Below are 1,153,433 nucleotides of genomic sequence, written 5' to 3' on the forward strand. Positions count from 1 at the left end.
CGTCCTGGTCAAAGATTCCTGGTCTTCTGCACCTTGCCTTTACTAATTCAAGCATGAACCAACTAGCCCAAGCAAGAGTTTTACTTGGGAACAAATGAATGCCAATATCACTGAAGCGCATTAGCATTGAATAAAGCATCACTATAATATACTGGCGCAGGTGTGCTCTCATCTAATGGACATATAAGGTGGAAGCTGAGCCACATGTTTTAGAGACATTAAACCAAATTGGTTCAACCTTGTTACATAACAAACTGAACTATAACAATGCAAGAAAACGCAGAATGAACTGGCAGACTAAATAGCTTTAACAAGTAAACACTCTGTGATATGGCTTCTGCCTGCTTGTCCTGCATCTTCTGCCCTGTGCAGTGGACTATGCCATAATACCATGCCCAAGCTCCGACCCTTGCGAAGTTACCGACCTCATATACTGTAAAGCATGGTCGACAATTTTGTATGCAAAAACTTCATCTGGTCAAAGTCCAACTTCCAGTTCACAACTTCCAGTTCACATCTCAGACCATCTCAGCCTACCAAAATTGTGTACAGGCACTGCTGAAAGCTCACTATGCTTAACAGGCTAGCTATCAGCTGCAAAAGAAGCCTGCTTACAGCGCTTTATGTTGAGAGGGACATGCACATGTTCCAGTTCCACAGCATGTGTGCACGTACATGCTGTCCCAATTTACCAGAGCATTGCCCTTCATGTCAGCACTATATTCAGTTCTTTTTTTCTTTCGTCGCCAAAAGATGTTGTGTCGGCAGCGGCAGGCAAGCGGGGGGCCCCGACCGGGCGAACGCGCGGCTACCGGGCACTTCAAGAAAAACGGGAAGGTTCGCCGTAAAAGACGCCATGCCCGGTAGCGCGCAGGAGACAGTGCAGAAAACAAGCCGGAGCTCGCAGCAGGAATGGGGCACGGAAGAACAAGGGGGCGAGTAGGCCTAGGCTCGGAAGCCTCGCGACGCCAAGTGCGTCGGCGGCGTTTGCAGGCCGTGCTGACACGTAAAGGACGCTTCACTTACGAAGCTCGCTGGTTTCCCGGGGCTTCGGTCGGAACCGCTGCGGGAATCCCATCCTCGTCGCCAAAAGATGTTGTGTCGGCAGCGGCAGCCGCGCGTTCGCCCGGTCGGGGCCCCCCGCTTGCCTGCCGCTGCCAACACAACACATGTGTGCATCAAAATGGCAGTATTTCATGACCTACCGTCAGCAGTGGCCATCTATAGTTAAAACTATCCAGTGTGTGACATTTCAGGTTCAAAAGTAAAGCCAGTTCTATGCAGTGAAAGCTGTCAAAACAGCGAAGATGGTGGTCGTTTTCTAAAGTTTGAACTCTTGTATTGTGCAATTTTCATGAAATTCCTTTGTCTCGTCGTCATTTTGCTAGATTTGAGCTTTGGTTCCGGATTGCACACACTCTTCAGTTCAAGTATTATTGCGCAACAAAAACGACACGGACGTAAGAGAAGAACACACACCAAGCGCTAACTTTCAACTAAGTTTATTGTGCCACTGAATCGGTTTGTATATGTGAAGCAGTATAGATTACGCATGTGCTTAAATGAAGAAAACGAATTGCACATTCATGTGACATAGTTATGAGTCATGTAATGCCGCCTCCAAGAAACTTGGTTCTCTTTCTGTGAGAGCCAGTGAAGGGAAACTAACACATTTATCACCCAATTTTGCAATCATCTCTGCTTCAGTTCTTTCACAGATGAGCTGCGTCTTGCCACGAGACACAATCGTGCAATTGTCCTTGATAGGTTTGCAGCCATGACTGCTACAATGAATCGCCAAGAACCCACTGGTGCCATTTTTTACATTGTTGTGGTGTTCGCCGAGCCAATCATTGAGGCAACGCCCAGTTTGCCCGATATATTGCTTCCCACAGGCGCTTGGCTTGGGTTGCCTTCACTTGAAAGTAGGGGTTGGCTTGCCTCCACCGGCGCTTGGCTCGCGCTTCTCACTCTCGAAGCTCGGGATTTGCATGACGTTGGCATTGCCACTCTCGTGTGAGCTCCCGCTGCCACTCGCGCCAAGCGGAGTCCACAGGGTGAAATAGTACGCATCAGCAAAGCACTTTCTCCTATACCCATCTCCTGCTCCCTCCCCTGGCGCGCGCTCCAATTGGTCCATATCCTCCCCTCCTGGCATGCCCTTTGATTGGTCCACTCCCATCCTGGCGGGGCCCTGCTCCTCAAAGGCCCTTGATAATTTGAAAGCAGTGACACCTCCCTGCGGCGCTTTCCTCCTCGATTCTCCTTGCCTTTTCTCCTGGGCTCCCGTGGATGGATCGTGGTATCCTATGGAGGCGCATTATTTTGGGCCAGTTTCACGGCCCAGTTGTGTTGAAAATTGAGAAATGCTGATAACCGCATCGATCATGCTGAAGGCAATGTTTATGAGGAGGTTGGTTTTTCCTAAAGCCGTATGAGTGGGGCATACTGATGTAAAAGGAGCTTTGAAGTGAGTTTGATACTGCAGACAATTTTTCTGTCATGATGAGATGCCTTACTTTGTGCGTCTGAACTAGTATTGCTTGTGGCACATCTCTCTGCACGTGGCTTATTAAGCGAAAGCCTTAGATCTCCATTTCAAGGTGGCGTTGTGATGTATAGAAAATATTACGTGACCCAAGGAAGGCTGGAAGCAAACCAAAGCCTGTCCAGCTGTGTATAAAAGATGATTACTGATTAGCAGAGCTTATTATTTATTAGTGATTGTATTAAGATGGATTACGGTGTATTAAGAAAGAATAAGGTGTGTTAAGGAGAATTAAGGTGTAAGGTGGATGAAGGTAGATTAGGATGAAATATGTTGCAGTGCTAAACATTATTGCCTGCAGAATATTTCTTGCATTGCTACATCATGACCACAATCATGATTAATTGCTCAACCTTCGTAATCAAAGTGCATTTATGCAATGATTTCGGCTTGTGTTAAATCAATGGAAAAAGTTTACCCACAGAACAAAACCGCCGAAAGGTGGTTTTAAAACATTCGCTATTAAAGCGAAGATCCCTGGCCTCCACCTAGACATCGATATCAACAGCAAGCGTACATGTTCATGTGAATACCCTCTGCACATTGCGGGTATCTGTGAGAAAACTAAATAATAATCGTCGCCCACTCATGCGTGCGTGGAAGTGCAGTTCAAAGAAAGTTCCAACAATCCAAGGTGTCCTTAGGTATTGCCTAAGAGACGCGAATGCGAAAGCCTTGTAAAGCCTACTGTAATCCACCTCCATCAACCTTCATCTACCCTATTCTACCTTAATCCTCCTTAATCCACCCTTATCGGTCTTATTCCTTCTTGATCCACCGTAATTCTGTAGAAGGATCGACATTTGGGCGAGTAGGTACTGGTTGAACATCTTGAAGGGGCAGCGCGAAAAGACTATGACAGAAGGCAGCAACACACAGGACAGCGCTGAACTCACAACTAACTTTATTCGAAAGCATACACACACGTATGTACACAACCCATAGCCACGTGCTCTCCCATCTATGGCGTCATTATCAGAGCACAGACAAAAAAACAAAAAAACACGCAAACCCATTTAGTCTAATGCTACGCTATGCGGCTTAAAAATTCAAATTCACTATCATGCAAATTTAACGATGACATGCTTGTACAATGCGACCCTTTTTTCCTGATATAGAAGGTATCAATAATCTCCCTCATAGTCTGATTTTTATGTGCGGAAAGTATTGTGGTGTTTTTATATATTGGAGTGCACCCATGCTCAGAGCAATGCCGCTCGACATGCGAGTAGGCATTACCCGTTAGATAGCGCCTATGTTCAGACAATCTGATATTGAGGCAACGACCTGTTTGACCGATGTATACGTGACCGCAGGAAAAAGGAAGCTCATAAACAACTCCCATTCTACAGTGCACAAATGGGGAAGTATGCTTAACAGTACAGCCTTTCCCAGCATGAGTGGAGGCAGCCTGGTCCAATTTCCTATCGATCTTACCACAAATTTTGATCAACTTGTTAGGGGCAGAAAAAACAACCTTTATATCAAATCAGCCTGCTACATTCCTGAGACTGTGTGATAGTTTGTGGACATATGGAATTACAACCAGTTTTTTCTTCTTGTCGACAGGCTCTGGATTGTTCATTCTTGTGGGTGCTCCTAACTTTACACGCTTAAGAAGCTTCTGTACTGTCATGCGGACAGCATCCTCTCGAAAACCTGCCGCTCTCAAGCAGGTTCCTGCCTTCTGTCATCGTCTTTTCGCGCTGCCCCTTCAAGATGTTCACCGTAATTCTCTTTAATATGCCTTAATCATTGTTCATGCGCTTTAATCCTCCTTTATAGACCCTAATCCACCTTATTCTTTCTTCATCCGCCTTAATCCTCCTTAATACACCTTAATCCTTGTTCATGCACCTTAATCCTCCCCTAACCCACCTTAATTCAATCACTAATGAATCGTTGATTTACTTGGCTAATCATTAATCTCTTATACACGGCTGGATATGCTTTGGGTCGTGTCTGGCCTTCCTGGGTTGCGCGATACTTTCTGTTCACAACACGACCTTGAGACAGAAGATCTAAAGGCTTTCGCCTTAAAACTTAAAAAAATAAAAAAGGCAATGTGTACTAGCTAGTGCTCATCACCTGCAATGCCACAGGTATGTGTGTGTGTGAAAACTTTTATTGTAATGAGGTCCGGAAGCTCGATCTCTTCAGCCAAGGCGGGCTGCTCCCACGTTGGCCTTTCATCGCTAATTTTTTCGGGGCCTGCATTCATTGTATGACTGACGCACACATTGACGTAACCTGAAAATAGCTCCTCTACAAGCGGCTATTTCGATTTTCAGTAAAACAGGCAACGTATCCTAACAATAACGAAAAGTGCGATCGAGAGGCTGTATCAGCGCTCAGAATTCTTCACAGTGGTAAACATCCTATAGTGCTGCATTTCCGAGTGAATAACAACACTTGGCGACATGCGAGGTGATGGAGTCCCACCAGAATATTAAGCATACTGAGGACAACCCCATTTTTTTATGCAATGTACAAATTTCTGCAACAAAAACACTGGTGAGCAGGCTGAAAGAATTTTAAAAATGCAGCATTAGGGGATGCTTTGATACGAGCAATAAGAAAGACACCTCTTCTCGCAAACAACATTGTTCTTTGTCGAAACAAAGTTCTTTCGGCCAATCTTATGCAGTCACTGCTTCCTGCACAAGCTGTCACACTTTCCTTGTGGTATCACAAATATTACATAACCATCTTCAGGCTTCTTGCTGCAGTTATATGCGCAACAGCACGGCATAGCGCTAGCATAGAGAGCAGGAAACATAGCGTACAACGTCCGCTACGCTAAGCTAAAGTGCCAAGCTAAAGCCCCAAGCCAGCCGAGCTGAGGAGAAAATTGGCGCATATGAAAAAGAAAAACACAAGATCCGCGCATTTCCAAGGGCAACGGCAGGGAGACCAATGGTCCTGCAAAAAAACGGGCGCAAGACCGCTTCCAGTTGGGGGGATGCACAAGGGACAAGGAGGAGGCGAGGACATTGCATGGCAGCAGCAGAGTTCAAAGAGTGGCGGTACTTTCAAATTATCAAGGGACTTTACCGGATGGATGGATGGATGGATGTTATGAGCGTCCCCTCTGGAACAGGGCAGTGGGTTGTGCAACCAAGTTTTTGCTATTATACTGCCTAAAGTCCTACCTAGGTAAAAAAATATAAAAAATAAATCGCACAACGAATTCCCATAACCAAATTTTCTGACCCCTATTGTGAACTTTGTTTTTGTATGTCCCCATTTTTTGTTGTTTCCCTACTTTTCTTCCACCAATCTTCCAATCACCCCTTACTAATCTCTATTAAGGACGTGTTTACTTTCCTCCTTGCTCTAATTGAACCCAAGGGCTTTAAGGAGTCTATTGGTGCCTAAATCGACCGCTGGGCAGATATCTTCACATTCTAATAGAACATGCTCCATAGTTTCCTTAGCTTTATGGCAGCAAGCACATGCTTCTTCTTCCTTGTATGTCGCTTTATAGGTGTGTGTTCTAAGGCATCCTGATCTCGCTTTGAAAAGTAATGAGGTTCCCTTCGAGTTATCATAAATTGTTTATTTCTTGATTTCGTTTTTTCCTCTTAAGTAGTCAGTCATGGCAGGTTTCTTTTCCATTGCCGCCACCCATGAGATCATTTCAGCTTCTCTGAATTTCCGCTTGACATTTTTTGTTGCTGTGTTGCTCAACGTACAGGCCACATACTTGCTACTAAGCTTCCTAGTTCTTTTCCTCCACTGTGAATCAATGTTTTTTCTGTACAAACAGCTCAACACTCTACCAGCCCATTTACTTTCTTCCACATTCCTCAGTAATTCTTCATAATCAATTTTACTGTGAGCTTCCCTCACTTCAAAACTTGTCCAGCCCATATCACCCTGCACAGCTTCATTTGTAGTCTTCCCGTGAGCGCCCAATGCAAGGCGACCCACTGACCTTTGGTTCCTGTCAAGTCCTGATTGTACCCCTGATTTATAGCAAACAACCGCATTTCCAAAAGTAAGTCCTGGAACCATTACACCTTTCCACATACCTCGGAGGACTTCGTACCTATTGTATCCCCATAGCGCTCTGTGCTTCATTATGGCTGCATTTCTCTTCCCCTTTACTGTTATGGTTTTTTCCTGTGTTTCCATATATCCATTGCTTTTGTTTATCCATATACCAAGATATATTATTTTATCCTAGCTATTTTGTGGCCCTGTATCTCCACTGTCTATTCACTGTTTTCATAACACCTGATTTTCTAACACTAAATTTCAAACCTAAATTCTCACCTTCCTGTCCATAGATATTAGCCAAATGTTGCAAATCACTTTGCTTGTTAGCTAGCAACACATTTTCATCTGCATAAAATAAACCTGGAAGCTGCTGCTCTACTACTGTTCCCGCCTGTTTGTATGAGAGATTAAAACCGATATTACTTCCTTCTAGCGCCCTCTCCATCCTCGCCATGTACATAATAAACAGCAGCGGGGATAAAGGGCACCCCTGCCTCAGTCCCTTGTTGATATGAACTTTCTCCTCGCTCCTCATCCCTTCCCATTGAACGCAAACGGTATTTTCTAGGTAAATATCTCTCAAAAGCTGTAGACAATCGTCGCTTAAGCCTTCCCCTTCCAGAATATCCCACAAAATGTTGCGGTCTATGTTGGTCATAGGCTCCTGTCTTGTATAAAAAGGCCACATATAACGGTCTGCTTTCTACTCTTGATATTTCAATATACTGAGTAAGAACAAATAAGTTGTCATCCAAATGCCTACCTATTCTGATGCCATTCTGTAGTTCTACCAAAATGCTATTATTCTCTGCCCATGCTTGCAGCTTTAATTTGATTGCCTGCATTACTGACATGTATATTAGCGATATAATGGTCAACAGTCTATAGGAGTGAATTCTATCTTTCTCCCCCTTACCTTTATAAATTAAATTAATTCTATGTTGTCGTTAACTGTCTGCTACTCTTCTATCTTTTAAAGTTTTTTTCCACTGCTTTCACCAGAGCTTCCTTACTTTTTAGTCCTAATTCATTAATCCGCCTAACGGGAACTTCGTCTAGCCCTGTAGTTGTGTGCTTAGGAATTTTCTGTTCAGCTTTCTTCCAGTTGAAATTTGTCAGCACCAGCTCCTTTTCCACCTGGGTCTCTTTCATGCTCTTTTTTTCTTCAAATACAACCTGGTCATTGCCTTGGAAAGATTCGGCTGTTATTTTTCGGATGTAATTTATTGCTGCTTCTCCTTCCAGTTTGTTCCACATTCTACATTTGTTCTACATTCTACTACCGCTCCTACCCTTGTCAGCACCCTCTGGCGGTGAGCTCCTGAACCTGTCCCCCTGTGTGACAGTGGACGACGAAGGCTCGACTTAGAACACCTCCGCTGTTAATATAATTAGCTTCCTCCTCAATCTTGGCTATCAGAACTGTTCAGTAATTGCAAACACAGTTGAGCTGGCAAGGTAAATGAACCAGTCTCAAACTGACACAAGTTGACAGCATTTACATGCAATTTCATGGTGGAATTGTCAATGTAGTGCAAAAAACCAGTGCAAATTGGCAAAGCTGTCCTGGAGTGGGCTGAGAGGATACAGGAGGCCTACTTCAAGTAGTTCCTCCCTCCACCCTCTATTCCATTGCCCCCTTCCCTTTAAAGAGGGAAAAATAAATTTTTTCATCATCTCTGGAATATTCAATGCCTCTGTTGTTGCCTTGCTAGCGGCAATGATCGGTTTGTGCATAAGAGAGTTACCCAAATAAAAAAACTACGGGTGTATTATGATGCAATAAGCTTAGAGTATATTATTTTCAGAGTGGCGCAATTGGTTTTTAAGATGAGCACTAAAAGCACTAGCGTGATGAACTTCGTGCCCAAAGCTCATGTTTAGTTTGATACTAACATTACTAGATTGCTCAGTGGCTATGGTGTTAGGCTGCTGAGCACGAGGTCGCGGGATCGAATACCGGCCACGGCGGCCGCATTTCGATGGGGGCAAAATGCGAAAACACCAGTGTACTTAGATTTAGGTGCACGTTAAAGGTCCCCAGGTGGTCGAAATTTCTGGAGTCCTCCACTATGGTGTGCCTCATAATCAGAAAGTGGTTTTGGTATGTAAAACCCCATAATTTTTAACATTACTAGAAAAAAACCTGGCACTGCCATCGTTCAGACGTCATGGGAATCGTGAGTCAATTTTGAAGCGTGCTGCTTCAAGTTTTACTCAAGATGAAGCAACTCGCCCAAATCAAGTTGTTGCTACTACGGGAATCATGAGAAGTACATGAATTTGTCTGCGGTTTTATATGAATCCACTGAGACAACATATTGTAGCTTCTTTTATTGTTCTTTGTGCTAATACTGTATTGCCACCTGGTGTCACGATGCAGCATGTAGGAGACGAAGCAGGAGACCTTCGCTCTATTTCCATGCACCATCACCAGATTACAATGCTGTTTAAAAATGCCCTCACTTTGTCTTTAGCTACGTGACACTATGTTTCCTTAGAGCAGAAAGGTGTTTTAAAGGGAGATGCTCCTCAAAACAAAATTTTAAAGTTATTATTTGTAGTAGAGGTTCGAAGATTCAGTCAATTCAATAGCTTTTCAACCATATTTCGATTATGTCATTAGTTTATGTGTAACTGCTATAGTTCTTCAGTTATGTCGTACACAGTGGTAAAAATATAGTGATTGTTGTGGCAGTTTCTTGTACTAAATTTTCACAAAAGGCATCGTGCTATAGCTTATTTAACTCTTTGTAGACCAGAGTGCAGATATCTATGCAAACAATGTGTAAAGTTACTGGAACTATGAAAACAAATTAGGACACATAAACAAATATTTTCCCCCAACTTATTGAAATACAACGTCGTATTTTCGCTACTACTGGTAGGAGATATTGTAATTTCAAGTAGGTATCAGCATTAAACATATCTTCAAAAGCATGTATGCCAAGTTTTGTTAGTATAGGACAAATATAAATGTACAAGGTTATTTTTCATGGGATTGTGAAAAAAAAATTAGTTTAAGTGTCTGAATTGTTTTTGCATAGTTCCACTAATTGTACATGCTGTTCGGATGTATATCAGCACATTGCAGTCTACAAAGAGTTAAATAAGCTACAGCATGACGATTCTTGTGAAAATTTAGTACACAAAAAGTGACCACAGGGATACAGGGATCACTAAACATTGCTGTTGCATAGGACATAACTCAAGAACTAGCATAGCTGCCTTGGCGTGCTTTCTACACCATGAAACAAGAGCGCCAAGCGACCAGCTCTTCCGAGGCCCATGTTCTAAACGGGTGTGCAAAGGGCCTTCGGCCAATTCACCGCTCTGTTTCGATGGAGCATTTATCTACCGCAACGTCATTTTCCAATGAGCAGAAGACGCAATCGGCGACGGAGAATGCCACCGCGCGTTCCTCAACAACAACAAAGACGCCCGAGGTGGATACCGCGGGAGTGGCCGCCGATCCCATCGTTGCCCATTTTCCCTCCCAACAGCGAGAGGTGGACACTCCGACCGGGGAAAGGATGGAGGAAGATGCTGCCCCGAACATTTACGACATAACTGATGACGACACAGGTGGCTGTTGGAAGACAGTCATACATAAGCGACACATCCGTCAAACGCGCGCTAAGACGCAACCCTCCGAGAACATCTTGGGCATTCCGGACGCCTCCCAGCCTACCGTACGCAAGCGCATTCGGAATCAGAACCTGCCTCAACTTCCTTTGCACGATGAAAAGATAATTCTGCAGCCTCACGGAGGACTTTGTCTCGATAAGTGGACGCGCCCAGAGCTCGCCAGTGCTCTATGGAGTGCAGCCGGCTTGACCACTGACGATCGTCAGGACATCATATTCCGACTGCGACCTCAGCAGAACTTTGCAATCATCAGCACGCCCCAGTCACATGTAGCCGACGCATTGTACAAGGTGAGGGAGCTGAACCTTAGTCAGCAGGTCTATCCCATCACGACATATTTTGCGGCCCCAGACAACTCATGCAAGGGAATTGTTCCTGGCCTTTTGCCCGGTACACCGTCTTCCAAGCTAGTGGATGAGCTTGTGGCTCCTGGAACTCAAATACTTCAAGCACGAATGATGGGTCAAACCAACGTTGCGTTGGTAACATTTGAAGGACTTAAAGTGCCTCGCTACGTGCGTTTCTATCCGCTGCTACCCCCATCGACCCCGCCAACTGGTTTGCAAGATATGTCACAAGCTCGGCCATTGGGCTGATTACTGTCCTACGCAGCACGTGGTCATTTGCGCAACGTGCGGGACTGACAACCCCACCCCGTCACATCCGTGCACCCCATACTGCAGATCCTGTGATGGGACCCACCCTACAGCGGATCCAAACTGCCTGCGGCGTGCTAGGCAGACACTGAACAAAGCTTGGGTGCACAAAGCTCTCGAGAAAGAGCAGCGTGAGCTCCAACCCTCCAGTGACCCGACCACTACCACAGATACGGCGGAGACCCTAACGTCGCGTGCCTCAACGAAGGAGACCTGAAAAGTCCGGTCGGAGACCCGTTCAAGATCCCGTCGCAAGTTCCGGACCCGCTCCAAGCCTCGGTCCCGATCCCTCGTGGCAGCGGTGTGCCTCCCAGAGAAGCGCCCTCCTTCCCCATCTTCCCAACAACCCTTCAAGAAGGCCCTGCAGACCAACGCCCCAGCCAAAGTGACCCTGGTCCCTTTAGGGGCACAACGGACCCCGGAGAAGAAAACAGCAATGGAGGCGCCTCGGGAGGTAGGTCGGGCGGAGGGTCCCCCACAGCTCGCTCCGCCCTGTAAATCTCTCCCTACCCCTTCCCCTATTACCAATTCATTACCAAATCTCGATCCTCTAATAGAAATAGCCCGCCTACGTCGTGACATGGAGGCGCGCTGTGAGTGCCTGCAAAAACAAATGGACGCGCTGGTGGCAGACATGAGCACTAGTATGCAGGCGGCTCTGGACAGGATAGAATGCCAAATGGAGGCCCTTCAGATAGGGATTACGGAGCAAGTGAAATCATGTATAGAGTGCACTTTCGCATGCATGCAAGTTCCCAAGCTTAGCGGTAACAACGAAAGCGCGCTTTCCGACCAAGGCTCTCGGCTGCAACCTTCAAATGTGGGCACCCGGCGCCCCCATCCCTATGCACGACCGCCTGCTTCCTCTCGCGATGATGATGGCGCCGCGTAATGCGGAGCAACTAGTGGTGTGGCAGTGGAATCATAGGGGATTCCGCCGAAAACTAGGTTCCCTACAGCAGTATATCGCCACATCCACGAACCCTCCCGATGTCATCCTCTTACAGGAAGTCAATTGCACCCCTTCTTTATACGGCTACAGCACGCTCTCGGGTGTCTCTCCTCTTGTGGGAGCCTTAGTTTCGAAACATGTTACATGTCGCATGCATACCACTAACATTGACATTCCTCACCAAATATTGGAAATAATTACGCAAGGTAAACGCAGCGAGAGTCTGTTTATACTCAATGCATACAGTTCCCCCCGTTCGCAAACGCACTGTTTTCAGCACCTACTAACAGCATTTGATAGGTTTGGACGGGTTTGTGTGGTGGCCGGCGACTTTAACGCTCCGCATACTGCATGGGGTTACATTAAATCGCAGGCTAAAGGGACCCGCTTATGGAATGCCATCTGTAACATGAGATACACACTGCTTACCGACCCAGAGCACCCCACTCGGATGGGCAACAGCGTACCTCGTGACATCTGCCCTGACCTTACCTTCATGTGCAATACTGGCCCAGTCGTTGCGCACGGGCCTTTAGATGAGCACCTTGGTAGTGACCACTACATTGTAGCGACCACCTTGTCATTACGGGGTGCGCACAGGCCCGAGTGAAATGTGCGTATAACGGATTGGGCAAAATTCAGGGAACGTCGCAAGGACCCACCTGAGCGCCAAGGGTACGAACGCTGGCTTGACTCACTCGCACAATATCTAGAGGCCACCACGAGCACACTGCGCACCACAGCCGAGACACGAGACATAGACCCGCATTTACTTCATCTTTGGAACGCCTGCAGAGGGTTGACACGACGATGGAAACGACAACGCCTCAACCGCAAACTTAGGAAACATATAGATCAAATTGCACGGGAATCTCAGGAGTATGCAGAGATCCTTACGAGGAATAACTGGCGACGATTTTGCGATCACCTCTCAGGCACATTGAGCACAGCAAAAACGTGGTCGATTCTTCGCTCACTCACAGATCCCACCACAACAAAGGGTAAAACATTTCAATAGTTGCACATCCTAATGCACGAGTACAGGGACGATGTCTCGACACTCCTCAGATAGCTAGAGAAGCATTTCATACCCACAGGCCCGCCGCCGCTGTACACTGACTATCCTTATATAGGTGAGGCGAACGAATTGCTCGATGCAGACATCACATCTGATGAGGTGCGGGTGGTCCTACAAGACCTACGCTGCAACACGGCACCGGGAGCCGACCACATCCGATTCGCAACCCTTCGTAACCTCAGTGACGCGGATATTAACCACCTCACCCATATCTTCAATGATTGCTGGCACAAGGGCATGCTTCCCCAAGCATGGCGACACGCCGACATCACACTGATCCCCAAACTGGGCAAGCCTGTTAAGGTTGAAAACTTACGACCCATCTCCCTAACATCCTGCATTGGTAAGCTCATGAAGCATGTACTCTTGCGGCGTCTGCAGCCCTTCCTCGAAGAAAAATCATTCTTTTCTAATTCTCAATTCGGATATCGGGCTCATCTGTCTGCCAAAGATGTGTTTTTACAATTGCGGGAGGAAGTCATAGGACCTCCGTCGTCCGCCCAAACGAGAGCTCTCATCATCTGAGACCTAAAAGGGGCATTCGATAATGTTGAACATGACCTCATCCTTCGCAATGTTGCACATTCACACTGTGCAATTCGTATGTACAACTATATCTGCGCATTTTTTCGAGATCGCATAGCCACCGTAGGAATGGGACCGCATCGTTCCGGTACGATTCGCCTAGTAGGGCGTGGGACACCCCAGGGCTCAGTTCTTTCCCCTACTCTATTCAATATCGCGCTAGCAGGGCCCCCCCCCTCCCCCCCCCCCCCGGCTACTCGACCAGATCCCTGATGTCGCCCACGCTATTTATGCGGACGACATTACTATCTGGTCGACAAGGGGTTCCGACGGAGCCATCCAGGACCGACTTCAGCAAGCAGTCAATACAGTTTCCGAGTACGCGAGAAAATGCGGCTTAAGATGTGCTCTGGAAAAGTCAGAGCTCATAATCATTCACCCCCGGAGCAGTTCCTCTACTCCCCCTATCACTGTTCACGTGGATGGCACACCGATACCACAGGTTAATCGTGCTCGTATCCTCGGCCTACACGTCCATGCGGATGGCAGGTCAAACTACACTGTTTCCCTTCTATCCAGACAGATTGAGCAAATTCTGGCCATGATCCAGAGGGTCTCCAACAGGCGCTCGGGCCTTCGAGAAAAGGACCTGCTGCGCTTGGTGGAGGCATGCGTGATCAGCCGCCTTACATACCATCTCCCATTTCAACGGTTGACCCAAGCGCAACAACTTCGCATAGACGCAGTGATTCGCAAAGCGACGAAGCTGGCCCATGGCCTCCCGAACTATACTTCCACATACCGTCTCCTTAACTTAGGGACAGATAACACACTAGGCGAGCTGCTAGAGGCACATTGGGTCAGCCATCGCCAGCGCCTCCTACTCACTCCTACTGGCCGCCATCTTCTCACACGGCTAGGATACTCTGTCCCACCCTTTGAGTCTGAAACCCGTCCAACGTTCTCGTCGTCAGCGATACGCCAAGCACTAAGTATTCATCCATTGCCACGTAATATGCACCCCGAGCATGACAAAGGGCGGCGCAAAGCCCGTGTACAATACATTGGCCGCATGCTTGCAAACATCCCGAAAACACATACTTTATACACGGACACATCACGCACTCTAGAGGGCTATACCTCAGTAGTTTTGGATGGCACCGAATCCCTGAGAGACTCTGCTGCGATGCGCGGAACAAATGCCGCTTACGGAGAAATTCTCGGTGTTGCTCTTGCAATTCGATATGCCATCCGTGTTCCTGAGGAAGTGTATATATTGACGGACTCGCAACAGGCATGCCGGGTGTTCCTATCAGGACATGGCATCCCGAGGGCGGTGCACCGAATTCTCAAACAGATCCCGCAAAATACACCAACCACACCTCCCCGCATCCACTTACTCTGGACCCCTGGTCATACCTCGCTGCCGGGTAACGAACGCGCACATGCGGTTGCCCGAGAAATTTCCCTCCGGGCGACTCGGTGTGGTGAGGCGACTAGTTCAGAGTGGGGGGATCCCTTGCTCCGTTGCAAAGACATACTCCGTCATTATACACGCATTCGTCGCACCCACGCCGCACCACCGCCATCCTTCTCGCGGGAGGAAGCAGTGGCATTACGCCAGTTACAAACCGGAACTTTTCCAAATCTTGTCTCTCTCAATAAATTCTACCCACACTGTTATGCAGATCGTTGCCCTGGCTGTGGCAGCTCGCCCACAATCTTCCACATCACGATTGAGTGCACTGCAAACCTCTTTCCTCCCTTGCCAACTCTCCTTTACCCCCTACGCAACAAAGAGCTGTGGGACGATGCCCTCCGCGACGGACCTCCCGAGGTCCTCCGAAGTGTGATACAACAGGCTCGAAACATTGCCGGAATCATCTTAGGGACCCTGGACTGAGGGTTCCTCCCACACTGCTCTCGCCATTCAAATATTATTAACAAAGATGTTTTACTCTCTCCCTCAAGAACTATGGCAGCTACGCAAAAACTAATTACATATTTGAAAATTACTTGAAAAACTATAATTTCAATGAATTTTCACACCTCTAGTACCACAAATAATTTTTTTTTTTAGGAGCATCTTTCTTGAAGTTTACAGTCATTTTATATGTAATTTTCCGTGCATAAATAGTGGTACCTTCTACCATGCATGTCGCTAGTGTTCAAAATGTAACAACAGCACACGTACGTATCTTTCTATATGCCGTATTGTTCTTGCTGCTAATGTCCTGGGAACCATCAAAGGTCGCCATTATTTATTTACTGTATTTATTTATTATGGATACTTTCAGGGCCCAAAGGCACTACAGCAAGGAGTGGGATGCTTACAAACGTGTGCAGTGAAATAAGAACAGGCAAGGCGATCATGAATCGTTCTGCATCTGCAATGGCAGCAATGGAGGAAGGGAAGGTGGTTCCATTCAGTGCTTGTTCTTGGGACAAAAAAATAATATAATTTAGTGCGACCAGATGGCAAGCTTATTCTGAAAAGATGATTGGTTCTAGCCAATACATAGCAAGGCGTTGGAAGACGAGAGACTTTCAATACTTCATTGTAGAGGTAGATTTTATGAAAATTAGAGGCTAAGTGACACTAACTGTCATAGAAAGATTTTACAAATGAAAAATTGTCTGCAATGAGCTGAATGTAAGCATCCACAAGGTTATTCAAAGCAAGAAGCACCAAGTTTAGGCAAATCCATATACTCCCTATTGTTCCGGTGGTGGCTGAAACATTGCAGCATAACCATGCACCAGATGCCCCTTAGGTCATGCACACAAACTCATTGCTCATCTAACAAGCTTGCTAGAAGGCGCTGCATGCTCTTTAGCAAATGGGAGGTGAAGGCCAGTGCTAATGGCACAATGAAATTTTTTCCACCTTTACTATCATTACCTGTGGTATTACCACCACAGGTAACCACCCTTTTCTGGACACCTTGTGTGCACAAACAACATAATTTTTTGTACTACCAGTGCAGAGTAAACCATGTGGCGCTGCTTTTTCACTGTAGGGACATCTCCCATAAAGAAGAAAGGCCCATTGGCTAACCTGGCAGAAATGGAATCTACGAAAGAGTGTACTGTGGCACAGCTTTAAACATGTTTCTTCTTGTACACGTCTTGTACTGACAAGATATGTAGCAGGAGCATTGTGGCATGAAGGAATCCCCATTACTAAAGTTATACACTGTGTTGCATGTTACACTATGTGTAAGAGAGTATTGCTGAAAGTGATCTGGACCCCTGAAACTAGACCCCTGAATCTAGACCCCTGAAATTTACTTACGTTGCAGACAGAATAGTATGCCCCACGCTTTCCTTTAGATGGCACTACTCAACTGAGGCAGAGTTGGCATGCTTGTCTTAAGTGCTAAAGCCTTTTTAACATGTTTTATAGCTTTTAGGCAACTACGAGCTAACATGCAGACGTAGCACTTCAGTTGGAAATTCAATAGAGTCTGCCAGAAAATTGACGTGGGCATCACTGACAGCACACATGAACACTTAGCAAGACAGGGAAAAAGAAATATGCAAGATTTGCGTTTGATTCAGTCGAAACCTCAGCAGTCATGGAGGCATTACGGAATCAGGGTGTAGATGAGCCATATGTAAAAATACTGGAAGATATCTATAGCGGCTCCACAGCCACTGTAGTCCTCCATAAAGCAAGCAACAAAATCCCAATAAAGAAAGGCGTCAGGCAGGGAGATACGATATCTCCAATGCTATTCACAGCGTGTTTACAGGAGGTATTCAGAGACCTGGATTGGGAAGAATTGGGGATAAAAGTTAATGGAGAATACCTTAGTAACTTGCGATTCGCTGATGATATTGCCTTGCTTAGTAACTCAGGGGACCAATTGCAATGCATGCTCACTGACCTGGAGAGGCAAAGCAGAAGAGTGGGTCTAAAAATTAATCTGCAGAAAACTAAAGTAATGCTTAACAGTCTCGGGAGAGAACAGCAATTTACAATAGGCAGCGAGGCACTGGAAGTCGTAAGGGAATACATCTACTTAGGGCAGGTAGTGACCACGGATCCGGATCATGAGACTGAAATAACCAGAAGAATAAGAATGGGCTGGAGTGTGTTTGGCAGGCATTCTGAAATCATGAACAGCAGGTTACCACTATCCCTCAAAAGGAAAGTGTATAACAGCTGTGTGTTACCAGTACTCATATGGGGCAGAAACCTGGAGGCTTACGAAAAGGGTTCTGCTGAAATTGAGGACGACGCAACGAGCTATGGAAAGAAGAATGATGGATGTAACGTTAAGGGATAAGAAAAGAGCAGATTGGGTGAGGCAACAAACGCGGGTAAACGACATCTTAGTTGAAATCAAGAAAAAGAAATGGGCATGGGCAGGACATGTAATGAGGAGGGAAGATAACCGATGGTCATTAAGGGTTACGGACTGGATCCCTAGGGAAGGGAAACGTAGCAGGGGGCGGCAGAAAGTTAGGTGGGCGGATGAGATTAAGAAGTTTGCAGGGACGGCATGGCCACAATTAGTACATGACCGGGGTTGTTGGAGAAGTATGGGAGAGGCCTTTGCCCTGCAGTGGGCGTAACCAGGCTGATGATGATGATGATGAAGATTTGCAATAGAGAGGGCAAGCTAGAAAGAGAGAAAGAGCTTAATGAAAACTGAAGATGTCAGCCCTGCTATATGCAAGGCTTGCTACTTAATTCAGATGAGATCCTTGTGATGAGATTAAGAGGAAGAGAATACAGGAGATGGAGAAGACACAAAAAAAAAACAGAAACAAATGTACCAATCAAGGTTAGATGACGCAAAAGATCGAAGAATGCCTGTAAGACCCGACCGGGATAAATATAACAGCAGGGCCTTTGCAGCTCGGTTTGCATCCCCAATTCTGCACCTTACAAAAAATCACTGGCCCATATTTGTTGATGTATAACAAGTTCTTGCTTAAATGCAGTTCAAGAGGAGTAAGCTGGCATCTACGCAAACGCTCACTGGTGAAGAACTGTGAAAGAAATGAAAGTGCAGAGATGTGTCAACACACCATCCAATCGTGGCAGCGATGGACTCCTGCACATGTGCAGTCATGCCAGTGGCTTCACGTCCTTTTAATGTTCTCGGCGATCGCTAGGCTTATTAGCATTCCATGGAGATGGCAGTGTGCTGCGAGCCTCTGATTTTTATTGAAAGCACATTACTGGACTCGAGCAGACATGAAATCAAATTTTTTGCCCTGCCATCTAATGATGACCACTGTACAAAATCGGAGCCTTGCAGTGTTCCATTGGCTTGCTCGCAAAATGCAGCAAGCTAGGCAATCGCCGAGAACATAAAAGCAGGATTGGAAGCCCTTAACCCTTTCAGGGTCGATTTTTTTCGCCATATGCGACCGCCCTGGGTTGATTTATTTTACTGCAGATTCCAATTCTTCTTGGGGATTTACTTTGAAAAAATTTACCATCATTTTTCTAGGGTGACCGTAAGGTGAGAAAAAAGTATTTTGCACTGGTATATATGTACTCTTCATTCATGAATAACAACAATAACCCCCCCCCCTTCTTCTCAACAATAAAATAGGAAATAAACTTATAAGAATTCAAAATTTGATGCATTGTTATAGTTCAAGGCTTTGAAAATGTGCACATGAGAATATTTCGCAAGACTCAAATGTCGCTGCTCTTACACTAATACATACATCCATAGCATAATCGAACTGCGTAGGTGCACGCACTCGAGAAAACTGTGTGGTTGTGTGCTCGTCAAAAAAGCTAAACATGCGACAAACTTCTGCTAATCTTCATCTTATCGCCAAGCAAAGGTAATTAGTTTTCGCGAGTCTCGAAAAAAGAAAGAAAGAAAGAAAAAGCAACGGAAATGCATGCACGTCGGCATCCTTCCTATGCACAACCCTGTGAGCACTAAACGAGCGAGAAACAAGCGGTCCCCTTTGAGCGATTTGTAACAAGATAGCCACCAGTTTTGCAAGCGCAAGAAGCCGAAACCGCCTGTGGAACAAAACCCAAACCGCTGCCCGCCTGCGCGCCAATGCGTGAGCGGCAGTATATAAACGCGTGGGAGTGAACGAGCGCTGAAACAAACCTTGCAACAAAAACCGAGAGAGGGAGGCGCGCGAAAAAAATTCTCCGTATTCCCACACAGTGGCAGCACATGACAGAAGAGAAAAAGTTAGGAAATTGGTACGCTTTTTAAACATACAAACGGCACCGTAAATACATGGCATCGACCATTTTGGACTTGTTCGTGGCACCGTACATTTAGGTTACTGACCCTCAAAGGGTTAACAGAGTTTATTGGGGCCACACTCGGATAGCACAGCATCTATCGTTATTGTTATTATAGCTATTTGTTTGGGGTGCAAATTAAATGGGGTTTTAAGTGCCCAAACCAAGATCTGATTATGAGGCACACCGTAGAGGGGGACTCCAGAAATTTGGACCACTTGGCGTTCTTTAACATGCACCTAAGTCTAAGTACATGGGTGTTCTCGTATTTCACGCCATTGAAATGCGACTGCCGTGTTATTGGTGGTGAGGTGACGAGAGCGGAAGCAATACAATGTGCAAGTAGAATGTCCACCGACTGGATAATGCAGCTATTTTGGTGCATTGTGAGGTGGCCAACAGCTTGCGGAAGATTTGCACTGTTTATTAGGCATTACTAGCAGCGTCACCTGTGACTATGTTCTGGCATAATTTGTGCAAAATAATCAGTATTTTTTTATTAACAAGAAGGTTTGCTATATGCTTCGTTAAAATGACTTAAAATTCATGGGATTCTGTGGGAATTGGGTTTATTTCATTAGGCTCATAAATTTGTTATATCGTTTAATTACAATGAAGTTTGGCTTTACATCATGATACAAACAGCTACTTGAGAAATGTAGCAAGAACAAAGAATGTGCAGGGACCTGTAAACAAACGAGAAATGAATTGACACTGCTGCATCATCACATCTTTGATTGTAAATGCTGAATATTTTTGTTCATGTATGCTGCTGATGTCTTCTGATATGGTTTTCACCACTTCTGTGAGGTCGTACTACTAAATAGTGCATCTGATGGCGTCGACCCCCCCACCCCCTTAAGAGCACACATCTTTTAAAAAGTTGAACCGATGCCAAAAATGGACAGATCTGCAAAACAACATCAAGAACACAAGCAATTCATGTTGTTCCAGTCTCACAGAGAGTATGGTAAAGTTCTTTATTTTGTCCCACCAGTCCATTAAGAACAGAGAAATGCGTATCCCTTGTGCTGGACCATATCTGTTGTTCTCCCGGTACATCTTTTTAACTTTGGACTGATTGTGAGGCAAAACGCATGGTTTCACTCATGCTCACATGAAAAACCTTTATGCCTCACTGAACATGTTCGTGTTGACCTTTCTGCGCAGACCGTTGAACCGGGCAAGAGAGTGGCAGATGGATAATTACACACAGGCAAATAAAATATGTGAGGAAGCCACAAAGGCACTGGCAGTTCTGCACTTCATCATGAGCAGTGCAGACTGTAAGCAGTCGGCCTTTCAGAGACTGAAGACACAGCAGTAGTTCTATGTACACAGCACACCTCATGAAACCTGTTCCTCCATGCTTCCATTGATCAGCGTTCACGGATGGCAAGCTATTGCTTTGGTTGTGCTTGGCAGCATTGCCCACAGGTCTGCAGTGTCGCATGCACTTTCTTCAGTGCCATTTGGCACCATGACAACAGCCTATTTGTGTTCCGTGTTGAGGCTATGTACAGTATGGGCAATACTTGCTGGCACACATTGCACAGGGGGTCCAATACTCGCTGGCCCACATTGCACAGGGGGTCCCAGCAGGAGCCACATCCCAAACAGCAAGCAACTTGTGCTTGAAACAATTTCCTGGTCATGCTATTTACAAAAGCAGCCGCTTTCATCAGCAAAACGGTGAAGCTGTTGGATCTTTCGTCTTGAACACATCCTTGAGTGACTTCATGGCCTGGTCGGCCTCAAACAAGAGGTCATCTGAGATGACGCCTGAAGGTGGCACATTTGGCATCAGGTCGTGCATAGCTGGGACTGGTGGCATGACTGGTGGGGGCGGCGGCATGACGGATGCTGGCACGTCGGCGGGGAGAACGGGCGGCCGTGGCTGTGGTCGCCGCTGGTAGCTGCTGTAGCCACTAGGCCTGTCCTCCTCGCTTTCGTACGTACTCAAAGGTGACGCATAGTCCATCCGGTTCTTGCGACCTGCCCCATCAGCACTTGCCTTGGGTCTTGCAGCGCCCCTGGTCCTATGCCTGGGATCTCGCTTGACGGGCAGCTTGGTTTCCTGCTGTTGCTCTCCGTCAACATTCACTGTGCTTTCGTCTTTGGGCCTTGAGGCAGGTGTCTCACCCGTACTCGGGGTAGCCACCTTTTGCAGTTGATCGAGCCGCCTCGCAAGGCGTGGGTCCAATCGTAGTGGCACTGCACTACCGTTGGCAGCTAGTGCAGCAGCTTTCCTGGGATCAGCTTTTCTAACGACTTCAGCAGGCAGAGGTGTGACCTTTGGTGGTTCTGAAATAAGTGGCTTGTTTTCCACTATCTGTGGTTGCTGTGGTGGCTGCTGCTGTTCAAAATGACGCGCCATTCTTGGATCACGCTTGCTGACAGTGGGCAGCTTTGGCAACACAGTTGCAGCAGGCAGGGGAAGCGTGACTGACTGCACGACTTCTGCAGGAGGCACAACCTCGGGCACCTTTTGGTTTGCATACTTGGCAAGACGTGGATCATTCTTGAGCTTAGACTCTGGGATGGTACCACTGCGTGCAACATCATCGTACTTTGGAAGTGCCCTGAGGATTGATGTGAGTCGGTAAGGCACATCTCCGTCCTTAGATTCCACAAAGGCCACTTCTGTAGCTTTGAGGACAGCTGGTGGCTTGTCTCTGAGCCTTGGATCTCTCGACAAGTGCGACACTTCTGTTGATGGTTTGGCAAGCTGACTGTCGGCCCTGGCCCGCCTTGGGTCTCTGCTTGCTGCTGGCACTGAAGAAAGTGAGGCAGGTGTCGTATCTGTAACCGGCGTAGCAGCTGCAGTGGCAGCAGGCACTCCAGAGAAAAGCTGTTTCCAGAAGTTAGTCTGTGGCTGACTGGGAACTTGTCGGATGCTGCTAAGCATCTTGGCAATGTCTATGGCTGCCATGGAAGGCAACGTGACAGCAGGCTGTGGCACTGCTGACGGTGCACTGGTGGGGCAACTGCCAAGAACACTTGCTGGCATTGTGCTTTCCAGTGGCTGAAAATAGAAAATGCAGCAGTGTGACTACTTTATTGGCACTGACCACTTGCCATAACAGTGCAGTTGCTCGATGCACGAGTTCAAAGTTTTTCAAAGCACCTCACACTTGCACATGCAGACAGGCTGAAATGCCACCAACCTCCATTCAATTTTACTTCATCATAGTATGGATTGAACTGAATTATGCACCACTGAACTTTTCCACGCGCCTTTTTCACATGGCAAATATAACATTATACCCAATGAATGACATTCATTTAACTCTGCAACATATGAAGCCACACATTACAGGTGGCTCTAGTAATGTCACGAAAACAGGACAGAAGAGATGCTCTGACAGTGTAGATGGGAACACTTAATTAAATTTTCAGAGACCAGAATTTTAACAAGGACCTTGAGGAATCATTAATACATGGGTTACCCCAATCTCAAAATTTGGAGGACACTTAGCTTCATCGTTAAGAGTGGAATGCGATGACACTGAAAGATACCTGACTGCTTCTCCCGCTTCCTGGAAACTGGAGCTTATGTAACCGTGATGTTTACTGGGAAACACCGGCAGCGAATTCTGTGCATGAAGGCGAGCTTTCTGCTAGTAACGCGGCGTCTTGCGTGAGCTGATCCCGGAGATAGTGCACAGCCGCGCCAGAAAATTACACAATTTTGAGATTTCTGTTATTGTTTTGCACTTCTAATATTTCAGTCTGCGAATATTTAACATAAAAGGCATGCGCTGTTGGTGTTTTGTTCCAGGACATTTGTTTGTGGGCTGTCATTCTCAAAATTCCAAGGAATAACTTTGTCAAGAATGTAAGACAAGGTATGAACAACTTTAGTGATAGAACGGTGTGACAATGTGGCCTGCATATACCGCATGTCATATAGCAAGGCGTGGCATATACATATACCCAAATATATATGGCAATTTTCGCTCACAGAACGCCAACGCCGGCTACGATGCTGACACTGGATTTTCTGACATGGGGCCTTTAACCCTATCGCATTAAAATGCCTAGCTGGGGTAACAATGAAAGAATGCACAGAGGTACAACTTGTCTTTTACTAAAAAATTTGTGCAATTTACACAACTGATGCAGGTTTGAAGAAAAATGAAAAGATGCCCAGACTAAAATAACACGGTACCTGTATTGCATGAAGAGAGCTTATATGACAAAGCATGCAAAGCACTAAACACTCGAATAGTTGCATGACATGGAGTGGAGCAGCAGCAGATGCTGCTGTGCACTAGCCACGATGCAGTCACAGACCAAATCAGGAAACATTGAAGCAACATAGCCATTATGCACTATCTTGTTCTTCTACAACCTACACTTTGTCATATCTTCCGTCGTTGCTGCTTGCAACAAAACTGTCACTTTTCCAACCTGTAAGAAGGTTTGCTATGTCCATAATAACAGTGGTTCTGCCTTACAGAAAATTGCCTGCCTCACTTGACAGCTATGAGGACAACCATGATTAAATTGGCAACAATGTGGTGCAACATATGTGGCTAATAGGTGAATTCTGGAACTGGTAGCTAAACTGGCACACCCTCTCACACCGCTGGTTTGTGAGCCTACACAATCAATGAGCTGTGAAGTCAATTGTCAGCTGTGATTTCTATTGTGTGGCACTTGACTAGCTACCCGTCTTGGCACCCATTTTTAAGCAGAGCCAGGGCTGTACATGATTAACAATGTTATATTTAATTGTTTACACACAGAAGCATTTATGACTCCCTGATTATTGGGCACACAGCTACACGTCAAACTACAAAAGTTGAGAAACAAAAACTTTGTGTCAGTACTGTGCATTTAAACACTCCGTCTCACTAAATAAGAGGTGGTAGCCATAAAGGGGCCCTGAAACACTTTTCTAATAATAGAATAACATCACTATTAAATTATGTCACCTCAAAAATCTCCTGCTGCAAAACTTTTTCGGATCCTTCAAGCACAATCGAATTGAGAGTAGTTATCAGAGCAATCAGGGGCTTTCTCTCTCCTTTAATTTCCATTAGCACACTGGAAGCTACACAAGGGAGATAGATGGCAAGGGAGCAATGTCCCACTGGCCCCGCCCAAAGGTTGAATGCGAGACGGCTCAAGGCAGCACCGCATGGCAGCTATGGTATCTGCGCTAGGCTATGCCGCATGCAGCAGATGCAGCAATGTGCAACTGTGGTGTTTAGACCAGCAGTGCAAAGATGAAATGATTTCTCTGTTTTCTTTTTTTCTGACATTGCAGACATATAGTACATTTTTCATTTACTCAAATCAAATAAGCAATAATTGTATTACTGAGAATGTCCTAGCAATCACAAAATCAGTAACTGTTGTGGGTCCAGCTACTTGCAATGATGCCACATGAGGACAGTGCGGAAGCGAGAGCAAGCGATTTTTCACTGCTTTTGACACGACACTGTAAATGATCTGCTGCATGCAGTGCAATAATATTTGGCTCACATGCTCACAGGAGCCTTGTTAACAGATCGGCAATATTTTCTTAAAAGTAAAACCTTGTTAATTCGACCCTCGTTAATTCAGTCAATTGGATAGTGTGGACACGTCCTCTGGTCCCGACAGGCATGTGCATGATTGAATGCAATCAAACTCTCTTCAATTCGGGCTATTTGGTTGCACACTGGTTAATTGACACCACTCTCGCAGCTCGACGAGTGCAGAGCTCTGCAAATGTGCAATGCAAATGAGCAAAAGCAGTGCTAGCGTCCAACCGAAATGAAGGGGGCATCCACATTGCCACAGTCATCAGTGAAAATTGTATGTGAATGAAGCCGTCATTGTGTCCATGGCGACCACAGTTTCGTCCACAGCGGTTAACACAAAGAGTAGTATTGTTTTGACTCAATGCGCAGGTTAGCCACGTGCCTTCAGGACTGCATGGTTGCCGTCTGTGAATGCATCAATAGCAGCCACAGTTTCGTCTACAGTGGTTGCAGCAAACAGTAGTTACTTTTGTTTGGCTCTGGTGCACGTGCATGCATAGGCCACATGCCTTCATAACTGCACGGTTGCCGTCCATGATCGTATTGGTAGTGACTGCGGTTTCATTTGCAGCAGCTGCGACAAACAGTAGTTTTGTTTTAGCTCAGTGCAATGGCTGCATGTGCAACATCACAAACATGGTGGACGCTGTCAAGGATGAATAGCGCCGTTACATCAGGATGTGTGTGCAATAGTGAAAAGTGCATCTCAGATGAAGACGCACGCTGTAGCCCCGCTGTGAAGAAAGTCATGGGGCGACAAGAATTGCAGCTTTCACACTGCTCTTGTGCAAAATAGAAACAAGATTTGATGTTTCATTATGTAAATAAAAGTGTGTAATGTAGTAAGCATTTGTTTACTTTTTTTCTTGATACCCTCAATAAGGCAACATTAGGTTAATTGAGACATTTATTTCAATCCCGTGAAATACGAATTAACAAGGTTTTACTGTATGTTCGAGAAGTGTTGCAGAGCTCCTTTAATGAAAATATGACAGGTTCTACTTACTCCCTGCTGGAGTTTCTTCAAGACAGCTCTGAGTGGTTGGTCGTCGTCATAATCCTCGTCATCATCACTGCTCTCACTGTTGCCCAGACAGACAATGCTCTTTGGCTCAGGCTTAGCTGCTACAGGGTTTTCTATCTTGTCAGTGGCCGCTGCATGACATGCGCTGCCAGAAATGGGTGACTCGGCAGCTGCTGTGATCTCAGCTGCGCGCTGCTGCTGCTGAATCCTCATGAAGAGCTCTCGCTGCCTCCGTGGCAGGTTTGGGGGAAGGATTTTCTTGTCACTAACAGCGTGGAGCGAGTCATCACTGGTGTCCTGTTCATCAGTATGCACAGGACGCTGTGGTGACTGATGAGGTTCATCTGAACTTGTGTCAGCCGATGGAATCTTGGTTGGCTCTGGAGCCTAAAAGCAAATGATAATTCTACTGTTAGATCAGCAATGGGTCTATGTAGAGCTGCAGCTGACAAGACTCACAACCATGCCTGTAATGAGCGCGAGCCTTGTGACACCCTCTATAAAAGTTGCAAAATACTTTGCACATAAACTGCACAATGTCACGAATTTTCTCCCAAGTAAATTTTTCAGTGGTATTTTGCATGAGTCAAGTTATGAACCAAAATCTGCTGCTTGCAAATCTCTTGGGCCTTCCTTTTTTGCAGCACTTCTATAGAGGTTTGGAGGCCGGAATTCCTTGCCACTGGTGTAGGCGATGATGTGTGGCATTTTGCTGTGCTTCTCTCTCTAGTAACAGCCACTTGATACTCTGATACTTCAGTGTTTTTACAAAAGACAGCAGGGATATTGCAATACATAATCATCATCATCATTATCAGCTCATTTTTAAGTCCACTGCAGGATGAAGGCCTCTCCCAGCGATCTCCAATTACTCCTGTCTTGCACTAGCAAATTTCGATTTGCCCCTGGAAATTGCCCAATTTCATCACCCAACCTAATTTTCTGCTGTCCTTGACTGCACTTTCCTTCCCTTGGGACCCATTCTGTAGCTCTCATGGTCCACTGGTTATCAGCCCTATGCATTACATGGCCTGCCGAGCTCCATTTTTCTTTCTTTTAATGTCAACTGGAATAATGGCTATCCCTGTTTGATCTCTGGTCATGCATACATAATTAATATTAAGCACACATGTTCATCACTGCAAGCTTTGACAAGTCTTGGTAGGCTTGCTTACTATGTAAAATATTTACCACAACGCCCCTCTGGCATTTCATTCCATCTCACTTAATGCTAAGATATTCGAAATATAGTGAAGGAGCGCTTTCACCAAGACCCAAGTAAAAGCATAGCACATACTTTAGTTGCCACCAGTGCTGTGTGCAAGGTGCCAGGCACCTAAATTTAATATCCAATGTTCACAATATGTGGCAACAAGAGCGACCTCACTTGCCTGGCCGTGCGGCGGGGAGGGTGAGCTGAGCAAGTTGAGGCCAGGTATGGACTGCTGCTGCTGGTGTGGTGGACTCATTGGGTGATCTTGACTTGGATCAAAGAAAATCCCCAGTGGTGACATACCACCACCATCAGGAACGAAATTCGGACCTGGAATGACACAAACTCTATTATTATGCAGTCGTTGACTGAAGCATTATCCCGCTTTGGGCTGCACACAGGACAAACATGCAACACACAACTACCACAAAATTTTAGGATGTTATCACAATGAAGTGCAAAATCACCAAAAGTCTATGAACCCAATTTCGCATGCTGATGACATAATGTAAGAAGCTGCCGATTACCCTCCCCCACTTTAATTTCAATTTTTCACACTGCTCATTTATTCAGAAATTTTGACAATTGCATTCATGGGCAATCAGTTACTGTACTAACAAATATTACAAAACTGCAGTTCTTGTTGCAGCAGTTCTAACTCCATGCGCATTACAGGTGCACTTAGAGTGTCAACAAATGTGCACCTAATTAGCAGCTCGTAGCTCCATTTCTCTGATACTGAAACTCACCTGTCTGAATTAATTCTTACCATCTCTGAGAATAGGCCATCAAACAGTGATGTGCCCGAAAAACTTGTCTATCAATAAAAGCAAACACACCTTTTCTCACAGCAAAAGCAGCGGTACATTTCAGTGAAGTTAGCGCGCATGAACTTCGTACCAATGTTTTCTTTATTGCTTGCACCGAACGGCAAGATGAAACATAGAAAATGTTTCAACAAGGGCAATAACACACCACAGACCCAAAGCATGTGCAGCAAGAAATAGCCTCTTTGCACAGCATACGAGGAATTGTATGCTGTGCGATGTATGCAAGACTATATGATGTGCAATGAGACCACAATGCCAGAGTGAAAGGTTAATTAAAGAAGTCACACGTACCGCAGCCACCCTGATCTTGCAGAGGTGGTGAGGCTATGTTCGGTGATGCAAACCCACCCATCTGGCCATGAGGCAAGGGCCGCATAGGACCGCCAGGACCCACGGGGCCTGTTGGCCCGCCAAAGCTGTCCTCCATGCAGTGCACAGGCGATGGGCCGCCCATCTGAGGTGGGCTGGCACCTGGCGGTGGCATGGAGCCACGTATGGGGCTTTGAGACAAGGAGTCCATATAGAATGCAGGCCTGTATTGGCACAGAGACAACAATAATTTTTTTTTTACTCTTCTGCTGGGGATGACAAAAGATCTGAGGAGTACAGGAGAAGGGAAGGCACTGTGTGGATTGCACTTCACTTCACAGATTCAATACACTAACACTGCGTTGTCAATTGGATAAACCTTCCTTGTTGCAATATAATCCAGCTTTTTGCCTAGAACACTTGCACAGAAATCTCCTGCACAACACAGAATGTATCTCAAAGTTCAGCCCATGCTTATGACCAGGATCTGCATGTCCTTCCAAATATGACTTCACTGATCAACAGACTAATGTCAAATAATTACATCATCACTATAATGAGTACATAAGTATTTAACGGTCACCAAAACTAGGCTCGCATGTGTCACTGCACTGATCCCTTTAACCCGAGCAAACCATGAAGCAACAGTGGGATGACATGCTGGCATAGCTTGAGCTCGTGCTGAACCATGCAAGCTTGTGCACAGCACTGCCTTAATGAAGCCATCAAATGCAATTGCGATAACACGCATGACAGATGGGCCAGGTGGGGAAGCAAATCACTGCACTGAAAGACAGGTGTGCAAACACGGACACAGTAGAAAAACAAAAACAAACACAGTCATTTGTTCTGATGTCCTTTCCGTTTTTACTTGCGCCCGTGTAGGCACACCTGCCTTTCAGCACGATGAATCCTTACCAACTTGCCCAACATTCAGTTGACCTAAGAACTTGTTTGGTTAGGATTGGGGCTCATTACCCTAACACAACGAGACGAGAGTGCCTTGCCTGTGCGGGAATCCCTGCATTGGGCCTCTTGGGGGACTCATTATGGGTGGCCCTTGTGGAGGGCCAAAAGAAGGGGAACTCAGTCCTCCCCTCAGAGGTGGCCCCCCTCCCCCTAGGAACTGCATGCGCCAGGTCTCAGCCGCCTCCTTTACATGCCGTGGGGGTGAACCCAGCAACGAAGGCCGTTTGCTTGGTTGTGGTCCCTCTCCAAAGTCGTCAACTGGTCCTTGGTCATCATCAGGGCCATCGGGCCGATCCAGAGGCTCAGGCCCGTTTGGGCCACACCCGGGGGGAATGTCATCATCACCACGACTACCGTGGTTGTCCAGATACTGGAAGCAGCAGCACAAATCGAGCGCACCTTTAGTACAACAGTGCATATGGCAGCAGTATCTAATAACCCTGTCACACGGCAAATTTAATGTCATTTACAACGAATGACATTTGCTGATAATGCCATTTGTTTGGTGTCACACGGTAAAACGTAAGGACATTTTCGAAAATGACATTTACAAACGAATGAGTTCACCAAACTCATTTGCATTCGTTTGGAACTGAATGTGTATCCTAGACACCACGAGTTTATCAGTGTTTCACAAACAGTACATGCTTCTTTTTGTTTTAACAAAAATCACTATTATTCTATCCATTTTATTACCTAATTATTGCTTTAGCGACATTGAAATCCATCACGTGCGTAAATACAGAAAACTACTCTCAGTCCAGTGACCAGACAGCCGTATTTAGCTTTCACTGCAGCAGTCATGTTGGTTCGCACCGGAGCATCGGCCGCGGCCGCTTCAATTGACTTGGCGTAAAAGCGTGCGCGTTTTCCTGTGTCACGTGCCAAGAATGAGGATATTAGAAGCCCGCATGCACATCAGAATGGCGATGACATGCAACTGCCCTTCTCGTATCACTTTAGCAGATGTAGCGGACGCGCCTATCGTTCTCTTCGCTCTGTTGCTTGCCTTAGATTTGGCTTGGCTTGGCTCGACTCGACTTCGTTGGCAATGTCGACAAGTTAGTGATCGAACGCTACGGTTTGAAAGCAACAATCACATATACTAGTGGAATTTAGCATATTGGAAAATAATTGTTGGGCAAAAGTGGTTTGAGACGTGTCTTTGTTTTACTATCGTCATTGTCATCATTTTCAAATGACATTAGTTTTTGCCGTGTGACAGTGCGCTGTGATAACGACATTAATCGCAACAAATGTCGTTTGTTGGAAATGACATTAGATTTCCCGTGTGACAGAGGTATAATCTTGGCTGTGGCTTTAAAACCAACCAATTAAAATGTTCCTTTCATTTATCAAAAATCTTAAAGCACTTGTGTTTCATGCTTTGTTGTTCCTGTATCTCCATCAATTTTGCACTACCTGTCACCAGGAATTCATAATTAGCCTAATCAAATTGCCTGTTAAAAATCTTTTTTCTTTTTCCTCCCACGATCGCTCAATCAATAGCTAAATCAAGCAGCCATTCACCATTAAAATTTCTTGCTTCCAAGTATTCTAAAATTAATGTTACTGTCTCTTCATTTGTGTCATCCAAAATGGTGGTTGATGAGGCTGCTAATTATTTTGTGACCAAATGGTTAATAAATAATCATGTGGCGTGCCAGCAGACAAAGTTTAGAAGAAAGCAGCAATTAAGATTCCCATGATGAGTGCACAACAAGGAGCACTTCATGCTAACACCTGCCTCTAGGTTTAGGGTAGACAAGACTTTACACAGTGCTCCCTGATTTGTTAATAATTAATGGACCATGGGTGTCAGAAAATTGAAACTTCCACGTGGCCTATGTGTACAGCCTGTAATTACTAGGCATGCGGCAGCACTCGTACATTAATGTTCAGTCTGTGCTTGTCCAAGCCAAACCGTATGATTAGATCACAATATAATTCAGCATTCCTGTGGCATCTGTGGTGTCTAAATTTTTATCCAAGGATGCATCCGGCTGCAGTGACTGCAACATAATGGAAAGGTTCAGCCTAATGAATACTATCACACTGGAAGCACAGATGGGAATAATGGTGCAGTGGCAACATCTTGTGATACTGTGTTCAACAAAGCACAATATAAACACTACCTTGTTGCACTGATTTAGTGAAAAAAAGAAAAGAAAAAGAAAGCCAATGTTTTCAGGAGGAGTATGTTGCTGCTGATATCGTTGAACCATCAGGTAAATAGTAGGGGTGTGCAAATACTGAATAGTAGACTTTGAATCAAATATTGTATCAAATTAAGAAAAAAAAAAGCAGAATATCGAACTGAATATTGAATATTAAAAAAAATTCACAGATTTTAATGTTTGCAAATTTTTGGAGAGAACACAGTCCTGCACATGTTTGGGAGTCTCCTAGCATTGCATAACAAGAATGTAGCAAGCTATCACTAGCTTACGTACATAGAAATCAAGATATGCAGTATGGCCTATTCTTATTAAAGGAAACATCAAATTAGTATGCAAGCCCTGATTAGAGCTCAGTTCTAATATACAAAGGTCTGGAAAATATTTTTTTCGTCAACAGAATTTCCCTTGCATATAATGAAGAGCTTTTTTCCCTCTGAAACCATTAAGTTCGTGATGCTCTGTTGTACTAACTACCACTGAGGTTCTCAGTTTAATTGTGGACCTGTGTTTTGAGCAGCAATTTTTTATTTATTGTATAGGACATTTTGCTTTCCAGTTTTTATCCAGAATACAGAAGGGCTATCCCAACTTTACGGCAGGTGGGTTATCACGAGGCCAATCTGCGCGAGACGAAAGGATTGTGCAGGTTGGCCTGGAGTCACGCTGATATCATGTGACGCCGTTTCAGTCTACGCCGTTTCATTGTCAGGTTCGCCGTTATTTGTCACCTGTCAGATTCTCAAATCTAGAGGGCCATGGCAAGTTTGCACGCCGCTTCCTTACTGTAGTCGACATCTACGTAATGCAAAGCGGTGCGTGAATTGTTGCAGCACTAGGCACGAAACGCCAGAGATGCCGATGTGCTTAGAGCTAGTGGGGCTTCGGCGGTGCGAGACGCGTTTCGTGCTTTTTCTACTGCAGAGTGTTTTAAGGTGGCGACGGAAAGCCCTAACGAAATTGAGCTGGTGGGCAACGCCGAATGCCACCGGAGTGAAACATGACGCTCACATTGTGCCGCCTGCCGCAGGGAACAGCAGCTCATGTTATTGCCTGCATGGTTCCAGCGGCGCTATGCCCCACGCGCTGTAAAACAGAAAGGTGAAGATGCTCACTGAAATAGCGTTAGCAGCGATAGCTCTGAATGGTAGTGCGTGACTACCCGGGAGGAGATTTGCTGGTACCAGAAGAAACCAAGTGCATGCTGGTGCTTTCATGTGACACGGGCAGGCAAGTATTGCGGGGAAGCTGATGCAGCGGGCAGCTATTGTTCTCACAACCGTGCTGGCCTGCGCCTTTCCTTCCTTACATGGGATCTAGTGGCCAGAAAACGTGTCATACGATCACAGTCTGCAGCAGGGAATGGTGGTGTGTTTGGGCTATCCCCTATTAAAAGTGTGCAGTACACTTCCAATAGCACCACGCACTGTGAAACAGATAGGTGAAGATACCTATCGCAATAGGGTTGCCAGCACTAGTTGTGAATGCAGCGTCTGATGACCCGGAAGGTGATTTGCTGGTACAGTAAAACCCTGTTGATTCAACCCTCGTTAAATCAGAAAATCGGATAATTCGGACTCGTCCTCTGGACCCGGCAGGCGTATGCATTATTCAATGCAATCAAACACTTGTTAATTGGGACGTATATGGCCACACATAGTTTAATTCGGACAACTTTTGATGCTTGGTGAGCGAGGAGCGCTGCAAATTTGCGATGCAAGAGAGCAAAAATTGTGCTAGTGTCCAACCGAAACGAAACAGCAGAGTCTGCATTGCCACGGTCATCAGCAGAAATCGTGTGTAAATGACAGCAACGCCGGAACGCTTCGTGCCTATATGTGCCTTTTTTAAAGCCTTTACTCTTGCACTTACCGCCGTGCCTAACACAGTGTTGGCAGCATGCTTTCATAATTGCATAGTCGCCATCTATGATTGCGTCGATAGTGACTGCACGTGCGACCGCAGTTGTTGCAGCGAACGGAAGTTTCGCTCTGACTTGATGCATGCATTGGCCGTGTGCCTTCAGCAGCGCAAAGCCGCCTTTCACAATCACGTTGATAGCGGTCGTGGTTTCCTCCACGCTGGTTGTGGCCAACAGTTGTTTCGTTCTGACTCGATGCAAAGCTGCTGAGGATGAAGAGCACCGGCTATGTTGCAATCCACGAATGATCTGTTGACGATCAACTCACTAGCGAAAAAAATAAAGGAGGAGGGGGGGGGGGGATGTGCGCGCTGCTGTGCAAAGCGTGCCGCAAAGAAATTTGCGAGGCCTTGATTATTGCTGTGTGAGCCAATGTGTCACAAGATGATGAAAATTGAAGCTTCTGCACTGCTTTTGTGCAAGATGAAAACAGGATTTGCTCATGCATTCACTAAATAAAAGTGTGAACAGACGATACTGTACCGTCTGTGGCTAGGCGTGGCATTTACGAACTCATATGCTTTCCTTAGTGGAATGGCCAACAGCCCCATGTGCGCTACATGCAACATCGATGAGACGCTCGCATATATTATCTGTGTCTGTCCACGATATAGTGCCCAGAGACAAGTGCTGTGCAGAGTACTGGACCAGTTGGACAATCGTCCACTTTCAGAACTAAAAGCTTTAGCCCAATGCTCCGAAAGAACATCCACGCTGAAGGCCTTACTCGTGTTATTAAAGTTCCTGCGGTCTGCCGGGCTTCACGATAGACTTGTTTAGAGTCACCAAGTTTATCGTGAAGCCCAGCAGACCGCAGGAACTTTATTAACACAAGGCCTTCGAAAAACTCACTCTGTCTCCCCGCTGCACACATCCTCCACGGTTGCGCTCTCGACAGAACTGTAAGCTTAGTGTGGGTACCTGCTCATGCGGGGAACTCTGGGAACGAAGGGGTCGACCGTTTAACCCGAGGCCTAACTAACCGGGAGGCCGGCCCCTCGAACTCAGATGCGCTCGCAGAGGCCCCCAAAATCCTATGCTGACATTACCAACTTCTACAAGGAGACGAGACGCGTGTACCCGTCTCCCCACCCCGACCTCGAACGAGCGCAAGCCACCATGCTTCGCAGACTGCAGACGGATTCAATTCTCAGTCATTCTAGGCTTTATCTAATCACTGGAGGCCATTACGACCCCGTCTGTACTAAGTGCGACAATGGAGTGTTCGCCACTCGGGCACACATTCTCTGGGGATGCGAGGGTAACCCTCCCCCACAATCATTACTGCCAGCTCCCTCCGAGGAGGGTTGGAACCAGCTGCTGACAAGAGCAGACAAGAAAACGCAACCTGCACTCGTCTCGTGGGCCCAAGACGTCGCCCCCACCTGGGAGCCACACTAGGCCTACCTGCCCTAACTTCCTACAGTGGCGAATAAAGTTATTTCTCTCTCTCTCTTCACGATAGACTGTAAGAACATCGCCCTCTACCGCTCTGTAGTGTACGTGATTTGTTCATGCTCGTCTCTATTTCTCTCTATCTCCCCCTTCCGCTCTCTTTCTCTTTTTATTCCCCTTCACCCTTCCCCCAAGTGCAGGGTAGCCAAACGGAACTGCCTCTGGTTAACCAACCTGCCTTTCTATGCATCCTTTCCTCTCTCTGGATACCCTCGCTAATTCGACATTCAGCTAATTTGAACATATTTTTCGGTCCCGTGAGATCTGAATTAATGAGGTTTTACTGTACCAGAATAAGAAACTGAGTGCGCATCGGCATTTTCACGTGAGCCGACCGGCGAGTACTGCGGTGAAGCTGTTGTGACGAGTGGCTACTGTTCTCAATTGCATGCGCCTCTCACATTTTTTTGTTTACCTGGAATCTAGCGGCCAGAAAACATATCATATGATCGCAGTTTGCCAATACTGAATGTTGGTGCCGAAGGATCATGTTTTCCGAAAGGTATGAACCAGTTAAAAAATAAACGCAAGTCTACTGTGTCATTTTTTGTGTTCTCAACCACGAACGTTGGTGCCGGGAAATGGTACGTAACGGGATTGTATCAAAAAGCTTTTACTGCACCATAGTATCACTATCAACAGCCTATTTTACGTCCACTGTAGAACAGAGGTCACTTCAGTGAACTCCAATTACTCCTGTTTTGTGCCAGCAGACTCAATCCCACACCTACAAATTTCCTAAACATTAAATCTACTGCCATCTCCAACTATTTTCTTTCCTCTGGTATCCATTTTACTACTCTGTAGAGTAGACCACTGATTATTTGCTGTACACCTTAGATACCTACCCAATGTGTTGTTTCTTAATTTCAACAAGAATATCAGCAACACCCATTTGCTCTCTAATTCATATGCCCTCTTCTTGTCTCTCAACATCACGCCTACTACTTTCCTTTTTATTGCAAACTTGTACACTTTTTAGCTGCGTCTCAAGTTCTGTTGTTGTCCTCCAAGTTTTAGCCTCACAGGTGGATGAGTACTGGCAGAATGCACCAATTGTATACTTCTCAAAAGCAGTGGTAAGCTGCCATTCACAACTTCACATTGCTTGCCATCAGGCCAAAGCGGCATCATATTCAGCCAACTCCATTTGGCAAACAATTGGATTTTTGCTTTTGCACATAGAGATGACACAATGCTGGGAAAGACTGCAGAGTGGTTTCCCAGTACAGCAGTGTGGCGTCCGAAGAACACTGACCCTGTGCAGCAGCCGTCTTGTCTCATCCGTCAGGGGCTGGTGGGAGAAACGGCAAGCAGTGTCCGCGTAGCACTTGGCGCCCGTGTGGAAGAACTTGCAGGGGAAGTCCTGGTGCATGAAGGAGCAGTGCTCCCCGCGGGCACAATAGCCACCCAGGTAGAACTTGCACAGGTCAGCCTTGCGTGGCTGCAGCACATCGTGTGAAAATGGGCAGTCTGCCCCCTGCACAAGTGCACAATCAACGTGAAGACGTTACTTCTTTCTGTGGAAACAGCACTTCACCAGCTTGTGGTTGTGGTGGGTGCCTATAGTCTCATCACGCCTCATGACAGCAGTGTGTCTTCTCACTGTGTCCCATCAATGCGCACGGTTACATTTCTATGTCTGCCTGACAATAAGCCTGTTATTCACTCCTCAATAGTACTCACCTAAATGCTGGAATCTACGAGAAGCTTTGAGCACTGTAGCAGGATCAAAGGATCAAAATAAGCCCCATGCATAACCCGGCAGTTGCATTGCTTTGACAGAACGTTTGTCTTGGCATTGCTGCAAAATTCCTATTGTCAAGCCTCACGTGTGAGCACATGAGCATTTGTTACAGCAATAAGCAGCCTGCCAAATCCATGTCATCAAGAATCTTATCGAAGGCTATTGATGTGCCATGTAAAGCCAACCAAAACGTGGGTATAAATGTAGCAACCACCTTGAATAAGGTGATGCGCTATATTTACGACAAAAATGATCCACAACACGGTCCTAACTAGTATGTTCATCGCGCATCTGGGAGCAGCAAAGATGTGGCACTCAAGTGGAAAGCTGGGTCAAAACTTGTTAAGATTTTACGAGCTTTCTCTTAAACATGGAAAAAATAAAAGGTCCACAGAAGAGATAGCGCACCAGAAACAGGTAATATTCATGTTTCCGAATACGCTCTAAAACCTACTGTTTACGTGTCTACCACAAATAAAATAACTGCATAATTAATCATTACAAACTAATAAAGAATAACACAAGAAATAGTGGAACCTTCTTGATGTTAACAATATGCAGTTGGTTTCATTTGCATAAAAGGCTTCATTTTTATTTTTTGGTACCCCTCTTAAGCTTGCTGCATAACAGCTCGGACGATACCCTGTACAAATGAGGTCCAGTATATGTGCTATTTAAGGTCACTAAAGCCACCAATTATCACTTGGATGTGAAGAAGGCAGTCACATTTAAGCACACACGGTTAATCTTTGTGCTCCATAACACAGAATATGAAATTGCAAATCGCTTACCAAGACAGGCAGCCAAACTGTGTGATTACACTGCCAAGGCACAGTGCTTTTCAAACAAGAAGATATATTTGCACGAGAATGTTTGTCAACACCAGAGCATCCGTTCAATCCCACTGCACACAGCCGTCAGACATTGCTTCCATCTAAAGGCCAGAATGCAGTGGCATGGACTGAAACTAGAACACTCTAGGCAATTGCACTTGATGGTGGTAGGAACAAGAAGGGAGGTAAGTGGGAACGTACCGGTAAAAATTTCGCAGACAATGTAATCAATGCCTTGCATATGAAGAAAAGTGTGTTCAGCTACTTTTGCGCCGTGTGCATGCACTATCAGAAGCAAAAAGTACCAGCGTTTGCAGGTACACAAAGGTACATTACCAGTATCATTGTACACATGCTGAACAATACTTCACAAAGCTTAAAGTGCTAAAAGTAACTGTGCTATACGTTTTCAATATACTATGCATGCACAAGGCTGCAGTTCAAAGTAATAATGCTCTCATGTTACCCGCATGTAAGTTAGTTCCTTGTGCACCTGTTTATAAAATATGCCACCGTGCTTCCTGGTCGTTAACCTTTTGCCGCACCAGGTTTCAGAGAAACATTGGCTTTCTATTCTTCACGTTCATGAGCATGTTTAATGCTAGAATTTAAAAGAAAATGTATGCATATAATTTTTTTTTACAAGTAATAACTGTTTATTTTCTGTCATACAGTTTTCTTACTTTGCCACTATTAAATAGATTTGTAATAGCACTGAAAAAAATGTGTTGGTGTTCGCACTCTTTTTGATAACTGAGAAAATATGTATGGAGTGTTATTTTATTATGATTGTTTTGTCGGTTTTATATAAGCCTTGCTATATTGTGGTGGTCAGAAATGAGCCTAAATGCATTGCGTTTTAAGTTACAATTGTAAAACTCTTCACCAACTGCTGTCATGTGGTCAATGGGCACTGGGCGGTATTCAGGCTGCATCAAGCAGCCCTTTTGCAAACATTTTATTTCATTTCAGGTGGCTTGATGGCTATATTGATCAAGAAGCAGAATCCCTTCATCAGTTGAAGAACTTGTAGGCTGTTTACCTTGTGCAGGTAAGCCCTGCTGCTGCAGCAGCATGAGGTCACAAAATGCACAAGCAGGCCTTGCATACATTAGGCCACTTTGTGGTCAGTGTGACAACATGTGTGCATTCAATGCTGAAGCACAGATAGTGGCAAAGCTAGGAGCACTTGTTCATTTTTCACAGTGCTTCACAGGGACCTGTGAACACAATACACCTTACAGCATGAGCAAGCACTTGGTAAATCGAACGCACCTTGACACACTTAGAGTCCAAGTAGAACTTGCATATGGAGCGCTTGGGTGGCCCATCCCGTTTTCCACTGGCGCCACCGCCCCTGCCACCTGACAATGCCAACTTGTTTTTCTTCTTCTTCTTCTTCGGGGGGCCAGGCCTTCGGCTGTCCATCATGAAAGGCTTTCCGCGACCGCGGCCACCTCGACCGCTTGGAAAGCCACCGCTATGGGGCGGTGGTGGTCCCCCCATGCCTTCTTGGTGACCCTCGGGGCCCCCGCTGCCTTCAGGCGAATCACATCCTCCTCGTGGAGAACTGAAGAAGAAATGGGCCAGCCATAAGGTGCCTGTTAGCACTGACACTAAACGAAAAAAAGGCTAGAATACCAATAACACAAAACCCTGTAGTGATAAGCTGATACTCAATCACATGCTAGTTGGAATGAGAAAGAATGTACCTTTGAATTTACAGACTAACTAATCCAGGGAAAACATTGGGAGCGCAGGAGATCGAAATTCAAGACGATGAGCAAAACGACATTAAGGTAAAGGTGGGAGCTTTTACCCGCTTTTACCTTGTTCTCGTTTCGCTCATCGTCTAGAATAACTAATGTGGGTGACGTAGGTGTGATGTAAGTGTGTTTCAGGCTTGGAAGCAGAGCTTTGTGCTTCAGCACACTTCGAGGCTGGCTATGCAAATGCCATTCTCAGGTACCCATAGGTTAGACTGTCTTCCCATAGTTCTGATCCAGATTGTTTCATGCCTGCACCGATCTCTTATCCCCTCTACTGCTGTTTGTCAACAACTTTAGGCAAAGGGAACAAGACTTCAGGATCGCCAGTCGGCCTCTAGTCTGCGAAGGAGTATGTTTACCTAGGTCAATTACTCACAGGGAACCCTGATCATGAGAAGGCAATTCACAGAAGAATAAAAATAGTTCGGGGCACATACAGCAGACATTGTCAGCCCCTGACTGGAAGCTTACCATTATCATTGAAAAGGAAGCTGTACAATCAGTGCACTTTACCGGTGCTGACATATAGGGCAGAAATTCGGAGACCAACAAAGAAGCTTGAGAACAAGTTAAGGACCGTGCAAAGAGCGATGGAATGAAGAATGCTAGGCATCATGTTAAGAGACAGAAAGAGAGCGGTTTGGATCACAGAGCAAATGGGTATAGCCGATATGCTAATTGACATTAAGAGAAAAAAATGGAGCTGGGCAGGTCATGTAATGCATAGGCTAGATAACCGGTGGACCATTAGGGTTACAGAATGGGTGCCAAGAGAAGAGAAGCACAGTCGAGGGCGGCAGAAGACTAGGTGGGGCGATGAAATTAGGAAATTTGCGGGCGCAGTTGGAATCAGTTGGCGCAGGTCCAGGGCAGGGGTAATTGGAGATCACAGGGAGAGGCCTTAATCGTGCAGAGGACATAAAATATACTGATGATGATGATGAAGAAATTACTTCAGTTCATTGACTTCACGTGAACTCTGAGGAGGCTGAGGGATGATTTGTATTGCAAGGTTGATTGGCACTAATTTTGCACAGTACCCCACTAAACATAGCAAAATTTTGAATAAACATGTGCGCCTTTGTGCAGAAGTCTTGACACAGTCCTTACATGAGAGGACGAAGGGCTAGCAAACTGTTTTCCCAGCTTTTCCTGCCAAGTTTTTTTGGTGGCATGAAAATCTGCCTTCCAACTTCTGTGCCATTTTTCCAAATCATGAATGTTTTTTGTTTCCAAACTTATGGCACAAATAACACCAAATGGTTACTTCAGGTAACTTGTAACCCAGAACAATGACACCTGACTGTTTTAATCACACCTTTAATTGAGCAAGCAAGAAATGTCAGGCATCTGTCAGAACAGCTAACAGAGCAGTCACTGTTGCAGTTTGTAGTGTTAGTGCTAGCTGTCCACAGCCATTGCATTCCTTGCAGTCAAATGTGAACACATGGGAATTTAACATAGTGAAAAAACAAGAAGGTGAAGATTATGTGCAGCCACCAAAAGTATTGCTCTTGCAAACGGTGCCAAAGAACAGAAGAGACTGAAAGACAGCCACCCGAAACACTATTGACAACTGAAAGTTTTCTTTTTGATATCATAGACGTAGTAGTTCTGCGGAAACCCGCAAGGTGGATTCAACTCTGAGGCTTTTCTTTCGAGGAACCTGTGCGGGTTTCCTTTGTAGCAATTGCTCCGAAACGGGTGGATGTCTGATACTTCTCACCACCTTGCGGGTTTCCGCAGAACTACTACGTTAAACACTTGCGTTTGCTTCGTGTTGTCGACAAATTCAACTTCGCTCTGCAATCTGCTAGCCACCTGATTAGCTCAGATGGTAGAGCGGCTGCCCCGGAAAGGTGGTGGTCCCGGGTTCGTGTCCCGGACCAGCACGAATGTTTCCTCAACTCTGAGGCTTTTCTTTCGAGGAACCTGTATGGGTTTCCTTTGTAGCAATTGCTAAGAAATGGGTGGATGTCTGATTTTCCCTTTATTAATTGATATCATAGAATACATGCTGCCCTTACAAGCAATAAACTGGACACACATGTCAGCAAAAGGGTGCAATGCAATGGAATGTATATTTTTTTTGCTTTTTAGTCTGCATATATTCTGCATAGTTAAGAAAGAAACTTTCAATTGTCAGTGTGCCTTGCGGCAATCTTTCAGTTTTCACCAAAAGCAGGCATGAGCAGCAGAAGCCTCTGCGGTTAATATCTTTCATTCATTTGCCTATTCCTGTCACCGAACCCACAAAAACTGCGAAGTGACAGTGTGCAGTTCTTGTTAGTGCGTACCCCTCCATCACCCATGCACGGTGGCAAGCCAGATGTCTTCCTGCATGCAGCATATACTCCCACTTGTTACAAGAGTCATTTTGGCTTACATATCACATGGGTGTATGCGCATTAGTAGGCCATCATTTAGCATTTCCTCAAGCACCCCTCGGGAAGCGTATAAACGCTCATATTCCAATCGGTCGTGGAGCAGAGCCATGCTACAAAGAAAGAAAAACAATAGGCAAAGATGCCATCAAGGCTTCACAGGCAATGTCCAGTTTTTTAGAAGCCTAGCTATAGACAACCCCATTACAGCCTCCAGTTTCTTAGTAGCCTAAGCTATGGACAATCAACATTTTCTTGTCATTTTGTTCAGCATAAACTTCAAAGAGCATGTTGTTTTAGGCATGGAGTGAGAAACTATTTAGACTGGTTTCAGTCTCAATAACAATAATATATATATAAATATATATATATCTTTTTGCATTTGTCCAACTTCTTCCTGTGAACCTTCGAACAAACTTTACTTACTTTGTCGTGACAACATTGTCAGTATTTACCGAATAAGACTGACTAGAATAAGACCGACTAAAATAAGCAGACGTTAGAATTGGAGGAATGACCACGCCGCACAGACTACAGAAAACGGACACAACTTTTAACAGAAGAAAGCTTTAAAAAGCAATTTTTGACAAAGCTGCTCCATAAAGCCCTTGCTTTGCACTAGAGATGGTATCAAAATTTGTAACGAATATGTAAGCTTTTATATGCTTCTTCACGATATGTTTTGGTCATGTAAAGCTTATTGTTCATGCAGTTTGTTCACACACACACATACACACACACAAAGCTTGATGTATTCAAGGGCTTGACAGAACGCTGTTCAGTCAGGCAAAATCATCATTAGTAAACCAGGTCAGTGATCAACATCAGGAACACATGCTGACATTTCAGGACCTCTACTGAACAATATTGTATGCATGTCCTCAATCGAGGCCAGTGACCTCTTTTTACAAATAGTAGTTTATTTGTTACACATAGGCAGATTCTGGACAGTGATCAATTCATGCTGATGTTCACACATGCAGTGTTCCACATGAAAACCTTCATGTTGATCGGGCCCTTTGTCTACTCACTGCATGTAGCTGTCGTCGTAAGGGCCAGGAGAGCCAAATTCTCTAGAAGGCATGGAGCTGCCATGGTGTGAGTGATGCATGGGTGGCCCCCGTGATGGCCCACCACCAGACTCCGATGAAAACCACACGGTGTCATCCACCATGCGATCATGGTCTACGTAATGAGCACGCTTCTGCTGCAAAGTCAAAGCATGAAAATCTGTTAAGCAGACAGCAATTAGGAAGTGCACGACTATCTCGGTACAGGAATTGGCGTGTACACCAGTACTGCTACAGAGCCAACACTTCAAATTCATACAGTGCTTGCCAGGGTGAAGAAAACATTGACAAGCTAACTTACGCTGCAGTAATAGAAATCTTCGTCTTCGTCGTCCTAATAAAATTTCAAGAAAGAATGCAAAAGCTCTTGAGCCTAAATTGCGTGTGTGCTGGCTGCTTAATCAATAACACATATGGGAACTTACACTGTAATAACAACAATAATCATCTTCGTCCTCCTCCTACAAATAAAGGGTATGCATACCATGAAGCTTTCGCGGCACATTTAAGACGTCAGTGCTTAACAGACAAGCAACAACTTACGCTATAATAATAACAATAGCCATCTTTGTCATCATCCTGCAAAAAAGAGATATGTGTGCCCTGAAGCACTAGACAGTACTTTAAAGACAACAAAGCTGAAGGGCTCAAGCAGCAACTTACACTGTAGTAATAACAGTAACCATCTTCTTCATGCTCCTACAAAAAAAAAAAAGCAAGAAGAAATCTTTGTCGCATGCTAAAACATACGCTGTGAAATGCATGAGGTGAAACAACATGGAACAAGCACTCAACATTGGCACCACATTAAGAACAGGATAAAATAGGCGCAGATGGGCTTGTGCCAATTTGGCACATGTCAAGATTGACACAATGGTACAGAATAAAACTGTGCCATTGCCTAGAAACTCTTGTCAGCATTTGTTGCTGAATCACTGCACCAACGAATTAAATGTAAGCGCACAAAGCAATCTCCACATTGTAGCCCTTACTGCGTGCTTTTCGGCAAGAAATAACTTCTCCTATGAAGCATTATCTAAAGTGTTTACAGGGTCTTTTCATAGTTTTATAACATTTGTGTGTTCACTGAACTTACATGTAGATTGCAGTGCATACTTAGATACCTTAATGACTTAATTAAACTGCTAAATATTGGATCTTGTTTTATATCTAGCCTGTTATGCAATAGGACCAGAGGCATATGCCTAGATGTACTTCTCACATAAACACACACAAGCACACAACCAACCACGGACAACATGCAGAGGGAACTAGCGACAAAGATTTGGACAAGTGGGAATTATAACACAAAGTCAAAGCATCAATTAAAGAAAATAATAATAATTGCAGGGCCTTTGTGGCAGCCAGCAGCATAATTCTTTTTACCCATTATATTTCATAAATGGTCAACCAGTTAACTTACATGCCAACTTCGTGCCTGAAAATGAAGTAATAAGAGAGTGGCTAAGCGATGAGGTTGCACGCACCCCGAACCACTGTTTTGAAGTCTGTCTTGTCACTCCGTCTTAGAAAGGGAGCCACCAGTGGATGTAGTGGCCCCACAATAACAATTGCATCCTACAAAATTTGTGACATGCTTCTCAATACTGGGATGTCGCCACATGCGCAGCACACTTTCACCTGGTTGGCATATAATTTAGCATAAGTATGATTGTCAACACAGCAAAGTTACATTTTTTGTAATATATATGTATGGCATGTAAGAGTAAGAAGATCAACAAACTGTTTCTTCGATATATCAAGCACGAATTCAATGCAAGAACAAGAAGGTTATACAGTAAAGTAAGAAAACCCTGAAGAAAAAAGGCAAAAGTATAGAGAGTAATACAAAATAACAAATACACATAGATTTTCTTCTTCACGAGTTGAAGTGACCAGCAGAGGTCTCAGGCTGGAGCGAGGCTCTTTGTCGGAACGTTCACTCCAGTGACAGCCTTTGTTCGACCTTTGCTGATCGCTGTCTTCATAAGTCATTTGGGCAATGATTTTCAATGCTCCTATCAACAATCTTTTGAATGTGCCATAACTGAACTATTGCTGGTTTCGGCCTCCTGACTTCCAGATATCTTACCGCCGCATTCTTTGCAAAATTGTGAACACCTGCATAAGCTAGACATGAGCAACATTCCACTACATGTGGATGCTTGCGCAACCTTTGCATTTTGTACTGTACACCACATGGCAAGTGTTCATACCACATATGCATACCATTTCACCACACGCTGCTATCATGAAGGTCACGGTTACTCAAGGGTAGTATTCTTTATCAGTTTCTTTTGCGCTATTCTATCATTCAAAGTGATCATATCAAAGCAGTTTCCCAGCTTTGATATGATCACTTCTAGGACAGCAGGATTGGACAGCAGGATTGGACAGCAGGATTGGACAGCAGGAATGGACAGCAGGTCACTTCCCAGTGCTGTTCAACTACCCTCACTTGTGCAAGCTAAGCTGTCCACACGTTTTGCCTTAAAATTTCGCATTCTCTATTGCTTGATCTCATTCCCAACTACCTATGTCTAGCTTCTATACATATCTGTATATAAACAGGGAGGCATGATGCTTGAGTGCCTACCTTTGGATCAGGACCGCCAGCTTCCTCCTTCTTGCGCTTCTTGCGCTTGCGTTTCTCCAGTTTGGTGAATGCTGGCCGTAGTGCCTCCTGAGGGGGCAGCGGAGGGCCCTTGAGCAGTGGGCCTGGTGGCCCTGCACACCAGCACGAGAATGCATTCAAGGGACACTACCACTAAATCAGTTAAGACTGACGAAGTACTATTATAAAAGTTGAGTACAAAAAAAAAAAAAATAAAGGCCAAATTTCTGTTTATTGAACTCTGCGCTGAAACTTCAGCACAGGTACATCATAAAAAAAAATACATTCTGGGGTTTTACATGCCAAAACCACAATATGATTATGAGGCACACCATAGTAAAGGACTCTGGAAATTTCAACAGTCTGGGGATCTTTAATGTGCCCCCAATGCACGGGACACAGGTGTTTTTGCATTTTTGCCCCAACCAAAATGCGGCCACCAGAGCCGGAATTCGATCTTGCGACCTCGTACTTAGAAGCACAACACCATAGCTGCGAAGCCACCACGGCTGGTGAGGTACGTCAGTGTGACATCGAGGATGTTGAAGTATTTTCCTTTTCTTCCCCCGTATTTTGGCCATTGTCCCTCAGTCAAAGTTATTAAATCTTGCCAAATTCAGTCTCTGACTCTTTTAGAATGCAACACAGTCTATATTTATCAACAGAAAAAATTACCTAACTAGGTCCCAGTAGACACTGTCAAAACCAGTGACACGACAGCAAGCTGGTGTGGGAACTAGTGCCACCTGTCTTTTGATTTTTGCATCTTTTCTGGTGTACAGCAAGAGCGGCTTTATTAGTATTGTAGAAAGGCAGTTTACTATTACAACTCAAATAATCCTTTCGTTATTGCACTTTTAAACTACTTTGCAAGGCTATGCAACTCGCAGAATATTGAACAACACAAACCACAAGATAGCAAAATAAGATTGCAATAAGATAGCAAACAAGAGGTGTTGCACATTGCACTTACCACGACGCCCCCTCCCTTTTCCACAAAATATCAACCTGTTGTAACCTAAAGCTGTCAGGACACTGAGAAGCATAGGTGATAGTGGCCATATCATACGCTTAACACTCGAATAAGAATTTTTTTACAAAGGCTGTGTTTCATTCAACTGCATTTAAGTTCACACAGATAGTTTCCATAAAGTACCACCAATTTTCGCTAAATTTTATCTTGGTGGTTTTTATAGCTCTGCCAGGGCAGCGGGCCCAATTCTTCGTGGCTCGTTAGACACGCTCGCATATGTGCTTGCATACGTAATTTATTGCAAAAGCCCCAATTATCCATTTATATTAAACCTCACTTGCACATTAGCATAACTGTGATGTAATTGTCAGCAGCACGTAGAGCGGGAAGTTCTCTTGCCGTAGAGGTCATTACCTGGGACACTTTGAAGGTAATTGTAACTTGTAAGGCCGGGATGATAACAGCGCCTGTGGAGCTGGTGGCTGAGACAGATCCATCGGTGTAAATGTGCATTCCTTGTTCATATGCCTCATTCAGTAATGACAGTGTGAATTGACGTAGAGCCAATGTTGAATGACGAGTCTTCTTCGTTATTCCCGGAATCGTGAGGCGTACTTGTGGTTGTCGTAGGAACCATAGGGGTAACAGTGGTTACCCCTGTGGTTATGCGAACGAAAGATTAAGAACTGGAGACTATTTACAAAGTATATTTACAAAGGATAACTGCAGCGCTGGCCAATCCTCGCTAAAGATAAAGACAATCCTCGTTGTCCAAGCAGAGGATGCAAGAAAAGCATTACTTATGTGGTGACTCTGCCTTTCCCTTATGACTCCTCTCTCTCTTTCTCTATTAAGAAAGAAAATTTAGCTTCAGCTGTACTTTTGTTGGACTTTCCAGTATGCAGCCAAAAGTGGCCGCTATAGCCCATCTGTCTAGTGTAAAAAATGCCAAAGAGTGTGTTTAAGTTTTTGTATGTTAGTTACGTTTTTCTATATTTCCTTCCACATATATGCTGCTTAACCAAACGTGTTTTCTTTCCAGAGTGCTGTGTACACAGCCCTAGATTACTACCCGTAATGAGGCTATGTCTACTAGTGCCAATGTATGTAACACTAAGGGAGATCATCTATGCTGGCCTCTGATGAAAATGAGAAGGAGCTGAAAATGTTTTGTTTACTCTTGTACTGTGCTGTCACAGTTGTGATAAGCAAAGAACTAATGAGGCTTCGCATGCCATGAGCCCTAAATGTTTTTTGTTCTTTTCACCTTAATTTATTACTTATTTGATGCCATATTCCATGCTCCAGCAGCAACTTGATAATCACAGCCTATTAAACTTCTAGCCCATTTTTCTGTACTTCTGTTATTTTTAGGTTAAATCAGTAAAACTTCAGTCATAGTGCAATGCCATATACTTCCCCCTTCTCCTCCCAATTTTTTCCTTGTGTTTCTATATGATGTGTTGTCCTGTTTTTTATTACTATCTGTGTCTACCACATGTGATAATGTGGTTGACTGTTTTCTGGAGTGGTGGATGAGGCAAATGCAATGAAATGTATGTAATTAAATTTTTCTGTGAGAACACACCAGTTTTCTGGTCATCACTGTCCTCTTGGCCTGAATCAACAATTTCTCCCTCTTCGAGGTCAGCTGATGGAACATCCTCTTCGGGATCCGCACCACCACTGTAATGAGAAAAGATCGCACAGCACATTAAAATCAAGCAGAAAGAAGCTAAGTCTATCATTTACTTCAGCCTACTTGTATAGGAAAGAGAAAACGGCAAACTTTCCAAGCAGTGCTCCTCACATATTGCAAAAGCATATCAGCAAATATTTTTCAATCTGGCTGTCCACCTTTCCGTGTGTACTATTCTTAAGGGTGCATATTGACCACTACACTGAAGGAAGGCAATCAAGTAGAAATCAAAAGTATACAAGACCAGACTCTGAGCTCAAGTGCACTGATATGGTATTGTGGCGTTTACTGTGTAGTGTAGTCATATTCTTCCATGAGCATACCAGCACCAGTCATGTCTCCCAGTTCTTACGAAGTTGCGTCCCAGTGCAACAGGCACCCTGCTATATTTTCTTTTCTAGATGCCACTGCACACATGCACATCAGGGGAGAACACACAATGCAATGAATCATGGGGCAAGCCATCTGCGTCCTCACGCAAGAGGAAAATCTTGAACCTCCTTCCCAGAAGAGTCATCAATCATCCCTCTCCCCAAGAATAAGACATGCTGCAAGCTGCAACGCTCTTTTTTCTTGTCAAGCACACTGAAACTAAATAGCAATACAAAATTTTCCACATGCTCTTGCTGCTTTGTGCAATACCAGCTGGCAACCTCCTTCTGTAGAAAAAAGTGCTCTCACTTTTGCCACTGTCTTGGCTGTGCAATGACAACGCACTAGCACAAAAATCCACAAGGGCTTCATTTTTTGATAATCACAAGTGTAAGGTTAGAACTCAATATAAGCAGACAAGAAAAGCATATTATATCTCGAGAAAAGATAAATGTGGCTCATGTTGAGTGGGCCATGTGAAACAACCACTTTTATTTAGCACAGATAACGAAATCCAACTTGCAAGCCCTACTAGTAAATGAGCTTTTTTGTCCAAGGTGTAGCGAACGCATAGCCCCACAAAGCCCAACATATTTTTTTATATGCTGTCATACACCTTAAAATTCTAATTTAGGCACAGGAAACTTAACACAAAGCCTATAGCAATGTTTATGATATGCTGGAATGAAGCTCCAGAGTAATGGATAGTTCAGAAAATCAACTACTAAATAATTAATACATTGATATTTTAAAATCATATAACATTTTATTGTTTTTTGTACGAATGAACTCTCATGGCCAGAAATAAAGGTGATCAAGTCATAATTTTTTCTGATGTGGAATGGTGTTTCAGCTCTGTGAAGTTGAAATATGGGGTTTGACATGCACTGCACAACCCACATACACAGTGGGTTATGAAGGGGACCTGCAGTGGAGGGCTCAAAATTAACTTTGACTACCTAGGTATCTCTTACGTATACCCAAAGCACAGCACACATTTTACATTCTGCCCCTATCGGAACACAGCCACTGTGGTGGGGCATTAAATGTGTGATCTCGTGCTAAAAACTCCATGGCTACTGAGCTATTGCAGCAAGTATAGCGAATACATCAGCTGGTGACATTTAACGCGTGCAGCTTTTCCTGACCGTGTACGTGCACAGCTGCAAGCACGGCCAACTGTTTTTTCAAAAGTATCAAACATGCACAGCTGTCCCAAGATAGCCGTGTTATTCGAGTGTTGGCCAAATAGATCACTATGGGAATGAAGTTACATGAATATAAGGTAAAACACGGGGAATACGGAAGATGGAAATTCATGACAATGCTCATCGTATGAATATAAGGCGTTATCTTCAGCAGGATGGCATATGCTGCAGGTGAAGAATGCCACAACGCATAGTGCAAAATTCTTTTCCTTATCACACAAGGGCAGCACTAACAACCCCTGCAAGATTGCTTTAGTTAGTAATAAACACACTTTATTTATCCTGCTGAGTAATTAAATGTTTTTTATTTGAAATATCACGGGAGTTATCTAGTCCTAACACTTTGGCAATCAGCGGATAGACGAGAAGACTAACACTACACTTACAATTTCATTCTAGTACCTTTTTGTCACTGCACAACCCGTCATTCATGCAAAATGATAAAAAAACGAGTTGCAGCATTTTTAGGTGAATTCAACCTTTTCCTCGGGGGGGGGGGGGGGGGAGGCAAATAACATTTCTTAAATTTGGCTGAAGATTTCGCTGATTTAGGATTGTCTCACCCAGCCTGACAGATTTCTGTTGAAGGTGGTTAAATTAAAATTACTAAAAAATCCACTTGATTTGGCAGGAAAATGCATGGCCGCTACCCTTGCTTTAATAGAACTGGAGCTGAAAAAAAAAAAAAAATTCTGAGCTACCCAGTTACCAACACGTACAGTGCAAAACATTTGACAAAGTGTGGTTCAATCCAAGAGCACTTCATTGTGTGTCAGGCACAGAAAAGACCCATATCAAGTGCCTTTAAATTCAGAAGACAAACTTGTGTGCGATGCTTCTCAATCTTCTGTGTGCAAATGGCATATGGAACATGCATTTGCCTTGTATAATGCTCTAATAAAAGCTTAAGTTAGAAAACGGGTCTTAAAATGCACAGTATTTGTATGGATCCACTTCATTTTTTTTATTTAATTACGTGCTGCTTTTATCAGTGGAAAATCTCCTTAGATAATTTGCTTAGTTTGTTGCTTAACCCAGGATTAATATCAATTAGTAATACCACTCAATTCCAAGTGCTGTTACGCTTTTCTATTCAGAACATTCCGTACCATAATCGTTCTTATTAATACAGGTTCGCAAGAATTCAGTAGCGCAGAACACTGCACTTTCCTATTTCAATTAGCATTGTCGCAGACTTTGCGGTATATTTCCTTTCAGGTTACTTTTCAATTCATTCCCGCTGTCTGCCACTTTGTATGATAATGGTGTACACAATAAAATTTATTAAAGCTTGCTGCTCCCAAATAAATAAAGAGAATCAAATTTTAGCCCTGAATGAAGGAACGCAACAAAAAAAAAAAAAACAGGTATATTATAGTGCATGGTACGGTAGTTGCCAAAATAAATCAACAAAAGTGACATTCAACGGTAGTCTCATTCGTAATTCTGCAAGCCCACAATATTATTGTACACTATGATACCTGCTCTAAATATATAAACACATTGCCTGCGTCAGGCCACCTCCAGCAGCAGGGAAAAGTCTGCTGTTTTGTACTACTGGGCATGACTTGCATCATTAATGTGACACATCTTAGACACAATCCGACTGCCAGCTACAACGAAAGCTGCCACAGGCACTTCCAGCACGTAAGGTGCCAGATGATAGCAATAAGGCACTCAATGATGGCTGAACAGTGCTCTCTATGTATAGAGAAATTTTGGAATTTTTCAGATCCATTATTCATTTTTGCTAGTTAATGCAGAAAGCTGCTGTAGCAAAGCATGCAGCGTCCCTTAGACTGCAATTCCCAGAGTAATGGTGGTGTATTGTAGACCTATGTACAATGTTTCCGTTAAAAAAAAAAAAAAAATGATTGGGCAATTTAACACTTGGGTTTGGGCATTTGATATGCATGGTTGTCATGATACTTCATTGTAGTGTGTAGCTCTACCCCTCAAACGCTCCACTAGGTATTAACTATTCTGCATTAACAGTCATTAAAAAAGGCGTCAGTTTTAACCGTCTCAAGCGTGAGAAAATCAAAACTGAAACCATACTTCGGGCACGTGACCTAAGATCATGCGTCAAGCCCCCTTAACTCGCTATGAACTTGCGCTCGGGGAATAAGTCGACGGAAGAGGGCCATTTAATCAGGCTGTTTTTCTAGGCCACCGGAAAAGGTGACAGCCGCTGCACAAGTAAAAGCCAGGTCTGGTAACACCGGTGCGATCCAGCTCCACTATTGGTTCGATGCCGTCCTCGCATGCTCACAGCTGTCAGTCATTCCTGCGACCACGTGACGACGCATGTGACCTCGTGAATCGTGACGTGCTTGTCCAAAAAGGCGCGCCATCTTTATTATTGTTTTTTTTTTCGTTTAAACTAGCTTCGCCATTTCTTATCAGCACTGTTCCAGAAATGAGTGGCCAAATTTCTCGCTTTCCTCTCGACGCTATCCGCGGCGTTAGGCTGTTCAAAACGGCTAAATACGATTACTTGCCTCGTCACGTTTTTGCAAACACTCGAGCGACGAGATACGTATTTTTTTCTTGGGAGGGGGCGGGGGCTTGCAGATGCATAATCTGGTCGAGAGAATTTAAAAATAAACGCCATAATTAGTGATTTAACGACGGTATCACTATAACTTCTACAAAATCAGAAACGGCCTGCTAGTGCTCATCATGGATGGTCGATTTACAAAGCGAGGTTGAGTACTCGCCAGCGGGAAAGTCGGTTAACTGACGAAAAATAAAGACGTTATTCCGCAACCAATCCAGACGGCATACAAAATGAAACAATGGCCCGTGGAGCTCGAGCGTTCCACAAGTGCGAAATAGCAGCTGGCAAAATCTCATCAAGCGAGCAGCTAAATATGGCCGACTAGAACAACCGCCTTCCAGCGTAAAAGCTGCTTACACGTACTGCACAAGACTTGCAATAAACTGATATGCACAGCGTGATAGCGGCTAAAGCTGCTGTTTTACAGTGAAATAGATCATACTTGAGGCAACGATCGAAACAGCACTGGAGCGTCCAAGGAGGAGCACAAAAGGCATAAATAACGGTTAACATACGGCGGGGACGCCCCGTATAAGGGGCCCCGTCAAAGCAGCAGCATTTAGTTACACAGCGAAAGAAACGAAGCAAGGAAATCTCTCTGAGCGAGTTATAGACCCTGAACGCTACGACTAGTCCATGCACAAGTGAAGCGAAAGAGATCGCCCAACACCCAAGTGAAGAAGCGTTCGCAGTCAGGCCTAAGCCCGGATGCGTCCGCCATTATCGACGTGGCCCCCATTACCTTGGTGGTAGGGTTCCGCACTTCGGGAAATCAATTCGAGAGCACAGTTTAGCCATCGGCCGTACTTTTTCGGGGAGAACAGTTAGCGCTGAGAAAGAACTCGCGTTTCAATATGTAGGTTACCCGACCTTTCCATTTCTCCATTCTGTGTGTCTTTGTTTGCATGCCCAACCTTAGGGAGAGCTTTTGCAAACACACTTTCAAGGGCCATCTACGCGCGGCCGGCTCTCGGATGTGCTGCGCCACACTGCAGAGATCGATCTTGTTATGGGGGTTTTCAGAGTGATGTCGAAGTGTTAGCGCTAATCGCGGACATATTCCTCCAGAAGTGGGAAAACACTGCGTCTCGCAAACGACACACCACATTTGACCGCAACGTCATCCTCGATGAGGCAGCCCGCGGCGGCGACGCGAAGGCGACGTCAGCAACAAGCGCTGGAACGCTCCTATTGGTCCTCACCACTTCGTGGTTCTCACTGAAGGCATTTCCGACGTAAGAACACTTAAAAGTTGATAAAGTTAATATTTATTATCGCGTTAGAAATAGTTAAAAGCATTCTAACTAGTGCAAATGATGCATAATAGCTTAGTTTATTAAATATAGAAGGCGCTAGTAAAAGATGTCATCATCATCATCAGTAGCACATTTTTACGTTATCGGTTATCGACTGCAAACAAACTGCAGCCAGCAGCATGCATATACGCCGGGCGTATTCCAGCCAGGACAAACGTGATTTCTTATCCACCGTTTTCCTTTGTGGCCGTGGAATAACATTGCTATTAGAAAAAGACGCTGAACTTCGTTGTAGCCTCTGCTGCATCGCCGCAACCGATCCCTCACTATGGTTGTAAGTTGATCAGAGCCGGTCGATTTTTCTCAGTATGTTGACAGCAGCATGTGGAATTTTCAGTGCTCCAGCCTCAAGGGTGTCACGTTCGAGAATTGGTCCAAGACGTTCACTTGCAGGCCCGAGTACTTCTTCGAGCCCAAAGATCAGGATGAACTGCTCGAGGTGAGTGTATCGAGTACACATCGATCGTGCGCACCTCTGTCATCTATGAGTATTCTTATTGTTTCGTTTCCTTCCCCGTTTCTCGACGACGTGCAAGGTCTTGGATTTCGCCCGCCAACACGGGAAAAAAGTGCGAGTGGTTGGTGCTGGCTTCTCGCCGTCAGACATCGCATGCACGTCGGAAGTCATGATCAGCATGTTGCACCTGAACAAGGTCCTGAAGGTTAGGTATGCTTACACTTGGCCTATACTTTCAGTGCGACCGATATGCTGGTCTTACCTTTTTTATTACCGTCTTTACACTGATAACTGTCACTGAGAATTTATTCATGTATCACTACGAAACTATTTTACGTCCCCTAGATGACGCTCTCCCAGCGATTTCCAAGTACCCATAGTAGTGTGTATAAGTGCGACTGGACGAGGACGAAGAAAGAAACAGATACACAGACATAGCGCTTCACTTTCAACTATAGATTTTATTTTCGCACGCATCGATAAATATAAACCGTGCGAGCGGAAACAAACGTAACAGAAAAAAAAAAAAAAACATTGAGTGGTGCATTTCGTTGAACCAAACACTTGTGCAAGGCAAGGGAAAAAAAACATGTACTAGAATGGTCACAAAAATAAACCACTAGTCTGGTTTGTCTTTGTGACCATTGTAGTACATGTTTTTTTTTTCCCTTGCCTTGCACACGTTTTCGGTTCAACGAAATGCACCACTCAATGTTCTTTTTTGCTGTTACGTTTGTTTCCGCACGCACGGTATATATTTATCGATGCGTGCGAAAATAAAATCTATAGTTGAAAGTGAAGCGCTGTGTCTGTGTATCTGTTTCTTTCTTCGTCCTCGTCCAGTCGCGCTTATACACACTACCATGGATTCTAACCAACTAGCCCGCCAACGTGTTTTAACCATTTCTAAGTACCCCTATTATGCATCCCAACGTCTTTCAACTGACTTCCCCCTAAGGCACACTCCCTGCCGTGCTAGACTGTTTCTCTTCCCTTGGCACCATCCATTCACGGGGCCCTGTAACACTTATTTTTGAAGTCGTGAAAAGCATTTCACTCAAAAGTGCACACTTTTAGAAATATTTAGCAGCAAAAAGTATCATAATTCGATCATAGAAGCATAGTTATCATCATTCAAGGATCTCCCTTTGACCCCTGCTGTGCTTCCACTCCTTCACTGGCTTGCACTGCAGAGGCTTCTGTGTAGAGAGTGGTGCCCACAATGCTCCGCTCACTTAACGACATGGTCCCGTGCAGTTAAAATTTGGTTTTCACTGTTCATGTAGGCGTCACTCCTTCCGGTTCTAATGCCTTTGACACGCAAACTCATAAAGTGTTCAACTTATGACTGAGTTGCCATAGAGCTTATATACTACAACGGGCTATCACTCTATCTCTTGTGTATGCATTCAGAGTAGTTAAAAGAAGCTGAGTAGAGTTTTTTCTGTGGCTGACGGTTACTGCGGTGTGCCAGTGGTTGTGTGGGCTAGTTCATGTTGTCTATGGGACAATGGATCCTGCTTTTTGACGGCGGCTAAAGCCTTTGCAGCCAACAACTGCACACCGACGTTGCAGTTTCCTGTTCATTTTCACCGAACGACTTGTAAAGCGCATTTTGCACAAATGACTAAACTGTGAATGCCACACATGCTAGATTTGTGCTGCATGCCTGCTTTCGTTCAGGCAAGTTGATGCATTCAGAAATTGTGTACAAAAAGACAAAGATGCCGTGGAACGTGAGACCCACACTGCAGTAGTGGACAGCAAAGCTTCAGCGATGGCACAATCTTGCGCTTCGGAGGAGCCACAACTTGAGCAGATAACAGACATAAAATACTGGAAGTGCATCAGTGAATATTTATGTAGCTTCTTTGAATACGGTGTTCTTTTATTATTTTAATGTGAAGCATTCTTTCAGAATGTCAGGCGCTTAGAGTGTATCTATCCGTCTAGCCTCCTATGTTGGGATGTCGTCATGGTCGTTTCTTCAACTGGGTATATATCGGAATAGGCATAGGGGGCGGGGCATGGCATCCATGCATACATAACATGAATGACACGTTGTGGCATGGGAAAGGTGGGAGGTGGAAGTTCCAAGACGATGAGCAAAACAAGAACAAGGTAAAAGCCAGAGCCAACATTTCAACAAATGGACTTGTCTTTTGCAAGGTGACATTGTTTTGCTCCATGTCATGGCATCTAAGTTATAACATGTAAGTCATGACATAAATGGTATGAATTACAAGGTGCTGTCGTGGTCTTTGGTTTAACTCTATATATATTAGGATATGAATGGAATGTATGCGGGACACTGACATGGATGACATTATATAGATGTCTTGACATCAATGACATCGTCATGAGTGATAAGACATGCATGTGCATTTCATGTCATGACCACAGTGATATCACAGGCTTGTCACAGCATGTATATTGTGACATAAATGGTATGAATGACATGATACGATTGTGGTTGTTTCTTTAACTTGATATACATTGGGATACGAAAGGTAAATATTCGGCAGACATCTGCCTGGTTGTGGACAACTGAATCGAAAAGGAGTACACCAAGCAAAAGTTATCTTAAAAACTCGATGTTTCGGAGCCCAACTGGCTCCTTCTTCAGGGGTGAGATGTCATGGCATGCATGTCATGACATCAGTGTCATAAGTGAGATGACATGCATTTATTTAACTGGATATATTCTGGATATGCATTTATGATATGTATGTGTGACGTTCTCATGAATTTCATCATATTCATGACAAGAATGCCATAAATTCATATCATGCAAGCATGGCATGACATTATTACCATGACAAGAACTTATGCCAACCCAGTGGACCAAGTCGTCTACTAAATTGGGCCTATGACTACTGTCGATTCTCGTTACAGCGGACCCTGATAATCCGACAAAAAAGGCCCGTTTTATCCGAAGTCCGTAATATCCGAAACGCCTCACTTCTGAAACTTTCGTCGCGATGTCTAACAACTTTATTGCAAAGAGCAAGTGACGAACGTCCAAAGTAAAAAAAAAATCGTAGTTTCGCCCGAAAGGCGAAGCATCGATTGTGATAGCAAATTAAGCAAGCGCGGTATCAGCAGCGAGTGAATTGACCTTCGTGCTGCCTCTCTTCAAGGCGAACTAAGCGTCAAAGCACGGCGCATGTGAAGCTACCGGCACTGGGCGCACTTTGTCCGCATCGCAGATTGCTTTCAAGATGAGGCCTGCGCGGGCGCGCACTTTGTTCACATCGTAGATCGTTTTCAAGGTACGGCAGACGCGCACTTTGCCCACATCAGATCGCTTTCAAGATACGGCGCGGGCGCGCACTTTGTCCACATCGCAGATCGCTTTCAAGATACGGCGGCAGCGCTGTAAGCAGCAGCCGGAGTAGAACCCCCCCTCTCTCTCTCTCTCGCATGTCCCCACCCACCCATGCCTCGCGCGCGCGATATTGAGCCGCGATCGTCGGCCGACATTTAAAGCCCCTTAAACATCGTAAAGTAACGGCACGCTTTGAAGAATGCCGCCCCCTCCTAGCGCGCTCTGGCCGACGCCGCGTCGCTATTGGCCTAATAGCATCACATGGGCTCTCGCGCCGTGCCTCAGCGCCATTTTCGCTCGAGAAGGGTCTGCGGAGTGGCGAAGAGCGCATGCTGGCGCCGTTACTACGCTCGAGCGGTGTAGGCGGCGCCGCGGTCGAAGAGGGCGTGTGGAAGAGAGGAGAAATGAGGATGAGTGAAGGCAGAGGAGGAGAGCGTCGCTACTTTACAAAGTTTAAAGGGCTTTGCTGAAGGGCTTTGCTGACTCTCGCAGGTAAGTTGTCAGCCTGTGTCAACATCGCAAAAGTATGTTTTATATGCCCAATGTTGAAAAAAAATTGCCGCTAATTTCATCCTCTGTAGCCGATAGTATGTTGTAGCGCGGTCCGTTAAAAGCAAACTTCGTTACATTAATTAAATAGGTAAAACAGACTAAGGCTGAAATATGGTCCACTATATTCGAAAGTCTGTTGCACGTGGGTCTGTTATAATGAGCGTAGCTACATGCTTGTGTTTGCTATGCCACTATGGTAATTGCATCGTTATTCCAGCTTCCTAATCCGACTTGTTTCTGATTTATTGTGTGCTATCTGTGCTGGAGATGGGTGACATGCGTAAGAAGATCCTGGCATCTTGGCTGGAGGACACTGGGTGGTGTTTGCATCTGTTCAAACAGCGATTGGAAAGCAAGTTTCCCATAAGCATTGATTTCCGAATGAGGGACAGTTTTACAGGATTTTCAGGGGCCTTCTCCCTGTAAGCAGGCCGCTTAATCAAACATGCTCTTTCCTGGTGCACATAGTGTCCAAGTATAATGACGGGTGTACTGAATTCTGCTATGTCAGCGTCATCACTGCTCAGCCAAGTCGAGCAGTGCACCACTCCAATGGTCCGAATGGCTGCGAAAGGACATGGCCTTCAGGTTGTGCTACAGTTTTGCCATCGATTCACCCATTTGTGTCTTCCAAGTAGTACCATGTGCTGCCATCCAAGAGCATTTAGTTTCTCTGTTTCTTACCCATCTTGCACTTCCATGCCACTCATTCACATGAACTCAGTAATTCATAAAAATCATGCAGTCGTCGTTAACATCGTCGTGCTCTTGCTTCTGTCGTCACACACATGCACTGTTGCGTTACTTCTAGTTCACTGTGCTCCCAACACACTCACAAATACTGGATTTACACGAACACATTGGTCAACCTGTTAATGCTTTGCGGAGCCTTAAACGGCGCTGCATAGCCAGCTGCCTGCAATATGCTTTGCATAATATAGATGCTCACGGTGCGTGGCATCTGAATTTTTAATACGTATTCTATTTTAAACATTCTTCTTGCCATTGCAGAAGTTTTTGCAGCTGTTGATAACGTTTATATTGCTCGTGACATTTTCACACATATAGCCAATGAACGAGGGTGCCATAGAATCGTCATGTGCATTAATGTGGAATCCAAACTAGCTGTGCATTGAGGGAGGCATGTGAAATAAATCGGTCATTGTTGTGATAAAAATTTGGAAGTAGATTTATGCATCGTTCATTCCTTTGTACTGAGAGAACCTCCTTGTAGCATTTAATATTATCTGTAACCACCAAAGAAAGTGTAACAGGGAATCTCGATAAACAGAAATTGCTTAAACAGAACTGCCTCTTAACAGAACACTATCCTCATGGTTGGTTGGTTTTGTATTCATGCAAATGTACTCAGCTTTGTCTCTCAGTAAATGGAACTCCTGATAAATAGAACCGATTTCCCTGGTCCCTTGAAGTTCCATTTAAAGAGCGTTCACTTTTTATAGATGAAGAATGTAAAAGGGCTCTGAAGTGTTTTTATTCTTTCGGGGTTAATTGTTCTTGCCAAATGCGACTCCCCAGGGTCAAATTTATTTATTGTAGATTTAAAATTTTCAGACTGACCTACTACAAAAATAGAATTTACCGCAACATTTTTAGAGTGACCATAAATTCACAAAAAAATTCACCGACAATTACGATACTCCCTAATGTAAAATTTGAGTGCACCTCCATACATGTTTTCATTTCGCGATATATTGGCTGGCACCGACAATCTTTGTCGTGCGGCAAGTTGCAAATGGAGTGAAATGTGCTGCGGCTGCCTCATAATCAGGAGATCGTAAGAAGCAGTGTGTGGGTGACGCATCATCACAATTCACAGCAGCCACCGCAAACAGACCTCCGCTCATGCTGCGCTTTGTTTCCTTATATGGTATCGGTGGCATCATCAGTGAACAGACTATGCGCCCTGCTTTGGCACCATCTCATAGCCATCATTGCTGCAGAGCCTGTCTTGCGCGGTACTACGCTTCTCACGATTTCGCCATATCCTGCTCCTCCGCTTTCTGCTTCATGGTTCCACTGCGCTCTCCTCCTCTGCATTGCTCCTCGCACTCTCTTTGCTATTGTCATCTTTCATCCTCCGCTGCACTCCGCAATCACTCTTACATCCTCCACTGTGGTCATTCACTTGGCCACAAGGGACGCCAATGCTTGCCGCTGGAATGGGCGCCTAAAAGCTGCACTCTAAAGATATTTTCAATAAGTAAACATGCATTGTATATTCATGAATACAGATGGGCTTACAGTAAGAATAACTAAGTAGATACACCGAAACAGATATGTTCCATTTTGGCACTTGGGTATTCATTCGCATCGGAGCAATTGCTGCTCAACTCACTTGCAGTAGAGCAACCTGTGTGCACGCCCAGTGTATGGAAGCATTTATGTGAGCGCACTCAAGAAAACTTGATGGTTGTGCGCCTGTCATAAAAATCAAATTGCTCAGAAACTTGAATTCTGTCGCTTACGAGGGGCAATCAGTTTTCGCAAGCCGAGTCTTGAGAAAAAAAACGTAGGCATGGCAGCATCGTTTGTGTATACCAGCACCTGCCTGTGAACAGATGTAATGCTCACCCCTTCTTGCAACAGGCGAGCGAGCATCTAGCGGTGACTATTTGATAGATTTGAAACAAGATAGACATCAGTTTTTATTAGACATCAGTTTTTATGAGTACAACGAATGGAAACAGTCCACGAGACAAAGCTAAAACTGCCATGTGGGTGTGCGAGCAGTCGCTAAAACACCAGTGTAAAGAAGTCGTGGAATGAAAACCAAGAGGCATGGAGCAAAAAAGAAAAAATTATTGTATCCACACAGGGCGGCAACACTTGCTAAGCAACAAAGAGTTGAAAAATTGGTGCGTTTTTCAAACATTCAACAGGTGCCGTAAATATACGGCATCAACCATTTGGTACTTGTTCGCAGCACCGTATATTTATATGACATTGATCCTTAAAGGGTGCAGGGATGCGTGACTCTCAGGTGTCCCCTGATGTTGTTTTCCTTGCATGGCTCCCATCTCCTGTAATCTGGCTTTTCAGTGTGGCTTTGCGGAGGCAGTCTGTGTGGCTCTAGAGTAGTACAAGAGATGGCGCAAGTGTTGAACTGTTAATGCCACCTAACATCGGGGTTACTTGGGCGCAGAAGGGAGGAGGATGTTCCTCTTTGGCTCGGGGTCTGCAAGTGTCATGGACATTCCGCACAAGTGCTGATTGTTGCGTGCCCATTGGCATGTTCTGAGGATAGTAATTTGGCTAGGAGGCATTGGTGTAGGAAAACTGCAATAAATGCCCTTGTGATGGTCTGCACTACTGTGTTATCAGATTTAGGTGCACGTCAAAGAACCCCAGGTGGTCGAAATTTCCGGAGTGCCTCACTACGGCGTGCCTCATAATCAGAAAGTAGTTTTGGCACGTAAAACCCCATAATTTTTTTTACTTTGTTATTGCTCCTTTGTCCCAAGAGCACGGGTGAGACTCCGCAAGGGTTAAACAGGTTCTTTCAAACGCTCGCAAAGACTTGCTGATACTAAAACTTGTTGATGGCTGTATGTTGGTTATTTGATAATGAATGTGTTCATTTACACTCATTAGTGCACACTAGTCTACTCGTGAATTAGTATCGCAGCCTATAGTTGACTAGATTGGTCTGCCACCTGTTAGGGGAATTGCAAACAAGTTGCATGCAGAGCAGCTGCACGTTGGCTGCGCAGTATGTACTTATTCAGTTTGAGTCATTTACCTTTAATGTGCCTGTGAGCAGCTATAAGCTTTGGTAATGGTGCATTTGTGAATTTACAAAAAAAAAAGAAATAACTGGACAAAAGAAATCAGCATAAAACATGAACAGCAATACAGGATAGAGCAAGAAAAGAAAGAAAACAAACTGAATTAAGAATGGAAATCTGTAGAAGAGCACACATGGAAGTTCTAAATATCGAGATTATCATGAGGTCAATAGAATTAGAGGGGGGGGGCCAAGTTGGTTCATCTTGACAGTTTTCATAGAAACGCTATAAAGATGACGAAAAGAACACATATGACAGGACTGAGACTACACAATTGTATGTATGATCTAAATCACTTATACTCCCTTTTGTGTATATGATGATGGGTGTATGATGTACCTGATGTGCAGAGCATAAATATATAATTATTTGAAATAAACACCAGTTGAAAGTAGTGCCAGCCCTATCATATGTGTTCCTTTCATCTTCGTCTTTAGTGTGTTTTTATGAAAACTGTGTTGTACAATGGCGACCGATTTCGTAAATTCAGCTTCGATGCAATACAGTCATGTTATGCGGCAAAGCATACGAATGCCGCAAATGCGGTTTTTGGCCGAGTCAGGTAAATACTGTAGTCCGGCAATGGTGAGCCACAGTGATTGCTTGAAAATCTTATGGCAGGCCGAAAATATGAATTTTGGACAGGAAATGTGTGTCGAACACATTCACTATTGCCTGAGCTCTACCAAGACAGACAGTAAAGGAATCACTAGTGGGGTCACAATGGGGGTCAGGAGCATGCATGCTGACTGGTCAAGTTTGAATTATCCAGCGAAGGGCCAATTTTAGTATCAAAATAACAAGTTTGGGCCCATAGAAATAAGATGGCACCAGCCAGGATCTTGGGTTGAGATAGAATTAACCAAAAAATCTTATTAACCAGAGTCAAATTAACGGAATTCTAATGTAGTGGAATTTGACATCTCTCTTTCAACATCTCTTTTTATCCATTTCGTTGCTTGTTGCACTGTATTCATCTCAAGCTTTCTGACAAGTTTTCGCCCACACTAATCAGTTCATGGTGTTTGTTATGCATTCTGAGGCATAGAAAGGAAAACGTAGGATAAGAGTACGATACTTATAGAATGAAGCACAACTAATAAAATGTGGTGATTAAGATCACCATGCTGTTTAGGAACAGATGTTGAATATGTTCTGTCAAGCCTTTAAGGAATGCTTTTGGTATATAACTTGCTGGAGGGATTGTCTCTAATACTTCTTGCCACAGAATATATAAATTCCTGTCATCTGGGTTAGGCATATACAACAAAATAGGAATGATGAGTTATGTCAGTGGCCACTCACGACTTGTCAATAATAGTACACATTCTTCTTTGCTCTATTTTGTAAGGAAGTCTTGAGGTCATATGGTGTCTGAAAGTTTGGTAGTGGAAAGGCTGAAAGCAGATAAGTTCCCATGTTGCCATATCGTATGCGCATGGTATGGCAAACACCCACCTAGAAGATAGGCAACAAATATTATATGGCCATTGGGTTATCAGCACCATACAAGTGGATAAGCTGTGCTTTGTCTTTTAAATGCTGTCTTCATATCAGGTGCCTTTGTCCTCTTGTTTGCGCCTGAGCATGCACTACTAGCAAGACTTTTCTGTTGGCTTGTTTGTCACTGACCATCTGCCGTATGTTGAGTGCCATGTTGAGTATGTGACGCAGTTGCATGTCTTGTTGTTTGGTGTTCTCTGGTGTGTAGAATTCCTTTTTTATATGTATATATTCACCTCCTTTTATTCTCTCTCTTCACTCATTATGCACCCTCCCCCTTTATAAATGGTCTATTTGATCCATTTGTGGTTTACGGAACCATTTGCACTAGCACTTGGTGCACTCGATTTTCTGGTGCAGAGGCACCACAGTCCTCAATTGTGGCATGGTGCAGGCAAGGTGCCGTCGAAGTGCATGGGCTCAGGCAGACGATGCTCACAGGTGTGATGCTTGCTGACAGTGACTACTTCCAGTGGACATGGAAACATTTATCTAACATGTTCGCGCATTTTGATGGAGGTGAAACAAAATCACCCGTGTACTTAGATTTAGGTTTAGGTGCACGTTAAAGAACCCCAGGTGGTCCAAATATTGTGGCCTTCTGCGTGGGGTGCGTTCGCTCTCCGCTTTCTTCCTTCACGCACACCAGATTGAGCCGCGATCGGCATCCCTCGCGTGCTTTTACTCGCACATGCAGCATATGATGTGCGGCGATAGTGTTATCGCCCTTGGACTTTATACGAAATGTCATGGCGATGGGGATGGCAAAAATGTGCCTGGAATGTCCATACAGTTGCAGTAAAACTTCAGCATACTTTTCCAAATAGAAGCGCTTTATCTTCTTGGCACCCTTTCTGCAAGACATTTGTCATCCACCTACTCGTAAAATAGGTATGCGATTCCAGTGACTTGTAGGCTTTCATTTGTTTGAGGGTAACGGAGCTAACTGAGAACAAAAAATAGCTAACAATGTCACCATGAGTTCTCTGGGAAGACACTGACATTGGCAGTCGATCGCGTATGCTCCTAGGGTCAGTGTGTATGGATCAATGTTGTCTCGGTGCCGCAGTTTTCCTTGTAGCGTGAATGTGGTAATCTCATCAGCTATGAGCAACATTACTAGATGAGGTCAGTTGAAAAACTCTCTCGAAAAGGTGACCCAAACCTGTCGCCCCTCTGTGGGTGATATTCGCGTTGACTTGCGACCAGGTCACATAGGACCATCCGCACACCAGAGGATGCAACATACCGTATTTACTCGCATAATCATCGCACTCGCGAAATGATCGCACCCCTGAATCTTGTCATCAAAATTTGATTTTTTTTAATTTCCCGTGTAAGGATCGCACCCCGAACTTGCCGCAGCGATATGTCGTAGGCCAAGTCTAGCTAATAATGATCGCGCTTACCATCTGTCGAATGCTACGCGAACGACTCTTCAAGGCAAGCCAAGCGGTCTGCACGCACCAAACATTCTTAAGTAGATGCCTCATTTCATTGCTTTCATCGCTTTCCGCACTTCCATGACAAAGAGAGGTACAACCAAACTTGCCTTTATAATGGGTAGGCTTTATAATGGTTGTGGTCAACAAAAAAAACGCCTTTCGATTCTTTTCATCTGCACTCATGAGCACGCAATAAATCGCGCGCGGCAATGATAGTAGCCACGTTTACACTGATACGTTAAAGGTGTACCCTACTCATACGCCGACGCTTGTAACACAGCTGAGATATTCTCCCACCCTTAGCGGAAACGTGCCGTGTTAGGATAGTAGTGAAGACAGATGCGGCAGTTTCCGCAGCACGCCGGCCATGCGTTTCTGTCACTGGCAGCTAAGCGCGCCCATCTGTTTCTGTCCCCTCGAAGGGGACATGGCTACATTATTGCCGCAGACTTGCCGATATTAACGACATTATTCATCACTGATACGGAAGAAACTGTTTCAATGCACATAATGTACTCACAAGAAGAAAAAAAAAATCGCGTTCGGCTTGCTCCGTCGGCCGCCATTTTTGTTTTGGTGTCCCGCACCCACATCCCGCAGCAAACGCGGGACGAAAAAATTTTTTTTTTCACGGGAAATTTAACCCGCGTAATGATCGCACCCCTGAATTTGTGACAATTTTTCTGACAAAAAAGTGCGATCATTATGCAAGTAAATACGGTAGTTATTGTGCACCTTCAGACAAGCTCTTTCTGCTGCACATAAAGACACTGGTTGCAAAAACGTATAAAAAAAGAAGAGAGAGAGACACGGCTTGATGTTACCAAAATGTGTTCAGCCCATTAACAATTGGCAATCTGAACAGACCTTGTGAGGTTCTGCACTCATGTTCAAACAGAGATAAGCAAGTGCGAGTGGATATTGTTGCTTGTGAAAGGTATCTTTGTTATTATCACTTATTATTTCTTTATTATTGAGCTTTACCTGGCCAGGCTTGTCGCAGTGTCAGAAAGAAACTTTCCTGGAACGACACTTCACATGCTGAACATTATGCCAGCTAAAACTTTCGTGTTTCATTCGAGTACAATTACGCATACCTTCTTATTTTTCTGTCTTCTTGATTATTGCTCACTCATTCTGCACTTCTCAAAGTTTATAGGGCTTGTTTGCATGAACAGAACATTTAAAGCTAACGCAAAACGACAAAAGTACAGTAATGTGCTGGCTGGGGACATTTTCAAAACTATACTGGTGAAACATTTATTTTGGTGGCATCATATTAGCACTCAACCAGTTGCGTCGTTTGTTATGCTTGCTAGGCACAATTTATTTATTCATCGCAAAAGCGGGCATGTGAGCAATAATAAAAAAAAAAACTCTGCAAAAACTTTGTATGAACGTTTATTCTTTAGGTAGCCTTAAGCACCGTACCTAAACTGCACTGCGATAGGCCAGCAATTTGTAAACATAGCCCCGGACAGCCTGGTGAGTCTTCTCCTGCCCAATACAGTACAGTTCAGATGTGCCCTCTTTGAGCGAGAGTCTTGAAGTAGGGTGCCACATTCTTCTTGAAAAATGCACCATTAGTCAATTTTGGAAAATTGTGTTTGTTATGAAAAGGCTGTGGCAATTAACATGAGTTGAATACTGGCAGCAGGCAATGAAGCAGAGGAAATGCGGAGCAAAAGTCACCTGAACAGGGTGCATCTAGATTGCACCGCCACTGTTTAGGTGACAGCCAGCGGCCACCTTGCTGCAGTGGTGAGTCCGCAAAGTTTCCGAACTGCTGTTATCTAGTGACGCTTGTTGTGAGTAGTACTCGGCACGAAAACACTGCTTACGCAAAGTTGATGGAATTCTGAGTGAACGGCTGGCAAGCTCACGACACTTCACCATTGCCACTTCATCGCTGCCACAGTTGCCACAGTGGCTCATACACATGGCTGCCGCACAAACAAGCCAGCATATGTGACATCACGTGCAAGATATGTATATATTGTCCTATTGTTTCTCCTGTTCTTCGCTCACTGTCTTGTTTTTATCCGCCTATGCACCAGGGGCACATGCCTTTTCTGGTGGCGGATGCAGGAATAAATAACAAACTGCATGTGATAAAGCCACAGTCAGGGTTTTGGCTCTCCACAACAAAATCACGGCGAACAGATGTCCTATTCTGTCATCTCAGAATAGGACACACGTTTGGGACCCATAATTTTCTACTTGCTGGAAATGAACCTCCAACCTGTGGTAGATCTGGTGAGAGGCTGACCGTCCTCCACGTGCTCCTGGAGTGTTGGGAAGCCGAAGCTGAGAGAAACATTTTCCTCTTGCGTACCGTTATTACATCCCTGGTTTTCCCCATGTTTCTTGGTAAGGAACCGCTTTTTAACACCAAGGCAGTCCTAGATTTGTTGAATGATGTTGTCCTACATGTTATAATCCCATTAAATTCATAATGCATCCTCTTCCGAGAAGATGCTGCTGTGACAATGTTTTTTATAGCACATGCCTCCAGGCCCTTGTGTTTCAGGGGCTCTAATGAGGCAGCAGTGCTCTAGCAAATTTTGGTATCAGACATATTTTGTACAACATATCATTATCTCGCAATGCATCTTAATGGTCATAGTTCTTGCCTTTTTACATCGCCATAATATTATTATACATAGATTTTACGCACTTTAGAGCAACTATTTTTAAGGGCTCTTTACAGCCACGCCACATCAACCACATAGAAATCATACCTCAACTGCAAGCCCATTAACACTGGCATGGCACTCTTTGGCCATACCTGGCCCTTGCACCAGTAAACATCACACATTCAATTCAATTTTCTGGTGGCTGCTGCACTTCCTCCTCCTTGTCCTTGCGATTGTTTTTATGCAAACAAACAATTAAAATTATGGCAGAGCTCATCTCAGGATGACTGTCGGCAGTAATGCGAATAGCAATCAGAACAGTGTAGCGACAGACCATATTCCTGAAGTCATGTTTATTTACAACATGTAGTGGTAATTCTTAGTCTCATTGCTTCAGCTTTATGTCGCATACTCCTATACTGTCCCACTTTGCTATGGCACTCGCTTGCCGAGGTCACCCATCAGCTTGGAGGCATGATGATGACTGTATGACGCCGACATAGTGACGATGAAATGACAAAGAAGAAATGATATTGCTACGTGCTACTAGAAGACAATGATGTCGACCCTTTGATTTAGTGGGATGAACCCATAAGTAACGACTGCTAATCTGATGATGATGACCTGCCTTGCTTGATGTTGGCTGGCATCCATGTTGGCCAGTTCTTGCTACTCTTGTAAATACACCCTATAAATAGTTTCCCTGCTGTGCTTTCGTGTAACAATATTCATTGAACGACAAAGGCTGGTGACTGTATGACAACGACTGTATGATGATGGCGATAAGATGACAGCTGGATGAAGGAGTCGGAATGACTACAATGGCATGACCTAGACTGTGTGACTACATATGACATAGAATGCATGATAATATGTAAGCGACAACGACGCAATGGCGACGATGGCATTAATTTAATTTAATGATGACGGCATGATTACCATAAAATGACGAAGTAGGAATGACATCTAAAACCTGTATGATGATTCCGTGATGACGATGGCATGATGAGAGCCAGATGACGGAAGCTGGAGTGAGGATGATGGCATGACCACGATAGTAGGGAAACAACCAGACGAAGAAGTGGGAATGACGACGGTATGACTAATTATGCGTGATAACGTCTGTATGACAGCAATGCAATGACGACGATGGCTTGACAATGGCAGCTTTATCACGATTGAAAGACGACTGCATGAGTATCATACAATGACAAAGAAGAAATGACATTGGTGGATAGACGAAAGTGGTAAGATGACAGCATGATGAAAATGGATTCACAATACTGATGTCGTGACAATAGTGAAAGGATTGTGATGACAATGGCATGACAACAACGGCATGAGGACAAAGCGACGGTGAGTGCAGGATGACAATAGTGCTACGATGACTATCGTGAGACCCTTGAGATGACGATGGCGGGAATAACAATTGAATAACGACAATATGTTACATTACAACAATGATGAAAGACTGACATCTATGGAACGACAAAGGCGGTATGACGATGGTTGATGTTACTGAAGTGATGACAATTATAAAATGGTAATGTAAGAACGACAGCATGACAACAACTGCCTGTCGACCATGCGTGTTGACAACATCATGACGATAATCGAATGACAAAACTGGAATGATGAAAGTGTAACGACCACGAAGGCGTCATAACCCCGAACACATACTTAGTGGCCCAAATTATCAGAAAACTTGGACCAGTAGGTTGGAGTAGAAGGCATGACGACCACAACATGACGAGAGTCAGACCAGAAAGCTGGAAAGACGACCGTTGAATGACCATGACGGCATCACTATGGCGCTGTGACAATGCAACCATGACTGTATGATGACGTTTATGTGACAGTGATGACGTAACAAGTGTCAGGTTACAAAGCTGGAAGGACAGTGATGCAATAACTATGACGCCATCTAGACTGAGATATTTTGTGGCCTAAGCTGTTAGACAACTTGAGCCACTGGGTTAGGGTTGAAGGCTTGATGACGACGGCATGACGAGAGTAAGATATCACGAAACTGTAATGATAATGGAACGATCACTACGGCAACATGACCAGGAGCAAATTTCTAGTGGTATAAGCAGATGGACAACTCAGGCTACTGTGTCAGCGTAAAAGGTTAGCTAGCTTGATTGATGGATTGATTGATTGATTGATTGATTGATCGATCAATCTACGGACACACAGACAGACGGACAATGGTCAAAACAGCTGAAGTAGGCAAAGAATGCTTTTCATTGATAATAATGACACCTGTCACTTGTTAGCCTAGGTAAATGTGCACATGCGCTATTTTTACAGCCTCACTACTAATGTTATCCCGTTGACAGACTTTGTACCTTTCATGTGGTCAAGAAACAAGTGTGCAAGCTATTCTTCTACCATTCTCACAACACTAGAGTAAGAAAGGAACAGCACTAGGTACGAGACATGACCATTTTCTGTGTTTGCCTTGTTGCAGCTGCTGCACAAAGTCAAATGCAACTGTCCAGCTGGTTTTGTGTCTGCCATCGTTGTTTACATTTGCTGTTTTGTGTTGCCACTTAACTTTGATAAATACTGATGGGTGTATGTTTTATATGACAAAAGGTGTTATTTCTGTTGTTGTTTTTACTGACTGCTACAACTGTGCCCTTTTAGGTGGATAAGGCACGTGCAACCGTGAAAGCTGAAGCTGGCATCACATTGAAAAAGCTCAATGAAGCAGAGCTTGCTTGGAATGGCCTGGCTCTCATGAGGTATTAAGGCTCATCTCACATATGATTAGCTCAGTGTTGGTAGAAGTTAATGCTAACAATGACTACATATTTAGCATGGTGCACATAAATAAATACAAGACACAGCGTATAAATATATACAGAACACTGAAGAATGAAATGTATGAAAATACATAATTTATGATGTGAGTATACAATGATAAAGGGACACAAAAGGCAAATATTAAGTCCAGCTAAAGTGACAGATTAGTTCTCAAGAGTCTCTAAGGCATCACTGTCATTGCGAACAGAGCGTTAATAATCGAGAAATTGAGGTGAATGCAGCACATCATTAGAGACTCCCCCGGGACATTCAAGTACTTACCCAATGATGAAAGCACTCCTCAGTTAAATTCTGTCACTAGTACTCAACCGCTCAAAACCAAGAGTGTTATAACGTATACTTATAGTTTCTGGTATATTGATAATTTTATGAATTTTTCGAATTGCTTGATATTCTGATATACCAGTATTTGATTACAAAAACATCCTTGTATTGCATTTTAAGATGAAACAAAATGTTACTTGTCCATTTCTATTTCGTTTTTATAAAAATCTCGTTGAGGTTACTCTTGACAATCACGCGGGCAGTCAAAAGGTTTCGTTTTTGCTCGACTCTGCTCCGCCCATGCTTTCGCATTTCAGTAGTTTCGTTATCACATAGTGCTGTGCTGGTTTTTCTGGCTTGCGAAACTCACACAAACTGCAAGTAGCAGAGAATTCAACTTCCATATGATGTCGCTGGATGCCCAAATGGCCCACGCCACTTGACCAAAAAGCTGCTGCAGTGGCAAATCCACCACTCTGTCTTGACTAGGTTTCTCCATGGCAGCGTGTTTGTGTTTTGTGCAAAAAACCGTACCGGCATCTGTCAGGCACCGTTTTACTCACCGACGGCAGCATGATGGCAGCAAAGGGCGATGATGGCGTGTGCAACGTCACCACTCCCTGGTTGGGTGATGGGAATTTCAAAAAAGCTATTCAGACCCTTCAGGTGCAATTTTCTTGTAAACTAAGTCTTTTCTTGGCACGAAACAAGTGTTGCAAGGTTTCTGAAATTGTATGTAAATAGATCACATCAACTTAGTATTTGCCCTTAGTATCCCTTTAAGTGACCTGAGGCCACTGTGATGAAATGACAAAACCAGAATATTGCACAGAATATATTGCCAGCCTAATTCTGGAAACATAGAGGATAAAATGTTCTTCTTTAAGGAGAATGTCGCTACTGATGTAAAATATCTGCACATGGATTGAGGAAATTGTCTGCAGGAAACATGCAAGGCATTCTGTTAACAAATGGAAAAGTGTACAGTCATGTCAGGGAACAAAATTCTGCTTTAGCGCAAAAATGAACAAGACAAAAAATCACTTTAAGTATGTTTACTGAAGTCATAAGATGGACTAGACCCCAAAAATAAGCCATATTAGATAGAGTAGCCTATAATGCGATGCCGTAGCATCAGTAGTGGTTGGCAAGCAATGGCGCAAGTGCTCGGAACAGTTGTGGTGTCTTAAGCGGTGAGACTTGTTACGATAGGAGATGAATCTTGGGGACACCAAGGTGTACACTAGGCTTTCAAGGTGCCAGGAACAGATTGTGATGTGGAGGACAGTAGAGGGTCATCTTGGCCTCAATATAGGTTCTGTAGTGGGAAGATGAAGTTCTACGACTTCACCTTTGCTGCCAGTGCACTGCACTCCACCCTTGACGGGGCTCAGCAACTGTCTTTCTCTAGCCAGGAAAATGCAGTGAATGCACCTCCAGAAGGTGGCTGTGAACTGGCAGAGGCTCAAAGCTCAGACCTGACTTCCACGCATTCACACCGCCTCTTAAACTGTGCTTGGATCACTGACAAATGCCTTCCTTCCACTTGGGTGTGGCTTGCTGTATCTCCACATTTGAAACTACTCTTCTGTCTTTTATTTGCTTCCGTGCTGCAGAACTCTGAGATGTTGAAACTTTGTGCCACAATGCACATCACCATGAGCGCCTTTTGTATGTATTTCTCATTTTGTTTGCCTTACTGCTTGGCAAGCTGACATGAATGCTGACACACTGTAACATTGTTTTATTTTTTCAAGTGCTCATAGTGTATCTTCACTATGTCTAAGCACTGGTCCTGATTATCGCTATCTTTTTTTTTTCTTTTCATAAAGTATCTCCACATAGCGCAGCCAAGCCCAAGAGACCTGTTGCAGTAAATACTGTTTATCTTAGTTTCACTATATAGCTGCAGGAACTCACCATTAGAGTGACCACTGGGTTGATGGAGTTATTGGCATTAACTGCAGACATTTCTGGGGTATCTTCAGTGCAAGTACCGTCAATAGCTTTTGCTTTTTTGTATCTTTCCTAGTTCCCCTGAATGTACAACTGTTTCTTTTTTGAGTGGCATCTGATAGTTTACGATGTTCATCACAATTATTGCTACACTCAAAAGCTTGATCTTGTTGGCTGCTGTGAAATGCTTGAACGGCTCTTCATATGATGAGGCACGCAGCACAGTTGATGTGCAGCTTGGCCCCAGCTAGTTCTTGTTATGATTGATGACGTTCATGTGCAACTCTTTCCAGCCTTGGTGCTGTTTCTGACATAACTCTTGGTGGAGCCATTGCCACTGGTGTTCATGGTTCTGGGCTCAAGTATGGTATATTTTCAACACAGGTACAAGCAAATTCTCTGTACTGACTACATCTAACTATGTTGCATACCTCTTGAGCAAACTTCACAACCATTGCTATGCACGTGGAATTGAAAGATCATGTTCTTGTGTTCATGCACACTGTTATCATGACATTGAAAGTTCATAATTTTGGTACCACACTGCATCATAAAATAAATAAAGCATTCATAAAAGAAGGCAAACACAAATGCCTGCTTTCAGCTGTCTGTTGACAAGTGAAATTCTGTGAAAGTAATCACTTGCAACTGAGGGCTTCTATCCACTTTATCTTTTGTTTTGGCTTTTCTTTTCACTCGGCCACCTTAAATAACCAATATAGTACAGGATTCCCACAGATTCCTGTAGCCTTCCTGTAAGTGCAGAAATTGAAATTGCAAACCAAAATTTTCTGTAAAGTTTTTAGTGGTGTAGTATTCATGTCTTTCAGATTAAGTCTGAAGAAAATGGCATGTTTTCTACAGTAATAAAATGCTGTTCTTCAATCTAAAGGTCTTGGAACTTGAGCTCATCACAAGCACTGGCCAGAGGCTCTGCTGCTCGGAGACAGAGAACAAGGAAGTCTTTTGTGCTGCCTGTTGCGGCCTGGGTTCCATTGGCATTGTTATTACAGCTACAGTCCAGTGTGAGCCAGCTTTCAGACTGCGAGAGGTGCGGTACTCATGTGAACTGCAGCAGGTTTGTGAGTTTTTCATCATTATTGGAGTTGTAGTAGCACTTGCTGTCTTTGTATAAAATTTATAAGCGCTTGTTTGCAGTTATTGACATTATTTGTAACATTATTTGTAAATCCAGGCAGCTAAAGTTGTCTACACAGTCTGCAAACGTGATGTGGAGTGCAAATGGGGCATGCAAGACAACCAAGAAGGCATAGATGCAGTGCTTTACATAACAAAAAACAACACCAACTATCCCATCAGTCTGTTCTTTTGTGCAAGTGTGGGAGTCTCCTGGAACACTCAACCTGAAGGCTGTAAAGCGTGAATCTTCTAATTTGAGCCACTTTTATTTGGAGGCCGTGCAGTATTGGTGGAGCTGCGAGCTTGTGTTTCTGCAGCTGGGATGTAACAAAATGTAAATATGCAGCTCCAAGATGTAGGGTCCATAGAAGATGCTGCATAGACAATGTCACAGAATTTTGGTGCACAGGTCGCTAGTTGCTTTGCATAGCCTAAGAAAATTTTCATTGCTACTTAGCAGCAGGAATTGTGGGACTATAACTTTGTTGTCTCCTTCCTCTTTTGATGTTATTTGTTGGCTTTTTATGCAAATATATGTGCAGTGGAATGGTATGCTTTTGTTACAGTAAAAGCTCGTTAATTCGACACCCGTTAATTCGGAAATTTGGATGGCTCTATTGGTCCCGGCCAAAGTGCATGTTAGTCTATGGGACCAAACGTTCGTTAATTCATCAGAATTCGGCCCCGCACCACTTAATTCGGACAAATGCCGATGGCTGCCGCTACACGAAAGTGTGGTAAAGCAGCGCTGGCACCACTGGAGTGAAACTGAAACCTGAGAGGCATTGCCTTCGTCATCAATTAGTGGGGGCGATCGCAGCGTCACCGAATGTCGGTGCCTTCTTTCTTTGCTCCATTGTGCATTCGACGCCATTTTCCCTTGTGTTGTCGAGTCGGCATCATCTCTTCTTGTGGAGTTTTCTTTTTTCGTAGTGACCGTGTTTTGCAGGCCACCACCATCGTGCGCTATAGTGGCGGCAACACCGGCAAAGCGGTAGAAGTACGAAGCCAAGAACTTGGCTAAGGTGGAAAATTTGCAGGCGAATCGCGACAGCACATTATGACCAAGTACAATGTGAAGCAGAGCATGTTGGGAACGTACGTGAAAAATGAACAACAGATTCTTCGAGCCTTCGAAAGCGAAGTTTCGTGCATCAAGAAAACGCTTGTGAACCGCAGCTCATCCCCAGCTCGAAGAAGCTTTGCTCCAGTGGTTTACGGACTGTCTCAACGCGCATCTGCCTTTGAGCGGACCTCTCATCATGGCACAAGGTGAGAAGTACGCTGCAATGATGAACATTGACTCGTTCAGAGCTTCAGAATGCTGGTTCGCGAGGTTTCGGGAGAGACACAAACTCGTCTTCAGAAGCATGTGCGGCGAAAAGGCTTTGACGAAAGCGTGACCACCCAGCGGAAAAATGTGAAGCTGCCTGAGCACATCGCCACATATGAACCAAGTGACGTGTTCAACACAGATGAAACTGCTCGTGACTTTCAAGACTGTGACTTTCAAAGGCGACCCGTGCATTGGTGGCAAGAACTGCAAGCAACGGATAACTGTGCTTCTTGCTGCCAATATGACTGGCACGGAGCGCTTTCCACTCGTCATCGGGAAGGCGCATAAGCCACATCGTTTTAATTAAAACATCAAAAGCCTTCCTGTCGAGTACAAAGCGAACAGGAAGGCTTGGATGACCTCGGACATTTTTCGAGGCTGGCTGCAGCAGCTAGATCGGCATTTCATGTCTAAGGACCGCAAGATAATTATGGTTGTTGACAACTGCAGTGTGCATAACTGTACAGTCGAACTGAAGAGCGTAAAGGTAGTTTTTTTTGCCGCCAAACACTACATGTGCCCTTCAGCTGATGGACCAGGGTATCATTCACTACGTAAAGTCGAAGTACCGAAAGCACCTGCTACAGCGAATGATCTTATGCTCAGAAGTTGGAAAGCTGTATGAAGTGGACTTACTCGGCGCAGTGCACATCGTCGCCAACGTGTGGAAAAGTACACCTCTGCAAGTCATCGCCAATTGTTTTCGGCACAGCGGTTTTGTGAGGCCCGAGCATGCGGCAGTAGCCGACGAGGTGTCAGCCGAGTCCACCATTGATGACTGCCCGACCTTCGATGCTGTCCTTCCCACAGATGTGACCCTTCAGGACTACATCGCGATTTATGATTGTGTTGCCACGACTGGTCTCCTAACCGATGAAAAAATGATGACCATGATTCAGATGAAGAGTCATGCGAGGAGGTGCAGCCGCGACCTCATTGCACCTCACGAGAAGTCATGGAGGCACTTTTGATATTGGAGGATGCTTGCCTGAGCACTTCCGACACTTTGCAGGCTGTTGGCCACATGGAAGAGTTAAGAAAAATCATGACGTCAGCCGGAATCTGCGCGATAAAGCAGACGACTATAGCAGAATACTTCAGTAAATGAAGATATGCTTCTCCAACTTGATTTTAATGTTGTTTTTCCTGTTCATTCGTTAATTCAGCATTCCGATAATTCAGAAATCTTTCCCAGTCCCGTGAGATTTGAATGAACAAGCTTTTACTGTATTTTCTTCACCAATTTTATATTTTCAGTTTCAGGTCAGTCAAATGGTTTTACTTTTCCTGTGAAAGTTGAATTACACGAAGGTTTCTTTTGCAGTCATATTGCTATATTTCTATGTAAGTTATACGTATCACATTAGGTACACTGAGTAGTAGCACAAGGCACAGAGTGCTGAAGCTCTTCACGCATTGTATTTTCCAGGTCCTAGAGAATTTGGATGTGCATCTGCAAAGTTCAGACCATTTTCGCTGTTTGTGGTACCCACATTCAGACACTGCAGTTTGCTTTCATCTGACAAGAACAAATGAAGTAAGCACTAGTTTTGGCCTTACTTTAACTTTCATTTTTCTTGTGCAAGCAGGGCTTGATAGCCCGCTTTTATTAAAATTTTGTATTAGTAAAACATTATTGCTGTCATTATTTATGCCGAAGGCTTTTTCACAGATTTTCTATTGTGTTACTGTAAGTTTATGTTGCAAAGGGTGGCAAACACAGCCACCCCAGTGATTATTCTGCTGAGTATAAGTTAGCTGTGTCACTTCCTGGCTCAGCAGCCAAACTTAAACAGTCTCCCTCATTGTCATGACTAGTGTCCACAAATGACATTCGTTCCCCACCTTCTTCCATAGTGAATCGAAGGGACTGTGCCATGTTTAACACACGGCCCCTTCTTCCCCCGCCCCAACCACAATTTTAAATAATTTTTGTGGTACACCACACTTACACTGATGGTCTTGTGTGTAGTACATTGAATGACTTATTGAAGCCACTTGACAATGATTCTATGTTTGCTGGGACCTTGAAAATAATGTGTCTGGGCTGCCATTGTAGTTTTCACCGATTTTTGCCGTGTGCATTAGTGTAATGCCTTGCAGACATGATTGTCTGCATGCGATCTAAACACTATGCTTGTCTGTTTACAATGTCCAAACCTGGTTAGGGGCCCTTTAAATGCATGTTTAAGAGCTCCATTTGGTTAAAATTAAATTGCAGTGCCCTTTAGCCCCGTCAGCAGGGCTGTGAATGTTTAACCACAGAAATGTCAGAAGCAATGAAGAAATGTCTGCAAATAATGGCTACAGAACGTATTGTAGTGGCATTGCATTTTGGTTAAGGACTACCACATTTCATCATGCCGCCTTCGTCTGATAAATCGGCGACCAACTTTTTTTCTAGTATGTTTCGCATGGTGATGCATGCATTTAGTGCCACTTGTCAGTGAAGAGAAAATGGAGAAGGTGCACTACAAAGGCATTGGGAAGAGCATAGGAAATTGAAAGAAGGAAGCTTGATGGGAGATTTGGTTTACACTGTTGCTGAGCCATTTTGTGCCTGTGCCCAATGCACTGCAAGATAAATAAATCAGCATGACTGTCTTCTCTTGTTGCTGCCATAGATTTGGATCGCCTTATGTGTTGCTGCAAAGTCTGTAGTTTGTGTAGTGATACTTCCTCTTTTCAGAAGGATGATGTGCTAGCTTGTTCTGTTGAAGCTAACAGGAGCTTGATCTAACTTGTAGGAGATAACAAAGCCATCTTTTCTTGAAAGAGTCTATTACTGGATTGTGGAGTATGCCTTTGGGTACTATGCCATGGAGTTCCTGCTATACCTGAGGTGAGAGACAGCACTGGCATTGTGATAGTTGGATTGATTATCAATATTTTGATCAATGGTAACATGATTCCCCCTCTTGGTGTCCCTCAAAAACTGCTTTTATATTTTACAATTGACTTACATGCAGATTCCAGGCAGTTGCAGTTCTTAATCCCTCATACTATGCTTATAGTTTTTCATAATTACAAGAACAGGCAGAATTATGTTTTCCTCTGTGTAAGAACATTAGCATGAGTGCATACCGAAAGTATGATTATGTGTTGGAAAGATATGGTAATTTCAATAGGTTAACTAGTTTGTTCATTTTTCCTCTTAAGCTGGTCAGGTATTAGTAAGCATTAAGGGAAACGTCAGTCCTTGAAAAAAAAATATTTGAGATATGGTGCTGAAAACTTGTACATACTGTATTTATATTCCATTATAAGGCGGTTTCAATTATAAGGCAAGGGTGCCAGTTGGAAGACCCGTGAAAAGAAAATGTCACCTTGTAGTGTGTCTTCACGTCATCGCAGCGCACGCTGCCGTAAAGCCACGCTATAAGACGGAAGTTGCGCTACCGTGAAGCCACACTATACGGCAAATTTTGCGCTGCTGTCAAGCCACAGCTTAAGGAAAAATTCGCGTATATGGCGTTGGGTGACATCGAGGCCAAAGATTCTGGGGGAAAAGACCCTACCTTATATTCAAATAAATACGATATGTGTAATGTTATGTGCTTATTTTGATTATGCAGCCCATTTTTGTTTATCTCCTCTGGTTCTAATTTTGTAGGAGCTTCCATTAAATAAAGTTTGCAAATATTTGCAAAATATCAATTCCTCGCATTTCACTGAACAGAGTACCAATAGCTTCTGTATAATTCAAGGAATGCAATAAGACCACCCTTGTTGCTCTGCCTTACCTAGAACCCACCGTGGTGTCTTTGTGGCTATGTGTTGTGCTGCCAAGCACATGTTCGCGGGATCAAATCCTGACGGGGCAGCTGCATTTCAATAGGGGCGAAATGCAAAAACGCCTGTGTTCTCGTTGCATTGAGGGCATGTTAAAGCTACCCTGGTTGTCAACTACTGTGTGCCTCATAATCAAATTGTGGTTTTGGCACATGAAACACCAGAATCCAATCCAATCCTTACCTAGAACAAGAGTTTTGGGATTTGAAAGTTAGTCTCCAAAAAGACACTGTTTCGAGTTCCAAGTTCAATGCCTTACAACTCGTGTATGTGTGTCAAGTCTGAGAAGCCGGTCACGTGGTAAAGATATAAATAAAATTTCGGTTCACTGATCGAAACTGTTGACAAATAAACCAAAGATAACTGAGAAATTGTGCTTCTCATCCTTCTAAATACATTTGGCCCACTGAAAAATGCCATCACCGTGTGTGTGTTTGTATACATACATACATACATACATTACATACAGCTGCTGAGCACTTCAGAATGTGTTGAATGTGATTTAAATGATGGATCTGGGACTTCAAAGAGGTGTAACACAATGCTAACAAATTTCTTTTACTCTTACCCATAAATAGCCACTGATATTTTTGGCATACATTTTGAAGAAACTGCCAACATCATCCTCTTTCTTTTCGTCAACAGGCAACACTGTACTCCTCCTAACTCGCTTGGCAGTGGACATCGCTATCGAAATAATGTTAGTTTTGTTCATCTCAAACGAAGCCGTCAGTTCTTCTTGGTCTGCCATAATTTTCTCACATTTTAATATACTATTTCTTTACTGCACTGCAAATTTACATCTGATTTTTAATTTATATTTTAAAGTTTTTCTATGACTGACTATTCGTAGCAAGAACCCTTAATAACTGATCAAACATGGTTCCTGTTTTTAAAAAAATAGTTGACCCTTTCAGGGTCAATTTTTTTCGCCATATGCGACCGCCCAGGGTCGATATTTTTTTATTATTGCATATTCCAATTCTTCTGAGGGACATTTCGAAAAAAATTTACCGTAATTTTTCTAGGGTGACCGCAAAATCAGAAAAAAATATTTTGTATTTGTATATATGTACTGTTTATGCATGACCAATAACAATTAAAAAAAGAAGTAAACTTATAAGAATTAAAATTTTGATGCATTGTTATACACATAAGGCTTAGAAAATGCACACATGAGAATATTTCACAAGTCTCAAATGTTCCTGCTCTTGCACTTTACGTCCATAGCGTAATCGAACTGCGTAGGTGAGCGCACTCAAGAAAACTGTGCGGTTGTGTGCCCGTCAAGAAAGGAAAACGTGTGACAAACTTCCGCTAATCTTCATTTTATCGCCAACCAGAGGCAATTAGTTTTCACAAGCCTCCAAAAAATGAAAAGGAAAGGAAACGCATGCGCGGCGCCATCCTTCCTATGCACACCTCTGTGAGCACTAAATGGGCGAGAAACAGGCGGGCGCCTTTTGAGCGATTAGTTACGAGATAGCCATCAGTTTTGCCAGCGCAAGAAGCCGAAACCACCCGCGGAACAAAACCCAAATCGCCGCTTGCGCCAATGCGCGAGCGGTAGTATACAGACACGCCGGAGCAAACTAGCTCTTAAACAAACCATGCAACGATAACCGATAGAGGGAGGCATGAGAAAAAATTCCCTGTATTCCCACATAGTGGCAGCACGTGCCAGAAAAGAAAAAGTTAGGAAATTGGCGCGTTTTGTAAATATACAATTGGCACCATAAATATATGGTATTAACCATTTTGGACTTGTTCGCAGTGCCATATATTTACGTCATTGACCCTGAAAGGGTTAAGGTCTTATGTAAGCCTAGCAGTTGTGATCACAGTGCTGCTCTCCAAAGCAGCTACTTGATGCTTTTATGCAGAGTGGAAATTGGTAAGGGATGTTAGCCTAGCAGCAGTGCTTGCATTAGCCCTCTACAAGCATCTGAGCAGCAAGGGGCAGCCAGAAGGGAACAGTGTGCCAGCAGACATATCCTAAAATTTTTATTATGTGGCTGTGGTTGGGTCTGTCATGAGTCCTCTGTCATGTAAATGCAATTACATGGAGAAGGCAGGCTGTTCTGCGAACAGCCTGCTGTGAATGGCTTAAGCAGGGGTGCAACAGCTTTGCCAATTGGGCCATTTTGATACATTTACGTACTTTTGCGCCACGCTGCGCAAAAATGCCCTGACTAGCCCGAACATTTCGCAGTCCCACGGCTAGTAGTGTAAACCAATGTCTTAATTTTATCTTTTATGAAAAGCGACGATGCCTGTCAAATCTGTAGCACGAACGAGAGCTGTGGTACAAGTAAACTTCAACTCGTAGCCCGTGTCTTGCTGTCGCTGCACTTCATGCGAGATAGCTTGACTGCATCAGGCGCCTCAAAGTCTGGACGCTACGAATAGTAGCATATCTTCCTTTATTGTGCGGATTGATGGGACGAGAAATGAAGCCTTCTCAAAACTGCATTTTGCAATTGTCGGCGGCTGTTTTTGAGCGTCACATGCTATGGCTTCGCTTTCAAAGCTGGTTAGGCCTAGCATCACATTCTGCACTTGCTCTGCACTAAGCCGACAATGGTGGGCGGTGGTGATCCACTCATGCGGTCAACATGAAAACTTCGCTGGTGGGGCGTTGCACAGCCAATAGTCTGTTGTTGTTGGGTTTGTTGAAAGCGGAATTGGTTGCACTGATGATATAGGAAGACCAAACTAAGTGAGCAGCATAATCCGTTATATCCAAAAGTACCATATTTACTCGAATCTAACGTGCACTTTTTTCTGATAAATCGGGTCCAAAAATAGGCTGCGCATTAGAATTGAATATGACCCTAAATCTATGTTAACATATCGCCATCGGCATTTCAAAATGACCGCCTCGCATGTGCTTCGAGCCTAGCTGCTGTAGCTTTCTCCATGTGCTTTAGTACGTGCTTAGGTTAGTGCATCATCAGTCTTCCCGTTTTCTGCATTTGCTCTATCACGATGCAAGTGCCAGCTTCATCACAATGCCACAATTAAAAGCAAAGTGATCCGGAGACAGACGAAAATCAGGCCGCATCACGAATGTTCGGAGTTCCTGAAACTTGCTTGCGAAACTGGCGTAAACAGGAGAAGCTTTCTACTCCGGCGGCTGCTATGTATGGCACGGCTGCGCGGCCCCTAACTTGAAAGTGATCTATGTAGATGCATCTAGGCCCACCGCGCTGTGTTGGAGACACTTAGTACGCATTGAAGCGAGAGTCTGCACATAAGTAAATTCGCTCGCTCCTGCTACCGCACTTCCCCACTGCAGCGTCTTGATAAAAAGTTCCCGCAGTCATCGTGTGAGGCGTGTTCAGGCTTGCTTGTGCGTGAGTGACTCCACGCTTGTTAATTTAGTTAGTAAGCGAATGTTTAAAAGTTTATACGGCCGATAAAATTGCTATCCTTACTTTTCATATAGCTGTCTACTAATTTGCTATCGTAATCTATACTTCGCCTCTTGGGCAAAACTACGACTTTATTTATTTATTGCAACTTTAGTGTTTTCGGAGTAAATATTTGCTTTTCCAAATGAAAGAAAGGTGTATTCCTGTATGAAAGAATGAGGTGCTCAGTACTGTAAAGGACTCTTCTTTTTTGAGTCCTGGCAAACGGGTTGGCATTAAAATCTAGGGCAGGTTTTTTTTTTTTTACTTTGCTTTAGTCATAGAAAATGGGTGTGCATTACAATCGTGTAAAGGTTGTGGATTCAGTTCCCACCTGCGGCAAGTTGTTTTTTCATGCACTTTAATTTCCTATAATTTATTGTTTCTTTGTTTCATTTGCTAAGCACAAGTAATTTCCCCTATGTTGTCCTTGGTGTCAGTGCTTGTTGGCTTCTCATGATATGACGAATAAAAATCGAGCCCCTCGGTTAATCCCCTTTCTTCTCGTTTATTACGAGTGAGAGGTGTGTCATAAATAATGTAAGTAAAATCGGATATTTGTTTCTTTCTGCTTACTGTTAGCAATACTGATGTTTCACTCCTGACACCGAAAAAAGGTAGAATTTTGTACATGGTGATCATCATTGCAATCAATTTTGCGATACGAAAAACAATCATCAGTGAATCGAAGGATGTTACCATGTAATCAGGAAGGCAAATCATTTATGTATATTAAAAATAAAACTGGGCCCAAAACACTGCCTTGGTGCAATCCAGATGTAGCAGATGCTAAATTGGAAGCTTCATTATGAATGTACACGAATTGTGAGTGGCAGACGGCGGCACACTCGCTTGCGTTCACTCCCACTCATTTCAAAGACGTGAGTGCTTGCGAGTGAGTGCGAGTGGAGGTGAGTGCGCATGAGCGGAGGTGAGTGGACGTGAGTGTGAGTGGAGGCGAGTGCGAGCGTGTGCCAGTGAGTGTGAGTGGAGGTGAGCATGAATGCGAGTGCGGTGCCTGGAAAAATTATGGTGAGTGAAGGCGAGTGAGTGTTCTCCCACACTGCCGACCTATGGACTCAGATACTGCACAATTACAATGGACCTGGCTTACACGAAAAATTCCTTTCACTTGATGTTCCATTTTGGGAACATTGGCCAGTAAACGGGAGGGCACTTTGCCTTGCCAGTACTTTCAGTATGGCAAACCATAGGGGGTTTCGTTTCACGAAAAGAAAAGGGACAGTATGAGTGCCAAGTGCAGTAAGGACGGCTGCGCATAGTAAAACAAATAAGAACGTGCCATTTTGCACTGCTTTCTCTGTTGTGCCTACATTGCCACCACTTCACTTTGCTGCTGATGGTAAATAATTGCATCTCTATATGATAGGCTTATGCAGTTGAAAACAGCATATTGAGAACATGCCCAGTACCCACATATTAGGGCCACAATTCAAATTCTTCACCACCTGCCCAAGTTTCTACCCTAATGAAGATCAGGAGCACAATTCGCATCCACAATGAAATTTTACCAAGTGCTGCCGACAGATGTTGCAGGCTTGTTTTTTTCGTTCAAAGTATTGGCACTTAAGTTTGCTGAATACACATCATCTTTAGACCTAGTGCAGATGCAATGGAATTGTGAGATAAAAATATTTTCCTAATAACTACTTGTGAATGATAAAGGTGCTATTTTTCAAAATACTGCATTTCCAAAATTTTAGTTCACTCATAAATCACCAATTTATGTGAGGAGAAGGGACCATGGTGATTTTCGGTTTATGGTCCTACACGTATGAATAATACTCCTTAACATCTTTGTATTATTTAGGGGTTATGAAGCAAACACTTCTTTAGACACCGCATCATTTGCATTCCATTCTAAGAAGCTTGTAAAAATTGATTAGTGTTCCGCTTTTAGCTGATTCTCAACAATGACACCTATACTTTTCAGCACATGGTTTCCTTCCTGGGTTCCTTGGCTCAATAAGATGTTTCTGAATATTGTCTTTGCACCACGACGCCAGAGGGTGGATGTGAGCTACCGTGTGTTCAACTATGAATGCAGATTCAAACAACATGTCAATGAATGGTCAATCCCAAGGTAAGACGGGCCCTTCTTATTTTGTTTACCCAATCTTGTTACATCCATAGTGAGGAACGTGCATTTGGGAGAACTACATGGGATATGTATGTTACCTACTTATTTTTTAACTTGGCCACAATAATGGTCATTGGGGTTAATGTGGCACACCATGTTACCACTTTCAACTAATTAATTATGCATATGGCACTGAGAGTTGTCAAGCTATGTTTTCAGTACATGCATTTTACAGCAAAGCTGTTAAGGCCTAGTTCCCTCAGGATCGTGTCCATGTTTTGACACAAAACTCCCATCATCAGGATTGGCTCCAGTGTCGTCATAGTCTTCCACAGCTGGCTAGGTGACGCCCTTCAGCGTGAACACGCTCGTGCCACTGCTCCCATGCTCGTTGTCGTAATTGATTATTTATTAATTAATTAACCAAATAGTGATGTAACCAATTTTACAGTGAAGCTGTTAAGCGCTAGTTCCCTCATGATCGTGTCCGTGTGTAGGCACAAAACTCCCCATACGTGGGCCAATCCCGAAGATGGTGCAATGCTGGGCCGACCCGTGGCAGAGGTCAAGCAGGCGTTAAGCACTCCCCATATGTGGGCTGATACCAAAGATAGTGCAGTGCAGTAACGGGCCGACCCATGGCGGAGGTGAAGCAGGTGTTAAGCACTCGCCTTACGTGGGCTGATTCTGAAGATAGTGCAATGCCGGGCCAACCGGCGCTGAAGGTGTAGTTCGCCATTAAGGGGCACTCTCTCTGCCTTCGATCTCGTTCTTTCAGCTCGACTATCAATGCACACCAGTGCTGTTCTCTCATATTTCTTTTCCACTGCTCACTCAGCTATCCTGCTTATTCATGTGCGTCCGCCGAAGTTAGTAGTCGTGCTTTCCTCTGAGCTGCAGGCAGAGCTGCATGCTTTTATTCGACACCTTTTCCCAATTTTTGTAAACATACGTTGTGACAAGTCCACTGAGTTGAAGAAAAGAAAAAGAATAAAAATAAAGGTAGATCTGCTGCAACTACCTCATTCATATTGCTTTTGGACACTGCAGGAGTTGTTCAATAATTGTGCCTCATTGGAATAAAAAAAAGAACATCTCGGTGCCCTTCCACTCTGAAGAAGGATGAGCAGCGAAGCTCCCCCAAGACGTTACAGTCTAATGCCAATTTGTGTCCTGGCGCCCCTCTTTCCTCACAAACTCGAGTGACTGCGTCGCTGCTCCCCACCTGGTCTTGTCTTGCCACCTTGCGCTTCTTCGTACTACATGCTGAGCTTCGAAAAGAACGACGGAACAATGAGGAATTTAACTGCCCCGTGCCCTTTGTGCGCGTCCATACAGAACGTGCTTCTTGGTCTCCTTTTGACCTGTGGCTCAAACGTTCTTGATGCGCACACGTCGTCAGTGACGACCGCACCTTTCTTTTCTTCGCGCCCTGCCCTCTTGGATCTCTCGTCGTCTTTGGCCGCGCTACATTATTCACCGTCTTTCGGTCTTTACCGCGCTTCTTTTTACAGCGCTTTCTCTTTGCATTTCCTTTCATGCCGTCTTCTCACGCCTCGTGCTGGCCGTTACACATTTCGTCGGCCCGGATCGGTCTCTTACCCTCACAGTCTGAGTGATTAATAACTAAATCACCCCTTTCTTGGCTAACTAGACTGGCGGAGAGCCGCACCGATCCCTGAACAATGCAGTTGTTCTCTCGTGAGCTACGGAGCTCGCCATCCCGAGAACTACTCTCAACTGCATCGTCCACCTGGCACTTCTCTTCGGCATGGAGATCTGACTCGACATGGGTGCTCGTGTCTGTCGGGTCAACAGTACCCTGTACCTCGCTAATGACCTCGATACCATGATATGCGACTAACACGCGCGGTAACTGTGCCAATTTGTTCGTAGCTGGCCTAGCTGTCTCTACAGTCCTCTGTTGGCACAGCACTTCATCGCTCTCACTACGGCCTTTAACGGCCTCTGCTGCCACTAAGGCATCGTTAGCTGCTAGCACTTCGAGTTCACCTATGAACGTGCTGCCACTCTTACAGGTACTACTCCTTCTCTCGGCTTTCGACTGAAATCTACTATCTGCTTCTTCCCACTTTTGCTGCTTCCAGCCTACAGATTTCTCAAGCCGCTGTTCTCCTCGTGCGTTTAACTGCTGCAAATCCTGTATCTGTTTCTTCACTGCTGCCATTTCCTTTTCAACCTCCTGCCGTTTTTTGCTCACGCTCTTGGTGTTTTTGCTCGCGCTCTTGGCATTGTTGCTTAATTGATTCCTGTTCCTGTCTTTTTCTTAGAATTCGGTTACCTAGATTTTCGATTAGTTTCAAATCATTGCTACTTGCGAGAATGGTTTTCCGAATTTCTGCTTCCGTCAAGTCCTTCTCTACGTCTACCTCGAGCTCTTCACACAACCACAACAGGTCAGCCCCCGTCAAACACATTAGGACCATGGTCGCTACTTTAAGCTTTGGCTCTGCTGTCACACAATACTTGCTGCGATACCCACGCAAATCAAAATACAAGTAAAAGATCTCCAGCGAGTCAAATTCAAAAACGCAGAGAAATTGAAGCCTGGTAAATCTTACTGCCAAAACCAAACGCTCACCACTGAAGCAGCACCATACCGCCAGTCCTTCCCCGCCGTATCCAGTCAGTTGCAAGAGGTGGTCAATCCTAAAGCCCCTGCATCCACACGCCACCGCCGCTTTCTTAAGTAACGCCAACCTTTGTTGTGCGTCGCCTTTTCTCCTCACACCAAATCCGGTTCCGGCATTTCCGGTTTAAAAATTTCCGGTTCCGGCGTTTCCGCTTCCTGGAGTTGCGCTGCGGGAATTTCCGCTTTGACTGCTGTTAGACGATGGTGAGACGCCCGCGCGTGCTTGGTTGAGCTGTGGCAGTCGCCATAAGAAGAATGGAAAGGGGACAAGCTGTCGTATTCCGCTGTAGTAGTAGTTGGCGGTCACTGTTTTCCAAATGCACGAAAAACGGCAATGGTCTGCAAGCGCCCAGGCACTACATTCCACTGTACGTTGTCGCTCGTGCCACAAGCGGTCGCAGGTTGACGCGAAGCAGCGAACACGAGCAGATCGCTGGTTACAATAGGCGGTGGTTCTTGAATGGAATTGCATTCACAGTTTCAACCACAGCTGGTGCAATTAAAGCCTCTCCAGCGACGCCAAAGTAAACAACGCTAAAAAACAAAACGTCACTTCCGCTCTGAACAGGAAGCTGCAGCTACGTAAGTTTCGCTTGGCGCCGGAAGCTAAGGGGGTGAGTTAAAGAGGGCCGCGGAGGAGGAGGGCAAGTTGGCGGTACTTAACCTGGTCAGTGGAAACGTGTATGGAGGGGCTTTAGTCAATCCCAAGTCGCCTCCAACTTGATCAGGATACCGGTCGGTCACCATGTGCCAACGTCCGTCAGCTGCCGTTGCTGTCTCCGAGTCGTAGGCCGATTTACGAGCCGTACGCCGATCTCACCGCTGCCATTCAGTTATTAGATTCGTCGGACGATCCCACCGCTGTCAACCAGATGTAGGAGTCGTCGGACGATCTCACTGCTGCCACCATTTGAAGGAGTTGAAGGTCGTAGAGAGGAACTCGGTGAACAGGATTTATTTACATTATTTACGTCTTAGACAAGACATACATCGATAGTCTAGCGTGACTCCCATATGGAGCCCGCTAGACTAACATACAGCAAACAGCTTACGAGCACTCAGCTCCCAACGACGAGCACACAACGAGCACGCTCCAGCAGCCGGCAAACGCTGCTTATAAGCACTTGGTCCCCCCTTGATTCCCAGTGGACGGAAACGTTCGTCTAGTCATCGTTCGACGTCACCATTCGACGTCACCGTAGATGACCCGCCCTTTTGGAGGAAGGCTCACAAACATGTGTTGCACAGGTTTCAGTGCCACACACACACACAGGTGTAAAGATCCGGAGCTGACGTCAGAGGGGCTTCGTAGAACTCTGCTTCGTCCCGGGTGGCGCGGCCGAGTACCACATTCCTGAGCTGACCCCGCGCCACGTGGCTGCCAGTTATTCGCAGTTCTCTGAAGTGCGCCCCATCCGGTTGGATAGGAACACGTGCAGCGGGCTGAAATGGCTGGCACGTTGTCACCCCGTACAGGCATTCCTAACAGTGCGTGGGAACGGGCTGCCGATAGAGAGGTGGCCAAACAGCACCTTGAATTAAAGGAATTTGCAGTTGCGTGTGAGGCTTGCTGAGGCAGGAGAAAGTAGTGAGAATGGGAATGCTTCAGGCCACACAAACCAAGCAGTGGTCTCAGCCCCCATCAACCCACATAATCTTATCCCCATGTTCAATGATTCTCGACATGACCTCAACGCATATTTAAAGCACCTTGAACATGTAGCCACGGGACAGGGCTAGCCGTAAGAAAAGTGGGCCACCACTCTCAGCTTGTGCCTCGGCGGAGAAGCACTGAAATTGTTTGGTCGTTTGTCGCAGGAAGACTCCCTGGATTATAACAAAGCAAAACTAGCCCTGTTGCAACGGTTTCGGTTTACAGCTGAGGGTTACCGAGGAAGATTTCGGCAAAGTGAACCGCAGGATGGAGAAGCCAGCAAGCAATACGCTACACGGCTGTTAAGCTACTTCGACCGTTGGTTGGAAATGGCAAACCAAGGGAAGACGTTCAATGCGGTTCAAGACTTGATAGTCGCAGAACAATTCTTGGACAACGTCCATAGTTGTTTGGCGCTTTTCCTTCGTGAGAAACTGTAAGACCGTGGATTAGGTCTCGGAAGTAGCAGATCATTATTTGGAGGCTCAGAGGCAGCGTAATTTGCTGGTGTTCAATAGGAAGCCTGAAAAAAAAACCTGGAAAAGGAACGGAAAAAATGCAAGTGGTGAAATCGCAAGTCCATTGCTTCATATGTGACAAGATAGGACACAAGACGTCGAATTGCTGTACGAAGGTAAAACAGCCATATTGCGAATATTTCCACAAATATGGACACGACGTGCAGTCATGTGAGCATAATGAACCTGGTGCCAAGGGCTTATCAGCATGCTGCATAATACCTCCTGGCCAGTGAAAAGATGCCCGGGAACGCTTAAAAATTGGCACTAAACAGCGAGGTGAAGAGCTTTCACCCATTCCTTTTGGAGTCTGGCTAAGGAAATCTTTTGACATGCCTGTGTTAAAAGGGGAGCTTTTTGGACAGACTGTGTAGGTGCTGAGAAATACAGGAAGCAACAGTATAGTTGTGCAGCAAGCTCTTGTACCGGACGCACCAATGCTAGACAATGAGTCTATGCTATTACTGGCGGATGGTAGCTCCATTAACATTCCGGAAGCAGAGGTCAACATTTCATCGGCATACTTTTCTGGTGTTTCAGTCAGAAAGTGCATGGAAAGGCCGCTGTATGATGTGATCATTGGTAACGTTCCTGGATCTTGCCAACCCGTGAAACCATATCTCAACTGGAAAGCGTCCTCATTTACTTCTGTAGCAAGTGCACCACAGGAAGTGAACACATCGAAAGAAGATAGTGGTTCTCTGCAGGTTATAGTGGGTGCCAAGATCATGAGGCCAGGTCCTCCAGTAGATGTTGGAGCTTTGCAGTTATCGAGAGAAATGTTTCGGACAAAACACAAGGAAGACTCAACGCTTAGAGTTTGCAGAGATAAAGTTGGCAAAAATATTCTGGGAAAAGGGGCAACCGCCCGTTCATTCTACCAGGATAAGGATGTATTTTGCTGATACTATCAAATGTGTCTGGGAGAAGTAATCGAACAAGCAGTGGTACCGCAGTGCCTGCACCTCAAAGTCCTTAACATGGCACATGACAACTCCTTCTCGGGGCATCAAGGCATTCGGAAAACCATGGAACTGGCCCTTGGATCATTTTATTGGCCCGGCCTCCAAGAGGACATTAAACGATTTGTCAGATTGTGCGATTTCTGTCAAAGTACCTTTCCAAAGGGTAGAGTGGGCAGGGCTCCACTTGGACGAATGCTGCTTATTAATACTCCATTCGAGCTGGTCGTGGTAGATATCATCGGCTCTTTGAGTCCAACATCGAGCAAGGGCAACTGGTATTCACTCACCCTTGTGGATTTCGCAACACGGTTCCCCAACGTCATCCCTTTACCTTCGATAGACTCAGCAACTGTAGTAGAAGGGCTGGTTGAGATGTTCTCAAGGATCGGTTTCCCACGCGAGATTCTTTATTACCAAGCATCTTGTTTTACACCAGACTTGATGAGAGAACTGAATGATTTACTTGCGATCAAGCATCTGAGCTCAATGCCTTATCATCCGATGTCTAATGGGATGGCGGAGCGCTTCAACGGCACCCTTAAGATGATGCTGCGGAAGCTATGCCAAGAAAAACCCAAAGCCTAGGATTAATATCTCACCCCACTTCTTTTTGCTTACTGGGAGGTTTTCACATACGAACCTCGGCTTTTCACCATTTGAATTGATATGCGGACGTCAAGTACGAGGACCCTTGTCCATACTCAAGGATCTCTGGACAAGAGACTGGCCCAAGCAAGATGTTAAAACGACAGACACACATGTCCTCGGCCTCAGGAGCCGACTAGAAGAGACCTTGAAGGTAGCCCACCAGAACTTGTGCAAAGCTCAGAGAACTCGGAAAGGGAACTACAACCGGAACAGTATCCGCCGTCAGCTGAAAGTAGGAGATTGCGCGCTCATACTCCTCCCAACCAGTGATAACAAATAATGATGCATATGAAGGGACCATTTGTATTCACTGGAAAAAAAAAATAACTCCACCCACACAACGTGGTAGGGTTTCAACCCCACCTATCCACCCAAGATGTCATGTTACTCCTAAAGAGACAGATCATCGACGTTAAAACAAGAGACGTTCGAGGCATCCTTGCCCTAGATCTCACGAGAGCATTCGACACCGCTTGCACCGCTTCGTACTGGAGTCTGTGGCAGGCCTCGGCCTTAGCTAGAGATTGCAGGAGTACATACGCTCCTTCCTAAAAGACAGAGAAGCCCGACTGCGAGTCTCACAACTTAGTCGGACCCCTACACGCTGGGCTCCGTCGGAACACTGCAAGGCTCAGTCATCTCTCCATTACTATTTAACGTAGTGATGAAAGGACTCGAAAACAAGCTATGAGACATCCCGAACGTAAACTACGCTCTATACGCAGATGACATCACCATCAGGAGCCCGGGAGGCTCCCTGGCAGACATGGAGCAGACATTAGAGTCGGCCCTAGAGTCCACGGAAGAGTACCTACTAGACACAGGAATGAAACTATCCTCCAAGAAATCAGAACTCTTACTATTTTGCAAGTCTTTCCAAGGAGTCCGCTACCTAACTCCTCTAGACAAACTTCCGATTGCACTACGCACAAAAGACGGACAACAGATTCCGCGAGTCAACCACATACGCATTCTTGGGCTCATAATCGAAGTCACCGGATGCCACGGACACACGAGCAAACACTTGACTGCCAAAACCGAAAACATGATCAGACTCATTCACCGATTCTCGGGGCTGTTATGATTGGGGGTTCAATCCCATCGCTCGTGATCTGTTGTCTAGATTGGAGTCGGGCATGAATTAGAAGGTAGCTGGCCCATGCCATCATCCAACTTATCCACGCTGAGGACGTTGATGAAGGGAAGGACTGCTTCTTATCGAGAACGAGGAATATGGGTTTATTTACAGTATTTATATCAATCTAACATGACTGTTTTAAGAAAGTACATCAGTCTAACATGACTGCTTGAGAGAGAGTGTCCTGAGCAGCCGCACAACAGCGGTTTTTAAACACTCGGTCCTCTCCTGATACCCAGGTGACGGAAACGGCCGTCCAAGCACCGTAGGCGAGTTGACCAGGCACCTTAGGGGAGACGAAGCACCGTAGGGGAGACGACCCGGCACCGTAGGGGCATTTATTCCCCGAACTGCAGCGCGCCCGCCGGCCGCCCATTGTCTGGCGTCTTGGTCGGCGCATAGGAAGGGGTGTCAGTAGAAGTTCTTGCGGCTCAGTAACAATAGTTGGTCCGCCGAGCTCGTTTAGTTACAATGGTGAGTTCGTCAAACTCGGCCCCAGCGACGGAGAGTCGAGGACGCACGTATTGTTGTTCACACACAGTCGACTTTGTCATGCCGTGGCTAGAGGTGTGTGGCGACGCTCCCGGAATGTTGCCTCCACAGTCGCAACAGGTTGGCAAAACTTGCACTGCAGCTGGCCGTTCTTAACAGGGCGCAGGAATGGTCTCTACGCAGATAACCTTCTACGCGTATACCACGCGTTCCTTATGAGCCACATTAATTACGTCGCCTCTGCCCACAACTGGACGAAAATAGAAAAGACGAAACTACGCACACTCATGCACAAGAGCATCAAACAGGTCTTGGGCATTCCACAAAGAGCAAGTACAGCAAAGGTTGATCAGCTGGGAATGCATAACAACATTGACAAAGTTATCGAGGCTCAGACTATCGCGCAAATACTCCGCCTATCCTCGTCCAAAGCCGGTAGACTAATCCTAAATGAAGCTAATATCTCTCGATGTCCCTATCTCGAGCATGCGGTTACCCTACCGAGCGAAATTAGAGACCAACTACAAAGTCTCACCATTTCCCAGAAATGTCCACCCACAACATGATGTGGGTAGGTGCCGGGCCCGCGCCTGCGCAATTCTCGACCGCACCAACGCAGATCGTGAAGCCACTGCATTTGTGGACGCGGCCCAGTACGGCAACACGTCCACTTTCACGATAAAAGTCGTGGACGGCAATGGAACGTTACGATCATCCGCATCGGTTAAAATGACCACCAGCGCTAAAGCAAAACAGATAGCCGTAGCCATCGCCATGGCAGACCCTACATTTACCCGTGACCTCACGGACTCGCATGCCGCAATTCGGGCCTGCGAATGCAGCAACGTATCTAAAGAACTAGCATGTATACTACTAGCGAGCTCAAAAGAGAGCAAACGATGCCTCTCCTGATTCCCCGCTCACATGGGGAAAGACATTCACCCGCAAAAACCAAACCTCAATGAAACAGCCCACGACCGTGCGCGAGAACTTGCCTGCTGCAACGGTCCCACAGCCACCGAGGGGCTGGACATTCAGTTTAATAACCCGCTGCTCACTTACCAAGAAATCACCTCGCACTATCGAAAAGGCAGAATCAAATACCCTACATAATACTGCTACAAACGGACTTGTATCTGTCACGAGGCCTACTAAGTCACTACAACTCAGACATCCCGGCAAATTGCCCAGGCTGCCCAGAACTTTATTGCTAACTCTCGCACATGCTATGGCAATGTACCGTGTTACCAAAGCGCCCTCTCTCCGGTGAGCCCGAATGGGAAGAAGCCCTCAAAAGCCCGGACCTCAAACTCCAACTCAAGCCTGTCCGATGGCCTAAGAACTGGTCCTCAGGACCTCAATAAAGTTCTTGACCGACCGACCGAACGACCGACCGACCGACCGGAGTACTGGTTGGACGTTGACCCTACCACTAAACTATTTCACATCAACATGCTGAAGCAATATGAAGAGCACCAACCACTAGCAGCGTTCCAAATTTCCTCACTTGTCATAGTATAAGCAGAAAAGGAAGCCCCCATACCAAGCTTTAAAACTGAAGCCCGGACCTCAAACTCCAACTCAAGGCTGTCCGAGGGCCCGAGAACTGGTTCTCCGGACCTCAATAAAGTTCCCGACTGACCGACCGACCAGAGTACTGGTTGGACATTGACCCTACCACTAAATTATTTCACATCAACATGCTGAAGCGATACGAAGAGCACCAACCACTATCAGCGTTCCAAATTTCCTCACTTGTCATGGTAGAAGCAGAAAATGAAGCCCCCGTACCAAGCTTTAAAGCTGAAGCAGGCAGGGGAATCGAAAACATTCGCACCTCTGATGCCCTGGATGAAAGCCAAAAGTCTAAGCTGCAAGAACTGTTAGTGGCTTATAACTACATATTTTCGAATTCTTTCAAGGTCCAGCCCATTAGAGGTTCAGAAAATGTTGGAGCTGATTATTTGTGTAGGTCAGGATCATCTATTGAATCTAGCGTTTAGGAAGTTCATGATCCTGTATGCGTTCTCGTGATTGTTTTTTCCTTGCTTGAATTCCGTATGTCACTCAATTTGTTTACTACAGGTACTGTCTGAAATCTCATGAGTCTATGCGCATCACCACAGTTTTTTTCCTTTCTTTCCTTCATAAAAAAAAATTTTCGGAAAGGGGGACTTTGTCATGTACAAAGACTAATGTGTGCGTGTCTGGTGCGGCAGCGGCTAGTCACTCTAAAAAAAGTGAAGGAAGAGTGGCATTTGGCGCAAGCTCGCAGGACTCGGCACCTCAGCCAACAGCCAATCACGAAGGCACACATGCTCTGGAAGAGGGAGAAGAAAGGGAAACGGGTTCTTTTTGTTTCTGTCAAGGAGAACCCCGGTGTGCGGCGTGGAAGAGACGAGGCTGTCGGGCTGCGGCTCCGAACCTCAGAACTTCAGGAGCGCCGGGGTGGGGAAGCGAGGCTGTCGGGCTGTGAGTCCGAACCTCAAGATGTCAGGAACGCTGAGCAGAGGAGAGAAGCTGGCGGGCTGCAGGCCCGAGTTTCAAGACTTCAGTGATGGCCCGGCCTCGGTCCCACCTCCAGCCTGTGATCTTCTCGGATCCTGGTGACATGGTGCGGAAGGCAAGAACTTTATATCATCCCCCTCCTGTGACTACTTGGCCAAGCTATGGCTGATCGTAAAGAAGCTAGCAACGACTGATGCCACATGACCGATGCTCTGCAACTGCACCGCACTGAACGTCAAGTAATTGTGACCGGTCACGGACCTTACTGTTGTAAATACAGTCGAACCCGCATATATCGAACCCGCATATTTCGAATTATTGGCTATATCGAACACTCAGATTACCCCCTCGAAAATACTATGTAAAAGTATAGGACAATTGCGTAATATATCGAATTCCATTTTCGTCGGACATTCGATACATCGAACGCCGCGCCGCGCCCCTGGAAGGTGTGTTTTTCCCAAAGACATTCGTGTCCGGTCCTCGGGGGAAAAAATTTCCGCAGAGTCAGTCAGCAGCTTCCTCCTCTGCGCATGCGCAGCCGTCGCCTAGCGACGGAGACGCAGAGCCTTTCCTCCGTTCTTGCGCCCCACCGGCGCAAGCTCTCTCGCTCCTCCTCTACCGCCGGCGAGTGCATTAGGCAAGGCCATTGGAGTTCAGCGAAGAGAGTGCGCGGCATGGAGACACGGCGACGTTTCCCAAGCCACGCTTCCTGGGGGAAGGAAGAGAGAGTGAGGGGTCGGCACGGTCCCTCGTGGGCAATCTTTTTCCCCGCTCTCTTCTTTCTTTTCCCTTTGTCGTTCCATCGCAGCCCCATTGACTGCCACTCTAACAGGCTTCGCTCGGACTGCTCCATCTGTGCATCGCGCGTTTTCTTGTGCATACCTGTGTTTCAACGTGCCGTGTGTAGCATGTATGATTGCAGTCATCTGAGAGCTATGACATCCACAGACATAAAAAGGAGGAAGAATCTGGACTTTGCAAGAAAGCTTGAGGTAATCTGGCGTGTCGAGAATAGAGAAAAGAAGTCCTCCGTGGCAGTCGCATTCGGCATTCCGCAGAGTACTTTAAGTACATTGTTAAAAAACAAGACAGACATCAAGCTTAAAGCAGGTGAGGAAAGTCGCTCGGGAGCGTGTCGTGTGCGCCCTGCAGCTTTTGACAAAGGGGAAAAGGCACTCTGTGGTTTCTTGAAATCCGAGCGATAAACATACCCGTGAATGGCCCGATGTTAATCGAAAAGGCCAACTGGTTTGCTACGGCTCTTGGCAAAGAGAACTTTTGCGGTGGCACTGGGTGGCTGCAACGGTTGAAAAACCGCCACGTCATTGTAGGAAAGGCCATTTCAGCCGAAAGTTGGGGTGTCAGTAGCCAGGAGATGCAGCAGTGGCTTTCTGAGGAGTAGCCGAAGATCACTGAGAAGTTTTCGCCTGCAGAAATGATCAATGCAGACGAAACTGGTCTCTTTTGGCAAATGTTGCCGCATAAGACACTCGCTCTTCGTGGAACCTCATGTCACGGCGGTAAAATGCGCAAAGTGCGTGTGTTGGTGCTGCTTGCAGCCAACATGGGCGGCTCGTGCAAGCTACGGCCATTCGTGATCGGGAAGAGGAAGTCACTGCGCTGCTTCAAGAACTGTAAACGGCTTCCCGTCCGCTACGGCTGTAATAAGAAGGCCTGGATGGCACGTCAACTTTTTGTTGAATGGCTGCAGGCTTGGGACGCTGAGTTGGGCAAGTCAGGCCGCCGAGTTTGCGTTCTGGTAAACAACTGTCCGGCCCATCTGAAGACTTGCAAGCTGCAGCACATCGAACTGAAGTGTCTCCCGCCGAACACCACAGCGGGACTGCAGCCCCTCGACCAAGGTATCATAAAGGCATTCAAGTTAGGCTATCGGAAGCGACTTATTCAATGGCTCCTCGTAAACCTTCACATGAGAACCGATCTCAAGATTGACCTGCTCGGCGCGATCCAGATGATTACCGGCGCTTGGGGCGACGTGAAGCAGGTCACAGTAGCCAACTGTTTCGGCAAGGCGGGCCTTGAAGTGGCCGGAGATGAATGTCCGGAAGCTTTAGATGACGATGAGTGCTTGGAGGACGCGTTTCGCGACTTGTCCAATTTTCCAGGCACTGTCCCGTCCGAAGTGACCGTTCATGACTTCATTAACGCTGACAGCGAAGTTCAAGCGGTAGCCGACTTAGCTGATGAGGACATTGTGGCCGGAATAGCTGGCATTCAAGACGGTGATTCCAGCAACGACGAGGGCAACCGTGTTTTCGAAGAAACGCGTCCGTGCACAGCCACTGAACTGGCGTCAGCGTTCAGCCTGATTTGGCGCTGTTGCGGCGAAATGGAAGACACTGGGCTCTCGCACCTGGACAGTCTCGAGAAGATTGAGACTAGCATTTTCAACTTCATTTCCCAGAGGAAAAAGCAGCCCAAAATTAGTTATTTTTTTTCCGTGAAATAAAGCGTTTTCATATTCAGTGCACATGCTATGTGATTAGCGGCTGTTCCAATCGGTAAGCCATAATTTTTTGTGATCGCGAGTGCTTTTTTGGCCTATATCTGTATATTGAATTTTCACTATATTGAACTATTTTCCAATCCCCGTCGAATTCGATATATCCGGGTTCGACTGTAGTTGTGTGAGAACATCTAGAGTTACATGAACGTTTTTGTTAGTTATGGCATCTCGTTTGGCATGGTTTGTCTGTGTTATGCTTTGTTTTAAATATATACATGTTTCATTAACAATTGGCTTCATTGTTTCTCTCTCAGTGGTGGCTAGAGCGATTCGAATCGCGCAAGTGTGAATACACTACCGGCCAGGCAACCCCGCATTAACCTAAACAAACCAGAATCGTAACAATGTCACACATAGCATCAGTGGCAACAGTGGTTACATCAAATGCACCAGCACCATTCATTATTGGAGGCGAAGGAACTGAGGAAATGTAACAGTCATAACCATTTATTTTACTGCATTGTAGCTCTTTTGTATCATAGTTCAGGAATTTCTTCATTCCAGACACTGTACAAAATACTTTGTGACCATGATAAAAATTCACTGTGTGTGTTTTAATAGTGTACTTTGCAGGAGCATTTTTGCCCTAAAGGGAAGTTGTATATATAGAAAACAATGTTCTCTAAATTCTTAATGGCCAGCAATGACAGTGTGTAAATAAAGTGGAAGGAATGTTGCTCATGCATGCAGTACAACTAAAGCACCTGCGTTGCTGCTTGTACAGCTCTGTTTTCTTCACATGATTGCCCTGAAAATCACTTGAGCATTGGCTCATGTGTGTCTCATGTGGAAGCGTTTTTTGGGAGGTATGACCAGATCTAGGTCAGAGTAACAAATTATGTTTCTTGAATATACCATCCTTCAGCAGACATCTTATGAATGCTCTTGATGGTGTTAACCCTCTGAGGGTCGAATTATTTTGAAAAAAAAAGTTTCCCAGGTGGTCAAAGTACTTTATTGCGGATCTTGAATGTACAAAATGTATAAAGTCGGGAATAAATAATAAAAAATATTTGGAACAGTATTTTGATGTCAGCATCACTCAGAACTGCAAAATGTTCAATAGTATTTCAAAGTGTGGTACTTCTTGAAACACGGGTCTACGCACAGCGCCTTATCGCAGTCTGCACACCTAAAATGCGTGTCTGTTCTCCTCTTGGAGCGACGAGTTGTGTTGGCGCACACATGGACATCTTTTCTACCTTCGGCAGAGGTCTGAGGCACCCTCTCACGTAAGCTTGTTGCCGCAGAGAGCGAGAATACCTGATGGGCGGTGGTGATAAACAAGCTAAGACCAAAGCCAATCAAGGTAGAAATCAATTTCCACCACCCCTGCAAGAGAGTGCCGACAAAGAGAAAAATGACATTTCGCGCGCCTCCGTTGCAATCACGCAGCGAAACCAAAACCGCAAAAGGGGTGTTGTCGCAGTCTGTGCAATGCGCTGAAGCTAGAAATCAGTTCTGTTCATCTCCCGAAGAAGGCAGCACAAATTTCAAACGCTTCTTGTAAGTCTTAAGAGGTGGCAGCACCTCCCAGTGAGCACTCGTCATAATGGCACGAAATTTCAAACGGAGGGACGAAACCGTACCCGTACGGCAATGACCTTGCGGGACAGAAAACCGCCACCGTACATGTACGGCAAAAACCTTCAAAGGTTAACGTTCCCATCTGGTAAATTTATGTATTTTCATATGAACACTTTGCCCAAACTGGTGCAAGCAAATTTTCAACATTTACTGCATAAGCCACCTGGGCCAAACACGTGCACTCAGTGATAACCGACACCATCCAGGCCTGATAATATAGCTACATTGTTTATGTAGCGTATCAGCCGGACGCCAGGGTGGAACAGACAACGTTTATTGATGCCGTGCCCTTTTTATAGGGTGATGAACATGTGATCTGCCGACTGCTGCTTGCGTGGCCGATAAGTGATTATCATGAAAATGCAGTTTGACACGCGATATCAGTATACAACATTCCTTTCTCCTAAGATTCGTTACACAATTGCAAAATGTCTGGTTAGTCATCAATGCCATAACGTGCGATAGGCCGTCTAACGCGTGTTGATCTTCGCGGCTCGACCGGGTGTTGGGTAGCTTGGCCCGGACTTGCCCCTGCGGCTGCTTCCGTGCTGACCGACAGCTGTTGTGGTCGTCTGGCTGTAGGAGGCAGCCTGACGTGGTAGTCTGCACTTGAGACTGGATCGGCTTCAAGCCTCGTCCAGGCGCTCCTCAACTGGTTCCGGTGCCTGTGATGGCGTTCGCCGTTGTCCAGCTGGACGATGTACAACACCGGGCCTCGCACTGCCACAACCCTGGCCGCCTTCCACCTTGGACCTGGACAAAAGCTTTTAGCATAGACCGCGTCACCGACACGGAACCTCTTAATCTCCGGTCGTTGTAGTTCAGGCGTGTGTTGTCGGTCCGGATGAAGAGTTTCCAAGGCTGTCCTCAGCCTTCGTCCGATCATTAATTCTGCCGGAGATTTTCCCGTGACCGAATGTGGCATCGTGTGCTGTTTAAACAGGAACCGCGAAATCTTGCACTGCGTTGAACGTTCCTGTTGCTTCTTTAACGCTTTTTTAACTTCTCTTACCATTCTCTCCGCCCTACCATTACTGGCGGGATTGTAAGGTGCAGTGAAAATAGTACGCACACCATTGCACTTTAAAAACGTTTGCAACTCCGAGCTAGTGAATGCTGTGCAATTATCCGAAACGATAACGTCTGGCACACCGTGTGTAGCAAACATCTTCCTTAAGCTGGTGACGACAGCTGTAGCTTTCATGAATGACATGATTTCGACCTCAGCTTAGTTGCTGTACGCGTCTACCACGAATAAAAATACTTCTCCATTAACTGGACCAGCGAAATCAATGTGTAGGTGACTCCAAGGTTGATCTGGCTTGATCCAAAAATGCACTGGAACTTTGGGATCGCTTTGCCGGTTACTCTGACATGGCTGACAGTGCTGTACAAACTCTTCAATTTCGTGGTCCATTTTCGGCCACCACATGAGCCCTCTAGCTGACGCTTTCATAGCACTCATCCCAGGGGGATTTGCATGCAGCAGTTGAAGCACACTTTCTCTTGCTGCGTTAGGAATTACAACGCGATTCCCCCACAGTATGCAATCACGATGCAATGACAACTCGTATTTCCTCACCTCGTAAGGCGTGAACTTGTTGTCCAGTTGTGTTGACGGCCAGCCACTAAGAATCCATTCCTTTACCATGGATAAGACTTTGTCCTTCTGGATCAGCGCAGCGATGTCTGCCGCCTGCAGCGGTGCGCATTCGACCGCTTCCAACAGGAGCATGTCCCCAGGTGGCTGTGGCTCGTCTTCGTCTCCCGCAGCTGGCAGACGACTGATCGGCGTTGGAGTTTTCTTGGCCTCGCCTGTACTGAAGGCTGTAGTTATACGCAGACAAACATCAAATCCAACGGAGCATTCTGGGCGACACAACTTCAGGCACCCTCTTTTCCGTGTTAAAAAGGCCTAGTAACGGCTTGTGGTCCGTTATGACCGTAAATTCTCGCCCAGCAAGGTACTGGTGGAACCGCTTCACACCAAAGACAACAGCTAAGCCCTCTTTATCAATCTGAGCATAGTTACGTTCACTGGCTCCTAGCGTCCGGGAAGCATAAGCTATGGGCTGTTCCTTCCCATCAGTCGTACAGTGGGCTAGCACTGCCCCCACTCCCACAGGAGATGCGTCGCAGCACAAAATTAAAGGACGCTCGGTGTCATAGGGCACAAGTACAGAGTCGGAGCTAAGCAATTTTTTTAGTCTCTCAAACGGACGTTGGTGCTCACCTGTCCACTTCCATACGTGGTCATAGTCGAGCAGTCGATAGAGTGGTTCTGTCACTTCAGTCTTGACCTTGAGGAAACTGCTGTAAAAATTTAGTAACCCCAAGAACGCTTGCAGCTCCTTTTTGCTTGTGGGTGCGGGCGCTTTATGGATGGCGTCAGTGTTGCTTCGGCTCGGATGTATTCCCGTGGCGTCAATCCTGTGACCCAAGAATTCAATGCTCAGCTTGTTGAATTCGCACTTGTCTTTGTTTACTCTTAACTGCGCATTCGGCAGACGCGATAGCACGGTTTCTAATCTCTCGGTGTGCTCTTCCGCGTTACGGCCAGAAATCAAGATATCATCAAGATAGGCTTTCACGCCAGGAATGCCTGCTAACAGCGTATCAATGACTCGTTGAAATACCCACGGCGCCACCGAAATTCCAAACGGCAGCCGTTTGACTTTGTACAGTCCCTTTATTGTGTTAACTGTGAGCACTTCAGCCGATTCGTCGTCTAGCATTAGCTGTTGATAAGCTTGAGCTAGATCCAGCTTTGTAAAAAATTTGCTTGAACCCAGAGCTGCGAGCATTTCAGCGGTAGTGGGCAAAGGATACCCGCTGCTTTTAATAGCTTTGTTAAATAGTAAAGAATCGAGGCTGTTGCCTCGATTCTTTACTACCAACAATGGCAGCTTTGCCTTCCGACCCTTGAATTCTACCAAGATGGTTGCTCGACCCAGCAGCGGTAACGCCTCCTTTGACCATGTTACAAGAGTTGTTCCAGAATCTTGGAGTGGTATTTCACCCCGATTTCTTTCGATCACTCGAAATGTATCTTCACTCACAAGTGAGCACGATGCTCCAGAATCAACCTCCATCAGGACTTCTTGTCCTTGTATCTGCACTTTAACCATAAACTTCTGTTCTTGCTCATTCACTTCGCAAAGTGAAAACAATGCACTCATTTCGTACACGCCCTTGCTCTTTTCACCTTTCCTCTTTTGCTCAGGCGTCTTCTGGGCCGCTCTACTTTCGTCTTTTGAACGACAAGCCCTCGCTATATGTCCAACCCTTTTGCATTTGAAGCATGCCGCTTTTCTAAAGCTGCATAAATGCGGAGCGTGCTTACCGTTGCAACAGTAGCAACTAGATCCCTCTGCCGTGGCGTCTTGGTTCGTGCGGGTTGCTTGTATCATGCCCTGGCAGTCCTTCGCCTCGTCTCGGCCTTGCATCTGTATGTCTCGCTGTTGCTTGGCTGTCGCTTCTGCGGTTGCGGCCATGTCGTACGCAATGTTGAACGTAAGGTCGTGTTCTGCGAGAAGTCGCTGTTGAACTGCTTCGTTCTGGAGGCTGCATACGAAACGATCTCGCATCATGATGTCCAACGGGAGCTGCTCGTCGCCAAAACCGCAGTCTTCGGCTAGCTTCCGAAGCGCCGTGACGTAGTCCGCAACCGATTTCTCAGCAGTCTGGTTTCTCTTGTAGAACAAAAACCTTGCGCATAGCTCTGAAAGCCTTGAATGCAGGTGCTTGTGAACCGCCATCTTAATTTCCTTGTAGGTTGCTGCTGTCGGTCTTGATGGCTTCACCAGAGTCACGATGAGCCCGTATGCTTCTTCGCCGCAACAAATCAGCAGGACGGCTCTTTTCTGTTCTTCTTTCGCTATCTTGTTAGCTTCGCAGAACATTTCGAGCCTCTCGACGTGTTCGTCCCATGACGCGTTTGTGCCCAGATGATACTCGCCGATCCTGCCGACGGCCATCGCCGCCGCTTCCTCGTCGCCAACTGTAGCGTATCAGCCGGACGCCAGGGTGGAACAGACAATGTTTATTGATGCCGTGCCCTTTTTATAGGGTGATGAACATGTGATCTGCCGACTGCTGCTTGCGTGGCCGATAAGCGATTATCATGAAAATGCAGTGCGACACACGATATCAGTGTACAACAGTTTATGTCTCGCAAGGGCACCTGTGTCAGCAGGCATTTGGTGTGTTGCAACACGACGGACCCGAGCACATAGGGGTTGGACCCTCCCGCATGTAGCCATGTCCGGCTTAGCTGAGTCCGGGGAAAAGGGGATCCTGGGGGTTCAGCCGATGATGCAGGCTTGGACCTTTATGGCCCATTGGCAGAGGCAACACACCTCTTTGGCCTCCACTTCATGTAGACAGCACCCCCAGACTCGCCCATATGGGTGAGTCTGGACCTTTACCAACGCCGCAATGATGTAGAGGTAGCAGACGACTTCTGCAAAATTATTGTGGGCACAACTCAACCAGCCTCAATCCGATTCGAACTTTTTGCGCCACCTTCCTCAAGTGACCACTACGACTCGCTCTTTACGATGCCCGAATTAGAGGCTGCTCTTGCGTCGTGTCAGCATTCATCTGCTCCTGGCCCTGACGGGATCTCGTACTCGTCTCTCTCACCTTGGCAGGGCTGGTCACACTGCGCTGCTCAATTATTACAATGACACATGGGTCTCCGGTATTGTTCCGCAGCAGTAGAAGATCAGCCGCCTGGTTGCTGTCTTGAAGCCTGGAAAGACTCCTTATGAGTTTACCTCATACCGCCCAGTTGCATTAGCCAGCTGTGTTGGAAAAGTTATGGAACGAATGGTCCTGGCGAAGCTCGAATGGTTTCTGGAAAGAAATGATCTTTATCCAAACATGATGACCGGTTTTCGGCGGGGTCATTCCTCACTTGACAGCGTCATTGACCTCGTTACGACAGTGGAACATGAAAAACCTCAACGCCGACTCGTCGCCGCTGTTTTCTTAGATATCAAAGGGGCCTACGACAACATCCTTCATGAAGCCATTCTCGATGCCCTAGATGACTTGGGTATTGGCGGCCGGCTCTACCTGTGGATTGTGAGCTACCTCAGCAGCCGTTTCGTTTACATGTCCATGCCTGACGGAGAGACTAACCGTCATCAGGTATGCCGTGGAGTTCCTCAGGGAGGAGTTCTCAGCCCAACATTATTTAATGTGGCACTGATTGGCCTGGTGAGCGAACTTCCACCTCACATCCACATCAGTGCATATGCAGATGACATCTGCATCTGGGCTTCTGGTACAACACGCCCACAACTACGTGCGAAATTACAATGGGCTGTGTCATCTACTTCACGATACATACGGCGTCAGGGTTTGCGCTTAGCTGCCGAAAAATGTGCTGTGGTTGCATTCGCGCGCGAATCCGTCTGCCGCTACCCGATCTCCATTAACGGTGTCATAATACCTTATGTCTCCCACCACAGACTCTTGGGCATTATCATCGACCGCGGTTTGTCATGGACGAGGCATGTTAATATGTTGAAGCAAAAACTTAATCTGTTTTGCCATGTTCTTCGCTTCGCTACAGGCATGAAATGGGGCCCCACAGGAGGCTCTTACTAAGACTTTATCAGTCTCTTTTCTTAGGCTACATTCGATACAGCCTTCCGATACTCTCAAACTTGAGCATTTCCTGCTTACAGACATTATAGAGCGCCCAAGCGCAGGCACTCAAAATATGCCTTGGGTTGCCACAGCGTGCCTCCAACAAAGGCACAATTGAGGAAGCCCACGTATGCCCATTATCGATATACCTGTCCCACGAACCACTTCGTGTGTATTTACGCTTACTGACACGACACCATTGCCATCCATTGACGTCAGTTCTACATGAGCGGCCGGACAGCAGTTTCACTAGTGCACTCCGCTGCCATCTACCCCGCATAACATCAGGCTATGCCCTTCCATATCACCCCGTCAAACCACCATGGGTGATGGTTCAACCTTTCGTATGCGTATATGTCCCCGGCATACTAAAGAAATCATTGGTTCCCGTCAGTGGACTACAACAACTTGCTCTGACGTACATCTGGTCAGAATACCAGACATATGTACATGTTTACACAGACGGCTCCGCGTCGCCAAAGGCATCAACAGCAGCTGTGGTCATACCAGCCTAACAGATGACTCGAGGTTTCATACTAGACCATAATTCTACATCTACCGCTGCAGAGCTTGTGGCTATTCGAGAAGCGATTCGCCACATCTGCGGGGAAAGACCTCAAGAGTGGCGCATTTTCACGGACTCAAAACCCGCGCTGCAAATTTTGGGATGCTTCCTGCGCCACACCGCATATCAGGTTCTGGCACTGCAGATCACCGAGCTACTTTCATGCGCTCAAGAAAAACACCACCGCATAGTGTTCCAATCGATCCCGGGACACTGTGGGCTCAACGGTAATGAGATGGCCGATGCTGCAGCAAGACGCGCCCTCAGCAATGGCCTGTGAACTGTAGTGCCATTCTCCAGACCGGACATCACATGCCTCCTGTCGGAATTAATGAGGAGTACGACGAGAAGATACTGGGCCCAGCCAGAAGCTCGTCACGTCTGCCTTAAAAGGCTGGATCCCGATATGAAATTTCCTATTCTGCGTGGAATTCCACGCCCTCATACATGCCTGATACACAGACTGCGATTAGGCGTCGCCTTCACACGCAAATATTTGCACATTATTGGACGGACAGACTGTTCAGTGTGTGGCACTGTAGAGACTATAGAACATGTGCTCGTGGTGTGCCCTGAGTATGCGCGCGAAAGACTGACAATGGCATATACATTGAGACATTTACAAAATGGACCACTGTCGGAGGACCTCTTGCTAGGCGCATGGCCACAGAGTTGGCAGATGACAGAGACAATGCGTGCACTTTCACGTTTCCTAGGTGACACGGGCCTGGACTCACGCCTGTGATACCAGTTGTGTAATGTGTCCTTCACTTCGTTCCTCCCATTATCATCCCCCATTGTGACCCTTTTTCTTCCCCTCTTCCCCTTCCCTTACGTAGAGTAGCAGGCCAGATGCTCCATTATCCGGCCGACCGACCTCTCTGCATTTTCCAATCATTAAAATACTTCTGAGTTGCTGGGTATCTGCCATCCATATGAAAGGAGTGTGTTGGCATCCCGGTGTTGGGTGGAAGCATGGTAAAGATTCTTCATCAGTGACAAGTTAGCGGCCTCATAGTGTTTACGAGTTGCCTTTGTAAGCTTTCTGAAAAAAAAAAAAAAAGTCTTCTCAATTGTTGTATTGTACATTTCCTTGAGTCTAGAACAGTGTTTGACCCATGTAAATGTGGTTTTAGACAAGGCCGGCTTACAACTGACGATCTTGTTTGCACTGAGGCAAATATATGGGATGCATTTGTCCACAGGCAATACTTCTTGTCCATATTCCTCGGTAAGGAAAAGGCGTACGACACGACCTGGCGCTACGCATTATTGTGAGACCTGTTGAAGATTAGCATTCGAGGAAATATGCCTTGCAGTGTGCAAGCAACAAGTACAGCATGCCCCGAGCCAATTGTCTAAATAGGCAGAAGAAAATGGATGGAAATTTAATCACAGAAAAGTTATGTTCTCTGATCAAATTAGCCAGATTTCTATAAGAAAAAAGACGCCCATGTGCCGTGCGTTCGGGGCACTTGAAAGATCCCCAGGTGGTCTAAATTTTCGCAAACCCTCTCTACCTCATGCCCCATAATCAAATCATGGTTTTGGCACGTAAAACCCCAGAATTTGAAAATTCTATCTCGCACAACATGGGGCAGTGACAGGAATTGCTTACTCAACTGTACAAGAGCCTTGTCCAATCACATTTGAATTTTGAAACCGTGGTTTATCACTCTGCCGCACCGAGTGCATTAAGAATGTTGGATCCCATCCACCACTTAGGTATCTGCCTGTGGACAGGCACCATCACAACAAGCCCTATTCAAAGTGTATACATGGAATCGAATCAGTGGTCTCTTCACCTGCAAAGAATATACACCAGTTTCACATAATTCCTCAAAGTAATGTCGAACCCTCGACATTCTTGCTGCACATCTGTTAACAATATGACATGTGCTGTATTCTTCCATAATCGATAATCAGTAAGGGAGCCTTTTTCAACGCAGGTCAGAAAACTTACTGTAGAATTGGGTGTCCCAGTCCTCGAACATTGCCTAATGGCTCTAGTGAAGCTGCTACCTCGATGGAAATGGCAACTTGTAAAATGGGACACATCCGTTACAGAAGTCGCAAAGCGTGCTCCTGAGTTACACTTTTGCATGCATTTACGTGAACTTCAGGCGAAGTACTTATGTCCTGAATTTTCTACTGACGCATCAAAGCCGCATGTTGGCATTTCTTATGCTGCAGTCAGGCTATCCTTCTCAAAGTTCGACATTCTGTACATGGAAACAAGCATATTTATGGCTGAGGCCTATGCTGTGTTTATGGCTGCAAAACACATCGAGATATTAAAACTACAAAAGGCAACTATGGCTATTCACCGCTTTGTTAAGCGTCATTAAAGCTGTGTCTTCACAAAAGAAAAAAAAATCCTGTATTTACTGATTTCTATTGAATTTTGTGCATTATACATGCATCTCATCAACACATCATAATATGCTGGGTGCCTGGCTATAGAGGCATCGAAGGTGATAGGCTTGCTGACCAAAACGCCACATCAATAGCATCTATTAATTCTTCAATAGCTGTTGCTGCCATAAATCTCAAGCATTTCATGCGCAAAAAAATAAGGGGATATTGGCAATGTGTGTGGGAGAACCTTAATAAACTCCACATTATCAAGCCACAATCAGTATTTTGGTCCTCCACAACAAAAACTCGGCAAACCAATGTCCTATTTTGCCGACTCAAAATAGGGCATACATATGGCACGCGCCATTTTTTGCTGACTTGAGTTGATCCTCCAATGTGTAGTAGTTGTGGTGAGAGGCTGACAGTCTTCCATGTTTTGATAGAATGTCAGGAAGCAGATCCTCAACATAAACAGTACTTTCCTTTAGCCTATAGGCATCACATTTCTCTTCAGTCAGCAACGTTCTTTGGTAAAGACTCCCTTTTTTTATTTTGTTATTAAATCAGTTTTAAGTTTTTTACATGTTAGCACATTGCAGGTCACCAGCCCAGGTGATTACAACACCACTTCTCACTAGAGGCTGCTGCTGCGACAGTACTACTTGCTATAGCATGTGCCTCCATGCCCTTGCATTTAAGGGCAACGATTAGGCAGTAATGCTACTGGTACTCATTTTTTAGTGTATCAGCCTTAATAGGTTGGCATTTATGCCCATAGCGCACCTCATATGTTATCATCATACTTTTAATACAGATATAGCATATTTTATGCTATTTACAGCAAATATTCTTACGCTAATACCCTTTTTAGGAACTGAACAATCGCCTACATCGCACCATTTCTTGGTGCTTTTTGGACATCATTGGCTCTTGCACCACAAAACTCCATACGTCATCATCAGATTGTTTGTCTTAATATAACCTTGCTATAGCTGTGTAGAACGTCATATCTTGCCTCTGTTGTACTCCTAATGTCTATTGTTATGTCTTGGCATCAAACATTTCAGTACAAGAGCTAAAAAAGAAGTTCTTATGGCATTTCTTTCTCTTTATGGTGCCCTTGTGAAATCAAGAGAGAAAACTGCACTCGCCTTACGGAAACTGAAGGAGTGGATTGACAGTACCCCAGGTGCTTCTGTGCACATACCTGTGGAAATTCGATTTGTCCAAGCTGACAACATGTACCTGAGCCCTGCATCTGGTCGTGACAGCTGCTACATCAACGTCATCATGTACAGGTGAGGCTGCCTGCTTGCTGCAGACACTGCATGCAATTGTAAACTGGACACAACAGTTGGAACACTGCTGCACTGCTGGTGCAGGTAGATCTCTTCAAGTGGTGTCAGTGTCACTAAGGGTGGCTCATATTACAGTGTGGTTATTTAACCTTTTAAATCTCAGGTTTTTTTCGAAGGTGATGCACTCGTATTGTCGGGCTTTGTCTCAGATGCTGTAAAACAAACACAACAGTTAATTTTTGGGTGTAAAATGAAAAAAGAAAATGAAATGCATAATGGCAAGTGCTCTCCTGGTATGGTCCTTACGTTTCTATATGACGAAAGGAACGTCAAAACAAACATGGTGTGATAGAAATGTGGAAACATCCTGGGACGTCAGTGATACTCAAAGGGGCAAAATTTTCAAAATAATTCTAAAGAAAATCCTGTATTTTCTGATCATAAGTTAGTTGTCTATCAAAATTTACACCCAAACTTAAACAGCCAGGTCTGTGACCCACTGCTAATGAACTTTTGTGCCCCCACACAATAGCTCCAAAAGAGTCACAATACAAAACCTCAGACAAATTGGTTACTCATTTCTACTGAAGTGACACACTCTAGTTTTCAATGAATCGCTAGCTTTTCATTTTCAGCTTCTTTAACATTACTTGTGCTAGTTTCTATCACAAGATATTATGATGTATAGCAGGGCCTTTAGCTTGTACAATTGTGGAACTTGCAGCATTATAATTGCTATTGCAATTATATAGACACTCAAGGCGCATTTTTGCCATTGTTGCCGTGATGTCCCGTATAAAGTCCAAGGGCGATAATGCTGTCGCTGTGCACCATACGCTGTATGTGCTAGTGAAACCATGCGAAGGTGACCCGACAATCATGCCTCAATTTCCAACACACAAGGGAGGAAAGTGGGGAGGAAACGTGCCCTCTTCGACCGTACGTATGGCACTGGGGGAGGGAAGGTAGGAGGGACGTGGTAACTGAGTAATACTTGTTGGGGGGCTAGTTGGTGCATGTTTCCAGAAGAGGGTTGTAGCGCCGAAAAAGACAACACATAGCAAGCGAGACGGGACAGGCGCATGCTATGTGTTGCGCCTGTCCCGTCTCGCTTGCTATGTGTTGTCTTTTTCGGCGCTACAACCCTCTTCTGGAAGCAGAGACGTGGTACTTCGGCAGCGACTTCGTATGGCGTGGTTGCATGGGCTTTGCCTGGAAAGCGATCTGCTTTGGGAGTAGTGTCTAGGTGGGTTAAAGGCTCGTAGCTTTGCATGTGCTGTGTTCTCACCGCTCTTTTCATTGAAGCAATGAACAACACGTAGGTCACTTTGCTCGCTGCTGCTGCCACGCTTCCTCAAGACAGCATTATGACAGCGAGATTCCACGGTCAGCAAGTGTGATGTGGGCACATTTGGCTGTGCGCGCTGACACCATGCTTGTTAATTTAGTTAGTAAGCGAATGTTTACAAGTTGATTTGGCCGATAAAACTACTATCCTTACTTCGTATGGCTGTCTACTAATTTCCTATTGCAATCTGGGCTCCACCTTTCAGGTGAAACTGCTTTTCTTATTGTTGTTGTTGTTGTTCTGGGTGGATTTATTACAACACATTTGCCTTATGCTACTAACAGCGTACAGTTCGTGGCCTTTACACTCTGTGGACATATCTGGAGCCATAACTTCTGTAGTGCTAAGTGTTTTTTATACAAGATTTATTGTCAGTCTAGTGTGGCTTCCCATAACCCACTGCTCTGGAAAGCTAACCTTGAAGGCAAAGAAATAGGTCTATTATGTTATCTTTGCATCAGCAGGAATGTAACTGTGCACCACTTTATCTTCAGAACAAGAGATATTCACACAGACACAAAGTAAGCCAACTCATCTTGGTTCCTCATGTTCTCTTGCAACACACCTCACCTGAATAAATATATTTTCTTAAAAGCATAGTCTAGCCACTTGCGTACAGTAAAAGCTCGTTCATACATTTTGGAAAAACTGCGAGAAGAAACGTACTAACCAGGAAAACATACGACCCGAAGTAATACAAAAATTTGACAGACTCAACGATTGTTGACATCTATGTAATGCGAAATGTCGCGCAGATTGTTAGGGCACGAGAGGCCGACACGCGTCAAGGTGGTGGATATCCAGTGGCCGTAGCCATACTTTCTTGTTTTGCTATGACGTGGTGTTCTAAGAGGGCAATGGGGAACCAAAACAAGATCGAGCTGGTGGGCAACGCTGTAGGGAACTGCAGCGCAATTAGATTATCTCCTACTAAAGCGTGCCATGCTACCAATGGCACAACGCACTACGCACCACGCTCTGTAAATCATATAGGTGAAGACGCTTATCACAGTAGGTTTGGAGGCAATAGCTGTGAGTGCGGCTTGCAACGAGCCAGTCGGAGATTTGCTGGTACCGAAATAAGATGTGTGCCGTCATTCTCACAAGAGACGGGAGGCTAGATAGTGTGCTCAATCGCGCGTGCCTCGCGCCTTTTCTTGTTCACATGGAATGTAGCTGCTGGAAAATGTACGCGATCACAGTCTGCTGCAGGGAACGGCGGTGCGTTTCGGTTATCACCTATTAAAAGTGTGCGCTACGTTTCTGACAACACCACGCACTGTGAAACAGATAGGCGAAGATGCTTATCGCAGTAGGATTGGTGGTGATAGCAGTGAATACACATGCAGCGATTCTGGAAAAGATTTTCTGCTACCGAAATGAGAAACGGTGCACACCAGCGCTTTCACGCGAGACAGGCGGTTGAGTATTGCAGTGAAGCTGCCACGGCGGGCAGCTTTACACTGTTGTCGATTGCGCGTGCCTCGCATATTTTCTTGTGTACATGGGATCTAGCAGCTGGAAAACATATCATACAATCGCAGTTTGGCAACATACTGAGCGTAGGTGCCAAGAAATTGTGCGTTCCAGGAATGTACGAACCGGTAAAAAATGAGCACAACTCTGTTGGGTCACTTTTGTGTTCTCAATTGAGAACGTTGTCGCCGGGAAAATGTACTTAACAGGAACATATTTATTTTATTAAAGTGTGTACTCGTCTCGCATTCTTTTAATGCGCCATGACAAAAGCATCAATTTCTTTGTAATGTGAGTTTGCAACAGCTGTTGTGTTTGGCCACTCACAGTGCATACTTTTTAGAGCGCAGCTCTCTATCACCCGCTCCCACGTTTTGGGCCGCGATCGGCCTCACTGTTGTGTCTTGTCGTAACCAAGATCATCATCCTCGCGCTGCTGTAGCGGTGCGCACTCCTGCTGCCATGTCTCTCGCACGGCGCAAGTCTTGCTCTCCACATATCATAAAGTTTCATGCAATAATTACTAGAGGGAACTCTGGCACTAGTGTCTACGGGAGCTGCAATGGAAGCAGTTGTACCAGCATGGAAATTATGGGAAGTGCACAGATTTGCCTAAATTTCATCTTTCTGGCTTCAAACGGCTTTGTGACTTTGTAAACTTGTCGTTTTCGACAGTGTACTGTGTAACAGATAATTAAATAAACATTATTAGAATTGTCTGACGGCAGGTTTTAAACACAGGAGCTCAAGCACACAAGCCGGATATTGAAAGCATTAAGCCACGTACGCATGTATCGGCCAGTGATGTGAAACACCCTTATGAATTTATCGTGTGCATGAGACACCTTGAGACGCTTGGCGCATTTCGATTTGGCCACCTTGACAAGCTCATTCGTTGCAATTAGTAGTGATTGTGCATGTTCGCAGCGTCTTTTCACTTCGAACAGTATAGCTTGCTCTGAAATTTACGGCAATAAGATTTTCATAGCGTAATATACAAAGCTAGAAGAATGTCTGGATCCACAAGCACGACAAAAAAAAATCCATGTACTTTCCATCATTCCCATGGTAAGACAACGACTTCAGCACCAGAGTTCCCTCTAATATATTGTAGGAAACTCTATGCCCCTTGTCGCCCAAAGCCGGATCACGTGTTCTCGCCTGTCCTTTTGCCCCCTTCCCTCGTGCAGCGCCGTTGCGGTGACTCTTGCCGCCCCTTCTTCCAATGTCGTGGCACTGCCGTAATGTCGGCGGCGAGCGCTCCTTGCCGCCTTGCGTGAGATCCCATGGCTCTCCGCTCCTCCGTCTCCATGTCGCGTGTCTGTATGGCAAATGGGGAAGCGCCTCTGGCAGTGCTTGCGCCTGGCTGCCCTTCTCCCACCTCCCCTTACCTGGCGCAGTGCCGTTGCAGTGACTCAAAAGGCAGTTGTAGCGTTTCGTCCCCTTACTTCTACTTTCCAACCCAACCTTGTGCGGCCACATTGAGGCCTCTCTGAGAGTGAATGAGTGTATGACCTCCACTCAATACCCCTGTTCTCCACCCGTTTCCTCATCCCACCTCAGAAGAAACATTAAATAACAATTGCGAATCTTTCCCCCTTCCCCCAGGCCCCCTCTCCACAGCGGTGACCCACTATAAAATGGCGGGATGGCGCGTCTGCAGAGCATCGGCTCGATAGCGGCGGATCGCGGTGTGTGCTGCCCAATCTGAAACGCAGAACCGCCTCCGTTCGGCATTGCATGTTCTGTATGTGGTTTCCTGTTGTTGAAGTAAGGCAGCAGCTGTGCTCAAACATCGCATTACCAAGAAGCGTAATCGTCAGCCAATCCCCCCCCCCCCCTTTCATTGTGTAGTTAGTACTGCCAAAAGCATGGTTAGTTCGCTCCTAAAATGGTCGAACATGTTAACATCACTAATGCATACCTGCCAACTCCTGAATTTTTCATGAACTTTATGGACTTCGGTTTATTTTATGATATTAAGAAAAATGCTGACCATAAGAATGTTCCACTCATCGGTCTCTAGACCTCCCGTTCGAAGTTGTCCTATGGTGAAAGGGTACAAGAGTGGAGCTTGCTTCAAGCAAGTTGTTTCTGACAAGTTCCCCAAGCAGGTGAAATTTGCAACGGCAAAGTCTAAAGACTTACCCCCGAATGCAGAGATCTAACTTGGATCGTGTTTGAGCTTGACTTGACGAAGTCGGCCCGAAGCAAGAAGCAGACTTCAAAATGCCCAAGTCGGCTTCCGCGTTTTATAGACTCTCAAGCCAACTTGCTTCGTCAAGACTGTGCTTCAATGCAAAAGTAGGTTGCTCGTCTGTGTTCTAGGTTAATAATAAATTTATTAGCGTAAGGCACATTGTACAGCAAAAAAGTATGTATCCTTCCAAATTTCTACCAGGGCATAAGTGCTAAAGTATAGTTTGGGTAAATTTATTCCATCTGGCTATGTCTGCCGCTGCGATGGGCAGTGTTGCTTGCGGAAAGCACCCGTTCCCGGCGGGTTTAAGTGGTCTTCAAGTTTCAGTGTTTTGGTGTGATTTTTTAGTTGCAGGTTTCACTGTTTTTTTCAAGTCAGTGCTCCACTTTTAGGTGACAGTGTATTTGAGTGCAAATTAATTTTATAGTCATATTTATTTTGGTTTTAGCTTATTTTTAACTCGGAGGTCTTGTGCGTTTGTAGAGAAGCGAACGAAATGGTTGGTTCGTATGGTGGTCTTTCAACGGCTTTTGTTCTCGATTGCTGCAGGGCGTTCATGCGCCGTCTGGGCCGGCAACCGGATACAAGAGGCCGAGATGAGGCATACAGTCGGTTTCTGAGGGAGCTCGCATCTCCCTTTTCGCCTATAGGCATTCCAGCAGGAAGGCGAAAGCCCTTGTTCTGTTCGGGCTATGTGACCTTTTGAAGAAAAGGCCAACCTATTCGAACGCACTAGGCCGGAGTCACATACAAGAAATAAAGTGCAACATGTGCTGCGAACAAGGCGTACTGAGCCCCCTAGAGTCCCTTGTCCGGACCCATATGGGTGGGTGACAACACCCGATAAAAAACAAAATAAATAAATAAAATGACATGTGCAAACGATTTGTCTACTTCGTATGGAGGGTTTGTCGAGAACAACGAGAGAGAGATTGTGGCACAGTCGTAGACATCACAAATTGGCAGCAGGTGTCGTCTGCTAGGAAAGTGTCGTCTGTTAGGAAAACAAGTTGTGGGGCTCACGCGACGGCCGCGCGCCGCATTTGGTACGAAATTGTTGTCCTGTTAATAGGCTTTGACGCTGAAATGTCGCACTCAAGTACGCTCTCCGCCCAAGAGAATGCACCACTACGCAAGACGGCACCCCATTTTACAGAAGACGAAAAGAGCCTGCTGACGACACTCGTGAACGACTACAAGCATATTGTGGAAGGCAAGAAAACTGATGTCGCATGGTTGGCCAAGAAGAATCAGACATGGAAAGAAATAATATAATGCCAACCACGGGATTTCGCGGCGCGATCACCTGCAACTGAATAAATGCTGGACCAACCTGAAGCAAAAGCGGAAAGAGGAAGCTGTGAAAGAAAAGTGAGAGTGCCACAAAATTTGTAAGTGCACATGTGCTGCATGACTGGCTCATTTAGGCTACTTTTTATTATGCTCATGCGCATGTTTCATATTCGGTGGATGAGTGCGTGACAGTTCGTCATGCTGAGCATAAATATGGTCATGAGCGCTAATACCGTATAATGCGGAATATAGGTCGAGGCGGAATATAGGTCGACCCCCTTACATTGAAGCAAAGAAGTCAACATAAAAATTATAAGGCAAAAAACTTCGTTTTATTTAGCGGTGCCGCCAGACTCGTCACCTGCTCATCCGTTTGAGCTGTCTGAACTCTCGTCCGAAGACGACTGCTTTTCACTGGCTGTGTCCCACAACATTTCATCCTCGGTGCCGTCCAAGGAGTTGCTAATGCAACACTTCTTGAATGCGTGGACCACCATATCCTCGGGCAGCGAGCGCCAAGCCTGTGACCCCCATGTTGCCACAGTGGCGAGAGGCGGCCTGCGCAGCCGGCCAGTTGGGGTTGTCGGGTTGTCGCCGGCCATACACTGATTATATTGTTCATGGACACTGTCTTTAAAGGGCTTGTTGAGCACAACGTCCGGTGGCTGAAGTGTTGACGTCATGCCTCCCGGAATGACGGCGAGTTCCGTCCTCCTGTCACGGAGTGCCTGCTTCACACCTGCGGTCAAGTGCCCGCGAAAGGCATCCGAGACGAGCATGCTCGGACACCGCAGGAGTGCGCTGGGTCGCCGATTCCAGACGGTCTTAATCCAGTTGAGCATGAGGGCCTCGTCCATATATAGCCCTTTTCATTCATGCAAACGACATCATCTCGCAGGAAAACCTCTTTCGGCAGTGTCTTCCTCTTGAATATTATGTATGGGGGCAGCTTTCTGTCGTCTGCAGTACACGGAAGCATCACCGTGAAGCGCGAATGCTCGTTCCCTGTAGAAAGAAGCTTGACTTCTTTTGCGCCGCGTTCGCACGCTGTGGTGGGCGACGGCATGTCTAACCACACCGGCTTTTCATCAACGTTGCCGATCTGTCCGAACATGTAGCCATGCTGCTGCCAGAGACGGATAACATAGCGATGGAATTCGACCAGCTTGTCCTCATATGCCTCTCGCAGCTTCTGGCAGATTGATGTGCGCCGTCGAAGTGCGAATCCCTTGTGTCAAATGAAGCGACGAATCCAATAAATGGAGCCCTTGAATTGTTCCTTGGGCAGTCCGGATTCTCGGGCGATCTCAATAGCTTTGATACAAATGAGTTTTGCTGTCACTGGCAAAGATCTCGCACGATGCTCGCAGACGAAATCCGCCACCTTGTCTTCGAGCTCCGGGTGCACCGCGCGACGCCTGCGAAAGGACGTCTTCCGTGCGTTGCAGGCAGACAGCTTGCATTTCTGCGTTCGCCAGTACCGGACGCTTTTTTCTGAGACACCAAATTGCCGCTGGGCAGACATGCTCCCATGCATTTCAGCATATTCGATTACTTTCATTTTAAACGCCGCGGCGAACTGACGTCGAGTAGTACTCATTTTGCGGATTGTCTGGAAATTAGCAACGCCAAGAATGATCGCTGCACAAAAAGGGAACATAGCGTCGGTCCAACTGCTTAGGCCACGTTAACGTTGGGCCGCGTCGGTCACCAAGGAGGCAATAACGATGCGGATGCCGAAAGGTCTGCGCTCCTACATGTTGCCAGACGACTATTCATGTTGTGCTAAGGGCTGGTATATAAGTCGAGGGGTGAACTTTTAGTAATATTTTTTTGAAAAAACCTCGACCTATATTCCGCACTATACGGTAACTGGTGATGGCATGTGTAGTCATTGGAGTCATTGGAGATGAAAAAATACGCTCGCAATCAATCTTTCCGCGACTGCGGGAAATGCACCAGCATCAGGTGCAGGTGCTTCGCGATGAGCAGAGTCACCTTTCCAATTGCGCGGCACACTGTTGACAGAAATGCGGACCGGACCCCCGGTGACTGTTTGAAACGTGCCAGCGCCGTAAAACATCACAGCCATCAGCAACTGCAGCATGGGAGGCACACAGGCTGTCCTCTGTTGTCCCCTCTTTCCCGGATAGGCAACATAGCGAGAAGTCGCACGGCGTTCTTTGTGAATCTGTAGCGACCGAGGAATTGTTCGTCGTCGTTCAGCTTCATCGGATTCCCTCGATCACGTAGGGCGGGTGGTGGAATTTTAGGCAAGGGCTGCACCTCTGAAAATACTGTATCCAGGGCGTGGAAAGCAAACTCGAAAGCAGCTAACCTTCGCGCAACGTCCGTTCGGGAGGCTGCCATGTTGGAATAACACACGAAGTCAGTTTCAAGCTAGCCCGGGAGCAGACTTGAAACTTGAGCGAACTTCGACGTAACCAATTCGTTCGCAAGTCGTCCGCAAGCTCGAGCACGATTTAGGACGCGCGGCGAAGCTGTCTTGAGACTGCCAGAAGTCAAGTTCGAGCCAAGTTAGATCTCTGCATTTGGCGGTTACTGTGATATAATAAAAAAATTATTCTGCTTGTCGCTCTTGGCTGTTACAACTTTGCTGTTGCTGCTGTTTCTGTGCTGCATCTGAAGCTAAACCATCCTTAATGAAGTGCGTATGTATCCCACAAAAGGTGTATACTCAAGGCAAGCTTTTAATGAATACATGCTACCTCACCCCTCTGCCCCGGTCTCATGTTGAAAGGAATTTTATGGATTTTATTATTCCCAGGTTGATAAGTATGCTAAATGGATGGGTTAAGGGACATTAATTATGCAGGATGCCAACTGATTTTAATGTGAAAGGACTGCAAGCATAGCAAGAACAGGCAGCCAAGGTCAGCAGGAAAACCCAGTGCAGAAAATGTGAGTCCTTACCTCTCTTGATGTACACTTGCCATGCAACCTTTGAATGAGGTACAGCAAACTTCCATTGATTCAAACTCTCTCAATTCAAATTGATGGATAACTTGAACTTCCCTGTTGGTCCCGACAAAGTCCTATGTATTTGTAGAGAGAAAAATTATTGAAAATTCCTACTCCAAAAACCATGCAACAGTTATTTCGCACACGCTATCTTACTCCCATGCACCACTTTTACAACAAATTCAAGCCAAAGATGAAACTTCGATACATTGCGCATGGTGAAAACGAGGAAAGATATACAGTGGAGCGAGCAGAGCAGCTTGTTCCCTCCTTCTTTCCCGTCTGGCTTAGAAGGAGCTGTAAGGAGCCCCAGTGCACGCTTGATAATGTTACTGCACCCTCACTTACACCCCTCCTCCTTCCTAGCGCTCACTTCATGACGTTACTGGGTGGCGGCTTGTTGATCAGGTCGTCTCCAACATTGGGCATATGATAGTACAGCTCGCATCAGGCTGCCATCCTTCTGGGCTCACCCTTGCATGTTTTCCCTTGCATCAGCAGCAAAGGGTGCATGAGGTGCGTCCTTATTCAACCATTACTTTATACGGAATCTAAGCTTCTTCCCATCACCACATGCTGATGGAGGAAAGATAAGACTTCTTCAAGCCCAGTGACAGTTTTGGTTTTGTGTGCTGTACCACACAATTGATGACGTGCTATATTTGAAGGGCTCTCATTAGTTCGAACTCTGTCCTATTAGAATAAATTTCCGGCCCCTTGGAATTTGTAATAACAAGATTATACTGTAATCAATTTTATTTTTAAAGATCCCAATTGAAGCAATGCTCACACAGTTATTGGCTCCTCTTTGTGTGTGAAAGGCCTCACATAATTAGCTTTTTTTTTTCCTGCCCTATTACTAATCCTAATTTTTCTTATAGGGAAATATAAGGCAGAAAAACGCAGTTTTTTGCTTTTGCATACAAAAACTGATAACTACATGAGCACTGTTTCTTAGAATAACAAAGGGCCCTTCACCAGGTCTGGCCATATTGAGCTGACAAGTACAGAGTATACATTGCGCGTTAAAGGGACACTAAAAGTTACTATTAAGTGAACGTGGACTGTTGAAATACCATCCCAGAAACCTCGAAACGCTTGTTCCGTGCCAAGGAGAGACTTATTTTAAGAGAAAATGCGTTCTGAAGCGTCCGCGTACCTCTAGCGCAGTTCAAATCGCCCGCCCTCCGATCGAGGAGTACTGACATCATGGCCTCATAGTGACGTTGCGCCATCGGTGAGTAGAACGGCGTCCGCAGACGGCGCTACAGCTTTTCTGCGCAAAATGCAAACGCGCGGCCAGAAACAGAGCCAAGACAGAGCCGACAGCAGAGCGAAAGCGGGAGTATGGTGGCTAGCGGAAGGAGAAACGCGCGACCATAAGCTGGTACTTCATTCTATGACGGAAACTTCGACGCTCGTCACAATGGACCCTGACGACAGATTGGCTCGCGATGCTGGGCTCAACTTCAGCGATTAGAGCACTGACACGCGCGACTGCTGCTGAGGGCTCGCGCTGCCGGCGTCGCAATTGCGTACTACGACGGCGGCCTCGACGGCGGCTCTCCGGAGCGGGAAAGCAACGAGGGCTTCCCACGACATCACAAGGACGTGGCATTCTCATTGCTTGTTTGAAATGAAAGTTTCGCGAGCCAGCAGAACCTGCACAGCACGGCGCGATAACGAAACTACTGAAACTTGAAAGTGTGCGCGGCGCAGAGTCGAGCGCGCAGAGTCGAGCGAAAACGAAACCTTTCGACCACCCATACTACTGAAGGGTAACGTCAAAATGTTATTTTTTCTTAGAATCTAATAGACGTAGACAAGTAGCATTTTCTTCCGTCGTATAATCGAATGAAATGATATTTTTAATACGAGTAGTTGAGTATTGGTAACACAAATTATGAGGAGTGCTTTCGTCATCGGGCTAGTACCGGAATGTCGCTGGGGGCTCTCAAATCATGTCATGCATTTACCTCAATTCCTCGGTTACTAAAGCTCTGTTCGCGATTAGATCGACGCCTTAGACGTTCTAGAACATTGCTCTACCACTTTAACTTGACTTTCTGGTAACCTTTAGTGTCCCTTTAACAATCGTGTATGCAAAGTATTACATTGCTACGCACCGCAGGAAGATATGAAATTTCATTTCGAATGCCGTTTACCTCGTCACTCGCGGCCGCCGCACTCCAACCGGACGGTGACGTAATCGTACCCCTGCGCTTACGTAATCGTGTCTGCAGTGTGACGTCGCTCGTGGCGACATGTGACTTCGAGAATTATTCAAGACAACGTCTGTTATCTGTGCGATCTGTTGCTTGAGTTGACGAATTGAAGTTTAGAGAAATAATAAAACACAGAAACGAAATGTCTGAATGTTTTTTGTTTTACTTCGCACCGAAGCAAGAGAGATGTATTTCCGCTTCGTCTGCTTGTTCCCATGGTCGTGCGGTCATGTGCGCAGGTACCGAAACTGTACCATTTTCTACCGTGTTCCAGTGCATGATCACGCTCTGCAATCCGCTTGTTTTGCCTCAGTATTCATGTAGCACTGAATTATACCGCTAGTCATAGTTCCTTGTGCACAGTGCGCAAAATCGTACGCTGTGCGAACGAGACAACAGCTCGCGCGCGATGCCGTCGGCGGTAATGCATAGGGCCGGGGAAAAAAGAAAAGAAGAGTAGCGAAAGAAAAAAAAAGAATTGGAGGCGGGGCCTGTGACGCATGCGTCACGCGATCCTCGAGGTCCCGTATGGGAGAATGCAGGGAAGGAATTTCGCTTGCGTAGGCTAGACGGGGCGAGTGGAGAGAGCCTCTTGCTTGGCAGTGGAGCCTGCCTGCTGAAATCATGGGTTGGCGGCACTGAAATATTTCTATCTCGGCTATTAATGAACCGATTTGAAAACTTTTTGCGGCAGAACACTCCCTAGAGGACACGTAACAACTTCCAGTGTATAACCGAAATTTGCTATGGGGCCCGGTGAGGGGCCCTTTAAAGGTAAACTGATTGTCTGGGTTGGGATGTTACACAGCACACATCGCCGCAGAGGGGTGACAAGTGTTGCTTCTATATTGGTTTTTCTTGTGGCTTTTTACTGTATGTATGAGCCTTTCCACACTTGCAATCTCCTTGCAGTAAAATAAGTTCGTGTCCCGTGCCCATCTTTTCTATTAACTTTCCTTGTCCCTTCCAGTCTCCATTGTTGATATCATAGACCAATCTTTCCCACTAGTTTACCACTGAATATTCTTAGTACTCCCATCCAAGAAAACCAGTCTCAGTTGTGGTTTTCATCGATCGTGATTTGCTTGAGCACATTCATCTGCAGATTTGCTGACAGAAGATCATTGAGGAGAGAAACATGCAGAAAGGGCAACCAGAAGCATGTAGGGGCTTCTTTTTGACAGTGTGGGCATATTTGCTTACTTATTTTTATGGCTGCGAATGAACTTGTGGAATTGGCCATAAAATTAAATGTGGCCCATACACTTCTCTGCTGTCATGCTTACAGTCATGTAGCTACAGCATGCGCTGCGCACATATCAGCTGCACATGAAGAGAATGATGCCAATTGTATCTATGAGTATGTGCACTGATGTGTTGGAATGTCGCTACACATCACTAGCCTGGATGTGCTGTAGTGCAGGGCTGTAGCTTAAGCCCATCGAAATGAAGAGCAAGAACTGGCACTTCTACTGTTTGCAACCATCAATCAGATAGAATCAGTGAATTACTTTGCAGCTCATTTGACAAGTGTACAAGCGCCAACCAAGTGTTGAGCACACTTGACACACTATGTTCCCTTACCCTTTCTTGTATACAGTCAGTCCCAAGCTCTGGGACATTGAACAGTTGTAACATTGCTTTGGGAATCCCATGCAGAATTATAGCACAGTACTGTGTGTGTATCAAACTCCTGTTCACCGCCACATTCAACATTAATTGTGAGGACATGCAGTGGCACCATCCCTTGCAATTGTCTTGTTGATGAGGCATGAAGTACAATGCTGTGTGCTTTACATAGCTTTACTGCTGGTACTCTATTTAAACACCGCACAGGTGCCCTCTTTGACATTTCTGTTAATGCTTTCAAAGTGAGGGAAGTTGTTCACTCCCATATTAATGGTCCTTTACAGACGTGTCTCTTCACAAAATAAAATGAACAGTCACTTTTGTGTGCATGTAGCAACATAGTCTCCAAACCAGCTTCTTGTGCAAAAGACGCAATTGTTGGGAAGATAAGATGGGAAATAAACTCATGTGGTATGCTGTCTTTACTACCTAAACCAATGATGACTCAGTACAGGGATCACACAGATTTACACAGAGCAGGTGTGCAAGTGCGTTTATGTAAAGCAGTGTGCAATGCTTCTATCTGGCTGCTGTGATTGGCTATGTGTTCGTGTCTTTTCATTTATCTTTCCTTTTGTTCTTTCGAAGGAAATTTTTTGAAGATCAAATGTGAAAGAGAACACAATTCGGCCCGTTCAGGAGCAGTACATGAAGAGCTATACATTAATTTCAGAACAAAGTGGAATTTTTAGTAGCTAATTAAAATGATTTTGGCTGAGTGCTGCCTTAGCAGAAATCCTGAGATAAGCATCATTTTTTAGAGATTCATTCCCAGAGCATGCTAGAATATGCATTAACATTGCAGTACTGTTCCAAGCTCTTAAAGGGAAGTCTTTCAAGAAATTGTGAACAGAAATACCAGTATATTTTGTACCACTTTTTAGGGATAGATATACAAGTGATGCTAGCCTTGGGACTTCAGCTAAGCTTGCATGACTTCTCTGCTGCTCGATTTCAACATATCAACACAAAATAAATTCAGTAATTCAAAAGTTATAATTAGCCAATATTTTAACTAGCTACCTGTACATTGTCATTTATCATGTAGTAATGTCGGTATCTTCAGATAATCAACCTGAACATTGAAGATTAATTGCATTTTCACAGGCATTTCCAAGACAAAATAAATTGTTTTATCTAATAAAAGATGCATAAAAAGTGGTACATTTAAAAAAGATTTGAATTTGATATCACTGGTGCAACTTTTTACTGGAATATTAGCGGCAAAAGTGCCAAAATTAAGAGCTATCAGGACAAAGCGCAGTTCTGTATGCTGTTATCTTGTATTTTGCACAGTTGTTTTTGTCATGAACACGCAGTATTATATGTATTTAACCACGCTGTGTGAATATGAACATATGAACTAATTAACTGCGAGGCTTTATAGCACCGAGTGGCATGCAAGAGATGCATTGAATTAGGGCGGTCAAGGAGTGAGGATGACTGGCTCGACTGGTTCCAACAGAAAGACTGTTCCGAAACCTGACGCAACAGTCTGCCTCGCTGACTCATTGCTGACGTATCACACTCGGCCGTTTAGATGGCATATTGTAATGGACAGGTGGCTGGGCACCTTCACGCACTATTCACAGTATGAGTGCACTGATGACAACACAGTGCGCATACATGCAGGCCAGTATGCTCCCATGCTGTGTTAATTTCTACCTTATCCTGCATAAAAACTCCGCAGCACTGACTTTGACGCGGGTGATGCAGTGCACCGTGGTTTCATGTGGGCATTTAGGGTCAGTGTTGCAATCGGCATATAAACGACCACATCATAGCATGAGTGACTTGCCACATCATTCCTGTGCAAAAGATGTGTAACTTTGTGTTCGAGACTGCCTTGGAGGGAGGGGTAAATCAGTGAATTCCCACTTTTCAGTCTCAGGAAAACAGTCCCGAGATGTGTGGAGCATTCAGATAAGCTTCAAATAGGCATTTCTTTATGTTTTGCATTATTGATATATCGAACTATTTCGGGATTGGCTGTCTAACTTCTTGTTTGAATATTTAGGGAAGTAACTTGTAATGTATCATAGCTTTTTGTAATGATCACACCAGTGTGTAAGCTGTTACAGTAGACTTTTAGTAATTGGAGATATCATTAGGACAGCAACAAACAGCGCTTAAGACGGGATGGTGAGAGCACGACATACAAGGCGCTGCGTGTTCTGTGCCATATCTGCTTTTCCTATATATTGCATTCCCCACAATAAACCTGTGGTTGTTTGTCTGTGCCTTTTCTGTCGTACTCTCACTGTTTTGTTTTAAGCGCTGTTTGCTCCCATCCTAATGGTGCACCAACCACAGCCCAGTTTAGCACACTCCTGCAGATATCATTGTGTACTTCCAGCCAGCTCAAGAAAACTTGGCAACTTTAGAAGTGTGCTGGAGTGCCTACTGTTTTCTTTCCTGTGTGTGTGTGTTTTAACGTTTGTGTGGTTCAAAGAGTATTCTTGTGTAGTTGATTGGAATCTCTTTTGTAGGCCTTATGGAAAGAAAGTGGCTTATGAGCGTTATTGGGCTGCCTATGAAAACATCATGAAAACTCTTGGCGGACGGCCTCACTGGGCTAAGGTGAGAACACAGCATTCTGCAGTTGAAAATTGAGTTCATTAACATTATTTGCTGTGCTCTGCTGGGCATCCAAGTTTTGTATCATTGGAGTAGACAGTCACAAATCAACAGAACAGTCTTCAGTATGCTACATTTGTTTCTCCTGAGGCAGCTATAGTCAGTCACTGATTTTGGCTGGCATAACTAATTGGAATGCTCCAAGTTAATTTTGACCATCTGGGGTACTATGCACCTAATACAAATGTCACATGATGCTCTTTCACTCGCAGTCGAACCCAATTCAGCTCTAATTTTTTGGTTCGTAATTGGCTCCTTTGTGTAACCTGTGGGAGAAAGCCAATCACGGTAGATAATTTCGATCCGGATTGGGCTCAATCGCGATGAAGAATAGCAGTATGGCACTGATATACATGTGCATATGCACCTAATTTTAGTACATAACCATTTTTGTATTTCGCTTTCACCAAAATGAAGCAGCTCTGGCTGGGCAACGAACCCACAACTTTGAGCTTAGACCACCATACCCACTGAGCTACCATGGCGGGTCAGTCGATGATGCCATATAATTCTGCTGCGTCCTCCCCCCCCCCCCCTCCCGCCTTTCTTTTTTCTTTTTTTTTCTTTTTTTTTTGTGTGAAAGCAGTTATGCGCTTGAAACTGAGCTTACTGTAGCCATCCATCCATCTGTCCTTCCTATTATGGTGGCGACGGCTGTCCAGCAAAACTTGTGGAAGGTAGCTAGGTAAGTGCATACACACTTTAGGTAAGAGGCGAACTTCCAGGGAAAAAGAAGTAGGAGAACATAATGAATACAGATTACTAGTCATATTATAGAGCACATTTCTTTTCTACATGCATGGCAGCCTCATAATGTGTGTAACCATTGAAAAAAAATTATTAATAAAAAAATCACGGGCACACTAGGCACACCTTTAGTCAACCAGAACTGTGGAGCCACCGTGGTGTCGGGGAAGCATGTTCATGTCGCACCCTGGAGGCCCAGGTTCGATTCACACCCAGACTGAAATTTATCAAATTTTGTCTTCCAAGCCATTGATTTTCTTTGTTTACAGAAACCTCCCGGAGAAATTTGATGTCAATCCGAGCATTTTTCATATGTTTTTACTCTTTATGCCGTCGGCCATTTTTGGTACCATAACTCGGTGGCGCCGCTACCGGATTCTTGCATAATGGTGCACATAATGCTTTCGCATTAAAATAATCAATGTGGAACTCATGCCAACACTCATATCTTTAATTTGCCTCATCACAACAAAGCACTTTTTGGCAGCAATGTAGGCGAGTCCTTGTGCAATGAACCAAAACTAATCTGTCCAAGTGAATCCTGTAAGCACAGTGACTTACATAAGCAAAATATATGATCTTCCAATTGACACACCTTGCTATAAGAGGAAGCCATATCAAAACTTATCGCACCATTTTACTTACTCCCAACAATAGGAGAAATAGGTGTGCAAAGTATCACAAAGTAATATAGTAGTAGTATAAGCTATATTTTGTCCGAGATGGAGTTTATGGAGGAGGGGAGTGGGAAAGCCCATCCTCTTCTTCCTCAGACGGCGGCCAGGCCTTGCGCTTTGGCGGCATCTTCGGCCATCTGGACGACCCGGAGTTTGAGATCTGGGTCTGGGTTGAGCAGTGCAGCCTCCCACTACTCTTTGGTATCACAAAAGAAAATCTTTATTAGGAAAAAAAGTTACGCTTGTTTCCTTATGGAAGAATCGCAAAAAAAAGGGGGGCTTTGAAAAATTTAACAAAAAATATGTTGAAGAAATGAATTGTGCACAAAAGACATTCAGGAGGGCTAAAATCCCCCATGTCTTTGTTTAGCTTTACTCCAGAATTTGGGCAGTTTCATGTTTCACATGAAACAGGCACTTCCAATTTCAGTTTCACGGATGCCGGGTAGGGTTAAATTTTCTTTTGCTGCCTTTTGAAAGAAACGACAAGGAACAAAATGTTTTCTGCAAAATGCTCCTCGAATAAATGTGCATTAAGTAAACAAAAAGAAATGGTAATTTTTGGAAAAAAAATTGTTCTGAACTTAGCCTCATCCCTTAAAACTTTTCCTGCTGTGGGAGGTGGTGCGAAGAGGTAGCCACTGTAGCCACGGTTTATTTATGGCTGGACAGCCATGGTGCAGCTAAAGGCCCTGCATCCACGCGCCACCGCCGCTTTCTTAAGTAGCGACAACCTTTGTTGTGCGCCATCTTTTCCCCTCGCACCAAATCCGGTTCCGGTATTTCCGGTTCCGGCATTTCCGCTTCCTGGAGTTGCGCTGCGGGAATTTCCGCTTTGACTGCTGTTAGACGATGGTGAGACGCCTGCGCGTGCTTAGCAGAGCTGTGGCAGTCACCAAAAGAAGGATGCAAAGGGGACAAGCTGTTGTATTCCGCTGAAGTAGTAGTTCGCGGTCACTGTTTTCCAAGTGCACGAAAAACGGCAGTGGTCTCCAAGCGCCCAGGCACTACATTCCACTGTATGTTGTCGCTCGTGCCACAACCGGTCGCAGGTTGACACGAAGCAGTGAACACGAGCAGATCGCTGGTTACAATAGGCAGTGGTTTTTGGATGGAATCGCATTCAGTTTCAACCGCAGCATGGTGCAATTAAAGCCTCTCCAGCGACGCGAAAGTAAACAACGCTAAAAAGCAAAACGTCACTTCCACTCGGAACAGGAAGCTGCAGCTACGTAAGTTCCGCTTGGCGCCGGAAGCTAAGGGGGGGAGTGGGAGAGGTGCGTGGCGGAGGAAGGCAAGTTGGCGGTACTTAACCTGGTCGGCGGAAACTTGTATGGAGGGGCTTTAGGTGCAGCGAGATTTCGAGATCGGCCGATACCACATCAGCTCAAGTCGAGTGCACTAGCATGTTTTAGAAGGGGGGGGGGGGGGGGTGTTCCTCACGCTACCTGCACTTCTTCCTCTACCCTCTTCTTTGCCAGCTTTGGAGGCAACAGTCATGCCACTACAGGACCCCCCCCCCCCCCCCTTTAGTGCAAAGCACAATTTAAATAAAGTCTAATGGTAAAGTCCAGGTAAAGTGTGCAGATGGTGTCATTGTTGGTAGTGTCGGGTTTATGCAGTCCGGGAGAGATGTATCAGGCAGCACCTGCAACGCAGGTTGTGAGTGAGGCACAGCCACAGTGATGCCGTAGTGTGAAATCACAACCTGCTGCAGGTTCTCATAGATGCCTGGGCCTGTAGAAGTGGGAGCTCCAAAAGTAGACTGTCTGGCAGCTGATGGCTTGCGTGGAGATAGCACAAGTGTTGACTCACGATGTAGACGTAGAAGTGATGCTTGAGCCGGAGAAACCAGATGACTGAGCTGCTCCTGTAAGACTTCTATGGGCCATGTATCTGCGGAAGGTGTGAGCACAGAACTTCGGAAGGCTTACCTGCTACAGCTTGCAGTGAAATCTCAAATGCCGATAGCATCAGCGTTGCAGTGGTCGCTGAATGCATCACGAAGGTTGTACTTGTCGTGTCGCCATGCCTATGAGAGTGAAGTTTGTGCCTAGTGCAGAGCCTCTGTATCGGTGATGATTGAGGCAGTCTCGAACGTAAAGTGGACAGCTTGCGGGAACGTCCATGCAAGGAGAGCGGTGGTCCGTAGGATAGCCGAAAGCACTTATGTTTGGCCCAGTGAATTCCTTGGAAAAAGTCGTCTTGCAGCTGCCTTTGAGGTAGGGAGGAGGCTCACGAACCAAGTAGAGGTTTCACGCTGAGGCCAGCGCGTGCCGACGATTGGCAAGGGTGGACACAGGCGATGTGGGGCGGCTAAGATGCGATAGTTGAAATGGTGAGAGCTGTTGTGAGTGAGTGCTCGAGGTTACATAGTGTGCAAGGACGGCTGGCTGCAAGTCCGCATAAATGTCGGGGTTGGGGGATGACAGCCGGAGCCTGGAATACAGCTGGAGCCTGGAACCTTGTTGAGAAGGAAGTGGCTGTCCAGCTGGACGAACCAGATATCCGGCATGTTGATGGTAGAATTCTGGGACACGCTACAACCACAGGATGTCTGTCGGACTGCGCGAGGCCACGTCACTCACCTTGGTAGAGTCACACTGACGCTGGCATGGCTTGGCTCAGTTGTCCGGGTCACCAATTTGTGGAAGGCGATGCGAAAAGATAGCTGCTGTAGCCACGGTTTGTTTTTGGTCGGCCAGCCATGCTGCAGTGAAATCATGGGAGCAGCCGACTCTGCAGCTGCTCAGGTCAATCGTGCTAGCGTGTTCTATCCTCGTGCTAACTGCACGCCTCTTCTTCTTCACCAGCCTTGGAGGGAATAGTCTCACTGCTCCACTACTATTGCTATTTGTATTCATACTCAGGCCCCTGCAACAATGTGCACATACAAAAGAGCAGGGCACATTAGCTACAGTACTCTCGTAAAACATCCACGCTTGGTAAGTGTTTTATTTACTTGCATACTGCCAATTTCATGCGGGATTTTTGCAGGAAGAGCACATAAGTTATGTACCATGCTAAAATAGAATAAGCAAAAACTCTAAAGTACAAGTATAGTACAAAGAATAAAGGGAAAATCGGACATCCACCCGTTCGTAGCAATTGCTACAAAGGAAACCCATATGGGTTCCTCGAAAGAAAAGCCTCATAGTTGAAGAAAAATTCGGCCTGGTCCGGGACTCGAACCCGGGACCACCGCCTTTCCGGGGCAGCCGCTCTACCATCTGAGCTAACCAGGCGGCTAGCAGATGGCAGGGCGAAGTCGAATTTGTCAATTCGACATCTTTTTCTGCTCCACGGAGTGACTCCCGCTCTGAATCCACTCCGACTCTCTCATTGGAACACCTTATTCCCGCCCTCACTCTGTCATTGGAACAAACTTGCTCCGAAACGAGCAGAAAAACTTGCTCCGACTCCGTCATTGGAATTCAACATTAGACAATGTGGAGAAGTGCGAGCGTCACAGGCAGCAAAATTGCCCAAGCAGAAGAAAATGCAGGACTATTTCATGCGAAACTAAGCTAATTCCATCAATCAAGTGATCTTATAAATAGTATGTGCTTTTATGACATCCAATTATTTAGCAAGCTTATATCGAATTATGCTCTATATCGCACTGATGGGCGCTTTTTTGCGAGTTTGTCATAGCCGGGTTCGACTGTATTCTTGCTTCAAGAAAAAGCAAACAATGGAAAGTTTGGGAATGGAATGACAAAACCTACTCCACATTTTCTCAAGAAGGGCTTGTTGTTTTTGTGATATATGCAGCACAACAGATTTTTTAACATTGTCATTTGCCAGTTTTTACACCATTCAAATATCAGTTGTATGGATGATTTGTTGTGTGTTATGTGGCCTTCAGTGTAATTGATTTCTTGCTATAATATAATATTCTCAGCAAAATGTCTAACATTAATTGGAATCTTTGCAACAATGTCATTAATATAAGTTAAACATGATATGGATGCTAGAACACTGCCTTGAAGAACACCAGATGTAACTCAAGGTATATCAGAGGTATCCTGATTAAATGAGTCATGCTTAGTTCGCTTAGTAATGGGCCTCTTGCCAATTGTGAAATGTACTTTCATTATTAGTTCTTTTGTGTATATTACTCTGTCACATGCTTTATAAAAGTACAATAAGGTCCAGCCATTTTTGTATGACGTTTCTTAGTGGTATATATTGTGAATGAGCTAGACGAATCTAGTTGTCTAGCATCATTCCTTATGTGGGAATGATGCTGAAGGCGGCGGACGAATGCAATTTCGTTCTGCATTATGTCACAACAAAGTTGGGAATGTGTTTAAGGACGATCTTGTATTTACTTGCGTAAAGCCCACACTTTATTTCTGATTTTTTACTGGTTGCAAGTCTTACGCGAGGCAGGCTTGTGACCACTATTGAAGCCTCGAACTGCGCTCAAAGTTCTAGGCAAAATAACACAGCCACTGGTAGCCGATTATGACTACATTTAGTGTCGCCAACTGATTTTTTCAAACACGGACAATGCCACAAGAATGTTCGAATAACTGAGCAGTCTGAAAAATCAAATTGGGGTGGTAACATTGATTTTGTGGTTTTTTAGAGTGCAGTACAGCAGAACATTCATTTGCATACCTTTGTGCAGTCTTATTATCAATTAAAATAAAATTTGCTTGAATATACATGATGGCCAAATTATGGGTGCGTTTCACATTCACCCATCCAGCAGCCAGACGTGTGTCACAGGTTGTGAAGGGCAGACACTGTACACGAAGCCTTGACTCCGCAACACTCACATAAGGCTGTGCTAAGCAAAATCAGCTTGGAACTTTATTGCCTCTATGCCCACGCAAGCTTATACTGTTTCATCCAGTAAATGCACGCACAAACTTGGTAAGCATTCACCGTAATTGCCAGCTGATCGGCCCTGGACCCAAACTCTGCTTCACGCACATGGCCGTCAGTCCAGCCCATGATTTCGTGCCCAATCACCTATGTGGTCTACTGGTACAAACATCTTAAAAGGCCCCTCACGAGGCCCCATTGCAAATTTTCGTTGTACAAAACTTATGAAATGCTGTCTATGGGGCACTTTACTGAAAGAATTGTTCAAGTTGGTTCATTATCGGAGAAGCCAGAAGATATTAAATACTCGCTTACCATGCTACCAGAAGTGTGCATGGCTACTGACAGAGACACGTCTTCCCTCTGCCTCGAGTCTTCTCTCATACCGAAGCCGAGGAACAGCGCCAAGTTCTCGTGACACACCCTGCCTCTTTTTTATTTTAATTTTACTTTTCTTGCTCTGTGGCACATTTCAGGTGCGGCATTGTGTGGTCTGTATTGAGTGATTTACCAAAGTAATGTGTCATGGCGAGTGACGTTGCCAGAACTGCGTTTTATACAGGAGTATTTGTGCGCGTTGCCCCATCTCTGCGTGTCAGTGGACCTGCTCAAGAGGGAGGACGTGCGATGTCTGGTTTGAAATTTCAGGTGTTTTCGTGGCATGCAGCACTATAATATTTTGCAGACACGATCGTCAGCACGTAAATTATGCACTGTGCGTGTCTGTTTAAATTGGCCAAACTTAGTGAGGTGCCCAGAGGATCTTACCGCAACCATTTTGCCACCATCCAACCTGCTGGCTAGTCCTAACCAGCGCTGAGTGTGAGGTACAGTGATAATTTTTATTCTTCCAAATTTTTGCACACCAAAGTAGGGGCATGGGCCTTACACAAGGACAGGCTTCACACAAGTAAATACTGTACGTTACAATAGCTTATGTTAGGAAGAGTTGTACATATGAAAGGAGAAGCATAGGCAAAAAAAAAAAAACATTTTTTTTTTTTCCTGTGTTCGTCCTTTCATGTGTGCAACTCTCCTAATGTAGCCTTGCATCAACTCGCCCAGCAAGAAGTTTCCTAAACTTCAAATAGCTTAGGTGCTGTACATGTACGGCGAAGGCGACCTAAAATTAGAGGTTTTAGTTTCTGTGCATTATTTGTGGACTGGAATTACTTTTCCACTTTTGCCATTTTTAATTAAATAGGAAATATAAAACACAACAAAAATTATTTACATATTTAGCATAAGTATTTTAATGACCATTTAGCATACTTCTAAAGAAAAGAGTTTCTTGTGTTGTAAGATTGCAGTCCTTTGTTAGTAACTATATTCAACAAGAGATAAAGGGCACCAGCCTTGGTTATTGCGGGGGTTCAAAACATTTATCACTGAATTGATCAGTCTGTTGGAGCTTTCCATCATCTACTGTGAAAAAGAAGTGAAAAGAGCAGTTCATATTTTTGCAGTTAAATCTTTTAATCTTTTTACAAAGAAGCTGTATGCCTCTACCCCCAATCGCATTTGTTATGTCCGTGGGCAATAAGTCAACCAATTACAGCGGGATGCGTGCAGTACATGCACTGCTGGGTTCCTTGCAGCACCACTAGATGGCACTCGCATCCACGGCAGTGGCGGCTCCAGCCATGCAGGTAAAAGGAAAAAAAAAAGAATCAGAAAGCTCACCTTCATGTGTAGCATTTGCTGCAAGCCTTTCCCGGTAAAGATTACGGTTGCATAAGCTACAGTTGCCGGGAAGCGGCAACTGTAGCTTACGAAGCAGGGAATGACGTAACTGCGCTTTCATGTGTGAAAGAAACCCTCCTAGCAACCGATTTCATTTGTGTTCTGATAGCAGTATGGAAAGGCCACGCATAGTTGGGACTTCCAAAGAGCATCATGAACACGATGAGCGGTGACAGGATCACCATCGATATTCACAACAGCATCGTGCTCAGGCTAGGTAGGATGCAGTCTTTCCTGCCCAAAGCAAGCCACGCGCAGTTGAGGTGCCTGAAGAGCAGCGTGAATGTGATCAGCGACTAAAGGAATGGCGTCATGCTCAAGCTAGGCAGAATGCAGCGGTTCCTGCCCATACTTACTGTACATGGCCTGCCCAAAGCAGGCCATGTACAGTAAGGACACCTGAAGAGCAGCACAAGTGGAAAGGGCTACGAAAGGAACAGCAACGTCAATATGCACAACGACATTGTGCTCAGGCTTGGCAGGACCCAGTTCAAGGCTACGTCACATTGGTCTATCGGATGAGGTCATGCCTGGCTAAATCACTGGCCAACCACCTTCACAGCATAAATTGGAGCCCCCCTCCCCCCATTTTTTAAAAGTTTTTAAATAGCACTACCTTTAAGCAGCTTCAAGCGTGGGGTTCTGTTAGAATTGACACTATATTTTTCTTTCTTTATACCACTGATACAGTTTGCCACTTACATTAAAGGGACCCTGAAACGATTTTGACGATATTGTCCAAATGTACTGAGTCGTTACAGTAGGTCCTTCTGGTCATTAATTGACGCATCTAAGTGTTCCTCATAAAGCATGCAATTTATTATAAGGTTTTAAAGGTGTACATCGCTGCCTATCGCAGCACACTGCTTGGTGGAATTATCGGCCACTCCTACCCATATGAGATAAATCACCCAATTGACATCAGTAGGGCGAGCTATCCGATTGGCTGCCCAGGGCATGTCATTGATAATTTTTCCACCTTTATGGTGAACAGATGATGTTCGTGATACTTGGAATATTAGTTAATTTGTTTCTATAGAAAGAAAGTAAGAGAAAGAGAATGCACAAGAACAATTTCTCACTACACTGAAAGGTACACTAAAGTGAAAAATGATTTCTTTTGCATCAGTAAATTACCGTTCTACAACACCAAAAACAGCACTCTTACATTGATAAAACGTTTGGTAAGCCAGAAAAACCGCAAGATCGAAATACGGGTGGTGACGCCTACTTAAGTTCCCGCACCTGGGGGCTGTGACATCTTGGATTTTGATGGCATCTTCTAGGGCCTACTAATTATATATAGCGGCACAGTTTGACTACATTGTGTTCTAAAGGAACCAAATATTAAACATGGAAAGTTTCGGGAACCTTTATTCAGCCACCACAGCCCAAATGCGAAAAAATACTTTGGAATCCCTGACGTCTTGCTGACGTACCGGCGCTGGGGTTTCGGCGCGAAATTCAAATACTGATACTTGCACCTTCATTTTCTCATCTAATAATCAAGCTATTTTTCGGAAAGACTGCCTGCAGGTTTCTCAAACAATGCTTCATTAGTCTAAACTGATTTATTGTTTCGCTTTAGTGTCCCTTTAAGCACTTAAGGCACACAGCAAGCGTCGTCTGCTTTTGTTAAAAGTGCTTCATTTTGACGAGAGCTCCGCGGTCAGAGTCGGTCTCAGTCTTTTCGCGAGCACTATGATTCGAGTTTGTTGCGTCATGGACTACAACCATATCGACTGGCAATATCTCAAGCTGCGACATTGTGTCCCTCTGCAAGGCAGCAGGCGAGCGAACTGGCTGCAGCGCATCAGACTGCCACTATCCGTTCGGCGCCAGGATTTGCGTGTTTATGGCTGTCACTTTACACCGGAAGATTACTAATGCAATAGTGTTTCACAAGTCCAGTATTAGGGTAAACGCAAGCACAAGGGAACAGGGCCTGGCTGTTTGATCATGTCGTTCACAGGATAAGCAGAAGTACGAATGTGAATGGTCAACCACCTGGTGGCACAGAGCTCAACCACACACAGTAGCAGTAACGAAATGTATTCTTCTTTGCTGCTGGTGTAAATTTTTCGCAGGAGTGTAATCATTAACACATTGCTTTTGTAAATGTTTAAGATGTTTTATACTTGGTTAGAGCAATATTAGCTCTTTGTTTGGCTGGTTAAGCTCTGCGCCAACGGATGGATGGACCGTGGAGACTGATCAGGCAGCTGACGTACGTCTACGCTAAAGTTCCTTCGTCAGCTTGAGTTTATACCTCTACCATTCCATCGAAATTCCCAGCTCGCGTGTGGTTACTGAAATACCAGATACGTTCGGCGCTACGACAGAATGCTCAAAACGCACGCTGCTTCTGTAGCTCTCGCTTGGGGTCAACTGCCAAGCAGTTGGTGGAGAGTTTGGAGAGGCTTCGCGCGCGCGCTCTAGAGAACCAGAAGTTGTCGACATGACGTGCCATCATGATGCAGAGCCACTAGAAAATGCATGACTGTGGAGGAGGGTAATATGGGATGTTTCACACAAATTGGGATGCGAATGATTAACTTTAGCTGTACCCTACGCGTCTACAGAGTTTTTCCGAACCGTTTCAGGGGCCCTTTAAGCTTATCATATCGCCACTTTCCATTCTTGCTTTCACACAGCAGATACATTGCCTTTTACTTCGCACACTAGCAAAAATATATTTGCTAACTGAAAGATTGCGTCTTTTTGCTTTGTGGCAGTTTTTTAGGACTTTTCTTTTATATTCGAGTTAAATTACCTATTACTGTTAGGTACTGGTCTACTTGTATATATTTTAAATCTGACCAAGATCAATTTCCAGAATCTTCTTAACCTCATCATTTACCATTTCTTTAAATGATTCTCCCACTTTCCTTAGCCTTCTATGGTGCATCGTAAGTATTAACTAGGTTAGATCTTTGCTAACAGTTTTCTGATTAATCTTGCCTCAGTTCCAGGATTGATGCAGTTTTCATCAGAGCAATCACCTGGTCACACATTACAAATTCTTGTTTTTAGTTCTGTTAGCATTGCTTGCTTAGCATCAATTGAAGCCAGGCACTCTTCTTCAATAATCTAAGGAACATCAGAAATTTGCTGTAGTAGTTGGGAAAACTTAAGTCATGTTGGGTGGAGAATTGCTCTCGATGGCTCCAGCTAGCAACAACTTCCAGAGGTCTAAAGACCAATCCCATAATATCAGACAAGGAAGTCAAGGGCACAACAGCACAAGTAAACATAAGTAATTTCAGGAAAAATATTTGTCGAAGCATTTGCTCTCCTGTAAGATGTAAACAGTCTACGTGCCGATGGATTTTCTGTGCCCTCTGGCTTGTGTTAGTGCTTTCCCAGACTTGTCGAGATTGCTTTGATCAACCTTGCCGATGAGTGCCATCAAAGATGTCAGACAGCGCAGTATTGCATTGTCTTCAATTTCTGTGTGTGCGTTGAGCATGTGAATTGATTGTTGATTGGATGTTCCTTGGTGCAACTTGGGCACAGGTGTTGCTCTCTGCACAGACTCTGGCACCTGTGCGTGCACCTTGCAGTCGTAGCAGGCAGTAGTGCAGTGGACAATGATGATATTGTGTGCATCACAAAGAAGTTTATTGGGCAGTGGTAGCCTGGCTTTTGTCACAGTAATAAGCTCAGTGCCACAGAAATTGCTAATTTTTCTTCTTGCTTTGCTGATTAGATGCACTCGATTTTCTCTTACAGTGCCCTACAAGTTTCTCAAGCAACCTCATTCATTAGATGACTGTGTCTTATAAATAATTTCAAATAAGTTACTAATTAGGTAATATTTAATTGCACTGGGCACTAACAGTAGGAGGGACAACTTGTAGGAACATTGAAGGTGTGCAAATATTCAAAGCTTTAGAATAACTAATCGAATATTGCCGTATTCGATTTGGTCTTCGAATACAATAGTTCCTATTCGTAACTACAAATATTTTTAAAATAATTTTCTAATACTTCAAATTGCTGACTGTTCAGTTAATTTCATCCCGGCGGCCATGGTAGACATAGAGCATAAGAAGTTACACAGTAGGGTACACTACGTGTCACTCAAGGTGCAAGACTTTTCCGGCTGAACCGCAGTCATTTGTACTCACCAATGCAATCCAGATAAATTGCTTGTTTGCTCCTAATGCTCCATTTGTGTTAATAATAAGCAATGCTTTATTATATACAGTACAACCACGGAAACTTTCTATGTATATAGCCAGATGCGAGGTTTATTGGTGAGAACAGCAACCCATTACGTGAAAATTATTTGAAGGGTATTGAAAGTTATTATATATTCTATGTAATTCTGGCATTATTCCATTCATATTCAATTCAATCTCAAGAATTAGTATTCACACACCCTTAAAAATGTGCACTTACATCTATTTGTGTAGAGCTCCCCGTTTCTTATTATTATTATTTCTAATTATGTGACATTAATTTCTCTTTCAAATTAGATAAACTTGTGCATTCTTCGTCCAGCCTCTGAAGGCAACATTTTAATTTGGCAGACCCAACATAGCCAGTTCGCTGTTCTGCCAAGTGGAGGAAGTGATGCTATTATTAACATCAATAATATTGTTATTATTATCTGATGCATGTAATTTGTACTATTGCTTTATTATTACTCCTTATGTGTCTGCTTATCCTGATCTTTTTTTGTTTTACACTGGGTTCGTAAATCTCCTTAAAATTCTTGAAAACCCTTGTCGCTAGCTGTGGGTTTGCAGTGGTGTGCCAGATCAGAGGACCAGCGTGGCAGGCTCATAGAATGGACTAGAACGTGAAATGCCTGTGCCATGAGCACGCACCACCCCAACAGTATTTTCCTCATCTTTTGCAGTGTCAACATAGAGCGCTGAACTTTAGGGTCCACGTGTAGCGGTTTCAGTGGGCAGTACGCCCTTAAATTTAGAAAAAAATGAAAATATTTAAAGACCCTTAAAACTCCTTAAAAATAAATGTGCTCTTTGAATTCCTTGAGAACTGTTCTTGGGGGTGACTTTCGAAAATTCAAAGTAACAAACAGCACATTCTGGCTGTGCCATCGGAAACTGACTGTTGATAGACCATCGACTGTCTATCGGGAAAGGATTATGGCTTTTCTTCTTTCCCCAATATCTCTAAATGATTCAATGTGGTGTGTCCACAGCCACCAATGAAAGGCTTAATTAAATTGCCATTGTGGAACTAGATGAAGCTAGCTCAAGCGACCATGCTGTACCGCTATTCTGGTTCTTTTGCTAGTTGGTTGACACTGCAGCCATTGTGACTCCATTTTCAAGCTCTAAGCTCCGGAAATGCCCGGTGGAAAGCGATTTTTATATATTTAGGCTTTAATGCACTCTGTAGCTGTGGCTGAAGCCAGGTATAACTACCATGCTAGCAGGCGATTGACATAATTGCCATTAGAAAGCTAATGGATCATGTATCCAAATCTGCAGCTGCTTAGCTGCAAGAAATTGCAGCTAAGGAGGCAATTTCACTATGTTCTAACTATATAGATAAATAAAGTTTGTTTCCCCCTCCTTGAATATTGGCCTTTATCATCCTTGAATGAACCTTGAATTACGAGTTGAATGTTCTGTACGAACCTTATTGACATCTTATTTTTTGTCCTGCAACTTTTGGTCTTAGTGTTATTTTTTATCTTTGTTTCTTTGTGCAGTATTTAAACATTTGGTTGTTCCTGGGCACCCAAAATAAAGATCAAATTATTATTATTATTATTATTATTATTATTATTATTATTATTATTATTATTATTATTACGCACTTTGGTGGTGACTCGTCAATTGTCAATCTTTTGCGCAGTTACCTTCTTGATAGATCATGTTAATGTCAATGGCCAGACGTCTTCTTTTCACATGGCAACCAGTGGCGTTCCTCTAGGATCAGTACTAGGGCCACTCCTTTTTAAAATTTCTATTAATGATGTTTTTTTCCAGGATTCATCCTTTCTGTATGCTGATTACATCAAGATTTTTAAGAAATTAATACTGTTAATGACTGTCGCATCCAGCACTCTGACCTCTCTTCTGTCGCATCCTGCAGTCTGGCCTGTCTTCATGTCTAAATGGCACGAGGTTAATTAACCTCGCCTTAAGAGGAAGCTTTAGCTTGGGTGCTCCTATCTAAATAGTAAAAGGAGAACTCTCTCTTCTCGGCAACCAATGCACCAAATTTGGCGAGGTTTGTTTCATTTAAAAGATAAACTTAAAATCTAGTGACTGTTGGTATTGAATTTTTTTTAGGTTGTCAATGTTCTATTAAAAATTGGCAAAAATCACAAATTTTCTGGAAATGAAACTATGAGTAATGATATCACATTTCTGTGAATTGCATCTAATAGTACATGTAAGGCTGACAAAACTGATATGTTGAACATGAATCTCAAAAAAATTAATATGAAAATACAGCTTTTGCGGAACCCTTGTACACAACATAACAAATTCACTTAAGATATAAGATGACATGTGAAATTTGTTCAATTTCAATGATCTAATGGGTGCCGTTTACAGAACCGCGATATCTATTCTTGATGCATAGCTATTAATTTGTAAACTTAGTGCTTCTATTTTTTTTCAAATTTCCGAATTTTTGAAAATCTTGCTAATGAAATTCAGGCCCTAAAGCAAAATTCTGCTTCCAGCAGTCACTAGAATTTAACTTCCTCTCTCAAATGCGACAAATTTCAATAAAATCGGTCGAGGGGTTATCTCAAAGTGTTTTTGCATTTTACATGTACTAGAATAGGCCCTGTCGGAGTTGGGCCCGAGCTAACACTTACTATTAAATACTGCTAAGACCGAAGCCATGGCTTTCATGTGCAAAGCAGCAATCTTTCTTTTTCTGTAGATACTGTACCATTGTGTAAGGTCTTTGAGATCAATGATCTCTGTGTGCTTTTTTATACAACCTTGCACTTTTCAATTCACACTAAATGCGATCCAATGAGGGGTGTGTGCTCCCTTTGCGCTGTTAGCAGACTGTTGAGAGAATTAAATTCTCCTACACCATTCCGCAAGTTATACACAATCTGTTTTCTTCAACTCAATAATGCGTTGTTCGTCTGGAATGGCATTTCTAGATCCAACAGTAGCATTATAGATTGAGTCCAGAAAAAGTTTCTAAGCAAATAGGATCACCGCTTTCCTAACATGGACACTGGACCTTGTTTTAGCTCTTTTGGATTGTTGTCACTGCCCTTACCTCACTTCCAACGTAATCACGCTGACCATCTGTTTCTTTTTAAACTCCTTCATAGTATCGTCACCTGCCCCGAACTCCTCGGTTGTATTGTGTTTTGTATTCTGGACAGGATCACCGGAGAACATAGACTTTTTCATGTTCCTGCCTGTTGTCACCAGAATTTAAAATTCCACAAAATACAGAGTCTTTGTACCGCGTATTTTCATGATGTTGATGTTTTTCATAACTCACTGTCATCTTCTTTTCTGTGCTTTGCCTTGTGTCATAGTTTCACTCATTGTTCAATTGCTTTTCGCCTCCTTTTCTTTTGTATTTGTCTTGCGCATTGTTCTAGTACACTCTTCTTTTCACAATTCTTTTTGTTCATTGTGTGTGTGTACACAACTGCAATTTTCTTTTTAATGTATGCGTGTGTCGAACCTTAGGATTGTCCCTGGGCACGCTAAATAAATGATTGATTGATTATTTTGTGAAGGCTGTAAAACAAGCTAGTTGGTTGCTAGAGCTTGCACTTATATTGCCAGCACAAAATTGAGATTTGCACAAACAATGAAACGAAATAGAAGGGCCGTGTTTATTATTATTATTATTGTTATTATTATTATTATTATTATTATTATTATTATTATTATTATTATTATTATTATTATTATTATTATTATTATTATTATTGTTATTATTATTGGTGGGGACAATTGCAGCATCTCATTGGGCTAACTGGTGTGCAACTATACAATGCTCTGTAATGTGAAGTTAACATCCATGCAGTGCTCGTGATATTGACCGACTGTTCCTTACACATGATGATGACAGGTGTTGCAGAAAACATGGTACAGGAAACAATGTGCTGTCATTTTTTGTATATTTTTATGCTGTGTTTCTTCATGTGTCATTGTCAATTTTAAGTGTTGCTGACTATGCTTTACAAATCTATCCTCATTTGTCTGTTGTCCTCTGCCAGGCTTATGATGCAACTTCAAAAGAGTTCCAAGTGATGTACCCCAACTTCTCCAAATGGTGTGTCATCCGGCAGAAGTTGGACCCCCAGGACATGTTCCTAAACCCTTACATGAAAAGAGTTCTTGGCTCATAAAAACGAGGCAATACCAGTGGTGCTTCGGCTACGGGGATGGTCAGCATTAGTCTTTAATTAGCGGCAGCGCGGGTAGTTGTGGCATGCGGAAGAGGCCGTGTGCACATATTTTGTTCAATAAAAGAAGTTGCGTGTAACTGTCGGGTCTCTTGGCAAAGTTGGGGTGGCAGCCGGGCTAGTGCGGCGACGGCTTGAGTGCCGCTACCGTTGTCTTTGTATGTCTTCCTTTGATGCGTTCTTTTCACGGCGGCTGCGACCTCCGCGGCGACCTTGCTTCGTGCACGCTGAGCTGTGTCAACAGCAGGGCGAGCGTGCAGGCGAGCCAGGCACCCTCGACTGGTTTTTCTTCGACTGCGCGCTTCGCTCGTGCCCCGCAAGGGGGCCCTGCGTCGCCGTGTGCTCCGTTCGTCTGCTTCAGGTGTTGGCGTACTGTGTGCGACGCGTGTGCCGCTTTCTTTTGAGCGTTGCGTTATCGTTGCCTGTTCGCGAGAACGCGTTATTTTATTTTTTGTGCCTGGGTTTTTATCGTCGCGAGAAGACCCGCACCGAGACCATCTAGCGACGACGGGTGGCGGCCTGCAGCTGCGACGAGGTAAGCTGCGATTCCTGTCCCCGTGTAGCACGCTGCCGCGCAGCCGGCAGTTACCAGTCGGCGGCGAGTTAAGCCGCTCTCGTGGGGTGAGAGAACATCCGAAGCGCACGTCAACATTGGTGTCCCCGATTCCGAAACGAGTTGCTCTTCTGTTGAGACCTCTCTCCCTCTCTCTGGCGACAGGGACATTCCGCATGGGTGTCTTGCATGCGGAGCGACAAAAACAAAAAAGTGATCGGCCGAGCTCTCACTCACTCTCGAACGCGTGCGCGCATGCACCGGCTGGACGGCCGTTATATCGGCGCGCCCCAGTTGCCCGATTACAATGGGGTCCCCTCGGTCGGCAGAGCGCGCAACTCGCGCGACCTTTCATCCGGCGCTGATAACCGTGTTTGGAGATCGTTCTCGGAGGACTGCGCTCCGGCTGTGGCTCGCGTGCGGAGTCCGCGCTAGAGGGTATCGCAGAGGGAGCGAGCGAGGGACCGAGCGTGGACGAAAGCCTCCGCGAACGAACCTTCTCTCAGAGCAAATACGAAGAGCGGGTGGGGGGGAACGAAGGCGAAGCTCATGACGTCACGGACATTATGGCGACCTGCGTGAAGAGGCGCGCAGGTATGGTTCCATCCCCTGTTGCGGAATCCCGCAGCGGACCGCGTTGCGCGCGTGACTTCAATGCCAACGGTTCGCTCGCTGCGTCGAGGAGGATTGCATCCCGCAGACTTGTGCCCCGCGCGGATTCGGTGCCTACTCGGGAAATACGTCGCCGGCCAGTGCACGTGCTTCCCATTCCGGCCAGAGCGCCTCTCGCACGCCTTTTGTGAAACTGGTCGCCGCCGCGTGTCCCGTTCGCCGGCTGCGTGCTACGGTGAAACGAAAACGGCCAGTTTAATTTTTTGCGAGCCATTGTTGCATGCTCCGCAATACAACCGTGTCGTGGACGACTTCGACACATCTGGCTTCAAAAGCCGATGCGTTGCATATGAGCACGGAATAGGTGCCTCGCAGCGAAGGCTCTAGGGCTCGCTGATGATTGATGTCTTCGCCGGCAGTTTAACTTGTCACTTAAGAGAGGCCGGTAAATTCGTGAAGCTTAGGAGAAGCACTGTGCGTTGGGATAGCGCAAGAGACGAGGACGAAGGAAACGAGCTACACCGCGAACAGAAAGGGTTAACCTTTTTGTGCGCAAACAAACAGGGACGAAGAATAGAAGAAACACAAGGACGAGCGCTTTCTAACAGGTTTTAATTTTGAAGAACCACCTGCTTAAATACCCACAGATCTGCGCGATCTAGTCAACAAAGCACGCCTATAGCGCATATAATACACACAGACCTGCGCTGTCAAGTCAAGAGAGCACGTCTATAGTACATATAACACTTGTGATAAAAAGACGTGGACCAAAGCCACCCGGTCAACATAATAACAGCAAGGTGCATGAAACAACCAGTTACGATAAAATGCGTTAAAGATGTGATGATAGAAGTGAATTTTCTTTATCCAACAATGAAACAGAAGGATGGCTGATGCATTTTTTGTTTTTGTATTTTCAATCCAGTGCGCTTCCACAATTTCCCTCGCGGTTTTATTTCTATGCCTATACACGATGAACCTGTTCCAACTAGGCCGACCCGTAGTTACGCTTTAGGGTTAACCATTTTCAGTCAGCCTTGTGATCTTGACATTGAGAAACACCTCTGCATGGATTTGTGACAGATGTGATTACAGTTCCGCCGTGCCCTGCTTCTACTCAACTAAGTCCGGTAGTTTCAAGAATTAAGTAAGATCGATCGGCCCGCAAAAGTCCCGTGGTCTCCTTTAAATCGCGCTGATATCTTCTCGGAGTTGAGTAAGATCACGTTAGCGTCTTCAGCCTACGTTGCCGGTGGTGAAACCGCTGCTTTAGCAAAACTTTAACCGTATCACTGAAACAGTCGCGGTATCAATTTTTACCATGTTCAGCGCATTGTTTCGCAAATTTCAGCTGAAGTTCTGGAACGTGACCTGAATTGTTCTTGTCCATAAAAGTGCGCTTACGCAACATGACTTGGTAGTGGCCTTTCTGTGAAGTAAAATATAAAAGTAACGTGAGCATAAACCGGGACTGGCAGTTAAATATCGAAGCCGTCGGCGGGTGCATAGCTAACGTTCGCCAACTCGCGTTGTCTCAATCGCGTTGTTCTCTAAGCGCAACAGGCGCATTAATTTACCCTCTCTCTCAGTCCTTGCGTTGTGGCTTGCGAGCAGTTAAGCTTTCTGTGAATCCGCCGTATCTACAGAGAGCTGCTAGCAATGGCTACAGCCCGACAAAAGGGTGCGTCGCTTCCAGCGGAAAAATGCCGGAGTTGAACGAACAGCTGCTGTGGCGAAAACAATTTCCGCGTCTTTGTTGCTTGTCACTCAGCATCTGTTCGCCGACGGCGCTTGTGAGTGATCCACTGCAAACGCGTGTGATCCTCCACAGACGGTCGCCTTGCTGGCGCGACCCGATGACCACTGACGAGTGCGTGTTGTCATTACGACAACGAGGTGGTGGCGCCGCCATTTCCGGTTGGTGGCGTACGGCGGGGGCTTTATCCCCCGCACCCGAAATTTTTCTGGTTGGTGCCCTTTTATACCTGGCACGTCGCCTATGAACAAAGGCGCGCATCCTTCGAACGCCCGCCCCAGACAACTACAGGATGCTGTTCGCCTTTAGGCAGACCAAGGGCTTGCTCGGGGTAATAGTTGTATTATGTACCAAGCATGGGAAATTTAACAGGAGCCCCACTCGAAAAATAATCCTGGCTACGCGCCTGCTTTCGATGTAGTCTCCCTACACGCTAAACCAGTGGTGCTCAGCTCGACAGTGGGCGAATAATCGGCTCAGAGATTCCAGTGTTGCACGAGTTTAATCGAGGGGCGCCAAAGGTGTTCACTCGGAGGAGAGGGGGAGCAGGGGATGGCACACCGGGCATGTGCCCCCTCTCCCCGAAATTTGTGTTAGTATTCCGCCTGCCAAGCACCTTCCTCTCCCTGCCCGCCGAGTTTTTGGCGACGCCAATGACGAAGGGGTCAAACCTTGGGTTAAAGTGCAACTCCGGCATTTTCTTTTTCTTTTTAAGCCATATTGGGATATTGTCATTTTCAAACGGCATTGGCAGTCCTGTCATCGGTAGGGTGGTCTAATTTGCTTAGCTAATGAATAATATTAAATACCAATAAACGAGGTACCCCAACGGTTAGCTACTTCGTGTGACATCTACGATGAGCCGATGACGTCAGATCCTACTCTACCGTAATGTAAACATGCAGAACGCGTGCTAAACTAGCACACGTGGTGCTAACGCTTTCTTAAACAGGCGTAATGAATGTGTGTGTGTGTGTGTGTGTGTGTGTGTGTGTGTGTGTGTGTGTGTGTGTGTGTGTGTGTGTGTGTGTGTGTGTGTGTGTGTGTGTGTGTGTGTGTGTGTGTGTGTGTGTGTGTGTTTTCTATCAGAATTTGCTTGCTTAAGAATATTTGTTAAAGGTCCAAATCTGGCCATTGTGAGCTGACAACCGCAGAGCATACAGTGCACGTTGACGATCGTGTCTGCAAAGTATTAGTTCGCTACGCGCCGCGGAAAGACCTGGAATTTCAAACCGAACGCTGCTTTCTTTTTTCCGAGCCGGAGGAGGACGTACACATGCGCGTACACGTGTTCGCACTGTGACGTCGCTCGTGGTGACACGTGTCTTCGATAATTATTCAAGGCAACATCTGGTGTTTGTGTAATATGTTGCTTGAATAGACGAATTATAGCTTAGAGAAATAAAACACACGAGCCCAATGTCTTTTACTTCGCACCGCAGCAAGAGAGATGTACCTCCGTTTCGTCTGCTTGTTCCTACGTCGTGCATTCGCGCGCGCGGGCTCTGTGTGTCTGTCTCAGTATTCGTGTAGCGCAGACGTAGGCCGCCGGCAAGGCGTCCTCTTGCACAGCGCGCAGAACCGTGCGCTGCGCGATTCGATCACGACAGCTCGCGCGCGACGTCGTGAGCGGAAGTGCTCCGCGGCGGAAAAAAAGAGCGAGAAGAATAAAAATTGTGCAGATCCCATGCACTGTGGGAATCGATGTAAGCGAAGCTTTCCGTGCCGGATGCTTTGACAATAATTAGTGGTAATGTTGACGGCTAAAGCTTAATTTCTTGAACGTTTAGGCTAACACGAGAGTGGTGAGTTGATGTTAACCGTTATCTTGCGTGCGCCACTGTTGTTTGTCTGCGTATTACACAGAACACACAGGAAGAAGTGTTTCCTTGAGGCGTTGTTGTGCGCCATATTTTATAACCTATGAGACGGTTTAGCGTTGTCATTGCCTGACATGGCACATCGCTTTGTGGCAGAAGTATTAAACTTCAGTTGGATTATGGGGCTGTACGTGCCAAAACCACACAAGGATTATGAGCACGCCGTAGTGGCGGACTTCGGATTAATTATGACGGAAAGCTTCGCTTACATCGATTCCCACAGTGCGTGGGATCTGCATATTTTTTAAAGCCAAGCTTTGTTTACCTCTTCCTTCGACTTTCCCGCTGCTTGCTGCTGTAGCGCACACCGCGTCGGGGGCTTGTTTTCATCCGGCGAGGAGGAAAGGGCGCGCGTCGAGTATTTTCCTCCTCTCTGGATTGTGCGATCCGGCACAATCCAACGAAATCGGGAAAGAAACAATTTATGGTAACTCAAAGGGAAGCTCATTACTTTTTGAAGCGAGATCGGGATGCCTTAGAACACGCACCGATGCAGCGAGATATAAGAAGGAAGGAGCAGGTGCTTGCTGCGGTAAAGCTAGGAAAACTATGGAGCATGTTTTATTAGAATGCGAAGAAGTCTACCCAGCAGTCGATTTACGCACCACTGGCCTCCTTGAAGTGCTTGGGTTCAGCAAGAGCAGTGGAAAAGTAAACATGTCCGCAGTATGGATTAGTAAGAGTCGATTGGAGGATTCGTGGAAGAAAAGTAGGGAAACGACAAAAAAACGGACGTACAAAAGCAGTTCGCAATAGGGGACAGAAATTTCTTTTGTGGGAGTTCATAGTGTTTTTTTTTATTGTTTAACCTAGGTAGGACATTAGGCAGTATAATAGCAAGAGCTCGGCGGCGCAACCCACCGCCCAGTTCCAAAGAGGACGCTCATAACATTCATCCATGGCAGGCGCAAGAGAGGAAAGGCGACGGGAGAAACTCGTGTTCACCCCACCGCGTCGAATGCCCTCAGGAGCTCCCGGGCCGTCGCCACTTTAGCCCCCTGACAGCTGTAATTATCCGTGACTCCCCTCAGAAGCATTGCAGAAACTGCAGCGTTTCCCTTTCTGCTAACGCTCGAGGCCAGAGGGGACGCCAGATAGAACTGTAGATAGAAGAAGGAGAGGGAGAAGAGCCAGTTCCCATACAAGAGGGGGGTGGAGGTGACGTGAGAATTCAAGGATACCACACTATTATACCACAGCGGTTGCGGGGAAACAGGATAAGCTTGTTAAGAACGGCCCGCTGACGTGCAAGTTTTGCCAGCCAGATGCGACAGCGGGCGTCAACTTTTCCTGGAACGCCACCGCAAACATCTAGCCACGGCGTCACAAAGTCGACTGTGTATGGGGAACAATACGCGCGTCCTCGACTCTCCTTCGCTGGAGCCAAGATGAGTGCGACGAAGCAGGCTTTGTGCCTGAACCCGCCACCGCCAACCTGGTCTGCTGTGAACGAGGGAGTTCACGAGGGAACGTAGTTCGAGGCCCCTTCCCACGCGCCGTTCAAGACAATGGGCACCTGGCGGCGCGCTGCGGGGGTCAGCTCGGCGAATAAAAGGCGCCTTTCCTGAAGTAAGCCCCGAGTTCTACGTAGTCCGTCTGACGTCGGTTGAAGACCATGAACCTCGTGCAAAGAAGTGTGTCTGTGTAAGTGGGTGTGTAATCCCTCGCGCAGATAGGCGACTTGTTTACGATGTCTGGTCGAACGTTTCCCTCACCTTGGGTTCGAGGGAGGACCTAGTGTTGATAAACCGCTTTTGTGCGGCTGCTCAGTGTACTTTGTCTCGCAGTCATGTTAGACTGACGTACTTTTCTCTCGCCGTCATGCTAGACTGATGAACTGCAACGTCCTGATGTAGATACTGTAAATAAACCCATATTCCTCGTTCTCGATGAGAAGCAGCCCTTCCCTTCAACAACGTCCTCAGCATGGATAAGTTGGACGACGGCATGGGCCAGCTACCATCTAATTCATGCCCGACTCCAATCTTGACAACTGGTTACGAGTGGTGGAATTGAGCCCCCCAATCCTTACAAGGTTAAGTTCAGTACATTGCTGCTATTTCTGAAAAACAAACAACTTGCGCAGGGCGTGAAGAAGCAGAGCCGCATTAATTAAAGCGCACCGCATAATCGAGGAGACACTACGGAAGCGGTCGACCGTCAAATCAACACTTCTGTGTCTGCCGCGTTAGCTTTGCGGCTATGGCATTGCTAAAGGTGGTGGATTTGATCCCTATCGCGGCAGCCGCATTTCGATCGGGGTGAAATAGAAAACGCATGTGCACTTAGATTTTGGGACACATTAAAGGGACACTAAAGGTTACTATTAAGTCAACGTGGACTGTTGAAATACCATCACAGAAACCTCGAAACGCTTGTTTCGTGCCAAGGAGAGACTTATTTTAAGAGAAAATGCGTTCTGAAGCGTCCGCGTACCTCTAGCGCAGTTCAAATCGCCCGCCCTCCGATCGAGGAGTACTGACATCATGATCTCATAGTGACGTTGCGCCATCGGTGAGTAGAACGGCCGTCCGCAGACGGCGCTACGGCTTTTCTGCGCAAAACCCGAACGCGCGGCCAGAAACGGAGCCAAGACAGAGCCGACAGCAGAGCGAAAGCGGGAGTATGGTGGCTAGCGGACGGAGAAACGAATTACGTCCCACATTACGTCCCACCCCAGTTGAAAAAAACAATTGGACCCAATTGGAAAATTTCCACTTGTTTCCAATTGGTCCCATTTGTGTATTAGTACCCAATTGGGCCACTTGGAACAATTGGGCCAATTGGTTGTATACCATCTGGCTCAAATGGTGCAGTTGGCATAAAACCAATTGGTTGTATACCATTTGGCTCAAATGGTGCAGTTGGCATAAAACCAATTGGTTGTTGCCAATTGGGTCACATGGTGCAGTTGGCATAGAACCAATTGGGCCAATTGGCATGGAACCAAATGGTGCAAATGGAGCCGCTCGACGGGTCAAATGGTTTCGACTGTGCACCGCCTGCCTGCGCTGTGTGAATCTGGCAAACTAGCACAGCAATAAGGAACCACATTATTACGTGTTGCTCGGCTAGTTGGTTCATATATATTGTGATCTAATATGATGCAATACAATACGAACAGCACAGAAAGAGAATCTCTTCATTAATACTCTTCCCCATGCTTTTCTTGCTTCACATCATATCACACAAGGAGCCACTACTTCCTTAAGATGATAACTACATGTGACAATGAGGCAACAAATGAAAAGTAGGATTTAAAGCTTTATTACTGAGAAAAATGCAATTCGGGATACTGTTCATGGCCCTTTTCTGGTCTAGTCGCGCCACAACCTGCAGAAATGGATAAAAAAGAAAGACAGCATTGTGTATGGAATCCTGAAAAACCTGTTGCCCTCAAAAGCTGGCACGACAGGCAAGCTGATATTAGATAAAAAGGCACCTCAATTTTAATATCCAGCAATCCAACCAGGTTGAAGAGAGTCACAATTTGCGGTTTATGTAGCTAAGGTTCAAGCAGCAAATGCAAGAAAATTGTTCTAATCAGTATATATTTTTCGCTGTTCTGTCAATGTCAGCAATGTTCTCCCCCACGTAGTGATTCATACGTTTCACCAGTGCTGTCACGACGCTCTCGGGTAAACCTTGCTTTTAAAGAAACGCTCATGCAATACACTTGAAGCATTTTTGTCGAAATTAGTTCAGTGCATCATGCATATTTGCTACATTACACAAAAATGTATACATATATCTGTGCAATCATTTAACTCAAACGAGTGTGCGTGACCCATGCACTCGTGTAGTGCAGTAATGCAAATTAATTACAAGAGCTTTGGAAACGCGGAAACTTACCTCCGATCTGCAAAATTCTGGCAAGGTAGTGGGCACACGTGCCGGCCGCGTTTGTCCACTTCACCATATAAAAACCCGCCGAAAAGTCGTCGTCAGGCTTGAAGTTCTTTATGTCTGTCACTGGCACAATTGCCAAAATGTTTGTCGATTTCGTGCCGCACGAAGCACGCAAGGCGATCAGGACAAAGGGCAGAATGTAGTGCAGCACGCATGCACGACTGTTTTTGTTGCTGCCATGGTTGCTGCACACACGAGCACATGTTGCTAATGTTGATGTCGATTATGCTGTCCCGTTCGGTCACCAAGGAAAAATGACGCTGAGACAAAATTTAATTCCAAGGAAGAATTATTTCAGAGATGTGAAATATAAAATTTAAACAATATTGCTAAATTACAAATTGCATTATGCCTAAAAGTTGTTTGAGTCGTGTGTTTAAGAAACACATAAAAAAGTGCAAGTTTTTTTTTTTTTTTTTACTGTTTAACATGATCAATACATCGCGACCACTTTTTTTTACGGTTGTTCCCCATTTACTTGCCCTCCAAATGCCAAATAGTGTCTTCCAATCTCACGAATCCAATCTCGAATCTCGCGTCCAAATCTCAAAAGAGAAATCTCAAAAGGAAAAGAGAAATCTGCAAATTTTGTACACAAGAGACACTAACATTTTCTCACTTAAATTTTATCCAAATGGTTTTGATAACTCCAATTGGACCATGTGGCAATTCGGATTTACCCAAATGGTCCTGCTGGAGACTCCATCTGGCCCAATTGGAAGGGAGGGTTTCCATATGAACCAATTGGCCGTTCTAACTGGTCCAAATGGTCCTGTTGGAGAAAACACTTGGTCCAATTGGAAATTGCCGTTTCCAGTTGGACCCATTGATATTTCCAAATGGTTTCAATTGTTTTTTTCGACTGGGACGGCACACGGAGAGTCCGTTTTCGTTAAACTATAGGCTGCGGCGAGCTCGCAGCGTGGTCGGCGTGGTCTATGAGAAGCGACGAGCCTTTTCGCACTCGCAACAGGGCATAAAAATGTGCGAATCGGCGCAAAACTCTGCCTAGAAACGTGCTTCGCCACAGCCAGGGCTCAATACGACCCAAGCTGGCACGACCCAGATGTCGTTTCCCGTACCGCCACCAGGCGCCGCTACTATATATACCTCAACTCCAGCGCAAGACGCCCATAAGCTGGTACTTCATTCTATGACGCTAACTTCGACGGTCGTCGCAATGGACCCTGACACCGACAGATTGGCTCGCGATGGTGGGCTCAACTTCAGCGATTTGAGCACCGACGAGCGCGACCTGCTGCTGAGGGCTCGCACTGCCGGCGTCGTTGCGTACTACGACGGCGGCCTCGACACCGGCTCTCCGGAGCGGGAAAGCAACGAGGGCTTCCCACGACATCACATGGACGTGGCATTCTCGCTGCTTGTTCCAAATGAAAGTTTCGCGAGCCAGCAGAACCCTCACAGCACGACGCGATAACGAAACTACTGAAACTCCAAAGCGTGCGCGGCGCACAGTCGAGCGCGCAGAGTCGAGGGAAAACGAAACCTTTCGATCACCCATACTACAGACGGGTAATGTCAAAATGTTATTTTTTCTTAGAATCGAATAGACGTAGACAAGTAGCATTTTTTTCCGTCTTATAATCGAATGAAATGATATTTTTAATACGAGTAGTTGAGTATTAGTAACACAAATTATGAGGAGTCCTTTCGTCATCGGGCTAGTACCGGAATGTCGCTGGGGGGTCTCAAATCGTGTCATGCGTTTACCTCAATTTCTCGGTTACTAAAGCTCTGTTCGCGATTATATTGACGCCTTAGACGTTCTAGAACATTGCTCTACCACTTTAACTTGAGTTTCTGGTAACCTTTAGTGTCCCTTTAAAGAGCATCACTGTGTCAAAATTAATCCGGAGTCCACCACTACGGCTTGCCTGATAATCCGAGTGTGGTTTTCGCACGTACAGCCCTATGCGCCAATTCAAGTTTAATACTTCTGCCACAATGCGATAAGACAACGCTCAACCCCTCAGAGGTTATAAAATATGGCGCACAAAAACGCCTCAAGCAAACGCCTCTCCCTGTGTGTTCTGTGTAGTACGCAGACAAACAGCGGGGGTGCACGGCTGCATGGCTATATTTGGCCTATTCATGTCCTAAGGAATTCCGAGGTCCGCGTCAACACTGACAAAATTCGGAAATGCCGATTTATCAAAACCCAAAGCTCATTGCTGCTACAAAGATATGTAGTCAATTTCGAAGGCTGTTTTTAGGCAACGTCGGTGCTGGGAGCATATCGTTAAGTCATGGCTGCCATGTTTATACGTCATTCCAGCGTTAAGTTCTCTACTTTGTTTTGGTTTCGGCGTCATCTGCTGCCGGTTCACGCGTGGTTCAGTAAGAAAAATGGTGGCGCTGTCGAGTACCTGTTGCGGCTACTGTACAAGAAACCATTATGTGGACCTTCAGAACAGCTGAAGTACTCGCACACGTGTCGTGGCGCGTCATTCTCGCACTTGGTGCAATTTTTCACATTTTTCCGCCATTCAGTTTGTCGAATATCCTTTCTTTTTTATTGACAAGGCGATCACAGGGAATGCTGACGTAGCTGTAGGTGGTGTTGCGACTTGGGGTTCGAAGACGTCGAATGTACTTTGCTCGTGGAGGAGTAACGGAACGTGGGGATGGACCCTATATTCTGGACGTTTTACAAACAAGATTATACAGGTATTTACGTATTTACAAGAAAGTTCAAAGTAGTACAGAAAAAGTTCATAAAGAAGTTGTAGCCCCGTCCGTTGCTCTTTTTATGCCCTGCGTGGTCATTGTTCAGTCACATCCCCGAATCCGGCGTCAGGAGACCGATGACATCAGGTCCCACCGATCCGGAGGTCTGTTGCCCTTTCCCTCTGAAGGGAGCTTTGTTGGAAACGCACGCAGGCACAAACAGGGGAAGGGGGATCGTACATTGACTCCGATCGTCCGTCCGCGGCGTGCCAATTTGGGCGGCTGACAGGGGATGGACCGTATTTTTGCACTATTTGCCAAAACTTGTGACCGAGGATCTCATCCGTGTTGAGAACGATTTTGACGAGGCCGTCGGCCAGTTCCCCATAGTCGCGTTAGCCGTGACCGGAAGTTGTCGCGGGCGGAACGGCCGATCGCCACGGCCCGTCCACCGCCGGGAGGAGGGCTCGCAAAGGGGCAGCTCGTCGGTGCCCCTGGCCGCTCAGCTCCGGCTCCAAGTCCCGGGCTCGCGGGGAGGTTCACGTCCAGGGACAACAGCCGTCTTGGAGGAATGGTTGGCTGCAGGACGTAGGCTGGGAACTGGCATTTAGCTATCAAATCCGCACAGCGCCAGAGCCGCGACAATACAAGCACACAAACCCCCCTCCGAGATATGCCAGGTAATCATACCCTCTCTCATAACTGATTTCGAGGTTAGATCCAGCGAGCGCAGAAAGGCAGCCATAGAGGAGCGCCGCCCAAATGACCCTAAACAAAGTTCAAATGGTAGCGTGACTAAGGTATTGGTCAATTTGGTTTCAATCGTGTCTCAAAGAAGGCGCAACTCACGCAGCTCTTAGGCAATCGACAAAGGGAGATCGTTTACAACACACGCACACAAAAAAAAACTATCGAGTCATAAGCACTTATCAAACGACATAGTTCACGTAAATGACAAAAAGAAAAGAAAAACAAGAATAAATCAAGGGTATGATTCAAGTCAGCCCTGCCTCACTGAAACACCTCAGCTGAGGACAACTGCGTTTTGTTAATTCCTTCGGTGCTATTTAAAACCTGTAAAAAAGCTACACTGTATTTGCGCGCAAGAACCTTTGAAAAAAATTTGCTTTCCTAACGATAAGCTATTAAAATGAAAATTAATACGTGCTTAATCACTAACAAAAATATGCATCGTGCACAATTACAAATAAAACATCATCATCAGCTGTTTTTATGTCCACTGCAGGACGAAGGCCTCTCCCTGCGATCTCCAATTACCCCAGTCTTGCGCCAACCGATTCCAGCTAGCGCCCGCGAATTTCCTAATTCCATCGCTCCACCTGGTCTTCTGGCGTACTCGACTGCGTTTCCCTTCTCTTGGCACCCATTCTGTAACCCTAATGGTCCAACGGTTATCTAACCGGCGCATTACATGGCCTGGGGCCCAGCTCAATTTTTTTTCTCTTAATGTCAATTAGAATATCGGCTGTACTCGTTTGCTCTCTAATCCAAACCGCTCTCTTTCTGTTTCTTAAAGTTATGCCTGGCAATCTTCGCTCCGTCGCTCTTTCCCGGGGTCCTTAACTTGTTCTCAAGCTTCTTTGTCAGTCTCCAAGTCTCTGCCCCATATGTCAGCACTGGTAAAATGCACTGATTGTACACCTTCCTTTTCAATGATAATGGTAAGCTTCCAGTCAGGAGCTGATAATGTCTTCCGTATACAATCCAACTCATTTTTATTCTTCTGTAAATTGCTTTCTCGTGATCAGGGCTCCCTATGAGTAATTGATCTAGGTAAACGTACTACTTCACAAACTCTAGAGGCTGACTGGCGATCCTGAACTCTTGTTTCCTTGCCCGGTCGTTATCGTTATTGATCGTTATCTTTCCCTTCCGCATATTAATCTTCAACTCCACTCTCACACTCTCCCTGTTAAGGTCCTCAATCATTTGTTGTAATTCATCGGCATTGCTGCTGAATAGAACAATGTCATCGGGAAATTTAAGGTTGCTGAGATATTCGCCGTCGATCCTTACTCCTAAGCATTCCCCAGTTTAGTAGCTTGAATACTTCTTCCAAGCACGCGGTGAATAGCATTGGAAAGATTGTGCCTCCCTGTCTGACCCCTTTCTTTATAGCTATCTTCCTGCTTTTCTTGTGTAGAATTAAGGTAGCTGTAGAGCCTCTGTAGATATTTTCCAAGGTATTTACGTAAGCGTTCTGTACTTCTTGATTACGTAATCCTCTATGGCTGCTGGTATCTCTATTGAACCAAATGCATTTTCGTAATCTATGAAAACCATACATTGTACACTGCGGATTTCTCGATAACCTGAATAACGACGTGGATGAGATCCATTGTTGAGTATCCCTTCCTGAAGCTAGCCTGTTTCCTTGGTTTACTAAAGTCCAGTGTTGCCCCTGTTCTATTAGAGATTATTTTGGTAAATATTTTATATACTACTGGGAGTGAGCTAATGGGCCTATATTTTCCCATTCTTTAACGTCTCCCCTTTTGTGAATTAGTATAATGTTTGCATTCTTCCAGTTTCCCAGGCATTATGTCTCCTCCATCTTTGATTAAATCGACTGGTATACCGTCTTCTCCTGGCGCTTTTCCCCTTTTCATGTCTTCCAAGGCCCTTCTAACCTCATCGCTAGTTATAAATGAAACCTCTCTAACATGTTCACTACTTCGAATGGAGGTATCGGGATTGCTTCGAGTGCTGTGCAGGTCAGTTTAGAATTCTCCCGCTACCTTTACTATATCTTAGAGATTGCTGATGATATTACTCTGCTTATCTTTCATTGCAAACATCTTGGTTTGTCCTATGCCAAGTTTTCTTCTCACTGATTTCAGGTTGCGTCCATTTCTTACGGCTTCTTCAGGATTACTCACTTTATGATTTCGAATATCGCTTATTTTCGCCTTGTTGATCAGTTTTGACAGTTCCGCGAATTCTACCCTATCTTTTGAGTTGGACACTTTCATTCTTTGTCGTTTCTTTATTAGGTCCTTAGTTACTTGGGAGAGCTTGCCTATTGGTTGCCTTGGTGTCTTGCCTCCCACTTCAATTGCTGCCTCTGAAGCCAGCCTAGTTATGCTTTCATTCATTTCCTCTATGTCATCTTCATCTCTCTGTTCCAAGGCTGCATATTTGTTTGCAAGTACCAGGCTGAATTTGTCGGCTTTTACCCTCACTGCCTCTAGGTTGACCTATTTCTTCTTGACCAGTTTTGCTCTTTCTCTCTTCAAATTAAGGTGAATCCTACCCCTCACTAACCTATGATCACTGCACTTTACCGTACCTAACACTTCTGCATCCTGCACTATGCTGGGATCAGCAGAAAGTATGAAATCAATTTCATTTCTTGTTTCACTATTAGGGCTTTACCAGGTCTTTCTATTGCTACGCTTCTTGAAAAGAGTGTTCATTATTCGAAATTATTCTTTTCTGCGAATTCTACCAGTATCTCTCCTCTAGCGTTCCTAGAATCAACGCCTGTTCACCCACCTGCTTTTTCCACACTTTTGCATTGAAGTCGCCCATTACTACAGTGCACTAAGTTTGCACTTTTCTCATCACTAATTCAACATCTTCATGAAGCTGATCTACTTCATCATCGTCGCGACTGGATGTTGGAGCGTAGGCTTGTACTACCTTTAATCTATACAGCTTATTAAGTTTGATTACGACTACAGCTACCCTCTCATTAATACTGTAGAAATATTCAATTTTGCCCGCTATGTCCTGGTGGATTAGGAATCCTACCCTGCATTGCTTCTTATCTGGGCTGGGAGACCTCTATAGCAAAGGACACGGCCGTTAGTCAGCATTGTATAAGCCTTACCAGTTCTTCTAATCTCACTAAGGCCGGTTATATCCCAAACAATGTCACATATTTCCCCAAAGAGTTCTGCGGAGCTAGCCTCACTCGACAGAGTTTGGCGATTAAAGGTTGACAGGGGCAGTTTCCATTGGCGGCCTGTCCGGACCCCGAGATTATTAGTACCCTCTGCTGCGTTGCATGTCTGACCGCCGCCTTGGTCAGGTGCTCCGCATCTGCTGGGGACTGAGGGCATGGGTTAATTGTAGGAATAATTCGGGAGGCAGTGGCTGAGTACTGCACAAGGGAGGCCAATTCCTGTTTTGATGAGGGAGTGTCTTTTGTTGAAGCTCAGTGGGCCTTCCTAATTTGGTTGTTCCTGGTTTAGTATAGCCGCACTCGCTCTCGGCATCTTTTACCGGTGTCACTTCAAGCCTGAACAACAACAACAACAACAAAATAGCTTATGGATGCGCCCCCCAATTCGACAATTACTCTTTGTTAATGCGCGCGTGATTGGGTCGCCGATTGACGTCCTTTGGGCCACGCAGAGCTTAAGGGGTGCAATACCTACATTGCTCTCTGCCATCACCTGTAACTCCGTGAGCTCGAGGCTTGCTATCTTGTCCCTGAAAGTTAGGCCGTCAACGCGGGAAGAATGGCCATTCTCCCTTTGTCCTCGCTCTCGTGGCGCATTCCGCTTCAGTGACTGTTCTACTGGCCCGGTTCCGACGCGCATGTCTAAGCCAGGTTGAACATCTCAGCCACACCAGGATGGATGCGTGGATGGATGGATGTTATAAGCGTCCCCTTTGGAACGAGGCGGTGGGTTGCGCGACCAAGCTCTTGCTATTACATTGCCTAATGTCCTACCTAGATTAAAAAAGGAAAAAAAATTAAAAAAAAATAACGTACGACGAATTCCTATAACCAAATCTTCTGACCCCCTATTGTGAACTTTGTTTTTTACGCCTCCGTTATTTGTCGTTTCCCTACTTTTCTTCCACCAATCTTCCAATCGCCTCCTACTAATCTCTATATCGGACATGTTTACTTTCCCCCGGCTCTCGCTGAACTCAAGGGCTTCAAGGAGTCCAGTGGTGTCCAAGGAGTCCGAATCGACAGCTAGGCAGATATGATCACATTCTAATAAAACATGTTCCATCGTTTCCCTAGCTTTACCGCAGCAAGCACATGCCTCTTCTTCCTTCTTATATCCCGCTTTATAGGTGCGTGTTCTAAGGCATCCTGATCTCGCTTGGAAAAGTAATGAGCTTCCCTTTGAGTTATCATAAATTGTTTACAGCCACCATAGTCACCATAAACAGCCACCGTAGTCCTCCATAAAGAAAGCAACAAAATCCCAATAAAGAAAGGCAGGGAGATAGGATCTCTCCAATGCTATTCCCAGCGTGTTTACAGGAGGTATTCAGAGGCCTGGATTGGGAAGAAGGGGGGATAAAAGTTAATGGAGGATACCTTAGTAACTTGCGATTCGCTGATGATATTGCCTTGCTTAGTAACTCAGGGGACCAATTGCAATGCATGCTCACTATCCTGGAGAGGCAAAGCAGAAGAGTGGGTGTAAAAATTAATCTGCAGAAAAATAATGTTTAACAGCCTCTGAAGAGAACAGCAATTTGCAATAGGTAGCGAGGCACTGGAAGTGGTAAGGGAATACATCTACTTAGGGCAGGTAGTGACGGCGGATCCGGATCATGAGACGGAAATAATCAGAAGAATAAGAATGGGCTGGGGTGCGTTTGGCAGGCATTCTCAGATCATGAACAGCAGGTTGCAATTATCCCTCAAGAGAAATGTGTATAATAGCTGTGTCTTACCAGTACTCACCTACGGGGCAGAAACCTGGAGGCTTACGAAAAGGGTTCTACTTAAATTGAGGACGATGCAACGAGCTGTGGAAAGAAGAATGATGGGTGTAACGTTAAGGGATAAGAAAAGAGCAGATTGGGTGAGGGAACAAACACGAGTTAATGACATCTTAGTTGAAATCAAGAAAAAGAAATGCGCATGGGCAGGTCATGTAATGAGGAGGGAAGATAACCGATGGTCATTAAGGGTTACGGATTGGATTCCAAGGGAAGGAAAGAGTAGCAGGGGGCGGCAGAAGGTTAGGTGGGCGGATGAGATTAAGAAGTTTGCAGGGAAGACATGGCCACAATTAGTACATGACCGGGTTGTTGGAGAAGTATGGGAGAGGCCTTTGCCCTGCAGTGGGCGTAACCAGGCTGCTGCTGCTGCTGCTGCTGCTGCTGCTAGTGATGATGATGATGATGAAATTGTTTCTTTCCTGATTTCGTTTTTTCCTCTTAAGTAGTTACTCATGACAGTTTTCTTTTCCATTGCTCGCAAAGACACGCTCTGCTGGCGTAATTAGGCTTTCGCGACGCCTTCGTTTTCTGAATTGCCACACTGAACCTTTTTCGGTTCTGCGTTATGGCCTGTTCCTCTTTCTCACGCACTGCAATGTGGCGACTTTCGCGAGTTTTTTCTTCGCCAAACACTTAGCTCCTTTGACACTGCGCCGTTTGAAAAAAATTTGCGTTGTCAGCTGGTCATTGAATGTGCCGCTAAAATATACCCTGAACATGGGGTTCCTGCCCTGCTTGATCTCCATGGCACTCTTTCCATTTGGCGATTCTGGAACGTCGCTCGAGTGCGGTGGTACGAGGAAGGTTTTCAGCACCTCCTTTACACTGTTAGGGCTACTGAAACAAGCCTCGTCCCCGGAAGGAACGCCTTTCAGAATCGCCATTCTCTTCTTCGCTCTTTATCCTCGGCAATGCCAGAGAGTCGCTCAAGTGCTGGGGCACGGGAAAGTTAACAGCCCTACACTGACCCACATAGGATTGCTCGAACAAGCCTCGTCTCAGCAAGGAGGGCTTTTCGGGATGACCGCTGCCTGGGTTTCGGTGTACGACTGCATTGCGCAGTCACCGATGCTTGAGCCCTGAGCGATTTTCGCTCCATTTTGCTACGTCGAGTCTTTTCTCGGCTCGGCCGCCACCGTAGTGTGATCTAACCTGGATGATTCCGGAAAGTCGCCCAAGTGCCCGGATACGAGGAAGGTCTCCAGCGCCTCCTTAACCTTCTCATGGTTACTTAAACAAGCGTCGTCCTCGCAAGGGACACCCTCCGGAATGGCTCCTCTTTTTAGACCGGCGATGGCCTCGCTTTTCTCACGCTCTGTCTCTGAGGTTTTCGCCACCTCGCACTTTTCATGCTCCTCATTCACTGGCGCAGCCTCAGTCTCTTCGACAGGACAAATTTTGTATTGGTCACTTTGACCTTGTCTCTCGCTCTCCACAGAAATACCGAAATGGCGCTACAATGGCTGTTTAGCCAGATCTTACCTCTTGAAATCGGCATCAGAAAGGCGAGCTAAGCAACCGGACACGTTACAGGGAAGTACCCCCAACAACCGTACAGACCAAAAGTCACGGTCCAGCTGTACCTCCGCGCAAACATTCTCGAAAAAATCCAGAAAACTTTGTATGTGTTCGCCGTCCTCGAATATGTGCAGCCTAGATCGTGCCTGTAGCCCCCTGAGATGCTGGATTTCCCTGTAATCCATTTGGCCTTCTTTGTCCCACCTTATGCGTTCATTCTGCTCTTGCTTTCTCTGGTACGCTTCCCTTTCGTACTGTCGCTCATACGCTTCCCTTTCGCTTTCTTTGTCCCGCCTTATTTCGGCTTCTTTCTCGCGTTCGCGTTTCCCTCTGGCCCTGAATATCCTCCCAAGCCTCCACGATCTCCTGTCAACTCTGCCGCTTGCCTCTATCGCGTCTATGACCTCCGCCTTCTTTAGCTGGTTCCCGCAATCAATCCCGAATTACCCGGATATCGCGTCTAGGTCCGTTCTGCGCAACTTCCTCCAATTGATGGTTATCTTTCTTTTGCCGACAAGTTTCTCAAGGAATTAAGTGTACTTTGCTCGTGGAGGAGTAAAGAAACATGGGGCTGGGCCCTGTATCCAGGACGTTTTACAAACAAGATTTCCAAGAAAGTTCAAAGTAGCACAGAAAAAGTTCATGAAGAAGTTGTAGCCGCCGATCACTCCCGCCTTCCGTTGCTCTTTTTACGCCCTGCGTGGTCAGTCACTTCCCGACGTCAGGAGACCGACAACGTCAGGTCCCACCGATCCGGAGGGCTGTTGCCCTTTCCCTCCGAAGGGAGCTTTGTCGGAAACGCACGCACATCACTGGGCACAAACAGGGGAAGGGGGATCGTACAATGTCTCCTTCTCCGGCGTGGACGTGCAAATTTGGGCGGCTGACAGGTGATAGACCGTATCCTTGCACTATTCGCACAAACCTCTCCCGACCGAGGTACTCCCGTGCTGGCCATAAATCAACTGTTTTGATAACCATTTTGACGAGGCCGCTGGCCCGTTCTCCATAATCGCGCTAGCCGTGACCAGAGGTTGTCGCGTTGTGAAGGGCCGATCACAACAGCCGTTAAGCCTAGCTGCGTCGTACGGCCGTAACAAAACTTCGGGGCAAGGTGGCCTCCAGCGCGTCCGGACCAGTAGACCGCCTCGGGGATTGAGCGAGACATCACGCTCTGTAGACTGGTGGCCGGAGGCTGAAGTTAGATCCGCGGGCGATGCATGCCGGCAACTGCCACAATCGCTTTCGCGAAATTGAATTCGCGCATCACGGAAAACCTAGCAGTGTTTCATAGTATATCCAGAAGGTGAAAATTAATCAGGAGCGACCCCCCACCCTCCGGCCCCCTCTACAACGACGTAAAAGCAACTATTTCCCGCTGAATTTTTCGCTATTGGACTGTCCGCGCAATTATTCGAACGTTCTTGCGAGAAATTTAAAAAGTCGGTCGGCGACTATTTTTTGTTGTTTGGATTGAGTTTATGAACCAGCGACCACGTTCCGCTTTCACACAGCTGGCCATCAGCAATATATGTAGGATATAATATATATAGTGCATATAGTATATATATCGCTTTCATAAACCTGCTGCAAATGTTCATTTTACTGCTCCGAAATGGCACACGCCAGTAACATCGCTGTGCACCGTGCTTTTTTTTTTCCTTTTCCTTTACTTTTATTTTTTTCCTCTTTCGTTAGCTTGACCAACGCTAGCTGGGACGCCCTCCATACGCTCTCTCTTATCGCCGATCCGCACCGAGGCATACATTGCAGCGCTCGCTCGTCCCGGCGCTGTTTGCTGGGCTTTATCGGCGCGCAGATTTCGGCCGTTGCATGCTTGCACGTTGGGGAGGATTTCCTCTGCTCGCGTCTCCCGCTCCGCGTTCGTCGCAATCCCGCTGGTCGGCAACAGCTCTGCGCTGTCGGGCCGCGCGTGCGCCATAACAGCGATTAGGCTGTTCGAAAAATACCCTCGCTATCGTAGCGACCGTGCAGGCATGACGGTGCTTAAAAAGAAAACGCCACTGATGCATTTCAATGCGTGCAAACGAAGAGCGTACCTTCGGAGGACGTTTCTCGTCTCTCTCTCTGTGTAACAGCATTTACGGAAGGTAAACTGGCCCTGCAAACTCGACCTTCGGATAGCGGCAGATATTATTCCGACACCTGGTAGATGATTCATTTTGCGAATAAGGAAACGGGTGCTTTTCAGCTTTTTCTAGAGGTGCGAACCGCGCAAGCGGCGACGGTGCTTCAGCGGGAGTTGCCCGGGTGGCCCAGTGGGTATGAATGCTGCAAAAGGATTAACGTTTAAGGTTAATCTTTCTTTCTTTCTTTTGAAGCCGAGAGTTAACGTATTTCGTTGCTCGCTTCACCTGCACGCAACTTCTGTATTAGACGGACCGGCGCTGGACTACGCTACACTGTGCACCACGGCGGTCTCTTGGTTGTTGTTGTTGTTGTTGATGATGATGGTGATGATGATGATGATGATGGTGATGTGGAGGGTTTAATGGCGCAAGGGTCAGTTCTGAGCGCTGGGCCTCATGGTTTACAAGCATCGTAGCTTGTCTTTGGTCGCACTACTTTCGTGGAGTCGCTGACGCCGTGCGGAGGATGGGGGGGGGGGGGGGAAGTGGGTTGTTCGGCTATTGCACGTCGGCGGCAGGTTGTCTTCCACTTTCATTTCGTTTTTTCCCCTTTATTTCATTTCGTCTACGTATTTCTTTTTTTTTCTTTTTTTAACAGTTGAGCTGTATATAGGGGGCGGGGGGGGGGGGGGCTAGCCGATTCGTCCGTCCGTCTGTCGGTCGCGTGTGTGCCAAAAACTCCTCCGGCGCAAACCCATGCGCATGCGCGAATAAAGAAAGATATAGAAAGGCGCGCGATTAGCCACCACCACCACTTAGATATCTCAACGTCTGTCTACTCCGATCCATGACGTCACGCTACCTGGCCCGAAATTTTTATTAACAAGGCTGGCATGATGAAAGCGGTGACGTGAAAATCAATGTTGCCTACTCGGGAGCATCCCCATTAGAATCTATGGCAGTCGGGCCAGGTAACATGACGTCATGGGTCGGAGTGAAAAGGCCTTGCGCTATCTAGGTGGTGTTAGATTAGCTGCACTAGCATTGACGTCATTGCTCTCCGTCGCAGCCGAGCGTGCGTGCAACAGTTTCTGTCCTGCTCCGAAATGGGTAGGCCACGCGCCATGCGTACTCCTGAGCAGCAGGCAGCAGTCGATCAGCGACGCCGCGAGCACAACCGGGAACGAGCTCGTCTACGCTGTGCCGATGCTGTAGCCAGGGCACAGGAACAGGCTTGTGCAGCCGAGCGCAGGGAGCAACTGCGTACCGAGGATCCGGCATGCAGCCTACCAAGCTGTCGCTCAATGAACCGTCGGGACTAACCCAGTGAGAAACACCGGGGCCGCACGTTTCAGCTTCACATGTTAACCATCTATACGGAGCACTTAGGCGGCGATTTTTTTAAATGGAGTTAGTTTCTACTATGCTTTCCTTGGCGTCAATATCTGCCGGCTTCACATTATCGTTACGAAGATTCCCCTGACTCTTCTGCTTTCCTTTTTACCTCCAAACACATGACTGCGTTTCTTGCATTTTGGCGGAATGGTCTGTAGACATACACGCTCCTGTGGGAGCAATTCTTCTTCTTCTCTTTATATATATAGTCATGTATGCATTTCCCCATTTGAGAGGCCAAGTAAACGTACTCGTCTACGATTGCCCTGTTCGACCTCCCGACCCTTCCTCGCACAACGCGTCTATATATATATATATATATGCGTTGCAAAAGTGACGACCGTGGTGGTTGTCCGAATGCATCAGGCTGGAAGAATACGTCGCAGGGTCATAGGAAGAAAACGGCATTTTTCAACTACAGATCTGTGGCTTGTCACGTGCTGTGTGGGTGAAACGTGCTTCATGGGTGTTTATTTTATTCTTCCGTCGCTAGCTGAGCTTCTTGTGACTGAAGGCGTCCCACGTATTCGGGAAAGCGGAAGGTTTCTTGTAGAAAAAGAAGTAAAATGTAACCTCTTGAGGGCGCAGTGAATTCAGCATTGTGTTCCGTGTTAGGGCCGTCATTTCACGCAGAAAAAGAAAGACATAATAGGCACTTTTACTACTGCCAATTCTCCTCTATAGTCTGTACTGCGATATCGTGAGCGTTGCTAAATTCAGGGTACCAAGTGACAATGATTATACATTTATTTTCAACAATCGCGCGCTTTAACACACCCTTGATTTCCACTTCCCACTTGGAAGCGCCACAAGCAATTCAAAACGAGAGACAGATAACCGGATAATATCTCCTGCACAGATTCCATCGTTTGCCCCATGGGAGGAAGTAAATAAGCACAGAATAAGAGTATTGTGGCCATGCAGCGCGCCTTGGCAAGCGAACTCTTCGTGAAGCCATTCCCTTTATTTTTCGCTCCCAGTATCGGCCCGACACATGACCGCTAACACTCGGCGTATTGGCTGGGAATGTTTGGCTTAGGGTAGTTTTTAATCGATGCGCACGTGTTCTGCTGCCCTGTTATGCTCTGCCTGCCAAGCGGGAGCACTAAATCCTACCGCGCGCTCTTGCGTCCCCTAATCTAAAACTCTCTATTGAGATTGGAGTAGTTGGAGGAACCACTTGTGAGCCGCACGGTTAATACGGTGGGAAGGGGGAGGGGGCTGCCGCATTGCGCACAGGCTTTTTAAAGCGCAGCTCTTATAGTGAATTCCAATGGCAGATTCGGAGTGGCCGACGAACTCTGTGCGGAGCACACTGCTACGGCGGAGGGCAACAGAACGAAATCTGCGATTGAAACACAGGCGTGCCTGCCGGAGGAGCAATTGGCAGGGGGCGCTAGCGCACATCCGCTTCCGAAAGCGCCCAGCATTCCTCGCGTTTTTCGTCGTTTTCTGTCATTTCGGTATGAACTCGTGAGCGCGCTGTGTTTAGAAGTTTCGTGTTTCTTTTTAGGCTCTTGGCACTCTAATGAAAGTCACACCTCATGCAAGTCTGTTTCTCTTGTCCGCCGCTATTGCGTGTCTGAAACATCGGAGATGCAGCGAAGCGCGCGCGATAAGTTCGGTGGCAACACATCGAGACTGCCTGAAGTGCCTTCGGAACCGCAGTTCATCAACGGCTGTAAAGGCTGTTAAAATGCGAGCTGTCGAAAAGGTGCCGTTGTTACCTCTTCATCCACATGCTGGTGAACGACGTCGTCGTCGAAACGCGCAACTTTCGCTCTCTTCGCCGGCTGCCGAAACATGGATGCCGAAAGCTTGCTTCAATACACTATAGCTTCCGCACCTTCTTCGTCGCTTGAATCCCCGCTGGTCGATTCGGAACGTTAGCTAGATGAATCATCACCTTCCGCAAGCAGTAAGAGGGGAAGTTGACGAGGCGAAACGCCACTTATGTCTTCCCAGAGACCGCAACTCGCGTTCACGGCTGCGCGCGCCCGTGGACATTGGTTGTGAGTGGTGACTTCCGGTCGACTCCGTCAATTTTTGCGGAGAGCGCTGCTCCGTGGTGTGGATCTAGCGGCGGAACTGCTCTCAATCCACCAATGAAAGACAACGGGAAGCATTCTCAATCTGCCAATGGAATAGACTTGCTCTGCGTGGAGCAGAAAAACTGCTACCGGAAGTGCTCCGAATATGCCATTGGAATTCATCATTAGGCGCCCGTTCCGGCAGCGAGCGCCGGCTTCGTCCCTCGGCGTCCTCATAACAGAGCGAACGAGCACAACAAAAGTATGAAAGAGCGATCGCGGAGCGTGAATGAAAGACGGTGATAGCGAAGATAGCGCAAGAAGGAAAGCGGAGGAGGAGGGTATGGCGAATGCGCGAGAAGAAAAGCGTAGTGCCGGACATGGTGGGCTTTGCAGCGACGATGACTACGAGATGGCTCCGGAGTAGCGCTCATCGTCTGTATGGCAACTAAGCGCTGCATGAGCGGAGGTCTGTCTGCGGCGGCTGCTGAGAATCGCGTCCACGTGTCAAGATTAGCGAGGCAGACGCGCCACACTTCGGTTCGTTTGCAACATGCTTCACGATACAGATTGTCCGCGCCAGCCAATATGTCGTGAAATGAAAACACGTATACAGCTGCGCTCAAATTTCGCATTAGGGAGTATAGTAATTGTCGGTGAATTTCCATCGTTGTGCAGCGCATACGACGAACAAGCGCCGCGGCCAAGAATAGAACGGCGAGTGGAAAGCGCGTCGCATGCAGGGCCGCTCACGTCGCGGCGGCTGCAGCCACCTGCGGAGCCTTGGCGCGTGTGGTGTGCGCGCGCCTTGCCCGTGCAGTACCGCAGAGCCAACCTGAGCGAGTCAAGATCGGGATGCGCAGTGGCCGGTACGCTTACGTCGACAAGTTTAAAAAAGAAGAAACATAAAGGATCGTTAATTTTTAGCATTGACACGTTAGCTTGGCTGTTGAACCCCGCACGGACATCCGATTTCGTGATCCAGTTTATTTACTACCACGTATGGCTTTGAGATTGTGGTCTCGGACGTCACCTTGCTATGTTTAAAGCTAATAGAGTGCTGCTGTATTTTGCGACCAGCTCCATACGCGTTAGAGACCCACGTGTGTGTGCGTGCGTGAGTAAGAGAGGGATTAGTCGCAGAAAATAAATCTCTTTAGCGAAAAAGCAGAGTGAATAGCCAGCTTATTTTCGCCTACATGTTACTCTGAAGGGGATGAAACGAAGGAGACAAAAGCCCTGAAAAAGGTGGGCTGAAGGGGAAAAAAATGGGGGGGGGAGGGTAACGTGCAGGTCTTGTTACACTATCCGCAGCAGAATTAGTGTCCGAGGCAATGAAGATAGATAACTCGACGGTTAATGCAAAATAAAATTAAATGACAGTCTTGATGGGACGACGTGCATGGGTCATAGTTCAGAAATATATAAAAGCAAGAAGGGGCGTGCCTGCGCAGTGGCCATTGGTGAAAGCCAGTCCCTGCCTGCTGTTACGAGAGAAGTGCTGGCCTTCGTCCATTGGGATTAGCCACAACACTGCACGCTTCTATTGAGACGGAATGCAGTGAAGCACAACTCGTGCGGCAGCCGCTAACTCGCTTGACGGTCGTGCTTATAATGGGCTCGGCGACCTCCCGCTGTTTCCCCCTAAAGGGTCGTCTTCGCTCGTTGTCTCCGTATTTGTAAGTTCCCCTCTGTATTCCCTCTTTTCGTTTTTACAAAAGAAAAGCAAAAAGACCGCAAAACTGGCGGGGCTTGTAGCAGGCTAACTCCGCCGTCGAGAAGGAGTTCTTCGCCCATAGCAGCCGCGAAGCTTCGTTTCAAAATCCGGTCGTTTCCTGTCATCATTTTTTGTGAGCGTCATTTTAGGCGTCAGCGGATGTGCTGGCTCCCGTATGTCATAACGAAACGACAAGCAGTCGAGAGCGGGAGAGAACTACGTGGGGGGGGGGGGGGGGGGGGGGGCGTGAGAATATAGCGAGTTTGCCGGCATAACGTGGTATCCACTGACACAGTGCAGCAATGATTGGACATCGCAGCGAGATGCTTTTGTTCACCACTGGACTTAAAACGACGATGATGATGCCAAAAAACCCCAAGTGGCCAGAATTAACCTAGCTTGCAATACAATGTTTCTCGTAGACCGAATGTTGCTTTGAGAAGTTTAACTTGATCTATCAGTCAACGAACGAATCAGTCATTTGTCAATTAACCAGTCAGGCGATCGATCAGTAAATTAATTCATTCGAGTCTTCTCATTCCAAGCACCATTCGGCCTAAATCAGGTTCGTGCTGCTAAGAGCTACGCAAAGCTGAAGTGCGGCGCCATGAATAGCACATTGGCTCTTATACCTTGAGTAGGTTCACCGGGTAGTGGAAATCGCATATCGAACCGGTCCTGCTGAGTCCTATATTCTGCTAGCGCAGCCGATTAGTTTCTTCCTAGACTGCTTTTCCAGTCGTTCGGCAACGCGTGTGGCCGCAGGAATCCTTCGCGTTTCACTCTTCCTTCTTTCTGTCTTGCTTAGCAACGCGTTTCTTGAATTTTTTTGCAGCGTAGTGTAAAATAGAGTGCTTGCTTTATTTTCTTATTTATGGGGTGGACCTGTTTTCGTCTCCTTATTGTCTGTAAGTTTGTCTTTTTTTCTTTTTACGCGCTTGTTTTTGGTTGAACAGGCATCGCGAAGTACGAAGAGAACTGGCGCGGGGTTCGTCGAGCGAAGTTGAACGTGGCGCATGAAATGACTTTCGATTTAAATGAGAAGTTGCACCGCAAAATTCAGAAACATTGTTTGGCGGATGAAAACGCTTTGTTGAAGGGGCGTCGCCCGTGGCGTCGTTCCAATGCTTGACGCTCGTCGTCCGGATGTGACGAGTGCAGGCCAGCTGATCGCCTACACAGGAGCTGCTTGCCCTTTCCTTATTCACCCTGTGAGATACAGTCATCGGCGCCACTTTCGTTCGCCCCCTCTTCATCCGTTTGCCATTTGTGTCTCCAGAGAGAGAGCGAGAACAACTTTGTTGAACGCGAAATCCGGATCCGCGGAGAAAAGCGAGGCCTTGTCTCCGAGCCCTTGTAACGAGTTCTGGGGAGGAGTGCGCCGGCTGCTTTTGCAGCGTCGCAGGTCTTCGTGGTACACCTGACCAATGTTTCCGCGCACGGCTGCCCGGTCACCCGGACCATGCCAGAGATGATGTGCGAGAAGCCACCGTATGCGCCACATGAAGCGGCTGTATGCCATGTTCCTTGTTTCTTGAATGGTGGTGATTACAAGCGTACATATTATGCATGCCTTTCTTCCAGTAAATTTGTTTTATATCGGTGCTGTGTGCGTATAATTATGCATCACCACCAAGCCCACCTTTCCTCTCTCGATATATCAGCTTCATCGTGAATGTGTTGCCAGCATTGTCATGTTCCATAGCCGTCAGTATGGAGTGCGTGAGTTCCAAGTCACGTTTAAGCGAATAAAACTACATGTATTGTGTACCATGGATACCATCTTTGGATACAACTTCAGCGTACCACGGATACCTGGCATAAAACGGGTGCGACAACTCCTGCGTCCCCAGGCCGTTTGCGTGTGCTTACCCTTCCGATCGTAGCCATTACTGGTCTATACGCAGCGATGTCACGGGGACGAAGACGGTGCATGTGTGCTGCTTGCCGAGGGAAGAACGGTGATGACAGGGGTGTGCACGGCAAAGTACGACACGTGTGTAATTTAAACGTACAAATTTATGCGCACTGTGTCGCAGTGGAAGAGAGGAGCAGCTCGTTCGTTTCGCTGCTTCTCCGCCCTAGTCGACAGGCATGAGTTGCGTGAACAAGCGAAAGCGGCTATGCGGCTAAAGAAAATGGCGGGACTAGGGTGTAGTTCTCTGAAAGTTCAGCTCTCGATTCACCGTCATACCACTGTGGTCGCAGCTCTGTGACCAGACATTTTGTAGCAGCCTTCAACACATCCCTTCTTCTCTTTTGGAGAGCTATTGACGAATCAAAAGTACGCCGAAATATGTTGCAATAAATGTCTTGTAGATGGCGACAAACTAAATATAACATTCGCAGGTATTCTTTTTTTTTTTTTCAAAAGCGCGTATTCCTAGGCAGATTTAAGATTGTGTAGAATACTGAAGTGCGTTCTTTACGTCCACCCTCGTCAAATTTGTTGTTTTAACTAGAGGTGTAGTTACCAGCACCGCCAAATTCGGCAGAGCTCAGGAACTTACGAATCGACGGATTTCTTCTTTTTTTTTCTGTTGCCTTCTGCTGACACGAGCGTATATGAATATTTATAGGCTCATTGTATGCTTTTCTGCTTGATTTATTACGCTCTGGGTGATGTCTCTTTTGATTTGTTTCACAGCGGTCAAAAAACAACGGCTCGTCCTGTTTCTCCCGTTGTAGTATTCGCGGGCTTCTATAGAAGCCCGCGAAGGTAGTGATATATCGCTGCCTTCTATGTGAATGCTACTCCCGCCCACTCGGGCGCTTTCCTTGACGCGAGGGCGCACCTCTGGCACTTGAGAGATACACAGGAGGTCGAGATACGCACTTGGCCTTTGAAAGGAGCAAATGCCAACGAGCCGGCCAAGCAGCCACTGCCGGTCTTGCCGTTTTCAAAGGAAAGCACGTTGGGGGTTATGCAAATAGCAGTAACAACGCTGCAGATTCGGAAACATTTAAGGAGAGAAGGCTCGTGAATTTAGTTTAAATATTATCGACAATATAAACATATATAAACGCCACGTAGAGATAACGTGATCCGGGCAATTCTGTTCTAAAAGGGACACCACGCCCACCGCTCGATGAGGGGTAAAAAAAATATTGCGGCAGAACCCATCTCACGATGTGTCGATGGTAATGTGTTAGCATTGAATCGATATGGCCACACTACATATTGGCACCGTCGAAATGAGCTATTATGTGGCGTGTGCTGCAGCGGGACTCCTATTTCATGCTTCCCTAAAGAAACGGCGCCACCTAGCGCTGCCGCCGCGAAGCCTGCGCGAGGCCTCCGAAGTGCATGGCGCGCGCCGGCGCGTGTGAAAGCTGAGAAACGCGCCATGAGGTTCCGCTCTCGCGCTGCTTTCTGGACACACTGCGCCACCTAGAGGCACCGGCGCGAAGTCCGCCCGTGGCCTCCGAAACGAGAAGCCTGGTGCACCCGCGAATGCTGAAATTTGTGCCCTCGCTTGCCGCACACAAAGTGGCACATCTTCAGTAACCTAAGCTGGCGAGAGGCTCACTGAAGAGCGGCACATACGTAGTGCATTCGTGGCGTGAAAAGCGTTCGTTGAAAAACCTGCTGTCCGGTTGCTGTCCTTCCCTCCAGGCAGCACCGGAGAAATTTAAACGCTCTCTTTTGCGGCCCCGTGGCACATACCGATAGTTGCCCAAGTTGGCGTCGAAGACGTTCGTTGAAGAGCAGCACACATCAACTGGCACATACCTACCGGATAACGCCGCGACCTCGCGAATGAACATTGCAGAGAAACTACAACACGGGACTTGCAACATTTTATTGAGGCGCTTGTGTTGCCACGAAGGTCGTTTGAGCCGCAGGACGAACTTTTAGGAAAAAAAGAAGGAAAAGAAAAACGGTCAGACCATCACGTGCTACACATAATCCGAACAGAGGCGACGCCTTAGTTTCGGAATACCATTGCTCGCTACAAAATGCCGCTGAGAACCCAGCCTACGAGCGCCACTTTTTCGGCAGAGATGTAGCTCTTCAAAAGTCTATTTGCTCACCGGACGGATCTCGCTATTATTGTTACGAACGTGCAACACTAATTTGATTCTTCTTTCTTTTTTCTCTCTCCACAATGGCCGCGATACCCTGTGTTGAAGGCTATGTCGGAAGACTTGACAGTCTATAATGACATCAAGAGGGCTTAGCCGGGCCGCTTATATGCGTGTCTACGAACAAAGTTGGTTTCGGCACCCATGCGAAGGTGATATAAAATTAATTGATAAAAAGACTTCCCGAAAGTGGCGACGCCTGCAAAGCCCTTTTAAAAGATTGCGGGCTTTCAAAGCTTCATCTTTATTACGCAGGGCGATTAACTGAAACTGAGCTTAGCCTAGCAAGGAACATTTATTTTAGGCTTGTCCTCGGACACTCGCACAGAATAAAACACGTAAGACCAGAGAGCAGTCAGAGACCGCGTTGCTCCGCTCTGCACCGGAAGACCAACTCGAGGCAATCCAGCAGGCCGAATGTGGTCGCCAGGGCCCACAGTCTCGAGGCCGTCATCCAGGTAGAGAGGCCTAGTTATCATAAATCTGCTATAGTAAAATAAGGTTTGTTCCTCCTCCTCCGCCCCACTTTTCGTAACAGCAAGTATCGCTAGTGGCCGGCGCCAGCTCCTGCGAGCGGCGGAGGAATTCCTCCTTGAACGCGAGCCGCTGCCAAGGTATAATACCTACGTCACTACCGGCACGCAGCTGGGCAGTCGTGTTCTTGCTGCCTGGTCCATTAGAATTGTCACGGGTGTCCCTGAAAGTGTCGTAAGTTGCGCCCTGCTTTTTAGCAACGATTTCCTTAAGGTGGAGTATTAACTGGCCCGCTCTCTTTATGTCAGTCCTCGTTGACTTGTCCGCAATCTAGTTCCTCCCGTTTTGCCCCTCTCCCGCCCTCATTTTTGATCACGGGATCAAGCGATCTAAGTCTTCTATCTTGAACCTTGGTTTGTGCTTGGTTGGTGCCACGATTATGATCCTCTCTCAAAACGAGGTCCGCGAATGTGGTAATTTATTAAATCTTACCTTTTTATTTTTTTCGGGCTTTGAGCTGCCTCAGGGACTTGCGCTACTTGCCGAGTTTTCTTCTTTTTTTCATATTAAATTGTAACTGACACGTCATTAACCTTGGCCATGTGGACTGTAAATGTTTTCGCCACAATGTGGAGAGGTCAGGCGCGCACGGAAAGTTGCATTGCGAAGCCTATTGTAGAAAGAGCGCATAAAATGTTATATTTTCTGAATTAATTTTTGAATAAGTATGTGCGGCGTCCATCACACTGGGTGCTTGGCTTATTGGTTCTGAGTCAGAAGCGAGAGTGCGGCGGCGGACGAAGAAGGGAGAACAAAATTAGTTCACCTTAGATAAAGAATAATGCGCCGTGACAAATAGCGACGCGTCTTGATCGACACAAAAGCTGCGTTTGCTCTTTCTTTTTTTCTTCCGAACATATTTGTTGGGAACACCCAGTTACTGTGCGCCCTATAGTATGCTCCTACAGCGACATAATGTGTTATGTGCCGCCAAAATGCATTGCTTTTCCAGCTAGCAGTTTTCCATACTGCATTTCTCCACAGGGGTTATAGCTGAAAAAAAAAGTATCGAAGGAAAATAAAGAAGTATAATAGGCGCATTTTAAATGAGGCGCTACAAATGCACTGCGACAGAACCTGGCGGTGAATGCAAACGTATCCCGGTATCTGTTGACATTGTACACGCCCTACTGCGATTATGCAGTAAGCCTATACACAGGACTGCGAACTGAGCCCTGCCATAGTTCAATGGTAGAGTTCTTGGCATACGACTGGTTTGCGTTGAGATTACTTTAATATAGACGAAGGTCATACAATCAAACTGCCCACGTTAAGCCATCGCAGCCAATCATTCAAACTGCTTCCGGTGAAGTCCAAATTTATAGCGGCAGCATTGCAGCACATAAAACGTAATTAACTGCTGCGTACGGTAGCATACAAATCTGTCGCATTAATGCGAAGTGAACTTTTATTGCGATATGAATTATATGGACAATCCAAACTAATTTTGTCGTCGCCGCCGTGAGGTTCCATATACTTTTAGTTAGTTATATGTATGCTATAATGGTGCTTATATGACATGCGTTATATGTGGGTGATATCGCCACGCCATTCTATCATTAAAGTTGTTCATACAAGGTCTTACGCTCTTGACAAAATTATTCCTCAGCATATTGAGAACGGTAGCCAACAAACAAATGTCATGAAACAAAACACCGACAGCGCATGCTTTTTATCTTAAGTTTTCTCGAACTTCAGTATTAAAAGTGCGAAATAATAACAGAGCTCTAACCTGAAAATGGTGTAATTTTATTGGCGCCGCTGTGCACTGCCTCCGGGATAGGCCCCGGAAAGAGGTTTGAAACATACTCGATACGAAAAAGTGGTAGTGAAGTCGCTAGAGAGACGTTGGCTTCAATTAATGAACATAAATGAAATTGTCCGATGGTAGTATTCAAACCGAGGACCCCTAGCAGAACAACTTGCTTTTACTTAGCTTACGTTTTCTTCAATCCATCCTGCCACTACAGATACGAGACTTAAACTTGGTGAAATATTCTGACATGTTATCGCATTCATTGCTTCGCCCTTATGGCGAAGCTGTGATAATCTTTATTTTTTTCAAATTGTTGCCGCTAGAAACAGGTAAGGAAGCTTAGAATAGAAATTTGTTTAGGTTGAGATGTACCATTTTTTTCCTTCGAGATACAAACGTCGAATGATGGGTGGGCCTAAAAGCCCCTTCGTAGCGTCCACTGGGCTTTGGGTGGGGCCATGTGTGTTCGGAGACCTCTGGTGTGGAGGTTGTAGGATCTGGAGGACAATCCCAATTGCTGTCCCCCAGATATTTCGACCTTGCCGTTAGGTGCGGGAGTTGGCCGAGGTTGAGGAGGACTTTGAGATGAAAACTGGAGGTTTATTTATATTATTTACAGTGAGCGTACAAAGATATTAACAGTCATAGTCATTACGGGCCGGCAGCAACTCGGACGCTGCGGCCCGTGGCAAGAGGCTCGAAAGAGATGAATGAAGGAATCCTCTCTTGCTGCTCCCGGTCTCTGGCTTTTAAGCCCTTCGGTGTCTCGAAGTCATGTCATTTTCGGCCAATCGGTGAGCCCGCTCAGGTGTCGTCATTTTCGGCCAATGGTAGGCGCCCTTGCGATTGTGTCACACCCGGCGGAGAGGGTCGCTCCTTGGTCCTCAATTGTCCGAGTGCTTACTTCTCTGTGCGGTCTTGCCTTCCCGGTCTGCAACTACCGTGACAAAGGCGGACGGGGGGATTGCTGCCAGGGCTTCGCGGTGCATTACACCCGTCTTGCCTCTTGGACCCACGTTACCTGGAACAGTGCCAGGCTCTCGCTTCACTTTCGGGAAGAGCCAAGCAGTGAATAGCTCCAGATGCAGCGTACGAGGTGCGGGCCGCCAACTTGCTTGCACGTGCCGCGCCTCGGGAATGTGGTATCCGTGCTTCTGCGCTCATTGATTAGCTGTGACGCGATTCGATGTGGTCTGGTGAACTTGAAGGAGGCTCAGGAAAAGGTCCCGTATCTAACAAGGTTCGCGTGATTGTTTACGCTGACAAAGATGTGGCATAATTCGGTTAAATAACTGAATGTCGGATGATTTGGTTCGTCTGATGAGGACTGCGGCGATGTCCTGCTTGTGTTGCCCAAAAGGGAAGTTTGTCCTTCGACAGGTTAACGCACCACTTTACAAGCAAAGGACGGCGTCATCGGTAGGCGCACATTTTAGCGGACGATGCACACGAGTCGGCATCAGTACTCGCGTCGCCATCAGTAATCTTGGTGACAGTGTCCGCTACGAAGAAATAGCCCAAGCTACTGATGCTGCGTTTATTTATATGTGGCCGATACCGACCGTGGCTCAGTGTACGCCATTCCTTCGGTATGGTTGGCTGTGCGATGCCCGACTGTTCCGGTGGATGCGATCGCGTCCAACCGTGACTCCTGGTCGTGTGAGCCTCATCGGCACGCGCGGCCCAGGAAGCGTCGCCGCCGAATTTTGGCCGGCGGTTTTTCAGCCAACGTCTTGCCGCCCTTTTGCGTATTCATGTCGCTCGCGCGACGCTGCGTGGCCATGCACGAAACTCGTATAGCGCCACGGACACGAACGCTAACCACGCGTGCATGAATTCGATCGTGCTTTCCTCCTATAGCACGCATTTCTAGTAATAGGCCAAACTAAAGCTTTAAAAAAAGAAAAGAAACCACACACGATAGAGCTCGATCAGCTTTGTCACGGAAACAACAATAGCGCAGTGGCGACACTTTTACGCACCTAATGTAGACATCGAGTTAGAAAATTGTGTATATATGTATGGAAAAAAATAAACCGGATCATGGCACAAATTGTTGCTCTCGGCATTCTGATAGCGGCTACTAGCCGCTATTGTATAGGAAAGTGAAACGCAGCTGAATACTGCATATTTTTTATACTAATGAAATGACTAAATATGCCCGAATAGTATGGTTTGCTTATTATGTGGACATGAGGCGCGCACAAGTACAGTCGCGATCAAAGGTTTGGGGACTAAAAGTGCCGCGATCTTTTTATTTTTCGAAGCCTGGGCATTCCGGCTGAAACCAAGAGCGCACGCCTACGTGCGCCGATTGTTTTAAACCAATTCGAGGCCGCGGAACTGCGCTTGAAGATATTTCACTTTTTTGCTGATGTCGTCGTCTCCAAACTTTTGCCCGCGACTGTACGCTAAAGACGGACTGAAAGAATGCAAACGAATCGTCTTGCACGAATCCTCTTCGATCACGACCACGGCGACAGTATATTGCTTTGCACCTCTTCCCCTTGCCCCCCTCTTTCCGACCCACCCCGTCGTTAAATCCTACAGGTTCGCTTCGCGTGAAGATGTAATCAGGAATACATAACCACCCGCCGTGGTTGCTCAGTGGCTATGGTGTTGGGCTGCTGAGCACGAGGTCGCGGGATCGAATCGCGGCCACGGCGGCCGCATTTTCGATGGGGGTGAAATGCGAAAACACCTGTGTGCTTAGATTTAGGTGCACGTTAAAGAACCCCAGGTGGTCAAAATTTCCGGAGTCCTGCACTACGGCGTGCCTCATAATCAGAAAGTGGTTTTGGCACGTAAAACCCCAAATATTATTATTATTAGGAATACATAACCGACGGTGATCACGCAGCTTACTTTGAAAAGTGCGACTTTTCCCCGCCAAGGCGGGACTTGTGTGACGACATGCGATCCCCGAATCCCTGATGCGTCTACGGCGCCAGCGGGGCGTGCGCATTACGCGCCCGCCAAATTGCGTGGCGAAACGTGGCATCCGGTTCGACAGAGCCTTCTTCCGCCCGTCTGCGGCGAGGCGGGGAGAACCGGGCTCGCCTCGGCCACCGCCATCCCGTCGCACGACGTAGCTGCGACGACGGCTGGGCGGTGGTCTCGCCCCCCACCCTCCTTCCTCGCGCGGTCGCCTACGCATGTACGCCTAACGAGGGCCATGCCGTCCTCCAAGATGTTTCGAAGACGGCTCTGCCAAATGTGCACCGTCCACTTAATGTGTATCGATATACGTGTGCATTCAATTACACAGGCGAATACGCGTTACGGGCGACTTCTTTACAGTCGCGAAGAAACGGCACCGTTCTGAAGCACACCGAAGGGTCAGTGGCGTTTGACACGACTCACGCCGACTATATTTCGGAGACCGTTTTCCAAGACACAAGTAATCCTACAAATGTGTCTGGCGTTTCCATGCAGCCCGTTATACGAACGCTATATACCATATACGAAAACGAAAACCATATAGACACATACAACATCCAGACTTGTTTTCCGGAATTTTTTGAGAAACGATAAAACATAAAGAAGAGGGGGGGGGGGCAGTTGTTATACGACTGAAGATCTTTAAAATGTGTTCCAGATTTTCTTGCTTCCTATTTTTTTAAGCTGCCTGTTTTCTTTTTTTCCTACAGCTACTGAGTTCTTACCTAAACACGATTGATTGCCACGAATGACTACTAGCTGGCGTTAAGAAAATGAGAGCAGTTTAACTGCGCGAGAAATTGTGCTAGTTTGTGTACGTTCATTGTTTTCTCTCTCTCTCTCTCTCTGTGTGTGTGTGTGTGCGTGCGTGTGTGTGTGTGTGTTTGTAAACCACACTGACAGGAACAAGTGCGCCGGCCAGAAGAGAAAACACAAACCCACGCGTGCAAACTACCAATTGGTTTATTATCAGATCAGTGAGTTCATGCTGTTCAGTTAGCGCGAGAGCGATTAATGTTCTCATTTGTAAGCGCACGCTCCCGAGAGCACCGAGATGCGACTGCGGCTATGGGTCGACACGACTTGGTTTTTCACTTACAGTCTACTGAGCTGTCGCGATCAGCTCACGCTATAGCGGTGCACGATAACTGCATTGTCTTAGTGATATTGCTGCGTGCTGAACGAACAAGCGGAGGGCACGAGGCATCGAGCTGACTGATAACGCACTGTTGCGTTTCGCCTGCGACGCGCGGTTTTGCCGGCGCGACTGCGGCGGGGCGGCAGACATTTTGGCCCGTTCGGCGTCGCCGCAACGCTCCCCGCCAGGCGTTTCCAGGCGTTTCCAGGCGCGACTGCGGCGGGGCGGCAGACATTTTGGCCCGTTCGGCGTCGCCGCAACGCTCCCCGCCAGGCGTTTCCAGGCGTTTCCAGGCATGTTCCGATGCCACGTGTCTTCATGTGCGTGTGTGAGTGTATGTGCCATTGTGCCCGAACGGCTGCGATGCGACAGCAGGGGGTCACCCTCTCCTTCCAGTCATTGTGCCCGACCAGAGGCGCTACGAGAGCCGAAGTTACCTTCTCCTCCCAGTCTTTGTGCCGACCGGCGGCGCTACGACAGTGTGCGTCACCATTAGCCCATTGTACAATCACGTGCTCGTCTATTGAGGGGTTCCTTCTTGCCCTCAACTGCGAGAGTATAAAAACAGCTGCCCCCGGACGCCAAAAAGAGGGCTCCGATTTCTTCTGTTGAGTAAAGTGCTCTCCCGTCTCTCTACTTCGGTCAACCTGACCGCCAACTCTTTGCGATGTTAAAATAAACAAGTTGTTTTGTTGTTACCAGTCGACTCATGCTTTGCCGGGACCTTCGGATGCTTCCAGTTGTACCCCAGGCCGCCAGGCCAACGCTACCCTTGGGGCTTGCGACCCAGGTACAACAACGGGCGTCAGCGCCGAGTTCCCAACAAATCGTACCAGCGGGTACGACCACAACAACTCGTACCAGCGGTGCGACCCAAACAACTGTCTGCCAGCGGTGAGATCGCGACAACGGAGGCCAGCAGCGAAGATATGCAGTTGACTGTATGCTGAGCAGCTCAACGACGATCCGGGAGCAGTGCAACGAGCCCTGTGTGATGACTGGTTGCCTGCAGCGGAACGACTGCGCTGGACTCTTGGCTGCGAGGTTTGGTGAGTGCGGGACTTTCTTCTTCTGAGCTTTGCCAGGCTTTTGTTAGTGTCAGAAACAGAGCTGGTAGTTGTGGTTGTCGTTGCTGCCGGGTTAGTTTGCGGCAAGACAATAGTAAGCAGTAGAGAAAGCAGCATTCAGAGCAGTCATGGATTTGAAGTCGTTGCGCAAACCGAAATTGTTGGAGCTTGCAACAGAGTTGGGTCTGGATGTCTCAGACAAACTAAGAAAACCTGAACTGCTAAAGGCTATTCTTGAGTTAGAGGCTGAGGATGACGAGCTGTCGGAATGCCTTGAGACCATTGAAGAGAGGGAGACTGCAAAAAGACAGGAGCGCGAACTTAAAGAACAGAAAGAAAAAGAAGATCGTGAACGTAAAGAACAGAAAGAGCGAGAGCAACAAGAGCGCGACCGTCAACACGCTTTGGAAATGAAGCGTCTTGAGGTAGAGATGGAACGCGCTCGTAATGGAAGTCAGGCACACGGTGCAGGAGAACGCGTATTGTTCGAAATGACTGACCTGATGCGGCCGTTTAAGCTTGGAGAGGACATTGGTTTGTTCCTGGTTAACTTTGAGCGAACGTGCGAGAAGCAGGGGTTCTCTCGGGAAACGTGGCCACAGCGCTTGCTCACTTTGTTACCCGGCGAGGCGGCCGACGTAGTCGCTCGCTTGGATAGAGAGGAGGCAGAGGATTTCGACAAAGTAAAATCGAGTCTGCTAAAAAAGTACCGGCTGTCTGCGGAGGCGTTCCGTCGGAAGTTTCGGGAAAATGAGAAAAGCAGAAATGAGTCATATACAGAGTTTGCCTACAAGCTTATGTCAAACATGCAAGAGTGGCTCAAAGAAGAGAAAGCGTTTGGTGACCACGATAAAGTTCTGCAGTGCTTCGGGCTAGAACAGTTTTATAGTCGGTTACCGGAGAACGTGCGATACTGGGTCTTGGATAGGCCAGACGTTTGTACGGTGGCTAAAGCCGCTGAGCTAGCCGAGGAGTTTGTGACGCGTCGGGCTCGCGGAGCTAAGGACGGTCAAAAGGGTGAATTTGGCTCGAAGTTTGAGAGGCCGAAGTTCACACCCATGAGAGCAAAGGGGGACACGCGTAGTGAGGATGCGAGTGAAAGCAGTCCGACCAAACGTAGAGAGACGGCGGCAGCCAAACGCAGAAAGCGGTTCGAGATGAGGCGAGCGCGCGTGTGTTATACGTGCCAGAAGCCGGGTCACTTTTCGGCGCAGTGTCCGGAAACAACACCAAAAGTTGTGTTTTTTTCATTAGGCAGCACTGACGAGAACATGAAGCTTCTCGAGCCTTACATGCGAGACCTCCTCGTGAACGGGAAAGAGTGCCGAGTGCTTCGCGATTCCGCAGCTACGATGGATGCAGTTCACCCGTCTTACGTAGAACCCCATATGTTCACGGGCGAGTGCGCATGGATCAAGCAAGCCGTGGAAGCTCATAGCGTGTGTCTGCCGGTAGCAAAAGTGCTTATTGAAGGACCTTTCGGAGCGCTTGAGACGGAGGCGGCAGTGTCATCTATGCTGCCCCCCCAGTACCCGTACCTATTTTCAAACAGGTCCGATCACCTCCTGCGCGAGAAGGGGCTTTTGTTTGGTGAAGCTAGTGTTCAGGCCTTAACCAGATCGAAGGTTCGGGAGCTCGCTGCAAAGGCGGTAGTTGCGGGGCCGACGTTATCAAACAACGAAAAAGGGTCAGAGGCGCAGCAAGCTGATATTCAGAGCACGCCCGAACTGAATAAACTTGAGTCTGTAACGTTAAAGGCACCAGATACCGGAGAGGAAAATCCCGATGCGGGAAAGTTAGAAGAGCTATCTACTGATTTGCTCATCGCGCCTACGTCAGACGGACTTAATAGGTTGCTAAAAGTCAGCCGGTCGGCTTTGATAGCCGAGCAAAAAAAGGATGGCAGCCTGGAAAACGTGCGCTGCAATGTCAAGGAAGGTATCGCCAGGAAAAATGCGCGTTTTGTGGAACGAGGTGGAGTCCTGTACCGGAAGTATCTAGACCGAAGAGGAGTGGAGTTCGATCAGCTGATCGTGCCTCAATGCTATCGTCAGGATCTGTTGCGCTTGACGCACGGGGGTTCGTGGTCCGGACACCTAGGAGTTAAGAAAACTAAGGACCGTCTCTTGCAAGAGTACTATTGGCCAGGGTGTTTTCGGGACGCAGACCATTTCGTGAGGTCATGTGACACCTGTCAGCGGGTGGGCAAACCAGGGGACAAATCGAGGGCGCCGTTGAAATTGGTACCTATCATTACGGAGCCTTTTAGACGGCTCGTTATTGATACAGTGGGACCTCTGCCGGTAACAGCCACGGGGTACAGACACATTTTGACTGTGATCTGCCCAGCGACAAAGTTCCCTGAAGCAGTGCCGCTTAAAGAACTCAGCTCAGTTGAGATAGTCAATGCACTACTGTCCATATTTGCGCGAGTTGGTTTTCCTGCGGAAATCCAATCAGATCAGGGCACAGTGTTTACTAGCGCTTTGACGACAACTTTTCTCGAAAGGTGTGGGGTAAAGCTGCTACACAGCTCAGTGTACCACCCACAGTCGAATTCCGTTGAGAAGCTCCACTCCGTCATGAAGCGCGTGTTGAGAGCGTTGTGTTTTGAACATCGAACTGACTGGGAGCTGTGTCTGCCTGGGGTGATGTTTGCTTTAAGGACCGCGCCGCATGCGGCTACGGGGTTTTCGCCAGCTGAACTGGTGTACGGTCGCTCGCTTCGATCTCCGCTTCGCATGCTTCGAGAATCGTGGGAAGGTAGGGGCGACGACCCAGTCGTGGTGGAGTACGTACTTAAGCTCCTCGAACGCTTAAGAAGGGCACAGGAGTTGTCAGGTGAAGCAATGACAAAGGCCCAGCAGAGGGCCAAGGTTTATTATGATCGGACAGCCAGGGCCCGTCGTTTTGAGGTGGGCGATGAGGTCATGATATTGCGCACATCGCTAAACAACAAACTAGACGTGCAGTGGGAGGGCCCAGCACGAATTGTTCAGAAACTGTCGGACTTTAACTACGTGGTAAGTCTGCCAGGAAAGCGGAAAGCACAGCAAGTTTACCACTGTAATCTGCTCAAACCTTATAGACAAAGGGAAGCAGTGGTGTGCATGATGGTAAACGTTCCTGAAGAGCTTCCGGTCGAGCTTCCGGGACTAGGCTCAGTGACGAACAGGGAAGACACCGGTCAAGTCATTAGTGACCTTATCAGTAAAGCACCGCTGTCGCCCGAGCAGAAAACCGAACTACACCAGCTATTACAAGAGTTTCAAGGTCTGTTCTCTGAGAGGCCTGGTAGGACTTCTGTACTTACTCATGATATAGAACTTACCTCCCCAGAGCCAGTACGATCCAAGGCGTATCGGGTGTCACCCCGCCAGAGCGATATTATGGAGGCTGAGGTAAAGAAAATGCTACAGCTCGGTGTTATTGAGGCAGGTGAGAGTGATTATACCTCCCCTTTGATTTTAGTTGAGGTACCGGGCAAGGAACCTCGTCCTTGCGTCGACTACCGCAGGCTTAATTCCATCACTAAGGATCAAATTTATCCGATCCCTAACATCGAGGAGCGCCTTGAGAAAGTTAGTAGCGCTCAGTTTATTTCCACCCTAGATCTTGTCAGGGGTTATTGGCAAGTTCCACTTACAGAAGAGGCTAGTAGGTATGCGGCGTTCATTTCACCAATGGGAACATTCCGTCCTAAAGTGTTGAGTTTTGGTTTGAAGAACGCGCCATACTGTTTTTCAAGCCTCATGGATAAAGTGTTGCGGGGACAGCAAGAATTCGCTTTACCGTATCTAGACGACGTAGCGATATTCTCCGCATCCTGGTCTGAGCATATGGCACACTTGCGGGCAGTGCTAACCCGCCTGCGCGAAGCGGGCTTGACAGTAAAGGCTCCTAAGTGCCAGTTAGCACAGGCCGAGGTTGTCTACCTTGGTCACGTGATTGGTCAGGGTCGTCGCCGCCCCTCTGAAATAAAGGTGGCCGCTGTGCGAGACTTCCCGCAACCACGCACGAAGACCGATATTCGGTCGTTCTTAGGTGTCGCCGGCTACTATCAGAGGTACATCCCCAGGTACTCTGATATCGCGGCTCCCCTGACGGATGCTCTAAGAAAGACAGAGCCTCAAACAGTCGTCTGGGACGAGACAAAGGAAAGAGCTTTTAGCGCCCTAAAGAGTGCCCTAACAAGCCAGCCTGTGCTACGATCGCCAGACTATACAAAAGGGTTCGTTGTTCAGTGCGATGCTAGTGAGCGAGGCATGGGCGTTGTACTGTGCCAACGGGAAAAGGGAGAAGTAGAACACCCCGTCCTGTATGCTAGTCGTAAGCTGACCAGTCGTGAGCAGGCGTATAGCGCCACCGAGAAAGAGTGTGCATGTCTCGTGTGGGCCGTTCAGAAATTGTCATACTGTCTAGCCGGCTCGAGGTTTATCATTGAGACGGATCACTGCCCTCTCCAATGGCTGCAGACCATCTCTCCCAAAAATGGCCGCCTCCTGCGCTGGAGCCTCGCTTTACAACAATATTCCTTTGAGGTGCGTTACAAAAAGGGGAGTCTCAACGGTAACGCCGATGGCTTAAGTCGAAGCCCCTAACGTAGGAATCAGCCTCAAAATTGTTTGTTACTGATGTTTTTCTTCCTGAGGCAGGATTTTTTTTAACATATTGCTTTTGTTTAGTGTTTCAAAGTGATGATATGCTTTCTAGTGCAATTTTCCAATTTGTGGACGCGTTCTGAGTGATGCTAGACTACTGTAAGGAACTAGGCAGTGGTATAAAAAGGGGAAAGAGCCTGGCAGGGCTTAGTGAGGGTTGTGCCGTGCTTGCTGACTGAGCGGTTGAGTTTCAGCGTAGTTCTAACGCTTGCCGGGAACGAGAACAAAAATGTGAACTCTCCCGAAGTCACTTTGCAGTGTCCCGTGCGAACCTGAACGAGAGAACGAGGCCTTCTCTGTGCGCTGCGCTCAAGAAACGTCGAGGGACGCCCGACTTCGGTTATGAGCATCATCCAGCGACATCCCTCCGGACAGCGGATGCAGTCCCCTGTCCATCGGGATCTCCTTCCCCCGGCGGGGCGGTCTGTTGCGTTTCGCCTGCGACGCGCGGTTTTGCCGGCGCGACTGCGGCGGGGCGGCAGACATTTTGGCCCGTTCGGCGTCGCCGCAACGCTCCCCGCCAGGCGTTTCCAGGCGTTTCCAGGCGCGACTGCGGCGGGGCGGCAGACATTTTGGCCCGTTCGGCGTCGCCGCAACGCTCCCCGCCAGGCGTTTCCAGGCGTTTCCAGGCATGTTCCGATGCCACGTGTCTTCATGTGCGTGTGTGAGTGTATGTGCCATTGTGCCCGAACGGCGGCGATGCGACAGCAGGGGGTCACCCTCTCCTTCCAGTCATTGTGCCCGACCAGAGGCGCTACGAGAGCCGAAGTTACCTTCTCCTCCCAGTCTTTGTGCCGACCGGCGGCGCTACGACAGTGTGCGTCACCATTAGCCCATTGTACAATCACGTGCTCGTCTATTGAGGGGTTCCTTCTTGCCCTCAACTGCGAGAGTATAAAAACAGCTGCCCCCGGACGCCAAAAAGAGGGCTCCGATTTCTTCTGTTGAGTAAAGTGCTCTCCCGTCTCTCTACTTCGGTCAACCTGACCGCCAACTCTTTGCGATGTTAAAATAAACAAGTTGTTTTGTTGTTACCAGTCGACTCATGCTTTGCCGGGACCTTCGGATGCTTCCAGTTGTACCCCAGGCCGCCAGGCCAACGCTACCCTTGGGGCTTGCGACCCAGGTACAACAACGGGCGTCAGCGCCGAGTTCCCAACAAATCGTACCAGCGGGTACGACCACAACAACTCGTACCAGCAGTGCGACCCAAACAGCACGTCGATTGCTTCACCGGGGCCATACGTGCAGTTTCATGCAATAATTACTAGAGGTAACTGTAGCGCTAGTTTCTACGGGAGCTGCATTCGGGGCAATTCAGCCAGGTACATGAATCTGCCTAAACTTCGTCCTTCTGGCTTTAAATGGTTTCGTGACCTTGCGAAGTGACAATTTTTAAGAAAGTACTGCGTTATGAATAAATAAACGTTATTAAAATTGTCAGATGGCAGGATTCGAACACAGGACCTCTAGCAGAGGGGCTCGATATTGAGACCATTACGCCACGAATGCATGGGCAAGCGGAAACCTCCAGTTAGCAGTGATTATGCGTGCGTCCTACTTTCTGCATTAAAAAAAAGTATAAATTGCTTTGAAATTCAGGCCAAGATAAGCCGTAATAAAACAAAGCCACAAGAACGCCTGAAGCCCCAAGTACGAACATCAGACATCATTCCTATGGTGGCCGAGCGATCGCAGCGCCAGAGTTGCGGCTCGTAATTGTGGGAAACCCTGATGACCGGAACCACAGGGTGGGAGCTGGATCTGATGCCGCAACATCGTGTCGAAGGTAGCGGCGTCAAAACAGCTCGCCACAGGCTATGCGGGCGTTAATTGTCTCTCCCTCAGAGGCCATAGTCCTTTTGTGGCTTTCCACAAATATACTGACGAAGCTTCTGCGTGTGCGTAGGACAAGGTATGCTGTGGCACTGCCTGTCATGCTCTCGACGATGTGTTCCTCCATCCACGTTAGACCTCATTTAATTGGCGTCCTTGTATGAAAAAAAGGGCAACTGAGGTGCAGAAAGATGCGCGCAGACGCCTGATTATTTGAAGAGGAAAAATACACTTACAAAAAAAAAAAGGTCGTCATATCCATTAACCAAATACTAACACTTTATCTGTCACGAAAAGCACTACCTAGTAGTACCTAACAGGTAGCAAAACTATAGGTATTACTTTTCACTACCTGCTGAAGCTTGGAAAAAGCACTTAGTACTACCTCGGTTGTGCAGTTACTAACGTAACTGAAATATAGTTGCTAACAATACAATGGAGCCCATTCGATTTTTATGAGCCGCTTGCATTGTGATATTAAGGCGATGGTACTGTAAAAACGTAAGAAAGTAAAATAACACATATGAAAAAGAAAGACAGATGGCGTCTTTTCGCAATCTATTAAACACAATTATTGGCGTAGGTAATGCTTACCAAGCACTCTGCGGTACAATTGCTGTCGTAACAAAGTGCTAGACTATACAGCTCCATCGAGTAGCGTACGATGAGCACGAACAGACAGGACAACGCTCGTCCGTTTCTTCAGCGGTTTTCTTCGAAAAAGAACGCAAAACGACGGCGAGAGTGCTACGCGACACGCACTCGAAGAGGAACTTCAGTGTAGCGGAGTTTTTTGGAAGTACATGTTGCACCGGTGAGCACCTATGCATTTGGATAACTAATCAAATCTTTGTACCATAATTTCTATAGCCTTCTGTATGCATATGCGTGCTACGACGTCGCACACAACCGTTAGTCCAAGATAATGAGCAATATTACAGGTTCGGTAAATTTTCCATAGTACTCTCACGATCACAGCATAATAGGCCACGGCCGCACGAACTAGTAGTGGCTTAGTGGTTACTTAGTAAAAGCTACTAAAAAACTTTATGGCTGGTAAATGCAGCACTTACTAGCTTTACTAGCCGATGGCTAGTACAAAACCAGTAAGCAGGTAATGAAGTATGAATCTGTTGAACGTATGCACTCACTAGCTGTTTACTAACTTTATTGTTAAGACTGTGGGACTTTTCGCCACCTTAATGAAACTATAAGTGCAGAACATAGGTGTGGTTTGGTGAGGCACTTTGGTTATATCGGCCGACGTAACTCTAGTGTACCAAATTAATATAGCACGACGCTGTAGACGTATTCCTCCGCAATGTGCTAGGAGGAGCTCGCCGCGGTGGTCAGGCGCCAACTCGTAGTAATTTGCGCGTCTGTTTTTTGCTCTTGTCTTCAGACGAACGCGGTCGCAACCTACCAAATTCTTGATTAGAGTTACCAGCGCAAGATTATAGAGGAGACAGACGAGACGCTAACTCCGTACACTGCGCCAACAACCAGATATTGCACTGTGCACTATGGGTAACATTTCAGTTTTTTTTTTTTTCATTTTGGGGTTCACTTGTGTAACTCTTACGTCATTTGCGCAGCAAGGACTGCACCCTGTTTCATAAGCCCTGCCTATGCGCGTTTGAGCTAGTTATCGATAATCGAGTCCGTTCAATGGAAATTTCTTCGCTTTGTCAATGTGCGTCCACCGACAGCAACAAAATATAAGGAGTGTTTCAGCGAACACTTTCAAATTTGAAAAAGAATTGCCTGTGGCAGAGAGCACAATTCTAGTTCGTGGGCTGGTCTACTCGAAGAGGCGGACATTACTTACTCAAAAAACTGAAATCCATAATAGACTAATTAACAGAAAATACTAATTAATTATTAATCAATTACCTTATGGCACATATTGCAATTTACAAATTCTAGTCGGTGAGTTCGTAAGATGGATCCACTTGTAACCAATTATCTGGATGACACAAGTTTCGAGATGTTAATTGCCGAAGTTTTCGAAGTATTACTTTTGCGCTTCAATGCATAAAACGACCTTTTGTTAAACAAGTGGAACAACAATGCATTTTTACCGCAAGTTTGACGGCGCATACCTCGTAAATGGTGTCATCCACACAATTCTTTTCAAGTGGATATGCCTTCCAGTCTCACCCACTGGAATTTATAAATTGCGATATGTGCCATAAGGTAATTAGTTAAAAACTTAGTCTATTTATGTTGATTAGTCGATTATGCATTTCGCTTTTTTCCTGCAAGTAATGTCCGCCTCTTTGGGTAGACCAGCTCACGGACCAGAATTGTGCCACCTGCCGCAGGCAATCAAAAAAAACTTGTTCGCTGAAACGCCCTGCACGTTCCACTATGTTCGAAAGTTTGTTGTATACTCGTATCTTTTCAAAACGAAGCACTCTGCAGCAGCCCGTACAAAAGCTGCTTCAGTCGCTCCAGCTCGTCGATCTGCGTATGCGACAAGCGCGTCTGCTGTGCTCGCCCAGATGAATGGCTGAAGCCACTTGTCGCGCTGAAAGCATGCCGAGGTCGACTGGCGCCGGTCACGTGAGTTGAGGGGAAGGAGGGGAAATTGCCTGCGACTGGGGCACCTCCTCTCAGATTAACGCGTTCGCTGAGCGCGTGGGAGCAACGCACCGCCGTACCTCGCCCTTCTCCCAGATCGTACGTCGTGCAGGCACGGATGTCGTGCGTACGTAATGCGTCGGCATAACAACCAACTGCATGACGACAGAGACGTGAATTAACGAAGTCACTGCAGTTTGCCCTGACTGCTAGGCACGGCGTCGGACAAGCGCAGTCGCAGAGAAACGACACTGTCGTTGGATCTGGTCGCGACAAGCCGAGATGTCGGAGGTGCTTGGCTGCTCGAGACGAGTTGGCAGTGATGGGGGAGCATGACGCACGTCGAAGCTGTCGCTTGCCATGTGTTGCAGCCAACCGGAAGTATACGCCTAGGAGGAGGGCAACTAATGTCTTTTGGCGCTCGTAAATGCGCACTGCTTTAGGCGATAGAACCTCAAGAACTAGCCACAGTGACCCCCCCCCCCCCATGTTGTACTTTCATTCTTCTAAAAAAAAAAAGAACACCTCAGACGGTCAGCATGGAGCAGAACTTGCTACCGACCGTGCGAACATGCACGAACTTGCGGCACAACGGCGTGCCTCAAGTTTGTGTACGCGTATACTCTTCTCTCCTGTCCTGTGTATATAACGCGCTAATTATGAATTACTAGCTTGCTCCATTTCACACCCTGTTTACAATGCTGAACAGATAAATTAGCGCGATAAAAGAACAAAGACACAAGAAAGGGAAACAAAAGAGTCTTCGTATCGCTTTTTTGTGTTTGTGTTCTTTTATCGCGCTAATTTTCCTGTTCAACTATGGAAAACCAAGTAGTCCAACAATTAATTCTTCTTGTTTACAATGGCATGCGGACCACATTACGGAGCGCTCCGGATCACGGCGACTCTTTCGAGCAGATGAATTAAGCGAGACGCGCCTTGGAGAGCGAGAGGATAGGTGAACACTTATGCGCTAGGCGGGCTTTTTTGACATGTGCTTTACACATGGCCCTGGCAGTCACCTAATGCTTCAGTTGTTTCGTATGGAGATCTTCCAAACTTGCCACTTCTCCTTCGATCGAGCTCCCTCCCCTTTGCTACCAGTGATTGCCTCCTTTATCAATGAATTTCGCACCAGTCCAAGCCTTCTCACCTGTCTTCCTTCTTGAATGTCTTTTACTTTGTTGCGATAGCAGTGGATAGAAAACTAGGCGAGTTGGTAAGCGCTCATGGCGTATTTTTGTGCAGCGCTCACAGTTAGATGAAGGACGAAGAATATGCACACAGGACTGGCGCTGACTCTCAACTGGCATTTATTAGGATGGCTGTGTCAGTCAAATGTCAATTCGACTATGATACAAAGAATTTGGATATCGTATTAGCACGTGCGTAACGATTGCAGCAGCAGCAACGTTCTGGGGGGGGGGGGGGGTTCGTCACGGGCTTCAAGATATACGGATTGCTTTCTTTCTTAATGTTTTCCTAAACAAATGTCAGTTCAGAGTCAGCGCCTGTTCTGTGTGTACCTTTTTCGTCCTTCATCTAATTGTGAGTGCTCCACAAAAATACGCCATGAGGCATCATATGGACACTCAAAGCGAATTCTTGCCGTCGTCATCGCCGTCGCCGTGAGGTTCCGTGTATATTTAGATATATGTATGCTATAATATGTCATGCGATGCTATATTACATGCGGTATATGCGGGTTATATTGCCACACCATTCTGTCGTTAAAGTTGCTCGTACCAATTCTTGCGTTCTTGACAAAATTATTCCTCGGAATTTCGAGAATGGCAGCCAACAAACAAATGTCATAAAACAAAACACCAACCAGCGCTTGCCTTATATCTTAAATATTCTCGGACTTAAATAATAAAAGTGCGAAACAAAAACAGAGCTCAAGCCTGAAAATGGTGCAATTTTAGGGGCGTGGCTGTTCACATCTCTGGGATCGGCCTAGGAAAGAGGTTTGAAACATAACCGATACGGAAACGTAGTGGCAAACTCGCTAAATGGCTTTAATTATTAAACATAAATGATGTTATCCAATGGCAATATTCATATGGAGGACCCCTAGCACAACAGCTCGCTTTTACTTAGCCTTACGTTTACTTCAATTCGTCCTGCCGCTACAGCTACGAGCCTTCGTGTAATAGTCTGACATCTTGCTATCGCATTCATTGCATCGCCCTTATGGCGAAACTGTGATATATATATTTTTAATTCGATTAACATTCTTAGGATACACACACACTATATATCATCATCATCATCATCATCATCAGCCTGGTTACGCCCACTGCAAGGCAAAGGCCTCTCCCATACTTCTCCAACAACCCCGGTCATGTACCAATTGTGGCCATGCCGTCCCTGCAAACTTCTTAATCTCATCCGCCCACCTAACTTTCTGCGGCCCCCTGCTACGCTTCCCTTCCCTTGGAATCCAGTCCGTAACCCTTAATGACCATCGGTTATCTTCCCTCCTCATTACATGTCCTGCCCATACCCATTTCTTTTTCTTGATTTCAACTAAGATGTCATTAACTCGCATTTGTTCCCTCACCCAATCTGCTCTTTTCTTATCCCTTAACGTTACACCTATCATTCTTCTTTCCATAGCTCCTTTCGTCGTCCTCAATTTGAGTAGAACCCTTTTCGTAAGCCTCCAGGTTTCTGCCCAGTAGGTGAGTACTGGTAAGACACAGTTATTATACACTTTTCTCTTGAGGGCTAATGGCAACGTGCTGTTCATGATCTGAGAATGCCTGCCAAACTCACCCCAGCCCATTCTTATTATTCTGATTATTTCCGTCTCATGATCCGGATCCGCCGTCACTACCTGCCCTAAGTAGATGTATTCCCTTACGACTTCCAGTGCCTCGCTGCCTATTGTAAATTGCTGTTCTCTTCCGAGACTGTTAAACATTACTTTAGTTTTCTGCAGAATAATTTTTAGACCCACTCTTCTGCTTTGCCTCTCCAGGTCAGTGAGCATGCATTGCAGTTGGTCCCCTGAGTTACTAAGCAAGGCAATATCGTCAGCGTATCGCAAGTTATTAAGGTATTCTCCATTAACTTTCATCCCGAATTCTTCCCAATCCAGGTCTCTGAATACCTCCTGTAAACACGCTGTGAATAGCATTGGAGAGATCGTATCTCCCTGCCTGACGCCTTGCTTTATTGGGATTTTGTTGCTTTGTTTATGGAGGACTACGGTGGCTGTGCAGCCGCTATAGATATCTTCCAGTATTTTTACATACGGTTCGTCTACACCCTGATTCCGTAATGCCTCCATGACTGCTGAGGTTTCGACAGAATCAAACGCTTTCTCGTAATCAATGAAAGCTATATATAAGGGTTGGTTATATTCCGCACATTTCTCTGTCACCTGATTGATAGTGTGAATATGATCTATTGTTGAGTAGCCTTTACGGAATCCTGCCTGGTCCTTTGCTTGACAGAAGTCTAAGGTGTTCCTGATTCTATTTGCGATTACCTTAGTAAATAGTGTACTACGTGTACGTGTACACCTATAACGACACAGACTGCTAATCGAGTTAACATCGCCAATCATTTCCTAGGGACGGATGCGCCGGCAGTTCTTTTTCGGTATGATATCGTAAACCTTTATTGAGGTCCTGCAGATCGTGAGTCGTCACGAAGCGGGCCGTCCCACGTGGGAACCGGAAGGCCTCTCGGCCGCATCGTGCGCCGGCTGGAAGGCCCGGAGTCGGTCGGCCAGGCTGCGGAGAACCATCCGGCCGAGCTGTTATCGATGATAGAGCGTAACGGGACACGCCGCCAGAGCACGTGTTCTGACGCGGCTATTTCTCCACAATCGCGGCAAGTACCATCGGTGTAAATATCCGGGTAGATTGTATTTATACGAGCGACGGATTGGGATACGTATTCGTTTGTAGTAGACGGAGCGTTTTCTCGGTGTCCGCGATTTAATCCATTTCTCTGAGGCAGTTTTTCTTAACGTCATCTTCCAAGATAAGTCGTCATTAACATCTCTTCCAACCAGTGCGCGTTCTCAAGAATTTGATGAATGAATGAATGAATGAATGAATGAATGAATGAATGAATGAATGAATGAATGAATGAATGAATGAATGAATGAATGAATATGCGGTGTTCAGTGGCGCAAGGGCCAGGTAGGGCCAAAGAGCGCCGTGCCAGTGTTAATGAGTTCACAGTGGAGTTATGATTTCTATGAAGTTGACGTGACGTATACGCGTGGCTGTAAAGGGGCCTTAAAATAGTCGCTATAAGTGCGTAAAATCGATGTGTAATAAGATTATGGCGATGAACAGCACAATACTACGTTTGACACAAATACTGCTTTGGCTTGTGCGCTGTGGGCTACGCGTTGCCGAGGTAGCCTTTGAGTTAGCTGAAGAAATGTTTTAGCAAGCGCAAGAATTTTTATTTAGCTTCTTTCTTCTTTTTATACATCGCAATTCCCAATTCCCCGTGATCTGTACTCACCGTCTCCTAGAGGCGCAACAATCACCTACCACCACTAAAAAAAAAAAAAAAAAGTAAGCAGACTACACTATTGTGTGACCAGGTGCTATATCAGCCTGCGAGCGATGTCGGCTAGCGGTTTCGTCAGACGCGACGTACTTGGCCTTCAACTTAGTATTATTCTCTACCGCGGGATGTTAGCAGTGCGGTCAAGAAGTCACCGCGCTCGTTGGCTTGACAGAGACCGATCACCTGTTTACAGGGCTTGAACAGCTATACGTGTCATTTCCATTCGCAAGGCAAGATACATAGAGAACGGTCTACATCTGAAAAAAAAAAAATGTGCGTGCGTGCGTGCGTGCGTGCGCGTGTGCGTGTGTGTTGAGGGACACGTGATAAAGGGAGAGCTGGCACGTATCTTAACTACAAATTAAGCCGGCAAACGTTAGTGTCAACGGTAGTGTGAGCAAAACTTCGATGCATCTAGGAAGCGAGTGTTGCGTTACTAACCCACTACCCCCTTTTTTGTCCTGTCTCTCAAGCATAGTTTCCACGTAAATTGCGAGGTACTAAAACGTAATGCGTGCTCATTGTGTTAGCTTCAATGTGGGAGCGCTTTATTAATTAAAGGACCAGTCCCCAGGATTGGACATTACAATTAGGGAAGCATGGTGCGTTGATCATCCAGTGACGATCGTGTCTGCAAAGTACTACATCGATTTGTTTTTAGCCACACGACACGACACATTTTTAAGAAATCGCCTCTAACAGCACTTTCTGCCTTTCTGTGGGGATCTCTGGACGAAGTGGACGTTGCATAGCACTGTCTTGATAGTTAACATTCTTTATTGTTCATTGAAGAACACATGCTGAAGTTTCGAAACTGAAACTTGTGCTAGGGAAGTCACAGCTTCTTAGCAGAACTCTAATGACTAGCACCAGTTTCGAGATATTCGTCCTTGAAGAAGTGCCACGAATTAAATTGGCGTTGCAATTAGCAGTTTCCCAAAACCGTCCATCTAGCAGTTCGGGACGATCATAACTGCAACGCTAGTATATTTTGTAGCAGACTGTTGTGGGCAGATATCTCGAGAAAGTGGGGCGAGCCTTTATTCGCACCAGTTTAACCACTGCTAAAAAGCGCAAGTCACGTCACCTGTGCCGCGTTCCAGAGGAGTGGCAGTTGTCCTGAACTTTCCATCTTTGTCACTCGTTGATTTGCATTACGCAATGTCAATTAAATGAACTCGGCATGCGGCGGCACAGAGTATACATGTACCCTGAATTTCTCAATGCTGTAATGCGCTCTGCAAGAACAATTCGGAGACACAACGGCAGTTTCTCAAGCTATTCATTTCTTTAACGTTCTTATAGAAGACACAGTCACGGGTAAAAATATTGACGCGTGGTAACACTAAAACGCTGAAGCGCTGTGTTCAGTGTGAACACTGAACGCAGTGCACATGTGAAAACAGCAAAACATGAAGCTGGCTATGGTGTCGGGCTGCTAAGCACGAGGTTGCGGGATCGAATACGGGCCACGGCGGCCGCATTTCGATGGCGGCAAAATGCCAAAACACCCGTGTACTCAGATTTAGGTGCACGTTAAACAAAACCAGGTGGACCGAATTTCCGGAGTCCCCCATCACGGCGTACCTCGTAATCAGATCGCGGTTTTGGCACCTGAAACCCTACAGTTTAACTTAAAACAGGAAGCTCATGAGCCATGCACGCGCGAACAGCGAGGACCATCGCGCGCGCTGACTGTGTCTTGACTGGCTTCGCGTGCATCAAGGGCAGTTCAGCCTCCCGGTCGTCCCGTAGGCGTCGCCTGCGTATAGTGTATATGCGTCCGCGCTTTTCAGAATGCCAGGGAATCCCCGCTCGCGTTATTATTTTATTTTCTTCAAACGCGAGGTCGCTCCCTCGCCGTGGCCTTTCCGCGCCGCTGCGTGTTGTTCGGACACGCGTGATCGAGCCATTCACGACGATATAGCGTGACAACATCGCTCGTCTCTCTCGCTGTTGCTGCGACGTTTGCGCGCGTGAAACACAAGCGTGTCTAAACGGGAGAAACAGTGCGGTGAAACTGTCCGTAAGAATGCCATCGGCATCCTTCGAAGTAGTATTTCCTCCTCACAGCGTCCTTAAGGCCCTATTACGCTGGGCGCGATTGCAAAAAAAAAAGTAATATTTGGAAAGGACGCAAGATGACTTCATTATACCGACACCGGATGCTTATGTGCTCGAAAGATGGGGCTGAACGCTGGTTAGGTATAGCATACAAAGCGAGCGCATGAAGCCAATTGAAAACGTGGGAAATTGGGCATCATCAATGAAAGTAGAAATTCATAAGGAAAAGGTGAATGAAAATAGAAGAAAAGGCAACTTGACGCCAGGAGGAGCCGAAATCACAACCTTCTTGCGAGAAGTTGCGAACAGAGTGTAACATATTGATGCGTCATCCCCCACCGCATCCACTTCCCGACGCCACATGTGTCCCTACGCCCTGTGTGACTGACAGCGACTACTACACACGAGGATCAAGAAACCTGGCAGCGCATGCCAACTCTACCTTGTGGTATATGCTGAAGTAGGCGGCTTGGACCGAGGCCGCCTGCTCATTTACCATCTCTGCTTCAACACTTCTTTTCGGGTTTCCATTGCTTGGAAGCGTCTGCCTGCGCAAGCAGCACCCGCGCAGAACGGGACAATTTGCCTGCGTGCAGTCCCGAAGGCCGCCTTCATTGAGCCGTCACGGACAAGAGCGGACTGTTGGTCGGATCGTTGCGAGCGCGCGTGCGCACAGCAGGTCCGCGACCCCAAAACGCTGGCCACTGAATGGCCTACAGCGACGCGCCTCTGAATGCGTCATTAACTTCGGCATGCGTGCCCTCCGCGCTCTGGAAACTGCAGAAGGTGCGCGCTACCCCTTGCGCTGCGCACAGCGACCGCACTCAAGTCTAGACTCCCCTTTATCGGCCCAGCCGTAGATTGTGCCTTAACGAAATTAATGGCGCTTGGTCGATCCTACGCACACGTTGACATAGCTGCTGGCCTTCTCATAATGACCCTAAAAAGAAAACAACGCAAGCATCAACTGGCAGACGATGCTTCTTTAGCTACGGAGTGATACCGGATAAGTAATCTACTTTCGTTGGTTGCCTGTAGACGATAGACAAAGTCTTATATTATTGTGTCACTAGAGCTGCTTTGTGTTGTTCGGTTTGCTCAGATCTTCTAGAAAGCTCGGGAGCAAAGTAATGAAATAATCGGAAGCATCCGGAGCTTTACGTACATGACGAGAAAAAGAGACAGAAATAATATGAGAAAGGTATATTAATCAGGCTGGTTATCGATCAGCATTGAGGCTTGCCCTTGTTTGTTAGACGTATTTAAGAATTCTTAAACGCAGTGACAGGCGAAGACGTGCTAGTGGACACGCGCTTGTGCCTGTCTACTTGCTTGTCGCCGTCTGTCACCGCTCTTTTAACGCGATAGCGTCAAGGGCCTCGTGTCGCAGAAAATCCGGCGTCGGACGTTGTTTCAGTAAAAAAATTTCCGAACGACCCATACCCAGGTCCTTTATGTGCCGCAAGGTAGTTAGTGAACTAACTGAATTTCTCAAGCTAAAATGCGTAGAAAAATCGTAAACTACGACTTCTACGCAACCTACAGACATGATAGCGTCGGGTTGTAATTTGACTATACGATGAAACATAATTCTGTTACGCGAAAATTCAAAGAAACCCCTTTTCCAGCGTTTCTACCATACATAGACCGGCCGCGGCGTCCGCCAGTTGCGCGCGCCGGCGCGCGAGTATCTTGGAGGCCAGGGAGCGGCGCGCTCAATTCCTTGCAATACCTCCAGATGGCGCTTGCCTCCGCGGCATGGTGTCCCGCGCAAGAGGCCACGTTTCTACCAGAAAGCCCGCCTTCGTGCAATAGTGTTCGCGACCAGCGTTTCCCGTTTAGCATTACGGTTACATACGCTCCAGTTGCCAGGAAGCGTGAGAAGCAGTCAGGGATCTTTGAAAACTATCGCCTTTTAAACATTCCTAAGTCAGGCCAGCTACCCTGCGAGCAAGAACTTGCACCCTAACAACCTGACGGGCCTTATGTGCGCGCTGACGCAATTAATAATAGTGAATTTTAGCGTAGGGGACCAAAACCGCCGAGCGTACAGAGGAACCCAGGGCGAGCACAAAAGAGAGCAGATGGCCCACAATATAGTTTGCGTCGTCCAACGCTTGGGTGCAGCTTGCGTCTCCTAAGCTAAAACTGTCAATCAAGGGTAAAAGACACAGCTCGAATTGTTTTGATGACAAGACACATACAGAGCATCAAAAGTGAGGCGACATTATTGGAGTATGGGGTTTAATTTCGCACAAGATAGTTTTGTGCGGTAGTGTGCGAGGACTATACATAGCTGAGCCATGATGCTGTCTCCACAGCTATTGTGTCTACCACAGGCAACGTAACTCGAAGCTCGCCATTTTCTTGATCTACGGCCGTGAAATCACCGAACGCGATTGGGTTCCTGTTTAATATGCTTGTATTTTTTTTTGCACCTCGAGCGTACGGACGCTCGAGGTGCAATCGCGCCGTCGGTGCTGGCGCCGTTTTGCTGTTACGATTTTGACGCGCATGCACTGCCCTTGTGTGGAGTGATCGAGAGGCGCAAAGATGCGCAGTGCGCTTAGTTTCAAAAAAAGTTACAGTGGCGTTTCACTTCGCGGGTGACGCGCAAGCGTATGGGTGCGATAGCGCACCCGACGCCATCGGCCCTCGGTGCGCCTAGACGCCTATACTGTCTGCATCGCAGATGGTATTCAACACAGGGTTCTCGCGGCATACGCAACAACCGCCGGAGCAGAAGGCTCCGCGGTAAACGTTCGCTTACTATCTAAATTACCTGACATGGTGTCAGCGCGCACAGGCAAACATGAACACTTCACTCTCGATGACCGCGGACAATCGCTATCAAAACGCTGGCGTGAGGAATCGCGGCAGCAGGAGCGAGCGAAACGACTTTCGTGCTGTCTATCGCTTCAACGCAAACTGAGCGGTGGGAACACAGCGCACGCAAAGCTACGAGCTGTCGGCCCACCTAGACTGTGCCCCCGAAGCAGATCGCTTTCAGGATAAAACCCAGGCGACTACGCCGTGGAACCGTATGGTGGTCCCGCTGGCAGGGTAGTACTGTGCAGTACTGCATGGTGGCACGGTAATAAGGGGAGCGTTCTCGCATTCTTCCCTCGTGACAGCTACCGCTTTGAGACGCTGTCGTTGAGACGCTGCGCCTCCGCTCGCAGCGTCTGCGATCAGAGGCGGTGGGAGACGCTGCACGGGATTCCGAACGCGTTGCTTCAGGAAGTGGCGCTCGAAGTACCGGTTGGCTTCCGCCTACGGGTAAGGCACGGTGGTAAAGGGGAGCAACCGCATCACAGAGTGCAATAAAGTGTCGCAAATAACCGCCGCTCAACGTATTGAATAGTAAGCGGTGTTGATTCTTCATATTTTGTTTCGTTATCCGTTAATAGCAAACATTTAAGCCGCGCAAATTTAGGGATCTGTGTGTCAGACTTTAAGATCAAGGAGGAGGAGACAAAGGAGAGGAAAGACAGGGAGGTTAGCCAGTGTAAGTACCGGCTGGCTACCCTGTGCTGGGGAAAGGGGTAAAGGGAATAAAAGGAGAAAGAAGAAGAAGGAAAAAAATGGAAAAAAAAGAGAAAATTCACACAGTAACGCGAAACTACGCGCTACAACGTTCAAAGGCGGTCGCACAATTCGCAGTTCCTTAAAAACTTCAACAGAGCCCTTAAGGCCTTCAGTGCCGAAGCCCGTCTGGACCAATGTCCTAGAGCTTTTTCCTCTGTAAAGGGGCGATTGTCCAGTTTTGCGAGAGCGGTCACGAGCACTTTTCTTCGCACTGCGTAACGGGGACAGTCACATAGGAGGTGTTGAATCGTCTCCTCGCAGCCGCAGGTGTCACAAGTAGGGCTGTCGGCCATGCCAATGCGGAATGAATATGAGTTCGTGAATGCCACGCCGAGCCACAGGCGGCACAGAAGTGTTGCTTCAGCTCGTGGCAACCCTGGTGGTAGGCGGAGTTGCAGACGTGGATCCAATTTGTGGAGACGTGCGTTCGTGAAATCACTGGTGTTCCACAGATTCTGCGTAAGCTCGCGGGCGAGGGAGCGAAGACTTGTGGCTGCGTCTGTTCTTGACAGCGGTATGGGTATAATCTGGGCACCATCATGAGCCGACCGGGCAGCGTCATCCGCACTGTCATTTCCTGAAATTCCACAGTGTCCCGGTATCCACTGGTAGATGATGTTGTGTCCCTTGTTGATTGCGTGATGGTGGAGCAGTCGGATGTCTGCGACTAGGTGCTCATTTGGTCCATGGTTGAAAGGAGACATCAGACACTGAAGAGCTGCCTTTGAGTCACATAAGATGGACCATGAATGTGATGATTTGTGAACTATAAACACCAGAGCAGCACGGATAGCTGCGAGTTCTGCAGCCGTCGATGACGTAATGTGAGATGTCTTGAACTTGAGGGTGACGCACTCTGCGGGAATCACCACTGCTCCAGCAGAACTATTAGAGGATACAGAACCGTCTGTGTAAACATGGATGCGTCCTCTGTGCTGTTCATGTAGCACTGAAAGCACGGTTTGTTTGAGGGCGAAAGTGGACATCTCCGTTTTCCTTTTGATACCGGGAATAGCAAGAAGAGCCTGGAGTGGATGGAGGCACCACAGCGGTTGAGGTGGTCGTGCTGCAGGCGTGAAGTTTGATGGTAAAATTCCATGGTTGGCGGCAATAATCTTGCTAAACGCTGAACGAGGTCGAGCGGCAGGAAGGGAGGCGAGATGATGCGATGGAAGGCGGGCGAAGTGCCTGATATGCATCCTTAAAGTGTCGACTTGAAGATACGTGTTGATGGGGTGGTCATGCGCGATGGCTATTGTTGCAGCCGTGGACGCACATCTGGGAAGACCAAGGCAAATTCGCAGAGCTTGCGCTTGTACAGATTGGAGGGCACGGAGGTTGGTCTTGCCGGTCCCACCCAGTACAGGTAAGCTATAGCGCAGGAGACCGAGGAACAGTGCGTTATAGAGTTGGAGCATCGCACTCACAGACGCACCCCATGACTTGCCCGCAAGAAATCTGAGCACGTGGGTTATCATGACTAATTTCCTTTTTAGGTAGGATATTTGAGGACTCCAGGAAAGGTCGCGATCTATTATCACTCCTAGAAACCGGTGCGTCTTCTCGTAGGCAATTGGCTGTCCATTAATTCTTATAACGTACGGTTTCATTGCTTTACGCGTGAAAGCGACTATAGAGCACTTCTCGCAGGACAGCTCCAGACCTCGTGCTCGAAGATAACCTGATGTTAGTGTGGCCGCTTTTTGAAGTCTGGCGCGCACCTGAGGACGCGTCGCTCCTGATGACCAAATGCATATATCGTCTGCATAGATCGACACATGGACGGATTCCGGAAGGGTATGGACCAGGTCGATGAGCACCAGGTTAAATAGAGTGGGGCTCAAAACTCCGCCTTGTGGTACGCCTCGGTACGTGTTGCGTTGTGATGACGCACCGTCCTCTGTTTGCACAAAGAATGACCTGTCCTTCAAGAAGCTGGATATCCACCGAAAAACAAGGCCGCCTAGGCCGACCTCACCCAAGGCGTCCAGGATGGCTTGATGGGTTACGTTGTCATATGCGCCTTTGACATCCAGGAACATCGCCGCTGACAGTCTCCTGAGGCTTTTTTCGTGCTGAACAGACGAGACAAGATCTAAAACGTTGTCTATAGAAGAGCGTCCGCGTCGAAAGCCTGCCATAGCGTCAGGATATAACCGGTAGTGTTCTAGATACCACTCTAGACGCGTCAGCACCATCCTCTCCATCACCTTTCCTAGACAACTGGCCAGAGCAATGGGACGATAAGACGCCACATCTAGGGGTGATTTACCTGGCTTGAGCAAAGGCACAAGGCGGCTGGACTTCCATGCAGCCGGAACTTCTCCATCACGCCATGAATTATTTTACACGTCTAGAAGTGCATGCCGGGCTGTGTGACCGAGGTTTCCAAGAGCTGCGTATGTCACCCCGTCAGGCCCAGGCGATGAGGAACGTCTGCACGCTGCCAACGCCGCCTGCAACTCCTCGATGGAAAACAGATTGTCCATACGAGAATCCCGCGAGATTGGAACATCACGGGGATCACGTATAGCGAACGATGGCGGTAAACCAGCAACTTTGAAACAGAAGTCCTCCGCTACGTCGATCTCTCTGCGACCTTGGTAGAGAGCCAGGCATTTGAAGGGGTGGCGTTGTTGCGGTGATGTTCGAAGACCACGCACTGTTCTCCATATATGTGACAGGGGTTTACGTGGATCAAGGGTATCACAGAAGGTCTTCCATCTTAGAGACTGCAGGGAGTTAATCCGACGCTGGATCTTCTTCTGTATGCGTCTCGCCTCCCGTAGGTCGTAGATGGACTTGGTGCGCCTGTACCTTCTTTCCGCGCGACGGCGGATTGCTCGAAGCCGCTCCAATTCAGCTTCGAATTCAGAAAATTTAGGAATAGGCCTGAAAGATCTTGTTGCTTCTTGAGCAGCAGCGTTAATTAGCTTCTCGATGTTGCCAGGCAGACAGTCCTGGATCTCTTGGCAATTCTTCTCCATGAGCAATGTGTATTTAGGCCAGTCGATGTGATGAAGAACTGTAGTAGAGTGTGACTTGCGTATGCCGTCGATTTTGACATATGTTGGAACGTGGTCACTACCATGCGTTTCGTTGTCCGTGAACCATTTCACACTGGCACTGAGGCATCTTGAAACAAATGTCAAGTCCAGGTAGCTGCTGTATGTCAAGCCCCGCAGAAAAGTGGGACTGCCATCATTTAGGCAGCAGAGCTCATGGTCCGACGCGAAGGATAGTACACGTCTGCCTCGACAGTCCATCTTTAAGCTTCCCCATAGCGGATGATGCGCATTGAAGTCGCCGGTAATAACCCATGGTCCAGGTGTCGCTGTTAAAATCGCACCCAGTCGTGCGTTGTCAAATCGACTATTAGGTGAAATGTAGGCACCTATGAGCGTGAGTGCGACGTTCTTGCATTTTATAGTCAAACACACATACTGATTGTCGTCATCAGGTGCCACTGGGTGTAAAACATATGTGAAATCGCATCTGAGATAAACAATGACTTTGCTGCGGTCGGTACAGGTGGCAGACATGAAAGCTTCATATCCTGATAGGCGGATGGCGCTCTCAACGTTGGGTTCACAAATGACGATGATTGGAAATTGGTTCTTAAAAACAAACGGACGAAAGTCCGAAATACGCGATTTAATGCCTCTGACATTCCATTGGAAGATAGACGCTTCCTTGACCTCTTTAAGGAACGAATGTAGAGGAGCAGCCATGGTGCTTCTCAAGACCGGACAGTACCGGATACAGGGCATCCAGTATTTGAAGTGCGCCTCGAGCCGCCGGAGTGTGTATGGCGGTCAGCAGTGCTCGTAGCGTGTTCATAAGGGCCCTTATCATGGTGACAACTTGTTTGTCGTTGTCTTGGTTGCTGCCAGAAGGTGAAGCATGATTCGGCGAGCGTGCTACATCTTGTCGCTCCGCTGGTGGATCTAGCCGTGGCAATGGCGGCCACTCCTCGCTTGAGGCAATGATATGGGAGACATTCTGCTGAGGAATCTCATTGCTGCTATTGCTAGTTGTATGCAGAAGTTGCTGGACTGTCAGTGGACGCGGTGCATCCTTAGCAATAGCAGTGGGTTTCCTAGATCTCCGGCGACGTGAACGTCGACGTCGCACCTTAGCGGCAGCCTCCCTGTGCGAGGAACCATCCCTGACCATTTGCCTCAAGACTTTCGCCTCATTTTTCACATGTGGGCAATTCTTCGAAGTTGCATCGTGAGAGCCCTGACAATTTGCGCACTTTTGGTTTTCTGCACGACAGGCGTCGGAGCTGTGCGAACCAGAGCACCGTGAGCATACGGCAGCGTTTGTGCAAACCGCACTAACGTGCCCTATCCTTTGACACTTCCTGCACTGAAGCGGCTTTGGCACAAAAGGCCGTACAATGTGTCGGAAGTGACCGACCTTGACGTGGGACGGTAGGCTGTCTCCTTTGAAAGTTAACTTGACACACTGCGAGTTTCCCAGGCGGCGGGCTTGCAATATGGCAATTCCCTCTGTCGCCGGCTTGATGAGTATATGCAGGTCAGCATCGCTTATGGAATTATCTACGTCATACACAACGCCGGCCGTAGAGTCATGATGGTCTTGTTTATAGCAGCGTACGTTGATGCTATCCAGCACCTTAACGTTGCTCAGAATGTCTAGCGCGCTGCGGTTTGTGACATCTATAGCGAGGATGTTCTTACGGCCGTTGATCCTTATATCTTTGATCTGACCCGGAACAAGTGCCTCGAGCGATACAGATGTGGCTTGGCGGTTGATCCGGTTCAGATTGTCGCTAGCAGCCACAGGCACATATAAAATGGTGAGGTCTGATGGCTTTCGCGTCGGGATCACAGTTGCCTTACTTGTGGAAGGAGACGTCCTGACGAGCCTTCTCTTTGCTTTGTGCTTCGCTACGGGCACGAAGTCGCTGTCATCCGAGGTTTCATCACTGGTCCCTGAGTAGATCACAGTGTCCTCGCTGTAGGTGTCACTCGGGCGACTAGACCGCTTTCTCGGTGCGGTCGCTGTTGACGTAGAGGGACCAGGAACCTCTCCAGGCGACTCCACGTCCATCGCCGTAGTTAAGGGAGTGGCGTCTCCCACAAAGTAGCTTTAAATTCTCAGAGACAAAAAGGCAGCGTTCCACACAGGACACTTCGTCGTCGTCCGTCATGGATGTTATGATTTTATGTTATGATTTTATTTAAGATCAAAGTGTTAGCTTAAAGAGTACGAAGGGCGCTTAATGATTTTTGTTCTCAAATTTCTGCGTTGTCGTTGCCCGTAGTGTTAATTAAATGTCCAGACGAAATACGCCGACGAACCAGAGCCTGCACGGAGGCCCAGGCGCCTGCCTAGTTCGCTAGCTTCGCGGCTTCAGACAATCACCGTCGATTTCAGGAGCTGGCCAGTTACGCTTGCGCGTAAGAATGACTCGCCATCCTGGCCCTGTGAAAGTGGATGTACAGGAAAGCTGTGGAAAATGGATACTACAACTACTGAGGGGGGTATTCTTTAGAAATACGAAATCGTTATACGGCCCATGAAGCGAAAAATCCGGCGTTGACATTCGATGGTACCAAAACCAATATGGCTAAGTGGTGACGTCATGTTTGACACGATAATGAAACGTGATAATGAAACGCGAGGAAAAAAAAAGTCGGGACGGCGACACTCAGAACCGCAGTGGCTGCGAGAACCAACGTGAACTTGTGGCCAGACGGGTTTGGGTAAAGCGCTAAAACCAAACCGTTCTTTGTATTTTACTCAGAACAATGCGCGAGCAAGCACTGCAACAGTTATATCCACATTACTCTGCTGCAAAAATTATTATTTTTTTTTTTTTGCGATTGAACCTATCGTACACGTACAACATTTACGTATCCTCGACACCAGACGACATACTTGACTCGAAAAGTGTTACTTTCGAAAGTGATACTCAAGTGTCGTTTTTGAAGTACTCGCCTAAAACTTTCCTAACACTTGTACTTTTCCCGCACTTATTGACGCCCTGCTTAAGTTCTGAATACGGGCCTTATAGACCTCGTATTTCTCTGCGCGCGTTAATAAAATCTCTGCACCAACTGAGCTCGGCCACTCGCGCTTGGCATGAATCGCTGGAGCTTTGAGTAGGGAGTGCGTGGCTGCAGGTGTGTGAGCTCTTCACATTGGCCGCGAAGACTTTCGTGTGTCCGTTCCTCTCGTTGCTTCCTTCTATGCTGCACGATAAAGAAAACACTTCTGCTCGGTGTTTACTGTATGGAAGCATGCCTAGCCACTCGTCGTGACCCATGTTTTGCTCTGTTTCGTTCAACCACGCTTTCTCAACTGTCCGGTGTTCACCTTTGCCATTTCGGCACGTAGCGGCTGCTGGCTTTGTGTGTGAAGACTTGCGAGACGTGTTGAGTCGAGCTCCTTTATAAAAAATGCCGTCGTCCGTGTGCAGTGGTTCTTGGACTTTTTGCTTGTTCGTTTGTTTTGACTGATTGGAAGCACTAGGTGTTTTTTCGCGTGCAAATTGATTGTTTATTCATTTGTTCGTTGTTCACCGTTGTAATATAATTTTCTTGGCGGTCGCTATCACACGAGATTGTGACACTAACGCTGTCTTTACTGCGTAATGTATTGAAGCACTTGTGTAACATCTGTCTGCAATCGATGGCCTCGCGACTGCAAGATCTGTGGAATAATGGCGGCACAACTGTAAGAAAGCGGAAGAAGTGACCGCAGTGTCACGGTAACAAATTTGTGTTGCTTACGTTCTGCGTAGAAATATTCGCCACATTTAAATTCAGCCAAAGGGGTCTTTTCATTCTATAAATTTATTATGCGCTCAATTTGGATGCACATATTCGGTCGAGGTTTTTTACAACGCATCTTGCCGACATATCCTTCATGCATCTTGAGCAGAAATATATAGTGGCAGGCTATAGGCGAGGATTTCATAAATTTTGTTTTTCTACGCCTTCTAGCCAACCTTTATTAAAATGATATTAATCAGCATCACTCATTTATTTAAGTGCGCTTACATTGTACCCTTTGAAATAACAGGACTTCGTCGCACTTCAGCGTAAATTTGCATTTTACGCTATTTTCTATTTTGTATGGCTGCAATATTTAAAATAAATTACAGTCCCAAATTCTCCAAAAGTACGCGCCCAAAAGTAGTTGCTCGAGTTGAGGTTTTTGCTTGTTGGTAAAGCCGCGGCCACGTCGACCGCAATTCGACAGGGCGAAATGCGTAAACACTCGCGTACTTAAATTTAGGTGCACGTTAAAGAACTAGAGGTGGTGCAAATTATTCAGAAGTCCCCCAATACGGCATGCCTCATAATCAGATCGTGATTGTGGCATGTAAAACCCCATAACTTAATTTTGTTTTTGTTGGTAAAGCATTCTGAATGAAACAGCACGTTATCTGAGACAAGAAGACACGAAGAAACGAGATAGACATTAGCGCGCCGTCCGTCTGCTTCTCTCGTTTTTTTTTCTTAAGAGGAAGCTTCAGCTCGAGTGCTCCTACCTAAATACTCGTATAAGGAGAATTCGTTTTTCTCGGCGACCACTGCACCTAATTTGACGAGGTGTGTTGCATTTAAAAGAAAGATATGAAATCTAGTGACGGTTAATTTTCAATTTTTTATTTTGATTGTCAATTTTTTATTAAAAATCAGCAAAAATCTAAAATTTTCGGAAAACGAAACTATCCAATTTACAACTCTCTAACTCAGCTAAAAAAATGATATCGCAATTCTGTGAATTGCATCTGATAGTACATATAAACCGGGCAAAATTGATATGTTACACTTGAATCAGCGAAAATTCTGTAATATGAAAATGCAGATTTTGCAGAACCCTTATGCGCAACGTAACAAATTCACGTAAGGTATAAATTGACATGTTGAATTTGTCCGCTTTGAATGATCTAATGGATGTCGTTTACAGAACCGCGATATCTGCTTTTGATGCAGAGCTATGAAATTATAAATCTTGTGCGTCTATTTTTATCGCACTATCGATTTTTTTGAAAATTCAGGGTCTGAATCGAAATTCCGCTTCCAACAGTCACTAGAATTTAACTTCCTCTCTCAAATGCAATACATTTCATTAAAACCAGGTCAGGGGTTACATAAGATACATGAGTTTTTTTCCGTTTTACATGTATTTGAATAGGCCGCTTCGGAGTTGGGCCCGAGCTGAAGCTTCCTCTTGACGCGCCGTTTCATTCGGAATGTAAAAGAAGAGGGAGAGAAAAAAAACTGCATGGGGCAGAAAGCGATGATGCTCGTGTACGGTGCCCCTTAAAGAACACCCAGTAGTCAAAATTAAACCGCACACTTAACCACGCGGCATATCTCACAGCTCTGGGGCGGTCAGACCTAAACCGAAAAACTGCAAACAAGCCTTCGAGATTCCCCGCCCGCGCAGCCATTGCGTGCAGCTGCGCACGGGGCATTTCGATCTCTCTGCGCACTCCGACCGAGCGCCCCGTGTTTCCACCCCCACCACTTGGAACTGTTGCGCACAAGCGAACTCCGTGCCTGTCGCGCTCACCTCGCGAGTAATCGCTTCCTGGAAACAACGCGCGGGCAGTGATTGCCGCACGCAAGGCCGCAGCGGCGCGTGCCAACGTTTGAGCGCGGAAGCCTCGTGGACGCGCTGTTTTTGCCGGTGCGCTTTTGCGTCAACGCCCTGGCCGCAGTCGCCGCTGGACGCGCTGTGCACGCCAGGCATTTTGATCGGGTCCAAGACTTTTCGGTGCGAACGCCTTCATTAACGACCCGAAAAGCCTGAAATGGCTCAGCGCTGTTTCCTCGGCGAACGCGGCGTATACGCTAAACCCCAGCGGCTTCGTAAAAAAAATTTATTAGGATTCTGTACTCAGATTTTACCGCATCGATGCACGTTTTAATATCGTTCGTTTGAAATGAGAAATGAATATGTCAAAGGGCCCATTTTCATCCTGCTTTCTGGTGGATTGAATGGGTTTCGTCATGCAACTTCATTGCGTGCAGCGACGCACGCACACACACACACACACACACACACACACACACACACACACACACACACACACACACACATATATATATATATATATATGTGTGTGTGTGTGTGTGTGTGTGTGTGTGTGTGTGTGTGTGTGTGTGTGTGTGTGTGTGTGTGTCAAAGGTTATTTTTCTTTATTTCTTATTTAGCTTAGTCGTGTTGCACTACTTTTCCCCCTTGTCGTTGTGTTGTTTATTAATTATTTGGTGTTGATAGTCAAAGGTCTTACGTTGTCCCTCGTAACCCGAAAATTTAGGTAACATCTTTTAATTTGATATTTTTGGCCTGACCATGCCTCAACAGTCTGCTTATGCCCTCGCCCTGGAGAACAGGCTTAAGGTCGTCCCTTCTAGTGCAACTTAATTCGTTCTATTCTTTTCCCCTTCATTTGTGTCCGCTCTGCCTTCTCTCGCCGAACACGTTACATGACGCAGTATTACCTGCGACGCCCTAAACGTTTAGGCGGGCGTGTGGTTGCAGTTCGTGGGCGAACGCTATCGGGGTCAGCGCGCCGGTTCGACGAAGCTGATGGCTAACGTGTCTGGACTTATTAAGGATTTAAGAAATGATGTCGCTATGACTCACAAGAGGCATGTGGAGAATAATGGTCGCCGGACCGAAGGGAAACACAAGCGCATTGGACTTTTGTGATTGTGCGTCGGATGTTTGTTGTGAAAATATTGTTTTGCTTATTCGGAGTTACAAATAGAAATATTGTAGAGTACACTGCATTGTTTTCTTTTGTTCCGGGCAAAACGCGTGGGATGAGGGAATGACAAATATTTATGAGCTGGCCGGAAGTAAGCATTCAATATATTTAGTTCTTTTTATTGATATTACATGCCGCGATCCTTTTTATTGCACCTGTCAGGCATGAAAAGCTCGTTAAACAATTCGGTAACGATAGCATCCACGTCCCCCACGCACACAATTGCGCGGCCCGGCGGTCGCTGCCCCCGCAAGCATCCCAAGGTTGAGGATCGATGGCCGTTCGTTGTTTCTCCCGATTATTGTCGCTATGTGAGCGAGTATATATTGTGTGTCACTTGGAAGCTTGAGCGCGCCTCTGTACATCTGCCCCGATCGCACGTTGCGTACAAGTTACGCAATGTGAAACGCATTACTAATGAGTACAGGTTAGTGGATCCAGGCTGCTTCGTCACGACGCGCACAGGTGACTCTGTCACCAGTTGACCTGTGGTCAAGACGAGGAAATTGTTTCACGTTAACGCGCCGATCGTGCAGCCGTTACATCTACCGCGGCTTGACGCGCAATTGCCTTTCGCGATTGGAAAAACACGTTCGTCGTGGGGGCATCTTAAAAAAAGAAAGCTTATTATTTCTAAATGTCAAGTAAAACCATCGGTAGTTTTCTTCATGCTTTTATTAGCTTTATTGTTTATTGGCTTCATATGGTTGTTGATTCATTTTCTTCTCGTTCACGATTCTAAAATGTATCATTTATCTTCGTTCGTGTGCGCAATTAAGGTAAGGAGGCGAGCTAACATGGCAGTTTTGATATGCGGAAATGTTCGCTAGCTTGGAAAGAGAACTAGAACTCGCGAGGGGGTCACTCTCTAGAACCTGCGCGAAAGCGCGTTTATCTGGGCCGACTAGTCATGGAGTGGCTCGCATCATGAGAAAAAAAATTTGTGGAATATTGGAAATTGTTTCAAGTGCGTACGGCAGGCACTGCTAAGCCCAGCAGCTTGCCGCAATCCTTGGAACGAATGGTCTACACTTGCTGCATTCTACCGATACTAAACAAACTTGAAAGTTAAAAGGGGAGCTTGAGAAGAAGTGGAGGACCTTGCAGCGGCCGATCGAACGAAGAATGCTAGGAGTAACTTTAAGAGACAGGGGGATGACAGTGGTGCAGATATCGGGTAGCAAGCAGGCGTTTAGATTACGAGGAAGCAATTAAGTTGAGTAGGCCATGTCCTCATATGTATGCGCAGTGCATACATATCAGTACAGAGTTAATGAATGCGCAAGTCGAGGAGGGAAGAAGTTGTGCGATTAAATTAAGAAATTTGCAGGCATGGTAGATTCTGCTGGCTTAAGGCGGAGCTAATTATTGTAGATCACTGGGAGAGGTCTTTGTCCTGCAGTGGACGTAATTGATAATGATGACGACGACGACGATGATGTCAGCGCCGTGTTTGGCGCGCCGATCGAGAAGCCGGTACAAATTAAGGGAGCTGCCTAAAGCGCGGACGTTCAATTTGAGAAAACTTTGGGGCCCGCGCGTAGGCTGCACGCGCAGGTTTCGTGGGCCCCTGAAACAAGATAAGACAGCCTCGTCTGGGCATTTCTGTGTCGTGGAGATTCAAGTGCGACGTGCGCCATCATTGCACGCCGTTTGTGCTCGGCAGGACCGACTGCGTCACGCGAGTACAATCTCCCCGACTGACCGTGGCGCAAACGTGCCGGTGTTGTGGGCAAGCGGCTGTTTGCCAGGCCGCCTATACGACGGCTGTGCAACACCCCGGCGCATTGAGCCGGCCGCCTATAAGAGCGACCAGGCGTGCTTGGACGAGTGAGCGGCTTACGTTTCGCCACCGTCGCCGATTTCCGGCACGTCTTGGAGAAGTGCGTTTCTCCTTGACGGCTGGAGCTCGCGACAACCGAGAGTCGATTGTGCCGCGCTTGCTCGGATGCCACGCTGCTTTTAAAGCGCGCCGCACTTGCGCAGACAGTGTAGTCGTAGCACTTTGCGCTCTGACGTAGTCCCGAGACAGACGAAAAGTTTGAGCCTCGCTGTCAGTAAATCAATAAGTAAAACAAAGTTTTGTTAAGTACAAAATAGTTATACAGATAGTACAGAATAGCTATGTAGATAGCCGTTAGCTTCTCTAATATGCGTTGCATAGAGAATTGAACAAAAATGAAGGAATCGGTCATCTATATAGAGAAGCAAATGCTCGAATTAACGGCAACAAACTGGTCGGCTTATCGGAAACGCAGGTGCCTCGTACCAACAAAAGGAGGAAGGTGGTGTTGCACGTGAGGATCCAGCCTTGCAAGGCGTGCCGGCCATTGCTCCGCCCGAGCTCCTCCTTTCAGAAAAAATTCGTCACTGTTCAGAAGCGCAGCACAAGACGGTTGAGTAAGTTGACGCGCACAGCGAAGTGGAACAGGGCACAAGTACGCGGCCTGTCATCCGTACCGCGTACAGTGCCAACCATGCGCCCGCCTCTCACGCGACATGAGTATGCCAATCATTACCGATCGTTGGCTGAGTGTACATCTTTTAAAAAAGAAAACTTAGTGACATTTCACTTCGCGAACGCGGGTGGCGCGAGTGTATGGGTATATGGGTACTATTTCCTTTTTGTGCATTGCGCGTACAATGCTTTAAAAATGCTTTGTTTGTGCGTAAATGTTGCGGTTTCATTTAAGGCCTAATTTTTGTATGTTTCATGTCCGTTTTTCGATTTCGATAAAGTGTAAAGTGCCATTAGAAAAGATGGTGCGGCACTGCAAGAAAATGCACAGTCTTTATTATTTCAAGCACTTTGGTAACGTACTATTCGCAATGTTCGTTTTCCGTGTCGCTCGACTCGCGCTCGGCCTGCCGCCGCTTGCGTCGCTGCTCCGTCCTTCTCGCTGTGCGCTCGGCCTCTCGATCACGAGACGAACCCGGTACGTCCACCGCGCACGCATAAGCCGTAGCAGCAGCCAGAGGAGGTCAACCCAGCGCGCCTCCGCCTACCCTCCTCCTATGCGATGCTTCGCCTCCTTTCTCCTTCCCCGCTTCGCTCAACGCCACTTAGGCTTTCCTCTCCTCTGTACTTCTCCCGGCGCGCGGTTCTCCTGTCCACCTCCCGGCGTTTTCCTCCGTCGCTCGCTTGCCTAGCGGCGATGCACTAATCTCGCCGATTTCACAGACGGGGCATGTACGACAGCGCGTAAATCATCAAGAGGAATCGGGACATCTCCTTCCTGAATGTCTGGGGCCCACGAGGAAACACCGTGTAAGTTCACACCAGCACGTGGAAAGCCTAGACGCTTCAGTGCGTCGAAGAAAAAGTTGCGCTCGGGAACAAGTCCGGGACACTGCAACAAATAGTGCTCAAAATCGCTTAAAATCTAAGAACAAGCCCAGAAACAAGTCATCGGTCAAGCCCAGGCCGCCGCTGGAAGTCAACTGATTCCGGCTGACGTCTGCGGGGAGGTTGACGGTGAAAGGAGGAGCTGCGTCTCACCCCGATCACCCATACTCTCTGACGCGTGCAAATAAAGTGCTTTCTCTCTCTACAAGTCGCGCATATATAGCGGAGATGCGGCGAGTCCGATCTTGTACTGCCATGCCGTAATACGCGCTGACCCCCTCCGTGCGGAGGCGATGGAGCGCTCTGGCTGGCTCAGCCCCTTTGTCGCACGGTGCTGTTGCGACCATAAAGAGTGGAAATGACTGGCCACGGCTTGGTTTGTACAGCGTTGGGGATCTCTGGGAGCCTTTCTTGTTGGCCTGAGTTCTAAGGCATCTCGAGCGAGTCTATCTGCCGCCTCATTTCCCGCTACGCCTACATGCGACTGAAGCCACGGGACGCTACACACTGCGCGCGCGATACAGGGTCAGCCGGTGGCGGCGCTTCGCCCTCGGTATTAAGCTGCAGTGCGCACAGGGACGCGACTCGCCCAGCTTTGCACGTCTGGTCGTGACGCGACAACGTCTGAGCGCGCCCGCGAAAAGACAAAAAAAAAAAAAAATGAGCACACTTTCAGTGATTGCATTGTGAGATTGATCACTGCAACGCACAAAACTCCACTTTTTTCCCCCTTGTTTTTTCTTTCCTTGGTGCATTCACAAGTTCATTAGCAGTGAGGCACCCGTGGAGTCCAGGGGCCTATTGTCGGCGCCCATTTGCCGAGTGGTTGCACGTTCCTTTAGAACCATCAGGTTGTAGCTTTCTTATAAGGCGTCATTTCGAGCTGCTACCATATTGAGAAACTTATGATCTCAGACGTCAAAAACTTATTTCCCTTGTCAAACTTCTGGTCGCGCTACGTGAATACAAATGCGCTAACGTCACCTGTCATCTTCCCCAGTTTAGTCGCAATGCACGGAAGCGCGCAGACTTCCTCTCTCCGTGCAGCGCTTTCGTCGTGGTGTTGCGCGATTCCTCGTGGAAGCGTTAAGCCGAGAGCAGTTCCGTTTCTGAACCTGAATGTTCATTTTCTTTTCCTCTTCTTCGGACGAATGCCAGTGTGCAGGCCAGCACGCATGTAAATTGTAGCGGCGAAACGTGTCCAAGGGAAGTCGCACTACTTGGTTCACGGCGGTCGCGCGTTTGGGGGGACAAGTAGAGCTGCGTGCATTGTGGGTGCATCGTGGATGACTCGTCAACCGCTGTGACAACAGCAGAGTACATTGTAGTACCCAAGTGCTTTGCTCCCATGTTAATTAGCATAGATGATTTTGACGAACCCCTGGACTGTAACGACTTTTTATGCGCAACCTTTGGAAACGTGAACGTTGTGCACGCGAAAAGGACCAGACAAGACAGACGAGGACTCTGTGTGTCTTGCCTGGTGCCCCGTCTTCTCGCGCTGCATGATATTCACCGTCATGACCGGAAACCAAACCAAAAGCCAATTAACGCGCCCTTTGGAAGCTTACTGCTGAACGTCCGCCTAGGTGTTGACAGCGGAGTAGTCGTTCAGACATGCGTGGCCTTTGACGTCCGCTCTACGTAATTCATGCGCCAAGACCGGTCGTCGAATATAAGTATGGAGCGAATACGCGACAAAGACAAGAACAGACGAAGGCAAGCGCTGTGATCACGAAGACAACGGCTGTCTACAGCGTTTTTCCTCGTATATTCTTGGTACTTACACATACATGCGCGGCGTGATTATTTAGTATTGTGCAGCTATCTGAGTGGCTACGACTGGGGTTCTTTCTTCAATGAAACGGACGTTAAGGCTTGCGCCTAGTTGCTTACCTCGACTGTTCCAGATGCAGTGCCAAATTTATTCCGTTATTTCGTCGTAGTAAACCCACATTTCCATCATGGTTTTCCGCAGATTTAAAATATTATCTGCGAAAGAAACCGGTGTTATAAAGTGTACAAACGACTGTATTGGGAGTACTGGTATGGTAGAGTCGGCGATTTGCAGGAGAGGCATCGCTCGTCCCGGTGCTTCTTATCAACCGATCGAGGCCTGAGGAAAGAGAGAAACGAAGAGGGAAAGGTGGGGTGGTCGAGGCTTGAAGAAGACCAGTAATGATGCCAGACGCTTCTATGCCAGAGTGAAGGAAAAATGTAAAATAAATGTGACAGTGGCGAAATTGAAAGATAGACTCGTTTTCTGACCACAGGAGGTATGCGAGACATTTGCTGTACATTTCAATGGAAGTTTCTCGCTATCATTCAGTCGGCCGGTAATTAAACCTGGGACCTCCTGTGACATCAGTAACTCGTCCTTTTTTTCCTTTTTTGAAAAACCGCGTGACGTGTTTTTCATTAAGGAAGATCAGTAGATATAAGCTTGTCTGTTTTTATTAGCTATAGCACACTAGTACTATTAAACCAGGGTCAAGTTGACTTAGTGTGTTTCGACATTTGATGCTGTTTCTCACCAGACGCTGTTGTCGAAAGTCGTATGCGTTATGTCCGCGTTCTTTTTTGATGGTTTGCCGTAGCTGCCTGTTATTCCGCACGTGTAGCTACCCTGTGCCGAACATTGTTAACATGGCCCAGCGATCCCTTGGCTTAGTGTCGAGGTGGACAAAAAAGTTCGCAGGCATAATTGTGTTCATTGTGGGCTCGTTCGTTCACGGCTAGAGTTTGCATCAGTTGCTTGGAACCGAGTGTCACTTTCCTGCAGCAGCTCAGTTGAAAGACGGCGGCATGCATTTGTGTCCATTGTCTACGGCAGGTGCATTGGCCGCGACGCTGGTTTTATAGCGGTGAACGGATATCAGGAGATTTGGGTCGTGTCATTGCGTGCAAGATGGCTTGATCGTGACACGATATTCGCTACGTCAAGTTGTGCGAGGTTACCTTGAGCTTGCGTTTTCGAATATATCATCTGGTAAAACTACTCTCTGCAAACATTTTATCCTGACGTTCGTTTACAGTGCCCATTGTCACGACTGCATGCGTATGACTATGTTTCTGAACAGTGATCCCTTACTTTGACTTCACATAAGAGCTACATTTAAGAAGTTTACATTCTTGGATTTTACGATTTAATTTTTTTTTATTATGAGGCATGCCGTAGTGTGGGGCTACGGCTTTTGTTTGTACAACCTGGGGGTTCGTTGACGTGCATACAATGCGCGATACGCGGGCGTTCTTGCATTTCGCCCCCATTGAAATGCGGCCGCCGCGGCCGGGATTCGATCCGGCGACCTCGGTTGTATCAGCGCAACGCCAAACTTACTACGACACCTTGGCGGGTAACACGAAAGTTTTCGTGTATTCTTGTTTGATTTTGAAGTTGTATTATTCATGGCTAGCTTTGTCATTGCTCTTTTGCTTGGCCGTTGTACTATTACTTGGACAATCTCTCTTTTTCTTTTTTGCATTATTCTCCTCCCGTAGCGCAAAAAAAAAAAAAAGATAACCTGTCGGCAACACCGCAACGCTGTGGGCATCCACTAGAAATAAGTAGATCAAACCAAATCAAGCATGGTACATTCAGCTATAGCGCCGTTTAAAACCCTGTTGAGGCGAGTAATTAACGTTATACATAGAGTCCTACGCCATATAATTGACAGGTGTGTAATAATACGTTGTATCGCTTGTGTTGATTTTTGTGGATAATGTGTACTAAACAACAAAATCATCTTTTTGCGCAGTTATTTTTATGGTCAGTTAAGAAGCAATGTGAAGGTGAAATCGACTGCGGTGCCGTTCGAGTAAGTACCGTTGTCTTGTTTTTCATCCATAGCATTTCCAGCTCGCAGTATCGTAGTTTCTTTTTCTATACGTTATGCTGCGATGGAAGGTGGCTTACTTAAACAACAAGAACTATCGCCCAGACACGCACACACAAGATCTTTATAAAACTTTTGCATAATGCCCCGGAGTGCTTCACGACGTCATTTTTAAAACAAAAGACCGCTCAAATAGGCGCACGCGAGTGATATCACCGACCACTGCATAGCGTGTTCGCTGACGCAGTTCTCCAAAATTGTAGACCACTCTTGCAATGTCGCATAGGTGACGTGAGTAATGCAAAAAGAAAGAAAGTTACAGTGACGTTTCACTTCGTGAACGCGGGGGACGCGTAAGCGTATATATATATATATATATATATATATATATATATATATATATATATATATATATATATATATATATAGGTGCTCATTGCGCCTAGACGCCTACACTGTCCGCATCGCAAATGGTATTCAACACAGGGCTCTCGCGCCATACGCAACAGCCGTCGGAGCAGAAGGCGCCGTTGTAAACATTCGCTTACTATCTAAATTACCTGACATGGTGTCAACGCGCACAGGCAAACATGGACACCACCCGCCGTGGTTGCTCAGTGGCTATGGTGTTAGGCAGCGCGCAGTATCGCGTTACTCTGTGATTTTTCTGGTTTCCACATTTTTCCCTATTCTTCTTCTTTCTCCTTTTATTCCCTTTACCCCTTTTCCCAGCACAAGGTAGCCAACCGGTACTTACACTGGCCAACCTCCCTGTCTTTCCTCCCTTTTGTCTCCTCATCCTCCTGCTGAGCACGAGGTCGCGGGATCGAATCCCGGCCACGGCGGCCGCATTTCGGTGGGGGCGAAATGCGAAAACACCCGTGTACTTAGATTTGGGTGCACGTTAAAGAACCCCAGGTGGTCGAAATTTCCGGAGTCCTCCACTACGGCGTGCCTCATAATCAGAAAGTGGTTTTGGCACGCAAAACCCCATAATTAAAAAAAAAACATGAACACTTCACTCTCGATGACCGCGGACAAAACGCTGGCGTGAGGAATCGCGGCAGCAGGAGCGAGCGAATCGACTTTCGTGCTGTCTATCGCTTCAATGCAAACTGAGCGGTGGGAACACAGCGCACGCAAAGCTACGAGCTGTCGGCCCGCCTAGACTGTGCCCCCGAAGCAGATCGCTTTCAAGATAAAACTCAGGCGACTACGCCGTGGAACCGTATGGTGGTCCCGCTGGCAGGGTAGTACTGTGCAGTACTGCATGGTGGCACGGTAATAAGGGGAGCGTTCTCGCATTCTTCCCTCGTGACAGCTACCGCTTTGAGACGCTGTCGTTGAGACGCTGCGCCTCCGCTCGCAGCGTCTGCGATCAGAGGCGGTGGGAGACGCTGCACGGGATTCCGAACGCGTTGCTTCAGGAAGTGGCGCTCGAAGTACCGGTTGGCTTCCGCCTACGGGTATGGCGCGGTGGTAAAGGGGAGCAACCGCATCACAGAGTGCAATAAAGTGCCGCAAATAACCGTTTCCCAATGCGTGCTCACCGTATTGAATAGTAAACGGTACTGGTTCTTCATATTTTGTTTCGTTATCCGTTAATAGCAAACCTTTCAGCAGCGCAATTTCAGGCATATGCGTATCAGACTTTGTGTTCGAAGTGTTTGATTAAAGAGTATGAATGACGCTTAGTGATTTTTATTCTCAAATTTCTGCGTTGTCGATGCCCGTAGTGCAAATAAACGTGCAGACGAAATTTGCAGACAAACCGGAGCCAGCACGGAGGCCCAGGCGCCTGCCTCGTTCGCTTGCTTCGCGGCTTCAGAGAAACACCGTCGATTTCACGAGCTGGCCAGTTACACTTGTGCGTAAAAAAGAAAGAAAAGGAAATAAACGTTCGCAGTTGACCGCGGTGTGTAGCGCTAGGCTGTGTAGCGGGTTTCTCTCTCTCTCTCTCTGTGTGTGTGTGCGTGTGTGTGTGTGTGTGTGTGTGTGTGCGTGTGTGCGTGTGTGTGTGTGTGTGTGTGAGAGAGAGAGAGAGAGAGAGAGAGAGAGAGAGAGAGAGAGAGAGAGAGAGAGAGAGAGAGAGAGAGAGAGAGAGAGAGAGAACATTATTCTGGTCATACATGCTTAGAGGGTGGGACTCCTAATACAATGCTTCAATGGCTCCGGCTATGTTAGTGGCGAGACTCTGCGCACGCTGGAACCGAGACTTCACAAAAGACGGCGTAAGTGGCACGTGCAACAGGTACAGCAACGCATGCGTAACAACCTCGTGTTTATTCAAGCACGCAATACTTAAACTTCGTTCGAAGTGACGACATACAGGCGATGTAGTGCTGACACTGGAAGCAATGAAAGCAGGAATAAAGCGACGAGTTTTCAGCGTGACGTTGTGATTGTACACTTCGTCTTCGTACGTGAGAGAAGCCGGTCATCTCTACAAACTTGCAACGCCGTGCTTGATCTCACTATTGCCCGCGCGTAGGCATCGGCTTACGCGATATGTTAACAAGATCCGGAAGTTTGCACGTCTTCGGGCCTACTTTTCCTGTGCCAGTAGTTTGCCGCGTGCGTAGGCGTATTCGCGACTCCTGCGCGTTGTGGCGCCGTCTGTGGACACTGTCGCTGAGGAGGGAAAGGGAGAAGACAAAAGAAGAGGGGGTCCATTGTGGCTGATTGCACGCAGTGTTCCCCGTTGACGAGCGCGAAGGACTCGGTGTCAGCGGCGACGTGATGACGGATGGGCCGCGCCGGTCGCGCAGCCGTGCGGCGCCCGCGCAGTGACTCTCTGCGCGCGTGTCCCCAAGTCGGGGCAAGGGGGCAGCTTGCGCGAACGTTTAATAGCGAAAATGATAACGAATTTAAGAACGCGTTCTTGTGCGGACTAGGCGTTCTCTATGGAACATTTAAGAACGCGTTCATAAATTCGTTATTGTTTTCGTTATTAAATGTTCGTGCAAGCCGCCCCTGGTCTCGCAGCTTCCATAAAAACCCATATGTTCTGAAGGTGACGGTTCATCGGTGGCTCGTGGGTCTTGTAGCGCCATCTGTGTGACGAGGGAACAATACTTCTGGCGCAAGAAGGAATAATGTGACGCCATAGCCGTCAAAAACAGAAGTGACGTCATTTTGTTCTCAAAGGCGCGAAATTTGTTTTGGTGGCCTGCCATTAGACCTCTATTTTTTAAATGGCCCACCATCCCACTTGACCGGCGTTTTGATCTTTCAGCGTGGAAACCGAAGCAGCAGAAAGTCGGCCGTACGGGTGTAGAAATTGCACCCCTGAACAGAACATACATTCTTTGGAGGCCTGCGAAAACTTTGGGTGTAGAGTACTGGTCCCAGGCACGTACGCAGGATTCTTTTTCGGGGGGGCGGGGGCAACCCAAGGTAACTTTTCTATGCAAATGAGGGGGAGGATACTTTTACTAGTACAAATGTGAATAATCCCACCATTCGCCATAAATACCAGTAAGCCCGCAAAAGAGAATTGAAATAACGTGTATCTCACAGGTACGCCTGTGAGATACACCTCTTCTTTACTTGGCAAACAGCGAAACACATCAAATGGACTCGGGCATGAAAAATGGGCAGGAAGGGCCTTGCCAAGAACAAGTTAAAGGGACACTAAAGGTTACTATTAAGTCAACGTGGACTGTTGAAATACCATCACAGAAACCTCGAAACGCTTGTTTCGTGCCAAGGAGAGACTTATTTTAAGAGAAAATGCGTTCTGAAGCGTCCGCGTACCTCTAGCGCAGTTCAAATCGCCCGCCCTCCGATCGAGGAGAACTGACATCATGGTCTCATAGTGACGTTGCGCCATCGGTGAGTAGAACGGCGTCCGCAGACGGCGCTACGGCTTTTCTGCGCAAAACGCGAACGCGCGGCCAGAAACAGAGCCAAGACAGAGCCGACAGCAGAGCGAAAGCGGGAGTATGGTGGCTAGCGGAAGGAGGAACGAATTACGTCCCACATTACGTCCCACGGCACACGGAGAGTCCGTTTTCGTTAAACTATAGGCTGCGGCGAGCTCGCTGCGCGGTCGGCGTGGTCTGTGAGAAGCGACGAGCCTTTTCGCACTCGCAACAGGGCATAAAAATGTGCGAATCGACGCAAAACTCGGCCTAGAAACGTGCTTCGCCACAGCCAGGGCTCAATACGACCCAAGCTGGCACGACCCAGATGTCGTTTCCCGCACCGCCACCAGGCGCCGCTACTATACCTCAAACTCCAGCGCAAGACGCCCATAAGCTGGTACTTCATTCTATGACGCTAACTTCGACGCTCGTCGCAATGGACCCTGACACCGACAGATCGGCTCGCGATGGTGGGCTCAACTTCAGCGATTTGAGCACCGACGAGCGCGACCTGCTGCTGAGGGCTCGCACTGCCGGCGTCGTTGCGTACTACGACGGCGGCCTCGACACCGGCTCTCCGGAGCGGGAAAGCAACGAGGGCTTCCCACGACATCACATGGACGTGGCATTCTCGCTGCTTGTTCCAAATGAAAGTTTCGCGAGCCAGCAGAACACTCACAGCACGACGCGATAACGAAACTACTGAAACTCCAAAGCGTGAGCGGCGCAGAGTCGAGCGCGCAGAGTCGAGCGAAAACGAAACCTTTCGAACACCCATATTACTGAAGGGTAACGTCAAAATGTTATTTTTTCTTAGAATCGAATAGACGTAGACAAGTAGCATTTTTTTCCGTCTTATAATCGATTTAAATGATATTTTTAATACGAGTAGTTGAGTATTAGTAACACAAATTATGAGGAGTCCTTTCGTCATCGGGCTAGTACCGGAATGTCGCTAGGGGGGTCTCAAATCGTGTCATGCATTTACCTCAATTTCTCGGTTACTAAAGCTCTGTTCGCGATTATATTGATTCCTTAGACGTTCTAGAACATTGCTCTACCACTTTAACTTGAGTTTCTGGTAACCTTTAGTGTCCCTTTAACAAGCGAAAGTGCAAAATAAAAATTTCTTATAGCGTTTTTTTGAATTAGCTCTGGAAAAATTACAAAGAAATGATTATTTTTGCAGCAATCACAGTTCTTTTGGGTCGCTCGTTTACTGCTCTACGAAGTGCCAAAACCGACTCGTGTTGTTATTTGGGAAGTTACGTAGCGATGCGTGGTCACGAGTCCCGTAAAACCGCGTAGAGAGCAGGGCGCTGCGGTTCTAGACGTACTGCGCCCACCACGGAAGGTTAGAAAAACACCCCCATTAGCACAACAGGGAAGTGGCTACGTCAAGCGGCTCGATTGATAACTGTAGAAGCGTCATTCAAAACACACGGAATTATTCTCCACATCCGGCGGCATTTTCTCTACTTCCTTTTTAAATAAAAAGATGTTGATTAATAAATAATCTTACAAACAGTTTTCGCTTTTCCTCCCTGTTTGGCTGTCACCTTGGCTTTCTCCCTTAGTAGATAGCTTAATTTCTCATCTCCTTGCGAGTCTTGTTTCCAGTTGCCAATTCTGCTCGACATGTGCTGTACAATTAGGGAAAAACCAGACGAGGTAACCGGTGACAGTCATATTGCTTATGGTTTGAACGGTTATTGCAATGTCTGAAGTTGGACGCTGTTTCGCAACATTTTATTTTCCAGCTTATCTAGCGCATATCGCGGATATGCGGTTCCGAGGATCTGCCAGCGTCGCGGCGAGCCGTCACTCGAGGAAATAATGAAGCAAAAGGAAAAGTTAAACGCAATTGTCGTTTTCTCCGGCCACAACTCGTTCCACAAGCATGCAGACCAGCTGATCACTATGAACCGAATCCCTTTCCTGGCCCCTGCATCAGTCTAAACAAAGAAGGTTGAACTAACGAAGCAACAGCGTTGCGCGTGATCGTTGAATAGATGGTGAAATTAAAATTGTGTTGGGCATTATAAATAAAATACTATAATTAAAACAATAAACTACGCTCTGCCTGCTGCAATAGATGGTGACAGCTGAATTGATTTTGAGTTAATCGGCGGGCACCAGATCGATGAGGAAACAGGCCTCCATACCCCAGAAGATGCCGATGACTACCGCCATCTAGAAGGAGTGAAAAAATTGACGACTATACTACTCTGTGAAGATGGAATGGCAGCGACAGCTGACAGTCAAAGCTCTCAAACAAAAAGCAAAGTGTCACATCCGCTGCGGGTCGGCCTGAAGGTAGTGCAATATCGAGCCGACCCGTGGCAAAGGTGAAGCACGCGTTAAGCACTCCCCATACGTGGGCCGCTCCCGAACATAGTGAAACACAGGGCCGACCCGCGGTGGAGGTGAAGCAGGCATTAAGAACTCCCCATACGTAGGCCGATCAAGAAGATACTGCAATACCGGGCCCACCCGCGCCAGAGGTGAAGCAGGCGTTAAGCGCTCGCCATACGTGGGTCCATCCCGAAGGTAGTGCAATGCCAGGCCGACCCGCGGTGGAGGTGAAGCAGGCATTAACAACACCCCATACGTAGGCCGATGCCGAAGATATTGCATTACCGGGCCCACCCGCGGCGGAGGTGAAGCAGACGTTAAGCGCTCCCCATACCTGGGCCCATCCCGAAGATTCCGAAGGGCGTGTTACAGGTTCCTGAGTCCACAGGGGTATGTGCCATTGATCTTGGACCCTTTCTGCACTATCACCAGGATCGGCCCACATGATAATTTTTTCTGTGAACAGACGCCGAAAGAAAACTATAGAAGTTAGTCATACACTGCTTTCGCTGTAAAAGGCAGCAAAATGTTGACCGCCAAGTAGATTGATTTGTCGGCGCTTTAGGAATGTGTGTGAGGGTGGTGGCGTGGGCGGATAGGGGGCAGGGGGGGGGGGGGGGGTATGCCGCTTAATTTCGGGGGAGGCCAGGTCTCCCCGCCCCCTCCCCCCTCCCCCCTCCCCCCCTCCCCCTGGGTACGTGCCTGACTGGTCCCATAGTCGGACGCCAAGCCCGTCGGTCAGCGTAGACGCACGAAAATAGCTAAAATAAACAATTATCTGGCCGTCGTAACTCACAAGTTTTGACTTAACAGGTTAAGAAATGTTGAAGCTGCCCACGCCACATTTAGACAAACTTCGTCAAGCAAAACAACCCAGCGTGTGAACGTGTCATATTGTAACAGGTGAACTTTACGTACGTGCCTTTCTACACACGTCAAGAGCTACATTGCATTGCAGGTGATAGCGGCGTCAACGCCCCTCTTCTAGTGTGCGCTGAAAAAAGCGCAGGTGTAGTGCCGTCATGGACGGAGAGTGTACGAAGAAGTACGGTATACCTAGCGAGAATACGCGGTTGTTGTAATAGTGCTATAAATACATGAAGAAGTGTGGCCCTTGCTCAGGCTGTAAAATCACACCCAAAAAACTAGGCTCTGCACAAGCGAAGAAAAAAAGAAAAGAGGCATAAAACGCAGGAAGAATAAAATAAGAAAGAACGTCTCCCGTTTGCTAAAAGAATCAAAATAATAATGTAATAAAAAAAGTTGTTAACAGAACTTTACGTTACAATCAAACCAAAGTACTTGCACGTATACGAGGCCGCGATATTGTAGCGATGCATTTTCTGATGCTATTCCTTTCCGCGGTTCGCAGTGGTCAGAGCGACGCTCCGCCCGCTTTGTCACTGTGGGCTCAACCGGCCGTGAACGGTGGACGACGAGAACGGCATAATATCGAGCAGAATTAAGGCACGGCATGGATGCCTTGCAGAACCAGTGTGCACTGGTTCTGCACACAAATTTTGGCCAACATATCTTCCACTCGCGCTCGCATAGTCGACACTAAGCGCATGAATAACGCGAGATAGTGGCGTTACAATTGACCTGGGAAAGAAACGGGGTGGAATACTACACGACTCGCGAGGATGCCGCCTGCGCAGCTGTGGCCCGCCGCGGTGGCCCAGTGGCGTTGTGCTGCTGAGCACCAAGGTTGCAGGTTCGGTGACCGCGCCCGCATTTCAGTGGAGGCGAAATTGAAGAGCGCTCGTGTACTCAGATACGCATTTAAAAATACCCACGTGGACAGAATCAATCCGGATTCCTCCAATATGGCTTCTGTCATAGCCCCAGTGTTGCTTTGGGACGTCAAACCATTGAGTCATCGTTTGGGTAGCAGTAGTATTCACAGGGCACTAAGAACGGACGCATATGCTTTATTATAAAGCCTGCGAGCTCTGGAAAACGGGCTGGTCTGATGGCTGAGGGGGGCACTACACAAAAACACTAGGCAGTCTTCACTGGTGCACTGCCCTTCTGAACCTCAGTCGGTATTTTTCAGACCGCAAAGTGTTGCCGCTTTTACGGAGCAAATGAGTCTGACTTCCCTGTTTTTTCCCTATACTGTGGCGTCCGTGGTTTCATAGTGAGATTGTCAAGTCGGGCATTGCTGCGTATTTCACTTGTTTTGGCGAAATAAAAGGGCACGAGACTTTCCAAGGAGTTTTCATCTATAGTGTAACCCTTTTCAATGAATGAATAATGAAGTAGCCCCCTAACAGACACTTTCGAAAATCTACGGCGTCACGAGAATTTCCGTTAGTGCGGCGTCGCCTCCAGTTTGTCTTGTTCACAATATTTCTGGTTTACAAAGCCTCGGCTCGCGGTATAGGGCTGACATACGTAGTGTCTGTAGTAGTTCGATCGCCGAACTCAGCTTAATTTAGTACTCCTCATTAGTGCCCTTTTTCATAAAGCGTAAGCTACTAAGACTTGCTCACATGTAGAAGTGAATAACTCATTGAGTTAGCCGCGTAGGCGTGATTCGCAGTGTCAGCTGGTCTTCCTTGATACAACCACCCCTTGTTAGGAATGGCCATGCGGGGTGACAACGTGCCAGCTTTCAGCCCTCTGCACGTGTGCCTATCCAACCGGACGGGGCGCGCTTCAGAGAACTGCGAATAAACCGGCAGCCACGTGGCGCGGGGTCAGCTCAGGAATGTGGTACTCGGCCGCGCCACCCGGGACGAAGCAGAGTTCTACGAAGCCCCTCTGACGTCGGCTCCGGACCTTTACACCTGTGTGTGTGCGGCACTGAAACCTGTGCAATACGTGTTTGTGAGCCCTCCTCCAAAAGGGCGGGTCATCTACGGTGACGTCGAACGGTGACGTCGAACGATGACTGGACGAACGTTTCCGTCCACCGGGAATCAAGGGGGGACCAAGAGCTTATCAGCAGTGTTTGTCGGCTGCTAGTGTGTGCTCGTCGTCGGGAGCTGAGTGCTCGTTGTCATGCTAGAAATGTACTAGTGAGCTGTGTGCTAGTAAGCTGTTTGCTGTATGTTAGTCTTGCGGGCTCCATATGGGAGTCACGCTAGACTGTCGATGTATGTCTTGTCTATGATGTAAATAATGTATATAATATAATATAATGCCAATAATGTATATAATAATATAATGCCAGTAAGCCACCCTTTATTATCAGTAGCAAAAATTAAATCCTCACATAAAACGTTTTCTAATAATTTCAGGTTTTAGTAGTAAATATCCAGGCCTACAAATCTCATAATGGAACTATACATGATACTGACGGCTTCGTTAAAATTTATTTCCGGAATAACCTGAACGACTCAGTGCAATGGTGCCATTCGCAGATCGTTTCAAGGAGTTCGTGCTTCTCGTTTCCCACATCGACAAGCACCGACTTGGTCAACGCTTGGTTGTGCGGCCAATTAACCATCACTAGGTTGTTTGATATGTAATCTTGAACCCTGTATGTTGTAAGCTATACCCATTCAAGAGCCAAGGAGTAGCCGGCGCCTTAATTGTGCGTCAACATATTCTTAGATCATATAAATAAAAAAACGTTAATTAGGAAGCCCTGCTTTCTTCACCTGCCACAGTGTACAACGCCATTTACCGGGACCCCAACTTGCATGTTCACAATGGTCACGCCCGCTCTCCAACCTCGCATTGGGATGTCCACCACGTGACTACGCATGGCTTATTTACACTCCACTGCGCCTCTCAGATGCGTCATTTATCTACGCCATCGAGTGGTCAGCTGTATACCTGCCCGCAAAACTCGCGCCTTAATGTGCATAAGAAGAAAACAAAACCAGGAAGTGCTTTTTGGCAAACATCTGTTGTCGTCATCATGGTGGATAATTTTGCAACATTTCACTGGGTGTGGAAACGTTTAGCTTGTAACTACGCTGCTGCCGCCTAGACATTCTTCTCCGAAGGAAAACAGAGAGATGTAAAAAACGTCAAGGTACCGCTGCATGCTTTTTCTTGTGTTGATCCGAGAGTGGTGAGGCTTTGGCTGTGTGACGTGCGAGAGGCGGTCAGTGATCGATTGCACTTCGAACGGCCGATTCCATTACGGAAGCCAACGATAGAAAGCTGTTTCTTCTTCTCGATTTTGCTCTCGTATCGAGACGACGACGTGCGCGTGAGTGCACGCCGAAGAGCGCACGAGGTGCCGCCGCGGGCCACACGACGCAGACGGGCGACTTCCTGCAAGGCCCCGCCAAGCAAATAGCGGTCCTCCGTATCGGCGCGCAGAACGGCACTAAAGGTGCGTTTGCTGTTTCACGACCGCCATCGCAGTCGCCCTCTCGCGCCGGAGATTTCGAGGCTCAACGTCCCGTCAGCGCTGCCACTGGAATCGAAAGAACGGCACACAGAACCGAACTACTGCGCGGCGAGAAATACTCCCGCTATGGGCGCCTCACCATGGCCTCGCTGCCTCGCCTGGTTGTAATAGCGGATACAGCGCTTCATATCTTGTAGTTGGGTGCAGCACTGTCGAGCCTGGGAGCTAATACGTTCCACTGCAAGCGCATGAACAGGCGTGAAGCACTGCTGCTCGAAATGAAGTAGTTTCTGACTTCGTTCCTGCTCTAGCTTGTCCTAGTCTTCGCTCGTCGTTGACGATAAGCTTTCTATTGACGTAGCGAAGTTGAACGTATTGCACGCCACAATTGATGCGATCGTTTCTTGACGTCTGGCAACAAGGAGCACGTGAGACTGCGCGGGATAAAGTTTCTGAGGCGAAAGTGACGTTATGACTCGTTTCGACGCATCCGTGTTCCTGTCTGACCGCAGCGTCCACTGTACTGCGTAGAAGTGTGGGGAGACCGGCCTGTTCGCGGGTGAGTGATGCCGAGCTCGACTGCTTGTAGGCGTTTTTCGAAACAAGCAGTTTCCTGACAGTGGTTCCTGCCGTGCCTTGTAGCGAACGTGTCCGTGTTTTTGTGTGCCTGTAATTCCTTCCCGTGTCCGTGGTGGCGTTGATGCTACGTCTGTGAATGAGTGGACGCGCCGCTGTGGGCGCCACGAACAGGTAGGTTTCTTGCTTTGCCTGGCACTCCTCTTCGAAAGTCTTGTTCGGTCATTGCATTTCGCTCGTTCGTTCTTTACGGACGAATAAATCATGCCACTGATACTCGTGGTCATGTCATTTACGTGAGTCAGAACTTCAGAGTTGTTGTGCAAACTGGACACTTGTCTGGGTGACCTCTCTATACCTTGCGCTCTCTCTCTCTCTCTCTCTCTCTCTCTCTCTCTCTCTCTCTCTCTCTCTCTCTCTCTCTCTCTCTCTCTCTCTCTCAGGAAAGTTGTTAGTTTACTGCGTGCGTAAACATGCTGCAGCTGAAAGGCTATAGAGTGTTTATAAACTTCACGTATGCAGTTTTGCGTCATTGTGCACTTGTCCTTTGACTATATAAAGAATGTCTGTAGAGATCTGTCGTTAACAAGATTGTGATATTGTTTTAGATGTAACTTTAGACCATATTCTTCCAAACCCTTAGTTTGTAAATAGTCTCTGTGCATTAGCTATCCGAAAAACTATGCGAGAGCAGGGGGAAAGTAAACATGGCCGCAATAGAAATTAGTAAGAGGCGATTGGAAGATTGGTGGAAGAAATGTAGGAAAACGACAAACAACGGAGGCGTACAAAAACCATGTTCCCAATATGGGTTCAGAAAGGCTGATTATGGGAATTTGTCGTGGGTTCTCTTTCCTTTTTCTTTTTTTGTGTTTTTTACTATAGGTAGGATATTAGGCAGTATAATACAAGAGCTTGGTGACGCAACCCACCACCCCATTCCAAAGGAGGCCCTTATAGCATCCATCCATCGGTGCACACATCGCTCCATCCGTCCATGATGCAACCAAAAACATTTGTAGCATGCCATACCCAAAACATCGTACGGCACAGAAGTGAGACAACTGAGACATTTCTATTGTTGTAATTCATTAATGAATTAAATTAGTGTTTGGAAGGCTTTCAGCGCTTGCCGCTATCCTGTAAGCAAAGGAATAAATAAATATGATTACAGGTGCAGAGAAATTGAAAATCAGGGCCCGAATTTACAGTGACTTTTGTTCGTAAGCGCTCTTTACCATTAGTTAGCGGCCTCTGTTGGTATGTCCGACATCACGATTGACTATAACGTATGACCTCACGAACAGTTTTAGCGTAAGGGCACATTTGTGAAGGAATGTTGGCCCCGATGTCACCGTTACGTCTGTCGCCTGCCTGTCGTGCGCGTTCTCGCGTCGACAAACGTAATCTAAATGGCGAATTACTTGTGATCTGATGTTTTTCTTATTGTTTTTGTATTTGTCTTCATATTCCATATGACGTTTCTTTCAAGGACTCCTTCCAGCGTCGTCAACAACTGCGGAGCTAGCAGCGATTATTGTTGCACTGAAATAGAGGAGTTAACCGCCTCGAAGGTAGCTATCTTTAGGGAATCCCGCGCTTCCCTTAGCAAGTTACAACGCAGTCATATTGATTGCCCAGTTGTGCGCGGCATTACTGACTCTGCGAGCAAAATTTCATCACGTGGGGTATCTCTCGTTGCTCAATGGATGCCTTCACACGTAGGAATCGCCTGAAATGAAGAGGCTGATCGGCTGGCTTCATCTTGCGCTCGTAACAACTCTGTCTGCCCTGTAATTTTGTGCAAGCTTGAAGACGCTCGTCTGCTGATTCGTCGCCACCTACTCAAGCAGCAGGCAGACCAGCACTTCGCAAATGAAGCTTTCCTGCACAGTGTTTGCGGTCGAGGCTTGTCTCGTCGCTCTAGAGTACTACTACTCAAGCTAAGGGAAGGCTGTGTGAACGTGTGCGAACGTCGTTTATACCGACAAGGACGTGTGCCCAGTCCATCGTGCACGTCTTGCGGTGGCCGCAAGGCACTTCAGCACCTGATATTGGAGTGGCCCGCTTTCATTGCGCAGCGCATGTCGCTAGTGAGAGACTATCATCTCGTTGGCCTGCGGTGTATGACACTCGACGAATGTTTGTACCCCAGTGGTTGGCCGTCTCGACGCGATCGGGGTCATCGCGTTCTACTTACTTTTCTAGAATTAACTAACTTCGGTTCACGTTTGTAGCTCAGACACTATTTCTTCTGTTTAACATTCTGTAGTAGCGTGACCTTCAGTGACCGGCCCTACGGTGCGTGACCTGTACTGTTGTGTTCTGCTTTATTCTTTTAGATTTGTCCTCTCGCTCTTTCTTTCCTCTTCCTCCCCTCCGTCCTATCTTCCATTTCTGTGTTTCTGTCAGCTCTCTTCTGAAGAGTAGGCACGCGTTGTGCCCCTTCCGGTGGCAGTTGCCAGCCTGCTCCTCACTTTCCCTTTCCTGACATATATATATATATATATATATATATATATATATATATATATATATATATATATATATATATATATATATATATGGGATATTAATAAATAATTTAGTATTAGTACACGAGGAGGTCCCAGAGTTATAGAAATGTCAGGGGGCGCTCCTATGAGTAACTGAAAATGTATCTGTCAGTGCCTTACTGACAACAAACCAATGCCAGCAGAGTAAGAGAGGATAATGTATAAACGTCTACGAAAACGAAAGACAAGAGTAATAATGTATTACAACGCAAGCAGACTACAATTTCTAAAGAGAGAACAAGTGCTAAGGAATAGAAATTATTTGGAACATAACATGATAAACATGTTGATACGTAGTTATACATTGAAAATGTGGCATTAATACGGTTACGGAACTTATAACGAAATAATATGCTAGACCGAATGATTAGTATGAAACGATTGCCGCTTCGCTGCAAGCGTGTGTCAACATTCGTCGGCAACCGTTCGCGCTTATCGAGAGCTGTCCCAACTCCACCAAGAAACAGCAGCTGTCGCTGTGGTGCGACGCCGTAAATACCGTGTCGTCTCCCGCGAGAAGCTCAGCACGCTGCCTGTTGACATACTCGTCCAGATAAAAAAGCCGTTCTCTCGGTTACTTTCTGCGCGTTGGCAAAACACAGCTGCTACGCTTGGGTGGCGTTTTCGCGTGCCTTCCTCGCTCGTCCATATACGAGACCTGTCTGCGTGAAGTGCGTGCTTGAATGCGCAAAGTGCTCGCGGGAGAGACTGCGGAATCCTGAAATAGAAGAGCCGCGCTCGTGCGTTCTGGTTTTGTTTCGTTCGGCGAAGGTCGGGTAAAACCTCGTTGGCGTCTGTGTGTGTTCCGGCCAGATGCTGGCGCCGTCCTTGCGTGGCGCGAATCGGTCTCGAAGCGAGCCTCCTCCGTCGTTCGCCTTCTCGTCCGCGTACATCCGATTGTAGTTTCGGGCCGGAAACACGCCTATTGAATGACGCTGTACCCTGGTGTTATTACCTTAGACCTTGGCATGACTTCGCTGCGCAATCAGTTGCTCAGCGCGCATTAAATATGATTTCCTTTCACGACGCTACAAGAATCACTACAGATGGTGCCGAATGTGTGCGTTCAAACCGGTCAGAGTGTGTCGCTGCAGTTCTTACAAATCGTTCGATTCTCGTTCCCATTCTCGATGGGCGCAGGTGTCTCGTCGCACTCGCCAAGGGCCACAGGCTCTGCGCTGTATAACCGATGCGTCTGATGGCCTGCATTGCAGTTCACCATCGCTAGATCGTCCCGGCCGCATGTTCGACCAAGCTTTCCCGGAGCCAAGCGCACTGCGCCATTTTACCTTCCAACTTGCTCGCCATATATTCGAGTCTCCTCCAAACTATATCTCGCCTGCTGTTTCTCGAGAAGGTTCAGGTATCAGGTGCCCTCCAAAACGTGAAGGCTGTGGCGTTTTTTTTTTTCCCCTCATTCTCTCGTTTTTTCTTCGGGCTAGGTCGTGGGTCCATTCCAGATTGTGTGCGGAAAGTAATAACGATTTTGGGTCGAAATTTAATTGCATGTGAAATGAGGTTTATTGCTGCTCGTTCGAGGGATCGCAGGTAGCTCTTGATTACGAGTGCTAGCCCTTCGAATCAGCAGCCCGAGCTCGGGTCTCGCGCTGCAGCGGTAGCAGTCCGCACAGCGCCACATGCCTATTAGCCACTACACATGCTAAAACTCCACGAGATACATATAGTTCGCAGTCATTCCACAGAAATCAGTTTTCGCTTTCAGCACCATTGTTTTATTTCATACATCTAGAACATATCATGAGAAGCCAACAAAGACACCAAGGAAAGCAGGGCAGAATACTTGTACTTACTGATTGAATTAAAGGATTGATAAAATTAATGACGATGAAAGTGGATCAACTAACAACTTGCCGCAGGTATGGAACAATCCCACGTCTTCGCATTACGCGTGCGATGCTCTAACCAATTGAGCTATCGCGGCGCGGCTTCCGCATCCACTTTCATGGGTATTTATGTGTTACTACTAGAGCTAACCTTGGGAGTGTTAGTCAGTGTCAGAACTCACAAACCTTGGCGGTGGATGTGGGAAATCCTTTCTGCGCAGGCGTCACGAGTACTTGATCTTTCTGGGTGTCTTTGTTTGTTGGCTTCTCATGATATGCTTAATAAAAATCGGGCCCCTTGGCTGACCCCTTTTCTTCTCGTTCTTACATAACGAGGGTCTCGAATCCGGCAACATTGATGCCTTCAGGTAGCATGTGCGGATCTATTGACCAGTTGCCTTCACCCAGGAAGATCACGTACTCGAGGCGTCTGCGGCAGAAAGGATGTTCCATATCCGCCGCCGAGGTTTGTGAGAGGTGGCGCTGGCCAATGCTCCCAAGGTTCCTTCTAGTAGTAACGCATAAATACCCAAGAAAGTGGATGGGGAAACCGCGCCACGGTAGCTCAATTGGTTAGAGCATCGCACGCGTAATGCGAAGACGTGGGATGGTTCCCCACCTTCGGCGGCAAGTTGTTTTTTCATCCACTTTCATTGCCATAATTTTATCATTTATTTAATTCAATCAGTAAGTAGAAGTAATTTCCCGTATGTTTTCTTTGGTGTCTTTGTTTGTTATGTTCTCATTATATGATTAATAAAAATCGGGAACCTCGGTTATACACCTAGAACAGTAATTCTAAAAAGAAACGTAATTAAATGATGGGGTTTTACGTGCCAGAACCACGATCTGATGGGACTCCGGAAATATGGACCACCTGGGGTTCTTTAACGTGCACCTAAATCTAAGTACACGGGTGTTCTCGCATTTCCCCCCATCGAAATGCGGCAGCCGTGGCCGGGTTTCGATCCCGAGATCTGAACAGTAATTCTAATTCATACCGTAACGTGACACAGTGCAGGCTTGCGAGGGAGCGCTCCTTTTCAGTGTCGAGGCTTAAGCTAAGAAACGTTCTTTTACGAAAACAGCCTCACGAGTCCAGTGCTACATTCTGTTCCTTGTGGTTTCGCTACCGTGTATGGAAGAGCTCGGAGGCTTGTGACAGCAGATGAAGGAACAAAGTCAGTCAGCGCCCCGTTATTTATCTACGTTTCAGAAGTCAATGGCTGGCGGATGACGACAAGCTGTTGGAATTCCGGGTTCCCACGTGGCGGACCTCCGACCGAGAATGTAATTGTCGACCGAAAGGCTGCATTTTTATCCCATTAGAAGATAAGCTCAAATTCAGGTTCATGTAACCTCTGTAGGCCTTTCCTGCGCGCGAGAAAAACATTTGAAGCACCAGCATTTTTTCAGAGTTTTCGGGTCTTGTGGAAAGTTCATGAGCAGCTCTAGTGAGGATCAGCACATATACCGACCGGGCCGCCCACTCGAATGCTTGTGTGCTTTGTGCGTTTTTTTTATTTGTTACTTATTTTATTTAATACGTACGACGGACAAGAGGCCCATGCAGGGAGCGCTAAAACAACAAAAGAGAGCAATGCACAATCATGTGAACAAGAAAAGGGTCAAAAGCGTGAATACAATTGTCACGAAGCCAAGCAATTCTAGTCGGCAATGTTGCGTGAAAAAATGAAGTATTTGAATATGTTAGTTCGGTCAAAACGAGGATGCCAGTACGTCACTGTGCATGTCGTATTTTTCACTCAATACCCGGTGTACAACATCTCAGGCCTAGGCAAACATCTCGCGCTTCCGATTGAAGTCAGGATCTCTCCGTCTTCCTGCCGAGCGGGGACTCACATTTGCGGAAACACCGCCGCACGGGTCACTCCATGCGGTGGCGGCCGTCCTGCTTGCTCGAGGGAAATTGTGGCAGTTTTCTGCTTCAGCCGATAATGTGCTGCAGAAGCTTTAAAAGCTCCAACTACAATATCACGTGGAACGTATTTCTCGTGTGCACGTGTATTTGGCGCAGCGTAGTCGTCTTTCACCTTCTTTCTCCTTTTATTCCCTTTGCCCCTTTCCCCAGCACAGGGTAGCCAGCCGGTACTTACACTGGCTAACCTCCCTGTCTTTCCTCTCCTTTGTCTCCTCCTCTCCTCCTCCTTTCACGCGGTGCAATGCCAACGTTGCAATGAGGGAGTTAGGAATCGGAACGGCCGCCGCTGTCTGGCGCGCGGCTGACATCTGAACGCCACTCAGCAGCGTCGGTCAGCAGAAGGAGAGGAAGAGGGGACAAATGAGGCGAGGGGAAAAGAAAGGAGAATACTCGGTGGCAACGCACGTCGTCTCAAAGCGCTACGTCGCTGAAAGCGGAACGCAACCTTGTTTCGTTGCGCCTATCGCGTAGTGTCACTGGGCGAGCAAAGTGTCCACGTGTAGATTAACACATCAACACACACGGACACGCACACACAGCTCATTTGTCACGCGAATTGGCAAGGCTACGCTGAGGCTTATGTCTTGACAAGGTTGCATTCACGTCTTAAGTGCTGTTTCTCGCTTTTGGTCACCACATCACATGCAGCGCCATTGAGATCTGATTACACCGCTAACGTCGCGCGGCTAGGCCACGCCGAAAGCTTGCAGTATGCATCAATCGTCCGTCCGTGGTTGTCGCTCTGCTGCGCTCGCCTGTGCGACCCTTCTTCCTGCGCATGCATCTTAGCGACTCCTCGAGGAGCCATTTACCGGCGTGCGGCTCGTGCAAGCGCATTCCATAGGACGCTCTCCTTTAACAAATGACGGATGCAGTTTCACGTGCAAGCTTTTTACGGTGACTACATCCTCGGCGTCGCGCGATTTGAAATTCACTGTTCGCGTCTCGCCCCGCGCCGCTCAGCCTAGCGTGGGAGAAGAAAGGAAGAGATCTCGATGCGCTCGCGTAAGCTTGGAAGCCACGGGATTAGCGCGACGCTAAGTTGCTGGTCGCCGTCCAGGTTGTACTCAACCTACCCTTGTGGCAACGGAACATTTTCACGTTGCATTCTTTCTTTGTGGCGCCTGACCGGTGCACCTGGCTCGCAGTTGAGTGGGACGTGTTACGCCAGTCCTACGCGCACCTTCACCGCCGCGAAATCGCTCAACATCCATGCCTCTGGCAACAAATTATCAAACGACGAAGCTTGTTGTTCTTCCTTGCGATAGTTGTACGCTTCTTTGTTTTTTTTCTAACACTCTGTGCCAAGTTATAGCGGCTATATACGCCGTGGGCAAGAAAATACAATAAATGCAAAATTCTTGTTGCGAAACTTATGCGAAAATGGCAATCGTAAAATGTTTCACCGTAAAATATTTCACTCAACCGCAGGCACTGTGTTTCCCCTGCACGCTTGCGACATTTGGCTTCTCCCAACATTGCCATTACATGTGGCAGAGCCAGCATTAACGAACTTTCTTGGATGAAGACGACGATGTAAATAAACTCCACTTTGACTTTGAGAAGAACGGGACGTGGGGACCACTGGGTGATTTGCATAATCCTACCTTAAATTTTTTTTTGTCGTCGTTTTTTTCGTGCGATCATAGTTATACCGGTAAGTATGGCCAGCAAGCTTACGCAAAAGTTCTGATGCGCCACACTTACTTGGGATCACATGGTGAAAGGTATCTATGTAACAAAGCCTGAGAACGCCAACACCCCCACCGCTACCCCTTGTGAAAGCCGACGATCTAGAGCAACAAACCTGATGCGCGCGCGCGTGTGTGTGAAGGTTCCCTACCGAAATAGCCGTCACGGCCTACGAGAGCTACATTCGCGCGCTACGCCGAGGCCCGGCAATGCACACGGAGCCCGCGACCTCGAACCAGTTGTGCTCGCGCGCCGTCGCCGATGTGCGCAGCTGTGTCCCCTCGCGTCGCCGGCCTCCCCGCTGCTTCGTACGAGCGCGGCTGCGAGCTGCGACGTCGTCGACCCCGCGCGCGCACTGCCGAGAGCGCTCGACTCAGCGGGCGCTTCGCTGAGCGCTCGCGAGTTCTCGCCTCCTTGTCTTCCTTACACGTGCGCTGTTACGAGCCCCCACAAGGCCCCGTCGGAAACTTGGGATATACGTACATCACAGCTTGCGAAACGCCGTTCACAGAAAGTTTTACGGCAGGAACGCTAAGGGACGGCGTTCATAGCGGTAGCCGACATAGAAGCGAATTAAACGTTGCGGTATGATGGCGTGATGGGAAGAGTGTACCCTCTCTCTCATTGTAGCGGCCGAGGTCGTCTGTCTTTTGATCCAGAGGAGTGGTGAAGTTCTCCCCCCTCCCTCCCTACGCTGGCCGATGGCTCATGACCCCGAGGTTTCCCTTGTTCGGCCACTGTTGATCAGTTCAAGTGTTACTTTCTTGGGAACCCTTGGTATACGTGTTGCGCAGAAAAATTCGTTCTCTGCCAGAATTGAACGTGCAGTGAGCTACCTCCATGTCGCCCCCTACATCTCTCTCTCTCTCTCTCTCTCTCGCTCTAGTTGTTTGGGAACATCAGTGTGCCGTTTTGGTGCGTTAATATTGTCTTTCCATGCGTCGTACGCTTTTTCAGCAAGGGTCATTTGAATTGTAATTGTAATTCAGCTCAGTAGACAACCTCCATGCCGGGGAGTCCGCAGTGCCTTCGGCATGGGCTGCTGGTCTGTGGGGGCGAAACGCGAGAACGCCCGTGCCTCGGGTGCACGCTAGAGAACCCCAGGTGGTCAAAACTATTCCGAAGCCCCCACAGTGGCATGTCTCATAATCATGCATATCGTGGTTTTGGCAGGTAAAGCCCCAGAATCTTTAAAGTCATTGCTGTTGTTATTGCACGAAACGTGTCTGTGATGATTATCTGTCCCTTTTGCTGTTCAGTGCGCAAACTATGCGTGCTCATCCTTTCGTTACCGCTGTAGCCTTTAAAAGCGCGGCAACCAACCTGTGTCGTGTCAGGCGGTCAAAATTGCTCAGGTGGTCCACTACGGCGGACCTCATAATGATATCGTGGATTAGGCCCTTAAAACCCCGGAATTTGATTTTTACATTTAATGGGTCGCCGGTAAATTTCTGGATAGCTAGCCGCCTCGCAATGAAACGAACTGAACACTTCCGGCGTGCGTTCCTTGTGACGAGCTTTACCAGAACCAGCTGGACTGCAGGTTTCGGTGGTGCATGCTCACCCAGGGAACCGACAGAAAAGCCATGTTTGCCGTACCGGCGCCGTTTCTTTGCTTCGAGGTACAGAGTTATACGAGAGCCCTTTGATACTTGCAAAGCTTTAAAGGACTCTGGTTGTACGGCGCCCCGACGCCCCGTCCGTGTTCAGTCGCGCGGAAGAGCCAGCCGCAAGCCAGCCGGCGTGTGGCCCACGACAGAGGCGCCGTGTCCCGTCCCGTCGTCATGCACGCGCTTCCCGATCGGCCGCGTCAGCACTCCTCGCAGAACTTCACAGAGGTGCGCGTTGTTCTAGGGCATGATAGAGCCGAAGCACGCGTCACGCTGACGTCAATGTCTACGGGTGCTGCGGTTTGCGGTCAGCTGCTCGCGTGGTCTTTACACGCTAAATAAAATGCGCTCTCTGCAAATTTCTCTAGTAATATTCGGCCAAAAGTACCTGTTCGTGAAGTGTAGAAGCCAGCAACACAAACAATTCGGAATTAAACTCTTATTAAGATAGGGATAGAAGTCGTAAGGGAAAGGCAGGGATGTTAACCAGCCAGAGTACACCGCGGGCATCGGCCTCAGCTCGTGGGCCGATGTGTGGCGAAGTAGCTTCGATGCGAGCTGTGCGGGATTCTCTGTGCGGGACTATGTGGCGACTGCACCCGATGGCTAACTGTACGGAAGGTGCTGGTGCCCGTGGTTAGTACTATTGGGCATTGTTTTGGTGCCTCGCGTTGTCTGCACCACAGGTGGTCGCGTTACTAGATCGTGCTTTCGGTACCGAATAGCCGACGTGCATGCTTGTGTTAGCTTGTGTAGTATATGTTTTCTTTCTTTTTTTTTTTTGAAAATCTTCCTTTCTCCTAATTTTCTTCTTTTTATTTTATGAGTAGTGTATATGACATTTTGGTATAGCCGGCCGTAAAGTGGCCTTGCTTCCCAATTTGCCCAATTCATATTTAAAAGAAAATTAAAAAGACGCAGCAGTTTTCTAACAAATTTTTGACCACATGTTGTCCTTTCACGTGCACGCAAAAATCCGCACGCGATCCACAACGTAACCTTCAGAATGCAACCAGTAATCGAACCCGCTACTTTTTTTTTTTTTCTGTGCAGCCCTACATCGTCGTGGTGGCCACAGAACCACCGTGGCGAGTACATAACACGTTCCAAACCTTTGTTTGTATCTTGTTTTTTCGAGTAGTGCTTGTGAAATCACTCATCATTACGAGTGAGAATGCAAAAGCCATCAAGTCGTCTTCACGTCTGTGCTTTTGTAGGGCAAGGCAGTAAATAGAGAAAGCGCTGTCTTGTCTATGAGTCTATTTTATGGTTGCGGTCGTCTGGTTCGCATGAAAACCTTATTTACTGCTGGAATTGTGCGTCTCTGAACTTCAAACTGCTCTTTAGTTTTCTGCGGAGGCCTAGACCGGTACACGACTGGACTCTCCAGCTTTCTTCTCCCCGCGTTTTGTTGCTGTGAGTTTTTCAATCATCACCGTTCTTTATTTCGTTTCATCATTTATAGTTTTCATTAATTTCTTTCAGAGCAATTATAAGCTTGAAACAGGATTAGATGTGCCGACCCACTGAGTTTTCTGGAAAGGCATTGATCATCATTCGGCCACACATATTTCAAATGTCGTTTTTGTTCTACGACTGAGCGAATGGAAGGGCCCCTCGGAGCAACTTTGGCGCTTCTGATTGGCCCTGTATCTATAAATCATAAAATGAAAAGTAGTAGTATTCGGCGCTCAGCGACGAGGACTGCTACATTTTCAAAAAATGAACGAGATTTGGCGGGACTAATTATTCTGGTGAGGTGAAGCAGATATTTAATAAATTATTTTTATTTTAAACACTTCCATACACTTGCGCAAATTGGGCAAGAATCCTGCGCTTACCTTCAACCAGAAAGCAATATAGGTGTCAATACGCGGGCACTGCCTACGATGATAGTTTCTACTAAGGAGCACATGAATGCGCCAGTCGAAGTAATCCAGCTGAAATGTGAGCAGAAAGTATACAATGAAATCACAGCTATCCACATAGCGCTCCCTTTTCTTCTGTTTTTAGCACTCTCTATAGAGGACATTCCTTTTGATTGAACACACGCAGAACAACCGCACATAAGGACCACACTGTTACACTGGAACTGATGACAGGCAATACGTTTCTATGAGGTTTGCTATAGCGAGCCCGCGTATTCCCCATGTGTACAAACCATGGTACAGAAAGAACAGATAGGCCCAACAACTGTCTGCTAGTTCTTCGCCGTTCCGGACTTTGTCAGAAGACTTGCTCAAGCTGGCTTTCAGGGAAAACCGCGCGAGTAAGATTTGTCACGACGAGTGTTGCGGCTATTAGGGCGACGAGCCCGCGCATTCACACCGGAGTCGACCGCCTCTGCCGCCCACACCAAAACCGACGACACTGGGATTGCCGCGTCTTCGTAGCGTCGCATTTTTGTGCCGCCTTTGCGTGGTCGACAGCAACGATGGTCGGCGTCGAAAATAACGGCGAATTCCAATGATTTGCCAGTCGATGGCGAAGTACCGAAGCGTTAATGAACTTCCTCCACCACGGCGGAGCGCCAACGATTCGCGCACTTGTGACACAATGTACCACGTTGGATTTTCTCTCGTGAGCCTTCCAGGAAGCTGGCCAAGGCGTTGTGCGCGCATAGCGCGACATTACGGGCACATAATTAAAGAAGGACGGATGCTGCGCGTGCAGGGCGTAAACGGGACATCGCTTTGGATTTCGCGAATTCGGTTACGGTTTTGCCGACATAGGTCTGTCTGGATTACTTTATCGGCAGAAATGTAGGCGAGCGTTTCGGCGAATCCGAACGACACTGCCCGCCGTACCGACCGTGGCTGCTAGCATACCCGTCAACCCTCCCAAATTTTTCGCAAGTTTTACGAATTCGCGATCTTTTTACGAATGGTGCGTGAAGTTTTACGAAAAATGCTGTTGGGAAAAAAGTTTCCCTCGTCTATTTCCGAACCTCTCGTCGTAATTTTTCCTATGCTGGAACAGTGCGAAAGGGGTGCTTGCTTCGAGCAAGTTGGTAGGCCTTCCTGACGAAGGCGAAATCTCCAACAGCAAGAGAAAGAGCGGAATATAAGAAAGGCAGAAATGTTAACCAGTCAAGAGTCCGGTTGGCTACCCTACGCCGGGGGAAGGGGAATAGAGAGAAGGGTATAGAGACGTGCACGGAGTCAAGGCCGCTCGTACAAACCAAACGTTCTCAGAAAGCACAAAAGTGCCTTCACTGCTTTCTGAGTCAATGATCGTAGGGGACGGTGTTCTAGTACTGTCTGATTCCCCCAGAGGACGATGATCTAGTTTCCTGAATGTTTCCGACTTATCGCCAGTGGTACGTATCTCAACATATCGGCCGCCTTGAGACCAGTCCCTGGCCGAAACGTCTAAATTATATATATATATATATATATATCGCTCATCAATAGCAATAAGAAAAAAATAATTCGGGTTTGAGCGGTCGCAGGGCTGCACGTAATTATCGCGACAAGAGCACCGCGCAGGCGAGCTAAATCCCGCGCCAGCAGCCATTTTATGCGTGAGCACTTCCGCGTGTCGCGGGGCGGCGTCGCGTCGTAATTGCCTAACAACGATGTCGCCCGGGGCGAAACGAAGGTGGGGGAGGGCAGCAACGGGAGTGGCGAAGCGTGCCCGAGGCGAATCTCGCGATGTGGAGCGCGACAGTGACGAAAGCGGCGAGCCGCTGTTTCCCTCCTTCTTATTTCATCGTTCCTCGAAGCAGTCTGTCGAAAGGTTCGCGCAGCTATGCGGCTAACCGGCTTATTGCGGCGGCCTGAAGGAGGCTCGCTTACATATCCTGGCGTCGTCCAAATGCATCGCCCTTACGTAGCCTCAATAATTGTGTGAGGTGTGCGGAAGCTGAAAGTTCCGGAAGATTGCTTGCCGTGTAGTGAGACTGTGCGGTCCTGCGATCATGCGTGATCCTCTTTTACCCGGTTTATTTCTGTACGTTGTAGGAGTTGAGGACGGACTTCAGGATGAAAAGCTCGGGAGGTTTCTTTTACATTATTTACAGTGAGAAGTCAATGAACAGTCGTACAGTCATTACGGGCCGGCAGCAACTCGGACGCTGCGGCCCGCGGCAAGAAGTTCGAGAGAGGTGAATCCGGGAATGCTCTAGGAATCTCTTGCTGCTCCCGGTCCCTCTTTTAAGCCCTTCGATGTCTGGAAGACGCGTCATGTTCGGCCAATGGTAGGCGCTCGTGCGGTGGTGTCACACCCGGCGGCTCCCTGCGGGCTTGCCTTACTGACTTGCAATGCGCTCTTCAAAGGCGGACGGGGGCGACGCTTGGGCCCCAATTGTCCGAGGGCCCCCTACTCCCGGCGGTATGGCCTCGCTGCCTTGCAAATGCCCTCTTCAAAGGCGGCCGGGGCGACGCTGCCAGGCCTTACCTGTACATCACAGCCGTCTGGCTTCGGGACTCACGTTACCTGGAACAGTGCCGGGCTATCCCCTCGCTTTCTGGAAGAGTCAAGCAGTGAATAGCTCCACCGGCTGTGGGGCCCCCCAACTTGTTTGCACGTGTCGTGCCTCAGGAATGTGGCATCCGTGCTCCTGCATTCCTTACTTAGCAGTGGTGCGATTCGATGTGGTCCGGGGAACTCGAAGGGGGCTCAGAAAAAGGTCCCGTATCTAACAACGTGCGACGTAACTGCTGTACAAGGGAAGTCTGTACCGCAGCTGTCATCTTGTGGCTATTGCGACGTTGTGTCACCGGCTCGAGTCGGGGTTCCTCTATCTTGCTTCGCTTCCCACGTCCTTTATCGCCCTGCATTTGTGAAGGAAACGAATCTTGTGGCTATTGCGACGTTGTGTCACCGGCTCGAGTCGGGGTTCCTCTATCTTGCTTCGCTTCCCGCGTCCTTTATCGCCCTGTATTTGTGAAGGAAACGAATCTTGTTGCTGTTGCGACGTTGTGTCACCGGCTCGAGTCCGGGTTCCTCTATCTCGCTTCGCTTCCCGCGTCCTTTATCGCCCTGTATTTGTGAAGGAAACGAATCTTGTGGCTATTGCGACGTTGTGTCACCGGCTCGAGTCGGGGTTCCTCTATCTTGCTTCGCTCCCCACGTCCTTTATCGCCCTTTATTTGTGAAGGAAACGAATCTTGTTGCTATTGCGACGTTGTGTCACCGGCTCGAGTCCGGGTTCCTCTATCTCGCTTCGCTTCCCGCGTCCTTTATCGCCCTGTATTTGTGAAGGAAACGAATCTTGTGGCTATTGCGACGTTGTGTCACCGGCTCGAGTCGGGGTTCCTCTATCTTGCTTCGCTTCCCGCGTCCTTTATCGCCCTTTATTTGTGAAGGAAACGAATCTTGTTGCTGTTGCGACGTTGTGTCACCGGCTCGAGTCCGGGTTCCTCTATCTCGCTTCGCTTCCCGCGTCCTTTATCGCCCTGTATTTGTGAAGGAAACGAATCTTGTGGCTATTGCGACGTTGTGTCACCGGCTCGAGTCGGGGTTCCTCTATCTTGCTTCGCTCCGCACGTCCTTTATCGCCCTTTATTTGTGAAGGAAACGAATCTTGTTGCTGTTGCGACGTTGTGTCACCGGCTCGAGTCCGGGTTCCTCTATCTCGCTTCGCTTCCCGCGTCCTTTATCGCCCTGTATTTGTGAAGGAAACGAATCTTGTGGCTATTGCGACGTTGTGTCACCGGCTCGAGTCGGGGTTCCTCTATCTTGCTTCGCTCCCCACGTCCTTTATCGCCCTTTATTTGTGAAGGAAACGAATCTTGTTGCTGTTGCGACGTTGTGTCACCGGCTCGAGTCCGGGTTCCTCTATCTCGCTTCGCTTCCCGCGTCCTTTATCGCCCTGTATTTGTGAAGGAAACGAATCTTGTGGCTATTGCGACGTTGTGTCACCGGCTCGAGTCGGGGTTCCTCTATCTTGCTTCGCTTCCCGCGTCCTTTATCGCCCTTTATTTGTGAAGGAAACGAATCTTGTTGCTGTTGCGACGTTGTGTCACCGGCTCGAGTCCGGGTTCCTCTATCTTGCTTCGCTTCCCACGTCCTTTATCGCCCTGCATTTGTGAAGGAAACGAATCTTGTGGCTATTGCGACGTTGTGTCACCGGCTCGAGTCGGATTTCCTCTATCTTGCTTCGCTCCCCACGTCCTTTATCGCCCTTTATTTGTGAAGGAAACGAATCTTGTTGCTGTTGCGACGTTGTGTCACCGGCTCGAGTCGGGGTTCCTCTATCTTGCTTCGCTTCCCACGTCCTTTATCGCCCTTTATTTGTGAAGGAAACGAATCTTGTTGCTGTTGCGACGTTGTGTCACCGGCTCGAGTCCGGGTTCCTCTATCTCGCTTCGCTTCCCGCGTCCTTTATCGCCCTGTATTTGTGAAGGAAACGAATCTTGTGGCTATTGCGACGTTGTGTCACCGGCTCGAGTCGGTGTTCCTCTATCTTGCTTCGCTTCCCGCGTCCTTTATCGCCCTTTATTTGTGAAGGAAACGAATCTTGTTGCTATTGCGACGTTGTGTCACCGGCTCGAGTCGGGGTTCCTCTATCTCGCTTCGCTTCCCGCGTCCTTTATCGCCCTGTATTTGTGAAGGAAACGAATCTTGTGGCTATTGCGACGTTGTGTCACCTGCTCGAGTCGGGGTTCCTCTATCTTGCTTCGCTCCCCACGTCCTTTATCGCCCTGTATTTGTGAAGGAAACGAATCTTGTGGCTATTGCGACGTTGTGTCACCGGCTCGAGTCCGGGTTCCTCTATCTCGCTTCGCTTCCCGCGTCCTTTATCGCCCTGTATTTGTGAAGGAAACGAATCTTGTGGCTATTGCGACGTTGTGTCACCGGCTCGAGTCGGGGTTCCTCTATCTCGCTTCGCTTCCCGCGTCCTTTATCGCCCTGTATTTGTGAAGGAAACGAATCTTGTGGCTATTGCGACGTTGTGTCACCGGCTCGAGTCGGGGTTCCTCTATCTTGCTTCGCTCCCCACGTCCTTTATCGCCCTGTATTTGTGAAGGAAACGAATCTTGTGGCTATTGCGACGTTGTGTCACCGGCTCGAGTCCGGGTTCCTCTATCTCGCTTCGCTTCCCGCGTCCTTTATCGCCCTGTATTTGTGAAGGAAACGAATCTTGTGGCTATTGCGACGTTGTGTCACCGGCTCGAGTCCGGGTTCCTCTATCTCGCTCCGCTTCCCGCGTCCTTTATCGCCCTGTATTTGTGAAGGAAACGAATCTTGTGGCTATTGCGACGTTGTGTCACCGGCTCGAGTCGGGGTTCCTCTATCTTGCTTCGCTTCCCGCGTCCTTTATCGCCCTTTATTTGTGAAGAAAACGAATCTTGTTGCTGTTGCGACGTTGTGTCACCGGCTCGAGTCCGGGTTCCTCTATCTCGCTTCGCTTCCCGCGTCCTTTATCGCCCTGTATTTGTGAAGGAAACGAATCTTGTGGCTATTGCGACGTTGTGTCACCGGCTCGAGTCGGGGTTCCTCTATCTTGCTTCGCTTCCCGCGTCCTTTATCGCCCTTTATTTGTGAAGGAAACGAATCTTGTTGCTGTTGCGACGTTGTGTCACCGGCTCGAGTCCGGGTTCCTCTATCTTGCTTCGCTTCCCACGTCCTTTATCGCCCTGCATTTGTGAAGGAAACGAATCTTGTGGCTATTGCGACGTTGTGTCACCGGCTCGAGTCGGGGTTCCTCTATCTTGCTTCGCTCCCCACGTCCTTTATCGCCCTTTATTTGTGAAGGAAACGAATCTTGTTGCTGTTGCGACGTTGTGTCACCGGCTCGAGTCCGGGTTCCTCTATCTCGCTTCGCTTCCCGCGTCCTTTATCGCCCTGTATTTGTGAAGGAAACGAATCTTGTGGCTATTGCGACGTTGTGTCACCGGCTCGAGTCGGGGTTCCTCTATCTTGCTTCGCTTCCCACGTCCTTTATCGCCCTTTATTTGTGAAGGAAACGAATCTTGTTGCTGTTGCGACGTTGTGTCAGCGGCTCGAGTCCGGGTTCCTCTATCTTGCTTCGCTTCCCACGTCCTTTATCGCCCTGCATTTGTGAAGGAAACGAATCTTGTGGCTATTGCGACGTTGTGTCACCGGCTCGAGTCGGGGTTCCTCTATCTTGCTTCGCTCCCCACGTCCTTTATCGCCCTTTATTTGTGAAGGAAACGAATCTTGTTGCTGTTGCGACGTTGTGTCACCGGCTCGAGTCCGGGTTCCTCTATCTCGCTTCGCTTCCCGCGTCCTTTATCGCCCTGTATTTGTGAAGGAAACGAATCTTGTGGCTATTGCGACGTTGTGTCACCGGCTCGAGTCGGGGTTCCTCTATCTTGCTTCGCTTCCCACGTCCTTTATCGCCCTGTATTTGTGAAGGAAACGAATCTTGTGGCTATTGCGACGTTGTGTCACCGGCTCGAGTCGGGGTTCCTCTATCTTGCTTCGCTTCCCACGTCCTTTATTGCCCTGTATTCCTGTATTTGTGAAGGAAACGAATCTTGTGGCTATTGCGACGTTGTGTCACCGGCTCGAGTCGGGGTTCCTCTATCTTGCTTCGCTCCGCACGTCCTTTATCGCCCTTTATTTGTGAAGGAAACGAATCTTGTTGCTGTTGCGACGTTGTGTCACCGGCTCGAGTCCGGGTTCCTCTATCTCGCTTCGCTTCCCGCGTCCTTTATCGCCCTGTATTTGTGAAGGAAACGAATCTTGTGGCTATTGCGACGTTGTGTCACCGGCTCGAGTCGGGGTTCCTCTATCTTGCTTCGCTCCCCACGTCCTTTATCGCCCTTTATTTGTGAAGGAAACGAATCTTGTTGCTGTTGCGACGTTGTGTCACCGGCTCGAGTCCGGGTTCCTCTATCTCGCTTCGCTTCCCGCGTCCTTTATCGCCCTGTATTTGTGAAGGAAACGAATCTTGTGGCTATTGCGACGTTGTGTCACCGGCTCGAGTCGGGGTTCCTCTATCTTGCTTCGCTTCCCGCGTCCTTTATCGCCCTTTATTTGTGAAGGAAACGAATCTTGTTGCTGTTGCGACGTTGTGTCACCGGCTCGAGTCCGGGTTCCTCTATCTTGCTTCGCTTCCCACGTCCTTTATCGCCCTGCATTTGTGAAGGAAACGAATCTTGTGGCTATTGCGACGTTGTGTCACCGGCTCGAGTCGGATTTCCTCTATCTTGCTTCGCTCCCCACGTCCTTTATCGCCCTTTATTTGTGAAGGAAACGAATCTTGTTGCTGTTGCGACGTTGTGTCACCGGCTCGAGTCGGGGTTCCTCTATCTTGCTTCGCTTCCCACGTCCTTTATCGCCCTTTATTTGTGAAGGAAACGAATCTTGTTGCTGTTGCGACGTTGTGTCACCGGCTCGAGTCCGGGTTCCTCTATCTCGCTTCGCTTCCCGCGTCCTTTATCGCCCTGTATTTGTGAAGGAAACGAATCTTGTGGCTATTGCGACGTTGTGTCACCGGCTCGAGTCGGTGTTCCTCTATCTTGCTTCGCTTCCCGCGTCCTTTATCGCCCTTTATTTGTGAAGGAAACGAATCTTGTTGCTATTGCGACGTTGTGTCACCGGCTCGAGTCGGGGTTCCTCTATCTCGCTTCGCTTCCCGCGTCCTTTATCGCCCTGTATTTGTGAAGGAAACGAATCTTGTGGCTATTGCGACGTTGTGTCACCTGCTCGAGTCGGGGTTCCTCTATCTTGCTTCGCTCCCCACGTCCTTTATCGCCCTGTATTTGTGAAGGAAACGAATCTTGTGGCTATTGCGACGTTGTGTCACCGGCTCGAGTCCGGGTTCCTCTATCTCGCTTCGCTTCCCGCGTCCTTTATCGCCCTGTATTTGTGAAGGAAACGAATCTTGTGGCTATTGCGACGTTGTGTCACCGGCTCGAGTCGGGGTTCCTCTATCTCGCTTCGCTTCCCGCGTCCTTTATCGCCCTGTATTTGTGAAGGAAACGAATCTTGTGGCTATTGCGACGTTGTGTCACCGGCTCGAGTCGGGGTTCCTCTATCTTGCTTCGCTCCCCACGTCCTTTATCGCCCTGTATTTGTGAAGGAAACGAATCTTGTGGCTATTGCGACGTTGTGTCACCGGCTCGAGTCCGGGTTCCTCTATCTCGCTTCGCTTCCCGCGTCCTTTATCGCCCTGTATTTGTGAAGGAAACGAATCTTGTGGCTATTGCGACGTTGTGTCACCGGCTCGAGTCCGGGTTCCTCTATCTCGCTCCGCTTCCCGCGTCCTTTATCGCCCTGTATTTGTGAAGGAAACGAATCTTGTGGCTATTGCGACGTTGTGTCACCGGCTCGAGTCGGGGTTCCTCTATCTTGCTTCGCTTCCCGCGTCCTTTATCGCCCTTTATTTGTGAAGAAAACGAATCTTGTTGCTGTTGCGACGTTGTGTCACCGGCTCGAGTCCGGGTTCCTCTATCTCGCTTCGCTTCCCGCGTCCTTTATCGCCCTGTATTTGTGAAGGAAACGAATCTTGTGGCTATTGCGACGTTGTGTCACCGGCTCGAGTCGGGGTTCCTCTATCTTGCTTCGCTTCCCGCGTCCTTTATCGCCCTTTATTTGTGAAGGAAACGAATCTTGTTGCTGTTGCGACGTTGTGTCACCGGCTCGAGTCCGGGTTCCTCTATCTTGCTTCGCTTCCCACGTCCTTTATCGCCCTGCATTTGTGAAGGAAACGAATCTTGTGGCTATTGCGACGTTGTGTCACCGGCTCGAGTCGGGGTTCCTCTATCTTGCTTCGCTCCCCACGTCCTTTATCGCCCTTTATTTGTGAAGGAAACGAATCTTGTTGCTGTTGCGACGTTGTGTCACCGGCTCGAGTCCGGGTTCCTCTATCTCGCTTCGCTTCCCGCGTCCTTTATCGCCCTGTATTTGTGAAGGAAACGAATCTTGTGGCTATTGCGACGTTGTGTCACCGGCTCGAGTCGGGGTTCCTCTATCTTGCTTCGCTTCCCACGTCCTTTATCGCCCTTTATTTGTGAAGGAAACGAATCTTGTTGCTGTTGCGACGTTGTGTCAGCGGCTCGAGTCCGGGTTCCTCTATCTTGCTTCGCTTCCCACGTCCTTTATCGCCCTGCATTTGTGAAGGAAACGAATCTTGTGGCTATTGCGACGTTGTGTCACCGGCTCGAGTCGGGGTTCCTCTATCTTGCTTCGCTCCCCACGTCCTTTATCGCCCTTTATTTGTGAAGGAAACGAATCTTGTTGCTGTTGCGACGTTGTGTCACCGGCTCGAGTCCGGGTTCCTCTATCTCGCTTCGCTTCCCGCGTCCTTTATCGCCCTGTATTTGTGAAGGAAACGAATCTTGTGGCTATTGCGACGTTGTGTCACCGGCTCGAGTCGGGGTTCCTCTATCTTGCTTCGCTTCCCACGTCCTTTATCGCCCTGTATTTGTGAAGGAAACGAATCTTGTGGCTATTGCGACGTTGTGTCACCGGCTCGAGTCGGGGTTCCTCTATCTTGCTTCGCTTCCCACGTCCTTTATTGCCCTGTATTCCTGTATTTGTGAAGGAAACGAATCTTGTGGCTATTGCGACGTTGTGTCACCGGCTCGAGTCGGGGTTCCTCTATCTTGCTTCGCTTCCCACGTCCTTTATCGCCCTGTATTTGTGAAGGAAACGAATCTTGTTGCTATTGCGACGTTGTGTCACCGGCTCGAGTCCGGGTTCCTCTATCTCGCTTCGCTCCCCGCGTCCTTTATCGCCCTTTATTTGTGAAGGAAACGAATCTTGTTGCTATTGCGACGTTGTGTCACCGGCTCGAGTCGGGGTTCCTCTATCTTGCTTCGCTTCCCACGTCCTTTATCGCCCTGTATTTTTGAAGGAAACGAATCTTGTGGCTATTGCGACGTTGTGTCACCGGCTCGAGTCGGGGTTCCTCTATCTTGCTTCGCTTCCCACGTCCTTTATTGCCCTGTATTCCTGTATTTGTGAAGGAAACGAATCTTGTGGCTATTGCGACATTGTGTCACCGGCTCGAGTCGGGGTTCCTCTATCTTGCTTCGCTTCCCACGTCCTTTATCGCCCTGTATTTGTGAAGGAAACGAATCTTGTGGCTATTGCGACGTTGTGTCACCGGCTCGAGTCGGGGTTCCTCTATCTTGCTTCGCTACCCACGTCCTTTATCGCCCTGTATTTGTGAAGGAAACGAATCTTGTGGCTATTGCGACGTTGTGTCACCGGCTCGAGTCCGGGTTCCTCTATCTCGCTTCGCTTCCCACGTCCTTTATCGCCCTGTATTTGTGAAGGAAACGAATCTTGTTGCTGTTGCGACGTTGTGTCACCGGCTCGAGTACGGGTTCCTCTATCTCGCTTCGCTTCCCGCGTCCTTTATCGCCCTGTATTTGTGAAGGAAACGAATCTTGTGGCTATTGCGACGTTGTGTCACCGGCTCGAGTCGGGGTTCCTCTATCTTGCTTCGCTTCCCACGTCCTTTATCGCCCTGTATTTGTGAAGGAAACGAATCTTGTTGCTGTTGCGACGTTGTGTCACCGGCTCGAGTCCGGGTTCCTCTATCTCGCTTCGCTTCCCACGTCCTTTATCGCCCTGTATTTGTGAAGGAAACGAATCTTGTTGCTGTTGCGACGTTGTGTCACCGGCTCGAGTCCGGGTTCCTCTATCTCGCTTCGCTTCCCGCGTCCTTTATCGCCCTGTATTTGTGAAGGAAACGAATCTTGTGGCTATTGCGACGTTGTGTCACCGGCTCGAGTCGGGGTTCCTCTATCTTGCTTCGCTTCCCACGTCCTTTATCGCCCTGTATTTGTGAAGGAAACGAATCTTGTGGCTATTGCGACGTTGTGTCACCGGCTCGAGTCGGGGTTCCTCTATCTTGCTTCGCTTCCCACGTCCTTTATTGCCCTGTATTCCTGTATTTGTGAAGGAAACGAATCTTGTGGCTATTGCGACATTGTGTCACCGGCTCGAGTCGGGGTTCCTCTATCTTGCTTCGCTTCCCACGTCCTTTATCGCCCTGTATTTGTGAAGGAAACGAATCTTGTGGCTATTGCGACGTTGTGTCACCGGCTCGAGTCGGGGTTCCTCTATCTTGCTTCGCTCCCCACGTCCTTTATCGCCCTTTATTTGTGAAGGAAACGAATCTTGTGGCTATTGCGACGTTGTGTCACCGGCTCGAGTCGGGGTTCCTCTATCTTGCTTCGCTACCCACGTCCTTTATCGCCCTGTATTTGTGAAGGAAACGAATCTTGTGGCTATTGCGACGTTGTGTCACCGGCTCGAGTCGGGGTTTCTCTATCTTGCTTCGCTTCCCACGTCCTTTATCGCCCTGTATTTGTGAAGGAAACGAATATTCACTCATTCAGGTGTAATATGTGGCCTTAGTACCTTTGCCAGAATGTGTGGCATCTGCTGCAGAAGGTATACGAAGGAAGCTGCACTTTTCCGAAACAATCGCATGCATAGCACGTGATGCATGCGATGGCTTCGCAGCTATCTGACTCGTTGGCACATATTCGGCCAAATTCGTTTATAGGAGGAACTTAGCGCTCAAAAGAGGCAAAAATATTCTAAGCTACTGTAAGTGCTTTCGTATATTCCTTCCGAAAATTGCAACGTGCTCGTGTGTGTGGCTATATCACAGCTCGCCTTTGAGCTTATATGGTTGCACGCCTAGTTGCGCAGTTTCCATTCATCGCTTTTGATCGTACTTTCGCAGTGGTCCATTGAAGCTATAGGGTCATTGCTCCAATTCAGTAGGGTTGAGTAGTTTTTGCGTATTTCGTGATCATTCATTTGAAAAATTCGCTACAGTTTGATGACTTATCGCATTCACTTCCTGCGCGCTGCATGTTTAATGAAAATTTAATTGACGAAGGGATGTGCTTTTAAAATTTGAATGACAAGTCAGGTGACTTTGTAACCTTCCATTCCTTGTGGTCTTTGTTCCATCCTGACAGCACGTATGCAGCTATAAGGAAACCGCGTATCACTAACTTTAGCAAACACGGGACTTCGGTCCTGTCTATCCTCGTGCACGAACTCCGTGTCGCACGTGAGCAAGCGGGCAAAATATGTTGTGAAACTCAGCAACGAATAGCGTTCAAAAACAGACGGGTGAGTTAATTAGCTGCGATGAAACCAGCAAGAGTACTTTCAGTAGAACAGGGGTGGAACAGGGATCGGATTATTCGCAGCTAGATGGACAAAGATCCAAGAACGTGACATCTACGATAAGCGTTTATCAGTGGATAAAAATAAATATTCACAGGATTAATCCAATACAAGGGAGAGTTCACTTAACGTCTGTCGATGACGCTGTCCGAACGATGCACTGCTCACCGTACCGAACGGGTGATGCACACACGTTCAAACACACAGCTCATTTCCTTCCGCAGTACCGCAGCCTAAGTGCGTCATTTCATACATAACTGTACGGGACCACTTCTCATACTCGCTCATCTAACCGTGTCCACCAAAAGAAGTATTTTCAAAGTCAAAGTCAAAGAGTTTATTCAGACAACGTATGGTACAGTTGCCTAGGGCGCAGACCAAAAGGCAAGTGGTTGCCTGACAAGGAGTCTGCGCCCTTCTTGCTCCCATTCGAGAGCACAAGACATTCAGCGCATAAAATAGAATATGTTCGGCTTTTACTGTCGACGACTTGCGCACCGCGGTCCAAGCACTGTTTGCTCGTACACGAGCCGATGCGCCGACGTCCCCGTGCATTCTCCACGCGCCTGTCCTCTCGTTCATTGTTACGAAACACACGAGACCACACGATCGAACCAGAGAGAGAGGGAAGTGGTTCATGAAGGGATAAGGAAAGGTTGACGCTGTTTTCTGCAGCCCTTGCGGGAGCACGGCTCAGCGTCAACAGGGGTAGGGGGGATAGTGGGAGCAAAGGAGATAGGAAAGTAGAGGGTTAAAGTGTCGCCATGGCAGCGGCTGAGCAGTCCGGCAGGAAGGGCCCAGTGGGTCCGGTAGGAGTGGTGATCTGGTGAAAGGCCAGGGGGCGGTGATCCAGCAGGAGCCAGATGGTTGGGGCAGGTCGAGTAGCCTAGATTGGTTTGGATAGCCGCGAGGCTATCCGTCTTTGCAGAAAATCCTAGAGTCTCGCCGAGAGCCCCGACGAGTCGAGGTACTCGACGACACTTAGGAGGGCTGGTAGCTCGCTACGACCAGGGAAGAGGATGTCTTCCTGCCGTGCAGAAGGAAGCCCCAGGCGTCGGAACTCCTGCAGGAGACGGTCACGCTGCTGCAGGTAAGCAGGGCAGGCCAGCAGGAGGTGCTCCAGGGTCTCGGGCTCCCCACAGGAGGCACAGGCTGGAGAGGCGATAAGGCCGTGCCGGTGGCCGCGAGCACCCGTCCAGCAGCAGCCAATCCTCAGTCGCAGAAGGAGGGAGGTCTCCCTGCGTGCGAGGTCGCGCTGTGGAAGTGGTCGCGGAGGGCGGCCCAAGGACATCCGCTTGCCCGGATGGCAAGCCAGCAGATGGCGCCGAAGCCTGTGGCTTGTAAAGTCATTGGCTGTCACTGCCAGGCTGGGCGGGACCACGCAGTGGTGGGCACGCCTTGCCAGTGCATCTGCTTCCTCGTTGCCCGGTATCCCTACGTGGGCTGGAAGCCAGTGCAGGGACACTGAGCAGCCCGCCTCCTGGAGCGCCATCAGCCTTGTCGAGAGCACGGCAACCCCGAGGCTAGCCCTTACTGGCCTCTGCAGGCTGAGAAGTGCCGCCTTGGAGTCGCAGTAGATGGTCACTGGGGTCACTGGCAGCTCCTCTGCGAGTAAGTCCATAGCCAGGTGAAGGCCTGCTACCTCTGCCGCTGTTGACGTCGCATGGTCGGGGAGGCGACACTGCTTGCTCTTCCGCAAGGCGGGCACCACGCAGGCCGCAGTCGACGAGCCTGTGTCCGGCATCACCGAGCCGTCAACGTAGATCTGCAGGTTTCCTGCGTGGTCCTCATGCAGGAGGGAGGCAGCCGTCTGTTGAAGGGCACAAGTCGGGGAGCGCCGTTTTGAAACGCCAGGCAGCTCTATGGGGATGGGTATGGGTGGTCTCTGGGGAGGAGGCGGCTGTGCGTTGTTCGCTGGAGGCCTCCCAATCACCTCTTCGTACAGCCCACAGAGTCTGCCCATCTGTGAATTGGGCCGCGAGCGCAGTCGGGAGAGCAGGGCACTGCCGTCTGGTCCGTGGTGGAGGCGGTCAACATGGCGTAGCCCCTGCTGCAGGAGGAGGAGTGACAGGGGCCATGCTCCTGCCTCGGCCAAGGTTGCAGCGACTTGGGAGCTGCGGGGAGCGCCCAGGCAGAGCCTAATCGCGGCCCGATGCTGCAGCTCCAGCTTCTTGAGACGGGCAGGTGGTAGTGCCACGAGTGGGAGGGCGTACCGCAGGCGTGAGGTGGCTGCTGCATCGTACAGCCGCAGTGCCCACCCAGTGGTACAGCCCTGTCCTCGGGCAAGAAGCTGGGAGACCGCCTTGCGGACCCGGAGGACCTGGACATGCAGAGTCCTGACAGCAGGCAGCCAGGACAGTCGGTGATCAATGCGCAGCCCCAGGTACGTCACTGCAGTGCTCCAGGGTAACTGGGCGCCTTCCAGGTGCAGCCGGGGTGCTGTGCGGCGGGTGGCTGCTCTTGGGTGAAGCAGCAGGGCCTCCGTCTTCCTTGCCGAAATGGCAAGGCCAATGCTGCTCAGGTAAGCAGCGGCGGAGTCGAGAGCTCTTTGCAGGGCCGAGCGCGCGCAGCGGTGGTTGTGTGGTGGGCTTCGCACCCACAGGGCGATGTCGTCCGCGTAGATGAAGGCACATCGAACCAGAGGGCTATCGACTCAAGGATCGCGAAAGAGAGACAGAGAGAGCCGGTTTTAACGCGAACACCGCGAGACGTGCAAATGGTTCTCGCTACAGACAGCGACGGACGAGAAGAGGTTCCCGTAGTGCGCGAGGTCGCGACATTCTAAACATGACTGTCGCATAAGTGTCGCCATCAGCTGCCCTATAAATATACGACAGCGGAGAGGACCCCGAGGTCGTGATAAGAGTCTTTTCCTGGCAACGCTTCTGAGTTATAGGACGACATTCCTGACCTTAGGCGAACCCAAAGGCTGGTCTTCTTTCAGCTCCATTTCAGCGTAATTAATTTTGTTAGATCTCAGCTAGCGTGCAAAACTGTCTTTAACAAGCTCAGCGTACTTCAAGAACGCCAAGAAGCCATAAAAGCCTTTACTCTGACTCACTAAATTCGTGCAGTGTTGAATTGACAGCTACCCATATTTTTACTGGTCGGGAGCCGCCTATTATAAAAATTTATTTTGCCAGACATAAAGTAAATGTGCGCACATTTCTCTGTAAGTTCTATTGGCAGCCCACAGAAAATATTATGGAACCAAAATTAATGCGAATCGAGCTTCCATTGTGGCGCCTGTGATCGTCCATGCGTGTCTTTGAGACGTTCATTCATCGATTCATATCAATATTATGTTCATACGAGATTGCTGGGCAGCAAACGTAGGGTGCCAACAGAAATGTTGAGGCGAGGCAACCTTAGGTATTACAAAATTTAATTGTTCGCGAGCGCTCCTGGTCACTAGAGGAAATAAATGAACTCTGAGACACACTGCCACAGGTTACCCAATTGAACAAGGCTTCTCTCTCCCGATAAGTGTACGAAGAGGATAAGCAAAGGTTTGCTCGACTGTAATCGTCGTTAACACATGAATTAACCAATGACACCGTTGAACAACGAGTCGCCCTGGTCCGAATCTGTCCACTCACTTGAAAACGTGTAGTGGAAAGTCGGTGCCGAAGGTACAACGAAACTAGCGAGCAGACTGAGTCCCTGCGAAATCGAAACTCAGTCCTACTGTGTACCGTCGACGAAACTTTAGTGGGAACAAAACATCTTGTAGAACTTGATTATTTATTTATTTATTTATTTATTTATTTATTTATTTATTTATTTATTTATTTATTTATTTATTTATTACTGATTCATAGATCGGTATCTTTAACTGCGTTCGTGTCCCTGTCGTGACGGGACACTAGCGCGGCCGTGACGGAGTCGGGACAATATGACGAGTCATCTGACCCGTATACAGTGCCGTGGGGGGTTTGTCGTATTTGTCTTTGTTTATCGCTCAGGGCTGGCCCGGCTTTATCCATATACACACGCGTGCGGGATTTGGCAGCCATGCCTGAATGTGGAAATTATGAAGCGTGGAATAATTGGTTAATATAATAATATATTTAACATAAGAATAATTAGCTGGAAGACGAGCTACTTGGCGCAATCATGTTACGCGTTATCGTTGCGCGTGTGAGCGTGACGTAACTTGACACCGGAATGGGGCTCCAGCGGTCGCTCGTCGTCTTTATATTCGGTTCTGGCGCAAAAGTCCGGAATCTTCCCAGAAGCATTTTTGTTAAACACGAGCGCGCGAATACTCGGCCGAGACGCAGGAGATCAGTTTTTCCACTGTTCCGAAACGCTGCATTACAGGAAGCAAATAGCCCTGTGTGCACGTTGTCGTCGGCTGTTCCTGCAGAGCCTTGGCTTTTTGTCTTTCGGGCAGCTTTGTGTCACATCCCTTCGGGCCATGTGCGAAGGCAGCCCTATTGAATTTCGAGCCCCGAATGAGGCACCGCCACCACTTTACCGCTCGCGCATAGGAAATTGGCGGTCGCACGGTCGCCGCCACATTGTTGTCCGGGCGGAATTGAGGAAAGGCGCGCGCCGCGCACTCGCCGAAGCAGGGGTGGTGCAGGCTTGACCCTTCGGCCCTCTCTGTACGTGCACGGTCACCTTTTGTTTTCCTATTCAGTTCGTTTATTCCCTTATGGTATTCCGTTATTTGCAAGTTTGCGCACAATCTTCGAAGGCATATTGAGTCAAGTGGGGGACAGCGGCTGTGTCGTCCTCAATGAGCCCAGCGACGGACCAGTGAAAGGCATGGAAGCTGACCAGGACTGACCCCGCTTGGCTACCCTGCAATGGGTGTAAGTGGGACACGGAGAAAAAGGAGAGGCAAGAAAGCAACCTGGAAGTGGTCGCGATATCTGTCCGTAGGTTCTGTGAGCAACGCTGATGGACTACGATGACGAATCCTCAAGGTCTCGCGCCTTAGGTGCTTTTAAAGACTGTTTGGCTGGAAGTCGCGTGCTCTGCAGGCGACATACCGCGACGCCTCCGTAACGCCTCTCGTTCAGGAAGCGAGGCGACGGCAATTTCCTGCCAGATACAGTGAGGAAGGAATGTGTGCACATGGCTGTGCCCCCTTTCGAAATTCCTTGAGGTTTGTGTTTTATTTTATCCCGTGCTCTGAAATGTAACTTCCCGACCATTTCTTGCCGCAGACATCGACGAAATAAAGAAGAAAGGAGAATAACTCCAGAGCGCGCTACGAATTTCGCCTGCACCAAAATAATAATAAATGAAACAAAAGGAAAATATAAGAACGCAAGCAAGACCACTGATACGCGAGATGTGGGTATTTGAATGTTTTTCATTGTTTAAGGCCAAGTCGGCCGATTGATTGGCAATTCAAGGTATTCGCCGCTATTGCCAAACAGCGAACTCATCAATGTGGCCGTGTTGCGTTCTGCAGCCTCGCCACAGCGCTCTGCTTTGAGCAGTGCGCTGAATCCATTAGAAACGTATTTTTGACCGGCACATTGACCGTGTTGTACGCTGACACCATAAGACTGTCTACAAAACACGAATCCGTAAACGTTTAGGACCCACGTTGGTACGTTCAGTTCGTCTCGCGCGCGCGGTTTTCTCTCGAGTGGCTTGAGTTTCTTAAGAGGAAGCGCACAATTATCTCCCTGCATTCCCCAAATCTGAAGTTAAGAGGGAAAAAAATACTTTGTCCGGAACACCTGAGAAAATTTTATCGCGTTTGATATGTTTAATCAGTTCCCTGCGCGGTATCCCTGCCCTGTATTGTAATCCCAAATTAAAGGGAAAAAAAATAAATGTGTATTTTGGAACAATAAATGTGTGCCCCCTCCTTTGCATCCAATTCCCTTTAACGCTTGAACAGCGTGGAATAGAGCGCTGCACGGGCCCTGCTTGGGCCCGTATACTACCAAGCCCAGGCCCGGGCGGGCACAGGCCTTCATTACTGGGCTTAGCCAGGGCGCGCGTGTGCAGGGCCAGCCTGTAATTAATATATATATATATATATATATATATATAGGTGAGTGTGTGTGTGTGTGTACGCTGTGGCAATGGCAGCTCGTTGACCGTGATACTTCACCTGTTGCAATAACAAATAACACCCCCCAGGTACACATCCAAATGCACGTTCTTGAACTTCAGTCGTCGTACTCGTGCCAGGAATCTTACACAGGTGCCTCAGATTCGCATGCCGGCGTTTCATATGCAGCCGTCGGCCCTTCATTTTCGGAATCTGACGTCCTGCATCCGGAAACAAGCATCTTCGCTGCTGAGACATATGTTTTACTGACAGCTGTTAAGTATATCAAGAAAACAAAACTGCAAAAGTTCGCAGGCTCTCTTAGTGTCGTAAAACCTCTAATGTCACTCCGGAAACAACAATCCTGTACTCAGTGAGCTATATTCGCTGCTGTGCACAGCATATACACCGAATCAGCACGTCATAGTACGTTGGGTGCCTGGGCACAGAGACAGTGAGGGCAACATGCTCGCAGATGAAATTGCCACATCCATTGCAACGAAAGCTGGTAACTCTACCGCGGGTATCCCAGACGCAGACCTAAAGCCATTTTTGCGTAAAAACTTAGAAGTCATTGGCAACAGAAGTGAGACACCGAAACCTCCAATAAACTGAATTTAATCAAGCCACATTTAGGAAATTTGCCACCAATAACAAAGATACGTCGAATCGAGGTCTTGTTCTGCCGCTTTATGATAGTCCATACGTGTGGCACACACCCTTATCTGTTGACCGGTAGGAGGAGGAGGAGGAGGAGACGAACCTCCCATTTGCTGTAGGTGTGGCGAGACACTAACCCTCCTCCATTTCTCTCTGGAGTGTAGAGAAATGGAAGCTGAAAGTGGTAAAAAAAAACACTTCCGTCTTGCCTACCGACAGAATATTCCTTTTCATCTAGCAATGTTGCTTGGTTCTGACCCTTTTTATTTTTTTGACCTACAATCATCTTTAACATTCCGCAAATATTTATTTTCCTAATATTTTAGGCACCTATACAGCCACGTTACATTGTAATAGCCAACCACGATGCCATTTGTCATTAATTGCATCACTGACTGCATTACAACATTGCTTGGCGCTCTTTAGCCATGATTGGCCCTTGCTCCATAAAACACGCATACATACAGCATACATAAAGCATACATACAGCATAAAATAAACACACAACTAGTAAGAGACACCTCTCGTATTAGCGCTAAAATAATCTAATATTATTGAGAGTTGTAATAGTGCAATTGCAAAAGCGGCAACAGGCAATTGGTTTGAGGAGCGATTTCTTGCATAAATAATTTTTCCGTAGGCGAAAACATTTTGTGGGAAAATTTCAGAGCGTCATCTGTATTTCCGTTTCCATGCCTTGTACCGTGCAGTGCATAACGTTCGCTCGAAGTCTCGAGTTCGGTCCTTCAATGAGCGGCGCCGAGTCGGGCCCGGACCCGCGGGGCTTCACGCCCGTGCGGTGCTCTGGCGTGAGGATAGCGCGCCGTGTGTAGGAAACAACGCAAAGACGACGCTCAGAGCAGAACGGATGTTTCTCAGCAATGGACGCAGGTGGCAGAAGCCTCGTCGAGTCCAATGTCGTTTGGCGTTGCTATTTTCTGCGCGCCAGCTTAGTTACAGCTGGCGGCAGACGTTGTGCGCACAATTTATGGCCCGTTTTGGAGGCTCGTCTCGCCTGTCCGTTGTTGTTTCGGGTCACGTGATTCGTGAATATCTCGTACGGTGTGTTTTTGCCGATGGCCGACATTCGGCTCGTCCTGCTGCCGGGCAGCTCTATAGTTCAACCTGGGCGCCAAGGGAATGCGCACCGTCGCGTCACCGTCGGAGAGATCGTGCTGGCGTGTGAGGGAGCTGCCAGTATGATGCGACGCGCGTCACACACAAAATGAGAGGTAAATAGAGAGTGACAAAAAGAATTGGGCGCTTATTGCAGGATGCGCCGCTGGGAGTATTTAACCCTATAGCTATGGAGAGTGCGGAAATGGAAAGTGCGGAGATGGAGGGGAATGTGTAAGGGCTGTGCCTCTCCTTTTTGCGCATAATAACGGTGGATCGGATGCGCATTTACGCTAGAAGAGGCAAAGGCTAACAACAACAACAACAACAAATGGGGGTGTATTTTGAGAGCAGAAGCAAGTTATTCAAAGTGAGATTGAAAACTGTACGAGTTGGTACACTTTCATCTCTAACAACTACGCCAATAAACGATGCGCAAAGCAGAGAAGAAAACAAGGACAGCAGTGAACTCGCAATGAACTAAGGCTTTGTTCTGAGACCTGTTAAGAACGGCCAGCTGCAGTGCAAGTTTGCCACCCAGTTACGACTGTGGAAGCAACATCTCGGGAGCAGCGCCGCCAACCTCTAGCCACAGCGTGGCTAAATCGACTTTGTGTCGGGGAACAAGACGCGCATCCCCCACTCACCGTCGCTTCAGCTAGGATGCGTTCGATGAAGCAGGCTTTGTGCTGAAACCGCCGCCAACCTCTAGCCTCATCGCCGTTGTGACGGAATGGGTTCGGCGGGCCAACTATTGTTCCCAAACTCCTCAACGCGGACCTGATCTGCTACGGGTGCGCGAGTTGCCGCGGGAACGCCGTTTTGCGCTGCTTCCCACGCACCGGCCAAGACGCAAGACAACGCGCTACCCGGAACGGCTCCGAGTTCTACGGGGCCCCTCTGACGTCGGCTCCGGACCGTCGCACCTGTGTGTATGCGTGTGTGCGTGAGTGTGTGTAAACCGTGCCGCGGAGAGGCGGCTAGTTTGCGATGACTAAACGAACGTTCGCATCACCTTGTATCGGGAGAGGACCGAGTGTTTAAAAACCGCTGTTGTGCGGCTGCTCAGGACACTCTCTCTCAAGCAGTCATGTTAGACTGATGTACTTGCTCAAACAGTCATGTTAGACTGATATAAATACTGTAAATAAACCCATATTCCTCGTTCTCGTTGAGAAGCAGTCCTTCCCTTCATCAACGTCCTCAGCGCGGATAAGTTGGACGTCGGCATGGGCCAGCTACCTTCTAATTCATGCCCGACTCCAATCTTGACAACGGATCACGAGCGATGAGATTGAGCCCCCAATCCTGACAGACCACACATGCGTAGCTTCGGTCAAAACAATCCGTTTTTCCGCAAACAGCGCAACCCGCTTATGAATACACGAGTAGCCGCATATACAAGTGTTCCGTGTTAAAAGTACCCTCCTTATATATATTTTAAACTGGTGGGCTGTTGTCAATTACTATTACTATCAATTACTATGGCTTACAGAAGGACGGGAGTGGCAATGCTGGTAGTATTTCGGTACACTGTGTTTAACCATGATGCGTTAAAAATGTTCCGTGTATATTATCATTTTCCTTTCCCTTCAAAAAAGTTGTAGTTTCGCCCTAAACGCGAAGCATTGATTGCGACAGCAAATTATTAGACGCTTGCGCGAAGTAAGGATAGTAGTTTTATAGACCGTATGAACTTGTAAACATAGGCATACTAACTAAACGAACAAGCCTGGTGTCACGCGCGCACAAGCAAACATGAAACCATCTCGCTGTCAAAAACGCTGGCGTGAGGAAGCGCGGCATCAGCAGCGCTTCCCTCGCGCTTCAGCGCCAACTAAGCGGCGAGAACACAGCGCACACGAAGCTATCAGCACTTGGCGCACTCTGGCCCCATCGCAGGTCGCATTCAATATAGGGTCTGCGCGGCCGCGGCATACACGGCCGCCGCCGCAGTAGAACGCCCGCGCGATGCCTTGCGCGCGATGGAAGACGGCGCGCTTCCTCTCTTGCGCACGTGGGATCGAGCCACCATGCTCGCTACACCGTCGCACGCTTTCACTCGCATACGGCGCGCGGCCGCAATGTCGTCGCTCTTGGACTTTAAACAGAACGTCACGGTGACGGTGCAAATGCGCCTGGAGTGTCCATATAGTTGGTGTCGGGATAAAGGATAACCAGCGGAGCTCTGAATGTGGGTCCCTTAATGGTGAACTGCACATCCGCCCCGCGGGTCATCACGGTATTGAACTATCTTCTGGATCGGCCCACGTATGGGAAGTGCTTAACGTCTGCTTCACCTCCGCCGAAGGGTCGGCCCGGCTTTTCACTATCTTCGGGATCGGCCCACGTATGAAAAATTATTGGTCTATGTCCACGAAGACGAGATCGCCAGAGCCTAGCCATAAACGGCTTCGCTGTAAAAAGCGAAGTTTTTCAGTGTACTTGGGAATACTGTTTAGAATACTTGGGAACAGCACGGAAAAACGGGACATTAGACAACGCGAATGCAGTTTGAATCGTGCCGCACTTGTGCTCGCTTATCTTGTCCCGTCTTATCGCTCTCTTATTAATTCTTAAGTGTTCTACAAGATATATGCCAAAAAGCTCAGTTATAAACACTCCTGCAAATAATATGCCAACGGCACGATTATATGTCGCAGCCAAAACGTTTACACCTTTCTTCCTTTTTTTCCCGTGCCGGTTTATACGAGTTCGTGACGCTGTTTCGTTATACCCGGCATCTCAAAACCGACGCAGTTTCAGCCTGCATTTGCTTTATTTATTTATTTATTTATTTATTTATTTATTTATTTATTTATTTATTTATTTCAGTGTATGACAAGCAAAATGGTTACCCATGCAGGAGAGGGTTCACAAGAATTTAGTAACAGTAGTTTCAAATAGAGTAATGAATGTGCCTTGAACAATATTCTCAGGCTAGCTACACCACTCTTCATAAATAGTAAGAAAGAACAGTAGGAAAGAACAAAACATGAAAAAAAAGATGTTAACAGCAAACATTCGTACGGGAAAAAATAAGGCCGTACCTCAGCGCCTGTGTTGTGTCCTATCTTTTGTCGTTGCTCGTCTTTTGCGCTTTGCAGACACATCGATATCGAATCACCAGCTCGCCCAGGCTTCCACTTTATCCTTAAATTGATTAGGGCATAATGACATGTGAGAAACATGAGATGTGTAAGGTATGTAGCGCTTGGCAAATATGTTTTCTTGGTATACATCGTGTAGAATAGCTTGAATCTGCGGCGACCTTAGGCAGTACTTAAGCGGACTCAGTTCGCGCTTACGTTTCCGTAGAAACGAGGGACGGCGTTTAGTAATCTGAGGTGATAAAGGAGCAGCCAGCCAGGCGTCGGATTCGCTCTATGATATGCCCCCCCTAAAGAGCGCCTTATACATACTATGGAAGCGTATATACAGAGTAGGATTGGGCGCGAGGCTAAACTCGCCACGTGACGTCTGCGCCGTGCTAGAGCATTCATATCGTCGTCTAGTGCTACATCGTGTCCGCTTCGCTCTGCGTTCGCAACGTTCGCGGCCTCCGCTGTTGCCGCCCGTCCAGCGTCGGAACTCTCGCCGAACGCCGTCGTGAGAGAGCGGGTCGACCTTGGAGTCTCCGAGGGAGGGAGGACCGTCTCGCGTTGCCCGTCGCTCGCGTCCCCTTTGTCTGTGAGCTGACGACGTTCTCTGTTTATCTTCGCCTTTGTTCCGCGCACCGCTGCGTCCACGCGAAGATACACCGCGGGCTGCTGGACAAACGGGCTCCGTCTGCTGCTGCGGGGCTGAGTCGTGCACATTTGTTCACCCGTCTCTCGTTCGACGTGCAGTGAGACAACTGCTGAAGCGCGCTCCGAGGAACAACCTTCGCTTGAGTTAGTTTGTCGTGTTACGTTTATTGTGCATTCCGGGTTAATGGGAAACGTCGCATTGGGCCTAGAAATACGCTAAGGTTCGGATCGCTATAGAAGATGTCGGGTCCCACCATGTTATCCGTGTGCAAAATTTTGAGTCGACCTATTAGATTACGCCCGTATAATCGCGCCAAGTTAAAAAATAGACCCATGAAGAGGGACGGGAGGTGACGCACTTATGGACACATGGACGAACACCAATGCGGGGAGAGACAGAACGCTGATCTGTGCTCGTGGCCCCAATCAAATGGCCCAACTCAGGAGGAGGAAATAACTTTGTTCGAAAAGAAAAATAATATAATAAAACACAGTCAAGCTTTTGTTTCCGTGTTTAAGCGTGTGCCGAGGAACGGGGGTGGAGGGATTCCTGCGACTTTTGCTGCCTTCCGGGCTCGCCACACCAGCTGTCGCTGGTGAGCACTTGTCCACTTTCCGTCGCTACCGCTGCTCATTGCTCCAGTTTCACCAGGCGGACTCTGCCGCCTTGTGTCTTCGAGTCACGTCCATGACGCGATTCCAGTTTGCCGCGACGGGCTTATATCCGCGCCCTTAAACGCGACAGCAGAGATTCTGTTTTCAAAACGTGGCGCGTGTTCGCAACTTTCGAGGTCAAGCTGTCGCTCCCTGCCGGCGAGGACTTGCTTCGCGGGTGCTCGAAGCCGTACTTGAGCCTCACTCTTTGATTACTCGCAGATTCGGCGTTCATGTCTGTTGGAACCGCCCGTTTTGTAGCCGCTTACCAGCTTGGGTTAACTAGCTGTAGAAGGCGATGAACACACACACACACACACACACACACACACATATATATATATATATATATATATATATATATATATATATATATATATATATATATATATATATATATATATATATATATATATATATATATATATATTGTTCGCATGGGTTGCCACGCAGCATAACTTCGGAATGAAACTAAATGTAAGCATTTAGGCTCGTTCCATGGAAATACTACAAAATCTACTTACAGGATGTGTTGTCCTTGATCCATCGTTCATAGTCCCCAGGGGAGGCCGGTGTTCTGTGAGAGTCCACCTAGTAGACTTGCCCAATTTCGTCAGTTGTACAAGTTCTGAATGGCTGGGCTGCGCGTCCGCGGCAGCGAGGCGCCACAGCCAGTCAGCACTTCAGCAGCAGACGAAATGTCCACTAATGTGGACTCTTACAGAATACCTGCCCTGGTTGGTCATTTCTGGACTTCACACCTCTAAGTAGGCTTTCGCGAACTGTCTTCGTCTCAGGGCTCGGGTAAAGTACGGATGGCCGCGGGCGTCCTCTACCGGCGCAGGAACGGAGCACTTGGGGCACCAGACATCCCTGGTTGACCCCAAGCACTTGCGATAGCTTGTGTAAGGGCGGCTCCGGTCCTATGTCTGCGGAGAGAGCTATAGACTTCATCCAGCAGAGAAATCGCATGGGAAAAGGAGCAGACACAAGAGGGAATGCGCACACATATTGATGTATTAGAAGAAGTCGTGACACGATACCTAAATGGAGGGGAGAGAGAGAGAGAGAGAGAGAGAGAGAGAGAGAGAGAGAGAGAGAGAGAGAGAGAGAGAGAGAGAGAGAGAGAGAGAGAGACTCTTTATTAGGAACACAGAGAATTTTGCCGGCGCGTATACAACCGCTGGCATGCTACTCTGTATAGGGTGTAAGATTTGGAGTCGGGCTTGTAGGACGATCGGAGGAACTTGGGGCGACAGGACTAGGCGAACAGGATTTATTTACAGTATTTACATCTTAAACAAGAGGCACATTTACACAGTCTAGCGTGACTCCCAAATGGAGCCCGCAAGACGAAGCATACAGCATACGAGCACACAGCTCACGAGTACATTGACGAGCACAGACCACGACGGCGAGCACACCTAGCAGCCGACAAACAGCCGTATTTAAACACTTCGTGTTCCCTAGATCCCTAGGTGAGGCAAAACGTTCGACGTCATCGCAGCCGGCCCCCTTTTGAGGGAAGGGGGCAGGGGGTTTACACACACACGTACGCACAGTTTTCACTGCCGATTAGCAGCGTCAAACGTCAACGCAGTCGACCCGCAGCTTGCGCATTATCTTGAATCTTGAAAGGCGCGTTGGTTCCCCAAGCTGACCAGGCACCGTGGCCACCGGTTGTCCCTTGTCGGGCGCCTCTAAATTCCAGAGCTGCCTTTCTCCTGAAGTCGCCACGTGTGTCAGCAGACTAGGTCGGCGGTGGCGGGTACAGTAACAATAGTTATGGTCCGCTGATCGCGTTTAACCATAACGGCGCCGAGGGGGTGATGAAGCGGCCCCTCGAGGTCCCCACGAAATGAGTCACCGCAGCAATTGTGGTTCCATGGTTCCCTTCGCGGAAGCTCGCAACGCTCGCAGCTGCAGCTGGCTGAGAAAATGTTGCCACCTCGGCAGGCTATTCCTAACAGCTCCTCCATGGCCCGGAAAATCTCGACTGGCCAGTGCTGACCACCGCTGGGCAGAAAGAGAATGGCTGGCGAGCAAGAAGATGGCTTTGCTCTCCGCAATCCCTGCGCACTTGGAATTCCTGCAACCATCTCACAACAACCGGCACAGAAGAGTCGATCCCGGCAACACAATACCGCTCAGCGCGCAAACGCCCGGAATCAGCTGTTAACCTACCAGGCTTCCTATAAAAAATTTCAATGTAAACCACTCATCTGGGAATCCCAAATTTTGCCCCAAAATTTCGTGCCGCCAAAGCGAGTGTTCATGTTCCCCCTGAGTTCGACCAAACCTGACCGCCGCGCTGCACAAGAGTAAAGGTTTACACAGAACTACACCGAAAGCTCTCAACCACCAATACCCGAACATAAGCAGCCTAATTTCACGAACAGCCTGTTCTTACCCTATCGCAGTGGCGTACTTATCTCATGTACGGTTGCCACTGAACCGTCTGGCCAACTCCACAGGTACGTAATCACAATCGCGCTTTCATCACGCTTACTCACATTTGTACCTTTAGTCCATACAGGACACGTTCCTTAAGTGAACAACCAAACTTGCGTAACTTACGCAACACAGAGGAACCTTTAAACAAATGTGCCTTCTACTAACTAGCTCTACGCACGCGTACTAGAGAAGTCAGCACACGGCTGCCCTCAACACACACGAGCAACCCAGTCATAAACCTGCTGCTTCCCTCCGTCCGCACAGGACACGCGCTAATGGACCTAAGAGCTCTTCTCAGTGCAAATGATGCACTTACTGAAAACCTACGCGCTTAACCTTAGGAAATAAAAAAAAACACATAAAAGAAGAAGGTTAACTAATACACACGCGCGTTACGATAGGCCTCTCACCCATAACCTTGACACTCAGGTTACACACACACACACACACACACACACACACACACACACACACACACACACACACACACACACACACACACACACACACACACACACACACACACACACACACACACACACACACACACACGCACGCACGCACACACGAGAAAAAGAAAAGAAAGCCTATCTACTCATTTATGAACACCTCGCGAAACTACATGTTTACATAAAACACCTCTTTCAACTCTCGGAGCTTCCCGAACGAAACATGATGTATTCAAGTATTCTTTTTTTCCCCGAACTATAACAGACTGGAATAACTCGTTGTTGCCTGTTTCAATTGTTTGACTCATTGTATTACTGTTGTGTCTTACCACCTTACTTGATTGAATAATGCATTGTAATATTGTTGTGTTTAACCACCCTGCTTGGACCTGTTTTAGGTCTGCAGTATGAAATAAATAAAAAATAAATAAATAAACAAAACTCATACCTTACTTATTCAAAGAAATACTAGCCTCAAATCGCGAAAATTTTCAAATGTTCCAAAATAAAACAACATGTTTCACTTCTACGGACGATCTCTTGGCTTCCCGTTTCAAATGTTTACGGCTGACTCATACTTTTGAGCCGTACTCGAGGTGGTCGCGGTTCGAAAGCTATTCTGGCTACCGAGGAACAACAAAAGGGCTGACTCACTATCAGTTCCTTCAAGACGTTACAGTTTTCTGCCAATATGCGTCCTGGCGCTCCGCTTTCAAGACGAACTCGATTAACAGCGTCGCGCCTCCTTACCACCTCATCTCGTCTTGCCACCTTGCGCTTCTTTGTACTACACGCTGAGCTTCGAAAAGAGCGACGGAACGACGAGGAATTTAACTGCCCCGTGCCCTTTGTCCGCGTCCGTGCAGAACATGCTTCTCGGTCTCCTTTTGACCTGTGGCTCGAACGTTTATGATGCGTCAACATCGTCAACGACGACCGCACCTTTCTCTTCCTCGCACACTGGCTTTTCGCGCCTGTCGCTGACTTTGGCTGCGCTACATTAGCCACCGCATTCCGATCTTTAGCGCGCTTCTTTCTGCGGCGCTTTCTCTTTGAATTTCCTTTCATGCCGCTTTCTCGCGCCTCGTGCTGGCCGGTACACATCTCTTCGGCGCGGATCGGTCTCCTACCCGCACAGTCTGAATGATCCTTGACTAAATACCTCTCTTGGCTACATAGACTGGCGGAAAGCTGCACCGATCCCTGAACAATGCAGTTGTTTTCCCTTGAGCTACGCAGCTCGCAATCCTGTAACCTGCCCTCAGCCGCATCGTCTAGCTGGCACTTCTCTTCGGCACGCAGATCTGACTCGACATGGGTGCTCGCGTCTGTCGGCTCAGCAGTACTCTGTACTTCGTTAACTACCTCGTTAACATTACCTGCGACGCACACGCGCGGTGACTGTGCCAATTAATTCACAGCTGGCCTAGCTGTCTCTACAGTGCTCTGTTGGCACAGCCCCTCGTCACTCTCACTGCGGTCTTTAACGGCCTCTGTTGCCACTACGGCATCGTCAGCGGTCAGTCCTTTCCGTTCACCTATGAATGTGCAGCCAATCTCACAGGCACTACTCTTCTCGTAGACTTTTTGTGAAAATCCGCCAGATACTCCCTCATTTTTTTGCTCTGTATCACCTACAGAATTTTCAGACAGCCGTTGTCTTTGTGCCTTTAAATGCTCAAAATATTATATCTATTTTTCCAATGCTGTCTTCTCTTTCTCGTGCTTTTGCTTACGTTCGTGACTCTCACGCTTACGTTCACAACGCTCACGCTACCGTGGTTCTTGTATCACCTCCCAAGCAATCTCAATGCTTTCATCATCATTGCCACTGTCTTGAATCGCCTTTATGATAACTGGCTTTTTCATCTGTTCGTCCGCCTCAACTCCCAAGTCGTCGCACACCAATAACAAGTTTAACCTCGTCAACCTTCTAAGATCCATGGCAGCTGCCCCGACTTGTCGTTAGAACTGCTTTCCTTAATGAAGTTGTGCGAACACACAATATGCAACAAATTCCCAATTCCTAGAACTATCAAAATAAACACAGCATTTAAAGTCTGGCGAACCAAAACGAAAAAAAACCACACGCTCACTTACGGTTGCGGCGCCCTGTCATCTGGTTCATCGGTCCGGTGTTCCCGGTTCCTCAGGACTCTGGGTCGAAGGCTCGCTCTTCTTCGCTGTTCCCAGTTCCTCAGGACTACTTTGGACGAAGGCTCTCTCTTCTTCTCTGTTCCAAGTTCCTCGGGACTCCTTTGGACGAAGGCTCTTTTTCGCTGTTCCGGGTTCCTCAGGACTCCCTGGGTCGAAGGCTCATCCGTAGCGCTGCCACCAGTTGTTGGAGTCGATCCCACCGCTGGCATCCAGTTATTGGATCTGGAGGACAATCCCAATTGCTGTCCCCCAGATTTTGGACCTTGCCTTTGGGTGCGGGAGTTGGTCGAGGTTGAGGAGGACTTTGCGATGAAAACTGGAGGTTTGTTTACAATATTTACAGTGAGAGTACAAAGAAATTAACAGTCATAAAGTCATTACGGGCCGGCAGCAACTCGGACGCTGCAGTCCGTGGCAAGAGGCTCGAAAGAGATGAATGAAGGAATGATCTCTTGCTGCTCCCGGTCTTTGGCTTTTAACCCCTTCGGTCTCGAAGTCACGTCACGTTCGGCCAATCGGCGAGCCCACTCACGTGGCGTCATTTTCGGCCAATGGAAGGCGCCCGTGCGAGTGTACGTCACATTCGGCTCAGAGGGTCACTCCTTGGGCTCCAATTGTCCAAGGGATTATTTGTCTGCGGTACTGCCTTCCCGGTCTGCAACTGCCTTCTCAAAGGCGGATGGGGGATTGCTGCCAGGACTTCACGGTGCATTACAACCGTCTTGCCTTGGGACCCACGTTACCTGGAACAGTGCCAGGCTCTCGCTACACTTTCGGGAAGAGTCAAGCGGTGAATAGCTCCACCTGCGGCGCACGAGGTGGGGGACGCCAACTCGTTTGCACGTGCCGCGCCTCGGGAACGGGGTAGATGTGCTTCTGCGCTCCTTAATTAGGTGTGGCGCGATTCGATGTGGTCTGGTGAACTCGACGGAGGCTCAGGAAAAGGTCCCGTGTCTAACAAGGGATGGGGAGTGGGATCAAAAGATTCATGAGGAGAGAGGGAGAAAAAGAGAATAAAAATAAATATGAAATGCGCAAGTGGACATGATACTAATATTTACAGGGGACATGGCGGGTAAATTTAGGATCTTGTATGTGAAATGTTAAATCTTTAAAGCTTTCCTATCAGACCGATTCCTGACAGGTATTTGAACAATAAATCCATAACCCGCCGCTCATTTGAAGGGCCGGGCATTGGACCTAAGATGCTGGGTAATGTTAACGGATCGTGGCAAATCATGTCCATTTGTTGCTCAAAAAATTGTCTCTCGTCGCGGTACGCGGGGGATTCTAGTAATATGTGCTCCATAGTCTCTAAGTTGCCACAGTTATCACAGTAGCGGTTAGCGGTAAGCCCTGTGCGGTGCAGATAATTTTTCGTGTATGCCACTTTCAGTCGAAGACGATGGTACAATGTCTCTAAGTGTCGAGGAAGTGGCCGTGGAATTTTCGGTCTCATTTCTGGGTCATTATAACGCAGGAAGTTGTTTTGGTGCAGCGGCGGATTCCAGATGCCGTCTTTTTCTTGATAGGCGTTCTTTTTTTTTTTTTTTGCCTTGTTGGAAGCATCGGCTTTGGTAAAAAATGTTCTTTTGAAATTGCGGTATTGGAGTCCCCTTTCGGGCAGCTTCATCCGCTTAGATTTCCGAAATACCGGCATGGCCAGGTATTCACTGGAACTTGATGCAATGCCCTGCAATCTTAGTCTTGTGGTGAAGGTAAGCAATGTCAAATGCTGCAGGTTGGTTATTGAAACGCTTCTGCCTGTTCCACGTACTTTGTAGGGCTGCTCTTGAATCCGTGAGAATCACCCATGTCCGTGGCGGCTGCTGTCGAAGGGCCTCCTTACACAAGGGCCTCCTTAATGCCATATAGCTCTGCTGAAGTAGATGATGCCGCTCCCTCAAGACGAAACGAGAATCGTTTCCCTGTAGAGGGAACAAAAAGTCATATTATATCAAGAAGAGCGGTGACCTATATATGTATCAGAGTTTTTTCTGTCGCACTCTACAAAAAGCTTCGTTTCGTTTTCTTGATATGGATGTGTTATAGTGAGTTTGGTTGTGCGTGTTCATTTATTTTTTTTTTATTTATTTTGCTCTCCTTGCACCTGCGCATCCAAACAGTCAATATATGCGCACCTTTCTCACAAAATAAAATTAATTACGAGTTGGCGTTTTTTCTGCCCGTCTCTTCTTTATTGCGCTTACCATTTGCGCCACAGAATTTGACAGCATATTCAACTAGCCCACTTTGCTAAGCTACACCCCTTTATTTTCTCTCTCTCCCTTTTTCCAGTCTACATAAACCCCTTTCCCCCACCCTCGTGTAGGTTAGCAAAATGGATACTTAACCTTCCAGCTTTCGCCCTATCTCTCTTTAAACGTCATAATCATAATCTCTTCCTTCGCCCTTGTGATCACTGTCAATCATGGATAATGATTGCGTTACCTCATACAAAAGCTACCCGGGAGGGAAAAGCTCGTCGGTGCTGCCGCTGTTGAAGCGTCGCGCCAATTTCGCCAGCAGCTTCATGGAACGAGTTTTTGTAAGTGGCATTGGTTTTGCCCGATATGCACGGGAACGCTGTTGGGCGGGTGATTGCACCGCTTGCCATAGCTTCCGCCGTCAAAAATAGCTTGCATGCGGTTTTACGAGAGGCGTCACTTAATACGGCCGCCGAGGATTTTTCTTTTTCTGAATTTTCGACGCCTGTGATGCTCGTATTACAGAGCTATCCCGTGTCTCGATCGTGCGTGCGGGCGTCTCTTCTCAGCGTGACGGCCAAGTTCCCCTCGCGACTACTGAAGTATACGCTCCGACGTAATGACCCTGACACCTTCTTTTTTTTCTCGAATTGGCAATGAAGGTAGGCATATCGGACGTGATGAGTCCCGTACTTGCCGACATTCTATGTATTCGGCAGACTTTTTTCGTGTCCCTTGTCGCCATTATAGCCTCACTTAGTTGCGCATAATTAGTGCAGAGCTGCACCAGCGCGGATGCCAAGTGGATAGCCGCACTGAACAACATACATTGACCAGAACCTAAGGAAGTCCAAAGGGGTAGTCCATGACTGTGCATACTCGACGCGCTCCTGCAAGCTCAGAGTTTCGCTACAATGTCGCTCAATCGAGATGGCGCTAAGTTCGATGTTTGTGACGTAATTGTTACCTGATAGTGCGTTGGCGACACGTGCTGTTATATGGTAGTGCTTTCACGCCAGATGTACCGAAAGCGAGGAGTACGTTTAAATTGATTGATTGATTGATTGATTGATTGATTGATTGATTGATTGATTGATTGATTGATTGATTGATCTTTCTGTTTGTGCAGGCCCGCGCCTGTCCCCACCCAACATTCACCATGAATATCTTCAAGAACCGGGGCCGCAAGAAAGACAAAGGTAAGTTTTCGCGCTTCTGCTCAACTTAGCGCTAGTGTCACCTTTTCCCCAATGCTGTAACAAGATACACTGGACTGCATGTCGTCAGTGGCCAGTCTTGTAGAAGCTCATTAGGAGGAATACTTTATGAGAAGTCATGCGGTCGCCATTGCGTGCTCAGTTGCTCGCCGATCACGGACAAGAGCCAACGTCGAATCGCGTCATCCCTGCAGAACACTCTCTTTGCTAGCGCACTGCTTAACCTTGGAAGATCACGTTAGTTACGAGGGCTCATGGCGAATCGTTTTCCGCATCTGCGCCCAGACGCCGCCGCTCCCGGAACCCTTTTTCCACCACGCCTCCGTGGACGCGCCCCCTTGTAGTTGCGGCAACAGCCGAGGCATGGCGCCACCACCTTGCCTGCAGCACGGGTGGCGCGCTTCTTTTTGAGCAGAAAGCTAGCGGAGCTTCGGACGCGGCCCGAAGCTGGCGCTCCTGCCACGTTAGAGTGGCATCAATAAATCGGGCGTACGGAAATTTTTCGTAAGAAATAATAATAATAGAATCGGCAGCAATAAGCACTCCCACTCGCCGACTTACTCCTCCTATATCAGGTGATTTTTGCTTTTCTTTTGTGCGAATAAATGTTCTGCGTTACTATGGCTGCACACACGCACGCACACACACACGCACACGCGCGCGCACGCACGCACACACACACACACACACACACACACACACACACACACACACACACACACACACACACACACACACACACACACACACACACACACACACACACACACACAAACTCCCCTATGTTGCTTTGTGCCTATGCATTGGGACCAAATGAAAGCGCCCTTAAAGGGCCCCTCACCATGCCACATCGAAAATTTCGGTTATGCGGATGGATGGATGCAATGAGCGTCCCCTTTGGAACGGGGCTCTTGTTATTGTATTGCCTAATGTGCTAGCTATGTTTAAAAGAAAGGAAAAAAAGAAGAGACACGACGAATCACCAAATTTTCTGAACCCCTATTGGGAACTATTTTTGCAAGCCCCCGTTTTTTGCCGTTTCCCTACTTTTCTTCGACCAATCTTCCAATCGCCTCTTACTTATCTCTATTGCGGACATGTTTACATTTCCCCGGCTGTCGCGGAACCCAAGGGCTTCAAGTAGGCCAGTGGTGCCTAGATCGACCGCTTGGCAGATATCGTCACATTCTAATAAAACATGCTCCATCGTTTCCCTAGCTTTACAGCAGCAAGCACATGCTTCTTCCTACTTATGTCTCGCTTTCTTGGTGCCTGTTCTAAGGCATCCTGATCTCACTTCAAAAAGTAATGAGCTTGCCTTTGAGTTATCAAAAATTGTTTCTTTCCTGATCTTAAATAGTTAATCATGGCAGGTTTCTTTTCCACTGCCGCCACCTACGAGATCATTTCAGCCTCTGACTTTCCGCTTGACGTTCTTTGTTGCTGTGTTGCTCACCCTACAGGCCGCATACGCATCAGTGTTTTTCCTGTGCAGATACCTCAACACTCTCCCAGCCCATTTACTTTCTTCCATATTCGTCAGTCGTTCTCCATAATCAATTTTACTGTGAGCTTCCCTCACTTCAAAACTTGTCCAGCCCATATCACCTTGCACAGCTTCATTTGTAGTCTTCCCGTGAGGGCCCAGTGCGAGGCGTCCCACTGACCTTTGGTTGTAATCGTGTCAAGCAAACAACTGCATTTACAAATGCAAGCCCTGGAACAACACCTTTCCACATACCCTGGAACAACTCATGCCTATTGTATCCCCATAGGGTTCTAGGTTTCATTATGGTCGCATTTATTTTCCCCTTCGCTGTTATTCTTTTCTCCTGTGTTTCCATGTGTCTATCGCCTTTGTTGCAGCCAGATGTTGCAAATCACTTTGCTTGTTAGCTAGCAAAACAATACCGTCCGAATAAAATAAGCCTGGAAGCTGCTGCTATACAACTGTACCCGCCTGTTTGTATGATAGATTAATGCCAATATTACTTCCTTCTAGCGCCCTCTTGATCCTCACCATGTACATCATAAACAGCAGTGGGGTTAAAGGGCACCTCTGCCTCAGTCCGTTGTTGATATCAACTTTCTCCTCGCTCCTCTGCCCTTGCCATTCAACACAAACGGTATTTTCTAGGTAAATCTATCTTAAAAGCTGCGTCTCGTCTATAAACATTCCTCTTCCAGAATATCCCACAAAATGTTGCGGTCTACTTTGTCATACGCTCCTGTAATGTATAAAAAAGCCGCATATAACGGTCTTCTTTCTACTCTGGATATTTCAATACACTGAGTAAGGACGAATAAGTTATCATCCAGATGCCTACCAATTCTGAAGTCATCTTGAAGTTCTCCCAATATGCCAATATTCTCTGCCCATGTTTGCAGCTTTGATTTAATCGCCTGCATTGCTGATCTGTATATTACCGATGTAATGATAAACGGTCTGTATGTGTGAATTCTATCTTTTTTCCCCTTATCTTTATAAAAACTTCAGTATGCTTCCATAGTTTGGGACCCTCACAGAAGAATTAACATTAAGAACCTAGAAAGAATTCAAAGAAAAGCAATACGATTTATTTACAGTAAATTTAAGGCTACTGACTCCCCCACTACATTACTAACCGACAACGGCATTGAACTATTACAAATTCGAAGAAAGAAAAGTGGGATATAGTTTCTTTCAAACTTAGTTAATCATAGGCTAGCCTTAGACACCGCAATATACGTATCCCCCTTGATAAGGAGACCCATTCGACACCACTACCCTCACTCTCTAACACCAATTTCCGCAACGACTGACACTTTTCGGTGCTCTTTTTTTCCACAAACAATAGCTAACTGGAATAAACTAACTGAAGCGTATCCCCAATGTCCGCGAGCTTTATACCATTTGTGTAAATAATATTGTTATTTCGTCTATTAATTATAGTTGTACTGTAATCAAGTTAAGTTAAAGTTTTTCTTAATCGTCTACCTTATCACCAAACAATTTGTGCGAAAAACGTGTTACACACTTGTTTCATCTTGTTCTTCTGTGTATATAATCTTTTGTATTTTGCTCACCCTGCTTGGACTTCTGGTCCGCCGTATTTTATAAATAAATAAATAAATAAATAAATAAATAAATAAATAAATAAATAAATAAATAAATAAATTCTACTTTCTCGCCAACTATCTGGTATTCGTCTCTTCTTTAAAGGGACTGACAACCAAATTTCAGAGTACCCTTCTTTCTTTAAATCAATGGAAAGCTTACCGGTCAGAGTGCCTCATCATGAAGTGAAGAAAGGGGCTGACGCATAGAACTGAGGTATAAAGGTTATAAACAAGGATAAGGTGCGTCAGAAAGGCTTGACAACATTTCGATAGGAGGACCTATCTTCGTCAAAGGCGGCCTTGTCATCCTCGGCATGTTAGTTTTAAAGGGTTAGTAGAGTGACGTCACGTGACGCCACCATAGTCTGCTTATCAGATAAGGGTGGAAGTATAGTTTTTTTGGCCAGTAGAAAAATACAAGCAAGAGGCTTACAGACAAATAAACAACCCAGAACACTACCGTATGCTAGATAACGATCCGACATTATCCTACACACTGACAATTACCAACAGGCTGAAATCACTTTTGGCTGTTGAATTGGTAACATTGTCAGAATACAAATTTCTTAAACCAAGCAACCAAACTGCTGGACGCTTCTGCCTCCTTCCAAAAATTAATCAAATTCCATCCACTGAACTATACGCCGCTAATATCCCAGGGCGCCCGATAGTATCAAACAACAACACCCCGACACAGAGCATCTTCACATTCCTTAACCACTTCCTTGGTGGCTTTCTAAAAACACTTCCGTCATTTGTACAACATACGCCCCACCTACTGAAAATTATGTTTATCTTCGAGAAAACAAACGATGTCTGAACACAATGCGCAACACTCTATTGGAGTCTACTTGTCTCTCCTAGAATTAGTTCTAACACATAACTACTTCGAATTTGAGGAGAGTTACTACCTACAAATACATGGTACAAGTTTAGGTACGCCTTTTGCACCAACCTACGCCAACATATTTATGGGTATTCTAGAAACACATTTCCTATCGCACTGCACTGACAAGCCCCACACATACCTACAATACATAGACGACATATTCATATTATGGGGACATGGTGTTAAGAACGGCCCGCTGAGGTGCAAGTTTTCCCAGTCAGTTGCGAGAGCGGCGTCGACTTTTCCTGGAAAGCCACCGCAACCCCCTAGCCAAACGGCGTCACTAAGTCTACTGTGTACTAAGGACAATGCGCCACGTCCGCCACTGTGCGTCGCGGGATTGCCCAGATGAGTTCGACGAACCAGGCTTTGTGACGGAACACGTCACCGCCGACCCGGTCTGCTGTGAGCAAGGGAGCGCCCGAGGGAACGTAGGCCCTTCCCACGCACCGTTCCTGACGTAAGCCCCGAGTTCTGCGAAAACCGTCTGACGTCGGTGGGGACCGTGTACTTGTGCGGAAGTGTGTGTGTGTGTAGGCCCTCGCGCAAAGAGGCGGCTCGTCTACTGGTGGAACGTTTCCCTCACCTAAGGATCGAGGGAGGACCGAGTGCTTATAAACCGCTGTTGTGCGGCTGCTCAGTGTACTTTCTCTCGCAGTCATGCTAGACTGATGAACTGGAACTTCCTGATGTAGATATTGTAAATAAACCCATGTTCCTCGTTCTCGATGAGAAGCAGCCCTTCCCTTCAACAACGTCCTCAGAGTAGATAAGTTGGACGATGGCATGGGCCGGCTACCATCTAATTCATGCCCGACTCCAATATTGACAACTGGTTACGAACGGTGGGATTGAGCCCCCAATCCTTACAAATGGTTCCGAGCGATGGGATTGACCTCCCAATCCTTATAATGTTCAAGGCAGTCCAGATAAATATGTAGGTACTTCTGAATTCTTTTCACCTAACAAGAAAATTCACATCAGAATTTTCAACAGAGCGCATAAACTTTCTCGACACAACTATATACATTGACAATGGGACACTTAAGACAACGCTGTATAGTAATCATTTCGACAAACAACAGTACCTAGAATATACGAGCCACTACCTCAGACATTGCAAACAAGGAATATTTAAAGCCCAAGCCACACGGCTACGTCGCATTTGCGTTGAAAACCAAGACTACATAGATAGACTCGATCACTTTAAAGAAACCCTATCCAACAGGAAACACCCAAACAGTGCCCTTCAAAAAGCCTACACCGTTGCAACCAAACTTGATCGAGCCGAGGTCCTCAAGCCCCGCCCTAGGATCACAAGAACTACGCCTCCTCTTACTACTAAATGCTCAAACGCACTCCCAAACGTGAACATCCTCAGTAAATACTACCCAATTCTCACCAGCAACCAGAAACTTAATAAGATTTTTCCCGACCTGCCCAAAGTAACCTACAAACGCGACACTAATTTTGAGGACATTGTTGTACATGCCAAACTAAGGAGAAAGACGAAGTTTGGAACCGGTCCCTGTGGCCGCCCCAGGTGTTCTACATGCAAACATATTCAATCTACAACTACAGCGCCCATTCCCTTTACAACCAACCGCCACCGACAACAGGCGCACGTGACGTCACTGTACTAACCCTTTAAAACTAACATGCCGAGGAGGACGAGGCCGCCTTTGACGAAGATTGGTCCTCCTATCGAAACGTTGGCCAGCTTTTCTGAGACACCTTATCCCTGTTTATAACATTTATATCACAATAATCATAAAGTGGTAACACAAAAAACGCCGCGGAACATTTTTTATCGGAATTTTTCGATCTACAATGAGGATGTTAGTCGTTCACTGGAGCCATGCTGAAAACGGTGATAGGTGCGCGCGATAGTGTTCATACGCCGGCATTAGTGGGAGGCAGACGATAAGTGTGGCCGTAGCTGTGACAAAGTATGATTTTGTTTATCAAATCGATGTTCCAGCGATTATTATTTTCCGAATTGTTAAATGATTTCTGCGATGATACCTACGTGTTTTCGTAGTTTCCTGTCCAACTGCTTTGGTATTTAACCAGTCAAAAGGAACTCAGTCGGGTCGAAAACGTAACAACGCCTTTACACGTGATACGGAGTTCAGCGTGTTGCCGTAGTCACGCGTGCGTTTTTGATTTCGGAAGCATATAATAATGCGCGAGCGTGTAATAATGTACCAACTGCAATTTTAAGCAATAATCATGATGTACTTCATAACAGTCGGCTTACGTACAGTAATCTCATAGAATACACCCGAAGAACCAAGATTTCACCGCCAGGTCTCGCCACTTAGTGGTTTTTGAGACTTCCTTTGCCACTTTAAAATTGTAATTCCTACTTAAATCGTGAACAGCGGGCTGGATCTATATCACTGTGAATCATGGTCATTTCATTTCCATCAACGTCTCCCAACAGTCTGGCCAGTTGTCAGTCCCTTTAATGTCTTTTCTACTGCTTTCAGCAGAGCTTCCTTACTTTTTGCGCCTAATTCATTAATCAGCCTAACGGGAACCTCGTCTAGTCCTCTGGCTGTGCGCTTAAGAATTTTCTCTTCGACTTTCTTGCAGTTTAAATTTGTGAGCACCAGATCCTTTTCCATCTGACTCTCTTTCTTTCATGCTGTTTTTTTCCTCAAATACAACGTCATCATTGTCTTGGAAAGGTTCGGCTGGTACTTTTCGGATGTAATTTAATGCCGCGTCCCCTTCCAGTTTCTTTCCATCTTCATCTAGGATATGTTCTTGTATGGTTCCAGACTTCCTGCCTAATAAGTCTATGTGGTCCAAAATTTTCTAGGTGCCGCCTTCTTTTTCTTACTTTTTTCAACCAACGTTCACTTCCACCTTTTATCTTTGCTTGAACCAGTACTTGAACCACATATTGTTTTTCTGTGTATATTTCCCATTTTCTGGCTACTTCATCCTGCGGCAACTGCGTTCTTTCTCTCTGCCTGTGCTCTCGTGATGCTTTCTGTCGTTCAGCGATAGCTTCTCGTATCTCTCTGTTCCACCAGCTCTTCGGTTTCTTTTGTCCTTTCCAATGAAACTGTTGCTTTTGTTTCCGTGTTTCTGTCATAATTATTCTTAGAAGCTCATCATATTTCCACTCTTTGCTTGGACATTTGCCAAGTTATTCCTCGACTCTTTTGACTATATTTGTTATTTGTTCAGCGTTCAAATTTGGACTGGTCATTCTTCGCTGTATTTCCCAACTGCATATCCCATATTCAATATGATGCATTTATGGTCACTCCTTATCTGCTATACCTACCCTCGTCGCTGACCAGTTCTATGAACTTATCATAAATTCCTTCTTTCATCAGAGAGTAATCAATGGTCTATTGCCGCTGTCCCACTTCCCACGTGGTTTGCCCATCACACTTAGGTCCTGTATTCACGATAACGAGGTTATGTTGCTCACAAAGATCTAGCATTGATTTCCAATTATCGGTAAATCCATCTCGATCGCGTATGTGGGCATTCAGGGTGTCTAGGGCCTAGTCAGGTGACCACGTGTGTCACCTTTAGCCCTCTTCACTCGGACAACTGTATATTGTCTAAATTTCAGTAAAGTCAAATTCAAAGTCATGGCACCTAATAGGATAACCACATATACCCATATTTGTTCTCTTTTTAACTGCTCCTGAATATCTACCTACTTTTCCTTCTGCCGCCCTGCATGTTTATGTTGCTATTGGATGGCGTTCTCTCGTTCCTGTTTTCGTCCTTTTTCTGTTATTGACAGCGACGCTACTCTGAGGTTCTCCTAGGAAACATCCTTCATTACTACCTACCCTGGTCTCCTGAGCGCCCGTGCCCCCCACTCACCCCCCCCCCCACCCCCAAAAAAAGGTAACTGCGTGACCAGCAAGTCGCCAGCCCACTTCTCGTCCAAGACCGTGATTGAATTGGATCCTGTCTCGTTGAAAACAACCATACCTTCTCACTTCGCTGTTTACTTCTACAATCTCGAAACCTTTCTCTCGGCTCATTGTCTATATAGCCTCGTTGGCAGCCACAACGCCTCTTTGTACGTGACAGTCACGTACAGGCACCTCCGGCACCGTGCATACCACGATCTGCACCTGAGGGGACATCTCTCGCATATCGTCACCCCCTTCACCAAGCGCTGGCTGTTGTACTCGCACCGCTGGCGCGAGTTGTTGGGAACTCGGCGCTGACGCCCGTTGTTGCACCTGGGTCGCAAGCCCCAAGGGTAGCGTTGGCCTGGCGGCCTGGGGTACAACTGGAAGCATCCGAAGGTCCCGGCAAAGCATGAGTCGACTGGTAACAACAAAACAACTTGTTTATTCTAACATCGCAAAGAGTTGGCGGTCAGGTTGACCGAAGTAGAGAGACGGGAGTGCACTTTACTCAACAGAAGAAATCGGAGCCCTCCTTGGCGTCCGGGGGCAGCTGCTTTTATACTCTCGCAGTTGAGGGCAAGAAGGAACCCCTCTATAGACGAGCACGTGACTATGCCGCTCGGGAACAATGGGATAAGGTGACGCATACTGTCGTGTCGCCGCCGGTCGGGCACAATGGGGAGGAGAAGGTGGCTCACACTGTCGTGTCGCCGCCGGTCGGGCACAATGGGGAGGAGAAGGTGGCTCACACTGTCGTGTCGCCGCCGGTCGGGCACAATGGGGAGGAGAAGGTGGCTCATACTGTCGTGTCGCCGCCTGTCAGACCCCCTCGCTTCACAGTTGTTGGGAGCTCCTCTCCCCGGCTGCCGCGCTTCGACAAGCGTGGGCACCAATATGCACATACACTCACACACGCACATGAAGACACGTGGCATCGGAACATGCCTGGACGCGCTTGGCGGGGAGGCGTAGCGGCGACGCCGAACGGGCCAAAATGTCTGCCGCTTTGTTGCAGCCGCGCCGGCTAAACCGCGCGTCGTAGGCGAAACGTAACAGACCGCCCCGCCGGGGGAAGGAGATCCCGATGGACAGGGGACTGCATCCGCTGTCCGGAGGGATGTCGCTCGATGATGCTCATAACCGAAGTCGGGCGTCCCTCGACGTTTCTTGAGCGCAGCGCACAGAGAAGGCCTCGTTCTCTCGTTCAGGTTCGCACAGGACACTGCAAAGTGACTTCGGGAGAGTTCACATTTTTGTTCTCGTTCCCGGCAAGCGTTAGAACTACGCTGAAACTCAACCGCTCAGTCAGCAAGCACGGCACAACCCTCACTAAGCCCTGCCAGGCTCTTTCCCCTTCTATACCACTGCCTAGTTCCTTACAGTAGTCTAGCAGCACTTAGAGCGCGTCCACAAATTGGAAAATTACACTAGAAAGCATGTCATCACTTTGAAACACTAAACAAAAGCAATATGTTAAAAATCCTGCCTCAGGAAGAAAAACATCAGTAACAAACAATTTTGAGGCTGATTCCTACGTTAGGGGCTTCGACTTAAGCCATCGGCGTTACCGTTGAGACTCCCCTTTTTGTAACGCACCTCAAAGGAATATTGTTGCAAAGCGAGGCTCCAGCGCAGGAGGCGGCCATTTTTGGGAGAGATGGTCTGCAGCCATTGGAGAGGGCAGTGATCCGTCTCAATGATAAACCTCGAGCCGGCTAGATAGCATGACAATTTCTGAACGGCCCACACGAGACATGCACACTCTTTCTCGGTGGCGCTATACGCCTGCTCACGACTGGTCAGCTTACGACTAGCATACAGGACGGGGTGTTCTACTTCTCCATTTTCCCGTTGGCACAGTACAACGCCCATGCCTCGCTCACTAGCATCGCACTGAACAACGAACCCTTTTGTATAGTCTGGCGATCGTAGCACAGGCTGGCTTGTTAGGGCACTCTTTAGGGCGCTAAAAGCTCTTTCCTTTGTCTCGTCCCAGACGACTGTTTGAGGCTCTGTTTTTCTTAGAGCATCCGTCAGGGGAGCCGCGATATCAGAGTACCTGGGGATGTACCTCTGATAGTAGCCGGCGACACCTAAGAACGACCGAATATCGGTCTTCGTGCGCGGTTGCGGGAAGTCTCGCACAGCGGCCACCTTTATTTCAGAGGGGCGGCGACGACCCTGACCAATCACGTGACCGAGGTAGACAACCTCGGCCTGTGCTAACTGGCACTTAGGAGCCTTTACTGTCAAGCCCGCTTCGCGCAGGCGGGTTAGCACTGCCCGCAAGTGTGCCATATGCTCAGACCAGGATGCGGAGAATATCGCTACGTCGTCTAGATACGGTAAAGCGAATTCTTGCTGTCCCCGCAACACTTTATCCATGAGGCTTGAAAAACAGTATGGCGCGTTCTTCAAACCAAAACTCAACACTTTAGGACGGAATGTTCCCATTGGTGAAATGAACGCCGCATACCTACTAGCCTCTTCTGTAAGTGGAACCTGCCAATAACCCGTGACAAGATCTAGGGTGGAAATAAACTGAGCGCTACTAACTTTCTCAAGGCGCTCCTCGATGTTAGGGATCGGATAAATTTGATCCTTAGTGATGGAATTAAGCCTGCGGTAGTCGACGCAAGGACGAGGTTCCTTGCCCGGTACCTCAACTAAAATCAAAGGGGAGGTATAATCACTCTCACCTGCCTCAATAACACCGAGCTGTAGCATTTTCTTTACCTCAGCCTCCATAATATCGTTCTGGCGGGGTGACACCCGATACGCCTTGGATCGTACTGGCTCTGGGGAGGTAAGTTCTATATCATGAGTAAGTACAGAAGTCCTACCAGGCCTCTCAGAGAACAGACCTTGAAACTCTTGTAAGAGCTGGTGTAGTTCGGTTTTCTGCTCAGGCGACAGCGGTGCTTTACTGATAAGGTCACTAATGACTTGACCGGTGTCTTCCCTGTTCGTCACTGAGCCTAGTCCCGGAAGCTCGACCGGAAGCTCTTCAGGAACGTTTACCATCATGCACACCACTGCTTCCCTTTGTCTATAAGGTTTGAGCAGATTACAGTGGTAAACTTGCTGTGCTTTCCGCTTTCCTGGCAGACTTACCACGTAGTTAACGTCCGACAGTTTCTGAACAATTCGTGCTGGGCCCTCCCACTGCACGTCTAGTTTGTTGTTTAGCGATGTGCGCAATATCATGACCTCATCGCCCACCTCAAAACGACGGGCCCTGGCGGTCCGATCATAATAAACCTTGGCCCTCTGCTGGGCCTTTGTCATTGCTTCACCTGACAACTCCTGTGCCCTTCTTAAGCGTTCGAGGAGCTTAAGCACGTACTCCACCACGACTGGGTCGTCGCCCCTACCTTCCCACGATTCTCGAAGCATGCGAAGCGGAGACCGAAGCGAGCGACCGTACACCAGCTCAGCTGGCGAAAACCCCGTAGCCGCATGCGGCGCGGTCCTTAATGCAAACATCACCCCAGGCAGACACAGCTCCCAGTCAGTTTGATGTTCAAAACACAATGCTCTCAACACGCGCTTCATGACGGAGTGGAGCTTCTCAACGGAATTCGACTGTGGGTGGTACACTGAGCTGTGTAACAGCTTTACCCCACACCTTTCGAGAAAAGTTGTCGTCAAAGCGCTAGTAAACACTGTGCCCTGATCTGATTGGATTTCCGCAGGGAAACCAACTCGCGCAAATATGGACAGTAGTGCATTGACTATCTCAACTGAGCTGAGTTCTTTAAGCGGCACTGCTTCAGGGAACTTTGTCGCTGGGCAGATCACAGTCAAAATGTGTCTGTACCCCGTGGCTGTTACCGGCAGAGGTCCCACTGTATCAATAACGAGCCGTCTAAAAGGCTCCGTAATGATAGGTACCAACTTCAACGGCGCCCTCGATTTGTCCCCTGGTTTGCCCACCCGCTGACAGGTGTCACATGTCCTCACGAAATGGTCTGCGTCCCGAAAACACCCTGGCCAATAGTACTCTTGCAAGAGACGGTCCTTAGTTTTCTTAACTCCTAGGTGTCCGGACCACGAACCCCCATGCGACAAGCGCAACAGATCCTGACGATAGCATTGAGGAACGATCAGCTGATCGAACTCCACTCCCCTGCGGTCTAGATACTTCAGGTACAGGACTCCACCTCTTTCCACAAAACGAGCATTTTTCCTGGCGATACCTTCCTTGACATTACAGCGCACGTTTTCTAGGCTGCCATCCTTCTTTTGCTCGGCTATCAAAGCCGACCGGCTGACTTTTAGCAACCTATTAAGTCCGTCTGACGTAGGCGCGATGAGCAAATCTGCAGATAGCTCTTCTAACTTTCCCGCATCGGGATTTTCCTCTCCGGTATCTGGTGCCTTTAACGTTACAGACTCAAGTTTATTCAGTTCGGGCGTGCTCTGAATATCAGCTTGCTGCGCCTCTGACCCTTTCTCATTGTTCGATAACGTCGGCTCCGCAACTACCGCCTTTGCAGCGAGCTCCCGAACCTTCGACCTGGTTAAGGCCTGAACGCTAGCCTCACCAAACAAAAGCCCCTTCTCGCGCAGGAGGTGATCGGACCTGTTCGAAAATAGGTACGGGTACTGGGGGGGCAGCATAGATGACACTGCCGCCTCCGTCTCAAGCGCTCCGAAAGGTCCTTCAATAAGCACTTTTGCTACCGGCCGACACACGCTATGAGCTTCCACGGCTTGCTTGATCCATGCGCACTCGCCCGTGAACATATGGGGTTCTACGTAAGACGGGTGAACTACATCCATTGTAGCTGCGGAATCGCGAAGCACTCGGCACTCTTTCCCGTTCACGAGGAGGTCTCGCATGTAAGGCTCGAGAAGCTTCATGTTCTCGTCAGTGCTGCATATTGACAAAAACACAACTTTTGGTTTTGTTTCCGGACACTGCGCCGAAAAGTGACCCGGCTTCTGGCACGTATAACAAATGCGCGCTTGCCTCGTCTCGAACCGCTTTCTGCGTTCGGCTTCGGCTGCCGCCGTCTCCTTAGGTTCGGTCGCACTGCTTTCACTCGCATCCGCACTACGTGTGTTCCCCTTTGCTCTCATGGGTGTGAACTTCGGCCTCTCAAACTTCGAGCCAAATTCACCCTTTTGACCGTCCTTAGCTCCGCGAGCCCGACGCGTCACAAACTCCTCGGCTAGCTCAGCGGCTTTAGCCACCGTACAAACGTCTGGCCTATCCAAGACCCAGTACCGCACGTTCTCAGGTAACCGACTATAAAACTGTTCTAGCCCGAAACACTGCAGAACTTTATCGTGGTCACCGAACGCTTTCTCTTCTTTGAGCCACTCTTGCATGTTTGACATAAGCTTGTAGGCAAACTCTGTATATGACTCATTCTTGCCTTTTTCATTTTCCCGAAACTTCCGACGGAACGCCTCCGCTGACAGCCTGTACTTTTTTAGCAGACTCGATTTCACTTTGTCGAAATCCTCTGCCTCCTCTCTATCCAAGCGAGCGACTACGTCGGCCGCCTCGCCGGGTAACAAAGTGAGCAAGCGCTGTGGCCACGTTTCCCGAGAGAACCCCTGCTTCTCGCACGTTCGCTCAAAGTTAACCAGGAACAAACCAATGTCCTCTCCAAGCTTAAACGGCCGCATCAGGTCAGTCATTTTGAACAATACGCGTTCTCCTGCACCGTGTGCCTGACTTCCATTACGAGCGCGTTCCATCTCTACCTCAAGACGCTTCATTTCCAAAGCGTGTTGACGGTCACGCTCTTGTTTTTCTTTTTGTTCTTTAAGTTCGCGCTCTTCTTTTTCTTTCTGTTCTTTAAGTTCGCGCTCCTGTCTTTTTGCAGTCTCCCTCTCCTCAATGGTCTCAAGGCATTCCGACAGCTCGTCATCCTCAGCTTCTAACTCAAGAATAGCCTTTAGCAGTTCAGGTTTTCTGAGTTTGTCCGAGACATCCAGACCCAACTCTCTTGCAAGCTCCAGCAATTTCGGTTTGCGCAACGACTTCAAATCCATGGCTGCTCTGAATGCTGCTTTCTCTACTGCTTACTATTGTCTTGCCGCAAACTAACCCGGCAGCAACGACAACCACAATTACCAGCTCTGTTTCTGACACTAACAAAAGCCTGGCAAAGCTCAGAAGAAGAAAGTCCCGCACTCACCAAACCTCGCAGCCAAGAGTTCAGCGCAGTCGTTCCGCTGCAGGCAACCAGTCATCACACAGGGCTCGTTGCACTGCTCCCGGATCGTCGTTGAGCTGCTCAGCATACAGTCAACTGCATATCTTCGCTGCTGGCCTCCGTTGTCGCGATCTCACCGCTGGCAGACAGTTGTTGTACTCACACCGCTGGCGCGACTTGTTGGGAACTCGGCGCTGACGCCCGTTGTTGCACCTGGGTCGCAAGCCCCAAGGGTAGCGTTGGCCTGGCGGCCTGGGGTACAACTGGAAGCATCTGAAGGTCCCGGCAAAGCATGAGTCGACTGGTAACAACAAAACAACTTGTTTATTCTAACATCGCAAAGAGTTGGCGGTCAGGTTGACCGAAGTAGAGAGACGGGAGTGCACTTTACTCAACAGAAGAAATCGGAGCCCTCCTTGGCGTCCGGGGGCAGCTGCTTTTATACTCTCGCAGTTGAGGGCAAGAAGGAACCCCTCTATAGACGAGCACGTGACTATGCCGCTCGGGCACAATGGGATAAGGTGACGCATACTGTCGTGTCGCCGCCGGTCGGGCACAATGGGGAGGAGAAGGTGGCTCACACTGTCGTGTCGCCGCCGGTCGGGCACAATGGGGAGGAGAAGGTGGCTCATACTGTCGTGTCGCCGCCTGTCAGACCCCCTCGCTTCACAGTTGTTGGGAGCTCCTCTCCCCGGCTGCCGCGCTTCGACAAGCGTGGGCACCAATATGCACATACACTCACACACGCACATGAAGACACGTGGCATCGGAACATGCCTGGACGCGCTTGGCGGGGAGGCGTAGCGGCGACGCCGAACGGGCCAAAATGTCTGCCGCTTTGTTGCAGCCGCGCCGGCTAAACCGCGCGTCGTAGGCGAAACGTAACATGGCCTAGTCCTGCCCTTTTTCTGTTTAGCGTGTCATTTAGCCCACCTCCTACTTCGACAAGGTTGCGTCCGCAGGCATTTTCCGCGAGGATTTGTTTACATGCTCCAAGACAGAACCCATTCTCCGTCCAGGATATGTCCCAATCGCCTTTCTTTTGCCTCCGTTCGCCCTCTCCACAATTGCCTCCGAGCACCTATCCAGGTTTCAGCCGCCGGCGATTATCATCTTTTCACTCTCTCCTACTAGCGAGGCCTCTCCCTGCTTCCCTTTGTCATCCTTTTCGTGAGTTGGACTTGACAAGGGACATTGACCTCCGCGTACCTGCTTTTTCTTTGTGGCCGCTTCAGAATAGGTGGAAGCTCTTTCCAGCTGCGCCCTCCTCACGCTGCACGCATTCCATATGCGTTGCTGACTTTCCCTGTCCGGTGTCAGGATTAGGGGCTCAATCCCATTGCTCGTAATCAGTTGTCAAGATTGGAGTCGGGCATGAATTAGAAGGTAGCTGGCCCATGCCGTCGTCCAACTTATCCACGCTGAGGACGTTGTTGAAGGGAAGGACTGCTTCTCATCGAGAGCGAGGAATATGAGTTTATTTACAGTATGTATGGTTTATTATGGTTTATTACAGCATGTTGCAGTTCATCAGTCTAGCATGACTGCGAGAGAAAGTGCACTGAGCATCCGCACAACAGCGGTTTATAAACACTCGGTCCTCCCTCGATCCCAAGGTGAGAGAAACGTTCGACCCGGAGACGAGCCGCCTCTTCGCCAGGGATTACACACACACACACACACACACACACACACACACACACACACACACACACACACACACACACACACACACACACACACACACACACACACACACACACACACACACACACACACACACACACACACACACACACACACACACACACACACACACACACACACACACACACACACACAGGTTCGCGGTGCCCCCCCCCCCCGAGGGCAGAGGGCCTTCGCAGAACTCGGAACTGACCCCCTCAGCGCGGCCGCCGTGGTGTCCATTACCTTGCTTCTTGAATGGCGCGTGGGAAGTGGTCTCCATAGACGTTCCCGCGGCAACTCCCCGCTCGTAGCAGATCAGGTCCGCGGTGGCGGGTTCAGGCACAAAGCCTGCTTCATCATACTCGGCTCCAGCGACGGAGAGTCCAGGACGCGCGTATTGTTCTCCACTCACAGTCGACTTAGTGACGCCGTGGCTAGAGGTTTGCGGTGGCGTTCCAAGAAAAGTTTGCCGCCGCTCTCGCAACTGGCTCGCAAAACTTGCACGTTGCCACCTCGGCAGGCCATTCCTAACAGCTAAAGCTTGCATGTCAGCGGGCCTTCCTTAACATCTGCCACGTCGGGGGACTGCACTCCGTTGTCACGACCTTTCTCGTTCACGGTGGCGGCCCTATTCAGCTTTTCCTCAGCTGCCTGAAATCTTTTTTTCCACTGCCTTCCGTGCATCACTCTCCATATTTAGCTCATTTTGAGCTCTTAGACCTGTTCGACAAGCTCATCCTAGAAATACACCATTTTTTTTTTCAGTCTAGCATCGACCTTCACAGCGTCTGCGATTGACTAAATTTCTTCTCCATTGTCATCCTTCCCCTCGACTATGTTAATGGACCCACCGCACATTGCTCGCTCTACCGTCTTTCTTGTCGTGTGTTACACTTTTGCTTTTTTCTGAGGCAAACACCGAAGGTTTCAGAGCACGTGCCTACTAGCAAAGACCGATACGCAATAGAACCTAAATCTTCAAAATACCGCAATCATCACCAGTCCTTTAGAAGCAATAAATACCGCACACAGTTAAGGTATGACACGTGTTCGCACGTGTTCAAACACGCGGCCACACTCTCACTGTCCTAGTAAAGCAATATTCCTGATACAAATGCACTAACACTAAAACTACTAATGATTTATAGTCTTGCCACTTTCAAACTACTACTTAAAGTTTAAAACTATACAGTATATTTTTTCGTTTCCCCATAACCTGTTATTTCTTTTTCTAATGCCTATGTTTGTGCTGCAATGCATAGCATTGTTTTTACAAAGTGTTTTGTTATCTTGTTTCAGTGTTTATTTGTGAAATCGAAAGTCTCTACCTGTGTACTGTACTGCCAAGTTGATAAAGGGGGCAGGACCTCTGTCAAGCTCGCGAGCTTTTAGTCTTGTCTCCTCTGTCCACGAGAAAATGAAGACTGAATTGAATGGAATTAAAGGTTTTATATAACGACTTAAAGTCCCACACAGTGGCACGTGTTGAAACATGTGGCATGAAAGGATGCTCTGACCATCCTGCAAAACCAAATATACACGAAAAGAATAAGAAAAAAAGGAAAACTAGCAGATTATTTGTTGAAGGCTAAGAAATTCAGAAAATAAATAAAAACAAGCAAGCTCAAAGCATGCACAAGAAACTTATGTTTTCGCCGCCGCCAATGAGCCCTGGAAAAACATGTCCCTCCGCCACAAACATCACCGAAGAAAAAAAAACAGAAAAAAAAAACACAGTGATGAGCCCCTCGCCAATGAGTGCTAATGATCGTGTCTCCTGAGTATTAGGGCTCCTCATATGGTCTGGCCATATTGAGTTGTCAAGCGCAGTGCATACAATGCGTGTTATTGATGGTGTCTGCTAAGTATTACATTGCCACGCGCCGCGGAAGCAGCTGAAATTTCAAACCAAACGCCATTTACCCTTGTCGTCGCGGGTGCCGCGCTCCAAGTGTGCCTACGTACACGTCTGTGCTTTGACGTCGCTCATAGTGGCACCTAACTTTGATAATTATTGACGGCAGCATCTGTCATCTGTGTAATCTGTTGCTTCAATGGACGAATTAAACTTTAGAGAAATCATAAAACACACAAACCAAATGTCTGCGTCTTTTTTTTTTTTTTCCTAACATAGCAGGAGAGAGGTACTTCCGTTTCGTCTACTTGTTACCACGTCGTTCACTCGCGTGTGCGTACAGCGAAACTGTGTTATTTTCCTACGGAAATCCAGCGCGCGATCATGCTCTGTGATTCGCTTGTGTCTTCCTGAATGTTCGCGTAGTGCTGACTTATACCGCTAGTCAGACGTTCTCGTGCACAGCTCGCAAAATCATGCGCTGCGCAAAACGAGACCACCGCAACAGCTCGCGCGTGACACCGTCAAAGGGAGTGCGCCGCGTAGCAAAAAATCGAGGGAGAAAAAGGTGGGGCCCGTGACGTATGCGTCACGTGATCCTTGAGGTCTGGTATGGGAGAACGCAGGGAATGAATTTCGCTTGCTGAAGCTACATGGGGCAAGTCGAGAGAGTGTCAACGTTGCCGGTGAAGCTCGCCTCCCGAAATCATGGGTCTGCAGCACTGAAATATTCCTGTCTCGGTTATTAATCAACCAATTTGGAAAATTCCTGGGGTAGAACGCTCCCTGGAGGGTACGTAACAACTTCCGCCGTATAACCACAATTTTCTGTGTGGCCTGGTCAGGGGTCCTTTAATATCGCTGTGTAGCTTGATTGCCGTATTATTTTCTATTTCCGGTTTTTCATTATCACTTTTTTGTCCGCACATACATTTGCAAGATACCGACAGCTGTTTTTCACGCCTATATATTTCGTGAGTATTGTGCGCACTTTATTAAATAAACAAATGGAGCAGAAATGTGGAACCGTACTCCTTTGTCTAAAACGGGATTTAATATATCGCACATTCACGTGTCTTCGATCGGTCGCTAATGAATATGTATGGTTTTACGTCCCGGAAACATTCGTTTGCTACGCGATAGCCATATAACTGGGCTTCGGAATTGTAAATACGGTTGTAGTGAACTGCAATACTCAGACACATCCGGATTCGGCCCTCCTTTTCGCAACACGACCGCCTTCGCTCTGTTGTGTGCACAGTGTTTCCATGTGAAAGGGCAATGCCTCGGGAGGCTGCCCATGCCACGTTAAGCACATAATGGTGGCTTCTTTCTTTTATTGCGCTAACAATTATATGGACACTCCAGGCGCATTTCTGCCGTCGCCGTGGTGTTCTGCGTAAAGTCAATGGGCGATAACATTATGGCCGCGCGCCATATGCTGTATGTGCGATTGAAAGCGTGCGAGGGTGAGTCGAAAGTCATGGCTCAATCTTGCGCGTGCCAGGGAGAAAAATTGGCAGTGGCTTACCTCGGCTATGCCAGGATATACGCAGCGAAAGCTAATGCATAGCATGGTTAGCCTTGATTAAACTTGATTGCAAGTCCAGGCTAGTATGGTTGTCTAGCTATGTTGTGGCGTTTGGCCAGTCGTTCGGCGCGCTGTTCGTCTGCTTCCTGGGCGATTAGTTTCCTCTTCATCTCGTTCCGATGTCGATTCCAGGCCTCCTCCTGCTTATCAGAATTGTCGCCTTCCATACTGCCGCCTCAACTGTGGTTGCGGCGCACGCGAGCTCTCCTTTCCAATCCTCCGACATGTTATCACTATTCGCCTAGGAGCTCTGGGCTCGAGAACATTCGATCTCGGACCCAGAGGCACCCCGCGAGGCGCAGTCCTCTCCCCGTTTTTATTCAACGTATCCATGAGAGCTCTTTCCCAAAAGCTGGCCGAGATTGAGGGTGTCGGTCACGCCTTCTACGCCGACGACATCACAGTCTGGTGCGAGGGAGGTAGCGACGGGTACATCGAAGAGAAATTACAAACAGCGATCGCAGTCGTTTAATATTTTCTCGCGAAGGCAAGACTCTGCCTGTCGGCTAAGAAATCGGAACTGCTAATATACCGACCCACAATCGATGCAAAGAAAGGGACACCTCCCGATATCTCTATCACCACCGAGACCGGATTCGTCATCCCGGTAGTACGGAAAGTCGGTAGTTCGGAAAGTCGCAGAAGACGCTCCAACTAGCCCCACTCGTCGTATCGTCTTTCTCGTTTCCAGCACTGAAAAGAGAGCTAGGGAGCAGCGTCGTGTGACAGCTATTTCAAGGTGCCAGCGCTTCTTGTATTGGCGGTGCTATGAAACGGAGACCGAGGTGTTACACAACGGAGATCCTCTCTCACGCTGCGCATTCGTCGAACACCGAGGAGCAGCCGAACTTCGGCGCATCTTAATCACGTTTCAACGCCGATGTGGTAAATGCTAAGGAAACGGTGCGGCCTGCCATCACCTTAGGCTTTGCTGTGCAGTCCTTTCGATGCCGGAAGTTCAACTTCACCGCATTTCTTCCTCGTCGGTCCATTCGGTCACTTCACTCGCCGCCCGCGCGCGGTGTCGTTATTTGCATAGCTCTGCATGCTGCAAACTTCTCCCCGCTGTCCTCCACCCTAGGGCCACTTAGTCCCTTCCACTACTTGTTCTTGGCCGTAAGTCTAAGTCGTGCTTTATCCCCTCTGAAAAACTATTAATCCCCCGAGCACCGAAATTTTGAGATTGCTCAGAAAAACAAGCGGTAATCTGTTTTCCTTGAACAGGAGCGCGGATCGTATAGTGGAACGAGGATCCGCCTCTTTTCTAGCAATGATCACTTTTGCCTCGTTTAGCTCGTCCTCTGTGCAATTTTGTATATTTGTTCACATCTTCGTAATCATGCGGTGTGTGTGTGTGTGTGTGTGTGTGTGTGTGCTGTTGAGTCGGTGTTGTTCCTAATTGCTTTTAGGTTCCACACTCCTATTTATCGTGTCCTGTTTGTGCTTCAGCGAGCATCCTTCGTTAATTGCACGCGTTGCACGACGCGTAGGCGCCCAGGACATGGCGCTTAGGCCGCACTAATGACCGGGGGCATTCACGAACGTTGAACTCGTTGGCACAGAAGAACAAAAAAGAAAGAGGAGAGGCAGTGAACGGCGAAAAGCGAGTCTGCCGTGTCACGTCATTGATGAAGGAAAATCCGGCATCAGGCAAACTTTTCGTAAGATCATTTGTTTAACCTTTCGCGCGTCTGGCTCCAGCTACACGCTAAAGAGTAATGAGTAGGCTCATTAAACTAGCAGTTCAATTTGTGCCGAAGCCTCAGTGGTATTCTCATGTGCTTCAGATAGAAGGGAAGGCGTGATAGTGTTTTGACAGGAAGGCTGGTACATAAGAGGAAGCGCGCGTGTGGAGCGGGCAGCATTTCAACGACCAGCAGCTCCACAGATTATAATCATCTTGCTTTTCGACCTAAATTCATTCGCATATTCCTGTACTTCTTGCCTCGCATCGCCGTGTCCGTTGAAGGTCATTGCAACTTACCGTAGAATCCCGAGTCGTCGCCACCCAACGCCCGAAAATCCGCGGAGGAACAAAAATGGCGCTGAGTGTTAGGAAAGCACGTGGTTCGCGCGATTTGTTGGTATCCCAGCACATAAGTTCGTGATTCGATCATATATAACTGCGAGGCGCGATAATATTTTCTATCTTAACTTGGAAGGCCTGACTGCAACATCCCAAAAAGCTTTATTTAGTCGTCTTCCCGGCAGAGTGGTCGCTGTCAGAATGAAAAGTAAATAATACATGTAATTAGGTATTTAAAAGGCAATTGCCAGCTTCAGTCGCCAGGCTAAACCCGCGTGTTGCTACAGTCCAGCACCAGCACCACCGAAACATGCAAAAATATATATCTCATTGCGTAATTTAGCTTGCTCCAGTAAGAAGGCTGTTTATTAAATGATGAGACCGTAAGTAGTAAGCCACAGAAGGGCCGAGTATTCCAGTCATCAAAAATAAACTCCACTGACTAAGAAATGTTAGAAGAACAAAAAAAGCTCAGCGCCCTTCCACTCTGTGAAGACGGATGACCAGCGAAGAAGTCTATGTGGGCCCCTAATGGCCAACTGCACCTCCGCCGCGGGTCGGCCCGGCATTGCACTATCTTTGGGATCGGCCCACGTATGCTTAACGCCTGCTTCATCTCCGCCGCGGGTGGGCCCGGCATTGCACTATCTTTGGGATCGGCCCGCGTATGGGGAGGGCTTAACGCCTGCTTCATCTCCGCCGCGGGTAAGCCCGGCATTGCACTATCTTTGGGATCAGCCCACGTATGCGGTGGGCTTAACGCCTGCTTCATCTCCGCCGCGGGTGGGCCCGGCATTGCACTATCTTTGGGATCGGCCCGCGTATGGGGAGGGCTTAACGCCTGCTTCATCTCCGCCGCAGGTGGGCCCGGCATTGCACTATCTTTGGGATCGGCCCGCGTATGGGGAGGGCTTAACGCCTGCTTCATCTCCGCCGCGGGTGGGCCCGGCATTGCACTATCTTTGGGATCGGCCCACGTATGCGGAGGGCTTAACGCCTGCTTCATCTCCGCCGCGGGTGGGCCCGGCATTGCACTATCTTTGGGATCGGCCCACGTATGCGGAGGGCTTAACGCCTGCTTCATCTCCGCCGCGGGTGGGCCCGGCATTGCACTATCTTTGGGATCGGCCCACGTATGCGGAGGGCTTAACGTCTGCTTCACCTCCGCCGCGGGTCGGCCAGACATTTCACTATTTTTGGGATCGGCCCGCGTATGGGGAGGGCTTAACGCCTGCTTCATATCCGCCGCGGGTGGGCCCGGCATTGCACTATCTTTGGGATCGGCCCACGTATGCGGAGGGCTTAACGCCTGCTTCATATCCGCTGCGGGTGGGCCCGGCATTGCACTATCTTTGGGATCGGCCCACGTATGCGGAGGGCTTAACGCCTGCTTCATCTCCGCCGCGGGTGGGCCCGGCATTGCACTATCTTTGGGATCGGCCCACGTATGCGGAGGGCTTAACGCCTGCTGCATCTCCGCCGCGGGTGGGCCCGGCATTGCACTATCTTCGGCATCGGGCCGCGTAGGGGGAGTGCTTAATACGTGCTTCATCTGCGCCGCGGGTGGGCCCGGCATTGCACTATCTTTGGGATCGGCCCACGTATGGGGTGGCTTAACTCCAGCTTCATCTCCGCCGAGGGTCGGCCCGGCATTGCACTATCTTTCGTATCGGCCCATGTATGGGGAAAGCTTAACGCCTGCGTCACCTCCGCCGAGGGCCTGCCCGGCATTGCACTATCTTCGGGATTTTCTTTTCTACACGCGGACATGGTAGTGGAGAAAGTAGCCCTTAACAGCTTCGCTGTAAAAAAAAGGCAGAAAGAAAATATATCGGAGGAATCGGGCATCACTGACCCATAGCCTGCTGTGCAATGTACAGTGAGGGGTGTAGGCGTATTAAAAGGGCGGGCGGCTTCCCGAGACGCTTAGCTTTTTTTTTTTTTTTTTTTTGCGAAATAGCAGTTGACGCTCTTTTAAGAACAGACTACATACTAAGGAAAAGTGCGCCGTTAAAAGTGTTTTCTCATGTCTATTACTCACCGCTTTACACCCACAGAAAATGGGTGTGTACGCGAACTAATACACCATTTTGAAAGAAAGGTACTGGTTTAGGCGAGTTGGTAGCAATCCATATGAATCAATTGTTGCGCACAAGCTGAAAGACAAAGGACTAAGGATTTGGCGAACACGAGCGCTTTAAAATGAAATGTATGTCCAATAAGGGCTATATTATGTACATAGGCGATCCAGGGAAAACAAGGGGAATGCGGGAAATGGAAATTCAAGATGATTAGCAAAACGAAAACCAGGTGAAAGCAGGAGCCAACGTTTCGACAAGTGCACTTGTCTTTTTCAGGGCTACATATGCTCTCCTCGGCGCAGCATACGTAGGCACGGTTCTTCTAAAGGGGGAGAGGGTAAGGCAGAGCCTTCACACACCCTCGGTCGCTGCCTCGCCGAGGATAGCTGTAAGGCTTGCCCACCCGCCTTGCCCTCTCCCCCCTGTAGAAGAACCGTACCCATAATAGTCGGGCACAACTTTAGGAAAAAGGGGCGTTTACTCCTCCAAGGTGGGTACACACGAGGCTCCGCCAACAGGCGCGCACTCTAGACTGACGTCATGAGCCGGACGGCCGGTGACCCCGCCGATGGAGAAGATGGCGGCCCGTGCTTCAAACTTGGGCCGGCTCCAGTTCAACAGGGCCGGCCCCATCTCTCTCGTCTACTTTGTCTTCTCAGTCATCTGGCTGTGTTTCCTGTTTTGGTTCTTGTGTTGTTTCCACAATGTGATTAACCAACTTGCAGAAAAGAAAGTTCCATCAGCCATGACAGCAGAAAAGTTTACTGATACATTTTGTTAAGAGCATCACGTTGGCTGCGCAATAACTTCGCCTCTTACCCCTCTTCATATGTTCACGCATGAGTACATGCGGCAGCTCGCCAGAAGTGCACATAAAAGGGTGCCATATTATGAAACAGCACCTTGCTATGTTTTTTGCATTTTTCAGGCTTTCAGTCTTAGTAAACAGATTGTTTCGCTGCCCATCACATATTGTGCTACAAATTTTCAACACGAATGACAATGTGCAATGGAGTGTCATTTCCTGTCTGGCGCTTTCATCTTTACAAAAGCATTTTTCAGTGAAGAGCTCAGCAAAGTAGTGCACTGAGAGCTATTGCAACTTTCACCGTTTATTACTTCACCAGTTTCGTTGTCTGAATCTTGCCGTCGCTTTGCCTACGACCTGTGCAATGAACAAAGTGCCTCAGTAAAACACATTCAGCTCTACTCACCATTCTTCAGTACAAAAAATTATAACAGAATTATTCAGGGTTAATAATTGTGCTTGCATTCGCGTTACTCGCCCTGTCAGATAAACAAATTAAGCAATGGCTATGGCATGGCTGTGATTTGAAGTGCACAATGCTAAGTGACTTTCAAGCGTGCCCCAGACTACTGCTATTTCACCAAGGGGCCTGTCAAGCTCGACAGTGGCTGCCCAAATGAGTATTATGGGGCTCACTGAGCTAATGATGTTTTATAATTGTTTCCTTATTCGCATTACTTGCATGAGCCACATAACCAAAAAAACGATGCAACCACCTGAATGTGCTTTGCCATGCAAGCTGCTAACAGTGGCTGTCAATTTCGCGTTGACCACTGCTTTTTCATCATAGGGCCTGTCAAGCTGGACAGTGGCTGCCCGAATGAACATTTTGGGCCCCACCTAGTTATTCAGGATTAATAATTATGTTTGCATTCAGATGTTCCAGCATTTAAGCATGTTTCCGTGCCAGCACTTAAATTGAGCACGATCTGTGCAGGACGTTGCTTTTTTGGACTGGAGCTTCTATTAAAAGGAATATGCCACCAAATGAACTGCATATTTATTTGAGAGCTCACAGGAGAATGGTTTGCTTCTGCGAACCCACCGGTAATATTTTGACACCCCTTATAAGGGCTTTTCTTTCGTTAATAAGACGCTGTTATGCTTTGTCGAGTGTCTCAATGCCGTACAACTAGGAGTTGGAGTCGCTTTCTTCGGCGTCATCTTCACAGTTGGATCACGATGGCTTGGATGTGGTCACTCTCAGACATGTCATGTCTGAACTTTGCTTCCAAGTCCATCACGGGGTGCAACGTTCTTTCTCCACTCATCCGCCGTTACGTGCTTGATTTTATTCCCTCAAGACGTCTGAAGTCTCTGTTGTCCGCAGCATTTTTTACCTTTGCCAAGGTAAAGCCTGGGTACAATGCAAGCAGCCCTTTCAGCTGCATTGTCTACGATGTAGCTCAGAAAGCATGGCTTTACAGATGCCACCAACTCAAAGAGCTGCATTTTCACCATCCTTTCACTGTAGACGATGTTCTTGCTTTTGAGCCATTCCTGTATTTTTTCCTTCTACCAGGCCGTCGTATATAGGCGATTTCTCTTCACGCCGGTTATGGCAAGGTGCATTGTCCTAAACAATGACGCTACCAGGTGGCACCTTCTGCAGGATGTCATTGAGCCATCCCTCGAAGCGATTGCCGTCCATTTCTTCGTGGTAGTCGCCTGTGTTTCGGCCTCGGAATACATCCAAGCAGCCGTCGACGAAGCCATCCTCACTGCCGATGTGCGTCACAATCAGGCGCTGGCCTTTCCCAGAAGGTTGCTTCAGACCCGTCGACGGGCAATTTGCTCCGGGCTTCTGCATCACGGCGTCTGTCCACACGATCGACCGAGTGTGTCCCGCCGTCACACATGTCTCGTCGAGGAAGATCTTTCGGCCTCCCAGCCGGTAGCGCTCCACGTCACGAAGGTAACGATTCCACTATTTGGCAATGTCATCCCGGTCAATAAGCAATGAGTTGCAGCTCTTCTTCTCGTGCTTAAATTCAGTCTCGACAAGTAGTCGGGGCACAGTACATCGCTTCAGTGATGGGAGATCCATACTCTTCGAGAACTCGTTAGTTATCTTCTCGACCGTCGGTATCTCGCCTTGTTCTCGCGGCAGGTCTGTCCGAGGGGACGCAGTGGTGCAGGAGAGGCTTGGTCACCGCATCCGCTGGCCGATCGTAACAGCACGCGTGATGTTTCGACGGGAACGCCACCACGGAGTGCGTTGGGAACGTAGACATGACCGACGCGGGTCGTAGTGTAGTATCTGTTCGTATCGGCTTAATATCTGATGTGGGTTGTATTTGAACCCAAGATATTAAACTTAGTTTTGCAAGTTGGCGGAGTGCTTGAAGCCCAGCTGCTTCACCACCGCCACGGGTTGGCCCGGTATTTCCCTATCTTCGGGATCGGCCCACGTTTCTTGGTCAACGGACATCGATCCGCTGGAAACTATAGCCACATGCAGCTTCGCTGTAAAAAAAAAAAAAAAAAAAAAAAAAAAAAAAATACCGACGATTGCGATACTCCCTATTGCGAAATTTGAGCGTAGCTTATACGTGTTTTCATTTCGCAATATATTGGCTGGCGCGGACAATCTATGCGGACCGTTGCGAACGGAGCGAAGTGCCTTGCAACGCGTGCACATGGGCGACGTGTGGGCGCGATTCACAGCAGCAGGTGGAGGCAGACCTCCGCTCATGCAGCGACTCATGATGCGCTTTGTTTCCATATATGGTATCGGTGGCGTTATCGGTGAACAGACGACGCGCGCTACCCCGGTGCCATCTTGTAGCCATCATCGCCGCAGAGTCCCGAAAAATCCGGCGGCATCTGTAGCAGCCCGCGAGGACGGCATAGCTCGAAGGAGTGTCTGCTCAGCGGCGTTCAAGTGGACATTAATGCTTTCGCATTCACACCTCACAAGAAGTGCTTAGGTGTCCTCGGATTTTTTTCTGTGGCATCGCTGTCTACTCTTGCATCCCTAAGTTACGAAAATAGTGCGACACGTCGACGCAGATTGCCCCCGCAGTCGGGAGGAGTAGGAGGAGGAAAAGAACTTTAAGGCCAACACTAAGGCCCTGTAAAGAAGAGCGCTTGCTCCTCTAACGCCCGTTGTTGATCTCCCGAGTCCGAGTGAAGCCAAGTACTCCAGGAAGGTGGGGGAGGGGAAGGAAAATAAGGAGAGGTAATGGAAGTGTTACATGAGTACAGAATGTGTTCCGTATCTGCCCTTAACTCTGGACAGTTGGGGCACTGAGCTGTGTCCGGAGCTTGCGCATTGGCTTTCTGTATCTGTTGCTTAATTCTATTCTATTCACTTAGTGCGCGGAAGACGAGTTCGACTACAGCTGGCTGGCTGTGATTTGAATACGATGAAGTAGGGTTAGCTCATGTTAAATTGTGATAGTCCATACGACGTGCCTTTGCGGGCAAAGGAGTAGAAAGATGTTCGGAATAAGGTTAACTCGAAATTCGCATAGCTCATATTTGCACCAACCGCCTGCTTACGATGCTACACAATTTTCTTCAACACCCGTTTAACTTCACTGTCTCCACTCGAGCCCGATTGCGCCTATATATGGGGTGCTCGAGCTCGCTCCGTATTCCTCTCTCTCTCTCTCTCTCTCTCTCTCTCTCTCTCTCTCTCTCTCTCTCTCTCTCTCTCTCTCTCTCTCTCTCTCACACACAATGCTTCTGTCCTCCTTTGCTCACATCTTGCAGCGTCCCCTGTCGGTCACACCAGGTCATACACGTGCGGCTTACACCTGAAACGTCAATTTATATCCTGCCGCATCTCTTGTTCCGCGGCTCCTCGCACACCGCCGTGACAGCTTTATAAATAATGCCGTAGCGCGAGCCGGGATGAGATCAGGTGGCGCGTCCCGAATTCCCCAGAGCGCATTCCCCGCGTGCGTGCGTAAGTGGGCTCCCGCGATCAATGCAGAACAACCCTTAAATCCCGAGTCTGAGCACGTTGTGTTTGCGCATTCGTGCGCGAAAGAATACTTGTGCACTTGCTTTGTCCGTGTTTAGTACGCGCGCGCAATGCGCGCCAGCCTAAATACTGACGTATAAATTATCGCCGGCGTGTGCTTTTAGCATGATTCTGCATGTGTGTGCGTGCTCTAACGCGAAGGCATGGCGTGCGTGTTCAGCGCACGGTGTAAGTGGTTCATCGTCAGCGCCGGTTCTCGCGGACCTGCGTGGAAAGGCGGTAGTCGTTGAACGCAATCGCGAGACGATAACGACTGCGTAAGCGCCGCCTGAGCACCGCGGCAAGCGTCCGTTGCGCCTCCGTCTGACTTCCCCCGGATGCAGGGGATCTCTTCGTGTTCCCGGGTCAACCGGTGGTTGCTAAAAATAAGCTGCAGCCTTTTTTGTCCCTTCATCTATCGCATCCCAGAGAGCAGGAATCCCCGCTCCCTCTCCCCCTTATGCTTTAACACTCTTTCCACTTGACCTGGAGATGCGGTCGCCGGGAGAATGGCTATATTTAGCGTCCGTATTTTCCGGCTTCCGCTTCATCGCTCTATTGTCGTCTCATACCTTCTCTCTTTTTTTTTTCTTTCGCTTCACTTTTATGCTGCCCAGCCCCTCATTTGCTTGTCGCCACGTGACCGCGATTTTCCTCCTGAGTTGCTTCCTGGTACCTCAGGTTCTTCCCTTTTCACTTTCGCTTTGTCCCCCTTTCCCTGCTCGCCGTTGTTTCTTATCCTCGCTCCCTTGCTTCCAATCTCATTTTGTTTCGCCGAGGAATACCTGTTGAGGTACTGTCCCCAAGCTTATGCGCGGTCCATTTCGTTCACCCACTGTACGTTAAAAATTAAAAAAAAAGATGAAATTATGGGGTCTTACATGCCAAAACGACGATCTGATTACGAGGCACGCCGTAGTGAGGGACTTCGGAATAATAAATAATAAATAACAATAAATAAAGGAGTTAAGACAGAAATAAGAGCTTATTTTACAGTGTTCCGACAAGAACAGCCCCGTTCGTCGGATCTCTTGTTTTTTAACTGACTTTCTACGAATACTCTGCCAATTAAGTCACTGCGGCGTCACTGCGGCGTCACTGGAAACGAAGACGCCGATAATGCCGCTCGGGCAGCTGTTGAAGACGCACAAGAAGAGGCCATACCGCTTTCACGATCCGACGCAGCTAGCAGACTTCGAGTGCTTGCACAGGAGATCGCGCTCTCTCTATGGTGCACACGAAACAGCCACACCAACCAGAGCAACCGTCAATACCACCTGCCCTCTTTGATGCATCTCTATATGCCAACTGGACTCCGCCGAAGAGATGCGACTCTGCTTTATCGCCTATGGCTAGAGGTGGCTTTCACGAAATCTTACTCATTCCGCATTGGAATGGCCGACAACGCTCTCTGAAATACCTGTCTTTGCGAGGAGACGCTGGAACACATTCTGTGCGACTGTCCTGAATATAATGTGCAGCGACAGTCCCTGACATCCGTTCTAGCGCACCTTGACACTAGACCATTGCCCCTCGACACGATTTTCACATGCCGCCGACAGAAGATATCGCAGCTGAAGGCGACGAAGGGACTAATTCGGTTTTTGAAAGAGACGGGATTGGACAAGCGGCTGTGACAGTGATATCAGGTACCATGCCAGATTGATGGACTCTAACGGATGATGTGTGTGTGCTGTGCTATGTGCTCTCTCTCTCTCTCCCCTTCCCCATCTTTCATCGCCCCCATCCCTCTCCCGTGTGTAGGGTAGCAAACCGATTAAGTTCAACTGGTTAACCTCCCTGCCTTTCCTTCTCCACTTTTTCCTTCCTTCCTTCCTTCTACGAATACTGCTTAATGGGAAAGTTTGCTTACGTCGATAGGCACGGTACGTGAGTGAGCATAGCAACATATTACATTAGTAAGGAAGACGATAGACTGCGACTTGTAACCACGGTGTGTTTCAGCGCTGTTACAGCTACGATTCTCGGCTATATAATCGTGCACGTTACAGCTCACTCGGATGAGCCCACGGCACTTCCAGGACACCCTTCACATATGCTCGCTAACAAAATGCCTGATATCGTCATGACGCCTTGATCCAGTGCACAACATCGCAACCTTACGGCAAGAAGCATTTAGCTTATCGCTTTTCGCAAATCTATTACTATAGCGCATAGTTTTATTGCGGTCCAGGTTGTCAACGCACCTCTAAGCATAGGTGTCTATATGCGACAGCAGTTTTAACGTCGTTTTGGTCAAGCACAACTTCACTACGTGTCCCTTAGTGGCTACTCTCAGCTTCGTGACGATGCGTCGTAATTGATTCTTGAAATTGGGCTGATTGGAAAAGTTTTATCTCGCGCTAGCCTGAGGGAAACAGCTCGGACAAGTACGAACGCAGAGCGACGAGGCCGAAGCGAACAGGCGTGGCCGCCGTTCAATCTTGCGCCGCGCTTGCTTGCGAGAAAACGCGGCGGGCGTCCGTGCCACAGCGGAAAGCACATTGTGGATTTGCTCCCAGCTGGAATCTCTGCGAGAGAGGCCGATATACATCCCTGCCGGAGCCTTCTACTATGCGCCAAAATGACAAAGCCGTTCTCGCTCTCGATCTTCGGGGCGCGTTCGACAATGTCAAACACAGTAGCATTCTCGCTGATGTTTCCACCACAGACTGCGAACAGAAGACTTTCGACTACGTCCGCGCTTTTCTTTCTAATCGCGCCGCCTTCATCCGCCCCGATTCCACTGAGCACGGCCCTTACCCTTCTTCTTGCGGCCCCAAGGAGCGGTCTTGTCACCTCTACTCTTCAACTTGGCCATGCTGAACCCCCCCTCCCTCCTGCAGAAGGTCGAGGGGACACACCATGTGCTCTATGCTGACGATATTACAATTCGGACCAACACTGGCTCTCCGGCTCAAATCGAGGAACGCCTACAACAGGCGGCCCTTCTAGTGGACACTTACGCCGCTTCTTGCGGCCTAGAATGTTCTCCATTCAAATTGGCACTCCTATCAGTCTCCCGCCTACCGCCACCCCAGATTTCTCTCCCGTCCGGCCCTGTCCCGTCGGTCCAGGACCTTCGGATTCTCGGGGTTCACCTCTCGTTCTCCCTGGACCCTAAGGGTGCCATAGCTGCTCTCCGACGCACCAGCGAACAAGTGCGTCGTATGATTCGGCGGATCTCTACCAAGCGTGGCGGCCTCCGAGGGAACCAATCCCTCCAGTTTGCCCAAGCGTTATGACCAGTCGGGTCCTCTACGCCTCACCATACCTTCGCCTGCGTCGTCACCACGAACACCACCTGGATATTCTTCTCCGCTCCGTGTACAAGCACGCGCTGGACCTGCCCATCGCTACTTCCAATCGCCGCTTTGCGCCCCTGGGTGCACAACTCCTTCGCGGAGCTGCGGGAAGCCCATCGCGTCAATCAACTCACTCGTCTGTCGCAGATGCCTTGCGGGCGCCGCCTGCTACACAGACTTGGCCTCAGCTCAATCTCTAACCCGGTCCCTCCCTCCCCGATACCGGAACTCTGGCGCCAGAAGCTGTGGGTGAAGCCCCCGCAACATGAATCCCGAACAACACCCCGGTCGCAGGCAAGCGCGTGCCGCTGCCCTCCAGGCGCGCCTCTCCGAACGCCCCGGCGCATTCTACGTAGACGTCTCGGGCCCTTCCCCCTCAGGTCACTTCACGACCGCTGTGATCACCGAGGGTCACCACGTCGATGGCCTCTCGTTCAGAGCCGACACTGTAACTCATGCAGAGGAGGTTGCCATCGCTTTGGCCGCCTCCCACCCCACCACTCGCAATATCTTAACAGATTCGCGCTCAGCCTGTTCTCGATACATACAGGTTTCCATCGCCCCGCTGGCAGCTAGTCTCCTTCGGGCCGTCTCCTGGCGCTTCAACCCTCACTCCATCAGAACAGTTTGGACCCCAGGCCACACAGGTCTTCCCGGCAACGAGGCGGCGAATGCCGCTGCCCGCGCTTCTTTCCTCCGGGCCGCTGCCCCTTCATGTCCTGTGTCGAATCCTGGTAACTCGAGCCTCACACGCTACAGCGATATTCTGGATTATTATCGCGCTTCGCGCCGACTCTACACTAACGCTGCACGCGGTTTGGCGAAAGCGGACGAACGACTACTACGCCGCCTTCAGACCAATACTTTCCTTAGTCCGGCGGTCGCCCGGCACTTCATGCCGGAAATCTCAGGCACGTGCCCGACTTGTCAGGACCTCGCCGATACATTTCACGTTGTGGCTTCGTGCCCCGCCACTCCACTTTCCTTCTCATCCCTTTTCCCCATCCCTACTAGAGAGGCTTGGGAGGAGTACCTGCTCGGCTGCTCTACCTTGGAAGCTCAACGTTCCTTGGTGGCGCGCGCCCGGGCAGCGGCCATCTACAATAGCGTCCCGGAATAGGGGCTGCCACTCATGCGCACAACAAGCAACTCTCTTATTAACTTCTTGAATAAAATGTTTGTACTACCACCACCACCCTGCCGCGTTCGCCCACGTGCATGATATGGCCGCTCCTGACTGGTATCCCCAATCGGCGGCGAGCTGCCTGCCGCAGGAAATATCTCCGAGAATGCCGCTCGCCCGTTCTCGCGGCGCGCTTTCTGCCGCTTGGGGCGGGCCGCGCGGGTTTTCCCTGGAGGATTGGTGGAAGAAGAGTAGGGAAACGACAAAAGACGGAGACGCACAAAAGCACAGTTCGCGCAATAGGGGATCAGAAAATTTGGGTGTGGTAGTTCATAGTGTTTTTCTGTTTCCTTTTTTATTGTTTAACCTAGGTAGGACATTAGGCAGTACAATAGTAAGAGATTGGTGGCGCAAGCCACCGCGTCGTTCCAGAGGGGACGCTCATAACATCCATCCACCCATGCATCCCTTTTCCCGCTAGTCTGGACGTGTCCTTGCGCTGGCGCAAGATGATGCGCTGAAATAAATGTTCGTGAGGTTCAGGAGCACAGACCAGCGCGAGATCATGTAGCGTGCTTACTGTGCGGCCGACGACCGGCCGTTTTCGGGAGCGCTCGAAGGCCGTATGCTGTCAAGACAGGGTTTATGGTCACGTGTACCAAAGCCGAGCCAGACTGGTTGGATTTAATGCGCTGCGCCTAGCAACACAAGGGAGAGCGTATGCAACCTGGCCCGCGTGCAGAATCAGTGCCACTCAACGTACATGCGTAACGTGCATGTGTATATACGTATGAGCGTGTGTTCGGGGTGCAGGCGCCCGCACCTTCCGTATTTATTTTTTCTGGTACACCCGCCAGAGTGGCCTATTGGCTTTGGTATTTGGCGCTGCTATGCCCGTAGGGCGCGGAGTGGAATCCCGTCTGCGGCGTCCGCATTTCGATGGGGGCGAAATGCAAGGACGCCCGTGTGCAGGGTGCACGTCAAAGAACTCCAGGTGGTCTAAATTGATCCGGAGTCTCTCACTACGGCGTACTTCATAATCATATCTTGGTTTTGGCTAGTGAAACTCCAGAATTTAAAATTTATTGCATTTTGTTCCACGCAATCGCACTGTAGCTGAGCTTTATTGATTTTTTTACGCACCGTCGTTAACTCTAGGTCCCGAACAGCTGTCGCGCGAAACCTTGTTGACGAGTTTTTCACCGACGATTTAATGTCAGGGGAGATTATACTTTTTAGGGGCAGTAATCGGTCTCTGTATATAATTACATTTTTGAATGATGTAACTGTAATTATTTATCGGTAATATTTTTCTGTAATGTGTGCAAGTCTGATACCAGGTGCACCGTCTCTACAGATGTGCTGGTTAACGGCTCTTACGGAATCACACAATGAACCAACAAACGTGGCCTAAATATCCTCACTGCAACAAAGCTCATCGTTCCTTCAATAAAGAGTACAGCTTTCTACAGAAGCGTTCGGCTATTTACTGACATTGGCAGTCATCGCCCATAGTTCCTGTATATTTTCTTCTTCTTTTTTAATACGTCTAATTCTCAGTGCGGTGCTGTAGGATCACAGAGACAGTGCAAAATGAGGAGACGAGGACACGGTGTTAAACGGCAGAAAAATTGCCGGTGCCAACCTTGCGGGATATCTTACAGCAGTGATGTTGACGTTCGCTCCATATACTACGAGCATCAACACGAGCTATGTACTTGCCGATGCCGGGACTTGCGTCCTCACCTGTAACCGTGCGCCTGTGTCCCTGTGTTTCTTCTACCCTCCAATACCAGCCTACCGGAAGGTTATCGCAGCAACGTGCTCTTAACAGGCAATTATTATAGTTGCAACGAAAACGGCAGATTACAAATACAGTTCTTTTCTTTTTAGAACACCCTTATATATGCTGCCGAATCTGTTTAAAATAAAACTCATTAGCTGCATCTTTCTTCCCCATTTCTGCTTTGATCGGACTGATCCCATTGGGGAACAAGGCGTATCCCGAGGAATTTCTTATTCCGCGGGGGACGCGACACCGCCCCGTTCTTTCTTGCCAGCAGCGACAAAGGCCGAAGGGAAGGCGTCGCGGTGCGTCGGCGGCTCCTTGTTCGGATGCCGAAAACGCGATAGGCTGCGTTTCTTCGAGATTGCTTTTCCCGCACCCGAGTCCCCTGCGACGTCTCCTTTTCCTGTTCGCACAGATCTGCGGGATTCTCGCCGCCTTCTACGCGCATCCTGTCCCCTTTGTTGCCGTCGGTTTTCTTTCATCCGCTGCGTTTTTTCTTCTTTTTCCACGACATGATGCCTTCCTCCATATAAGGCAGGCGTTCTCTGTGAAGATAACGTCTTTCCCGTTCATCATTCTGGAGAGGTGCCACTTCGTAGGCTTATCTTTGCCCATAGATTGTAATCTGCGCGCCTTTCTTTGCTTCGCACTAGCCATCGTTGCTTACTGGCTGTGCTGTTGGGCTGCTAAGCACGAGGTCGCGGGATCGAATCCCGGCCACGGCGGTCGCATTTACATGGGGTTGAAATGCGAAAACACTCGCGTACTTAGATTTAGGTGCACGTTGACGAACCCCAGGTGGTCGAACTTACTCCTGAGTTCCCTACTACGGCGTTCCTCATAGTCAGATCGTGGTTTTGGCACCTGAAACCCCATCTATATATATATATATATATATATATATATATATATGCGTGTGTGTGTGTGTTGCTTAGCATTCTCCCAATAATCGCCGTTACGAAAATGTTGCGTTGTTTGTCTTTCCTGAAACTTTGTGTCCCACCTAATAAAAATGTTCTATGTATGCGGAACATGATGCGATACTGTCTTCGACTTATACCGAATGCTTTTCAAAAATTTTTGTGACCTCCCACTGCCTTCGTTCGTTCTTTTACACATCGCCAGAGCTTGTGTAGAAACGTGCGATCGCTGGTGATTGGGGCTGGGGCTGCAGCTACGCCCTGTAACGACGAAGCTTTCGTGTGATTGCATTTTCTCTTCCACTTTTGTTGGCATATTTCCGTTGCTGACGTCGCTGCCAAAGCATGAACAGCTTCAGCATAGGATTGATGAGTGCTCTCGTACGTTTGCCTCGGGGTACGTGAAAGCCGAGCCTTATATTTGCGGCATTGTGATATTACTTGTGAAAATCAGTTTAATTTAGTCCGCGCTCCTTGTGTCTTGCGTCCCATCCATCACGTCCAGTTCTTGGTTTCGCATTGCAGTGCAGTGTTCCGCTCTGCTTCATAGCCAAGCGGTCCAGTACGACGCATTGTTGGATCTCTGGGGAGAGCAGTTCTTGAGAATTTTTAAACGCTTCTGTTCGGCCTTTAAAAGCTGCTATTGATCTTTCCGCCAATAGAGGTTTAAATGTCACTGTTTTCGCGCTGAATGTATTTTGTTGGATCTGGAGGACAATCACAATTGCTGTCCCCCAGATTTTGGACCTTGCCGTTGAGTGCGGGAGTTGGCCGAGGTTGAGGAGGAATTTGGGATGAAAACTGGAGGTTTATTTACATTATTTACAGTGAGTGTACAAAGAAATTAATAGTCATAAAGTCATTACGGGCCTGCAGCAACTCCGACGCTGCGGCCCGTGGCAAGAGGCTCGAAAAAGATGAATGAAGGAATGCTCTCTTGCTGCTCCCGGTCTCTGGCTTTTAACGCCTTCGGTGTCTCGAAGTCACGTCACGTTCGGCCAATCGGCGAGCCCGCTCAGGTGGCGTCATTTTCGGCCAATGGTAGGCGCCCGTGCGAGTGTACGTCACATTCGGCTCAGAGGGTCACTCCTTGGGCTCCAATTGTCCGAAGGATTATTTGTCTGCGGTACTGCCTTCCCGGTCTGCAACTGCCTTCACAAAGGCGGATGGGGGATTGCTGCCAGGACTTCACGGTTCATTACAACCGTCTTGCCTCGGGACCCACGTTACCTGGAACAGTGCCAGGCTCTCGCTACACTTTCGGGAATAGTCAAGCAGTGAATAGCTCCACCTGCGGCGCACGAGGTGGGGGACGCCAACTCGTTTGCACGTGCCGCGCCTCGGGAACGGGGTAGATCTGCCTCTGCGTTCCTTACTTAGGTGTGGCGCGATTCGATGTGGTCTGGTGAACTCGAAGGAGGCTCAGGAAAAGGTCCCGTATCTAACAATATATTGAAGCAGCGCAATGGGACTAGTACAGAAAATATATTTAACTGAACGAGCGCTGACTGCCAACTAAACGTTGCTGGGCAAACCACCAGCCATTTATGGTCATGTCAAAAACAACATTTGTGTTGCGTGTGTATGCTGTCCCCGTCCCATCGCGCTGCTTCGATATACCTTCAACATGAACCAACTCGTCCAAACCGAGTTGCTGATGTGTCATACCGCTTTCTTGCATCTGTCGCGCGCGCGCGTGTCTGTGCCGTCAGTCATTGAGCGCGACACTGTTGGCAGTCTTCGAATTAATGAGCGCCGTGAGAACGTAGCTTTTGCGCTTTTGCCGCGATGGAATAACACGTGCGCTGGCTATAGTGCACTATTTCCGTTCCATGAGGTGCGTGTATAGCTTGTATAGCAGTGTGTGCTCTGCGCTGCCTATATTTTATTTTCACTTTCTGTTTCGTCCGCCTTCTGTCTCCCCCTCCTTTCCCTCTCTGTGAACAAGACAGACGCTTCTGCTGGTGGCAGTCGGCTCCTCCTGATCTTCCGTAATTGATTTTATGTTTGCAGATCAAATTGAAATCGTGACCGTCTTTGCCGGTAGAGCTAAATAACCGTGCACAGAAATTGCTCACTCTACCTGGAAGTGCCTTGCATTGTGTACGTATACCGCTTGCGACCCACGTCTCTGCGCACGCGTCCCCAGCGTTGAGTGGCGAGCACCGTTGTGTCCGCGCGAGGCGAACGCGACGCATCTATGCTGTCGCAGCGAGGAAACACCTCGCCGGCAGCAACAGTGACAGATGACGCGCGCGAACGCGATCGTGTCTCGACGGGGGGCGAAACACTTGTGGACGGCGATCGCCGAGCTCTGCGGGATCTCGTGAGGCCTCGCGTTGTCTCGCGAGATAGTGCCACGCGCAGTGTCTTCTCTACATGTGGATCGTTTCTCTTGCGTGAGCGCCGCCTTCACGATAGAGGCAGCAACGCAGACCAGCTTTTTTGCGCGCAATCAGGCAGAGTACCCGTGCCACGCCTATAACGCGCTCGTGTTTACTTAATTGGTTTGTAAAACACGCATGAGCGAGCTCATTGGCACAATCGGGTGCTTGAGGAACAACGCCAGTGCGATTCGCCCCACTGCTAATCTGGCACAGCAAACGAGGTGGCGGCACTGCAGTAGAAGCGGAGACAGGGCGTGATTCCCACTGGAAGCGCGAGGTCTTACGCAGGTATATGGCGGCCTGAACCTGTGGGAGAGCCTGTAGGCGTTATTTCGCATGTCTTCTATATTACGCAAAGCTTAAGTGCGTTAATTTTCGCGAAAGGCGATATCAGTGAATGAGGAAGGCAAGTTCTCACGGCTTGTTAGAAAAGCTACGAATTTGTGAGCTTTTAGTAACGGCAGTTAACCTGTGCTTGTATCTCCACGTGTATGCAGTGGCACGAATTATGAGCTTGCCGCGTGGCTCGTGCAGACTCCTCCTGTTGTTATGTGAGGCTCTCTACATGATCGCATGGTTCCTGCGCGCTTCGTGTCGGGACTCGTATATACCACCTGTGTACATTCCTTTCGCTTAAAACGTCATTGTGAAGTTGTTTTAACTGTAACCTGAGCATTTTGCTTGGCAGTACAGCGCCATAATCAGTAAGGCATACGTACTGCAGCGCGAGTGCAAATTTCTAAGCTCCATTTTCATTACGCTTCAGTCAGTTATACCATATCGCTTAGGTTAGTGTCAGCCTTTGAAGTTTAAACTGTCTGAGATCCAGGGCCTGTGTTTACAAAAAGCCCTCATGCTAAAATTGTTCGTAAGAGAAGTAAAGCCAGTCCTGATGCTGGGCATACTATTAGCGAAGGCCGCCGAGTAATGGCAAATAGCGCTTACGAGAAGCTTTGGGAATTCAGCCCCACATGCTTGCCGAATGTAACTCGCTCGCCTACGGCCTTAGTCGTGCCTCGTCTGCTGTGGCAGGAGTGGTTCGGTAAGCTCCCAGAACTGGAGGTGGTCGGGCTGGCGCCGGTGGCACAATATGACGGCAATCGCTGCCGCTCTCAGTCAACATTGCCCATTCAAGCGCGCCGAAAGCAGGCACAGCCAGCGAAATTCAGCGAAGGCAGTGTGTGCGTATGTTGCGGCAGCATTGTTGTTTGTGCTTCGGCTAACTTCCGAACGGTGCCATTTTTCTTCCCTCTTGACCGCCGCCGGCCCATCCAAGGGCTTGCAACTCAGTCGCGCCCAAAAAGCGAACGCGACGGGAATGGCTGCGCGAGCGTCGTTTCGCCGCCACGCCCACTATTGCGGCTCGGGCTCGTAGGCGAGACTCTTGAGGCACACGGGGAGGAGACGAAAAGCTTTACACAATATTTACATATAGCAGGTAAAAATTGGAGGACGCTTAAGCTTCGCCTTCAAGAGTGGAACGCGACAGCGTTCCCGTCGACCCGCCAAGGGGTGTAAGACAATGGGCTACGGGGCAGCCGTCACTTACGAGGCGCCCCGCATCGGACGCGGTGAGCGTCGAGCAGCGCAGCGTTCGGCGCAGCAACGAATCGTGCGCCTGAGCAAGCGGAACGAACCAAAGAACTCGGTGTCTCGGAGGGGGAAGCGATGCACGCCAGCCAAACGTCGTGATCGGCACGGGCAGAGAGATAGACAGATAGTGATCTAAAGAAAGAAAGAAAGAAAGGAAGGACGCTTGATTCTGCAACCCGTGAGGGAGCAAGGCGAAGCGTCGTCAGGGGAGAGAGAGTCCGGGCCGCGACCCGCCTCGCATCGGTCCTCGCACAGCCCCGGATGGATGGATGGGTGGATGGATGTTATGAGCGTCCCATTTGGAACGGGGCGGTGGGTTGCGCCACCAAGCTCTTGCTACTATGCTGCCTAATATCCTACCTAGGTTAACCAAGGAAAAAAGAAAAGAGAAAAAAAAAAACACTATGAACTACCACGTCCAAATTTTCTGATCCCCTATTGCGAACTGTGTTTTTGTACGTCTCCGTCTTTTGTCGTTTCCCTACTTTTCTTCCACCAATCCTCCAATCGCCTCTTACTAATGTCTATTGCGGACCTGTTTGCTTTACCACTGCTCCCGCTGAACCCAAGGGCTTCAAGGAAGCCAGTGGTGCCTAAATCGACCGCTGGGTAGACGTCTTCACATTCTAATAAAATATGCTCCGTCGTTTCCCTAGCTTTACCGCAGCAAGCACATGCTTCTTCTTCCTTCTTATATCTCACTTTATAGGTGCGTGTTCTAAGGCATCCCGATCTCGCATCGAAAAGTAATGAGCTTCCCTTTGAGTTATCATAAATGGTTTCTTTCCTGATTTCGTTTTTTCCTCTTAAGTAGTTACTCATGGCAGGTTGCTTTCCCATTGCCGCCACCTATGAGATTAATTGATTAATTCAGCCTCTCTGACTTTCCGCTTGACCTTCTTTGTTGCTGTGTTGCCCACCCCACAGGCCGCATACTTGCTGGTAAGCTTCCTAGTTCTTTTCCTCCACTGTGAATCAATGTTTTGCCTGTACAGATACCTGAACACTCTCCCAGCCCATTTACTTTCTTCCATATTCCTCAGCCGTTCTTCATACTCAATTTTACTGCGAGCTTCCCTCACTTCAAAACTAGTCCAGCCCATATATTTGTTAAATTTTTGTTAAATTTTCTGTTCAAACTTCTGTTAAATTTTATGTTAAAATATTTGTTAAATAGTTTTGTTTATACATATTTATATACATAATTTTCTGCACTAGTAACTCCTGTTTGTTGAATTTACCCGTTTTGCTTGTAACCACTCCCCTCTATAATGCCGTAATGGCCCTGAGGGTATGATAAGTAAATAAATAAATAAATATCCCCCTGCACAGCTTCATTTGTAGTCTTCCCGTGAGCGCCCAATGCGAGGCGACCCACTGACCTTTGGTTCCCGTCGAGCCCTGATTGTACCCCTGATTTAAAGCAAACAACCGCATTTCCAAAAGTAAGTCCTGGAACCATTAGCCCCAATGCGCGCGTGGCGCGCCATCTGTCGGGGCAGCGCCGTACATAGAGAGGAGGGGGTCTTCTGTGTTTGCCGCAAGATGGCTCTGCGTGTGCGGAAAGCGCAGAAGAAATGAAGCGGAAACGCACTTCGCTACTCGTGTAATTGCGACTTCTGTAAGTTACATGGTCATAATTACCGATATACACCGCAGTATAACTTTCCACGGCTCGTTTCCAAGGCAACACCGCATTCACTAGAGACGCATTTGTACCGCTGTGAAGCATCGAACTCGTGGCTGAGTGGTAGCGTCTCCGTCTCACACTACGGAGAACCTGGTTCGATTCCCACCCAGCCTATCTTGGAAGTTGCTTTTTATTTATGAAGTACCTGCCGTGATTTATCGCTCACGGCCAACGCCGCGGACGCCGACGACACCGGCTTTTCTGCGACACGAGCTCCTTAACGGCGTTAATACAAGTAGCGGAGCCGGAGAGCGCACCAGACCGACGGGGAGCGGCTGACTCCCTTCTAACAACGGGCCGGCTCTGCCTTGAATCCCGTTGGGCGGCCAACCGTCGGCAGGACGAGCAGGGACAGATGCTGACGTCAAGCGCGTCGCTTTCCTCTTTCGTCGAAGCAGAAGTCCAAGCTGCATAAAACCGGTCTCCACGGCAGGGGTCAGAATTTCTGTGGAATTTTGAAGGCCATTTTGAATTCTTGACCTTGAGTTGAATTTTTCGAAGAGGCAGACATTACTAGCACGAGAAATTGAAACACAGATTCAACTAATTAACAAGTGTGTACTAGTTAACTTATTGATTCATTGCTTTATGGCACATATTGCAATTTACGAAATGTAGCCGGTGAGTTGGAACTCGAGGCCACTCGAAATGACTCTCAGGGATGGCACTAGTCTCAAGATATTATTTCCCTATGCGTGGGACGAAATACATGGACGTTCTTGTTACTTTTGTGCTTCAACGCATAAGCCAGCGTTTTGGTAAAAAATTAAGTCGGGGCATTTATTACGGCGAGTGTGACGGCGCGTATATTGTAAGAGTTGAGGAGAACTTAGGGATGAAAACTTGGCAGGTTTATTTACATTATTTACAGTGAGAGTCAATTAACAGTCTTAAAGTCATTACGGGCCGGCAGAAACTCGGACGCTGCGGCCCGTCGCAAGAAGTTCGAAAGAGATGAATTAAGGAATGCTCTAGGAATGCTCCTCTGCTGCTCCCGGTCTGCGTCTTTTAAGCCCTTCGGTGTCTCGAAGACACGTCACGTTCGGCCAATGGGCGAGCCCGCTCAGATGACGCCGTTTTCGGCCAATGGTAGGCGCACGTGCGATGGTGTCATACCCGGCGAAGAGAGTCGCTGCTTGGTGCCCCTGCGGTCTTGCCTTGCTGACTTGCAATGCGTCGTCACAATAGATGGATGGGGGCGACGCCGCCAGGTTTTCACGGCGCATTACAGCCGTCTTGCTTCGGGACCCACTTTACCCGCAACAGTTCCAGGCTCTCGCTTCACTTTCGGGAAGAGTCAAGCAGTGAATAGCTCCACCTGTGGCACACGAAGTGGGGGCCACCAACTTTTTTGCACGTGCCGCGCCTCGGGAATGTGGTATCCGTGCTTCTGCGCTCCTTAATTAGCTGTGGTGCGATTCGATGTGGTCTGGGGAAGTCGAAGTAGGCTCAGGAAACGGCCCCGTATCTAACAATATATATAGCCCAACCGGTGTCATTCTGGGAATTCATTCCAAATGGATGCGCCTTGCAAGCTCACCGGCTACAATTCGTAAATTGCAATATGTGCCGTGAAGTACAATTAACTAAGAAGTTTGTGCGTGGGAATGTGTGTGCGCGTAGGCCCAAAATGCGGTTTAATGCGTGCAGCCTACGGTGATGATTACGGTTGATTACTGCGAGAAATATGGAGGTGGATCGCTCGATAGTTTGTTACTGTATAGTTACTTCTGAGCCAATTTTCCCAAGTATTCGTATTTAATTCCATTTGAAAAGTTTGCTATTTGAACGCCTCCATTAGTACTGCCCTTCTTCATGCACTGCATGGGCGCAAGTTTTAGAGGCTCTGCCGCCCGCTTCCGCGCGCCACGTTTTCGACGCTGGAAATTCGAAGTTAACGAAGTCGGCCGTAATGAGTCCGCAACCGGAGAGCCGCTTTCCAATCAATACGGCGCGCCTTGTTTGGGCGTTCTTTCAGCTGCCCGCGCGGTCTTTTAAACTGTGCTTCTGAGGAAGCCTAATTGATTGTTGCTCGCCTGCTCTTAAAGCATCAGTCAACGTAGCAGCCGCAGGGATATCGTGCCCGCAGTCGACCTGAGTAGTCGCGGAACCGACAACTCCACCGTCGCGGCTCGAGTTCCCACTTCCTACCCCGCGGTCTCTTCCGACACTTCGAAAGGGCGCTGCGCTCAAACCTTCCTACTAGTGCTTGGAAGGCTGAACACACGGAAGCTAAATAAATCCTTCGCGAATGCGAAGCGTTCAGCGTAAGAGGCATTTCTCTCGTGGGATTGCCGTTCTCTCACGTTTGTCTTTTCTCCTTGTGCGCGCGTGTAGGAGAGGGAGGGCAAGAGGGTAAGGGCTTTTATTTCGCTGAACAGTGGATGAGCTCGCGAATCGAACGTACTCGCACTACAGAGCCACCTGTTGGCCGAGAAGGGAGTCATTAATCTCAGGCTAGGGACCGCCTCGCCCACTTATTATTCCCTAGCACTCAAGTCGCCTCTAGGTCTAGGGACGTACCTAGGGACTAATCGGATGTTCCGGAGGCCGAGGTGCTTTTTCTGACAGGTGCACGGAGAAACCACGAGCAAATGTAAGCGCAGAGCTTCTAAAGACCTGGATAGGGGAAAAAGGTAAATAAAAAGCTGTACTGCTGGCTTGCATGCTGCTTGATGTGCTTATCTTCAATTCTTCACTGAAGTCAGTCGGATTTTGGTGTTCAGTCTGGATGGCGGATTTAGTGGGTGAAAAGGGCCTGCTTGGATCCGGTAAACTGCAAGTTTGTTTCGTTGATTTAAGTCAACATAAATAAAACACGTAGGATGTGTGTGGTGCAACGCACTCCGCGGCGTATTCCTGGAACGCACATTGGGGAACTGGTTCTGAGCTCAAAATCAAAGGAACGTGTCTTCAACGGTGGATGGCTTCATTAGCGTGATTAAAACGTGCACTGAGTTCTTTGAACGTATAATGGATAAACTGTTTCTGATTATTTTGTGCGGGATTAGCTCACAATACTTGACGTGCGCTACCTTGAGTAATATATTGGAAGAAAATTGTAATTTCATCTCTTCCAAGCGCTGTTTTTGAATCACTTAATTTTAGTTGAGGCACTCTGTATAACTTCAGCACGGGCGTGGCAGTGTGTACACTCTAACGTTTAGGGGGGAGTTTGTGGGGTCTGTTTCTCGCTTCACAAAAATACAATTGAAACTGTCGTTTGAAATCCCTAGCTCTTTAATTATAGCTCGACCGATGTCTGTTCTACAAGAGTCAGATGATTAAAAGTTATTAGAGCACTGTGGTTCTGCATAGGAGCGGTGAAGCTTAAGCCTGATTAAAGACGTGTGCTATTGCTCACTTTTGCCTTTAATACTGCAGCAGTAAAAATTGACAGTCACTTTAGCATACGCTAAAGAGGATGAAGGCGAAAGCCTGCCCGATCACGAGGCATTCATTACATTACTTCACATTTTGATTATAATGCGTTGTTACTTTCTATTGCTTGTTTTCTCCCACCAAAGATAGTCGGTTCGACTCCCGACCTTCAAGACGGGAATTGGAATCCAACTTGGAGATATCGCCGGTTATGTCTCCAAGTGGGTTCGACGCCCACCAAAGGTCATGGGTTCGAGTGCCTTAATTAACTGTGGCTTACTTAACTGTCCCTTAATTAACTTCGCCTTAATTAACACCAAAAATCCAGGGTTCGACCCCGAATATTGGCGCCATTGAATTTTGGTGCCATAACGCCAGACGGCCAAATTTTCGTCCCATGAGCTATCTTAGGTTTTTGCCTTAAAACATACATTTAGAAATAGCACGGGAGGGAACACCTGCCACTAATTACACACTTATGCTGCTTAACGTTCCGCAGGAGAGCGTGCCCATATCAGGCCCTTAAATCATGGCCCCATGTGAGGAACCGCATTCTTCCGGGCGAACGCGCGGAGATGTGAGAGAAATAAGAGAGAAGCTCAGAGGTCGGCCTGAGCTGCTGTTTTCTAACCTACTAATTAAGCGTCAACGGAGGGGGGGGCGAGGCAGAGGAAACACAAGTAGAGCGATAAGGCGAAAATGATAAAGCGAGGAAGGTAGATGCGCATGAATTTTAGCAAAATGAAAACAGTTTAGCGGCATGGGTGTCAGCACAAAGAGAAGAAACATTTCTTGCCCCTTTGGGTAAAGCCGTCACAGTGTAATTACAAGTGTAATCGAGTCATACGTAGTGTAATCGAGTCATAGTCGTAGTGTAATCATACAAGTGTAATGAGTCATATGTAGCCAGGTACATGGTTACCTTAATGCATCAGCATTGTTTTGGTCACAGGACCGTCTTTTTGGCCCTACGAGGAGGGACAAACGGTCGTGCTACCGTGAATAAGTTTGCGCACCCCTTCTTATGGCAAGCATAATTACCGGGAGCCAATGTAAGACTTTCATGCATAGCGTATGAGCTGATGAAAGCGATGCTAGTTTGTGTCACTTTCGTGCGCTCGTGCGTTCATTTATATCGCTGCTGTGTCGCTGCTGGCTACTCTAGTTTTTTTTTTTTATCTCTCGCCTTTTCTTTATTCTACGCGGGCCACGGATAATCAAGGCTTTGTAGAACATGGGAGCAGCTTTTGTTGTTTTCTTCTCTGTTCTTGCGGCAAAACGGGCTTGTTTGACCGGACTGTAGCGCGTAAGGGCCAGCATGCCATGATGAGAGTGTAGTGGAGTGGATATTGTTCGTGTAGAGAGAACAGCCACAGAGTTGAAATACAAGCACCGAGAGCATGTTGGCTGCACGTGCAGGGCACAGGCACTGCGACATGGAATGAAGAGAGAGACTGAAAAAGAAGCTCTGGAATATAGAAGAGAGGAAGTGCTTTATGTTACCGCGACGCCTTATGGCCCATTTAATTGACCTGACATCTGGTTTGAGGTGCGCTTTCTTCCTCATTTGTGCCCATCTTATGTGAATAGCCTCCTTTAGGTTATGTAGAAATGCAACGGTAATCAGCTTCCTTCACGGAATGCTTACGGCAAAAGAAGGTGGGTAGATTGAGAATTACTTATACTTGTGTATCAGTAAGTGACGGTCGTTCCAGCGTTATCGTTGGAATTCTCTATTACCGCTCTTCTTCTTTTTTTTTTTTTGCTTTAAGGTTTGGCGTAGATCACGATTTTGCATGGTCTGTGCGAAACTAATTAGGTTGGTATGTGCTGATGTATCACCATGTAAACGTCATCCACAAACAGAGCTAGTTAGGTACCTGTTGACGAAGCTTCCCGGTAAACGTGACTCACGCAGCTTTGCTCATATCGACTCGTTCGTTGGAAACTATTTTGTCACTTACGTTACAAGACAATAAATACCATACGCATGGAGCATAACACTCTATATAGTTTGTTTGTTTGTGGCCAATATAATATTCGTAAGATTGAGTAAGTATATATACGATATCAGTATCAGTGTTGTCAGTAGAACACGACAAACTCCTCGTGTTGGATGTAAAAAATTAGCTGATTGAGATCCCACTACCAGTTATACAAAGTCAACAGTGTTCCATTTTTCTCGCCATTCTGTACATGATGAATAGGTGATTTGCGAAATGATTTAGTCATCTGTTGATAAAAGCTCATTCAATATTTTTTGAGTCAGAAATTTACCACGGAACTTTAATTCTCAGTCGCTGTAACGCCTGTTGAAACTTGGTCGACGATGAGCAGCGTCGTACTTATGTTAGATATTGAATTGAATTGCAAATACGTAGAAACACAATTGAATTATTCTTAATAATAGACGTTGTTGCGCTTTTACTGGACACCTCATGGCCACTGACCTTGCATTTCGTAATTAATGCGTTTCGAGTACATCTAAGCAGCGACTTGAAGCTACCATGCTGTATGAAAGCAGGTTTGAGTTTTGCAGTTGTGTAAATTATGTTTAATATAACAAAGCAATTCAAGAACAAGGCTCTGTGGTCCATGATAAAACAAAAAGAAAATCCCTAGTTCATTCTTGTAGTACGCATGTGAACTATCAGTCGATGCCTGCACGTTCATTCGGCGAGCACACTTTCCAGTGCATCGCAAGCCTAGCGATCATCTTGTTGCGCTCTGGTATTGGGCGTCCTCCTGTGGCAGAGAGTTGGCAGATAGTTTCACAATCGAGGGACCAGTGTTCATCCCGGCTAATGTGTATTTATTTACTTACTTGTCTACCTACTTACTTGCTTATTTATTTATTTATTTATTTATTTATTTATTTATTTATTTATTTAATGACGTGTAGCGTCGCCGCATATCGCCCTCGTTGACAGAAGTACTTCCAACATGGCGTCGCTTATAAATATTACAAAATGCATAAAGTAGACATCTCCTCAGAGGCGCCCGTATTGTAGAGAAGCTTACTATTAAACACAAGCTTTAGTCAGTTACGCACGCAGGGGCAGCTTTTGAGACTCGTTGAGTGCACTATATTCGCCGGCAAAGTACAACCGTGCGAAATTACAAGCATCCGTCAAAATGTCCAAAGAAACCGCGACCTTTTCCGCTGCTCCACGATGCAGAATAACGAAAAGAGCTTCTGCAGGGGCTGTTACGCTCAGTCATGTGCGACCTGCTGTGCGGAACTGGTGACGCTGTTGTGTATGGACGGTGTGAGATGCTTGGAAAGCATGTAACAGGGCTAGCGTATCGCACATTCACGTATATGGCAATGATACGTCTGGTCATTGCATCCAGCAAAGGGCACTGTCAGTTAAAGAGGGAGCTATGAAAACCTCATTGGCGTTGCAAGAAGTACCTGTACTTCCAGCGTGAATATTTAAGGAATGAGATTTGGTTTGTAACGTCTTCGCCTAAAAAAAAATCGGCAGAACCCATATCTCACGATGGCTGTCAACGGTAATGCGTTTTACATTGAAGTAATATAGGGTCACAGCATATAGCCACCGTCGAAACTAGTTATCTGTGATACGGGTGCTGCACAGGGACTCCTCCCGTGCTTCCCTATGAGGACTGTGCGCCATCTAGCGGTGCCTCCAAGAATACTTGGCACGGCCGCCGGGCTCCTTTTACGCGCTCTTATTCTGGTCACGCTGCGCCATCTAGAAGTGCTGCTGAGAAAGCCGGGCGCGGCCTCGTAGATGCCTAGCGCGCTGGTGCGTGCGAATGCCGAGAATCGTTCCCTCGCTCCGTGGCACATACTCAGTGACCCGTGTGGATGAGAGCTTTATTGAAGAACGGCTCATACCCGGTGCATTCATGCCGATACTCACTAAAGCATTGGCGTGAAAGAGGTTCACTGCAAAACGGCACATGCCGACTGTATCTGTAGCGCAGCTTGCTGAATCATCCTGGCCGCTGTCCTTAAGGAAACCATGTGATGTGGGTTAGATTCCGACCAGCACTGGAGAAGTTTAAATGCTTTCCAGTCGTACATTCGGCCGGTCGTTTTTGCCCATCGCGACATCGGTTGGTCGAGCGAAATACAGCCGGGCTCCTCCCATCGGGCGCTTTCTACTGCGCACGCTGCGCCGCCATCTCGCGGCGCGGGTTCAATCCGGCCAAGCACAAGGGGAAGGATTATTTTGTTTGGCAGAGCGGCACATTCCGATGTGCCTGCATACTTGCCGCAGACTTAGCGACCCAAGTTGCTTCGACGGTTGGTTTCGAACCGTGTTCCCTCAGCGCAACAGCCCGATGACCATGGACTACCCATCGACCCAGTAGAGGCGAGAGAACGGTTAGGTTACAGACGGACGGACGGACGGACGGACGGACAGACGGACGGACGGACGGACGGACGGACGGAGAGAGAGAGAGAGAGAAATAACTTTATTTATAAGGTCCTGAGAAGTTTTGCCCTAGGGCAGAGCTGTGAGCCGCTCCCACGTGTGCACTAGTAGGCCGAGCCTAACTCGCATCGTGGGCTCTGGAACGCCTAAGTTTGCCGTGAAAGTTCTAAGCTCTGGATGCCAGAGCTCCATTCTTCCGTGATGCGATTGGGTCCCTGTAATGAGGGGCACCGCCAGAGCATGTGCTCGAGATTGCTAACAGCCCCACAGTCGGGGCAAGTAGAGCTAAAAGCCTCTGGAGTGATCGTATGGAAAAGGGCCAGGTTTGGATGGGACTTAGTGGGCGATGTAATTGAGATTGGGAAAGGAGTCAAGCTGCGGGTCGGAGGTGCGCTGGAAACCGCGTGATGGTGTGCGGAGAGATTATCTTGTTCTTGAGAACCTTGTGAGCCTCCTCGGCTATGGAACCTGAAGCGAAAGCCATGACTATCAAGGGGGAGAAATCAGGAAAACGAAAGCAAACTTTATTATATTAGTTATAACATTGGCGTCGTTACTCTCGCTTTCTTATTATAATACTGTTCCTGTCTTTTCTTATGAGAGAGAGAGAGAGAGAGAGAGAGAGAACAACTTTAGTAAATATGCCTGCAGAGTCGGTTAGGCTCCCTCCACGCAGGGAGGACAAGCTTTTACCGCGACGCGGCCACTACGTCAGTCTCGTGCATTGTGCTCCTCGAGGTCTTGGTTCCTCGCTACTTCCGCGGATCCGAGAGGGCCGCCACCCCCTTCCTGGGGGTGCTGCCCCCCTTCACCTCGGTTTCGCGAAGTCGCTGCCTCTCTAGAGCTGCCGAGACCTGCTGGACGGCCTTTAGTTGTGTATCTTGGTCATAGGTCCTCGTTGCAGCCTCTAGCTGCGGCGGGATCGTCGTCTTCTCACTGGCTTCTCGTGGATTTATACTACAGTCCCAAAGGATGTGAGCCGCGGTGGCTCTCTCCTTAGCGCACAGTCTACACACGTCACTCGCGTACACGCTCGGACACACGTGCCTAGCTAGCACCGGGGTGAGCAGGGAGCCCGTCTGTAATTGCCTTTATAACACTGCCTCCTCCCGGGTAAGCCCCGGGTGAGGTGGTGGCATAGTCTGTCTGTTAAGTCTGTACCACTTCACTATTTCGTTGAAGGTGGTCATCTTGTCCTTGGCACTGCACCGCGACCAACACTCCGAGTCGGCCGTGCTTGCAGCTGCGCGGTTGGTTAGTCCTCGCGCGGCCGAGTTGGCCGTCTCGTTGTGGTTCACGTTCCCGCGTTCCGACACGTCACTGCCCATGTGGGCCGGAAACCACTCTCTGTAATACCGTTCTCTGTAATAGCATTTTTTCGTGTGATAAGAACTTTCTTATCACACGAAAAAATGCTATTGCGGGCGGTAGCGGTATGCCTTGGCACATGTCGCATATAATGGTCTGATTCATTCGGGTTGAAATCCAAACGTGAAGTGCGAAATTCGAAGGCCGCTCTAGTCTAGCCGCGTGATTTCAACAAACTTTATGAAAGTATAATACATCATCAGCAGTACCACGTAATTTTAGAAATGGGACAAATTGATTCTGATTCTGAAATAATACGGCGTGGTTTGTACCTTCCTAGAGCACTGTTACGTCAGGAGACGTCGACTAACGTGATCGGGAGTAGGCGAGCACACTAGTGGCACTCGCAGTCACATCCTCTTCTGCGTTCATTTTCAGCACGGGCGGCACTCAGTCGCCGCGTCGGCACTGTTTGCGCTTGCAGGGCGCGACACAGCGATCCAACACCTTCGCGCGGCCTCGCGTGGTCAGCCTGAAAGAACACCTTCTGTGGCGAATACTGCGTTTCAATCTGCCCTCGGGGCGAAGGTGCTGGCAACGCCTCGCCGGCGTAGTGTTGAGTGCGGGAAATTTCCCACAACGCTCTGCAGCGGCCGATGCCCCAGATCTCGTCTCTGCGCACAGGCATTTGTCGCGGGCCGCCATTTTGGCGTGCTCATATTGTCCCCGGAATCTGTTGGGAGATCGATGAGACAAGCAACTTTTGCGCTGTCTCGCGAAAACCGTGCAGCGCTGTGCAAGCGAGAAAATACGCTCGCTTATTCGATAAGCGAATATAGCGACACTTTAATCTGCGTCCACTTCGAGAATAGTGACCACATGACGCTGCAAGCGCGTTTTGACGGTGGCATCAAAAAGCTAGGCACCAAAAATAATTCCTTACGTAGAGAGCTCTGTTGCAGTTCGGTGCTACATATTTTACGCCAAGGTGGCCACTTCAGAGCGCCTTGTCGCTCGCGCAACGCCGGACAGATTTAGCTCCGCGGTTTGAGAGTGATCGGTTGCCCGCCCAAGCGGCGCGTGTGTCTTCCGGCGTGTCTATCGGCCCGTCTCGTGTCCCGTATAACTCGCTGTCAACGTGATGGATCTCGAGATCTTCTGGTGACTCAAGCGCGCCACTTTCTCGCACAGCTTGCGGCCTCGCATCGCGTTGTCTTTGTATAAGAGACGGATATCTCGCCGTGAGTACCCGAAGCTGAACATTTTGGCTTCCGCACAGAGGCTGGCTCCCTCTGTTGCAATGGCGATGTGCTTCTGCGAACGTGAGCTGAAATGCGCATGCGAGGAAAATCGCAGCGCTTCTTTGCACTGGCCCTGCAAAATGCGGGTTTTCATCCTGAAGGCTGCGTACAAATGGAACGATGTAGTGCGCATTCTTATCATCTGCGGAGTAAGATAACTTCGGCGTCGCCACACCTGGGATCTTTATCTGGCGTATTTCAACATCTGCTCAGACCGCGGTAAACACGTCGTGATGCTTTCTTTCTTCTGGGGGGGGGGGGGGGCGACGTACAGATTGCGTAAAATTGTTACTACTGCAACTATCGCACTCCCTAGTGTTTCTTTATACGCATGTTTTATCTCTCAGTTTCTTCTTTTTTCTTTTGTTTTACAAATAACATTGCCACATTTTTTTTTGGCACAGCGTAACTAACCAAATCTTCCTCTAGTTAACGTCCCTGTCTACCGCTCGCGAGTGAAACTTTGGGTATGTAACATAAAAACGTGAGTTTTCTGACACGCTTCATCAATAGAAGAGATCATATCCCCCTTCGGACGAGTCTTAAAGAAAGAAGACAAAAATAACCTCCCGTGCCCTTTATAGTTTCAATGAAGAGTGCTTGTCTGCTATGACACCTCGCTAGACGTGTTTTGCGATGCAACGTTATATGACACCATCACTTAGCTCGCACTTGCGCCGCAGTGTTTTTTTTTTTTTTCACTTTTTTATAACCCCTTTTCCTTGGGTACGGAGCTTGAGTTATCTCGCGAAAGAGAGTTATTGTGCTACACAGACCTATTTCACCATCATCCAAAAATTGGCGACTACTACTATTACACTAACTACTACTGCTGCCGCCGCCACTTTCCCTCTCATTATCATCGCCGTATGATTCAAGCTGTAGCAACCCTGCCCCCGGGCATACACACATACGCATGCATACAAGGAGCGAGAGAGGACTGACTTATTCCAGTGCGGAGACGCTTGGCTCTAAAACGAACCGCACTGCAGAAGTAGGCTTCCCCACACGATGCTTGCTATGCAGGTGAAGTCAGCTTCGACAAACGAGGGAGCTGCGCGCGTGCGGGGTCTGAAGCATCTGAAGCGCTGGTGGAGTTGACTTGGAATCACAAGCAGATTTCTTTTGCCTTAGGCGTCATGCGAGCTTCTGCCCCCATAAAGTTGCATAGTCCACGCCTTTACCTCAGGGGTATACTCCGAGAGACCCCAAAGGGAGTCTGTGAACCACCCGAACAGAAGGACAGCGAGTCGCAACACACGAAGCCACTTTATTTCCGGATAAACCGTGCTCAGAAGTGGCTCGAGAAAGTGGCGACGCTCGCGACAGGCTATAGGCTTCACAAGCGCGGCAATGCGTGTCGTCGACTCGAAGAAAGTTGGGCATTCAGATGTCAGCGACAAACCGTTGAACAAACGTTAGTCGAGACGACTTGGAGAGAATACTTCACGGCAAATCTTGGAAGACGGGGCGGCCGTCACGCGGTTCGACTGAACGGTTAAAGGCGCGCGGTGCCTTCGCGCTATCGGGTAGTTCACGGCGCGTCGCATCGCCCCTCGCGAGTCCCTTGATTGGCGCATTCTGCGCATGGCGCACTGCCCCGCGGGCACTTCTTTCCGGACGCGTCCGCCATTCCGGGGCCCATCCAGGAGCGGCAGTGCCCCTGACGACGCCAGTTCGGCCAGTCGTGCGCCCCTCGGGCATCCGTTTGTCCGCGCCACGACGGAGGCTTCGTGGAATGGTATTTTTAACTCTCGTCCCCACACGCTTAGATCCTCCGTTGAAGCTGCGACTTCCACCGCCCCTCTGCTGCCGCGGCGCAACATTACTGTGCCGCCACAGTTCAGAGCTGAGCTAAAATACTATGCAATTGTATCATGATACGATGCAAGATGCTCGGGCAACAAGTACTTGAGATACAGATACAAGATACTACCCCAATTACTGTATCCGCCACGATACTTTCCATCTGTATCTTAAGATACTTCGATACATTCGCAAATTTCTTATAGATCTATATAATGTAGCAACAAACCCGTATGCAAAAAAATGTTTGCATGGAAATTTCTTAACTCCGACCATCCTTGTTTCATTTCAATGAAATGTCTGTTAGTACCTCGAAATTTTTGTCTTTCTTGCTCAGAACATATTATTTTGGTTCCCAAACAATTTATTAAGGTTGCTTTAGCTACTTAACATGAAAGCTATTTATACAATGTGATCAGAGGTTTTCGCTTGTCGCTTTCGTAACTGAGTGGAGTCGCTGCTCTACTTTTCGACCAGCTAACGGGCCGCCGCCTAACTGCAAGAACGTCAATAAGAAAGAAGCCTCTGCACAATGTCGCAAATACTGCTGTGGAGTTTTACCGTGTCCGTAGACGTTGATTTTGGTGCTTTCGAGCAACAATCACGTACACAAAATAGCCGCCCTGTGCATCTAAGTCTCCCGGAAGCAGCGCCATCCACGCTTTGTTTCACAACGCTTACATCCACGAGATCCTTCAAACCCCTGACGTGTGAAAGCTGCTAGACGCAAGGCAACCCCATTCTTGCATTCTTCAGACTTCGTAACAACGCACCACGCAAGAGAAACTTCGGTAAGCGGCATCAAAATTTGCGCCAAAGACGCCACGCATTGGCGTTTGCAGCACAGCACGGTAGTTACGAGCAAGTGCCATGGCACCGACGCAACTAAAAAAAATGAAAAAGTAGACAAGACACCAAAAAGGTCGACTGCGCGCAAGCGCTTGTTTTTGTCGAGACGGCACTTGCGCCACCACGTGATCCTGCTCCACCAATAGGGACGCGCCCTCCTCATCGCCTGCCCTCGCCGCAGGGCTCTGGCGGAAAGATAAAACAATGTCGCTTCCTTTAGTTTTATTCAGGTGGTTTAGTGGCAGCAGTATGAGCTTGAGAAGCGGAGTTCGGCCAACGTTTTTAGCTTCGCACGTTAATGTTGCGATAACCAGTATCTGGTATCTTAGGATACCCGATACATTCTTTCATGTATCGGAAATACAGATACTGATACACGTCTTGCCAGACGTATCATGATGCAGATAGTAGATACCCAAAGAGTATCCAAGATAAAGCATCGAAGACACTTCTATCTTCTATACTGCCCACGCAGCACTGCCGCCACTGGCTAGGAATGGCCTGGGCAAAAGTTCACTCATTCCTCGTTCACTTCCTGGCGGCTCGTATAAATGCGAGCGCGCAATGAAAGTTTCGAACCACCTTTGTTCTTGCTTTCATGTCGTCGACACGTAACAGTAATTTTGTGTCAAACATCCGTTGTCGAGAGCATTTTCAGGTGCAAATATTCTTGAATTGAGGCTTCACGTGATGCAGCCTCAGAGAGCAACGTCGGCACTGCTGTTATTTCCGAAGTCAACTGACCTCAGGGATGATGCCTGAGATGCATAGCTGGACTGTCGGCTGCGATGCTGCTGAGACTGAGCCACCGGCAAATGGAGGCGGCGTCCGTGGTGCCGTGTGTGCAGCTGGACCAACGCCGATTGCTCGGCACCAATCGATCAGTGTCATCCTTCGCTATGCTGTCACGGAAAAAATGTGCGGCTTCCTCGCGGAAATAAAATATAAAAGCAAGAACGAAATGAATCATTCACGAGCCGTCTGTCCTATAAATACACACTCACACACACACGTGTGTTCTGCTTCCGTGCCAGGCGAGCTGGTCGATACTGATTTGTGCTTTGCGGTATATATGTAGGCGCATCCCTAAGTAGCCTCCCTTTGCTCTTTCCTCGAGGCCGCTGCAGTCGGCAGAGAGTTTATTAACTCTTCGAATTAAAGGCGCGTCACATACACGCGCGGAGAGAAGTAACGGGGTATACGAGTATACGCAGGCTGAAAGGCACTCGCTGGCCGATGATCCGCGCATCCCTCAACTTTTGCGTGTGCCAGTGGCCAATCGGGTCATTTACGCGGCTGAATGTTTGCGGCGCAAGACTACGCTTTGAAATGAAAAGCGAATATTCACCTTCGACTCTTCTCGTTGGCTTTCGCACGTGCCTGACTTGCTAGAATAAATTTGTTCTCTGTAAATGTTGGCGTCTCGAATGTACGTGGCTCTCGGCGCCTTGACCTTATACCACGTATGTGTTGCGGTTAAGTACGGCTTACTGAGTGCGGTCCGGTATTGCCATGTCTTTGTACTATGCAATACGTATTGGAATTTCCTGGCTTTAACTGCAATATTTGATATCACGTAATAGCGTATCTTCTTTCTAGTAGCACGGTGTCATGAAAACACTCCTGACATAAGTTGCGAATTTTCGTTATACAGATTGATATAAGTCTGTCTGCTTTTTCCTGCAGTATCGTCGGGCCGAACTCACCTAAATATTGGCGAACAAGAGTGCCTCCCGCAAGGTCGTGTGGTTATCATGAAGCACATACATCTTTTTAACCTGAAATGTAAACCGTGGGGAGACCTGGGGTCGAGTTCACAAAGCTTCTCGTGAGTTCTTTGCCACTGGCCCGCCGCCATCGCTAGTAATATGTCCACCATTAGGATAGGCTAGAATTTGCTCTTACGAACAATTCTAGGGCACTAGTGTTTCCTAAATAGGGGCCCTCCAATTTTAGCAGCCTACAGTTACAGTTCGAGCGGGCTTACAAGAGAGAGAGAGAGAGAGAGAGAGAGATAAAGCAGGAACATCAGTGAGATTAGCCATGTTCGTGCGCTGTTGGCTACCCTGCAGGTGGGAGAAGGAGGAATGAAAGAAGGCTAGAGGCGGTCAGTGTTCACACGTCCGCAGATGACTGTTCACTAATGTTTATAGACTCATATATAGCCCATATATTGCCCTTAATTAAGAACCGCAGGGGTATACAAAGGTGCGCACTAATATTTGTGGCAAGTGCAGAGTCGCCTTGTTCAGCCGAAACGTCTTGCTTTTAAAGTTTTGTTTGATCAGTGTACGTCTTTCTTTATCATGTTTCATCCCGACCACATATGCTTCCGTCGACCTCTCGCTTACAAATTGCAAAGTGCTTGCCAGTTTTGTGTTGGTGCTGTCTCGAAGCAGCAAATGAATTCGGTTCCCGTAAACTTTCGTTTGCTTGGGTGTTTCGCTGAGAAGTTGTGCGAGAGCAACCTAGAAGGCGTTTCAAGTCGGACCGCAAGACATGCTGATCCGTGAAAGGTGCGTTTAGGCGGCGGCGCCATCTCCCCGAGAACGGATGCTCGTGCGAAAGCATAGGGAGCATCTAGGGAACTGGTTGGGGAGTGGGGAAATATTATAGGGAGCTCCTGGGGAAGCGAACAGCACACCATTAAGTCGTTCTTCCCACTAAGTAAAGAAAATCGGACGATGTAAACGTAGAAAAAAAGAAAGAAGAATGAAAAACTGAAACGAGTCGGCTATGCGCTAAAGAAAAACAACGGAATGGAAATTAGACGTGAGGCAAAAAAGGAGCGCGAGCAGAGCGTGCAGTGCGCGTGCTCCGATACACGGTGCTCCGATAGCAGAATGGGCAGGTGTGGAAAGGGAAGAAATCTCGGAAGCAGGAGGGGCTGCACCGGGGGTGGCGAGAGAAGCCACGGCCAGGGTGAGGGAGAACGCCAAGGTGCGCTCATGGCGTCTTCTGGAGAATGGTGGCAAGAGGGCAATGGAGGAGAGAGAGAGAGCCGCTCCTCGCTTGCGCGCGCAACCCCCACGCCCCCGGGCAGCAAAGCAGCGGGGAACCCCGGAGCTCGAAACCCGGCGCGAGTCAAATCGAGCGCTGCTCCCGCGCGAGCGCCCAGTCCTTGGGGAAAGAGAGCGAACGCTGTCCCACCGAGCTGTCTTTTTTTTTTTTTCTTGCATTGCCTCCTGCTTAGTTTGCTGCACGGTATACACACTGGGAAGAGCAGTGCAGCAACCAGCGGCCCCCACTCCTGCAACAGCGCTCGCTAGGCCTGACAGTGCGTTCAAAGCAGTGCACGGTTCTCCGTGTTCCCACGCATCGCGCGCGCCACACTTGCAAGAGGGAGCGGTGCGTCTCGAAGACACAGGAACTGTGCAATCTGCCACGGATTTGCATATTTGTCTATAGCTCGCGGTGCTCTGCGAGCGTCTTGCCGATTTGGAGTCGTTTCGACCGCCTACTTACTCCGCTAGTTGGCCTCGCGCGCGCAGGTTGTAGTGGTGTCCTGTGTGAGGACGATCCGCGATGGCTTGACCGCCCCTGTTCCAGCCTTCCTTTAGTGTGGAAACACCGCCGCTTTCGAGGAGGGCTTCGCACTCTCAGCGTGCTAGCGGCCAACGCCACGTCATTGTTTACCTTCTTGCGGGCGATCTTCCGGTGGTCCCTGCTAGCTGAGACATCAGTCGAAGCTCACGCCAGCTCCGCCGCACCAGACCCTCTTTCTGGCATCGGCGGCTGAAGAAGACTCAGACGCGTCCTTGCCGCTCGCTGTGTCGTGTTATTGTGCGCTGGCAGATTGCTTTCTGCGTGACGTTCGCACCGAGTACGTGCATCCCTAGTGAATTGGACGGCGCGGCGTCCCAGCCGGCGAAGACCGCGGTCTGAGCGAGACCTGTTGTTCGTGCCGATTCCTGTGCGCCGCGCAGCCAGTACTGCTGTCTTGTCCGTCGCCAGTTCTTGACGCGTGGGCGTGTGATTGTGCTTTGTGCGCCGACTGCGAGCCTCGTTTACGGTGTGGCCTTGGAATTTTGTGACAAGGAGGCGCCTAATTCATCGCCGCGCCCGGATCGCCTCGGTGTCCCTCGAACATCAATGGTGAGGAATGGTGGACCGTTGCAGGCCGCTTGACTCCCGCGTACTCAGAGTAATCAGCGCCCTGCAACACTGTCCGGTAGCCTTGCTTGTAGATTCTCTTTCGCGGCGTTTCCGCGTGTTTCTGCTGCGCGCACATGCTGCCCTTTGGAACCAGTCCAGTTTAGTGTGACAATGTTACTTTCTCGACAGCATTTCAGTATGGTGCAAGCGACACATTCTACAGGGGGTGGTGCTACAGCGGTGGCGGTGGACTAAATACGGACGAGTCTGGGGGGCTTCACGAGGCTGGTACGAGTGCTTCCAAAGGCGTGTGTCGCGGGAAGAGCATAACTGCAGTGCACTGCCTGTTACAGAGAATGCAGTGCAATTGCGTTAGCTACGAGTTCGCGTGCCTGACAAGTAGCGTGCGACCAAGGAAACCCTGTGCTTTGCACTAGAGCGGCAATTTCATGTATACTGTCTTTACATTAGTGTTTTTCGCGTCTTCATAAGCTGCTTTATATTGTAATGCGTCATCCGCGAATTTCTGTTGCACGCAACTTCTCACGCAATTCTTCCATGATTAAATGTCACAATTCTTGTCTGCCGTGATGTTATAGACAAATGATCTGATGATCGATATGGTACAAACACATCGGAAATGTTGGCCACATCTCTTCTTGCGTTTCTTCTTTCCTCATTTATACGTTACATTTTACTGAGAATAGCGTTCGATGCGTTAACGAACAAACACATATATACATAGAACTGCCCACTGTAAGTTAAAAAATAATCCTACATGTACTGACTGACCAGAGGAGGAATTCAAAGCGAATGTCTGCCCTGACTTTAAAAATGCAGCAATAAAACGAACACGCCCCAGTGAGACGTGTTCACCGTAATTGAGAGGCGTACGTATGTCAACTTCATGGTAAAAACTGCGAGAAAATAAGAAAAAAATGAACACAGCAGACTTCTCGCGCCTCTAACTATTCCCTTCTGTTAGTTTTGGGAAAAATATATATGGGAGATAGAAAATGTGACCTATTTATTTATTTATTGGTGGTGATTCAGTATGAAATAGTTCGAACGTTACGCGTCGCGGGGTTCTTTTTCGTCTCTTAACAGCATTTGCCAATTATTCTTAAAGGCGACTGAGTATTCCTAGCCGATGGGCTTCTTTCGGGAGGTTCTTGCGGCAGATAGCTGTTGGCGTGTTGAAGCGTGCTCTCATGTCGTCACCTCTTGCTCCGGTAATCAGTTTTGAAGAACCGTTACTCCGACGCATTCATGCCGCTGGAGAGCTTTAGCGAATAACATTTCCCATAGATGAAAGTCGCCTGCTCGAGTATACAAATATATATATGTATATATTTGTTTGGCAGTTCCCTGGGAGAGCAGTCCCCATGGTAAAACACCGCTCGCGCAATTTGCTGCGTAAAAGGAAGGGAGGAAACCAAGGCGCAAGACGAAGACACCCGTCACGGACGTCTGTGCACGCACAGCCAAGATAAGCAGGGCACCCGAACACACGGTGTCCCGAGATAATAAATTGATGCGCAGGCACGGCAGCATTTGACCGACATCACGCGTCCGTTCACAGTGCAATGTCGACGTGGAAATAAAAGGTTAAGAAAAATTAAGGGGGAAAAGAAGCTTTCTTTTCTTTTTCTGTTTTTCACATTACCTCGCGTCCAGGTCCAGTCGGGTGCCCTGACTGGCACTGTATAAATACTGTATAGCGGAGTCTTTCATCCGTTTAGTCTCGACCGTCACTTAGTTTCTTCTTTTTCTCTTTGTTTTGTTTCCATTTTTTGAATGCGTGCGCCGAAATTTCTGCAGAATGTTGTTTACTTTCTATTTCATTTTTTTCGCCTTGTCGTCACCACAGAATCTCTGCTACAATATACGCCTATAATCTTTGAAGCGAGGTTAATGCAGGGTACACTCGCTTCAGAGCTACAAGGATGTACATAAAGGACACACAAGACACCTGTTTCGCTTCACCGTGCACAACCAAAGAGCACAAACCTTTGCCCTTCGCTATTACCGCAACCTTTTACACGTATGCTGAAACATACGCTAAAGTGAACTATCAAGCTTGGGTAGCAAATTACGCTGTTCGAATTGAAAATAACGTTGATCCTTCCATGACCGGACGATGATTGCTTGTCCAGAAATTATCGGAAAAATGAAAGGTGCGCGGTGATGCCGCGTCCAGTTGCTGCATGAGATCTGCGCGACACCGGGGCTAGTAGCGCTGGTAGCCCGGCGAACTTGGTGGTTGATTGCTAAATGATGCAGAAAAAAGAAAATGTCCGGAAATACCGTGTCATGTTCTAGACGTCGCCACAGCGTCACGCACACCTTGGGTTGGGCCGAAATTCGAGAAGCTTTGCCAGCAGTTTCGTAGGCTGTTGGAGCCACCCGTGCAAGAATTTTTGCATACACGACAAACGTCATTAAAGGAATTGCATACGCGTGTGAGCTTCGAGCCGCGCTACGATCGCCTCGACTCTCTCTGTTCACGCGTCTCCTGTCGAAGGCTTGCTGAAAGAGCTTTGAAACGTGCCGTCTAGACTGATTGAGGGCTTCAATTTGGTGTACCGTAAGAAGGAATGTTTACGTCGAACTTCTCTATTTCAATGCAAGTGAGGAGCGGATAAACGCTGGACTGAGCTGAGGGAAATATATGGGGTTGCAAAAAAAAAAAATAACATTGAACAATTTAATTGCTGTAGGAAGACATGATCTAGTGCTTTCAAATCGAAAGCTCTACTCCTCGAGGTACAACTCCCAAGGCCAATCTCGGCACGCGTTTGACCTTCAGCCGCCGACGCGCAAGTGTGAAGCTGTGACGTCAAGTCACGTGATCCGATGCAGCGAGGCGTCGCAGCTGTGTACCACGTGACTAGGCGCGGGCTTACAGGGCTAAATATTTTACGTCACGTTGCGACAGTTGGACGCAGTGGCGCGGCCGACGTAACCGGACGCGCCCGGCGTCGAGCGACGATAACGTCGGACGATAAGTGCGCCTTAATTCGGCGGCGCTCGGCGTCGCCGTGTGTGAAGCACGCGCGGGTGCGCTCTTCGCCGCTGCCCTGCCGATGTGGCTCGCCGGGAAGAAGCGCTGGAGAACCGCGTCTGTAGCCGTGCTTCACAGAGCTTTCGCTCGAATAACTAGGTTCAGGCCACGTTGAACCTCAGCCGCTTTTTTATTCTGTAGCAAATATTGCCGAAAATTAGTAAATGTCTAGGAATTGAACTATACCGTTCATATAGATTTAACTCCGCTACAAAGTAGATCACAATTATGTCAAGTTCATCTATTACGATGCTTAGTGCAAGAAAAATAGAGAGAAAGTGAGATGTTGACGAAGAATATGCTTCATAGGCACGATTTGGCATTGCTCCGAAGGGCTGTTTCAATAGTATCCGCTCTTTGTTTTCGGGAAGAGTACAAGGCTCAGGTTGGCCACACTGGGAAGGAAGAGGGTGACAGGTGGTTTATTTACCATGCATATTATGTGACCTTCGCTTGCGCATTTGTTTTGAAGAGAGAGAAATACATTTATTGGGCTATAAAGGCTGACAGGTCGGCTTGAATCAAATTTTTGACCTGCTACTAGCATGGGGGAAGGGAAATTTGAGTAAGAATAGAGACACAGAGAGATAGACGAAGGGTTGTCGAACTTGAACAGCAAAGACTCTCCAAGCTCTCAAATCTAGACTGGTCTCGTGCAAGAATTTGATAAGAGCCTTTAGACTATCATGCCGAGGACCAGAATCCGGCCAAGGTCCGTACTCTCGGCGCGGTTATGTCGGTGAAGATGACGGAGCGAATATTGGTAATGCTTAAGCAGGAACTACACGGTACATCCAGAAGTCGTTTGGACGAGGTGATATATGGTTGTGACGCACATAAAATATGGTACAACAGTTTCTGTGAAAACTGAATGTCTGTGAATAGTAAGTCTTGAAAAACTGTTCTAAGCAATAATTTCACGGGAACTATACACTTGTAAATCAATATTTGTCCACTTTAGAGGCTCTTTACAGAATCACGATATATGTTTTTGTTCAGAGTTCCAGAGGGTTAGATTTATTGCTCCAATGTTTTCATAACTTGTTCAGCCTGAACAGTAAATACACTTTGTCTGTATAAATAACGAGTCACTTCCCAGTACTCACTACTTCATAATTAACTTCTTTTTAATCCAGCAATGTTCATTAAGGTTGGTCCAACAGTTTCGTTGTGAGAATATATCTCTGTTTGACGTGTGCTTGAAAAGGAAAGTAGTAGTAGGCCTCGAGGTGAATGATCAGTGCGGAAGGTAAGGGACCGACTGAAAAAGAGCAACAAATGAATGTGTCAGGGCTATAGAGCGACAGAATGGTGACTCACGCTGCCGAAGTAGCAGATGCGCTGACCTTACCGTGGCTGGAGGTCTCGCATGTCGGGAGGGAACATAAATGTGAAAAGCTAGTAGCAATGGTACTTTTGAATTCCCAAAATATCTCCTGGTGACGTATCAAAATATGCCGGCGACGGATAGAAGCTGGTTAACTTCTTGTTCAAAACTGAAAGCGGAAACTGTATTTGAAAACTAGAAAAAAAGTATACCTAGCAATGCTCTCTCTCTCTCTCTTCTTTTTTCATCAGAAGCGGTATTCAGATCACAGTTGCTATCAGGTATACGAGGCATCGGTGCCTCCCACAATTATTGTGCAAGAGAAACATATGGAAAACGTCGTTTTTACTTGTGATTATCTCTGCGGTAGCAAGCGGTCTTTTGTTTCTTTTTATTTTGTTTTGCCGAACAAACGCTGGTGCATCAGTTTGCACAAACAACCCTAAGGTTGCAGCTTTATTTTTTCTTGCCGATAGTGACTATTTAAACGCGCACAGATGGAGACCTAGACGGCACATTGCAAGAAAATAAAAGAAAACGCGAGCGTGCGCACATGGATGACCACGAGGGTTTGCGTTGTGTGTCTGCAAGCAAAAGCGCTGCCCAAACTAACAGCCACAACCCGCTAGGTTCCTCTGTTTCTCACTGTGCAAGCAGCTGCTGTTTCTTTTGCTCGGAGCGAACTGGGGTACTGTCTTGTGAGTGCATGAGTCGTCGTATGAGGACTTGCTCTACTACCTCGTCGGCGCACTGCATGCTGGGCGAGTTGGTGAAACGCACACACATCTGTACTTACCCGTGTGTGCGTGTTAATTTGCGACCCTCTTCTAATAGCTAACACGATTCCGCGGTCTCACTTGCATGTCGTCTGCAATTGAGGCAGGCACCAAAACGAGCTGAACCGCATTAAATATCGTCGAGAGCGCTGCACCATGAGTTGGTGCTTGCTTCGTAATCATTCGGCATTGCGTACTATGCAGTGTGCTGCTGCCTCTCTTGTGTTCAGTATACTGTTACTTGCTATTGCGCAGCCTGTCACAACGACGATTCTGTTTGAGGACGACTCTCACTTTTGCAGTGAGAGTGGCAGAGAACTGGGTTGTGTGATGGGCGTTAGGAAATTTGCGGGCATAGGATTGGGTGAGTTGGCGCAACGCAGGGGTAATTCTAGATCTCTGAGAAAGGCCTTTGTCCTACAGCGGATATATGTAAGACAAGTGGTAAGACAAATGGTAAAACAAGGCATTAAGGTCGAAATGCTATATCATCGCCGTATATACAGGTTATTTTAGCGAACACTTTCAAAATAAAAAAATATGCCTGTGGCAGATATCACAATTCTGCTCTATTAGCTAGTCTACTGGACGAAGCGGGAATTACTCGCACAAAGAAAATTGGGTTGCATAATCGTCTAGCACAAGTTCGCTAGCTAAGCTCTTAACTAATTACCTTGTGGTACATATCGCAATTTACAAATTCCAGCGGGTGAGACTACAAGGCGTATCCGCTTGAAAAGAATTGTGTGGATGACACCATTTACGAGGTATGCGCCGTCAAACTTGCGGTAAAAATGCGCTATCGTTCCACTTTGTTAACAGAACGTCGTTTTATGCATTGAATCACAAAAGTAACTAGGACGCCAATGCATTTCTTCGCAAAGTTAGAGAATTAATGTCTCGAAACTGGTGTCATCCTGAGACTTCGTTCCAAGTGGATCCACCTTGCGAACTCTCTGGCTAGAATTTATAAATTGCTATATGTGTCATAATTAATTAGTTAAAAACTAGTGAAGTGTTGTTAATTATGCGATTATGGGGCATTTCGCTATTTTCAGCAAGTAATATATCCGCCTCTTCGAGTGGACCAGCTCATGGACTAGAATTGTGCTATCTGGGGCTACAGGCAATTTTTTTTTAATTGAAAGTTTTCACTTAAACACCCGGTAGACTAAAAGATCTCATCGGCTGGCCTCTTCAATCCTCTGCATCAGAGCAGCTCGACCTTTCTAAGCATTCTTGCCATCATAAACCTTTTAAGAACCTCGCGGATATCTCGCAGGAACCTCGTATACGCGAGGCTGTTAAGTGAACATAAGAAATCTTATCGCATCTAATAAAAAGCAAGCATGTTCATTCGTTTCTGCTTTACCTCGTGTAACTACGTATTGATTGGTGGTGGAATGAACTCTTCATTTCTCTCTATTTTGTGCGTGTGTCAGCTTTCCCGCCGCGCACTTGTCACACTTCGGCAGGCACTGCGCTCATTGCCTTTTCGGCGTGCATTCGGCAAAGGGGCGCCGTTGCCGTGAAGCCAACGCAATCGCAGGACGCGGGGAGAGCCGCAGCGAAACTCTAGCCGTGCGCGCATTGCGGGTTGGACGAGCAAACGGGTCCCGCCTAGCGAGCACGAGATCGTTTGCTGCGCCGCAGCTTGCGCGGTGTAGTCAGCTGAGCCGCACATCAGTGCTGGAAGGCCGTGAAAGCCAGACGCTGGCAGCCTGCCGCCATCTTCTAATTGCAACTCTGGCAGGAAAATATACGCGGCTGCAGAACGGGAAAGCGAGGGGCCTCGACAGTTTACAAATAGACGCGCGGAGTCGGCCACAGTGGCGCGAACACTGTGTGGCAGAAACACGGATTTCCAAGGTTGCGCGTAGACCACCTCAGCGGGTGGCAGCCGCCAGGGGACGGCATCGCGGAAGATGCCGGGCTGTCGGCTGCGCCGGTATATCGCGAGTGCGGGTTCACGCACACGTGTATGCCATGGCGTCACTATTACCGTCCATGACTTATCTCGCCGCTTGATAAACAAGCTATTTGCGGCTTCCGTTCACGTGCGCAGCTGACTGCAGATATGTTAGTGCGCTGCCACCCTCTTCAAGAGCGGCTGCATCACCCTCGTGGTGGTAACGACATTGAGAAAGACGCCAAGTATGACACGCATGTCAGCACTTCCTGCATAGACAACCACAGAGGTCTTTTCGTACAGCATTTGCTTTCATTGCTTTCGCTCTCCATATATTGGTATAGAAAATCGCGCTAATCTTATTGTCGGAACTGTCTGATTAAATGAGGCGCGTCTAAGATGTGATGCCAGTTGCCTTCTGCAGTAACGACCTGGCAGTTCATTGTTGCAACGGGTCCCTTCGCGAATAAAGGGGACCTGCTGAACCCGCGTATCCTCTTCGGAGCACGTGCAATTTCGAAAGTCTTCGCTGCCACATTGCACAGGTACGGCTCAGAATTTGTTAATTGATTTGATCTGCAACGTATTTATTAAGAATAAAAGAAGCCCCAATTGCCTTAGCATTAGGCTGGCGATGAGATTTCTGGTATTTCTTGCATTCTGGTATCTGTGGACTTTTTAATCCGCCGGCTTCACTTTTCATTACAGCTGCTTGGATGATAACAAACGCAGGCCCGGCTAGGTTGAGTTGGGCAAAGCCGTTGCCTATAATGGTACCGCTGCCACGGTGTGCTCACCTTGCTTGACCTGCTGCGCCGTCCGATGACGTCACAGCGGTACCAAGACGGCCGCTGGCTGCCATCCCAATCTGATTGCGCGCCCCGCTGCCGAAAGCTTCATTCGCGCGCGATGACACACCTGCTCGAGCGCACGCGGGCAGAAATGGAAGGGGGGAAGAACTGAAACAAAACAAAGAGGAAAGAAGGGGCGCAGCAAAGCAAATCTGTGCGCTCTGAGAAGGGAGACGCAGGAAGACGGGACGTCGCAAGCAAGGGACGCGAACGATTTACAAATAGCTCTCCGCCTAGCCAAGCCCAGCAGCCTGGCGCGACAAACCGAGCCTCGTATGTCAACGCGTGGCAGAGAGTGGAAGTGGGCTGGGGGGGGGGGGTCCAAGGGGACACTGCGGCCGCAAAGCAGCGTGCGCACCGTTTTGAGCGTCATCTGCGCGCCCTTCCCCGCGTTGGGCGACGCCATTCCAACACTCGCTACAAGGTTGTACGTGTGCCCTACCGCAGAGTCCTGGCAGGTTCATTTCATTCGGTGTCACAGGTGCCGTTACGCTTAGCCACTACCTGTGGTTACCGCCACAGCACCATCGACTCTCAAGCTGTAAAGGGCACCGGCAACTTCAAGAATACAGCGATCATATTTAAACGGAAGTGGACGGTGTCAACCAGAGCACCACCGCTATTCCCTGCTTAGAAACAGTAGGTTAGTAAATATAGAGACATCATGCACGGCGAAGTTCAAGTAGTAGGTGAAAAAAACGGCAAGTGGGCAGATGAAAAACACTTCGTGTATTATGTATGACAGCACGCGAACGCATAAGGCGTGCCACAGGGTGAAGCCTGCCGCAATGTTTAATCAACTCCTGAAAATATGACCTTAAGTAGCGACTTCTGCACCCGATCGTTGCTTATCGCTTGCTAACAGTAAATGTGGTGAATGTAAGACCGACTTCCCTGTCTAGAGGATCGTGTGCACGTAACTAGACGCGTCGCCACAGTGGACGTGCCACCAAACCGATTGCGCGAATCCATCTTCTAACCGCATCGACAGCAAACTGACGCACTTTCACCTGCACTGTTCGAAGACGATATGCTGTGACACATTGGTTTACAGAGGTGCACGAGCAGGTTCGCTGTGACGGGCTGTGAGTGACCACTCTTTAGAAAGTTGTCCTCGGTGGACGTCGTCGATCGAAAACGCAGTCCTGTGAAAAGGCCGATTCATACCATCCAGCCAGAATTGGCATCGACCACCAGAGTACTGATCAAACCGACAAGGTGCAGTACGCGTTGGTGTCGAGCAGGACTTGCAACTTCCAGCTGTGTTTGAAAATATGGACAGCGTTGTTTTAGGCATGCGAGAACACCCGTTTCATTGAGTGGGAGTTGCCACTGGCATAAAACATCCGCGATGCTGGCTTCCGTAATTGGCGCCGCTTTGGTTTGGCGCCAGTCTTCTGTGCATTTCTTTGCGTTAAAATGAAGAAGTGGTATACGCTGAATGCGTCCCATGATGTGAATGGTGTACGAGCGTAACTGACATTTAAGCGGCGGACAGTAATTGCAAAAGAAACTGAAATGTAAAATTGACTAATTAACAAATTTTCGCTAATTAACTTTTTAACGAATCACCTTATGCCGCCATATTGCAATTTATAAATTCTAGCCGTGGAGTTCGCAAGGCGGATCCACTTGCGACGAATTCTCAGGACGACCTGAGTTTCGAAATATTAATTGCTAAACTTTGCGGAGAAACGCATTGGCGTTCCAGTTGTGTGCTTCAATGCATAGAACGACATTTTGGTAACAAATTAATTGGAACGCCACGATTTCTCCGCAAAGTCCGGGAATTAATATCTCGAAACTGGTGTCGTCCTGAGAATTCGTTCCAAGTGGATCAGCCTTGCGAACACCACGGCTAGAATTTGTCAATTGCAATACGCATCATATTGGTAATTAGTAATTTTTTAATTAGTCGATTATTCATTTCTGATGTTTGTGCAGGTAATGTCTGCCTCTTCGAGTAGACGAGCCCATTAATCAGAACCGCGATATCTGCCACAGGCAACCTTTTAAAAAAAATTGAATGTTCGGTGAAACACGTATATCGTGCGATACGCAGGCCGTCGTGGCGACCTAAAATGCCGTGCATCTGGTCGGACGGATTGTCGGGATGCCATGTCGGGTGTTTTCCATTTGCCAGCGGAACTCTCCGGCGGTTGTGCATAAATAAAGACGAGTCATTCAGCGGAACCAACAACCGGGAGGCGCGAGGCTCGTGCCCAGTCGCGTTGTGCTGTTGCATGTTGCGCCGATGAGAGAAAAGCTCGACGCCCGTCTTCTGGACAGCGCCCTGTGCTTCGGTGGCACCGAAGAGAACGCGATCGCTGAGGAGTCGCTGTGGAGAGGCTCTCTCCTCCGAAACGCCTTCGACCAGCCTCGCCTGGTTACGCGGCTTCGTTCCGTGCTAAGTATAGGCGACTCGCCATCGCCGACACGCAAGCGTCCTGCGTGAGGCCGATGCAAGGTTCACCGCCCTGCGCAGTTCTCTTCCAGTGAGGGGACTCGAGCGAGCGCCCAAAAGAAAGCAAGCGAACGATCTGCGAACCTCGTCTCTATATTTAGGTCGTGTCGCTTTCTCCTGTGGCTAGGTGTCGCATTGGTTTGAACTAGAATTAGCTCTTCGTAACCTGCGCTACCCAAAAATGTACATTCCCAACTGAATATAACGAACCCGGATTACATGAATTATTCTCTATATCGAAAACGTGAAACTTATTTACCCATACTTGTGTAAGATAACCTGCCCATAACGAAACTAGACATTTGATATATCGAACTGTGGGCGTCCGCTGCCAGTGCCTCTGGCATGCAGTGGCTGCAACGTTCGATGAAGTTACGTAACGTGTGCGTCAAGCTTTGTATTTTTTTTAAGCATCCGTGCGATAATCGCGGAAAGCGTGCGAAAACACATCGGAAGTTTATCGAAGCGATATCCCGTCGAGTTGCCGTTTTTAGTGACGCTGATAAATTGTTCGAAGCACAGGGGAAAAAAATTTACTGCCTACAACGCACAACTTTGTTTTCATAAAATGGATTCATTTTTTGGTTTTTTCGTTCGCTGGAGATTAAAAATAAAATAAAAAGTAAAATCATTTATAAGGTACGCATCACAAATTTTAAGCTCGGCATTAGCGAGTTTGGGCATACATCGAATTACCTGGCATTATATTTAGCGCATAAGCTTATTCGTTGTAGCCGGTTTCGACTGTGGCACAGGGTGATGCGAGCGGGCCCCGGTTGGTGGCAGCCTTCGAGAGGTGGGCCTCCTCGCGGCCGTATTTCGTTGAAAGGGCCCCCGAATCACGCCGCATTCAGTGACGTGTTTGGCGTGGCGTGTTTCGCTCTCATGGTCTTATCTGTTCCGATGGAAGCGTATCGCGGGCCACTTCCGCGCGTCTGGTCCGACTGGCGTCGGCGGCTGCGTCGCTCTGCGCGGTGTATACGCGCCGCGCGTGCAGTGACCGGGGCTTTCATCTTGCCCAGCACTGAGGCTCCCTTGATGCTGCTCGATTCAGTTTTTTGCACGCAGGTTTCGTGTGTGCGCGTTTCGTGTCTCATTTATTTCCTTTTCTTTCCGCACCCCCTCCTCAGTATAGGCTTGCAAACCATGGTGTAACCTGGCTAGCCTTCTTTTCTTTCCTTCTCTCTATATAGCTATATCTTTAAGCGAACCGAAACGTCACTGGATCTTCTGCGTATTTAATCGGTGATGCATCGAATCGCTCCGAAAAGGCCTCCTTTCTGTCAGGCCGTCGCGCACCGCATTCCGCTGTCGAGTGTAAAAGTGGGCGAGTTGGCTGATCTCCATGGTGACAGCAGCGCGAGAATAACGGCAGCTCAAGACAGAGAAATACGCAGGGTAGGCGCTGTAGGAGTCGTCGGACGATCTCGCCGCTGCCACCATTTGAAGGAGTTGAAGGTCGTAGAGAGGAACTCGGTGAACAGGATTTATTTGCATTATTTACATCTTATACAAGACATACATCGACAGTCTAGCGTGACTCCCATATGGAGCCCGCAAGACTAACATACAGCAAACAGCTTACGAGCGCATTTCGAGCATGACAACGAGCACGAAGCTCACTAGTACATTTCTAGCACGACAACGAGCACACTCTAGCAGCCGGCAAACGCTGCTCATAAGCACTTGGTCCCCCATTGATTCCCAGTGGACGGAAACGTTCGTCCAGTCATCGTTCGACGTCACCGTTCGACGTCACCATAGATCACCCGCCCTTTTGGAGGAGGGCTCACAAACACGTGTTGCGCAGGTTTCAGTGCCGCACACACACACAGGTGTAAAGGTCCGGAGCCGACGTCAGAGGGGCTTCGTAGAACTCTGCTTCGTCCCGGGCGGCGCGGCCGGGTACCACATTCCTGAGCTGACCCCGCGCCACGTGGCTGCCGGTTTATTCGCAGTTCTCTGAAGTGCGCCCCGTCCGGTTGGATAGGAACACGTGCAGCGGGCTGAAATAGCTGGCACGTTGTCACCCCGTACGGCCATTCCTAACAACGCCATGCCATACGTACTCCGCGTCAAAAGATTGACGTTTCGCCTATTCTTAACGCCATAGCAGCACATGATTCCTGGTCAGTAGTAGTAGTAGTAATAAATGTTATTTTTTGTTAATTGGGAGGTGCCATGCATCGTCCAGATTTCGAGAAATGCTAACGAGAAGTGTCAGGTCGACTAAGTTGAAAACAGAGATGTGGTGATTATACTATTATCGTCGTAGAGAGGCTTGTCGCTTCCACTTAGGAGGGGCATTAGAGGTGCTTGAAAGCTTGGTGGTGGGGTCAGGGAAGGATGCATGTTGCAGTTAGTAGCCGGCTCGAAAAGGTTATCCGCTATATAAAGTGGAAGCGGGGTTTGGTGTATGGACGTTAGCGTTTTCACTTCCGCCGGTACTGACTTCGCTTGCTCACGGTTCATTTCGATCGGCAAGCTTCTGTCCTATTTATACCAGCGTTAACGTGCGCTATCGTCGAGAATCGTCCTGAAGAACTTGAAATGTCGTTTCCATCTATTGCCTCGTGTTTAGCCGACTTACAAAACAGTGTTTCTAGCTTCACAACAGGAACGGTCATAGGGAGCAAATTCGTCAATGTGGTTCTAAAAGGAATGAGGCCTATCTAGTTTCACTGCCACAGCGATTATGTGCATGCGCGAAAAGTGTACGAGCTCCGTTCGGTCTGGGACCAAGGGGCAAAGTATGCGGCTCGCCAAAGCGAAGTAGTTGAATAACACAATAAGTGGGTAAGAAGTCGCACTGGCTGTAAAAAAAAACGACAAAAAAGAAATCTCTGTTGTCTAGAGGTAGCTGGTGACGCAACGCTTATAGAAACGGGGCGAAACTGACGTTTGTAAGAAATCTATCCATATTGTATGTGCGTGTCTCTTGCAACTTAATTGCCTTCTCAAGTTTCTGCTCGAAAAAGCGCTCCGAAGTGATAGGTGTGTCCTTGCAGGCTGCAGCCCCTCTGTTGGGAATGCCCCGCAGGGGGATGGTTGGTTCCTGGTCGCCTCTGTCAGCGTCGAGGCCGAAATCGCTGCTGCACTTCTGTGGGTGGCGCGAGCAGTATTCGGTGATATTTTGAAAGTTTGAGCCGAGCTTTTTGTGATTGAGCAGTGAATTAAGACACCCCACCCTCCTTGCCTCTTGGAGCACGGAAAACGGGTGCGGGGAGTTAAAAAAAAAAAAAAAATAAGCGGTAATTCCCTCGTGCAGCATTTGGCAGACGTCGAGTCAGGCGCTTGCCGTGTGCTAATTAGCGCGCTTGGTAACCGAAATTCGCTAATTACCTCATTACAGTCATTTTAGGTTTTCTATTAACCTTGCAATCGCTGTAATTGAAGCACGATTCGCAAATGCTGGCGCTCCTCTCCTGGTCCTACTAAAAAGAGATCGTCCCCAGCATTACTCGTGCCGATTATATATATATATACACTCTCTCTCTCTCTCCATCCGACCTCTCTCTCTGTCTCTCTCTTCTTTCTTTTCTTTTTCTTTTTTTAAGTACGGAAAGTTGGCTGAAAATCGGTGCCCACGTACAGCCTATACAACCAGCCGACACCAACAAGCGCGCAGCATAGGCGTGTTGGTGCGGAGTCTTTATTTCCGTGCTACTCAGGACAGTGTGTTGCGTTTTCTCGCTGCAGTATAGGGCGCGATGCGATTGTCTCTGGCATAACTGTTTGTTTTCAGTGAGGCCGCGTTCGTTTCGTTGTTCGTTTGGCGGAATTTTCGGGTCACTACACATCCTTGCCGCACGCTTGGTTCCCTTGCGTGATGTGAAGTTTACTACCGAGAGATGGGCGTGCGCTTTGCAAAAGCTTCACAGGCCCTGTGAAATTTATTTATTTGTTTATCTATCTTTTTGTTTGATTATTTGTTTGTTTCCACTTGTGTAAGCCTGGACGGGAAGTTACAGGAGTGGGGAAAGAATGCACAAATACACAGAATAACGTATACAGTACGACACAAAAATGTAATGCTATAGAACTTATAAAACACTTACGTGGAAAAAATTGTTGCTGATGGACAATCTGAGAAAACTTGCGAGTCAAGCCTGTTCCACTCGTTAATTGTTCTGGCCAAGAACGAGAACTTGAGTACGCGGTGTAGGGCGAAATAAGCACGATCGCTGCACGCTGCAGTCGTCGCCTGCGGGGCAGTGGGGCTACGCACTGTCCCTCGCACATCCGGAGCGTCGTAGGCTGCACTTTACTTTCTACTAGAACATGTTCTTCGCGAAAAGGAACATTTGGGCGATAAACACGCGCCGCTGACAAGCATTTACGAAACAAAGTTGTTATTAATCAGTCTCAGTGGTTCTTGACGCTCGATTCACGAATTTTTTTTCCGCTTTTGCACGGAACATCGCCTCTCACTACTGCCCTCCTTCCTTTTGCGTTTGTGAGACGATCTATCTATGTGCGATCGCGACGTCAAAGGGGGTGGGCGGTGGAACACACTGAAATATTTATGTACGTCAGAAACTTTGAACCAAATGCCTTTTTATTTGAAAGGCAACTGCAGAAAAAATCAATGATGATTGTCGAAGTAGGGGAATGTGCGAGCGCTTCTAGAAAGCTATCCGCCGCTGTAGTAAAGGAATGATGCGCTTGCATGCGTACGTTTGCTGCAGTGAGCGTGCATGGTGCTTCGGCGGACACTTCCAAAAAATGTTTGAAGCTTGCCTGTGGCAGGTAGCACGATTCTAGTTCGTGAGCTGGTCTATAGTCGAAGAGGCGGTCATTACTTGCACAAGAAACTGAAATGCATAATCGACTAATTAAAAAAAAATTACTAACTAAATTTCTAACTAATTACCTTACGGCCCATGTCAATTTACGAATTCTAGCCGTGGAGTTCGCAAGGCGGATCCACATGGAACTAATTCTCAGGATGACACAAGTTTCAACATATTTCCGGACTTTGCGGAGAACTGCATTGGCGTTCCAGATATTTTCTTAACAAAACGTCGTTTTATGCATTGAAGCACTAAAGTAACTGAAACGTCGATGCATTTCTCCGCAAAGTTCGGGAATTAAAGTATGGGGTTTTACGTGCCATAACCATGATCTGTTTATGATGCACGTCGTAGTGAGGGACTCCGGGAATTTAGGCCACCTGGGGTTCTTTAACGTGCGCCTAAATCTAAGTAGTACACAGGTGTTTTCGCGATTGGCCCCCATCAAAATGCGGCCGCCGTGGCTGCGATTCGATCCCGCAACCTGGTGCTTAGCAACCCAACACCATAGCCACTACGCAACCACGGCGGGTTAGTTCAGGAATTAATATCTCGAAAGTGGTGTCACCATGAAAACTCATTCCCAGTTGGTCCGCCTCGCGAACTCCAGGGCTAGAATTTGTAAATTGCAGTATGGATCATATGGTAATTAGTTAAAATGTAATTAGTGAATTTTTTGTTAATTATTTGGATTTGCATTAAAAATTTTGTGCAAGTAATGTCCACCTCTTCGAATAGACCAGCTAGAATTGCGCTAGCTGCCACAGGCAAGTTTAAAAATTTTTGAAAGTGCTCGCTGAAACACCAGGTATTTAGGCAGCGTTTGTCATTTCGTTGCGTAATTCCGTAGAGAACAGAGCTTTTAAGCAGCACGCCTGTGCCCGGTAGTATATAGGTGGCTCTGCACATGCGGGTGTAAAGCGACTCGTCTTATCCGTATGTACCGTCTGCCATCCTCCTTTCCCGCAGCCGCCACAGGGAGAGAGGGCGGCGGGGCAAGAGGGCTGTACTAAAGCACTAAAGCCCCTTAAACTTCGTAAAGGAGCGACACTCTCATCCTCCGCCTTGACACCTCCTCGTTTCTCCTCTTTCACGCGCCCTCCTCGACCGTGGCGCCACCTACACTGCTCGAGCGCATATAGCAACGGTGCCAGCATGCGCTCCTCGCCACTCCGTAGATGCTTCTCGAGCGAAAATGGCGCTGAAGCAAGGCGCGAGGGCCCACGTGATGCTATTTGGCCAATAAGGCCAGAGCGCGCGAGGAGGAGGCGGCATTCTTCAAAGCGTGGCACTACTTGGCGAAGTTTAAGGGGCTTTAGGGTGTACTACCACACAGCGCCGTGTCGCGGCGTCTCGACGCCAAAGGCGGCGGACGCGTGACTTTGGCGCCAGGCCACGTGCCCTTTGCTTTAGCGCCTTTGTATCGGCGCTTAAAGTCCGACAACCACGAGAAGGTACGCAAGGTGCAATAAAAGCTAATCGCTTTAAATATACAATTCCTTACTTTAAGCCAGCCAGAGAGCACGTGACCGTCTTACTTACGCATGGGAATTCGGCATGGTGTGGTATGGCAAAACTTTAATGAAGTCCTGCAGATCGTGGGTCTTCACGAAGCGGGCCGCTCCCACGTGGGAACAGGAAGGCCGAGCCTCTCGGCCGCATTGTGGGCCTGCTGGACAGTTGGTCAGCCAGAAGAGTGCTGCGGAGAACCGCCTCCCCATCTGGCCGAGCAGTTATCGATGATAGAGCGTGACCGGGCACACCGCCAGAGCATGTGGTCTAACGTGGCTATTTTTCCATGCACAATCGCGGCAGGTAGCATTGGTGTAAGTATCCGGATAGATTTTATGTAAGAGCGACGGATTGGGATAGATATTCGTTTGTAGTCGACGGAGCGTTAATGCTTGAGCTCTATTGAGCCGCGGATGAGGAACAAAGTAGGTTCTACGGCTAAGATAGTATTTAGTGTTTAGATAGTGTTTAGTAATCTCGTTGTAGGTGGAGGGCGTGTCCCTGTTCTCTGGGGAGTCGGCTTCCGATTAGTCGAGGATAGCGCGGTGGGCGAATTCACGCGCAGCCCCGTGAGCCGACTCGTTGAGGTTGGGAGGAGCACGCTTTATCAGACCCTGATGTGCGGGAAACAAACGAAGTGGTGCGTGATTGCCTTGCCCCCAAGTAGTCTGAGGGCCTGTTTGGAAACGGTGCCTTTTTCAATTTCCCTGACTGGAGATCTTGAATCACTATAGATGACATCGGTGGCAGCCAAATATCCTAAATAGTGGCCGCAGACGCCGCAAGACACACCGCGAAGTATGAGTAAAAAAAAATCATATCGCCGGTTGCCCAAGTTGACTGCTTTTAAACGGGCTGAACAGTGCGCAGTAGACCAGACTCGTAGATTAAAACAGTAACTGCTGCAGTTATAACGTCAGAGGCGCTGCCACCGGCGAGTGGCCAAGTCCGATGAGGTCTGCGTCGAGGCCGACGGAGCTTTAGAGTTTGCTGTCTGCTCGATAGCGGGTCCTAAGGCAGCTGTCGTCGCAGCTGTTTATTTATTTATTTAAAAATACCTTACAGGCCTCAAAGTGAGGCATTGAGTAAGGAGGGCAGTAGATGGAAAATACATAGAATAGAAGACATCTATAAACCGTATCTGTTTACAACTTACAACCGCATCTACAACTGTTCCAAAGCATGTACGTACTGCTATCAGATCTATCCGTGTTTCGGGAGGCTCTCCTTGGAATGCACCCATGTTTGTCGAGACTTGCACACAGCTCAGCGCTTGTCTCGTCTATGCTTGCGGAATTATCTTAAGTGCACACCAAACAGAACTGTTATTCAGACAGATGGGTTTGTGGATCGCTTTCAGGTCAGCGATTGCCTCCTTCTATTTTGTGTTCTCGTCTTGCGCTACTGCTCCTTTGTATCTTGAAGACAAGTCCGCTTGTCCAAAATGTTTGTCACTGCCGATCATTTTTTTATTGTTGCATGGCAGTGTAGAGAAATAGCAGCAAATTTCTTGTTAAGAATAAAAAAAAAAGAAGAAACGTCCTCTCAGCGAAAGAGAAAATAAGCGAGGTACTGGTTCATTAGGAGTGAGTGTGCCTTTGTTTGCTGTGTAATTTGTTATATGATCTAATTCGCCGAAACGAGTGTTGGTGTAAAAGAAGACCTTAAGGCAATAAATTGTGTGCTCACTTTTGCTTATTTGTACTATGGCCCTTATCATCGATTCTTACGTACTTTAATGAATTCATTGCCTAATTGTAATTATATTCTTCCACTCACTTTATTGACAGTAACGCATGTTCACCGGGGTATCTAAGTGCTGGCCGCTTTTATACAATGTACTAATATCTGACTGATTAATTTTCTTTTTTTCGTTCTTGCTCGTTAAAGGGGAGATAACGACCATACACCTGACTCTGTGCAATGAATTAAGTAAGATGAGCATGGCACCTCTTATTGAACGCGTATAGCCGCAGCAGGTTAAATACTCTCAAAAAGCTCCCCTGTGCAGCAGAACCCGGATCAAACCAATTATGCTCCACATCGAACGCGCGAGACGTACTGGCCGATGTAGATGCAAAATGACTTCCTCACAACCGACTCGACATTTGCCGTGTCCACCTCGGGACGTCCGTTGGTGCGGCCGGTGAATGCGAGGCCCGTCGAATGGGGGGGGGGGGGGGGGGGGGGAACGAGAAATCAAGCGTGACATCGAGAATGACATTCTTGGTGACGCTGAGAAATATTTACAGGCACTAAAAGAATTGCCGCCTACTACGCGTAGTTTGGTTTTCAATAAATTTTGCTTGCTTTTCTATCCACCGGAGATAACAAATCCGGACGTAACGAACACATCACAAAAGCTTGCTTAACTTTGTATATCGGTATATTCGGTATATCGGTATATTCGGTAATTCGGTATATCGAATTACCTAATATATCATAATATATTTGGCGCATAAGCCTGTTCATTACAACTAGGTTCGACTGCAGAGGAAACCGCTGGCTCAAGGACGCCTGGAACATGCTAACGCTAGCGGCCTTCATCGATACCAAGGACTTTTGAATGTCGCCAGAAAGGATGAACACAGATTTACAGCAGCGCTTACGATGCGCTCGGTTGGTGCTATTCCACGACAGAAAAACAGAGCGTGCCTAATTTTTCCATTGAAACTTGGAGGGCACATAACTTTCAAGTCTGCCTCTTGTATGAAAAGAGGGGCCACGATCATTTATCTATATTTCCATGTTTGTCCCAAAGCACCCGGTCTGTTAGGCGTTGTGACGCTTTTGTCTCTGACAAATTTAATAATCGTTAAATAGTTCATCTTCGACCTGATTAAGCTTATCAGAAAACGAGGGCTCTTGCTAGAACTCTCTAATTATGGACCTCGTCGCGTAGTCATAAAAGAACACTAATGCGCTGCAAGCCCATTAGCCCGTCCAGTTGTCCGCTGCCCGCGACTACGTCTTATTTGCCATCGCTCAATCCACCTATTATACCCTTGTCTATTATTTCTACGTATGATATACCACGCCGACGCCCACACTTCTCATGTACACTAGGCCCACCTACCCACGTTGTTGCTCCATGACACGCCTCCTCCATCGCCGGGAATGAGAAGAATGTACCCCGTTCCCACCGGGATCGAACACGGGCCGATGCGCGGCAGTCGGCTACTCTACCGCGGAGCCACGCCAGCTTCTTCTTTTTTTTATTACGTGGGAGCAGAATCTTCAGCAAAACAAGAAAAGCAAAGCGCTACATCATTTCAAGGTGACTAACAGCACATTCAGAAGTTCCTTGTGCAGCGTGCGCACTACTTACGTATAGGCATCAGACTCCCGAAAAAACGACCGAGTGCTTCGAGGCGTTTCAGCGTGCCTGTGACACATTCTACTGCGCCAAAGGCTATATAGGCCAAGTACCATGAATATTTCATATGGTGAGTCGCAGGGATAAAAGGTAGGAAACTAATTGTGTATGGCGTGGCATCTAAATCCTTTTCAGGTGTTCTTTGGAGAATGTCCAAGAAGAACACGGCGTCATTGAGCGACGCCAGTGCTTGCTTGCTTGTAGTGGAAACGTGCCCTAGAGCGCAAGGAGACACGTGCACAGTTCGCATTGCAGTTGCATACTATTGCACCAGGCGACGCGCCATGTAGCAGTCGCATAGGTAGCGGTACAAGGTAGGTGGAGAAGGTTTGAGGAATAATAAGATTAAGGAGATACACACAAAAATGCTAGAATTAATAAACGTGTATTACATATCTGATCAAATCAGCTGGCTAAGTGATATGTCACCGCCCCGATTCAAAGGGGATACCAATAAATCATCATCATCATCATCAACACCGTATTGTGCCACTTGCGATGCGGGATGCGCGCTGCGTAGCGTCTATATACGTGCGCTCTTTGCATTGCGGTTTCATATTATTGCACCAGGTGGCACGTCATGAAGCAGCTGCATATGTAGTGGTACAAGGTAGAGAAGTCTTGATGAAGAAAAAGCACATTATGGCGATGTATAAAGATTGCTGTAATTAAAAACATCTGTGGCGTACCTGATTAAATCAAGCAACCTAGGTGGCTGTTATTCAGCGGGTGTTTCAAAGCGGATGCCCATAAAATGTCGTCTTCTTCTTTAGCATTGTATCGTGCCACTTGTCACGCGGTCTGAGCTACGCACCGCGTAGCCTCGATACGTGGACACTATTGCAGTTAGATATTATTACGCCACGTGGCACGCCGTGCAGCAGTCTTCTTTACTCTCCAACCAAGCATGTAACGTTTAATTCTCTCTTACTTTCCAAACTTCATGTCCTTTTGGTGAACTCGAGGAGAGCACATTTACTGTTTGCTTTTTTTCTTTTTTTCCGGCATCGTGAAGCTGACCTGAACTGCGCCCATCTTGTTAATTTGATAACAAAGGTCAGAGAGTCCATGGGAATCGGAGACGAAGTGTTTTCCTTTCGTACACCCTTGCGTAACGCCTTCTAAAGTCGGTTGGTGGCGAGGTCTGAGCTCCCTCGTGGTGTTTTTAATCTAGAGGCGCTAAGTGCATGCCCGCTTCTCGGAGGCCCGCCAGCCGATCTGAGAAACAAAGTGCTGTTGCGCTTCCTGTGTATACGCCAGCCGGCGGGTGACGGTCCCCTAAAAATAGGCCAACGCTCGTCTCAGCTCCAGCATTAGTGTAGAAGTCGCAAATGCTGCCGGTACGAAGGTTGCCGAGTCGACTACCGAAGCCGCACTCTCGCTCTCTTCGAGAGAAGCATCATAAATGTACGGACCCGCATCGCTAATGTACGTAATGTCATCTCTTTCAGTTAACCGTGGCCTTCGGTGAAAAGCGGGGCAGTTTGGGCGAGTTGGTATGTCATGACTGTTTTAGGCTTGTAGCGCAGCTCGGAAGAGCAACAAAGGAAGCAGGTAGGGGTAATCAAAGGGAACGGAAAAACAGAGTGAGTTCCCTTTGATTACCCCTACCTCCTTCCTTTGTTGCTCCTCCGAGCTGCGCTGCAAGCCTAAAACTACGGCGAACGCGTCCGTGTTGGGACACGTTGCGCCATACCTTTCCCAATCGCATTTTCGTCGGCGTGACCGTTGGAACCTACGCATTCGCTAGTACGTCGTGCGAAGATTTACAGAATATGTTTTCTTAGCTGATATTCTTACATTTGTTGACGCATTCTTTTTCAACCTCTCCAGAGAGTTGCTTATGACAGGGTGGGCATCGTGGAGTTTCACGTCCTTAACAAGATTGGATCATCACCTCCTCGCTGTGTGTTATCACTGTACAACATCGTCTATGAAGGCAGAAGCAAAAATGAAAGTCCTGTGGAATGTTCTTCCAACGCTAAGCGTCACCGGCATCACCAGTTTAAGTGAACGGGACGTTTGCCATTTCAAGTGCGGCCACAGCTCAATACGCGCACGCCTTTTGTTGTCTGGGAGATGTCGGCCTAGCTAGCGTCCTTCCAACGACGAGATGGAGGGGCTGATGCAGTTGAGCCCTGCAAGATCTCTCACTGCCACACGGGGCACGTGAGGCGGTATGAAGTGGTTGTAGGGATCTACACCGTACTCTTCGAGCGCGATCGGAACACGAAGCGTGATCGAATATTACAGCGGACCCTGGCAGCGCCATGCAAAGGAGCACTGTACGACGAGACAGACAAAGGCGAACGCTTTTCTTTATCTGTCTCGTCTTCCAGTACTCCCCTTCGCTTGACGTGCCCAGTCTTCACAGTGAACGTGACGTGTACCAGTTAGCCACATATCCGCTTCCCTTTTAGGAATATCGCAAGGCCGAACTCGAACGTTTACGACAGTGACGCGGCAGCACTCGGTCTCCCTATCGAGTCCGTTACGCACTGTCTATGAAGGGCGCTGAAAAAGCCCCGCGGGACAGCGGGAAAAAGCTCGGTAGCGCCGAAGTTCCCTGCTATAGGCTTTGTACTGCGACAACATTTAAGGGCTAGTGTCCGTCCTCTCCATCGCGCCGCCGCCAGTCCACTTCATTCCCCATATAGCTCGATACTGTCGCTATGGGGCTCTTGCATTTCCCAGGGGGCGCTGCGCAAATGGTGCTAAAAAGCGCCCTCTGTCCTGAACTGGGTAGTACCAAGCTCGGTCGTCTGCTTCGGAAAGCACGTTTACAATATGGACCCGCCACTTTCGTTTGTGTTGTACCACGGCTTGCAGCGAATATCGGGCGCCGAAAATTTTTTCAGGGGTGGCACGCTGCGTAAAGGCAAGAAATTACGCAACGCCGAATACGTGCACGCCGTTCAAGAAATAAGCGGCGAAGTTATAACGCGGTGTCAATCGCAAGTGAAGCGAGTCGCGTACGAAGTTCCACTTTAGGTAAAGTTTGCACGCTGCTAGATTCAGGCGCACGAACGCGAGGAAATGCTTGCTATAAATGAATTCACAGAAGCGATAAGCAGATATGTGTATACGGAACTGCTCGAGCGTACGACGGTACGCGCCGCGACGGCAGCGGTCTTTCGACATGCCGCGAAACGGCGGGCCTCCTGCAAGCTTTGTTGACTGCATGCCGCTAGACAAGTAGTTATGCCTGCACTGTAGTAGCGGCCATCTGTCCCTTTAGCAAATGATAAATAAATGATGCAACGCAAAGGAGTATATGAGTACCGTACGGGCGAATCGCGCTGCAGCGCGAGCTTGTGCGCTGCTCGCTTGATGTAGCTTTTAATGACGGCGCTCGAACATCGATGTGCTGTAACTAATGCTACTTTGTTGCGCTGCCTCAACGTGCTGGCCTGAGGTCAAGGATGAGTACATATAACTCTTACCTGTGTTGCTCGTAGTGGGGTAGTGAATTGTTACCGACCGACCGTAATTGTGGTCATTTGCACACAACTGGTCACTTCACCCCTTCGCACCGGTCGAATTGTTAATTGTCGCTGTGGCCAGGTCTCGAATCGTGAACCACCAGCCATGTCTGTTGCTATCTCGGTCTGTCATTTAATAGTGATTATCTGAAGTGAGATGTTGGACTTGACCTGTAAATTTTATACTGTATCTCTCATTTTTGCTACTTGCAGTGTTGTGCATTCCCAACTTCTTGGTGCTTGCCACGGTATACTTCTCGCTGCTTTGCTGCTTGGTGTGGCACAGCTGCCTATTTAGGGACGTACTGTCGCAATTTGTGTTGTAGAAAGCACGAATTCTCTTCTACGCATGCACATGTGGCTGTTCACTGCATATATGCATTTCAGCTTTCGCCTCATCGTGCGGGGTGACTGGCCGAATTACTTTTCTCGTTGCACACAAAGTGGCGACTACATATCCTGGTGTTCGGCGCTGGTTCCCACGGTTTGCCGTCGGGACTGTAGGTGCAAAATACCGAATTTTAGCAAAGCAGATAGTCAAGCAAGCTTCAAGACAGGCGAAACAGCATGGCGCGAAGTTTCGCTTACCCAGCGCGACGAACTGCAGTTATCCAGCGCGTCCGACGCTCCGCTTCGTGAGGCCTTGAAGGAAGACGGTAGAATCTGACGTTGAGATACAGGCCTTCTCGTTCATGGCAGCCCACGACGCATTAGTAACGACGGTGACGCTCTTTCGAGGCTGAGCTAGGTCTCTCAGGATCGGCGTCGCCGATTCCTTCTGCTTCCAGCATTACGTCCCACGGCACACGGAGAGTCCGTTTTCGTTAAACTATAGGCTGCAGCTAGCTCGCAGCGTGGTCGGCGTGGTCTGTGAGAAGTGACGAGCCTTTTCGCACCCGCAACAGGGCAAAACAAAGTGCGAATCGACGCAAAACTCGGGCTAGAAACGTGCTTCGCCACAGCCAGGGCTCAATACTACCCAAGCTGATACCACCCAGCTAACGTTTCGCGCGCCGCAACCAGGCGCCGCTACTATACCTCTAACTCCAGCGCAAGACGCCCATACTGCGAAACACACAGGCAAACAAACAAGGCCTTGTCTACTATAGAGTGTCAAGTTCATGCCCTATGGCAGTTTGCAGTGTAAGATTTGTCGGACGGTCCCACCGCTGGCATACAGTTGTAGGAGTTGTCGGACGATCTCACCGCTTCCACCATTTGTAAGCGTTGGAGGTCGTAGAGAGGAACTTGGGAGGAACTAGGTGAACAGGGTTTATTTACAGTATTTATATTTTAAACATGGGATACATTTACACAGTCTAGCATGACTCCCAAATTGAGCCCCCAAAACGAAGCATACAGCAAACGAGCACACAGCTCCAAACACTCAGCACGAGCACTGAGCACGACGACGCGCGCGCAGCTCACGAGCACGATGACGAGTACGCTCTAGCAGCCGACAACAGCTGCTTATAAACACTCCATTGGTCCCTAGATCTCGAGGTGAGGGAAACGTTCGAGTCACCGTAGGCGAGCCGACCAGGCACCGTAGGCGAGCCGCCTTTGAGCGGGAGGGCACACACACCCGTACGCACTTTGGCTTCCCTGAACTCGAGTTGAGCGCGTCCCCGTAGCCAGGTCGTCACGCCTGACCCCAGCCGGCGCCTCTAAATTCCAGAGCTGGCTTTCTCCTGTAGTCACCGATTCTCCGAACGAGGCGCATGGTGGATTAAGGAAGTTCGTGGCCGGTTAGCGCTGTCGTCCTCGCTGGTTCTCTGAAGGGCGACACCACCGCGGATCGATCGGAGCACGTGCAGCGGGCTGAAATAGCTTTGCAGAGCCGTACCCCTGCAGGCCGATCCTAACAGCAGTTAGGAGCTGGCCTTGCGCCGCTACCTCCATGGCTGTGCTGGTGGCGGCACGTTGTAGCTACAGACGTGTCTATAGCCTCGCGATCTATAGGCCGTTGTTGCATTTGGAGGCGATCCCACCGCTGGCAACCAGTTGTAAGAGTTGAAGAGGACTTTGGAATGGAAAACTTGAGAGGTTTATTTACATTATTTACAGTGAGAGTCAATTAACAGTCTTAAAGTCATTACGGGCCGGCAGCAACTCGGACGCTGCGGCCCGCGGCAAGAAGCTCGAAAGAGAAGAATCAAGGAATGCTCTCGGTCTGTGTCTTTTTAAGCCCTTCGGTGTCTCGAAGACACGTCACGTTCGGCCAATGGGAGAGCCCGCTCAGGTGACGCCATTTTCGGCCAATCGGCGAGCCCGCTCAGGTGTCGTCATTTTCGGCCAATGGTAGGCGCCCGTGCGATGGTATCACACCCGGCGGCGAGGGTCGCTGCTTGGTCCTCAGTTGTCCGAGGGCTTACTTCTCCCTGCGGTCTTGCCTTGCTGACTTGCAGTGCGCCGTCACAATAGGCGGATGGGGGCGACGCTGCCAGGCTCTCGCTTCACTTTCGGGAAGAGTCAAGGAGTGAATAGCTCCATCTGCGGCACACGAGGTGGGGGCCGCCAACTTGTTTGCACGTGCCGCGCCTCTGGAATGTGGTATCCGTGCTTTTGCGCTTCTTAATTAGCTGTGGCGCGATTCGATGTGGTCTGGTGAACTCGAAGTAGGCTCAGGAAACGGTCCCGTATCTAACACCGTCTATTGCTCGCCCTGAGCGTGCCTTGCCTAGTCACTGGGGCATGTTACCGCACGTCTAGCAAATCAGTGTTTCTACAAAACGTACAGAAGAAAGGCCTTCCACCTACATGCCGCTGTATCAATGAATTTCGCAGGTTTGTGCAGATGGAGCAACAGCTTGATTGGGGCGAGTTGGTTCATCTTGAGTAAAACTTGAAGCAGCGCGAAGACGTCGACGGCTGGAATCGAAAACAAACGCAACTGCGCTCGTCATGTTGTGTTTTGTTTTCTATTCCAGTCCTCGTATTCTTCGCGCTGCTTCAAGTTTTACTCGTGCAGGTGAGGTGCTAGCAGATAAATCGGTTGAGTTTAAAAAATATAGGAAATGAACTTCCGGTAGTCTTGCACTTGCATGTACGCCCAATGACTGTTGTACTGAGCAGAGCGAAGCGACCGTCAGTGAAATTTTCCGTCTGAGTAAATAATAAAGAAAATTATCGTAGATAAGCAACGCAGTAGCAACGTGCCAAACTGGATGAGTCGCTTTCGTTAAAAAAGCGTGATGGAATCGTCTGGTGGATGTTGCCTCACAGGGCACATTAGGTCAACCGCATTTGACAGCTTTTGTAACCAATGACGCCTTATATAACGATATGCGCCGCCGAAAAACGATCCATCATAGACTGATCGTTCCAGAGCTCTGCCAATATACGCCGCGTTAGACAACACCGCTACCTCGCATGCGTCGTGCCTCTATTGCTTTCCGCTCGCACGGCCTCTCATATGAGCAGTGTATATTTGCGCTATGGGGACGTCACATAGCCGAGTGCTAAATATAGACCGCCCTTCCGCTATGCTGTCTGTATACCTGCCTACCGCCTTGCTGAAGCCGCCGACACATCAACAACACGATGCAAACATAAGCGGGTGGGAGAGTTGAGGGCAAGAGCGCGAAAAACGCTTTTTTTTTTTCCTCGGGTGGGACGCGCGGGGCGAGTTCTGATCGAGTGGTGACGCGCTCGGTTGCGGAAGAAGCGAAGCGGCGACGGAGAGCGCGCTCCGTGCTTCGGCGGCGTTCTTCGCGCGTGGCTGCCCCTCGAACATTCTGCGAGGAAACGAGGGCGGAAGGGACGTGTGTGCGGTAAGGAGGGATTCGTTTGGATTTCATGCGAACACTGTGTGAGCCGTGGGATAAAATGGTCTGAACAGCAGACGAAAACTATCCTAATAAGTAAGTTGAAATAACACACACGCGCGCACGCACACACAAAAGTGGACACAAACGTTTTCTTCGATTTCTTCAAATCTCTGACCTTTGAGCAAAGTGATGCTGCGTAGAAGTAATTCATACGGTTAATGGACATGATCCAAAAGAAAAAGCAAAAAAACGTTGGGAATTCTTCCACGTGAAGCAAACAGTCGCATATAGGAACCTATAAGTCTGTCAAGAAAACACTCAGACGAGAAGTAAAGGAGAACAAAGAAAGTATGTCCTCCTATCAAACATGAAGGTTTTCAGTGGAAGCCCCCTCTGAAAAGTCTCAGGTGCTACCCACCATATGGGGCGGTATAGGTGGCGCGTCGACAACGATGACAGCAGCGACACAGCAACGGCGCGACGCACATTACAAATCTATACTCCATCTTACAAGTCGTTCGCAGCGCTACCGAAGGTGCGAGGCGTACATAGGCAATATCCTTGCGCGGTGGAACATAGTTCTGGCGTAACTGTTAGGCCTTGTTAGGACCTTTGCGCATGTACGTCGATCGTATACCGCGGATTCAGCAGCCGCTGAGCAGACGACGCGGCACAGATGAACACGTCTCGAGGCATTCGGCCTTCCAGTTGGATACGGAGCCCTGCAGCTTCCGCAGTACTGCAAACGACTTGTGAGATGGAGTTTAATCATGGGTGAAGCTAATTGTTTTTCTAGAGACTTATGCTGTCGATGGAGGCTGCGGGAGCTGCACAAAGTACTCTTAGTGGTTGTCGTTATACAACATTGAAGATGCTACACAGTGACATCCCCACTTATCCTTTCAGCCTGGGCATGGACAATGATCCGACCATGCCGACAAAGATAATTTATCTTTCTATCTCTCTGTCGCCATTTTTCTTTAACGTCTCGCAGGTTATATTCTTCCGGTCGTCATTTCTTTCGCTGCGGATGCGAACACGTGATTGAGTAGCTGTAGGAGCCGCAATATTATCGCATGCCGAAGTAGGAGAGACCGCATGTTTTAAATTCGATCTGCCAGCGTTGTTCTCGTATCATGCGAGAAGTGTTTGCCGCAGGTCCCTAAAATTGGTCTCGGCTATTTGTGATTTCTGAGGGGAAACGATCAACAAACTAAAGTTATGGAGAAGAAAAGTGCTTTATGCGCGACGGCACCGTTCAAATACCTCGCACTGGATAGCTAAGGGACAAAAATAAAGAAGCGGCACTTCCGGTCGACAGACTTCTGAGCCGTTCAGTAACACTGGTGTCGGCGGCTGACGTCAACTTCATTGCGTCACAGGTGGAGCGTGACGTCAGCGTGCGCAGATTAGGTTAGACGCGCGCGGTAAGAGAGCAGAGCCGGTCGAAAATAATTTAGGCGATTTCTGTTCGCGGTGAAGCGCTGTTCCTGACAGTGCAAGGATTAAGCCGCTCTCTCCGTCCGGGCCCCGCTGTGCGCGGATCTTGGCGAGGAGGCCCTGCGCTTGTGGCTCTGCGTTGGGCCTCCGCCGGGCGTGGCCGCTGCATTCGCTGCCATCGACTGGGGACCGATTGCGGCGAACGCTGCGCAGTGCCACCGAGTCCATGGCTCGTGGAACTCTTGAGGCCAATCTGCTGCCGTCCGTTGAGCCTGTCGCTGAGGTCCTTGCCCGTAGCTGATGCTAGCATAGTCGTCGTTGCCGTTATTATTATTATTATTATTATTATTATTATTATTATTATTATTATTATTATTATTATTATTATTATTATTATTACTACTACTACTACTACAAAGCAGAACAAAGGGTCTGACTTAGCACGTCTTGACTTTAGAGGTGAAAGTCGAAGTACATCTGAAAAGGCTGAACTATGCATACCCACCATAACGACGGCAACAGCCGTGCTTGAATATATACAGGGTGTCCCAGCTAATTTTAACCAGAGTTTCAAAATATGCAAATGCCACGTAACTGGACAGAACCAAGGTAATGTTGTTTGCCGCCACTTGGACATACTCAAACTATTTTTTCATTCCGCCGAATTAGATAATAGAGAGAGAGAGAGAGAACAACTTTAGTAAATATGCCTGCAGAGTCGGTTAGGCTCTCTCCACGCAGGGAGGACAAACTTTTACCGCGACGCGGCCACTACGTCAGTCTCATGCATTGTGCTCCTCGAGGTCTTGGTTCCTCGCTACTTCCGCGGATCCGAGAGGGCCGCCACCCCCTTCCTGGGGGTGCTGCCCCCCTTCTCCGCGGTTTCGCGAGGTCGCTGCCTCTCTAGAGCTGCCGAGACCCGCTGGACGGCCTTTAGTTGTGTATCTTGGTCATAGCTCCTCGTTGCAGCCTCTAGCTGCGGCGGGATCGTCGTCTTCTCACTTGCTTCTCCTGGATTTATACTACAGTCCCAAAGGATGTGAGCCGCGGTGGCTCTCTCCTTAGCGCACAGTCTACACACGTCACTCGCGTACACGCTCGGACACACGTGCTTAGCTAGCGCCGGGGTGAGCAGGGACCCCGTCTCTAATTGCCTGTATAACACTGCCTCCTCCCGGGTAAGCCCCGGGTGAGGTGGCGGCATAGTCTGTCTGTTAAGTCTGTACCACTTCACTATTTCGTTGAAGGTGGTCATCTTGTCCTTGGCACTGCACCGCGACCAACACTCCGAGTCGGCCGTGCTTGCAGCTGCGCGGTTGGTTAGTTGGCCGTCTCGTTGTGGTTCACGTTCCCGCGTTCCGACACGTCACTGCCCATGTGGGCCGGAAACCACTTGATCACCACAGCGCTTTTGCGTCCGATGTCTTCGGCCTTGCGCAGTATGTGCGCAGCCTCACTACATACCCTACCCTTGGCGTAGTTCTTAATTAGTCGTAATTAATTATTTATCAACTTCTCAAATATTACAGTTAAATGAAAACTGCCAATGAGAAAATTGTAGAGCAGCATGAGAAACTTCCGATGCAGCTTTCTGTTGCTCAATACGTGCTACATAAAAGTGTTTTACCGAGCGTGAAAGAAGCCCGCAAATGCATGCGATACTGCCACGCGACTGGCCGCTGGAGGCACTCTGCGTGCATGCGCGGGCTTCTTTCACGCTCGGTAAAACACTTTTATGTAGCACGTATTGAGCAACAGAAAGCTACATCGGAAGTTTCTCATGCTGCTCTACAATTTTCTCATAGGCAGTTTTCATTTAACTATAATATTTGAGAAGTTGATAAATAATCAATGACGACTAATTTTGGCTAAAGTAATTACGACTAAAGTTTGGCTAAAGTTACGTGCATATAAATTTGTACTAGACGCGTATAATGAGGTTATAATTACATTTGAATGTTCTGCACCAAATTACAGAGGCATACTTTAGGGGCGCAAAGCACGCAGTAATGTTCAGAAAGACAGCAGGAGAGTAGAATTCATCCAATATACTCGTTAATAATAATAATAATAATAATAATAATAATAATAATAATAATAATAATAATAATAATAATAATAATAATAATGTTGTTGTTGTTGTTGTTGTTGTTGTTGTTGTTGTTGTTGTTGTTGTTGTTGTTGTTGTTGTTGTTGTTGTTGTTGTTGTTGTTGTTGTTCAATTTAGGTAAGACCTTTTGTTCCGCTTAGTGGTTCACGACACTATGCATTGCTCAAGCCCCTTCATTACCTACAATTAGCATACTGCCTAGCAGTGTAGCAAAATTCTGCTAGGCAGTATACCCAGTTTCCTGCGGGGCCATGTCGCAGTAGTCACAGTCTTATGCCCGCACTTGAAGAAACATGCCATATGTATTCTTTCTGCATCGATATACTTCAAAGTTAATTTGTTCTGTTCCGTACAAGTATTGAGAGTCGTTTTGTATGATTAACTAGCTTTTTTCTTCCTTTTTCGTTTATGTTTCTGCTCTTTTTTGTTCCTTTACTACGTATTGTATTGTCTGACAAATTTGCCTTTTCTATGTATTGTGTGTTGTGCATTAGTTTTTAAGTGTACCTGTACATAGACTTCGTCATTGTACCTGGGCAATTCAATAATGGTTCGATTTAGTTATTTTAATAAGTAAAAAAAATGGGAAGGTAGGCCACTTTGCGGCCGGCTATCCAAGAGTCTTAAACACCTTTAGGGAAGGATGAAACAAGGTGAAGATAACAACAAATTCTACATACGCAATAACTCGTCACAATTTTCCAATAAATATGAATTTTGCATGTCATAATCGATACCTGGAATTTCTGCGCACACACACCTGCCTACACGAGCAACGGACGCGCGCTGCAGAAGCTGCGCCCTGCATCCGGCAGACGTGCAGGCGACATCCACACACGGACGCTCGTACGTTCGCACTCCCGGTCGACCAGTGCGCTCACGTGACTTACAGTCGGGTTAACGTGGCGACACTTGCGATGCCTTCTGCTGTCGCTCTCTGTCTCGCACGGCGCGCATCCCGGAAGGAACCCGCCGCGATGGCGCAGTGCCGTTCGGCTGCCGAGCACAGGGTTTCGGGTTCGATACCCGGTCGCAGCGGCCGCATTTCGCTGCGGACGAAATGCGAAAACGCTCGTGTGCTTCGATGTATACGCACGGGAAACGCAGGGGATCAAAATTAACCCCGAGCCGTCGACGACGAGCCTCGCTGTTGCTTTGGGACGACGTCAAACCCCAAGGATCGAATCTATCTTGGAAGGAGGCGTCCCCGACGCACTGCGGTGTCTGATGGTGGCAATAACGGTTGATGTGCCCCCGTTGAACACGGCTCCGCAGGTGGGACGGGGGAGACGCGCGGCAGAAGATCGATGGGCGCTTCCGAACAATTCCCTTCTTCACGGCCGCCCGAGCCACGGGTCAAGGCCCACGAACGATCGGCGGCGTGGCGACCTCTTTCCCAAAAGGACGCAGTCGGGGGCGCCGAACCGAATACCGGGGAGGGAGGTGCGTTCGATACGCTATGGCAGCGAATGCATTGTTTCTCATCGCGCGTTTCCCTGGGTTTCGTCTATCCTTATCTCCGCTGTTTGTCGCAACGAAGAGACAGAAGGGAAAGCTCGCGCGCGGCTCTTTTGTTAAGCAACCAGTGGTGCCCGGTCGTGTTTTCCAATCGAAGGGTCCCATTTAAGCGTCTACGCAACGTGGACCCCGTGCACCAACTTGGGCAACTTTTTTTTTTTTTTTTTGGCTTGCACGTGTCTTCTATGTTCAGCTTAAAAAGGTTGCACACGTGAAACTTCCAGCTTTGCTTAATTCCTTGGCACGAAAGTAAGTTCAGTTATAATCACGGACTACGCTCATTTCGCGAACTCGCTTCGGCATTTTTGTTTATTTGTGCGTTTCTTCTGTTTAGATATTCGATTTTTCTATTTATTTGTATGTTCAATGGGATTTTGCAGGCGGTGAAGTGGGTCTCATGTTGTTTGCGCTGCTGTAAACGACAAGACAATTTGCATTCGTCAGAGCTTTCTGAGCCCACGGAGCGTGGACCTTTTTCGCGAGAAACGTTAGGTAATTTGATTCTCATTGTAACATTTCTGCACTTGCGACATCCTGGTGCCTTCGACTGACAAATGCAGAAAGCGAAACCATACTGTAAAAACATCCTCTATGCGGGAGCATAGAGGATGTTTGGAAAACTTGAGGGGAGCCCTAAGGCCTTGAGTGCTGAAACCCGTCTGGACCAGTGTCCTATAACGTTTTGTTCTGTGAAGGGGCGATTGTCCAGTTTTTCCAGCGCGGTCGACTCGAGCTCACCAGAATGGACAGGGACACGCTAAGAAGATTGAGCTACCCAGTCGAATATGAATCCAGAAAACAGCGGGTCCCTCCAACGCTGAGAGAGAAGAGCATGGTGGCCAGCATCCCCAGAAACATTTACCCGGAGAACACAACATAGAAAGGAGGCAAGCGAGAGTACAATTTAAACGTGAGGCCTGCGATGGCCCAACAAGTGGAGTAGTCAGATACACCGACGTGACAAAGTATAAGAGCAGATCAGCTCACGCTGTCAGCGTGATCAATAGCCAGGGAGAAGGGGTAGCGGCGGCCTCGGTGAACACTCCAGGCATCGGCTCCGCGGAAGAAACGGCGATAGCTCTGGAGGCCACGAAGGGCAAGTGAGACGAAGATCACATCACAGTCATCACGGTCTCACAAACAGCGTGCCGAAATTATCAAGCCCGGAGCATCCTCAAGAAACTGGACAATATTCATTTAATATACTTTGCCTGGGCCCTGGAAAACGAGTCCCTGGTGGGTAATCTAGCGGCTCACGCCGCTGCCCGAAATCACATTATCCGGGCTATCCTACCGGTTTCGTGAGCCCCGGTAGGCGATGGCGTTCCGGAAACATACAGCGACATCCTGAGCCAATACAGACTGAGTTGGAGGACCTACCCGCAACCCAAGCTGACTAGAGAAGAGGCGATGATTTTCCGTAAACTACAGACCGGCACATTCCCGCTCGGCACCCTGCTGCACGCCATCTTTCCTGCGAGACACACTTACAATTAAGCGCGCCTTCTGCTCTGCGCCCGATACCTTCTACCACATGGTATGGTAGTGCGGGCACAACGCATCGATACCACAAATGACCGGACCAACCGTCGAGCAGTGTGAGGCCCAGCTGACAAGGCCGAGCCCTGAAGACCAGCATTCTCTGGTGAGTAGGTCCAAGCTATCCGCTGAGGCCCGCGGCATCCTGGACTAGGGATGCCGCCCACCTCGGACGACTCCACACTCAGCTCATTTTTACAAATAAAGTTTATTCCAAGAGGGGGTGCTTGTCCAGTTCGTCTAGGGTGGCTAAGAGGGCTGCTGTTTGCGGGTTGAAACGAGGGCACTCGCAAAGAAGTTGCCGGTTGTTTCGCTGCACCCGCATAAGTCACAAAGTGGGCTATTGACCATTCCGATCAGAAAGTACGCAATGCTACTCCAAGCCATAGACGGACTAGAAGGGTGCAGTCACGTAGTGGAATGTCGGACGGAATACGGAGCTGTAAATTATGGTCCAAGGTGTGAATGCGTGCACTTGTGAATTAGGATGATTTAAATTGAGCTAATGTTAGGTGACACAAGCGCGAAAGGTTTTTTCGCTGCGTCGGCTCTCGATTGAGTAATGGCAACGCAGTTTACGCCGTCATGGGCGTATCGACCAGCAGCGTCCGCGTGATGATTGTCATGTGTGCCACAATGACTAGGCAACCGTTGATACATTATATCGTGTCCTTCGTCACCTACTCGATGGTGGGCCTGTCTAATCTCTGCGACGAGTTGCTCATGTGATCCATGACGCAATGCGGAGAGTAAACTCTGCAGGGCTGCCTTGGAATCGCAGGAGATTCATTACGGATGGGGTGCTACCTCCTGAATGAACTGAACAACCGCGGGCAGGGCTACCAGTTCATCAGCTGTCGTTGCTGATACATGTGATGTTTTTAGCTATATTTTGACGGATCTTGCTGGAATCACCACCGTGACAGGTGAACTTGTAGGTGTGATTGAGCCATCGATGCAAGCATGTACGTGGTCACTCTACGCCTCATGTAATATTCCTAATATGACCACTTTATGGGCAAACGACGGCATGTTAGCTTTCTTCCTGATTCCTGGGATGGTAAGGCGTATTTCAGGTTTGTGCAGGCACCATAAAGATGAGGATGGTCTTACTGCAGGCATCTAGTTCAATGGCCACGAGGTACGATTGGCAGCAGTTACACGACTGAAAGCTGTGTGTGGCCTTTCTGCAGATAACGAAGCAAGATAATGTGAAGGTAGTCGGGCAACGTGCCGAATATGCTCCGAGGGCGTCGATGGCTATGTACGTTGATGCTGGATGATCTCGCGCTATGACAATCGTTACCGCTGTAGACGCACACTTTGGAAGACCGAGACATGTCCTTAGGGATTGAGCTTGTAGTCCCTGGAGCGCACGCTAGTTCGTTTTGCAGGTGTTGCCTAGCACAGGGAGGTTGTATCTTGCGAAGCCTAGGAAGAAGGCATTCTAAAGTTGCAGCATTGACCGCACCGATATGTCCCGTGGCTTTCCGCCGAGAACCTCTTCTTTAAGCATGAAATGCGCGTGTTCCATGATTGGTCGCTGTCGCTAATTACCCCTAAAGAGCGGTGTTTCCGTACGCTTGCAATTGCTTGCCCATTGACACTTACAGAGTAAGGCATCATTGCCTTCCGAGTGAATGCAACAAGGCAGCATTTCTCTGAAGACAGCTCTAGATTCCGTTTTCGCAAGTACAGCGATGTTAACGTAGCTGCCTTATTTTGCAGCCTTGCTCGTATCTGCAGTCGCGTTACAGCAGACGTCCAGATGCAGATTTCATCAGCATAGATTGATGCTTGAACTACGTTGGGAAATCATCGGGCAAGGCCAACGAGCACTAGGTTGAATAGTGTCGTTCTCCTCAGCACTCCGCCTTGCGGTACTCGACGGAACGTTTAGTGGTGAGTGTGCAGCCATCCTCGGTCATCACGAAGAAATGTCTGTCGGTCAAATAACTGCATAGCCATTGAAAAGTGGGGCCACCGATTCAGGCTTCAATCAGAACCTGTGTGATGGCATAATATAATGGAATCGCATCACAGTTAGAATCCATATCAAGCAATCAGCAACGCAGTCTTATTCACATGATATGCTTTACAACTCTTGTAAACCATGCTGGTTATCGTGAAGGTGTTTACTGTTATTTGTGTCCCCGTTTGATGTCCTTTTCACAATTTATTCTTTGTATTGCTGCGCATATGGCTCCTAGATATGTGATATCTATACTTGTTTTTGTTTTTTATATGTATAATTCTTACCTTGTTCCTTTGCGTTCCTTGTTTGGCTTATTGACACGCAATTTGTACGTGCACATTTATTACCATGTATTTCATTTCTGTATGTCCACCTGCTATGGTCCCTGATGGGACTGGCAGTATTGAAAATAATGTGCTGCGCTGTCGTAGGCGCCTTTTATGTCCAGGAGCAATGCCACAGTGAGTCGTTTCAGATGTTTTGATGTTGAACAAACGTGACCAAATCGATGACAGTATCTACGGATGAGCGCCCACGCCGGAAGTCAGCCATATAATCTGATACACGTTGTAATTTTGCAGATACCATTCCAGGCGCGTCAAGACCTTTTTTTTTTCATTATTTTTCCGATGCAGTTGAACAGAGGGATAGGGCGGTACAAAAATTAATCTAATGGGGATTTAACAGGTTTGAAAAGTGGGACAAAGCTACTGCATTTACATTCACATGGAACCAAACCGTTGCGCCAAGACTCGTTGCAATAGTTTTGCAACTCGAGTCGTGCTTTGTGCTCAGGATTGCCGAGCGCCGCATAGGTAACGCCGTCCGGAACAGGTGACGAAGAGCGCCTGCAAGTCGCCAGTGCCGCTTCAATCTCCTCCAACGAAAGCATTGCATCTATATGATAGTCCCGAAACACAGGAGTGACATGGTGTCACTCCTGTATCTTTCCTGTAAGACTTGCCGGCTGCAAGGCGACAAGGCTTGAGCAAAATTCCTCAGCACTTTCAGTCTCTCGTCAACCTTGGTGCAAAGCGAGATATTTGAAAGGAGCACGCTGTTGCGGTGATGCGCGAATTCCACGCACGGTTCTCCATATCTGAAATAACCGCTGACGTGGATCAAACGACTTAGAGAATTTTTTTCATCTTTGAGATTGCAGGTATCACTGCGGCGCTGAATTTGATATTGTAGCGCATCAATGCTGAGCTGAATCTTCTTTTGCATCTGCCTTGCCTCTCCGAAATGGCGGGTGGATTTGTTCGCCTCTTTCTTCTTTCTGCACCGCCAGCGAACCACGCGTAGGCGCTGCAGTTCGGCTTCAGCTTCTTCATATTTCGGGAAAGGCTGAAAACTGCGAGTAGGCTTTTGCATTGAGTTTTGAATTTCATGTTCCAGACTAGAATGGTTCCCTTCCTGATATACTTCCTCCATTTATAGGGAATAAATGCCTGCAATAAATTAAATAAAGGAGGGTATGGGAGGTAGGAAAGAGGACCGCACTGATATTTTCAGTACCTGTACACCTATGTGTCCAGGGCAGGGTCACTCGAGCTCGAGCCTCTTAAGCGAGACATTGCGAAAACCTCGAGCTTTACAAGCGCTTGATGCCCCGAGAAGTGCTAGTTGTAGCCTAGCCTGAGCACCGTGATTCGTAGCTCACCTTCGCTCCTTCTGAAGGATATGCCTGCGATGGCCTTGTGCATGTGTGCTCAATAGGCAGGCGATACCCCGTTTTTCTGTATTTTCTTATCAAATACCGTGAGGCGGCAACTGTCCTTCTAAATAATTACGCAAGGCGTCTGGACACTGACTTGTTCGCAGAATTTTTGTACAAGTATCCTGCGCTCTTGGAGTATGACAACGCAGGTGCAACCTTTACATACGAAAAGCCAAGGACAGCAACTGATTTTCCAAGCCTGAAGCCTTCTCCAGGAATCCAGGACACAGTGGTGCCATCGCGCAGCGGACCGGCTAAAGCAGTCAAATTAATGAACAGAGGCCCCGTAGACGAGAAGACTGCTGAACAACCGGAACAGCGAAGTTATGTGTCTACACTGCAGCGACCCCAATCGCGTTGCGATGAAAAGACACCACAGGAGGACTGTCAGCAGGGGCTACGTGCTCTCTTCAAGGCCTTGCGATCACACATAGAGAAGATGCCGGCGAGCTCGATGAAGGAAATGCTCGAAGTAGTCCTGGCTCTCGAGTCAGTGATTCTAAGCTCTGCCTCTTATTGAAGCACCTAGCAATATGGATGCGGTCAGGACACAATGTTCACCATCTCGTCCACAGGTGCCACTTATTATGCAATGGAACTGTGCGGGTCTTGCGTGCCATTTACCTGAACTGTCGCTTTTCTTACGCAACATGCCTGTGCCAATATTGGCCCTGACCGAGGCTGGTCTTCCAAGTTCCAGATCAATTGCTGGTTATGTCGCACACGGAAACCAAAGTATTCCGACATTTCCGAACGGAAGCGCCATGCTATATGTCAGACGTGAAATACCACATTGCGTTCTACCAGTTCAAGACCTTTGCAGCAGTGCTTTGGAAGTCACTGCTGTACATGTGCGGCTGGGAAACCGAAGCCTCAGCGTGGCCTCCGTATACGTGAGCTCTCGCCTGAAGGTCTCGATGGGAGAAATTATAAGAGACCTCTGCAGCCGCTGCCCAGCTCCGAGGATTATATGTGGGGACCTTAACGCGCACCATACTCTCTGGGGCGACAAGGCGACTGATGCACGTGGAACGCAAGTTGTTAGTGCTTTAAACACCGTGGGACTCTGCGTGGCATATGACAAACAGCCAACGTTTTTTCGACCACCGGCCTCTTACAGTGTCATTGACTTGACGTTACATTCAACGGACATCCTCGCATCGTCAACGACTAGCAAAGATAGAATGGGCAGTGATCATTTTCCTGTCTTCGTTAACATTGCTGGATATAGAACCAACGGCCGAAGATCCTGTCCTGTGACGCATTGGGATACGTACAGGGACGGCCTAAGCGAATCATCTGGAGACCTGTTCGCGGACATGCTACATAGCAAGAGATTGGCTACCGCTGAGCTGAAGCTACCCGACCACTTCCCCGCTCCAGATCTAAAGCTCAAAAATCTGTGTGCTGCCCGTAGAAGAGCGGAACGGAGGCTAATGAAGACGAAGGGCGACCCACCAATGAAGACTATATATAACAGGATTAACACAGTGATTCGACGTTATACAAGGAAACTAAGAAGAGATCAATGGGCATCATTTTGTGCAAGCCTATCGGTCTTCACGCCAGTTCCAAGGATATGGTGGATCGATTAATAACCTTACTGGAAACTTTCGACCAAACAAGCCATTTGAAGCCCTAGCATTGAAGTTAGGCAAGACACTCGCTTGTCTTGGGAATGCCTTCGCTGAAATTGACTCTTCCGGCAGGTCAGCCGGCACAACCAACCCGCCTCCGCCGCTATCGTCGTCTCTAATGGATGCTCCTTTCACGCTCAGATAGCTGGAACCAGCTATGAGCAGCCTCCGACGTCGCTGTGCGGTGGGACCTGACCTTATCAGTAATCAGATGCTGACTAACCTACCGGTTGAAAGAGGACGTGATTTGCTGGCATTGTTTAACCAAGTCTGGGCCAGTGGGGCTATCCCACATTTATGGAAGGTAGCATGGGTGGTACCGGTTCTGAAGCCTGGAAAGAATCCTGCAGCTCTGGACTCATACAGACCGGTATCACTGACCTCGTGTGCAGCGAGGCTAATTGAGAAGATGGCGTGCACAAGACTCACTTGGTATGTCGAGCAGGGTCGAAAACTACCATCGTGCATGACTGGGTTTCGGCAGCGTCTAAGCGCTCAAGACAATGTGCTGGACCTGCTAAGCCACATAGAACATTACAGTGCGGATGGCCTGTCGACACTTGCTGTTTTCATGGATGTTTCTAAGGCTTACGACTACGTGTCTCAAAGATCCATTTGTTATAGGCGTCACGGGTCATCTCTTGCACTTCATACATACGTTCCTCAATGATCGTCGCGTCAGGGTTCGTCTTGGCGACACTTTGAGCGATGAAATACGTATATTTCGCGGCATGCCACAGGGGAGTGTTTTATCTCCCTCATTATCTAACATTACCATGAGTAGCCTCCCAAGAGTACTAAACCATTGAACACCAGTGAATATATCTATATATGCCGATGATATCTGCATATGGGTCTCCGGCTACCAGCATCGCCGCCTCGCACGAATAGCCCAGGGAGCAGTAAAAGCCATTAAGGGCCACTTGGCAACGATTGGATTATCACTATCAGCAGAGAAATCATCATTCGTACTATTTCCTGGAGTGAAAAGAAATTTGGACGGGTACTAGATTCGACAAGTCACCAACGTCCGATTTCTGGGCGTTACCTTAGATTAGACCACAGGCTACTCTGGCGCCGCCGTGTTGACCACGTTGTGGCGTCATCGTCACCCAGGCTACATGTGCTCAAGCGAGTCGCTGGCATACGCAGGGGCAACCACCCGACGTCGATGCTACGGCTACATACAGCGTTGGTTACCAGTCCAATCCTGTATCAGCTACCTCTGATGTCACCCTCAGACAGCCAATACGAGCGCTTAGAAGCCATCTACAGAAAAGGTATCCGACTTTGCCTTGGAGTCCCTCAGCCTGCGTCAAACAAGAAAGTGCTCTACGAAGCTGAGTCACGCCCTCTGCGACTTCAGGCTTCCCAGGCTCTCATGATCCTACTACGATTGAGTGAGTCTACGCCCGGTAGAGCCCTCTTACGACGTATAGGTAACAGGCCGCGCTCACATTTTTATGCAGCATTTAACACGCTTCGCGTATTAGGATTGCGCTGCTCGAGACATAGGGAAAGGATAGAGCCACCCTGGACATTCGAGGACATCACATGCAACTTAAGTGTACCACGATTGCAATCAAAGAGCTGCATTCCATCTGCAGAAGCCAAGTCATTACTCCTGGAACACCTGAACACGACTTACCCGAATCACCTACAAGTATGCACAGATGGCTCTGTCAAGCCAGACGAAGACCTCTGCGCAGCTGCATTCTATATTCCCTCTCTAAGATATACGTGGTCTGGCCGTCTGGACTGTATAGCCTCGTCGACAGTTGTGGAAGGCGTAGCAATAGCTTCTGCTCTGCGCAAACTAAAGACTTTGCCTCCGCAGAATGTGGTTGTCCTTACGGTCTCAAAGGCCGCATTACAACAAGTATACCGTGGTTTGCCATCCCTCAAGTTCCCACGCAAATCACTAGCCATCGTGAAAGAACTCAACAACAAAGGCTTCACAGTAAAGTTTCAGTGGATTCCATCCCACATTGGCATCTCAGGAAACGAAAACGCTCATGCGCTTGCATACGCAGCGCTCTATCATCCTCCCAAAATCAAGGCTCCAAAGAGTAATCAAGTGCAAAAATCTGACATTCGAAATCACTTTGCGTCGCTTTGGGTTCCACCGCATATGCCCTGCGTAACCAAGAGATTGCACCGAGAGGAAGCCTCACTTTTATATCGAATAAGGACAGGATCTGCTAATACGCCGGCCTGGTTATTTGAAACGGGGCGAATGTACCGAACTGTACGGCATGCAACGAGACAGGAGACATTGAGCACTTTTTGTGGTCCTGCCAGCAATTCCAAGATGAAAGAGACACTCTACTGAAGAATCTGCAAAACAAGTACCTTCCGCATGCGCGCCTGCAACACCTTTTATTTTCCGAGGGATCAGTTATAGCCCGCAAAGAAACTTGACGTCTCCTCATCGAATTCTTAAGAGAGACTGGTTTCATCGACATATGGTGAAACCCTTCAGCGGTATTGTGCGAGACGCTCGGGCGGAGCAATTTCCGGCCTTGATCGCCAGGATAAAACCGCCTGTTGCTACAATTCACCACCACCACCACCACCACCACCCCAAAGCTGACGGCGCTCTCAAGTTACGATATGTGGCCAAGGCTCCAAGTGAGAAATGCGTACCGGTCGGGTAGAGTGACGGCTAATTCTGCTGCGATACCGCGTCAGCATTCAAGCGATCGTGACCGTCGCAAACTAATCTTTCGGTAATAGATATCAGTATTAGGGGCCATGGCGGCTACTTATTTTCCACAAAATAGAACTTTTGTCGCATAGAATAGCGGTCAGTTTTGCTTAAAAATTAACGGTGACATTTCCTGCGCTGAATGGAAAGCGCTATGTGAGTGACCCCGTTCTCGGGGCAGCAGCTGGCGGAGCGCTCGCTTTCCAGCAGGTGCGTGCAGCTAGTGCATGCGACATCACGTCATCTAGCACCAATACACGGCCACAAACAGCTCTCTCTCTCTCTCTCTCTCATATATATATATATATATATATATATATATATTTATATTTACACAGCGAAGTAGGCGCGCGTATGAAGCGGTTTATTGACGTTTTGGTCGGGGTCCGGCCTTCATCATATTCTGGTTGTGATGAAGGCCGGACCCCGGCCGAAACGTCAATAAACCGCTTCATACGCGCGCCTACTTCGCTGTGAATATTTACCCGGACCCAGAACTGCTTTATTTCTGGTATATATATATATATATATATATATATATATATATATATATATATATATATATATAAGCTTTGCCGCCAGGCATTTGCGCTCCGTGGGAAAACATGCCGCTTTTTTTTTGGGGGGGGGGGGGGGGACCTGACTCGTGCCTCAACTCGCCGCGCATGTGTGGCGGGAGGCGAGGACTTGGCGACGCGCTCTCTCGTCGGGACTCGGACTGCGTGCAGGGATGGCTGCCCTCTGCGGACTCATCGGCAGCTTAGTGAAAGGTGGTAATGAATTGCCACGCTCGTTAACCGTTGCACGGACAAGCCTCGAGCGGTAATGAAGGCCCCCCAGCGAACATTGCTGGCGCGTACGCACGACGCCTTAGAGTAGTTTTGGGGGAAGGGGGGGGGGGGGGGGGGCTCGTCTGTTACGAGGGAGCCTGGCAAGCGGCTTAAGCTGATTGGGAACGTGGCTATTCCGAGCCGCCTTTGTACGATGCGCTGAGCACAGCGGCGGTGATTGATTTGTCTGATTAGCGGCGCGTACGCGTGCCGTCTGTACTCCCTCTTGGACGGTATGTCCCGGTCATTGGTGGAATGGCCCCGATTATCGCGTTCGCAGTGTTCATAGTTACTTCTGATAAGCGCCGGTAGGCATCGCCCAATAAGCGAAAGGCCGCATTCTATCGTTCTTTTCTTTGTTTTTTTTTTCTTCTTCACATTTCAGCGGCACTGTTCCTGGTACGGAACCTTTGTTAGGACAGAACTTGTACCCCTGCTGACAGCTACTTGGGCGAAGCTTCCTGCCTCTGTCAAGCGACGGTGAATGGCGTCTCCATGGCGAAAAATAACGCGCCCTGTGTGACTGTGAACTGCATTTCAGTGCGTTGTGCCGCGTATCCGGCGTTCTCGCACATCATCTTCTTTCTACGATAAACACATCTAAGGATGATTTACAGTGTTCTTGAAGCTCAGTATCATTGCACTATAAGGTCTACGTTATTACCTACGTTGTGAGGCGGTTATGTTAGCTCATGAGTATATATATTTTTTTCTTGCGGCCCCCAGTTATAAGCTCGCGGGATTTAAGTATTCCAGCAGATTTTAGGCCAGCGAGATCATTCTCTATTGTTTTATTCAAGTCCGTACAGAATAAGTAGTGACGTGTGCTGGGCCACATTGCATATTAGCGAGAATTGCTGGATTTCATTGCACACGACAAATATACCATGCACAGCTCGTTTTATGGCAGGAGGCGAAATTTGAATAAGAAACGGGAAAGCGAGAGGGAATTGCGACCTACACATAATGCTTATGGACACTTGTTTCTTTAGGGAACCATTGACTTTCTGAAGGTAATTATTTTTCTTTGTATATTTTTGTTTTGTCCTCTGATTGAACAAGAAGAGAAGGGGCACAGATAGTTGTGGCGTACGCAGATGTTGGCACGCTGGTGTAATCTCATGTGGCACAGATAATGGGGATTGCGCTTAGTCACGTGCTCCGTTCGCTTGCGCTGTTTACACTGCGGCCACCGTCTACACGCAATCTGTGTGGCTCATTGCGAGCTCGCACTTTCATCGTTTTGACCCGTTTAAGTAAATAGAATTGTAAGATATTACATCCTAAAACCATGATATGATTATGGGGCACGCTGTTTGGTAGGGCGGGGGGGGGGGGGGGGAGGGCGACTCCGGATTAATTTTGACCACCTGATTAAAGGGGCGTTCTTGCATTTCGCCCCAATCCAAATCCGGTCGCCGTTGCCGGGATTCGATCCCGCGACCTCAGCCCTATAGGAGCGCGACGCTATAGCCACTACGCCATCACCGCGGAGAGTGGTGTTTAATCGTAGCATGCAAATAAAATGTGCAGGCGCCGCATTTTGAAAATATTCTTTTCGTTCCTATTCTGTTCATTATTTACTCATCATGCCCTTGAATCTAATCTTCGCTCAGTGGTAAACTGCTGCAACACATGGCTCATGTCATAAAATGCTAAGCAAGCGTCGCTGCCGTATCCTTTCATTAGACGTAGTTCTTACGCAGCGTCACGGTATTTCATTCCAAACTGTCAGATCCTCATCGCATGCTTTTCCAGGTACTATCGCGCTCAGTGTGAGCTACAGCGTGCGACCGCTTTGCCACGCGCTTTCGCCTTGTAGTTCGTTGTAGTTCACAGAGCGGAATAGTACTTAAGGATCAATTTCTCCTCAAATTTTACGTGGTTCCTTCACGCAGCGTACGTAACTAACGAAGCCAACCGCGTACCCGGTTGTCTACGACGTACCTTTCATTTAGCCCCTTCCCCAGTAAGACTATACGAGCCTATCAAACCTTAATCCGGCCTAAACTGTATATGCATGCGCAGTCTGTGACCCTCAGAAAACTGATTTCATAAATAACGTCAGAAGCAGTTCTGAACGGCGCCGTTCAATTCACCTTCTCTGATTATTCCTACCATTCAAACGTTATCCCCGTGAAATGGCGTCACAACGCGGCTCGTCCTTGCCTTTCTGAACCCCTGCCGTGACGCCAGCCCGCTATCCTCGCCTCTACCAACTTAAATCACTTGTCGCCGTTTTTCGTGCGAACTTCGACAGACTGTGATGATCCTTCCCCCGACTCCAGGCGCCGCTCCAACCCTACCAGATTCAAAGGAGTAGTAATTGATGAAAGTACCTTCTACAAATAACTGCGCTCAGTTGTTACTTAAGCACCGTTATTTTGGATGTTTGAGGTATTGAAAATGCATTAAAATAAAAGCTTCGTCTCTCCGATTGGCCGATCTCGATTATGGGGCTGCGATTCATTGCGAACCACTGACAAAGGGCAAGAACAAAGGGAAATGAAATGAACTGTTACAAAATGCTGCTCCGGGACTACACAGGCTTAGGATATAGCGTCAGCTAATTGGGACCCAAAGTTTCAGCGTTGTTCACGCGACTCCGTTCATGAATTTTGAACGCCATCGACTGGGTTTCCTATTTCCTCCTTCTCTCGTTCTTGTTATCTTAAGTGTAATCTTATGTAATCTACCCCCAGCGCCCATGAGCTGTATATCATTTGTGTAAATAAACTTGTTATTTCGTGTATTAATTATAGTTGTATTGTAATCAAGTTAAATTTTTTTTAATCGTCTACCTTACGACCAAACGATTTGTATGAAAAACGTGTTACACACTTGTTTCATCTTGTTCTGTGTATATCATCTTCGTCTTTTGCTCTCCCTGCTTGGACTTCTTGTTCGCAGTATTGTATAAATAAATAAAATAAATAAGTAGGGTGATGCGTAATGTAAAATAGTAAGGTTTAATAGTCAACAACTCAGTTGGCACCTATGTTGCGTACATACCAAGGAAAGATTATAGCTCTATAATATCGACGCGATAGCTAAAACGTCACATTTCAATATTTGGTGATACACGCTGGGGCGATCACCATTGAAGAGAACCAGCGTGACAGCTCATGGTAAGCAAGTGTGCTCCTTTACAGCGGTCAGTTTCTTGTTCTCTGGGGCAACTCCACACGAGAATGCCTGCGCACCGTAGCCCGATCGTGTAATAAGGGCGGTGCTCGCCAGCGTTTCATCAAATCCGTTCGGCACGAGTAGGATTCGAACCGGAGCTCCTCGCGGTCGGAGGCCACGTAGCTCAGCTATCGCTTAATGGTTAAGAGCGTCTTTTCGGTGTTTCAGCATTGAAAAATAACTTATACGTCAAATTCTGTCTAGAGATACGAGGCCACGAAATTTTTCCGCACCCTGACGGAAGGCACGTGGGTTGTCAGTGCAATAAAAATAAAGCGCGAACCTTTCACTCATTAGTACAAGAGCACGGCCTGTACAAACAACTCCGAACATTGGACCTCCGAGAAGGTGACGTCAGCCGTAACGTATATACAGCACTGCACTCCATTTTGCGAACCGTGCCGCATTCATTTGCGTACAGAGTCGACCTACATCGGAGTCGCTTGGCCGTTCTCGCCCACCATGCGAGATTTCTTTGAAATGTACCGCAAATTTATTCCACGAATCCCAATTATTTCAAGTAATTAAAGACAAAATGCTGACAAACTTTCTTTCCTTGTGACTTTCAGTCTGATCACCGCGCCTTTATGCATACGCACGAAGCAGCTAAATTTGCATATATATCGCTCAGCGCTCGGTATCCGCTCACGTTCCTAGCGTTGGTTTTCTCGACGTTATACAGGCTGGTTTCGCATGTTTGAAATACCAGTTTGACGCAAGAATTAAAAAAAAAATTATATCGTCAGCCTGTCCCTCAACACGGCTAGGAATGCGGATAATGAGAGTTCCTTTGGGAAAACTTTCTCTGTTGTCTTTCCCTACGTCTGTAGACGTACAAGCGGCGGCAAAAGTGGTATACTCCACGCAGTCCACGCAGCGGGAGCCGGAGCAGCGGCACACTGCATCGCGACGCCGTCTACAGGCGGCATCTGGGGTCGAGGCAGCCAATGAGTGCCCTTTATTATCGGCAGACATGATCCCAGATGCTGCCTGTAGATGGCGTTCCGATGCAGTTTGCCGTAGTTTGCCGTTGCTCCGGCTCCCGCAGCGTGGACTGCGTGGAGTATACCACTTTTGTCGGCGCTTGCACAGCCAGGCAAACATCCCATTGAAGAATCTCTCTCTCTCTCTCTCTCACTCTCTTCTTGCGTCAGCTTGACCGTCAGCTCTCGGCGTATAGGTATATGTTCTCCTTCATTGGTAGGCGACTACGGGAGTGGCACTATATCGCATTGTGGCGCTTTGCATGTAGGCATGTGCCTGTAACCCTACAGCAACAGCCAGCAGTGCAACTTCGATGCGAATTGTATTCCAGGGGTCGTCAAACACGTTTGTACTTCTTTTCGATACGCAACCTTCCGTCGATGCTACTGTGGCAAGGTTTCTTTTCTTCCTTCGCAAGATATTTCACAATTGACGAAGTCAAAATACACATTTGACTTTTCGGCTTATGCGCGAAACCCTTGTTCTCAGTTCCTTGCTTACAGAGCGTGAATACAAGTTGAATGTAAAAGATAGAACGTCAAACCTATATATCTTGACTTAATTACCGACTAAAATTTCCGTTCCAAGTGTTCTTACGTCCCCAGAGCGCTTTCCATCAGACGCTTAGTCGATTAATATAAAGCCGTAATTGACAGTATTTTTTTTCTACAGTAAGATATGACGGACGCGTTAACAAGCTCATCGCGGTGAACGACAGAAAAGCGTAATGAAAAAAAAATGCGCGATACCTATGAAGTCATTACGTAACATCAAACTTTTTGTGACTGATTCTCTCTCTCTCTCTCTCTCTCTCTCTCTCTCTCTCTCTCTCTCTCTCTCTCTCTCTCTCTCTCTCTCTCCGTGTAGTGCAGCTGCCAGATTCATTTCACGAGGAGCAAACATTCGTGTAGCTTCTTGGCGGAGAAAGTTCGGCAAGAGAAAAGCCCGCCGTGGTTCGTGTTCACCTGCGCGTGAGGTATCCGATATGTGGGCGCAACGACGCCTCCGATCGCGTGCCGGGAGGACACGCCGGCGGAAGCAGTTGCGTAAGCGAAGCTGTCGTGCCGGGGGAATCCGGCCACGCACGAGTAGCTAAAGGCCAGAGGTCGGGGAACTCTGCGCACTTGACCTTTCCGCCGCAGGTAACGCGAATCGAAGTTGTTCTTCGCCGCGTGTGCAACACCGTTCTCGAGCCGCGTTCGTGAAGTAAACGAGTTTTGCGCGTCACTGCGTGTATGGGAAGGTCGTTGAGTCAAGGGATTTCACTGAATGAAGGTAGCTTTCCTTATACTTCGTCAAGGGATCAATGTACGCAATACATAAGAACACGCGGGATTAGTTTTCCGAGTTTATCAAATCCACGTATTGGGCCTTGCAGAGTGCGTTCTTTGTTCACGATTTCTTTCGAAGTTGACTAACACCCCCCCCCCCCCTCTCCCTTCTACTGTACATTCCATTCCATTACGTTATGTACCGGTTTCGTTCTTGAAAACTTGCAGAAGGGGCAGATGTGTTGCATACCTAACCGGTTCGCAAATGCTGGCTTCATCGGTTTGCAAATGGACTGTCGACGAATACGTGGGTAGCGAATAAAAGTTTGGCAGGAGGACTTGTTGTTTGACTAGGTGGTGTTCCCTTAACCACATATTGTGGCGCGAAAGCACAATTACAAAGGAGACACGCAGACATACGTCACGGTTTGCTACTAGCAACTTAGTTTGTAGCGCCGGGTTTCTTCTTTGTAATTGTGCCTTCGCGTTGCAACATGTCGGGAATAGTAGTCTGTCAGGTGTCCCGAAATCTTCATGTTTATGTTCTCAACATTTTCGCAACAAAGTTTTTAGTGAACGACTGTCAGAAAATACAAAAAAGCGCCTGCGCCTGGTATGTAAACTACGATAGCATTTATTGACCTCGTAATGGCGCGGTGTCGCAAGTCTTGTCTGAGAAGAACCTTGCGGCGGACCTTCTAGAGGTCCTCCTGCCAGCCTTGGGACGGTCGAAGGAGAGCCAGGCGGACACGTCGCGTGGGGAATAATAATAGCTCGCAGCTGCTAGAGAAGCAGCAGTATGGCACGGCGACGATAAGCGCCTCGTTTCCGTGGCTGAAGTATTGACGAAACTAGCACCTCTCCTCTTGACGCACGAAACGAAACAAAGTTTTTCAAGTTTGTGTGATAGCGGCACTCGAACCGCTTACCTGGTGGCCATCGCAGGTGGATGTGCCGCACAAGCCAACTGCTGGGCTTCTCCAACGCCACTTACTCGGTGTATCACTGAAGCAGTGACAGACACGAAATATTGCTCGGTTAGCCTCGATAAAGGAGTACAGCGTAAATGTTGGACTGAATAATGACCCGGTGACGGCTTACCAACGGCATTAAGTGCCCTCGCGTTGTGGGAAACGTCGCCAAGAAATCCTTGCGTGCAACATCAACAAGTCACTGACTTCGGCATACGCTAGTTGACTGGGACGTGTCGCATAACGCGACTTCTCGTGGCATACAGCTGTGATGCCGTAGGCGTTGAACTTACAGTCTGCCGGGGGCTGGGGGAGGGAGGGGGGAGGGCAATTTGCACCCTCTCTTTTTTCATTCGTCCGTCCCCCGCACATGCTCTTTGGCAAAAAGATTGTATACACAGGCAGAGATGCAATATGTGTAAACATCAGTTTTGTTTGTTTGTCATTAGTGGAGCGAATATGCTAAAAAGAGTAACCGCATGGCTCTTAAGATACTAAATACAAGGTTGAATCTGAAGGCCCTTGCCCCTATTTTTGGTTAGCCTAAATAAGGAGCATGCAGGTAATTACAAATATACGTACTATTATACGTGCCCTACACTATTTTTCTACATATTCCCAACACCGGTTCAGGCATTTGTCTCATCGCAGCACTAAATTTGAGATGCCCCTGTGGTAGGATACGCCCGGCTGACTTCGTCCGAACGCTAATTGTCATGCAAGCCTTCACGGCCTTTTGCGAACTCACAGCACCACCACCTCAGCCTTCTCAAAGCGATACACCTTTCCCCATACGTGGGCTGCATTTCCCTGTGGATATCGATGGGCGTCCGTCCCTTGCTCCATGGAAAACGAATCACACTTCGTTGCTCGCATGCCGTGGATGCGTGAAGCGCAACCGCCATCTTCAACAACTGACAGCAGCGCCGTGCCGCGGCCGGCAGATAACGCCGTGCCGCTCGAAGAATGGTCCGTCGCTGCGAATGGATGTGTTGACTGCGCATTTACAGCCGCAATTTGACTAAACAAAAAATAGGACCCTAATACTTTCTGATTCGCCCTCGTAAATAAATGAAAAAAGAAACTGAAAAACATGTGAACTCTTAGTAGACATTCATAATGCCCTTAGTAAAAGTGAGAGAAAACACTGGAGAACACGAACATTTCCTCCGCGAGGTAAGAGTTAAAATATTACAAATTCATTACAAGTCCTTCGTTTGTAAGAACCACTGGACAATACAAACATTTCAAACATTTAAAAGAAATTCTAAACACTTCGTGTCTAAGAAACACTGGGCAGTACAAACATTTTCACAATAAGCTAACAATCTGAAATCCAAAGACGTTTCATAAACTTTTCGTCCTTTAAATATGTAAACGAACTGCCAAACTCGATACAAAACAAAACGACAAGAACAATACCGAAAGGGCAGAGGTTGGAGTAATGAAGCGGCAGAATGCAGATTTCATGGGAGGGGATAAATTAAGGTCAGGGGCTCTGACAGATTGAGTGAAGCTGTCGAACACGTTAGCCAACCCAGATTCACGCCTACGAGAGCAAATATGCGGGCCATTCATAGGGGGATAGCGGTAAACAGCTTTGCTCTAAAAACATGAAAAACGCGCCAATTGTTTGTTCGTGCTAACAGTTTACAGTCTGTACGCACAAAAAACAAATATGTCGGGTAAAGTTTCTTCTTTCTTCACTTCAGTGCCTACCTCGAATTGCACACTGATTTGGCGGGGGGCGTGTCGCAGACAGACTTGCAGACGATGGACGGACGGCCCACGGAGAAACAGAAGGACTTTCTTTATACAACACTTCAAAAACGGTACGGTAACACGCAGAAGCAACAAAAGCTCCGCGCTCAGCTACTAAAGCCGTCACAACGCTTAAATCTCGAGCTCAACGCTCACACTTCACGACTTCCCATAAGTCGGGATTGTCTACTGCGCTGCTCGAAGCCCGACCTAAAAACCAAATAACAACATGCAGCACGCCGAGCACGCTCTTGCATAACATGGCCCGAAACTTCTAGCAACGGGCGGCGGCGCTGAGAAAGCCAGGATGAGACCAGCTGGCCAGGATGAGACAATTTAAGGATGTGCTGTGCTTTCAGCCTTGAGGTAGCTGTAATTCTTCAGTAGATTTGTCGAAAACCGTACAAAAGAAGACATGAAGCCCCCTGACCCCATCCTTAATGGTAGGAGGTGGGGTTGGGGGTTGGGGGGAGTTCGAGCTCCCCCCCCCCCCTCCCTGTAGTCGGCGCCTATGGTGATGCAGCTCTGATTCGGTGGTGAAATTGCGGCTCCAATGGGCACCCGGTGCACCGGCGAGGACCCTAGCATGTTCAGCAAGAACTCGACTTTCAGCGCAAATTCTGCGGCTATAAAGTAGCACGGCACTTGTCCATTGTCCTCACGCGCTGCTTCTTTCCTCCAGGCCTTTCGCTGAACGCCAGAAATGACCGGACGCGGGTAGGCAGGCAACGCCCGCTTGCCGCGCCTCTCATGTGGCGGCGCCACAAATGCCGCTGCGGAGACGATCTGGAGATCTGTGGCCGCGTCAAGCAAACAAGCTCGTCCTGTCGCTCCACGGACGGTAACGAAACAGGCCCACTGCCTGATAAGGCTACTAGCACGTCGTATTAAATCTATGCAGCGTTGTGGAAGCTTGAGGGAAAAAGTATATGTGAGGGAGCGGTTCAAGTTATACATTGAAACAAACCAATGTTATAGGCATTGTTTTTCCTTCAAGGAAAGCGTGTGCTTTTTGAAAGGAGAGCAAACTAGAAGGCAGTAAATTTTAATCAATGTACATTGGGATTTTGTAAAATAATCGATAATAAATCCATAAATTAACTAGATATTCTCCTTGTGTCACCAAGTAACTCGCATACGGCCATGCGTACGTTCCAGTGGCTTAAGCCCAATGTAGATGTCCCAAGTCAGAGAATGTTTTCAGTGTTTACAGCAATACCTAATTTTCGGAACGGAATTTCCGAGTATTTTTTTCTCTGCGTTGCGAATCGACGGCAGGCTAATAAAAAATGATCGATGGTTTCGGGTTCATTGCAGATATGGCAGGAAGGGGACAGCGTCAGGCCAAACCTGTGTAAATAAAGATAATGTGGTGTAATACTGCATCGCAATTGTGTTTGTTTCTATTGCAGAGGTACTTTAAAAGATATAATTTCTTAAATCTAGCCTTGGTGATCTAAGCACAAGTCGACAGAGCATACATGACTGATCCATCTAGGGGCCTACTGTTAGATACGGGACCTTTTTCTGGGCCCCCTTCGAGTTCCCCAGACCACATCGAATCGCACCACTGCTAAGTAAGGAATGCAGGAGCACGGATGCCACATTCCGGAGGCACGACACGTGCAAACAAGTCGGCGGGCCCCACAGCCGGTGGAGCTATTCAATGCTTGACTCTTCCAGAAAACGAAGGGATAACCCGGCACTGTTCCAGGTAACGTGAGTCCCGAAGCCAGACGGCTGTGATGTACCGGGAAGGCCTGGCAGCGTCGCCCCGGCCGCCTTTGAAGAGGGCATTTGCAAGCCAGCGAGGCCATACCGCCGGGAGTAGGGGGCCCTCGGACAATTGGGGCCCAAGCGTCGCCCCCGTCCGCCTTTGAAGAGCGCATTGCAAGTCAGCAAGGCAAGGTCGCAGGGAGCCGCCGGGTGTGACACCACCGCACGGGCGCCTACCATTGGCCGAACATGACGCGTCTTCCAGACATCGAAGGGCTTAAAAGAGGGACCGGGAGCCCAGAGCATTCCCCGATTCGCCTCTCTCGAACTTCTGACCGCGGGCCGCAGCGTCCGAGTTGCTGCCGGCCCGTAATGACTGTACGACTGTTCATTGACGTCTCTCTGTAAATAATGTAAAATAAACCTCCCAAGTTTTTCATCCCGACGTCCGTCCTCGAATCCTACACTACGCGCAAGTGTGTCGGACATTGTCCAGCCCTTGTGCTGTACACGTACCTTCCTTCCTCTTCGTTTTCAGTGCGCTTTTATCAACTATGAACCAGCACCAACTTGCCCACTTTTCTAGTCTCTCCATATCTAACATAGGCGGAAGGCATGGCGGGCGCAAAATGCAGAGGTGCTCCTAATCAAACTGATAAACATCAGCAGAAATTTGAAACTCGGGTTTCTTCCGTTGCTGTGGACCTTCTGTTATATTGTGTACAGAAAAGCACAAACGCAAATAGGAACGCAAGAAAGGAAAAAAGAAAGCGAGAAAGGGGCAAACGGGAGATAATTTGGCACTCAATGTCAAACTTAAGAGTAATTCCTCATAACCGCTTCCTCTTCATGTCAACACATGTCATAGTGCAGTAGTACAGCAAGTTGCGCGAGTTGGTTTTCGTTCATGATGAATGTATGCGTACTGCGCTTCCAGCCTTCTCTCTCGTCCTTTTAGAGCGCAGCTCTTAAGCACCCGTTCCTGCGTTGGTTTCATTCAGCTGCGGCTAACCACTTTGCTTTTTTAATCCTTGGTTCAAGTTACGTGAAACACGCTGTGTATAAAAACAAAGCGCTGCATGAGCGAAGGTCTCTGTGCGGCGGCTGCTATGAATCGCGCCCGCGCGTCACCCACGCGCTGCCTCTCGCGATCTCCCGATTAGCGAGGCAGTCGCGCCACACTCTGTTCCGTTTGCAACGTTCTGTGCGAGGCAGATTCTCCTCGCCAGTCATCATCATCATCAGCCTGGCTACGCCCACTGCAGGGCAAAGGCTTCTCCCATACTTCTCCAACTACCCCGGTCATGAAACTACCCCGGTCCTCGTCAGTCAATATATCGTGAAATGAAAACTGGTATAGAGCTGCGCCCAAATTTCGCATTAGGTAGTATGGTAATCTTCGGTGAATAATTTCGCGTTCTTTGCATTCGTCACTCACGTTTCACAGCTTCGTCGGTGCTGCTGGAGATATAATAAATGTTGATTTTAATTAGAAGTTGGAGATATTAGCCTGACATGTAAGTGTTGAATGACAGTAGTGGTAAGCACATAGGCTGACATGGCTGGACATGGTTACTAGAGTTACTGCAGCAGTACCTGTGTAGAAAAGGGATTAACCCCTCTGAAGCGGGGCGCCTCGCTGAGAGTTGGCAAGCCACCCTCCTCAGCGAGGCACCCGAAGACCAGGAGTGGGCCGTCCAGCGGGCCAGGGCCGTTGCCGAGGATCTCGAAAGATTTTCCTCTGGCGATGGAACCCTGGCAGCCTAGCCCCGGGCACCAACATCAACAACCGTTGGACAAATAAAGTTTATTCCTATCCTATCCTTCCCGCTCCGAGTTTTTTTAATTGAATGAGCATATTGTATGCCGTCGATCTAAACGACAATCATTATTATTATTTTTTTTTGAACATATATACACAGTTTACAGGAAAGGGAAAGCGACGAGCAGGCTGGCAACTGCCACCGGAAAGGGCACGACGCCTGCCTACTCTTCTGAAGGGAGGTGACAGCAACACAGAAATGGAAGATAAGAAGGAGGGGAGGAGAGAGGAAATGAAGAGCAACAGGACAAATCTAAAGACTAAAGTAGAACACAGTACATCATAGTACCTTGCTGGTGAAGCAGCGCACAAACACGGACACAGTGGAGACAAGCAGGAATAGACGACACTCACCAACTAGCCCAACTTTCCACGTTACAGAACACAGTACACTACGCTCGTTGTTCTGCCCAGTTTCGACTCTGCAGCCGGAATTAAAGTGACGCCGCGTCGAACAGCCTCCACAATTATCAATCACATCCATGGCTAGTTTGCTATGCGGCTAATTGTGCGCTCCACGATGAGACGCCAAGTACAGCTGCACGCAATCACGGTTTCACCGGTAGTCGGTTCAGAATATACACTACAATGTGTTTGAACCAGCCACCTCCCATCTTCAAAGGAAGAAGCGTTAGAACACAGTACAGATCACACACAGTACGGCCGGTCACTGAAGGTCACGCTACTACAGAATGTTGAATGTTCGCGCTACAAACGTGAACCTAAGTTAGTTAACTCTAGAAAGGTTAGTAGGGCGCGATGGGCCTGATCACGTTTAGATGCATAGCAACTCGGGTATAAACATTCCTCGAGTGTCGCACACTGCAGGCCAAGGAGATCATAGTTTCTCACTAGCGACATGCGCTGCGCACTGAAAGCGGGACACTCAAATATAAGGTGCTGAAGTGTCTCGTAGCAGCCACAAGACGTACACAATGGACTTGCCACACGCCCTTGTCTGTGTAAACGTTCGTGCACGTTCACGCAACCAACCCTCAGCTTGAGCAGTTGTGCTCTAGCGCGACGAGGCAAGCCTCGATCGCGAACACGGTGCGGGAACGTTTCATTTGCGACGCGCTGATCTGGATGCTGCTTGAGTAGGTGACGACAAATCAGCAGACGAGCGTCATCAAGCTTGCACAAAATTTCTGCGCAGTCACAGTTGTTATGAGCGCAACTTGAAGCGAGCCGATCAGCCTCTTCATTTCCGGTTATTCCTACGTGTGAAGGTATCCATTGAGCAACGAGAGATACCCCGCGTGATGTAATTTTGCTCGCAGAGTCAGTAATGCTACGCACAAGTGGACAATCAAGCTCACTGCGCTGTAACCTGCTAAGGGCAGCACGGGAGTCTGTAAAGATGACAACCTTCGCTGTAGTTAACTCCTCTTGCACGTATTTCAGTGCAACATTAATCGCTGCTAGTTCTGCAGTTGTTGACGAAGTTGGATGAGGTATTTGAAAGATACGTCGTACTTGAGTTGATGGGCAGAAAAAACCTGCAGAGGCGCCTTGACCGTCATTGTGCACAGATGCATCTGTGAAAATTTGAAGATAATCTGGAAACTTTTCGAACATGAATTAACACCTTAGAAGCTGTGCAAAATCAGTCCGTTCGTTTTATTCTTAACAATTACCAGCGCACAGCAAGCGTAACTAGCATCAGACTTGCCCTCAACATATCTCTCCTTCCCAAACGCAGAAAAATCGCTCGCCTTTGTTTGTTCCGTAAAATATACCGCTTAATTCCTACACTCAAGTCACGCTTTATCGAACCAGCCTCTTTTACTTCTGCACGCTTGGACCATCGTCATAAGGTGAACATCCCAGTCCACAAAACGTCTACCTATGGTAATTCATTTCTTCCAAAATCATGCCAGCAATGGAATCACCTATCGGATCCACTAGTCTACATAACTAACACAGATAACTTCCGTAAGGCACTTACTAATATTATCTAGTATGCCTTGATGTGAATGTATAACGAAGCAATTCCGTTTTCTCCTGATCAGTATTGTTTATAAGTTTTCTTTTTTATTATCTACCTATTCTACAAACAGTGTATTTTGTATTATGCTTTATTTCCTATCATCCTGTGCTCATTGTCTCACTCTAACTTGTCCTATATACCATGTATTTATATTTAATCTGTATTACCGAAGTTTTCCGTTTTTCTTTGTATAATTATTTTTTTACCGTAATATGCTTTTTTTGTCTGTGTCGCTCTCGCGTTATTTTTACGTTGTACCATGCATTGTCATCTGATTAGTATTCGTGTTTTCCTTTCTCCTTTCTTGCATACTTATCTGTATTTATTAGCCCCTCCCCTCTGTAATGCTACATTATAAGCCCTGAGAGTACTATAAATAAATAAATAAATAAATAAATAAATAAATAAATAAATAAATAAATAAATGTGAGACTGAGCCAATTGGTATATTGCCGAAACAGCCATATCAGACTTTTTGTGCATGTCAGGGATGGTGAGGTAAATGGGGAATACTTGCTTCGTGATACCTTTTGGAGGCGGAGACGTATCTGAAGCAGCATGTTCAGAAATTGTAGTGATATCCATAAATAATGCCGCCATTTTTCCCATGCGAGATAACGGGTGGTGAATGAGACGGTCAAGGAGCGATTGACCATTCGATGCGCGGTGCAGACGCTCAATATGATACATAGCTCTCTGATCTGCTTGCAGCCTCAAGGGTAACTGATGCGCTTCAGTGAGTAATGCAATAGATTGCGCCTCACGAGGTAATACAAGCATTAGTCGAAGGGCAACGCGATGATCTCGCTCCCATTGGGCCATCAAACTAGGTGGTATGTTCAAAATTGGTAATGCGTACAGCATGCCTGAGAGCACAGATGACTGGTACACCTGAAGAGCCGTTGTTTGGTCGCAGCCAGCACCTCGAGCAGTCAAGGCGGCCACATACTTAAGGGAGGGAGTGCGATTTGCGTCGTACAGATTTAACGACAGGACGCCAAGAGATGCGGTCATCCACAATTAACCCCAAATAACGGTGTTGTCGCACCCAGTTTGTAGGCGTTTCGTCGAGATACAGTCGGCTCATTGTTCGACGAGCGCGTTGTTTGGGGTGATATGCTATTGCAGCCGACTTAGCAGGTGATATGAGCAGGCCAACTATGCTCACAGGGAAGTCAGTGTCCCGAGGCAAACGACTTGGAAGCGCGGCGAGTACGGTGTTAAACAAAAGCGGCGATAATACGCTGCCCTGTGGAACACCACACTTCACATTTCGGCATTTACTAGTTACTCCTCCGACACGCACTTTCATCCGGCGCTCCGATAGAAAATTATGCACAAATTGGAGCAGACGACCCGAAATTTCCGCGGTTGCAAGAGCGAAAATAATCGCCTTATGCGGAACTGAATCGAAAGCTTGCTGTATGTCTAGGAAGAGCAGGTAGGCGGAATGCTTGTTTCCTTTAGCAAATTCGAGCGCTGAGACAAGGTCTCATTTGCTTTCCAGAGCTGAACGACGGCGACGAAAGCCACTCATGACATGAGGGAAAAAATTCGGCTCCTCTAGCCTGACATCTAAGCGAAACAAGACCATGCGCTCCATTAACTTGATGATATTGGTCGGTAGGACTTGAGGTGCCTTACAAGACGCCCGGGCTTTAAGATTGGTATTACCACGGACGATTTCCATTCAGCTGGGATTACACCGGTTGTCCATACTTCATTATGCTCGTCCAATATACGGTCATCGAAACTCTTATTAACGTTCCGCAATGCTTGATACGTCACACCATCTTCCCCTGGAGCAGTGCGGCGTTTTGCAGAGGCTCAGCGCGTGTCGCAGCTCCTCAAGAGTGAAATCTGCCTCGTCCATCTGGCAGGCTGGACCGTACGAAGCGGTTATGGTGCTGTGACTTGTCAAAGAAGGAAAGTCTCTCATTGTGGTGACATTGGATGCAGGAGAGACGAAAATGTCTGCGAATGCCTCCGCTATTGCTTTTGGTGACTGCCCAGTCGCTATGCTCAATGCAGCCGTAGGATTCTTGCAGATTTCAGGAGTGCGGAGAGCCTTCAGTATGCGCCATACATTTTTAAAACCACTTCCAGTATGCAACGAACTACACAAAGCTTCCCAGCTCTTGCGACGAAGCTGTTTTGTATGCCGCCGTATGGCTGCATCAATGCGATTGTATATACAGGTAAACATAAAAATGCATCAGCCCTTCCACTCTGTGAAGAAGGACGAGCAGCGAAGCTGGGGTTGTGTTTTACCTCAATCTACGTATTATTATTATTATTATTATTATTATTATTATTATTATTATTATTATTATTATTATTATTATTATTATTATTATTATTATTATTATTATTACGAACATGGGGATGTCCCTTTCCCTCCCCATGTATTGACAGCAGACGGGAATTCCGCAATATCTACAACTTCACTGTGAACTGCGTAATTATGAAAAGTACATGAAACTCGGCGTAATCTCAGATCGTCCGCATGGCTAATTGTCACATAATTTGTTTCGGGATAATTTTGATAAAACAAGAGTTACAGCCGTTTTCTGTAACCATGCTCCCTCCGTGGACGGCCATGTATTGACAGCAGGCGGGAATTATGTAACGTTTACAACTTCACTGTGAACTATCTAATTATGACAAGTAAATGAAACTCACCATAATGATAGAGTCGTCTTAGTGGCAAATTTCAGTATGGTTTTTTTTTTTCAAGATACTTACATTAGATTGAGAGCTACAGAGCGTTCGCGAGAAACTGGAAGCGAATATGTTTTCCGTGTCGACGCGAGGGGTAGACGGACGGACATCGGCCACCGCCAGAGGGCAGCTGCATACAGCTTAGCTATAAAAACACTCTTCCTGGAGTTCTTGGCAACTTGCCGAATGCATTTCTCATAAACTGCCAACTCACAGTGTTGTAAGTGGTATGTGGTTCTCGAGAATTCTCAATTCACGATCATAATGGAGGGAAATATGGGCACAGATTATTTGAAAAAGACCTGTTTTGTGCCACCGGAGGCAAGTTATACGCTGGGCAGCAGAATCCAAAGATAAAGCGCAGAGGACTAACTTCGGCGGGATGCAACGCATGGACATCTGGCAAATATCATGAAGAGCCATATTTACCCACGCGCTAAAGCCGACAGAAAATCTAAAAGCATCGCTGACATTTTAACAATAGACTTGTTGTTTGTTTCTTTCTCGATGTCGGTCGCATATCTCCTGCAATAACACTGATTCTGTAGAACTCGTTGGCCCAGAGAGGGTTGAGCGAAGTGTGCGTTATCCGTATGCCCGTCACTTTCGCCCATGCGCACGAACCAGTCGCGTCGTCTCCACCTGTAGGGTCTCCAATGCTCGCGCGCGGTCTCTAATAAAGCGACGGTGTACGCTTTTTCCGTCTCGCCGCCACGGAGTCGGAATCCCTCGTCGGCAAATGCAGCACCGAACACGCGAACGAAGAAGCGGCCGGCCGGCAGAGCCGCGAGCGGTGTTTGCCAAGAGCTGGCGAGGCGTTAATTGCTAAGCTGCCGAGGCACAGCGCCGCGTTAGCGACGTCATTCTGACGTCCGCGGTGGAGAGGGCGGCTCGAGATGAAAGGCGAGAGCCGAGGCGGGCAAGAAGGCGGCTTCCCTTGCCGCTTGTCTGCTGTGCCGGAAAGGAGCTGACGAGTGCGCCGGGAGGAGGGACGACGACGAGGAGGAGTTCTTCTCCGGGGGTTTGAAGCCAAGGCACAAAGCTCGACACAAAACCGCGCGGATGAACAATTCTTTTTTATACCTGTCCCCGCTGCTGTGTTCGGCCTTTCTCAAGCGCTGCGGTTTCTATTGATAGACGACGACAACCGCTGACTGAAATGGCAGGGAATGTTTGTGTACGCCAAATGACGGTAGCTCGCAATGCGGTTCAGGCGTTGCGGGCCGGCACTGCAAAGAAAAGATAGTGTATTCTGTAACCTACTTTTATATCTTCCGGTTGTAGATCGCTCGTAGCAGCGACGCGTGTGAACAATCGTAGTGGCTGTGCGGCTGTTTGACGTGCGTGCGCACATGTCAGCGAGAGGCCCGCTCACTTTTGAACAAAAACACACGTGCATAGACGCTGCATACGAAGCTTTTCTAAATCACACCATCGGGCTTAGTGGCTTGACTTCGCCACAGTCAAAGCTGCGGTACTTATGTAGTACGATCAGTACAGTTTCGGTATGCGGCGAAACTCGCGTCTTCGCAGTTTAAGTGACGCCGCTTGTCTCGATACGATGCCAGGCCCTAAGCTGCAATAACAAACTATTCCTTGCTCTGTTCTCTGCAGATAGTAATGTTTGAGGCTTCAATGTGCGTTATAGTTTTGCTAACGGGCGTCGCCTGCATTACCCATCAATTTGCACACATGCTTAAGCCCCTGCAGCAGGCACCGTGCAAGAGCTAGTCTTTCTGCTTAACCTGTGAGCATCTCAAAGAAACGAAGACACAGTTATCACTTATTAGCTCCGTAATTAACCGCATGTCCTCACTCACCGTGACTGCGATTTCTTTGGTGCCATCGGAATGCATTAAATCTCGATAAAGTTTAGTGTATAGTAAATATTATAACGCGAATGCCTTGTGAAAACCTGATCTTCGTGGACAAGAGTGCGACTTGCAGCGGGCGGTAATTATATTGCGTCATTTCTTTTGTGAAAACTAGACGGAAAAGTGCACGTTGAAGCATATCTGCTTCGCAAGAAATACCGCTGATGTCACCGGGCGCGAATTTCTACGAAGCCTGTCGTTTTCGCGCTTTTTCGAGAAGTACATTAGAAGAGAGAAATTGGAAACAGTTAAAACAAATGGGGAAACAAACGCGGGCGCTCCCTCTTCCTCGAGCGCGCCGTCTTGGCGTACGCGCTGTTTCGAACGCGTGCGCTCCCGCCCATGGATCTCTGTGAGCGAACCGTCGATTGCGCGCGCCTCGCATTCGGTGCCGCTCAGGTCCGGAGCGTAACGCGCAAAGATGCGAGACCCCGCCGGCCTGACGACCTGCCACTTTTTTTTCTTTGGTAGCTAGAACGCTGGTGGGCCGAGCTGAAGCCCTCCTTTAGACTGACGTCGCTGATTGTTTCAGAGCACCGTCGCTGACAACGGTCACCGGTTTTACTGTTTGCTCGACTCAACCTTGGCAGCTTACCGGTCATACGCTTTAACTCGAAGCGACACACCGTTACGTGGTTGTCAGGAGAGAAAGGAAGTGTTCTGGGTGTCAGCGGTTGAGAGTACAGGCATACTACGTCGGGCGCGAGGCCCGCTAGGGCCCGTAGCACAGACCCTGGACGTGTACCGCCCGTAGCACCCTCCACAGGGCTGCGTTGGTTCAGCGATGCGCGCAGGCTGGTATATAAGAAGTGGCTCTCGAACGCCTCGCCTAGCGCGCCCGTCACCTTGCGATGGCGGCGGATCCGTCAGCGCGCGGACGCGACGCGCCAGCAGCAGCAGCGCCACCGAGTGCGATCAGCGTGCGCCGAAGGAACGCGCCTCATCCTTCAACTCGTTGCTGGCCGTTTCTCCGCTACATCCCTGCCTTTTTAAAAGTATTTTTGTTTGCTAATTGCTTCTCACATCTTTGCTGAAGCTGACGTTCACTAAATGGAACTTTTCCGTCGTTTCTATGTTCTTTTGTTTGCGTGAAGACGTCCCTGCCGCGCCCCGAGCACGGATCCATACGCTGGACTAGCGGGTCGTGCAGAGTCCCAGCACTGCTGAATGGGCACCTGCAGTCACATGTTTGCGAAGCTCGGAAGCCACGAAAATCATTTTCTTCTACACTCTATAGCCATTTGGCATGAATTTACACCGGCAGGGCATATGAAAAACTACGCATTGGTTCTCCAATACACTTGGGCGGTGCCTTGTGGTTTAAGCTGATAGCCTATCTCGCTACCTTAACTATAGCGGCTGCTTGAATTTAAGATCGGAAACATTGTCGTGTTCTTCTTTCGTCGTTACATTTTTCCAAGAACATCTATTCACAGTCAGTGAGAAAGAACTTTTACATCCATCTCTCTTCAAGAAGCCTCACAGCGCTGAGCACGTTTCACGTGGATGAGCAGACTTCCCGGGATGGGTTTATTCTACTGGAATATCCCATCTTTTTTATCAAATCCTTGTGCATTTTCCGAAGCTGCATGACTGTAGTTGATGACGTTGTGCCCACGATGGAATCAGCATATGTATGAAGAGAACAATTTGCTTCCACTGGGGAAATTTGACTACGAGTTATTTCATTCGCAGTATGCCAAAAACAAGCAGGAATTAGTTTCCCTCGTTTGTGCATCTACAGTGAATGTCTAAGTCCATGAATGAAAGAAGAAATGTTACTGAAATGTTACTTACTTTGTTTGGTACTTTGTTAGTTTTTCTTCCGCTTTTGCGAATTTCCGGGCTTAAATAATGTCGTATTTACTAATGTATTCTTTTGATGTTGCGGAATATTTTGCCATTGTGACCCCCTGTATTTTAACCCCCTGCGATAATGCCGTGCAGGTGATGTAGGTATACCGAATAAATAAAAAAAAATTGGAGGACGCTTAAGCTTCGCCTTCAAGAGTGGAACGCGACAGCGTTCCCGTCGACCCGCCAAGGGGTATTGGGCTACGGCGCAGCGACAACGCGCCCCGCATCGGACGCGGTGAGCGTCAAGCAACGCAGCGTTCGGCGCGACAACGAAATGCGCGCCTCAGCAAGCGACGCACGCCTGAGCCTTCTAAGGTAACACCGCGTTCACTAGAGGCGCTTTTGTACCGCTTTGAAGCATCGAACTCGTGGCTCAGTGGTAACGTCTCCGTCTCACACTCCGGAGACCCTGGTTCGATTCCCACCCAGCCCATCTTGGAAGTTGCTTTTTATTTATGAAGTGCATGCCGTGATTTATCGCTCACGGCCAACGCCGCGGACGCCGACGCCGACGACACCGGCTTTTCTGCGACACGAGCTCCTTAACGCTATCGCGTTAAAATAAAAGAAAGGAAGGAAGGAAGGAAGACGCGAGTTAACAAAAGATTGAAAGAAATGCTCCGCGATGTTGGGAGAAGTTCTCGTCAGCGGTAAAAACAGTAAAGGACCCAAAAATCGGGACTATTCCTCCATAGCGGGAAGACTGTTGCTATTGGTTGGTGTTGCTCGTAGCGATCTGTTTCAATCCGCTGTCTCGGCGGGCTTTCGTGCGAGTGGGGGCTGTTCTCCGTCGCTCACTTCCCGCTTTCGCCAGCGTTGCATGCGCATCGCTGCGAGAGACGCCGCCTGTTTTCCCGCGCGATTGAGTGCGCTGCATGCGAGGAAGGAAGGGCGCGCACTCTCGATGGCCCGTATGTCCGCACAAGTGTAATTACGTATACCTTTGTCCCACAGAACGCAAGTGTAAACGAAACAGAGACACTGCCTGCATGAAGCGCTGTGCCACTCTATTTCTCATTATTTATTAACGCGACAGCGTTAAGGAGCTCGTGTCGCACAAAAGCCGGTGTCGGCGGCGTTGGCCGTGAGCGATAAATCCCAGCAGGCACTTCATGAATAAAAAACAACTTGCAAGATGGGCTGGGTGGGAATCGAACCAGGGTCTACGGAGTGTGTGACGGAGACGTTACCACTGAGCCACGAGTTTTTTTTTCTCTTTATTACCGGCTTGGCAAGCACATACAAATATTGTCAAATAAAACCGAATGTTAAAACGTCTAGTCGTTACTAAGACTGACGTGTCATGTTAAAATGGCTTCATCGAAGCCAAACTGTCCAACACTGAAAGCCAATTTGGCGGATCACTCAGCAGTTTCAACACTTCGCTTGTATAATTAACCTTCTCAGTAAAATAATACATTGCTGACCTTGCATCAACATCAGCATTGCGTACAGCCCTACGAGTTCGCCACACACTTTGCATACACAATAGCATCAACATGTACTGAGCCACGAGTTCGATGCTTCAAAGCGGTACAAAAGCGCCTCTAGTGAACGCGGTGTTGCCTTAGAAACGAGCTGTTTCTAAGGCTCAGGCGTGCGTCGCTTGCTCAGGCGCACATTTCGTTGTCGCGCCGAACGCTGCGTTGCTGGACGCTCACCGCGTCCGATGCGGGGCGCGTAGTCGCTGCGCCGTAGCCCATTGTCTTACACCCCTTGGCGGGTCGACGGGAACGCTGTCGCGTTCCACTCTTGAAGGCCTCCAATTTTATTTTTCTTCATCTCATGTGGGCTCCTAAGAGAACTTCGACGGAAACAGGATACCGCCAGCGTCCTTCGGAGTCGGCTATGATCGAATGTGGCGCAGCGAAGACCGCGGCCCCCCGACATTAGTCCCTCTTCAGCGGAGCTGCGTGGCGCTCCCGTCTATTCTACTCCGAGTTCTGGGCGTTAGGCTAGTATACAACAGCGCTATTACGCGTACGTCGAAGTTAAAATCCCTGAAGCGGAATTCACCAAGCTGCGCTATTCGTACGCAATTTCTTGACCAAAATGTTCTTACGCTAAAGGATGCAACCGAAGCGGCAGCGCATTTAACTTGCGTTGTCGTATGAGAGCGAGGAGGAAGCAGATCTCGTATTGAACGACAAGAAATGAAATAACCGCGGTCAACTGATAGCGCTGTCGCACGTCATGCGTGTGTAGCCATGAGTCTATATTCTTCCGGCCAATCGCCAGAGATCTCTGTTCTGCAGCTTGCTTTTTCCGGGCGTCAACTACGGCGCCGACAAGCGCAACCGCTCTTGCCCATTCACCGCACCGCCGTCAAAAGAGTGGCAGTGATACGCATTGTTGCGTTTCTGCGAGGCACAGGACTTATCGACACGGTGGCATATTTGGCGCAGAAAAAGACGATCGGGCGGAACAATCGCCGGCCATGTCGGCCAGGCTGCGGTTCCCCCGTCCCCCTTTTGCAACACCACCACCGCCACATTACAGAGCGAATAATTGTCTTTATTTCAATGCTAATTACGGAAAGAAAAAAAAATCTGCCTAATGTATAGCTCATATACACTCAAGACAAGGCGGCCAGCAGCCGTATGTTCATTGGTATGGTATGTGATCGCGCTGCACATAGTTGCAGGTGTGGTTCTGATGGCGCGCATATGCTCAATATCAGCTCCCTTCTCATAGGATCCCTGTCGTGGGCACGGGGAACTATAAAAGCAGCTCTGAAAGAGAAATGCAAAAAGACGCCGTGGCTACCGACACTGCCAAATCATGACAGACAACTTCGTTATGCAACATCCTCACTTGCAAGTTCTGCTGCCTACTACACTTTGACATCGTATCAGCGTTCATCGCTTCTTCTTGGCTTCTCCTCAGCTGCTAAAACATGATGCCTCTCACAAGGCGAGAGCTTGTGTTGCAGGTTCAAGAAAGGGCGACTCGTCATTCAAGACAAAGACGAAACTGTGGCATGACGCATATGTAATCCACGTATTCGAACAATTCGACGAAAAAGAATTATTTTAAATGACTGTCAATTCTCAGATTTCGTGGTCGGTCATCGATGCGACCATCACAGGCTCTAGAAATCAGCAGTGTGGCCAATCCTTGCGATGAAGCTGCGCAGAGAGCATGCCCGAGCGGCCCGTGAGCAGAGAATCGTGCACCGGAACATTCATCTGTTGAACCGGAAACGCGGAGTAGACGACGCATCCCATGCGCCTTTGCGAGCTCGCACTTCACCCATTCTGCGGAGCACAAACAGCCGGGACAGAGTGCAAGCTGCTGCGGCTCATTTTTATCGGGCCTACAAGAGGCGAAGAGTCAGCTTCGCTTTACTAAGGACGTGCAACGTTGTGGGAGCTATGGGACTGACGTCAGCTTCGTAGGAACGCTTTTCCTGCAACGGTAGCTAGGTGGCAGCTTACGAAGGCCGAGCCTTTGAAGATGCTTACCTTGCCAGTGAACTTGCGCACATTTATCGACATCTACAGCGCCTGTAGGAACTGCTGCCATTATACATGTATATATTCCGTGGTCTCTATAATGTGTGGAGTTATGGTCACGCAAGAGCAATGACACATATATGGCACATGTGGGCCAGAAGGAAGAGTCCCGAGGGAGGCCACGTGGTGTCTGCGATCTTCTATGGAGCGTCCAGCTTCATTTAGTAAGGAAGGTCCAACAGGAATCGTCTTCGCTTGCCGCGGGCTGCTTCGCAGATTTGGACCAAGATCGTCCGGAGCCAGGACGCTTCGAGATTGCAAGTGTGACAAAGCAAGTACGGGCCCGTTAACGCCGATCCGGCCGATACGATGGCCCCGCGGTCTGCCCGAAATAAACGCGCTCAATCAATATCGGCGCTCTCCCCGAGTGCCCGGGCCAAGCTGCACGGGGGCGCGCGAACGCACGACGCGGCCGGACCGAGCGCCAGTGAACGTCCCGCAGCCTGTGCGCGCCGCCTGCTTTTGGCGCTCGCCTGCGCATTTGCATTTAGAAGCGTCCCGCCTCTTGCGCTTTATCCAACTTTCACCTCCTTCCATGAAGAATCTCCTTGCTTATTAGCGTGTAGCGTATGTCGCTGTGTGTCGCTGCGTATTCTCTCTACAGGGATCGCTCATAGCTTCTCGCCGAGCTACCGAATGGTCCCTGTTATTATTATATCGTCGTCGTCGTTGTTGTTGTCAAACAGGACACGACGTAAGAGCATTCGCTTGGCAACGTCGGAAGAGCGTGCGCGTCGAATACGCAGAGAATGCCCGCCTCGGTGCCTGGCGGATTTGTTCGCTCGGACAAAGGCTTCGTCTGGCGCGGCGCCTTCCGTTGGCGCCGAGTGGGACCGCGCAATAATGCGCGTGCGTGCGCGTGGTCACGCGACTGCGCACGCGCGCGAGGAGAATGGCCGCTCCGTGACGGCCGGCGTGCGCTTTGTGGCGGCCCCTGGTCATGGTTGATTGTGCGCCTCCTCGGCGGGGAGGTTTCTGGCCTTATCAGGGGGCTACAAAACAGATGCATTAACCAAAACGCGTTTGGTGTATGCGCAGTGCACTTATAGCGAGAGGTTTGGCGGATATTGAATAAAGAGAGACATGCGCCATAAGCGGGACACTTGGAAGGACCACTATAGTTACTCGGGCAGCACCACAAGAGGCACCGTGAACGCTTTAGTGTCGCAGTATACGGGGTGATCATTTTCAAGCTTTACGGAATTTTCAAAAATCCCCGGTAGCAGGTAGCATAATTCTGCTCCTTGTGATGGATTGTTCAATTCAATTTTATTCCCTCTTTTTTTACATAAAGAAATGAAGGAGGCCCGAACGAGAAGTGAATCCTTCGCTTGACGGATTCGGGCCCTCCTTACAAGGCAGACAGCATGACATTACGTGTTCTTTTTCACATAAAGCAACACTCAATATGAATAATCACAATCCACAAAGAAAAAATAAACATGCTATGAAAGCACATCAGAATAAACGCAAGAGAAATACAATTGTTCACTCATACGCACTGCTGAAGACACACGAAATACCTTGTTAATGTTTTCTTACTGGTGCATGCAACACCTATTTCATGTCCCAGTAGGTAGTTTTGAAAGCTCCGGAAGTCTGTGCATAGCATCTGCTCGCTCATAATTAAACTGTGTGTGGCATAATCCAATTGTCAGTATTTCGAAATGGGTGTGTTTTTATTTCAGGCTTCGCTAATGAACGTAGTGTTTCTTCAGAAAATTTAAGGCTTTGTCTATATCTGAGGGCTGTAAGCATGGGGGTCGGGCATGAAATAGATGGTAGCTGGCCCATGCCGTCGTCGAACTCATCCACGCTGAGCACGTTGTTGAAGGGAGAGACATGTTGTCATCGAGAACGAGGCATATGGGATTCATTTACAGTATCTACGTGAGAACATTACTGTTCATCAGTCTAGCATGACTGAAAGAGAATGCACAACTGCACAGCCGACAACGGCTGCTTAAGTACACTCTGTCCTCCCGAGAACCCTCAGTGAGGGAAAACGGCCGTGCAACCTTCGACCAAAGGGAGCGTCCAAAGTCATCGTAGTCGACCCGCCTTTGAGGGGGAGGGTTCGTCCACTCACTTCCGCACACGTTTCACTGAACACACCGAGGTGAGAAGGTTCTCGCAGACAGGGGTCTTCACTTGAGCAGGCGCCTCTTTATCCCAGAGTTGACCCCGCAGACAGTGGCCGCCGCCTTGTTCCGTTGACTGACGACTTCTGGGACCCGTGAGACCGCACCGCAAAACATCCGTTTCCCGGAATTCTCTTGCCCCACACAAACAGTAAAGGCGACCGCGAATCGACCAACAATACCCTGAACATGCCGGCTCCGTCCGGCTGTTGACGCGGCGCATTGTTGCCTTCACAAAGCGGGTCGTCGCAGCGGGCCGTGCACCGTTCGACGGTCGCTTCCCCGAAGAACGCCAGCCCCTGCAGGCCGATCGTAACAGCTCCTCCATGGCCTGGAAAATTTCGACTGGCCAGTGCTGATAACCGCAGGGCAGGAAGAGAATGGCTGGTGGCAAGGGGGGGGGGTGGCTTGGCTTGCAGCGACCAGCTGTGAAATGATGACACCGCCCCAAAACATCCAACAAGGACAGGCAACTGCTAAGCGAACCTCACAACGCGGCTCTGCGCCGAGATGACGTATATTGGATCTCACTTAAGTCCCGCTAGGCTTCAAAGAAAACACAAGTGCAGAAACAACAAATGCTGCATTTCGCTACGCCAATTTACGTCCTTATTAAGCGTTTCTACAAGCATTAGCGGTGACGTGTAGCCACTCTCAGCGGGCTCAATAACTCCCAACTCCAGCATGTGCGGTATCTCTGCCTCCATAATTTCTCTCTCGTGGAGACACGCTGTAAGGCTTTGATCTTGCGGGTTGTTATTATTGGGGGTTCAATCCCATCGCTCGTGATCCGTTGTCAAGATTGGAGTCGGGTATGAATTAGAAGGTAGAAGGCCCATGCCGTTGTCCAACTTATCCACGCTGAGGACGTTGATGGAGGGAAGGACTGCTTCTCACCGAGAACGAGGAATATGGGTTTATTTACAGTATTTATATCAGTCTAACATGACTGCTTGAGAAAGTACATCATTCCAACATGACTGCTTGAGAGAGAGTGTCCTGAGCAGCCGCACAACAGCGGTTTTTAAACACTCTGTCCTCCCCCGATACCCAGGTGACGGAAACGGCCGTCCAAGCACCGTAGGCGAGTTGACCAGGCACCGTAGGGGAGACGACCCGGCACCGTAAGGCCATTAATTCCCCGAACTGCAGCGCGCCCGCCGGCCGCCCATTGTCTGGCGTCTTGTTCGGCGCGTGCGAAGGGGTGTCAGTAGACGTTGCCGCGGCTCAGTAACAATAGTTGGTCCGCCGAGCCCGTTTAGTTACAATGGCGACTTCGTCAAACTCTGCTCCAGCGACGGAGAGTCGAGGACGCACGTATTGTTGTTTACACACAGTCGACTTAGTCACGCCGTGGCTAGAGGTGTGCGGCGACGCTCCCGAAACAGTCGCAACTGGTTGGCAAAACTTGCACTGCAGCTGGCCGTTCTTAACAGGGTTCGGTTGATGTCAGCTCTATTTCATGAGTTATTAGTTCTGTTCTACCTGGCCGATCGCTGAATCTATGGAGATATTCTCCTAACATCCCTTTTAGCTCATCAAGCTGCTCGAGTCTAAGAGCGTGCGGGCTTACCGAATGTCTTACCACTTCTTCCAGGCTGATTTCAGAGTTGGAGGTCGCCTTATACTCATTAAACTCGGTACTAGTGTCATCCTGCTCCTTGATTGTCAAGTTAACGACTCCGCTCCGCTCCACGTACCGCTTCATCAAATTGCAGTGGTATATCCTCACCTCCTTCCTGCGACCGGCCACTTTCAGAGCATAGTTAGTATAGGTAAGTTTGTGCAACACTTTAACGGGCCCGTCCCAGTGAACTTCAAGCCTGTTCTTTCTTGAAGGTTTGGGGATCATTACCTGGTCTCCGGCGTTAAACGTACGAAGCCTCGCATTCTTGTAGTAGAACTTGGCGTTCTTTTGAGTGACTCCCATGTTCCTTTCAACTAGTTCTTGGGTTGCACTTAGCCGTTCCAGTAGATTTAGCACGTATTCTACCATTGTTGGACTCTCTCCTCTTTCCTCCCACATCTCTCTTAACATTCTCAGTGGAGAACGGAGTGTCCTCTGTAATGGTTGGGGTCAGGAATGAAATAGATGGTAGCTGGCCCATGCCGTCCTCCAACTTATCCACGCTGAAGACATTGTTGAAGGGAGAGACTAGTTCTCATCGAGAACGAGTATCATGGGTTTATTTAAAGTATTTACATGAGAACGTTATAGTTCATCAGTCTAACATGACTGAAAGAGGAATGCACCCTGAGGAGCCGCCAACGGTTCTTTAAGTACACTCTGTCCTCCCTAGATCCCTAGGTGAGTGAAGAACGGCAGTTCACCGCCGACCAATTTGGAGCGTCCAAAGGCATCGTAGCCGAGCCGCCTTTGAGGGGGAGGGTTTACGCCCTCACTTCTGCACAGGTTGCACTGACCACACCAAGGTGAGAGGGTTCTCGCAGACACGGTGCTTGACCCGAGCAGGCGCCTGTTCATCCCAGTGATAATTCCGAATACAATGGCCGCCGCGTCTTTCCATGACTTCTACGCCCCGTGAGACGGCCGCAAGACATCTTTTCCCCAGGATTTCCACCGGTTCAAATAAGCCGTGATGGCGACGGCGAATCCACGAACAATACTTGGGCTGCCGACCGCGTTTAGTCATAGCGGTGCCGAGGGGGTGTTGATACGGCACATCGTTGCCCCTACAAAGCGAGTCGCCGCAGCAGCTGGGGAAGTGTTCCACGGTCGCTTCTGGGAAGCTCGCCACCCCCGTAGCAGCAGCTGGCTGAGAAAAATTTGTAGGTCGGTGTCTTTGCAGGCAGTTCGTAACAGCTCCTCCATGGCCCTGAAAATCTCGACTGGCCAGTGCTGATAACCGCTGGGCAGAAAGAGAATGGCTGGTGGCAAGAGCGAGATATGCTGGCCTTCGCTTGCAGCGACCTGTTGTGAATTGATGACACCGCTCCAAAACATCCAACAAGCACAGGCAACTGCAAAGCGAACCTCACAACACGGCTCTGCGCCGAGATTACGTATCTTGGATCTCACTTTAGACCCGCTAGGCTTCAAAGAAAACATAAGTGCAGAAACAAAAAATGCTGCATTTCGCTACGCCAATTCTTGAAGCAATTTCGTGCTGACAAATTCAATCATGAATGGAGTCCTGCTAAATGAGACGGGATCTTCTTGGCTTAACAAAATTAGCAATAACAACCCCAAAATTTAGCCGGGATTCCTAAACGCAGAATTCAAATTAGCCTGCTCAAACCATCTGCATTGCTATGCAACTTTTCCTTCTTATATCTAGCGGACAAGTTGTACTCTTGGACAGAGTGGTTCCATCGGAGCAAGCGGCCATTTTTGTGTGACGTTTGGTTGAGCCACGTCGGAGGACAGTGGTCGGTCTCGAAGATGAACCTCGCTCCCTACAAGTAACACGACAACTTCTGGGCTGCCCAAACTAAACAAGCACATTCCTTCTCTGAAGCGCTGTAGGCTTCCTCTCTTACAGTTAGTTTACGGCTGGCATAGAGGATACGATGTTTCTCATTACCATCGCCGACCTGACTAAGTAGCACGCCCATACCCCTGTCGCTCGCGTCACACTGAACTATGAATTCCTTTGTGTAGTCTGGCGCGCAAAGCACAGGACGAGAAACCAATCGCGTTTTCAAACCTTGGAAAGAGTTCTCTTTGTCCTTATCCCAGTGCACGCTACTTGGTGCTCCCTTTCAGAGGGCGTCCGTTAATGGACTTGCCATTTGCGAGTAATTCGGAATGTACCGTTGATAGTACCCCACAAGTCCCAAAAATGAACGAATGTCTGTTTTCGTGCGCGGCTTAGAAAAATCTCCAATCGTAGCTATTTTCAGCTCGGCCGGCTGTCTCATGCCCCGGCCGACAACATGGCCCAGATAAGTAACCTGCGAACAAGCAAACCTACACTTTTCTGCTTTCATCGTTAAGCCGGCTTCCCTCAACCGTGAGAACACCTGTTTGAGGTGCGATACGGGCTGTTCCCAGCAGTCCGAAAATATTGCTACATCATCAAGATATGGCAAGGCGCACTCCTGCAAATCTTTTAGGACAATATCCATTAACTTAGAGGAGCTAAACGGCGCGTTCTTCGGCCCGAAGCTGAGGGCGAGAGAGCGAAAAGTACCTACAGGTGAGATAAATGCGGCATACGCTGGTACTTTCTGAAAGGGGAACTTGCCAGTATCGCCGCACGACATATATATAGTTGACATGTATTTAGCAGCGCTAACTCTTTCAATTCCTTCCTCAATGTTGGGTATCGGGTACAGCTGATCCTTAGTGATGGCATTTAACTTCCTGTAATCAATACGCTGACGAGGGTCCTTATTAGGGGTTTCTACAAGTATTAGCGGTGACGTGTAGTCATTCTAAGCAGGCTCAATAACTCCCAACTGTAGCATGCGCTGTATCTCTGCCTCCATAATTTCTGTCTGTCGCGGAGACACCCTGTAAGGCTTTGATCTTACTGGTTCGGTTGATGTCAGCTCCATTTCGTGCATTATTAGTTCGGTTCTACCTGGCCGATCGCTGAATCTGTCGAGATATTCCCCTAACATCTCTTTGAGCTCATCTGGCTGCTCGGGTCTAAGAGCGTGCAAGCTTACCGAATTTTTACTACTTCTTGTAGGCTGATTTCAGAGTTGTAGATCGCCTTATACTCATTAAACTTCGTACTAGTGTCGTCGTGCTCTTTGATGGTACAGTTAACGACTCCGCTCCCCTCTACGTACGGCTTCGTCAAATTGCCGTGGTATATCCTCATCTCCTTCCTGCGGCCGGGCATTTTCAGAGCATAGTTAGTTCATGAAAGTTTGTGCAACACTTTAACGGGCCCGTCCCAGTGAACTTCAAGCTTGTTCTTTCTTGAAGGTTTGAGGATCATTACCTGGTCTCCGGCGTTTAACGTACGAAGCCTCGCATTCTTGTCGTAATAGAATTTGGCGTTCTTTTCATGTTCTTTTCGACTAGTTCTTTGGTTGCACTTAGCCGTTCCAGCAGATTTAGCTCGTATTCTATCACTGTTTGACTCTCTCCTCTTTCCTCCCACATCTCTCTTAATATTCTCAGTGGCGAACGGAGTGTCCTCCCATACACTAGTTCTGCTGGCGAGAACCCTGTAGCATCATGAGGAACCGTTCGCAAAGCAAAGTGGCCGGAAGACAACTCTCCCAGTCCTCCTTGTGTTCGTAACAGAGCTTCCGCAAAACTCGCTTAAGCACTGAATGCCACCTCTCTACACTATTTGACTGAGGGTAGTAGACGGAAATGTGTATCAACTTTACCCTGCACTTTTGTAAGAATGTAGAAGTCATTACGCTGGTGAACACTGACCCTTGATCCGCCTGAATTTCAGCTGGAAACTCAATTCGTGCGAATACTGTCAAAAGCGCGTCTACTACTTCAGTGGAGCTGATCTCTTTCAGAGTGATTGCTTCTGGAAACTTTGTAGCCGGACACAGCATGGTAAACAAGTACCGGTGTCTTTGGTAGAGGCCCTACCGTGTCTATCACAAGTCGTCTGAAAGGTTCTGGTATTCTGGAAAGGTTCTGGAGCTTTCCAGGTTTCTCCTGGTTTATCCGAGTGCTGGCAGGCGTCGCATGATCTTACAAAGTTTTCTACCTATTTGAAACAGCCAGGCCAGTAGTATTTCATAAGCAATCTTTCCTTTGCTTTGTTTATGCCTAGGCGGCTAGACCACCCATTTCCATGACAGAGACTCAAAAGGTCCTCACGGTACTTAGTAGGTACCACAAACTGATATAGAATCCTACCCTTTCGGTCTCTCTTGTGCCGATACAATCCTCCTCTGTGTTGTATCGTCACGTTGCGCCTAGCGATGCCTTCTTTAGATGTGTGATGTAGTTTGTCTAAGCTGTCATGCTTCTTTTGCTCGGCTTCCAGTGACTCTCTGTCTACACGTAAGAGCTGATGAAAGTTCTTTGAGGCCGGTGATAGCAACGACCCTGTCTCACTTGCGAGTGCGTCAGCTGGATCTTCCTGCAGGCGGGAACTTTGACACACTAGTGATCCGCTCTCATTGAGCTGGTCAGCTGTCAGGTTTCATCAACCGTTCTTTCGTCCCTCGAGCCTAGCTCGGATTCGGTTACTGAAGTTACCTCTTTTGCTACTTCCGCTGGAGCAGCTTTTGCATTTTCAGCCGAAAGCGACGCGATTTTACGAGCTTGTCCTCGCGTCCTGTACATTGACTGACGGCTTCTGGGGCCCGTGAGACCGCACCGCCAAATAACTTCTTCCAGGAGTTCCCCTGCTCCAAACAAACCGGGACGGAGACGGCGAATCCACTAACAATACTTGGTCCGCCGACCGCGTCTAGACATGCTGGCGCGGACAGGCTGTTGACGAGGCGCATTGTGGTCCTTACAAAGCGAGTCGCCGCAGCGGGCTGGGGAGGATTCCAAGGTCGCTTCTCCGTATATAGCCACCCCCGGAGCTGCGGCTGGCTGGAAAGATTTTGTAGGTCGGTACCCCTGCAGGCCGATCGTAACAAGCGTCAGATGTTTAGATGTGATTACAAAATGATGCGCTTCTAGCAATAATAAAAATGGGATTTACCAAGTTCCGAAATGAACTATCTGTGCTTTTTGAAGAACCCATCTATTCTCAACGTGATAGTTCACTGAACAATAGAAATAAATAAGATTGCGCAGTCTGATGCGCGAATACGAACTCACTATAAGGACGTGAAACAATCGCTAATTTATAATATGGTAACCACGTTAATAGCACATGAAAGCATGACACACATAGCAGCAAACATATGACGAGTACTATGAATTGTTTCTCGTTTATACAAGATGTTCGCAAGATGTACTAGCTTGTCTAGTTCTGGAGGAAACGCCTTATTACTATTAAAGAGGGTATAACTTCAACATTTCATCTACTTCACGGGACAAATGTGCTTTATGCGTCGCGTAATGTTGATAGCGTACGTTAAATGAAAGAATAGGTTTTTGAACGTAGTGTTAAAGAATGCTGGCTCTCCCGTAATCGAATGTAGATGTAAGCATGAAATGGCTACTGGCAAAGCACATAGTTGGAGTAATTACGACGATTACGCACAACCATCTCACAGCCATCCGCGGCGCGCTGGACGCTGCCGCGTGGCGCCATGTCTCGAAGGAGGCGGCGGAAAACCCGCGCCGAGGAACTCACTGACCGCTGGCGTTGAAAAAAGCACAGGTAACCCTGTCTCTGAGCCAAAAGATGACACTCAAGTGTATGGTGCGCTGTATCAGGCTTTTGAGCGTCGCTAATGGAAATGACAAATTAAACTTCAGCGTAGCATACGCTACAGCTTGAGTGATATCGTGAACGAACATTAAGAAGAAGTCGGAAGCAAATTTTTTTGTAACTTGTTTGGGCAGTAACAAGCGTAAGTAATGCGGTCCTGCACAAGGTGTTGGGGGCCAGAGACCCAATTTTCTTAAGTTTTGGCTGGTTGCGCGCATGATCTCGATCTGTCCTCGCCCCATTCTCGTCTTGAGTGCCCAGATGACGGCTGTGGATATTGGCTCAAGGTCTCTTGAAGGTCGCCGACAACGGCAGCTAAAGGTATCCCATGCTTAAAACCAGCTGCTCTGAGCTCTTGAGTGCTAATGGTATGTTTCCCCTAAAAGTCAATGCCCAGTTGTTTGATTAGCGTGCGGCGTTTTTATTCTGCTTGGCCATCCAGCGGCAAACACTTGTGAAGTGCAAACACCTTTGAAGAGTTTGAGAGCGTTGCAGTAAATCCAGTACACTCCGGCGTATCCTTCCTCCTACATGTGTTCGTTCCAAATGAACTTCTGCAACAACGCTACAGCGTGATGTAAGGTCAGATAATGTCTAAAACACGACTTTCTTCCTTCAATATAGCCAGGTGGCACCTCATGAATAGGCAATGCATCAAGAACCAGTGGTATTGGCCGTTGTTGCGTGGTAAGGAAAAAAAGAACCATAACGTAATGACACTGAAAACATTTGTGCAGCAACACGGCGCCCCGAGGCGGCGCATGAGAGGACAAGAGGCGCCGCCTTGTAGCCACGGCGCAAGCCGCTCGAGCATCAGTGCAGGCTGCGGCGGTTGTTCCGGGGGCTCTTGGCGCCGCCTGTGGAAAGAATACGCAACTACGGCGACTGCGTGCGTTGGCAGCGCTGGCGCGTGGCTGCGAACAGGGACGCCAGTACTACCAGTACTCAAGCCACGTGCGCCAGTGAGGTTGACCCTAGAGTGTGGGCCGGACTACAGCGGGGCAGCCGGGCGGCGCTCTCCCGCTGAGGAGCCGCATGTTGAAAGATTGTGCGAGGGCGCTGCGAGCGAACTTGATTTGGGGCGGAGAAGCGCTTCGCGGCATAATTCAATATAGTTTCGGTGCGCTGAGACCGATTGCGCGCGTGCGCGCTTACAATGGAGCTTTATTTCAACTGCAAATTTATATTGACACCTTTTTGCTACGTATACATATTTGAAGCATTGGTCATACGACATGACGTCTTCAATTTTGCAACCATTAAAACTGAGTGCCCCATGTGGTACCGCACTTATCTTCTTCAATACAATGTACATAGCAGATCTACAAATATCTCTGCGTGCGTGTGAGGCATGCCGTTCCTTTAATTGCTTCATTATTGACCTTATGATAGTGCACTGGATAAATGAAAGCAGCCGTTTATAATAGGAAAGCTGCTTAGTCAAGTGGACGTACAGTTGTGAACGGCTTCACATTTAGGTATGAAATGAAAGATAAGCGTAACATGTTTTTCTCAGAAATGAAACTCGAGAATAATTTATTTCGTTTACACCCCTACAAACAAGCCGAAGGACGCAGCTACCTTCTTTTTCTTTCTTTTTTTTTTTTTAGGAGACACAAGATTCTGGCGTATTACGTCTGGCGATATGATAATGAGTTCACTTCTCACCACCTGAGGTTCTTTAACGCGAACCTAAACAGAATACACGAGTATTTTTCCATTTCCTTCCCATCGAATTCCGCGACCTGGTCTGAAACCGTGAGCTCAAATTTAGCAGCGCAGCGCCATATCCACTATGTAGCCACTAATTAAGCTACCACGCCGGGTTTTTTTTTATTTCTTTTTTTAAAGCATGGACTGGACAAGAAATTCCCACGGCTTACATGCTCAAGATTAGCGTATATAATGGCTACCTAAAACTGTTCTCGTGTCTGAGGTCCGACCGCAATAAAGGAAACCGTACCAATTACTCCGCATTCCGTTACGCGAGGAAGACGGAAACATGAATGGAATGTTGTGCTGCAGTTTTTTTTTTTTTTTCACAAGAATGCTTCCCCTTAATCTGAGTACAAGGCACTGGATGGGGCAGATATCAATCGATCAATCAGGTTTTATTAGTGGTAAAATAAGTGTATACAATACAGGTAAATAAGCAGAAGGAGGTCCCAAGGTTACAAACCGCAGGCGGGACCTCCTATGTTAATACATTTGAGAACTGATAAAGTTAAAATATAATAAAAACAATTTAGGAATGTTACTCTTAACAAACGCAATGTCAAATATTTAAGCGATTACGTAGAAAATTATGATGGAACACACAGAGTTAACAAAGGTAGCATAACGCAGCAGTTATACATTGAAGAAAGAACATTGTTAGCTTCCGCCTAAATACATAAATAGACATTGTTTCTTTCAGTTCAGATGTGAGTGAATACCATAAAGAAACAGACGAGAAAACAATGTTAATTTTTCCATGATTAGTATCTATTTTAGGAGACAGACAGTTATTATGGATCGCAAATCTAGTTCTGCTAGGATTAGGTAAGATGACGGGAGAAAAAAGGTCGATTATGAGCATGCGATGAAAAACCTCAAAAAACAAAACACACATGTTTTATTTGTTTCAAGCGGCAAGCATGAAGTTTGCATACGTTTTTCCGTCTGTAGGAGGGAGGAGGAAAGAGAAAAGTAGATGGCATGGGTAAAAACCGGGAGCAACGTCATTTACCCATGCACTGCTTAGAACATAAATGCAGGCCTCTGCTCAACCAAGTTAAGATCCTGCGCAAGTGCAGTAATGAAAAAGCACGTGAACTTCTTGAGTCATATTATATAAAAAAGAAGGGACAAGCCTGCATCAGTGACACATCAGTCATACTTTACAATAGGGAGGCACGTTTTCTTGATAGTATGTTTAGGTGAGCCACGCCTTTGGTTTTTTTCTGATTTTGGGTTGTTCTTCTGTTACGCTGCTGATACCCTGATGCGCCTGCGCTGGTATGGTCTGATATATAAGTGTTTTTTCTGGAATAAACCTCAGTTGTTAGTTTGCGCCTGTCCTGTCTTCTTACATGTGATTGTCTAGAAAGCACAACCAATGTTTCCTATTACATGCAATTATGAACGCCGTTTGAGCGGTTTAAGCGCATATACGAGTGCGCGAAGTAGTACTAATGCCGCTTCCGAGAACTATGGCCAGCAGCACCAGTAGTTTCCAACGGCGCAACCTTGATGCGTCCCAATAAATGGATGGATGGATGGATGGATGGATGGACGGACGGACGGACGGACGGACGGACGGACGGACGGACGGACGGACGGACGGACGGACGGCACCCTTCAAATAGGGCGGCAGCACATGCTACCTAGCCGTGTATAGTAATATATTTTGTACTTGGTGGAGGGTGAAATTTCACTCTTGCCTTGATTTTAGCCACCAGTCAAAGAACCTCCGTTTCGTTATTTCTACCCGCTCAAAGTCTATTTTTCTTCTACTATCCCTAAATCCCAATGCTTTGAAGAAGTCCGCCCTGTTGCTTTGAACTTCGGAGAGGCCTTTACGAAAAGCATCCGGTGTTGAGCCGTTTCCTCCTCCACACGCACCGCATAACGTGTCTCTCACTTGGTACTTGACTCGGTACGTCTCAGCCGCAATACTCCCGTCCTAGCTTAAAACAACGAAGCTCTTCCGCTAAAACTATCGTAGATATTTTCTTTGCCAATTTCCTGCTTGAAAGTTTTGTATGTTCCCAGTACTGATTTCGTCTGCATCCCTGTTTTCCACAGTCCCATCTCTGTTTCTTTAACCTTTTCCTTAACCCATGTTTCTTGGCTTCCTTCCCTGCTGTTGTGCAAATATTTGCGTGACAATTCGCAGCGCCGTCACAGTAATTTTCGCCGTCGCGCGCCTCACTGCAAAGCATGCGCCGCCCCAGCCCCTCGTCCCACTCTACCGTATTTTAGTACTCTAGTTGAGAGTCATTGGGGAAAGAAAAAAAATCCAGTGACCATAGTTAAGACGTCCTTGTTATTCATCTACTTTTTCTTGTCGTCTCCGGTGCGCGTAAGAGAGTGAGTAATAAACGCTGGTTGGACAGAAACCGCACTTGCGCCACCTTAGGCTGCGCCCGTATTTACTCGTAGATGGGTCGAACACTAATATTGGTCGACTCCAAGTGATATTGAACTTGCCGGGAAATGAGAAACTATGATTCGAATATAGGTCGACCAATATCTTATTGTAGATATGAAGAGCTTAGAACACGACGCAGCTTTATTTACCGTCAGCTCGGCTCTAAGTCTTGCTAGTCGGTGCCCCCAAGCTGCACCCTGGTCAGAACTGCCACAGTGCTTCGCCAGCGTCGCCCCAAACGACGTCGCCCTCGGCGCGCTGGGCATGCGGCACCCGCTCGGTTCCGCCAGGCCTTCGCGGCGGGGTTGCGACAGGCCTGGTTAGCTCCGTACTTTCCTCTGGCTTTGTTCACGAATATAGGGCTAGATTCTTTGGCCAGGAATATACGTCAGTAGCTCATTTGGGGTAACCTCTTCGGGAAAAATAAAAGGTCGACCAATATTTGAATAAATACTGTACACGTAAAACGAAAACAGTTTCTCATTTTTACCGGCTCAACGCATTCAAATGACAGTTCCTGCATGGAAAAAGGCTGAAAATCTGGCGACACTGAAGGCCGCATAATTCTCATTGCGCACTCTCTAATATGTTGTAGAAATCATGATAATCAAGAAACTTTTGAAGAGTTGAAAAGCGGTGTTCGCTCCTCTAAAAAGTAATTTCGCTTCTTTTCAGAGTACGCTTTATCCATGTTTAAAGATTCACAAGTTCAACGAATCGCACTTAGATTTTAACCGCAATATTGAACCGGATAGTATTCTGGAAAGAAATTGAACAATGGAGTTAACAAATACGCCGAACTTCCAGTGTATAATATATTGATTTTGTTTCCTGTAAGCTTCCTTCCAGGTGCTCTTCACAAGAACGTCAGATTTTTTTTTTTTTCTGCCAAAGCACATAACTCCATACTTCATGTCTGAATCCCCCCCCCCCCCCGCTTTGTTTAGGGGGTTAGGTAAACTTGGGAATTATGAATTTTATAGTGTCATCCTTTTCGGCATAATATATTCCGCGACCATCAGTAAGTTCTGTGTGACAATTTCTATCAAATTCAAGAAATTTCGCTCTAATCAGTCCGGTGGTATCTAAGAAACGTCGCAGTTCAATAGGCTATGACAGCATGTGCAATGCTCAGATTAATTTTCTGGCTTTCATTAAAGGTCTCTCTCTCTCTCTCTCTCTCTCTCTCTCTCTCTCTCTCTCTCCCTGATGACTTTCATTTCCATTCAAAAATGCTAGATATCACGCAACGTTATGCATAATGCACTATCTAATTGTGGTGATGCCCACATGCCTGCCGTGATCCCAGCAGTTATGTACCCAGTATCCACGGTGGTGACATATTTTGGCTTTTGCGTGAGCATGAGACGCGGGTTTCTTTCTCGGCGGTGGAGGCGATATTCTGATGCTTGCTGAATGCAACAATGTTCATGTGCAGAACATCGCGTGTAGGTTAAATAGTCTCTAGAGGTACAGGTTACTGGGCTGGTCGGTTCATGTTGCACAGCAGACTACAAGCACGAACGCTTTGGCGCGAACAGGGAAGGACGGAAGGGAACAAGGGGAGCTCCCCTTGTTCCTTTCCGTCCTTCCTTGTTTGCGCTAAGCGTTCATATTTGTAGTCTACTGAGTAAATAGCCTCTGTAGCTCTCTATACAACACTCCTCTCCTAGCTCATGTGTTTATTTGGTGCGTTAAACTCCACAATCGATCGACAACTCAATCGATCAATCAATCAAGCAATAAATCGATCGATCAATAGGTTATCCCAGGGCCTCGAAGGAGTTGTAATAAAAACACTGCCTGGAAAGAAACCTTTTCGTCACACCGGTGATTTCGCTGTGTTCGTTTAGGTTTCGCAATAACGCACCGCCAGCTGGAACGAAACCATTCCTTTGCATTTTGTGCTCAACCGCGTCTTGCAGAGTCCGATGCCCACGCCTTGCTTTCTCCCGCTCGCAGGCCCCGTGGAGGTGGTGGCGGTGACGCTGTACGACGCCTTCGACGGCCAGCAGCAGCAGGCAGCGCCCAAGAGCGCCAGCGCGCCCGCCACTCCCCAGGGGGGCGGTGCCGGTGGACACGCCGCCGCGCAGCCGGTCTCGCCGCCGAGGGACAAGCCGCCGGTCCGAGGCAACGGGCTGAGCGCCCCGACGCAGTCGGCGCCCTGCACTCCGCCCGCCGCGACCGGCAACACGGCGTCCAACCTGGCGACCACGTCGGCCGACATGCCGCCGCTCAAGGAGCCCAAGGACTGTGAGTACACAGCGGCCGCCCTGAATTCCATGTACAGCAGATCGCGACGCGAGATTCTGCCACGCCACGACGTGTCGTTTGCCGTGGTCGGCGATACGTCGGGAAAAACGAACGGACAATCGTCGGTATAGACGTGCCTCATACCTGACCTGATTCCAATAGGTATCCTACTCGAAGACCTCAAGGTATAAAGCCAGTACCAGAAAATGGCCTCTCGTGAACTACTGCGTCTCACTGTACGTCCGATTCTGCTCCTGGGGCGTTTACTTGCAACAAAGATGGAGAAGCATTCTACATGCCTTTGTACTGCGAAATTGCGTGGTCTTGCGATTAGGTTTATTAAGGTGCAAAGCCCGCACAAAATAGCGTAAGCTTACGTTGAGAACTGTAGTTTATTTGTATAGAAGCATGAGAACAAATTTCCTGCTCTGTCTAGTGAGTTGAAAGCAGTCCACATCTATTGAGTAGTATTTGTTTGAGTTGCGCCTGTGTAATCGCCAACAGAACGCAGCGCCATTCGCGTAGCAAAGCTCACCCCTTTACTTTCGCCCAACTCCACCATTTCATTCCGGCTGTGAAAACATGCGTAGGAAAGAAGTAAAAGGAGAAAACACTAGCGGGTTCATAAAGCGAGTCACTGTCAACTAATTGTGGGAGTCGGTGACTAGCTGACCTGGCTTGCACTCTGTATGTTCGTCCTCTTAACACTTCTGTCACCTTTCGCACGTAACGAAACTGCGACCTGAACTTGGGAGCTGTGGCTAATCTATACGAAGCCCCTTGTCTCTGGACACTTCTGCATGTTCCTGCATGCATTTTCTTCTTGTTTTCGCTGAACAATAATTTTATGAAATGAATGCTTTGAGTGACAGTTATAAGAATAGTTAATGTAATGAAACTAACGTTGGTGGACACCCATTGGACGTGTCAAACTTTACACGCAAGCGTAGCCTAGGTAGAACCGTTTGAAAGTACCGCGCGCAGTGTAGTTTTCCCTTTGCTCGCTAGGTCGCACGATTCTCGCGAGAAAAAGCGGCAGACCTGGCAGGGGTGCGCCGTTACGTCCTAGCCTTTCGGGACGACCATAGTGACGACATAGGTGACGACGCATGATGACCTTCTGACGAGATTATGCACTTAAACGTGCTTTTGCATGCTTTGTTATTCTGTAAAAGCAGTCTTCATTGCCCTTCAGCATTACTGATTAATAATATCGTCGTGTATTTACAAACGAGAACATTCGAACGAGGGATGTTTACTAAGCTAGGAGACCGCGCATTCATTTTGTAGAGCCTGGTTATGCAAATTACGCGGCTCAGTGGCTTTGCGATCGTGTGCGACAAACTCCGCCAAGTTGGCTCGTGCTTACATAAAACGTTTATTATTGCTTGTTTGAGCTCCTGCAATCCTCGCATGCCAGAACATTCTTTCCCCCTCCATTTTTCGTCTCGCAGTTGTGAAGAATACCAAAAGGTGACGCCGCAACCTACAGAGTTTCGACCTTGAAACTTATTGAGCAAGATCTCGTGCAGCTCTCCTATCCCTTCCGGCATCTTATATATGCTTTTATTTCTTACGTCCAAGACAGAATGGAGTCACTTGAATCCCATTTTGATTAATGATAAACTTTGGGCATTTTCTTCTGCCGCTCTTTTCCCCCGTCTGGGCACGCGTGCACGCGCTATTTGTCTGTGCCCACATACGCGTGCGCGCGTGCGTGCGTGTGTGCGCACGCGTTTGCGAGGATGTGTACGTGTGTTATTGTGCGCGCGTGCGTGTTTCTGTGCGTGTGTATGTGTGTATTTGTGTGCATGTTCGCGCACGCCTGCGTGCATGTGTGCGAACGCGTGTGCGAGTGTGTGTATGTGTGAGTGTGCGCGCGTCTGTTTGTGTGTTTTTGTGTGCGTGTCCTCGCGCATGTGCGGGCATGTATGCGCGTGATCGTGCTTGTGTGTGTGTGTGTGTGTGTGTGTGTGTGTGTGTGTGTGTGTGTGTGTGTGTGTGTGTGTGTGTGTGTGTGTGTGTGTGTGTGTGTGTGTGTGTGTGTGTGTGTGTGTGTGTGTGTGTGTTTTGCCAAGGCGTGCCTGGCTGAGAATCAATATATCGGCGTAGACTGGGCCGGTGAAGACGCAAGCGCGAGGAAATTATTTGCCTTTCTTCCATTTCATCATCATCATCAACCTGGTTACGCCCACTGCAGGGCAAAGGCCTGTCCCATACTTCTACAACTACCCCGGTCATGTACTAATTGTGGTCATGTCGTCCCTGCAAACTTCCTAATCTCATCCGCCCACCTAAGTTTCTGCCGCCCCCTGCTACACTTCCCTTCCCTTGGAACCCAGTCCGTAACCCTTAATGACCATCGGTTATCTTCCCTCCTCATTGCATGTCCTGCCCATGCCCCATTTCTTTTTCTTGATTTCAACTAAGATGTCATTAACTCGCGTTTGTTCCCTCATGGGATTCTTCCATTTAGTCCTCCTTCATTCTTCGCCTGTCATTCACCTTCGCTCTCCATCGCTTCGCTCCTTTTGACTCCTTTACTACACCGCGTCCGAACGGGCCATTCTGGCCAACACTCTTCCCCCGGGATAATTCCTGTGTGCGCTGATTTCTCGTTTGCGGCGGAGTAAATGTTGAATCCCTTAATTGGAAGTGCTAACATACGAACCACCTTTGTAGTGTGATACTGACAGGTAACGATAGTACATTTGCGGTGAGCTGTATAGAAGCAAATTGGCGTCTCTTGATATGCGGCGAACACTGAAAATAAGACATTCAGCGTGAGCTGTATCTGCGTGACTTACACTAGGGCCCTTCCTTTTCGGTTAAAACCCGCTTTCTCCCGATGAGGTTTTGCAATCTTACAAAGTTTGTAAAAGTCAGTTTCACAATGCAAGGCCGCTCTCCTGAAAAGGTACCCGTCCCCCACCTCACTCAAACACACGGAGCGATCGTTGCGCGTTCGAGCACGTGGCGCGCGCGTCACTGTGCCCGCGCTGCTCGGACGCGGCGCCGGCGACAATATACGTACGACATTGCAGTATTGTTCTCTGAAAAGCAAACAGGCCGTGTTCTTTTCATATCGTACCTGTGCAATTTGCGACTTTTGCAAAACAACAAAACGCGTCATCAAAACGACAAGCATGCAACAGGAAATGAAATGTACTTTCCATCTTAGACACTGAGCATTGCTTCCGTCGCCAGTGCTTCAGCGGCATGGTAAAATAGTCGCTGAGGTTATAATCGGCCGCTGAGCAAGTTACTATTCTGCTTCACTGGTGTTGTGGATGTTATTTTTCCGTAGACAAAAATAAATAGCCTGCTTAACGAATTTTGTTTATAGACAATATGGTAGACCACAAGCAAACATGAAGCAATACGCGTTTTACGCTCTATCTCATTCCCACAATTGGAATCGATGCGGTCCGCTCAAGAGAATGTTACAGTATAGCCTTTCATGACGTCTCGCTCTAAGAGTCAAAAGAGCAAAACCTAGTAAAACTAATGGGCCCGTGATACATTGACAATCGTGCGAGGAACCTCAGAAGTGTCAGTGGACTCCGCGTCCGCTATTTTCAAAAATTCTCACTATAGGAGAATAAATGCATCAGATCATAATTTGGAAATACAAATTGGACTTACTGGTGGACACTAATTATTTCCTTAAAAAGAGCTTCCTGCAAAATACAGAAGGCCATAATTCATTAGAAAAGTTTAAGTGAACCTACGAAGTGTTGACACTGTCAGGATTGGGGGCTTAATCCCATCGCTCGTGATCCGTTGTCAAGGTTGGAGTCGGGCATTGTTAGGGTTGGCGTCTGACACCACGTGGCGAGAGGTCATTCACCCTACCCCCTGAGCCGGAGCCCACGAGCGACCTCATCCCCGTCGCCTCTCATGGTCGTGACATCGCATGTGCTGACCTCATCCCCGTCGCCTCTCATGGTCGTGGCATCGCGTGGGCTGACCTCATCCCCGTCGCCTCTCATGGTCGTGGCATCGCATGTGCTAACCTCATCCCCGTCGCCTCTCATGGTCGCGGCATCGCGTGGGCTGACCTCATCCCCGTGGCCTCTCATGGTCGTGGCATCGCGTGTGCTGACCTCATCCCCTCCCCCCTCCTGAGCCGGAGCCCACGGGGACCCTCTCCGTGCCTGTCACGTGTCATTCGACGGAAGCAAGATCCCGCCCACAACTTGTAGAGAGCCTATTTAAGGGGCTCCGAAATGTACTTCATACTTGAGACTTCATACTTGATACTTCATACTTGAGACTTCATACTTGATACTTCATACTTCATGCTGTTCTTATTTTCTTTCAACTACCTTTGAATAAACAGTGCAAGTTTCGCACTAGCAAATCGTCTCGCCCCTGCTTGGTCGCCATGATCTACCGGATGCCTGCAGCCCGCCGACAACGCCACGCTACCCAATAAGTAATGTCGGCCGAGCTTCGATAGGCAGGCGTCGCTGCTTCTCGGCAGCAGTACGGTACGCTACCCTGGAGTACGCAACAGCATGAATTAGAAGGTAGCTGGCCCATGCCGTCGTCCAACTTATCCACGCTGAGGACGTTGATGAAGGAAAGGACTGCTTCTCATCGAGAACGAGGAATATGGGTTTATTTACAGTATTTATATCAGTCAAACATGACTGTTTGGGAAAGTACATCAGTCTAACATGACTGCATGAGAGAGAGTGCCCTGAGCAGCCGCACAACAGCGGTTTTTAAACACTCGGTCCTCTCCCGATACAAGGTGACGCGAACGTTCGTTTAGTCATCGCAAACTAGCCGCCTCTCTGCGGCACGGTTTACACACACTCACGCACACACGCATGCACACAGGTGCGAAGGTCCGGAGCCGACGGCAGAGGGGCCCCGTAGAACTCGGAGCCGTTCCGGGTAGCGCGTTGTCTTGCGTCTTGGCCGGTGCGTGGGAAGCAGCGCAAAACGGCGTTCCCGCGGCAACTCACGCGCCCGTAGCAGATCAGGTCCGCGTTGGGGAGTTTGGGAACAATAGTTGGCCCGCCGAACTCATTCCGTCACAACGGCGATGAGGCTAGAGGTTGGCGGCAGTTTCAGCACAAAGCCTGCTTCATCGAACGCATCCTAGCTGAAGCGACGGTGAGTGGGGTATGCGCGTCTTGTTCCCCGACACAAAGTCGATTTAGTCACGCTGTGGCTAGAGGTTGGCGGCGATGCTCCCGAGATGGTGCTTCCATGGTCGCAACTGGGTGGCAAACTGGCACTGCAGCTGGCCGTTCTTAACAACACATACACTAAGTATACATATATACCTTTCTGTGCAATGTTTAGTTACCAGGTTTCAAGAGATACCTTACAACTTCTGTCAACAAACAATAGATCGAGCAGACTTTGGCTAAAAGAAATGTACATACGAATCGCTTTTGGCCGTAGTTAGTGGTCAATATCTTTTTGCTGACAAACTAGCCTGCCTTCTGGAAGGGCAGGTCAATTTGTATATGGAGGTCTTTAGATACTTTACATAGTATGCAGACTGTCGATATCCATTTTTGTAAAGGTGAGGGTGATCATCTCATCTGAAAGGGTTCTTCATACTTGAGCAGTTCGGTTCCATAGACGGTACAAGCTGTTTTACGGTTGCTTTCTGGGCGAAATATGGTCCCTTCAGCGTCGGTCGTGCTCGTCTCTCCTACGCCTCGCTACGTCTCTGGCGCTGATCGCTCCCCTTCAGTGCAGCCCTTCGGCCAGCCCGCTGAGTTCTGCGAAGGTCCCCGGAATGCAGTGAGCATTTCCACGATAGCTCGTTTTGGAAATTGGCGAGTGTACGCGAAAAAAAAAAATTGTACGCGATGGAACGTTTCAAGCCTGACTGCCGGCGCATGTGCCCGCTTTTAGCCGAACACGTGTTTTTACCCCACGCAAGCTCGTCCTGCAGAGGGCACGTGCGGCTCGTTTATATTTCAGGCAAATTTTGTTATCTGACCGCGCGCTGCTTTTCACCCCCTGTGGATCGCTAAAAGGTTCGGTGGGAAACGGCCGTGCTATGAGCTCCTGCCGCGACATCAAATATCCGCTGACGGATCGCTCTCCATATTCCCACGCTGCTCTATGCCGGTTTCCTCGCGTGCATGCGCGCTATAAGGCGATCCTCCCTAATGGCTCGGTCATTAAACAGCCCGCTGTCGCGATGCTCGCATGAGGTCGTAAAAAGGCGCCTTCAGTGTACGTTGATGGCGCTTGACCACGGATGAAGGCCGTGTTTCTTCGACGCCATCGCTTGCGCTTCCAGTTGGCGCCGAATAGAGCGACTTCTTTTGTGCCGCAGCACTGGCTTCGAGGTGCTCTATAGCCGCCTACGTTTGCGCCGTCGTAGCACCGACGACGAGGTCGCGGGACCGAATCCAGGCCGCGGCAACCGCATGGCTCTGGGTTTGGAGAGGCTTAAGTCGTATCCTTAAATGTTATGGCTCGTCAAAGAATTTCATGTCGTTCGAATATACGAATAAGGTAACATGAAAGTAATTTAAGAGTAAATTATGGGATCGCATTTAACTGCATATTGTAATATTCTTGTTTCATTGAATAAAGTTTTAGTTGCGAGCATTCTACGTCTCTGTCCATGTTGTTTCGCGCTACCTTCACTTTATCGAAGAATTTAAGATCGGTCAAAATTATCTTGAGCCCTTCCCTGCGGAGCGCTCCTCGTGGCTCGAGATGTACTATTGAGACGTTAAAGTTCAGAAGTTATTGACATTTTTGAATCCGAACAGGTAATTACCGTTACTCCTCAGTATGTTGTCGCATTACTAAGGCGGCTGTGCTGATTATGGCGTCTATTTCAGAGAAGAAGCAGCTATGTCATCGCTGTGCATAGCTGTTAGAGTAGTTAAAGTCCTGAGTGTAGAAACGATAATCTCGAGTTACCCTATACATCTTACCTCGTACTCGACGTTTCGATTACTTGATGCAAGGGATGCGATCGCATTACGGTGGAGGCCATGTTCAAGAGCAGTACAGTCGCCTATGGGCGATTTCTCTGGCTACTGCAGTGTATCTGCTTACAGTTTGCACCTCTACTCTGCGCTGTGCAATCGGCCACGTTTACCCTACGCGTAACTGGAGTAGAAGGCAGAGAACTGCGTGAAGAAGGTCTTCACACTCCGTGGAGCATGATGTGGCCAGTTAGGGTTCGTGAGAGCGTACTTTTATCAGTCAGAGGCGGATAAAGTTGGGAATAATGAGAAAAAGGGTCACTTCGTGAACGTGTATCAGTGCGTTGTGATGGAATGTCAAGATATTCACGTAGCGAGGATCGTAGCCAACGTCCACATTCAAGAAGCGCTGGCATTCAAAGCTGATGGGAGCGTTAACTGGTCAGCGGTTGAGATGAGCAAGAGACATCTTTAAATTGGTGGGGAAAAAAAGCAGGGAATATGTATATGAGACCAGAATAATTACAAGCATAGGTGCCTGCATACTGTATAGAGGTTGCAATGAAAATAGGAAAGATCAAGGGGAGAGATCCAAAATTCTGGACTGCTGTTTAGCAAAACCTTATAGCTCAAGCAGGCTAGCTGACTATTTGTTGCCACACCGTTTCGAAGGTGATGTGAATAAACATCATCATCTTCATCAAGGAATACAAGGTAGAATGCGCCAAAGAAAAAAAAAAAAGGACGAGAAGTATTTCGAGTGAAAGGATCACTGCGGCCGCGTTGCGCGTCGCCTTCCCGTGCCAGCGATCCCATCGATGTACACGCGCCCTCCGTCGCGACCGGTTTCTATGAATTCCAGCCTCGCCATCGCCAGAAGGAGCCGCTTCCTTTCTGCGTTACACGACCCGGCAATGCTGCTATGCGCATAAGGTGCGCGCACTGTCCACAGCCACGTGAAGGCCGCTCTTCGAGGTGCGCTTTTGCTTGGCGGGCGTCGAGCGCGAGATAAGCCGCGCGTGATGAACATGTCGAACGCGCGGGTTCTCCCCGAGAAACCTGCGCAGGAAGCCGCGCCCGCGCAGCGGTGATTTCTTCGTTTTTCTTCGCTCCGGTATCTTTTCTTTAAAATAGCGGATTTGTGGGAAGCCACGTTAGGCGCCGATGTCTTCACGGAGGCAGCAAGCGTGTCGCATCGGCTGACGTGTCCGTGCTCAAATAACGCCACGAGGTGCGCGTCTCTGAAAGAAAACACAATTTGTCCAGCGCCTTTTAACCTAGTCAAGTATTCATTTAAATCGTTAGGCAACGTATTACCTCATGAAACATTATCGTTTGCATTCGATTTCGTCCGTTTTTATGTGTTTTCGTAGAATACTTGTGGAATTGATAAAGATTACTCATCGACTCCTGGCTTTATTTTCATTCTCTTTCAGTAAACACGGATTCAGTGTATTTATTACATAAGACGTCAATAGCGCGTTATCGCTGCCAGGATAAAAATATTACTCCTATGTGGCTCCTTTCCTGTACGTATTCGAGTCCAGTATTCAGCACGCGTTGTGGCTGGATATCTCAAAGTCGGTGCTGCTCGGAGGGTTCCTTGTAAGTGGGCATGGATGTCGTGGACGCTCATTCCCGATGTAGCTCTACAATGGCAGTATATGATAAATGTACTGGTTAACAATACCTTTAAATGAGGGTTAAGTTAATTATTGGCTTCATTTACTCGTACTATCACGCATTTGCCTGATATATGCACCCTCTCTAGCTAGCTCTCTAGAACGGCCTTCGGAAATTGTTTTTAAAAAGCCTTCCAGATCAATCACTGCAGTCAACAGCGGCGACGAAAAAAAAAAAAAAATCAGCGACGATTACGATACTCCCTATTACAAAATTTGAGCGCAGCTGTATGCGTATTTTCATTTCGCAATTCATTGGCTGGCGCGCACAATCTGTCTCGTGCTGCACATTGCAAACGGAACAAAGTGTGGCGCGACTGCCTCGCTAATCGGGAGGTCGCGGGAGGCAGCGCGTGGGTGACCCGTGGGTGACGCGTGTGCGTGATTCACAGCAGTGCCGCCGCTGACAGACCTCCGCTCATGCAGCTATTTTTACAACGAAGCTCTATGTAGCTACCCTTCGGCGGTGACCAATGTCCGTCCGTCTATACGCGTCGCGTCAACACGAGAAAATTGTCGTCTCCAGTTTCCTGCGAATGGTCTGTAGCGCTCAGTCTAATGTTCTTGGAAGAAAATCGTACCAAAATTGGCCGCTAAGACGACTCTATCATTACGCCGAGTTTTATTTACTTGTCGCTATTAGTTAGTTCACAGTGAAGTTGTAAACGTTGCAGAATTCCCGTCTGCTGTCAATACATGGCCGTCTACAGAGGGAATGTGGTTACAGAAAACGGCTGTAACTCTTGTTTTATCGAAATTATCCCGAAACAAAATATGTGACAACTAGCCGCTAGAAAGACTCTAACATTGCGCCGAGTTTCATCTATTTTTCATCATTACGTAGTTGACGGTGAAGTTGTAGGTATTGTGGAATTCTCGTTTGCCATGCTGCGGTACTTGCACACGTCGCTACTTCATAAAAAATAAGAATAAATCACTCCACAGCCAAAAGATGCATTCGTTGTGTGTGTCCTTCAGTAATAATAATAATAATAATAATAATAATAATAATAATAATAATAATAATAATAATAACTATTTATGCATAGATTCGTAGATTGAGGTAACACACAGCTTCGCTGCTCGTCCTTCTTCCGAGAATGGAAGGGCTGATGAATCTTTTACATATATGGTATCGGTGGCGTCCTCAGTGAACAGACGACGCGTGCACTACTCTGGCATCGCCATCGTCGCCGCGGAGCCCGTCCTTGCGCGGCACTACGCGTTTCTTCTCACGCTTTCGCCCTATACTCTCATCTGCTTTATGCTTCATCATTCCGCTGCACCCTCCTCCTCCGCTTTCCTCCTCCCGCTTTCTTCGCCGTCTTTCATTCCCCGCTTCGCTCCGCGTTCGCTCTTCGGTCCTTCGCTGTGCTTGTTCGCTCGGTTACGCTGAGGACGCCAAGAGACGCCGACGCTCGCCGCAGGGACGGTCGTCTAAGCTACGCTCTAAAGAAAGCGTTTGCTGCCAAATAGGCTGCTTGTGAAGGCTTCCAATAAAGGCGTCAGCTGCAGTGCTGTACGGGACGAAACTAGATTGCTGCCAAGCGTTGTTAGAAGTAGTCCTTTCAATACGGACTCAATAAATGCGCCGTCAAAGAAGCAAGCGCTGAGAACATCTTACGTGCCAGTGGGCGATAACACAGACGTCGTTATCGGTCTGTAACTGGTGAAACCTTATTTTACTCTTTGGCAGATGCTCCATGCCAATTGATTTCCATCCAATTTATAACTGTTTCATTTGCACGAAAGCAAATTGCGTCACCGTGTTGCCCACTGTATGCAGTCTCAGTAGTTCCGCGCAACACCGACGTCTTTCATCTCATCTCTCTGTGCCGCGCACCTATCTTTCACGCAGCGACGACTTTCTGACGCTTCCCGAAAGTGCCGTAAGGAGCGGCCGGGAAGACGCTGCAGGTAAGCCAGATGGAGAAGCATATGAAGGGAGGAGTCTGTGGGAGTCGCCACTCGTATGGCCGCGGAGTGCCTGCCTCCCCAGCGGTTACTCGCAATAAGCGGGCCATCACGCGCCTTTCCTGGCAGCGCGCAATCCTCCTCCTTTTCGTCCAGGTGCGCGTCGCAGCTCGATGGGAGCGTGATCGCTGACGTGCGCTGGCTGAAAATTACACGGCCACAAGAATAATTCTGTGCACTGATGTTGAGGCTGATGAGGGACCGCCGGTCTTGTGAGGTCTTTCTCAGGCTACAAATTGTTAATGTCGAGATCAAAGGTAGCTTTCCAGGCGACGGGTCTAACCGTACGCACGTGTGTTGTCGCCCCACGCTGCGGTCTGGGCACGCGTTGTAGTGCTATTAGCATAGCGACACTCACAATGTTGGGGATTGCGTAAATGTGGACGACAGACGTACCCTCCTGTGCCTTCTCTCAGTAGTATGAACATGGGGCACGCTTCTGTCTATCCTCATTGTGAAAAGTGTGTATCGTTCTCAGTAACGTATGTAATAGACATCTCGTTCCACGTGTCAGACATAGAAGACTGTAATATTTAAGCTATTATATTTAGCAACTTTTGTAAAAATGGTATCTCTTGTTCTGAAAACGAAGCAGTCTACAAATAAAAAGAAAAGCATATGGTTGATCCCTCTTTCATAGAAATCGGTAGAACACGAAAGTGAAACGTGTCTTCACAGAAGCTGTTGCACGTTTGCCTCGTGAACTCACGGCCCACTGCAGCGGAAGTCGCGCTATTTGCGGGCCGGCGACCGTGTTGCAGGTTTGCCTGGCGCGCGGCGTCCTGCTGCCGAGTCGCTTCGGCGAAGGTACGAGCATCTTGGTAGCGTCTCGGGCAGCCAGTTGCGATGCTCTCAGCTTGAGGAATGCCAGTGGCACAGTTCGCAGTGTGCGCCGCGAACGCGCGAAGGCGTTCGGTTACACGCCGGCATGTCTCTCGCCGGACCAAAGCGAGATTCGCCCGTCGACGTCGTTGCCTCTCTGCGCTGCTTAGCGCAGCAGTTTTCTTAGTTGGTGCCGTCGCAAGCGGAGTAGTAGGTGGCGTGTGCGCACTGCCGATGCATGTTGAAGCGGCACTCCGCAGGCTACGGGGCGTTACAGGCTAGCCGGACGCGAAACATAAACCGTGTGCAATAACTGCGTCGTCACCTTAGCAGAAGGCTTACATCGCCTACACCAGGCTACATCGCGTTGGTGGCTCCGCTGCGTTGAGATTACCGAAGCGCTCACTGTTGGCTCTAGTTAGTGTCGTGATGCAGTACTTCGCTTCAGGGCTCCTAGATGCATGGTGGCGCCATCCCTGTCAAGATGTAGCACAGTAAATTTAGCGTCCGCGCCCCCGTCACGTCCGTTACAGGTAGTTGATGGTGGACCCCGGCATAAAACACTTTCCTGTAAAAAAAAAAAAAAAACAGAAATCTGTCAGTAAGTCAGTCAGTTGGTGAGCCAATTAGTGAATTAAGCTTAAAAGATGATGACGATGATGATCCAATCAATAATAAAACGTGGACAATCGATGCGATTACTAAACGTGCACGCGAGCTGCGCGACAGAGCCACTAGAGAGGCCATGTGACTACAGGGTTTGTCCTGTCATGCCTTTCAACTCATTCTTGTCATCGCATATCCTGCGAGCCAATTTGCCACTTGCCTCCTGCCTTGCTGTCTGAAGATCTGCTAAAATAGTAGTGGCGTTTAGAATACTGCCACGCTGGCCAACGACTAAGCCAACATAGTCCTCGTCGGCTTTGCTGCAACAAAGCTCCAATTGTCACCTTGCATCAGCACGGTGACCGAAGCATGAGCTTTGGAATGCTCGCGCTTCTAACCGTCTGATTTTGATCCCAAGTATGCTAGGTCTCACAGACCGCTTACTGTCTGGTGATAAGCGATCGGAGATGTCACGGCGAGTATTTATCGCGTCCACGCTGTCAACTGTGGAAAGCTCCTGCGCGGCGTCCGTGAAGTGACCGCACGTCCGAGCAATTGTCGTCTCTTCGATGTGACGGGGTAGCCGGCAGCACGTGGTTTGCGAACTGTGCTGGCCACCGTGTTGCCCACCGTGGCAGCGCCCTTAGAAGTATCGGGCCCAAAGTTATTGGACGCTATCAGCGCGCCGTAAGAAACTGTGGCTTTGCACATGCGTAGTGCTGTCGACGAACTCTCCTGGATGCGTCGACTACATTTCGCCTTTCGCACATGAATGTCGTTTGGGTTCTCTCTTTTTAAAGCTGAATCCTTTAGGAACTCCAGAGTGTTTGTCTGGGCACCGCAACGTGTAATTACGGAACTCCGCTCGTTGCCGAAGACGCGCTTACGCTGCGCTTTGCCGGTAAACAGCCTCGGCACGCTCGTCAAGTGAACTTGTGTAGCCCACAGCTATATACTGGCCGGCGAGCGAACGTCGAAAGCGTGTGTGTTTCATAAACTAGCCTCACGGCGGCCCCACTGACGGCATTATCTGCCGTGTACGCTGCAAGTATGACATTTTCCAAAGCGATACACACATTAAAAAAAAAAGAAGAGGAGAAAAATAAAAACTAGAAACAGAACATGCCAAACTTCGAACCTAAGAGGCTTTCTATTCTGTCTCCTTCGGATATATTTTGCCTTTTCTAGCTTCCGTCAGTGCCCGTTTGTTATGTGCCCTATTCGGTAGCTTTTAAGCGCAGTCTCTTGAGCATGCAATAAATTCGTCATGCACACCATACCAATGGATTCCTTTGCCTCCGTGTGTCCAAATTCGGAGGCGGCGTATTCGCAAGTTACCACTGAATATTTGTCATAGAAAAAGCTCAGGCACGTTCCCTAAGAAATGCTTTCAATATTTGCCCTAAGCGAACCATACATCTGCACATCGATTGTATGCTCTTGGTAAGATGTACCGCGAACTCTCCGAATGAAATGAAATAAAGAAGCTAATACATGCAGAACCATATCTTCCACCTTACGTTTCCTTATACGGCGCAGTTTGTCGCGTAGCAGGCTTGGTAGGCGTGGCTGAAGTAGTGGATTGAGGATAGACCGTGACCAGCAAGCTGAGTAGCGCCGTGCTCGAATGTACTCTGAAGTGAACTGCCAACAATTCCAGGTTTAGCAGTTCTGCGCGGTATTCCGAATGCGGGAACGCAGCTCGTGTTTCGATTTGACATGCCACGTACTGCATGCGTCGAGACCTACCGCGTCCTCGCGGTATTTCTCCTTTCTTTCTTAATGAGGCTTTTAAATGCATAAGCATTTCTATGCCTACCCAACCAGGAAACCTGCCCGTCCGTCACGTAAGATGAATCGCTATCACGAAAATAATGTATAAAACAAAATAAATTCGAAACAAAAATTAAATTATGGGGTTTTACGTGCCAAAACCACTTTCTGATTATGAGGCACGCCGTAATGGAGGACTGCGGAAATTTCGACACCTGGGGTTCTTTAACGTGCACGTAAATCTAAGTACACGGGTGTTTTCGCATTTCGCCCCCATTGAAATGCAGCCGCCGTGGCCGGGATTCGATCCCGCGACCTTGTGCAAAAATAAATTCGAAAGAAAAAACGCTTATGGTGGTAAGTTTCGAACCTACGACCCGGCGCGCAGAAGTCGAGTGCCTTGCCCGTTATGCTAAACACATATGCTTGCACGAGGGTGATTATATCTGAACCGTATGAATGTCTTGTACCGGTGGTACAAAACAAATTACAAAGGAGAACAGTTTCTATGAATACTTTGTTGAAATATTTGGTGATTGTGGAATAAACTCCATCTCTAGGACCACATGTAGAACCCACTTACAGCATTGTAAACATCAGGAAAATTCTGATTTTGCGAAAATTTGATAACAAACACGCCCCACCCCGGTGCGTTTCAGTGGTCGCGGGATGCGCCTTCCGTTGGGGCATTCCTTCACCGACCGATATGCCACCGATGCCACTCATGCGCTTCGCGTCGCGGAATACAGACAGATAAGCAGTCAATGAGTTGATAAGGATGATTAGAAGTGATGAGGGGTTATATGGGTCTCATCACAGTTGATAACGGTTCGACGTGGATGTATAAGGTGCTACAGAGGGAGAAATCGCAGTTTCGCCCGAAAGGCGAAGCATCGATTGCGATAGCAAATTAGTGGACAGCTATACGAAGTAAGGACAGTAGCTTTGTAATATACCTTTATATATACCGTATAAACTTGTAATATAGGCGCACTAACTGAATTAACAAGTAAGTCTCAGGCGCGCACAAACAAACATGGACACATCTAAAGCGCAGAGCACGCGGCGATGATATTAGCGCCCTTGGACTTCATACGGAACCTCACGGCAACGGCGACGCCAACAGCGGAAATGCGCTTGTGATGTCCATATAATTGCTGTCGCAATAGTAAGGGCTTATAATGTGCGAGCAATTTTGATAAGGTTAATAAGCACCGATAAGGGATGGTAAAGGTCGGATGAAATCCGATAAGGTTGATAAGAAGCGATAAGAATAAATAATGGTCAGATGTAGTCCGATAAAGTTGATAAGGACCGATGAGGGTCGATAAGTATGTATGGTCGGATCAAGCTTTATAAGATTAATAATGACACCGGGCTGCGTGGAGAGGAGCAAGTAACACAATGCTTATGCATACTTAGACAACTCCACTGGAGTTTCTGCATGAATGTTCTAAAACATTGTTCTGGAAAGCGTACGTTACTTTTCATTTTATTCCAGAGCCGAAGCGTTACGAGAGGTGTGGGATCATGGAATGATAACAGATGACGAAACAGAGCAGCAGTGTCAGTATTCTCTAAAGGTATATAGGGCAAGGTTTGGGTACGGGCTACTTGGTATTCCATGGTATCAGTCGTCACTTACAGCGCATACATAGACGAGGGACAAAAAGGACGACGAAGACAAGCGCTTGTCTTCGTCGTCCTTTTTGTCCCTGGTCTATGTATGCGCTGTAAGTGACGATTGATACCATGGAATACAGGGCACTGTCGATCTCCAACGTCGGTACGAAGCGAAACCACCCTCTCTCTAGCTGAAAGCACGGCTGGCACTTCGCAGGCACGGCTCTGCAGTAAAATGCACGCGGAGAGGGACGGCTGACTCCGTAGCCGGAGCTATCCTTCCAGGTCGCTTGTCCACGAGGCTACGCTTCAGCCACATTAGTTACGCTATGGTTGTAGCAGTAGTAGCCTAGTAAACTGTATCGCAACAGTCATCATTTCCACGACATTGCTAGATATGGATATAACACAACAGACACCAGCAGTTACTCTTCTAATATCACCAACGGTGAGCTGAGCCAGTCACGCCAATCGCGGTGAATAATGTTTATGCGGTACTATCGCGACATCACCGCGGGTATCTTGTATCATAACCTCTTAGGATGCTATGCTAGTGCTTACAGCCCGCTTTCCTCAAACCGCCATGTCCTTACAAATAGCTGCTCAGCGAGTAGAAGCGCACGATGTCCTCGACGTCGCCGACTACTTTTGTTCTCTTGGCAGGGAGGCACGATTTCGAAAGTTTGCTCGTTTGCGGTGACTTCAGCGCCGTGGTCAGACGCGTCCCTACACTGTTCTAACTTGTCCGTCGCTATTGGCATGAGCAGAGACCTAGAGGCATGCTGGGAAGAAAAAAACGAATGCCGAGCGAAATACTTCGGCCGAGAGTTCCGGTGCACTCCGCCGATTTTGGCAGAGCAGTTTTGCTTGCTCTGCGGAGTGATTTCGCGTCCGCGAGTGCTCTCAATCATATGGTGCTCCCGATCTGCCATTGGAGCAGTCTTGCTACGAAAAGAGCAGAAAGCTTTGCTCCGGAAGCGCTCCGAATCTGCCATTGGAATTCGCTATTAGTTCCCTGTGCCTGTTGCTCGAGTCATTACACTTAGCCGCCTACGTGTTTACAGACAACACCGGAGTTTGCGAGAAGAATCAGATGAAACGAAGGCAATCGATTTGGCGAATCAACTGTGCATGTCGTGCGCACCTTAGCAAAAAATAAAAAGTAAGTAACCAACGCCAACTGATGCGAAGCATCAATGATATTGGATCCAACAAGTGACCGGCTGTATCTGCGTCCACTTTCTTTCCCTTTTCTTGAATCACGAAGCACAATGTGTAATGCGAACAATAGTAGTTTTAAAATTCCTGTGCGTATTTGTGTGGGTCCCAGCAACTTATAAATCAAAAAGAGTCACTAAGGCAGTCCTTACACCCTTCGGAAGTCCTGTTGGGTGCTGGTTTGCCACTCCTCGAAATCTACCTAAGACTTTGCAAGCGCTTCGCTATATTCGGCTCAAGTCCTTACGCTGTATACCGTAATCATTTGGAACGCTTCTCTGCATCCGAGCCTAGTACTTGTATAATCTCTGACGCATATTACCGTATTTTGCACTGGCTCTGCCACTGCCGGCGGCGCGTTCCGCCAGCCTGGCCCACGGTCTCCCTGCGTCCCACATCGTGTACGCGACCGGGGGAGAACGGCACCGCCCATTGCAGAGGGGAGCTGCTGTTTTGCGCAGTGCTGCAGGCACGCGCTCCAGCGGGCCCTGCCGGCGGTCACACGCGGCGGCCGAGATTCGGTCGCACGAGAACCGTCGCGGAGGGACTCGCCGTCACAGAGGGACACCGCAGCGGAGCGCGTCGGAATTACCCGAGGTTCTTTCGCGCGCACTCGTTTATCCGAGTATGGGGCGCTCTTTTGCGTGTCACCCTCACAGAAATGCTGCTGCAAAGGCGGGGAACCTAACCCGCGACCTCGTGTTTAGCAGCATAACGCCCACGTGTAGTCACTGAGCTGCCGAATTATAATTATGGTAGAGAAAACTCAAATGAACTGCCAACGAAATTGTAAACACGGTCGCTATTCTACCGGGACGCCTTTTTAATGCGCTCCCGATCACCCCGTGCGCGCGTGATTGGCACTCTCCAGGGTTGTTTGCCCGTCGCGAGAGAGCGAAGCCCACGGCAGGCGCACTGCAGTCGGCGATATCGCCGTGACTTCCAGCTTCCTTACCTTTCTTTTTTTTTTTGTTTTTGTGCGCGTCTGTTACAGTTTTTTTTCTTTGTAGCATATTATTTTTGAATATTTGGCCTAGGCTTTCGGATTATGTCTGCTCGTTACAAATGGTACGGCCACCATCACCATCATTTACAAAGGGTACGGCCGCCATCATCACCATCACCACTGACCGGCGCCCTCCATCTTCTCGGCCCGGAATGTGACCGTCGGGGACTCCTTGTGGCAAGGTGAGCGTCTGCGTCCCGCCTCTTGCTGTGGCAGGCGAAGCCGTTGCTGTTCTGGCTACACATAGCCCGACGCACCGCTGACTGACGGGCAGGAATCAACGCTGCTCGACAGGAAGGGCGGTGTTACGTCGGTGTCGTGTTTACGTCGCTGCAATGCACTTCCCGCTTTCGTAGTTACGACGTCGGCCACTGCTCCGCTTTACTTATGCCATCTACTGATGCTCTCTTTCTCGGCACCGTAACGAGGTTCTCTTCGAGTGAGCAAATGTATTTTCGCTGCCCTGCAGCATATGCTGCCTAACTGCGTGGAAATTAACGCCACAACTGTGTTGATACACCGGCAGTATTAGAGCGGCTGCACCGTGAAAAGGTCGCGCCTGCATTGGACGGGATTGTCTGGCTTGTGTGCTGCTCAAAGAGGTCAGAATACACCAACAAATATTTCTTTGGTAAGGAATAAACCCTTTGATATGTGGCGTTGTCATGCATCTAATCTCGACGAAAGCCTCTTGTTGGGTACAACTTCGGTTCATTCGTCTGGTTTCCGCGTAGTGAAGAACTCTTTAATCACCATAATCTGTTTGGATGTACAAGTAGCGAACGTATTGTCGATCAATGATTTATATCAGTGCATATCTTAAATGTCGCACGAAGTCGTTTCCACTGCTCGAACTTGGTACTTGTGCCGAGGGAAAGCATCTTTTTCGCAGTAGATGTCTTGACTATTATAGGAGATAAACCGACACATATATTTTTGAATCCGTATATAATGTGCTAGAATTTGCTAAAATAAGAAACGGTAAATATTGCACAGTCTTGAGGGGAGGGAGTGTACAACTTGGGGGAATAGAGTGGTAAAGAAATTCGCCTGGCTGTAAATATTCTTTTCAAAAAAGTGAAATTACACTCTGGGGTTTTAGGTGCCAAAACCACTGTATGATTATGAGACACGCCGTAGTAGAGCACTCCGGATTAATTTCGACCACCTGAGGTTGTTTAACGTGCACCCAATGAAGAATTATTTCTGTGCATCGACCGTTTCGAAGGGGAGGAGGCTTTATGTTGACGTCTTAAAACGCAGTTATAACGCATGCTGCTTTTTAAATCGGCTTCCAGGAAATAACGTACCGAGATGTGTTTGTTTTATCGACGAACACTTGAGCTGCGACAACGATAATGGTTACATGCTCATATTGGCAGTAGACGTTTACATTGGTTTCATAAGACTTCTAATTGGAATGAAGGATTGTGCTGGACCATTTAGGTAATGGCTTCGCCAGTGTTCTAAGCAAGCACTCCGACACTTATCTCGAATGACATGCCTACATTAATCCATGGTCTTATAACAAAATTATTATTTCTGATTCCAATATATCATCAGCTGTAAGCACTTCACTACGGCCTTATATTTCTTCGTTCACTCACATTCATTGGAGCCCCAAATGGTTTGTCCTTGGCTGTCCGGGACATAAATGTGTATAGTTCAAACAGTTTCGTAATTAAATATATTTTACACATCAGGGGCGCTGAACTCACGAGCTTAAACGGCTTATGCGAATATCGCCACGCTAAGTTAAAGCTGCTTAGGAGGTTCTTACCCCCCATATTCAGAAATGCATCTTAACTTGAAGCCCGTGCTTGGCTTGATTGCAGTGACGCCTGTCGTGAAAGCGCCGGAGGAAACGCAATGAGCGTCTCAGGAGCGTTCACGCCAGGTGTTGCTTCTGTCAAGTCAAGCGTGGGCTTGACTTGAGATAAGTTAAGCTGCATTTCTTATACGGGCGTTACATCGGCGCGCAAACGTAAAAAGCCATGGATAACTGGAGAAAAAATACGCACCAAAATGTTGTTATATCGAAGCTTCGTGTTATTCGCACTTAGGAAGCTTTGCGCCTATTCCAAGCTCAAAACTATTAAGGAAACACTATTTTGCGTAAATTGCATTACAGTTCATTCTCGAAGAACTATCGTGTCCTATAGCCATCATTCGAATTATGTGAACTGTCAAAGAATGTAACAAATTAAGCCTATAAGATGCTACGTTTTCAAGTACGTTGACAGTTAAACGAAGCGAACATTGCATATAATTTATTCTTACTGCACCTGACACACACACACACACACACACACACACACACACACACACACACACACACACACACACACACACACACACACACACACACACACACACACACACACACACACACACACACACACACACACACACACACACACACACACACACACACGCGCGCACGCGCGCGCACGCACGCACGCACGCACGCACGCACGCACGCACGCACGCACGCATATATACCATTGAAAAATAAGAAAAGAACGTTATGGCATATGTTTTTACTGAGGTTTCGGCCGGAGGACCGGCCTTCGTCAGTCGAAAGTAGATTAACCGCACAACTTAGTCTCTTCTTGTGCATGTCACACTGTCAGCGGCACAATATTTCACTTGTTCTCCATATTTCGTTCGAGGCATCGAGGAGCACGACAGCGTTGCGTATGGAGTGGCTTTTTGTCCCGAATGTGCGCATTTCCGACCCCACGTCGCAATGGTAACATGGCTTTGGCGTCTCTAGCTGGCGGCATTCAGAGATAAAGGGCGCTTGCTTCTCCGGGGCAACTTTGAGTCGCGTAACGGTGCTCACGCTGTTATCGCGCGGTTCCAGTGTTCATTGAGTGGCCTCTGTTTCAGGGCTATCAGCGCTGACAAGCAGCTTTCTTGAGTGCGTCTGTCTCGTGTTTCGAGACTTTCTCTCGACCAGCGCGGAGCCAGTGCCTAAACTAGTGGCCAAGTTTTCTGTCCTGGACTCGTGTGGTTCTCGCAACCACGCTCTGCGCAGTCCGTGGCGCACTGGTCGCCACAACTTCAGCGCTGTCGTTACGCGCCACACGCGTGAAATGCTTCCTTTTATCCGCATTCAAAAAGTTTTTGCTGTTATTAGACGGCATAACAAGAACACCGTCGTTCTGTCATAATTTCTTGCTCTGCCTAATACGCATATTTCGTGCATGAAAACGTGTCCCACGAGGCATGACATGCGATCGCGCCGCCTCTAACGATTACTCGGTGAGCTGTCCATGGGCCGCAGAGAAAAGAAGAGAATACATTCAGATCTGGAGTATAGGCCTTATTTCTTCAATTCTTGGGTATATGTGTCTCCATTCGATAGCACCACACTATACGACAAGAGAAGTGAACTGACAGGACATTCGCTCTCCTGTCAGTCGACACTTCTTTTGTCCTCCTGTTGTCGCGCTATCAAAAGCCCTACAAAATTTTTTATAGAAAGTCTATAGACAGTGCATAGACGTCTATAGACTGTCTATAGACTTTCTATAAAAATTTTGTGAGGGAGCAGCTATGAATTCACTCCGACCGGGCCATATTGTTGTACTTTTACGATGGATGTTATTGTTAATCATGAAACTTGAAACGCATAATGGGCAGTCAACGTGCAAGCCTGGACATGCTCACACGTCCTCTGTGTTGCTTGGTCACTCTTTCACTCACGGACCCACCAACTCCCACCCACACACAACACAATGATTAAATAAAGGTTTTTTTGACAACCACAGAACCTGCATTCGGACTCATAGGAGCATAAATTCATGGCTAACGAGGCGAAGTAATTTCACGACACGAGTGTTCACAATGCAGGTATACCGAATAGAATCTTCCGGGCACGGTCCGTTCACGTAGAGCCGTTCCTGCGCGATACCGGCCGTTCGCGGCAGCAAACGTGACCCTATGTAAGACGACTGACGCAGTGACGACTTTAAACAGTTGTTTGCGAAGAAAACCCCATAATACATGAACTGTGATAATGACTATCAGAATGCCTATCGGAACACACACACACACACGCGCGCGCACACAGACAGACAGACAGACAGACAGACAGACAGACAGACGGACAGACGGACAGACGGACGGACGGACGGACGGACAGACAGACAGACAGACAGACAGACAGACAGACAGACAGACAGACAGACAGACAGACAGACAGACAGACAGACAGACAGACAGACGGACGGACGGACGGACGGACGGACGGACGGACGGACGGTGTGTGTGTGTGTGCTAGATGATAGAGCACACTTGCGTAACGGCGTTGTCGAAGGATTTCTTAAATAATCAGTAACTGAATGATTGAAATCAAGAAAAAAAGAAACCCGGATCGGAACTCGGGAGTATTTTTCGACGTTGCAGTAAGCTTACTTGCATTCGTAGCGAATGAAATGACGCGAGGAGAATAAGGGCTGGAAACGTAGACGTTGCAGCGTGAAGGGAAGAAGGCACGTTTGGGTCATTTTATGCACTTCCCGCTGTGGTGCGTCATGGCATGCGCACAATAGACGAACACTTCCTGCTCACTTCTTCTTCATCATCATCGATGTCCTATTAGTAACCACGATTAAGGTTCCATTCTTTATCTCCGTTTCATTTTCCTCTGCTTCTCGGCTTCCCCTCTGTAAGATCTGGCCCGATGGTGTCTTGCGACATTCTCTTAGGCAGACAGCTCGCTCACCTTCCAAAATTGTGCCGTACGCCATTGGTATACGGACGTAGTTCAGCCTACGCGGTGTGGTCGCCCCTCAAGTGCGGAGTCCCAGCAGCAGGTCGAGCAGGCGGCGTTTAGCAACTAGCCGCTTCGACGCATTGTGACGTCATGAGCGGAAACGAAGGGAGTGGGCATCAGTAGGCTGGAACCTGCACATGGCCGATTCTAAACATAGTGCGGTCCCCCCCCCCCCCCCGTGCATGCGTTAGCAGCAAGCGTCGAACAATCGCTGAAAACGGAGGGGGGGGGGGGGGTTAAAAGGAGTAGCTTTAGCGGGAGGTAGTGGCGCCCACTCGATCTCCTTGCAGATTGGGCGCTACACTTTCAGCACCGAAACGCGTGGAACGCTGCCTAGAGCTTAGTTAACGCCAGCAGCTTGTGGTGACTGTGCTAAAAAAAGTAGCGCGCTTTTATGTGCCTGGTATATTTGTTGCCTCTAACTTTAGCCTCCTTATATAATCGAGGATCCTTCGATAATTATTTTCTCTCTCTCTCTCTCTCTCTCTCTCTCTCTCTCTCTTTGTTAAAATGCTGAGAATTTCGCAGCAAAATATATTGATGTTCTTTTCCTCGCTCCTTCGCAGTTGTGGGGCGGAACGTGACGTTGCTACAATTAAAGGGGGTTTGAATAAGTAATATATTCACAATTAGCAATGTATATTAGTAATGTCGTATATAAATAGCTTTGAAGTGAATATTAGTCACTGATGCTGAGACGGGTTTACCGCACAGCGCTAGAAAGGTGACAGCATAAGCTCGTTCCCAGAACGGTGCATCTGCGTCAGCTGATCAGCAGGGTTTGTGTATGTGGCTAAATGCAGATAACATACGTGCGACGTCACCACAGCGCTGACTGCGCGCGGAAACGAGAGCGGCATCTGTTCTCTGGAATCGATGCTCGAATAACGTAGCAGTGGCCATGGATAAGTGATCGCCTATTTCCTTCTTCTTATTTATTTACGAGTAACGAGGTCTTTGTCAGTTTATTTTACGTATATCTGTACCACCGTTAGGAAGTGTGGCGATCCAAACATCAATCAGCGAGGGACATCTTGGACATTCGGTTCGTAGGTACGAGATGAGATAAGGCGCTGTACGCTATGAGACGTAGTGTATCATCTTGCCTTTCAGATAAGTTTCTGCAGACATAAATCTGTGCGCAAATTTGAATGCTCTCCAGCCTCATGTGGAACGTTCAGTTCTTTAGATTGAAATGCGTCACGCTGGACCAGCGTTCAGCTGAAATGCGGGTCACTGTGGAGCCCCACTCGCACTTCTCATCGCGCTTGAACCGAACATTAACAGCGCTGTTCTACTTCCCCGACCCAATCCTGTGTCCTTCCTATAGTGAGCGCTGTCGACATCTTACAATCATTCGGTACGACTTCTCACTTGCTGCGAATCACTCCTTGTCGCAGGGCTCACGCCTTATTGCGGTATGATCTCAAAAAGGGTATCTCTTTCGGAATTCTCTACATTTATTAACTCAGCGTCTCTGTCGTTACATAGTCATCTCGAGCCCTTGTCTGTCTCGCAGTATTAAATCAATGTCCATTCGCCCGAAGCAACGTCGTAGAGAGGGAGACATTTAACGAGTTATTTAGCGCCCTCTGGCGAAGTAGTTGTCGGGGTTAGGGAGTGCACAAGCAGTGTTATACAAGAATGAGATTCCGTGGCAATTGTGTGCACTGCTGCGAACAGCCTTGCCGCTGCGCGATTGAAGGACGCGACACGGAATAAAACCAGCGGCAGAGGAAGAAGGCGATAGCGGGCACTCGAATCGTGCAGTTCCTCCCCCGCGTCGATAAGGCATCGCCCCATCCGAGACGGCGCGTGGCGTTGCGAGATCGCGACACTCTTGCCGTCTCGGCGTCGCTCGTATAGCGCAGCGGACCCTTCTCGCTCCATCCATAGCGCGCCAGTGATTACTCCACTGTTGCGCCACGATCGCGTCGCCCCATCTGAATCCGCGCAACCTATTCTGCCTCGGGCTGCCCATCGGAAGCGATTCGTAAACAACCCTGTTTTCCTTCGGCTCCTAAGCGCGTTCTGCTGTTTGGCCTGATTCCGCGCTTTTGTAATTCATGCCTACAAGCTACAGTCGTGCTGGGAGAAATGTGAGGCACCATCTCAACGACAGGTCTCTTTCTGTGCGCTATTTCGATTTCTTTGGCGCATTTATCGGATGTTGGCCACGGCGTACGACTCAACTCTTTGGGCACTGACGTCGCATCATTGACTCGGATGGCATCGATTAATTTGAGAGCTTTAGATTAGGGGACGCAAGCGGCTTGGGTCCCCTAGTCTAAAATTCTCTATTTATGACTTCTTTCGCGTCGCAACGACCGCATTTCAATTCTTCTATTACATATAATTGAGCTCAACTGGAATTGATTTCACGTTGAATGCGGAGATTGTGATCTCCCTACAGGAGGCGTGGCTGTCCGCGACGGTGTCCACGCATCAACGAACGAAATGAGCGACATTATCCAGGTTTAGCTGCGCTGGCCTTCTGCGTGGTCGCGTGCGATTCTTTTCAGACTGAGCACGTTCGTGCGCCTTGCTCGACTCGCATAGCGAAGCTCGGTGCGAATATTTTTCGCTGGGAGGTGTGCACCATTGCGTTCTTTATACTCAGCTCGAGCAGCCATCTTGCTATTTGTTGCATAATAAATTGAAAATCCTTCTTGGTAAGGCTTGCATTGAATGGTCCAAAGAACACTTTCGTATTGTAATGCCATATATTAACGAGGATTTTATTTTGAACAGAGAATGTCACTTTGTGGTAGCACTGAAGATAAAACATAACTAAAGTCTTACTTCGAAGTGCTTTTTTTTTTCTTCAATGGACGTCTGCAGACTGTGAACAATTAATAATTCTAGAGGACGGCAGATTGCGGCTTACAATGGGAAATCCAACGCTACGTTTCATGCAGCTTTTGTTATTAACATGTTACATGCTGCAGTATGTAACATACCTTTAAAAGAATTTGATATTGATTTGTCCGTACCAAGTCGGTTCTTCATACCCACTTGTGAGACTTCGCAGTAAAGCATTTTTTTCTCTATCTCTCTTTCTCCGCATGCACGCTTGTTCGCGGACGATGACTTTCACGATAACGCAGTTTTGTCGAAAGCGAATTTCTCAGCTGCACACGCTGTTTGTCGACGAGCTGAATATTGTTTTGTTTTGTTCCGGCGACAGCTTCAGTGAAAAAGCGACGCCGGGGAATGTAAGGCGAACGATGGATTAACCGAAGAGGTGCTCTTTCGTGTCTCTCGGCGATAACCATGCCTGCGTCGTGGTCGACTGACTGCTGCGTCCGCTGAGCCGCACCATTCGACCCCATTCCACGCTGATCGCGCAAGAAGGAAAGCGCTCGTTACGAAAGTATCCGTGAAAGACGGAGAGCGGTTCCCAGTCTCTCATTTGCAAGCACTGGAAAAGATGGCGAGTCAGCGCTGAGGAACTCGGCGGCGTAACTTCTTGGAAAGCGGCGGAGTCGCCGGCGCATGCCGGACTGTGCACGACGTTACGGGGACGCTTCGCTTAGACTGTGCATGCGTGTATCGCCGCAGTGATCGCCCCCTTCCGATGACAGCGCTTTCCAACCCCGTTACGCGAGGTTGCAGCGAAGGAAATGGGACGCGCGCGGACTCCTTATTTCCGGAACATCGTTGTATCTTTACCGAACTGTGCCACTCCGCTGTTTCGGCTGTCTTTCCTTTCTCTACCCTGTTACTTTGCCGATGACGTCTGTCAGGATGTGCACATAATAAAGCCGGTAGGTGTCGCGTTCTTTCGTCTGTGGGTTCCTTAGCTACGGCGTCGTGATTTGCATGCGCTAAACTAAAACGTTGCGCGAACAATTAGGAACCCTACCGGCGGCATTTGCTCTTAGCTGATCTCCCGCCGTAGTGGCTGTGTTATTGCACGGTAGTGATAACATGGTGGCGAGAAGGATGTCTAGTTATCGTGGCCGCATTTTGATGGAGACAGAACACAAGAACACCGACGGACATCATTGCGTGCGTAGGGATACGTGAACGAAGCCACGTATCATTGCTCCGTAACAGCCACCCCGAGGAAACATGTCGGTCTGTATGTCACGTAAAATGAATATGTATAAAGGAATTTATCTATAAAACAAAATAAATTCGAAAGGAAAAACGTTGGTGGTGATGAGTTTCGAGTATGTGAACCATGTATGCTTCACATACGTATATTGAGTATTGAGATACGTATATTGAGTACATACGTAATGAGTTGTACCAGCTGTACAGAACAAATGTCGAAATAGAACAGTTTCTATGAAGACGTTGTTGAAAGATTTGTTGATGTGGAATAAAAACCATCTGTACGACTACGCATAGAGCCAACTTGGAGCATTGGAGCTTGTAGACATCAGGAAAATTCGAAGTTTGCGTAAATTTAACGCCAAACGCGCCACATTCCCCATGCGAAGTGGTTGCGCGATGCACCTTCCGTTGGGGCGTTCCTTCACATACCGAAATGCCACCGATCTCTCAGGGCTCACGCACTTTACGTCGCGCAACACGGACAGATAAGCACTCAATGAGTTGATAAGGATGATTAGAAGTGATGAGGGGTTCAATGGATCTCATCGCGTTTGGTAATGGTTCGAAGGGGATGTATCAGGTGCTAAAAAGTGAGAAGGGCTTATAAGGGTCGGAGTAATTCTGATAAAGTTGACAAGAACGGATAAACGTTGATAAGGGTCGTATCGAGTCCGATAAGGTTGATAACGGATAGGGGCTGATAAAGATCAGATCTGGTTCGATAAGGTTGATAAACTTTTTCTTTAAGCAACAGCATGGCTTCAGGAAAGGTCTATCTTGTGAAACACAATTACTGGAGTTTACCACAGATCTACGCAGCAGTATGAACAACAGTCAACAAATAGACGCCATTTTCTTGGACTTCTCAAAAGCATTCGATCACGTTGCCCATTGCCGGCTCATTTCTAAAATATCTCATCTGGGTATCGACTCACTAACCCTTTCTTGGCTTAGAAACTTTTTATCGCTTTGTCGCCAATTTACCGTTGTTAACGATTGTCCTTCTCCTATCACTGAGGTCACGTCTGGTGTACCACAGGGGAGTGTCTTGGGGCCTCTGCTTTTCCTAATATTTATTAACGACCTACCTTCGAACATTTCCTCTTGCATACGACTGTTTACCGACGATTGCGTTGTTTACCGACCGATTAATTCCGTTAACGATCATACCGCCTTGCAGCATGACCTTCACATTATTACCGACTGGTGTAACATATAGAAAATGTCTCTTAACCCTTCCAAATGTAATAATATATCGTTCTCACGCAAGCGCACTAGCGCCGTATTGACATACATCATAAATAAGAATCTGTCACGTACCACTACTTACATATACCTTGGCGCAAACCTCACTAGTAACCTTTCTTGGTCTTTGCATATCACTAAAATTTGGGCGACTGCATCTAAAAAGCTCGGCTTTCTGAGGCGCAACTTGCAAAATTCATCTGCTGACGTGCGTAAATGAGCATACCTGACTTTCGTACGCCCGCAATTAGAATTTGCGTCCGCTCTATGGTCACCACACCAAGAGTATTTAATAACTATGCTGGAACACATCCAGAACAGAGCTGCCCGATATATAACTCTGAATTTTGATCGAAAGTCAAGTATAACGCAGATCAAGCTCGATATTTCTTTACAGCCCCTACACATCCGCTGCAAGGTTGCTTTACTATGCCTGTTTCACAAATATATTCATTCCGATAAGCCATGCATATTATCCCTCGAAACCCCCGCCCGTACATCCTCAAGATTACATAATCATTTTAGCTTCAAGCGCATTTTCGGTAAAACCACTGCTTTCAATTTATCTGCTGTACCTCGTACCGTATCCCACTGGAATGGTCTTCCCGATGATATCGTCTCGATAACTGATCGTAAAATATTTCATGAACGCCTGTGCATGTTTTTGACATAATCTCCTTCCTCTTATATATATGCTATGCTTCAGCATGCTGTGCTTTGTTTTGTTTTTTAGTTCAGCCAGTGTACCGTTGTTTTACGTTTATTTTTTAGTTGTTTCCATTGTACTTCACAGTTCTTTGTTACATTGCCCCCTCTTACTCAATGCCCGACAGGGCCTGTAAGGTGTTTTCTAAATAAAAAATAACCACCGATAAGGGCTGATACGGGTTTATACTGCTCGGATCAAGTTTGTTAAGATTGATCGTGACACCGGGCTGCGTGGAGATGAGCAAGTGGCGCAATGCTGATGCATACTTAGCTCCAGTGGGGTTTATGCACAATTTCTTTTTGTCATGAACAAGCCAATAGGCGAAACGATGAAGGACCAAATATATGAACGACGGGCAATTATCCAAACAATGCAAGTAGGGCACAATCAAAGCGATAGGCCTGCATGCAACTAAAACGCAAACAAGTCAACGCACTGGCCTACGAAACTGTGTACGTATGCAGCAGCGCTAAAGAAAGCTGGACGCAGAGAAAGCCAGCACGCACAAGTAAAACGTGCGAGGCAACCGAGCGCACCAGAAAACACGCGATCCGTGGGGGCAGGAAAGGAAGCAGCGGATGAGCAGCTGCGGACAGCCATAAGAGCTTTCTTCCAGGTTCGCCACGTAAACGCGTCTCGGAGATCGCTCGGGCGTCCGTCGCTTCACAGGAATGCGGTGCGGCGCAGAGCGGAAAAACACGCGCGATCATTGCTGTCAGGCAGTTATCTTCTCTAGCCTTACGCCGTAACTTACTTAGCAAGCGAATAACCACCGTGGACGTCATCTTAATAGACGTCTACTGCTACGAAAGAAAAGTACGCTGAACTTGCGTATCTCCATTGGTAGAAAAGAAATCGCAGTTCCGCCGGTAAGGCGAAGGACCGATTGCGATAGCATATTAATAGATAGCTGTACGAAGCAAGGAGAGTAGTTTTATCGGCCGTATAAACTTGTGCGCCTTGTAAGACTCGTCGGACGATCCAACCGCTGTCAACCAGATGTAGGAGTCGTCGGACGATCTCGCCGCTGCCACCATTTGAAGGAGTTGAAGGTCGTAGAGAGGAACTCGGTGAACAGGATTTATTTACATTATTTACATCTTAGACAAGACATACATCGACAGTCTAGCGTGACTCCCATATGGAGACGGCAAGACTAACATACAGCAAACAGCTTACGAGCACACAACTCACTAGTACATTTCGAGCATGACAACGAGCACTCAGCTCCCGACGACGAGCACACTCTAGCAGCCGGCTGCTTATAAGCACTTGATCCCCCCTTGATTCCCAGTGGACGGAAACGTTCGTCCAGTCATCGTTCGACGTCACCGTTCGACGTCACCGTAGATGACCCGCCCTTTTGGAGGAGGGCTCACAAACACGTGTTGCACAGGTTTCAGTGCCGCACACACACACACAGGTGTAAAGGTCCGGAGCCGACGTCAGAGGGGCTTCGTAGAACTCTGCTTCGTCCCGGGTGGCGCGGCCGGGTACCACATTCCTGAGCTGACCCCGCGCCACGTGGCTGCCGGTTATTCGCAGTTCTCTGAAGTGCGCCCCGTCCGGTTGGATAGGAACACGTGCAGCGGGCTGAAATAGCTGGCACGTTGTCACCCCGTCCGGCCATTCCTAACAGCCATCGCTTATTAACGAAATTAACAATGATAGAATGCGTAAGCGTGACTCAACGAGGACGTAGAAAGAAACAGACGCACGGAGACATCGCTCCGTTTGTGTGTCTGCTTCTTTCTGCGTCCTTGTTCAGTCGCGCTTAAACAGTCTATCATGGATTCAAACCAACTAGCCCGTCAACATGTTTTAACTAAATTAACCAGCACGCTGTCAGGCGCGCACTGGTAAACATGAATACACATCGCTCGATGAGCGCGGAAGCGCTGTCAAATGTTAGAGTGAGGAATCGCGGCAGCAGCAAGCGAATTGGCCTTTATGCATCTGTCGCTTCAACGCGTACGGAACGTAGAAAGCACAGCGCATACGAAGCTACCGGCACTAGGCGCACTTTGCAAATATCGCAGATCGCTTTGAAGATGAGGCCCGCGTGGGCGCGCCCTTTAGTCAAGTCGCACACTTGTTGCCCACGCATCCGAGTCGCCCACGCATCCGAGAACACCGCGCGTGGGCGCGCGCCGACGCCTCGCCTCCCGTACCGCGTTCTGGCCACGGTGGTTCTGGCCGAGGCTTGGGAAAAGATTGACGGGCGCTACTGTTCTGTTCTTTCTTTCATTTTGTCCGTCTTTGTTTGCTGCATTGATCTTGCGTGTAAACACTGTGTTGTGACGTGCATCAGCAGCAATAAGCGGGTCTGTGAAAGGAGCGCCGATGCGACGTGGATCAGCGGCAGCAATGGGGTTTCTGAGAGGAAGCAGCCGCGTCGAGACGGAAGTGAGTTTTGGGCGAGTGCTGCGCTGCGGGGTTCCACGCGAACCGTCTCGCTAAAACCGTGCAGTGTTGCTACACCCGACTAGTCTCTGCCAGCAAGTCGGGTGCGGAACTAGCAAAGTTGCTCGTTCGCTCCCGCTTGCTTCCTCGCTTTGCCAGTGTCGGCTAACAGCGCACTATTATTTCCTTATAAAAGATACAGACTATAGACTAATACGACAAGGTATTGGGCTAGTTGGTGGTCTTGAGCGCTGACTAAACAAGAACAAGGCAGACAACTACGGAGCGCTCCGTTGTTGTCTGTCTTCTCCAGGGTGTTTCGTCCGCGCACAGCACGTTCTGTTGTGAAGTCTACACAGAATGGCTATGCAGATCCGTTATGTACCACTTTCCCTCATTGCATATTTTATTTACTCTATACATAACGTATACTATATACTCCAAAATAACTTCTTTTTTGGGCAATGTGTACTGTATACATTTTCCCGTTCATTAAGGTCATGGGTGTGTACTGTAAACAGAGAGGCCCTTTACCATATGTTAGTTTTTGCAAGTTGACTATAGATATTTTTTGTACACTTTATATTGGGGTTACCTGCGTATGACATTCACTCCAGGTCAGCCGATACAGCTTCCACGGTGCTGCACCGTATTGCAGCCGTCGTTGATTTCACAAGGTGGCGGCGCACATTGGGCTCCTCCATGATACACAACAACGAGAAGCGCCTTTTTTTTTTTTTTTTTTTTTTTTGAGGCTGTGTGCGGTGCACACGAGTCGGAAGCAAGGTTTGCCTCACAATTTCCTCAAGCGGTGGCTGCGGCTGATGACGCCAGAGGACACTGTCCACGAGGGAGGAGGGAATTAATGTCACAGCGATGGGTTTTACTATACGTGCGTTAAGGACTGTGTTATAGTCGGACGTCTCGTTTAGGCGCTCCGGCTTTGGAAAAAATAATTTGAATAATGCCTGTCAGAAACGCTTCGTACAAGAAAGCTGTGGCGATCGAACTCATCCCTTTTTTCTTTTTTTCCCTGGTAGGCGTGGTTTTAAGGAAGTGGAGATTTCGGCAAATAGAATTGAGGAAAGAGTGGCGCCATCGGCCACACTTCGCCCATTGCGCTCTATTTTACCTGCCTGAGGCGGCTGTAAAAGTCCATCTTCATTTTTTCCGTCTGGTGGCAAACGATAAATGCGTTCCTGCGCCTCGTTATACAGGGTGTCTTACAAAAATATAAACGAAGAAATTCCACGTGCGAGTTCCGAAAATGCAACTTACTTAGTATTCTTCGCTGTCCTCTTGAGCTATGATTTTTTCCTATGGGCTTAGTTAATTAATTAAGAATAATTATTTAACCAATTTTCAAAGCATCGATTTAAACTCAACATCTTTAATGTTGAAGTTGTATAACATGTGGAGAAATGTCCAATTAATTTCTTTCCATGCGCATAGCTGCTGTGGCTTTAATTTTTCGGGGATTCCAAGAAAGCGCGCGATATCCGAAAAAAGAAAAAAAATACCACGTGACTACGCGCTTACGCGCAGCGACATTAGTGCCCTCGCACAGTCCACCAACAAAGGGTCGACTCGGCTGACGGAAAAAAGAAAAAAAAAGAAAAGAACGGAGGCACGGACAGGCTGCCAGCGAAAAGGCGATGGCCACACCCCTCGCCTCCGATATATATCGTCATGCGCGCCGCCATAACCTGCTCGCCTTTTGCGCTGCCCGTCGGCAGCAGAAACACTGGCAGTCCTTCGAGAACCGTCATGCATCAGCTGTAGCGAATCTCATCGCTTCAACCGCCGACGAGATGCCTCGACGAGACCATCCTTTTAGTTCCCGAAGGCCTCTCGGCGCGCAGTGTCGACCGTTCGTTCGTGGAATGTCTGAGAGCGCCAATCCCGTGGCACTTTTTTCAAGTCTCGCGCGCTTTCTTTACAGCCCGGAGAAATTGAATTCACAGCGGCTGTCATCACGACAGAAAAATTTATTTGGACATTTCTCAGTAAACTTTAGAGCTTCCGCATTGAATATATTGCGTTTAATTTGTTACTTTAAAGGTTGCTTTATTAATTACTGTTTATTACCTAAGCTTATAGTGAAGAATCAAAGGACAGCGAGTAGTACTTAGTTGGTCGCATTTTCGTAGCTCATACGTGAATATTTAAAAGTTTGGTCCGACTTGGCTGAAACACCCGCCCCGAAATGTACGATTCACACGCTTTTATTATTTATTCTTATTTTTACGTTTTCTTTGACTACTTGTACTATGCAAATAGCCAGCACAAATTCAAAATGTTTTCCAGGAGAACAACTTAAAAGATTTCACTCAAGAAATATTTATTTCCCCACACTCTAAAAGGCGTCAAAACGTTCTCAAGGCTATACTCTATCCGTGGAGTAGTTGTATGTCACATATACGACGCTTTTTTCTATAGTACTGTACGAGGGGTAGTGTAGATGTACCCTGCTACTCCCTGAGAGAGAGAGAGAGAGAGAGAGAGAGAGAGAGAGAGAGAGAGAGAGAGAGAGAGCCATGCTACTGTGCAGGAGCGGAACAGGTGCTCTAGATCTGATTTCACACTATTCCTGCTACATATAGAGTGACTGTAGTAGTGTAGATTTTACTGCATTGCAGTTAGTTGGAGCAGCTTTACCCCGCGTTGTAGAAGAGAACAACTGATTGTTTGTTTCAAAAATTACGAAAGCGGGAACGTCCAACTCTAAAGGAATGTGGTTGGGCCTACGTACGTAGCAGTGCTTATTGCAGGCCCACCTGTGCTTTGCTCACGTACGTCAAAAGCCTAAAAGGCCGCCTTCAGCTAGGCGTAACTTTCACCTATATGAGGGTGCCCTTTCAAGCTTTTGACATGCATAGCCCGGACATACATACAATGTGTCTGCAATGAGCACTACCACACATGTAGGCATACGTACAATCCTTTAAGATAGGGCATCCCTGCACTTGCAATTTCTGAAAGGAGACGTTACGGACTATTCTTTTACTAGCAAGGACTAAGCTGCACCAAGCTCACAAATCCTGAAAAAAAGCATAGCGAATGCTGAAAAATCAATGACACGCATAATTATTAACTAAATAAATTAAAATGTAACAGGAATAAAAACGAGCACACGTAATGAGAGACTTGCTCTATTTATTGAACTCGGACCAAATTCTAATAACGCAGATATACCGAATAACAAACGCCCAATACAGGCTGGCCAACAAATTCAGCCACGACAAATTGAAGACGCATGCAAGGAGCGAAAAATTGGCTTCAATTTGCTTGTGCTTCTATCAGACACATCACTTGGATGCGCGTGCTACTGGCTAAGAACCTGCAAAAAAGTTTCAAATGGACAAACTTTGCGGGCCAAAATGTTCATTTCCCCTATCGCACAATATGAAAGGATGAATTGGAACAGCAAGCCTTAGCAAAATTGCAGACATGCGAATGAATTGAATAAAATTGTGTTTGCAATAACGGGTTACACCAGTGAATGTATTACATGAAGCGCAGAGAGTGCAGCCCTGAGCATGTTTAGGCATTCTCACTGTATCCCAGTTTCCTTTAACATGCACAGGTGGTGACGCCAGATTCCCTCTGGGTAATAAATAGTTTATTGAGCTCTACGGGGCGCCGCCAAATGACGCCTCCGGCCCTCCGGGCGCGCGGTATTTCTCGACGTTCGCGTTTTGGTCGCACTCGAAAGGAGCTTTTTTTTTTTATTATTGAACATAGGCAGTACAACGGTACTCGACACTTGTTTGTGTACCCAAAGCAGTGGGGTCGCGTATTTCTAAAGCGCTTCATATTTGCAGGACGTGTGGCGCAAGATTCAAATCAATGAAGACAGAAAGAGCGCCAACATGAAAAATGTTCGCAGTTCCGCCCGAAAGGCGAAGCACCGATTGCGATAGCAAATTAGTAGATAGCTGTACGAAGTAAGGATATTAGCTTTATCGGCCGTATAAACTTGTAAACATTGACTCACTAACTAAATTAACAATGATATAAAATAGGTAAGCGTGACTCAACGAGGACCTATAAAGAAACAGACACACAGAGACAGCACTGTCTTTGTTTGTCTGCTTATTTGTACGTCATTGTTCAGTCGCGCTTACACAATTCTGTCGTGGATTTAAACCAACTAGCCCGTCAACGTGTTCTAACTAAATTAAGCACATGTCACGCACGCATAGGTAAACATGAACATATATTCCTTGATGAGCGCGGAAACTCGCTGTCAAAGTGTTGGAGTGAGGAACCGCGGCAGCAGCAAGCGAATTGGCCTTCATGCATCTGTCGCTTCAACGTGTACGAAACGTCGAAAGCACAGCGCATACGAAGCTACCGGCACTATGCGCACTCTGCAAACATCGCAGATCGCTTTGAAGATGAGGCCCGCGTGGGCGCGCCCTTTAGTCAAGTCGCAGGCCGCTTTTCAAACTTGAAGGAAAAAACCAGTCAAAAAACACAAAGGACAAGAGGAGAGGCTCACACCACAACGACTGGTCCAGTCGTTGTGGAGTGAACCTTTCCTCTTGTCCATTGTGTTTTTTTGACTGGTTTTTTCCTTCAAGTGTGTACCAACTGGCCCAGACTTCAACCCTTCCGCTTTTCAAGACACACGAGTGCCGGCAACGCGTCCGCCAAAGACGTCTACTACGGCGCCCGCGATTCGCGTGGGCAACGCCGTAGTAGACGCCGCGGTTGCCACCACGCTTCCACTCCGTACGGAGCGGCGGGCGAGGAGGACATGGAGGCGCCCTAGCAGCCACCGGAGAAGAAAGCCCCTCCTCCCACGCCTGGCCCCTTGCCTTGCGCGACACAGGAGAGGGCACGCATCCGTGCCGCGTTCCTCGCGAGATTGAACCGCTTTCGCCGGCTCACCTTCACACGCTTTCACTTATAGGCAGCCTGGAGTGCCCGGGAGTGTCCATATAACTGCTGTCGCAATAAAATTAACTAGGCACGAGCACAGACGCCGTCAAAATCCGTGACTTCACTGCGAGCTCAGGTTGCGGGAACCTTAAGGCGGCGGCGCCACCCGTCTTTCGTTCTTCTCTTTTCATCTATTTTAACGCGACAGTGTTAATGAGCTCGTGTCGCAGAAAGGCCGGTGTCGGAGGCGTTGGCCGTGAGCAAAAAATTCCGGAAGGCAATTGATAAACAAAAAAAAAACAACTTGCAAGATGAGCTGGGTTGGAATCGAACCAGGGTCTCCCGAGTGTGAGACGGAGACGCTACCACTCAGCCATGAGTTCGATGGTTCAAAGTGGGACAAAAGCGTGAATTTTAGTGAATGCCGTGTTGCCTTAGAAACGTGCCGTAGAGAGTAATACTGCGGTGTATATCGGTAATTATGAGCATGTAAATTACAGAAGTCGCAGTTAAACGAGTAGCGAAGTACGTTTCCGCTAAATTTCTTCTGCGCTTGGCGCACACGCCGAGCCATCTTGCGGCAAACACAGAAGAACACCTCCTCGCAATGTACGGCGCTGCCCGACAGGTGGCGCGCCACTCGCCCGCTTCTCCCCTTCGTCTCGTCAAGAGCATGCCGAACGAATGAGTGGGCGGTGCGAACGGGGCGCGATAACGCTATTGGCCTCGAGATCGAACAGAGTCGGCTCCTAGCGGCGAGGTGACGAAGCTCCTAAGTGTGGATGACGGTGGCCCGTCGCCGCTCCAGCCGAAGTGTGCAGCGATCGTAGTTCGCGAAATCACGATGGATGTTGACGAGGACGGTTTTTTCGATGGTGGACAAACTCGCAACCTGTTATTCTTTCATTTTTGTAACGGAAATTCGTAAAGTAAATCGCTGTACGTTTTTAGTGTACTGATGAGAAAAGCATTTGCTTAACGCGACCACACCATGTGCGCTCGTCTCCCTACCGATTCAGCTCGCACTGACGGACAGGGGCCAGGAGCTGCTGGAAACATATGGGTTCCGTAACTAGGGAACCACCCCGTCTGGTGCCTGCGTGCACTACCGATTTATTTCGGGCCCAGTAAATGTTGCTTCATCATCATCACCATCAACGTGTTGTGAGGTTAACGTGCTATTTTTCCGTTTTACAGCACCCTTGCCTCTAAGCACAATTCTCAACCATGTTGGGGACGGTGTCAGGTGTCTCGTCAAAGGCGACCAAGTCGTTGCGGCGGGCCACATCATTGAGTGTAGTGCCGTCGCTTCCACCTGCTACTCTGACGGTCCTGTGCACGTTGTCGCATTCGTGCTGCAGTCGTCCGCGCTTAGTAAAGACCCACACCGAGTCGACCTGAATTTGACCGACGAGACAAAAATAGCAGAATTGAACTGCACATGCCCTGCAGGATAAAGTATTGCCTCAAGTTGTTCGGATGTAGTTGGTCGCGGCGCGTATCGCGATTTGTTTACATTACATCGTACTAAGTTGATTCGCGGATTTGCGATGTGTTTACGTTATACGATAAATTTAGAGAACTTATGTTGCTTTATCAATTTTTGTTTTTAGCCAGACCTACGAAATCGCGAGTTAGTTTCAGAGTGTTACTACCATTGTAAAATGCTTTCGAGTCGCTTTATAACCAGTTGCAACCGTTACTCGAAGCTCAAATAAAGCATGAAACGTATAATTTATGTTGTATCATAATCATTAGGTCCCTTTAATTACTTTCGCATGCAGTCACTTGGATTTGCAGTGGTACTTGAATGCAGTGCATCGTGCTTCAATTTTTTCCGCCCCCTATAAAAGAGAGAAAAAATATATATATATATATATATATATATATATATATATATATATATATATATATATATATATATATATATATATATGAGCAGTAGCAATAAATTCGCTCGCGCATGTTCGTTCATCGCTTAATGGACCACCCGCTGTTGGCTCGCGAAACGACACTGTTTAATCTGTACGAGATCATGCGTACACACTTGCCGTGTTTCGGTGCTCGTATTTACACTTCGGAGCACTGAACAGTTCCCATGGCTGAGGAAAGACAACGGAAAACGTGACAACTAGTCACGCTCGGTGACGCTCGTTTAAACGGACTCGCAGCTGAGCGCGAACCTTGCATTCACTGCGCAGGCGGCGCATGAAGGATATAATATAAATTGCATGCGTGGAGACATGGTTAATTTACTTGCGGAAGTATATGAAAGCACAGGCAACTCATTACTGGCATCCCAGGCCACGCCGACACGAACTTTCGGGGACTGCAACGATCTTCACGCGCACAGCTACTACACAGCAATTACGCATGTAGCAAACAATGCCCAGATTGCCGATTAGGATTCCCAAACATGATATGAGATTTGACTATTCACCATCCTTTTTCGTCAGCGAACGCTTGAACGCACCATCGTCGAAATGCTTACTGCACACCATCCCATACTTGGAAGGCGCCTTGCCGTTCCGAAGCCTGACGAGCCATTCTCGGCGACGTGCCGCGTCAACGGGATAGTAGTGAAAGCTTATCCCTGGCTCTGTGCAATATGTGCTGCATTGCGGAACCGAACAAAATCTCACGATGGTAAATGAAGCGTTTTCTGCGGGCACGGAGCACATAATCGCGAAATGAAAACAGTAGCTCCCTACACTTCCACACACCGCACGGGCGACGCATCCACACTAACGGGGCGACGGTGCTGCCACCTATAGGTCGATCTCGCGGCCAATCGCGTTTCACTCTTGAAGGCGAAGCTTAAGCGTCCTCTAATTTTTTTAAGTCTTCTTTCTCGCTTAGCGAGTATCTTCTCACGATAAGAAGGAGCGGCTTATCCTTTGCAGCTAAATGGCAAGTTACTAATGCAGCTAAAATAACCTTTCTTGTTAGTGTCCCTGTAAACACCAAGCATGCTTTGAGGCGTCTCGTCGACGGCTGGCTGTACCGATATTATTGTTTAACGCATTGGCCTTTTATACTAGCGGTGCAGTATAACCTATGGCTAGGCTGTATGACGCAGCTAACGCTGGTCGTAAGCGCTGCTTGTCCGAGAGCCGCGTGCTTGCAACGCGATCGGGAAGCGAGAGGCTTCGACCATTCCCGTTACCTTTAGGTACGAGTAAGTAAACACGTCACTGCCATCGAAGGCAAGGGGGCTCAGAAGCAGACGATAAGGTCTCTCACTAAAAGAATAAAGTAGCCGTGAAAGCGACGATGCACGATCGTTTGTATTCCGCTCACAGTTCTCGAGACGTTCGTCGGGCCTGGAGGTATAAGCTCCGGCGCATGTAATACGGGTTGCGCAAGAAGAATTCGTCCACGCTTTTGGAGCGAACCTGTCGTTGCCTCCTTCCTCTACTTTCTTCTGTTGGATTTTCCAGAAATAACCTCTTGTTCTGTTTAAATTCAGTCGTCGTCTTTTCGGGGAAAGGAGGGAAGGGCGACCTGTCTGTCCTAGCATCGCAATACTTGTACTGCTTTAAGCGCGCGTCAACTAGGCGAGCTCGCTTCCTCCGTTCTCGAGTGATATACGTGATGTTTTCGAATGCCAGCGCGTGAAGCAATTTTTACGGAACTCTGGTAAAACCCTGACCTCCACGGCGAATCGACGTTTTTCGGTAGAACTGTGGCCACGGCTCGGGAATAACATAGCACTGGCGGGCCGAGCCACTAATCCACACGCACTAATGATTACGTTCATTAAATTTGAATTTAACGTTTAACATAAAGTCCTCTAACGGCGAAATTGAAACCTGCTAGTGCTGCTTGTCCACTTGCTAAGTATCAGTTGACTAGCACCAATTTTCTGATATTTGAGCCCATAGTATGTCGCAGTTAGGTCAAAGTTCAGCGTACCGCTGTCCCCAGTTGGGCGAGGAAGTCTTTGGGGACATTGGCTTCTTTTGTGAAATTTCGTTGAAGCAGTCTGTATATAGGACCCTTCTCGAATTTCAATATATATGACGTGCGCGGCTTTATAAGGAGATTGAATGCTTGAGCGATTGTGAATGGTCTGCGGCAGTCTACTCGTTCGTCCTCTTGACCATCGGCTATAACCTGGCGTGCGAGGCCTTGAGCTGCCCGGAACAGTTTTCTACGTTGGATGCGGAAGCGACCGCGGAGAAGTGGTCGTTCACTTGCGTCACGCCATCGGGAAAATAGTGGGACGCCATCGCCGGTAATTTCATGCGCCAAGAATAGAATGTTCAACTTTTATAGCTATGACATTTATAGCTTTTATGACTGTGAAGGACCATATAGATTTATTATGAAACGCTAAAGGAGGGGGGGGGTGAATACGCATGGGTGCATATTAATAGTTGATGTAATATTGAAACGGCCGTGCCAAATAATAATAATAATAATAATAATAATAATAATAATAATAATAATAATAATTCAATCCATAATTTATTTACCGTGCCCAGGAATAATCATGAGTTATGAGTGCTGGCGCACGCATACATAAAAAAAGAAAAAAATCAGCAAAGGTACTTAGGAAAAAAAGAAAACAATGAATAGAAAGAACAGTCTTGAAAAGAAGTGTGTACATGAAGCAAGGCACGATGTGAATACGAAAGGAAAAGGAGAAGAAGGGCAGTTGAACAATATGTGACACTATGACACAATAACGCAAATCTCGAAGAAAAATGACAGCGAGTTATGAAAAATATCAAGATGAAAGTAAGCGTTATAAAGACTATTCTGTGGACGGTTGAGTGTTGCTGATGGCAGGCAGGAACTTGGAAAGGTCTATGTTCTCTGGTGATCTTGCACGAAATAGGAAACACGATACAATTGAGGAATTCGGGGCAGGTGAGGTTACCATGAAGTAGTTTGAAAAGAAACAGAAGGTCCGCGAGATCACGTCGGCAGCGAAGTAAGGGCAGCGACAATAATCCAACAGATCTAGAACAAGGTCCAATGTCGGTGTTAGCGAAGCGGTGATGATCTATGCTTTTTCTGGACCCGATCTGTAATGCGACTGTTGGATATAGAAATGCCATTTCAGACGACCGACGAACATTCGAGTTGAGGAAGACAGATGGTTGCGTGTAACTTTCGGAATGGCGTAGGAGAACTGAATTTCCTCGATGGTCTGCAAACAGAGCCAAGAGAGTGCATGCCCCGCATCGGGACGCGTTTAGTGTGAGCTGTAAAGGGTAAGGTTGTACCAGAATATAGACCGTTTTTTCGTAGGCGCCGCCATATTGTGAGCGCAGTGGCGCCGCCTATGAGCAGTGCCATACTGGCTTGGGTGAAAGCGGTGTTTTGCATGGCAGGTATACGCTCGGCGGTAGGTTCTGGCGTTTGTTTTCGCGGTCGTGCGGTCTGTTTAGTACGACGTGCGTCTTCTACGTGGTAAACGGTTCTGTGAGACGTGTTGAAGTGGTTTAAGGCGTCATGGCCGGAATTTCTGCTGGCGTTGAGGTGGACGGAACACGCAGCACGATGTGTGCGCGCATATTTGAGCCTACAATCAGCCTCGGAGACCAATTGTGTATTTTTGAATGTTCCACTCACTATATAATGTGACATTATTGCAGTATTATCCTCTATTTCTAAGCTGCGGTTTAGGAGCCATGAAACATATGCGACGATCGTAGCGGCGTGGGTACCGTTCTGCTACGATAGGAGCTGTGATGTTATACTTTGACAAACGTTCGAACTGTTCGCTGCAGGTTACATTGCATGACTACTTGGTTCGATGGATGAGCTTTCCACCCCTGAATAAAATAGTTTTGGCAAGCAATAGCAGCATACCTTACAGTCTGCATTAAGCTTGGCCAGCAAAGGGACTGTTAACGAACTGCGTGAGCATCCTAAGCAGTAGTAGGTGCTGGATTACAGATATCTTTGTTCTATATACCGCATGGTCTAAGCATACGGCATCAGCGGTTATATATCTATAAACGTTGTGCGGCGTGACTATGCGAGGTCGTATTGCGGCGTTAGCCCGTTTTCTCTTGCTTTCTCGAGAAAGAGGATGATAACCGAATTTTTTTTTTGGTTTTGTTCGTTTCGTTGTCTACGACACACTCACACGTATTACGGAAATTTTGTCCTCAAAAATAGCCATCGCATTCTTTTTATGCGATCCCTCTCATATATTATGGCAGTGTACAGGCCAAAAAGGCAATGCCGAAGCGCACAGCTTACATTTGTATCGTGCTGGTTCACCAACCGCAGTGATCGCTGTGTTGAGCAGCGCCATCGGCCTCATGCAGGAAGGCTAGCGTAGACATATAGTAATTTCAAGCCTACTAGACTTGAAATGCGCCAGAACGATGCCGGTGATCACAAATATTTGATAGCGCCTGCCGCTTGGCCGTGCACGAGCATGCGCTCTTGTGTTTTACTCCCTACGCCAAGCGATCAGACAGTGAGCTGATTTATTATTTAATGCTGGTAATAAAGAGACACCGGATTTCTTTGTTGAATTAAAACCGATATAAGCAAAATAGTTCACAACACATACACACCGTGACTGATAATGTGCGTACACCGCGGCTGATAAAGCGCGTCACATTCTTGCGCCCCCAAGACAGACATACTTCCGCCTACTGTAGTTACCGATGCACCGAAAGGCTTCCCTGACGATCTTATATGAACGGACATGGCGTAAATTTCACAAAGTACCATCTAAAACATCTCGAAATCGTTCCGCAGCATGCGACAGCAATACTTTCAAGCAGCGCCGCGCCGGATCGCCCAAGCCAGAGAGGAGGAAAGGCCCTCCGCGCGCGCTATCCTCCTCGCCCGATGAAAAGGTCTATACACCGAGATCATTGATCCCACAGAACTTACACGATGGTACATAATCTACAGAATAAATATAAATGCTTGCTGTTTTGCTTGTGAAAGTCCTTTGGTCTACCCAGCATTCAAGGTGAGGTTATTATCTTTGCACCATTTCTAAATGGTGCAAAGATAATAACCTCACCTTGAATGCTGCGTAGACCAACGTTTTCTTTTCTAAAGAAAACAGGTCAGACTGTAGGATGTGACAGTCATCAACAGTATGAATTTCCTTAAAATTCTTGATATAGGCATGTAGGAGGAATGAAGAATTATGAATAGCCGGAAAGAAGCTCATTCATAAAAATTTTTAAAAGAGGCATGTTCCTAATGCTGATCCTTGAGAGACGCCGCTAATTACTACCTGTATGTGAAGAGAAGACGTTTGACCATTGTCGTAAACATAGCATGATCAATCGAGAAGATAACTGCGCAAGATATTGTCAGTTGACCATTCAGTACCAAAGTACGCAAGCTTGATCAGAAGCAGTGAGTGGCCGACTGCATCAAAAGCTTTGCTGATGTCACAGTAGATGGTGTCAACTCGCCCCCTTTGAAATACCGGCGCGGAGACCGGTGCCATAAAACTCGCGAGATTTGTGATAGTGGAGTAATTTCGACCACTTTCAACGTCCATCTAATTACACGACCGCTTTTGCATTACGCCCCCCATCGAAATGCAGCCACCGCTGTCAGGATCGAACCCAGTGCCCCGAGCTCAGCAATGCAGCGCCAAAGCCTGATGCTATAGGTTAGGTCGAAGAACAGCCACTTCTCTACCTCGTATTATTTCAAGAATAGAGCACTGAGATAACAACGGCGTTTATACTTGGCATTGTTTCTATGTTTATTACACCGAAGCTGTGAATGGCTAGCCGCTTTGTCCGTCCGTCCGCCTTTCGGTCGCCGGCACGCCGAAAACTCCTCCGGCGCAATCCCATGCGCATGCGCGAAAGAGAGAGAGGGAGAGGCGCGCGATTAGCCATCGCCACCTATAGATGGCACAAGGACTGTTTGCTCCGAGCCATGACGTCGCGCTACCTGGCCCGAAATTTCCATTGACAAGGCTGGCGTGATGAAAGCGGTGACGTCATAATCACTGTTACTCGGGAGCATCCCCATTATATTCTATGGCAGCCTGGGCCAGGTAACATGGCGTCATGGATCGGAGTGAAGATGCCTTGTGCTATCTAGGTGGTGTAGGATTAGCTGCGCCTGCAGTGATGTCGACAGCCGAGCGCGCGCGCAGCAGTTTCTCTCCGGCTCCGAAATGGGCAGGCCACGCGTCATGCTTACTCCTGAGGAGCAGGCAGCTTTCGATTACCAACGCCGCGAACAGAACCGGGAACAAGCTCGTCTACGCCGTGCCGGTGCTGCAGCCCGGGCACAAGAACGGGCTCGCGCTGCTAAAGGCTGTGGGGATGGGCGACTCTCGCAGTGGTTGAGGCGCAGTACGAGAGATGGCGCGAGTGTTGCGCTGCTAACGCCGCCGACGGGCGGGGTTACTTGGGCGCCGAAAGACAAGGCGCTTGCTCTCTTGGGTTCGGGACAGCAAGCAGCACGGACGTGCCGTGCCGCGCGTGCGCCGATCCATGCTTCTGCGAGACGTCTCGCGTGGCCGCCTTGGAACGCGCCACCGTTCGCGTGACCGTACGCGCGAACGACCAGGCGTTGGGACCCAGCATGGGGCGAACATATTCGCTCGCTATCCGGTCGCGGTGAGTCTGACTTCTAGATTTGTCGCGCGCCCATCGGCATGTTTTGTGGATAGCAACTCGGCTAGCAGGCATTGATCTGTGAAAGGTGCAATAAATGCCCTTGTGATTGTTTGTACTACTGTGCTGTCGTTCCTTTGTCCCAAGAGCACGGAGGAGAACTCCACAGGGCAAGCAGCAGCTGCGAACCGAGGATCCGGCAGGCTAACAAGCCGTCGTTTAATGAACCGTCGGGATTAACCGAGTGATAAAGATCGCGATAAGACGATTGGTAAGTGGTTGATTGATTACAACGATAAGGCGTTTGGTAAGCCAGAAAAAGCGCAAGAACGAAATACGGGTGGCGACGCCTACTTAAGTTCCAGCACCTGGGGGCTGTGAAGTCTTGGATTTTTATGGCATCTTCCAGGGCCTACTAATTATATATAGCGGTACAGGCTGACTACATTGTGTTCTAAAGAAACCAACTCTTAAGCATGACAAGTTTGGCGAACCTTTATTCAGCCAACGCGGCCCAAATGCGAAAACATACTTTGGAATCCCTGACGTCACGCTGACGTACCGGCGCTGGGGTTTCGGCGCGAAATTCAAATACTGATACTTGGACCTTTATTTTCTCATCTAATAATCAAACTATTTTTTTAAATCACTGCCTGCAGGGTTCTCAAACAATGCTTCATTAGTCTAAACTGATTTATTGTTTCGCTTTATTGTCCCTTCAAGACGCCTGAGAAAAGTAACCGCTAAGCTTCGATAAAGGTATACGAGGTGCGCCCGCCTCAATTTTCGCACCTGTCGCACCTGCACGTCACATAGTTGCATTCCTTCTTCCTGTTTGCGTTATCTTACAATATGCGGAAGCAAACAAAGATGCCGTTATCCCATTAACAAAGAGGTTACCGCTGTCGCAACAGCGCACGTGCTACCGCACGGCTGAAAAAAAGCAGCTGGCATAACAAGAGAGAGACAGAGGAAAAAAAAAAAGAAAGGAACTATAGTACTATAGTATTAGATATACGTAAAACCAGTGTTCTTTAGCTGCCGTTTTTTTTCTTTTCCTTTCTTTTTTCTTGCCGAGTCAATGTGTCGTGCGCGGTAGTAACAAGCACAAATCTTACATGGTTCGAATTGTTCCAGAAACGCCACAGCAAGCGGTCCCTATAAATGTATTCTGTCTGATGGAAAACGTTGACATCGTTTATTACGTTTCGTTCGCGCTCTTCTTTTATGGTGAGAAATGCAATGCAGGCGCTTCTGAGAAAGAAACGCCAAACTATATGATCGCGTGAACGTTCAACGCACAACATTACATTTGGCACATCAGCATATAATGCAAATATATATATATAGAACAAAAAGGTGCTTATAGGTATTGTTGCCGCCCGTGCCAGATAAGAAAGTCTAGGGGTATCGACGATGCGGCGTGCTTGAATCTTGGGCTGTTTCCAATGGTACGTTCATCGTGTGCACATGGGAAGGCCATGTCGCTCGCGTACGCAGGAGAGGGATCGGCGCTGCTGTCTTGGCGGCCGACGGACGCACCGCACTCCTCGCCGCTGATGGCGTCTCGTGCTCCCAGTCGAAACCGTGCCGCTTTCTGGCACTTGCTGTAAAGCTTCCCGCGGAAATCACGCGGGAAGGTAGTGCGTTTCTGCGGACATGCATAACCAGTGCGAATCGTTGCATTTAAAAATCAGTATTTTGTAGAAAATTATCCATCTGCAGAGTCACAAAGCCGTTCGTAGCAGAAGAACGAAGTGCCCAGCATTCCCCTGGTCATCGCCATACGTGCAGAGCTCCCGGCGAGCACTCTGGGGCCAGAGTTCCCTCTCGCAAATTTTTGAGGGAGTGACTCGATGGTTCTCACCACTGCCGTGTCCGAAAAGAGAATGTAAACCAACGCCAGCGCGGTTGAGCCAGTGTGGTCTCTCGTGCTTTGAACTCACCTGCTGCGAGAAACAGCTGTAGCGTACGACGCGCTGTGTGCGAAGTCTGAGATTCTCGTCGGGTATTTGAAAGAGGAGCCCGTATGCAGACAACTTCGTTCCAGGCTCTGCGCAGAAAAAATAAATAAAAATAAAATGTTGCGACAGTCCCGTGCGCCGCCGTGCTCGCCGCGTGTGCAAGCCCCACTTGAAACTCGAATCGTGCTCGAATCAGGAAACGCTCGAACAGAAACCCTTGTCGCTCTCTCTCGAGCTTTTCCTGTGCCGACACGGACGTGGAATCACTTAACAAACACGCACAATACACGGGTCCTGTTTTGTCGTGGGCCTCTGGCGTACGCGGCCTATGGCAAAAGTACACGACTTGCCCCGCCTTAGTTCTGCAATCTGAACTTTTGTCAAATCTTGCAAGGCTATTACTGTTTATGGTTTCGGATGCTATTGATGAACTGACGCCAAAATATAGCACCATTAAATAGCGTCGAACGAATTTGTCATATTCATTTACTTGTATTACCTCGTCCCTCTGTAATGAACGAGAAGAAAGGGGGTTACCGAGGGGCCCGATTTTCATTAATCACATCATAAGAAGCTAACAAACAATGGCACCAAGGACAACACAGCGGAAATTACGTGTACTTAATGATTGAATTAAAGAAATTTTAAATTAATTGAAGTGAAAGTGAATGAAAAAACAACTTGCCGCAGCCTGGGAACGATCCCACGCCTTCGCATTACGCGTGGGATGCTCCACTTGAGCTACCGCGGCGCCGTTTCCCATCCACTTTCTGGGGTATATTTATTTGTTACTACAAGAACAAACCGTGGGGGTGTTAGCGAGCGCCACCACTCACAAACCTTGGCGGCGGATGTGGAACATCTTTGCTGCCGCAAGCGTCACTAGTACGTGATCTTTTTGAGTTTTGAGATTGTTGTGTCCAGCATTGGGGCTGTCCTGATGAAATCGTGTGGCCACGCAGTAGCGGAGAGTGTTGAACACTAAGTGGTCAGACTAGATACAGCTGGTTATCCGAGCTATTTGGTAACAGCGGCTTGCGAAAAATTGATTGAGAAAGTTAAGTGTTACGTCACAGCTTCAACTCAAGACAGAAACCAGGAGCGTCAGAGGCATGTTGTAATCCCTTACCAACATAAGGTGTCTCACAATTGGAAGAACGTGGCGCAACGTTATAAGGTGACTGTAGTGTTTTCTGCTCCTTTAAAAAGGGCCCGTTTGTGTGCACAGGTCCTGAGAAAGATTGAAAAGATTCCTAGCCGTAGCCCTTTTGCTCGCCATGTAAGCCACAGGTCACAGTTTGTCCCTTGCACCTGCGGCGTTGTTTATGAATTCCCTTTCCCATGCGGCTGTGTATACGTTGGTCAGACCGGAGGCTTTATTAATATCCGTCTAAAAGAACATCTTAAGAATAAGTCATCTGACGAGCATTCCCACGTAGCAAAACATTGCAGGGATTGTGAAAAAGAGACAAAGAAGGTGTGCCTTCCGCTTCTAGAAAAAACAAATTTTATTCCGTTATAGAGATCGTCGTACACGGGAGCTTTTCGAGGCGTATGTTATAAAGAAAAAGCGCGTGCATGTGTTAGCGACCCCTCCATTGTGCTTGCTGATTGTGAGGTGCAATTTCTGGACGCGTGATTGTGACGGCAGCGATTTTGGGTGGCCGATCAGCATGATGACGTCATTTTGATCATTGTATGTATATGTCATCTTTCACCAAATAAAGTTCAGTTATAAGCATGCGCGCGTCCTGTTCGTTTCTTCTTCTGTTGTCCGTGTGTCCTAGCGCAGTAACCCTAGTATTCCAAGGTGTCGTATGGAGACAACTACAAACGGGGTGGTACCCTTACGTTAACCTGCTAAGTAAAATGCACCCCACACTTTGTAAGGACAAATGTCCATGGTGTAATGAGACACCAACATTATACCACATAACATGGCCATGTCGACAAACTGACGAAGTCCCAATCATATCGCACCCAAGTGCGGAGCAATACACAGATTTCTTTTTGCATTCCACCTAATTACATAATTATTAGTCCTAATTAATTAATCAACATCTCAAATATTGTTATTAGATGAAAAATGTCAATGAGAAAATTCTAGAACGATATGAAAAACGCCTGATACAGGTTTCTGTTGCTCATATAAGTGTTTTCCCGAGCACGAGAGACGTCCGCGAATGCACGTAAAATTGCCGCGTGACTGGCCGCTCGAGGCACTTTGCGTGTATTCGCGGGCGTCCATCATACTTCGAAAAATACGTTTGTTTAGCACGCATTGAGGAATGGAAAGCCGTGTCGGGAGTTTATCATGTTGCTCTAGAATGTTCTCATGGACATTTTTAATCTAATTATAATATTTAAGTTGATGATTTATTAATTAAGACTCGTAATTATGTAATTCGGTGCAATGCAAAAAAATATCTATATCGCCAAGCAATGGCAAACAACATTACCTTGGTTCTGTCCAGCTACGTGGCATTTGTGTACTTTTGAAGTTTGGCTCCGGTTACGTGGGGCACCGTATACACGCGGTTACACACACGCAGCGGCAGAGTGCGCCTTAAATACGAAGAAAGGCGGGAAATGCCGCGCGAGACGGGTTGCACCTTTGCGGTGTGGCAGTCGTAAAGTGCTCGGTGTAGAGGTACTTGGATCTAAGAAATGCAAGGACGACCAGACTGTGCGAACGCGCACATCGCGCGGTACTCTGCCACGCCTTGCTAACTAAGTCTCATTCCTCCCCCCCCCCCTACTTTTTCTTTACTTTCTTTTTTTTTTTTGCATTATCTCGGCACGTCAGAAAGTACACTGTGTGTGTCGCGAAGGGCATTGACGGCGACATTAACTCGCGTCCTTCATTTTGTAGACGCACATAAATCGCCGTATATAGTGTGGCCACGGAGTGCGTGAACAATGACAGTGATGTTTATTTTCGCATCAGTACAGTGTAATATTGATACGAAGGGGCGCGCGGAAAAAGCTGTCATTCTGACAGATTTCGATAACGTGTATGAAAACAGCGAAACAGATAGTAGCGCCAGCTTCCCTCGCTAACGAAAAATTTCGCAGTGAAGAATCCTCCTCCGCATTCAAGGACCGTCCCTCGCCGACGCGTGACTGTACGCGGCAACGCGCGCTGCAGTTATAACATCGTGCTTCCTCTGAGCACTGCGCTCTCCCGAGAGGTTACAGAAGCAACAGCGCGCGAGCGCCGTCTATAGAAGGCACGCACAAGCGCGCGCTATTACGCATCGGCGGCATCGTTTTTCTTCCTCGTCCGCGAGCGACAAGCTGGCTGCCGCAGACCTCTGCGCCGACCTCCTTTGTTCGTCTCCGTCCACCCCCGCACGCCGCAGCTGAGCATCGGCGTCTCGCCATTGGCCGCGATAAGCGTGTGCCGGCAGCCCCACAGTTACGCGGGCGCGCAGTAGCCCCGAAGACAGCCACGCGGCTCCGGAGCGAATTCGCCGCCGCGCTTACGACTGCGTCTTGGACCGCCCGCTGGGCGCGCCGTCGTCCCTTTCTGCGTGCGCGCGCGCTAGCAGCCGCCGCGACCTAACCGCGCCGCTGGTTGTTTGCTATAGTTGTGCGCGTCGCGTGTGCAAAAAGAGAAAAAAGAAAAGTGTTTCTGCGTTTTCGAGGCGGGAGATCGTGCGGTACGCGGTGAGAAAGGGCTCAGTCGCAAGGCGCCCTCCGATCTGCAGGGGAGTCTCCGCGTGCCTGGAGCTAACCTTGACTCGAGCGGCTCACCTCGGCTCGCTCGCGCCGTGATCGGCGGCGCTCCGGTGAGAGACGAACTTTTTATCGGCGTCGCCACCCCATTAGGATTCGGGGCGGCATCCCGCGTCGCTCGCCGTGTGTACACGTAGAGCTGCAGAAGCGGCGCTGCTGCTGACGGCGACGGACCGGCGTTTTCTTTCTCTACCGTGTTTTTCTGCTGGCGGCTCTGGGAGCTCTCTCGCACGCCCTCCTCCTGCGCCTGGTCTGCGTGCCGTACTCATCGCGTCGAGCGACTGCACTGGACTCGGCAACTTTCTCGAGATTTGTTTTTCTTTTTCTCGCCCTCTTCTTCAGACCTACGTAATAGAGCGAAGCGTAGGGCAACGCCGTGATAGCCCCATTTTGTGCATTTCCTGTGCGTATCGGAACCCTGTCATCGTGCGACATCGTCTGCAACGGTCTGCAACGAGACAACGCTTCGACGACGACCGCCGCCAAACCGGAAGGTCGTAGTCTTTCGGTGCGCGGTTTGGTACCAGTTCTTTTTCGTGCTGCCCGCTTTCGGGTGTGTGATATTTCTTGCTGCCTGCATGGGTGATTCGTGTGCGAGGCCGCCACCCAAGGAGTGACCATCGCCACTGACCGTACTTCGGGCAAGCCTTTGTGCGCGGCAACAAGGTCTTTCGCATACTATAAACCTTTGTGTTCCGGGAGCTTTAGCGTATAGCTGCCTTCTGCTTGGGTCGACCTTTAGGCGCTCAGCTCTGACCGCAACCGAGCCTGGACGAGAGAAAAATACGAGACTTCCCGTTGCGAGGCCGAGCGGTCATCGGCGAGAACGATTCGTGGAAGGAGTCTCCCCCGCCGCCAGTGGCTGTACGACACGCGGTCTTCGCTCTCGTCCCGTCTGGGTGACTGGAAGAGGGGCGAAATACGAGCGTACCTCTCGGAGCGGGGCCAGAGTGCACCTCGAGTGGCTCATCGGCGGCGCTGATTTGGGATTCCTTGCATCCAGCAACGCGGCGCAGCCTGGAGGACGACCCCAGCGTGCCAAGCCCCGGAGAAGGGTGAGGAAGGAGGCGGCAGCAAACGAGGCAGCGCTGTGAACGGCTGTTTGCGGCGTTGCATCGCCTTGCGAGAAAACCAGATACGCTGCAGGAAACTGAAAAATAAATATTCTCAGTGCCGCATGCTGATCCCCGCCCTCCTCAGACTCTTGCCAGCTCGTGCGTGCTGTGGGGCGTAGGTGGAGTCGGGATCGGTGTCGCATAGATTGTGACACGAAAAGCACGAAGAAGGAGCGCGCGAATCAAAATATTCGGCAGGAAAGAGAGATACGAGAAATTCTAAAGGCCACAGCATCGGCCGGTGAGCTCTGGTGCACCACCTCCTGCGGCCCCTCGTCGAAGCTGTGGTGCAAGATCGGTGTCGCACAGTGGTTGACAGGAGGAAAAGGGCGACGAAGTAGGTGCGAGGGGAAGAAGAAGAAGCAGGGCGAGTGGCCGCTTGGGGCGCGCTGGCCGTTGGAACGCTCGAGCCGGCCGCCGACGGACGGCGGCAGGCGCATCGGCATGGCGCCGCGCACGACCGTCCCGGCGGCGGCCTCGTGAGCAAGATGCGCAAGTGGTTCGGCAGTAAGCCCAAGGAGACCGAGCCGGCAGCGCAAGTCGCCTCGGAGAAGAGGAGCGGCCACGCTAGCAAGGTGTCCACGCCGGCCTGTAACTCGGCGTCATCGCACCACCAGCCCCAACAGCGCCAGGTACAGCAGCACCAGCAGCAGGCCGCCGCACCGCCGTCCGCCGCGACCTCGGGCCGGAAAGCCAGCGCCAGTTCGCCGGAGGCCTCCGAGGAGGACACGCAGACCTCTGTCCGATGTAAGCGGCTTCCTGGCCCAATTCCTGTTGGGCGCAAAGATTGCGCATTGCGGTGAGCGCGCTGCGTGTCTGTCAGCCCGCGCAGATTTCTTTATAGAGGTTCCCGACCTTCTTTGTTTATCGCGCGATTCATGCACAGTGAGATAAGCGGTGCGCGGATGTCGGCCCATGCCGTACCCTTTATTGCCCCGCTGGTCAGCTGCGGACGTTTATAGCGTGCAAAGCTCGCAAAATGCGCGTCGGTATGTCTAGAGGGTCGTACTGAAACTTTTCTAAACATGCGTGCACATTTAGCTCAATACTTGTACGTGGTGCCATTTAACTGTCAAGTCGCTCGAGCTTTGTGAGTTTCGTAGTATCGCTTATCGTTCGAGAAGTCGGAGCTATAAGCAAGCACGCTACAGCCAAATTACCACGAGGTGATTGCGCTCAAAAATCGTGTTTCTCTTGTCCGGTATTCGTGGGACGCACGAACGCGATGGCCGCAACTCCCGCCGGAGGTCCGGCGTTTTGCGTGGACTGCTTTGCCTGCGTACACACACGGTCGCCGGTCGTGAAGCTGTGTTCTTCTAAGGTGAGGGTGAATTCGAACCGCGGCCGCATGTTTTGTATGCCCTAAAGAAACTTAGCATGGTGACTGTTTAGGCAAGTTGATGATTCACAATCGTAAGTGTACAGAGAGAAGCTTAACAGTGAACCAGACAAGGACAAGCGCGGACATGTACCTGATCTGGGACGCCGTATAGCGTAGGACCCCGGTCTAACTTCCACCATCTGGAGTTGCTTAATATGCACCGCAACCCGCCTTGGTTGCTTAGTGTCTATGGTGTTAGGCTGTTAGTTCGCGGGATCGAATCCCGGCCACGGCGGCCGCATTTAGGTGGGGGCGAAATGTGAGAACACCGGTGTACTTAGATTTAGGTGCGCGTTAAAGACCCCCAGGTGGTCCAAATTTCCGGAATCCCCCACTATACGGCGTGCTTCATAATCAGAAAGTGATTTTGGCATGTCAAACCCCATAATTTAATTTTTTTTCGAATCCCGGCCACGGCGGCCGCATTTAGATGGGGGTGAAATGCGAAAACGCCCGTGTACTTCGGTGCACGTTAAAGAGCCCGAAGTGTTCAAAATAATGCGGAATTCCCCACTACGATGTGCCTCAAAAGCAGATCGTGGTTTTGGCACGTAAAACCCCATTAAAGGTACGCTATGAGGTGCTCGACTGCTGGCGCCCAATTCGAAAGCGGCCGCGAAGGGAGGTAATAGAAACCGTGAAGTCGTCCTTGGCAGCAGAAACTCACAGGCTTAGAACACGCCGAACACGAACTCTACGCATCCATCGGGCTGGGGATCATTTCGAGTCGTGCGGGTGCGTTCAAATGAGTGCCCGTATCGCCCTGTTCACCTCCAACACTGCGGCCATCTGTAGTACGCGCACAGCACGTACTCCGTTTTTACCCATTCCTCGCTTTTATCACGGTAACCTTTACAACTCGCAGCATTTTAATTCTGGCGTTGTGCGCTACAGTAAATAGACGCTATGGCGGAGTGGTTCCGATGTGTGTGTTTGTGCGTGTTTTGTCGTTTCCCTGATCTGAAGTTTAGATCGTCCGAAACAGATGCTGCATTAGGTAGTAGAACTGGTAAGTGTACGAACAACGTGTGTCAAAAGGGGCCTGGAATAGAGGTTGTTCTGTAGACATAAGCACCCCCTGCTTCACACCCCCTGCCCGCTTAGCAGTAAAGGTTTCCGCGATAAGTAGCAGCAGTTTCTTCTTCTACGCGGGCCCCGGCGTAGCTGCACGCTGTGGTATCAAGACTCGTTCCGCGGTTGAATGTCGCCTGTCGTTCGGCGCTAGACGCACGCGTTGGGCGCTCTTCCGCGAGAGGCGACCGGATGTTGTGGACCTGTCCCGCTTGCCGCGTTGGCGACACGCATCCGCGGCAACTGAATGGTGCCTGTGTGTATACGCGATGCTTGCACACATGAAAGCACCTTTCAGCGCCGAAAATGGCCCATTTTGCTCAGGTGTCGGGAGATAGCGCACGTGCACGCGAGCCACGTTTGACGAGGGGAGTGGTCCTCCCGGAGAACTCTTGTAGGATGACGGTAAACAAGAGCCGCCCCATCGTGTGTGTGTGTGTGTGTGTGCTTATCAGCCGACACTGGGGAAGCGTCGCCCTTGAAGGCGGGCCCCCCTCCCAACTCTCCCAGTATTTTTTTTGCCTGGCGTCACTCCATCTTCTGTCGGTGTGTAGACTCGGCGCCCTCGCTAGATATCTGTGCGGAAGTGCGTTTGAGTGATTACGCGTAAGTGTTTGCATGCGTGTGTGAATGCGGTGCGTGCGTGCGAAAGCTCGCAGCAAGGAGGAGACAAGGCTTTAACTGCAGCGCCTACAGATTGCTTGTATTCAAAACATGCTAAGCGCCTGCAGACAGCGTACTTGTGTTCAAGGTCAAGATGCCTTCGGTTTTGTTCGGTGAGGGCAACGTTAGCTTGAAGACACCTTGCACTTAGGTGAGACGTTTTCGTCGAGGGCTTTTTAAGCGCGCTTGGTAATTTCGGTTCTCCAGCACTAGCTGAAACTTCGGCGTACTGTTAATCTGACAGTCGGCGCTAGCAACTGCTGCTGGTTGGCTCTATATAGGGTCGTTCAATTTCTTGGAATATGGTAGTCTTCAAGCGAAAACTGTTTGCGCTCGCAAAAATATTATGCACAGGGCAGATGTACATTAAGGTGATTTTTTTGTCGATTGTTAGAGTTGTATGGGCTCGATTTCATTGTATGATTTATCACATCTTAAGTTACTCGGTGGCTGAGCGTGGTGACCGCTATCTGTAGCTGCTTATGCCAGCCCAACTCTGATGCCGTCTATTCAAATACATGTAAAACGCAGAAACGCTTTTCTGAAATAACGACTGGGCCGATTTCAATTAAATTTGTTGCATTTGAGAGAGCATGATAAATTCTAATGACTGTTGAAGCGGCATCTTCATTTACGTCCCGAATTTTTTTAAAGGAGCTTTCAAAAATTCATCAGTTTGAAAAAAAAGTGTAAGCACGAAGTTTACATACTCGTAGGTCTGCACTAAGAGCAGATATCGCAGTTCTGTAAACTGCATCCGTTAGAGCTTCTAAAGTAGACGAATTTGATTTATCAGTTTACATCTTACCTAATTTGTAACATTGTTTGCGAGGGCTTTGCAGAAGTCCTACCCACATATTAATAGTCTGTTTAAGAGCATTAATTTTGTCTGCTTTAGATGTACTATCGCATACAATTTGCAGAATTGTGATATCATTTTTCATTGCTGAGTTACGGAGTTGTAAACTTCATAGTTTCGTTTTCTGAAAGTTTGTGACTTTCAACAATTTTTATAAAAATATTGACGGCCCAAATAAAAAGTTCGCTACCAAGAGTCGCTAGATTTTAACACCTTCTTTTAAATGCAAAAAAAACCTCGTCAAATTAGAAAAGCGATTTCTCCTTTCCCACGTGTTTACACAGGAGCCCCGAGCTAAAGCTTCCTCATGCGAGACACGTTGCGACAGTGCTCGCGTGGCTTCCTTCCAACTGTTGTTGTTGGCCGTGGCGCCGGATTTTCGGTGTCCAGGAGCTCGACTCAGTGGGATCGTCGTAAACGTGACGTATACGTGTTAGCGTTTGTGATGTTTGCATTAGATTCGCGAACGTTGTTGGAGCGTGCCAAGTGCGAATATATAGGGTGCCCGGCATACGTAGTGTTGCGATGACAAGCGCTTTCAATGGAATAGCATCTCGCGGCTCATGTTGGTTGGCCATAGGAAAATGTGGCGCGGCAATTTATCTTGCAATGTTTATACTATAATGGTGGACAATGCTTTTGTTGCCGGAGGATAGTGGGAAAATATTGGGACGTATCCTAGATCGGCTGGAACCTTTGACCGCGATCATGTTGCGGGATAAAGGCATCGCGATTGCGTCACTTGCCCAGCGAGTCACGTTGCGTTAAAGCGAAACGTCTTCTTAATATTGGGCATGGTTAGGAAACTCTTTACCAGCCAGGAATTTTTTCTCCTCCGTTAGGCTTAGCGGTCGTGCAGTGAAGGCGCCCTCGATCGCTTCGGTGAAATCCCCTCGCCCTCTATGCATTGCATCCGTCGGAATAATGAGCGCTCCCTTTCGACGCCAATTCACGGCGGCCTGGACGAGGTGGTGCTTACTGACGTGCTTTTAATCTGCTTTCGCGTAGGCTGCGCTGGTGTTCATCAGGCGCGGTGACTGCATTCGGGTGGCCTCGACCGCAAACGGCGCAAATCCCCCCAGAGAGGGAAAAAGGAAATACCGGGCTTCCGTGCGGCCGCCGAGAGATAGCCGCCTTCTTATCGGCGAGAAAGCCGCCTTGGCGCGGACCCGAATGGCGTTCCGATGGGCGCCGGTATTGGCGGTCTCGTGCGAGCCCGAGGCTCCCGCGCTGCGTGTCCGTCCTCCCTGGCGCATGCGCTCGTCTGCGGCGCGTCATCTGCGCGCGGCTCTCGGATCGCCTGTCGGCTGTGGATCCAAATGACTGCAGCCTCAAAGCCGTGCGCCCGACAACCACGGGCGTGCGCGGGCTTACCCATTACGAGGTCCCCCCAATTGGCTCATCCCAGGGCGCATTTCTGGCTCAGCCGCTAAACATCGCGAATGGAGCCGCGATTCTTCGACCACTGTCACAATTAAATAAAGGGACGCTTTTGCTTCTAATTTATTGCCCCGAAATTCACCATTTGGGAATCCCAAATGGAAATCCCGTGTGAGAACAGCACTCTCGGCCTCGTAGAAAGTTGACGCGATACCGTTGTGAATTGCCTCTCCTGTTCGTCAGCGTGCTTCTAAAGAAAGACTACAAAAGATAAAAAGGGCGAATATGTGCCCCCCGCGTCATTCCGTCCCGCGCCGGCAACATGGAAAATTTCGGAACTGGAAAGAGAGAAACGCAAGACCACCTGCAGTGGTTGCTTAGTGGCTATGGTGTTGGGCTGCTAAGCACGAGGTAGCGGGATCTAATCCCGGCCACGGCAGCCGCATTTTTGGTGGGGACGAAATGCGAAAACACCCGTGTACTTAGATTTAGTTGCACGTTAAAGAACCCTAGTTGGTCCAAATTTCCGGAGTCCCCATTACGGTGTGCCTCATAATCAGATCGTGATTTCGGCACGTAAAACTCCATAATTAATTAATTAATTAAATCTTGAAAAGTCTGCGGCACAGTTCATTTCACTGCTGAGCCCGTTTTACTCATAAATTTCACGGCCAACTGAAGTGAAACTTGGCAATAAATAATTACAGCGATGCAAACATTTTATTTCAGTTCAAAAAAAGAATTAGGCTTTCGCCATTCCACTATTATAGGTGAGGGACAACGTATAAAATTGCGCGCTAATAATTTTACTTTTGTGGTTACCGCCTTATTTGGGTAACATTTAAAGGCGAAGTACGAATTATTTGCAGCCTCGCGGAGGAACAGTGGCTGGTGGTTATGAGAGCGTGGGCGGAGCTTCACTGCTGGCTTAAGCTGCGTCTGACTGTAGTACCCTATTTTTTAATTAGCTCTGGAAAAATTATACAGAAATATATAATTGCGGAACAATCAGAGGGGGTTCTTTTGTATCCCTCGTTTACTGCTCTACCAAGTTAAGTGCCAAAACCGACTCGTATTGATATTTGGGAAGTTGCGTAACGATGCATGGCCGCCAGTCCCGTACAACCGCGTAGAGCGCAGGAAGCTGCGGTTTTAGACGCACAGCAGACAAGTGGCTACGTCAGGCGGCTCCACTGATAACTGAAGAAGCGTCATTCAAAACGCACAAAATCATTCTCCACTTCCGGTGGCGTTTTCTCTACTTCCTTATTAAATAAAAAGATGGTGAACCGTAAATATTTTCATAAACAGTGGTTAAATTTGTTAATTTGTGTGGCTGTTGCCTTGGCTTAATTTCTCAATTCCTTCCGACTCTTGATTCCAGTTGCCAATTTTTCACGAAAAGTGCTGTACAATTAGGGAGAAACCGGACGGGGTAACGGCTGACATTCGTATTGCTTATGGGTTTAAGGGTGATCGCAGGGTTTGATGATGGACGCTGTTTCGCATTATTTTATTTTCCACCTTAGCTAACCCATATCACGGGTATACGGTTCCGCGGATCTGCCCGCGTCGCGGCGAGCCGTCACTCGAAGAAATAATGAAGCAAATGGAACAGTTAAACGCAAGTGGTATTTTCTCCTACCGCAACTCGTTCCACGAGCATACAGACCAGCTGACTACGAACCGAATCCCTTTCCTGGTCCCGGATCATTGTAAACAAAGAAGGTTGAACTAACGAAGCAACAGCGATGTACGGGACCGTTGTATAGATGGTGACAACTGATCGCATCTTGAGTTAATCGCGCGGGCACCAGATCGATGAGAAAGCTGGCCTTCTCACCCCAGGACATGCCGATAACTACCGCCGTCCAAAAGGAGTGAACAAGGCAGCAAAATGTTGACCCCCGAGTAGTTGTCAGCTCCCAACATTGATTTGGCGGCGCTTTAGGAGTGTGTGTGAGGAGTTGTGGCGTGGGCGGGAAGGGGGCAGGGGTAGTACGCTTAATTTCGGGAGGAGGGGGCCCTTCGGGCACACCCCTAAGACGTGGTCTGATAACGTGTGTGTGTGTGTGTGTGTGTGTGTGTCGCAGCACGTGGCAGTGATCGCGTTCCTTCTTTGTCCCAATGCGCCTTATATATGAGACGTCGACCATTATGCAACGTTCTTAGGTGCGAAGGCAGCTGACTGACGGCGTGCGTATACATGTGCGCCATGAAAGCTAAGCCTGTTATCAGCGGTGGCGTATTCCGTTTTCGCCCACAATATAGCACGGGTCACAACAGCTATCGTCCCTATACATAGCGCGAGTTGCCTTCCCTTCCACGGAGTCGATTAACCTGTCGCAGCCTAAGCGGACGCCTTTCCAGAGCCACTTATGCGTGAATGCATGCGGAATACAGCGGCAGCCCTTGACGCGTCACGGCTCAAGAGAGGAGCTGCCCGCGTAAGTGTGACCGCATTCGCCCCACTTCAAGTTGAAGATACATATACCTAGACCCGCCCAAGGGGAGAAATGGCAAAAACATTGAAAGTAAAAACCAACTTCGAAAGAGGGAAGGACACATTGAGTGTCATCCTTCTCAGTGATTGTGCGGGTATACCTTTCTGCTGCTGAGAACGAGGTTGCTGGTTCGATTCCCGCCAGCGTTGGGAGCGTTCAGATGGGAGGGTGAATGCGGAAACGTGCTCCGGAGATGTCGGTGCACATGAAAGCCTTTAGCTGGTCAAACAATCCGGAGTCCTCCACTACAGCACCATCTATACTGCCTACAAAACAAATTGCACTGCATTCTGAAATGAACGTGGCGGCATCTTATATGCTGAGTTTTGAGTGTCTTTTGCACCTGGCAAATTTCGATACGGCGACCGTATAACCTGCCAGACTTGCGATTCCTTCTGGTCGGCGCGCTTTTTGCTCAAGTGCTGTACACTGCATCCACACTGCATTGTCGTATTTCGCAAGCGCACTTGCTGTTTTCGAACGGTAGATTACATAGAAGCTTGCGCTTGTTTGTTACATGTGGCTATACCATGTAATCAAACTGAGTTTGTAGAAATCGGGGAGTAACACGAGGCTACAATACAGAGAGATCACGTGTGCGACTCCTCCCGTAGCGAAGAGGTCGTTCTTGTTCGGGGGCGGGATAGCTACCCGCGACCATCAGACTCTCACCAGGTGGCAGACTCGCACCAGGTGGCAGACTCCCACCAGCTGAGCTAATTTAAAGGCTAGAAGTTGGCATCGCAACAGCCTATTAAAGACTCAGTGTTGGAATAAGGATTAGCCAAAGTGAGACCTGCGGAAATCGCTAAGAGCACGCAGATTAACGAGAGAGTGCGTTCAGTCCGAAGTAGCACGAAGGAGCCCGTATACTTGCTTCCTTTCCGTGTGTACACGATGTATGTGGATGTCAGGCTTCTCCTTTCAGCCACATATAACATTGCATTCGACACATCGTAGTCTTAAGATTGTATTGACGAACACAGGTTACTGTGCGTTATGTAAGCTTCTCGTTTTCTTTTTTTTTTTTTCTTTTCTGCAAGCAGTGTACACATCGCAGGCGAAGAAAACAGTGCGCGAGCATGAATGGATTACGTCGTCTCCGGTCCACATTCCAGAGGCAGGAATCGCGCTGAAAACTTTTTTTTTTTTTTTTTTTTTGCGGGGGCGGGGGGCGACTATGTTTCGTTTATCGCGAGCACGTACTTTATCCGCGTACACGCGTCGCATACAGAGAAAGCATGTGCGTAGCGGCACATGGAGCGTATCTATGATAGTTACATGGTACACAGCAGCAAGCTTTCAGTCAATTTTCTGCGAAAGAAAAGTCGCGTAAGACGCATTGCGTGGCTGCATGTAGCTGACTTCGTGGCTCATAACGACAGAGCGTCCCGCAGCGCGGGCTGCGGTCGCCCGGCCGTGCCTCTCTGGGCCGGATGCGCGTTGGGCAACGGTACTGCGCACGCGCCGGTGATCTGCACGAAGCGCGCGCACCGATTTGCCTGTATCGGTGCACCACTACCGACGCTGTTGCGCGCTCTTCTGCGACACTTTATACGTCTGATTTCGCTATGTGCAAACGGAAAGTATTACAGGCAGTTCTGTCTGACAATATTTCTAGGCGAGGGAAAGAGTCGTAGATACTCGTTTCGACGATGTGACTGCGCCTCCACGAAGCTTCAGCCGTCTCTCGCTAACATCTCTCCAGGAGAAAACCACGTCTCGCCTTCTCTGCCGTTCTGCACTTAACTCGTGGAACCGAGCAAGCGCGAGTCTCTTTACTATGACGCTTTTCGGGGCGCTTTGTCGCAAAGCGTCCCGCGCCCTTTGGCAATCGGCTCGGGTCGCTGCCGCCGCGGCACCGTGCGCTGCGTGTGCTGGCCGCGTTTGTCGCGGCGTTCGCGTTTAGCCCCGCGCCACCACCGTTCCCCTGCTGAAGCGAACTCTGAGCTATAGCGAGTATACGCTCGCGGAAAGCTTTCGCGCTGTGTGGACGCTGCTTGCCGCTCACGCGACATTGAAGACCTTGGAACGAGTTGAGCACCCTGGCAGGGTGCCTCTGTGCTGGCACAGACGCTGCTAAGCCGCTGGAAACGCTGTGCAACTGGGCTACTGCGCAGATGACGTGGCCGATCGGAGGTAGGATGTGTGTTTGGATTTGTTTCCTGATAGCTTGCAAATGTGGCGCCCATTTGCGGACGGATAGTTGCGCCTGGGAGTTGCGAGAGTGTATGTGTGCGGTTCTGCTCGTGCATTTTCTCTTCGTTCTTTTTTTTTTAACTTGTCTGTATTAGTTAATTTAGGCCTAGCTTGCGTGCCCTAATGCCGCGCCATATAGAAGCTCTTATATGTACAATTGGAAAATTTCTTACAATAATTGTGCGCCAGCTTTAACGTCAGTTAACCTTTCTATATGTCACTGTCGACATCGTGTGTGACTGCCATAAAGACCTACTGGCGTGGTGAGAGCATGAGTCGCTTTGAAACGCTAACGTCTGTGGAGATGGGCCACCGATATTATAGTCCCGCCGTAAGACGCGCCTGTTGTACCACACAGCGTTTGAACATCGGGAGGCATTGGTGCAGCAGTGGCGAGAGAAACAAAGCAGAGAGGGAGGACGTGAAACCGTGCGGTGCCGTTCTGGCGTGAGGCACCTACAGCTTAGCCCCGTTTTCCTCCTTACGCCGCGATGTGCGCCGTACGCGGTATCTACTATACGACATGCATTGGTGGCAACCTGCAGCGCTGCGTAGTTTCTCATTAGCCGCCTCGTGTTTTCAGTGAGCGCTGTCTCGCAAAGTGCTGCGTGCCTGTCAAAACACGAAAGCGTGCACGTCTCCGCCTGAGCGACGCGTCCTCCGGCTTCTAGCTCTCTGCTGCTGCCCCATACTGCACTGCGCACTGAAGAAGGGAGCGTTGTCATGCCCACATTTTGTAATCGCTGGCAGCCTTGCAGGAGCCCCAGTGCACGCGTCCTAATGAAATGCGGCTACGTAAGGCAGCTGGGCTCACGCGCAACGGAAATAAATTCTAACTTGTTGCTGCTTTACCGAGCGACGCAAGCGCGTGTTCATCCTCGCGTCCACTTCAGCGTGTTCAGCGTACACGCGACGCGTCGCAAGAACATGCTTTTTAAGAACTTCAAAAAGAAATAAAAACTGTCTTGGAAGCATTCGAGCCACTAAACAACGACCTGCCGAACTGAGCAAGACAATGGAGGTCCACGACTCAGTGTGCCGGCTGGAATGGCCATCAGTTAAGGTCACGAAATCACAAGGCGTGCTTCACGTTGCGATTACGAAGGTCTCCTATGAGATCTACGATTGACCGTACACACAGTCGATTTATGACCCTCCGTCAATCTTGCCCTATACCAGAGTCCTCCAACACTTGTCATGAAAAGTATTGAAGGACCCTGCCTACACCGTCGTTTTTAGTAACTTGACGCCCGACTCCTGAGAATAAAAGGCGGCACTGCCCGTGTGCTAGACCTCTAAAATTCCTGAGCTAAGATTTTGTCGGGCTATTGCGCCGTTTGCCCGAATGCGCTGGGCAGGAGAGGCGTATCTCGAGCCCCCTTGCGGAAATCGACGAGCGCTGTGACTATGTGCCACTCGAACCTTGCATGTCGAGGCTTTTGGCGAATCGCGCTGCGTACCTGGCCGATACTGAGCGAAGCGCGTCCTCGCGCGCCCGTTGTGCAGCCAGCACTGGGACAGCGGCCACGCTGGCTAGCGGCAAGATCGAGCGGCGGCACTCCGTCGACTCCAGCAGGTCGGCTCGGAACTACGCGCCGCGGGACGCGACCATTGTTTGGGACGGCCGCGTCACCTGTGAGTCCCGCTGCTGCAGGCCTGTCCGCTTTGTCGCTCCTCTCTGCGCGGGACCTCGAGGTAACGCTTCTGTCGCGCGCGGTGAATTTCGGCCGACGCCCTTGTTGGAGGGCATGCATGTGCGCAAGTCAATCTGGACACGCGCATCGCGACTGATGTCTTTCTGGCTATCTCTAGCTGGCGTGCTCGAAGGGTGCCGACGCGTATTTTCCACGTGGAAGGATTTCACTTGGCGAGTATGAAGGTTGGGAACCACGGCACGAAGATATTTAATTCGATACTGGCCTCGACCGAGAGGCCGAACCTGGCTTTATCGTCATTGTCGTGACGTCATGACACAGAGCAAAGTGTACTGACTTTGAGCAACAATAAGTCTAGGTATCGTGGCGTTACTCAGAAAATAAATAACTAATAATAATTGCTGAGAGTGCTGCGCATGTTTCTTCAACGATCGTGGGATGGAACGTGCCAATGTATCGTGACGTCATTGGGCATTCGCGTCCTGTGTGTCGAAAGTGAAACTGGTTTGTAGGGAAAAAAATATTATTTGGAGCAGTCTGACGCTTGCCAGTATGTGTGCTTAGGATTCGAGGTTTTGCATATTCATTTAACACAACATGACAACAGAGAGACAATGTGTCAGTACTCATCTAGGCATACCTGCCAACCCTTGCGAATTTTTCGTAAGGTTTACGAATTTGGTCCTGCTTTACAATTTTACGAATGTTGTGTCCAGTTTAGCGAAAAATTAATCTTGTTTCAGTAAACGTTTTATCTCGTTAACTTCCGCTTCAAGTCTTCTGATGGTCAAAGGATGCAAGAGGAACACTTGCTTCGAGCAAGTTTGTACACGCAGTTCCCGAAGTGAAATCGGCAGCAGCGTATAGGCTCTGAAAAATTCACTGTGATGTAGAAACGAATTGTTGCTTGTCATTATTTGGTGTTCAGTGTTTGTAGCTGCTCGGTGCGCTGCGTCTGAGTTAAAAGCTCGTTTCTAAAGTGCCTATGTGTCCCTGAAACGACGTGCTCGGGGAAGCTTTGAGAAATGCGTGCCGACTTCCTCCCGTGTGATTTTACTAATTGTAAAGTTCGTAGGTCGGCAGCTATAATTTAGGTATGCATCCTGTGTCAGCCGGATGCCCCATTGCGTATTGTGTGTTTCTGACCCTGACGACTCTGAAGGAAAGCAGGCATGCTATTAAGGACTGGTGGCGACCATTTGCCACTTAAGCGGGGTCCTGCGTGGCGCATCGTACGGGAAAGCCGATGAATGTGCACGTTTTCGATCCACGTAATATTATTTAGCCGCGTGCTTGCAGCTACAAGTGAGGCACCAAGTTATTTCTGCCAGTTAAACACGTCCGCGCGGCTGATGAGCCGGGCTTTGCCAGACGACGCTGGCGCAAGGTTGCGAAAAGTAAAACGTTGTTAGCGCAACACGGAAGCTTGAGCAAACACCAAGGACACGCTGCGTCCCAATCGAGTTCGTTAAAAGCTCAGTGCACTCTACTCAGTGGACATCGACACTGGGCTAGATGGGCGATTTGCAGTGCTAGTCTTTGAGGCACCCTGTACAGAAAAATTACTTCACCCCTATTAGCAAGTCATCATTCTACAGTACCAAAAACATCACTCTTACCGCGAAAAGACGCGCAATGGTAAGCTAAAACCGGCACTAGAGGAAGGGCTGAATGGGGACACTAGAGGTGACTGAATGGTTTTGAAGTTAGGGCCGCCGTAACGGCATCTGCTAGCATCTAGTTAATTCTTTGTCGGTAAAGATTGACCAGATTTTGTTGCACCAAAGTCTGAACATGGCACGTTTCGAGAACATTTACTGTGCCAATGCGACCCATGTACAAATAAATAAATAAATAAGAAAAAAAAGAAAGCTTGAAATTTGTGACATCACACTAACGTCCCGACGTCGGGGTTACGGTGCAAAAAAGAAAAAAAAAGAATTCTGACCTTGAATGTCTCATCTAATAATTTCACCATATTATAGCGAAATTAGCGGCAACGGTGTTCTGAAGAGATTGCTTTATCAGTCAGAACTGATTAAGTGTTTCTATATGTAGCGACCCTCTATAAGGCGCCGCTCACAATGCGAACTAAACCGAGTCGCCCGCCTCCTGGACGCGTGAAAATAACCGCGGCTCATTGCGCCTCGTGCGGTGACGCCACGTGCCGCGCTGATTGACCGCGCCGAGCGGGCGGCTACGCAAACGGTCGGCAGCCGTCTTTCGCGAAACACGTTCTGCGTTGTCTGGACGAGCCAGATAGCGCGACACAATGCGCCCTTCGCCTTCAGTGCTCCCTTCTTTCCCTCGTTTGGGGAAGGGGCATTGTCGAACGGCTCGGCGCTCTCGCCTCGCTCACAGTGGATCGTTCGATCAGCTGGTGCGAGCCCCCTCCGCAGTGCGCGATTGTGCCAGGGAGGATGTAATCGCATCCCTTCGATGCGAGCGCGTGCTGTATGCGCGGCTGTCTGCCCGTACACTTGGACGCGCGGCGATAACCGCTTGCCTCTCCAGCACGACGAACGCATTGTTTGCGCCAGGGATAACGACGTGGGTTCCCTTATTCTGTCTATACGCATTTCTTTTTACAGCTGTTTTATTCTTCAGCGAGCAATATATAGTCGTATGCTCTCGCTGCTTGCGCAAGCTTGCACTTGTGTTGAAAGACGTGGCAGTGCCGCGTGCAGGATAGGCCTTTCCGACGCGCAACATTGGAGACCCAGTTATGTGTTGTTAAACTTGTTTTTTTTCTCTCATGGTTCGGGGGAAAGGTGTTTTGTATTTCTTGCTCTGCTTGCTTATGTTGCAATCTTGGGCCGTTTGAAGCACTAACACCTTTCCATGATCTTATCTCTTTCAATACACTTGTTAGCACAACGTGCTTGTACGGTTCGAAGTATGAAAGGCGATTTCACGTTTAAAGCGCTTGCGTTTTAAGCACAATTATATCGAACACTCTGCATGCTGTACCTAAGGCTGTCCGAGCGCTGTCGATGTTGGAAAAAGAAAGATAAAGGCTTCTTTCTCTGTGATAGCGCTTCAAAAAAAAAAAAAAAAAAAACAGTTTCTTTCGCAACTAATTTTGCTTGGGGGGAGGGGGGGAGGGTAGGAGGGCTCCAGGACTGTTCCTCTGAAAACTACCATGGCTGTTGCGACAATTACGCCTCTTTGTTGACCGCACTAACCTGCCTAAATTAAATTTGACTTGTTCACAGTCGTTTTATTTTTTCTCTTTATTTTCTTTCTTTCGCTTGGCTTTGATATGTAAAAGTATTTATCGCTTCCGATTCGCTGGAAACCACTCTGCTTTGAATCGTTTAGAAGAAGTATGCTACGTTTGGGCACTCCTCACACAATTAACTTGCATTATTTGTATGGTTTGCTTGTTCCTGTATGATTGATTGCGAAAATCTTTTTTTTAGCACATCGCCCTGCGCTCTATTGTTATAGCCGTATACGTCTCGAAACTAGTGAAGTAAATGAGCACAAATAATTTCAGCGACATCATTTTGCAATATTTGAAGGTCAATGTGTCAGCGAGGAAGCTCTTTAATACTTTTCTAGTGTAGCCGCATCGTGTTCCCGCAGTTTGCAGAGCGCAAAACAATAACCCAACTTCTTTTTTTTTTTTTTTCTGCAGTATTGCACGGGAGATCCCCCGTCCTAGCATCTTTTTCCATCTGAATTCTTTTTTTCCAATGCTGACTACCGCAGCCTCCCGAAAGCGTTGACACGCGTCATCTCACAAATGGCGCGCGCGAAAAGAAAAAGAAATAAAAGAAAACTGAGAAAGAAAGAAAGAAAGAAAGAAAGAAAGAAAGAAAGAAAGGGAAAGCAGCCGAGATCAGAAAGAAGGAAACTAAACGCGAACTCTTCCCCGGTCGCCAGGCGGTCGACGACAGAGCGCCGACTCGAAGCGAGCGGCCGGTTTTATCCGGAATGGCTGAGGGGGAGGAGAAGCGTTGGGGCGAGAGGGCGACGGATGTGTGCAGCGCGGCGCAACTTCCGCTGGCTCCCGACGTCATCAGTGACGCGGTGTCGCAGCGTCCGCGACGTCAGAAGGGAGAAAATCCGACCCGAGATTCGATTGAGCTCCGGCATGCTTGGGTGCTTCCCGCGATCGCGAGCGGGTGGTGTTTCGCAAGTGGATGTTTTCTCGTGCCAAGTTTCGCACATCGCTTTTCGCTCTTGTGCTGGAAAATGCGTCGTCAAAAAGTATTCCCGCCGTCGCAGCAATCCTTCTTTTCGGTCGATTGTTTTTTTTTTTACCTTAGCTTGCATTTAGACAGCTGTCGTCCTCTCTGCTAAAAAGAAAGAAAGAAAGAAGTAGAAGAAAGAAAAAGTATGGCATGGTCTTTCCTACTACAAAAGTACGCGTGCAGCATATGCAGCGTAGCGGCATGTCTCCCACGCTTTTCGCTCGTCGTAAAGGCCGCCCCACATTCAGCGTTTCTACCGGCGTTTTCTGGCGTTGCGTCTCCCGGCGTGGTCGCATGAACGGCGCCAGAGAGGGCGTCCAGCCACACGAGCGGCACGCGGACCAGCGCCAGCGCAGCGTCGCACAATGTGACCAGATTTATTTTACCAGATACCTCCTAAGCTAATTGTGTAATATCAATGAAAAGAGCTGTCATAAGTATTCTTCAATGCAATACTTATGCCCTTTGCATAGTTTTACGCTAAATAAAATATTCAGGGCTGTGTAGAAAAATTACACAAGGCTAAGCTTCAGAAAACTGGCAGCAATATCGGCGTGAACATCACGAGCGGTCGGCGCGTCGGCGTGCGAAGCTGAGCATCGAGGGTTCTTTATTCTATGATAGAGGGGGAAGTAGGTGCTTTTTATTGCTAGACGCCATACGCCACATCATGGAAAGAAGGCAGCAGCTTTTGCTGCTAAAAAAGAAGCTCCTGCTTCTCATTTGGTACACCCGGCAGGACGATGGCGGCGACTTCAATCCACAAAACGTTTTTTTTAACACGATTCTTGTGTTCCTTGTGTTTGGTCTGCCACAATATCGGCCTTGCTTCTACAATGGCTATAAGAAGCTCGTTATCGATGTTCCCCGGTAGCATGATTGAAGCAACCAAACAGCAATGGCGGCGCGAACTGCGAATCTGCGGAAGTTTCTTGCAAGAGTTGCCAGCAGCGCGGCCACGCCCTGCCACGCGCTGATTGGTCGGCGCTGTCGAGCCGCTTCCGACGGCGGCGGCGAGATCTGGTGTCCCTTGAGCACGACGTTTTGGCTTGGCGCCAGCCTCAGCGTCGACGCCGAGCGACGCCGGGTGACAAAACGCCAGAAAACGCCGGGAAAACGCTGAATGTGGGGCGGCCTTAATCCTACAAACTCCTGTAATGTGTTGGCGTCCGGACCTCATTTTGGAAGCGCTACAAAGCGATGCTTCGATCCTATATTGCCATATAATGTTCAGGCAGCTAGACTCTCGCTCGGCACACTCTCTCAGACATCAAAAGCACCATTTCGAAAAACCCCTGAGCAAATCTTTCTCCCCCACTCCCTCCATCCTCTTTGTTTTTCTTTTCTTTTTTGATTCTTTGTGTTGTGCCTTGATTTTCGAAGCAACTGTAAATGAGTGAGAATGTACCGGAGGTCTCGACTGCACAGACCACCACTATGAGGAGCGAAATTCTGCGTGGGCGTGTGCTCGCGTGTCATAGCTAGAGCGCCCGTAAAAGCGTCGTCTCGCGACTCGGGGCTGCAAGAGCGACTTCTTTCTGGAGGCCACGCGCGGGTGGGCTAGCTGCTTCACTGGATGAAGATGCCGAGGCAGCGCCGTGTAGCACAGAAGCAAAAGCCCGACACCCCTCTGCGCCTTGTTTTCATTACCTGTTCCGCACTTAATCGAGGGGTGCAATAGAGGGAAACCTGAGTGGCCGGTTCAGCGTTGTGCGAGTAGCGTTACCTGAAGCGCCCATAGCACACGGCCGTGTGCTCGGTGCAGCAGGGCAGATGCCGCTGCGGCAGATGGTATGTTCAAAAAGTCTTAAGCCAGCTGGGGCCATGCTCGATTGTAAAGCGCACGATGCAAAGAGAAACAATATTCTGCGATGCTTCGGCTGCATTCAAAGCACTGCGGGTGCCCACCGTCACTGAAGTGCTTACGTTGAACAGCGTGACTACGCTGCGTTGCTGCAGCTGCCGATGACTCAGTTGCGCTTGGCTTCGTGCTTTATTTTTGCCCGAAAGTACCTTTAAGCAGCGCTGTCTGTACGTGTGGATCGTGATTCTTACGTCGCAATCTTAGCGTGTAGCTTTCTCCGGCGCACTCGAGCGCCAGCGAGGTATCTACCAACTATACACAGGTGCCTCGTTCTCGCGACCTGTCGTGGGAAATCCCTCACTGTAATCGAAATGCTAGGAGCTGTATAACGATCTGTGGGAAGAATAACGTTCGAGCACTGAGGAAAGACAGCAAAGAAAAGGGAACGGGTAAGCTTGACAGCAGGGGACAAAGTACTACGCAGAGCAAACGCTGGTCGCAGTATGAAAACCTTTCTGCTGGTCGTGCATTTTCTGCGCCGTGCTTATCGCCAGCCGTTCTGGTTAGGGCTGTGACGGAGAAGTAGTCATCCTGGCGAAGTAGGCGGTCGAAAGTGGGGCACGTAGAGAAACAGCAACGTCAGCGACAACGAAAAACAACACGTAACGGAGAGCCTTTCCACCATCCATCAATCGTTATATTTATTTATTTTTTTATTTATTTATTTATTTATTGCAATACCATAAGCCTTGAATGACAATACCGCAAACAACATTACTGTACATGTGAAATAAAATGAACGTTTAAACTAACAAATAGCAGCGCAGTGTTCAACGGCGGCGGACTTCAGTGACTGCGCGTCTTCAACGCTGGAGACGGCACTGGGAAGGTGGTTCCATTTTGAGCTATAGTTTTGGGCTCAAGTAAATTGTGAAACAGGTTAGTATAGCAAAAAGGAATGGCGACTTATGCTGGTGATCAGTGCGGTATGACACATACGATGGTTGTGATACGTGTTCACGTTTCCCATGACTCGTTCAAGAAGAAAAATTTTGTGAAATACAAAGACGTAAATGTTTTCTTCTTAGAGCAAGCGCGGAAGGCCAATATTATATTTCATCAGCGAAACACTGGCAGTACGGGAGTGGTTTGATAAAATAAAGCGAACCGAACGATTGTGAACAGGCTCAATCGCATCTCGCATAGCCGAGTTTAGATCAAATTAGCGTTTGATATAATAATTTTAGATGGCCTGGTGCTTCAGCAAGATTGTGACGTAGGTATTCTAGTGCACGGTTAGCATTGTTAATGATATAATTGATGTGAGTGTATGCCATGAAAGGTCATACGTTATGTGCGCACCAAGATGCTTACAGGAGGTTACGGGCTCTAGTAATGTGCTATCAATTTCATAAGCAAGGAATTGAGCTGGATTAGAACGCCGAGAGAATGTCATGCTTTGTTGTGATGCCAGTGCCGAAATCAAACCGCATTGGCTTAGAGTATTTTTTCTTTTTTTTCACTGTGATATAGGCGCGGGTTCACGTGGAAACAGCGTGGCTTCGCACAATAGTCGCTAGAGGGAAGTATGGCTCTGCAATCGTTCAACCACCATGGGAATGGTGGTTAGTGCATGGATTTGTCTTCGTACTTGTTGAATCAGACGCTCTTAATTGCGACTTCGTTTATTACGCTTTATTTGCCTTCATTAGCCTGACCCGCCGTGGTTGCTCAGTGGCTATGGTGTTGGGCTGCTGGGCACGAGGTCGCGGGATCGAATTCCGGCCACGGCGGCCGCATTTCGATGGGGGCGAAATGCGAAAACACCCGTGGTACATTGATTTAGGTGCACGTTAAAATACCCCAGGTGGTCGAAATTTCCGCAGTCCTCCACTACGGCGTGCATCATAATCAGAAAGTGGTTTTGACACGTAAAACCTCATAATTTTTTATTGTCCTAAATTTTAAGGAAATCTACGCTTCCTTTAAATGCAGAAGGTAATAAGGCTCTGCGAACACTCATAATGGCTACTAATCGCAGTGGTTCCGCTTGCTTGTGCGTCCGTGGTGTGATGGTTCCAATATCGGGCTTCTGTGCTAGTAGTCCTGTCTTCAAATTATGCTGTCGGACAATTTTAATGTGTAATAAATATTTATAACGCTGTACGTTCTTGAATATGGTCAGTTTGTATGTAAAGTCACGAAGCCGTTTAAAGCAGAAAGTTTAGGCAAATCCATGCACACTTCTCATAATTGCCATGCTGGCTGAATTCCGCGCGGCTTGCAGCTCCCGTAGACGCTATAGCGCCACAGTTGCCTTTGGTTGCCATTTTGTGAAGCTGTATGGGAAACACGGGAACAGAAACGAGGAATCGTCATAAGATGCGTGCGTGGAGGATGAAAGTGACTGACACTGTGGTGTTCTATCAATGAACAGATGTTGGGTGAAAGAAAAAATTCCTTTCCCATACCGCTGAGTATAACAGCAGTTTAGTCATTGAACAGCAAGATCAAAGTTGTTAATTCGTTTCAATAGAGGTATTACGCGTAGCGCAACCGTACTCCTTGTTCTTACTAATGAACACGCAGTCTGCTGAAAGATACGGTTATTATTAGCTTGATTTTTTGGGATGGCATCGAGGAATCTTCGCTGTTGGGCGGCGCCATTCCTTTTGCCCTGGAAAAAAAAAGAAACCCCAGAAATTAAAATTACGCATGCTTGTCGATTGGCGCTCAGTCCGCGCTGCTCGTTTCCCTGCTATAAATTCAGCGCAGTTGTGCCGCACCCAGCCTGTCTATTGCATACGTGCCCCGTGTCGTGTCCTCCTGGCTTTGTAGATGTCGTACTTGTTTGAAAGGGCACTCGCCCATTGTGGGAGAGGATGAGGTGTTGCATTACGACTTCCATATTCCCTGCCATATTGCTGCCTTTCATATGAAGCGTCCGTGTGCCGATTGTCTATAAACGCTAAATTCTTCTCCCGACAGATGATCACGTCAACAGCTCGGCATGCGTTTCCGCACGTGACGTGTCTGGCATGTAAATGGGCCGCGCCTGAGGCGTGCACTTGCTTACGGCCGGTTCGCTTCGCTGGCGACGTGAGTCCTCTTTGCGGCCGACCTCTGGCGATCGAAAGCTCAGCTTGCTCGCGCCGCACACGAGGCGGTCTATCACTGCGGCGTGAAAGCGGCGCTGTTGCCGATCTAAATGAGCCGTTGCCATGACCGGGGTGCACCTGATGTCCGTCGCGGACCCATGCGCCGGTCTCATAGGCGTCTGCATGTTTCGGACGCTACCCGCAAGTTGCACGAGTGACTCGATTCCTATCCATCCGATTCGGCTTTAAACCGTCTGAGCCACGGACCATGACACGGGGCCCGTTTGCCGTTTGGAGGCAGCAGGAAAGGCGCCGCCCCTACACGGCCTCGTCGCACCACTGATCGCCTGTGGCGCGCCCGCAAATCCCAGGGTTCGCCGTGGGGCGCGCGTAGCGGCGGCCCAGACCGAGCGTGGTCGCCGGTTCGGACCAGAGGCTCTCGCGCCGGTCCGATCCAGTCGCAGCCCTGGCTGCCGTAGACAGAAAGCCTGGTCTCGGGCCCATGTCGCGTGGCAGGCGGCCTCCACCAAGCGGAGCGCGATCACCCTCCTCGGCCAGCTCCCACATCACCGACAACAAGTCATGTGAGCGCTCCCACTCGCTGCGCTCCAACTAAGCCTAACGTGGCCGTCCTTTAACGCAGACAGTCCGCGGAAAGGCTCAGTATACTTCGCTGCAACCGTTCTAATCGTGGCGTTTTGAATGTGCTGTAGCCTAACGCGGCGTCAACAACAGTCTTCGTGACTGACGCCTGTAGGCAGCTTTGTGCTCCGCTCGTCATCGTCATTGTGGTTAGTGGTCGCAAGCACATAAATAGTGCTTATACAGATTTATAGTCGATATACCGTACGATTATTTCATTGAGCTGCATGTGGCACCTTCAGAAGTGTTACTATAGCGATGTGTCAAGTGTCTTTTTTTGTTCTTGTACCGTGCCGCTGCATGGGATTCGGCGCACTGTTAAAAATCAAAACAGTAGCCGTGTACGATGGTTTGTGGATGCTTGAATACATTCAAATCGTTATATTACAGCAATGATGAATTGCCGCGTGCAAACTGGCTTGTGTTACGAGCCACGGTAAGTCACCTTCCCGACCTCTTTCCGTGTTACTTGTAGGTCAGCTGATGTTGAGGTACACGTTGATACGTACTGGCCACTCGCTGGGACGAAGGCAGAATGCCAATCATAACAACGTAGACGTATTTATCCAGCGTGTCATTTCTAAATTGTCGATTCTTTAAGATGTCGACACGTGCAGGCGCAGTCATTTGTTTTGCATTCGAAAAGTTGTGAAATGCTTGTGCTCAAGCCGTGTAGTCCTGCGCCAGTATTTGAGCAAATTTGGGTTGCGCCTTGTCGACGGGAAATCAATCACGAAATCTCGCGGATGCTGCAGCCGTGCTGTACTGAATGTGCTGCAGCCGTCGTTTCTTTTCGCCGCACGCGCGCCCAACTGCTGGTTGGGCGTCCGGCTTTTGAGGGCCTCTCGAACGGGCCGCGTGTCTGGAGGTGGTGTTCCGGAGCGAGTTCACGAAGCTTTTCGTTCGCAAGTGCCGGCCGCCTGCGCTAATGATGTGCTCAGCATCAGGATTGTGTGGGATTTGCTCTTTCAAAAAATTCTAGCGTAAGCGCTTTTTGAGAATACGGGCCCTGATGAGCGCTGCCTGCAACTTGCGGGGAGTGTCTCAGTATGGGGGGTGCCCAAACGGTGCGAGAAGTGCGTCTATCAGCATTCCACAACCTTATGCGGCCACTTCTCGAAGCGAAATGCCACGCGGCCCTGGTGACGGAACAGCGCTTGGTGTGCTCTCTTGGCCGCGGCGACAAAGCGCGTCGGTGTCGTTGCAGTCGTTGCTCCTGTGCAGATAATGCCACTGCGGCCAATGGTTCTCGGGACACTCGAGTCCTCTGAATCGTCCGGTCATCGGCCGCGTGGGGCGACTGCTTCCATCGGAAGCGGTTAGCCATGACCGTTTGGGCACCCCCCTCCCCCCCCCCCCCTCGTTTATTTTTTCCTGAACTGGCGGGCGATATATGTGCAGTTATGACATGGGCACCTCTGGGGAGCTTGGGGAGCTGCTGTCACGCAAACGTGTTCCTGACCACTTGGAGCGAGAAGTTTAGCTAGCGGGAGAGTGTACGGGCTGTACGGAGCAGTACGAAGTTAGGTGAAGTCGGAAAAATAGCGATATCGCAGATGTCGAGGTGGAAACGTAGGTGACATCGCTCGCACCTACGTGAGCTCGCCGACCCTCCCACATCTGTTTGTGCGTTTCTGCAGAGCGTCTTCGGGTGTTGTGCTTGTGCAGCCCGCGTAACTTCAGCGGCACGGCGTCCGCCGCGTCTCGCCTCCGAGCACCGTGTTTCGATACTGTGTATCCCTTTCTGTCGCGACGTTCAACCTCTTATGCCTAATCACTTGCAACGACTTACCATGTTTGTATCCGTGTTAAGGTGATATGCCACCGAGCGCAAATAATAATAATAATAATAATAATAATAATAATAATAATAATAATAATAATAATAATAATAATATTATTATTATTATTATTATTATTATTATTATTATTATTATTATTATTATTATTATTATTATTATTATTATTATTACCAATTGAGCAAAAAAGACGTTCCACGTCCGCCGCCAAGGTCTGTGAGTGGTGGCGCTGGCTAACACTCCCAGGGTTCTACTTGGACACACAAATACCCAAGAAAGTGGATGGGGAAATAGTGCCGCGGTAGCTCAATTGGTAGAGCATCGAACGCGAAATGCGAAGGTTGTGGGTTCGGTTCCCACCTGCGGCAAGTTTTTTCATCCACTTTAATTTCCATTAATTTATCGTTTATTTTTTTCATTTATTAAGCACAAGTAATTTCCCCTATGTTGTCCTTGGTGTCAGTGTTTGTTGGCTTCTTATGATATGACTTATAAAAATCGGGCCCCTCTGCTAACCCCCTTTCTTCTCGTTTATATATATCGTGTGTTTCAACGGATGAGTTGTCAGTGTATGTTAAGGAATCAAGCTTGCCACTGCAGAAAAAAAAAACGGCCTACTTTCAGCTCTTATACACCAGCTGCGAAATATGAAACAGAAAACAAAGAAATTGACCGCCCTTCCACTACTGTGAAGGAGGGGTGCAAGGGAAGCTCGGGATCCGCGGCTCTTTGTTGTCGTAACGTCTTGGCTTCGCGCTCCCTCGCGGCGAGGTCGGCACGTCGACGACGAGCCCGTTCTCGAGCGAGTTCCTGGCGGTGTCCAGGAACGCATTGGCCGAACGCACGATACACGGCCGGCTCCCACTGCCGTCGTTCAACGCAGCCTGCTCTGAACTGGCTGGAAACGGCGGGCGCGAGGCGAGCGAACACGCGATCACACTCTTTTCCTCCTAATCCTCCTCTTTCTCTGGAGGGAGGGGACGCCTGTGATTGGCTCGCGCCTTCTGCTGCGTCTACTTCTTCATGCGTATAAAACCCCGCTTTAAAAGGCGCGTATAATGAACCGACAGTGGCTGAAGCGGTTAGCGTGGGGGTCTCGCAACCCGACAAGCAATTGTTATTTTCGCGCGGCTTGAGTTTTATTCGTACGGCAATACCAACACCGACGCCGACACGAGTGAGGCAATACAATCTTCGCTTGAAATACCTCTAAAGCGAAACTTTACTAACCGCGTCGAGCCGAGTTTAGCCGGCGCCAGCAATTTGACCCTCATTAGACCGCAGCTGTGCCGTAGCCTTGGCAACGCATCACGTGACTCGCCGCGCCGAGCTCCGCCGCCGGCTTGGCGCAGGCGCTCTCCCCAGTTGGGTCGCCACCTTACTACGTGACTCGCCGCAAACCTGGCTAAGGAGCGCCTCGCTCGCCTAGTCAGCGCGAGCTTGGCCATGGATGAGAGCGGGGCAGGGACGCGTCTTCTGTGAGCGTTGCGCGGGAGCTGGCGGCTCTGAGTCTTCATCGGCAAGCGGCGTCTGACCACCTCGCGGATATCGCCCGGCGAGCTCTTTCACTGGAGAGGGTCCGAAATGCAACTGGCGTTGCACAGTAGAGATTAATGTAGCAACCGCGCTCGCGCCCTGTCCGCTTGTGCTTCGACGCTGCGGACGTTCGCGGCGTCTTTTTTAGATGTGTAGCACTTGCGCTTTCCCTGTGGCACAACACGAGTCAAACCGTCGAACGATGCCATGCGATGCCTGTCTACCCAAGCCTCGTCAGTCATGTCCAGCCACCGACCTAGGCACAGCCGTCATACTTGGCTTAACGATGATTGTATACCTAAGTATAATAATTACAGCTAAATCAAAGGTTAGTCATGTAAAACCGAGACTTAACTAGCTATACTAAGCTTTCGCTTTGCATATCCTGGGTTAGCTGAGATAAGTCGCAGCCAATTTTTATTGCGATAGCAATTATATGGACACTCCAGGTGCATTTCTGCCACCGCCGTCGACGTGAGGTTCCGCACGAGTGAAAGCGCGTGAGGGTGAGCCGCCGAACGCTGTTCAATCTCGCGTGCGCGAGCGAGGAACGCCACCCGGATGCGTGCCCTTTCCTCTGGCGCGCGAGGGGTCAGGTTGGGGAGGAAGGGCGTTCTCCGGCGGCTGCACGATGCCTCGCTGTCCTCCTCGCCCGCCGCTCCGTACAGAGTGGAGACAACCGCGGTGTTTACTACGGTGTTGGTAGACATTGCTTCCACCCACGGTACTGAGATACCAGTCGACTCGTGAGGATACAAGGAACACGGGTGTGCTACCCACGTGGCCCTTGGTGAAGCTCGTGGAGGCCAGCGATCCTTCAAACCCGGACTACGGGGCAGCGTCGATAACCCCGACGCCAGCTCGGCGCAGCAGCCGGGGCTGCTCCGACGCGTGAGCAACGCGAACGGCAGCAACCGTTCTGCCTGGGCATGGCTACGGGAACGCTTAGCGAACTTCAGACGCCGACGACAATGCAAGGTGAGGCCACACCAGCAGAGAATATGGATCTAACGAATGTAGACAGAACAGAAGACGGAATAACAGGCTCCGTTCGCCAAAACGCCGGGGGACGCCAGCGGACAGACGACGACTGGCAGACAGTCCTGACACGACGGCAAAAGAAGCAGCAGGCTCGAGAGCGCAAGCGAGAAACGGACTCAACGGGCAGCACTAACCCGGCGAAACTAAGGAAACGACGAAGAGGCATACCCAAACTTCCTCCTCTTCCTAAGGATGACTTCAAGATAGTTATCCGACCACACCAGGGACTGCCTTTGAAGACTATCAGCACGCCGGCCCTCGCCGAAGCGATCGTCACGGCCTGCGACTACTAAATAAGAGGTGAGCAATTTTTGCTCCGTATAAGGCCCGGCTCCAATATCGCCATACTTTCGACATCGAGTCAGGAGGAGGTCGCGGAGCAGGCACGCCAAGTCCACTCCCTCACTATCAACGGACGTTCGCATGACGTTAACTTATAGGTTGCCACCGGAGAGGAAGCTATCCGAGGAGTTATACACGGACTTCCACCCCGAACGCCACCGGAGACCATCATAGCAAACATACGTATACGGACTCAAGGCGTCGAACTTATCCAAGCAAGAATGATCGGAGAAACAGAGTGCCGCCCTTACTTTCTGCGGCCCGTCACTACCTCGGGTGGTGTAGTACAACGCAGGCGAACTCCTGTGTCATCCTTACCGTGCTACTGTTCAGGTGTGAAAAACATGCCATGGAAAAGGGCATCGGACACACGTCTGTCCACAGCCCGACCTGCGAGTGTGCCGAATTTGTGGACTCAGAAACCCAGTGGACGGACACCCGTGTGAGCCAAAGTGTGCCTCGTGTGAGGTGGCCCACGTCACCGGGGACCGCAGCTGCCAACGACGCCTCAAGCAACCGAAAAAACCAAGTCAGAAAGAGCACTGACAAGCGCAGTGATGGGCAGAAAAAACCTCGCTGGTTCGCCTCAGAGGATGAGGAATCAGACTACACAAACGACCATAGGAGCGACCACGCGACCGACAGGGAAGGACGAGATCGCCATCTCCACGCCGACTGAACGCTCGGTCCAGATCAGCGTCACCTCACCCGAGCAGATCCCGCTCTCGAGCTCGAGAGCGCGTCCAGGGAGGAGAAGCAAGGCAGATGCAACGATCATCCAGAGAAGCACCGAAGGCGGCCTCCGTTCTGACAAATCCACAGGTAAGCTGGGCAGCGGTCACGTCTTCCACAACCACACCTATCACACAAAACGAGGAATACGAGAAAATAGTTGCCGAAAACAGACAACTTAAGGCAAGCTTGGACAGCATGAAAAATGAACTCGAAACACTTAAACGACAAATGGCAAGCATGATGACGAACGGAGGAACCCATAAAAACAACGCACCCGCACAACTGTCCAATACACAGACGAACCCAACACAGACCAAACCACTATCACAAACGCAGCCTATAGCACAGATGCCTACACCCATCACTCATCTGGAAGGGAAACTAGACAATATGTGCGCACAAATGCAATTTTGCAGAGCTTCACAATCTTAAGCGGTACGTCGACGACTCGCTCAAAAAGGAGTAAAAAAAAAAAACGCGAGAACGTCGTAGCAGCCTCAGCCCGGACAACCGAGATCCAAAGGTCACCGCAACCACAGACACAGAACATTTCGAGAGCCCATACTCTAGCTAACTTCACAACTACATACCAAGAGAATCTCGTAATTTGGCAGTGGAACTGCCGATCACTACATAACAAACATGTTGCACTTACACAATATATCAAGGCGGCGCTCGTCCCACCTGACATTATTTGTCTTCAGGAAGTGGGGAAAATGCGGATACCTATTGGGGGCTACCGTTTTTACAGCGATTCGAACTACCCTGAAGTGGCAGCATTGGCCCGCAAGGACCTGACAATCACTGTCGCCATAGCACCTGGCGTATAAATCCACCACCAAATACTCACCATTTGGCCAGTTAAGAAGGGTCGTGCTAAGTGCCTGATAACCAACGTATATAGCCCCCCTAGGGATAAGAGGGGCGATTGTTCATTAATTTTAAGTCACGTATCTACCTTGCTCTCAACGAAAGACCGACTAATCTTTCTCGTAGACTTTAACGCTTGGCACTCCGCATGGGGTTATCAACGCGACACCGCCAAGGGCTTCAATCTACTACGAGAAACTCAGTCCCACGAACTTGTACTGATTACACAGCCAGGTACTCCTACAAGGATAGGAAACGGCGTTCCCCGGGACACCACGCCAGACCTTACGTTTGTCAACAATGAGACGGGGTCACCTGGTGTAACCTAGACGAAACGCGAGGTAATGATCACTATCTATTGTGCGTCAATGTTAACACAGCTAAAGTTCGACAGCCCTTAGGGGTGGCCAGGCTTACTGATTGGAAAAGGTATCGAGAACGACAACAGGCTGCTTCCTCATTTCCAGTCACGGCCGCAGGTTGGACAACTTTCCTCAAGGAGGCCCATGCTGCCACCACCAGAGAGATCAAAACCACAACGGAAGCACCAGCAGTAGACAGCCATCTCGTCCACCTCTGGGAGGCCCACAGAAGCCTCACCAAACGGTGGAAGCGGCAGCGGCGTAATCGCAAACTTAGGCGCCGAATAGCCCTGCTGGCAAACGAAGCTAACACCTATGCAAAGGAGCTGAATAATCAAAATTGGCTCAGCTTCTGCGGCTCTCTCAGAGGCACCCTCAGCACCAAGAAGACCTGGGCCATTCTTCGGTGCATGTTAGACCCAACTAGCATGCGCACCGAGACGTCTAACGTCATGCGACGGCTCTTAGGAGAATACAAGGGCTCAGAACAAGAACTACTCGAGCACCTAAAACGCACCTACACCGGCGCTGCCCAGACATCTTCACGCGTTATGAGAGAATACCAAGGACAGGATAACTCGAGCTTGGACGCCCCCATCACCTTCTCAGAGCTCTACGCAGCGGCACAAACCTTCAAGAAGAACACGGCTCCTGGACACGACCAAATCACCAACGCAATGCTGCGCAACCTTAGTGACGTAACCCTACAGCACTTAGTCTACTTCTTCAATGAACAGGTCTGGCGACCGGACGGAAGACTACCGCGAGAATGGAAGGAGGCAGACATCGTGCTTATACCAAAACCGGGCAAGCCGCGCGAGCTCAACCATCTCAGGCCCATATCGCTCACGTCTTGCATGGGCAAGCTCTTTGAACGAGTAATTCTAACCCGACTCGAAGCCCACATCGAACGAAACTCACTCTTCCCTGAATCCATGTTCGGTTTCCGCAAGGGAATCTGTGCACAGGACGTCTTTCTTCTATTAAGAGATGAGGTGCTCGATCCTCCTCCGGGCAGTATGGACAGAATCCTGCTAGCATTTGACGTCCATAAGGCATTTGGTAACATCTCACACACTACAATACTAGACGGACTACGAGATGTCGGGTGTGGAGAAAGAGTATTTCATTACGTTGAAGACTTCCTGATCAGCCGCTCCGCGAAAATAGGACTGGGTTCAGCACGTTCTGCCCTGTATCGCCTACCAGATAAGGGCACTCCTCAAGGATCCATATTGTCACCACTTCTTTTTAACATCGGCTTACGTAGAATGGCCCTGGACTTACAGAAGAACCGGCACCTTGGTTGCGCCATATATGCAGACGACATTACACTCTGGGCCTGCAAAGGGTCCTACGGAAACCGACAGGACACGCTTCAACAGGCCATCAACACCATTGAAAGCTATATGAGGCGAGCAGGCATGAGGTGCGCTCCAGCGAAATCGGAGTATATTCATATTAGACCTAGACATACCCTAGCGACCAGGGCTCCGGATCTGCAGCTCACCTTGGAGGGAGAGCCCATCAAGAGGGCATCTCATCTGCGCGTACTGGGAATGTGCATTCAAGAAACGGGCAGCCTTGGCATAGCGCTCTCCAATCTCAGACGCACTGTTCGGAGCGTAACTGGGCTTATTAGCAGAGTTGCACGCAGCCGAGAAGGCATGACCGAAGCAGACACCATGCAACTAGTAAGCGCCTTCGTCATTAGTCGTCTAACGTACGCTCTGCTTCTGCTCGGCTGCGTCTTCCGCATCCTAGGAACGGAACTCACCATGGATCATTGCGTGACCTGGTGCCCGGCGCACACAGGGATAGCGGGGAACGAACGGGCGGACCGCTTGGCTCGAGGCATGACAGGCCGAGCCGCGGGCTACACCGCCCGAGAGAACACCTCGACACCCGGTGCACCAAGAGAAAACCTCGAATTACAACGGCTAAGTAGGCGAACCAAAGCCCTTCCTCACCCAGACCTAGACAGGAGGCAAGCACGGGACTGGCGCCGCCTGCAAACTTTCCCACATTTATACAGGCTACACAAAATGTACCCATACAAATACAGCGACAAATGCCCGTGGTGCGAAGGAACATTGACATTGGAACACATAACATTCCAGTGCGCGTTACGTCCGGCGGCTGCCACCTCGCCGCTGCTAGACAACACTCTACATAACTGGTCGTGGGAGGCGCGACTCGCGGAAGTGGAATTGGGAAGCCAACTGGCGACCCTTGACCTGGCCCGGCGAGCCGCTGTAACCAGTGGGGCCCTGGAGGAGGGGCTCCACCCAGCATAACCAAACAGCCTCTATTACAATAAACGTTTACTCTCTCTCTCTCTTTCTCTGTATATATATATATATATATATATATATATATATATATATATATATATATATATATATATATATATATATATATATATACACACACACACTACGGTGTTGGCCACGCGAATCGCGGACGCCGCAGTAGACGCCTTGGACAGACGCCGTAGGGACGCGTTGCCGGCGCTCGTGTGTCTTTAAAGCGATCTGCGATGTTTGCAGAGTGTGCGTAGTGCCGGTAGCTTCGTATGCGCTGTGCTTTCGACGTTTCGTACGCATTGGAGCGAGGCATGCATGAAGGTCAATTCGCTTGCTGCTGCCGCGATTCCTCACTCCAGAATTTTCACAGCGAGATGTGTCCATGTTTACCTGTGCGAGCGTGACGCCGTGCTGGTTAATTTAGTTAAAACACGTTGACGGGCTAGTTTTCATTTTCACCTGAAGTTCGCCTTTGCATATAGACGCTAGGTGCGAAGATAAATGTATTACTCAAGGCCAGAAGGCGACGGCCAGGGAACTCCGCTGTTTAGTAACTGAAGACAGTATTGTTGTGCTAAGTCGCAACGGAGACCACTGGGAACTATCGCGCCGCGGGACGCCCCCTAAACCCGCGAGGAGCGGTTAACCCGTTCCTCCATTTTCCTTCGGTGATGCCTAGCGTGCGGTGGACTTGAATTCCCTTTTGCCCGGGGCGGGGTCCGCACTCCGAGAGCGAGGGCAGCCCCGGTCTCGCTGCCCGTGTGCAGGGCGTTGCAAGTTTGAGCGCTATTGATTGGAGTCACGCTGCCCGGCCGCCCAGCGGTGACCGCATGTAGGCACGGAAGGTGCGGGCAGGCATGGATAGCCCGCCAACAGCGCTGGTTTCTATCTATATCGGCCAGCAGCGTGCAACCGCGCTTGTCCAACCGGAACAGCAGGGAGGCGGCGCTGTGGTCGCCCTTGAATTGTTAAGCGCCACTGCGACGTGACAGGACGGCACCAGGACCCCGGTCCTGGAGTTGTGCTTTCGCACCCGAGTGGCTGCCAATGCGATGGCGCGGCGCATCGAGAAACGCAGCACATTGTAAAGGTCAACCTGAGCTTGCAGCTAAGCTGTTCTCAAGTTTTAAAGTTGGGAGCCCCAAGCCGCGTTGGGTACTTGGGTTTAGAGGAGCAGCATACGTTTGAGAATTGCATGGGTCAAACGCAGACAGCGTTTAGTGGAGCTCTGGGAATGCCGCAGTGGGAAAATGAAAAGGTTCTTGAAAGCATAGAAGAAAAAGCCTCTCTTACAATTGAAAACGAACAGAACGCATTTTTATCAGAGAGGGCAAACAATAATATGTTGTAACCGTATTCATTGTGTTAGTACTGCGAATTAAGTGTGCTGCTTCAAGACCCAGGACGCCTTGGGGAACTACGCTAGTTTTCGATTCCTTAGGGCCTTGGGTCAACGCGAACGCAAGGACCCAAGAGTGGATTGGGTTCTGCGCGGGCGGACTTGCGGCCCGCTGTTTTCTTTTGTCCTTGCAAGCCGCTTGTGCCCCAATTCTAAAATTCTGTTATTGAAGCTGAAGTGAAGGAAACCCTCGTTTAGATGTTTGTTGAACAAGTATATCTGCTTTTTATTCGGTAAGGCGCGCGAAAGACTTATTAGAGTAAAAAGTCCCGTATTGTGTTGGTTCGTGGCAAAGTCAGACACACAAAAAAGAAAGGACGGAGGTGACGTGATTGTTTGGTGGCGCAGCGCAGGTTTCTGTTGTGAACAATACCTTTAAGGCCGTGTTTTTCTTTCTCGCCTGTCTGCCAGGTGACAGGGCAAATTTCGTGCTGGTAGTTATATCCATCCGTATCCCTGCATTAGAAACAATTATCTTGAGTATTCTAGGGAGACCCGTTGGACACTTTCATAGAAGCTGTCTCTGCAGTCGTACAATGTGCATGGAAGTAACGCCACATGCAGGCTACGGATTGAAATTTGTGGACTCTTGCGCCGTGTGCAATGCAAGATGATATACATATAGATGGAAACGCATTGGCAACTACTATAGTGATTCAGTTCTCCGGCCGTGTGGGTCATTTGCTTTCGGCGCAGTTCGCTTTCCGCTTCTCGCTGTAGTGCCACGCAGTCGGCAGGTGTCGACGCTTCCACGCTTGCGGCAACATTTTAACAGTTCCAGTGTCACGTTACCCTCATGTGATGTCATGCACGCTCGTACATACACTTTATATAAACCCTGCAGTGCGGTGGCGCTGGTATCGATATCGACCACAGCTAGTGAGCGGTTACTTACTACAGGGATTTACTGCGTGTGCCATAGTTGTAGCGTTTCTTTTTTTTTACGGACAGTTAAAGTAGAACGATGTTATTAACGTGTTTTGCCGCCATAAGAGGTCTTATCGCGTCGATCCGCGAGCCGTGGCCGGCGAGCGGGCGCGAAACACCCTGGCGGCGCGCACCGAGGGTGCCTGCGCTCGTTGGCTGTTTTGACGCCGCTGCCGAGACCGCAATTGCTCTCTGGTGCAATTAAGGCTTGGAAATACTAATGCGCCACGTAATGCGTCACGTTCGATGGCGTCCTCTCTGAGATTCGTCGAACGCAGCTTGACCGAGCCCAGTCTGTTGCCAGTCGTTATTCACCCGCAATTTCGTAGTATCGTGCAGGGTTTGTTAAATAGACGGAGATGTCACCCTTTCTCACTCGCCACTATCGGCGTTAAACAGGCATGGCAATTATTTGCGAGATATTGATATTTCTTAATTTCTTCCTGGTTGCAAACGCGTTTTACTTTGTGTGTGTGACTTGTCGCCTATACTTGGTAGATGCCGATGACTTTTTTTCTTTAATTTAGCCTCTGAGTTGCTGCCATGCGACTATATTCAAAGCATCGTGGAGAGGTAAATCGTTGAAAATCTTAATATTATATAATATCAATATATGTTAGCACGTACGTGCTGAGCGTTGCAGCGTGAATATCACTTAGATTTTGGCGAAATACTAAGCAACCATCACATACTTCACACAATAATAATTATCCAGTAAACGCTCTCTCGGCGCTAGCCATTTGTTCTTCGTAAAAGAAAGCTGCGGGCACTCTCCTGTATCGCCCCGACTCTCATTTTGTTTGAAAGATTGCGTCGCCAGATTGCATCTAGTAATCTCCACGTGAGCTCAATCGTGCAGCGGCCGCCGAAGCGTCGGACGGTGTCGGCACCCGGCGGTCGGCCACTGCGAAAGCTGCGCACGTGCGGATGTGTGGCGCCCGTCCGACGGTGAACTGCGTTTTGCAGACTTCCCGAGCATCGGCTGTCTCGAAATTCATATCCGCCGCCAGCATCGTTCACGGTGGCTGGGCTATTTATTTTAGTGCCACGTGGACGGCGCCGAACTGCGTCGTTGGAGGCAAAAGTTTTCACCATCGCGAGCGTGATGTCCTTCCGCATATCGGGTTCTCTCTTACGTTTTTGCCCGTTTATATTCGCGTATTTTATTTCTCTCCTTCACTAAACGATTTATTTAGTGATATGCCCTCTATATGGCATGACAAAGGGTGTCGGCGACGGTTTCGAATTGTCATGCATTTCGTACCACGTACGGCACAGTAAGCGATGGATAATAGGACGTGTTAGTACACGTATATTTTAGAGTACCTTCAATGCTATGTTAGTCGTCACTGACGCATTCGGTAAGTGGTTTTATAGAACAGGCTGGTTTTCCTCAAATGAATTCTAACGAATGTACCGGCATCGCTAGCACACGCTTGAATGAGCAAAGATAGTTCGAACTGAAAAGAGCTAAAGGCGTTAGGAGTCATTCCAAGAGTTCAGTAAAACCCGAACGGCGCTCTCCAGCCAAGGAAAAAATTGTTACTCCTTTGTTGCGCAATTTCATTTCTTTCTCGCTCTTCCAACTTGGTTCCCTTGCGCGCTATTAAACGTCTTAGCTGCCATCTATAATGTTCAGTCTCGGGATTTGTGTACAACTAGTGTGACATCACCGCTGTCACGCGCGTTCATCGGCGAGTGTTTCTGCGTGCGCGCACTTTTGTTCTGGAGCTGTGATCGGGAGAGTAAGTTTGTTGAGCATTGTGGGAGACGCGATGCGCAGTACGTAGCTTCGACGCAAGCGCGACGGCGTGATTTCAATGCATTCTTGCTTGCGTCGATCCACGTCAAGTTGCGCATCGTTCGTGTCATTAGCCTCCGCTGTCTTTAAGCTGCGTACCGTCTTTATGCATCCCACCCTCACGCGCGCGAATCATTCGCTAACAAGAATGAAACTGTTGCGCACGCAGTTGGGCGTCTCTGCAACGAACTGACCTGCATGATGAATGATTGCGGGCACCCCAAGCTCTTTGTCGTAAAGGCGCGTCTATGACTCGCGTGTCATTCTGCCCGTATATTTACGGCCACACACGTGCAAGCGCCGGTGGTTGGCACTATATAAAAGGAGAGGCGGATAAATGAGGCCCACAAGTCGTGACGTCCGTTTAGAAAGTAAGGGAAGACAAAGAAGTCGCATGGAAATTGTTCTGTCACATCCGCGTTGGCGAAGCTCATGGCTTCGCGTTCAGCCATGGGATAAGGGTGGAAGCGCGCGCCGCGGATGCGTGAATAATGTAGCTTCGCTGTGCGGCATGCAGCGTGTGTCTCCAAAACAGGCGCTCGCTGGAGCTTCTCGAAGCGGCCGCATCGATTAGGACTCGTATCGACATAATGATCACATGACCAGCTCTGTTGGCTTTGATCGTGACTTTCTCGGAGTTTGTTGTTTTTCGCTCCTCTTTCGCCTCTTTCATAATTTTTTCTCTGGTCTGCCGCGTCGCGATCGACGCAATATTTTTATTGAGGAAGTCAGAGCCACGAAGGCCAGCCGAGAGAAGAAATCAATAAACGATAATCGAACGCCGTTTCAAATGCGCGGCATTAGAAATTCTCTCCGCGTGACATGCAAGGTGGTCGAAAGAACTGTTTGCGGCGGCGGCGGCGTTCCAGGAACGGTTGTAGCTGTGTTTGACGGGAACCCCAAACTGGTTTGACGACATCTATATGGCACTGAGGTTTCTCACAACGTGTGCACGTCTTAAAGAGCATACCTCCAAATACGTGCTGGCAGGCAACGGTATTCCGATTAGCCGATTACGAGGAGCCAAATAAATATTTAGCGCGGCGCGATTTCCTTGGATTTCGCACTATATTACCTTTGTCTCTGGGTCGTACTGAAATGACTTATCAGTATCGCCAAATCAAGCAGGAACTTTTCGCGAGAAAAAAATATATAAAATAAACCATATTTTAAGGAAATGTAAAGCGAGTGAAAAAGCGAGAGCAAATGCAAAATATCTTATTATAACAATAGCACTGTAAACATTGTATTTCCATTCAAAATCAATAAATATATCCCCTGTTCTCTGTAGAGAGCAGTGAAAAACAATTATTTGTACAAATGTTTAGACCGTAAATAAAATGAGTGAAGTATACACTGTATAGATGATTAGTTGTTCAGTTAGTTAATTTTGTTAAGGCGATTCGTTATTAAAGCCTTGGAAGATTTAAAGCTAGTTACGTTGTTTTAGATCGGTTAGTATGGAGTTCCACAATGTAATTGCTGAAAAAATCAGTTTTCTTGCTATAGCGAGTGCTTTAAGAAGAAGATCGGCCCGAGTTGAACGTCGAGCGGGATATTCCACCGGCCCTTGATGGGGCCGCGTCACTAAAGCAGCAGAGCGTCCACGAGTTTATCCCGATAGGGTTCTAATAAAGCATCACGTCGGTCTTTTATTTTTAATACGATATGTAGCTTACGTAGAAACGTCTTCTCCCTTCGGCATTAAGGCGGAGAGTTTCTCCTGCGTCGTTTAAATGTTACGCGCGCTTGATGAGACAGGAGTGACTCCATTTGCTAGACATGGAGAGTGAGGGGCAGATGTATACGCGGTCACCGACTCGCAGACGCTTGTCGCCATATCTCGCCCGTGAATCAGGCTTCACGTTACTGCAACTTGTCCCGGACGCTCGCGCGACAGAAGTCAGACCCGCCGTGGTCGCTTAGTGCCTATGGTGTTGGGCTGCTGAGCACGAGGTCGCGGGATCGAATCCCGGCCACGGTGGCCTCATTTCGACGGGGGCGAAATGCGAAAACACCGATGGTACTTATTAGATTTAGGTGCACGTTAAAGATCCCCCAGGTGGTCTAAATTTCCGGAGTCCCCCACTACGGCGTGCCTCATAATTAGAAAGCGGTTTGGCACGTGAAACCCCATAATTTAATTTTTAACAGAAGTCAGCCCAGACCGGCTAGAATGGTGGCAGTAGACGTTTTGTGTCTGAGGCAGCACAGCTTCTAACGCGAAAAAAAGAAATGATAATGATAATGGTAAAAGACGTGACAGGGCAGCTTTTCCCACTATTTTCTTTTCCGCACCATAATCCATGTTGCAGAAAAAAGCAACAGCACTAACTAGCCCAGCTCTGTTTATTTGTGATTGAGAGCATCGTGGATAAACCCAGGCCTGCATATCACGCGACGTACCACCTAGGTGCATGATCGGCTGATCACTTTATGAAATACTTTTTGCGTGGCTTACCCTCGTAGTACCTGCTATCCTTGAAAAAAAAGTACTACCATTGCATTCTACCCGTACTAACATATCGGGCATAAATGAACGTGCTTGAAAAGTAGTTAAGGACCGCGCAACGAGCGATGGGACGAATAATGTCAGGCATAACGTAACCAGACAGAAAGACAGGCGGTGTGGATTAGAGACCAAACGGGGATAGCCAATGTTCTAGTTAACTGTGTAAAGGAAAAAAGTACGTGGCAGATCCCATGCCCTGTGGGAATCGATGTTGTGCGAAGGAATGTGCGGGAAGCCTAGCATGGTAATGAAACGACCATGACAGCAACGTAGGAGGCTGTTTCATGACCTACGTGACACGCAGGTCATGACCTTTCATTTATGTTCGTCGTACACTCTGCCATACTACGTCATACTATGCCAATTTGGTACACACCAATTAACGAAACGACCATGAGAGTACCAACACGTGGCGGCTGTTTCATGACCTACATGGCACACATGTCATCATATTCATCTCATGACCGATCATTTATGTTCGTCATACACTCTTGGCATGCTATGGCAATTTGGGTACATACCAAGACATAGTTGGCGGTTTCATGACCTACATGACACACATGTCATAATATTAATGTCATGACCTATAATTTATGTTCTTCGTACACTCTTGTCGTACTATGTCAATTTTGGTACATACCAAATTAATGAAACGACCATGAGTGCACCAAGACGTAGGCGGCTAGATAAATAGAGACTGTCAAAGTGACAAATGTTCAAAAATAACGTACAGCGCGAAGGACAAGGACTGCGAAGACGACATACACAGCGCTGTGTATGTCGTCTTCGCAGTCCTTGTCCTTCGCGCTGTACGTTATTTTTGATCATGAATTACCAACTAGCTCAAGCAACCACCCTAGACAAATGTTCGCTAGGAAATGCTTCGCATTTAGAAGTGGAGCTGGACAGGCCATGTAGTGCGTACGGCAGGTAACCGGTGGACCATTAGAGTTACAGAATGAGTGCCAGGGTAAAGAAAGCGCAGTCGAGGATGACAGAAAATTAGGTGGCCTGACGAAATTAGGAAATTTGCGGGCACAACTTGGAATCAGCTAACGCAAGACTGTAAATCGCTGGGAGGGGTCTTCGCCCTGCAGTGGACATAAATATAAGCTGATGGTGATCATAATGGTGATGATGACACTCGTAGTTAAAAACGGACCTCGGCTTGCAGCACAGTTCCTATCGATATTACGAGCGTCCACTTTGAACGGGATTGTTGGCTCGTGCCAACAATCTCGTTATTTTAGAGCGCAGCTCTTTGGCGTCCGTTCCTGGGTTTCGCGTCGTCGTCGGCGTCGGCGTCGTCGTCGGCCTCGTAACCAGCTCCGCCCCCCTTTCATCCCCCCAGCGCTAGCAGCGACCGACTGATACCGCTGGATGCCGCTGACGCCGCTAGAGAGTCAAGATAACGTGACTGCATAGAACACCGTCGCCGCCATGCAGAAAGAGGAGGAAAGGGTCCCCCCCCCCTGTTCTTGTGTGGCGGATAGCTGGGGTTGACTCACTATCGCCGTCAGCGGCATCAGTCAGTCGCTGCTATCTCTTCCCTCCTCCCTTTATCGTGTTGTCCGCTTGCTGCGCGCGCTTCTGCCCCCATCGTTTGCCGCTGGGTGTACACGCCGCCCCCCTCCGCTTCCGCTTACTGCTGGTTGCTCTCGACGGCGGCGATGAGCCTCCGCTTCGGCGGCGCGAACTGCAGGGTCTTCTCGGCGGCGGCGATGAGCTTCTGCTTCAGCCTCGCTTACTGCTGGTTGCTCTCGACGGCGGCGATGAGCCTCCGCTTCGGCGGCGCGAACGGCAGGGTCTTCTCGGCGGCGGCGCTTAGCCTCTGCTTCCCCCACGGCTGTGACAACCTCGCGAGGCACTTGTATAGATCTCGTCTTTGAGAATCAAGCATTGGTGTACCAAGTCGAACATATATCAGTCTATTTCTCCGACCACAAAGCTTCCTTCATGACTGTCAAGAACTGTTAGTGGAGTCTTTGTTAAAGGAATACGTGTGAAAAATAAAAAAAAAATTATGTGATAGCGCATACATGTGTTGCTCGATTTCTTTGCCTCAATCTATCCAAAAGGTGAAACAGCTTATTTGCTGCGCTCACATTTCGCATTAGGAAGTAACGTAATCGTCGGTAATTTTTTTACGAGGCTTATAGCGTACGAAAGAACGAGAGCGTAGGAAGACCTGGTACACACACAGGGGCCTCGTCCTTTCGTCATGTCATGCCAGCACGCCCAAAACCCAGCGTTATTTTTACCTTCTGTGATTATTATTGGTCCCTGAGAGACATGGCTCTTGTTCACGAACGATCGCACCTGACGGAAATTTATTGACGTAAATATTTCTTTTTTGCGTTCCCATAGACGCATCTTTGTCGTCACCAACACGTTACTATTATTTACCGCAGATTAATAAACCTTTCCTTTACTATTTCTGAATCCTAAGGCTTTGGGCAGGGTTACTGCGTCCTCATTAACCGCTCCGTGCATGGATATTGTGTGTTACGGATATTGCGGATATTGCGACCGCCCAGTACAAGCGCTACCGTTCGACTTGAGTACACCGACGGCGAGTAAGGCGCCTCTGCGATTACTGCGACGAGTTGCTTGAGAAACAAAACTCCGCTCCACGGAAGTCACATACACGCTGTAGGAGTTGTCGGACGATCTCGCCGCTGCCGCCAGTTGTAGGAGTTGTAGGTCGTAGGGAGGAAATTGGGGGGACAGGACTAGGCGAGCAGGATTTATTTACAAATATACATTAGAACATGAGATACATTCAACGGCCTAGCGTGACTCCCAAATGGAGCACGCAAGACGAAGCATACAGCATACGAGCACGAACACGAGCACACAGCTCACGAGCACGGTCACAGAGCACACCATAGCAACCGACAAACAGCCGCTTATAAACACCCCGTGCTCCCTAGATCCCTAGGTCAGGGAAACGTTCGACCAGTCAACATAGCCGAGCCGCCTTTGAGCGAGAGGGCTTACACACACACGTACGCACTGGTTTCACTGCCCCCACCGAGGTGAGACGGGCTTCGCAGAACTCGGGGCTTACGTCTTGACCAAAGGAGGCGCCTCTTATTCCCCAAGCTGACCCCCGCAGCGTGGCCGCCGGTTCTCCATTGTCTTGCGTCCTGAAAGGCGCGTGGGACGTTGCCGCCAGATACATTCTCTCTGGAACTCCCCCGCTCAGGGCAGACCAGATCGGCGGTGGCGTGTTCCGTAACAAAGCCTGGTTTGTCGAACTCATCTCGGCAATCCCGCGACGAAGAGTCGCGGACGCGGCCTATTGTTCTCCGCACTCAGTAGACTAGTGGCGCCGTTTGGCTAGAGGATGACGGTGGCTTTCCAGGAAATGTCGACGCCGCTGCCGCACCCGGCTGGCAAAACTTTGCATCTAAAGAATACATTGTTGCGCCAAAAAAGGAAAATACAGACTTGGGAAGGAAGAGTACGAAACGACAGATTGAGCGCTGAATTTTCGTACTCGTTTCGTACTCTTCCTTCCCAAGTCTTTATTTTCCTTTTTCGGCGCAACAATGTATTCTTTAGATCCCAACCAACTCGCCCAGCAACAAGTTCTACTCAAAACTTTGCATGTTGGCACATCAGTAGGCCGTTCTCAACAACGCCGAGAGAGTCTTGCTTGCGGTATTTTAATTTGGGAGTCGTTGGGGCGCGTTGCAGAAGGGCAGCGATAATCGAGGTAAAGCCGAGGTGTGTGGGTGCCGCACAGATGGTTTCAGCCTGACTGGGGCGATACTGCCACCGATTTACAAGAGCTGCGAGAACCATTACTAACGCAGCGCAGGATAACTAAGTTTCCCACTTCGGAGGGTTGACATAGAACGATGATATCTGCAAAATTTGTCAACTGCTGGACAGACCGGCTCTAGTACAGTCGTGTTTACTTAGATAAATTAATTTCGCGCTCGGCTTCAAGCGCACTCAATCCTGACTCAGTTTTTCAGTCTCGTGATTTCCAGCAGTAACATAGTGACGTGGGCATTGATTCTGCTTGTTGCATTCATGGATGGATGGACGAAGGAATGAATGGACGAACGGATGGATGCTGCGACCTGCGGATATTGAGACCGCCAAGTACAGGCGCTGCCTTTCGACTTGAGTACACGTGGCGCTGATGACGCTCCTTAGCGATTACTGCTACCAAACTTTCTGAACCCCTACTGGGAACTTTATTTTTGTACGCCTCCGTGGTTTGTCGTTTCACTACTTCCACCAATCATCTTATCGCCTCTTACTAATCTCTATGGCGGACATGTTTACTTTCCCCCTTGCACTCACTGAACTCATTCTCTTGAAGGAGGCCAGAGGAGCCTAAACCGACAGCTGGGTAGATATCTTCACATTCTAATAAAACATGTTGCATCGTTTTGCTAGCTTTACTGCAGAAAGCACATGGTTCTCCTTGCTGTATTTCGCTTTATAAGTGTGTTCTAAGGCATCCTCAGCTCGCTTCGAAAAGTAATGAGCTTCCCTTTAAGTTATCATAAATTGTTTCTTTCCTGATTTCGTTTCTTCCTATTAAGTAGTTACTCATAGGTTTATTTTTCATTGCCGCCACCCATGAGATTGTCTCAGCCTCTCTGACTTTCCGCTTGATGTTCTTTGTTGCCTTGTTGTTTATCAAACCGGTCGCATACATGGTGGTAAGCTTCCTAATTCTGTACCCCTGATTTCAAGCAAACAACGGCATTTCCAAATGTAAGTCCTGCAACCGTTGCATCTTTCCACATACCGCGGAGCACCTCGTACCTATTGTATCCCCATATCGCTCTGTGCTTAATAATGGCCGCATTTCTGTTCCCCTTTGCTGTTATTGTTCTTTTCTGTGTGGTCATATCTGTTGACTTCGTTTATCCACATGCTCACACGGGTGCCCTCTGTACGCGCACCGGAGGAGGGAGTGCACGCTGCTATTTTTAGCCGCCGGATACACACAGCCGAGGCTTCCTCTCATCCCTCTATTTGCTCTTCTACTCTCTTGTTCCGTCCTTCCCATTCAGTTCCCACCTTCGTTTTCGTTGTGACGCGGTTCCCCAAAGTTCCCGCTTGATTTTTCCATCGACGTTTCTCGTTTTGTATTATCTTTCTCTACCCGTTTCTTCTCGCTGTGGCCCTTTCGCGACACCTTCTGGAGACTTCATTTCCAGGTCGCTAAAGGGGGGCACCCCACCCTTGTTTGTTTAACACCTTCTTTCTTGGCTCCTTCCTGTCGCTTGGCACCGTTCCTTTCCTAGCGTTAAATCCCTTTGTGTGATACCGTTTGTTCAGGCTTATCCTCGTCGTTGTTTTTAGTGCTGCATGTTACATTTCATTATATGTCACGCTTCCGTTTATTCTCCACCCTCGTCTTTCTGTTTCTTTTTTATATTCATTTCTTTGTGCCCATCGCAGTAATGTGCCGATTCCTTCTTCTCGCTGTCTCCTATGAGAGCGGTGCTTCCTCCCACCCGCCGTGGTTGCTCAGTGGCTATGGTGTTGGGCTGCTGAGCACGAGGTCGCGGGATCGAATCCCGGCCACGGCGGCCGCATTGCGATGGGGGCGAAATGCGAAAACACCCGTGTACTTAGATTTAGGTGCACGTTAGAGAACCCCAGGTGGTCGAAACTTCCGGAGTCCTCCACTACGGCGTGCTTCATAATCAGAAAGTGGTTTTGGCACGTAAAACCCCATAATTTAATTTTAATTTTTAGCGGTGCTTCCGGACCCTTCATTTCCTGGTATTTTATACTTCATCACGCTTTCTCGTTTTTACTTTTGTAAGCTTGTAATCTTGGTGTCGCTGCATTTTCATGGCCTCTTCCTACCATTTCTTGTCATCCTCTATTATTATCATTAGTTGGGCCCCCTGCTGTACACTCTGGCGATCCCGAAGGCTATTGTTGCGCGCACGAATTCTGTTGATCTGGTCAGCGACACGTGCCTTTCTGCTCCGATCTTGGTCCTAGAGCCGTCATCCTGCGAAGAAAATACGTTTGGCTCAAACCTTAACAAGTTGGCTTGTTTTGGGACACCTTATTGTAATCGTCACTTACAATCCATTACTAGCGCTTTGAACAGATGCGCATTTATTCCACTTACGAACCCTACTGTTCGTGAGGGGAGCACACGTGAGATATTTATTTTTATACGACAGTGCAACTAACTGCGCCTCTCCGAAGCTAAGTGGCCCCAATGGTCGTGCGCCAGGAAATGACCGCTTACTACTAGCGAAGAAGGTTTATTGAACACGTTGCGTCACTAAGCGTTGCGTGGCGGGCTTTTGGCATCATTTATTATTAACGAGCAATTTGGCCCGGTAGTGTACGTCAGCGCAAGCCGTTAGTATGGCGGTACATGAATTTGTTTTGTGCTTTTAACTTCGAACCATGGCACCTTGTTGATCCGTATATTCTGCTTCTTCAAGCTGGTTCATCGTCGCAAATCCCTCGTATAACAGTGATTAGCCTCGTTAAACCCTTTAAGTGCTACCATGGGAGTGCTTTTAACAAATTATACATGCAAATAATTTCATAGGACATTAACAATAATTTTGTCATCGCGAGGAGAACGTTGCTTCCAACTTTTTATTATCTACATTTAGCAGCATATAAAGTGCGGTGATCGTTTCCCTTCCACCCCTCACCCCCTTTTTTTTTTCAGTGTATTTACTGACACAGCTTTCTAGAAGCGGAAATAAAAATTAAATTGAACTGAAAGCGCAGAATAAGATTCGACATCAAGAAGAGATGTAAAGAAACTGAAACGCGCATTCCGAACGAAGTCGCGGTAAGCCGTGAAATTATCTGGGCCCGTATTCACAAGTACCGCTTACCGTAGAGTTTCCTACAATAATTACTATAGGGAACTCTGGCGCTGTAATCGTTCAGCCGCCATGGGAATGATGGGAAGTGCGTGGATTTGTCTGATCTTCATGCTTGTTGATTCAGACGTTTTTGTGGCTTTGTTTGTTACGCGTTATGTGCCCTCATTGTCGTAAATTTGAGAGCGATGTATACTTTTCGAAATACAGAAGACTCTGCGAACACGCGCAATCGCTACTAATTGCAACGGTTCAGCTTCTCGAGGTGCATGGCCTAATCTAAACGCTCCCAGCTTCCCAAGGCACTGGCTCGCCCGCGATTCGTAAGGTCGTTTTATGTCGCTTGTCGATGCGCGAGGCATGTGGCGGCTTCCCGGATAATGCTCACATTCTGTGGGATTGTCCGGGGAGCCGTCTAGGCTAGCCTCGCCAAACTCTCACCCACCCGTAGACCTACGACACTTGAGGAGTGGCTGGCGGACTCCGACTACGTACGTGCCATGATCGAGCTCATCACGACGCTCGGCTTGGCAGACAACTAGAACAAAGCGGGCGAACCCGGACCGGGGTTCTTGAATAAAGTTTATTCTCTCTCTCTCTCGATGCGCGCGTCCGGGGCGTAATGGTTCCAATATCGGGCGTCTGTGCTTGAGGTTCTGTGTTCGGATCCTGCCGTCTGACAATTTTAATAACGTTTATTTAATTATTTATTACTCATCATTTCGTTGAAAATGACGAGGTTACAAAGCCACGAAGTCGTTTGAAGCCAGAAGGACGAAGTTTAGGCAAACAAATGTACTTCCCATAATTCGCATGCTGGCTTAACCGCCCCCATTTCAGTTCCCGTGGACACTATATATCACCAGATGTTCCCCCTAGTAATTATCGTATGAAACTCTATGCCTCTTATGCTAGAGTTGTTCGTAAGAGAAAATTTTCGCCAGTCTTGATGCTGATCATATTATTATTGATGGACATATTATTATCGAAGGCTGCCAGCCAATAGTAAATAGCACGAATAGCTTTGTGAATTCAGCCCCTGGTATCTTAACAATGCTTGCAAAATCAGAGCAGTCGACGTACAGCGGTATATCTGAGCTTGTCCGCCAATGATATTCGGACGAAAAGCTGCATGTGTCCGGCCGCAAGAAGAACAGCATTTTAGTCACTTTGTCAGCAAGAATTACGTAAGACCCGACGGAACGCGTTGCATTGTTTAGAATTATGCGATGTCCAAGTTGAAATAGGTAAACATGTAGGGGAGCCTTTTGGCACGTTTGAAAGCGGTCGAATAAAAATTCGCAGTTCCGCCCGGAAGGCGAAGCGCCGATTGCGATAGCAAATTAGTAGCTAGCCGTACGAAATAAGGATAGTAGTTTTATCGGAAGTATAGACTTGTAAGCATTCGCTTACTAACTAAATGAACAATGATACAATATGTAAGCGTGACTCAACGAGGACGTAGAAAGAAACAGACACACAAGAGACAGGGCTGTCTTTGCGTGTCTGCTTCTTTCAACGTCCTCGTTCAGTCGCGCTTACATTCTATCGTGGATTCAAACCAACTACCCCGCCAACGTGTTTTAACGAAATTAACCAGCATGGTGTTACGCGCGCGCAGGTAAACATGAACACACATCGCTCGATGAGCGCGGAAACTCGCTGTGAAAATTCTGGAGTCAGGAATCGCGGCAGCAGCAAGTGAATTGGCCTTCATGCACCTCTCGCTTCAACGCAAACGAAACGTCGAAAGCACAGCGCATTCGAAACTACCGGCACTACGCGCACTCTGCAGACATCGCAGATCGCTTTCAGCACACACGAGCGCCGGCAACGCGTACCTGCGGCGTCCGCGATTAGCGTGGCCAACGCTACGGTAGACGATAGTGATCTAAAGAAACGAAGGACGCTTGATTCTGCAACCCGTGATACGGTAGACGCCGCGGTTGTCTCTGTACAGAGCAGCGGGCGAGGAGGACATCGAAGCACCCTAGCAGGAGCCGGAGAAGAGCGCCCGCCCTCCCTCCACTGACCCCCCTGCCACGCGCGCCACAGGAGAGGGCACGCATCAGGGCCGCGTTGCTCGCACGCACGCGAGATTGAACCGCGTTCGCCGGCTCACCCTCACAAGCTTTCACTCAAACGGAACCTCACGGCGACGACAGAAATGCGCCTGGAGTGTCCATATAATTACTATCGCAATAAAATCAGGTTGGCCGAGTGAACCCCCGTTCAGTGCCTTGCACCCTCACCCGTAACAAAGCGCAGTGACTCATCCCGCGTGTCGTGGCTTCGGATGCAGCGCAGATTGCGAGCGCAGACATCCCGCCGTGTTGTGGAACGGACCCTGAAAATCATCTCGGCCTCGACGAGGAGCGTCGCTGGCACTCGACGCAACCGTCGCACATCGCGAGGCGAACTCGTCTGTGGCGCTGCAAGCGTTGTTGATGATTGCTGCGGTAGAGGTTTGGTAAGGACGAGGCACGTCGCACGGTCTCTTTGGCGACCACTAAATGGAATGACGACCGAGGACGGTCGCGACGGACCGTTGTTACGGGACACTTTTCGATTACGATGCGTGTTGATGATCTCTGTGGCAGTTTATCAATTGCCGCTCAGGTATATTGGCTGTCAACGAAAGCTGCTGTTGGGCAGCATCGTGACCGATGGAAAACGCGATCGTACTGGAATAAAAAAAAAAAAGGCATAGCTGAAACAAGCACTGTATGTCAAGTTTAAGATTAAAAATAAAGTGACTGTGGTCGTCACCGGCCGCATTATTAGTAAAGCTGTCTTCACTCAGCACTGAACACTTGCGGAGTTGACCTAAGAGAAACATTCGCTACAGAGGCCCGTAAGTTTGTTGGGATTACAGAGCGAACGTGGTAAATTGTAATTTGAAATCGGGCAAAAATCGACAAATGAGCGCACCATGGCCAGTGCACACGCGCTACATGATTTGGGCTTATGTTTAGTACAGGCTCGTAGTATTCGATATAGCGGCGCCGACGACAGATGTTCAGCTGGTGCTTTAGATAGCTCAATTCCCATTTGCGATATTTTGCCCTTGTCGGCAATTTATGTCAAGCGCCGCGTTGGTGAAACGTAATTGGTGATGGCCTCTATCTTATTTTCCTTTCCTGCCACGCATCGCAATCGTTTCAAGCGTTTGCAGCAAGATATCCCAACGCTTTGCTAGGCTGTGAAGGTGGATGCGGCTTCTCCTATGTACTCCGCAGAAAAATTTCCTTGAATAGCAGCAACTCTGTCGAAGTACTTGAGCATTAAAGCTAATGGAAAACGCACCGTAATTATTCTGCCAGCTTTCTTGTTTGCCCTTCTTGGTGGGAACTGTGCACACATTGAACATTTTAACGCGATAGCGTTAAGGAGCTCGTGTCGCAGAAAAGCCGGTGTCGTCGGTGTCGGCGTCCGCGGCGTTGGCCGTGAGCGATAAATCATGGCAGGCACTTCATAAATAAAAAGCAACTTCCAAGATGGGCTGGGTGGGAATCGAACCAGGGTCTCCGGAGTGTGAGACGGAGGCGTTACCACTGAGCCACGAGTTCGATGCTTCAAAGCGGTACAAAAGCGCCTCTAGTGAACGCGGTGTTGCCTTAGAAACGAGCTGTTTCTAAGGCTCAGGCGTGCGTCGCTTGCTCAGGCGCACATTTCGTTGTCGCGCCGAACGCTGCGTTGCTCGACGCTCACCGCGTCCGATGCGGGGCGCCTAGTCGCTGCGCCGTAGCCCATTGTCTTACACCCCTTGGCGGGTCGACGGGAACGCTGTCGCGTTCCACTCTTGAAGGCGAAGCTTAAGCGTCCTCCAATTTTTTTTTACACCGACGACGCAGCCGCGAGCGTCTCCTTGTGGCCAGGCAAGATCGGTGGCGCTCTGCACGGAGTCCCGCCAGTGGAGCAGTGCACTGCACGTGCGCAGCCGTCGAGTCCATTAGCGCTGCTTGTGCGAAACGATGTGCTGTGCATTCGTGGGTTGAGACGTGACCCAGACTGCGTGCAGTGGTTGCCATGTCGAGCTTGCGCTGCGTAATATATTTGTTCCTGACGCACTGTTCAGCTTTCTTCTTGTCATAATAATTTTCCTGATTGGGCGTTTCGGCAGTGCTGCCTACAATGTACTATACTCGATCACTAGGGTAAAATATACATCACGTGCGAGGTATGCGTGAAAAAAATAATAATCTGGTAATGCGTACTGCCAGTTCCACGAGTAAGACATTCCTTGCACGGTCGCCAAGGCCTAATTTCTCTAGCGCAATACAGCGTTAAGACGTAGATACCAGGACTAAAAAAGAAAGAAAAGCAGAAATAACTGAAATGCCGCAAGTTTGTGTACATTGGCAGCTGTTTGCTCGTGAAGGAAGAACGCAAGTCAGCCGGGCAAAGTATACGTCAAAGAATGACATACATTAGTATTGTAGCCTTTCTTCATTTTTTTTTTTTACAGTTCACCAATCCAATATTGATAAAGTTATGTTAAAACCACGACTCGCAAATAAATTCGACGACACAAGAGATGCTCTATTCGGTTTTTCAGTGAACGAGGAGACTGATGAGTCTCCGCGTTCGATCAACGGGTAGAAATAATGAAGTCTATTAATTTAGCACATAATAAACGCTGTTGGGAGTAAAGCACCGCAGCAATATTCACGATATTGTTTGACTTCTGGAGAAATCGGACGGAAAAGTACGTGCGTAACTCGGAATAAAATTCTTGTGAATTAGGCTCTTTTTGAAAGATTTCCGAGCGTTCGCCCTGGTCAAAGAGGGCGTCTCGCTGTCGGATAACATTGCAGTTGAGAAGCGAATTTGCGTTTTTCGCAATATCTCTCGCCCTAACTGCATCGCTGCTGTTGTTCTTGCATGACGTCACAGACATGAAACGTCTTCGATTTGGGTTATATATAGACTGGGCGAAAGTCTGTAAGCGATTAACATGCATGCGCGAGTCGTTGCTACCGCCTCTAACGTCATGTGGATGGAGTTCCTTTAAAAATTCTCGGGGCGCCGTCTTGCCTCCTTATTTCTAAAGTTGACGTGCTTGATACATGGAGAGTGCGTCCAATATCATTTCTATCGAGCCTTTAGTGCATGCAATTACAACAAAATATGTTCGTAGATTGAAAGCTAGGCACTCTTAGAGTAAAATAAGGAAATTGAAATATATAAAATAACACTAAAGAGCGGCCGACTGCGTCGCCCACGTCTTTCAGCAGGAGTGTTAGCACCCGATTACAATGGAGACGTGAACCGATTTCTATTTTTTTTTTTCCCCTTCTTCGCCGGTTTCTTCTTTCTGTGTGCGGTGTCCCGTCGAAAGCGGCGCAGTAGCGCGGTCGCACTAAAGTCTTACTGCCTCTATTATTTTACTTGTCGTTTTCATATGGCAGCGCGGATCTTACCTCCGATACGTGCTCCGTGCATTTTCCGCAGTCGAGCGCAACGCGCAGAAAACGCGGCCGCATCGCCGTTCTGCCGCTTTCTTGCCTTTGGCCGTTGTAGCGTGGCTTCTAAGAATAGAAACCAGTTTGCGAGCGAAATTCTTTCTTCCTTTTCTTTTTTTTTTGGGGGGGGGTATAGGGCTTTACGCTTCATCGTCTACCTTCCGTCTCCTTTTTCTTTTCGTTTTTTTTTTCACCACCACTTTGTGTACCAGTGTGTGCGCTCCTTTATCATACAGTTTATTTTACCTAACCTATTTCCGGAGGAGCGTCTTTACGAGGTACGAATGAAGCTTGAAATATGCTTTCGTTACTGTCGTGACTTTCGCGTTATTATCATCATTACTGACACTTAATAATAATAATAATAATAATAATAATAATAATAATAATAATAATAATAATAATAATAATAATAATAATAATAATTGTATTTACTGTCTCAAACAAGTCTATGAAGGGCAATAATAATCAATCATTCAGTCATGGTGATGGTGATATATATGAGATCAAGTGGTTCATGAGATTTTTGAAATATTACAGCATAATAATAAGGCTCGCAGTAGAAAGGAAAAACGGCGAAGGAGGAAGGACGTGCGATTTTTTACTATAGGATGTGGATATTCCAAGTCTCTTGGACGAGTCACAGTTGTCTGGAACGAATACACAGCACGGGCGATTATATAACAATGCAGTTATTTCTCGATTTTATTCGATATTGCAAGCCTCTAAACGAATTTGTTTGAACAGTCTGTACCAGCTGGCAAAGGCCAATATTTCGGTATTGTACGCATGAGAAGAAGAACGAGCGAGATAACTACAAACTTAATGAAAAACTCGACGTGCCTGACGTTGACGTGCGAAGACGCAGCACGTGTAGCCGAGCTCGCGCCGCGGCAGGACGTCACCCATTGTAACGCAAAAACCAAAGCACAAAAGGCTCAAACAAAGCGCACGACGCATCCGCTACGCAAGGCCGCTGGAAAGCGCGGCCGACGCGCGAGGCCGCTGCGTACGATGCAGGTCCAGCACTTTGCTGGATGGCCTCTCCCACTCTCTATTCTAGCCACGAATGCTGTGCCACTGTACGGGTATGTGCTGCTACCCTGGTTTGCGGAGGAGCTCAGAGCGCGCGCGCTTTGCGGGCTCCCGTGATCCGCGGCGCCAACAATTAGTCGACTACCCGTCGGGTGGCGCTACTTGACGCACTTCGGGGGCCTCACGGCGGGCGTCTATGAAGCCAGAGTCTCTAGCGGTCGAGAGAGGGCGGCAGTCGTCGCGTGGCACCGTCGAGAAAAAGCAAGCGCGGGCACTTGTTGGGAGTGCACCGGTCGCCGCAGCGGCGGTTGTTTGCGAACGGCCACTGAGGAGGCGCGTTGGCGGCCGTTCCACCAGGTAGGGTCAATCTACGCCTGCCGAGAAACGAACACTGTGGCCTTGGCGCAGTGTCGTTGACCTGCATATGGCGTTTGTTTATTCAGTTTCGTCGTTTCTGGAGTTTTTCACACCTCGCAAATAAAATACCTACGATGAGGAAATGAGAGTTAAAAGCAAAAAGAAAAAAAAAAGCTTTTTTGCCATTTTAGTGCGCGATCCCACTACGTCACAAGTGCTCCGCCTTGGACGGATTCACAGCAGTTCACACAGGTAGGTGTCGTGATTCGCCGTAATAGCAGTGGCAACCGTCGCATGGGAACGGTCATTGCTAGGCATTGCTCGAATGCTGGCTAACCGTGAAACGCTCCATGCGAAAGGGATCTCGCAAATTTTTCCATTCCCAGTGTCATTGTCTGCGTGATCCTGTCGGCGCCTTCGAGGTCACGTGGTTCGTCTACCGGCGCTAGCGGTCGAACGAATAACTAAATAATAATAAAATAAACAGTGAATTACGAAAATAGAAAGGACGAATACAGGGGACACCTACCGTGGCCTGATTTGCAGCAAATGATTTATCTCGGCAAGAGAGAAACACAAGAAACTCGATGGAAATGTGAAAAATACCAGCGAGAGTCTCAAAGAACCTACGCACCGCCACTCCGTGATACCGGAGCGCATTTCGTGACAGTGCCACTGATATAACGCCAACGCATTGCAAACCTAAACGCTTTCAAGTGAAGTTGCTTGTGCAATAGCAGAGTGGCGATAAAGGTGACGTGTGCATACGCACCGACTACGGGGGGGGGGGGGGGAGGGTCTGAGCCCTCCCGGCGATGCTGAAGCCCCCGCCCCACACACATACCTAAAGTGCCATTACCAGGGCTTTATCATGAGAAGCCAACAAACACTGACACCAATGAGACATAGGGGAAATTACTTCTGTTTATTAAATGAAATAAAGAAACGATAAATGAATGGAAATGAAAGTGGATGAAAAAACAACTTGCCGAAGCTGGGTGGGGAACGATCCCATAACCTTCGCATGGATGCGAAAGTCGTGGGATCCATATATATATATATATATAATATGGGGTTTGGAAAGCTAGTTTCATCCCCCACCCCCCGAAGAATGAACTCTCCGCCTATGAACGTGTGGATGTCGCAGTCACACAAACCTTCTCACAATTGTGGAACAAATACTTGGAACAAAACCCGGCAGGGAGACTGCAAGAAACGACGGGTGCAGGAAGACTACATGCATGGAGTAGAGCTGCGTGTGAAATAATCTAGCTGTTAAGCCAGTTGCAGTCTTCCGAATAGCATTATCGTGAGATTGTATCTGTCGCTAATGTTGACGTTGTTGGTCCATTGTAATGAAGGAAGGAGTTCAACCACAACGCATCCCCTGCCTTTCTTTTTCTTCTCATTACTCAGTAATATAACTAAGACATTAAAACAACCTTTCCAAATAAGAAGGATCAAAATGTCCTTATTAATTTTCAGCGTGATAACAAACCTCGCTATTTTGCGCGCCGAATCGGAACACCTTCACTCACGAAATATGATAAGCTTTCGATAAATTTATCGCATAGATTATTTTATTCAAAGGCGATGGCGACTGCGTTGGAAGCAAGTCAAAGTGGTAGGATGACGCATCGTGCATTAGCCAGTGTGTCATAATATCTTCAAAATAAATATCTATATAGTGTGTACTCAGTTATCTTGCGTTTTTTCATGAGGAGAGCTGGGACTTAATCACAGAGTTTATCGTTCTTAAGTGATCTTTTGCATTGGCCGGCTGTCTTCGCTGATAATATGTCCCGCATCAGGATTGGCTGGAAATTGCTCTTACGAAAAGTTCTAGCGTGAGGACTACATGAGTGCATGCAGAAGTTGTTCTCTCACTGCAAGTATTACGAAACGAAAAAAAAAGAAAACTGCAGTATTTCCTGCTGAACTTGGGATGGGGGGTACTACATTCTGCCAAACATACTAATTAAGTGGAGCCATGTTATCTAAACATGAATGTTCATATCACCCGGGCCCGTATTCGCGAAAACGGCTTACGCTAAAATTGGCATAATATTAGCCAAGGCGTTCGGCCATAAAGAACTTACGAACGAAACGGTTTGCGAATGCGGCCGCCGAAGCTCAATGTCTGCCGCTTCTTGGCCACTATACACCATTGGACAGAATAAGCAAAATTAAGCCCATTACGCAATTGCGCTCTCCGTGATTGAATGGGGCAAACGCGTAATGGTCTTATGAGCGAAGTAAATGCCAAAATATACAAAAGGAGCGACCACCCTAAGATTTAATAGGTAATCGCGAGAAAATGAGGCTGGGGTTGGTCCGGTAGCCAAAACGCTGACAGAGTATTTGACAGGCCAGACGCTTGCTGTACATTAGAATTCAGTTGGATCATGGCGGTCATGTGGCTTTACGTTAAGGATTGTTTGTCATACGTTTAGTGCGTCAACGCAAGTAAATATTGAGACTGAAAACACTTGGCATTGCGGCACTGATGGCTGCTTCGGCTTTCGTAAGGTGCGGGTGGTTTTCGGGTCTGGGAGCTTGGTGTCTCTTTGCTCACTTCTCTTAGCAGGTAGGTACTTGCTCGAGCACTGATGCTTGCTCCACACTTGGCGTAATTATTGTACTGACAACAGGTACGATCCGTCCGTCGTTAGCGGTATGCCGTTTCCTTCCTATGTCGTGGATAGTCCAGCTTCCGAAAAGGTAGGACCGACAGTCGGATGTAACGCACCCGTGTTTTGAACGATTGCTATTAAGTTGGAGAAACAACGACAACAACAGCGACAAAATAAGAGATAGATAGATAGATAAATAAATACAGATCTGCCATTCATGTAAGGGTTCTATCAGCGTCTCCGACAGTCTCGTTGCTTCGTCGCCATGTTTTGCCGTAAAGCGCCTTTCGATTGCTTACCCCTTCTGGTAAATATGAAATGTTATTGTTCTCTCATTACACGCAGATTGATCGGCTTGGAAGCATGCTGTGCACCGTGCATTGTTAAGATCCATGTGCACTGTGTCACCGCGGCAAATATCTTGTGGCAGCAGTCTTAATTGACCTGTCATTCTCCCACGCGTAGCCGACGATACCGCGCAGCTATTTCGTTAATTTAATCGTATTATTATTCTAGCCTCTTGGGGAGGGCTAGTTGGCTCATCTTCAGTGTAAACGAGAAAAAAGAAAGAAAGAAGAACGTGCACCAGAGGACTTTATTCGTAGGAATTAATAGAGAGTATTACAGACAGATTCCAGTGGCAGCTCTGCATTGATGCTTTTAAATTAACACTTAAAATCATACCTATGTTTAAGAGGTTAAGTTCAGTCTCAGTGCATATATATAGTGTACGTAAAGATATATAGATCACAATGCAGCGGTCTCAGCGGCACTCGCAGCGGCATCATTAAATGATGGCTCCATTTAAGTTATTCAACAGCCCCTTTTCCTCCTTTTCTACCGTCAGTGTTAAAAAAATACACACACTCCGAATAGAGACTAAACACCTGTAGGCCTAGAGACAGGTGCTCGTTTCGAGTGTTTCGCCCCCCCCCCCCCATTTTTTTTTCTTTTTCGTTTTTAGCACTGAACGCCTCAGTTGTCCAGTGGCGCCATCTGTTGGATGTAGGAGATCCCAAATGAGCTATGCGTGATGGGAAGAGGAAGGGCTGCTTCCTTACCTTTAAATAAACGTTTCATCGCCCGGAGACTGCCGGATTAGCTCACTCTGTAGTTCGTGTACGGTTCAGTTGGTCAATGGCTACGCCGGCATGTACAGAACACGGTCAGCCTTGCTGTTTGCGGCTTGGGAGATATCGCCCGGAGGCTTTCAGGGAAAGCACAACTGACGGCTCAAAAGCTCGGCGGTAGTACTAGTTTTTCTTTGTTTTAATAAATTAAATCTAAGGTGAGGTTGGTTTCGCACTGGCGACTGCAAAGAGAGAAGGTTGCCTTGTTTTACTCGACAACGCTACGCCTCCAATCGGCACCTCGTACTGACGAGGACACCTGTGCTTTCGCCTCTGTCAGAACAATCCACCGCTTCGCGCACAGTTCGCGGGCAGCGCGTCCGTCGCCTGGCCCTTTTCGCAAGCGAGAATTGGATATTTTCTTTCCTTCCCGTTGGATTCTCCCCTCTCGGCGCTTTCGTTTTTTCTTTTTTCCCTCTCGCGCGCGTCTCACCCCCTTCACTCGGTCTCCGCAAGCGAGTCGGGCCGAGGCTGCCGCGCCGCCATGTTGATTTCGCCTGCGCACCGGCCACAATTTGGCGGCGCGCGCTCACAAAGAGTGCGGCAACTTCGCGTCTCCCGACGCTGGGTGTACGTGCAGAGAAAAGAAGCAGAGACGAGAAACGGGCTTCCCCGGCTGTTTGCGGTCACCAGTCGCTGAGGCAGCGGCACCGGAAGCGATTACAAAATCTACCGCAGCGCGTGAGCGCCGGCGACGTCTGCTCGGCGGCTGCCCCGCCGCGGTGCCTCGCGGAAGAATACGGCGCGGTGGCGACCCGTCGTCTTGTGCGAGGCTTCATCGATGGCGGCTCGGTTTGTTGACTGTTTGACGTGAGATTAAATGTGTTTTGCGGGGAGTGGCTTGGCCAAGACGGATACCGTAGGGTCCAGAGATTGCCCGTACGAGGAGCGCAACTTCGAAAGCGGCAACTAGGGCCGCCGCCGTCTGCTACCCGTGTGCCGTGCTTGTGCAAGTGCGTTCGCGGCGGTGTTGATACTGAAGCCGCTGCCGGCAGCATCACCCGAGCCCGTTCCGTTAGTGGCCGTTCCTTCCCGGCGCCGTTCTTGTTTCCGTTTCTTTTTACGGAGGTCTCACTGTTCTCTCGACGGTGTGGGACCGCTGCGACGACGTTGGGTACCGTAAGCCGCGCGCACGAACGGGCCGGAGTGGAACCGATCGCCGCGCACTCGAGCGCAGACGAGTTGGCCGCAAGTGAGCCATGGGAAATGCCGCCACTACGAAGAAAGGGGACCCTGCCGAAAACGGTAAGCGCTGGCTTCTTGGCTGACCCCGGTACAGTGTGTGTGCCTGCTCGCGAGAGAAATCATCCAGCCTAGTTATTTTCGTTTTTCACCCGAGCGGGGTTGGCCGCGAGCAGTGTGTGCGCGGCGGCTGCGCGAGGCGTACGAAACCGCTGTTGTTCCCCTCCTCCCTCCCACCGCTCTTCGGCTTCGGGGTGCGAACGCCACGGTAGCGGAACGTCGAGCCAGTAAGCTTCATTTCGCGCCCAGTCTGCACGAATCTCGGCGAGCATGAGAGGAAACCGGCGTAAACCTAACTGAAGTGGTGGACACGGCGACATTACGAGCCCTAGGCGGACGACTTTCTCGAATGCCGGCCAGCGCCTTCTGAAGCGGCTAGCTAGCGCGGCCGTGCATGGCTAAGTTTCGCTTGTGAACGCCTCTTAACTCTTTCGCTATCGAGACGCTGCGCGGTGCCGTCTTACGCGCTTTTTATTTTTCTCCCCCGGGTCTCGCCGTGGAGGTAGCATTTCCGCAGTCTTGGCGAGTGACCTTCACTTGCGTCGTAGGCATCGTTTTGACTCGGTGCGGAACCCTCCATCCCGCTTGGAGCGGGGGAGAGCGAGCACGGGTTGCTTTCGCGAGGCCCTTCTTGGAGCTGATCGCTGCTGGCAGCTAGCCTTATTACTGGCACACGCGCACACCCACCAGCCCGGAGTAGACGGTCCCTGCGCGAAATGAAAATAGCTCGAAACAAAACGGTGGGCCGGTTTTGCCCCGTTCTCCAGTGTGCGCGCCTGTGCAGTAGCACCAGCTAGCTCTCTGCTCAGATGAGGATTGAGATTGCAGCTTCTGCGTCGATGCCGATAACACGACTCCTCCACTACACGACGGCCGTCAAGCGATCGCATATCGGGAGGCTGCGTCGAAGCGCCGCTCTCGGCTTCGTGTTCGTGTCGTTACACGTGCTTTTCTGTCTCTGCTCCGTTGTGCGTGCTCTCTCGTGCTTGCCAGTTTACGACCGTAGGGTGGTGCTTCCTGCGATCAGGCCCTGTCGCGTCCGATAAAGTGATCCCTCATTTCACCATCGACCCGCACGGATATAGTTGTTCTCTGGCAGTCGCGTGTGCCTTGCGTCGAACTGCCTTGGCTCCGCAAACAGAAACCTACAAGGAAGGCACCGGCGCTGCTATTGATCGCAGAGACGGTAAAAGCGGCCCCCGCTCTTTCCATCCCCCCTAATCAGTCCCTTTTCGTGAGCTGCTCTCCTCGCAGTCTTAATAGGTTGCTCGACGGTTCCCCGCCTAGCTCCGAGCGCTTGCCTCTATTCTGAAACGTGCCGCAAGGAAATTCTCTCGCCGAGTGCTTCTTTGGCAATCGATGGAACCCACAGCACATTGCAGCCCGTCACTCCAACACAGGTTTTAGCGCAACCCATGGGCGGTTTGGGTGCATGTAATGGATTCGGCAGATTTGCTTGCTTTGCCAAGCCGAAAACATAGCGAGGTGAACCACATTAAGCTAATGAATAAGTGCACGGTCAGTGCCCCCATACAAATGCCGTCAGCGTGCGCGAACTCGCATTTGTTTAGCTTACTCTTGCTGGACGTGTTTTGCCTTGACAAATGCAAAGCAGAGCAGCAGTGTTGTGCCGAAAAAACCGCCACGCTGGATGTAACCTGAAGTTCAGCTGGAACTTTCTCTTTATCAGGGGAAAGAGATAGCTACTTTGACATCAAACAATGACTATACAGAAGCGCCGTCTGATGAAGGTGTTCGTCCGCACACAATCTAAACGCTTGTGCATATTTTTTTTTATTCAAAAGTGTCGTTATCAGCGACATAAAAGCATCAGTTACAAAACACTAGAATGACGATTATTAGCGTGAGAAATGTCCTTCGCATAACGCGTCACCCATTTAACCTCGATAGATGAAAAGGTGAATGCCTGAATTGGTCTGAGTGCTCAGTAGTTCCGCGTGGGCCATCTAAAGGAGCCGTCATATGGGACGCTTGCGGTTCCTGATGTAACCAGTTTCCACGATCTTCCCATACAGACGGCTGCATTTCGATAAGAGCTAACGCTTATGACGCCCCATTGTTGCTTCGAGGCACAGAGCTCGCCTTCGGAGGCCCTCACGTGGCATGCCGCCACTGTGGCGCTGCATGTCTCGCTGCTTGGAGAAGGGGGCGGGGAGGGGGGGTCACCGCGGCCGCTGATTTCGGCACTGCGACCCAGAGCACGTGACTAGGCCACTGCGCAGGCTGACCACGAACCCTTATTACATGCCACCAGATAATTCGCTTTTGTTTAGTCCTTGACTAACTCACGAAAGCGCCGTCTTTATTAGAGGATTATTTATCCCTCGAGGGCCCGTTTAGATGCATATTGTTACGGGGATATTATGCCTCCAAAAGCGTAATTAAATGCGCTGGCAGGAGGACATAACACTGAAGCTTGCGCTAATGTCAGCTCGTGTGCAGGGCGGCCGCCAAGCCATTGTTTTCATCGGGACATGAAAGCGCCCGTCACTCTACGGGGACACAGTTTGACGACCATACCGGGACGAGGATGGTTAGCTCAGTATGAAAACAATCACGGTCAGGAATAACAGCAGCATCAGTAAGCAGCTAGCTCTCTTTGAGAGCTACGTGTTTGAACGCAGAGCGGCATGCAAGAAAGGCAGGGATACCTTACCGGTGTTGTCACTAGCATGAGATGTGCTCGTAGCAGTGGTTAAACACTCGCAGCGAAACCTTCCATGATGCCGGACATTGTTGTTTTACATCTTGCGAATAGTAACAACAAAAAAGCTTTTAATGCGTTCTTGACAGCTTCAAATGAACATCATCAAATGAACTCGTGCGCAACAGTTACCCAGCTGGTCTGCCACCTCAGCGCTTGGGCTCAACTTCTTTCGGGCGGTAAGAACATACGTGTGAGTTCTCAGGAAGCGTAATCTGGACCAAGGAGCGGCTTCTGTTCGTTTATATGCGAAGCCCGCTAGTGCTGCAGACCTCCTCGTTTGTCGGACGCAAGCGCTGCGTGCTCTGTTCACCGAATCATCTGTTTGTACACGAGAGGCAGCGTTTCGAGCACTTCTTTTAAGGACTGCGACAGTACCACACGAATCATCACCATCCATCGCTGGATAACGAAAACTGAGCTGCACCAGTGTGGTGCGCGGCCGGCGGCCGTATTGAAGGAACGGCGTCACGCAGTATTTCCGCTCGAGTCGCGGGGTGACATTTTCGCGGGACGATTTCGGCTCGAGATCCACTTTGCTCCGGAAGTGTCTCAGAATGTGCACTCGCCGTCATACTTAACTCGAAGCATCTTCTCAAGTTGCCGGAGTTTTCGGGTTGGAGTCCCGCGAGTGTTCTTATCTTTCTGCGTCTTCCTTACAAGATATTCGATGTTCGCTCCCTACAGTCTGTGCTAAAGGGACTCTTAAAAAAAGTTTGAGCCGTATTAGCAAGTTGCCCTTCTGCAATGACAAAAAAAAAAGGGGGGGGGGAAGACAGAAACCCATCTTACTGTGAAAGCATGCAGGCTTGGTAAGACAGAAAAGACTCGAAAAAAAAAAAAAAAAGCTAAGTATCATAGGGGACGGCTTCTGCTCAGGCCCAGTTAATATAAAAGTGACCTTTTAAAGAAGCCAAAGACTGAACGTTGCAAGTTTTGATCATATTTACGGTGCCAGAACGGCCGAGATACGAAGTACTTTAATATCAGTGCCGTCACACTAAAGTACAGCGCTCGTGTTACGGTATATATGTATATATATATATCTGGGGAGGGGGGGACATTCTTTACCTGGTCCACCTGTGTCCATTTCGTCTGCTGCTCAAGTGGCTGGGGGCAGCTGTCTCCTGACGCCGTACCCCAGCCAATCAGAACTTCAGCAGCAGACGTCCACTCGGTGGACAGCCCGCTGTACGCGGCTTTCACTGTTTAAGTCTGGCGGTGGCAAAACCGCTGAGATTCGGCATCAGCTCGAGATCCGCCTCTCGGTCTGCCACTGGGACAGACCTGTAGCAGAAAGAGTAGCGGATCCAGCCTTTCGTTCGCTCTCTTCCTTCGTCCCGTCCCTGCAGTGTTTCTCACGTTCAGGACATTTTGCTCCGGAAGTGCTCCGAAGCTTCGGGATTTAAGAGGAACCTGCAAGTGACGGCGTTAGTGCTCGTCACGCGCAGTCCGTCGTTCCCGCTGGCGCATTGCAAGGGAATGAGAGCGCCTCTGCCCGGGGCGCTGCCAGAAATGGCGAGGGCTGCTGACGGCGCGGCAGAACGGCCCGCACCCTGCGAACTGTCGACGGCCTTTGCTCGCGTTTCTCGCCGCTGTGTCCTGGCTACGTCGTGAAGGAGATTCGGACTGCAGTATGGATGTAACAGAAGCTGTGCACTGACATTGCGAAATTAGACGGAAGTGCAGACGCACTTCTCGAAGTGCAACTATCAGCCATTTAACTTAGCCTAAAAGCTGACTGTGTGTAGCTGTTAATTACGAATTCGAAATCCGGACTTGGCTTTCCTGCATAGAGTAATACTGCATGTGCACCATCTGATTTCGAATTCGAGCGCAGAATCTGTCGATCCAGGTTAGTTTGTGTCGCCCTTAAAGTATTTTCAGTTTCTAAGGTTAAGCACATTAAATGCCGAGGTTCTTGCGTGCCCCAGGCAAAAAAATTACGCCTATCGTGGTTATCGCGAGAGAAAAAAGATATTCGCGATGAGGGACCACCATGGCTTCTGGGAATACATGAGTGAACAAACGAAATTGGGCTATCGTTTTCGAGATTGGAGAGCCAAGCCTGCCTTCAAGAGATCGAAACAGTTCAGTAATAAACGCCTTGCGCTAAGAACAATAAAAATTGCGGCGCGGGTTCTGAAACTTAAGCTCCGTCATTCGCAGCAGTATTTCTGTTACCGCTCAGCAAACGAAACAGAAAGCAGGAATTTCGATGGAGAACCGCGGTCCAAGGAACGCTGTAGCCTCAGTAATACGCTGTCGGAGTTTCACCGGAAGCCGAGGTTGCTTTAGTGTCACGAAATAATGGGGCTTCGTGCCGTAATTAACTTGTGGCTTACTCTCTGCTATGCCAAGACCGCTTTAAATAGCTTTCAGCTGTTTGACAGGCTTTCGTCGCGGATTGTCCCCAAATTAGAGCGTAGAGAAAATTGGGGTGCAGAAATTATTGTCCTCTATATATGAAAATGCGGTACACTTAATTTTGCTTCGCGTGTGGGGTGTCACTCGGACTTGTTTGTGCGCACGCGATTTTGCGCAGTTGACCGTGGCAACGCACCGCATCTACGTGCCTTGTCGGAAGTGGGCGAGGTCTGCTCTTGCAGCCGCGGCATCTCTTGCGGACACGACGGTCTGGGTCGCCATGTTCTCTTTCTTTTTTTTTGGGGGGGGAGGGGCAATTTACGTCAACGATATTTATTAGCAAGCGTGTAGGCCTTAACATAACCAGAGTATGATTTATTGAATACTTGGTCGGCAATATCATCATTGGAAGCAGTCGCTACTTGGAAGAGGGATTTAGTATGCGGCTCCACGAATTGGCCTAGAAATGTAGACAAAATGTTTTGCTGCAGTCTGAATTATCAACGCCGCCATATTTACGTCCCGTTCTGGCACATTGCGCCTGTTTGCCGAATGTACACGGATCAAGCTGGTTGGCGGGAGATAATTTGACATCAACTAGACGTTGTAAACTGCCTCGGCAATCGTTTACATAGCCGGCTGGTGCAGTCCCCAAGTGCTAGATAGCTACTCCGTAGGTAGGGGGTCTGTTAATGGAAGCTGCTTTTACAGGACTGGGCAGCTATGTCGTGGGAAAATGCGGTTGTGATCGGTAAGGCGAAGGTGCAGCTTCATGTGCGCGGGTACGCAAAGTATATGCACTGGTCGGCAACTTCACGGACAAACAGCTGCGAGCGCCCCCCCCCCCCCCCCCCTGGGTCGGGGGGCGGGCTGCACGTCTTGCCGGCGTTGATGCACGATACGGTTCGATGGGTCAGCAGAGTTTTCATACAAGATGGTGGCGCACTGCATGGATCATTGTGGAAAGGTGAAACTTTAAAAATGTATTAAGCCAGCTGTTTCGATAGTGGAAGTCTCGCGGCCAGGCAGGTTAACAGCTTATATCAGTTTATGTACAGGGTGTCCCAGCTAACTTTAGCCAGAGTTTAAAAATGTGCGAATGCCACGTAGCTGGACAGAACCAAGGTAATGTTCTTTGCCGTCACTTGGAGGTACACGGATTATTTCTTTCATTCTACCAAACTACATAATTAGTCCTAATAAATTAATCAGCTTCTCAAACATTTTAATTAGACGAAAAGTGTCAATGAGAAAATGGTGGAGCGGCACGAAAAACTCCCGATACAGATTTTTGTTGCTCAATATATAATATATATGCTATATATGCTATATATGCTATATAAAAGCGTTTTTCCGAGCGTGAAAGAAGCCCGCGAATACACGCAAATTTGTCGCGCGTTTGGCCGTTCGAGGCACTTTGTGTGCATTTGTGTGCACATTGTGTGCAGGTAACAGTGCTGTGTCATTACACGCATCATAAATAACGTATCATAAAAACGAATTCATAAAAACACATTTAAATAGGGCTCGTGCTATAACAAAAATTCGCGGCTACAGGAAATGCACCCGTAAAAGGGGGTGCGGCAATGGACATGTCACGTGGCACCGGCACGATCGGATGTCAAAATGAGAGAGAAAAGCAGAAGAAAATGACGGCTAGAAATGCACGTGCGCACATTTTGACATCATACTGACCAAAAGTGATAGGGATAAATGTGAGGGGCGACGAAACTCGCGATGAGTTCGCACACTAAACGGGTAAAAAGGAAAATTTGCCAGCACTTTCATTGATTTCACAAGTTACCGCTTTAAACTGATGAACTATCATTCTCGAAGCTCTTTCCTAGTGGGAGCTAAAACCATTAAAGAATAGTTGCGGTGTTTTTATCAAATGAGTGTTCCGGAATACGCGCGTGTTTTGATAGCTGAAGCTAAAGGGAGTAGCAGCATGGCACTTATGGTTAAAGCGGCATATGAACGGCGTTTCAGTTTGTCCAACGTGCTGTAATTGCAAGCAGAACATTCGAGCAGATAGATGCAGTTGTTAGTGTCATACGTACAATTACCTTTAATTTTCATGAAAAAATTGGAGGCAATGCTTTTAGCAATACATAATGTCATGGGTGCACTAATCTTGTAACCGCGCTTTATTGCAAGGTCGGCAACCCGCAGTCTCAGGAATCCTTGTTTCAGATAACGTTGTCATGCTGATTGCTAAACCGTCTGAAGACTACCCGAGATGGTTCTGGAAAGATAACTTTAATGTGATCACTCTGCGCTGGTCTGTTACAAATCTTCCTTTCTTTCTTTCTTTCTTTCTTTCTTTCTTTCTTTCTTTCTTTCTTTCTTAATTTCTTTCTTTCTTTCTTTCTTTCTTAATTTCTTTCTTTCTTTCTTTCTTTCTTTCTTTCTTTCTTTCTTTCTTTCTTTCTTTCTTTAGGATTGACGAAACATTCGGAACCGATGCCGAGTGGGTTAGCGCAAGGTTACTTTGTGTCTGAATGGACGATTGCTTTTTTGCGCGGAACAACTATTTCGATTCAGTGCATCGGCCCTTTTGACGGCATCATCCACACAATATATGACGTGGGTATTCCTGCTGGATGAAAACTTCGCGAAGTTGTTCAGTTTTCGCAGAAGTCTGACTATTCCGAGCAAAGCTTCTTAAAGCTGAGCGCCTTGTTATACGGTGTACTGGTTTTCCAGTGTTTTACGTGTGAACCTCTAAAGTGACGATAACGATGCGGCGACGCTAACAACTGCATCTGTTTGCTCATACGTTCTCTTAATTGTTCAGATCTGCTGTGTCGTTCATCGCACCTAGAAGGCTTGCGTCTTTTAAAAACAGGCGGCCTGGCCTGACAGATTCGAAGGTCAGCTATTACAGCAAAAGCAGCCACCGACTGTCATGCAATATCATTGTTCGCGCGCAGACGCAGCTGCGTCGGTCTGTACTGCATGCGGCCGTTCTCTTCAGCAGAGCTGCTGCGTGAGACTGGTGCGCCCTCTGTCAGAATTGGAAGGGAGCTTGGTGCGCACATCAGGACAGTTATAAGGAGGAGGTTTGTATGTGAGTTAGCAGGCACTCGGTAGTTTTCATCTTGTTTCAGGGAGGTTCGACCGTTCTCAACCTAGCGTCGTGTTAGCAGGACACTCGCTGATGCTGTTATCGCTAAAAGGCGCGCACTTGTCGAGACGAACACTACAACACGAGCGCTGAATCGGTGCCAGAGGACATTAGACGATCGAAAGGCAGGCTGAGAGGTGCGAGTGTGTGCGTGTGTATGTATACACACCATATAGCGCTCGACCTTGTGTGATTCATCCATATCTCGCGTATATAGATCGCACGTGTTTGTGGGGTCTCAACAAGTGCGCTGCCTATAGGACAGTAGTCAACTAACCCAGCAATATCTCCCCGGCGCTAATGCCGAGCATGTGAGACCAATTCTCTATTTTCTTCTGGTATTAAAAAAGAAAGAAAGAAAAACGAGCTTAAACGAGACACAAGTGCCGAGCCCAACTGGTTGAACAAAAATACACCCGCCTTGGTGGTGTAGTGGCTATGCCCTTGCGCTGCTAATCCTGAGCGCGCGGGATCGACTCCCGGCCTCGGCGGCCGCATTTGGATGGTGGCGAAATGCGAAAACGCCGTGACCGTTCATTGAGCGTACGTTAAAAAATTCCAGTAAAAAGTAATCTTGAGTCTCCCACTACGGCGTGCCTCATAATCATACCACCGTTTTGGCGCGTGAAACCCCAGACTTAAATAAAAAAAAGCAAAATCTAAATTTCAATTCTGCGGCTGATTCGACTGTTTCCACGAGAAACAAGCAGAGAGGACATACTGGCTGGAATGGCTTTTGTATTATGCGAAGTTCTTAAGACTTGGCGAGCTACTTTATAACGAGAGGAACCACTCCGCACGTAGCTGGAGAGCCGAGGGGTTCGCTATATCGAGCGAAGCAGAGGAAAGGCGTCTCTGTGGTAGTGTTGCATAAGTACAGTATATATATATTGTGTGTGTGTTCTGGCGTAGTTCTTCAAACACACCCGTTGCAAAGCGTAGCACGGCCATCCATATTCCGTTACCTGATTGGAGAAAGTCATGTGTGCCCCCAGGGGAAGCAAGACGTAAACCGCCGCTGTTTGTGACGCGACAACCTCCCGATTTGGGCGCCCGCAGCACGCGTGGGGCAACCTTTCGAGATCGGAAAGCACTGCTGTGCGACGGAGAAGCAGCAGCTGCTGTTTCGCGCTGCGACGGAGCGCGCGAGAGTATTTTTACGAGGCTGTTAGCGGCCTGTTCTTCCACGACGACTGGCCGCAACCCTGGCAAAGGGAAACGATTCCCGGGAAGACGCCAAGCTTCGCCATGGATGGTTAGGGCGCCTTGGCCAGAGAACGTGTACGGCCTGTACCGCGCTGACTGCGCACGTGGCGCGTGGTCCTCCTACTCCTGCTTCGCCGTCGTATGGAGGCGCCGCGTACTTTCGCTGCGAGAGTTGTCGCATTTCGGTCGATTACTTTCCGGGTATAGTTTCGCTTTTGGGTAGCGTAACGCTTAGCACGGCACCCACTGTCAATGCGCCCGAGAACTATAGCGACGGGAAAATAACGTAGGCGCAGACTATGGAATACCAGAGACTCGGCATCGTTGTGTGATATGAGGCTAGAAGGTTGGTGAGGTACGCGAGAGAATAGACTGCTATACCATTGTACCAAGCACGTATAGCTTTGCACTGGTTCGCCACGAAGAAGAGCGCTGCTCGTTGTTGCTGTGCTTGATGGCTTTCGTGTTTGACCTGCTTTCCAGTATTCCTGCGTCTTCTCGTTGACTCCCTTCTAGGAAGAGAGAGAGAGGGGGGGATGCCATGTCCATGTTCAGGGAGGATCGTTTCTATCGTCCTTTTTTATTGGGCGCCCTGTGATCAGCCGCCTTTGAAGACCTATTCGTATATGACGGCTTTTCGTAATTTGAACTAAGATTGCCCCCTTACATTACTTTATCGAAGACAAGGTATTCTTTGGTGACTTCAAATCGATTTGGGGGGGTTCGTGCGATCTGGGTATCTGGCCACTTTCATCTCTTAAAATTACACGATTTGAGGCCTTCTAATGCACGTAGAACAAAGGTAAATGCTTAAAAGTGAAGCTTAGAACGAAACAGGCGCACCAGGTTCGAGATTACATTCTCGGGTTTTACGTGCCAAAGCCACCGAATATTTATAAACGAGTAAGAAGGAAGCTGGAGGGCCCGATATTTATTAGTCATATCTTAAGCCAACAAAGACACCCAGCACAGCATAGGAGAAATTACATGTAGTTATTAATTGAAATAAAGAAATGATAAATTGATGGAAATGAAAGTGGATGAAAAATCAACTGGTCGCAGGTGGGGCGCGAACCCACGTCTTCGCATTACGCGAAGAGCTGGGTCCTTGTTGTCTGTCTGTTTGCTTCTCATGATCTGTTTACGAGGCACACGCTCGAGGTTAGGGCGCAGTAGCGACGCGTAATTAGCGCAAAAATGTCGAAGTGAATCCCAGATGCGGTCATTCAAACTGTGCACGCCTAAAACCGCGAGTTTGGCTTCAGTCAAAGAAAAAATATGGACCGGTAGTGCAGCCTAAACAAACAACATGGTATACTATAATGCGCCCAAGAAGACCCTGTCCTCCTTGGATGTCAAACGCTGTTGACACGCCTTTCCGATTTGGTTCTTCTCACATGCTTGCGGTATTTACTTAATTTTACTACTGTACCACACTGCGGAAGCATATGCTCCACACGTACCGAACAGCGCTCTTTGCGCATTCTTGGATGTGCGTTTCGTGCGCCACGGCCCAGGGATAATGTACGGCATTTAGTTACACGGCCATGAAGGCAGGCAAAAATTAGGAGGAAGCGTAGTGCAGTAAAATTGAAGCCGGGAACTATCGTCCCAACACTTGCTCGTGCGACGGTAAGTTTTAGTGTCTTCCACCGACGCGCTGTTCTGAAACGAAGCGTGCGTCTGCCGCTCGCACACACACTACAACGAAGTTGTGTGAATGCGTGCATTGCAGTGAGCAACCGGAATTGCGTAAGCATAATGGGAGGGAATGTGCGCGCTGCAGAGCGGGTGGAAAAGGTTCCGAGCGCGTGCTCATCGATTAAAGCCTACAGGGAGCCAAGCACACTGGGCCGGTTCCACCGAGCGCAGGGTCACGTGTTGGGCCGACTTTTGAGAACGGAAAGTGCTTCTTAGGAGAGTTGCCTTGCGAAGGCTCCATGGTTGCGTGACGGAATGTTCCCTCCTTGTTATTAGAGAGTTTTAGTGTAGCGTAAAATCCTTGTGTTAGCGTTAGCGTGCGACGCAACGCTAACGCAAAGAAAGACTGCACTGCGCGGCACAAGGTAGTGCTTTAGAATAGCGGAACGGAGAAAAGCGTTAACGTTAACGCAAACAAATAGAGCGCCATCTAGACGTAAAAACACAAAGTACTGGAAAGCAAAATCCACACGAAATGTCAAGCTTATCCATTGCCGAATCCGCAAGTGTGTCCCTAAGTCAAGCTTATAGAAAGCCACAGTCGCTGCGTTAATTACGCATTTAGGTGTTTGGTTTGAGCGTTGTTTTGTCCAGAGTCGCGAAACACACCGATTATTCTTGGCATGCCGCGATCGAGTGTTCTGTGGGACCCATATTACGTGTCCTTCTTAAGTTGGGATGACACAGACGCCCTCATGCTTCGGGAACGAGAGCGACCGCGCAGGTTCTACGTGTCCTCAATATCCACTCAACATCGAAGCTATTCCGGAGGGGACGTTTCGCCGGCAATTTCCCTTCCAGAATGCGGATTTCCCACTTCTTTCCAATTTTTTGCAACGGACGCCCACCTTGACGTCTGTCCGAATGGGTTCAAGGCGAAAACCTCCTTCACGAGGTTCATATCGTCGTCGTTGGTAAAACGCACTCGCATTGTGACCACAGCACCGACCACACTACTGTGTTTTGCCGCTGAAAACGTGAAATCCATCGGCTTGACATTCGGCTATACAACAAGCGAACGAGCGAAATACACTTGGGCGCCATCTCGAGGCGGATACAGCAAACATGAGTAAACATTAGCAAACCCATAGAGTTTCATACAAAAATTACTAGAGGGAACTCTGGCGCTGCAGTCGTTGTCCTACCATGGGAATGATGGGAAGTACATGGATTTGTCTGATCTTCGTGCTCGTGGATTCAGATGTTTTTGTGGCTTTGTTTATTACGCTATATGAATCTTATTGTCGTATATTTCAGCGCAATCTATATTCTTCAAAGTGCAGAAGACGCCGGGAACGCGTACCATTGCTATTAATTGCAAGGATTGAGCTTGTCCAGGTGGTCAAATCGAAACGCGCCAAGCGTCTCAAGGCACTGGCATGCCCGCGATCAATTCTCAAGGGCGTTTCATTCGCGTGTCGATGCATGCGTCCGTGGCTTAATGGTTTCAATATCAGGAGTCTTCGCTAGAGTCCCTGTGTTCGAATCCTGAAGTCTGGCAATTCTAATGATGTTTATTTAATTCTTTATTACGCAATACACTGTTGAAAATGACGCGTTTACAAAGTCACGAAGCTGGTTTGAAGCCAAAAAGACGAAGTTTAGGCAAATCCATGTACTTCCCATAATTCCCATGCTGGGACAACCGCTCCCATTGCAGCTCCCGTAGACACTAGCGCCAGAGTTCCCTCTAGTAATTTTTGTAGGAAACTCTATGAGCAAACCCTCTCGTTAAGCCTACTGCGCCGCTAATCGAGAACGTATATCGTAAACAACGCCCATTTGTCACCTGTGCGCCACTGTCGGAGCATCATCACACAAATCTAAAGCGAACACGAGCATTAGTGGGGAACGAATGAGCCGAACAGTGCAGGCCGACGACTCGATAGATCCGAAGCGGGCTGCTCTCACTTCGACTGGCGCCGCCATGTTGCCGTACGTAAGGCTCCCCTTGCGTGCGTTAGCATTCACCGCTAAATCTCGAAAATAGCGTACGTACGTAAGAGCTCCAGCACCGTTTACGTACAGCGCATGCGCAGTGTGGTGCACGCAACGCTAACGCTAACTCTTTGCGTTTGCTGCTTTACGCTATACTTAATTCCATGATTGAGACTTGCGCTATAGTGCTGCACAAGAAGATCTTCCACCGCGTGGTGACTCTCGATGTCACTCGTCCTTCACCGTACATCGCTGAAAATTTTGTAGGAAAGCACTGATCATCGTGTATGTTTGTTGTCTTTTCACCGCACGAACCCGTCAGTGTGCTCATGTTTGGCTTTCTGCGATGAGAATGGAAAACGCATTGCCTTCGGGCCAGCCAGATCCATGGGGGCCCCATATTCAGAAACACCGCACGACAGGCAAGCTTAACGAAAGTAAAATGCAGCCTCACTCATGTGTTTTATTTAAAAGTTTTATTCATAAGAGGAACTGGTTTTGGTTAAATGCAGTGAAGCCTCTTCGATACGTCTTTCATGGGATTGTGGAAAAAATTCGCAAGGCCTGGGTAAATGTACAAAGGCGAGTTATAGGAGCCACTGGAACTAATTCTTTATTTCGTGAAACTACGCCCTCTGTATTCAAGTCCACATAGGAAAGAGAAAAAGAAAAAAGAAAAGCTAGCTTGCGTTGGCTCGAGAGCAGTATGCGTGCGATCGTCGCCTACACTGGGTAGAGCATCAGGCTGTTTTGCAGGGGGCCGTGATGGTTGAACTGACGGTTGGACTGAATTATGTGTTTGTTGAACCCGCCGCGGTGTCTTAGCGGCTGTGGTGTTGCGTTGCTGAGCACTCCGGAGTTCCCCACTGCGGCGTGCTTCATAATAAACTCGTGGTTTTGACACGTAAAACCCCAGAATTCATTCATTCATTCATATTTTTTGTTGAATTTTTGAAGAGGTCCGGAACAATAATCCCCCTGCCTCCCTCCCTGCCTTTCTCAAAGAGCCTGCGATAAGCCAAAGAATGCTTCGCAATTTTGTCGTCTTGAAGCGAACTGTCTCTAAATAGCCGCAGTGTCGGTGGCCCGGTCATTCCGCGCTGTGTTCGTCGTTCGCACACTGTCGCAGAAACGCAGTCTATCTGTTTTTTGCAAACATTTCGCTCTCCCGACCAGACGGCTGCTGGATGTTATCAGCGCAGACCTATGGGCATGTCTCATCGCATAAATATTGCGGCGCAGGGGTGCTATAATCGCGGTGCGAACTCTGGCCGGCCGCCAGAGCTTGCTTATTGTAAACGTTTTCTTTTTCATTTTTGTATTTTTCTTTCTCTTTCTGGAGAGGGGGTCGCGTGCAGGATTTTCCAGTCGTTTCGTGGTTTCTGTAGCGCCTCGAACGCGCTCTTTGCTCTCGCATATTTCCGGCGTCGTGCATCCTTCCTCCCGTTGCAGCGCCTGCAGCACTTTTTCGCGCGGACCGCGTTGGCTTGCTCTTGCGCCTGAATGGGGGGCCGTGTTTACGATCGCGTGCAAGGTTCGACCATTCATTGAACGCCGCGCGGTGACTCGTTGGCTGTGACGTTCTGCAGCCGAGTACGACGTCGCGGGTTCGACTGTCGGCCGCAGCATCCGCATTCGCACGAAGGCGCGGATCGCAAAAGAAAAACGCTCGCGTGCAGCGGGGTCTGGGTGCACGTCAGGGAAACCCTGCAGGTCGTCAATGCGGGACACGTCGGCGTTTCTCGTAGTGCGCTGTCCAGTTGCGGAACTTCAGACGCCGCAGTTATCAACCTATCAAAGAACCCGATGCACTGTCCGTAATGTAGGAGCAAACATGTGAGGTGCATATAGTTTCCGCCTTGTCTTTTAGTCATTTGTGGAGGCACTTTGTTCTCGCTCGGACGTGGCCACCCGCTTCAGACTACGGTGTCACCGTTGGCCCTGCGCGAGGTCGCAGTTTTGATTACGACGACGGTCGCGTGTTTGGTGCGAACTCCTAAAGCGCCCACGGCTTCGGCGCGATCAACCACAGTTCACTCTGCCGCCCCTATAGGGTTCAGGATAGTTCTCTCTGGGAGAGCTGTTTTTGTCGCTGCTACTCTGGGGCGCGCAACACTCTCGACTGCATTGCTGCAGGTTTCCCCCGCCGCCCCTGGCGTTTATTTCTAGCCTAGCCGTCGTCATGCCCAAGGCTCATCCCGGGGATGCGTGTTTAGCGCACGGCGACGAGGAGGACGGCAGCTGCGCGGCGGAAACTGTTTCGGCCGCGTGCGCTGCTGCTGTTTGCAGCGGTCCTTTTTTTCTTTCTTTCTTTTTTGAAATCTCGCATAGGTCGCCCACCGTCGACGCTCATTCTATCTAGCGGAGCGGCTTCTTCGTGCCCGATCAACGGAGGAACCACGCAAATTGCGAGCTACGCGGAGGAAGCGAGTGTCGATGAAACAATGCCGGGTAACTTATTCGTACGTTTTTCGTTGGAGCTCTTCGGATTCCCGCCATATGGAGCCTTTTCTAGCTGCACCGACCTTCGCACGCGAACGCTTTGCAGCCCTTTGGATTGGATTTTGCTGCATTTAAAATAATTCTCGCGGGCTTTCACCGTGTGCCCTGACATTCTGTGCCAGAAACACTGCAGTGTCCCGCTGCACGTGACATTCCTTAAAGGAAAGCACTGACAACGACATAGAGGAATGTCCAGAAGACGGATGACAATCTTTCGCACGTTTCTGATCGAATTTCTCAAGTGTGAAAATTTCATTTCGGATTCTGTGCGCGATGTTATGTTGATCAAAGCACAACAGCCGTACAGTGGTAGACGTGCCGTTGTGTGTGTAGTCACGGAGTGTTCACATTAACGCTGCACCTTCACGCGAACCAGACCTTGCGGGGTCAAGCTTACAAGGCCTTGGACTTGCCTGCCGACAGCTGGTCGGGATAAGCCAGCGAGGTGTCGGGCTCAGTGAACGCTCGCCGAGTCGCCTTGGAAAGCGCGACCCGCGTTGTAAATTAAGAAATAAAATTAAGATCTTGGGGGCATTACATACCGAAACGACGACATGATTATGAGACACGCCGTAGTGGGTGACTCCGGATTAATTTCGACCAACTGAGAGTCTGCAACGTGCACCTAATGCGCGCGCGCTTTTGCCCTTCGGTTCTCATCGAAATGCGGCCGCCGTGGCCGGGATTCGAACCCGTGCCCTCGGGCTTAGAACAGCGCAGTGCCGAATGCCAACCGTGAGGAAACGAATTCCTGTTTGAACGAGACTCTTCAGTGGATCGCGACTGTCTTCTCTAGGAAACTTCAGTACCTTGATTATTACTGGGAATAAAGGAATTTGGAATTTGTCCGGATTCGGTAATTGAAGCGAATTAAAGCGGCAAATTCCGCGGGCGGGCAGCGAGCCTGTTCACCGTATAAACGTCATGTATCATGAATCGTAAAACATTGGGCTAAGTTTGTCTTCCAGTATTCCATAGCTTTGGTCTTCTATGGTGATCTAGGGCGCCGCTGCATGCGGTACGTGAAGAATTCCGCTGAAGAGCAGAGTGATTTTTTGTGTATGGGTGCCTAGGTTTCTCCGCAATGTGCTCTGAAACATGTGTGCATCGCCGGTGAAATACGGATAATTTTTGCTCAGCACAGGGCTTTAAAAGTCTACGTCATTACGATATTTGCCTAGAACTAAGTACGTTTGTTGTGTGATTTGAACATGAAAGAGCAGGTCGGTTTCCATGTGATCAATGCAGCTGATATACAAACGACCTTAAAGGCACACTAAAGTAACATGTTAAGACTGGGTCGTTACATTTCTCGAATACTGGGTGAGTAACCTTTCTCGCACCAGTTCCCCGCGACGTTAGAGACAGTGATTGCTTATATTCATTGCTGATACGCACAATCGATTACATCGCATTTAAGTGTGAATAGGACTGTTTTGCAGCTTTCTTGGATTTTGTCTGCACGAAAGCGACCCATATGTACGGAAATATTCTGGATGTGCGACGTCACACTGACATCGGTGCAGTGGCTTCACTGCAAAATTGGGCTCTTGTGTTTATAATGTTCCGTCCTTAATTCACAACCGACCTTATTCCCGCCGAGTCTAACTTGTAATAGCTTGATGCGCCCACGTGGTTCCATTCGACGCGACGCGTTTCGTCTACGCACTCTTCGACGTAGTGAACGGATATAGAATTAAAGTGCAGCTTCCTCTCTTCCGCAACCATCGCTGCCCGAGCGTTTTCGTCACGCGTGTTTGAACGCCGCGCAGGTGAATTGTATTGCCTGTCAAGGCGCTCTTTGTTGAGTCGGGTCTTGCACCCGACACACTCATTTCGTTATCTTTGTTGTGTTTTTTTGCGATACCATATAAAGTGTATAGCTAACTCGCAGTTGCCTTCATTTCTTGCAAGAGGTGTAGTATCGTATACCGCATTGCACGTATAGCGCTGGCAAAACGCTGCAGATGGGCGGGCTTGTCGGAAGGAGCATTCCGGCAGAGTGCGGCCCCTCTTCGCTTTCCTTGACCTCTTTCGAATAGCGGCTGCCCCAGTGGCTGCGCCCTGACCCTGCCGTCATTGCGGCACAGGCGCGTGCTGTGTGCACGCACCGGTGCGCAGCTCGTTTTCTGCACTCGCCGGTGATCTCGACAGCTCTTGTCGGACAAGACAAATCGTTTTCGTTGCTGGATGACATACGCCACAGCGCACGTATGTGTTTACGAAAGAGAGGAAACGGGTGCACCCGCCCACGGTATAAACCGTGCACGTTTTGATCGGGGCGAACTGGTGGGCTAGTTGATCGTACGCGCGCGTTTTCCATTTCGCCCCCCATCGAAATATGGCCGCCGGGATTCGATCCCGGGACGTCGCGCTCAGCAGCCCAACACCATAGCCACTGAGCAACCACGGTAACCTTAGCTTAGATCTGAGACATACGAAGCCGCTTCGGTCAATTCTGGAGTCCCCTTTGTGTGCGCAGACCTCTGCAATGTACTTTTTACTTCCAAATTATACGCAGTTGGACTTATAAGATATTGCTTCTTTTGTACCTACCGCAACGTGTTGGCGAAACTTGGTCTTTGTTCCGGTTGTGTGTCACTGTTCGTGTCTTCCTTGCGTGCTTTTGCAGCGTAATGTCCGTATTGTGTGAATGGTGAGTGACGCTGATCGAGGTGGATGTGTGCGTGACCGTAAGAGAAGCCTAGAGCGACCGCCATGTTTGACTAAATTATTACGGAACTGTAGGGTGACTGTACTTGAGTGCGCAGTGTTTAAGGCCAGCTTTAAGCAGCAAGGCAGTTTTGCAGACGTGTCTAGCGCTGAATCGCTGCTGCTGAATCCGCGAGTCACTGCGAACAGATCAGTGGACAATGCGCGCTGCATGCAGGAGGAACGCGGTGCACATACACCGCCTTGCGGCAATGCTCCAGCCACCGTAAAGGTGTGCACACGGCGAGCACGTGTGGCACATGTCTTCCGGCTTGATGTCAAGGAAAAGCAAAAAAGACGGCCTGGAGGCTGCGGCAACGCAAGCGCAGTGGGCGTGTCGGCGCTTCGTTATCGCGTCTTTTGGCGACGCTCCCAACGCTCTGCGTGCGCGCGCGCTAGAAACGCCCTCGCAGAACGGACCCCTCTGTACGCCTGGGTCCTGCAACAACGCGCAGCGTTCTCCAGCGGCGACCATGTGTGTGCTGTGGCGCCGAAGTAGCGCCTTTGCGTTTTCTCACGTGGAGTCGTTGGCCGATCCTGACGCGGGTCTTTTCCACGCGGCAGATCCCTACTTAGCGAGTATTTTTCGCCACTTTTCGCCCGCCCATTTTCTCCGAACTGCTTACGCATCGCAGGCTTTTTTTTTCCCTTTGTCCTTTCTCTTCTTTCTTTTTCTTATGCGATAGAGTCAAACGGTTTATTGAGCTAAAAAGCCGGCGTCTGTAGCAGCGAAACGGCGCCTGAATTCCCGTTATCTGCGACGCCGCGTCACGAGAGCGCTCGTTGGCCGAGCAGAGCGGGCGAACACCTGCAGCAGCGCGCAGGTGTATCGTGAGGGGAGAGGGCGTCGCCGGGACTCCACGTCGCCCTCGCTCTCGGAAGCCTGTGTTATCCGCGCGTTCCTTGTCCGCGCAAGCTCTCGCCTGCGTTCTAGCCACTCAGGAAGGAAAATGATAGGAGGGAGTATACAGCAACGCGATTGATGCCAACTTGTTGGCTCAACACGTGATCGCACGTTAAAGTTCGCGGTTGCGTTTAGTGTTCCCGTTCCGCAGCCGGAGCTACGGCAGGGCAGCTGAAGAAGCGCGCACCGAATAAAAAGTGCTGGCATATCTACTGGGAACCGAACTTATCAAACCTCGATTCTTCCTCCGTGATCTCGACGCAGGAGGTCACGTGTTGGGCCCCCACTGTGGCTCCACGGAGCGTTCGCTTGCCAAGGATGGCTGCCTGACGTAATGATCCCTCCTATATGACGTGGCCTTAGCGTTTGGCCTCGTTAAGGCTAAATCAAAACGCGCCAAGCGTCTCAACGCACTCGCTTGCCCGCGAATGAGTTCATAACTCTAAAGCCGAGACCACACGTACGCTTGCGGACGCGCGTAAGCTCGCGTCCGCGCGCCTAGCGCCTGCCGCGCCTCGCGAGTATTGGCGGTTTGCATCCACAAAGACGCGCGACAGCGCGCGCTCACTGGGCTGACACAGGCGCCTTGGTGGGCACCGCTTCGTACTTTGTTATTGACAGTGTTTCAAAATGCTTCAATCTATATAAACGTAATTGTAATATTTTTATAGCTGTTAGAGTAGCGTAAAAAGGAAAGAAGAACCACTTTCTTGCATGATATAAATCTGCTTCACCGAGAGTTGAACGTTTCGCGCCGTAGCTGCGTAGCTAGGCGCGCCGACGCGAGTCAACCGAAGCGCTCGAACAGAGCGGAGCTGTTCCTCGAGATCACGCCGCGTTTCGACGCGTACGAGCCATGCTGCACCGTCTGCGCATGCGTGGGCGCGTGAACGCGAGCTTGCGCGCGTCCGCAAGCGTACGTGTGGTCTGGGCTTAAGGACTGCTCAGCGGCGTTCAATTGGACGTTTATGCTCTCGCATGCACAACTCATTAAGTGCTTAGGTGTCCTCGGACTTTTCCCCCGATATATATATATATATATATATATATATATATATATATATATATATATATATATATATATATATATATATATATATTTGCGCGCGCGCGTGTGTGTGTGGGCGCCCGCCAAGTGGACAGTTGGGTCGAATATATGGTACCATGTCTCTTGGTGGATCATGTATAGTGGGCAGCGGATAAGTAGTAAAATATATTCTGGGCCACCAATGTTCCTCATCTTACTTGAACGTTTCCCTCTATCTGACCCACTGGGATAAAGTATCTTGTTTGCAAAACCGTGAACCTTTTAGGTCATCCGAATCGTCTGTTGTTAGCTTCTGATGTTTGGTGTGGCGTCGTCAGTTAGCGATCTGTAGGCGTGTCAATTCGAGGACCGGCATGCAGCTGCGACGTGGGCATTTTCACTTCTACGGCCGTCCTCCGAGGGCGTCCTCCAGCGGTTATCATTGGGTGGCAGGGGTGGCAGCGTCTGCTTCGTTCGTTTCCTGTCCGTATAACCATGCTCCGGCGTTAAGAATAGAACAAAGAAGTTGTCTGTTTTTGTGCATATTGCTTTGAGGTCTGTTGAAGGTATACGGTTGTAGCAGCCGCTGATTGCAGACCTTGCCCAAGACCTTGCGACACTCTCTCATGCCACAGCAGGTGCCAGCAGCGCGTGCCGTGGCGTTCTCACTGTGCGCTGAGTTCGGATTTAGCGTGCAGTTTGTTGTTCGGTTATATTTAAAGAAAAGGGAAGAGCTGAGGCAAAACTCGTGGCGACTCTATATTGTAGTAGAAGGTGCGTTCAAGTGGAAAATTGTTTTCCTCACAGCTACGGCGAGACACCGGGAAACACTGCCCCACCCATTTTGTATCTATGTGCACACAACTGGCGAAGCCTCGGGAGGTCTACGAAACGAGGCCATATCGGCCGCGCAGCTATATGCGATGCGCCCTTCTTCGTGTTTGCGCACTCGCGTGTATAGTAACTGGAACTCTTGCCTTTGTTTTCTCGCGTTCTTTTCTTTATTTTACCGAGCACGGACCTACACTAAACTTCCAAATTTAACGAATAATCAGGTTGCAATTATCACTATGTGCGACTCCTACTGGCTGACGCTTCTGTCGTGTTTTACCTACTAGTCTGCCATGTTTTGTGGGACCGAGCACCGCCACGATGCTGACGCGGTATCTATTGCGTTTGCAGATGCAGTTTTACGCGAAAACCGCACATCAAGCAATTTAAAGTAATGTAAGAAAGCGCAGATTTGAACAATTGACTGGACGGATAGAAGCTTTTATTCGCTTTTTATTACACCAAGAAAAAAGTATATGAACTAGCCCAACAAAAGCAAAAAGAGAGGTAAATTTAGGCGAATAACTTAAGAATAAGTACACGCGCAGGGGATACAGCAATTAAACGTGAGTAGGGGATATTCAGATTGAGACGGATGAAGGATAGCGGCGCTGATCATGTCATTAGGCGAGTGGTCACCTGCACGGTAAGTGTCTGACTGGAGTATTTGCCTTCGGATACAGGAAGCAGGGAAAAAGCGACATGTGACGAGAGAGGAGGGGAATGGGTTGGAATTGCAAATGAAAGGTGCACAATGGATGACGACTGTGCGATGTTAAGACTTCGAATGAGACGACTTCGCTATGGTGAGGTATACCCGGATTCCGGGAGCACGAGGGTCTGGGTATGTTATGTACGCTTCTGTAGAAAATCGAACTTGGCATCTGCAGTTCCGGAGACACACGGAGTTGTAGCCGGCGGGCGCGCTTCGAGTCTGTGCCACAGGAGAGAGAAAAGGTGATTCCGCCACCAGCGCATTCTGGCTTTGTTTTTACAGCGAATCTGTTAAGGGCTACTTCTCCGAGGATCCGAGTATTTCGTGTCCGTGTGTAGACACAAAATCCCGACGATAGTGCAATGCCGGGGCGACCCGCGGCAGAGGTGAAGCAGGAGTTAAGCGCTCCCCATACGTGCGCCGATCCTGAAGATATAGTTACAATGCCGGGCCGACTCGCGGCGGAGTGGAAGGGCACAGAACGGGAGGGCACTCGCAGCGTGGTGGGTACATAGGCTCGCTTGGTGCGGTCTTGCTCAGTCGCGCTTCGGCTCCTGCCCCCATCTATGCTCCCACTCTCTCCGACGACCAGGGCAGCTTCAGTTGAGCGCTAGTCGCGTGCGCTGCGACGGCCTTTCGGCCTTCGTAATCGGCGCCGCGGCTGCTTGTTCGCCGGTTCCGCACGCATTCCAGGAGCGATGAAATCGTCTCCTCGAGCCGTGTGCTGCATGAGCGAGTGAAAGCGCGCGAGGGTGAGCCGCCCATCGCGGCTCAATCTCGCGCACGTAAGCGCGGGAAGCGGAGAGGAAGCGCGCCGTCTTCCGTCGCGCGCAAGGATGCTGGGGGTGGGGGGGTGGGGGGGAGGTGTTGTCCTCCGGGCGGCCGCGCGGCGTGCTCGCCCGGGGCCTCGAGCTCCACCACTGGAAAAGCTGGCGCCACCGTCGGCGTGACGTGCCAGGAGGGATCACGTGGACATAGCGGCCGCGTCGGCTGCTTCGGGAGCGCCGAAGCGAGCTGAAAACGAGTTTAAATTCCCTCGTACGCTGCGATCCTCATTTAGTGGCGAAATTTTCCCGCTTCGAGTGTCTCCTTTACAACGCTTGAAAGCACTACAATAGGTAGTGACTGCCTTTGAAGGCGCGCAACATGGTAGGCTACTGCTCGGTGCCGCAGGACCGAACGCACGTAACGGAGGCCGGTGTCAGCCTTATTCACACGTCGCCACAGGACAAGAAGCTGCGTGAAGCTTGGCTCGCGAAACATAAAACAGGCAAATAGTCATCGGCTACAACTCGGGTATGCAGCAAGCACAGACGCGAGGAAGATTTCTGCTACGGCGCCCGGTCTGCGATGTTCTGAAAACGCGCACTGAGACGCTCGCCCGAGTCCGCTGCCCGACTAATGTCATGACGGTTTGGTCTATGAACTTTTCGATACTATAGATACTGGCAAGTTCAGTGGAGTGGAAAGGCAGCGGTAAGAAGAACGTTTAAAAAAAGCATGGCATATGGTCATATTTGTGTTATGAATTAATGCACTGGATTACAAAAAAGGAGCAACGGGAAATTGCACGCTGAGAACACCGATAAACATACAGTGCGACGCAACTCGAGAAATAATATTGAAAGGTGAAAGAATTTAAAGAAAAAAAAAAGATGGAATCGTGGCGACGGCACATCACAGTCCCAGTAGGCGTCGAAGTCTCTACAGTGAAATTATTTTTGAACAGCTCTGATAGCGCCCACGCAACAATGGTTGCTTGTATACTGTCAAATGCTCATATTCTGCGGCCTGAAGCTCATGGCACGGTGCGAAAATGCGCGCGCGGAGAAAGCGAAACAGTGCGCGGACAAGTATGTAGACGCGCAGTCGGTCGCTGCGAATCTGCGCGATCGCTGCATTGAGGCTTCGTTCTATTATGCTCCACTTAGTTATACAAACACTATAATAACATATTTCACATAGTTTGCTCTCAGCGTTTACCTACCTTTCACGCAAGAAGCCGGTTCGGGAAACTCCATCGCGGCGACCGCGAGCAGTGGCGTTCACTGTACGTATTCGGTAAAGAGATAGCGTCTGTAAACGATTGTGTGCTTTCAGTTTGCCCAAGATTATTATTTAGAGAGTAAAAAAACTTCTTTCGTTTCGAAAGTACTTACAGAAATGTTCGGGAGAGCTCGCGCGTGGTGTTTTCAGTGAGCTCTGACAGCAAAACCTATGAGGAGCGCGCCGCGTGATCCCTCATACTACGTCAGCGAGGCGCTTCCGATAGATGGCGACTCCGTAACTCCTCGCCGCCAGAAAGCCATCTGAGCCGGCGACCGAGTCCGGCCGCGCGCTTTGCTTTCGCGGCTTCGCGTTGACGCGAGGCGCAGCACGAAACTCAATTCGCTCGTTGCTGCTGCCGCGCTTTTTCGCTTCGGCGTTTTGAGAGCGAGTTTCCGCGTCGTCGCGTGAGATGTGCTCACGTTTGCTTGTGCGCGCGTGACACCGTGCTTGTTAATTTATTTAGTGTGCCTATGTTTACAAGTTTATGCGGCCGATAAAAGTACTATCCTTGCTTCGTATAGCTATAGCTGTCCACTAATTTGCTGTCGCAATCGATGCTTCACCTTTCGGTCGAAACTGTGTTTCGGTGCTGTGATGCATGCGACGTGGGCGGAAAAGAGCGAGTCTCCACACGTGTGTGTTGTATTGAGCTGTGCGTAAGAACGAGACGGCCGCCTCTTACCGCTCGCGCTTGTAGAGGTCGCGTCACGCCGTGCACACATGCGCGCACTTTCCACCTGGCCGGGCAGTGCCTTGCTTTGGGGAGCACAACTATGTAGCGTAGCAGAGCCAGTTCGAAGCAACCATTTTCCGGTATGTAACTGGCTAATTCAGTATACAGGGTGTGTTTTTTTAGCCGCACCAAATTCTTTAGAGATTACTTTTGTGCGTCAATGCATAAAACAGCGGTTTCTTAAAGCAAGTAACTGGAACGCCAATGCATTTCGACGGACACTTTGAAAATTAATATCTCCGAACTGGTGCTGTCTGGAGAATTCGTTCCACGTGGATAACGCTGTGCGAACTCGGCGGCTATAATTCGTAGATTGAAATATGTGGCGTAAGGTAATGAATGAAAAAGTAAGTTAGTGTAGTTACGTTAATTATGTGACTGAACATTTTGATTCTCCTACAAGTAATGAGTGCCTCATCGAGTAATTTAGGTCAAAGGTTAGATTTGTGCTATCTGCCATAGGCAGGCAAACTTTAAAGAATTTGGTGCAGCTAAAAAAAAAACACCCTGTATGTTGTGCGTGTAAAAGCAAGGAGCAGTAAGCTATGTGGTCTCTCTCTCTTTTTTGTTTCTTTCTTTGCCTTTTTCTTTTTTCATGAGCCTTTATGAAGCGTTGATGATGATGATGTGTGGTGTTTAATGGCGCAGGGGCCAGAGCGTTTATGAAGTGTATTGCAGAACCTGAACAAAACGCAAATTTTGTTCCGTGTGTTTAGACATCTGAAACACTTCGATACAATGCACCGTCTCACTTGGCGCACACCGAATGTTGTTTTTTTGTAAACCCCCTATTGCAATGCAACGGGCGAAATGTAGGCAACGAATAAATAAATAAAAGTGCAGTGCGAATTTCCCCTTCCACACAAGCTAGTTCGATTCCCATCCGAACGCGAGTTCTTGGACCCCGCCGTGGGCACTCGACTGATGCGCTAGGAAGCCACATCACAGTTTCGACGAATATTTTCTGCCTTCTTGAAGCGCGTTGGCGTGTGCAGCACGTGTTTGCGCCGCGGGTCTGGCGTGAGCGCGGGCCAGAGAAGTGAGGTTGGAGCTTTGTTTCGAGACGCAGGTCGACGGAGGGGTGCGATGTATAACGGCCCCTGAGCGAGGAGACGCGTTGATGCGCTCGATGCAAAGACAATCGAGGTCGCGGAAATGGTCAAGTCCAGAGAGCACGTGAGCGAGAGCGACCAGTGCGAAGCACGCGGAAGGTTGCCGTCACGTCTTTCGATGACCGAGGGCGGATTATTTTGGCGCTGCAGTCGTCGCACATATGTTTCACAGCGAATGAGTTTGTTTGCCAAGCTTCAGCGCTATCCACTCTGCTTGGCGGCGCGGTCGCTTGTGCGTTTACGTCACCACTGTGAATTTGCATAGTAGTCACGCGACGCGACGTCGGCTCCAATTAAAAGGTCGCGTTGACTACAGCCCACGCGCGTAGCTGCTTTACTATGTACTTTATGATAAGCAGGTTTTTTATTTATGTTGCGCACGATATTGTGGTACACTCGCGTGAGTCGAGCATAGCGTTGTAAATGTGATTTATACCTGTGTCACACGGGCACATTTGGAAGGCCTTCCAGTCGACGGCCTTCGAAATACGACAACTCTATCGACTCAAAGCAGTTGTCGCGCTGCTGCACGGCACTTTCGAAAGGCCGTTGAGTGGTTCAGGCGTTTCTCGTAAAATTGAGTGGCGCTGCGGATCCTTATTTCCGTTTTTATGCCACGAAAAGTTAAGCAACATTAAAACCACTTAAAAGCCCTATAATTTCTTTTATGTTTGTTTATCCATAAAAAAAAATGTTTATTCATTGCCATAGATATATGTTTAGTTCTTAAGTTGTTGAGTAGCGAAACTGCGGCAACGTTTGCGTCGCTGCATGTTGCTGTTGAGAGTATGTGCAGTTCGCACATATGAAGTGGCAAAAATACTTTATTGAATAATTAATAACACATATATAGTATTTTTTAGAGCATTTTGGTTTGATTTGTTCTTTCTAACCGATAGTACGAGCACACTGTGAACGACAGAGCATGTTCGTACAGTTTCCGCTTCCGTTGCTCAAAGGCCATCGAGATTTCGATAAGAGTTGACTCGGTAGACTATTGACTCGGCGGCCTTCGAAACCGCCCGTGTAGCAGCTCGAAGTTGACCTTTGAGCCAACTATCGGTTGGAAGGCATTCCATACGCCCGTGTGACACGGGTATTACACTATAGTTGACCCTCTAGCCACTGTGATAGCTACCGCACTGTTTCGGCGTCACCGGAAACGTATGTGGAACGCAGCTACGTGCCGACTGCTGCCGCATTGCTGTGCACAACAAAGTTCGCGTGAGGCGATGGCATTGTAGTTCACTACAGCCGCCGCGACTCCCTTTGTTGTACCACATATTGGCCAAAGTGTTGCAAGTGTTGCTTAACCCCGTGAACGCAAACATGATCAGCTTAGCCATCATGTGCTGCCGTCGCGACCATCTGCCTGCTTCGGCTGTGTAAACTAACCGAGGGCCGGAAGCGTGGCGCATGCTATAAGCGCGAGGCTTTTTGTGTATGACACTGCAAAAAAAAAAAGAAAGCAAAAAAAAAAACAGATGGTGGCGTGGCTGGCACTTCAGAAGGATCATATTTTCATTAGTAGCAGAGGTCGTGTCTCGCATTAAATGCAGTATGCCGTACCGGCTGAAAGCGAGCGCACGCAAGCATGCAGTTTAGCGAGATATACAGTCTGTAAAATATGGATAATTTGGCGCCTTGAAGAAGCCGATAGACATCACAAGCGCCACATTAATTTCGGGACGTAACATGGCTTTCGAGTACCTTGGGCCATAACACCGGGGATGGGTGCGATAAAGGTGTTTCCGAAACGGTGAAACGAGTCGTTTCGAGAGTGCCACCACCCTGTATCTGCCTGCCTGGCCCGCCGCCCAACCCTCAAGCCACGCGTATGGATCAACGCCCATCCTTTTTCTCGTGCGCGCACGGTTTGGCGGAATCCCGCCAACGGCGCAACCGCCGCGAGGCCGCGCTGTCGTTTGGACAGCCGCACCTTTTCTGGGTGTCTCGTTCGTCGTGGGCCTCTTTAGTTGTGGCAACACCTTGGAGTGTGCCACGATCCTTGAGGGATGCTGAACCGGGGCATTGCTGTAATTTTCGCCAGTCGTGGTTCTGTCACGGGCACGGAAACGCCACTGCTGCGAGGGAGTGCTTTACAGGGCTGACGCGTCCGCGCCCACCGGCGGAAGCGCCACCGAGCCACCGCCGTGGGCGGGTTGCCTTGATTCCTTTTGGAGACGCAGTGCAGGATAACGGAAGGCAACGGAAATTTGACGCGCTCACCCTTTCTAAGCTACCGTACTGACACGATGCCACGTGCAACGTCGGTTTTACGTTTGGGTGTTTTGTAATCTTCCATAGTGGGTAAATGGCAAAATATTGAAAGTAATACATTTAAAGCAAATTTCACCTGTATTTGACGGTATTTACTTATAACGCCACTTCCCATTATTTCACCTTTCCTTTTCACATCCCTGTGAAGCGCAGACCATGTTGCCACGTGCTTCCCTGTGTAAAATCGAAACCAATGAATACACGAGGCACTTCGCTTGTTCGCTCACTTGCCCCTACCGCCTAAGGGCAGCGCACTTATTTTGTTTGTTTTCATGTTGTTACGGTGGTCTACATAAGTTTGATTAAATGGTCTCGACTTCGACTATGGCCTTCCACCACAGTTCTTGCGTAATGTCTCTGTGTATGGTTAGATGTTTTCGAGAACAACGGGAAAACCCCTTGCGTTGTTAGAAGCCACGCTTTGTTTATGTTCTCCATTGTTAACACACGCTGCTATTTGCCTGCCTTGCACCAGACGAGCCTTGTTCTACATCTCTTGCGGTGCGGTCCAAGTCGATGTCTTCAGTGCGCCGTCGTCAAGGTTCCAGTCAGACGTTCCTTCCGAGATCTGCTGGCCCGTTTCGAAAGTGTGGCGCCTGGGCAGTCTCTTGAACGAGGGTATCCAAGACATAGGGCTCCAGCCGGCCGTACTAAGCTGAGCAGGCAGCCGTTTTGACCAAGCAGACTTCCCTCGGCCTCTACATTTCCATCCCAGTTGCTTGTGTCTTTTCGCTTATATATACTGTCGCCGCCCTGTGAGGCCCCTACCAATGAAGGGAGACCTTAAGCGCTGATTTCCGCCATGCTGTGGCGTAATTGAACGTGTGGCTGGATTGGTTTACTCGGCAAGACATTTATTTTCACCTCTTCCGGCGCGACCCCAATGACAGTGCACGCCGACGTAATCTCCGTTTGACGCCGAGAGCTCCGCCAGCGTGGACTGGTTTTACCGTCGCTGCGGCACTGGGAGCATTGCAGAACGCATGTGGACACACCGAAAAGCGAGCGAAACGCCCTTTGTCGCTGTGACGTGGTTTGGAACCTCCGACTTTGAGGTGACCGTCAGTAGAGCGCCCGCCCACACTGCAGCGTACGCCTTTCTCGACGCAGTAAAAATCCAGCGGATGCGTTGTCGCGGGCCTTCGTGACATGCGAGCGCGTCAGTCGAGACAGCGCCACGCCGGTGTCACCATCGCCGTGTTGTCACGCTCCTTGTTCACTTCTCGTGCTGCCCACTATCTCGGCCGGGTCGCTCCAACCCGGCGCCGCTAGGGTGCCGTGTGTGTGTTCCCCTTATAACTCTTTCCGCACAGTCGCGCCTCTCGCCGGCTCGCCTATTCTTGGCTCGGGGCACCGTTTCTCGACTAGGGCTCGGATGAAAACGGCGCTGCATGCTCCCGTGCCCTCGTCCTCCCTTGTCCTCGACAGATCACACTGACGCGCCTGTACGCTGCGTTACCTCGTCGTCGTATATACTCTATCCGATGCGCTACACGACTGTCATCTGCGAGAGTTAGTTATGTGTCGAAAATGGCCGCATGTTATTTGCTTGTGTTTCAGCTCACATGTAATGTAACCAGTTGCGAAATCAAGTATTCAGCGAATTTCGTACTGACAGGGCAAGATATTGTATGGGTAACAACTACCCTAATTGCCACAAAAGCAATCGGGGCTCTGCTGATTGGCCATGTCATAGTGCTATTATAGTGCACACACCAAAGCTGTAGATTTTGAGGACAAGAGAGCTCCTAGCTCTTCAGTGCCACTGATGTGGCAGAAGCTCCACCATATGATCCAGTGTCTGCTCAATCATGTTCCAACAAGTTAAATGAAGGAGGGAAAAAAATCTTGTTTTTTACCATACTGGATAGCATCTGATCCCCTTGGTGTTTCCCACATTGCGAACACCTCCCGCACCCTACCACACTTTGCGTGCAAATATGCAATGCAAGATTGTTGTGTATATGTGTGTGTGTGGAACCTGCAGTTGTGTTTTCCCCATGTCACATCCTGTGTCTGTCCCTTTGTAGGGGGCGCCACGCCAACGCAATCAAAGCCCGCTCCATTCAAGAGCAGTGGCATCGTGTCAGGTGGGCTGCTGCCTGCCCCCTCCCTGCGTCCGGCAGCTGCCTTTTTGCACTTTCCACACCCCATACCGCCCGCCTTGCCACTCTTGTACTAACATACGTTTGCTGGCTCTTGACTATGAGAAAAGGTGCTGTCTGCCATTTCTTATTCCAGTAGCTCCCAGCTGCTTAATTCCTTCCAATTATCAGAGGACTTTCTTCTTTTGGAAAGCTTTCTTGGCTGAAGTCTGCAGAGTGCTTGAAGCATCAGTTATGCTCCTTTTGGTTTAATTGTAAAGCTTTGGTAAGCTTGGCTGCAGCAGCTAGGTATTGTATAGTGACTCCACTAGGGTTTGTGGTAGTTAACTAAGGGAAAGGGAGGAGGAGTAATAGAGTGGGAAATGCATTACAGTTTATCTCAAAGAGAATACTGATGTTTCCAGACGTTAAAAGTTGCTGAAAGTCATTGGAGGCCAGCATGATAGGTGACCTTAGCGTGCAACTATAAATACATACTATTCGGTAATAGTACGAGAGAGGAAAGGGCCTATGTATTAAAGAGCGCTGTCCACAGGCAATAACCATAAACATCATCACTTTTAATTAGTGAAAGTGTTGCTGCCATTATGAGTGCCATTAGTCAGTCATTACTAGTATGCATCAAGAAGAGTTGCTTTCAGTTTTTCCTCAACATATTTCATTTGCTTTAGGTTATGTAAAAATTAACTACTGTGGATAGTCACGTTTCCGTTATCTCAGCATTGTTGTACTAATTGTTTAAGAAGCTGTAACATGGCATGCGAATCAAGAGCCTAATTCAGGAGCAGCATTATTCTTGGAACAATTTCGGGGGGCACCTTGCAGCTACAAGGATTGTTGCATATCCTTGCTCTTGCATGCCCACCTGCATTGCACTTTGCACAGCATTGCTTGGTGGTTTTCCTTGCCATGTCCAAAGTACTCCATTGCAGAAATCACTGTCCACATCCTGAGTTGTGCCAAATACACATACCTGCAGATGCACACGTCATTACACCTTACTTGTCTACAGGGCTTGAGAAGCTCATTCTTGTGAGTGTACCCTTGGACCCTGTGCTTTGATTGTGCCAAACCTAAATTGGATTATTTAACAAATAAAATTCATAACGTTTTGCGAACTAGTCAAGACTGTGCAGACATAATGCACTGGCTTACTCTGCTTGTTCATATGAAAGGTTTGTTTAGAGAGTTGGTAGAAACGCTTCATGTAATCCAGTGTTTTTAAGGGGCACTAATGGAAAGTATTATGTCGAGCTGTATTGACAGAGTAATCGTCTAGAAGTCTCATCATTTTTTGCATGCCATCACATCAATCTTTTGCCTAGGAAATTGTCGTCAATGGTCCCACGCCTGCATCTCAATTGAACTGCCCACTTCAAAGTGGAGGACTTGACGTCACTTCCACATGACCACCCTCTATGCCGTTGTAATGTCTTTTGTAGACTTTGTTTTGCTCTATATACGAAGCTGTACTGCTTGGTGGGTGTAGGTGTTCAGCTTGTGTGAGTCGCTCTGTGGCTCTGCTTAGGTTCAGGTTACCAGTTACGGAGCCAACAGGGTGGTCAATTGCCACACATTGCAGTCTGGGCCATTGTAAACAGAGAAAAGCGATGCTGTTCAGTCTGGACCGTGGCCAGTTCAGCTAGGGCTGTCTTCTGTGGATGAGGGGTGTGGTTGGGGCTGCTCTCTGTGCATGAAGGGTGCTGACACCACACATAAGAAGTACCATAGTTGACAACAGATCGCTCCGTTTTTCTATTTTCATCATTTTCTCGCTTACAAACGCTTGGTTTTCATTACGAATGAAAAATTTGGCATTACAGAAGCGTAATCTTCCAATCTAGCTCGACTTAATATTTGCCTTTTGTGTCTCTTTGAGGTACTGCATTCATTGGGTGCTGTTATTTAATATGCTTTTGGTTACAGGAAAAGGGTTCACTTGCATAGAATTGCATTGGGTACATAAACTGCATAAATCTGAGTTACAGGACATGAACATGAAGCGAGAACCTACATCCATGCTCTTTTCTCATGCTCAATACTGCAGTCTTAAGTGGCATTTTTACACATATGTGCAAGAATGCAAAAAAATTTTGTTCATTATGCAAATATGCTCATTTGCTTGAATGGCATTTTGTTGTTTAATGCTTGCAAAATAATGTGGACACCTTTGTAGTCTCTTGCATGCCTTTAGTCATGCGGTCTGACAGAATTTAATCGGTCATTGACTGCTTGCCCACAATTTTAATAAGGAATGCTTCTTTGCCTGGTGTTTTGTCAACTCCTAGTTATATAATTCACATTTTTTGGCACACTGAGAAAGCAGTGGTATTGCCTGGTGTTAAGTGCTGAAGGAGTTTAGTTTAGCTGAGCCTTCCTCAACGTTTAGGTTTAGCTGTGCCAGGGGGTATTTGCAGGTGAGTACATTCTTAATGGCGCTAATTTCTTGACTTATACATCTGATGAGGTTGTTGGCAGGATCTATCTAAGAAAAAGTAGGCCGCACACAGAAATGATGTGTGCTTGCAATTGGATCACATAATTTCAAGGCGGTGCTGATGGTACCATTATCAGTTGACAAAATACATCAAGAAGTTGGGCAGGCACCCTGAAAACTGTGCCAGTGCTTCAAGCACAGTGTAGGTGGATTTCCTATAATGCTTGAATGAAAATTTGGGTTTGAGAGCACTGCAGCTGTACGCTTTGATCACAGCGCTGTAATGTACATGATGAAAAAAGAAAAGATATTTGCTGTCATGTTACCTTTATTCACAGAGTAAGAATAACAAAAGGCAGCCTGTGCAAGGCCTTCTAGGTTAAGTTATTCTTTTATTTCGTGTTTATATCTGCAGCACATTCTGTGCTTGTTTGCATCTATGTAATGACATTGTGAATGGTACCTGGTTATTGCATTGATAACAATGATTTGGGAGCATCCAATTTCTAAATATCTTCAATAGCTTGGCACTATCAAATGTGAGGTCTTAGCAAGCAGTGCCTTGCAATTATGGCATTTCTCATAACATAAAGATCCTGCTGTGCTCCACATTTGAGGTGATATTGCAATTATATGCTATGAACTAGAAAGTGTTAAGGAATGAATAATTAAGCAGTGATATGGTGCAAGCTGCAACATTAGTAGTTGCCACACTGTTCTCCCACTATAACAACAGTGGTGGAACAAGGAATGTCGTTGAAGCCAATGTTTTAACAAAGGAACTTGTGGAAGCATTCGCTACAGCAACCTTCCTTGTTCAGCCACTGTTATATTATAATTTGAGCTCATGCCATTGTTTTGTTGTGTAGAGAGCAGTGAAGAAGCTGTCATGCAGCACATAGTTGCATCGTCTTCCATTTCTTTTGGCACATCCTCCAAGTGTGTCTGAACTAGCCTGGTGTGTTTGATTCTTCTTATAAGTTTGTGCCAACCAAGCTATCAATAATTAAAAACATGGAGTAAGAGCATGGCAGGTCGCATACAAACATAAACGTCAAAAAGAATATCAAATTTTCCAGCATGCCAAAAACAAGCCATTGCATACAATAGTGCATCCATCAGCCATCTGAACTCTGTAGCGTTGTTTAGAGATTAAGAAATGTTTGAACAGAAATTTGTGTATTATAACTTGCACAATAACTTCATTATAAGACCACGCTTCGCATGAACAGACTTTCAGGACTCCCTTGTTACTCATTGCACATGTTTAGTATGCAGGTAAAATCTGATTTGGTGCTGTTTTTTCTTGTGTTTCTCTAACACTACTAAACAAGTGATGCTGTAAAGGAATTGCTTCACTTTGATTAGTGGTAAAGTACCATATCTTCCGTTTACAACATTCTATCTCGCACTTATAAACATATCCAGTTTTCGTAAGCGTTTATAGTCGTATGTGTTACTCTGAATTTCACTGCTAAACCACTTTAGGCCAATTATTCTGATGCACCTGTGTTGTAATTTCTTTTTTTCTCTTCTTATAGTTGAAAGGTTCCTTGAAGAGGCCAGGAAGTCCTTTGAACAAAAATGGACCAGTCCTAGTTCGGTGAGTGGAACTGTTGTATTGCAACCGCCAATTTAATCAAACAGATTTTTCAAACCTACCCCTCTATCTACTTCAGTAAATAAAGCACATGGCAAGAAAAATTTTAGTCACCATGAGTTGAATCCAGCACAGGTACCACTTTGCAGCACAACTCACATGTTAAAGGGAACCAACCCTCTGGCGTGGTGAAAAAACATAGTCTGCAGATGACAGCATATGCTGCTGGGAAACATCTCAGTCAAGTTTTGCTGTCATATGCAGTGCATAGAGCTCGCAAGTGGAGTGCGAATTCGCCTTACTCTCTTTTCAACAGAATTCTGCTTCTCATTCTCTTCTAGATGCTTTATTTTGAAATAAAGCGGATTCCAGAAGCGGCTGCTATTGGCCAATAGCCAATGTCAATCAAGAAGGGTGTTTGGATCAGTCCACTTCTTTCTACTGCTACTGTGTCATCAGCAGTTAAATCGGCAATTAGAAAGCTGCAACTACCGTACCCTCTCACAGCCTTCACCTCATTTTTGTCATTCCCATGACACTCGAAGTGGTACCGCTGTGCCCATGCAGAACAATGCCTTTCATGTTCCTCTTGAAATCGCACCAAGTTCTGGTACCAGCTTGGCCTCAAATATTGGATGGCGTAACTCTCTGTCACACTTCCCAATGTTGGAGGCCATAATACAGCCACAGTAGCTTTTTAACTTGCCACAAGATGGTGCCACTGCCTTATCATTGATGAGGCTTCTCCAATTTCTTTCTTTCATTGGAGGCTCTGCTTAGTCGTGTTGTCTATAAATATCTAGCCGATAGCCTTAGCATTCATGTATGTGGTAGCAGTATACACGGAAAGTGGCCCGAATTTCGGAAAGTGGAGGGAAGGAGCAGGCGGCTTTTTAAGCAGTGCTGGCTCTTGTGTGTACAAAAATATTTAGCTAATACGTTCATGACAGCATTGACGACCTACTAAACAGGCTTATTTACCATTTTCAATAAGTGGTGGTTAAGTGCTGGTTTAAGTGCTGGTTTACTGAAGGACCTGTATTGAGTTCAATTTTCTCGTGCAACAACAGGAATCGAACACTGTGTAGTGCCTCATTGCTAACTTGCATGGCAGCAGCGCTCCTTTATCTCATAACACAACATTCTTTACCATTACTGCAGACAGTTATGCCTCAGATGCAGCATTTAATGGGTCATTTTAGAGCCAGTGACTCTAGTTCCATGAATGCTATCCTTAGACATGCCATTGATTAGACATTGGCATGTCTAATCATTTAGTGCTAAATGCTTTGGCTTTCGATTCTGAGTATTTTTTAAATATAATTGATAAAGACATGAAACTTCCTTTTTTGTGGATAACAGTTTACATAATATCATTAGTTTTTGTGCCTTCAACACATGTGGAAGAATTAAGCTTTTGCTGATACTTGTGCCAAAAGTTTCATCGAGTTCACTCTAAATCAAGTTCAGCGGTATCAACATATGCTGTTGAGTATTCGACCAGAATGGGGAGCAATAATATAGAAACTGAAATGTCAGTGTCCTCTCGACTTGGGGGCACACAGATGTGTGTAGTCACTCCACATTTAGCCAGATGCTAGTATAAAAGAATGTGGTTCACTTTCAGAAGGGTAACTTGCGATTTCACACCCTTCTTCACTGCTTGGTTGTTGTGAAATGTGTGGTGGCTAAGTGCTAATGTGCAGCTGACCTCTTTCAACTGTTCTATTCACAACCATTTAAATTAAGGCAGTAGTGTTTATTCTGGATATGTTTCAAGCTAGAAATAAACTTAGTGTGCAAGTTTGTAGTTTCTTAATGTTGTCAGTGGGTACTACAATTGATAAGTTCTCCCTGCAAGGATATGATAGCATTAAACATCCAAGTACATATGCTCAAACTTCCTACTTTGGTTATCTTGTGAACTATATTATGAGCACTGAGTGGTCAATGTTTATGCGGGAGCACTTAGTGCACTTCGTGGCACAGCTGATAACATCGATGGGATGAGCTTTATGATATAATGTTCTTTTAAAAGCACAGTGGTATGTTCCTTCAGGGAAAAAAACGAACACTGAAATACTTTTTTCAGAGCTGTTGAAATAACTACCTGTTAAGATTGCAGCTATGGTAGTTCAAGGCAAAGCTGATAAGTTGTTTTTATAATATCTGTGTCGGTGCTTTTGCAATGGCAGTTGATCCTGTGCTAGTGGGGATGATTTTTATGGACTCCGGAACAGTACTTTCAATTTGGTTGTTGTGTTCCCATATGCTTATTCGTTGTAACAGCGTAGGCAATATGCATTACAGCTGTCGCTATTTGGGTGTAATTGTAGAAGAGCTCGTTACTAGAATGGTAGAAAAAAAGGTAAAATGAATTTCTAATAGTAGTGGTGAATTGGACTCTTGCACATCACATGTTCAGTATTATATAAATGTTGCTTTCTTATAGAGTTGGATCAAGTTTCCTTTTTGATAGAAAAATTGGCTTGATACATCACTTTTACTGCACACATATTGCAAGTACTAAATTTTTCGTGAATAAGGGAGCCTGGTATAATTAAATCTTCCTGCTAAATTCATTCCCACTTTAGTTTCTCACAGTGATGACATTTTGCGGTGCATTTAATTTAATACCATGTTTAGGTGCAGTACTTGCCTGTCTTGCCCTCCAAAGCGAATCTATGAGTACATGTTGTTTGTGATGATGGTGGATGAAAAGTGTAGATTTTCTCAGCAGTAGAGTGGTGGTACCCTATGCCACTGTCATGGTGCACTCTGTGTCTTGCCATAATGGCCACGTACAGCATCATTGCTCCTTCTTGGGAAATAAGTTTTGCTTTCACATTGCACAGTACACTTTGCATGTACAGTACAGTGCAGTACAGCACAGTACACATTGCATGTACACTGTTGATTTATTCCAAACAGTAGAGGCACAAACAACCCAGTCAGCAAGTTTTAATGTCACCTTCATAAAATGTACTTTCAATGGTTTTCACTTTGGTGATTGTGTGAAAACAATGCAAAACATGCATTTCAAGTATTCCTTCAGTGTTAACGTAAAATAGCATCTTAGCACAAGAAAGAGCATTCATTTTTAGCACGGTGCTTGATTATATTTTGACGGAAAACACTGGTGTGCAGCTAGAACCACTTACTGGACAAGTTGATGTGTAGTGACTTTACCAAGATTTTCAACTACTCAGAACAGCTGTGTGGAGAAGCCTCACCTATGCAGCACTGGAACTAGCATGTCATTACATTGACATGACTGCGCTGTTGACTTGCAGAACACAGCCTGCCTGGAGGACTTTGACCGGATCAAGACTCTAGGGACTGGCTCCTTTGGGCGGGTGATGCTCGTCCAGCACAAACAGCACAAGGACTATTATGCCATGAAAATACTAGACAAACAAAAGGTATGTGGCCGGCATGTCACCAGCTCCATTCATCAAAAGGACTAGTTGGTGGCCTAGTTGCTTCTTGCTGAGTGAAGGACATAATTGTTGCTAAAAAGATGTCCACAGTCACAAAGAGAGAAACAAAAAAACACTGATGACAACATTGGCAACTTACCTTTCTTTACTCTTGATTGCTACTTTTTCTGGGAATTCCCAGCAACATTTCTTGATACTGAGAAGGAAAGGCCAGTTGTGCATGTTCGCATTATAAAATTCCCATTCATATTATGCTGTTTTATAGAGTGATACTTTCATTCTTGCAGGAACATTTTAGGTTTACATGTTTGCATTGAGCTGTGTGCTTGCATTCTTTGTGAGGGGCACAGCCCCTTGTTGTAGTTTTGATAGTACAGTAGACTTTCCTTATTTCGACTTCAGCTAATTCAATTCTGTGGTTCATTTGATCCCAACAAAACATCCCAACTGGCCAAATATTTCCTTATTTCAGCCCTGAAATTCGCCATCACTAGATAATTCAAACTTTACTGGCTATCATGAATGCACCTGATCCACATGGGACCCCAGTGGCTGCAGTGTCTGTCATGGCGGCGCTAGGGGTCAGTGAATGCATTAAAGGCATGTTGTCTCCCTCTGAAAACACCTATTTTCAGCCTGCCTTGGGAAGGTTTTCACACACACAAAAAAAAAGCAGCTCACAATGTATGGTTATTACATATACTCATTTATAAAGCGCATCTTTCTCAAGAAAACTTGTAAAAAAATTGCCCAAAACCACACTTGTGGTGTTTTCAACAGCCAATTGCCAGAACCACTGTCATCGCCATTGCCATCACAAAATGGTAACAGACCAAGTTCTTGTATGGGATGGCAATGACCGCAAGCCACTGTCTGTCCTTGGTTACAAAAATAAGCTAATTAAAAAGATAGTCACATTGGGTGTCTTCGGCGTTCCTAAAATTGCATGCGTTGCAGAACAACCTAGCAAAATCTTAATCTATATGGGATCCACCGTCCCATTTGTTGTTTGTTATTGCTGTGGAGTCATTTGATAGGCACAGGATCTGAAAGATGCAATGGCACAATACTAAGAACGGCATGGTGTGGTCCATATACAGCAATAATGTTTGGCCTGAGGGTGACAGTAAGGGACATTAAGTGCAAATAAATTTCCATTTTGCAAAGGCAAATGTTGCTGGTTTCATCTTTATTTTTATTTCCAGAACTGGACGCGTGCTCCTTTTCTGTTAAAAATTTGGGTGTACATTAGATTTATAATTTCTTTAGGAGCTCCAGTGTCATTTCAACCTTGATGCCATTAGGAGCTTTATTGTCATATTTGTGTTTTACATTGAGCCTGGGTGGATCCGTAAAACCTGGGTGGATCTGGAGGCATGCTAGGATTGGGAAAATGTACCTCCAAATGAAGTGGCTGTGTGTGGGGACATTTTTTCTGGCTCTTCTTCATTTAAACTCGCTGGATAATTAGATCAGTTTCATTGGTCCCGTCAAGGTCAAATTAATGGAAGTTGACTTTGTGTGTGTGTGTGTGTGTAGCAGGTACCTTGAAGAAGGAAAGGTACTGAGGTTATCTGTACATATTACATAACATAAGACTGTGGCATAGTTTCAATTTGAATAACTTGAATTGAAATGATGCTTTAAATCTTTCACTGTGAATTCATGCTGGTTTTTCTCCTGTTTGCTTTCTTTTTCTGTACTCTTCCAGGTAGTAAAGCTAAAACAAGTAGAACACACCTTAAATGAAAAACGGATATTACAAGCCGTCGAGTTCCCATTCTTGGTCAAGCTAGCATACCACTTCAAGGTGAGATAGAATATATATTGTATGAGTTTTCTTTTATGCGCGAAGAAATCATGCTCAAAGAACCGGTCTCAAATCATTCGAAGCGGCACTTTGATTGCAAGATCAGTCTTTCTAAGTGTACCTTTAAACATCATGGCCTCTTAATAAGAATCCAGGCACTCTGCTTAAAATTTTAATGATGGCACATATAAATACTAGAAAAAAATATTTTCTATCTAGATGTGCAAAACACATCGAGAATAAGCATAATCAACGAAAAGAAAGATATATTTTGTGAAACCTTTATCAGCAATAGGGTGGAAAGCAGAAAACTGGCAGTGAGCTTTTGCCCAAACCACCTATAGCTTTATTTGGAATTTCTACAGACAGCTCTTGTCATATGTGAACCATAAGTGAATGTTTCATTTGCTTGTGTGGTCTTTCTCCTCTGACCGTGCTTTCAAAAGAAAGAGAGTCACATGGCCAACTTCTTCCTCGTCCTGCATTCCTGCCCTGAACCAACAGATGATGTTGCTGCCTGTCAGTCAGTGTTTGCTGATGGCATTTAGCAAGAAACTTCATATTTAAATCGAAACTCTGCAAGAAAATTTAGCATTCTGATGGTGACCACGAGATTGCAGTTTTGTTTCTTGCTGTGATGGTCACATTCTAAGGGGGTTGAGAGAGAGAGAGATAAAAGAGTTGAGAAAGGCAGGGAGGGGGATGGAATCAAAAGTGCTCATGTGCTTATATTTAGATTCATGTTAAAGAACTGCTATTGGCAAAAATGAATGCGTAGGCCCCAATGACAATGTCTGTCATGGCTGCGTGTTGCTTTGGTAGATTAAACTCTGTAATTTGAGTTGATTTTGAAATGAAAGTTAAAAGGAAGATTACCTGCTACTGATTGGAACCAAGTCCCCAGCTTCCAAATGTGGCGTGCTGTGCTTTGCAAATTGAGCTTAGCCATAGCTGTTACTCCCTCCCTCTGCTTTTTTGGGCATCTGCACAGGTGCACATGACAGTCTTGGGAGTGTTGGCCTGTGCCACTTGCTGTCGGGGCACATGTCACCTAGCAAGGCTACAAGCATTAGGAACATGAGCCTTTGCACACCCAAAAATGTCAGAAAAAAAGACCTGAGATAAAAGCAAGAAAGATTAGAATGCAGCGTGGTTTATTATGTGTGATTGACAATGAGTGAACGATGTCGCTAGTCTTTAGTGCATATTGCTAGGATGTCGTCAAATGTGTATTAATGCACTACAGTGCTGTATGATTAATGAAATGAAAAGTGTAAATTTGAAACAAAATTTCGGAATTTCATGCATTGCTGAGCTGTAAGTTTGCAGCATTGTTGCTACTAGTGTAAAATTATGTTCAGTAGGTGGCAGGACAATGGGCTTGAACAGATGCTGTCATAGTCTCTTTGTAAAGGTTACAGTCCAATGCTACAGATCTTTCACAAGTGAAGGAGTAAAATCTTCTTAAATATCATCAGAGAATTAAAAGAAGTCGCTGTTTCGCTCGAAAGGTGAAGCATTGATTGCTATGGCAAATTATTAGCCAGCTGTACGAAGTGTAAGGTTAGTAATATTATCAGTTGCATAAACTACTGTAAACATTAGCTTACTAACTAGGGGTGTGCGAATATTCTGAACTTTCAAATAATGAATCGAATAGTGTCTTGTTTGATTTGGTCTTGAAAACCAATAGCCACTACTCGTAAATGCAAATATTGTTTAATACTTTTCTAATATTTTAAAACGTCAACTACACTCAAATAAGTATAAAATTCGAGAAAAGGTACGTCTCTCAGGCAGCCATACTTTATATTTATAGGCTGTGCAGCGACGATTCACACTCTCTGAAAATCCCTGTGCATGCAAGGAAACTGCTTGTTTGCTTGTAATGCTCCATTTGTGCTTATAAGAAAACGCTTCATAATGTTGTGTGTAAGGACAGAAACTTGCCGATTTTGAGAATACTGGGATGTGAACATAGTTTTATATTAATTGTGATAATGGCTGTTCATTATTTGTAGGCTACTTGAAAAGTATTAGATTCATATTCGATTCGGTACCAAAAAATAACTATTCGCACATCCTTATTTCTAACTAAATTAGCAACCGTGTTGTAATGTGCATAAAGGCAAACTCAAACACATCTCACTCCATGACCACAGACACTCGCTGTCAAAATGTTGGTGGGATGAAGAACGGCAGCATTAGCTAGTGAATTCCCTATCGTGCTGCCTCTCGCTTCAGTGCTAACAATCCGGGCAAGAGCACAGCGCACACGAAGCCATTCGCTATCTAGGGTCACCTAGCCTTTGAACCCACTGCAGATTGCCTCCAAAATAGGGTGCGCATGGCCATGCGCAGCCATCGCAGCTGCTGCAGCCGGAGCGAAAGAGGAGATGCACACTAGCCCGCGCCCCCACCCCTACGCCCCCCTTTGAACGCGCACACTTTCCCACTCGCCCTCTGGCATGTGGGAGAAAACACCGTTACATCACTCCACCAGCCTGTGTGGCTCACACTCGAAAGCTTTTTCTTGCACCTATCACACATGGTTCGCGGCATTGATGATGGCGGAAATTTGCCTGCAGTGAGGGGGGGGTTCTGTGTAATCGTTAGCAATATGTATGGTAATACACCTTTGTTACAACAGCTGCTGTACGAGTGGAGTGGAAACTTTGCGAATTAAAAGGTGCTCCTTGCCTGTGGGCCAAGCTGTGATGCCGAGGGCTGTTGCATCTGTTGTTGCTATAGTAAAGGACACATCACCGAGTGACTGTGGATGACATTGCCCTACTTGTTTGCTTAAAGGAGCATTGACATTCATTTTTGAAATTTTAGATACCCAACCACACACTTCTCACACGTGAAAGCATGACACTAGGCAAGTGTGAAGGTGTGGGAACACTTGTAGCACATATTGATTTGATAATTAAGGTGGTCTTAAAATGCTGGACTTGGCATTGACGTATGAAGACGTCATGACTCAGAGAAAATTTTTTTTGATGTTATGCAGCAGTAAGGCCTTACTTTGATGCTGATAAAAACGCAAACCAAAGTGCTGCACGTGTTTATCCTTGGCAGCACTTACGTGTAGCACCTGCAGCGATCATATTAATGGAGCTCGCCAGCGTGTGATCAAATGATGACGCACTCACCTTCTCGGTGCCAAAATCGAAACTGGTTCATAGAAACTAGCCTTCTAGTAAATTATCTGGCCGCTCTCACACTTCCCAATATGTTTTATTGGTTATAGAGGGGTTTAAACTTTCATACATGACAAGCTGGAAGTATTGTGCCATTACTCCTTGAAGTCAGGGTTCAGCTTACCACATTGTTTGTGATATGCTCAAGTTTCAGAACGTGTTTTCAAAAATTTGGAGGACGCTTAAGCTTTCCCTTTAAGAGTAGAACACAATAGCATTCAAAAATCCCTGATCGCTTCTCGCGCTTACCGGCAACTGAAGCATATGTAAACCTAATCTTTACCTGGAAACACTTGCCGTGAACGCTATGCATGAAGGTGAGCTTTGTGGTGGAACTGCGGCCTCTTGCGTGGGCCACGATGCGGTGGAGGCGACCGCCAGCTGGAGTTAATGCAAAGAACCAGGCGTGCCACTCTGTGGCCCCCAAGACAGCCATTGCGCCGCTGCGCGCAAAATGGCGGACGCCGTGGCCGGTTTGCGTGTCTGAAGGGGTTTTCATGTAACAGAATTATGTTTTCTCATATAGTCAGATTACAATCCGAGAGCTATCATGTCTGTAGGTTTTGTGCAACTCATAGTTTGCGATTTTTCTACATATTTTAGCTTGAGAAATTCAATTAGTTCAGTCAATTCCTGGCATCATATGGAAGGCCTGAGTATACGTGGTTTGAAAATGTTTTCGCCAATGAGACGTCTGATGCTGGACGCCACATTTTCTGCGACACGGGCTCCTTAATGCTATCGCGTTAAAATTGTTAGCATGGCAATTCACAGACTAGCTTGCACCGAGCGTGCATGACTGGCTGCGCAGCCACACGGAAGAATTTCTCCCACGATAATTCAGGAACATTGCAAATATTGGGAAACTTCTTTTGAGCATACAGGAATTATGCAATAAGGTACTTCTCATTTGCTCAGTAATTTTTTTTTTTTAATTTGCACTTTTTATTTGACCGACCCTCATATATGCCAAATATACACTAGCTCTTAAGTGAAACAAAGAGCATTGAACTCGTATGAAGCTTGAGGTTTTGAACCACTCATCAGAAGGTTGTAATCAAGGTGTCATTCTTCCCATGTGCAGGACAACTCAAACTTGTACATGGTACTGGAATATGTGCTTGGAGGCGAGATGTTCTCACATCTAAGGAAAAGTGGGAGATTCTCGTAAGTATTCCACGAATTCATCTTGCATCCACCCCCTCCTCTCCCCCGCACGTTTGAAAGCCTTAAAGATTGGTTGCCTTCTTTTTTCTTCAAACCTTTTGTTCTTCTCCGATTTGTTGTTGATGTGTTTGTTTTTCTCTTTTTTCTTCTGCAAGTTGGGTGCCACCTGACCATTTCAGTTTGTGGTAGGTAGCCTGCATTAAAATAAGCTTCTGTGCCTTAGATAGTCTAAATTAAACCTAGTTTATTGTGAAGGAATAAAACTTAGGGTGCTTGGGAAAGAAAACTGACATTTTGATTGACAGGCTTACCTTTCGTGTCAAGGCAGCCTTCTTATCCTTGGCACTTCTTTTTTATTGTGCTGTTATTACCGGGTAAATTAAAGCTGATGCAGAAGCACACAGTGCTCCACTGAAGGACCGTAAAAGGTTTTATTTATTTATTTATTTATTTATTTATTTATTTATTTATTTATTTATTTATCACAATACCCACAGCGCCCGTAGGCATTACAGCGTGCGGGAGAAGGAAACAAAGAACCAATAAATAAAGCAGGCAAAACAAAACATATACCCGGAATGCTTTCATGCTCGCACATACACACCAAAACACAAAAACAATATCTTACTTCAGTGGACATATAGAGTTTGAAAATACATCATTTGATAGAATCATTGCGACATCGGATGGTAGCTTGTTCCATTGGCTTATGGTTCCGGGGAAAAATGACATTTTAAACGCTTCAGTTTTGCAGGCTATTTCTTTAACCTTATTTTCATGATCCAGCCGTTGAGAAACGTAATCAGGCTTGGAAAAATATTTCCCGGGATTTATACCTGTTCGAGAGTGGAATATGTTATGAAAGAGTTTCAGTCTGAGATATTTCCTGCGTTGCTGCAGTGGCTCCCAACTGAGGCTTTCTTTTGCTCTTGAAACACTGAAATTCCTAGTGTAATTTGAATAAACAAAACGAACGGCTATGTTTTGAATTCTTTCTAAACTGTTCACGTCACGTGCCGTCCACGGATCCCACACTGCACACGCATAATCCAGAACAGATCGGACGTTTGATCTGTACAATGATACCTTTGTCTCCAGTGGCAACTTTTTTGCATTTCTGCGCAGGAAACCTAGAATGCGGCATGCTTTAGATGTGATGTGATCAATGTGACAGCTCCAAGAAAGAACAGGTGTGAAATAAACGCCGAGATGTTTGTGCTCCTGAACCGATATTATCATGGTTGAATTTAAAGAGTAACAGAAGTAATGAGGGGTGTTTTTCCTCGAGAAACGCATATGAACGGTTTTTTTCATGTTAATGTGCATGTGCCACTTGTTGCACCACTCATTTACCTTGTAAAGGTCGTTTTGTAAAACATTGCAGTCATGGGTAGTATGAATAGTCCTGTAAAAAACACAATCATCGGCAAATAGCCTGATTTGCTTTCTGTCCCATCTTCATCAGTGAAACAATTTCTCTATTTCTCTAAAGCAGCTGTCAATGCTCATCTATTTTCACCATTGTCATGCTGTCAGATGTGATGTCGCAGCAGGCCTTATAGCATTTCGCAAGCATATACAACCAATTTCATGTAACATTCCTGACTGTACACTAGACCCTCCTAAATGACAACGAAAAGGCATTTTTCGCACTGGCATCTAGGATCTAGCAGAGCATTCACTGAGGACATGAGAGCAGTGGTCATATTTTGTAAAGACTTAGTTCATTTTTTGTTCTTATCATTTGTTGCGCCAAGTGGCCTGTAATGGTGGCACAGTTTCATCTGAGCCATTTATAAAAGGTGATTAATATAAACAACAAAATGTATCACTATAATTATGATGCATATCTGCCAATGTTTAAGATTCTATTATAAAGTGCGTAACCTTTAGAGCTTGTTTAGAATTGTCTTGTCGACGGCAGCAATTTCACAATTTTTTCTGGAATCCCAGTTCAGGGAAAAACCATATTCAAGAAAATCAAATACAGTTGCTGACAGACTTCACAGAGCCTCTTTTTTTGGACTAGCTTTATTATTTATACCTACACGCAGAATCGCCACCTACTCGTATAATCAATGTAGTATAATGAAAAATGAAGTTTCGGCCACTGTTACGACAATATTTTATGAATAAATTTCATAAACATCTTTTTGTCTGTGGCCTAGGTCATTCTTGCTGCAACCATGAAACAACCATGCCTGTTCACAGTGTCCCCACAGAACAAACTCTGCAAATTTTTCATAAAAAGTGAATATCTTAATAAAATACCTTTTACCAAGCTTTCACATTTTCTGGCTTCCACTACAGTAATATCCAAATCTGAAGGTTGGCAGCTCTGCCCTTGTCTGCACATGTGCAGCAGCCTATTGTGAATCACTACAGAACTACACTGCAAGTTAGACGACGCAGCAAGCATTGAAGTGTCTTTCCTCCGTATACCGAATGCCATGTGCTCTGCTCTTCGCATTTCATTGTGGCTTAGTGACAAGCACAATAGCACAGAACCTTCAACATTCAACTAAAGCACAGCATGCTGTGTGTACAGAGTGCACGAGAGTGTGGTAAAAAGGCGGCAACTTTGGAGGGTGGTTGTGGTGGCCGATATAGCTTTCATTGATTACGAGAAAGCGTTTGATTCAGTCGAAACCTCAGCAGTCATGGAGGCATTGCGGAATCAGGGTGTAGACGAGCCGTATGTAAAAATACTGAAAGATATCTATAGCGGCTCCACAGCCACCGTAGACCTCCATAAAGAAAGCAACAAAATCCCAATAAAGAAAGGCGTCAGGCAAGGAGATACGATCTCTCCAATGCTATTCACAGCGTGCTTACAGGAGGTATTCAGAGACCTGGATTGGGAAGAATTGGGGATAAGAGTTAATGGAGAATACCTTAGTAACTTGCGATTCGCTGATGATATTGCCTTGCTTAGTAACTCAGGGGACCAACTGCAATGCATGCTCACTGACCTGGAGAGGCAAAGCCGAAGGGTGGGTCTAAAAATTAATCTGCAGAAAACTAAAGTAATGTTTAACAGTCTCGGAAGAGAACAGCAGTTTACGATAGGTGGTGAGGCGTTGGAAGTGGTAAGGGAATACATTTACTTAGGACAGATAGTGACTGTGGATCCGGATCATGAGACTGAAATAATCAGAAGAATAAGAATGGGCTGGGGTGCGTTTGGCAGGCATTCTCAGATCATGAACAGCAGGTTGCCATTATCCCTCAAGAGAAAAGTTTATAACAGCTGTGTCTTACCAGTACTCACGTACGGGGCAGAAACCTGGAGGCCTACGAAAAGGGTTCTACTTGAGGTCGACGCAACGAGCTATGGAAAGAAGAATGATAGGTGTAACGTTAAGGGATAAGAAAAGAGCAGATTGGGTGAGGGAACAAACACGAGTTAATGATATCTTAGTTGAAATCAAGAAAAAGAAATGGGCATGGGCAGGACACGTAATGAGGAGGGAAGATAACCGATGGTCATTAAGAGTTACGGAATGGATTCCAAGGGAAGGGAAGCGTAGCAGAGGTGGCAGAAAGTTAGGTGGGCAGATGAGATTAAGAAATTTCCAGGGACAACATGGCCACAATTAGTGCATGACCGGGATAGTTGGAGAAGTATGGGAGAGGCCTTTGCCCGGCAGTGGGCGTAACCAGGCTGATGATGATGATGATGATGATGATGTGGTGGCCGAATCGGCAGCATGGTCAGCCGGGTGTGTTTTCTGGTAGTTGACAGTTCATGGGAGTTGTGAAATGCTGAATCAGCCGAGTAACTAGCAGCGTTGTGTGCCACCACTTTTTGGGCTAATTGGCATGAAATAACGATTACCGTATTTACTAGTGTAAGGCCTGCCCTCGCATAAGCCCGCATTGTTAGAGTTGTAGGACGATCTCACCGCTGGCATCCAGTTGTAAGGTTTGTAGTTGGGCATGAACTATGTGGTAGCTGGGCCATGCCATCGCCCAACTCACTCACGCTTGGGACGTGGTTGTAGGGAGGAACTTGCTCTCATCAAGAAATAGGTGTACAGGATTTATTTACAGTATTTACAATAAAACAGGGGATAGATTTCAACAGCCTAACATGACTGCAAGAAGGAGCTCCCACCACGAAGCGCACAGCACGGGAGCACAAAGCTCCAAGCACCAAGCACACCCCAGCAGCCGATAAACTGCTGCTTAAAAAGCCTCTGTCCTTCCTAGATTCCCTAGGGTAGGGAAAACTGCTGTCCAATTGGATTGTCAGCAGTCGTTGGGGCGTGGCCGACCCGCCTTTGAGTTCGAGGGCTCACACACTCACACGCACTTTGGATTCTCAGGACCAACCGGGTTGACCGGGTCCTCGTAGCCAGATTGTCACGCTTAATCCCAGCCGGTGCCTCTTAATTCCAGAGCTGACTTCTCCGCTAGCTGCCACGAGTGTCAGCAGACTGTGACGAATCCTAGGGCCCGAGGAACAAAACACCCTTTGTTAGAGAAGCTCTCTTGCTGGAAATAGACCATGAAGGCCATGACAATACACAGTCCGCCAAACGTGGCCAGCCCTGCTGCCGTCGCTGAATCTCCAAAGGAGGCGCATGGTGGATTAACGCTGCCGTGGTCTCCAGTTCTCCGAAGGAAGTGCATGGTCGGTTAGCGCTGTCGTCGTTGCCCGTTCTCTGAAGGACGCCACCCCCGCAGGTCGATCGAAACAACTGCAGCGGGCTGAGATAGCTTTGCAGAGCAGTACCCCTGCAGGCCGATCGTAACAACATGCATAGTCACGCGCTGGTTCATTTCTGCAAGCTGCTATTAGATGGCACTAGTTGTCCTGCTGATGATGACAGTATCATCACTGCATAACTGTACCCCACACTATGACTTGAACTTGGCACCAAACCGCAACTTTGATCTCCAAGAAGCTCTGACAAAATGGTGCGGCAGTGCTGGTTGGGCCTAGCTGCCACGTGCAATGAGTGGCGATCTCTTTTGGGAAGCTCGCCCTTTAAATGTTTGTACCAGCAGGCTACATCGGTGAGTGGGGCCTGAGATTGCGTGCACAATCTGGACTGACGACCAAATCCGTGTAAAGTGGCGTTTGGGTCTGCAGCCAATCAACCGGCAACTACCAGGAACGTCTACTTATAAGTTTGTGTGTCCCCTTACTGCACAGAATGGCATAAGGTCCTGTGTGGCCATAAAGTCAAGCTTCAAATTGATTCTGTGCAGCACAGCCTAAACTGACAGTGACGAGAATTAAGGACGCGAGGTACAGCGAGTGTCGTCTTTTCCTGTTTGTCTTCACTGTGTCCGTGTCAGTGCGCTGCTTCACCAGCAAGGTATGATGAGGTACTGGAACTTCATAACAACCCTGCATGGATGAGTGATAAGCACTACCATGGTCTCTACCATCAAGAAATTTTCAAGTAAACCTTATGTTAATTGAGCACAACGCCGAGCAAAAGCCTGTAAACTACTTCTCTGCTGGGCTGGCACTCTAAAAAAATGCCGAAAATGAGTTTACTGTCACAGTTTGCTTTCTTGAAAGGAAAAAATTGGCATCCACTTGAATTGTAGCTACAAAGGAAGCCCACACAGCTTTCTCGGTAACAAAGCCTTGCAGTTAAAGAAAAATCGTCGTGGTCCGGGACTCAAGCACGGGACCAACACCTTTCCGGGGCGGTCGCTCTACCATGTGAGCTAACCAGGAGGTTAGACAATCACAGAGCGAGGGTGAATTAATCGACAACTCGAGGTACTGGGACTCTGTACGTGTTCCCTTTGTAGCTTTGTGCTGCAATTCGGGTGGATGCCAATTTTTCCTTTTCATGTAATTTCCTCCACCTTGCAGGCTTCTGAACTGATTTGCCGATTCGCTTTTTGTACTGCCCTATAAGCCTCCTCCGTGTAAGAAACGCACTCGGAAAAATTCAGAAAAGAAAGTGCGGGCCTTACACAAGTAAATACAACGAATCTCATTTATGAGCATAAGATGGTTTGTTACATTTATTTATTGAAAGTTTTCACTTTGTTAAAATTGAAATATTATTGCTTGGGCTTTTGTTGGAATTGCAAGGCGAATTTATATTGCCTTAGTCACTAGTTTGTTATGATCCATTTCTTTATAACAGTCTGTCTGCACATCCAAATGCTTACCATATGAGTTTATTAGTTGCAGTCGTTGTGCTTTTTCGTCTTGACGACAATGCTGCTTTTGTGACAGTGGCTTAAGCTGACTGTTAGAAATGGTTACTGACTCTTTTTGGTGTCTACAGGAGTGCTTAAAGTCCACAGCTGGCTACCTCAGAGTAATGTCATTTTATTTTTCTCACATTTTGCAGGTATTCAGAATCTGGAAAAATGGCTGTAACGATGTTAAAGTGAACTTTGTAAAAACTTATGTGTTCATGTGAAATATTTCTGAGTTTGCTCTACAACTTTTGAAGTGCACCTGGCCGTGGTGGTTCAGTTGCTAAGCCAGAGGGTGTGGGACCAATTCCCAGCCATGCCATGACAGCCACGCTTTGAGGCAAAATGCAAGAACACCTTTGTACCATGCTTTCGGTACCTGTTAAAGAAACCCAGGGGGTCAAAATTAGTTCGGAGCCCCTCACTACAGTGTGCCTCATAATTGTATTGTCGTTTTAGCTTGTAAAAATCCAGAATTTAATTATTTATTTTCAACTTGTGAAATAGAATTATTGAATAATTATTTATGTCTAGGAACTTGCCTAATTGATTCTAATCAATTAGCTAGTGAAGTGCTTCACGAAATGTATTTCAGGGTATCACAATTACTGTGAACACCCTGCTGTTTGTTTCATCTATGTACCAAATACCCTTTCCTTAAAAGGCTTGGCTGAGGTTGTGAGACACCCTCGTAAGGCACATTTTAGATGCAAGATATGGCTTGCCTTAAATAGTGGTCATAAGGTTTTGTGTTTCGTTTGTAATGTTGGGACAGACAAGAATGACGCATTTCTTGGTTAGAAGGCCTTGTTCATTTGACTTTCAAAAAGGTAATCAAGTGGGCATGTGGAGTGTTCCTTTTATTGCAAGTGTCTTTGAGTGGCAGTAAAGTGTGTGTGCGCGTGCCTGCGTGTGTGTGTGTGAGAGAGAGAGAGAGAAGTGCAAATGGTTTACAGAATTTGTGCTGGAGGGAAGGGAAAGAAAAACGGAAAGACGAGGTTGTGCTCGAAGAAACGCTTGGCAGTGCGAGTTTAATCTAGTGTCTGCACCGCATGTCTGCAGTATGACGCTAAGTGTGACACCACCCTGCATTCAGCAAATTTTGTGTTCCCAAAACTTCATATGTGCAAAGCGGTTCGGTTAGCTGGTTCGGATCCTGTAGCTATAAAGGATCAAATTTTGATATGTAGTTGAGCAATGTCTGGTTTTGCGTTCACTCTAGCATGCACTTTGGCAACTGGAATGTGAAGCTTTTAAAACTATATTGGGCCATTTGCTTTTTTGTGCGTGAGTAAGATCGCACAAGGTGAGACGAAGTAGTAAACTTAAGTTGTAAGCCTCAATAGCAGTGCGTCTTAAAAGCAGAAATGTTTGATCTCTCAAATTTTTCATTCAAGGCAAGATAATGGGAAGTGAGTTTGTTGCAAGCATGATGAGTATAGGAATGATAACAAATTCTTGATAGTGAGTGGGGCAGTGATGCACATGTTCCCTGATGCTGTCATGTTAAGTGATCATGCTTTTTCTCAAGGTCCGAGCTTGTTTCACTCCTAAGTATAAAGTTGAAAATGCAGTTTACATACAGTTGGTTATGTGTAATTTTGATGTCCTACATTTGTTGTGTTCCGTAATAATTGGATCCCCATCTAAACATGGCCAGTTTATGAAGTTTGTAAGTACTCATATTCACTAGTGCCTCTGCTGGTGTTATGCTGTCATAGCGTCAGGAGAAATCCCAAGTTCAGTATTAATCCTGTCTTTCAAACCAGACAACCCAGTCTTAGTTAAATCAGAAACAACAAACTTACACCGAACTCAAAATTTTTTATTTGCTTAGTGACCACCAATGTTTGTGTTTTATTGCAATAGCAAATATACAGACACTCGAGGCGCATTTCTGCCATTGGCGTCGCCACGAGGTTTTGCATAAAGTCCAAGGACGATAAAATCGTTGCCATGCGCCATGCTGTACGTATGTGCGAGTGAAAGCGTGCGACGGTGAGCTGGCGATTGCAGCTCAATCTTGCCCATGCAAAGGACAAAAGCGGGGAAGAAGCGCACTTTCTATTGCGCTCAAAGCTTTGGGAGGAGGGGGGGGGGGGCGCTTATTCTACTCCGGGTGACCCGGGCGTCCGCATGCGCCCGGCTGGGCCGCTGTATCTTGAAAGCCATCTGCGGCGGGTACAGAATGTGTGCTACACTGTGTTTTTGCGTTGAGGTGAGTGGCAGCACGATGGTCAATTCACACGATGCTGCTGCCGTGTTTCCTTATTGCAACGTTTTGATAGCAAGTTTCCGTGGTCACCGAGTGAGACGTGTTCATGTTTGCTGTGCACTCCTGACACCATGCTTTTTAATTTAGTGTGTATGCCTATTAAGTAAAACTCTTATTTGGGTTCATGCTTGAAGTAGTAAAGGCAAGGCTCAGAAGACCAGGACTCAAGAAGAACACAAATGACAGGACCGGCGCCCATGTTTATGCCTATGTTTGCAAATTTATATGGCCACTAAAACTACTCTCCTTACTTCACACAGCTGTACACTAATTTGCTATTGCAGTTGAAGCTTTGGCTTTCAGGCATAACTGCACCCTTTTTAATGTGTAACGTGACCAGACAAGTGTTCACCAAACTCTTGGCAATGTTGAAGACATATGTATAGCGAATTTTTCATGGTATTCTGCCTGTGTCCCTTTCTTTGTTCCAACGCCCGGTGTTGACATGCTGACTGCCTGTGGTGACAACTAGGGAACCACATGCGCGGTTTTACGGCGCCCAGATTGTTCTGGCGTTCCAGTACCTGCACTCCCTAGACCTCATCTACCGGGACTTGAAGCCCGAGAACCTGCTGATTGACCACACAGGATACATCAAGGTCAGCTTCACTTTGTTGTTTGTTTTAATATTGTGGTGAGAAGGTTGTGAGTAGACCACCAAAGATGTTCCATGTGATCCTCACCTGCTCTGCTTGCAGTGTACAAGATTGGTATGTTTCTTTGAACTTGAGCCAGCGGTACTGCCTTTGCTGTAATATTCAATTTAGCAATAGGCTCTCCGAAATTGAGTGGCTGCAACAGCACTCCATCAACATTGTGAACAGGCCAAAGAGTGGGACAAGACACACTGGGCACGCCACTTGTGTCCCTGACATGCACCATGTCTATCACAAGCCAGCTGTGTTGCTCAACTACTTGCTTTTGTGCTTTAAAATTGTTCCTTTAGCATCACTATGGAGTGACATCTGTCATTGGATAAGACAGGTGGATCGAGACACTGCTGAGCTGTGCTGAAGTGGACATAAATGTCAAGGCACATTGCAGGGAGCCAGACTATGCCTAAGGATTGTTGAATAGCTACTGGGGGCTGTCTACCACTCACTTGGTCACTAAAAACGGGAGATACAAGGCCATGCTTTTGACAAGCAGTGCTGGGAAAGTTCATCATTGCAGCATTCACACATGTGCACAGCCTCCTCTTAATTCAGATGAAATGCCGCACTGCTTGTGATAGCAGCTGAATGAAAGAGTGCAAGCCTGCCTTGTGTAATGACTGTACTGTGTGTTTCTGAGACAACTGTCTCAGATTGTTTAATATAGAGGATTGGAGACAGTTTTAATTTTTACTGGTGGATCTTCATAGCAGTAATAGGCATCAATAGGTTATGCTTACGAGTGCTGGCTGACTTAAAATTTTGCAATTATGAGATGCCTGCTAAAGTCACTAAATAAATGTTCATTGGTGAAATTGGTTAACGAATAAATATATTGGCTATTATTACGCAAATTTGATTTCCACAACTGTCATGATGCTTGGTCAATAAAAATAAATTTGCCTTCTGAATCTTGCATTTTGGACAGTGCAGCACAGGACAAAGACAGAAGATGATGCCTCATCTCCTATTTAAATGTATATTGAAATAAGCAGGCAGTCACTGCAGAAACATCTGGTATAAGTGAATTTTAAAATTTGTTGCATATTCCATTAGATTTTTCATCTTGTGACTGATGTCTTTATGTGTTTGTAATAGCTGTGTAACAAACACAGGCAGTGCCATAATTTTACTGTCATTCTAACCAAATGACACAGTCTCATGTGCCTAAATCTAATTTGACTATGTAATATCAAGGGCGCAGGGCACAAAAAGGCACAAAAGCGCAGCATTTTGCTGCTTTTTGAAATGCAAGACTGCATACTTTCAGCAATAATCTGGCATAGGTCTCCAGTATTGAAACCAGCAAGTGTGATTGATAACATTGATCACTTTGTTATGTACTGTAGTCTAGGGAAGATATTTGCTAAAGGAATCTGCCGTATAGAACATGTTGTATTAAGGAGCGAAAGTTAGGGAATGCTATTGGCCATATATAAAAAAAAAATTCAAAGGAGTACAGACCTGCTCACTGCTTTGCAGAGCACTTGAGCATCAAGCTGTGATGTATGTTGATGACACCTGGCGTATGTTGATGACACCTGGCGGCCTCTGGTTGAGATGGTGCATGCAGGTGTTTTCTCAGCCACACAGATGTGCAACACTGCATTAGAGCACTGCACGGGCCTGATTTTGTGGCCCGGGCCCGTGATGCCAAGCCCAAGCTCGCGTTACGAAGCCTAAGGCCGCGTTACGAAGCCCAGGCCCTGCCCGGTCTCGGGCGTTCATTACTAAGCTTAGGCAGGACCCACGTGTGCATGACCAGGCCCAGCCTGGGCACGCTGGAGGAAATCCGGCGTGTGCGTGCATTGAAGCGTTGTGTTACCTGTGGCAGCAGCCTAGAGGTCAAGTTGTTGCGCTGCTGAGCTCTCTAGAACGCAGGTTCAATTCCCGGCCGCAGTGGCTGCATTTGGATGGGGCCAAAAACATTTGTGCACTTAGATTTAAGTGTGTGTTAGAGAACTCCAGGTGGTCAAAATGACTCTGGTCTGCACTACAGCGTGCCTCGTAATCGTGTCGTGGTTTTGGCACATAACACCCCAGAATATAGACAACATGCTGCTTATATGGTACATGAAACATCATTAGAATTAAAAGTATGGTGGCAATAGAACATAGGAAAAATTTTTTAAAAAATAATTTATTCAACTAACATGAAAAAGCAGATAGAAGTAATCCCAAGGTATTATCTTTAATGCTGTTGTCTACACTTTATGTTGGAAACAATAATGATCACATAAATTTTTAAAGAGGCCCTTGTTTAATAATTTGTTGCAGCTTAAGGTTAAGAGCTCGTTTCATGCAACTTGAACCATGGATATAAAAAAAGTGTTTAGCCGCAGCTAGGTGATACCAACAACGTATGGTTTGCTGTGATGTGGCACACCGCAATATTTTTTTATATTCTGCTTAATAAATAATTAATCGAGATAAATTAGTCAAAATGTTTAATGTTCACTTTATGGCCAAGTGTGTATCGTGACGTTGTAGAAGGGGTTCAGAAACGACCGATCCAAGTTTTTGTGGCAATGTACAGGCTGTGTGGTGATTTTTTTTCGGTGTTTAAGGAAGGCCCATGAAATATGAAGTAAAACACTTCCCCCTTTCTTTCCTCCCCCTCCTCCTGCCACAGGCAATCTTTAAAAGCTTTTGAGCATGCTCGCTGAAACAACCAGTATATATATTGACAAGCAAATTCTCGTATATATAGCGTATATACGAGCATATAGCGTAAAATAAACACACAAGTAGAAAGAGACACCCTTCCCATTAACGCTAAAATAATAGTATCAGGAGTGGTAATAGTGCCATCCCAAAAGCGATAAGAAGGAAGTTGTTTGAATAGCGGTCTTTTGCATAATTTAATTTTCCTTATGAGGAAGCAGTACAGTCACCGACCATTTATTCAGACCTCACGGGGACTGCGAAAATGTCTGAATAAACAGGTGTCCAAAAAAGCATTTTGACTAATTTATCTCGATTAATTATTTATTAAGCAGAATGAAATTCTTTATTTCCACGCACTTATTCGGGCTCGGCAGTAGGCTTGAAGAAATCGTGAATGCACCGTTGCACGCTGTTCCGTTTACGCGCAATCAGATAAGACTGAATCTCGGAGAGGGTTGTAAGGTCACTATAGGCGGCTGAAAGCACAGTCACTGCTTGTACACGCTCCGCATGCGATGGCAGCGTAGCACATGGTGCGTCATCTTCCGACTTGGTCATCATCCGGCGGTGCAGCAGAAACCTGACGAATGATCTCGCCGTCGTCAAGTTCTGCGCATGTCAGTACAGCAGGGTCAGCACCTGTGAAACTGTCAAATGAGACGGTGTCCGGAATCGCAATGCAACCACTGTGCAGGTCTCAGCAGAACATTTTCCCCGTCGGTAGGGAGCACATCGGAAGGTGACAAATCCTAGGCCTCCCGGCACCCGCTTGCCGGCATTCCCCAGTGCAGTCTGCGCGGACACTGTCGGCCCCATTAGACACTTGACCCGATGTTTCCGTATGCCGCGTTGGATCACCGGAACCTCGACACAGCACTCAAAGCAAACATCACCATGCCAACACACGTCGCACAAATGAAAAACGTGGCCTACTCGCAGCATCGTGCGAGGAGAAACAAATAAGCTGCTGGATTGTCTTGACATGGCTTACTAAGCTGAAACCGGAACTGCTGTAGAACCACTCTATTGAACCAGGAAGAAATGATGATGATGAGCGGGGATTTGCAGTAGCGCCACTTCGTGGGGCAGCAAGGAGGCCCCGTTCAAAACAAGAATGGCGTTCAGCAAGTCGAACCATGCACCGGTCAGAATCGGTGCATGGTGCTCTCGATCGAGTTGGCTGAAGGAGTGTCCGAAAAATCGGATGAGAGGTTGCAATGTGTCCAAACTTTCGGCAGTTGTTGTACATTATGGTCTATGGGGAGAGTGGCGGTGCTGCAAAGTAGACCGAATAATCAAGCATGTCCGAATTTTTGGAGTCCAGAAAATCAATTGGCGACTGTATTCGTTTTTGTGGAGGGGGGCAATAGAACTTCATCTGTTTTTCTATTTTCTTTTCTAAAGTATACTGACAGCCAGCTCTTTGCACATGTCACTTCAATTTCACACAGAATGCTTTGGACCATGCAATGCGTAACGTTCGCCTGTGCTTGAAGACCCGACTTCGGCCCCTTAATGGGTGAACCTGGCCTGGGCCTGTGCAGTGGTGTACACTGCATATTGTTACTTGCGAGCAACAACACTTGATCAGTAGTTACGTTCTGTCGAAATGGACCGTTCACACACTCTAGACAACATTGAGCGGCTCTGCCCAAGGGAATACAAGGGGAGTTCGTGTTTTGGGTACACAGAACCACTTGGCAATGCTATTACTGAAACTTGCTGTTTTGTATGAACATCGGACACTTCTCTGGATGCCTTCATTTGTGGTTTATTATCAGGGAAAAAAGAGAAAAAATAATTTTGGTGATCCATATGACATCATCGTTGATTCAGTTCTAGACGTTATAGTGCATTAGACTAGATCTGCATGCAAAGGTTTTGTTTGCCCAAGCCTAGTCTTACTATTGTTTGCTGCACAGGCCAGGTTGGATCATAGCACCAAAGCTTTAGGTTAGAGCCATACCTTAGTCTATATGCTCTGTCTACAGGTTACAGATTTCGGCTTTGCCAAGCGAGTCCGGGGACGAACCTGGACCTTGTGTGGCACACCTGAATACTTGGCTCCAGAGATCATTCTCAGCAAGGTGAGCTATTTTTGTGTGCTTATTGACACAGCTGTGACAGTGCAAGATTGTTTCTTTTTTGAGTGTGAGAATGGGGTACCCTTACCTTACTATTTGATACGAAAGCACCTTGAGCTTCACAGGTGCTGTTGTTATGTATATTAAGTACAGTGGGGCAGTGTCCATTTTAGCATAGAGCTAGGGCTTCAGGCGTCAGGCAGGGAGATACGATCTCTCCAATGCTACTCACAGCGTGTTTACAGGAGGTATTCAGAGACCTGGATTGGGAAGAATTGGGGATAAGAGTTAATGGAGAATACCTTAGTAACTTGCGATTCGCTGATGATATTGCCTTGCTTCGTAACTCAGGGGACCAACTGCAATGCATGCTTACTTACCTGGAGAGGCAAAGCCGAAGGGTGGGTCTAAAAATTAATCTGCAGAAAACTAAAGTAATGTTTAACAGTCTCGGAAGGGAACGGCAGTTTACGATAGGTAGTGAGGCACTGGAAATGTTTAACAGTTTCGGAAGAGAACAGCAGTTTACGATAGGTAATGAGGCACTGGAAGTGGTAAGGGAATACATCTACTTAGGACAGATAGTGACTGCGGATCCTGATCATGAGACTGAAATAATCAGGCGAATAAGAATGGGCTGGGGTGCGTTTGGCAGGCATTCTCAGATCATTAACAGCAGGTTGCCATTATCCCTCAAGAGAAAAGTTTATAACAGCTGTGTCTTACCAGTACTCATGTACGGGGCAGAAACCTGGAGGCTTACGAAAAGGGTCCTACTTAAATTGAGGATGACGCAATGAGCTATGGAAAGAAGAATGATTGGTGTAACGTTAAGGGATAAGAAAAGAGCAGATTGGGTGAGGGAACAAACATGAGTTAATGTTATCTTAGTTGAAATCAAGAAGAAGAAATGGGCATGGGCAGAACACGTATTGAGGAGGGAAGATAACCGATGGTCATTAAGAGTTACGGAATGGATTCCAAGGGAAGGGAAGCGTAGCAGAGGGCGGCAGAAAGTTAGGTGGGCGGATGAGATTAAGAAATTTGCAGGGACAACATGGCCACAATTAGTACATGCCCGGGGTAGTTGGAGAAGTATGGGAGAGGCCTTTGCCCTGCATTGGGCATAACCAGGCTGGTGATGATGATGATGATGATGATGAGGGGAATTTTCGCTTGTTTAGCATTCAAAGGGCTCTTTGAACAGATAGCAGACCTTTCTGTAGTGGATTACCTGTGAAATTTTGATTGTGAGTGGGGTAGAAGTTGCCTTAAAATGCAACTCAAAGAAAAGGTGCACTTACATGCCCAAACGGAAGAGTCAAGCAGAGATGAATAGACTGGACTCTTTGCTTTCACATGTCAGACTGCCCGCCTCAAGCGAGGTGCATTTATTGCCTCCTTTTCCTACCTTTTCCCGGTGCAGTCCCCAGAACACAGCAGGAGACGGCACAGGTTCCATTCTCCTTCCTTCCTCACATTGCTTGCATTTGTTGCCCTTGGCAGCCGGTAAGATTTGCTGGCCAGGGGTGTCCCCAGGCAAAGGTGTAAGCTGGCACTAGCATAGGTTGCTTTGCGTCGGAGGAGCCGGCTGTTGGCGAAACAACAGAGAGGAGGGAGGTGAGGCTTGGTGTTGTATTCAACGTCGTTGCTCTCGTTAGCTGTCTGCGTTGCCGCAGCCATGGGCAGCTCAATGTCTGAGGCCGTGCAGGTGGCTGGTGTGCTGGTTACCGCGTGACGGTTGCGGTCTCTATACCTGTTGCAGAGGGCCCCTTCGTCAAGCTATATTTCAATGGACGATGAGCGCGGCCCCGGTTGAAAGTTTTGAAAGCCCTGCAGGCCCTTGTTGAAAACAGAATCTCCTGGCCATGGCAATGGCCCTTTCCTCACTGATGCGTCACAGAGCAGCTTTTGCTTCAGTTGACTTGTATTCAACTGTTTTGTGCATGTTTGGATGTAAGTGATCCGTCGCTGTCTGCAGCTGTCAAACCATTAGAGTTTCGTCCAGGTGGACCCCGTAGGCGAGTTCTGGGTTGTCCTGTATGCCAGATGAATTCTGTTGATATTTGTTTGAAAATCTCCTCGTGTTGCTTTTTTAAGCTTGCCCTTGATTGTTTGAACAACGCATTCCATGGCACCATTAGATGCCAGCTGGTAAGCAGCATCCAGAATTAAGCTAATGGTGTTCCCGCAACAAGAACTTGGCGTACTTCTCGCTTGTAAGTGTGGGCTCGTTGTCCAAAACAATGACGTCTGTGTTTCCATGAGTGGAAATTATCTTCCGATAGCATTAAATGGTTGTTTCAGTTGATGGGGTATTAACGGGAAGCACCTCCATCCATTTTGAATAGGTGTCAACCAAAACAAAGAAGTAATGGCCTTTGAATGGGCCTCTAAAATAAACATAGTCATGACCACAACTTCTTGGGGAATGGTGACGGAGTAGACTACAAATTTTTCGTCATGTGTTGATTTGCTAGCATATTTAGCGCCAGCAAACAAGGACGGAAGGGAGACAACAACACAAAGCGCATTGTGTTGTCGTCTCCCTTCCGTCCTTGTTTGCTGGCGCTAAATATGCTTTCAATTTACCAACACGCCCAACAAATGGCAATGATTTGCTAGGCATGACTTGCAGGTGTTCACCTTGGATGCTATGTCATCATCAAGGCCATACCACCAGACATTGCTTTATGCAGTAGCCTTCATTTTTTCAATGCCTGGGTGGGTTTTATGCAGAAGCTGATGATGTTAGATTGCAGTGAGGTCGGAATGATGACTGGAAAATGCAGCTCTCATGGATGCTGTAGTCACCAATGTTTGCTAAATGCAGACCATTCTTCATGGTGGGGAACCTCATCTCTGGGCATCAGGGCTCTGTATAGAGGCGATAGTACTGGGTCTTTCCTGTACAGCTCTTGAGCATGAAAATATCCACTGGCCTCTGCATATCGAAGTGATCTGCCGGCAGCGGTGAACGACTAAGGATGTCAGCATTGCTAATGCTCGCTCCTGGTCAGTAGACAAACTTTTAATACCTGTATGCTGACAGCGTAATGAGAGCGTCCTCGTCACCAAAAATTTGTTATGAGTCACTGTAAGTAGCAGCTAAAGGGAAAGCCGCACTTACATGCCCAAACAATAAAGTAGAGCAGGAGTTCGTAATGAATAGACTGTGCTCTTTGCTTTCACGTGTGAGACTGCCCACCTCAAGTGGAGAGCGTTTATTGCCTCTTTTTTCTTCCCCTCCCCTGCACTGTCCCTGGAACACAGTGGGAGAGGGCGCAACTTCTGTTCTCCTTCCTTCCTCATGTTGCCTACTCTTAGCCACCCTTGGAAGTCATGGGATGCAAGGAAGTGTGCTCTCTCTCTCTCTCTCTCTCTCTCTCTCTCTCTCTCTCTCTCTCTCTCTCTCTCTCTCTCTCTCACACACACACACACACACACACACACACACACACACACACACACACACACACACACACACACACACACACACACACACACACACACACACACACAAGCACGATCACGCGCATGCATGCCCGCACATGCGCGAGGACACGCACACAAAAACACACAAACAGACGCGCGCGCGCACACACACACTGTAAGAGTTGGGGTCGGGCATGTAAAAAGGGCTAGCTGGCCCATGCCGGCATCCAACTCATCTGCGTTAAGGACGTTGTTGAAGGGAGTAACTTGATCTCATCGAGAACAAGGAGTACTGGATTTATTTACGATATCTACATAAACAGTCGAGAATGTTACATCTCATCAGTCTAGCATCACTCGAGTGAAGCACACCGAGGAACTCAAAACAGCTGCTTAAAACCTCCTCTGTCCTCCCTAGATCCCTAGGCCAGGGAAATTGCTGTCCAACCTGTCCAAAGTTGTTGAAGCACTCGATTTGAGTGCAAGGGTTCACACACTAACTCCTGCAACTTTGTTTCCCTGAACACACAGAAAGGAGGGGTGCTTCGTATTCATAGACAGAGGTTGTCCCGCTTGACTCAAGCTAGTGCCACAGTTAGCTGGAGCGGCTGTCAAACAACTGTGGCGGTTGCCAGGGTACCCTCCCTGAGGGAACGCCGTAGGACACCTTTCTCCAGGAGATTCTGTGTCTGGTAGCACAGGCTCTAGTAGCACAGGCTCAGTTCATGTTGTGCCTCAGGTTGAACCCGTACACGTAATGGCTGGCTTGGCAGCACCAGCTCAGCCATGTTCCGTTCCGAGAGCCACGAGCTTGTTCAGTTCTGAGAACCGCAAGCTTCCATGCACATTCATCTCGAGCGCACGCATTCACTACTTCTTTGTGGTTTTCGTTGGCTTCTTCCATGTTGCCATATTAGTTTCTTACTACTCGCACAATGTTTTATTCTGTGTATGTGGCTGACCTACATATAAGGTTTAAATCATGTAATATTTCTGTCTGTAAGCGACATGTACAGCTTGGCCTAAAGAAATTCTTTAAGTGGGCTGACGAGAACGGATTTAATCTAAACCTTCAAAAGAGCATGTGCGTTCTTGAAAAAGAGAGGTGTACTGTCTGACCCCGCTATCTATATTAATGGACACCGGCTATCTGTCAGTCGCAAACAAATTTTGAGGAATTATCTTATATTCCAAACTGACTTTTGTTCCTCATTAGGCATCTGGAGCGAGTTGTCTGGAGACGACGAAGCTACTGAAGCTCTTGCCCCACACATCTTGGGAAAGTGACAGATGCCTTTTGAGCCCTCTACAAAAGTCTTATACAGTCCCGCCTCAACTATGGAGCTATACTATAAAATTCTGCTGTGCCTAGTGATTTGAAAGTGCTAGATCCCATTCACCACTTGGATATGTATACACCTAGCTGCAGGTGATTTCAGGACTAGTCCCACAAAAATTCTGTATGTGGTCACTACATCTCCAAAGGAAATATCTAAGCTTTTCCTATGCTCTCAAGGTTAAATCATATGTGGAGCATCCATTTCACTCACCTATTTGTGGCATGTCTTCTGTCAGGCTGTTTCGTAACTGCCCAGCTATTAGAGCTCCATAGAACCTTCGTTTGGAAGCACTGGCAAAAGACACAGGCACCCAACTTATAGAAAATGTCCTAATGGCTCCCACTCGCCTGCCCCCACCGTGGAAATGTCAGACCATTGAATGCGACATCTCTTTTCTAGAATTATCAAAGTGTGTGCCGGAAGCACATAATACACTCCCATTTTCATGAATTCCAAGAGAAGTACTCTTGCACAGAATACTATACAGATGCTTCCAAGTCCTCTACTGGTGTTTCTTATGCAGATTTCAGACCTTCATTTTGAACATCCTGGGCACTAAATCCACACACAAGTACCTTTACAGCAGAAGCCTACACTATACTCTCAACTACTCATCACATAAAGCTCACAAACCTCACTAGGGCTATCGTGTTTAGAATCATTGAGTGTAGTTAGAGCTCAAATTAGTCCACGAAAACATAAGAAATGTTTTAGGGAGCTCTTCCGCTTGCTGTGCTCCGCATATATGTGCAATGTAATTGTCATATGCTGGGTACCTTGCCACAAAGGTATCAAAAGGTAGCTGCTGATGAAAATGCTACGTCTGTAATTTAGTGGCACAGATGCAAATATTCCCATTCCTCCCACAGACCTAAAGTCTTTTCTATGCCATAAGCTGAAGAAGCATTGGCTAGGACAGTGGAATACCGAAGTATTGAATGTGCTACACATGATAAAACCAAAACAAGGGAACTGGTTAACTGAAGAAACAGCACGGTATAAGGAAGTACTTGTTTGTCGATTAGGAATAGGAGGCACTTACAGTACTCACTCTCACCTTGTGACTGGGAGCGATCCTCCAACTTGTAGTATGTGTGGCAATAATCATACAGTTCTCCATGTTCTCATTCAATGCCTTGCAATAGAAGGAAGAGAGGAAAAAGTACAATAGAATCTCGTTGATACGTTCCCATTACGTATGTTTTCCTGGCGCCAACGTTCGCAATCAAGAACACCAAAAATGACCCAATTGAGTTACGCTAATTTTTTGCTGGTTCGTGCGTTTCCGGGAAGCGCAATTTTTCAGCCCCAACGTTCATTACCTCGCTAAACTGCAATCGTATGATACGTTTAACAAGAAAATGCACGAGGTGTGCACGAGCGAGAACAGTATACAGCTGTGGCAGCTTCACGACAATGCTCGCCCACTCGTCTCACGTGAAAACGATGCTGCACACTCAGTTTCTCATTTCAGTACCAGCAAATCTTCTCCAGGGTCGTCACATGCGGCATTCACACCTATCACTGCCAATCCTATTGCAATAAGCATCTTTGCCTATCTGTTTCGCAGTGCGTGGTGCCTTCGAAAGCGTAAGGCAAGCTTTTAATGAGCGATAACCAGAACACTCCACCGTTAATTTCTGCAGGCTGCGATCATATACGTCTTCCAGCTGCTAGATCCCACGTGAACTAGAAAAATGTGAGGCATGCGCGATCGAGAACAGTATATAGCTGCCTGTCTCGCATGAAAATGACAGCGCGCACAGTTTCTTATCCCGGTACCATAAAATTTCCGCCCGGGTCGTCGCATGCTGCATTTAGAACTGTCGCCACAAACCTATTGCGATAAGCATCTTCACCTATCAGTTTTACAGCACGTGGTGCGTAGTGCTATTGGTAGCAAACTACATGTTTTTAGTAGGCAATAATCCAAATACACCGGCGTTCCCTGCTGGAGGCGGTGCGATGTGGCCGTTGCGTTTTGCTTCGGCTGCATCAGGCATCGTCCACCAGTTCGATTTCGTTTCGGTTTCCCGTCACTCTCTTAAAACACGTAATAAGAAAACAAAACACGTCTAGGGCCGCTGGAGCACCACCAGCTCAACGTGCATCGGCGTCCTGTGCCGCAACGATCTGCGCGATGCTTTGCATTACGTAGATGTCAACAATAGTTGAGTCTGGCAAATTTTTTTTACTTACATCGGATTGTACGTTTTCCCGGTAACATACCTCGACATTCGTCATTATTTTCTTGGCAATAAACTGCCTTATAATCTGCAGATCGTCTTGGAGTTTTTGGCTAAAACAAACACTCTGAAAATCATTCGGCCAGGTAATTTTAACACGTTATTAACAGGCCTTGTATGCAAGAGCTCTTTTGAAGCTGTTGTGTCTTTGTTGTGATTTGTTGCATCATGTTTTTAATGAAACCCGGTTGCCATAGACCACATAACTAACTAGTCAGTGTCATTATTTTAGTAGCTGTATCTTTTATGCCATTTACAGCAGTTTCTCAGGCATTTTTACAGCCATGCCACATATGCCAAGAAGAATACACGCATTGTCCGTGCCATCACCAATTGATCTAACATTACCATTTGTCATGGTGCCCTTTGGCCATACCTGGCCCTTGCACCATAAAATGCCACACATCATCATTGGAGGCACAGCTGATGCTTAGTCTGAGGCTGCAGCCTAACAGAGTGTTACACACAGGAACTGGCACTCAAGGAAGCTTTGCATTGAAGGAAAATGTGTGTTCAACATTAATCTAATTCCAAAATAACTGAACTTGATGTATCATATATGTGTAAGTACTCTGTAAATTGTCTCTTTGTATATTTGAGTGATGCGTGAATATCTGAAATTCCAAATAGAAAGTAGTCTTGGCTAGTCACTTTGTATTAAAATATAGATATCAGCATTTATCAAAGCCTCAGGAAAGAAAGAATGCTCCGCATGATGCTGCTACAAAAAAATTGCAGTTGTGCAGATGCACCAGGCCTTTGGCAACGCATGAGAGAAAGAAATTCTGCTTAGTAATTTTTAGTAATTATTTGTTAAATGTCACTCACTCTTAGGCAGCCTATGAATATGTTGTCTCAATTTAGGCAAAGCAAATTTTAAAATTCAAGTATTACCATGTTAGTATGTTTTACAACAGTATGCTGTACTATAGCATTACACGAATGTCGTTCAGTGAACACAACACCCTACATACATATTGTGAGGTGCTGGTTTCTTGTTCCATTACTGTAATATGATGGTGCAACAGGTAGCTGAAAGCAATTTCCCCTCAATTGATCGGACGTCCAGTTGTGAATGGCAATGTGTATGTGTCTTAAAAAATGACGATTGCAGCCTTTTTTGACCATATGCACTCCACGCATACTTACATTTCACTTTGTTTAGAAATTAAAAAGTATTTAGCATTGATTCGATATTCAAATGCTGTCTTTGTCACATATTCATACTCAATTCGATTAGGAAATTTACTAGTTGAGCATCTTTAGTATTTTCACATTTTAGTTCTCACTGCACTTAAATAATAGTCATGGAAATAATAATGGTTGCTGTAGCGTCCCTGAGGAAACCTAAGTGCAATTGAAGCCGTGGTTTGGACTGCTGGTTACAATCTTCACATTCTGCGGAACCGTTTTATGGGGCCTTTCTTTATAAGAACTCTTGAAATGATATTTGTGCATGCCACAAAGGGGGTTTTGTATTTTGAATGTGTATACCTGACTTTTTGTGGAACACATCACAAACATGGCAAAAGCCCACTGACGTATGGAAGTTTACTGAGCAATGAAGAAATCTTTTGTATTTTTTTATAATATCCTGCACTGGCAACAGAATAAAAAATAAGTTTCTACAGAAATCGACCGGGTAGAACTACGTTAATGAAAGGAAGAGTCTGCAGTGCTCTGGCAGATTCAGACTTTATATTTAATAATGTTTTCCTTTTCGATTGCTACATAACTGATTTGGTTAATCAGTGCTTCTGCACTTCACATTTTCAATTAATCTGCCATCAGCTAGCCTCTTGGTTAGCTCACCTAGTGGAGCGACTGCCGCAGAAAGGCAATAGTACTGGGCTCTGTCCTTGGATCAGGAATGACGTTTATCCACCTGTGAAGCTTTCTTTTTGAGGCATCCACACAGGGGTTTTTCAGAATCTCATGCTGCTTTCCAATAGGCTTACTTAAGCATGCAAACCTGCGTTTGAAAGTGTGACGGAACCCTAAATCGATAAAGGTAAAGTTGAGTGCGCAATGGAAAAGATACCTCAATGTTGCAGAACATCAAGTATGTTTAGGTATGTAATTTCCTGAAAGGTTAACTCTTTCGTTAATCAATCATCGGTGATCGATGGTTTAGATAGCCGATTTCAACAAGTTGTAGCCGTTTCTTATCCACTTAAGGCCATAGAGCAGTTAGTACAGGCACTGCACTTTCAGAATCAGTTTAAATTTTTTCGCTCTGGTGGTTGTGATTTTTTGACGGATCTTCTTGCGAACCAGTTTGCGTATGTTGTAGCGAAAAGCTGCTTGGCTGTCACCCATTGCCGCGCTTGACAAAAAAGCATGCTGCTCACGATTACGCCGCAATAGCATCAAAATTTTGTACTCAAATTACTCCCACCAAGTCGAGAATTAAATTATATCGCCGGCTTTGCCGTCCAACAGTGCTGAGTGGTGATAATTACCCAAAAATTATGCCAGCTGTTCACTAGTGAGCTTTGGTTTGGAGTCTCAGTCGTTTTATCCCATTAAAGCATATTTCTGAAGGTCCGCTGCATGTCCAACATGTGGACCCGGCTTTCACAACCAGTTTCCAAAAGTTTCGGTAACGCTTCTCTCATAAAATTACGGCAAGGTACGCTGCTGGTGTCACTGTGTAGTTATTGAAAGTCGCTCTCACAGCGTCATCCCGCATGGCTGCGTCGCGAGAAAAGCGTCGCCCTCGAAACTATGGCTCACCCGCACTTGATTTTAGTGATGAGGACTTGAGTTATCATTACGAAGACGACAGCAAAGCCAATGCAAGTTCTGACAGTGACAATATTTTGAGTCCGCCTGGGACATCCATAGCTGTTCACCGGCGAGTTTCCTTTACGGCCGTAAGTGGTCTCCTTTCTTGTGCGCGCTTATCTGCCGATCTTCTTGCAAAACCTGAGAGTGTTACTGATTATGTTCAGGGTGCATGCTTCGCTTGGTCAGGATGTGCTGCCATCGGCAGCAAAGAAGCTTCCGTTCACACCAAGGCCACCTGTAGCGCATCTCTACCCAGCACTATGGAGCAGCACAAGACAGTTTACAAAGACGTGGGATTTCTTTCTACTCTTCTTCTCTGCAGAGAGGATAAAGACAATCTGCAAAAATGCAAACAGATATGCTTGGATGCATAATTCTGTAGTTGCCCAGCTACAATGAGAGCAATTGGTCCTAGAAAGAGGTGCTTGACTCCAGGCGAACTGGTGAAGTATGTTCCTTGCACTTCTCATCGGACCATCCTCAGAAGGTGCCGACAAGGTGGAACTGCAAAATGTTTTACGAGAACCGCAAAGAACAAAAAAAATTTGCCCGAAAGGCGTAGCTCCATTTGCAATAGCAAATTAGTAGATAGCTGTACGAAGTCAGGATAGTAGTTTTATTGGCCGTATAAACTTTTAAACATTCACTTACTAATATTTACAATGATAGAATGTGTAAGCGTGACTCAACGAGGACGTAGAAAGAAACGCACAGAGACAGCGCTGTCTTTGCGTGTCTGCTTCTTTCTACATTCTTGTTCAGTCGCGCTTACCCATTCTATCATGGATTCAAGCAAACTAGCCTGTCAACATGTTTTAACTAAATTAACCAGCAAGGTGTCACGCGTGCACAGATAAACATGAACACATCGCGCTCAATAACAGTGGAAACTGTCTGTGAAAACGCTGGAGGGAGTTGGGAATCGTGGCAGCAGCCACGAGCCAATTGACCTCCGTGCATCTGTCGCTTCAATGCAAATTAAACATTGAAAACGCACATACTGATACAAGGCAGAAACATAGTTAAACAACGCGCGCAGGTTCATGCCCCCCCCCCCCCCCCTCAATAGGACAACGATGTATTGGAAGAAAAGAAGAAATAATGGCTCGTGTTTTCGCCGCACGCACTCGCATCGCAGGTGGCTGTTGTCGGCGTCTACAAGAAGACGACGAGGTGACGCGACACTCGAGAGAGAAGGCCTTACTGATCTCCCGTTTAGAATGTGGCAGTGCTTTTTATTTACCCCCAGGGCACAAGTTAGCCCGCAATAAATAGTTGTATCTGGACTACCTTAACTGTCCGTTACAATACGAAGCTACCGGCACTATACGCACTCTGCAAGCATTGCAGATCGCTTGAAGGTGAGGCCTGTCTCTGTCTCTGTCTGGTTTATCTTGACGATGTTGTGATTTTTTCTACCACCTTTGCTCAGCATGTGGTACGACTAAGGACTGTGCTCAAAGCTATTAGTTCAGCAGGGCTGACGATAAAGCCACAAAAATGTCACCTCGGCTTCCATGAGCTACTTTTCCTCGGCCATGTGATTAGTTCCGAAGGCATCTGTCCTTACCCTGAGAAGACCGCAGCAGTAGAAAAGTTTCCTAGACCAACTGATAAGAAGGCCGTTAGGCGATTCCTAAGACTTTGTGCCTACTATGGGCGTTTCGTCAAATTTTTCAAAGATTGCCGAACCGTTAACGCGATTAACAAAAGAAGATATGCACTTCGTCTGGCAAAGTGAACAAGAAATTGCATTCAATGAGCTGCGATGGCGACTTCAAAACCACCCTGTCCTTGCGCACTTTGATGAGGAAGCGGAAACAGACATCCACACAGACGCCAGCAATTTAGGACTCGGTGCCGTCCTCATTCAATGGCAAAACGGAGAGGAAAGAGTGATTGCATACGCTAGCCGCACTCTTTCGAGGGCTGAAACCAACTATTCAGCCACAGAAAAAGAATGCCTCGCAGTAATATGGGCCATAGGAAAATTCCGACCATACTTATACGGTAGACCGTTCCGAGCAATTAGCGACCATCACTCATTGTGCTGGCTTGCAAACCTGAAAGATCCTTCTGGACGACTTGCTAGATGGAGTCTGAGACTGCAGGAATGCGACATATCGGACGTGTACAAGTCAGGTCGCAAGCACAGTGACGCTGATTGTTTATCACGTGCACCAGTCGAATCTGCTCCTGTGAAAGATGGACATGAATTTCCGTTTCTTGGAGCCGTAACCACATCTGAGATGGCCAAACACCAGCAGTCGTGCTGAGTTGCTTCTACTCATCAGGCACCTCGAGGGACACCCCGTCCATGTTCCGCGAGTTTTCTGCCGGGGATTGTCATCGTATGTGATGAGAAATGGCGTCCTGTACAAAAGAATTTTTGAGCACAGCACAGAAAAATTTCTACTCGTCGTTCCTTCAGCTTTGCGATCTGAAATCTTAGAAGCCTGTCACGATGACCCATCAGCAGGACACCTCGGAGTGAGCAGAACGTTCGCCTGAATTCATGCTAAGTACTACTGGCCAAAGCTATTGAATTCAGTACAGCATTATGTACGAACATGTCGGGATTGCCAAAGACGCAAAACGCCTCCATTAAAACTCGCAGGCCTCCTTCAACCAATAGAACCCCCAGGAGCTCCGTTTGAACAAGTAGGAATGGACTTGCTTGGTCCCTTTCCGACATCGTCATCTGGGAAACGATGGATTGTAGTAGCGACGGATTACCTAACACGATATGCCAAGACATCCTCTCGAATAAGTGCAACGGCCGTTGAAGTGGCTGAATTCTTTGTCACCAAAATAGTATTATGACACAGTGCCCCTGCAATTATTATCATGGACCGAGGAACTTCGTTCACAGGCAATTTGATGCAATCCATCATGAAACTGACTCATACCAGCCACAGGAAAACAACTGCCTATCACCCTCAAACAAATAGGCTAACCGAGCGATTGAACAGGATGCTGACCGATATGTTGTCAATTTACGTAGACTTAGAGCACCGTACATGGCACAAGATCCTACCCTATGCGACATTCGCCTACAATACCGCATTGCAAGAGACCACTCAAGTAACGCCATTCCAACTTGTTTTTGGACGAACAGTTACCACACCCTTGGATGCAAGGCTGCCTGTCAGCGGCAGTACAGAACAGAACTCTGACATCAGTGACTTTACACAGAGGGCCGAAGAAGCAAGTCAGCTGGCGCGACATCGCATTATAAAAAGGCAGCACATCGACGCGGACCGATACAATTTGCGGCGAAGGGAAGTCGAGTATGCACCAGGCGACAGAGTATGGGTGTGGACTCCCATGCGGACGCACGGCCTGTCCGAAAAGCTTTTGTGCCATTATTTCGACCCTTACCGAGTACTTCGCCGCATCAGTCCCCTGAACTATGAAGTTACGCCAGAAGGACAAGTGAGCTCATCACGATGCCGGTGTCGCACAGAAACTGTACATGTGGTCAGACTGAAGCCATATTATGACAGGCAGTGAATATTCGACCAAACATCTATTCTGTGCCATATACCACTTAAGTATGGACAACAGCTTGTGAACAATTTCGTCGCTTTACGCATCGGGACGATGCGTTTTGGAGGGGGAATAATAATACAAGGCAGAAACATAGTTAAACAACGCGCAGGTTCGTGCCTCCCCCCCCACTCAAGAGGACAAGGCGTGTTGGAAGAAAAGGCGAAATAATGGCACGTGTTTTCGCCGCACGCACTCGCATCGCAGGTGGCCGTTGTCGGCATCTACAAGAAGAAGACGAGGTGACGCGACACTCGAGAGAGAAGACCTTCCTTATCTCCCATTTAGAATGCAGCAGTGCTTTTTATTTACCCCCAGGGCACTAGTTAGCCCACAATAAATAGTTGTATCTGGACTACCTTAACTGTCCGTTACAATACGAAGCTACCGGCACTATACGCACTCTGCAAACATGGCAGATCGCTTGAAGATGAGGCCTGCGCGGGCGTGCACTTTGGCCACACTGCAGACTGCTTTCAAGACACACAAGCGCCGGCAACGTGTCCCTACGGTGTCCACCAAAGGTGTCTGCTACGGCGTCCACGACTTGTTTGGCCAACACCATAGTAGACGCTGCAATGTCTTCACTCTGTACGGAGTGGTGGGCAAGTAGTACATCGAGACAACTTGGCAGCCACCAGAGAAGAATGCCCCTCCTCCCGCAACTGACCCCCCTTGACTTGTGCGCCACAGGAAAGGGCACGCATCTGGGCCGCACTCCTTGCTTGCGCACAGGAGATGGAACCGCGTTCACCAGCTCACCCTCATGTGCTTTCTCTCATACGGAACCTCACAGCGATGGCAGAAATGTACCTGGAGTGTCCATATAATTGCTATCGGAATAAAACCACACGTTTTTTGGGAAAAGTGCAGAGTGCACCTATGCTTCACAAAATCCAGGAACTGCTTCCCCGCATAGCATGAGCGGTGAACTTGTCTTAGTTTCTTTTTCTTATCCGCTGAATGGCGGTGTGCTGAGAATTTTCTTTCAGACACTATTCCTGGGTTATTTATCTTTGAAATGTGTATTCTGGATTTCCTTTGATATTAATGTTCTTGTAGATGTCATGTTTTTTTATTGTTCTTTCTATCAGCTGGCAGCCAAATTGTGCTTTCTAGAATTTTTATGTCTTACCTAATAGATTTTTTTGTGGCAACATATGTTTTTGGAAAGAACATTTCGTTGTGTATAATATGCTGTGCTGCAATGGGGGCTGGAACATTATTTGTACTGGTAAATAACCTTTTTCCAAGGCCTATGAAAAACTATCATTTTCTCGTGGTAATAAAAGAGTTAGGTGCTGACTGCAGCTGTTGTCGTTTTGCAGGGCTACAACAAAGCTGTCGACTGGTGGGCACTTGGTGTCCTGGTGTACGAGATGGCGGCTGGCTACCCACCTTTCTTTGCTGACCAGCCAATCCAGATATACGAGAAAATTGTCTCTGGCAAGGTGAGTAGACCAGCAGCTGGCAAGCACATTCTCACACCCTGGTGTTTACTGCCACCTCTGTACGTCACCCAGGCACTCTCACCTGGCATTTGGTATGATGGCCTTTGAATTTTACAAAGGCTGTTAAATTCTGATATTGTTTTTCTCTACATGCCTAATCAAGTAGTTTTGGTAATTGCTTCCAAGCATTAGTTTTGCACCTCTGAAAGCAGTTGCCTCTCACTAGTAGTCTCCAAAAAAGGTGAATATGTTTCTTATTTATTATTGAAGTATTTATGATTCTATGGCCCATAGAATCATGTTGCATTTGGTAGACTTCTTTTGTGTGCAATGTACTTGAATGTTTTTAGAGGCTATGTTGACATTGACGTTATACACTGAAGTGCATCTGCCATAGTTTCTTGACTTCAAGGCATAAGTTATTTTTCTAGAGTAAGTTGTTTGAAGTTGAAGTCAAATATTTAGTTGGCTGTTGCACGTATCTTATTTCAATTGCTTCTCGGCTGCGTGTCAATCCGACTAAATGCAAAATTATGTCTGTCTCACGTCGCTCGAACTCGCCAACTCCTTTCGGCTATATTATCAATGAAACTAACCTTGAGCGCGTGACTTCCTATAAATATCTTGGAATCCAGCTAAACAGTAATCTTTCGTGGCATGCGCACATCCAGTATATCACGAACAATGCAAACAGATCTCTTGGCTACATTCGCAGGAATTTCTCAAAAGCCCCACACCATTTGAAGTTGCTGCTCTACAAAACACTAATTAGACCGAAGCTAGAGTACGCGTCATCTGTCTGGGACCCTGGTCAAAAAACACTAGCAGATACCATTGAGTCAGTTCAGAACAGGTCAGCACGTTTAATCCTTTCTAATTATTCCCTCACATCTAGCGTTTCTTTAATGAAGTCAAACCTTGGCCTTATTAACTTGCACATTCGAAGAAAAATTTCCCGTCTCTGCCTTTTTCAAAAAATCTTTTACCGTAACAGCTCGCTTAAACAGGACTTAATTTCAGAGCCTTCGTACATGTCGTCGCGTCTTGATCATCGGTTTAAAGTGTTCATTCCTTTCTGTCGCACAAATGTTTTCTCTGACTCATTTCTGCCGAAAACCAGTGCCGAGTGGATCCGCCTTCCCCCCTCCATCGCCTGCATCGAGGAGGCATCATATTTCAAGACTGCAGTAACAGATTACGTTTTGAATTTATCACCTTAATACTAATAATTGTTTGAGCATGTATTTTTTATTGTTATTATTGTACCCACCCCCTCTGTAATGCCCTTCTGGGCCCTGAGGGTACTGTAAATAAGTAAATAAATAAATAAAGATGCTGTGTGTGAGTGTATGTGGTCTTGCTGCACAAAAGCCTTCAGTCTCAGCAAAGTTCTACATTCAGGTCATTAACTTTGTGGTTGTTTGAAGCTTGCTCATGTAGCAAAACATGTGGGATGACTACAAGAACTGCCACAATGCTATATAGATTTTTCATGGGTAGATGTGATGGCTGTTTTGCAGCTGACAAGCATAGTTTTGAGTTGGTATCTGCGCATGATCAACATAAGAGAAAATAGATAGAAAGAAGCATGGTTGAGAGCGCTGTAGTACGATAGCCCATGAGTTCAGTCACATGGTTTTATTTCGTATTTCTTGCGCTTTTTTTAAACGCCAAAAAAAAGATCGCCACGCAGCATGTACATTGCCGCAAAAAATAAGATAGGTCATTTCTGAACCCCCTCTACAACATAAGAAAATGCATTTGACCATAAAGTGAATATTACAAATTTTACATAATTGATCTTGGTTAATTAATTAATTATGCAGAATATATATATTTAAAGAAAACATTCTGAGGAGCACCACATGACTGCAACCATTTGTCATTGATTTCACCCAGCTGCGATAAACCTTTTTTTTAAAATCCTTGGCTCAAGTTATGTGAAACGCTCTGTATAGATAAAGTGTACAGTGTAGCTTTCATCTAAGTAATGCGGCATTGGGTGATCAGCGCATTGTATAAGGGACGAAGGACATGCTTGCATTATCTTGCATAATTTATTTCAAGTTTAATGCACTGTTTACAAGAATGCTCGTGAGGAACTGTGCTAAACTTCTGTGACACCAATAATGCTATTACGAATTTATAACTTAATTAGCCATGATCCACATAGCTCATCTGAATGTGCACAATACAGTCGATGCTATGCTGTGTGCTGTGTGTTAAAGATAGGTTCGACAAATATGTATGTGAATGATATGTCATGCTGCCTTGAACTGTAGGGGCGCAGAGGCTCTGTCAGGCATTTTGCCTTTACCTCTGCCCCCTACACGGAGAGAATCCGTGAAACAAACAATAAAGAAAAAGAAAAACCATGTCAGAAAAAAAAGACTTCCGTTCGTTTGACCCTGATGGAACCAACGAAATTGGTTGAATTATTCAGTCGGTTGAATTTGAAAACAAGAGGTAGAAAATGCCAAAACGCAATGCTAATTCATTTGGCAGTATGTGCACCCACTCAGACCTGTCCCTGAATTGCGCACATGCCCACTTTTTATCAGCTCAAAAGTCGAAAACTATATAAAAAGGACATTAGAGCTCTTAAACGAAGTAGAAATCGAACGGACACTTGATATTTTAGCAAACAAAACATACCATACCTCTGATTCCTGCAACAGGAAAAAGACTAAACCAACAAACTTGTCCTTCACATTATGGAAATTTATGGACTTAATGTCCACCATCATTACTCTCAGGCAACGTTTTAACACAGTCTTTGAAAAACCATGACATGTCGTCCGTGTGGTCTATAGTGCGAAATTCTTCGAAATGCCAAGAGCATGTGATGAGACTTATTGCTGCTTGCTTGAGGTTGGTTTATGTTCCTTCAAAGATGAAAGAGGGAACTGCAACAAAAGGCGGTAAAGCCTGACGAGGTCACAGTTCCCCAAAACAGTCGATACAGCAGTGAGCAACACAGAAATAAATATTAACATAGTATGATAGTCAGCAATATACATTGCATCAAACGACAGTATTACATGTACCGTGAAAAATATTGCTTTTGATACAAAGACAGTGCACCATAAATCAAAGGCGGTGTATAAACATGGCATGAGGTCGCTAAAGAAAACACACACACAAACACACGAAAACAAGAGATGCTTCGCTAAGTAAAAAACTGAGATTATATTGAGTCAATGCTGATTAGTCACTTTTGGATGTCTTTTTTAAATTTGTTCTTAGGGAGATCAAACATGACACTATAAGATGGGTTATTGAGAACCACTGGAATCTGGTAATCGAGCTTTTGTTTGCCATAATTTGTCCTTGTTTACGGATTTATAACTTAATTAGCCTTTATCCACATGTTCCACGTAAAATAACATGTAAAATAACTTATCGTTTGAAAGTGCTTTTATAACCGGACTGAAAGTGGCACGTTGTCATCATCATGTCGTGTGAGAACTCGCACTGTTGGCATCTATTTTCACCATCTTGTAAATGCAATAGCATTGACGCTGGCTGGATGATAGGCTGTTCCGGTCTTGTATGAGATTGCACAGACTAAGCAATTTTCGGATCTTCTTTGGTAAAAAGAAGTGTGTTAAAATCTAGTAAATATGTACTGTAATAATTTGTTGTGAGCTACTATGTTCACTTCCTGGGGCAGGCCAATGGGAGGTGGTGTGTGTTCGACACATTTACGACACCTGAAGTCACCACTGCAGGCATCATTGGGATGACAGTGAAGTTCAAGTTATCCTGCAAAAGCTCATTTCAAGATGAAAATAACGAACGTTTAGTCCCCTAGAAAAGCATGGGCAACATCTGGGACCTTCCGTCAGAATCGAATTAACTGAAAAATTGTATTAGGAGTAGTCCACTGTACAGCTGCTGTGTTTCCCTTGCTTTTATGGGAGGAAAAAAACAATGTGGCATCCTTAGCTCTGCCAGCTTTTCTGAGCGAGTTGTGAGAAGATTGAAGCACGCTTAGATGCATGGTACCTGGCTTACGATGGGGCCAGGCTGCATTTGGTTTTTGCACAGGGATTGGCTCTCATAGAAAGCCACATAAAGGCGTTTGGCCCAAGCCATAGTCATTCATGAAGTATCGGACATAAACTCAGTGTCTGCGCATGTCAGTATAAACATTCCTGCAGTTCTTGTGTGTTAATTGGGGTTCATTTGGTCCATCAAATGAATGCATACAGCCGGTGATCAAAAAGAAACCTGAGAGGCAGTGATGGCATAGATGTATAACACAATTAGTAGACCATTTTAAACAGCAGCATGGAGCAGCAGCAGCCGTTGTAACCCAATGTAATGACTGCAAAAAGAAGAAGACCTACTGCTGATATCATTTCATTCATTTGGATTGTGTTTTTCTTTCTTTTAGCTCAAACAATCATTTACACCACCTGTTGCCACCTGATCGCTTGTAATGGTCAGTTACATTGTTTCAATGCTGGTCCATTAAAAAATGTAACTGAACATTACAGGTGATGAAGTGACAACAGGTGGTGTAAATATTGGTTTGAGCAAACAAAACAATCCAAATGCTGATCCACAAAAACACCTGTGTACTTAGATTTAGGGGCACATAAAGAACTCCAGATGGTCAAAATTAATCCAGAGTCCCCCACTATGGCATGCCTCATAATCATATTGGTGGGCAAGTTGCTTTTTCATCCACTTTGATTTTCATTAATTTGTTGTTTCTTCATTACATTTATTATGCACAAGTAATTTCCCCTATGTTGTCCTTGGTGTCAGTGTTTGTTGACTTCTTATGATATGACTAATAAAGATTGGGCCCCTAGGTTAACCCCCTTTCTCCATGTCATGATATTCGTGTCATTACCGATCATTTATGTTCATCATACACTCGTCATATTAAGCCAATTTTGCTACATACCAAGTTAACGAAACGACCTTGAGAGCACAAAGACGTAGGCAGCTTGATAGATGGATAGATAGATACTGTCAAAGTGGCAAACGTTTGCCAAGGAATGCTTCACATTTAAAAGTGCCTGTGTCCTTTCTTTTTGAGAAATAGAGGTATGGTACCAGACCCCTGTATTGAGCTACATGGCTCTTACCTTACTGTAACTCTTACCTGTAAGCAGACAACAAAAATTTTTGGGCATCATTTTAGTCACACAGTCAAGGACAGCAGAAAACTATGTGGGGTGAAGAAGTTAGGAAATTTGCAGGTGCAAGTTGGAATTAGTTGGTGTAGGACAGGGGTAATTCGAGATGCCTTCGTCCTGTAGTGTACACAAATAGGTGGATTATGATGATGATGATGAAGACCTTCATTTCTTGTCTCATCATGGGCTTGGAAAAAGATATTAATGGTGATATTTAAGCAGTAAGTTTGTGGATGCTAAAAGGCACCATAAAGCAGACTGTTTCAGTACAGTAACAAATTGTTGATACGATCATTGTGTGGTTTCCCGGCGCTAAAGTTTGCGATTAAGAAAAAAAAAAAATGACCGAATACAGTTAAGCCTCTTTTTTACCAGTTAATATGTTGCCGGGAAACATGATCTTTCAACACCAATGTTCAATACATTGCACAGCTCCATCACAGGTTGGGCACATTCATTTTACTTTATTTGTTCCCAAGCACATACAGGCCACCTGATTAAGCCAACTTTGGGTCACAATAGAATTTTTCTTTTTCTTTTTCTTGCATGCTTTGACTCTTTACGGTGGGCCCACATTTCTGCATTATTGCTCAATTGCTTCTCTTTCACACCTAGGTCCGCTTCCCATCACACTTCACGTCCGACCTGAAGGACCTGCTGAGGAATCTGCTGCAGGTTGACTTGACCAAGCGCTTTGGCAACCTCAAGAATGGTGTCAATGACATCAAAAACCACCGGTGGTTTGCCACAACAGACTGGATTGCCATCTACAAGAAAGAGGTGGGTTCCACAGGTTGCTATGTGTTGTTAACGGGGGACGCGGCTTTCACATCGTGTAATATGGCCAAAAAAATCGATTTTTTGAAAATCACATTTTCAGTTTCTTTAACTATTTTTCTATCTGATTCCCAAATATCATCACTAAACCACGTAGAAGTGCTCTAAAAATTCGTTTTATCAGCCAAGGTGGCGAAAAATCTCGCAGAGATCAAGAAAGAACAGCGTTTTTCAAGCCACAATATCTCTGGAACGGCACGACCGAGCGTCGCCATTTTGGTCTCATTGGAAAGTGCATTTTTCCGTCTTCAAATTTGCTGCTTCAGCTTCTCCTCCATACAGAAACAAGCACACAAAAAGCAAATGATTGAAGGTAGTGCCGGAGTCTGCAATTGGCCGTGCCCGCCATGTGACTCCAGCACGGTTCGCCATTGGTCCGAAGCTCACAGCGTCTGCTCGGCTGTTTGCACTCCACTCGCCTCCACTCGCCGTAATCTCGATGGGTCAAAACGGGCGCTATGCGGACATAGCAGTAGCGTGGCCGATCCCTACGCTTGTGGACGTCTCAGTCTCGCGGCTAAGCATTCCGAGCACCAGCGTCGCGAACTTCGTGACCAAGATTCATGCGTAGAATCCTCGGACATGCGACTAAGCATTTTGTGCATAGGGAGTCTCCAACTGCACAACTGAGTGCATCGAGCGTCGACTCTTTGAGCCCGCGGCTAGGAAATCACACGTCAGCACCATGGCGCGAATAAGCGCATCAAGGGTCGACTCCTCGAGCCCGTGGCTAGGAATTTCACGCGTTGGCACCTCGGACGGTGCGGTTGGGTACTTTGAGCGTCAGCACCTCAAATTGCGCGACTAAGCACGTCGAGCGTCGGCTCCGTCTATCTGCAGCTAGGCATTTCGCACATCGGCACATCGGACCCGCAACCAAGCATATTGCGCGCTCACTCTATTATCATGTTGTCACGATTAGCGCATTGTGTTGTCGTCTCCCTTCCGTCCTTGTTTGCTGGCGCTAAATATGCTTTCAGTTTACCAACACGCCCAACATATGGCAATGTCACGATAGCTCATAACAATATCTATCATACCACTCCTTCATAAAGAGAACCTGATCATGAGCTCTGTTCACTAGGCCCCTTGGGCTGGCACAGACACCTGGCTGCAGAAGTGATGGAGGCATCATACAAAAGTACAATTGTGGAAAGCACGTAGCAGCTGCATATCTATCACTAGCTCTCTGATCCTAAGTTCTACAGCCATTTTCAAGTAAAGATGACTTGGAAGGCTGCTGATACTCGGAGCTTTCATTCAGTAACATGGTCAATTCTACCAAAAGAAAAAAAATGCCTCACTGATTGTACTGGAGACTGCTATCAATCAGGCAGCCTGCAGGTACAACACTGGAACTACATTCATGCCCACACAGTTCTGCACGTCACTTTGTTTGAAACCCAGGCACCTTGCTCTTTGTAGAGCAGCAGCAGCAGCAAAGAGTGCCATATAAAAAGAAAAGGGGGCGGGGGGGAAGCACACCAGACCAGAGGCCGCATGTACAAGAAGCCCCACATCACAAAACACCCCAAAGACTGCAAATTTGGTGCCCTTTAGAGAAACGAAGAGAAGGTGAAACTTTGAGAGCAGTTTTCTCAAAACTGTTTTTTGCCTTTCTGCTCAGTTTCTGGAGCTGATTTCTTTGTTACCGTTTAGCATATCTTTACTATTTTTTTTTGTCACTTGAGCTACAATGCAGGTTGTGACATTCTTGCTTTCTTATCTTGACTCTTTGTAAGTTTGCGATATGGCTATTCGTCTAGCCCAAAAGTGTGATTGATGCGAAGGTTACATAAAAAGTGACTACAAAAGATTTGTGTTGTGAAAAAAAAAGGCAAGAATGTCACGACCTTCAGCACACATTGTTATGATTGGGGGCTCAATCCCATCACTCGTGATCCGTTGTCAAGATTGGAGTCGGGCATGAATTAGAAGGTAGCTGGCCCATGCCGTCGTCCAACTTATCCACTCTGAGGACGTTGATGAAGGGAAGGACTGCTTCTCATCGAGAACGAGGAATATGGGTTTATTTACAGTATTTATATCAGTCTAACATGACTGTTTGAGAAAGTACATCAGTCTAACATGACTGCTTGAGAGAGAGTCTCAGTCCAACATGACTGCTTAAGAAAAGTGTCCTGAGCAGCCGCACAACAGTGGTTTTTAAATACTCGGTCCTCTCCCGATACAAGGTGATGCGAACGTTCGTTTAGTCATCGCGAACTAGCCGCCTCTCCGCGGCACGGTTTACACGCACACATGCACACACACACACGTGTTTACGGCCCGAAACCGACACCACACGAATTTCATAGAACTCGGAGCCGTTCCGGGTAGCGCGTTGTCTTGCGTCTTGGTCGGTGCGTGGGAAGGAGTGTCCGTCGGCGTTGTCGTGGCAGCTCCCCCGCCCGTAGGAGATCAGGTCCGCTTTGTCGTGTTGCGCACAAAGCCTGCTTCGTCGAACTCCTTCAGTCACAACGCATCCTAGCTGAACCGACGGATAGTGGAGGATGCACATATTGATATCGACACAAAATCGACTTCGCCACGCCGTGGCTAGAGGTTGGCGGCGATGCTCCCGAGATGTTGCTTCCACAGTCGCAACTGGTTGGCAAAACTTGCACTGCAGCTGGCCGTTCTTAACAACATTTAGCTATACAGTCAATACTTAACAAGCCTTCTATCACGTCTTTTTATGTTCCCCAGGCTCTCCAGAAAGTTAGAGGGAGAAAAATTCTGCTCAATAAAATTCAATAAAATGCTCTCAATATATCGCTCTGAAACTTTTATGGAAGCATCAGGGAGACATTCTAAACATTTGTGCCAATTTCCATCAAAATCCATGAAGAAATAAGGAAGTTGATGTTCAAAGCCATGTCCCCCTTTAAATGTGTGTGATGGCAGCTTAGTCATGATTTGGTGGCAACAGCAAGATAAATTATGCATGCTTTTTTTAACCCTGTGAATTCTTGCTTCTTGGAATAATTTAGTGGATGGAAAGAACAGTGCTTCAAAACTGGACACAAGCAAAGAACCACACACACACTGTGCTGCAGTCTTCCTTGTGTCCCGTCTTGAAGCATTCTTTTTTCTGTGATAACGAACCGACTAGCCTATCAGTCAATCCTTGCTAACGTATTGGAACTTGGAATAACTAGTTTGGAAAATTAACCAGGACCATTGCTAAGGCTAAGGGCTTTCCTTTCTTTGCTGTCGCTGCGAGTAGCAGCCACTGTGATACAGAAAATACTTGCTGCTTTAGCTGAATTGAGTTGCTCTATATAAGTGTTAATACTATATATAGCCTTTATGAAGGTGCTTAATTATCTGCAAACGTCTATGTCTAATGTGCATTAATTGTCATAAATGTCCCATGAGTCAACGTGTTATGATTATATGCAAGAACAAAATACATTTCAATCGAAAACTAAGTTTGTCACTTTCTTGCTTGTCTGTCTTGTCTGATGCGTTGTAACAGTTCTGTAATGTCACACTTACTGTGTCACTTCTTTTGTAAATTTGATGTTATCATTGCTTTAAGAAAATGTTTGAGTTTGTAACAGTTGTAACGAAACAGCAGCTAAAGACAACTAAGTACATGCAAAGCGTACACTTGCTCATATGCTACTATTAGGAAAATGCAAATGAGCCCTAACGCACTAGGCTGCATGAAGCGAACTTTCGCTATGAACATTGTGCAGGAAAGATACGCGGGGTGGTACGGTAATTGTTCGCTGCCTTGCACTACATGGCAAAGCAGAAGCAGACGTTGCCACATATTCAGTGTGGTGTAGTCTGTGTTGCCAGACTCGATAAATATGTTCTGGGTAAAAAAAGAAAAAAGAGAAAGAAATAATAATAATAATAATAATAATAATAATAATAATAATAAAAGCTTTTGTTTCATTATTTTTTTTTATTTGATTATATTGATATTGCCAAGCAACTAGAAAAATAAAGTTTCATGCAGGCATTTGCAAACGAGTTCTATGACAGAGATGGTAATGCCAGGGAAAGCCTTCATGGCATAACAGGCCATCGCAAGCAGCAGGGAGATAACTCCTCATGACACCTGACAGTGCGCAATCACTGCTTCTGGCAGCGTAGTTTTCTCGGCGACCTTCTTCTGTCTGAACGAAGTTTGTCAATTTGATGGCTTTTCTTCACTTCGTGTGGTCGGTGCTTTAAACCATGGAGAAGACAAGTTATTTTCATGGCAACACATGTAATGCTGGTGTTTAAGAAATTGTGAACTTTATTGAAGCAACAAGAGTGAACTGTGCTGAAACCAAGCTGACCAATCTGCAGACGTTCTTGAACTGTACATTTTTAACTAAGCCATTCCAAGTTATTGCAAAAAGAATAAAAAAATTACTTATAATCCTGGCTAGTAATTGTTCCTTCTGTTCATCAATGAAGCACCTTCCAGCAGAAGGTGCTGCTTCACTCATAACAGAATTTGAAACAAGGTCACACACTTTCTTGTACATGCTCATGCGCAGCTGCCATTTGCTTAGGCATTTGTTGAGTGCATGCGTTAAGTCCTCCCACTGAGGCCATACTTTTTGGCCATAAGTTAATGTGCAAGAGTGGTAGGGATGTCTGGATAGCGAATATTTCTGTTCATGTTGTATATCAATATTTGGAAAATATAAGTTGACTTCAAATATCAGATTGGCACACTGAAATGGGAAATGTGTAATAGGACGAGTATCGGTAGCAAAATTTATTAAAATCCTTCTGTGAATGTAATGCCATTCACAGACAGACAGACAGACAGACAACGAACTTTATTTTAATGCCATTCACAGCTTAGCTTTAATGCTTTTGAAAGAAGATAACACCACGATAGCATGGAAAAAAGAGAGTGATCACATTTTGTGTGATCATGACATTGATGAAGGAAAGGAACTGGCACCTGCTGCTAAGCTTGTGGAAAGAGAGCAATTCATTAGACGTAAAAGGGGATGCGGGTCTTAAAATAGCAAAGAAGTTTTTACAGTCGTAAGTATGCTCTGCAAAATATTATTGGTTAATACTGTCAACAAGTGCTAAAAAGCAATAATTTATAAGCGTTCAATTACCCAGCTCAACACTGAAACTCAGAAATTTGACTTAGTTTTGAGCCACAGTAGCTCCTTGTTATGGCAACTGATTGGCGCCGTGTTGATCTTGTTACAAAGCGTCTTCTCAGCATTTGAATTTTGGTGCTTTAAAGCAATGCACAGCTCCCAGAGGCATGGCCAATGGTGCCCTTTGAAAGGTCTCTGATTGGCCTTGACATGTGCCTACTCTCCCTGCATCCCTTTTTGACTGCAGTAGTGCTGTCAGTGTTAGTCACAGTACAGTAGTAGGACACACTAGATATTTATTTTGTTACAAGCATGGTTACCATGCAGAAAAGAAATTATATTTTACTGAATAGCAACCTTAATAGGCAAGCCTTTAATAGGTAAATATGAATCATCATGCAATATATCTGCATCTGGAAATCCTTTTACAGTTATGTCATGCTTGCGAACAGCAAGAATACCTCGTGCAGCAGAATCATTTGAAACAAATGTTGCAGTAATGACTGAGTATTTGCAACTCAGTTGATTTAACAGTGGTCGTATGAAGTAGCCAGTATGCAGTGGAGCCTGCATGGGCTTTCCTCCGCCAAACCTCCAATACCTGCAGTTGCCCTGTATATTCAGACTAACCTGATTAGCTGCACTTGTATTTTTGATATCAAGTTCTCAAATTTGGATGTGAACTGAATAGCAGATGCTGTTTGATTAGTAGTGCAAATTTCATATATTCCCACACCCCTAAAACATAGCAAATATTAAATTAACAATTCGATCACGAAAATGAAATAAGCATATGATTTTTGCCAGAAACTGTAGCAATTTCAACTGTGGCTGCTGAGAGGTGGCCCCAGCTCACCGAAATGATGGAAATAAGGTCTTAGAAATATTTAACACAAGTTAGCATTTTGACTTTGTGACAGCAGTAAAGTATAATATGTATTGAGCTTCTTGTAGTAGAAAAGTGGATACAGTAAAACCTCGTTAAACCGTACCCGCTTAAACAGTAGTTTCATTTTAAAAGTACTAAAGTCGAATCCCCGACTCAGCGGCCATTGAACATAATGTGTTTTGTATCCGCATAAACCGTACCAGCTTATTGCGTAAGTATTGGTTAAAACGTAGCATTTCCACTTTTCGTCGCGCAAACACGGCGGTGCGTCGTCTCCATCGGGCGGCCCAGCAGAACAACAAGCCTCAGAGATCGGAACAACTGCCTCCAAGCGCTCTGTGTGTTTGCACATGAAGCCACATCAACATCAACATCCTTTCGATGCTGTGCCAGAGAGTGTTATGGCGTCGTGCAAGCGAGGACTCGTGTCATGCCGAAGCTCGGATAAAAAAAGGTGCCGCGTGCTCAGCATAGAAGAAAAATTAGACATCGTCCGTGCTATCGAACGTGACACGAAGAAGTCGGCGCTGGCACGCGACAGGGATCTGCTGTTGACTACGGTGTGTGGCATTTGGAATGCGAAGTTGCTCGCCAGCGCTGCTGCGACCGCGAAGACATGTCGACTACGAGGTTCGACTATTCGCAATCGTTGCCTCTGTTGTTGCCGAAGTGTCAACTAGCGGCTGTGATGAGGACGACACGGAAAGTGATAGCACGGGCGATTCAGGCCCGACAGTGGCAGAAGCTGCGCGTTATGTCAGCCTCATGAATGCAATCGTCGCGACGAGAACAGGGGCGCGATAACATAACTCTATTCCAAACGAAAAGTATTCCAATCTCCGGCACCTGGCAATGAAAAAGGTGCCCCGGGACTTGTGCAGCACTACTGCATGCGTGCATGGAGAATACGTAACGCCAACGAGGAATCTGCCATACGAATGTTTGCCGAGAAGAGGGGGCTGGCTGAAAAGCTGGCACGCAGCTTCACTAAGTTTGAGGCCACTGCCGTCGTGCTAGGCCGCAGCGGCATCAAACGAAAATAACTTTTATCACGCGAAGTGAACAAATACTGCAAGTTTTTTCCCCTTTCATCACACTCTCTGAGTTCTGTTTTCAACAGGTAAGTGGGGGATCTCATGCCATTTCGGTTTAACAGTACTACAGTTTAGTACATACTTTTTCCGAGCTTCAGCCAACTACGGTTTAACGAGGTTTCACTGTATGTTAAAGCTTTTAAAAAATTTGTGTTGGCTTTGAGTTTTCAACTGTAGTGATATACAAAGATATCAGTGTGATTCAGCTTCTCAGGGATTCTAGATAGAAAGCATTTTGGTTTAAGAAAAGCTTTCTAAATAGATACTACACTGAGAGAGTTTGGCACTATCCGAATAAATTCTAGAAAAGAAGTATGTCGGATATGTTTTCTGAAGTTGGGGGGCATTTTAGCTGAGGAAAGGTCAGTATTTAAGAGGCATTATGGAACGCAGGGATCGTGCTAACTTGAAGTTTTGTCATATAAAAGCACTACAGCTTTATCAGAATGTTTAATGTTTTATTTAATGTTCGGAAGTTTGCTACATGCCGTACACTGGCCTTTATCAAGAATGTCGTTCAACTGCACTTATTCAACACAATAATTTTATGATTAGAAGTGAAGTTTTCAAGCTTTATTTCTTAGGGATGATACGTTGGGCAGGTTGGAGGATTGTCAAACGTAACAGCTTCCCAAAAGGACATTGTTGAGGTGACAAGTGAGCTGCAGTACCAGAATGGTCAATGTACGCATACATGCACATTCCTCTGAATGTGTCATGTTCATAAGTAATGCTGCTGACGAGAATGACAAGTTTTGCTTTTAGGAACAGTAGTTATTGACAAGGTAGTTTCAAAAGCTTAAAGAATTGATGTATTGGGTGAGTACCTTTAATGAATATTTTCAGATATCAGATTTGTGGCACTGCCACATGTCCTCTTAGGTATTTCCCAGTTTGAGTATTTTCCAACACTAGTCAAAGAAAACAAAGAAAGAGAAGTGATGTTCTTAACATTCTGGGCTTGGTTTTGGCCACTATAGCCAACAACAAAATATAGTTTGTGTTGAGTTAGAGTGAGAGACGTTAAGGGAAACTGGGAGCCTAATTTTTTGTTGCTAACAACCACATGAACACCTACCGACAATGACAATGTTTAATTAGAATGTAGGAACAAATAAAGCAAAAGCAAATCAGTGTGGACGAAAAAACTACTTGATGGAGGTGGTAGCTGAGCCCACAACTTCCGAATTATGTGCCTGATGCTCTAGCATTGAGCTACCATGGTGTATGTCCTCTCGTATGTATGAAACCAAGACCCATTCTCATGGGTCTTATTTTATGTGTTTCATAATTGTTTCGGGAACAAACGGGAGTTAATGACATCTTAGTCTCAATTAAAAAAAAAAAGAAATGGGCATGGGCAGGACATGTAGTGAGGAGGGAAGGTAACCGATGGACATTAAGGGTTACGGACTGGATCCCAAGGGAAGGGAAGCGTAGCAGGGGGCGGCAGAAAGTTAGGTGGGCGGATGAGATTAAGAAGTTTGCAGGCATGGCATGGCCACAATTAGTACATGACCGGGGTTGTTGGAGAAGTATGGGAGAGGCCTTTGCCCTGCAGTGGGCATAACCAGGCTGCTGCTGCTGCTGCTGCTGCTGATGATGATGACGAATTGTTTTTATAATTCCACATGCAGTAATTATTCGTAATAGCTCATCTCTCCATCACAGAGAGAATAAACATTTTTATTAGGTGAATGCAGCTCCATCACAGAGATGAAGAGGCTTTTCATGTCATTTGCGTTCACAATCGTTGCAGATACCATATGGTGATAAACTTGTGCACTACTGTGAAATTTATTGGGGGAGGCAGGAAAAAGGTCGAGAACCCATCCTGAACAGATGTCATTTCTTTTAAAAAGAAGCTTTAGCTCGGGGGCTCCTATCTAAATGCGTACATAGGAAAGGAGAAATCGTTTTTGTCGGCAACCGCAGCATTGAATTCGATTAGATCTGTTACATTTAAAAGAAAAAGTTCAGATGTAGTGACTGTAGGCAGCAAACATTTTTATTTAAGCTGTCAATCCTTTAATAAAAATTGTTTGAAAATGTAAAAGAATGAAATTATCAGGCCTAGAACTCAGCAAATCAGCAATGAAAAAAAATATAAAAGTTCTATAGACTGCATATGATAATACATCGAAAGCGGACAGAATTGATATACAGTTTAACCTCGATATAATGAACTTCAGTATAATGAAATTCTCAATATAACAGTCTAAATTTTTCTAGCTTCTTTTTTATAGATCAGCATGTCTTTTGAACCTCAGTATGATGAAGTGTGTTTATAGATTTCGATTTAACGAAATTTCACTTAAACCGCAAGGGAATACTGAGACAATAAATGGAAACTTCTAAGGACGCAGATGGGGAAATGGATTAATTACATGCAGCTACTTCCGAATGCATCTCTCGAACTGTGTGCCGTGTGACCCAGATGCACTGCTGAAGTGAAGCAGCATCATGTTCTATATAAAGGCTAAGTGCGATAAGATCCTATCGCACTCCAAGCGCTGTATGCTTTAGGTGTGAGGTAAAGCATGTGAGAGTGAGTTGAGAAGAATGGTGGCTTGATGAGCACAGTCTTCTCATGCGAGCAAGGGGGAAGGGAGGTGGGTAACCTGATGCATACGAGGGGGGGAATGGTGGGTGGGTTGGCGGGCGGGAATGGTGGGCGGGTTGGCGCGCATCTCCTTTTTTTGATGCTTTTTCATGTCCTTCTTCTAAATAAAAATTCTGCTTCCTTTAGCCACTGTAATTAAACCTTCTCCCTCAAATGCAACAAATTTCATTAAAATTGGTCTGAGTGTTATCTCAGGAAAGCATTTCCACATTTTACATGTATTCGAATAGGCAGCATCGGAGCTGGGCCCAAGCCACGGAGTAAGACATATAGGAGGTGAAACTCCCGTCAGTGCGAGCGAGCGCGGGCGACTAGATAAAGTCACAATTGTTGTATGCGCCGACGGGGCCATATACAGTGGTGGCGCCATGCGGCGCGTCGTAGAAGCCGCAGCGAAAAAAAAAAAAATGCAGCGCCCAGGCAGGCGGCTCTGGCCACTCCGGCGCGCTCTCAACGGCGGTAATTTCTTTCCAGGCCGCCAGGCGCCGCCAGCACGATAACGGCTCCGCGGGCTTGTGACCTTTTCTGGTCGCCGCAAACGTGGAGTTTCCACTCCTAAATATTTCTTGCTCCGTGGCCCAAGCTAACACTTCCTCTTAATACGTACAGGGTAGAGCTTTGAGACGGCTCCCTGCATAGAAATCTTATATGCATCCAAGGTGGATGGCCCATGCAGTCGTGTATTTCTGCTGCACGATAAGCTCTAGGTGATCTGAAACAACATTTGGCCTTCAATGCTGTTTTCAGTATATAACTCGATGTAAATCACTGCATATTGTTTTAGCCATTAGCTGTTGACCTTCAGCATGTTTCTTTGTTGCCAACAATGCAGGTTGAGGCCCCATTTGTGCCGAAATGCAAGGGTCCCGGCGACACGAGCAACTTTGATGAGTACGAAGAGGAAGCCCTGCGCATATCGTCGACAGAAAAGTGTGCCAGGGAGTTTGCCGAATTCTAGGCTGGGTGGCACACAGGAGAGAAAGGACCCGGGGAGCCGACGGCTAGGGGAGGCTGTTGAGCTCCTTCACACTTTTTTTGCCCTTGGCAGTGAGAAGCAAGAACCATCTGCGCTGCCTTGGCCATGCACACCTCCCATGGGTGAGGGGAGAGAACCGACAGATCAAGGCACTCAACCAAAGGCTATGATGTCCACAGCGCCGTTCACACAGGTCTTTTTTTTACGGATAAACTGGCGCTGGGCCAAGCTTCGGCAGCCACAACCTGTGTGTGTTCCCTGGATTATCTGTCAGCGCTGCTTGCTTCATGCCCTCTCACAACCCCACGGCCTCCTCTGCCCTCGTTGGCTCTCCCAGGCATGCATGTCGGTTTGTGTCCTGTCGGGTGCGCCCCCCTCCCCTCTTTGTTTTTCCGTTTCTCATCATTTCACTCGCTGTCTGCTCTGCGTGCAGCTCCTGGCACAAAGGCTAGTGACTTTGGCTAGTCGATGCTGGAGGCACAGCCACACGGGCCTTGAGAAGCCACTCCGGGCAATCGCTGGGAGACCATATTCTCACCGTGGAGCAAGGCTTCTTGATGTTGTGGTGCACGGCCAGCAGAAGAGATGGTCCCCACATGCAAACGCTGCCTTTAGCTTTCTCGTATGCAGCAGAGAGCTAGCGGGGGCTGTGTGGGCTGCCTATATGTTTGGGTGTCCAGCAGCATGGACCTTGCGGACTCCTTCTATGGGTCACTGCTGAGAAACTTTGTTTCTGCTGTGGAACAGGGTTCTCCTATGTTTCCTGACCGTGCACACGATAGAAGAAAACGGTTCCCAGCGTTTCACACACCACTGACCCCAGCTCTCTATGCTGTCCTGCCTTTGGCACTATCTCCACTTGTATAGCGAGAACCCACTACTGTCACTGCGTTTCTTTCTCTCCTAGGCATTACCATAGAGGTGAATAAAGTGTATTTTGGCGGAATTGAGAAAGTATGGGAGCCTGCCCTTGTGTTTTACCTCCAGGGCCAGGCACTTGCATATTAACAGCGACTATACTCTTTCTAGGCAGCCACTGAGCTTCTAAGAGGCAAATGAGAAATTAAAAAAAAAAAGCGATACAAAGGAGGTTTCAGCATGTCTGTCTGTATGCGTGCAAGTGTCTACAGTCTCTTGTGGTGGCATCTGCATTTTATTTTTATCTTGTTTATTTTGTCTTTGTGCACAAGGTGAGTTTTGCAATGCTACACATACTCTACAACTCTCCTCCAGCTGTGACGGCAGGTAATTTGATGCCTGCAGCTTTGGAGAGGCTTCATCCTAGGCTAGCGCATGTCCGGAAGGAGCAATCATTTGGGGGCTTGTCATCACATCCTCTGTCAGCCTCCGCGCTAGTAGAGCTTGTAATTGTGGCTGCAGGTGTGTGTTCTCTGCTCTTCTGACCATAGTGTTGCTTTCCTGGTTGGTTGCACTGGTGCACATGCTCTCTTGGCACATCTCTTCAGTTGTCATCCTAAAGTCCTTCGTTTTGTTCGGTGCGAAGAACCCATCAGTGACCACCACACCTGTTCTTGGTACATTGCCAAGTCACAGGCCCCTGCACTGGAGTACAAGAGCACTCGCATATGACGAGGTTAGACAACTTTTTGAGTTTGCTCTTGGCTGGTCCCCTAGCATCTTCAAAAGAGAGCTTTTCTCTGCTAGACTTTTTCACCAGGTATAACGTCTGCCAAATTGCAGTGCATGCAGACTGTTGGAAAGGTACTTGTGCAAGTGTGTGCGAGCCAACCTGCTTATAAGCTGAATTAATGCAATTTGGGTTGGGTCAGCTGGATGTCATGAACACAGTGCAGATGCAGATTGTGACTGGTTGTTGTGATGCTGTACTGCTTTGTGTCTGAGAATGAGCAAGCTTCAAGTTTGGGTATTGGAGCTGAAGCTATGTGGGTGTGCCATTCATCCTACCTGTGTTTTATTTTGCACACGCCCCATAGCCGGCATGCGCATTTTGCAATGGCATTGCTGGTAACAGCAGTTTCCCTACCAGCTTCGGTGTCGCGCTGCCTGTTCTTCCATGTCGATCGATTCATTTATGCCTCTGTACCTACTATTGCGAATCCCGTGCTTGGCCAGGGGCTACTTTGGATTTTGTCCGTGTAGCTTGAAAGCTTGTGCGCCTCTTGGTTTTTATCACCTCGTTGATGGCCACGCCTGTAAATACAGGGATGTATCTGTTTGGTATATGCAATACTAACTACACAGGCTTTCCTCTGGACCTCCTTTCTAATCACGTTCTCCCAGCCACACCTTGTTCCTTCCTGAGCGTCTCTTGGTTTGTTTTATGCAAGGTAGGACTGACTAGCTTTTTTGGTCTCACGGGGTCGCGCTGTTTCTCTTTTGAAGTCCCCATATAACCAGCACGCCAAATGCACATGCCCAGGCCTTTTTATGTGTGAGGCCAGATTAAAGAATGATGGCACCATTAGATGTGTGTTCGTTTACCAAAATGCCAGAATTATGTATAAGGAAGTGGTCAACCTTTCTGGTGTAAGAATACCGTCGGCCATTGCTTGCTGCGCTTTTCTTTTTCATCCACTTTTGTAGGGCATGTCTTGTGGCCGTTGCGTGTTATGCCTGACCCTTTGCATACTCACTTGGAGAGAGGTGTACATGCAAGATGTTGGTCTATTTGTCTGCAATTCATCTGTTCTTCTTGTAACCCACTTCAGTTGACTGACCTCTCGAGTCTTCAGCCATCTGCGATTTCTGAATTTGCATTACAGCTTTCTCCTGCATATCAATTTATTTTTTTCTGACAAGTGTTCACCAAGTCCCTTATCATTTTTGTTGGTTAACTTTGGTGTTGCACTAGTATTGCTCTTATGTTGCTCAAGAATCATATCTGCAATACTTTACTGCAGCTCATTTGCAATATTTTCCTACATGCTGTGTTGTACATTCTGTCTAGATGACTTCTGCAAGGTTGTGTGCTTGCACATATCTTTTAATGATGTCAAAAAGCTAACACGAAGCCAGTTGAGTCATATGAGGCATAGGCGGAAAGTTATTCTTGTATTACAATTATTTTTCTTTTTTTTTTTTACCTCAGACGGGAAATTTTGTCTTCAAACATTTTGAGTTTTTAGTGCTGCACATGTTGCAGTTGCCAAGTTCATATTTAGGTTTTCTTGACAAAGTGAACTACAATATTTAAGGATCTCGGTGGTCTTAAAGCTTCATATCTGTTTTCCTTTCTTTGAGGATGATGTAGCAAACTGCAGTATTTTTATAGGTGGAATTGATGGCGTTGACAAGTGCCATAGTGTTGTGCATTGGATTGTACTATTGTTTCCAAAAGTTCATGGGATGCAGGTGTCGCAAAAGACCGGATGTTCTACATAGGTTAGGCTTTCCAGAAAGTTCAGTTTTGTGTTAGTCGCACATGTTACTGCAGACTGCAACTCGAAATCTCAAAATGCACACCAAGGCTTTGTGAAAAGTTTTCTTTTTTTTTTTGCAATTACCACACCCTGTAAACTTTTGGCACCAACAGTACATTAGTGGACTTCCATGTGCTTGTTTAAATGACTATGTATTGAACAGGGCAGAAAGTGATTTAGGAGCCTAGAGTTTTTGAGTGGTTACTAACCCTCTGCTTTTAGTTGTTTTCAAGTATTTTAATTATGAACTGCATAAGTCATCAGTGTGTCGAGCCAATCCAAGAGAGGGTTAAACTATGTGCTTGAGTTTTGTTTGTTGTTTTCTCGTGATGTTGCTTCATCTTAGGTCATCTTGTCTCATAATTGTGTTGTCTCCCCTTCCTTTTCCTGTCATCCCCTCTGGTTCAGTGTGAGTGTATCCAGCACCTGCAAGAACTTAGCAAAACTTTATTTTTTGATGTTTGCCTCGAGGTGTCATTTTATCTAGTCCAGCTCACAGATTGACAAACAGACAGCAAGACAGACACGCACACACACACACACACACACGAAAAAAAAAAATACTGAGGATATCGCAGAGAGAGCAGTTCAAATATTACTAAGAAGCCTGAGTATCTTTCCTTTTTTTTTTCTTTCCTTCCTTTTTTTTTTTTTTTTTTTTTTTTTTACCACTACCCATACCTGTGTCATGACCTCTGCTCTCCCGGATCCTAGTTCTGCGAACCCCCATGCTGTCGTTCGTTGCTTGCAAATTTTTAGCCTTGTATATTTGTTAACTTGTGGTTGGAGCTGTTCTTGTATTAAAAGTTGTTATACTAAATACATATGCTTGTGCTCTCTTGTGAAACGAAAATACAGGCTCTAGGCACTGTGCATGTTGTAGTGGTATCACCTGCAACTGCAGTGCCTCTGACAAAGGTAGCCATTGTGCTGTCCTTGCATATGTAATAACTTCATAGTGCACATTTTCATATGGTTATACTTTGCTGTACCAGGCTTGAATGTACCAAATCTTGTGTATATCGCAGCAACAGGCTTGCATAACTTTTTGCCTTAAACTGGCTCATTTGCGCTCATCTTTGACTTGAAGCTGGGAACAGGGAAGAAAGTTGTGCCTTGTGTGCCACACAACTTCTAGTTTATCTGCCCTACACTATTTCGTTAATGCCAGACATGATTATTTGCTTGCTGCATGAAGATGTGCAAGATTTGTAATGAACAGGTCATATACATCTGTTATGTACCATAACGTTAATAGCACGAACAGGAAATTATGAAACTCAACATTTATGGGGAATAATAATGCAGGAGTGTGATATCGTACTGTTACCACTCTGTTGCTCATGCTGGTGCAGCTCTCAAACTATGTGCACAAGCCAAAACCTTGTCGACAGCAGGCAAAGTCTTCAAAATGGAAATGAAATAAATGTCTTAGTTAGCCTTAGCCTGTTCACATTTCATTTGCCCTTGATAGTACAGCTTAGTACTACTGGGAACTTGTACACCTCCATTTCTTGTGGTCTCCGTACTTTTCTGCTACCAAACTTCCAATCACCTCTTGCCAATCTCTGCAGACATGTTCGCTTTCCCTCTGCTATCTCTTAACCCAAGGGCTTTAAAAAGGACAGAGGAGCCTAAACCGACAGCTGGGTAGATATCTTCACATTCTAATAAAACATGTTCCATAGTTTTCCTAGATTTACTGCAGCAAGCACATGCTTCTTCTTCCTTGCTGTATTTCGCTTTATAAGGGTGTTCTAAGGCATCCTGAGCTCGCTTCGGAAAGTAATGAGCTTTTCTTAGAGTTATCCTAAATTGTTTCTTTCCTGATTTCATTTTTTTCCTCTTATAGGGACACTAAAGCGAAACAATAAATCAGTTTAGACTAATGAAGCATAGTTTTGAGAACCCTGCAGGCAGTCATTTAAAAAAAATAGTTTGATTATTACATGAGAAAATGAAGGTCCAAGTATCAGTATTTGAATTTCGCGCGAAAACCCCAGCGCCGGTCCGTCAGCATGGCGTCGGGGATTCCAAAGTATGTTTTCACATTTGGGCCGCGTTGGCTGAATAAAGGTTCCCGAAACTTGGCATGTTTAATATTTGGTTCCTTTAGAACACAATGGGGTCAATCTGTGCCGTTATATATAATTAGTTGGCCCTAGAAGATGCCATCAAAATCCATGACGTCACAGCTCCCAAGTGCAGGAACTTAAGTAGGCGCCACCACCCATATTTCGTTGCGCTTTTTCTGGCTTACCAAACGTCTTATCGTTGTAAGAGTGGTGTTTTTGGTGTTGTAGAACGGTAATTTACTGATGCAGAAGAAATCATTTTTCACTTTAGTGTCCCTTTAAGTAGTTACTCATGGCAGGTTTCTTTTCCATTGCCGCCACCCTCGAGATTATCTCAGCCTCTCAGACTTTTCGTTTGACGATCTTTGTTGTCATGTTGCTCACCATACTGGTCGCATACTTGCTGGTAAGCTTCCTAGTTCTTTTTCTCCACTGTGAACCAGTGTTTTTTACTGTGCACATATCTGAACTCTCTCCCAGCCCATTTACCTTCTTCCATAGTCCTCAGTCATTCTTCATAATCAATTTTACTCTTAGCTTCGCTCACTTCATAACCTGTCCAGCCCATATCGCCCTGCACAGCTTTGTAGTCTTCTCATAAGCGCCCAATGCGAGGTGTCCCACTGACATTTGGTTGCCATCGAGTCCTAATTGTACCCCTGACTTCTAGTAATCAATGCATTTCCAAATGTAGGTCCTGGAACCATTGCACCTTTCCACATAACCCAGGGCACCTTGTACCTATGTATCCCCACAGCGCTCTGTGTTCCGCTACGACCGCATTTCTCTTCCCCTCTGCTATTTTTTCTGTGCTTCCGTATATCCAATGCCTTTGATTATCCACACACCAAGGTATTTGTATTCTTTTACACGAGGTATTTTCTGGCCCTGTATTGACACTCTGTTCATTGTTTTCATTGAATACCATAAAAACGGAGTTTCGAACGCTATATTTTAATCCTAAATTCTCGCTTTCCTGTCCACATGTGTTATATATCACATCGCCTGTTAGCAAGCAACACAATGTCGTCTGCATAATGAAAACAAACCTGGAAGCTGCTGCTCTGCTATTGTGCCCGCCTGTTTGTATGACAAATTAAACCCGATATTGATTCCTTCTAGTGCCCTTTCTATCCTTACTATGTACATCATAAACAGCAGTTGGGATAAAAGGCACCCCTTATCTGACTCCCTTGTGATATCAACATCAAGTAAATATCGCTACCTAGTCGTTGCGCCAACAGCCGATCTAGGTCCAAGCTTGAAGTAAAAGAGGGTCTCTTATCAAGGCATGCGCTGAATGCCTCATAGTTCTCAAATTACATTTCTGTGTGAAAAGCTTGATAATAAAAAAAGGTGGATGTCGAAAAACTTTTAGTGTACCGTTCTGCGTGTCATCAACTTGGAAAGGCAGCAATGTGTGCTATAAAAAAGCAGACTCCCATAGGAGAGCTTCCAGATTGAGAAAAGGTGGCTTATACTGTACTGGTTTGTTCGGAACACTTCACCCAGGATAACTTCTTTCTTCTTGGCGAGTAGACCATCACTTTCTTATGTATTTTAATTGTTTTGCTGGCATTTCAAATTGCAGAGCATACTTTATTTGGCAGGCATTTTAATTATGTATAGTGATTTACGCTTACGCTTCATTTGGTTTTGTTCGTTTATAGTTTTCTGCCCCAGCATTAGTTTTAATAATGCTTTAAGCAGCAGGAATATTTAAGCAGCAGGAATGTTTACTTCCGAAGGTCTGACGTTTATCATAACCACTTTAACGACTCGCAGTGTGCTGCGAGGCGATATGTTGTTTTCGTAGCCTGCTCTAGTTTAGCAGTGCACACGGAGTTTTTTTTTTTTTTTCAATTCACAGTAGTGCATGATTTGTCAGTTTATTAGCTCACAAGAAATTTATAATCAACAGCAAACATCGCTCGTTCCAGCTTTGGAGCATTCAACGTGCACACAGCGCCGCTAGTTTGCTTTCCGACACTGTGCATACAGCTCAATTTCATTACAACTGGTTCAGTTCGTTTCCAAGTCATGCTTTTACACTAATACAAGTGACTTCCCAAAAGAAAAACTTTGCTAGATTTTGGAAACCTGATGGAAGAAACTCAACTTTGTTCAATTGGTTGTTTACTTCTAGCGTTTCGCCAGTGTCTGAGAATTCCTACAGGCGGCAGATGCTTGCTTGTGCCATACCTCGAACACTGGGTAACCGGCAGTCATCAGACACAGATGGCCTTATCGCACGTATCAGCTTACTATATAAAGGTAAAGATGCACTCCAACTCACAAATGAAACTGTTTTCTATCTCAAGACACACTGACCAGGTAACTTTACAATTTTTAGCCTCGTGTTATCAGTGCACAATATCCGTATTTAGCTTTTGAAAACGCAACAGCTGTTAATGCATATATATTGCGAGATGGCATATGAGATGTACAGCGTGGTCCATTATGAAAGGGAACACGCGAGCGCGTGGCCCGTGCACTGTGGAGGCTGTTTAGAGCGCCAGCAAGTGGCAGCAAGGAGAAGCACATCTGCTTCTGGCGTCATCTTTTGGCAGCCAGAATAACCAGGCATGGCCGATAGGCAAGCGCCTGAATTCGCCCCCCTCCCCCTCCTCTTATGTCTGTTGGGCAAGGAGCGGGGCCTGCAGCGCAACGCCTGCTGCTAGCAAATTGCGTTGCATACGCAAGTGCACTGGAAACATGGCAGCGTCAATATACGCCCGGTAGTTATTAGGTACTCCTGGCATATCTATATTAATGCGTAAGCATTCTAGGGCATCTTCCCTTGGAACTTTTTCCGTCTGTCCGTCCAGTTTTTCTGTCTGTAACGCGAGACAACGCACTGCATGCATAGATATACCTGAGGTCCTATGGAGGTGTATATGAGAATGCCTTATAACTACGTATGACTAATGAGGCTTATGATTTTAGCTATATATAATGAGTACTCAGAAGTACAAGTGTAAGTAAGGTTGAAAAGACTAATAAGATTAGTTATGATAAAATTAGTTAAGTGTAAAAGTGATTAATAGAGGCTAATTAAAATCAATTGATGTTATATTAGACTAATCAAAAGTTACTAGGGTTAGATCAATGGAGCCTAATCAAGAATTAAGGTTACCTTGAGATTAGTTATACCTAATTAAGAAATCTCAATTATTAATTACATATATAGACGTCATTGTCATAATTTTAACTAAGATGAATTACGCAAATGTCGTCAATATAGAAATAACTAAGCCCGAATAATAAGTAACAAAATAATTACGTTTATTTGAGTGCACTTCTCTCCTAAACTGTTTCGAATCAGGTGACGTTTAGTCATACTATGAGGGGATGTAACCAGGGCTCCGCACTGCAAAAAAGTATGCAGAAACTCTACTGGAGTTGTCGGTGTGCGTAAGCCTACCCCCAAATTTCAACTTGACCCACTACCAAATTTGAGTTGGCCCACCTGCAGATTTCTCCAAATTTCAAGTTGGTCCACCCCAAAAATTTCAAGTTAGCCCACCCCTGAATTTTAAGCTGGTGGCTCACCGAGAAATTTAAGTTGGCCCACCCTCGAATTTATGTTGGCCCACCCTCATATTTCAACTTTGCCCACTACCAAATTTAAGTTGGCCCACCCTCAAATTTCAAGTTGGCCCACCTCCAAAGTTCATGTTGATCCACCCCCAAATTTATGTTGGCCTACAACCAAATTTCAAGTTGGCCCACCCCTCCCCATGGATTTTCTGTGGACCCGATGTATCTGTATGGTTATACTCTCTAATCAATCTTTTTTCAATTGTTTCTGATCGCTGATAAAGCTACCTATTATAACGATTAAATGTCGTAACTTCGCACATTACGCATTTTTGTGCAGATACAAGGCATTACACTTTTCGCGTGGCGGACAGATCTTGCTGCGGTTTTTGCCGAAGGATGCCTACGCATTAAAATACGCTGGGACTGCCTATTAACTAGCGGGCATATGTTGATCCTTCCACCTTTCCAAGGTGCTAGCTTACCAAGTGCGGTTTGCTAGCAGCAAATGCTGCGTTGCACGCCCCGCCTGTTGCGCATCCACCTGGCGTGGGAGGCAGTCCCCAGCCGCTTGTCTATCAGCCGTGTCTGCTTATTCTGGCCGCCAGTAGTTGGCGCTACAAGCGGACGTGCTTCCCTTTGTTGCCTGTTGATGGTGCTCTCAGCAGCCTCCGCATCGAGGCACCCTACCTCCGCATACATCCGCAGAGCACAGGCCACGTGCTCGCGTGTTCCCTTCCTTAAAGGACCACACTGTACAGTATGAGTCGCAGTGCGGAGTTGTCTATGAAGGTAGAAAACAGTCAAGTATCGTACCCGTACCAGTACAACACCGCAAACACGCGCTTGAACATTTTGGAGAAGCTTGCTACGCGCAAACATTTCCCTTTTCAAAGCGCAGCTCTAAAGCGCCCCTTCCTGCATTGAGCATCGGCGTGGCCAAGCGAACAAGCAAAGTGAAGAATGAAAGAGCGAACGCCGAGTGCAGCGGGGAATGAAAAAAAAAAAAAAATTGGAGGACACTTAAGCTTTGCCTTTAAGAGTGGAACGCCGATAGCATTCAAAGATCCCCGACTGCTTCTCACGCTTCCCGGCAACTCCAGCGTACATAACTGTAATGTTTACCAGGAAACGCTCGCGGCGAACGCTGTGCACGAAGGCGGCCTCTTGCATGGGCCGCGATGGATGGATGGATGGATGTTATGAGCGTTCCCTTTGGAACAGGGCGGTGGATTGCGTCACAAAGCTCTTGCTATTATACTGCTTAATGTCCTACCTAGAATAAACAATAAAAAAAACACTATGAACTCCTACAACACCGGCAGTTAAAAAGGTAACGAGCGCCGCCTCACAGAATTTATGCAGAACTAAGAGAATCCAGAAAGCGACCGACGCGGCGAGCATGGTTAGGTTCCCCCAAATGCAGGAAAAACTTCCTCCATGCCAAATTATCTTGTACGTCTTGTCATTTCGCTTCCCCCAAATGTCACGTCCGTGATGTCAAATCTGCTTTGTGTTTTTTCGCGTCTGTGATGTCACATCCGGCTTTGGTTTTAGCGCCAGATTGGCAAGCAAGCATAGAGAAACTCTATGCAAGCAAGTGCATAAGATGTAGATCGTTTACTTTTAGGGCTTGTGCTTGCGTAGAAAATAAACTATCGTAAGTACTTCGCTTTTCCATTAGATGTGCATCTACTATCCGACCCTAAGCTTTTGACTGCATGATACTTATTTGCCAGGTTCCTCGCGAGCTCATATTCTTTGTGACGCATCGCTTGGACCGCCACACCGGCCAGCCAGTGCTACAGTGTACTAGTACCGGTAATGTATATTAGACGAAACTGTTTATCTAAGGTTCCTTCAGACTTATTAAGAGCCTTTTTCAGAATCACTTCGCCCTAACATTACCTGGTTACGGTGCTTCGACATGACATAATTTGTTAGTGGCAGATGACCCAAGTGCAGGATGTACGCGCGCTTGTGTAGCCTAAATAAGAGTATATTTTATTTTCAAATAGAAACGCACATTCCTGACGCATGGTTGAGACCTGCCATCAGCCGACTAAGGGCGGTAGTGAATGATGTCGCTCATTCCCCGCGCGGTCTCATTCCACGCGCGGGAAACATCGTTCAGCCATTATCTCTGTGCTGTCAGCGGCCATTCACTGATAACCTTTCTCCGCAACGTAAGGGCACATTCACACCGGCGACTTGAGGAGGTCGCGCGACCATTTGCGACTCGCAATCAAAAAGCGACCGAAGGCGACTAATGTTCACACCGGCAAGCCCGGCTGAGCGCGACCCGCAAGTCGCAATCCCGGAGATTATCGTTCTCAGCGAGAACTCTCGGAATCTACGCGGAATTTGAACGCGACGCCGGAGGAGGCCGGATGTAGACACACGAAAGATCACTTCCGGTGCGCCGCTGATTGGTTTATCAGTTTTGCGACCACGGTCGCGCGACTGAAAAATCGCGCAGAAAGCGACTGGCCCAAAATGGTCGCTTTTCAAGAAAGGCGACCGTTTGCGACCATTTGCGACTGGTCGCTTTGCGACCAACTTGGTCGCGCGACCACTGTCAGTCGCCGGTGTGAATGAGCCCTAACACTCGAATGCTCCGTGCAGGTGTGACGGAGGTTGTGTGTGCGGTCGGTATGTGTTATTTTCCAGATGAAAAACGCTTCATTAGAAAGTGCGCGGTCATCCGTTGCTCGAGCGAGACAAGCAATAAATGATGCAAGGATGGATATACACATGTTACTGCCAAATAAACTTTAAGGTGGGTCATTTAATAGCGGTGATTTAATCATAAGGGACGAAAGACTTTGATGTTATCTTTATGTGCTTGCTTCAAAGTAGAATAAATCGAAAATTGGCTAACCAATTTTGCTAGTGGTATAAGGTTTTGTGAGAAAGAGTGTTGTGTATGGTTTTGCAACTAGTGACTTTGAGGGGGTGACCTTGTCTGCCATTGCACGTATACTTCCGCTGCTGAAAGTGATGTTCATGTTGTGCTCAACATTGTTTGCTTCAGGAGCCCTCTGAGCACTTACACATTGATATTACAGCCACTTGTGAATTCTGGTCCTAATGTAAGCAATAAAGTGCTTTCGCACTAATTTTAGCGATATGTTTAGAGGTTCATTCTATTGCGTATATTGTCTGAAAAGAGAAGGTGGGTCTGGTAAATTTTACATCTTGACACTGAGAACTTGTGGCATGATGAGTTTACACAAAAAAACAGTGCAGATCCCATCATTGTCCTTGCCTTGTTGTGCCTTGAGTCCTTTTACGTCTTGTCTTTTACAGTCAGATCTTTTACATCTTGTCAAAATGTTATAAAGGTCTATGGTAATTGATGTCTCAACATTGTAGCACATATGCCTTTGTGCTACCATTGGTGAGAAACATGGGCCGGGGTTCCTGAACAAGAACAAACATTAAGTTGGCTTGTTTACCATCGGGTGCACACTCAATATCGGCTCGAGAATCTTCCCCAAAGCCCAGTATGCAGACCGCTTGTCGACTATGATAGCCTTATCATGAAGTGTCAGTCATGTACACAGATGTTACTGAAATGGCTGTGGCACTTTGGCATGGTACAGACATTGTGGTCGGTGTACTAGATAAGGTGTGTCCTATTCATGCTGAGTTTACTGCAACATGCAACCCAGTCACTGTGTGCTGTACCATAGCCCTCAATTCTTCGGTGCAAAAGCATGCCGCAGCACCACGGTTCTCAGTTGTGGCATGGTACAGGTGAGGTGCCACTGCGTTGCAGGGAACCGCTGCACCTGCTGGTTAGGTGGTGCTGCCGAGTTTCACAGAACCTGCAAACGACACTCGCAGGGGTGATGTTTGCAGACACAGTGGGTACTTCCAGTGGGCGTGGATACACTCCTTAACCTCTTCGACAAGGTTTCAACACGTAGCCAGAAAAGTATCCAGCACATAGAAATTTGTTGCGGGCACTACTACTTTAAAACCTCATTAATATCTAGTTGGCTATCTAGGGGAACATGGATCAGATATGCACTAAGTGCTGTACTAGTTAACCGACAGTGGCAGATGAGTGGCTACAGACTTACCGGCCAAAAAAAAAAACTTGTTAATTTTCACTCACACACGCAGACAAGTTTTGTTTGCGAGCAGGCAGCAAAAAATTTGTGATTTTCACTAGCTGCCTAAGCGGCCTTGCAGTGATGACATCGTAATACTAGGCAAATCCGCAAGCCAGTTCCTCCATCAGTCCCCACTTCTCTGTGAACGCTTTCATGATGGTCAACACACTAGCCGCATCGTATACGCAAGGGCCATCATCCACATCATCATCCATGAAAACGATGACATGGAAGTGCTAGAAGCTATGGGAGCAGGAAACACGTCATGGATAGAGTGTTTTGAGTCACTATCGGTGGTGACTGCTGTAATGGAAAGGTCTGTGTGCCACAATTTCGCTATCTATGGTCTGCATGCACAACATTTTGCCAATGTCACACTTGTACATGTCAAAAAATGAGTTTGGCATACATTAAGCAATTATAGTTTGAGTGATCAGCCAAAACATCAGGTTGAATGGCGACAGGGCAGGGGATTCATCGCGATAATATTTAAACTGGAATTACTTATTAAGTGGGTACATATTAACAAGGTTTGATTGTGCAATGGTAGTTTTATTATTATTATTTTATTGGTTCGTTATTTTTAATGCTCCTGGCAGATTGACTATCCATGCTTCAGACTGAGGAGGCAATGTTGTTTATGGCACAATATTGTGGAAGCATTTTAAATTTTTACAGATAAGCTCGCACTGATTAAAAAAAAGCAGCCATATGCATGAGGCCACTGAGTGATCCAACCAAGCAGATAACACAGCCTACACCTCAATGCTGGATTGAAAAGCATGTGAAACATACTGCATCAGCATCCATGGTACTGTTTATCTGGTGCACTGGCACCGCTGGGCCTTTTCAGCACCTGTTCTGTGTACCGCACGGGTATCTATTGCATCAATAGTGATGTCTACATTGACAGCTTTCTCAGTCACCTCTCTGCAGTCAACACAGGATGCCATTGTTTCAGAGTGCTTTGTTGAATCTTTCCATGCTGTCTAAAGTAATTAGAAACAAAATTTCACGTGAAGTTCATTGATTTCAAAAGGTGCTTGGCTGGTTCACAATTTTTCAGCACCTTCCCTTGGTGTAGCATGTTTCACGCATTGTCACCTTCTTGCAAAAATACAGGTGCTAATTAGCATTGCAGCAGATGATGCAGCAGACAGACATAAGCACCATCGAAACCACACTTACATACATCTACTGCATCGACGCTACGCTCTGTGTTGTGCTTTTGCAGGCATGCACATTAGCATGTTCTTTGTTTGCCATTAGGCTGCGAATCGGCTGTCTGTACTGATCAACCCAATGCTACTTCAGATTAAATATACCTCTGTCAATACTATCCCTTACAAAAATCATTGCAGACTTGCTGCAGAATATCTGAAGACAGGTGACAGACTTTCTGTCACCCTCTGTCACCTCCCAGCGCCCAATTGGTACACCCTTTCTGCAGAAAGTCTGCTCAATCTGTGTAGCTGCAGGATACAGCATTTCTGCAGAAAGTCTGTCGCGATTGTGGTCACAGGATGCAGCATTTAGGCAGACATTAGAGAGAATTTCTGTAGCCCCACTATGGGGAACTGGCATGCATGCATGCAATAAAATAACAGACGTAATAGTATTCTTTGCACATTTTATTTGTCTCCGATTTCTTCCGGGCTGCTTGGTTGGGACCAAAAATATCTCTTCCAAGGAATAAAGTAGTGAGTACCGACATCTCATGTGAGTGGCAGTGACCGTCTTGCACACACCTTGTCGCAGCATGCAAATCAGATGCTTTGACGCGCTGTTCAGCCTGCAGAAGTGCTGCAGGCTCCCAAGTGGTGTAGATTCCTCTGGCTCACAAAATCGTGACATCCCTAAACAAGAAAAAATGTTCAGTTTACTGTAAACCCTGCTGAAACTGTAAACTTGTGACATTCTCAAAAGTCTCGTACAAACAGCTACATGAAGCTGCATGGTTGCACAAATACCCGATTATTACATCACAGGCGGTTAACATGTAAATGGAACTGGAGCAAACATGAATCTACTATAAAAAAACTTCACACAAACGCACGTCTGTACTAAGTCAAATGCGAATTGCACAAGCAGAAAACTCCTTCACACATGATAAGCGTTCGAAAACTTAATTTATTTATGCGGTGCAACAAAGCCCTGCCCCAAAGCACGATGCATTGAAAAAGAACAGACTCCTTCTTTTTCAGGTGAGAAAACAATTTTTTCCATTAAAAAGAAATGCTGTTGTTGAAATCTCGGAACCCTTTACAAATATACGAAAACACATGACACCCAACGCAAGAAATACAGGCTGTCTGAAGACACTATATAAATAAAAGAACTTGCATACAAGCTAAAATCTGGCCATGCGTCAGACACAGCAATCGGGTGCTATCTCGCGCAGCCGTTAGCTGTGAAGACGACACATCGACGTACATACCTCTAGAAATGGCTATACAATTTCTCGCTGAAAAATTACGTACGGAAAAAGTAACTTTCCCTGCTTGAATTTTTGCGCCTATTCAAATCAAACAGTCCGCGGCGCAAGGAAACTTCACAGCAGAAAGCAAATAATCGATAGGTTTTGGCAACATCACGTTTTAGGGCAATTTTCATCAAACTGTTCGCTAAATGTGCCCTGCGACAAAAACGAACATTCGAAAAGCGCAATCATTTTTGTCACGTTACTAATCATATTGTTATCCGTACAGAAATGCACCCTTCACGGACTACAAGAATGCGCGCACGCGCCGGACTTACCTTTCTAGGCGTGCTCGGTAAACGCGGCTCCATGACAGCTGCTGCCCCATCGCACAGGTACCGCAGGAAGGACAGTCGGTGTACGGTGCCTCCGGCGTCAACAGCGTAGAATTGAAGATGAACTACAGCACGTGATAGCACAACTTTCAAAAAATTCTTCCGCGCACTGTGATGGAATGCGAGCGCAGCGAGAGTACCATCGGCTTTTCGTGAGCCGGGGACAAAGAAAGCGCGAACGGGTCATAACTACGATAATTGGCATCGGCACGCCACACGAAAAACACCGAGAGCTACGTTATGCAGTCACAGGGGTTTTGGATCATTAATACACACAAAAATCGCCACAATTCCTCTCGGCACGGCATGTACTACACTACCTGATCGGTCGCCGTCAATGCGGCGTGCACGCCGTGACATGTCGGTGACAGGTGCAGACGGGAAAATAATCTCACCCGTAATTTTACCGGTGCCAGCGGTCAGCGCCTCCTGGGGGCCGGCGCCGAAAGCAACCACGTGTTCGGTGGTCGGATGGATGGTGTCGGCGTCGCGCGGTAGATATGTCCTTAAATTCAGGCTGCGGTTCGAGCCATAGTACAACTGCTGCATTTAATGTACGTTATGTAACCAATACCTTATTTCAATTAGTATTAAATAATTGATTTATATAACTGCCATTATCAGATTGTTCTTGTAGCAATCAGTGACAAAGTTTTCAAAATGTTAAAATGGCAAAACAGAGCGCAATGATAAAATTCATGGTTCAGGATGCGCACACGTGTGTGTGTGTTTGTGTGTGTGTGTGTGTGCTTGTGTGCGTGTGTGATTCGTGGGTGGATGAAAGGTGAAGCCGATTTAACTGTTATAAAATGTGTCATGTAGAATATATATATATATATATATATATATATATATATATATATATATATATATATATTGGGCATGCATATTACATACAATTCTACCTACTTGCCGTCCACACGGTGTCTGCAGGCAATATGCAGACAATCTGTAGCTCTACATGGAGGTGACTGGGGGGTGACTCACGGGTGACTGAAAGGTCAGACCTATTGAACCGTAATTATAGAATGTGTCATGGTTCAGAATATGTATGTATATGCGTTTATATATAGATATACATCTACACACACACACACTCACTGGGCACGCATATTACAGACAAGTCTATTTGTAGTCCGCACGGTGTCTGCAGACATTCTGCAGACTAGGTCTACGTGGAGGTGACTGGTGGGTGACTCATGGGTGACTGAAAGGTCAAAACTATTCAACCGTAATTATAAAATATGTCATGGTTCAGAATATGTATGTATATATAGATATATATATATATATTTACACACACTCACTGGGCACGCATATTACAGACAAGTCTACTTGCAGTCCGCACGGTGTCTGCAGACATTCTGCAGACTTAGCCTACAGAAAGGTCGAGTCTACAGATAGGTGACAGGGGTGACTGATAGGTGACTCATGAGTGACTGAAAGGTGAAACCGATTTTTGTAAGGGATATTAGCAGTAGTAGTTTTCTTGTGCTCTTATTGCCTTGTAAAATTTAGAAACAATTGTCTGCATTCCTGTTAACGAAAGCATGACCACTTCATTCCGAGATACTGACGTTCACTTCTATCGTGCAGTTTTTAGAAAGATCATCTGTATCGAAAAAATGGTTATTTATTAACATATAGCACATATGTAAACTACTCCTCTCATTGGCAGAATTAACCGTACAGTTCTAAACATTTACCAATTTTTCGACATAATTTCTTGTTTCCAGTACAAATAGAACATTGCTTTCCACTGTTTTTATGACCAATGGCCTCATAATATTGACTTATATCTGGATTTCAGGACCCATCACTGAACTGTACCCCGCCTCTCGAGCTTATGTCAGCGAACTGAAGCTAGAGGTCTGTTCATTTCACCTGCCCCACCCGAAAGAGTTTACGAGGTGCTGCACTTTTCCATTAATTTTAGCGGTGCAGGTATAGTGCCCTCTGAACCCTACTATTCATTTCAGAAGGTGCAGGGCTGGTTAACGATCTCGCAATACCCGGTCTACTGTTGGTGCTGAGTTGGTGCAGCACACAGGCGCCATTGAAACCCTATTTCATAAATCTGCTGTGTCTACCAAAGTGCGAGGTGTATTTACACATCAGAAGCTGGTCATACCCATAGTTCAGTACCTCTGAAAGTTACAGTGTACAATAATTGGACAAAACAACGCCTGCGCTGCGCCTGCGCTGCGCCTGCACTTCGGCATTCGTTTAAAGTGTTGCATTGTGCCTGTGGAATTGCAATGCATGCTCACTGACCTGGAGAGGCAAAGCAGACGGGTGGGTCTAAAAATTAATCTGCAGAAAACTAAAGTAATGTTTAACAGTCTCGGAAGAGAACAGCAGTTTACGATAGGTAGCGAGGCACTGGAAGTGGTAGGGGAATACATCTACTTAGGACAGATAGTGACTGCAGATCCGGATCATGAGACTGAAATAATCAGAAGAATAAGAATGGGCTGGGGTGCATTTGGCAGGCATTCTCAGATCATGAACAGCAGGTTGCCATTACCCCTCAAGAGAAAAGTATATAATACTCACAGTACTCACATACGGGGCAGAAACCTGGAGGCTTACGAAAAGGGTTCTACTTAAATTCACACCTTGAGACGAACTCTCCAAGGAGGGCACGTAGTAACGATCATGGGCCGTACAGCCATACCGCAATGGTTGAAAACGCCGACATGGAAGCAAAGACAGATCGTTTACCACGGTGACATCACGCCAAGCGGGAAAAATAGGAGGACGCTTAAGCTTCTCCTTTAAAAGCAGGACGTGATATCATACAAAGATCTATGACTGCTTCTCACGCTTCGCGGCAACTGCAGCTTAAGTAACCTTAATGTTTACGGGGAAACGTTGGCAGCGAACGCTATGCAAGAAAGCGAGCTTTCTGCTAGAAATGTGACCTCTTGCGTGGGCCGATCCCCGACGCGTATTTCCAATTGCTAGTAGGTACAGCGGGGCGTGGCACTTGCGGAGACGACGGATGTTTGCGCGCATGCGCGAGTAAGAGCGGGTGCGAGAGAGGAAATGTGGGGACTTTTGCTCCTTGAATATACGACTCTGCCTAGGCACTGCGGCAGAGTTTCTTAGCGCATGTTGTATGCGCTTGTCCCTAGGTGTGCCGGCAGCAGCGGGGTGCGGTAGTGCTGAACTTAGCATCGCAAGTTGGCGGCTTTACGCAATTATGTTTATTCATTCGTGTTTTTTATTAAAAGCATGTGTCATTATTTCGCATTATTGGTGGCGCCTCCAGGACACCAAAGCGGTAATGGGGACATCAAAGCTAGAACCCGGACTGGCCCATGGTTGGGCCTGCACGTGCCAGGGGAGTATAAGATAGGCTGTCCGCTGTCGCGGACAGCCAATTTTCTTTGCGAGCACCCCCTGGCACGCTGCGGCCTCCGCGGCCCCAACCCACTAGCCGCCCTGTTTCCAGCTTTGACCCCCCCCCCCCCCGCTACTGCTTGGGTGCCCTGGAGATTCTGCGCCGCCTGCTTTATTTAATATAACATCGGATGCTCTCCAGAGGCCTCCGTTTGCCGTTTACAGGTGCCCCCCTGGAGCAATGCTTGTAAAAAGTGCAATCTATCGTCGCAACTAAAAAATCGACCCGCGACTTATACAACGCCAGTCAGAACCTTGCCCCTTGAGATACAGCGATCACAAAATGGGGCGTCCGTGCCCACTGCCTCACCGCGCGGGCAGCCAGCGGCGGAGCGTAAACAAACTGGACTGCACTCCGCAATGCCGGCATGGGACAAACGCACACAACACGCGTTAAGAAACCTCCTCCTTTGTAGGCAGACTCACATATTCAAGGAGCAAAGGCCCCTAGTATTCTCTCTCGCACCCGCTCTTACTTGCGCCTGCGCAGAAATGTCGAGCGCTGTCAAAAGCGCCACGCCCCGATGTACCTACTAGCAATTGTAAAAACGCATCCCGGACGTAGTGCACAGCCGCGCCAAAAACCAAGAGAGACCTCAAACGGCAGCTGGAAAAAGGGTTTGTATTTCAGTTGCCGCGTAAGAGTTATGTTATCTCGTATTTTCAAATTACAAACCGACGCTATCATGCCCGTAGGTTGTGTGTAAAATGTACTTTACGAATTTTCTGACGCATTTTACTTTGGGACGTTCAGTTGAGCCTATGCGCCACGCGGAAGGCCTGCATGGTTGGGGACGCGGGGTTCGGCATTATTTTTTTTTCACATGGACGCCGACGCAGGATGTTCTGCGACACAGGGCCCTGAACGCTATCGTGTTAATACGCACCCACTTGAATAACACAACAGGAAATTTCAGCTTGTTGTATTTTGGGACGTTATTTCTGTCGTCCTGTAGTTGAAAGTTCTGTAGTTCTTGATCAGTATTTAATTAATAATTGAAAGGGACCTCTTTGAGGCTATGTAAATTTGTTAGCACAAGAAAGAAAAATGTAAAAGCATTCCCCACCGGGGATTCGAAATTCGGACCTAAGGATTCCGAGCCCAGCATCTTACCACTGCACCACGCCGAACTTATTGAATAAGAGGGAACTTATGGCGATAAGAGGGAACGAAAACACTGACAAAATTCGGCAGTAAGGCCATCCGGGCCGGGCATCTTGCTCTTGGCCAACGAATCGATGCATGCAGTTACCTCATTAATATCAATCTTTTCGTTTGTATAATCGTCATCATACCTGATTTAACTGGGGCAGCAACGATACAATATTTTGGCAGCATCTGTATCCAATGGCTTATGGCCTCGAAATAGTTTTTGATAATGTTCGAAAAACGCTTTAGTTATTAGAGTACGCTCATTAACAATAATTCCACCATACTCTATATCTAGTATTTGTTTAGACAGGGCGTGACGGCGCTCATCACCCACTGCAAGGCTGTTCTTCCAGGAAACGCTGCTCTCGCGCACGCGCTAGTGCACCTCTGTATTTTTCTGCGTTCAAAGTTTGTTACTGTGCATCGACCTTATGAATATCATCAATATATTGACCCGTATGTAGGCATTCAAGCTCATGCAATTCACTCAGAAGTCTATACAATGCTTTCTAATTGTTCTTTTTTTTTCAAAGGCCAATATTGATGATTTTTCGATAGTTATCATTTTAGCTTCCTGGTTGAATAATTCCCACACAGCAAAGAGCAGCAAGTCCTTGCGGCATGACACGTGAGCTATAAGCTCAGTAACACGATTTAACAGACACTCACACGAAAGTAATTGATTAAACTTCCACAGCTTCCAGCACATACGCCGACTTTGATACCGACGGCTACCAAACGATGCGGAGACTAGGCAATGGTAACTAAAAAATATAGGGTGCACAGTGTAACCATAAATAAGAGGTAGCGCGCTAAGTCAAACGTAAATTCGATCAAGCCTTGCATGCGAGGTGCCCTGGAAGTGCGTATATCGACATCCCGCCTTTTCATTTTCGCCAAAGCTGATAATCACATATGAGGCGTTGTAACGCCTGATAAGGGATTATCAGCTTGTGCACCACGCCGAACATGTCTCTGAGTGTGCATTTTGGCTGTGTCAACAGAACGAATCTCTGCCTGCGTTGATGTTTACGTTTGCATTTTAAGAGCCAAGATGCGCTATCACTCCACCCAGTCAACTGCCGCTTCTCTAGAAGAGCAAAACGTCTTATTACCATTGACAGGTACATCGTAGAATGCTAGAACGTCGATTTTGCTGTGCGATATCCATATTAAATAAGTATTTCAGAGATAGACAATTGTGACAGGGGACACTGTCGTATTAGGGTTGTTACTGCTAATTTCGACAGTTGTCTCTCGCTCTTTACACTTTTCAGCGCGCATATAATTCCTGTGTTCAATGCAAAATAGCCACATAAACATTCGTGGATGAGTGTTCATTCTGACAGCATACTGGCTTCTCACGCAGCGCTGTACCAGAATAATGAGACCCGAGCGAGACAGCTTTTCACGCAACTTTGTGGAACAACCCAAAACTTCTTTGTCGCTTCGCAAAAGCTTATGCCATATTTCTGGGAAAGTAACTAATGTGTCAGTGTAACGGCACATGTAAGGCCACAGGACTGTGTGCCACATCTTACAAAATAAAACAAAACGGATACGCAGCCATTCCCGCAGATAGTATGATTTTGACGAACGGCCGATTTTGAGGAGGCCGGTAGGGCGTTGCTGGTGCCTCGTCGTCACGGCACAATTATAACAATTGGCCACGTCGACTTTAATACCGGTGTCGGTGCTATCAGCATTGCCGGCTTCAGAGAAGCACGATTGAATACAGTTCAAGAGAAAAATACAGTGTACACCATCAATGCGAAACTGACATACAATTTTAAAGTGTCGCGACGGAAAGTGCTTCTGTCGCGCGCGTCAGAACTTATATCGCTACGACCGAAAATGGCGCATTTCTAAAGCCACGGCAGGAAATGTGTAGTCCCAACAGAGAGTTCCTGCTGCGATGTCAGAATCGCTTTGCGATAGAAAGTTGTTGCTACTTCATAGACTCTTGTCGCGACAGAACGCTTCTGTTGCGGCTTCAGAACTCTTGGCCGTCGCGACCGAATGTTTCTGTTGCGACGTCAGAATTGCTGTCACGATAGAAAGCTGTTGTGACTACAGAACTCTTGTTGTCGTCACAGAACGTTTCTGTTGCGACTTCAGAACTTTTCGTCGTCGCGACTGAATCTTTCTGTTGCGAAGACAGAATTTCTGTCGTAACGTCAGAATCGCTGTCACGATAGAAAGCTGTTGTCACAACTTCAGAACTCTTCTTTTCGTGACAGAACGTTTCTGTTGCGACTTCAGAACTCTTGGTCTTCGCGACAGAATGTTTCTGTTGCGACATCATAATTTCTGTCGTAACGTCGGAAATGTCTGTCGCAACCGCAGAAACGTCATGAACTTTTGTCGTGCAACAGAAATTTCTGTAGTTGCGACAGGAATTCCTGTTGTCTTTTTCAACTGGGTACCAGTGATTTTCAAGCTCATTGACCCGGAAGCGTCGTTCAGACAAGTGAACTCCAACAAGTTGGCCAATGAGATAGTTACCACGGCAAGGGAGAAGGTAAAATTATTTCGTGTAACGAGGGAAGGTAATTTTCCGGTAAATGTGTCGTCCGTCGGTGCCTCTACAAGACTGCTTGAGTTGACTCATGTTGCAGGCCTTGCAGTGGAACCGTACATACAACCATCGGGCACAAACATTTAGGGAAAATAAGACATGTTCCAGTTCAACACACTGAAGACCAACTTCTTGAGAACCTACAAGACAGCGGCGTCATTTCCGTCCAGAGGCACACAAGATGGATTCGGCGAGAAAATGGAGCTGTGGAACCACATGCACCTTGGAGCGTCGTCCTACAATTCTTGCCTGCTAAGCCACTGCCAACACGCGTTATCCTTGGATTCTCGAGTCATCCACTAGAAGACTTCATATGCGGGTTTTTAAAACACCAAGTGGCTTTCTTGCTCAGGAGGCACGAAATATTACATGGTCGGACCACGAAGCAAGGCTCGCCTCCTCCGAACTTAGATATTGTCAATCCAGTCAAAGCAGCTCCATCTTAAAAAAAAAAAAAACTGCGCGAAAAAGACGTATACTAGAAAGAGAGAAACGACAAACACAGGCGCTACTCGCAACTAACAGTTTATTTCCAAATAAATAGAATAAGTAGAAAACTACACAGAAAGAACAGACACCCTCTGAAGCGAGCACGAAACACGAAAGTAACATACACGAGGCAACACCAAAACTGGCTAATTAAGAACTGATTCACATACATTCCCAATACTTCTGCCTATGGCAAAATTATCGAAAGATGACTGATGCGTCTGTCAGTTCGGTTAACTGCCGCATAAGGTACCGTAAACCCGTTTTTGATAAAAGTGAGATTTTGTACAGGCTAGAGAGCAAGAAACAAGAGAAATAATGGAAGCCTTTTACATTTTTTTGGAAGGGGACAGTCATCCTTCGATAGATTTGTCGCAGGTAGGCAGACTCCTTCCGTTCTCTCAGTTTAACCAACTGTGTTTCAAAGCTGATGGAAAAAATTATCGATATTACACTGCAATGGTAGATAGAATCCAGCAATTGTCTACCAGATCAAATGGCTGGTTCCAGAAAACGTAAATGTACAATGAACTGCATCTTCGACTTGGTAACGTTTGTTGACCACGAGATTAGTTGTTGGAACATTAATGTTGCTGTGTTTATTAATAGTAGAAAGGCCTTTGACTCGATCAGTCACCTTCATGTCCTGCATGGGCTCTCACCCGCTCGGAGTACATGGCTGGGTTCTCAAATGGATTGCTAACTTCTTGAAAGACAAAATGATATTGCCGCGTCGGTACTCCGATGAAGAAGAGGTCAGCGCCTGTAGGCATGAGCGTTTTTGTCAAGGCGCAGTGAAGAAGTCGCAGTTGCGCTCGGTATTAAAAAGGCGACCCGCCTTTGTGCCACCTGAATAGCGCTCTACGACCCCTGTTTCTGACGTTGCGACACTGGTGAAGGGGCTGGAGCCTGCAACCCCATGCGGACAATCCCTGTTCGGAGCCGTACACCAAGTCCCGAAGCTCCACCTGTCATAACGACTCCAGTCCACCGTTTCAGTCGGGCGCCTGCTCGGCCTCAGCCCGGAGTTCCCTCCCGTTGTGACTATCGCCGACATGGCTACATCATTGGCACTTCTCCCTCCTTCACAGATGGGCGCCTGGCCTTTCTCAGCTGACACTTGAACACCCTCGCCTGCCCGACATCTTCCACGGCGATGCTTTCGAAAATGTTGAGGAGGGGCTTGACCAGGACGAACGTGTCGCTCAAGTCAATCGCTGGAACGACCAACAAAAACTCGTCCATGCCTATTTCGTGTTTGAAAACAGCGCTCGTACGTAGTACGCGAACAGGGATGCGAGCTTCCAAACGTGGGACAATTTTCGTCGTCAACTCCTTGATACATTCGCGAGCTCGGACCGGCGCGATTACGCGCAACAACTTATTGAGGCTCCGGCACAGAAACCCAGCGAAACCGTCGCCATGTATGCGGAAGATATCGCCCGTCTGTTTCGCCGAGCTGTCCCGGATATTACTGAGGCAAAGAAAATGCGTGATCTTATGCGGGGAATTAAGGAACCGCTGTTTGCCGGTCTTATCCGAAACCCGCCAACAACGGTCGAAGAATTCATCAAGGAAGCGACTTTCATCGATCGGGCACTTCAGCAACGTTGTCGCCACTTCGACCGCCAGCCAAACAACAAACCAATCAGCTCCGGAGCTCCGATTATTGAGCACACTTCCTTACGCGACATAATTCGTGACATCCTACGTGAAGAGCTGCGAGCCCTCGGCATTCCTCCCATGGAGTCGCCGGTCGTTTCTCTTGCCGAAGTCGTGCGCCAGGAGTTGCGGCAAGCCTTCTCCTCACCAGCGCGTTGTCCTAAAGCAAGTCCGCCGACCTATGCCGGCATGGTCCGACGTCCTCCCCGTTCACCTCCAGTAGCACCATTTCAGCCACGGCTCGCTTCCGTGCCATGGTGACAACGGGAGTCTGTGAGACAACCTCCAGTTCGCCGCACCGACTCGTGGCGCGGGGCCGAACATCGACCACTGTGCTTCCACTGCGGCGAACCAGGCCACATTGCCCGCTACTGCCCCCATCCAGACGCTGGAGTGTGCTCCTTTCCGCCTGCCGCTTCGGTGCACTTTGACGACCGTCGTGCCCCGCGCAGGGATCAGCTGTCGACCAGCCAGGCAGCTTCACCACGTCGTCGCTGGCAGTCCCCGTCCCCTGTCCGTTACACTTCCCCAAACCGTTAGAGTTTCACCATTGACCTCGGCAGGGGTGGTCGCTCCCATAGTCCTCGCCAGGTAAACTAACGGCAGCGACCTCCAGGGGAAGGTTTCCCTGTGTCGAGACGCCAAAAATATCCCCCACGCTTCTCACGAGGACATGACGAAGACGACTACTCACGCCGAGGACATTGCTCGTGCCGATCTCAGCATTCTGGTGGATTGACATCACGTCACCGCACTTGTTGACACTGGCGCAGATTTCTCGATTATGCGGCAAGAGCAGGCCGACCGAATTAGGAAAGTGAAGACGCCGTGGACAGGGCCCCACATCAGGTGTGCCGGGGGTCAGCGAATGACACCAACGGGCACATGCACTGCCCTAGTCAACATCGGTAATTCCAGCTTCGTTGCCACTTCCGTCATTCTCCCCGACTGCTGCAAAGACCTCATCTTGAGCATGGATTTTCTGTGAGATCATGGCGCAGTCATAAAAATTCCGGAACGTATGTATAGTGACATTTTCTGCCAGCCCATACGGCGACACGATGGATGATGGACAACACGAGCGTTTGCGAATCGCCGACGATGTGACCATTCAGCCGCAATCCTGCCGCCTTGTATCTGTATCATGCACGAAGCCCTACCACGAGGATGGGATCGCGGAGCAAATCGTTGCACTATTGCTCACGCAAGGCGTTTCCGTTGCTAGAGGCGTACTCGACATGACTCATGGACATGCGGAAGTCCTCACGATCTTCAGCAACGAACGCCGTCACATCCAGAAGGGTACCGCAATTGCGTACTGCGACGACATCACCCAAGTTACAGATTGTTTCGCTCTACAAGCAACGACCGCCTCGCCCTCGACTCCTTTGTCGGTCGACGTCAACTTCACTCTTGCGCCTTCCGAGTGGCAGCGCCTGTTGGAGCTGATACACCAGTTCGAAGATTGCTTTTCGACAGTGTCAAAGGTCGCACAAACGCCACTGACCAAGCACCGTATCATCACGGATGATACTACACGGTCGATTCGACAAATTCCCTACCATGTAACTTCAAAGGAACTCGAAGAGATTCAAAAGCAAGTGGAGAAGATGCTCTAGGATAATGTAATACGGCCTTCTAAAAGTCCCTGGGCGTCACCCGTGGTCTTAATCAAAATGGAAAACGGCAGTTGGCGATTCTGCATCGATCACCGTAAATTAAACCAGGTCACGAAGAAAGACGTCTATCTGCTGCCACGCATCGACGATTCGCTGGACACGCTGCGGCATGCACGTTATTTTTCATCAATGGACCTACGAAGCAGGTATTGGCAGATCGAGGTCGATGAGAGAGATCGTGAGAAAACTGCCTTTGTGACCCCCGGCGGCCTTTACGAATTTAAGGTCTTTCCTTTCGGTTTGTGCTCAGCGCCTGCCACTTTTCAGCGTCTAATGTACACCGTACTTTCAGGCCTGAAGTGGCAGACATCCTTGGTCTATCTAGACGACGTCATAGTGTTCTCAGCTACATTTGAGGAGCGCCTAAGCCGGTTACTCACTGTTCTCCAAGCAATACGCTCGGCTGGCCTTACGTTAAAGCCCGAGAAATGTCATTTTGGTTTAAGTGAACTGTTCTTTCTGGGCCACGTCGTCAGTCACGAGGGTGTACGATCTGATCCAGCCAAAATAGACGGTCGGTATGGCAAAGTTCCCCACACCATCCGACAAGAAGGCAGCGAGGCGCTTCTTGGGGCTGTGCGCCTATAACCGACGCTTTATTGCGAATTTTTCATCCATTGCTGCGCCGTTAACACGCCTGACACGAGACGATGTTCCCTTTCTGTGGGGGGGAAAATGAGCAAGTAGCATTTAGCGAACTAGGCCGACGCCTGCAAACGCCTACTGTTCTTGCGCCGTTCTCCAAACGTTCCCCAAACGTTTGCTTTCAAGTTCAAGTTGCATTTTTCTTAACTCGCGATCTTTATCGCGTTCCTCTCTCTCTCTGTGTGTGTCCCGTTCTTCTCTCTCTCTCTCTGTCCCGTTTCTCTCTTTTTTGCAAAAGTTCCAACCCCATTTCAATTTCTTCCTCACTGGCCTGTTCGGAAATTAGCTCCAATAATTCCGATTTTAGCATTTCCTTGCGTACATCTAGGCCCAGTTCCTCACCAACAATCAACGATTCGTCTCTTAGCAGTCTCCTTAACTCCATGATTGCTGCTTTACTGCCTTGGTCCTGCTCTCTAAATCTACCTAGGAAAACACAACCTAGCTAACACTCAACAATCTAGCTTCCCTACAGTTCTAAACAGAACCACAAAATGAAGCCTAGAGAGTCAAAGCAAGAACCAAGCACTCACCACACACACAGCACCACGTCTCAAAGGCCGTCTCACCACTGTCAGCCAGTCGTAGGGGTTGTAGGACGATCCCGCCGCTGCCACCAGTTGTAAGGATTGGGGGCTCAATCGCATCGCTCGTAACCCGTTGTCAAGATTGGAGTCGGGCATGAATTAGATGGTAGCTGGCCCATGCCGTCGTCCAACTTATCCGCGCTGAGGACGTTGAAGGGAAGGACTGCTTCTCATCGAGAACGAAGAATATGGGTTTATTTACAGTATCTACCTAAGGACGTTGTAGTTCATCAGTCCAGCATGACTGGGAGAGAAAAGTGCACTGAGCAGCCGCACAGCGGTTTATAAACACTCGGTCCTCCCTCGATCCCAACGTGAGGGAAACGTTCGACCAGGCACCGTAGACGAGCTGACCAGGCAGCGTAGGCGAGACGACCAGGCACCGTAGGCGGGAGGGCTTACACACACACATTTCCGCACAGGTTCACGGTCCCCAGCCGAGGTCAGATGGTCTTCGCAGAACTCGGGGCTTACGTCAATATAGGCGCATTTTATTCCCCGAGCTGACGATTGCCCATTGTCTTGCGTCTTGAACGGCCGTGGGAAGGGGCCTCGAACTACGTTCCCTCGGGGACTCCCTCGTTCAAAGCAGACCAGGTTGGCGGTGGCGGGTTCAGGCACAAAGCCTGCTTCGTCGCGCTCATTTTGGCTGCAGCGACGGAGTCGAGGACGCGCGTATTGTTCACACACAGTCGACGTAGTGACGCCGTGGCTAGAGGTTTGCGGTGGCGTACCGGGAAAAGTTGACGCCCGCTTTCACAACTGGCTGGCAAAACTTGCACGTCAGCGGGCCGTTCTTAACACTACACAGCGGGGCACAGCAGCCGAAGCAGCTCATTTTTTTTTCATTGAAAACATTGTCCTTAGGCACGGCATCCCAAAAGTAGTCGTCACAGACAGGGGAACTGCCTTCACTGCCGAACTTCTCGACTCGCTTCTCAGACTCAGTGGTGCAAGCCACCGGAAAACAACCGCTTATCATCACCAGATGAACGGAATAACCGAGCTTATTAAGATCCTCGCAGTCATGCTATGCATGTATGTCGACATACTAAGAACTGGGATCAGATTTAGCCTTACGCAACATTCGCCTACAATACCGCTCGACAGGAAACTACTGGAATGACACCGTTCAGCTTGGTCCATGTTTGCGAAGCCACGACAACGCTAGATGCGATGTTGCCGCACGAGTTTGACGACCTACCTACCGACGTTGACGAATTTACTCAGCGCGCCGAAGGAGCCATACAGCTTGACCGCGTACGTATCTGCATTAAGCAAGACCAAGATGCGAAACGGTACGATCTTCAACATAGGTCCGTTTTCTACACCCCCGGCGACAAGTATGGGTCTGCATAGTGTAAAGTTTGGGGTCAGGCATGAAATAGACGGTAGCTGGCCCATACCGTCGTCCAACTTATTCACGCTGAGGATGTTGAATGGAACGACTGCTTCTCGTCGAGAACGAGGAATATGGGATTTATTTACAGTATCTACATGAGGACGTTACAATTCGTCAGTCTAACATGACTGAAAGAGGAATGGTCACTCAGCAGCCGCACAACAGCTGCTTATAAACAGTATGTCTTTCCTAGATCCCTAGGGGAAGGAAAAACGGCCGTTAAAACCTGCTACCAATTCTTAGCGTTCAAAATCGTCGTAGCCGATCCGCCTTTTCGGGGGGTGGGGAGGAGAGTTCACACACACATTTCCGCACAGGTTTCACTGACCGCGCCGAGGGGAGTGGGTTCTCGCAACGCGGTGCTTGTCCCGACTAGGCGCCTCTTAATCCCCGAGTTGACCTCGCACAGTGGCCGCCGCGGCTTTCCATTGTCTGGCGTCTTCAAAGGTCTGTGAGAAGGCACCGAAAAGTATCTCCTTCCAGGAATTCCCCCTTGCTTTAATCGAACCGTGAAGGCGTTGGCTTTTGCACTAACAATACTTGGTCCACCGACCGCGTTTAGCCAGCTTGCCGAGGGGGTGTTGACGCGGCCTATCGTCATCCCTACATAACGAGTCACCGGGGCAGTCTGGGAAGGCTTCCATGGTCGCTTCGGGAAAGCTCGTCATCTCCGCAGCTGCAGCTGGCTGGGAAAATTTTATAGGTCAGCACCCTTGCAGGCCGTTCGTAACAATAGCCATGCGCCGTCGTGGGCTCTCCGAAAAACTCCTACGACGGTACTTTGGGCCGTACAGAGTGATCCGCCGCCTGAGCGACGTTCCTGACTGTTACAGTAGCTCCAGCCGGCGCAAGCACTTACCCGAAGTGGTGCTTGTGGTACGGATGAAGCAGCACCTGTCGACGTAATTTTGCTTTCTTTTTGTTCTCGGTTATTTTTGTGTGTGTATGACTCTGTCCTGTTGTACTCTGTCCCGTTGTCCCGATTAATTTGCGCATCGGGACGATACTTCCTTCGGAGGGACGCAAATGCCTCGTCAGTACTCCGATGAAGAAGAGGTCAACGCGTGTAGGCATGAGCGTTTTTGTCAAGGCGCAGTAGAGAAGTGGCATTTGCGCTCAATATTAAAAGGGCGACCCGCCGCTGTGCCTCCTGAATAGCGCTCTACGACCCCTGTTTCTGACGTTGCGACAATATATAGAAATACAAACGACGGACAGAGCGGCGCATACGCCAGAAACAGAGGAGTTCGGCAAGGGAGTGTATAAAGTCCACTTCAACGCAGCAATAGCAGGCCTACCAGCAGCACTTCCGGCAGACATAAACATATCTATGTATGGTAATGACATTTGCATATGGACACCATACAAGTCTCTAGACATTGTCGAGCAATTGCTGCATGAAGTTTTATATGCGATAAGCACTTATTTGAGAGAACAGGGCATATAGATATGCCAAATTAGCGTCTTGCCTTTCATGAGAAAGAAAGAACGAGAAATTTCAGGCTTCCAATGGACGGCCAAATCATATCGAGCTGGTTAGGAAACGTCGTTTTCTCGGCGTGATCTTGAACCACCATCTTCGACGGACTCATCATTTGACCGCCTTGGAGAACCAGATTAGGTGTCTTAAGTGTTCGCAGAATCGCAGGTACGAAGTAGCGCGGAACAACTGCACCCATGCTCCACGCTCGCTTAGCACTCGACCGCCAGACGATTGCTTACTCCGCCCCTCTATTGCACAAATTATCTGCTAGGTCCCTTCACAAACTACAGCTGTTACAAGATGAGTCTTACGAGCTGCATCTGGTCACCTCACTTTTGGAGAAGTGCGGGAGCCACATTTCATCGTATTTTGCAGCCTCGAAACAGGTCTACATCTCTTCGGAAGTTCTACTGAGCATATTACGCACCCTTTTCCTTCAAAGATAGAGAACCGTCCGTGTGCCCATATACACGCCATGTTAAAAGGGCTGTTACGATCGGCCTGCAGGGGTAGTGACCTGCGAATCTTTTCCCAGCTTGCTGCAGCTGTTTCGATCGACCTGCGGGGGTAGCGTCCTTCCTTCCTTTTCCAGGTCGTTGCGACGAGTCGCTTTGTAAAGCCAACTATGCGCCTCCTCGGACAACCCAGCGGCACCAACAAGGCTAACCACGTTCGGCGGACCGAATATTGTTAGTTGGTTCGCTGTCGCCTTCACGGTCTCCTTGGAGCAAGCGAACTCCTGGAAAAGGGTGTTTTGCGGTCCTCTCTCACGGGCCCCAGAAAACGTCACAGTCAATTGACAGACGGAGGCGCTGGAGAAGAGGCGCCAGCTGGGGTCAAGCGGGACAACCCATGTCTACGAGGACCCTCTCCACTCGTTGTGTTCAATCAAATCAAATTGCGGAAGGGACTGTGTGAACCCTCCCCCTCAAAGGCGGCTCAACTATGACTACGACGACTTTCGACGCTCTCATTGGACGAAGGTTGAGCGGCAGTTTTCCCTCACCTAGGGATCTCGGGAGGACAGGTGGTTTTTAAGCAGCCGTTTTGGGTGTTCGGGGTGCTTCGTTTTCAGTCATACTAGACTGATGAAATGTAACGTTCTCCACCCTTCATGTAGATATCGTAAATAAATACCGTATTCCTCGCTCTCGATGAGAACAAGTCCTTCCTTTCAAGGACGTCCTTAGCGTGGATGAGTCGGACGACGGCTTGGGCAGCTTCCACTTATTTCATGCCCGACCCCAACTCTTACAACTGGCTGGAAGCGGGACACGGACTTTGCGACGTGATGCTGTCTTCGGTGAGTGCTTGGTTCTTGCTTTGACTCTAGGCTTCATTCTGTGGTTGTTCAGTTTAGAAGCTGGATTGTTGATTGTTAGCTAGGTTGTGTTTACCTATGTATGTTTGGCGAGCAGGACCAGGGCAGTAAAACAGCAATCATGGAGTTTAGGACACTGCTGAGAGACGAATTGTTGGTTGTTGGTGAGGAACTGGGCCTAGAGGTACACAAGGAAATCCTAAAATCGGAATTATTTAAGCTGATTTCCGAAGAGGCCAGTGAGGAGGACATCGGAATTGGGTTAGAACTTCTTAGGAAAAGAGCGAAGCAGGACAGAGAGAGAGAGAAGAACGGAACAGAGAGGAATGCGAGTTAAGAAAAATGCAACTTGACCTTGAACGAAAAGGTTTGGAGTGGTCTCAAGGAAGTGAAGGGGCTCTGGGACGATAAAGTGAGGCAGAATCATACCGCATGGACAGGCTGTTCAAGCCATTTGAGGTGGGGAACGACATAGGCTTGTTCCTCGGAAATTGAAAGGACTTGCGAAAAGATGAACTTCGGTCTGAGTACTTGGCCAAAGCGGTTACTGTCTATGTTACCGTGTGAGGCTGCGGAAGTAATCGCCAGACTCAGTGCACAGGATGGATATCATTATGCGAAATTTAAGGCTAGTCTCCTGAAGAAATACCGCCTTTCAGCCGAAGCTTTTTGGCAAAGGTTTAGAAACACAGGGAAGAAAGATAACAAGGGGTATCCGGAGTTTGCATACGGCTTAAAGGCCAACCTAGTCGAGTGGTTGAAAAGCGCGGAAGCGTACGAGAGCAGAGACATCATTGTTGAATACATGTGTCTAGAGCAGTTTTACAAAACCATCCCACAATCTGCGAAGCTGTGGGTGCTAGACAAAGGAAATGTAAACACTGTTGAAAGCGCGTCTGGATTAGCCGAAGAGTACTCAATGCGTAGAAAGTTGAACGTCGAGGACGGAAATTGGGACGGTCGAAATGGACCGCGGAAACCATTTCCGTCCAAAAAGGGTTCGCAGACTAGACGACCGGGGCCTGTAGGCGTGGAGGAAAAGGCCTCAGAAAAGACCGAGGAGAAATCAAAAGGGGAAACTCTACAAAAACGCAGAAAAGAAAATTCGAATCTTTTAGACCGATCCGCGGCTATAAGTGCCACAAACTCTGACATATAGCTGTAAACTGCGGGAAGCCTAGCGTAGTTTTCCTACGTGGATCAAAAGGACGAGAATATGGAACTTTTAGCCCATATCTTCACGACCTGCAAGTTAATGGGAAACCATGTCGGTGCTGAGAGGCAGTGCCACCTCTATGGATATTGTCCATCTGTCTTACGTGACGGTTGTACAAAGGATCACTTCACTGGAGAGGTAGCATGAATCAAACAGGTTGTAGAACTCAGCGTCCGTCTGCTCATGACCAAAGTCAAAATCAGTGGACCGCTCGGGAAAATCGTAACCGAGGCTGCAGTTTCCAAATTCTTGTCGCTGTAGTGCCCTTACATTTTTTCGAATCGGTCGGATCAGTTACTGCGGGACAAAGGGCTTAAAGTGGGAGAAGGCGTAGTACAGGCGTCGCTTTCGGCTGAAATCGCGTCGCTTTCGTGAAATCGTGAAATCCCGTCGCTTTCGGCTGAAAATGCATAGGCTGCTCCAGCGGAAGTAGCAAAAGAGGTAAATTCAGTAACCGAATCCGAGGTAGGCTCGAGGGACGAAAAAACGGTTGAGGAAACCCTGCCAGCTGACCAGCTCAATAAGAGCATAACACGAGGGTGTCAAAGTTCACGCCTGCAGGAAGAGCCAGATGACGCACTCGAAAGGGAGACCGGGTCGTTACTACCACCGGCCTCAAAGAACTTACGTGTGGCTCTTACGTGTGGAGAGAGGATCACTGGCAGGCGAGCAAAAGATTGATGACAGCTTAGCTAAATTGTATCGCACAGCTAAAGAAGGCATCGCTAGGCGCAACATGACGATACAAGAGAGTGGAGGATTGTTGTATCGGCACTACAGAGACGGAAAGGGCAGGATTCTAGATCATTTAGTCGCACCTACTAAGTACACGGAGGACCTTTTTGGTCTCTGTCATGGAAATGGGTGGTCTGGCCACCTAGGCATAAACAAATCGAAGGAAAGATTGTTTGTGGAATACTACTGGCCTGGCTGTTTTAAAGACGTAGAAAACTTTGTGAGATCATTCGAAGCCTGCCAGCGCTCGGGTAAACCACGAGAAACCTATAAAGCGCCACTAAAGGTGGTGCCCCTAATAACAGAACCTTTCAGACGACTTGTGAAAGACACGGTAGGGCCTCTACCAAAGACAAAGTCGGGTTACAGGTACTTGTTCACTATGAGGTGGCCGGCTACAAAATTTCCGGAAGCAAGATTTCTGAAAGAACTCAGCTCCACCGAAGTAGCAGACGCGGTTTTTACAGTATTCGCACGAGTTGGGTTTCCAGACGAAATTCAGGCGGATCAAGGGTCAATATTGACCAGCTCACTGACTTCCACATTCTTACAAAAGTGCGGGGTAAAGTTGATACACAGTTCCGTCTATCACCCTCAGTCAAATAGTGTAGAGAGATGGCATTCCGTGCTTAAGAGTTTTGCGGGCGCTCTGTTTCGAGCACGAGGAATGGGAGAATTGTCCTCTGGCCACATTGTTTGCTTTGCGAACGGTTCCTCATAAGGCTACTGGGTTCTCACCAGCAGAACTAGTGTATGGGAGGACACTTCGTTCTCCACTGAGAATGTTAAGAGAGATCTGGGAGGAAAGAGGAGAGAGTCCAACAGTGGTATTACACGTGCTCAATCTGCTGGAACGGCTAAGCGCAACCGAAGAACTAGTCGAAAAGAACATGGGAATAGCTCAAAAGAACGCCAAATTCTATTACGACAAGAATGCGAGGCTTCGTACGTTTAACGCCGGAGACCAGGTAATGATCCTCAAACCTTCAAGAAAGAACAAGCTTGAAGTTCACTGGGATGGGCCCGTTAAATAGTTGCACGAACTTTCATATACTAACTATGCTCTGAAAGTGCCCGGTCGCAGTAAGGAGGTCAGGATATACAACTGCAATTTGATAAAGCCGTACGTAGGGCGGAGCGGAGTCATTAACTGTACCATCAAAGAGCAGGATGACACTAGTACCAAGTTTAATGAGTATAAGGCGACCTCCGACTCTGAAATCAGTCTGGAAGAAGTAAAACCTCTTAGACCCGAGCAGCTAGATCAGCTAAGAGGGCTGTTAGGGGAATATCTCGATAGATTCAGCGATCGGCCAGGTAGAACCGAACTAATAACGCATGAGATAGAGCTGACATCAACCGACACCGTACGATCAAAGCCATACAGGGTGTCTGCACGACAGAGAGAAATTATGAAGGGAGAGATATAGTGCATGGTAGAGTTGGGGAGTTATTGAGCCCGCTGAGAGTGACTACACGTCACCGCTAATACTGGTAGAAACCCCTAACAAGGACCCTCGTCCGTGTGTTGACTACAGGAAGTTAAATGCCATCACTAGGGATCAGCTGTACCCGATACCCAACACTGAGGAACGAATCGAAAGAGTTAGCGCTGCTAAATACATCCCGTGCGGGTATACTGGCACTTTTCTCTTTCAGAAAGTGCCAGCCCCTATGCCGCATTTATCTCACCTGTACCCACTTTTCGCCCTGTCGCCCTCAGCTTCGCGCTGAAGAATGCGCCGTTTAGCTTCTCTAAGTTAATGGATATTGTCCTAAACGACTTGCAGGAGTTCGCCTTGCCATAACTTGATGTAACAATTTTTTCGAACAGCTGGGAACAACATGTATCGCACCTCAAACAGGTGTTCTCACGGTTGATGGAAGCCGGCTTAACGATGAAAGCGGGAAAGTGTAGACTTGGGTGTTCACAGTACTTATCTGGGCCATGTTGTCGGCCAGGGCACGAGACGGCCGGCGTAGCTGAAAATAGCTAATATGGGAGATTTGTCACAGCCGCGCACGAAAACAGACTTTCGTTCATTTTCGGGACTTGTTGGGTACTATCAATGGTACATTCCGAATTATTCGCAAATAGCAAGACCTTTAACGGACGCCCTCCGAAAGGGAGCACCAAGTAGCATGCACTGGGATAAGGAATGGAATGGAATGGAAAACTTCATTGACTTCTTTAAGGTTTTAGTGGGTCGAGGCCGAAGTCTTCATTCTTGAAGCTTGGGTCCTCTTCAGCCATCGATGTGCCCCTAGTCCAGGGCTCCACTGAGCCGGGCCGCCTCGCACGCGTGCGCTATTAGAGCTCTTTGAGCCTCTAGCTCGCGGCTGGTGAGCCATCTCTCCCATTGCTCCGCACTTGGTGTTTTGTGTTTGTGGAATGCCTGGTTTCTTGTACAGTCCCATGTAATGTGGTATAATTTTGGTTTAGCTCCACACCACGGAGAGGTTGCGCTATACTGCGTGGGGAACATCCTACTTAGTATGCGTAAGTTTGGGAAGGAGCCCGTTTGCAGTCTCCGCCATCCTGCGGCCTCCTCCTTTGTTAATGCTTTATGTGGTGGGGGATATTGATATCTTAGCCCCTTATAGAGGTTTAATAGCTCTGAATAGCTGTTCCCGCAGTTGATCTGTGGCAGTTGATGTTCCTGCTCGGCTGGTCATCCCTCGAGCTAGGCTGTCTGCCCATTCGTTGCCCCTGATCCCTGCGTGGCTTGGTATCCAGATAATGTTATGTGTGGGTTGTCCCTCAGCGATTGGAACTCTGCTGAGGATCTTGAGCGCCGTGTTACTAATTCTGCCTCTTATATAGCTCCGACACGCCTCTTGTGAATCTGTAAGAATATTGAGGGATATTCCTGTTCTATAACCTTCTTCCGCTGCCAGTGCGACAGCAATTTCCTCTGCCTCGGTTATGTTAGCCACCTCGGCCGTGAGTCCTGTGATTAATTCTCCTTGATTATTTACTACTACCGCTGCCGCGTTGTTTTTGTATGCTTGTGAGTATAGGGACGCGTCGATATAGACTGTATTGTCCCGATGTCCCATCTTCTTTTCGTAATACTCTGCCCTAGCCTGTCTCCTACTCGCATGGAGGTTTGGGACCATGTTGCGAGGGATAGGTTGTATGCGTAATTTCTTTCTTAGTGGGTCTGGTATTGTGGACCTGCTACTTTGTGGTTTTTCTACTTCCCGACCTAGCTTTGTCAGGAGCGCCCTTCCCGTTGTTGTATTGCTGAGTCTTCGTATTTGTGCCTTGAGCTGGCATTCCCTTAGTTCTTCAAAAGTGTTGCTGATTCCAAGTTGCATGAGTTTGCCGTTGGATGTGTTCCTTGGGAGGTGGAGAGCTGTTTTATACGCTTTCCGGAGGATGGTCTCCACTTGCTCTTTTTCGGTTTTGGTGATTGCATGGTACGGCAGTGAGTATGTGACCCGGCTGACTATCAGGCTGTTGACCAACCTGAGTGTGTGCAGCCACACAATCTGCCACACAATCTGCCACACAATCTGCCACACAATCTGCCTGCTAAACAAAGCAGCAGGACAGGTGGGCCGAATGATTAGCAGAGTGGCACACAAGAGATATGGGATAAGGACAAAGAGAAGTCTTTCCAAGGTTTGAAAACGCGATTGGTTTCTCGTCCTGTGCTTTGCGCGCCAGACTACACAAAGGAATTCATAGTTCAGTGTGACGCAAGCGACAGGGGTATGGGCGTGCTACTTAGGTCGGCGATGGTAATGAGAAACATCGTATCCTCTATGCCAGCTGCAAACTAACTGTAAGAGAGGAAGCCTACAGCGCTTCAGAGAAAGGATGTGCTTGTTTAGTTTGGGCAGCCGAGTAATTGTCCTGTTACTTGATCGGAGCGAGGTTCATCTTCGAGACCGACCGCTCTCCTCTGACGTGGCTCAATCAAATGTCACACAAAAATGGCCGCTTGCTCCGATGGAACCTCATTCTCCAAGAGTACAACTTCTTCGTTAGATATAAGAAAGGAAAATATTCAAAGCAATGCGGATGGTTTGAGCAGGCTAATTTGAATGCTGCGTTTAGGGATCCCGGCCTAAATTTTGGGGTTATTGTTATTTTTGTTAAGTCAAGAAGATCCCCTCTCATTTAGCAGGACTCCATCCATGATGGCTAAATTTGTCAGCGCGAAATTCTTTCATAAATTGGCGTAGGGCAATGCAGCATTTGTTGTTTCTCCAGTTATGTTTTCTTTGAAGCCCGGCGGGTCTAAAGTGAAATCCAAGATACGTCATCTCGTTCGCTTTGCAGTTGCCTGTCATTGTTGGATGTTTTGGGGCGGCGCCATCATTTCACAGCTGGTAGATGCAAGCCAAGTCATCCCCCCCCCGCCCTTGCCACCAGCCATTCTCTTCCTGCCCAGCGCTTATCAGTACTGGCCAGTCGAGATTTTCCGGGCCATGGAGAAGCTGTTATGATCCGCCTGCAGGGGTACTGTTAGGGTTGGCGTCTGGCACCACGTGCAGAGAATTTCAACCGACCATCTCACCCTGCCTCGTCCAAATGAGGCGCGACTTCCTAATTCGCCATGACCGTTTCGAGTGTCTGCATGTGTGCCGGAAGCCCCGCAGCGTACAGGCCTCTTTTGTGTGTGTATGTGTGTGTGGGTGTGCGAGTTTGGAGAGGCCCTTAAATTTCCTCGAATTGGACCTAGAGGAGAACTTCCACGAACCCGCAACGCGCAGAAGAGACGGACAGGCGTCTACAATTCCAGGAGGCGTGACGACTTCCTCTCTACAGCAAGCTCGGTATAACCAGAGGAGGTGGGGCCCTCTTTCTGCTCCGGTCACGTGACGTCGACGGAAGATCCCGCCCACGATTGTAGTGAACACATTTAAGGGGCTCCGAAATGTACTTTTAATCACTTCATGCTCTTCTCATTTTCTTTCATCTACCTTTGAATAAACCGTGCAAGTTTCGCACTAGAAAATCGTGTCGCCCTTGCTTGGTCGCCATGGTCTACCGGATGCCTGCAGCCCGCCGACAACGCCACTCTACCCAATAAGTAATGTCGGTCGAGCTTTGATAGGCAGGCGCCGCTACTACTCGGCAGCAGTACGATACGCTACCCTGGAGTACGCAAAAGTACTGACCTGCGAACCTTTCCCAGCCCGCTGCAGCTGTTTCTATGGACCGACGGGGGTAGCGTCCTTCGAGCATTTCCCAGCCCGCTGCGACGAGTCGCATTGTAAAGCCAACATGCGCCTCCTCGGACAGCCCAGCGGCGCCAACAGGGTTAGCCACGTTCGGTGGACCGAGCAGTGTTAGTTGGTTTGCTGTCGCTTTCATAGTCTGCTTGGAGCAAGAGAACTCCTGGAAAAGGTTGTTCTGCGGTGATTTCTCGCGCGCCGCAGAAAATGTCACAGTCGATTGACAGACGCGGCGGCCAACTGCTTGTTGGCCGCCGCGTCTGTTCTTGACAATTTTGTTCTTGTTCTTGACAATCACTAGAGTCGAGTGTGGTGAGGGAGCGAAGCTGTCCAGCTGCTAACAGCGGCCACTGTCTTCCGAGCAACGCTGTTGCGAGCTGAGAGCGAAGGCCGGTAGCAGAAGGTCAAGTGTCCACTGTCATGAAATGCTTCGGTGTGTTCGTCATTATCTGGTGTAGTCTGGTCTTTCTGCTGGTTTATGTACCATATTGTGACAGGGAGAGAGAAAGACCCATTCAATATGTTACGGCGAAACGCCTTTTATGTTGTGTGATCACGGCATCTATCACATTATTCGCCCAACATCTGGAGTAACATGCCAGGCCATCAGCCAGACTAAAATATCAAGCTTCTTATGTCACTCAGCGTCTTCCTCCTGCTCAACTCATGTCCAAGGCAACGTTTTTGCCCAAAGTCCTATGCGGAGCCAACTTCAACCATGGGCAAAGAGGACTTCCTCAGTCGCCGCAAATTGCGCGCCGCTCTTTGCGATGAAACTCTTCAATGCCAGCTGTATTTGCTCGCTTTCTGCTATGGATACTTGGGCGAGTGTGGTCACGAGGGTACCGATGCGTGCGGGAAGTTTATAGTCCACGGGAACGTGAAAGACCTTAGATCACTTGGACGGCAGCATGCCGTGCCAACGATAATGATTGTTTAAGTCCCCTTGCTGTGGGGACGACAGTAAAAGTGTTGTGTTATAGCAAAAGGTTAAAGTTTGGGAGTTAATTACAACCTTTCCAGCAAATCGCTTATTCCACCGCTCGAAACTGTTACACAGGCTGTATACGGGGGGGGGGGGGGGGTCATGCTTAAATGTTACGGAATTTTGAAATATCGCCAGTTGCAGATAACATAATTTTAGTGCTTGAGTGGGATTATTCAGAGAGGCGGACATTACTTGCACGAGAAAAAGATTTTAGCTAATTGGCAAGAATTCACTGAATAACTTTTAATTAATTACTTAACGGCGCATTTGCCAATTTTCGAATTCTGGACGGTGAGCTTGCAAAGCGTGTCTACTTGGAATGAAATTACAGAATGACACCAGTTTGAATATATGCGCCCTCAAACACGCTGTAAAAACCCACTGTTCCACTCACGCTTTCAACAAAGCGTTCTTTTATGCATTGAAGCACAAAAATAACCGAAGTGACCACGTATTTCGTCCCACACTTTGGGAAATATCTCGTTACTTGTGTAATCCTGGAAATTAATTTCAAGCGGCTACTTCTTGCAAGCTCGCCGGCTACAATTCTTAAGTTGCAATATGTGCCGTGGAGTAATTAGTTAGGAATTTAATTAGTGGATTTTCGTTAATGAGTTGTATATGTGTTTCGATTGCTTGTGCTACTAATGTCTCTTCGAATGACGAGTGTTGCGCTATCTCCACCGCCGGGGTGGCTGAGCGGCTTTGGTGTCTTTCCATCTTTATTTGACCTTTTGGGTTTCTTCATGTCCGTAGTTGCCTTGACGTATCTCAAACGAGATGCCAGCACTATGCCGGCCTCGTTTTGCTTTCCGTGCGCTCAGCTCGCGCAGCGCAGGCGCGCCGCAGTTTCGGTTTGCCTCGCCGCCGCCGAGGCTGGTTGGGTTCGGCGGCGCGGGGCGGCGCTGCGTTCGACGGCGGCCCGCGATGTCTCCCGCCATGGCACGGCTGCTGGCGGGCAACCACGAAGACGCCTCGGCCAGTGGCGGCAGCAGTAGCAGGAGCCCCAGCGTGCGTCGCTGCCGCGCAGGTTGAAGTGCCGACCCGGGAGTGGACCGCCGAGTGCGTGCGTTGCCCGTGCTTGTGTCGTTGTGTGCGTGCTCTAGCCCCTTGTGTCCGATGACGGATCGCGGCGTCTGAGACGCGCCCGGTGTGCTGTTTCGGCCAAGGCCAGCGGAGCGGCGAGCGCGCACGTTTGGATTTTCCGCGACGATGGCCCGGTCCCGTCGGCGGCGCTCGGGCGACCTGCTCTGGACCGTCAGCGTGGTGCTGCTCGGATTTTACGTCTTCCAAACAGGCAAGTCCCCCCTTTTCTGGTTCCTCCCCTCGTGCACGTCGCGTCAAGGTTAGCGTTTCTGGTTCGCCACCGACGGCTGTATCCGTGCCAGTCGCCGCGGAGGGACCAGTTTTGTTTCCAGGCTGTTGCTCATTGATGTCACGTGCCTTCACCCCCTTCCCTCCCTCGCTCGCCCCATTGCGCGGCTACTGCCGGCTGTGTACACAGTCGCGGCAACTAAAATCGTCACTGGTCGCTGTTGTCCCGTGTCCGGCATTGGAAGCATTGTTCGGCAGGATGCCATCCCGTGGGACGCCCGACGCGAGCACGCCACCGCGCGCCCTGACATCGGCCCACACTCGCCCGAGGATCCCGAAGTGGGCCACACTGCCGGCAGCACCTCGCGTAGGTGACGTAACCGAAGCGCGGGTTCTCTCCTCCGTCCCACATGCCGCCGGCCGGTGTGGGCTTCTTCCTGCACCGGGCGGCGAACACCTTTCTGCGAGTCGCGAAACGAGCCCCGCCACCACGCTGGAGGAAAAGCGGCGATGACGACGATGACGGCGCGCCAGCACGAGTGCCTGTCTGCGTCACTCGGCACGAAAACTCGGTCGGAGCGAGCCTGTCCCAGCTGACTGGTTGTCGGGACACTCGGGCAGTGCTGCGAACTTCGCCGCCGCCGTGCCGCCGCTGCATTCTTGGCTTCTCGGGCGGCTCCCGCGCGTGCCAAGTGAACGCAGGAAGGCCCTTGCCACCAGCTTTGCCGACATCACCAGTGGCGAGTCGAGCTAGAGACAGCTATTCGATATTCCACTCAAAGTACGAAGGCCTAGAGTCGTGAGGTTGCCTTATCATGCCGCCTGCTATTGGGCTGCTGCGCAACACGGACACCAATCTGTAATCTTGTACTCGGTCATTGATTGCAGCAATGCCTAACCACTTGAACAGGCATAATAGACTCTATATTACGCGTACCAGTGAGCGCAGTAAGCAAACGAACGCATGCTGTGGTTCGTATTCCAACCGTGCCATACAAGAAGATGCTGTGGAGGCGTCAGTTCTCGACCGTCTGCTCCAAAGCTGAGGCGGGAATCGTTCACTAAGGTCATGCCGGATGCTTTTCGTGCGCCTTGGTATTCAAGGACTCGTGTTTGGAGCTTTGGGTAATGGCCGAGGCCAACACGTCTTTTGCGGAATGCGCGTCGATGTCTGCGGACTCGCTGTATTTCCTCCTACGGGACAAGCCAAATATCCCAGAGCCAAGGACAGCGTCGGTAACGCTAAAGATCCCACCGTGACGGGGTTGAGCAGAAATGACCTCGAAGATGGCTTCGCGCTGTCAGGTAGCCGCCTTCAATATGAGCTAAGGATTTACCAAGTGTATTCGGAGTAACATGTACTGCTGCTCATTAACTGCCTTTTCGTTATTGGGAAATTTATATTGGGCTTCTATTTTCATCATGACAAGTAATAATGTTCCCAATTATAGATGCCGATATTTCTCTTCATGGGGCAGACTTTCACAGAGCACCACAAAAGACGGACGCTGGGCAAAACATTAGAGTAATACGGCTAGGTCCTCGCTATTGTCCGATGGCGCTTGTCAGATAGATTTGCTGAAGTCAAGCGCTTTCGTTGACTACGCATAAATAACCGCTAATCCGTTTTCGCTGTGGAATGAATATTTGCATTAATTTCTTGCGGGCATTTTTTTTTTCTCTGACGCAGGGCCTTCTTCATTTTTTTTTTCATTTTTCTTTTTTTGGTGACAGAATTCTTTGGAAGTTATCGGTCGAATGTATGCCCTCTGTCATTTCTCGGTGACTTCCTTGTTGGCCGTTAAAAACTATGCTCCACTCAAGTGCAGCCGATTCTTGATCGTTTTGATACATCCTTTGCTACTTTCTTAAAATTCTTCCCCCGTGCATTTGTACTCCCTACGTATATACGTATACGATACGTTCAATGTAGTGTTTACCCTGGCGCGTGTATATCCCTCGAAGCGCTCGTTGAAACAGTTGCGTTTCTTTGCCCCTTTCATTTTTCGAAGCAACGGGTAAAATCTATGGCGTGCCGGGTCGTGTAATCTCTCACTTCAGTCTTCAGTTAACCGCTTCTCGAATATGTGGCCCGTAAGTTTGCATTGGATAGAAAGAGACATTTATTTTCACACATATGAAACTGTCAGGTTGCAGTCACCATCGAGTTTGCAACATACGCGAACACTTACATACTTCTGTGCAAGGCAGTAACTCGGGCCAGTTCGTCAGTGCAGTTCTTTATCACGATCTGTAAAGGAACGGTGTTTCTTGAATAGTCATGTACGCGCGCGTGTCATTTTTTGCATGTCATGCTCTGGTTGCCACGACGCACACATACAGGTCTCGAAATGATCGGTTGTCGCGATGTGTTGTCGTCGTTCTTGTGTGTCCTCGACCTGTTGCTCTGTTTATCCGCATTACTTTTGCGAACAGGCTAGAGACGAAAGCCTCTGCTGTCACAGGTCAACGACTACGACGAGCAAATACGTATTTAACGCTGTTAAATCTTTAATTCAATAGCGCACACATTATTAACAAAGCACGAATAGGACGGCGCACGTTGCCGTGAATGAGAGTACTGTTGGAGGTCAGTTGTTGGCAACTAGGCGGGACCTGCGACTGGCTGACTTAGGGCACGCGTCTCAAGTGATGCCCGATCAGACTTGACATGATTTGTTGCTGCGAACCACTGGGTACCAAGTACCTGGCGCTCAGATCTTATTTCCATTATAGTTTTTACTATATATACGTTTTCCATTGACGTATGTTCAGCTTTATTAGGTTATACGCCTTGCCGTAACGCGAACTGGTTACAGTGTTCGGTTGAAAAGCTGACCACACCGCAGCCCTACCGTGCTTTTCGTCTTTTGATACAAAAGCTGTTATAAGATTGTGTTCAGAAAGCACTGTTTTTTGTATAATGCATGCCGAAGTGTCGACGTCCTTAAATCAGCGCGGTTACGCCCAATGCAGGGCAAAGGCCTCTCCCATACTTCTCCAACTACCCCAGTCATGTACTAATTGTGGCCATGTCATCCCTCCAAACTTCTTAATCTCATCCGCCCACCTAACTTTCTGCCGCCCCCTGCTACGCTTCCCTTCCCTTGGAATCCAGTCCTTAACCCTTAAAGACCATCGGTTATCTTCCCTCCGCATTACATTTCCTGCTCATGCCCATTTCTTTTTCTTGATTTCAACTAAGATGTCATTACCTCGCGTTTGTTCCCTCACCCAATCTGCTCTTTTCTTATCCCTTAACGTTACACCCATCATTATTTATATATATATATATATATATATATATATATATATATATATATATATATATATATATATATATATATATATATATATGCACATATATATGTATATATATATGCATATAATGACAAAAAAAGGAGACATCATTACACGTGAGCGCGTGGGTAACGATAAAATGTAAAACGGTATTAACGTTATTTTGCCAAGAAACAGCTGCAACAAGTGTTCTCCCTGTTTTGTTTCCTGTGGTATGTCCTCAACCATTCCTAAAATGTAAAGAGCTTGGACAGAAATATGGGTTCTGCCTCATGAGTCACTGAACGTTATATTTAGCGGGGGAAAATGATAATCAGCAACAGGGTATGGGATTGGGCTAGCTTATAATACCGCAGTAAACAGCGTCTCATTTCCCTCAAGCCAGACCGTTGTTCATTGTGAACACCCACTAGAGAAGAAAACTTACGGTCAAACACTTCCTTTGTACAGGCTAAAAATTGGCGTACACCGTGTTATGGTGGGCTTCTCTCTCTCTTTTTCTTTTTGCTCTCTCTCTCTCTGTCTTTTTTTCTTTCTTTCTTTCTTTTCAGGGTCGCTTTCCACCCTGTTCTTGCTATGGGCCAAATAAGCTAACAGCTTCTTGAGAAAGGAATGTCTGCTTTATTTCGAATTTGCACGGAATAGCACCGAACACTAATTTGTTGTCTGACAAACACCTACAACTCATATTTATCGAAGACTTTGAGCATCAAACGAGTGGGGTTTTTATTAACAAATAATTTCAAGCAGGGAGGGACAAGTTTGAGCCATGAAGGCTGAGCTGTAGCAAACTTCCCCGAGAAATTACAAAAATTGCATGCGACTGGATTCTGTCGTATTCTGCTTGTTCTTCTGTCGAAAACAGGCTTGTTGCTCTTTTCTGATATTTTGGCGAAATTATATTAGTCAGCATGCAGATACTGTCTTAATCATTTAAGGAGGCGCCCGCGTGGAAGCCGAGGCGTCTTCCCGATCTGTGTTTTGTTCTTGTGGCCGACCGCCTCTCTATTTCTGGCCGACTGCGTTGTATTCGTTGCGCCGGAGTCATTTCCTTGCGAATGAAAAGCGGTCATAGTTATGGCACGCTGACTCGTGATTAAAGCTCAGCATAAATTAAGACAAAGGCATGCTGAGACGGGACAGGGAAGTAGGCAAATTGTGCACATTCAGCGAGACACGCATCTCATGGGTATACTGGAGGCTACAGGGGCCGGGATGTTGAGTGCGATGATCATTCATTCATTCACAGTGCGCCATTTCCAGAACAACACGAGCAAGTAACACTTGTTTACGGACGCATCGATTGGAATTGATATAATAGCTGCGTTCAAGTGTCATTGTGCTGTTGAGTGCGAGGTTGCGGGCTCGATTCCCACCCTCGGCGACCGCATGGCGGTGGGTGCGGGGCGCGAAACCGCTCGTGTGCCGTTCTTTGATTGCACGTTATATAACCTCCGGTGGCCAAAATTAATCCAGAGCCGTCCACTACTCGTAGTTCGTGGTGCAGTGGGGTGTTAAAGCGTGTTATTTAACTTCTTCAATTGCGTGCATTGTGAATGTGCGAGTATGGCTGGCGTGAGCCCTTCCCGCGAGAGCCACCCTGCAGCTGGCGCTCGCTTTCGTCCGGCCAGAAGATGGACTTTGGTGCATTAGGTGCACGAAGCGCTGTACATCTGGCACGGGGAAGTCGAGCCTTCGTCAGAGGAAATAACGAAAGAATTCGAGTGTCGCTGCAGGCTTCTCCAGCACTTGGGCCGCGAAAGGAGGTCGTAGTTCTTTCGTCATCTCGGGCGTGTGCTATCTGTCCGCATTTCCGCGTTTATCGTGTTTTATTTTTAATATTTTGTCCTTAATCTAGTCTTTATACGTAGTTGTCACACTTTGGTCCTCTATATTTAGACCCGGGATCCTAGCCGTGTGCTGGCTTTTTGTCTGTCATACGCAGAGTAACAACCTGCGGTAGTTCCTTGCTGACCAACGGCTCCTATTTACGATCCCGAAGTAGCTTGTTGTCGCTTCAGTCAGTTCACAGCTGTTGTTATTAACAGCAAGCGATTCTTAATGCCCAGGAACACCCAGGGTAATCATGGTGGTGGCGCACTTCGCAAAGCAACAATAAAGAAATGCATGAAAACAAGGAGTAAGAGAAGTACGCTGCACGACGAGCTATAAATGTGGACAGAAAATGTGCCTACGTATAAATATCACTAGGCGATAAAGGAGCAGTACATACATTTAGTCATTACAGTGCATTCAACTTCACTAAGTGACATTACACAAAATGTAACGTGTACATAAATAGTGTACACTAGAACGATGTCAGTACGGCGAGCGTTAGCGTTGTTGCATTCGTACCTCCGGCGTAGTGTTACCGACACGCAAGGGAGTAATAGAGAAAGCACACTGTTCCCTCGCTGTTACTTGCGATAGCCGGAAAACAAGCAGTTGTGGGCCACGTTTCCATTAGCTGAAACGACACTTAACTGCTTTCAAACCTGAAGCGTTGAACGACTGCAACTAAGCAACTGTCGGCAAGTCTCGCGAAGCCAAATCCGCTTGTAGCCAACAACATTCCCGGTAATTATGATGACTTCCGAGATTTGGTGGCAAACTCTCCAATCTCGGAGGCCATGTGTTGATCCGTTAAGCGCCACCGGCAGTCGAAGGGTTCGCTGGCGGAAACAGTATGCGGCAACGACTCGCATTCCTCCGTCACCGCTGACTCGCCAGTCGCTGATTCCTGTTCCTCGGGCGTCTCGTGTTTACCTTCTGCACTGCCACGCCCCTTCTGTCGCGCGCAGAGTTGGCGCGACCTCGGCGGCGTCTTGTTCTATCGCTTCTTTCGATCCCTGCCGGCTGGCTGTGATGCTGTTCTACCTGCACCGAGGGCGACCGGGTCCTCTATCTCGCACGCTGCGCGCCGCATCTGATCAAACACTCGTTCCTCCACAACCTTTTTTCTTTCTCTTTTGTGATACAAGCTTCTTTTCCTTTTTTTCTTTTCCTTCTTGCAGCCGATGGTAGGCGGCTGGGCTTGTTTGAAGTGGTTGCGGCACCATACGGAAAAAAATTGGTCAAGAAGAAACAGGCCAACCCAGACGCAGTAATGGTAAAAGCAGGCAAATTCAGGTTGGCGTTTGCAAACAAATATGCAGCCTTAGAACAGAGAGTTGAAGATGACATAGAGGCAATGAATGAAACCGTAACTAGGCTGGCTTCAGACGCAACAATTGAAGTGGGAGGTAACGCACCAAGGCAACCATTAGGCAAGCTCTCCCAAGTATCGAATGACCTTATAAAGAAACGACAAAGAATGAAACTGTCCGTCTCAATAGATCAGATAGAATCGCTGAACTGTCCAAACTGATTAATAAGGAGAAAATAAGGGATATTCGAAATTGTAACATGAGAAAGACTGAGGAAGTAGTAAAAGATGGACACAACACTAAATCAGTGAGAAGGAAACTTGGCATTGTACAAACCAAGATGTATGCACTGAAAGATAAGCAGAGTAATATCATCAGCAATCTCGAAGATATAGTAAGAGCAGCGGAATAATTCTATACTGACCTGTACAGTACTCAAAGCAGTCACGATACCTCCATTCGAAGTAGTGAACTTGTTAGAGAGGTTCCTTTTATAACTAGCGATGAGGTTAGAAGGGCCTTGCAAGACATGAAACGGGGGAAAGCGCTAGGAGAAGACGGGATACCAGTCGATTTAATCAAAGATGGAGGATACATAATGCTTCGAAAACTGGCGGCCCTTTATACGAACTGTCTATCGACTTCAAGGGTCCTAGAGAACTGGAAGAATGCCGACATTATACTAATCCACAAGAAGGGAGACGTTAACAAATTGAAAAATTATAGGCCTATTTGCTTACTTGTATTATATAAAATATTCACCAAGGTAATCTCTAATAGCATAAGGGCAACACTGGACTTCTGTCAACCAAGGGAATAGGCTAGTTTCACGAAAGGAACATCTACAATGAATCACATCCACGTCATGAATCAGGTAATCGAGAAATCCGCAAAGTACAAGCAGCCTCTCTATATGGCTTTCATAGATTGCGAAAAGGCATTTGATTAAGTAGAGATACCAGCAGCCATAGAGGCATTACGTAATCAAGAAGTACAGAACGCTTACGCAAATACCTTGGAAAATATCTACAGAGGCTCTACAGCTACCTTAATTCTACACAAGAAAAGCAGGAAGATAGCTATAAAGAAAGGGGTCAGACAGGGAGGCGCAATCTCTCCAATGCTATTCACCGCGTGCTTGGAAGAAGTATTCAAGCTACTAAACTGGGGAATGCTTAGGAGTAAGGATCGACGGCGAATATCTCAGCAACCTTCAATTTCCCGATGACATTGTTCTATTCAGCAACAATGCAGACGAATTACAACAAATGATTGAGGACCTTAACAGAGAGAGTGTGAGAGTGGAGTTGAAGATTAATATGCAGAAGACAAAGATAACGATCAATAACGATAACGACCGGGCAAGGAAAGAAGAGTCCAGGATCGCCAGTCAGCCTCTAGAGTTTGTGAAGTAGTACGTTTACCTAGATCAATTACTCATAGGGAGCCCTGATCATGAGAAAGCAATTTACAGAAGAATAAAAATGGGTTGGATCGCCTGGAAGCTTACCATTATCATTGAAAAGAAGGGTGTGCAATCAATGCATTCTACCGGTGCTAACATATGGGGCAGAAACTTGGAGAGGCACAAAGGAGCTCGAAAACAACTTGAGGACCGCGCAAAGAGCGATGGAACGAAGAATATTAGGCGTAACGTTAAGAGACAGGAAGGGAGCGGTGCGGATCAGAGTGCAAACAGAGATAGCCGATATTCTAATTGACATTGAGAGAAAGAAACTGAGCTGGGCAGGTCATGTAATGCGTAGGTTAGATAACCGGAGGACCATTAGGGTTACAGAATGGGTGCCAAGAGAAGGGAAGCGCAGTCGAGGACGGCAGAAGACTAGGTGGGGTGATGAAATCAAGGAGTACGCAAGCGCTAGTTGGTATCGGTTAGCACTGGACAGCGGTAATTGGAGATCGCAGGGAGAGGCCTTCGTCCTACAGTGGACATAAAACAGGCTGATGATGATGATGATGATGATGATGATGATGATGATGATGATGATGCATGCCTTACTTGTACAGTGCGGGGGTGCAAGCCTGGCCGTCGAGAGCTGCGTGACTCCGATCACAACATTCTACGTGTTTTCATGAGCGTCGTAATCCGTGATCTGATGTCTCGCTGCTGGAAGAAATGCTGTACGTTGATATACATATTCTTTTTCCAGCTGGAAAGCTTTGCCTGCGACATAGAACATACGAAGCATACACGTTATGCTGTGTATATGCATGTATTCAAGAAGCATGCAGAGCTGATACTATAGGGAAATGGTCTCTGCATGACCGAAAGAGAGAGAGAGGGAGAGGGGAATGCGGGTAGCTTAAAGAGGAATGCGTCCAGCTTGCTGTCCTACGCCAGGGTAACGAAACGTAAATAAATGCAGGCACCATACTCGCCGGAAGCATTTTACAGCGAAGCGGTTAACGCGACTAGAAGTCCTCGAAGACATCATATGCCTTTTTTGACGGTGGCCTGAAAGAACTAGTTCGATTAGAGTTTATATTTGGAGGAAATGTGGTGCATGTTAAGTGTAACGTGTGTGAAGCTTTAACTTTTCTGGCCTAATTACAAGCGTTGCAAATTATTGCTGAACCTTCTTTTTTCTCTCAATTGAAGTTTATAATAGCGCTATATTCGTGCGGTATACGAGGTTCGCATTACGTTTCCCCGGCGGGCTCAGTGAAATAAACGCGCAATTTTTTTCTATTTGTTTGTTTGTTTGTTTGTAGTGGCGGTATGGGGGTCTTAAAGTTAATGAAAACATTAAACGGGCCTTTTCGCGAGCAGTATTAGGGCCACCTAATATGAACCATGACTGACGTCGTCATAGAAGCGAGATGGCATTGCTGCACACGGGCTGAATGAACATTTCGTTAGCCTATGGGATAAGAGAAAATCAAAGGGACAGGGAGAAGATGGGTAAAGCAAACAGTGACATTCCCTTTGAAACGCGTGTGTGCGTTGGTCGTTTATTTGGCGTTGTTAGGATTGGGGGCTCAATCCCATCGCTCTTAACCCGTTGTCAAGATTGGAGTCCGGCTTGAATTAGAAGGTAGCTGGCCCATGCCGTCGTCCAACTTATCCACGCTGAGGACGTTGATGAAGGGAAGGACTGCTTCTTATCGAGAACGAGGAATATGGGTTTATTTACCGTATCTACATGCAGTTCATCAGTCTAGCATGACTGCGAGAGAAAGTACACTGAGCATCCGCACGACAGCGGTTTATGAACACACGGTTCTCCCCCGATACCCAGGTAACGGAAACGGCCGTCCAGTCATCCTAAACAAGTAACCTCTCTGCGGGACGGTTTACACACGCACACACACACACGCACACACACACACACACACACACACACACACACACACACACACACACACACACACACACACACACACACACACACACACACACACACACACACACACACACACACACTTCCTTGCGCGAGGTTCACGGTCCCCAACCGAGGTCAGCCGGACTTCGTAGAACTCGGGGCTTGTGTCAGGAAAGGTACCTTTTAATCCCCGAGCTGACCTCCGCAGCGCGTCCGGTAGCCCATTGTCTTGCGTCTCGAACGGCGCGTGGGAAGAGGCCTCAGTAGACGTTCCCGCGGGCACTCCCCCGCTGGCGGCAGACCAGGTTGGCGGTGGCGGGCTCAGTAACAATAGTTGGTCCGCCGAGCGCGTTTAGTCGCAATGGCGATGAGGCTAGAGCATAACGGTGGCGTTCCAAGAAAAGGTCGGCGCCGCTGTCGCAGCTGGCTGGCAAAACTTGCATCTCAGCGGGCCGTTCTTTACAGCGTTCATTATGACATTGTACTCTATCTCTCTCTAGACTTGGAGCGTGACGAAGAATACGCGCAGGTACTAACGTCGAAAACTGAGACCTCGCTAATTGGTAAACGGGAGCAGTGCAGTGGTGTCTTTCCTTTAGTGCACTTTAGTGCCCGCCGCCAACTTCTGCCTCTTGCCAGCGACATCTACTTAACCGTTTGCATTTCGGCAGAAACGTTCAAGAAGTTCGGGATTAACAAGAAATGAGCCATGACTCAATGTTCATTGTGCGAAGACGCAGTAGCTATCAATATAACAGAGCGATGAATTAATTGTGCTATGGTTGGTGTGTGCTTATCGCTGTTTTGCTCTATGCACACAGCGCTGAGCGGGACGCGACGGGCGCGCGCTGAATGAGTCTTCGTTGCCGCTCGGTGCCCGCCTTGTCAGTGCGCGCAGTGAGAACGAAAGTTCCGTTTGATGCGCGCAGGCAGTGACTGTGTAGCATAGTGTTTACTCGCCTACTCATACGGAACGCTCACAAACAGGCATACCTAAACACCCTTAACAAGACTGACGGGAGTGAGGCATCGTAATTATATAACCGTAGAAGAGTTGACTGTTGGGCTAGTTGGTTTTGCATAATTGTACGAGTAAAGCCCGGAATACGTGGAGCGAATAACCGGCGTCCGAGCGACGAAGTTCCTTGGGCGGCGAACGCCCGACGGCCGACCTGTCTGTCCAAAATTTTTTCGTCGGGCCGCCGGAAGCGTCGAGCGCGCAGCGGCGGACGACAGCCAATCGGGAGGCGCCAGTTCCGGTCGCTAGGCATGCTGGTCTTTCGCGCGCGGCCTTTTCTCGTCTTCTGCAACCACGTTGGTGTCTGCGCTAGTGTTGGTGTATTTTTCAGTTATAAAAGCGGTATATGCCACCTTAAAAAGCGCTTATATTTGTTTCATCGTTTCCACAACGCGTATGCTAAGTCTGATAACACTGGCGCCAACACGGCGAACTCGCGGCGGCGTCCGCCCGCTGTTCGCCTCATGTATTGCTATGCAGCGCATCTGCGACGTCCTGCCGCGTTCGCCGTGACAATTCGCTCCATGTAGCCCGCGCTTAACTTAGCGCAGTAAAAACCACAGGCACGAGAAAGGTGGACAAAGACAAGCGCTAACATCTTTCTTGTGTCTGTGATTTTTATTGCGCTAAGTTACTAGTTCAGCTATATAATTGAACCAGTAGAATACCGCGCGCATCTTGCGTAAGTTGTGAATTCGGATCCTCCCGGGGGGGGGGGGGGGTTGTTGTTGTTTTGTTTCCCTGTACTTTCTCTTCTTAGTCGTTGTGCTGCCAAGCACGGGGTCGTGAGTTCGATCCGGGCCGCATTCCGATGGAGCGGAATGCAAAAACGCTCGGGCACCGTGAATTGGGCGCAGATCGAAGCAGCCTGGTATGCCTCACAAGTAGGTCGTGGTGATGGCACGTAAAACCGTAGAATTTCATTTTTTCCCTATTTTGTCATTTACAGCGAATATAGAAGAAAACGCCCCGTAAAGGAAAAAAAAAAGAACGAACAACAGAAGACAACGACGGCGTAGGCGAATTCAGCAGCCACGTCTTTGTTGATTTTGATGGCTGTTTACTTTTGGAGAATTCCCGTTTTTGTCTCATCTGCACGCGTAGTCTACCGGGAATGTAGGGACATGCATGATTTGAGAAGTGCACAGGCATGTATGTTTTATTAGGAGACAACAGGGAGCTTTACAAATGGCCTTTCCAAGCCGCTTTGCATTCTCCTAAACCCAAACTTCTGTGCATACGTTCTTTGCAAATTTCTTTATGTTGCATGCCTGGCCATATAGCGTCTCTAACTTTGGGTCGCCTATTTCTACAAATTCCCGAATGCGTGCGTGATTCACCTTGTAAAGTAACCGCAACACAGTTGCAAGAGAGAGCGAAGTATTATTTCCGTTCATGCGGTGCGTATATGTCCAACAGTTTGGCCGCGTAGACTCGCGGTGCAGGAGATCCGCGTATTTCAGTGCCTCGTACGCAGCGTCGTCCCTGTATGCGTTCTTCTCTCGGCTCGGCCGTGCGTCGCAATGTAATTGGCTCTAGGCACGAAAGCACTCCCCCCCCCACACACACACACCCGCGCTTGCGCGCACGCTGCCTCGGAGGCGCACGACGACGTCACGGTTAGCTGGGCTTTGACGCCGCCCTTCAGACAAGCACCGACGGAAGGAGAAAAAAAAAAAAAAAAACGGCACCGTCGGAGCTTATGCTGGAACTCCGTTTAAAGGGAGGGGCTGTTTCCCATTCTTTAAGCCCTTACGCCGGAGCCCGGTGGAAACGACGGGACTGGCCGAGTGGATATAACGGACGGAGGCTGATGCTAAACTTCTTCCCTCCGAAGGACGACACGCGGTAGCACGTAATAGCAGAGGCGTCACTGTAGGCGTGCGACGAGCTGCGCACGCGGCAGCTTGTCGCGTCACTGCGCCCAGCATTCAGTGTTGTTGCCGTCCAACGACATTAATATGCTGCACGAAAATAGTGCCAGCTTGTAAGGGCGTATTTTATCTCAGGCACATTCGACCTCCTCAAGTATGCGGCAACTCGTATACAAATTGCTAAGCATCATGTTTACGAATTGAGCATTTTGAACCGTGGCTCATCTGTCAAGGATCAGATGAACGAATGAACGCTCTGTCCGTCAGTTAAGCTTGGCATGGCGCGTTTGCCTCACTGCTTTTTCATCAGAGTTGGCACACACGTCGCTAGCTTTCCGAAACGGGTCCTCGATGACGTAGGAAGCAGTTTCGCAATGCATTGTGTACGGCTTGCTAGGCGCCAGTGGTTCTCCTCGCGCGGCGAAGTTGAAGATTACAGGATCACGGGTGTGCATATTAACTATTTCCTGTGCCGGCGCGATTGAGAATTGACGCTTTCTAAATAATGCTGCCGCTGTGGAGAGTCGAACCGCGGACCAGATTGCGGCGGAGGAATGCGTAGACAGCTGCCGCGGGCCCAGAATTTGCCTCGTCACTCGCTTGCGTTAGTCTCGGTACATTTACTTGTCTCGTTTTCTTTCTTTTCGCGCTGTCGGGCGCGACAGCACTTGAGCTGTGGAATTAGCGACGCCAGGCGAGCACCGGAAAGTGACGTCAGTTCGAACGCGGCGGCGGTAGCCGAAAGCGGGACGACGAGAAGCAAAAGTTCAAGCGAACACGTCGCGGAAAGAAATAAAAGAAAAAGCAGGGACGAAATTCAATGGGAGGATTACGCGTTAACGACTGCTATGCGATACGGAAAGTAAGCATAGAGACGAGGGAAAAGGAGCGCATTGCAAAGGGAAAGAAATAAGGAAAGACGCCTGAATATACAAAAGGCCGGCGCGAGGCGCGGAGATAAAGCAAGCGTCGAGTCCGCGAATCCGCGCGCGGAAGTGGCGCGGCCGGGATAAATGCGCGGAGACTCCTAATCGCACTTCCAGGAAGCGAGAGGGTGAGGAGGCTACGCTGCCGAGGAGAGGGGCATTGTATGCTTACTTTATTCTTGGTAATTTTATATTTTGCTCGTTTCGCGCCTCGGTCTCATCTGACTTGATCTTCCACCTCTGTGAAGACTATGTGCCGTCCTTTTCGCTGCGAGCTCTGTAGCATTTATTATTTATTTTATTTTCCCTGTTTATACTGACAGTCTTCTTGCTCTGTTCACGGGGCTGCCCTTGCGGAGCCTACTTTCGCGTTTAACTCGCTTCCCATTATTTATTTATTTTCTTTATTTTTCAGTGTTGTTGCGAAGAAGCGTTGCAGTCTTAGTTAAATTTAGCCTGCCTCTTTCTCACGATTTTGGGGTTATGGCGTGCGCGAGTTTTTCTCTTTTTCGCAACTATGGCGTTCTAAGCTGGATTTCGCGCGCGTGTAGCAATGTTTCGCCTTCCGCTAGCTAACACTGATTGTAAGAAATAGTGTGGCACTCTTTCTCCTTGAGTATATGCTCACCCTCACAGGCCGGTGTTTTCGGTCCTTTCAAGCCGCGTACTGAAGCCGCGATCTTGATGACTTGCGCCTCGTGGAACCCGGCATGGTTGTTCACTGGCTTTGGCGTTTTGCTACCGAGCACAAGGTCGCAGGTTCGATATCTGGTCTCAGCGGACGCGTCCCGCTGAAGGGAGGTGCACGTTTATAAAGAACCCCGAGTGTTTAGCACAATGCGTTGGCGGGCTAGTTGGTGCGGATCCATAAATACTTCGTTTAGCGCAAAAACAAATCAACGGACACAAGAAAGGCGACAGGACAAGGCGCTACTCTGCAGAGAGTAGCGCCCGAGTGTTTAATTTTAAATCGAAGCTCCTACTATGGCGCTGTTTATAGTGCGTTAGTTTGGACCGTTAGTCAACGCATCTGATTGCTGCATTTTACGCCTACGCGAAGTTAAGGAAACCCAGCAAGAACGTTTGTTTGGACTTCAAAAGCCATAATGTTAATCCATTCCCAAACTTGCGTGCGTACGGAAAATGGACGCCGCATGGTTTAAGAGCGTTGACGAAAACCACAAGAAAAATGACTCGAGTGCCTTTGAGATAGCGCGGCACAAGAGAAAAATGACGCATCAAACGTTACTCAGCTTCATTCACTGAAGGGACTAAATCGATTTACGGTTATGAGAGCGCAGAGAAGGCCTGGTCAAATGGCTCACCGCGCGAAGCTACTAAAAGCCCAAATCACCATTCGTTATCCGGACGTGTGAAGGCGTCCCTTTGTGTCTCTGGTCTCCTGCAGCAACACGGCGGCACAGCGTCTGCGCGCATAAGCGCCCCCTATGCAAAGACCCGCAATCTGGCCGTGCCGATGCAGCCGATGGTGGGCAATCCTATGGATGTTCGTGTAATGCGGAGGCACGCGACCTCTGGCATGCGTAAAGAGAGGCGCGTGGCTAAGTGTCTCTCTCGCCGGGGCGGCTGCTGCGTGATCTCCGTTGCGGGTGGAGCGAGAGGGCCGCAGCGTCAGTGATCCTCCTCCGCTTGGCTGGCATTGCAGTCGCCGCTCATTTGCGGCTGCGCGCCCCGCTTCCATCTCCTCCCTGCAATATTCACGCGCGCCATCGCATCTTCTCTTCCTTTCACCGCCTCTTCTTTCTCACTTTTAGGTGCGCTGTTTACGCTGGTACAGCGGCCTCCTAATCATCTGCAGGAACCCCAGAACTGTGTATAGCGTTGCTGCTTTTTGCTTGCGTACTATTTCCTACATCTTTTTGCTACCGCGAGGCGTTTCTGTTGTGCCAGCTTTTATTATTCAGTTATTCGTGGTACATAGTGCACGCTACAGAAGGGCCGATTTCGCACTGATGCGGGCTCTGTCCGCATGAATCCGCGCCACCTTTCGTTTTCACCGAGACAAGAGGGACGCTCGCTCTCACGCGCCTCAGCAGTGAGTCCTCCTCTGCCTTTGTGGCCGAATCGCTTCGGAGTAACGTCGCGCACGTAGTGAGACACTTCGCTGTAACCGGATTTGCATAAAACTGAGCGATTGACTCTCCCGCCGTGGCGTTGAATCATCGTCATAACCCAAATTTATGTTTACTGCAGGACGAGGACCTCTTCCAGCTATTTCCAGTTAAAGCGAAATAATCAATACTTCCTTCTTGTTTCGTTGCACCAGTTCTTTACTGTTGCGCATTGTAATGGCTTGCTTTCCAAATAGCTCGAGAACACAGGTATGTGTACTCACCAGTACTCACCTACGGGGCAGAAACCTGGAGGCTTACGAAAAGGGTTCTACTCAAATTGAGGACGACACAACGAGCTATGGAAAGAAGAATGATAGGTGTAACGTTAAGGGATAAGAAAAGAGCAGATTGGGTGAGGGAACAAACGCGAGTTAATGACATCTTAGTTGAAATCAAGAAAAAGAAATGGGCATGGGCAGGACATGTAATGAGGAGGGAAGATAACCGATGGTCATTAAGGGTTACGGACTGGATCCCAAGGGAAGGGAAGCGTAGCAGGGGGCGGCAGAAAGTTAGGTGGGCGGATGAGATTAAGAAGTTTGCAGGGACGGCATGGCCACAATTAGTGCATGACCGGGATAGTTGGAGAAGTATGGGAGAGGCCTTTGCCCTGCAGTGGGCGTAACCAGGCTGATGATGATGATGACAGGTATGTGTTGCATAACACGCTCGAAGCGTTCATCGCATGCGCGCGACCATAAAAGCGAGACTCCCAATCGGGCAGCGCCTGGAAGCCTATACTGTGCCTTCGTGCGACGAAATTGAATACTGGCACGAGCGCCTGCTTGTAAACAACCGCAAAATGTTGGCGGCGTTGATGGACCTGAGGGGACATGTCAACGCCGCCAACAGTTCGCGGCTGAGGGGCCCGCGTGCGTGTGTACCGTGCTGGTTTGTCAAGTCCTCAAGTTACTGCAACATGGCGTTGGCCAAGCGTCTCCACGCGCTCGCTTACCCGCGAGGAGTTCATGAAGGACCGCTCAACGGCGTCCAGTTGGACATTAACGCGTTCGCATTCGCAGCTCATAATAAGTGCTTGGGCGTCCGAGATTTTGCTTCCCATTTGCGTTTCATTCTGGCGCCTACGTGCGCCCGTGTCACTGCGGTTAATTACTGTTTTTCGCACCACGACTGTATGGTGGTATAAAGGTGGTCGCCCGAATGCATATGCTCGGTTGTAGAGTGAACGTGTAGCGAACGTCGTGTACATATAATTCATTTTAGGACAAAGGGTTGGTGTTACACTGTCATTTTCGTTCTTGTTCTTTTGATCGCAAGTGCCTACTTTTGTTATAAAGCTCTGCATAATGGTTTTGAGTAGCGGTAATAAGGGCTACCTTCCACCTTTAACGACGATACTAATTTTTCTCTATCTCCGTCCAACGTCGCTATTCATCCTTAAATTATCTCCCTATTTAGCAAATACTTTTTGGGGTATTATTTCAATGCTTGTCGAATGTGTAAACAGCGCAGGCGGACGTGACGAAAGGAAGGACAGTCCTGGCGTTAAAATCATTACCACGCCTCTTTTATCCAAGTGCGTTGGCACAATGCCCGTCATTTCAGTGAGGCCTCGCGGTGGGCATACAGTACAAACAGAGAGAGAGAGAGAGAGAGAGAGAGAGAGAGAGCCTGAGTGTGATTCGCTCAGCTGCGGCTCCAGCAGCGTAAAATAGTTGTGCAACGGTGGGCGACTTGTGACCCAAGTTTTGTGCGCGGGACCCGCGAGATCGGTGGCAATGCCGGAAAGATGGCCAAGGCGCCATCAAGAACGGTGGCCGGTTCTCGCACGCGCAGCAGCTGGCGCGGACAGCCGCCCGTATTTGCGCGTACTCGCTGCGAAAAAGCCAATCCCGCGATCTTGCGCCGACGCAGTGTATGGCAGCGCGACGATTCATTTGTCAACGGCCGCCTCATCGATTTTTCTTGCCGTTTCGCGGGTTCCTGCTAAAACACTGCTGTTGAGTCGCTCGCTCTGGTTCCCCGTCGGGTGCATCTGGTATCTTCTTGCATAGCCATCTTTTTTTTCCCCCTCTTAGTTCTGTTTGCTTTGTGCAGACATCGAAGGACACACGATATGGTCTGCCTTTCTCAAATTGTTTGCACTTTGATTTCCTATCCGACTTATAGGAGACTTTCTCGTCAGTTTCTTTAAAGCAACTTGCTTCAGAGCCTAGAGACGTCTCTCTTTCTCTCTTTCTCTCTCTCTCTCTCTCTCTCTCTCTCTCGATGTCCGCCACTGCTGCGTGAGATTAAGATAATTAGCAGGAGTGGTGATACGTTAGCAAGAGAGCTTTTTGAGGCATATCACATAAAAGAGAAAGGCACGAGTTGCACTAGTGATACGTCTGTTTTTCTGTTTGACATCGAGATGCAGCTGTTAAAAACGTCACTGTAATCGCGCTAGACACCGCTGATGCACGCATGCGCATTTCTTGATTCTCCCTGCTCTGCTGTAAGAATAAAATCAGTTGAAGTTCAGCGCTCGACCTATCGTTTCTTACTTTCCGTCCTAAGTGCTTATTTTCCTGTTAGCGCAACAATGTATTTATTAATGAGGGAGAAACAGAACACATTTGTCAGTAATGCTAAAAATGTTGAACTTTTTCTTGATAGGTTTGTGACGTAAAGTGCGTGCGGCTTTAACAAATAATGTAGACGAAGTACGGTGACTACAAGCGTGTTCAAAATTACTTTTCTAGTATTTGCTATGCTTGTCCGGCTCGCATATAAGGGAATCGGTTGCAGTATATGCTTAGTGAGCACAATCATTCCGATGGTGTTCACAACGAAATAAGGGAGAGGCAGAGCGTAAGTGAACGCCTAATGATTTGAAAGATGAACTGAATTTATTTAGAGAATCGAAGGAATCAAGGCAGTGATGAACGAGTGATATAGGTCATTTTTCCATCCCGTGCCCACAATTGCTTCGAAACCCGGGAAAATATTCATTCGTGTTTTGAGTGCAACAGTAAGTGCAGTGACAGGCTGATCACTTAGCTTATCACCTCAGCCTCGATTCGACGATTTCACGAGCTAGCTGGGTCCTAGAACCCCAGCTGGTCAAAATTAAACAGGAGTCCCCCTCTTTGGCTTGCCTCATAATCAAATAGTGGTTGGCGCGTAAAAACCCAGAATGGATTTTTTTTTATCTAGTTGGAAGTGAGCATTCTCTCACCGTCTGCCTGCACATCATTTCCTGAACGCCATCAGAATGAATCGTCGCCGATTTGGTCAAGCATTTGCCAGCAGAATCATATCGTACGGTACCGTATCCGGTTGTAACATGGAATCCCCTATGCTGGTGCGATATCAGAATTGATTATAGTTTTCTATACATTTAATCACTGTGCGGATTTCTTCCATAACCGCATATTTTGTTTAAGCGTGCTTGTTATTCGTGGCCACTGAGGGCAGTTATAATAGAGGTTATTTTTTTTTCTTGGCTCTTCTCGAATTACTTTTCTTGCAAAACGAATTCATTGAGCTGTGCATTATGGCAGCCACTGAAGCTGTCGAGGGACGTCAGGCGGTGCTAAAGCTGAGCGAGTGATATTCTGTGCGCGGTCCTTCACATCCAAAGTTATCGGTTTATCCGTGGTGTTTGTTACTTATTGGCCTGCATTATCAGCTAACGCGTGCCTTCGGTGGTGCCTGTCTGATAGCGGCCTGCGCATTGCCATTAACACGCACGACCACCAGAATCCCATCTATGTGTGCGTGTGCTCGTGGCCTACCACGCGCTTGTCCGTGTCATTGTGATTGTGCACGAATGTGTATATTTACGGAAATTGACGTGCCGCTTAAAGTGATCCTAACAACGCCCAGACATGGTCAGCGAAGCTGCCGTTGATTGTAGAATGCCTATAAGCAGCGTGTTCGGAGTCAGTGCTTAGACTTTAGATAAGTCGTCGCCTGTGCGGCACAGGCTCATCCAGAGTAGCAGCAAGATTTCACCAGAACCGAGTATAACATATTAAGTTATGGCGGCAGAAACATTCGCAAAATCAAATTTCTTTTTGATTCGCACTTGTACATCTCCGAATTATGTTTTTTCACGACATAGCCGGCTATATTGGTATATGGTTGTGACTAGCGCATTCTTTGAGCCAGAGAAAGGTCCGTGCGCGTGTTCCGAATGTGCGTGGTGGGCCTCCTGTCAAGGAGTCGCGTGTCGGCTCCTCTCGGCGTCGTCGCATTTTCGGAACCGGGCTCGTCGCTGCAGCTACGCCGTCGACATCACCGAGGCCGCGTTGGGCCCATTCAGCACCCGAAGTGGGGAATCCTCCCGAAGCCAAGGCGCATAGTCGCGGGGATATTGACACCGAATGGATTCGCTCATGCGTGCGAGCACGACTGCGGCCTCTTGATGAGGCCAGAGGGCACAATCGGTGCCATCAGAATGTGGACTAATATATCGAGCCGCCAATACCGCGTGATACGTTGAGGATCTGAGAGAGATAGAGAGAGAGAGAAGCAAACGGAAGACGGGGATGTCTGAATATATCCGGTTTGCTACCAACTACTGGCGAATGAGAAAGAAGGCATGAAAGAAAGAAAGAGAAGAAGGACGGGGTGAGCAATGTAGAACTGTCTGTGTGGACGCTGTTCTCAGTAATTGTGAATGAGTCTGTCTCCTCAACCACTTTTGTCCTTTCTGGTTTGCTACCGGATTTCTTCCTTTGTCCCTTCCTTTGCCTCACATACATTAGCGGTTTGCCGACTTCATTTATGTGTGAGGCCTTCCGTGAATGGTTGGCTAACAAAGTTACTTCGTCTAGATTGTACAGCTCCGTGCATCGGGGCCACGTATTTAGAGCCCTCAGTTGGTGTGTCCTACCCCGGTATCGTACGCTTGTTAAATAACGAGTGTCAAGCCTTTCACAACTGGGTATGCGCAAGTTGTCATAAGTATTAAAAGAACGTCAACTGCAACCTATTATTCCTTTGGCCAAATTTATCATAATGAGTGGTATATACTATACCGAAGCAATCTTGGCGAAATTGCAGGGCTGGTTACCATAATTTTGTCGTTAGCTTTTAAATGGCAGCTAGGTAGACGACGCGTGCACCTGGCGGTTATCCCAGCACGTCGCCTCCGTGGTGTTTCAACGCGTCGCGGGCAGTCGCGGTCGGCGGCTAAGCTCCGATGTCGATGAGCCGCGCGCTCTGAGTGGCTGGGCCGGGGATCGGCGCATCCTCGGGCATCCGGCTGCCCTTTCGTGCCACCCCTTCCCGTTGAACCGCTGGGTGTGATATGCACGCGTGAATCTCGATGGTGAAATAAATTTCCAACTGCTGGCCAGCAGCACTGGCGGCGTTTTTGCAGCGAAGATGTGTCTCTATCCTTCGATGCATTTGTTGTGTCCGCGGCCAAAAAAAATGTGTGCCGATCCCGGAGGTAGTGTGATACCGGGCCGACGCAGGCTCGAAGCCTTCCGCCAATAATAATAATAATAATAATAATAATAATAATAATAATAATAATAATAATAATAATAATAATAATAATAATAATAATAATAAATGAAATAAATCAATCGGGATGCGTTGTTTCAAGTCGATGCAAAATGTGCGCAAAAATTGTCGCGTCGCTGGCCGCTCGAGGCACTTTGCGTGCATTCGCGGGCTTCTTTCACGCTCTGAAAAACGCTTTTATGTAGCACGTATTCAGCAACAGAAAACTGTATCGGAAGTTTTCCGTCTCGCTCTAAAATTTTCTCTTTGACACTTTTAATCTAATCATAATATTTGAGAAGTTGATTACTTAAGTCTAATTCTCTAATTAGGCGGAATGAAAAAAAGACGGAGTGCGTCCAAACGACGGCAGACATCTTGGTTCTGTCCAGCTACGTGGTATTCGCGTATTTTTAAACTGAGTCTCAAGTTAACTGGGACATGTATATCTCTAGGCACACCCAAGTGTGATGTCGAGTTCATGACCGCGCACTTTGTATTGGTTAGCCGTGATGGCACTATCCATGTGATCATCGTTGGAGACACCAGTGTGGACATTTCAAAAACAGACAAAAAATGGTTCATCAGTATGTGCTAGAAGAGTTTGCTTTGAGTTGCCACACCAATCCAGGTCACTCAGCTACTCTTCAACAATCGAGTATAAATTTCTCTTTGGCCAAGATTCCGTCTAAGGTTGTAACCTAACCGCTCAGTGTATATCGCAGCTATCAGAAAGCTATCGTCACTACCATTACCAAATGACGAAAATGAATACATGCACCCTTGTCTAACCCTGTGTGATGTGCCACAGCTTCTCCGGTAATCCGACTTCACAGAGTGGAATGGCTCCTCAACTTTCTGTTTTCTTCTTCTTGCTTTTTCAGTGTCGGTATTAAGAACGTCAACTTTTGCGAACCTTTCCTGACGCGTCCACTCGTATTCCAAACATAAGGCTGTCTGACGCTAGGTTTGCTGCACGACCTCGTTGCAGTTGAGAGCTGCCGCAACAGGACAGATGCTATATACGTGCCGCGATGTGCGAGAACAGGACATCGTGAAAATGTTTAGCACCTCCGGGAGGCCGCAACGGCTGTCGCCCAACGGTAGGCATACATGTGCCGTTTTGTTGAAGGAAATCATCGTCGAGGGCATGATGTAGAAGACGAGGGAGCAATAATAGCACTGCGAATGTTTCTACAAACGACACTGCCCAAATTATGCGCGCCCTACTGCGCTTCATAAGTGTGCTGTAGGTACTCCTATTATTATTTCGGATTTCGCATTTGCGCGAAATACCAGGTACTTGGAAATTTAAGGTACTTTTCTCTTCCTTTAACCAGAGAGGGCGCGCACCGCACATTCAGGCAGCCAATGAAAAAAAAAAAAAAAATGTATCCAGACGCGGTGAGCTTCGAGGAGGAAATCTCGACTTCCGTCTGAGTTACTTCGCGATTACGTATAGTCTCTGTAAGTGCACTAATCAACTGTGCTAACAATGTTCTTCGCGTTAACTTAGTTTTGCAACAGTTTCCTGTTATAAGTTGCACGAAACTTGTGAGGCTAGCAGCGATTGCATGAAGCGACCCAATCGGTCGAATGTTCTGGAGAGTTTCGGGCCTCAGGCTTGGCGAACACGAAGGCGGAGGATATGTAAGACGCACGGTTTGGCGAAAGGTCCGCATGGGCGTCATCCGAGGAAGGACGGCGGGGTTAATGCGCCCGGGCCGCGGATTTCATCGCAGCTGGCGATCACGTACAAGGGCCCGCTCTACGCGCGCTGCCTTGAATGAGCTCGGGCCGCAGCATGCGGCCCGCGATTACGCCGAGCGGGTTTCGAGAGGGGGAGGGGGGAGGCGCCATCGCCTGGGCAGTGGCCGTCGACGCGCCAGGTGCGCGTTGGGCCGAGACAAGCGAGGTCGTCTCTTCTGTTGCGATAAAGGGTGCCACGTTGACTACCACATGCTCTTTTAAGGCCTGTAGGTTACTCGCTATAGCAGAATGTACCGCAAAATCTTCGATGTTTTCTGTTTGTAGCGGACGCTTAAAGTGAACTATCGAGTTAACCTAGGCTGGTGGATTACAATTCTCAAGTTGCGGATAGGCTCTCTTGCTCAGAGAAAAGGCGCACATATCGGAGGCAGGTGGTCAAACCACCATGACATTCAGCGCCATCTTTTCTTGGCGCATCATAGGTTGTGGCGCCGTTTCGTTGCTGTTAGGTAATTGGTTATAGGGGAGAAATTAAATACCACGTTGTATATTAACGGGGACGAAGGCTGATTGGCAATTTCGGTTGACTTCCACTGCACACAAAAGGGTTCACATCTGTCAAAGCAGTACGTAACCGTTAACGTCACATTGGCGTATGTGTATGCAGCGCGAATGTTAAACGGGGCAGTGCATACACGTATGGAGAAAAATAATAATCTGCGTTTTTGTTTTGTCTACGTCATCGTTTAACCTTCGCGCCATTTAACCGATTCAGCCACCCTGCTAAGCCGCATATCGACGTGGTTAGCGCCATAGTTTGGCAGCGAAAGTGAAAAATTGTTTGACTTTCATTTGCATAGGCATACGGGCAACTAGTGCTGAAACTTGTCGTGCCAACAGCAGGGACGGACACAGTTTACCGTACCACGTACTACGATTTTGCATCAGCATATGCGCACCGCTCATATTGAAGCACCTGTGCCCAGTCTCTGACCGTTCTGGGTGGCGACGTGCTAGAAAGTAGCAGCGCACGCGCTTCTCGCAACCCGTTTGTGGCCCCGAACAGGACTGCACTGGGCCCATCGGCGTAAGCGAACGTTGTTACGGGCGCGCGTCTGTTATCGTTAAATACGCTGTGCAATCTTATAGTGGCCTCCCCACCGCACGGTGGCGGCATATTTGAGCGGCACACTCGAGCTCCTGTGGCGCCTCCTGGCCAGCGCTGGTACTCCGTAGCCAAAGTTTAAAAAAAGACAAAAAGGGGAAATTAAAAGCTCACCTATCTAAGCGAAATTAGTGTCCTTCTTTGGTGGTTCCTTGCGAAGAAGCTTTCGCCCGTTATTTGCTATTCAAACAACGTGCAACGCGACAGTGTTTTTATTAACCGATTTGAATGAAATTGGTTGTATTTAAATGATAAAGTGAAATCCTTATGAGTTTGGGAGCATCTTTCAGATTTAGGATTCATTTTTTTCCGGAAGTGAATTTCAGTAAAAATTAAAGCGCCAGGTTCTGAACTCCATAAGCTCCACTACAAATTGCGACTTGGTAATGGAATTAATTGTGCGTCAAATATCGCGTAAACGAACAGTCTACAGCATATTGGTACTGCAGTATGCTAGTTGGCGTTTGGCGTTTTTTACGCGCGATATAATATATTAAAGCTCAGATAATTTACCGGTGCAGATTAGACTTTTTTCGACTTTCGGTTTTTGCCGCGGAATTTCCTCAATTTGCAGGTTTAAGCTTGAACTTGTCTAAAAAAATGTGACAATTAGAAGGTCCCAGTTAGGAATCAGACCTGAACCTTCGAAAGGATCAAGATTTATTTCTTAAATGTGACCTTTTATTTTATTCCAATCGTCTGATCGGTTATCTGATGAAAGCGTTTCTGCGTTTCTCGTGCATGCATCTGAATGGTGATTAGGGGAGCAGGGGACTTGTTCTTTGTATCTGACGCCAATTCCTTGCTCTAAATATGTAAATGCACTATTATTAATTCAATAACATTTCTCACTTAACTGCAGAAACCACGGTGTATTTCGTACGTGAGAGACGACATGCATATTGTAAGAAGCAAAAAAAAAGTATGGTTGCTAGGTTACGCTTTAAAACTCTCCCCTTTTCCGGTCGTTTACAATAAACGTAACCGCATTAATGTGTTGCAGCTAGGCTGGGTTGTTTTGTTTTGCGCCCGTAAGTTAAGAAGGGGGAGGTACTCTGCTTGCCACAGTGTTCCCCTTTGTACAGTGCGATTCCAAAGTTTAGTTACCTTCTGCAATACGTAGTAGACTACACACACGGCTTTCTTTCACTTAGCTGTTGTGGCCAATTTCGTAGTTGTCGACATGCGAACCATCTGTGCTCTGAGATGAAGCAATGCGCTTCAAGGTCGTCCTTCTGCCTGCTCCGCCTGTCTCTGCGCAGCGAAACAGCAGCGTTGCGTTGGCGAGGGGAGCCGCAAGAGCCGAGTTCTGTGAGGAGAAATTCACCAACGCACAGCAGGAGAGGTCGGATGCCACACGGTGATTCTTGGCATTGGCCGCGGCCGTGGTATAGCTTAGTGGCATCGCGCTGCTGAGCTCGAGGTGGCGGATTCGATCCCAACCGCGTCGGTCGCGTTTCGATGGGGGGCAACATGCAAGAACGTTCGTGCATTTAAATTTAGGTGCACATTAAAGAAACCCAGGTGGTCAAAATTAATCTGTAGTCCCCAAATACCGCGTGCCTCAGTGTTAGCTCTTTTTTCTGGCACGTAAAATGCCAGTACTTAACAAATTTAATATGTTAGAATCTTGATGTCATTCTATTGTAAGACAAACTTCAAGCAAACTGCTGACTTTTCGTTGTCATGGTGTTTTCGCTCGAGGATGCGTTTATCGTAGCTATATGTAGAGAATTAAAAATTGACCTGCTGCACGTGGTCTTGTATAAGTGTGTCATGCGTTGTTACACTTGGTATTTCTGTAGTTGTACTGGGTTCTTGTAAGAGTAAATGGACGTAGCCCATATTATACCTTCAGACGTTCTCCTATAAGATATGGCAAATCACTTCTGTGGGACAGTTCACCACGTGAACCATTCCAAGCATATTGAACGCATCAATCAGTTTGCTATGTTAAATAACGTATAATTTGCAGAATGACTCTTCGCGGAAAAGCATCTTGTCGTAACCAAATTGTGCCCCTTGGGTGCGTGAGCATTGATGACATGTCGCCTATATGCGGCGAGGTATGCTGAACTATAATCTGTATCCGTGATAGGGAATACATATTTCTCCCTATGACGGTGAGGTCGTCGTTCTCGCCACTAAGAGCCGGCCGTCTATCATTTTGCTGCGGCCGTGTCTCCATTTGTCGCCGTTCTCGCTTTATGGCCGGCACGGGAGCTGGGACCACGGGTCGACCAGGCCTGACCCTGAGGTTGGCGTGCGTCGTCCCTTGGCTGAGGCATCGGGTTTCTCGGACGACGCAGGTGGAACAGCGACGAAAACGAACGGGACGTCGCGATTCGGGTCGGGAACGGCGTTGCGCTTAGCGTGTCTGCTTTTATCTAAACTTGGTCCAGCAATCTGTGTCACAAGCTTGCAGCTGGAAGGCGTTGCGTATAATAATATGAATGAAGTCTTTTCTTTCTGCATTGTCGCTACGCAAACGCCTCCGTGACGAAAGCATGCATGCGTGGTAGCACGATTTTCGCCTATCTGAGGCCGAGCTGCCTCCTTTTGTTTTCTTTCTCTCTCACGAGGCGCGGGAGAACTCGGCACTTTCGCGCCTTTCTCTCGGTGGGAAGAACAAGCAAGCTCTATTTACGCCATCATGTAGCATGTGCAAAGTAGAAGTGTCATCGGCAGCATCGGCTTGCGCATTCTGTGCTCTGGTAGAGCGCGCGCAGCCGAATCGAGAGCATTGTAGTGAATTGTCTTTTTCCTTACCTTAGTAGGCTATAACTTCGTGTGAATTTTTGTTCCAATTGGTCCAAAGTATTTGTTCTGTCATTGCTTCCTGCCTTATACCCCGATAATTTTGCTTCTATCCATTACCGGAAAATGGAAATCATTTATTTGGGTGTATTGTGTACTGTACTGTGTATTGTGTTTGTTTCTTCTTTGTTTATATAAACAATGCCGCTGTACTGCTGTCAAGTGCATGGGGTCCTTAAGCTGTAATTTATGACAGATTTTACTGCTGGCCTCCAGCGTCGTGTACCCTACATATGACACAAATAAAGATGTTATTATTATTATTATTATTATTATTATTATTATTATTATTATTATTATTATTATTATTATTATTATTATTATTATTATTATTATTATTATTATTATTATTATTTCTGTTGGCGATGTTACCACCACCATAGCCGTTGCCGCAACTGCTGCCATATATGGCCTAAAATCTCACCATGTGAGCTGGTGTATTTTTGCACCGTACTGCACGACCGATCACCCTCTGCATGCGCCGAGCTGGCGAGAGGATGAAGGCGTTCGTGGTGGCATCCGGCCCTACGCACGACCCACGGAAATGGAGCGCCTCTGTCTCGATTTATTCTGTGAAGAGGCCGAACGAACCAAAAGAGGAAAATCGTTGGCCGAGCAGGGGAGGCGAGGGGAGCCGGCTTCCTCTCCTCGGCAATGTTTACGTCTCTGAACGTCGTCGCCACGAAGCCGCCACTGTCGTTTGTGTGCGTTTCAGTCGATGCCGTGGGGCGTTGTGCTCCCGATTCCCGAGGTTGTGGGAGTTGCGTCGCGCCCAGCGGACTGGCCATCCAGCATTGTCGGCGCTCGCGGGCCGATGGAGACGGACAGCACGGCGCCGAGAGCGGTCGCTGCGACGGGGACAGCCCGTTGGGAGGCGATGTTAGCGAGCGGTGAAGGTGAAGTGATGACGGGCTAGCGGCGCAATCATATAATGGGAGAGTCCGTAGGTGAGAATGGAAGAAAACTTCGCCGGGGGGGGGGGGGGGGCGTTAGGCTCGTTCGGAAGCAACATTTCATGATAGAGGAGAGGGAAGGAAGACGCTGACAAAACGGACGAAAGATGCCAAGAACGAGACGTTAGCAGGATAAATGATTTCCTTGGTTCATCCAAGAAAACATCTCTTTTATGTCTACGAATGGGTATACAGGAGATAGTTACGAAAACTGTGGGTGTTGAAAAGCAAAGATGTTTGTCGGCGTATGCGTTCGTCGGTAATTTACTGTACGAGGCGAGGCATAATAAAGTCGCACTGAGACAACCCGGCAGCAAAGAAGGCAGGGCAACCGCGTGTTAGTTTCTTCAGTGACCTGCTCCCTCAGTTTATAGTCTGAGTATGAACCGACTGGCCTACCCACATGTTTGGCTTTAAGATACACGGCATGTCTACTACAAGGAGAAAGAAATTGAAAAACGAGAAGAAACAAAAGATGTAGACCGATAAGTATCGTCGCTCACTGCACAGCCAACATAAGTGTGAAGAAAAAGGAAATACATTGCGAACGGGAAGCCAGATCGGTTCCTTTAGGAAAGAGGGGAGAACGCGATGACCCTGGCCGCTTTGATGCATGACCGCTAGGAGGGATGCATTTGCTAAAAGTGGTACACGGCAGGACAATTAAGAATTCAGCTTGGTAAACTAATAACTAAAAGAATAAGACAACGACCAGGACAATCATTACACATCACTTAGGAGTGAAAGTAATTAGAAATTGTGTTGTTAGAGTGAGTGAGTGAAAACTTTACTGAGCTATAGTAATTGCATTTCTGCGGCGGGGGCGGATTCTTCAGGGTAGTCTTGCTCCTTGTGTCTTTCCCGGATGTCTTCACCCGCTGCTTCGTCCGTACTCTATCGCAGTGGTCGGTTGCCTTCAGTCCAGGGCTCCGCAGGCCTCTGTTGTCCGCCGCGCACGCCGCACTAGGCCCAGCTGGTCTTCGCAGTGGTCGCTGGACAGCAGTTCCTCCCATTGCTCCGCACTTGGGTGTGATATGAGTGGGACTACGTCAGCTTGTTGACATGCCCATGTTATGTGGTATAATGTGGGTTGTTAGAAGACTTTGCATAAGAGTAACAAATGTTTGCACATGATTTTTGCAGTAGATAAAATCGTAATGACCGTCTGCGAAATAACGGGATCTGCATAAGTAACAATACATGTGTATCATAAGAAGCCAACAAACACTGACACCAAGGACAACATACGGGAAATTACTTGAGCTTAATAAATGAAAATAAAAAAACGATAAATTAATGGAAATTAAAGTGGATGAAAAAACATGCTGCAAGTTCCCACCTGCGGCATGTTCGCGAAATGCGAAGGTTGTGGGTTCGGTTCCCACCTGCGGCATGTTGTTTTTTCATCCACTTTAATTTCCATTAATTTGTCGTTTCTTTATTTTCATTTATTAAGCTCATTTCCCCTATGTTGTCCTTGGTGTCAGTGTTTGTTGGCTTCTTACGATATGACTAATAAAAATCGGGCCCCTCGGTTAACCCCCTTTCTTCTCGTTGATTACATAACGAGGGTCTCGAATCCGGCAACATTGATGCCTTCAGGTAGCATATGTGGGTTTATTGACCAGTTGCCTTCACCCAACAAGATCACGTTCTCGTGAAGCCTGCGGCAAAAAGGACGTTCCACGTCCGCCGCCAAGGTCTGTGAGTGGTGGCGCTGGCTAACACTCCCAGGGTTCTACTAGGACACATAAATACCCAAGAAAGTGGATGGGAAAACGGCGCCGCGATAGTTCAATTGGTGGAGCACTGCACGCGAAAGTTGTGGGTTCGGTTCCCACCTGCGGCATGTTGGCTTTTCATCCACTTTAATTTCCATTAATTTATCGTTTCTTTATTTTCATTTATTAAGCTCAAGTAATTTCCCCTACATTGTCCTTGGTGTCAGTGTTTGTTGGCTTCTTATGATATGACTAATAAAAATCGGGCCCCTCGGTTAACCCCCTTTCTTCTCGTTGAATACATGTGTAGAAACATAATAAAGAAGCAAGAAATATTTCATCGAACTTGCTGGTGAGAACAATCTAAACAACTAATACAACTTTCTGTGGATTATTAGTGTCGTTGGTTCTTAGAGCTACAAGAAAACGCTAGGTAAACATTTTCGCTTTTATTTATATACATATCGCGAAGTGTATGTAATGTGGTAGTGTGTACTATCTGCATTGTTTTTACTTGCCGTTATCCAATTTCCTTGTTCCCCTATTGAAAATTCTCTTGACTTGATTAATTATTGTACTAAATATTTATATGAAACGTTTCTGCATACAGTTGATTTCGCGACTCACTGCCACCATGTAACACGGGGGCTAAGGGCACCTCAAGCTGCCTCACTGCAGCTTTTATCTTAGTCCCCGCCACTGTATTTTTAGCAATGGAAACAAATAAATAAAGATGTTACAAATGTTTCTGGATCGCGAATGACAACAACGTTTTCTGGGAGGCTATTAAACACCTTGATGGCACTGACAGATAACTGATAACTGGTCTGATTATGCAGGCGCCGTCAAGTGCGATGTCTCCGAACGAGTGGCAATGTGAACTGATGACTGTGAACGATTTTATGAAAGAGACAAAGAAGTGCTATGTGTATTCGAGACTGTAAGAAGGGAAGCGATAGCTTTATATTAGACACGCTGGAATTCCTGTTACAGTCACGGGAGATGAAGCGCGCTGTGCGGTTTTGAACAGCTTCGATGGTGTGTATTAGACAGTGCCGATGAGGGGATCGGACGGCAGATAGTTGAAGGTACGTAAACGAAGGTCAAGGTGCCCAAGTTTGCGATTGGTTGTAGGGGCTGCGCGTGAAGGATGCGCTTTCAATAGCCTAGGTGCGTGAGGCTTTTGCGGCTGTTTTCTCTGCGCGTTGACCGCAATAGACTGGGAATTAGATGCAGACCTACATATCTTCAGCAAGCCGCGTGACTGCATCTGTTATTAAGCGAGTACTTGAGCGCAATATATTCCTTTTTCGGGCTCAATGTCGCTATTTTACTTTTATGAGTATGTAGAGCGATCTGCCAAGAATGCCAGCTAGTAACTTATTTTTTAATTCGGCCAAGATTTTGCTGAAGTGCAATGTGGTCAGTTGATGAATGGATTTTGCGATAGACTACGCAACCGTCAGCGAACAATCGCATATGGATGTGAACTGAGATGGCGGATCGTTAATGAAAATTAGAAATAATAATCGACCCAGAACGCCTCCCCTAGGAAGACAAGACTTCACATTAGTGAAGCAAGATTACTTATTGTCGACGACTGTGTGTTGCTCGCGGAATGATAAGTTACGGATCGAGGAGATCGTTCAGCAATCTTGTGAAGAGAAGAAAGTTTAGATATTAGTCGGATATGTGTAACGCAATGAAAGGTTTCGGAGAAATCAATGGACATGCAGTCTGCCTGGCAGTTTTCAACCATGCTAAGAAGTAGGTCATGTAGGATTTCAATTAACTACTTCTCACATCACGGACCTTTCTTGAATCCATGCTGTTCTGTGAAGAAAGCATTATTTTCCAAATGGACTACACTGATTGATGTAACAACATGTTGGAGTAACTTGCAAGGGACGGTTGTTATATGAGGCGATAATACCAAGGAACCTTTTTATCATTGCCATTTGTTGGGCGTGTTGGTAAACTGACTTGGAAATAATATTTAGCGCCAGCAAACAAGGACAGAAGAAGACGACACCACAGTGCGCTACAAGCGCATTGTGGTGTCTCCCTCTGTCCTTGTGTGCTGGCGCTAAATATGCTTTGCAAACCATTTTATCAACGGATTTGAAGACCGGTATTATTTTGCTAATCTTGCAATCGAGTGGTATTTCCCCACTTGACAAGTAATGATTGGTTAAATATGTGCGAAGGTATGAAACTAGAATATTTTACAATCTTTATGAAATTTTGTGCTAATGCCGTCAAAGCTAGAGTAAGTAGATATGTTTAGGTTTTTAATCAATAATTCAGTGCCTTTACGTTTACTTCGATGGGGCTCATGGGCCGCTAGTCTAGCTCTTTTATGAATTATATGTTTGAACAGTTCTCCTTAGTAAATACTAAGGTGAAATAAATGTTTACAGCAAGTTCTTCCGAAGGCACGGGATTGCCGTTCACGCTTCTGAAAGGGAAATGTGTGACTGGGGTGCGTAACGGAGAGATGATTTTCCAAAATTTTGCGTGGTTATTCTGGATGAACGATTGAAGATTATTTGAATAGAATTTGAGTTGCCTTGCGGGTGGCATTGCAGTATTGTTTCTCGGAAGATTTCTGGGACGGCCCTTAAAGCCCTCTCTTTCGGCCGCCCTAGAAAGCCGTTTCTTATCTCGGAGTGCTCGGAGAGATTATTGAAGCAACGTTTCGATATATGTTAACACGAAGCTCTCTCCAGCGGCGTTAATTCACATACCTTGTGCCGTGGGCGTAGAACCTTTCTAAGATTTAGTACAAAGCTGCAGTTTCAAAATTCTTCATGGTATAGTGTTAAGAACGGCCCGATGCAAATTTTGCCTGCCAGTTGCGCCAACGGGCGTCATCTTTTCCTGGAGCGTCGCCGCAAACCTCTAGCCACGGCGTTACCTCGTCGCCATTGTAACCAAACGGCCTCGTCGTGATTGGGACTGAATGAGTTCGACGAAGCAGGCTTTGTGCCGCAACACGACACCGCCAACCGGGTCGGCCGCGAGCGGGGGAGTTGCCGCGGGAACGTCGTCGGGGACCCCTTCCCACGCGCCGACCAAGACGCAGGACAATGGCTACCCGGGTCAGCTCCGAGTTCTACGAAGCCCCTCTGACGTCGGCTCCGGACCGTGCACCTGTGTGTGTGTGCGTGTGTGCGTGTGTGTGTGTAAGCCGTCCCGGGGAGAGGCGGCATGTTTACAATGACTGGCCGAACGTTTCCGTCCCCTTGGAATCAAGGGGGAACCGAGTGTTTACAAGCCGCTGTTGTGCGGATGCTCGACACACTTTTCTTAAGCAGTCATGTTGGACTGAGGCACTCTCTCAAGCAGTCGTGTTAGACTGACGTACTTTCTCTCGAAGTCATGCTAGACTGATGAAGTGCATGTAAATACTGTAAATAAACCCATATTCCTCGTTCTCAATGAGAAGCAGTCCTTCCCTTCATCAACGTCCTCAGCGTGGATAAGTTGGACGACGGCATGGGCCAGCTACCTTCTAATTCATGCCGGACTCCAATCTTGACAACGGGTTACGAGCGATGGGATTGAGCCCCCAATCCTGACAATAGTAAACAGTGGATGAGCAATGCAACCCAGTGTGCGGAAGCCGGATCCCACATAAGGAAGCATCAAGTTCAGTCACGAAGCTACTTTATTCGCGCACAGGCATGCTGTGCTTCTTTTTTTTTTTTTTTTTTGCTTATACTCGCTCGGCTATAGGCTCGCCAGGCGACTTTTATCAGCCTCTTCCGAGCTAGAATAATCGCGGCTCAAAAGCATCCGGTCGTTCCGGAGCGTCCCCAAAAGTGTCATGTGGAATCTTCGTTGCATTGGATTTCGATTTGTCCTCGTTTGGGGATCGCGATCGAGGCAACAGCGGCACAACGGCGATCTGTCCAGCAGCCGCAGCGGAGCGGAGGAGCTTCGCCCGAGCAGAGGCAGCAGGAGAGCGACGCGGCAGACTGACCGCCAACAACACGAGGGCAAAGTTGTTGGAGAGGCAGGACCGGGTGCGCTGCGGCTCCGGCGCATTTCTTCTTTCGTATTTCTATCTACATTCTCGGGGCGGCCTCTTCTTCCTTTGATGGCCGCTAATTTCTTTTCTTGCGTCCTCGGCTCTTTCTCGGCGTCGACTCGTTGTGTGTGTGCCCCCTCGCCGCGTCGTTTGCTTCTTTCTCGGGATGCGTCGTTCGTCTCTTCGGCTGCTGGCAAGAGCGTGTTCGTGCGTTTGTGCACCGGGGAGGCGCCTCTCCTCGCTCGTCCGTTTCCTGCGTGCGCGCCCGGCACGCTGCGTGTGTGCCGTTGTTGTTGCGCGTGGCCGATTTCCATCGCTCGCCGCTGTAGCTAGCGTCTCTATGCTTTGTACTCTGGGTCGCTAAAACCGTGCAGTATGGCGGAAGCTACTGCTGGCATCGGCCTTGCCGGATCAGGAGAACCCGTGTAATTCAATGCACGGAATTGTGTTGTGGTGTGGACATTTTACTCTATAGGACACATCTGTCTCATTTAATGTTCTGCACATAGTGTAAATGGCGTCATTCTAGTTGTTCTTATAGCTGTGTACATATATGCCACTTAATCATTCACTCGACCTGGACTATAGCATCATTCACGCTTACGACCTCTGAGACTCGCTATGGTCACCGTATTGCTGTCCCGGAAAACCGCGGAGTGCGCCAGTTTTGCGATTCGAGTGTGATAACTTATCTTATTGATCGCACAGCAGTGTTGCTGCTCCGCACCGTAAGCACATGTACACGTTGTCGTCTGCTCTCCAAAGCACACACGCAGACGACACGGTATAGCACGCGGCGCGTAGTCTGAACTGTTTGTAGAAAGAAAAAAAATCAATGCTTTTGCGTGACCGCTGCACCAGAACTCTGACCGGTATCGGAGCTGTGTCAACTGAGTAAAAAACTCAGTCGGGCCACATCTTTTAGGTAATCGATTTGTTGGGTGGCTCGTAAGTTCTATGCGCACACTGATGCGTGCCCTGTAGCAGATAAGCCCGGTGCATCGTCCAATGACGTCAGGGCTACAAGGACTTGCTTACTATCCGAACTGTTAGACGCTAGGTTCTGGCGGTTTCCGTGCTTAGGCAAAAAAGACGGCGGCCACCCCAGAGCTGAAAGAGCTAAAGCATAAACAAAAGCGTATCGCCGGGTATGCCCCAGCTGCGTTTAATCGCGAGAAGCTTCAAACCGTATTTTCGTTAAAAAAATATCGTAATAAAGAAAAGAGTAAAACCGGAACAGACACTGTTTATTTAGCATGGCTTGCGGTTTGACATCGCGGGCTCTACAGGCAAACCACGTAACCTTATCTCAGTTCCCTTCCACCCTGGCAATGGCTAGGCCGCGTGCGGTGACGACTGCGGAAGAACAGCGCGCCCTTACGAAGAACGCCGTTGTGAACAGAAGCAGGAATGTGCGCGGCGCCGGCGCGCGGCACGTAATACGAGCGAAGATCGCGCCGCAAACGCCAAGCGTGTGCGCCTTCGGCTGGATCCCCACTACCGACTCCACTCACATCGTAGCTGTGCGTGAATTCGACAACAGACGTGTCTCGACCAGGCCGAAAGTGGGTCATGGCGTTTCTCTTGGAAATGTTCGATATTTAATGTCACATAAACGTCAGTGTGCCCACGACGCGTCTTCGGTCGTGCATAGACCTCACATTGGCTAAGAACCTTTCCAATGTCGCCACACAGCCACTGACCGTATATCATAGCGGTCATAAAGGTGACCAAATAGCAAATCCCAAAAAAGCAAGCAAAGGAAGGCTAAAGATAACAACAAAGCATTCCATTATGCAATTTAATTAAACAAAATAAGAAAATCGTGAAAAGGAAAACGAAATTCAGTCTGGTATGTGTCTTTTATTTTCGATCAACGTATTTATTATCAGCATATTTATCATCATATATACAAATCCGCTAGTCATCCACCTTCACAGATTGCAATGGCTCTGAATATTGTTTTCATTTAAACTGTCGACGTTCACGTATTTCGGTTGCTAAAAAAAAAGAAAAAAAGAAGAAGCAGTGAACTACTTTTGCAACTATATCAGCCCAAAAATATTAAAAAAGGCAGAAAAAAAAAACGGGAAAGAAGAAACGGCCAGTGGACAGCCGCTCACATATGAAAACAAAACATTGGTGCCATGACGAGATTTGCTTTGAGCCCTTGCGGTATGCATAAAAAACGCCCACTGCATCCCTTACTTCTTGAACTCGCGCATAGGACGTGGATAAATTTTCATAGACGCCCGTTGCTCGTGTGTTTTCACAGCCGATGATTTCGTCACGGCTTATTTCGTTTCCTCCCTTGTACTGCAGCCGTCATCGCCAGGTTTTCTTCCTCCCGTGAAACTTGCATCTTATTGTGGAGATAAATGGCCTGCGCGGAGTGCGCTGCATTCATTCTCGCCATGTTTGGCCATGCAGCATGATGCGGCGTGCAGCACAAGCCCGGTCGAAGCTTCCCGAATACTGCACACTTTTCGCGGGCCGCAGCGTCTGTCCGTCGGCGTCCGGTCTTTTCTTCGTGGTCGCCGTTGTACGCGACGTCGTTTGATTCTCTTCCTCTCCTCTTCTTCCACCTTCCCTGCCCGCTTGATATTATTTTCGCTGCCCAGCGGGGCTTTCTTTTGCGTCTCGTTAGCTGCCTTGGCTCTCGCATTTTCTTGCTGCGACCGTCCCCCTTCCCCCCCGACCGCGGCTGCCCTATAGGGGAGAGGGATTGAGGGAGTGGCCGCTGGGCTCGCTGGATTGTGTCGTGTTGTGCCCTCCTCGCAAGATGCGCGTCCGTTTTGTCGTAACCTTCCCTACCTTGCGCGGGCTGCTTTAGCCTTCGGCATCTCTCTCCGTTGTACCTGTGTATCTCTAATGCTTCGCCTAGGAGGGATCCAGGTGAAAAAGAAGGACGTGCAGGAAAGAGCGAGCGAGGCAGGCACATTTTTCTCCATTGTGACCGCCGACGTGCAGCCTGCGTACTTTTTTTTTCTCTGTCGCGATCGCGGCTCGTGCGGGAGATATGTATTTGCGGTGCCTGTCGAAGGCCCCTCCGCCGCTTTCGTGACTGTTGCCTTTCTATATTTTGTTCTTTCCTCTCGGCGAGGAAGGATTCGCGTAGGTCAGAGAGCTCGGGCTGATGGCATTCATTGCTGCGCTTCTTTCTGGTATTGGTTGCCTGAACGGCGAGTGTACGCGCTGCACTGCTGCTTGTTTGCGAGGGTTGCAACCTCGCCTCCACCGCAGCGCTTCGTTCAGTGGCCATCTCCTCCTCGATCTCGCGATGGCTTGCGAAAGTGAAAGTGTAATCGTCAACTGCAAATGAAGTGATATTTCCGCAATACTTTTCCCAAAGAGATCATTTGACAGGGCCTTAAACATTTCGAGAATTGAAAGCTGTTGTATTCTGTCACAGCTAAAGAAACCGTCACTTTTTTTAGGCACGGATGAGCCGCAAGTGAATATATGAAAGGCCTTTGTAATGATACGTAAGTTAAGCCTACCGTACTGTGCCGCATTAATGTGAAAATGTGAAAGGAAAACTTGACGCGACACATCGATTTTCTGGGGGACAACACGCGCACGACGCCAGCGCTGCTAACTGAGCGGGGATAAAAACTACAACGCTTGAGATGTTTAAAAGTTAACCGCACGTTAAAGAAAGAGTTCGTATCGTGCTGATTTTGTCGCTGTAGGTCTTACTGACAGCCACTTTCCTTACTTAAGTGCTCCAGGCCATGACGTCATACATATAGCTGTCTACCGTTGCCTACCGCGAACCTGCTGGTTCTGGCAGGCGCGCATGATTTTATTGGTCCTGAAAATTTTATCGTTATACAGGAAAACAAGATAGCTGCAGATTACTCCGGCCACAAATGAAGTGGCTCGACGAGAAATTGCAAAATGTTTCTTTAAATTTGTCCGTGCGCATCGCGCTATATCGACGTCATAGGTATCCTGTTTACAAATGTGAAGCTTCTCTATAGCACCACATTTTGGCGCATTGAAAATCAGTCTTTTGCCTGGTGAGGTGCTTGACCTGGAAGGAGCGTCCTCTCATGTAAACCGACAGAGATTATCATTTCGATATGACAGCGGACAAACACTAGTACAGGTGGGAAGAACGGGGATTACTTCAGTTTGGGCCAGTTGGTGCGGCATACTGCAAATTTAACCAGCGCAAATAAACGAGGGCACACGTGTACACAGCACCAGCAGTATCAGCGCTGAACAGCGCTGGTCCTGTGTATATATGTGTTTCTTCTTGCGTCTTCGTTTATTTGCGCTGGCTAAATTTGAAGGAAGAACGACACACACTACCAGCGCTGGTGGTGTCTGTCGTGGTTTTTGCGTACCCTTGTTATCGAAATGGCGGACTGACCCAAGTCGCCGTTTTATTGACAGACGAGCGAATTGGCAAGGATGAGACCAAGAAAGCTTTTGCTTCAAAAGCGAGTCGACAACCACGGACAGACGAGAGACGGCGTTCGCGGTGTCCTTTTTGTCTCTTGGGTTCATACGTGTGCCTTCCCGTACGCCACATTTTATAAGCATGCTCTCGCCTTCCGTAAAGCTCATTGTACTGGGCAACCATGAGACTTGAAAATTATGCGCATACAACATAATTTTCACGTCACGCTGATATATATACTATTTTTCCATGAACAGAAACACGTTGCAGAAGAGACCGGTTCTTCAAGGTCATATTTTAGACAACAAATTCCGAGAAGGCAATCGCATCATCCATGCAGGTTTTAGCAAATGGGCCAAGTAGAACAGTTGAACGTCAATACTGTGACTCGGTCCTCTTTCAGTTCGCCTAGCACTGTGAATATTGCATGATATAACAGAGTAGCACGTTTAATTGCCGAATAGCCTATAGCTACTCCGATCAAGGCCGACGTTTAACTGACAATGTGCTAGCAGCGTGCCACGAACGTAGAGCACTTTCATAATCGCCGACTCTGCCTGCTACTCGCTCGTGTGGGTATAGAGTTTTATGCAAGCATTGGGGGTCGCGCCTCGCGCACATTTACGGTCTCACAGCGTCTATGGCATCGCCGTATGAAGGAAACATCGCGCAGCCCGTAAGATACACTATGTCGGTGAAGCTACGTGATTGGTTGTTTCTGTGTAGCACGCTGCACGGCGTTTTTCCTTCCCTCGAGTACACCACGCTGGACAACGTTCACCGCAGCGTTTCTGATTATGGCCCCGAGGAAATCGGTGTGCGCAGCTTCTGACGTGTCGCTCCGATGGCGGACCACGCCGAAAGTGTTTCTGGGTTGCGTCACGTGGCGGCGCCGCTGAGGCTTCCCTCGGCGCAGCCCCGTTCACTCCTGTGTGGGCGTTACACGTGGCGGCAGTGAAGATCACGCAAGCAGAGAGAAATACTGGGAACGTGACGTTTCGGTTCGCAGCGCCCGTTGCTTGGCCCGGTCACAGCACGGTCGCACGGCGCTTGCAGGAGCGTGCCGTGTTGGTGCCTCGGCTCGGTAGCGCTCACAGCGCGCCGCACTAACTAAAGCTCTCGTCACGGCACTTGTGTCACAGCACTTGTGAAGGTCTTAAGGTGGGGGCTCCGTATTTTCTTTCCACCAAGCCTGCAGTTCTCGCTGCTTTATCGTAACTGTAGACACAAGCCCTACATGTTTGTGAGCAAGCGAGTCGCCTGAACTCGGCGTGCAAGCGAAGAGAGCGCTGCTACACTGTGGAGGGTAGGATAGCAAGGTAACGCGCCTAACAAATGAAAACTGCCGTTACTGGCCATTCGCTGACCTGTATTCGCCAGAAATATTCAGCAGAATGGGCCGTGGCAGAAAATAAACTACATATCGTCAAACCAGTAATCTGGAAAAGTTGTATGTTGCGCTGATCCTTTGACCCTTCTGCGTTTTCTGATGTCATGTACGCATCCATATAGGAGCGTTATTTGCCGACATTCCATTCTGTTACATCCAGCCTGATTACTTAAAGGGACGCTAAAGGATAATATTAGCTCGAGCTAGAATGAACTGAGGCCCCTGCTGTTTTGCAGGAGCCTCGGTTCGAATTCTGACGTCTTTCTTCATTTCAGCCTCGCGGCTGACATTGGTTGCGCTAAGTGTAACTCATCTCGAGCTGATGCCAAAACATCTGAGAGCATTCACTTCGTTTTTGGGCAATACTTGTATATGTAAAATTTTCAGCCACTTCATCGCTTAAAGGGAGCGGCCATAGCTTCTCTGCGCAAGGAAACAAGCCGCAGAACCACACTTCATTCATGACGTCATGTTTTGCAACTTGAGAAAGAAAATGTCGCAGCTGTGGAACATCTTTATAGCGTGCGCCTGTTGTTTGGTTTAATTCGTTTTGATGTAATATATTTGACTTTTGATGTTGTGGCTGTTTATGAAAAAACTCTGTCCCTCTGTCATTTGCAGGTGAGTGTGCCACGTGGCCGTTTCTTCAGCGTACACGCAGGAGCCGTGGAGAGGGCGCGGCGAGCTCTCAGCTTGGTAAATTTCCTTGAATATGTCTTGTTTCTGTCGCCAGGGTGGCCGAGCGCATGTGGAAACTAAAGGAGCGCGACGTTTTCAAAGCAAGCTTTAGCTGATATCGCGCATTAATAACCGGTCCAATCGCTTGGAGGACGTTTCCGAATCCACGGCCGAATATTGTAAACAAATGGCCAAGAAGAGCGGATGGCAGCGTTGACGCTCCTTTCTTTCTTTGCTTTTCGTCGCTTTTACCAATTTATCTTCGCAAAATTAATTTTGAAAGCTTAATGTTTGCTTTTTGTGTTTCAAGGGGAATTCACATGAGTATTTAGAGTCCGTTAAAAGAAGAAAAAAATTGCCTGCACCGAATCCGACTGCAGCGTGTCTGCAACCGGCGCGTGCACAACATCGAGGCCGCAGTCGAGACGGCATTCGTTCGAAGATGTCGAGAACGTCACCATTCATTTAGCGCCGCGTTTAACCATCGTTTCTAGCTGAACGATACTTGGCACCTGCGCGTAATCTTTATGTGCGTATCTCTGCGTTCTACAGGACGTGGTAATAGCGCCTGAAAAAAAGAAAAAAGAAAAGAAAATAATAGCCTGGCTATCGGCCGTGCAGTTTCGTTTATTGGTGGAGCCAATGTAAGAGATGGTCATCGGAAAGTCGTGGCATTTGTCTGTAACACACGAAATACTCGTAGGTATGGTGAATACAGAAATAAACCGCAAACAACCGAAACTCATTCAATAAATAAAACAAAATAAATAAATAGATGAAATAAATAAATAAATAAATAGCACCGAAAAATGGCCTACGCACATCAGCAGCATGGCATAAAACATTTTTTTTCTTTAAATCTTTGGTAGTACGTGCCCTCATGAGCTGATTACGAGGCATGCCGTAGTGCGGGACTCCGGATGAGTTGTGACCGCATCTATCGTGCGCCCAGCGAGCGGCACACGGGCGCTTTTGCATTCCACCCCTATCGAAATGTGGCCGCCGTGGTTTGATCCCGCGACCTCGTGCTTAGCAGCGCAATGCCAAAGCCACTAAGCAAGCACGGCGGTTACAGAACATTGCTGGGCATCTTAATTGGGCGACAAATATCGCCCTGCGTCGTGTGGGCATTGAGGCGGCGCTCCGGGATCGGTACGTTCACCTTGGAGCTGTCCTCTTGGCAATAGCAGCAACGGGTCCCGGTTTCGCGTCGTTGTATATTCAGGGGTCGTTGGGTGCCGCGCCCTCGTCTCGCTCGTGTGCAGAGCATGGGAGAGACAGCGAAAGGGGAAAAGCAGAGGTCTCGCTGGGCTTCCACACCTCGCATGCTGAATTGTGTTGTTGCGTGTCGTTCTTTGCACGTCAGTGAGTGTATCGTAATGCGTGTACTTGGTACCTATACTTTCATAGCGTTGTACGTAGTTGCACGGTGTCGGTAAATGGTAACGTGGCCTCTGCCAATCTGCACCGAGCCACTTCTGCGGCAAGAAACAATTGCGTGCGCATGCGTCTCTGGTTGGTGTCACCCAGCCCAGTATTGTGAAAACAGGCATGATTCTTTTCGAACACAAGGTGTTCTTTGACGAGGCCAGATCAGATTGGGGGGGCTTCTGGGATCTGGTAGTCTAAACAATTTTATTACACGATTTTAGGCATTTTGGTGCACTTAAGGACAACAAAAGATACGTCTTAATGGGAATGAAAAATACAAAAATTTACGCAGCAGTGATAATGCTTAATTAACGAAAAAAGGGGTCGGGATGAAACCCAGATGCGTTCGTTCGAACTGCGCGCGGCTAAAACCAGAACCTGAAGTGTGGTTGCACTGACAGAAAAATGCGGATCGAACGCGGGGATATTGCAGTCTAGAAAAGAAGGCAAAGTGAACGTTAGGTATAGGCTCTGTGTAAGAGTAAGATGGTGCTAAAGCAGGGTAAGGTTGGCGTAGGCTGAGCTAAGGCGAGTCAGCGGTGGTTGACATCAAAGGAAGAAAGACAACGCCTTCTGGGGGGGGGGGGAGCCTTTTTCCCCTCCCGAATGAAAAACATGCTAAAACATGTACAAGACAAGCCGCGTATGTTACACTAATGCGTCCCTGAAGTCCTTGTATTTTTTCCGATGTCAGCCGATGTTGACTCTACCATTTATTGTTTTAAAGCGAAACATTTATTGCCTCTTTCTTGGGGTCTGCCGTTTGTTTTCTCGCCAGATATATATGTAAATATACGGGGCGCTCATTTTTTAGCTTTCCGGAATTTTTAAATAACGGCTGTGTCACATGCAATAATTCTTCTTCTTCACCTCGATTATTCGAAAAGGCAAACATTACTAGCACGAGAAATCAAAACCTATGTTCAACTAATCAACAAAGATTGGCTGATTAACTTCTTAATTAATAACTTGACGGCACATATTGCAATTTGTGACCTTAGCTGGTGAGCTTGCAAGACGCTTACATTTGAAATGAATTTCCAGGATGACACCAGTTTTCAGGTATTATTTCCCAAAGTTTGGGACGAAATACATGGGCGTTCCACTTACTTTTGTGCTTCCCACGGCGGCCGCATTTCGATGGGGGCGAAATGCGAAAACACCCGTGTACTTAGATTTAGGTGCACGTTAAAGAACCCCAGGTGGTCGAAATTTCCGGAGTCCTCCACTACGGCATGCCTCATAATCAGAAAGTGGTTTTGGCACGTAAAACCCCATAATTTAATTGTGTTTCAATGCATAACTAAGCGTTTTGCTTAACAAGTAAGTGGAGTAACAGTGCATTTTTACGGCGAGCAGCTGTCATATAGAAAATTAATTCGAAGTGGATACACCGTGCAAGCTCACCCGCTACAGTTTGGAAATTGCGATACGTGCCGCAAAGTAATTAGGAAGACGATTAGTAAATTTTCGGGAATTGTTTGGATATCTATTTGAAGATTTTTTCTGGATGTACATCTCTCTGAACAGTCCAGCTCAAGGACTAGAATTATGTTATCCGCAACAGGCGACCTTTAAAGATAACGAAAAACTTAAAAATGATTCTCTCCCCCCCCCCCCCTCCCCCGTATTTGCGAAGCTTACATGTGCTCCGGATGCAAGTACCAGCATGCGGACTTGTATAACACCTGTATGGTCGCCGCCAAGGTAGTGCGACCAAGCGCACATGCGTTTTGCACAGTAAAGAAATAAATTCCTACGTAACAACTGGACACGTGTTGGCTCATAGGAATCTGTAGACCACAGCGGCTTCTTGAAGGAATAGCGCGTTATATTCAGTGGATTGCTTGCTTTTCTATCGTTTGGCCATGTTAGCTGCGTGTCACCACTTGTGCATCCCCTTCGCTACTCCTCCAGAAAGGGTACACGCGCCACTGTGGCTCGACGGATCGTGAACCGCAAGGTGCAGGTGCTTTAAATGTATTTCAGACTTTGGTTCACAAGAGACTCCAACATGCAGGTTCATAATCAGCCTATTTTATGTCCAATGCAGGACGAAGGCCTCTCCCTGCGATCTAAGTGCGAGTTAGATCTACGTAATTCTTTGTTATGTACCTGCGGAGCGCAGCAATTAAGGAACCAGGTATACATGTGTCCGACAATCATGAAAAACAAATGTCACGCTCCAAACATAGCGATGGGTCGCCAGTCGCTTAACCGTGTTCGTCTTGGCGACCAGATGTGATCGGTTTTCAAAACATCCTTCCACCACCGTGGAAAAGATTTTGCTGCCGCCTTTGGGCCGCGTGCTTCGCGCGTGTGGTGCCCCTTTGGTTTTCCCGCAGCGATGCGATGCCGTCTTCTGCCTTGGCGTAGCGTGGCGCTTTCTTCCGCGGCGGCATCCGTCGCAAGGGCCTCCGGGGCACCGCAGCAGCAGCAGCCCTGCACGCCGCTTCGTCGGGCCAAGTGTCCCGCCGGCGGCTCGCTTAGTGCACGCGCGCGTCCCGGCGTGTCATCCGGTGCAGTTCGGCATTCCCGATCCCGTATCCTGCGGCAGGCCGTCCCAGACTCTGTTCTCATCCCGCTATGCGTCCAATCGGAAGCCATTACGAGGTCACTGGTATTCTCCCTCCGTACGTTGTCGTTCGTAGTGCTCTCTCTCTCTCTCTCTCTCTCTCTCTCTCTCTCTCTCTCTCTCTATATATATATATATATATATATATATATATATATATATATATATATATATATATATATATATATATATATATATATATATATATATTGCCGACCACGCGTGTCACGTTCGGACTGCACTGCAGTCCGCTTAGTATCCGTTCCCCAGTGTTCTTCGCTATAGGCGTGCTTTTGCAGAGAGACGCGGTGAGTGGACAGATTGAAGCATGTGAGGCACCGAGACGACCAGAAGTGTCGAAGAATTCGCACTTGGTTGTGCAGTCGGCCAAAAATGAAACGCTATCTGAGCTGCAGAAAAGCAAAGTTGCTTTGCTTGCGCAGCTTTCAGACCGTCGCAATGGGGTGCGACATATCGATTTTGATTGCGTCAGAAGCTGCTAGGGTATCCGCACTTGACTCATCTGTTTACTTGCAAGTGTCTTGTTCGCAGAGTCAGGACCTGTTAGTGATACGTGTTCCGCAAATTTCCGCAGGCTGCTTTGAGCACGCTTCATCTTCGGGCTCGAGTGCCTCGACTGAGAAGGTGCGGGGTTTCCATTGAAACAGACAGAATGTGTTCACTTGACGTAGCACGCCACGGCCATACGTGGTTCTTCCGCTGGCTAGACTTTCTTTTATCCTAGTGCGGGTAGCCACGCTTCACGTTCACATCTGGTTTTCTCCGTTTGTGAACTTCGTTAGTCAGCTAAAATTAGCCAATTACTACTGAATTGTCTGGAACTAACTAAATTTTACTTAAAAAGGCACGTGCGCCGCGGTGCAGTGGTACATGCTTTGCGCTATTTGCACGTGAATATGTACGCTGTTTGTACGTATCGTGCTTTGTAACTTGCGCGTTTCGACTACATGTCCATGCCGTACGGGACGTGTATGTGGACCCTCTGTACTGCGCTACGTGCAGATGGCGTTAGTTTCTATTCCTTAATGTTGCACTTATAGAACTGGTTATAACACAAATCCTTCTCCTCTTACAGAACTCTCTAATGTACTATTTTCACATATGGATGAGCCTACGGTAATCCTGCCTGAAGGCTGGCTTTACGATACTTCGGTGGTAAACCTGATTTCCCTTTCCGATTTGAACTCGCACCTAAGGCGACCAGTCGTGCATTCCTGTTTGATTGCTAAGAAATTGCCTACACCATTCGTAGAAGCCTGACGAATGTAGATTCTTTAACTCTGCCGTAGTTGCGTTCATTATTCACAGAACATATCATGCAGGCCGAAAAAAGAGCTTCACTTGTGTGCGCTATATCGGCTTTTTTTGCGAATAATAAGCGTCAGTTCTATGTTTTTATCCTTACCCTTTAATTTCTGTTCTGTTATTGTTTTCTCTACATAAGTACTTGCCAAATAACGCATGCTCAAAGCGGACATATTCTGCAATTAAAATAATTAATTGGACGTACAGTGCGGGAACAGGGGACGGACAGGAGCAGACACGTACAGCGCTTACTTAAATCTTAATTGTCAGTTGCTAGCCGCGCAAGGAGCCCCATCATGCTGATGTCACAGCTGTCGCCTGCGCAAGCTCAGGTTGCGCGTTCTTCGATCAGTTCTCGAACTATACCGACAGAGGGTCGCGCTCATGCGCCGACGACGTCGTGATAGAGTGACAAAGAACGCATCTCGTCGCGTCTCGGCGAGGCGGCGACGCTCGGTGGAGCAGCCGTGGTCCCCCCTCTCCTGCTGGGAGCCGCACTGTTGCGTGGTGATGACGAGAATGAGAAACAAAAAATTGAGATGGTGTGCAACAAAAGTGGCGGGAGGAGAGAGAGAGCGTCTGCGCCAAGAGGCAGCCATCGTCGGCATTGGCAGCGGCGCCCTTGCCACGAAAACGAACGACGCGAAGGTCCGGTTCGGGGTTGCGGCAGGTCGATAACCGAGCCCCGCCGCCACCCGTCGCCGCTGATACTCTGGCAGCGGCGCTGGGCTTCGGCGGCACTGTCTGTCTGTGCGTCCAGAGAGCGCAGTCGGAGGGGGACTCGGACTTGCCTCCTCCGAATGCCCGCTCCATCCATCGCTGCCAGCGAGGGGATCGCGAGCGCACCCTCGGCCGGGTTTGGCGTCGGTGGCGCTTGGCTGCATGGGCGCCCGCCGCCCAAGTTCGTCGTGTACCGCGGGAGGAGGGCGAGGGGGGCGCCTCTCTGCCGTCCCCTCTTTCGCGTGAGAATTGCGCTGCGGATCTCGTCTGTGTAGCTCGGCGGTTTGGGAGCGTGCGCTACAGTAAGGACACGGCGAGGCAGACCTCGTGGGACAGCGGAAAGTGCTCGCATTGTCGAAAAATTCGTATGTTAAAGAAACGATACAGTTCGTGAATGCCGGAGGAAAAGAAATGCATTCTTTGTAACGCTGATTGGAACCCCCCACCCCCCCTTCTCCTATTTGTGACTGTCCCGCTTCTGAGTGCGAAATGGCGGATTCCGTCCCGCACTTGGATGTGCGCGGGATTAACTGGGCATTCGAAAAGTAAACATTAAAAAAAAATGCGAAGACACTTATTCCACTGTTTCTTTTTTTTTCTTTTTTTTTTGGGGGGGGGAGTAGGTGAAACGCAGAAGCCTGCTCAGAATTAGGTTGCGCAAAGTACCCCGACTTATTGTTTTGTTCTTCCTCAGCACTTGCTTCGTCAACTTTTATTGCTGGTGTGCATCTACAGTGCGAGATGCATAGCAAGTACCAGTTTTCGTTCCGTCCCAACTGCACTCTTCGTCACTGCGATAAATTGCTTTTTAGTCGTCAATCTGTCTTCACATCTGTACGATGGCGGTTTTGCTCTTGTTGATGAGAGGAGGGTGTTTATTTGTATGAGTGCAATGAGACGTGTAGAGAGAGAGAGAGAGAGAGAGAGAGAGAGAAGTAATTGAAAGGCGGAGAGGTTAACTGGACGCACGTCCGGTTTGCTACTGTATGCAGAGGAAGGGAGGACGATACCAAGCACAGGCTATAATGCAATGGCGAACCCTACAGCATCTTGTATTCACCACCTTTAGTACCATGTTGAAGCAATAACGAATTGTTTCCGAAGTCAGTGCCCTTATTTGATGCGTTAGATTTGAAAACAGATCTCCGGTAGCGTTTTCGTCAGGCACAAGTTTTACGAGACTGATGACTCCAGGAGTGGACGAAAGGAGCGACCAAGCGCAGAATTACTCTGCCTGGAAGTGCGCTGTGTTCTTGACCGTAAATGGGGAATCACTTTCCAAGTTTTGCAACGAAGCCCACGCCATTAAGGTGTAAAAATAAGCATAGAACTGATATTAAATTAGGGCTAAAAAGGGCTGTGGTATTGACGCTTTGATGACTATCAATTAAGCTCTGATGGCAAAGCACGTGCTAGTTTATTAGATCTTATTAACCAAACGATAATGCGTGTACAGCCGCCGCCAGGCTTCGTCCCAACAGTGGCGATACATCTGTAGCGGCGTAACGATAACAAACACAGGCTGTGAGGAGAAAACATCGAATGCTTTGGTAGGAAGGCGCATTAAGCTTTCACATTCAACGTTGCCATAACCAGAAATGCCCGGCAGCATCCACAAGAGCAGCGAAAGGCGTTTAAGGAGTGGCCGCGTTAAGTATGACGGAACGTTAAGCTGACGTCGTTCACGGTTTTACTTTTACGTGGTGGGTCCTCGCATTTCAGACTGTGCCTTAAAACGTCGAGTACGAGCGTAGGTAAGTTTTGCTTGCGTAGCTGATGTAGTTTACTCGCCTGGTATGCGTCTTGTGTAGCTAGGCAAACATTTATCATTTATATCTGTCTCGTCCAGATATGACATGTTAAAAAATGATTTCATTATCGGTTTGGCACACTCGTTGGGCGTTTCACAAGCCCGTTAACTTGAGGTCACCGCGCAGGAAACTGAGAAACTGTTCTTGCTACAGGTGGCGGCGCCCATGTACCGAAATAACATCGCTTGTAGATTTATTTTGCTGCTACTTTATTTTTGCTCCTCAATTCTTCTTCCTTCTTTGCTCCTTGTTTCCATGTGTGTGTGTTTTTTTCTCTCTCTTTCCCTTTGCAAAGTATGGGGGATACCGGGCCTTTAAGCGGCGGCACTTTCTACACTTCGAGGATAATAAAAAAGTAAATTATTTTCCGAATAGTGCTTCCTTTACGACACTGGCCTTCCGCTTCATAGTTTCGCGCCTTGCGGTTATGCACGATGCCACCATGATTATGCACGAAAGGGCCAGTTGGGACGCGCCTGAAAAGTATTCATTATCATCATCATCAGCCTAGTTACGCCCACTGCAGGGCAAAGGCCTCTCCCATATTTCTCCAACAACCCCGGTCATGTACTAATTGTGGCCATGCCGTCCCTGCAAACTTCTTAATCTCATCCGCCCACCTAACTTTCTGCCGCCCCCTGCTACCCTTCCCTTCCCTTGGAATCCAGTCCGTAACCCTTAATGACCATCGGTTATCTTCCCTCCTCATTACATGTCCTGCCCATGCCCATTTCTTTTTCTTGATTTCAACTAAGATGTCATTAACTCGCGTTTGTTCCCTCACCCAATCTGCTCTTTTCTTATCCCTTAACGTTACACCTATCATTCTTCTTTCCATAGCTCGTTGCGTCGTCCTCAATTTAAGTAGAACCCTTTTCGTAAGCCTCCAGGTTTCTGCCCCATATGTTAGTACTGGTAATACACAGCTGTTATACACTTTCCTTTTGAGGGATAGTGGCAACCTGCTGTTCATGATTTGAGAATGCCTGCCAAACGCACCCCAGCCCATTCTTATTCTTCTGGTTATTTCAGTCTCATGATCCGGATCCGTGGTCACTACCTGCCCTAAGTAGATGTATTCCCTTACCACTTCCAGTGCCTCGCTACCTATCGTAAACTGCTGTTCTCTTCCGAGACTGTTAAACAATACTTTAGTTTTCTGCAGATTAATTTTCAGACCCACCCTTCTGCTTTGCCTCTCCAGGTCAGTGAGCATGCATTGCAATTGGTCCCCTGAGTTACTAAGCAAGGCAATATCATCAGCGAATCGAAAGTTGCTAAGGTATTCTCCATCAACTTTTATTCCCAATTCTTCCCACTCCAGGTCTCGGAATACCTCCTGCAAACATGCTGTGAATAGCATTGGAGAGATCGTATCTCCCTGTCTGACGCCTTTCTTTATTGGGATTTTGTTGCTTTCTTTGTGGAGGACTACGGTGGCTGTGGAGCCGCTATAGATATCTTCCAGTATTTTTACATATGGCTCATCTACACCCTGATTCCGTAATGCCTCCATGACTGCTGAGGTTTCGACTGAATCAAACGCTTTCTCGTAATCAATGAAAGCTATATATAAGGGTTGGTTATATTCTGCACATTTCACTATCACTTGATTGATAGTGTGAATATGGTCTATTGTTGAGTAGCCTTTACGGAATCCTGCCTGGTCCTTTGGTTGACAGAAGTCTAAGGCGTTCCTGATCCTATTTGCGATTACCTTAGTAAATACTTTGCAGGCAACGGACAGTAAGCTGATCGGTCTATAATTTTTCAAGTCTTTGGCGTCCCCTTTCTTATGGATTAGGATTATGTTAGCGTTCTTCCAAGACTCCGGTACGCTCGAGGTTGTGAGGCATTGCGTATACAGGGTGGCCAGTTTCTCTAGAACAATCTGACCACCATCCTTCAACAGATCTGCTGTTACCTGATCCTCCCCAGCTGCCTTCCCCCTTTGCATAGCTCCTAAGGCTTTCTTTACTTCTTCTGGCGTTACCTTTGGTATTTCGAATTCCTCTAGGCTATTCTCTCTTCCACTATCGTCGTGGGTGCCACTGGTACTGTATAAATCTCTATAGAACTCCTCAGGCACTTGAACTATCTCATCCATATTAGTAACGATATTGCCGGCTTTGTCTCTTAACGCACACATCTGATTCTTGCCTATTCCTAGTTTCTTCTTCACTGTTTTTAGGCTTCCTCCGTTCCTGAGAGCCTGTTCAATTCTATCCATATTATAGTTCCTGATGTCCGCTGTCTTACGCTTGTTGATTAACTTCGAAAGTTCTGCCAGTTCTATTCTAGCTGTAGGGTTAGAGGCTTTCATACATTGGCGTTTCTTGATCAGATCTTTCGTCTCCCGCGATAGCTTACTGGTTTCCTGTCTAACGGCGTTACCACCGACTTCTATTGCGCACTCCTTAATGATGCCCATGAGATTGTCGTTCATTGCTTCAACACTAAGGTCCTCTTCCTGAGTTAAAGCCGAATACCTGTTCTGTAGCTTGATCCGGAATTCCTCTAGTTTCCCTCTTACCGCTAACTCATTGATTGGCTTCTTGTGTACCAGTTTCTTCCGTTCCCTCCTCAAGTCTAGGCTAATTCGAGTTCTTACCATCCTATGGTCACTGCAGCGCACCTTGCCGAGCACGTCTACATCTTGTATGATGCCAGGGTTCGCGCAGAGTATGAAGTCTATTTCATTTCTAGTCTCACCATTCGGGCTCCTCCACGTCCACTTTCGACTAACCCGCTTGCGGAAAAAGGTATTCATTATCCGCATATTATTCTGTTATGCAAACTCTACTAATAACTCTCCTCTGCTATTCCTAGAGCCTATGCCATATTCCCCCACTGACTTGTCTCCAGCCTGCTTCTTGCCTACCCTGGCATTGAAGTCGCCCATCAGTATAGTGTATTTTGTTTTGACTTTACCCATCGCCGATTCCACGTCTTCATAAAAGCTTTCGACTTCCTGGTCATCATGACTGCATGTAGGGGCATAGACTTGTACCACCTTCAATTTGTACCTCTTAAGTTTCACAACAAGACCTGCCACCCTCTCGTTAATGCTATAGAATTCCTGTATGTTACCAGCTATTTCCTTATTAATCAGGAATCCGACTCCCAGTTCTCGTCTCTCCGCTAAGCCCCGGTAGCACAGTACGTGCCCGCTTTTTAGCACTGTATGTGCTTCTTTTGTCCTCCTAACCTCACTGAGCCCTATTATATCCCATTTACTACCCTCTAATTCCTCCAATAACACTGCTAGACTCGCCTCACTAGATAACGTTCTAACGTTAAACGTTGCCAGGTTCAGATTCCAATGGAAAAGTATTACGCAGCCATAAATTAGACCCGCATTGCTTGGCTGATTCGCAGATGAAGATTAGAAAAAATTGATATGTTCCTGGAGCTGAGTTGTCTTCTGAATGGCTGCAGAAGTCTGTTGAATACAGAGAGAGCGAGAGAGTTTGTGTGTGTGTGTTCGTGTGTGGAGATAGATAGATCTAGATAGATGCTAAATATGCGAATGTATTGGACATTTTTTACAGAATCTACGACGAAAATTTGGCTGGCTTTCTTTCCGAAGTTGGGATTCATTTTAGTTTTGTTGCTTAGCGCTTTCGATGAACGCTGCTGTTCCGTCGGAAATTCTTACTCTGTATACGCATTCATACTTCGTATAGCGCCTAAGAATTCGCGAACGGATTGTGGTGAACGTGACGTAGACTTGCAAGCCTGCCAAAGAAAGCGTTAGGTTTCGGTCATGTTTCATGCGTTGCGAGCCGCAAGGTCGCAACGGTCGCTGATCGGTCGCTGATGACTAATGGCGCGAGCGAAGTCTTCGACGCAGGTACCTTCGCCCGCAGGTCGGGTCCTTCTGCGAACCACTTCTGAGAACGTGTGCGCTTTCGAGGAGACCTAGCAGCGTGTAGCGTATATAGCTCTCTTCGGCATGGGTTCCCTTCGGTTTGCACAAGCAAGCATGATCCGCACAATTCAAGGAAATACGTAGAATTTCAGGCGACATCTGCGTGCGTATGCAGGGTGAAATTAATATCTGCGGTTCTTTAAATCCCCCTTAAAGAATGTGCCCTCCTTTTCTTTTCTCTTCTCTACTTCCCTTTCACGTGGAATGAAAGAAACGGTAAAGGCAAGGCATTGTCAAGTCTGCCGTTATGCTGCTGAACGCGAAGTCGCGAGTCGATTCCCGTTCGGGCCGGCCGTATTTTAACGTGCGTGGATCGCAGGAATCAATTGTAATGCATATTTAGAACACTCTCAGATTGTTAAAGTTGTGCTGGCCCCGATCTACGTCGTCTCGCATAGCGCCGGTGTGACCCTGCAACGTAAAACCACGTCAACTGCTGGCTTAGTCCTAAGTCAATCCCAAGGTCCAGTTGCAAAATTCCGAAGCTTAATTTATAATTAGTGATGCTTGAAGTCGGAACTGATGTGCGAGTGGTAAGTGGCGCAACCACTCACGAATTACGCAGCCGGCTGGATTCTTTCGTTTCTGTTATCCTGCACGTGGTGCCGGAGCACGAACGTTTGTCAGAAACTGTATTCTTTACTTTCTGACTGTCGTAATTTATAAAGAAAATGGGGGGGGGGGGAAGCGCGTCGCGGCTTGAGTTCTTTATTACTGATCCGGGAAGTGAATGTTTACGCGCGCTCTGTATATGAAGCTCAATGTAGGAGTAGTTGTAGTAGTAGCAGCGCTAGCACTAAAATAACTTTACTATAGACAAAAAGCGGACACGATCCTACCCCAGTCCCGCAGAGGAGGTAGGGGAGTGAAAAACGGAGTTTGTCCGAGAGGGTGGGGCCCCTATTCCAAGGCCCCACCGGCACGGGCCATCATCCACTCAGCTCGTTGGATCAGTCGTGGCTGATCTTCCAGGGCTGGGATAGACAGCAGCGCCTCCCATTCGTTCCACGTGCCGTTTGTATCGTGCTCTTCGTATTCTGCACACTCCCACGCGATCTCAGTGATGTAATAAGATTCAGTGCAGGCAACGTTTGACAAGCTGTCAACTGAAACCGACGAAGTCGTGCGTGCGGCAGATCGCCACAGCAGTGCTCGCCCGGTTTTGCAGTGTACTCGGGGCACCTCTGCGCTCCTGGGATGTCAGCACCAAAGGCAGCTTTTTCAAGGCACAAATGACGGCAGGAATGTTTTCTCGCTACCGGCGATAACTGTTTATTAAGGGCCTCTGACTGGTTCCACAGAACACTCTTCTGCTTAGTCATCCTTCCTTCTTTTTTCTCTCTCGTTTAGTTTACAGGTCTATAGTTACGAGGCTCTTTTGCAGGCGGCACGCGTCTGGCTGCGCAAACGGTGTTTCGAGGGCTTATCGTCCATGTTTGAAGTAGTAACTTAGCGCGATAAAGACGCGCAAAAGAGAAAGGTGGACAAGGTTGTCCTTGTCCACCTTTCTCGTTTCCGTGCTTTTATCGCGCTAAGTTACTACTTCAAACATGGACGACCAACTAGCCCAACAATGAACTCTTCTATTGTACTTCGGCTCGGTAATATGTGGCTCGGTGCTATCCCATGCATGGCCAAAGATCCATGGCACCACACCGGTGTCGCTTTTGGACAACGAAAGCTCTTCTGGTCTTCCTAAGAACTTTTACGTTCGCTCGACCTCATGAACTCCAGTCTGGTTCTCTGTGCGCACATACGCACACACGCACACACACGAGCCCGAAAGATACAGAACTTGAGGAGACTGTCAGTGTGGCAGTGCTCAGGGCGTGTGCCATTTCTTATTTTACCACACAGGTCAGGAGCATCGCTATAGACCATCGGGAGGGCTTACTTCTCATGCACATCGTTAAAGCTGCCCTGCCTCTCTCCAGATCTAATGCGTGGCATCGAATGTCGCCTTGTATAGACGAGCCTCAGTGTGAGATTCGCCGCGCACACGCGGCACCGAACGCGCTGCTGCGTACTCTCGTCAATTCGCGCACGAAAGCCTGCACAGTGTTGCGACCTCAGATTCCCAACAAGCGCACAAAGAAAAGTCACCTGTCGTGTCTTCAAGCAACGAGAAAGTTAGCGCTTTGTGTCAGAGTGACCTCATCATTAACAGCTGTGAATGTTTAGCATACGGCAGGTATGCCGTTGCATACGATGGTGGACATTTTCTGCTTTCTTCCTTGTTTTTTGTTTTTGCTCAACCTGTAGCAGCTTATAAAGTGAGTCTCGTTGGCGCTCACGGTGTTTTTCGCCCGCATCCGCGTGTCTCTGAGAGTGAAGTCGCGATTCCACAGCGGCATCAGTCTGTACACAGCAAGAAATTTTGCATCCTCATCACTGTTACCCTATATAAGGGTACTATGATATCGTTGATGGGGACAAGTGAACTTTTTTTTTTTTTATGGCGACTTCAGGGATGTGGCGAGTAAACGTGACGACACGAATGCATATATCACGTAAACTCGACGAAACTGCCAGCACACTACACGAAAATGGCATAAAAACAATCGTAATAGCTCTGTCCTGTCCACATCGTTGCTTCCCGCCCTCGTTCCGCTCAACGACACTGTCTGATGGACCAAATGGCTCAACAGTCAACACTTCTGAATTTGGTAGCTATGAGTCGACTCTTGTCAGATATTTCGGTGCACACCAGGGAGTCGGAATTAGTGCAGTGTCCAACACTGCACTAGCTGCAGTTGCAGCTGTAGTTTGTGTTCATTGTAGTGTGTCGTGGAATTTTTCCACAGCCTTAAAGGGCCACTGAAACGGTTCGGACAAATTTTGTAGACGCGTAGGGTACAGCTTAATAGAACATGCCCACTTAGTATAAGAAATTTACTTTTGGATGTGTGTTCATTTAGGAAGAGCCTTTTGAGCTGTGGCGACATTGAGTCAAATCCAGGTCCTACTGATAAGGAAATGTTGGAGATGATTCTTTCGGGCCAGAGTAATATGACAGCCTCCATCAACAACATTTTGACAAATCAAGGAAAGATTGAAGCAGATATCGCAGGACTGAACGAAAAGATGAAGTTGTTAGAGGTTCAGTTGGCGTCCTTAGATGAACTAAAAGAGCGAATTTGCGATTTAAAATCAACGACGACTGAGCTGGAGGATAAAGTGACATACCTGCAAGACAAGGTTGATGAACTAGAAAACAGGAGCCGGAGGAATAACTTGATTATTTTCGGAATAAAAGAAGAGAGCGATGAAACTGCTGAATCTCTTATCGCGAAGGTGAACGAGACGGTGTTCCAAGAAACAGTAGATGTTACTGTTAAAGGCATAGAGCGATGCCACAGGCTTGGAAGAAAGAGCAAGAATGGTCGCCCAGTAATCATTAAGTTTTTAGACTACCGCGAAAAACATTCCATCCTAAAAGCTTGCTATAAGCTCAAGGGAACGGAATTTTCGATCACGGAAGACTTTTCTTTCGCCGTTCGAAATATTAGAAAGAAGTTATGGGAAAGCTCTGCGGAAGAGAGATCGAACGGAGCTAGGGTCAAGCTATTTTTTAACAAGCTGTGTGTAGATGGTGTGATGTTTGCTTGGGACTCAGCGAACAATGCTCGCTACAAAATTTCTGGAAGAAAGAAATGACCACAAAAGGAAGATAGGAGGACATTAACAATAATTAGTATTAATTGTCGTAGCGTTGTAAACAAAGTCTCCCATCTGGAAGGTATGCTGTTAACGCATAATCCCGACATAGCTGTGTTAACAGAGACATGGTTAAATGAAGAAATATTTGATTCCGAATTTGTGCCAAGAAACTATAAAGTCTTTCGGAAAGACCGCGACAGAAGAGGTGGCGGAGTGGCTATACTGTTCAAAAGCACATTTCAGATTTTAAAACTGCCTGATGTTGCTACAGTTGAAGCTGTCTTTTGTAAAGTATATGCTAACAATTTCCGATATATCGTTGGTGCTATCTATAGGCCTCCCGGTTCTTCTGTCGCTGTCCTAGATGAAGTTAAGAAATATCTTTATTGCTACACGAAACCAGACGATAAGTTAATTTTAGCTGGAGATTTTAACTTACCAAACATAAACTGGGCTACTTTTTCTGTTGAATCTCCGTACACTGTAGGAGATGCTCTGCTTGATATCATGTTTCATTTCGATCTCTTACAAATTGTGAAGAACCCTACTAGAATCCAAGAAGATTCTTCATCAATACTGGATTTATTCTTGGTACGAGGCAATATCAAAGAAAAACTTTCATGTAATGTAGTGGCCGGTATTTCTGATCATCAAGCCGTAATCTTGGTAATAGAAGACATATTATTGGATCGAAAGGGTGATACTCGACACTTTCCGAATTTTGCCCGGGCTGACAATGAATCAATTATTGATATTTTAGATCTTCATTATTACAGTTTTCTGCACAGCACTTGTAGCGTGGATGACCTGTGGCTTGTTTTCAAAAACATTGTTCGTGACTGCATTCAGCGTTTTGTACCAGTGATATGCAAGAAGTCAGACAATAACAATCCCTGGATTACGCGAGAAACATTGCAATTGCAGCGCAAGCTAAAGCGATTAAAGAAAAGAATAAAAAAATCAAGCTCAGTCTTTTTAGAGGCAAAAGTTCATGAAGTTTCAGAGAAATTAAAACAGTGCATTCTGAAAGATAAAGAAAAATACTACAATAAGCAACTTCCAGCTTTTATAAAAACTGCACCTGAAAAGTTTTGGCGGTCAATTGCACCAGTTTCTCGTTCTACCGATGCATTTATTATACATGGACAACATGTAAGTGACGATGTCCAGGTTTCGGCAGCATTTAATAACACCTTTAAGAAAGTTTTCACGAAAGATGACGGGCGTCTCCCACCCTTTAGCATGTCACTTCCTTCCATGCCTGATGTTATAATTTCTGAAGAGGGTGTTTTTAATCTATTGTTAAAACTGGATATTAAGAAATCACCTGGTCCAGATGATATTCCAAATGCCTTCCTTAAACAGTATGCAGAGTGGTGTTCAAAGTATTTGCGCGTCCTATTCACTCGATCATTGAAAGAAGGTGTTCTACCGTGTGATTGGAAAACTGCTAGAATTAAGCCTTTGCACAAAAGTGGAGAGAAGACGTGTATTGAAAATTATCGCCCTATTTCATTAACTTCAACAGCGTGCAAATTATTGGAGCACATCATTCATAAGCATCTAACTAATTTCCTCGACGAGCATAATGTACTGGCAGCTGTCCAACACGGTTTCAGACGAGGGTATTCCACATGCACTCAGCTGGTCGAAACAATCCATGATTTTGCGACAGCAATCAACGAAGGAAAACAAACTGATGTTATCTTTATGGACTTTCGAAAAGCTTTCGATAAGGTTTCGCACAAGAAACTACTTCATAAACTCAGTTTTATTATAAATAATAAACAGATATTAACATGGATACAATCGTACCTATCTGATCGCCGTCAGTTTGTCGAACTGCATAAAACTTGCTCCAATTACGTTCCTGTCGATTCTGGTGTTCCCCAGGGATCCGTCCTCGGCCCCCTACTGTTTTTAATGTTTATTAATGATATTGTTAAAAACCTGTCTGTACGTGTTAAGCTATACGCGGACGACTGCGTGCTGTATGAGAAAATAAGTTCGACTGATGATCAAATTAGGCTGAATAATGATTTTGCAAAAATAGTTTCTTGGTGTGAGAAGTGGCAAATGTCAATTAACTTTGAAAAAACCGTATTTATGAGAATAACACTTAAAAAGATCCCTCTTCTATATTACTACACTGCTAATAATAATTTTCTTCATGAAGTCACAGAATATAAGTATCTAGGTCTATGGATCTCTGATGATCTTTCTTGGACCAGGCATGTCGACTATGTTTCAGCAAACGCTCTCCGAAAGCTTTTTTTCTTACGACGCTCGCTTAAGCTAGCAACCCCTGGTACACGCCTCCTTGCCTACAACACTATTATTAGACCAATCTTAGAATATGCAGTAATTATCTGGGACCCTTTTACAAAGGTAAACATAAATAAACTTGAAAGAATCCAAAAGAAAGCAGTAAGGTTTATATATAACACTTACGGGCGAGCATCAGTCAGTGACCTCCTCAAAAAAAGTGGTTTACCCTCTATTCCTAACAGAAATCGCATATGTCGCTTAAAGTTTTTCTATCAGTTAATTAATAATAATTTCAAAGTTGACACCTCCAATATCCTTATCTATTCCTCGGGGTACCAAACTAGAAATCGCCATTCTCTTTCTATAACACCATTAAATCCGCGAGTTAATTGTTTTAAATATTCCTTTTTTCCAAGGACCATCACTGATTGGAATAACCTCACGGATGATGTTGTCAGAGAGACATCATTACATTCATTTCAAGAGCATCTGAATTGATTGTTGTTAAGTGACCTTGTCACTGTATTCTCTTGTTGAATTTCTATGTGCAATTTTGTTTTCTTTGTGTCTGTAATTCTGTATCTTAACGCAATGTTTCCCACCTGCTATGATCTTGTGTACAAGATCGCAGTATTCATAAATAAATAAAAAATAACATTCGCACCAACATTTAAGTGAAGCGTTACGTATTAATGGAGCTACGAGCGATTACAAGTTACCCTCCTCCCTTGCTTTTCCTCCTCAACTCGTACGCCGAGCGATCGGGGCCCGCCTTCACTGGTTTCGCGTCACGATGGGACGTCACATCGTACACTTCCGGTTCTTTTCGAGCCCGCCCGCGCGATACCTCTCCGCTAGCCGCTTGGCCGTCGACCCCAAGCGAGAGCTATCGAAGCAGCGTGCTTTGCGAGCATTCTGTCGTAGCGCCGAACGTGTCTGGTGTTCCTGTAATCACGCACTAGCTGAAGTTTGGACGGAACGGTGGAGGCATAAACTCAAGCTGATGAAGGAACTTTAGCGTAGACGTACGTGAGCTGCCTGATCGGTCTCCACGGTCCAGCCACCCGTTGGCGCAGAGATTAACCAGCAAAAGAAAGAGCTAGTATTGCTCTAACCAAGTGTAAAACATTTTAAACATTTACAAAAACAGTGTTAACGATTACACTCCTGCGAAAAATTTACACCAGCAGCAAAGAAGAATACATTTTGTTACTGCTACCGTGTGTGGTTGAGCTCTATGCCACCAGGTGGCTGCACCGTGAAGATCATTCACATTTGCGCTTCTGTTCATTCCCTGAAACGACACGGAAGGGGACACAGCCTTGCGCTTGCGTTTACCCTAATACCGGACTCGCGAAGCGCTATTGCGTTAGTAATCTTCCGGTGTTAAGTGACGGCCGCAATCGCGCAAATCCTGGCGCCGATCGGATAGCGGCAGTGCGATGCGCTGCAGCCAGTTTGCTCGTCTACTGGCTTGCAGAGGGACACAATGTCGCAGCTTGACATATTGCCAGACGCTACGTTTGCAGTCCACAACGCAACAAAGTCGAATCATAGTGCTCGCGAAAAGACTGAGACCAACTCTGACCGCGGAGCTCTCGTCAAAATGGAGTACGTTGTAACACAAGCAGACGACACTTGCTGTGTGCCGGAAGTGCTTAAGTGTACTGAAAAATTGTTCTTGTGCATTCTCTTTATGCTACTTTCTTTTTATAAAAACAAATTAACGAACATTCCAGCTATTACAAACATCATTTGTTTACCATAAAGTTGGAAAAATTATCGATCACGCGCCCTGGTCAGCCAATCGGATAGCTCGCCCCACTGACGTCATATGGGTGATTTCCGTCATATAGGTAAGGGTGGCTTAAAATTCCGCCGAGCAGTGTGCTGCGATCGGCAGCGATGTGCATATTTAAAACCTTAAAATAAATTACACGCTTTACGCGGAGCACTTAGATTTGTAAATTAATGATCAGAAGGACCTACTCTAACGACTCAGTACGTTTGTAGGAAATCGTCAAAATCATTTCAGGGTCCCTTTTAAGAGTGTTAGCCATTGCATAAACCAGCAACCTGAAGAGTGCTGAAGATTTAATTGATGCTGGAATGTTGCGCTAGCTTGTCCGTCAGTCGCCTGAGGTTGCCTTTCAATTAGTGCAAGCGTATCGTCGTCGTTGTGATCGCCGTCGTCGGAGCGGCGAGGTACCACCTCGATTCTTCTCTAGGTGGCCCTTGGATCTTTTTTTTTAAATGGCACGTTGCGGTGACGTAAGTTTCACAAGGTGAAATGTGGCACAGCTCAGGAAGGCCGATGTAACCAACGCTGCCGAGTGTCGAAGCACACTGCGCCCGCGAAAATCCACGATGCAGGAATGGGTCGGTCGGAGCTTTGACGCTTTGCTTCATCTAGCTCTGAATCATCTCGTACTTGAGCGGTGGACAATGAAGACGGAAAAAAATGAGATCAAATGTAAACAGGCATCTAACGTGGATCCAACGAAAGCTAGTGCTTTTATTGGCTGACATAAAGACGTTTGCTTACAATTTCCTGGACTACGGTGTTGGTGTGACGATACACTTCCATGACATCTGGTGTTCTTGTTTGTCTGTTTATCTGCTTGTGCAAAACAAATTTCAAGGTTTTCTCTTTCTTGTTTTCTCTTTGCGAGTTACGATTACAAAAGATTAAGATTGTGATAACGTTCCATGTTTCTGCTTCCCGTTCCCATTTACCGCTTTAGTCAGAATTACGTCATGCGATGCCTATTCCGAAGCGAAACGGAAGAGAAGCTACTCATTTGATGTGCGATATCATGTATTACTTAATTTTGTACAGCAGACGACGTTGGCGTCGAAGAAAGCAGTGCAGTTTGATGCTCGCGTTTATAACGCCTAGGCTATTTGAAATTTATTCTGCGTGGGCATGGTCATATTCACGCTATCGCCTCATTTGCTTGCGGCGGCTGCAGGCGATGGCGGGCGTATACGGTGTATGTTTACGTCATTAGGAAAAAAATGACACCGCTGACAAGGGTATCCTTAGTCAATAATGCAGATGCGCTCTTGCGTCGTTATTATACCGCTCGTTAATATAGTTATGCGTAACTTTTAGTTTCATCTATATCGATCGGCTCAATAATATGTGAGCTCGCAGCCTTCACTCGTTGAAACCGAGGAAAGACCGCACAGCAGAGCACAGATCTGGCGTCTCTGGTATGAACAGAGTAGGTGGGAACGGAACTTCGACTGCCTTTACCAGTTCTTCATTTTGAATTGACGAAACCTTTATTTTGAATGAACAACCGCTTTGAGCGAAAGTGGGAATTTATTCGAGATTACTTAAAGGTGGGAATTTTAAGGTCCGTGACCGACTAAGGGCTGAAGTACAGAGCTCAATGCATAGGTGGCTCTTGAAACACCAATTTTTTTTTGCAGCAACAAGCACCTGAGCGTATCCAACTTTGATATAATCACTTACACGTTGATCTAACTTGCGTTTTTAATTGTTCTGTGTCAGAACGTTTCTATGGGCAATTCGTTTTATGGTCTTTTGCGGCTGGGCACCAGATTGTTCACAATTGACGATGCGCGCATGTACATGGCACTCGCAAAATTACGCGAATTCATATTACGAAAAAAAAAAAAGGGGGGGGGGTAGCTTCAACATTTCGGAAGGCATTGAACAGCAGGGAACGTCCCCCTTCCAGAAGCGCTGCTGTTCAAAGGCAATGGAAGCATGGTCAACAGTCGAGTTAAGTTAGAGACGTTTAATAGAACTGGCGGAAGAAATGAAAGCAGGGACTGGTCACAAGCATTGGTAACATTACAAGATAAAGCAGAGATAAGCAAATGGCTAGATTACGATATGGTAACACGCCAGGTAGCTCGCACAGGCTGGGCGCATGGTGACCAGCTTGAGGGCACCCCGAATCATAACGGGTGCGATTTGAAATCACAATCAAAGCTAGGGTGAGTCGGTGCCTAGATGCCAAGGCATACCCGGTGTAAAGAATGCGAGCGAGAACGTCCGTTTCTGTTTTTTTTTTTTTGTTCTCATCCCTACTCTCCGCGCCGGCTATGCTGTGCATGCAGCCATCATCGATTTGTGCGAAGGCGACCGCATTCAAGGTGCTGTTACCAACAGTGTGCACTGATAACTAATGCTAATATTATTGCCGTTTGTGGGCTTCTTTTTTCTTCTTCAATTTTTGGTAAACTTACATGTAATAGCCATGGTACTGGACAACTGCACAGGCTATTCTGATTAGCTTGGGAAGGTAAACGCATGAGTGATGGCTATATAATACGCGATCGAGTTTCAGCACACAATGGCAGAGGGTGGCATTTATTCGCACGAGTTCTCTAATAGTGCGAAATATGTTCAGTGAAAGAATTCCATTCATCACATCTAACAAATAGTGCTGAGCGCCATTGTATAGCGGATTCCGTGCTTTAATTATTATTATTATTATTATTATTATTATTATTATTATTAGTAGTAGTAGTAGTAGTAGTAGTAGTAGTAGTAGTAGTAGTAGTAGTAGTAGTAGTAGTAGTAGTGTCGTCGTCGGTAGCCCGTATTACGCTGCACGGTCTTCGTCGAGGCGTTCCGGGCGGCCGCCCGCACCGCGAGAGGGCGGCGGCGGCCACACTGCGTGGCGGCGGCGGGTCCGTGTCGCGTGTGACCGGCTCGCGCGCCAGGTGATTATTAGCGCGCACTCCAGCACAAAGCGCGCGGCGTTGACCTTCAGCTTATTGACGAGCTACGTGCTTGGCTTATGTGCGCGCCGATCTACTGTTGCACACTCGTTGCGCTGGGTACCTGTCCCTGCAAAGGAACTGCGCGGCGCAGTTATTCTCTGTGGACAGCTCATGCGAGCCGGATGAACAGCGCGCTTTGAAGGAAGTGGATTCCGATTTTCGTGGATGCCGTCCTCGAACGGCGTGGTCTGAGTGGCGGCCGAAGCAGAGCTGGCGGCAACGCCCTTTCGCGTATGTGACGAAAAGCGCCAGAGCACCCAAACTTGGACTGCTTTGTTTTATCAGTAGCATGTGGCGATCAGGGCCCGGTCAAGAAACCGCGCGCGTTTCTTTCTTGTCCTGTCGTCCGCGCTGTTCTCCGTCCTGTTCTGTTAAGCATTGCGTGAGTCGTTATCCGATCTGAAGGCCGGATAATGAGTTATCCGTTATCCGATCTGTAGGCCGGATAAAACACGGAATTCAATGAGTTAGTGACAAACTTCTGTTACTTGCGAGGCAATGAAATAAAAGATCAAGAATAAAGGCTGGGCCTCTTCAGAGCTGCTGTTATTTTTTCCGTTCCCCTTTGAGTAGAAGATTTTACACTGCATTCAATTTAAGTTTCTTTCAGTTTCACTTTTCATCGCAAGTATTCATTTCACGTTACCTGGAACGCAGCCTATAATACGCGAAATAAAAAGTAAAACTGCAGAGGTCTGTTGCCGGAGAGCGCAGTCCAGTCTACAGATCAGTAAGAATTCCATCCCAGAGGCCTTAGAATGCGATCAATATTACTGATGGCCCGAGTGCATCGATGCTTCCGTTCGTCTTGCTTCGGCCAGTCGAAACGGTAATTCTCAGCGGCGATTGCAGTGTATCTTGTTCAGCCACAAGCAGCTCCAAAGCCTCGTGGATAAGAGAGAGAGAGAAATGGATGAGAGTGAACGCAAGGAGGTTAACCAGACGCACGTTCGGTTTGCTACCTCGCACTGGTGAAGAGATATCAGGATGAAGAGATAGAGAGAGAGGAGGTAGAGAGCACACTTTGACACGTATTTTAAGGTTCGCACCGAGTCTACACACGGTCGTCAAGACCTGTTGACTTGAGGTACTCATGGATAAGAGTCTTTTTTGTACAAGCGGTGCTTTTTATATTGACCGAACCTTTAAAACGATGACACTGTTGGAATTTCGGCGTTCATTTCAGATAAAGATGGGTAACTTCTGCAGCGTCATGCCGTCCTGTTAGGCCACGGCGGCCGCATTTCGATGGGGGCGAAATGCGAAAATACCCGTGTGCTTAAATTTAGGTGCACGTTAAAGAACCCCAGGTGGTCAAAATTTCCGGAGTCCTCCACTACGGCGTGCCTCATAATCAGAAAGTGGTTTTGGCACGTAAAACCCCAAATATTATTATTATTATTATGCCGTCCTGTTAGTCAGATCAAAGTAACTGCTTCTAGGCCTCGCTTCGCAAATGCACCTTTTGTGACCCACCTACCTGACACTTCGGGGTGCAGAAGCGTCCTACTCGAAAATAATATATATGCCAATTACGCTCGCCTGTTTTCGTGACTCACTGTGGAGTATGCCAAGAACTAGTTCTCGTAGCGCGAAGGCACAGGGAGCACCGCGGTTTTACGGCCGGAGCTTGTGCTGAACGCTCCGTTCCGCACATAGCAGTCCACGCTGTGGGAAGTTCGGTCAAAAAAAGTTATCACTCCGCGCGTTCCGTCCATGCTTCGCTGCGCACCAACAGCGTTCGCTCGCGCGAGTATGCACGTAAGGTTCCTCGCGACGGGTTGCAAATAAAAAAAAGAAAAGCCGCGAAAAGAACAAGAACAAAAATTATCTGAAACAACGCATGAGCAGCCGTAAACCACAGTGTGTTTGTTTCTAAGGGTTAATTAAAACTTGTTTCACTCGATTACTGAGCCTATTTAAGAAACAGTTGCGTACAATTGCGGTCAAAAAACGTCGAACTATACCGAAGTCCGAACGAAGCCACTGCAAGAGGTCTGTCTAGCCTCCACAGCGTTGACTACTATGTATGGAACGGAGTTATAGGTTGTCACCGAGTGTGCTCACAGAGGAGCATCGCTAAGGACGCTGTAAAACAAGCCGGGCGATGGTTGGCACATTTGAGAAGAGAGGCGGTGAAGGAAAGGCAGACGCGCTTCCGGTTTGTTAAGCTACGCAGGGGAAAGGGGCTTGGGGCATGAAAGGAGCAAGCGATAACAGCGAGGGAGTCGCTTCGTCCGGAGGTGCACATGGAGACCACACAGTCGGGCTCTGAAGTCTGTCAGGAACTGCAGTAATGCACGTATCGCTTCCTGGGCTTGTGGGGCATGTGGCACTTTTATCACTGCGTGTGGTTTTGAATCCGGCTGATCCAACGTGGTGCGGAGGCGCCGGTCGTCACAGCGGGGATAGACGCAGATGTGTTCGATGGACTCCTCACACCTGCAACTGTCACCGGAATATGTGTCACTGATCCGAATGAGGAGCAAAAAACTCTTTATTGCTCCACCGAGTCACAAGCGACAGAATACTTTAGCTAACATACACGTGAGCTATACCGTGTACATGCAAAAAAAAAAAAAAAAGATATTGTTTCAGCAGCATAGTTAGGACGATGGGAGCTAGCTGAGGAAAGCGAAAAAAAAAAAGATTTTTCTCAAACTCATAGCAAGCTATCTTTAATTGTAACGTCCTCTGAACACTTGTGCCGAACCCGAAAGTCCCTCGAGACTTCTTATGCTTTGTAAACTTTACGGGACGATTGTGAAATGTACTTCACTTCATTAGGGGTCAATGTCGGCCCATAACTTCGAAGAAGGACGCGAATCGGCGGCAATTCTTTGGGGAAAGCTCATGGACTAAGAAGACATTATCTTAAATAATGGCGGCGCCGAATAGTCTGGAAAACGTGGGATGTGATCACACAACAGTCTGTCGAGTGGCACACCAGTACCGGCTGCGCAGGAATTCGAGCGGCGGCAACTGACGACGCAGTAGTAGTTGCCGCCGATATGCGGACGCCCATTTTCGAGGAAGCCATGCGCTGTGTTGTAGGGGGGAGCGGTGGCGAGATAGAGGAGCCCGCTCGCTCGACGCTGACAAACGAAGCATTGCCTGCTCGCGCTGCGGGAAAGCGGTGCGCACAGGTTAGCACTGCGCCCTTCGATGCATCAAGGGCGGCTGTCGGACGGGCGAGATGGCGCTCTCTGACCCCCCGCTACGACCGAGTGCCGCCCTGGGAAGCAACTCCTCCGTCGCCCCGGTGCCGTATGCGGCGGCGGTGCGAGCAGGCCTGGGTGCACCGCGCCGCGTTTGGGGTCGGGCGCTAAATTGATTAACGCCTGGTCAGCGCCGCCCCCCTTCTCGACCCGATCGGGGTCGCCGGTCGAGTCTTTGGTACATGTACTCACCGTTCTTTTTCTTTTTTTCATCAACTGCGGTAGTATGAAAAGTGTGGCAATTGAAGAGCCTGTTATATCACAATCGTAGCTTAATACGCGCATGTAAAAAGAAGAAGATGAAGAAAAAAATCAATAACAAAAGAAAACGGAACTGTACGAGAGGACAGTGTAAATAGAAAAAACAATTATCGGAAGCTCTCACAGTTGCTTAGAGTGAACAAAACTTTCTACATACTCTGCAACCGTGGTAACATAGCGGCCATAGCGCTGTAGGGATGGTGGAAATCTGTTTGATGGTCCGTAAACAGAGAGAGCAAATGATAAATGAATGGTAGGGAGGTTAACCAGGACTGAGCCCGGTTGGCTACTCTACACTGGGGAAAGGGAAAAGGGGACGGAAAGAATAAAAGAAGAGAAAGTCCGCTGGAGATATCGTTCAGTCACTCAGTCCGAATCACAGATGCGGACTTTAGCTTTCAGATATCGTAGCAGCGCTTTTGTGGCCTTCTGTAGCGACTGTCCGTGATCAGATTTCTATCTCTTCTACGAGACAAAGTTACCAGAACTGGGATTCGCACTTCTGCAGTCGTTCGTTGGTACGGGCACGTTGCTCGGCTTCCACACGCGGCAAGGCGGAGCTTCACAAATTGGCAACGACGTCGCCTGACGATGCATCTCGTCCAGTTCGGCCGAGGAGAGCTCCTTGGGCGCGTGTGCGCGATGCGTTCCGAAAAGGCGCGTCGCTCGGACCGCGAGGCCGCTTGTCCTGTGTGCATCGGGCAGGGCTCGCCGCCGAAATAGGGCCCTGCTCGGTCGTGGGCCCCGGAGCACTTCCGGTCGGAGCATCGTTTCCGGCACAGCTTTCGACTTCAGCCGAACGTGCTTTGCCCAAGTTGCGTGCAGCCCATAAGGAGCGCATGTAGAGTCTTAAACCTTGTTAGCGTTAGTCTCGTGTGGGTCTATATTCCAGAAATTTTGATGCGTAAAGTTAGCTTGCCATTTCGCGGTTTTACCGGTGTGCAATACGCCATCACGTTGAATCGGTTTTGGCTTTTCCAAACAGGTGTTTGGAAAAGCTGGTGTACTACGATGAATCAGTAACTGATTTCCATTTGGGATAGATGTGAAGGGAACGTGCATGTCAGGGTGAAGGGATTACAAACGCACATACTAGGCAGGGGTTGTCTTAAATGTTGTGAACGACTTTAACGTGAAATGGGTTTTAATGGACGTATTCCTTTTTTGGAAGCGTTTCATTTTTGTTCTATTCCGTTCTTATCATCCGCCTGATGATAATTCAATCTCCTTGAACATCAACAGCGAGCGTTCCGGAAGGCTCAGCCTGGTGCGGAGCTGACCCTCCTTTGTCTGCTGTTAATAAGTTTCTCCATATTCCTGTGACGTATTTGTGTTGTTTGAATTTCTGTGGTGACTTCCTAAACCTCTTCTTGAGGGCGAAAATTTGCCTACACGTTCGCCAGACAAAAAGAGAACATTCAAAAAGTTGGTACAACCCGAGGTAACGCGAGGGTGACATAGTAAAAACGAAGTTTGCAATAACAAATAACGTACTTACTCTACCATAGAGCATGAACAACCTGGCCCAATTACTCGGATTTTACAATTATTAAACTGATAAGTTATTAAACGTGTCACAGACGACGTTTTGTGGCACGCCATTAGTATCGAAATTTTACACCGTATCTTTTGTACGTTAGCTGTGTGTATGAACGCGTGAGAAACTGTATAGTCGAGTCTGACAAACGTTTTACAATTCAAGACAACGCTGGTGTAATCGAGCTTTGCGAAGGATAATGCTTGCGTAAGCGGAGCGTAAGCAGAAGCCATTCGGGATAAGCGAACCTCGCACCGAGCGTCGTCCGCGAGAATAGTCGATTAATCGTTTTTTCTTCTTCTTTCCTTCAACGCTAGCGTTATAATCTACAGTGGTCCTTGAGGCCTGTAGTACACGTGGCGTAATTGCGCTAAAGTTCCTTAAATAATTTTTTTAGGGAAGTTCTTATATTGCTACCACCACCACCACCACCACCACCACCACCACCACCACCACCACCACCACCACCACCACCAACAACAACAACAACAACAACAACAACAACAATAACAATAATAATAATAATTTTGCTTCGTATATTTTCTATAAATGTCGGCTGTGCACGGGCTGAGACCTATAGCTCTGTCTGGTTTGGTTAGTTTCCAGCCAGTTCGATGATGGCTGGTTCGCTCTTTGTCACCTTGAAAAACATGTTTGCTCGAAAAGGACAAGCCTAAAGTCGTAAATGGGGCAGGCCAGCTTGGTATGCGGTGACATATCCTCGATCCTGCGTACGTCACATTAAGCTACTGTTTCGGTGACCACGTATGCATGACTGACAGCTTGAGCTTTGCATGCTCGGAACGGTCACGAAGGTTGCGTGCAGACAAGGCAATCGCGGAGCTGTTCGGATGAGGACCTATATTTCGGCGCGCAAGCTTGAGGCGGTTCCAGTTAACACTGCGGGTTTCAGCGAGACCACTGCATGCAACAAGACCGGACAACAGGCGCCAGCGAGAGCCTCGCCGCGTCGACACAGGACGACGATGACGGTGCGCTGACGGCGACATCCCGAGCGCACAGCCGGGGCTGGCATCTCCGAAACCTCAGATACGACGGCTGCGCTTCTCTCCGAGTACGAGCCATGTCTCTCCTCGGGTCGTCTGTTCTCGTTCGATTTCCCTCCCCTCGTTTCCGCTTCTTTATGTGCCCGCCTTTTCCCAGTTTGGATGCAGATGAGATGCCACCGAGCTGACGCCGTTAGGTCGCCGCTCGTTGCAGCCGAGCCGTTTCCTTTCGCGACTTTTTCCCGCGGTCGGTGGAGGCCTCGTCATCGTAGTCCTGCCTGCAGACCCATATGCTGCGTTCGCGCTTTGCTTATCCAGTCAGCGTTCTTGATCAGAGTAAGCTGATTGCCGAGGGAAGCTGCCCGCTTACTCTCCGCCGTTTTTCTGTGCCAAAGTCTGTCGAAGCTCGGCCGAATGCGACTTTCCTGCTTTGTCGAGGGGGCCCTGATCTTTGGAACTGTTTCTTTGCAACATGGTCCGGCTTAAGCGGCTGGACTGCCTGGCTGCATCTTGCAACTTGCTGTGTGTAGTACAGTCGGATCGCGTTCTCTCGAACGCTGATATTGCGGCGAGAAAAAAGTGACCGTTATATTTATATTGTTTACTAGGGCGAAATAAGTCGTTGCAGGTCGAGATAACGACAAATCCCTACAAGTTGCTGACTTTTATTTGAATCTCTCCGGGGCACGAATGCTTGGCAAGAGTCGGTTTAAAAAAAAAAATTAAATTATGGGGTTTTACGTGCCAAAACCACTTTCTGATTATGAGGCACGCCGTAGTGGAGGACTCCGGAAATTTTGACCACCTGGGGTTCTTTAACGTGCACCTACATCCAAGCACACGGGTGTTTTCGCATTTCGCCCCCATCGAAATGCGGCCGCCGTGGCCAGGATTCGATCCCGCGACCTCGTGCTCAGCAGCCCAACACCATAGCCACTGAGCAACCACGGCGGGTAAGAGTCGGTTTAGCACCACCCGACGCAGCTATATCTTTTTCTTGCATCTTAGTGCAGCTGGAACATTGCAACGAAGTCGCTTTTCACTAAACCGATCACGAAGGTTGCATGCTTTTTCTGTAGATAACTAGATTTTTGCGCAGTACAGACGACGTCAAAAAAGACACACGCATACAGTGCAGACGAAATTTCGTTGAGGTGCAGAAAGAGATTTAACTGGACAAGCGGATGCTGCGTCAGTGATTGCTCTAGAGAACGTGCCGTCAATGTTAAGATCAAGAACGCTGCGCATTTAAATGCGCATGCGTATGCATGTAGATTGCATGAGAATAGATGCATGCCAATACAAAAGAGAACTGAGGTTCCAGCATACGAGTGACGAAGTGCGATCCTGTTGTTTTGGCCATTTGTTCTGCAGTTTTGCATTCTTCGTACTCGTCTGGCACGGAACTTTCTCGAGAAGGCTGTCAGATAATGTCCGGCTGGAAATTGCTTAGCTTAGCTGTTGACTGTGCCTCTTTGGATAGTTACTGTGCGCGGACGCTTCCCAGCGGTTGAGCACAGTTGCGCAACTGCTGGCACAGCCGCGCGCGGGTGTGGTCTTCCTTGCGCGTCTTCCTCGAAGCGCGGCTAACGCGCCTGCCCCTGTTGCAAGTCGAAATGATATACCGTGATATACGCACAGGGAAAGCCATTCTATCAAAAATTAATGAAGGTAGTTTGGTCGTATTTATCCCTAATACCTCATTCGGACCGCACTCACACCGTATTAATGGGCATGAAGGCGGCTCCGCTATCTTTATTGAAGTTAATATAGAGACCAAAGAGAAGCTTCGGCCTACGGACAACGTTTCCACAAGGGGCCTTGTGATTAAAACTTTGCCTCCTTCCTGAGGTTCCCCTTTGCTGAAGCTTCTCTTCTTCGGCAATGGCTGAACACACCACGTCCTGCAATAAATAATGTTGAACCAGAATACAAAATAACGCATTATCTATAAGCGCCAGGGGCAGGCAGAAGACGGCATTAAAAATTAACGCCTCGATTTTCTTTTTACGCCGTTGTTGGCGTTATCATTTTTTCGTATCACCGCCTAATCGGAACGGCCAGAAAGCGCGCATAGTTTGTTGTGAGAGTCGGGCGCGTGTTGTCAGCTGAAACGCGTAATCTTTTGGCATGGAGATACCGAGGGCGCCTTGAGGAAGCGCGCATATTCGGTTAAACAACGGCCCTTTTCAGCGTTGCCACTCGTGCAATGCAGGTCTGCATGTATATTAGGCCGCGCATGCTCGTGGGTACAGTGCGTCAGATCCCGCAACTGCCGCTTGGTGTCGCCCCGCAGAGCAAGGCTATCTTCTCGCGCGCTCTACACAGACGTGGACGCGGCAGTACGTTCGAGACTGCACCAGAACGGTCCACCTTTGGGCCAAATCAGCTTTTCTCTGGGTAGTTGCGGCGGCAGATCAAATAGCTGTTTCACTGTACTGGAATGGGCAACATGGTGCGACTGTGCGAAGACTGCCATGTGTTTACTTCTTTGTTTTAGAATGAACACTTCCTAGTGAGCGTTTGTCCCGTCTTTGTGTGTGTGTGTTTTGTAGTCTTCTGTACCCATCAATAATCTCGTTATTTACCTCCATGCACCGGCTAACTGCCCCTTCCCCCAAGCAGCATGCTTATCTGCTTTCTTTCTCGTCGAAACTCGCACTCTTTCACATTCGAGGAACGATCGCTGCGACTCTGACCGCGGCCCGAGACGGATGCCTTTATTTCGCTTCGTGCCGCCGTAGTTGGTCCCAGCGAGCGCTGCTTCGTGGATGCGAGCGCCGGACACGCGATGCTTCGACGTGGCGCGCGTGTGCACTGCTGCTGCGGCCAAGCGCTGCTCGGCACAGGCGTGCGCGTCTCCGGTTTCGCCTGTTTTCACGGCGGCCTTCTTCTGTCCGTTCAGTTCGTGCGTCGGAGGGTCGTCTCATAGTCGCGGGATCCGCCCGTCTAGGTTACTTCCGCGCTCTCGCACAGAACTTGCGTGTCTTACTAGATAGAAAGCAACCGACTCGCAGTTAACTCCTCCGTAAATGCAGCCTTCCGGCAACGACAGATGTGGCCTACAGAAGAACTTAATCCAAGAAGCTGGGATGTTTGGGGTGCGTTTCGTCGGCGTCACCATGCTTCTGCTGTATGTATCCTGCGCGCACGAAAACTGCGCGATGCAGAAGCGTGCCCACCCGCATTATTGTTGTTGTGATATCAATTACACGAACGCTCCAGCCGCGTTGTCGCCGCCGCTGTGCTTTCAGAAGGTGTCTGTAACGCGAGCGACGTGCGCTGCGTTTGGCTGTTAAAAAGAAAAAGAAATTGTTTCTCCCGACGGGCGAAGCATAAAAAGCGATAGCAAGGTTTGCAAAAATGGCTATAGCAAATTTTCTGTCTCGAGATTGACTGAATGTATGTGCTCTCCTCCACGAAAACGACCCGTAACTGTATTATATAATCGCAGAACAACCTTAATGTCTTCCTCGTTCAAAATATTAGAGGCCGATAAACAGCAAACACTCTCGGCTTCTTTTTGTGGGGTAATGCAAGTGTAAAATGTTTTAAAATTGCCTGTTTATTTACGCACATTTTGCACCAGCCGCAGTTGCTTAGTGGCTACGACCGCGGCCTGTGCAAATCCTGGCTGCGGCGGCTGCAATCCGGTGGCGGCGAAATGCAAGAGCGCCCGCGGGCACCGTGCCGTGGGTGCACGGCAAGGAAACCACCACGGCGTGCCTCATGATCGGATCGTGGTTTTCGCACGTAAAATCCCACAGTTTAATTTTAATGATTTTGCGCACATTCTGCATGTTTTACAACGAGCTGTCACCATACTGGGGAAAAAGAAAGAAGGAAATCTCATAAATTATTTGCAGTTAGTTTCTATGCATCTAATCGGCAAACATGACACAGATTCCGGGAAAATATGTATATATTCTTTTTTTTATTCAATGAAATGTCAAGTTTTTCTACACTATTGAACTTTTCTTTGTGAAAGAAGAATGTAAAAAAAATATGACAATCCTTGTAGCATACCTTTTCAGTGCTCCTCTGTTTTCTGTTAGCATGTTTTACTGTGGTTTCACCGAAATAATCTGTTTGTTTGCCCGCAATGTTACAGAAACAAATTTATAGTAACCTTTAGTCACCTCCTGACCGCAGCTTCCATTTCGTCCGAAAGAGTCAAATGCTGGTTTACGGTGGTAGCACATCGTACGCGCATGCAGGCGAGCACGCGACGTGCATCCGCCAAGATCTCTGACAAGACGTCTGGAGTCAAAACAGCCGGCACGGCCCGACGCATCCAAGCATCCACTGCGCGCGTTTACACGTGGTGTTTATACAATGGGTTTCCCTTCCCCATTTTTCCTTGCCCCAGTGTAGGGTAGCCAACCGTGCACAGGCCGGATGAATCTCCCTGCCTTTCATATACCATTTTCTCCCTGTCCTGTACAGTGTGTGCCAGCTAACGTAATCGACGTTTTGATAAAGAAAGAAGAAAGAAAAAAACCATGGTGCAACTTAGGGTTATAAGACCTGCGGTGCTCGGTAGTCAGAGCTGTGACGAACGAACGTGGCAGGTTTAATCATTGTGTCTTACACAGTGCTTGTTTCATTTTTATTTGTTTATTTATTTATTTTTTGTTTAAGAGCTTGGTAAATCAACGGGGACACACGGTGCAGCCATGCTCTGAGTGGCGCCACTTGCCCCGTTTTCCAGCTTTTATCTCGTTCAGAACTTAAGACCGACTTTCCCGCGCATACGAGGCCTATCTGCGTGACTAGCGAAGCTGCACACAAATACTAATTGAGGATCGTAAAAAGGCGAACAGAGCTCTTTTCGCCCACAGTATTGATCTCACTTGACCGTATAGGGTGAATTCTGTTCAGATTTAAGATAAGTGCTCTCTTCGACCATAACGCGCAAGTCCATCTTTTAAAAAAATTAACGTAATCAGTCTTTCTTTTTTGAAAAAAAAAAAAAAACATTCTGTAGTAAAGATGTAAAGTTTGTCCTTTTCTGTGTTCTTTCACGCTCATTTTTTTAGTGTATGGTTATCATATACCATACACCATGCGGTAGGGGTTAAGCTGAATATTGTGAAAATGGTGATTTTAGAATATCTCGGTTGCGTTCAATGAATGGGTGCTGCCCTTAATGTGTCCGGTCGCCAACACGACTGCGTTGACTTGGCCTGGCTGTCACGGAGCCTATTGCGAAGACCTGCAGCGCCATCGAAGGCGGGCGTGCAAGACGCAGTCGCAACGGAGCGCTGTTGTGTCTGCTTCTTGCCGTCCCCCGTCTTCGCGCTGTTCCTTCGGAATGTTGCGAACAGGATCATTTTCAGCTCCATGCAAGAACTGGATCCGTGGGGACATATTTATGCTGCGCTAGACACGTCCATGCGACGTTTCCCGGTTTCATCGAGCTTGCTTTAAATGTTTTTGATTACCCGGTAACTTTGCTGGCGTATTAACAAATCGAGATTGCTCATTGCGGCGACTAATTCCTACGCAATTTTAGGCTGACGCGTCATGCTACATTAGGCGTCGTTTTTACTCATGCGTCTTTTTAAATGCGTAAGCATTTCTATGCCGACCCAACGAGGAAACCCGTCGGTCCGTCAGGTAAGACGAATCGCTACAAAGAAATATATGTATAAAGCAAACTGAATCTCGAAAGACGTTGGTGTTTTTCGCGCCTACGGTTCCTCGCTCAGAAACCGAGTGCCTTGCCCACTGGGCTAAAGACCCACGCTTGCAGAAGGTGAATATAGCTGAACCATATATGAATGTGTGGTACCGGCGGTACAAAAACGCCAACGGACAGCAATTTCTGTGAAGGCTTAGTGGAAAGATTTGGTGATTGTGATATAAACGCCATTCTAGGACCACATGTTGACCCGACTTAGGGCACTGTAGACATTAGGAAAATTCCAATTTATCGAAAATTTAATGCCAAACACGCGACATCCCCGAAGCGCTTCGGTGGTCGCGTGATGCGCCTTCCGTTCGGCAATTTCACGGACCAAATGCAACCGCTCCCTGAGGGCCCATGCGCTTCGCTTCGCGCAACACACACAGATAAACACTCAATGAGTTGATGAGGATGATAAGATGGTATGTGGGGCTATATAGGTCTCATCACGGTTGATAATGATAAGACGCGGATCGATAAGGTACGAAAGAGCGATAAGGGCTTATAATGATCGGAGCAATTCTGATAAGTTTGATAAGGACCGATAAGGTTTGATAAGGGTTGGATGATGTTCGCTAAGGTGGATAAGGACAGGTCAGGGTTGATAGGCATTAGATCGACTATGATAAGGTGTATAACTACCGCGATAAGGGTCGGATGTAGTCCAATAAGGCTGACGAGACCCGATAAGTGTTGATAAGAATCGGATGTAGTTCGATAACGTTCATGACCGATAAGGGTTGATAAGTGTTGTACTGGTCGTATTAAGTTTGATAAGATAAATAATGACACCGGGCTGCGTGGAGATGAGCAAGTAGCACAATGCTTATGCATACTTAGAGAACTTCGTTCTTGGAAGCGTGCGTTACTATTTAGTTTATTCCAGATTGGAAGCGTTACGAGAGGAACTTGATCGTGCAGCATTCATGGAGGAAAAAATAGAGTAGCAGTGTTTTATGAAAAAGAACTGAAGCATAACAAATCAATCGTATTTCACAGCATAATCAGTAACAACCATCTCCGAGTGGCTTAGTGTCGACGATGGGGACGACCGAGCATGGAATGTGGTACTAATTAACGAGTTTTGGCTTTCCCATAGGTGACGTTGTCACGCGCGAGCCTGTAGGAGCCTGTATATAAAAGGAGGCGGCAAGCAACTGTGCTTCGGCTGCATCGTGGCTCGCCCTCGGTTTGTGGCGAATGAAACAGGAGGGCCTCATTTGACCGGTTTATCGTTTTCTCTCGCGCTTTTCTCTCCTTCACGCGAGTAACCCAGAAAAGGCCGCTCGCTAGATGACGCACGTCGGCGCCGCCGCCGCGCGCGCGACCTCGTCGTCAAAGGCGCGTCTTGGTCGCCGTCGCGCAAGCCCAGCCGCGCCGCAGCCGTTAAAGAGGAAACGACGCGCCGAGAGGCGCTCCCTTCGACGCGCCGTGAAGAAGGGAGAGCGTCTTCTTCAACGCTTGGCCCGCGTCATCGACTTCCGTGCAGCGTCCGCGAGGACCGACGTTGGCGGCGTCGGGGTGCCGGCTCTCGCGAAACTTAATGGTTCGAAGGAGGCTTTTAAAGGGTCCCTTATTCCGCCTGACGCCTGTGGAGTGCCGCGCATAGCTGACACACCGCCATATACCCGTTGTCCCGCTTAGCATAGCCGAATCATTTTTTTTTGTGTGCTTCTGTTGAGGTACTGATTGAAGAACTGAAAAAAAAAAAGGTTTGTTTTGAAGGAAGGTCTTCTTTGGCGACTCCACAGGAGCTGGCGTACGTGGTATGATAGGTTAACTGGCATGTTAGTCAAAAAACAGTGCGAGTCGCAAAACGTATAGAAATGTAGATGCCAAGGAGACAAGAAGCGAGAATTATGAGAGTGGCTTGTTGGGCTAGTTGGTACATGGTTATACTAGGAGAATGCCAGCAAATTAGAGACTAAAAAAATCGAGAAGCAGACATAGACAAAGCGATAGGAAGGTGGCTGGCCACCTACCTATCGGTGGTGACGGCCTCAATCATGCCTTGTATTGTTATGATTGGGGGCTCAATCCCATCGCTCGTAACCCGTTGTCAAGATTGGAGTCTGGCATGAATTAGAAGGTAGCTGGCCCATGCCGTCGTCCAAATTATCCACGCTGAGGACGTTGATGAAGGGAAGGACTGCTTCTGATCGAGAACGAAGAATATGGGTTTATTTACAGTATTTACATGCAGTTCATCAGTCCAGCATGTTTGCGAGAGAAAGTACGTCAGTCTAACATGACTGCTTGGGAAACTGTCCTGAGCAGCCGCACAACAGCGGTTTTTAAACACTCGGTCCTCCCCTGATACAAGGTGACGCGAACGTTCGTTTCGTCATCGTAAACTAGCCGCCTCTCTCCGGGACGGATTACAAACACATACACTCACACACAGACTTCTTTGAAAGAGATTCACGGTCCGGAGCCGACGTCAGCCGGACTTCGTAGAACTCGGTGCGTATGTCAGGAAAAGTGCCTTTTTTTCCTGAGCTGACCTCCGTAGCGCGGCCTAGTGCGCATTGTCTTGCCTCTGGAGGGCACGTGGGAAGGAGCCTCGAACTTGGTTCCCGCGAGCGCTGCCCCGCTCCCGGCAGACCAGGGCGGCGGTTGGGGCATAGTAACAATAGTTGGCCCGCCGAGCCCATTCAGTCACAATGGCGACGAGGTTAGAGCGTAACGGTGGCGTTCCAAGATGAGTTCGCCACTGCTGTCGTAAATGGCTGGCAAACTTGCACCTCAGCTGGGCTGTTCTTAACAGTATGCAGACGATATCCCCGTGTGGGTCGACAAGGGCAGTGATGGTCAGATAGAATGTGCCTTACAAACAGCGGTCTCTGCTTTCGAAACCTGCCTCCAAGATACGGGCTGTCCGACTGTCTCCACTCAAATCGGCGCAGCTCTTGTACCGCCCGCACCGCCGGTTGTTATGGTTGGCGTGTAACATCCCGGCCAAAAAGGATGCTCTACCACCATACCTCATAGAAACGAAGGGTGAATTCCTAATTTACCGTTTTTGTCTCGAGTGGTTACCGGTCTGGCAGGTGAACCGCAGTACTTACAGGCCCTGTTAGATACGGGACCGTTTCCTGAGCCTACTTCGAGTTCGCCAGACCACATCGAATCGCACCACAGCTAATTAAGGAGCGCAGAAACACGGATACCACACCTAAGGCGCGGCACGTGCAAACAAGTTGGCTGCACCCACTTGGTGTGCCACCGGTGGAGCTATTCACTGCTTGACTCTTCCCGAAACTGAAGCGAGAGCCTGGCACTGTTGCGGCTAAAGTGGGTCCCGAAGCAAGACGGCTGTAATGAGCCGTGAAGACCTGGCGGTGTCGCCCCCATCCATCTATTGTGACGGCGCATTGCAAGTCAGCAAGGCAAGACCGCAGGGGGACCAAGCAGCGACTCTCTTCGCCGGGTGTGACTCCATCGCACGGGCGCCTACCATTGGCCGAAAATGGCCTCACCTGAGCGGGTTCTCCCATTGGTCGAACGTGACGTGTCTTCGAGACACCGAAGGGCTTAAAAGACGCAGACCGGGAGCAGCAAAAGAGGATTCCTAGAGCATTCCTTGATTCTTCTCTTTCGAGATTCTTGCTACGGGCCGCAGCGTCCGAGTTGCTGCCGGCCCGTAATGACTAAGACTGTTAATTGACGCTAACTGTAAATAATGTAAATAAACCTCCTAAGTGTTTCATCCCGACGTCCTCCTCAACTCCTACAACTGGTTGCTAACGGTGGGATCGCTTCCAAATGCAACAGCCCCTTCCTGTGTGTGAATGTGTAAGCGAAACGAAGAGTGAATTCCTAATTTGCTATGGTTGTCTCGAGATAGGATCCCCGGCCTCCCGCCAGCGGAGGCATGCTTGTGAGGACGTCAACTGGGAGAATGGATCAATCGCCCATCCACAACCAGACGCCCTTTAAGCGAACCAACGACGCGCGAAAGGGAAGGGATCCGCTGACTACGATCCCCAGGACCCAGGGGTTGCCACCAGCGGGGGAAAAGCTTGGGAAAACATCTTCCTGGGAAAGTGGGTGCCGCCGCCAAGCACGGTGGGACTCAGTGCATGTCACGTCACATTGACGTGAGCAAGATTTCGCCTACGATTTTAGTGGGCCTATTCAAAGGGTCGCGCAATGTACTTTTTCACTACATTCTCTTCTTATCTTTCACCAACCATTGAATAAACCGTGCCAGTTTCGCACTAGAAGTCCTCTCGTCTCCGCCCGATCTCCATGGTCTACCGGACGCCTGTAGCCTGCCGACAACGCCACACTACCCAATAGTAACGCAGGTCGGGCTGCGAGAACCAGGCGTCGCAACAACTGTCGGCAGCTGTGGGGTACGCTACCCTGGAGAACGCAACAACTGGTGGCAGCGGTGGGATACGCTACCCTGGAGAACGCAACTGGTGGCAGCGGTGGGGTCGTTCACGATATAGAGTTAACTTCATCGGAGCCAGTTTGTTGGAAAGCATATCTCGTTTCACCTCATCACCGTCAAGCCATGGCCGCTGAAATAAACAAGATGTTAGAGCTAGGTGTAATTGAACCCGTAGAGAGTGACTATACCTCGCCTCTTGGCTGCGGTCCCAGGAAAGGAACCGCGACCGTGTATCGGCTACCGCAGGCTCAACTTAATCACAAATTATGAGACCTACCCAATACCGCATATCGAGGAAAGGCTTGAGAGAGTTAGCAGTGCTAATTTCAACTCCACGCTCGGTTTAGTCAAAATGTACTGGCAGGTTCCGTTGTCCGAGAGAGCAAGCAGGCTTGCGGCGTGTATTTCCCCGATTGGAACCTTTCGGCCGAAAGTCCTGAGCTTTGGATTGAAGAATGCTCCCTATTGTTTCTCTAGCCTTATGGACCTGGTACTACGAGGAATGGAGGACTTTGCACTACCGTATCTCGATGACATAGCGATCTTTTCTTAATCATTGGCGGACCATATGCAACACTTGCGAACCGTGTTGTGTCGTTTACGAGAGGCCGGCTTAACTGTCAAGGCTCGCAAATGCCAATTAGGGCGCGCAGAGGTAGCTTATCTAGGTCACGTAATAGGGCAGGGTCATCGTCGAATTCCGAGGTTAAACTAACCGCAGTAGACAACTACCCGCAACCACGCACCAAGCGGGACATCAGGTCATTCCTTGGTTTGGCAGGGTAGTACCAAAGATATATCCCGTGTTATTCCGAGATTGCAATTTCTTTAACAGATGCTCTCGGCAAAACAGAACCGCAGATGGTCAACTGGCATGACGCAAAAGAAAAGGCTTTTAGTATGCTGAAGAAAGCACTAACGAGTCAGCCAGTGTTGAATACGCCCGACATCTGTAAGCCCATTCATTCTTCAGTGTGATGCCAGCGACCGGGGTATGAGGGTGGTGCTTTGTCAAAAGAGAGATGACGAAAACGAACACCCCGTCCTGTACGCGAGTAGAAAGGTTTCAGTTCGTGAGGAAGCATACAGTGCATCAGAAAAGGAATGCGTCTGCGTTGTATGGGCGGTGCAGAAGCTAGCTTGCTATGTCGCTGGTTCAAGGCTGACCACAGAGACTGACTACTGTCCCCTCACATGGCTGCAGTCAATGTCTAAGCAAAACGGTCGTCTTTTGCTCTGGAGCTTGGCTCTTCAATAGTGCACTTTCGATATTCGCTACAAGAAGGGTAAACTTGACGGTCGTTGCCCCTAGAGTAACGAAAGCGTCATGCTCACTCGGGTTTCCGTGGCATTTTTACGTTGGCATTTTTTTTTCATAGGCTTTCTTTATTATCGCGAAGTTGTAGTTGATTGTTGGCTGATTTTAGTAACCACGTGTTAACGCTTTCAAGAAATGGCTGTTTTTAGTGTTCAGGGAGGAAGGACGCGCGACAGGGATGGGAAAGCAGCAGCGGGTTTTCTTCTTTTTTTAAAGTCTGGTGTATCTTGGGTGAGGGCAGCATTGTGCTCGCCGCTTTGTGGTGGTGGGTCCGGCACTGTTCTGGGGTGATTGCTTGCCCGAACAGGAGACGTAAAGTGGCGAGACCGCTTTGCAAGTTCAGTTCACCGGACCGGACTAGGGAGAAAAGGCACAAGAGCGCCACAAGAACTGATAAATGGCACCCAGCAATCTGCCGACCACGAACCAAGCGTTCGTCACCCCTGAGGGAAATTCTGCTTCTGAAACGCGGATCCCTCGCGCAGTGGCTGCTGGCGCCTACGCGTCGGGACCTTCCTCCCCAGCCGAAGATGCTGTTACGGTTGCCCCCGGGAAAAAGGGATGCTCTACCACCATGCCTCATCGAAACGAAGGGTGGATGCCTAATTTGCTGTGGTTGTCTCGAGCGGTTATCGGTCTGGCAGGTGCACCGCAGTACTTACAGGCCCCTTCGTTTGTGTGCATGCCTAAGCGAAACGAAGAGTGGATTCCTAATTTGCTATAGTTGTCTCGAGAGGATGCCGGTATAGCGGACGCCCCGCAGTGTTCTCAGGGCCCTTTGTGTGTGTGCGTGAAAACCCTTTCCGCGAACGAGACAGGAATGCCAGGCTGCCGCCAGTGAAGGCACGGTCGTGAAGACGTCAACTGGGAGAATGGATCAATCGCCCATCCACAACCAGACGCCCTTTCCGCGAACCAGCGACACGCGAAAGCGAATTTATCAGCTCCCTACGATTCCCAGGACCCGCGTGCTGAAGCCAGCGGAGGCACGCTTGTGAAGACGTCAAGTGGGAGAATGGATCCATCCCCCATCCACAACCAGACGCTTTTCCGCGAACCAAGGACGCGCGAAAGGGAGGAATCCGCTGCCTACGATCCCCAGGACCCGCGGGTTGCCACCAGCGGGGGGCAAGCTTGGGAAAACATCGTCCTGGGAAAGTGGGTGCCGCCGCCAAGCACCGTGGGACTCAGTGCATGTCACGTGACATTGAAGTGAGCAGGATCCCACCTACGATTTTAGTGGGCCTACTTAAAGGGCCCCGAAATGTACTTTTTCACTTCATTCTCTTCTTATCTTTCACCAACCATTGAATAAACCGTGCCATTTTCGCACTAGAAGTCCTCTCTTCCCCGCCTGATTTCCATGGTCTACCGGACGCCTGTAGCCTACCGACAACGCCACGCTACCCAATAGTAACGCCGGTCGAGCTGCGAGATCCAGGCGTCGCAACAACTGTGAGCAGCGGTGGGGTATGCTACCCTGGAAAACGCAACACGGCCCAAGCGTATACAGGCGAATCGCGCCAGTGTGACTAAATACTCCTGTATACGCAAGACGGCTCCTGTACACCGCGAGTTCCGAAGATACACGTCTTCGGCATGCATATAGTAGCCAACGGGTCAATCGCAAACGCTATCGGCAAGATCGAAGACAAGGTTACAGCGGCTACTTGCCTTATCAAACACATTATAAACAAGCGCACCGGCATGGAGGAGGACAGCGTCATGCGCCTCATACACGCCTTCGCAATCAGTCATTACTTATGTGCCTGCCTTCCACAACTGGAGTGTCACCGAAAGGGAGAAACTCAATGCTCTTATACGCAAAACTTACAAGATCGCCCTTGGCCTACCGGAGTCCACGAGCACTGCTCGTCTGCTACAGGTGGGGGTATACAACACGCTTGAGGAAATCGTGGATGCGCGAACAGCCTCGCAACTCGAACGCATGTCTCTGACAGTCACGGGTCGGTACTTCCTGCAGAAACTCCGCTTCAATTATCACGTACAACACGGTCAGAAATAGGCCATTCCACCCGACATCAGCGACACGCTGATCGTCGGTCGCCCCTATCCCTCGAAACTTGCCCCCCGAACATAACGCGGGCGACGCCAGGCCCGTGCCAAGGCACTGCTGACTCCTTTGGTGGGAAGAGGACTACGCGCTTCGTCATCATCATCATCATCATCATCAGCCTGGTTACGCCCACTGCAGGGCAAAGGCCTCTCCCATACTTCTTCAACAACCCCGGTCATGTACTAATTGTGGCCATGCCATGCCTGCAAACTTCTTAATCTCATCCGCCCACCTAACTTTCTGCCGCCCCCTGCTACGCTTCCCTTCCCTTGGGATCCAGTCCGTAACCCTTAATGACCATCGGTTATCTTCCCTCCTCATTACATGTCCTGCCCATGCCCATTTCTTTTTCTTGATTTCAACTAAGATGTCATTAACTCGCGTTTGTTCCCTCACCCAATCTGCTCTTTTCTTATCCCTTAACGTTACACCTATCATTCTTCTTTCCATAGCTCGTTGCGTCATCCTCAATTTGAGTAGAACCCTTTTCGTAAGCCTCCAGGTTTCTGCCCCGTAGGTGAGTACTGGTAAGACACAGCTATTATATACTTTTCTCTTGAGGGATAATGACAACCTGCTGTTCATGATCTGAGAATGCCTCCCAAACGCACCCCAGCCCATTCTTATTCTTCTGATTATTTCCGTCTCATGATCCGGATCCGCCGTCACTACCTGCCCTAAGTAGATGTATTCCCTTACGACTTCCAGTGCCTCGCTGCCTATTGTAAATTGCTGTTCTCTTCCGAGACTGTTAAGCATTACTTTAGTTTTCTGCAGATTAATTTTTAGACCCACTCTTCTGCTTTGCCTCTCCAGGTCAGTGAGCATGCATTCCAATTGGTCCCCTGAGTTACTAAGCAAGGCAATATCATCAGCGAATCGGAAGTTACTAAGGTATTCTCCATTAATTTTTATCCCCAATTCTTCCCAATCCAGGTCTCTGAATACCTCCTGTAAACACGCTGTGAATAGCATTGGAGATATCGTATCTCTTTGCCTGACGCCTTTCTTTATTGGGATTTTGTTGCTTGCTTTATGGAGGACTACGGTGGCTGTGGAGCCGCTATAGATATCTTTCAGTATTTTTACGTACGGCTCGTCTACACCCTGATTCCGTAATGCCTCTATGACTGCTGAGGTTTCGACAGAATCTAACGCTTTCTCGTAATCAATGAAAGCTATATATAAGGGTTGGTTATATTCCGCACATTTCTATATCACCTGATTGATAGTGTGAATATGATCTATTGTTGAGTAGCCTTTACGGAATCCTGCCTGGTCCTTTGCTTGACAGAAGTCTAAGGTGTTCCTGATTCTATTTGCGATTACCTTAGTAAAAAGTTTGTAGGCAACGGACAGTAAGCTGATCGGTCTATAATTTTTCAAGTCTTTGGCGTCCCCTTTCTTATGGATTAGGATCATGTTAGCGTTCTTCCAAGGTTCCGGTACGCTCGAGGTCATGAGGCATTGCGTATACAGGGTGGCCAGTTTCTCTTGAACAATCTGTCCACGATCCTTCAACAAATCTGTTGTCACCTGATCCTCCCCAGCTTCTTTCCCCTTTTGCATATCTCCCAAGGCTTTCTTTACTTCTTTCGGCGTTACCTGTGGGATTTCGAATTCCTCTAGGCTATTCTCTCTTCCACTATCGTCGTTGGTGCCACTGGTACTGTATAAATCTCTATAGAACTCCTCAGGCACTTGAACTATCTCATCCATATTAGTAACGATATTGCCGGCTTTGTCTCTTAACGCATACATCTGATTCTTGCCAATTCCTAGTTTCTTCACTGTTTTTATGCTTCCTCCGTTCCTGAGAGCCTGTTCAATTCTATCCATATTATACTTCCTTATGTCAGCTGTCTTACGCTTGTTGATTAACTTCGAAAGTTCTGCCAGTTCTATTCTAGCTGTAGGGTTAGATGCCTTCATACATTGGCGTTTCTTGATCAGATCTTTCGTCTCCTGCGATAGTTTGCTGGTATCCTGCCTAACGGAGTTACCACCGACTTCCATTGCACACTCCTTAATGATGCTCACAAGATTGTTGTTCATTACTTCAACACTAAGGTCCTCTTCCGGAGTTAAAGCCGAATACCTGTTCTGTAGCTTGATCTGGAATTCCTCTATTTTCCATCTTACCGCTAACTCATTAATCGGCTTCTTATGTACCAGTTTCTTCCGTTCCCTCCTCAGGTCTAGGCTAATTCGAATTCTTACCATCCTATGGTCACTGCAGCGCACCTTGCAGAGCACGTCCACATCTTGTATGATGCCAGGGTTAGCGCAGAGTATGAAGTCTATTTCATTTCTAGCCTCGCCGTTCGGGCTCCTCCAGGTCCACTTTCGGCTATCCCGCTTGCGGAAGAAGGTATTCATTATCCTCATATTATTTTGTTCCGCAAACTCTACTAATAACTCTCCCCTGCTATTCCTAGTGCATATGCCATATTCCCCCACTGCCTTGTCTCCAGCCTGCTTCTTGCCTACCTTGGCATTAAATTCGCCCATTAGTATAGTGTATTTAGTTTTCACTCTACCCATCGCCGATTCCACGTCTTCATAGAAGCTTTAGACTTCCTGGTCATCATGACTGTATATAGGGGCGTAGACCTGTACAATCTTCATTTTGTACCTCTTATTAAGTTTCACAACAAGAGCTGCCACCCTCTCGTTAATGCTACAGCATTCCTGTATGTTACCAGCTATATTCTTATTAATCAGGAATCCGACTCCTAGTTCTCTTCTCTCCGCTAAGCCCCGGTAACACAGGACGTGCCCGCTTTTTAGCACTGTATAGGCTTCTTTTGGCCTCCTAACTGCACTGAGCCCTGTTAAATCCCATTTACTGCCCTCTAATTCCTCCAATAGACTGCTAGACTCGCCTCACTAGATAACGTTCTAGCGTTAAACGTTGCCAGGTTCATATTCCAATGGCGGCCTGTCCGGAGCCAGTGATTCTTAGCACCCTCTGCTGCGTCGCAGGTCTGACCGCCGCCGTTGTCAGTTGCTTCGCAGCTGCTGGAGACTGAGGGCCGGGGTTTGATTGTTGTGTTTATATAGGAGGTTGTGGCCAAGTACTGCACCAGGGTGGCCAATCCTGCTCTGGTGAGGGAGTGCGTTACCGGTTTTGGTCACTGGGATCAGGCCACACTCCAGGCCTGTTTGTGCAATTTTATCATCACGCGGATTTTTTTTTTTAAATCCGGTGGAAAATTGCCGGCACCGGGATTCGAACCACGGACCTCTTGCACGCGAGGCGGGTGTTCTACCTCTACGCCACCGCTGCACCTATTCGCTTCGTAGACGCGGCAAAATACACGCGAGAACAGCGGTTCACGGTGGTAGTCGTAGACGTTAACTCCCGGCTTACGCACGCGTGTAATGTCAGCACGGAATACCCCTTCCCCGTGCAGTGCTGTTGAGGTGTCCTCCTGTGAGAGACAGTTACGGCGCTGCACTTATCTCTTCCGTTTCCTTTTCTAAAATCACACACACACACACATACACACACGGAATACCCAGAAACAGTGGAAGTGGTTGCGATTGCGCTTGCGCTTACCGACTCCCTCAGCGAGGTTGTTCGTAACCACGCGCGGGACGCATTTTCCCCGAAGCTCTCCAGATCGTAAGGTAAGCTGGTCGACAGCACTTCGAGAGCACCGCCATCATGTCAATGCACGTCAACCCCCTCCGCCCCCTCCCTTCCCCCCAACGAGGGCCCCCCTAACTTGAACAGGGTAGCACACCGCTCTGCGCGAGAGCAGCTGACCCGCCGCGCAGAGTCGGAGAGCCCGCTTGGAGTTTGTACCTCCTGGTTCGAAACACGTGAGAACGCTTAGTCAGATCGATACAGTGACATCACCAAGCACTACCAGCTGGGCAGCGGATATTGCCCCCACCTCACACCAAACTGAAACGTCGCCAAGCAGTCGTCTGGCGACAACTGCAGACACGCACCTTCCTCAGCCCGGTGCGATTGCGGCACATTTTTCCCGCGCAATACCCGAGTGCTCTTTGCAAGTTACGTCAGGCAACTAGAGCGACGCTCTCGCACATGTTGTGGGAGTGTCCTGTTATGTAAGCTAAAATGCAGTAGCTCCGGAGGCTCTTGCGTCGAAGTGGGGCACCGCTCTTCGCAGCTCCAGCCTCAAGACACATGAGTGTGCAGTCTAGCGGGCCCAAAGGCGGCGACGAGGCAAGGCCTCGGAAGTCCCTTCATGGGAGACCTGAGCCCGGGTCGTTAAACTTTGCCGGATTTACGATAACCTTGTTTCCATCCATGAGCCTCGTTAGACCACGGCCGCTCTGGAGCGTGCGTCTCGCGTTTGTAATTCCAAACGCGACTCATGCTCCAGACCGACCGTGCATGGTTAGACCGAATGCGTGCATTAAGTGGGCTCGACTGTCGGCGGTAGTCAAGACGTTGATTTTCTGAACGCTTCGCCTTATAAATTAGGTCATTCAGTGTCTTTCGGGTGGCTCTGTATGATGCCGCGAGAAACCTGACCAGATTTTAGTCTCCGAGTGAAAAATGACCGTCGATGCTCCGTTTCATACATCAAATGCAACGCCGTGAAGGCTGTGGATACTTTTTGCGATGGCTGCGTTCACGCATAGGAATAGTTCAGTTTTTCTTGACCGATTCTTGTAAAAATGCTTTTTATAAAGGCTCACTTCTGAATGCAAAAAAGTAAGAAAAAAATCCAATCCTTAGAAACTCACACACCATGTACTCGTACGACTGCTAAACACGCTTTTTTTAAGGATCTATTTGCTTTTCCTTGTTTTTCTTTTCGTGTTTATTGTTTACAGCCCATCGTGGCGGCCCCACGTGTATGCTTGCGGGAGCAAGCGCCGCTGGTGCGCAGAGAAGCGTGGAAGGAACATGCGGAGTGATACACCATAACGCGATACCGTTAAAGTGCAACTCCTGCGATTTGTTGACGATGTCAAGGTAATGGAATATTTAGGTTTCCGAGACCACCCTATCACGTGTCTGAAGGTAGAATTGCTTCCCAAATTCGAAAATGATTTTAAATAAGCAAAAAAGCGCAAAAACGAAACCGAAACCTCACAAAGCAGCCGAGCGAACTTCTTCGTGTGACGTCACGAGTATCTCCACCGGGGAATGCGCGCAGGGCATGCCGGTCTCGCCCGCTGGCAGCGAAGAGCAGACGCACGGCTGAATTGTGACCGCGCGGGATTTCGGGTGACAATTTCAGCTGCACCAGCTGTTCAGATCTGTCAAATATTGACAGTTATGATTCTGATGAATTCAATAGTCGCGAATCGCCGTTCGCATTCGACCCGCCACCACGAGAGGCAGCGCCCATGCGCTACATATTGTGTTGCAACATGAAGACCAAGAGTACCCCTAACCACTGATTTTATAAGTACTGCTTGTTATTTTAGGTGTTTTACCCCTTCACTGTACGATGTGGAGCACGACTTTCTACATTGTTATCCCACAACAACGCCGCTGACAGTCCAAAGCACCGAACTGTGCATTTCCTTACATCGGCAGGTTCAGCGACCACTCCTCGTTCACTGGAGATATAAAAGCTGCAGCCGCTCATCGGCGACATCAATTAATGTCAGAACAGATCAAAACAGGCAGATTTTATGCATGTAAGCACCGCTGCATCACTATGAATCGCACTGATATGAGCGACCACACATCTTCGAAAACAGCGAGCGGTAGACCGTAGTACGAGGGCGCTGTTATGATGCTTACTTATCATTCTCCGTATTATCTTGATGCACGCAATATGTTCCGTAAAGTGGATATAGACGAGGTCGTTGCGCGTGTGATCGTTCATTTGGAGAACGCGTAGTTTTCTCGCGGAAACGCCGATGCCAGTATAGACACCGTTGGCAACTGAACGAGACAGTTGTTTACGCTGCTGTATCGAAGGGGCTTACACTCGCTGCCCATTTGGGATACGAGGCAAGCAGTGCACCTCGGAAGCTAAATAACGAGTCGGCACATGACAATACGTAAAAATACACCCATCTTGGCAGCCTAACTTAATTTAGGGAAGAGCCGGTGGGTGCGGCGGGCAGCTTTCCGTCAAAAACGGCGACGTACCGATGTCGATACTGCTCCGCGTCGTCGCTTCTAGCTTTTTTGTGCGTACACTGTACGAAATGAGGAATGATTTATTTCAAATCCGTATAGGCAAAACTGAACCACAGAAGCAGTTTTCTTAATTTTTATGGCTTTATTAGCTTCAGGTCAGTCGCTCAGGTCCGCCAGCAGCAGACGCATGAACTACGCGGCTGTCACATATAGGTTTAACGTCGGCTGAACGCGATTGGCATCGGCTCAAACTGTGTGTGCGGATGGCGAAAGCTGAAGTTTGTGCAGCCAACAACGCAACACCACTTGCCACCCCCCATCACTTGCCCGTCCACAGGGAACGCAAATTCTCGTGACAGCAACTTCTCATGCGGAGCATGCACTAGCTCACGATCGTCGACTCCTCTCGTCGCTGTTGTCTGCATGATCCCGGCATGCTCTGAGTGGGACTCCCCTGAACACAATGTTGCCTGTAACTGAGGAGCAGGTAAAGTAGGGTGTTCGAGGCAATTTATTAAGTTCATTTGTATAAAATACGTGCAACCCTCAAACCTGCTTTGTTTTTGAGGACATGACGGGAGGGTCAAGAGGAACGTACCCAGCGAATTTCATCGACATCCGTTGACAGAAAAACCGCCGTAGTTGCACTTTAAGGGCGCCGTGTTGCAGAAAATGCCACGTCGGCGTCCCGCGTACAGCGTCGACCACCATTTCGCGTTAGACCATTCCGGACCGTGCATGTACCCAGCCATTCTTCTGCCACCAAAGCTCATGCCTTGTCTTTCATTGTTCACAAAGTTATTCCTCGTAATTTTGAGAATGACAACACAGAACCAAATGTCATAAAAAAAAATTGAGCGCTATTCCACTCTGTGAAGAAAGATGACCAGCGAGGCTGCGTATGTGAGCCCCTTAATGACGAACTGCACCTCCGCCGCACGTCTACCCGATATTGCACTATCTTCGGTATCAGCGCACGTATGGGGTGTGCTTAATGCCTGCTTTACCTCCGCCGTGGGTAGGTCCGGCATTGCACTTGAAAAAGAAAGGCTGCAGCTATATAAGTTAACCCTGGATATGCAAAGCGAAAGCTTGGTTTAGCCTGATTAAGTCATGGTTTGACTTGGTTAACCTTTGATTTAGTTGTAATTATTATACTTAAGTATACAATCATCGTTAAGCCAAGTAAAACGGCTGTGCCTAGGTCGATGGCTAGACATGACGGTGATTAGGCTTGGGTAGACACGCATCGTTCGACGGTGCGACGCCTGTTGTGCCCCGGAGAAAGCGCAAGTGCTATACATGCAATGAGAGGCCCGGAACGAGTGCAGCGTCGAAGCACAAATGGACAGGGCGTTGTTGCGTACTCCAGGGTAGCGTACCGTACTGCTGCCGAGAAGTAGCGGCGCCTGCCTATCGAAGCTCGACCGACATTACTTATTGGGTAGCGTGGCGTTGTCGGCGGGCTGCAGGCATCCGGTAGATCATGGCGACCAAGCAGTGGGAGACGATTTGCTAGTGCGAAACTTGCACGATTTATTCAAAGGTAGTTGAAAGAAAATAAGAAAAGCATGAAGTATGAAGTATCAAGTAAGAAGTCTGAAATCTCTCAAAGTACATTTCGGAGCCCCTTAAATAGGCTCTCTACAAGTTGTGGGCGGGATCTTGCTTCCGTCGAATGACACGTGACAGGCACGGAGAGAGAGCCCCCGAGGGCTCCGGCTCTGGGGGGGGGGGAAGGGGATGAGGTAAGCACACACGATGCCACGACCATGAGAGGCGACGGGGATGAGGTCAGCACACGCGATGCCACGACCATGAGAGGCGACGGGGATGAGGTCGCTCGTGGGCTCCGGCTCAGGGGTAGGGTGAATGACCTCTCGCCACGTGGTGTCAGACGCCAACCCTAACAGCGTGAACATGGTCGCTACATTGCTCTCGACGCCTGTGGCGTTCCGGACCCTCTCCAGTGAAGCAGCTTGCCGGGCCGTATCCGCGGGGCGGTCAGACGCCGCTTGGCGACGACGGCTCAGTCTCCCGCTGCCGCGCACCGGTCATAGAAGACGGCCCGACCACGCTCTCAGCCATGGCCAAGCTCTCACTCACTGGGCGAGCGAGCGCGGCAGGTGTACGGCTAGTCACGTGGTCAGGCGGTGACCCAGCTGCGGAGAGCGCATGCGCCAAGCCGGCGGCAGAGCTCGGCGCGGCGAGTCACATGATGCGTTACCAAGGCTATGGCGCAGCTGCGGCCAAATGAAAGTCAAACTGCTGGCGACGGCTAAACTCGGCTCGACGCGATTAGTAAAGCGCTCGCTTTAAAACCACCGACAGCGCATGTCATTTATGTTAGATCTTTCCAGACTGCAATATTAAGTGTGAAACAACAAGAGATCGGCCCACGCGAGAGGCCGCGTTTCTACCAGAAAGCTCGCCTTCGTGCATAAATCGTTCGCCGCCAGCGTTTCCCGGTAAACATTGCTGTAACATAAGCTGCACTTGCTGGGAAGCTTGAGAAGCAGTCAGTGATCTCTGAATGCTATCACGTCCCATTCTTAAAGGCGAAGCTTAAGCGCCCTCCGAATTTTTGGTGACTGAACTCCGCAACGTTGCACATGATGTATTAAACGGTGTTTGGATCGCACCGCTGGTACGAGTTGTGGTCGCACTGCTGGTGCGATCGGTTGGGAACTCGGCGCTGACGCCCGTGGTTGTACCTGGGTCGCAAGCCCCAAGGGTAGCGTTGGCCTGGCGGCCTGGGGTACAACTGGAAGCATCCGAAGGTCCCGGCAAAGCATGAGTCGACTGGTAACAACAAAACAACTTGTTTATTTTAACATCGCAAAGAGTTGGCGGTCAGTTTGACCGAAGTAGAGAGACGGGAGAGCACTTTACTCAACAGAAGAAATCGGAGCCCTCCCTTTTGGCGTCCGGGGGCAGCTGTTTTTATACTCTCGCCGTTGAGGGCAAGAAGGAACCCCTCAATAGACGAGCACGTGATTGTACAATGCACACTGTCGTAGCGCCGCCGGTCGGGCACAAAGACTGGGAGGAGAAGGTAACCTCGGCTCTCGTAGCGCCTCTGGTCAGGCACAATGACTGGAAGGAGAAGGTGACCCCCTGCTGTCGCATCGCCGCCGGTCGGGCACAATGGCACATACACTCACACACGCACATGAAGACACGTGGCATCGGAACATGCCTGGAAACGCCTGGAAACGCCTGGAAACGCCTGGAAACGCCTGGCGGGGAGCGTAGCGGCGACGCCGAACGGGCCAAAATGTCTGCCGCCCTGTTGCAATCGCGCCGGCTAAACCGCGCGTCGAGGCGAAACGTAACAGACCGCCCCGCCGGGGGAAGGAGATCCCGATGGACAGGGGACTGCATCCGCTGTCCGGAGGGATGTCGCTCGATGATGCTCATAACCGAAGTCGGGCGTCCCTCGACGTTTCTTGAGCGCAGCGCACAGAGAAGGCCTCGTTCTCTCGTTCAGGTTCGCACGGGACACTGCAAAGTGACTTCGGGAGAGTTCACATTCTTGTTCTCGTTCCCGGCAAGCGTTAGAACTACGCTGAAACTCAACCGCTCAGTCAGCAAGCACGGCACAACCCTCACTAAGCCCTGCCATGCTCTTTCCCCTTTTTATACCACTGCCTAGTTCCTTACAGTAGTCTAGCATCACTCAGAACGCGTCCACAAATTGGAAAATTGCACTAGAAAGCATATCATCACTTTGAAACACTAAACAAAAGCAATATGTTAAACAATCCTGCCTCAGGAAGAAAAACATCAGTAACAAACAATTTTGAGGCTGATTCCTACGTTAGGGGCTTCGACTTAAGCCATCGGCGTTACCGTTGAGACTCCCCTTTTTGTAACGCACCTCAAAGGAATATTGTTGCAAAGCGAGGCTCCAGCGCAGGAGGCGGCCATTTTTGGGAGAGATGGTCTGCAGCCATTGGAGAGGGCAGTGATCCGTCTCAATGATAAACCTCGAGCCGGCTAGATAGCATGACAATTTCTGAACGGCCCACACGAGACATGCACACTCTTTCTCGGTGGCGCTATACGCCTGCTCACGACTAGTCAGCTTACGACTAGCATACAGGACGGGGTGTTCTACTTCTCCATTTTCCCGTTGGCACAGTACAACGCCCATGCCTCGCTCACTAGCATCGCACTGAACAACGAACCCTTTTGTATAGTCTGGCGATCGTAGCACAGGCTGGCTTGTTAGGGCACTCTTTAGGGCGCTAAAAGCTCTTTCCTTTGTCTCGTCCCAGACGACTGTTTGAGGCTCTGACTTTCTTAGAGCATCCGTCAGGGGAGCCGCGATATCAGAGTACCTGGGGATGTACCTCTGATAGTAGCCGGCGACACCTAAGAACGACCGAATATCGGTCTTTGTGCGCGGTTGCGGAAAGTCTCGCACAGCGGCCACTTTTATTTCAGAGGGGCGGCGACGACCCTGACCAATCACGTGACCGAGGTAGACAACCTCGGCCTGTGCTAACTGGCACTTAGGAGCCTTTACTGTCAAGCCCGCTTCGCGCAGGCGGGTTAGCACTGCCCGCAAGTGTGCCATATGCTCAGACCAGGATGCGGAGAATATCGCTACGTCGTCTAGATACGGTAAAGCGAATTCTTGCTGTCCCCGCAACACTTTATCCATGAGGCTTGAAAAACAGTATGGCGCGTTCCTCAAACCAAAACTCAATACTTTAGGACGGAATGTTCCCATTGGTGAAATGAACGCCGCATACCTACTAGCCTCTTCTGTAAGTGGAACCTGCCAATAACCCCTGACAAGATCTAGGGTGGAAATAAACTGAGCGCTACTAACTTTCTCAAGGCGCTCCTCGATGTTAGGGATCGGATAAATTTGATCCTTAGTGATGGAATTAAGCCTGCGGTAGTCGACGCAAGGACGAGGTTCCTTGCCCGGTACCTCAACTAAAATCAAAGGGGAGGTATAATCACTCTCACCTGCCTGAATAACACCGAGCTGTAGCATTTTCTTTACCTCAGCCTCCATAATATCGCTCTGGCGGGGTGACACCCGATACGCCTTGGATCGTACTGGCTCTGGGGAGGTAAGTTCTATGTCATGAGTAAGGACAGAAGTCCTACCAGGCCTCTCAGAGAACAGACCTTGAAACTCTTGTAATAGCTGGTGTAGTTCGGTTTTCTGCTCAGGCGACAGCGGTGCTTTACTGATAAGGTCACTACTGACTTGACCGGTGTCTTCCCTGTTCGTCACTGAGCCTAGTCCCGGAAGCTCGACCGGAAGCTCTTCAGGAACGTTTACCATCATGCACACCACTGCTTCCCTTTGTCTATAAGGTTTGAGCAGATTACAGTGGTAAACTTGCTGTGCTTTCCGCTTTCCTGGCAGACTTACCACGTAGTTAACGTCCGACAGTTTCTGAACAATTCGTGCTGGGCCCTCCCACTGCACGTCTAGTTTGTTGTTTAGCGATGTGCGCAATATCATGACCTCATCGCCCACCTCAAAACGACGGGCCCTGGCTGTCCGATCATAATAAACCTTGGCCCTCTGCTGGGCCTTTGCCATTGCTTCACCTGACAACTCCTGTGCCCTTCTTAAGCGTTCGAGGAGCTTAAGCACGTACTCCACCACGACTGGGTCGTCGCCCCTGCCTTCCCATGATTCTCGAAGCATGCGAAGCGGAGACCGAAGCGAGCGACCGTACACCAGCTCAGCTGGCGAAAACCCCGTAGCCGCATGCGGCGCGGTCCTTAAAGCAAACATCACCCCAGGCAGACACAGCTCCCAGTCAGTTCGATGTTCAAAACACAATGCTCTCAACACGCGCTTCATGACTGAATGGAGCTTCTCAACGGAATTCGACTGTGGGTGGTACACTGAGCTGTGTAGCAGCTTTACCCCACACCTTTCGAGAAAAGTTGTCGTCAAAGCGCTAGTAAACACTGTGCCCTGATCTGATTGGATTTCCGCAGGAAAACCAACTCGCGCAAATATGGACAGTAGTGCATTGACTATCTCAACTGAGCTGAGTTCTTTAAGCGGCACTGCTTCAGGGAACTTTGTCGCTGGGCAGATCACAGTCAAAATGTGTCTGTACCCCGTGGCTGTTACCGGCAGAGGTCCCACTGTATCAATAACGAGCCGTCCAAAAGGCTCCGTAATGATAGGTACCAATTTCAACGGCGCCCTTGATTTGTCCCCTGGTTTGCCCACCCGCTGACAAGTGTCACATGTCCTCACGAAATGGTCTGCGTCCCGAAAACACCCTGGCCAATAGTACTCTTGCAAGAGACGGTCCTTAGTTTTCTTAACTCCAAGGTGTCCGGACCACGAACCCCCATGCGTCAAGCGCAACAGATCCTGACGATAGCATTGAGGCACGATCAGCTGATCGAACTCCACTCCTCTGCGGTCTAGATACTTCCGGTACAGGACTCCACCTCTTTCCACAAAACGCGCATTTTTCCTGGCGATACCTTCCTTGACATTGCAGCGTATGTTTTCTAGGCTACCATCCTTCTTTTGCTCGGCTATCAAAGCCGACCGGCTGACTTTTAGCAACCTATCAAGTCCGTCTGACGTAGGCGCGATGAGCAAATCAGTAGATAGCTCTTCTAACTTTCCCGTGTCGGGCGTTTCCTCTCCAGTATCTGGCGCCTTCAACGCTACAGGCTCAATTTTATTCAGTTCGGGCGTGCTCTGAATATCGGCTTGCTGCGCCTCTGACCCTTTTTCGTTGTTTGATAACGTCGGCCCCGCAACTACCGCCTTTGCAGCGAGCTCCCGAACCTTCGATCTGGTTAAGGCCTGAACACTAGCTTCACCAAACAAAAGCCCCTTCTCGCGCAGGAGGTGATCGGACCTGTTTGAAAATAGGTACGGGTACTGGGGGGGCAGCATAGATGACACTGCCGCCTCCGTCTCAAGCGCTCCGAAAGGTCCTTCAATAAGCACCTTTGCTACCGGCAGACACACGCTATGAGCTTCCACGGCTTGCTTGATCCATGCGCACTCGCCCGTGAACATATCGGGTTCTACGTAGGACGGGTGAACTACATCCATCGTAGCTGCGGAATCGCGAAGCACTCGGCACTCTTTCCCGTTCACGGGGAGGTCTCGCATGTAAGGCTCGAGAAGCTTCATGTTCTCGTCAGTGCTGCCTAATGAAAAAAACACAACTTTTGGTGTTGTTTCCGGACACTGCGCCGAAAAGTGACCCGGCTTCTGGCACGTATAACACACGCGCGCTTGCCTCATCTCGAACCGCTTTCTGCGTTCGGCTTCGGCTGCCGCCGTCTCTTTACGTTTGGTCGGACTGCTTTCACTCGCATCCTCACTACGCGTGTTCCCTTTTGCTCTCATGGGTGTGAACTTCGGCCTCTCAAACTTCGAGCCAAATTCACCCTTTTGACCGTCCTTAGCTCCGCGAGCCCGACGCGTCACAAACTCCTCGGCTAGCTCAGCGGCTTTAGCCACCGTACAAACGTCTGGCCTATCCAAGACCCAGTACCGCACGTTCTCCGGTAACCGACTATAAAACTGTTCTAGCCCGAAACACTGTAGAACTTTATCGTGGTCACCGAACGCTTTCTCTTCTTTGAGCCACTCCTGCATGTTCGACATAAGCCTATACGCAAACTCTGTATATGACTCACTTCTGCCTTTCTCATTTTCCCGAAACTTCCGACGGAACGCCTCCGCAGACAGCCGGTACTTTTTTAGCAGACTCGATTTTACTTTGTCGAAATCCTCTGCCTCCTCTCTATCCAAGCGAGCGACTACGTCGGCCGCCTCGCCGGGTAACAAAGTGAGCAAGCGCTGTGGCCACGTTTCCCGAGAGAACCCCTGCTTCTCGCACGTTCGCTCAAAGTTAACCAGGAACAAACCAATGTCCTCTCCAAGCTTAAACGGCCGCATCAGGTCAGTCATTTTGAACAATACGCGTTCTCCTGCACCGTGTGCCTGACTTCCATTACGAGCGCGTTCCATCTCTACCTCAAGACGCTTCATTTCCAAAGCGTGTTGACGGTCACGCTCTTGTTTTTCTTTCTGTTCTTTACGTTCACGCTCTTCTTTTTCTTTTTGCTCTTTAAGTTCGCGCTCCTGTCTTTTTGCAGTCTCCCTCTCCTCAATGGTCTCAAGGCATTCCGACAGCTCGTCATCCTCAGCTTCTAACTCCAAAATAGCCTTTAGCAGTTCAGGTTTTCTGAGTTTGTCTGAGACATCCAGACCCAACTCTCTTGCAAGCTCCAGCAATTTCGGTTTGCGCAACGACTTCAAATCCATGGCTGCTCTGAATGCTGCTTTCTCTACTGCTTACTATTGTCTTGCCGCAAACTAACCCGGCAGCAACGACAACCACAATTACCAGCTCTGTTTCTAACACTAACAAAAGCCTGGCAAAGCTCAGAAGAAGAAAGTCCCGCACTCACCAAACCTCGCAGGCAGGAATTCAGCGCAGTCGTTCCGCTGCAGGCAACCAGTCATCACACAGGGCTCGTTGCACTGCTCCCGGATCGTCGTTGAGCTGCTCAGCATACAGTCAACTGCATCTCTTCGCTGCTGGCCTCCGTTGTCGCGATCTCACCGCTGGCAGACAGTTGTTTGGATCGCACCGCTGGTACGAGTTGTTGTGGTCGCACTGCTGGTGCGATCGGTTGGGAACTCTGCGCTGACGCCCGTGGTTGTACCTGGGTCGCAAGCCCCAAGGGTAGCGTTGGCCTGGCGGCCTGGGGTACAACTGGAAGCATCCGAAGGTCCCGGCAAAGCATGAGTCGACTGGTAACAACAAAACAACTTGTTTATTTTAACATCGCAAAGAGTTGGCGGTCAGGTTGACCGAAGTAGAGAGACGGGAGAGCACTTTACTCAACAGAAGAAATCGGAGCCCTCCCTTTTGGCGTCCGGGGGCAGCTGTTTTTATACTCTCGCCGTTGAGGGCAAGAAGGAACCCCTCAATAGACGAGCACGTGATTGTACAATGCACACTGTCGTAGCGCCGCCGGTCGGGCACAAAGACTGGGAGGAGAAGGTAACCTCGGCTCTCGTAGCGCCTCTGGTCAGGCACAATGACTGGAAGGAGAAGGTGACCCCCTGCTGTCGCATCGCCGCCGGTCGGGCACAATGGCACATACACTCACACACGCACATGAAGACACGTGGCATCGGAACATGCCTGGAAACGCCTGGCGGGGAGCGTAGCGGCGACGCCGAACGGGCCAAAATGTCTGCCGCCCTGTTGCAATCGCGCCGGCTAAACCGCGCGTCGAGGCGAAACGTAACAACGGAGTACAAATGATACCGGAAATCAATGGTTACGCGATTCATCTGTTGGTATGTGGAGTGGCCATGTTTGAAACGCTGGAATATCAAAAGGAACATCCCCGTCTTATTGTGGAACGCTGTGAATGTATCGTAGAAGTATTGAATAAATTGCTAATTCGCCCGAGAGGGAAGCATTGAAAGCGATAGTAAGTTTCCGCGAACTGTGTTTTAACGGAAGGCGACATGACGCCACGCAGCAGCTGCCGTGCAGCAGGAACTACGCTCGCGGTGTATATATATGCATCAAAAGCGTTACGTTTTGGGCGAATTGGTTGTACATGGTTCTTATTAAACTTTTGCGCGCACAAAGACAGGTCGTGGAACGAAGAAGGACACACAGCAAGCGCAAGTTGTGTGTCCCTTCTTCGTTCCACGTCCTGTCTTTGTGCGATCAAAAGTTTATGAAATATCTATACATAGTGTTGTCGCAACGCTGGTGGGATGAACGCCGGCACCGACGCGTCTTAACTCGATGGAGTCGAACGAGAGCACTTGATGGCTTGACCTTTACTCCGCTCAGACGGCTGTATGCATGCATGCATGCCTGGAAGGTTGCCTCTCAGGAACGGTGTAGTGTGTGCGCCTATAACGCCCATGCGAGAACCCTGTGGTTTTCGCAGTCAAGCGAACTGCGCGTTTCTGTGCCCCTTGTAACCGTAGAGTTTCTCACTATATTACCTAGAGGGAAATCTGGTGCCACCGTTGTAATGATTGGGGTCTGGCATGAAATAGATGGTAGCTGGCCCATGCCGCTCTCCAGCTCAACGACGCTGAGGACGTTGTTGAAGAGAGAGACTTGTTCTCGTCGAGAACGAGGAATATCGGGCTTATTTACAGTATCTACATGAGAACGTTACAGTTCATCAGTCTAGCATGCCTGAAAGAGGAATGCACACTCAGCAGCCGCGCCACGGCTGCTTATAAACACTCTGTCCTCCCTAGATCCCTAGGTGGGGGAAAACGGCCGTTCAACCGTCGACCAATTCGGAGCGTCCAAAGTCATTGTAGCCGACCCGCCCTTGAGTGGGAGGGTTTACATAGTCACTTCCGCACAGGTTTCACTAACCACACCAAGCTGAGTGGGTTCTAGCAGACACGGTGCTGCCTCGAGCAGGCGCCTCTTTATCCCACAGTCGACTCCGCAGACAGTGGCCTCCGAGACTGTTCATTGACTGACGACTTCTAAGAACCGTGAGACGGCGCCACAAAACTTTTTATTCCAGGAGTTCCACCGCTTCAAACAAGCCTTGACGGTGACGGCGAATCCGTCACCTGACTCGAATGGTCACCCGACTGCGTGTGGACACCTCGGCGTCGTTCGGTTGGGGACGCGGCGCATTGTGGTCCGCACAAAGCGAGTCGTCGCGGCAGACGTGGTGGCGCCAGCAGGCTGGCGACTGACGTATTGTTGTTTTCAAAGCGAGTCGCCGCAGCAGACCTGCCGGCACCATTCCGACGGTCGCTTCCCCGAAGGTCGCTAGCTCCCGCCGGTGAAACGTAACACCGTTTATGGGAGTTTTCTATAACGAGCGCTGTGCCGTCATGGCAACGACGGTATATGGGTGTGCGGGGCTTGTGTTGGCTAGTGTTGTACGATGCTTCTTCTATAATGTGCATGGATATGGCCATACACATAATGCCTTCCTAAAATAAAATCTTCATAAAAAGGTCTCCACTCACTGATATTAGATCTTGCTAAGTTTACTCACCTACAACGCATAGTCAAGCTAAGAAAAGCAAGAACAGATGACAAACTGTTCCAAAGCAAACGCGACTCTTGCGGTATGTCCTACAACTTTTATATATTTGTACATTCGCTCGCAAGTCCTCACAAATAAACAAAACATGTTTTTTCTTCTGTAATAATGAAGCTGAAGCAGCTCTTTACGTGCTCTTTTAGTATAAGAAATGAATAATGTGACAGACGAAACGGTGCTATAGCCAGGCGCGTCTTCAAGGTGTCCGAGGACGATGCCAATCCGAAGACGCCATATATGCCGGTATTCCCATGCATACGACAGCGCAGCAGCGCCGGATTTTCCTCTAGGTATTAACACTGAGAAAGTGTGTGTACGCTCGTAAGCGTCCGCGCACGAGGCGCCATCGACAACAGAAGGACACGACGGCGGCGCCGACGGCACGATCGGGCCTCGAGCGGCCCTATAACTGCTGTTGCAATAACGCTCGTGGAACGCTGTAAAAAAAGTATTTCACATATGGATCGCAGCGTGCTTCCTAGTGCTGTGCCTTTTTAATCACTCCCCGAAACTTCCAGGATTTCTCAGCAAACAACGCAGCATCTGTAGCCATGATGCATGCCACTTCTAATGTTTCTCTGTCGTCGGCTGTTGAAATTTCGGCGCCTTTCGAATGTTTCAAACTCTTATTGAATTCAAGAAAGCAAACACAGTCACAAAATGCTAAATAACATGACTGTTTATTCGCTGTTTAAAACCTGCGTCAACCAACATCATCTGTGTAGTTTCTTTCTAATCCGCGCCTCCTACGACGCGTGGCCATCTTGTTTTTAATGTCAGGAACAAAAGTAACTATCAAAAATACAGGGATGAAAATTGTTTTCTTATGTTCAAGGAGGTTGTAGCTTTTATGTATCTTACTTGCGCAATTGCTGGAAAAGTTGACAAAATAAATGTAGCGCAGGATGAAGCAGCGCCCTTAGCGCCGCGTTGTGGTAGAGTGCCGCGCCTAGTGTCGTACGATTAGATCGACTTTTTGCGTCCGGCCAACTATTCTGCGCTCCTCACGGCACGGCATCGAGGTTGTTTAGCGCACAGCGACCGCCATCTCCACTGTCTCAGCATTCAGGCCCCGTTTGCCTTCGCTGTTAGAACGCTGCCGCAGCCGTTCTGTCGCCCGCGGCCACGCTGGGCCGTTTGAGGCCGACGTTTTGTCAGGGGGCGTTTGGGCTGTGCGTACTGGAAAGGAGGCTGTTCTCGAGTTGGTCACTATACCTGCCTGTGGGTGGGTGTTGCCCCGTATATGACGTCACAGATAGCGCTGCTCTCGCTCAGGACGGTCCGGTACGTCTCGGGTGGGAAAAAAATGGCTCCTTGACGGCGGGCGTCCGTTATATTTGTTGTCACGAGCGCGTGGCGAAGCGAAAAGGGAGCGAGACGCGTTCCCGTTCGTCTCTCCTGCCCTGCAGCGGCGCTGAGGGGACCCAAGTGCGTCTCTGGACTCAACTCATTAGTGATCGCGTCAGGAGTTTTCTTGGTCGACTGCGGTTGCAACGATAATAATTAAAGCACGTGCTAGGAAAAGCTCAAAGGCTCATTATTAATTTTGTTAAACAGCACAAAATGAGACAAACACTTCTAAAACGATGGAACGGTGACAGGCGCAGAACAAGATGGAACACTAGCCCGGTCTATGTATGCTGCTGCAGTTTTTATCGTGAGATTGAATTGCAGCGTGAGCTAATTTAGAATTGTTACCCAGCTTCTACGTCATACTCTGAATGCCGCGTGCATCGCCGGTTATGCGCTTTCTGTACATTATTTTCTTGTGTAGCACGTTCAGTGCCAAACGACGGCGCCATCTCTCATTTGTGGCCTTTCTGTCGGCCGAGTCGTGTGCGCGCACGCATTGCTGCACTTCATTTTGCGCCTGCGCTGACTCCAGGCAGAGGTATTCAGTTGAAGACGAGATCGCTCGTGCTCTTCTTCCTCCCCATCTCATCCAAGTTTCTCACGGGTCTATCGTGCGCACAACAAAACTCACAATCCGGACACTCGCTGTATATCTAAGCGCTTTCATACGATAAGTGTTTCATTACAAGTTGCAATGAGGCATCTCTGTTTCAGAAGCTGACGAATTGTTTGATTCAAAACAGTCTCCTCCTTCGCCGACGACCCGTGCCGCTGCGAAGTGGTCGTGAAAATCGCTGTCAGCGTCTGCGGCGGAATCGAGGGACGCAGAGAGGCGTTGATCGAAACAAGGTAATGGAAAGCTCCTCGTCTCTCCGCCGATTTAGGGAATCGTTCTTTGTTGGTGTGCATCGTGTAAGCCTAAGTGCGCAGCAACAACTTGTGCGACGCGGCGCAGGAGAAGACAGTGCCTTGAGCGCATCGCGTGCGGGGCGGGGCTGGCATTGCCGGAGTTAACAGGGCGGAAGGAGTCCTTGAAGAAGTGCCGATTAATTAAGGCCGAAGCTCCTGCGTCGCGGACAGCCGCCCGCCTCCCGGCCGGCAGTAAAGCTCGCAGCAGTTGACAACGGTGTTGAACGCGCCCGTCGTTTTTGCGACGCGTTGCCCGTCGACGGCAGGGAGGGACGCCCGAAACTAAGACAGAAAACGAAGGCGACGCAAGCATGTCGAGCGGTTATCTCACGTGAAGGGGTCTCTCCTCGGCTGCGGTGCGAATTAGCCATTGGCGGGAACCGAACCGCGTTTTCCATGCGCGCCGAAAGCTGAGAGAGAGAAGCCCGTAAATTGGATCGATAGATCGCGTAATGAGCGCCCTCTCTTCGCAGCACTCCCCTTCTCGCCTACTTCACATGCGTACACACGCTGCTTTGGCCGATCCCTTCGTTTCTTGCTTCCCGTCGCGCCCGCTCCGCCCCATCGCCGCTGCAGAACCGTGTTCGCATCCGGGCGCTATCGTTGCCGGCGCTTATACAAAAGCGCGGCGTGTGTGCGCGTGGCGCGGAGGGAGGAAACACGGGTGATGCTTGCGACGTTGCGAGCGCCAAACGATAAGGCGCAGATTGAAATTAATTTCGTCGTAGGGGGGAGCCTCTCTCCCTCTCTCTGCGAGCTCCCTGGTCGCTTCTTCGCTTCGGGCCGTCATTGTTGGGTTGCGCGTCCTTGTCAACGCCCGCTCTCCCATTTCCCTCCTTCCCCCTAGCGACACGCGTTTCGCGTCTTCAGCTTTTTTGTTCGCTAAGCCTATTTTCCTTGTCGACGCTGTCGTTAATTGGATCCTGCTGAGGGGTTTTCATTTTCTCCTCTCCTGTGGATTTGTTCGTTTCTTTCTTTCTTTCTTCTTCCTTTTTTTTTTTACCGCGGCCGTCTATATAACGCCTTTCTTCAATGTCGTCCGTCCGGAATACTGCTGCAGTTGGAATGTGTGCGCCACGGTCTTCCTTTTTCTTTTCTCATTTTTCTTTTTTGCTTTTCTTCTTGCTGCATTTTAATAATTTCAGAGCCGCGTTGCGCGACTTGAGGTATATCTTATGCCCCGATATCGCAGGCTCCGACCCCTGTTGTCCTCGGTCAGCCAGGCGGCGAAGCACGAGCGCGTGCAAGTACGGACTGATGGACAAGGAGAGATTAGCCTATTTCAGTAGCGTGCAAATTCGTACAAGTGAGTACAGTGCGTGAATTACGAATCCATGGTATCGCCACAGCGCATGCGAGAAACAAAACGCCAGAATAAATTAGCTTGAGGTGTGTCATGTGCGAAACTTTTCTGAATTTGTCTTCTGCCTTGGTGAAATATTTTGCTGCTGGTTTTCGCTCTTTGTGTGTGCTTTTGCTATTTGTTTGAGAGAGATCATTTGATAAGGGGTGGGGTACATTAAATTTTACCGAAGCGTGAGTGCTCGTGTGTGTCGGGTCTATTGTATTTAGTCTCATCCTGCTGTTATTCGAGAATAGAAAAAAATGAGGACGAGCAACATTCCACGTGTCTTACGAACGAAAGGAACACCCGGAGGCGCACGCACGAGCGCCAGGGCAGAGGGGAGGTGGTCGAAGGGGGAGGAAATAGTACCTCCATAACCGAACTGACAATTTCCTTCGATAGCGTTCCTGTTCCCACTCCCTGACACTGCCTCGTCCGAGTGGGGGTGTTGTTTATAAATCTCAATTTCAGCGCCGCTCTCTGCGCGATTCGCGCTAATACAATTACGTTTCGCGGTATAGCGAATTCAGCCCCGTTATTGCGCTCCCTATTAGTCGGATCGAGCGCGCTCCTGTTCCCACTCGACGCTTCTGCGCATTGTTTCGGGAGAAGAAGCCGACGCCTTTTGCCACGCGGGCGCGTTAATGCGACCGCGGGCTCGGCCAGCGCTGCCCTTTCTTCATCTCGCGAGTGCAGGAGTGTGCAGCGCCGCATCGGCTGTCGACCGAGCGACTGTAGTCATGAGAGACAGAGCGGGGGGGGGGGGGGGGAGCGCCCGCACATTTAGATTGAAGTGCCCGTTAACGTGTGTGTGTGTATGTGTGTATATATATATATATATATATATATATATATATATATATATATATATATATATAATATGAGAGAGAGAGAGAGATTGTGGCATCTTACGTCCCAAACCCAACATACGATCACGAGGCACAGCGTTGGGACTCGCGAACAATTTCGGCCACCTGGCCGTTGTTGCGTACTCCAGGGTAGCGTACCGTACCGCTGCCGAGAAGTAGCGACGCCTGCCTATCGAAGCTCGACCGACATTACTTTTTGGGTAGCGTGGCGTTGTCGGCGGGCTGCAGGCATCCGGTAGATCATGGCGACCAAGCAGGGGCGAGACGATTTGCTAGTGCGAAACTTGCACTGTTTATACAGAGGTAGTTGAAAGAAAATAAAAGCATGAAGTATGAAGTCTCAAGTATGAAGTCTCTCAAAGTACATTTCGGAGCCCCTTAAATAAGCTCTCTACAAGTTGTGGGTGGGATCTTGCTTCCGTCGAATGACACGTGACAGGCGCGGAGAGAAGTCCCCTCCTCCTGCAATACCAAGCACGGGTAGGAGAGGTCGATCCGCTCATCGACGAATCCGGGGAGAAGGTCGGGTGAATGACCTCTCCTGCATCGTGGGGTCCGGCCAAGAGAAGGCGAGGGGGATGAGGTAAGCACACACGATGCCACGACCACGAGAGGAGTGGAAGAGGTCGCCCGTGGGCTCCGGCTCAGGCGTAGGGCGAATGACCTCTCCGGCGCTCGTGGGCTCCGGCTCAGGGATAGAGTGAATGACCTCTCCGGCGCTCGTGGGCTCCGGCTCAGGAGTAGGGTGAATGACTTGTCGCCACGTGGTGTCAGACGCCAACCCTAACACCGTTAACGGGCACTTCAATCTAAATGCGCTGTGTGCCCGTGGCTATTTTTTATTCCTAGAGCAAGCATTCAATTGCCGGTAATCGAGGAAAGTAGTTACTACGTAATTGCTATGCTAATTTATTTTTACTGACATTTCTTTATTTGTCGTCCTTCTTTTTTGTTTGTACGAATGTTCCCATTATACCCGTAGTAACCGTGAACAAGTTGTTCTGATTTTCTGTGATTGGAAACCTTTGGGGCTTGAAAAGCATCCGTTTGCCTACGTCGGCAGCAATGCGGACACGTCCAGTTATACTTTCGCTAAGAAGTCTTTCAGCCTGAAAATAAGTTTTCCGTCTCCATCATTGTCTCGTCCGCCGCGGTTCCTGTCCGCCAGCGTCTCTGTGTAGCGCGGCGCCGCCGCTCGGTCACGGTTGAACCGCAAGTACCTCGCCGCCGGGCCAGTGTACTCGCGACGAGGGACTCCCGCCTTGCGCCGTTTAAGAGCCCCGCCGGTGGTTCATATTAATTACGTTATCTCGCGCATCGGCCGCGGGTCGTTGCCGATACTTTGCACCAACGGGGAGGAGTTTGCGAGAACCGCTTGAAAGTACGTAAATGCGCAGCCGGCTGTTAACGCCGTGATTGATCGCTGCCGCAGACAATAAAAGCGCGCTCGCGTACATGGCTGGGAGAGGGTAAGGAGATAAAGAAGCGGCGATGGAACGGAAAGAAAAACTTTGTTCGCCTTCATGAGCGCACATTGAAAGCAATCGAAGTGCGCGTGCGGACTCGATGCTGCGCGGTCCGCCAGAATTCTGCCAGTCTGGGACTCTGATGAAATGAAATGGAAAAGCTCGCGTGGTTTCTGCTTCTCTCTTTCTTCTGCCACAGTCGCCGGCGCTTTTCCGGCTCATCGTCTTACGTGCCGTACCTTCGTGCAGCTAAGTGCTTCTCCGCCGCCGGCCACTCGTCCCCGTATGGCACCAACGCTTTCTTGCGCGCTATCTTCGAGTTTGCCGGAGTCCCGTTTATTACTTTCTCCTCTTGTTCTCCTCGTCGGGATCTGGCTGCTTCCGCCGCGTGCGCATTCGCCTCGGCAGTTTCTCTCCATTTCTCGTATTGTCTCGCACATCGTCCCGCTCCTCTCGCCCATCTTCTCCACATTCGCTTCGAGCGGGGGCACCACGAGCCATACGCAGTCATTACTTGGGCCTTTATTTTCTGACGATGCCCGATTCCGTATAATAGTGTCCAACGTGTCCTTTCCCCTCCTCTTATTCGGTTAAGTGAATTACTTTGGCTCGTTTGTCTGCTTCGCGCTGGGGGGGGGGGGGCTTTTCCTCCTTCATTGTTTAGCTTTCTTGTACGTATTTGCGAGTAAGTGTTTTCCTCCGCTGCCTTTTTTACGGCGGTCCCCATTTCCGGCCGTCCCCGGCGAGCCCCGTTTTAGTCATCGATTGCTCGCGCCCCCTCGCTGCCCTCTCATCGCCAGTGCACGCGTTCCCCTGCGGTCCTCCCGCGACCCTCGTGTTGGGCGCCGAGGTCGGTCGTCCTCGCTGGAGGCGGTCGACGTTCGCGGCGTGCGTTTCAAAGAGACGGTCGCTCTGTCGTCGGCGCATCTTGTTGACTTGGCGTTTCGGAACTCCACCAAGCCGCTCGCTCGTCGGTTTGTCCTATACGCCTACAGCCTTGATGCCAACGTGGAGCACACGCGGTGACAGCTGCGCACGGAGGAAGGAAACTAAGGAGAGGCCCTGACGTCACTCTTTGTGAAGCAAAAGTGAAGCCGGAAGTTGGCGTTGCTCATGGCGATGCTCCGCCTTTTGGGCCATCCTCCTCTCTTGTTTACATCTTTCGCGAAACCACGCCGCGCTGCGCGTGGTATCGCGCGCGGAGCGCGCGCGCTCGCTCCGCAGCAATACTAAACAATCGCGATGTCTCATTGCGTTGCCGTTGCCGAACCCATGTTAAAAGAAGTTCATAATGAACTTCGAAAATTGGGCCGTGAGGTCGAATCGGCTGCTTTTACGGGCTTTTATGAAAATAAACATGCCTTAAATATAAGGCCAACCAACTGAACTGTTCTCATTAACCGCAGGTACCGGCCGCTACCCAGCTCTTGCGTGTTTTTTAAAAAAAGGTCCCCTTTATCGCTGCCTTCTACTTGCTTTTCTCTGCTTGGGCTTCCTGGGGCTCTCATACGGTCTTGCGAGCTAGACGTCTGGCGATGCGAAAAAAGATGTACGCATTCTTACTGCACTGCAAGAACGCACTGGAGACACGTACGACACACCAACCCATTTGCGATCCATTTGGAGTTTATGAGCACAAACACATTCTCGCTTGAGGAATCGTCGTGCTTTATTGAACAAACTTCGGGTGGCCGCGCATCACTTCGACAGCGCGCCGGCGAGGAGGCAGAATGTCATTTCTGACTCCACGTTTAGGTTCATTGACTGCGGCTTGAGGTGCCTTCTTCGCACGGTAAGTGAAGCGTCACGGAACCAAAGTTTTGCGATAGCCGGCGCACACTGCAGAACAGTACGCGCGTGGAACCGGCCTACCTGCAACCATGGAACAGCAGTTTGCTGTGTTCGCAGGTACGCTCTATGGAGCGTTCCTCACTCTTGCGGCGCATCCGCTGACCTTCCCTGCGCTTCGCGCGCGCACAGATAAGGTACGCCTGCGGTAGGGAGGATTATTTCCTTAATAAGTCAAAGCAGCCGCTTCTTTCCCATTTTCCCGGATGAAGAGTCGACTGGCCGGCGCACGGTGCCGAACAATACGCGCGTGGACCCGGCCTACGTGGGAGCATGGAATAGCTAGCCGTTCGACGTGTTCGCAGGTGTACGTTCTGTGGAGCCTTGCATATTCTTGCAGCGCATCCGCTAACCTTCAGTTCCCTGCGCTTCTCGCACGCACAGATGAGATAAGCTTGTGGTAGGGAGGATTCGTTCCTTAATAAGTCAAAGCAGCCGTCCCGGATGAAGAGTCGACTGGCCATGACTGCTTTTTCTGCGTTTCTTTCCCAGCCAACGATGCGCGAAAGGCACTGTTTTTTCAGTTTGCGTTCCGCGCACGAGTTGTGCGAACGCTTGCCTAGGTATCCGCTCATCCAATGCGTAGTTGTTGTGTGCCAGGATGCAAGTCGCGCACGCCGAAAAGTGGACCGCCCATATCTTTTCACGTGTAAGTAAATTTCCTTATGTGATTGGTGTTTTATCGGAGGAAAAACTAGAATTTATGATATACGCATTCACATAGCGATAATAATTCTATAGTTATAGTATAACAGTAAAATATTTTATTCGCACAGTATAAGTTATCATCTAATACATACTGTTAGGGTTGGCGTCGTCCCCCTACCCTCTACTTGGTCGGAGCCCACGGGCGACAGGTCATTCACCCTACCTTCTACTAGGCCGGAGCCCACGGGTGACAGGTCGTTCCCCCTACCTTTTACTAGGCCGGAGCCCACGGGTGACAGGTCATTCACCCGACCTTCTCCCGGATTCGTCGAAAAGAGGATCGACTTCTCCTGCCCGTGCTCGGTAATGCAGGAGGAGGGGCCCTCTCTCTGTGCCTGTCACGTGTCATCGACGGAAGCAAGATCCCGCCCACACTTGTAGAGAGCCTATTTAAGGGGCTCCGAAATGTACTTTTGATATACTTCATACTTCATGCTTTTCTTATTTTCTTTCAACTACCTTTGAATAAACCGTGCAAGTTTCGCACTAGCAAATCGTCTCGCCCCTGTTTGGTCGCCATGATCTACCGGATGCCTGCAGCCCGCCGACAACGCCACGCTACCCAATAAGTAATGTCGGTCGAGCTTCGATAGGCAGGCGCCGCTACTTCTCGGCAGCAGTACGGTACGCTACCCTGGAGTACGCAACAATACGCGCGTGATTCTTCATTATCAGGTTTCCAGGCTGACACCGTTCGGGCCGCAAATGCAACATGCGCTGTCAAAAGCAGGAATCACTGACCTGCAAGGCATTCACTGTACAGATTCTGAAACGCATCGGTTTGAGTCTGCGATGGCAGGTTAGCATGATTCCGCTGAAGTGGAGGCAAAATTTCCCGCGGATATTCCTTCGTCCGTTGTCAGTGCCGTTGCGCGGTACATTGCGTACAGCGTTACATATGCGCGTTCATTTCACGAGCTTTAGTTCCTCCTGTCCCACATGCCCACAGCAACATCCGGCAGAGTACGGTGCAGGTAACACAGCGCAACAAGACACGGTGACTAACGCAAACCCGCCCACACAGCGCCTTTGCCACGGCACGAAACCTACCAGAGCAACACGTGTGAGCGCTCAAAACCATAACAACGCCGCCATTGTGGCCCAAAAGGCGGGGTCATACAGCAAAAAAAAAGCAACAAATGAGAACATAGTACGTCATTTCCGCCACACTTTTCTCCTAACGCGCGGAGGGGGTAGTGCCTCTCCTTAGTTTCCTTCCTCCGGGCAGCTGCGCCTGTCGCACTTTCTGTGGCGTTTGGGGTGCGTGTCGTCATCCGGCGTCGATTGTTAGTAGATGGGATGAACAGAAAAGTTGCCTGCCAACGGCGGGCCGGTAACCACCGACGAAAAAAACCAAGTGCTAGCGAGCAATTAAAAAAGAAGCGCGAACAACAAGCAGCTGAGGGGCGTGTACACTGCTTTTCCGTCATTAACTATCTCGTTTTCTGCTCATTATCGGTGCTTTTATGTTCTAACGTTTTATATCACGACGTTTACTGCGATACGTGACATTATAGGCAGATTACTGGTGTTTTTAATTGATGTATAGCACGTTCCCTCCGGAATACTGTATTTTGTATTGTGGATATAAAGCGTGCGTGCGTGCGTGCGTGCGTGCGTGCGTACGTGCGTACGTACGTACGTACGTACGTACATACATACATACATACATACATACATACATACATACATACATACATACATACATACATACATACATACATACATACTGTTAGGGTTGGCGTCTGACACCACGTGGCGAGCGGTCATATGCTGTTAGGGTTGGCGTCTGACACCACGTGGCGAGCGGTCATTCACTCTACCCCTGAGCCGGAGCCCACGTGCGCCGGAGAGGTCATTCGCCCTACCCCTGAGCCGAAGCCCACGGGCGACCTCTTCCACTCCTCTCATGATCGTGGCATCGTGTGTGCTTACCTCATCCCCCTCACCTTCTCTTGGCCGGACCCCACGACGCCGGAGAGGTCATTCACCCGACCTTCTCCCCGGATTCGTCGATGAAAGGATCGACCTCTCCTACCCGTGTTTGGTATTGCAGGAGGAGGGGCCTTTTCTCCGTGCCTGTCACGTGTCCTTCGCCGGAAGCAAGATCCCGCCCACACTTGTAGAGAGCCTATTTAAGGGGCTCAGAAATGTACTTTTGAGAGACTTCATACTTCTTACTTGATACTTCATATTCATGATTTTCTTATTTTCTTTCAACTACCTTTGAATAAACCGTGCAAGTTTCGCACTAGCAAATCGTCTCGCCCCTGCTTGGTCGCCATGATCTACCGGATGCCTGCAGCCCGCCGACAACGCCACGCTACCCAATAAGTAATGTCGGTCGAGCTTCGTTAGGCAGGCGCCGCTACTTCTCGGCAGCAGTACGGTACGCTACCCTGGAGTACGCAACAATACATACATACATACATACATACATACATACATACATACATACATACATACATACATACATACATACATACATACATACATACATACATACATACATACATACATACATACATACATACATACATACATACATAATTGCTCAAACAATTTTTGAGAATTCTTATGTGAAATATCAAAGAAACGTATCAAGAAACACTAACGAGAGTATGAGCAAAACGTGAACAAGGTTCACCTTGTTCACCTTGTTGCTGGAGCCAATGTTTCGACAAGTGGACTTGTCTTCTTCAAGGCGACGTATGCTTTCCTCGCCACAGTATAATAGGTGGGGTTCTTCTAAAGGGGAGAGGGTGTGAGGTGGGAGGATGCGGAAACGAGGAAAAATGTGTTAGCGTGTCGAATTGAGAGTAAAGGAACGCTGTGTACAAGGTCAAAGCCAAGGCCCCGCCCACCCGTGTCTGTCAACGCACGCGCGTTAGCCGGCGTTTCAAGGGCGTCTGACACGCCGGCTGACAAAAAAAAAAAAAAATGATAGGAAAGGGAAAAAAAGCGGGGGGGGGGATACGCCAAGAAATCAAACTACGTGTTGTTGCCTATAGCTTGAAGTTAAGCATAGCGAATAGATTCTAAAGCTCCCTTTGAAACGTTTATGCCTATTGGTTGCAAGTCTTGAATTTATGGATAAGGTATGATTCCCTGTATTTTCTTTCTCGTTCAGAACGGAAATTTGACTGTAAGATTTAGAGTTTAAGTTCATTAAAGTTATCACCTGGTTGGTTGAAATGCTCGGCGACGCCTTTGGGAAACTTTTTAGCTGTGTCCGCGCGATGTCCGCTTAATCTGACGTTCATTGATTGTCCTGCTTCACCGATATATTGTTTTTTACAGAAGGATCATTCAAAGCCCAGACGACGGGAAGGATTGCTCGTGATAACTTATCCACACGCTGTCGAAGCGCTGATGGATAAAAATCGGCCCACGGTGGGGAAAATAAAGTTGCTCTTGATTTTAGTCGAACACAATTATCAAAATAATGATGATGATGATTGGGATTTATTGGCGCAATTTGCAAAATTTCAAATTATCAATATAACATGCACTCATGAGCATCTACCGTTGTTTGAAACATCGTTATAGCAGCCTATGCGTTGGATCAGAAAACTGACGACCCGAGAGAAGGTTCTGTGTCTTCACTGCTGCTGTCATATATATATATATATATATATATATATATATATATATATATATGTGTGTGTGTGTGTGTGTGTGTGTGTGTGTGTGTGTGTGTGTGTGTGTGTGTTAAGAGGTGCTAGGAGAAGTGGAGGCTAGTTTCAACGATACCTCCACTCGAAGTTTTATTTTTCCAGACCCCCCAATCTGCCAAAAATTGTCCTATCTGATTAATAATAGTTAAAGTGCACTAGTCATTTCAGACGGTGCACGATGTCGTTAGTAGAAGAATTGCAACGGAAATGTTTAACAACGCGTAGAAAAACTGTCGCTCAAGTTGATCGATTTGTGTAGGTGTAGTAACGAGCGTTCAGGAAGCTATCATGACCTGTGAACGCCATGGCATTCTCCCCGGTGAACTTGCCGAAGGTGAATCGACCAAGCGCACGCACGCAAATAAAGTCCCACGAAGGCGCATAGCATAGGTGTTCAACTGTTGCCTTTCACGCTATGCTACATTCGCCGTATCTGACGCGCACTCGGACTATGAGCCGCGAGAACTTCCGCAGCATGCGTGTTGGCTCCCTCTAGTGTGCGCGGAACTGCAGCTGTTGGCCAGCTCCTCAGCGTGACAGCCGAGCAAGCAGGTCTCGGGTATTAACGCGATAGCGTTAAGGAGCTCGTGTCGCAGAAAAGCCGGTGTCGTCGGCGTCGGTGTCGGCGTCGGCGGCGTTGGCCGTGAGCGATAAATCATGGCAGGCACTTCATAAATAAAAAGCAACTTCCAAGATGGGCTGGGTGGGAATCGAACCAGGGTCTCCGGAGTGTGAGACGGAGACGTTACCACTGAGCCACGAGTTTGATGCTTCAAAGCGGTACAAAAGCGCCTCTAGTGAACGCGGTGTTACCTTAGAAGGCTCAGGCGTGCGTCGCTTGCTGAGGCGCGCATTTCGTTGTCGCGCCGAACGCTGCGTTGCTTGACGCTCACCGCGTCCGATGCGGGGCGCGTTGTCGCTGCGCCGTAGCCCAATACCCCTTGGCGGGTCGACGGGAACGCTGTCGCGTTCCACTCTTGAAGGCGAAGCTTAAGCGTCCTCCAATTTTTGTATGACCTGTCGGCGCCATATTCAGACGGGACATGTAAAGGCAGGCTACAGTGTGTATTTCTTCTCGTTGTGTATTTCCCTCTTTCCCGTCTTAATTTTGCGCCGGTAAATCCTTTTCAGTGTCGGCGACTGAAGGCTGTAATGCACGGCCGTTTCATAAACCCTTAATAACCCCCTTAGGTCAACTGGTAAAGTATTCATCCGCGGTGTACCGGTCTTGACTTGCGACTGTGTTGATTAGAGACACTAGTGTTAATTCGGTATAGATTATTATGCTCAGCTGCCTCTTTTCTTTGTGACCCCTTAAAAACTCCTTTTTTGTGACTCGCCGCCAACTACCACATTATAGGAGTTTGTCTGAGGCTACGCTCTTTCTCAGACATCTTTTCTGTCTCTATTTATTCCATAAAGTCACTTTTGTCACTTTCTTTCTCACTTTCCTCTAATAGTTCTCTCTGGCATCTCTTGCGATGCTCTGGTGTTCTCACATATATCTTTCTTTCTTTATAGGGGCGGTCTTCTGACATGCCTGTAAACAGTTGTGTTGCTTCGGCCCTTGAAATATTGGCGAAATTAAGAATGAAAGCAACCGAAGGACATGACCTTTCGTTGGAGATAAAACAGTCATTTAATTAACGAGGGCCCACTCACATTAAACAATGCGCCATTTGTCAGATACTAAGCTTAGCGTTGTCTCTGCCGGTTTTTGCGCTTCGTCTTTTCCGCCCGTTTTGTTTGTGATTAGTGAGAAATCCTCCTATACTCTAGCACAAGAGTGTGATTACATTACAGAATTTCTCTGGAAAAGTAATTTCTTTCACATTCCTGTTATTCGTGTCGTAATTGTTGCGCATGTGACATTCCTTGTCGCGCGGTTAGTGCACTGGCAACGATAACTCGAAGAAACAATTAGTGAATCCTGAGATGAGAGGACTGACTTTTATTCTGATTGATGTCGTCGTCGTGAGCACTGATATCTAGCTACAGCCCGTTCTGGGACTGCCTGCGACTGCAACTCCTCCGGGATGACTGGCGCTTTCTGAAACCGCATGCAGACACCCAGCCTTTTGGCATGTGTATAAATGCCAATGACATGTAACAGATACACTAAATCTCGGTGTTTTTTTGGCGTGAGCTTTTATCGGCGCAGATTGCTCTCGTTAGACAGTCGTCTGCGTTCTTGGAGTGCGTGGCTGTCACTATTACGAAACACGCCCATCAAAGCACTTTTCAAGACACTTTATGGTCGTTCCATACGTCTTGTTACTGCTGTAAACGGCACAGGACACGGCGTGTGTAACGGAAGGACAGCTCACTAGGTTACGTTAGTTTCCTCGTTTGGATAACTTGAGAAGCAGGCCTTGAAAGCAAGCGCCTTTGTCGAAACGTTGACTTCATCGAATGAGGCTTGCCTCGTTCATCGATGCGCTGTGAATGGCAAAGGAGCCCTGTGACTCCCTTGCCTTGTTTCCCCTGTAGGCACCGCAGTGCTGCGCCGTTCCTATCGACGCGCGGTTGTCCGACTTGCCCATTGTGTGCTCAGACAGCAGTACGGTTCAGATGAACGATAGCTGAATGCCGTGAGAGTACGGCAGGCGTAGTTAAACGAACCTGCTTTTTATAATACAACGCGACTCGAAATTCGCGTCCCCTGTCCATTGTACGCGACATTTCAAAGTGAGAACAAATTTCAACCGAGGACAGGCATCACAGTTTGAGCAGGGGGTGGAAGATAGCGCTGAAGAGAGCGATGATGGGATGCACGGTCGGAACAAAAGCGGGTGGGTGTGCGAGCGGGTGGAGGGCGCCTTGCCGGGGGCAGCAAATTAACGTCGGCCACGCGCGCTGCCTTCCGAACGGTAAATGAATGAAATCCGCCTGTCCGTCTCCTCGCGCGCGGGCGACGTTCTCTTCGCTTTTGTGCCGGCTCGTGCACGCACGCTCTATAGAGGCTGGCGCAAACGACTGCGCGCCGGTGCGCGGCGTCCTTTGTCTGCGGTTCGCGGTGGTGCAAAACGTGCACCGGCAAAACAAGAATTCAGACAGAGTCGGCACGACCGGGGCTTGGCGTGTTTCTCCTGAGTGTGTGCGAGCTTTGCTGTGGGGAGAAAGCGCGCGTGCCGTCGCTGCTTGTGTGGGCGTTGTGCCCGGCTGACTCCTCCGAGCTTCTTTAACAGAGTGGCGGTAGCTTGCATTGCTCGACGTTGAGGTTTGTTTCACACGTTTCGCTTCCATTGTGAGACCGGTTTGAAACTCGGTTCAAGTTATTTAGTACGGCCTGATCAGCTTGCTGTCACGGATGTTTAAATCACTGGTTTCTTGTTGCGCTGACGGACACCTGGACTGGCCATTATTGAATCGACGCAACGTTCTCATCAGATACTTCTTGCTTGTCCGCATAGCGTACTATCTTTTGCGAAATACAGTTTTGCTGGAGACGTGCACTACAGTGCACAGCGCTGGTAGCGACATCTTGTCATATTTTGGACAACCAAAACGTCGTGGAAACACTTTTGAGTTACAACGGTGTTCTCTTCAAAGGGAAACTAAGCAGATAGCTGCATGAAGCAAAATTAAGTAAACAGCTGCATGTTAACGATTAGGCCGCTGCCGGAACTTTACGCCAGCAGCTTAGTAGAATCTGGTCGGTAACTACAATATTACTTCTGCGCTTCTCGTTAAACTGTATGCCACAGAATGGTGCTACCAGCGTTGCTATAGTAACACATAGTTACGGCCACTCGTTTTAAAGCGAAAGACGCCACTTCATCATCATCATTATCGTCAACGGCCTTCCACGTTTCCGGTAAGGCGGTATTCCGTGAATGGGGATAAGTTTTTACAAATAAGATGTAACGCATGCTTTACAAAGATGAACCGGGTTGCATGAGAAGATACCCAAATCAGAAATTCATAGGCAACACAAACACTTGCCTAGAGCTAAAATCGTATCGTACATGCGACATAATGCATCAGGCAAGTTAGCATATTGCTGTCGCTATATTATAAAGCGCTAAACTTCGTTGTTTAAGGGACGGGGCGACGACAAGCTTTCGGGTCGTCACGGTAAGACCTGTTTGTTGTCAATGGGACACATACCGGTCTTGTACTAAAGGAGCTGCTTTCAGTCAAAGAATTCCTGAATGCAACGGGATAGGTGATAAAACAAAAGCCATTTTGTGAAAAAAAGGAAAGAGGAAACAAAGCAATTCCTATATGCATACTTTAAAACTGCCTTTGCAAATGCGCAATAGTGATGCAATCATTAATCACTGTTGGAAAAAAAATAAGAGACGCACTCGCGTTGGCTTTCACGGTGATTGGCTCAATTTGCAAGTTGTGTGGTCGCCTTTCCCACTCCTCGCATTGATTCTGTACCGCTACGTTGCGCCTAGTGGCTCGTTCTGTTGCTCTCCTTGCTCCTATTAGGCACGTACTCTATTTTTGTTTTGCCCAAAAGTGCTTTTCACCGGCCATGAAGCACGGGATTTAAATGCTGCCACCGCCCTGAGTGAACCAGGAGCTCATTAAGAGACGCCGTTGCATGCTAGCTTTCTTTCTTATTTTCTGGTATTTTCTTTTTTTTTTTACATTGACACTAGCGAAGCCGTGTCGCTATAAAGTGACATATCGTTTGCTCTTTGGAGTTAAGTTGACGTGCTTTTGATCCGTTGCTTGCGAGAGACCTGCCACTTTCTCTTCCTTTCGTTTGCCTCTGCTGTGTCCAGGTACTACTGCAGTGTAACAGTGTGCTTTGGAAGCGTCTGTAAAAGCTCCACGGTAGCTGAAATAAAGAACTCAGGGGTCAGGTGTCTGAGCACCGAAGAACGCGGTTTATCTACGTTCGTGATGAGAGGGAGACATCGGAAAACGCTGTGTGTGTGTGTGTGGGGGGGGGGGGAGGATAAGACTAATTTTGTTTATGGTGATGCCGAGGCTTGTATCGAGAAAGAAGAGACTAGTGAGTGGTTAGCAGCTATCTAAACGAGCCTGTCGCTTAGTCTGCTTTGTTTACTGAGAAGCGCTGCGAGCTCGTTGTGACAAAGAGCCGTGGTAGTGCTTCGCCCCACACCCAAATGTCATGTGGCGAAGACACATTTCAAGAGGAGAGCGTGCAGGGTAAACGAACGGGGCATTGAAAACGGTGTCGGTGGGACTTGTGCTTCAATGTGACCGCAAAGGTAGCACAATGAGCTCAATCGCGATAAGGGTGACGATATAGTGGACGGGCTGTCGTTCCGCATTTATGTGTGATATGAACGTATACGTAACGAGAATGACTGTGTAGAGGAAAATGGAGTGGGAGTGTTCGCGTCTCGAAGGATCCCAGGTCAAGGTGTCTGGGGCGTAAAGTATGAGTGCGAAGCCGTTACTTTGATTTGTCATAGCAAACACTTCCTTTCCTGTAGCGATGATTGCCCTCACTGCCACACTTTTCTTGTGATTGAGCAACTTCACGCTGTAGCAGGGGACCAGGATATCGACTTATACACGGCTACAACGCTACGGAAGATGAAGACATAAACAGGATGGTCATGAATGCACGAAAGGCGCACTCATGTCAAAATTCGAGAACCACGCTCGAAAGCCGCATAAATATAGAAGAAAGCCGCATTACATCATATGGGTTATACTGGCTACTCCTACGAACTTAATCAAGTACGTATCCAACTTAATCTGACTCAAACAAGAGTAACAAAATAAAAAAAAAATGTTAATAAAAGTGGGATCGCACACACTGTAAGAGTTGTCGGACGATCCTACCGCTGTCAACCAGATGTAGGAGTCGTCGGACTGTCCCACCGCTGCCACCAGTTGTCAGGATTGGGGGCTCAATCCCATCGCTCGTGATCGGTTTTAAAATTTGGAGTCAGGCATGAATTCGAAGGTAGCTGGCCCATGCCGTCGTCCAACTTATCCACGCTGAGGACGTTGATGAAGGGAAGAACTGCTTCTCATCGAGAACGAGGAATATGGGTTTATTTACAGTATTTAAATCAGTCTAACATGACTGCTTGAGAAAAAGAGTGTCAGTGCGCGTCTTGTTCCCCGGTCGTAACTGGGTGGCAGTCTTGCATTGCAGCTCGCCATTCTTAACAGCGCCAGTGCGGGATGCGCGTCTGTTCCCCGGTCGTAACTGGGTGGCAATCTTGCATTGCAGCTCGCCATTCTTAACAACACACACTGTTTGCAGAAAGTTCAAAAAAAACAAACTCATTTTATGTCACAACCAACACATATATAGCACAGCAAGTAATCACAGAAATTCAAATCTGCCCACGCTTACGTGCAGATTTTACCGTCACGTTCTTGCTCCTTTTGCCAATTTCGCCGGCGTACCGACTATACGGAAAGCAAAGTTGGCAACCTTGCTGTGTGCCCGTGGGGCACGGGCGTTAGAGGGCTTATGTGTAGCTATAATGGCGATGGATATCTTATGCTCTCACCTATACACTGTAGAAGAGGGATGCTTCTGCGTTTCTCTCCCTCTCTTTTGCGTCGTCTGACTAACGAGACTGGGCCCTCCGCTGCTCGATATGGAAGCGGTGGGGAATGCGGACGTCCGACCCCTTCCCTCGCCGGAACGGAGCGCATGTCCCAGCTGCCAACGCGGAATCTCGGAAGTGCTGGTTCGCTTGGGCTTGGCGGAAATGCGTTGCTTCCGCGACTCCCACCGGGCCGCTCTTATTGTTCGTTTAGGCGGCCATAAATAGTCGAGTAGCCGCGGCATTTCGCTGAGCGCTCGGCCTCCTCCATTAGGGCCGATGGCACGGCTGCAAAGGCCAGCATGGCCTGGAAAAAAAAAATTACATATATACACCCATGATGGAAGAGTGAGAGGAAGGCTAGAGAACTGCGAAACAGAAGCGAAGGATCGTCTCGCATAATGGCGCTTTGAAAGTTGTTTGCTCTCCGTGCACTATTAATATTCACCGCATGCCCAGTTCTCAGAGTGTGTTGTTCGTCATAAAGGTGAGGGCCGACGGGTGCCATGACAGCTTAGTAGCCAGACAGCTATGGAGCAAGAACAGGGAGAGTCGCCGGCCCAAGTACTATTTATATTCAATTCAGTTTCTTTCTCTTTTTTTCACATAAAACAAATGGAGTAGGCTCGAACGAAGAGTGAATCCCTGTTGACGGCGATTTTGGCCCCCTCTTAGACAGCATGACATTGCATGTTATTTTTCACATAAAGCAACACACCCATTATGCGTAATCGCAGTTATCTGTCTCTCTCTCACACACATGCACGCGCGCACGCACGCACGCATGCGCGCACACACGAAAACGCTATGAAAGCACACTAGAATAAGCAGAAGAAAAATACAATTGTTCACTGATACGCACTACTGGACACACACGAATAACTAACTTCCTCACTGCTTTCTTACTGGTGCGTGCAATACCTATTTCACGTTCGAGCAGGTAGTTTAAAAGTTTCGGAAGCCTGTCGCATAGCATCTGCTCACTCATAATTAAACGTGTCTATGATATAACCCAGTTGTCGATATATCGGGATGGGTAAGTGTACGTTTTTATTTTAAGCTCCGCTATTGAACGTAGTGTTCCGTACTGTTCTTGTGTGTGAATTTTACTGTCTCGTCCTCTGCGCGCTATTCTTTCTATTCCATCAGCCTAGTTGGCGAAAACTCAAGAATGCGATGGCAAATACGCTGCTGCGCCAGCCAATTACATTCACTCATTTATGTGACCTCACGGCGGGTATTTGCCTTATTTCGGTATCGGCGTCCCTCGGGAATTATGTTTTGGAACGTATAGAGGCCCAAATAGTACGCGCGTTGCTGTTTTGCGGGCGGAGCTTTTACTGAATATTTATCTAGCCACCGAGTGCAGCTTCTGGCCTGCTATCTTCGCTAAGGCAAGAGGAGGAGAGGAGTTTCTTGGGGCATGTTAAGGATAGAGAGTTGACGCGTGCAATATACAAGCACCCCATAACCGGGGCTGTTTAAGAAGTAGAGTTTAACTCCATGCTGTTTACAAAGCGTGGCAAGGCGCGTCGCGATGGCCTCAATAAAGGTTCTAGCAGCAGCTGGTCGTCAAAACGTGCAAGCGAGGCGGGCTGGGCAGGGCTGGGGAATGTGCGCGTTTTGATCGCAAGAACCAACACGGGCGTGGGCGGATTAGGTTCGCCCTGCTGGCGCAGGAAGGAGGTCTGAAGGGGAGAGAGTGAAACCGCGTGTTTCCAAAAGGGGGCGCCGTTCACCTCATTGACCTGCCGCTACATTACTGTGCCCTTAAACAAAGCGAGAGTATGGGCCCTGCGCTGTCAGGCGAAATTTTTCACCCCGGTAAAAATGATGCCGCAGCGGACATGAGCGGGGCACTAGGGGCGTCGTGGAGCGACTGCAGGGAATCGTATGCTTATTGGCCTCTATTATTCTGACGGGTTGGCGACTACGATATGCGCGTTTATTTCAGACAGTTGCCTGCTGCGCCTACGAGCAATCGTGACTTTTTCGCTCAGCTCTGTCCTTTCTAGACACTGCGACGAGGCTAAGCACATTTTGCAAGACAACGAAAAGGACGGCATAAGCGCCGGGCTATCCTCAAAACTGGGCCCGAGGCTTACTGAAAGGGAACACAGGCACAGGACAACCAAAATGAACCTAAATATTCTGTGGCGTGCAAAGCAAAGTGGGCTGTCCTGGCTTCGAATTTAGGAATATCACGTCTTGTTCCCGTCTCTTTGCTTTTTAATTCACAGCTTGTAAAAGAGGAAACGGAAGCAATAGGCGCACGAGCTCTTCTGCTGGTGTGATCGCGTGTGGCGTAATGCCCGTTCCCTCCCCCAGACCGTCTGCCTCGCCTCCTCCTATAGCCAACACGCTTCGCCCACTGAGCACCGCACAAGCGCCGTTCGGCATTCCTCCCCCCCTCCCCGAGCACCCTCCTCTCTTATCACATAAGTCTCAGCGACGCGCTGAGCCCGTGTTGTTTCCCAGATGACCGCGCCGGGCGAAGTATGTCCTCTAACGCGGCGCGGAAACTTTTTTAAAGCCCCATGCGTCTTGAAGGCAGCTTGGCGGAAAAGTCGCTGTGACATCGTTCTCGCTGGCCCCTCTGGCGCGGTCGTGATGGTAGGGACACCGCCGAAGCCACGTTACTCGGCCCTCGTTGCTTATACGGGTTCTTTCTTTCTTTTTTTTTTTTTACGCAGCGCTTCTTCGCCCGTAAGACTCGGTGTCTCGAGTCGTTTCTGGCGTCCTTGCAGCCCACTGATGTCTCCCGCGGGAAGCTTTAACGCGGTGCTTCCAGTCCTAGCGGGGCGCGGTAAAGCAGTGTCCATAAAAGCTTAGATCCCCCCCCCCCCCTTCCGCTTTCCTCCAGTTTTTTTCTGTCCCCCTTTTGGTTCGAGCATCGATTTGTCTCTTCGTTTCCGTCCTTTAGAGATGTTCCTTCATCTGACTCAGAGTCGGCTACTTCTTTTGGCGTTGGGGATGAGCATGGCTGGGAACCACGATGTCGATCTTCGTCCGTGGAAAACAGTGCGTGACACTAGTCTAGGAAACGTAATTTCACCGCGATGCAGAATTATGCGGAATGTTACGGATTTACTAAAAACAATACCCGTAGGTCGCCCTTCTATTTTAATTTCTTCATTTACAGCCATTGTCCTGCGTAATTCGAACCGACGTTGAAAAAAAGAAAAAGGTGGTACATAATACGCGATCGGCACTAGCGGCATATTGTTCGTAGCAGTCCTGGGCTATTCATACAATTTTTGATGCTGATTACTTAAGTTCAGGTATGCAAACTTCTAAATATTTGTTTAAAGAAACATCAGTGAAGTTGTGTCCGTTAAGTTATTTTTTGTGGTTCTATTTCTCGTGCTATATGAAAAAAGAAAAAAAGAAACGGACGTTGCTGCGTATTCGCGTGTGTGTCTTGCGGCGGTCTCAACCTCGTTTTCAGAGAACGAAAACTGCGTGTCCGTTAAAAAAGAAACAGAAGAGAGAGAGAAATTTCAATGGTTTACGAAAGCGCACCGGGGCGCTCCCCGCTGGTAGGCCTTAGTCGCGGGCGGAGCCCTCGGTCCAGGACCCGATGAGCCGGAGCCGCCCGGCGGCGCGCTCTCTTGACCAGGTCGGGCTGTTCCCGTAGTCTGCGCCGGACAGCAACGCTTCTCACTCTTGTGCGTTCGGGTGTGGGTTGCGCCGTATTGATTTAGGTAGCTGGCTTGCCCATGTGGCACGGTAGAGCGTGACCAGTGCACTGGAAGGAGATCTGAACCGGCATCCTTGCAGCGTGTCGCAGTCGTCGTGGTAATGGGAAATTTACCGTGTTAAGAACTTGGAGGCGCTGTTAAGAACGACCCAGCTGACGTGCAAGTTTTGCCAGCCAATTGTGACAGCGGGCGTCAACTTTCTTGGAACGCCACCGTTACGCTCTAGCCTCGTCGCCGTTGTGACTGAATGCGTTCGGTGGACCAACTATTGTTACCGAACCCACCAACGCCGACCTGTTCTGCTATGAGCGGGGGAGATGCCACGGGAGCGTCTACGAAGGCCCCTTCCCACGCGCTGTCCAAGACGCAAGACAATGGGCACCCTGCCGCGCTGCGGGGGTCAGCTCGGGGAATAAAGCGCACCTTTCCTGACACAAGCCCCGAGTTCTACGAAGTCCGTCTGACGTCGGCTCCGGACCGTGAACCTGTGGTGAAGTGTGTGTGTGTAAGCCGTCCCGCAGAGAGGCGGCTTGTTTACGATGCCTGGTCGGCCGTTTCCGTCACCTGGGTATCGGGGGAGGACCGAGTGTTTATAAACCGCTGCTGTTCGGCTGCTCAGGGCACTTTCTCCAGCAGTCATGTTAGACTGATGTACTTTCTCTCGCAGTCATGCTAGACTGATGAACTGCATGTAGATACTGTAAATAAACCCATATTCCTCGTTCTCGATGAGAAGCAGTCCTTCCCTTCATCAACGTCCTCAGCGTGGATAAGTTGGACGACGGCATGGGCCAGCTACCTTCTAATTCATGCCCGACTCCAATCTTGACAACGGGTTACGAGCGATGGGATTGAGCCCCCAATCCTAACAGCCGCCCTCCAAAGACGTCAGCGACAGGCCGGTGCTTAAAGCGCATCGAAACACACTCGCCGGCATCTTCTTACGACGGACGCGCGGCCTTCGTTCCTCGGCCTTCGTCTGTCGCACGTGAGCTCTCGCGCCATCGAGTTTCGGGGAGAGTCGAGAAGGATGGGAAGGGGGCCTGTCGCTAGCTCGTTCGTTCGTTTGCGCTATCAGCTTACATTGACAACAATCGTCGATGTCTGCAGATTTTTTTTGTTTTTCATTCTAAGTGAGGAAATTTGGCGGAACTTACGACAAGCAGAAGGCGGCCGCTCTCTCCACAACAGAGCGCGGTGGCATTCCGCTGCCTAGCACCCCGCCGTGGTGTAGCTCCAGTGGCCGTGGCTTGTGCGCTGCTGAGCCCCAGGCCGCGGGTTTGCTAGCGGCAGCCGCATGTCGACGGAGGCGCGATGCTAGAACGCTCGCGTACCGTGCATTGGGTGCACGTTAAAGTACTCCAGGTGGTCAAAATTAATCCAGTGCCCCCTACTGCCACGTGCCTCAGAATCAGATCGTGGGTGTAGTGTCTGTACTCCTTTAACTTGTCCCTTCACTTTGTTAGCCCTCGCCCGGGATTTAGAAGTTTTGAAAGCCGTTGTCCAGTGCCTGCTCGAGTGGACGTTGCCGTGTTAGGTTTCCGTCGAGGTTCGGACGACCGCTTGCAAAGGTTTCAAAGTTTTGTTCTTACTTGCGACTGTTTACCTCAAAGCGGTCGCATTCCTCCCGTCACTTATATTTCGCGGAGCGCACACGAGCGTCCTCCAGCCTTTCGACGCTTATAATGTTACTCGGCCGTCTGAAAGCGGGAACTGCGTGGAGGTCCTGTCGCAGCGGCATCGTTGGAGGAAACCGGAGAAGGCGTATCGAGCGATCCGCGTTCGTCAGCGCATTGTTGGACACCACGCTCGCTTCTCGTGTATCGCTTTCCCTTCGCGCATTTTCCGATTTCTTTTATTGTCAGGCTCGGTTGCTACGCGCCCGATGTTCGTGGCGACGCACTTGCGAGTGCGCTTGAAATGTTCCGCGGTGGGCGTAGGGGCGACGCGCATCCTTGACGCGCCGCCCGCCCATTCTTTTCAGCGGACAGGCTGTAATGATGCTGCTGTGGGAAAATCCGCGCGCACAACACGCGGCGCCTCGTCGGCTGGCTGCAACTGCGAGCACGTCGAAATTGTGGTTTGTCCAACCAGAAGACCACGCAGCCGCGTCTTTCGAACAAGCTTCACGAATGGCCCAACTGAAAAGCTCAAATTTACAATCGGGCCTTCTGGTGTGGCACGTTTGTGGGAGCCAGCAAACAACGATCAGTGTTGGGGTGCGCTTCGAAGAAAATGCCGTAGTAAGGCACTCATATCTGTGTGCCTTACTCTGTTCTTGGCTCCAAGGCCCACCCCAGCACAGTATGCGTTTCCGGCTGGTCCAAGAGTCAGCGCTCTCAATAATGAGTGTCTGTTTACTACGGACTTGTTTAAAGGGCGACGCAGAAGGACAGTGAGGTTGCACGTAGAACTCCCGAGGTCGACGAGTTTCGCAGATGGCCCTGTCCCTACAACGCGCTTTCTCTCGTGTACGTGCCTGTTGCAGTTCCTTTTTTGTTTCTCCGTGGTATATCTACCCATACTCTTGCCGATGTATAGGGTAGCAAACTGTATGCATTATGTTGCAGTTACTTATTTTTTGTGCCTTTTATTCTTTTTGATTTACGGAAACTGCATGGTCGTTCGTTAGAATCATGCAAAACAAGCTGGTCATTCGGATCAGAATTCTTGAGTTAATTGTCCACGATGTTCTCTGTTTGCTTTTATTTCGTGATGAACTGACGTGATCATCACTTTGGGCCTACGTGCTGCTCAGAAATAATTTACACGGCCAACATCCCATTCAGAAGCAAAGGTGTGCCAGGTGAAGTGTCGAACTCGCGACCTTCGTTATGTCGCGTATACTGCGCCATATTAGAGCCGAAAATAAACAACGAAATTTTTTTTACGAATACAGGTTGTGTGCGAAAAGTAATGTCGATGAGTCGATTAAAACGAATATTTTCATCGGATCAGTAGAACACATTAAAGGTCGCAAAATAGACTCCCCCTTGTATGAGTTGAGGGGGACTTCGGGATGAAAAACTTGGGAGGTTTATTTACATTATTTACAATGAGAGTCAATTAACAGTCTTAAAGTCATTACGGGCCGGCAGCAACTCGGACGCTGCGGCCCGCGGCAAGAATCTCGAAAGAGAAGAATCAAGGAATGCTCTTAGAATGCTCCCGGTCTGCGTCGTTTAAGCCCTTCGGTGTCTCGAAGACACGTCACGTTCGGCCAATGGATGAGCCCGCTCAGGTGACGCCATTTTCGGCCAATCGGCGAGCCCGCTCGGGTGTCGTCATTTTCGGCCAATGGTAGGCGCCCGTGCGATGGTGTCACACCCGGCGGAGAGGGTCGCTGTTTGGTCCTCAATTGTCCGAGGGCTTATTTCCCCCTGCGGTCTTGCCTTGCTGACTTGCAATGCGCCGTCACAATAGGCGGATGGGGGGCGACGCTGCCAGGTTTTCACGGCGCATTGCAGCCGACTTGCTTCGGGACCCTCTTTACCCGCAACAGTGTCAGGCTCTCGCTTCACTTTCGGGAAGAGTCAAGCAGTGAATAGCTCCACCTGCGGCACACGAAGTGGGGGCCGCCAACTTGTTTGCACGTGCCGCGCCTCAGGAATGTGGTATCCGTGCTTCTGCGCTCCTTAATTAGTGGTGGTGCGATTCGATGTGGTCTGGTGAACTAGAAGTAGGCCCAGGAAACAGTCCCGTATCTAACACCCTGTGTCGACACATCGCTTCCAGCGAGATTTCCAGGCATCGAAGGTGTCACAGTAGGCCTCCTCCAGAATGCCCTTTTTAGCCTTGGTGCAAGCCTCTTTAACTTTGTCAGCTGTCTCGAAATGATGTCCTTTTAGGGAAGTTTTCAAGTGCAGAAACAAAAACAAGTCTGGGGGAGCCACGTCGGGGCTGTAGGGCAGCTGGGAAACCTTTGACACCTGTGAATCAACGAGGAAGCGGGTCATGAGGAAGGTGGTGTGTGCTGGTGCGTTTTCATGTTTAAGTTTCCAATCGCCCGCAATTTTAGGCCGGACGCGATGAACCCTTCGTTTGAATCTCTTGAGCACTTCCTCGTAGAATTTGGCGTTGACAGTTGTACCATGTGGTACAAACTCGTGGCGTCCCTGATGTCTGAGAACACAATGAGCATAGTCTCGACCTTTACATGCTCATTCTGACCTTGGGGCGAGGAGACGCATTGATGTGCCATTCGGCACTTTGCCTTTTCACTTTGGGGTCGTGTTCAAACAACCAAGGCTCGTCACCTGTGATAACATCGTCTAAAAAAGTGCGGGTCACTTTCACACAAATCCCACATTTCTTGGCACGTTTCAACTCGGCGCAATTTTTTTGGTCGTCCGTTAAGTGTGCACAATCTTGGTGCACACTTTTAGCATTTGCAAATTATTCGTCAAAATCTCGTGAACGATGCTTTTTGGAATGTTCAATGTCTGCGCCACCGAATGGTCGCCCAGACGATGGTCTCAATTTAAAAGACCTCTCCCACGCGTCACATTTTCATTGGTGATGGTCGTTGATGGCCGTCCAGCGCGTACTTCATCCTTCATCGCTGATTTCTTTCTTCACTGCCTTCTAAAATGGTTTTCCGCCACCGGTAGACTTGACGTTCTGACAAACAATTATCGCCAAAGGCCGTCTTTATCATAGGAAAAGTTTGCACTGCGGACTTGCTAAATTTCACAGAAAACTTGATAGTACTCCTTTGTTCCAACGAGCTGTGCATTACGGCTTTCACGGGAAATAAAAGCGAATTTCACGGAAAATCCTGTCCTTACTCTCCAGACAGTAGAAGACGACTGAGCGATCACGCTTGCATGCGATAACCTCCCCCTCCACGATTCTAAACCGGTCCTAGCGCAGTGCGACGTATAGTTGCTGCACAATAAAATCAGTGACATCACAAAGTAATGTCACTGATATATAAGCTCACATCAACGTCGTACGCAGCTGCGTTCTCCCTGACAGTTTCATTGTTTGATTGCTAAACCGTAAAGAAAGAAATGCGCACCGCTACGAGGATATCCGTCGATTCGTGCACGTGCCCCTTCGTAAGTTTTGGCGGTCCCCGCCTGGCGCTTTCTCTTTCCTTGCTTTCTCTCCTTCTTGCGCTAGCACGGAACGGGGCAGAATCGCGCACCAACGGCGGCAGCCATCTAATAGACGTCTGCGGGCGACCATCCTCTGAGTTGGGCGGGGCATTGTATTCCTCGGCTCCGTCGGCGGATGTCAGACGTCGCCGTCGGCGACAGGCGTTCCCCGAGAGTTCGCTGTTGCTAGCTGGTTGTTTGCGGAATGGTCTGAAACAGGAAGGGGAGGAGCGTGTCTAGAAATGTGCTGCTATGAGCCGTATGGTTACGGCATGTTCTGACCGCAGTTCAAAGTGTCGTAACTTCTTCAGCGTTACTAGAAGCGACGTCAGGCGACGCCGCAGTCAGCGCAGGCTCGTTTAATGCGCGATAGTGGACTCTTCAGTATTTCCTCCCCTCCTTCCTATCTTCCAGTTCTATATTTCTGTCTCCTCCTTTCTGGAGAGTATAGGCAGGCGTTGTGGCCCTTCTGGTGGCATTTGCCAACCTGCTCCTCCCTTTTCTTTTCCTGTCAATTGTTTATATGTTTTCAAAACTAATAATAAAATATAACAACGTTAGCGTGTTTAACGTAATAGCGAGTTCAGTGGAATAGCGGGATATAAATGCACATGCGCAGAACGCTAAACGAACCGTAGCGTTTAGCGTACGCACGCTATTTCTCAGATTCAACGTTACCATCTTTGCGGGGTTTACGTAGTTCACGTAAAACATGGCGTTGGTCGCGACCGTCCGCTTCAAACTGAATTTGGAGTTGCTTTTGTACAATTGACTTCCTTCGTAGCAAATAACTATGTAAGCGGCTTTCGGTTAGCCTCAGGCCACTTCGACGACGGAGTGTTATGGATAACCTCGTGGAGTTTTCGAGATCGCTTCTCGTTTCCAACGCTTCGAAGCCTAACGAGAGAAATGGATGGATGGACGGACGGACGGACGGACGGACGGACGGACGGACGGATGGATGGATGGATGGATGGATGGATGGATGGATGGATGGATGGATGGATGGATGGATGGATGGATGGATGGTGTTCAATGGATGGCTCAATGTCATCGCTCGTGATCCGTTGTCAAGGTTGGAGTCGGGCATGAATTAGAAGGTAGCTGGCCCATGCCGTCGTCCAACTTATCCACGCTGAGGACGTTGATGAAGGGAAGGACTGCTTCTCATCGAGAACGAAAAATATGGGTTTATTTACAGTGTTTATATCAGTCTAACATTACTGTTTGGGAAAGTACATCAGTCTCACATGACTGCTTGAGAGAGAGTGTCCTGAGCAGCCGCACAACAGCGGTTTTTAAACACTCGGTCCTCTCCCGATACAAGGTGATGCGAACGTTCGTTTAGTCATCGCAAACTAGCCGCCTCTCCGCGGCACGGTTTACACACACACATGCACACACACACACGTGTTTACGGCCCGAAACCGACACCACACGAATTTCATAGAACTCGGAGCCGTTCCGGGTAGCGCGTTGTCTTGCGTCTTGGTCGGTGCGTGGGAAGGAGTGTCCGTCGGCGTTGTCGTGGCAGCTCCCCCGCCCGTAGGAGATCAGGTCCGCTTTGTCGTGTTGCGCACAAAGCCTGCTTCGTCGAACTCCTTCAGTCCCAACGCATCCTAGCTAAACCGACCGAGAGTGGAGGATGCGCGTATTGATATCGACACAAAGTCGACTTCGCCACCCCGTGGCTAGAGGTTGGCGGCGATGCTCCCGAGATGTTCATCATCATCATCATCATTTATTGTCCCTTAAAGGCCCCTGTCGGGGTATTGCACTGCAGCTGGCCGTTCTTAACAACAGTCACTCCCGCACCTTTGCTCATTGCACACACAGAAAGGAGGGGAGCTTCGTAGACAGGGATTGTCACGCTTTACTCGAGCTGGTGCGTCTTGGTTCCTGGGATGACACAGCACTTAGCCAGGGGTCTGTCAAACAACCATGGCGGTTACCGAGGTTGGCGGTTACCGATGGATGGATGGATGGATGGATGGATGGATGCTATGAGCCTCCCCTTTGAAACGGGGTGGTGGGCTTTGCCTAATGTCCTACCTATATTTTTGGAAAACACGCAACACAAAAAATCCCCATCATCAAATTTTTTTAAACGGTACTGGGAACTCTGTTTTTGTACGCCTCCGTACCTCTTGAGGAAGTCGGGAGATAGGCGCAATGGCATATGGCCTTTGAGATCAGAAGATATCGGAGGCAATGGCCGACAGCTTGCACTGCTTGTGCCGATTTCGCCACGGATCGGGAAACATTGATAGTACATATGCAACGCGCTTCCGTCTTTCATTGCATGGCCTCTCGTATTTTTCTGATGCACACACAGAGCTGGGCACAAGGATAGAATCACTTAGGCGCATTATGTATGCAAAATTTCAAGCGTAATGGAATAGCGTTCATTACGTAAACTACGCTGCCACACTATACTAAAACTCGCTTTCTGAAAAATAAAACTGTCTCGTGCTTCTCGTGTCTCGTCACGTGATTTTGCCTCCGTTGGCGAGATACGTGACATTTAATCTGGGAAGGGTGTTGAGGCACATTTCTTTTCCTTCTATTTGCCATGTATATTTATCGAATGGGAAATGTTACGTCTTATTCTTTTTCTACTCTGCTTAGAAACATAGGCCAACATTTGAGTGGGCTAGGTTTTTTAAGTTTGGCTTACTCGCCGTAGAGCGGCGGTCAGGGTTATTGGAGTTCGGATGTCAAACAACATTCCATCGAGTCAAAGTGGACACTGCGATGCCGACACTGGTGGCAAATTAGATGTTGGCGTGAGAACGAGACGACGGAGGTTTCCCCAGAACTTCAGTGAAAGACGCCAGGCCGTGGAGAAGCTTTACCTTCTAACGAGCTTGGGCTAGAAGTTAAAGAAGGGCTAGAAGGTAGAAGCGTGCTGACGACCTCTCCCCGGTTGTCAGCATCCCCCTTTCTAAGTTCAGCCTGTGGGCGGCGCTTGCGCTTTATGGCAACCTTCTCCTCCTCGGACGCGGTGTGCTGTGCCGATACGAACCACCGGACTAACTGGTTGGTTTGGACATTACCTGTTTTTAGCGAGTGATCTAGGGACGACAGGGGGTCTTTAAGAGACATTCCGAACTTTTTATTTATTTATTTATTTATTTAGTTATGTAGCTATTTATTCATTATACATACTTTCAAGGCCCTAAGGCACTACAGAAAGGAGTGGTACATAACAAAAGCAAAGTAATATACAGACGGTGGTATAAAGAAAAAAAAAAACGTTAAGCAATAGCGTGGTAGACTGCTGTTTTGAATGAAAATGTATCTGTGATCTGAATGATGCAAGCAGGAAGATGGTTCCTGTCGACACTTGTGCGGGGTAAAAAAGAATCTTGACACTTGTTCGTTCGGCAGGATGGGATGGTACCTTTATATCTGTGACCACAAACGGTATGAAACGTAGAAAGGTGGGGGGATAAGGTAATTCTTGATGACGTGGTTAGAGTGACAAACCTTGCGAATAGGCAAAGGCGAGCACATTTGCGGCGTAATGAAAGATCTGGCAGATTCAGTTTTTTTTTTTCATACATGTTACACTGGAATGGCGGGAATAATTAGATAAAATAAGTCGAGCTGCTCAATTTTGAATCGCTTCAATGTTTATGGTTAGTGATGCTTGATTGTTATCCCAAATGGCAGATGCGTATTATAGTTTAGAGCGAACTTGGGTCTCGTAGAGTGTCAATTTTGCCGAAGTAGGAACGGTAGAAAGTTACGACGAAGATATCCTAACATGCAATTAGCATTAACAGCAATATAGTTGATATGCATATTCAATGACACAGAATTAGTTATGTGAAGGCCGAGATATCATTGAGCGTTAATGGCCGCTAATAAAGTGTCATTCAGGACATATCTGCAGTGATTGCCATTGCTGGCCGTACGTGATATGCGCATCGGTTTACACTTGCTAGCGTTAAGTTTCGTGAGCCATTTATTAGACACTAGAGTGATAGATACATTGTAAACATCTCCTTGCCGCTTATCTGAATCATCAGGGTTAGTGATCTTCGGGTATATTACACAATCGTCTGCGAACAGATTAATTGATGATGACGTTACAGGGTTAGGGAGGTCATTAATATAAATGGAGTGTGTTCTCCCAGAACGATGTAGTCTCCTCTGGCATGTAGCCTGTAGGTGTGTATTACGTGTGCTGTGGTCAATGCTCCTGTCAGCACGAGTATCGTATGCCTTTCTCTGTAAATAAGCCTCCCCCCCCCCTCCGCGTGAATAAACCCCCGGTTCTGATCCTCCAAGTTCCCGACTTCGTACTCATCAAGATGTTATCAACTGTCGTCGTGAAAGTTCAGACGACGGCGTGGGCCCGCTTAGTCTCAGTGTGACGCCTTGGTGGCGCAGACAGGAGCGCAAGCCTTTATGTGACGCGAGACATCGTGGCCTCGACTCCCGAATCCCACAGCCTGTATTGGAGGACAGTCCGTCTACGAGCATAGCAGCGAATTAGCCGGAAAGAAGCTTACGCAGATGGAACCTTCCGTAGTTAACTACTAGAGCGAAAGAAGAAATGTAGCTCTGCATTAGTTGAACCGCCATGTTAATGATGAGGTCGCTAATATCTGGATTCATGTGCTCCTGAATTAGGGCACATCCTTGTGCTCTTTCGATTTGCTATCTTCGTGAGGGTATATACGATTTTCTTGCAGCTTGGCGCACTTTCTTGTACTCGATGGAGTCACCTCACCGTCCAAGCTGATAAAGTGTCTTCATCCGAACATTCACAACATTGAAACTTTTCTTTGTTATTGCACGGTTTCTGACGTTACACTGGTGCTGTGGTTTACACAAACTATAACAAAGCAAAATAACACGTCTGGTATTGCACGAAAGGGACACCTAATAACCGTAGTAATGCCATGCATCGAGCCGTCAGCCAAACCAATGTGTGTGTGTATTTGCCATCGCTCTTATTCTGGATGAAACGTCACTGCGAGTGAGTGCGGAGACAGTAGCGCCAAATATTCATATCAGTGAAGTACCAGGAACTATGCATGATGGGCCTTGCAGCCGCATCATCTGGCTTGCCTAGCGTCTCAATCTACGGTATTCAGATGGTGCAAGAAGCCCAACGACTTCTTCAGAGCGTGCCACGATCGGCCAGCGGGGGAGGTGACCTTCAAGCCTCTCCTATCTCACTGCGACGAATCGCTTTGTGAAGCTGACAATGCGTCCCCCACGGAAAGACGGTCGGCGCCAGCAAGGCGAGACACGTTTGGCAGATCAAGCATTGTTTGTTGGTTCACTGTCGCCTTTACGGACCAATGGGATCAAGAAAACTCGTGGAAAAGGGTGTTCTAACGCGTTTCCTCACGAACCTCGGTAACCGCCATGGTTGTTTGACAGACCCCTGGCTAAGTGCTGTGTCATCCCAGGAACCAAGACGCACCAGCTCGAGTCAAGCGTGACAATCCCTGTCTACGAAGCTCCCCTCCTTTCTGTGTGTGCAGTGCGCAAAGGTGCGGGAGTAACTGTTGTTAAGAACGGCCAGCTGGAGTGCAAGTTTGCCAGCCAGTTACGCCAGCGGTGGCAACCTCATCTTGGAATGCCGCCGCCAACCTTTAGCCACGGCGTGGCTAAGTCGACTTTGTGTCGGTATCAATACGCGCATCCTCCACTCTCCGTCGCTTCAGCTAGGATGCGTTGTGACTGAAGAAGTTCGACGAAGCAGGCTTTGTGCGCAACACGACAACGCGGACCTGATCTCGTACGGGCGGGGGAACGGCCGCGGGAACGCTGACGGAGGCTCCCTTCCACGCACCGACCAAGACGCAAGACAACGCGCCACCCGGAACGGCTCCAAGTTCTACAAAATTCGTGTAGTGTCGGTTTCGGACCGTGAACACGTGTGTGTGTGCATGTGTGTGTGTAAACCGTCCTGCGGAGAGGCGGTTAGTTTGCGATGACTAAACGAACGTTCGCGTCACCTTGTATCGCGGGAGGACCGAGTGTTTAAAAACTGCTGTTGTGCGGATGCTGGACACACTTTTCTTAAGCAGTCATGTTGGACTGAGACTCTCTCTCAAGCAGTCATGTTAGACTGATATAAATACTGCAAATAAACCCATATTCCTTGTTCTCGATGAGAAGCAGTCCTTCCCTTCATCAACGTCCTCAGCGTGGATAAGTTGGACGACGGCATGGGCCAGCTACCTTCGAATTCATGCCGGACTCCAATCTTGACAACGGATCACGAGCGATGGGATTGAGTCCCCAATCCTGACACTGTGTGAACGATCGCCGTCAACGCGGCTACTTCGACGACTTCGGACGCTCCGATTGAACGAAGGTGGCATGGCGGATTTCACTGACCTAAGGATTTAGGGAAGAAAGAGCGGCTTTAAGCAGGCGTTTTCTGCTCCTCGGTGCGTGCTTCACTTCAGTCATGCTAGAATGATGAGACGTAACGTTCTCCACTTTTCATGTAGATATTGTAAATAAACCCAGTACTCCTCGTTCTCGATTACAACACGTTCCTTCCTTCAACAACGTCCTTAGTGTAGATGAGTTGGATGACTGCATGGGCCAGCTACCCCTTTCTACATGCCCGACCCCAACTCTTACTAGCGACAAAAATAAGTGGAGCGTAGCGTTGAACATAAGGAAAAATAAAGCCAGGAACGGCCCTCGGTTGCTTCAGGACTTGCTAGCGGTAGTTAAGCAGATCAGAAAGCGACATGAAAGCATTATATCTTTATTACCCGCTATCAAATTTCAATGTGCTTCACCTCTGCGACTGGTAAGTTCCCTTGCTGCAACCGCGCTGAGTCCCAGAGACTCCAAGGCCTTGCTTTCGGCGCCCAGTGATGTCGCCGCTCCGTGCTCGCAACACGCGGGGCGCTATGTCTGCGGAAGATACCGAGTTCTCGTGTGGAGCGTGAAATCTGCGCATAGTCAGGATCGAGTTAACCCCCAAAAATTTCCATATTGTTAGCTCACCAGGGCAAGGACAAGAGACAGCCGTGCTGGATTCAGTAATAATAATAAAAGAAGTGTGGTGTTTTATGCGCCAAATTTACGATCTGATTATGAGGCACGCCGTAGCGGGGGACTTCGGAATAATTTGAACCAGCTGGCGTACTTAATATGTACGTAAATCTAAGTACACGGGTGTTTTCGCATTTCGCCCCCATCAAAATGCGGCTGCCATGGCCGGTATTCGATCCCGCGACCTCGTGCTTAGCACCAAGCATCATAGCCACTAAGCAACTACGGCGAGTCTGGATTCAATAGGTGAAGAAATGTGCGCTATGGATTGGATAGTGCCTTTCGTTGTGACTTACCATTGAACACAACATCGTGATTTATATCGAAGTGCGGTCTGTAACAGGAGCTCATTTTGGAGCGCAGCTCTTTGGCGCCCGTTCCTGCGTTTCGCGTCGCCGTCAAGCCTCGCCGTCGTCCCTCGCCGTAACCAGCTCCGTAGCCGGGGCCAGCGCGCTGCTCTAGCTGCGCGCGCTCCTGGCGCCACCTCTCTCGCAAGGCACGAGCCTCGCTCTTTACGCTCCTCCACCAATGCCACCCATGTGCGGCGGCAGTCAGAGCGCCGGCTCGGGACCGGCTGATCTCGATGATGTGCTGCTGCCCAAGCCGAAGCGCATAGCCGCCGCCGTTTGCCACTGCGTGTATCCATTCCCTTCCCTTCTCCTCCGTAGCGGCGACCGCGCGAGAGCGCGCGGTGTTCTCCGATTGCCGAAGCGCCGGCTCGGTATCAGCGGATCACGGTGCGCGCTTCCCAAACCGAAACGCAGAGTCACCTTCGGTAGACTCGCTAGTAGCGCCAGCGGCGTCAGTCAGTCGCTGCCATTTCTTCGCCGCGCAACGTTCCTATGCGCCTACGCACTGCCTCCCGCCACCTCCCAATAAGCGAGGCAGTTGTGCCGAGCAACCTTCCGTTTGCGGCGGCAGGTGCGAAATCTTCCGCACGAGACGGATTGTCCGAGGCTCACAGACGGTTTAGCCGAAACAACTGAAGAGCCGCGCTTAAATTTCGCGTTAGAAAGTAACTTAATCGTCGGCATTTTCTTTTCTGCCACTCACCGAAAAGCTTTCTCAACGAATTTACCCACACGGAGTTGAAAAGGGGTTAGGGGTCGGGGTTGACTGCCGGATGTGCATAACTGCGTTCTTGCTCTTCAATCTTTTTTTTTTCACTTTATTTTTAGATCAGAAGCACGGGCAGAGAGAGAGAGAGAGAAAGGCAAATGAAGGATAGGGAGGTCAGCCAGCGATTATCTCCGGTTGGCTGCCCTGTGCCTGGGGAAGGGGCAAACGGTTATAAGGCTCCAGGCAGTCGCTGCCTCGAAAGGGAATACCGAATTTACATAGAAGGAAACGAGTGAGGGGTACTAAAAAAAAAAAAAAAAGACACCTTCATCGATGGCAACCAGGCTTCCTACGGCGGTTTCAGGACCAAGGGCAAGGGACGCTAAGATAGCGAATAATAAAGACGCAATAGATAGCAACGCATTTCGGTGGCAGCTTTAGTGGCTTCTGACAGCGCTATAAATCTTCGCTTTTGGGCTTCGTTGCTTTCGCCACTGTCACAGAATCGAGCCTGAGTCGAGATGGCGAAAAATAAATGTGTACACATTTCTTTACATACTTGCTCCTTTCAGCATATATCCGAGCGCAGCACCAGTGGTCATTATATTGAAAATATAATGTTTAAGCCATCATTGGTTGCAAGACTGTACAGTTTGAGATGGAACAATTCACACTCGTCTGGGAACATTGTGTTGCAATCGGGGCCTGGTACAACGAAAATGTCGAAAAGCAAACAAACAAACAAACGAAAGGCTAAAAAAAACGAAAGAAAAACTGACCTTTTAGGAAATCCAGCACTGATGGATCACGAGAACCATTCACCCTTCTAGAGCTCGATTTTTTTTTTTCATAGGAAAGAAGATGAATACGCTACATATCTCGCAGTGAGACGTTGACATGTCTTTTCGTTTATTTATGAGATGAAATTTGAGACAGTTGTTTATTCGAGTATTGTGTGCATTTTGCTTATGGACATAGCCGCACAACGAAAGAAACCAGTTTATAATCTGCATTAAAAGCATGACCATTTATGCAAGCACCCGTACTTGCGAAGCCACGCGATGTTAATTCTTTACTTCTTGAAGAGTGTAAATAAGTAAATAAATAAATAAATAAATAAATAAATAAATCTTCTCAGTCAAGTATCGATGAAGACCATTCAGGTCAGTGAAAACTTCACAATATTATACGAATCATCTTTCGCCCCTCCTGTGCTTTTGTTTTCATCATTGCACAATTGAAAGTTCTACTAGTCACACGCGCATTGCAATGTTCCATCGACACGTATTGAGGCATTTCTTCGAAAATTCGGCGCTCCGCTCATGTTGGTGCCTTGACTTTTTCTTTCTCTCTAGCTCAAGGGCTGACGGACAAAAGAGCGCTTTTGAAAGGAATAATTACTCGGGTTGTTATTACCAATCTCAGTAAATGAGCACCGCGCGGCAAGCGTTTTGTTGCTATGATTCATTGTAATTTCGGAATATTAGCTTAATTCATTGTTTATTTAAAGTAGAGTTAATTTCGTTACTGCAGGTTGCGCATGTTCTGTAAATGTGCATACGGGTTTGGGCATGTTTGTGCGTGTTTTATTGTGGTGCCCCCCTGGACTCGTGTGCAGAGCTTCGCATGTGTTTGTCCGCGACTTCATTTCGATCGCATGCGACGAGGATCAGCCGGTGCGAACTGCACCTCCTCTAAAATCATACCAGTGAAGAAATGAACTCGCATGCTGTATGTCTATGCATGCAAGTATTTGCCTTTGTTTGTTTTTTCTTTTTCTTGTAGCGCGTAGTGGCGCTCAAAGGCATAGCCAGGGGGGGGGGGGGCTATGGGGCTTCAGCCCCACCCCCCCGAAATTCTTTCGCGCTGTCTATGCACCGCCGGCCAAAGCAACCCCCAACGCCGAAAATCATTCTGGATTTTGTCTAGAATGGTCTTTTTCACGCTCGAAAAGTCATTTCACGACGAACATTGCGAACTCGGGCTGGATTTCGCGCCAAGGCCCATGTACCGGGAGTCACATAATTAATGAACATCGCGGTTATCGGCTCTTGTGTGCGCAATGGATGCCCAAGATTTTGAACCACCACCAGAAGGTGGAGCAGGTCGGCACTGCCTTGACTCATCTGATCCCGTAACACAATGAGGGTGACGACTTCCTGTCTGAAATTGTGATTGGGGACGAATCATGGTGCCACTACTACGAGCCTGAAACACGACGGCAAAACTTACAGTGGAAACATTCGAATTCACCACGGCCAAAGAGAGCAAAGGCCGTCATTTCCGCCGGGAAGGTGTTGCTGATTTTTTTTTTCGATCGTCAGGGACCATTACTGATAGAATTTGCTAAATCTTGAGAGGCTGTCAATTGTTTCCGACATTGTGAAACGCCGGCACGTCTGCGTGTCGCAATCAAGAGCAAAGAACGTGGAAAATTGACGAAGGGGGTCATCTTGCTCCTCGACAATGGCCGTGCCCACGTCGCTGATATGGTTAATACAAAACTGGCAAAGTTCAAATGGGAAACGCTGCAGCATCCGCCATACAGCTCAGACCTGTCGCCTTGCGACTTCCACATTATGGCCCAACCAACAGCTAACGCTAAACCCAACCCAACCAACAGCTAAATCTGGTTCCCAACAGCTAAAGGGAACCAGATTCGTGTCGGACGATGACGTGAAAGAGTCGGTTGCAGACTTTTTGAAGCAGCAACCCAGAACTTGTTAGTCAACGGGACAGTTGCCTAATGCTCATGAAGACTACTTTTAAATGAAGTACCACGCTTGTCATATATTCGCATTGGCTCACTTTCATTTGGCTAGTATATCTTGCAGAAGTCCTGCTTTATATACGTGCTCTCTGTTGCGACTATAATTTCGGTGCAATTACTCACGATACTCGACCGGTGACAGCTACTCCTGCGTAATACATTGGAAAAATGACAACGTCATTGAGATTTTTCACTGGTCGTTGCATATGTACAAGAATGTAAACACGCGGTTCTTGAACGACAGTTTCATTAACATATTTGTCCTCAACTTGTTCATTTCGTGGCCTTTACATTTTTCATGTCAGCTACATGCACTGCTTTGCTGGTTTCGAACTGATAAAGTTCTAAAGTTCGTGTGATATTTTCTTTACTTATTAAATAGACAAAAAACATGGAAGCATTGATATCAGTTATTTTGGGCTCAATTTTGGCACATGGCACATACAAGTATATTCTTTTATGAAAAAATACATATTTTACTTTTTTTGACATTGTGTAGCGTTCAAGAATTCATTTGCAGCATCTTTGGCAGTGGCAGTGCAGTTATTCATGCATTTGATCCCTTGACAAATTGTTTAAGAGGAAGCTTTAGCTCGGGCCCAACTCTGACGCGGCCTATTCAAATAAATGAAAAACGCAGAAACGCTTTTCTGAGATAACCCGTGGGTCGCTTTTAATTAAATTTGTTGCATTTGAGAAAGTTAAACTCTAGTGTCTCTTGGAAGCGGAATTCCGATTTAGGGCCTGCATATTGTTTAAAATATGTTGAAAAAAATCGAAAGTTCGAAAAAAAAAAATAGGAGCACGACGTTTACAAACTAATAGCTCTGCATCAAGAACAGATATCGCGGCTCTGTAAACGGCATCTATTATAACAGTCAAAGCGGACAAACTTGGCGTGTAAATTTGTATCTTACATGAATTGGTTACGTTGTGTACAAGTGTGCTGCAAAAGCCGCATTTCTATATTGCTTATCTTTTGTGAGATTCAAGTCTAACAAATCACTTTTGTCCGCTGTAGATGTACTATTAGGTGCTATTTACAGAATTACGATATCATTTATCATTGTTGAGTTAGAGTTTTAAACTTGATAGTTTCGTTTGCGAAAAATGTGCAATTTTGGCCAATTTTCAATAAAGAATTGACAACTAAATGAAAGACTCGAAACTAGCCGTCACTAGAATTCAAGTTTTTCTTTTAAATGCAACAAACCTCGTCAAATTTGGTGTAGTGGTTGCCGAGAAAAAGGAATTCCCCTTTTATATGTATTTAGATATGAGCACCCGAGCTAAAGCTTCCTCTTAAGAGGAAGCTCGAGCCCAACTCCGACGCGGCCTATTCAAATACATGAAAAACGCAAAAACGTTTTTCTGAGATAACCCCTGGACAGATTTTAATCAAATTTGTTGCATTTGAGAGAGAAAGTTAAGTTCTAGCGACTGTTGGAAGCGGAATTTCGAGTTAGGGCCTGAATTTTGTTAAAAAGATCTTCAAATATACGACCGTTTGAAAAAAATAGAAGCACGAAGTTTGCAAATTCATAGCTCTGCTTCAAGAGGAGATATCGCGGTTCTGTAAACGGCATCCTTGAGATCATTCAAAGCGGACAAATTCGATATCTCGTTTTGCATCTTACGTGAATTTGTTACGTTGGGTACAAGGGTTCTGCAAAAGCTGCATTTCCATATTATTAATTTCTTTATATTCATGTGTAACATATCAATTTTGTCCGCTTTAGATGTACTATTAGATGCAATTTACAGAATTGTATTACCCTTTTTTGTTGTTGAGTTAGAGAGTTTTTCTTTTAAATGCAACAAACCTCGTCAAATTTGGTGCAGTGGTTGCCGAGAAAAACGAATTTTCCTTTTACATGTATTTAGATAGGAGCACTCGAGCTAATGCTTTCTCAGGAGGAGGAGGCCGAGACCCCCCCCCCCCCCCCCCCCGAACGAAATTTCTGGCTACGCCACTGGTGTCGCTAGTATTGTTGACAGAGTTTGAAGGAACTGCATAATAGCATCGAACACAATAGTGCCACGCCGAGTACGTGCCGTACACATCAGTAACACCAGAGAAATGTTGCCGCGTTCAGCGCTTTTTGCTGTGATGCTCTATAACAAACAAGCTGGAGTGGTCTCCCTTAAATCAGCTGCTGATGTGACAAATATCAAAACAAATTAATACATAATGGGCATTTGTCGAGCGGCTGGTGGTTTGCTTAGGTGGCCAAGGTGCGCGAGAGGGACAGGCTAAGGGTGTACCTGACCTTACCGCTGGCCAGAAGGGGGGAGCACTGAACTGAGTATACTTGATGAAGAATTGGTAGCAGGGGCTTCCGGTCACAGCGGGTTGTGGACGCGGATTCTTCATACCGACTGCATGCCTGTCTAAGTAGGCCTGTCATCGCTAAGTGACGTCCGGCTGCTTTTGCCGAATATTTCGCAGATGCGGGTTTGTAACGACCTTTCGGTAAGTGCAGACTGTGTGTTCGCAGGGTGGCGATCTTGATCCGGATGCCGCCTCGCAGTGTACCTCGCGCAACCGTTAGAAAGCGATAGTCCGCGCTGTCATTACGATGTTATCGTTGCCGGGTTAGCGTATGGTTAGCGTCTGCAACGTCGTGCGTGAGCCAAGTGTCAGCGCGCCTCGTCTGCCCGGCGTGATTGCGCGGCGCCGCGTCTCTGGCGCCTTGACGTCGTTCGCCGCACGTCCGCAGCGGAGGAAAGGGTTGGCGGGCGAGGGAGCGGGCGGGGACGTGGCAGCCACTTTCTTGGCTCGGAAAACAATGTGGATGTCGTCGTCGTACAGCGGCGAAGGCTGCCCCCATCGGTTTGCTGCCAAGCTCTTGCGCGAGGAATCGGGCCTCACTGCTGGTGGTAGTAGTAGGTAGGTCGACCTTGCTGACGTCACACGCGCACTTTGGAAGGCGCGTGCCGCTGCAGCCTGCTGCCGCCTGAGTCATACGTAGTGTCCCTCTGCCAGAGTGTCCGCGATGCCGTGGAGCTGAGGTCAAGGCGTTCGCTCCCGGAAGGACCGCCGCTGGTGGATTTATTTTTTTCACTTCTTCCGTGGAAGGGCTTGTGTTCGTCAGGTGACGGCCGTCGGCTGGCGCCACGAGTTTGTTTTGCAACTGCAGAAGCGGTCGGGCAGTTTTCTTCAATCACACCATTTTCGAAACTCTGTTTCGCAACACTGGCGTGTTTAGCGTTTCTTTAGAATTTAGGGATTGAACTTCAGCCAAGTTTTGGGTGCTTACAGCACGCGCAAGCTTTACCGGAGCGAAAAATTAGGTCCTTGTTGGTGCAGCGGACGCGAGCAGGCAGCACCAGTTCACCAGTTTCGCAATTCACTCGCAGGCGACGCCATAGCTCGTAGGCGCCCATGTTTTTCTGGAATTATAGTGTGCCCACTTTTTATGTAAAATGTCAATGAGAAGTCTGCCAAATTGTTTTAAATATTTCTGACCAGTTGCGAAAATGTTCCTGAAACGTCGTATTACGTTTTGCTTGCAAGTCGGCGATACCCGCAGGTTTCTAGTCGCGCAGTCTTGTGATTGCTACCAGCTTCGACGAATAGATCCGATATTCGGTAACTAACCTAATGGTCGTGTTATGCCGCAAGTCCTTAAGGTATCTTTTTACTTCTCTGTTCGATGGGAGCGAAATGCGAAAACACCCGTGTACTTAGATTTAGGTGCACGTTAAAGAACCCCAGGTGGTTGAAATTTCCGGAGTCCTCCACTACGGCGTGCCTCATAATCAGAAAGTGGTTTTGGCACGTAAAACCCCATAATTTATTATTTACTCCTGTATTTATTCTCCTCTGTCAATCCTCTTGCCCCTTTTCTCCCTTCCCCAATGCAGGTTAGCCTAGCGGGCTCGGTCTGGTTAACCTCCCTGTATTACCGTTATGACATCTCTCTCTCTCTCTCACGCACCATAATTGATGGAATTAAACGAGCAGAGACGATGCCAACTCGCGTTACGTGGGAGCTTATGACCGTGCGCAGGTGTAAACATTCCGTCTGTGTGTAAACGAGGCGCGTGATCTATGATGCCATATTCTGATATTCACGAGGCAGCTTTTAGCGGCTGCGATGGTGAAGAACTGCGCTTTACATGGGGGCGACGTGATACCTAGACTGTTGCTTCCTTTTATCGTTTTTTTTTTTGAGCGTATCAGATGTTCGTAACGAGTCGTAAGCGCTGAACGAGTTGATACACGAATAACGAAGACGAAAACGAGCAAGGAGGACGTGTACACAACAGACAAGGAGTACATAGAGAGGACAATTGCTACATGTGCACTTCTTGTCTGTCTTGTATGCGTTTTTTGCTTTTGTCATAGTCATATTAAAGGTTTCGTTTCGACGAGGACCAAGTGCAACAGCGCTCGCGCTCGTAGTTCTACATTGAAGAGCCCCAGGTGGTAATCGGGAGCCCTCTCCTACGGCGTCCACCATGACCCACTGTGTAGTTCCGGCACGTTGAACTCCATAAATTAAAATCCGTTGGCTCCATGCGGTTATTAAACATAGAACAGTTGCACCGGTTTAATCCTTCTACCTGTGTCACAACTCGTCGTGTGAAGAAATCGGGGCGGTCTCTTTGGAACACATTGGAGCGATTTGATTCGCTTTGAACGTTCTGTCTTGCTGCCTGGACGATGCAACAGTAGTGACGCGCTCGCGCTAGTCCTGTGTGTGTGTGTTTGCAGAAATTCCGTTTATGCACCAAGGAATTCTATTCGAAGGATTAGTGCGTGAACTCGAGGAGAGACATCATAATTCTGCTCAAGCGCACGCCCCTCGCCGAGAGACTCGATCCTCCAGTGAAGATCGTTTTTCTCGCCGGCTGTTTACGACGTGGTTGCGGGGAGGGGGGAGTACGTACTACGTACGAAGCCGTATGTATGCAGAAGCCGCGGCGTGTTCTTCTTGCGCATGCGCTCCGCCGTCGAGGCGGCACGCACCCGGGACGCGGCGTCAAGAAGACGGCCCGAAAACGGCGGTATTTCGAGGGGGCTGCTCGCGGTGCATCGGGAATAAAGGCTCTCGCATGCGCGGCCTGCGGTCGATCTCTCGAGATGCGAGCTCGCCTTGGTCTCCCCCTTTTGCCGTAGTGATTTTATTGCTCACTTGGTTCCGTTTTGTGGCATTTGCTTTGTTTCTCTTGCGTCCGACTGGCGAGGTTTCAGTCGATTCTAGGCTTCGTCCGCCTTTATTTGAAAGCTGTGGTTTTAGCCCTCTTCCACGCTCCGAATTCCTGTGATCGTTGAAATGAGGACGCTTTCGCTCGAAACTGTTCTGTGCGCAGGAACAACACACGTTTTTTAATGTGGCGAATCCTCGAAGATAAAAACAATTTTTTGTTTACTTTTTCTTTTGTCTCTATGTTAGCCACCAGAATGTCACTGGAAAGACAGATTTTGGCTTCTTTCAGCCTTGATTAAATACCGAATATCATGCTCTTTAAAGAATATTACATGTCGCATGTGTTGTCGCATTATTTACTTTTCAACCTATCCTTTAACGCGGGCAACGTGTTAAGGGTATGCTCATGGTAACATGTCCTGATACAGCGGCCGAAGAAGGGTTTGAAATCTTGAATATCGGCGGTCACAAGTGAAACTATTACATTGAGTTTTCGCTGATGAAACAATCAACGCAAGAACGAAAAAGACAAATCAGAGAGTTAGGTAGAAAGAGAGAGAGAGAAAATAAAGACGTGACCGTGAGGCACAAAATAAAACAGCTTTCTAATCTCAAGAATTTACGTGCGCGCACAAACAAACAAACAAACAAACAAACAAACAAACAAACAAACAAACAAACAAACAAACAAACAAACAAACAAACAAACAAACAAACAAACAAACAAACAAGGCAACGAAAACAAATGTAACAGACATCTGGAACATCGCTGGTCGCTGCAAAAGGTAGAGGGGGCAGCGTTTGTTCCTATTTTCCAGAATTTCTACACGTACAATATTTTTTCCATCTTCCACCTAATTGAGAGTAATTTTTTTGTGTTACGTGAAAAATATTCTTTGGAAATTTGTTTTAATAGCTTTCGCGTCAAATCTTTTTCTTCGACTACTTTCTTAAAGGTTAGCCGTATTTTTTTTTTTTTTTTTGTCATACGGGCAATACCTCGAAAAATCGTAGTTGCGAATTTGTTAAATCTTTCCACTGAGGATTTGCTAAATTCAACAAGTGCGCTTCTCCAGCCATCGCCTTTCAACACAACGAATACTCTGCGCTGCAAAAACCAAACGCAAGTGTAAGATCGAGTGCCGTGATCTTTTTCGCCATCTCTTGCTCTCTCCCTGGCTTTTTTCCTGAAGAAGTACAGTGCTTCTTTCTTGCGATAGAATGGACATGAGCTGTAATTCCGCTGGCCCCTTTCGTGTATCCTTATCAGCGGTTGGTAGAAGTATAGATAACCACTACTAATTACTATGCCTTTGAGGTATCGTGCGTTGGCTGCGAACGGGTAGATATGTAAAATAATTCCTTTATTTTGTTAATCCTTTCGACCGATATAGCAAAGAAAGTTTGATTGATTGGCTGATTGGGTTTGTCTAAATTGCATACACGCGCTATGAGAAACGACATGGTGCACCGCTATCGGAACAGTCTACCGAAGGTGGCGCAACCGAAGCGTGCGGCACAAGAGCGTTTTTGCGTGCCAACTTCTTCGGAATGCGGCCGGCATGGCCGGGATACCGAACCCACTACCTCCTGCTTGGCTCCAGTCTCCAGAACTTTGTATACGGTCTCTACCTCAGTTTCGGGTGGCACAGAAAGCATTCATGAGCTTCGAGTTATTAAAGGAACAAATGCTAGTTTATGTTTACCATTGGCATCTGTGAAAAGCTCTTCTTTTCTCGCCCCTTTCTCCCTACCCACACTTTGCTGCCAATTGTAACCTTTTTCTTTTTCTGTTTTTTAGGCAGTCTGAATTTTTTTAGATCACCAATATATTGGCGCGTAAGGCGAGTCGAAAGATCCTGAAACACCGACAGACGCAGCACTGACACGCGTACAAACGCGTGCCGGAGCCTTGTACCGGATGAGAAAACGCCTGTCCGGTTTCAGGATGAAAGAACAACGCTGCCAAATCCGTACGCCGATGCGTACACAACGTGAGAAATGCGACGTGGCGAAGCAAGAGGCAGGCACTTTTTGCGGTTCGCCTTTCAGGTTCTTGTTATAGTGCATAACGTGTCGCTCGTAAATTTGTTTCCTTAGGGTTTTTGTGGCGCGGTCCTTTTCCTTCCTCTAGGTGCCACCGGTGGCATCGGTCGTAACCGCAATGGCAGGCCGCATTCATCAAGTCCAAATAAACATGACCGCGCTGCGAACAACGCTCGCTTTAGCGCGAGCGCCTCCAGCTTGGTGTCCATTTTTCTTTTTTCTCCTGGCAACCACGGGCGTTTCGGACAGCGCAATAACTCATTCGCCTTCCGTTTGCATCACTGGTCTTCTCGCTTCGGTTCGCAATCGTTGATTCGTTGAGGCACCTACTTTTACTGGAAAAACCGTGCACAGCAGTGGACGCCATGTCTTGTGCGAGGCAGAACTGCGACGAACTCGTATACTTTGACCGAGTTCTCATTGCCCGTTCGTTACTGCGTCCTAAATCCGTGAAAAATATTATCAGTGAAAACTTCTGTATCGCAATGAACTCTGCGATAAAAAGAAAAAGTTCAGCGACGAGAACGATACTCCCTTATGCGAAATTTGAGCGCAGCTCTATACGTGTTTTCATTTCGCATGTCGACATTTCGTATTAGGATTATATTAGGAAGAGAATGTTGTGAATAGTGCGCTTTGTTTCGATACAGGCGTCGCGCGCTACTCTAGCGCCATATCGTGGCCATCGTTTCCGCACAGCCCGTATTGCGCGGCACTACACTTCTCGCGCTTTCGTTCCACCAACGACGAGAGCGGACCTTCGTCGCAGGGAAGCCGTCCCACCAGTGTCAACGGCGACAACACCCGAGGGAGTGTCACATCGAGTCTTACTCGTAGCCGTACGCCATCGTCCCTTGCAGGAGCAGTGATTCCCGTCACACGCGCTGGTACCGCGGAATGACGCCGCCGCGGACGAGCATAGCAGTCCACACCTCACGCTAGCCTGCCCCCTCGGAAGCGTAGATGAGATCGCCTACGCGGCTGCGGCGGCCGCCGGCAACGCAGCGTATGCCCTCTGCTCCTTCTCCGCCTCGTGCTTTCACTGTAGCCTGCTCCTCCACTTTCCCCCTCGCGTGTCTTTCTCTCCCGCCGCGCTCCGCGTTCGCTTTCATCTTTTGCTGTGCTCGTTCGCTCGGCTACGCCGCCGAAGCCTGACGCCGACGCTCAAAGTGCTGCACTCTAAAATTCGCTTGAGGTGTCCCTGTAATTGCTATCGTAATAACACGTCGAGTGAACGTCGTCTGATATTTCACTGGGCGCTAACGCCGATGGTTTTCTCTCTAGTCTCCTTCAATGCCACCGACGGCAGTCATCCGGCCAGCGTTGACAGACGCCCGCAGTAGATGCCTTGCGTGTAGCGCCGCGCCAACTAGGTGCCGTCCGAGTAGTCCAAGCGCAGCGCTATACGTTGCTATATCGCTATCTATGTATCACCCTTCGGGTGAGACTGCCAAGTTATTTCATGCCATTCACGGGAATTCTGCGAATGCTTGATGACCTTGAACGCGTCGTTATCTCAGTGCCCTTCCACTCTGTGAAGAACGGTGACCAGTGAAGCTGTGTATGTGGGCCCCATAATGGCGAACTGCACGTTCGCCATGGGTCGGCCCGGCATTGCGCAATTTTCGGGATCGGCCCACGTATATGGGGCGTGCCTAACGCGTGCTTCACCTCCGCCGCGGGTCGGGCCGGTATTGCACTAGCTTCGGGATCGGCCCACGTATGGGGAGTTTTTTTGCATACCATGCCTACAACGACACAAACATTTCCTTGGACGGTAGTAAGATTTCGTGAAAGCCACCCCTAGCCATAGGCGATAAAGCAGAGTCTGCGAGGAGACGCTGGAACACATCCTGGGCGACTGTCCTGAATATAATGCTCAGCGAAAATCCCTGGCATCCGTTCTAGCGCACCTTGACACTAGACCATTGTCCCTCGAAATAATTTTCACATGCTGCCGACATAAGACATCGCAGCTGAAGGCGACGAAGGGACTACTTCGGTTTTTGAAAGAGACAGGATTGGACAAGCGGCTGTGACAGTGATATCACGTACCACGCAAGAGTGATTGACTCTAACGGACCATGTGTGTGCTGTGCTACGTGCGCGCTCTCTCTGTCTCTATCTATCTACCTCTCCTTTCCCCATCTTTCATCCTCCCCATCCCGCTCCCATGTGTAGGGTAGCAAACCGGTTAAAATTAAGCTAAACTGGTTAACCTCCCCGCCTTTCCTTCTCCACTTTTTCCTTCTTTCCTTCCTTCCTTGGATGGTAGAGGTATACAGCTTCGCTGTAAAACGCGCATGAGTGCGTTCGGATGTTATGCAGGCGAGAAACTGACAGCAGCGTGGTTGGAGCTTGGCGGTGTCGCAGCAGGGTGGTACGCACAATAACGCGCGCTTTTTCAACTTTTTTTGCAATCACGGGGTCGTCGTTTTCCTTGAACCGGATCGTGAGCAGGGTAGTGTATTGGTGGCTCGTCTAATAGCAAATTCAAGGCTTGTAGTGGGTTAGTGCAGCGTCGCCCAATCGTCTCTTTAGCTTTTTGTAGACCCTCTTGGAACCCTGTTGCCTATCCAACTTCTTAGTCACCTTCGTGATACTCGGAATGGGCCGTGCCAGTAACTTATCTGATGCGTCACACTCCTAGGATCTGTCAGCTGGTCACTTCACGTCCCATATTTTCTTCTCTTTTCTTTTAATGCTATGGTCGGTGCTTTGTTAGCGCAACGCCCGGGGTTTCGCACTCAACGAGGAATTCTTGCATGATTGGCGTCCTTGCCCAATCCTCCGAAAGTTGACTTTGTTTAGAAACGTAATTAGCTCCTTTATGTAGGGCACCATTTTTTGACAGCGGAAACAACAGTACATGCAAACAAACATACAAAATGGAGGTGAGGGGGGATATGATTTTACACTTTCGGGGCGCTGCTACTGAGCTACCTTGATCACAAGGTTTGAGTGCTATCTTGCCACAATGCGCGCTACTTAATAGCGAGCCAAAATTAAGCCGGTTTGACTATAACGCTTAATACGAAACAGATCATCTGCTGTGTGTGAAACGATTAATTATTATTTATTGATTGATTAGTTGATTGATTGATGTGGCTTATAGAGAGCAGAAAGGAAAGGCAGGAAGGTTAACCACATACACATCCGGTTTGCTTCCCTCCATTGGAAAAAGGAGGTATAGGGACAAAATAAAGAGAAAGAAGAAGAGAGTAACAGCATTGGTGTTAACGACCCTAAAGCAACACGAGCTATCACAGACGCCGTAGTGGGCAGAGGGCTTCTTTGCATAAACTTCGGGCTACCTGGGATTGTTTAACGTTTACTCAAAATGCAGTATGAGCGCTTTTGCATTCCGCCCTCATAAGATTACGATCACGGCGGCTGTAAGTGAAATTTGGCACCTCCTGCTCAGCTGTAGAACGGCATGGCTTCTGAGCTACCACAGTGTGTGTCAGATGAATTGCAACAAAATTAGGAAAATGGAAACCTCGATGGATCGAAGCGATCTGATAAAGCAAGGATGAGCACAATGCATAAATTGAGCTCTTCGAAAGAAAGTACGCCTCCTGGTCCTCAGTTGGAGGCTGGATGAAAACGCACACACTCGTGGCAGGAGCGTATCGCACGTGAATCATTCCCGCCTTTTTCCGGTAAAGAAAACATTCCATTCGGGTCGAGATGCATGGTCTCAAAATCTGACAGTGCAGAAGTCGCGTATGTGCGGTGATTACCGACGCAGAAGTTGAACTTCGAGAGACTCTTCGTCATCGTAGTGCGTAGTAGTCTGCTTCTTGTGGGGTTGTTGGCGCATTCCTTGTCTGCGATGTATGATTGCTTAGCTGTCCCCACAATATACAGTGAATCGCTTTCCACGGGAACGCGAAATTCGGTTCATGATTGCATTCGCTCTTCGTGACTGGAGTACTCTTCCATGCATACATAACTAGGCGCTCGCCACCGCCGCTAGCGCCCCCTAATCAGAGTCAATTACAGGGAATGTCGTCTTTCGGTTTCTCCTTTTCTTTTTTCATTTCCGGACGGTGCTTTCCAGCATCGCAAGATATACACGATACCTGACTGAATGTGTGCAGTGTTGTGAAAGCTGCCCACACAAAGCTTTAGCTAACCGTGAGCCGAACCTGCAGAGTTGTCGAAACGTACAAGGTGAGGGTAATCGCTTTGAAGCTTTACGGAATTTCTAAAAATGGCCTGTGGTAGATAGCATAATTCTTGTCGTTTAACTGGACTATTCGAAGAGGCGGCCATTACAAGCACGAGAAATTGAAACACGTAGTCAATTTTAAAAATTTTGACTGATTAACTTCCTAATAACTATATTGCAACTGCATATATTGCACGATTGCACATATTGCAATTCATGAATTTCAGCCAGTGAGTTTACAAGACGCATCCACTTGAAATGAATTTCTAGTATGACACCAGCTTGGAGATATTGTTCCTCAATGTGTGGGACGAAATACATGGGCGTTCCAGTTACTTTTGTACTTCAGTACATAAAAGAGCGTTTTGTGAAAAAAGGAAGTAGACGAACCGTGCATTTATACTATGAATTTTATGATGCTGTTCTCCAAACTGTTGTCTTTCTGGAAATTCTTTCCAATTGGATACGTCAGACAAACTGAACGGGTACAATTCGTAAATTGCAATATGTGCCGCAAAGTAGTTAAAATGTTAATCAGAAAATTGTGTTATTTGAAGATGTATTTCAATTTCTAAATACATAATTTCCTCGCTTTTAGCGCAGAAATTTATGTAGCAGAACGTCAAGTGTACGGGTGTCGAAGTCGCACCTATGCACAGAACATCGTTCTCTTTTTAGGCTAAAGAAAGTTTTGGGTGTTGATCGAGGGCCGGTCGGGCATCGTCGGACGCCAAGCCCGTGAGCCAGCGCAGCCACACGAATGCAGCTAAATAATTATCACGCGGTCGTAACTCACTACTTTTGACTTAACACCTTGAACAATGACGAAACACTACTCGAAGACACCGCGGCACCATACTTCAGACAAACGTCGACAAGCAAACCAACACAATGTGTTAGGGAGCGTATAGTAGCAGCTGAACCTTATGAACGCGTCTTTCTGTACGCTCGAAGATTGCATTGTGTTGCAATTGATAACGGCGTGAACAACCCCATTTATAGCGGCCGCTGAAACAGAGACATTTATTGTTAATGATAAAGTAAGATAGAGTTGCCCTTTTTCATTGCTATAGCAATTAAGTGGACACTCCAGGTGCATTTCTGCCGTCGACGTCGGCATCGTCGTGAGGTGCCGCTTAATGTCCAAGGGCGGTAACCCGTCGCCGCGCGCCATGTGCTGCTGTATGTGCGAATGAAAGCGTGCGAGGGTGGGTCGACGATGGTGGCTCAACCTCGCGCGCACAGTGGAGGAAACTGGGGAGGAAACGTGCCGTCTTGCACCGCGCGCAAGCCACCGGCGGGAGGGGTTACTCCGGCGTCGGCTACGTATGGCGCGGCCGCGCGAGCCCTATCTTGAGGGCGATCTGTTATGGCAACCGGGTGCGCCGGGTGCTGATAGCTTCGCGTGCGCTGTGTTGTCGCCGCGTAGTTCGCCTGGAGGCGAGATGCAGCAAGATGGTCAATTCGCTCGCTGCTTCGGTCGTGCTTTCTCACTCCAGCGATTTGACAGCGAATGCGTGAGGTCATCGAGGGACACCTGCTCATGTTTGCTTGTGCGCGCGTGACACCATGCTTGTAAATTTAGGTAGTAAGCGAATATTTACAAATCCATACGGCTGATAAATATGCTATCCTTACTTCGTATAGCTGTCTACTAATTTGCTATCGCAATAGATGCTTCGCCATTCAGCCAGAACTGATATTCTTCTTCGACACGCGTTTATAACACTGATGAGACATTTTATTTTCGTTGAAATAAATTAAGCTTTGTAATGTTTTAATTGAAAACTTTTTTCTCAATGTTTGTTCCCTCCTCACGTAGTCGTTCTTCGATCGTTGTTCTCATAACTGCCCTTGCTGATGTCGGTGATAATTCGTTTTGGACTGCTTTTCGCCCGAAACATTGCGACGCATTTGGGTCGACCTTGCGTATACAGTGCGGGACAATACGAGATGCAACGGACAGGTCCGTGGGCCCCGTTCCATGCAGAAAGAGCATGCAGAAACTGACTGCGCCAGGGGCATTCCGCTCATGCGCAAAGGCGCAGACGTGCAGTAGAACGTGTTACCGTGTTAGTTGGTTCATAGTGGCAGGTTTAACAAGATTTTAACAAGCGGTGAAAGAAGTCAGCGTTGCCTCTTTATATGTATGCTTTTCTGCTCCGAATAAACTGTAGTTGCGAGTTCTTACTTGTGCTGCGTCTGCCTTCTTTTGTGCCAGTTAGCGCTTGTTGAAACTGCAAGCGTAGTCGTTGTTGCCTGAAGCTGATAGTCGTGTAGGGGAACCTAGATTGACAAGGAGTACAAACTGGGAAACTGGCGTCGTGGCGCCACCGGATGATGGCAAGGAAAGACTTTCCATCTTTGTTGATTAAATGCGCTGTATTACGAAGAATACTGTGTTGTGCCGTTGCGAGCTTCAGCTAGCGCTTAACTGTTTCATCTCTGGGTGGTATAGCGCTACTGGCGTGACTTTTCAAAAATTTTGTTTGTTCTGCTCGTTCGTATGGTTGCACTCGGCCACATCGCACCCGTGTGTTAGCGCGTCTATCTGCCGTGACGGTTATTGCGTCACTGTGTGAAAAGGCCAACACACTTCACGAGAGAAAGCAGGCAAGGTTGTACGTTTGCGGTACTCCGCATGCACATCACATAGTGGTAGTGTGATAGTAACGAATTTTGCGAAGGTAGTGGTAATGTAGGGTGTTTCAGTATCAGGCTGTGGGGGCCGTATTATAGCCATCAATGCCCACGTACCGTGCATTTGGTGCACGTTGAAGAATCCCATGCGGTCAAAGTTAATGCGGAGTCCCCCACTACGGCGTGCCTCACAATCATATCGTGGTTTTTACGCGTAAAACACCAAAATATAAGTTTAATTTAATTAATTTTCTGTAGCCATCAAGGCCACATGTTTCAGAGGCGCCTTCGAGCACACACGAGCTAGCCACGGGCGTTGTCCGATATCGCACGTTTCTTTTTTTTGGTTCTCGGAGCGCGGTTCGTATGCTCGCATTTATATATCTCACATTGGACCGCACTTGCCAACAAATTGTTTGTGATCATATTGAGCGCGTGGTATTGCCCACTTCACGAGAACCGCCGATGCGGCACCCTACGTGTACCTCTGCGGTGGCAGCCGCCCTCGCCTGGTTTCCGGAAGTGTGAGCCAATGCCAGCACTGGCTCGCACAGCACTGCGCGGTTCTCGCGGGCGTGCTTTCTCGCTCTTGCTTTTACGCGGCGCGGTGGTGCACTAGAAATTCGAATCATCCCCGTCTCGTTTTCGCTCCGTCAGCGGAGCGGCGGCGATCGATTCCAATCGCTCGCCTCACGCCAGCCAAGCACGTGCAGGGCTGTCACGCTCGTGTAACTGTACGCTCCAGCTCATTAGCCGAGAGGACGCAGCTCCCGGACTTCCTCCTCCTCCTTCCAAGTGTACTTCCGCTTTGCCCTTCGTCTTGTAGCTCTGCATTCGGACTTCCGCCTGAGACCTGTTTGCTGTATTTAGTTTTCTAGTGTGGCGAGGCTCGGACACAGAACTCCAAGTGTTGTTGGCACCGTACTCCATGGTGAATCGCAACGTGGAAGAGAAAATGCAGGAGAAAACAAAAACACAAGTTTAACCAAGTCTTAAGTAAATGCGATGGTACAGAATTCGTGATGACGATGGGGACAATTGTTGCTGCAGACGGGTTTGCTTGGAAACCGACCACTGCTTCGTCCGAGGCATCGTTGGGCAAGCAGGAAAACGAGTCTCCCAGCGTCCACTCCCGACCGCGATTCGTTAATACCTTGAGCGAGTCTTTTCGCTTCATTCGCGCTATACTCGCGGTCAGCTTTGTGGCATTGAAGCAAAAGCTACGAGGGCGGAACTTCTGTTACGTGTTGTTTACCGCGCCGAGTATGTACCCGCAACGTTTGGCAGCGCTTTTCATTTCTCTGAGCAGACGGTGAATCGACTCAGCTTCCACTTTCGACGGTTTCGCGTTTGGCCAGGCGCGGAAGGGAAAAGCCGCGAAATAAGTAAACCTCAACACTCAGTGCTGTGTTTTGTCTAATTCAGCTGTTGTAAATGACGTGTTTGTTTTCTCTTCCCCTGCTTAAGCTGACGCGGATGAAAATGTCGGTCTTTCTTCAGAAGCGCTTTCGCTTGTGCGCGCTTTGCCCGCGTAGCCTTTCCTTCATGACCAAAGAAAATTGTTCGCGAGTGAAGTTCTCGGATAGCTACTCGTGACTATCCCGTGAAAGTATCGCAGATACGACTCACACGATTAAAATATAAAATACTAACGGATTCCAAGCTGCGGGCATCTTTGTGAAATTGTCAAAGATGCTTAAGCCATAACCTCACCTTTGGCCGAGTTGAAGGGGAACCGATGGCCCCGATTTTGGTCAGCCACGAGCGTGTGAAGCCAAGGAAAGCATAGGGGAAGTTATTTGTAGATTTCATTGAAGTGTACACAGGGTAAACTAAAGGGAAGTGAAAGTGAACGAAAAATTACAACTTGCCGCCGGTGTGAGCCGAACCCACAACCTCCGCATTAGGCGTGTGTGCGCTACGAATTGTGCTAAGGCACTGCACCCGCGTCCACATTGTTGGGTATCTATGTATGTGCGCACCGTATAACATGGATAGCCAACGCCATTCCCGGCCATGCCGGTGGACGTGGAGCATCCTTTTGACTAATGACGTCACGTGGTACGTGAACGTTTAGGCGCTCACAGCTGACCAATAAATCTTCGTATGCTGTCTTAAGGCATATGTGCCACTATGTACCAATATGTACCAAGTACATATCGGCACATATACCTTGTTCGCTTTGCTCGTCCCTGTTGAAAGTATTGCAGTTGAACATGCATCGTTGCCAACTTGTACAAATAGCAGTCGTCTGTTTGGTTAATTGTGCGCCCGCGTGATTCTTGCTTATAAGCCGCGACTGTGAGAGGTGAATAATTGCTAAAACTTTCTTATTTTTTTTTTTTAGAGGCGGAGGGGCTGGTTCCTGGGTGGGAGTATTGCGAAGTGCGGTGTGTGAATAAGTCTGGAGGATAAACAAATTAAGCAACGCAGCGTAGCTGTCTGTCCGTTTGCTTTTCTATTGTACGGCGTCCTAAGGTATACACTGCCGTAAAGTAAGCCGTCATCTCGATAGGTGTAACTATGAGAACGTGTATTGGGGCACAGAAATCCACAGACATGTGCTTCTTCGTGAGGACATCTGTACACGACATTCAGTGCCATATAGTTCTTGTTTGGCGATAATACCCGATTCACAAGTTCTGACCCCTTTTCTAGGGTACCTAAATTAATTGTCATCCCAATGAAAATTTGCGACCACATAGTGTTCAGATTGCTAGGGAGATGCTGAGGCGCTTAGTTTTGCAGCAGTCTGGGCGCGTCAAATTTTTGTAATATCACTTACAGGGAAGCTTCTGAAACGCAAGCAGTCAATAATAAACACCCTATGAAAATTTAGCGAGTCCTTTGCATTAAGGTAAAAACAAAGTGGCAGATTTGGCATCCCTTTTATTAGTTCTACCAGGCGTGTTTCGATATTCATTACATATCGCGTTCCATATTTCAATCCCGTGCTGTAGGCTGTCACGTGATCGACAGATTGCACAGTGTTGGGTTGCGGTCGATTGATAAGCAAAAAAGAAAAAAAGAGATACAATTTATTGAGAGGAATGATGGAGGTCGCCCTGAGCTAGTGCGCTCTAGTCTGCTTCTCTGCACTGGGGAGGAGAGAAGAGGAGTGAAAGTACTGGGATGGGTGATGATGATAAATGGTGAGTGCTTATGTATATTAGACAGTGGCCCTGCTAGAGCCGCTCTTCTAGCTTGGTGTCCTGCAGGAACTTCAACAGCGCTTTAGTTGCCCGCATTGAAGTTGCAGTGTCAGGCCATGGGCCGAAGATAGCGTCCTCCGAGAGTGATTGCCTGCCAACGCTGGTTAGAGAACTTTCCAACGTCCTTCGCTCCAGCGTATAGGCTGGGCAATCTCACAATATGTGTTCCGGCGTTTCAGGCGTCTGGCAATGTTCACAATCAGGGCTGTTCGACTGACCGATGAGGGAGTCAGTGAGTTCATTGCAAATCACACCACAATGACTACGAACCCGTTGAAAAGTGATCACGTGACCACCTAACTGGTCACTGCGATGAAGTTCGACGATTTCCAGCACGAGCAGGTAATATGATCATTTCTTTAAAAAGCATTTTAGTGCCTGCAGCGCTGATTTGGCATCGTAGAGCACCGTCTATTTACGAGGTGTCCGTGCTCTCATAAAATGGACAGCCGTTCTCATAAACGGACATAAACGGACGCATTGCCGGAAGTTCCGCAGCCGTAGATGTCGATTTGTGGTCTAATTGAAATCGCCGAGTAATTCCAAGTTGTGGGATAACAAATGCTGCCGTTGTGGCAGACGGTCAGTCGGTTGGTTCTTGGAAGTGTTGACAGAGGATGGTGTGAGGGTCTGGTCAGCAGGCGAAGATAGGTTCGCACAGGTTCACAAGACCTGTAGATTTCTATTGGGCAAGCCGGTGCTTCTTCTATTGGGCCCTTAGTTGACGTCCAACTTGTCAAGCCAAGGCATATCCGCAGTGCTTGTGCCTGAACGCTCTCCAGCGTGCGCATACAAGATGGTCCTATGTTAGATAGCACAGGCATGCTGTAGCGTATGTTGCCCTCAGAAAGTTCCTGGTACACTTGGAGCAAACTTCGTTCAGATTGGAATGGCTACTCGAGAAAAGTGGGTGATTCCCTGTATTTATCAACGGATCCGAAGAGACCGACCGTCTATTGACGGTGTGATCGACCTAGTATCTTCTGTTCAACAGGAGAAGAGGCGCCGTCGGCTGGCATGTGAAATATTTCTTGATGTGCCTTCGACAACGGCTTCCATTATTCTATTCATTGGGCACTTGAGGATGTCGGAGTTGGTGGCCGGATGTATGCATGACTGTACAGTTATCTTAGTAGCCGCACCATTTTCATGTCCACTTCGGATGGCGAGACTGACAGACATGACGTTCGCAGGGGTGTTCCGCATGGTGGTGCCCTCAGCCCTATAGAAGGTCCCCTGGGGGATCCTCAGAACAGCATGGCTGTCAATAACAGAAAAAGGAGGAAAACAAGAAAGAGAGCTCGCCATGCAATAAGCTACATAAACATGCAGGGTGGCAGAAGAAAGGAAAAGTGGGTAGAGATTGAGGAGCAGTTAAATACAGAACAAATAGGGGTTAATTCGGTTACAGAAAGGTACCTTAGAGACTCGGAAGAGCTGCCAGTGATTGAGAATTATGTTTGGGAAGTGTGCAACAGAACTAAATTGGAAAAAAAGGGAGGGGAGTCGGAATGCTCATCCATCAGGGAGCCAAATGGAAAAGAGTAAATTCAAAATGCCAACAGCATCTTTGGTTATCAGGTTCATTGAGTGGAAAGAAAACTTGGCTGGGCGTTACGTATTTGTGCACCGGAAATAATTGCACAGAGAAGAATAAAGAGTTAGTGAAATGCACAAGTGCTGAAATTAAGGGTTTTGGGAATGATGCCGAAATTATCCTATTAGGTGACATGAATGCCCACATACAGGATATAGATGGCTGTACCGACAAGAACGGGAAGTCAATGCTTGACCTTTGTGAGCAACATAACCTCGATCTCGTGAATACAGGGCTTAAGTGTGACGGGCAGACCACATGGGAAGTGGGAAACCGGTAATCGACCATTGACTACTGTCTGATAACCGAATGAATTCATGATGAGTTGAGAGAAATGGCCATTGACGAGGGAGGGATAGCAGCATAGGGAGTGACCATAAACGCATCATATTGAAAATGTCATATGCAGTTGGGAAAGAAAGCAAGGAGTGCAAAATGGTCAGTCCAAATTTGAACACTGAACAAATAACAAATATAGTCACAAGAGTTGAGGGTGAACTCTGCAAATGGCCAAGCAAAGAGTAGGAATATAGTGAGCTTCTAAGTATAATAATGAGAGAAATACGGAAAGAGAAGCAACTTTCTCGTTGGAAAGGAAAAAAGAAACCGAAAAGCTGGCGGAACAGCGAGATACGAGAAGCGATCGCCGAATGACAGAAATCATCAAGAGAGCACAGGCAGGCAAAAAAAGTGCAGTTGCCACAGGATGAAGTAACATGAAAATGGGAGATATACCGGGAGAAAAAAAAAATATATGGTTCAAATACTGGTGCAAGCAAAGAAAAAAAGGGAAAGTGAACGTTGATTGTCAGAAATACGTAAGAAAAAGAAGGCCGCACCTAGAATACTTTGGAACCACAAAAAAGTATAAGGCAGGAAGTCAACAACAATACAACAACATATCCTAGACAAAGATGGAAACAAACTGGAAGGGGACGCGGCATTAAATCACATCCGAAAAATAACAGCCGAATCTTTCCAATCGAATTACAAGGTTTTAGTTGAAGGAATAAGGGGCCTAATGAGAAGCAGATGGAAAAGGAACTGGTGCTGACAAATTTCAACTAAAAGAAAGCCGAAGAGAAAATTGCTAGGCACATAGCCACAGGGCTAGACGAGGTTCCCGTTAGGCGGATTAATGAAATGTTTGGCTTGTTGTACGATGGTATATATGTGGTAACTATGCGCAATAAAAATTGAGTTCTTAATAGCGCTGTGTCTTCGTTCCCTTCTATTTTCGTCGTGTGTTTTTGCGCTTTGCCTCAGGTTATTCAGCACCAATTAGCCTGCCAGTCTGTTCTCTTGAAGTTGGGGACGATGTAAAATGAATTTAATGTATAAAGGTAAGGGGCAGAAAAATAGAATTTACTCGTATAGACCGTTGATCATTGCATCGGTAATATACAGATTAGCAATGCAGGCAAATAAGTTAAAGCTGCAAGCATGGGCAGAGAATAATGCCATTTTGGGAAAACTTCACAATGGCTTCAGAATAGGTAGGCGTTTGGATGATAAATTATTTGTCCTTACTCAGTGTATTGAAACATCAAAAGTAGAAAGGAAACCGTTATGTGTGGCTTTTTTAGACATTACAGGAGCGTATGACAACGTAGACCGCAACATTTTGGGGGGGATATTCTGGAAAGGGAAAGCTTAGGCGACGATTGTCTACAGCTTTTGAGAGAGGTTTACCTAGAAAATACCGTTTGCGTTGAATGGGCAGGCATGAGGAGCGAGGAGAAAGTTGATATCAACAAGGGACTGAGGCAGGGGTGTCCTTTATCCCCACTGCTGTTTATGATGTACATGATGAGGATGGAGAGGGCGCTAGAAGGAATAGTGGGCTTAATATGTCATACAGACAGGCGGGTACCATAGTTGAGCAGCAGTTTTTCCAGGTTTGTTTTATGCAGACGACATTGTGTTGCTAATTCACGCAGAGATTAATGCTGCTAGCTAACATACAAATTAATATGCAACGTCTGGCTAATATCATGTGGACAGGAAGGCGATAAGTTAGGTCTGAAATTTAGCATTAACAATCAGGTGTTATGGCATGAAATGAAAACAGTGAACAGGCAGTGGCAATACAGGGCCATCAAATATCTCGCCTAAAGGAATAATATGCCTTGGTATATGGATGAACGAAGGCAATGGATATGTGGAAACACAGAAGGAGGAGGAAATAGAGAGAGAAGACGGGGATGTTAACCAGAAATGCGTCTGGTTAGCTACCCTACTCTGGGGGACGAGAAAGAGGGAATAGGAAGATAAGACAGAGAGAGGGAGGGGAGGGGGACGAAAGCCGCGGTGAGCTCGCGCGCGCATGCGGAGGGCCTGAGCGAGTCAAAGGCGTTCACATAGGCCAGTCGCCGTCAAGAAAGACAAAAATGCCTTCATAGCTTTCTGTGCCGACGAGCGATGGGAACACAGGAAGGAAGGAAGGAAGTAAAAAGGGGAGAAGGAAAGGCAGTGAGGTTAACCAGTTTAGCTCAACCGGTTTGCTACCCTACACATGGGAGTGGGATGGGGAATGAAAGATGGGGAGGAGAGAGAGAGAGCACATAGCACAGCAAACACATCGTCATGGAAACACAGGAAAAACCAATAACAGTGAAGGGGAAGAGAAATGCGGCCATAATGAAACATAAAGCGCTATGGGGATGCACGAGCTTCTCCGGGGTATGTGCAAAGGTGCAATGGTTCCAGGACTTACATATTTAAATACGGTTGTTTGCTTAAAATCATGGGTACAATCAAGACTCGATGGCAACCAAAGGTCAGTGGACGCCTCGCATTGGGCACTCGCGGGAAAACTGAAGCATGGTGATATGAGGGGGGGGGGGGGCTGGACAAGTTTTGAAGTGGGGGAAGCTCACAGTAAAATTAATTACGAAGAACGACTGAGGAATATGGAAGAAAGTAAATGGACTGGGAGAGTGTTCAGGTATTTTTACTGCAATAACATTGATTCATAGGTGAGGAAAAGAACTAGGAAGCTTACCAGCAAGTATGTGGCCTGCATGGTGAGCAACACAGCAACAAAGAACGTTAAGCGGAAAGTCAGAGAGGCTGAGATAATCTCATGGGCGGCGGCAATGGAAAAGAAACCTGCCATGAGTAACTACTTAAGAGGAAAAAACGAAGTCAGGAAAGAAACAATTTATGATAACTCAAAGGGAAGGAAGCTCATTACTTTTCGAAGCGAGATCAGGATGCCTTAGAACACGTGCTTATAAAGCGAGCTGTAAGAAGGAAGAAGAAGCATGTGCTTGCTGCGGTAAAGCTAGGGAAACGATGGAGCATGTTGTATTAGAATGTGAAGATATTTGCGCAGCGGTCCACTCGGGAGTCACTGGCGTCCTGAAGACATTGGGTTCAGTGAGAGCAACGGGAATATAAACACGTCCGCAATATAGATTAGTAAGAGGAGATTGTAAGATTGGCGGAATTAGGGAAACGGCAAAGAACGGAGGCGTACCAAAACTAAGCTTACAATAGGGGTTGAGAAACTTTGGTCATGAGAATTAATCGTAGTTTTTTTATTTTTTTAACATAGGTGGGACATTAGGCCATAAAATAACAAGAGCTTGGTGGCGCAACCCACTGCCCCGTTCCAAAGGGGAGGCTCATAGCGTCCATCCATCCATCCATCCATCCATATGCATCCATCCAAATTAAACTCTATTGGCAGGGCACCAAAACAAATCATCCATCCACCCATCCATGTTCAATGTCATGCTGGCAGACCTTGCTGACAAGCTACCTGACAAAGTGAATATCAGCACGTACGCGGTTTACATATGTATCTGGTCATCTGGGGTCACACATCCACAAGCGCATGCAAGGCTGCAACGTGCTGCTGCCATCCCGGCGATGTACTTGCTCCGTAGAGGCCTGCAACTCTCAGCAACAAAGTGTGCAGAATGTAAGGTTTTAAGGACGATCCCACCGATGCCATCCAGTTGTCAGGATTGGAGTCGGGCATGAAATAGATGTGAAACAGCTCTGCTTGTCCCGAGCAGGCGCCTCTTAATCCTCGAGCTGACCTCGCGCATTGGCCGCCGCGGCTGTCCATTGTCTGGCGTCTTCAAAGATCCGTGAGAAGGCAGCGCAAAACATCTCCTTCCAGGAATTCCCCCTGCTTCAATCGAACCGTGAAGACGTTGGCGATTCCGCTAACAATACTTGGTCCACCGACCGCATTTAGTCATAGCGACTCCGAGGGGGTGTTGACGCGGCACATCGTCGTCCCTACAAAACGAGTCACCGCGGCAGGTGGGGAAGGCTTTCATGGTCGCTTCGGGGAAGCTCGCCATCTCCGCAGCTGCAGCTGGCTGGGAAAATATTGTAGGTCGGTACCCTTGCAGGCCGTTCGTAACAAGAGTTGGCATTCACGCACATATCCATGTCACAATATTCCGTCGTTGGCGACGGTACGGCGCTCCCTTTAGTCACCACCACATATTTCTTGGTGGGATAATAGACCGCACAAACATGTGACCAAACATGTTACTCGGACCAAACATGTTACTACGCTTAGGGCTAAACTGACAAACTTCATTCACGTGCTTCGTGTTATATCTGATAAGCAAGTACTGCATGAAAAAAGGTCAAGTTCTATGAGTTCTTAAATTAAAACGAGATACAGTTTGATTGACTAAAGCGAAAAAAATTCCTAATCAAATTTAAATACGCGTGGCGAGGAAAGAAAAGTCAACTCGATTTAATTTATCAGTAAGTACCTTTTTTTCAGCGTCCACTATAAGAACGTTGGCCCCGCTATCACTTGCAATGAGATGCAGCTCTTGAAGTGTGCAGATAGGCGCACTCGTTAAGTTCACCTGTTGCAATGTGCCCCCCCCCCCCTCCACCGCACATGCTGTGTTGTTTTGTTTGTGGACGTTTTGTCTGAGCTTGGTGGCACGGGTAGTTTAATCGTTTCTTACCCGCCGTGGTTGCTTAGTGGCTGTGGTGTTGGGCTGCTAAGCACGAGGTCGCTGGATCGAATCCCGGCTACGGCGGCCGCATTTCGATTGGGGCGAAATGCGAAAACACGCGTGTACTTAGATTTAGACGCAAGCTAGAGAACCCCAGGTGGTCCAAATAATCCCGGAGTCCCCCACTACGGCGTGCCTCATAATCAGAGAGTGGTTTTGGCGTGTAAAAACCCCATACGTTATTTTTATTATTATAATCGTTGTTTAACCTGTTCAATCAATAGTAACGACCGCCAGATAATTGTTTGCTTAGATCTTCTTTTGTGGCTGGGCTGGCCGAAGGCCGTATGACGATGGGGCCAGCACTCTACACCCAAAGGTTTCGTCGGCCTCAAAAAAAAAAAAAAAATATTGAAGGGGTACGATTTCGACACCCGCACGACAGACCTTTTGCTGCATCGCTTTCCGCACTTGGACCTCGAAACGGCCATCAAGTCGAATGGCGGGACATTTGAAAATGCAGCTCTAATGGCAGGCCACCAAAAGAAACTTTGCGCCTTTGAGAACAGAATGACGTCACTTCTGTTTTTAACGGATATGGCGTCACATTACTTTTCATCCGCCGGAAGTGTTTCCTCGTCACACAGATGGCACTAAGCTTCTTGAACCGCCGATAAACCGCCACGTTTGGAACGTATGGGCTTCTATGGAAGCTTCGCTACCAGGTATATTTACTAGGAATGGGCACGTAAAAGGGCAAACTAGAAGTAGAAACGACTCAATGCATACACCCGCGGTCATGGCCTTGCATTATATAAGTAACCTACTTGCTTAACTTCGGAGTGGCACACACCGTAGACTAAAGGCAAGATCGCGCTTGCGCTATGCCTGCAAGATCATATTTCTTCCTTCTTGTTTTACTGCCGAAAACCTGCATTAAGTCGGTGGACTTCTGCTGGAGGCAAACGGTAACTCGTCCCAGGTATTGTGAAGCGGCTGACGGCCTTGTTTTACTGTGCGTGGCACTGTTTGCCCGGACTTAAATAGCAGAGTCTCGCGGTCCTTCGTTCTTTTCACCCCGCCGCTGTACAAGCGTTCTCGCTATTGCGTCGTGTCCCGACTTCAGCGCGCACTTCCAACTTTAGACCGAGTGGTGGCGGTGCTAGCGCACGCGTCGATGCAAATGAAGTCGTTGTGCTCCGGTAATGAAAAACGTGTCGCTGAACGGCGGGGACCCGGAGGAGGCGGCTTCGATTAACTATGCTAATCGCGCCGTTCTGCCTATCGCCCGCCCGAGCTCGGTTGGCGTACTAGGCCGCGGGATTTGTTTTCCCACCGCTGCTGACTGCGAAGGGGCCGCGCACTTAGCTGTTCCTCTCCTCCGCCCTCACCTTCTCTTCGTCTCTCTGCGCTAGCGAACTTGCATTCAGTGCCGCGAAAACCTCGCAGTGTTATGGCAGGAACTGCTGGCGTTAGTTCAGCGAATTATTCGTCGGATTTAACGAAACATATGGCTTGAATGAAGAACTCGGGGTCGGCTGGTGCCATGACTATTGAATCGTAGGTTATTGGTTTGCGTAATATGGCAGGGTACAGTTGTGTCCAGGGCATGAGCTCCGACCAATCCGCAACCGTTATTCTTTGTTCAAACTGCTCTAATTGCGAGTTGGATCGCTGATTAGCTCACACTAACTCTTGCTTCCGCGGTGCTGCACGCTTTTTTGACAGCCATAGTTTAACCCGCGGGTGGGTGTACTCCATTCTCGTCGCTTGAAAGAAACTCGAAAGAACTGACGTTAACTGGAAACTAAAGGGCTGTGAGGAGGCCTGGGTGGAGGCGTGGTTGGGCTAGTAGTAAACCGTGCGTGGCATTCATTGGCTGTGGCTGGGGCTTTGAATAAACTCGGTGGTGCTTGCGCTCCTAGCGGGGCAAGCTTCTGCGGTAAATTTCGGTGCGAAGGGGAGTGTTGCTGGTTTTTGCTCAATGCGAATGGTAGCTGCTTCAGCACCAAATTGAGGCAGGCCTAGAAAGTGCCCTGGAGCTCTCACAACCGCCCCGTCTAAAGGGTGCAATCGTGGCTACTAGAGGGCCGCTCACCAGGACACACAGTAAATGTTGGTTATACGATGGAAGTTGTTACGTGCCCTCTTGGGAGCGTTCTAGCGCAAGAATTTCTCATATTGGTTCGTTAGTAGCCGAGATAGAAATATTGCAGTGCCGCTAACCCATGATTTCAGGAGGTGGTCGTCACCGCCAAGAAGGACGCTCTCTCCACTTGCCCTGTCTAGCCTCCGCAACCGAAATTTCGTCCCTGCGTTCTTCCATACCGGAGCTGGAGGATCGTGTGACGTATACGTTACGGGCCCCGCCTCTCTCTCTCTCTCTCTCTCTCTCTCTCTCTCTCTCTCTCTCTCTCTCTCTTGTTCCCCTGCTGCGCGGCGCACTTCCGCTGATGGTCGCGCGAGCGAGCCTTTGCGTTTGTCTCGCTTCGCGCAACGCACGATTTCGCGCGGCGTGCGCGAGAACACCTGACTAGCGGCATAAGCCAGTGCTACACGAACACTGCGGCAGACGATATAGCGGATCGCAGACCTTGATCGCGCGTGCTGGAACACGCTAGAAAATGACAGTTTCGGCGTCTGTGTGCGCGACTGCACGACGTGCGAACAAACAGACGAAACGGAAGTGCATCTCTCTTGCTGGCGCGCGAAGTAAAACAGTAACACGCAGACATTCTTTTTGTATGTTTTGTTATTTCTCTAAACTTTAATTCGTCTACTGAAGGAATAGATTACAAAGATAACTGTTGTTGCCTTGAATAAATCTCTAAGTGTCACGTGTCACCACGCGCGACGTCACACCATATACATGTATGTAGGCGCCCTTGCTGATATACGTCATGCCCATGTCTTGGAGTGCGGCGCCCGCGAGGAGAAGGGCAAACGGCGTTTAGTTTGAAACTTCAGCTACTTCCGCGGCCCCTAGCGATGCAATTCTCACCAGACACGATCGTGAGCGCTCATTGTGTGCAGTGCGCTTGTCAGCTCAAGATGGCCAGAGCTGGCGAGGTGCCCTTTAAAGCGCTAGTTTCCTTTTTCTTTTTGAGGAAAGGGGGGGCTCCATCTTTTGTTAGTCGAGATTTTAACACCAGTTGCGAAGCTTCTTCTCTCACCTCTTTAGTTTCACGTAAAGCAGGTTATCGGATAATAATGGGCCTAGACGCGGCTATGCAATTGTATGTGTTGAAATTAGTCATCGAACTGCGCTGTCCTTTCTAATGTGTGTGCGAACTTGGCGAAACCTACACATCGTTAACACTGGGAAACACCCCAGACGTTCGCAGAATATAAATTTAGTCAGCTGTGTCTCACGTGCGCGCGAAGCTGCGCAACAATGAAACCAAAAGGCCAGGCAGAGAACGACTCATTCAGAGCCGATGACCGGAAGAAACGTACTCTCATTTCACGGTTGCACGCATACCATTTCCTATTTAGTTTCTTGTTTCTTAAATATGGTTTTGAACGTGGACGCTGACTGAACCTCTGTGGGGCCCAAATTTTCGCGCTTGGCCAAAAGGATTCGTGTAGGTACGTGTGCACTCGACACGAAGTCCCCGTTCTTGTAATAACCAAGGTACTCCGCGACCAGAATGGACCCATCGCGCGAGAGGCCAATTAAATGTTGTGGAAGGGGAGGCTGTCCCCTCTCCGAATGGAGCTGCCCCTTAGCGCGTTGTTAGATGACTGACCGGTCGACGGCGCCGTTACACCAGCCTCGACGTCCTCCCCGTTCCCCGGGCTGGAGCGCATTTGGCAGCCGACGATTAGGGATTGCGCTCTCCCGAATTCGCGCCGCCTCCATCCCCAAAATAGTGTGCGTTGAGCGAGATGGGTAGGGATGGAGCGGGGCGTTCGATAAGGGGGATCCAGCGCGCGTTGACGACCTGCACGCGCTGCTGGAGCTGTCGTCACAGCGGCCCAGCTCGTGCCCGTCCGACTGTGTCCGTTCGACGCCCCTTTTGTGCTGCTTGGCCGCGTGCTTATGCATGCGCGGCGGTGCATATACATGCGCGCTACGCCAGTAGTAGTTGGATGCATCAGCACGACAAGCCCTGTGACATATGTACGAACGGCGGTGTCCGCGGCGGCAGTGCCCCGATAGATAGGTTGCTTTCGATGTCACTTGATAATTGTGTCTAATATATTATAACATCTCGGAATTCACGAAGTGACGCGTGATATTTCATGGTGCTTTATCGATTATATTATTTGTTTCTTTTTGTCTACAGAGAGCTTGCCAGGGATACCTTATTCGAATCTCCAGTGCTTTCCTTCCTAGCTTTCATGCATTTCGGAACTTTCTGTCTGCGTCCTTCGTCCAAGTTGAACACTTTCGTTTTCATCGGCCGGCCTTAGTGGTCAAGACCGTGTCTGCCGGAATTTTATGGTGATGGCGGGCTTCCCTCTCCGAAAACATCAGGGAAATAACATTCCAGCATCGGGAATTAATAATCTAAGCCAGGAAGGGGCGGCCATGTTACCTTAGTAAGTGCGCAGGGCAAAGGTCAACAATGACGTAAACCTCCGTCGGGAATCAGCGCTAGCCTTCGTCACGCTTACTACTTCCGGTCGTTGTGGGCTTTTGCGCTATTCGCTTACTAGACAACTAACTCAGTCATGTACCCTGCTTGATCGTAATGTCATGTTACAAAAAATTATTGAGGTGGTGTTGTCGATCAATCGGTGGCAAGGTCGGTCTACGCCTGCGTGACCGTTTCCTTCGTTCTTCTCAATAACTGTGAACCACGGGAAATTCGGCCACTATTGTGAAATTGCCAGTAGGAAAAACAATAAGATATACGAAAAAACAAAAACAAATGAAAGCTAATGAATATGCGGAACACCGCAGGAAGTCTATAACAAAATATGAAAACACTATCAGAGCAAGGTTGCAGATGATGAAGAAAATAAAGGACAGAAAAGGTTGTAGACTACAAGAACGACACAAGGACGAAGAGGTCATGAGAACATCGACGAGAACAAACAAGGAAAGACGCTCATGAACTACTCTGTTCGCGAGGAATCTATCAAATGACTGTCAGCGAGAAAATCCCGTAGAGTCTCGAGAGCTGATCTCTTGCTGGCGGGTGCACGACCAGGGTCCAAGCAACCGCGTCGTTCTGCCGACGCGAGACTTTGCTATTCGCGTGCCCCTCCGCGCACTGCACGAGTAGCGCTCGTCGAGGGAGTCGAAAGCGGCTTCGTGCGCGGCGATACGCTCCCCTCATTTCGCTGCCGCCGCGGCGTGCGGGCGACGGAGCCTCTTTTGATGCGTCGTTTGTCTCTGCTGAAAGAGGAAAGCAGAGCGGGGACGGTGGCGCGCCCTTGCTAGAAGCCGATATGGCGAGCAGTTGTGTCTGTGCGCGCGCGGCGGAAACCCGGTGACGGGATTTCCCCGAGGGACGCGGATTTCTGGCACTCGGGGCGCCCGATTGTTTCGCGCCGGCGTCACGCTGCTTTGATGTGTCGGCCGCTGTAGACTGTTCGCTCTGCGCGGGCGTTGTCGCGAATTCCTGCGTTTCTCTCGGAGTAAAAGAGCATGCAGTGGGGTATATAAACGCGTTCGAATGTGGGATTGTGGTATAGTTTTATCTGGCTGTTCCATGTGCTGATATTTAGGAGCGCATTTCATAACATAGAAATTTCGAAAAGCGTAATCACAGCTCTGCACGCACGCACGAGCATTCGTATACTAACGCTCTGATTGTAGTGCAGTCTATGAAACGTGAGGTGCAGCCTCTAAAAGATGTTTGGCCCTTGCACTTCTTGTGAACATGCAGTGCTTGCTTTAGCTTACTTGCGTTTGTTGTTACGCTGTTTATCGGTGCCGCATGTCTTCTGTTTTCAAACAACTCATTTAATCTGAGCCTGTCACTTTCTCCTTCGTGTAATCTCGTGCTATATGACAGATTAACCAGTGTGTCGTCATGAGCACGAATGCGTGATCAAGCTTACACCGTGTGTGTTTCGTTAAGGATGGTTGCTGTTAAGCTTGCTCTGTAAAGCACTGCTACTCCGCTTTAGTCACCACATATTATTGCAGACGTGCAACTATGAATTTCAGTCTATATTCTCGGGATTCTCGGAAACTGGGCGGTTTCGCAAAGCCTGGATCCCGGGAGTATCGGCGCGAATTTTTCAGCGGTGTTGTAGTAATTACGCGGCGAATTCTCGACAGAGTCGCTTGTTGTATACGCTCACTACTGAACATTCAGTGTGCGTCTTGTAACAGTTGCTACCTTGTTCTTTTTCTTGGTGTATACGAAATTGAGAAATTTGTCTTAATAGATGTGAACATGAGCCACACGTAGTGTTCACTTGGCTTATATGCGTCGACTACAAATGGTCACTAAGCGGGAACCAAGCAGCCACGTTAAATTCGTTAGACTGGTGAAGGAATACTCGACACGTATGGGAAGCCGTGGCTTTTCAGAATGACGCCGTTGAGTGTGCGTTGGTCCGACTTCATCGCCCCATAATGGACGCTGCTGTTCTTCGTGCTTAATGGGCAATAAGGCGTAAGTTAGTCTAACATTTATGGTGCAGGCGGAATATTACCCTTCCCAAGTATTTTATTTCGTGCAGCTGTTAGGTACAACGAATTAAACGAAAAGAAGCAAGTGTGGGAACTCTTCGTGCGCGTCTACGATGTCCTTCCTGACGGTTGTCGCGTTTACATTGCAGCTTCATCTTTTCGACCTTTAAGAACCTCGGCCTGAAAAGCACGTTTGAGTATCGCATGCAGTGCAGGAACATCACAAGCTGCGGATAGAATTGGCAAAACTTGAAGCCACCCGCCGTGGCTGTTCAGTGGCTATGGTGTTGGGCTGCTGAGCACGAGGCCGCGGGATCGAATCCCGGCCATGGCGGCCGCATATCGATGGGGGCGAAATGCGAAAACACCCGCGTACTTAGATTTAGGTGCACGTTAAAGAACCCCAGGTGAACGAAATTTCCGGAGTACTCCACTACGGCGTGCCTCATAACCAGAAAGTGGTTTTGGCACGTAAAGCCCCATAATTTTAAAACTTGAAACCCGCTTTATGAAACATGGGAACGCATGTCTACACCTGAGACGTTTGCAGGCTTGTCGTTGTCACTGCTCATTTCAGTGTTTCGTACGCGGAAATGTCTTTCACAGAAAAGCGACTTCAATCTTAATCGCTTTTAATTGAGTCTGGATAGTCTTCCGTCGCTTTTGCTTTTCGGTACCAAAACAAAAACGTTGACTGCTAATTTTTTTTTCTGTGTTTCTTTCTTCTGCAGGTGAGTGTGCTCGCAGGACTTCTTCCCAGCTTCTAGAGGAACCGTGGGGTGAGCGTTCTGCGCTGGGTGAATATTCCTTTCCGGTAAATTTTCATATTACATGGGTGTTGTGAAATGTTGGCGCCTGTCAGACTCGCAACCGTGTTCATTGTTTTAGCCGTCGCTTTTAACCGTGGCATGCATATGTGGGTGCTGTACGACATCCGCGTGTGGGCGTTGTTCCGGGGCGCCTTTAAATCACTCAGCGTTATCGCAGAGCAACCAGCAGCGCGCGACGACACCGGAGCCGCGGCAGTCGCTTAATGGGGAAAAGGGCTCGGAACGAATCGATGTTCGGTTGGGCAGAATCTGGACGAGATTTTTTAGTGCCGTGAGGAACGCACTTCCTGCGCAGACATGGACCGGCCACTGCCGGCGCCGAGATAAAGAACAGGCACCGAGTCGAGCGGGATGAAACGAACGGGAGAAAAAAAAAAAAATCTTTCGTTGTCTTTATTTTGCTGCTCAGCTTGTCAGAACTGCGTCTGCAGCAGATGCAACACGCTCAAGCAGGCTTTTCGAGGCGAAATAATTAAAATTTTGGTATGATAAGTGATTAGTGATTTCTTTCATATACTAGTGACAGAAAGTCCGGATAGCGCGCGTCTTGCTAAACACCTCAGCAATTTGCAAAGAAAACTTTTGACGCGGTCTTAATACGATAACTACAGGCGTAAACCTGTAGATTAAGGGACATTAGGCGTGGAGTGGCAGGCGTGTACTTAAGCCGCTGGATTGCCATCAACAGCAGCACTTCACGTCAACTCCGGTGACATGCTTAATGAATAACTCTCTTTCTTTAGGAGAGACGGCGCCGGCTACTGGTCAAAGAGTGAAATACAATAATGCTTTGAGTGGTGAGAAAGGTTGGCTGGAAGAGCATGCCTCGCGCCTGTGGCTGTACGCTGAGGTGCACAGTGAACACTTACTCGAGTGAACTTGAAGCGACCCAAAGAAATAGTTCACTTAAGTGAAAGTCCGCTAAGCTGAATATTAGCCAGAATAGGGAACAGCACAGGGAACAGCAGACATCGAGTCAAAAGTGTGAAATGAAATTTACGGAGTTATGTACATTAATATATACGAAGTGCGTAACAGTTAAGTTGCTGCCTATCTCATAAAAGAGAAAAGAATCTGTAATTTTCATTTGCACTGGTGCTCTTAAAGCTCAACAAGTAACAAAGCTGTCCAGAGAGCCTATGTTTTTATGCACTTCCTCAGGCACAGCTTGTTGCTGAGACGCGAAGTCTCGCAATTTGCCGAAGCATCCTACAGCCTCGGCTAGAGTTACAGGATTTGAATCTGCCTTTTCCATTTGCATCTTCCTCGTTGCACCCTTCTTCTTTGAGACTAACACTGGAAACAATTTCCAGATACGATAATTCAGCACAGCTCACTGTCGCACTGCACGTAGCCGCCGCTGCAGCGGTGATTTAGGGGCGGCAGGCATCGGGTATGCGCCAGTGCTGCAGAGCGCAAAACGTTGTTGAACTGATTTCAAAATTGAACCCGTGCCCACTAATCAAGTTCGCTCAACTGAAATTCGTTTAACTGAAAGATTTTTGCATTGAGTGCATAGAAAAACTGCCGGGGTTTTCTAAAAGTTCGTTATTCTGCGATATTCGTTAAACCGACTTTCGTACAACAGAGAGTTTACTGTATACGAGGAAGGAAGAGGTGGTTGAGAGGCTACTGCGATGAAAATGCACGCCATACTGTGTCAGTACACCTGCACGGCACACATAAGCTTGCGATGGTCTGAAAATTTACATTGAGAAGGTACGCCGACTGCATATGTACCAGCAATACAGATGTGGACTGTTCACTGTAGTTGTATCTACCAGATGAATGCGTTTATTGCACGCATATGTAGATTCCTTGCAAGCTATTTAACCTCAATGCGTAGCTCAACATTCGCCGCACGGGCGTCATGGCCCTTCGTACGACTGTTTCTAGTGTGCGAATTTTAATGCGGTCTCCAGCTTTGCGCTTGCTGTTAGAGACGTTTCCCCCCGCTGCTATCCTCAGTGAAAGCGCGCTGGCCCATACAAGTCCGAAATAGCAGAACAGGTCGCCATCGCACTCGCGCTCACAGACCCGACCACCACCCACGTCTACAGCGATTCACGCTCGGCCGTCAAAGCCTTTCAGAAAGGAGCAGTTGCAAGACAAGCACTACAAATAATCAATAGATCCGCACCGCTGCAGCATCACACCATCTGCTGGTTCCCGGCACACCTCGGAGAGATCGAGGACGCCCCTCCCAATCTCAATGAGATGGCTCACAGGAGCGCGCGAGACCTAACCCTCCGCGACGCCACCTATTCTGGTCGTGACCATCCCAGCGAGAATAGGGACCCTCCCTCCACATATAACGAGATCACAAAGCACTTTTATCTAGACCGCAGAATATAGAGCACACCTCACAATAAGCTCACCAGGCCTCAAGCCCTCACATTCAGAATGCTTCAAACACGTACCCTACGCAGAACAGACTACATCACTACATGCCTGACCTATACAAAACATCATATTGCGAAAATTGCCATAGCACACCAGACGTACATCACTTGCTCTGGCCGTGTGATCGGACCCACGCTAACAAGGATCAAGACTCCGCCAGGCTACAAGAAGCATTACGCAGCACAGACCCGGCGGAGCAGCTCTGGGCCGCCCAGCGAGCCCACGATGCGGCGAGGGAGTTACAACTCCCGGTCCCAACGTGGGAGTAGCCCGCACCTTGCACCCCGTAGCTCGCAGGACCTTTCATTAAAGTTGTTCCATCCATCCATGCAATTCACCAGTTTATAGTCGTGTTCTGCAGGCACACCAGTCATTGCTGCTTTCTCGCTTGCCATTGTATATCGCCATCGAGTTTTTTAAAGGATGTCGTAACTATGCTGACCATTTAGACGGAGTTCCGTACTGTCGTAAATACAGCAAATAAAAGCGCGGTCGCTGGTGACCTCGACAGCGGCAGGTCACCATGCGACCCCGCTTTTATTTCGCAAGGTGTTTGAGGCGGGCATATATGTGCAGCGAAATACGAAGGAAGTGTGGATGAACGAAGGACTTGCGAACGGGAATTGTATGGCACCCGCCGAGTTCGGCGCGGTTTGGCGGCTCTTTCTTTCCTGGCCGTAATCCGCGCCGGTGCAGTGAAGACAGGAAGGACGTCAACGCCATCATCCTTTGAGGCCGCATTCCCGTTCCCTCGGCTGTTGTGCTGGTCAGTGCTGGGGGTCTCCTGCGACGTCTTCAGTGCGACCGTCATCGCCTTCCCAAACAACGGGTCGGCCATCGTTGAGAGCGAACAGAGTCGACCCTCATATCGTCACCTTTTGATAGTTGTTTTTTTCTTTCTCTCGCCTCGCTTGTCTCGGCCCTTTGTGCAGCGAGGTTGGCCGCGCGGCTGTTTTCAGGCAAGCGGTAGAATGGCGTCTGTGGACGTCTAATCGCTGTCTGTGGCCCTTTTTTTTTCTTTCCTCTCGCTTTTTTAATGCGCGGAAAACCGTGGCACTACGGGAACAGCAAATAACGATATTACTTGTACTTGCTATAGGGCATGGGGTGTATGAAGCGAGGAGTGTGGCGGTGCGGGGAGAGAGGAATATATATATATATATATATATATATATATATATATATATATATATATATATATATATATATATATATAAACGGGATGGGCAAAGGCAGGAAGGTTAACCGAAGACTGGCGGCAAGGAGGAGGAGGAGACAAAGGAGAGGAAAGACAGGGAGGTTAGCCAGTGTAAGTACCGGCTGGCTACCCTGTGCTGGGGAAAGGGGTAAAGGGAATAAAAGGAGAAAGAAGAAAAGGGAAAAAAATGAAAAAAAAAAGAGAAAATTCACACAGTACAGCGAAACTACGCGCTACAACGTTCAAAGGCGGTCGCACAATTCGCAGTTCCTTAAAAACTTCAACAAAGCCCTTAAGGCCTTGAGTGCCGAAGCCCGTCTGGACCAATGTCCTAGAGCTTTTTCCTCTGTAAAGGGGCGATTGTCCAGTTTTGCGAGAGCGGTCACGAGCACTTTTCTTCGCACTGCGTAACGGGGACAGTCACATAGGAGGTGTTGAATCGTCTCCTCGCAGCCGCAGGTGTCACACGCCTGTGGCTCGGCGTGGCATTCACGAACTCATATTCATTCCGCATTGGCATGGCCGACAGCCCTGGCGGCAAAGAATCCTGTAACGTTTATGAGACGGGTATGTGTTGTCCACGTCACGTACTTCCTTTTCTTTTTGTCTGTTGTTGTTGAGGCCATGGAAGAAAAATTTCTCTCGTCAACGTTGCAGAATTTCACTCTGGTAATAGGGACTTAATGTAAGTTTTTCTTTTGTGCTGTAGCGCTCCTTGTTGTTCTTGTTGGAAAAACATTCTTGATGGGTATTCAATACCGCGGGGTACGCAAAGAATTGCACTGAACAGAAGCCTGCAAATTAAGAGTGCATGCTCTTTTACTGGAATCAAAGCTTTTTGCATAGTTGGCCTATCTTCTGCAGCTATAAAGAAGGGAAAGGAATTCTGCAGGATAACGGACACGTTGGAATCTATCCGAAGCGAAGCCTTGGTAAAGCGGCTAATAAATGCTGTGCAGCGAAATGCCATGCACGGAGTAGTATTTCATAAGTTTCTTGCAATGTTTATGTACTGCAGAGTACACAGGGTATACCGAAATACAGACACCAGGTAGATGCTCACTGCGATACGTTGGCGATGTATGATTCCTGTCGCGGGAAGAACAGCATGAGGAGGTGGGAGCAGAGGGAAGAACGACACATATGTATGTATGTTTGCTTTATTTCCACAAAAACTAAATACAGCCTTGCGGGCTTAAAGTGGGGAAACTGCTCGTAGCAGCTTGACCAGCCGCAAATACCATTAAAAGAAAAAAGAAAAAGGAGCAGCAGAGTGGAAATACAGTTTTCCCAAGTACTTACAAATTCGAGCACTACAACATATCATGCATACGCATCGCAAATCATGCGAGGAAGAAAAAAAAGAAAAATAAGAAAAGCAAAATGTGAGTAAGCAAGCAAAAAACGCACAAAATCTCACTGCACTTGATAAACATATAGGCATTCTACAACTCGCATATGAGAGAAAAAATCAAGAATATCAGGAGAAGAACAAGTCGCAATATCAATTTTATTAACAATAAGATCATTTAATAACCGAGGTAGTCTGGAGCACAGCATTTGTGATCCATAATTTGTGCGCGATTTTGGTGCCTGCCAGTACTCGGCTTTCTTGTACTGTATGGAGTTTCGTGTAGCTTCAAGTTAGCCATAAAAGTAATGTAGTTTTCTTCTGTTCATTTTTATACGCAAGCACTAAACGATACCTTAAAAGGGCCTGTACTTTCGGTGTCTTAAGTTTATGAAATAAATAAGCTGAAGGGAAATCGTATGCTTTATAACAAATAGCTCGAAGAGCCTTCTTTTGCAGTATGTACAGCCTGTTGATAATGGTTTCAAAAGTGGTAGCCCAGACAAGACGACGAGAATTTAAATGGCTGAAAAAAAGTGAATTATATATCAAGTATTTAATAGAGCGAGGAAGATAGTTCAAGGAATAAAACATTCCATTGATTTGTGAAAGCTTACTAGCAAGAAAATCTATATGGCTATGCCAGGTCATAGTACGATAAAAAAATACACCTAGCGATTTAACCGAATTTGCAAGTTCAATTTTATAATTGTTCATTAGCAAATCTTCCTCGAGAGTATGCGTGTTCTTAGCGCGAATGAACACCGCCTTAGTTTTTTGCCAATTAATAGTCAAACCGTTGTCAAATGACCATGTGTATAGCTTATTCAAAACTGCTTTAGCTCTTGTAATCAATTCGGCAGAGTGGTTAGATGAAAAGAATAACGTAGTGTCACCAGCTTAGATTACGTAATGCGTATCAACATCAATGTTTACTGAATCGCTAATAAAGATATTAAAGAGGAGAGGCCCTAAAATACTGCCCTGGGGTACACCTACCTTGACCGACCGAACTTCAGATTTAAAGCTGTTTACTTGTACAAACTGCTGTCTATGGCCAAGATACGACCTAATCAAGTCAAGTGCAATGCCGCGTATACCATAGTGGTTTAATACCTGTGTCGCACGGGCACATTTGGAAGGCCTTCCAGTCAACGAACGGCCTTTGAAACGTCACAACTCTATCGACTCAAAGGAGTCGTCGCGCTGCTACACGGCACTTTTGAAAGGCCGTTCAGTGGTTCAGGCATTTCTCGCAAAATTGTGTGGCGCTGCGGATCTTTATTTTCGTTTTCATGTCACGAAAAGTTAAACAACATTAAAACCATTTAAAAGCACTATAATTTCTTTTATGTTTGTTTATACATTAAAAAGAATTGTTTATGCATTGCCATACGTATATGTTTAGTTTTTAAGTTGTTGAGTAGCGAAACTGCGGCAACGTTTGCGCCGCTCGATGCGGCTGCCGTTTTGGTGTGTGTTCGCTCATGTCAAGTGGCAAAAACACTTTATTGAATAATGAATAACACTTATATATACTATTTTTAGAGCATTGGGTTTTATTTGTTCTTTCTAACCGTGAGTACGAGCACTCTGTGAACGAGAGGGCATGTTCGCGCTGTTTCCGCTTCCGTTGCTCAAAGGCCATCGAGATTTCGATAGAGTTGACTCGATAGACTGTTGACTCGGCGGCCTTCGAAACCGCCCGTGTAGCAGCTCGAACTTGAACATTGAGTCAAATGACTATCGGTTGGAAGGCCTTCCAAACGCCCGTGTGACACGGGCATAACTTACTAAGCAAGAGATCATGATTTATAGAATCGAAGGCTTTTGAAGAGTCGACAAATACTCCTAATGTTAGCAAACGTTCCTCAAAATTATTTAGAATTAGTTCTTTCTGTTCAAGCAAAGCTAGGTGTGTTGGCATATTTTTCCGGAAAGCGTACTGATGCTTAGTCATCAAGTTGTGCTTGTCCAGAACGTCTGCTATGGAAACCATTCTGTCAAATAAACCATTCTGAAGTATAAAGAAACCATACTGTAGTGTAACCATTCTGTCAGATCTGCATGCATTGAAAGCTTCCATATCTTTTGTGTCCGAGTGGAACACGCCCATTCTGAGAGATTGGCCAGGAATGGGCACATACGCAGTAGGTCGAGAATTGGGATGTAGGCCAACTATAAGAAATCTTAAAGAGCCCGTTGACTATGCGCTATTACAAATGTATGTGTGGCGACATTATATGTACATGTTTTATATCGTTATCTTACATTTGATTACGCTCAATCGAGGGGCGCGCAAATTGACAGTACTTCGAAGGTCAACATGCAGTGCTCGTATAAGCCGCTGCGCATAAAATGTTTACACTATATTTGCCCACAAGGGCACCCTGCGAGGTACTGGCAGGTGGAAAAACGTGGTGGGCTAGCAAAGAAATCTTCGCTTTAAAAGGGCGGCTTTATTTGCGGATGAATCGAAGCGTACGCTAGCTAACTATATGCTAGTTAACCAAGAGTACGCCTTGTAATCGTCTCGGTGTGCTTGTTTGTCCTTCGTGTTTTCTGGCGCTGTTTGCTGCCATAGTGAAGCAACTAGTCGAGCAATACGTTTTCATCTGAAGAAGCCTTCAGTACTTTGTGCGTTCTCCTTACTTATATTGTCCTTTAGTGAATACGTAGTACTGATTATGTGCATAATGTCTATGCAAGGTTCGTAAGTTGCACGTTCACTTGCTTTCGAGTTGTGGCCTCTAGCGTTGCTGCATTTACAGTGTTTAACAGAAAGTTGAGATAAAAAGAAATGCCTACATGGGTCACCCCCTGTCCGCCGCAGGAGTGCTGCTTTGAAAGGTGCTGTGCTTGCATTCCAAGCTGCCGCTGAATTTGTTCTGCAACTAAACACGATGGTTTGAGAGGCGTATTTTACAAATAACAGTGCATGTGCTCATTCAGAGCAGCATGACAGTAGAAGCATCAGTGCCAAGCTGTATTCTTCTGTGGGCTCGACTTGAGATGTGTGCTTTTGTCATCTTCTTTTTTTTTCTTGTTGTTTGTTACTACAATATTATTACTTGTGTGGCGATAAGCTTTTAGGCCAGCTGACCATGAAGTAGCTTACCCTCTTGTGCCATAGACATAACTTTTCGTTACGATATTTAACATGATTAAACGCCGTCTCCCAAATCGAACCACTTTCCGACTTTCATCCAGCTTTGTTTGCTCTCGTTCACTCCGATGTTTTTATCGCTAAATATCGAGCTCGTTTCTCTCTTTTTCCTGGAGGACGTTCGCGGAGTGACAACGTTTTTGTACATATACGCCGTGTTTGGATCGCACCGCTGGTACGATCTGTTGGGAACTCGGCGCTGACGCCCGTGGTTGTACCTGGGTCGCAAGCCCCAAGGGTAGCGTTGGCCTGGCGGCCTGGGGTACAACTGGAAGCATCCGAAGGTCCCGGCAAAGCATGAGTCGACTGGTAACAACGAAACAACTTGTTTATTTTAACATCGCAAAGAGTTGGCGGTCAGGTTGACCGAAGTAGAGAGACGGGAGAGCACTTTACTCAACAGAAGAAATCGGAGCCCTCCGTTTGGCGTCCGGGGGCAGCTGTTTTTATACTCTCGCAGTTGAGGGCAAGAAGGAACCCCTCAAAAGACGAGCACGTGAATGTACAATGGGCTAATGGTGACGCACACTGTCGTAGCGCTGCCGTAGCACCATGTCGAGCACGATCTCGTAGCACCCTGTCGTAGCGCTGCCGTAGCACCATGTCGAGCACGATCTCGTAGCACCCTGTCGTAGCGCTGCCGGTCGGGCACAATGACTGTAATGAGATGATGATCCCTGCTTTCGCATCGCCTGGTTCGGGCACAATGACTGGAATGAGAGGGTGATCCTTTGCGGTCGCATCGCCGCAGTCGCGCCTGGAAACACCTGCCGATGAGCGTTGCGGCGACGATGATCGGGCCAAAATGTCTGCCGCCCCGCCGCAGTCGCGCCGGCAAAACCACGTGTCGCAGGCGAAACGCAACAGACCGCCCCGCCGGGGGAAGGAGATCCCGATGGACAGGGGACTGCATCCGCTGTCCGGAGGGATGTCGCTCGATGATGCTCCTAACCGAAGTCGGGCGTCCCTCGACGTTTCTTGAGCGCAGCGCACAGAGAAGGCCTCGTTCTCTCGTTCAGGTTCGCACGGGACACTGCAAAGTGACTTCGGGAGAGTTCACATTTTTGTTCTCGTTCCCGGCAAGCGTTAGAACTACGCTGAAACTCAACCGCTCAGTCAGCAAGCACGGCACAACCCTCACTAAGCCCTGCCAGGCTCTTTCCCCTTTTTATACCCCTGCCTATTTCCTTACAGTAGTCTAGCATCACTCAGAACGCGTCCACAAATTGAAAAATTGCACTAGAAAGCATATCATCACTTTGAAACACTAAACAAAAGCAATATGTTAAAAAAAATCCTGCCTCAGGAAGAAAAACATCAGTAACAAACAATTTTGAGGCTGATTCCTACGTTAGGGGCTTCGACTTAAGCCATCGGCGTTACCGTTGAGACTCCCCTTTTTGTAACGCACCTCAAAGGAATATTGTTGTAAAGCGAGGCTCCAGCGCAGGAGTCGGCCATTTTTGGGAGAGATGGTCTGCAGCCATTGGAGAGGGCAGTGATCCGTCTCAATGATAAACCTCGAGCCGGCTAGATAGCATGACAATTTCTGAACGGCCCACACGAGACACGCACACTCTTTCTCGGTGGCGCTATACGCCTGCTCACGACTGGACAGCTTACGACTAGCATACAGGACGGGGTGTTCTACTTCTCCATTTTCCCGTTGGCACAGTACAACGCCCATGCCTCGCTCACTAGCATCGCACTGAACAACGAACCCTTTTGTATAGTCTGGCGATCGTAGCACAGGCTGGTTTGTTAGGGCACTCTTTAGGGCGCTAAAAGCTCTTTCCTTTGTCTCGTCCCAGACGACTGTTTGAGGCTCTGTTTTTCTTAGAGCATCCGTCAGGGGAGCCGCGATATCAGAGTACCTAGGGATGTACCTCTGATAGTAGCCGGCGACACCCAAGAACGACCGAATATCGGTCTTGGTGCGCGGTTGCGGAAAGTCTCGCACAGCGGCCACTTTTATTTCAGAGGGGCGGCGACGACCCTGACCAATCACGTGACCGAGGTAGACAACCTCGGCCTGTGCTAACTGGCACTTAGGAGCCTTGACTGTCAAGCCCGCTTCGCGCAGGCGGGTTAGCACTGCCCGCAAGTGTGCCATATGCTCAGACCAGGATGCGGAGAATATCGCTACGTCGTCTAGATACGGTAAAGCGAATTCTTGCTGTCCCCGCAACACTTTATCCATGAGACTTGAAAAACAGTATGGCGCGTTCTTCAAACCAAAACTCAACACTTTAGGACGGAATGTTCCCATTGGTGAAATGAACGCCGCATACCTACTAGCCTCTTCTGTAAGTGGAACCTGCCAATAACCCCTGACAAGATCTAGGGTGGAAATAAACTGAGCGCTACTAACTTTCTCAAGGCGCTCCTCGATGTTAGGGATCGGATAAATTTGATCCTTAGTGATGGAATTAAGCCTGCGGTAGTCGACGCAAGGACGAGGTTCCTTGCCCGGTACCTCAACTAAAATCAAAGGGGAGGTATAATCACTCTCACCTGCCTCAATAACACCGAGCTGTAGCATTTTCTTTACCTCAGCCTCCATAATATCGCTCTGGCGGGGTGACACCCGATACGCCTTGGATCGTACTGGCTCTGGGGAGGTAAGTTCTATATCATGAGTAAGTACAGAAGTCCTACCAGGCCTCTCAGAGAACAGACCTTGAAACTCTTGTAATAGCTGGTGTAGTTCGGTTTTCTGCTCGGGCGACAGCGGTGCTTTACTGATAAGGTCACTAATGACTTGACCGGTGTCTTCCCTGTTCGTCACTGAGCCTAGTCCCGGAAGCTCGACCGGAAGCTCTTCAGGAACGTTTACCATCATGCACACCACTGCTTCCCTTTGTCTATAAGGTTTGAGCTGATTACAGTGGTAAACTTGCTGTGCTTTCCGCTTTCCTGGCAGACTTACCACGTAGTTAACGTCCGACAGTTTCTGAACAATTCGTGCTGGGCCCTCCCACTGCACGTCTAGTTTGTTGTTTAGCGATGTGCGCAATATCATGACCTCATCGCCAACCTCAAAACGACGGGCCCTGGCTGTCCGATCATAATAAACCTTGGCCCTCTGCTGGGCCTTTGTCATTGCTTCACCTGACAACACCTGTGCCCTTCTTAAGCGTTCGAGGAGCTTAAGCACGTACTCCACCACGACTGGGTCGTCGCCCCTACCTTCCCACGATTCTCGAAGCATGCGAAGCGGAGATCGAAGCGAGCGACCGTACACCAGTTCAGCTGGCGAAAACCCCGTAGCCGCATGCGGCGCGGTCCTTAAAGCAAACATCACCCCAGGCAGACACAGCTCCCAGTCAGTTCGATGTTCAAAACACAACGCTCTCAACACGCGCTTCATGACGGAGTGGAGCTTCTCAACGGAATTCGACTGTGGGTGGTACACTGAGCTGTGTAACAGCTTTACCCCACACCTTTCGAGAAAAGTTGTCGTCAAAGCGCTAGTAAACACTGTGCCCTGATCTGATTGGATTTCCGCAGGGAAACCAACTCGCGCAAATATGGACAGTAGTGCATTAACTATCTCAACTGAGCTGAGTTCTTTAAGCGGCACTGCTTCAGGGAACTTTGTCGCTAGGCAGATCACAGTCAAAATGTGTCTGTACCCCGTGGCTGTTACCGGCAGAGGTCCCACAGTATCAATAACGAGCCGTCTAAAAGGCTCCGTAATGATAGGTACCAATTTCAACGGCGCCCTCGATTTGTCCCCTGGTTTGCCCACCCGCTGACAAGTGTCACATGTCCTCACGAAATGGTCTGCGTCCCGAAAACACCCTGGCCAATAGTACTCTTGCAAGAGACGGTCCTTAGTTTTCTTAACTCCAAGGTGTCCGGACCACGAACCCCCGTGTGACAAGCGCAACAGATCCTGACGATAGCATTGAGGCACGATCAGCTGATCGAACTCCACTCCTCTGCGGTCTAGATACTTCCGGTACAGGACTCCACCTCTTTCCACAAAACGCGCAGTTTTCCTGGCGATACCTTCTTTGACATTGCAGCGCACGTTTTCCAGGCTGCCATCCTTTTTTTGCTCGGCTATCAAAGCCGTCCGGCTGACTTTTAGCAACCTATCAAGTCCGTCTGACGTAGGCGCGATGAGCAAATCAGTAGATAGCTCTTCTAACTTTCCCGCGTCGGGCGTTTCCTCTCCAGTATGTGGCGCCTTTAACGTTACAGACTCAAGTTTATTCAGTTCGGGCGTGCTCGGAATATCAGCTTGCTGCGCCTCTGACCCTTTTTCGTTGTTTGATAACGTCGGCCCCGCAACTACCGCCTTTGCAGCGAGCTCCCGAACCTTCGATCTGGTTAAGGCCTGAACACTAGCTTCACCAAACAAAAGCCCCTTCTCGCGCAGGAGGTGATCGGACCTGTTTGAAAATAGGTACGGGTACTGGGGGGGCAGCATAGATGACACTGCCGCCTCCGTCTCAAGCACTCCGAAAGGTCCTTCAATAAGCACTTTTGCTACCGGCAGACACACGCTATGAGCTTCCACGGCTTGCTTGATCCACGCGCACTCGCCCGTGAACATATGGGGTTCTACGTAAGACGGGTGAACTACATCCATCGTAGCTGCGGAATCGCGAAGCACTCGGCACTCTTTCCCGTTCACGAGGAGGTCTCGCATGTAAGGCTCGAGAAGCTTCATGTTCTCGTCAGTGCTGCCTATTGAAAAAAACACAACTTTTGGTGTTGTTTCCGGACACTGCGCCGAAAAGTGACCCGGCTTCTGGCACGTATAACAAACGCCCGCTCGCCTCATCTCGAACCGCTTTCTGCGTTTGGCTGCCGCCGTCTCTTTACGTCTGGTCGGACTGCTTTCACTCGCATCCGCACTACGCGTGTCCCCCTTTAATCTCATGGGTGTGAACTTCGGCCTCTCAAACTTCGAGCCAAATTCACCCTTTTGACCGTCCTTAGCTCCGCGAGCCCGACGCGTCACAAACTCCTCGGCTAGCTCAGCGGCTTTAGCCACCGTACAAACGTCTGGCCTATCCAAGACCCAGTATCGCACGTTCTCCGGTAACCGACTATAAAACTGTTCTAGCCCGAAACACTGCAGAACTTTATCGTGGTCACCAAACGCTTTCTCTTCTTTGAGCCACTCCTGCATGTTCGACATAAGCCTATACGCAAACTCTGTATATGACTCACTTTTGCCTTTCTCATTTTCCCGAAACTTCCGACGGAACGCCTCCGCAGACAGCCGGTACTTTTTTAGCAGACTCGATTTTACTTTGTCGAAATCCTCTGCTTCCTCTCTATCCAAGCGAGCGACTACGTCGGCCGCCTCGCCGGGTAACAAAGTGAGCAAGCGCTGTGGCCACGTTTCCCGAGAGAACCCCTGCTTCTCGCACGTTCGCTCAAAGTTAACCAGGAACAAACCAATGTCCTCTCCAAGCTTAAACGGCCGCATCAGGTCAGTCATTTTGAACAATACGCGTTCTCCTGCACCGTGTGCCTGACTTCCATTACGAGCGCGTTCCATCTCTACCTCAAGACGCTTCATTTCCAAAGCGTGTTGACGGTCACGCTCTTGTTGCTCTCGCTCTTTCTGTTCTTTACGTTCACGCTCTTCTTTTTCTTTTGCAGTCTCCCTCTCTTCAATGGTCTCAAGGCATTCCGACAGCTCGTCATCCTCAGCCTCTAACTCAAGAATAGCCTTTAGCAGTTCTGGTTTTCTGAGTTTGTCTGAGACATCCAGACCCAACTCTCTTGCAAGCTCCAACAATTTCGGTTTGCGCAACGACTTCAAATTCATGGCTGCTCTGAATGCTGCTTTCTCTACTGCTTACTATTGTCTTGCCGCAAACTAACCCGGCAGCAACGACAACCACAATTACCAGCTCTGTTTCTGACACTAACAAAAAGCCTGGCAAAGCTCAGAAGAAGAAAGTCCCGCACTCACCAAACCTCGCAGCCAAGAGTCCAGCGCAGTCGTTCCGCTGCAGGCAACCAGTCATCACACAGGGCTCGTTGCACTGCTCCCGGATCGTCGATGAGCTGCTCAGCATACAGTCAACTGCATCTCTTCGCTGCTGGCCTCCGTTGTCGCGATCTCACCGCTGGCAGACAGTTGTTTGGAGTCGGAGGCGATCTCACCGCTGCCAACCAGATGTTTGGATCGCACCGCTGGTACGATCTGTTGGGAACTCGGCGCTGACGCCCGTGGTTGTACCTGGGTCGCAAGCCCCAAGGGTAGCGTTGGCCTGGCGGCCTGGGGTACAACTGGAAGCATCCGAAGGTCCCGGCAAAGCATGAGTCGACTGGTAACAACGAAACAACTTGTTTATTTTAACATCGCAAAGAGTTGGCGGTCAGGTTGACCGAAGTAGAGAGACGGGAGAGCACTTTACTCAACAGAAGAAATCGGAGCCCTCCGTTTGGCGTCCGGGGGCAGCTGTTTTTATACTCTCGCAGTTGAGGGCAAGAAGGAACCCCTCAAAAGACGAGCACGTGAATGTACAATGGGCTAATGGTGACGCACACTGTCGTAGCGCTGCCGTAGCACCATGTCGAGCACGATCTCGTAGCACCCTGTCGTAGCGCTGCCGTAGCACCATGTCGAGCACGATCTCGTAGCACCCTGTCGTAGCGCTGCCGGTCGGGCACAATGACTGTAATGAGATGATGATCCCTGCTTTCGCATCGCCTGGTTCGGGCACAATGACTGGAATGAGAGGGTGATCCTTTGCGGTCGCATCGCCGCAGTCGCGCCTGGAAACACCTGCCGATGAGCGTTGCGGCGACGATGATCGGGCCAAAATGTCTGCCGCCCCGCCGCAGTCGCGCCGGCAAAACCACGTGTCGCAGGCGAAACGCAACAGCCGTGTATCTATCACAGCTGTAGGATTAGTTGATATTTGCCATCGGTCTTGTTTTTGTTCGCGATGGCCAGGCATTCCTTTCAGTAGTTATGCTAGCGGCGGCGTTTCTTTTTTATCGCTGCTAATTTACGTCGCACCGCAGTCGGCACTTTCGCTCGTCCTGATAGCGCTATTCCAAGTCGTGGTGCATAACGAGCAAGATTAGCGGGTTGCGCGGTCGTCGAACCCAGGGAACACGATTTCGCGCGTTGCTCTTCTCTTTCGTTGTTTGGAAAGCGTGTTGTTGTTCACCTGCCAGCGCATAAGACTTTTCTTTCTCAAGCTTCTCAATATCGATCTCCGTAAGACCAGATATACAGGCATGCCGGGCTATTTCTTGTTGTGAGAGGGACATTCACGGCGTGGTCAGATCACGCCGCCGAACACAGTTGTTATCGTAGGCAACCACAGTGGAGTAGCCAAGGTGCTCTTTACTTCAATTTTTCCACAGCGACCCATGTGTAACAGAAGCGAACAACGGTATGAGTAGCCGTCGGTTCGGCGACGTTGACGGCGATGAATCGCTTCCGTTCTCCATTTCTGATGCTTATGCAGAGGAAGCTTCTTGGTTCATTCTATGATCCTTTCTGAATGAGTTTGCTTTTGCCTTAGGTGTTCAGGAATGTTCTCGATTAGCGTTAGCAAATGTATCCGCTGTACAGCATAATTAACGAGCCGTCTTAACGCATATCTTTCTCGAGTATGGCGCGTTTTTCTGCATTTGACGCTGGAAAACTGTGGGTGGTATCTTGAAGAAATATAAATATGCAAGAACAGTACGACAAGGTGGCGCAAGTTGCCTGCTTGGTTGCCTTCGCCGCATTATCCGCGGCATTCTGCGGTGGAGTATTCTCCGTGGCAGAAGTTCTGTGCAGCGCAGCGAAGACATCATTCTAGGGAGAATGAATTTGTTGCAACGGGGAAAGAGAGTTCAGTGTTTACCTGGCGTAGTACTTTCCTGTATGTTACTTGCAAGCTTCGTCGAAAGCTACGGAGACGCTGCACGTATAATTGCGAAGCGAGGTGATCTATCCGGCCTGCTCATGCATTGCTGCATCTACAAAACTTTAGCGAGAAACTTTGTCTTCCTCATCTACGACGCTTTCAATATTCAGTAGCTCTATGCGCGTAGGGGCTCTGCTATTCTGTCTAGAGACACGTTCGAGTTATTTCTTAGGTGTGCTTTACATTGAAATATCGCATACATGAAATAATAAATATACCTGGTGTCAGTGGTATAACACGCATGCCAGCTAAAATAGTTTTAAGTAAAATTGCCCCTTGTATCAAAGAGCATTAGAGGCATCGTCAGAAACTAGAACGCCAAAATCAACGAAACGCAACGACAGGCGACTGATGTATACTGCGTACATAGCACGCTCATTTTTATTCATGTTTCGTTCTTCCTGTGCTTCGCCGCGTTTGACGTTTCGAGTTACTAAACCGGCATTGAATTTTGCTACGAATGATACATGTTAGTTGAGGTAAATTTTGCGACGATAATCGCAATAGCAATTCACAAATAGTGAGCACCCCGTGAAAACATTGGTAACATCTCCTATGTTTACTACATTTTCGTTCTCCTTTTGCCGTTCAAATACAACTTTGTCGCCGCTGCTAGGAACATTAAAAGAAAAGAAAGCTATGAAAATTTTAGCATTGTCACTTGGTACGCATTGTCATTGTCGTCAGGGCTTAATCGTCCGTTCGTCATCGTCAGCTCCGCAAGTTGGCGAATGGCGCAGACGCGTCGGCGCCGTCGTGGAAGCCATTTGCTGGGATTCACTGTGAAAAACAAAAGAAGCGGTGAGCTCCGTAATGGAATTCGTTCGCCTGTTCCGACGGGTGTGGGGTCGCCAGCAGAACCCAAACCCGGTTTTGTGCTTTATTGCCTGATTGTTGAGCACACGCGGGTGGCAAGCAAACATGAAAAGCACCTAAACGAGCGTTCAGTTCAGGTCTTAAGGGCATGATTGTTGAGAAATGGTTGCGTGATTGGCCAACGAATAAACAAAGACTTCGTTTCTGAATCAAAATAGGGGCAAACGTAGATCTCCTGGTGAGTGCGTTTTGCGACACGTCGAGGTGATTCAAGGGCCCTGCCACAGGTTACCAATAATAGTAAGACAACTATTATCGAGTGGCGGCTTTTAGCAGTAAAAACTATCGAATGAAGCCTTATTCTGGATCCAACGTTTCAGCAAGGTAACTTGTCTACGTCAGGGCAAGTCCTCTTGTAACGTTGACAGCAGTCCGAGACGTCTCTTGTTCATCCACAGTTAATGACTTCTTGTCTCCGCGTACTCGCGATCTCTTTTCTCGTTTGAATTAACAGCCGCATAGAGATTTCATGTACACAGCTCACGCATTGGCACAAGAAAAACTGGGTTTTGTCCTCGGTCTTTGTACAAAGAAAACGAATGCATGAATTCGGTACAACGGGACATTTTAAGAGGAAGCTTTAGCTTGGGCCCAACTCCGACGCGGCCTATTCAAATACATACAAAACGCGGAAACGCTTTTCTAAGATAATCCCTGGGTCGGTTTTATTGAAATTTGTTGCATTTGAAAGAGAATGTTAAATTCTAGTGAGTCATGAAGCGGAATTTCGATTTAGAGCCTGGATTTTGTTTAAAAGGATATCAAACATTTGAAAGTTCGAAAAAAATTGGCTGAAGGCTTAGCTTGGTTAAGCGTGGAAGATTGTGAAAGCAATACCCTTGGCTGCGCCTTGGTTCGGCTGATGGTGTGGACATGGTTGCCCTTTGCTAAACTTATGGTTATACATCATCGGACATAGCGCAAGGCAGCGCGCCGACCACTAAGAGGAGGCGAGCTGTAGCCCCATTTATCCTCCTAGCGTGACGTCACACCAGCGAGCGCCCTCTCTCGGTGGCGCCGCAGCAGCGGCACGCAAGGCTTCGCCTCCACCATCGATGCCGCGAGCTGGGGCCCCGTCTCTCGGTCTGGCGTGACGACACACGGTCACGTGACGCGCAGCTGTGTAAGGAGGCGCCACGACCACCGATGGGCCGAAAGTGCGAGCAGTATTGCTTTCGCAATAAAAAAAAATAGAAGCACGAAGTTTACAAGTTCATAGCTCTGCATCAAGAACAGATATCGCGGTTCTGTAAACTGAATTCTCTAGATCATTGAAGGCGGACAAATTTGGTATGTCATTTTATATCTTACGTGAATCTGTTACGTTGTTTATAAGGATTCTGCAAAAGCTGTATTTCCGTATTATTATATTCTTTGTGATTCATGTGTAACATATCAATTTTGTCAGCTTTAGATGTACTATTCGATGCAATTCACAGAAATGGGATATCGTTGTTCAGTTTCGTTTTCAGAAAATTTGCGATTTTTGCCAATTTTTAATAGAAAAGTGACAACCTAAAAAAAGATATTCATAACCAACAGTCACTAGATTTTAAGTTGTTCTTTTAAATGCTACAAACCTCGTCAAATTTTGTGCAGTGGCTCACGACAAAAACAAATTCTCCTTTTACATGTATTCAGGTAGGAGCACCCGAGCTGAAGCTTCGTCTTAAAGTGCAAGTCATTTGGTAGGATATTTTGATGGAAAACGTGGGAAAAGGAAAACGTGGTTTATTATTATTATTATTATTATTATTATTATTATTATTATTATTATTATTATTATTATTATTATTATTATTATTATTCGTTTGTTCAGGCATTTCTGTCGCTCTTTTGACTGACTGTACTTCGACACCAACCAAAATGAGGGCACGACTGCGGAGCTGCAGTAGTACGGAGTTGATTTGTATGTCTCGACGCTATTGGTGAAATAGGACGGTTTAACCTATAGATTTCGTCAGGCGCTGGAATGCCGCTGTGAAGTCGTGTAGCCTTCGGCCGCTTCGGCTTGGCTGTGAGTTAGCTACGAATTCGCATGAGATTCCACCGCCAAAGCACGCGGTGTGCCATTTTCGGGGCACAATTTCCAGCAAGCGTGGAGGTAGCGAAAAGAGGTTTCGGTGCATCGTGCTGTGTCGCCTCGGAATGCGTGTAATATTCATGCTGGCTGATGCGCACTCCAAGTACAGTCCCGCGCGAGGCAGCTGCACCGACGCGACGGTGCGTGTGAACCCTCGCTCCGCGTTGGGCTGAGTGAGTCTTTCGAGCGCGAATCGTGCTCTTCTCGGTTACGACGAAAGCATTTCTCGTCTGCTCTGATGGCACTGACCATGTGGCAGTGAATCAGAATACTCTGAGTAAGTCTGCAGTGGCCGCGCGCGTAGCTTCACGACCTGGCTTGGCATATAGTCAAGAGTTCATGTGGGCACCGTGTGGTCAGGTAAAAGCGTTATGAAATATGAACCATCAGATCTTTGCGGATGCCGAGAAGCTATCTTGTTTTCACATTCTTCAGTGAACTGTTTAATTCCTAAAACACCGGGCATGTGTGTGCGGAAAGGGTTTTGGAAGAGACACCGTATATATATATGTATATATATATATATATATATATGGAGAGAGAGCGACGGAGAGCTAGGGATGTTAACACGCTCCATTTGATGTCCTATCCTACACTGGTGAAGGGAGAAGTGGCTTAAAAAAAAGAAAACAGGAAAAGTAAACGGACGCGAAGTGATGTGCACGTACACACAACAGCGTTCACTGTGCATTGATAGGTGGTCGCAGAGCCCAGTCGTCTTTAAGAAGTGCAGGGCTTAGGCGACTTTGGAAGCAGAGCTTTGGTGGTTTTCTGTTCGATTGATCGTCGAGCCCATGGTCCCAATATCTTCTCTGCTGTGAATACTTTGTCGTCCTGTTGTTATAAAGGAGCATCAAAATGAGGACAGTACACGAGGATGTGTACTGTGTTCTCGCTACAACCGCACTTGTCGTTCGGGACGCTGTTCATTGTGCCGATGTGAAATGAGTGGGCGCTGTTAGGATCGGCCTGCAGGGGTACTGCTCTGCAAAGGTATTTCAGCCCGCTGCACGTGCTTCGATTGACCCGCGGTGCTGGCGCCCTTCGGAGAACCAGCGAGGACGACAGCGCTAATCCACCATGCCTCGTTCGGAGAATCGGTGACGACAGCAGGGCGGGCCACGTTTGGCACCCAACTTATTGTTGGTTGATTTGCCGGGTCGTCATGGTCTGTCTGCAGCAAGAAGAGCTTTCCCTAACAAAAGGGGGCTTTGTGGTACGGCGGCCCCAGGATTCGTCACAGTCTGCTGACACTCGGGGCGACTACAGGAGAAAGGCAGCTCCGGAATTTAGAGGCGCAAAACAATGGGCAACCGGCAGCCGCACTGCGGGGGTCAGCTCGGGGAACTGACGCGCCTTTGAAGACTCAAGATAATGGACAACCGGCGGGTCAACTTCGATGACTGGTCGAACGGTTCTCTCACCTGGGGAACTAGGGACCAATGAAGTGTTTATAAGCAGCTGTTGTCGGCTGCTAGAATGTGCTCGTCGTCGTGCTCTGTGCTCGTGCTCGTCAGTGTGCTCTGTGATCGTACTTGTGAGCTGTGTGCTCGTGCTCGAGAAGCAATGTGTCTGGAGCCTCGTGCTCGCATGTTGTATGCTTCGTCTTACGGGGTCCATTTGGCAGCCACGCTAGACTGTCGAATGTATCTTTTTGTTTAAAATGTAAACACTGCAAATAAACCATGTACGCCTAGTTCCTCCCAAGTTCCTCTCTACGACCTTCAACCCTTACAAATGGTGGCAGCGGCGAGATCGTCCGATAACCCCTACAACTGTATGCCAGCGGTGGGATCGTTCGACAGCTCTATTAACTGGATGGCAGCGGTGAGATCGGCCTACGGCTCGTAGACAGCAACGGCAGCTCACGCACTTTGGCGCATGGTGACCGACCGGTATCCCGATCAAGTTGGAGGCGACTTTGGATTGACCACCTCTTGCAACTGACTGGATACGGCGGAGAAGGACTGGTGATATGGGGCTGCTTCAGTGGGTAAGCGTTTGGTTTTGGCTGTAAGATTTACCAGGCTTCAATTTCGCTGTGTTTGTTGATTTGATTCGCTGGGATTTTTTACTTGTATTCTGATTTGCGTGAGTATCGCAGCAAGTATTGTGTGACAGCAGAGCCAAAGCTTAAAGTAGCGACCATGGCCCTAATGTGTTTGACGAGAGCTGACCTGTTGTGGTTGTGTGAAGAGATCGAGGTAAACGTAGTGGAGGACTTGACGGAAGCAGCAATTCGTAAAACCATTCTCGCAAGTAGCAGTGATTTGAAATTCATAGAACAAATTGGTAACCGAATTCTAAGCAAAAAACTGGAACAGGAAGCAATTAGGCAAGAACAGGAAGAATTTAGGCAAGAACAGGAAAAAGCAGGGCAGGAACTGAAAAGCATTTCGCAGGAGAAAGACCGAACAGAAGTCACGAGGCAGTATGTTACAGCATTGAACAAAGATATTGAAGGTTTGGAGCAGGAAATCGAGCGAAGTCAACAGCGGCTTGAAAAATCTGTAGGCTGGGCGCAGTGAAAGTGGGAGGAAGTAGACAGCAGATTTTCGTCGAAAGCCTACAGAAGTAGTAGCACATGCGAGATTAGCAGCACATTCATAAGTGAACTCGAAGTGCTAGCAGCTAACGATGCCTTAGTGGCAGTAGAGGCCGTTAAAGGCCAGAGTGAGAGCGACGAGGTGCTGTGCCAACAGAGCACTGTAGAGACAGCTAGGCCAGCTGCGAATGAATTGGCACAGTCACCGCGCGTGTGCGTCGCTTGTAATGTTAGCGAGGTTGCTAGCGAAGTACAGAGTACTCCTGAGCCGACAGACGCGAGCACCCATGTCGAGTCAGATCTGCGTGCCGAAGTGAAGTGCCAGCTGGACGATGCAGTTGAGGGCACTTCGCAGGATTGCGAGCTGCGTAGCTCAAGGAAAAACAACTGCATTGTTCGGGGATCGGTGCAGCTCTCCGCCAGTCTAGGTAGCCAAGAGAGGGATGATTTAGTTATGAATCATTCGGACTATGCGGGTGAGACAGCGATAGAGACCGACGAGCTGTGTGCAGATGCACAGCGTGAGCTGGGCAATGCAGGAGAGGGCAGTTCGCAAGAGTGCGAGTTGCATAGCTCGAGTAAAGACTGCTGCATTGTTCCAGAGTCGGTTGAGCTGTCCGCCAGTCGAGGCAGAGAGGGAGAGTAGATTTAAATGAAAATCACTCAGACTGTGCGGGTAGGAGACCGATCCGGGCCAACGAGATGTGTACCGGCCAGCACGAGATGCGAGAAGGCGACATGAAAGCGAGTTGAAAGAGAAAGCGCCGTAGAAAGAAGCGCCGCAAAAATTGGAATGTGGTGGCTAAAGTAGCGCAGCCAAAGACGGCGAAAGACGCAAAAAGCCAGGGCGCGAGTAAAAGAAAGGTGCGGTCGTCATTGACGATGTTGATGCATCAAGCACGTTCGGGCGACCGGCCAAAAAGAGACCGAAAAGCATGTTCTGCACGGGCGCGAGCAAAGGGCACGGGGCAGTTACGTTCCTCGTCGTTCCGTCGGTTTTTTCGGAGTGCAGCATGTAGTGCGAAGGAGCGCAGGGTGGCAAGAAGAGACAAGGTGGTAGGGAGTCGCGACGCGGTCAGTCGAGTTAGTGATGAAAGCGTGGCGCCAGGACGCAAATTGGCCAGAAACTGTAACGTGTTGAAGGAGCTGATAGTATGTCGGCCCTCTTGTTGTTCCTTGATTGCCAGAATAGCTTTTGAACCGCGACCACCTCGAGTACGGCTCTAAAGTATGAGTCAAACGTAAATGTTTGGAATGGGAGGCCAAGGGAGCTTCCGTAGAAGTGAAAGATGTTGTTTTGTTTTATTTTTGAACATTTCAAAATTTTCGTGATTTGAGACTAGAATTTCTTTCAATATGTAAGGTATGAGGTTTGTGTTTTTGTTCGAGAAGCTCCGAGATTAGAAAAATGTGTTTTATGTAAACATGTAGTTTCGCAAGGTGTTCATTAATGAGTAGATAGGCTTTCTTTTTTTTTGTGTGTGTATGAGTGACCTGAGTGCCAAGTTTATCGGTGCGAGGCCTATGGTAACGCGCATGTGTATTAACCTTCTTCCTTTTATAAGTGTTTTTGAATTTTCTAAGCTTAAGCGCATAGATTTTCAGTGCGTGCGTAATTTGCACTGAGAAGCGTTCGTAGTTCCATTAGCGCGTGTCCTGTGCGGACGGAAGGAAGCAGAAGGTTTATGACTGGGTTACTCGTGTGTGTTTAGGGCGACCATGTTCTGACTTCTCTAGTTAGCGTGCATGAAACTAGTTATTAAAAGACGCATCATGTTAAGGGTTCTGCGGAGTGCGTAAGTCCCGCAAGTTGAATTGCTCTTGTAAGGTACGTGTCCTGTAGGGACTAAAGGAAAAAACGTGAGTAAGCATAATGAAACGTTTGCCTACGACGCAAGTACGCGTTCTGAATAGAGACCACAAAGCTAGAGCGCTTGGGATTACGTACTTGTGGAGGTGACCGGACGGATCAGTGGCACCAACACGTGCAAAAGTACGCCACTGCAATAGGGCAAGAACAGGCTGTTCGTGAAGTTAGGCCCCATAAGTTATGTTCGGCTGTCTTCATTAATGGTTTAACTTTCTCCCCTTTTTTTTGCAATAACAATATCATTCTGGCCTTGTCGGCATTCGGGGAGAAATGGATAGCAGTTTAGAAAGGTGGTTGGAACTGCTTTATCGAAATAGGGGAAAGAAAAGATTAGGATTCATTTTGACCTAGTAATAGCCTGGCGAGTCAGGGGTGTAGAGCCTGCGCTTGCACGTGGTGCAGCGCTATGTTGTTTTGTTTGACGTACGTTCTCCAGGGCCCAGGATCCCGAAGTTCGTTACACGAGGCTCGTCACCAGTACCCTACATGTTCTTTCAGCGTTAATCATGGCCAGCGAATTGATTTCACCGGCCATTCCGAACTCCCGGGGCGAGGAGGAGCTGTTAGATACGGGACCTTTACCTGAGCCTCCTTCGAGTTCACCAGATCACATCGAATCGCGTCACACCTAATTGAGGAACGCAGAAGCACATCTACCACGTTCCCGAGGCGCAGCATGTCCAAACAAGTTATCGTCCCCCACCTCGTGCGCCGCATATGGAGCTATTCACTGCTTGACTCTTCCCGAAAGTGTTGCCAGAGCCTGGCACTGTTCCAGGTAAAATGGGTCCCGATCAAAGCTGCTTTGCGGGTCTGAAAGGTGGCTCGAGAACAAACCGCCTGCCCCCGCTGTGCGCTTGCAAGCCGCGAGGCAAGACGGATTTAATGTACCGTGAAGCCCTGGCAGCAGCCCCCCATCCGCCTTTTTGACGGCAGGTGCAGACCAAGAAGGCAATACCGCAAAGAAGTAAGCCCTCGGACAAGTGGAGCCAATGGAGCGACCCCCTAAGCCAAATGTGACTTGCACTCGCATGGGTGCCTACCATTGGCCGAAAATGACGCCACGTGAGCGGGCTCGCCGATTGGCTGAAAATGACGCCGCCTGAGCGGGCTCGCCAATTGGCCGAATGTGACGTGGCTTCGAGACACCGAAGGGCTTAAAAGCCAGAGACCGGGAGCAACAAGGAGCATTCCTTCATTCATCTCTTTCGAGCTTCTTGCCACGGGCCGCAGCGTCCGAGTTGCTGCCGGCCCGTAATGACTTCATGACTGTTAATTTCTTTGTACTCTCACTGTAAATAATGTAAGTAAACCTCCAGTTTTCATCTCCAAGTCCTCCTCAACCTCGGCCAACTTCCTCACCCAAAGGCAAGGTCCAAAATCTGGGGGACAGCAATTAGGATTGTCCTCCAGATCCAACACCCCGTAGAATCATCAGAACGCCTGAAACGTCGGACGCAAGAACCCTTTGCCGTCCGATTTTCCGGACTTTTTGTCGTGACTGCAGGTCCGAAGCGGCATTAATCAAAGCCACCACCACTGCCATTTTGATTACCTCGCCGCCTAGAACCGGCGCTCTCCCAAGCAGATCCGCTGGTAGCCGTAGCCACCCCTGAGTCAACGCTAGACCTAGCTGACCCGCCGTGGTTGCTCAGTGGCTATGGTGTTGGGCTGCTGAGCACGAGGTCGCGGGATCGAATCCCGGCCCCGGCGGTCGCATTTCGATGGGGGCGAAATGCGAAAACACCCGTGTGCTTAGATTTAGGTGCACGTTAAAGAACCCCAGGTGGTCAAAATTTCCGGAGTCCTCCACTACGGCGTGCCTCATAATCAGAAAGTGGTTTTGGCACGTAAAACCCCAAATAAAAAAAAAAGACCTAGCTGCTTCGACGTTCGGCATTGAGCTTCTTGCCGTTGGGTGCCATGTTTTTCTTTGAAAGAATTCGCTGCTGTGAGCAATGGCACCGACTCCACCTTTGTGGTCCTCGTGAGTGGCTTAGAAGCTTCGAAAGCACGGTGTGTAGCATAATGCCGGTTCCCGAAAGTCAGCTTCGCCTCTGTACAGCAATGTTGCTTGGTGAAGCATACGCAGAAGTATTGCAGTGAAGCATAACAAGCGTGGCAAGGAGCTATTACCTCGGGACACAGTATGCACTCCTTAATTATACACGCGTGCACCCGGTATCTCCGGTCACAATACGAGAACCGATATCCCTTATACGTGTACCGACAGGCCTTCAGAGCATTTTCGAATGTGCCTGTGGCGGTTTGAGCCTTTAAGCGCAGTAAATGACATGCATTTATTTTTTCCAACTGGCCGATTTTTCGGAGGTTTTCGCGGCCCCTAGGTAGTTCGAAAAATCGGACGTGGACTGTGCAGCTGACCAAGAAGATGCTTCAAATGGTCCATGGGCGAACGAGTGGCGGAAGGAGGACAAGAACAGAAAGGACCTACGCATTGAGGAATGAACAGAAAAGGAAGCGTGCTGCCGCTCTTTTGAAGGAGCTAGCCCAAAAAGCGAAGTGTTGCCTGAAGCCGAGATGCAGTTGTCCCCCCTCATCCAAACCAAAGTAGACTCTTTCAAGCAATGAAACACAACACCGAAGCATCGTGCGCGGGCTGAGAGTGTGTCAGGACAGTTGAGGTTGACTTACGAGCTGTTGAGCGAGAATCTCAATTGTGACAAAGTTCGGGCCTGATACAACTTAGCTTGCAATCAGTTGATAGAAATAGCTCATATTCGAATATATTTGCTTCTGTATTGATCTTTTTTTTATTCGTATATGAGAATGTCCAACTCGATTTCCAATTTTTTTTTAGAAAAAATTTGTTTGTTGTGCATTTCACTAACCCATCCTTTCTATTCTCATTTTGAATAATATAAACACTACTGCTTAGTATTGAAATTGGATCAAGTATTTTTTTATTTTTTGATATGCTTACTAGAGAGTGACAGCATCGGACGACATGGTTTCAGCCCGTCTTGACGTAAAACATAGTTTTGCATCACTCAGGGAATTTGGAGATGTCAACTTGGTAGGCACCCTGGTGGCCTTGTGCATGCAAAAATGCTTAGATCAAGGTCGCAGGATATACACGCCGTGGTTGCTCCATGGCTATGGTGTTGGGCTGCTGAGCACGAGGTCGCGGGATCGAATCCCGGCCACGGCGGCCGCATTTCGGTGGGGGCGAAATGCGAAAACACCCGTGTACTTAGATTTAGGTGCACGTTAAAGATCCCCAGGTGATCAAACTTTCCGGAGTCCTCCACTACGGCGTGCCTCATAATCAGAAAGTGGTTTTGGCCCGTAAAACCCCATAATTTCTTTTTAAGGTCGCAGGATATTTTCCTCCGAGAGCGGTGTGTTATCCAAGCGGCTGAATTTAGCTCCATGGTGTAATTTCTGGAGCGCGAAGCACTGAAGCGCGGAAAGAAAAGTAAAAAAGGACGAAGGAACAGCAAGGCAAGAACAGACACCAGCGCTGTTTTTGCGTGTATTTGGCGGTCTGCTATCTAGCAACTATTGCTTGGGGCAATGGGTATGTGTCCTTCCTCGGTCGCAGAATGGCCATGTACCCGAGTAGACATGTACGGTAATAAGCAAGTAGTGAAGTCGGCAACAGAAGCAATCGAGTGTGGAAAAGAAATAAAAATTAGACTGTGGGGCTTTACGTGCCAAAACCACGATCTGATTATGATGTAGTGGGCGACTCCGGAATTATTTTGACCACCTGGGATTCTTTAACGTGCTCACAATGCAGGGTACACGCTCGCTTTTTCATTTCGCCCGCGTCGAAATGCGGCCGCCATGGCCAGGATTTCATTGCGCCATCTCGCGCTTAGCAACGCAACTCCATAGTCACTAAGCCACGACGATGGTTTGGAAGAAGCGTTGAAGTGAACAAACTGAGTCCTAAGCGTGCATTGAGTGAGGAGCTTTGAATTACCAAGAAGGGAAGAAGTCGGCTACAGAGAAGTTCGTAAATGTACATTCCATTTGCGTGATTTTTTACGGACATTACTGTTCTCTCTTCCATAAAATTTACGTTTGTCATTAGCGCAAACGTAACAGAAAGCTACGATTAACACCGAATCCCGCATAATCGTGGGAACCGTGCAGTAGGTAACGAACCCAAGCAGAATATCATAATGACCACTGCACACTATAGTTAAACGTGTATTGACCAATACGGTGTGTCGCTGCATTGCGTCAATGCTAATCGCGTTAACGTCGACAGCTATTGCTAGATGGGTTCTGCCGGCCTTTTTTCTTTTTTTTTGCCTTTCGTTCCGGCCGAATGAGAACAACAGGGCTTCATGCAGATCGGATGGTCGCCGCCGATCATATCGCTGCACGACTACACTTGGCTCGTGAGGAGTTGATCGGTTCCCGGGGTTCTTCTTCCCTTGAGATTCAGCGAAGCACTGAGTGAAACAGAAAACCACCAGATGTCTCTCCGTTCGTTTGCTTAGGCGCATGGATTTTTTTTTTCCATTATCTTTCTCGACTGTACTGCTCCTTTGTGAAGTTTAACGAGCTTGGGATACGTACAATATACGCACACAGGGTATATATTGTTAAGAACGGCCAGCTGCAGTGCAAGTTTTGCCAACCAGTTGCAACAGTGGCCGCAGCTTTCCTGGAGCGCCGCCGCCAACCTCTAGCCACGTCGCGACTAAGTCGACTTTGTGTCGGGAACAATACGCGCGTCCGCCACTCTCCGTCGCTTCAGCTAGGATGCGTTTGACGAAGCAGGCTTTGTGCTGAAACCGCCACCGTTACGCTCTAGCCTCGTCGCCGTTGTGACTGAATGAGTTCGGCGGGTGAAGTATTGTTACCGAGCGCACCAACGCCGTCCTGTTCTGCTATGAGCGGGGGAGTTGCTGCGGGAACGCAGTTGAAGGCTCCTTCCCACGCGCCGACCAAGACGCAAGACAATGTGCTACCCGGGCGCGCTACCCGGGCCCGCTCCCCGGGCCCGCTCCGAGTTCTACGAAATTCGTGTGATGTCGGTTTCGGACCGAGAACCTGTGTGTGTGTGTGTGTGTGTGTGTGTGTGTGTGTGTGTGTGTGTGTAAACCGTCCGGCGGATAGGCTGCGTATTTACGATGACTGGACGAACGTTTCCGCCACCTTGGAATCGGGGAGGACCGAGTGTTTATAAACGGCTGTTGTGCGTATGCTCGAGACACTTTCTTAAGCAGTCATGTTAGACTGAGACACTCTCTCTCAAGCAGTCATGTTAGACTGATGTACTTTCTCAAACAGTCATGTTGGACTGATATAAAGACTGTAAATAAACCCATATTCCTCGTTCTCGATGAGAAGCAGTCCTTCCTTCATCAACGTCCTCAGCGTGGATAAGTTGGACGACGGCATGGGCCAGCTACCTTCTAATTCATGCCCGACTCCAATCTTGACAACGGATCACGAGCGATTAGATTGAACCGCCAATCATAACAATATACAGCGTACGAAGGGTCGCGCTAGCGACGTCGGTGATTTCGACGGACCGCCGCACAGATAGAACCGCGCCTTTTCAGCGACCCTGGCTTCTCCGCTGTTTACTGCATTAAAACTAAACTTCCATAAATTTCAAGGGACTTCGAGAAGCTTTTCAAGGGAAACATGCAATACATTGTATGTCTTCGGGGCAGGTAATTTTTGTTTGTTCGTGGGCTCTCACAGTTGGTTGAAATTATGTTCGATGCACTGCTATTTCTCATTATTTGGCTGTAACGACCACGAAAGTGTATTTTTACGAGTGGGCTTATCTCATAAAAAAAAAAAAAAAAAAAACTGCGTGATTTATAGTCTTTTCTGTTCCATATGGAGCGGCCTTCCTCATGCATGCCACATTGTTGATGTTCTTTCTTTTTATACCGCGTATTATAATGAACTTGCGCCAACGTTCAAAGGAAACCAAAGAGCGACACCAAATGAGTTTTTTTACTCTTACAAGGCACCTCGCCAGCTCTGGCCATCTTGAGCTGACAAGCGCACTGCACACAATGAGCGCTCACGATCGTGTCTGGTGAGAATTGCATCGCTAGGGGCTGCGGAAGTAGCTGAAGTTTCAAACTAAACGCCGTTTGCCCTTCTCCTCGCGGGCGCCGCACTCCAAGACATGGGCATGACGTATATCAGCAAGGGCGCCTACATACATGTATATGGTGTGACGTCGCGCGTGGTGACACGTGACACTTAGAGATTTATTCAAGGCAACAACAGTTATCTTTGTAATCTATTCCTTCAGTAGACGAATTAAAGTTTAGAGAAATAACAAAACATACAAAAAGAATGTCTGCGTGTTACTGTTTTACTTCGCGCGCCAGCAAGAGAGATGCACTTCCGTTTCGTCTGTTTGTTCGCACGTCGTGCAGTCGCGCACACAGACGCCGAAACTGTCATTTTCTAGCGTGTTCCAGCACGCGCGATCAAGGTCTGCGATCCGCTATATCGTCTGCCGCAGTGTTCGTGTAGCACTGGCTTATGCCGCTAGTCAGGTGTTCTCGTGCACGCCGCGCGAAATCGTGCGTTGCGCGAAGCGAGACAAACGCAAAGGCTCGCTCGCGCGACCATCAGCGGAAGTGCGCCGCGCAGCAGGGGAACAAGAGAGAGAGAGAGAGGCGGGGCCCGTAACGTATACGTCACACGATCCTCCGGCTCCGGTATGGAAGAACGCAGGGACGAAATTTCGGTTGCGGAGGCTAGACAGGGCAAGTGGAGAGAGAGTCCTTCTTGGCGGTGACGACCGCCTCCTGAAATCATGGGTTAGCGGCACTGCAATATTTCTATCTCGGCTACTAACGAACCAATATGAGAAATTCTTGCCCTAGAACGCTCCCAAGAGGGCACGTAACAACTTCCATCGTATAACCAAAATTTACTGTGTGTCCTGGTGAGCGGCCCTCTAGTAGCCACGATTGCACCCTTTAGACGGGGCGGTTGTGAGAGCTCCAGGGCACTTTCTAGGCCTGCCTCAATTTGGTGCTGAAGCAGCTACCATTCGCATTGAGCAAAAACCAGCAACACTCCCCTTCGCACCGAAATTTACCGCAGAAGCTTGCCCCGCTAGGAGCGCAAGCACCACCGAGTTTATTCAAAGCCCCAGCCACAGCCAATGAATGCCACGCACGGTTTACCACTAGCCCAACCACGCCTCCACCCAGGCCTCCTGCACAGCCTTTTAGGTTCCACCGTACCGTATAACCGCATAACCAAAATCCAAAATGTATTGTTTGGCCTAATGCTGTTTAAGGCATTCTTTGAGAACCATGTTTTCATTCATTCCGCGTAACGTCCGTGGTTATTACTGCAGGCTATGACATAGTAATTACAATCAGTAGTAAATCATTCGCTTATATTCAGAGAAGCTTATCGGTTACTTGTTTATACAGAATTTTAAAGCACTAGTGAAAAGATTAATTATGGTTCACTTTTACACTTTAACTATTCTGCCTAGCCTTTTGTTCTTGACAAGCAATATGTTGGGCAGATATCAATAAATAAATAAATAAATAAATAAATAAATAAATAAATAAATAAATAAATAAATCGGTCGTATCATCCCGCTTCTGCGCGTGTGAAAACGGGCTGCGAAAATCTGCGCATTAAGTGGCGTTTTTCGCGTACACAATAGACTATAACGATTCTAATGGGACCGATAAATTGCATTGCCAAAATAGCGATGAAATCATATTTCGAGTGCTCTAAATGGCCGTGAAATAAGCCACAACAAATAAAATCAGAAAAAAGATTACCTTAGTAATTGTTGGTAATTAGCTACGTAAGGCCGCTCGCAATTCGTGGCTTCTTAAATTAGAGAGTGAAAGAGCGAAAAGCGAAAAGAAAGGTTTGTAAGTTATCCAGCGAATCAGGTTCGTTTGCTGCGTTATGCAGTCAATTGATATGTGGGGCCCGGAAAGCACAAAGGAAGAGCCGATGGCTTTCTCAAGGTGGCTTCTAAGAGCGCGCACAGTTGCTTTCAGGCTTACGGGAGGCGGGGGAAGGAGGGTAGACTGTGGTTGGCTTTTCGAAGGGCTCGCTGCACGTGAGCTGCCCGCGATAATCAAATGCGCCCGCACGCACTCTGCACATTTCCAACTCGATGCCGGGCATTGAGGACACGCGCAGGGGCTCACGGGCTGCGCGCGACCGTCCCTTGCCGATTGTCTCGCGTCGTGTCCGGCTCGCCGGATCCTCCGCGTCGCCTTCGTGTGTCCGGGGTTCCGTGCGGCCACCCCCCTCGGGCCGGTGCAAACACGGCCGATGAAAGGGCGATCACTCTGTCCGTCTTTCGGGGTCCTTCGCTATAGTGGTCGAAAATGCGGGTGCAAAGGGGCCTGCACCGAGAGCACTGATCCGCCCCCCCCCCCCCCGCCCTCTTTCGACTCCGCCCTTCTTCTCGAGGCAGGTGCTTCGGCGTTACCGCAGCGGGACTTTCGAGTGGCTCTCGCAATGCGGCGAGTGTTCCTCCTCGTCGCCGTACATCTCGCAAACGGTGAAAGCGGCTGCCGGAATGGATCGATGACGTCGCTGTGCGCTTGGCCGGGAACGGGATGTCGCCTGCTCCTTTGATATGCGACCTTTACTACATTACACTAGACAGTGCCTTCAATTATTCTTAGCTTTCTTTTCTTCTTATTTCTTTTTCATCATAATTAAGTAGGGAGTGGTTACATAACGTATTCATCCCAGATATGAGTTGGATGTATGTGGAACATTATGAAACTGGTTTGATCATATTCTTGCCGCCAGCTTTCGTGAACTGATTGTCAATTTGATTTGAACGCCTTGTTCGTCACTGACGTGTGGAAGAGCACCCGGCAAATTGCTTTCGAGCACCGCGAGTGGCGTTGAAAATCCAGGACGTAGCACGCATGCACGTGACCATCTTCTACCGCACCTTCCTCGGTGTGTTCACGCCCACGAAGGTGTTCTTTTCTTGGACACGGATATCCCGCTTTCTGTAAATAATAATAATAATAATAATAATAATAATAATAATAATAATAATAATAATAATAATAATAGAATAATAATAATAATGATGATGATGATGATGAATTGATTTCTCTCGTTCGTAACACAGGAGAAGATGATAAGGACAGACTTTAGGAGCGGTTATATTCTGCGGCCGTTTCTGGCTTTGAGAATATACCGCGAGCCTTCGGAAACTTCCCAAAATATTCTTTTGAAGAGTGTGTGCGCTATGGGCATGCAGTTTGCACAGATCCTGTAGGCTACTTGCCATATGCAGTTTTCCCGATAAATATAATCTGGAAATTATACCTAATGTCAATTCTTCGAACTGTCTATAATTTCCGCGTGCGATTCTGAACACCGGAAGAAGTTGCCCCGTCACTCATGCCTGTCGGGGTAACTGCGGCTCGTTCTGGGGATCGTCGCTGTTTGCGTCGAGATTCCCGCCCCGAAAATGGGGAGAAAGGAGCGGCTCTGATTTACAAATTTCGAGGTCAATGTATGGCATCGCGGACCTCGTAAAAAAAAGAAAAACTATTCTTTAGATAGAACTGACTTCAAGGGGAAAAAGAAAGAAGGGAAGGCAGGGGGGTTAATTAGAAGAAACTGACTTCAACTTTCTAATATAAACACTTCGGTCAGCTATAAATGACCACAATAGTTGCTCTAAGAGCCGTTAGTGAGTGGAATATTCAATTAACCAAGTGGTGCCTTGGATTGTTCATTTTTAGTTAATATTATTCCTGTGGTCCTATTTCATCTTTCACGCTTGTTTGTTCGCAAATGTTTCTTGAGACGCGTTTGCTTGTAAGTTACCGTGAGAATAGCCGATAACTAAATTTCTTCTGGTCGCATTTCAACAATGGTATAGCCAATGTGGCCGAGCTCTGATGAAAGTAGAAGGGCAGGGTATATTAAAAAAAATTGCAGAGACAATTATAATTAGTCCGCGTATTAGTATATGCGGATAACCTTGGACAAGAGCTTTTCGTATAAGAAAATGAAACATACCAAGGGCGTCGTATGGCCGTGCGGGAGCAACCGACTGGCACCCTCGCCGACGTTTAAGCGAGTGCAGGCGTGCGCTTCTCGGTGTGACAGATGCGCTCTCGGTGCGCTCTCGCGACATGCTCGGGCGACGGCGCTGCTCTCCGAGGACGAACGGGACAGTACTCTTCGTCACCTCGCGCGGCCATCGATCATGCTGGCATCCCGGCATCCATAGCGCGAGTATGCAAAAAGCGGTTATCTGGTGTCTTCGCCTCTGTCATTTATCGAACCGACTGGAGGCCCTTCTTGTGTTGCGCTGGAGTGTTTTTCACCTCGTTTATTCCATCTCTCTACTTTCTTTTCAGACTGCACTAACAGAATAATACGCTAAAGAAAATGTGAAGTTAGTCGTAAAACATTGCGAGATTGCGATAACGAGAAATGGAAAAAAAATGGCTCGTAAATTCGAAAAAAAAAAAGTTTGGTTTTCGTTGCATATAATTGTCCTCGCTGCAGATGATCGTGTCGTTCTTCGCTTGACTATGTTTTTTTTTTTGCCCCCTTTCCTTCTGATTCGGTTCTATCGACCGCCGAGATCATTTCCTAAGTAATGTCCTCCGGGGTTTTGATGGTTCCATCGCTCGCGCGCTTAATCGCTCGTGCTCATCACAGACGCGGAGGCATGCGCGATGCTTGTGCTTACTACGAGCCGTCGCTCCTATTTTTCATTTGTTTTTTAAACCTGTCTAGATGGGACGTTGTTTTTTCATTCCGCTTCCCGTGTTATTCTCTCGGCACCAGCGTCCTTCGTTGTACGTATGTTGTTGTTTTCTTTGTTTCATTCCTCCGCGATATGCTCACTTTGGACCTCGTGGCGGATAGTCAGCTGTTAAAGCTGGCTATCTGAAACATGCATGCCGAACTGGCGGTTGGTGGGGAAAGGCGGCGCCATTGAAGGCGGGCGTTAAAGAATGCAGGGAGAGAGAGCGGAAGATAACGAAGAGAGGGAGAAACTGGCGCTATGGAGGAGTTGTCATCGCGAGTGGAGCACATGGTTGCAGGAACACCTTTAGGAATGTGCACAAAAGCCGAATGGCTGGCGCGTGTGTGTTTCTTCATGGCGTGCAGCGGTGGTACAAAATATATGTGCAGCGCCTGGGCGGTCGCTGTTACGCGAAACAACATATATAATCGAAGCTTCGGTAACGTTTGATGCGAACGTCCTTCTAATGTGTCAACGCCGACTTTTGATGGTACTTTTATTTTTCTGCATCGCAGGCGGTCCACACACTGACCAGTAAAAGAAACTGATTACGCGAGTGCTGTATTGTTCTTTTTTTCTTGGTAAGTGAAATGCATTTGAAGCGGTAAAACTAAGACGCGAAGAAAGACGAAGACGTGGATATGCACAAACTCGAAACCAGAAGCTCATCGACCGTGGTGCTGTCGAATCAACAGAATTTCCCTGCAGCTGAAGCACGTGCCTTGCGGTGTTCAAACATCCAGACTATTTAATACTTCTCCAACCTCCTCGCTTTTCCTCTCAATAAATCATATTTCTCTCTTTCAAATGTCAATTGGAGACTCCGTTCAAAAGCGGCAAGTTAATTGCGTTTTCTCGCTGATACGTAACCTCTGTATATACTTTTGACCGCTTCATTAGGCACGTGGCGAGCCAAGCAGCTTAACCACAAATTCTTGTGAAATATGTTGTTGTGCACCTTACGTATCTAACTCACCCAGTCAGTTCTGATTATCGTGCCGCTGCCTTTCAATCGACTTCGTCCTGTCATGTTTTGCAGGGAAAGACGTCTTCGCAGGCTTAAGCGTGGCAAGTCGACGTCACGAAAACGCATCGGTGTTGTAGTCAGTTTTGGTTTAGGCAATAGAGATATTAACCATCCCGGTTTAGAGAGGTAGGCATATTTAAGCACAGCGATGACAAACTTCGCTGCCACGAGTTCGGTACTTTCGCTGAACTTCTGAAATGTTTTATGTTGAAAAGTGTTATTCGAGACTACAGATAGCGAAAAATGAGCGGATAGTATAGAAGCGACAGTGTGTTTATTTCCACGGTCCCTTTAAGCATCGCATAGCTGCATGCATTTAGGTTACACATGTGCGGTTCCTGTTTGGTGCGCTCGATTGGCTGAGGCGAGGTGCAGCGTGGACAATGCTGCGTAGATTTAGCGGGACGGAGTGCGGCACAGGACATTGGGGAAATAAAAAAAAGGAAATAAATGGGGAAGCCGGAACGCGCTTTCTGCTGGAATCCCACCCCGAAGATAAGCGCGGAAGGGGAACTCCCGCTCTGGAACGTGTCGTCTGGGGACGAGCGCGATTCGCTGCGAACTACGGGGACGCTCCGCTCGGCTGCCACCCCTTCGTGTGCACATGTGTCCATTCTTCCTCTGGCCTCCCTGTGTTCTGGCTGGCCGTGTTTTTTACGCGCCGCTCGGCTTGCGCTCGCCTAAGCCTCCCCATCATCAGCGCAGCGGAAGAGAGGGATGCTCGATCCCTTCGCGGCCTAAGTGCCTTCACTGCCTATGGCACGGCTGGTGAGAAATGATTGGCGACGCCATCTTGCAGCCTCTCCCTCGCACGCTCCATCAAATGCTCGTCGTGTACATTTAGGGCTCCTTTCATTTGTTTTCTGAGCGCCCGTTCTTTTGCCGCTCTTCGCCTGCTTCCCTGTATGCTACATTGTTGCGGGAGAGGTCTTGAATGTCACCCAGCTAGAGTTGCTGCGTTCGGTAGATCGCTTTTACTTCGCCTTACAGTTGTAACTACGCATAGTAGTTACCGATGCGTTGTGGAATTGCAGCTACTGCGCGCACTCATGTCAATTTAAGTACTCGGTCGCGAGCCTCCACTGTTTGCCCTGACCATTATAAGCGACACAGAATCGCTTCCCTTTATCGTGCATAACGCGATCTTTGATATAACAAGACTTTTGCCACATAAGCTCCTTCATTGTCATGAATTAGCCGCTGGGCGAGCTGGCGGGACATATACGCTTTGAGATCAGAGTTATCACGTCAGTGTCTGTCTGATGTTACTCAATACGTCTTCCTGATCGCACGATAAGAGGTGGTGGCTTTGGTGCGGCCGTTACTGTGAGATCACGGCTATTACATCAACGTTTGTTCTCACTCTAAACGCCTTTTATTTCATAAGTCAGCATATGATTGCGTCGACATTACCAGTTGCATGAAACCGCAGTGGTCGTGTGTTTCTAGGATAAGTATAGTAGACGGAAAGGAACGTTTCTGCATGATTAAAACGCAAATAAAAACAGTGACTTTTGTTTCTTTACCTGCAGAATTGAAAAATTGTCCTGCTTGTACAATTTCTTGTGCTTAAAAACTGAAATGAAGGGTTGACTGATTGATTTGTACTTTCCGAAGCTTGTTTTTTGTTTTTATGTAACGACCTCGCACGCCGCTTCTGTTCTTTTGTCCTTTTTTTGCCATAATTTGCAGTATTGCTCGCAGATTTGTCGCCTTGAGCGCGATCGTGGAGGGCCCTCGGTGGCGACTTGCGTTTACGTCGGCGATGGAACGCGGTAATGAACCGCGAAAGCGAACACGGAATAAACGATGGGTCTTCGCGCGAAAATGCGGAAATAACCCGAGCGCGTTGCGCCGTCCTTGTGAATTGAAACTTAAAAGCGGACGCAGTTCATGATCAAAAATAACGTACAGCGCAAACGACAAGGACAGCGATAGACGATTGTCGTACATTTTCTGCGCATGCCTCTTCTTGTATATATATACACACGATGTGGCAACGCAATACAATATTACAGCGCTGTGTATGTCGTCTATCGCTGTCCTTGTCCTTTGCGCTGTACGTTATTTTTGATCATGAATTACCAACTAGCCCAAGCAACCACCCTAGTTCGGACGCAGTTCTTTAACAAGGACTGGCTAGAGAAAGTCGGCGCGGAGAACGAGAAACCAGGTTGGAAGCAGGGCGGAGCCGGAAAGCTCGGCGCTTCGTTGATGCCTTGAGGGGTAAGGGCAACAAAAGCTATTCATAAAAGAGCGACGCAGGCGTGTTCCGCGAGGCTTTCCCTCATTTTCCGCTCTCGTTTTTCAAGCCTCGGCGTGCTCATTGAAACGCGAAGTTTTAAAGGGTACGTCTTGGCTTGCAATATTCTGTTCCCATAAGGCGCACGAGCGTCCGGTCAATGGAATAAAACATATCCATAAAGAAACTGGCTGTAAGAAAAGCAGTGGAACAAAGCTGCGGTTTATAACGAGACAGAAAATTATGCCTCATATATTTGCTAAGCTCTGTCGTGAGGTGGTTTGGATAGTTAACGACGGATGGTCTAAAGGGGTCATGAACCACCCGAGAGGTTGATGAAAAACACGGTCCGCGGATACAATACTGCGCTGTGAACATATTCAGCCAAATTTAGCAGCCGCGCGGCCCCTGGAGCTTCCAAATGGAGCGCAAGGTCACCTTTTTCTCAGACACTATTTTCAACAGAAGCCTTCTCCTCGCTCTTTTCGGGGCTGTCATATTTCCTCATAATGCTGATTCTCATACTCGGCTGCTATTGGCCAATGGCTGATATCAATCAAGAAGGGTGTTTGGGTCCGCGCACTTCTTCCTACTGTTCGTGTGCGTTTATTTACGCACTTTAATAAACAGGCTGAAGCGAGCGAAAGTCTGCCTTTCCAATTCGATAAGAACTATATACGTACTTCCAGAGGTACGAGTGTCGTACTATCGTCGACTGTTGTCTGCTAATCGTCGGCCGCGCCCGCACATCGCGGGAATGAAACTTTGGCCAGACTGCTTATCAGTGTCGCAACCGTCGGGTCTCGTTAATTTCAGTTAGTTTTGAACACCCAACTAGCCTCTAACCATGCGAAACTTCAGATCACACCATCAGTTTTGACAGCGCTTCCGAATTGCAATTTGGATGTGGCTACTATGCGTCGGTCAAGCTGGTGCAGCACAAGGCGTAGTTGGCCACTACAGCTGCATGTAGCTGCGTCTGCAGCGCAACGCAGATTCCGCGGCCGCCGCGGGATTCCGAGACGAGCCCGCTCGCTGTGGCTCGCCGAGGACAACCGGGGGGGCTCTGTTCGGTATCTGCGGGTCACGTGATCCAAGGCCCAAGCGCCAACATCTGACGAACAGGTCGTCTGCTTTCCGAGTTATACACACCCCGGAGTGTGTCGCCGTCATGGTCGACGCTCGTTGCATTAGATGTGCTTTCAACGCGTGTCAGGAATATGGGATCCATCGCTTAGTCGATGTGCGCGCTGCCGGCGTGTACTCGCACGAGCGTGTGCCTTCTCCTCCGGCTCGTTTAGAGTCGCCGCGACTGCGCGCCTACGCGGCGGATGCATCGTATCTTGTGACAAAATTCGACGCATGTCAACGGCCGAGATGGCTGTTGGCCTCAAGCTTACTGTGTTCCCGCCCGCTTAGTGCTCGAGGTCGCGTAACCTCGGGAGACGCGGTGAAGCGAGAGGAAGCAGGAAGCGTCCGCTCCTTGCGCCGTTTAATGCCCCTATCGCCGAACTCTTATACAAGTTGACTTCAAAAGTTCACTATACGCTAGTGGCCATCACTGCATGGAGAATGTCCGCAATATTATCACTATCGCAAGCGTAACGGATCGCATATCTTTGCATATATTTAGGCGGTGGTTCGCGCGTTTCGGCGGGGATTGAACATGCTTACGCTATCCCATGCACAACAAAAGGGATGCGCGCCTGTGCCCATACGCCTCAGCGGTATGCGGCGTGCATGTTCAAGTATTGATTGATCAATCGACTGGGTTGCCTCAAAGCAACACAGAGGCTATCAGCGATCTCATTTTGCATCTCTGCGTGTATGTATGGGGGGGGGGGGCGAAATTTTCTTGGCTGCCTGCTGTGCGCGCACACAATACTAGGAAGAGGGCGTTTTGCATTCCGCACCTACCTAAAAGCGGCTGCCCAATCGGGAGTTCACCACTTGACCGCGCGTGCATGTCGGTCGCTGAAATGACCGTGTTTCACCACTACATCACCGTTCCAATAGTCTGCTTGAATGAACCATGTGAACACTTACTAGCGTTGAGTATTTTACACGCTATCGTTGAGACATGATATATGATTCTGTGTATATGCTTGCGTTTGTTTTCTTTGAGCGCAACTCAAGATTAATAACCTACTACGTTGTTTTCCTTCTCAGGATGTCTTTGTTATTCTGAAGTATTTCTCGACTTTCTACTTTCTCCTGCTCATGTTTTGCGCCCCAGCGGAGTTGTTGCACCATAGCCTTTATGTTTGTTTGTTTGTTTGGAGGACGCTCTGGATTCTGCTGAAACGTGCGTTGGTTGTCATGGCATCCCGAAAGAGAAGGTGATAGAGAAAAGGGGGAGAGGGACACTACAGCACAAAAATTTTTTTTTCGGTGCTCCTGTCTCGCTTCGTGTATGGAGCTGCGTATCTTGGCTGCCTGCCGTCTTTGTTGCGGCGGCAGAGCTCCGCGTAACACTGACGCTGCTCTTTTTTTTTTTTCTCTTCCTCCACCTTACGCGCGTTTGCTTCGCAGCTGTCTTTTTTCCGGCCGCACTTGTGTCGAAGTTTGTTACCTTCTCGGCGTTGTCTCTTGCATCCTGCTCGCTTCCTTCCTCCGGTTGGGACCGCCCTGAAGCGGGCGCGTTGTTTTGCCCCGGCTCGTCGCCACCGTCGTCGACAGCATCGACGGGTTTCGCAGGTGACGCCGCCGCTGTCGCCATTGTTCTTGACCCTGAGGCGAAAACGGTGTACGTTCGGCGAAAGGGGAGGGGCGTCTATTTGAAAGGCTTGTCTCCTCCTTTGTGCCGACCTATACTCGGTGCTGCTTCCTTTTTCTTCTTTTTTTTTTTTTTGCAGTGCGTGCGATGAGCGTGTTTCGTAGTCTCTGCATCGGGAACAGTGACGTATTCGCTAGCGCGCGCGTAGCGTATCTCCCACCACAGCGCAGTTTTGCGCCGACATTCTTCCAGGATTCGTGAAAGCGAGTTGTGACAGTGCGCGTAACTTCGTGTAACGTTGTGCAGGACACTTTGTCTCGATAATATAGTTTGACTTTGCACAGATTTAAAGCGGTGGTCTCTTTGCCCATCCACCCTTTCCTCCTCCTGTTAAGAACGACCCGCTAAGGTGCAAGTTTTGCCAGCCAGTTGCGACAGCGGCGTCAGCTTTTCCTGGAACGCCACCGCAACCCTCTAGCCACACGGCGTCACTAAGTCTACTGTGGCCGCAGGACAATGCGCCACGTCCGCCACTCTGCGTCGCGGGATTGCCGAGATGAGTTCGACGAACCAGGCTTTATGACTGAACACGCCACCGCTGATCTGGTCGGCCGCGAGCGGGGGAGTTGCTGAGGGAACGTCTTCGGAGGCCCCTTCCCACGCGCCTTTCAAGACGCAGGACAATGGAGCACCGGTGGCCGCGCTGTGGGGGTCAGCTCGGGGAATAAAATGCGCCTTTCCTAACGTAAGCCCCGAGTTCTGCGAAGAGCGTCTGACGTCGGTGGGGCCCGTGAAGCTGCGCGGAAGTGTGTGTGTGTAAGCCCTCTCGCAAAGAAGCGGCTCGTCTGCTGGTCGAACGTTTCCCTCACCTAGGGATCGAAGGAGGACCGAGTGTTTATAAACCGCTGTCGTGCGGCTGCTCAGCGTACTTTCTCTCGCAGTCATGCTAAACTGATGAACTGCAATGTCCTTATGTAGATACTGTAAATAAACTCATATTTCTCGTTCTCGATGAGAAGCAGTCCTTCCCTTCAACAACGTCCTCAGCGTGGATAAGTTGGACGACGGCATGGGCCAGCTACCATCTAATGCGACGAAATCCATGTTGAGCTTCAGAAAAAAAATTATTGTCTTCCAAGAATGAGGCGATATGTTTGAAAACAAAGTGTTGCATCACTTTACCTGCGGTGCACAACAAGCTAATTGGCCTGTAATTAGCGACATGGAGCTTGGTACCAGATTTGTGCACAGGAATAACCTTAGCCAGCTTCCAATCCCTGGGGACGTCACCCTCTAGTAGACTAGTACGGAATATAATAAAGAGGAATTTTGAACACCATTCCGCGTATCTGGAAAGAAACGTGTTCGGAATATCATCTGGTCCAGATGATTTCGTTGCATTCAGGTGTAGAAGGGCGGAAAAAATGCCTTCTTCGCCTATGCTAAGATCGGATACCTGGAAGCTGGTTGATCTGAAATTGGTAGACGGACCACCACCACACAGCAACACAGAATAAAAATAATCGTTGAATGTTGCCGCTATTTGTTGTCCGTCACTAACGTCCACGTCATTTATTGTCAATTTGTGTATGGGGTCCTTTTTTTGAGCTAGATAAGTCCAGAATTAAAGAATCCAGAAATAAATAAATAACTAAATAAATAAATAAATAAATAAATGTTGTTTTGTACGCATTGTCATTCAGTCTTCCTTCATAATGTCGCTTTGCTTTAAATGCTGCGTTGTGTAAAATACGATGTTTCAAGGTCGCTGTGAGTTCATTGAGTATTATTTTGCACGTTCTTACAAACGTCCTATGCGCGTTCTTACTCACAAAACTACATGTGTAAACGCACAACCTTTTCTTTTGAAAAGAAGTCGCCGGCGCCACATCTCTGCGCCAAGATCTCTTTCAACCATGTAATAATACCTGTCAGTACTGCAAGAAATAGGCTTTAAAGCTGCCAAGCGTTGATAGTAGACCTTTCTGCCACCGTTTTTCATTATGCGTGCGTACTCTTAGGCCCTTTAGAAAGACCAAGAGACCTATAGTCGATCAGGGGGAGAGAGAAAGGTAGAGGAATCACGCCTCTAGCCGTCGCACCTCATTGCCTGCAGCTGCCGCACTGCCCGCGGGTTGCATGCGAGCGGTACGGTCATTTGCATTTAGCCCTGTCCCGGGTCTCCTGCTTGCGCCTCGAGCTTCTTTACTCACGTTCCTTTTCTGCTATACGCGCAGCGTTTTGCGGTGACATGCAGAACACGACTCTCTCCCTGCAGCGTTCACTGGCGCCATGTCTCTCGCTTCCCTGTAGCGCCTGAGCGCAGCTCCTTGGCCCAGCCATTCGTTGGAAGAGGACACTCTTGCGTCCATCGAGCCGCGTGTGCCCATCGGTGTAGACACGCTTGGTGTAGTACTCGCTGGTGCCCCTTGCAAGCTGCACGCAGTGATGTGTCGCCGTCTCGTTCTATGGCTCTAATTAGTGCAGTGATTCACGGCTAGTGCGTGATTTTGTTGAGAAACACATGGACAGTTTGCTGACGCCTCAAAGTCACTGGCTGCAAAAGCTTTGGCGTACCCTCATTTCTTGCATTTCTCACCGGTTTCTGCTAATGGCCACTTGGGGCCGTCGCTTCTGGAAAGAGAGCGGGAAAAAACAAACGTCCAGGAAAAGTAAGAAAGAGAAGGAGAAAAGAACAAAAGCACGAACGAACGAACGAACGAACGAACGAACGAACGAACGAACGAACGAACGAACGAAGGAACGAACGAACGAAGGAAGGAACGAAGGAAGGAAGGAAGGAAGGAAGGAACGAAGGAAGGAAGGAAGGAAGGAAGGAACGAAGGAAGGAAGGAACGAAGGAAGGAACGAAGGAAGGAAGGAACGAAGGAAGGAAGGAAGGAAGGAAGGAACGAAGGAAGGAAGGAAGGAAGGAACGAAGGAAGGAAGGAAGGAAGGAAGGAAGGAAGGAACGAAGGAAGGAAGGAAGGAAGGAAGGAACGAAGGAAGGAAGGAACGAAGGAAGGAAGGCAGGAAGGAAGGAAGGAAGGAACGAACGAAGGAACGAACGAAGGAAGGAAGGAACGAACGAAGGAACGAACGAACGAAGGAACGAAGGAAGGAAGGAAGGAACGAACGAACGAACGATTATTTACAGAGAATCATTGAGGCTTGTATCCCGCAGAAAGGCTATAGGCGCCTTAGCGGGACGCACTTGAAAGCCAGGGCACTGCCATGGTCCAGTAGCGTCCCGGAGCTTAATGAGTGTCGTGTCACATGCTTAGAGCGTTCCTCAATACAGCCCTTGAGGTTTTAAAGCGTCGACGAATTCTCCAAGTCCTCGTCTACACCGCGTGTTGGACACAATGAAGTGCCGAAGAAAAGAATTACGGTCATTGAATACAGTCTCCAAAGAGCAAACGATACTGGTCAGTTGGGAAAAGCGTCCTGTCGCAGTGATCAAACCGCAGGAGTAGACGATGTGTGGTGCGTGACAAGATCAGCGTCTGCAGCGCCCACAGATTCACAGACACATTGAAATCATTGTTACGTAACGATAGCTGGTTTATTATAAAGGTGTGAGGGCGTAGCGAAACTAGACTTACCAGCAAGCAAACAGTACAAGTCAGCTTTCGCACACGACCCAGTGCAGAAGACGACGCGTCGTGTGTGACGAATGACGCTATTGCAGCGGCGGTAGTTCCAGCGCGGCCACGCCGGCTAGTGGGCGCGCATAGGGAGCAGTGAAACTGAGTATGTCTAAGAACATTGGGTTGGAAGCGCGGTGCTTTGAAAGGGAAGGGAAGGACCTTCGATTATCGAAACCACAGTGTATGAATATTAGGGGAGGTGTGCGGACGGCCCCCGTCCAAGCATACCGGTTTAGCCTGAGCTTCAAGCAGTTTCCGAAAGATGGCGCGCTCGTGAGGGGGACATCGGCGAACGAGCACAGCGAAAGATGAAAGAAAGAATGAACGCGGAGCGGCAGAAGAAAGACGCGAGCCGCGAACGGCGGAGACCAATGAGAGCGACCCCTTCAATGTCGTGCGCGTGGGAAACTGGAGGTATGCGGACGCGCCTTACAGTTCGGTTCGTTTCGTACTATCGTCAGCTCGCGTAAGCTCTCGCTCACGCTGCTCGCGTTTGTTTCTTTTGATCTCGTTTTTGCTTGCTTAAATTGTTATGGTAAAAAAGAAACGAGTGAACAAGTTTACAAAAAGGTTCATACCGCAAGAAGCCGTGCGTAAGCAACACGCGTATACCAGCACAAAGCACAGAAGTACTCGCAACTGCATGAGACCAGCGCGAACGATGATGTGATGTTGATGTGGCTTCACCCTGTAGGACTGGCTTGCGAATGGATGGATGGATGCTATGAGCGTCTCCTTTGGAACGGGCCGGTTGGTTGCGCCACCAAGCTCTTGCTATTACACTGCCTAATGTCCTACCTAGGCTAAAAAAGCAAAAAAAAAAAAGCCCACGATGAAAACCAAATTTTCTGACCGCCTTTCGGGACCTTGGTTTTGTACGTCTCTGTTTTTTGTCGTTTCCCTACTTCCACCAATCTTCCGATCGCCTCTTACTAATCTCTATTGCAGACATGTTTACTTTCCCCCTGATCTCGCTGAAGCGAAGGGCTTCAAGGAGGCGAGAGGGGCTAAATCGACCGCTGGGCAGATATCTTCCCATTCTAATAAAAGGTGCTCCATCGTTTCGCTATAGCTTTACCGCAGCAAGCACATGCTTATCCTTCCTTCTTATATCTCGCTTTATAAGTGCGTGTTCTAAGGCATCGTGATCTCGCTTCGAAAAGTAATGAGCTTCCCTTGGAGTTATCATAAATTGTTGTTTACCTGATTTAGTTTTTTTCCGCCTAAGTGGCTACTCATGGCAAGTTTCTTTTCCATTGCCGCGACCCACGAGATTCTCTCGGCCTCTCTGACTTTCCGCTTGACGTTCTTTGTTACCGTGTTGCTCATCATACCGATCGCATACTTGCTGGTAAGCTTCCTATTTCTTATCTTGCACTGTGATTCAATGTTTATCGTGTACAAATACCCGAACACTCTTCCAGCCCATTTACTTTCTTCCGTATTCTTCAGTGGTTCTTCATAATCAATTTTACTGCGAGCTTCCCTCACTTTCCCGCCCATATCACCCTGCACGGCTTCATTTGTAGCCTTCCTGTGAGCACGGCGAGGCGCCCCCGTTCGCACCCCTCTCGGGATACTGCAACACCGTGACCGGAACTGCTATTTTATGGTTCGAAGATTACGGGGCCACCAACTCGACCGATGATCACCTGAGGTGGTATCGTTTTGTCTTCATTTATTTTGCATTTCGACTTCTGCTGTACCGTTCAGATAATGTTAGGCCCAGGTACACGCATTTTGTCTCCGTGTTCTTCGTGCTTCGGTGCCCGCTTTTGAACGGGAACATTACTGCTAGACGAGCCTTCTTTGAAATCGCCCTGCAGAATAAGGAAGTAACAATTGCTCGACATTCGAGTTCGCATGCGCGACCTGACGGCGTTGGTGGAGAACTGAAGTGAGGCGCGCTTATAATGCTTGCCCATTTGGCAGAGAAGCGAAGCGACAAAAGCTCAAGAACTGGTAAAATGGAAATTTGAGCACTTGGAGCAGGCGCTGCGTGAAATTGGCTTTTGTAATTTCCTTTGTCTTTTTGTTTGCACGTAGCGCTCTTGGTGGTAAATTTTTATTCGTAGGTATGGAGAGAACTTGGGCTGTAGTTTAACCCCCAACAATACTTGGATCTCTTGCACTCTGCGCCTATCGCTTAACCGGCTGAATAACGTGACTCCCCGTTAAACTGCGATTATTTTAATAGACAAGTGCCGGGTATTGGAAGGCGGCAGTTTGCTTTCGATGTCGTCCTCTCGGGACGCGGAAACCACGTGGGATGCATTGATCGCGCACTTGCGCAACGTTGCTGGCTTGCTTGTCTATTGTCGCGCAACGCTCTTGTTGCACTGAACACGGAAATACATTCCTATTGATGCTTATTGATTGTAATTTGAAGTTTTACCAACATGTATTATCCAATCATGCAATCTTAGCGACATTGAGGCTAAATGGCGCAGTGTGACGAGAATGAGGGGACGTTGTGCCGCAAGTTCGCGCGAGATCGTTAGAATTGCTTGTCGCAAAGCGAAATTTGATGGTCAAACACATCACTCGCGCCTCTGGCAGAATGAAAATACAAAGGCACTTAAGTGTCCTTGCGGGCATTGAATGCGAAAGCTGTATATGACTTCCCCGCGATACTTTTCACTTGGTCATGTACTCGAATTGGGCAAATCCAACTAAGGATGGGTTTCCAAAATTTTTCGGGTGGGCCAAGTCATTTTTAGGAGTGAGCCCGGCCGGTTTTCAACGTGGATCAACTCGTTTGGCGAATTCGGCAAAGTCAGTTTTTCGGATAGGGGCCACCCAAATTCTGAAAGTGGTCCAGGCCGGTTTTGAACATGGATGAACTCAGTTGGCGGATTGGGCAAAGTAAATTTTTTGGGTGTGGACCACGGTGTCTCTCCGATCGACGCCGTGGCTGTTGATCGTGGGATTTCGCAGTGCGAGCTGCAGCAGGCCCATCGCCGAGAAAGTGACGTCATCACTTAGTCACGTGGGTTTTGGTACCACGCGATGTTAACGCCGAGCGCTCGCCGTATTTTCCGATTCACGGGGCATATAATGCTTTCGCATTAAAAATCGTGCCGCGTATCTTGGCGAACGCCAACACTGACGGAGCAATGCAATGTACCAAAGCTATCACGTGATTTTTGTGGTGGAGAAATGCCGCCCATTCTCGCTATTGACAAAGGTTAGAAAGCTGTACTTGGAAGGTGGCAGACTCGCACGTTTTTGCTACCATTACTGTCCCTGTATATATCTCTTTTTTAGTGCTCAGAATCATGTATGACGGACATGCGTTTTGTGTAGTGTGTGCCATCTTTTAGGGGTGGACATAGCAAAAAAACATATTAAACAAGGAAAGGAGATTGTTGTTTCGAACCGTTTTTTGATGTTTGCCCTAATGTTAAATCAAGTGTTATGCTAATGTTAGAAAAGCTAATGAGAATGGTAATCTAATGAAATTGCAATGTAATGTTATAATGCCAAAAATGTTCGAAATCACGCAAACGGAACGTAATTTTACGCACTTCTTTGTAGCCGACTTTCTTTTGCCGACATCTCCACTTGTCTGCCGTTGAACGCTCAATGCGTGCTCTTGTCCGATTTTGTTCACGTCAATTCTTTCTCTCCGCTTGGCTGCTTATGTTGCCAATTTCTTCACTTCTCGCCTGTTCTGCTTGTTTATTGGCACGCATATACCCGGTGTCCCAGTTCACACGAACTCAGTGCTCTTTCTCTCTCTCTTCCTATCTCTATTCTCCTTTCCCTCACCGCCAGTGTAGGGTAGCAAACCGGTTGCTCGTCTGGTTGACCTCCCTGCCTTTACTGCCCTTGCTCTCTCTCTCTCTCTCGGACCAAACTTAAAAAGAAACCAGGAGCTCTAGAGAAACCGTACCGACTGCATAGTAGCCGTAGTCCTGTGTACTTGCAGCCAGTATTTTTTTCATGAAGTATTAACTAATTACTTTTAATTAGTGAACTTTTTAAATAATTGCTTGAATCGCCAACATATCTATTGCGTAGCCTTAAGGCAGCTCAAATAACTTCCGAATCAAGCATTTGTTTTGTGCTCAGCTTTGCCTCGGCTTTTCCGAAAAAAAAAAAAGCACGCCAAACATTCAAAATACGATATAGATACGCGCTCGCGCGCCTCTACTGAAGCGCTCCCAGGCACATGGCCACGCATACACGGCTGTATTTGCGGCTGCAGCTCGATATAGGGCTTCACGCTATGTGATGATCGCGGCATCATGATAACACGCCGTTGATGCATTGATAAGCAGAGTCGTCGAGTGGGAAGGGAGATTTCGAAGCCGTGTTACCGTGACGGCGCACTTGGGACTGTAATTTCGCGCACTCATCTTGTTCTGTAGATAGGCACGCCCGGCACGTACGTTCCCTTTGTTCCATTTAGCAATAGAAACAAAGCCTGCGCAGGCTATGTTCACCTAATTCGTTTTGGCGGATCTGTACAGCCAGCATATGCTATTGTCGGTTACGTAAATCATTTTTGCTTGACGTGTCAGTGCGTTGATCATAACGGGAAGTCTCAACGGTACCACGCTATAGTGACCTGCTCTTCAAGAAGACACTGATGCGCTTCACGAATTACCAGAAGACTAAAATGATCCTCACTGTGGGGGCGGGGCACGGCGACAAGGGGAAGGCAGCCAAGCTATTCTGGATATGGCATTCTGGAGGACGCCCTAGTTCAACAACAATACTTCGAACGTACGAAGTCCTTTGCATGGGTAGCTTCACAAGAAAGCGACACAGGATTGTGGCAGTAGTTCAAGAAACGGAAACGGATGTTTTGGATCAGACGCCTTACGTGCTTTTGGTTTATTTATTATTGAAATAAATTCCCGAGTAGCTATTTTCTGTTGTCCTGAGAGCTACCGTTTCTTTCATTCTTCTTGATTTTTTTTGCGCACTGCTTTTTTTTTTCTTTTTAAACATTGGTTCGATTTCTTTCATAGCTTTGTTTCATGATACGTGAAGGTTAAAGCTATCCCGAGTGCCTCATGATAGACCGCAACATTCTTGCGTCCGCAGTTGCTGACGCTTATCGCACCACGCTAATTAGGTCGCTAACCTCCCTGTCTTTCCGGCTATTTATCATCCTCCTCCTCCTCTCGAGCCATCCTGCATGGCAAAGCTTTGCACGATGCGGCGAGAAATGAATGCACCCTTATATCTTTCAAAGGTTGCCTGGAATCATGAAAAGCCGAAGTCGCCAAGGACAACGTAAAGACAATTACTTGTACTTACAAATTGAATTAAAGAAATGATAAATTAATGAAAATGAAACTGGATGAAAAAACAATTTGCCGCAGGTGGGAAACGATCCCAAGCCTTCGCATTACGCGTGCGATGCTCAAATTGAATTAAAGAAATGATAGATTTATTAATAATTACTTTAATTCAGTTTGTAAGTACAAGTAACTTCCTCTATGTTGTCCTTGGCGCGTTTTTTTTTGTTGGTTTTCCGTGATATGATTTATAAAAATCGTGCCCCTCGGTTAACCATCATTTCTAAAGGTTGCTTGGAGGCGCTTAAATACGGCGCGCAAGTGCGCATCTATTTAATATTTCGCGTATTTCGTGGTCTTTTGTTTTTTCTTGGAAAAGACATCCAGGCACACTTCAGCACGAAATAAACGCTTGATTCGGAGATTCAGGTGCCCTAAACTTTGTAATTGACATGTTTGCGATTCAAGCAATAATTAAAAAGCTAACTAAATAAAATAAAACAATTAATTAATACTTCGTGATTAAAAAAAATGCTAGCTGTAAGTACGCAAGAGTGCCGCTTCTGTGCACTCGGTACGATTTCTCTAGAGCTCTTTTCTCTCTCTTTTTTTGTTTTGAAATCTTGGTCCAATTTAACTGCGACACCCGGTATAATAAGCGGCACATGCCCATTATGGGGCATTGACCAAGAATGGATACATACCCAGTTGCCTATACACAGTTATTGATTGGCATAGGCCCAGTGACCCAAGTTGTATTCTACTGTGCAAGACAGCACCCGCATCGCTAGGGGACGAGGCAAAAAAAGCTTCACATAAAGAAAAAAAGAAATTAAGCGCTGATGTTCTTGCCAGGACCGTCGCTTGTGCGTTTCTGGCGGGGGCAGCACGCTCAGTGTATCGCCATCCGCTGCAGTGTTCGCCCAACTGCTGTGTCATAGCCGTTAGGTCACCGTCCTTCATTTTTGGCGAGCCTGCGGACGTATGACAGGCGCGGCGGCGCAGAGTCGCCAACGCTCGCCCTTATGTTCGGCCGTGCTCGTTCACTGTCGTTGCGGTTGCGGGCTTCGTGGGGAGGCACCACGAAGGGAACAGCGAGAGTGTGTTCGGGTGCTCCCCGAGAGCAACGATCGATCGACGGTCCGCGGGGTCGTTCCCCACTGCGCCCATTTCCCTAGGCCCGCATGGCTCTCGGATCGGGGGAGAAGAGGGATGGCGGCGAGGCCCCTCTCGCAGCGCACGGCATCCTTGCTCCCCGACTCCCCCACCCTGTATGGGTGGCTGGGTCGTTGTTGATCGTTGCCGCTCTTTAGGGCGTCGGAAGAGCTATGGCCTGGCGCCCGGGATACGTGCCTCTGGCGTCGTGATTTGAGCCGAGATGATGACAGCACACCTTCATCATCAGCCGCTATGTTTACCGAGCGCAGGAAGTGCGAAACCGAAGACAAAAGTCTTTCCGGTCATGGGATGCTCAGCGCGTGGAAGTGTGGCTCTCCCACCGTTTGTTTTTATTACCATTTCGCATGTTGTGAAAAATAGGGATTTCGCATGCGCTTCTGCTTTCCGTGATCTGTTTCGTTTCGCGTCGCCTTACCGTCATTGAACTCGTAGCGTCAAACAAATAGTAAAGTTGACGCTAAAGCTATTTCCTAATGTGAAATTTGGGCCCAGCTGTACACGTTTTCATTTCGCGATATATTGAGGCAAAGAATTTGAGACCAAAACCACAGTACCGGCAGGCAGTGGGCCGGTACCGTAAGCGCCTTCGGAGAGCGAGGGGCAGTATGGGAACGGCTGGCATGATGAGCGGCAACGGAACCAGATGTGGAAGACGACGACGACGTGCAGTGGCACGAGCGCGTTCGGATGGTTACGCCGAGGGACGGCGACGCTGAACCCAGGAACGGGCGCGTAAGAGCTGCGCTCTAAAACATGTTGTCTGGTGTGCTTATAACAAAAGTTCTTTTTAAATATACACCTACCTCGCATGGGAGTATCCAGTGCAATCTCTGAAGTCCTCCCACCACCACCACCTCCTCTCTCTCTCTCTCATGACATATTGAGCTGCGTGAACTGTTTGTACACTCACTTGTTGTTATGTGGTAGCTGATCGTTTCAGAGATTGCTTAGTTGAGCGGGGAGCAGCGACACGGAACGAGACACGCCCTCCTCTGACCTTATGGCCTAGACAAACGCTCACCAAGGCATATTGTTACGCTAGTTGGTTTAACAGAAGCGATACGGTCGTCTCGTCGTGGTCCTATTGCCGTGACCTTCTTTCCGTATCCTTTCGCTGTCCTTCGTTCTTTAAAGGGATACTAAAGGCAAATACTAAGTCGATGTGGACTGTTTAAATACCATTCCAGAAACCTCGCAACGCTTGCTTTGTACCAAGAAAAGACTTAGTTTACGAGAAAATTGTATCTGAAGAGTCCAAATGACTTTTTCGAAATTCAAATCTCCCCCGACCCAACCGGGGGAGTGGTCATGTTGCATACGTCATCACTACCCTTCGCTGCCGTCGGTGAGTAAAACGGCGCCCGAGAGACGGTGGTACCCAGCTAAGACAGGCGGTGGATTCGCCGCTGCAGCTGCTTTTTGATCAAATGGCCTAGACCGTTCGGTCATCCGGCGACATCACATGGAAGTTCAGTTCTCTGCTACTTGCAGTTTGTGCGAGTTTCGCGAGCCAGCAAAAGCAGCGCAGCAGTGCGCGATAATCAAACTACTGAAACGCGAAAGCCTGAGCGGCGCGGAGTCTAGCGAACACGAAACGTTTCGACTGCCCGCGTCGTTGTCGAAGGTAATTTCAGTGAGTTCTTTTTTCTAAAATTGATATAGAGCTAAGCAAGCTACATTTTATTTCGTCTTATAATACATTACAAGGACGTTGTTCGATACGAGTAGTTGAGTACTAGTTCCAGCATTTGACTGAGGAGTGCTTTCGTCATCGGGCAAGTACTTGAATGTCCCAGGGGTGTCTCTAATCATGTCCTGCATTTACCTCAATTTCTCCATTATTAAGGCTCTGTTCGCGATAATGTTGGCGCCTTATAGGTTCTCGAGCAGTAATATATCAATTTAGCTTGACTTAATATTTGCCTTTAGTCTCCCTGTAAGGCGCCGTTCGCAGAAGTCTGGCAGTTGCTGTACTACTGGAACTGATGCGGCCCCCTCCTGTGATATAAAAAGATAGCCTGAAACGTTAATACTACATATACAGCTCTGCGCGTAATTTGTGTGCGTGAACTGAAGAATGCTTGCGCTGAGCTGCTTTCTGAATGGTTGGATGGTTCGATGGTTGGATGGTTCGACGGACGGACGGACGGATGGACGGACGGATTCCTCATAATTGAAGACATGACAAAAGCACATTCCCTCTTACCCAAAGACGAGAGGTGCCGAGATTATAACGGCAGTTTTCTCAGTTTGCGTGTCTGTGGCTGGACGTGTGGTGACTGGAGGGGACTGAGGAAAAACTACGGCCGGGAGGCGGGGCTGCATCGCGCGCTTTATTGGCACTGTTTGCGCTCGGCACACGCGTCGAGTCGAGCGTGTCGCTTTGCTGCTCACATCCGTGCTCGCGTTGCTTCCAGCCATCCTGCTTAGGTCTGCGAGCATTTCCCAGCGCGTGTTGTTGACGTGCGCCTCGAGGCTGTGTGCCGACGCGACGCAAAACGAGTTGGGAAACGCTTTTTGGACGGGGTGGAGTTCCCCATAATACGTGTAGGCGCTAGCCGTGTTTGAACGGCAGAAATTGCCGCTGCTGACCTGTCTCTGCCGCGTTTCGCTTTCCGAGGCCAACCTTTCTCTCGTTTTTGTCCATTCTGTGAGGCCTACCTTCGTTTTGCACTTCCTTTCCTTTCCCTAACGCCTTTGAGACGCCCTTCCGCAATGGAGCGGCAGGCTTGTGGTTATCGTTTGCTCCATCATCCAGAGCCTCGATTTGTAGGTTTGTTTCATCGCAATTGCTTGAATTGTTGAACACAGCCTATATCTTGTGTGGTACGCGGTGATTGTTATTGGTTGTTTGGTTTGTTGACTCTGAGACCAAGAAACAGATATTTGATATTAATTAGTTGGGGTTCTGTCTGCTGTATAATTACTTGGTCGTCTAATGTTTGCCTATACCAAACATGTTCTTTTGCATTATTTTTGCTGTTTAATTAGTTGACTGACAAATAACCAGATATGTGATGATATTGCTATAGTTATATCGCCAGTTAACTGCGAACATGCTTGTCGGTTGTTGCGAGCCAGGCTTTCGTGTGCTCCTGTTATTGCGCGTTCAGACATCTGCGGCTGTAGTTGCCGGAGTTATATTGGGAAACTTAGACATGGAAGTTTCTTTTTTATTAGCGTGGCGATATTTGCTTCCATTGCTTTGCAAACACATGCGGTCGCTCGCGCGGGCTCCTGTTACTTCGGCTTTTGCACCACGTAATTGGTTTTATCCTCGCCAATTTCCACCTCATTACATGGAGATGTTTGCATACAATTCTATATGATCATATGATCTTTTTTTCGTTAATAAATTATGATGACGGCGATGATAATTTCGCATCACACTACTGTACGGTGGAAGTAATCACGGGCAAGAGGAGGAAGGAGAGCACTTTCCTGGTGAACGTCTACAGCAATCCGTCGCACGGACAACAGAAATTCAAGGCACTCTTCCACAAAGCGAGTTCAGTCGCGGGAAGCAATACGCTCGCAGTGTGCGGAGACTTCAACGCTCCGAGCCAAGACTGGGGCTACTACAGAACGACGGTCAAGGGGAGAGAGCTCATGCAAGACGCCACCGACGTGGGACTGAACCTAATCACGGATCCGGCCTTTCCCACCAGGATCGGCACATCGGTTACGAGAGACACCACTCCGGACCTTACCTTCGTCAAAACCGACGGAGGATCGAGAGAAGCAAAATGGAGAAACACGGGCCAAGAGCTGGGTTAGCGATCACTACATCGTGGAGGTCGTCGTACCGCTCGAAGGCCAAGGCAACAGCGGCATAAGGAAGCATCGCATTACGGACTGGGACGCCTTTGGAAAGGCGCTACCCGCGGTGCAACTGGACATTACGGACATCGAGCAATGGGCGGCCAACGTCGTTGAGACGATGGAAGGAGCCACCAAGGAGCTGGAGACGGACGAACGGATAGACAAGATGGACAGTCGGCTGGCCCACCTGATAGAAGCCAAGCAGTCCATAAAGGCGAGGTGGCAAAAGCGACGAACCAACCGAAGTCTAAGGAAGAAGATGGCCGAGCTCAACAGGCAGATCGAGGTCCACTGCAGGGTGCTATGCACCCAACAGTGGAACGAGGCCTGCAACGAAGCCAACGGACAGATGCACAAGGGCAAGACGTGGAACATGCTGCGACACCTCCTCGACGAAACCAACACCAAGGGCCACCAACACAACATCTTGGCCAGAATCCTACACAAGACAATCTGTGAACACGGGGAGGACGAGGTCAAGGGGCGCTTGGACGCCAAGTACCTACCGACCACCCCCACGGAAAGACACCCGGATTACCAGGGCAACGAGAACGAGACGCTAGATCGAGACATCCAGACATGGGAAGTCAGAGTTGCCCTGCAGGATCTCAATGGCAGGTCCGCCGCGGGTCCCGATCGAGTGACCGACAGAGCGCTCAAGAACCTCAACGAAGCCGCCATCGAAACGCTCACGAACTTCTACAACAAGTGCTGGCAAGAAGGAAGGCTGCTCAAGCAATGGAAAGCAGCCAAGACGATCCTCATCCCCAAGCCTGGCAAGCCGCCCAACATAGAGAACCTCAGGCCGATCTCGCTCACTTTGTGCGTGGGAAAGGTCCTCGAGCACGTTCTCATGAACAGGTGGCAGCGTTACCTGGAAAAATCGGAGCTTTACCCAAATTCCATCATAGGGTTTCGGAAGAAGCTCGGGACGCAAGACGCCATGATCTTACTGAAGAACGAGATCATCGACGATACGACGGACACCAAGGACAACAGAGCCATACTCGGGCTGGACTTGCAGAGCGCCTTCGATAAAGTGAGGCACTCGGCTATCCTGGCCCAAGTATCCAGACTAAACATGGGCAGAAGGACATACCAGTACATCAAAGACTTCCTGACGGAACGGACCACCGAAATCTGCGCGGGAGACCTGCAGCTCGAAGAGAAGAAGCTGGGCAGCGTCGGAACTCCGCAGGGCTCGGTGATCTCCCCGCTTCTCTTCAACCTCGTGATGATCGGTGTGGCCAACCGGCTAGAAAGAGTAGCGGGAGTCCGGCACACCATCTACGCCGACGACGTTATGCTATGGGTACCGGGAGGAAGCGACGGGCGTATCGAGACAACGCTGCAAGAAGCGGTCAACGCCATCGAGGAGCAGCTGGGCGGGTCTGGACTCGTTTGCTCTCCGGCCAAGTCAGAACTGCTGGTGATTCCACCGACAGGAGCGGGCAGGAAAAGAAAGAATATGGAAGTCAAGTACAAGCGGCCCAGGATCACGGTCAAGACAGCGGGAGGACAAGTAATACCGGAGGTCGAGAAGATTCGAGTGCTCGGGCTGCTCATCCAGCGAAACCGAGTCAACGGTGAAACGGTCAACAAGCTCGCGGGCAAAGCGGCCGCGGCAATGAGACTCATCAAGAGGGTGTCCAACAGAAGAGCGGGGATGAAGGCGGAGAGCCTGACTAGGCTCGTTCAATCCTTCGCAGTTAGCCACATAACGTACGTGGCCGCCTTCCGCAACTGGAGGCCGAGCGAACGTAACAAGATAGACGCCACCATACGCAAGGCGTATAAGGCGGCACTCGGCCTCCTCGGGAGCACGAGCACCGAAAAATTCATGGCGCTGGGAGTCCACAACACGCTGGACGAGATAGCCGAAGCACAGAGAACGGCGCAACTCGAGCGTCTCTCTGAAACGAGAACCGGAAGAAAGATACTGCGGGACCTTGGCCTCGAGCCGAAGGAAGGCGAGCAGCAGAAAGACGTACCTATACCGGATAGCATCAACAGAAAGCTCAGGGTCTGCCCGATCCCGAGGAACGTGAACCCCGAGCACAACAAGGAGCGGAGGTTGGCGAAGGCCAGGGCTCTCGTGGACCTCCACGCCAGAGAAGAAGGCGCCATCTATGTGGACGCGGCGGAGTATCGAGGGAGCAGCGACGCATACGCGGTGGTGGCTGTCGGGGCATCGACGGGTGCAACGAAGACCGCGGCGGGCGTCTGGACTCGAGAGGCGCACCGGGCGGAGGAGGTGGCCATCGCCTTGGCCGTCTCCGACCCTGGATGCACTACAGTGTTGTGTGACTCTAGAACGGCAGTGAAGAACTACGCTAAGGGTAGGGTATGTAGCGAGGCTGCGCGCATACTGCGCAAGGCCGAAGGCATTGGACGCAAAAGCGCTGTGGTGATCAAGTGGTTTACGGCCCACATGGGCAGTGACGTGTCGGAACGCGGGAACGTGAACCACAACGAGACGGCCAACTCGGCCGCGCGAGGGCTAACCAACCGCGCAGCTGCAAGCACGGCCGACTCGGAGTGTTGGTCGCGGTGCAGTGCCAAGGACAAGATGACCACCTTCAACGAAAAAGCGAAGTGGTACAGACTTAACAGACAGACTATGCCACCACCTCCCCCGGGGCTTACCCGGAAGGAGCCAGTGTTATACAGGCAATCACAGACGGGGTGCCTGCTCACCCCGGCGCTAGCTAAGCACGTGTGTCCGAGCGTGTACGCGAGTGACGTGTGTAGACTGTGCGCTAAGGAGAGAGCCACCGCGGCTCACATCCTTTGGGACTGTAGTATAAATCCAGGAGAAGCCAGCGAGAAGATGACGATCCCGCCGCAGCTAGAGGCTGCAACGAGGAGCTATGACCAAGATACACAACTCAAGGCCGTCCAGCAGGTCTCGGCAGCTCTAGAGAGGCAGCGACCTCGCGAAACCGAGGAGAAGGGGGGCAGCACCCCCAGGAAGGAGCCGGCGGCCCTCTCGGATCCGCGGAAGTAGCGAGGAACCAGGACATCGAGGAGCACAATGCACGAGACTGACGTAGTGGCCGCGTCGCGGTAAAAGCTTGTCCTGCCTGCGTGGAGGGAGCCTAACCGACTCTGCAGGCATTTTCACTACAGTTGTTCTCTCTCTCTCTCTCTCTCTCTCTCTCTCTCTGTAGCTTGATTAATTGGTAATACCAATGTGTCCGCCAGACAGGCATAATTAGAAGTCAATCGATTAGGCCTTCACCGAGACCCGGACGTAAAATTAGGCTGTTTGTGAGTCGCTGTGTTTCTGCGTCGTAAGATGTGAAAGACAGCGCTCCTTTGAATAGGAGCCATAATAGCTAACGGAAGGGTATAGGCTTGGGCTGGTTGGTAAAACACAGTTACACTGGAAGCCTAGCGCGCAAAGGACGATACACAAAGACTAGACAGGACAAGCGCTAAATTAGCGCTTGTCGATCGAGAATCGACACAGAAGAAACGTTTCATTCTTCTGTGTCGATTCTTTCGTCTTTCAGTTCTTGGGCGCAGGCTGACTGGTCTTCATATGAATAGGCCAATAGCAGCGGTTACATATTGTAAATAAGAGAGGAACTCTGCTGGTATCCAACCTGGCACCTTTAGTGTCGAAATATTGGCGCTCAGGCCAACTATGCGATCAGAATGCCTATAAGCTGAGATGGATAAGAGCAGCATTGCCTTTCCACGTCTAGCGAGTAGGCTTTGAAGGAAAGAATAAGCGAGTGCGCCAGTGGCAAGAAGTGACACACGATAGAAACGCGGAGGGAGCCTTCTTTTCTCAAAAGCACATCCTTCGCTCACCGGCGAGATGGTTTTATTCTATCTATACTGCGTGAAAAAACGTGTATCATCCACTATGTAATAATGCGTTAGCCATCGCTTTCATGCTTCGACCTTTAGGCGAAGGTGTTGCTTTATTTCCTTTGTAGCGAGCTATAACTGCGGTTGTTTCTGTTGCCGTCGTCGCGCTAAATCTTCCTTACTTCACCGAAAGAAGCACGGTTAGGCAGGATAACTGTGCAGGTGAGGGATGGAATATGCCTCGGGAGACGGGAAAATGTTTCCGAGGCGAGCGCAAGCAAAAAATCAAAGTCCCTTTCGTGGGGCCCGCGTTATATTCAAACACTTCTTGGCGCCCCCCCCCCCCCCCCTTGATTTTATTGGGGCCCCTAATACCCAATTCCTTTTCTTTTCCGCACTGCATTGTCGTTTCCGCTTTACCAGTGGAGCTCCTTTAGAAAGACCAACTGAAGCCTGACTGAGTGCCCGGTAATTCGACCTTTATTGTTTTTTTTCATTTGCCTATCACATCCGAAACGAAAGTGGAAATGGGCCAGCAATGGGAATTAATGCGTATGCTCATTTTCTGTACTTTACTGTATTTTGTGACTTCTTACGGGCGCCTGGACTACGCATTAGGCGGAGATATTCAGTGCCTATTTCATACTGCTTTTCGAATATTTTCTTAGTGTCGTTCCAGCTAAGCAGCTTACAGTTAAATTCAATTTGTCACACATTACTACATCTACGTCGACAGGACTTGCAGCTCTCCATGCCGCTATAACGTACGTCACCGAAGAGCCGACAGAGAAATGGGCCGTATTTTGTGATTATAAGGCAGCTCTTCACAGCATCAAGTCTGCATTACATCACAGAACTTACGAGCAGATGATATCTGACATCAGGGAAGTGCACCACCATGCTGTGGAAGGAGGGCACAACATTATATTTCAATGGATTCCTGCTCACTGTGGCATCGTCACCAACAACCTAGCTGACAAGGCTGCCCAGTGTGCCTACGAATATACCCAGACGCGTCCAACACCTTTGGCGAAGTCGGACGCTGCCAGGTCGGACGCTTCGCCTACTTGCACGCAAAAAGTCACAATATCTCTGGATTTCAAATGCCTTCAATTGCTGATTACATAAGCTGGAGCCCACGCTGCGTCAAAACTGCCATCTAGCCTTTCCCGTGGCGAAACAACCTTGCTGTGCAGTTTGTGGCTGGGAGTGGCGTTCACGCACGCATACTCCTATCCTTTGGGAATGGCCGAGAGCCCGATGTGCGACTCCCGTGGACGGGAGGAAACCATCGAGCACCTATTGTGTATCTGCCCTCGCTACGATGTCCAACGCCTCTCTCTGCGTGCAACTTTAAACCGAATGGACTCAAGACCGTTCTCCAAGTCAAAGAGACTTGGACGGTGGCCACACCCGTCACTGGCACGAAAAGCGATTCATGCACTAGCACACTACTTGAAGTCCACCGGCTCAAGATACGTGTGCATCCTCCCACACACACTAAGTGCTTAGTCTACCTTTTTTTCATATTTGTATTCCCCTTTCCCCAACCCCCATTGTAGGGTAGCGAACCGGGTGCTCGTCTTGTTGACCTTCCTGCCTTTGCTGTCATTGCTATCTCTCTCTCTCTCTCTCTTAGCGCCGAACGGGCGACCTCAGAAGACTCATTAAAGTGCACGTTTCACTGCTGTCTTTGTAGCAGCACGGTGTCCGTTCGTATTCTTTGTCTCCCGGTGCGTTGGTATCTTTCTTGGGGCTTCGTGACAACCATTTTTTTTCTTCTGATTGACACGTTCTTCGGTGGGGAAACTTTGAGGGCTCGCTGCAAACTTGTTCTGCCTGTTCGTCGTGTTGGTCTCGCTTTTTCTCTGTGGGGGGACACAGCGAATGAACGGTATAAAGAACCATGTGCAGAACCGACGTTGTCAACGCAGCGGGAAACTGTTCTGCCTCTGACGTTAACGGGCCTTGTTTCTCGCTCGCTCAGCCTTTTAGTCGGTTGCCTATTTGTATAGCGAGGACCCCAATGTCACAGTTACACCAGTGCGCTGTTCCTTTTGTGCCTTTGGTTGCCGCTAGTTTCGGAACTCGTTGGTTTCCTCTCTAGCTTAGTACTCAACAAAGGAAGAAGATAAGTCAGTTTTTACTTTTTTAGGCAGCTTGTCAATGGGGGACTACATTTTTGTTCATTTGTTATTTGGAAGTTCTGGCAGTTTCCTGACGTTTTATCTTTTTTTTTTTCATGCACGGAAGGATGTTCTACCTTTGTGCTTGTTTCTTTCTGTTTTTTGTTATGTTTTTGCGCATACGCCCACTTCCTCCACTACTGCTTTTCGCAGTCGCGAAGAAAAGGACTCGCGGTTGTTACTGTGCGTGTTTTCTTCTTAATATATGGTATATCAGGTACCTTAACACAGATCCATGGTCAAGCAAATTAGTTTGCTTTTATGCCCGCGATTTTTATGTTTGCTTTTTTCCCCTTTTTGTAGAAAGTATAAAACTTTTTCGCCTCGCTTTAACCATGGTGTTTCTTCTTTTGTCTCTTGCAGGTGAGTGCCTTGGCCTGCTCTTTTCAGTGGATGGGTGTTCCTGGAAACAGCTGACGATCGGATTGTCTACTCAGTTGACAGCGCACTTGGCCGTTGGCTGCATGGAACGGATTCTTTCTCTCTCTTTACGAAAAAAGAGGGAATATTTGACGTAGCAGGTAAAAGAATCGTGTCACCCGATTTCATGCTGCGTTTGTTTTTTGTATCACCCCAGCGCCGTCGCCCTTTCTTTGACGATGGATCAGTTCAGAGCCTTGATCGTGCGCTACACGGGTGCCCATCATGTAGTTGTTTGTCACGAGACGGCGAGGTGCACCACCTTGGAATATTTCTAGTATTATCAGCGTATGTTACGTCTGGAGGAGTTCTTTGGAATCTGTTTTGTACAGCCATGTTTGACTAATTTAATGGGCGGTCGCTTCACTTATTGCACAACGCACGGCGTTTGAAACGGGTACAATCGTCGCGATTTGAATTGTTGGTCATAAACGGACTAAAGGATGGCAGCGAAGGGATTTATACTGGTAAAATAATCATTGATATTTTATTTTACATTTGTCTGAGGAGGAGGGGGTAGGGAAAATGAAGGTCAGGCTTGGAGGTTACGAATTTTACCCGAAAACTTCAGCACCGGCACGTCAGCGTGACGTTACGTATTTCAGAGTATTCGCACGCATTTTCGCCGGCTTTGGCGAAGGAGAAGTTCTAGTGCCTTGATACGCTATGCCTTTGCTTAGTTAGAATGCTATGTGGTCATTCTTTATCAGTAAAGCAATAAGTAGTTCAGAACGTTCATGCAAGAATTCATGACATCATGGGAAACTGGTGCGGGAACTGCAAGGTGTCGTCGTAACCCGTCCTCCGTTACTGTATTTTTTTTATTTTTTTGTCCTATTAATCCCCATGTCTGTGTAAAAGTGGTCGTTTTGACGTAGCAGAAGTGTGATTTACTAATACTGATCAGCGTTATTCAGTATCCATTTAAATGTGATGACAATTTTCGGGCTCGTAGCTCTATTATTGTCTGTATTTCTCTCCGCCTTCTGTCCTTCGTCTATCTTCTATCTGCCTGAGATGGCAGTTTATGGGAAATTTTGTTTGACAGCTGTGTTTGAGCGGCTGACTTGAACTAATGACAAAGAAGCTGTGTTTGTCGAGGCCTCGGTTGCGACAGAAGGCAAAGAATGCATAATGAATTGTGACGCACTATGAGACAACGCAGTGAAAACCCTCTCTCTTCGAGATTTGCTTGCTCCTTTAGCCGTGACGCGCTCTTGCCTCCCTCAAAGTTGCGCGCGCTATTGAACGTATACGTGCTTCAAGGGTGGTGTACTATTACGGAGAGCGTGAAAAAATCTTAATGATTGCCCCACTTGGTATTTCTTAGCGACTGATCGCGGTGATTTGCCTTTGAAATGGTTATACTCAGGGGGTCACATATATTATGGCAGATCCACATGTTACAGACCGCTACTATAAATCATGTTTCTCGGATATCGCATTTCGGGCAGAGATTTCTGCATTTAGAAAACTTTTATAATCTGTCCGAACCCTTGCTGTAATAGCTTCCTCTATTCATACCGTAGCGCTGGTTTCAGCGACTGTGCCGGGTTACATTGTAGTCGAAGCCCCCTGAGGTATGCAAAAGCAGACGTTGTACTTCATCATTGAGGCGTCGCAGTCTCAATGTTAATATATTCTGCGAGGTCGTTCTTGCATTGAATATCCTAGCTATAGTTGATTTCGAGCACAATGAAGCGAATTTAATTGGGAATGACATATATTTTTTGGATAGAGGGAAACGGTTGGCTGATCCAGATACGTTAGATTCCGCTAACGCCGGGGTGGCGCCGTCTCCATGTAGAGGATCCCCCCCGGCTTTATTGACACCACTTGCAGTTGTGCAGTTATATTTGTGTGAGGTTGGTTACCGTGTACTATTCGTTGAGCAGCAGCTATTCAGATGTTAATTTGTATGAGAATTACTGGCCAGATGGGGATTTGAAACGTTGTTCCTTCTCCTGCAACGTTAGAACGTGTATAAGCGTGTGAGCCCGTTCATTCGCACCGAAGAAATAAAAATATTGTCACTGACGAGAAACGTCATGCAAGAGAGAAGATTGGCCAGGACACACGCTAGACTAAATTTCTTCCACCTATGTTCTCACAGCGATAAAATAAAGAAGGAAGAGCGCATAAGAAACATAAGAGCGAAAGCAACACGAGCGTGTAGTGCAGTTCATCCGGTCCGGGACCGGTTGAAGAAGGCCTTTTGTCGCGTCTGCCGCATTCCCGTCACGTTACTGGGCTGTCGGAGAGCGAGCGAGGCGATGCACGAAAGGGCGTTTGTTACGCCGAACCAAGTTTTCTCCCGAGGCACCGAGCTCCAGGGAACGGGCGTTTGTGCTCGTGGGATGCAGCCGGTACACGCGCGTCTGGCATTTCGTACGACGCCTTTGCACGTTGCCCTACGCCTAACTCCCGTTCAGTATGCCACTTGGTGACGTATCTTCTTTTACTTGTCCTCGTTGTGCTTGCAGGGGTGTATATAGGCAGAAAATTGCTTTCCCTGTCTGTCTAGCCTTTCTTTTTCCTCGGGCGTCATGCGATTCTTCGCTTGCATCGGCCCTCGCCCTTTTACCCGCCCCTTGCGTTGTATTTGCCTCGTCCTGGTCGGCCTCTGTGGTGGAACACGTTGTTCTTTCTTGATTCCAATATTTATCGAAACACGCGACACTATTTCTCCTCACATTCAGTTGAGATAACGGTGGAGGCGATTTTCATACTTATCTGCTAAATTATACGCAATCATAAGTGTTCATTTTGGTTAGTTGTAAATTGGGATGGTTCTGCCCACATCAGCATGCGAGCGCTTCCAACATGACTGGTAGGCTAGTGCTATCGAGGCTCTCTTGTCAGAACATTTCAACGCTGTTGCGGACGGTACCTCGGAGATACCTTTTCAGTTGTTTATCACGTGTTAGATACGGGACTGTTTCCTGAGCCTACTTCGAGTTCACCAGACCACATCGAATCGCACCGCAGCTAATTAAGGAGCGCAGAAGCACGGATACCACATTCCTGAGGCGCGGCACGTGCAAACAGTTGGCAACCCCCACTTCGTGTGCCGCGGGGTGAAGCTATTCACTGCTTGACTCTTCCAGAAAGTGAAGCGAGAGCCTGGCACTGTTGCAGGTAAAGTGGGTCCCGAAGCAAGACGGCTGTAATACACCGTGAAAACCTGGCAGCGTCGCCCCCATCCGCCTGTTGGGACGGCGCATTGCAAGTCAGCAAGGCAAGACCGCAGGGAGAAATAAGCCCTCGGACAATTGAGAGCCAAACAGCGACCCTCTCCGCCGGGTGTGACACCATCGCACGGGCGCCTACCATTGGCCGAAAATGACGACACTTGAGCGGGCTCGCCGATTGGCCGAAAATGGCGTCACCTGAGCGGGCTCGCCCATTGGCCGAACGTGACGTGTCTTCGAGACACCGAAGGGCTTAAAAGACACAGACCGGGAGCAGCAAGAGAGCATTCCTAGAGCATTCCTTGATTCTTCTCTTTCGAGCTTCTTTTCCGCGGGCCGCAGCGTCCGAGTTGCTGCCGGCCCGTAATGACTTTAAGACTGTTAATTGACTCTCACTGTAAATAATGTAAATAAACCTCCCAAGTTTTCATGCCAAAGTCCTCCTCAACTCTTACACACGGTAGCGCGCTCGTCGACCGGCTCGACTGCCGGCGCAGTATGATAGAAAGCGGCCGTATATTGGGCCAGAATATGCGAGCATCCTCAGAGACTCATAATGCTACGGCTGTCCTATGCAAGAATGTTTTCTTGAGCACGTTGCAACCATAGTTTCATTCGATTACCAGGGGCGAATCGGAGAGCTGCAGGTTTCTTTTCTTTCACTGTTCTGAAGCTGTCGCATGATATATGCTAGACTAACTTAAGCAACACAGATCAGTTGCGATGACTAGTGAAGTTCAAGGATATTGTTCACGGAAAGAAGAGCGAAGTTTATACATATCTGTGCACTCGTTACGTGTCCAAAGTCATTGCGCATCATTCCCAGGTTGGCTTTAGCTGACCTGCTGGCGCCAGACTTGTCCCTGGTACAACACTATAGGGGCCTCAGTCGACGTCGCAGCGCAATGAACCACCAGAAAAGTGCCATTCCCGCCTCGGTGGCTTACCGGCTATAGTGTTGCGCTGCTAAGCACGAGGTCGCGGGATCAAATCCCGGCCGCGGCGGCCGCATTTCGGTGGGGGCGAAGTGCAAGAACGCCTGTTTCCCGTGCATGGGGCCATGTTAAAAGTCCTTTGGTGTTCAAAATTTATCTGGAGTGCCCACTGCGGCATGCCTTATAATCAAGTAGTGGTTTTGGCACGAAAAACTTCACAATTCATTCAGGAAAGTGCCACGAGACGATGAATGCAGTAACCTAGCACGTGAGCATGTACTGTTAGGATTGGGGGCTCAATCCCATCGCTCGTAACCCGTTGTCAAGATTGGAGTCCGGCTTGTGTTAGAAGGTAGCTGGCCCATGCCGTCGTCCAACTTATCCACGCTGAGGACGTTGATGAAGGGAAGGACTGCTTCTCATCGAGAACGAGGAATATGGGTTTATTTACAGTATCTATATGCAGTTCATCAGTCTAGCATGACTGCGAGAGAAAGTGTATCAGTCTAACATGACTGCTTGAGAAAGAGTGTCCTGAGCAGCCATACAACAGCGGTTTTTAAACACTTCGTGTTCCCTAGATCCCTAGGTGAGGCAAAACGTTCGACGTCATCGTAAACAAGCCGCCTCTCCGCGGGATGGTTTACACGCACACGTACGCACTTTCACTGCATTCGGAGCTGACCATCGCAACACGGCCGTCGTGTTGTCCATTGTCCTGCGTCCCCGTAGCCAGGTGGTCACGCCCGACGCAAGCCGGCGCCTCTAAATTCCAGAGCGGACTTCGCACAGTGGCCTCCGCCGCTGCCCATTGTCTGGCGTCTTGGTCGGCGCGTGGGAAGGGGTCTCAGTAGACGTTCCCGCGGGCTCAGTAACAATAGTTGGTCCGCCGTGCCCGTTTAGTCACAATGGGGACGAGGCTAGAGCGTAACGGTGGCGTTCCGAGACAAGGTTGCCGCTGCTGTCGCAACTGGCTGGCAAAAGTAAAACTCTTGCTTGGGCTAGTTCGTTCATGCTTGAAGTAGTAAAGGCAAGGCGCAGAAGACCAGGACTCGAGAAGAAGAACACAAACGACAGGACCGGCGCCACTCGAGACTGGCCAGCGGAGACGGCGATCAGGTTGACGCACAAAATGGCAGAATCGGTGCGAAAGCTTTGTTGAAAGAAAGGGCCTAATGTAGAATAAATATGCTCAAGTAAAGCTCTTGCTTGGGCTAGTTGGTTCATGCTTGAAGTACTAAGCTGGCAAAACTTGCATCTCAGCGGGCCGTTCTTAACAGTACCTAATTGTAATCTGCGAATCGCTTTCGTTCGGCTATTGAACTAATTTCAACTATTTCAGCAGCTTATTCCGCAGCCCACAAGAGCAATTGATAGCAGACATACGATTACGCTACCATCACGCGGTGGACTGAGGCCACGGCATTGTATTTCATTGTCTACCCGGGCACTGTAATATTGCTGGCAATGAAAGTGCCGACAAAGCTGCCCGGGAGGCTCATGATGGATCCCAAATTACCTCGATACCATTGTCGAGAACGAATGCAGCGCGGCACCTCAGCAGTCTTGCCCATATTATAACTCTTAGAAAATGGAATGCGCCTGAGTTCACCAACCGGCGCCTATATGGCATGGACCTGTATATGGTGTTCCAACTTTTACCTGCTTATAACCGACAGGAAGAAACGTTACTGCACTGCCTGCGAGTAGGAGTTTAGCCCCGCAGGGGCGTCTGCGTCAGCAGGCATTTGGTGTGTTGCGATTCCACGTACCCGAGCACACGAGGGTTGGACCCTCCCGCGTGTAGCCGTGCGCGGCTTAGGCGTGTCCCGGGAAAGGGGGATCCTGGGGGTTGAGCCGATGCCGGGTGTTCGGACCGTTAAGGCCCCCCGGCGGAGGCAACACACCCCTTTGGCCTCTACTTCACGTAGACGGCACCCCCGGACTGACCCACCCGGGGGAAATCGGAAGTCGCCTTTTCCTGTCCACCTTTTCAACCTTTTTATTTCCTATCTTCTTTCTTTTACTGTCTTTTCATCTCTTTTCTGCCGTCACTTCCTAATTTTCCTAGGCGGCTAGGGTTAACCTTGTGTATGTGCCCTCCCTTGGGTATAATATATTAGGTTATAGTGGCAATGTACGGTTGGCGCCTGCAGCCTTACCCGTTAAGTGCTGCAGCGTCCTTATGTTGGGCTCCGTGGTGGGTGGCCGCCATTGCTGCCGAAAAGAAACTGAAATACTATGGGAACACCCGCATTTCCCCGCCTACTTGATCGTCACCCTCAGAAGAGGGGGCGCACCGAAGACCTGAGCACATGTTTCACCCGCACTAAAGAGACCTACCCAATATACCACGTAGTACACAGTGAGAACCCTGAAAAACAAGCCAGATTCATTTCACCATTCACAGTAGCACAATCTTCGACCGAAGCCTTAGGGTCAGGTTATAAAGTGACTAAAATGACTAGTGGAGACCTTATTCTTGAGGTCCCTCAGAAACATCAGTACGAGAAGCTTGGCAGTCTTGTGACATTTGGTAACATACCAATTTCTGTTATACAACACCGAACAATGAATAGCTCACGCGGAGTCGTGTCAGAGGCAGACGTCCTAGAGTTGACAGAAGCTGAACTCCTGGAAGGGTGGAAAGAACAAAATGTCACTGATGTAAAACGTATTCTACTTAGACGAGACAACAAGGAAATCCCCACTAAGCATCTTGTCCTAACATTTGCATCCAGCGTACTGCCAGAAACCATCGAAACAGGATACATCAGATTTAATGTGCGACCATATATCCCCAACCCTAGACGGTGTTTCAAATGTCAGAGGTTCGGCCATGGCTCGCAGAGCTGCCGTGGTCAAATAACTTGTGCAAAGTGTGGAGTCCAGGGCCACCCCTCCGACAATTGCAATGGCACACCTCACTGTGGGAACTGCAGTGGTGACCATCCAACCTACTCACGCTCCTGTCCGAACTGGAAGCAAGAAAAAGAAATATTCACCCTCAAAGTCAAAGAAAACATTTCGTTCATGGAAGCCCGTGAGAGATGCTCACCGTTCCACAGTACACCTTATGCTGATGCGGCGCGTCGGGGGGCAGCGTCGCAGCGGCCATTGCCGAGCCCGCGTACAGCGAGCAGGTACCTTTGGCTCCTGCCCCCAGGGTGGAAGTAGGTAAGCCTACTCCATCCAACCAGCAAACAGGCCAGGCTACCCTTGGGTTGCCGGCCTCACAAGAGTTATCTGCGGCAACCTGCGCTACACCCAGCGATCCCGCAGGACCGATAGCGGCCCCGAAGGTTGGCGCAGCCGAGGGTGCCTCAACCTCCCCGGCCCCTTCCAGCGCTGGCAACAGCCGGCGCAGCCAAATCCCACGGGGAGCCCCATCGACCTCCGGGCTGGTGGGCGCAGGGGTCGTGCCTTCCGAGGTGAGACTCTCTCGAAAAACTTCTCGCTCGCAAGAGCGCGTGTCCGGCGCCTCACAAGAGGCAATGGACACAACACCTATCCTCATGGCGCACCAAGCGCCTAAGGAGCGGCGAGGCTTTCTCGAACGCTCCAGAAAAGGCAAAACCCTGGTTACAGGGCCTCGAAAGAGCTCTGTAATCTAATGCATCACTGCCGTTTCCGTACACACAGCACCTATTTACTTACAATATGGATTCAGAAATTATTCAATGGAACGTCAGAGGTCTCCTTAGAAACCTTGATGATGTACAAGAACTCATCCACCAATACAATCCAAAAGTGCTGTGTTTACAGGAAACACACTTAAAACCAAAACACACAAATTTTCTTCGACAGCACGTTACTTTTCGCAAAGATCGCGATGATGCTATCGCATCATCATCTGGCGGTGTTGCCATTGTAATTCAAAAAAGCATAGCGTGTCAACGTTTACAGCTACGAACGGGCCTCGAAGCAGTGGCGGTTCGAGTTGTCCTGCTAAACAAACTCATCACTATTTGTTCGCTTTACATACCCCCACATTACAAATTAAACAAACCTGAATTTTAGTCCTTCATAGATGAATTGCCTGAACCTTATGTTGTTCTTGGCGATTTCAATGCACACAGCACCTTGTGGGGAGACTCGTATCGATGCGCGAGGTCGTCTCGTTGAACAGTTCCTTCTTTCTTCTGGAGCGTGCCTTCTCAATGAGAAAGAACTCACATATTACTCTCTTGCAAACAGAACCTTTTCGTCAATAGATCTTAGTATAGTTTGTGCGTCTATACTGCCCGAACTCGAATGGGAAGTTACGAGCAATCCTTACGGGAGCGATCACTTCCCCGTACTGCTAAGAACATTTAAAGAAAATGAATTTCCTCCACAAGCTCCTAGGTGGAAGATAGATACAGCCGACTGGGAGAAATTTTGAACTCTCACTACCATCTCATGGGCTGATATGTCTTCTTTAGAAATTGATGCTGCTGTGGAGTATTTTACAGCGCTCATAATAGATGCCGCATCTAAATGCATATCTGAGGGAAGTGGCTTGGCATGCAGGCGACGTGTCCCGTGGTGGAACGACGAGTGTAGGATCGCTCGTAAGAAACAGAACAAAGTGTGGGGGCTGCTACGCGCTTCCCCCACTGCAGAGAATCTTAACTTTAAGAAAGTAAAGTCCCAATGCAGGAGAACCCGCAGGCAGGCCAGAAGAGAAAGTTGGCAGAACTATTTATCGAGTATTAGCTCGTTTACAGATGAGGCCAAAGTCTGGAACAGGGTAAATAGAATTAGAGGTCGACCAACGTATTCACTCCCTCTGGTAAATACACAGGGCGATACACTGCAAGATCAGGCAGACTCACTTGGAGAACACTTTGAGAGCGTGTCAAGTTCCACCAATTATTCAAAAACCTTTCTCAAATATAAACAAATAGAAGAATGCAAGCCACTCATAAGAAAGTGTCAGCAGAATGAACCGTTCAACTGTCTTTTTAGTATTGCAGAGTTGAGAGCTGCCTTGAGCGCATGCAAGAGTTATGCACCGGGATCTGATAGAATCATGTATGAAATGCTCAAAAACTTACACAATGACACGCAAGTTACACTACTTACACTTTTCATCACTATGTGGGACGCAGGGTACCTTCCAGCGGCATGGAAAGGAGCCATTGTGGTCCCTGTTTTGAAACAAGGGAAAGACCCTTCCTCAGTGGCAAGTTACCGCCCGATAGCCCTCACAAGTTGCATGTGTAAGATATTTGAAAAAATGATAAATCGGCGACTCATCCATTTCCTTGAACAAAACAAAATGCTTGATTCCTATCAGTGTGGCTTCCGAGAAGGGCGCTCCACAACCGACCATCTTGTACGTATTGAAGGACATATTCGTGACGCGTTTGTACACAAACAGTTTTTCTTATCGATATTCCTCAATATGGAGAAGGCGTACGATACAACGTGACGCTACGGAATCTTGAGAGATTTGTCAGAAATGGGCATTCATGGTAATATGCTAAACGTAATAAAAAGTTACTTGTCCAATCGTACCTTCCGTGTAAAAGTCGGCAATGTGCTGTCACGTCCTTTTACACAAGAAACTGGTGTACCCCAGAAAGGCGTGCTCAATTGCACACTCTTTATTGTTAAGATGACAACACTTCGTACTTCCTTACCACCGGCCATTTTTATTCCGTCTATGTGGGTGACATTCAAATAGGTTTCAAATCCTGTAACCTCGCAGTATGCGAGAGACAGGTGCAGCATGGTTTGAACAAGTGTCAGGGTGGGCAGAGAAAAACGGTTTTAAAATCAATCCTCAAAAGAGTTCGTGTTCTGTTCCGGATCCTTGCTTAGAAATGTGTGGACAACAGATACCTGTAAACAATGAGCACAAATTTCTAGGAGTTATACTTGACACTAGACTCACTTTCATCCCACACATTAAACATATTAAAGAAATATGTCTGAAAACAATGAACCTAGTGAAACTTCTATCCCAGACTACGTGGGGTAGTGACAGGAAGTGCTTAATAAATCTCTATAAGAGCCTGATTCGGTCACGATTAGATTACGGTGCCGTGGTATATAAATCTGCCGCCCCGAACGCGCTAAAGGTGCTAGACCCTGTTCACCACCTAGGTATCCGCTTAGCCACGGGCGCTTTCAGAACAAGCCCGATTGAAAGCTTATATGCCGAATCGAATGAGTGGTCACTCCGCCTGCAGAGATCGTGCATCAGCTTTACATATTTCCTTAAAGTACGCTCTAATCTTGAACATCCATGTTTTGGCACCGTTACCGATATGACGTGCTACACTTTTCAGCAATCGCCCCTCTATAAGACAGCCTTTCTCGCTGCGTGTGAAGGAGCTTAACGATGAAATGCATGTCCCACTCCTCGAGCATCGCTTAATCCACCTAACCAAGCTCTTACCTCCTTGGGAGTGGCAGGTGATACAATGTGACATATCCTTTATAAAAGTTACAAAGCACGCTCCTGAGGCCCCAAATTCGGATGCATTTCCTAGAACTACAGTACAAACACTCCTGCGCAGAGTTCTACACAGACGCTTCGAAATCAAATGCCGGGTATCCTATGCAGCCGTCGGCCCATCTTTTTCGGAATCCGATGTACTGCATCCGGAAACAAGTATCCTTACGGCCGAGGCCTACGCATTACTCTCTGCTGTGAAGCATACAAGAAAATCAAAACCTCCAAAAGCAGCGAGCTATACAGACTCTCTAAGCGTCGTGAAGGCCTTTATGTCACTCAGCAAACATAAAAATCCTGTATTTAGTGAACTATATTCGGTCTTGTGTAAAGCGTACTCATCTAACCAGAATATCATAATATGCGGGGTTCCCGGCCATAGGGGAATCGAAGGTAACGTTCTGGCGGACGAGATGGCCATGTCAATCACATCGCAAGCTGTTAACCCTACTGCTCATGTGCCTGCCACCGATCTGAGGCCTTTCTTTCGAAATAGACTGCGAAACCATTGGCAGTGGACGTGGGACGCGCAAACAAATAACAAACTGCACGTTATAAAGCCACAGTTGGGATTTTGGCCCTCCCCAACAAGATCTCGGCGAACAGATGCCCTATTCTATCGCCTCAGAATAGGACATATATTTGGCACCCATAATTATCTGCTTACTGGAAGTGAACCTCCAACCTGTGGTAGATGCGGGGAGAGGCTGACCGTGCTCCACGTCCTTCTGGAGTGTCGGGAAGCCGAATCTGAGAGAATGAGACATTTTTCCTTAGCATACAGGCAGCACATTCCTCTTCATCCTGTAATGTCCCTTGGTCCAGAACCGCTTTTTAATACAGACACAGTCCTAGGTTTCCTCAGGGATGTGGTCTTACATGTTATTAGTCCCATGCATTCGTAGCGCTTCCTCTCTTTAGAGGATGCCGCTGGGATAGTTGTACTGTATAGCACATGCCTCCAGGCCCTTGTGTTTCAAGGGCTCTAAGGAGGCAGTAGTGCTCTAGCATATCTTATGACCAGATATATTTTTACACATCGTATTATTTTTCTTAAATGCATCTTCATGTTCATAGCACACGTCATACGTCATGGCCATAATCTTATATACAAATTTTACGCACTTTAGCGCGACTATTTTTAAGGCCCTTTTACAGCCACGTCACACCAATTTCATAGAACTCATAATTACACTGCGAACTCATCACCAAGCACATGGCGCTCTTTGGCCATACCTGGCCCTTGCGCGATTAAACATCAATCATCAATCAATCAGTAGGAGTTTCTTTCACAAATACCTACTCATTCCTATTTGGAATGGCGGACAGTCTCAATTGCAGCACATGTGGTGTCGAAGAAACGACCAAACATCTCCTGTGTGACTTCACCACATACGAAGATGAGAGGAGTGCTATTCGGAGAGCTTTGGGGCACTTGGACGACAGGCCCTTCACAGAGGAGAAGATTATGGGCCCGTGGCCTCGTGCGTCTGCTATGTGCAAGGCCACAATGGCGCTGGTGCGTTTCTTAAAATGCACCAGGCTGTATGACCGCCTGTGCTGTGAGTGACTCGCGATGAACTCTTGTGTGTGTAACAGTGCAAACTGTGAACTTCTTTCTTCCTTCTCCTTTTTCAACAGGCTTTCCCCTTCCCCAGTGCAGGGTAGCCTACCGGGCTCAGCCTGGTTAACCTCCCTGCCTTTCCCTTATGACTCTCTCTCTCTCAACCATTTATCAACGTATACTCGACCTACAAGGCGGCGCCACGTGTTCTCAAGTGGCTTGATAGTTATAAACGTGCAAATGAATACCGCGAGAAGTCAGGAAATAGACAGGCACAGACGCTTGCCTCATAGCATGCCTGTTCCCGACGAATTCTCGCTTTTTCTTTCTTTCACACGTTAGTTATGATTTGTAAATATGCTCGTGTCAGAGAAATGTTACTTCCTATTCGATGAACGACAAAGCGGCTAACTATTTAATGTTCTATAACTACGGGGGTCCGCACAGGTAAGCTACTACAAAAATAAAAAAAAATAAAGTGATTATAGGGAAATGCTAGGAAACACACTGGCAGTGCTGAGTACCAGCTGACACATTTATTTCCTCGATGGAATCTACTCGCCCCCTCAGCTCCCCACCGTGTCTTCTTTTGGGAAGCTGGTGACACCTTAAAGGGAACCGAATCGGGGCTATAATGAAAGAAAGAAACGCTGCCTGTTCCACGGCAGCGACGGGACAGCGCCGAGGCGAATTTGTTCGCCCCCGACTGACAGCTCGTCGCAGTCAGGTCTGCACTCGGGGCACGCGCCCATAAGCGTATACGCAGGCCTCTGCTGGCAGCGCACGTGTTTGGCCAACGGGTTCCGAATCGCCGGATATATTGCAACAAAAACGAAGGTGCACAAAATAAGGAGGAGTTCGTGTTGCGCGGCGTTCACAACTGTCACCTATAGACTTGACGTAGCCAGGCATGCAGGCTACGAGGAAAAAGAATAACTATGAAAGTAAGGAGAGCTTCGTGCTGCAGCTTCGACGCAGCTCGGTTTCGAGCGCCCGAGATGTCAGTGGCGGCTCGTTGCCTGTAGTCGCTCGCTTGGTGCTGCTTCCCTTTTTTTTTTTTTGCCACGCCAACACGTCCTTGCGTTCTTATTCCTCTTGCCTCTTCTCCTCTTGCCGTTTTCTGCAGCCGGGGCGTCGCTATTGACCGCCTTGTTTGCGTCGCGAGGATACCGCATCTGACAGCTGCGAGTTCTGCTGGCCCGCCTTCTCCACAAGACGTGCCGAGTCGCAGTTCGCGCTGCATTTTAACGAGCAACCGGCGGCGCGATGCACCGAGACCACGGGGCTTCGTGTTTACTGCGCCGAGTCTGTTTCTGCGATCGAGCGCGGTTTTGCATTGGCGCCCTCTGCTGCTTTCTCGTCTTCTGTTTCTCGCCGTGCGCAAGCGCTCGGCATCGCGAAGGAATGCGCTGCAAACGAAACAGTTCAATGGGACCGCGGAAGCCGATGTTCTATGGTCGAGGCCATCGTCGTCATTCTGTTGAGGGCCTTTGCTGCGCGAAGGCCAGTCTGTGGTCGCCGATTATTTGTCCTCCACGGCCCAGCTCGCCTGCCGTTTTATTACTCAGCACGGCATACAATTTTCTGCAACCCTCGGACGCATTCGTCTTCGCTTGGTACTCATACTGTTAACTTTGATGCTCTTGGTACTCTAATAAGCTAACCGGTACTGAAATGTTTAGTGCTCAGGACATGGACAGGAAGCACAGAGGTCTGAGGTGTCGACGCTAATGTTCGCCTTCACTTATCCCTGTATTGATCGCTGTAGAGTGCTTGGAACGAGCAACATCAACTTATTCCGTGCTGTATGTTGGTGAATCCACGGGCTACGATCTCACTTTCACGGCCAATCCTCTCTTTCGCATTACTCTGCCAGCCCTACTCGTGTTCTTTAGTTTAGGTAGTCCAGAGGCGGCTAAAAAGCGGCTCTTTTTGGATTTACTTGCGGGACGCCGCTGTCAGTTCGCCTAGGCGTCGCTTTTCGTTCCTAAGTATACATAATACTGGGCTAACTTTAGTGGAACTATGCAGTTTTTTTTTATGTGGCTATGTTAAGATATTTGTTTGGCTACACCCTTGGGTGATTTCCATGTGCTGTCATTTATTTCTCATAATACTGCTCCTTCCTGCTTATAACAGTACCTTGATTTGGGCTAGTTGGTTCATCTTGACAGTTTTTATAAAAAAGTGCTAAAGACGAAGACGAAATCGAAGAAACACATACGACCAGACTGGCGATGTGGTGTGGTTTTTTTCCCCCGACTTCGTAACTGATTCATAATCGTAAGTGTACAAGGCGAAAGTTAAACGTGGACGAAGCAGGGACAAGCGCGCCTGTCCTTGTCTGGCTTCGCGCTGTACAGCTACCACTACGAATCACCAACTATGAATCGTGAATTGCCCAACCAGCCACCCTTATAAGTGACAGTGGGATCGCTCGTAAATTGTATTTGAGGTGTAATTGAAAAAGCAAGCATTATTTATTTATTTATTTATTTAGTCATACTGTTAACCCTCACTTGAGGGTCGTTACAGGGAGGGTCGGTAATTGAATTGTACATAGAACAAACGCTGCAGATCATTTGTAGGAGAACATTTGTAATACATAGAACATTTGTAAAAAAAAAAAAAAACACACAGCTACATGCAAGGAACAAATATAAGCTATACAGTGTGAGCGAAATACTTATCAAGGCCAACCTCAAAATCACTCATAGCATTTTTTTGTACCACATCATTCGGTAATTCATTCCACATTTTAATAGCGTCAGGAAAGAAAGAAAAGCGGAATAAGTCTGTTCGAGCTACTATTGGTTGCACGAATGTACTGCGTGTTGTTCGTGGTAACCTTTTGTGAAAGAGCGTCAGATAATCATCCTTGTTTATTTTCACATCTGCGTGTAGTATTTGAAAAAGCAATTTCAATCGCTGCTTCTGCCTTCTTGATTACAGTGGTTCCAAGTTACATATTTTTAACATTTCAGTTACCGAGTCACGTCGTCGATATTTAGAGCAGATAACGCGAACTGACATTCTTTGAATTCGTTCTAGTTTATGTTTTAAAACCTTTTGATGGGGGCTCCACACAGCACCAGCGTATTCTAGGCTCGGACGGATATATGTCTTATATGCAATCAACTTGACTTCTTTCGTCGCCTGGCGTAATTTCCTTTGCAAGTAGCACAACTTCCTGTACGTTGATTGACAAATATTTTCCAACATGAGGACGCCAGTTCAATTTATCTGTTATGGTTATACCTAAATATTTGAAGCTACATACTTTTACCAGTAAATACTTAAATACTTTAAGTATTTACTGGTAAAAGTATGTAGCTTCAAATATTTAGGTATTTACTAGTAATTCACTAGTATTTACTAAGGTAATCGCAAATAGAATCAGGAACACCTTAGACTTCTGTCAACCAAAGGACCAGGCAGGATTCCGTAAAGGCTACTCAACAATAGACCATATTCACACTATCAATCAAGTGATAGAGAAATGTGCAGAATATAACCAACCGTTATATATAGCTTTCATTGATTACGAGAAAGCGTTTGATTCAGTCGAAACCTCAGCAGTCATGGAGGCATTACGGAATCAGGGTGTAGATGAGCCATATGTAAAGATACTGGAAGATATCTATAGCGGCTCCACAGCCACCGTAGTCCTCCACAAAGAAAGCAACAAAATCCCTATAAAGAAAGGCGTCAGACAGGGAGATACGATATCTCCAATGCTATTCACAGCATGTTTACATGAGGTATTCAGAGGCCTGGAGTGGGAAGAATTGGGGATAAAAGTTGATGGAGAATACCTTAGCAACTTGCGATTCGCTGATGATATTGCCTTGCTTTGTAACTCAGGAGACCAATTGCAATGCATGCTCACTGACCTGGAGAGGCAAAGCAGAAGGGTGGGTCTGAAAATTAATCTGCAGAAAACTAAAGTAATGTTTAACAGGCTCGGAAGAGAACAGCAGTTTACGATAGGTAGCGAAGCACTGGAAGGGGTAAGGGACTACATCTACTTAGGGCAGGTAGTGACCACGGATCCGGATCATGAGACTGAAATAACCAGAAGAATAAGAATGGGCTGGGGTGCGTTTGGCAGGCATTCTCAAATCATGAACAGCAGGATGCCACTATCCCTCAAAAGGAAAGTGTATAACAGCTGTGTGTTACCAGTACTCACATATGGGGCAGAAACCTGGAAACTTACGAAAAGGGTTCTGCTGAAATTGAGGACGACGCAACGAGCTATGGAAAGAAGAATGATGGGTGTGACATTAAGGGATAAGAAAAGAGCAGATTGGGTGAGGCAACAAACGCGGGTAAACGACATCTTAGTTGAAATCAAGAAAAAGAAATGGGGATGGGCCGGACATGTAATGAGGAGGGAAGATAACCGATGGTCACTAAGGGTTACGGACTGGATTCCAAGGGAAGGGATGCGTAGCAGGGGGCGGCAGAAAGTTAGGTGGGCGGATGACATTAAGACGTTTGCAGGGACAACATGGCCACAATTAGTACATGACCGGGGTAGTTGGAGAAGTATGGGAGAGGCCTTTGCCCTGCAGTGGGCGTAACTAGGCTGATGATGATGATGATGATGATGACTTTTACCAGTATATTATCAGCAATATTATATGTGAACGAGATCACTTCCTTTCTTTTTGTTATGTGTGTGTAAGTGTTTTTTTTTAAATTAATTTCCATACCCCATTTTTGACACCATGAGCTTAAGTTTTGAAGGCACTGGTTGAGTTTAAATTGATCTTCCCTGCATGTTACCGGACAATAAATTAGGCAATCATCTGCGAAAAGCTTAATTTTTACAGGTGATTGGACAACCGCTGAGATATCATCAATGTATAGCAGCAAAAGTAGTGGCCCTAGTACGGAACCCTGCGGCACGCCTGAATACACCTCACGATTTCCTGAAATAGTATCTGCCACTCTGACTGCTTGTTGGCGATCAGTTAAATACGCTCCTATCCAATCGAGAACATCCTCACTAAGACCGACATTGCGAAGCTTGTAGAGCAGTTTACGGTGTGAAACTTTGTCAAAAGCCTTCGCAAAATCTATGCATATAACATCGACTTGTACACAGGCATCTATAGCAACACAGAAATCATGAATCGTTTCTATCAACTGCGTTACAGTTGAAAGGCCACTGCGGAATCCATGCTGAAACGGACATAATAAGTCATTTTGTTCCAGAAATCGTCTGATGTATTTTGCCACTATATGCTCAAATATTTTACAACACACCGATGTGAGAGACACAGGCCTATAATTGCTCAACATTGTTCTATTGCCGCCTTTGAAAATTGGGACCACAATTGCTCTACGCCAATCTTGAGGTAGCGAGTGGCATTTTAAAGACTTCTGAAATATAATTACTAGGTAATACGACAACCACTCCGCGAATCGCCGCAGAAATTCATTCGGTATACCGTCAGGCCCACATGACTTTTTCGTGTCCAGAAGGAGCAGCTGATCAAATATGCCTTCTCGGTTAATATTAATATTACCAGCTTGAAGTGCAAATGTAGGAGCCGATTCATATTCTTTGTTATCATCCTGGTCCGTACAGAACACTGACTGGAAATATCGATTCAATCTGTCAGCGATATCAGGCTTTTCCGTAATTACTTCCGTTCCTTCTACAATCTGTTCAATTCCTTCATTCGCTTCCTTAAAAAACAGCCAGAACTTTCGTGGAGAGCTCTTCAGAAAGTTAGTGAGGGTGTTATTAGAAAATTGTTTTTTAGACTGCGCCATCTCTGCCTTCAAGTTTTCTTTTGCACGCGATATTTCCATCGGGAACCTTTTATTCTTGCGCAATCTTTTTATTCTGCGCTTCATCTGAATTATTTTTCGGCTTATCCATGGGCTTCTTCGTTTTGTTTTTTTAGTGCGAGTAGGTACGTAGTTATCTAAACAGTACTGCACAATTTTCTTAAAACGTTTCCAAAGCTGTTCAACCGACTCAAGCCTTGATATCACTTCAAATTCGCTAAGCGATGTTTCTAAAAAGTCAATGATTGTCGTATCATCAGCATGACCGTAGTCTTTAACATGTGCATGAGCGTGAGTTTTGTTCGAGCGGCTTTTTTGAAGCGCTCTGACGGAGTCGGTCGGAGAGTGGCGTTGTCTTCTGCCTGCAACGTGACAGTCTGAAGTTGTGTTGATCATTTGCGGCCATTCTTCCGCCAAAAGGCAAATTGAGAACTTGTGCAAGCTTGCTGGAACGGCTACTATAAATCGATCACGTGTGCCGCTCCTTCGTTCCCTTCTACAATCGCGTGAGATTTTACCCACAATGTGCGAGTGTGTACTGGTGAAGCTAGGTAGTGACACCGAAGTGTAGCAGTATATAAAGAAGAGGTGCGAAAGCGACGACACACGGGTAGACCAGCAGACACAAATTGCCTTTCGCCTGATGATGAAGCACCGAGGTGCCCAAATTTCCATCCTAAAGAATAGAGTTTAGCTAGTTGGTGCTGGTGCTTTTTCCACGATATTGTTTCTAGCGCGATTGTTTCTAGCAGGAAAAAGAACATGAACATGACAGAGAGCTAGCGCTCAGTTTCCCCTTCCCCCCCTCTCTTGTTACCGTTTTTTTTTTCGCACTTGAAGCTATGGCGCAGCGAGTGTTCTCACTTTGCTGCATAAGCAGGGCTTTGAAAGGACCAGAACACTGTGGCGAGAGTTCATTTGTAACTTAGTGGAGTAAGAGCAGCTGTACGGTCGTAGCGCCACCTTATAGCTGCGTATTTTGAAAAGAGAACTAATGAAACTAACCCAACGTGTCTGGCGATCACTCTTCCAAATTCGCGCTGGCAACGAGTGCACGCGGACGCACAATAGAATCTCTTGTTCAGTTTCTTTTCCTTTGTTGTCCTTTGCTGCAGTCGACTGACGAAGTATAACTATAACGCATTCGTAGCTCGGCTCCGGTCACTAGCCATGCTTGCGTGGCGTCCACTTTAGCGCAGCGTATTTGCTAGCGGATCATCTCAATACCGCGGGCTAACGGTTGCGTTCTACGCTCCAAGTGTCCCCACACGATCATCTCGCGTCGTGTGTCGCACGTTCATTCTGTACGAAATTGCTGCGGGCAGAAAACGTGAACGCAAAACAAATACAACAGAAGATATTGAGCCACCAGGTTATTTTGTTGACATGATTTACATACACCTTTGTTTAGGAAGGCGAGTATGTTTGCCTTTGTGTTTAGTTTTCATGCCCATTCATAAATGGTGCCAAAGCACTTACTCACCCTGCGACTAGCTTTGTAGATTTCACTTGATGTCGCCAGTTTCCAGTGAGTAGCGCAGTGCAGGAGCCAGCCCATTCTCTCTCATGCTTCTCCACCACGGGACTTGCCAGCGATCGAAATGAATGTTGCATGTGCAGTCCGCTTCTCGAACTGCCCCGATTTGGCGCCCATGCAGGTATCCCTCATTGCATACATCGTGGACATTCCAGCTCGTAAGGCTACACGCGAGAGGCGAGAATCGCGTTGTGCTACTCCTTGCTATGTGGACGCGAGTGAGATTTCAAAACGCGACACAAGTCATGGACGGATCAATGATTGCTGCAGGGAGTGAGGCGCGTACCTCGTCGCAGTTTGCGTCAAAGCGGTGCCGCGCTTACAACCATCAAATTTGTATAGGCAGGCATTTCTAGGCAGCCTTTATTGCAGAACAGGGAGAGTGAATTTGTGCTTGACTTATTGTGTCGGCATTGTCCGTAAGAGAACCAATAGGATTTGCGTATAACGCGTCGTACACTTTCTTATCTATTTTTCACTGTGCTAATTCGAGCGCTATCCCAAAACATAAATTCGCTACTTACTTCAACCAAACTCGGCGTGCTGTTCGGAAATTACGGCTACATCAGCACCTTGTTAAAAAATAATAAACTCGCAAGGAACATCATTGCCTACACGAGCGTTACGGGACAGGCACACGGATCGCTACTTTTGCTTCCTTATGAGTCTCTGGCGTGAATTGTACATGAGCATTTGCTGCCGAATACTGGGCTTATACGCTGTCATACTGTCATTTCCGTTTGAGCAGTTATACTCAAGATGTCCTCCTTGCTTGGCCCGTTTTTCGTTCTCGAGCACGCGACATCTTGTTAGGCGCCGTACACGCGACGAGAAGATCGCACTGCGCTTGCCGACATGTCTCTCTCGCAACTGCTGCCACGCCTGTAAAGATTGGCATTGAGCCGGGGAAGCTTCTTAGGCGAGCTAATCCGCGTCATCGTTCATTTTTAAGGATCCTCTGCCGGTTCGTCCTCGCCGTCTCTTATTACTCTCTTGTGGAAGGGGGTCCTTGCTTTCTGTCGTTTTTCTCCTCTTCCTCTGCTGCGCACGAAGCTGCATCACCCCTGGATCCACTTAGGGAAGATATCGGCGTAACGGCGAAAGCGCCTTCCCGGGTCTCGCTCAGCGTTTTCCAGTGCGAACCCATCGAGGGCTCGCGCGAGTCGTTCTTCTTGCTGCACCCGTCTGGGGCCATGTTGTAGCGCTGCAGGAATACCTTGCGCCTAGTTTTTATACGTTTGCTTGTTTTTTACCCGCGAAATAGTGGCCACGAGTAAGGTCATATTGCACACACCCTCTCTGTATATGTCACTATGCTCTGCCGCCCTTTATCACCGTCTCCCGCTTTCTTTCTTTCTCTCATGGACGCCGCTTCTGTCTCATTCACTTGTTCCTGGACTATCTGTGCCGAGTCCTCTTTTGCACCAGGGTCTAGCGAGATCTTAGCCTAGGGTGACATAGCCTAGAGCAATGCGAGTGAGGTGGCAACTGCAGGCCAAGATTGTTGCGCCTTGTTGGCGGGCGTGTGCGTCATTAATGACGATAATGATGCGTCCTACGACGCGTCATTATCTCTTTCTTTCTTGCGAAAAATCGCCGGAGAACGGAAACAGAGGCATTTAGCTGCGAAAGCACACTCTGTCCTGTATCCAGAAAGCTTCCCGTGAATTGTCGATGGTAATAATTAGCGTTGTTTGCCCGTGGGCGTTGCAGACTTTTATGCGTGAAGGATCTCTGCATAGTAGTAAAGTTGGGATTGTGTGTAGACTGTCACAGTTGACTAAGGATATACGAAGAATCAAGATACAAGACCTGACAAGCGCTAACTTCAAATGGGCTTTTTTGAGAAGATACGCCGCGTTTAAATGGCCGCCAAAACGCGCACTGCGCTCGCGAATGCTCACGTAGAAACAAAGCGCCGCTGTACATTGGCACAGCGCCTGCGCCCGTGCTACGTAAGAAAATACCACATCGCTTGTCTGTGGTATTTGTTTCCTTGTGTCCTCGTCTTTTTCGCGCTGTTTCACCTCAGTTCTAAGTATGAACCAACTAGCCCTCATCAAGATCTTACTAATGAAAATTCCAATGCGACAAATAAGGTTATTTCGATTTTTATGCGGCCGTTTTTCTGCGTGTCGTTCTTTTTTGTTTAAGTCGCTTTTAAGATGTTGTCCATGCGTGCAGATAGCGAGATTATGTCTATACAGGCAGCCGGGCCTCATCAAGAAGCCACAACGATTGCTGTGAATGACCACCTCAGTAAACACTGACAGCGATAACCTAACAAATCGACATTTCGCCGAACAATTTGTTCAAGTTTTACTTGATATAACCGCAGTAGGTGGCAAGTTTAAACTAAATTTCTATAAACATTGAAACTGGACATCTGCTGCGGTTATTTCGAACTTCGTATGTCGTCTTATTTATCGCCTTGATAGATTATTATGGTGCAAGCGCTGTCGTATTGTACACAAACATTCTATGTTGGCATAGAGACAATGCTGCGCCGACCCGCCGTGGTTGCTTAGTGGCTATGGTGTTGGGCTGCTAAGCGCGAGGTCGCGGAATCGAATCCCGGCCACTGCGGCCGCATTTCGATGAGGGCGAAATGCGAAAACACCCGTGTACTCAGATTTAGCTGCACGTTAACGAACCCCAGGTGGCCCAATTTCAGGAGCTCCTCACTACGACGTGCCTCATAATCAGATGGCCGTTTTGGCACGTGAAACCCCATAATTTTTTTTAGCACATGCTGCGCCGTGGCTGGCTTTCCTCGGCGTCGTGTATTATTGCTCCGTTGCGCAGAATAAACTCCGGCTTTCTGAATGCCATTGCTTGCAGTATACATGTAAGCATGAAAGGAACGTCAGCAACGTGCGTTGACTGGCGATTCGGTGCATGTTTAGAGGATGCGAACGAGCACAAAATCTGGCAGGCACGCTTCGCTCCTGTCACATGCTCCGCTGTACTCGGCTGCGTTTGTCTCTCCATTTTGTTATTCTAATAGATCTCGCATTACTTGAAATACACATTGCATCACTAGCCGAGCTCCGCTTTTTCCTGTTAACCTCTACTGGAATATCCGCACACACAGGAGTTTTCCCGCTAACCCGTACGGCCGTATTCGCGTTCGTCGATGTTTAGCCTATAAGGATGTATGCATTGAACTCTACTCTTGTTAATCTGTTGAAATAATAAAGACAGATAGGTAATGCATTTCACCACATATTTATTGCGTTCAGTTGTGCGAGTATTCCCCGAATAGTCTGGTTAAACAAGAATGCCGACACTTTTGTTTAGTTGTACGTGGTAAAGATCAAACTCTGGGAAACCACACCGCTTGCGGTGTTAATATGGCGTGTGGTCCATCTAAGACTCGCGGTTCGAGCGCTGACCCCTAACGCTATCCGTGCTGTTACGTGTGAGCAGCGACAGAAACAAAAGACAAAACGGAGGAACTTTTCCGCGTATTTGTTTTTCCTCCGTCTCCACTTCACACAGCACTTGTAGGATAGTGTATGCGCCTTAAGCTATAACGGCATCTGAACAGTGCATGGAAACCATTTGGGATGCTCAAATAATGGCTCAGTGGCTGTGGCGTTCAACTACTGGCCGCGGGGTTTCAGGTTCGATTCTCGGAGGTGGTAGCTTCATTCCGACGGAGACATGGAATGCGAGAACGCTCTAGAACCGAGCACTGGCTGCACATCAATTACTGCTGTGTCTCTCTTGGCCTTCTGCTAATGTGAGACGTTGAGCGCCGTCAGATGAATTCCACTTTTAACCTTGCGCCGTCCGGAATGTTGAGAGATGCAGTGTAGAGAAGCTCGGGTTATGCAGCTTGACAGTGCGATGAGGTTTAGTGGGAGTCTGGCAAATTCAGAGTGCTAAACGTTAATCTATTTGAGGATCAGCTGAGCCACTCACTCTGCTATGCTTTCCAGGCGCTCACTTTTCTCGAAATCAACGCTTCATCTATGCCTGCTGTCTTTCTACTGTTTTGGAGAGTTTATTTCTTTGTGCTCGAACTTCACTTTCACAAGGCTCAGTCGCTCATCATCACAGTTTCGGAATTCTTTTTTCACATCACGGGCGCCCCTAGCGAGATACGCGTGACGAACGGGAAGTGCTTCGTTCCCGGAGGAGGAAGAGGGAGGGAAAATAAGGAATCATGCGGAAGGGGCCGCTGGGAGGGAGGGTGGAAAAGCAAAATTAGTTTCTCGCCGGCGGTGTTGGCAGGCGCGGCACGATCGGTGGCCCGGGAAGCCGAACAAGCTCTGGCGCGCGGGAACGCCCGGTGAGAAAATGGCAGTCATTGGCTTTTCTTTTCCGCTTCGCTGCTTTCTGTCGTGTCGCTTGAATTTTTTTTCGTTTTCTTATTGCCAGTTATCAGTACTTCTTATCAGTTACGTAATTCTTCTTAAATTTTTTTTCACTCTATCGTTACGCCTCACTTTTGTAAAAAAATATATACATTCTTGTGTATCATAGAAATGCGACAGAGGGCCGTCACAGCGTACGAATTCTTATTGCTCTTTTGTACACTTTTTTACCGTTCATCGCTCACGACCGACTGATTACTTTGATGACGTAGTGGGAAGGGGTAAATTATTGGAATTGAATCGTTGAATTATTGCGGCTCAGGTTTACCGTGAGATCTTACGCCTGTTCGGGCAATTTCTCCGTATTGCACACATTTCATACGCTGTCTCGGCACTCCATGGTAATATGGCCTGACGCTTCCCACCAGCTGTCGTGGGTAAGATGCATAATATATAGGCTGTGCTCAAGGGACGCACAAAGTTCTGACGATGCTGCCGTGTTTTCTTTAAACACGTCCCGGCCCGAATGACCGCCTGCACTGCGCGACGTTTTCTCTGTGCGCGCATGCTTTCAGGAAGCACTGTTTCTGTAGGGGGGGGGGGGGAGTGGGGGAGTGGGTTCGTTGCCACAGGCGGGGTTAGTCGGTTGTCAGGGCCGTTAACGCCTTCGCTTGGGCATGGACACGTGCCACCGTTACGCCGTCTTGCAAAAGTGCTAGCAGAATGCGCGACACCTCGTTGCGAACTGTTCGTTCTCCTTTTCCGGAACACTGTTTCACATGTGCTTGACATGAGCTGCTACTGCGCACGCGGGAGGCAGCTCGCAAAACGCCGTGTGACTTCCTCGAGCCGTCGGACCTTGCCACTCGGCTGCTCTACGTGAATTGTTCCCTCGTCGTGCGTGAGCCTCAATTTGCGCACAATTCACAGAAAAGGAAACGTCTTTATGTCTAGTTGCGATGTCCTGTGCTGTCATTAAAAAATATTGTCACGTGGTAATGGCGGTCAAGAACACAGCGGCAAAACGCTGAATGGCGAAACTAACTCTTTATGGGGCGAACCCACGCTCGAAAGAACAGGCTACAATCGAAGCACAACAATAGCGACGAACAGAGTCTGCGATCGTCGAAAATCCGATCAGCGAGTTGAGCGCGTTGGCTTTTATTCATGAGTAATCGAATGCTCCAGAGTATTCGCTGGTGCCTGTGTATCATCCAGAAAGTACTACACAACTCGCATCGCCTATACATTCAATCAGATCAAACAAGGTTCGGTGACAACTGACAGCGGATAGAACCATCGATCACATTCGAGAAACTTCCTATACGTGCAGGCTCGTCCTGCGCTGAGCGATAACGTTTGTTAGACCGTGAAAAGGTTGTGTGTGTGTGTGTGTGTGTGTGTGAATTTGAACTGTGCTAAGGACGAGATACCGAGGTAAATGAAAACAGGACGAACGCACGTCACTCGATAGAAACAAGTACACGTGTCAATATATACTCTGTGGGGTTAGGTGGCGACGTGTTTTTCTTTCTTTCATTTAAGATGAAGTGAACGGGAGTAAGGTATTGTGGGAAAGGTGCTTTATCTTCATTCAATCTATAAGGTTATTAGCATTTCCAACTACATCGAATTCATTCATTCATTCATTCATTCATTCATTCATTCATTCATTCATTCATTCATTCATTCATTCATGTCAATATGCATCTGACGAGATGTTTCGCTATGCCAGAGCAGCAATGTCGCGGAATATAGGGCAGAATTACTTCTAAAGATTACGAAAGAGCAAACTGAACTTTGTTCCATTGAAACCATGTGTTAATCTATACACGACTTAGGCAGGGCTACAGCTTGATATCAAATGTCTCTCTGCTTAAGAGAAATACGCGTGCGTCGCAGTGCTACGTTTATTCGGAGCTCTCGTGCGCTGGCTTTATGCAGGAAATTAAGCCGGTAGGAAAATCGAAAGCGTACTGGAGAAAGGAAAACTAGGTCTCCTTACTCGGCGGGAGCAGAGGAAGGGTGACACATTCCTCACCGATGGCCCGCGGCTATGTGCGCGGGGTCAGTGTGTGTTCAACGTGTTTTATGCTCCTGCTAGCGCCGCTTGTGCATGCTGTCTAAACAGCCCTCTTCGCAGCCGTGTCGTTACTTTCTCTTTTGTTTTTTTTGCGCACATCGGGAGGACGACGTTTTCCCACGGTGGCTCCTGCAGGGTCTGCGCTTCTTTTCCAATCCCCAATCCGACGGCTGTTGCCGTTTGGAAATAGAGCGCGTGCCATTGCTGCTTCGCGCGCTGAATTTGCATAGATCTCGTCTGACTCGCGAGATTGGATTTTTGGCGCGCTCGAGTCTCTCCCCTCCGTTCCCCTTCTTTTGCCGTGCGCGCTTATGCGTCCACACGTGCCGTGCTTTCTTCTGCGAGGGAGAAGCGCTCCTCGAATGGCGCCCCATTCCTTTTGCTTCCTCGCGATCTTGTAGCTTCGCAGCTTTTTTGTCTTCTAATGTGTCGCGCAACTCATCACCTCCGCTTGTTCCTCTCTCTCTCTCTCTCTCTCTCTCTTTCTTCATCCTTTCGTTCCACTACATGCCTTGTTTGCTTTCTTTCTGGCTCGACTAACGCTGCGGCCTTGTATTTTCTATTATATTCGAAAAGTAAGAAAATAAAACGCTTATCAGACCCGGGATATATATATGTATATATCCAGCGTACGAGTTGAAAACGAAACTACAGCTTAGGATGGGAAAAAAAAAAACGGAATCGCGAGTGCCGAGTAAAGACAGGTTTAAATTGAAACAAAGCACGGTGCCGTGCCTTTGTCTCTCTCTTATTTTATTTTCCTACGCTCATCTGGTCGCCTTCGAGATAATATGGAGCCTGGATTGCGTTCATTGGCTTGTCGCATTTCTGTTTAATTTCACGTCTGTGCGCGTTTTGCTCGTGCTCTATGTTCACATTTTCCCTGTCAACAGTATGAGTGTAGGGTGTCCATGTGGTTGGTATAGTTGCCGATATGGGAGGCGCTTGGAATAAGCGGGAAAAGAGTCAGTCATTTTCCAAGGGTTTCTCGGCGCACCGCCTTTGCATTTAAAATTACCCCATCGTGGATGTTGATTCTGTGCATAATCGTGCCCTCGGATGCCTGCTGAGCGTAATATTGTCATTTCGCGCCGTTCAATAGCTGCTAGCCAGGCTTTAGTGTTACGCGACACATCTTGTTGAAGACTCGATGTTTTTGGTGCGCGATTTTTGTGACGTTATATTTTGTAAGCGTTTTCTTTCATTAACGGCTCCAGAACGTTTTACTGCTGCTTCTCCTGCGCTGAAATTAGACATGTATTCGTTGAGCTGGCGCCTGCTGCCACTCGCTTTTCTGCATGGTATCGAACAAACAGGCGTTTAGTTCACCGGCTATGAGAAATCGGAGTTCCGCAGCGTCATTCACATTTCTGTTTGTCTTTGTAATTTTCCTTTGATTCTTCTTTGACTCAGCGTTCCGCTTTGGACGATACCAAAATAATGCGTTCGCCATTAATGTACGAATACAAAACTCGGCTTACGTTATTGTTTCGATGCGGTGTGATTATTCCTTCGACTCTGATTTGCCTGGTGTCTGTAAGCACTGCTTAAAACAATGGCATGCGTAGTAGTAGCCTTCGGAGTTGCACACTGTGTGCATATTTGTGTATTTGATGCAGCTGCAGGGGCGCTGTTCTTTCGCGATGAAGAATTGTTTCTGTACCGAACACGAATGGAAGCGGGAGAGAATGAACGCTTTTTCTGTGGACATGCACGTATGTAGGCCTAAAGAACCGCTCCTGTCGCGTATAAGGTAACTCAATCGCAGCTGCTAGAAACTAGAAATTCTAAAATAAATGTTTATTTAGTTTAAGGGATACCAAAGAGCAGACAATATAATTTTAGGTTTTGAGACAATCTGTTCAAAAAAGAATACTCATTATTTAGACCTTTCTGAAAGATAAAATGTACGCGCCGACCACGAACATAGTAATAACTACACATTGAAGCTCCCGTACGGGAGCCTTGTTCAAAATTAAGGCTCCCGTAAAGAGATGCCAAAAGTCTTGTCATTGTTTGTTTGGGGTCAGCGTCCGTTTTTCCTTTGACAATGTTTGATCCCCACCAGATGAATTTTTATGATGCGCTTGGCTTAATTTTTCCTATATTTTTCACTCTCGCTGTGAATTAGTGTTTCTGGTTCCTGTCGTTGCTCGAGCATTTATTTCTAATGTCAGTGTGCTATGTGATATTTTTGCTCGCATTATTGCTTTAGAGTGCGTTAGTGTCGTTTAGACTTGTCCTTGATAACGTAACTGTATGTTGTGTTTATCACCTATTCCAGAGCGAAAGAGTAGCCGGTGCCATATTTGTGCGCCACTATGTGCTTCTTTCATACCAATAAAAAAAAAGAATAGTAGCTAACCGATAGCGCGGCCGGATTCGATTCCCGTGCGCGGCGGCTCCATTCTGGCCGAACTGGCTCCGTCTTCTGGCGGTGTCGCGCTACCCGTCTTCTGCTTTAGCCTCGTCTCTGATCCGTGCTGCTTCTTGTGGCATGAGCTGCTGTTTTGCTATTGAAGCGTAGCGTACTAGCACAGCGTAATTTTTTATTCGTTTTTATAGTGCGCAATACGTGCTCTAAGCACGTATTGTGCGCAGAGCACGGTGGCGTCGCACGCGCCCTGTTTCCTCCTTCTGCCGCCTTCCGTGCGCACCGCTGGCCGGGACCGCGTGGATGTAATTTGGGTCAGATTTGTGTGTCTCGTGTTTCGAACTGCTGTTAGGCTCGACGTTCGTGCCAAATGGATGTTCGTTTGCGCTAAGCGGTTTCAGTGCGCAGTAGCGCCAGGCGCCTCAACGAAAAGAAATCAAAGCGGTTTGGCGCAATTTGTGTGTCAAGTTGAGGAAAAGAGTGAAATGAGATTAGACGGATAGCGGTGTTAATCAAACTAAATATTCGTCTTGTAAGTGTGGGAGAATGAATGTTGTGGTTCCCCTTGTAGTTTGCTACAAGGGGAACCAAGGAACCAAACAACAAGGGGAATAAAGTTTGCTGTATTTTAAGTTAGCCCCGCGCCAATAGAAGATTAGCAGGGCGATCTGTAAGCACGCACGCCGCCGTGACACAGGGGTTGAGGCACTTGATCTTCTCGTAAGCACGAGGTTCTCGGTTCGATTCCAGGCCGCAGTGTTCCGATGGTGTGGAAGGTCAAAGCGCTCACATACCACGCTTTGGATACATCACACAACCTGCATCTTACAATCTGAAGATAATCAAAGTAAACAAAGACCAAACGAAAAGAAAACCCCTTCAGACAGAAGAAACAGCATATCTGCTCACAGCCACGCTTTTTCAGTGAATGAAGTTCCGTTAGTAATTCGCGTACGTCGTGTCTGGTTGTGTTTTTGTCCCTGCCGTTCCACGCCGCTCGTATTGTTTCGATAGGAACAGCCAGCTCAAACCAAGAGTTTAGTTGAGCAGATTTCACACACTTTCGCACTGTTACAGGAAACGAATCCAGGCGCAAACTTATTTACGATGATGCGCTTGACGTACCGCAAACGTTATGCATGTAGGATGACTGCAGAGTCACACGTGCTTCCCGCGATGTACTGAGAAAGTGCATGTGCGCACCAGCAAGGGTAAAAGGAAAGATAAGAAAGAAAAGCAAGCGGGCTCTCAGCGGAAGGGATAGATGACTCGTATATAGTAAACACCTTAGCACAGCCTGATTGGCTGCTTTTTGATACTGAAATCGCTATCGAAATTCTTTCCCGTTTCTTTTGTTCCCAAGTTCCGTTACCCCTACGATGCGTAGCTGACTGCAACAATCTTGATGATGCAGACTGTCAGATTCGTCGGACGATCCTACCGCTGTCAACCAGATGTAGGAGTAGTCGGACGACCTCGCCGCTGCCACCATTTGACGGAGTTGAAGGTCGTAGAGAGGAACTCGGTGAACAGGATTTATTTACATTATTTACATCTTAGACAAGACATACATCGACAGCCTAGCGTGACTCCCATATGGAGCCCGCAAGACTAACATACAGCAAACAGCTTATGAGCACACAGGTCACGAGTACATTTCTAGCATGACAACGAGCACTCAGCTCCCGACGACGAACACCCACTAGCAGCCGACAATCGCTGCTTATAAGCACTTGGTCCCCCCCTTGATTCCAAGCGAACGGAAACGTTCGTCCAGTCATCGTTCGACGTCACCGAAGATGACCCGCTCTTTTGGAGGAGGCGGGCTCACATACACGTGTTGCACAGGTTTCAGTGCCGCACAGGTTTCAGTGCCGCACAGGTTTCAGTGCCGCACAGGTTTCAGTGCCGCACAGGTTTCAGTGCCGCACAGGTTTCAGTGCCGCACATGTTTCAGTGCCGCACACACACACAGGTGTAAAGGTCCGGAGCCGACGTCAGAGGGGCTTCGTAGAACTCTTGCTCGTCCCGGGTGGCACGCCGGGTAGCGCATTCCTGAGCTGACCCCGCGCCACTTGGCTGCCGGTTAACCGCAGTTCTCTGAAGTGCGCCCCGTCCGGTTGGATTGGAACACGTGCAGCGGGCTGAATAGCTGCCACGTCGTCACCCCGTACGGCCATTCCTAACAAGACCTGTGACGTTCTTCTTTCTAGCAACTCTCTCTTTCTATGTAGAGTTGAGGTGATAAGCATATAATGCTGAGCGCTTAGTTGAACCAAGGAGCACAAGACAGTACATATTTATTTATTTATTTATTTATTTGAGTACCCTAAGGGCCCATTAGGGCATTACATAGGGGGGGACGAAAAAGTTCAAGCATGAGAGAAATCTGTACAATGTAAATATATGAAGGCATTAGGAACCATAAAAAACATCTAGCAGAAGCAAACAAAAAAAAGAAAGAAAGAAAGAAAAGGGTAACGAAATTTATACAATGTTTAGTAGTGTGAAACACGCATAAGAACCCAGAATGTGATGCAAACAATCAGTACCCATCGGAACACGATGGGTACTCAAATCAAATAAACGTTTAGGTAAACAGCCGACACAGATACATAGCAGATGAAACGGAGTGAATTTTACACAATGCCAAGCACTTTAAAACGCTGTTTAAGTAAATATTCAAGAAAATGTGGGTTCTGACAGGTTGACACACTCTAAACAGGTTAGTAGTGCTGCATGAAATGATGATGATTCCGTAAGCGAGACAATGTTTGCAGGTAGCGAGTTCCATTCGGCAATAGATAAAACGAGAGGCGAATTTTGATAAGCGTTAGTCCTGGCAAATATAGGTTTTACTTTATGAACATGGTCTGTGCGGGTAGAGATGTGGGGAGCGGGAAGAATATGGGCTCGAGCGAATGCAGTGTTGCTGTGGTAAAGGCTATGGAAGAAGGTCAACCGTGATAATTTCCTGCGCATGCCAAGTGAAGGGAGATTAAGTAATTTCTTTAAGGCGGACACACTTTGATATCGCGAGTATGAAGTTAAGATGAACCGCGCAGCTTTATTTTGAACTGATTCGAGTAGACTAACATATATCGATGCGTAGCGCAGACCTCGCATGGGAAAGAAGCGTGAGCGCAATAGTTACTTCAGCATGCGGGCTTCTCTGGCCTCCACGCGTCTGTCCTGCGTCGATCGGTTCCCCAGCGCAGTGTCTCTTTTGCCACCACAGATTCCTGCACTTCGACGTAACGCCGGTGGCAGTGTGTGCGTTTGGAGACCGTGCGAAGCGTTGTCCCTGAATCGAGAGGATGGGAACAGATGCTTTGTTGTCGAGCAACTTGAAATGGCCGACGAAGCAAATCGTTCTTTGGCGTCCGCGCGTTTCGCGTTAAAGTATGTGGGACGGAATGTTCAATCGCTGAGTGCAACATGTTTTATTTTGCTGTGTATCACCTAAATAGTGGGAATTGTGTACCACCTAAATAGTGGGAATTTGAGTTTAATGACTTGGATTTTATTTGTTTTTCCATGTAGGTCATTCAGTCGGGTGGTACGTTATTTTGTTCCTTTTCGAATCTTTGCGTGACATTTAATTGGCGGAGCTTCCTTTTAAGATTGGATATCAAAGAGGGAGGCGGGGCTTAATCTGTGAGCCTGGGTTTATTAAATTTCTTATAATATGTGTTGAACAGGAAAGGGGGTTAACCGATGTGCCCGATTTCATCGCACGCGTAATGCGAAGACATGGGATCGGCCTCCCCCTGCAGCGAGTTGTTTTCATCCACTTTCATTAGCATTATCATTTCTTTAATTAAATTAGTAAGTAGAAGTAATTTTGCCTATGTTGCCCTTGCATGGTGTCTTTGTTTGTTGGCTTCTTATGTTATGAAATGTGTTGTCATTCAAACTCTGGATAAACTTGCTTTCTTTTGTTTTAATTGACAAGTGTTAGATATTGCATTCACGTTGGATCATTATGCAACGTCATTATAGTATTTGCTGTTCACTTTACTACGCTGGCTAGCACGAAAGCATGAGCCTTTTCATAATTTAGACTTTCATCTCTTTACATACATGGGCACTACCCCTGACTTCGAAGTGATACACTCAGAAATGAGTTGTGTCACTTCTTGTCACAGTGATAATTGTGTCTTACTGATTATGGTGGAGAAGACGCGAAAGCCGTGTGAAAAAACCAACCGTACCGGAAAGACACTTCCTTTTTTTCGGTTCATTTCTTCACAAGTTATTGTGCCTTCTCTCACGTATTTGTGTTGTTTTGTGGGCCCCCTCCTCCCGTCCTTTATTTACAAGAGGATCCATCTGCTTTCTGATATTACTGTGGAGTTAGAGCTCGAAGCATTACGAAGCAGTCATACTTTACATATTTATAAAGGTACCAGATAAAAAGAATGCTCACGGAAAACAAAGTAACATGTTTACGTATTTCCGAACCGACATCGATACATTTCACTTAAGGGCAGATGCCATTGGGTGTGCAGTGAACGCCTAGTTGCTTTTTAACGTCTCTGTGCACTCACTCACTCACTCACTCACTCACTCACTCACTCACTCACTCACTCACTCACTCACTCACTCACTCACTCACTCACTCACTCACTCACTCACTCACTCACTCACTCACTCACTCACTCACTCACTCACTCACTCACTCACTCACTCACTCACTCACTCACTCACTCACTCACTCACTCACTCACTCACTCACTCACTCACTCACTCACTCACTCACTCACTCACTCACTCACTCACTCACTCACTCACTCACTCACTCACTCACTCACTCACTCACTCACTCACTCACTCACTCACTCACTCACTCACTCACTCACTCACTCACTCACTCACTCACTCACTCACTCACTCACTCACTCACTCACTCACTCACTCACTCACTCACTCACTCACTCACTCACTCACTCACTCACTCACTCACTCACTCACTCACTCACTCACTCACTCACTCACTCACTCACTCACTCACTCACTCACTCACTCACTCACTCACTCACTCACTCACTCACTCACTCACTCACTCACTCACTCACTCACTCACTCACTCACTCACTCACTCACTCACTCACTCACTCACTCACTGGTTCTCTAGCTCCATAACTTAGTCACTGGTTCTCTAGCTCCATAACTTAGTCACTGGTTCTCTAGCTCCATAACTTAGTCACTCGTTCTCTCGCTCCATAACTTAGTCACTCGTTCTCTCGCTCCATAACTTAGTCACTCGTTCTCTCGCTCCATAACTTAGTCACTCGTTCTCTCGCTCCATAACTTAGTCACTCGTTCTCTCGCTCCATAACTTAGTCACTCGTTCTCTCGCTCCATTACTCACTCTTACTCTCGCTCCATCACTTTCTTACTCACTCCATCAGTTACTCGTTCACTCGCTCCATAACTTACTCACTCGTTCTCTCGCTCCATCACTTGCTCACTCGTTCTCTCGCTCCGTCACTTGCTCACTCGTTCCATCACTTACTCACTCACTTGTCCCCTCGCTTCGTCACTCCGTTGTTCACTCGCTCCATTACTAATGCGATTCTAGTGTTCTGTTTTTTTTTTCTTTTTTGCTGGTTCAGTCTGTCTTGCCTTTCACTCCACACTGCGCTTTTGAGGCGGCGGATATCCACAACACATGTCGGTCTGTTTTCAGCGCCTCTGCTCCCGTGTCCCTCGACAGTCATGTGCACAATCCTGGTGTAAGCTCCTCACGATTTATCACCCGAGCATCGACACGTCGCTCTATTGCGCAACCAAGGATTTGCGCTTTGAATCTGCTCAGATGTCGAGTCTTTGCCTTTCGCCGGCGTCTCGAGTCTGGCTCCTTGGAAGACGAATCGCCTGGCCACGTTGAGCACAAGCGAGCGCAGATTCGTGGCTTTCCCTACCCATGCTGCATTCAGCTCGATGCAGGTGAGTGGGGCATACAAACGGCGATCGGAAACGAAAGGACTTCGGAGCTTCGCAGTAAGAGTGCCCCTTAACCCTTTCTGGTCGTATGAGCACTCTGTGAATTGTAGTGCTTTACATATATATCTGGCGCAAAGTAAAACAAACGAAAAGAATATTCTGAAATACTAGAATAGGTGTATAATTAGGTAGTTTTTGTGGACGTGCTGGAAATCATTGGTTGTCGCTGAAATTTAGAAGCCGTTTTGTTACGGCATTCTGAAATTGTGCCTTTCAGCTGCACCTTTGGAGGTGCAGTGTATTATTCGGGACCGTTCTGGTTGAAATTTGAATGTTTGGAACCCCAAGATTTCCTGGCGGCATACTGAATTTGTTACAGACGACATCTTTCATACCACGAGAAGCTGCACTAATCAAAAGCCAGGCTGACCTCCGCGGCAACGCATTCCAATTGAGCGCGACGCGGGTGTCTACGGCGCTGCGGTTTTCCTGCGGATGTTGCTGAGCTCGGAGCTGCATTCAGGGGTCGAGAAAGGGCATGTGCACCTGCACCATCCCGTTTTGCGCCTCTGACGCGCACGAAACAGACGCCATCGAGCGGCGATAGGACGTTGCGATTCGCTCGAGGGCATTGGCGGAAGAAATCGCCCCTTTACAAGAGGAGTTGTGTTCCTTCGAGCGGCATAGAGAAAGTGGGCGACAGTTTTCGCGCGTTCTGGAGCCGTGGAACCCGCAGCCGTGAGTTCCATCCGTTGCCGAAGAGGAATGAGATCGCTTGGGACCATGAGTCGCCGATGCGTCAGAGGCCGCCGCCGCCTGGCATCTTGTGTGTTCGTGCGTGTGTGCCTGTGTCTGTCAGCCGAAGTTCGGAAAAACAACGGTCCGCCACTGAGGCACGGGCGAATCGACTTTCTCAGAATGAAAGACGGGATTAGGAAATGAGTGAAGAGGAGGAGGCGGGAGAGCAGGGAACAAAGGAGGCGAGAGTCTCTTCACCAGTCTTGGAAAGAGGATAAAAAGGAGGCCGGTCTCGTTCGTCCGTTCCAACGGCGCCCGATGACACCCGCAGATGATGAAGAGCTCCAAGAACGGCGGGCATTGGAGCGCACGCTGCGCGCCGCTTCGTACGCAGCGCATTCCGGGAAAAGAAGGGGCTGCAGGCAGTGCTGCGGGTGCCTGTGCAGAGGAGAACGCGACGCGCTGTACAGAGAAGCCGGAGCGCGAAGAAAGAAGTCTCTTTAAAGCCTGTTCCTCCCGCGGGCTCCGTGGGCTCCTCGGGCGCTTGGTGCTCCGAAGAATGGAGGTGCCTCCACCCGGCCATCCGGCAACCGGCTTCGTCTTTTGTCCGTGATTCCTTTTCTGCGTATATCTCTATATCCGCCGGGCTCGGATACGTGTCGGTGTATTTTCTTATTCTTGGTGCTTAGGCATAGTGGGCTGTTGCAGTTGTTTGTAACCTGGGCGCCGATTCGTCCATTGCTGCGCTCAGTGGTTGAGAAAGAGGGACAGCCTTTTGTGGTTCTTCGCGAGCCCTCCCTTGTTCGCGCGTATTGATTTTGATGGCGGGCCTCCAGTCACTCCTGCGTCGGCATCTTGGACGTCCTGAAGCTAAAGCGTGCGTAGGAATAAAGTATGCCGCGGGCGACGCGCAGAGCTTTGGACAGAGGTGCCGGATAAAGCATTTATTGTTGCCAGCTCCATAACGAGAATAACGGGGCGTGAAATCTTTGATAGACTGCAGCTAAATTCCCACAGCTCTCTTCGTCGCGTTTTACTGCATGTTGCTATCATTCGACGCTTGTAATGATGTTCTTTTGAAAGAGAGAAATGCTCATTAATGCAAGACATACGTGCTTGTTTAGTGGAGTGAATTTGTTAGAATATTAATTACTGGTCAGGACGTTATGTGCACACCGAGTGCGCACGTGCGTGGCGTTGAAAACTTTTCTCGAAGCTGTCTTCTCCGCACGTTTGGTCGCTGAAGGGAGAAGCACCCTCCGCAGTTTTCTTGGTTTGCGGATGATACGAAGTAAGTTGGACATATTTTCTATCAGCTTGGTGAGTAAACATGCTGACCCGACCGGACGGGCTAAACTAGACCGAAGTACACCCGATTCTAATCCTTCATTGCGCCAGGCAAACGTGGCGAATACCGCTGCTAAACTTGCTATTATACGCATTGATTCGTGAAATACAGTCTGCGTGCGATGTGTGAGCTCCAATGAACCACCCGCGGCATGAAAGGCCGGTTTTTAAGTTCACAAATCTTCATGGTGATTAGGACGACGATACCTTCGTAATACGTTACGGCATTTCCGGTATAGTTGCTCCAATAATGCCTACTGTGTATTTAACTGAGTTTGTCTATCATCGGTAAAGCTAGTGAATGCTAGAGCAATATTGGCCAGTTGGTGAAGATTTGTGTTTGGAGAAACCGGGCGTAAAAATACACGGGACACAACAAGGACAAAAAGGAGAACACAATCGCCGTAGTTTGTGTTACGCTATATTTAGATGCTGGTGTTTGCCCAATAACACTAACTTAAAGCAAAAGGATAGAAAGTTTGGCGAGTAGGTACGGTAACGTGATCTTGGATTGTAGCGCGAAGTGACAGGGACAGAGACTAGAAGCAGGCAGGAGGAGCGCTAACTCTCAACTAAATTTTTATTGAAACTAACAACATATATATAGGTGATTGCAAATACCGCAGCATATGAACATGACAAGGTCTAAAGATATCAGTTGAACTTATCAAGAGGTAGGGAAGCCAAAAAAGAAAATGAAGAAAACAACACTAGCTTAACCATGATAACGGAAGGCTCCTTGTGCGGCGTCAGTGCTGTCATTACATTTGTTTTTGCGGGAGTTTCCTTTACAACAAAAAGACATCAAAAGCGATCGTGTGTCTTCACATTGCGTAATAGTCGAACGCCGTGTATCCCATTGTGGTTATCTGAGCATATTTTTTTTTAGCGGTCCATTTAACGTGGAAGATGACACGCACGATTGCACATCACGCGTCTTTCCTGCTACTTGTCTTTCGCCCTGATTGGGTTGTTGCAATATAACCATGTCTGCAGCTACCATAAATCACACGAAGCCGCTGAGACACTACTGGAGTTGTCTACAGCTTTTATTAGTATATGCATGGGTTTCGCATTTGGCATCGACAATATATATAGGGGGGGGGGGGGGGGGGTGAACGATTTGCGCTTGAGAACGCAATTGTTCATGCCCTAACAAAATCGAGCGATTAATTATTCGCAAGACGTTTTCAGACGGAAACATAGACGCAAGGCGTTCTCCAGAGCTGCTTGTTGAAACGAGGCTGCTTTAGTGAAATATTGAAGTAGCGGTTCTGATGAAACGCGAATGTTACCCACTGTGGCAGTATGGCTGGCTTGTTACCAACGTCACTTTTGGCTTCAAGGTAAATGTGCTTGCGTTGGCTGACAAACGATGGAGGCTGCAGAGAAGCTGCATGGCGTCTGCGTGGGGAAGGTGTTGCGGCGCTGCCGTTATTTGTATTGTACAAGAAAGAAGAATTGGGAACCCTTGCCGGCCTGAATTTCCTCGTATCGCAAGGTTAATGCTTGGAGGCATGAAGGCAACGTTGGGGTGGGGTGCGGTAGTTATAAAATGACCGCTGCCGACGGTTATTGTTTGAAGCTGTGAAAATAACAAGCTTAGCTTGCTCGTATGGCCTTTTCGAGGCCATTTCTATAGTCATCAAAAATTGTGTGCTTAGCACAGGGAATTATTGCCTAGGCAGCCGAAACATTGCCCATGATATTAAGCTATCTGCTGCGTATTAGGACTGCGTTCGACGCAGCACAGTATATCCGGGGTAGTAAACGCCAGAGGTGTAACAAGACGCCGTTGTGTGCGCAAAAGGTAATATTCAGTGTACTTTGTTACAGTGGCTGCGTACGAACTTAATTGAAAGACGCGCCTTTGACCTCAGCCTCGGTATAGTCGTCACACTGCAGGAACTGCTGCTGAAAATGGTGAGACTCGGTCTAACTCTGGCCGAAGTACTTCAGTGGCCATGCTCTAGAATCAGTCACAGCAGAAACCAGACGCACCCGGGTGTCGTCGAGCTGGTCGGGACAAAGTTGCTTGAATACGGCGAATTTAAATTTTTTTAAAAAGAATTGCACTGCACGTTAGCTCGCTTTTTCACCAGCGCGAGTTCCGCGTGACTTCTCTCCCTTCCAGTGTTTTCTTTTCTTTTCATGCTCCTTTAGCTTTTTGCATGCCTCATTTTGACGTTCTGTTAATATCCAATCTGCTCGCGTAGCGGAATACGCTATTTTCTTTTCTTTTTTGTTATATTGAGCAACCTGAGCTAAGTGCTACTTAATTTACCCAGAATAAAAAAACAGATAGACTGACTGGGCTTCGCTAAAATATAAAACGTTGCGACGAGAAGCCAGGGAAACAAATTACGTGCGCATGCCATTTTTAAAGCGCGGGTTAGTTCACAGTACTATAAAAAGAGCGCGAATCTCAGTCTCGGGCCAGTGCCCCCAAGAAGCCCTCTTGATAACGAGCACGCTTTCATGCGCCGGGAGAGCGTGTGCACCTGGCCAGCCCATGGCTGCGCTGGCAGTACTGCCCGATCACGCGCTTACCGGCCTGCAGCATTGTTTGAACTGCCCCGTTGTTTTGGTTTCGGGGGAGGAAGGAAGGAAAAAGTGGAAAAGGAAATGCAGGGAGGTGAACCAGTTTAGCTTGACCGGTTTGCTACCCTACACCTGGGAGAGGGATGGGGGAGATGAAAGATGGGGAAGGGGAAGAGAGAGCGAGAGCACGTAGCACAGCACACACACATCGTCCGTTAGAGTCTATCAATCTGGCATGGTACGTGATACCACTGTCACAGCCGCTTGTCCAATCCCGTCTCTTTCAAAAACTGAAGTAGTCCCTTCGGAGCTTTGCCTTGCTGATATTTAGCTCGCGTTCCGATTCTGAACAACACTGGAGGCCCTTTACGTGGACTGTTAAGAAGACTGCTTCGATCTCAAATAATGGAATGCATCTTGAATAAATTTGTGCTACTTGACACCATCTCGCGTCGATGAGAAAGAAGCTCAAAAAGGACACATTACCGTTCTTGTAAAAACTTCCATAATCGCTCCCTCGAAAGCATGCAAGGCTAGGCTCTACGGACATGTCTTGGACAACCACGATGTGCCTCAACTCATGGGACTCATGCTTTATACCAAGGTATATCACTGTTGATAACCTCAGGGCACAAATTCCACATCTGTGTCGCGTACCCAGTCACTATATTTCTGCTTTGCCGGCGCAAAGACCTCCAGCCACATTTTCCAAACTTGTTGCGACGCATCAAGGTTGCCTTCTGTGGGGCTTTACACCAGCAGCAAGACCACTGTTATCCCTCTTGTGCCTATGACGGCCACAAGTACGCCTCACAATTCCAGGAATTACGAAGAAGACTCGTCATTCCACAATGGCGCTACGACTGTTGACATTCTCATTACTGAACGAGGCATATGAACAAAGAACGCACACTTACACCGGAGGATATCTGCCTTAGCCTCCAGCTCCACAGGCGCTTTCATCATCTCGGCCTTACAAGTCACAGTGAAGTTCTGAGTTTCCCACATAACAACCTCTGCGGTGGCAGAACTTGCCGCTCTACGTGCCGCTGTTAGTTACATCGCAGAAGCAAAACCTCGAAAGTGGGTCGTTTTTCGCGATTCTAAGGCAGCGCTTCAGAGTCTGCAGTCAGCCTTACGACGCATGAAGCAATGGTGTTTGATACTAGAGAGGTTCCTCATCAAGCCCTCATAGACGGACATGATATCATCTTCCAATGGCTTCCAGGGCACTGTGGCATCGTCAGTAATGACCTTGCTCATGATGCTGCCTGGCCAGTCCATATAGACAACTCAATAGTTCCTGTACCGTTTTTGAGCACAGACCCTGCGAGGGGTTTTCGTTTACTTGCTCAAAGCACGACTGAGATTTCGTGGAACGCCTCGATTTTTTCGAACTGTCGCCTCCACCGGCTGGATCCTACATGGAAGTTGCAGATTCCTTCGCAATTCTGCCGCCGTGATGCAACCTTTCTTTTCTTTTGCGAAACCTTTTGCTCTCTGCTACATGAGGTTATAGCAGCCCGAACTAAAACATATACGCAATGAAAAAGAAAGTGAGAAAGGGGCAGCACAATACGCGTCTTGCGGACCCTCATCAGACAGCTTAGATTGGCCTCGAGGGCCACCACAGGAGAGACCGGCGCTGCTGTCGCTGTGACGTAGTAAACGACAACACGTGACTCGCCTTTGCCGCCGCCAGCCATGCCAGCGCCGCTTGCTGCTTTTCATCCCGAAAGCAGTAATTTGGTTAATTGTTTCAGCATGGTTTCAGCATGTACCGAACGTATTCGACGGAGCCCAGTGCGAGTTTTCATGCGTACCCCAAAACCAAGCAGCAGCTGGACGCGTGGTTGATAAATCTCAGAATGGGAAAGCAGCCCAACATTCATTATCGCGTGTGTAGCAAGCACTTCCGCGAAGAATTTGTGTATGGTGTTGGAGCTGAAATGTTCGCTCAGTACGACGTCGAACTCCCCGGGACTGTACATATTAGAATTTACAGCGTTTATTCGCGCCAAGCTGAAAAAGATGGTGCCTTGTTCCCGGAGCAGTGCCATCGTAGATGCTTCCTGTCCCGCCCTTGGGCCGTCCAAAACACAACGAGCGTCGCCGGAATCGGGAGCTGCAGATAAGCTCGCGGCTGATTTCATTCGGGTTGCATAACTTTTGGGAGGTTACACTCAACGTGCAATGCGGAATCTGACGATTCGTTAGCCTTTGTGAAGCGCTTGGTGTGATTTCATTATGTTAAGTTTTTATTGTTAGAGCAATTATATGGACACTCCAAGCGCATTTCAGCCGTCGCCGTCACCGTGAAGTTCCGTATGAAGTCCAAGCGTCGCCGTGCAAACTTACGCAAAATTGCCCCGGGACTGGCCGCTCGAGGCACTTTGCGTGTATTCACAGGCTTCTCTCATGCTCGGAATAACGCTTTTATGTAGCACGGATTGAGCAACAGAAAGCTGTATTGGCAGTTTTTCATGTTGCCTTACATGTTCTCATTGACTCTTTTCATCTAATTATAATATTTTAGAAGTTGATTAGTCACTAAGAAGTCGCTAATTATTTAATCAGGCGGAATGAAAAAGAAATCAGTATCTCCAAGCGACGGCAAGCGTTATTTTGATTCTGTCCAACTACGTGGCACTCGCATATTTTTAAGCTCTGGCTAAACTTAGCTGGGCCACCCAGCTGGGTGCTGGTTAACGTGCAAAAGAACAGAACGAGGGAAACAGCGCAGCTTTGATGTGTGCCATGACAAATGAAATGAATTAAGCAAAAGCATGACATAGGTACTGAGCCTTTTCAAGTGTGACCCACAGGCCCAAGCAGTCGTGTTCTTTAACGTATGGCACACTACAACAAGTAATTGAATTTATCAGACTATAGTCACTTTGGGGCATGCACGTATTGTGTTGGCTGTTGCAAAGTGCAGGTGACGTATGGCAGCTGGTTCAAGAGCCTCGTGAGAATGTCCCCTTCAGGAAGCACAACATTGTTTTTCTTGGCTGAAACAAAACACAAATGCGAAACAATTTTCAGGATCCGCCACTCGATCTGCATCAGCCATATATAGATAAAATTATATTGTGTTATAACTGCATATTATAAACCAGTTATGTTTTATCCGTTATAAAAATGATCATGGTGTGGAACATCCAAACAACTTACTGGGATATGTATTTACCTTTTTCAGACATGGCAAGTCAATAACATTTCTTAGTGATACGTCTGTGCTACGCCTGCCTTCTGAGCTTTGCCCCACCGCTGAGGCAAATCAGTTGAGGATACAACTGGAAGGTTCTGTCTTGCATGTATGTGCAGGAGCACGGTTACCATATGCTTGCATTTGTGTTTCCTATAAAATAGTCAAAAATAGTCAACTATGTATTAGCATGGAGAAGTAAACTTAGTTTCTCTAATTGAATAAGCACGCTTATGACCTGCTTAGTTCAATTTCAATAGTAGGATAATTAGCTTGAGCAAAAATTAAATAGATATTTAGGCATACAATATGTGCGTAGACTATGCAAAAGCTAGGTGCAAGCGGAAATTCACTGTTGCGCAGAAGTAAATGCTTTTTTTTTTAAGTAAGTATACGCGTTCATGCCCTACTTTGAGACTACACGATGCGGTCTCCACTACTCGGCCCTTGATCACGACCTCGCGAAGAGGAACGTTTATTCCAGCTGTTTCCAGCACAAGGGCGGCGAGAGTGAATTTGTCCTCATGCTCTTCCTTTACGCTGCATACTCGAACGTGGTCAGTCTCACACACTGCCTCTCCTTCTTTTCGCTACCGTTATGTGCTGAACTGCAGGTCAACGAATTGGCTGGTGCTAGAGACCAGCCGAGTCACTGAAAACGATATATGGTGATCGTAACTAAGAGTCGAACAAGCGATGCACACTGGACTTGCAACATGCTCACTTGATATCGCATCAGTGAAAATACCCTGCGCAGAGAAGCGCAAATTGTGGAAGCATGGATTGAGGACACAAAAAATGTAATCGGTTGAAGTTCCACTTATTAAAATATATCGGTGATAAATCATCGCCCCGCGATAATTCTGGCGAAAGTGGCACGCCGCACTCGCCACGACGAATGCTGCGAATAGTACTGCTATTGAGCCAAGAGTGCGTACACGGCTACCTTTATTAAAGGTCCTGCGAGCTTAATAAACAATATCAAAGCATCATGTGCGTCGCCAATTTAATTACGCGCTCAAAACTATGGCGAAGCGTTACTGTGAATCATGCACGGCAGTCAACGCAAATCGAAATCTTACCTTTCGGCCGTACACCGTGCGCGTAATCACGCTTGCCTCAGTAAACATAAATGTACACGAGATGTGGGAGTGCTTCGAGTTGTAGATTACTAGGTGCATTTCGTAGCAGCTCCCATATACGCGAGTGTCCTCTTCACGTTCGTCGTTCATGGCGCCGCGTGCAGACGCTCCGACGAGAGTAGACGATGCCGTACGTACCTAAGTACCTTTGTTGGCCTGCACAGCAGATTGTTTTGCAGCTAAGAAGCACGCATGCAACGCTTGCAACACGAAAACAACGCTGGCTGAACGGGCTGAGCCATTGGAGACGTCGAACACTTCGCAATCGGTATCGCGTGATGACGTTTTCTACGTCACGAGAGCTTCCGGCAGATGGCGCCACGCTACGTCCTCGACGCCGTACTTTTGGATCACCTAAATGCTGAGGCACACCTTTTCATTCGTAGGAGATCGTGCCTCGTGGACATTTTTTTCTATGTTCAAGATATTGAGGTCGTGGTGAAAGTTTGAGAGACAAACTCGTAATGAACAATTAAGCCTTCATATACAAAACGACAGAAAGCTGAGCTAGTTGGTAAGGATTCATTACGCAAAAAAGAAGTGAGGCGTGCAGACAGGACACAAGAGTAGAGAAGTGGACAACACGAACGCCGACTATCAACTGAAGGGAGCAAAGAGGTCAAGAAAGAAAGAAGACACAAAACTCATCTGCGCATGCTCAGGAATGGTAACACCACGTGTCAGTCGGGTACACGTGCCGGTCTACGTGAGAGGTAACTGTTAAGGCACTTAATCTCTTCCTTATCTCTTCCTTACGATTATTCCTTGCCGCATGACGGCTTGCTAAATTCCGTAAATGAGTGCATTAAAGAACAAGTGCAAGAGCCGGCTTTTATTGACAGATGCGGTGTTTCCACGGGAGCTTTTCTAGAAATTCTTTCAATGTACTTGAAGTCGACGCTGATTGGGTGGAGAGATTGCGTTTTTCTGCAGAAATCAGGCATTTGTATTGGCACAAAGGTTGCCCCTATTCTTAGCAACATTTACCTGAGTAAGGTTGACAACTGCTTAGAGAAAGCCTTAGAGGATAGCTTTATCAAGATATTTCGTTACGTTGATGATTACCTGATCTTCTGCAATAGGGAAGAATTCGATTCCGCTGCTAGCTCAGTAAGTGAGCAAATTAATCTTTATGGGGAAGGATTAAAGTTTACCAAGGAATTTCCTCAGCGATGCGTAATTCAGTTTCTTGACATTTTCTTGATCTTCGAACAAAATCATCTTCGTTGGCAGTACTCCCCAAGATCTTCGAAGCCGTTGCTAAACTTTGAATCCAAGCATTCTAATTTAGTAAAAAACGGAATTGCCATGTCGTGCGTTAAGTCTTCCCTCACCAGATCCTGCATGCTCAAAATGAGCGCCAGTTTTAATGCGCAGGTCCGCCGCCTATTAGAAGCAGGTTATCCTAGTGTAGCGGTGGCCACTGTGGCTGAGCGCCTAAAGAAGTCGGTTTCGAGAGGGACGGACGTGATTACAGAAAGCAGTAATAGCAAAAAAAAAAAAAAAAGAAAGAGTAGTGGCTATTCCGTATATTCATTCAGTGTCGCACAGGCTTAAAAATATTGCAAGTAGATATGCTGTTAATGTTGCTTTCACTGCTTCCAATAAGCTAGGTAAGATATGCGCTGTCGTACAGAATAAAAGGGAGCGGGTAAAAGGCAAAAAGCGAACAGATATTTGTCCAGTGAAGCACAATAAGAACAACAGTTTTACTGACTGTCGTATGGGTGTGGTTTATAAAATTCCCCTTAGCTGTGGCCAGTTCTACGTAGGGCAAACGGGACGGTGTATCAATCAGAGGCTAATGGAACATAAAAGGTCGTTAACCGGTGGACCGGATTCTCATGTTTCGCTACATTGCCGAGATTGTAACTGCACGCCAGAGTTAGATACATGCGCGATATTGTATAGGCATAAGAATGAAGATACGCGTCTTATGGTAGAGGCATGGCATATCTATAATGGTGGAAGTGCCTGCGTGAGTCAGCCTTCGATTACTTTACATAAGGAAGAGATTAAGTGGCTTAACAGTTACCTCTCACGTAGACCGCCACGTGTACCCGACTGACACGTGGTGTTACCATTCCTGAGCATGCGCAGATGAGTTTTGTGTCTTCTTTCTTTCTTGACCTCTTTGCTCCCTTCAGTTGATAGTCGGCGTTCGTGTTGTCCACTTCTGTACTCCTGTGTCCGGTGTGCACGCCTCACTTCTTTTTTGCATAATAAGCCTTGATCACGACTTGTGCTGCAAGAGGCCTTGAAAGACGTGTTGAGGTTTGACCAAAAGTACGCCCGAAATACGCTTTATATGGTTCGTAGCCTTATGTTTCGTACCTTGAACATTGTGTACACTTTGCTCACTTAGAATTTGTTTACCAGAATCTTGGTGCAGGCGTTATTTTCGCTTATGATAATCAATGAACTAATTAACCTGTTTGCTTTGCAAACCAGTGCACGTAATTCGTAAAATTATATAAAGCTAATTAGCGGCCTGATTCTCAATACTGCCTTCCTGGAGGAAATGTTCCCTATTTTGTGACTCTTTGCCCTTCATATTTTCTGCTCTTTTTATTGGCTAGAACAGTGGCCCACACTTGACGAACGTCCCCGTCAAGTGGTTGGTGCCGACTTGAGCTTCTACCACGCAGCCTGCTTTCATGGAAAGTAATGCTACTGCTATCGAACAAAGGCAAGGAAACACGTCAAAGCATAGGATATTGGAAGACATGCAACTGAGGACCCAAACGTGCGCAGCGAAGGCGCGACAGTGCGTGCAGCTGCTTGTGGCTGTTTCAGCCACATCCCTCCCTTTTGTGTGCCCGTCATGGCGTCGTAGGTTGCGTTGGCTTCGTCGGAACGCACGCGTCTTGGCGCCATCAGCGATGTCTGGGAAAATGCGGTGTCACGGCCGAAGGAATGTTACCGGTGGAGCGGACTGTCGCTATTCCGTCGGCTGTGTACGGCATCGTATACCCTCCTCGGGATTTGCTCGAGCGGCACTGCGCGCGCTTACATAACTTGTGCGCGACGCGCTCACACTGTATAGCTTCGGCGCGTCGCGGCCATCGCTGTATGGCCGCTGCGCTATCTGCGCTGCAAGGCTTCGGCACCTCGCGGTTCCTTCCCCTTATCCCCATTTTTCTTCGTTCTTTCCCTGCTCTTCCGATCTCTACAGCATTCTTCTCCCCGTTTGCGTCGCGGCTCTCTGCTATTGACTTTCGCGCGACGCCGCCGTTCTCTTTCTTAACTCTCAACGCATTTTTATGTATTTCCCTCAACGCCGGTTTCTCGGGAAGCGCCTTGTTCTTTTTCTTTATCTGCAGTTCAGCGATTTCTTTTTCTTCTTTAATCTATTCGTAGCGTCTTCTTGCGCACTCTCCAACACCGAAGAAAACCGTGCACCATTGCAGAAGCGGCGAAGAGAGAGTCACGCGCTCACAAGCACCGAGTAGCGCGATGATCTTCTCGTGTTTCACCCTCTGTGTGTACCTTCGCTGCGGAGAACGGGACAAGAACGTCGCAGTGTGAAGTTTTAGGCTAATAGACGCAAGATGCTTATGCGCTAAAACAGCTTGGGTCCTAGGCAGAGTAAAGCAAGATTCTTGTTCTTTAACCTTCGCGTGTTCTTTCCAGGAAACCTGGGATAACGCTCGGTGCACGCGTGTGCGCTCTTCCTGTGCGCTGGGGAAGGATTAGCGTGGATTTGAAGGTTTGGCATAACATTAGACTGTGTATGATGAAACGCCAGATCAGGGAATGTGCGGCGTACAGTGCGTAAAGCGCATTGCATTTTGCGAACTTCCGTGTTCACTTGAGAAGATGGTAACAGCAACTAGTGTTCTTTGCACGATTTTTCCAGAGCTTAAATTCTGGTACATTTAGTTTTACTGTTTATGCTATGCGCGACCATAGCCAACAAGGTGTGTCTAACGCGGTTCCGCGCACAGCGAAAGGGTTGCGCCTGCGCTCTTAAGTTTATTCGACTGACGAGTCCAGCGTCCTGAGAGGGCGGCGGTAACTGTATCGCTTTTGAGTGGGTGGGCTTCTTGAGTAGCCTTATTGCCTAAGGCCATCGTGGCGCTGCGCCCGTCGCAGCCGGCATTTGAACTCGCGGCCTCACGTTCCGCTTCTGAATAGTCGCGCTTCTTGTTAGATCGCGCCGCTGTCGTAAAATTTATTTGCCTTGGTAGTTCTGACGTTAATCCAATCGCGCTCGGGCTACTCTTACCTGTACTTTGTTAATATAAACTAGAGTGCAACATCTATTCACAGCAGCTAAACTGGTTGAAGACGCTCGGAACTACTGTCTATTGCGGAATACGGCAGCAGCCTCAGTCCACAACGGGGCTTTATCAGTATACTGCACGGTTTTCCGTCACAGTGTAGGCCCAAGGAGGAGGAGGAGCGGTGTATCGAGGGTGGGCCCTCGTTCCCGGGGTGTCGACAACTGGCGAGGAGGAGGGCGTCATTGATGTTCGCGGAATGGTGCCACTGGCAGCGGTGCTTTTTATTAACTTGCGATATATATGTCCGCCTGGGGAGGGGTTGGGGGCCGGAGGCGTAGCGAGAAAGGCGATGTTGCTATCGCGCGCTCAATCCTTCGATCCTGCGACCGCCGCCTCTCGGCGTTGCACACCGCTCCCAGCGTCACCTTCCTCTCCCTCTATCTGCCCTCTCCCTTCTTTCCTTCATTCTTTTTATCCCCATTTACACTCCTCCCGTTCACGGGTCCGTGTCTTCCAGTTTATTTTCCCGTTTACCTTAGCCGTCTGGTTCTTTCTTTTGCCCTTTAACAAAAGGACTCGTGCTGTCTATCTATCGTTCGCGTTATTTACTATACTTTACCGGCCCTACTTATATCAGCTAAATGTTCCATTTTTGTTTTCATCCAGCAAAATGTCCTTTAAAACCTGAACTGGCGTTCCATTCCCGTGATGCCCTTCCCTGCCTTCTGGAGCGCTATCTCATGCCTGATTGACTTTTTTCCCCCTCTGCTTTTTCTTTCAACCTTTCGGCACTTCTAGCTCGCTCCTATGGTCGTCGCTCTGCGCGGTGGTCGCAGATTACGAGGGCTGCGCAGGCGCGATGGCACCTTTGAGCCTTCCTTCGACTGGTGGTTTCAGCTTTCCTAAAATTTCTTCAGTGATCTGTACAAACAAACAGAAGAGGAAAATGGCCACTTGTCGCGCAGCGGCGGTTTACTAGCCCCGAACAAAGAGGACAGAATTTCAGCGCGCATTACGTGGGATGTCGAGCGAAATCCCGTCGCTGCGCGCTTGGTCGTGCTTCGTGGTAGATAAGAAGACCAGCGATGGTCGTTTGTTCTCTACATTGGCGAAGTGTGTCGCTCGCGGCTTAAAGGGGGGCCGGGAAACTCACCACTCGGAAGTATTCTGTGTAAGCGGTAAGTAATAATGTGGAACACAAGCACATTCACTTCTTTTGAGTGCTATCGAACAACAGATGTAGCGGCTTTAGATTTGCAGTACAAAGAAAGGCAAGAATAGAAGACACGCTGGGACGGTGGGCCTTATTGTAGAAGTTAAGCCAAGTGCGCGTTTTTTTTTTTTTGCAAGACCTCTAAAAGAAAGGTTCAAAAGAGAGCTTCGCCGGTACAGCGAAATCTGCAGCTCGCTCGCAATGATAGTTGCAGTATTATTGGCTCGAATGTTCTTCCTAGCTTTATATAATTGCGCTGACCTATGCAGCGGTATTTCGATCATTGAGGGAGGCCTGGGGCGTATGGTTGGTTGAGGGTAGACGCACTTAGGCCCAACAAGTAAAGTACGCTAACGTCTTCTGTGGCTCGGCTTGCTGGTTCCCCAGTCTGTGCTAGGGGTCGCGCACGTACGACAGCAGTTGGTGCTCCTTTGTGTGCTTCCAAAATGGCGCAATGCTCAGCTTTATATCCACTCTGACGTAAATGGGGCTACTTCTCGTGCTTACGGGACCTAGATTAAATACTTTCTAAACATTCTTTGGCGCTTTATCTTCTATTGTTACTCTTATAATGGCAAGCAAATAATATCTAACGGTTGCGTTGCAAACATTTTTAATGATTACAGGCTGAAAATGTTGTTTGACGAGAGTGGTGTGTTTGACATGCGCTGCTTAGTTAAGTGTCGCTGAATAGTGCTCTATTTTACTGCCAAGGAAGCCAAGAGAGCGAGAGAGAGAGAGACAGAGAGAGAGAGAGAGAGAGAGAGAGAGAGAGAGAGAGAGAGAGAGAGAGAGAGAGAGAGAGAGAGAGAGAGAGACTGATAAGGCAGGGGATTAACCAGCAGAAAGGCTACCGATTTGATACGTTACACTCGGGAAAGGGAACGGGAAAGAAAAATATAAATAATAATTGAAAAGGAAATGCTGACTGATGAAAAACAAATGAAGTGCGTGGATGTATCGCAGTCTGTCTGATGGGTTACTTAAACGTGGTAACTCCAATGGCGCCTTGACCGTGTTGATGAAAATTGACTGTCAGATACTAGCAGGTATCTTAGCAATTTCTGTAGTCGTTCGACGGTGTCTCGCGCACCTTTCGGTTCCGGTAGTCTGCAGTGTTGAAGGCATTCTTGTAGTCCGAGAAATCAGCGCGTTGATCTTCAAATGGAACGCTGATGCTTGGAGTTGCATCTGAAAGTTATTTATTTACCCGGTATCTCGCGCATGCGATCGATCGATCGATCAATCAATCAATCAATCAATCAATCAATCAATCAATCAATCAATCAATCAATCAATCAATCAATCAATCAATCAATCAATCAATCAATCAATCAATCAATCAATCAACTGACCAACCAACGCAGCAATGAAGCAAACAATCAGTCATTCATGGAATTAAGCAATGAAGCAAGCAATCAATGAAGCTCTTAAGCTAATAATGAATTAAGCAATGACACAAACAACCAGTGGCCTAGTTACTCCATCCGCATGATGTATTACCAAAAGGAAATAATGCACTCCATTCAGATACCCAGTGTCAGGTAGCGGGATTCTGGCCCTACACAGTAGGAGTGCGCCATTTGTTTTTCAATTGCGCGCGCTTACTGCAGCGGCGGCCCTGGCTCACTGCGATGCTCACCCGCAAGCCTGTGGCCTGGCGGCTGTATTATTTTCCCTAGCCGCTTTCTCTTTGCTGATTTTGGCCCTGCCTGCCGCGTGGACGCCCTTAACCTCGACTTGCCTGTTTTTATACCTTGTTTTTCTTCGCGGGTTTGCTTTCGCATAGGCGGTGGCCTGCAGTTCCCTTTTCGCGTCCCATGCCTCGTGGTTCCGGTTCTTCGCACGGTTGCGCTCTCTTTTAATTTTCGGGGCCTTTGTATAATATAGGTTTCCTGGGAGCGTTTGCTTCACTCCTCGTTGCCTTCGAGTCACTAGGTGGCGTTGACCTACCGCTTTCGAGGGGATAGTCTGACTTGTGCGTGATGTCGCGACCAACGCGACGCGTCATTGCAGCGAGGAGCGTAATGCCCGCTCACAGGTTCAATGAATGAGCAGGGGTAAGGAAATGGCCCTAAAGGGAACGGCCGAGAGTGTGCCTCCTTGGCTCTCGGGCGGCGGAAGGCGAACCTAGGGCGCCCAGGAACGCCAGCTAATGCGACACGTGCGGGAGATAAAAGGTGCGAGCGTGCGCGTAAGCGACTGATCTGTTGCCCAGAGTGCTTATGCGGACATTGGCGACTGTGTCTGCGTTAGCGTACTATTTGCTTTTGGAAAAAAGAAGGGGAACCGAGGGGCCCGATTTTTCATGAAGCCAATAGATGACAAGACCAAGGAAGGCATCGGTAAAGTTAATTATAGTTTTACATGAAGTGCATAAATGATAAGATAAACGGAAATGGAAGTGGACCAAAAAAAGACAAACTTGTTGCCGATGGGAACTGAACCCACAACCTCAGTCTAAAGAGTACACAACTGCCGAGGCACCGGCACGACCTTGAGCCGTTCCGGCCGCCAAGACTCGGGTGACCGTATTCGGCAACCTGGACCCAAGCAGAGTCACACAGCGTGAAGTGCTCAGCGACTCACGCAAGCCAGAACATCTGCAACCACCACGCAGTGCGCTTCGTACAGCAGAATAAATAGCTCTAAAAGATATGGACAATTTGCAAAAATATGTAAGTCGGCTGCCCGGCAAGACTCTTTCTCGACCAAAAACTTCAGTCTACTCTCTACAATAATTTCTAGTGCGATCCCCCAGGAAGGAGCGCAAGCACAAAACCACGGCCGGCCAGGAAATCTGTACAGTCGGAGAGCAGGCAGCCTTAATTACAGTCTTTGACGCAGCAGTACCGCCGTCCCCACGCTATTTCTTCCTGGGCTGTTTTCGATGTCTTGCACATATGCCATCGTAAAACAGTGGTATGAGAACGTTTGCCCGCAGGACGGTGGCACACGTGGTTCAGAAGTTTCGAATCACACGCTGTAATAACAATACGTGCGCCAACTAGATTCTACGCCGTCGACTGAAGTTGTATCAGTACCAGAGTTGCGCTTTCGACGTTACAGGTGGCGCGGCCGTCGCCGGGAAACTCCACTGCCAGGAGCCTATACCAAATGTGCCACGGCGGTACCAGTTTGGCTACCAATTGAGCTGCGTTCGGTTTCTTCGGCAGTTATGTATGCAAATGTAACCAATTTTGACGGGGCGGAGGGGACAGGCGGGTGTTATGGCACGTCGTTTAGGCCAGCTGTCTGGATACGCTTAAATTTCGGAAATGGGGAGTGCGCCTAGTGGGCTATCCTCGGCCCACACCACTTCCTAGCTACTCTCCTGGTGAGCGGGATCTGTGCGCTTTCGTTGGATCGTAGTGCCCGAAGGCTTTTGAGAATTGATAGACGAGGCTGTTGCGGTGAGTTCAGAGGGTCGGTTTCTCGATTTGTTTTTGTTTTCTTCTTTCTGCTTTCATTCCCCTTACCCCTATCCCCAGTACAGGGTAGCCAGCCAGTACTTACACTGGCTAATCTCCCTGTCTTTCCTTCCCTTTTGTCTCTCTCTCTTCTCGATTTGGAACTCCACGGAGTGCTGGCTAATGAAGACGCCGTGTACGTAGCTCGTGAGACCCGGCTCGCCCTCGTGAGGCACCGAGAAGATTATTCTGTGTAACAGTTTCTTCTCCGTTTATAGGGTCTCGATGTTTCTTTAAATGTGCTCAGCGTGTGGATCAGCGTGAGTGGCCAAGGCGTGGTCCTAAAATTTATCCACGCCGAGACCTTACTGACGCCTGTCGATGCTGAGTAGCGACGTAACCGATGTGTTTTTGTCAACAGGTGAAGCTGAATGCTTACATAACTTGGCTGGTAGTGGGTCTCTTACACGTTGTTCCGTAGAACTGTGGGGAATAGTTAGAATTTTGAAGATGCTCACTGACAGACTAGCCGTACCATATACGTGCCGAACACGGCGCAGAAAGGAATACCCGCATATCTTCACTCACTTCACTCCGGACTCCTCAGCAATACCGCTCGCAAACGCGCGTACAAACTTCCGTTTGTACGCGCAAATAATGTTTAATCTAATTTATTTACTGCCCTTGCCCTGCGAAAAGTAGTTCGATTCCCGCATTTAGTTGTCCAGTCTCTTTCACTGTCGGTTCTCTCCATTTTGTGACTTCCGTATAGCGTGAACAATTGTCTTGCTGTCTGCCTTGGCGATTGTGATTGTAGGCGTCAGCTCCGTTATTTTCAAGAAGCACTTCGGAAACTGCTTATTTGCTAAGAATTCTTTCGTCCGATTTTTTATTGCGAAAGCAATACTGCTCGCACTTTCGGCCCAGCGGTGGTCGTGGCGCCTCCTTACACAGCTGCGCGTCACGTGGCAGGTGTGACGGCACGCCAGACCGAGAGACGGGGTCCCAGCTCGCGGCATCCATGGTGGAGGCGAAACCTTGCGCGCCGCTGCTGCGGCGCTACCGAGAGAGGGCGCTCGCTGGTGTGACGTCACGCTAGGAGCATAAATGGGGCTACAGCTCGGCTCCTCGCAGTGGTCGGCGCGCTGCCTTGCGCTATGTCGGATGATGTATAGCCATAAGTTTAACAAAGGGCAACCATGTCCACACCATCAGCCGAACCAAGGCGCAGCCAAGGGTATTGCTTTCGCAATCTTCCAGGCTTAACCAAGCTAAGCGTTCAGCCAATTTTTCTTCTTCCTTTCTTGCGATCCGTTCTGTAACGTGTGGCCGATTTTCATTCAGGATAGCGGGGACGAAGCATCGTGCGAGCCCACGTCAAAGGGCGGAAACAATGTGATACGAAAAGAATATTTAACAAAATATGGCCGCAGCGTGCGTGCCAAAGTTCGCTCCTTTGGATTTGCGCTGATCGAAAGCGTGTATAGCTGCGTCGTGTGCAGGCCTAAACGTTTACTTTCTTCTCTCGCCATTACCTCGTAGTCTAGGCGTGGCCTTGCGTTTCTTTGGATGTCAGACACTCTGCAGTTAGCGTTGCAAACGCGTGCTTCTGCGTCTGTCTCGGCATAGTCGGATTATTGGTCGGCGTCCTTGGGGCATGCACGCGTCTTCCTTTTGCGACTTTTCATTCATTCCCGTGTTCGGCTTCTTTCTCCGCCTCAATTAAACGCATTTCTGTCATAGCTTGAGTTTCGTCCACGTATTGTTTTCGTCCTGTCTCGAGAGCGGTGCAATTCAACTCGTTTGGGAACAACCCGCCATATGCGTCTGTTTTTTTCTGCCGCTGAAAGGCTAGAGGCGAGCGGAAGGATTTCGTCTGGTTATATGCGCTGACGAGATTGTGTCGAGCATCGAAATCGGAGGAGTAGAATATAAATAACACTGAGCTATACCATTTGTTTGGACAGTATGGCACGTGGAAGCTCGAGCGTGAGGGTTTGCTGTCATCTCCTCACTGCTCGTGGTCTTTTGTTTTTTGGTGGTAATGGGTGGGGGGGGGGGCAACAGACCATGGGATTGGTTGGGCTTTAAAAGCAGATGCCGCAGCAATATTTGCCTTTATGCTTGGGAAAGTTTGCATTGAGAACGAACATCTCGCAAAATTGAATCTTGGTTGCGTTTTGAAAATTCTAAAATCACTACGTTTTATGTTTTTTTCCTTCTTTCGTTTACTATCTCAACTGCGCTTAAAAGCTTATATTTGCTCTCTCTGGGACCTTCTCTAGTCAAGTTTGTTTTGAGATTATATTGGGTGTGTTCAGTTCTTTTGTTTTTTCTGTGGCTGCGCTGTATAAATTCACGGAAATTTATCACTTTATACTTACACGGAGGAGGAGACAAACGGGAGGAAAGACAGGGAGGTTAGCCAGTGTAAGTACCTGCTGGCTGCCCTGTGCTGGGGAAGGGGGTAAAGGGAATAAAATGAGAAAGAAGAAGAAGAGAAAAGAAACGTGGAAACCAGAAAAATCACACAGTAACGCGATACTACGCGCTACAACATTCAAAGGCAGTCGCACAATTCGCATGTCCTTAAAAACTTCAGCAAAGCCCTTAAGGCCTTGAGTGCCGAAGCCCGTCTGGACCAGTGTCCTAGAGCTTTTTCCTCTGTAAAGGGGTGATTGTCCAGTTTTTCAAGCGCGGTCACGAGCACTTTTCTTGGCTCTTTGTAACGGGGACAGTCACAAAGGAGGTGCTCAGTCGTCTCATCACAGTCGCAGATGTCGCAAGTAGGGCTGTCGGCCATTCCAGTGCGGAATGAATAGGAGTTCCTGAATGCCACGCCGAGCCACAGGCGGCACGGAACTGTTGCTTCCGCTCGTGGTAACCCTGGTGGTAGGCGGAGTTGCAGACGTGGATCCAATCTGTAGAGACGTGCGTTCGTGAATTTACTGGTGTTCCACAGATTCTGTGTAAGCTCGCGGGCGAGGGAGCGAAGACTTGTTGCTGCATCTGTTCTTGACAGCGGTATGGGCATAATCTAGGCACCATCGTGGGCTGACCGGGCAGCGTCATCCGCACTGTCATTTCCCGAAATTCCGCAGTGACCCGGTATCCACTGGTCGATGATGTTGTGTCCCTTGTTGATTGCGTGGTGGTGGAGTAGTCGGATGTCTGTGACTAGTTGCACATTTGGCCCGTGGTTGAAAAGGGACATCAGACACTGGAAGCTACCTTTGAGCCACATAAGATGGACCACGAATCTGATGATTTGTGAACAATAAACTCCAGAGCAGCACGGATAGCTGCGAGTTCTGCAGCCGTCGATGATGTAATGTGAGATGTCTTGAACTGGAGGGTGACAGACTCTGCGGGAACCACCAATGCTCCAGCTGAACTTTTAGAGGAGACAGAACCGTCCGTGTAAACGTGGATGCGTCCTCTGTGCTTGTCATGTAGCACTGAATGCACGGTTTGTTTGAGGGCGAAAGTTGACATCTCCGTTGTCTTTTTGATACCTGAAATAACAAGAAGAGCCTGAAGTGGATGGAGGCACCACAGCGGTAGAGATGCTCGCGCTGCATGCGTGAAGTTTGACGGTAGAGTTCCATAGTTGGCGGCAATAATCTTGCTAAACGCTGAACGAGGTCGAGCGGCAGGAAGGGAGGCGAGATGATGCGATGGAAGTCGGGCGAAGTGCCTTTTGTGCATGCTTAAAGTGTCGACTTGAAGATACGTATTGATGGGGTGGTCATGCGCGATGGCTATTGTTGCTTCCGTAGATGCACATCTGGGAAGACCAAGGCAAATTCGGAGCGCTTGATCTTGTACAGACAGGAGGGCACGGAGGTTGGTCTTACCGGTTCCACCCAGTTCAGGTAAGCTATAACGCAGGAGACCGAGGAACAGTGCGTTATATAGTCGGAGCATAGCACTCACAGACGCACCCCACGACTTTCCGCAAGAAATCTGAGCACATGGGTTATCATGACTAATTTCCTTTTTAGGTAGGAGATATGAGGACTCCAGGAAAGGTCTCGATCTATTACCACTACTAGAAAGCGGTGCGTCTTTTCGTAGGCAACTGGCTGTCCATTAATTCTGATAACGTACGGTTTCATTGCTTTGCGCGTGAAAGCGACTATAGAGCACTTCTCGGAGGACAACTCCAGACCTCGCGCTCGAAGATAACCTGATGTTAGTGTGGCCGCTATTTGAAGACTGGCGCGCACCTGGGGACGTGTCGCTCCTGATGACCAAATGCATATATCGTCTGCATAGATCGACACATGGACGGATTGCGGAAGGGTATAAACCTGGTCGATGAGCACGAGGTTAAATAGAGTGGGGCTCAAGACACCGACTTGTGGTACGCCACGGTAGGTGTTGTGTTGTGATGACGCACCATCCTCTGTTTGCACAAAGAATGACCTGTCCTTCAAGAAGCTGCATATCCACCGAAAAACAAGGCCGCCTAGGCCGACATCGCCCAAGGCGTCCAGGATGGCTTGATGGGTTACGTTGTCATAAGCGTCTTTAACATCCAGGAACATCGCCGCTGACAGCCTCCTGAGGCTTTTTTTCATGCTGAACAGACGAGACAAGATTTATGAAGTTGTCTACAGAAGAGCGTCCGCGTCGAAAGCCTGCCATAGCGTCAGGGTATAACTTGTTGTGTTCTAGATACCACTCTAGACGCGTCAGCACCATCCTCTCCATCACCTTTCCTAGACAACTGGCCAGAACAATGGGACGATAAGACGCCACGTCTAAGGGTGATTTACCTGGTGATTTACACACGCAACGACATTTGCCTTAAGGCTCGTTCACACCGGCGATTGACAGCGGTCACGCGACCAAGTTGTTCGCAAATGGTCGCTTTCCTCCCAAAACGACTATTCTGGGCCAGTCGCTCGCGCTCGATTTTGCAGTCGCGCGACCGTGGTCGCGAAACTGCTAAACCAATCAGCGGCGCGCAGAACGTTTGTAAGCGCGCGTTTTTATCCGGCGTCCTCCTGCGTCGCACCAAATACAAAGTCCAGGCCACCGTGGCAGACTACAGGAATGTAATTGGTGTCTTGCTTCGTGATGCCGGGGAGCAGCAGTTCCAGCAACGTGTGAAATGTACGTGGTGGCATTCGTAGGACGCTAAACACCAGCAAAAGAAAGCACAAAAACTATGCACTCGCAATCCAACGCAACGCGAACTAGAAATTACAACTTGCTCTCGCTATTTACTCCTTGTTCGGTCAGGAGGCGGCTTGCGTGGCCGGCCACATTTATCGCGAACGGCAGGGCGGGCGCACAAATTGGCGTCGCTTTTTCTTCGGAAGCTTCCGCGTTGCCACAGCCGACACCATGCGTGTTGCCTGAACGCGGTACCAGCGAAGTTCGCGCGAACTGCCTAGATCCCTAGAGTTCTCGCTGAGAACGATAATCTCCGGAATTGCGACTAGCAGGTCGCGCTCGCGCGGGCTTGCCGGTGTGAGCACCGGTATAGCCTTTAGTCGTTTTTCGGTCACCAGTCTCAAATGGTCGCGCGATCTCAAGTCGCCGGTGTGATTGAGCCCTTAGTGCGACACGGAAGAATGTTGCAAAGGCTATGTGTACCTGCAGACCAGACTCGAGTTATGGTTGGGTGCTTCTTTGTTACATTGAAGCGTGAATCTACGAGCTTTGTGGTCGCCTTCTCAATTGCGATAAGCCAGATCTCTCTTTATTAAACTCTATTTCTCTTACGCACGTGCGCACGCACGGAGAGAAAGTATGGCCACACGTGTGTGGCAATGGGTCACACACGTGTCGCCTCTTGCCTGAGCAATGCCGCTTTGCTCAGCTCTGCCCCCGTGAGTGAGTAAAGTGTGCCTTTTACCCTGAAGCTAGACGCGTGTGCTGTGATGATATCAATATCTTGATCGTGAAACAATAGGTTCGCTTTCTATGTAACGCATGCGCCTGTTGTGACGCGAACGACGAGGGGGTATCAATGATAGGGGGGTAGCATTTCTAGGAACTCGTAAATACGTTAGCATTGAAAATTTTAACAACAAATTGGCAGCAACAGCATTTGTGAAGTCGCCTCCGCGCAGTTTATTTAGAGTTCTAAGGCGGTTGTGAAAGGAACTACTTAGCACTGTGAGGATTGGGAGGTCAATCCCACCGTTCGTAACCAGTTGTCGGGCATGAATTAGATGGTAGCTGGCCCATGCCGTCGTCCAACTTATCCACTCTGAGGACGTTGTTGAAGGGAAGGACTGCTTCTCATCGAGGACGAGGAATATGGGTTTATTTACAGTATCTGCATAAGGACGTTGCAGTTCATCAGTCTAGCATGACTGCGAGAGAAAGTACACTGAGCAGCCGCACAACAGCGGTTTATAAACACTCGGTCCTCTCTCGATCCTTAGGTGAGGGAAACGTTCGCTCAGTAGACGAGCCACCTTTGAGCGGGAGGGCTTCCGCACAGGTTTCACGGTCCGGAACACGCTTCCGCACCGGTTTCACGGTCCCCACCGAGGGCGGACGGACTTCGCAGAAATCGGGGATTACGTCAGGAACGATGCGTAGGAAGGGGCCTCCAAAGACTTTCCCTCGGGACCTCCCTTGCTCACGGCAGACTGGATCGGCGGTGGCGTGTTCAGTCACAAAGCCTGGTTCGTCGAACTCATCTCGGCAATACCGAAACGAAGGGTCCAGGACGCGGCGTATTGTTCTCCGCACACAGTAGACTTAGTGATGCCGTGTGGCTAGAGGGTGGCGGTGGCTTTCCAGGAAAAGTCGACGCCGCTATCGCACCTGGCTGGCAAAGCTTGCACCTCAGCAGGCCGTTCTTAACAGCATGAGCTAGCTGAAAGCAGAGTTAAAGAAAAACGTGACGCGGTCACTCCGACAGGGTGAAACTCGAAGGGGCCTTTCGCTGCTTTATTTCTATTTAGACGAACTTCAGCATGGGATTACTTAAGTCCAACGTAGTGGTTCGTAAGGCACGGTGTGCCCGCCTTTTTTTTATTATGTTGCTGTTGATCATTGTCTCTTCGAACAAAGTGTATGGATCAGAGAATTACGCTGCAAATGTTGCGCATTCCCATCTCGGAGCTGAGTTTCAGCAGCAGTATCTCATCGACATGTTTTCAGGGACAGCTGTTCAAGCGCAGCTGCCCAGGAGCAACTATCAGGCAAGTTATCAATTGTGGAATAGTGTGAAGCCGGAGTTGAGCAGCAGTTATAGTGCGAAGCGACTAGCCCAAAATTTTCTGAGAAATTCCGACTTTTCTTGGAGATTGCGTTTTCTCAGAAATAATATGGCAAGCTGTGCAGGAAAGCTGCCGTGTTCGCTTTATGCTCTTAGTTTCTGGCCACGTGCAGTGCTTTACTTTTCCGGAGGCACTCCTGACAAATTTAGTACACGTTCGCTCTTCTCGTAACTGCGTCCGCCCTGTTAGCTTTCGCTGCCGTTTGCAGGGCCGACGGGAGATGAATAGTTTGCTTTAGAGAACAGCTGCGAATTTTAATAAGCGCAAGATCGCTGGTGTGTAAGCAGTGACCTTTATACCTGCTTTTCGATATTTGAAGACTCTTTTTTTCCCCTGCATTTCTTTCTTTCCTGTCCTCTGCTCTGCCTCGCCATTGAGCAAACTGCCTAGCTGCGCTCACAGAAATACATAGCCGCCTCGCAGTGACGGCGAACACGCGTTCATTTAGAGGAAAAAAAAAAAAAAAACAAGATGAAATGCCGTTCGAAGCGCAGCGGGCCGAGAAGATGTATCGCTCGCTTTCTTGAAGTTGATCTCTCTCAACAGCAGCTCGCCGTTCAGTTGCTGGCATAGAGCTTTTAATGTAGGCGCTCCCCTCGAATGGCTAAGTTGACTTCTCTCTGATATTTTTTATTCGACGTTTATTTGCAGTGGCTCGAGGAACGTATCAATCGACTGTTTGCTCTCTTCCTTGGTGGAAGAGAGCAAACCTAATCCTTATTTCGCGAGGCGTTGAGCGAAGTGGGCTCGAGCATTTTTCGAATGTAGTAACTCGGCTCCCTCGTGTAGTGCTTAAATATCGAATGAAGAGAGGTGCGATGTACGCGCTCATCGCCCATGTTAGAATTAGTTCTAACTCTGGATGTCGTAAGATGCATTATTCGGAAAAAGCTTACGTACCGTCAGAACAGGAAACAAACAAGCTTTCTCTTTGATTTTGGATGCTGCTGTGGGCTCAAGTAATGAGTTCACTTTCAAACTCCAATCTATGGTGCAAGTTTGGATTTGAAGGAAGCTGTTTTAGAACATGCACAATTAGCCTTTTCTTTTATCTATCAGCGTCGTGCCCAAAGCCCCGTATCGATACGTGATTACCTGATGACAGAGTTGGTAGTATTTTCTCACGTTTCGGTTATCTCTATTTTTTTGTTGGAAATACTTACGAAACGACCTAATTTTTATTAGTTTTTGCTGTTGCGTTTTCACTAGCATACATTTTTGTAATAAAATTCGCACACCAGATAAGTTATAACCGCATTTGTATTCTTTACGAGTAGAACAATGTGAGCAAAACAAAAATTTTATGAATTTTGCATTTTTTGACTATAATTTCTTTTATTATATTGAACCGTTAAAGGGCTCACGACAACCATTGGAACAATTTTTAAACTCAGGCGATTCTCTGCGATATCTGCAAGGTGGTGACGCCACCTGACTTCTCGTAAACCTGACTTCGTTGGTTTACCAAATGTCTGGGCTTAGTACGCCTAATCTTCTGGCTTAATAAGTGTTCACTTTTTCGTGTTTGCGTTAAGGTGGCATCCTCCGCGATTGTATCCTTAGAACGACTTCACCACTTCTGCGTATAGTGCAGCTACTAGTTGCGTCATTCGTTTTGCGAAACTTCTCTTAATATCCGAGGAAATTCATTACGTTAAAAGCTTATCGCCTTGATTTTTTTTTTACTTTGTAGCTTTCCGTTTTATTTACACAATGAGTTTCGCATGTTGAGCCTCGACTTACAGTTTCAGGCTTTTCGGCCTCGCATTTTTAATTTTTGTCACGACCGCCGCGTGTCGAGTTCCTTATGCAGACCACGGCTGCAGTCTACCGTTTGTAGCGGAGGGAGCTAATTAATGAGCTGCGCCTCATTCAGTGCGCTTAATTTTGCACAGATGAAAAAAATAAAGCAAACAGCAAAGCTGTAGCCTTCAGCGACCCTCAGCTCACTCCGGCAATTTTCTCGCGCTAATCGATTCACCACTCCAGCTTCGCTGATGTACTACTATCGCTCTGCCGTGTCCCACTGTCTCCGTATTTGTGTTGATTCTTCTTCTACATTCTTTGACAGACACTCCGCGAAATTTCTTTCTTTTTGTCTATTTGTGCGTGTCCTAATTTGCTCTTACGTTGCTCCTTGTTGAAACAGTGCAATTTTAAAGCGCAGCTCTTTGGCGTCCGTTCCTGGGTTTCGCGTCGTCGTCGGCGTTGTCGTCGGCCTCGTAACCAGCTCCGCCCCCCTTTCATCCCCCCAGCGCTAGCAGCGACCGACTGATACCGCTGGATGCCGCTGACGCCGCTAGAGAGTCAAGATAACGTGACTGCATAGAACACCGTCGCCGCCATGCAGAAAGAGGAGGAAAGGGTCCCCCCCCCCTTGTTCTTGTGTGGCGGATAGGGTGCTCTTCAGTTGCCGACGCGCCGGTTATTTCACGTAGGCCCCGGCACGTCGACGAATACGTGACCACCTTCCCACGGCTAGACCTGGTTCTTAGCGCTGCGGAAGCGAGGGTATCATATTGTTTGTGTCGGCATCGGCGGCGTTGTCCCTGAAACCAACTCCGCAGCTGGGGTTGACTCACTATCGGCGTCAGCGGCATCAGTCAGTCGCTGCTATCTCTTCCCTCCTCCCTTTATCGTGTTGTCCGCTTGCTGCGCGCGCTTCTGCCCCCATCGTTTGCCGCTGGGTGTACACGCCGCCCCCCTCCCCCCTCTTCCTGCGAGTCTCCGGTTGTCAAAGTGCCGGCTCGAACTTAATTCCTTTCTTCGCTCCTCCTCCAATGCAACCCCTGTGCGGTGGCAATCAGAGAGCCAGATCGGTGGCGGCGGATCTGTATATGTGCACCGCCCGAGCCGAAATTGCCGCTGCCGTTCGCCCTGTGCGGTGGCAATCAGAGAGCCAGATCGGTGGCGGCTTGACATAAAGACAAACAGCAATTCCCTAACACTTATGCGGGAGAACATCCCGTTCCTCTCGCTCGTAACGCGTCCCACGGCTGTGACAACCTCGCGAGGCACTTGTATAGATCTCGTCTTTGAGAATCAAGCATTGGTGTACCAAGTCGAACATATATCAGTCTATTTCTCCGACCACAAAGCTTCCTTCATGACTGTCAAGAACTGTTAGTGGAGTCTTTGTTAAAGGAATACGTGTGAAAAATAAAAAAAAATGCTGTGATAGCGCATACATGTGTTGCTCGATTTCTTTGCCTCAATCTATCGAAAAGGTGAAACAGCTTATTTGCTGCGCTCAAATTTCGCATTAGGAAGTAACGTAATCGTCGGTAATTTTTTACCTTGGTGATGGCGGTGGCGGCCATAGTTGTTCCTACGACGCCTCAGGTAACTCGACGATTCATCATTTCGCGCATCATTTCTCAGCTTCCTATTCCCCCTTTTTGTGCATCTGCATATCGAATGCTACTACCATTGCTAGGAGAGCTCGCTTGTTAAACTAGTCTTGTGCAGTGTAGTAGAGGAACGAGTGAAGATCTCTGATGCAAATCATTTCGGCAGCCAACACAAACATTCACTCACCACAAAAAGAAAAGGACACAGTTTTTTTTCTTCTTTGGGGGGATGCGAGTCAGCGAGTGCACGCACAAGACATCGTTTGTCAGCCTCCTTGTGAACTGTCCGTGCTCTTAAGATACAGTCGTTGTTTTCCGTTGACTTTAGATTGGGTGACTTTTCACAGGAGAAAAAGTAGATTAGAAATAGACAACTAGTGTATATTTCATTAGGCATTGAGCGCGTAAGGCATGGAAAGGGTCACTATAAAAAAATAATCAGGCGTAAGAACACGGAACTGAGAGGAGTGATAGGGCTAGCACAAAACGCCGTGGCTTATGCACCTTTTCGCCTCTCTTGTATCTGTTTGCACCTGCGAGCAAAAGTATAAGGACCAGGGATTGCGCAATAAAGCCGTCTTTTTCCCCTCTGCCTGTGAATGCAACTTGAAATTGAGGACTGCATTACAACGTTGGCATTGCGTACTTTTCAATGTGCTCGTTCGTTCCAGTTTGTTTGTTAATTACGAAGAAATTCAGTTTTTCAGTGACCCTGTGGTCCGTATACTTTTGCTCACGGGTATACATGCTTGCGCCTTTTGATATAGTCCATTATTATCTACTCGCTCAAAGTTCTCTCATCTTAAGTGAGAGCGAGTTAGCCAGGGTCCGAACTGTCGTCGCAATATGTTCGCGATGGTTCCTGATTGGCTGTCATATTTTTTTTTTCGCTCAGAAATCAATCATTTTCATACGGTAGGAAAGAAAAATAAGTTGACCTGTAAACCATAGAAATTGCGTGTACATAACGTTCATGATGTATCTTAAGTATAAAGAAAGGTACCGTTTATATTATGTTCACGTGGAACCCCCAGCGCCCCTCCCGTCTGGAAAAGGTAAACCGATCGCGTACACCATTATTTGCCGTACGACAGGCACTGGAAGCGACCGGTGACGTCATAGCGTCCATTTTCATAGAGGCAGGGCGCACGACCTATTGCTATGCTTGTTTCTATGGAATTGTGGGACGCCTAAATTCTCCCAATAACGAATATTCCGTACGGTACTACGGCGTTGCTAAAGCTCTTTGATCTCAAACTAGATGACCTACGGCAGTCAGGACCTACATTTCGCCTTACCTCGTTTGTAGCATCTGTACTCCGAGATGCCGCCACATTGCAGACCCGCAGGATGCGATGAAAGTTATTGCTGGACGATATTGCGTTATTCGCAGCAATCCATCCGTACATGACTCTAGGATAGCGTGTTCATGCGGAGCAGTAGCATTTAGGAGGACGAGTTTGGTCCCACTTAGAATTTCACTTTGCTTCCGGACCCCCGTCCCGACGTTTTATCAGTAATGCAATTTGAGACTCCGGGGCGAAGCTAGAATGGCGACTTGGCGCCGACGTCGCCACGGGTCCCCTGGTATTTCCTCACGTGACGGAAGATGTGTGCAGCGGTTTTCGGGCTCCCGCGGGGCTTCGACACGGCCCGAAGACGTTGCCGAGAGTTGGCTTATTGACTCGCTTTTTGCAGGAATCGCCCGTTAGTGCTGTATTCCGCAGCATACGGGCCTTCGGATTTGCTAAGGTATCTGCTGCAATACAGCAGACTGAGTATGTGACGCAGGAGACGACGGAGCCGGTGACTATTGCAAGACGACTGCGCACGAGGCTTCCTTGCGACGGTGTTCGAGGAGGAAATGACGTTCGTTTATTGTTTCGTTTTAAGAAATTTCTGGAAGTAATTACCTTAGTTTTTTTCTTTGTTTCCTTTTTGGCTGGTTTTATGCTGCCCGCCCGTACAGAAGAAAGTGAACGTTTCGTCATACGCGTGCTACTGAGAGGTCGAGGCGAACGCTGATGCCAGAGATGGAAAGTGGTTTAATGAAAATGTACAACAGTATTTAGTACAAGAATATTTCAGGTGTTTGTGATTAGTCCAGTGCGTAGAAATATCAGTTTTATCATAAAATATCACTAGTAGTTTCGACCAAATGCGGGAAAAATGTCTGGTACGCAGTGACATTCTTTCTTAGCATATATATATATATATATATATATATATATATATATATATAGCTATCGCAGTAAAGAAAAGCAAACACCGGGAAGCCGCATTTTCGATTGTCGCCGTACATTTACGGGAATCGGCGCCTATTCAAGGCAACTCACGGACCTTCTATCTAAGCATTGCTGCACACAACTTTCGTGACCGAGCGAGAGGTCGCTACACCCCCGCCTCCCCACGGGACGCTGAATCCTGTTTTCCAACGCTGGCTGCCGCATTGGCGCGGTCAGATGCCTTCCCATTGTGCAGGCAGCGACAAATTTTCGATTTCGGCCGAGACAGGCCTGACCCCAGAGGTGACGAGCTGGATGTGTGTTTGAGCGTTATTGCGCATGCGTGCTTACTTTCTTTTCCGTCGTTGCTCTCCGCATCCCGCGCAAGCTCATGTTCCTCTTCCTTGGAGAAGTACTCGTGAGTCGCCTCGCGTAGCGACCACTTTCTCGGAAAGGAGCATCGTAAGCGTTCCGAAGTTGGAAGGAAACTTCGTTCTTCGCTCTGTCAACGGAAGATTTGTTCAATTTCGGAACCGAGAATGCGGATTGCCCGAGGATGTCTGATTTGAAGACAGGAGCAGAACAACGTCTCAGCTCATGTTTGCGCTTTTATGGAATCAGCGCTGAACATTGTAACTTTGAACATTGTAAGAACTTTCTTTAAACCTGCGTCAGCCGGCAGTTTTACTCAGGACGCGGCTCTGATTTCTCTATTGTACTATTACGGTAATGTATAAGTGCTGTGGTTAGCAATTCGGCGCACCTATTTCGGTTAAACTGGTTGATCTGAGAAGAGGCCGTGAGAAAAGCGAGCAAAATCTTGACTAGTCCTGACCATTGCTACGTGCATTTCCGCCCAAGTATAGTCGAGCTTTTCAGGCTTCAAAATCAACATCTACCAGTCTTGAGAGTGCAATGGAAAAAGGTGATTTTTTTTTTTGTAAAAGACACTGCAGAACATATTACGTTGTCAAAAACTGGCAGGCGGGATTAAACGTTAAATGAAATATTATGCGACTTACTGTAGTACTTGACTAAAGCAGTATTTGTAGAATGAAACGATTGATTGAAGCGTAATCCGATATAATAGTAGGGTGCTAATCTTACATAACCTACTAATCTTTCCGAACCGCACTAAGTGATGTCGACGGCTGGTGACTGATGTTGCTGAGTGTGCTGTAAAGTCATTATGAATACCAGGGTTTTCTATAAGTGCTGCAATACAGTACATAGCACGATATGCTCTCTCTCAACGATGCTTCCATTCAATTGCCTGGTGGCACAGTTGGTCTAAATGTCCATTTTCCGGGCGTAGATCCTGTGTTCTACTCTGTCTATAGAGCTGAAATTGACCAATTTTTCAATCGTCAACTTCTACGAAAGGTTACGGTGACGCCACGAATCGAGCTAGAAAATCGCTATAACAATGATACCCGTGAAGAATTCCACCTCGCCGCAGAATTTGATCTTGCTTGCTCTGCCAGAAAGACGAGAGGGCTGAAGGGTTGAAATCTGGGCCAGTTGGTACATACTTGAACGAAAAAACCAGTCAGAAACGCAAAGGACAAGAGGAGAGGTTCACAACACAACGACTGGACTATCAACTGAGGTTGATAGTACAGTCGTTGTGGTGTGAACCTCTCCTCTTGTCCTTTGTGTTTTTGACTGGTTTTTTCGTTCAAGTACGAGAGGGCTACCGCAGAGAACTGCGTCGCACATTAATACTAGCCGCGACTGTTCTTGATAGACTTATAGCATTCCTTCCTCTTACCATTCTCTCTCCGCACTATAAACACGTAAATACGATTCAGTCACTGCGAGATATCGGACTTTTGGACTATCAAGGGCGGCAGCTGTTTAGAATGTAGTGCGCCGTGAAAAGGACTACTGGTGCTTCCTGTAACAGAGCAGTACCTTCTACGAGACAAACTGCGTAAGTAGAGGAAAGCTACGTCACACGGCGAGAGTCCTCAACAATCACGCGGCCACACGCACTTGTTGTCGTCATAGTCTCAATAAATAGTGTAACAGAAACATTATTGGTGTTATGAATATGCAAACAATTGGCGCGCGTCTTTATGTAGCGGACTGCTTCAAAGTTGACTTCTCTTTACGAGGCTTTTCGGCGAGACGTCTGCTTCGCCAGCTGATGTTTCCGGGTGTTCTTTAATTAAAGAGTTATCGAGTGCATTTGAAATATTTGTGCGTAGGTAACCCACGTAATGTTAGCGTGCTAATGTTTAGTTTCATTATAAGCGCGTAACGAATAATGACAATTTAGTGTTGTTGCGCCTCAGCATATTTTTAGAGAGAGAGAGAGAGAGAGAGAGAGAGAGAGAGAGAGAGAGAGAGAGAGAGAGAGAGAGAGAGAATAAATTTTATTGTGGAGACCAAGCTGCAAATGCCCCAAGCTTGTAGATGGGGTTTTATTTATAATACAAAAATGAAAAAAAATAAGTGTAAACAGACCAGGGTCCTCGAGTAGTGATACTGAACGTGGAACCCTTACTATGAGACGATGGTCAATCGTCAGCAGCGTCAGGAGGTCAGGTACAGTGCTGAACGTTTCACACTTGACAATTGGCCCATATCACGGCTGTCGCTTTTCGCGGCAACGATGAACACTAGGTAATCCTAGGAGGGGGGGGGGGGGGGGGGGTGTTGCAAATGCATTTGCAATGCGTCGCATAACCCCTGGCTTTTTTATGCTACACAACAGTGCACCAGCTTGTTGTCCCCCCGGCACCCATTGATGGCGCGAAAAGCGCTGGTCTCTATGTGGGCGGATTATCGCGTTTGAATCGCTGAGCATTGTACCTGCGTGCACTAGAAGCATTTGACGATCCGTGATTTCGGTGATAATGCTTGCTGAATTGTGATAATAATTGCAATGTTTAGCAGCAGGACAAAGTTATCAAGGATGCGGCGCATCGGCGACATTATAGATATGGGGTGTTGCTTTTACACGGTGTGCTGGCTTGCAGCCTGGCTGTGATCGTTCGCGATTGCTTCGCGTAAGCGCTGCTGCCCAGAACGTGAAAGGCGTTAGTGTTCGTCCATGAGCTTATATTAACGCAAAAATGCGAAATGTATGGTACGAATGTCTCCTTTTGAACAAATCGCAGACCGTCCTGAAGGAATATGTGTCGCGCATACGCATGAAGAGCGCACGCATGCAAGGTCCTGCTGCTACGAGCCGTGCCAAATTTTTGGCGACTATTAAGTTGAACTTTATATAGACATTCTAGACGAACAAAGTGCCGTCAGATAACAAGCGGAAAGGTATAGCAGAAGGGAGTGCTGCGAGGAGGCGCATGGTGTTTCAAAGGATTGTTCGCTCTTGCCTCCATGTTTTCGTAGAGAAAATAACAAATGACAAATAGTCTAGAAAAGGGAAGTTATTAAAGGGGCAAAAAGGTCTAGATATCCGCACAGCTAAAAGGAGCATAAGGGTAATATATCAGCGGTGCCCGATCGAGTGACCTGAGGTGAATTTATGCCGCTTATCGACTTTTGAGCGTGTAGCCAACCGGAGATAATCTCTAGTTAACCTCCCTGTCTTTCATTTGCTCTCTCTCTCTGTCTCTCTCTCTCTCTACGTTCAAACACTCTAGATACAATCTTTCTGCACGTCATCCTGTGGCCGTTATTAAGTGGCTGATCATCTTTCGTGCCTTTTTTTTATAGGTCTAAACTTCCTTTACTCGTTCTTCTTATTAGGCGTTCAGTGATTCATAGGCGGTACGCGCTGGGTGGCGTTTTATTTTCGTTAATATGTGGTACCCTCTTCCCGGTTCTTTCTCTGAACGAAATTAAAGAAAAAGCTTGCTCCTATATATTGAACGGTGCCCGTAACGTGATGGATATGAGCCTCCCGTGCCTCGTCGTCTGAATGGCCCAATGCAATCACCTGTGAGGCCCTAAATGTGTGCTGCACTGCAGTTTAGCTGCACCAAGAAAATAGCCCCGCTTTTCTTTTATTTAGAGTGAGAAACTTTTTCAAAATGATTTTTAGTCTTAGTAGCCTGCTTTGCAGTCCAGTTGGGTCCATGGTAGTGGTGCTTAATCCTTTCTAATGGACCTGCTAACGTGTTTTATAAGAATGAGTTCTCAGTGGTGTCTACAGTCTCGGGCGCAGCTATTGCGGTGGAGCGGTCTAGCTTTTCCAGGTGTATAGAAGGGAGAGGGGCATGTTAGAATGGTCTAGAAGTGTATTCAGCGTAGAAGTAATCAGCGAAGGTCCTAAATAATTGATGCTGTTTCTCCGTTTACTTTGGCAAAACCCATCGCGTGAGTGAAAAGCACAAAGAAACATCATGACCGCGTTTTCTTTTCAGCGTCTCTCGTGCTCTTTAACGCAGTGAGAAGGAAGCCTCGGCCGAGGCGTTTCGATTCGTTACAGCAAGCGGTGCGGGCGCCTGTTCCACAACAGGCTCCCCTCGATTGCGTCTCTGGCTTTATGCATCGTTGTGGCTCCTTCGCTCTATAGTGAGTGCTTGAAGAAGGGCGGTGGCACGGGGGTGCATAAAAGTCTCTCTGCGTCCTTTATCAAGATACGCAGAGGCCTGTTTCCTGATGACTCCGCCGATTTGTTCGTCCGTGTCTTGTATCCCTTTCTTTTCCTCCAGCTCCTAACTAATTCAGGGAGAGGAGAAGGGTAAATAAGAAAGAAAGGAGATAGAGTTGCCGCTATCGGTCCTTCCCGCCAAGGTATAGCAAGGAAGATCCTTTGTTGTTCCTCATTGACAACCCGGCTTCGTTTTTCTTTTGTCTCCAGAAGGAGGAAAGAAAGAGAAACGGAAGCGGCAGCACGCGTGATACTCGCTCTCTTGGATCGTTGCTTTGTGCCGGGGGGAGGTGGTGGCTGTTGCAGCCTAGCTGCGCAGTAACGGCAGCAGTAGCGGTGGGGCCCGTAGCCCTCCGGATGCCTCGGGGGCGCGTTCCCTTGGCTCTTTGGCTCCGGTGCTCTTACCTCATACTTCCCGTCCTCTTCCTCCCCCTCTCCTAGCATTCGTTCGTGCGCGTCCCGCTCTTTCGGGCATCACTGCTTTCGTCGTCCCGGGGGCCTAATAAAGCGGAAGACAACAGGAGATTTCGCTTTTTCTCTTGGTCATGGAGTTTGCAGCGCTCAGCAGTTAGCGGGTCGAGCCCACCTGGGCGTGACGAAAAGGGGTGGCGACCGACGGTGTCCGCCGCGGCGTGTACTCTTTCTGCCCAGAAGGGTGCAGGGTTGTGGAAGCTATGAATGGGCATCACTCGTTCGAAAGACCACGCGTGCACTGTATTTATGGAGGGCGCACATATACATGGCCACGTCATCTACTGTCAGCAACATGAACCAGACGCCGCAGGAAGATGTGTCGCATAGGCATTGCAGTGCGCTTGTCAACACAAGTGCTTTCCGTGCTAACCTATTATGCCCGACAAGCGTAGTCAATAGCTCGGGCCTACTTTCGTCGGCGCTGTGGTCGCCATCTCAAAACAGCCTGTGCCGTCTACACCGCTGCATGACATTACAGCGAGCCTTGTTGTCTTTTGTATATCGCATACTCCCGCCTCTTTGCGTGATCTAGCAGGCCTGGTCATCGGCTTTAGCACACGCGTCCGCAATAGCTTAGCGCACTTTTTCTCCTTACCGAACCTTATACTGTTCTTTATCGTCATGCAGGCACCTGTGTTTGCCTCCATTTAATTTTCGCATTCACATTTGTGAGCTGTCGGACCTTCTGTTCCCTCGGTCACTTGGTGAGATTTTTCTGTGCTTATGCAGTCCGCTGAGTGTTGCACTGCATCCAAGCGTTCAGATCAGTTGTGGTCGTGCGTCTTTCTACGATCCCAGCTTAAACGTGGTTTACTTGTGCTGCGCACTTGTGTGTCTGTGCGTTGGCGACTCTCTCTCTCTCTCTCTCTCTGTGTGTGTGTGTGTGTGTGTGTGTGTGGGCTTGGCTTTTTTAAAATTTAAATGCCGTTTTTGCGTCTACACTGTGCATATGTTCTTTTTTGTCTTCTAATGCAGCATTCCTTTCGTGACGAACTTTCTCGCTGTTTACTCATTTTCTACGTCTAATTACGCCTCTCATTTGATTGTTTCTCTCCTTGGACGCGGTCACGTTCCATTTCAGGGATCAAACTTGTTTTGTCGCTTTTCTTGTATCTATTTCTCTCTTTGTCCCCAGAGGGGCAGCTAAGATCCTTTTAATTTTATTTGATTGGAAACAAAGCTTTCAGGCGAAGATATCACTGATTTGTGCGTGGCGAAAAGTAGCATTGACAGCTGTGGTGATAATGGCCGCTACACTACTTGTCCGCACGCCTAAGCACGGCATACGGGAAGGCTCTTTTTTTTTTCTCTCATCTTGCATTCGCAAGTATTCACGCCTGTAGATATCCAATTGCAGCTACACGCGCCCCCTCTATCCAATGGCGCTTTTCTATCGCTTCATCGATTGCTGAGAGGGGACCCGGATGCATTCGTGCGCATCTTTACAGTGGCAGCGTCGATTTGCCATCAAGTCATAGCTATCGCTTATAAAGAAAGCCAGAGGTAGGACCACAATGCTAGTGGGATATATCTCTGGTGTTAACCTCTGGCTTAGTGATGAGGTGCGTTGGTTCTTTTCAGCATTGTGTGAGGCAAAATAAGTGTGTTGCCAGAAGCAAAGTTGTGATGATTCCCGCGATAACATGAACGTCACGATAATGTTATCTGTGAAAATATGACATTCACGTGTTAAGGCGGGGTATAATGAGACGGCAAAGTGTTTTCCACGCATGCTAATAATCATAATTAGGGAAGCAGCTGTTCTCGAAATTTGCATTGAGGGAGGGATACATCATGCAATCGCTGCCCTCGAATACCTGAATATTCCTCTCTTCGCTCGAGTTATCTTCGCACTATCGCATTCTCTGAGTTCATTATTCCTCTTAAATTCGCCATATGTTTCTTGCGGCATGGAATTTTGTGGCATATGCAGATCTTTACAAAGTGGTTATAAATTGTCCTTGATGGCTGAATGGTTACTCATCGGTTAGCGCACATTAAATCTCGGAACATATTTCTTTTGACTGGAAGACCCTCTTAACTGCCTGCCTTACTCTGTTGCCCTGTCTTCCAGACAGAGAGAGAGAGAGAGAGAGAGAGATGCAAATGAGAGGAAGGCAGGGAGGTTAACCAGAGTTAAGGCCTCCGGTTTGCGAACCTGCACTAGGGGAAGGGAAAGGGGAAGTAAAGAGAAGGGCGAGGACAAAAAGAAAGGCGGGAAAAAGAAAAGGACGGGATCATTATAGTCCTTCTAATAGACCTCTGCCACGTAAAAAGGTCAACAAAGCCTGGACTGACTTGCGGTGCGACGACAGTTGATGTCGGCATTCCAAGACTGTCTGACAGTGGCAAAGTACGTGTTCTGCAGTCTCCTCGCCGCCTCAGTGACTGCAAGCCGCACTCTCGTCCATACCGACTCGGAAGGCAAAAGATCATGTGAAAGCGACACCAAGCCACAGTCGGAAGAGTACCGTTGTCTCGAGTCGAGAGAGTCCAGATGGGGGTCGAAGTCGAAGGGACGGGACCAGTAGGTGCAGGCGTGTGTGCTTCAAACTTGGTGTGTTCCATAAAGATCTGATAGCCTTTCTTCGAAGTGTGCATCTACAGCGGCAGCAATTGTCATAGCTTGAGATCACGCAATATCAATGTACTTAGCCACTGACGCTGACAGGGCGCATATTCGGTACGTTGCCCGACTACCTTCTCACCATCTTGCTTCTTTACCTGCAGAAAGGCCACACACAACTTTCAGTCGTATAATTGCTGCCAATCGTGCCTCGTTGTCATCGAACTACATGTCTGCAGTGCCTTCCTCACCTTAACGGGCGTACACAAACCTGATATATGTCTCACCATCCTAGGAATCACGAAAAAAGCTAACATGCGCTCGTTTGCCCTGACGCATGCCACATTAGCACTTATACATGAGGTGCACAGTGACCGCGTATATGTTTTCATCGATGGCTCAGTCACACCTACAAGTTCAGCTGCCGCAGTGGTGATATCAGCAAGATCCGTCAGAATACGACTAAAAACCTCACATGTATCATCAACGACAGCTGCTGAACTGGTAGCTCTGCGTGTGGCTCTTCATTTTATTCAGAAGGAGCCACCGTATGCATGGTCAATCCTTTGTGATTCCAAGGCAGCTTTACAGACTCTACTATGAGCACTGCGTCGTGGATCACCTGAGCAGCTCTTCGCAGAGATTAGATAAGTACACCATCACAGAGCGAAGTCCACCATCACACCATCAAATTGTATATTAGTGGTTGTCTAGTCACTGTTGTAATAGTTGAAGTCGGGCATGAGATAGATGGTAGCTGGCCCATGCCGTCATCCAACTTATCCACGCTGAGGACGTTGTTGAAATGAGGTACTTGTTCTCATCGTGAACGAGGAATATGGGACTTTTTTACAGTATCTACATGAGAACGTTACAGTTCATCAGTCAAACATGACTGAAAGAGGAATGCACACTGAGGAGCCACCAACGGCTCCTTAAATACACTCTGTCCTCCCTAGATCCCTGGGTGAGGGAAAAACGGCCGTTCGACCAAACGGAGCGCTTAAAATCATCGTAGCCGACCCGCCTTTGAGGGGCAGGGGTTTACGCACTAACTTCCGCACAGGTTTCACTGACCACACCGATGTGAGAGGGTTCTTGCAGACACGGGTCCTGCCGCGAGCTGGTGCCTCTTCACGCCAGTGTTGACCCTGCAGACAATGGCCGCCGTGTCTGCCCATGACTTCTAAGCCCCTCAGACGGCCGCCAGACATCTTCTTCCAGGAATTCCACCGCTTCTAATAAGCCGTGGCGGCCATGGCGAATCCACTAACAATACTTGGTCCGCCGACCGCGTTTAGTCATGGCGGCGCCGAGGGGGTGTTGACGCGGCACATCGTCGTCCGTACAAAACGAGTCACCGCAGCAGGTGGGGAAGAGAGAGAGATAGATAGATGCAAATGAGAGAAATGCAGGGAGGTTAACCAGAATTAAAACTTCCGGTTTGCTACCCTTGTCGGGGTTTGTCGGGCGATCTCGCCGCTGCCACCAGTTGAAGGGGTTGTAGGTCATAGGGAGGAACTTGGGAGGACAGGACTAGGCCAGCAGCATTTATTTACAGATATTTACATTAGAACAAGAGATACATTCGACAGCCTAGCGTGACTCCCAAATGGAGCACGCAAGACGAAGCATACAGCATGCGAGCACGAAGCTCCAGACACACTGCTTCTCGAGGACGAGCACACAGCTCAGGATCACAGAGCACACTGACGAGCACTTTCTCGAGCACACTCTAGCAGGCGACAAATGCTTTCCCCTCTAGCAGCCTCTCTAATGCTTTGCCCTGAGGGTAAAAAAAAATATAAACAGCTGCTTTTAAACACTCCGTGTTCCCTAGATCCCTAGATGGGGGGAAAACGTTCCAGTCATCGCAGCCGAGCCGCCTCTGAGCGGGAGGGCTTACACACATACACGTACGCACAGCTTTCACTGCCCCCACCGAGGCCAGACGGGCTTCGCAGAACTAGGGGCTTACTTCTTGACCAAAAGAGGCGCCTCTTATTCCCCAAGGTGACCCCTGCCGCGTGGCCCCCGGTTCTCCGTTGTCTTGCGTCTTGAAAGGAGCGTGCGACGTTGCCGCCAGATGCATTCTCTCGGAAAGTCCCTTGCTCACAGCAGACGAGATTGGCGGTGGCGAGTTCAGTAACAAGGCCTGCTTCGGCGAACTCATCTCGGCAATCCCGCGACGAAGGGTCAAGGACGCTGCGTGATGTTCTCCGCATACAGTAGACTTAGTGACACCGTGTGGCTAGAGGGTGGCGGTGGCTTTCCAGGAAAGGTCGACGCCGCTGTCGCACCTGGCTAGCAAAAATTTGCGTGGCGGCATCTCGGCAGGCCATTCCTAACACCCTGCGCTCGGTGAAGGGAAATGGGAAGTAAAGATGGAAAGAAGAGCGTGACAAAATAAAAGCGTGAGAAAAAAATACGAAAAGGGACGGAATGGGGTCATTACAGTCTTTCTAATCGGCCACTGTCACGTTAAAAGGTCAACAAAACCTTGATCGACTTTCGCTGCGACAACAGTTCATGTCGGCATTCCAAGACTGACTGTTCTGAAAGTGGCCTGTCGTCGAGGCTTGCGAACGCGGTCGCTAGTGACAGCCGGTACGCGCTGTATTGAGGACAGTGGCAAAGTACGTGTTCGATAGTCTCCTCGCCGCCGCAGTGACTGCAAGCCGCGCTGTCGTCCATACTGATTCGGAAGGCGAAGGATCTTGTGTAGGCGACACCAAGCCACAGTCGGCAAAGTACTGCTGACTCGAGTCGAGAGAGTCCAGATGGGAGTCGAAGTCGAAGGGATGGCTCCAGTCGGTGTAGACGTGTGGGCTTCAAGCTTGGTGTGTTCCATAAAGTTCTGATGGCTTCATTTGCAAGCACCCAAATTTTCATTGCAGCGTCTGTTCTTGAGAATAGAATGGAGTCTTAAAAGCCCTCCTCATGTGTAGATCATGCTGCTGCGTCGGCATGTTCATTGCCCATTATGCCACACTGGCTTGGAATCCACTGTAACGTGATGTCGTGTCCTGGACGAGGTGGTGAAGCAGCAGTCTGATAGGTAAGGAAGGATTCCAAGGTCGCTTCTGGTAGGCTTGCCACCGCCGCAGATGCAGCTGGCTGGAAAAATTTTGTAGGTCGGTACCCTTGCAGGCCGTTCGTAACACTGTGGCATACGTGGCAATAATCGAGCGGACGCAGGTGCCCGAACCGTCCATGATGGCGTCAACTGCGTTGTCATTCCTAATTCAAGAGCCGGCGCAGCAAAAAAACTTTCCACCGTAACCTAACATTAGCTCAATGGAATTCATCCCAAGTTGTGGGAATGCGCGACTCTCACTCGTCCCCTGATATGCTGTTTTCCTGCATAGCTCCCGTCTCCTGTAATCCGGCTTCGCCGCGTGGCCTGATGCCCACGGCAGTTGGTCTGGTTGAAGCGCAGCACGAGAGATGGCACGAGTGTGGCTCTATTAACGCCGCCTAACGGCAGGTTACTTGGGCGCATAAAGGAGAAAGCGCTTCCTCTTTGCTTCGAGGTCGTCAAGCGGCGCGGACGTTCCGCGCGTGCGCCGATGCATGGTCTGCGGAACCGTCTCGTGAGGCCTCGTTCGAACGCGCCACCGCCACCGTTCGCGTGACCGTACGCGCGAACGACCAGGAGTTGGGATCCAGCATGGGGCGAACATATTTGCTCGTCATCCGGTCGCGGTGAGTCGGACTTAGATTTGTCGCGCGCCCATCGGCATGTTTTGTGGATAGAAACTCGGCTAGCAGGCATCGATCTATGAAAGATGCAATAAATGCCCTTGTGGTTGTTTGCACTACTGTGTTGTCGTTCCTTTGTCCCAAGAGCACGTATGAAAATCCCACAAAGTCACAAATGCACGCCTTCATACCTTGGAACCTAATTTACAGCGCCGTATACCGCCTTACCTTCCCCGGCGTGACTTCACCGTTTTAGTCTGTCTATGGCTTGTAGTAACATGTTAAAATGCGTACTCCTTTCTGATTGTAATGGTCAATAGCCCACTTTGTGACTTCTGCGGGTGCAAGGAAACAATCGCGCACCTTCTTTGTGAATTCGCTCGTTTCAACCCGCGAATAGCAGCCCTATCATCCACCTTAAACTAACAGGACAACCGCCCAATAACGGACAACAACATCCTCGGAAACTGGCTTATGCGGAAATCAGCACGAGCCGCTATGAAGGCACTGCTGCGTTCTTTAAAAGACACCAGACTTTGTGACAAATTGTGACTGTATACTCTGTGACGTAGGATTCGCCGCTGACACTGTGTAACACTAGGAAAGCTTTCGCAGACTGCATAACAGTGCTCGCATAAACAGTTCTCTCTCTGTGTGTGTGTTTCTTTTTCGTTTTTTTTCTTCGTTCTTTCTCTCTGTCTCACCTATCGCATTCCTTTGCCCCTCCTCCGTTACAGGGTAGCCAACCGGCCATAATCTCTGGTTAACCTCCCTTTTTTTGCTTTTCGTTGTCTCCCTCTCTGTCTTCCGTATCCTCCGTCCGCCTTTGCGTGACTATTTTCAAGGTGCTCGTTCAAACCCCTCATGTGCAGCATGATGCACACCGCGACGACTGCTTTCCGAGACATTCGTGTTCTTGGCGCTATATGTCCCGATAACGCAGTTGAAAGTGTCATCAGTTTTAATCATTATGTTCTCATGACAGCCTGTTAGTGATAATTATTTACATTACACTGGCTATCTGTGATGCCATTTCGTGCTGTTGATGTGCGTATAGTCGGCTCTGGGCTGGATGGCGTTATTTGTGAGGATATATTTTTTACATGCCACGTAGAGCGTGCAGTGCAAACTTATGCTATCAGTGAATATAGGTGACCATAAGATGTACAGGGCGGATGCCAGTCTATAATAGCACGCACATGCTGTGAACGTTGAGAATCTGCTCCCGCATTATATTAGCTGAATGGGGCTGTAACTTCCACTGCAGTGCACGCTTTTATCGGCGCAGTGTGTGGTTGGTCGGCAGGCAGGCAGGCCTCGCCACTGTCTTCTTGCGGTACGTCTCTATATAAGCCGTGGTGCGCGAAGCGAAGTGTGGCGACGTCAGAAACGGTTTCCCTTTCGCGCGCGGCCAGGAGAGGCGCGGCCGCCACGTTCGGTTTTCCATCGGCTTTACTCGTATTGAAGGATCTGTCTCGGGAGCTTTCGCGGACGGCTGGGATCGAAGTCGCCTCCGGTAGGAGCACGTGATCGGACGGAGCACTTTCCCGCTCGTTCTGTTCGATCAAGCGTCAGTGCCGGAGCGAGATACGAGTCGTGCGGGCCGAGCAGTAGCTCGGCGCGCAAAACCCTAATGTCCAATCAATCCCCGAAGCTGACTTGGAGCTTTCGGGCCGACCGACGCCCGTGTGACTGGGCGCGACGAATTAGAAATCGATCTCCTCGCCTCCCGCAGCCTCTTTTTAGTCTCCGGCGCTTTTTGAAGCTCCTCGCTGTCACCGCTCTCTTATTCGTTTCCCGTTTCATTCTGGTGCTTCACAGGTTTGTAGGCCTCCGTGCATCTCACAATACGCGGGGCTTCTTGGTTGCAAATTTTCTTTCGTTGCTTCTGCAAAGCGTCATGTTGTTGGTTTGGACTGATGCCATGAAATTTCCTCCCCCTTCCCCCCGTTTTTGGGGGTTGAATGTTCATTCTATACTTTGATGGTGGACTGTACGTGGGTTGCCCGTAGTTTGTCCGTTCATGTTTGCTCTCCTCACAGATTTCTTGGACTGTGGAGAAAATTTGTCAGAAAATGCTAATGCTCCCGACTCATGGGCACTTTTGAAAACGTCAGTGCGATTTTGATGACGCCAATATAAACTGTGTACTGTAGGGCAAACAAGAGTGAGGCGCGCCAGCTTTCATCGTTTGCCTCGACTAGTCCAGGAGGGTTTCGGCACTCAAGACATTAAGTCCTCCGCTCAAGTTCCTAAGGGCTTAAAAAATTATGGGGTTTTACGTGCCAAAACCACTTTCTTATTATGAGGCACGCTTTGTGGAGGACTCCGGAAATTTCGACCACCTGGGGTTCTTTAGCGTGCACCTAAATCTAAGTACACGGGTGTTTTTGTATTTCGCCCCCATCGACATGCGGCCGCCGTGGCCGGGATTCGGTCCCGCGACCTCGTGCTCAGCAGCCTAACGCCATAGCCACTGAGTAACCACGGCAGGTTTCTTAAAGGCTTATGAATTGTGCGACTGATTTTGAAAGCTTCAGCGTGTAGCATCGCTTTACTGTGTGAACTTTTTCTTACTTCTTTTTTTTTTTGTTTTTTCATCTATCACATTTTATTCCCTTTAGCCGTTTCCCCGGCACAGGGTAGCCATCCGGTGCTTACACTGGCTAAGCTCCTGCCTTTCCTTCTCTTTTTCTCTCTCTCTGTCTCTCTGCGCTGATCTTACCCTAATATCAGGGACTCGCTATCGGATCAAACCGATGTTCTTATCCGACGTTACAAGATTGTTGTAGTCGCTGCACAGTCAGTCTTCCTCAGCAGGACCTACTCAAGGAGTCCTTTGATTGCATCTTGTATTTTTGATTTTCGAATGTGAGAGGACAAGTCAGGTTGTACAAAGGTGCTCTCCAGCGACCTGTCTTGTTCGGCCACTCTCGACCACTTCAAGTCTTATTTTTGCTGTAATCTTTTGTCGTGTTTTGCTTCAAATGTAGCTCGTAATTCAGCACATGACCACTGATAGGGTTCCTAAGACACGCAGTCCCCCAGCAGCGAGTGCCGTCGCCTTCCGTGTTATCGGCGCGTGATTTTGCCCTTACAGCTGGCTCCCCTTCCTATCGAGAATCCTTTGGTCCTTCGACATCCAAGAGTTTTCTTCGCGTGCTTCTCTTTCCTTTCGTGAGCCCTGTTCCTTTTAGCGAGTCCGGTTCTTGTCCGCACATCTTTCGGGCTCTCCTCCCGCTGTCGTGTCGCTGCGCGTCTGACCTAGATCCGTAACTAACTCCCCGCGTTTCCGTGCGCTAATTTCCTTCTGCCTTCGCATCCTATTCGGTGCTGTGCTCTTGGAACGCCTTTAGAGGCGGACCCTTCTTTGACGAGCAGAGGAGTTAGTGAAGCCAGGGTGGCTACTGCGTTTGCTCGTTTATAAGGAGCCCCGCGATTCCTTGTACTAGAAGCCTCACCCCGACATCTCGTTCCCTGGCAAAATCGCACACTGAAAAGACATTCGTTGCGTTTTTGAGATAATCGAAGGGGCTCTATGTTATTTTTTTTTCAAATGTTCAGGATTCTGAAGATCACGAAGTTCAAGATCCTGAAGATCATGAAGTATGCGTTGCGGCGCTCTTGTCTACTCTAGCTTTTATATTTATTCAATCAATGTCGCGGTCGCTATCTCGGCGTCGCAACGCCCCGACGCCATTGACGAACCATCCTAATTTAAGGGTTGTCAGGCCTTTAGTTTGAGAAAAGATGTATTTTACCGCGACTGCGCATTTATCGGTCAGAAAACCGTGAAAGAGCGCTGTAAATTCAAATCATTTTCTCCGGTGCTGTTCAGGATCGCTTTAAGTTTTCCTTTAATTTGGCAATCGCTCTCTGACTTTAGCCGCCACATCTGTGAAACAGTGCGCGTGCTTAAATGGGCGCACATACGGTACTCGTCCCAGGCTACCCCGTATCCCCAGCGATCCCGTAATTATCCGGGAATGCACTTGGCGCATTCCCTTTCGCTGGCTGACGTCGTTCAGCTCGATACACTCTTTCTTGTCCCCGTCCGTTTTCTTTGTGTCTGTGTACATGCGGGTGCATACACGTGCATTCGGGCGTTTATTTTGTTTGCGCCAGTTTCGTTTGCGATTTGCCCGACTTGCTCGCGATCTCACATTGGCAATTTTTTTTTCACCTCTCTTGTTTCCATTTGGCGCTTGCCACTCTGTGCTTGCCTGGACACAACTTTGCTCTTCGCCGTTTCCTTGCCGCATTCGCGATATGCGGCGCTGACAGACGGGCGCGTCCACTACGGTCAGGAAAGTTAATTAGGGTCGGCTATCGAGGGCGCAAGGCAAACCATAACGACACAAGTTCCCGACTAAGTGAGGAGCATGAATCTAGAACATGGCAGCCGGTACGGTCGCGTTTCTGTCGTTCTCTCGGCGTGCATCAAGACGTTTCGCCAGAACGCTGGCACGTTTGTGTTTTCTTAGAATTTTCGTGTGAAGTTACTCTTTAGTTCACGATCAACTCACTCATCTGTCCCTTGCTTTGACTTGACTGATTTCCAGGCGCTTTGCTGCGTGCGCAGACAGTGTTCCCTCTGTCCCGCTTTCCTCTTTCTGTTCCTCCTTTTCCTTCCCCCAGTCTACGCTAGCAAACAGGTCGCTCGTCTGGTGGACCTCTCTGCCTTTCCTCTCTTTGCTATCTCTCTCTCTCTCTCTTACTGTTGGAATTTCCGATGCACTTTGAGAACTTGCCTTTTGTTTCAGCTCCTGGTGTAGGTTGTTTCTAGAAGGATTCACTTTCTGGTGTTGTGGCTAGGACAAAAAACTCCTAGTTAAGACGTCGCATAATGTCCAATTAAAAGGAAAAATCACAGACACACTAAGTGTAAAAAAGTTGCCCACTTGTAGTTACTTACTTTCTAAATCATTCCGCTATTCGTGTTGATTTGAGTGAGTGAGAGAGAGAAACAATAGAGAGAGTGAAGGCAGGGACGATAACCACATTAACTTTTGGTTAAGTACGCAAATCCCGACTGAGAAAAACAGGGGAGGCCGAAGACCAGGCAGAGAGGCTTCGTCGATCATCTTTGGCGCATCAGTGTCGGTGTAGCATTGCCGAAAGTACTGGAGCGTTGGTTGGCCACGAGATGTTTCTCGCATTGCCGGTTTTCATTTGTTTTTCATATTTCCTTATCCTGACATTATTATTCTTTCATCCTCCTTATTTTTCTTGCATTGTACGCTCGCATTTTTCTTTTTCACGTTTGCTGCTGCCTGTTTCATCCATCATGATCAATAAACATTTATACAATGAACGAATCTCTTTTGTAACCCCATCAACACTTCATATTCCTTTGTTTACCCACAGTTCTGTTGCGCGATGCAGAGAAGAATGGGTAAAATAAATACACTGCGCAGGTTATTCAACTGAATCCAGGTGCCTTAGCGACGATGATGTAAACATAAAAAGGTTGGCAATGGAGACGTTTAAGCGGGGTAGCTGGTTTCAGTTGTGACTTGTATTTTTTTTTTTTAATTTTGGGAAGTTGCCGCAAGCAGAATACGAGTCTTGAAGGAAGGGACAACGGGAAGCGGTACCAGTTTTGCCAATTTTTCAAGGTTGGATTCCTTCAGTAGAGCAATGGCCCTGCTTTTGACCTTGGAAGGAACCTGGGTTGAAAGCTTGAAGCTCTTACAGCATCCTTTGCATTTTCTCTGAACGAAGTCCTAGGAAGCATGGTAAACCCGCCCTCTTTGTCGGTGTCACCAAATGCGTGCCCGCTGCTATCTCGGCGTGGCCGCCATTGCCGCTGCAGCCGCAGCGCCGCTTACACGGTGGTAGAGAGGCAAGCTCCCCATTGTTCCCGAGCTCGCCGGACCAGTTGGATACGTGGGTCGCCAGAGCGTGACGAGGTGGCGAGCGGCCAGAGTGGTTTGGGAGACGGAGCAGCGTGGTCGTGCACCGCGTTGCAGCCGACGATGTGGTCGGCAGGCTGGAGGCTGAAGTCTTCGCCGGCGGGTCGACAGGCGGTGCGAGTCCATCAAGATCTTCGGCAGCGAGGCACCAGCAGCCCGACGCTTCTTCAAATCGGAATCTCGGCGAGCACGCCACTGATCAGCCTCGTGTTCCAACCTGCTCTCGGAACTTTCCGCTGGACTCTTTCTCTCTTTAATCGCGTTTCATCTTTCATTTATTTATTCATCGCGTGTTCATTTTTCTGTGTTCTGTTAGTGTAGTATTTGCCGCGTTTATTGTCGCGTGTATTCTTCATTTGTGTCTCGTGATTGTTTTTTTATTTCGCGAGTGCTACAGATTCCCACGTGGTGGGCTTTGTGTCGCGCGTCGCTTCAGAGTCGGTGTTGTGTGTGACCCGCACGCTTTCCGCGAAGCTTGGCACCATATGCTTACAGTTTGCTTTGTTTTTTCCTGTCACTGACATGATTTCATTTTATTATATTGAGCATGTGTTTTTCCGTCGCCCCCGTCTCATGCCTCTGGTCCACGGTCGGTCAGGCGTGGGCGTTATCGCCGGTCAGCAGTCGAACGATCCGTAAATGCTCGTGGGGTGGGTTGGTTGTCGCCCCATTCCCTCCAATTCGGAGAGTGCAAGAAATCATACACCAACCCTTGACAGTCGGCCAAGACAAGAACTAGGTCGCGCTCTCGGGTTTACGGTGCTTCCTGGGACTTCGTTCAGAGAAAACGCAAAGGCTGCTGTAAGAACTTCAAGCTTTCAACCCAGGTTGAAACCTGGTTTGAAACACAACACAGGCGCTTGTGTTGTGTCCTATCTTCTGTCCTCGTTTTTGGCACTTTGCAGACATGTTATTGTTGTTGTTGCCTCAAAACATGGCATGTCGATATTGAATCATCAACTCGCCCAAGCTTCCACCTTCTCAGTAAGGTCGAATGATTTCGTCATTGAACACTAGTAGTGCGAGAGTAATTAAACAGCGTGCAGAAATGTACTGTGTGGAATCCAGACTCGGCGCAAGGCAGTCGATAAGGGTCCGAAACAGAAGATGCAGATACACGATCGACTTGTACAGAGTTTCTTCTTTTTTCTTTTTTTCAGGGCAATGCAGACTTCTTATAAAAATGGTTATAAGCGCAGCGAGCATGGCGTTTGCAAACGAATTTGTTGGCGAGCGGGACATACTTTGCCACTAATAACGTGAGCTTCGAAAGACTAGTTGGCAAAAATTTATTAACTTTGTTTATTATTGTCGGGGGCAGTCGTTTAAATGGCGAAATTGAAGGCAGCCGCATGTTAACGTACCCTCGTCTTTGAAAGCGAGGCAGTCCCGCTGTCATGTCAGAGCGAAACGCCCCGTGACGACAAGCGCGAGGAAGCTTGCAACCGGACGTTCCGGCCAGTCGCGGCAGCCGCTGGTGCGGCGCGCTTTGCCTGGCAAGCGTTGTGCCTCCGCGTGTCGGGTCAGCATTCGCCGCGCCGTGCTGTCGTTCAAATTTCGCTCCACGCTACTGGGCGTCGCCGTCTCAAGATTGCCTGGATGGAGCTTTGGAATTTGATGACGAATGTCTCGAATTAGCAGCGATTTTCAAGATTAGTAAGGGATGTATGTTCGTGAAAGTCTCACTGCCTCTAAATTAGCCGTTTAGACAACATCCCCCGAGGCCAATTAAGGATATTTTGCTAATTAGGCTTCTGAAGATCGCGTTGTTAGCGTTGAAATTTGAAATATGTCCGTCTCGCCTAAGAACTCCTCTGCAAAAACGCAACGTTAGATTCACTCATCACTCTTTCATAAAAATATCTGTTGTCTATTAAAAAAAACAAATCAAACAAACCCGTATATAATGAATAGTTTTACTCGACGTTTACCAGCAGAGGAATTGGCAATAATTTGCATTGCCGGACCTTACAGAAATATAGTAAAAAAAAGAACGAAAGAAAGGCAGCGTACACGGTACAGCGCGTATTCTGTAATTGCTGTCGGGCCCTTTTCAACTTATTCGTCCATCCCATTGTCTACATTTTTCGCCTCCTCGTGTACCGCGTTCTTTATTGCACGAGCGCTCGTCCGTCCAGCAGGGGCCGCGGCACCTGCGAGAGGAAGTGGGCGCTCTAGCCCTCGTCAGTCGCCGCTGCGCCCGGCCTTCTGAAGGCGTGCTCTTTCGCGTGTTTGCCCTTAGGATCTGGTAGCGGGCACGGCCCTGTTTCCTCTGGTTCATCTCGCTGTTTGTACGCTGCACCGTGGCTTTCCTTCTCGCCCTGCTCCCTCCTCGTCGTGTGTGTACACACGAGTGCGCGAGCTTCGTGGCACAGCCTCGAGCTGCGCGGTGTGTGTGTGTGTGTGTGTGTACGCCGCGTTCCAACTTCTTCCGCCGCTGTGTTTAGCGCGTGCACTGTCCCTGCTTCTGCACCGGTCAGTAACTGAACGAAGAAAGAAAGTGGTCTCGGTGAGGTGCTTAAACATCGAAGCCGTTCAAGTGAGGCGAACTTGACTCATAAAGTGACGAGAAAGAAGTTCGGCTTTATTATGTTCTCTTGTAATGGAACAAGAACCTCGTGAGAACGTGAGCGTTCGCCTCCTCGTGAAGGCTCACAGTGAATTGAGCCTTCACTGCTTACTTGCGCCCCGCAGAGCTTGCTTGATCAAATTACATCTTCATTACACGCAAACTATTGTTCGAACGCGGATACGTTTATCGGTTTCCCTTTCGCTAAATCACCGTTTACACATGAGTCAGTGTTTATTCAGAGCGCGCAGTGGCTTCAAGGCTGAAATCTGGATTTGTTGATGTGGATCCGTGCATAAAAACTAAACGGCTTTAAAAACACGGGGTGGAAGGAAAAGTAGTAGTCCACTTTTGTTCTACGTCCCCGTGTTTTTCGCGCGCTTTTATTTTTTAACGTGCAATGGCCTACGCTGCGTATCACATTTGTGGAGTGCGTTAATAATTATGGTCTTGTCTCCCCGAACCAGCAGTTGCACGGTTGCACGCCTGGAGGTTTGGTGCATCCCACATGGGTTTTGCCGGAAGAGCGCGGGCGTTGTCTGTGCATCTCCTCTGGTTTTGACACCTGAACAAGTGGCTGCTTGTGTGCCTGGCGCCTCGCGTTCGGAGTTGCAAGGGAACCGTTAGCTATCAATCTTGCTTTCGTCTAAAAATGACTTCGCGCTCGTTTATCTTCCAAGTACGGCAATTCGAGTTGTAGTAAGAATATGTGGTTTGCTCCTTTTCAGGATAGTTGTATGATTGTATAGCGCTTCAGCTTATGGAAATCCGGCATAAGCGTACACTTCTTTTCTTGCTTGCTTCACACGTTTCTGACAAAGAATCCTCTTAAACGCGCTCGCTCCTTGGAGTGCACTGCTCATCTTATCGATCGTCATTTCTGCACCGTGGAGGTTTTGTTGCAACCTTTGTCGCTGTAGTGTCATGCCCCACGGGAGAAAGAAAATAAAATTACGGTCGCCGAGTGGAGAACGCGCCTCGCGACGTTCACGCGGGGTCGCTAGGGCGTTCTGTACCGTGTTGCGTTTGCCGCAGATTGCACGCGCGTTTGGGTATGGCTGACGCCGCTGTGATGGATCGGCCGTATCGGCGACGTCGTCGTTTTTCGGGGCATCCGTGGGGCGTTGCCTGTCGTTATGTGCGGAGCTCGCCTTTCGTCGGTGCTCTGGGTGCACAAAGCGCGTGCGTACCGCGTCTCGCTAATTCATGCACTGTTGTCGATGCTGTAGTGTTTTCGGCTACCCAAGCAACAAGACGAACGCACTAGCGCTCTTGTTTATTCGTAGCGTACGAATTCGCGGTTATGACGTCGTCTGCAGTCTAGAATAGCGGCAGATGACGATGAAAGACACGCTGCGTTGTGTGAGAAGCTTAGCGTGGTTGGAAACAATATTCGTACGCCTACTGTAACAAAGCTTTTCCTCAAGGACTGGCCGAAATATTTCGTCGCCAAGCTGCGTTGTTGTGACGGGCACTTTCTAACAGTAGTGCGTGGGGCATGCTGCTGATTACACCGGGGAAAGGGGTGTTCAGGCGCCTTCGGCGTTCTATTGCTCAAGGAAGTAATGAAGGAAAAAAGTGGAGAAGGAAAGGCAGGGAGGTTGACCAGTTTAGCTTAACCGGTTTGCTACCCTACACGTGGGAGAGGGATGGGGGCGATGAAAGATGGGGAAGGGGAAGAGAGAGAGAGCACAGCACACACACATCGTTAGAGTCCATCAATCTGGCATGGTACGTGATATCACTGTCACAGCCGCTTGTCCAATCCCGTCTCTTTCAAAAACTGAAGTAGTCCCTTCGTCGCCTTCACCTGCGATGTCTTCTGTCGGCGGTATGTGAAAATCGTGCCGAGGCACAGTGGTCTAGTGTCAAGGTGCGCTAGAATGGATGCCAGGAACTGTCACTGAACATTATATTCAGGACAGTCGCACAGAATGTGTTCCAGCGTCTCCTCGCAAAGACAGGCATTGCAAAGAGTGTTGTCGGCCATTCCAATGCGAAATGAGTACGATTTCATGAAAGCCACCCCTAGCCATAAGCGATAAAGCAGAGTCGCCTCTCTTCGGCGTAGTCCAGTTTGCATATAGAGATGCATCAAAGAGGGCAGGTGATATTGACGGTTGCTCTGGTTGGTCTAGCTGTTTGGTGTACACCATAGAGAGAGCGTGATCTCCTGTGCAGGTACTCGAAGTCTGCTAGCTGCGTCGGATCGTGAAAGCGGTATGGCCTCTTCTTGTGCGTCTTCAAGAGCTGCCCGAGCGGCATTATCGGCGTCTTCGTTTCCAGTGACGCCCCAGTGACTTGGCAGCCACTGAAACGTCACGTGGTGTCTTTTCTCCTGTGATGAATGGAGTAGGCATCTAATATCGAACTGGATGTTTGTGGAACTATCAGTATATATGTGTTCACTGTCCGCGTACCTCTCGTGCAGAAGAAGCAGAGACAGTTGTTTCAGCACAGGCGACGACAGTTCAGACTTCTTCCCGATTCCTGGTACACTGAGATGGACTGTGGGGCTGATAAGACACCAAGGGGGTATCGATGGTTTAGATGCAGCGGGGAAGCCCGAGGGAAGTTTGTCGTTGTACTTGATGATAGTTTTAGAGAATGATGATTGGTGCCTGTCTGAAGGTAGTGTTGCAAGGGGGTGATAGGGGGCACGTGCAAAATGTCTGATGTGCGTTCTCAGGGCTTCCACCGTAATGTGAGTTCGCATTGGGTGGTCCCGAGCAATCGCAAGAGTTGCCTCTGTTGACGTGCATCTGGGCAAACCAAGGCAGACTCTGAGTGCTTGAGCTTGTGCTGCCTGCAGAACACGAATATTTGTCTTGCAGGTGTTGGTCAGTACAGGTAGACTATATCTTAGAAAACCGAGAAAGAGAGCTCTGTAGAGTTTAAGCATTGCGTATACTGACATCCCCCACGTCTTTCCTGTCAAGTATTTAAACACCTGGGAAGTTGCTGTCAGGCGCCGTTTCATGTAGGCCACGTGCGGGCTTCAACAGAGGTCTCGGTGAATAATTACGCCAAGGAATCTGTGGGTTCGGACATAGGAAATGGTCCGCTCATTGATTTAGATGACATAAGCCGTCATGGGTTTGCGAGTAAATGCTACTAGTGTGCATTTTTCTGGTGGTATGCTGAGACCCCGTTACACAAGTAGTTCGCTGTCAAAGTGGCCGCTCTTTGAAGCCGCGCACGTATCTGAGGGCGTGTGACTGTCGAAGTCTAGACACAGATGTCGTCAGCGTATATTGAAATTTTGATGGTAATTGGCAAGTATTCAGCAAGTCCAACAAGGGCGAGGTTGAATAGCGTCGGGCTGAGAGCACCGCCTTGGGGAACGCCCCTGCTGGTATAGCGTCGCGTAGTTGGGCCATCGTCAGTTAACACATAGAATGATCTTGCAGATAGGTAACTTGCTATCCACAAAAGAACTCGACCACCTAGGCCAACCGTCGCAAGAGCGTCGAGAATGGCCTCATGTGATACGTTATCGTATGCCCCTTTCACATATACGAATAAAGCTGCATATAAACGCTTACGGGACCTTTCGTGCTGGACATATGAAACGAGATCAACTACAAGTGTCCATGGAAGAGCGGTCACGTCGGAAACCAGCCGTGGAAATCGGATAAATCTTGTAGTATTCAAGGTACCATTCCAGGCGGCCAAGGATCATCCGTTCCATTATCTTTCCTACACAGCTGGCCAGCGCTATTGGGCGGTAAGAGGTGAGTTCTAGTGGGGATTTGCCCTGCTTTAAGAGTGGCACCAGGCGGCTTACTTTCCATTCGTCAGGAACATTTCCCTCCTGCCATGAGGAGTTGTAAAGGCTCAACAATTCTATCCGTGTGGACTCTCCGAGATAGCACAAGGCCCGGTATGATATACCATCTGGACCCGGAGATGATGAGCGCCTGCAGAGAGCTAGTGCCGCTTCGAGCCCCTCCATTGTAAAAGGAAGGTCCATGCGGCAATCACGGGAATGGGGGACGTCAGCTCGGGCTGGAGGATCTGGACGAGTCGCTTGGTCTGCGATCCGCGCACAAAAGTCTTCTGCGACATCGATGTCTTGCCGCCCTTGGAAAAGCGCTAGTGCCTTGAATGGAAAACGCCGTTCCGGAAGGCAACGCAGACCTTGCACCGTTTCCCAAATGTCAGACAGTGGCTTGTGGGGGTCGAGTGTCTGGCAAAATGTTGCCCAACGTTCCGACGCTAACTTATCCATACATATCCGTACCCTATGAAGCGGCGCCGCTAATTTGATGATTGCAGGTTTGTCGATGAAAGTGAAAAAGCTATGAACAGTGGCTGAAAACGAAGACTGTTGTACGAGCAGTCGATGGGGCCATACCATTGGCCCACCCCAAGAGTGGTATGCTACGATCATATGCGTGCGCTACTTGGGGGCATGCTGCTTACTTTTCCACTGCTTTGAACCAAAACCTCAGTCAGGAAATTTTTTTGAGTTCGTTGCCAGAAAGCATCCTGAGGAAAACTTAGGCCGCTGGAGTATCTCGTAGTAATAATTACACTCACAGGCTCATTCGACCGCGTAGCGCATTGGGAATTGGCTTGCATCATAACAGTGACGAAGAACATCGCAGCGAACCACGTGATGGGAACTGTTTTCGTATTACCAGCCTCCTCTTGTTTTCCTTGCGTTAATGATTTAAGCGCAGGTAAGGCATGCGGCCGCGCAGGTCAAACTCCGCGTGACACTGTGTACGTTGTCGTGTGCGGTGGACCTTTGCACCTCTTTGCGGGATGGCGCGGCATTGCGCGTTGCGGTATTGTGCTCGATGCAAAGTCACATTGTTAAGAACGGCCAGCTGCAGTGCAAGTTTGCCAGCCAGTTACGCCAGCGGTGGTAACCTCACCTGGGAATGCCGCCGCCAACCTCTAGCCTCGTCGCCGTTGCGAGTGAAGGAGTTCGACGAAGCAGGCTTTGTGCTAAAACCGCCAACCTCTAGCCTCGTCGCCGTTGCGAGTGAAGGAGTTCTACGAAGGCCCTCTGACGTCGGCTCCGCACCTTTACACCTGTGTGTGTGTGCGGCACGTGTATGACAGCCCTCATCCTCCAAAAGGGCGGGTCATCTTGAATGACGTCGAACTATGACGTCGAGCAAAGAGCTTATAAGCAGCGATTGTCGGCTGCTGGGAGTGCTCGTCGTAGTGAGCTGAGTGCTCGGTGTCGTGCTAGAAATGTACTCGTGAGCTGTGTGCTCGTAAGCTGTTTGCTGTATGTTAGTCTTGTGGGCTCCATATGGGAGTCACGCTAGACTGTCGATGTATGTCTTGTCTAAGATGTAAATAATGTAAATAAATCCTGTTGACAGAGTTCCTCTCTACGACCTTCAACTCCTTCAAATGGTGGCAGCGGCGAGATCGTCCGACGAATCTAATAACATTGCTTGCCTGGTTGTTCCTCGAGCGGCCACAATTTTGTGTGTATTTGCGGGCTTCTTTCATGCTCGGGAAAACACATGCAGCACGTATCGAGCAACAGAAGGCTTTGTCAGGAGCTTTTTTTGTGTTCCTCTACAATTTTCTCATTGACATTTTTTCATCTAGTTATAATATTGGAGATGTCGATTAATTAAGACTTATTATGTAATTAGGCGGAATGAAAAAAAAAGATTAATCCGAGTATCTTCAAGCGGCGGCAAACAACATTACCTTTGTTCTTTCCAGCTACGGGGCATTTTCATATATTTAAGATTTAGCTAAGGTTACGTGGGGCATCCTGTATATGACTCGCCCAGGATTGTCGAGTGGTTCCCTACTACATTCTGGTAATGAATGCTTGCACTATCGCCATGCCAATCGAAAGGTCATCAAGGAACACCCCACACAGGCAAGTTGTGCCTTCAGTCTACTCTGTGAAATGTGTTTTGCCATAATTATTTTGTCTTGTTTTCCATGTATGGAGCGTAATGTAAGTGACGCAAGTGTGTGCGCAAGGAGCTCTTACTGTGAGTAGGTGCGTTTGAGAGAAGTCTAGTGCGGTGTCATGTGGCTCATTTTCATTGATAGCGCTGTTGTTTATTTGTTGCCTTTTGCGCTGAGTGAAATAAACATTAAACTATTTAGTATGCCGCTAGTGCCGAGTGGTGGTTTGCTGCACGTCGAAATAAAGATATGCAAGTGAATCCTACATAATTTTTGTGGGGAAGTGTATAGACAGACTGGGAGGCAGCAAGTCAGCTCAAGGAAGGCGAGCACGAAAGGAGATTACTTTCAGCAACATGGCCAATTGGGTCCGTCGCGTTTCTCTTCTCCGATCTCCCGTCGCCCGCCACAGCGCGCTTCTTGCGATCCTTTTGCGCGCGCACAGCGTTCGACGTGACCGGCGCCAGACGCACGTCACGTGGCCCCGCGTGTAGCTCGTCCGCCCCTCCTTCCTCCGCCGGCGGTCGGCAGGGATTTGGCGGGGGAAATTGGCCCCTGGCACGGCGCGGCCTTTGGCCCCTCGCTCTCGGATGATCAATAGCCATCAGCCGTCGGCATCGCCGGCCGACGCACCCTGCGCGATATGCGTCTCATTCGCCGGCGCCTCCTTTTCGGCTGCTGCGGGGGGAAGTCCGTGTGATTCGTCTACAGCACGGCCTGTCGTCCGCCGAAGTGTTTCGTTCTGAATCGCGATGCGGCTGTGTTTCGGAGATGCCCGTGCGCTTCTCCTGACTTAAGCTTTGTTCGGCGAGTCGTACCTAGGAGGGCAGCCCTACGTGTGTGGCCTTGCCCGTCTGCGGCTTGTTCCGTTGAAAAACCGTTCAGCAAAAAAGGAGACATCTTCCGACACCAAGAATAGAGAGAGGAGCGAGGAACGAAATGCATGGAGGTTAACTAGACTTTAATAAAGGGAAAATGAGACATCCATCGCCTGGGTGGATGTCGGTATGTGTGAGTGGATGTCTGATTTTCCCTTTTTTAGTTACTTCTGTCCACGTTGCGGGTTTCCGCACAATGATTAGGTCTAACTAGACTTTGTCCAATGTGCTACCCTTTACACGGGCAGGGGGACGGAGGAGGGAAAGGAAGAGAGAGAGAGAGAAGACACACGATCCTTGATCGCACTTTCACATGCATCAAGGCAGGTGCAACAAACCAGTGCACTGTGTTAGGGTTGGCGTCTGACACCACGTGGCGAAAGCAATTTCATCCGACCATGTTCGTCGAAATGAGAGAAAGAAACTTTATTATAAAGTGAAAGAATTTATGTGGTCGGGGCCCTCAGTCCAGGGCCCCAATGGCTGTCGCTACCGCTCGTGCTCGTCGTATCAGGGCCAGCCAGACCTGAGGCTCGGAGCGACGGAGGATCGCCTCCCACTGCGCATATGTTGGGTGAGGGGGATTGTAGAAGAGGGATATCCTTAGGTGGTTTTTGGCACTCAATCGTGACGTGTGTTTGGATCGGACTGCTGGTACGATCTGTTGGGAACTCGGCGCTGACGCCCGTGGTTGTACCTGGGTCGCAAGCCCCAAGGGTAGCGTTGGCCTGGCGGCCTGGGGTACAACTGGAAGCATCCGAAGGTCCCGGCAAAGCATGAGTCGACTGGTAACAACGAAACAACTTGTTTATTTTAACATCGCAAAGAGTTGGCGGTCAGGTTTGACCGAAGTAGAGAGACGGGAGAGCACTTCACTCAACAGAAGAAATCGGAGCCCCTCCTTTTGGCGTCCGGGGGCAGCTGTTTTTATACTCTCGCAGTTGAGGGCAAGAAGGAACCCCTCAAAAGACGAGCACGTGAATGTACAATGGGCTAATGGTGACGCACACTGTCGTAGCGATGCCGTAGCACCATGTCGAGCACGATCTCGTAGCACCCTGTCGTGGCGCTGCCGGTCGGACACAATGACTGTAATGAGAGGATGGTCCCTGCTTTGGCATCGCCTGTTTCGGGCACAATGACTGGAATGAGATCCCTGCTTTGGCATCGCCTGTTTCGGGCACAATGACTGGAATGCGAGGATGATCCCTAGGCGGTCGCATCGCCGCAGTCGCGCCTGGAAACACCTGGCGATGAGTGTTGCGGCGACGACGATCGGGCCAAAATGTCTGCCGCCCCGCCGCAGTCGCGCCGGCAAAACCACGTGTCGCAGGCGAAACGCAACAGACCGCCCCGCCGGGGGAAGGAGATCCCGATGGACAGGGGACTGCATCCGCTGTCCGGAGGGATGTCGCTCGATGATGCTCATAACCGAAGTCGGGCGTCCCTCGACGTTTCTTGAGCGCAGCGCACAGAGAAGGCCTCGTTCTCTTGTTCAGGTTCGCACGGGACACTGCAAAGTGACTTCGGGAGAGTTCACATTTTTGTTCTCGTTCCCGGTAAGCGTTAGAACTACGCTGAAACTCAACCGCTCAGTCAGCAAGCACGGCACAACCCTCACTAAGCCCTGCCAGGCTCTTTCCCCTTTTTATACCACTGCCTAGTTCCTTACAGTAGTCTAGCATCACTCAGAACGCGTCCACAAATTGAAAACTTGCACTAGAAAGCATATCATCACTTTGAAACACTAAACAAAAGCAATATGTTAAAAAAAATCCTGCCTCAGGAAAAAAAACATCAGTAACAAACAATTTTGAGGCTGATTCCTACGTTAGGGGCTTCGACTTAAGCCATCGGCGTTACCGTTGAGACTCCCCTTTTTGTAACGCACCTCAAAGGAATATTGTTGTAAAGCGAGGCTCCAGCGCAGGAGGCGGCCATTTTTGGGAGAGATGGTCTGCAGCCATTGGAGAGGGCAGTGATCCGTCTCAATGATAAACCTCGAGCCGGCTAGATAGCATGACAATTTCTGAACGGCCCACACGAGACACGCACACTCTTTCTCGGTGGCGCTATACGCCTGCTCACGACTGGTCAGCTTACGACTAGCATACAGGACGGGGTGTTCTACTTCTCCATTTTCCCGTTGGCACAGTACAACGCCCATGCCTCGCTCACTAGCATCGCACTGAACAATGAACCCTTTTGTATAGTCTGGCGATCGTAGCACAGGCTGGCTTGTTAGGGCACTCTTTAGGGCGCTAAAAGCTCTTTCCTTTGTCTCGTCCCAGACGACTGTTTGAGGCTCTGTCTTTCTTAGAGCATCCGTCAGGGGAGCCGCGATATCAGAGTACCTAGGGATGTACCTCTGATAGTAGCCGGCGACACCCAAGAACGACCGAATATCGGTCTTGGTGCGCGGTTGCGGAAAGTCTCGCACAGCGGCCACTTTTATTTCAGAGGGGCGGCGACGACCCTGACCAATGACGTGACCGAGGTAGACAACCTCGGCCTGTGCTAACTGGCACTTAGGAGCCTTGACTGTCAAGCCTGCTTCGCGCAGGCGGGTTAGCACTGCCCGCAAGTGTGTCATATGCTCAGACCAGGATGCGGAGAATATCGCTACGTCGTCTAGATACGGTAAAGCGAATTCTTGCTGTCCCCGCAACACTTTATCCATGAGGCTTGAAAAACAGTATGGCGCGTTCTTCAAACCAAAACTCAACACTTTAGGACGGAATGTTCCCATTGGTGAAATGAACGCCGCATACCTACTAGCCTCTTCTGTAAGTGGAACCTGCCAATAACCCCTGACAAGATCTAGGGTGGAAATAAACTGAGCGCTACTAACTTTCTCAAGGCGCTCCTCGATGTTAGGGATCGGATAAATTTGATCCTTAGTGATGGAATTAAGCCTGCGGTAGTCGACGCAAGGACGAGGTTCCTTGCCCGGTACCTCAACTAAAATCAAAGGGGAGGTATAATCACTCTCACCTGCCTCAATAACACCGAGCTGTAGCATTTTCTTTACCTCAGCCTCCATAATATCGCTCTGGCGGGGTGACACCCGATACGCCTTGGATCGTACTGGCTCTGTGGAGGTAAGTTCTATATCATGAGTAAGTATAGAAGTCCTACCAGGCCTCTCAGAGAACAGACCTTGAAACTCTTGTAATAGCTGGTGTAGTTCGGTTTTCTGCTCGGGCGACAGCGGTGCTTTACTGATAAGGTCACTAATGACTTGACCGGTGTCTTCCCTGTTCGTCACTGAGCCTAGTCCTGGAAGCTCGACCGGAAGCTCTTCAGGAACGTTTATCATCATGCACACCACTGCTTCCCTTTGTCTATAAGGTTTGAGCAGATTACAGTGGTAAACTTGCTGTGCTTTCCGCTTTCCTGGCAGACTTACCACGTAGTTAACGTCCGACAGTTTCTGAACAATTCGTGCTGGGCCCTCCCACTGCACGTCTAGTTTGTTGTTTAGCGATGTGCGCAATATCATGACCTCATCGCCAACCTCAAAACGACGGGCCCTGGCTGTCCGATCATAATAAACCTTGGCCCTCTGCTGGGCCTTTGTCATTGCTTCACCTGACAACTCCTGTGCCCTTCTTAAGCGTTCGAGGAGCTTAAGCACGTACTCCACCACGACTGGGTCGTCGCCCCTACCTTCCCATGATTCTCGAAGCATGCGAAGCGGAGATCGAAGCGAGCGACCGTACACCAGTTCAGCTGGCGAAAACCCCGTAGCCGCATGCGGCGCGGTTCTTAACGCAAACATCACCCCAGGCAAACACAGCTCCCAGTCAGTTCGATGTTCAAAACACAACGCTCTCAACACGCGCTTCATGACGGAGTGGAGCTTCTCAACGGAATTCGACTGTGGGTGGTACACTGAGCTGTGTAGCAGCTTTACCCCACACCTTTCGAGAAAAGTTGTCGTCAAAGCGCTAGTAAACACTGTGCCCTGATCTGATTGAATTTCTGCAGGAAAACCAACTCGCGCAAATATGGACAGTAGTGCATTAACTATCTCAACTGAGCTGAGTTCTTTAAGCGGCACTGCTTCAGGGAACTTTGTCGCTGGGCAGATCACAGTCAAAATGTGTCTGTACCCCGTGGCTGTTACCGGCAGAGGTCCCACAGTATCAATAACGAGCCGTCTAAAAGGCTCCGTAATGATAGGTACCAATTTCAACGGCGCCCTCGATTTGTCCCCTGGTTTGCCCACCCGCTGACAAGTGTCACATGTCCTCACGAAATGGTCTGCGTCCCGAAAACACCCTGGCCAATAGTACTCTTGCAAGAGACGGTCCTTAGTTTTCTTAACTCCTAGGTGTCCGGACCACGAACCCCCATGCGACAAGCGCAACAGATCCTGACGATAGCATTGAGGCACGACCAGCTGATCGAACTCCACTCCTCTGCGGTCTAGATACTTCCGGTACAGGACTCCACCTCTTTCCACAAAACGCGCAGTTTTCCTGGCGATACCTTCTTTGACATTGCAGCGCACGTTTTCCAGGCTGCCATCCTTTTTTTGCTCGGCTATCAAAGCCGACCGGCTGACTTTTAGCAACCTATCAAGTCCGTCTGACGTAGGCGCGATGAGCAAATCAGTAGATAGCTCTTCTAACTTTCCCGTGTCGGGCGTTTCCTCTCCAGTATCTGGCGCCTTTAACGTTACAGACTCAAGTTTATTCAGTTCGGGCGTGCTCTGAATATCAGCTTGCTGCGCCTCTGACCCTTTTTCGTTGTTTGATAACGTCGGCCCCGCAACTACCGCCTTTGCAGCGAGCTCCCGAACCTTCGATCTGGTTAAGGCCTGAACACTAGCTTCACCAAACAAAAGCCCCTTCTCGCGCAGGAGGTGATCGGACCTGTTTGAAAATAGGTACGGGTACTGGGGTGGCAGCATAGATGACACTGCCGCCTCTGTCTCAAGCGCTCCGAAAGGTCCTTCAATAAGCACCTTTGCTACTGGCAGACACACGCTATGAGCTTCCACGGCTTGCTTGATCCATGCGCACTCGCCCGTGAACATATGGGGTTCTACGTAAGACGGGTGAACTACATCCATCGTAGCTGCGGAATCGCGAAGCACTCGGCACTCTTTCCCGTTCACGAGGAGGTCTCGCATGTAAGGCTCGAGAAGCTTCATGTTCTCGTCAGTGCTGCCTATTGAAAAAAACACAACTTTTGGTGTTGTTTCCGGACACTGCGCCGAAAAGTGACCCGGCTTCTGGCACGTATAACACAAGCGCGCTCGCCTCATCTCGAACCGCTTTCTGCGTTTGGCTGCCGCCGTCTCTTTACGTTTGGTCGGACTGCTTTCGCTCGCATCCGCACTACGCGTGTCCCCCTTTGCTCTTATGGGTGTGAACTTCGGCCTCTCAAACTTCGAGCCAAATTCACCCTTTTGACCGTCCTTAGCTCCGCGAGCCCGACGCGTCACAAACTCCTCGCCTAGCTCAGCGGCTTTAGCCACCGTACAAACGTCTGGCCTATCCAAGACCCAGTATCGCACGTTCTCCGGTAACCGACTATAAAACTGTTCTAGCCCGAAACACTGCAGAACTTTATCGTGGTCACCGAACGCTTTCTCTTCTTTGAGCCACTCCTGCATGCTCGACATAAGCCTATACGCAAACTCTGTATATGACTCACTTCTGCCTTTCTCATTTTCCCGAAACTTCCGACGGAACGCCTCCGCAGACAGCCGGTACTTTTTTAGCAGACTCGATTTTACTTTGTCGAAATCCTCTGCCTCCTCTCTATCCAAGCGAGCGACTACGTCGGCCGCCTCGCCGGGTAACAAAGTGAGCAAGCGCTGTGGCCACGTTTCCCGAGAGAACCCCTGCTTCTCGCACGTTCGCTCAAAGTTAACCAGGAACAAACCAATGTCCTCTCCAAGCTTAAACGGCCGCATCAGGTCAGTCATTTTGAACAATACTCGTTCTCCTGCACCGTGTGCCTGACTTCCATTACGAGCGCGTTCCATCTCTACCTCGAGACGCTTCATTTCCAAAGCGTGTTCGCGCTCTTCTTTTTCTTTCTGCTCTTTAAGTTCGCGCTCCTGTTTCTATTTTTGCTCTTTAAGTTCGCGCTCCTGTCTTTTTGACCTCTCCTCAATAGTCTCAAGGCATTCCGACAGCTCGTCATCCTCAGCCTCTAACTCAAGAATAGCCTTTAGCAGTTCAGGTTTTCTTAGTTTGTCTGAGACATCCAGACCCAACTCTCTTGCAAGCTCCAACAATTTCGGTTTGCGCAACGACTTCAAATCCATGGCTGCTCTGAATGCTGCTTTCTCTACTGCTTACTATTGTCTTGCCGCAAACTAACCCGGCAGCAACGACAACCACAATTACCAGCTCTGTTTCAGACACTAACAAAAGCCTGGCAAAGCTCAGAAGAAGAAAGTCCCGCACTCACCAAACCTCGCAGGCAGGAATTCCGCGCAGTCGTTCCGCTGCAGGCAACCAGTCGTCACACAGGGCTCGTTGCACTGCTCCCGGATCGTCGATGAGCTGCTCAGCATACAGTCAACTGCATCTCTTCGCTGCTGGCCTCCGTTGTCGCGATCTCACCGATGGCAGACAGTTGTTTGAAGTCGGAGGCGATCTCACCGCTGGCAACCAGATGGTTTGAGGTCGTAGGCGATCTCACCGCTGCCAACCTCGCAGGCAGGAATTCCGCGCAGTCGTTCCGCTGCAGGCAACCAGTCGTCACACAGGGCTCGTTGCACTGCTCCCGGATCGTCGTTGAGCTGCTCAGCATACCGTCAACTGCATCTCTTCGCTGCTGGCCTCCGTTGTCGCGATCTCACCGCTGGCAGACAGTTGTTTGAAGTCGGAGGCGATCTCACCGCTGGCAACCAGATGTTTGGGATCGGACTGCTGGTACGATCTGTTGGGAACTCGGCGCTGACGCCCGTGGTTGTACCTGGGTCGCAAGCCCCAAGGGTAGCGTTGGCCTGGCGGCCTGGGGTACAACTGGAAGCATCCGAAGGTCCCGGCAAAGCATGAGTCGACTGGTAACAACGAAACAACTTGTTTATTTTAACATCGCAAAGAGTTGGCGGTCAGGTTTGACCGAAGTAGAGAGACGGGAGAGCACTTCACTCAACAGAAGAAATCGGAGCCCCTCCTTTTGGCGTCCGGGGGCAGCTGTTTTTATACTCTCGCAGTTGAGGGCAAGAAGGAACCCCTCAAAAGACGAGCACGTGAATGTACAATGGGCTAATGGTGACGCACACTGTCGTAGCGATGCCGTAGCACCATGTCGAGCACGATCTCGTAGCACCCTGTCGTGGCGCTGCCGGTCGGACACAATGACTGTAATGAGAGGATGGTCCCTGCTTTGGCATCGCCTGTTTCGGGCACAATGACTGGAATGAGATCCCTGCTTTGGCATCGCCTGTTTCGGGCACAATGACTGGAATGAGATCCCTGCTTTGGCATCGCCTGTTTCGGGCACAATGACTGGAATGCGAGGATGATCCCTAGGCGGTCGCATCGCCGCAGTCGCGCCTGGAAACACCTGGCGATGAGTGTTGCGGCGACGACGATCGGGCCAAAATGTCTGCCGCCCCGCCGCAGTCGCGCCGGCAAAACCACGTGTCGCAGGCGAAACGCAACACGTGGAACGTCGTCGGTGGTGCACCGCACCCTGGGCAGGTGGTGGGGTATGAGGTTGGGGAGAGCTTGTTGAGAAAGATGAGGTGAGGCGTGACTTCTCCTGCGATGGTTGGCGTCCCGCACCTCGTGGACAAAGAACTTCCTCACCCGACCTTCTTCCACCAGGCCTCGTCGAAACGAAGCGTGACTTCCTAATTCGCCATGACCGTTTCGAGTGTCTACCTGCCTGCCGGAAGCCCCGCAGTGTACAGGCCTCGTGTGTGTGTGTGTGTGTGTGTGTGTGTGTGTGCGTGCGAGTTTAGCGAGGCCCTTTCCTCGAATTGGACCTAGAAGAGAACTTCCATGAACCCGCAACGCGCAGAAGCGGCGGACAGGCGTCTACAATTCCAGGAGGCGGGACGGCTTCTTCCTTTCAGCAGGCTCGGTATAACCAGAGTAGGAGGGGCCCTCTTTCTGTGCCGGTCACGCGACATCGACGGAAGCAAGATCCCGCCCACGATTGTAGAGAGCCTATTTAAGGGACTCCGAAATGTACTTTTAATCACTTCATGCTCTTCTCATTTGCTTTCATCTACCTTTAAATAAACCGTGCAAGTTTCGCACTAGAAATCGTCTCGCCCTTGCTTGGTCGCCACGGTCTACCGGATTCGTCCAGCCCGTCCACAACGCCACGCTACCCAATAAGTAACGTCGGTCGAGCTTCGATAGGCAGGCGCCGCTACTTCTCGGCAGCAGTACGATACGCTACCCTGGAGTACGCAACAGCTGTTGCATGCTGCTGGCAGTTTTTGTGCGGGTGTATTGACAACACGCAAAGTCGATGGCTAGTTCTTTTTCTATTGGCAGTTAATTTTGTGCGATCTCTTTTAGTCTTTCCGTTTGGCATTTTGGCAGGCCGTTGGTAAGACCTAACTGCGGGTTGCAGACACTAGCTAGTGTTATGCATTTCGTGTCCTTTCTCCTCTTTAGGTTTAATCATAAGCCGTATTGGTCGCTTTGTTGTAACTTGGTTGCTCATTCAGTTTACGCCACTGTCATTTGTTAATTAAATCACGGTAAGTGATTGTGCTTGTCAGTAATATGGAGACTGCTTGTGCAAGCCGAGGGCAAGAGAAAGTCTATTCTGGTCTCCATACGTTTACATTACGCAGTGCACACATCGCTGCTGTGCAAAGACTTTGCAGACTTGAGAAAATAAAGGTTGGGGTGGTCGCTGTTTGCTCATTGCCGCGCTTTGGTTACTACCGAAGGTGAAGTTGGTCAGGCGAGGATATTAGAAATATCTTGGCTGCGAGTAGACAGTATTTACAGCACATGGCTGGTCATTGACTAGTTGTTCTCAAATTCGGCACTGCGCGGATGTTAAGAGTCGAAAAAGAACGCAGAGAAACGCTTCACTGTGGGAAGGTTGTCGAAGCGCCACCTCCATGATCGGGTCGTATTGTCCATCTTCCAAGAATTGCCTCATCCTGACGATTCCTGGAGCTATGCTGACGGAAAGAGTTTTTCTCGCCGCCATGAAGCGGATAAATAGTCGGACAAAGTTTGCGGCATTCCTTGTGGGGCTGTCCACCGACTCTCATGTTTAATTCTGTGCTGAGTTCCGGATGAGAATACACTTGCAATGAATTCGTTTCACGTCGTGCGCTGAATACATTTCTCTCGGTAAAACTTTTCATTTCTTTTACACGCGCCCTTTAGTTAGAAGCACCAGGGACAGGCACTTCGGATGGGCCCGCATGCGAGGACTCATTGCTGTAGAGCAGCTGTGTGTTAGCTGATAAAAGTTAGTGGAATACGGCGGTCGCCAAGAAATCCAAAACATTGTTTCCGTGACACATTCGGCGCGGATTTGTGAAGTGCACAGTGAGCGACGCGGAAACGATTGCAGGCAGCATTTCATTCAAGAAAGTGTAATTAAGCTGCGAAAAAATTTAGTTTTTAGTTTTCATTCTCGTACAGAACCGTAATACTTTATTCCTATTCACCGGGTTTGCAACGACATAATGTGCGATTGAAGTAATGGATATATAAGCATTGAGGCCAGTTTCGGGCAGATGCCACGACAGCGACATATTAAACGTCTTGTCCGTCAGGTTGGTCATTTCTTTAATTCAACATCCGTGTGGGCATTTTCGCGGACCGTCCTTGCCTCCACGGGCATGACCAAAGCACACGGAGGCGTGTGCTGCATCCTAATTTTGTGAGCGTTGTCGGTAGCGATGTGAAATGTAATTTATTCTTCTTACGATGAAATTACTTTCACAATAAGTTATGATCACGAAAAGATTTCTGATCAGGCGCTGAACTACATCTGGGAATGTTTGCCTTAATATGAATGTGAGGCGTGATTAGCGTAGCTTTCTGGAATTCCGTTGAACGTGTGTGATACACACAATAGGAGCTACTCGGTGGCCGCCCTGATGACCTGGTGGATCGCGGCTTCCCTTTTATTTCCATGCTTATGCAAAATGGAGGGTTGTTAACCCTGCGCTCTCGTGCGTTCTACATAGACACCTAATGCTCGCATTTTCCCTGGTTTTCTTCCAAATAATATGAGTAGAACTGGCGTGCCATTCCTTGAGACAGCCGCTGCGCCTGCTGCAATGAAATTGAGCGCGTATTTTTCAGGTCAACGTGTATGTGTAATTTAATTAGCCGGTGTTTTGTTTGCAGACCAATTGGAATGAAGTGTTTTTTTTTCTTCCACATTTGTGGGATACTGGTGATCGAGGTGAGAGCAGCCTCGTTCGTGGCTCGAGCAACATGGCGGCTGCGGCGCTGGTCTTATGCGCGAGTAGCTCGGAACTCGTCAGCGCACAACTCGAAAGATACGCAGAAAGTTGAGAAGCCCTAAGCGGCAGCTCTAACTCATAACGAAAATTCATTCCACAAAGAACACAACTCAAGATGCTCACAATGTCGCATCACAAGGTTAGTTTAGCTTCTTCTTTACTGTAATGAGAAATGCATAGTACCCAAGCCAGTCCAATGTGGTCAGACACTTGCCGCACGTGTTGGTGTTATCCGCTGTTAAACGAAAGTTCCATGTTGCGGAACACCTAAATATTCACTCCCTTTTCTGGAAGTATTTCATAGTCGACAAGCGGGGCACTCTCGCGTTAATGTCTTGTCAATCGCTTTAACTAAAAATATAGATAATGTACCGTGATGTCACTTCGATCATGTACTATATTTTTTTTTTTTCAAATTAAGGGTGCTTTCTTGGAGCGGACCTCCTGTCTGAATTCGTAGTTCTGTCTTTTACGATTTGTGTACTGGCTGATGGGAAACCGTGTTCGTGATCTACTCTGTATACATTCTTTCTAAATATAGTAATTGGCGTGCTGGTGACATAATGGGCGGGTTGGTGGCATATACTTTGAATAAAACGGAGGAAACACAACTGGGATAAACTTATTAGGTACGAGCATTTGTGAGTCAGCGCTTCCATTTTCGCCTTCAGTGCTTTCTGTGTGTGTGTTTGGAGCTGTAAGTTTCCAATCGTGAATCCATACGAACTAGCTGAGCTATAAGACCCACTTATACATTTAGCCATTTAGCGACATTTCGCCAGCATGGTTATCACTGGGTAGCACTGGTTCGGCTACTTTTGATGAAGACGCTTTATTGAAATAGAGTGAACAAACTTTTAAGTGTTCACGGCCAATCTAGAAGTGAACCGTGCTTTAGGTGCTGTTGTTCTCTGTGTCCTCGCCACACTGAACGGTCGTGTTGTCGCTTGAAAAGGCGAAAGTAATTGATTTCTTCCCGTCTCAGTGGCAGCTGGGCTAAAGGGCAATCGTTCGCCTTCATGTTCCCATTTCCTTTTTAGTCTTATGTTTGCTCTGGAAGGAAGAAACAAAAGAGCAGACGGAAGGTCTTGTCACGCGCACGTCCATGAAATGTGCACGTCTGGCGCTTTGTCTTGCCGCTCGTGCTTCTCGCGCATTTTTATCCGTATCTTCTTTGTTTTCTTTCTCCTTTCATTCTTTCATTTGTTAGCCGTGTTTTTTTTTTTCAGCTTCGTCTGCAATCGATCACTCTGTCAGCGGCCTCCCAGATCGTATAGTACCGCTGCTCTGTGCGTTCAACGTTTTGTTTCCTTTCTTTTTTGTCCGCTCACGTTTTACATTTCGCAGCGAGCACGTAGAAATTCATGAGCGAGCTTCCTGGAAGGGCGCTATGCCGGGAGCCACCTTATGGCGCCGTCTGCTGCCTCGATACAGCGCCGAGAGTCGTAGAAGCGCAGTCGGTGAGCTTGATTTATTCGTGGCCGCCTTTCCTTCCTTTTTTCTTTCAAGTTCTCCCACTCTGACGCGTTCCTCAAAAGCCCCTTCAAAACGGTGCGTTCGGCGGCGGCGGCGGCTCGTGTTTAAATTCGTGAGTGAGGCACCGTCCGCGCGACGTTGGAAGGGAACTTTCGAGGCAAGACGGGAAAGGTGACGCAGGAAGAAAGGGTTAGTTGGGATGTGAGGATGAGGTGGAAAGGGGCAACGGGCGAGCACTCCCTCCTTCCCCTCACTCCCCCCACCCACCCACACACACACACGCATATCGTCGGCATGCGCTTCGCTCGTGGAATTCCACGAGAGAATCGACGGGAGCGTTTGAACGTCGAGTTAAGTTTCGAGTCCCCGCGTATATTTTTTTTCCCTGGTGTGCGATCCGGAAAAAAGGCGCTGCCATAGAGCCCCGTCGTATAGCGCCTTGCACCTTGCATAAAGATCATCTCTACGCAGAATTGCTTAAAACTGAAGGAAATGACGTAGGAGTGAAGCAAAGTGAAAGAAATACTCGGGTTGCGAAGGATCGATGAAACAAACAAAAGCGAAGGTGTGTCAAAGGGAAAGCTTCTATGAGCATCAGATGGGGTTTGGAAGCGAAGTGTGCGTGGGGTTCTCTCCCGACCGTCAGCGCTGTAAACCGCTTTTAGCGTTCGCGGTGAGCAACGCTGCGTGCCAGCTTTCCTGGCCTGACGAAGAATGCAGCTAGGATTATATATTGAACACCCTGGCGGTGAAGGCGTGAGGAGCGTACGCAGAGAAGTGTGTAAAGTGCGATCCGAATGCGCTATGTAACCGTGCACGGGAGGCCTCAGTCGCCACTTTTCGTGCGACCATCCCCCCGACTGTTTCCGCTTTGTTTTTCTTTTTTTGTGATTTTTTTGCGTGTGTGGTGGTATGAGTGCTTTATTTGCGCTCTAAGGGTTTGAACGCAACCCTGGCTATTTCCGTGTAGCCAGGCAGAGCACTAAGCACTTGCTTCACGTTGATTGAATAAGGTGGGATGACGACGCACCGCGATATGCGATCGACTGCGCAGCGCTGCGTTTGTGACGCCGCGCTTTGGTCTGCACGATTCAGAGGCATTCAGTGCGTAAAGTCCTTTGCAGGTTAGGGGCGTTTCGACATTCTATAATGGGAAATAGTGGGCTGAATACTGTCGTTCGTGCATTTTAACATTTTCGCGCCCCTCTGACAATGTCGCACGACCGTCCAAAACCGTGGCTCGGCGACTATACTCCGTTTCATACATCAGGTGCAACGCTGTGGAAGCTACGCAAGAAGTGAGGTCAGCAAAATTTATTACTCCGCGCGTTTCTGTCTATGCTTTGCAGCGTGCCAGCGGCGTTTGCTCGCGCGAGCATGCATGTGAAGCTGCCGCGACAGGCTGCAATAAAAAATTAACGAAAAGGAAATTGATTTAAAACAACGTGTTAGCAGCCGTATAAGTACATAGATTGTTTCTATGGGTAAATTGCTTTTTTTATTCATTCGGGACTGAGCTTATATAAAGAAAATTTTCACAGAGAAAGGGGTCAGGAAACACCGAACTATTTCTAAATGCGAACGCAGCCACTGCAAAAAGTATCTCCAGCCTCCACAGCGTGGCACCTGATGTATGAAAAGGAGTATAATGCTTTTTACATGTTCTTACACAGCGGTCGTATTGGGAACAAGATTTAATACGGACGCTTTGGCAGTACCTTCGAGGATTCGTGTGCACGCATGGTGAAGAAGATCGCGCGTGATATACAATGTTCTGTATGTTTGGGCTGGTGCTTCCTTCGTAATAAAATCGTAATGTCTTAAGAATTCAGATAATACTTGAAAGTCTGTAAACAGTGCTTTTACACTACACGTGTGGGTCGTTTCTCAACGGCGAATCTTTATACAATGGAGCTGTTAGAACCTCCCTGGGTTTCTCTTTCGCAGCTTCGCCTAGCTGGGGGAGAGAGCAATGAAAGAGAGTGAAAGCAGAGTATAAAGATAGCATCGCGCAGCATAGCGATGCGGCGAGGGTGGGTGGAGCCTAGCTTGCGAGGAGGAGCGGCGCGGCGGGGTCACCGGTGGTGTGACGTCGTTTCTCTCCGATAAAACCCTGCGCACTCGCTTCGGCGGTCCTCTTTCTGGCAGTAGGTGGGTAGGTAGTTAACTTAATTGAGGTCCGGAAGAATCTTCACCCCGTTTTTAAAGGGACAAGACTTCGGGCCACTCCAACGTTGGGACGGGAAGACCAAGCCTCACCGCCCCTTCTGGACAGCCCAGAGTTGGTCAATCCAGTCGTGGCTTCTGACCAATGAATAAAATGTCTCCGCCATCAATCCGATGTCCGTGTGGTGGAAAAAAAAAATTACGCGTGGCTCGTCTATCGCAAACACTAGCGACCAGCGGAGCTGGGGGAAGCCCAGCAAAAGTTACACTAAGTGTGCGGTTTGGCACGACTTTACTGGCTTTCCCACAGCTCCGCTGGTCTCTGGTGTTTGCGATAGACGAGCCACGCATATTTTCTTATTTTAAAATTTTTTAGATGAGAAGAACCTTTTGCCGTCTATTCAGTTTAATACCACATTGAACAGATTCATCGCAGAAAGGTATGAGCGACACAACTGTAACTCCTCCAGTAAGATAGATACTTCGGTGCGTTTCCCTTTTGCTTTATGAATTCACCGTCGGTATGGTCCCCTCCAGAAAGATGCACGCACTCGCATCGCGACTGCCCTTTACAAAAGCGCCTGTACATTTCTATGTACCATAGTATTGTGTCATCGGGAAAGGTAGCAGTAAGCAGACAAGGGAGGTTAACCAATGCAAACTTCCGGTTAGGTTTCCTATGTTTTTCAGTGTATACCTAAAGTGGTACGATGATTATTTGGTGTCTGCTCCTTGTTCGCTCCTATGTACGACATGGGGTTCATTATTCCGTTTCATGCGCCTGCGTGACCGCAGCACTAGGCTTGTAGTATAGAGCACAGCACGCGCGGTGACAGAGGAAGGTTATGTCGTAAGTCTTCTCATTTATCCCAGACTTGCCTCACCATGCGAGCATCGCCCTGGTACTCGCCGAGGGTTCTTCGGGCCGCAGTGCGCGCGTCGCTCTCCATCATCGCCTGCAACCAACGCTGCGCGCTCAGCCTGGCTTTGCCGTCTCAACCCGGGCCTGGACCGTGCCACCTGCACGCCGCCCGCGAGTTGTGCACGAGGCTGCGAGCTTTGCTTGTCTCTTCATTTTTCTGTTCGCGTACAGCGGTGCCGTGCCTTGTAAGGGTTGCTGGTGTTTGCGCCTTTCGCCGAGTGAAATGTGACGCGATTCGCGCAGGGCAACCTGTTACCAAGATGTAGGGGGGCCTTGGGGCCTCGGTTATAACCTCACGTTCTCTCTTCTGCCCGCGACGTCCTTCTTCGATTACCTTTCTTTTGCCCTTCTTTCTGGCGTGGTCATGATGTTTTTTTTTTTTCCTCTTCTCACATGTGCTTGTCGCCGTCTGTTTCTGTTTGCGTTTACGGCACTGTTTCGTTTCGCCAGATGACGCTTATTTCCGCCTTTCCCTCTTTTTCTTTATTTCCCCGCCCCCTGGCAATTATTTGATCCTTCGTGCATGGACTCATAATCTCTAGTTTGACGGCGTCCCGTTCTCACTTTATTTCTTATAAGACCTCCTTCTTGGCGTCCACTGCCGTCACTATGCCTGTTTGTTCATTTTGAGATTTTCTGCGCACTCTTATTGGATGCGTTTACTGGTTGTGTGTTCTTTCTTTCTTCAACGTAAATAACGCTAAGAGGAAAGATTAGCCTTTTTCTGAAAAGTGGTCTTTTTTCTTTTTACTTGTACCGGTTACACGCGATATAGTTGAAGTTCATCGCGCTATCATGACTGCAGTTCTTATTGCGATCAGTGTTAAAAACTGCCTAACGCATTAGTTAGAGTTGATCGTATTATTCTTAGGCGCATTGGAAGATTTGCGCTCGGGATTAGCTTTAATTCGCTTTGCGAAACATTACGGATACTCGTAAGTGTTGGGATCTTGCGTTGCGAAATGTTCCTCCACATTTTGCAGCTTTCTTATTATTGAAGAGCACTTAATTCCACTGATGTTTTTTTTTTCAAATTTTAATTCGCAGCTCCGCAGACCGCATGTCACTGCTACGAAGTCTTTCGATTTGGCGCTGATAGGCGTCCGCAATAATAGTTCATCTTTGTCATTTATACTGTTTTCTCGTGTAGTATTCTAATGCGAGAGCATTGGTTGGACTATTGTGCGACCGCCGTCATCGAAAAGCCGTGCCAGGAAAAGGCCGCACAATTGCGTCATCTTCATCTAAAAAAAGAAGTCGCCACGGTGAGGATATCCGACGCTCTGCTCCGCCATTGCATAAAGCGACATGGATCTTTGAGGCTGGGCTCGTAGTTGGGCTTTGCCTGGCGGGCGATAGACTAAATGGGCTATGATAGGAATGGTGCCGCTATCGGCGCTATGGAGTCTTAGTCGTCCGAAGTTTAAATTCTCGCCACTACATCATCAGGCGAGACTGCAAAGCGTGGCCGGAGATGCCAGTTCACTGCCGACGAACGCAACGCAGCGAAGCGTGCGAAGCGCGCTATACAGTGAAACAACGTTCACCACCCGAGTCCCCGACAATGCGGAAGGCAGAGCGAGCGGCTGCGGAGCGAGCACGGCAAGCTGCGGCGCCTGCAGCGAGACGGCGTGCACTTGGCAATATTTCGCCGCAGCAGTAAACTCAGCGGCACGCCTTCCTCCGAACGTGTGCTCGCATTTCGTGGAGGCGCTGGTTTCACTCTTCATCCTGGAGCTCCGTACCCGGACCCTACGTCCAGTTTCGGCTATGCCCACCGGCGTGGCACAGCGAGATCTTACCTCTCCCCCGGCAGTCATCTGTTCCGGTGTTCCGAGGCAACGAGCCTCTGTTATATTCAGCAGCACCGAAGATCACTGCGTGGAGGACTGGCTGTCCTCTTACGAACGAGTGGGTGCGCACAACAAATGGGATAATGCCGCCAAATTAAACCATTTAATCTTTCACTTGAGCAACGTGGCCCATCTAAGGGCAACCAGTGCTGAAGCTTCGCGTGCCAGCAGCAGCGCCGTAACACACATCCTAGCGACCGGTGGACACAATTTTCAGTAGCACACGCTGCAATTTCGTGTCAGCAAATTCGCCGATCATCTCGACACACACTTTTCACGGCTCCTCACATGGCAGAGAACCGACGGGCTAGGACGCAGCAGCTCGTGCGCTCAATGCAACGCGCATGGCCATTGGACAGAACTTCGCTGCCTGCATCGGGCTCTGCAAACCTTGGCGATGCAGGCGCGCGTCGGCTGTCGTTAAGTGTGTTGCGCCACCTTGGTAGCCTCCCTATACCGGACGGTGGTGTCAACCTGCTTTAGTCGCGTACTAAAATTGTCGTAGCGCCTCCTGGCCAGCGCTGCTTCTCCATGGTATCGTAACCACGAAGCTGACATTGCCAATTGACTGGTCTTCTTTTAAGACGAGCTTCGCTGAAGTATTCGGCCGACCCGCTGCGCGCAAGCTTCGCGCAGAACAGCGTTTGCGTGGTTGCGCCCGCAGCAATCCGGCGGAAACATTACAGCTTGCGTAACATGTCGTAGATCTCTGCCGCCGCATCCATGTGTAACGCTGGCAAAAGCGCGCAGATAGTGGAACGAAACGAGGACGACGCCTTCCACGTGCTCGTTACAAAAAAAAAAAAATAAATAAATAAATAGGGGGTGGGTTGTCGAGGGGATTTGATTCAGCTCTGCCAAAGACACGACGAGCTGAGTAAACAACGCATTTCCACGAGGCGCTTTAACTTTGGCATGACTAGGATCTCGGCTGTTACTGTTCGCGTTATTTTTGTTGCTCTGCCTAATGATCTGTCATGTCATGCAGGTGTTAATAGCATCATATTGGCGGCAGTTCTTCATCAAAGCGTCACGTTCGTCACACGTTTAAACACGTTTATTTGATATGAAGTCATTGTTACCACCCTCAAGGCAAAATCCTGGTTGCAAACATTAGAACTTCTTCGACGCATAGCCACACTCTGTTCCAAAAGATTTCCTGTTCATCATTTAATAGCACTCTTTCTTATAGCCCGAGCTACCCACACACGCATTTCATCACACCTTGTCACGAACGGAAGTACAAATTTCCCATTCACGCTTGAGAACTTACATTTTTTTAGCGTCATTCTTTCCGTCAACCGTAACGGCCGTCCTAACAATAACGTTGCCAATTCCTGCCCGTCGTGTTTTTTTTAAATATAATTTGACTGAACACCTTCAGAGTATTTGTTGTTTATATGCGCATATCTACCCATTGTGTAATATTTGCTTGTGGGGTCATGAAGCTAAATCAGTGAAATTGCATGAATGTGTCATAAATACGAGAAAACATCATACTCACATCACAAACGTCCGCTGGTTTAGTAATCACTTAAAGATCAGCTGACCCCTCCTTTTTTCGGGTATTAATATACTTATTTAGTAGATACGCAGATAAAATATTGAAGAAGGATGCGATACCGGTCTCATCTGGAGGGTTCTTTGGTTCATAACTCTTGCAATTTCGGGACAAATCACGCTCTCTGCTGGAAGGCAATAAAATATCGATCTCTCTTGGAAGCAGTTATCGCAGGCATTGCCATGCAGCGTTAATGACGTGTCTTCTCAGTCGAGGGGCATTGCTGTCCCACTTTTATTAGGCGGTTTCTAGGAGTTTCGAGTCGAAGTCGTTTTGTGCATGCAGAGGTGGAAACGTTACATCTTTAGTAGAGCTGCTCTTTAACGCCACCACAAAACCAAACCTGCCTTACGGCGTGCTACTTTTCTTGAACCGCTACAGTTCCCTGTTCCGCGAATCGCCATTTGAACGGTTTAAGAAGGAGAACGTGACATCACCGTGCAGGGAAGATGGATATCCGTTCCATCACTTGTTCCAGTTCTCTTGTATCGCGTCTCTCTCCCTCTATGGATGGCGTGGCCTGTACCTGCTTCATTTTACTCGCTTCCAATGCAGAGACTGTTGTTCTGCTTGTTCTATCTGTTCTAAGTCATCGGTGTCGTTATCTCGCAGGCTGGTCACTCTTAGACACTAGGCCTGCTTTGCAGCTCTTTTAGTCAGTTTTATCACTTTCCTCCATGCCAGCAGGCAAGGTCGATATATGCTTTCTCTTATCGCTTCATTACATTTCTTCCTTTGTATGATATTTTTCCCGCATTATTATTTTCTTCCTAGCACGCTTCTTTCTTGACCGCCCTTCGTACCTCTTTCATTTATTGTTTTCTTGCCTTCTTCCCCTCTTTCAGTCTATCCGTGTGCACCTCTCTCCGCTCATGTTCCATCTGCAACCGCGCTCTAGGCTCTCTTCTCCATGTCTTTCCTTCTTCTTCGTTGCACGGGAACTGCGTGCAGCAAATTCTCCAGCATCCTTCTGCACCACTTCCCAGTCCTGGTTCACTCCCCCCCACCCCCGTCGTTTTCTGTTTCCTTTGCTTTCCTCTCTTCCTCGCCGAAGCCGAACCGTCGTTCCTGGCTGCTACGTGCCGCGAATCCTGATCGCGCAGCGTCAGGCTTTCGCCCCGTGGACGCGACGACGACTTCGCGGCGCCGGCGGTGCGGGCGTGGTGCCTGCCTGCGATCCGCGCCGCCGGTGCTCTTGGCTGGCGCCAGGCAAAGGTTGCCGCCGATGAGGCGAAGCTGGTGGAGACGTCGGGAAGAACATACGACGGACCGCCGAGAAAGTAATTAACTTATTGGGTGCGAGACGCAAGAGGAACCTGATTGGCTCTGGAGTGGGCGGCCCGGTTAGTTACTGCGGCCCTCCGTGACCGGTAATTTCATCGAACAGTTGCGTGGTCCTTACTGTCGCGAAATATCATAGTCTCACTCTGTCTTCCCACCTATTCTTTGTGATTTACTTTCCCCTATCTCTTTTTATTGTTTAGACTAGAGAGAGACAAGGGTATGATAATTTGAAAGCGAGGTTGTGTATCCTAAGAAACGACTAGTTTTAGCGTTACTGATGCAGAAAGCGGAGTCACGGTATTTCAGGTGGCTGAATAATCCAAACCGTGAGTGATTAGAAGGAGATGAAGTAGCAATATGGCAGGTTTAAACGAAATGTTGTACACGGCTCCTCTCCTGTAAAATGATATGCATCGTGGTGCGTCTGGCAGAAGAACTGGCTGGAGCTGCAAAGCAAGTTTCCAGGCGAAGTGGTTTGCCCGTTACTCGAATAATGACTACAGGAACGCTGAACATAATTATAATGAGCTTTAGCTTCCTCATTTGACGGCGAATACGAGTGACTGGAGCCAAAGAAGCGCAGAAGCAGACGCAGCCAGGTGTGGGTCTGGCTCGAAGCCGACGCCAGGCGCACATAAGCGTGATCGCTCGCTCGCCTTCGCGTGCGAGCGCAGGGGCTTCTGTTTTCTGCGGCGGTTGGCCGCGCTCATCTCTGCAACGCCTAGGGAAGACGGAGAGAGGGCGCGCGTGCGCTTTTGTCAATGTATGTGGGGGAGACGGGGCGAAGGATGACGATATGTGTCAGGAGAAAGGGATGAAGCTTGCGAGTCTCCCGCCGTAATTTTGCCTCGCACCAAAGCCTTTCTCGAGCTTGCCTAGCTGTGACACGCATGCTTCAGCGAATTCCAGCGTAATAAGGCAGGATGAGCCTATTGCGCAGATCGCCAGCAGAGGAGGCGCGTTGATTAAAACAGTGCGGCTTTCACCGGAAGTAATCATGAACGCTCCTTCCCTTTTCTCCGTTATCGCCCTTCGATACATTCGATGTGGTTAAAGGTCGTGCGTGGTGCGCTGTACGAGCCGACGATGGGTTTAGCTTTCGCAATCCTCTCTCAGTGGAATCCAGTTTTGAAGTGCATTCCAGATCAGACTTTACGGGTTTCATTCGCGCAACAGTAATGCGCTTATAGGGTATAGGAGGAGGAAGGTTGTTGCTAGCTGCAGGCGGGCCTAGCCTTGTAAATGTTATCGGCAAGTCGATGAGGGATCGTATATTGTATGTATGGTTGTTGTGGATGTATTACACGACACATCGTCACACTGGTATCATCACGTTGTAGTGATTTTGAAGACTGAGGTGGTGGCACAACTGCGAGTCACGAAACTTATTGGGCGAAGTTGAGCCAAGCAAAGCGATAGCGGCGAGTACATGCGGCGCTCGTTGATATGCCATCCGTCAAGCGCGTCGGCTTCCATACGCGTCTTGTCCGGGGTTCGAGCGTAATCGCTGGTGCCAGCGTGCTGTCAATAAGTGCTGCCCAATTCGACACTCTGATTACTCAAGGCCCGGTGGCAAGAGACAACGGATAGAACCGGCGATAAGATTCGAGAAACTTTCGAAAGAGAAGGGTGCGTCTTGCGCTGAATTACAACATTCTCACATAGATGAGCTTCTGAAAAACGTTCACCGAAAGCATAATCAATTTATAGGCATGTTAATATTTAACACACCAATTGAATGGTAGCCGCGCAAGCCGCAGCGATACTACACGGTGAAGCCCGTGTTAACGTTATTCAATTTCGAAGCAGGAACAGCTCAGTTCCTGTGAAACAATTTGCCCGCATGTCTTGCTCCACATAGGGTTTAAGCGACGTCCGAACCAATTTGCGTCACGCACTTGCTTCCTTGTTAGTGCGTCGAGAAGTAGGTGCGGCCACCTTCTTCGAGGGCGCACCGTTTTGTGCGCGTAGAAAGTGGTTCTGCGACGGTGTGCGCCGTTTTGCAATGGAAAGTGACGACAAACAGCGCTGACAGAAAAAGAAGGGTTGCCATGGGAAATCAGGGAAGCCGCGAGGCCAAACCGCTCGCGCGGCGAAGATATATTGTTGAAAGGGACGGAGAAGCGAAGGTCGCTGGAATAACACGTGAGGAAAAGGGAGCTGGACCGAGGTGCCGAAGGAGCGAATGACTGTGAGAACAGGTCCGCGTCGTCGCTGTTTTTCTTTTCTTTTTCTCGAGTGAGATGAAAATATGGCAATGGTCCCACTGGGGCGGAACGTCGCCTGCTTCCTATAGCAAGAGGAGGCATCGGTGCCGGACTGTGTGAGGCAGGAGAGAGGCAGCGATGTTTGCGGCATCGAAGGGCTTAAAACCAAGCAGGAAGCAGCGCCGGGGGAGTTGGGCTGACGGACAGTATGAGGGAAACGAGGAGCAGCGCAGTGTAGACGGTGTTGTTTGCGGGAAAGCCGACACGGAGAGAAATGGGAGAGGCCTCAGCAGAAGCCGACTTCCCGGCGGCTGTGATGCATCCACGGCTGCTTTGGCCGAGAGCCCACGTCGCCATAAATTTGGCCCGAGTGCCCCTTGGATTCTCCCGGGTGTTCGCATCTGCACGTGTTTGTGTGCGTGCGTGCGTTCCTGTGTGACTTGCCGCCGCTGCAGCTGCGGGGTTCACTGCTTTTAGGCCGCTCTCCTTCCTCCGCACCGTGGCTCTCTAGCAAGCCTGCTTGGCTGCGCGAAGCAGCCTGGACATTTTATGAGTTCTGATGTGCGGAGCTACGATGGTGCGAATATGCGCGGCGGAAGAATATGCGGTGCCGAGCTGGATTTACCTTTTTTAAGCTCCTGTTTTCTTGGCTTGCGTCCCCCTCGTCAAGGCAAGCTGGTGAGTCGTGTGACGGAACGAACGCGCAAGGGGCGTCACACAAGCAGCCGTAGGGAGAAATAAAAAAAAAAGAATAAGCGACGGTATTATTGTTTTGCACTGAGCCAATTTATACATGTAAAGTTCACTCCACGTGAAAAGTAATTCCGCGAAGCCATTCAGCGTATTGTTGGAATATTTGATCGCTTGTAGCGCCATATTAGGCGACCCTTTCGCGTTTGTATTTGACGAATGATGTCTTAAAGCATACGTGTCACTCTCTTGTTTCATATACTGGGCGTACTTTCTTTCTTTAGGTCATACGTAATTTTTAAATCCCCTTTCGCAGATAGCATAATTGTAGTCATTGAGTTGGATTATTGAAAGAGGCAGACGTTACTCGCATGAGAGATCGAAATGCATATCTAACTAATTAACAATATATCACAAATTATTTCAATTACATTGAGGTACATATTGCAGTTTACTAATTGTAGCCGGTGAGTTGGCCTGACATATCCACTTGGAATGAATTTTCCATATTGCACCACTTTCGAGATTGTATTTGCTAAAGTTGGCGAGGAAATACAATGGCGTCCCAGTTACTTTTGTACGCCAATGCATGAAACGACGTTTTCTTGATAGAAAAGTGGAACAGTGCATTTTCGCACGAAATTGATGGCGCATATCTTGAAACCGTTGTCATAATCAGTATTCGCTTCAAGTTGATATGCCTTGCCAAATGACCGGTGCAACTAGTAAATCAATATCTTCCGTAAAGTAAATAACCCAGAGTTAATTCATCGTTTATGTATTTCAATTCTTGCGCGAGTAATGTGCGGCGCTTCGAGCAATCCAGCTCCAGGGCTGCGATCACGCCATCTGTCAGGCGATATATAAAAATTCTGTATGGTCCTAAAAAAAAAAAAAGCGCACCCTATAGTACGCGTGCTGTGTCGTTGTTCTCTTAGCACAGTTAGTGATCACTGCTTTCACGATTATGTGCCACGTCTTACGATTAAGCAACAAAACTGATTTCATTTTACATAGCCGGAAGACTTAATGATTGGCTTCCTCATTCGAGTTTGAAGGACGAGCTTGAAAAAAAGAAATTCTGTAGCGGCATCGGCACGGATGTTGCGTAGGAAGACATGCCGTTCACGTTATTACGAAGAACGGCGGCATGCGGTCCCGCTTGCGCGATGCCGTCCGTGGAAGGATCACTTCTGGCGACGCACAGAGCGAGGCGGTATGCGGGCGCCATGAGATCGCCTCCAGTAATTTGAACTTTGCCTCCGCCGGGAGGCTTGGAATGGAAGGGCGGTACTTCTAGAGGGCAGTCAGCGTCCCGCCGAATAATTGAATCTCCCTATGAATAAAGCGCATGCCATGCTGAATAACAAGGTTTTTTTTTTTTTCGGCAGCCTTCAAGGGCGGCTCCCGTGTGTCACGCAATGCACTGTTGTTCGCTGGGAGGAGAATGATTGCAGTAAGGTGGGCGTGCCAAGGAGGGTTATCTTGAGGGAAAGCGAAAAAGGATGACCGTGTTTACGCGAATGTTGCTTCACTGGGAATGTACGTTCGCAAAATTTGAATTCCATGGCACTGTGGAGTAAGGATATTGCGCCGTTGGGTTTGCTGCAGGTGACTACAGTGACGGCAAAATCGACACTCGCGCCCAGGTAAAATGAACAGCGCGTAAGCGTGCGAAATAGGAAACCACGCGCATGGGCGTTTGTTCGCGCTGCAATACAATACAACGCAATGCAAATGCTGATCAACCTACGTTTTCGGAGAAAGATAAGTTTCAACGAAAGAACCAATAACGTTAAGCCGCGTTCTGGCTACGTTAGTAACAGGTGCCGTGGGGATGTCGAAGGTGACTGGTGACCTGCGATGTTGTGCCGTTGTAAGGAACGGCTTGGACCTCGTCCATTTGACGAATTCAAAGCTGTTTCCTCTTCCACTAATAACAGCAGGAACCTGGCTAGGTTGCTGTCTTATTATTAGTTCTTGATTGGTAGGCTCGTGGTACATGAAGCGCTGCTTCAGCTTAGCTGTCGTGATCATGTGCTCTCTCCTGCACAAATGTCGTTAAATGTTAAGTTCAGAGAGAGAGACGACACGACAAAATATCTGCCCAAGAAGCATTTACAGGAGTAGCAACGATGGTCTTATGGCAACAGGTCTTAGCAGTGTCTGTGTAGATATGGAAGCAAAGCGGAGAAATATAGCATCTACTTAACTTCAAGCAGTGACTGGATTGCTAGTGACACGCATGTCTTATGCCACGTACTCATTCGCTTTCCGCGGAACGCATGCACATTTAAAGGAATTTTAAGATTGGTGTGACTGTATGCTCGCGTATGCGTTTTTCTTTTACTTGGTTCGGTGTACCTAGTCCTACATAAGTGAGGCGTAGTCTGTTAATCGAGGCCGCCGTGTTGTGTCACAACGATTGCGGTGGAAGGTTGCGCGTCACCTCGATTCGCTTATCTCCAGCAAGTCGCGAATCCGTGGATAGGACAGAAATGTGGTGTATGTGACTTTGCTCCCTGTACCCTAGACCTTGTCACAGCGCGATATATCGGCAACACGCGAACGTACAGCCACGACGTTTGTTGCCAGAGCAGTCAGTTGCAAAACCGGTGCCTCGAGGCAGCGTGTGCGGTGTCGCAGTGTACGGAGCGGGCCGAGTTCTCCTCGGTGATTGCGGCGCCGGAACGGCGTGTGTCGTCGGATGAGGCCGCTCCTTCCCTCCTCGCGTGAGTTTGAGTAAATTCAATACAATTCAAGAAGTTTATTTGCGGGAACGTGCCCAAAATACAGATGTCGGAGTCCGTGTTAATTGAGATTTCCGTCGATGTCACCGAATCGAAAGGTGCAGGTTCGACGCCAGTCGAAGGCGTCTACCTTTAGCACCATTGATAAATAAATAAATAAATAAATAAATAAATAAATAAATAAATAAATAAATATTTGCAGCCTCACTAAGGGTCATTACAGAGATAGCAAGACGAACGCTATAAAACCTAAGGCTCTCCCATGGGACGAACAGCAAGACACAAATGTCGCGTACACTAAGAAAGAAACACAAACAAAGCAATTAATCAATCTACAAGCATATCGCTCTGTATAAAAAAATATTAATAAATAAGTAAATAAAATGATGCCGTGACACGGTACCATGTCTGGAAAAAACAACTTATTGTGAGTAATAAAAAATGAGTAAAAACTGATTTTCCAAGGATAAAAAATAAGAAGCATCGCTTAAAGCAATCGTTGTGATATCTGGGAGCAGAAATATACATGCTGTATGCGTGCACACCATTTACAAAATGAAAACTGCTCAGACTGCAGCATGTGACAGTCATCAACCGTATGAATCTTTTTTTTAAATATAATTATTTCATCGCATGTAGAAGGGACGAAGAATTCCGAATAGCGCAGTAACGTAAATAATAATAATAATAATAATAATAATAATAATAATAATAATAAAATAATAATAAATTAACGTGCTCAAGAACAAACTGGTGGCCTTGGTTTGGTACAGGCCCACGTGAAAATTGGTATAGAGGGTGTCCAGCTAATGTAAGCCAAGGTGCTAAATGTAAAATGTGTAATATACGAGAACGCAGCCAATGCTATTCGGTCTGCAGTGACGTAGAGCACCAGGATGATTTTTTTTCGTAATTGAACCGTCGATAATTAGATTAGTATAATTAATGAGTTTCTTAATTTCTGAATTGAGGGCACGAATTCTTATAGAAAAAGTAATTGTGTTTTAAAATACCTGATTCAGCTGTTTTCAGTGTGCCACGTCTCGCGTAATTTTTTTTTTCTTCCGCGTTACAAAGAAGAGGCGCGAAATATGAAAATAGCCGCATGACTTTGCGTGCGCGTCCCGCGACACCAGCGGTCCCATTTAAGCCTTACTGCGCATGCGTCGCCGTGCACGGCGTCTGTGTTGTGCTTCCACAGTTAGTGGCAGATGCCATAATGATAGACTACGGGAACACAGGAATGAAGTAAGCTAGGACCAACCCGACGGTTTCCTTGCAATTCACTGTTTAGCGAAACTGTTAATCTGCGTACTAGCGTAAGTGAAACGAGTAGGGTAATCACCGGAGCACAATATATGGCCATTTATGTTGGCGTATGCGTCCATCGCATTATCAGCGGAAGAATTTTGAATTTTTGCGCACGTCATAAATGCCTACCACGATCCTGCTGTTGTCGCGCGTGTTCTGTGTTGCGTTTGCTGACATTTTCGGAGCACGCGTCCAGTGACGCTCCCGTGGTGGAGGATGTAAGTGCTGCTCGTCTCGGAAATAAATCTGTTGTTGAAAGTTGGCTCTGGGTGTTTGTGTTTCTGTGCCTCTTCGTCCTGTCTATTTAGCGCTACGCCAATGACATTAAATATGGCCCACCAGCAAGCCCAACGTGCAACCTTAGTCTAAGCTAACTATACTAAAATAAATGCTCTTGAGTGACAGTCTTATGCACCGACGTACCGTTAGATTTTGAACTTTCATTAAGGAATGTGAGTTGTTTCTTACAACTTTTGAATGTTCTATACATCACGCGTAAGCCTTTTGTGCGCTTCTTCCACCCGTTCGATGCTGCGGCCGTGGGTGCTTCCCGGATTGTCGTCAGTCAGAAGTGAAATATGCCAAGAATGATTCCAGGAAACTCGCTTCGGTAAGCTGCATCGGGTGCCGTTTCTGCAGAGTGCTGCAGGAAATGCGCTTTATCGTTTAGGCGCCAGGCTGGTGACACGTGACAGCTTTCCTTTGTAACCTTTCTTTTTTTTCTCCATTATCCTTTCTCGATTATTCGTAAATCCCGATAGTGCGCGCGTTCCGGAAACTTGACCCGGGGCCACTTTCTTGCAGTGCGCAAGCAGGCAGAGGAACAACTCCATTTTTCTTTGGCCCGGAGCCGCGGTGTCCATATTTCATGCAAAGAACCCTTTTATCCTCTCTCCTCTCCTCAGCACCTCGTCGCCTATGCTCACCTATTCTCGGAATGCAAACTCTTCCTCGTATCTGCAAGAGGCTTACGGCGATCGTTAACTCTACTTCGGAATGCGTGTTTTGTTATTTCGTTTTTTATTTCGCTGCTTCCCGCTGAGGAAATACGAAGGTGTTGGGCGCCTAAACGTTTTCTGCACGCCGCCATCAATTTCCGCTGACCACGCCCCCTCAACACCTCCTCCTCTCTACCTCCTCGCCGAGTGAATTATGGATGGAGGAGAAGACGATTCTCTGGGGGAACCGACGTGTCGTGCTACGTGTTCTTCACTGTTTACCTCTCGTTGCGAAAAGGAAGGCGTTGCGCAGTCTTAGCAGTGTTGGCGGCCGTCTTTGTACTCGGTGACTTATGGTTTCTTGAGGTCTCCGTTACGCCGAGCGTCGCGGCGTGATCTCATTGTATTCAGTCTTTTCACTGCGGCACTGTCGCTCAGCCGAAATGCGACGGCTGAAGCATCCACCAACGCCTTGAACGCCGGGAAATTTTTTCACAGCAGGAGCGAAGAAGTGAACTGGTAAACGACAGGGCAATGACAACATAAACGTTGTATTAGGCAACGAATGGTGTGGCGAAAGTCGCTGGTACACGTTTCCTTTTTCTGTGTGCGTGTGTGTGTGCATGCGCGCTGATGCCATTGTGGGCATGCTGCCGCGCGTATGTACCACGCTGTCTCAGTGATCGAATAGATCGCCGCGGCAGTACACTTTCCACACTGCGACATTTTCTGCGCTTCATCTGTCCGCACTTGACGGTGTTCTTTAGCAACTTATGTACTAGCCTCAGTTTTTTTGCTTCACAAAAGATAATAATACTGTTGTCTGATATCGGGAAAGAGAAATTTTATTTATTTATTTATTTATTTATTTATTTATTTATTACACTTGGCTGAGCCTTGCCATCCCATGCTGTCGGCACTGGTCAGCAATGAGGAGCTGTGCAGGCAGCCTTTCCATAAAAGCGCAGCTTTTCTTTTTTCTTTTTATTGCGATAAAGACTTGCCCTTAAGGCATAATTCTTGATGCGTATATGTGTATTATATGTGTGCTGTGAGGCGTGTGTTGTGTATGAATTGAAGCAGTGCTTTGAAGCGAAAGCCTGCTCAGCAAATACCAAGACTCGATTATGCACGTGCGATGCAACTTCGAAGCCTCAACGCTTTCCATGTGAGCTCAGTTGATTGAGAAGCCACTCAGTCAGTAAAAAATTCTGGGAGCGATGGCTTACCGGCTTAAATCGGGCCCGCCTTCGCCCGCCCGGGGCACTGTACCCGGGGTTGGGGGGGGATCAGAACCGCCATCTCGTAGTTGGAGCGCCACCGTAGCTTCCGAGTTCGGCCCCTTGTATCGAGATGGCGCGACTTCCTTTCGGATGCGTTCCCGGATTATGTAAAGCTTGCTCGAGCTGCTCCGAGATGGCGCCGCGGTACCATGCCTTCCTGGCCCTCGAAACTGCAGCGCTTCATAAAGGCCTTCTGGTTCTGCCGTAACTTTCTTCGTTGGTGCCACTCGCACTGTGTTTCCTGATGTTTTGATAAATTTTATGGCACGAATTTCTGAAATCTTGTTAGCAGTCATGCAAGCCGAAGTTGCAGGGCTTTGTAACGACTCCGTGTCTTTAATGCGCACGTAAATCAGAGACACTTATGTTGCGGCATCTTACTGCGAATTGTTTGGGATCGGACCGCTGGTACGATCTGTTGGGAACTCGGCGCTGACGCCCGTGGTTGTACCTGGGTCGCAAGCCCCAAGGGTAGCGTTGGCCTGGCGGCCTGGGGTACAACTGGAAGCATCCGAAGGTCCCGGCAAAGCATGAGTCGACTGGTAACAACGAAACAACTTGTTTATTTTAACTTCGCAAAGAGTTGGCGGTCAGGTTTGACCGTAGTAGAGAGACGGGAGAGCACTTCACTCAACAGAAGAAATCGGAGCCCTCCTTTTGGCGTCCGGGGGCAGCTGTTTTTATACTCTCGCAGTTGAGGGCAAGAAGGAACCCCTCAAAAGACGAGCACGTGAATGTACAATGGGCTAATGGTGACGCACACTGTCGTAGCGATGCCGTAGCACCATGTCGAGCACGATCTCGTAGCACCCTGTCGTGGCGCTGCCGGTCGGACACAATGACTGTAATGAGAGGATGGTCCCTGCTTTGGCATCGCCTGTTTCGGGCACAATGACTGGAACGAGATCCCTGCTTTGGCATCGCCTGTTTCGGGCCCAATAACTGGAATGAGATCCCTGCTTTGGCATCGCCTGTTTCGGGCACAATGACTGGAATGCGAGGATGATCCCTAGGCGGTCGCATCGCCGCAGTCGCGCCTGGAAACACCTGGCGATGAGTGTTGCGGCGACGACGATCGGGCCAAAATGTCTGCCGCCCCGCCGCAGTCGCGCCGGCAAAACCACGTGTCGCAGGCGAAACGCAACAGACCGCCCCGCCGGGGGAAGGAGATCCCGATGGACAGGGGACTGCATCCGCTGTCCGGAGGGATGTCGCTCGATGATGCTCATAACCGAAGTCGGGCGTCCCTCGACGTTTCTTGAGCGCAGCGCACAGAGAAGGCCTCGTTCTCTTGTTCAGGTTCGCACGGGACACTGCAAAGTGACTTCGGGAGAGTTCACATTTTTGTTCTCGTTCCCGGCAAGCGTTAGAACTACGCTGAAACTCAACCGCTCAGTCAGCAAGCACGGCACAACCCTCACTAAGCCCTGCCAGGCTCTTTCCCCTTTTTATACCACTGCCTAGTTCCTTACAGTAGTCTAGCATCACTCAGAACGCGTCCACAAATTGAAAAATTGCACTAGAAAGCATATCATCACTTTGAAACACTAAACAAAAGCAATATGTTAAAAAAAAATCCTGCCTCAGGAAGAAAAACATCAGTAACAAACAATTTTGAGGCTGATTCCTACGTTAGGGGCTTCGACTTAAGCCATCGGCGTTACCGTTGAGACTCCCCTTTTTGTAACGCACCTCAAAGGAATATTGTTGTAAAGCGAGGCTCCAGCGCAGGAGGCGGCCATTTTTGGGAGAGATGGTCTGCAGCCATTGGAGAGGGCAGTGATCCGTCTCAATGATAAACCTCGAGCCGGCTAGATAGCATGACAATTTCTGAACGGCCCACACGAGACATGCACACTCTTTCTCGGTGGCGCTATACGCCTGCTCACGACTGGACAGCTTACGACTAGCATACAGGACGGGGTGTTCTACTTCTCCATTTTCCCGTTGGCACAGTACAACGCCCATGCCTCGCTCACTAGCATCGCACTGAACAATGAACCCTTTTGTATAGTCTGGCGATCGTAGCACAGGCTGGCTTGTTAGGGCACTCTTTAGGGCGCTAAAAGCTCTTTCCTTTGTCTCGTCCCAGACGACTGTTTGAGGCTCTGTCTTTCTTAGAGCATCCGTCAGGGGAGCCGCGATATCAGAGTACCTAGGTATGTACCTCTGATAGTAGCCGGCGACACCCAAGAACGACCGAATATCGGTCTTGGTGCGCGGTTGCGGAAAGTCTCGCACAGCGGCCACTTTTATCTCAGAGGGGCGGCGACGACCCTGACCAATCACGTGACCGAGGTAGACAACCTCGGCCTGTGCTAACTGGCACTTAGGAGCCTTTACTGTCAAGCCTGCTTCGCGCAGGCGGGTTAGCACTGCCCGCAAGTGTGTCATATGCTCAGACCAGGATGCGGAGAATATCGCTACGTCGTCTAGATACGGTAAAGCGAATTCTTGCTGTCCCCGCAACACTTTATCCATGAGGCTTGAAAAACAGTATGGCGCGTTCTTCAAACCAAAACTCAACACTTTAGGACGGAATGTTCCCATTGGTGAAATGAACGCCGCATACCTACTAGCCTCTTCTGTAAGTGGAACCTGCCAATAACCCCTGACAAGATCTAGGGTGGAAATAAACTGAGCGCTACTAACTTTCTCAAGGCGCTCCTCGATGTTAGGGATCGGATAAATTTGATCCTTAGTGATGGAATTAAGCCTGCGGTAGTCGACGCAAGGACGAGGTTCCTTGCCCGGTACCTCAACTAAAATCAAAGGGGAGGTATAATCACTCTCACCTGCCTCAATAACACCGAGCTGTAGCATTTTCTTTACCTCAGCCTCCATAATATCGCTCTGGCGGGGTGACACCCGATACGCCTTGGATCGTACTGGCTCTGTGGAGGTAAGTTCTATATCATGAGTAAGTACAGAAGTCCTACCAGGCCTCTCAGAGAACAGACCTTGAAACTCTTGTAATAGCTGGTGTAGTTCGGTTTTCTGCTCAGGCGACAGCGGTGCTTTACTGATAAGGTCACTAATGACTTGACCGGTGTCTTCCCTGTTCGTCACTGAGCCTAGTCCCGGAAGCTCGACCGGAAGCTCTTCAGGAACGTTTACCATCATGCACACCACTGCTTCCCTTTGTCTATAAGGTTTGAGCAGATTACAGTGGTAAACTTGCTGTGCTTTCCGCTTTCCTGGCAGACTTACCACGTAGTTAACGTCCGACAGTTTCTGAACAATTCGTGCTGGGCCCTCCCACTGCACGTCTAGTTTGTTGTTTAGCGATGTGCGCAATATCATGACCTCATCGCCAACCTCAAAACGACGGGCCCTGGCTGTCCGATCATAATAAACCTTGGCCCTCTGCTGGGCCTTTGTCATTGCTTCACCTGACAACTCCTGTGCCCTTCTTAAGCGTTCGAGGAGCTTAAGCACGTACTCCACCACGACTGGGTCGTCGCCCCTACCTTCCCATGATTCTCGAAGCATGCGAAGCGGAGATCGAAGCGAGCGACCGTACACCAGTTCAGCTGGCGAAAACCCCGTAGCCGCATGCGGCGCGGTCCTTAAAGCAAACATCACCCCAGGCAGACACAGCTCCCAGTCAGTTTGATGTTCAAAACACAAGGCTCTCAACACGCGCTTCATGACGGAGTGGAGCTTCTCAACGGAATTCGACTGTGGGTGGTACACTGAGCTGTGTAACAGCTTTACCCCACACCTTTCGAGAAAAGTTGTCGTCAAAGCGCTAGTAAACACTGTGCCCTGATCTGATTGGATTTCCGCAGGGAAACCAACTCGCGCAAATATGGACAGTAGTGCATTAACTATCTCAACTGAGCTGAGTTCTTTAAGCGGCACTGCTTCAGGGAACTTTGTCGCTGGGCAGATCACAGTCAAAATGTGTCTGTACCCCGTGGCTGTTACCGGCAGAGGTCCCACAGTATCAATAACGAGCCGTCTAAAAGGCTCCGTAATGATAGGTACCAATTTCAACGGCGCCCTTGATTTGTCCCCTGGTTTGCCCACCCGCTGACAAGTGTCACATGTCCTCACGAAATGGTCTGCGTCCCGAAAACACCCTGGCCAATAGTACTCTTGCAAGAGACGGTCCTTAGTTTTCTTAACTCCTAGGTGTCCGGACCACGAACCCCCGTGTGACAAGCGCAACAGATCCTGACGATAGCATTGAGGCACGACCAGCTGATCGAACTCCACTCCTCTTCGGTCTAGATACTTCCGGTACAGGACTCCACCTCTTTCCACAAAACGCGCAGTTTTCCTGGCGATACCTTCTTTGACATTGCAGCGCACGTTTTCCAGGCTGCCATCCTTTTTTTGCTCGGCTATCAAAGCCGTCCGGCTGACTTTTAGCGACCTATCAAGTCCGTCTGACGTAGGCGCGATGAGCAAATCAGTAGATAGCTCTTCTAACTTTCCCGCGTCGGGCGTTTCCTCTCCAGTATCTGGCGCCTTTAACGTTACAGACTCAAGTTTATTCAGTTCGGGCGTGCTCTGAATATCAGCTTGCTGCGCCTCTGACCCTTTTTCGTTGTTTGATAACGTCGGCCCCGCAACTACCGCCTTTGCAGCGAGCTCCCGAACCTTCGATCTGGTTAAGGCCTGAACACTAGCTTCACCAAACAAAAGCCCCTTCTCGCGCAGGAGGTGATCGGACCTGTTTGAAAATAGGTACGGGTACTGGGGTGGCAGCATAGATGACACTGCCGCCTCTGTCTCAAGCGTTCCGAAAGGTCCTTCAATAAGCACCTTTGCTACCGGCAGACACACGCTATGAGCTTCCACGGCTTGCTTGATCCACGCGCACTCGCCCGTGAACATATGGGGTCCTACGTAAGACGGGTGAACTACATCCATCGTAGCTGCGGAATCGCGAAGCACTCGGCACTCTTTCCCGTTCACGAGGAGGTCTCGCATGTAAGGCTCGAGAAGCTTCATGTTCTCGTCAGTGCTGCCTATTGAAAAAAACACAACTTTTGGTGTTGTTTCCGGACACTGCGCTGAAAAGTGACCCGGCTTCTGGCACGTATAACAAACGCCCGCTCGCCTCATCTCGAACCGCTTTCTGCGTTCGGCCTCGGCTGCCGCCGTCTCCTTAGGTTCGGTCGCACTGCTTCCACTCGCATCCGCACTACGCGTGTTCCCCTTTGCTCTCATGGGTGTGAACTTCGGCCTCTCGAACTTCGAGCCAAATTCACCCTTTTGACCGTCCTTAGCTCCGCGAGCCCGACGCGTCACAAACTCCTCGGCTAGCTCAGCGGCTTTAGCCACCGTACAAACGTCTGGCCTATCCAAGACCCAGTATCGCACGTTCTCCGGTAACCGATTATAAAACTGTTCTAGCCCGAAACACTGCAGAACTTTATCGTGGTCACCAAACGCTTTCTCTTCTTTGAGCCACTCCTGCATGTTCGACATAAGCCTATACGCAAACTCTGTATATGACTCACTTCTGCCTTTCTCATTTTCCCGAAACTTCCGACGGAACGCCTCCGCAGACAGCCGGTACTTTTTTAGCAGACTCGATTTTACTTTGTCGAAATCCTCTGCTTCCTCTCTATCCAAGCGAGCGACTACGTCGGCCGCCTCGCCGGGTAACAAAGTGAGCAAGCGCTGTGGCCACGTTTCCCGAGAGAACCCCTGCTTCTCGCACGTTCGCTCAAAGTTAACCAGGAACAAACCAATGTCCTCTCCAAGCTTAAACGGCCGCATCAGGTCAGTCATTTTGAACAATACTCGTTCTCCTGCACCGTGTGCCTGACTTCCATTACGAGCGCGTTCCATCTCTATCTCGAGACGCTTCATTTCCAAAGCGTGTTGACGGTCACGCTCTTCTTTTTTCTCTTGTTGCTCTCGCTCTTTCTGTTCTTTACGTTCACGCTCTTCTTTTTCTTTCTGTTCTTTAAGTTCGCGCTCCTGTCTTTTTGCAGTCTCTCTCTCTTCAATGGTCTCAAGGCATTCCGACAGCTCGTCATCCTCAGCCTCTAACTCAAGAATAGCCTTTATCAGTTCCGGTTTTCTTAGTTTGTCTGAGACATCCAGACCCAACTCTCTTGCAAGCTCCAACAATTTCGGTTTGCGCAACGACTTCAAATCCATGGCTGCTCTGAATGCTGCTTTCTCTACTGCTTACTATTGTCTTGCCGCAACTAACCCGGCAGCAACGACAACCACAATTACCAGCTCTGTTTCTGACACTAACAAAAAGCCTGGCAAAGCTCAGTAGAAGAAAGTCCCGCACTCACCAAACCTCGCAGGCAGGAATTCCGCGCAGTCGTTCCGCTGCAGGCAACCAGTCGTCACACAGGGCTCGTTGCACTGCTCCCGGATCGTCGTTGAGCTGCTCAGCATACAGTCAACTGCATCTCTTCGCTGCTGGCCTCCGTTGTCGCGATCTCACCGCTGGCAGACCGTTGTTTGAAGTCGGAGGCGATCTCACCGCTGCCAACCAGATGTTTGGGATCGGACCGCTGGTACGATCTGTTGGGAACTCGGCGCTGACGCCCGTGGTTGTACCTGGGTCGCAAGCCCCAAGGGTAGCGTTGGCCTGGCGGCCTGGGGTACAACTGGAAGCATCCGAAGGTCCCGGCAAAGCATGAGTCGACTGGTAACAACGAAACAACTTGTTTATTTTAACTTCGCAAAGAGTTGGCGGTCAGGTTTGACCGTAGTAGAGAGACGGGAGAGCACTTCACTCAACAGAAGAAATCGGAGCCCTCCTTTTGGCGTCCGGGGGCAGCTGTTTTTATACTCTCGCAGTTGAGGGCAAGAAGGAACCCCTCAAAAGACGAGCACGTGAATGTACAATGGGCTAATGGTGACGCACACTGTCGTAGCGATGCCGTAGCACCATGTCGAGCACGATCTCGTAGCACCCTGTCGTGGCGCTGCCGGTCGGACACAATGACTGTAATGAGAGGATGGTCCCTGCTTTGGCATCGCCTGTTTCGGGCACAATGACTGGAACGAGATCCCTGCTTTGGCATCGCCTGTTTCGGGCCCAATAACTGGAATGAGATCCCTGCTTTGGCATCGCCTGTTTCGGGCACAATGACTGGAACGAGATCCCTGCTTTGGCATCGCCTGTTTCGGGCCCAATAACTGGAATGAGATCCCTGCTTTGGCATCGCCTGTTTCGGGCACAATGACTGGAATGCGAGGATGATCCCTAGGCGGTCGCATCGCCGCAGTCGCGCCTGGAAACACCTGGCGATGAGTGTTGCGGCGACGACGATCGGGCCAAAATGTCTGCCGCCCCGCCGCAGTCGCGCCGGCAAAACCACGTGTCGCAGGCGAAACGCAACAGAATCTAATGTACCTGTATCTCGATATTTGCTACCGCGCGCATCGCAGCAAAATGCTATAGCCAATAAGTCTGTGTGCCGGGGGTCTTCAGTTTTTATTTACTGTGTTCTTTATTCCTTTCCTGTTTCGTTATTTTACTTTCTTTTATTTTCTCTATAACTTACTAACAGTATGTTTGCTCCTTTCATTCATTTTGTGTGTAACTGCTGCTCATTTTACCAAAGTGAGAACTCAAGTTGCCTAAGGGGTTGTTTCAATTTCAAATTTTTTAATGTAAATGTACTTTGGGACATAAAATCAATGTTAATTGATTGATTGATTAGTTGATTGATCGATAGACTCTGTACAGTTAGCTTTCGTTAACGCGCTGGGCATTCGAGGTTGCGGTAACCGCTTTAGTTATCAGACATTATCGTTATTTAAAAGCTCCTGCGCCCTGTGTGTTTAGGTGATCGTTAGAGACTCTCATGCGGAAGATTCCTCCGGAGCCCTCCGCTTCGGCGCTGCTTGCTTCCCCGCGTTTGCTTCGGGGACGTGAACTGGTGGAGTTTAGTGTAGGCGTCCTTGCACTTGCAATGCGATATTAAGCGGGGCTCTTGAGAGAGCCAGATAGTTGGCATTCCATCGCTGGTAGGTTTGAAGCACGAAGAAAACAAACGTGGTTGAAAGGATGGACGCGGACAGTGCACGCAAAAAGTTACCTAGTTCCTTTCTTTTAAATTATGGGCTTTTACGTTCCAAAACCACTTTCTGATTATGTGGCACGCCGTAGTGGAGGGCTCCGGAAATTTCGACTACCTGGGGTTCTTTAACGTGCACCTAAATCTAAGTACACGGGTGTTTTCGCATTTCGCCCCCGTCGAAATGCGGCCGCCGTGGGACCTAGTTCTTTGCTGCCCTTAAAAGGAAGAAGGAAAGGCGTGTGTTAGCGTTGTTTCAAAGGCGCTCTGGCGGCCCTCTGTTTAAAGCGCATGTCGCGCCTCCTCTGTGGGGCTCCCTGTATTACAAGAAATTCGGCTCTTCCCAAAGCCGTATGGTAGCGACAACGTGGTTTGGTACGAGGGACGGAAGCGTATGAAATATATATTTGGTTAGGGTATGTGTGTATCATAGAGTTTCTAAATAAATACCCTAGAGGAAAATGTGGCGCTACTGTCTACGGGGGATCTCCTGAGCGTTGCCTCAACCTACATGGGAATGATGGAAAGTACAGGGTTCGGATTGACTTCGATCTTAGACTGGTGGCGTTTGCTTGCGGCCCAGTAAACGAAGCTATGCTCAGATATTATCGCTTAAAATCTAATTTTATTTCTGCAGTATCGCATATAATGCACAACATATTACATAAGCTGTGTATGACCTTGAGATTGAAGCTCGGTTTGCCACCAGCGCACACCAGGGTATGCATTCTTCTGCAATTCTGTTCCCGATTTAGCGCCAGAGAATAATTATTTATTTTCACAACAGCAATAACAACCGGGCTTATGTACTTATATAAAAAATACTCATCAAGTATTATTGGAAATAAAAATTCTGCATTGTGAAAAAGTGTTGCGCCTTTGAGAGGAATGCTACAAGTGTCGTCTGCTACGACGCCTGCTCGCTGCGAACGTAAGACTTTTCTCGCAGACGACAGGCACTTGCGAACTCTCTCGCTCTTACGAAAGGCTCACGCGGCTGTCACGATTGCTGGTCGTCGTCAAGTACTTTGAAGCACATCTGCTGAAGTGCTAGCTAGGACGGTTGTGGCTTCCTACGAGTATGCTTCATTGTATTCTATACTGACGTACCGTTTCTGAAGCGTCCGCCAGCAGCGGTTATGGCGTGGCTTTGCACTTATCCATTTTGCGACAGCAGACTACAGCCAGGAAGCAGCAACCTTCCCTACGGCAAGTAAGTTTGTGTTCTCAAAGTCCTAAAACACATTTCAATGAGCATATGAACGAGCAAAGCGTAATGAAGCCCTCGATAAAATTTGATTGTCGAGCCACTGGAAGTACAACTGTCTTTGTATTGCATCATTAGTGCCTCCCTTTTCCTCTTCTGAAGTTTCATAAAGCACGTAACGCTACAACGCCAACCTAACACACTTAACAGACCAAGATAAAAACGGTCAAAACGTGTTCTTAAAACGTTTACGATGCCGTCGCTTTCTCGTCAGGGCTTCAACACCACACCGTGACACAAACATCGGCCCAGCCGCTGGCCCAGCGCGCTATCGCCACTTCGAGCAACAGAACAAATGCAGAGAGCTCTGCGTTGCACTGTCCCACTGCGGGTTATAGCAGTTGCACTTGGAGCGAAACCAAAACTGCGAAAAAATACCTGTAGACTAGTTTGCCGGTCAACAAAATTCCAATCCGTAGCCTGTACTTCTCATCATTCCCATGATGGTTGAACGATCGCAGCGCCAGATTTTCCTCGAGTTATAGTAATATGAAACTCTATGGTTTGTATTAATTCGGTGCGAGAGAGTCTACGAGTGAAGATGTGACGTTTTGTCGGCCTTTTGTAGTCGACGCCAATGTCTTTCGGAGAAATTCAAGCGAAAGCGAAGACAGACAGACAGACAGACAGACAGACAGACAGACAGACAGACAGACAGACAGACAGACAGATAGACAGATAGATAGATAGATTCATTAGTAATATAATATTTGGGGTTTTACGTGCCAAAACCACTTTCTGATTATGAGGCACGCCGTAGTGGAGGACTCCGGAAATTTTGACCACCTGGGGTTCTTTAACGTGCACCTAAATCTAAGCACACGGGTGTTTTCGCATTTCGCCCCCATCGAAAATGCGGCCGCCGTGGCCGGGATTAGATCCCGCGTCCTCGTGCTCAGCAGCCCAACACCATAGCCACTGAGCAACCACGGCGGGTAGATTCATTAGTTTAAATCATATGAGTATAATCGACAAATAGACGCCAGCTTGGCTCGCTTCAACGCGCTTTATTTGTAGAACGCTATGGATTTCAATCTCATTCCAGTGGATTCCACAGAAGAGTGAGGAGCCTGTATAGACCAAAGCGAAGTCTTAGACGCGGCAACTGCAACGTCATATCTGTATCGAGCTGCTGCCCATTGGAAGCGGCGTTCCGTGCTGCCGCGCGGACGATATTGGCTGCTCCGCTGCGAACCCTCCATGCTGAACAGGTTTTTTTTTCCTCGACGCCCGATAAAAATGCCGCGCACCGTTCTTTTCATCTTCCAATCTTATGGTTCCGGTCCGCCAGGGAGTTGCACGAGCGTCGCACGAGTTCCGATAACATCGGCGCCTCTTTGCCGCGCGCACGCCTTGGAGAGCGAGGGGGCTGGTGCGCTAATACTGTGCGGAACTGTTCGCCGGCACGCCATTGTCAGGTAATTCCGCAGGATGCGAGGGCGGAAGTAATATAGCTGACGGTCATTTAGTAGCGTCCGTTAGTGGCACGGTAAATGTACTGCCGTGCGTCTGCACCGCACGCGACAGTAGAGTGTACCAAGCCGATCTCGAAAGCCCGCTGGAGCTGTTGCTGGAGCGCTGTGTGCGTGTGGTCGCATCGGGGCGCATTCGCAGTAGCGCGCTGCTTGTATACGAAACCGCCCTTGGCAGTGACTTCCGAGAGGTAGGCTAGTCCTGCTTTCTGCGTTTCCTGTCGATCCTGATGTAGATGAATATAAATAATGTTTATATTTTAGCTGTAATGGTGCCTGTCCTACTCAAGTGGTCATTAAGGTGCGAAGGTGGACGAGTTGGTAGGGATTCACATTGGTGACAGCGCGAACGAAACGACGGACGCAATGAAAGAACACAGAACGAGCAGTGTCATGTTTGGGGTCGGGCATGAAATTGATGGTAGCTGGCCCATGCCGTCGTCCAACTTATCCACGCTGAGGACGTTGTTGAAGGGAGAGATTGTTCTCATCGAGAACGAGGAATATGGGATTTATTTACAGTATTTACATGAGAACGTTACAGTTCATCAGTCTAACATGACTGAAAGAGGAATGCACACCAAGCAGCCGCACAACAGCTGCTTATATACCCTCTGACCTCCCTAGGTCCCTAGGTGAGGGAAAAGCGGCCGGTAAACCTGCTACCAATTCGGAGCGTTCAAATTCATCGTAGCCGACCCGCCCTTGAGGGGGAGGGGGGGGGGTTACACACACACACTTCCGCACAGGTTTCACTGGCCACGCCGAGTGAGTGGGTTCTCGCAGACAAGGTGCTTGACCCGAGCAGGCGCCTCTTCATCCCAGTGTTGACTCCGCAGACAATGGCCGCCGCGTCTGTCCATGACTTCTAAGCTGCGTGAGGCGGCAGCGCAAAATATCGTCCAGGGGCTCCCCTGTTTCAAACAGCCCGTGGCGGTCACGGCGAATCCATGAACAATACTTTGTCCGCCGACCGTGTTTAGTCATAGCGGCGCCGAGTAGGTGTTGATGCGGCACACCGTCGTCCCTACAAAACGAGTCGCCGCGGCAAGTGGGGAAGGCTTCCATGGTCGCTTCTGGGAAGCTCGAGAAAAAAAGGATAAAAGTAAATATGAAATGTCCGAGTGGACCTAACTCTTTTCTGGAATCTTTTAATCCCATTCCCCATCCCTATACAGAGTAGCATGCCAGCAGTTATATACGCGCCGGCAAAATTCTCTGTTTTTCCAATAAAGAGCCCTCTCTCTCTCTCTGGGAAGCTCGCCAGGCTCGCAGCTGCGGCTGGCTGGGAAAATTTTGCAGGTCGGTACCCTTGCAGGCCTTTCGTAGCAGCGCTGACGCACAACTAAGTTTACTGAAACACACTTCACTCAGTATAAGCGACACAGGCGATCACATGGCAAAACGAGCAAGGCACAAGCAGGACATGTGGACACAGGACGTGTGTTCTCGTTATCAATTGCCAAACGCTTGGTTCAAAGGAACAGTTGTCTTTGAGGTCACGGTATTAGATCGCTGCTCGGTCAGTCCTGTATTCAGCGCGTTGCCTGCGTCCTTTGTGCGCGGTAAGCGTTCCGCTGTCTTTTCAAGTATATTTTACATCTCTCAGCAAAGTTTCAAATTTTCGCTCATGATGTAGAGAGTGCTCCATTTTGGCATAGAAGGAGGAAATAAAGAGAAAAGGCAGGCATATTGACTAGAAGTGCGTCTGGTTGGCTATCCTACACTGGGGGGACGGGAAAGATGGAATAGATAAGATAGAGAGAGGGAGTGGAGGCGGAGGAAAGCCGCGGTGGGCTCGCGCACGCACGCGGAGGGCCTGAGCGAGTCAAACGCGTTCACATAGGCCAGTCACCCCCATTCTTGGAATATGTCAATGTTGCCACGTTTCTAGCAGTCGGCACCATATTTACACGGAGTAGGGGGTCATTGCAGCAATTGGAGTATGGACTACATGCAAGGTCAGGAGAGAGCGCATTTGAACATTTTATTAATATGTGAAGAAGGTGCGTTACCATTTCATAAATATGTCTATAGACTGGCCATAGACAATGTCTATATATTATCTTAAGTAATAATGAAGTGACGATCTTACTCGTTAATCGGCCATTGTAAACGGATAATTATAGGCTACATCCAACAAGCAGTAAAAAAAAAAAAGAACGAGGAAATAAGTAATATGTAAACATTAAGGTGTATGTGCGCGCTATTTGTGGAGGGCCTTAATCTATTTTTTTAAGGTAACCACCTAGTTTTTTCTCGGTCCCTTACTATGTATTAGATACCGCGCGTGTGTGCGTGCGTGTGTGTGTGTGTGTGTGTGTGTGTGTGTGTGTGTGTGTGTGTGTGTGTGTGTGTGTGTGTGTGTGTGTGTGTGTGTGTGTGTGTGTGTGTGTGTGTGTGTGTGTGTGTGTGTGCTGTTAATATGCAACTCGCTTGACCATATCGGTCAGGATAGCTCGCAAGAACGAAATGCTTAACTGCTTTTTTCCTTGTTGACACTTGTAAGCTTTAGCATCCTTTAGTGGTTCTGAAGGTCGCGACGAAAACGCTCTCGCTAAAAGGTTCTAGCGTCTGTTCGTCGAGGTTTCAGAGCGGAGCGCTTGTGCGATGTGCTCAGGAACGCACGTCTAGACATTAGTATCAGAGAGAAGCAGCGTAGAAAACAACGTCGACGACGCTGTTCAAACAATGTTTCCAAGGCCTGGCGTTGTTTCTTGTTTCCGAAGTGAATCTTGGTCGTCGCCTTCGGTGCGCCTTCAGTTTCTCGGAGATGCAGTGTTATTTCCATAAGCTCTGTGCCAGATTCGATCCTGCGAGGAAAGAAAAATAAGGAAGGACGTAGACGGCGAAATCTGCAGCAGAGAAATTTGGGCGAGCTCTCCGAAGAGCTGCTTCGTCCCATCCATCGTGTGACAGGCCGCATCGTTTACCACCGGCTTGGATCGCCAAGAAGCTTCGCCACCTCGATTCCGGAGAAATCCGCGCCTGCCGGTACTGCCATTGCGGAGAAGGAGAGGTTAAAAAAATGGAAATGGGTTTTGGTGCGGCTGGAGGAGGAATGAGCCTCCTTTCAACCGGACAGCAAGGCTTGGAAAGACAAAAGGAAAAATAAATAAATAATAACCATTCAAGGCCGACAGATGAACACATGGATAGGTATACCGAGTTTTCGAGTGTATAACCCACTCGTCCCGCCGCTCATTCTGTAACAACCTTAGCAATAGAGAGCGAGCAATAGATAGATGATAGATTGTGAGCAATACATAAATTAGTATAAGGTTACTGAGGTACTTCAGGTTAGAGGGTATCAGTTGGCGCTTTGAGCACTTTGTGTTAATTTTGCATACATATAGGAATGACGACGTGGTTTTTTTATCGATTCCGCGTACGAAACATGACGACGCCTGGCTTATAGTTAGCTTGCAGAGTCTTCGTCTGTGCGCTTCAACTTGTGTCCGCTCGTGCAGCCGACTATTCTTGTAGGTGGCTAGAGAATGCTACGGCCATTTTTTTTTTGTTAGCGCATGGTTGTTATTTGGAGGCGTAGCCGCAAGCGTCTTATAAGAGGCTCTATAGTTGTAGGCATGGCAGTTCTGTGATCGCACATGCCGTCCGTGAAGGTAACTTTTGTACACAGTCGGAAAGCGGACTGTGGTAAATCGGAAGTAGACAAAGCGCTCTGAATAAAGAACCGTCGCCACGAGCAGAGCGGTTGTATGCTTGTTAAAGAGAGGGACAAAATGTATTTCTAGTTGATTTAGAAACATACTTTCAGTTCCTGTTTAGAAATGCAATAGGCTGTTGTATATTGAAGGATAGGAAAAGAGGTTCCAGAAGTCCTGAGAATTTTTTTTCTTGATTGTAACGAAAACTGACATCATGAGCGGTGTGTTTCATTTCATCAATACCAATGAATTCTCACTGCTCTATAAAGGCGTTGCAGTTCTCCCTTTTTGAAGTATTCTTGATGACTATGTCGCTTGCGTATAGTGCACTTAGGATATGGTGTTTGGTTATTCCAGCGAAAATGTAAGTGACAGTATAATCAAGTGATTGTATGCATTTACCGGAAGTAGGGGAAAATTTGGTATGTAGGTGAAATATTCTGGAATGGTTTGATGTTCGGCTTCTTAAGGTAACGTTGGGCGGAATGAAGCGCTTAGAGGCAGATTGAAGTGCCTACATCTTTGCGTGTGTCTTTTCATATGGTTTCCAGCGTTGCCCTATCGTGAAACTACCTCCTGTTTACTCTTCTTACTCGTGCCTCTTACATAAACCTCATGTTTCAATTTGCACGTTGCATTTCGAGTTGCCAAAGACGCTCGTGCAAACCAGACGTTCTTAGAAAGTACACAAGTGCCTTCCCTGCCTTCTGAGCGGATGATCGGTGTGGACGGGGCTCTAGTACTGTCTGTTCACTCGGAGGACGATCATCTAGTTCCCTCAATGTGTTCGGCAAAGATTGTCTTAGTGCTTGAAATTGAGGACAGTAGCACATTAAGTAGTCAATGTTCTCCTTGCATCCGCAAACATCACACGCAGGACTATCAGCCATTCCAATTGGGGCTCAGTAAACTTTCGTGAACTCCCAGTCATAACCGACACAGGAGAAACACTTTCCGTCGGTGCAGTCCGGCCTGAGGTGTGAGTTGTAGTGAAGGGTTTAGTCTGTGCAGTTTGGTGCGCTTTGTATGTGCAGTATGTACCGCTCTGCTAAGGGGAGTCTGTGTGCTAGAATGTAAAGTTGTCTCGCAGCGTCGGTCCATGAGAAAGGAATGGGGAAGCAGCGGTCTTCTTCGTTTGTCGTCCGAGCTGCCTTATCTGTGTCATCATTTCTCATGATACCGCAATCACCTGGCATCCATTGAAATAAGATATCGCGGCTTTCTTCCCTCAAGGGGTGGACAGCTTCTACGATTTCGCACCTCAGCTGATCGTGAGTTCCATGTCGGAGAAAAGACTGCACACATTGCAAGGCCGGCTTTGAATTTCAGAAGGCTGACCATTTTCGAGGACTTTCAGCATTTAACCACGAAGCGCGGCGCGGAGAGCCGCGATCTCTGCAGCTGTAGGCGTAGTGATATGGGAAGTCTTGAACCGCTGGGTTATTCCTATTATTGGTGTAACTACAGCGCCACCGGAACTGGTTGATGTAGCTGAGCCATCAGTATAGACGTGCGTGCAGTCGCTGTATTTCTTGTTGCTTGGGTGCTGATTCTGGTAAGTGCGGCTTTTTCTGAAGTCCTGGGATTGTAAGGTTTACTTGAGTACGGCTCACACACCATGGAAAAATCGAACGTCTTGCAGCAGGTGTATAACCTGACCTGAGAAAGGCACGGTGCGCGAAGACAGTTGCACTGAATGTCGTGCGGGACCTTTGTACTGGGATACTTCCGAGGTGGTGGATAGGGGTCCGGGCGAAGTGTCTTGTGTGCACACGCATTGTTTCAGTGGTAATGTGAGTCTAATCTTGAGCGACTGCAATAAATTCAGTCATTGACGTATTCAGCGGTAGACCAAGGCATAATCTCGAGCGCTTGGGCTTGGATGCTTGGGATTGTTTTCAGGTTAGTTCTGCAGGTGTTGCAGATGACCAGTAGGCTGTACCGCAGGAATTCAATAAAGACCCTGTACAGTTGCGGCATAGATTATAGTGACACTCCGAATATTTTGTGCGTGCAAGAACCACATGGGCGTTTGCAAATAAAATGATAATGCATAAGCGTTCGGAAGTTAACGTTATGAGTTAGTATATGCGAAACCAAACATGATTTTCACTTAGTGTCTTGTTTCTACACTGCTGCCTGTTAACCATTCAGTATTCGCCGACATGCAGAGACGCACGGAATGCTTCGCATGGAATCGAGAATTTTCATCTGGACGTACACGCCAATCTACAGCCCGTCAGCTCAGTTCGAAGAATTGACTGTCGGGATTTTCAGGATTCTTGTATAATATTCAATACAGCGTTTGTGTTGCTACCCCGCTTTTCTTTCTCTTAGTGCTGTTTGTATATCTTTATTATGATAATAATAATAATAATAATAATAATAATAATAATAATAATAATAATAATAATAATAATAATAATAATAATAATAATAATACCCATTCATTAATTCGTGAATGCCACGCATGTAGATGTTCCAACGAAGAGAGTTTTCTACTTCTAGCGGCGCGACTTGTCGATTCCGAAATAAGACTGCTTCAAGTCAGGGTCCGTCTACGTCGTTAGCGTTCCTTTATTTTCCCTCAGTTTGCGCTGCACAAACTCAGTTTTCAAGAGCAATTTACCGCCTAGGCCGTGAACGAATTCTTTTGGAACCCATCTTAGTTTGTTCTTTTATGCATGCTGAAATTGTTTCACTGCTGTAGCTACTGACACTCGGGGTTGTGCTCGATCGCGCATGTGCTGTCCCCACGTGCGCGGTTACAAGACACGTGCAGCGCCAACTGCCAGGGTCCCGCTGCGCAGCAGCAGCAGCTTTCCCGGGCTTTCGTCGTGCCACGTCGCCCCCGCCTATTGTTCGAACGCCACGTTAGGGCACAGCGCTACACGTATACCTATCGCTTTCAATACTTCGCCTTTCTAACTTAATTTTCTTAACACTCAATTTACAGCGTCGTAGTTTTTTTCTTGCACTCACGTTCCGTCCATTCAAAGTATTTTCCTTGCCTTCTAATCAGTCGGCCGCCGAAGCTGTGCGCCTCCTGGTTTACCGTTATATTTGTTACATCATTCATGCAGGCAGTGCGCGCGTATGTGTGGTACGTGCGAGGGAACCCAAGTGATCCCAGCGTCGCCGGCTTCGATCGGAGTCCGCCCTCGTCGGTTCGTCGCTTTGTGCTCGGGCGAACGTACCGAATGAGAAATCATTCGTCGGGGCTCGCTCACTCGCGACGTGAGCTGCGCGCAATGGGCGTGTGTTTGAATTGCAAGCGACTGAGTGGTGGTCTGCCGGCGAACGCGTGGCGATTCGTCTGGGCTCGAGGATGTCCCTTCCAAATTGATGGAAAGCAAGTGCCGTGTTTGAAACGAACGAGGCCGGTTTTGGCTGATGTTTCTGGCATAGCAGCCGTGACTCACTTCTTTTTTAAGAAAAGCTATTTACTTTCCTTTTTTTCTAGCGAAAGAACAGCGAGAAGCCTATCTGCGTTGTCCCTATGAACTAATAGCAAAAGAGCTTTGAGAGAACAAACGCCAAGTACCTGGCCTTGTGCGCTTGTGCTACGCATTACGTTTCGTCACTGTGAATGCTCTATTATGAATTCCAACTCGTTTCATGGAAGAGCACTATTTCTGTTGGTCACACGTTGGCATTTTAGGAAGAATCGATGAAGCTGACGCTTTTGTGATTTCAGCTCAGAAGCTTTACTGCCTGCGTCTTGCGGAAATCAGGCGACGCTTGTCTCCCTTTGTGCTGCCACCTGCAACGTTCCCTCTTGCATGAACGTGTCACCAAGGGGTCGTGTTGTTATGGTAAGATGCAGAAAGTCTACCTTGAGCAGCGTAGGTGTTTTTGCGAGTTAGTATGGGCATATATATGGATAAATGGGGGCAGAGCAACAAAGAAGAAAGATGAATAATGAAAGTGCAAGCGCTTGGTGGTGCCTGTTCTCCTTCGTCTTTGTCACGCTACCCTCATCTGAGCATGCACGCCGCCCTAATCTCTGGTCGGGCTTTGAGCCGCCGCGCAAGGTCTCTTCTGTTGACCACGGAAGTCAACACATCTCCATGGTCCTAATAACCGTTACATGCGTGATGTGATATGCTGTGTCGTGCCTTCCTCTTCTCTTTTCTATTTTGTCCTTGCTCTTCGCCAAAATGGTTGGACTTGGTGTATTTTTGAGTAGGCAATCACTAGGCTCCTTATCTTTCTTATTGTTTTTTTTACGTGTTCCCATAAAATGACAGTGTGCGTATGCGTTTGGAAGCTTGAAGTCACCGTGACTTTGAAATCACCGAGGCTGGCGCAATCCAAGCAATCTGTTTTGGTACTGAATGAACCGAGATAGCGTCCGTTCGCACCCAGACAGAGAGAAGAGGAGGGGGAGAAACTGTTTAAGTATTGTTTTAAATGTAAAGGCACGGGGCTGGACAAACTGGACCGCGTGAGAGTAGGAACGGGGACGTGCTTCCTTCGCTACTGAGTGTCCTATCACAGTGCTAAAAACAGACGAGCGCAGTCCAGTACGTGTGAAATGGAATAAGGGAATAAAAAAAAAAAAATGGAGTCACAAGCGAATAACGAATCACGCGTTTCTATGAGGTGTGCCGACTCGGATGTTCCCTTCTTTAACAGGCCGGCTTTAGTGGACTCGAGTGTTTGCATCGTATCTGCCCCTCGCTTTTACTTTCATCTTATTATTTATATTACTCTTTCTCCTACCGTTAGTTGTCTGCGCATTTTTCTCTCCTTGTCATTTGTCGTGGTTCCGCAGTAGCCCTTTCTCACCCGTCATGACTCTCTCCGCGCTATTCACTGGTTGCGGTTCGTTATTATTTTCGCTTCCTCCCGGGAGAGCTCCGGGGGCTGTCTGTCGTGCGGCTCCCTTGCGTATACTCAGCTGCAGTACTTGCATTCAGTGCAGAAGAAATATCAGCCGTGCGGCTTTCTTCATTTTTTCCTTACTTGTTTGGGAACTGCTACTGTACAACAAAACGAAATTACGTTGGTACGTCGCCTTGCAGACTGTATACATCAGAAAAAAAGGAGGGCGAGCGAAGGTCGCACTACCGTGCTCGAAGTGAAGTTCTCTACGTAATGTTACGAAGCTTTTGTTTTCACTGAGGAAGGCGGGGGTGACAAACAAGAAATAACAAAGAAGCAGTGTCATTGCGCTTAGCTCGTGCGCGAGGGCTTGTTTGTGTAACTTGAGAGATTTCATATTGTTGTGTCCTGTTCATTCCCTTTCAATCAGAGGGCTTGCATGGCGTCTCTGTGACCCTTGGGTGGGTTGCACGAGCACATAATAACAAAAATAATAACGAACTTAAGAATGCGTTCTTAAGCGTTCCATAGACAACGCCTAGTCCGCACAAGAACGTGTTCTTAATTTCGTTCTTTTCTATTTTCGTTACTAAATGTTCGTGCAAGCCGCCACTCGTTTCGTAATGGTATGTTTCATATGCACCATTTAGGGGCACTCTTTGTTCAACTTAGATGCAAAAGTAAGTATGTTTACCTGCATTCTTCGAGCTTCATTTGCTGTAGGAACGATTGCGTTCCCGGGGACGTTGATTATATCGGCACGTGTGCTTTGTTTGACGTCAGTGGCGTTGTGGGAAGCCGTGAGTATAAGTGATATCTTGGCTTCTATAAACGCAGGCCGCTACTTTCTTTCTCCATTAAATATATAGCGAAACAAAGTGTGGAGCACATTCTTAGTGTGGTCAATTATGTGCGGAACTATTAGGCAGCGCTATGTTACCTGTTGTGGTGATTGCACGCTGGTGTCGGGCATGTTACTTCTTCGCGTGTAGAGATAAATACGGGCGCCGCACGGACGTCCATGCATTACTGTTGGAAATGTGGCTGCGTAAATAAATTAACCGTCGACCATATTCTTTATATCTACAAAGTGGGTAGCTTACTTCGTTTAATTAACATAATTGTGTCCGCTTTGTGAAAATCTGGTTTTGTTTTTACTTGCTGTGATTATATTTGTGTGTGTATACTAATTACATTAATTTTAGAGGTTTTCCTCGTGTGTTATATTCCTTTGTCATTCGAAATAAAATTGTATTTCTTCAACCCTCGCTCTTAGAACCAAGCTGGGGATGGCCCGCTCAGCTTGTTTGGCGTTCAGCGTATCTCAGCCGGCTTTCTTCTCCACGGTCATCGTCGACCGCGGTAGGAGGCTGTGGCCTATTAGCTTTCGCGCGGAATTTTCTCCCGATGGAAACCGCTCTCTTAAGCGGAAATAATGTGCGTGTTCGGAGCTCAGAAGTTTATTTCAGTTGTAAGTGAAGCGCATGTTCGGCCATTTACCGCGGTGTCGCGCAGATGAGCCGCATGCGCCGGCACTCGCGAGGCTCTCGGGATGCTGCAGGAAACTCATGCTGGGTGCCACGCGTTTCGAGCACGCCTCGTCCCCCGCCGCGGGCTCGCTCTGCGGGGCGCCATTTTCTCGGCCAGCATCCATTGCTCCCCGGGCGATGATGCGGAGCACGACTCTGCGGGTCGCAGCCTTGCCGCTCCCGCGGCTGTGATTAAGTTCGCGCCTTGAGTTATGACGTGCGAATGGCTGTCGGCGCCGTGGCCCGTTGGTCTCCAAGTACCCGAGTACCGTAGATTCTCTGTTTCTTCGTTGTTTCCCGCGAGAACTTTTTTTCGTTTACGTCCTCTTCGTTGTTTCTCGAGGCTAGGGCAGCGATGTGGACGCCAGAGAAGGCGTGTGCTGAAGAGTTCGCGCGCTGCGTAATCTGCGCCTAACTTCATATAATTTAGGTGTATGTGACCGGTTTGTCATTCGCCGGCCGCCCTCATTAATATTATGTCTGTCAACACGGTTCGCCTGCGCTTGTTCTTAATAAGTTCTGTCGCATAAACGAACTGATGTGCTTATGTATGTCCAAAGCGCCGTGGAGCATTCGGAAATGACGCACAATTTCGAATACACGCATTCGTCTGTTACGCTTGATATTGACTGAACTTAAGCGAACGCTTCCTCCATGCTATGCTTTCTTGACAGGCTTACAGAAACAAGCTCTTTACATATTCTTATTAATCATTGAAAACTAGCGCGTGATTCGACTACATTTGAGAAACTTTGCGTGTATGAATTGACTGTGGATTATTGGACCGTCTGGCCTTTGTTTATCGTCAGCATCCGTGATTTCCCGGTCATTCATATGCCGCTGTTGTTCGCACCAGTTATTTATTTATTTATTTATTTATTTATTTATTTATTTATTTATTTATTTATTTATGATAACTTAACGTTGTATGAGTTATACCTTCCTGATCACTGTACAGTCTCGTAGAAGTGGCGTACAGTTCGTGTGATGATGGTGAATTGTGGGATGGGCAGGATGCTCTCCAAACAGACGAAGAAAAAATGAACAGGGTGGTCGCATTTTATTATAGCGAAGCCGTATATGGCTTGCCGTTTCGTTCGTTCGTCCGCCCGTCCGTCCCGTCCATCTGTCGCTTGTACGCCGAAAACTGCTCCGCCGCGAGCGCATGCGCATGCGCGAAAAAAGAAGTAAAAGACATGCGCTCGATTGGCTGCGCCAGTACAGACGTCGTTGCTCTCCGTCGCAGCCGAGCGCGCGCGCAGCAGTTTCTCTCCGACTCCGAAAGGGGCAGGCCAGGCGTTATACGTACTCCTGAAGAGCAGGTAGCTCTCGATCGACAACGCCGCGAGCAGAACCGGTGACGAGCTCGTCTACGCCGTGCCGATGCTGCAGCCAGGGCACAAGAACAGGCTCGTTCAGCTGAGCGCAAGCAGCAACTGCGTACCGAGGATCCGGCAGCCTACTAAGCCGTCGTTTAATGAACCGTCGGGATTAACCCACTGGAAAACACCGCGGCCACACGTTTCAGCTTCGCCGGTTAACCGTCTGTAGGGAGTGCTTGGGCGGTGACTTTTTTATTGTATGATATATTGTGCGTGTTTTTCTTTCATTTATGTCTTTTTTTTTTCGATGGTTCGTTAACGGTGCTTTTTGATTTGAAGGACGTCACCCCATGACAAGTTTATAGAAAAAAAGAAGAGAAAAAGGCAAAGGAAGGATAGGCAGGATAACCAGAGAGTATGTCCGGTTGGCTGCTCTGCATTGGGGGAGGGGCAAAGGGATGCGATAGATGAGAGAGAAAAAAATGATGAGAAAAAAAATACCCCCCCCCCCCCCCCCCCACACACACACACAAAAATACATAACTGTTTCTGCGGGCACTGTCACGCAGTCTAGTGTTACACAGTGTCACCGTCCCATCCTAAGTCACACAGTGTACAGTCAGAATTTGTCATAAAGTTCGGTTTCTTTCAAATAACGCAGCAGTGCCTTCATATCGGCGCGCGCTGATGTTCGCGTAGGCCAATTTCTGGGTATGTTGTTTTCCATCATTGGGCGCTTGTCCAGTTGGTCTACGGTGGAGGAGAGGGCTGCTCTTTGCGGGTTGAAACGAGGGAGCTGTCAAAGAAGGTGCGCGACGGTTTCGTTACATCCGGAAAGGTCTCGGAGTGCGCTCAGAGAGGCGATTGGGACAAGTGAGCGCGCATTTGAATAATGCCACTGACGGACCAGAAGGGTGCACGTGTTCATTTGCGCGACGCTCCAACTGACACTCCCACGTTCAGCATCTGTTGGCAGAGCTGCTCGAGCGCTTTCTTGAGGGATTACGTATTACAGTTTGAGGCGCGATGTTTCATGTTATCGTATGCGCCCTTGCCCAGTCGTTCTTCCCTTTTCCCTTCAACTCAGGAGCGGCGTGAAAATAGCAAGAACGTTTGATTCCTTTTCGTGCTCGGTGTGTGTGGCGTGTTTAGTATTTTGTGACAGGTTCGGTTTCTTTTTGTATCGTGGCAGTATTGCCTCTAGGAAGGTGTGGTTGAGCATCCACGTCTTCGAAGGATGCGATGCATTCCTGTGTTTTCCTTGCGCATGACTTTTGGTTTCCGTGAAACCATGATTCGAAAAGGCCATAAGGGTGGCGTCATGTACTGTGTTTTTTTTTTTTTTTCGCCTCGAAGATTACTGGACACGCATATTAGATCAAGTCGTACGTGACAACTTTCTTGCAAGTGCTTGTAGTTTGGGGAATTGTAAGAATCGAATTAAAGGACATCGACCAAGTCAAAGTCGAGAAGCAGCTTTCGCAGCTCTCCTGGGATCCCCCTTGATATAAGAACTGCACCTAATTTCGGACTAACATGCAAGTTGTTGTTTTTCTGCCCAGTACCTGTGAACTTCTGTATATGCTGGGATATATGGCTTGAGTTCATTATGTTACGCACGCACAGGCACACACGTGTGCGCCTGCACATATTTTGTCGTATACTGTATTGGCCGGCCTCTGCCACATTACTCTATCGGGTCACATATTTTTGTATACATTTCTTGTGCTCTTGAAAGTGAAGCTCCAATGATCGATCAATTGATTGATTGGATATTCATCACATCAATTTCCTGCAAGTGACGGTATAGTAGAAGCACGAGTTTGGCATTTAAAGCACTGGGATGTTGTGCGCTGCACACTGTGCAGGGAGATCAATCGTCGGATGATTATGAACGTGAAACTTTTCTGAAAGGGAATTTTGCCGTCTAGCACATCGTAATTAGGTTGCCTTGCGAAAAGCTTGTGGTAAATATACAAGCGCATTTATCATAAGGAACGGGGATCTTATACTGCTGCAGGTATTACATCTCATTCGCTCTAACAAGCGAAGAGTCTCGTACTTTTCGTTTTCCTCCTCTCTCTTGGATGTGGGTGTACTCTCGCGAATTGGTGACAGGCGTAAGAGCGAATTGCTTGAACAACACTTGTACGTCGGTAGTGACTGATTGCGCTGCTTTAGCGTTTGTGAGAATGATTTTATGTATTAAAACAAAATTAGTACATTTGCATCCAAAGCGCAACATAGAATTCTGAACTTGCCAATCTTCAGACGTGTTACTTGTAAATCCTAGGCTAGTGCATGATTGGGTAGGCGGCAGTGAATCCTTTGTTTGCAGTGATCGGTCATTCTAGGGAAAGGAGTGGCGTTATAAGGCGATGATTGTGAAATTAAAGTGGATTATTTTCTTCCTCTCCTTGCAGGTGAGTACGATCCGGATGTCCGTGATCTTTCTTCAGTCCGGGCAACTCAGCTCTTGGTTCTTCTCTCAGGTAAGAAAAGAAAGGGGGGGGGGGGGGGAAGCGGGAATGATGCGGTAAGGCAGCTGCGGTTCGTACGTAGAATAGTAGAGTACCCACGTAGGTTCGGTGGTTTCTATCCTATATACTGTTTACATAGCGAGGGATAACACGAGCCCGCGACGAAAATTGAACACACGTTATGAAGAATGCTTTTTCCAAGGATGGTTAAAGTCGGCTGAAATTGTAATCAGACTGCAGCAAAATTTTTTGATGTCGCAGCTCTTGCAGCTGCCACATCAGCTGCTGCCCTTCGTCGACATCGAGCGCGCCGTCTGCGAATGAAGGCGGTTGGGCAAGTGGCACGGGAATGAGCGGCCGCTGTTGTATGCAGTGCGAAGCTCTAAAAAAGTGGATGAGTACACCTTTTCGGGCGCCTCCCTTGGATCCAGTTATCGGCGGCGCGCTTCGTCTTCTTCAAGAGCACCACTTGATGATTACAAGTGGTCTGCTGCCGTGCAGTTTTGGCCCATGTGTGGCGGGGGAGAAATGGCGGATCACTCACGAGCCTCCTTCGTCTTCCAATGAGGACGACAGAGAAGGATGCTGTAAAGGCGGCAACGCAAAAAAGGGATGAACGAAGACGGGACGAAAAGGACGAGCAGTGACGTCTCCGTCCGTGTCTGTTTCGCGCTGCCGCCTTTTCAAATATGTAACAACACCCGCCGTGGTTGCTCAGTGACTATGGTGTTGGGCTGCTGAGCACGAGGTCGCGGGATCGAATCCCGGCCACGGCGGCCGCATTTCGATGGGGGCGAAATGCGAAAACACCCGTGTGCTTAGATTTAAGTGCACGTTAAAGAACCCCATGTGGTCGAAATTTCCGGAGTCCTCCACTACGGCGTGCCTCATAATCAGAAAGTGGTTTTGGCACGTGAAACCCCATAATTTATTAAATGTGTACCAACACGCCCAATCCGCCAGCAAATAATTTTTCGCGTTAAAAAGAATACCCTTTTGTTACTTCTTATTTACAGACCAGACATATAAAGTGATCTAATGATGGATCGCAAATATTTTTAGGCCGACCACCAAAGCAACTTTCGTGACCTTGAACATGAAGCTTTTTGTTAAACGTTGCTACTTTACACTTTGTTTTCGGGCGATCTGCTGAAGCTTCAAAGCTTCAAATATTTTCTGCTTATACTATGTTAACTGGGCGCCCCTCCCCGGTTCTCTCCGTTAGTGTCTTCCTTTTACTTGCAGCACTGTAACAGTGCTTAAGCTGGAAGCCTGCACGGGTGTGCACACTAAACTTGCGGCTATTTACACGAACACTATATATTTTCAAGCAAAGCAAGCAATTGCTTTGACGCCTCCGCTCGCGTATTTATGAATAATTGTAGTTCCTGCACGCTGTAATTAGTGACTTCCTAAGTGAGCTCGCCAGACACTGCTTCTGCAGCCGAATATCCCTGGGGTTGTTTTGTCGTCTTTACAACCCCCTATATACCCCGCCCCAGTGCAGTGTAGCAAACCGGAAACTTTCCTCTGGTTGACCTCCTTGCATTTTCCCTCTCTTTCACGTGTGAATGAAAATTATTGTAAGTATGGCTGCAGCTGTTGAAGGAGCATGAAAGAAAAGTGTAACACAGGACATGGAAGCTGTCTCACTAATGGCAGCGTTGTGTGCATGGAACATATTTATTGCACACTTGCGTGCGTCAGCGTCGCGTGTCTTTCACGTTATGCAATCAGCATGGCACGATTCCTGTCGAAATGCATTTCCGGTGGTTGTCTTTCGAAACGGGTGTGACAGTTTACCTCGATTTCGTCCCTTGCACTTCGCTATAATGACACGTGTACTTGTTTATCTTTCTCGGAAGGCTGTTTTTCACTGGCTCACAAATAAACATTAACGGTCTGCGCAGGAAGCGCTTGTAGGTATCGGAAGTTTCTTGAATGTTATCGATGGTTATATTCGTTGTCTGCTGTCACCGCGCGTTGTATAACCTGATCGTAGTCGCGACGCGAATTGTGTAGTACTTTCTGGGAGACACACGGGCACCAGCGATTACTCTGGAACATTCGATGACTCGTGTATAAAAGCCGAAGCGCTTGACCCGCTGATCAGATTTTCGACGATCGCCGACTGTACTCGCTGCTGTCGTTGTACTGTGAGTGTAGCCTATTTTGGGGGGCACAGGTTCGTCCAGTAAAAAGTTAGCTTTGTCATTTACAGTTTTGCTACTGTGTCCTTGACCGTGACTACTAACAAATCAATTACGTCGCTACTAACAGTATGAAACAGACGTTTCGAGACCGCGCCTAAAGTGCGTCCGAAATACGTCTGACGATCTCGCCGCATCACGGCTGAAGTAATGGCGGCTAATCGGTGTGATGTTTCCGCAACACTGCTTTCGCACTCTATCGTTGTAGAGGCTGACCATTACGGTTCTCGTCTTGCAGCGGTTTTGAGCACTGCGCACGCAAACCCACTCAGCAGACAGGAGTGGATAGCAAAGTGCGGGGGTATAGGCCAGTTGGTTATTCATGATTTTGGGAAGTTACCGCAAGATAACACGAGACTTGAAGAAAGGGACAACACGAGGCGGTTGTTTTCCCTTTCTTCAAGTCTCGTGTTTTCTTGAGGTAACTTCCCGAAATCAGGAGGAGATAGTTTGGCTAGTGAATCCGGACTCGGAAGAGAATTAGCCCGAAACGTAGAGGAGAGAAACATAATTAACGATAGCTCTGTTTTGCTCTTTGCCCCGTCGTGTGACATATTTACATTGTGGACCCTCTTAAGGGCCCGCTGAGATATCGCCTACGCGCTTATTGGTCAGGGAACTCGAGAAAGCCACACCACCTTCGCAGCGTCTATCTTATAACTGATGTCGTCGAGGGACCGGGCCAAATCAACATTCTTCCAAGGCTTCCTGTGCAACATTCCTCAATTTTTTTTTTTTCGGATACGACTTTGGAGGCCTCTCTTTGATCATCCCGGACTCGAGTGGACTTAATGCGGCTGATCGAGCCAGGCTGCAGCGCCATCTATCCAGCGGGCCCTCGCACAGGAATCCGAAAGTGGTGTTCCGATGGCCGGAAATGCGCTGTAGGTACCTGAGAGAGAATTTCAGAGAACGCTGAAGTCGGGATGAGAGTGAGCGAGTTGGGACGTCTGTTTGCTGGTGGCCGCGGCTTGTCCGCTTTCCGGCTTCAATCAGCGCGCTCAAGCGACGCTACGCTCGTCCTCTGTGTGACCAGACGGCGAAGCAGGCTTTTCTCAGCGGCCTCGTAACAACGTGGTGTCGGTGTGGCAGCTCCATTCCGAGTTCAAAGGAAAAGCCGCCCTCGCGTTTCTTTTTGTTTTGTTTTTTGCGAAGGGGGGGGGGGGAGGAAGGGTGGAGAGTAGCTTGGTTTGTCGGTTCTGCTACGTCACGCTTTCGAGTCGGATTCATTTTGCCCGGTGCCTAGAGGCGGGAGGCCCGTTACGGGTTTACTTTCTTACTCTTATCCGCTTTCCGCAACTCTTTTCCACGTTAGTCTTCTCGCCTTCCTTCTCCCCTTCCGCAAAGAAATATATTGCGCGTAAACCAGCCTTCAAGCCCTTCTTTCGTGTTAAAATTTAGATATGAAAGCTTCGCAGGATGAGGAGTACTTGATGATCAGTAATCGAAGAAGATATTGCTCAGGAGACACCTATAGTTGAACTACTTTTAATTATTAATGCTAAAGCATAATATGACTGCTGAGGCGGAAAATTCGGCGCTGGCGGCGTCACCAAACGATGATATAAAAGGGCTATGAACTCACGACATTTGGTGGGAATCGATCCCACGACCTTGCATTGTGGCATAATATCTAAACATCGCGTGGTGGTCGCTGTGCTGTCGCATTTATACACGTAGGGATAACTAAGTGTCCCTTGTATTTTTGGGGGTGTTGCGTTTCGCCTGCGACACGCGGTTTTGCCGGCGCGACTGCGGCGGGGCGGCAGACATTTTGGCCCGATCGTCGTCGCCGCAACGCTCCCCGCCAGGTGTTTCCAGGCGCTACTGCGGCGATGCGACCGCAAAGGATCACCCTCTCCTTCCAGTCATTGTGCCTGAACCAGGCGATGCGACAGCAGGGGCACCCTCTCCTCCCAGTCTTTGTGCCCGACCGGCGGCGCTACGACAGTGTGCGTCACCATTAGCTCATTGTACAATCACGTGCTCGTCAATTGAGGGGTTCCTTCTTGCCCTCAACTGCGAGAGTATAAAAACAGCTGCCCCCGGACGCCAAAAGGAGGGCTCCGATTTCTTCTGTTGAGTAAAGTGCTCTCCCGTCTCTCTACTTCGGTCAACCTGACCGCCAACTCTTTGCGATGTTAAAATAAACAAGTTGTTTTGTTGTTACCAGTCGACTCATGCTTTGCCGGGACCTTCGGATGCTTCCAGTTGTACCCCAGGCCGCCAGGCCAACGCTACCCTTGGGGCTTGCGACCCAGGTACAGCCACGGGCGTCAGCGCCGAGTCCCAACAACAGATCGTACCAGCGGTGCGATCAAAACATCTGGTTGGCAGCGGTGAGATCGCCTCCGACTTCAAACAACTGTCTGCCAGCGGTGAGATCGCGACAACGGAGGCCAGCAGCAAAGAGATGCAGTTGACTGTATGCTGAGCAGCTCAACGACGATCCGGGAGCAGTGCAACGAGCCCTGTGTGACGACTGGTTGCCTGCAGCGGAACGACTGCGCGGAATTCCTGCCTGCGAGGTTTGGTGAGTGCGGGACTTTCTTCTTCTGAGCTTTGCCAGGCTTTTGTTAGTGTCAGAAACAGAGCTGGTAATTGTGGTTGTCGTTGCTGCCGGGTTAGTTTGCGGCAAGACAATAGTAAGCAGTAGAGAAAGCAGCATTCAGAGCAGCCATGGATTTGAAGTCGTTGCGCAAACCGAAATTGTTGGAGCTTGCAAGAGAGTTGGGTCTGGATGTCTCAGACAAACTAAGAAAACCTGAACTGCTAAAGGCTATTCTTGAGTTAGAAGCTGAGGATGACGAGCTGTCGGAATGCCTTGAGACCATTGAAGAGAGGGAGACTGCAAAAAGACAGGAGCGCGAACTTAAAGAGCAAAAAGAAAAAGAAGAGCGCGAAAGTAAAGAACAGAAAGAGCGAGAGCAACAAGAGAAAAAAGAAGAGCGTGACCGTCAACACGCTTTGGAAATGAAGCGTCTCGAAATAGAGATGGAACGCGCTCGTAATGGAAGTCAGGCACACGGTGCAGGAGAACGCGTATTGTTCAAAATGACTGACCTGATGCGGCCGTTTAAGCTTGGAGAGGACATTGGTTTGTTCCTGGTTAACTGTGAGCGAACGTGCGAGAAGCAGGGGTTCTCTCGGGAAACGTGGCCACAGCGCTTGCTCACTTTGTTACCCGGCGAGGCGGCCGACGTAGTCGCTCGCTTGGATAGAGAGGAGGCAGAGGATTTCGACACAGTGAAATCGAGTCTTCTAAAAAAGTACCGGCTGTCTGCGGAGGCGTTCCGTCGGAAGTTTCGGGAAAATGAGAAAAGCAGAAGTGAGTCATACACAGAGTTTGCGTACAAGCTTATGTCAAACATGCAGGAGTGGCTCAAAGAAGAGAAAGCGTTTGGTGACCACGATAAAGTTCTGCAGTGCTTCGGGCTAGAACAGTTTTATAGTCGGTTACCGGAGAACGTGCGATACTGGGTCTTGGATAGGCCAGACGTTTGTACGGTGGCTAAAGCCGCTGAGCTAGCCGAGGAGTTTGTGACGCGTCGGGCTCGCGGAGCTAAGGACGGTCAAAAGGGTGAATTTGGCTCGAAGTTTGAGAGGCCGAAGTTCACACCCATGAGAGCAAAGGGGAACACGCGTACTGCGGATGCGAGTGGAAGCAGTGCGACCGAACCTAAGGAGACGGCGACAGCCGAAGCCGAACGCAGAAAGCGGTTCGAGATGAGGCAAGCGCGCGTTTGTTATACGTGCCAGAAGCCGGGTCACTTTTCGGCGCAGTGTCCGGAAACAACACCAAAGGTTGTGTTTTTTTCAATAGGCAGCACTGACGAGAACATGAAGCTTCTCGAGCCTTACATGCGAGACCTCCTCGTGAACGGGAAAGAGTGCCGAGTGCTTCGCGATTCCGCAGCTACGATGGATGTAGTTCACCCGTCTTACGTACAACCCCATATGTTCACGGGCGAGTGCGCATGGATCAAGCAAGCCGTGGAAGCTCATAGCGTGTGTCTGCCAGTAGCAAGGGTGCTTATTGAAGGACCTTTCGGAGCGCTTGAGACGGAGGCGGCAGTGTCATCTATGCTGCCACCCCAGTACCCGTACCTATTTTCAAACAGGTCCGATCACCTCCTGCGCGAGAAGGGGCTTTTGTTTGGTGAAGCTAGTGTTCAGGCCTTAACCAGATCGAAGGTTCGGGAGCTCGCTGCAAAGGCGGTAGTTGCGGGGCCGACGTTATCAAACAACGAAAAAGGGTCAGAGGCGCAGCAAGCTGATATTCAGAGCACGCCCGAACTGAATAAACTTGAGTCTGTAACGTTAAAGGCGCCAGATACTGGAGAGGAAACGCCCGACACGGGAAAGTTAGAAGAGCTATCTACTGATTTGCTCATCGCGCCTACGTCAGACGGACTTGATAGGTTGCTAAAAGTCAGCCGGTCGGCTTTGATAGCCGAGCAAAAGAAGGATGGTAGCCTAGAAAACGTGCGCTGCAATGTCAAAGAAGGTATCGCCAGGAAAACTGCGCGTTTTGTGGAAAGAGGTGGAGTCCTGTACCGGAAGTATCTAGACCGCAGAGGAGTGGAGTTCGATCAGCTGATCGTGCCTCAATGCTATCGTCAGGATCTGTTGCGCTTGACGCACGGGGGTTCGTGGTCCGGACACCTAGGAGTTAAGAAAACTAAGGACCGTCTCTTGCTAGAGTACTATTGGCCAGGGTGTTTTCGGGACGCAGACCACTTCGTGAGGTCATGTGACACCTGTCAGCGGGTGGGCAAACCAGGGGACAAATCAAGGGCGCCGTTGAAATTGGTACCTATCATAACGGAGCCTTTTAGACGGCTCGTTATTGATACAGTGGGACCTCTGCCGGTAACAGCCACGGGGTACAGACACATTTTGACTGTGATCTGCCCAGCGACAAAGTTCCCTGAAGCAGTGCCGCTTAAAGAACTCAGCTCAGTTGAGATAGTTAATGCACTACTGTCCATATTTGCGCGAGTTGGTTTTCCTGCGGAAATCCAATCAGATCAGGGCACAGTGTTTACTAGCGCTTTGACGACAACTTTTCTCGAAAGGTGTGGGGTAAAGCTGCTACACAGCTCAGTGTACCACCCACAGTCGAATTCCGTTGAGAAGCTCCACTCCGTCATGAAGCGCGTGTTGAGAGCGTTGTGTTTTGAACATCGAACTGACTGGGAGCTGTGTCTGCCTGGGGTGATGTTTGCATTAAGGACCGCGCCGCATGCAGCTACGGGGTTTTCGCCCGCTGAGCTGGTGTACGGTCGCTCGCTTCGGTCTCCGCTTCGCATGCTTCGAGAATCATGGGAAGGCAGGGGCGACGACCCAGTCGTGGTGGAGTACGTACCTAAGCTCCTCGAACGCTTAAGAAGGGCACAGGAGTTGTCAGGTGAAGCAATGACAAAGGCCCAGCAGAGGGCCAAGGTTTATTATGATCGGACAGCCAGGGCCCGTCGTTTTGAGGTGGGCGATGAGGTCATGATATTGCGCACATCGCTAAACAACAAACTAGACGTGCAGTGGGAGGGCCCAGCACGAATTGTTCAGAAACTGTCGGACGTTAACTACGTGGTAAGTCTGCCAGGAAAGCGGAAAGCACAGCAAGTTTACCACTGTAATCTGCTCAAACCTTATAGACAAAGAGAAGCAGTGGTGTGCATGATGGTAAACGTTCCTGAAGAGCTTCCGGTCGAGCTTCCGGGACTAGGCTCAGTGACGAACAGGGAAGACACCGGTCAAGTCATTAGTGACCTTATCAGTAAAGCACCGCTGTCGCGCGAGCAGAAAACCGAACTACACCAGCTATTACAAGAGTTTCAAGGTCTGTTCTCTGAGAGGCCTGGTAGGACTTCTGTACTTACTCATGATATAGAACTTACCTCCCCAGAGCCAGTACGATCCAAGGCGTATCGGGTGTCACCCCGCCAGAGCGATATTATGGAGGCTGAGGTAAAGAAAATGCTACAGCTCGGTGTTATTGAGGCAGGTGAGAGTGATTATACCTCCCCTTTGATTTTAGTTGAGGTACCGGGCAAGGAACCTCGTCCTTGCGTCGACTACCGCAGGCTTAATTCCATCACTAAGGATCAAATTTATCCGATCCCTAACATCGAGGAGCGCCTTGAGAAAGTTAGTAGCGCTCAGTTTATTTCCACCCTAGATCTTGTCAGGGGTTATTGGCAGGTTCCACTTACAGAAGAGGCTAGTAGGTATGCGGCGTTCATTTCACCAATGGGAACATTCCGTCCTAAAGTGTTGAGTTTTGGTTTGAAGAACGCGCCATACTGTTTTTCAAGCCTCATGGATAAAGTGTTGCGGGGACAGCAAGAATTCGCTTTACCGTATCTAGACGACGTAGCGATATTCTCCGCATCCTGGTCTGAGCATATGGCACACTTGCGGGCAGTGCTAACCCGCCTGCGCGAAGCGGGCTTGACAGTAAAGGCTCCTAAGTGCCAGTTAGCACAGACCGAGGTTGTCTACCTCGGTCACGTGATTGGTCAGGGTCGTCGCCGCCCCTCTGAAATAAAAGTGGCCGCTGTGCGAGACTTTCCGCAACCGCGCACAAAGACCGATATTCGGTCGTTCTTAGGTGTCGCCGGCTACTATCAGAGGTACATCCCTAGGTACTCTGATATCGCGGCTCCCCTGACGGATGCTCTAAGAAAGACAGAGCCTCAAACAGTCGTCTGGGACGAGACAAAGGAAAGAGCTTTTAGCGCCCTAAAGAGTGCCCTAACAAACCAGCCTGTGCTACGATCGCCAGACTATACAAAAGGGTTCATTGTTCAGTGCGATGCTAGTGAGCGAGGCATGGGCGTTGTACTGTGCCAACGGGAAAAGGGAGAAGTAGAACACCCCGTCCTGTATGCTAGTCGTAAGCTGACCAGTCGTGAGCAGGCGTATAGCGCCACCGAGAAAGAGTGTGCATGTCTCGTGTGGGCCGTTCAGAAATTGTCATGCTATCTAGCCGGCTCGAGGTTTATCATTGAGACAGATCACTGCCCTCTCCAATGGCTGCAGACCATCTCTCCCAAAAATGGCCGCCTCCTGCGCTGGAGCCTCGCTTTACAAGAATATTCCTTTGAGGTGCGTTACAAAAAGGGGAGTCTCAACGGTAACGCCGATGGCTTAAGTCGAAGCCCCTAACGTAGGAATCAGCCTCAAAATTGTTGGTTACTGATGTTTTTCTTCCTGAGGCAGGATTTTTTTTTAACATATTGCTTTTGTTTAGTGTTTCAAAGTGATGATATGCTTTCTAGTGCAATTTTTCAATTTGTGGACGCGTTCTGAGTGATGCTAGACTACTGTAAGGAACTAGGCAGTGGTATAAAAAGGGGAAAGAGCCTGGCAGGGCTTAGTGAGGGTTGTGCCGTGCTTGCTGACTGAGCGGTTGAGTTTCAGCGTAGTTCCAACGCTTGCCGGGAACGAGAACAAAAATGTGAACTCTCCCGAAGTCACTTTGCAGTGTCCCGTGCGAACCTGAACGAGAGAACAAGGCCTTCTCTGTGCGCTGCGCTCAAGAAACGTCGAGGGACGCCCGACTTCGGTTATGAGCATCATCGAGCGACATCCCTCCGGACAGCGGATGCAGTCCCCTGTCCATCGGGATCTCCTTCCCCCGGCGGGGCGGTCTGTTGCGTTTCGCCTGCGACACGCGGTTTTGCCGGCGCGACTGCGGCGGGGCGGCAGACATTTTGGCCCGATCGTCGTCGCCGCAACGCTCCCCGCCAGGTGTTTCCAGGCGCGACTGCGGCGATGCGACCGCAAAGGATCACCCTCTCCTTCCAGTCATTGTGCCTGAACCAGGCGATGCGACAGCAGGGGCACCCTCTCCTCCCAGTCTTTGTGCCCGACCGGCGGCGCTACGACAGTGTGCGTCACCATTAGCCCATTGTACAATCACGTGCTCGTCAATTGAGGGGTTCCTTCTTGCCCTCAACTGCGAGAGTATAAAAACAGCTGCCCCCGGACGCCAAAAGGAGGGCTCCGATTTCTTCTGTTGAGTAAAGTGCTCTCCCGTCTCTCTACTTCGGTCAACCTGACCGCCAACTCTTTGCGATGTTAAAATAAACAAGTTGTTTTGTTGTTACCAGTCGACTCATGCTTTGCCGGGACCTTCGGATGCTTCCAGTTGTACCCCAGGCCGCCAGGCCAACGCTACCCTTGGGGCTTGCGACCCAGGTACAGCCACGGGCGTCAGCGCCGAGTCCCAACAACAGATCGTACCAGCGGTGCGATCCAAACAGGGGGGTTCAGTGAGGCTACGTTTTATTGACACTTTGTCGTCTATCGACGTTCATTTTGCCCCTCTTTCTTTTTTTCGATGTACACAACCGTGCACCATGACAGTAGTCTGAAGAGAGCTGCAAGTAACGAGGAATAAAATACGTTTAAGCGTAGGTAATGGCGCAATTATGATTCCAGCCGGGTTTTCCTTTGAGTAAAAGTGACAATACGTGAAAAGGGCAGTATAGGTATGTGAAGTGGTGATTAGAACAAAGTTTACGAGCGCAATTACCGCGTAGCAGTTATGGAATAGGTGATTAGTTTGTAGATTGAAAATAAGAAAACCACCATGTATGTATTGCTTTATTGTTCTAAAAGGTCGCGCTGTAGCTCTGTTGTGACGATCTTCTTGAAGGCGCATGCAGAATTGGAATTGATTACCTCTATTTTACTACGATAGCGTTACCTGTCTCTTGGTTGTTTTGTTGCAATCTCAATGAAATCATTCGCCTAGTTTCTCGCAATGCGTGCTGCGAACTGCCGCCTTTCTAATTAAACAAGATAGATAGGAAGGTAGGTAGATAGATAGATAGATAGATAGATAGATAGATAGATAGATAGATAGATAGATAGATAGATAGATAGATAGATAGAGAGAGATAGCTATAGATAGAGAGCGAGATAGATAGCTATATATATATATATATATTCTAAAGGTGTTTATTTGGCAGAGCTCGGGAGCAGCGCAACGTCGACGGGCAGGGCAGTCACAGCTTCCAAGCACGAGAGCCGTTGCTGAGCAGGAGCGCTCGACCCACTAGCGTTTAGAGCCAGTAGCGCTGAACCCACTAGCGTCTCTTCTACAATCTCTTCGCTACAACCACCCCCCGGGAGCGAGAAGGGAGCCGTCCGGCGACCTAAGAGCTCGTCACTATGAGCGGGTCGTAGTAAGGCTTTAAACGGTCGACATGGACAATGTCTCGTCCACGGCGGCGCATGTCTTCAGATGGCTCAACTGGTTCGATGACATAGTTTACAGGAGATGCGCGTTCGAGGACACGATAAGGGCCTTCATACTTAGGGACCAGTTTTGATGAGAGGCCAGGGGCAGTTAAAGGGACTGAGAGCCACACGAGCGCTCCCGGATCGAAGGTGACCGTGGCAGTGGCGTCACCGCGAGTGCTCCTCCGGCGCTCTTGATCCTCGGAAGTAAAGGCCCGTGCGAGGTCGCGGCACTCTTCTGCATGTCGGACCGTGTCAGAAATAGGGACGTACTCGGATGCATCCGGCCGGTACGGAAGAATGGTGTCGATGGTGTGCGAAGGGTGTCGACCATACAGCAAGAAATAGGGGGAAAATCCAGTGGCGCTCTGCGTAGCGGTATTATACGCGTAGGTGACGAATGGCAGAATGGCGTCCCAGTTCGTGTGGTCGGAGGCAACGTACATTGAAAGCATGTCGCCGAGCGTACGGTTGAAGCGTTCTGTGAGGCCATTCGTTTGAGGGTGGTACGCCGTAGTCGTACGATGAACAACGTGGCACTCTTTGAGAATCGCTTCAACTACCTCCGACAGGAAGACGCGTCCGCGATCGCTGAGCAATTCTTGGGGTGGACCATGCCGCAGGATGAATCGGCGAAGCAGGAATGATGCAACATCGCGCGCTGTAGCGGCTGGGAGAGCGGCGGTTTCAGCGTATCGGGTAAGGTGATCTACTGCCACAATGGCCCAGCGGTTACCAGCCGACGTCAGGGGAAGTGGTCCATACAAATCGATGCCAACGCGCCCGAACGGTTGGGTAGGGCAGGGTAGAGGCTGCAGGCCAGCTGGCGAGAGGTGGGGTGGAGATTTTCGGCGCTGGCAGTCGGGGCATGAACGAACAAACTTTTGAATGTAGTTGTACATTCCTCGCCAGTAGTAGCGTCGTCGGAGGCGCTGGTAGGTTTTGAAAAGTCCCGAATGCGCACACTGTGGATCAGAGTGGAACGATGCGCAGATTTCAGAACGCAGGGTTCGAGGTACAACTAATAACCACTGGCGGCCGTCAGAGGTGTAATTGCGTCGATGAAGCAGGTCGTCGCGAATGGCGAAATGGCGAGCTTGACGGCGCAGTGCACGAGTGGTTGGCTGCGATGACGGATCAGCAAGGCAGTCTAGGATGGAGGCAATCCAGGGGTCCTTGCGCTGCTCAGAAGCGATGGTCCCAATGTCGACGGAAGAGACGTCAAGCTGGGATATTGCGCAGCAGGCATTGTCGTCTGGCAAGGGAGAACGTGAGAGGGCGTCAGCATCAGCATGCTGGCGTCCGTTGCGGTACAGTACGCGGACATCGTAATCCTGTAAGCGAAGCGCCCAGCGGGCGAGACGGCCTGAGGGATCCTTCAATGACGACAGCCAGCATAGTGCATGGTGGTCCGTGACGACATCAAATTGGCGACCATACAAATAGGGCCGGAACTTGGTAAGCGCCCAGATGATCGCCAGACATTCTTTTTCCGTGACGGTGTAATTGGTCTCGGCTTTAGTAAGCATACGGCTGGCATATGCCACAACATATTCAGGAAACCCTTCTTTGCGCTGTGCTAAGACAGCGCCGAGGCCAACACCGCTGGCATCTGTGTGTACCTCAATAGGTGCCGTTGGATCGTAGTGGCGCAAAATGGGAGGAGACGTCAGCAAACGACGGAGCTTAGTGAACGCCTCGTCGCACTCGGACGACCACGAATGGAGAGGTCCGTTGCTGCCAAGGAGCTTCGTCAGGGGTGAGATGACGGCGGCGAAATTGCGAATGAAGCGCCTGAAGTAGGAACACAAACCTACAAAACTGCGCAGTTCTTTGACGGACGTCGGTTTAGGAAATTCAGCTACGGCACGAAGTTTGGCTGGATCGGGGAGGATTCCATCCTTCGAGACGACATAACCTAGTATCATGAGCTGCCGCGCTGCAAATCGGCACTTCTTTAGGTTCAGTTGAAGGCCAGCGTTCGCTAAGCAAGTCAAAACATGCCGTAGGCGTTGAAGGTGCGTGGTGAAGTCAGAGGCAAAAACAACAACGTCGTCGAGATAACATAAGCACGTGTGCCACTTCAAACCGCGGAGGACTGTGTCCATCATGCGTTCAAAAGTTGCTGGCGCATTACAAAGTCCAAACGGCATGACGTTAAATTCGTATAAGCCGTCGGGTGTGACAAAGGCTGTCTTCGGCCTATCGACGTCAGCCATGGGTACTTGCCAATAGCCGGAGCGTAAATCTAGAGATGAAAAGAATTCTGCTCCTTGTAGGCTATCGATGGCGTCATCAATTCGCGGCAGCGGGTATACATCTTTGCGAGTGATCTTGTTCAGGCGGCGATAGTCTACACAGAACCGTACCGAGCCGTCTTTTTTCGTAACAAGGACGACAGGGGATGCCCATGGACTGTTCGAGGGTCGGATCACTTCGCGGCGAAGCATATCGTCCACTTGCTCATTAATCACACGACGTTCCGTGGCCGAGACGCGATAAGGTCGTTGCCGCAATGGCGGTTGGGAGCCAGTGTCAATATGGTGCGTGACAGCAGACGCCCGGCCCAAGGAAGGTTGCTCGACATCAAAAGAAGAACGAAATTCTTCTAAGATGCGCAGAAGCTGCGAACGCTGAGGTGGGGTGAGGCCATCGGCAATAGATGAATCGAACACACCTGTGGGCAAAGGGGCGGACGTCGCGAGAGAACCGAGCGTGTTGTAACAGGCGCAGGACGTGTCTTCGGGAACATCCGTAATTTGTACGGCGTCGATCACTTCCACGTGGCCAAGACATTCGCCTTGAAGCAGCATCACAGGGTATGAGAAGGGGTTATAGACAAAAATAGCTGTGGAGCCCTGTTTGACGTTCACAGTCGCAAAAGGCAGCAGCAGACGTTTTCGAGTGTAAAAGCGGCCTGATGGAGAAAGTAGTGCGATGGCGTCAGAGAGGCTGCTGCAATGCATTGATACAATCACTGACGAGTTGGGAGGAACGTTGGTGTCGTGTCTGACGACTAGTTTGTTTGCAAAAGAAGCATTATCGGCTAGCGTCATATCTGAGAATGGCGACAGTTCTAGTTCGGCCCGTGCGCAATGAATGACGGCATCGTGGCGGGCGAGAAAGTCCCACCCCAGGATAACTTCGTGGGAGCACGAGGAAATCACAATAAATTCGACGGCGTATACAACGTCCTCGATGAGAACACGAGCGGTGCACGCCGCAATCGGGTGAATACGCTGTGCGCCTGCTGTGCGGAGGGCGAATCCAGCAATGGGCGTCGTGACCTTTCGAAGGAAGCGACAAAGCTTTGCGTCCATAACTGATACAGCGGCTCCGGTATCCACGAGGGCATATGTGCGCACACCGTCAACTAACACGTCTATCACATTGGTCGGGCTACGTTGAGGACTTCCGCGTTTCGACGGCGTCGCAGCCCTTGCCTCATGGACTGCGACAATTAGTTTTCCTCATCCCGAGCTTCGGGACGAGGCCGCATCGGTGATGGGGAGCGTCGGCGTGGAGAAGTTGAGCGGCGGATGTTGGCGGACCGGCGGAATGGTGGTGACGCAGCCCGAGGTTCGTCGTCGTAATAAGGGCGCGGAGAACCCGCCATAGAACTTGGCCCATAAGGTGTAGCGCTAGGTGACGGCACGCGACTACAGTAGCGTGCGACGTGGCCTGCATAGCCGCACGCAAAACATATTGGTCGATTGTCCGCTGTACGCCACCGAGTCGTTGCGACAGGTCCCATCCATGTGGAAGGACGCGTTGGACGTGGCGCCTGGTGAAGTGATTGCATAGCAGGCTGTTGTCGGGGCATAGCGAGGACTTCGGCGTACGTGAGAGGTCCCCGTTGAGGGAGTTGTTGAGGCGGGGTGACGACTTCCGCGTAGCTGAGTGGCACAGCCGTCGGGATCTGTTGGGGTCTGGCCATGACTTCGGCGTAGCTGTGAGGCGCAGCCGCAGGAACACGCTGGTGGTGCTCAGGCAAAACCTCGTGCAGTTCTTGCGCTATGACGCGGCGAAGCGGAGGCGCAAAACTTGGCGTAGGCGCGTGTACCGACTGCGGCTGTGCAAAATCCATCAACGAGAGTTGCCGGGCAACTTCCTCGCGGACGAACGCCTTCATTTCTGCGAGCAACGCTGCCTGGGTGGACATGGCAGCCAGCGGGTGTTCGTCACGCGGTAGAGATCGACGGGTCAGGGACCGCTGCCTGCGGAGTTCTTCATAGCTCTGGCACAGTGTGACAATTTCAGCCACAGAGCGTGGACTTTTGGCCAGCAACATGTTAAAGGCGTCGTCTTCTATGCCCTTCAGTATGTTTCGGATTCGATCAGACTCCGCCATGGTCGAATCGACTTTCCTGCATAGATCCAGGACATCTTCGATATAACTGGTGAATGTTTCGCCTGGCTGTTGAGCTCGTTCTCGCAAACGTTGCTCGGCACGCAGCTTGCGAACAGCAGGGCGACCAAATACATCGGCGAGGGAAGTCTTAAATTCCGACCATGTCTGGAACTCAGCCTGATGGTTGTTATACCACAGGCTGGCCACTCCAGCGAGGTAGAACAGAACATGGCTCAATTTGGCTGCTTCATCCCACTTGTTATGGTCGCCTACCCTGTCGTACGCCGTGAGCCATTCGTCCACGTCAGTGTCGTCCGCTCCAGTGTAGATAGGAGGGTCGCGATGACGAGGCACCCCGGAACACGCAGTGGGTGCAGGAGGAGGCGTTTGCTGGGAGGCGTCTTGGGGCATGGTAGAAGGTAGGGTACGGGACCGGAGTTCCAGGATGATCGTCTGAGGTGACCCAGCACACTCCACCAATTCTAAAGGTGTTTATTTGGCAGAGCTCGGGAGCAGCGCAACGTCGACGGGCAGGGCAGTCACAGCTTCCAAGCACGAGAGCCGTTGCTGAGCAGGAGCGCTCGACCCACTAGCGTTTAGAGCCAGTAGCGCTGAACCCACTAGCGTCTCTTCTACAATCTCTTCGCTACAATATATATATATATATATATATATATATATATATATATATATATAGAGAGAGAGAGAGAGAGAGAGAGATGGTAAGCAGTGGTATTACTGCTTGCTCTCCTTTGGTAACCTGAGATGTCTTTTAAAGACAATCTTGAGCGTAGTTTGTGAACGGCTGCAGGTGGAAACCATCTGAATTGTCTGGCTAACGTTGTTATGCTAAAAGATAGTTTAACATCAAGGAACATTTAAAAAAAGCTTGATCATATTTCTGGCCTTGGAGAGTACAGTTGTGAAAAAAAAAGTAATGTTATGTGTGTTAAGAGCAAGTTTGTATAGTAATATAATAATAGTAATCGGTTTGCTGAACTATACGTGACTGAAAACTCTCTACTGCGCGTGAGAAACGCTACTACAGGCGATGCGATATGTTTCCCATTATTAAATCAGAATTTCGCGGTATCGCACTCAACGTCGTATATGATACGTTGAGCATTACTGCGTTGACCCAGTAATGCTGCGGAAATGTAGTAAACGCTTGCATTATTATTATATGTTTTGAAAACATATGTACATTTGACTGGAAATGGAAAGCGAGGAGCAGGCTGGCAACTGCCACCGGAAGGGGCACCACGCCTGGCTACTCTTCAGAAGGGAGGTGACAGCAACACACAAATGGAAGGTGGGAAGGAGGGGAGGAAAGAAGAAAGAAAGATAAAGACGACAAATCTTACACACAATGGGGCCGATCACTGCTAAATAGAAGAAATAGTTAGTGTCTGAGTTAGAAACGTGAACCTAAGTTAGTTTATTCTAGAAAAGCATAGTTTACATGTTTAAATGCACGGACCTTGACGCTGCTAGTGACATCAGGCATTTGATGTATGGTAATATTTCTAGGAAAGGTAACCGCTGGCATTGTCTGCGATACTAGGTACACTGGCGATCACGAGAGCACGCATTGAGAGCTCCCGACTGCAGTCATAACGCCGTCGGTGGCGGCTTTCCGACTCTGAGGTATTGAAATCTCATTGTTCACAAGGATTGTAAGTTATATAAAAGTATGTTGTTGCACTGCAATGTAGAACAGTTCGTTTACGTGATGTTTCAGTGGCGCACTATGAACCGGCGTGGTGTGTATAATGGGCACCTGCCTAACTTTATACCAATGAAAATAATTCTGCTACCGCCGCCCTTGAACCAGTTAAGATATGTGCTCGTTTATCATTTCATTTTATCTGCCGTGTTTGCGCTATATTCTACGTATTTGTAAACCGACCAGTACACGATTTGGTCCCTTTAAAGATATTCGTCGGTAGCGATTTTCATAAGCTCTAGCAGTTCCGCAGTGGTGCTGTTTTGCTTGTCGATTGTGCAATAAATATTTATTGAGGGGACTTTTACTGTTGTCAGAATTGTTTCTTTATTAGAATAAAAAGTTTTGCTTTTCTTCGTTCGTGCTTTTAATAAATGCATAGTTCCTGCTTCTGCAATCCCGTCCTGCTCTGAGAGTAAAGAAAATATATAAGTTTTTATGAAATCTGTCTACTACAGATCTTTCGCACATAATACGATCAGTGAAGACACTAACAACGACTACATGCGTTCTAGATCGCATTAGCGTGTTTTGTGAACGAGAAATGATTCATTATCTGTGTTTATCGCTTGAAGTGGGTGCAGCTCAGCGCTTGGCTTCCCTAAGACCCACTGAGCCGCACGCTCAGAGAACCTTATTTTAACAACCTGCACCGAATCGTGGCGTGCGGAGACGTGCCGTGGAACGCGGTCACGTGCTTAGTAACGCGCTCATACCCGTTCTCGGTGGCGTGCTTGGAACAAGCCGGGATCGAGCATTGCCTCGCTCCCGATGCTCCTGCGGCGCTTCTTCCGAGGCGCCGTATGGAATTTTGAGAGATTGCCTCGCCATCGGTTGGTTGAATGCGACGAGCTCCCAATTTGTGCGGCTCCCTCAAGACCAACTCTCGAATCCTCTTCGGGTGCTCTCAGGGACACTAGGAAGGCTCAGTTTTTGGACACAAATTGGGAGCAGTAACCTTTAGTGCATTTGACTGTACTTGCTTCGAGCTCGCTTTCTTGGTTCAAACTCCGAAGCGCGCTCCGAGTTCCTGGCCGTGATTTGCAAGGGGTGCCGAGAAATAGAAGCGCGACTCGGCCCGTCTCCAACGAGGAGCTGGTTTCTTCAAATGCGGCTCTTGCTTTGACGTCCTGGTGCGCCGCATGAGCGCGCTCGTTGGCTGTCTTCTTTTCATTAAAGCCGTAAAAATTATGACTGCGTCTTTAAATAGATATACCAGGTGTTTCACGTAACTTCAACGAAGGATTTTGCGCTGCGAATGATTTTTGGCGATGATTTCGTGGCTAATGTACACTAATTTTATTACAGTTTAAGTCAGCACAGGTGTTTCTGCAGTGCAGATTATTTATATAGGTCGTAGAACATTTTTTTAGGAGTGTTGCTTTATATTTCCCAATTTCTTCGCATTATGAGTAAGGGGGGTGAGCATGTCACGCTGACTAGCCTAGTTTCGTACCTTCATCAGTATTACGTTCAAGCTCTTGTGTAATGGTTGAATCTGCAAAAAGCATTAAACATTAAACTTACCTTTTAAAGAATGAAGCCTAGTTTTCATTCCCTCCTGTGCTCATCGCTGGTGCACAGGTACATTTTTTTATGGTTTATAGCGAAGCTTCTCCTGCTTATATACCATGAAGTCGGCCACAAGAGCCATCTATGCGGTGATTTCTTTCTGAAGTTTTTCTTTCTGCTTCGTTCCTGAAGCTTGTTCGTTTATAATGGTTACGATCAATAGCTAGGTTTTATAGGAAAACTCGATTTGGAACACAGCTGTAAGTACCAAAGACTTTTTTAGCGTTTTTTTTTAACTAAGGAGAGACAAAAGAAAGAAAAGCAGCAGTTTTATTAGAAAGAAGAAAAACAGCATCACAGTTCCTACAGCCATTGGTGTGTTTTAAATTACCTGCGTTGTCTCTGCCGCCTTACAGTAAAATACTTTACACCCTTGACAGCAGATTCTTCCACCGCGGCATACCAATCGTGTTATTTCATCCTATTTTATTTAGTTTGGTTTGCCGGTACATCATTTAAGTAAATCAAAGAAGAGCACGTTAAAGCTGTTACAAGCACCTGACGTAGGCCTCCCGCCTAATTAAAGAAAGAAAACATTATATATATATATATATATATATATATATATATATATAATTTAGCAGTAATATATCAAACGAAACTTCAGTTGCACAGTTTGCTTGGGCATTCTCGTTTTGTAGTTCCCCCTGCGTCAAAAATGCAGTGTCGGTATATGCTTTGGAGAGACTTGACCTGAGAGTCGTGCGAAACCACGCTTACGTACTTATCGAGCTTAATTAGCGCGGACCCGCTTATTTGTTTTAACTTGCAGTCATGTGCATTGAGTAAGTGTACACTTGCCCATTTTCTGCTTCTTTTCTGCGCGGAGTTTACTACACGGGCTCTTCTGGTTTTATAGGATGACTAATTTTAGTGTTGCTGTTCTAAGAACTTTTACAGGCTGAAGAAGAACGGTAGATTGGGCGAATCGGTGGTTTTCCATGTTACTTAAAGACAGCGCTACAGAGACAGGGCACTTTACAGGCTACTGAAGCGTTGCGAAAGCTGAACGGGACCTCCCTCCTTTGCTTGACAAGCTTCGAGCATTTACTGCGACCGAAGATAACAGTGCCAATATGAGTTTGTTATGTGTGTACTTTAATTTTTGCGGTAGCAAATATACTTTTTCTGGATGCTCGAGGCGTATTCGCATCGTCACCGTGGGGCTGTAATATGGGGCTGCACGCGTGACCGATGCTTCGGGTGTTATAAGCTATTCAGAAAGTCGACAGACACGGAGTGTGTTTCATAGCAAAAATGAGAAAACCAAGTGGACGCTCTGTCATGCTATGCTGAATCGACTTCCCATTTGTCACGGCCTGGATTGAACCCGCGACCTCTAGCTTAGCAGTGCAATGTTGTAGCCACTGCGCTAACGCGGCGGGTAGGGCAGTGTTGTGCCTCCCATTTCTGGCATTGAGCGTTATACGCACAAACACTATCGTTATGTGCTGAACATGTCTCTCCATGCAGCACCGTGGTGCCCACACTGTTCTGAGCGTAATGGATAGTGCACTTCAGGCTACAAACGCTGACGCTTCTTTCTTCGGTCTCATTTCGTGCACCATAGAGGTGCGACGCCTGCAAAGCAGTTGGTGGCGCTCCTCTTAGCGCAAGCATCGTGAGACGCCTGCTAGCTGTCAGGGAGCTGTCTCGGCGGTGCAGCAGCAGTTGCCTCGTGCGCTGTGTCTTTCCAACATGTCGCCCCCGCGCATCTTGAAGACACCGTCTCAGGACCTTCAGTGGAACGTGAAACCTTGCTATTGCTTTGACTGCTTCGTCCATCGTGCGAAACTGGCCAGTGTCTCTTACCCTGTCACGTATTCATCCTGCCATCGTCGATAAGCGACGTCGCCACCTCACCGCCTCGTCTTCTTCTGCCTCTCCTTAACCCATATACGGAAGAAAAACAATATTTTGGTAAATACATCCGCTGGGGATCGTGCTAATGCCCATGCGGCATTGTAATGTTCGGCGCCAGCTAAAGGCGCTATGCAGTGACCTATTGCACAATTTTTTTTTATCGAATAAAACCACCGCAACAAACGAATTCCCAGTATATCCGCAGCCCTTCTATGCCATCAGCGTCGTCGTCGCCGCCGCCGCCGTTTTGCTGTTGTTATTACACACCTAACTGCTCGCCATAGGCAATCATCTCGTCCGTCTGGAAGCCCCGAGGATGATGGTTAGCGAGCTATCTCCAAAATGCTTCTCGTAACATTGGTTCCCATAGTGCGTGCAATCTGCTTAATATTTTTATGATTGTTTGATGTTAATTTTCCCGAAGGCAAAATACGCAGCAACGAAGAATGAAGCACAAGTATATAGTTTCAGGTTGAATGCACTGTTAAGAGGGCTGTTTGACAGGTTGTTCGGGGTCTTCTATGTAGAAAAAACTGCAAATGTGGTGGCGCCTGTGCATGCATGAAGGAAAATGAGCTCATTATTTGAACGCGAAGAGGCTTGTCGGGGTATTGGTCCTCGTGTTATTGTGCATACGAGGGTGAGTGGCAGCGGCACCCAATAAGTGGTCACGCAGCGCCAATGGCCATCGCCATCGTCACGCAGCCGCCGTTGCCCGGCCGTTGTCGCCTAATAGCGTGGGCAGAAAACATGTAATGTGAGCCTAAACACAAACTTCTTGAATAACAATTTCTTTTAGTTGTTGGGGGGGGGGGATTTTGTGATCTACAGGTGTGTCGCATACAGTTAGTGGGTGCATTGATTGAATCGGTCGAGTAACAACTGTAGCAATAAAGTAGTTCCGTGCTGAAGTAATTGCTGATGTTTGTTTAGTTTTTGAAGCCTTGACATGTTTAACATTTCACCCAACATTTTTAGGCCCGGACTCGGTGATCCCACCGTTTATCTGTCTTTTGTTATGGTAAACTTAAACTGAATTCTGCTTATGTGCGGGTCCGAGTGTATCAGGACCAGTAACGCTCTTGTTTCTGCTATCAGTGCTTGCGTACTTAGGGTATAATATCTCATGCCAGAGGACCGTGCAATGAAGTTCAGGCACGAAAAAAAATAAAAAGGATGTTGTGAGACCGACATCGCACCATGGAATCACCGAAACGTCGAATGTTAGTTACGTCGCACATCCTGCAATGCGCGTACTTTCCACAGTAATTACGCTCAACGCTCAACGTAAAACTAGTGGGAACTTCTCTAGGCCGTAATAGTGACGGCATTCCACAAGCTCCAGCGCGTTTTTTTCCGTTGTTGTTTTTCTTTTCTTAAGTAGTTGGGTGATCATTGCAGCTACTTTCCGTTAGAAGGCTTCAGTAGCTTGCAATTCATTGAAGCTCCGGCAGGCTTCGGAAAAGAACCGGGGCTTAAGGCAGCGCGCGCGGTCTGTCTCCATTGCCGTCAGGCATACGCAGGGGCCGATGCAAACGCAGCGTGTTTGCCGTTTCCCAGTGATCGACTGCCCACGCTTCAGAACAGAAAGGGAGGGGCGTTAAGGGGACATCCTCGTTCCACGATGGTAGAGAGTCATGTAGACATCGCTGTGTGTCCCCGGGCCCGTGCCTTTTCTCGCGTGCGCCTGCGTTGCAGTGAGAACCACGCGAGGTCGACGACCCTCAGCTTTGCCCCCGGTTCACGCAGGAGAACTTGCAGCTAAAAAGCACTTAGAAAGACAATGGCTGCGAGAGCTACGAGGAGAACGCTGTAGTAGATCTCTGGTCCATTTAGCTTTCCCCTGGAGGACAATTAAGCGTTGCGCAGTTCCAGTAATTGTCGTATCTCCGATTTGGCGCCATCTTCCTAAATTTACGAGTCTCCCAGTTTTTCTTTCTGCACGGTACAAATATGGCTCGTCCCCTTGTGCGTCGTCTGCTTTCTTCAGGCACTGTAAATGCAGTCTTTCTCCTTACTTTCTATGTTCAAGCTGGTCGGGTAAGAGTCGAACATAGCTATGGTCGTATTCGCCGCCTATGGCATCGTGCGAAATACGCATAGTGTCACTTATTTTTCACCGCACTGTTATGCACCGCACAGCACCGCACTTTTATGCATGACTTTGTCCGGTCTTGTGTGCTCACGTCTAATCTTGATATCTTTAGAAAGAAAGAAAGAGAGAGAGAGGAAAAGAAGAGAGGTTGCCGGCCGGTTGGCAAGTATTCGCTTTTCTGGCCTAGACCGGCGGAAGGAGACAAGGGGAAGGGGATTTGGAAGGTAGAGGTAGAAATAGAGAATACGACATGGTTAGGACGGGGGAGCACGACACGTTGAAGTGTTGTAGTCGTTGGCCCTGGCTAGTTGTCTGAAGGAAGCGCACCAACTTCTTTACCGACTTTCCATGAGACCTCTTTTTTGATGCCTATCTTCTCCGCAGAATGTGATGGTTGCTTGTGGATCATTCTCTTATTCGAGAAATTACAGCATTACTTGATGTGTAAATAATAATAATAATAATAATAATAATAATAATAATAATAATAATAATAATAATAATAATAATAATAATAATAATAATCTTATTTACCATCAGCGTGGTAGAGTATGCATTGAACAGACAGAACGCTGTGTCAGTGTTCGCTTAAAATAACCTGAGATGTCTGTGACGTCAGGTGGAGGGGCAAAGTTGCCTGTTTACTGCCGACAGGTGCCCTTGCCATCCTGTTTAGGAAAATATCCTAATTATTGGAAGGGGAACAATGGAATGCGAGAGAGAATTCATTGAAGCATACTAAATCCAAAAACATAGTCACAATCAGTGCGTGAGCGTACCCTCCTTATCGCTTTTGTGCAAAGAAGTGACTTTTTCGGAAAAAAATACCGTCTTTAAAATGTATCATTCACCGATTTTTTTGACTGCCTGCTTTTGTATGCCGCATACACGCGTTGGTTTTATTTTCTTTTCCAAGCAAGTGTTTCATTAAACCGTGTCGCTAGTCCCAGCGTTTGTCGTTTTTTTCTCTCCTCTTGTGTACGCGTCTTGGAAGGCTGGGTTTCGTCGTTTGTCAAGCTATGTACCAACAGGCCCAGCGCCAGACTCTTCTACGTCAACATTTTCCCCATGAATCTATAAGTTCCTGGTTAAATAAAATCAGTATGTGGTTAAGGTGGTCAAAATCCTTTGTAATATCTGTGTAAATTCCAAGCGCGGGTTTATCATGCTCGAATGATTTTAAGATGAATTATTTTTGTTCTAATACCTCCAGATCCGTATATAGATACATGATTTCTAAAACCGAATTGTATCAAAGACGCATTGCAGTTTTCCCGCTGTATTGTGCTGTGGTTGTTTAAGTGTGTATGTGTGTGTGGAATGGGGAGGGGGGGGGGGGCATACGGATAACGTCCGTTGAAGGTCACAGTACGTGTAGGGCTTGCCGATCGGCTACTGGTACCTCGTCAGCAGGTGTAATGCGTGTCAGAGTTCGTCGCAGCACAGAAACACCTAAATGCAGCCATTCCTGTTTTCGAACTTCTTTCTCAATATTTCCTGGACGTCGCCTACTGCATGTCCGATAATGCGGTATAAAGTAACCGTGTAGGTGCGACAGTTTCAGGTTCGTCAGTGTGAGCTGAAACGAGCGGCTGCGCGATGCCCAATGGAAGGCGTTCTCCCCGGCTCCAGGTAACCTAGTGCTCGAGTACACCTTTTTGGCTTCAGCGCCTTCAGAATGTTGTGGCACTCGATCTTTTATCGAGACGCCTGAAATTTTTATCTCAATAAGAATGTTGGATGAACATTCTTTTTAACACGGAGCTGCGGAGGTCTTTGGACACAATTCGGTCGTGGAATTTTTGTACTCAACAAAAGATTGTCTCGAGCACTGATCGACTCCCGAATCAATTTCTGTATTCCTCGTGTGGGGGTAGTAGGTAGCGCAATAAATAAGTTGACTATATATCTGGCGGCAGGAGCTTGAAGGAAGAGGTTGAATAAAAGTTTCAACCTCACTTGGGTATTCCGAGTGCCGCCTGCCGGCTGTTTCTTCACAAGGCATGCGCCAGAGAGCTCAAAATATACCCTTTCGCACTCGCTTTTGTCAAGGAATCGAGTAACTGAAGCTCCTTGCGCATTTTTAAGGACTGGATCTCGCTACGCCCTGTCGTGCAGCGGCCCGGCATGTATACACAATGTGTCGGGGCTTTCACGAGGCGTGGGGAGATCAGAGCTTGTCTTTAGAGCCGAGCTCGTCGTTATCAAACTCCCAGAGGCACATTTCGCTTTAGATCTCTGTTTTACGAACTCCGTATTGCCCATGGAAGTTTTATTGTTCTTCAAGTTCATCGACATTTCACGAACTTTCCCGGGCATTCATAGTAAAAGGCCATACCGACGTTTGCGCAGGAATCGCGCTTCTGTGCGCCTTGTCCAGGCAAAGTGAAAGGGAAGAAAGGTCGAGATCCGTAATGAAAGGTTTGGCTGGATCTTTCGTTACCTTGTTTTCAGACATGGTGTTTCGTGTGTTTTTTTTTCTTAGCATCGAGCCGATTTAAAAGCCGCCACACGAATGAATCGGAAAGCGAGGGCGGTTCAAATCACGATCGATTGTACGCGCTCGCTTTTTCGGCGGTTCGCTGCCTTTTCATTGTTGTCACTCGGTCAATCTGAGGCCGGCTTCGCTGGCGAGTTAATTAACTGGTCCCACCCGAGGCATTGTCCGCCGCCCGCGCCCGCTTTGTTTATCGCCGCCCGTATCTGTTTTCTTGCCTTGTCGGGGCGCGTCTACGCCTTTTCTTGTTTCTTTTGTTGCCGTTCCCTATGGCAATATCTCTTGTACCGCTGTGGCGGGGTTTGAGCGCATCGTCCAGATGTAGCGTATGTTTATTAAGGGTGGCTTGATTCCACCGTGACTGTCTCTGTACTTGCAGTTCTAACTTTACTGGAAAAAGGGTGGAAGCAATTTTGTGTCATTCTCTTTATAATGAATGTCCTAAATGTTGAAATTCATTAAAGCAAGCCATACGCTGGTGGAATTGTGTAAGCAGCGCAAAACGTCGTGTAAGCTGGATGAACACTGGAGGTATTGTCTGCCGTATTTTATAAAAAAGGCCGCAGTAGATTTGGAGCAGAACTTAGTCATCGTGGCACACTTGATAGACCGTGTTGCTGGGCTAGTTCGTTCATACCTTCAAGTTTAACAAAAGTGCACACCTTTGACAGAACAGCGAAACAGACACAAGAAACGCGCTAAATCGCAAATGAAATTTTTTTAGAAGCATACGGAGTATGTATTCGAAAAACAAGAGGTGCGCAGACCGCACCGCACATGAAGACATAATTATTGCCATATTGCAAAGCATTCGAAGGCATGAAAAAAATCGCACCATTCTTTCTGAAAACATTTACTCATTGCTGCGCAACAATCCAGAACTGTCACTGATGCACGTGTTCTCTTGCTTGTATAATGTGGAAAGCTTCCAAGTTCCGCTTGCACGCGGAAGGCTCTTTATCGGACAGACAGGCTGTTGTTGTATCAATGATCGAGCACGGGAACATGAGCTGTGTATCAAGGATGAAGCCATGTCGCATTTACCGGCGCATTCTCGTCCCGGTCGGCCCGGTGCTCTTGAGCCTTTGCTCTCTGCCATCCGAATTCTGTGAAAGAGCGGAGACACGGTCGCTCGCGAACCAATGGAATCGTTCCATATTAGAAAAACCGTGAGGGCATTTATCAGTGACATTTGTGGATTATTGTCGAGCAATGAACAAATGTGTTCAAAAAGAATGCTGCGATTTCTTTTTCTTTGCATACTTTGCTAGATGACAACAATATTTGTGACCTCTCAAGCGCTGTGCGTTCTGCGCGCCTACCTTCTTTCTATAATTTACGTGGTATGCTTCTAATAAACTTTACTAGCAAGTTAGCGCTTGTCCTGTGTCTGTTTCGCGGTCCTGTCGAGGGTGTGCGCTTTTGTTAAAGCTGCAAGTTGGTGCATCTGTGCTGAGTGCAATCGGTATTTTAATGCGAGAGCATTTATTGGCTCATTGCGCCACCCCGCCGTCATGAGAAAGCGGTGGCAGAGTAACGGTGTACAAATTGCGCCATCTTCATCTAGCTAAAGGAGTGAGCGAGTGAGTGAGTGAGTGGTTGAGTGAGTGAGTGGTTGAGTGAGTGGTTGAGTGAGTGAGTGAGTGAGTGAGTGAGTGAGTGAGTGAGTGAGTGAGTGAGTGAGTGAGTGAGTGAGTGAGTGAGTGAGTGAGTGAGTGAGTGAGTGAGTGAGTGAGTGAAAACGTTATTGAGCTCTAGTAATTGAGTTCTTCGGCGGCTGGGGCGGATTCTTCAGGGGTAGTCTCCCTCCTTGTGTCTTCCCCCGAGGTCTTCACCCGCTGCTTCGTCCGTCCTCTCTCGCAATGGTCGGCTGCCCTCAGTCCAGGGCTCCGCTAGCTTCTGCTGTCCGTCGTGCGCACTGCATTAGACCTAGCTGGTCTTCGCATGCGCTCGCTGGACCGCCCGATTGCGCCGCACTTGGGTGTGATATGATTGGGACTACGTCAGTTTGTTGACATGTCCATGTTATATGGTATTTATTTACAACATACTGCGGTCGAAAGACCAAGCAGGTGGGTCGTAACAAAAGTAGTCGTCAAAACAAATTCAAAAATCACGAAAAACATCGTGACACTGTAGAAGAAAGTATAATACATAATTACAATCAAAAGTCCGCAGGACAGAGCAGAAGTGGAAAGCACAACCAAACAGATACACATTATAAAAAAACACACACACACAATTCGTACCGTGTGGTCACAAACAGAAAGGTACACAACTCTTAAAGTCAGGATTATCCCCATCACAAAATGCTTCCAATGGTAACGCATTTCATTCTTTTATGGTTCGAGGAAAAAAATACATAAAATATTTGTGCGCGCAAAGTAGGTTAGTAAGTAAGTATGAGCATGTGTGTATCTAGTTCGTCTAGAAATTCGGTGTGTTAAATAAGTTTCAGGTTTAATGTTATGTTAAATTTACCAAAATATAGTGAGTGGAGAAGTTCCAGCCTAGCAATTGCTCTTCGATGTTGTAAAACAGGGATGTTATTACTAGCCATGGGAGCTGACGGCGAGTCATTTCGCTGGTAAGCATTAAATATCAAACGGACCGCTTTTCGTTGCACCATCTCAAGTTTCCTAATATCTTTCTTGAGATGTGGGTCCCAAGCGACACCAGCGTAATCTAATTTAGGTCCTATGTATGCATTATAGGCCTGTAGTTTTATTTTTGATGGAGCTGTCTTTAGTTTGTGCCTCAAGAAGCCGAGAGAGAGAGAGAAACTTTATTGCAATTGTAAAGATTTGAAGGAGGGGTGGTCGGAGCCTCTCAGTCCAGGGCCCCACTGGCCTCTGCCGACTGCCTGACCTGGCTAATTAAGGACTTTTGTCCTGCCAGGTCGGAGCGGGCGAGCTGTGCCTTCCACTGTTCCATTGTCCTACTGATATTTGGCCTGTGAGGGTGCTTAGTGCACTCCCAGGTTATGTGTATTAGGGTAGGTATACCACCGCACCAAGGACAGTTGGCCCTATAACGAGTGGGATACATGGCGTTTAGCAATTTTAAAGGGGGGAACACCTCGGTCTGTATTTTGCGCCAATCGGCGGCCTCTTCCCCGTTAAGTTGTGGGTGAGGCGGCGGGTATATTCTGCGGACTCCACGCTGATGAGCAAGAAATGTCTTTGGCATTTAAATTGGTGGAATTTTGTGAGGGATAGTGCGGGTGGTTGGGGTTAGAAGAGGACGCCGTCGCTCGGTTAGTGAACCCTCGAGCTAACGCGTTAGCCTTTTCGTTACCCCGCGTGGCCCGGGCACCAGAGTAGGCGATGATGGTGGTTGAAGGATTTGGGGATTATCGCGAGGCTAGCCGCAGTCACGTGCCCCTTGAGAAACATGCGACATGTCTCCTGGGAGTCCGTGACCACGACCGAGTCCCTTTGCGAACGCTCCGCGTGATCGAGTGCGATCGCCACTGCTAATATTTCAGCCGAGGCGGGGGATCCCGCCGTGGCCGACGCGGTAATTTGCTGTTGGCTGATAGCGTTCACGACTGCCAGGGCGTACCTCCTTTGGTAGCGCTGCCCGGTCGCCTCGGCATACAGAGCTGCGTCCTTGTAGTACGTGTTGTACCTATGGTTATTAGAGTACGCTGATTGAATGTGTTGTGCGCGTGCTTTGTGCCTTTCTTTGTTGTACTCGGGATGCATATTCTTTGGAATTGGGGCTACTGTAATTTTGGATCTCATCGAAGGAGGGAGAGGTACGGCCTGTTCTGTGAGATAAATGGGGTATGCTAGGATATTGAGTCTAGCCAATATTGCCCTACCAGTTTTTGTGAAGCTGAAGCGCTCCCTCTGTCGCATCAGGGTGGCTTGCCTCAGTTCGTCGAAAGTATTGTGCTCTCCCAAAGCTAACATGCGCTCTGTTGAAGTACATTTAGGCAGGCCCAGAGCAGCTTTGAAAGCAGTTCGGATTATTGTGTTAGCCTGCTTTTCCTCCTCCCTGTTCAGGATTTGGTACGGTAAGCCATAAGTTATTCGACTAACCACTAAGGCCTGTACGAGCCTTAGGGTATCTTCTTCTCGCATTCCCGGTTTTCGATACGTCACGCGACGTATCATTTGGGCTATGTTGTTGGCTGTAGATTTGAGGGTCTAGCTTTTTAGAAGCGGATGAGCAATGTTTTAATAATATGACTTGAGCATGTTAAGCGGTTTGCAATCGTAATACCTAAATATTTATATTCATCAACCTCTGTCAGAAGGCAATTATTGAGAGAATACCTGTAATTAAAAGGGCATTGTTTTTGTGTAATGCGCATGACGACTGATGACATGGCACTGTTTAGTTTCATGGACCAATCCTTATACCACTTGGAAACGGCACAGAGGCTAGATTGTAGGCATTCTTGATCACTAGGAGTGATAATGGTATTAAAAAGGTTTGCAGTCGTCTGCAAAAAGCTTTATACTTATTTTTGATGTGTCTATGGAGGTAACAATGTCATTTATGTACACTAAAAAAAGAACAGTTCCCGAAACGCTGCCTTGAGGGACTCGTGATGTCACAGGCAGAACGCCAGACGCACAGTCACTCACTTGTACCTAGAGTTTGCGATCAAAAACGTAGGGACGAATCCAGTTAACCAGGTGAACAGATAGGCCTATGTCTTGTAATTTTGAAATGAGTTTGCTGTGCGCGACGAGGTCGAACGCCTTACTAAAATCCAAGAATACAGCATCAATTTGATTTCCCGTATAAATCGATGCGACGAATTCGTGAATTGTTGTGACCAGTTGTGTTGTTGTTAATTGTTTCCCAAAGCCGTGCTGGAAAGGCGGCAGATAATTATTTTCTTCAAGAAAGGAGGAAATGTAATATGTGACTATGTTTTCTAATAGCTTACATGTGCAAGTTAAAGAAATAGGGCTGTAGTTCCCAACGTTCAGATGATCGCCTTTTTTAAACACTGGCACTACACGTGGCGTGCACCAATCGTCAGGAATTAAAGAATTTTCGGAGGAAAGACGGAAAACATGTGTTAAAATATGTGCAACCGGTTCGGCATAGCTACGCAAAAATGTGTTCGGAATATCCGGACCAGCTGAGGATTTCATTTTCAGGTTAAGTAGCAAACACAGTGCACCTTCGTGTGTTATAAAATCGGGATACATTACTGAAAGAGAGTCATCATGCGTTGCTTCGTCTCGGAAGTGGTAAATACGGGACAGAAGTAATGATTGAACTACTTAGCAATTTTGGGGCATCATTCACGAAACAACCGTCAACGAATATTTCACGGGGTACAGCATTTGTCTCTTCTAGATATCGCGAGAATTTATCAGGGCTTTTTATTGAGAAGTCAGGAAATGTGGGTTTCTCATTGCACCATGGACATTTGGCCTTACATAGTGTTGGATGCATTTTACTTAGCACGAAAAAAAAAATTGAGAGTCATTTTAGCATAAAGAGGATGTATAGCGAAAGCCTGCGCGCTCTCGAGACATTCATTGACTTGCTTGACATTCTCATTCGTATGCGCGGTTACTCATATTATTTGCTTTCATCCGCGGAAGGCCGAAACGGGCAGAAAACCTTTAGAATTGCTTAGGTTCAACCAAGAACCGTAGCTTCTTGGTTGGTGAAAAAAGTAAAACGCGACATAATTATTCCCCCAGTGACAAGAGCCTTACAAAATGGAGTTGTCGCCACGCGAGACAAGCATACAAATAGTAATTGCTATAATGCATATGATGAAATAATAATCAGTGATGCATGGTAGAGTCAACTATTCACGAGGTCCTAAAGACGAATTTGTTTCTAATAAAACCTTAGCAAGAACAAGCACACTTTTAATAGAGGCTGCCAAAAGTTTAGCTCAAGGGTTTTTTGAAGCCATTTGTATTTTCTTTAATTTCGGAAGTGCTTGGTAGAAATGAATCGGGGAAGGTATTAAAACTCTTGAGAAACCGCATGAACGATTTATATCCTGTAAAAGATGCTTCTCCACGTAGACGCTCTTATTGGGGCAGAGCACGCTTTAAAAGTAGCGACATCAACCAGGTTGGCTAGCACATCTGGCAGACGTCGGTATGCAAAGCACCAGTTCAACTTTGGTGACTGTGCATTTGATGTCTGGGGAGGCGCATTGAAGCCCATTTTTTTAGACAGCCTCACCCGCTTATTCGTAACCTTTACTTAGTTCTTACATTCATCAGTCCTTCGCCAACCTTCTCCCGAAGAAATAGCAAGTTAAAGCAAACTTTTTCTCGCGCTAACTTTTTGAATTTGTTTTGCTTTTGTTTTTGCTCTGACATTCCAAAGTGCTTGCTTTAGCTTATATTACGGCAAAGCTGTAAAAGGCTCAGATCCGGGGTGTTGTGGTGCCTGCGAGCAGAAATTATTATCAGCAATGACTTGAGCGTGGTGTTCCTTTTCGTTGGCGCCCCTCGGCGCAACCGCGCGAACGAGCTCGTGCCACTGCGTGCGCGTTCGTCGCCGTCGTCTTCTTCCACAGCTGGCTCCGTTGTGCAAAAAAACTGTCATCATCACCAATGGCTTTTTCGGGTGCGGTTGACGCCGCGGCCGTGTAGGCGAACGACGTAATTGATCTCAGTTTCATTCCGCCGGTGCAATGGGTGGGCCGCGCGTCGTCAGGACTCCAGAAGAACAACGCGCGTATGAAAAGCGACGAAAGGAGCAGCGACGCGAGTGTGATCTTCGACGTCGTGCGGACGCTAATGCGGCGGCCGACGAGCGTGCCCGCGAGACGGCACGTGAGCGACTAGCGAGAACCGACGACGCATACCGCGATTCTGAGGATGGCACGAAGAGCCTTCGGCGTCAAGGCATCAACTATGTGAACGCGAAGTTCAAGGGTGCGAACGCGAGGTTCAAAGAAAAAAAAAGCTTCCTTGATTCGATAACGACTCACGTCGTAATGGAGAGGAGTGTCCTTCAGGACCCCTACTGTGGGGAATAAAGTTTTACCACCACCACGGGGTATGAGCCGTTGCTTAAGGGGGTGTGAGCCATTCATTGTCTTATTTGACGGGCACATTTAATAACAGACGTGATACGCGAATGTGTGCGTACCTTTATCGTCGCGCTGACCGCAGATCAGGACGAGAAATATATGTTCGAACCTTTCTTCAAAATTCTTTGTCACCTTTGTGTCGTGCGCTAAACAGCTTCGCTGATCATCAACCTTCACAGAGTGAATGGCCCACAAATTTTTTAAAGGTGTTGTTTATCCTGATTTTGTTCGCGTGACAATCTAAAGTGATACCTGAAAAGATTCGTGCAATGTTGTCAGGAACGCAGTTGGCAGCGTCACTCCGTGACACCTATGTTTCAGGATTCCAGAGGTGGTCCTCTTTGACACATGCTATTGTCTGTGGCATCCAACGACGACTGAGCGAAATTGGTAATGTAGCCGGATTTGCAATATAACTTCTATGGGTGTCGCTCCTTCTGGATTTCAAATGCCAAGTCAAGATGTGTCGAACTTCACGTCTATTTCTTCTTTCGATCTGTGTGCTCAGTTGCACTCTCTCGTGATGCAGTGGCAACACGAAGAGTTTGTTCTAACTTTTGGTTTTGTTTTATTGAAAACCGGCGATGAAATATATTTGCTCATTTTGAGTCCTTGTGCTCGTAAGCATTCGGTTGGAGACTTTGGCAGCAGACATTAAACCTTGATATCGTGATATTTGTTTGTTTATTCGTTTGTTTCTTTGTTTGTAATAGTGCCCCGTCTTTTATGTCTTTTCTGCGAGGACGTTATTGAAAAGGGATCCATTGGCAGCAATGCGTAAGCGGGCCGAAATGAAGTTGTTGGCACTCTCACGCGCTCCAGATTTCTGCAATTCCCTGTTCACTTTGATCTTTCCGTTATTGGTAGATCTATCTTCTATAGTTCTATTGTAAACAGCAAGTTGTTTTGTAATTAATTTTTTATTGTGTGCTATTGTTTTTCTGACGAAGTCCTTCTCGTTGCATAGCTGGGAGCAGATGTGCGAAAGGTATTGCCTGTCTCTAAAATGTTTCGCCCATGAGTTCTACCGGCAAGTTGAGCAATGTCCACGGGCTTGTTTGTAGATGTGAAGCAGCAATGCATATTTGTTCATTTATTTGAACATACTACAGCCCTGAAAGGGCCTTTGCGAGAGTGGGTACAAGTCTAAAGTACACTGCAAGTAAGTTTATAACAACAAATTAGAAATTATACAAAAAGTAGAGAAAATTGTACTGCTCTCTGTGTCCAATAATTGCGGCGACAAATTGCTTCGATGGGATTCAACGGATATTAACAGGTCAAAGACTGTGTTTATATGTGTTAGTGTCAGCAAAAAATGGTTTCAGGTTAAGTTCTTGAAAACAGTTTCTTAAAACAGTTCTTGATAACAGGAGACTGTTTAGTAACACACAAGTATTCAGAATTTGATGGTCAACAAGAAGAGTTGTTGATATTGTACATTAATTTCAGTGAATCGATTTCACGATGAATAGAAAGCGGGGCTAGGTTCAATGAAGGAAAGCCAGAGAATCGGGAGCAGTATCTGTCTAATATGTGGTGCATAAAGCGCACTGCCTTTTTCTTTTCTACCGCCTCAATTTCTTTAATATGACAGAGACGGCACGGGCACCAGACAACTGAGGCATATCTTAATATCAGCCGGGTTAGCATATTGTATAGTAGAAGCCCTAGTTTCTTTTGGGGCAGATGGAATTGTACGTTTTACGTATCCTGTTTTTTATGGTGCTTTGTTAGCTACCATCTGAATATGGTAACACCAATGTAGAGCACTTGTGAAAACGGCTTTTAGACATTTATAGTTGGATATCCTGTTCAAAGGTGAGCTACTGTTTGAATAAACCAAAATGTAGGTGTAGTCCTGTTTGCAAATGACACAAAACGGTTTTCGAAATGGTAGTGTTCATTTGCGATGTCTCACAGGGAATTTAAACTGACAACCTGTGATTGCTTAGAAAGAAAGCTGGCTATCCAGTAAATAAATTTTCCGATATTTAGAATTATCCTTAGTTTAAACAAAAGTTTAGAATGAAGCACTGCGTCAAACGCCTTCGAAAAATCTATAAAAATTGAGTCGATGTGTTTGCTTACGTCTAGTTGAAATGTCGTGTGAGAATTCTGTCAGTTGAGTTACGCTGCTGGATTCTCGGTGCTGAGTGCCTCGAGCAGCCAGTCTCGCGGCAATCTTGCCTGTATTCGCGGGCTTCTTCCACGCTCTGAAAAACTTTTATGTAGCGCATATTGAGCAACAGAAAGCTGTATCGGGACTTTTTGATGTCGCTCTACAATTTTGTCATTGACACTGTTAATCTAACTGTAATATTTGAGAAGTTTATTAATTAATGAGGACTAACTATCTAATTAGGCGGGATGAAAAAATAACTTTAGTATCTCCAGGTGAAGGCAAACAATATTACCTTGGTTCTGTCCAGCTACGTGGCATTCGAATATCTTTAAGATGTGGCTAAAGTTAGCTGGGACACCCTTATAGAGGCAGAACTTTTGCTAGCTTCTACAACGATGGTACAACGCCACTAGATAATTATTTTTTATGATCGATCAACTGTTATTTAGCAGTGTATGAAGAATATTGCAATAAGGAGTATGGACTGTCGCAGCCAATGAGATGTCTTGGTGTCAAATTCAAGGATGATGTTGAGTATACCTTCTGCTCAGATTGGGATATCAGAAATAGAGCAAGAAGAGGGAGTGTGCAACACGAGTATCGTTGCGGATGAGGAGGAGGAGGAGGAGGAGGAGGAGGAGGAGGAAAAAGAACTTTATTCAGGTCCTGTATACGAGGTGTTGCCACCTGCCTGGCTAGCCCCATGTTGGGACCGGGAGGTCAAGCCTCCTAGCCCTATCACGGGCGTACTAGAAAACCAGGACTTCAGGGATGTGATCGTGGGATTTAATCCTTCCTGAAAGCCGGTTCCAGGAAATTCCAGGGTCGAGTGAGCGTTGCGTGTTCAGTAATGAATACGGAATGGAAACAGGCAATAAAAGCGTTAGAAATTCGTACTTGCTCGTTGACAACTTCATAATCTATTATACAAGATGACAAGAACATGGCAGGTGACATGAGACAGACTGCCAAATTTTATGGGGGCTTTCTTTTAGTAAGCTCGGAAGTTGCATGTCGCAGTATAAATCTTTGGCTGCGTTTGATTTGAGGCGAAGCTCTTCTTTTGCTGCATTAAATCGTGCGAGGCTGGGAGGTTGTTTTGAGCGTCTTAATATTATTCTTATTGTTTTTTTAATGCGAGGGTTAATGCCTCAGGGTATGCAAGAGTATGGGATGCGGGCGAATAAGGAATGAAAAAGATTTGCGGATCTGATAAAGTCCAGGAGGGAGCGATAGTGTGGTCCCTGCGTCCAAGCAGTGTAATGGCTGGAATTATGCGGCGAAAGTAGCGCTTACCTTGTTCCCTTTCATCTTTCCTTGTTTGCGCCAAAGCGATCATATTTACGGTCTACTCAGCAGAAAGTCCCGCTGCTGCGAGATGCCGGATCCTCGTCGGTTTCAACTTGGATCGAACCCACAGCAGGTGGTGGATGTCGGCTTCAGCATTGCGTGACTTGCAGACTGGGCACACAGGGGTGGGTGGGTGGGGGAGGGGCGGATATAACTGGCGAAAGTGCGGCCACTTCTTAATCTTCTCACACGGATTTATAGTTGTAGTATTTCTCTATTCATCCAGGGTTGGACGACATTTTTTGTTGTTGTTTTCAGGGGATAAAGTGCTTAATGCATTTGCTTATAATAGCTTCGAAGGTGTAGACAACGTATTCACATCGCACTTATGTCTGCATCGCACGTATCATCTGCATGATAAAAGTAATGAAATGTCGTGAATTGAATACGCGACATGTGAATCAGACAAGAAAGGGAAATTATTTGTGAGGTTTGAACTTAAAAATGCAAAACAAAGAGAGTTCTGCCTTGTGGGACCCTGTTCTGTTAGTGTTAAATCGCACGATAAGGAGATGCTAAGTTCATCTGCTAGAAAGGCATGTCCAAAGGACTGTGCGCTCCAGTTTACACCTGGTACGTTAAAGTCTCCATTAATTATGAGGTTTGAAATATGGAAGATGTGTTAATCTAAAGATTCGTAGAACATATGCAGGCTATTAGCGGAAGAAGCAAGGAGACGATAGAAAACAAAGTATTAAAGTTTGTTTAGGCTAATAAACTTTACACCATAAGGTTTCAATATTGGAAGGTCCACGAATGACAGCGAAGTTTAAGTCCGATCGAAATAAAAAAGTTACACCACCTCCTCTGTCGTTTTTTCGATCCGAACGGACAGTGACGTAACCGGAAGGTTTCAATTCGGAGTCCTGTGTAGCTTCATGTAGCCATGTTTTCGTAATGCCGACTATATGCAGCGAATATGAAGTTGTTAGTGACAGAAAATCAGGGAACTTATTTACTGTGCTTCTAGCATTTAGATTTAAGAAAGTAAGCTGTTCAGAGAAGGAGCGACGTAGTCAGCTTGGGAGATCTTGATGTTGAGGTAGGTTCAGTGGTGTCATTCAGAAGATTGTTTGAAGATTCAGGTCCATGGTGGCGAACCCCGTCAATGAGAACGTGGTCATACCGACGCTTTACAATGGCAGGATTGCTTCGAAAGGAGTTGGCAGCATTCCAAAGCTACTTACGTAGAGAGCATACTCTAGGAGAAAAATTATCAGAAATGTGAAAAGAAGAACCCTTTAGTTATGATACTCTTCTAACGCGAAAGTTTTATGGTACCTGTGTCGCAGAACGTCCGGCGTTGGCGTCCGACAATGTTTCGGCAAAAACATTTTCGAACCACCAATACGCAGGCCCTCCATATTACGCAAGAAATTTACTGAATTAATTGAATTTCTCAAGCTCGAATACATGGAAAAATGTTAAACTAAGACTTACACACCACCTACAGACATGATAGCTTTGGGATTGTAATTTGGCTATACGAGAAAACGCAAATTTGTTACGCGAAAAAAAGAACGTTTCCAGCGTTTCTACCATTCAGAGACCGGCGGCGGCAGCGTCCGCGATTCGCGCGCATAAGTGCGCGGGTGTCGTGGGGGCTATGGAGCAGCGCGCCCTGTTCCTTGCATTACCTCCAGCTGGCGCTCGCCTCCGTCGCATCGCGGCCCACGGAAGAGGCCGCGTTTCTACCCCGAAGTCCCCCCTTCGTGCGTAGTGTTCGCGGATAGCCTTTCCCGGTCAACATTACGGTTGCATACGCTCCAGTTTCTGGGAAGCGTGAGAAGCAGTCAGGGATCTTTGAATGCTATCGCGTTCCATTCTTAAAAGCCAAGCTTAAGCGTCGTCCAAATTTTTCATTAGGTCTATTTTACCTCAAAAGTGTAATAACCTCATAATTACAGGGTGTGGGCGCTCGCCTCCCCTTCTGCCTCCTCTTCTGCGACAGCCAGCCTTAAGCTTTTGAGAGAATAACTGCGGGATCGTGCCCTTAGGTTGAACACTAAACTCGTTCTCGTCTTCTGTGAGTCCATGTAAGATGATAATGTTACGTCTAGAGCGCTTTTCTAAATCATCATTTTCTGCAATAACATTGGAAAAAGGTAGACACAACGCATTTAAATCGGATCGTAACTGATTGCAATGAGAACTTCCAATGCACTTAGACACGACTCCTAAACACAGGACTTGGCAATCCGGTATCGCACCCCAGTGAAGAATTTTTGAGTGCAGTAACGCGAGCTTCTAACGAATCAAATGTTACTGAAGCCAAGTTTGTTCATATGCGTGATGCTGATTCCAATCCTGAAATGAGGAATTCTATGGAAACGCGAAAGCTATGGAAAAAGGAGTAGCATAATTTGTTTTGCCTAATGGAAGGAGAGAGAGAGATAAAAAAAGTACAAGAGGGAAAATGCAAAATGATAGAAAGAGAGGGCGCTGGAACTAAATTCACGCTGAGGCGTCGATTAGAAAGCGTTGGCGGCCGCATTCCGTTTAGTACAAAATTGAAATTGCTGCGATGCCTGTAAAATAAATTATCGAAAGGCATCCTTACAATTGTGAAGCCCTCTAGTTTTGTGTTGCTCAGAGCCGAGGTATACTTTCGGACGTCTGCTGTTAACAATTATCTGTGCAACTTCATTCTTTTTCAGGCCCTATTTATATATTTCTAATATTTCTACTATAAGCTCGTTGCGAGAAAAGCTGATAGTGTTCAAAATTTATAAAGGTGCTGAGGAAGCGGAAGCAATGATTTTTTCGGCCCGTGTGTGTGCATACCCGTAGTATTCTTCCTTCTAGATTTTCTATCATTCGAATGGCTGTACGAGATCATTTGCTATTCTCGTTTCTTGTTTCCTTTGCTGAGTACAGTGCTGCTTTACACTAAACAGGGCATTGGGAATTATATTTCCTTACCATTCTGTTTTTCCATTTATATCTTGCCGAGTCTGATACCGAGTGCCAACAGTACCTCGGTTTACTGTGGTATTCCCCCTCTCTGCTTATTCCTGTCGCGTGAGGATGAGCTTCTATTTGCAGCCATAACTTGCAGAGGTTAAGTGATGTGTCAGCTAAAGTGCATGCTTGCCTCCCCCGTCTTAGTGCATTTTGTTGTGTAGCATTTGTGGCACTGTTGCGCTTTTGCGTCCCTTGTCGAGTGGCTTCGCTCGCGCTATACTTTGCTCTATTAAATATTCTACTGGGCGGTGTGTTTCCTTATAAATCGGCTGCCGCATTCCCGTAGTTTGAATAGGCGATAGTTGTATAGGTCCCCGCTGCAATTTTGTAGCGAATCATCGTCCACGTTTCAGGGTGTGTATGGCTTTCAGCCGCAAATGTTTTTTTTTTTTTATCCAATGGTGTTGTTTAAATTTGCTCCTGCTGGGTTTTCATTCCAGTGCGAGTATATGGTGTAGAGTTGCAGCAACTTGAAATTTTCTTTTATTGTGCTATTTTATTGTAGTGGACTTCGCCCCGCCTAGGTGCCATACGTTCGCTGTAGTCGAGGCAGTGTCTTTCGAAACGATTGTGAACGGGAGAGCTGACCGGGCATGGCTGCTCATTCCGCATTTGATGGTGGCGTCGTCATGTGGCGCTGTGCTACGATGTGGTTGGCGCTTTAGTGCGAATAATGGGCTGCAGTGCTCGAGGTCATGGGTTCGATTCTTGCCGGATTTAGACGGGCACGAAATATAAAAACGCTCATGTTCTTAGAGTTATGTGTGTGCTAAAGAGCCTGAAGTGGTCGTAATGAATCCGGAGCCCACACTACGGCGTACCCCAATAAATATGTCGTGATTTTGGCGCGTAAAGCGATAGAATATATTTTTTTGTGGGGCAGTAAAATAATTGCAAAGCCTGTGGTGATATTTCTGCCTCGATCATGTGTTGTCTCCGTGGTGCTTTATTAGGTGCACGTCAGTGCTGGAAGAGTTGCGCACGAAAAGTTCGGCGGAAAGTTTGATGTCTCTGACTCATGTCTTTATATATCTTCTTTCATAATTTTTTTTAGGCTTGTATCCTTTGTTTCGCATGCTCTTAAGCCTTTTCTGTCTCCTTCTATTGTAACAAGAGTTCGCATACCGTCTGTTTGTCTTTCGGGCTCAGGCTTCCTGCGTGGCAAAGAGCACGCGCTAGGCCTCGTTTGACAATGCTGCCGGGAGCAATTCTTTCGTAAAGCAAACACGCGCTTAAGGATGGGGGCAGGGAACGGGCAAACAGCGCATAGGTGCGTTTGTTTGCTTTCGTGGCTGGCGCCGAAGAGCTTGGTCTGTCGCGCATGGCCGCGCCGCGCGTCTGGTGTTGCCCCCTTTCCCCGTTCCCCTTTCTCATCTCATGTGGTGCAACTCGCCGCATCGAAAGTGGCGGTGCTTGTTCGCCCGTGTGCGCGCAACCTTGTTCGCTTGTGTGCCATCAGTGCACCTTTACCTGCACTCTTTTTATCGCAGGCCCAGCGCGTTATGGGCCATGTTTTAGGCTAACGCTAGTTTCTGTGTTTCTGTGCACGTCTAGCGTGCCAATAATGCCTGTGGTTAATGCCGCGCAGTAACCCTTAAGCCTAGCAAACTTTGTCCCTGCGATGCGCGTTGCTTTATTTACATAACCGGGTGGGCCTTTATTTTTCTGCCGTCTGTTCTTTCCCTTTCTCACTCTCTCTCTCTGAACGAAAATAAGGTAATTCGTACGAGGTCTCTCGTTGTTATCTTGTCGCGATTTAAATGATATCCTTTGTGTTTGCTGCGTGAAAGTTTGGGCAATAAAGAAAAGAAAAATCGAACTGTTCACGCCCTCTTTACCTAAAGGTGGTTTTCATTTTCAAGCTAGTAATTTCATAATCAGGGTAAATGGGTAACAGCGTTATTCGGTGTCTATAAATGGCGCGAGTGAGGTTTTGAAACGTATTCTGTTATTGACGCAAGCTAAAGTGGGGTTTATTATTTAATCGCGTTCTTCATGTAAAAAAGGTAGAGCGTTCGTGTGCTTCATGTGTTCATTTCTGCATTTTGTGCTCTGCCATTAAACTTTATTGAACAAGAAGAACTGCAGAAAACGTAGATCGACATATTCTCGCACGATTTTTGCGATATTTTTCTTGTTGCCATGGGATGAAGAATTCATTGTGTCAAAATAATAGCTTTTGTGTTGTGTTTTTGGACCTAGCTGTAAGTTTGAACAATGATAACCACAGCTGACACAAGGAATTAGCTGTGTATTTTGCCGAATGTCTTGCTGCATTCACGCTATATGAATGACGCTCCTATGTGTACGGGGATAATGACGCTATATAGTTGCGATTCGGTAAAGTGCAGTAGTTTTTGCTCGCTTATGAAACAGGCAGCAGATGTCTAGAAGAGACGGGTGCAGGAGCCATCGCTGAACTGGTATCTTTCTTTCTTTCTTTTTTTCTTTCTTTGAGGGTCTCGGTCTCTCATATGCATGTCGAACCAGCAAACTAAAAGAACGGACAGTCGGGCCGCGGAGCAAGAGCATCCGTTTCAGTTTTCTTCTAGATAATTAGGCGCACTTCGTGATCACGTGTTGACATCAACTGTGGTGCACACTTTCGTGGTGCACCCTCGCGTGCTTTGTCTCGTCTGCGCATCTTGCCTCCGCCGTGACTGACATGCCTAGCCCTTCTGAGATACATGAGACCTTCCCGTATCCAAGGTTTTTGCCATCCCGTGAGGCGATGTTTCCGTTGTTACAACGGTGGTATATGCAGCTTTCAAGATTTACGATGGGTGTTGCTCTCACCATGAAGCTCGTCGGAGCACGTGTGCCTGGATCGGAGCCCGACGATACGACGTGGAGTTACGTGTTGTAGCTCATCCGAATGCGGCGTGCGTTACTTTGTGAAAAGGCGCACGCACGATTGTGTTTTACGCGGGCCACCCGCACAGCTCGCGCAGTTCCCGCTTACGTCGCTGGCGTCTGAGCTGCGCGTTAGCTGTGGGCCTCGCGCAGGCGCATCGAAGAGAATTATTTATCTTGGGGAGACGCTCATAAATTGCTCCGGGGAGCGTCCACGAGCGCTCGCGTAATTAGGAGCGCGGCCTTAATGAGATTTAGGGTTAGCAATGGAGAGAAGGAAGCGAATACGTGAATTGGGGAGGCAGAGGAGAGTGTGGAGCCACGTTGACATCCGACGTTAAGCTGCACTTCCACTTTTACGCCACTGGCAACGGCGGGTGAAAAAGATCGTGAGTAGCTGTGGCACGACGTATAGTTCAGTTCTTCTGCAGCCCGTTGTCTGTGCGTGTGAAACGTTTTAGCCGGTCGTGTTTGGCTAAATGGAGCGGGCGTCGTAAACGTAACACTGCCATTGCCGTATTCTCAGTTTTTAGTTTGACAGTATGTTTATTTACTTTTTTACGTTGCTTAACTTGCAGTAAGATTTCTCGATCAATGAAGTTTTACAGTAGCCTATCCCGCATATACATGTAGAGAGGGTGTCATTAAGGCAATCACCTAAACAATTTTAAATGGATTGAATGGATAGAGAATCTGCACTAAAGTTTACAGAATATGGATTCAAGGTTGAAATATTATACGTAAATTAAGGTTAATTGGGTGGCAAAATAGAGAATAAAAGCCTACGAGCGGGTCTTTCTTTTACGAACCCTGCTGCAATGTAAAACATGTATTTTAGGAAATTTTGCTAAAACTTTTCAAACAAGAAAGCCTGGCGGTTTACTGTTCCATCTAAATGACGCCGACATTTTGTGATTGTAGACATTGCAAAACTTAATTAATCGAGACGGGAGATGTAAGAGTACCGCGATGAAACATCTGAATTTTGGATTGTCTAAGTGTTCTATAGAGTCATGAGATGTAAAGTTCTGATAGCTTTTTCAGCTGGTGAGTTACAGAGCAGGATTGTTACACTTCAGATTCGTCTCCCTCTTTTAATGCGGAGTAACATTAGTATAGGTATATGGTTTCTTCGTGCGCCGGGTCGGCTGGCTTAATTTCGAACGAGAAAGTAGAGCCACTGAGCGCAGCTCTTTTCTGCGTAACCAAGCGGTAAATCCCGACATGAAATCTACACCTGTGACGTTGGGGCATAATAAATCTCTAAAGCACACAGACCTCTTCATTGAATAGCGCATCATATTGAACGGCTTCTTTGACTTCTCATGTTTGGGATATCCACTTCTTTGTGAAATCGATATGTGCAGCCGGGTGTTCCGGCTTTTTATAACATGGAATTTTGACTGACAATGTAGTTCCGGTGAATGCGTCGTGTTCTGCGTAATGAAACAGTAGAAGACGTGGTAAAGCCTGCACATGTAATGTCATCTTACAAGGTTTTTCTGAAGCATGCGTACTTCTTATATAATGGCGCATGATAATCAACGTCTTCTTTAATTTTCTTATGTCCTTTCTTTAATATTTTGGCTATACCATTCTTGGGCCGCCGGGTGTGTGCCCACCCCTTGCCATTCCTGCATAACGAGTATGTGGGGGTGTGGAAGGCTTATAATTGTGTGTCGTGCCCTCTCCCTGTTATACACTTCTCATAAACATTCTTCCCTCGACTAGCGCCATATGTCGCCTTAGTTCTTGTCACATTGCTGCGTCCAGCCGCCTGATTTGGTGTTTGCATACCCGCATCGCTTTTGAACGGTGTACTGCACCGACACTAATGTATTATTCGCCTGTGTATACAGCAAATCAGTCGCAGAGTACTCCTTGTTTTACATAAACATGCTTCTCCGAATGGTAACGCTTTACAGAACTCCAAACGACGCTAAAGGGAACCACTTCACTCTGTGAAGATGAAATGACAGCGAAAGCTGACGGCAGTCAAAGCTCTCAAACGAAACGGGTCGGCCCGGCATTTCACTATCTTCGGGACCGGCCTACGTATGGCGAGTGCTTAACGCCGGCTTCACCTTTGCCGCAGGTCGGCCCGGCATTGCTCTACCTTCGGGACCGGCCCACGTTGGGGGGGTGCTTAACGCCTGCTTCACCACCGTCGTCTGTCGGCCCGATATATCAGTATCGTCGGGATCGGCCCACGTATGAAATTCAAGGGCGCGTTACAGGTTCCCGAACCCACAGGGGTATGTGCCATCGACCTTGGACCCTTTCTGCACTATCACCAGGATCAGCCCACATGATGAATTTTTTCTGTTGACGGGCGCCGAAAAAAATTACTGAAGGTTATCCATATATGCAGCTTTCGCTGTAATAATCAGCTCCCTGCAAAATGCTTCGCATGGCATCAATTCCCACAATGGGTGGTATATTTATTTATTTATTTATTTATTTATTTATTTATTTATTTATCGTTTTCCCTGCTTTGAAAAAAAATCTGTTGGTATTGGTTGGGCAGGTTGTATCGGAGGTTTCGCGCGGCGGCCTGGTTAATCGAGTTTTCTTTTTTCTTCTTCTTCTTCCGACACGCTCTTTCATTTTATTGCGCTAACAATTATACGGACACTCCAGGCGCACTGTTGCCGCCGCCGCGCGCCGCATATATGTGCGAGTGAAAGCGTGCCAGAGCAGCCGACGATCGCGGCTCAATCTGGCGAGCGCCAGGGAAGAAAGCGGAGAGCAAACGCGCCGTCTTTCCTCGCGCGAAGGGAAGTGGGAGGGAGTGAGGGAGGGGAGGTGGCGGCGGCGTTGTGTTCCGGTAGCAAGCAGCAACTGCATTTGTTTCCTCGTGCGCGCTGGCGCCATGCTTGTTAATTGAGTTAGTAGGCGAATGTTTTCAAGTTTATACGGCCGATAAAACTAGTAGCCTTACTTCGTATACCTGTCCACTAATTTTCTATCGCAACGATGCTGCGCTTTTCATGCGAAACCGAATCTTGATATTGTTCTTTGATTTTATTATTATGGCATTGTTTCTGTATATTAGTGAAATTAGCGATGTATTCTAATTCGTTGAGTAATTATATTAGCGGTTGAGGAGCTTAAATATTATGTTTTATGTAGATACTAACTTTTCATTGGCGTTGACTGCTTTTAGCCAATCGTGCTTGTCCGATTTGGTAAAGGAGAAGAGGCCCTTTGTGTAATGTCGGAGTAGCTTTTTTTGCGATACTGTCATACTGTTGTGGTTAAAAGCGGGGCTACTGAACACACACGAGCACTCTCGCGTATTAAAAAAAAAAGAACAAAAGCCTTCATACATCTGGTGTCTCTCGTGGAGGCAGACGTCCCGCAAGAATAAGCACATTCGTCGTGTGCGGCGCACCGACCGCCCCGCTGCGACGCCTGCGCACGTCTCGTAATTGGAGGCCCAGTCCCGAAGTAGGTTCGCTGTAGCCGACTGGGGGCATGGATGGCTGCGTTTGTGTTGTCCCTGCCGGCCTGCCGCCATTATTCCAACTTGAACCACCTGGCTCAACTCTCTGCCTTTCTAGCGGTTTCGAAGGTGCGTTATCGGGATCCGACATAAAAAGTATCCCGGCATCTGCGCTCAAGACCGCCATTTGCTCGCTCTTCTCTTCAAAGCTAAAATCAAACCCACCGCAGTGAGCGGCTATGGCGTTGGTGTGCTAAACGCGAGGTCGCGAGATCAAATTGTGGCCGAGGCGGCCCCATTTCGATGGGTGCGAAATGCAAAAACGATCGTGTCTCGTGCATTGGGGCACGTTAAACATCCCCTGGGAGTCAAAATTGATGCGGAGACCCCCACTACGGCGTGCCGCATGCTCAAAATCGTGGTTTTGGCACGTAAAACCCCAGAGTTCATTTAAAACCTCAAATCAAACTGGGCCCACCGCGCAGATTTGTTGGCACGAGATCCATTCATAAAATACCAGCATGTGTGATTCCAACTCGTACATCTGCTGTGAATCATTTTTCGACTGCCGAATGGGTGCTTCCTTTCATCTTTGACCTCCGCGCATACCATGCTGTAAATATTAGGCCAGGCACAACATCTGCTCTCCACATCGTGACGGACTATCATGTCTGTTATGGTAGTTCGGACATCATAGCGCGCTTATGTTACACCTGGTCACAGCATGTCCCTCAGATTGTTACGCTGGTTGGTCGAGCTAGCGTAGCCTTGGTATACTCCGCTTAAGCCTTGCTTCTCTGCTCAAGTAACCTTATCTCTTCGTTTTTTTTTTACTTATTACAGTTTTTTTTAAACATAGCTGTTTAGATCGTGCTCTCACTGCAGAATAGCACAGTTGTCATCATGTACACAACCTTGACAGCGATGCCTAACACTGAAACTAGTTCACGTGGCGCTGAATCGCCCTGCAATTTGGGAATTACGTCGAGCCTCGCGTCACGGCAGCGTTACGCTTGCAATGCGTTCCCGTTGGAGATGGAGATGCGCGCTGCGACCGTAATTGGTCTTAATTTGAGCGTTTCGAGCGGCGATTTAGATGCTCGCTTAGAAACTCTGGCAGCTGCCTGCGTTAAGAGCGCTTGTAGCGTCGCTCGTTTATTCCTAGCTGGTCTGCATCTCGTAATCAAGCTTGATCTACTTTCATTTGTCCCCGCGTTTTAAGATTTTGAACTGTTGTCTGCGGAAGTTTAACACATGAATGGCGTAGTGACTGCACTCTGGTTTGTGCGAAGCTCGGGCTATCATGTGATATGCGTTAGATGTTCTTTCGAGACTTGCGGCATGGTGGAGACTGCATGGTTCCTTTGTTCATTTTGTGTATTTGGTCTTCTCATAGCGATGTTAAGCGAGATTGTGTTTTCAAAAGTGCCATATCTCGGGCGACCTGTGGAGACGCCCTCACTGGCTTTGAAATTGTAGTGTTGTCACGAGTACCACTAATCTGGCAAGAAACTACGCAAGTTCTAATTCATACTGGAATGAATTAGACGTTTCGTGAAGCTGTCGTGCGTTTTCTTCGTTTGGAGTTTCTCGTCTAAGCTTTCTTTAAGGAATGGCATAGTAAAGGCCTCCCTCTTACTTTCGCCAACTTGAATTTACTTTGCCCTCCTTACAGTACAGACGGAAATGTCTGGCTGTTTACCCTGCACATGGGCTGGGATAAAGAAATCACGTGGGCATGGCGTCCTTATGGTCTTTGCAGTGTTAGTAAAATTACGGGCCAGTTTCTGAAAATCAGTGTGCTTCTGCGTTTAAAATCAAAGTTCTCTAAGCGCGTCGTTTGCTGCTGTTTCCGGCCTATACTCGCCTCTGAAAGCACTTCGCTTTATCTTTATGTCGTCTCAGCAAACACCTCTTTCATGGCTTGTCCCAAGTTGAGGTCCTAGAACTCAGCTGGGCGTTTGAATGTAGTGCGCAAGTTTTTCTGTTCGCGCTCGTAACCACTGCGCTACGCAGGACTGTGCTTTTGGTGTAAATTGTGCTTTCTTTCCCTTTTATGCTGAAGAGCAGTGCATTGGCACTGCCTGTTGCGCGCGGTTGACCCGCGGAGAGGAGCTGCTCCAACGTCTCCTTCGTGGCGGCGCTTTTCGAAGGCTCAGCGTATCGCAGAAAGCTTTCTCGTGTCTTCCCGTCGCGTTTGCCATCGCGATGTGACACCTGGTTCTTCTTTTTCATTTTGTCTGTGTCGGACGGCATGAGATGTAGGCAGTGCGTGCGGCGTCGGAGATTTGCCGGTGGCATCCTTCGTGTCTTAAATCCGCACAGAGCACCAAAGACGAAAGTGTGAGCTGAGAAAGGAGGAAATGAATAAGTATTTTTTTGTGGTAGGTCGTAAGGTAGTAAGGATTTTATCATGTTTCAGTGAGCGTTAGTGTTCGGATTAACCATTTCTCTAGGCCTGCTGAACTGCTTTGCAGTCCCATCGAGCGTGAAGCGTTGCGATGTTTTACCTCACAGAAGGTAATTGTATAATATTTAATGACTGATAATGTGGCTGAGCAAGAACGTTTTCTTCAGAAAGATTGATTGCCTCCACCAACGTTCGATAAATGACTATTTATTAAACCTGTGGTATTGATCCTTGGCGGGTTGGCGGTCGTCAGTACTCGCATTGGGAAGGCCTTTCGGTAATGTTTGTAGACATTCGCGCCAAGTGCGCGAAGGTGTAAGGATTATGACGCGTTAGCGTACGTCATAATCTAGCGTTACATTACTTGCCCACCCATCAGCGTTTCACAGTGGCACTTTAGTAGGATATGCGTACCTATTTACTTATTACCTCGCCTTTTGCCTTCTGTTTCGGAAATTTTATCGTAAATATCGTTGTCGACCAAATCGGGGAGCGTGGTTATTCCTGTCCGCCATGACACAGCGTTGGTGCATGTTTTACCACGTTACCGACCCCAATATGGCGCCTTGTGTCAATTTTGGGTCGTATATCTAACTACGTAAGCATTATTCACACCATATTTTGTAATCTTATCCGATTCAGACTGTGTAATTATTTTTCAATGTTCCGCTTAATGATGTTAACGTTGTGGAATCAAAATTTCCTCGATGTAATGCGGTCTCTTTAGAAGCGCCTGTCTTGCCATTCGGCCTCGGCGCGTTGTTCGACGCACTCCGTGTTTCTGCACTTTCCGCTTGGCTGCCCCTTTGAGACGGAATATAGTGGAAAGCCTTCTGGGGCTCGAAAGCCTTCTCGCCGCGTGCGAGCCCAGTGGCCAGCGTGTGGGGGCGAGCGGCGGCGTGCCTGTGTATCTGGCGCGGCGTACATGTCAGCCGGAGTGAAATCTGGAATGAGAGATGTGCGTGGCTCTAATGGCTACGCGGAGCTGCTGCTCACAGCCACCGATTTAGTCCAAGGACCCAGCGGTAAAGCGATCGTCGCAAATCATCCTCTCGTGCGAGATGCTCCCCCTCCTCCCCGCTTGCTCCCGTGGGGAGAAGAAGCGGGCGGGATGCGCACGAGTGCGCATATCCTGGCGTGGTGTCCCGGCCCTTGCGATAGCTGCGGCGACGAACAGCGGTGTGAGGAAGCCGCTTTCGTTTCGGCCAGCCGCGCGCGTCGCGTGACTCCCGCAGATTTCTCTCCCGCGGGCGACTGCGGTGACGCCTCATTTGCATTCGTAATGAGCGGCAGCGTCGCTTGCAGAATGGCTTTTCCGAGCAGCGTCGGCTGGCGCGGGTGTGCGCGCTAAGAAGGAATGGACTTCGCGAAACTCTTTTCGGGAGACGGCTTAACTTTTAAAGGCTCTTTTCCCGGTCTCGTGCGTCTCTCTCGATACGAGATGGCGGTGCGCCTTTCTCCAGCAATTCCGCTTATTGGCCCCCTTCTGCGCCTGGTTCTTCAGTTCCTTGCTTTTTTTTTTCTCCTTCGTTCTGGGATCTGCAGATTCTTGTTCAGAAACGAGGAACGATGGTTCGCTCGTATCTTTTCTATTTGCACTCGATGTGCGTGTTGTACTCTCCTTTCTTCGTTTGCTAGTTGTTAGGGGCCGTAAGACGCATTTCGCACACCACCGTGCTGGTGGCTCTCTCTTGTTTTCCCACACTTCTTCCCCTCGTTGAATCTAATATTTCTTCTTTTTTAGTGTGAGGCTCCGTTTTTCATTAATATATGATACCTCGTACCGGCGTCTGTCAATTCTATAGTTTAACTGTGTCGTTCATTTTTCATACAATATACTCGTAGGATTGTTTTTTATACTTGTTTTGCCGCTGGTAAGGCCGATCTTGAAATTTTCTTTATATTAGCTATAATTCTTCACGAATGCAAAATGTCCTTGCAATATTCATAACTCGAGCGGTAATAACTCGTATTGCTTCTGTTCTGAATCGTTGCCGTGTTGCTGGAGATTATGAATCTGATTCGCTGAATGACCTGTGCTTAAAATTGAAGTTTGTCGAGCTCTTATGAGGACTGACGTTATTCTAAGTTTCGTTTATGAATGACACGTATACCTTTTTTTTAAGCAAGAAACCTTCGAGAACGAAGTCTCTCATTCGGAAGAACAAGTGCTTGGCTACAACGACCAGGCGTTGCAGTCAGTCAACAATTCCTTGAAATGAAATATTTATTTGTTATCGTTGTCTTTTTTTTCAGTGCTTGTAAACTGTGTTGCTTTAAATGTCAATAACATAAAAACTGTTTTTCCATTGTTTTCTCACGTTTGTCCTCCGTCTTTTGTGCCTGATGCCTCATTCACTTCTTTAAATGGTTCGGAAATGTGACCAAGACGAAAAGGTCACGCTTAGAGGATAAGCAGACGGAATGGCACGAAATAGTTGGCGCCGAGCTAATGCGAGAAGAATGGAAGACAATTATAGGGGAGCGATCTGGAGAGGCAAGGAGAGAGAGGCTGACGGTTGTGCGAACGAGGGCGATGCTGCGGAGAACGACAACAAAGGAGAACGGGAGATTAGTTTGAGTCCTGCGATATCCACCGGAAATCGGGCCACTAATCGGCTGGCAGGCCGAGAATATTCAATCGAAACTCTCGCGTGAAGGACCCAATCAGAGAGGAGGCGGCGGACGCATAGTTAGCTTCCCGGACAATGCCTGGGCGCACGCCGATTCTTTTCGGCGTGTGCCGAGCGCTGGAGATGGTGCTTCGTGCTGTTTTCACGCAGGAGGTATCCATACTTATTTATTTATTTATTCACTTATTTATTTATTTGTTTGTTTATTCATTTATTTGTTTGTTTGTTTTTGCCAAATAGGGTGGCCGAGTACGAACTGGTGTTGATTTGAATGGTAAAGTTCATTTTGCTCTGCCGTGGTGATAGTAATATCCTTAACTATAGTTGCAAGTGCCTTCCCATTGACTTTGCTACATATACGGCTCGTATGTTGTTTTGATTGTTTCGAAGAAGCAAGGAAAGGTTCCGCTTAATTTGTGTGGACGCGTCTCAGCGCACGAACAAGAGGCTTACGTCGATAAGGGTGACTGGTGAATATGCAGGACATATTCCTGAAGAAGCGTTATTCTGCGCTGTCCTTAACGCCGAACGATGGCGCGCGGGAGCTCGGAGACCCGCCAGCAGCCACCGTGTCTACGGTGAGCTGTGGGAGCGACCCAGCCCGGAACGCTACGATCGCGGGAAACCCAGGCACCATTGTCCACCAACCCATCGAGACCATGGAAGTTGTATCTGAGAGTCAACCGAGAGCCCTGCCTGACGAGGCCTTGCCCGGGCCCTCTGCCGTCCTCTCGGAGCAGCTCCACAATCAAGAATCCCAGCGCAAACGGTCGTTTCCCTCCATCGGAAACGCCGTCTGCAAAAACAACAATCCACTGGTGAGCAAGACCCAGTCGGGCAAACCCCGCCATCGAAAACCACACCGTTAGGGCTAGCTCTAACCCAGGCGCTAGCCGCCGCCGCGAAAGCTACGTCGCAAGCTACCTGCGAAGAGCGCGGAGCCGGAACACCTATTTCTGAAGACGCGGCTGCAAGGAGCAGGCCTCGCCGACGCGCGCCTCCACTCCCGCGCACTGACATGAAAATCATTATCCGCCCGACCCCGGGCCTCATCGTTCGAAAACTACAGACCCACCAAGTGGCCAAGGCGATCGTCCGAGCCACTGGAGGTGCGCCGACCTGCGAGGGGGATGACTTCATCGTCCGCCTGCGACACGGCTCGAACATCATCGTCGTGAGCACTCCTCACGAGGCCACGGCGGCCACCCTCATGAAAATTATAAGCCTCACCTTTCACGGGCGATCACATCCTGTGAAGGTGTATCTATCAACACCCGAGAGCCTGCTCCACTCTTCCCGCTCGGAGCTGGTTCAGCTCCGAGCGGGAAGACTCCGACTTCGACTACTCGGAGTCTCCAAGCATCTACGGATCCCGGTCCGGTTCCAACCCGAGGTCCAGGTCCCGCTCCTGCTCTGGCCCCCGGTCTCACTTTCGGTCGCGCAGACGGCGATCTCGGTCGACGCCCAAACAAGGACAGCAGGCAGCACCAGCCACCGCGGCATTCAAAGACAAGGGGTCCCAGCAACACCACTGAAAGACCAAGGAGGCCTCACTCAAGAGGACTACCACCAAAGAACACGAGGTACGCTGGGCAGCAGTAGCCTCCCCTTCGTATAAAAAACCACAGACGCCACCATCTGTAAAATCGGAACAGGAACTTGCGGCCATGCGCGCACAGATACAAACACTCACACAAGAAAACAGACAACTCAAACAACAATTGTTACAGCTCACCCAAATACCACAAGAGATGGCTCCACACAAGGACATAATTGACCTACAAACCCATGTCGATGCCATCCGCACCCAGATGCAAGCCTTCATGGACGCTACACGCGCCCAATTGGAACAAATCACACAGACTGCAATACAACGCACAGATGCAGCAATAAAACACATGGAAGCCACTGTAGACAGCAAGCTTAAGAACCAGCTTCACTCCATAAAACTACGTAAGATGCTACGACAGAACCTTTACAAGGCCACACCTGTAGCAGCATCGAACCAAATCGTAACATCACCAACCACAACGTCCAGCAATGCCTAGACCATACAGGCAAGTCAAAGAAAACTTAGAAATTTGGCAGTGGAACTGCCGTGGGTACCGGAGGAAGAAAGGGCTGCTGACACAATTTATCGCTCATTCCTCAAAGCCACCTGGAGTCACAGCCCTACAAGAGCCCGGTACCCGACCAACACTGCATGGCTACGAAGAATACCACACAAGTCAAGACGACAACTGGAAGGTCGCCACAATAGTAGACAGAAACATTACAACCATACAACACAAAACCATAGACGACGTGGACGCACTACATGTACTTCTCGAAATAATATACAAAGGCAACCAGAAACAGAGCGCCTTCGTTCTCAACATTTATTGCCCCCCCCCCCCCCCCGCCAAAGGCGGGCAAACATAGGTAAACTCTTTGGGGACACCCTCCGCCTCGCTAAAGACAGTTCTCTGGTAATCATAGGCGACTTCAACGCCCAGAACACGCTGTGGGGGGTACCAGAGGCAGGATTGGAAAGGTCTCCAGCTACAAAAACCACTTAAACAGTGTCACCTCACACTCATCACAGACCCGAACATACAGACGAGGGAAGGGAACGGCGTAACACGCGGCACCACTCCCGACCTCGCCTTCATCACTCAAACCACACGAGTCGAATGGCTCAACACACTCGAAAACCTAGGCAGCGATCACTACATATTAATTATAACACTACAGACTGGACGCCTACGCAGGCAGATCAGCACAGCTAAACTCACTGACTGGCGAAAAATCAGGGAAGCCCAAGAACAGGACGCCGACACAATCACGAACCTGGAAGACTGGTGCGACAACCTCCGTCGACATAAACAACGCCACACAAAGGAAATCGCTAGAATGGAAGAGATCCCAGAGGTGGATCCCCACTTACTACAGCTGTGGGATGCCAAACGGGGCCTTACCCGCCGCTGGAAAAAGCAGAAATATAACAGGAAACTGAAGACGCGCATGGACGTCAGGCTCTGGAGTTTTGCGAGACGCGTAGCGCCACCTCCCGGTGCGAAGAGGCAGTAATTGAGTAGTGCGAAGCCCGATTCCCTTGCTAAGTTGCCTATGCAGCTAGCGACTGCGAAACAACGATTTAACTAGATTTTGATCCATATGGCGAGCGTTTTGCGTATTTAACACCCAGGCAGAGAGCTATGAATTTCTACGCTGGTCGGGCGCACCTCCGAACTGCCATAAAGCGCTTGCTGGCTAATTCGTCAGACTGATGGCGGAAACGAAGGCAGCCGCGATAGCTCCGCGCGCTACAAAGAAACGCCGCAATCGACGCTACTGTTTTGTTGTAAATTGCCATGAACGTGAAGGACGGAATAACAACGTTCACTTTTACCGATTTCCATTGCGATCGTATGAAGGCGAAAGTTGAGAGCGCTGGATACGGGCCGTTCAACCTGTTGGGTAATCGGATTACTTGCATTCCCCACAACATAGCTGCTCGCATGAGAAAGTGCGACAATTTTGTTTTTCTGTAATTGTGTTGCGTAGCCCTGACGGAGGACCGTGGTAACCAAGCGAGAACTCAAGAATCTGCAGCCGCCACTTCGTTGGTAACAGAAAAAACAGCGTTGCGAACCATCTTGCTTATGTGCCATCGATATCTCCGCCTTTTAACATACGTCCGTCTCCGCTTGACTCAACAAGTGGAACGGAGAAATCTGGCAGGTCAGCTTAACCAAACATTTTGGTTCGTTTATGAATTCAAAATCCTCTCCCAGAGCATCGTTTCATCGCGAGCTCATTTCTACTTTCGGTATTTTGTACGATACAGCAAGCACGCTTCGCAATGTGCTGAGCCTGCTCGATCTGCGTTTTTCAAATGGGAGCAATAAAGTTGCTGTAGGAGCACTGGATGAGTAATTGCGAAACAACGCACATGTGTAAAGAAAAATATGTCGCGTTTATTTACATTTATTTGTGCGCGCTTGTTGCTCGAAGCGTCTGCAAAAAGTTCAAATTAAGGTACTGAGCGATGCTGTAGCTCCTGCGAGAAAGAAAGATGCAGCGCGTAGGCACTGTAGGAAGCTTACTTTCGTTATGATCTGACGCTGTTTGCTGCCTTGGAAAACGTTTTCTCTTTGCTGCCCTGGAAAAGGCTACGAAAGGATTTACTCTCTGTAAATAATTGCGAGACAAAACATTACGATAAAATACATAAAAGTATAGGAGATACTTAATAAGTCGTGTGTTCAGGACATATTCAATATGAAACAAATTGAAATGCTTAGATTTTTATGCTCATATGCCTATAGACAAACCTGATGCTCTCTGTAATTGCGAGTTAATTTGCAGCAAGCCGAAATAACACTTGAGACTTTATTTTATACTGTACACGTACTTCGCCCTGCTAAGCTTCCTTTCCGAAGCGTGGATGGGTGGGAGAAGCTTTCCAGGTCCTTGATTTTTTAGGAAACCGTGCCTCAACACAAACGAAAGAGAAGGGTCCATTGTGGCCTATGCACCTTCGCTTGTGGACAGCTCTTCTTGCACTACTCAGTTCGCGCCAAGGCTCCGATGGAGGCGCTGGTGACGGGTTTTCCGCAGCGCCGCCTGGGCAGAGTCTGAGGTCTATAGCACAAATAACAGCGGAAGCAGAAGAATATGCCATGCAACTCGCCTCCGCGAACTGGTATAGATTCTATGACTCCTTCGGTGGCACGCTGGACACGGCCAAGACGTGGCACATCCTCAAAGCCATCCTGGACCCCACCAAAACCAAAGGAGAAGGACACAGGGCTCTGGAACGGTTACTACACACCTACACAGGCAGCCAACAAGACGTCATCGATGCCATCAAGACCAAGTGCTATGGAGATCCCACTCCCACACAACCATGTAGAACACCCTACACAGGACAACCCAACCCGCTAATGGATGAACCTATCACTGAAAACGAAATGAGAGCGGTCATCGCAGCCACCACCCGTAACACAGTGGCGGGCACGGACCAGATCAGGAATTCGATGACCAGTAACCTGAGCGACAGGTCTATCTCCGCGCTCACGGCCTTTCTCAACCAACACTGGGAACAAGGTACGGTGCCGGCGATGTGGAAGCACGCACAATTAATCATGATCCCTAAACCGGGCAAGAAATTGGCAATTGAAAACCTCAGGCCCATATCGCTCACGTCCTGCCTTGGCAAGGTGTACGAAAAAATTATAAACACGAGACTACATAGACACTTGGAAGATAACAAACACCTGCCGGACACCATGTTCAGTTTCCGCGCAGGCCTGTCCACATAAGATGTGCTACTCCAAATCAAGGAAGAAGTCCTCAGTGACGTTCCCGCAGCGGCGAACACGTCCTCCTAGCAATCGACATCAAAGGGGCTTTCGACAACGTCAGCCACCAAGGAATCCTAGAAGGGCTGGCCAACACCAACTGCGGCGAGCGTACGTGCAAGTATGTTCAGAGCTTCCTGAGCCACCGCATGGCGGAGCTGAAGATGGGAGAGATCCAGACTCCAGTGTACCACCCTCCCAACAAGGGCACACCACATGGTGTTGTCATCTCTCCCACGCTGTTCAACGTCGCCATGATCGGTCTCGCAAGCAAACTGCAGGACGTAGCAGGTCTTCGGCACGCAATCTACGCAGATGATATAACACTCTGGACCACAACAGGGTCCCTCGTTGAAAAAGAAAAACGGCTGCAAACTGCAGCAAATATCATCCAGGAATACGTCAGCCAACGGGGACTACAATGCTCCCCCGAGAAATCTGAGCTCCTACGAGTCTGGCGAGGCCGGGGTAACCACACAGTCCCCACAGACCCAACAAGAAGACTCGAGGTACGCCTCAATGGGGGCCTCATACCAGAGAAGCCATTGCTGAGGGTGCTGGGCATGTGGCTGCAGTCCAACCAGCGGGCCACACACACCCCTAGACTCCTCAGCACCAGTGTCAAGGCGATATCACGCATGATCTCCCGCGTAACATCCAAGAACAGAGGCATGAAGGAAAGCGACACCCTCCGACTGGTCAATAGCCTGGTGGTGAGCAGAATCACATACAGCCTGCCTTACTACCACCTCATAAAGTCCGAGACGAAGCAGGCCGACACACTTTTAAGGATGGTTTTGAAGACCGCTCTCCGCCTGCCGATGTGTACATCGACTGAAAAATTATTGGCACTAGGGTTGCACAACACCCACAGCGAACTGACAGAAGCCCATTACGTCTCGCAACAATAGAGACTTGCGCGGACTCGCACGGGCCGGCAGGTCCCACAAGCCTTGGGGTTGCCAGCAATAACAACACGAACCCGAGAAACCTACTTGATACCTCGTCACGTCCAGGACAGGTTTCACGTTGCCCCGATACCACGCAACATGGACCGTAACCTTCACTCCCGCAGGAGGAGAGCAAGGGCCCAGTACATGGAGAAAGCGTGTAGGTTCAATACCACGGCCCGTTTTACGGACGCCGCCATGTATGGGACGAACAACAAGGGCGCAGTTGCAGTGGCATGCGACCACCGAGGCCACGTTACCTTCGCTGCATCGACCCGCCCCTGCACGATTATGGAAGCCGAAGAGCTGGCCATCGCGTTAGCCATCCGCGAGGGCCTACACGCAAACCAACCACTGACGATCCTCACGGATTCCCAGCAGGCCTGCCGCAACTTCCTACAGGGAAGAATTGGAAGACCTGCTGCACAAGTCCTAGCCGGAATACTCAAGGAGGACCCTGAGGACTTCACCACCCAAACCATCATCTGGATACCGGGCCACACTGGCATCACGGGCAACCTGCAGGCTTACAGAGCAGCTCGAGGATTCGTACATAACCGAGCACTCATCACGCCGGCTGCAGAAGACCTGGACCCTGTCGACCTCGAGTATTCAGCCATCGTGAACTACCACAGAGGGCGTCGCTTGCGATATCCACCACCCCATCGAAATCTAAAGACAGAAGATGCCGCTACCTGGCGTAGGCTCCAGTCAGGCACTTACACAAACTTACAATATTACATAGAATACACCCGACAGCCTACAGGGACGAATGCCCATGGTGTGGGGCCACACCAACCGTATACCACATTACGTGGGAGTGCACATTACACAACAATGGGAGCAATGGGAGGCACTGCTGTCCAGCTCGGCCCTCGACGACCAGCTCAAGCTGATAAAGAGAGCTGAGAAGATGGCAAGAGCCAGCGGAGCCCTGGACTAAGGGCCCCAACCATTAGCGGTTTTTCTGATTATTCTTTTAATAAAGTTTTTCTATCTATCTATCTATCTATCTATCTATCTATCTATCTATCTATCTATCTATCTATCTATCTATCTATCTATCTATCTATCTATCTATCTATCTATCTATCTATCTATCTATCTATCTATCTATCTATCTATCTATCTATCTATCCTTCTTTTTCTCGTTTGCTCGCTCGCTTTCTTTTTCGATCAATCAGTCAATCAATCAATCAATCAATCAATCAATCAATCAATCAATCAATCAATCAATCAATCAATCCGTCATCATAGCAGCACGCACGCACAAACGCACAAAGTTTTCTATTTTTGTCCTCTCTGCTGCGGAAGATTGATTTGCCTTAGTGTGAAACTCCGGTAAGACACGTATCATTTGAGCTTCCCTACACATTGATTAATTCTTGCAAGAAAAAAAGAAGGCAGTGATTTAAATAGCTTAAATAAAGCCCGCCTATGTTACATAATCTGTTTACAAAGAACGTTTTATGCTTACCCTTGGAACGAGACGTCGCTTTCTGCTTTTTTACTCAAGTGTAGCTTTACGGCATCTCGCAGAATTTGGGAACGTAACTAGCGTTGGCGCAAATCTTACGTAATGTCTACCGCAAAAAAAGAAAAGAAAAAAAGAAAGAAAATAATAATAATAATAATAATAATAATAATAATAATAATAATAATAATAATAATAATAATAATAATAATGATGATGATGAAAGAACGTGCACGTGGCAACAGAACACGGGCGTTTCAGGGTCCCACTTTTGAGTGCGGCTATGTATGACACAAAAACAAGGAGAAAATTAATGTCAGTACATACTGTCATTGTCCTGTACACTTAAAAGCACGCCTAAATGTAACGCTGCGCTCCTGATAGCTCTGGTTAGAAATAGAGCTTGTGTCGGAGCATGCTCCCAAAGATATGCAATCTAGAATATAAAAAATAAAAAAGAATTTCGTTCGACGAATCAATATTTCATTTTATGAGTGTCACTTTTTCTAGTCAGCGTACAGGTGAAAAAAAAAAAAATAGGCGGGGAACAAGCTCAAGGAAGCCGGAAACTCTGAAGAACTAGGGATGGGAAAGTTAGTCAAGGGTCAGAACTGATGCGATTTGGCAGGAGTGAACTAGTGACGGAGGGAATGTTGGAAGGACCGAGTAGAATAGAGCGCGGAGGGGCTTGGTAGTTCCTTGGAAGGGCGTGGAAATGAGGACCCTCTTGGGCGGGCGCGGGAAGATGGGGAGAAGATGGAGTTCGCGAGGGTGTGTGTATACAATCACTTGGGGTGACCGTGTCGACAGCCTAGATTCCAGCCTGCGGGTAGTTTTCTCCCGGAAATGGGTCTTATTAGGGAGAAGGCAGCTCTGGAATGCCTCTTTGCTCTCTGGCTTTCATTTCTCCTCTGCGAACGTCGTCCTCCGCGTGTCGTCTTTCGCCGTCCGATTTCTTGCTCGGCCCCATCGCGACGAGGACAGGATGGTTCTTCGAACCCGCCGTGGGGGCCGCTTCGTCTCCAATTGCCGGTTTTCTGAGGAGAACCCTAATTGGCGCCTTCGGTATGTTGCCGAGTCGCACTCCCCGTCAAAGGAGAGGCGCTTCTCAATTATTCCGAGTGACGCCGACGCTTCGTCGACGTTTGTCGCCGCAGTTTCTCGTGGTTCTAGAGGGAAATAGGGAAGCTTGGGATGAGCGGCCCCTCGGGTGAACGGACTTTTCTAGTGTTATATTTTCCTGAGCGTTGGCGCTGTGAGAGACGTGATTGTGGCCTGTCGACGTCGAGAGATTTTGCCAGTAATTGCATTTCCGCGCAAAATAAATTCGGGAAAATGTGACGATCGCACTCCTCGGCGCTTTCCATTTTATATATTCTTTTATTTTTTAGCTTAGCGCATAGAGGAAGTCGTGAAAGCTTGATCCGTCATTCGGCTTCTGAAGAATTTTCGACTAACGATGTTCCCTGCATGTTAATAGGTATATAGTTTGTTTAGCATTCCAATGCAACCAGGTTTGATAGATGCTGCTCGTTCGACTGCAGTCAAAGTGGTTTTTTTGCATATTCGAATTTATATTTGTTCGTATTTTTGGCAGATGTCTCCAAATCGCTGTTCATTTTTTTCAGTCATCTGGGCCGCTATTTTGCAGCGATGCCTTGTGCCTTATTCTATGCTATTCTTATCATCCACCGCACACGGCCGCCTGATCGCGTTGATAATGTGGGCAGACCATCGCTCTGACCAGTGGCCAAGCGCGAAAAGCCTGAAAAAGCATACAATCGGAAAATGCATCGCTACAGAATACCGGCCCTGAATTTGTTAATATCGAATTTTACTGAAGGGACTGCAACATGTATACGTTTTTGAGCCCAATGTCTTCCGTCCACTCTGAGCAGGAAGGATAGCGTCAGCTTATACAGGTGGCATCGGCCGTACGGGAGTGACGCTTGGCAGGGGCATCGTGTAGAAGTCTCGAAAACCTCGTCTTCCATTTAGCGTGATATGCGTTTGGCCGCCTGTTTATCTGTGCTAATTAGATAACCATTGGTTTTGTCGAAGACGTACGTAACCTTAGCCTTGGTTTTTCTTCAGAACGCATGCGTATGCGCCCTGGTGCGTACAAGTGCAGAAACAGACAAGTTTCTATGGTAACGCTTCCTGGCGCGTAACATTTGAACCAATGCATATCTCAAGCTTTTTTTGCCCATATATTGGCTTGTACAAATTATTGGAGATTACATTGAAAACAGCGCAGCAAACAGCTGACTGCATATTTCTTCCACTGTGCTTATTTCTGAGAAAAATTAACGCTGTCGCTCGTATCATTTGCGGAAGCAAAAGTCGCTGCACAAGAAAGAACGCCATCTCAGATATCTGACCGCGTGGCACGGCTAGGCTATCGCTTGCGTCTTCCAAACCAGCAACGCGCTCACTTCTTTTTGACGCACTGCAGGTTTGGGGGGAAACTGAGCGAGAGAAATAATGCGTGCGTTGTCAGGGTCGCGTGCATATCCCGGAACTCCCAGAACTCCGTTCGATTGTATCCGCCTTGGCAGCGTTTGCGTGAGCAGCGGGGCCGCGTACTCCCGAGCGGAGAAGGTGGCGCGCCGTACATCGCCGTCGCAATGCGAGATCAATTATTTAAACATGACCCCCGTGGGCAGCGTTCTCCTGGGAGAACGGCGGAATCGCTGCACTCGCCGAAGCGCATTAGGTTGCCGCCTGATCTCTAATCGCGTTGATCGTGAGGGTCCCTCTTGACGTCCTTGTGTTTGCACGCTTCGTGTGCAGCCATCCCCCGTTCTAGCGGTTTTGTCGAGGCGGTGCTTCACTGTGATCTCGGTGCGTGTCTCATGTTTGCTGATTGCTGTTTGTGAAAAGCTGGGACAGCGTTATTGCTCGATATTAAGGTGGTTCGACGCTCTTTAGAATAACTGCCTAGATTGAGCCGCCATGCCGTCTTGTTTTGTTTACATTGCTATGCCTTCTCTGCAGTAACGTCTGTACTTAGTGAGCCTCCCCCCCCCCCCCCCCCCACACACACACACTTTTCCATATCGACTATGTGCCTTTCTAGCCTCTTTCGCAGGCTGGTCCCGGAGACAGCGCAGTCTAAAGAACATGGGCTGATCCCGGAGATAGTACCGCCAAAAAATTTCAGCAGTCCGGCGCTTCTCCTACTTCCCTCACTCACGTGATGGGTGACGCGATAGAGTGCCGTGCGCCGTGATTCCGACATATTGTACTCTCCCAACTCCTTAATAAAAGTAATTGTCCACTATCGACGGCAACTACAGTCTCAATCATCTGTTAACTTTATACAATAAAAATATGCAAACAAATCAGGTTTTTTTCTGAGAAGCAAACTGTTGTGTTCTGTCGTTTCTATAACAAGATTTTGTGTGCCTGACAGCAGATATGGCTATAATCAGCTGAAGACATTCTTTACGAGGGAACAACGTCGGCTATTTCCGTTTAAGGAACAGAAATATGGAACAAAGAGGAAGAGGGAAATTGCCAACCGTCGTGCCTGGTTGGCGACCTCACACTTATAAAACGAAGAATTGGGAAAAATATTTTAAATACCGCATTTACTTGTACATGGGTTCAACACGCATAAAGGCCGAACCCCATGTTTTGAACTCACCAAGAAATGAAAAATTATAACTGGAATATAGGTACACTCACATCTTTTCAGAAAAAAATGAAGAAGCGAAGAACTTCGACATGGCAGACATTTATTCGCCGTACGCTCGGCTACTAAATCTCGCTAGTCAATGGCACACTTTTTGCATCCTCGTCGGAAGTGCCGGTGAAGTAGTCCTCGTCGGATGCTTCGCAGGCCTCCGCGGTACCCCTATTAACGACGTGGCCCTTGGCGCTGTCAAGTGCGTTGGATATTAAGCATTTCTCAAAGCCAGTCTGGATAATCTCCAGACTGGCTTTACTGCGGGCACGATGGAGCAGCTTCTTCAGGTCAACATTTTTGCTAACTTTGTTGACAAATATAAGTCAAAATTGTTTGGTTAGGAATATTTGTCGAAATCTCATTTTGGCTAAATTATTAAAAAGAAAAAGGCCCACCTACATTCGAATAAATACCGTATTTGTAGTTCGTGTCATAAAAAGAAACAGAGCGGTAGTTCCATATGTTCAGCAAGATAGACCAACTCGCTCCAAGCCACGAAATGGACGACGTGCCTTGTTATAATACGTTAATCTATTTCTACAGTCTGTAAGAAAGTTGAGAGGGAGTAAATGTTTATGCTCATTATTGCCATTAATTTCGAGAGTTCTAGCATCTCCAATTGGAGCTTGTTCGCTCTCATTGAACAAAGTAAGGGGAAGTATGCTATAACAAGAAATACGAGATCTTCTGATAATGATATGTCACTTGGGATAAGCGTTGTATTTCATTAAAGGAGTTGTCGCCATTAAACTCTCTCTAGAGTGTTCTAGAATCACGTTTCCAATAGAATCTCTTCACTCAATGAGCTTTGGTCTAATCGCAACTTCCATACTTGATTCTCATTTCTGGCATAGGTCGTATGAGTCAACGATGTCGTATATTAACTGCACCGCGCGCACAAAAAAGGGCGCGGCACTTAACGATGGAGAAGCCATTTGTCGCACTGTGGTCGTTACGCGCGAATTCAGCCTTTTCGTGTTCTTGTGTCCGTCTTCAAAAGACGCAGTCTTTTTCAGGCCGCCTTGTGCAAGTGCCAATTACTTGAAAGCTTCTCTTGGGACACGCTATCCGCCTGCCTTGCGCGCTTTCTTTGACGCAGCACTGATTTTTCCGTACGTGCTAACGAGCGAAGGCATCTGATGCGCGGCTTCGGTGGCTTCACAAACTTCGAACTCTGCCTTGATGTGGCAGCACTTTCTGGGGCAGAGGCTTCGATGAAGAAATAAAGTGAAAGCTAGCTTGTGAAAGTAATCACGTTTATCTCTGAGCCAATATATCGCCTTTCATGTGTCAATTGGAGCCTTGTTGCAGCTAGCTATCTTTGAAAGACTGCGCGGAAAGGTTTCCTATATGACTGACGGGGCATTTTCTTGGGAGAGAAACGAGTACGTTGCACAACGGGTGTTTTCTGCGAAGCGAGGTGCTTATTGCAGGAATGTGCAAGGCTATACCTAGCAAGTAACTTACACATTTACCAACTGGCACATGAGCTTTACAACTCTGGCAACATGCTACTAGAACACAATATTGTTGTTAGCTGGACTTGTTGCATGGCGATATATTACTGCAAACAGTGAAAAAACAGGACAAAAGATTAAGGCGCTCGTGGGTCGCATCGCCTGTGTCCTCCGTTACCTTAATCTTCTGTCTGTCACGCTTTTGCACTGTTTGCCTTAATATATTAGAACACACGCAATGGTTCTTTGTCTCTATCCGTTCTCTATTGCATTGTGTTTACTACAGCAGCACGAAAAAGTAACATCACTTGATTAGCAAACTAGTAATACGTTTGTGATACGTTAGTGATTAGCAAACTAGTGAAACTGGTGATAGTGAAACTAGTGAAATGACGGACACATGCACTAACACAATAAAGCTGCCACTAGAAGCGCATAGTTCATATTGACAGGCGCCATATTGGCACATACAGAAAGGGTGCAATAACACATACAAACTGTTCACACTTCCAGTAAACATGCTTTGATTAAAATGCACATGGCGCTTCAGAGGAGCGTAGGGTCAAGGACCTTACGAAGATAGAGTAGCAGGCCTGTCGAAGGTCGCCTTCATACTTAATATCTATTATACGTGTATACAATTTGAGTGAAATGCAACAGTGAGGGACTGGTTCGGCGTTACATGCGTCTACAGCCCGCACGTGTGTCAGTCTGTTGGCGGCTGCGATGCCTTTGTGTCGCGACTGGCGTCGCAGGTGCACTGCACGAAACCGTCGTCCTCAGGTCTTTGGACCGGCGAAAGCGTCGACGGCCCAACTCTCACTACTTGGTTAGACAGAAAAGCTTCTCCTTGGGCGGACCAGCTGAAGGCAGATGTCGCAGGGCCAGGTCCTCTGCTGCCATGAAACACTTGATGTCTGACGTGCTTATAGCTACCACAAACAAGCTACCGCGCAACGCCGTCCCTCGATATTTCCCTCCTTTGGTTGCTACTTCCCACTGGTCTTCATTACTTTGAGGTAACCACTAGGACGGGGGGGGGGGGGGGGGGGGGGGGTGATTTGGTGTAGTGTGGGCGCCGCAAATCTCGTCGGTGCGATATGGCAAAATATAAATTATGACATAAGTAGGAATATTGAAAAGCGTAAGGAGTTGCTGGGGCTCGATGTGTGCCTACTGCCTACTATCCTGCTTTGGGCATCGAAATGTTGCATGGAAGAGGTGCGATGTGCATGGAAGAGGCGGCTATCTCGGTGCCTGCCTTGCCTACGTCTCATCTGGTGTACGTTTTAATATTGGATATGATTTTGGATGCACTCAAAGTACCGTTACGTGCATGGGTGATACAGTCGGCGATAAAAGTTTGCGGGACATTGTTTACACGACAAAGGAAAATTTTTGCGATGGTAAGTCCATGCTACTTCTAATTCTGTGTGTCGCTGCGTGGAGCACGAAAACTGCTTCATATTGAGACTGAATTCTACGTTTTACGCCCTAGTTTTGTTGTGATTTCGTTCCTATGAAAATTCCGTGTCCCATAAGCTCTTGTGACCGAGCGTACGTAGATCTACGGCGTTCACCGATGTCGCTTCCAAAATCAAATCACCGTGCATCTGGCGAACGAAAGCTCTCGCAAGCGTTACTACACCTCTTCTTTCTGCTAGCATACATGCGTATGCAATGAGTCATTTTCCTCTTATTAATAGTAGGAATGCAAGCATACGACAGAATGGGACGCAGTCTCCTGAATAAAGAACAGCGAAAATCGCGAGTCATAGTATATTTTATATATTGCGCCAATACATTTCCTGCATGTGCTTACATAATCGACCACCGTCGCTTGTTGCCGATACTACAGCAAGCCTCGTTTTGGAAATATCGGCTCGAGAAGTAGCGCACACATCCTCGCAAACGTTCTTACCTTCTTCCTTTCTTTATTCCTTCCTTTCTTGTATAGCCGTAGTTTCACTTTTGTCTTATGCATAATAGGTGTAAGCAACAAGCTACGAAAAAGCTATTGTTATATTTTTCTTTCTCTCGTATCGTCCAAATTGAGTTTCCTACTGGTCTTGCAGCTGCTACTCTTCACTGCGGCTTCGCTTGGCTCATTTTCACTCTGTTACTCGGCTACGTGCCAGACTTCCTTCCGTTGGGATTGATTGGGGTTTACTGGGCCGCCTGGACCCACGCTTCGTATTCTGCTCTCCGCGGTGGGGCGCGCGCCTCTGTAGATTATCCGCAGAGTTTCTCGTTTGCTGTTGATTCGGTTGCTTGCGCGCGGTGCCTGCTTGCCCGGTCTTAGGTTTGGCGTTGCGATGCATTGGCCGAAGGGCACGCGAAATTAACTTTGCGCAAGCACGGGGACTGGCTTGCCATCGGTGGCGTGCATCGGGGCGAGTATAGGTTGCCTGCGAAATAAGGTTGCCCAGCGCTCTCTCGTTGTTTTTCCCTTGCAGAAGAGCGAAACATTTGCGCCCGTGTACCTGCCAGCGCCATCTGGAGGCTTCTCATTTACCTCGCATCTTTGAGCGTGCCTGGTGTTTGCGCCTGTGTTTTGTCCTTGATCGCCGTTGTTCTGCGCATCTTTGTGTCGGTGGCTAAGCCTACTTCTATGCTGTGCGTCTTTTGTTCTTATTATGGCTGTAACTATTTCGTGTTAAGCATGAAAGGATTTATTTCCTCTTGTCGGCGACCTTCACGTGGCCTTGAACCAAAAGCCAGAGCCGTTATTCGGGCACTCAAACGAGAACAACCGGGCATATTGCAAAACGAAATGAGGTTATCCGGCAACCAGCCAAAACATAAGTAAATACGATTTCTGGCACCCGACCCTTTGTACAAGACCGCATTACATATGCTAGTTACTGCCCAAACAAGTAACAAGAAATATTGCTTCTTCGTTCTTCCTAATGTTTGTTCACAATATCACTGAAGCTGTAACTTCTAGTGCGCTGACGCTGTATTTGTCATTTACACTAGCGATGTTCAAAAGGCCAGATACAGGGCACCATGCACTTCAGTGTAATCTTTTGGCACTGACACAAGGTTGCCTGTGCTCATTTGAACGCCAGCGATCTGCGAGTTCCGCGGCGCGGGTCTTGCGTCGCCTCTAGAGGTTGCGCCACCCTTCGCGGTGCCTCCTTCATGTACCTTTCTTCTGCTAGCTCGGCAGTGCGCTCTGGCTCCCTGGCCCCTTTCGCTGCCTGTCGTGCCGCCTTCAGCCGGTTTCCTTCTCCTAGCTGGGCAGCGTCCATATGGAACATATTTACCAGGGGGAGGCGGGCTGGTTTTCTTTTTTTTTTTTTTTGATGCGAGGATAAGTACGTGCCTCAGGGCATGCAAGGGTATGGGATGGGGGTGAATAAGGATGATTAAATGAATGAAAATAGATTTGCTGTCCTAATGAAGTCCAAGAGGGATCGATAATGCGGTCCCTGCGTCCAAGCAGTGTAATGTTCGATATTGGAATGCATGATGTAACCGCGCAAACGACAACGGATGAAGAAGGAAACGCCCAGAACAGGCGCGGCTGTCCGCGCCTGTCCTGTGTGTTTCCTTTTTCGTCCATTGTCGTTTGCGCGGTTACATGACGCAGTCCATATGGACCAGTGCACAGTATGGCGTGCTGCGGTGTAGTGTGGCGGGGTGAGTTGTGCCGTTGCGAACGTGCACTGCACCCGTCTTAACATTGTGGCTAGTATCATGTCCAGCCAATCTGCTTTGCCGGTTGGCATTTCATGCTTACATCTACTCTCGATTACGGGAGAGCCAGCAATTTTTTTTTGCACGCGTCCTCGTTATGACCTATCTTATCGCAGCCGCTAGGACCGCGTTTTTTCTTTATTTATTTTTGCCGACGATCCCCATGACCACCTTCGCAGGTTCTTTATTTTATGATACTGCGATGAGAACATTTATCACACTGTTTCGATATACTACATCTGCCTATTCCTTTTGACATCGTCGCCATGAGGGTATGGTAACGATGACCGCTGCCACTGATATGCCAGTACTGACTCGTTCCTGCTTTTTTTCGGTTGCAAATTAATCGTCATATCATATTTTGGTTGTTTAATTTTCCGTCTAGCTTTCGCCACTCCTTTCACAAGCAGTCGCATCTCGCGCGATCTCATTCTTGCACCGTCATCCTCACAGCGCAGCCATTAAAATACAAGTTGGTGGATCAAAATCGCACAGGTAAACGTCCCGGCAAGAAAAGGGGCGCAAGACGTCTTTTGCTCTAATTTCTGCTTTTGCAGATTGGGGGATTCTGCAAATCAGAGATTTTGCAAGGCTAAAGGCGACGAATCTATTCGCTACCGCTGTAGAAATGCGGTTCTCGCCTACGTATTTATTGCTTATCTGATAATGGCCAGACCTTGGCGAAGACCATGACTATTGGAGCATACGTTATATGCGTAAGAGAAGTTTTGTGCAATGAGCTTCGTCTTTGTAGGGAGATGAAAATTTGGCTCCTTCGTAAGTATGATTTTTAATGACTGGTTTAGCCGTGATTAAAGGCAGGACGTGGAAGATCCAACTTGGCTTGAACGGGTCGCAGGCATGTCTTCGCGCAACGTCTCGCTTTGTTTGGAGTACACATTACACCTATGCTTGCAAACTTATGATTCAATAAATTAAACGGTATATCAGAACCCGTGAACAAGCCAAGGCATTGAGTCTGATGGAAGCATAGTGTGAATATTTAATGTACTACTGTCATTTTCATAATAAACGGACCCGGCACCAACGATTGCCCATAATTGACGGAACAGTTGCCCTTAATTCTTGTTCAACGCCTGTTCAGATGCCTGAACATCATCAAGTAGAAACTTGCGAATTGATGCAAAAATATCTGTCTAAACAGGATTTTTTTCTGCCCTGTTACTTTTGATCGTGTGTACGGTGGCAGGACTCTCTGTTTATGTTGTCGGTATGTTGTCCTTTCTTGTCTCTCATTGTCCTAAACCAACAGTCTTCCCTACACTCGTTCTGCTCCTGTTCTCACTTTTTCGAGACTGTTATTTGTAATTGGCGGAGAGCTTGACTACGGTATCGTAGGCATGTTGTGATTGGGCGTGCCGGTTTTGATGCGCTCATACGTAAGATTAAGATTCATAAGTAGGCCTCCTTGTGCACGAGCCTCGCGAAACTGATGGCCTTAGCTTCTATCGCTTAACGCGTTAGTTTAGTTTAGTTATTTATATCTTGTTTTAGCCTGCTCGGGTAGAGCCAATAACAGAAGTTGTTTGTGCGGGCCGATGCACCCTGCTGCACGAAAAGAAGACCGGATCTAATCTAGCACTGGCATTCCGACAGAGGTGTCGACGCAGAAATGCGCACTGCACTACCTACGCTGGCGCGGGCAGGAATATTGCGCGCCACGAAGCTGGCGAGTGTAGATACAAACGTATACAATATCTCGATCTCGGGCAGAGTGCAATATAATGACCTGGGTGGCAGCAGGAAGTGGAGTCCTAGGAAATGTAAAATAAAGCAACGCCTACTTATATGAAAGTGAGCGAAAGAGAGTCGCAGAGAAAGCCGAATCGGAAGTGACGAGCTCTCGAGGCAAAGCCCCATATAACGAGCTGGCCAGATACAGAGGAAATGGAAGACGAAAGGAGAGAGCGAGAGCCCAGCTCACTTCGCACGGCAGCATGTTACGGGCGTCTGCGATGCTGGCGTTGCGGCAACGACCCGCAGAGGAGAAGCCTACGTGCGCGGCACCTGCTGCGTGGGCGCAGTGACAATGGCGGCGCGGTGTGTGTGCAAAGAACACCGGCAGCCGTCCTTCGCACGCTACCATGGATTGGGCAGGGCCAGCCAAAACATGGCGGCCTCCAGCTCTCTCGGCTGCGGGACCCTAATGTGACGCAATTAACGGGTCTTCGCCCCGGTACATCTGATTGGCTCGGCGGGCGCGTGCCTGACGGCGTAGTCACGTCCCTTCATTCGTGATACAAGCAGCACCTCGCCGCCGAGGACAGCTCTCTCTCTCTCTCTCTCTCTCTCTCTCTCTCTCTCTCTCTCTCTCTCTCTCTCTGATTTTACGCTTTTGTCCACGGTGGCGACGCGTCGACATTGTGACCACTTTCACATTAAAGCCTGTGGTGTCGCTCCACCGACGCGCAAACTGGATCTGTGCTTGCGGTGCGTTTGGTTGTTTTCGCAAAAGCCTTCACACAGTTTGCGGTTTTGTATCTGTTCTATGGCATCACCTCTTTAGTTGGTTTGTGTTACATGCAGAAACTGCAGAGGAAACAGTGAAAAGTAAGGAAACTCATATTGGTGTTGTTCTTGCGCCAAGGGCTGTGGCTTGTCACTCAGAGTTACCGTATTATGTGGTCGTGTAGTTAGGCTCCTATCAAATAGAAATTAGTCCTTGGGAATCGAATTGTTACAGTGCTGCCACCGAAGGGGCATAGGATGTACACTTTCTTGTGATGTTTGTGTTTATCTTCTATTTCCATAGCCGCGTTCGTAGCCTTAACACTTCTATACATTTTTCTGGGGCGAGTATCCCCATTGGTTAAAATTACGTGTCTCCGTCACACAATGGTATTATGCGCCCCATTTGACAGACGGAGTCTCTGAACGACGTTTTTTCCGAATATCTCGAGACAGTGGAGCAGTTTGTGCTTGTTCGCCTGTAAACATCTATGTTGGCGGAAGAGCACGAACATTAAGCTGTATATTCAGTGGCGATATCCTATTAAGTTTTTGGCCTGACTTTAGATAAGCTGATTGAGTCGTATCTATGTACATTGTATTTTTGAGAAACACAGATATAGTTCCGCGGCTGTGAACCTGTCCTCCGCGTACAAGCGTGTATGTATTAATGCCGTATCGGTTTGCTTATCTTCATCCATCCGTGTCACTCCTTTTATCTGTGTGCGGAACACCCGCTTAGCGGAGTTTTACCAACTTTCTCGCAGGGTTTCTTTCAACTTACCTTTTGTGACAAGTGCAATTATTGGAGCGGCCCGGTATTACTTACCTTTTCAATACATCATAATATTCAAGCACCATTGCTTGAGTACTTTGTTAGGAAATAACGTGTGACTGAACTTCCAACTGGCGTTACGCAATCAGGCGTAGCGTCGTGCCAGCTCGCGTCTTTTATGCGCCATTTGTTTAGGCTCTTCTTAGCGTAGCCTGCACAGCCTCGAAGGCACTCTTGAGTGTCGCAGCTAGCACGCCTTATACCTCTCACCGCTTCGCCGTGTTATTCTCAGACAAAGCAGAAAAGGAAAACGGAAGCTATTCCTGGGACGAGAAATGCATTTCTTATACTCACAGAGAGATAGTTTGCGCATATGGTAGCTGCAAACCTGAACTTGGACGGAAAATAACCAATACGTCTTCTCACTCGTGTTTAAGTGAAGGCGCAATGTTACATCACTGCGTAGCCGTTTGCTAGGCTTGCTGCTGGTTTAACACTTGATTTCCGAAGCCTTAAAGAAGTACTGAATTACATGATTTCAAGAGTTTGACGAAATAGTTCTGCGGAAACCCGCAAGGTGGGGAGAAGTAATTAATAAAGGGAAAATGAGCCATCCACCCAAACGTACCTAACTGCTATAAAGGAAACCCATAAGGGCTCCTCAAAAGAAATGCTTCGCCTTGTAGCACTTAGCTACGTTTGGGTGGATGCCTAATTTTCCCTTTATTAGTTACTTCACCTTGCGGGTTTCCGCAGAACTATTTCGTCAAACTCATGCCTTTGCTTCTGATTTGTTGATAAATTCGACTTCTCCTGCCACCTGCTAGCCGCCTGGTTAACTCAGATGGTAGAGCGTTTGCCCTGAAAGGCGGTGCGCGGGTACGAGTCCCCGGCCATAACGAATTTTTCTTCAACTGCGAACCTTTTCTTTCGAGGAACCCGTATGGGTTTCCTTTGTAGCGTTTAGCAACGTTTCGGTGGATGTCTCATTTTCCCTTTATAACCATGATTTATTACCATTACCAAGCTCAAGCTTCGTAAAGAACAGTGGTGCGCGCGTTTAAAATTAAATAAAATTCTCGAGTATTACGTGCGAGAACGACGACCTGCTGAACATTCGCACATCGCAATCAATCAATCAATCAATCAATCAATCAATCAATCAATCAATCAATCAATCAATCAATCAATCAATCAATCAATCAATCAATCAATCAATCAAAGTTTATTTCACCAGAAAATTCTGGATGCTCTTCAGGGCTAAAAGCTGCTCTAGGCAGCTTGACTGAGTCCCTGAAGTCCCTTACATCGGCAGCATACGACGTTCACAGCACACATATACATATCGTATCATAATTTTAACATGTGTTCAATACTGTAACAAAGTTTACGTAAGGATCACTTGAAGTTAACATACAGAGCTACAGTAGGATTCGCATCAAACGTTTAATACAGCATAAACATCGTATAAAGACTTTTGACTGCAAAAAATAGAAGAAAAATAAATAACAAAATTTTGTTAATTTAACAGGTTTCACAAACAATAAAGAGTAAAAATAGCACTGATAACAGACATCGGCAACAATGACACGACCAAAACCGAATGCGATAAGTACAGGATAGGCAAAAGCCACGCAAGCAATACACAAAGGGAGCACAACATTCCAAAGATAACTAGTTGACACCTATTTACAACATTGGTGTGAAGAACTGACATAGCTGCCGTTGTCTAGCAGTAGTTAGTTCAGGAAATTCGTTTAGAATGGGGGGGGGGGGAGGGGATGGTAGATTGAAGTGGAGTGCCTGTGAGTTGTAGGTGGTCCGGTAACGAGCAACAAACCGTGTTAAGGTATGTCGCGTACGCCTATCAGGGTAATTAGGTGTTAGGTTTGATGTAGTTACAAGGAATTCTTTAGGAGTGTTGGAGAAGAAGAAGGATCGCAAAATCCGAAATTTGTATAAGTTCTGTACCCGTATGATACCGTATTCCTGAAACACCGTTTCAGTTGAAGCCAGGTAGGAAATGTTTGCAATATGGCGAGGAATCTTTTTTGCAAAAGCTAGATTTTATTTAAATTCTGTTTAGTTGTGGTAGCATTGTCCTACAAAATAATTTTGACTACCTGGTGTTATTCAACGTGTACCTACGTCTATAAGCACACGCGTGTCCTTACATTTCGCCCACATTGAAATGCGGCCGCCGTGACCGGGATTCGAATCCGTTACTTGTACCCGTTTCTTCTGGCTGGCGCTCGCGTGAGGCGGCAGCAATCGCAGAAACGGAGCCACCGTCACCATGACCTCATTACGCATTCACATACTGGGTACTGAAACCGAACTGGTTTCCATTAACAACTGTTACACTAAACTATTGAGATAGCTTTTATGCTTCTTCTTTTTTCTAAGACTGTGATGGTTTTGACGTTCACTAAACGGAAACAGAAATGGCAGATCCGAAATATGATGTGATTACTCCTTGAAGACCAGGGGGAGCAGGGAATTTTGGGCTGGTTGATTTGGCACAGTTACTGTGACCATAGCGGTAAAGCGCCGCTGACAACGCTTAAGTGAAGGGAACGGTACGCTTAAGCGCATCGTCCTTGTCATTACGCAAAATAGAGGTGAGGCGTGCAGACAGGACACAATAGTAGAGAAGTGGACAACACTAACGCCGACTATCAACTGAAGAGAGCAGTGAGGCGAAAAAGGAAAGAAGACACAAAACTCATCTGCGCAAGTTCAGGAATGGTATGGTATGACTGGTTGCTAAATTCCATAAATGAGTTCATTAAAGAACAAGTGCAAGAGTCGGCTTTTATTGACAGATACGGTTTTTCCACGGGAGCTTTTCCAGAAATTCTTTCTATGTACTTGAAGTCGACGCTGATTGGGTGGAGAGATGGCGTTTTTCTGCAGAAATCAGGTATTTGTATTGGCTCAAAGGTTGCCCCTATTCTTAGCAATATTTACCTGAGTTAGGTTGACAGCTGCTTAGAGAAAGCCTTAGCTGATAGCGTTATAAAGATATTTCGTTACGTTGATGATTACCTGATTTTCTGCAATAGGGAAGATTTTGATTCCGCTGCTACATCAGTAAGTGAGCAATTTAAACTTTATGGAGGAGGATTAAAGTTAACCAAGGAATTTCCTCAGCGACGCGTAATTCAGTTTCTTGACATTTACTTGGTCTTCGAACAAAATCAGGGTTTTTGGCTGTACTCTCCAAGATCTTCGAAGCCGTTACTAAACTTTCAATCCAAGCATTCCAAACTAGTAAAAAACGGAATTGCCATGTCGTGCCTTAAGTCTTCTTTCACCAGATCTTGCATGCACAAAATGACCGCCAGTTTTAATGCGCAGGTCCGGCACCTATTAGAAGCAGGTTATCCTAGTGTAGCGGTGGCCACTGTGGCTGAGCGCCTAAAGAAGTCGGTTTCGAGAAGGACGGACGTGATTACAGAAAGCAGTAATAGCAAAAAAAAAAAAAAAAAGAGTAGTGGGTATTCCGTATACTCATTCAGTGTCGCACAGGCTTAAAAAAATTGCAAGTAGATATGATGTTAATGTTGCTTTCGCTGCTCCCAATAAGCCAGGTAAGATATGCGCTGTCGTAAAGAGAAAAAAAGGAGCAGGTAAAAGGCATAAAAGAACAGATGTTTGTCCAGTGAAGCACATTAAGAACAACCGTTTTACTGACTGTCGTATGGGTGTGGTTTATAAAATTCCCCTTAGCTGTGGCCAGTTCTACGTAGGGTAAACGGGACGGTGTATCAATCAGAGGCTAATGGAACATAAAAGGTCGTTAACCTTTGGATCGGATTCTAATCTTTCCCTGCATTGCCAAGATTGTAACTGCACGCCAGAGTAAGATTAATGTGCGATATTTTACAGGCATAAGAATGAAGATACGGGTTTTATGGTAGAGGCATGGCATATCTATAATGGTGGAAGTGCGTGCGTGAGTCAGCCTTCGATTACTTTACATAAGGAAGAGATTAAGTGCCTTAACAGTTATCTCTCACGTAGACCGGCACATGTACCCGACTAACACGTGGTGATACCATTCCTGAGCTTGCGCAGATGAGTTTTGTGTCTTCTTGCTTTTTTCGCCTCGGTGCTCCCTTCAGTTGATAGTCGGCGTTCGTGTTGTCCACTTCTCTACTCTTGTGTCTTGTCTGCACGCCTCACCTTTATTTTGCATAATGAATCCTTACCAACTAGCTCAGCTTTCTGTCGTTCTAATCGTCCTTGTCCTTGTCTCATGCCCACGTCACTTAAGCGGTATTGTCACAGTCATTGAATACGCCGGTGTGGTGGGCACAGGCGAAACGCGGAAACCTAGCGGCGTGATCCGGTTTAAATCTGTAACGCGTTTTTAGGAACCCTCATAGTGTAGTAGATTTGTCCGGTGTGTCATTCTATAACGACTAATAGCCCAAGACGCAGGTGGGATTAGGAGCTAAACCTGGTTACCATTACGCTGTCGATCCTGCAACCTTGTGTCGTCTTGTGGTGTTCCGGGCCTCTGTATTCAATAAAATGCGAGCCTATTAGGAATGGAAGGAAACCGTAGATGGCTAGGATACCTGTTCGTAAGCTTTGGCGCATTGCTAGCGGCTCATCGTGCGGGTAGGAGACTGACAGCTTTCTTAAAGAAAGTAGGCACAAGCTGTGGGAAGACTAAAATGTTTGCGCTATTGCGGACAATGGTACTCAGTGGGCGTGGCGGTAAAGCCTGCGAAAGTCGTCACGTGTGATTCCGCTTGCATGCTTTGTCGGCCTACGATCGGCATGTCGGAATTTCTGTCATCCGTAAACCTTCGGCCGATGTTGCGCCGAAAGTCCTAGCCGCGGTACTTTTCGATGTTTGTGGGTGCTATCAGTAACAACAAAAACTAGAAAAAGCAACACACGATGGCGTGCGTCCATTACAAACAAAGGCGACAACGTGAAAAACAACATAATGGGCAGCAGACACCTCAAACCGCCTTCCTACTTTCGCTAAGTGGTGTGCAGCGAATTCCCGTGGCTGCGTAGGCATTAAATGGGAGAGCAAAGTAAACAGGAGTCAGCGGTAGGGAGGCTTTGCGCGTGGCGTTGTGCAAGTGGTGTCCGTGGTGCTTGGCTTCCGCGAGACGCGGCCCGATAAGGCCAGTGATGCGACGCCATGTCCTATGCGTAGCCGAGCGGCCCCTATTCACGCGAAGGCTGTTTTTGCAAAGCCCACCGTCTCGGCCAGTACAACGGTTTAATTAAAGTGCTTCGGTGCGTGGAAGCACGCCCACCCTACTCCTCGAACCCTCCCTATGTTTAGCGCTGGGCTTGGCAGAAGTTTGTTGTTGCTGGAGAGAACGGCTCGGCTGTTCACGCATTTTGCGTTATAGGGTCGTTTTGTCCCCTACCTAAACGCTAGTACAGCCACAAGCACTGTGAAGACGAGAAGATGACATTGCAATGGAGATGTGCATTAACCGATGAGCAAACGTAATTCATTCATTCATTCATTCATTCATTCATTCATTCATTCATTCATTCATTCATTCATTCATTCAACATACCGGAATAAATAATACATCCAAACGGAAATACTCTTTATTGGAAAATAAATGACCTAGAAAACGTTGATCGAACCTAGATAGAAAGCAGAAATTATAATGGAAAGGAAAGAAGGGAGTAGTTAAAAGGTAAGGTTTTGGACTTTGATGTGCTCCATAAAAAAAAAAGACGAAAGAAAAACATTTTTGTGACTCCAGAAGAATTACCAGCTAGCCTACTTTCCTGACCAAAAACCATCTCAGTTGCCTTATTGGATCTGCTAGTGCAGTGAACAAATGTTTGTGGCTGCGTCGTTTGTTGAGCCTTGACATATTCTAGTCAGCACATTAATCAATTACTAAACATAAATAAATAAATAAATAAATAAATAAATAAATAAATAAATAAATAAATTAATTAATTAATGAATCTTAATTTCACCTTCTGTCACCAGAGGGCTACACGAGAAAAAGTCGTAACTGGAGGGGCTCCTGAGTCCCACAAAATTCGAAAAAGGTGTGCTAGAATGGACACGAAAACTGACCATAATCAAAATCACACAATGGCTTGCAACAAGTACACCCTTGAGCAAAAGTATACGAACCACAGGGTCACCGAGAAAATGAAATTCTTCGTCAAAACCATGCATAAACTGAAATCGATGAGTGTGCTAGAAACTTCGCAATATCAAGTTTAAGTTGGGGTGTTTAATTTCAAGTTACGTTCACAGGCAGAGGAGAAAATCAGATTTATAGCTCGATCCCTGCTCTGTATACTTTTGCTCACGGGTCTGCGTTTAACAAAAGAGCTAAGAATGACACCTTCAAAAATGCAATCTTGAGGCGCGCATAGTATGAGAAAAAGCAGAACTTCAATTTATCAAGACAAAAGAAAACGAACGAAATTCGTATATATGTTCAAAACGAAGTAATAGATGTTCTCCTCAGTGATCTAAACGAATGTGATGAAGAATACAGATATATTGAAGATATTTCTTTATATCTAAATCTTTTTCTGATCTGCATGAGAAATTGTGTGTCGACGATTATCACCGGTTTCGCTTTAAGACGCCTGGCTGGGTTACTGTGCCGCCCCTGGTTAGGGGTGGCTTTTGCGAAAGCCTACTTATTCCTTATTGGAATGTCCTACACACCGATCTGTGACTCGTGCAACTGTGAAGAGACGATTGAGCACCTGTTGTGGTTTTGTGCTCACAATCACAACGAACGCGACTTTCTTCTGAGGGTGTTAAACCGATTACATAACAGACCATTTTCAGGGACTAAGATTCTCGGACCATGGCCCCATGCGTCGCAGACTTACAAAGCGACGCGGGCAGTGCTACGTTTCATGAAAGCGACGGGCCTCAGTGGCCGATTGTAATCGCAGAGTTATGGACGTCCGCATGTACTCACACCGACAGTACCTTCTTGCCCCTCCCTCTGCGCTTGTTCCCTTAAACCCCTTCCCCTGTGTAGGGCAGCAAAGCGGACGTGCGTCTAGTCGGCCTCCCGACCTTTCCTTCCTTCATTTTCCTCCTCCTCCACCCTCCGCACGGCTCGCTGCAGAGCAGAGACGCAGTGTAGTCGAGGTTGTCCTAACCTCAATTTCCGCACAGAAATGGATTTATAATAGAACAGAACAGCTGTAGGCGAAAGGTGCACGCACGCACGCACAGGCGCACAGGCACAGACTGTCCCAACTATCATGCACCAAGATTTAAAAATATGCAAATGCCACGTAGCTGGACAGAACCGAGGTACTGTTGTTTGCAGTCGCTTGCAGATACTAAGGTTGTTATTTTTTTTGCATTCCGCCGAAATAAGTTGTCTTAAATAATTAATTACTCAATCAACTTCTCTATTATTATAATTAGGAGGAAAGTGTAAGTGAGAAAATTGTTGAGTAACATGAAACACTCCCAATGCAGCTTTCTGTTGCTCAATACGTGCTGCATAAAACTGTTTTTCTGAGCGCGAAAGAAGCCCGTTATTACGCAAAGTGACTCGAGCGGACGGTCGCGCGTGAAACTACGGGCTTCGCGTTATACCGGGTGTTCTTGTGAAGACTGTCATTCTTTTTTTTAAATCACGTGTTGCAGGTAGCACAATTCTAATCCTTGAGCTGTATGGCTCAAATAGGTGGACATAATTCGCCTGAGAAACCGAAATATTTGACTAAATAACAAAAATTTTCAAATCCCTTTTCTTTAGCTAATTACATTGTCGAACATATTGCAATTTACAAATTGTAGTCAAGGAGATGGCAAAGTGAATTCAAGTGGGAGCATGGATGACAACTGTTTTCAGATATTAATTCCTGAACTTTCCAGAGAGATACATTGGCGGACCGATTACTTTTGTGCTTGAATGCATGAAACGGTGCTTTGTTGAAGAAGCAAGTGAAACGACAGTGCATTTTTACTTCAAGCTTGATGGCGCATATATCGAAAATGCTGTCATCCACAGCAGCAGCAGCAGCAGCAGCAAACGACTTTATTGGGGTCCTGAGGAGCTAAGCGGGGGCCTGCAGGTCCCTACCTAGCCGTTGGCTAGCCCCATGTCGGAACAGAGAGGCCATGCCTCTCCGCTCGTTCACGGGCCCTCTGGACAGCCAGGAGCTGGACGTCCTGCCTCGGGTCTGTGATGGCCTTCGTCCAGGCTTCTTCTGTATTAAAATCCTGTAACACAGGGCACTGCCAGAGCATGTGATTCAATGAGCTAAATTCAGTGCCACAATCTGGGCAGAGTGGATCGATGTCCGGGTGTAGGATGTTCAAAAAGCCCCTAGAGGGGTAGGTCCCTGTCTGGAGCATGCGAAGCGTGCTAGCTTGTGGCCTGTTGAGTTTATGATGGGGGAAAGGAAAACTCTGCCTATTCCCTCTGTAATGAGAGGTGATTTCATGAAAAGTAACCAGTGGATCACTGTGGACGAGCTCTCCCGAACTCTCCCGAGACACCATCCCGTCGCGGCATACAAAACCTCGCGCACGGTCGTGGGCTATCTCATTGGGGTTCAGGTGACCCGGTAATACGTCTGGTCCCATGTGAGCTGGGAACCAGACTATGTGGTGAACAATGTCAGAGGGGTGTTTGCCGTTTAGAATCCTGGCTGCTTCTTTGGCTATCAATCCCGATGCGAACGCTCTAACAGCTGCTCGGGAGTCCGTGTACACCGTAGTGCGTTTTGAGTCCAGTAATCCGAGAGCTATAGCAGCCTGTTCTGCAACATCGACCGAGGAGGTTTTCAGCGAGGCTGCCGAGAGGAGTTCTCCCCTGTCATCGACTACGGCTACGGAGAACCTGTTGGCACTGGCGTGTCGCGCCGCGTCAACAAAGGTCTCCGTTCCGGATATGTTCTTTAGGAAAGTTCTAGCCCTCGCTAACCTTCGACCTTTATTGTGTTGGGGGTGGACATTTCTTGGAAAAGGGTCTACAATAAAGGAGTTCCTTGTCTGAATATCAAGTTGCGTGATATTTCCCTGGTTGAAGCTAGGACGGAGGCCTGCCGCATCCAGAAGTTTTCTGCCTGCTTTGGAGTTTGATAATCTAATAATTTGTGCTGATCTTTGTGCTTCTATTAATTCCGAAGTTGTGTTGTGTACTCCCAATGTCATGAGTTTCTCTGTGCTAGCCGTGATTGGCACGCCGATCACCCTTTTGATACTTTTGCGCATAAGCGTGTCTAATTTATCCATTTCTGTTTTCGTCCAATTGAGGGCCGCGACTATGTAAATGACATGGCTGATGAGGAAAGCATGGTGAGCCCTAAGGAGTATATCCACAGAATTCTTTTTTAGTGGACACTGCTCGGAGGCTAAGATTTGTAAACTGCAATGTATGCCGTAAACTAATTAATTAAGAACCTTCAATTTGTGGAATATGCATTTCAACTTCTCGTTCAGGTAGTGCCCGCCTCTTCGAGTGGACCAGCTCAAGGACTAGCATGCATTCCTTCATTAATTGATGAACATACCTTAGTCTTTGCGGAAACACCTGGTGTATTTGTGCTCCTGCTGTGCCGAACGCGGTACTGCTCCGTGTGGCGCTCTTGAACGCAGCGACGACTTGCTGCAACCTCCAAAGATGGTGGGAACCTTACTTCTCGCTTTGCAGCCAGCTGCAATCCTCCTGCACTTCCTTTATTTATTTTTTTTTGTGGAATTGCGCGAAGACGAACAGAAGCGCGCGATTGGTCGTCAATGCGGTCGTCAGCGTTGGCCGAGAGATATGTGAGCGGGCCGTGAGAGCATATCCGCTGCCAGGTGTTTGCGGCCGGAGCAAATGTCGGCCGCGGTGCTACCAGCCCATCGACAATACGATTTATCGCGCGCCATGTTCGAGAAGAGAAGTGCTTACGGTGGAACTCTAGGTAAGGCTGGTCAAATGTCGATGCCGAACAATTCGCCTCTGGTGGGACGTTTACCGTCTCCAAATGACTGTGACCGCTGCGCAGGAGAAGAGAAGCTGCGTGGTCCTTTTATCTCTGGCTTCTTTAGGTAAAAGAAACTCGACAGCGTTATGCGAGCATCTGGCGGGCGGAGAGTTTTTTACGATCGGTATATTGGGATGAATGAAATTATCAGTATATATATATATATATATATATATATATATATATATATATATATATATATATATATATAAAGAGAATAATTCGGACAATGCGCAAACCTCTGTTCAATATTCATATAAATATATTTTATCAAATGAATTGCGAACCGATGCTCACGCATCGTCAGGATTATGCTCTTTTTCTCGCTTCCGTAATCGATACAGAAAAGCAATCGATTTAAGAAGGTTTCCTTTCTTAAGTATTGTTTTGCTGTCGGCCGGCTGCTTTCGCTAACATGCCCATCGTCGCGATTGGTTGACGTCTAATCTTGCTGGCAGGTATACTGTAAAAACGTTCTTATTAGTTCGGGCTAATATTTGTGTTGTGCTTTTATCGCGTAATATGTTTTGTGAAGCTGTGAAATCGTTGCTTTTAATTTTCGGGCCTGTTATTGATCTGGTAATTCACTCATTCAATTGTTATGCGTCTTGTTTGTTTCGCCCAATATTCGTTCAACTGCGCTGTGAATAACATGGCTGGATCATGTAACCTGTATATTGCACCTTCATGTTTACAGCGACCGTGTTCCCATTCAGATGTTTAGCAAAATCGGTGAAAATTCCCGGGGCCCTCTGCCGTGAGATCCGCCAAGGCCCTAAATTAGCGGTAGCGGACTGTGCTGTAATTCCGCCTGCCGCGCGCGTGATTCGTGCGTTTCCTCTCCTACTTTAGCACGATGGCGTCCCAAAGTCCGGTCTGCAACCCGTTGTTTGACGCTTGCGGTACAGATACAGGCGAGAAGGCGTTGCTTGATTAAGGATGCGTTCCTCGAGCCATTTTCGATTCAAGAATCTCCTGGGAGCGTTTACAAAGGGCGATGTCCACTTTAGCCGAGTTGCCGGCCGCTCGACTCGCCACTTCCAGAAGTCGAGTAGGCGCGGCTGGAGTGCAGGAATATTTACCGCGTGAAGTTAAAGCCTCAGTTCCTGTAGATTAATTTGTCGTTTTCACTTCACGCGTTAATCAGAATGGCGAGAATTGTACGTGTCAGAGAGAGAGAGAGAGAGAGAGAGAGAGAGAGAGAGGGAGAGAGAGAGAGAGCAGGAAAGAAGGAAATGCAGGGATGTTAACCAGACTGAGTCCAGTTTGCTACCTTACATGGGGGGAAGGGAATGGGGAGTGACAGAGAGAGAGAGAGAGAAATATGAGTCTATACCGCTCTTTCACGTCCAATAAGTTAGGCGCAGGATGTTTATAGTCGGGCACTCAAGTCTGTTGCCTTCAGGTAGTGAAGAAGCGCCCGAACTGCTTTCCGGGCTAATGAACTGTGAGGCCAGGCTCCCAAGATCTTTGCTTCTGTAAATGGCCTGTCATCCAGCGTTTGTCTTGAGGCTTCGACTTACCTGCATGCTGCGGCAAATTAGAACTTACGTTGCTCTATGTGCTTTTCATGACTAATACACAACAGTGATTGAATGTACTTGGTGATGGATTGCGACTTCTTTCTTGCGTGTGTTTGTTGGATAGAGAAAAAGAAATGCGGACAACTGGATTTAAGATTAATATATTTCTATTTTCTGTTGTTCTCCTGAACTAGGCCACGAGTACACAGTACACGAGTAACCATACGTCCTGCCTTCCCCCTCTTCCCCCCTCTGGTTTATGCTTGCGACGTCTAGGCAATGTGCTCATATATTTAGACCCCCGATTACGAACCTTCCGTGAAACGAAAATAAATATAATAATTCGGCGATGTGGTTTTGCTGCAGGTGAGTGAGCGAATAAACTTTATTTTGGAAACCAAGGCGTTGATTGCTCCAGGAAAAGGAATAAGTAAAAGAAAAGAAGAAAGTTGTCAAGAATCACTAAAAATAGAAGTAGCAGTAATTTTAACCAACCGAAGCCGGTCCTAGAAGTTGGTGTCAAATTAATTGCGCGATTGCCCATTTTTGTAAACATTTCTATCCTGCTATGGGGTGCACTGCGGATGAACAAAAAGCCAACACTGTAAAAATGGCGTCATCGCAGTCAATATATTAATTTTTTTTTTTTGGTAGGCGCTATTTAAATGCGCTAGCTTTGGCTACCTCGACGAGGGTATGCCTCGTAGCTGGTGCACGTCGGGTGTCTTCATTTTTGTTTCGCAACAACGTCTCCTTCGGCACGTGGCAGCCATGGAAGCACGCGATTGCTCCATTCAGCATTGTTCTAAACTTGTTCCTCGCGATATGTTCAGTAGATGGTCCACTTGTGCGCCACTCACATTAGGAAGGGAGGAAGAAGAACAACAAAAGATAGTGTTGCAGACGGCTCCTGTTGTTTATCTTAGTTTCTGAAAAGGGAGACAATGAAGCAGCCGTTTTCACCGCAATCTCGGCACCTACGCGGTCGTTTTACTGCGAAAACAGTGCCCCGAGAAAACGCAAGATAAATGCTTCGCATCTCCTATTCCTATAGTGTCGGTTCAATCAGCTCCGAATGCGCCAAGTTTTTCATGACCACTGTCTGCCGCATTTAAGCATCAAGATGATGAAATATTTGTCATTTGTGCACATATTTTCGCGTCCTAGCGAAGGTTCTCATTGCAACTAGTTGATAGCAACGAGAGGAAGAACACTTAGCATTTGTTTGAGGCTTCAGAATATAGGTCTGTCGCGACCTCTTAAGCGGCCTAATGGCGGAGCCACAAAGTGAAAACAGCTTCATCGCCGTGCATTGTTACAGGTCGTTGTTTGTTCCATTGATCACTGTGAGTGGAATCGAGGCGATTGAGCTTTCTTGTGTTGTTATTATGTTGAATTTAAGAGCACTTCATTTCACAACCTCCTAAAGAATGAAAACTCCGTACCATTACGTGATTTCCAATCCACAGTAGTGCGCTTATTCTCAATTCAGGTAAAAATCGCCGTTCCTACACTGAAAAATCTATTAAAGAAAAGCACCTGGGTTTCCTCCGACGCTTGGCAACAGGCTGTCTGCGTCTTAAAGATGTTAGCAGTCGCTACGGTAGCTTTCTTCCTTTCATAATTTCTTCTTTTTCTTTCTCTGTCAGTTTGTGACTGCGTCCACGATAGACAGATGTAGGTAATTAGTTTGCTTTTGAAGCAGGTTAAGACGTTGATTCATTACTCACGAAAAAAAATCGGATTTGATTAGGATACCGAACATACGATTTTTCTATTTATGTGAGGGAGAGAGAAAGAATCGACTTTTATACTGAGCCCTTTGTAAAGGTTGGTGCGCGCTGGCACCAGATGTGGTGGAACCTTCTTCCCAGGTCCCATATGCGTCCAGCAGTTCATTGCCCCTAGCCACCAGCGCTAGCTGGGTCGGTAGGTCGGGGCTGGACAACAAGGTCTCCCATCGCTAGAGGGGGGGGGGGGGGGGGGGCAGTTCTTGAGCTTAGTGCACTCTGCAAGGATGTGTGCTAGAGTGCCTTTTGATCGTCTGCAAAATGGGCATGAAGTGTCATGCTTTGTTGGGAACATCTTATGCAAGAGCACGGGATGCGCCAGCGACCCCGCTTGCGTGCGTCGCACGATCGTTTGCTGCATTCGGCTGAGTTGCGGGTAAAGCATGCTTAAGCAAACCAGTAACCTTATATACAAGCCAAACCGAAATGAAAAATTATACGCGTAATGTTGTGGGTAAGTATTTCTATGTCGACTCAGTGAGGAAAACCGTCGTTGACGCGCGACGCTCAGAAGCCAAGTGTCTTACCTACCGCGCTAAACACTTACGGTTGCAAAAAGCAAATATATCTGAACACTATGAACATGTTATACCACGGTGTCTCTTTTGTCGCAAAACGCAGACAGATAAGCAGTGAATGAGTTGATAAGGATAAGGATAAGGATGTGGGTCAGATCGCGGTTTATAATAGTTCGACGCGCGTGGGTGATGTGCTATAGAGCGGTAAGGGTTTATAAGGGTCGGATCGATTCCCATGAGATTGCTAACGACCGTGAAGGGTTGATAAGGGTCGGATTGAGTTCGATGAGGCTGATCACGACCGATAAAGTGAATAAGCCTTTATTCTGGTCGGATCAAGAGCCAAAACAGATTACAAGGCCAATAAAGCATATATTTAGTGAACCTTCTACTGCTTTGTTAATCGCGGTATAGTCGCGTCGTATACGTGGTGATTAGCAAGTGACACAATGTTTACGCATACTTGGACAACTCCAGCGGAGTTTCTGCATAATTTTTTCCCTTTCAGTTCTGTTCAATGTAAGATGTAGGCTTTGGGGGCTATGTTGACCCTAAAGGCCCATTTTCTGAAATATCCAATTCAAGGTTTAAATCTGATTTATTATAATCAACTTGTTTCAACATTAGCTTTATCTCGTGGTTTCCATACTTTTCTTTGTTCCGAGCCACACTACGGGGCACCGAGGACGATATGTGAGACGATTGGTATTAGATATAAGCACGAATAAATTAAGTAAACTTATTTAAGTTGAGTAAAGTGAGCTAGGGAGTCAGGTCAGAGAAAGGTAGACAAGTCAGCTTGCATGAAAATACCTTCATTCGTACGCTATGTTTATCATCGTTGCTCACGTAGCAACACATTGCAAACGGCAAAATAGCAGCGAAGAAATGACATAGACTGAATTGAAGGATTCAGCGAACACCCGAGATTTCATAATAATAGCTAGGTGCATTTCCAGCCAGCTTCAAATGACAGGAGCAGCGTAGTAAGATTGGCTCGTCGCTGTCTTTACACACCCTCGACGATATTCAGTAACCCTCCACCAAGATGGAGTAATTCGATGGACAGGATAATTTCGATGTGGCTGGTGCTTCATACAAGTGTGACTATTGTAGCACGTTCCTTTTCCCCACCCGATACGCTGTTTTGCCCTTCACAATGTGTTGCTATGTGAGCTACGATGATAAACATACCGTACAAAAGAAGGTTTTTTTCATGTACGCTTACTTGTGCCCCTTTCTCTGACCTTACTCCCCATGCTCACTTTACTCGACTTTAATAAGTTTACGCGCCTTTATTCGTGCTTATACATATGTTGCGCCGCTACGCCAGCCGTAGTATTTGCGTATATCATGGTTTGAGAAATTTTGCACATTTCTGTGGACATGTGTGTCAAGACATAGTTTCATGCCGACCGAGGCTCCGCGCCTGGTGCGGTTAGTTGCTGAAGGGAGTTGTCATCGAGATTTCTAAGTATCTTGTTGTTGACCCCATCTGGGCCAGCCGCGGTTTTTCCTCTGAGCTTGTTTAAGGCAGCTTGGACCTCTCTTATGGTGATTGCTTGGTCTAGCTCCTCGTTGTTTTCGCCGCTATAATCGGGGAATGTTTCGGTGTTTGTTTCCTCTATGTACTTCTCTTTTATATGGTTGATCATATCCTCCTCCGACCCCTGGAAATTGTGTGTTAGTCTTTGCATTTTTCTCCTGATCTCTGCTTTGACGTTGTCCGGGTCCACGCGGTGGCTCAATAGTTTCCAGGTGGTGACGGAGCTTAATTGCTCGTCTAGTTTTTCACAGATGTCGTTCCAGTGTTGTCTGTTTAGTGTTTGGGCATGGCTCTCAATTCCCATAGATCTCTCACAAAGAAGCAAGTAATCTGGCGAAAACTGCAGACGGGTACCTTCCCAAACCCGTATGTCCTACACTAATGGCATCCTGCGGTGCACTCTTCCAAATGCAAAAACTGTGAAGGCATAGCGACTCTAAATCACATGCTCTGGGCTTGCCCAGCACTAAACGGTCTATATGGAAATAAAGAATCATGGGAATCCTCCCTCCGTAGGCAGGAAAACAAGTCATCGGTCAAGCCCAGGCCGCCGCCGGAAGCCAACTAATTTCGGCCGACGTCTAGGCGGGAGGTAGACGGTGAAAGGGGGAGCTACGTCTTACCCCGATCACCCATACTCCCTGACGGGTGCACATAAAGTGCTTTCTTTCTCTCGCTCTCTCCGGGCCTGGTGTAATTGTTCATAGTTTTCATTTGTATTGATCAAACTTCAAGCTTATTGGCACCCGCCGTGGTTGCTCAGTGGCTATGGTGTTAGGCTGCTGAGCACCAGGTCGCGGGATCGAATCCCGGCCACGGCGGCCGCATTTCGATGGGGGCGAAATGCGAAAACACCCGTATACTTAGATTTAGGTGCACGTTAAAGAACCCCAGGTGGTCGAAATTTCCGGAGTCCTCCACTACGGCGTGCCTCATAATCAGAAAGTGGTTTTGGCACTTAAAAACCCCATAATAATAAAAAAAAAGCTTATTGGCGATGATGAATAAAGGAGAACGTTGACCGCGAAGTAAAAGAACATTCAGTTGATTCATTGGAGAAACGGATAAAGCAGGTGCATACCACGTGTCGTGGTGACCTCGCCTCTCGATTATTCTGATATCCCGTTCCGTTACTGCTTCTTCAGCTCGAACATAGGCGGCTTGCATGTCTCATATTTTCTCTGCAGCTTTGAGCGTCACGTGGAGGTCGGCGTGTTAGTTGCTTTCTACTTTGGACAACAATTAGTTTTTTCTGCGCAGTAACCGTAGTCCGGATAAGAATTTCTCTTTCGTCATTTTGCTTTTTTGTTACCTTCTGTAAAGTACAGCAATGTAATAACAGCGCAGAAGATGAGACAAAGCAAGGCCGAGGAAATAGACGCTACAAACGATAAGTGTGTTTGGTTGTTCCGTCTCTCGCGATTACAATGTTTATATCGAACCAATCCGCCATACCTCGAACACATGTATGGTTTTTGTTGATATTTTGGTATGTATCATTTTTGATATGCTGATTTTGATCCCTAAACACTCTGATTTAAGCTCTGGAAATTCGATGTGGAGCATATTCTAGCGTCTTCTAATACTGAAAGAGTTTTCAGTTGTGAATATTTCAGCAAATCGATTAATGAATTCTGGGGTTTCATGTGCCAAAACTACAATTTGATTAGGAGGCCCGTCGTAGTGGGGGATTCCGGATTGATTTTGACCACCCGATGAATGCGGCCGCCACGGCTGGGATTCGATCTTGCGACGTCGTGCTTAGCAGCACAAAACCACAGCCGCTAAGTCACCGCGGCGGGTTAAGTCAGTTACTAAATAGTTACCGTTCTAGTTAATTTTATTTCAATTACATGTAACTGTTTTCTGTGGACCAATGTACTCTCTGTGGCCAGAAATAAATGTGAACAAGTTGCTTCAATTTTATTTTATGGGGGATTATACTCGGGTGTTGTCGAGTTAATATTAAGTGATGCGTTGTTTTTTCTTTTGTGCCATTTTCGCCGGTAGCTCTAGCTGAAGCGCGGCTGTACAAAACGGAAGAAGATAACCGTATAAGGATTTATCCAGTCGGTGCCTGGTATGCTTAGCGTTGCGACAGATAATGTAAGGTGTTCGAGTGAGCAGATTAAAAAGGATGATTCACTACCCGCACAGTGTTCCTACGGAACGTTCCCGAACGTGCCTTATGTTAGGTTCTTGCCTGTCTTGCCAAGGCACCTTGAGATGCGTGGTGGCGTCAAGCAGGTTTCCGAGCCATTGGCTCCGGACAGTGATCTAGACGACGTGTCTGCTTTTTTTTTCTGAGCCATTTCTCGCTGAGCAGAACTTAGCTCGTCCCTTCTCCTTCCTTGCCTTTTTTGTTCTATGATAGATCTCACGCACGCGTCGTTCGGCATTGATGAGTGGGCCATCGTCTCAGAAAGGGAAAGTGATTTATGCTGACCTTTAACCCGGGGTCGGTTTGTGGTCCCTATGGTATCGCGGTGTGCTGCATCGTATCAAAGCCGGGTCGCGAACCGCATGAGATGACGTGCACGTCTCGGAAAGAGAAATGTCTGCGGGGGCAGGTCACTGGCGGAAATGCTGAAACGAAAAACAAGCGTTCTGCTCGGGAAGTCTCAAACGTCCACGAAAGAGCACATAATAAGTTCACGGCGTATACTATTTTTTTTTTCTGTTGCGACTGGCTCTTTTTCTTCGCTGTCATAACGTTTTCTTTTTTTTTTTTTTGGTGTGGCTGCGATCGTTTATCTCAATAACGCGGGAATCAGCACCTCTTGACGGCCCGGGCTCGCTCTTAGCCGCGTGCTCGTACGTTCCCCTGTGCCGCCCTTACAGCCATACGCTGTTTTCGCGGAAGCGCCTGGGACAAGTGCAAATTTAAGTATGACGCTTCCCTAACACTTCCACTAATGAAGGCTTATGAGCGACGGCGCATTCCTGAGTGACGAGCGAACGATGAGCTTTCACATCTGTGTGTGCGTACGTGCCTTTGTGTAGAGGGTCGCGCGGCCGCGCTTTCATGTTTTGGTGCGAAATCATGAAACGGCCCATCGGGCGAAAAAGCCGGCTGTGGCAGCAGCGAAACGGCACCGAGATTCCCATTTCGGCGACGCCACGTCACGTGCGTGCCTCGACGGCGCAGCGCAGGCGAAAGGCTGGCGTGCCAGTCGCTGCTCAGAGGAGGGGCCGTCGCCGCGATACCACGGCACTCTCGGAAGCCTGTGTTACACGCGTGTTCCTTGTCCCCGCGAGCTCTCGCCTGTGTTCTAACTTCGGTACCTTAAGCGCCATAAATTAATATCTAATAAAACTGAATAAATTCGAAAAAAGGAAAGGGTCCGACGATTACAACACTCCCTAATGCGAAATTTGAGTGCAGCTCGATACGTGTTTTAATTTCGCGATATATTGAGGGAAAGAATGTGTAACCGAAATCACCGCACCGACTGGCAGTGGGCCAATGGCGTTAGCGCCTGCGCAGACGGAGTGACGGTGTGAGAACGCTGGCATGATGAGCGGCATCGGAACCAGCCGTGGAAGAAGATGACGACCCGTGTACTTAGATTTAGGTGCACTTTAACGAAGCCCAGACGTTCCAAATTATTCCGGAGTTCCCCCACTACGGCGTTCCTCATAATCAGATCGGGGTTAGCCGCAAAACACCAATATTTTTTAAAGACGACGACGAACGCGCGAGCAGTTGCACGAGCGCGTTCCTGTGGTTACGCGGAGGGACGCCGACGAGCCAGCTGTGGTAGAAGACAACGAACGCTTGAGTGCGTTCACGTGGTTACGCCGAGAGACGCCGACGCTCAATTCAGCTGCGGGCGCCAAAGAGTCGCTCTAAAACATTGGCGGTAGTGAGTTTCGGACCTAGGACCCCACGCTCATAAGCCGAATGTCTTGCCCACTGGGCTAAACCAGCGCCTTCTTGATGGCAGGCCTGTGCACTCTGCTTTATGAGATCATGCTACTTGGACCGAAATTTTCATTGCCAAGCCCGGCGTGACGAAAGTGGTCACATCAAAATTACTCCAGTTTTCTCGATAGCCTTCGCGTGAAATCCTATGGCAGATAGCATGACGTCACGGATCTATGTATGTATGTTTGTATGGAGTATGTCTTCTTGCTCTGTATTACGAGTGCTGGGTAATGTTACTTTTTAGCATAGGATACGTTGTTTGTTCTCATTTTTGCCTCCTCATTGCTGTTTGTGTTTCTCTTCTGTGTCCGTGCCTGCTAACAATGTTTCTGCATATCTTGTGTTATCTGCGATATTACATTGTGTTAAACGCTGCCTGTCGGCTCTGCCCTTCAAGCCCAATGCGGCCTTTGGCAGGCCTATTATGTATTAGTGCTGGCGGAATTTGTGTGTCATTAAAGTATTATTATTATTATTATTATTATTATTATTATTATTATTATTATTATTATTATTATTATTATTATTATTATTATTATTATTATTATTATCTAAGTGCACGGGCCTACTGCTATCTAGGAGGCGTTCGTCCAGCGTCTCAGCGCGCTCGCTTGCCCTCGAGGATTTCATAACTCATAGAACTGCTCAGGGGCTTTCAAGCGCACATTGATGCTTTTGCATTCACGACTCTTAAGAAGTGCATAGGTGTCCTCGGATTTTTTTCTGACTAGTTCAGCGCGTAACACTATTGCTGTCCAAACTGGTTAACCTCCCTGCCTTCCTTCTCCACTTTTTCCTTCTTTCCTGGAACTTTCGCTGCTGCCTTGAAATTTCGGGAAGATGGTTGTCCTGTGAATTTTTGCAGCTTTATTACCTTTGAAATATTGATGTGCCCGCTTTCGACATTGGAGTGGTTCTCATACTTCCTCTCCTGCGCTTGTAGACGTGGCCAGCACCGCAAGAAGCACCGCATTCGTCGCTAGCATTGTCGACAATCATGGGACCGAAATAAATGCATAGTCGGTTTGCAAAGCGAGCGCTGCGGAAACCGAGGAACTAGCGATAGCGTTGGCCATCACGACGAGACAGCACTGGTAGTGTGTCATAGTTCTGAGGGACTGTCATATGGCATTTCCAGGGCCGCACATCGCATTCTGAGGGGAGCACACCAGCTCCCACCATACATACAAATTGAGTGGACTCCGGGGCATGAGACCTTACGCGGCAGTCGGCCGGCACACTCCCAAGCCCCTGCGCATGCACACCGGGAACATCGACAGGGCCGCGCCGAGCAGTTAAACCCCGAGCCGATAACAATAACCTGCACGCACATCCTACAACATTGTCGCCTTTCACGAAGGACACGACCGCCAACTCATAATTCTATGCCGCGAGAGGAAGCCGTAATATGGCGAAAACTCCAAACCAACGCATGTCCACATTTGAGTCTCTACCAGGCCATACACTCTGCGGTGTATTCCTATAAATGTCCACACTGCGAGCAGTACGCGACGCTTTACCGCATTGTCTGGGCTTGCGCAAGCACACTCCAGTTCACACCCATAATACACCTCACCACACGGCAATGGGAGGCAGCGCTGTCTAGCTCCGACTCGACGGACCAGCTCAACATGGTCAACCGAGCGACAAGGGCAGCTAAGGCCGCTGGACTCCTGGATTGAAGGGACCACCCACTGCACAGCGGAAGAGCTACCTACGCTGGAATGCTCTTTTCTATAACGTTTACTCTCTCTCTCTCTCTCTGCCCGCTTTCGACGACGTTGGCATTTCTGCATTCCTTCTGTAGGCGTTGTTGCTAGCCGTTTGCGCTTGGGCTTTTTCGCAATGTAAGTCTTGCTGCGGGGGTGCACCCTCTACAGGAGACTGATCGAGACGGTTGCTGAGGTCAACACGGTTTGAGCACTACTCTGCCCACTTTGGCTCTGAGTGACGCTGACTAACGTTCCAAGGGCTATATCTAGTAAACATCAATGCCGAAGTTAGCGTAGGAATCGATAACCGTCACCGTAGCAGAACTGCTAGCGCAACGTACGCGTAATGCGGAGGTTGTGGGTTCGGCTCCCACCTGCGGCAAATGATCTATCCTTCCACTTTCATTTCCGTTTTCTTCAGTATTCGCTATATTTCAGTTTCGACCACAGCTTATCTCCACGGCCGCGAGAAAAGCATACTTGCTCCGTTGGTATAGCATAAAAGAATAAGCACGACGTACGCGGAAAGAAGTTAATTTTTGCCGTCAAACATTTCGGCTGGTGTGCCAGCCTTCGCCACTCTGACGCAGGCTGTTCTATTTTTTTTTTCTAGCGCAGTTTTAACTTTTGTTCAAGCATGAGCTAACTAGCCAGCAAGAACATCCCACTAGCCGCTCTCTTTAGAGTAAAAGCGTGTTTCCACGTGGTGCCGTGCTTATATATATTATTATATAATATATATGTGTGTGTGTGTGTGTGTGTGTGTGTGTGTGTGTGTGTGTGTGTGTGTGTGTGTGTGTGTGTGTGTGTGTGTGTGTATAATGTATCGGTGTTTTCAGCACCTTCTGTTGCCTCTGTCATTTGCATCACTGCTATTCCACAGTTTGCATTCCCACTATCATAAAGATTACATGTGTTAACTTGACCAATTGCCCATTTATTTTGCAGCTATATCGTATCAACTGAGCCAAAGCGCCGTAACAACCGCTTTATCCCTTCTTTTTTTGCCACGTCACTGTTCTTTATCACAGCGAAGTTCTTTATCGGCAGGGTTCCGTGATGTTTTCCTGTGCGTGAGCAAAAAAGAACTATCATCATCAGCAACGGCTCGTGCCAGTGCTCGCGCGTTCGTCGTCGTCTTCTTCCACAGCTGCCTCTGATGGCGCTCGTCATGCCAGCATTCCCATAGTGCCCCTGCCTCTGCGAAGGCGGTGACGGCACTCACCAACTGCCAGTCGGTGCGGTGATTTCGGTCTCAAATTCTTCGCCTCAGTATATCGCGAAATGAAAGCACGAATGTATATTACGGATGTGTATAACGAATGTACGAGGGACGTTTAGAAAGTAAGTTTCATCATTTATTTTCACACGAAAACGTTATTACAAAAAGAAAAAAAAACATGGCATCATGAACTATACACCATGCACTATTTTTGCACTTAGTCGCCACCGACATCGGGGCATTAGTCGTAGCGTGCGATCACATTGAAGAAACCGTTGTGGTAAAAATGGATGCCCTGCTATGCAAGGAATTGTTTCGGAAGTTTCGGCATTGTTATGGGAGTGACGTTCCGGGAGTGTGGCTGTCAATGCAGGGAACAGGTGCCCATTCATACCGGATAACAGCACGCACTTCCACTGGCGACCACGTTGTCAGCACACGTCTGTGCGCCATCGTGATTTGTACTTGGAATAACCTCGGGAACGCCGGTCTATGGCCACTCTCACTTCTTTGGCGCTCTGCGCATGCGTCATTCCTCCTCCGCTGACGCTCCTTCCGTAGTTGAACCAGCGACAGGCGTGAATTCTTATGGCGATTGTTTGTTTCACCTGGTGTACTACCATCTTCTCTTTGAAAAAAGGACCAAACTTACTTTCGGAACGTCCCTGGTATAACTAAACGCGAATGTGCAAAGGTAAATGTGTGTGCTTACCTATCGTCACGATGACCACCGATCAAGGCAACAAATGTGTTCGTACCTTTGTCCAAAATTCTGTGCCACTTCTTTGTCGTGTGCTACGCAGCTTCGCTGGCCATACATTTTTACATAGTGCAGTGGCTCATGGTTTTTGTTTTCCTTTCTGTCTCTTTTTCCTTTTTTTTGTTACGACCTTGACTCGGTGAGGGCGACGTCACCGATTTTATTCTCTTCCTTCTATAACCCTCCCAATCAACAACTGTTACACTGTTTACCGACAACGATTAAATGTGTTAGGTTCCTTATTTTCCCTTACTTTAGTATTTATTTTTCTGCGACCTTAACGCAGCGATGGCGACGTAATGAATTTTTTTCTTTTATTTTTGTAACGCTACTAATAATCTACTATTGCACTATCATACCGATTAGATTTTTACCTTGACCAATTATGCATTTATTCTGGAGATGCAAGGCGTCACGGGACGGACAGATATTGCTGGTATACTGGCCACAGAATGCTCACGCATTAAAGCGGTCACAAACCATGACAGCCGCAACAAGCGCGAGCGAGCCCAATCAAGCGAATCAATACAGGTGCGAATAATAGCTGACGCGAGCCAACGATAGTGCGAAGTAGTCCGGCTTTCACCAGACGCGAGTCTAGCGGGTCGACGTGGCGCCAGTTCCCCGCGCGCAGTTCACTAAAGGGGCCGCTCTCATTGGCCTCCTCCGTCCGGGGCGCGCGGCGCGCCGCAAACAAGTCGGTCCAGGACCGACCTCCTCCCGCGACACCAAAATGCTGCCGCGCGTTTTGCGAGCAGCGGTGCGGCGAGCGCGTTTTCCCTCTAGTGTGGTTGGGGTTTAACACTCCATGTAAACAACAGGCATTACGATCGGCCGATGATCTGCCTCTGCGAAGATGCTTCGAGCTATGTCGATGAGTAATATGCAACACTCACGTCTTAAAAGCGCGTGTCCAATGTTGTTGTATATGCGTTTTCCTTTTTGCTCTCTCCCTCCTGACGTAAGTGTATTTGTTTTCATCTACTACAACTCAAGGGGATCCACGTAGAAAAACGTGAAGCTGTAAGTTTTCTTTACAAGGCGACCTCCCCGCGTTTCCGCATCTTTATGCTGGCCGCTCTTATAGCTCACTGCAAACAAAAGGTAGACGTGGCGCTCGCAGCACGTGATACCTCTTATTTCCCTTACTTGTGTGCCAGGTATACACCGGGTCGGATCGGGGTGTCTTGCTGGTGCTCTTTTCTTTTTTTACTTCGCTATCCGACGTTTACCTCGGTTGTCTCGGTTACGATTTCGCGCCGTGTTTGACTTTGATTCGCGTGGCGCCCATCGCCCAACTTATACGATGGAAGTGGCTGCGTAATCTAATAGAGGATAAGCGATGGCGCTGCCTCGCGGTGACTTATACCGAAGAGGCAATTTCTTTCTTTCTATCTTTCTATTTCATACGTTTGTACTTTTCTGGTTCATTTTCTTTTGCACCGCATTCGATCTCTCTGTCGCGTTGCTCAAAAGGCTGTGCGTTCTAGTCAGCGGTGCTGCTTACAGAAGCCGCTTTCCCGCCTGAATTTTAGCGCGCGGTCGGCGCCGTGGTGTCTCGCGGGCCCGTGTGCCTGGTTGGCTGCTGACGTGACCGACAGTCGACATTCGCTTCGTCTCTGGCCTTTTTTTTTTCCTTTTCCCTTTTCAGGCGGTGCGTTCCTCTGGCTGCTTAATTTTGCAGAAACCCGCCTTTTCGCGACAAGCACTCGACGGCTTTGGCTCTGCAACTTCTTTTGCGTGGTTGCCTGCCAGAATTCAGGCAGGTTGCAAAGGCGGTGCTTGCTTTATCGTGCCATTGTGCTCATTTCTTATCACGTGCACCTCTAAAGCGGGTTCCAGAAAGGGTTTTCTTTATTTTTATTCGCCTCATCGTCAGAACAGTTCTTTCTGGAACGGGTCATTTTGTTGTGTATTTTTCGCTCATGTTTATCTTGCTGTAGTTTTTGTCATGGTATTTATACCCTATGGTAACGGTATTCCGTTTATCAGCTATCGAGTCGAACATTATTTCTGTTTTTTTTTGTCGGCAATAATCGCATCACTATTGGCAGTGATAACAGCTGCTAGCTCAAAATTATTATATGTCTTGTTTATTGCTTTTTGCACCTATTACATTCTGAAAAATTCACTCTCGTTTGAGCTAGGGCGCTCCTTTCCTGCTATATTGTGATCGTAGTTTAGCTATCGAACATCATGGTGAGCCCCAACATTCCGATTTTGTTGATACAAGCTGCTACTATGGCGGCCGCTTGGAAGTTCTGTGCGCGAAAGTCAACGGAAGCAGAAACTGAGAACATTCGTCTGCAGTCAACTTCTGTGTGCCTGTACAGCTGCTGGTTTCCGTGCTAGCAGCCGCCTAATGTTATAACACAGCTTAAGGAGATTTTGAAGCGCAACAAAATGTCCTGTTAGTATTTTTTGTTTCGTTTTCGTTGAGCTTCAAAATCTTTTCAAGATTAATGTCAACCACCTAGCCCATTTGTCCATCCATCGGCTATATGATACGGCGACCAAGTCCGAGTATGCGGAACAGCTAAACCAGCAAGCTGTTATTTTTCTCCACCGCTAGTCTTCTTTTTTACGAATGTTCATGACGTGAATGTCCTTGAGAAATTATTGGCTATGCATTCGCGACATGCTTCTTTCTTAATCTATCTTCTCGAGGTTTGAGGAAGTCTTCCTCCTCTACCTTTTCCTCTTTATTGTGGCTACCTCATTTCTGGCCTCTACGCTTTAGCTCTCGGACGGGTCGTCCCGGTTTAATATGCGCGGCTTTGGCGGGGCTTGATGTATTGCTGCTGCAGTGCCCCGGGACGCGCGCGCGTAACTCCTTACGGCCTCCCGTGAGACGCTTGCGTGCGCATATTGCCAAATTGCAATAACCTGTCCCCTTGTTATCACTTGCCTCGCATGCTCTAACCTATAGGCGCAGCTTTGCTCACGAGTCCTTTGTGTGAGCGGAGGGACCTATGAAAACACCTATTAATAGTGGCGCTGTTCTCGCTTCATCAGCTTGTGTACTGTTTCTTTTGCGATTTCCGTTGGCTATTATTGATATTTTTATGGCCATCCTTCCGGGTACGCCAATCTCTTTTGGACATGTGATACGCCCTGTGCGGTGAAGCAATTCACATAGTCTAGATGAAAAAAAAATTAAAAAAAAAATAAAGCGATACCGGTTGAACGATCGAGCGGCGTCATCAGCCACACGTGCGATGCCCGGGCCGTCATTCCGTCCCGTAACCTTAATGCCTTCCTGCAAGGTTCTATCGCACGGGACCCGATCAATACCGGACTCTAGCATTATTTTGCGTCCGACCTTTGGGCTGGCCGCCGTACGGAGCCTCCCATGGCCCATCGGCAAGTGCCATATTAGCGAAACTGCGCTTAATGACAGGAGTGCCAGTGCCTCGTCAACGGACAGCAGTCACTCGGAAGAGTGCTGGGTCGTAAACAGAAAACGGCACTGCGCGCGCGCCGAATGTCCAATGGGAATATCCAGAGGGAGCACCCGAAGGACCTTGGTTTTGGTGTTGATCTCTCTTTAGCGGGGGTTAAGAAAATCGAGGCCTGTTTTATAACAGTGTGAGCTCACCACACCACCGCGGAACTATGCGCATAAATTAGCGAGAAGGTGACGCGTTATGACCAGGCGCCATTGCCGTTCCTCAGGGAGAAAATTTCGGCAGTAGAAGAATTGGCCATGAACCGCTTGCTGCCGTTTTGAGTCCCAGATGGGCGAACAGTTGCAGGGTCTGCGATGAATAATAACACAAATGATTGCACAGTTTAAGTGTATCGTGGGATTGTTTGACAAGTATGGGGGGATGATTAATGACAGGATTGATTTGAACCGATATAGCAAGCCAGGGGCAACTGGTCAGAAGCGCGCGAGCGCTAACTGCAGCTAAGCTTGATAAAGTAAAGGTAGCTTGATTATGTACTCTGAAATCGCGGGCGAGAGAGAGACAGAGAGAGAGAGAGAGAGAGAGAGAGGAACGGCCAAGAAAGCAACCACTGCAGCACGCGCAACAAAGTACAACTGAACGATGTGTGTAGCATCCAATCAGGATGCCTACACTGATTGGCAGAATGACTGAAGTGAGGGAAAGATGGTTCGGATTCGTGATTGTGGTTGGGCAACGTGACTTCACACCGACATCCGAGATATAGAAAATGGAACAGGATATTCGCTGGTGATTTGCGTAATTTTTATTTTGCCTGCTGCCCAGCTCGCTGGCACTTTCAATAATACGCAGCCGCACATCTTTCGAAGGGTAGTACAACAAGTATCCTAGTCACGGCCTATGTGACAGCCACATGTATTCGCACATTGCCGCAAACGAATTTCAGGAAAACCTTTCTTTACTATACGAATGTGTGGCGGCGTGTAATGTATAGAGATTAAAACGCAATGAACATACGTGTGTTTATTTTTCTGAATTGCGGTCCTTCTTTAGAAGGAAGTAGTCAACGGCTATTTTTCTTGGTAAACAGGCGTGGTTACTGATCTCTAATGTGAAACGAGAATAACATTAACTGCGGCCGTTGTCTGTTATTATCAGTTAGTGATCGCGCGTGTATTTTCATGAAGTTGGCTTTGAATTGAAGATAGAGGAGCGCAATTACGCATCGTAATATACTAAACATTGCCCTCCTTGCCAGAATGCATTTTTTTTTTCAAATCAAATTTATTCATTACACACAAAGAAACGGTTACATTTTCGTTTTACAGACGAGGGTCCCAAAGTCTTCGATTTTGGGACCCTCGTCAGCAGCTTTGCCATTCTTTACTATTGTCGGGGCGCAATTCAACATCATATAGACATTTTGTTGAAAACCTGCAAGAATGATCAGCTATACCTACCTCGCAGTGAGGAAAGTATCTCTTCACGACAGCGTACAACATCTACATTTCCCCGTCTTATTCCCTGCATTCGAGTGAAGACGAGAGATGTGCACGTGTTGATAGCGAAGATGTTTTTTTTTTTCCGCAACCCGGGACGCAGTACGTCGCGAGGGGCCTATGCAGCCTGCTTCAGCCCTGCTTATTCACCATGTGGCCCAATGACAAATGGCAACGACCGTATACCTGAATGAGAAGGCGCCATGCAGATGCGATGGCAATCGCGGCTGTCAGTACACTAAGCTCCGCCTCGAAAAAAACGGTGCACCGTTGGCGCGAGCAGAGTTGGCACCGCTCGTAAAGAGCAGGGTATTCAGGTCTGCCCCCATGCAAGGAGGGTTTGTGGCTTGCTATGTCATCTTCAGCTTACTTCGGGCTACCGGCATTTGGCGACGGCCACATACGACTTCATGCGCGACGAAGGCTGTTAGACCCATTGTGTACTGGCTGTAGCTCTAACCTCCGCGGCACTGCACGTTATTTCGTGGGCCGGGGTGCACTAATGCTGCCGCCGCGATATGCGGCCGTCATTCATTTAGTCCTACTCCTGCTCGTCTTTCTCCATTGTACCGTGGATCCCACATTAGCGTCCCTCCGTGCCTCGTTCTCTCGTGAAAAATGGGTATCTGGCAGCGCGGGTGCTTTTTTTTTCTTTCTCCATCTAGAATCATGCCGCATTATCGAAGCTACGCGAATCGGGTGGAAGTAGTGACCATTTGCGCCTCACGAGTGAGTCGTTGCTTTCGCAGCTCGTATCGTGCATATTTGCACCGGTGCATGATTATCGCTCATCAAGCCACTCTACCTTCGCTTCTGACGTTATGCAGTTTCGTCAGTCAGGCCTTATCTGTAGCAGACACACGTGTTCTGGGACTGCGCCCATTGTCCCGATAAGATGTCTCTATTTCTCCAAATTCCGGGCGCCAGGTAAAGATGTACGTCTTTCTACGTGCCGCCTGGATAAGAGTGTGCATTATTGTACGGCTTGCAACTGGCGTTCGTATAATTCGGACACAGGTTCTAAAATCCCTTCGTAAATAAGTGATTTGGGATTTGCAGGTATTTCGGTAATGGCCATCTACTGTTGGTTTAAGGAAAGGAGGAGCTGCAGCTCATGGCGTCGGAAATGATGTAGCTGGTAGTGTTAGGCACCAGACGGACGTACTCCATCCACGTGTTCTCCGCAGTCGGCAACATTAATGACACCCTTGTGCCGCAAGATTATGACTAAACACATATTTACATAACACTCCCCTCGCATGCGGGTCAGGCCGTCAAGAACGGAAGTGAGGGGAAGGGCGACGCCATTTCGCTTGATTATTGCCGGCAAGCTCGTACCGGTTCGCACGACATGACCGCGTCCTCCGCGTGCACCGACGATAGCGGCAAGCCTGGCAGATTTTCCCAGTCTCATTCTCCGGAGTTTGTCTATAATATTGCGCTTAATGTGCCATTTCGTGAGTGACGGCATCTCGTAACGTTGCCCATGTTCATAGAGCTTCGGGAAGCATGTCCTTTATTCCATGGTGTTTTCCGTAGCTTCTATAACGCTGCACTGTTCTCGTGATGGAACGCACAGTGGGTCTCCGTATAGATGAGTTGCATAAACGATAACGTTTTTTTCTGTCGATGCGTTTTTTGTTTGCTTTCTTTTGCGTTTGTTCTGCTCAGTCTTACTTTCACTTGTTCTTTTTAACTTCCTTTTACTCTCACCCCCCACCCACCCCTTCTTTTCTACACCCACATGCCAGATATCATCTGTTATCTCTCTCTCTCTCTCTCTCTCTCTCTCTCTCTCTCTCTCTCTCTCTCTCTCTCTCTGCTTTCTTATGCAGATGATTCCCCGGAATACGTTTGGGTGCTGGTTCGTCGCCGAGTGCCCTGATGCGTTCGGCGCTTAATGTTGCTCTCGTCAGTGCAAGTTCGCTATTTTGCGCGACCTCATACGTAAATGACGGATTCTTCCGTGTGGCCGAAAAGCAACGACGACACGTTTGCATGCATAGACTAGCTTTGTTGAAGGCATAATAGTCAACCCCTCCCTTTTATTTGATTGCCGAGGCTAATATATAACGCGTTTTTGTCATGCAAAACAATTATTCTGAATAGAATCATTGAGCTAAAACACTTTACAATTTGTGGAATGTATATTTAATATATATTTAGCTTTTTGTTGCATTTATGTTTGCACGTTGCGTATCCTTGACCTCTTTTTAATTTGGTGTAACGCGAAAATTTTTCTTTTCGAGGATTATGCCGTCTTTAGTACCTTAGTAATTCCGCTATAATATTTATTATTGTCTCAGCGGGATAATTGCACTTGCATCATAATTGTTCCAGCTTTCCAGAATTTCTTAGTGGATGTGAATGCGCGATGTAGACTCATACAATCTTTTTGTCCCTCTCTCATTCTTTCCCCCTCGACACGTGTAGGGTAGCAAACTGGACTCAGTCTGGTTAACCTCCATGCCTTTCCCTCCTCTCTCTCTCTCTCTCTCTCTCTCTCTCTCTCTCGCTTTTAATCGATCAATGGGCAAACACTGTGTGTTCCTTTATAATGCACCTTCAGCGTACAATTCTGCCTCCCGGCCTTGAGTACCAGAGGACCTTAGGTGACACCGAAATAAATTTTCCTAAGGTAGACTAATCGCTAATAAGTACGCTTGAACAAATGCAAATGCTAAGCGCGGCTTTTCTTCCGGTGTGCCGATACAGGAGTGGGCAGTCAAACTGATGTAGCGCACACTTTGATTATATTCGAGTTTTGCTGCGTCATTCTTTTTATTGCTAACTGAGTCGTCTTTGGATGATGTGTCTTGTTGTCTTCGCTCTGGAGGCACGAAATGGGGGCGCCCTTCGACGCGCCATAAAAGTATAGCGTCAAACGCACACGCATGCCGCTCGTAAAGCCGCTCGACCGAGGGGCAGGTCCAGGCCGGTTTGAAATGTCAGTGCCGAGGGTTGCCGGGACATGTGGGTTTTTTAAATGTGGGGTTTACTATCTTAAAGCAAAGCTTTCCAGGCGAACGCTCACGGACTTTGCTGACCATAGTGCCCGTTTCGTCTGCCGCCTTGCCGAATCCCCCCCGCCCCTCTATCCCGAAATATGCCAGGACTTCAGCGTTGAGAGTGTATGCATTTACTGAGCGTGACGCGCACAAGAATCCCCCCCCCCCGCTTCTTTTCTTTCGTAATGTGCAAGGCTTTTGCCGATTCTCGCGTGAGCTGGTTATTACTTTTTAAAACGACCTTCGGCTCACTTAGCAAAATTACTTGCTTTGGCTAGCCGACCGCTATAATTAGGAAGCAACTTGGCTCGATGGGCATCAGAACAATTGTAACGCAGTGCTGCACGCGCAATAGTACAGCTTCTGGAAGAACCAAAATTATCAGAATTTTATTAAATCTGGATTACGATAAATTCTATTTTTACCCTGTTTTCCTTCTTGCTCTTCTTCTTGTTCGTGTCATCCTATGGTTGCGCGTGTACATGTTTCCTTGTGGATTCGTGTTTCCGTGGTTCTTGTGTCCGCGTTCGTGAATGCTGTGCTTGGAATGCGGCACGAAATCATTTGCACCTGCCCAGGAACAGTTCTATTTTGTGAACTCCTCGAAAAGCTTGTATTACACGTCCGCTTTACAAATGATGGAACATTTGCTTTTTTACATGGACACTAGAAATCACAACACCATTTTGTATGATTATGGCCTCCTCTTGAGCACAATTATCACGTCGTACAAAAGGGGCAGCCAGCGCCAGCTGCAGCGCCGTGCCCTGGGTGCACCCAGTGGCACGACTCGGGCGGTGATGTCGGAGCGAGCTAAGTTCTTCAGCGAATGGTTGCTCGCGCGCCATGTGCGCCTTTGTGATTTGAAGGCGTATTCTCCGGCACTGTCGCGTGGAGTCGAGTTTAAATATCATCTTTGGAATTCCTGTGGCCAACCAGACTTTAAAATCGTCCCACCACCAGCATCGACAGCGTGAGGAAGATATTAAGGCGGGAGGTATTCGAGCTGACTGCCAGTGTAATGTGCCCAGTGTTTTCTTGTAATCTTGTTGTAGTGTCATGATTCCTAATAAATTGGTCCTCCTTGAGCACTTACAGGCTTCGCTGTCACAAGTGCATTGTGTGTTTTAATTTAAGAAAAAGTTCTAGTAATTAACTCTTTGCAGATTGTAGTTTGTTCTTGTTCTTAAATCTTCTTTTTTTAATTATTGTCAGCACGTTCGAGTAGCCGCCGTGGTTGCTTAGTGGCTACGGTGTTGGGCTGCTCAGCACGAGGTTGTGGGATCGAATTGCAGGCACGGCGGCCACATTACGATGGAGGCGAAATGCGAAAACACCCGTGTACTTAAATTTAGGTGCAAGTTAATGAATCCCAGGTGGTCCAAATTATTCCGCAGTCCCTTATACTATGGTGCGCCTCGTAATCAAATCGGGGTTTTGGCACGTAAAGCACCATAATTTTTAGCCTGTTCAAGTAAATTAATAAAATACGCGAGATTGCGCTGTGTGCTTTGTAAAATAGATATATAGAAAGGAAAAAGAAAATAAAAACGAGCAGAAAGTGCAGTGTTGGTAGGATAATAAGACTGCCTGAAATAAAACTGCCTTATTCTTATTCAGTGTGCAGAGCTTTCTTTATGCTGCTGCATTCTACAAGCTAAGAGACTTTATTATAACCTCATAATTTGTCATGAGGAAAACACCTATAGTACGAACGTTTTTTGCTCATTCTTATGACCTTCCTGGCGTTAACCGCTGGGAAAGCTGTCGTGAATGTCGAATAAAATTGTTTCTTCTTGTTCTTGTTTCTCTCCCGATCCCCTCTCCCCCCTACCTGCATGTTTCTTTGCGCATTTCAGAATCGTGCCATCGACGCAGGGATTGTTGTTGGTCCGTCTTCATAGTTTTTCTTTTTTGTGGGAGCTGTATAAGCGCAGCTCCTTTTTTATTTGATCATTCGTTTGTCGCTAGCCGGCTTAATCGCGTACAAGGGCGTTCTTACGCTCGACGGTCCGCGGCGTACAGTGAACTATGAACATAACACGCGAGGAATTTAGTTAATAATTTAATTTTACGCTATCGCACGTATGTAATGATGTGTGCTGTAAGGCCTGCTTATTTTGAATGCTTCTCAATGCGATCCCCCCCCCCCCTCTTTTTCTTTAATGTAGCATGCACACACCCTTTCACGCACTCGTGCGCGCGCGCTAAAAACTAATGGAATCGTTGGCGCTCTCGAGCAGCTGTTGTTTGCCTTCAAAACTATACAAACGTGCCGTGTGTAATAGTTAACGGCTCGACAGCCCTCGTCCATTATAACACTCTAAATTAGTAATATATTTAAAAAAAAGCAAATTGTAGCCTTGAAAACAAAAGCCCCTCAGAGATAATAAGGGGAAGACTAGAAACCGTTCGTCCTTGCGCACTGTTAGCTAAAATAGAAAGCCTTCTCTCTCGATCGATCCGGCGTGGAACGAAAACATCAAATGAAGCGGCGTTTCTCGCTGTTGTTATCTTCTCGTTATCCTCTTAACGATCGCGGTCGCTTTCCAAATATGGGGAAGTTAATCTCTACTCTAATTAATGTGCAGCCCGAGATTAGCGGACTTAACACGCTCTCTCCGTGTTGGTCGAAAATCTTTTGCTTGCTGTTCTTTTTGTTTCTTCTGGTTTCAATGTGCGATGATCGTTATTTTCATGTTTGTTCTTGCTGCAATTATGAAAAAAAAAATGCGGTGCATAACTCACTCGCTGGTTCTCTCAGTAAAAATCTGCGTCCCATTTTCTCTCGCTTCTCTTTTCTTGTATCTGTATTTGTAAATATGTCTTTTTTTTTTTTCGACAGAAAGGCACAAGTAGCCCGCTTGTATTCTCCTTCTCTTCTTGCATTAAAGCCGAGTGCGTCGTGCTCTCACATCGGGATTTCGAAAGCGCCGCTGCACATTTTGTCGGTACCTTGCTTGTACGAGAATCCCTTGCAGTACCGGGAAAATTGTTATTTTTCCATGGCATCTATCGACTTCGTAATGTTTTTCCGAACCAGTCGCGGCTTACCGGACACCCAAAATCGCCTTTGTGAATTCGCCGGACGCGCTGTATATGCTTGGTCTGCGAAAGGTGGCAGCTTAATACGCTCGCCATTTATTGTCGATATTTTTCAGGTCTTCAGTGTTTGATGTAAGTTTGCGGCAGAACTAATAAGATCTTCATGCTGGTCTTGTTGTGTCTCTCCGCCCCTTTTGTTACGTAGTCCCTATCGACGGGTCACTTCCTCATACTTAGCTTTACCGTTGCCAGATCTCGAAAATGCAAAATTACCTACCACTGTCACTGAGGATCCAACTTAAAACTCTTCTGCCTAGTAAAAGTGGGGGAGAAGGGATGGAGATTGGGGGGGGGGGGGAGTAATGCTAGTTAGTAAACTATCGCGCAACTGCCTTTTTTTCTTCTTGTTTTTCCGGTGCTGGAAGGCGAAGGGTGCTATCCTTACCCGATGGTTCAAGGTAATCCAGGTTCATCGCCACATTTACGGGGACGCGCAACTCGAATACAATTATGCAATTTTTCTTTCTTTTTTGCATTTTATGCGTGGTTTTGTTCGCGACGCTGATAATGGTGCCGTCTGTGCATGTACTTGGGATGCCACCGGAGACATTGCATGCTGTAGCGGACGAAGAGGATGTTCTGCGCATCAAATGCAAGTTGATCTTGAAAGGACGGCGGGTTGTGCTGTGAGAGACGGATGAATTGCTCAAGTATTCGGAACTTTGTTGTTGTTTTTGTTTGTTTGCTTCATTCTTTCTCTCCTGACGAACGGTTCTATATGTACGGCGGCATACAGTAATACTAAATCCATACACATCGCATCGAGTCTCAGCGACTTTATCATTTGGAGAACCTACAAGATAGGTCTGACCACTATTGGGACTCGGGGTCGATGACGAGATACGGACTCTTGGAGCAGACGAAGAGGAGACGAAAAGCTTTATACACTGCGTACAAATATTGCAGGTAATAGCGTACAAGTAGCGGTGCCGAGGAGCGCACCAGATCGATGGGGCGGCTGGTGGCGACTCTCTCTTTCTTAACAATGGGCCGGCTCTGTCTTAAATCCTTTTGGCGACTCATCGTCGGCAGGAACGAGGCAGGACCGGTGCTGACGTCAACCGCGTCGCTTTCCTCGTTTGACGCGGGAGATATCCAAGCTGCATACTACCGGTCTCCGCGGCAACAGGATCGCAGTTCTGTGAAATTCTGAGGGCTGTCAGTGGATTCGTCGTGGTGCTCTGTGCCCTCGGGCTCCTCAGTTCGACTCACGGAAAAGGATCGACAGTTTCTTCAAACTTTGAAGGTCGGCAGTGGTTGTTTGAAGCGCACAACAGGGGCAACCACTTCAGAAGAACGAGGGGGGGAGGGGGGGAGGAAGCGCCCGTTGCCTCGATGATGGGCACGCAGTGACGCACAGCACCAGAATAATTTGAATTTCCTGCTCTCAATTTTCTTACCAAGTTTCGCAAGTATTGATGACTGAGTAAAGGTGTTAATGTGTGTGTCATAAGTTTCTATTTGCTGCTACGTCGCTAGCATGCGTAACCTTGCATTTTTTACGGCTTACAGTATGGTCCTCAGTTCACAAAGTCTAAAAAAGAAGGGCAAACAAAGAACATGTGTAACATATTTTGCTAACAATGGTGGAGAAGCTTGCTCTAATTCCTTATTTGTCAAGCTGACTTAGCGTCAGAAAGCACATTACGAATAAGCAACATGCCAAGAAATACTGGGGTAGACCTTGCTTGAATAGGTATTACCGTAGTGCGATTCAAAGACGGGACCAAGGAACACATACGAGTACACTCACGGCGCTAACTTCCAACAGAGCCGGATAATTCTATTTTTTTAAATATTTTTATTTCTTAGTTCTAATTGTCGGCTACAAGATGCTGTCCCTTTTGGTGTGATGTTCTTACTTAAGTGCCATAAATAAAGCTGGTTTTAACAAGTAGCATATTATATAAAAAAGGCTACAGATGTATTTTGCTCCGTTCGTTCCCGTATGGAAGTTTCGTACGCGCACACTTACCAGCGCCAGATGTTCAGTCCATCTGCATTATTTCATTTGCAATAAGCGGGGAATATGTGCATGCAAACTTTCCTTCATCAAAGTACGCACTATCTGACGCTTAAATGTGGAAGAAAAGGACGCCCATGATTGTATCTGTTTTCGAAACAACTGTGCTGACAGTTGACATGCGGGAGAGGGCATTTATTATGTTTCCTGCACTATCACTACACTATTAATCACAGATAATTGCGCTATGAATAGCTTCCAGTAAGCCATCAACACACTTTCTTTTATCGATCTCATCGCACAGTGATTCAATATTTCACGCCTGAAATATAAAACCTATTTCGTTTAACACCTACACTTTCTCCCCCGCCTTTCTTTCTTACCGCGCTGTATTTTATTTCTTTATTCATTTTTCTTCGCGTGGCATAATTCTGCCCGTTGCGCCATTAGTTGTATTTGTTTGCCTTGTGTGCTTGCTGTCTTCAAATGCTTCCGCCTTGCTGCTCATACCGTTGTTCGCCTTTCCATAGCGTTCCCTAACTAATAGCATTTTCGGCACACCCCCTGGTTACGGTACGCCGTGGTTTACATTTATTCTTGGGGCCCATCGGCGGTCCTTATTAAAGCAACCCTGCTCCATCTGGCAGCAACCGAGCCACGAACCGGGGTATAATGAAGTACGGCCGCTTTTATGAGATATCTGTGTAACATACCGTTCGTTTTCTTTCTTCGTCTATGTGGCGGATCGCGCACGAATGAAAGAAAAACGTAGAATACAATATGATGAGAGAGAAAGAGAGAAACATCGGTTGCAAAACGTGTAAAAAGCAAAAATAGGAATAAGCCGGCGATTTGCTCCCTTATTTACCCCATCACATTTTGAATGTTGCACACATCGCGTGCCCTGACGCCAGACTTGCCTCGCCACGTCCATACCTGAGAGAGAGGATTTGCGGCAGAAGTAATGGGAGCAGAGCACGCCGTATATTTTGGCCGCGGGCACCGTTTTAACGAAGCGAACCAGCTCTGCCCCGTTCGCACCGCAGCGCCTTCGCATCGCGCACGTGGTACGCCGACGCCAGCAGCGGCCAGGCTTCCATTATCGTCTCCCTCACTTTACGTCGGGGCTGCACGCCACCTGAGAGCCTGGATGCGATGGCGTGCGCCCACTCGTCCCCTTTCAACCCGGCTTTCCATTCGACCGTCCACGCTCCTCGTGCTCGCTTCTTGTTTGCGTGTGCCTGCCCCTGTGGGACGCGGTCGATCGCGTATTGACTCCACGCTGTGTCTCGCTACAACCGTGCAGCGGGTAATGAAACCACGTGGCTCCCGCACATGTCTGCACCGGCAATCTGTAATCACCGTATAAGCATTGTGTTGCCGTGAGGGAGCAGCTCAAACTGCATTTGTTTTTGGCGTAAGCATTACTTTGACTCGTGTAAATACGCTGTCCTAATTAAGTGGGAATCATGCACAGTGCTACGAGATTGGGCTTGCTGGTTTTGACCGAGCACAATCAATTCACTCTATAAATAGAGTACGGGAAGGCCCTGAGGTCCATTTGTACGAGTTTTTTTCGTTGTTGGCATTGCTCGCAATGTTGAAATTAAATACTGTGGCCTTATCGTCATAAACTGTAACACTTTTATACCGAAACCAGTCTATGTAAGCATTCTTTCTCAAGTACCAAGGCGTATGTGAGTTCAAAGCAGGTGTCTTAAAGGGAATGTTCTCGAGGTCACTTTCTGTTAATAGTGAACAAGAAAAGACAGGTTGAATGAAGGACAGAGAACAAGAACATGAACTACACTATCTGTATCCTTGCTGTTGCGTCCCATCCTCGTGATGATTTAAAAAAATATATAATCAGCCATCTACCAGCCAATCCATGTGAAACACATCCTCTCACTTTTTGCGCTTTTCTGTCCGTCTATGTGATTCTTGAATCTGATATATAAATCTCTCCATACTGTGGTGTGGTTTGTCCTACATGATGTGCTTTTATTCAGATGCCACTGATATGTCCGTGTTCGCTTGCTGAGTGCACAGGGTCTGTCGGTAGCAGGCGTTATAGTATCTACTAGGCACCTGTCACTTCTTGCGTGATACGAAAACGAAAACGCACACTGAGCCGAACGTCTCTTCTCATTTAATGTTTAATGTCCGATATGCATGCGAAACTGTATGCTAGCGATTTAATTGTGTTTATGCTTTTCGTGAAAATTGACAGTGCTTTGACCGATTCCGTTGTGCCTTCACAGACTACGTAAAATACCGCGAAGTGTGTGTCAGATAACTTGGGTTGCAAAAAAAAAAAAAAAGAAAAACATCCAGGCCGTATTATCAAGATGCCATCCTGCCACACCGTGTTATATAAGCCTTAATCTCAGTACTTTTTAAAAACAATACTGCTTTTGCAACAACAAATATAAAGAAATATTTCCTTTCTCGTTCTGCATGGATATGCTGTCCTTTGCGTTTAATCGTGGTGCCTAAAAAAAAAATAAACGACAAAGTGGGGGTGGGGAGGGGGGTGAGAGAAAAACAGAGAGTCTGTTTATTAGAAAAAAACAGATTTTTGCCACTGCGTATACAATCGGCGGCATGCTACTCTGTACGGGGACGGGGTATGGGATTAAAAGATTCCAGACAGACAGACAAAGAACTTTAATGAGGTTCCGAGAAGCGCAGCCCTTAGAGCAGCACCGCGGGCCGCTCCCGCGTGGGGACGGGGAGGCCTAGCCTCACCGCCGCATCGTGGGCTCTCTGGACAGGCCGGAGCTGTGGGAGAAGCTCGGAAGTCTTGATGGCAGAGCTCCACTCCTCCCCGGTGACTTGAGTGGGTACCCGTAACGAGGGGCCCCGCCAGAGCGTGTGGTCTAAGCTGCTAACCGACCCGCAGTCCGGGCAGGTAAAGGATTCCAGAGGAGAAAATAAAAAGAATAAAAATAAATATTAAATGTGTAAGTCGACTTGATACTAATATTTGCAGGTGAAATAGCGGTGTTTCTATATGAAATGGTGCATCTCCAATGCTTTCCGATTGAACTAATTATTGGCAGGTATTTGAACGATAAACAAAAAAACCCGCCGCTGTTTTGAAGGGCCGGACATTGGACCTGAGGGAGATGCTGGGTAACGTTAGCGGATCCTAGCGAATAATTTCCATTTCTCGCTCAAAAATTTGTTGGTCGTTGCGCTGCGCGGGGCATTGAAGTAGCATGTGCTTCGCTGTCTCGTTAGCTGCCGCAAGTTTACGAAGCTTCTCATTCGTCAGTTATCTTTGCCTTTGGCCGCCCGCTTTCTCTGATAATATTTCTAGCATCAGGATTGGCTCGAACTTTCTCTCCTAAACAAATCTGGCGTAGTAGCTTTTTTCTGAATGTGGGCTTAGACTTTCCTCGTTTGTAACGTGCCAGTCAATAATAAGAGCCGAAGAGAAAACTCATTGCGTTCGTGAACTGTCTTCGATGCTGGGGAGAATATGCGGCACAAGGCGAGGTTCTCAGCTCTGCGCCATTGCGCAGACGAGGCTCGCCTTCGCGGGGCGCCCGGTGGCTTTCCGCAACGCTGCGCGGTTTTCCGTGAGAGAAGGCGCTGCGTGTGCAACTGACAGCACTTCTCAGCGCAGCTGCCTTCGCCGCGTACGCCTCGTGCTCTGGTTCCGGAGAGCCCGTGTGCGATGCGTCGTAACGCAGCGTGAAGTGAGTTTGGCAGGTCGCTTAGGCTTAACTACGTAGTGGTAATTGAGTCGTGTCTTCCCTGCGGCGTTTCTCTTTCTCACTTTTCTCTCTCATCTTCGCGCCGATGATTGGGGGATGGACAGAATTGGGGCAATTCATGGCGCTGCCTAAGTAACATCTCTTTTTTATAGTCTTTACTTTTAAAGACGAACAGCCGCTCTTTCCAGCATCACAATTTGCAGCGCTGTCTTTGATCTTCGGTAAGTTTTTAGCTTAGAAAACTGCTTATTAGTCTAACCATAGGAGTTGGAAAACGAATTACGTCTAGAACGTTGGCCTGTACAGTTGAGCAAGTCTCCCTTGCGTTATACATCTAGACTCAGGGGACGTTTGACTCGGGTTTAGAACTTCATCCTAGGCGGTCTAGCCGGTCTACGTTGAAACTCAGATCGAAGATATTGTTAAGCTAGGCTGGCTCTTCTTCGGGGTCTCCTTCCTTAAGATTGTGTTCCACAAGAAACGAAAGCCGTCTAGAAGAGAGAAAAAAGTTATTTGAAAATTCTTTTCGTTGGTTTGAAGTTTCTAAAGGTGGCTCTCCGGTTAGGGTTCTAGTCAATTTTAAAATGCGTGCTGATACATTCGCTTGATCTTCTGTTTTACGAAAAAAAAAATCACAGGCTGCCCAGCAAATACCTTGCAATGATGTGCAAGCTACAAATGGTGTGAGCCAATCATTTTCCTAATTTACAAGGGTGTTAGCGTGCTCGAAAGTTTCGCCATTGGTCGGCGCTTTCGTCTGTAGACTTGTGGGACGTCGCTGTCACCCCAACGGATTTTCTAGGATTTGGCCCATGATGAGTTGACGCTAATTGTACATGCCGCATCGATGCACGTTTTTAGTGAGACACAGTTCTTGCGATCTGCCATGTGTCCGTTGGAAGCAGTACTGCGCAAGTGTGGCATCATTATTGCAGCATGAATGAGCGCTTTGTTTCTCATATTATTTTTGTTCTTTAGGGAGGCGGGGGGGGGGGGCGTTTTTTAATATGATTGATGATAGATTGGTAGGTACCTTTTGGGCAGAAGCTGCAATTCCACTAACAAGATATAACAGGGACACAGTGGGGAAAAAATGCAATAATACTATTAGGAGAAAACTTCTAGTGTCCCAGCAAGACTTCCCAAGACCTGCATTTCCACGCTTAGAAAATGATTGGACAAAGAGGAAGGAAATGCTGGCACAACCGAAAGAAAAAAAAAAACTTACAAGAAGGAGAAATAAGGAAACACAAAGATCAATGACACAGCTATCAGATTCTAAAATGTTGGGGGATCTAAAATCTTTGTTTGTGTGTTTTGGTTTGTAATTCCTTTTGTGGGACGTTTTTTCTTTCGCTTTTTGTTGTACCGGTCCTGTGCGACTCGCCGACACTTTTGAATTTCACTGGTCGCCCTTATCGATTCGCGGCCGCTTTTTTTTTCTCTCTCTCTTCTTCTTTGTTCGCTTTATTGTGCTCGCTCTCAGGCATCCAACTTTCGTGCGCATGGAAGACCCAAGCAACGCTCTTAACTTTCTTTTGCGAATCTAGAACATTCGCCCGTTCTTTCCATGGAGGTGGCTCGACGGATAAAGGTCGGACTATAGGGATGTCTTTTTTTTTTTTTTCACTCGGTCTGATATGAAGTTCGACGCCAATGAGCGTGCAGTAGGAAAGGTCACCCTGCGGGAATTGAGGAAGTGTCACGACAGGAATCAGCAGCTATAACAACAACAAAAAAGTGCGGATAGACGCGTCATTTTTCTACCTCGACAACGCCGGCAGCATACTTTTATTCTTTTTTTTCCTTTTAAGGGGGTGTTACGTAAACCCCTCGCGAAGAAAATATAAATCTGGCGGGCATAATAATCCCGACTGCCAGCGCTTCTCCAGCTTATTCCTACACCGTTCTTTCTTCTCCTTCGCTTTACGCGCTGATGAACTGCAAGCTGCTTGCCGAAGTCAATCAAGCGAGCCTGGGGACACGGTGCGGCTAATGGCGTCTTGACACACAGCAGGGATTAGGAATGGCGCGCCCTCTGGCGGCGGCCCGTGTATCGCTCATTCTTCGCCCCCCTGAGGTTCACGCGGATGTTGCTTCTCAGGTCTTCTTTATTGTCTTTTATTACTGTTCACTACCCTTTTTATTTTGGTTCCGGCACGCTTGGCGTGCCGGTTGGCTTGAGACATTTGTCGTCCTTTTTTGGGCCCTTTTGTCATTGCGGGATGCCTATCCTGCATGTACTACAAGTTTAGCTCGGCCGAATCGCTTCAAGATGGCCCAGAGTGATGTGGATGAAAACTGATGGCCGGTCTCCAACCACTCGGTGCTGAAGCAATCGTTCAAACGAGCGCTTTAAAAGTCCCTCGGCAGTCGCTGCAGGAATGACTACACGGGAGCGTGCGGCTGTGGATGCTTCGGAGGTGGCAACGAGAAGGTGCTCCTCGGTTCCACGTGTGTCCCGGTGGTTAGATCGCTACTCGCACACGTGAGGTCCGTCAGCATCGTCACCGTCAGTGTTCTTTGCGTATTTTTTCTTCGTTACTGGCCTCTGCTTGGTAAACCTTGGCCCTTTTTATTTGACAACCTTAACATCTGGCTAAATTCTTGTGAATGTGGATGCTTGGGCTGTATACCGCCTTCGCTCGCGGTTGGATAACCGAGGTTGTTGCTTTCTTAGCGGAGGTCTCCTCTACGAGTGCGTGATATTGCGGCGCCAAAGGACAAACTACATCATACGGCTAACGCCGCGTTTCACTTTTTCGAATAAAATAAATTTAAAATATTCACGCACAGGTCGCACTGTGACGTACACTACTGCTCAAAGAGCGTACGCGCTACGTCGTGGTATCCCGTGTCTTCCGGCTACGGTAAATATTCGCTTCGACGTACTCCTTATAACGAAGTTTCTCGCTGTTTTTTTTTTCCGTTACCCTTATTTGCTCGTGCTTGCAGGGATTGGTGATGTCGGCGTTCGAGATTTGTTTGCCACGCAGCCTGCCAGACCTCTTGTTGCCTCCGTTCTTGCACTGCTATTTGATTGAAACCTGAGAGTGTCTAGCATTCGCAGATGTTGTTCGCGTCTTATACAAGCAACTCTCCGAACTTCGTGGTTGCAGCCGCTTACGTTGAGAAACGCCTATCTTTTTCGAAGAAAAAGAAAAGAGTGAAGGGGGGGGGGGCGGACAAAAAGGACCCGTGTTCAGAGACTGCGTCAAATATTAGATCAACGCTTGTTCGTGACGTAGTTCTGGGTGCAAGTAGCATCGGGCCGTTTGGTCCGATGCTCCTCTTATCTGTCTTTCGATGTGTTATTTCTTCCTTGTATGTGTGTTTTTCGGCGACGTGAGTTCGCAGACAGGCTGTTTGCGACGGGTTCTGAAAGCGTTTTGGGGAGGACTGTCAAAACTTTACTCGCCTGCTGATGCGACTCGAGCCCTTTGCTTTGGCGTGTTGGGGAACGGTCGTGTTGAGGGCGTTGCCAGGTGAACGCACTTCGTAACAAGTTTTCCCTCCGCATGACATCGTACGCGCAACTGTCAGCACTTCTCTCGCCCCACGAGAATCTTCTTATGTGGGGCTCCCTGTCGCGAACGAAACGACGGAATTTGGCTGCAATATATGCGCTGAATTTCCTACGCCATTTAGTTGCTACGAGGTGGCACTTTCCAAGTGGCAAGAAAAAAACGAAAAAGAGATTGTGAGAAACATTGCATGAGAGGTTTCGGAGAGAGAGAGAGAGAGAGAGAGGAGAATTCAGTGAAGGCAGGGATGTTAACCAGTCAATAGTCTGGTTGGCTACCCTACACTGGGGGATGGGAGAAGGGGAAGAGAAAGAAGGGAGAGAGAAGGCGTAGATACGCGTACGGACAGCACTTCAGTTAGAGTCGCTCGAGCAAACCAGAAGTTCTGAGAAAACACAAAAGTGCCTTCACTGCCTTCTGAGCCGATGATCGGTCGGGACGGTGCTCTAATATGGTCTGTTCACTCAGAGGACGATCGTCTAGTTTCCTGAATGTGTTGGACAAAGACTGTCTTTGTGCTTGAAATTGTGGACAATGGCACAATAAGTGGTCTATGTTCTCCTCGCATCCGCAAACATCACATGCAGGAGTATTAGCCATTCCAATTAGTGCTGAGTAGGCATTCGTGAAGGCAACTCCAAGCCATAACCGACACAGAAGAGACGCTTCACGTCGGTGTAGACCCGCTGGAGGTTTGAGTTGAAGTGACGGGTTTAGACTGTGCAGTCTTGTGCGCCTTGTATGTGCGGTGTTCCACTCTGCCAAGGAGATCGTGCGTGCTAGAATGCCAAGTTGCCTCGCGGCGTCGGTCCTTGAGAGAGGAATGGGGACGCAGCGGTCTTCTTGGTTTGACGTCCGAGCTGCCTTATCGGCGTCATCATTTCCAAGGACCTGGTATCCACTGAAAAGAGATATCATGTCCTTTTGCTATTAAGTGATGAACAAGTTCCGCGATTTCGCACGTGAGCTGATCGTGAGTTCCATGTCGGAGAAACGACTGCACACATTGCAAGGCCGTCCTTGAATTGCAGAAGACGGCCCATTTTCTAGGACTTTCAGCGTTTATCACTTGAAGCGCGTCGCGGAGAGCCGCGAGCTCTGCAGCTGTGGATGTAGTGACATGGGAAGTCTTGAACCGCTTGGTTATTCTCATTGCTGGTATAACTAGAGCGCCGCCGGAACTGGTTGATGTAGTTGATCCATCAGTGTAGACGTGTGTGCAGTCGCTGTATTTCTCGTACAAGAGAAGTAAAGTTAGTTGCTTGAGCGCTGATGATGGCAAGTCCGACTTCTTCTGAAGGCCTGGGATTGTAAGGTTCACTTGAGTACGGCGCATACACCATGGAGGAATGGAAGGCCTTGCCGCAGGTGTGTAACCTGACCTGAAAGAGGCACAGTGCGCGAAGACAGTCGCACTGAATGTCGTGTGGGGCCTATCAACTGGGAGACTTGCTAGGTGGTGGGTAGGGGTCCGGGCAAAGTGTCGTATGTGCACACGCATTGTTTCAATGATAATGTGCGTTTTAATAGTGAAATCTTGAGCGACTGCAATAACCTCAGTCGTTGACGCACTCCGCGGTAGACCGAGACATATCTTGAGGGCTTGGGCTTGGATGCTTTGAATTATATTCAGGTTAGTTCTGCAGGTGTTGGACATGACCGGTAGACTGTACCGTAGGAATCCAATAAAGAGGACCCTGTAAAGTTGCAGCATAGAGTGTATTGGTACTCCCCAGGTCTTTCCTGCAAGGAACTTAAACATATGACAAATTCCTGTCAGGCGCTTTTTCACATAATTCACATGAGGGGTCCAGGAGAGATTTTTATCAAGGACCACCCCCAAAAATCTGTGACTCGTGTTGTACGAGATCATGTGTCTGTCGACGGATATCATGTATGGAGACATTGATTTCCTGGTAAATGCCACCGCTGCGCACTTTTCGTATGATATACGAAGTCCTTGTTCTCTAAGGTAGGATGATGTTAAAGTGGCTGACTTTTGAAGCCGCGCGCGAAGCTGCAGTCGCGTCACAGCCGACGTCCAAATGCAAATGTCGTCGGCATAGATGGAGAGCCTAACGGTGCCTGGCAGGATGTCGGAGAGTCCAATGAGTGTTAGACTGAAGAGCGTTGGGCTGAGTACTCCGCCCTGAGGCACCCCACGGTTACTGTAATGCTGTGAGGTCGGGCCATCCTCGGTAAGCACGAAAAAGGATCTCTTATGTAGATAGCTACTTATCCAGAGATAGACTTTGCCGCCAAGTCCTACTGCCTCTAACGCGTTGAAAATCGCTTCGTGCGTTACGTTATCGTACGCTCCTTTAACATCCAGAAACAGGGCAGCAGATAATCTTTTGCAGGACTTCTGGTGCTCGACGTACGTCACTAAGTCGATAACGTTGTCTATGGAAGAACGGCCACGCCTGAAGCCGGCCACTGCATCTGGATATACCTGGTAATGTTCGAGGTACCATTCTAGCCGTGCTAGAACCATCCTCTCCATTAGTTTTCCGATGCAACTGGCAAGCGCAATAGGTCGGTATGATGCAATGTCTACAGGCGACTTGCCAGGCTTGAGTAGTGGAATTAGGCGACTGGTCTTCCATTCCTGCGGAACCGTACCTGTCTGCCAGGAGCTGTTGAACAAGAGCAGGAGCTCTTTTCGAGCCTCTTCGCCAAGATTACATAGGGCACGGTAGGTTATACCGTCGGGTCCTGGTGAAGATGAACGCTTGCACAAGGCCAATGCAGCTTCGAGCTCGTCCATGGAGAAAGGACTATCCATGTGGGGGTGGGAATGTGTTCATTGAACTAGTAGATCCCCATCTTTCAATTCCTTTACTAGTACGCTCGTGGGTAATCCGTCGTGGTTGTTTAGTGGTATTGCGCTGCTGAAACACCGTGCGTTGGGTGCACGTTAAAAACCCCAAGGGGTCAAAATCAACCTGGAGTCCCCGAACACGGCGTGCCTCATAGTCCTATTTTGGTTTTGGCGCGTAAAATCCCACTATTTTTAACGCTCGTAGATGCCGCTTCTGTGTGGCCTTAGCGTTATTAAAGTTCGAGACTGCGGCCTCATTGTTATAGCATTAAGTGTTTAAGTAAGAAGCCTCAATATTGGTGCTAGTTTCATTGCTGTAATAACACTGTTAAAGCAATACGGTTGAAGCATGACGGTAAATAAATCATCTCAATGAGTTCAATTGTTTGGTTATCAATACAGCCAACAACATTGAGATAAGCATATCGCTGCTTTTTATAATATGGCAATGTCCAAACGTCATTATTTAATAGAGGCTCTCAGAAGCGCACCTAGCAACTCCGAGCTTGTCGCATACAAATCTGTCGTACTCCCAGTTCTATAATACACGAATGTTATCTGGGACCGGTTTACGCAAGTTAACCTACATTAATCGGACTGCGTTCAAAGCAAGGCTGTAAGGTTTATATTTAATTTATATTTATATTTATTTAGCAGATCTGAACTCGGTAGCAGTAAGGAATATTGTCTATTTCCTTAAGTTTATGTTCAAAATTGTTAAGGGTAGGTTAAATAGCTGAACATATGACTATATTTCTTTTTCCCCTGGATATTCCACAAGATAACGACATCCATTTTCATTAGTCCCATTTCAGTGCGAAAATGGCTTTTCTAAATATTCGTTTTTTTTCCGCCAATAGTAATAAATTAAAATATTCACGTACGCGTACTCACGGGATATACCATTAATCAATTTCAGGTTCTTCTCGAGATGTAGCACTGTTGATATTTGTGCGACCAAAGGCTGCTCTGCGTGTTAGTGTAAATGTAAGATAGTGCTATTCACGTAAAATCTATGAGTATATTTGTTGACTGATGTTATGATGCTCGTGAACCGACGTTGTGATGTATGTGTCTGCCTATACCACCCTGAAAGAACATCTATCATTGGAGTTAGCAGTATTGTAAACAAAAAACAAAAATTAAATACGAAAGTGCATAATTTCAAGCAGTTGACTCAGGCTTGGGCGAATGACGTGGCATACAAAAAATAAGGGGGAAAATGCTTATACCCGTAATGGTTCACATAGAGAGAGAGAGAGAGAGATAAGGCTGTGAGGTCAACTGTGCCAAGTCCGGTTGGCCACCCTATGTTATCGAAGCCAGAAGGCGTATTGAAATAGGATAAAAAAGCGAGAACCTCAGAGTATGCACGGCACACTCAAAATGAAGAGTTTATCGATCTTTTCAGGCTATGGTGTTTGGCAGCTAAGCACGAGGTCACGGGATCAAATCCCGGCCACGGCGGCCGCATTTTTTACTTTCCGTGAAAATTCCTAAGACCCTTGAAATAACCAACAATATCGCTTCTAGACCGTGCTTGCGTAATCAACGACAGTAGCCGTATGAAATTACTGCGCCATGTTTCGTAAAATTTCTCCCTTTCTAGTGACTGGATGTTGGTGTAAAATCAAAACTACAGATCTTCGGTGCTGCAGTGCGCGTAGGACGCGCTGTCCTTTTTCGGATGGTTATTGCGTTTGCCAGCATCTCGACAGCTGAAAGTTACCCATATTTATATTCCCTAGTGAGAAACGGAAGCATATGAAGATGAATACGGATAACAGGGCTGTCAAGGAAGGTAAGATAGAGAGAAATCGAATATGTCGACGAAGTTATCTTAATAAAGGCTGGAGCATTTCTTCCACCGAGATATTTCTTCTATCGAAAACCCTGCCGAGGAAAACAACCTTCTGGCTAAAGAACTTATATTTAATTGATATTAATCTTCAGTCTTGCTTGACTGAGTGCTTCAATGACTTCCAATAAGTGTATCAGGTGGTCATCCATAGTTCACGAGTACATGGTTATATCATCAACGTAGACGTTGCAGCACTTTCCTATTCGCTGTTTTAGAATCAAATTCACCAGTCTTTGAAATTAGGCTCCAGAATTTTCCCATCTGAATAATAGACTATTATACTCGTATTTGTCAAACACTGTAACAAATGCTGTGAACGTCTTTGTTTCTTATTTTAATGGGACCTGCCAATGTCCTTTACATAAGTTCTTGAGAAACAATCACAGCCACCCGTCTCATCGATGATTTCGGCTACTCTTGGCATTGGAGTAGGGAAGAGTTCCGTTTGCTTGTTATTTAATCGGTACTCCGTACATAAGCGGTCTGATCTTTCTTCCTTGAGTATGATGGTTATCGGTGAAGCAAATGGTGAAATTGATGGTCTAATAATATCAGAATCGAGCATTCCTTGAAGCTCTTGTTTATGCCAGAACAGTTTCTCTTGACTTAGGTTTCACAGATTTTTGCTCTCAGCGGACACGTCTCTATACTCAAATGGCACTTCTGTAGCAGTTGTAGGTGGTGAACATGTGCCTACACATATTAATTCTGGAAAGGTCGGCGCATCTTGAGAACATGACAGAGTACTTGTTTTCTTAATGGTTGATCCGTTTCTGCGTTGTTTATCTGTAGTCACTATGCCATTCCACAATATATTAATCTTTAAGAGCTTCATTTCTGGTCTTGATAAGACAAAAAGAAACACAGTCCCAGACAATCCCAAGCATGTTGTCGTGATGTGGTGGTCTCTAAACTCGACCTTTGCGTCTGTCTATCGTTTCAACTCCTGCGAAGCTCCACCATAACTTTAGACTCGAACTGACTTTCTAGTGGTAATCTTCGCCTCGGCTACGATCTTTTTATTTATGAGGCTGATTGATGCATGAGTGTCTACGAGCTCTGTCGTTTTCCTGCCATTTGCAACCGTTGGGACAAAAAGTATGTTTACCTTAACGAGACATATACGCTGGTTTTGTTTGATTGCTTCATCGTCATTGCAATGTGACTTAGTAACTGGTTAATCACATACGCTCAGCCTCCTGTGTGAAATTGTGGTCTCTCAGTGGTGCATACAGATTTGGATTACTTTGCACTTTTTCTCATAACCGATTTGTCTCTTCCCTGTCTTGTTGTCGGACATGTGGTTTCGACAGCAGGTGGTGGGCCTGGGTTGGTGACATATCTTAATAAATAGAATATGTCATCTGTGGTGGAAAGCGACCTGTCTTATTTTTGTTGCTGACATTCGCGTCTCATTTCAAGCATTACTAGTGACACGACTGATTACTCGGGAAGCATGAGTTTCGCTATTCGCAACCTGCCGGCGCTTTTCCGAAAACGGTAATTCAGAAGACCCTCTATCTTTCTGGTTATAAACGATGGCCTTGCCCCTACAAGTCAACTGGATTTCCTCGAAAAGCATACAGAAAGCTCTCCCGCCATACTTTCCACAGCTGCTTCTTGTGCTCGCAGATGCTCAGATGCCCTCAGGTCAAACCATTTGGCGAAATCGTCTACGGATTTTGACATGTGGGTGACGTTCCACGTCACACAGCAAGGAGACCAGCCAGTCATCACTGGTTGCAAGCCGGATGGGGAGGACTCCGCATGTCCACAAGACGAGCTGACCGCCCTGGCTCTGCTCGGCATCATCGTCACGAAGGACATGCTACAGTGAAGGACGTCGTCGCTAAACATGCTGCAAAAATCAACGTGGAACTGCGTAATTTTGCCCTTTGGACAAGTCGCGGTCTTCCTGCTAACTGCAACGCAAGCGTAGGGGCGCCTTCGTCTTCCATTAATGTCTCGGATACATACGCCAAGCTCGCCGCAATACAAGTAGAACAAATTAAGCAGCAGAAAGCTTTGTCCTTCGTCGGATGAAATGGATATTGCGTTGGCCAGCATCTCGATAGATAATAGTTACCCATAGTTATTATAAGATTGCCTGTTCAGGAACGAAAGCAGATGAAGGTGAATACGGGTAAAAAGGCTGTTAAGGAAGGGAAGAAAAGGAAGCTAGAAGAGAGATCGAATATGGCGATTAAGTTATGTTAATAAATGATCGAAGGCTTCCACCTTTCGGGTTCTTCTACATTTATGCGTTGAGAAGTACGACGTGACGTAATATGAACGCATTAGAGCGCTAAACCAGGTCTCTAGGATAGGTAATTGTTTTTAGTTCTAGAAAAAATTAAGCATGTTGTTCTTCGGTTGTTTTACGTCGCCTTGTGTAACCCTTCTCAGCTCCCAAGAGAGAGAGAGAGAGAGAGAGAGAGAGAGAGAGAGAGAGAGAGAGAGAGAGAGAGAGAGAGAAAACAAAGATAGGAAAGGCAGGTAGGTCAACCAGAACAGCTCCCAAACCGCCGCTTTGTATTAGGGGGAAGTCTTCCGTCTTTCCTGCTCGCTGAAAAAAACGCGCTCTGATGATTTTATCCGTTTGCTACTACCGATATTGATTGAGGAACCAACAAACTAACGCGCGGGCCTACCTGATTGTAATGATTCCCAAAATCAAGCAGGCAGCGAAAAAATTCGAATGGATGTCATTTGTCGTAGACGAATGCGAAACACGGGAACTTACGTGGAATTCCGCGTAATTCCTCTCGTATCGTTTCATCGGTCAGCGGTCCCATGCGTGAAGCTATGGTCTCCTTCGAGCGCTTAACCATGCGTGCACGTCCGCGAAATCGAACCACCTCGCGTGTTTGCAGTGCCCTCCCGCTCGTTCTTGTCTCCTCCTTGCGCCTTTCTTTTTCCGACGGCTGAACTTTCACAATAGCCGCGGAGAGCCGCCTTCCTAACAATTCACGGCGTACTCCATCCTCATCCGTCATAGTTGGTGTTCGCGAACTTTCTTCGCGCAGCCTACTCTTACTACTCAACTTTCCTTGTACCATAGACGCGCGCGAACCGTTGTCTGATGAAGATTGTTTGGAATTCCTCAAGTCTGCCAGCGCCTGAGGCAGGTTTAAATTTTTTTCTTGTTTGTTTAAATAGCTTCACGCAGGTGTTCGGCGCATTGGTTAGGGAGCTAAAATTGTTGTCCGGCCTTGTTATTTTCGAGGAAAGCGAGTTAAGCTGTAGTGTGGTTCTCAGCCACCAACTTGATGCGTTATGCAAAAGGTGAAGGTATTTCGTATATACAGTATGTTTTCTGAGTGCCGCTATTGCGTTTTTCATTTCCTTCTTTTGTGTGCAACGTCTCTAAAAGCACTGCCCAGCTTTTGTCTGTCATGCTGACGACGTGCAACGAGGCTGTGACATACACTGTGAAATATAGCCAGTGGACATCTAATACAACAACGCCGCGAATATTGAAAATGTTTATGTGATTGCGAGGGTTTTAAATCGCAACGTGAGTGCAGTCGGGTGTGGTGTATGTTATTTAAATAAAATTCACCGGAGAGAATGCCCACATAATCAGATTTGTGCTTACCACAGGGATACATAAGGCTCCACTGAAAGTGCATGGGGTGGGCAAACTTGGAATTTGGGGTTGGGCCAATTTGAAAATTTGGGGAGGGGCCAACTTGAAATTTGGGGATTGGCCAACTTAGAACTTGGAGGTGGGCCAACTTAAGACTTGGAGGCGGGTCAAATCAAGATAGGGGTAGGCCAACTTGAAAGTTGGGCGTATTATGGATGCTTAGACAACTCCAGTGCAGTTTCTGCATATTTCATTATTATTATTATTATTATTATTATTATTATTATTATTATTATTATTATTATTATTATTATTATTATTATTATTATTGCTGCTGCTGCTGCTGCTGCTGCTGTTGATGTTATTGCTGTTGTCGATGTGTACGTGCGTACGTATTCGCTTATGTGGTTGTAACGGTTTTTTTCTTCGCAGGTAAGGGCATCACGTGTTCATTTCCATGAAGTGGGCACAGTGCATCGAGCTCTGTGGCATGGCGCAGCCTGATGGCGCATTCCCTCAGGTAAAATGCTTTGACTTTTAGCATTCTGAAATGACGTAACAGGAAGTGCAAACATCGCGAGAATAACAGCGTACCCCTCGTAATTTGGGCCGAAATTTCAAATATGCGGGTGCCACGTAGCTCGGCAGAACCAAGATGTTGTTTGCCGTCGCTTGGAGCAAGTCAGACACTTTTTAAAAATTTTGCCTAATTACATAATTACTTAGAAGGATTAAGGAAGTTTTCAAATATTATAAGCACAGCAAAATTGTCAACCAGAAAATTGTGCATATCACGAAACATTCCCGATCCCTCTTCCTGTTTCTCAATACGGCCTACATAAACTTTTTCCAAGCAATTTATAAACGTGTTAAAATAAGTATGGCGTTTTTACTGCAATCGCTGCCTGATAAACAGAATAGACGCGGCATTTCTCAGTAGGTTGTACTCGTGCGAAGATATCTGGTAAGACCTGCGTGGTCGATGTATGTATAGGCGAACTCTTTAAATAGTGGTGTCAGTACCTGCTGTTTGTCCTATTGGCACATGGTTTCAAAGATTACGAAAAACGAGTACCTGCACCTGTGTACCTGTTCTACTATAAGCGAAGTTGATGCTAATGCTTGGGCTAGTTGGTACGTAGTTAATCGTCACGCAATGGCGCGAAAAAGACGAGCACACGAAGACACAAGAAGTGTACGCCACAATCGCCAATAAATGGCTCGCTGTGGATAGATTGAGGTGGAAAGAGCATTGGCTGCTCTGTTTCCTTAGGATAATCCTAACAAAAGCAAATAATAAATGCAACATGAGGTATACCTAAAATAATGATAAGCAGAACAACGAACTCTATTGTGAAGTGCTTCTGCACATTTCATGTATCCGTGCCGCCTCGGAATATTACAGTTACGGTAACCCAGCCTTTTGGCATCACTGTAGTCGCGATACTGACTGTGCGCTTTCTTAAATTTTCGTTTATGACAAAAGGAAACGGCACGAGGTAGAGCGATAGTTCGTGGAATGGAGTGTTTCTTGAATTCGGTTGTTCCTCTGTTGATGTAAGCATATTGCGTGTGCCGCACAGTAATATGGTAGTGAAAAAGCGCATTTGAATCCGGTACTCAGGTCGTTGTTGGGGTACGAAGCAGAATATAAAGTTCAGTTAGATTAATGCAAGCACTTTTGAATTCTGTAAAGGTGAGTCTTATCATGAATACAGGCATTGAATCAAAATGCACGCAAGAAGCGAAGTGCTGGCCACGGCCACCTTGGAAGTTTCTACATCAATTCTACGTGATTGGACCGATTTTTGCAGCCTGTGCTCGGGGCTAGTTAGAGAAGCAAAGATTTGATTGCTTCTAAAGGGATGAAATATATAACCTAGCTCTTTTCCAGAACCTTTCCCATGCGAAAATGTCCGAATCAGCCGACGACACCTTCAAATTCGGGATTTCACGTTCACGTAATGGCGCTACCGCTTGGGCGCTCAATCGAAAAAGTGAAATTTTGACATTAATTTTGTCCTGTATTTCTGAACGCCTTGCTGGCAAATTAATTACAAACAGATTCTTGAAGGAATATCGCACTAGTGCAAACATAATAAGCGCTGTTCTTTTGCGTCCTTTCTACATGTACTAAGTGATGACAAATGAGTAACTTTTCAACCGCCTCTAGTGTTGCGTCTCCATGCTAGGAAACGATCTATAAACTGTCTTTCTCACCCGGCGGTGACAGTTGCTAATTGATGGAAACCGGACGTGACGTAAACCGGGTTAAACGAGGCGTCGGATGCCCCACAATAGGGCGCGACGTATCGGTTTCAGACTTCTGTGTTAGGTCTCCGCGCATGCTGTTGTCATTTATTAGTGGTCTTTCTTCTTTTGCCACCCGGCGTGCGTTTTTTCATGCCACTCACGGCTGCTGGGCTAATGCTTAGTCTGGGGAGCGCATTGTAGCGCTCTCTGTTATGCACCTGTTTTTCACTCTTGCGTAATTGGAACGGGCGGGTTTCTGCGGAGGCGACGATTAGATGAGGCACTGCGGACGCCACTGCACCAATAAATTGCGCGGCAACGTGATGTGAATTTGTGGTGGCTAAGTGGCCATGATTGAGCTGAGATGGCTCTTTCGTTTTAATGTAATTATTTTTGTTTTGTTCTGCGTTTATTTTTTCTTCCTCGGAAGTGCGCTTCACATGGTGTATAAGACAACGAGGGGGAACCGGCGCGCTGCGAAGTAATCGTGGCGTTGAAGCAGTAAATCAGTTTTCAGCAGCTTCTGAGCAGCTAGCGAGCGCCGGAAGAAAGAAACACTTATTTTGTTTCCTGCTCCACGCTTGTGCGTATCAGGGCGTAACGTTGATAAATGCCGACGGGGTTGTGACCAGCTTATCATTTGATCGAGGGGCGCGGTGTCCGAGACGCGGACATTGCGGCGCGCGCTTCGCCACGATGTCGCTGGTAGTGCGAAGCACGTGCTGTTCGCGAAATTGTCCCATTTGCAAAATGTTACTGCAGTTCTCAAATTTAATTTTTCTTGGCTGGTGGGGGACACTTTGGTCACGTATGGAGAAGTCGGGAACTCATCGCGGCTGGTTGCAGCCGTTCGTCCCAAAGAATGGGTCAGTGGTGTATGGGAGATTTCTTCGGCTTACTGAACAGCTGAGGCTATGGCTATGACTATCGTCGAAGTGCGTGTACAGTGAGGGAAGTTGGCAAAAGCCACTCAACCTGTCCAATTTCTTTGAAAGCCGCGAATTGTGGAAAGCTTGTTTCTGAAAGGGTCGCTCATCCCAAAAGATCCGCGTGGAAAAAAAGAAACCGGGCAACCACTGAGAAAGAAAGCAAGAAACGTGACCACTATATATATATATATAATATAATATAATATAATGGTCGGAACAGTTTTATACACTGTAGAATTAAAAAGAGAAATGAAACAAATGTCGCGTGTACGCGGCCTATGAATCCCTCACCCAGTAAGTCAAACGGTCGAAGAAATGTTTAATGGTGCTGAACAGTTAAAACCATAAAAGAAACGTACGCAGGAACTAGATCGTGGTCCTCGGTTACGGGTAACAAGCTTGCAAATTTTGCCCTGTTGCGACAGCCCGTGTGAAAATCCTATATTGTCTTCGGAAAACATGAAAAAACTCTTTCAAGCTTAATGCCTATCAGTTCTGTCAGTGAAAAGAAAGAAAGAAGAATGCCTGATCCCTCTTTCAGAGTCATTGGTCAAGACAAAAAAAAGTGACACGTGTATTCTACGAAACAGGGGGCAGCGTCGTTGCACATTTGCAAATAGATGTGTGCAAATGCACGGAGTTTTATTAATTATACTTTTTTTCTCGAAGAGCAAAGGAATGACAGCGATAGCAAGCACCAAAAACCCTCCACTCCTAAAAAAATAAAATAAAGGAGGGTCATAATAGTTACTGCCACACCATTTGTCACCTTGCTGTAACTGCGGTTCGCAACTATAGAGTTAGTAAGAGCACTAACTAAATAATGCAGGCACTGTTATTTATCGGTTTCGGCTATCAATTCCGAACGTAGTTGGCACAACCGAATTCAACGTCCTTATTCTATACTACATATATCAGACCCACTCTGGAGTACGCCACAGCCGGTCCGATATATGCAGCAGAGGCGATAATATTTGTGCCAGGTAAGCCCTAACTGCGTTTGGAATTGGGAGCTGAAACCTATTATATGAGCTACTTTGTTTAGTTGGTATTGTACTAAATATATGATTATCAGCTGCAGTTATCATAAAGCAGCGAATTAGCGATACTAGGTAGCAACTATTGCGATTTTTTTAACAGAGCGTGCTGCCGCTCAGGGTAAGCGGCGCCCCTGAGGTTGCCAGGCGTCATAGGCATGCGTGGCGTGCGGTGGTGAGCACGTAGGTGGCGAAACAGCGTCGTTGTGGCTCCGGCAAGATCGCGCGCGTTCGTACTCATGTCGGAAGGTGAGTAGAGGCGCAATGACGGTGATAAACTGTTGGCATCCCCTTTGAAACCGGGTGGTGACAAATAGTGACGTAGCCTGCGTTAGTTTATCAGGTATACTATACATCTGTTTACTGTAGCGTTTTGTATACATATCTTTAATCTTCTTTTTCTTCCTCTAACTTTCTCCATCTACCTCGTACCGCTACGTATGCCTATAACGGATCCGGTCGTATCGATCTCTACCCTGCGTCCGTCCGTCCATCCATCCATCCATCCATCCATCCATCCATCCATCCATCCATCCATGGATGGATGGATGGATGGATGGATGGATGGATGGATGGATGGATGGATGGATGGATGGATGGATGGATGCATGCATGGACGGACGGACGGACGGACGAACGGATGGATGGATGAATGGGTGGGTGGGTGGGTGGATGGATGGATGGATGGATGGATGGATGGATGGATGGATGGATGGATGGATGGATGGACGGACGGACGGACGGACGGACGGACGGACGGACGGACGGACGTTTGCAGCGTCCTCTTTGGAACGGGGCGGTGGGTTGCACCACCAAGCTCTTGCTATTATAGTGCCTAATGCCCTGCCTAGGTTAAAAAAGAAAAAAAGAATACGCACGAGGAATTTCCATGACCAACTTTTCTGACCCCCCTATTCCGAACTTTCTTTTTGTGCATGTCCGTTTTTCGTCGTTTCCCTACTTTTCTTCCAATCTTCCAGTCGCATCTTACTAATCTCTATTGCGGACTTGTGTACTTTCCTCCTGCTCTCGCTGAACCCATGGGCTTCAAGGAGTTCAGTGGTGTCTAAATTGATCGGTTGGCAGATATTTTCACATTCTAATAATACATGCTCCATCGTTTTCCTAGCTTTACCGCAGCAAGCGCATGCTTTTTGTTCCTTCTTATTGTCTCGCTTTATAGGTGCGTGTTCTAAGGCATCCTGATCTCGCCTTGAATAGTCATGAGCTTCCTTTTGAGTTATCATAAATTGTTTCTTTCCTGATTTCGTTTTTTCCTCTTAAATAGTTAGTCATGGCAGGCTTCTTTTACATTGCCGCCACTCATGAGATAAGTTCAGCCTCTGTGACTTTCCGCTTGACGTTCTTTGTTGCTGTGTTGCTCACCCTAGAGGCTGCATACTTGCTGGTAAGCTTCCTAGTTATTTTCCTCCAATGTGAATCAATGTTTTTTTTTTGTGTACAAATACCTCAGCACCCTCACAGCCCGTTTACTTTCTTCCATATCCTTCAGTCGTTCTTCATATTCAATTTTACCATGATCTTTCCTCATTTAAGGGCTTGTCCCGCCCATATCACCCTGCACAGCGTCATTTCTAGTCTTCCCGTGAGCGCCCAATGCGAGGCGTCCTACTGACCTCTGGTTGCCATCGAGTCCTGATTGTACCCCTTATTTAAAGCAAACAACCGCATTTACAAAAGTAAGTCCTGGAACCATTACACCTTTCCACATGCTCCGGAGCACCTTGTACCTAATGTATCCCCATAGCGCTCTGTGCTTCATTATTGCTGCATTTCGCTTCCCCTTTACTGTTATAGTTTTTTCCTGTGTTTCCATATATCTAGTGCCTTCGTTTATCCATATGCCAAGATTTTTATATTCTTTTACCAGAGGTATTTGCTGGCCCTGTGTATTGCCACTGTCTGTTCACTGTTTTCATTGAATACCATAACACCTGATTTTCTAACGATAAATTTCAAACCTAAATCGTCGCCTTCCTGTCCACAGGTATTATCCAGACGTTGCAAATCACTTTGCTTGTTAGCTAGCAACATAATGTCGTCCACATAAAATAAACCTGGAAGATGCTGTTCTATTACTTTACCCACCTGTTTGTATGACAGATTACACCCGATATTGCTTTTTGCTAGCACCCCCTCCATCCTCACCGGGCACATCATAAATAGCAGTAGGGATAAAGGGCACCCCGCCTCAGTCCCTTGTTGATATCAACTGCCTCCTCGCTCCTGATCCCTTGCCATTCAATACAAACGGTATTTTCTAGGTAAATCTATCTAAAAGCTGCATGCAATCGTCGGTAAACATTCCTCATCCAGAATATCCCACAGAATGTTGCGGTCGCATACGTTGTCATACTCTCCTGTGATGCCTGAAAAGGCCACCATATAACGGTCGCTTTCTACTCTTGACATTTCAATACACTGAGTAAGAACAAATAAGGTAGCTTCCAAACGCCTACCTTTTCTGAAGCCGTTCTGCAGTTCTCCCACAATGCATTATTCTCTGTCCATCCTTGCAGCTTTAATTTGAGTGCCTGCATTGCTACTCTGTATATTACCGATGTAATGGTCAACGGTCTATGCGAGTGAATTCTTATCTTTCTCCCCCTTACCTTTATAAATGAAATTCATTCTACTTTTGCGCCAATTGTCTGGTACTCTTCAATCTTTTAAAGTTTTTTCCACTGCCTTCACCAGACCTTGCTTACTCTTTGGACCTAGTTCATTAATCAGTCTAACGGGTTCACGGCTTGAGCAGCTGCGGCGCCGCCTAGCGGTGATTGTTGTCGTAGATCGGCCTCGAAAAAGCGCCAGGAACGCCATCGTCTGGAAACGCCGACATAGATCGCAAAAGGCACTTTCAAGCGCTACCATCTGCACTACCCTTATAAGTGTCGGTTGACTGCCGGTTTTGTGTTCTGCGGAATTAGTTATTGTTTAATGAATTACTTTGAATTATTGTTTTTCACTGGTGACCCAGTGAAAAACAAATTATACCTAAATATTCCCATTGCAACAAATATGCGTCATCGAGCGCACAATTATTTAGTAAAGCAAACCTTTCTATGCTTACTTTCCTAACGATTAAGTAGCCACGAAACGGCAAGGTATTGCCATCGGAAATGCTGGGAAATTTGCGGGATGATGATTGCATGACCTACGTACACGGGACAGATATTTTGCTAGAACCGTGTAGAGAACACTTTCGTGTTAAAAAAAATTGCTGTTCTTTGTACGTAAGGAAATTTCTCTCATGTTTGAAAATTATTTGGCAAACGCTCAATTCATTGTTGGTAGTCCGATGAGGCAAAATGGACACAGCTTTAATTGGGACAAAAATAGAACCAATGATGACGTGACTCCTTTGTGTAGCTGTTGTGAGAGTAATTTGTATTTAAGTATCGCGCACTTGTGTATACAAGAAATCTCGTCGCGACACGTTGGTTTATATCTTAAATACGGTGACCCGTACTTGTTACCACAGTTTCATTGTTTCGTCTTCGGTTTTATAGCAGCCATGCTACATTCTCACCTAAAGCGTCAAGCAAGCAAAGGACATCTAACCCGCCGCGGTTGCTCAGTGGCTATGGTGTTGGGCTGCTGAGCACGAGGTCGCGGGATCGAATCCCGGCCACGGCGGCCGCATTTCGATGGGGGCGAAATGCGAAAACACCCGCGTGCTTAGATTTAGGTGCACGTTAAAGAACCCCAGGTGGTCAAAATTTCCGGAGTCCTCCACTACGGCGTGCCTCATAATCAGAAAGTGGTTTTGGCACGTAAAACCCCAAATATTATTATTATTATTAAGCAGAGGACATCTAGCTGTTCTGTCCGTTGTCATTATGTGTAAGTTGTAGCTGTCTCATCTTATCATTCTTCAGCACGTGCGCGATGATCGTTCTTGCCTTTGCACGTAGAACGCCAGGGAACCAACCGTTTCTTATTAACACGGTGCCAAGAGCGTCTCGGGTGGCCTGCAGGCGGCCACAATGTGTTCCGGTCTTCTTCTTATGAATTATGTATGAGGAGCACCGTGGCAAGTGCTTCACGTTTTCTTTTACATGGGATGTGCTTGTGCGCGCGTGTGTGTGCATGCGCGCGTGCGTGCGCGTGTGTGTCTGTGATATCTCAGCACTTTGGGAGAAAAGTTCGCGCCGAATAATGAACAGTCCTTGTTGAGTTTCTTCTGCACCTTAGTCATGTCTTTTCTCGTTTCATTGCTGTACCTCGCGAAACAAAATAATCGGCGACCTGAATATTAAAGCCTATAGATGCGCATGTACATTTGGGTAAGCGGTCAATTTTGTTCATTTCTAGTGATAATAGTGAAATGAGAGAAATGCGGTAGACATTCAGTCGGAAAGCTGTAAGCTCTTTAGGTTCCCCTCACGATTTACGTACTTCGTATAGCTGTAGTATGACAGTAACGTGTATGTAACGAGCTTTTGTTCGCACCAGGTCACATGAATAAGCCAATGTAGTAACCTTTGGGTACATAGTGACAAGTGTACTTGTTCGTCTTTTTCGGGTGACCGCTTTTCACGGTCTAACCAATGTTATCGCTCAGCGCGGGACGCGCCCGTATGTATCGGAAGTTTCTCGAATGATATGGATAGTTCTAACTGCTGTCTGTTGTCACCGAAGCTTGCGTTACCTGATTGCGTGTGCGACGCGAATTCTGTAAAACTTTCTGGAAGACTCGCGGGTGCCAGCGATTACTGTGTAACCTTGGATGACGACCGGCAGATCAGATTCCGACGGTCCCCGACTGTGTTCGCAGCTATTCTGTTGCTTTGAGTGTAACTTGCTTTTGTGGGCACAAGTTCGCCCAATAAATGTCAGTTTCGTTATTCGCAGCTTCGTGACAGTTTCGTTATTCGCAGTCACGTGACATATATATATAGACATTAAGAATGAATGAAGCAGTGAATTTGTATGGTAAAGGCAGGTAAACAATCGGCTGCCTTTTATATTGTTCTTGTAATCTGTTCTTATTAAGCCACAATTAAAGACTGAATCGCTACATAATAGCTACAAACGTATAGTAGGCTCATATGTATATCTAAAAGGCATGTCTGCTAATATAGCTACGTGATATATTCAATTGTTCTTTGGTAGATTTGGAAAGCCTAAGTTGTTGCAAAACATACCGTGTTGCATACGAATACCGGGTTAAACGCGTGAATGGAAAGTCAATTAAGCGCCTGAAACAAAGCTTGGCCTACGAGCGGCGCTGAAGCTTACCTTCACATAAGTGTACCAATGTGGACTGGAGACGGGTGCGCTAATCATGCACTATCTCGCTTGGTAAGCTTTATAACATGACAA

At 48.0% G+C, this 1,153,433-nt stretch overlaps 6 protein-coding genes, 2 long non-coding RNA genes and 2 other non-coding genes across 21 annotated transcripts; 5 read left to right on the forward strand and 5 right to left on the reverse strand.

Moving 5' to 3' along the window:
* Positions 1 to 53,700: 53,700 nt before the first annotated feature.
* On the forward strand, positions 53,701 to 141,019 carry LOC142559788 (L-gulonolactone oxidase-like). Of its 3 annotated transcripts, XM_075671431.1 has the most exons (12): positions 53,702 to 53,898; positions 53,962 to 54,063; positions 54,161 to 54,286; positions 70,007 to 70,104; positions 72,700 to 72,790; positions 73,299 to 73,484; positions 76,312 to 76,419; positions 77,630 to 77,724; positions 84,042 to 84,191; positions 108,596 to 108,760; positions 124,403 to 124,493; positions 140,751 to 141,019. In XM_075671431.1, exons 1-12 carry the CDS (start codon positions 53,893 to 53,895, stop codon positions 140,880 to 140,882), a joined length of 1,350 nt encoding a protein of 449 aa, XP_075527546.1. In that variant the 5' UTR covers positions 53,702 to 53,892; the 3' UTR covers positions 140,883 to 141,019. The 3 variants fall into 3 exon arrangements, with proteins under 3 accessions (XP_075527547.1, XP_075527546.1, XP_075527548.1); XM_075671432.1 differs by lacking the exons at positions 124,403 to 124,493; positions 140,751 to 141,019 and adding an exon at positions 114,334 to 114,681 and having other exon boundaries at positions 53,701 to 53,898; XM_075671433.1 differs by lacking the exon at positions 124,403 to 124,493.
* On the reverse strand, positions 94,008 to 102,858 carry LOC142559795 (uncharacterized). The gene is made up of 4 exons (XM_075671451.1): positions 102,225 to 102,858; positions 100,464 to 100,708; positions 99,411 to 99,572; positions 94,008 to 94,103 (listed from the first exon to the last, which is right to left on the reverse strand). The coding sequence occupies exons 1-4, from the start codon at positions 102,856 to 102,858 to the stop codon at positions 94,008 to 94,010; spliced, it is 1,137 nt and encodes a 378-aa protein (XP_075527566.1).
* On the reverse strand, positions 129,146 to 129,219 carry TRNAS-GGA (transfer RNA serine (anticodon GGA)). Its single transcript has one exon. It is a non-coding gene; the product is annotated as a tRNA-Ser (tRNA).
* Positions 141,020 to 141,334: 315 nt separating the features above from the next.
* Positions 141,335 to 610,488, forward strand: Pka-C1 (Protein kinase, cAMP-dependent, catalytic subunit 1). 9 transcript variants are annotated; one of them, XM_075671435.1, is made up of 13 exons: positions 141,337 to 141,474; positions 209,622 to 209,763; positions 269,971 to 270,040; positions 410,078 to 410,368; positions 551,273 to 551,334; positions 554,625 to 554,753; positions 556,483 to 556,581; positions 560,869 to 560,951; positions 569,876 to 570,002; positions 574,715 to 574,810; positions 589,496 to 589,618; positions 595,387 to 595,551; positions 606,122 to 610,488. In XM_075671435.1, exons 3-13 carry the CDS (start codon positions 270,001 to 270,003, stop codon positions 606,245 to 606,247), a joined length of 1,341 nt encoding a protein of 446 aa, XP_075527550.1. In that variant the 5' UTR covers positions 141,337 to 141,474; positions 209,622 to 209,763; positions 269,971 to 270,000; the 3' UTR covers positions 606,248 to 610,488. The 9 variants fall into 9 exon arrangements, with proteins under 9 accessions (XP_075527549.1, XP_075527550.1, XP_075527552.1 ...); XM_075671434.1 differs by lacking the exon at positions 209,622 to 209,763 and having other exon boundaries at positions 141,335 to 141,474; XM_075671437.1 differs by lacking the exons at positions 141,337 to 141,474; positions 209,622 to 209,763 and adding an exon at positions 214,509 to 214,527.
* On the reverse strand, positions 148,985 to 150,498 carry LOC142559787 (uncharacterized). The gene is made up of 2 exons (XR_012823252.1): positions 149,593 to 150,498; positions 148,985 to 149,073 (listed from the first exon to the last, which is right to left on the reverse strand). It is a non-coding gene; the product is annotated as an uncharacterized LOC142559787 (long non-coding RNA).
* LOC142559858 (uncharacterized) lies at positions 250,450 to 268,449 on the reverse strand. Its single transcript, XM_075671536.1, has 3 exons — positions 268,412 to 268,449; positions 250,514 to 252,018; positions 250,450 to 250,457 (listed from the first exon to the last, which is right to left on the reverse strand). Exons 1-3 carry the CDS (start codon positions 268,447 to 268,449, stop codon positions 250,450 to 250,452), a joined length of 1,551 nt encoding a protein of 516 aa, XP_075527651.1.
* On the forward strand, positions 296,398 to 296,581 carry LOC142562584 (U2 spliceosomal RNA). Its single transcript, XR_012823932.1, has one exon. It is a non-coding gene; the product is annotated as a U2 spliceosomal RNA (small nuclear RNA).
* Positions 610,489 to 610,642: 154 nt separating the features above from the next.
* On the forward strand, positions 610,643 to 878,587 carry LOC142559790 (uncharacterized). Of its 2 annotated transcripts, XM_075671444.1 has the most exons (5): positions 610,643 to 617,102; positions 688,082 to 688,156; positions 750,755 to 750,868; positions 816,734 to 816,816; positions 877,226 to 878,587. In XM_075671444.1, the coding sequence occupies exons 1-5, from the start codon at positions 617,003 to 617,005 to the stop codon at positions 877,277 to 877,279; spliced, it is 426 nt and encodes a 141-aa protein (XP_075527559.1). In that variant the 5' UTR covers positions 610,643 to 617,002; the 3' UTR covers positions 877,280 to 878,587. The 2 variants fall into 2 exon arrangements, with proteins under 2 accessions (XP_075527559.1, XP_075527560.1); XM_075671445.1 differs by lacking the exon at positions 750,755 to 750,868 and having other exon boundaries at positions 816,734 to 816,799.
* LOC142559791 (uncharacterized) lies at positions 621,018 to 622,588 on the reverse strand. The gene is made up of 2 exons (XR_012823253.1): positions 622,160 to 622,588; positions 621,018 to 621,258 (listed from the first exon to the last, which is right to left on the reverse strand). It is a non-coding gene; the product is annotated as an uncharacterized LOC142559791 (long non-coding RNA).
* LOC142559428 (uncharacterized) lies at positions 870,635 to 873,938 on the forward strand. The gene has a single exon (XM_075671024.1). It carries the CDS (start codon positions 870,976 to 870,978, stop codon positions 873,862 to 873,864), a length of 2,889 nt encoding a protein of 962 aa, XP_075527139.1. The 5' UTR covers positions 870,635 to 870,975; the 3' UTR covers positions 873,865 to 873,938.
* Positions 878,588 to 1,153,433: the final 274,846 nt, after the last annotated feature.

This window comes from Dermacentor variabilis, chromosome 10 (assembly GCF_050947875.1).
Source record: "Dermacentor variabilis isolate Ectoservices chromosome 10, ASM5094787v1, whole genome shotgun sequence".
In the NCBI taxonomy this organism is placed as follows: domain Eukaryota; kingdom Metazoa; phylum Arthropoda; class Arachnida; order Ixodida; family Ixodidae; genus Dermacentor; species Dermacentor variabilis.

Coding starts and splice junctions, on each gene's coding strand:
- LOC142559788 (XM_075671431.1), top strand. Junction 54,287..70,006: donor ACCTGAACAAGGTCCTGAAG/GTTAGGTATGCT, acceptor GTGCCCTTTTAG/GTGGATAAGGCACGTGCAAC. Junction 108,761..124,402: donor ATCAACGTCATCATGTACAG/GTGAGGCTGCCT, acceptor TCTCTTTTGTAG/GCCTTATGGAAAGAAAGTGG.
- LOC142559795 (XM_075671451.1), bottom strand. CDS start 102,858: ATGGCCGTCGGCAGGATCGGCGAGTATCATCTGGGCACAAACGCGTCA. Junction 100,709..102,224: donor TAGTTGCTACTGTTGCAACG/GTAAGCACGCTC, acceptor GTATAACTACAG/CCTTCAGTACAGGCGAGGCC. Junction 94,104..99,410: donor GCACGGAAGCAGCCGCAGGG/GCAAGTCCGGGC, acceptor GCTTTCATCCAG/GGCATCAGAGGTGCGAATGT.
- LOC142559858 (XM_075671536.1), bottom strand. CDS start 268,449: ATGGGTGATTCTCACGGATTCAAGAGCAGCCCTACAAA. Junction 252,019..268,411: donor TTCAAGAGCAGCCCTACAAA/GTACGTGGAACA, acceptor TTGAGTCGATAG/CCCTCTGGTTCGATGTGCCT.
- Pka-C1 (XM_075671434.1), top strand. CDS start 270,001: ATGAATATCTTCAAGAACCGGGGCCGCAAGAAAGACAAAG. Junction 270,041..410,077: donor GGGCCGCAAGAAAGACAAAG/GTAAGTTTTCGC, acceptor TCCCGCTCGCAG/GCCCCGTGGAGGTGGTGGCG. Junction 595,552..606,121: donor TTGCCATCTACAAGAAAGAG/GTGGGTTCCACA, acceptor CCAACAATGCAG/GTTGAGGCCCCATTTGTGCC.
- LOC142559790 (XM_075671444.1), top strand. CDS start 617,003: ATGATACTTATTTGCCAGGTTCCTCGCGAGCTCATATTCTTTGTGACG. Junction 750,869..816,733: donor TAGCGTGCAAATTCGTACAA/GTGAGTACAGTG, acceptor TTTCTTCTGCAG/GTGAGTGTGCTCGCAGGACT. Junction 816,817..877,225: donor TGGGTGAATATTCCTTTCCG/GTAAATTTTCAT, acceptor TGTCTCTTGCAG/GTGAGTGCCTTGGCCTGCTC.
- LOC142559428 (XM_075671024.1), top strand. CDS start 870,976: ATGGAAGGAGCCACCAAGGAGCTGGAGACGGACGAACGGATAGACAAG.